The sequence below is a fragment of the Strigops habroptila genome, chromosome 10 (assembly GCF_004027225.2).
Source record: "Strigops habroptila isolate Jane chromosome 10, bStrHab1.2.pri, whole genome shotgun sequence".
Taxonomy (NCBI): Eukaryota; Metazoa; Chordata; class Aves; order Psittaciformes; family Psittacidae; genus Strigops; species Strigops habroptila.
The window spans coordinates 5523518-6676950 of NC_046359.1; the positions used below are offsets into that span (position 1 = coordinate 5523518).

General features: G+C 39.4%; 5 protein-coding genes and 1 long non-coding RNA gene across 17 annotated transcripts in view; 1 reads left to right on the plus strand and 5 right to left on the minus strand.

Moving 5' to 3' along the window:
* Positions 1–1781: 1781 nt before the first annotated feature.
* On the minus strand, positions 1782–156428 carry UST (uronyl 2-sulfotransferase). Its single transcript, XM_030499861.1, has 8 exons — positions 155779–156428; positions 96472–96515; positions 80201–80356; positions 72556–72635; positions 58508–58661; positions 35372–35469; positions 33034–33191; positions 1782–4538 (listed from the first exon to the last, which is right to left on the minus strand). The coding sequence occupies exons 1-8, from the start codon at positions 156038–156040 to the stop codon at positions 4255–4257; spliced, it is 1236 nt and encodes a 411-aa protein (XP_030355721.1). The 5' UTR covers positions 156041–156428; the 3' UTR covers positions 1782–4254.
* Positions 156429–199440: 43012 nt separating this feature from the next.
* On the minus strand, positions 199441–745492 carry LOC115613663 (SAM and SH3 domain-containing protein 1-like). The gene is given in 23 exon segments (XM_030499464.1): positions 199441–203270; positions 204096–204227; positions 204796–205928; positions 212297–212410; positions 215079–215229; positions 215913–216122; positions 217228–217397; positions 218350–218485; positions 220629–220772; positions 223078–223149; positions 227127–227962; positions 231942–232074; positions 246832–246918; positions 246920–246934; positions 248663–248777; positions 250070–250101; positions 250104–250156; positions 251736–251776; positions 263126–263175; positions 263297–263347; positions 294769–294897; positions 743806–744893; positions 745401–745492. Coding segments are annotated over 22 exon segments (4533 nt in total). The 5' UTR covers positions 744274–744893; positions 745401–745492; the 3' UTR covers positions 199441–203009.
* A 14231-nt stretch (positions 745493–759723) lies between these two features.
* Positions 759724–767262, plus strand: LOC115613664. Its single transcript, XR_003993461.1, has 4 exons — positions 759724–759855; positions 760356–760471; positions 763175–763300; positions 763911–767262. It is a non-coding gene; the product is annotated as an uncharacterized LOC115613664 (long non-coding RNA).
* A 9683-nt stretch (positions 767263–776945) lies between these two features.
* Positions 776946–886049, minus strand: STXBP5 (syntaxin binding protein 5). 10 transcript variants are annotated; one of them, XM_030498953.1, is made up of 29 exons: positions 885191–886049; positions 883279–883376; positions 855005–855086; positions 854061–854161; positions 843548–843682; positions 842296–842359; positions 839545–839628; positions 830506–830629; positions 828977–829055; positions 823639–823793; positions 822539–822611; positions 819664–819811; positions 819175–819242; positions 818042–818082; positions 815791–816011; positions 814118–814296; positions 812879–813004; positions 812246–812397; positions 810721–810804; positions 804671–804736; positions 800589–800648; positions 800437–800484; positions 794027–794077; positions 789564–789803; positions 787752–788121; positions 784991–785156; positions 784082–784193; positions 783045–783265; positions 776946–782536 (listed from the first exon to the last, which is right to left on the minus strand). In XM_030498953.1, exons 1-29 carry the CDS (start codon positions 885341–885343, stop codon positions 782495–782497), a joined length of 3543 nt encoding a protein of 1180 aa, XP_030354813.1. In that variant the 5' UTR covers positions 885344–886049; the 3' UTR covers positions 776946–782494. The 10 variants fall into 10 exon arrangements, with proteins under 10 accessions (XP_030354813.1, XP_030354815.1, XP_030354814.1 ...); XM_030498955.1 differs by lacking the exon at positions 810721–810804 and having other exon boundaries at positions 804671–804733; XM_030498954.1 differs by lacking the exon at positions 810721–810804.
* A 147568-nt stretch (positions 886050–1033617) lies between these two features.
* On the minus strand, positions 1033618–1145843 carry ADGB (androglobin). Of its 3 annotated transcripts, XM_030499816.1 has the most exons (35): positions 1145673–1145843; positions 1130219–1130354; positions 1127224–1127316; positions 1124930–1125001; positions 1124375–1124563; positions 1119990–1120129; positions 1118660–1118746; positions 1116797–1117008; positions 1115216–1115332; positions 1111798–1111892; positions 1108940–1109114; positions 1108055–1108145; positions 1105132–1105276; positions 1096912–1096957; positions 1090813–1090978; positions 1088265–1088328; positions 1086487–1086589; positions 1085336–1085477; positions 1082957–1083071; positions 1081361–1081528; positions 1078152–1078290; positions 1071456–1071590; positions 1069588–1069681; positions 1066063–1066197; positions 1065718–1065871; positions 1059836–1060023; positions 1058527–1058711; positions 1052005–1052201; positions 1050485–1050596; positions 1043206–1043396; positions 1041376–1041531; positions 1039722–1039830; positions 1037262–1037364; positions 1035690–1035873; positions 1033618–1034038 (listed from the first exon to the last, which is right to left on the minus strand). In XM_030499816.1, exons 1-35 carry the CDS (start codon positions 1145747–1145749, stop codon positions 1033862–1033864), a joined length of 4692 nt encoding a protein of 1563 aa, XP_030355676.1. In that variant the 5' UTR covers positions 1145750–1145843; the 3' UTR covers positions 1033618–1033861. The 3 variants fall into 3 exon arrangements, with proteins under 3 accessions (XP_030355676.1, XP_030355677.1, XP_030355679.1); XM_030499817.1 differs by lacking the exon at positions 1071456–1071590; XM_030499819.1 differs by lacking the exons at positions 1033618–1034038; positions 1037262–1037364 and having other exon boundaries at positions 1035749–1035873.
* A 7384-nt stretch (positions 1145844–1153227) lies between these two features.
* The window catches only part of RAB32 (RAB32, member RAS oncogene family), a 22326-nt gene continuing 22120 nt past the window's right edge, over positions 1153228–1153433 (minus strand). Inside the window, exon 3 of the mRNA XM_030499853.1 lies at positions 1153228–1153433. This exon is cut by the window's right edge and continues 3068 nt beyond it. The gene's annotated coding sequence lies outside the window, so the exon portion shown is untranslated.

The window sequence follows — 1153433 nt, forward strand, 5'->3', positions numbered from 1 at the left end:
ACTGATTTATGCTGGTTGAGATTTAACTTTCCACCTTCAAAATAAGATCCTTCCCATCCACTCCTAATGCATTGCAGGGAATTTTTTTCACACCCCCAATGGCTATTTCTCACGGAACTGCCTTCCAGCACCCTTCCCACTGTACCTGTGGGCACCTAAGCAGACCCTCACTTTGCAAACACTCCCTTGGGACTGACCGTGCAGAATCCTGGTGATTCCAGCACCACCAGACAGGCACTTGCAAGGCTTGGTAACACCTTTCTCGTTTTTCCCATGGAGTCTGTACATGAAGGTCTACACGTAGCAACGCTCAATTCTTTTCTTTGGTCTTGGCTTATACAAGCAGATCGATCGTCAGTGTTTTATATGTTTGCTGAACTCTATATAATAAAGCCTGAATGCTTGAAAATAAACCAGAAGGAATGCTGTGGCATTGCGTTACAGTATTATAGCTCTCAAAAATGTTGCTGTGTTGTTTGGGCTGCGGTCTAACACCACAGATGTTCCCTTTCTTAAAACGGAGGGGGATATCAGAGCACCATAACCCCTAACTGGGAATTACAGACCTGTATTTTTTAAGAGGATGCAGAGTTTCATTCTTCAGCGGATGATGTTTCTTCATTTGCTAAGGGGACCCAAGCTGGCATGCAGTGTGGTTTCCTCTGTTAGTCAAAAATTTACCTTTACATTAAATATTTTTATTACGTCAAGTATTGAAAGAAGGAAGAATTTAATGGCTGGAATCCACAGATCTGCCCTCCAGCGTTTAAAATCTGTGGTTTTGTTGTGTCTTTATGATACCATGTACCATTCTATATTATAATATTCAAACAATTCATCAAGGTCCAATGATATAGAATTGCAAAGAAATTCAAATGCTTCAAATACAGCATTAATTTCACACACCTTCATTCTGCTGAGCTACATAAAAGTAGAGCACATTGCAGATAGATACTTGGACTGAGCTTTGCATCACCAGCACAATTTGTGTAGAAGACAAGTAAATTAAACAGGAACAAAACCCGCACCATTTGTCACTGTCACTGGAAACTTAAGACTAAAATTCATTTTTTCCAGAGTGCTGCATTTTAGCAACGGTTGATTCTCTCTTTAGTGTGAAAGCACTGGTGTTTCACATACATTTCAACATCACTCTGGACTATGGGAGCTGTTATGCCTGGCCATCAAACACCGTAGTAAAACACATTGTATGGGGACCAAGCTGTTTCTCTCATGGGTAAAACTTGTTTTTCTTAGCAGCCACAAAGCTCATGAGACAATGTCCTTCAGGGTACTTACTGTACATCTCAGGTGCGTAACATAATTCTGACTTCACTCTCACACCTCCAGGCAATTGGGGACACAGAATAACCCAGGAACAACCTGCCCCAACCTCACTACTAAAGTATGACTTTCAGACGATAAACTGTGCCGTATGCCATCCTGTTTTGCCAGATGCAACTGCAGTGTCTTACCCACAGCCATGGTACCCAGGCAAGAAATCTAGCATAAGCAAGTGGACTATGGTGCTAGGAAGAAATGTACAAGTTTTATTCTTAAACATCACTGGACTGAAAAATAGTCATATGGCTTATTTATATTTCAGGAGATGGTAGTGAATAAGTTAAAGAATATTTCATCCCAAAACATACCTTGCTTTCATTTATAGCTAAGCTAATGTACACATATGTTTTCTTATTTTCATAAATGTCAAGCACCCACCTTTTTCCCCCCACAAAGATTCACAAGTACATGCATGGCACTTCCTACAAGCTGTCGTGGGCTAAAGGCTTACAAACAATGATTTTTTTTTTTTTTTTTTTTGAATATGAAGTATTAATCAGACCAAAATATAATCATTTAAATCAACTTCTTCCTGAGCAACTTAGAATTTGGAATGTGCTGAAAAGTTTCAATAAATAAGTCAAAGATTAACCAGCTTAAAACGTACCTTTTAACAATTAAGTAAAATGTATTTCATGACAGACAAATAGACTGCAGAACCAGGAATCTTAGATGCTATGCGCCAGATAAATTTATGAAGTACCATTCGAGGAGGAGAGGCCAGGTTGATTGTTACGAAAAGTACAACATTAAAACCTAGCGAGTAAATCATTAAACAGGCTTTGTATTTAGGTTATAAGTAGTGATGGCTGAAGATACCATTAAATAAACAGATAAAAACAGACTTTACGGTAAGCGGCAGTGAACTTGCAGGAAGGGTGAATGTGTTAAGTGACTGATTATTCTGTTACAACGTTGGCAAAAAGGATTCAAACAGAATTTCAGAAAGGTGAGATTATTAGTTTTCTTTCCAAAATATAACAATTCCACAGTGTGTAAACTAATCATTACTCTTTCAATGTAATTTCATAGAAACCACTTAAAATATACAATGCAGCAGATTCATATTTTAGCTAATATGTTAGTTGTTATCTGTGCCATTTTCAGCTTTCTTTAATGTGCTCCCCCACAGCAGTGCATTGCTACCACCAACTTGGGATGTTAATGAGAACAGAAACTTCTACATAATATTTTCTGGAAGTTAGCATCTTGTCTTAACATGATTACACTTCTTTATTTTCGTTCTCTGCATGTAGGTACAGAAAGGCTGACTGGTGATGAAGATGGGCCACAATGTTTATTGGCTCTCAGCAGGCTCATAAAAGAAGAAACCCTTCGAAAGCACATTCTAGCTTAACCCAAGTTTATACGCTGTGTCCATCACAAAATAACTTTTGCTTGTTATTGCAAACCAAAGTATGACCATGCAGATGGCAGACATGCTGCTAAGGCAGCTGCAGAACAGGAAACAAAAATTGCCTGGCAGATGTTTGAGAAAGGTTGTGTGTTAGACAGAGGCATGTAGCCCCTGAAGTGTTACTGGGACTCATCCTGGAGAGGAGCTGCAACAACTCAGCCCTGCTTCTTTCCTATGCTCTAGGACAGGAATTTATTGCTATTATCCTCTACCAGCCTGCTTCCTCTGGCAACAATGGCACACAAGAAGCCAAGGCCTCATCAAGACCCCAAATCCTGCCTGTTCTGCTGTGCCCATTGCTGCATGCAGGTCTGTCACTTCTGCACCATCAGTCCTGGCAGGCTGTTGAATAGCCAGCAGGCCCACAGGTCACAGGGAACCTCAGGGATACCCACCTTAAAGGCAACAGCATGCCACATAATTGAGCTATTTCCCTTTCCCCTCCCAGCCTCCAACCATCCCTTTTCTAGTGTTTGCTGGTAACACTTGCAGTGATTAACAAGGGCAACTTTCACAGTGGCTCTCTTAACATATCATTGAATCAGCTTTTATTTCACAGAGCATGCCTTCTTTGTTTTATCATTCTGAGGAATTTCAACTGGAGAAGTTGAAATCATCTAAGTTTTTTTAATGATTGACTTTTTCTGTATCTCTTTGGATTTGTGACCTATAAGAATAAAAATCTACAAAGACCCTTCCTGAACATGAAAAAGGTATGCTGCACCTTTTCTTTCAGAGTCTAATAGAAACATACTCAACTGCAGAAACCAAACTCTACTGTTTAGTTAACTCTGCCTTGCACTTTGCATTCACTGACCTGGTAACTTTTTTGTGCTCTATGAACAAGAAGGGTTCACCAAAAAACATCCGGTTCCTGTAACTTGCCTTGTTTCCACTAATATTAATTTTTCTGAATAGTAGCCTTGCTCCTCACACACAGGGTAATTCAGAAGCCATTATCTAGGCCCTTTCTGAGCCTGTTATCCTTGGATGTGCGCAGACAAGGCAATGGCATACCAGTGTGTTCTGGGCAGAAAGAGGCACTCTTCCCAAATGGCTCACTACCCATAGTTCCCATTGCCGATAGCTAATGCCGCAGTGGTATGCAATGAAGACTTGCTTCTGGAGAGAGAGAGACACAAGAGTCTGTAAAATTTACTTTTCAAGACTGCCCAAGCTATTCTTTAATGTTTTGCAGGTTCCCAGAGGACTACTGCGTACTCCAAAAGTTATTTTGTGATAGACAGTAGATACTTCTCTCTTGAACCATGCTATAGCAAGTATGCTACAGAGCCAACATCATATGATGAATCAAACCTGCAAATCCAGGTATCTTCTGATGGCCCAGCATGTGGGAATGGTCTCAAATGTTCCATTTCAAATGCTGCTGCGCATTAACTCAGTTCCTTAAGGAATTACTTTTAATAATAATTAAAAAAATCTTAAGAAAGCTGGAGGGGTCACCAGAAGAGAAAGGATAGCTCTTCCATCCATCACCTTTTATAGATATCCTCTAGCCACTTTTCATCATCTTCTTCCTCATCGTCTATTGGTTCCTCTGTTTCCAGGGGAGACGGAATGAAGAACTCGGGTCTGGGACGTGGTTTCCTGATATGAGACTTCAGTCCAAACTTGCGCTTTAGCAGGTGGAACTGTTCTTTGACATAGTAATAAAATTCATATTCATATCTCATGCGTTGGTAGAGGATCTGTATTGCTTCTGGAGAGGGGACGGTCTTTTTCACTGTCACAGTCAGATTGCCAAGTTTCCTATGTTCTGTAAAAGAAAACAAGCAATGTGGTGGGTGCTGCTTAATGAGGCCAGACCTAAACTTTTTTAATGATTAAGGCGTTGCCCTGCTGCATTACTAATACAAATGAGCTTAAACTTTCTCCTTACCTTTAACAATAGATGAAAAAATACAGATGTTTGAAGTCAGACTTGCATGTGTAAATACGGCTACTTCATACACGGCATTTGACATTGTGTGATGCCACTGAGGATTTTAATTGGCAATGAAGGGTTATCTCAAAATGCAAGTTAGGTCATACCATTTATGAGCATAAACTACACATACAGAAACCCATAATCTTGCCTAGCTTTCAAAATTTTGCCTAATGCATGGGAAGTATATATCCAACACACAGCTGAGCTGAACTAATCGATTATTTCCTATATGGCATACTGTGTTGTGTCTCAGTGGTGCTTTATTATTGCTCAAATCTAAATAGGTATTTACCAACCCGAATCCATCTAGCGCCAAAGCATCACCACGATACCTCAGGACCAAACGTACATTATGACTTTCTTGTCCTTTTTTACCTGTTCATTAAAGTAGACTCCTCTTCCTGTCATGCCCCGGGACTGGAATATTTCAGTATGTTTTTCTTCACCTGACAACTTTTGCTTTGGTAAACTGAAATAAAACACCCTTATTGTTGATAATGAATTAGAGTTACTAGCAAAATATTGAATTGCCTCTGCCTCTTCTTTGGAGGAATACATTAATCTCCAATGAGGCTAGTACTTGAACAAGGTGTAAAGCGAAATCTCAAGGCAAACATTTTGCTGTTTCTAAGACATGGCAACAAGCTGCCAGAGCATCCTAAGTATTCTTCTTCAAGACAGAAACATAATTGAACACCCACTGTGAAGAAGAGAATAGAAAAAACTAGATCTGTAGCATCACTGTATCAACATCACCGTATCAACCTAACAACTGCAACTTTCTTTAGGAGAAGCGGAGGTGAAGGTTACACTGATGAAGTACTAGCTTCTGTAATTAGCTTTCCTGAAAGCTCAGTGCTCCAATCCAGTAACTCTGAGAGAACGTGATGCCATGGAAATGACTGTAATAGCCTGAGAATACACCTGTGTCCAGACACGGCAAGATGAATGGCCTTGCATGGAAGCAAGGAAGTGTCAGTTAGACATTGGTAAAATACCTTCTTCATAACAAGGACAGACAGGCAGTGCGGTGGAGCACTCAAGTTGCAAAAGCTGTATCGCTGGAGGATTTTAAGACTAGATTCATTGATTCTCTCCTGAGTGAAGCCACTTGACTAGGGGACATCTTAAGGCCATTTTCCATGACTCTAAACCCAATAGATTAATTTTAATCTTGTCAGCCCTTACTTTGCTTCCTTGCTCTTTGCTACAACAGCAAGGTCTGCATGAGAACTGATCTGTCTTTTTTGCTTTGTTTTGTTTCAGGATGTCTTGGCTTCTGCTGCTCATTCTTTCCTTAATATTTAGATCCTCTATTTGTACGGCCTCAAATGCCAAACAGAAATCCCCATATGCTGCATGACTACATAGATAAACTGCTGCAGTGAAGAAGAGCTGGATTTTGATATGGAAACCTAATTCTTCTTGTAACAGCAGTTCTGCAAGTTGGAGGAATTCAAAAGGGTTGGGCCATGAAGCATGGCAAAGAGAAAACTTACAAGGAGGAAGCAGGCAGCAAAGAACATTTCATGTTTCCAACCAGATCCCAGCAGCAGTGATCACCCTCACTTCCACGGGAGTCCCTGAGTTAAAATGGGATTTTATCATGGGCAGAGTTTTGCTCACAAGAGAAGTCCAAACTAGGGTCTTCTGAAGCACCTGCCAGCAAAGCTAAACACATGCTTAGCAGTTCTACAGTGAAACACGTTATCACAATCACTTACACATACAGCTAAGGGATGGATTGATGGTTCCTAGTAGGAAAAGTGAGTTGGTCTTGGGCTTCCACAAGCACTATGTTCATCCAAGAGAAATAATAAAAAATAACTTTTTAGGGAAGTAAGGAATTTTAAGCAAAGGCAAACCCGTATATTTCAAGAAGTAATAAAAGATGAGTAAGTCCAGCTAGTGAACACAACAGCAGTGATCTTCAGGCAAAAAGTTGGTATTTGCAATATTTTAAATCTTGAAAAGTACAACAGAAGGGTAGAGCGCATGAAGGGTAGATGAACTGCTTTCTTTACATTTTAGAAGATAAATGTTCATATAGCTTAAAGTGTCCACACCTACAAACACATTATAATTTTCAGACAACTGACACACATTTTCCTACTTCAGAGTAAAGGAATTAAAGAAAAAAACCCAAAAGCCATTCATTTTAATAATAGCGCATGAGACAGCAAGTGCTGCTGGGCTGGACATTCTCATATTCATTTGACTTCATTGCGTCACACACATCTGGTGCAGAAGAAAAACTTACAGCTGAAAGAGGTATTTTCCCTCTCAGTTTTGCTTGCCAATTGCAGCAAGTTGAACTGTAGAAGAATATGATACAAAGAGAGGATAGGTTGACTAGCTTACCAAATTAATGCTGTTCTAAAACACACACACAAATTATTTGAAGCATTAATTCTGTTTTGCATTTGTACTTTTAATTCCTTCTCTCAAGGAAGAATGCTTTTCATTAGTTGGTAACAGTTAAAACATGCTGCTCTGTAATTAAATGGACCTTTCACACTAAACTTTGTAGTTCTTTACGCTGAAATCTCTGTCTCTACTCATATATCTAATTAAACAATTTGGTACACAGAGTTCTTTGTTCTTTAATTACAGTGCTGTATGGTGATATATGCTCTGTAATTACTGACTGTTCATATTTTATCGATTTGTATAGTTTGATTTAGATAGGAGTAAAAATGATTAAAATATACAAAAACTAAATTAAAAATAAAGAAGTGATCTTTAACATGCTGTCTAGATAAGAAAAAGTGTAGAGGAAGGATCATGAAATGCTTGCATTTAAAACAGACATTAGCATAGAAAGCACTATCTGTAGCTAGTGAATAGTGTGAAATACTTTTGGTGAAAATATTTGGGTTCCCCAAGAGATTATTCTCTTCCACACCACCTTTACCCATAGACCAGAATAGACTAACAAATGTCTTATCTTTTTAAATTCTCTGTCAGTTGTTCAAGTGGCCATTGATGGCTACTACACGACTACACTCCAGGAAGGACACTATTCAGTCTGTCCTTGGGTGAGAAGGTAACTGCTGCCTTATGATTACTGAGCACTTCAAGACATTCCTCTTTCTGGTGTTTAAGCTGGTAGCTCCCGCCAGCTTTGCAGTCTGGTTTTCTTTACAAACTCAGCAGCAAATATACACTACTAAATATTGCATTTATTAAGCTTAAGCCTTTATACTGCTTGCCAACTTCATTTTTATTTTACATAGGTTATTTCTGTCACAGAAAACTCCATTTACCTCACTGCAAAAAGCTCTTTACTTATACAGTCCCTCCAGGACTCTAAGCAGGGAAAGCCACTTCTTACAGCTCCAGCTCCCTTCGGTGGCTGCTCCTCCCAGCAGAGAGAGGCACTTGTGTTCAGCCCAGGAGTGCTGCCAATGATGACAAGGTGAAAAGCACTAGACTGTTTTCCTGGGGGGGAGGTCAGTGTGGGGCAGGAGCAGCCAAAGAAGAATGTACTGGTGGTGTGCCAGGCAGGGAGCAGCCCACCAGCCAGGTGCTGCATGCCACCCTCATGGTGGGCAGCGAGAAAGCAGCAATATGTACTCCTCCTCTGAGTTTGCAGTCGTCATCACAGAGAGGATGCCCGCATGCGTGCAATTCTTCTTTGCTCTATGCACCACCCACCTCTATAGACGTACACATATGAACAGACAGAAACACACATTCTGGAAGGCTACAGAAGCAATGTAGATTTTCTGGATCTGGTTGGTTCTTGCAGTACAATCGTCAGTAACTGCAGTGTATCAATAGCTGTGAGCACTGGTTGACAGATGGCGTGAGTTGGGGCTGTGCCTGGCTGCAGGCTCAGCCTTTTGATAAAACTAGCAAACTTCGCATTTGCTTTTGCATTTGATTTTTATTTAGACTGGTTTCTAATCTTAATTACTCTTAAAAGGCTCTTTAGTACAAATATGAATGAAATCACTGAACTGCCCCTTGAAGTCACCTTAACCACCTCTCCTCATCATAGAATCAAAATGGAAAAATTAGGTAGATCTGGCTTAAAGCCAAAAGAACAATCTGCATATGCTACGCAAACCCAGCTGTCCCACCAAAGGACCTCCGTTTTATGACCTCTGAGAGAGCTAACCACATATGGAGGACAACAAACTACACCATTTACTTTTTGGGGTTATTTTTTCTTAAACTATGTTTGCTTTGGCATTCTTTTAAGTTATTTTAAAAAAGAAAAGGTACTATACAGTAACCCAACCTCCCAGCACAGCCTGCTCATACCTTGAATTAAGCCTAAATTGGTATGCAGATATGGATGAAGAAAACAAAACTCTTTTGGGTTACCAGGTGATGAATATTTTACTATTACTTTTCCCGCTTTAAAAAAACCTGAACAAACTAAGAAATCTGCATTACTCACTGCAGCAATTGAAACCATAGGGAAAAGTGGTTTTTATACTTTGTGGCTCAAAAAACCTTAGATTACTATATTCAGACAAAATGATCCTAAATGCATTCTCCACCTCATAGGAGAATTTCGGAGTGACGTGGTCTCCAGCGCCCCGCTGTTTCGGTGGATGCGAGGCAAAAGTTTGCTCCCCAGGATGAAGCCACAGGGAGCCCAGCACCCTCAGGGATATGGCAGGGAGAGGCGAGCCAGGCTGGAGCCAGCACAGGGGAGCTGCAGGCGAGGTAACTGTGGGCCTGCCCGGCTGATACTTGCAATGGAAAACCACACGCCGAGAGCTCTGCTGCTCTAAGGCTGTGTGAACATGATGGCTGTCACAGATATAGTAAACTCATTTCCTGGAACTACACGGGGAGGCCCTGCGTTTCAATGGTACGCAGCTGAGCTGCAGTACATACCTACTGCTCCACAGTTTTAAATGGAAATAAAAGTATGTCACTGTGGTTAGATGTGACGTACGGATCGGCGAGGGCCTCTGCTTGATATGCCACTCAAATGATTGCTGGAGTGCTAAAACAGGGCTCTGATGGCTATGCTAGAAATGATCTCCCTCCAGAATATCTAAATGCAGCACAGCAGAAAAATTTCTGGCATAATTGATTCACTTTTCAAACTTAAAATTTTTAGCTGGGCTCTTGAAGGATACCTGGGAAAGGATCATTTTGGGAGAAGAGATGCTGATGTGTTTGGCTCACATGCTGCTTTTCCAATGGCCGTATGGCTGCTACCACTCAGGAGCATGCAGGCCCCAGGGCAGGTCCCAGGTTTCTGGCAGGAGGAGGGATGGTGCACCATGGCTGTACGGTGTGACTGAGCACCTCATATAGGTTCACCGAATCATAGATGGTTTGGGTTGGAAGGGACCTTGCGCGTGCTAAAGGAGAGCAAGGACAATGGAGAAAACCTAACAGAGTCACTGAGCAGGAAGACGTGCACTAAAAACCAAGGTGGATGAAAAAGTAAGTACGGTAATTTTCCCATAGCATCTACTAGGTTTATCTGTCTGAAATCTTATGAATCCCAATTATTAACCTCTTTACTGCTAGTTTACTCTCTTCTCCATTATTCACATCAACAAAAAAAGGTGTAAGTTTTAACAACATGTAGATAAACACGTGACACTCGTGTGCATACTGAGGACAGTTATGCTAGGCTCACTAGCAATGCTTGCCCTTTGTTTTAGCATTTCTGTCCTGAATTATTGTGCTGCTTTGATGACATGGAATGACTTCTAACTGTAGGGCACTAGAAGAACTCTAGCCCACTGGCACACCGCAACGTCCTGTCTCTTAAAGGTCAGATACGGACCTCTCTAAAAAGACTGCTCTCCAGGGGTCATGGAAACATCCAGAACTTGAGAGATCTGCAATTCTAGGCAGATCAGATGTCTTCTCAAACAGGGAGCTTGGGAGTGAATACACCAGGCTGTAATTAGCAAAGACATCGCAAAATGATGGCTGCGAACGACATAAACTGAGCTCAGCGAGACAGTTATAGCAATGCTTTCTTTTTTCTTACCACTACAATGAATAAGAAAACCAGATGGAAGAATAATGTTACTATTAACCTAATATAATTTCATTATTAACATGGACAAACTGCAGAGAGCTCAGAGAATGACAACCTGGTGGGAAGAAATGGAGGGCTGCCAAAACAGAGATTAGCCAGGAAGAGCTCACAGATATAATCTGAAAGACACATAATCAAACAACTACTAATGCTCAAGGATGTAAACACCACGGAGGCATGGCACAAAATGAGAACAAGGAAGAAGCATGGGGAAAAAAAAAGTAGTTAGTGGTAAATGTAAGAAGTAGCTTAAGTCAATAAGGCTGAAAATAATGGAAGAAACATCTTCCTACAATATGCGAGTAACATATTTTGGGGATATGTTGCAGAGGTCCACACTGCACCAGTCTGGCTGTCAACTGGACAATATAACAGCGACGCGCATTCAACAGTGCTCTGAAATACAACTTAAGCTATTGAAGGCATTATAACACTATCATGAAACACTTGCCCTACAACACAGCGATACAAATACGTAACTTTCTCCATACTTTGAAAACAGCTGCCACTCTCTGAGGTCTTTTCCCCAGCCATTAAGCTGGAATCTTCAACTCTCCAATTATCATGGAATCTCCAACTCTCCTCTTGAAAACTTCATAGTCTTATGCCTTTGCTCCAACTGGTTCAGAGCTGTGGATCCAACAACACGGATTTCCAGCTGCATGGGCCGTTTCAGCCGATCCTCCTGTACCACACTGTGCCTCTGCTGCTGCCTCAGCCTGGAAGTAGGCTGTATCTCACACATGATCAGATAACAAATCTCAGCAGGACCTTCTAAGAGGCTCCTTTATTTGGTGCACTTTAATGCTGTATTCCCAGTAAGGTAAGTTAACAAAGAAATAAACAAACAAACAAACAAAAACGGCTGAAAATTAACCCACGTTGGCAGAGAGAAAAGGTGGATTCTTGAGAATGTGGTCAGGTACTTTACTGCTGTTAAGCAACTTCTAAGTTGAACTAGACAGAGTTGGAGGTGCCAAAACCAAAGTCATCTGCAGAGGAAATGCCAGGATTGTCTAGTTCGAGTTGCCGAAGGAATTGCTATGGTTGCAGCTCATATGCAATTTCCAATTCATCTTTTATAGCTGTATAAGTATTACTGAATGGATCCAGTCAAATCTGGATCTGACAAAACTCCAGTTTAAAAGTAGGTTCTCACAGATCGCTTGCGTGATCTGCACGGTGTTGCACAGTAAGTTACACAGACACTAACATTATTACTTTCTTGAGGAGAGAAGAGAAAGTTCCAGTGATTGAGACAAATTTCAGCAGCACTCACAAGCAGGAAAAGCTTCACCACAGGTATGTTATGCAGAAAATCTGCAGAGATATAGCCTGGGACTTGAGAACCTAGAGCAGGCATCTTGCCGTTGTGCTCCGAGTCACAGCAGGCTGCTGTGATTTTTGTCTGCAAAAAGGAAGTGATGGAAGAGACATGTTCTGCATGCTTAAGATGTGTAAGTGGGATGGAGTGAGGTAGAGGTGTTTTTATTTCCATTTTTAGTACTGATGAGTGCAACGCTGGCATATAGCATCCAGTTTTGTAACCACATCCTAAATCAGAGAGGGTATGAAAACAGTCTCAGAATGAATACTGGGGTTGGCAGGGACACTTCAGAGAAAGATGATCAGTTCATTCTGGTCAGCTTACCAAAAATAAGATGATTGAGAGGTGGCTTTTTTACAGCATCTGCATATTTTCTTGGTGAGAAAAATATGGATACTGAAGGGCTGGAAGCAGAAACCAGAGAAACGTGGATTGGAAGAAATGCACAGATTTTTAAAGTGGTGAAGGTGATTAATCACTGAAACAAAACAAGAAGAGTTGATTTGCCATCACTTGATATTTTTGCATCCATGCTGGGTAACTCCAGTTTGTGATCTCTGTGAAGAAGCAAGAGAAACTCTGCGGCCTGTAGTACACAAGAAGCCAAGCTGAATGACCCAGTGATCCGCTTAAGTCTTTCATAGCTTCAAGTTCCAAACATCTTGCCAGTGTCAGCTTCCATATCAGAAGCACCACCTGTGAAAGCCTTTAGTTACCTCAGTGTAAATGTCATTTTTGGAAGATGTCTGAATACCTCATTTGCTACCTTTTCCAGTCACTGGCTGTTCAAGACTAATGGTCACCACACCGTGCAGCATCAGGCCTTGCAGGAATGTGAAGTCACACTACACTTCTACATTCTGCTCTGAAATTTTTTACTATGAGGGTGGTAAAACACTGGCACAGGTTGCCCATAGAGGTGATAGATGCCCCATCCCTGGAGACATTCAAGGCCAGGCTGGATGTGGTTCTGGGCAACCTGATCTAGTTGAAGATGTCCTTGCTCATTGCAGGGGGGTTGGACGAGATGAGCTTTGGAGGTTCCTTCCAATCCAAACTATTCTATGATTATATGATTTTATTCTTTTTTTAAAAGTTCAAGAACATGGCCTTAAAAAATATTAATTCTAAGTGTTGCCTCCTCCTCTGTTCCAAGAGCATAGATATGACTGATTACTTTATATAACTACTGAAATAAGAAACAAAAGTAATTATACTAACTAGGGCTAAACTAATGGCCAATAATAAAATTACACATTACTGATAGGATATACAGGACTGGAAAAAGCACATTACTGTATGAAAGCTGCTATTAAAAATGGGGAGGGAAGGAGAGAGAAAGCTATCAATTCCCTTCTCCCTTGTGAGAAAGTTGCCAGTTGTAAGATTTTCTCCCAACTATGTCTGCACACAGACAACTGAAAGCCCTGAAATGGCTTTACTTCTTCTTATTGCAAGTTACAGGCGGTCAAGAGAAAATTCTCTCTTTTGCCCTTAGGTTCTTTTGTGTATAATGAGCGATGGAAGGCGGCCAGCGGCTGAGGCACTGGCGAAGAAGGAAGAATGCTACTAGAGCAGAAACAACACACTGTTTCTTTCAAGTTCATCCCCTCCTGGCCTGCAGCCTGACTGCCTTGGCCAGCTGCCAGGGTATCGGGACAAAGGCTTCCTCCTCTGGCCAAAACTGAGGAAAACGGTCCGTTGTTTAACACAGGCAGAGTTGTTTCAGCAAGAGGAAAAAAACTAAAAAGAAGGGGAATTATATTAACTGGAAGTCCTGAGAGAGGAGAGTAATCTCCTAGTGTGGCTAATGCAATTCTCACCCCATGCTCTTCCCGGAAAGGGGATGTCTTGATTCTCTACTGTTCGTCTTGAGCCTCTACTGTGCAGGCTAGAAGGCAAAGTATAACATCTCAACAGGGCTAAGCTCTAAGACTGCCAGGGTCTTCACGTCCCCCAAGGTTACTATGAACCAGAAACAAGAATGCATCTCTCCTCCTTCCAGGAAGCCCCAAGTGACACGCTGCTCCCCCCCATGCCTGCACTACTAAGCTTGCATGAAGGGTGAGCGTCGTCACTTATAAAAAGAAATTTCCATGCACCTAGCAGCCCTTGAAGAGTCTGGCAGATAGATAAGCCATCTAGCTACCTCACGACTTCACAGTGACCAAGGCTCCTGCTGGATTTCCACAGTCATTAAACGCCAGCCAAGGTGAATTCACACCCAGGCTTTTTGCCACCTCTGTAACAGATCCTGCAGCCTGGTCTGCAATGGGTAACTTGGGATACTTGGGGTTCACTGCAAGCTGAGAGGTCGTGCCCCTACCTGAAACCTCCGAGGCAGATGCTGTTGCAGAGGTTACAGAGGCGCAGTGGCTCTTCATGGCAACCTCAGCACTTCTTTAGCAGCACAACCACAGGCGATGTATGAGGACTTGGAAAGGGTAGAAGGTAATCCCTAGGCCTGGTGTAATTCATTTAATTCTGAGCACAGAAGCACTTGGGTGAGGTGAGCTACCTCAGAGGCTGCATCACAGGATGTAGTGTCTCAGCAAGCTGTGGCAGGAGACTTCCCCCAGCAGTTATTTATGTCTGAGAGTTTTTGGAAGCAGGCCCCAGTTCAGGGAGAAGTGTGATTTTAATCAGCTCAGGTTAATATAAATGAATACAGGACATTTTTAGGTACTTAGGTGCCGTTCAAACACCACTGAGATTTACACAGGCATGTACTTGCTCTGTATTCCAGACAATAGATGTTCTTCCTGAAGGAGCTGGAAATGGCATTTCCGACATGTGCATGTGAGACCAAGACCTTTGCAGATGAAGGCCTCCCTATGAACCCTCTGCACCTGCACCAGCCAGTAGCAAAGACAGCTTCCCCTGTAGTACCTCTCATCTATCTACAGTGACTTACACCACCAGCTCCAGCACACCTTGGCCATTCTCGCTTGTGCGTCAGCATGAAGAACAATCCATTGAGGAAACAGAGTTTGCTCAATGATCCTTTTTAATTCAACTCGTATTTAGCATTACTGTGCTGACAGGGAGGAGATACATGGGTACATTGCTCTGCCATCCATCACCTTGTTTACAGGAAATATATTCTCGGTAGCCGTAACTCTATTGCAGGTTAAAGGAATTAGCTGAATACTGTGGAAACATCCATGAATTAGAACAAGAGATTTACAGGGTTTGAAAAGCCACTGCTCCTGCACTAAGTCCTGCAAATTGTCTTACGTCTGCAGTGTTTCAATCAGTAGTTTCATTCCAGTGTTAGAGAGACTGGCTAGTGTCAAAGTTTCCAGGATGACTGCACTGTTTTGCTTCAATGACAATACTAGCCCTGACATAATGACTACCGTGCTTCAAGGTTGTACCACACAGAATTTTCCCTTGTGCTTAAGAAAACAGGAGATAAAATAACCTGCTATCTTTTTCCATTTCTGTATTTATGAGCACATGTAAACATTAACACCTCTGAAAGAGGATAAAATGGGACAGAAACCAGGGAGGATGGGACAGCAATTAGGAAGAGCTCTTCAAGAAAAATCAATTTTGGGAGGGAGTAAGGTTACTAAAAAGAACACTAAACCTGCAACAAACCAGGCTTTTGTTGAAGAACACTGCCATTTTCTACACTGCTATCTTCAAGAATGGTGAAATAAAGGCCCTCACTTTTAAACATTATTCAACATTGTGCAACATTAAGAGCTGCATCAAGATGAAGAAAGAAACCCTGTTCTGGTGGGTTAACCTCAGCCAGCAGCCAAGCACTTACATGACCCGCTTGCTCATTCACCTTGCCCCCACGAAGGGACGAGGAAGAGAACAGGAAGAACAAAACAGAGAACATTCATGGGTAGAAATAAGGAGGATTTAATGAGGTAGGGTGGTGGTAGAGTGGGGGGGTGGGCCGCAAATCGATGCAAAGGAAATCCGTCACCACCTCGCACAGACAGATCAACACCCAGCCAGTCTCTGAGCAATGGTCATTTTGGAAGCCCAAAGTGTTCCTCCTCCTCCACCCCTGCTTTTATTGCTGAGCATGATGTTATATGGTATGGACTATCCCTTTGACCAATACGGGTCAGCTGTCTTGGCTGTGTCCCCTCCCAGCCTCTTGCCCATTCCCAGCCTACTGACCAAGGGGGCAGAGTGAGAAACAGAGAAGGCCTTGATGCTGCGTGAGCTCTGCTCAGCAACAGCCGAAAAACTGGTGTGTTGTCAGCTTTGTTTTAGCCACAAATCCAAAACACAGCACTATATAGGCTGCTATAAAGAAAAGTTAATTCAAACCCATCCAGAGCCAGCAGAGTAAAGACGGGCAAACCTGTCTCTAGGAAATTTAAAATACACACAAAGTATATAACGCATAAAACAGGCACAATGAATCACTTAAAGCACCCACTTCAACTTCATAGACTGATTCTAAAAGGAAGAGGGGACCTATAAGTAAATTTAACTTATCTGGTAAAGTAACATAGAAAATAACATTAAGAACCAAGAATTAACATTTCAGTGCCCAATTTCAACACACATTCCTCAAAACAATGAATCTGATTCTGAATCTATGAAATCCTCTTCAATTTGCAAAGCTTGCCACAAGAATAAATGCCTAAATTTCCCTCCTGCCCAACAGTTCAAAGAAATACTTAAACCATAAATGATCAGCTTTTTAAAATCTGTAGACAGAATACGCCGTTGAATATATTTAAAACGAAACAAAACAAAAACCAAACAGAATATTTTAATGAAGCTCTGTGGAAAACATGACAAAAAAAGTTATCTGAGAGAATGCTACATTCAGGGTTTCCGTGGTAACAAAAACAACAAAAAAAAAAATTAAAACTAGGCAGCTTTGTAAAGGCATGTCTGAAAAATCAAAAATTAATCTCTGGGAAGCTTGGCGTACATTTACATAGAAGGCACACCTACAGTGTTGGATGTGTATGTGCACTTACATATGGCAACAGGGCCCTAAAGCGCATGCTTTGACCTAGACTCATCCATGGGAGACCAATGCATGCAATCAGGTTTTGTCTTAGTGCCCAGTGTACGGGCCCCAGAACCCAGTTCAGTGTCTAGATGGAGGACAAGTTCTCCTATAAGCCTGCAGGTGCTGGGAATATGAAACTGTGACCCTGAGCTCTTTAAAAATACGTTCCTAACAGGCTGCTCTAGGGTGGCCAGTGACTATGGCCATCAGTGTCTAAGCGAAATTGGTAACTCGGGCACATCATGTTCAGCTGAAACTTCATCCAGCTGCTTGCCACAGCGGTTGACAGCATTTCTGGCACATTCCCACATTCCCAAAGCATTTAATTTTGTTAAGTACATTTAGTGAAGAAATGAAAACCCTAAACTGAGCAACATAGAGTCCTCATAAATATAACTACTATTTTTTTTTTTTGGTCTGAGTAACAGTGGGAAATGAAAAACCACAAGGCTGAAGGAAGTGAAGGGACTATTTATGTAGCATGGGAAAAATTAAACTGAGATTCAACACTTTAAAGTGGGTGATATCTGTTTATCAAAATACTTTTGTTGATCTCTTTTGCTTTTGAGTATCCAGTCTGTCTGCTAAGACTTAGAAACAGGGATGTGGTGCTAGATTCCTTCTTTGGTTTTAGTGGCAATTTGTGTAAGTTCTGCCACAACTTCGAAATCAAAATGTTGGTCTTGTGTTGCCAATTGTTAATAAAATATACCAATGTATCAAATGCCATTTTTCACAAAACTACTCACACATGTATACAATATGAAAAGATGTGTGGGACTTGGATTTTTTCCCTTTCTGCATATGAGATACAAATGGCTATGCACTAACTATTTATTTCTGTTAAAACAAAACCTGTTGAACAAGTGGGATGTACACCAAGATGTGGTCTGGAAGGATAACAGAAGCAGCCTGTGAATTGAATAGCTAAATTAAGCAGGAACTCAAACCATTGATTTCTACAAGTAGCTTGCAATAACATGCACCAAGGAAAATAATTTTCAGCGATTCAAAGCAGAACCTTTGGCTCAGTAGCGAGTCTGCCCTTAAGATAGGCTAAATAATGTGTTCTGCAACCACACAAAGTACTGAGGTCTGCCAGGGACCCCATGCTGTATTCCAGCAGCAGCACAAGGCAGTGCCAAGTAAATGCTGAAATTCAATATACAGACAAATATGATTTGCAATTTCACTGCTCTTCTGTTAGTAAAAGTTCTAGATGAACTGGGCTGATATTTTTGGTAAGCTGTTGTTAAAGTGTAAGCAGACAGACTGAGGTTTCTTGCTGTCAACCTCTTGCACTGGCATAGCTGCACCAAACAGGCAAAGTTATGCAAACTGCAATTTGTTCCTGTTATTTCCATCTAATACGCCTGCTGGTCTTGCCATGCTTCACCCTCTTCAAAGTCCCTTTGAAGTTTTCAGACTCCCCAGGTTTCCTGTCTTCTGCAGTTCATTCACTCTAAGCACTCTTCTAGCAGCTGCTTTGGTCATCATGCACAGAGTTCTCAAGAGTTTACTAAAAAGATCTTCCTCTTCATTCATCTGCTTTGATCTTGGCAAGGAAGTCCTCAGCTTCTGCTGTGTTTCTTTGCTCCATAGGGAACTAAGTCATAGACTTTGCTCCTGCAAACACTGCAGGAAAAGATACTACACCAAGGGCGCTAAAAAAAACAACCACCCAAACCCCCAAACAGTTCCACCAAAAGCTTAGCTCAAATAGCACTCAATGATGATCTATTCATTGGATATTCAAGGAAAGCACTAAGAAGGCATGATATAAACTTTGGTTTTATACGCATACTTCATCCTTGCTTCTACAAACATTATTGTATGCCAACTCCTTGACAACATCCATCTCCACCCTACTGTATACAAGAATGGAGTGTGAGTGAGAAATACTCTTGCTCCTGAACTCCACGCACCAAAACAAACCCTCAGAGAGATAAACAGACATTTACCTCTCTTCAGTGATTGTGCAGAATGTTCAATTTCCCTGGTACATAATTTAAGCACCTGACATTAATAATGCCTATACCCAGTGAAGTAAACCAGGTTTGCCAGCTGCCTGGAGACCCTTCAAAGATCAGTTATGGCCACTGTAACATTGGCAGAGCACTTACAGGGACAGTGGAGAGTAGAAGAAAGCTTGAAAAATAAAAGTAAGTCTTCAATGCCCACCAAAATATTTGGTGTTATTTAGGTTAAAACAGAATTTTTCTGTGAATATTTTCATTCAATGTTTCAAATAAATTTGCTTTGGCTACATGCTCGTTCCTGTCATGCCTGATTTCCACTAGCTTTTGGGAGATGTATATTATATATCAGCCACACATTAATCCCATACGCTCATTTTATGAAAAAAAGGGCATGTTCTAATCCAAGCAGTAAACCTCCAAACTTGCTAACATCCCAAAAGCCCTGAGAGCGCAGCTCTGCAAAGCACTGGGGGCTCTGGCCAGACTGCACATACATGTGCTCTTTGCAAGCAGGCAAGCATCAAATATTCTGCTGCAGCAATGGCAGCGTGCTCCACATCTTTCCTCAACACAGGCCCAACACAACCAGCCACTGGGCTCTCCCAGTAACTTGTGTTGCACTTCTTTCTGGCTAGAAACAAGAAAACAACAAAACAGTCCCCCTCCCCCCATTGTTTTTTGCTGGGTCCAACAGTGCTCTTTATCTGTCTCCTTTTCCCCTTTTTAATCCCCAAAAAGCAAGAAATCAAATACTGTAGCTGATTGTTTGGAAACGAACCAAAGCAGCCATGCAGCAGGAGGAGCAAAGACTGAGACAAGCATACAGATTTTGTTCTAAGCCCTGCACTTGCATGTTCTGTAATACCGAAGCTGTAATACTTGGAATGATTTACAGGTATGTGTGTACTCTAAATACATCTATACATCACACAGTAACTCAACTTCATAGACCCTCTGAAACTCAACTGAAAGAAATACTATGGAAGAAGATCAACCACTACAATTACCTTGCTTATGATTTTCACTACCCAGAAAGTATTAGATGGAATCATCCTGCAAAAGGTGCAGGAATATGGTATATTATTTTACCATTGATCTGGCAGAACACAAGAAATAAGGTTTCTTCTTATGGTGGATGCACAGAGCTGTTTAATTCCACAGTAACAGGGAAGCCAGACCAGAGGAGTCAAAGAAAGCCACAGGAAAGCAAATTGATTGTGAAGAAAGGCTATTTCAGGGCCTGAGAACAGAGCGTGGGTGCTTGTGTGGGCAGACAACACATGCTGCTCCAGACTTTCAGCAAGCAGCAAAGCAAGGACGGATGGCTAAATGGTGGGGTTTACTTGTTTTAACTTGAAAAACTGGAGGACGATGACAATTTAAGGCACTGCCCCCTGGATAGCTCTTCTATTTCTCCTGAGTCTCCAATTATTATACTTTTCTTTCTCTTCAATACCCTCATTTCCCCTGAGTATGCACTCATCAGCAACTTGCATTCCCCAGAAATCCTCCCACTAGCTATCTGGAAAGACATTCATGCTAGAGGGCATAACGCTCTTCTAATATGTAGATGCCTTTAAAACCACAAGTCATTTTCAGAAACCAAATGGCACAGAGGTGCATGAAGAACTTCTCCAAGACCTATTTTGGAGGCAAGTGAATTCAGCCATCTCACAAACATCAGCAGTAATTTCAATCCAGTAAGCATGTTTGGTATTCTCAAAACCTTCCCCCAAACCACACACCTCTTCGCACGTGCACTTCTTTTAAAAATGTTTTTTTCTTGGTCTGTTTTTATGCTCACTTTTTGCCCTCAGCCTGTATGACAAAAATGTTTTCTGGGTGAGCCCTGGAGAACCAAGCAGACCAAACACTAATGCTCATATGGTATTTATTTAGAGGGGTAGAAAAATCCCTTAAGTTGAGTATTTATGTTATTTTGAACTGGTTTTATATTTTATGCATACATAGCGGAGCTGGAATTTCAGGGCTGGCTTTTGTTTGCATTCATCATGAAACATTTGTTATATGAGCTGCTGCTACTGCTACCAAAACAGCTGCTGCTCACTGCTAGAAAACCAGAGACCAACTCAACAATTTCTTTCTTCCTCTGGCAAGTCTAGCTGGCAAATGAGGCCTAGTGTTTCTATAGAAAATGACCTTTTTTTGGCTTCACTGTCATCCCTGCCACCTTTTGCCTACCCAGAACACACAGACTTGAAAGTGAACGGCTAAATCAGAGCAAGAACAGGTATGTACTGATGCTCCCGAATCACCTACAATTAAAAATAGATCAGAAATACAGCTGCATGAACTCCTTGCTTTGCAGCTAGGGCAGCACCTCAAATATGAACATCTTTCCTTCAGCTGCTCTTGAGACTCAGCCAGGACTTAGCCTATCTGGCCGGCGTCATCATTTTCTGCCATCTGGAGAACTGAGCCATGGCTTGATCTAGCTTCACATAAAAAATTCTTCTGTAGGAGGCTGCTTGCCTGCACAGAACATTATGCCCACCCATATGACAATCTGTGCACTTCCTACCCACCTGGACTCACACCAGGACCCAGAGCATCAGTGGACTGCAGTCCTCAGTGCCTAGGACAGACCTCCTCAACTGCACATAAGCTGAATTTTAATGCGTTGTTTTGTTACAACTACTAAAACACTTCAGTGTTGTCCTTGTTGCTTCCTGGTAACTTCCTATTGGCAATGACAGCTCTCACCTCAGTCTCATCTTCTTAAGAGAACATTTATCCGACGCTGGAGCACAGTCCCTGCAGGATTCCCCTACTTGTTTAAAGTAAGGGGAGTCTATTGAACAAGTAATGCCTCTTTAACTAATTTTATCCTGTAGAAGATTCTCTCTTGTATCCTAACAACTTATTTTCTTTAAGAGCTTTTGGACAGAGATCCTGCTGAAAATCACACCTGTACCATCTCATATCCCTGTACTTGCTGACTCCTTCAAGGAGTTCGTTGATTTGTAAGGCTCTATGAATGCCATACAGACTTTTTCCAACTGTCTCTTAATCCTACTCTTTATTATAGCTCCTACCAGTACATAAATTGGATTCTTCCATCTGTTGCTATCCAGGCAACCACCGCAGCCCTTTAAAAGACTGGAGTCACGTTAACTAACTTCCATTTCTCCAAAATAGCTGCTGATTGAATGACAGGACACACCACAGCATTGGCAATCTCAGTTTCAAAGAGATCCTTGGTGAATACTAGCTCTGACAGCAGCACTCCTGATACTGCCAAGGAGTAAAGATACTGAGGAGGAAAAAAAAAGCCACATGCTAACACCAAATCTGTTACCTATATTATAGATGGCACCTGCAAGTAACTGAAAAGTTACTTAAATTGAGTCCAAACAGTACGACTCAAAGGATGAGATTTATAAAGTGCAGTAACAATTGTGCAAATGTTAGAGATAGAAAAAGCAGCCCAACTGGAAAGAAGATACTAATTGAAGAACACAATGGCAATGCAATTTGAAAGAAAGGGAGCAGACAGGGAAGATGAGCACAGAGAGCAGCAGAGGGGAGGACTCCCTCTCTTACTACATATGTGAATTTGTGATACCACTCCAGTTACAGGAAAAAAAAGAAGAGAAAAGGAATCTTCCTACCCATATTTAGCAAAACCTTCTTCCCTTGCTATAGCTTCTTGGAGAGCACATTTTCAAGAGGGACAGATCAAAAAGGCTGCAAAATTCCAACTGGGAGAGCAAGTAGGGAAGCATAAACTCCAAGAAAGACTCACTCTTAGAAGAGCAAGGATCCAGCACGCAAACTGCCTGCAGGGCAGGTAAAGCAAAGGGGCTTGGAGGAAGGACCATAGGCATGGTGTGAAGCCATGCTCAAGTGAGCAGATTAACCCCTCAGGAACACTGGCTCAGAGACATACCAAAAGGACTCCTGTAGCAGCTGAGAGTTACACTGCTAATCTATTTCCTTCATTTTAATTCTTATCACTTTATCACCAAGGGCCAACCTTGCACTTTGCTGGAATTTGTTCTACTAATTCTTTCCCTTCTTTTCTAATAGCAATAACAGTGGTCTTAAAACGACTTAGAGAGCAATACACTGTGTCCTCTAGGAGTAACTGGTCTGTTTGCAGATGTTCTTTGGGTATGTCTCTTCCCTGTGAGTGCCCCCCCGCCATCTCTCCCAGCTATTCTCTGTTTCCCTCTTCCCAGCTCTTTGGTGGGCCACCTAGTTCTGATGTGGTTGAAATAAACTTTTTAGCTTTTTAATGCTTTTTTTTTTCCTGCATGCCAGAAAGTGCCTTGCTCTAATTTCACACCTAACTTGTCAGAATTTACACTCTTTGATGTCTTCCTCATTTTAATTATTGCAGCATTTTAATTATTATAGCAGCTCATTTGTATCACCATAAAAACTAGATTATAAATCATAGCGTTTATGTGAAAACCCAAGTAATTCCTTAGGAACGGCTGCTTGTCTCTACTGTACAAAAAAATACAGGCAAAAGCATTTTTATAGTTAAGTTTCTTTTTTTGTAGTAACTTTAATATTTTTCAAAACATTTCTGAGCCATCAAAGCTACCGGCTCACGGTACTCCAATTGTTCTTGCAAAATGCCTCAGGGATATGCACAATCAGTTTAACCTGAAGCCTAGTCTATCATTGATAACAATGGGCAGGACTTAAAATTAGTGTGAGGGAAAAATACAACAGACTTATTTGAAGACTGAAAAATATTATTATGCTCCTAAAAGCAATGTGAAGAGTGAGCTCTGTGATCTTCTCCATACTGCTCTTGTGTCTTCCGTGCCAAAAATGCCCAGTTTACAGTTAAAAGATGTTTCTCCCTGAACACTGACCCTGAAAACATACTGTGGGACACAATGATAATTGAGCTAAATTCTCAGTTGTTTTTGTACTATGATTAACAAAAGTTTTCCAGATTCCAGCCTCAGCCACCTTGTGCAACTTGCTTGATTCCATGTAGGTGAAATGAAGACCTGTGCAAATATACTGGAGCTGCAGCCGAGAACAGAAGTAGGCCTATTAACTGGGATTTAATGGCTGTCTGCCTTGTCCTCTATGCCTTCTGTTGCCTGAATAGAGGTCAAAGTTGTCAAAGAAGCAATTTGCATAATCTGTTACTGCTATAATTTTTATTCAAATGCTATTTTTAAAGCAGAAGCAGTAACAGAGGTTTAGCTGGAATGTTACTGATTAAAAAGGCATTATGATTTTATTTAGTAAGTTAGTCAATAAGGAATGAACTGTCATTGCAAGCTTTAATTGTCTGTCGTTAAAATGTTTGCGGTGTTTTGTCATCAGTGACCCTGGATTATTTATGAGATATAGCTAACACTGAATCCGAATGCAGCTTTCCCTCTGTGCCAGAGCTTTAACAAAGCTGCTTGTCCATGGGTTTTCTGTTTTGCTATACTAGGAACAGGAAACATTCAAAAGATGCATCAGGGAATCAACCTCAGATGAATAGCAGGAGCACTCTTACAAAACATAACATCTTTAGTGACTGATATGCTCATTAGATAAAGCTGACAGTTGCTTGAAAGATAGCAGCATGAACCCTTCAAAATGATCTCCCAACACAGAAAAAAATACACATGAATTCTTGATACGTGGGATGCAAGGGTTTGGCTGACTGGGCCCTTGGGATTTAGACCACAAATAAGTTTTGTTTTTACTGCACAAAGTATGAAATTACATCTGTGTCGTTTTAGTCCAAAACCAGACAGCCCATCAGTAGATCTGATGAAAGGAAATTGAAACAATGCAAGCATCATGAAGATGTGGGACGAAATGAAAAATCTGGAGGCTGAAGTCTTTTGGAGTTGCACTAAATGATGAAGACAATGCCATAGGTGGTCTCAGCCTCCATAATCCTGCAGGTATAAATGCATTATACCTCAAGTTTGGAGAGGGGAAACTTTGCTCATGACGGAGAGGTTCAGACAAGAGCATGCAAAAAAGTAAAGCATTTTTGGCTTCAGGTAAAGACCTTGTCAGTTGATGGGAAAGAGCCATAAGAAAAAGGTGATGGAGAGGTGTAGGAAAAAGGTAGCAAACTGCAGAGCACAAGCAGTGCATATGCAAAATGTATTATAGCACAAAGAAAGGAAAGATTCAGTAATTCCATGAAAAAATACTTAGCCTATCTTTACAATACATTGTTGGTGTTGATGACAATACACTGTCCAGAGCCAGTCTCTGAGCTCAACTGCCCAGAAACTTTCGAAAAGAAATATCTGATCTAGGTTCTTCAATGGATGACTTTAAAGGGAACGTGGGCTTCACCTTCCACTACAACTCATTCTGAGAAGAGCCTTTACAAATTCAACTTCCATTAAAATCCAAGCCTAAAATAAGGATTTAAAAATCTTCATCGTAACTGGCAAGCAGATAAGCCATATCCTTCTTTGCCATATTCAGTGGTGAGACCTAGAAGGAGGCCAATCTCCTCAAATGCCAGAAGTGCTGGGCAGAGGCACTGTGGATCAACACTGCCCTCCTCATTCCTCCAGTTCATGAACCATGCTCTATGCCCTCTATTCCCCTGCCAACACGAAATATGTCAATTTCTCACCTGATCTAAGTGATCACTGCTGCTGCTGCTGCACTTGCAAAGTCAACCACTCATCTTGACTCTAGAAGAAAGCAGAACCATAGTAATATGTCCAGCAAATAGACCTGTAAATCACACTTCCCTGCACCATGAGCTCAGGGAGGAGATTTACCCAAAGTGTCGTTGTCACAGCAGGCTGTCAGCTACCTCACTTTTCACCTCAAAATGCGCATTCATTTTGGGCCACAAGATGTATTTATATGTAAAAGCTCTGCTGCATGACCATGCACATATGAGCTAACTCCAATCTAACAAGTACACACTAGCAGGGAACAGTAACTACAGAAAACTTGAGCCTGGGTGCATACAAGCTCCACGTGGGCTTGCAAAGCCATGCCAAACTCTTTTGCCACACCTTTACTGTTGCTCATATTTCAGCAGTGAGACTGATACTATCTTGGACAAATCTTTTGGTGCCATAGTTCTGTCTCTCATGCAACATACACACAGTCTGGAGTGGCTTCACCTTCCCCAGCAGAACAAGAACCACAGCTGTTATGAGCTGCCAATCTTTGCTGCAGGACTTGCCACAGAGAAGCTTATGCTCCTGAGACAAATCTTCTAAAGACCTAGCAGATCTTTTGGAAAACATGGAGTCATGCGAAAGCCCAAAAGTGCTCAAATTCTTCCAAGAGCTCCTATTCTTAAAACTGCTTAATTCATTCACAATGGGATGTGAAACCTCTGAAAGACAGAAAACAACATCTTTTCCTTTTATGGCATTGGAGAAGGAAAGGCTATTTCCACTGATTGTGCTTATCAGTGATTGGTGCATCCACTAACTTCAGGGCATCCCAGATCAGGCAGTCCGGTTTTGTCCCTGCTCTCCTGCTCTCCAAACCTTGTGTTTTCATGGCTGAAGAGCTAAATAATGTATCTGCAGCTTTCGATAATACCTCAGCTTTATAAAACAAAACAAAGAGCACAATAAATGTGCAGAATGTCCTAGATGCTATCGACCTAACTGGGAACAAACGTCCTTGGGGATATGCACTGGGCTCTTCCTCTCTCCCTGCCTTTTTTGCACACAGAGAACTGGGAATTTGTTTTACAAGAAACAAAACATACAATTAAAACTTTCCCTAGAGCTTAAACTGCCCATTTTAACATACACATTGTTTTAGAGTGTTCTGTGCAATTTTGAAAGTTCAGACTTCAGAGGGAGAAGAAAGGAACGGTTTGTTCACATTTCCTATCTTTATTTTCTATTTTCAGAACAGGATGTTGGGTGATAAAGAAGAAACCGCCACCCAGGCAGAATGTAAATTCACATGTGCTATTACCACTGGCACGATGTTCAAGTCCCTGAAAGTCCTGAACAAGCAGGGAGATTACACCACCTTCTGGACAAAACTTTTAAGTCACACATACAGTTCATACAATGGATGGGATAGTGCCATGGAAGCATTGCACAATGAGTCACTCCCCAGGTCCAACCTCATGTTTTACGTCCATGTGAAATTTAGAATTCTCCTCTTCTGCAGAAAACTTTCACGCACAGTGATTCCTCTTGACAATATTATTTAGGGAAAGCACAAAGCTGCTTTGGAGCGTGAGGTGAAAAGACAGCATGTTCGGAGTCTCCAAAGTTTTTGCATATTTGAATGTGTTCAAAATTTTCCCAGATTCTGTTTTAAGAAAGTAGCAGACGCAAAGAAGTGATGCAAAAAAATCTCAGCATATAAACTTAATCTAATCCAAACTGCTTTTATTTTCACATCAAGAGCACAGATGCTTGTAGGAGAGAGAAGGGTTGTGCATTTGTGCACCAGAGATGAGCAAATGTATTCCCTTTCCACATAACCAGTCACAACCTTCTCCAGAAAGCACAGGTCATGAGAAGCAGGCAGATTATTAGAAGCTGCACGTCACCTGTCCTAATTTTTTCTTTCATTTTGTGCTGAACAAAGACACAACATAAGATGATCACTGTTTAAGGACACTGCACGAAAAGCACTGCCTCCCTTCCATCAGACTTCTTCCAACATTTCTTACCCAGAGGTTTTGCTCTTGGAGGTTGTGCTGGCAAAGACATCAAAATTCCAGTTTCTCAGAGGGAAAAAAGAACAGTGGGATCTTCCTGCCCTCCCTTTGCTTTCTTCATACCACAGCAACTTTTCCAGCAATGACCTTCAGTTCCAGAACATTTCCAAATGCACAGCATCCACATCTGCCAGAGCAACCCAAGAATAGGGTGGGAGAAAGGCTGCCACAAGAATTTAGTACTAAAGGTATCTATCTACCTAAGGCAAGAGGGAGGCCTACTAACAAAGTGATGGCCTGGAAGAGGGATAAGGAAAGAAAGAAAAGCCTTTCTTGCTCTTCTCCACTTGCAAAGTTTTATTTTGACAAGGAGTGGGAAAATGTTCTTTTCCCTTCCAGCACAGGAACCATGGGAACGCATGCCCCATCTTCAGTGCTGCCCCAGCACAGGAGCGACCTTTGGCACTGTGCAAGACGTCCAAGTGTTGATCCTACCCTTTTCCTAACTCCTTCAAATAAGGCTTCATCATCTACTTCATGGGATCTCAGCCTTACAATAAAGACAAATGTCAGCATCTCCCTCCTTGCTGCGGTTAAAGAGAAGGGGAAACTTAGAAAATGTCAAGACTGTGTCACTAGCACTCATGAACAGTAACGGATTTAAAAAATCAGCATGATTGTATTACCCAGGATATTACTACTACAGTTTAAAATATTCCACGTAAATGTGATTCTTCGGGAGAATAACATTTTTGTTGCATTTTCAAAAGAAGCACATTTTACGGTTTACCTGTACAATATATTTTCTTCCAGCTGACAGCGTGAGGAATTCCATTGCACCCAATAAAATTCACTGTTTGAAAAGCTTAAACCAGTCTTCTTGCTTTAGACTAAGATGTACACATTCTCCACACAAAATACAACGTTCAGAAAACTTTTTTTTTTTTCTGTTATTGGGAAGAATTGTTTTTATAGGGCTCAGGGTGCCAAAGAAAATTTATGAAGTCCTGCAGAAAGGTGAGACGATATGGGCTGCTTCTGAGGTAATAAAAGAACATTTTATAGCTTATTCTTTGACATGCTGTAAACTTTTACCCCATACCACAGAATTTGACAAGGCAGAAAAGAATTCCATGTTTTGCTGTCTATAGATAGTGTGTACTTTTCTACCACTTAAAACCACCAGGATACAAAACCCACACGTACCCATTTCAAAAGAAACTGTGTAAGGATTCTGGCCACCAGCCAGGCTACGAAAGTGAGCTATAGCCAGCAAAAATGAACAGGACTGAGCAATTATTTTTCCTTCAGTTGTGCTCCTGAAAGTGAGGAGAGATGTAAAGTTATGCTATAGCTATTCTAGGCTTTTCAAAGAGCTAAGGAATACTTCCAAATTTGAAGTAAATATAATCCAAGGCTCTCCTGTTGGTTCCTATCTGCTCCAATGCTAGGCAAAAAAGAAAGAAAAAATTTGGAGCAAATTTTCTTGTGTTACCAAAGAAATCTACTAAACACAGCAAGATCTTTTTTTATTATTATTATTTACTCTACTCATCTATCAATCCATTTATCTATTTTCTAGCCTGTCTGCCACCCCCACTCTTCCCTTTCGATGTCGTGTCAAGAGCAGTTCTGGCTGTCAAGGCAGGAAGAGTTGGTCACTTTAGACAAGACAGGCATTAACAAAGAGAGTCCTTTCGCAATTCTTGACTTGGTACCAACATTAAGAAAATACTTAATTTCAAGGAGAGAGTGGAAAAGCAGAAAAACAGGAAGAATGTAGCTCTAAAGTATTCTGCAAGATAAAGACAGATTGGTTCCAATGAAAGCTTTAGCACCACAAAGAGCTTTCACCTTTTTTTGCACATTGATATAAACCACAGAAGTCAAAATATTTGACATACGGATTAGCTAAACACAACATTTTTATTAATGCAATGAATAAAATTACCTTCCTAGTGTCCTCTGACACTAAAATTTCCTGTCATGCAGAATTGCCAACTTTTTTAAACTCACAAAAATTGAGAAAAAATTGGTGTGCATTTCAAATGTGCATCAAAAAGAAAAGAAAAAGCCATCATGGAACAAATACACAGCAGCTGGCAAGCAAAATAAATATCTCAATAACCAACTGTTAGGGATAACATCTGAACAAGTCAACTCTTTTAATTTCACTCCTTAAATTTTTTTATATTTTACCTTTCTTCACAGTTTCCTTCTGCCAGCTCACGTAAAATAAATCATTAGCATCACCAACAATAGCACTTAAGTCTGGATTAAGCACTTACCTGTGTCATTACATATACAGACACACACTCATATATCTGTGCTCTCTGATGTAACTGTTCCACTATCTACCTGATCAATAGAGCCCCACTATCTACCTGATCAATAGAGCCACTGTTATGCTGATCTTGTGCTTCAGAACAATAGCTGCAAAGTGTTCTTGAAGGTAAAAAGGCTTTGTTTTGCAGCTAGAAGAAGACACTGAGCAAAGAGTTCCTTAATAAATGTTGTTACATGCTGTCTCGGATGAGAAATTTTACTAGACAGAAGAAACAAAAGGCTTGAATATGACTTGCACGGTTGAAAGAAACAGATTAGAAAAAGTTCCCAGATTTCCTGATTTCTGTTAGCACCAACCTACAGTGAAGGCTCCCAATACTAAGACTTTTTCTTGGATGGTAGTTGTAGTGATCTTGTGACCACCCAAAGCACCTGTAACAAGGGAGGAGGGTCCCAAATTTGGGAAGAAAAAGGGGTTTAACCCAGAACTCCTGCAGACATATCTTAAACGCACACGTGATTTTATGGGTTTGATAACATCCAGCAGTTTGCTTCCTAAAACAAAAGGTAGCTGCTTTTCATTTGGTTTAGATTATTATGATGGTGGGACAGCAATCACCAATTTCCTACTCTGGTCTCTAATCTATATAATCTACTAAAGCAACACTAGATGAAAATTGCCTTCCTTTAGCTACTTTCTGCTTCAAAGCAGTTCTACAAATCCAGTTTTTGAACTGTGTCTAACCCAGAACCGCTTATTGCAGTGGACTTCAGTGCAGAGATTCACTGACCTGGAAGTGAAATCACCTTTCTGTGCCCGGTCCTTCACTGTCTTTTTCTCATCTCAATTATGTCCAACCGACAAAAGATAAGTTCTGGAAAACCTTTCCTTTCTTTGTGTGAAAAGAGGAAAGACTGTCGTAAGAGTATCTTAGGTGTAGCAGCAGGTCAGCAGGCAAAACCTGTCAATTGTCTATAGATGTAATCTGCAAGTATTAGTTGCAACAAAAGGTCACCACACAGCTGGGCAGAGTAACATCTCTTCTTCCCAGCACTTCATGATGCAACAGCAGAGGGTGTTGCAGATCAGGTCTAAGGTGCTCTTAGGAGAATTTCTTGCACAGCACTTGGATTTCTTTTTTTCCTGGCTGATTCTGTTAAGTTTTTCCCAAGCATTAGCACCAACTCAGAAATAAACTGAAAATAATTATGACTGAAAAAAGCCCCAAACATATGAATGTATGAAAAGACGAGAGAGTTAACACAAGGAAACTGTTTCCTTTCTATTTTTCCTTGTCAATAAGTGAATGGGAAAAGTAAACCAGAAGTTTAATCTGCATGGGGAATACTGAAGAGGTGAATCTTCAGACATGACACACCACCAGTCTTACACGCAAACTCCCAAAGGAAATCACTGTCCGGAAATAGGGGGTCAAATTTCCCCCAGACACTGGAATAAACACGGAGAAGAGAAAGATTATCCAGCACTTAATGATTCCAAGAGATTGCTTATTTCACACAAAATCAAGACCCTGCATGCTATCTGTTAGCTTTCCCCATTGTAAGAGAAGTGAGAATCTATGGTGCACAGAACAGCTGAGGAAGTCCTATAGAGACCCAAAGAAAAATCTGCTCATTGCAAAGAGAGCATCCTTTTATTGATCCCCTGCTTCCCTCTTCTCTAACATTCCCACGGGAAAACCTTGGAGACTGAGTTGTGTAAATCTTTAGGAAAACTTCCACATACTACAAACATAAGCCTTTTTCATTTTAATTTACAAAGAAAAGAGAAATAACTGATCCAAACCTGGGCACTGTTCTCATGTCAATACCATACCATGCTCTTCTTTTGTCATTGTTGAACAAAACAGCTCTATGGCTGCATACAGCACCAGAACAAAGTAACACACACACCTTCTAAATAGCTGCCTTAACTGCTTTATTGAAAGCAGATAATGACCCAGTAAAATCATGTTCAGAGGAAGAACGGCATGTTTTCCCTTTGATATCTGTATCATTGCTAAATACAAAATCTTCAAAGATGCATCCTGGGGACAGGGATTGGTGGACAGTCACCCAAAATTCCTAGTTACGGACAGAAAGCCATGATTTCTCCAAAGTGACATATTACTGTGATAGCTGCTCTCAATCAAAAGCCAACCATCATCTGCATGCATTACAAACAAAATTAAATATTTAATCCATGTGTTTTTAATACACAACTTGGTACAAAACACATATTTCAGTGGCTGTAGGCATTTCACACCAACATGAATGCAACAGAGTCACCAAGCAAGAAGGGAATTTTTACCCCACTCTGGTTCATATGATGTTGATAGCCTAGCCAAACATAAGCAGGAAATCAGTTCTGCCGGAATGACACGCACAGCCCCACAGAAACATCGTGTTTCTTGGTTGAGGCATAGGACACAAGACTGCTTTCTAAAGACGTTAGCAATAAATAAGCATTGGGAGGGATGGACCCTTTCAGATTGACTGTGGGGTGCAAATTAAGGGGTAGATTAAGCGCTCTCTGTTTTTATTTCTCTACTCAAGTATCCTAAGTCTTTTCCCCCAGCATGCTTTGTACTTAAAGTGCCGTAAATACACATTCTTATTTGTACTTTACCTAAACTCAGTTTAACTGAAGTTCCGTTTCATTTCAACTCTTAGTCAAGGTTGAGGGAAAATAAATATCCTGGTGCTGGAGAATCTCCAAAGCGTCCAGATCTCCAAACCACTTCTTGCAGGTTTACTTTGGTAGATATTGCTGACACCATTTTGAGAATATTTTGACAGTATTATTTGACAGCTGAGTATGACAGAATTAAAAGAAGAGAAAGCCACTCCAGTGGTAAATGGGAAGCTTTCTGACATGTGACAAGGTCCCTGGAGCACCAAATGCTTGCCCGGGAATGAAAACCACACAGCAACATTGAGAAAAAAAGCAGAATATGTACCCTTCCCCATCAGTCATATCTGTTCCCTAAAAGGGAGATAAATCTCTTCATTCACTAAACAAGACAAACACGTACCTTTCAGCAGCCATGCAGATTTTGCCAAAGTTTCTGTAAAATAGCTTTTTAATGGAAAAAGTTACCTGGGTTTTTGTAGATGCTAAGCACATCCTTGAAATAATGAGGTAAGAATCTCTCTAATAAAAGCAGCACATCCTCCAACTCCTCCAGAATGCCCACAAGCAGAAAATTCTCATTAACGTTCAGCTTTGCTCTTTCAAGGGCCCATTCACCAGGCTCCCTGTATGAAATTGACGGAGGGAGAGAAACGGAGAAGAGGAGGAAAAAAAAGTTTAAATATGTATTTATCTCAGAAATTCAAGCCAAGAACACAACTGAATCAAAAAATATTCTGTGCTGCACTTCCAACAGAACATAAAAAGCCCCCACCAGACTTGAGTGGCTTACTGAGCTTTCCTGTACAACATCTAGAATTGGTTTGGCATGTAAAAACATGATCACATTAGAAGGGCATTAAGCAATGTGTGGAAATATTCTGTTCTGAAGACATCTCTCACCAAGTTGTTCATACACTCAAACTTGTGAACTCCTGTATTTCAACTCAGAAGCATGACCCATCTCATGGGAGGATGACTGCCCTAGGTGATGAAGGGTGCTAAGGGATGGCGGTGTCCCTGAACCACATCAGGAGAACCGCTGCAAGTGAACACTGCCTGCTGCTACCCAGTGAGTACTACACAGTAGGCTACTGGCCTGTTTCCCACCTTGTCCGTTCTTTCAACTTCTGCCAAAGTCTCCATGAGCTTCCCTTTGCCTTCCATTACCCCTGACGGCCCTGTTGGCTCTGCTACAGATTTCACATTTGTTTGCTCTGACTGATACTGGGTTTGAAGATCAGCTTAGGGTTATTCTATCTTTTGCCCCAGTAGGAGAAGTGGCAGGATATCAGTAAAACTTTATGCCTCTTCCTTAGTTTCCTGGAAGCAGAATTTGGTTAGAGAAGCATATGAATCCGAAATCACTTAGGCTAACTTATATTAATTATGTCCTGGGAGCAGCAGTCAGCATTCATTTCGATACAGGATATAATGCCAGTGTCCCAGATTAAAGGAAATCAGCTTTTTCACTGGGCCCACCTGGTATGATGAACACCTGAGCCACATATGCTTCCAGAGAGTGGCTGGAGATTGCACCTCTTCTCTGGCTCCATAAAGCTATTGCAAATTCTATGCAACAGTGAATTAAACAACATTTGTCAGAATGTCTTTTGACAATATTGGGAAAAGCTTATTGTTCTATACTCCTGCTAGAGCAGACTTGGAGTAGGTTTTTCATTTCCTACCATTTTCTGTGCACTGATTCACTTTCTAGAAGAGCAGAGCAGCCTAACAAATCTTATAAGCTTCCTTCTTGCAGCTCCTTGTGAGACTATGAAGTACTTGAAGGAAGGGCATGACAGGAAACCCATCTATAACAAGCTGTAAACCTGTACTTCAATATACTGCTTAGGAGCCTCATAGAGCTTTGTGGTGAAAGTACTCAGGTATGTGACTGTTGTTAATGGGATTAAATATGCAACCATAAGCCAAAATACATTAAGAAAAAATGTGTAATGAAAATGAAGTCATGCATCTGTTTTGCTTCTTAATCATAACTTCACTTATGCCAAAAAACTAAAGCAGTATTTCATAAGAAAGATACTTAGAAACTGAGACATAAGAAGGAACACATTTTCACTTGTTATTACTGCTCCAAAAAAGTACAGCTTTTGAAATAAATTTTTGAAAAACATCTGCAGTTGTTCCACTATGGAGAAGCAGTAACAATAAAAAAATAGAATACCTCGAAGTTGAACAAACCTAATAAAGAACATGCTGTGACTAGCAATACCGAAGTATTTGAAAACAGGAAGATATTTAAAATTATTTACATATTGTTACATTAAAGTTCACTATGCAGAATCAGTAATACAGCAATATGAGAACAGACACATTAAAAACAAGCTAGGTCAATCACAGCAGTATAAGGCTGCACTTTACAAGTTTTAAACATGATTTCTATTTCTTACATGGACATAAAAACCTGGAATTCCTCATACGTAGACCTGATACAAGCATCTAAGCACAGCTAAAACATGTATTACAGAATTACAGTGCAGTAAAATGAGTGATGATCACACACAGTCACTGCCATCCTCACCTTGCCAACCCAGAAAAAAATTTCCACAGAAATACCTCCAGATTTGATGAATTATTCAGGTATTACATCAAGAAAAAAGAACAGAACTACATTTGCATTCCGCTCCTTACACCAACATATATGCATGCAGTTGCCACATGCAGTGCTACACGTACTTAAACTTTTCTCTTCAAGTAACTGTTGCCTCTTTATTACCAGCCTCTGACAAAATGCTGGCAATAGCTATCGCTGAACAAATTGGGATATCTTGTGTATGTTTACCTGCATCTTGGATGCTGTCCACAGAAATATGGTATGATGTAAAATAACCTGGGATTGGAACATTCAGGGTAGTTTTCAAGGATACATACGTTAATGTCCTGTGGGGGAGGAAAGGAAAAAAAATTAAAGAAAGAAAGAGAGGTCGAAACCTGCATTTTCCTTTCTCTATTAACCAGTGTTTTCTTTATCTCATATTTTTACAGTCATCTCAGAGTCACAGAATTGTGCTGAGGTTATCCCAGGTACCTTAGAAGTCATCTACCAGTCAATGTGTCTACTTCTAAATATCATTAGAAATATTCAGGAGGGAAAAAAAAAATATGCAAAACCCACTTTTTTTTTTTTTTTCTTGCTGCAAATAACACAATTATTATATTGAGGTTTCCACATGATTCAAAGCGGGGCACCTGGATCAACTTTCATATTGAGTTATATTTAAAACATTCGGGAGATTATTTTCAGACACTTCTTTCTTCTAAATACACCTGGGGGAAATTCTGAAGTAACCAGAATAAATCAAATTGAGACAACAATTTTATTTTATTTTTTTTTTCCCATTCTCCTGCATTCAATGACTGGAATGATCAAACATCAGCTGTAATTTCCACAGCTCGCTCTTGATAGAAAAACATACATCACTTTTGATTACAATTCTGTTAGTTCATCAGATGTTCAGAATTGAGCCTATAGTGTAAACCCCCACTGAGAAAACCATGTATTAGAAAGTATTTATCATTTTCCTGATTTATTGTTCATCTAATTAGGCGCTATTTATCATTCTTCAAAGACTAGGCATAGCTACTGAACCCCGAGGAACTGTATTCCAGTTCTAGCTTTACTGTAGCGCAGTAATAAACGTACCTGCAAGCAGACTGAATTCCACTACTCTTACCTAGTCTCACAGACCCTCACTCTGCAAGCAGACCGACTGACTACAAAGAGATGTACAGGACAAAGAAAAAAAGTGCCAGAAAAATAAGCAAAAATGAAAGGATCTCATCTTTGCAAAACCTTCTTTCTTATTTAAAGATGAGTGTCTTTGTAATGCAACAAGCTTGATGCACATCAGTATCAAACCAACGACTAATCAATCCATACTTCATCAGTAAGTAAGTAAAATGCGATAGAGAACACTTCAGAGGGCAACACACCCTCTGGAAGACAGCAGTGCTCAGCAGCACAGGACACATGGAGAGCATCCACTGCTCTCCCGGGCAGCATGGGGTACAAGCCTCCAGCTGCAGCATCCGCTTCCGAGACCTCAGTGCAGAAGAGCTCTTCCCAGCACTTCAGCCCTCATGCCTAACTTCACTAGTGTCACATTTGGGTCTGTAAGCCTTTTAAAGCACACTCCTGTTTCCTCCTCTGTCTTACACATATGCGTATCAGATTTTACAAGCACATTGGAAGATCCTGGGCTGGGAAGTAAATTACATGGTGAGGAATCATCAAAGAAAACAACATAAGAATTTCCAAGTGTAATACAAACAACCAGATCTCCCTTCTCCCGCCAATGTATTCAAACATACCGACAAGGGCTTGCCTTAAATACATGAGAAAATTCATGGTCAAGGCTTGAATTTTGACATTCAAGTCTCTGAGCTGAAGCTAAGCAGCCCCCCATTCTCAGTCCTATGAATATTACTGAGAAACCTACTGGTGGCAGAGGGAATGTGTCCCTCCTATCATATAAAGAATTTTAAAACAGCAGTTCTTTAAGGTTTATTGTGCTTTTACTGTAGACACCATCAGACATGTTTTCAGGGATGCTTTTGGCTCTTACTGATATGGTTTAGTAGTGGACTTGGCAGTCCTGGAATAAAGGTTGGACTTGATGATCTTAAAAGTCTTTTTACAACCTAGTTGATTCTATGATTCTATATTTTCAGTTTCCACAAGAACCTGCAGAGACCTGCAATGAATTCATAAATTGCTTGGACTTTTAAAAAATCTGAAATATTGTCCTGAGAGTACCTAAAAATATGTTCAAGCCAGCTTGTACTCGATTGATGGATTAACTGAAAGGCAGAAACACCTACATAAGATTTAAAATTCATTAGTAACACCCAGCCAAGAACCATTCATCTTTTCTCTGAAAAGAGCAAACTTTAAAGTATTTTTTGTAGAACAATAAACAATTTACTTAAGTTCATGTCTTTAACTCACAGCAAATACTGTACCATTTACAAAAACAGGTGACCTTAACTTTGAGAGATTTTTTTTTTCCCTCCTAATACAAAATCCTAAGGATACTGGAGGAAATAATAAGGGCTTTTTTGTTCACTAGACTTAACACCGAAGTTTTTCAAAATAAGAAATAATTATTTGGCTTCAGAGCATTCCCTATTTCTTGATCCTCAGTGTTCCAACCATAGATTACATGACCACCAGCTTCCAGCATGGATGGATGGCAGTTATAAGTATGCCTAAAAATTTAAAATGAGGAATCGTAACGCAAATAAAGACATCCCTTGCAGGTATATTTCCATGAACCATCCCTTATCTATGGGAAGCCATAAAAACAGCCTTTCTCTCACAACCAAAATGAAAAATACGACACGTTGTCTTTCCATGCCCTGCCCTTGTGGGATACTGCAGCTTCTGTGAAGCCAGGAGACCGTGCTTACAGCCCAGCCACGGTGCATGCTCTTACTTCAGCCTGAAGGCTGCTGATGTGAAGCTGAGGTGTGTCATGAAGGCTACAGAGGAAACAGCAACCTAAATAAATACCTTTCAAGTTTCCATAAAGGGAAAAGAAATGAAATGACGTGGAAAACCAGCGAGTGAGCCCAGCCTAGGCTCACTCCCCTGCTCACAAGGTTGTTCTTCACACACAACTTCAGTCAGTGGCGCAGTCTAGTCCTCACTGTTGCCAGCCAAGGAAAATTCTCCTCCTCTGCCGAGAGCCTCCGAGAATCCTCTCATGGCTTGTAAAATGTTTTCTCGCATACTTGCTTGGTGCTTGTAAAGAGGTCAAACTGACCGCTACATCCTGAGGACAACGTTGCATCATATGAACTAAATACAACCACACTGAGAAAAGGAATATAAAATCCGCCAATGGATTGCACAGAGTGATGGGGAAGAAAATGGAAACATGGCAGCTCAGAAAAGGGCTCAGGAGTGTAAATATGGAAAAGCACAACTTTCTACTTTGTAAGGCTGCAGAAAGACACTGGAAAATCAAGGTATAGTTGGCATTAAGGTTTTCAAATATAAATGCAACATGACTTACTAAATCTTATTTAGGAGCACAAATTATTTACATACTTTTTATGGAAAGTAAATGATAATGCAACACATTTTTGACCCTAAGTAGAGGTGGTTTTACTTCACTAGGTGGTATTTAATGTTTCAATTCAATCTCAATCAAGTATTAAGGTAACACACAACAGCAAGATGACCTTATTTCTTTAAAATTCTGGAGGGATTTGGTACTTGTTTGTGCATCTATGCTAACGGCACTGGCAGCAGATGGCTGTGAGGTAGGCATCACCTCCCAAACCAGCACTGCTAACACAGGCAAAGCCAAGTGGCTCCCAGCCCATGTTATTGTGGCACTGAGCCCCTCCAAGGAGGGCTACCACGTGGGGTGGTTTGTGCCAAACTGGGTGGGATGATGGTCCTCTAGAAATGACAACAACCTGGACAAGTCTATCAGACACCAGTGGAAGGCTGCAGAGCGAGCAATTGGCATTTTTGGGAGAAGCTCCACGAGATGGCAGAGCTGATCTAGCTAACCAAAACATGGGTTTCTGTCCCCAGACAACTCCCTGCACCAGCTGTGATTGCCCCTTCACTCCTGTGCAGGCTCCACCAGCTCAGAAAGCAACAGAAATCCTTTTTTTTTCCTCCATTTCCTTCTGGTCTTCTACCAGAGGAGTGAACAAAGCAGAGTTTGCTCATGGAAATCCCACCCCAGCACTCCAGCTGTACAGGGCATGTCCCCCTCCAAGCGATGCAGGTGACATTTAATGCCATTGCAGCAACTGAGAAAGAGTCACCAGAGCATGTGGCCATTTCACCCCAACACTGACTGTTCCCCAATGCCCAAATTCTGCCACCTTTGCAAGAGCTACCCATGCTCCCAGCATCTTTGTCCGTGGCACCATGAAATCCATGGATGCCAGGGATTTCTCTCTTCTTAGCTACCTGGCAGATCTCATGTAGTTACTGACAAGACAGCAGAGGTGGGCCTCCTGTTTCACTCTGAAGAGGATCAAAACTGCTGCAAAAGAGGACTATAGCTGTAAGAGATATCCAGGCTAATCCTCTGCTGGGTCCACGCAACAGATTAAGGTCTGCCCTGTGAAGACAGATGTTACAGCAGATGGAGGCCAATGACAGGATTTTGGGAACTGGAGCATGGAACAGGGAAGTGCCTGGAGCACCAAGTAGGTCAAGCTGTGTTCCCCAAAGACAACCTCTTCTAGCTGGCTTTAATCATCACTTTCCTGCTCAAAAGTCAAGAGGTAGGCTGCTTTATGTTCAACAAACCATACATTTGAAAGCTGAGCTAAGATTTACATTTTAAAATTAGTTTTCAGTCACAAATAATACTTCTTTCAACTCTTTCTCGCTTAGCACATCCGCTTTTGAAGAGAGACACTTCCGAATGCTTTTGTACAGCTCTGGAAAGGCCGCACAGACGTTTCACACCTTTGCCGGTATTCAAGTTCCTTTCCTTTGCATGTTTTTCAGGAGTTGAAATATGCTTAAGAAAAAAAAAAAAAGAAAAATCCTTGATCTCTTTAATTCCTACAAAACCCTCGTGATCATTTCTTCAACTGCTCTTTGCCTTCAGCTAGACCAAGTATTTGACAAAAAGCAGAAGCAAAAGCAACTGGAGAACGAAGAAAAGAGCCCTCTCATCACCCATACTGTCCCATAAAACAATGTGCTCTTATCAATATGTTGGACTTCCCCTTCAAAATAATTTCTCATTTATTATTATCTGGAAACAGATTCTCTTCCCTTCTCCTCTTTTCCAATTTTTCAAATGCTTCCTACAACCATCACTTCTGTAAGAAAACCATTAGTTAACCACGTGCTTTGACACATGGGGTTGTTCACCTACAAGCTACAATAAAGTCAACCACTTGCGGACGACTGGCATTTATGGCAAGTGAACAGAAGTCCCAAACAGAAGTCGTGGGGACCGAGGGACAGTGACAGCATGCTGTCAGCAGCCAGGGGCTACAAAGGCCAACCCGGCATCTTGCAGAAAGCCCCTGAGAGTCTCTGGGAAACAATGATAGGACCCTACTATGTTTTCCTCATTATTCAGTGGCCTATTTTTGAAAGGACTCTTATGAAAAGTTACCACATACACAGTAGCTCTGGGGAAACATCAGACAGCTACAGATGGAGGCAACATTTAAGTGTCCATACTTCAGCTCTTCTCCATATTAGCTGTCTAGCTAGGCTACTGCAAACCAAAAGGCTCCAAAGACATTTTGTTCCCTCTCTGAGAGCGAGCTCCCTCTCTGATATTACTGCTCTGAGTAGCAAGTCACACCAATATGTTGGCTTGAAGTCAATCAACCATGTATACAAGAAAAAAAATAATTGTAACTGCCTGCTTTGAGAAATCTTCCTTTTAAAAAAATACATTTCAGAAACTTGAAAAAAACCCCTATAGTTCTCCGGTGCTTAATCTAAATAAAATTAAAGGAAAATAAGCATTTTTGTTCATTCTCTGGCATGGCATACTCATACACAGGACAGCTACAGTTTCCTCTTCTGAGTCTCCATCTCAGAGACCCAATGGATGGAGAAGCCAGGCCAGACAGTTCTCCTTCCCTTCAGGCAGGGGGAAGTTCACCAGACATTTTGAGAAAGGGTGGAGGAAGCTGCCTGCAAGTCCTTAGTCGACTTGAGAAAATAAAATTTCAAAGTACTTCTGGTACTTGTGATAAAACCTTGGAAATCCTGGAAATAGGGTTGTTCAGTTTCATCTCCAAGGAATGAGTTTTTGACAAGTAGCGTGTTTAGATTGAAACTGAGCTTACCTCTGTACCCAAAACAGCATCCAAACTTAAAGGTTTGAGTAGATCAGTGTGCTGTTATCTATGTATAGTATGACAGTGTTCTCAAAGACAAAAATAGCTTTAATCTAGACAACATGTACAGTCATCTCCTCTCTGCCCCATTTCCTTGGGGTGTGCAAAGCACACCTTGACAGTGCACCACTGAGCAGCAGCAATGCTGTAACTCCCCACAGCTCTCTGCTAAGCCTTTTTCACCTATGGTTACAAGCCCAGCTTAGAGACTTACACTAAATATTTCTATTTCACACACTCCAGGGTAACATATTAATGCTGCCTTCGAAAGAGGGGACGGGAAGCTGACAGAACCCTTTGCAACTATAGCTGGCTTGAGATCAACCCGAAATATCAGCAGAGACAGTATACTAAGGAATATATACATCTTCTATTCCTTCCCTCAAAGCTTGATATTTTTCCTTAGTAACTGAATTGGCAAGGCTAGACATTTATACTTGAAAGTTATTGAAACTTGATTTTGTTTCATAGTATGACTTTTTTTCTTTAAATAAAAAAGCCTGTACTGTAAGAGTACAATTATTCAAGAGAAATTTCTATTATAAAAAAATCTGGAGAAATAGATAAAAGATATGAAGGCTGGTTCAGTTAAGTTTTCTTTTAATTGTGCTCTACTGAGGAAACTTGACTTTTTAAAGCTAGCCTAGGGTAGCTTACAGCTTGTTTAGATTCAATTTGTGCTGTCTCTACATCAGCCCCACCAAAGCCACTCTATCATTCCTCTTCCTCAGCTAGACAAAAAGCTTGTGGATTGAGATAAGGAGAGGGAGAGATCACTCACCAATTACCATCACGGGCAACAGAAGGTTGCTTCTCCCAGAAGCCGCCCCTGTAGCTCCCCCACTACCAAAACCTTGCCACGCAAATCCAATACATTTTTGTAGAGGACAATCCTGGGTTTTCTTTGAATTGACTTTCCACTTTTTTCTGGCAAAATAAGTGTTTTTCATTTTCCCCCCCAGACCACATAAGCAAATAGGCTGCCAAGCTTCATTCCCACTTTTTTTTTTTCTTTTTGACGGACTCTTTTGGCTGGGCTAATTTGCCTGGCTTTTCTGCCAACAATGTATTCAACTCTTCTTCCTGGCATCTTAGCAAGTGAAGCAGCAGCTAACAAAACAGCTCATCTTCTGCTAACCACCTACATTTTCATTTAGTGCAGGCATAAGTTATTCATTCATATATAAAGTTTTGATGGCATTAACACAGCAGAGGTGATGAAGTATGCCCACAACACTTCTATTTAGATGTGACAAACATTAAACACATTTGCAGATCCCAATTTTCTAACTTGTAATGATGTACATCATTGAGAAAATATGCAGGTGGATATATTTCTCTCATCTCTATATCAGAAATCATGTTGGTAATTTTTCGAAGACCAGTGTTATCGATTAGAATGGAATCACTTCTTAGTTGTGCACCTTCTCACACCTTTCTTTTCCAACTTCTGTATTTTTCACCAAGAATCATCATAGTATGGGAAATACATGAAAAAATAGAAACAAATTATGCCAAAAAACAGGAGAGTGCCTGCCAGCTGGAAGAAGTGTATAAGCATTAAATAACTATCCTGTCACAGAGGGCACAGATCCAGAAGACCAAAAATACAGACCATTATACTGCAATCAAGAATGAACTCCAATGGCAACTGACAGCAGGGAGACAGTTCATCTGTTAATTCTGTTTGCTAATACCTCTCTATAAAAGAACATGGAAAATTAGGCTGCTTGGATTATGACCCTTAATAAAGTCAATTAGGGATGGCATATATTCAATTCTGCAAATGCTGAGCAGAAAGCAGTCCCAACTTCAAGATTTTCTCAGCCTTTCCTAACTCAGCACTGCTGGACCCTAGCCTACAGATGCCTGTGAGAAAAGTAGCAAATCAACAGATACACCCAGCAATTTACGCTCACAAAAGGTAGTTCTGGGGCAAAGACGAAGTTATTCCCTGACAGATGACAGGCTCATCTTGAGCTGATTCTGAGGCTGAAGTGAGTGGGCTGGAAGCAAACAGAGATGCAGCTGGTGGGTGAGGGTCCTCCTGGCCCTGGCTGCTCTCAGCCTGACAACAAAGACTGCTACAGAAGACCCAAGGCATCGAGAAGCATTTTAGTCCGTCCTTCAATAAGGGAGAACCAAGTTTATCTGAACTAGGATTGCCATTTTTCCAATCTGTTCATAAAAATGTTCATATCTGCTCTGATTCGTATCACTGCTTTACTGTTCCTACTGTCAGAAAACCTTTACTAGTATCTGATACAAAAACACCTTAATGTAATTTAAGGAAACTCCTTTTGTCTTAATCTTGATGAACACAAGGAATAACTGCAGCTCATCTGCTTCATAGCACATTTTTATTCATCTGAAGATTTACATTTCCCTACAGTATTTCCTTTTTAAGACCATCTTCTGGACTCTCTTCACTTTCTTAGAAGTCCTAAAACAGAACACTTCTTAACTTAGGCTTTTTCAACTCTAAATGAAGCAGAAAAAACCCTGCTAGTGATTTACTTAAGTTCTCATCTGAACAAGAGTGTTCTATGGAGGAAATGAAAGAATAATTTTATGTCTCTGGCTCCTGGAACCCAGTATCTTTTGTTTAACTTGAAATGCTGGATCCCAGAAACCATTTGGGCTGCACATTTAAAAAACAAAACCAAACAAATTGGAGAAGACACAGAGGAAATCATTGTATAACACTGCAGATCATCACCTCTGTAATACATCACTCTGTTAATGTCAAAAGCCTCGTTGTCCAGCCAAGCACATTGTAATACTAAGATTCAGTGTGTCCTGGATTGAGAGCAAGTCCTCCTCATAACTGAGTAGTGATAAGCATTACACTACATTGCCCAGAATGAAAAATCATGCCATGAAAAATACCATAGGAGATCTGGGATGCTTTCACATATAGCAAAGGGTCCTCTAGAGAGGGCATAAGTCAGGAAAACAAGAATTTCAAACTGAAGTGATAGTCAAAGCTGCTTTAGAAAAAAATGGATAAAATGAACTGAAGATTGCCAGAACCAGACAGTAGTAGACAACACTCTAATGAAGTGAGTTCAGCAGAGAAAGCTGTGCCTCTCCGACTTCCAACAGGTCTTTGATTCAGTCACTGAAGATGTGATAAATGCAGTCCTGTGTTCCTAAATTCTCAAGGCAAACCCCCTAAACAGTAAAAGACAAGCTAATAAAGGATAAGAAGATAAGGACAGGAATAAACTGGCTACTTTTCTTACTGAAAGAGGACATTGAGTAGTGTTGCACAGCATTTGTGCTGAGGCATCTCTTGTGCATAACAAAGAAGTGTTAACTGTGAAGTAGCAAATTTTTTAGGAAATATTCATCAGAGCAGATAAGAAATCTGACCTGAAGGAGTTACAGAAGGACCTAACACTGATTAGGCAACAAAATGCTGGAAGAGATTCAGTGCTAGTAAATGCATAGCTCCCCATAACAGGCTACTCTGGATGACGAAGGTGTAACTAAGTTTAAAAAAATAAAGAAACAACAAAACCCAAAATAATAATAATAATAATAATAAAAACTAAAAAGGTATAGTCATAGAAAAAGGTCTATCAAACACAGATACGGAAGCGATATCTGGCTCAGGAAGTTGGCAAACCGAAGAACATCAGAAGTTAGGAGGACACCGGAGGAGAAGCAACGCTTCAGCCTGTCCCCAGTTAATACTGTCTTCCCTAGGTGGGCTGGATGGTGCTCATGTCTCAAGAAGGGCTTAAGGCAGTAAGTCCACACTTTTACATATGACACACTGTCATTTGTACAGGTATGATGGGATTTAAATGTTTCAAACTATTGCTTCGTTGCTACAATACAGGAAAGCCTATGTTAATAACAAGACATTTCTGCAGTTCACATTTTTCTCACATTTTCCTTCCTAGGTCAAATGTTCTCACTCCTGCACAGCTTGACTGCATGCACAGAAATTATGCTCAGCAGATTTTAGCCCAGACCTCAAAAATGCATACACCAACAGAAACACATTTAAGTTCTACAAATGCCGCACCATCTTGAAGCTAGCATTACGTTGTTTTTAGTAGGGGTCCACAAAAGATAGCTTTAACAATACAAAGTTCAGAAGACGCCTATTAAAACAAATATCAGAGTTCTGAATGTTAAAGATGTCACCAGAGAGAAGCAATCCACGAGGCAGAAGAAAATAAATTTCATTGGCAACGAGCATTAAATATTATTGCTTTCATATATCCCATCAAGACAGAGGCAAAATAAACAGATCATTCCATTTGCACATATTTTTACAGAACTTCACGTGACAAGAATTAGGGAGGAAAATGCTTACTTTCTTCAAAATAAGAAGATTATATAAATGGATAAGGAAGATATGCCACAATATATCTAAAAAAATTAATGATTGCAGGCTTCAGGAAAGCAGTATTTATTTTAATTATTAAGCTTCTCTCATCTGGAGATGATGAGCGAATTTTTCATTAAAGAAAATGGACACTAGCTAGCTGATGCATCTTAAAAAGTTTTATTTCAACACACTGCTCAGCTATAGCTTAGATTATTTGCTCTCATGAATTCCAGTGATACACTTCCATTTCACTAATGCTAAAGGGAGAGGGATTGTATCCAACAGCTCGTGATGTGCACCTGAAATAATTCAGTCACATCGAGTACACTGCTTAGTGAAAAAGAAAAAAAACCAACCTGCTGCTGACATCTCCATTGAAGAAAAGAAAACATATGATGATCATCACGTAGTACAGGTTATAGATTTATTTGGTTTTGCCCATTTTCTAAAGTCAGATGATAAATCATAAAAGCGCAGTACTGAGTTTTAAAAAAAATAACTGGCTTTCTCATAGCAGCAAGGTCTGAATGTTTCCTATGTCCCCTTAACCTACCACATCTGTGGTGGCACTTTACCACAAGCCTCTTGAATGTTGAGAGAAGAGCTAGAAGTGTGAGTTGTGTGCTAATTCTGATTTCTTATCAGTCTTTTGCCCAGCGGTTGACTGACTTTTAATCTCTCCATGTCTCGGGGCTGAAGTGCAAAACGAGATGCAGAGCAGAGAAGGAAACCGCACCGCTTCTGCATATGGCTTCCCTGCTGCTGCAACTGAGGATGGTTTCTGCTCTGCTGCCCCTATCTAATTTCCCTAGCTGTAATCTTTCCCCTGCTGAACAGCTTTTCTGGAAAATTACTAATACTTTGCATCATTCATAGCACTGCCATTCCGAATAGCAGCCACAAAATGGAACAAACATATTGATTCCACATTTCAGTTTGACAATACCATCACTGTATTCACAATTCCAGGTATTTAAAAACTGAAATTACAAGGTTTGGAGGCATAATTAATGTTCCTATTTGCTTTTTCTTTTTTTTTTTAATTATTTTTTGAACCTTAAGTCATCTGCTTAAGTTCTTTTCTACAACTATGAAAAACAAAACCATGTCTCCTTCCCCACAGGGAAACCAAGAATCTCTCAATCCCCTCCTGTCAGGCACTACAGCTTCAAGAAGTACAGCAAGTAATAAGGTCAATAATAAAATCACGGAAGTTAGTAACTCTGCTAGAAGGAGAGGAAAAGTGTAAAATCTGCCTTTTTTCTTTCTGTTTATCAAAGACAAAGAAGTTCTTTACTGTGAGGGAGGTGAGGCACTGAAACAGGTTGTCCAAAGAAGTGGTAAATGCTCCATCCCTGGCAGTTTTCAAGGCCAGGTGGGACAGTCTTGGGCAACATGGTCTGGTGCGAGGTGTCCCTGCCCATGGCAGGAGGGTTGGAATTAGATGGTCTTAAGGTCCTTTCCAACCCTAACTATTCTATGATTCTATGACATCATCTCTTTGGATTATATTCTGAAGAAATTTATTTTATTTCCTTCAAACACTAATGAACACATTTGATTTTTCCTTTTAAAGAGAACAGAAAAATAATTAAAAAAAAAAAAATCTCATTTAGCAATCCATATTCATCATGGAAAGTTTCCTATTCCTATTTGCCACCGGTTAGTGGATTTTTCCCCAAGAAAAAGGAAATTACTCTTGACAAGCTTCAGTTATGAATAGCGGCTGGCTTTGCTTGGATCAGAATTCATAGGAAAAAGTTGTGTTCAAGATAACCTGACTAGACTGGATTTCAATAATTCACTGAGCAGTAGGTAGCTTTGCTGAAACAATGGCAGTTCGTTTTCCAGAGTTCAGAACAACAAATAATCAGCTGAACACCCTTTGTTGGGGTTTTTTGGGTGTTCTATGTCTGATTTTATGTAAAGCAAATATAGTTACAATGGATAGAGGAGCTTTGAAAATACTAGTCAATAAGAAGAAGAAAATGAACGCTTTGAACAAAAATCAGAAGTGAAGGCTGCTTTTACTTCGAAGGAGAATTTCCCTACGTTGTTCATGGGCAATGCCTTTTCTCAGCTGACACAGAAGGTCTATTGCTTATTCTGAAAGATGAAATTACCTTTTCATTACCTTTTCAAGACAGGCCCACCCGCCTCTGTCATAGCTCATGACCATGGAACCTCATAAGCCAACTGGTCAGAGGCACATGTATGTTTGAGTAAGGTTATTCAACTGTAAATAGTCATCTTACGGAAAAAATAATAATAATAAAAAAGGACAAATTTGAAACAGCTCATTTCTTTCTTTACACAAGGTGGAATTATAGTAACGACAAAAAAAATGAGCTCCTGGCAGCAATATCCTTCCTTACTTGACTGACTGACTATAAGGAAACAATGGTCAAATGCCTCAAACACCTGGGATATGAGCTTGAGTGCTGAACAGAAAGGAGAACCCTGTGCTCCAACAGGCCCCAGAGCCCGTGAGATCTAGGATGAACTGAGTCTTGAGTATGCCTGGCCACCGAGTGTCCCTTTTTTCTGTAACATGCCATCTCTGCTTCATATGGTTTCAACATAAACAATTTCAGAGCATTAAAGAATTCTCAGGCATGACCCAGTCATCCTGCAGCCAACAGAAGAGCCCATACCACCACCAAAGAATTACATGATAGGAAAATATTCTGTTGACAACAAACACCTAAAGCCCAGGACAGCTCTGGATAATTTGATGAAACATGGCTATCTCTCACCACATCAGGCACATGCCTCAGGCAGGTGATTCTCCTAAACCCACCACCTTGAATTCTCCCTGCCATTTACCACCTCAGAGCTTCAGCTTCGCTAGTAAGTTTCAGAGATCAGGATTTCAGTTTATTTCACTTTGCTGGCAGTGCTGACAGCCAGAAAACTTATGTATAAATCCACAAAAGGGAAAGAGGAAGGAGGATGACAGAAAAGGAATAAACCAGGCTAATAAATTCAGGTTTATTCTCACAGGTTGTCAGCTCCTGCAGGTTTTGACACCTATAGAGTGAAGTGAGTATCTGACTGCTTGAAATTACATTATCATGCCACAGCCTGAACACATTCAATATATCGGCAGTAAGGGGAGGGCTGCCTCTCTCTGCCCTTCCTCTATCAATCAAGAGGACTAAAAGGTTCTGCAGTTTCCTTCCCCATCACACTGCCAATAAAATAGTTTTCATTTAAGGTGGTTAGAGCATAAGGCAACCAGGAAACAGGTTTACTCCTAGCAAGCAGTGTACTTAGCAGGGTATTTAGTAGGGTTTTCTAGGGAAGGCTACCACAATTTCACTAGACAAGACTTCCAAGACATTTTTTAATTAAACAGGAATACAATACTAAACATTTCAAAAAGTCAGACTTCTAAATATACACACATATTTATTTTTAAAACAGAGTATTTGATGGTCAATGCCCCATCTCTGTTATTTAGGCTGTGTATAAAATGTAACATTAAAAAGATTAAGTTTAAAAATTACACCAACGGAAATGGAAATTGGAGGCATTCTTTTCTTCTGGATAATAAAACACTGCAGTTCTAAAACTCATTCTATTCCAACTTTAGACAAACAAAATATCAATAATTAGTTTTACATGATTACTACTAAAGACTACTCTCCAGCTTCACAACACACAAAATGTTGGACTATGCACTGAAGATTCACACAGATTCTTTTGTTTTCATTCACCTGCAACGGTTACTTGCCAGCTAATATTTATTAAGTCATCACTTACTGGGAACCATTTAAGTGTTGTCTCTTTAGATGTGTCTTCCTGTTGCTTTAACATTAACAAAATACAGCAGAACTGAAAATGCAAAGACTCAAACGGAGGCTGACAGAAATTATCAAAACACCTGAAACTCATCCATACTGAAACTATTGTACATAGAAGATGTACTGGGATGTACCAGGAGACTTCTACTTTCCAGAAAGCACTGAAGAAAATGTCTAAACCCACAATCTTCAGTTTTTTCCACATTTTCTGTTTTGGTATCTTTACTATTAGCAGTGCATAATGTAAATTTGTAGATACATTTCATACTTTAAATGTATTCATCTCTTAGCTTTTTAAGATAAATTTGATAATAGTCATGACAGTGTTAACAACTAAGAGCTTCAGCATTAGTTTGGAAATTACAAAAATTCATTTGCTAGGCAGATCTGTAAGACAACAAAACCTTAGCCACTATGGCATAAACCCAAGAACACTTTAAAGTCAAAATACAATAGATGCAACTGGAGATGTCTGTAATGGATAACTATCTTATATAAATCACCTAGTGGCAGAATTCGTTTGTAAGTATGTAATTACAGAGTTCACTTCTAAATTACCCAGAAGAGTCCCTAATTTCAGAAAATCAGTATGGGCTGTGAGGAACATCTGCTGTATGCACAGGACCCTTTTCTGTGTGCTTATGTAATAATCTGTGTACTTAGCAGAGATTTTCTGATAAAGCGATCTTGCCTTGGTAATTAATAGCCTGTTAGGGCTACATATTTACTCCTTAGAGTATTTCAGTTGGAAGGGATTCACAATGATCATCTAGTCCAACTGCCTGACCACTTCAGGGCTGACCAAAAGTTAACCCATGTTCTAAGGACATTGTCCAAATGCCTCTTAAACACTAACAGACATGGGGCACAGACCACCTCTCTAAGAAGCCTGTTTCAGCATTTGACCAGCCTCTCTGTAAATAAACATTTCTTACAATGTCTCCTTTTTGAATACATATAAACGGTTATCCACAATAATGTCAGCAACGACTTCCACAGCTCAATTATACGTTATCCAAACTATCACATCTTTCTGCTTTCTCCTGGATCTGGCAGCTGCCCATCCCAGTTGGGATCTTCTAGGTCTTGCACTGAAACTGCCCACAAGCAGTCACCCTTGATGCAACTTTTCCATGCCTCCTGCAAATGTGTCTTCTCATATCCTTTCTCCTGTTTACTTCTTCCTACTCTGAAGAGTCCTAATCTTCGTCAATCCTCATATGGGAATTACTCCATTCTTTCACTGTTGCTCCTACCCATTTCTGAGTATTTTCCAGCTCTTGAAAACCCATTTTGGGAATGGGAGGTGATAATGTGAAATGAAGGAAGCCAAATGCAGCCACACTATGGATTTATACACAATGAGGTTCTGTTCTGGTTTTTTTCTCTGTTGCTTTTGATTTGCCTTTTTTTTGACTGCCACTGAGAACTGAGCTGATGCTATGGCAGAACCGTACGCCACACACACAAGATCTCCTTTTCTTACTGGTAACAGTCTGCTGAGAACCCATCATTTTCTGTGTGAAATAAGGATGATCCTCCCCACTAACCCACCTTCCAGCCCTCACTGAAGGCAAGGCTGGCTCTTATCTCTGGGCTACTGTTCTTGTTTCCATCTCCAAAAACATACCTCCTGAAAATATAACATGGACATACCCTCTTCTCTTACACAGTTTATATGGCCTTAGAGGACCAGCATCAATATATTAGACTTTTTGTTCTGCGACTGGGATTTTCCACTCTATAAACAATAGCTTCCTATAGACAAGCTGGAGAAAACTAGTTTCCCAGGATACCACAACACATCAAAACCAAAAAAGAACACAATAGAGAACATCAAGAGCTGTCCTGTATTCATGCTCAGAAAGGCACAAATAATCTTTGCAAAATAGCCATAAAAATGAAGATTCATCATTCTAAACTTAATACAGCTAAGTCCTTAAATAAAAGAACATAAATTCTATAAATGCAAATGTCTTAAATACCATACACTACTTACTGGTGGTGCTAAGACCCTGTAATCTTAAGTTTAAATAAGACTGTAGGTACTTAGTGCGTGGAATTCTTTTGATACTTGGCTTTTGGTTTCTTGTGTAGTTTCATAGCATTTGCAACAGCCAGAAATTTTCAGACCAGTACAATACTGCATGAAAAAATACCTCATGCTTTTACATTCTGAAGCAAAATATTGTAGTTTTCCTGCATCCTTCCTCCACAAAAAGGAATGCAATACGGAATGGTGTAATGATACCATGACAAATAGCATCATTAAAATAAAAGCATGGTGTTAATAAAATCCAGATCTTTTTATCTTTGCTATTAATATGAATATGTATTATGAATTACATGAAAGATTTTAGTGCTGCAATTTTAACCCATGGTATATTGCTTTATTTACTACGTGCAATTGACTCAGACTAGTAAATGAAAACAGATTAGGAAGGCACATTTTCTTGCTCTTGAATAATTGCATAATGCTGCAATGTTTGGAATGCAAACTCCAGAGGGGAATATTCAGAAATATTTGCAAATTAAAGATGGTGAAAAGCAAATGTCAGCCATGAAAACATTTCCTTTAATACTACATGCTATAAGTTGTTTAATCAGTCCCTCCTCCAGCTGAGGTCTGAATTATCATTAACTCTGTGGTTTAATAAATTATTAATACAAAATGGGAGCATCTAAGGGAAAGATGGTGCTTTAGAACATACACAGCAGATGAAGGGTTCCAAAAAGGGCCCAGAAATGTTGCTGTGAAGAGTTAATGCAGCAAAAGGGAACAGCTGGGACTATTAAAAACACTCATTAGAGGGAAGAAGCAGCAAACTGTTCTAATTGGGTCAGCTGACAGGTGGCTGTGTTTCACCAGCGTCCTCCCGGCAACCCAGTCCCATCCGCAGAGATTGATGCTACTGTGTGATCCTCAAACCACATCTACAGCTGTGAAGCTGTGTTGCAGCTCAGGACACTGTGTGGGACACCCAATGGCCAATTCAAAGCTTCTCAGCATCGATATGTATCAGAGGGAGCAAAATGATTACTGTATGTATGGAGTAAGTTAGGGAAAACACTGAGGGTGCATAAAATGTCTCTTACAGCTCAGAACTCAGTACCAGAAAAATGTACTTTTTAATTTATATATTAAACTCCCTAATATCTGGTATGCACTGCACCAACATAGGCAAATCATGTTGACCTCTGCATGCAACAGATTTCCAACACAAACAGTGTTAACCAAGTTCACCAGACCCTCCTTAAAAGTTCCAAGGTTCAATCAACAGACACATGTAGCCCCTTGTGGGGTCGGCAGCAGAAAAATCCCATCTAGAAATGAATCCTCTACTCCTCCCTCCACCAAACCTGCAGGGAAGCAACTCTCCCACTGCCTTTTTTATACAGAAACACACTCACAAGAGTGACAATAAGGAGATGGATGCATGGACTCCATACCATGGTCTCTCCTGGAGGCCATGTCCCTGGCAGACTGAAAACATTCAAAAAACATAAGTCATGAAGGAGAAAGCTCCATGTGTTACTACTGGTGACAATTCACAATACAATTAGCCATGGTTAAATATTTCTATTTAAAGATAAAGACAGGAACTAAGACAGCTAGCTGCTGTCAGAAAACCAATGCAATTGATAAAAGCATATTTTTCATCATAGATAGAAATTTGGGGATATAAATAATAAAATTGGTTCAATGTATTTAGCAAATGTTCTTATGTTAATGAAAAAAAAGTCATAAAAGGAAATTCTCAAAATTCTCAAAATTCAGGAACACAAAAAAATGTCTATATGAGTTTAACAGTTTAACCATTCAGCTTTTTCTACAATTTTGTTTGAACTTTATGAAATAACCTAAACATGGGTTTAAATATTTAGGAAGAAACGACAATCTTTGCCACAGAAGAGGGGTTCCTATTATAAGAAATCTGACTTGAAATTTCCTTGATGTCCTTTGAATTTTACTTCCCTTCTTTGCAGTAATCCTAACACACTTCTAACATACATTTTAATATTTAACTTAAGAGACAAAAAGACAGATGCTCCTTTATGGGATTACTTGCATGGGTAATCTTTAGCATAACTGAAGCTGGATATTGTTAGAATGTTTCTTATTTTTAGCTGAGAAAAGCATATTTATTTTCAGAGATGAAGTTGAAAGACTATGCTGAGCCTGACAGAGATGTGGTGCAAACTTAACCACTAATTATCACGAAAATCTGAAACGTCCTATAGGAAGGTGACAAGTTATTTAATGAACAATCGTTTTTGTACAAAACCTCACTCTTCTGACAGATTACCTCAAAGATCTTTCGATCTTGTACTTGAGTGAGTTAGGAGCCATGCTGTTTGTGAGCCTAACAGAGAACAGAATCACATATAACCAGTTTTCCTGCAATTCAGGCAAAAAACACATCCCATGCTGTTTCACACACTCACTCAGCCTTAGCTGTCTTAGATCAAAGTTTTAGCAAGTATTAAGTAAAGCTGAAAAAACCATACATACCTTTTATATTTGATGTCTCACACTGCAGTTGTAGTAAATACTAAGTAATTGCTAACAAGCCTTCTGGAAAGGACACTTTTATATACAAAGCTTTCAAATATTTATGGTGGTCCTTCTATCAGGAGTGCTTCCTACCTTCTGCACTTTCAAGCCTTAAACTAAACCATCTGATATGTATTTTCCTTTTGCTTGGTACCAGCAGCACTCACAGCTGCACTGATAATGGGTTACTTGCTTTATTGAAGCATAATTACTTTAAGAACTCTAATTCAACCTGAAACATATTTACTATCACAGCTTTAAATTAACTTTTGTGAATTTATCTTATAAGACCATAAGGTAGGGTGACTCTTGCCACTGTTTTAGACCATTACCTCTCTGCCATATGCCATGCTAACATGTTGCCATTATTCATTTTGGGGAGCTTGGAAGCGATATTTTTAGGTGACTGTCAGTAACTCATTCCAGCAGAGAAAGCATCGGATCAGGGCAATGAGCTGGCTGATCCTTGTGGAAAGTCTCACATTGCAGCAGCTGCCTCTGCTGTATCTGACTCATGAATAAAAGGCTTGTTTTCTATCACGGCTTTCAATTAAATTTTGGTAAACACAGACATTTACCAAAACATTTAAAACAGTTTATCTGACTCCTAAATGAATAGTTGTTTTCTCTGGAACAGAGTCAAAGCCTGAAGCTCTATTCAGAGAAAATTTCAAATGATCAGTGAACGATGGAAATTTCTGTCTCTGTTTCTGATCTTTGCAATGTCAGCGGTCCAGATTTTCAAAGTTAAAAAACCAGCACCCAAGGTACAACAAGACTTCGAGTTTGTTGTTTTGTTTTTTCTCCAACACTCTTTTTTTCTTAAGGCTCAGAATTGAGGGAAGGGAATGCCTCCATTACGGATATCACAACCTGATGGCCAAGCAGGAGTTCATCAGACACAAAACCAATCCATCTTGAGAGTCTATACCTGCTGTCAACACCAGGCTTCTCAGGCTCTTCAGCAATGAGCTCTACTTTGTGGAGCCATCAGCAGTTTTGTATTTTCCTAGCTGTTGATCTGAGGCATGATGGAAGAAGAAAAGTAAAAACTTCTCATGTCCTCCCCCTGCTTTCACATATCTGCTCGCAGTCAGGCACACCTCATCCCAAATGACTCGGGTTTAATAACTGTGATGAATATGGAAACTATTTAATATGCTAAATCTAAGTTTATCCTTCAAATAGTGCCCTGTAAAAATAAATGCCTTACGGTGCATTTTGCAATTACATAAAAAAAAAAAAAGTATTAAGGAAGAATTGCAGAAGGTATGAGGCCAGAAACCAGGCGAGTCATGAATGCTGTGCTGAAGGACCACACCAGCTCGTGCTCAGAGGCAAAAAGGTTGCTTACTTTCTTCACAGCTGGATCAGGCAACTGATTTAGCAGGCCTCTGAAGCTACCATTCCACAAAATTCATTACCTGAGTTTTAAAATGTATGCCAGCAGATTTCCTTGCACCACTGAGGAAAGATTAAAATGCAGTCACGCAATCTATTACGCCGTTGGATAGTACAACTCTTAAAAATGCTTAACATTCAGAATAAGTGGCTTTTGTTAAAATTAATTTCACTGGCGGGTGGCCTATACATTACTGGGACAGAAGCAAATGCCCTCTTCAAACAGCGCAAGTGACAGCCAAAGTCTGCCAAGGAGGGATGGAGGACAGATTCCAAAAACGTTTCCAAGATTCTAACACTGAAATACCAACAGAGAAGTTTAAAACAAAAAAGCAAAATTAGAATCATAGAATACCAGGTTGGAAGGGACCTCAAGGATCATCTGATCCAAACTTTCTTGGCAAAGCATGACCTAGACTAAATGTCCCAGCACCCTGTGCAGCTGAATCTTAAAAGTGTTCAACACTGGGGAATCCCCCATTTCCCTGGGGAGATTATTCCAACAGCTGATTGTTCTCACCGCGAACAATTTTCCCCTGGTGTCCAACCAGAACCTCCCCAGGAACAGTTTGTGCCCATTACCCCTTGTACTTCCCTTGTGACTCCTTGTAAAAAGACAGGCTCCATCATTTTTGTAGCCACCCTTTAAATACTGGAACATAGTGATAAGGTCTCCCCTGAGACTTCTTTTCTCTAGGCCGAACAAATCCACTTCTATCAGCCTTTCTTCCTGGTGTGAGGAAGGCTTCCCAGTCCTTTGATCTTCACGGCCCTTCTACGGACCCTCTCCAGCGTGTCCACATCTTTTTTGTATAGCAGTGACAAAAACTGAACACAGTATTACAGGTGTGGCCTGACAAGCACTGAGCGGGATAATGATATCTTTATCTCTGTTGGTGATGGTCTTGCTAACGCAACCCAGCATCCTGTTGGCTTTCTTTGCTTCAGCTGCACACTGTTTACTCTTCCTGAGCTTATTGTCCACCAAGATCCTCAGGGCCCTTTGCACAGAGCTGCTTCCCAGCTGGGCAGATCCCAGCCTGTGCTGCATTCTTGGATATATATATAAAGTAGTTTTGACAAGGGATGCCGATGGTGTCTCAGACTGGCAAACTGTCTTTTAAACAAAATGGCTACTGACCTCAGGTGACCACTTCTTATTTCCCTTTCACTGTATGTGTACATACACACACGTGCATATACATAATTTCTTAAAGAACATCACAACAAAAATGCAAGGTGATTCTTTCTATTAGCTTTTAAGCCAACACAAACAAGAGGAATTAGATCTATTCATTTCAGTTCTGCTTGAAGTAGAATTTCAGTGGCTGTACATACCACATCTTAAACTGCACAGGCAGTACTGAATTAATCGAGCTTTTACAGAGTCACTCAGTCGTGAGAAGTGCCAATCACTGGATATTCCACTTCAAATGAGAAGTAGAGGCACTCAGAGTGAAGTACATACTGTACCACTCGTTTTCAACATTTTCAACATAGAAAACATGACCACACTAACAAAATAATAATGTAGTAAAAAAGCCACCACGCATTCACTTCTGCAACACCCCTGTCCCATTCACTGATGATGAAACAAAAGTCCATGTATGCAGCATGCAAAGCTGTTGGGGCTGCCTTCCAACTGCACATGAGCAGGTCAAAACCTGCCCAGCTGATGCAGGGACCTCTTCAGTATATCTAGACCTATAGCAAATAAAAATCCCTTTACAACATTATTGAAAGGAGTTTATATCTGTATAGCAGATATCATTGAAGATTAAGGCTATACATAGCTATACACACACAGCCCCCCTCCTTCAATTATACATAACTTATAAGCTTATCTGTTCACAGGGCTTTGCATGACAAACAACAGTAGTAAAGCGCAAAAGATATCAACACAGCCCTGTCATATGAAAAAAAAACCCACCCCAGTCTTCCTTGGATCCATCTGACCTCAGCTAGTACTGAAACGTGTTGTATGGCAGTCATTCAGAGCTGTGTTCTCTACAGCTCATCCACACCACATCTTGCGCTCTACAAGAGTGTTTTGCCCCTCCAAAACATCATCAAAACTTCCTCTCTCTCTTATCCAAAAGACACAGCTCTCTCTGGTTTTGATGTTATGTCTGGCCTGCAACATCTCACAGCAGACCATCAAGCTGTCCTGTCACTGCTGCATCACTGAACCTTCCACAGGTTCAAGTGTGGCTGAAGGCTGAGTCCAGCCAAACTGGATCTCCATTATAAAGAGGGTAAGAATTAATTCCATTATTTTGTTGTCTTAGGGAGGTGTTGGTGTGCATGCAAAGATATCAGTATGAAACACACTGACGACCTCCCTAGCTTCTGTATTTCTCATTCAGCATTTGTAGAATACCTACTGCCACAGGACCTTGGTCTGTGACAATGGCTGGACAGGTGTTATGACAGTTCAGCAGTTACACAAAATTAAAATGTAAGAACAGCTCATCCAGCAATATTGCCACCTTCTTAATCCAAAAAAGGCAACAAAACCAAACCAAGAACTGGGATCAGAGCCCTGGTGTAAAGAACACTATGCACAACTTAAGAGCATTAGAGGCTTGGACTTCCTAAATTGTTCCATCTCCTAAATCTCCTCTGAGGCTGCAGTGTCACAGACATAGTTCCAACCTAAATATCTGTCTGAATATTCACAGTGATAAATAGGCAGAATTACTATGCCTAACCCCTATACAGCGAGTGTAAATCCAACTCAGTGAAAGGACCACAATTCAATTGTGGCAATCTGGGTCTTGCTGTCAGCTTATACAAGATCAAACAGAATCACTGAATTCGTATTAAAGATGACCAAAAACTAAGGACCAGATAAGACAAAGAGGAAAAAATGCGAGATGCCTCAGTCTCCCATTTTTTCAAGCACCTTAACGTCAGCATTGTGTGATGATGGGAAATTGGTAATCAGAGCCTTTTATTTAAACATACCAGATATCTTTCCTCCTGCCTCATGCTGGGGGTACGGATCATGTGATTCTGTTCTCCTCTCCAGTCTCCAAAACGTCGAAAAAAATAATTGGATAAAAATCGATTGACAGGATCTCTAATGATATTGATGTACACTGGCTGGTCTCCTCCAAACCTGGCGGGAAGAAAAACGGGTGAATCTCATCAGAAGATTCCACAGTGGCACACATATCCATCTTTTATCTGAATGTTTTCAAATTGCTCTCTATACAAGCTCAGAGCTTTTACAAGGTTAGAAGTGAAACTGGGAAGCTTACCATTAGTCACCAAAACTTTGTAAAAGCATGTAAGAACTCTTTGAGAATGGTAAATGTGGTATCACATTAAGCTACATATGTAGTACAAAAATTTTTTGCACTGTGTCAATAGATAAGCCTCTTGAGTTTTCTCCTTGCTGTTTTCAGATGAAGAACCTTGGGCAGCTCAATCCAGGAATAAGTACTTCCTGCCAACACATTTCCCATTTAGGAAGTCATGTCAGAGCAGGCACTGCCTAACATGAGCTGCCATGAGGCAGCCTTGGATCAGCTGTACAGTAAGTGCAAAGGATTTTGCAACATTCAAGCTTATTTCAAAAGGCTTCCTCTGGATGAACTGACAGATATGCATGGTATTTCCACTTTTATATTTGCTGGAACTTGTGCAGATCTTCCTCCCCTCACTCCCAGCTTGTACCACCGGCTGGATTTGAGGTTATTTCGTGGTTATACATCACCTTATCCTTGTACTGCTCTGCATAAAGGTTTTGGTGGTTTTTTTAGTCAATATGAAAACCTTTTGTGCTTCAAAAAAGAAATTAAGCATCAATTTCAAGTACAAACAAGTCCACGGAAAAGAGAAGGATAAAACCAGCTGTGATCAGGCTCTGCACAAAAGCAAAATGCAGCACAGGTACCTGAAATTTAGATATGAAAAGATAAACCAGATCACCCTCATCAGTTCGACTTTACCCTCTTGTACGCCTCCTCCTGTTAATTTATGACAAACATCTTGTGCTTAATAGGTAGGATAAAAAAAGAGGAAAGGAGGGGAAAGGAGCTTGAGGAGGCTTATGATTATACTGTATTTTCACAGTGTTAAAAGTATCTTAACTGCATGTTTTATACCAATATGCAGCATCAGGAGAACGAGCCTAACTGGAAGAAAGAAAAAAAAGCAAAGTTGCTTGCACTCTTCTGTGGTCAAAACTTACAATGGACATTTATGCTATAGAACAGACTTATGAACTACAAATGTTGAGAGAGATAAAGAACAAAATAAAACCTTTCTGAATTAAGAATTTCATGGGATAAATTCTACTTGGAATTTGCCTAAGAACATGAATTATGTTTCTTCCTTTTGTTGCCCCAATTCAGGAGGACAATTCTTAAGCACTAGCTTGTGGTTTAATTTTGGGAGCTTGAGGACATAGCCACATTTAATGATTTAAATGCTGTTCTGATGATTTTATGAGTCACAATTTATATATTTTCCTTTAAAATGTAAAATATTACATGAGAAGAGAGGAAACTGAAGACACCCTTTATATAAAAAAAAAAAAACCCAACAAAAAACCAAACCCAAACCCTCTTGGCTTCTCTTTATCTTTTGAGCCAGATGAATTATTGAATATGTATAATAAAAGACCAGGTCTCCTCATAAATATTAAATAGCCAGCAAAATTGTTTAAAAATATGAGTCCTAGTAAAAGAGAAAAAAAAAATGCCACAGTTTCAACTTGATTTTTATTCTGCATGATTCCCCAGACCACAAAACAGTCTGCAAAGGCTTGTCTCATGAATAACGATGCATACCAGTAATTTCATTGACCTCAGTGTTGCAGGATCACTGCCATAATTTGAAATTGCATAGACAGCATAAAACTTTAAAACAATCCAACTAAAAAGGCAGACGCTCCTTGCTTCCTGATTAGTGCATACCTGGGTGTGCAAGGGAAGTGTCCTGAATTCAGTACCCTGAACTCTCCTCTGAGCTTGTTTTTGCTGCTTTTCATCATTATACAGAAATAAAACCTACATTAAAGAAAGGCATTCCTGCAAATACAATAGGACAATGAGGGCATAAAGCCTTGACAATATTCAAGCAGAAAGCTTTTGGCGAATGCCATGGCTGGTAGCCATGAAAACTAAATTTTTCAAGTGAAACTGCTGGCAAGAAGAGGTTGCACCTAAATTACCGAACATATTCTCTTCCTACTGCTTGATGCAGATCAGCAATAATCTAAAGACAGAAGAGAGTGAAGCACAAAGAAAAGGGGAAGCAATGGAGACAGTAAGAAGCGATGACAGCAGCAAGTTGTCTTAAGATACATAAAGATTACAAGATTCAGAGAAGCAAGAGAGAAAGGATATCCTGCCCCAGGGTTTCTAGAGGACGCTAAGCCTAAATGCTCCTCCAAAGAGACAAAAGTCAGAAGCAGACAGCTATTATATTAGTTGTCTAGATAGAAATATTCAACACATATTGTCTTTTCTGAAGTGAAAGGAGGGATCAGACTGCATAACCAACCCACCCAAGTGTCAGAGCCCGGCCTTTTGCTGGTAAGGTCGTGTCCCTGAACATGTGAACTGCAAATTCATTACCAACAGCTCTGAGAGAAGAGGCACACGCAAGCTCGTCTGTCCCAAGAGGACAGCTCAGATGGGAGGTCACTCTTTTACAAAGAGCTACACAGAAACTTCTTAATTCTGAACTTCTTATTTCTAATTTCTTCTTATTCTGAAATTCTCAATTTCTGAAATGGAGACTGTGTCTCCCCCAAAACACAGGGCAGCTCGAATGTCTGGTTTCCTGCAGGCTGTAACCAGCCTAGTGTACACCCAGCTGCAGTTGCTCCACCAGGCAACAAGCAGGGAGTTTTCAGAGAAATTAAGTCTGTTCTGGCTCTTTTATTCAAATCTGCATTTTTCTTTTCCTTTTTTTTTTTTCTTTTAAACATGGTTTATAATATTTGAAATTCCAACCATTTGTTTCTATGGACTATACTGAGATTTTTTTTATGGAAGCTAAGCAGCACTCACATGGCATAAAAAAATCCTCCTGGTTAAAAAAAACTAAAATCAATAACCTTAAGCTATTTAGAGAGAGAAATAAAAGGGCAAATCAATGTTCCATTTGCTCAAGTATGTTCTGCATATTTTTAGGTGCCTATCAATCACATCATATTAAATATTACTTAGCTTTCCAGAGTGAAACTTCTCAAATTAACAACACCCACATGAAAGTGCTCTTGCAAATAACACATTGTGCTCTCATTATACATCATGTCACCTTACTGATACTCAGATACCTATTGTGAAGGATTCAAAATGGGATACAATCATATTTTTCTAGGCCTGAGCAGAATGCTTACCTTCTGTGAGTGGGATCAAGACTGCATTCTGCATGATAAATGTACCTGATCATTCTCAGGCTCAGCAGCAACTGGGTAGAGTGGGCCAGGACAGCACTCCGAAGGAGCACTGAAAATGTATACATGGATCTTCTGCAGTGCTCTTCCTGTACTTAACTTCTCCAGATTTATTCAGTATATAATATTAAATCCCATTAGTTTTAACTGCTCTGATGTGACAGGTATATTTTTGGAGCCCCCATCAAAATAGCTAGAATATTTACAGGCTTCAATCAGCGATACTTCAGTTCATTAATAATACATTTCCCCATCCTTTTTATAATAAAAGCAAAAAAAGAAAAAAAAAAGGCCCGAGAGGTATGTGAGAGTTATGCCAGATGTTGCAAGTCCGCCCCTTACAAAAATGTCTCTGATGAATTCCAATTGTTTGATTTACATGAGCAGTATCTTTGTTTGAAACCATTTGCAACCCCCTTATGAGTTTAACATTGTTTTGTTTTGGGGTTTGTTTTTTTTTGTTTGGTTTTTTTGTGGGGTTTGGTGGTTTTTTTGGTGGGGTTTTCTGTGGGTTTTTTTTAAATCAACCAAAGTGATTTGCTTGGCTTTAGAATGGTGAATCTCTCAGCTCCTATTATTTTTCATTTCACTTCACTGCTGGAGGCTGCTGTATTTCTATTCAGCACGAAACTCTCTGCACAAGCAGAAGCAGGCTTTTTCATCCCTGCAAGCAAATGATACTCCTTGAGGAAAAGATGGCTCCTAATCTATTCTCTGGAAGAACTTGGGCTGTCTTTTACTTTTTTAATGTAAAGTATCTCCCCTTAAACAAGTGAGTTAGTTGCTAGAAACTCAATGTAACAGAAGCAAACAAGAACTGACAGTCACCTAATACTAACAGGGATGGGCATATTGTGTCCTTCTTAGAAAGGCAGCACAATTTCCTTCTACAGCTTCATACAAATCAGAATCACATGCTGAGAACACAATTGCCCAGCAAGCTTTACTCATCAATTACATTACAGCTCCATCACCTGCTCTGCAGCACAGCTTCATGGGGAAGTCACATAAAAACACTAACAAACACATGACTTTCACCTTTTCAGGACTAAAATAAGATGTGCTTATATCAAAATTTACCTTTTGAAAAAGGTACCTTGAAATTAAGAGATATTATAACTTCTTGAATTAGCATGCACTTGGGGCAAAGCAACCCTATTCTGCATACAAGGCACCAGGCAACTCTGGGATGCTCCAATGACCCTCTTCAAGGATGAGATGCAAGTATTTCCACAGAAGCAGGCTAAGGTACTGCCTATTTCACTATCCTGTGAATCTCCCAGAATGTTTTATAGTGTATTTCTGTCAGTCTTTTACACTCATACATGCTAAACAATGAGGTGTTTTGTGGGGTTTTTTTTCCCCTATGCCTTTCACTATGATGAGGATATCAAAGTAGTTTAATATATAAATTCACAATTAACAGCATCAACACTGATACAACTCCTGCCTGGGTCTGTACAAACCCCAACTCGAGCGAAGGCAACACTTGAGATGGTAATACTAATTGTGTTTCCCTTTATGTAATGCTAAGTTACAGCCAGAAATAAGTAGAAGAGAAAACACTAATTCTCCACAAAGCACTAACAGCAGCTATCGTCAAACTCTGCACTATTTAAAATCACTTAATTCTAGATACCTTTTTTCCTAGACTTTCCATAGGTCTGGCTCAGGATCTCTCTGGACCCCTGATTAACATTTCATTGTAATTCAGAGATGCAAATGTTGCACATTATACAGAGGAACAGAAAAACTGATTACAAATTATTGCAATAAATTTCCAGCAAATAGTAGAACAGCTGATACAGCTCTTTGGAAAGTATTAAATCAACAAACATGGTGTGTAGAAAAGATACATCTTCAAAATTGGATGAAACCATACATTTGGCTGAGATAGTTATGTTCACATAAAACCGTGGGGCTTGACTTTTTAGGAAGGTTACAATGCAAAGGATGTTGCAATGCATTTGGCACTGCTTATTCAACTTCTCATATGAATACATTTATCAAGAGTATCATGTGTGATTCCCGCTGTCCTATGGAAATGGCTGTCACAGACTGCTACACAACATAATGCTAGGAATGTCCACATGGAAACTGAAATACAGCAAATTAGGTATAAGAAAAAAAAACCCAAACCACGTTGTAACTTGGCAGTATATATTGTGTATGCAATGTATGGAATATAAAAATCAATGTAACTGAAATTGAAAACATGGCTGCCCTGTACCAGATGTGAAATTCTACATAATCACCATCAAACAGAGGGAGCTGTGGGTATCACCATGCTTGAGGCTTTGAATCTACAAAGTTTAACATCATAATCTAGGATTCAGAAGGTAAGTACAAAACTACGGATAACATTTTCAGATAACACAGTTACAAAAGGAGAGAATAATGGAGTGGTTTGATGGCAAAGAGCTACTTGAGCCAGAGGGCAAGCAAGACAAGCAAACATCATGCACTGCAGTATAGCACATAAAACACTAGAATAAGAAGCAGAGGACATTCACAGCGAAGTAGCAGTTCTGACAAGGACTTGAATGCCTCCACAGGTCATCAGCAGCATGTGAGACCTTAAAGGCCACAATAATCCTAGTTTCCCTTTTTCTGAGAAACAGGAGCACTGACGTGACCACTAACAGAGTTCATTTTAAACAAAGTGTGCACAAAGTTCACTGCAGAGTCACAAGAAGGATGGAAAAAAAATAAATGTTCTGTAATGGAAAAATGTCTAGAAATTGAAAACCTTCAGTTTGAAAAGAAAATGAAGAGAGAAAAAAATACAGAGAAGGCTCAGAGGCAACTACACCACTGTGTGTAAGAAATCACACATGAAACCCTACCTACGTAAAATATTTGATAAAAGGAGTCTTCATAAGGTGAGCAAATGTATTCCCAGATCCAAGAAGGAGGCAGTAAGTTTTCTCAGAAAAATTAAGAGAAAAAATAACTCTCAATTTACAATCTGAGAGAACAATCCAGTACTAGAAGAATTTACCAAGGGCAGCAGATTCTCTATTACTGGTGATTTTTGAATTAAGACTTAAATTTTTGTCCTGAAAGATGAAGGTTTCAGGTTGAAACCTAAATAATCTGTATCACGCATTACACAAGGGTGAGAAAGACTAGAAATTACTTTGGACTGCCACAATCCATCTTTTTGCCTGAAGGCAGGATCAGCCATGTAATTGCCACTACCAGCTCCAAGATGCTCAATTACAATCTATTCTGTTGCTTCGCTGTCCTTGTTGTTCAAGCCTTTTCCTAAATGTCGGATTTAGAATTCTGCTGATGCAATTTAAGACTGCCACTTCTGTTATCATTACTCATGAAGAACTGTATAGTCCCTTTATTTCTGCAGAACCTTTTAAATATAGAATTCAAAAGTGTTATCACAGTTCTCTCTTTCCCAGTCTTCTCTATTTATTTTCTTTCTCTGCCCTTTCAATCTTTCCTCACAGGTCAATTCTTTATATCTTTGACCATTCTCTTTAGTCTCTTTTGGACTTTGGAGAAATCAACATCTTTCTTAAATTACTCTCAAACTGGTAATATAATCTCATCTACTATGTGAATGTGAGCACAGAAACCAAACAACAGTAAAGAAAAGGATAATTTAGGTGTTATGTCTGATCCCACCTTCAGTAACCACATTTCAAGCAACCATTCTCCATTACCAGCTGAATGAAAGCTAAAAAGTCTATTATGCAAAGAACATGGGAAATCTAGGGAAATAAATTTTAAATCAGATAATCTTAGAATCTGTGGAAAAACTTGACAAAGAGCAATATTTTTTAAAAAAACAAACCTGAAAAAACCCAACCCTTAGACCATACTGAGGTCAAACTGCACATGAGATTTGTGCTTAGCCTTCCTGTCACAGTTAAGAAGTTAACCAAGTCACAGTTAAAAAACATCATTACACACTCACATCATTAAAAAACCTTAGTATAAAAAAGGAAAAAAGATGTAGGAGGGATTACAGCACCATGTGGCCATTCATGAAATGTGTACTTTACAAGGCAGACCTCACATGATGGTAGAAAGTGTTTCATGATGTGTTAGCAAAAAGTATAGATTATAATGAACACACATAAAGACACAGTGTTAAGGCAGCGCACAAAAGTTTAGTTGACATTTCCCTACTTTTAAGAGCTTACCCAGAGGGTAATATTTTTTTTGTTACCGTATTTTAAATGACATTTCCTAGGTGTGTATGGTTCGGGGTTTTTTTAAAGGAGGAAAAAATCCACAACATGAAACTACTTTAGTAGATAATCTTCAGCTGCAATTTCAAGATGTTGATTCAAGAAGGCATTCAAAGAGCCCAATCCCTCCCACAGAATCAGTGCAAGCTGACTGAACTGCTGCTGTTCATACAAAGCATACCTGAGTTTGCATTCAAAGGATCATAGACATTCAGCATCTTGTTATGCCAGCTCCGTGCATTTGTCCAGCACGCTATTTTCAAAAGCTAGTGGAGCATGGTTAAAACACATAATAGGCATGTTCTGCACAACATTTACGTTCTGTGTGGCATTACTTGTTCCACAGAAAGGGAGAAACAAGAATCTTCAAATTATTAATAAATTTGAGTATTATGACAAATATCCCATGGCTCTGTCTTAAATCAATGAAAACAGCATCACAGAATCACCCTGTTTTACTGACCTCTTACCAGTCTGTAGAAAAATTTAAAAATTAAATTCTAATTCCAAATCAACAGACCAATGACACATACAGAGGATAAATCATGGCAAAGCAAGATATTTATTTGCCATAGAAATTGTAAAAGTATCATCCAACACTTATGAATCATCAGCAGGTTAACATGCAAGGCTTGCAAACACCATGCTGTCAGCACAGAGTGTGCTCCTGCTTTCACATATGTGGCTTACTCTTATGACAGATAGTCAAGTTAATTCTTCAGGATTCACCCCCTTTTTGTTTGTTGGCTACAGACACATTTTACAGAGCCCAAGAACAGGGAGTGCTGTAACGTCAAAGTGCTATGTTAAACTGCAATTTTTAGAGCTGCTTCTGCATGAGAAAAAACACAAAACTGATGAATAACAAAAAGCTCCTGAACAATATTCAGAAACTAAGTTTACTTTTGGGTTTATTGAGACTGCATCTCTCTGCCTATATCTGCCTTCATACAGCATGTGATTTACTGTTACCTGTAATTCAGAATTCAGGCCAGAGATGAAGGAAAGCATTCAAACTGATCAGCACGGCTGCACATGATACTGTCTGCTGCTACAGCACCCCAATTTACTCATTTTTGTTAGTGTTGGCTATTGTGTCTGTACAAAAAAAATATCAATAATGCTGACACAGACTGTCTATCTCAAAATACTTTTTCAAGAAAAACAAGAACTTTACACATTAAGTCTGCTAATAAATAACAGAACCCCAGAAATATTTCTTATGTTGATTCCAGGGACTAAAGGCAAGTACCTTCCTAAGCAGAAGACCCAACAGATCATTCTCTCATTCCTGTCCCCCCCTTCCCTCATGCACTGAGCAAGAGGGACGTGGCAGAGCTGGGGCTGGCATCCAAGCAGGGCACAGGACGGTGGCTGCTGGCTGTAGCCCAGCAGAAGGTCCAGCAGTTCTGGTTTGCCTGGCTTCCCCTTCAGCGGGGGTACCTGCAGCAGCATGGTTGTCTCCAAGTCCTCTACTAGTCTTCCAAATTCGGCTTTAAACTGGCCAGCAGGTTCAGAAGTTATTTAGGAATTAGGCATAGGGGGGAATCTGGAAAGACGCAGAACAGCCAGAACTGCTGCGTGAGTCTTACTTCCTTAGAAAATTATGCTAAACGGAAAGCGTTGTCTCCTCCCCTTGAGCACATGCAGACACAAGCTTAAATACACACTGCAGATATTAAACTGCAGCTGAAAGAAAGAGGAGGGCAGCAGCCTGACAGCGCAGGAAGAATGACTCCTCACATACTAATGCTGGGTGATAATTCATCCTGTCTTCGAACAAACAAGATATACTGAACTGAATTATAAGGGCTAATTAAACTGTAAGATTAAATTGACTCCATGTTTTATCTCTGCATCTCCTTACCACATCATAGGAAATTTTAAAGGAGATCATTCCCCAGTGGCCTGAAACTACTGCTGAAATTAAAGAATTCATGGCTCCAGTGAGACATGAAAAAGCCTGTTTCTCTCTCTGGGTGGTCTTTTTAATGCTTTTCCCTCCTGCGACTTTACCCTGACCTAACCAGCCAACTTTTAAACAAGCAAAAGCCACTTACCAGCCACTGACAGAGGCACGTCTTTAGATTTTTACACATTCCCCTGTAACGTCCATTTACCCTGTGACTGGAGGGAGTGGCCAAGCTTCCCACTGTGCCTGAACTAGTGTCCATACATATATGCTTGGAAGCTAACAGTTTGGTGTTGGAGAAAGGCAAGCTGCCTTCCTGTGTCCAAAATGGGAGTGGTGCAATTCTCCCTATCCCTGACTCAGCCCGACCCAAAACCAAGGCCTCACCACCCCTGTGCATTCCTACAGAAGTTCTTTCTGCTTCTCTGCAATCTGTGATACTTGGAGCACGCACCAAGCATCTTGAATAGCTGCCCAAAGATTGTTATAATTACTTAATTCAGCTGAAGATTACTGAGAGGTCAAGCGGGACTTTTCCACAAACTTGAAGCTTCTTCATGCTTTATTTTTTTCTCAGGCTAATAGATGTCAAGCAGCATTTATGATAAAGCACAGCCAACGACCTGTACCTCTCCTGAAATATCTTTCGGTGCTTCTCTGCAGATTATTCTAGTTCTTCACAGCTTCTGCACTCTTAACACTGTATTGCCTGGATCTACTAATAACACCTGCAATCTCAGCAAATGTATCAGCATATAAATCTTTACCTTCCTAGAGTAGAGACATGTTTTAATATTTGTTTCTGATGTATATTTTGGATGCTTTTCCCAGCAACATTAGTATATAAACTTCAATTCAGAAAGCGATAAAAAAATATATCAGTATTTTTACTAATTTAATGGCTCCCACAATTCTTTTTAAATACATGCACCGCTGACTTTGAAAAGGAATTGGAATATGACAAAGATAAATTATAGCTGTCATCCTGGTCCTGCAATGTGACCTCTTTGGGCACAAATCCCTGAGTGGAGGCAAACGACCTGAATTCCTAAGTTCTGTGCAAACGGAGGTGGGTGCTTCTACCCTGTGCACTACAGATCACAGCAGAGGTTATGACTGACAGCTTCTAGAGCTCCTTGGGCACATGAGAACAAAAGTTACTTGTTTTTTATTAACATAGGCCAACAGATCCCAGCATTCTGAGAGTACACATAAAGGGTATATATATTTTTTATTATTCAATTAATTTCCTGCTTCATACCATGCACTGCAGTAGGACAGCAACTAGTAATTTTGCATGCTTCATGTCCTCTTGGTTAACAAATTTAAATATAAGGAATGAAAGCTATTTCTATAAAATGGGAAAAGGCAGCCTGGTAAAGAATGATTAGGAAAATAGCTAGGAAACACACTGGAAAAGCAACTCGCCCTGAAAGCCCAGATTGCTCTGGCATGACTGCAGCTTTAGAAAGTATACGCATGGTGACTGCTTGAGGAAGAGGGGCTGGAAAGCTGGTCGGTGGAAAAGGACCCGGGGGTGCTGACTGACGGCTGCTGAATATGAGCCAGTTTGTGCCCAGGTGGCCAAGAAGGCCAAGAGCATCCTGGCCTGTATCAGAAACAGCATGGCCAGCAGGGCCAGGGCAGTGATCATCCCCCTGTACTCAGCACTGGTGAGGCTGCACCTCGAACCTTGTGTTCAGTTCTGGGCCCCCCGCTACAAGAAAGACATTGAGGTGCTGGAGCGTGTCCTGAGAAGGGCAACACAGTTGGTGAAGGGTCTGGAGCACAAGTCTTACGAGGAAGGGCTGAGGGAACTGGGGTTGCTTAGCCTGGAAAAAAGGAGGCTCAGGGGGGACCTTATCGCTCTCTACAACTACCTGAAAGGAGGTTGTAGTGAGGTGGGTGTCGGTCTCTTCTCCCAGATAACAAGCAATAGGACAAGAGGAAATATGCAGGGAAAGAGGAGAATAAAGCATTCTTTATCCCTTCCTGCAAACAAAAGCTTGGTTTCAAAGGTATAAAATGACAAATGAGAAACGAGTTTGGTTACTGGACTAATGCCCAGGATGGCTGTCCATGCAAAAATTCACTATTTCCAGTAATGGCTCATGCTACAAAAGTATGTAGAAAGCCTCAACCCTTTCCATGGGAAGGCACAAGCATTGTCACTCAAGTAGGGTTCTTCAATCTGCAAGCTGATCTTTGAGCCCTTCACAGATTTGAAGCTGCCCTAAGCCTGCAGTCAATGGTCTACCTGTCCCTGAGCATCCATCCCGCTCCCCACTGTGCAGAGCTGCTCACGGCAAGCTGCTGTCTAAGGTCTTCAGCTGTCAGCCAGGAAAACACCACATCAATACTTTAACCCTTGGACTTTCAGTTTCTGGGGTATTGCATGGCTTTCATGCGAGCTGGCAGAAAAGCTGTGGCAAACAGGAAGAAACATACTCCATAAACAATTTGAGTTCAGCTCAAGTCACCAGAAGTGGTTTACAAAGGAAGAGTTCTAAATAAAATCAAGTAATACTAAAATGCTTTCACAATTCTATAATATTTATAATGTGTATTTATTTAAATCACTCTTGACATTTCTGCAAAATCAATACTTGACACTCCAGTTCCTAATGAAATCAGTTAAAGACAGAAACATCACCCTAGAATTAAGGAACAGAGCAACTATTCAACACTACTCACTGTTAGTTGTAATACCACAAATAAATTTTGAAACTAAAGACTAAAACTCTCAAATGTTTAATTTATCAGAAAACACTAGGAAATGCTAAACCAATAGTAAGCAATGTTGATGTATTTCAATGATGTCTTATTTAAAGGTCAGTCTTTTCACTACTCTACAGCTACTAGTTAACCCAAGCGTCCTCTCAATACAATGAAAAATATGTTTTCCAAGTTTGCAAGGAACAGCCAAAAAGGAAGCTGCAAATACTTCTACACATCTCTTCTAATTTTTATGTATTTTCACAGATTCGTATTGGAAGAAAAATGCAGAGAGATTTCATCCCATGGATACACAACAGAAGAAACATGTTACCAATGTGGCAAGGATGTACCATATGTATAGAGCATGGGATGTTAGGATGAAAAAGAGGTAATGCTGCTCATCTTTTTCTCATGTACTAATGTTGTGTCCCATCTCTGAAAAAAACAGTTTTATCAAGAAACATCCCTTTATGTGGCTACTTGTTGGATTTTGCATTTTGGCAGAAAGATCATTTATCAAAGATATTAAGTCCTATTCTATGAGTTTTATTTTTTAAAGATAACACATTAGAAATGGAATTCTCATGGAATCAGAATAGAGAACACACGAGAGGGGAATTTTAACTCTTCTTGTTTTCATGCAACAAAATCATGCCCACAGTTAAGTCGATAATCTCAAGTGAAATTCCAATTGCTCAAAATAGTTTATTTTCTAATCCCCCCTCCAAAAACCCCCAAAAAACCCAACACCCCCCAAAAAAACCAACCCCACCACCAACAAAAACAACCCCTGAACAACAGCCCTTCCTCCCACCCCAATTTTATCGTTTTTTACTACACTGTCTACCCAAGCCATACATTCAGAGGACATGCACTGACTTTACCACATAAACAAAATGCTGGAAAGATACGCAACCTCTTGCAAAGATCTGCAGAAAATTCACACTCCTACAAACAATTTTTTTAATGTAAGTGCAAGGAGTCTAACCTAGTGGCACAGATGGCACGGTTCCTGAATATGATTTCCAAATTAAACTTACAACTTGGGCAATAACCATCTGCAGTCAGCTTTAACCTTTGTGTCCTGGCTAAATGCTAATCAGCAACACTCACTCCTTCCAAAAATTCCTTCCCAGTTTCATCCAAATGCAATTTTCTTCACATTCCATGCTATAAATGTCTCTAGTCTTGCTGCATACTTCTAAATGGCTGCCAGGAGGGACTACAGTCCCATGATACTGAGCATAATCCATTTTCATGGTTTATAAATATTTCCGTATCCTGGAGAATGGGGACTATTTTGTCAGAACAAAATTAAATTGGTTAAATTGGTGAATAGTTGTTCCAGGTACAAAATTAATGCACTCCGTGGAGTTGTTCAGTCTTACATTAGTAACCAGCTATATAGAGGTAAACCATCTGCAGCAGTGTGCACAGTTTAAAGACCTAAGTTACCAGCTCATGCATGTTGGCTGGGAATGTTGTAAACCAAGATCAGCTTGGAGGCAAAGGCATGCAATAGCATCCTGGCTTTTCACAAACATACTCTACATAACTATTATGTAGTGAAGAGAGGACAGGAAAAAAAAACCCCAAACTTCTGAATTGACTTCCAATGCCAGAAGCGGGGTAGGGGTGGGGGGGGTGGGGGGAAGGGAAATACATTGCATTGTTTATATGTAAAAAGGAGGGAAAACATTCCATATATTACAATTAATAGAAACCAATGAAAAATACTTCAATTGAAAAAATGCCTTACCTTGAGAAGTTGAGGAAATGAACATGTCTAGTGAATAAATAGGGCTGCTCAGCAGTGCTTATGTTTTTAATCAATTCCATCTAAAAAGAATTAACAAATCACATTTTCCATGTTACATCAACGCACATTTCGAGACAGATATAACTACACAAACAACATATGATGATGTAATTTTCAAGTCTGAATTACTCAGGAACCCTTCCCCACTATCCTTCCCAAACACTGCCATCAAGATAGCACGATTTACGATTTCATGTCTAAGCAAGAAAGTTTAAGCTGCAGACACCATCCTGCTATCACTGAACTTATGTACTTCCAAAAGCCTGTATCAGTTTAAGGAAAGGCATTAACTAAAGGAAAAATCTAACCGCTGCCTAAATCTGCACCAGAGCTTTGCAAGTGGCAGCTGCCCTCGGAAGACACTGGCTCTATTCACCAGAATACCAAAATGTAAAATGTCAGAAATTTTAACAGAAAGTAGGAGCTGAGCCAATGACCAATTTAATATAAGAATAAAAATAGCCAACATTGCCAAAACACTGATTTGCCTGTTTAAATATAGAAATCAGTACTCCCCATTCCTTTTACTATGACAGCAAATTAAGAGCATGGATTAATTGGGCACTTTTAGAAAGATGATGCTAAGTTCTAGTTCAGGCACATTCACTTTTTTTTGTTTTAAATAAATTAAATTTTCAGATCACTAATATGGAATAATGTAAACAGCACAGATTGAAGACAGTGTACCACGGATATGAGCATCTAGGTTGTGTAAGTCGAGCTCTAACTACCTAGATATAAAGGAAACAAAGTGTCTAGTGGAGCACCATGCTAGAGAGTTGAGACATCCTGGTTCATTTTGCTTCCTTATTATCAATTTACTAAGATTTATGTTCAGATTTTCTGTTCTGTGCTCAAATGCATACTATGCTACGGACATTGAACCCAAATGCATTTGAAATGATAGGTTTATTGATTTTTGCAAACTGGGTAGTAGAAAATAATACAGAAAGTAACACAAATTCATAAACGGGGCGGGAAGAGAAGGTAAACCAAACATTCTGGTTTGAGCCATATCAATTGATGTACTAAATTTAAACATCATTAAGGAGACTCAAAAAAAAATAATAAAAATCTATTTCTTAAAACTTGAATCCTATACCTGACACAGACAAAGTAACAGTCTGAGGCCAAGATAAACTGACTGGCATGTGATGAGTTCCTGCACTGAAATCCTGAAGAACATTGTAGAAAATAATGTCCATGCCACAACAAATATTAAACTACATTTAAGGGACAGCAATTGTCATTTTTTTTCCTTCTATTTCCCTATTTTGATATACTAATATTTTGCCATGGTCTTTACACTGTGTGTTGCATCTTACTGCTTCTCATCCATCTTTTATTCTCCATTTTCTCCTAGGACACATAACCTGCATTCTTCTTTCAGACTACACAAGCTATAGCTATTTAACTTCTAGAACTAGATAAAAAAGCGCAGAAACTAATATGCTTTTACCTACTTTTCTTCTTCCTTAAACAATTTTCTACAGATACATATACGATGAGGACTGAAGCAAACCATTCAGTTTGTCTGTCTTGTCAAGATGGGCCTTTTCCTGTCAAACTAGTTCAAGTACATCAAGGCATATCAGGTACAGACCCTTTATATCAAGGCATATTAGGTCTGAGAAAGTGTATCAAGGTGTATTAGTATCTGAAGGTATATTAGGTCTGAGGGGCTGTAAACCCAAAGGAATGGAACTTAAACACCATCAAAAGAAAGACAATATGAAAGGAAAAGAGAAACAAGAGAAAACAGGGAGATGTGTGCTTTAAAAAAAGTGGCAAGAAGGGAATAGCCCCCCTGCTTTAGTTAGTCATATACAGACCCCGGACTGGTTGATTCAAGTACAAACAGCTTTATACGGCTCCTTCAGTACAGCATCAGTGCTGTGAACAAGAAATTAATAAACCTGAAGAGCAGAGCTTGCCCAGACCAGAATTAGAAAGCCCAGGAAACTTTGTAATAATTGGCACAAGTAGTTGACTATTGTTTGTTAATTCTCTAATGAGATGAAGGCTTTCCTAGCAAATCAAACAAGCCAACATGTCCTTAGGACTGGTAACTCTCTCCACCAAAAAAATATATTCATTCACCTTGCAGAATGAAACAAGGGGAGACTCTAGAGACTGGGTATCAGATGTCTCAATTGGCTTCTTTCTTTGTTTTTACCCAGACAATGAGAGAGAAGTGAAATTCTCAGAACTGTATGAAGCTTTCTGTTACATTGGCATTTTACCTGCGTTTATCTGCATGAAGGAAGGAAGATGACAGAAAAGTCACTGATATGGAATAACAACTCTATTCATGCCATTACAGTCACCGCTGTAAGTGCATCTTGGAATAAATGAAAAACCATTATTAGAGTATAAATATGGAGATGTGAAGATAGTACACATATACAAAGAAATCCCACTGAGTTTAAAAATACAGGCAGCTTTAATATAATACCACTAGATAAACATGTAGCGGGGGGAAGTACATGTGAGTGTTACAAAGTACCGAGCAAGCCTCCCTTGCTCCTCAGCTTTCCCTGGGGCTGATACCAATTTGCTAGCACCAGGCAGATTCACATCACACCACTACCATGTTTCCCACTGCACTTTCCCATTGCTGATGTCAGTGTCAGGCTTGTGTCAACCAGTTTCTGGACTAGCACACGCACTTCTGCCTCAGGAGCAAAGGAAGTCTGGAAAGATGCACAGAGAGCATCTGGCTCCTGGCTTTTTTTAAATCCCTTGCTACCAAACTCTATCTCTTGAGCTATGATAATAGCTTACACCAAAGCATGCACAGAATTTTGTTTTGACTTAAAAGTACTTTCATATTTACACACTTAATGATGAACTGGACTTGTAAGCAGATGTGGATAAAGCTACAATGTGCATATGAACAAACAAGCAAAAACTCGTTCTTTTAAAAACCCTGCCAAAAGGGTAAGTAAGGCTCAACAGAAACAACATACAGATGTCGGGAGGGAAAAATAAATAACTGTAATGGCTCATGGCCACATGCAAATTGTGGCCATATTTCCCATAGGCCTACCTCTCTGATCCCACTGTGCTGAACTGATTTCAGTCTAACAAGCCAAACATTAATCCATGCCTCCTTTTACAATGACGTTAAAGAAAAATAAAAATAAATAAATAAACACAAATTTTCAAAGGTCTCCCAGAAGAGTAAGGTCTCCAGTGGGTTTTTTTGCTGTTGGTTTGGAGTTTTGGTTCTTGGGTTTTACAAGATGATTAGTGTAGAGTACCAACACAGAGGAAAACTGAGCAGAGGATAACAGCTGAGGAAAGCAAGCACCTTTGGAGGGAATGAGTGATGAAGGAGACAGACATACAAGCACAAATGATATAGGAGACTGTCTTAACCAATCTAAATTTGAAAAGACATGAAAAGGCACAAGCAGCAGAAGAAAAACTACCCTGGCAAACACTGTCTCCTTCATCACAGCAACAGTCTGCAGAGATGAGAAACCACAACAAGCACTCGGAAAAACCTCTGTGGTGTGGTCAACACACATTTGTTGTCATTCCACCCTTCCTTCTTAAATACCAATTTATTGTAAAGAACAGTGTCTTTAGCCTAAATGCTGATTCGCTTGCTAGCATAATATCTTTCTACCAGTGTGATGCTTTAAGCTATTGTAAATTTTCCTCCAAAATTCATTTTCTGCACTGACTCTCAAACAGGACTTTTGAAGAAGACCGGATCTGCAAAGAGAGGCAATCCTGTAAATCACAAGCCGTTTTTGAATCTTAAAGCCCACCTGAACAAGAAAGAGGCAATACTCCAAGGAGTAAAGTTTTTCCTTAGTCTACTGTCCTACACTACCACTGTAGGATCTCAGTTGGCCATGCTGAAGAAATCAAAGCATAATGGCTCAGCATCACCCGTGCATTTGTTGCTGTACTGCAAATCACAATCCAGCAGATGGCACAGTGAAATGACTGAGGGAGACTGGACAGGCCCTCCCGGAGAGGGGAGAAACGTGGAGGATGGCTTTGCTCCAGCCACAGCATTGTTCCTGCGTAAAAACTCAGCTCGAGCTTGCGAGAAAGGACACCACCTTTCACTCTTCTGGAAACAGCCAGCCCCCCACACTGACTGCTCACAGCAGTCCCGTTTGGTTTGAGGTTTTTGTTCTTGTAGGTAAATTCTACTGGGAACAAAAAGAAATAATCTGACAATAATCCCACCCAGACAACAGCCAAAACATTCCTACTTTTTTTTTTTAAATTGCTGTATTTCACTGGGAGAATTCAAGGTCAAAATGTACAAAAATGGTAAGGCAACTGGAACTTTCCAAGTGAGGTCAGCTGGATCACACTATGGTCTCCACTAACACTGATAAAATAGGACAAAAAAATATAAAAATCTCTGTATCTTTCTTGCGAGTTCTTTACCTTTCTCTACTGTTTTCAGTCTCTACTGAAGGCATGCAGGGTCCAGGAAGCACAAGTATCTACAGGTATTTGGTATATCACTTTCATCTCGGTATCATTTCCATAAACAACTCGCAAGAATGAGACTAGATCTTTGTTTTCAGCTCTCAAAAATTTGAAATAGTTTCAAGAATTTCTCCAGCTCCCCCAGCTGCTATGACCAATTTTATTTTTAAAAGCACTTAAGAAAAATTAGTGATGGAATTTTAGTGTGTTAAACTGGAATTATATATAAAGCTGGCTGCATGGTCATAAGAGTGGGTGGTAGAAGGAAATGATATGAGGATAAATCATCAATTACTCCATGATTCATATTGGTATCTCTAGAACATATCTACATCTATACTCACTCTTACTTCTCCAAATGCAAAAAAAGAAGGGGGTGGGGAGGAAGGCAGAGAAGGGGAAGAATAATTTTGCAGCAGTTTGTGTGTCATTTTAAAGCCACATCAATTAGATTAACTTTGTATACATGAATAATACACATTATTTTCTGTATTTAATTTACTTGCAAATATTATAGCAAATGGTAAGGCAGAGATTAACTGATCTATTTCCAGAACTCACTCCCTTATGCCCACAGATGTTCAAATGCTGCACTTAAAATTGCTGGCAGGCACACATAATTTGGGAAAATGGCTTGGTAGGAAGGAGACTGGGAAAGGCAATGAAAATATGGATTCCAGTTATGTGCAATCTCCATAGTCATTAAGAACACCTACATGCTTAAATTTATTTAACAACAGCAGACTACATAAGCTAAACATTTACATAAAGTCTTGGCTGGATCAGGGCTTTAACCAAACACAGGACAGACAAATTACAGAAGGAAGAGAGACATACCATCTTCAGTGAGAAGCCTCTGCTCACGCTGGAAGCCTACAGCCCAGCCCAGCTATCTTTTCTCTCATTCCAATGCCTGGAGCCTGAGACCATTCATTCTCCTAACTTCCTCTTGTGTACACCACATTAAAGGTGGGAGAAATACTCTATTTTTTCATATTCTGCTCATAAAAAATGAGAAAACAACTAAAACCACCCTGAACAACGGAGCACTTACTGTCTCCAGGCATGTTTCCTGGCGATCAAAGGCACTTTTCAGCAAAAGTACTCATTAAATTATGAACCTATTGTAACTATGTAAATAAGCCATAAATTAAGAGACTCAAGTTATAGTAGGGCAATCTACAGAGTACATCATTAGCTCAGTATCAATTTATCCAGTATCATCTGTGTTCCAGTACATTTGCGGTCTAGTAACCTAACAGCTTTTGGCGCACAAAAAGTAATGCAGATATTTATCCTCTGTCAGTGTATTGGTTGCATTAAAAATAAGCCTGGGCCTCTCTGGAATCTTCACATGCTGGACTAAAGCACAGAAGGCTGCCGGGATGTGATATTTTATCATGTTTAACAAAGGACAACCCACTTACCAGAGAAAGGCAGAAGTAAAATGAAGTAGCTGATGAGGGCGAACACTGGTGATTATTAATACTTGTAAGGTTTTTAGATTTTATGATGCGCTTCAAAATCAGCAATGAAACTTGACGAAAGACATAGTCAAACAAAACCCAAACAACCCGAAACACAAAAGCAGTCATACCCACTGAAATCTCCTATCCCATATCCCACAGGTAAGCAGAAAAACTAACCAGGCAGGCTCAGTAGCACAGGATAGTTTGACCCTGACCTGACGGAACCACTCCGCAAACTCCTGAGGCTCTGTGGTGCTGCCAGTAGGATACACAGAGGGATGCTGCAGTAACTGCAGCCCAGGCCCTACCTTGGCCACAAGCAGAGGCACTGGGGGGACACTGTCCTCCACTCTAGCCTTTCCCTGGGGTGTTGCACCCAGCCATCCACAGAAGCCTTTGGGCTAGTGTGGCAGCCCTGGCTAGCCGGTCCCCACCTTGGGCTGAACTTAAGCACCATGTGCGGTTAAGGTGAGCCAGCTGCTGGTGAGACACCAATAGCCATCTTGGAAGGGAGGAAGGTGGGACTTGCAGGACAAATAACTGCTGCCAAATTTCCAGTTGAAATGAACCACTGTATCTAAAATAACAAACTTCTGCTCATAAACAGGCTACAAACAAATCACTCCCAATCACAGCAGAATGCCACTGGCAGCCCCAGGTCTGTATTCTGATCATCACACACATCCTTTTGTGGTTTGCTGGCTGCTATTCCTAGGAGTGACGCAGGCAGCTATTGCGGCCTTTACCTGATCTGTAGATCAAAATAGCAGCTGTGGGCAATTTGTGTGCAACAGTCATGTCTATAGCATCTAACTGCAATCCATACACTTCAAAGCCTGAGGTTTTTTGTATTACTTGCATCAGCATCTGCTGATGGCAGCGGTACTCACAGAGGGCACGTAGTTACCCTATATATAAGGGAATTTAAATAACTGGATCTTTCATGGAATCAAAGCTGCAAAAATAATGCCCTCTGTAACTTTAAAGGAACATGAAAAGAAGTGTCTGGCTAAAGGGGTTTCATGTGGTATTTTCATACGCTTTAGTGAGGGTTGTGTGATAACATGAAAAAGGCAGATGAGCAAGAGGCTGAGATAGGATCAAGGATGTGTCAAATTATAGCAACATGGGTTAGTATAGCACTGGGGAACAACTTTTTGAAGCAAACGTTTACTAGAAAATTCTGAATTAAGAAAGTGAGGGGAAAAAAACCCCCCAAACAAAACAACTGTTGGCTATTATTTACTCCTGCTCTGCTTAAAGAGACCGAAGTTAGGTCTAAATAAGCTGGCCTGCTTATATGATAAATGGTTGTGCCCCAAAGATACATTAATACAGATCCCAGAAGCTTTTAGCACCTAACTTCTCTTGTACTAATCCTTCTTGCCTCACTGCTGGACTAACTGCTATGCTGACTAAATTCAAGAGTTGGCTCAATGGAAGCGAGTTTTTCTGGTTAGCTTCCACATCGTGTTGCTCTTGGCTCTATCAACCATTTTGCCTATTAACTGAAGCCACTCAAAGGATGATGAATTCTGGCTGATTACTCAGGTCAAAGAAGCAGTACACATTTTCAATATGATTTCTGCTAGCATATGCGTTTGTTTCTCAGTTTCACAAACACACTAAGAAAACAGGATCTAAGATGAAGTTACCTGTTCATTTTTGGTCAGTCTTGTCTTGTTATGGATGTCAGATGTAACCAGGTTGAATCCATGTTTCTCTGATAAAATTCTCAAAAGCAAAACCACAGTTCGACTCCCACACTTTCCAACTCTGTTGTAGACCACCTGGCTGGGGAAAGGAAGTACCTAAATAAAGATTGAAAAAACATGGAGTCAGTATATTGGTATTTTTGTTTCTGTGTACCTCTGAATCACAGCACGATTTGACTGTAAGCCAACAAATACATACAGGAGAATTTCTAGGGCTCTGCCCAGGCCAGAAGTATTCACTTCCACCAGCAAGCTAGAAGCTCTTTAGTATAGAAACACATGTCTCAGAGGGTGGCAAGCTGAAATTTCCCCCTCATAATCCAGTTTAGCCCAACATTGCAGATTGGTAACTACTCCAGAAACATTAAGCCACTGCTGATGTCTTCTAGAGAAGATGATGATGGGCTAAAGCTTGCTGCTTGGTAACCTCAGTACAAATAGTCACCTTTAGTTGACCGCCTCCCATACAAAGAACAAAGAGGAGTGACTTTTCAGTACAGTTTGGCAACTCAAAGTGAAGCTGACACAGCGCAAGAGGAATGCTTGAATTGCAAAACTTCAGCTTTAAAAGAAAAAAAAACCCCAGCAACAACCACCAGTTGTACAGAGCTAAGATTAATCAACTGTTTCAACTTCAAATATAAACATCAATCCTCCAAAGAGACTCAAAGAACAAATCATGACACTGGCTAGGCATGTACTCGCAGAATAAACAATGCTTGGGACACAGGCAGCCTGGAGGTCAACTGGCACAGCCTGATCACCTCTGTAGAGGTAATGTTCACTAAACCTCAAAACAGAACAGCCACATCCAACCTGCCCACTGGGAATGGCCTCCAGCCCACGTTTACTCTTGCTCTCCTCCATGGGAAAACACAGGAAGTAAGCAGTAATTCACTGTCTTGAAGCACACTGGATGCAGCCTTGGTTTGTTTCTGGATGATATTCATGGGCTATTGCTTCACGAAAAGGCATTCTGAAGTCACACTATTGCACTAGACAGTGTATAGCACATAGCAGCAGCATCTGATAATATAGGCTAAAAGGCACCTTTTTTCAAGCCTTTTAAATTGGCTAACATAGTCAGGAGCTCAGTTTCATCCACAGTGGTGCATATATCACACTCACTTATGGAAAGCTCATTTTTCTAGTAAGAGGATGGCACAACATGTTTCCTGACACAGGGCGTGCATCCAGGTTCCAGGCGACATGCGTTCAGTGCAAAAAAAAACCTCACACGCCAATGATGGTGTGTCTCAACCTATAGTTACTTCTGCTGGTGGTGCAACCACATTCTTCAAGCAGAAGGATTTCTAACATAAAAGAAGTCATATGAAGTATATGGGCTTCTGGCACTTCTTAGGGTATTTGAAAAGCTAATAGATCTTCATTAGAGAAGAAAAATGATTTCTCAGGAAACCCTTCGGATTACTTTCCAAGAGGACTGCAAACTAGAATTAAAAAAATAAAAAAAAAAAAATAAAAGGAAAATCTGAATTCCTCTATATATAATGGTAACATACTCGCACTTTGCTACTAACGTTACACTTCATGACAATAAGAACATTACTATTGTTACTGGTTGCAGTGTTTGGGATACCCTTCGCTGCAACATAAACACGGAAACTGTCATTCTCCAAGTTACCTGGGGAAAGGGTAGGTATTTGGTGATCATGGCCTTCATTAAGCTTTCCAAGTTCCATGACATCTGCTGATTCAGCAACTAAACATAGGCCTCCCAAGGCTCATACAGAACCCACATAACACACTAAGTCTATTTCTTTTTTTTTTTGTAATTTTGTAATTGTAGCTCTATTTTTGTAGTTTTCTATGAGATACTTAGCCCCCTTATTCCTTATCAATCTTCCCTTCAGAAGCCTTGCTTCCTATGAAACGCAAAATCCCAGCCTCAATGATGAGAAAACTCCAAAGGTGATGATTTTAACACATCTCTGCTACAGCTGTAGCTAATCTTTTCCAACACAACAGCTAATGATGTCTGAAAGGTTAACATCTGAACACATTATACTATGTTGATTGCAACACCAGGGACATCATCACAACAAAACCCAGTATTTGCCACACCCATGCAGCACTATCCACACAACCACGCTGTAACTTGTGGAATGGATGGGAGTTTCTCCTCCGTTCAAACGTACACTTCTGACACACTGTGCTGTGCAAATATGTGAAAGCCTTCAAGAGAAATGCTAAGTAGATGCTGACAAGTGTCAGTGAAGGAGCAAGAGCACACACAGCATGTGTTTGCCTAGCATCCTGGAAATGTGATAAATGATGAGAGTTTGTAGAGCTATGGAAACATTTAAAAATGCTCCATTAACTGCTTGGATTTTCATAGCAGTGTTGCGCTTTGCCATATAACAAGCAAAATTTTGTCTTCATTGGTACTTCATTCACATGGAATTTTGCTGCACGCAGATCACATCCAAGTTCTAATTAAATCCCTGACTTGATTAGCCAGTAACTTTGGGTGAATCTTATTAATATCATTCTTTAAAATGAAATTAAAGCAGGCATTTATATGGTCTCTTTTCTACATGCAAGCAACTTTACCAGCTAAAAAAATGACAGTTGCCACCAAGTTCGGTCAGTTCTCACCTTTCTTTTTGAAACTCACCCTCCTATGTAGCACAATTCTGTTTTGCACACTGCCAATAACCATGGCAACCCCCAAAAAGAAACTGTAAGCAAATACTCACTGCAGTTATACAAAACTGAAATAAAGGGCTATTATTTTCAGACAACTGTTTAGCTTAAAGGAGACAAATACATCAATGCCTTAATTCAGTAAGCATGTGAATGCACCTAGATAAAATCAGACAGGATTCAAGATAAATAAATGCTACAGCTCAAAGCTCAATTCAGAAGAACATAGTCATTAACAGTAATCAAAACTTCACTGCCAGCACTGCTGAATGTGACTGGCTTCAGTGATGTGCTGCTGAAGCTTTGCTCATGTTTCTTCTGTATACGTCATCATTCCACTTCCACACCTGAGTGCACCGGAGAGTGTGCCCAGTACACAAAGCCGCTCGGTACACAGGCTTTTGGGACATAAGCAAGTATTTGTTTAATGTGACCAGTTCCCTCAGATGCTGCAAACCCGTTTTCTGCATTTTAGAAAATGTCTAAGTAATTTTCTAAAATGTCTAAATTTGATGAAGAAATATTTATTCCTGGATCCTGAGTTTGTATCAGGCAGATTTAGAAATGCAAGAAATTGAACACTTTTTCAGAGGAACTTCTTTCTTGCCACTCCTAACAGTACTCACAACAGATTCAGACAATAGAAGAGATGGTGACAGAGGAGGCGCTTGAAAAGGAGGCTCCTATTATATCATCAGAAGCAAGATGGAAAACAGCAATTGGAGGTTTACAAAACACTAACTGGATTACATTTTATTTTACACTAAGAGTATGTATCATGTAGACTGACTAACTGCTGAGGTGATGCTCTGGCAATGTGATATTCATGTAACAACATACGCAACTTGAAAATAATTACAGTGACTTTATTGGGCATGACATCAGATTCCAGAGGTAATATAAACAATTCAAAGATGTAATTCACTTTGGAGTTATATGAATTAGTACTTACAGCTACAAAAAAGTAAAATCCACGGTATAATTACAACAGCTCTCTCCAAGGGTTTGGAAAGTTATGTAACAATTTACTTGTCAGTTCAAACTGAGCTTTTTTTCCTTTCGTTCCACAGTTAAAAATGTCAACAACCATTGTGAATGAAATCAAGAAGAAAAAGCAAGCTTAACTCAAAATGAACGTGCATTACAGATGATGACTGACAAGTAGCTCTGCCAGTTTCGGGGAGTCATTTCTCAGATAGCCTGACAAAAGCCCAGGCTTCCATCTTCAGTGGTGGCTTTGTCTTCAGGTAAACCTTTGCACCATTTAAAGAAAAAATAGGCTGGGTAATTACTTGCAGTGTCAACAGTTCAGGGATCCACCCAATGGCCTAACGCATTCCACTTTTATTGAACCACATCCAGTATAATTTTGCCAAAAATTTCCCAGACCAGGTACAAAGAACTCATGTCAGAGATACATGTTCCCAGATGCAATCCATTACTTTCACAACTTCTGCAAGCAAGTGACCCCTGTCCTCACTCATAAGAAGGGCCAGAAGTGGGTGCCAGCACTGGCTTTACCCTTCTGAGCAGGCACTAACCTGTGGTCAGATAGTGCTCCATGTTTGTCAGGTGAATGAGGCCAACCAACACACACAAAACTGGTGAGATCATGAAAGCAATGAAACATCTGCTGACGCCACACACCCCTGTATATCACATCTTCCCAATGCCAACTCTCCATTTTTTCCTGTCCAACTGAGACCAAATTACAAGAATTTCAGAAATTGGTTACTGGGTCAATGCATTGGCCCATCTTGCTCGTGAGTGGTGGAAGACACTCGTTAGGCACTTGCTAACCTGAGCACTGCCAGCAGTCTATTTCTCTCCTGTCTCTCCCCTGCTCCAGTGCCCCCTAAGATTGCATATGTGTTGTTAGAAGGCACAGCCATGCCTGTTGCCTAAAGGATTTCTTACACAATGTGCTATACCAACAAATTCCAGAATTTTGTTACCCACCATGCATTTCATTTTTAGCTCGTCTTTCACCAATTCCAGAGAATACCCATTCTCACACTGTGAGTTTCATGAAGACAGATCAGGTAATTCTCTCACCAGTTTTGAGATTTTCTTAGATTTGTTGAATGCCTCTGTTTAACTGAGGTTCGTCACAAGCCTGTCACGGCCTATTAAAAGACAAACTATAAGGCCACTAAGAGATAACATATTCCAAACCTAACTTCAGGAATTGCTGCACAAAATTTCATTCCAAACAAATGTCAACTTACTGGTACTCACTTTCAAAGCATTTACAATGAAGAACTGCTAACACAAAGATATGTCAGCAGAAAACACGACTGAAAGATGAAAGAGAGAGGAAACAAAATAAAGTTAGCCCCCTTCTTCCCCAGCTAAACCACACAGATCCAGTTATATCGAGATCCACCTATAAAGTCTAGTCACTCTGCACAGAGACAGGCTTTGGAATCAATCAACTCTTTAGCAGACCAGACAGCATGATCTTCTCTCTGGGTCACTGAAAATACACTAGAAACCACAAGAAAGGTAAGGGTGAAGTTCATTTGTTTTCAAAGTTTGAAAGCCTAAAAGCTGCACTGGAGCACTGAAAATAGGGCAGCAGAAGAAACAGAAGATTCTCCTGTTGCATTTTCATTAAGCAACTAATTTTAACTGAAGGAGTATGACTTCCCCCCCACTCCACCCCAAGCAATGCATTTCATCTGTTTGGCAGCTGACATTTTTGGAAGAATACGTTTAAATGTGTTCTCTAATGAGTCAACATCCCTAAGTACCAAAATAAATTGAAAACATAAGCAAGGAGCACAAGCAGCAAAAGGAGACTGGTTGTAGACATGGTCAAACTTATTAAGACTAAAGAAAAGCATTACTGTGAAGTGTCTGCCAAAGTTAATGGCTCCCCATGTGCCCTACAAAACAGATCTGTGTAGCCAGTACCAAAACTTCCAATATTTTTTCTGTGAAGAAGCACTGCATCCTTACAAATTTTAAAAGGGTTTGATCCAAAGCACAGTAAAGTCTCCCTGTTAAGTCTCAGATTGGGCCCCATTACAAGATATTATGGTTATACATACAGAAAATTGAAACCATGGGAAAATTACAAAGAAAAGGTCAAAGATCAAATTTTCAAAGTTTTGGCTGCATCCTGTTAACACATTTTTGTTTGCTCCTTTTACACCTTGCACCTGATTTAGCTTCCTACAACAGCAGCTCATAGCTGAGCAAAGCCTCTGCTTAGGCGATCTGCTGCATAAGATTCCCTGCCAAAAAGTGCAGAAGCAGGTTTATTTCTGGTATGTGAAGTTACAGCAACGTTCAAATTCAGCACACGTACACAAAGAGTCAAACAGGCTGGTAAAGAGCACGTGCTCTGTTCACTCAGCAGTTCTAGGTGGTCACTGATGTCAGGCAGCCTCTGGAGGTGCGAGCAGGACTCCTGGCTCTCTCATCGCTCAGCAACACTCACTGTACGCAAGCAAACGCTGCTCTGGTTCCTCTCACGGATGAAGCAGGTGAGAGGAAATCACCCTACCCAAAAGATAATTGCTTGGGAAAGGGGTACCTGCTAGATTAACTGAATCTTTTTCCTTTCTCCCTTTCTTAACCTAGCATGCTTTTCAACCTCCTCGTCATTCTTTTTGCTTTCGTTTGAAGTTTGCAACCTGTTCACTTCTTCCGGAACCAAAATTAGACATAGAGCTGCATCTAGGACCAAAGAGAACTGAACAGTTATTCTTTGCATCTTGTGGATATCCCTTTTTAACACATCTCAGGGTGGCATTTAGAAGCATCAAACCATATGAGACTGTCGCTGGCATAGAGAGGGGTGAAGAACAAAGTCATCACTCTCTCATTTACCCTACATGAGTGTATGTAGATTACAACAGAAAAAGAACAGGAAGACCCTCAAAAGTTTTCTTGTGAAAAGCAGTATTTTCATCTCTTACTTCTAAACTTCCTCATATTGTGGAACTCATTTACGTATGCATCAATCTTCTAACAAGATAAAGGAGAGAAATATGTTATAAGGACACAGTTCACTGACTCTGGTATTCATTGAGGGAACTAGCATGAATTCAAGTAGGTCAAGAATTTTGGTGTCACTAATTACCCAGTTTTCCACTGGAATGTTTTACATGGAATATCGAAAACCCCTTAAGCTGCAGAATTTGTGCAGCTTCTACGCTATATGTATATGTATCTTGGAACCGTAAAGTTTAAAACTGCTGGTTTTCCTCCTGAGCCTGGGGTTTTGTACGCTCTGTGATGTGTTCTGAACACACTGGCACAGTTATTCTCTGTTTAAGCAGTAAATCCTATCACATCCAACCCACATGTTTATACTGGATACTTACAACATGAGAGATATTAAGTAGCTAAGCCTGGTTTTAAAACTTTTTATAATACATCACAGCACTGGTGTTCCCTTAAGTAACCTAACTACCTTACAGTAGTTTCTACCCTTCCAATGCAATATTCACGAATTCACCCCACTGCCAATAATACTGGATTTGATTGTGATGAGTGGTAGACTAAATAATTTATTCCTCTGTCTTTCTTCAGATTAAGGGTTAACCCCTTTGTACCTGCTGGGGTTTACTATCTATTGGGCTGCACTAGCACAACTCATGGTTTCATCATTGCCAAGGATGTGTCATACTGTATTTCAGTTTGCCCTCCTGCCCTTTATTTCAGTAGTTTCACATTTTATTTTAATGTCTCCAGCATGCTTGTCTTTTCCAGTGCACTTTGCGCAGGCACTTTATAAGTCAATTGCAGTCTGAAATAAAGGTTGTTTATAGGCGTAACTGGATTTTAATTTGTAAAACAGGCCAGTTCTGTTCTGCTGGACTGTAACTCAAATGCTCATTACTGACAAGCTGGCTCTGAGATGCTCTCATTCCACATGTTCAGAGGAACTCAAAGGGACTGAATTTACTTCACAGCTTCTGCCAGTTACAGATTCCAATCTAGTTCATGACAATATGTCACCACCTGGAAGAAGCAACACCAAAGAGCACCTACAGGAAGGACAGTGTGCTGCTGGCCAACAATTCCAGCAGAACCAGAACACAGCAGAAATGCTAGTGTCATGTGAAATGACTCAAAGACCCAGAATACCTTCCTGACTGACCACAATCCATGTTTCAGTCACAAGTGGATCCTGTGATGTTGGAGATGCCCCAAGTTGGAGGCAATAATGGATGCAGCCCAGTATCAAGTGCTCCCATTTCACCCTTCTGCAATCTGAAATGATTAATCTGTTCCTCAAGCATACCAAACCTCATTCCTGCTGGCCAGGGCAGGACATCTTTCCATTTCGATGGAGGGAGCTTCTCCTTTCATCTATCCAAAACCACCAACAGTGCCAAGAGCAAAGGCCTCTGCTCTCCCCCAGGATGCTGAGGTGTCATGGGTGCTGCCCTGAGAATTACCTATTACATCACTTGCTGAAATTCCTTCTTCACCTGAATTACCATACCAACCACTCTCACACAGACCCCTTCGGCCCTGTCAAGACACCCTGTCCTCTCTGCCTGATGTTTTGACTCTACTGTTGACCACTCACCGGTGAGTTCACTGTCTCCTTTTTGATTAAAGCTCCTGGCCCTTATTAGAGTACTTGACCACTATTTATTGTTTCCTGAACTACACTTTATAGTTTTGTAAAGCCCAAGCAGAAGACTGTCAGGACCTAACAGCTCATCTTCAAAATCATGAAGTTTTCAAAATAACACTAGAATTCTGATTATTTTTCTTTCTTCAGTTTTGCAAGCCTCCATAGCTTGTTCCACGTTTTCAATATTTTTCATCTTCAAACACCATAGCTAGAAAAACACTTCCTCCCCCTCCCCTCCCCCCCCGTCAACTGAGCTTCTTTCAGAACTAGTTAATGGTCATAGTTCAGGATTTGAGAACAGCCTCAACAAATATAAGACTTGGGGTAAAATCATGAATGTTCCTTAACTGAGTCACAAGGCTTAGCAACATAAACCAAACCAGTTTGTCACTTTCAGAAGATACCCTGTCATGCTACCCCTATCCAGAATGGCATATTCTTGGTTTTCCGCTTAAGGTTTAGGTCACTCAGACCCAGCTGTAATTTGACTTCAGTATTATAAAATCAGCACTTCCTAATAAAAGGGTAATGAAAATGGCCATATTCAGTGGATATGATTAAGTGGTTACAACTTCCTCCTATGGTATGTTAGTATATGAATATCTTCCTACCCTGGAAAGAAGGGGAAGAAGAGGGAGAGCTGGAAATTTAAAACTGTAATTTGTAAGAGATATTCATATGCTGAGAAATAATCTGCATGGATGCTTTGCAGGTGAGCAAAAATCAGCTTAGAATGGATTATGTCCTAAATTTCAGTGAAAACACAGAGCTCTACTATCATCAGAAGTGGGGATGCTGATGCATTGGGTAGTTCTTTTAGTTATGGTATATGACATAGAACAAACCTACAGGTTGCAAAATTGGTGATATCAGAATTTTTCTGTTTTGTGTAACAGTGGGTAGGCTGCTGTGTTAATGTCAGAGGCATTCAAAATTCACCTTTAACTATGCACACAGCCTGACAATTAAAGTACAGACCAAATGACTGAATACTTCCTAAGCATCTCTGAAATTAGATGGATGAAAACTACAGACTACTGGTATTCACAAAACCTGCATCCCTGTTGTGCCTCAAAGTCTTTCAAAGTTGAGAGGCTGAAAACGTCAGGCTTAGTAAAGCCAATTCACTACTGTTTAAACTTTTGCAGGATGTCAGCACACACAGTATCTCTCATCGATTTATCTTCTTATGACAGGCAACCTGGCTTTAATTTCCCAAGTCTCTTTGTACTGTTCATTTACTATCAGTTAGCTTCCCTATGTCAACATGTTTCTGATATACTATAAACTGAAGTAGTATTAAAAACATAAGCAATCATTTTCTTTATTTTGGTAAACAACACAATAATTACTTGCTCTGAAGATTCTTGATCAACAAATTCACATGAACAAAAACAAAAATTTGTACTCCATTACTATTCAGTTATTTTTACAACACAATTCACAATTAATAGTACAGACTCAATTCTAGTGTATTATACTGTTATATCATTCACCACTTGTAGCTTCAGCAGGATTCCGATCAATTGTAAATAACATACAATGGGGAATCTTCTGGAAAAATCAGATTTTTCTTCCCTTGAGATACTGCCATTTATAAGAAAGGAGAACAAAATTTAAAAAGGACATAAATCAATGATTCCAAATATTTCTACAATTATTTTACACTGCCTTTAATAAACTGAGGGAAGTGGAGAAATATTTTATGTTTTTTAAAATCACTGTATTTTATTCACTGTACTACACTCAATCTCAGTTATACAGTAAAACAGTACTTCAAACTATAAGGGGGATCTTTGTAGTTAAGGCACTTACTGCATTTTGATTTTTATCAGCCAGGTACTGAGCTCAGTAACCACAGGAAATTACTCTATTTCAGCATTTCTAAATTCTGATTATTTTTGCTAGACGAAAACTTTCACACTGCACAATATCTCACAAACAATTCTTCATTTTACAAGCAGGACAGGGCTTTTTAATCACTGAAATCTCCTCCCACCCTGCCCTGGATGGATTGCTTCAAAGATTATCCACCATTTGTTTTGGAACAGCTAAACACAGAATTTCAACTCTACCAAAACCACACACACTACTATTCATGATCTTAAAATCCCTAGTAAGCATGTACCTAAAGTGAAACAAACCTTACTTGGTTTTTGTTTAGTTTTTTAATCAAGTACTTCATCCCTAACAAATCAATCACTTAAGACCGTGGAGTGCTGATGGGGTAGAACCCTGTTCTCAAAAAAGATTGCTCAAACTAAAACACAAGTCCAAATGACACAGGAAGTATCCACTGGAAAATAAAAATAAATTAAAACCAACATGCACAGCTCTTGGCTGTTTTCTTAGTACTGCTGTCAAAAGAACTGGAAAAAAATGAAGCTGACACAGACAAAAAGCATAACCCAACATAAAACAGGAACACAAAACCTCAATGTAATGGGTGCAATGCTGATATCAACTTATAGTAAGATTTAAAGTTAAATAAAACAAAAAATCTGCTTGACAACAAGGGTGTCAAGGACTGGGTACAGTACATACATACCAAAGGCCACTGAAGGATTCTGCTTTCTTTTTCTGATAGTCTTGATCCATAAGGAAAACATGAACAACTATCACATAAGCATTAGGTAAGAACTGAAAGAATGGTGAAAAAGGTATTTATCCATTTTCCAGCTTCAAACCAATAACATCAAATCAAACTTATCATAAAATCATAGAATGGTTAGGGTTGGAAAGGACCTTAAGATCATCTAGTTCCAACCCCCCTGCCATGGGCAGGGACACCTCACATTAGACCATGTTGCTCAAGGCCCTGTCTAACCTGGTCTTGAACACTGCCGGGGATGGACCATTTAGCACTTCTTTGGGCAACCTGTTCCAGTGCCTCACCATCCTCATAGTAAAGAATTCTTCCGTACATCTAACCCGAACTTCCCCTGTTAAAGCTTGAAGCCATTACCCCTTGTCCTACCACTACAGTCCCTAATGAAGAGTCCATCTCCAGCATCTGTGTAGGCCCCCTTCAGATACTGGAAGGCTGCTATGAGGTCTCCACGCAGCCTTCTCTTCTCCAGGCTGAACAGCCCCAACTTTCTTAGCCTGACGTTTTACTGAAAAATATTATATTGTGTCTATGCATTTTATTTCTTTTCATTTTAAACTTATCCATTTTTGTATTCACTTAAAGCTTTGAAGCACTGTCACACACGTGCTAAGCATAGAGCTTTGCTGACATCTAAACAGCTACCAAAAGACACTGGGTCCATCACAGGCATCCCATGGGACAACCATCAAAAAAAGGAGAATAGACCACTTGAATCCAATTTATCTGTCATCTATGTGCACAGCTCCTTTACACATATAGAGGGACATATCCTGATGCTCTTGTTAAGTTCTCAGGGGAAAAGCTTTCAATCAATAACAACAATAGGTTTGATAAAGATCACATCATTTGTCCTCAGATGTCAGCTTCACCACATTGGATGGAGGAAACAACTTCAAAAAGTGTTGCTAAAGAAATGGCTAACCCAAATACTGGAACAAAATACACCTGTTTTATTTACTGAAATGTGCAGACATGAAATATATTAACTGAACACCATCAGTCACTAATGAACATGTATTCCACAGGTTTTTTAAAAACAGGCCAGCACCATCTATAGGCATCACTTAGCCTATAATAGGCTAAGAGAGGATAAACAAATGATCACTTTGCAAAAACCTTAAAATTAGTACTTTCAGATGCATATTCAAAAACCCCAGGAGATTAAGAAAAAACAAAGTGAGAGAGATTTGAACTAGGAAATTCAAGCACTTTAACTTGAAGGGTTAATATTTACTGACAGAGTAAGGAATACAGTTGAGCCAAATTCAACTTCCTTTTTATCCGTTAGACACTAACACCAGCAGGACCAGAGGTGTGCTAGGGTTGCTGGAGATTGCATCTACCTGGAGAGAAGCACACACATAGATTTGTCTTAGAACTCATGAAAATCTAGGATGAGCCAATCTCTGGTCAAGTCTTTGGTGTCTAAGGACCAAAGAAGAGTGGCCTATGCCAGCCACACACCTCCATACTACAGGCATAGTAACCTTCATACCAGTGGCAAGGGTAACCACTGCTAATCTTTAACAGTCAAGAAAACCTCTACTTGGGGAAGTCTTGAAAAGCTGGCTCAACTGGTCTTAACGGGTGAACCAGAACACACCAGCAATGCTCATGTACAGCACTGAGCAAAGCTTTCCTTCTCTACTTGCACTAAGAAAATTGCTGCTGCCACATTTATTTCAGGAGCCCAGTACCCCGATCTCCTGAAACATGATGATGCTATTCCTTATTCAGAGAACAAGTGCTATTTTCAGTTCTTCCACTGGGAAAAAACCCACATAGTATTTAAAGAAAACAAAGTTTTGGCACCTAGCCATGACAAAAAGCCAAGACTAATACAATTTCCAACAAAACACTGGAAGGCACTCTGCAAAACAGTGCAGTCCAGTGCATACCGACTGTTGGTGGCCTTCCACTACTACGTACTATCAGTGTTAGTTATCAGTCATTCTAACCCCGAGCAATGGCTTGTTGTTCATTATCTCAGTTTCTAGCTTTTAAGCATTTTTAAGTAGACACACAAAATTAGAATCCTTCTAACTCTATAACTTACTTTCTGAACCTTCCAAATCCCCCTCTTCTGTTTTCATTTAATTCAGAGCACGCTGCAATTCCCTCTGATGAATACAGCAGGCATTAGGGAAATGCTGGAGAGTTTCATGTAATAGTGCCACACAGGACTGACCACAGTTGAATATAGTAGGGCAAAGATATGCTTGCCAGGGTAAGTGACTGCAAGGATTGAAAGAAACAAATTGAGGGCTTTTTCACCCATGTATTGTGTGTGCTGCTAAGGAAAGGTGCATCACACCATCTCTGCTTTGTGAGGATCACAACTGAAAATACTATTTGTAATGAAATATTTCAAATGTTGGATTCAGGATTAATTTCTACTTTTTTAATTGCCACTTTTTTATGTGTCAAATTAAACCATTCATTGACCTTAACCATCTATTAGTTTAAATGTAGACAGTTACCTAGTCATGTGAATAGAGGCAACCTGAATGATAATGATAATGACAATTACAGTGAATTTAGTTCAGGTAGAGTTCACAGTTCAGAACTGAAGCTGTAAGAGGGTAAATAATTGCACTTAGCCAATAATGCAATGCAAGAGGTTCACAAAGCAAGAGCATCTTCATGCAAAACATGAGCCTAAGCAAATACCAGTAATTAGCAGGCCTCTTACTAACCCCCACCCACATTTTGATTACAAGAATGAAAAACAAAACAAAAAAAACCCCACCCAAGAACAAGCAGGCTTGCCCACATGTTGCCCAAAAGATGATCAAAATGTGTGCATCCATCTTTTATCAGTTTCTAAACACATGCAAGTACTTCAAAAAGCAAAATAGCTTTTAACTTACAATAGGCTACAGCCTGTTATTCCACTGAGCTACTCACCAAGCTTTCAGGAGTGAGGGTGATTAGAGAGGAAGCCCAAAAACTTTACTAACTTTTATAGTTAATCAAAGAGTACCTACACAACCAATGAATTGTGTAGGTATTTAATCAGCTGGCCTTTCTACAGACAGCTGAGCTGTAGCTGGATGAAACTGTGTGAACACAGCCAAAAATTACATGTTTATATAGGCTAAAGAACTTTTCATAATGTAAACAGGAAAGTGTCTGGGTTGCATAAATCTGTCCCACTGCTGCCCATCGGCATAGAGTTCCCATCCACAGCACCATTAATTGGTAACACAAAATTCCTGAAGAAAAAGGACCAAAATCTGAATAAAGTTTCCAAGGTTAAAAATTCTTATCCAGATTACAGCTTTTCCCTTACTGGCACAACTAGACACTTCTGAATGCTAAAGCAAGCATGAAAATTAAAGGTCTGGAATAAGCACTGCTTTATTTTTCAGAGCTGATTGTTCACTGTGGAGACCTGACAAACATAATGCTTTATTCCATGCAAGCTGCTGTACCTCTGGGCAAGAGAAGCAGATGGCACCCAAACAATAAAAAAATATCTTGCAAGAGCATAAGAAGGTATTAAATAAATTTTAAGTGTGAAACACATGTTTAGCCTTAGATTCCCTCCCATCCCATCTCACTTAGTAATGATGAACTTGATTTTGTTGCTTCTGTCTACATCCATTTGTTTTTGTAACTGTGCATGCAGAAGTAATTTGTGTTAAGAGGAAGAACATCGGATGTACATCATGCCTTTGAGCTGACTGAACTTCAAGACTATAACAAATTTCCACATATCAGCTGAAAATTACACATCTCATATGCACACAGACTTTGCAGCAACAAGGCGAAGAAACCCAGATTATCGTAGCTTGCTTTCACTGATAACTAAGCTAAATTGAATCACTTTCCCTATTACCCTCCTTCCACTGACCGAAAGCTGACTGTTTCACCACACTGATGCATACACGTGGTTGAGCATTTAAACTCAAGGCCTGGTGGCTCAGGGTGTGACTTCATGGTGAGTTTGAAGAGAGATGAGTGAGGGCTACCACCAGAGATAGTGGCTCTTCACCTCCACCCCATCTCTAGCTACTCACTCTCACCTGCCGCACCAGCATTCATGGTGGGCCACATCAGGAAAACAATCTGTCTGAAACTAAACTAGAAGACAAACACATTTTTAGGTTTCATGCTCTAGCTCATCCCCATCAGCCCAGCAGGACTCCTGCACTGCTGAGGAAAAAGAAAAAAAAGACCCTTTCACCAGTAGGCTCCACTTTTTGGCTAGAAATGACCATGAAATCTCACCTTTCCCATGGAGTTCTTAGAGCATGTAAAATTTCTACTGAAATACCAATAGGGCTTACAAAAGGATCCAGGCATCTATGTTCCATTAAAACATTACTTGAAAAATTTAATATTAAGAAAGACATAGACTCTTGTGTAAATTAGCCTATGGCTAATTATTATTATATACATAATCACAGTATCTCTTCCCCCTTTTCTGCTTTGCTGTCTTACAAGTAACAGTGAGAATTCTGCATAATTTCAAAAGGAAACTTTTAGAAAAGCTGCACCTTCAAGTGTTGCAACTGCATAGCATAAAGACTCCAAAACCACAGTTAGTTCTACCCAAATACCTCAGTAAGATACTACACTATACCTACAGAAATAAAGTGAGTCTGGAGAATTTAGAACATAGCAAGAGAATGGTTGTCGTCTTGTTTTTTAAATAGCTACTATGGAAAAGGAGTTATAATAGCCTTCTTGTCTGGAAAGACAGACACAAGATAGTATAAGATCATGTTTTAGAGAATAAACCAACAAGGCAAAAGAAAACAAACCAAGAGACCCTAAATGCCTGCTTCTATTTTTTCTTCTTGTCGAAACCATCACAATGCTGGTCCACCTGAAATGTCATGAGGTGTCATGCTAATGGTGATGGAAAAGTCAATGCTGCAGTCATAGGTGATGGTAAGAGTATACCCTATCCCTATAAAAGGAATTATTACCCACATTCATTAAATACTGCTCTGTTTGAAATTACTGTACAGAGCAGCAGAGTCCATGTTCTAGCAAATTCTGCCAGGAAAAAGGCCATCTTCACTTGCCTAATTAACTCCAACTGCTGTGCCTTGTTTGTGCATTAATGTGCTGATAGATAAAACATCACTAAACTCCTGCCTCCCCTTGACTCAGTGACAAAAGTGCCATTAGTTTAATCACACAGAGATTTAACCCAAGTGAAATCTGAACGCCTGAAAACATTGGGGGAAAAAAGTTAGAAAGGCCAAGTAGTATTGACGTAAACTCATCACAGTTGCTTTGTACACAAGTGAACATAAAATTACTGAAAACACAAAACCAAAAAAGCAAGAAAAAAGCAAATGTAAAATAACAGCAGCTTACCTTTTGAGGGGGTGGCCCGTGGTCATCCAAGTAAGTGGAATTTCCTACAAAAACAAGAAGAACAGAGATAAACAAATGTCATCAAACGCAACTTCAAAACTTGCCAATTCATGGAACCAATGTATCTTTATCCCACTGGTTCTGTGGTGTTGACTAATTCAAGGAAAATAAATAACCTCTGCTTTAATTTTTGATTAACAAGAAAAAACCAAAACTAACTCATTTTGGCTACATTTGTGCTAGAAGATTAGATGCACATTGTCATTTTAGCAGAAAATACATGTGCCAAGGCAGCTTTAATTAAATAACATGGCATTTAATTATTTGCATGACAAAAACTGTCAGCTGCATCCTTGCATATATTAAGCAAGTGACCACAGTTAACCTCAAAAAGATTTCTTAAATAATGAAGTATCAAAGGCCTTCATCAGATTTTCATCTGATGGAGTTCACAAGCATTCACCTATCTCCTAACATGGATTTTTCCTAACCTCCAAGTTACTTTTTCGTTCCCAAACAGTATTGATAAAATGAGAGTTGTATTCTGCTGTAGTTACACCTGCCCTTTCAAGCATCTCTTTTAATTCTAAAAAAAAGCTTCAGGAAAAAAATTTAAAAAGCTCCTAAAATTTTTAAGTGCTCCATTCTTAGTTGGCTAGAATAAAAAAGGGCAACAATTTCTTTTTACCCATTACTAACACACATACACTGACATATACAATACACCCTCCCACACACACCCATAGGCTGTATTCCCTGAAACTGTTCTTCTTGAACCCTTCTTAATCATGAGCTTTCCCAACATGTCCCAGCAGAAGATGATACCTTGCAGCCAGTCTGAAAAGTTCCCCTCACACCACACATGCCTCTCCTCTCAGTCATCTTCCTACCAAAAAGCAGCGAAAATACCTCTGCTCTAACCTTACAGCAGTACAGAGCATAAGAATCATTTGTATAAGTGCCTGCTAGATATCCAAAACTCACACAGAGGAGCACTGTAAAAATCACATCCCACTTATGAGCATCTCAGCCCCTAAGGTGTTTAATAGGCAGCAGATATTGCCTCTGGGGCAATGCAGGCTAGTGGGAGTAAGACATAATTTCACATCAAAGAGCTCTTCTCTTGTCAATCTGGCCAAAAGGACACTGAGTCACCTTGGTTTTTGGAGTGCCAGAATTAAAAAGATTTCTGGATCCAGGAGGCAGGAAGGAGAAGTCTGTATGTGTGAGTGTGATGAATTTCCATGTAAAATAAAAAGGTAAGCCCCAATACGCCGAACTTGTTCTTTTGCAGATGTATATACCTTGATCTTGGAAGACTTTGCACAACTACAAAAGCCTGAACATGTTTTGAGATGACCATCAAAAGCTCATCTCAAAATATGAATCGTCTTCTGAAGCTTACCAGAAACTCATCTTTCTATATGTCTGACACAAACACCCATCCTCTGAACAACCCTGTTGATTAATTTAATGCCATAGATAACATGGCTGATTCCCTACATTCAGGGATAATCTCTATTATCCATTGCTCTGATCCAATTCTAATTGCCAAGTAAGTAATTCAGTTCCCAGCCTGCTAACGGAGTTATGTATGGCTTTCCAATAAAGTCGCTACTCCATGCACAGTAATAGGGACTTGAAAGCAAGCATTTCAGGAAAACCCAGAGTTACACCTGGGAAGGAAGCAAGGAAAGCTCAGTACCTTTCCTTTCACACTCATTCAGGATTTAACTTTCCTGTAGATCAGGCTGTTACTACATCATTCTTAGCAACTTCCTTCTCTTTGTAATTAAACATTACTGCCACCGTTATTGATAAAAATAACTTACGGTTTTCTCCTTGTGTCAGGAAAATTGTTTCGTTTTGATCCATGCTAGAACAAGTGATGTTTGCTAAGAAGCATTTTTGTGGTCTAAACAAGTTAACCCATTAGAAATGCCATAAACACTTTATGAAAACTATTTGTTAAAAAGGAGTAACAAAACTTTGAGTTTTATAATTGGTATTAAGAGGTATACGTTAATACTCATTTTTTTTTCTCATCTCCCCAAAACATAGGCAGCTTATGCTTACCTAAATAAAAAGGAATATTAACTATATACATATAAACTACATTTTTAGGAATGGCTCATTTATCTCTAGAGAAGGATTTGAATTACCACCTTCTCTTGAGAAAACAGATCATCACAGTCATAGTTTACACAGTATCTTACACAGCCCTGTCAGAAGTGTCTGAGCTATATTACAGAAACCTTTTTGAGATATTCTTTAAAAATTAAGGAGCCAATAACTTAACCATTTCACATTTCTGTATCAGTAACCTATATTATTAGTATGCATATTGCATTTTCCTTCCTTTTTTATTTTTTAATCTTTGAAATTACATCAGAACATCCCTGGCCTTGAACATTTACCTTATAGGTTTGATTTCTGTTCTCAAAAAGTTACTACAGTTATCAATTAAAAGGATAATAGTACACTGTTGGCCCATTTTATAAAAGGTCTTTTTCATGGTAGTTGCTTGCTCAAATCCAGAAACAACTAACAGCAGTATAAACAAATTGGCAGACATATACAAGCGATCACAGAAATTAAGAGTACTGATTTGAAACATAGTCAGAATAACTTGCAAATGAAGAGCAGAGGAAGGAAAGCTGCACGCATTCCCCACTCACTTATGCTGCCCTAAATGCCACGTACTCAGCTAGCTCCCTTCTCCTGCCAGATCTCCTGCTTCTGCTCCTCAGGCATATGAACCTGAGCTGATCCCAGCATCCACAGCATGCCACACCAAGTCAATAGCCTGAATTCTTCTGCGTTCAAGCTTAAAATGAGTATTTGTTTTCTTTCAGTAATAACAGCAAAACCTTTTGCTGTATGATTCATACCTACCCTAAGTTAAAAACCACTACAATAACTCAACAACTCCAGCTGTGATGGAGTGGAACAGCAGGCTCTGGGGTACGCTGGCCAGAACCTTAACCCCAGAAAGCCCTGCACGTGCTCCCACTGCTCATTGCATCATTGAATTGGGCTTGCTTCCATCCTACTTGCAAAACAATGGCCATGCTACAGGAGCCCTAATGCATGCAGAAATATCCTGAAAAACATGCACTTCGGTCAGAATCTTTCTGCAGAAAACCTTCAGGAAGGATGATGACTTTCTAACATAAGAAGAGACCATGAAAAGCTTATTAAGCATGATTCCCGATTTGGGTATTTACAGATCTCGTGAGCTTAAGACAGGATGCCACTTTCATACATAAAGAATACATATCAGATGAGTTTAGTCTGAAAACAAAAGAAAAATTCAGCACTATGTATTTGCAACAATGGAGAAATACCAACAGGTATTTACAGGTATTACAGAAAGACCAACAGGTCTTTACCAACAAGGTAAAGACAATCTATGAACTACTGTCTAGAAAGAGATGACAAAATGGTACAAGAAAGAGAGTTGCATAGTAAAAATCAGGGACTTAATGCACACAACAAGCATCGAAACCACTGTTCATAAGATCAAGTGTTTAACTACATCAACAATGACAAGCTTATCTAAGATGGAGAATGTTATTATGCAGCTTTTATAAGCCCTGGTACAGATGGCATGCGTTTGACATTACTAAGTGCCACAAGAGAAAAAGAGACTTTCTGTCATGGAAATGATAAAGCGATAGGTCATCTTTCCTCATTAAGAGTCTAGTCCATTGCCCCAGAGCGACCGATGTCATTACATTATTAGGACGACTTCTCTAAAGTCCTTTAATAAAGCTTAGTAAAGCCCTCATTGCTTTTGTCTGTTGCCTAAGACACTTCTAGATTTATTTTTTTTTCCTCTGTAGAGGAGTATTTATTCTTTAAAAACAAAGTTTTCTTCCTTATGTGTTCTGTCTTCCTGTACTAGCATGAAGGTCTAAGGCATTAGAAACAAGCCAGACAGAATAACGAAGTCTCAGCACAGTGGTATTATGCATTCCACAAACATGTTCAAGAGCACACTTGAGCTGGCTGAACACATCCTCCTCCAATCTCTGTCAGGAGAGAAGAAAAATAAAAAAAAAAGGAATTCAGCTTTATTACAGAACATGGTGAATACATGGAAGCAGTCCAAATTTTTCCACAATTTATTACCTTTGAGGTTAAGTGAATCAGCTGTATGCAAAATCTTTGGGGAAACCTTGTGGTTATGTTCCTTTTTTCTTGGAATCATTTAAGTGTGGGGGTTTTGCTTGAAGCAAGCCAAGATTATACAGAGAATGATGGTCAGTCACCAGGATTAAAGGACAAGTATTACTGTGTCCAGTTCAGACCCACAGAAAACAAGTATAACTGCAATCTTGGAACAAAAACTTTCCAAAAAATGACTGGGGAGTACGGGAAGAGGTGGTGAATGAACTTATGCATGAACTAAAGACCCTTTGATAGCAACTGAAACAGGATCACTCCATTTGAACAACTTAGATATCATGCAGAAAGAATTGAGTAGAGATGAGGGGAGAAAGCCAACATGGAAAATGTGGTGTTTTGACTGTTTTCCTGGAGCAGGGTTTTCCCTTGTTGGGAATCACAAGCAGCAGTCTAAGGGAGCTGGGATCCACTTACTGCCAAATTCAATGTGCCTTCTGAAAATCCTGCTTTGTTCTCTTCACTTGGTCACCACTGCAAACTTCCAGGCGCCAATACAACCTTTACTGACATACCATCACTTAGATCATCTGACTTCTAATGGAAAGGAACAGTCTAATAGCTGTCTGATGAGTCTTCTGGTCTGGAAATCAAGGCTTTGAAGAACAACTCCCCCACCAAGCAGCCCTAATCATTAAGAAGTGCACCCTCAAAACAAACAAAAGTGCCAGGGAGTAAGCACAAGAGGTTCAGTCCTGCTCTGCTTCCAAACAAAAAGTTATTTAAGCAAGAAACTGGAAAACCAGCCACAATGAAATCAGTTCATGGCTCCCCAGTGCCCATTATCATTTTATTCTATGCAATTTCCTTGCTCTTTCCACCACAAAAAATATCCCGCTACAGAAAACAGTGGGGAGATGCCACCAGTAAGAACGTTAACTCAAACAGGATGCCAGTGGCTGGCAGCACATACCCAGACCAGATAGGACTGCCAGAAACAACAGACTGGGGGTGATTTCTGCAGTTTATTCTCAGCATCCTGCATTTTATATGTGTGTAACAGTTGGCTTCCTTAGAAATTTCATTGATTTTTAAACATCTGCAATAATAAGATGTTCTTAGTCACCATTAGTGACCATCTTAGTCACAGAGCCCTCTGTGGTCCGAAGGCAGGAAGGGGACTAGGGACTACAACTTGAAAACTATCAGCTCAGCAGAACAACTGTGCTCAGCTCATACCCAGCCTAAAAGGAAAACCCAGGTATTGCTGAGGTCAGCATAGCCATTTCAGTGGTAACAGAGGGCACTGTTTCAGAGGTGTGCAAAGATTAACATAGCAAAACACAGCAAAACCCCACTGACCAATCTGCACTGGAACACAAAGTGACTTACTGCAACTCCTTCCATCATATGCAAAAGGCTCTGTACTTACAATTGGTTTCCTTTGTTAAAAAACTAATATCCTGTCAAAATTTTCATTTTGACCATTAAAAAAAAAACCAAGCTTTTTAAAAAAAAAAAAAAAAAAAAAACCCAAACCCAAAACCCCAAACACATTCCAAAATGGATTTTTCTGCTTCCTTTCTTGCCTTTTAAAACATTTTGGTTATTCTTAATTTTTTAAATCGTAAATACCAACAACCCAAAACCAAACCCATACATTTAATGCACTCTACATTACTGCATTACTTTGCTTCATTTGCAATGAAGCGAAGAAGTTGGAATATGACAAAAATACCTATTTAGCTTTATTATCCAGTGAACTGAACCTTGGAAACTTCATTAAGTTGTAATTCAGATTTGTTTACCTACCAGTTTCATACTTATAACACAATTAGGAGAGAAACTGGCACACGTAAGTACAGTTTTTGAAAACTTACTGGTAATTCTACACACGCAATCTATATAAAAGTACCACTGAAATACAGATACAAAGGGTTTCGATTAACAGTAGGTTCTAAACCAATGCAGAAAATACATCAGAGAAAGATTCTAAATGAAGAAAAATACCTTTACGAAAACAGATACTAAATAATACGGACTTTCTGTATATTTAGTTCATCCAAATCTATTAGTGTTCACATTTATATGCTTCCCTTTTAATATACTCAAGACTAGAGTGTTAACTTGCTCCACAGATCAGTTTCTTAGGAAAAAACATCCACGTTAACTGTATTTGTTAAGTTTAAACATATTGAAATGTATAATTCCTAAATAAGAAATCCAAAACTTTCAGCAGTTTAGTTCAACTAAAGAAAAAAAACCCTAAAGTTAAAGTTCTGATGTGATCCCATCTATCCAAATTATGTGATCTAGAGCAAGCAACATGATGTAAGTACTGCAGACATTGGGTGTATTGGTGGTGTTCCTGGGGCTTTTTGTTTTTACTTCTACCCCCTAATGATAGACTTTCCAGCCTATAATTCTATGACATGAAAGACCCATTTTAATAAACATTTAGAAACGTTGGCTATATGAAATTGAATCTGAAAACTGAGTAAGGAAAATCCTTTGCTAAAACTGCTCTCAAATAAGTAGAAAAATCCTTCCATCTTACAAACTCACAAAGACCTAGGTGGTCTGACATCAAAAAGTTCATGATCTTCCTACTACAAGCACCCAAATTGTGTATTTGTCCTTATATAGGTCAAATATATACTTATCAAGCAGAAGAACATTTTGCTCCAAGATTCTTGCCGGGAGATTCTTCCTAAGCCCCAACTGTTAGACAATTTAATCTTTGCTCTGGAAGTCTTCCATCACCAGTTCACACCAACTTTTTACTTGTACCTGCCTTTAACATCCAGAAGTCTTCATAGCCCAGTCTATACTGGCCCCAGCCCAAAGTACCTACAAACAGCAGTCTTATCCTCTGCACTGCTAGTTCTCAGCCCCTTTCTACTCCTCTAAGATCTTCCCTGCCCTTCGCAGAGATATTTGCAGGTTCAGTCATCCCTTCTGCACCCAACAGCAGCACAGTGCCTGTCCGGTTACCCCTGGTGAGAGGCTGACTGCTGTCCTCCTGGCTTTGGCATGCAAAGCAGAGGGGTGTGGGCAGGACAGGAGAAAGTGCATGTTAGATATGGCCCTTCTCCTGCAGAGAGAGGAGACTCCAGAAGGCAAAGCTACTTCAAAATCACAGATTCTCTCTGAATTGTGTGGTTAAGCTTTGCTTCAACACACCTTATATAGAAAGCTAACAGACATTTCACAGTGTAGATAGACAGGTGTTTCATTTTATTGTTTGCTTTGTCAATAAACTGCTTTATTACAACTGGGGGGGGGGGATGTCAAGTAATAAAACGAGCTTCAGCAGGTATTTTCCTGAACCACATCAAGACAGTGCAGAGAAAACCTAATGACCGAAACACGTAAGGTGCCAGTAAGCCAAATTTTATTTGAATGTGTTTCACTATAGGAACAAACACTACAATCTATCTCTGCGGCCAGGTAGCTCTCTACTAAATTCACTTCAATCCCTCTTAATCTGTTCTTAGTCTTCACTCTGCTTTTCAGATGGTTCTCAAATTCTGCTTTCCAGTATCACACAGCAACCAGACACTGGTTAAATACGGGGTCTTGCTCCCTCCCGCCCCTCACCCCCCGTACATTTTTATCCTACTTTCTGCCACAAACTGCCACTACAGCTATTTTGTAATGACCTGTATTCTTTTCTTAATTTCCTTAGCAAGATTTACCTTCACAAAAAAGCAGAGTTAGTTTTATAAATACACACCATGCTATGTTTCATGGTGCCTTCTGGGGCGCCCCTGGGAAAAATTCTCCTCTCAGCATGTGTGGTCAATCAGTACTTAAAGCTAGGCAACTACAAATGAAGCTGTTCAAAATTTAAGGGGCAAGTTGGGAAAAGCTCACAGTTTGGCTGCTAAACTGCCACTTGGTGAAGTCACACAAAGACTGGTCTCCTACTTCATTTTCTAACTAGCTAACATGACAGTAATACTGGAAAATGTGTCAAATTGTAATGGCTGAATACAAAAAGGATCGGTGTAGTACAGAAACTAGCAAATTAGAGTAGTTAGAAACATCTGACGTGGAAATAAGCTAGACTGAATGACATCCAGGTAATGTATTTCAGAAACTGCCTGTGGCAGGCTGCATTAACTACTATCTTGGAGAATTAGGAGGGAAGGAATGAGTGAAAATCTGGCTGAAGACAATACTCTGAAAGTAGTTAGCAAAAACCAACACTCAAACTGGAAACAGAAAAATGTGTCAGAAAATCAGGGGGATGAGGACTGGCCGCTACTGGAGATCTCCAAGAGCAGATTAGGCACCTGCCAGGAATGATCCAGGTGTTGCCAGGCTGCTTTAGAACAGACAGGCAAATTAAATCAGCTCCTATTCCAGCCCTGCTGTTTTTAATTATTTATTATTTTTTCTTTTAAATTAAGCAGACTTCTCCTGGGTGTTGTTCTAGGTCCTATCACTCAACATTCTCATTCATGACTTGAAAAAATGCATTAAAGAGTACTGGTATTTCATTTGATAACGATACCAAACGAAGGGATCTGATATCTGCTGAAACTCCAGGGCAAACACAGAAATACGGCGATCAGTTAAAGAAATGGTCTGAAAACACAAGATGCGATTCAATAAAAACAAGCATAGAAATTTCAACTCACCTAAGAGCAATATCTTCATAAAAACAGAATGGAAACACATGGGAAATTGCAGAAAAGAGCATAGGGAGAGATGATGGGAGATGAATACCAATTCCCTTCTTTTGGATCAGTTTGAGCACTCTGTCCAAGCTTACAGCTTCACTAGCTTGGCAAGAAGTCTGTTTTAATTGATTGTCATATGAAGAAACTTTTTAAAGCTTCGGGTTACTCTGTTTCCCCCTTTTCCTCCTGAGTGACAGATAGGTGCAACAGTATCTGCAGGCAATTTACCTTCAGAGAAATCTTTCTTGCCTCCAGCCTGCCGAATGCATGACACAAAGGAAGAAACTGTGGGACAAAAGAGAGTGGCAGGACCGTGACACTTCCCCTCTCAAGGTTCACGCTCTTCCCGGCACAGAGAGCAGCATACCAAGTGCAGGAGACCTCCCTCTGCACATGTGAAATACAGGACTGCAGCTTGTCCTGGGTTCAGCTGTACCAATCATTTTTCTCCTTCTTAGTAGCTGGTGCAGTGCTGTGTTTTTGACTTTAGCCTGAGAACAACGCTGATAACACACCAACGTTTTGAGTTGTTGCTAAGTAATGTTTACTCCGATCAAGGACCTTTCAGTCCCATGTTCTGCCAGTGAGGAGGGGCACAAGAAGCCGAGAGGAAGCAGAGACAGGACACCTGACACAAACTGGCCAAAGGGGTATTCCATACCACAGCACATCATGCCCAGTACATAAACTGGGGGGAGTCACCCAGAATGCCCAGATCGCTGCTCGGGTCAGGCTGGGTATCAGTCAGCGGGTGGTAAGCAATTGTATTCTCTCCCCTTGTTATTTCCCTTATCATTATCATCATTGGTGGTAGCAGTAGTGGTTTTGTTTTACACCTTAGCTGCTGGACTGTTCTTATCTCAACCTGTGGGAGTTACATTCTTTTGATTCTCCTCCCCATCCCTCCGGGAGCAGGGGGGAAGAAGGTGGGGAGTGAGCGAGCGGCTGCATGGTTCCGAGTTACCGGCTGGGCTTAAACCGTGACACAACTCCACAGATAAACCTTCTCTCTACAAGGCTCTCCTTACCAAACTGACGACAATTTGAAGGTGAGGTTGAGGGCCAGACAAAAGACATAATGACGAAGCTTCAATGAAGACACTGTCACGTGCAAGGCCTCTTAGTCTCACTTCACTCTGCTTTTCAGGCTACAAGCTCCAGGGAATTTGTATCTGACCAGACACCGTCTCAGATGATACCAGTCTCAAGAGTTTCCTATTACATCAATACCAGACATCAGAGCTCTGCCTTTTTTTGCATGACGTTTTTCCAGAGACAAGGATTTTGTTATTTAAACCTAACCCAACTTGCAGGCTTTATTCCTGTCCACTGCATTTCTACAGATAGTTTCAGATCCACCACTCTCTTTTCCCCCTGCACAGGCTATCTTGGAAAACAGCAGGTCAATGAATTTTGGAAAACACACAGCTGGCAAGTCACCAGTTGGTCAAGGAAGAAGTTTATTACTATTATTAGTATTATTAAGTACTACACTGCAAATGCTATCCAGAATGGGTTGTTTGTTGGGCGTTTGGTTTGAAGCTCCTGTCCCTGAAGGCACATTGCCGAGAAGCTGCCTAGGTCTGTGGTCTGACCCCAGCAGCACCTTCCTAGCAGAGGAGGACTGAACATGCTTCGCAGACAACTGGTCACATAAAGATCTAAAGAATTATTCATATTTTTATCGTGCTAAAGCCAAATGAGTTTTCCTTGCATGTGCTTTTCGCAACATTGCTTGAGTCATACGGTTGCTATGATTTTGTCACACTTCTTTAGAGGCAGCTGCATTTAGTATAATGGACCCCCCATATGAGGAAGCCTGCAGGCTTGAACTATATGTCTGTACAGTTTTCCACTTTCTTCACAGTTCAGGTTCTCTTTCTATCTGATCTCAAAAAGTATGACTGAATAAAAAAGAAGCTTTTTACAAGTCTGTCTCATTTTCCTCTTCTATAATTTTTTTTTGTGCCACAAGAGAATCCCTGTAAAACTCTTCCCTATACTTATAAAGCTCTTGAAAAGTAAGAGCACTCTATGTAAGAAATGGCTATCTTTGTATTGCTTTCTTCTCTAAAGATTAAAAAAAAAATATAAAAAAATTACAAACTGTTTAACCGTCATTAGCTTCCCATCCTCAAAAGGCTTAAAAGACACAAAATTAGAAGTAACACTTCTTGCCAAGGTCTGTTAGAAGCCTGTAACTGAACAGAACATGTAAGTAGGTCAGATAAGGAACATAATGTACCTAAATGAGCTATTTCTTCTTTATGACACATTAGCATAAAGTTTTATTAATCTGTATTACAAAAAAATTCTAAAGCTTCAGATGGTTTTTTTTAGACTTCAATATGATTTAATACAAATATTTTCCATTACTATAAATGCCCTGGCCAAACTGCTCAATTTTCACACTATACAGTTACTGGCTTCTATTCATGAAGACATTTTAACTCTTTTCTACCTCCTCAGACAGATGCATTTCAGTGATGAAAAGACTTCCCAGTGCAAGTGTTTCGTATTTTAGGAACTTCTATATAGAAATTGCATGTTTAAAAATAAGAGGCAAGACTTAGCAACCACAGAGCATTGGCCTTGGCTTAAACCTGCCCTTCCATTTCTGCATCCTTTGATCTCCTGCAACTACTAAAGGACAGGATTAACCCCATTCCTCTCATTCTAACCCCTTGCAATACATACCTTCTACTTCAGATTTTAGCCTCGATTGAGAAATAGTTGTTTTAGTACATGGAACAGGTAACTTAAAACTCAGTATTTCTCAAAGTTTTCTTCTTCTACATAGCACTGCAAATGCCAGCACAAACATCATGATTTCTAGAAAGATGACTTTTCCTGCTGCCTTCTGCCTCATTTCTCATGATCTTAAACAAGATTTGTACCCATTTTTGTATGAGCACATGACTTGTTAGATTGATTTGTAAGCTTTCTGTAGGATACCTTATGAAAAAATAATCAAACGTATTATTATAAAAGCTTTTGCTTTTCAAAATCTAATGCTGAAGCCTAAGACCCACAATGCATGCACAAGGCATACCCATATGAATGAGACAACACAACCCTTACAAGTTTCATCAACTCATAAATGTATCCAGCAGCAAATATAAATATGTAGTGATGGTTTTTCCCATACCGTGAACAGGAAAGATATGGCTATCAGCTATCAAGCATTTGGTCTGCTTTCGATTTTCCAAAGTTTGAGTGAAAGCATTTGGAAGACAATGGACACACGAACAGTTTTCAGATGTATTGATTGACTGATTCTAACTATAAGCTCTCCAACGACTAAAACAGTGTCTCAAAAATATCAGCAATGACAGGCTCCGAGTTAACATATTTATGTTAAAAAGGTAACTACACCTTATGCAGTGTCATACAACCACACAAGCAGTCCAGGTTTCATCAATCTCAGCAGAATTCTTCAAATTGGCATTATTTCTCTCGTGCTTTCCACCTGTCCCAGAAAGATACACACTTTCTACATACACAACTAACCTAACTGGTGAGGAGTTCAACTCAATTAAGGTACTAAGAATGTCTAAAATGCATTTTGACTCACTTGGATAACTGTTTATTTGCTACTGCTCTTGGGCGCTTTGACCGCACTCATGAACTCTGAGATGCAAACATTGACTACTGGTAACAATTACTGAGGCGTGCTCTTTCTTTTTATGTAATTTTCCTGTGTTTTATTTAGCTTGGAGTACCACATCAGGATGTCACCACTAAGATGTGGCAGTTTAATAGATCTCTAACCGCCACTCACCAGCCCTCCTGCAGACCATGCTTCTTACAAGAGACATCTTAAAATATATGAAAAACATCTGTGCCGTGTAGACTATGACAATATAGCAGCCATTATCTAAATTCAGCTTCTCAGGGTATACATGCACTAAGAGAATTTTTTTTTTACTCTATCTACGTATAACTATATAAATCTGTATCAGCAACAGTCTCTGCTTTGCTTGAATGGTTGGGAGACTCCTAACCAACATGAAATTAGTTGTTTAAAAAAGTTAAACCAAAGGTATTCATATTGGCACATACTACAGGACGGTGTAACTTAGGTGTATTATTGCATTTTATTACTATGTGGTGTATTATTTTTAGGACATGCTTGACAGCCTGCACTGTAAAAGTAATAATGCTTTTTTAACACTAGAGCTTTATGGCAATACTTTCAAACTTCTGCTGAAAGGTGAGAATAGGCTTTTTGTTCTAATCATATAGCAGGCAGAGTGGTGTAATTCTACAACATTTCACAGGGTCATTTCAGTGACAGTATTTCATTTCTACAAATTTCCATCAAGCTTGGCTGAGATACAGAGTAAAGAAATTGTGGCATACTGAAATTAACATTCAGATACATGAAAAATGCAATTCTTCATTCTTTATTCTGTATTAGACTCTACGTTTCTCAGAAATAAGACATTTGGTCACCAATCATGACAGAGAAACCTAATCTGGAGAATCAGATTAGACATCTCTGGACACAGAAACAATGTTCTGCAGTGTAAAAATTATCAGGACAGACAGACAACAATGTGGATAGTGCCTGCAGTACCGATATTAGTTACTCATGGAGAACTTAACACTTGTGTGGATTGTCCTGACCTCTGATCCAAAGACAGAGGGTACTTTCTGATGAATACTGAACTTTCCTTCAAATGGACTTCTGTGGGAAAGGGATTCTATTTCGAACAACACCCAAAAATCAGTATAACGCCAAAACCAAATTTGTTTCAACCTGAATGCAGCCTTCACACTTTAAAGGAGCACATTCGACTGAACAGCACTGCCACAGCAGCAGGCATGCTTAGTTTGCTACCCTACTATGAACATGAAATAATCTTCTGACAATGGTTGTAGCAGATTGCTCAGGGTTTCAGTATTTGGCGTGACAATGCTCTAGGCTTTGGGACACGTGTCAGGACTTCTGCGGCATTATTTTCCTCTCTAGCGTTCAAAAAATTCACCTCAGACTTCCTACCACAAGTCATTTTGTTCCAGGTCTCGACATCCTTATGGATCCGCTATCAGCAGCTCTCATGCTATGGTCAGCCAAAGTGTCAGCTCCTCAGCTCCCCTAACTCCAAACAAAATACAGCTGTGAAAATACCTCCTCTCTGCTGCCACTGCAACTTCACACAAGTCGTTTAAGAGGTCTCCACTGTTTTCTTCTTGTTTCCCACAGCAGTTTCCACTGTATTACATTATTTACCAGTCAAGAACCCACCAGAACTTATTTTTGTCAAACACTAAGAAACAATGTGATTCCCCTAGCTGCCTTCTCAAAATAGTGCATTATTTTTTACTTAAATTAAACCAAATAGTTAAAAGAATAAAAATCAGCCTGAGACAGACTTCTGGCACTGAAAATATACCAGTCCAAACTGTTGAAAATTAGGAAGCTGAAAATGGGACCTTAAGGAGGTAAAACTGGAGTACAAACTTTGACAAAATGCCATGGCACTGGGATTACCAAAATTCATATGTCAGAAGACACCAGAGTATTTACTCAGGCTGAAATGTGAGTTCCCAGCCAAGGCACAAGCAATAAAGTGCTTCAAATGACTCCACTGGGCCCAGAGCTCCTACTCCCATGCCAGGCAGTTTTCCTCCCTTCCTCACAATCCTTCCTTAAGGTAAGACAAAACAGTCGTTACGTTGTCATGATTTAACCCGGCAGGCAGCTACACATACACAGCCACTCACTCACTCTGCTCCACCTCTCCCACCCCTCCTTCCCGAGTGGGGTAGGGGAGAGAGTTTCGGAAAAAAAGTAAATCTGGGAGTTGAAGACAGTTTAATAGGAAAGAAATGGAGGGGGGTGGGGAATGATAAAAGAATATACAAAACAAGTGATGCACAATGCAATTGCTCACCACCCACCGACTGGTGCCCAGCCAGTTCCCAAGCAGTGGTGCCAGCCAGGTTTCCCCCTAGTTTATTGCTGAGCATGATGCCATGTGGTGTGTGATGTCCCTTTGGCTGGTTGGGGTCAGCTGTCCCAGCTGTGCCCCTTCCCAGCTCCTTGTACACTCCCAGCCTGCCCACTGGTGGGGTGGTGTGAGAAGCTGAGAAGGCCTTGACTTTTGAGCACTGCTCAGCAACAACTAAAACATCTGTGTGTTATCAACATTATTCTCATACTAAATCCAAAACCAGCACTGTACCAGCTACTAGGAAGAAAATTAACCCTAGCCCAGCCAAAACAAGGACACACCTCAAACATCAACAATTTCTTCTTCAGTCATCTTAGAATCCAGATCATCATTTGACATATTTCATAAAGAGCCATTACAGAAGTAAACTGATCTAAAAGCCCTGCAAAGGGTTATTTTAGTATCATGGTTATTGGAAAGCCATGAGAGCAACTGATGAAACAAGTTTACACCAGTAACGCTTGCAGGATTAAGCCTTCAGACTAGCACCTCTTTGGAAAGAAGATACAGTCTTACAACGTGCTCATGTAGGGCCCAGCACTCACTAACTTCACAATCGATTAAAATACATCAAGTTTCCAACATCCCTAAGAGTTTATTATTCATTTAAGTCCAGGACTTTACATACTCTTAAATTTTTTACTCTTTGATATGTAAATAAGCATTGCATTTAGTTCCTAAGAAACCATGAAATATGCTGCTATTTTAACTCATGGAAACTATAAGGAAAAGGCATAAATATGGTGCTGTCAGCTGGAACATGTGGTGAGTGAGCACAAACCGGATTTTGCAAAGGCAGCTATATGAGGCTTATATAAAACTACACAATTTTACAGCAAGATGGAGACTCCCACATACCACCCTGAGTGGAAACCAGGGCAGTTGGGTTGCCATTTTTTAAAACAAATGGCATGGCGAATGAATCATGGGAGGAAACCAGTGCAAGCACTTTCTTTATTGTAATGGAATCATAGATTATTCTACATATAATCTTCATGGGAAGAAAAGCAACTTTGCACTTGATTTATCATGTCATATTTAAGCTACTATATTCCTGCTTGGGCTGGGAAGGATGCCAGCAGGCTCAGCATACCCTCTTCCGCCACCTTCAGTCAATGAAAAGATTTCAGGGCATTCTGCTTCTTTCTAGCACTCAACAAACCACAGCTTTGATGATATTCTCCCTTTCTATAAGGCAGCTGAATGACGGGATACATTTTCACCATGTATTCTCATGGCACTTGCTGAATGTTTAGTCAAATTTTAAGTACCATGACTGAAAGCTATTAACTAACCAAAGTCATCCCTTATGAATTCCTCAGAGGAAGGAAAAACAAACAAACAGAAACAGAGATATCAGCACCTCATCACTGACATTGCGATCTCAGTCCTACGCTGCAGCCTCCTTGGCTACTCTGGCAGCTGCGCTGCTGCAGGTACACGGACCCATGGAAATACCCAGCCCCCATGCAAAATGCCAGCCTTGCTTCAAGGGGTTGAGCCACATCCTCAACCTCTTCCACCATCACTGCCGAGCCTGGGAGCACTACCAGCAACAGCAGGACTACTGTAAGTTATATGTCTACTGAGCCCGAGGGACTTGTGTTCACAACTGTCAACAACCACAGCTCCTGGGAATCACAAGCTTTGGTTTACATTGTAGAATCATAGAATCATTTAGGTTGGAAAAGACCTTTAAGATCAAGTCCAACCATTAACCTAGCACTGCCAAGTCCACCACTAAACCATGTCCCTACATGTCTTTTTTAATATCTCCAGGGATGGTGACTCTACCACTTCCCTGTGCAGCCTGTTCCAGTGTTTGACAGTCCTTTTGGTGAAGAAGTTTTTCCTAATATCCAATCTAAACATCTCCTCTTGCAACTTGAGGCCATTTCCTCTTGTCCTATCGCTTGCTACATGAGAGAAGAGACCAACACCCACAGTGCTACAACCTCCTTTCAGGCAGTTGCAGACAGCAATAAGGTCTCCCCTGAGTCTCCTTTTCTCCAGAGTAAGCAACCTGAGTTCCCTCAGCTGCTCCTCCTAAGACTTATGCTCCAGACCCTTCACCAGTTTTGTTGCTGCTCTTTGGACATTTAATTTGGACACATTCGCATGCAAACACATCCAAAGTTACTGTGGGAGCTAAGACAGAAAAAGAGCAATGCAGATGAGCCCCAAGAAACGTGGAGCAAAACGTTACAGCATCGTGTGGATCCCTCTCCTCCTTTACCAAAAATTAGCTAGAAAACAAATGTCAGTAAGCTGAACAGCTGTTAAGGAGTTTTTGGTCTTCTGCCGTTGTTTCTCCAACTTCTGGATTCAGCCAATGCAATATACTGGCCAACACTGATACCATTGCTGGGACTAAGGCATACGATTCATGAGAAGCAAATAGGTTATATCATCACATTAGATAACGGTGCTTTAGCCACAAATGACAAGAAACAAACAAAAAGACAAAACAAACCCACTATTTACCTAGGCACTCCTGATTTCATTTTTCAACCATTCTGCAGAACAGACACTTGGGTCACCAGAACCCAAATGAACTTTTAAAATAATTTCTGCTGGAAGCCAGCGCTAAAATCAGTGGAAACTTCCAGCTACTTAAGTTTCGGTTATACAGAATAGTGTCTCCTCTTAAGGAAAGAGGGATTTCCTGCACAGACCTGAGCTGTTATAAGGTGGACTTTTCTGACACTTCACTTTCTGTGCAATATTCTGACAATATTAACACAAAAATACCAGACAGTCAAGGCACCCTTTCCAAAGCATGAATTCATCCACAAGTGCACAATACACAAATAAAGCATGACTCTGAAGCTTCAAGAACTTTAATACGTTTATATTACTCTACACGACTAGTCAGCAGTGGCTTCACCCAGACAGAACAGGACCGGCAATGTATGTAAAAAATAGCTAGGGTAGGTTGGGAAATGTGATTTCATAGTATAACTAAGATCTAGGAATAATTTAGTCACTCAAAGATCACAAAGGGGAAAGCAGTTTTACTCCTCCCAGCTGCTGACCAATATCCTGGAGGAGCTACAATTTCTGTTAAAATAATCTTAGAGAAACAGGCATTTTCCAGTTTCAAAATTTGTTTTCGGTACAGAAATAAGCGAAGGCAGTTCACACTTTTCAGGAAACTCATAAAGGCAGCACAGAAATGTCAGAAATCCAGTTACAACATATTCAGTGATTAGAAAATTTCTGCCATTACAAATGTAAGAATATCTTCACATCTAACATAACAGTTTTCACACAGCTGAAATTATAATCTTATTTCTTTGCAATCTGTTTTTTATTTGACTTTCACTTCTAGTGTGTTATTTAGTACTCAGAACATTATGCAATTTTGGCATTTTAACTATTTTTCTGCAATTATGCCAGTTCAATATTTTTCCACAACCAACCTCTTATTTACTGTCAACCTAATTTTTCTAGACCATTCTGAAATGTCTCTCCGCCCTTACTGGCTTTTATAGTATCTTTACTTCAGAATCATCTGCAAATATAATCAAAATGTTAACTCTCCACTTTCTAAGCATTAAAGCAGATATTGCACAAAACCAGCATACTGATCTTTACTAGACACCTTCCTTAACATGTACATAGGCCATCATAGCTTAGCACTGCAGTGTATGAAAAATATTATACTTACTACTCTTATCAACATCTTATTATTCTCATCAACAAAGAATGTCATAATGGAGAATACAGGTTAAATGAAGTAAAAAAAAGTTTGCTCCTATGAAACATTATCAGTTTTCTAATTGTACTCTAGCACACCCAAAATGACAAACAACTACATCCAGCAGCCAGACCCTGTTCCAAACCACCACAAGCAGCCACCATGACTAGCACATGGTCATCCCTCTGCCTTCTGCAAACCTGCCCTGAGCTGTACCTGGTCACAAACACGGCACCTGCACCACGGAGCCCCCGGTGCCACCTCGCAGCAGCCTCCCTCTGCCTCACCCAGCCATGGCAGCCAGACCTGAGCGGCACTTCAGCAGTGCTGCTTTCCCTTTCAGGTAGGACTGGGAAGTGCCGCACCAGCTGCTCCGCTTGTGGCTTTCAATATGACCTCTGAGCGCTGAACCACGGAACCTGCAAGACATTGTTCCCAGGACATAGCAGTCACCTTCCAGCTTCTCCATGTATTATGTTAAGCACTTGAACAGCAACGTTTTTATGGCTGATAGCAAACTTTGTGCCACTACACATGATGGTCGTTATAAACTTGAATTAATTTATGACTGAATCGACCAATGCAGCTTTGAATGCTCCAAAACGACAATGTGGCACATATGAAACTATTGAGATATAATTCTTTACTGTATTTTCATTTCTAGCAGCCCTGAATTGAAACCACACCATTCTGGAAGTAGGACTCCCGATAAGGCGCCTACTGCAGAGACTTCTGGTTAAGTGTTAAAGTGAGAAAGGAGACACAGGAATTACAAGCTGTTTTGAAATATTCTTTTTTTCCTCTCTTTGTTTCTATGGAAACTGAAACCTGTTTGCTTTCTCTTCCTACTGCTGCTTTTAGAAACTCAAGTACATTCACACTTCCATTTAATCTCTTACTTTTACTTTAGCAGAAATCCCTATTCTGCAAAATACTTTAAAAAACAAAAAAAACCAAAAAAAAAAGAATAACACTTGTAGTGTTATGTGATGAGAGTATCCCGTACCAAACAGCTGTGCTACTAATGCTGATCCGCTTATACCTAAACTCCTCCCAATCCGGGCATTCACCTGATCAGCAATAACAGGGAAAAACAGTGAGAGAAAACATTCAAAGCGACAGTTGAATAACCACTACTGCTCAATGATATTTGAGATTTTGCCAAATCCAACAGAAGGCCAGCTAAACTGCTCTTCCAGTATACTCCATCATATGTTTACGTTTCCTGTAAACAGTTTAACCACAACAATTCTGCACCTTTTTCAACTGTTAGGAATGCCATTTTAATGCAATAACAACAAAGAAAAGCCCCGAACCTCAGCTTTAAGAATGACAGCTTTTGCTCAAGCACTACAGATACACTTCACTTGTAATACAAACCAAACTAAACTTCCTGACAGCCCGCAAGACATGGCAAGCGCACAACGCAAGCCGGGTAGGCATTGATTCAGCCTTACAGTCCATCCTTCAGCACTTCAACTACTACCCTACTCAACACAGAAAGTGAAGTCCCCAGTGTAGTTGAGCCATCAGCTCCCCTCTGAAGCGCCTGTCACAGCTTTCCCACTGGCTCCAGTGCCAGCCAAACCACTGTGGGGCCTGGCTGGCAGCCCCACAAGCCCCGAGGGACCTTTGTGCAAGGCCACCATGGAAAATCTAATGTTCCCCACACCCACAGGCACCTGGCAGGAATTTCTGCCTCACACAGAAACACCACGGTCCTATAGCAACTCTCAGACCTGCGGCCACAGCGAGTCTGCCATGGCCACACAGGCATCCACAGTAGTAATTAATCTGAGGAATCTTCTCCAGGGCAAGAAGCCCTCTTGCCATTAGGACAGGCCAAGGTACACATGCCACTGAAGAGCATTAGTAAGCATGTAATACATGTACACATGTAAACAGCGGCTGCTGGAGTAATGGAGCAGCCTGTAAAACAATCTCCACACACACAAGGCGCACAAGCATCCTGCCTGAACTGTAGCTGGTGTCATTTGCGCATCTAAAGCTTACAGAAATCTGCCTGATATATTTTCCTTTTGGTGACCAGAAGACAAGGAATGCTCAGTTTGCAATCAACTGCAAACATGCTGACCCAACCGAGCTGCTAAGCTGCCCACTGGAGTGCCCACTACAGAGGCAAGAATGAATGCCAGCCTCCAGCAAGGCACTGGTACTGCCGTTGGGAGGCTTTCCTCTCCTGCCCTGCCACTTTCTGCATCATCTGGGACCAGTCTTATGCTAGAACCTGATGAAGCAGAGGCCAGCCTGCCTCCCTGCATCACTGATGCAACACAGTCCTGCAGCTCTTCTCCAGCTTCTCTACTTATGCTTCTTGGCATGTATCACTGACACTTTCAATATATGTCATCTCCTGATTTTTCCTTCCTTGGTCCTTGGCAGCAGTCCTGATGACACACCACACAACCCAGTGACTGCCCAGGTTGGCACAGGAGATCTGCTCTCACAGACCTCTCCAGGTTGACAACAGAACAGTCTTATAATTTACAAAGACTTGTGAAAACAGTGAACATCTATTTTGAAACAGACTCTCAAGCTAGACACAGAAATTACAGCTGGAAACACAACCTGTTTTTTTACTGAGCAGAAAAAAAGGAAAGCAAAATAAATACATACAGACAAAAGCTTGATACTGCGCTATCCAGACAGTTTTTGGTACACATAAGAAACATACAACAAGAAACAAAGATATTAATAATAAAAAAGCCCACAAAACTTTTTGCTGAACCAAAAAGTACCCTATTTTTGTGTTTAATCGAATGTTCTCCAGACAAGACATCTGAATTCAATTAACAGAAGTTTTGGTTTGGGGGTTGCTTTTTTTTTTTCCTTCTTCAGTGGTTTTGTTTTGTTATTTTTAAGTACTGAAAATTTAACTATGTGAGCTCATTATTGCTGAATGTCAGGATCACGGGATGTGAAAAGCATAATCCAAGTTTTGAATAGCTCCTTAGAAAAAGTTGTGTGCAAAATAAACACGGAATGTGATCACGCTGAATTACTGTGCTGAGATGTGCAGCAGTCATGCTGTTACTAATTCACGTATTCTGAATTTCTGTAGTTGCTTATCCTCAAAATCTTCAGCATACAGATGATGTGCTAATTTGTTCCTAACTGTCTCATTTTAATGACTTTTCTTCAGAAGATAGATTAAGGTTCTTTTTGTTCCTGGTAATATAAAGGCCACTCAAATAAATCAGTAAACTTGAAAAATGCATGTAATTAGAAGTTCTTTTTTTGCCTAACATTTTCAGATATTGTTTCACACCCGATATGTGGAGGCTGATACACAGAAAGTTCTGATGCAACAAAGCAGAAATAACCAGTAGCTTCTTTCTGCTGTCACTCATGACAATGCAGGTTTCTCTGGAAGCACAGCCCTGGTATCAACTTTCCAATTTTTATTTGAAGTATGCCTCATAGGCAACCTATGCTTCCTTTGCCTTCCTTTAACAGGTGTGAATGACCACCCAAACTTACACAACTCCCCCTCCAAAACATTCCACGATCCCCATGGATCTGGATTACATGTGGGACAGAGCATTGCTGTTACAACACACTGAGGAGCAGAGTGGCCCATTAGGTTTGTGAGAACATGCACTGAAAGCCATGAAACTCTGAACACCCACAAAGCCCCACAGCAGTATTAGACACAGCACATGGGAGGAAGATGGGATAATCTTGGTAAAATATGTTCAAATGGAGGCAGGCTGCTACTACTGCTACTGAGAGGGAGAAGCAGTTGCCGAGAGGGAGTGGATTTTACTCCAGTCCATCAATACCGATAAAACCCAGTAACAGAGTCCAGTTACTCAACACAGATAAAATCAATTTCAGACATTTTCAGACACTGATGAGCTTGTTAACATACCACAACAGACTCCTCTCCCACCTTTTTAAGAGTGCTACTCTGGCTGACATGCGCTACATGAAATTCTGCATCATGAGATCCTTCCTCTTCCAGAGGCTGTACATACGGAGATGTTTCAGGCTGTTGTGCCTTGCACAGGAGCCATGACTATTCTTTTCTTATGAAAAGAAAAAGAATAAATACATGAAATTAGATGAAAAAAACACCCCAAATATTTGTTTGTACCAGACCCACCTTCTTTTTGCGTGGTATTTGTTCTAAAACAAGAGCTGTGACAAAGTACAAATCTCAGCGAGCAGAGAGTGAGAGCAAGAAGACTTCCAGCACTGTCCACGTGAATACTTTCCTTTTTACAGCTTGAGCCCATTAGCTTCTTTTGTTGTCTCTACACCGTCCAATAAAAGTAACTAAATCCAGCTTCATTTGTACTATCCCATTATTTAAATGCAGGCATTTATGCCTCTCTTTCCTCCAGCTTTAATGTGGCAAGTTTCCTTGGATCAATAAACTGGTCATCCTGTTAGATCTCCAGCTTTATGGGAATAAAAGGCTGCATTATTACAAGGGTGGAGATGTAGATCTTGTGACCTGTGAGTCTTCCGTGAAATTGTAAATACATCACAAAGTCCACAACAAAATAGTCAAACCACACAACACTATCACAATACCCATCAGTCATGGTAAACCAAACTCTAATTTTAAGCCATTATTTTTTCTCCAAAGTAGCATGTCAGTTTCAAAAGATGGAAAACTAGTTCATGCTCATGTAACCAAAGCACATACATCTGAATAAGATGATCAAGCACTACAGAACATCATCATTAGCTTTCATGTAATGCTGGCAAGAGATACTACACCATTTCTTTTGGGGTATTTGTGTAAGAAGCAATTGTCATCTCTAAGTTCAGAAAAATAATTTCTGTGCCTCAGGTCACACAGTTTCAAATGACAAAACATTTCTTTCCAAATTGTGACCCATCACATATGACTTAATAGCACATTCAGAAGAATAAGTATGTTCATTTTTCTATGACCATTCTATATATAAAATTAGCTTGCTTACTGTCGTTCTGGTGGTGATCCCAAGCACAAGCACTCTTTTAGTTACCTTCAAGCAGATTACCAACTCAGAGCTAACACTGGTAATGCTGGGCATATGCATGTTATTCCTGACACATGAAAGCCTATGACTAAGAGCAATAACTCAGGAAGAGCAGTTGGAACTATTCAGATATGCTAGAGGGCTAGCCTCCTACTTTTCCTGCTACGTTACACTAAGGAATATAGGAGAAAAGAAACATCACTCAGCATTTTTGGTCCTGATGTTCAAAACATTAAGAGCAGAAGTATAAAAGGCTTAGCCACCTCAGGAGAAAAGACTGTCATCCGTTTGAAGAGAGCCCAGGTATTGCAAGGCCAATGCTGAACAGGGCACTAACATGATGATGTCTGGTACTGGTTTAGAATTGTTTGGAAATATGTAGTGTTCTGGGAGGTACGTAATACTGAACTGGACATCTGCTCCTGAACCACAAGAATTCACATGCTTCGCTTTTTGATTACCAACTTCACTTTTTCAGGAGGTCAAACCCCAAATTCAATCTGATGCTAACCCTCTTGCTGTTTTCTACGAAAAGCTCAAGACAGAGATCCAAGAAAAGCACAAGCAAAGCTTTTCCTGGCACATAAAAGAATTTCCCAGGACTAGCTATGATTGTTTCACTGGTCTCTTGGCTCTGCTTCTGGGACAGTCCCTCTCCACTGCCGCTGTCAGCTGCGAGACCTGGCTGGCTGGTGTGGCCGCAGGCAGCCCTCACTTGCTGGCCATGCTCTGCAGCACTTCTGCCAGCCTCCCTGGCTCCTGCTGCCTCCTCCCCAGCCCAGTTCCTCTCTCTACCTGTACTGCAAAATCCAACCTGGCTCCATGAGGCTCAGTAAAGCACCCTCCTTTGCCTCTGTATCTTCCAAGTCATGTAGCGCCCACAACCTTTCTTCCTCCCTTGCAGTCAAAAGGGATGGATGATGATCTTGAAGGGGGATCATATGGGAGGAAAAAACCCCCACAGATGTTCTTGTTGAAAAACTTGCTCAGTGAAAGCTTGCACAGCTTGTTCAGAGAGCTCAAGGGGTACTCCTTTCCACGACAACTTTGTAGGTCTGCTGGTGATAAAGTCTGCTAGAGCCCAGGAGCAATCCTCTCTGGCACCCATACAAGGTACTTGTTCAAGGCTGTGTCATGAGTAAGCTATTATTTGCAGTTGTTTATAATACCAAACCTCACAGCACCCGTATTTTGTAAAGAGACAAGTATTCAGCTCAAGTACACAGAGCTTAACCCTTGGGCAAATTATGTAGAGTGAACCAACACAGCCAAAAATGATGCATAAAATTCAGATTCTTTCCTGAAATCAGAAAGCATCTCCCTTCTCTCCCCTCCCAAAGGCCAAGTTATTCTCCTACCACAGTCCAGTACAACAGGTTAGGAAATTTTACCTCTCAATTACTGCCCAGGTCTCCCACCAGTGGAGTATCTACAAAGCATTTACAGAGTCCCCCCGCTTTCAGTGAAAGCTGCCATTTTTGAAGGCAGAAACAAAGCAGTTGATACTGCTCAAAACAGCTCAAGTCTATTCTGACAGACTGTTACAGCCCGTTTTATTTCAAAACTAAATTGTCATGATGAGGTTGTAAAAAACTGACTCATTTTTGGAGTGCTGAGTATTACAACTCTTAACATTTGCCAAAAAAATCAGTTCTTTTTTTTTTTCTTCAAAAAAGACATATCTTTGAGTCCTTGCCACAAGAAATGTTTTTGTCCTACATTGCTGATAATCTCCCAGAACATTTTTCTCCTCCCTTAATTAAAAATCTTGTATTTTTCCGTAGCTTCTACACAAACAGCATAGGAAAGCCAAAAGGTTTCTCGTAATATAACTTTTAACAAAGAACTTGGTACCTTGTTACAGCCAAATTCTCCACAACAGATTTTTCTCTTTGCATCTTCTGGTTGTCCCCAGTTGTCCACATGATCGCGTTATCATTGCTATTTCCAATTCAAATTTATCTGACTGCAGCTTCCAGCTATTGCTTCCTGTTATGACTCTTTCACATACTGTAATTTCTTTGGTATTTTCTTCCTGCAAATTCACTTGACTGCTGTGATCAAGTTCTGTCCCAGTTGTCTTTAAGCTAAACCAATACCAAGTTTTCCATTGAAAGGTATTTTTTCTAGCCCTCAAATAATCTTTTGTGGTTTTTTCTTTGTTTGATTTGTTTTTCCTAGTGCTCTCTCCAATTAGTTTTTTTCTCCTAAAATATGTGGCTGTTCAAAACTATACTATGCACAGAGATAAATCACTGTTCTACTATCCACATGTATCAGGAGCAAATAATTTCTTTATTGCCACAGCATCAGTATAAAGTGCATGCTGATGCATAGGAAAAAAACCCTATATAAAAACACAAGCTTAAGCTTGAATATGGACCTATACAATTTAGTAATTGTATGTATTTAAGTATTTGAAAGGATTCTAAATCTGGATGGCACAAATGTTACACTAGTAGCTATTGCTGCTTAGGCCAAAATTAACAGATACTTAAACACAGAAAATACCGCTCTATCTCTGGAAGACACAGAGGATTTTTCAGATTTTAACAACTACAACAAGTTTTACTCCTTAAATGATTATACTTGAGCCCAGCAACACTAATAGCCAAGAAAAGCTGAACAGAACAACTCCATTTATGAAACAGAGTTTACAAGTATTACTTGTCCAACTCATTTTCAGGATTAGCCTTTAAAAATTCTGCCTTTGATCTACGGCTTGGGACTAATTTCCACTTGGTCACAGACACAATACTTAATATCAAATAGTTTAGTCAAAAGGCAGCAGGTGCTGATTGGCTCTAGACACCAGCAACATATCTCTGTAGTGAGTTAATAATATCTATAATTTAAAACTGCTATTTTGTCAATAGCCATTGAACTATACCTCACGTCAGTCACTGCCATTAAGTATTTCTGAAGCCAAATAGTACGTCTGCATTCAAAAAATTAAGTCCACAACAGCAGAAGTCAAAGTGTGACTTCTAACAAACTCTGTTATCTTTGGTCATCATACAGGCATCATGTTTTGCATGACGTTTTACAGAAGGACTGGATATGTCGCTCTTCCCCCTGTCCTCTCTCCTCCCAATATATATATGTATATATCTCTGTAAAATTTATCTTCATGACTTTTTGAAGAGTCTTTCTTTCTTATGGAGGAAATATTTGACTGGACATAGCCAAAAAGGATAAATTGTCTTAAACCCCAAAGAACTTCATTTGCTGTGTTTAATTTTTTTCTAGTATTCTGTAGATTTTTTGCCCTCTTTTTTCTAGAAGCAGAGGCAATTTTCCTATGCTATCATTGTTACTTAGACAGATGTGCACAGAAGTGCACAAGCACTTCCTGCCTTCATCTGGGTTTAGCCTTTAAAATGAGGCACAAAATATAAATACTTAGCATCTGCCCTTTCAACACGTAAACAACAAATATGATGCCCAGAGAATTTTTAGATGGTTCTTAGGTCTTTCAGTTCCTTCTTTGTATTTAAATATCATAGAATTTATATTCTGGATTATTCTTAAATCCAGATCAAGTGAATCTGAACTAGCAATTTCACATCTAAATCTCTCCAAATGTTAGTGCGTGCCTCTGCAAGCACCAATTCCACACTGATCTCCTGGCAGACCTTTAAATCTTGAAGCTCTGCTAGTACCAGAAACAAGAAAAACATTTTTTCCAGAGGTCTCCAGTAGTTCTTTTTCACATTCCATTTCCATTAGAATTTCTTTCTTCAAAACAACCTTTCTTTCCTGCATCTGTTGAACTACCCTCATGCTGACAAGTTCCTCTGGTAATAATTGATGAACATCATTAGAGCTGGCCATAAAGCTGGTGGAAAGCAAGAAAATATGTAAACATACTAATTTCTAGATTTTCCCAAAAATATGCACTGATCAAGAAATCATGAAACTGTGGACACCTCTGTGACCCACAGTGGGAGGTGCAGATAGCAAAGCCACACCTGGAAACAGAAAGAGTATATTACCTTGACAGCGGGCCAGCACTCAGGCTGAAATGCTACAGAGCCAAAAGCGCACCAGGGCATGCCATGCTGCTGACACTCCTGCTGTCCTGGTCCTATGTGCTAGCAAAACCTGCACTCGCCAGGCATGGACATCTCTGCACGCTTCATGGTGCCCCCTGGACCACTGCTTGGCTCTGACCAGAGGAGGCTGCCATGTGGCCTCAGCTGGTCTCCCTCAACCTCACAGCAATGGCAGCCGGGTACAAACTGTTCGCTGAACCTCCTAACCACGGCAGCACCCACCTCCTGTCCAAAGGTCCTATTTCCACTTGCCTAGAAACTAAGAGCTTTGGCCATTTCGACCAGTATTTTTCACATCCAACCTTTGTCCTGTGCTGTAGGCTTTCAGGAGTAACACCTGACATATGCAAAAAGGACATCTTCTCTTATCAAATACACAAGCATTACCAATTAATGACAGAGAGAAAGTACATGTTTACCTCATTGTGAAGAATTGCCAGTGGTAGATGGCACGAATCTTACTGAGGTGTGCACATGCCCCATGAGAACAAGCCAGGAAACCCTGTTCGGTGTAGTACCCTACTGACCCAGTGGATTAAATAAGGGGGTTACGGACAAATTCAGAGCAAAGAAAACAGGATCTCAAAGATGCTGAGTAAGAGAAATACTGAGTACATCTGCAGAACTAATAAGAAATCCTGCTCTCACCACCTAGTCACCTCAGAAAACATTTTTTACAGCGAAGTTTTTGGGTTTTTTTTTCCTCAGCCATAACCATTATCTAATAAAAACAAACCTTACCCCTCTTTCCATAATGCTCAACTTCATCAAACCTGTGGCAGAAATGGAACATTTTTTCTTCTCTTTAAGGCAGAACAGTTCCAGTACTTCTGCCTGCACGTAGCAGAAGTGCCACTGATGCACAAACACATCTTCTACCTGACATCAATACTCATTAGAGCACTATGGATTTCACCCCTTTCATTTTCAGGGCAACTCTGGATGCCACAGTATCCAGAGTTAAGACAATACAAGATATGAGACAATAACTTTCAGATTTGTAAACAAAAATAATTTCAATACTTACGCATTTGCACCAGTATTTTTAATGTAAGAATTCTTGTCTCTGAAGCCTAACAAGAATGCATGTACCCAGGAGGCATCTAGTAGAGAAAGCAATACTTTAAACAGTACATAAATTTGTGGAGTGACACCAAGCGCCCAGCTTCTAACAGTTATAACCATGCATGCCTTTTTAAAGAAACTGCAAAGACATACCTACAGCAAGACAAGCAAATTAAAAGGCAGTAACCAGAAGCCAGCGCAACAAAACACCCACCTCCTTCCTGCCACAGCATATTCCAGCCTGCGCTGAGGGGCTCTCACTGCCTTCAGAGCTAACTGGAGCATACACAAAAATTTCTCAGCAGCCCCCAACAAGGGACTGGAGATATCTGAGGTGAAAACATCAAAAGGCTCAACATGTCTTCACCTGCAAACCTATCAATCGCTTTTCTAAGACTTTTTTTTTTTTTTTTTTGGTGAAGGCAGCAAAGCAAGAAAGTTCAAAAGGATATCTTTTTTTTGTTTTACTTCAACTGATCATTTCTCCTCTCTCATCTGTTGGCTTACACAATAAAGGATGGGACAACTGTAGAGGCTTCCCATTCCTCTCTGCTTCTCAGCTTGTTACCTACCATCTCCTTTTCCATCCCTCCACACAGAAAATGTGTGTTTTATAACTATTCATAACCACTTCCAATGACTGAAGACACTCACATGCTTCCCCAGAGCCTGTACATCTATATCGCAGTTTAACGCCAGCCAGCGACTAAGTACCATGCAGCTGCTCACTCACTCCTGCCTCCCCTTCCCCTGCCCTGCAGTGGGATGGGGAAGGAGAATCAGAAAAAGGCAAAACTCATGGGTTAAGAACAGTTTAATAACTGAAATACAGTAAAATATAATTATAATAATAAAAATTAAAAGGGAGATAAGAGAAAGAGAGGAATAAAGCTCAAGAAACACAACAGATGCACAATACAATTGCTTACCACCTACTGCTCAGTACCTAGCCTGTCCTGAGCAGTGATGGGTGCCTCCCAGCCAACTCCTCCCAGTTTACATATTGAGCATGATGTTCTACAGTATGGAATATCCCTTTGGCTGGTTCGGGTCCGCTGCTGGCTGTGTTCCTTCCCAGCTTCCTGTGCACCTCCTTATTGGCAGAGCATGGGAAACTGAGAAGTCCTTGACTTAGAGCAAGCACAACTTAGTAACAAATAAAACACTGGTGTGTTATCAACATTATTCTCACACTAAATGCGAAGCATAGTACTGTAGCAGCTGGAAAAAAAAAAATCAACTCTATCCCTGACAAAACAGGACAACATCCCCTTATTCCATATGATTTATGTCATGCCATGTTCGTAAAAGTTCTGATTGGGCTGGGCCAGCCCTCTTGGCAGGTCCCCTAGTGTTGACCAACCAGGTGGCTTTTGGTAAATGTGTATCCCAACGTTTGAAAGTCCCACCACCCATTGCTCTCAGTGTAGTTTTTAACAGCCCATTGTATTGTTCGATTTTCCCAGAGGCTGGTGCATGGTAAGGGATGCGATATACCCACTCAATGCCATGCTCTTTGGCCCAAGTGTCTATAACGTTATTCTGGAAATGAGTCCCATTGTCTGACTCAATTCTCTCGGTGGTGCCATGTTACCGTAAGACTTGTTTCTCAAGGCCCAGGATAGTATTCCAGGAAGTGGCCCAGATTATTATATATTATATAGGGAATAAACTGTACTTTTCATAAGGTTAGAGGAAGAGATAAGGAGCTGACTTGTCCTCCAGTGCTGTACTGAGCAGCAAAAATGTCAGCCAGGTCTCTTATGGAGAAATTGCAACACTTTTACTCCCCTCAGCCCTGAGCTTTGAGAAGTAATGTCAAAGTTGCTGGAATTCTACTTCAGTGTAACTTCAAACTACTTTATTTGAAGTATCACACTGTCATTTTTCACAGTTTGCTTAGCTCTATCCGTTTCAGGCTAGACAACTACATATTAAGCCATTTTAGAGGGAAATACATTTACCCAGGAACATCAGCAAAATCCAGCAATGCTAAGGAAGCTCACTGTAGGGCAAGATCACTCTTCCAATTTCTATTCTACCTTGAGTCTCATTCCACCACCCATTCTGTTCAAGGCAGGCACTCAATGGCCATCCACACACAGCAGCACTTGAAAAGATTGCAAAAGAGAATAAAAAGGCCATGGTATTAATACACACTATCTTTCCTTTACTTCGTGGACCTGCTTTACCCTGATCAGCCTCTTAGAGGGAGTCCTGGCACGAGGCTCTACTGCACTGCAGTAGCAGAACGCAAAGGCAACGATAAACAAAACCCAGGGCATCAGACTAAAATCAAGCCCAAATCCCCTCCAGTCCTCATCAGTAGGGGGGAACAGAACAGAACTGAAGTGGGAATCCACTCTCTGGAATTCGTGGCAAAAAAGGAGTGGATTTCACCAAGTGCTGTCCATCACCCTGGATGTATGTATAGGTCCCATTGTAATTAGATTCTCACAAAGAAGTTGCTTCTTGAATTCTGTATCTTTCAAAAAAACATTTGTCTGACCTCCACTTCCCTACGCATCCGTGATCAACTTTTTTGTGGCTTCACAGAAAGAAACAATTGCTGTAAGAAAACAAAACCAATATATGTAAGGCATTTCAGGTGGTTTTCAAACAGCAGATGTTACTTTCCAAGTAGCCACTGCCATGTTATCAATTGTTTAATTCAATAGGAGGAACAAGAGCCGATACAGCCACTCCAGGACTACATCCTGATTAGGGCTATTTAGGCCAATTTTGCACAAAACCTATTTGCAAGTCTTTTTAGCCGGGTCTTCTTGCCCCAGCATGAAACTCACCCTTCTCCCTCTACCTCTCAATTCAGGAGCAAACACTGTGTTATTTCCAGCATAAGAAAACATCAGAAAGCTTTCCTTTGCAATAAAACACTCAGGTACTTTGGCAACCTTGGAAAACTCCAAAAAAGAAAACAGACCACCCACACTTTAAAGCTCTACACAAAGTTCCTCTTGCAGATGTGCAGTCCTTCTGCTTAATAGGTCACATCTTGCAGGTTTTACAAGGTAAGAACATGTATCCTCATTGTGACAGTTCATTTGCTTTAGGAGGCATACAAAAAGATAGGAGACAAAGGTCAACAGTTAGAAGTATGTCGCACTTTTAAATGATGGAGAGAAAGATACTTTGACATTCAACATAAGTGACTCCATATGTTTTTCTGAAAAGAAAGTCTTCTGAAGACAGCCAGTAACATCCAGAGCCAGATGCATTATATCTGCCACATGGAAAGGGAAAGGTAAGAAGCTTACACCTAACACTAAGATTTGTGGTATTTATTCATAAAATAAAACAATAAATTCACAGATCTTTTAACAGCAACTGTTGAAATGGCTCCATACTGCCAAAAAGACTTTTCAGAACACTGTGGTACAAAACTTTTCAACCCAATCTCTAAACCCAAACCACATACAATAGAAACTGCCATGATAGAAAAGAATTATGTTAAGTTTGTTCAACAACCTTATTCTTTATCATGACCTTATAAGATTAGGGACTATAAAACTAAGCTCCCTTCAACAGAGATTTGTCAAAAATCTCACTTCAATAATTTTAAAATCCAATTAGAAAAAATACTGAATAGCTGTAGCTTGGTGATTTATTAGATATTTCAAATTAAAAAACAAACAAACGACAACGTTGGGAATTGCCAAATATTTTATGTTACTACTCAGGAATTAAAAAAAACTAATTACTTGACAAGTCCTTTAAGATCTGGTCAGAGCAATCACACATGCTTGAGTCTCATCCTTTTATCCTGAATTTGGTCTTCTGTTTGCTCTGCAAGGGTTGTGGAAGGAACAGGAAAAGTACCAGTAAGTTATCCAGCTCTAATCAGTAATCTTAGAGTGTTCCCTGCTACTATCCATCTTGGACTTACATAATTTCCAATCATGTGTTCACATTTTACAAATACATTTGAAGTTATAAGGAACTGAAATGGCAAATGCAGGGGGGAAAGGCTTGCTCGATCATAGTCGGATACTTGAAGTAATGCACAACTGTTACAGCTTCACATAATGACTGTAGATTGACACCAAACCAAAATGCATCAGAACTTGGCCCTCTGCTCTGAACTTAATAACTTCTGCCAAAGAAAGGCAGAAAAGAAGTTTGTAACTGTACAATAAGAACCAAAAGCTGCACAAACCTTACTTTGGACATGCTTCAGTCTGTAATCGGAATGGCATAATTTTGGTAATTACCTTGGGACAAAGGTTAGGACAGCTATAATGAAGCTTCCTGTTGACATGAAGCTAGAAGGAACTGTCAGCAGAGGAGGATTAGAACTTGGACTATGGAAAACTGTGGTGATGCTGAGGATTACAATAACAGAAACAAGGTGAAACTAAATAGTACACCACTATACACCAAAAGACCCTCCCTAGTAGGACAGGAGCTTTTCACCTGGAAGCAATAGATATCTATTAACCTGTCCATACCTATAAAAAGGTGATAATGAATGTTAAGAAAGGCAAACAGGAGCATAATGCACATCAATAAAGTTATGACCTGTGAAGGAAAGAAAGTAGTAACAGCACTGAACAAAGTCTTGCATTAGGCTGTATATAAAATACTGAGGACCATTCTAGTCCATTCTGTTCCAGAAAGAGTAATTCACCCTGTAACAGATGCAAGAAGCATTACTAGCACCATCAGAGGAATGAAGAGATCCTGACAGAAACTACAAGTCCTGTTTTTCTTTATGTGAAAGGGCTATGTTAGCTTTTACAGGCTCAGAGGAACAACAGCTATGTAAACTACAAAAAGACTGTGGCACAGAAACAAAGATGCCAGAGTGAAAAGTTTCAGCTGGAAGTGAAAGGAATTTTCTAAACTTCAGGGCAGTGCTGTTTGGTAACAAGCTTTCAGAAGGAATGCAAAAGTAAACAAAACTAACTAGTTTTAAAACTTTTTTAAACGTATTCTAGGAGGTAGTTGCTTACAGTAGCAGTGCATTGGATCATACGGTCCTTCCCTCCTGTATTCCTAGCTTTGATTTCCATATTACATAGCTCACAACACCCTAGCTCTGCTCAAGAGAAAGAAAAGAGCACTTGAAATGTCTGGAGGTAGCATTCTGCAGTTTCTCCTTGCAGTCTGGCAGCCTGACAACCTAGCTGATACTGTCAGTTATCCTTCCCCCAGTAAGCTGGTGTCCAAAAAAAGTGTCCTTGAACACAGCATTTATGAACAAACCTGTAGTCTTTATTTGTTTATGGATTCATGCATATTACGAGAAGAAAACACAAGGGCAGGGATTTCAGCCGCTAGGCAACACCCACCCTCTCCAGCTCCCTTCATAATCTCATGTTGTTGCCAGAGTATGCAAGTTAGGATCGGGAACTCCGCAAAAGGAGGTAAGCTTTCAAAGCAACCCTGGAGGCATGGAGAACATGAAAGAGAAAGTGCACTGAAGCAGTAGGCCCAAGAGTGGTGTTCAGCCCTTAGCTCTGTTCCTAAAGCTAGATCTTTAGGGATGTCTCAGTACATTATCTTAAAAACATACCTCTGCAACCTTCCACTCTCAACAACGCAACAAAAGCTAACAAACAGGGATAAAAAACCCACCTTGATGTTTTCAGCAAATTATGCCACATCACCTTGAAGTTTCAGTTGAATTTTAAAAGATAAAGTCAACAAATTCTAAACAGGCAAGTTAGCCGATATGTGCTATTAAAAGCTGCATATTTTAGTCCAACTCAGAAAACACCAGAAAAGTCTGATTATGTTCAGAATCTTTCCAGTAATTACACATCCAGAACCACCACAGTGTGGCTTACTATTCAAAAATAAACAGCTTAGCCCATATGCTTATCGAAAGGGAAAATAAAGGTAAACTATTTATACAACATACCAAATATATCCAGCAGTAGAGGCATATATAGAATGTGGGTTACCTCCCCCATCCCAAGCCTCTAATCATGTTTTCCTCCACTGAATCGTTGCCACAAAAATTCCTAAAACGTCAACAGCTCTAACATGCAGGAAAAATTGAAACAAATATCTTAACCACAGTACTGCCAAGATTCTCAGCATCTGGGGAAGACGCACATGACAGAACAGTGTTTTCACTCTTAGTTTTATGCTACAAATGCTTCCATAAAACTACCACTTGATGCACGTATTTTCAACACTTCCATATAATGCTCTAAAGAAACATCTGACATCTGCAAAGTTCAAAAGACAAAGACAGCACTCCCGGGAACTTGGCAGTGCTCAAATCGAGAAGTTTGCCACAATAAGTTTTCAACAGACCTAAAAACCATCTCCAAAATCTAACCCAGTTTATCAACTCCAGCTTTTCTAAATGCCATTCTCCAAGATCTGCAGAATGGGTTCGATCATTGAATGTAACTAACATCTTCAATTTCAAATTCCCAGTTTTAATATCATCACACAAAACAAGCTAGCAAACATTTACTTTCCCATTCAAGTGTTAATACAACTTGAAGCAGCATGATGAAACCAGCTAGGACAGATGGGATCTGGTATCATAATCAAGGCCAGAGTGTCCCTTTGACAGGCAGACAATTAATTGTTTAGAAAATTCACAAGTGCAGCCTCCCAGCATTAAAATCTAAATCCAAATATAAGAAAAACATAAGTAAATATAGTTTACATATTCTTACTTAGGCCAATAAATAGTTTATTTCCATATCTCACAAAGTAAACCAGTGAATTTGTTCAGTTTGTTTATCAGTTCACCACTGGTAACACCACGACTTAGGATAGGAAGAGAGGATACATGCCTATGGGTGTGTTTCAGGACCAGTGCAGGCATTCAGGTGTTGCACAAAACAGCCCCCTCTTCAGCCTCTGTACCCCCAATGGCCTTGTCCACAGCTTCTGGATTCACTGCAATACACAACAGCTTATTCTAACACACGCCCCAAAAAAAGCTAACGTAGAGCTACAGGGTACTGGTCCAAACACAGTCATGGCCATTGCAAGATGTACTGGCGACCATCTAGCCTCTTAGCCAGAGCCCAGAGCAGACTGGTAACCTTGCAGAGGCAGGGGTGATGCTTTTTGGAGGAAGGCAAGGCTCTGTACATAGCTTATGTCCCTTGTTGGTAAGACTGAATTAACACCTTCTGGTCAATAAGCCACAAAGCCCTTGTGTGTTTACTCCCACAACCTTCAAGCTGTTTTCAATGTTGACAGTAGTGTCCAACAGCATTAAGAGCTACAAACAGCCTACCATAGCATCTCCTGTCATTCTGTAATGGTCAGCATAGATGATTCAGCATCAACCCAACTAGTATTGCTCAGCTAATATAATTCAGTATTTTAACAGCTAATATTGACTACATTATTCCCAAGTCACTGGTACTACCAGAAAAATCACAGATCTTGCAGGGTGACCACCTCAGCCCAACACACCTCTAGTGTACCCAGAGGGAAGCTGGCTTTCCTTCACACCCTTCACTCCACTTCCAGCTCTACAGGAGACAGCCAACATGACCAGTAAATGGCCTGCAATTACCAGGAGACACGGCTACAGCAAGTCCAAAACAATATTCTCCTGCATCCTGCATCTGCTCTGTTTATCTTGGATTTTAAACATTCATAATTTTTTCCAGCTGTTCAGTATTACTAGAAGCTTTAATACAAAAATCCGTGTAACATTCTTAATATCATTTCACAGAAGGACCACTATTCTGACTAGAGAATGCCCCACACTCAGGTGAGGTGAGGTGATGGACCCCAGGGCAGGGAGGCCGGGGACAGATTCTGCCTGCCATCTTCAGAGCAAGGAAAGACATTCCAGGAGCAACGCATCAGTGAAGGAGCAGGCAGAGACTGTGGCTGCATGTTAGTGTCCCCGTCAAAATCCAGTCTAAAACCTCACTTTGTATGATTGGAAACAGCAGCATCCAAGTTTCCAAATACAGCAAACAAGTTGCAATTGTCTTGCCCTTGAAAATTACTGGGGTTTATGGAGAAAACAAAACACCATATGCTCATGGGAGGAGTAATCCCTACTCCTTCAATAAACCAGAACTTTGTAACACAAAGCCAGAAACCAGTTACCTTATTAGAAATTAAGACAATCTACACAATTTTTCTTGCATGACAAATTATATTCACACTACCTAGAAAACGCCATTGTTATACCCTTTCTAAAATATAGCTCATTGGCTAGAACATAACAAACAGGAAATAAATGCTCTTTTGGCTTGGAGCAAATAAAGCGTTAAGCTTATTTTTGTGGAGTTCAAAAAAAGATACTGTATCCTGTGGCACCTGGAACAGAACACACAATAATGATGGAGACAAAACGCTGTCAGTTCTCAGTAAAAACTGACAGACATAATACAATAAAAAAACTTATAGTCACCTAAAGCAGTCATTGGAAGTCAGATTTTACAACAGTATTGAATGTATATTCACTAGAATATGGTTAATCAAGAGCTTCTAGCTTGTAAAAAAAATTCCTTCCATATGACAACTGTACCTTTCAGTGAGATATAGAGTGACATTTGGCACACCATGATGCAAACAAAAAGCTGCATGAATGCACACCTTCATACTTATCACTCCTCATACTCACTGCTTTAATTTTTTCTGATAGTGTAATTTCCATAATTTTAATCACAACTAACTCTGGTTTTAAATCTGCCATGTGCAGATCCAGCTGCAGACTTAACTGAAGCATGACACACACTATCTGCTCCTTAGCAAAGGGGTCACGCTTCCCACAATGCAGAAGCCCACCAACTAGAAGTATTTTACTAGGCCACTGCCATCTATTTCTAGACAATATTCCTCATAGTCCAGGTGAACCAGGCATAAAGACTGTTTGGCCAACAGGCACTCACCTAGTAGCTTCAGAGATGCTGACTGCAGAATACCAGACCTAATCCCTATCTAACAAATACTGACTGTCACACAAATGTGTAAGAAATGCTAGAAGCACAAAGGTAAGAAAAACAGGATGAAATGACTCTTAAAACCAACATATGGTTACTTTTGTGTGTGTGCGTGCATCAAGAAATCTTTAACCACCTCGAAAAGCTTACTTACACATGTAAAATTAACCCTAAATACATAATTCTAGCCTGAAACCACACACCCAAGGAGGCAAGGCGGGCGCTGCTGCCTTTGAGCGATGCTATTTTTCAGAGCGCAGCTGTTCCCTCTCTCGGTTCTGTTTGTACATTAGCTGGCAGCTACAGCCGGCTGCATTTTTCTGAGAGGGAGAGAGGAGTTTGATGCACATCCAACAGTAAGCAGTGGTTATGTGTTGTCTTTAGATCATGGGGTTTTCTTAACTGTTAGTAGTAAATGTCAGCTATGTGATAACAATCACAATATACATCAAAATTTATAGACCATATTGATATTCACTTTCAGAAAGCCAGATTCAAATGCACATCCAAATTCTTTCTCTAAGAGAACAGCAAAAGAGATATTCAGAAATTCCTGCAATTTCAAACATTCCTCCTTGAAGCTTAAAACACTGCTAACTTTCTGGAATAGCATCTGATTCCTGGTCGTTTCTAGATACTTGTTCATGCAGTGCAGAGAACAGCACACCGACAGAAATAAGCTTAAACTCAAGTAATTCCTCATTCCTCCCTATAGCTATAAAAATTTTCTTCTTTGTAAATCCTTGTCTATCTAAGTTTGTATTTCACAAAGTTTACTTTGTATTTAATAATAATGAACAATGTCTCTTAAGACTGTTTCCTCCTCCCGATCTCAGACATTCTAAGATATCTGTATTGGGGTTTTAGTGTTCGTTTCTGATAGGCACTGTTTCTGCAACCTTGCTCTGATTATCTACATTCCTAACTTCAAAACTCCCTACAGTTTGCAAATAAATTACAATCCAACTGGAGCACAACTGAAATTAAAAAAAAAAAAATATATATATTAAAAACCGACATGAATCTCCTACATGCAAGAACAAGAAACAACACAATCATTTTTCCAGTAAGCCTAAGCCACAGTGTAAGGTGTTGTATGTATTTCAAGGAGATAAATTTCTCAGAACAAATTCTTTGCACTATTGCTTACACTCCTGCCTTTCCAAGAAAAGGTAGCCTGGAAGAGCAAACACAGTGGATTAGGGAATAATTGCTGCCAGAGTAGCATAAGATGCCAACTCACAAAGGGCTGAGAAACCACGCTTACCCAAAGGTTACTTAAGAGAAATGTCCTGTTCCTTGCAACAGCATGTACAGTTCCACAGAGTAACCAAATGTAGCTTCATGAAAATGGCATGAGTCTACCATAACGAAGTAGGATTGAATATTCACTTCACACTATCAATGCTTATATGTATTCCCAACTCTCTTTACTGCCACTGTTTATTTCTCAGAGTGTAGATCCATCGGCTTTAAATGACCACTGGGCAGCGGTGCAGTATCACAGCCACCCTTCCCTCTCTCCCGGCTTGTGCTTGTAGTCTGGATGCCAGTGTCTACCAACAATGTCACTGAGTCCAGTTTACATCAAAGAGTCAGCTGAAGGGACACTGGAACAGCAGAGCCACACTAAAGGTAACGTATCTTTTCCATGGCCTGCAGCTAACGGGGCATGTCCCTACTCCCAGAGCAACAAAGTGTTTGCCAGTTTTCAGAGACAGTTACACAGGACTGTTATCTGAGAATTGCTGCCCTCTTTTTTAATCTACTTGAGTAATTAAAAATTTGACAGGTATCCTTCCACAAAGGTCACAAGTCTTCTTTTAAGCATTTAATGCTTTTTATATTCCTTTTTTTCCTAGTTTTGAGATGTTGGGCTTTTTTGGAACTGTCCTTCACCTCTTACCTAATGGTGATTTAGTAGGAGACTCTGTATGGAGAACATCACAAGAAAGACTTCTACAATCTATCAAGACATTTGAGGAAAGTGAAGTGGACAAAAGAAGAAGAAAAATCAATTAAGTGCAATTATACAACTCAATTCTATCATTTGAATTCTTCTTTGAATTCTTTGTCAACTTGCAGCATCACTGTGTCCGTTGAACCTCTGCAAAGGTATCAGAGCCTGCTCTGATGAAACAGCATCAATCTTCTCAGTCTTGACCCTGCAAAAGTTTCCTTTAAAACTTCACCAGGATCTCTTAGCCAATTAACTAGTTAACGCAGGCAATTACACGGGGATTGTAGGAAAAGGGAAGCAAAAGTACTCAAATTGTTCTTCCTTCACTCCAGGAAACAGAAAAAGAGCTGAAAAGAACCAAGAAAAATTCCTTTAGACAGGAATGTTTACCAGTGCCAAATATGAATGTCATGTGTGTGAAGGAAAATGACTGCTCATCTTAGTAAATAAATTAACGCAATAGCAATTCTGCTCTCAATCCACATGTAATTTTAACCTAAGCTTGCTATATTTTTTTAAATTAAACTGTAATTGAAAATATTGTTTTCTTTTGTTTCCTTAAACTTCAAGACTCCCATCCTTGGCACAGCCATCTGAACTAGATCCAACTTGCCAGAGGTATCAATTTCATTGAAACAAATCTGCTTCAACAGTTTTCACTTGAAAGAACTGGACCATGCCTTTGCAAGATAGAATCACACTGGAGTCAGAGAAACAAAAACAAGCAGGCTAGATTCTGTCTGACTTGAGCCAGGAGACTGAAGCATCATATCTTTTGAAGTTAATACATCCTAGAGGCACAATGGATTTACTGTACTACATCCCCAGTCTAAGAAACCACTCTCCTACTGACCCAAGAGGAAAAACATACAAAGAAAGAAGGGGAAAAAAGTGATCGTGCTGTAAGTGGTAAATGATTACTGGAATCGCTAAGGAGCATTCTCTTCCTAACATGATCATACACATCCTCTCTTAGATTTCCTATCCAGCCTCTTTCTCACTTTTGCTTAGTCACACATATTATCTAAGACTCTTTTCGGGAAATACTTAATATTGTAGAATACATGCAAAAGCTAATGAATAAGTATTTCTAAATGTTTTCAGCCACAGTAAACCATAGGTCTAAGTTATTTTATTTTGGTTCCTAGGCTCAAGTCCGTTTAATGGATATTTAATGGTGTGTAAAATAGAAACCAAAGTTTATTAGCAAAGTCACTACTTATTTTTCTCTTTCATCACTTACTGTATCCTTCTCTGATAATGACATGATGCAAGATGACAGTTAGATTTCTCACAGCTACTAAAAGAAACCTGTGAAACACCATGATCAAGAAAAGTCTGCAGCAGCATATTCCACCTTCCAGCTTAAAAGACTAAGTAAGATTCAAAGTGTCTAAAGTTAAGTAGTTAGTAGTCAAGTAGTCTGTCCTTCACTTTGCAACACAAAAATTACATTCCTCCATGTCCAACTAATCAATTCCTAGAAAACAATTTTCCAGAGTCCTGAAAAAATTCAAGTCTTAGAAGTGATTTATGAATGTGACATGCAATTTTGACATAGCAATCTCCTTTAGGCTGAGACTGATACTAGGACCCAAGCTCTATTCCTAGACCTGCCACTAATCAGCAACATTTCTATCATATCAATCTTCCTTAAGCATGCATACATTAGAATCTAAACAGCTCCACATAAAGTATAGCACCACAAACAATGAAAACTGGCTGCACAGACAGAACTTCTCTCACAATATGCGAAGTCTTAATTTTACCTACAGTGAGAAATACAGAGTAGTACGATGAATGCTTTTTCTATGCCCTTTCATTTCCCAGCACCAGAGACGAAGCATTTTCTCCACACTTCATGGTAGAGCTGACTTTTCACTCCTACTCCTTACCAAGTTTCTGGAAGGACAGCACACACCATTAGATTCAAGTACACGGCCCCACAGCATGGTACGGTGGGAAGGCACTTTGGCAGAGCCTCTTGTCTGCTCTGATCCTCTGCTCAGAAAGAGGCTAGCTCCTCAAAGATGCTTTTTCAGTATCTCAAGGCAAGCTGTGCCACTGTTCAATCACCCTCACATAAGAAAGTATCTTCTAATGTTTAAATGGAATCTTCTGTATTTCAGTCTGTGCTCACTGCCTCTTATTCTGTCACAGCGTATCACTGGGAACAGTCTGGCTCCGTCTTCTTTACTACTCCCCCCAGATATTTATATACACTGGTAAGATCTTCTCCAGGGAGAACAGTCACAGCTCTCTCAGCCCCTCCCCACACGACACGTGTTCAATCCCATGATGATCTTAGTGGCCCTACACTGGACTTGCTCCGCTAAGCCCATACCTTTCTTGCACTTGCTGAAGGTGCACCCTTTCCCATCATCCAGATCATTAAAGAAGATGCTGAACAGTGCTGGCCCTGATGGTGATCCTGGGATACACCACTAGCAACTGCCTCTGTCTGAACTGACTGGATGATGATGATGACCCTTTGAGCCTGGCACTTCAGCCAGTTGCCAGTCAACCTCACCGTCCACACTCCATGGGTTCGTCTACCAGGATTCCAGGGGAGACAAGAGGTAAAAGCCTTGCCAATGCGAAGACAAATAACATCCACTGCTCTCCCCTCATCCACTTACACAGTCGGCTCGCTGCAGAAAGCCATCAGGCTGGTCAGGCATGATTTCCCCTTCATAAATTGATGCTGACTATCCCAAATCACTTTCATGTCCTTCATACGTTTGGAAATGGTCTGCAGGATTATTTGCTCCATCACAGGGAGATCAAGGTGAGGCTTACTGGCTTTCTTAACTATAGGATTGACTTTTGTTTTTTCCATCCCTCAGGAATCTCCCTCAATCACAACCTTTCAAAAGGTAACCAAGAGTGGCCCTGCAGTGACACTGGCCTGCTCTCTCAGCACTCATGGGTCCATCCCATCAGGTCCCATGGACTCATCTATGCCTAGTTTTATTGTTCCCTAACCTGATCTTCCACATCTGAGGGCAAGTCTTCCTCCCCTCAGATTCCTAAAGGCAAATCTCACCAGTAAAGGCTGAAGTGAAGTACCTTAGCCTTTTCTGTCCCCATTCAGCAGCAGGCCCTCATTTTCCTTACTCTTCCTTTTGCTGATGCTATGCCTGTAGGAGTCTCTTATCACAAAGTCATCAGTGAGTTCACGTGCAAATATTTTGGAAAATATTTAAGATCTCTGCAGTACAAAGCAACTTTTTACAGGAGCAAGACACACTCATTGCCATCTCAGCTCCTGAATTTCAAGAGGAGAGCAGCCAGACAAACCAAAATTACTTTCAACAGCACCTCAGACCAATTTCTTCACAGGCATATTGGTACCTACATTCACAGGCAACCTGGCCATTTTCATCTTAAGAAGAACACGTATGTGTTATTTAACCCTTTTTATACACAAAACTTAAACTACTTCAATCCTTGCTCAATTCCAGCTATCTATTACCACAGATGTAGGAGACAAATCAAACTTTTCTCACCTGAACCTCATGGATAAAGGAGATCCAAGGGTAAGTGCCTTAATTTTTTGTATCCATCATTCTTTATTCATTTTTATCTCAGAGGGAGGACACAAATACTGACAAGTAGCAAGACAAAGAAGAAAGCATGGAGTTAAACAATGTATTACATATGCTTCAGCTTTATGTTGTGCATGAACAGTAGCATCCTTTTCATACTGTTTAACCTGTAACCTCGAATATGATTTCTATTTTCACACATATATTCACACACATGAATTACTGTTCTTGTTTCTTCCAGAAGCAGATTAGGTCTTATTTCTATTACAGAAAAAGTCCTGTAACCCAGCAACTAGGCTTTGCACCACCTCTGCACTCAGAAATACACAGAAAATAAATTACTATTGAAGAAACAACTTGAGCAGACCTTCCTCCTAAAAAAGAAAATATGGCGCTAGAGACTGAACTCCAAATAAAACAAACTTAAGATAGAGTTGCATAAATAAAATAATATTAAATAATGAAATGTAAATTCTAAGAAATTTCAATATATGCCAGTATAATAAACGTACTTTGGTCACACACTCTATGTTATTTCTAGTTAAAGAAAATAAATATCAGGCCCTACTGAACTGTAATTCTCAGCAGGAACCTAACTTTTGTGTCACAGACAGACTGAAGCTGCTAACACTCACATAAGAACATTAATGCAAACTCTGACTTTTTAGTTGCCTAACACAAACTTTACCCAATTCTAAACTCCTTTTATGTCCAGGATTTTTAAGCTGGTAAAGCAATTTATTTAATCTTCTTTTTTTTCTTTTTTTTGTCAAAGAAATTGCAATGCATTCAAAAGCACACAAAAGAATGTTTCACAAGTTTATATTTTCTATAAACTGTTCTTTGTGGTTCACAAAGAATTACAGCTGCAGGAATCAGAACACACTAAGTCTCACATTAGTGCTAATATCACTTTGTTAAAAGTGTCCAAAAACACAGCGAAGGAAGGAAAGAGAAAGAATGCTTACAATCTTCCTCTTTCTTTGTTCTTCCCTCCATTCTTCTTTCCCAGCTGACCAGGAGCATTTTCCCAACTATAGGTGTGACCAGCACAGTCTTACAACCTCTGTGTGGCATGACCAACTGCAATATACAGGTTTGTACTAAGAAATCTACCTAGTCATGTGGCAATAGGAACTAAAAGTCCTCCATTCTGCAACCCATGAACTATTCCCTGCACCAGCATGCCACTAAAGCAAGTAAGAGATATCTTGAAAATAAGAGATGCCTGGCTAGTGAGCATGACCCAGTGCACTCAGGGATCAGGAGTGCAGTCTAGAACAGAAGCGAAGCATGGGTGTTCAGAGAAAGAGAGTGCAAACCATACTTGTTATTTATAGAATTTGAGAAAGGAAACATTATTTGCCGGGCCATATTATAACTGAATAGCTAAACCTGTCATTTTTAACTCTGAATAGATATTGAATCATTGTGGGTTTCTTATTTTCTCTGATGCTGACCATATTTATAAAAGAATAGTCTGAGACCACCACATTTATTTCTCACAGAAATGAAATTTCAAGCTTGAAACCCAACTGAAGAACCAGAGTACTGTGCTTGAAAACAGAAAATTATCATGCTTTGTGAGCCCAATCATAATCATACTGCAAGAGCAAAGAGCTACAGCATAAGCCTTTTGACTGATCTGCCTTAAAGTTTCATAATTATTTTGTGCTCAGGACATGGTAATGATTCTGTTGAATGAGAAAACAAGTTCTCTGGTCACTTTTCTCATACAATGCAACTGTTACATCACAATTAAGGAAATCTGTGGGTATTTTAGCCAAAAATAGCCAGAAAGCTTAACAGATGGACAAAATTTGCATGAGCCTCTCATCACCTCCCTCGCATTAGGAGCTCCTTTGTATTAAAAATATTTCTATCTTCAGAATAAGTTAAGGAAACATTTCTGAAGCTGACTACACAGCTTTTAAGCTGTGCTGGCTAAATAAAGCAGCTGTTCTAACATCTACCCATGCCACAAATACAACTTTTTCCACCCACAGTAAAGGCTATGGTGAGCAAATTCCACAGAGGTGTTGAAGACAGCTGCAGAAAGCAGCAAGAAATACTTTTCAGTGGGAATAGGCTCCTTAACATGCCATTTATCACTTATCTGCTCTCCCAGTACTATTCCTGTCTCTTGCAGGCTCATTTTAAGCAGAATACATTAAAAGGTATGCTGTTCTAGCTTAAATCAGGAAAGTTTTACCCAGCAACCTACCCTGCTTTCACCCCACTTTTTGCTCTCCCCGCTATCACTCCCTCCCACACGCTTCCCTGCCATTTTCAGAGTCCCCAAGCTTGATGTACAGCTCTGCAGTAGCAGGCTTCCCTGCAGAAGGGAATAGGGTGAGGAAAGACTAACAAGGTGCTGCTTGCAGACAGGAACATGTGAGTTTCCACACCTATGCTGGGTAGAGGCTCTGCCGGGTAAAAGCGGCTCCACAGTTACATACATCTGGTTTTACACTTCCCTGAACCATCTCATGCTTCAGAAGCCCCATCAGAAAGACAACTTCACTACTTTTCAGGAATGTTATGCAGATATGAACCTCACAGGCTGTACAAACTCAGATGACTCCAGCCAGGAGAGGCAGATAAGTGCTGAGATAAGGGCAAGTAGCTGAGTTTCCGTGTGGCTGAGCATCAGCGTTTTGTCGGACACATTGCACATGTTTCCAGGCAAAACCCTGCCTTTCCAAAAGTGCAGGGAATCATGTCCCTATTCTCAATCCTGCTATTCATCAGCCAAATAACAGCAAGGCATGTGGCTTTTCTGTGCCCTTTAAATAAAAAAAGTGTTAATATTTACCTTCCTCTTTGTTACGCTAGATGGAAACTGCTGTATGAGGATAAAAAACACACACTTGTACTCTCCGGTCAGTAGTGAGGGACAGAGAAGAAGAAGCAAGGAGGACACTTAGCAGCTTCTTTTGCAGAAAATTGAAAGATTTCTTGATCTATGACACCTAAGCAAGAAATTCCAAGCCTGCTTTTTCTTAAGCCTTTTTTAGTAAAGAATAAATTTACAATTGATGCATTAGCTACAAACACACACCTCTAACTACGGAGCAGGGTAGTACAAAGAAATCCACTATGTAGGCACAGCTTTTACCCTGGGGACAGCTGGGTACATGCCCCCCACAAGATTTATAACCTTCAGTAACATCTTTTTGAATCTCACTTCCCTCTTGCACCTAGCATGGACAGTGCGTATGCCAGTACCAAGCCCAGAACCACAGTACACAGAAATGGGTAAGAAAGTGCACCAGCCTATTGGGATCCCCACCAGATAAAACCCATTGGATCCTCCACTGCCACTCTACACTCCCATGCCGTATCCTTGAGCTAGCGGAGCGTAGAGGAAGGTGGCAGTGCCAGCAATGGTATCATAACAACTTACACGATGAACTTACCGCATGCAGCTCACTGAGCACCTCAGCACAGTAATAAGATGCTGTTACTGTCAACCTCAGCTGTATTTGAGGTGGGGTCAGAAGGTGAAAGACACTACATACTATTTAAAAATCTTTCAGCTTCTAACACTCAGAACTAAAATGTTCCAGGAAAAAATAAAAAACAAAAAAACCCAAAGCTGTCAGCTGTTTCCATGTAGCACACAGCAAAGAACAGACAACTGCTGAGCTATAAAGAATCCCAGAGCTTTGCCAAAATTTGCCTCATTGATCAGATAAGTATCAAATTCAAAACCAGAGAGGAAAATGCAACAGGCTTAATAGAGTAAGGCTGTTTATGAGAAGATTAAGTAACTCATGCCAAGTTCGACTGAATCCCCAGAAAAATATTCTTTGATGGACGAAATTGATAGGTTTTGGTCCTTATGAGTGAGGCAATGTAGATAGCTTGCAGTTTGGCAAAGAAGCTTTCGCTTAAGCACGCTTTTGAGAATGGCTACTTCACATGCAAGAGAGGGTAATATTATCCAGTTCTTAACATGAACTTCCATCAGCTCAAAAGTGATTTAAGAAACAATCTGCAACAGAAAGACAATATGAAAGTACATTGTATTTACTTGGATTCCTCTCTCTCTCATACGTGCTGAAAAAGGTCTCCTAAGAAGCCCCTGCTTTGCAAAGGACTGCCCTTGCACATTCTCAAATCGTGTTCCTTTCTCCGGAAGGCAAGGCTGCAATTGGAATACTCTGTGTCTTCTCAGTACAAGAGGCATAGACATATTGGAGAGAGTTCAATGAAGGGCCACAAAGATGATGAAGGGACCTGTGCATCTCACATATGAGGAAAGACTGAGAGAGCTGGGACTGTTCAGAATGGAGATGAGAAGGCTCAGAAGAATCATCAATGTATATAAACACCTGAAGGAAGAAGACAGCAGAGCCGGGCTCTTTTCAGTGGTGCTTAGTGGCAGAACCAGAAGCAATGGGCGCAAACTGAAACACAGGAGGTTCCCTCTGATCATCAGGAAACACTTTTTTACTGTGAGGGTCACCATGAGCTGGCACAGGTAGCCCACGGAGGTTGTGGAGCCTCCATACCTGGAGGTATTCAAAAGCTGTCTAGACATGGTCCTGGGCAATCAGCCCTAGGGACCACGCTTAAGCACAGAGGGTTGGACCAGATAACCTCCAGACATCTCTTCCAACCTCAACCATTCTGTGTGGGTTGCCTGAAAATCATTTAGTTCTACCAGAAAATCAAAATGGTTGGAAAATACACAACAATCAGGGGGATGTATCTACAGCAGCTACTCTTTGATTTTCATAAAACATCAAAACTTCACTTTCCTCCTGAACTGCCTCTGATTTCAACACTTACTCAGCTAGTAAGTGGCAATATACCCTCAGACTGCATCTAACTCTCAGTCTCTCCTGCCTCCATGCCTGTTCCTAATGATAGCCAACACATTTGCTCCTATTCACTTACACATGCAGCTACCTCTATTTACCTGTTGCACAGATGCAGTGATAACCAAGCAACCAAAACACACAAAAAAAACCCAAAATGCAACCACCAAACCAAAAACTCAGACTACAGGTGGTAGGGCTTAGGCCCAGCTATTTTGTTATTCACCCTAATTTACTTTTTGTGATATCTCCCAACAGGCAACACAAAAGAAACCTGTACATTTGTATGGAGAATTCTGCTAGGAAAGAACAATCAGCTGCAGATATGAAAGGAACTGAGAAGTCAGCAATTTCACCTTTTGCCTTACAATGTCTGCTGTAACATTTCATATTATATCAAAACTGTTGACGCATACCCTTTTCATGGAACTGCAAGACTTAAGGAGAAACAAACATGGCATCAAATCCACCCATTGAGCAGGGATAGATATCCTCTGCAGTGTTATTTTTCCACTGCTTTATGTAGTCTTTATTTTTAGGCATCCTAAGCACTCAGGTTTCAATGACCCACTGACATGAAGTGACCTATCCATCTAAAAAATCTTGGTAATGTAGCTTCCAGGCTTCTCTCCCTGCTCCTCCTCTTTGGAAGCCTTCCACTACGTCTTCAACCTGTTTCTAAGAATAAATACTATCATGACCCAGATTCTTTGCACCAAACTTCAAGCATTTCTCCGTGCACAAGTCAGGGGCTCTGCTATCATAAAAATACAAATAACCTCAGTTGCTCTTTGGAGATACCTCTGCCCCTCCCTGCTGACTTCAAAGGGAACCTCTGAAAGAAGTCAGGACCTTATAGACAAGCTATAGACAGTCTAAATCTCAGGTACTTTTTTCTAATCATCCAGATGCCTGCCTGTCCCCTCTTCCCCCTACTAGTTCCCTCCCACTTAAAAATCTCTTCTTGCCACTGTGCTGCCCAATCTTCAGATTGCAATTTCTACCTGTAACCTCACCAAAGTTTTACAGAAGAGGGCTACCAACGTTCCAGCTCCAAGATCTTTCTCTGTATTTCAAAGTACCTCATTAGCGGTTTTCCTTACCTTTTAAGAATGCAAAGGCATGGGCTACTCATGGGACACTTTAAGACCACAGTTCCTTCTGATTTTCAACACAGATTCAGATGGCTCTTCTCTAGACGTAGGTCAGACAAAAGAGGCAAGAATATTTGCTTTATAACACAAGCCACTGAAGAAAGAGAACCTGGCTGAAGAAAGTAGGACCACCAGCAATACATGATTTGGAAACCAGCTGCTAAACATCGTCTGGTGTTGTACAGGAACAGATTAAGACGACGACTGGGCAACTACCTGTAAATACTAGAGGAGTGGAAGGAGAAGGATGTGCTGACAAAAAGCAGTAAAAGGCAGTAAAAAAACTGCAGAAAAGGCAGTAAAAAAAACAGATGAGAGAAAATGAGACCAAAGAAAAAGAGTACATTGGTACTGTATGAGATAAACAAAGTCACAATAATACTGATCAGTTATTATAGACATTCATAAAATTACTGTGTCATCTGAAATTGAAGCTAAAACTGGTACATTGTGAGACAATTCTTAAATACTTTCTGAAACAACATCCTAAGGCTTGTTTTCCTCTCACATCTCCTTATCTGACTCAGTTTCTTCAGGTCCTGTGTCCTTTTCAACACAAGTCACTGCCATCAAGCAAAAGTGTACAACGTCATATCCTGAATAGACAATTAAAAAAAAAATCTAATCAAAAAAAACACTGCAAGCTCTAATCTGCACAAGAATTCCCAAACAAAGTTTAGGCGATCTTACAAGGACACGCAACTAGAACTTAGATTTCAAGAACAAGCTTTGAATTCTGAGCTGAAATGTCATGCAAAAATCTTTGAGACAATCATAGTTTCCTCCAAAGTAACCTGGCATTTTGATCAAAAGCCAAACAATACAGATACTTCACAACAGTACCTAGTAGTAATTAGGCAAAAGCCATGAAACATTCACAGATTTGTCGCAAATCTGTTGTATGGATTTTAGAAACACCTATTGTTAAGCTACAAGGACTCCCCAGGTATCCAGGACTTTCCAAATTGGGAGGATTGGACGGGAGGAGGGAAAAGAGAGGAAATAATAGGTCAAATCCCCTTGACTAGCAGTTTTTAATCCAGCCACTGGCAGCTCATCTCATAGATTTGTCACTTGCTAACAGTTTCGTGACCTTGTATGAGTACAAGGTTATGTTGGCATCCTCCCTCTGGGGCAGATACATTAAAATGAACCAATCATCCACTTAACCAGTAGAGGTTTTTAAAATAAACATTCTCTTGGGTGCTAAACCATACTATTTTGTACGGCAGAGATGCACTGCTGCTTTACTCAAACTGCCATGGGCTCCATCCCAGCCTCTTGATGACTTCTACCCAGAATCATTAAGTGTGATAAGAAGCAAGCTTTGGCAAGCATCCACATGTCTGTTTCTGAAGCATTAGTACTCAGAAACTCTAATACAAACCTAATCATTATGCTTCCACGCATACAAACAAAGCCAAACATCTATTTTCTACACAGGAGAGTCTGCTTCCCTCAGTGCAGCTCTACAGAGCAACAGAGTAAAATAAATTTCAGCCAAATAATTGCTCTCCACTTCCTACCCACCCCTCCAGTCTCCAAACATCCTTTAACCCAGATTCTAAAACAAAGAAAAACAAATGCCTCATTATATAAACATAAGTCATGTTTGAAAATCTACTTGCCTGCTCACCAACAACGATGGGGAAAGTTTCCTTGGTGAAAAGTCATGTGTCATCACTTCCCACAGCTTTCACTTCAAAGTTAAAAAATAATAGTAATTTGAAAAAAATTAAAGAAAAGGCTTTTATGTTACGCATTTGAGGCACTGCTGCACCGGTCAGATTAGGTTTTACAAGCAAGCACCTCTGCTGCCCAGGGAAAGGCAGCACTGGCATACTCAAGTCCAGTATTCCCTTCCAAGTTAACGGCACCAGGCTACAGATGGCTGACATCTCTGAAAAGACTAATCCTACTCGCATCGTATGTCTATCAGGCACTGTCATGACCTGGAAGTGGCTCTCTCTTTCCTCATTGGTAAGACAGGAAATCCAGATACAAATCTTATAGTGAGACCCAGAGAGGAACAAAATTACCACCAATTTCAAAAGGATTCTTGTCCCTTTCTCGCTTCCATGATAAGGATGAGCAGCCCCTAGACCCTTGCAAGCCCTGGTTCCAAAACTCACTGCTCCGAAAGCACAACAGCACAGGAAGGGCAGGGGGACCTCCCCCCTCCACCCAGTTCTTCAGGAAAGACAATGCAGTAAAAGAGGGCTGTAAACGCATCCCTAAAAATGATCTGCCCTGAACAACAGTGCAGTAGTTTATTTTGGTAACTGTGTTCATACACACTTGCATGAGCACACAGAGTGGCTATTCACCCCCTTGGCTGCACTGGTAACAGCGGAAGCACACAGGGCTTCCTTTCACAGCACTGCAATTTAGAACAGTGCTCACAGGGGGTCAGCAGCAGGTGCAAAGTCACAACTTCCCCAAAAACACTACAAGCAGAGTTTTTTGTCCTCTCCAAGATGAAAAAGTTACATCTCACCTGCAAACGTGTTTGCACAGAGGGACAGCTATGATACCAAAATAACCAGCAGTGCTCTTGAATGGGTTACAGGAACCAGAAGTTAACTATCTAAAAGTGCTTTCACATGAGGCTAAGACAACAAACCAGACAAAAAAAGGCACTCTTAAGTGCCCCAAATTTATGTCCAAAAAATGGGCCGATTATCATACAAAACACACTCAAGCAATTTCAGTAATTCCGGGTTCTTGCTAGACATAAGGAAGTCCCTCATTATTATATATATTATGGGATCAGAAGAAGAGGATGAGGGAGAAAGAATCGATTACCAGCTGGAAACAGGGGGTATAAGAGGAGACTGGAAAAATATGAGCTATGAAAAATAAATGTGTTGTGCTTTTATACACTGTACAGAGTGCTACCACCAAAAATGACATCAAAATCAAGTCACTTCATCATACATTCTATACATTTTGACAATATAGACCTATATTTAAATAACAAATGAAAAACTTTCACTTACTGTCACTGCTTATTTTGACATGTGCTATTGATTTCAAAATCATGATTTTATGAGGAATCAGTGCAGTAGAGCTAGCACGATGTTAATGAGAGTTACGGGGAGGGAACATAAATCAGATAACCTTTATTTTCTCCACAGAGGATTAAGTGTTGAAGCTTTTGTACGAGTTACTTTGTTCATAGGGAGAATCTCCCTTCCTGGCACCCTTTAATGCTTTATCATTCTTTGTCAAACCCCAAGCAAAAGCAATCTTCCTCCTCCCTAATTTCATATGAAAATATGAGAACCACTGCATCAATCACCTTTTTTTCCCCACGACAGCCACAATTCATTTTGGCTGAGTATTCTCTGATAGGGCACAAAGTGCTTGCCATTCACTTTGGGAGAATGAAGCTTTAAGAAACTGCATTTTTACCTTCTTTTTTGCAAATCAAGTCTAAGCAGCACCACTGGAAACAAGAAATAAGTGACCTGATTACATTCTCCTGGATGTTAAGTCTTCTATATGAAGACGCATATAAAAATTGATGTCCTTTGATAAGACTCTGGAAACCAATTATAGCAATAACTCCTGAAGTAAAACTGCACAGACTGTGTTAACGAACAGTGTGATACCCTCAAAAGAAAAGCAACTGGACCACTGACTTTGCCTCAGCCTACACGGGCACTCCCTTCTAACACGCTCTATCTGCCTTATCTCTTTGACGTGGCCAAAATCCTTCCACAACGAAAGGATTTATCACAAGCATCTTTTTCCTTTAAGTATTTCTATGGCTACAATCACTGTAATACCTGAGAATATCACATTCTGTTACACGTTCATCTTAAAAATGTCCTTTGGACAAAAGGGGATTTAGCACAGACAGAATTAATATGTCATTTGTTCAACGTCACATGAAGTCTGTCAAGGAAAGGAACTGAAGCCTCCCTCATCTTCCCAAGCACAAGTGGAGCACCCCATTTGATCAGCAGACTGGTCCTCTCACAGGTGTATCTATCTGCCACATATACACCACATATACTTCTGGTCAGATAAGCTGAAGTAAACCAAAACCAAACATATTTTTGAAAAACCTGTAGTAATATTCCCTCTCATGAGGAACTGAATTAATCCTTTAAATCCCTTGTCAACAGTTGACAATATGAAACAGAAAAACGTACACGGCTGCATATACGCAATACCTGATTCCCAGATTTTGAAAACAGAAAATACATCTTTGAATAAATCCTGTCCAATTTTCCAAATATACTTAGAATGTCACCACAACACATTCACACAGTCTTAAAACATTTTTTGCTACGATGCTACTGCACAGAGTGTTTTACGGCCAGCCAGGATAGCGTAGTCCAGTGACCACTTCATCTTTTTGAAAGGAAAAGGCTTGAGCTGCTCATAAAACAAGGTGCACTCTGGTTCTCCTTAGAGTATTCCCTGACAGCATCATGCGTTAGGTAGAGCTTTGATATCTTGCAATCAGATAAGCTGTGAGTGATGAGCAAGCCATGCAGCCTTTTAACAAAAGCTTCTTGGAGACGAGGCACATCTTTTGTCTTCCAAAAAAAGCCTACTTATAACTTGAGAGCTTAGCAACATAAGCAGGAGTCCAAACGTAATTTAACTAAAAGATAATATATATCAAATTCACAATAGCAAAATGAGGAAGCCCAAAAGTTAATTGAGAAAGATACAGCTACAGACTTGTCATTTTGGTTCAGACCATCTCTTTTCAAGGCTTTAGGAAGCAGCTTCAGAACTGACCTTTCAGTTCCTTACAATGTTAATGAATTTTAAAATGCAATAAATTCCAAGTGCAATGGAATTAAACAATCCACTGAAAAGCCATGGAAAAAACAAAACAGAAAAACTCTTTCGAGAACACAATGCATTCTTGAAAACAATAAGAAAAGAATTGTCAGTAAGAACAAGACCAGGTCCTTGTTAAAAGCATATTCATTTCAGAAACAGGTGTTGTGTCACCATACAGTAAACCTCATCCATAGACCCATCTTTCCTTCTCCTACTCACAGGGCCTTCAAAACTGTCAAGGATTCGTGATCCATGTGCAGAACAAAACTGGATAAGTAAACCCTTTTGGCCATAAAAATTCATCATGCTTTTTGTCAACCTAAATGGAACATGCTAGGTGCTTTTATTGTTTAGAAAAGCTTGCCCTGAAGAATTCTGTGCTTTCCATCATTTTAGATATAAATGCAGTACTACCAAAATAAAAAATTCAAACCAACCCCTCAAAAAAAAATCCCAACTGTTGTTTTCCCCTCCTGCTTCTGCAGTTTAGGAATAAAATTTGTATATGTAACACTGTCAGTCACTTTTATTGTTTGCTTTGAAACACAAAAAAGTGTTTCTTTTTTGTCCCTCTCTTAACATGTTACCAGGAAAAAGCCAGACATTTCAGAAGAAAAAAAAAAACCAAAACAACAAACGAAACAAAACAACTAAAGAAACATACAAAAACCCCACCTAAACAAAATAAACAAAACCTCCAAAACACCCTACCAAAATAAAGCTCATTCACGCTACCTCAACTTAAAAGTCTCCCTTTGTGTTTAGTTTTAAATATTTTGAACATTTTTGTTACAACCTCCTCAAATACTCACATTTCTCTCTGCTGCTTCTATTTAACAAAACTATGGTTATATTCGTCCACACATCCAAAATAAAGTAACTGCTGAGACAACTTTAGGCCTACCAGGCACATCCAGAAAATACCCAAGAGCTTTCCGTGGCATGAAAGTGAGAGTAATCAGAAATTTAGAGATTGTTTTAAGAATATAATTGGCCACTTCAGTCTTTTATCTTGCATAGGAAGCCACAGCACAGGCAACTTCCACATGCGAGTGTTCTTGTTGGCAGGCTCCTGGGGAGTTCAGAAGGGGAAATGCTTTAATTGACATGAACAAGTTTGCTCTGCAAATACTGGACATCAAAAGATTTATTCTTCCTTTTTTTTTTTTTTTATAGGCCGTTAGAGGGTTGCTACCAGCCCTTGGAAATACTCATTTCTGCATTTTGAAGCACGTATATATCACAAGCTAAAGCAGGGAAGAACAAAGCAATGCAAAACCACCATAGCTGCAGGGAAACAGAGTCGCCAGTGCATTCCCCAAAAGCCACTGGGTTATCCAAGATTTACAATTTCTGTCTTACTCATATAAGTGAAGACTCATCTCGCTTCCTCCCACTGCTGGAGTTGGTTTTTGATTAGCGAGCCAGGATTACCTTGGCAGAATCAACAAGCAAGACCTCATCTGTGCAAATCCCAACACTCCAGTTTATTACTGGAAAACCTGGCAGTTCTTAAACTTTCTTGGTTTTTGGAGCTCACAGATGGTCCAGGACTGGTATGCAGCCCCACATAACAAATTTATGCCTACTGGCAACAGATGTGTTTCTAAGTATCTTCCACAGATTCTTTAGAAATAACCCACTGATGTCCATGCCCTCGCCAGTGCTGAAAACCAGGGCTCTAGATCCATCCTGGTGGGATGACTACAGTGTGAAACTTAAGCCGTGTTGTCATGACCCATGGCCAGAACAGACAGGAGAAGCCACAGACCTTTCCACAGACCTTTCTGTTCCTCTGAACTATTATGAACTTGCAGTCAGAATGGGATAAATAACAAAGCAAAGCTTTATATCTACTACTCTACTCTCACTTGCTCCGTATAACTCTGGCTGAGTTTTATAAAATAGAAGAGTCAGCAATGCAAAGTGGAAATACTGAATCTAGCTACCTTCTCCCCTACAAACAGTCATCATGTTTTTCCAATGTTCTCCCCAATTAGTATGGCAATCAAACAAAAAAAGGAGACACATACGAACAAGGCACCAGAGAAGCTGGTCCAGGAGAAAAATAATTTACCAGTAGTCTGAATATCCTAAAAATACACTCATCTCCTCTACCACCAAAGGGAAGACTAGCAAATCTGCATACATAATTCCTTTGAAAATAAACTTATACTTTCTCCCCCTCCACTGTGTATGATGCAGGCCTAAGAACAAAATTGAAGTTTTTTAACCCCAGTGTTTTCACACTGCCTTTTCTTTTATGCACACACCTGCCTGATGCAGGTGTGATTTCTATCCTGATCACTCTTGAAGTTTTGTGTTGTTACTTAGGAACATCCTTTCAAGTTCTGAGGTAAAAAAATCCAAGCATTCCCTCCGGAGTAACAAAACCATGAGCAATACAGTTAAACTTGCAATGCTAACAAAAAAACCCAAAGCCAGAGAAAATGACCCCTCCCCACACTGGAGGCCACAAAGTAGTTAAACAGAGGAATCAGTTTTCCCTTTAGGCTAGTCCTTCTTCGTTCTTGTAGATTTAAATGCAGTAAGGGCAATTGCAAAACTCACACACTGCAAACATGGCTTGCAAACTAAGTGCTCATTTTTGTTTTGGGATTTAAATTTTAACACCATAAATTATGGGTTGGATGGACTGGAAGGAAAGAGTTGCTTGTACAGCGCATCTGTGGCTTCAGGGGGAAAAAAGTTTAATGTCATGAGACTCAACTATTCCAACTGTTGTATAAAACACACATGTGCATATGTAGGACTTTGGTAGTTCACAGGACTGCATTTCCAATACCTATTCCTCCAAGCAGTTCTGTTACTTGCCTGGAAGACAAGACTACTGGTTACCAAAAAAAATTGTTCATAATTTGCAAAACCATCCCAAGCCGGATACCTCAAGGAGTACACACCACTCTTGCAAAACCTACACTCAGTAAAAAAATAAATAAATCTTTAGCAATGTCATCGCATGGATCAACTCTGACAACCCAACTGAAACTATACACCAAGGAAGTGTAAAAGAACTTTAGAAAATAGATGCAAACAGGCACAGGAGCATCCAGACAAAGTACATTCCACTTCTCTGCAGAGGCAGCAGCACTGTGTGCTAAGTGGGCACTAGGACTCCAGCCACAAGGACTCTGCCTCCCTCTCAGCCACCAGCCTGCTGCGCGACGTTAGACAAGTCCTTGTTTCCTCCACACCCCAGGTGATCCAGGCATTGAAAGGAAATTCCTATACTAATTGACAAGCACAGAAGTTCATTAACAGGTAGCTATTAATAGATCCGTCTACTGTCTCCTTAGAGAATCCAACACTTCAAAAAAAAAAAAAACCCCAAACCATTTTCAAATAAGACTGCACTCCTTCCCCAGAGGCTCATCACGTCAGGCACACACAATAAAGGCTTTTCTGCACTTTCTGAGTGCCTCACAAAAAATTATCATGACCCATTCACCAAGGCGCAGTGGTTTCCAAGCCTTTCATCTGCAGGCCTCAGAAGGTTTTCCAGCAGACACACAGCTACTGGCTAGAGCAGTTAGGGTAGTACATCCTAGTTTTATTTCCTGGATCCCTCAAAAGCAGTCAGAAGGCCACAAAGTGAGAAGCTGCGTAACCCTGAAGTCTATTCCCACACAAGCCAAGCAATGTTCATCCTTGATGAAGATTATTGACATCAACTTTCCTCTGAAAACTAGAGGTCTGTGCTTGATCCCATTAAAAGTCAATCAATTGTAAGCAAAATCTGCTTCTACCTTGGTGGAATATTTGTCCGGTTTCTCTTCAGCGGAGGAATTTCTTCCTAATTGTAACATTAAAGGAAGAAACAAAAAAAGTAAGGAAGTCATTAAAACTCAAGCCAAAAAAGCAACACTTTGTTCTGTTTGGAAAGTAATATTCAAAGCAATTTTTCTCCTGTTTTAACTTGAATTTTCGCTTCCTTTTTTTTTTTTCCCCTCCAGTTACAGAAGAATCACAGATTAACATGAATTGGAAGTGACTTCTGGTCCTATTCCCCCAAGAAAACAGGGACAAATTGACTTGGGTTGCTCAGGGCCGTGTCCAGCTGCATTCTGAGTATCTGTAAGGATATCCCAGCCTCCCTGGGTAGCCTGTTCCAACATCTGACCACCCTCACATTGAAAATTTTTTTCCTAATATCTCATTGGAATGTCCCTTGTTGCAACTTGCGTCTGTTGCCTGCTGTGCATCTCCCAGAAGAATCCGACTGCCTCCTCTCCATACCCTCTCATCAGTTAACTGAAGCCATGGGACAGGTTTCCATTAAAGAAAAGCAACACACAGAGCTGTGTTCCCAAGATGTTTATTAAATTATGCACACACAGGTATGGATTTTCAGCTTATTTTTCTGAAACACAAGTACCGTATTTTTGTTTGCAGCCTAATACTGTCTCTTGTGGATTGTCCTTCTGCAGCATGTACCACCAAAGGCTTACCCTCACAGACAACTAACACAGAGTAGCTGATGTGGTTAAAAATTCACACCTCAAAATTACTCTGCAGTAATTCTCCCATACAGAGAAACCCTTAGTTTCTGTTCCCTATTTTAGCCCTGCCAGCTTGAGGTACTTACACGACCTCACGATACACTGTGGTTTTCAGAGCTTCTCTGTTAAGCAGGGAAGCGACATTTAGCGATGTGGAAACCGGGCACAAAGAAAAACCACGTGCAAACTTGTGGTCAGCACGGGGATGAGGACCACAGCCCGCGGCTTGTACCTGCTCCGCGGTGACACAACTCCTCGGGGTCACGCAGCCTGCGGTGGCAAAGCACCGGAGCGAGCTCAAGCCATAGTGATGGAACGCGGCTGCTCTCACCCTGCTAGCGCACCTTTCCCTCCAGACGCAAATCTGCTGCACATGGATGGATGCTCAGTGCACAAAGTATATGTGTTTAGGGGGACTGTTTTGGTTTTGGGGTTTTGTTTCTTTTCATTTTTCACACCACCACCCTCTGCCACGTGCCGTTTGCGGTCCCGTCCCCCTGCCCCGGGCACCGCACAGCCCCTGCCCACACCTGACCGCGTGGGGGGAGCACTGACAGACCCGCTACGCTCAAACCCCCCGCGCCGGGACCCGCGGGCAGTGAGCCCTGCCCGCCTTCCCTCCCTCCCTCCGCGGCCGCCTCACCCCAACCTGACGGCAAGAAGCAGCCGGCAGCCCGCCAGGTCACCGGGCACAGAGCTGCCTCGGGTCTGAAAAAGGGTCTCGACGAGACCCTACCTTTCGCTAAAACGAACTTGGGAGAGGGCGCACCCCATACCCTGCTCCCACAGCGCCGCTGGCCCTTCCCACCTCTGTGCCGGAGCTCACCGGCCACCCCTCTCCCGGGCAGCCCCGGCCTCCCACCGCCCCGCTCTCGCCGCCCGAGAACCCGGGGGAACCCCGCGGGCGCCCCGTCCCCCTCCACGGGGAGGCCCCAGCCCAGCCGCCACGGGGGGCGAGGAGGAGCCGCAACAAGTCCCCACTGCAGCCGCCAGCCGCTCTTACCCAGATAGTGCCGCAGGTCCAGTAGAAAGTGCGGGGGCCCCCCGTTGAGCTGGTAGAAGAGGGAGCCCAGGCAGAAGAGCAGCAAGGCAGCCATGCAGAAGCCGTAGTCGCGCAGCGAGAGGAAGGGCAGCAGCGAAAGGGGCCGCCGCCTCTTCCAGCCCCCGCCTTGGCCCGGGCCGGGGCCCCCTCCCGCTGCCGCCGCCGCCTCGGGGGGCCGGGGCGCCGGGCAGTCCCCGCCGCCGTGCTGCTGCTTCTTCTTCATCCTCCCCTTCGCCGCCGCCGGCTCACGCAGCCCGCCGGGGAAAGCGCATCCTCCATCCGCCTGCTCGGCTCCGGCTGCCCGCGGCGGGGAAAGTTCCCGGGAGCTTAGGGGACCCGTCCCGTCCCCATCGCCGGCTGTCCCCGACTCCGCGGCAGGCGAGAGTCCCGGCGCTGCGGCGGCGGCTGCTGCTGCTACTGAGGAGCGCCGCTAAGGGGAGGGGAAGGAGGTGGTCACCATCCCGCTCCCTGGGGCTCCTCTCCTCCTCCGCCACCGCCGTACTCTCGCTCCCTCTCTCCGCTCGGCCTCTCGCTCCGGTGTCAAGTTACAGCCAGCGCTCCGCCGCCGGCCGCCGCAACTCGCGGCTGACTTGTGCGCGCCGCCCGGCCCCGCTGCCCCCCGCCCGCCCCGGCCCCGGCGCCCTCCCCCCGGCCCGCCCCGGCCTCCGGTCCCTGCGACGCTCACGTTGCCTCCGCGCCAGCGACCCCTGCAGGCGCCGCCGCAGCCACGCCGGGGGCCGGTAGCGCCCGGCGCGCCCCGGGCGACCTAACCCACCTGCACGGCTCCCCTCAGGGCCGCGGGGAGCGGCGCCGAGGCCGAGGCCGGGGCCGGAGCCGGAGCCGGGAGCGGTGGGGTAGGGTCGGTGGCGGTGGCAGCGCTTCTCGCTGCCCCGGGGCGCGGTCAGTCCTGACTTGCCCTAAGCACCACCACGGCCCCTGCCCACTCCTCTCCTGCTGTGGCAGGCCTTGGGGTCTCGTCTCGCCAGGCCCCCATAGCCCACACATGCCGCATTAGGGCTGCCAGATCTTGCCTTGCAGTGGTGATAGCAGTGAAAAGTTTTAATATATGGTGATTTAGGCACAATATGAAGAGCCAGCACCTTTATAGTCACACATTATTTGTGGGGGAAGAGAGGGATAGCTCTTCATGTTGCGGCTTTTTGGGGATGATTAAAGTGAGGCTGTTGTCTGCTGGGGACAAGGCTTTAGACAAGTACGGAAATGACAAAATTAAGATTGCTCATGCAACCTTAATTTGACCCCCTTGTACATATGGCTTATGATACAGCCTCTAATTACTTGATCATGCTATTTTTTCCTAGAGAAACACTTCCCACCATGCATAGGGCGAATGGCGTTCACTCAGCACTGAGCTGTTTAATAGCCTCATCCTCTTTATACAACATATGTCCGCAATATGTCCTGATGGCTTATTTGGAGCTATTCTTGTCCTTGGGCATTGTCTGAAGCAGAAATACATTTCAGTCCCTCACGTGCCTATGTTGCCAGCACAGCAGTGGAGGAGGAGGGCTTGGGGTGGTACTGGCACTTCACTGTTTCATTTTATAGGCCTGGCTGGAAGAGGGGGCTTCCGCAAGATCCTGCTCCCAGGATCACACGAGACTCTTCATTTCTCAGCAATAGCAAGTTCTATCCACCGTGCTTTGGGAGAAAGGCAGGAAATCACAGCCCAAGTGCAATGTGCCGGGGCAGAAATTAAAAAGCAATCACCCTTTTCCTTTTTAGGGTTAAAAAAAAAAATGCATCCCAATTAAGAGGGCCTGACTCATAACCTTTGTGCACTTGCAGCTGGAAATTTTGCTCAGGAGACTGCACTCAGATGGTTTTGCCAGTTACACTGAAGGACTTGGGTAAATGCCTGACTCTTACCTACGCCACTGGCTTCGTTTTGTTGCTGGCATCCAACAGCAAAGGGCATCTGCTGAAATAGGGAAATTAATCTTCTTGGTGTGGACAAGAGCACAAAGCCAGAACCTGACAATAAATAACCAGTCCGATTGCATTCCTTGATAAAAAATATCCACATACTGGCTGAAAGAACAGACCTTCTTAGATAGCTTGGAGAGGAATTTCCTGGGTTTAGTTACACAGTTCTAACGCATCATTGCACAAATCCTTCACAGTCTTACACAAAACCTTTAGCAAAGACAAAGTTAAGAATGACACCTCATTTTTGAAAAGGAGAAAAGTAATATGATACAAAAAGTAAGTCCACGTTGGGCTAGTGTTTAAGCACCCAAAAGGAGGGGAAGAAAAGATACAGCAAAAGGTAAATCTTTAAGAATGTGGCTCATTTTAAACAGAAGAATCAAACACCTCTCACCAGATAAAGTCATAACTCCAATTGCATGGTTAAAGAACCACTTAACTCTCATGAATGTTGCTTTGAAACACTTGGGAAGTATTGGAGACTCACATAACGTGAGCTGCTGTCATGGATGTTTTGTCTTGTGCTGCTTCCATGGATGTTTTACATTGGTTTATATTCTTTTGAATACTTCCATATCTTCTGGCTTGTTTGAATGACCAGGCTGCAGATTGCTTAACAGTGCTAGTTGCTGTTGTAGACGACAAACAGGTAAGAACTTATACTGAATGGTTGAGAAAAACAGATGCTTTGATGAGAAGACAGACAACACCTGTAAGGTGAATCAATAAATCTTTATTTTTCTGGTTGCAAAGAATGTCTTTGATCTCTAGGAAGAGTTTGGGGTTGGTTGGTTGGGTTTTTTTTAAATGAAAAGATGGAAAAACAGACCAATCAATGGAATAAAATTTAAGTGGGAAGACTACTGTTGAGAGAGTTCTTGCTGTATCTCTAAGCACTGACAGGTAAAAAATTCTCTTAGGAGGAAGAAGAAATAGAAATCTTTTTTGCTGGAACAATAACGTATAAATTAAGTTGTAAGATTAAGCTGTAAGAATATGAGCTGTCACACCTGCATTGTACTATCATTTAGAATGCCTAATCAAACTAGGGCAACGAGCAGGAAAATAAATACTGTTTACTTTGTGCTATAGCTTGATACAGTGCAACTGTTTTCTTATTCTTAATTCCCCTATTACTCATCTACTTTAATGAAAACATTATGATTTTGCATGCACAGCATAAAGCAATTAAAACATATATACATCCTTATTACATTTCCATTCACAAAAAACCCAAAGAATCTAAAATACGAACCCCATGTTAAGGGAATGTTATGGTTGGAAATCCAGGTGTCAATAATTTAGGATAATCCAAAGGTAAGATTTTTCAGACAATCTTGTTTTGACTTGCAGAGGGTATGACTTAAGAATTAGCCTTTAATCATGTGATGATATTGTTTTGCTCAGAGGACTACTGCCTCATACAGTGCATGGGATGGACACTGTTCACTGAATGTGCAGCTTTTCAGTTGATGTTTAATCTCTTTGTTCAACATATGTCCTCAGGCTTTGTTTAAAGCTATTTAAATCCTGCTTGTAATGTGGAATTATTAACATTATAGCAGGCTTTTCTACAGTGTTCTTTGTTACAGTACCTTGAGCATATAATGAATGCTTATGAATTACTTGCATGAAATATAGCTAATATCACCATTTTACTGATTGGGAAATGAGACATAAAGAGATTAAGGTTAAATGTGTTTATTAATTTTGGTTGCCAGCCTTGAGATGACTGGGGTTTGCCTTGGTGAAATAGTTAGCATTGTGCAGCACTTTGTATGTTCAAAGCATAGCTCCCTTTGACTTCAGATGCAGCCATGAATGCTAACTACTTTTACAAATCAGACCGCAGGCTCTCAAACCGAACACCAAGCATCAAAAGAGAGCACTTGGTGGCCGCCTGTAGTTCAAGTAATCTGCCTGACATCATCTAGGAGTGCTGTGGTGCTAGCTAGCAGGCACATAATCAATCATTTTCAGAGCAGTATTCACTGCAGCAGTCCTCATCCTCTGCCTGCCTTGACCTTGTCCCACTCATTGTTTTCCTCCTCTCCTCAATCTAGTCTCAGCTCCAGGATCTTTGTCCAAATCTCTTTTCTTCAATGACCTTATCCAGTCTAGGTCCAGCTTTTGCTCAGACTGAATCCCCCTTCCAGCTGCAATGGTTCAAGCAAGAACAATGTGAGCACAGAGGCGCTTCCCCTGGAAAAGGATGCTCTGTACGGTCAAAGGAATGGAGAAGGTAGCTGATGAAAGTTTCCAGTGCGTCCACATTGGTGGCGTGCTAGAGATTCCTTAGCTGATTAGAAACGCCAAGTGCATGGATTCAAAAACAAGTTCAATGAGCGAGAGAAAGAGCACGTGGAGGCTGTATGCCTGGCAGTACTTGGCAAAGACTCATTTGGCCACATCAGCACGGGTTACCCGCCGGCTAGTCAGGTCTGCTGCTCAGCCAGCCTGGACATAACGTCTCACCAACTGGGCTGTGCACTTGTGATTCTGAGCCTACATCACTAGTATCTTGTTTGGGAATATCTGCGCCCAGCTGCTGGGGTGCTGCAGCTCTCTGTTAGCACACGTAATCTGAAGTTACAGAGAGATCTCTAGTCTTCCATGGGAACAGCAAAACCCACACATTTAAAAACCAAAGACCAGTGCTTCAAGGAACAGATGCGCTACAATTTCCCATTTCTGCAGTGGCAGGATTTTGTTTCTAACATAGGCAAAACATTTTCCCCTTATTCTTAGGAACATCTGAACACTTTTTGTTCAAATTTTCTAAATAAATTCTCATTAAGCAAAATTCCCCAGCTGGAATATTTCAGAATAGGCAGTTTGCAAAGGTATAAATAACTAGAAAGGGATAAGATATAGCCTGGGCCTGAATTTTCATAAGACGGTAAGGATAAGGGAAATTTAGATGCAAGGCTTCACTGAGTCAATGTTCATTGGTGTAACAGAATAACAGAATGTAATGTCATCTGAGAGGCACCCATGAAAGATCACAGACTCAGATTCCTCCAGCAGTCTTTGTGATTCAGAAAGGGTTCAGAGCATAACAGAGTAATTGTCGGCAACTGTGCAGGCTTTATTTTGCTTTGTTCAGCGACAGTAATAATTTGATAGAGATGAAATAAGGGTGCACTGTACCCTTTCATTTCATGCATATAGAATGCTTGCAAGTTTCATCTGCCTTGGCTGAACTGAACTGCAGCTCTGTGCTGGCTGGTTGCATTCATTTCTGTCCTTTGTGGAAGGTTCAGGAATATATCCTGGCACAGATATATATGACAGTAAGTATCTGAAGACAGGGAAATGAGCTTGTGTGCCGAATAGGCACAACTTAGTGACACTTAGATGGAGCAGGTTCACTTCAGAAGAGGTATTTATAATTTGTAATTGAAATGCTACTTGGAACTACATGAGCATGTTCTATCAGCATCACTTGGTGTGTGATGGATTTATCAAAAGGGATTTATATTATTCCTTTGGTACTGCTGGCTATCTCCATCAAAGTGCTACTCACAGGGCTATCCTAAATCCTGAGACTACTATTTTTATTTGTTTGCTGAATTTTCTCAGAAAATAATTAACAAGTGAATTCAATTGGGGTGCTTTCCTTTTTAATGAGCGTGCATATCAATCAGAAGAGGCAATTGAAGCTAGAGGTACAAGAGGATGTTGTATAATGTATAGTCTTGATGATCAACCTTTTCCTCTCATAAATATCCACTCAGAATTCCCCAATTGAGTTCCCTTTGACTTTGTGTCCTCTTTGTATTGATTTTCCAATAGCAGTCAAATTCCTGCACTTGTCTGCAGAAACTACTAATAGAAAGGGAGATGCTTCAATGTGTAAATGTGAATTTTCACACAGCAGACCCATTAAAAGCTACATGTGTTCAGACAGTTAACAGAGTAACACCATATGATGTACTAGACAGATTTAGACATGTAAAGATGGAGACAGCCACATGGGGAAAATACATTACTAGTGCTAATTAGGCTCTGATTAAAGTAGATAGTTAGGCACTTATGTCTAAATCCAGGAAATGCAAAAATATATTAGAAACACACAGCTACCTCCAAAATAGATGGTGCATGCATGCAACCACATGCAGAGCTATGCCATTGTAATACCAGGCAGCAGCAGAGCCACTTTAGTGCAAGGTGTCAGGATGTCTCTCTGTTGTGGTTGAAGCACAGGTTTACCTTGTCCAGCCCCAGACAGACTATACAGCTCCTCATAGTGCACCATGTTCTGTAGCATAGGGAAAAACATCATGGACAAGTAAGCTAACACACAAATGGCTGCAGTGGTGTTGCAGCTGGGAACACCATGGGAGGATGAAACAGCTGTCTAGTCTATAAGAAACCTCAATCCACATCTCTGAAACTATTCCTAAAATTAATATTCCAACTCCTAATATTCTACTAATGGTAATTCCAGCACCACTGTCTTACAAAATAAGACAGACCTATAAATGAGGTCTATCTTTCCCAGAGGTGAGGGTTCCAACTGTAGAAGACTCTCCAACTTGTTTGGGTTTTGGGTTTAGGGTTGAGGGGTTAGGGGCCTGGGCGCGGTGAGGTGAGGGATAAGGAAGGTGAAAAGCCAAGGTGAAAAGAAGGAAAAAAAAAGAAGTGGGAAGCAGGTTCATGTGAAGAACTGGAAAAAGAGTGGTGCACCACAGGTGGAGACAGAGATCCTACAACTAGCGTGGCATGCAGGGTGGAGAGATTATTCGTACTGACAGGGGAGAAGAAGGAAATTCCTTCCTAGTGGGGTGGGGAAAACAGCACCTGATGTGGTGCATTTAGTGATTAGCAATCTTGGGCTCCAGGGGGGATTTTTAAAGGCAGCTGTCTGAACAAATGGGGGTCTAAATCTCACAGTAGATCCATGTGTTTTTCCAACTCATCTAAGACCTTATATATGAAACAATTCACAAGGTGAAAGTTACTTTACAGAATTATTCATAGACAGATTTCATGTAATCAAAGTATTTCAGAAACACTGTTTGTTCACATATCAAAAAGCCAGCAAATGTCAAGCTCTTTAGCATGGATCCCTCACTTGGTAAACTGGTATTCCCCAAAAATAGTTATGCGTTGGCGGCTTTTGTATAATTTGCCACGGGGATGTCACTACATGTGTTAGGTCAAATTTTGGAAACAGCAATGTACAAAAAAGGAACTGATCCACAAGATAAAGATTACTGTAAAGTCTGGAAATCAGGTCACTTCATCTTCTAACCTCCCAATGACAGATGATACAAGCTTTACTCATGAGCTACAGCAGAGGGAATGTATGTCTTTCGGAACTGTTTGCCTTTGCTGCATAAGTAACTTGGTCTTTTAGGCGGTTTTATCAGCAAGCTTTTAACTGTGGAGTGGTGATACATCACTGAGAACTGAAATGGAAGGTCAAAATTTAAAAACATCAAGCCAACAGAGTAATATGCAAACTGCTAAACCAATATCCATTAATTCTCTCATGATATGAGGGACTGGAAAAGAGTGGTACACCAAAGGTGAAGACACTTACCTGTACACAAGTATGCACTCACACATGCATGAGGTGGCTATAGGTATAAAATGCTGACTTACACTAGTTCAGGCAGCTTACTGCAACAGCTCTGAGAGTTCTTTTTCTAACTTAGGTTTGACTCATTTCCCAGACAGTTACGTATATAAGCTTGGCTTCCTATCATTTCCTTGACACGTGCACACATAAACCTGACAGTTTTTCAGTTGTATGTAAAGTTTCAGCTTGATTCTGCACAGTCAGATTAGGAGTTTCATTCAGTGTCAGCTTGCAAAATAACTGCGAGAAATATGGAACCTTTTCATTCTTTAATTCAGTAACATCTCTCATTTCAATAATACATTCTTGTTATTCTTGCAGTTTCATGTTGCTGTTGAAATGTGGAATACGCAAAGCAGCAAGTAGATCTGCATATCATAAACTATTTCCTCCCATTTTTAAATTAGATTCTTTGGCAACAGCATTTCTGGAGTGCAGTAAGCATTTCTTTCAAACTAATACAAAATACATCTGGAAGATAATGCCTTCGAAAATGCCTGTTGAAAAAGTAGACTATATAAATCAGTTATTTAGGACCTCTAAAGTAGAGCAATAAAATCTAGAAAGTGAATATAAAAAGATGCAATGCAATTAACATAGTCATGAATGTTTACACAAAAAAAGAGCAGCCAAGCATTCTCAAAAGAAGAATGAATGTCATTCATTTATAATGAATTAAGGCAAATAAATCAAAGGCTCCTTGCTCAATTTATTGAGTTTTACTCAACATCAAGAGTTCCTGTGGACCAATTTGATTTTTCTGCAGTCTTTGTCCAGAGCCACGTGACTGGAGCAAAACTATGAATTGCTTTAAGCACTCCCAGATGCTGGGGTGGTCAGTCTTAGATCATACCATTTCCAATTCTTGTGGAAAAAGCAAGCATATATAATCATTAGACTGGGCCTTCAACTGAGTAATCTCCTGATTTAGAGAGCTGAGTTTAAAAACCAGAGCAACAATTACGATCAACTGCTCTGATTTCTGTTGCTTGATGAGATAAAAATTGACTCTGTTGTTGCTGCTGGTATTATTTTGTCTCGGCTGTATTTTATTTCCCTGCCTCTTGCTGCAGAGACTGTAGCTGTTTCAGTGGGATTGTGTGTGTTTTGCTGATTGAGCTAAGCCAGACTTTAACATCACGCCTTGTAAAGGCAGCTCCTACTGCCCTTATGCAAGGCTCTTTCAAAAGATGTCACCTTTTTTCTTCCCTTTCTTTTTACCTCGAATTAACACAAGCAGGCTCAACCATATGTCATTTGCATTTAAGAGAACAGTACACCATGTCTTTTGAAGATTTGCTTAAATTGTTGCTGCCTTTTCATAGTCGAACAATATAAAGCAAAAAGGCTGTGTGTATGTAACTTCATGAAAAATATTTGTTAATTTAGTGCAAAAGAAAGGTCATATTGCCTCCTCTCCAGCTTTGTCTTTTTATTTCACAACCACATTTATCCATGAACAGGACTGTTGCAAGAGCTGTGTATGACAGTCCCCGCTTACACCCTCAGATGAGTTACAGACCTCTTAGGTTTGTAGAGTCTTATGTTGGCTGTAGGGTGGGAGATGACAGATGTGTGTCTGGGTAGAAAATCTCACCATGAAATGCATAATGAAAACACTCAAATGCATACAGAGATCAGGCAGTATGTAAATCCCTCTTTCCTTTAGGACAGATAACAAGAGAAGGGTGGCAAGACAAGGCTATTGCTCCAAAATCTACACATTGCACCAGCTGCATCTCCACTCTTCTGGACCTCAGCCTACATTCCTTGTGCAAACCACAGCATGATAAAGAACTGTGCTTCCTGCAATCATCTGTGTCTGATCCCAAGTCAGGAAAAAACTACAGAACTGTGCTGCAAACATAAGAAATGCAAGTGCTATGGAAGAAATTATGATACGGGGCCAAAACTGTGATTCTCTCACCGCATTCAGAGATTTGATTGGCCTGATGGTGTCTGCAAGAGTTGTTAAAATATCCTCTTGGGGTGAAATTAAATTCCTTTGTTCTCTTGAGTGTTACACCATCAGCATCCATATAATTGTGGATCATAGCAGTTAGAAGATAAACTGCACTTTTTATCCTCATTCAAGCTTCAACCTCCTCTTCCAAATGTCAGCCTTGTACCTCTAACTCTTCTCAAGATGGAAAGCTACAGTTTTCCCACCCTGCATGTATTGCTTACACAAGTGTCCACAATATCTCTGTCTTCACAAACGTAGTATATTTGTTCAAGCTAGGGAGGCAGGTGCAAAAGTGAACACCGACGTTTTGAAAATTCTTCTTCTTTTAATAAGAAACATAGATATTAGATGGAAATAAATCATGATTAGACCAAACTCTCAGCCAGAACCAAAGCAGAAAGTTTGTTGTAGTGATGATACATTATTTTAGAAAAATAGGGACATCGAAACTTCAGGATTTGAGGGGGTTTTGTGTGATTTGGGGTGTTGGTTTTTTTGGTGGTGGTGGTGTGGTTTTTGTTGTTGTTGCTTGTTTTGGTTTTTAATTCCTGATGCATTAAATCTAAGCTTCAGAAATGTGGAAATGGCTCCATTTTCAGCCTTTAGACTTACCCCAGACATGATCCCCCACAAGGACAAGCGACAGTGTATTGTATATGTATACAATGGACTAACTGTTAGACTAATGGGGGGCTGCAGGAGGTTTCTGGGGCCCCTTCATTAAACTAATGACAAACATTCATCTCTTATTACAGAGGATACATTCTCTCCTATATCCCTTTTACAACTGACTGTATTTTCTCTTTTTAAAAAGGCTTTTCACTTGTGTTCTCTAAATTCGTAAGGGAATAGAAGATGAGTAAAAGACTTTTATTACCTATTAATTACCGATCGAATTTTCTAATACTAATAGGCAGCTGAGGTTCTTGTAACTGCAACTCTTCCCATATTATAGCCGAGACATTTCTCTGAGCTTGTGGACATGGAAGCTTAAATCCATTTCCATGTGGTTTGAATGCATAAGAACTACAAGCCCAAATATTTCCCATAGTGTTGAAAGAGCAAGCTGTAAATTTTATCACTTATATATCACTTCTTGTATATCTAAAAGCAAGAATACTGAGGATTCAGTGCATGAGTTTAGTATGCCATCTATACCATGAGTCAACCAAATAAGAGACTTTGTCTGGTGGTCTCCCTGGTCTTTAAAGGTCCTTTCTGGAATATTTCTAGCTTACAATCTCTCCCCATTCTCCTGTATCTTTTGCCTTCTTAAGCCTGAGTTTATGGCCCTACGTACTGAAAGTCAGGACTCCTGTTGCACTCAGGTTGTAAGGAAGCAACATGCCTTCCTCTCCTAACAGCCACACCTGTCTCCTGATGATATACAGAAAGCCAAAATCTTGGGTGGCACAATTAATTAGTTAATCATAAAATCATAGAATAGTTAGGGTTGGAAAGGACCTTAAGATCAGCTAGTTCCAACCCCCCTTAATTTTCTTTCCAGCCTCTGCAAAAATAAGCTACCAAATGCCCATACAGTATGAGCCTCCAGGTCTTTGCTGTATTTGCAAATATTTGAAAAGATATCCCCTTCCTGCAACTCTATAGAAATGTGAATCCTACCTTATAAGCTCTGTAGGCTCTTTTGGCCCTGTATCAGAATTTCTTCCATAGCACTTGCATTTCTTACGTTTGCAGCACAGTTCTGTAGTTTTTTCCTGACTTGGGATCAGACACAGATGATTGCAGGAAGCACAGTTCTTTATCATATAAGTTCAAGTCTTTCCCTTTGTTCACAGAACCCATTTGCTACTGGAGCAGAGCCACAACTCACCTGAAGACAGTCCCACGTTTCCTGTGTCTCAACCAGATGGATGTTCCTTCCACTGGGTTTTGTTTGATAAATGGAAGGCAAAATGAAAATCCACATCATCCCCCCCATACTACCTGCAACCCCTAGGATGCCTCTACTTCTTATCCCCTGGCTCTGCTTTAAATAAAGGCCTTCTCCATCCAATAGATGGAACATGTTTGCTACAGCAAACCTGTAACTAAGCAGCCAAAAGTAGGAGGGGATGATGGTACTCACTTTACAGTTTTATGGCTGAGAAAACACCAAGAAGCAAACAAATCAACATAATTTCAGAAGAGTTGGGGTAACATTGCTTTATGGTGGGACTTTTTTTCCTTCCCATTACTAAATGGGGAATGGTGAAGACACATGAGTCCCCCACGTGCTGTTTTTCTGCATAGCTCAAGACTTTTGCAAATTAAATCAGGGCTGGAAGATCCCAAAGAAGTTTGGCAGAGAGACTGTGAAACATTTTATAACATCTACATCATTGTCTTATGTTTTGCAAGGGAAATTACTCATAGTGTGATTTCTACTGTGAGTAGAAATCTACTCCCTCCTGTGGCACTGCATGCTAACTTACAGAGAGATAAGGATTAGCTGATGATAGCAAGGTAAGAATTCCCAAAGTTTGTCCAGTATCTCCTAATTTAAACTGTCCTTGACTAAATGAATATGAAATCATGTTAATGATTTGGGGATACCAGCAGTGAGAAGCTGAGATGGGCTGCTGAACATAGTGTGTACAACTGAGTTCTTTGCTTCAGGGCGGCTGCAGATGTTAGCACTTCGAGTATGCTTTTTAACACGGTCCCCAAAAGGAATAACCACATAACCTACTTTGCCAGTGTGTCCAACTAGAAGGAATTGTTAAAGAACAGCAATGCTTCAAAGAAAAGTTTTTGAGAAAGGTAAGATGCAAAAAATATCAGAAGTCTTGAAGGGTGCGGAACACACCTGTAACAAGAACAAAATGGGACAAGCTGTATTCTCACAAGCAGACACAGCTCTAATTGAATTCAAGCAAACTGTAGGAAGGAGATGCTAAACAGGAAGAGAATTTTTAAACAATTACAGTTTGGAAATCTCAAATTCAGAGTAAGAAACAAATTTCCATTGCCACTATTTTCCAACAGTCTACATTTTGGTAAATGTGAAATACACAGAATATCACTTTATCTTTTAAAGAAGATATTGCCTATCAAATAATCCCAAACTGCCACTGCAGAGTTCAGTTTGGAGTGGTGACTACTGTGCGATACAACACGTTCCTTTCCCACTTAAAAATAGCAGTACTAGACTTGTCAGGAATGAAGGGCTGGATCTTATATTGAAAGCAAGTGGTGCATTAAGAGGTAAGGTAAGGCCTGTAAGAATTCTGCTGTGTTTTCTTTATGTTATGCTCTAGAAAGTGAGAAGAAACTGCTGTCATTAAAACTGTCAAGTCCTATGTGGATTTGGCTGGCTGGGAGACGAAGAATGCAAATAATGAAGAATAGGAGAGTATTTTAAGAAATTGCAAATGCATCGTGTTCAGAGTATGTGCAATTTTTGCAAAAGCCAGGCACAGACAATCTGACACTGTTCCCAAACATGGGTCCTCTGGCTGGCAGGGTGGTAAATGTGCTGCAAAGCAGCTGTACAGTAAGTTCTGATTAAAAAAGAGCCACATATGGAGACCACCATGCTGTACCTTAGTGCTGCTTTTTAATTTTCAGTTGAAACCACTCTTTAAAATAATTCGAACTTTGTTTTTGTTATTATGTGGACTTTCCAACCATGTAATTATTATATTCTGTTATTACAGTGGTAGAATCTGCAGCAGTCCCTCATGCTGACATTCTAATCACTAGTACTTCCTATTGTAAAACTTCTCACAGGCAGAACTGATTTGCAAAATCAAACCTTACATCATTTATAGGGTTTGACATCTTACATAATTACCTAATTTACTAGACACCAGAGGTCATTGATTTTACCATGAAAAAAAGTTAGGCTGAAACTTGCATCTATTATTTTCTTCCAATGGATCATTCTGCCCACTAAAAATGTGCCTTTTATTTTAATCCATTGTCATTTCTATGAGAAAGATGTTATTACTTAGATAAATGTGTCATGGTCTTGAAGTTTGGTTATCTATATTTTTCATTTTAAAAGTACAGCTTTTGTTTCTGAATGTGATTGAAGTAGTTAGGCCCTGAAACCTATTTGACAAGAGGATGCTTTATAGCTTCTCATTTCAGCCTTTCCATAAAAATCAACATTCTCTTTTTATTCAAAATGCAATATAAATTATAACTAGCTTACTGAATGGCTTACCTTGCATAACAAGTTTTTCTTACTTCTTACTATTAATAATAATTCTATTATTGCAAAAAGAGAAGAGAAAAAGACAGTAGTGTTTTAGTAATCTATTGATTGTGTAATATTAATGCTGAATGGATGGATTTTTCTCTAACTCAAGTTGCAGAGTTAGTGTTTTGGAAACAGCAGTTTTATACATAATGGACATATAAATATTAAGAATTTCATTTTAATTCCCTCTACACTACAAAAAGGTAGCTTATTTGTCCCCTTTTAGTGTATCGATTCTCTCCTTCAGGTATGCAAAGTCAGTTGAATATAATCTAGCTGATTAAGGATATATCAGCTTACAGGAGTATAATTCCTTTGGTGTTTGATGTTACAGATATACCTGTCATGTAAAAGGTTTCTGAATATAGGAAGAATGAATAAATCAATAGGTGACAGCAAAACTTGCACACTAGTCAGGGATGCAGGTTAAACTGTAATACTTAGCTTTGATGTAGGGCCTTCCCTGTGGGGGACAGAAGTGATTTAGAAACACTAAATATTCCTTCAAAAATTTAGAAAACCAATGTTCTTGCTTACAGAACAGGTAGGCAGCTCTTGTCAAGGTTTCAGGTGCCCATCTCCTTAATCCAAAGCTGGGTGCAGAACTTTTTCCTCAGTGACCAGCCAGGTGCTGTGGGCACTGCTGACTGCCTGAAGCCAGGTCCTCCCCAACTTTGGCTTCTTTCTCTCCCTCCTGCCTATTCCTTCAGTGGAGCTGTACTGTTCCAAAAAATGTGTGTACATATTTTGCTGAATAGGTATCCATCTCATTCCTTTTAAAAACCTTCCCAAAGACTTTAACATGAAAAACCAATAGGCTTTTATTACAGAGGCAGGAAAAGTTTTCATCCCTTTGCATAAGCTTGAAGGTGGTGCGGACTCCAGGAACGATCCGATTATGGAATCTGAAGGACATAACAGAAAAAGGCTGTGCTGTAGTTGTGGTTTCTGCCATTACCTCCAGTGAAAAAACCACTATACTCAATGGGTACAGCTATATAGCACTCATATTTTGCTTCTGCGGCCAAGACCATAAACATGAAAAACACTTTGAAAAAGGAAGGCGTGTTTTTGCTCATGTAAAACATCTGTTTTTCCAAGTTACTATGGGAAAGATGGAGGATCAAGAAATTATTCTTTTCCCCTCTCAAATGTGAAGCAATTTTCTGGGACTATGTAGAGGGTGAGAAGGGGTAGAATTTATGCATCCAGATGGCACTTGGCTAAACCATTGCTCAGAAGCCTTACATCGTTTGTGACCTTGGGGGAGAACAGCATTACAAAACAAAAAATGGATTTATTTTTTTTTTACTAATGTAATACTATATAGTATCTACTACTTGTTTTAAGAGTAGTAGAATGATGGAAGTAGGTCCACAAGGGACCTTGGTAGGTCATTTAGTACATCCACCTCTCCCAAGCTAGAACTGGCTATGCTTAGCCTACCTCAACAGATGTTTGTACTTACACATCTGAAGAGATGTTCTTCAAACCTCTGACAACAAAAAGCCTACCATCTCGCTAGACACACAATTCCAGTCCTTTGCTACTCTCACTGGAAATGTCTCAGCTACATCTCACTTGATGCAGTTTGAGGTTATTCATTACTTTTTGTCCTTTTGACAGAGGTCATGGAAAACTCTTCCCTCAGGGGCCTGTATATTTCTGAGGATTGTTATTACCATATTTCTAAGTCACCTTTTCTCTAAGCTAAGCAAACCAAATCCCTGTGACTTTTGTCACTGGTCACGTATTTCTTCTTCAAGATGTGCTCACTGCTGTTGCTGTCCATGACTCTTCAGTTGTTTAATACCCTTTTTATATGTATGCTAGTTACACGCAGTGCTGAAAAGCAGAGGTGGTGCTACAGTTTGATGCTTTCACCAAGGCAAGCAGTTCTACCATTTGCCATTTGAGCCTGCTCTCTGGGACCCAAACTTCTCATTTTCACAGACAATGGGAATGGCAAAGTGATGAAGCAAGAGTCCTAATTAAGGGAATTATCTTTGAAAGCTGGACACCAACCAATAATCTTCCAACCAGCATTTTGCCTGAAACCTAACAAAAGAAGTCTAAATTCTTTTCTCTTACAGATACAGGGATATTAATAGTCTGACTTCTTGGGGAACCTTTCTTATTCTCTACAATAAATGACAGAATATGCAAACCTTTAACTTAAGCTGTTCTTCAACAAAACTCTTCTTTCCTAAGAAAGTTAATTCATTAATTAGCAAATGGGAGGGGGTTATTACTTCCCACTACATCTGAGTGATTTAGGAGCTAAATTATCTATGAAAGGTTATGCGTTTTTTGAATTCTGCTTTTGCAAATGTGGCCTAGACCTTGACAATGACAATGTAAAAGCTGAAATAAAATGTTTCTTTTTAATGTATGGTTTTATTCTGTTTAATGTATTTTTACATATTTTAATGTATGATTACCTCCTAATCCTTCTTTTTATGTCCTACTCCAGTCTCTATTTGTTGTGTTTTTATTAATTGATTTTTTTTAGACAGATATTCCCCAGATGTATTTTATCCCTCTTTACCCATTCAAGCTATATTAAATATACATATTTTTTTAAAGTTGCAAGTTGTCTCTGTTTCACTTTTCCCAAGCATCATATGGCTCAAATAAACACCCCTTCCGTAAGCTAGGAAGCAAAATTCCTCCTGCAGTCTGTTCTCCCTCATTACAGTCCACCTCTGCAAGGACAGGAATTGTAGCTCCTGGCCTCTGCTGAGGCTCATTAAGCACTACTGCTGAATTTAAAAATACAGATAGGCTGTGCAGCCATCATTAGCACTGTGGCTCAGGTGAGGTATACTGCTAGTTGCTAGTCAGCTCCCTGTTGTGGACTACACCTGATAACCTTCTCCAGGAGGTGAGTGCCAGAAATATTTCACTCCATGGATGGCTCCCAAAGGGCATTATGGACATGGCTGCCCCAAGTTTGGCTTCCCCTACCTTGCACACTTTTCTGACATGATTCTAGCAGGCTTTTTACTATAAAAGTTTCCCATGTGACACCACGACATGTGACAATACCCTCAGTTTCATGCTCTAAAACCATCAATGTTGTGGGCTGTAATGCAGCCCAGGTGAGTGCTTCAGATGCACTGAACTGGAAAACAAGCCAAATCCAAAACTCCCAAAGCCTACCAATCACCTCCTAGGGCCACAGTACAGCAGATGAGGCCACAAGGAGGTGCAGGGCAAGGCACTGTGCCAGACATACGGACACTTTCTGATCAGAGGGGAGCCAGGCGCCAGGAGGACCAACAGGACGCATCTTGCACCTCTCGGCCATGTATTGCTTCCTGCCATGGTTTATTTAGCAGTACAGACATACACAATGAGGCTTGCTAGAAGCAGCTAAGAAGAGTTGTTTAATTGTAAGTACAAGTTCACACACATAATCCTCTCTGGACTTTTAGGGGAAAAGCATGTCACAGTGTATACACTTTGTGGGTGCAGTTTAAATTAGATTGTAATAAGCATCCTTTTTCTTGCCACAGAAGTCAAATTACAATAACAACTTCCTCAGAGCTCTCAGGTCCCAGATAGACACACAAAGCAGTTTTGTTTCCACTGACAATTTCTATCAGCCTGTTCAGCTCACAGAGAAAACAGGACATGAGGGCTTGGCTCTGTGTCACCCATGGGTGAGTGTCCTACCCAGGGACCCATGCCTACCATGCTGGTCCTCTTCAAAGGTGTTCCACTTTGCATAAAGACTTGAAGATCCCTGGGCTCAGAAGTGGAGACCAGCAGCTTCTGAAGGAGGAAGCTTTGCAGACAAGTGCCACATGTGAGTTTAAGTAGTTTGAGGCAAGAGGAAGACCCAACACTCATCTCCTACACCTCACATGGGAGGGTCATGCTCGCCTGAAAACCAAATGTTGCACTGTTGAGACCACTATATCCTTTTGTAAATTTAACTACAAATGAGCAATTGTTTGGCAGTAGATTTAGGGACAGGCAAACAGATTTTAAACTGGCAAATCTTCTGCCAAATGATTAGGCTTTATCCATGCTGTGTTACAGGTAAACATACAGAATTGTGAATTGCATCCAGAGTAGAAAGATGTAAAATACATTCATAACTGCAGGGAAACAAACCAAACTGCTCAGCTGGGTGAATGGCCCCAAAATTACAGTTTTCCTTGTTATGTAATGCAAAACACTTTCTATTCTACCAGAAACATGGACCTTTGCTTACAAAACTTCAATTTTCAAGTCCCACACAAGCAGCTTTAATACCTGAGCAGACCAAGCAGAAGTGTGCCTGTAAGGCTTGTGCAAACACATCCTGCTATTTAATTCCATTAAGATGTAAACAAAAGCCATACCCCTTAGGATATAAGAATATAAGAATCAGCAATAAATATTTCACAGAGATGAAAATAAACAAGCAGGGGGAGTTGAGAGATGATACTTACTTAAGCTTTAGCTTACTGTGTGCTATGTAAACAAATACCAACCTGAACTAAGTATCACAGGAAGAAAGCAAGAAGGTGGAAGGAAGAAGAGCAGAGATTCAATTCAATTGAAATCTTGTGCTTCTGTGAATGCAGCACAAGAAATTTCACAAGACTTTATGTCATTATTAAATTTGTTATCAAGCTGGTGCTCTGAAGTCTCACATCCCATTTAAAATAAATCATGTTCCTCAGAGTCACGGCTGTGAAGAAATCCTTAAGACATGAATCAAACAGGGCTAATGCAGTCTTATGCTCAAGAGACCAAAGACAATCAAAAGAATAATTTGCAATTGGTATGACCTGTTCATCCCTATACAGTACTGACTCTGAAATCTGAAGATGACAGTCCAAATGTTAACTTTGTTAACTGTTTTGCTGCTGATCATTGTAGTAGAAAGTTAGCTAATTCAGAAAATACACTTAAAGACAAGAAAAAGTTTGTGTTCCACTCAGAGCACTGAATCAGCCTGATGGTACAATTAAACTGATTGTACTTAATATTTCTGAACAGAATTAAGACTCACAAAAATATGTTCATAAATTAGTCTTTTCTATATATTTGTGATGAGCTCAACAATTTTCCAAGGCCACCTAGAAAATATTCTAGAGTCACGAGCTGAAAATTTATTCACTTATCCCAAAATGAAAGGTAATTTTGTTTTGTTTTTTTTAAAGGTTTATTATTATTTAGTACTTTATTGTGAATCAGCTGGTCCATGGATTTCAATATACTCAGTATCAGTCAAAACAGCTCCTAACCTGTTGCTCCCCCATGGCTGGCCTTCTCCTTCCCAAATTATGGTGGTATGCAAAGAAGACAGGAAGCAGACTTTGCCCGTGAAGACAGCAGAAAAAACCCACCAAACCAAACCCCATACCCAGGGTACTTCACTCTTCACATCAGCAGTCCAGCAGATGACTTCAAGCATAACATTGTGTCTGACTCAGAATTACAAATATAGAATGCTAGGTAAACGTTTAGGATTTACTTGAATAAAACACTGATACAAGAGAGGACCGGATGGTGAAGAGTTTCCCCTTGGAATTTTGAAGCAGCAGCAGCAGTGTGAGCTGTTAAAACCAGTACCTGAAGACCCAGTAACACAGCCAGAAGACTGTACTTAGATCTTTACTTTTTAAAGCAGGAAAGCGTTAGATGGCTGGAACTTCCTTGGCTGCCAGGCTCCTAATGCTTCATCCCACAGCAGTGTGGCAGAACCACATGGGTTTTTCTCCAGAGGGCATCCAGAACCTGAAGGAGTTGGAGCCAGGACTTCTGAGCTAGCTCTGTTGTCCTCCCCAGCTCAGAGAGTTCAGTGCCAATATTTACATCTATATTATTGCTTTCTAAACTTCTAAGACATATTGTCCTCCTGGAAATGTAAGGGGGGAAAGGAGAGGGGGAGACTGGGTGGAAATCACCACTCTGAGTTATGCAAAAATGGCAGTAATCTCTCTTGAATTGCTGTGGAGTTCAGCAGATCAGTTTTACTGTTTCACTCTGAAAATGGCACCTTTCAGCACTGAGATAGAGTGTGTGTATGCTCTGTCCTGAGCGGGAAATGACACCTAGTGAGTTACTGTGAGAAAGATGGTGCTTACAGATTTTTCTGATGCCTCCTGTGCAGTTAACTGCTTGCATCTGCAGTTCTTTAGTTGATGAGACTTGACATCACCACTTAAAAAGGCTGGCAATCTCCACCTGCTGAAGACAGTTTTTCGCTGTGTGATTTTGACCATCTGGATACAGCACCCTTACTTTACTTTTTCTGAAATACCTCTTTTCATGAACTCCCAGGAAACTGGGTTTCACTCTTCTGCTTGATTCAAGCTGGCAAAATCATCTGTCATTTTCTTCCAACTGGTTAAGCTTTTTCCTTCAGATTCTTTTGGCTTTCGGATAGACTATTCATCCCAGATTTTACTGGGTCTCTCCTCAATCTATAACCTGCTTTTGAAATAAGTTTCCAACATTTTCTCTGCAGGCTATGTCCTTCCTAAATAGAAAGTTTAATAAAAGGAATGCAAAAGCATTTTCTGTTTACTTGAACTTTACTTACTTGTCCCATACTTTCTGAACAGAATGCATAGCCCTGTTGCTTACAATGCCAAAAGTAACTGTAAATTTGTTTGGCATTAGCACTCGAGCCTTAAAAAAACATTTTTACTGCTAAAAACACCATGAGGAACATTATTTATCCTGGCAACAGATGTTTTAGTATATACTGTGAGCTTTAGTGATGAAGAAAATGTAAAGACAAACCAAGAAGCAGTAAAGCAGGGATGGGAGGTGGAGCTTAGATAGGTTGCCTAGTTTGTTAATGGGAAATTTTCCAAACTTGAAGTGCCAAACTACATATAGGAATGTATATGTATAGTGTGCATATAGTATATATGTGTTCTTTCTAATAAAAAAAAAAAAGCTAGTTACAAAGTGTGCTAGAGCCCTATGTCAACTTTCTATTTGCACGTGACATTGATTTTTACTTTTTTTAAGGTCTGTCTCAAGTTTTAAATGGGGATGGGAGAAACAGCCACAACAAAACAGAAAGATTCTTCTCAGAAAATGATTTAAACATAAACCAGGCCAACAGGTAGTACTCACAGTAACTCTGTCATAGTTACGGTGTCATAGTAACTCCACAGATTCTACTGTATTGTTTTCCTTACAGCCAGCATGCTGCTAGTTATCCTGAACCCTTATCTGCTTTTCCACTGGGACAAAACCAAATCTAACAATCACTTTGTATTGATTTTACTGAAGGTTTCCTGAACCTGGCTTTGAACCTGGCTTTACTCCTACAGAGCATAAAAATCCCTCTGCAACCTCAGTGGTATTCACCTCAATTTGATCCAAATTAAATACACTCTGCAAAAGTTTTTCCTTTTTACCAGGGCATATTTAATCAACAATATATCTGAGTAGGTTCATTTTCAAATACTGGATATGATGATCTGGATTTGCATTGCATATTGCTCCATAATCTATCAAGATACAGCAGAACTGGTGGTTAAGAACCTCTTCTCAGGGGACCTGCATATGTGGTTTATCCTGAGCTGGGAGTCTCTTTCTGCACCTCTTCTTTCACAAAGTATAAAGCACTTGGTGAGGTAAGGGGAAGAGAGATTGGCCTCCAGCACATGCTGGATCATGTGGGAACCCCATGGGAATTCTTGAAGCATTTACAATATAGAACTGGTGGTCAAGAAAAGTAAAGATGGACACTTGCAAGTATCATTCTGCAAACATAATGGTTAGTGTTTTGACTCTACATTTAGGCTCAGGTACACCACATGATAAAGATCATGGATTAAATCTCTTTTTCAGTTTGCTATACTATGCGGTATCTTGCATACGTCATTAACTTGTCAATATGATTCTTCAAACTCTATTATACCCAGTATACCACTATAAGCATGACAGAAACTACGCATTAAATGTGCAAATTGAGTAAAATGAAGACATTCCATAGCTGAGTTCTATCCTGTGAAAATCTGTGCAACAGATCATGGCACCACCATTTCATGTTTACGTATGTTGATCTATATATTAAAAAACTAATAAATTCCCAGAGGGCTTGAATCTGGTATCAAGATGAAAAGTCAGTATTATCATAACAGAGAGCTAAGACCTTTTAGAAAAGTATCAGTCAATGCCCTAAAGACCAAATTCCTGTGGTTTTCCATATCTCAGTTATGGATGGTGTCATTCCCTCCAACTGTCCCACAAACACAGCACTGCTGAGCTTTGGAGAGGCCCTGGGCAAGAGTCCCGGGCATAAAAGTCACCAGCACAACACAGAGACAAACCCAGTAGCTCAGGTCAGGACTCAGCCAGGAGCTGTTATGCCCCGTGCAGAGCCAGAGCAGAACCAAAGAGCTTGCCCAGTGCTGTGGGACTGGACACCTTTGCTGTGCTATGCTCAGCTCTCCAGCTCTGGGGAGGCTTGGGCTGTGGTGCAGAGCACAGCGTGTGCTTTGCTGGAGCCTGTCAGGGTAGGATGCTGACCACTCCAGCAGAAGAGCCCTGAGCAGCAGCACAGCACAGAGCAACCTGAGCAGCCCTGCACCCCAACCATGGGGCCAGGCTAAGTGCCAGGGTGCCCACTTGCAGGGCTCATCACCCGCAGTTCAGTGCCAGCCATCCTCCTAACAAAGCCTTCCAGATGCCTGCCTGTACAAAAAGCTCTTGCTATTACCCATGCTTTTTCATGGTGCCAGTCTCTCTTAATCTGAGTAGGTAGAGGTAGCTGTGTCTGGAAATCACTTGGATATAATAATATCCAATATTGTAATGGTACACAAACACAGCATCTTGCATTCTTCTGTCAGGCCTTAGTGGAAGGACAGGGCCAATGAAGCACACTAGAAAACACCTGGTTATTCAAGTGGCTACTGACCAGCTCCTAGCTATTACAGGAGCCTGTCCCTCTTGGGGGTTATTCCCTTTGTTACTAACATGTGCACTTAAAAAGAACCAAACAAAAAACCAACACCAACCCCCAAACCAAGCATGAATCCTATGATAAGGTTCAATAAACTCCAAGCCAAGACATATGTATTTCATATCTTAACACTAGAAAAATGTTGTATATCTTCTGTATTCTTACAAACGCATTTTTCACAATACAGAAAATTAATAAAATATTCTTTCACAGAAGTAACTGAATGAAAGGTGTTGTATGTTGGCTTATTTTGTGTGTGCATCTGAAATCTGCAGCGAGTGCTACAGAAAATTCACTGGGTCTGTTCTGCATTCCATAAAAAGAGGTGCTTGAAATGCCATAAAGTTCATGAAACATGATGATAAGTGACAGAAGAATGATCTTGTTGGTTGCCAGTGGAAGATTGCACTTTTCTGAGGTGGCTTTTTTTGGCCAGATTAAATTCTGAACAAGTCTGTTAGAGCTGAAAGCAAGGGGAGAAGAGAGCATCATTTTTACACAGTTCTTTACTCAACATGCCCATATGGGAGACGGGACTTTTAGGGGTTTTTTTAAATAAACCCAAGGAAACCTGCTTTCCTTTCTATTTTTAAAGAATGATCTACTTAAAACATGTTAAATAGGTTCCCAGCACTGAGGCAGTTGAGCATGTCCTTAAGAGTGCTGGCAGGCAGGATGGGGTGCATGGTACTGTACAAGAGGGGGGTACTGCTGGAGCAGCTGAAGTGCTGTCTAACCAGGTAGTTGGCAGCATATGTGAGGCTTGACTGTTGGTGGGGATAGCATCTGTGAGTGCTGGCAGAAGTTGAAGCTGAATGCAGCTCCATCCCCAGGGGACTGTAACCATCTCCAGAGACCATTCTAGCTCTGCCAGACTGATCCTTTGATATCATAGACCAAGTCTTGTCAAGCAGCATATTCTGGTTTTAATCAGACCTTGATAGACGCTTTTGTGAAAAGACAGTATTGGAGGAGTATATTTGCTGGAGAGCTTTGGAGCTAAAGTCAGTGCTGCAGAGGGGAGAAGAGTGAGCATGCAGCACTGATACTTCTGTGAGAGCTACAGTTCCCTCTGGTTTTGTTCCCTTCTTAAGTCCCAGCCTCTTATTTCAGCAAACGTGATGCTTAAATATACAACTGAATGGGCAGTGCAAATGGCATACTTGTTATACTAGCCCCAAAGCTCTCGCACCAAAAGTCAAGCTGTTGCAGAGCAGGAAAGGCAGGAGGAAGCTTAGTCTCTCTAGTCCCTGTGCTCTCACTGGATTCTTGCAGCCACCTGCTACCAGGCAGATATTACCCTCCAACAGCACCATATGTATGAGGAATAATTCCCACAGGTAGTTCCTCATCATCTGTTTACAAGTGCTGTCACTTCTGTGGAGAGACTTAGAGCAATGATGCACTGGTAAATCTTCCTAAAATAAGGGATGGCAGAAATTACAGCCACCAATAGCTCAGGTTAGGTTGAAGTCAATGTTCTTGTGCTCCCTGGAGCTACGACAGTCATAAAAAAACCCCAATGCGTAGCATAGTCTTCATCCGTTTTGTGACATTCATTTCCCCCTCCCCTTTGAAAAAATCCTCCCTCTGATTTCCACAGCACAGAGAGAATTAGCTGCTGGCAGCTGGTGGGAGATCAACCTATTCTCCCTTTGTGCTGTTGGTGAGAATAAATGAGAGGCTGGCCCCCCACACCTCACAGCCACATGCTTTATCCTAATTATCTTTTCCTTAGTGGTGTGAACTATCCACGTCTCTCTTGCCTTCTGCTATAGCTGCCAAAATAATTTTTATTGGAAGCGTAACCCTGTTTACTGAGATTTAAGTGAACTGGAAAAAAACCCCTAATGTTTATGTGTGCTCCTTAGGCCCATGCTAAAGGTTCAGTTGCCTCTTAGCCTCAAAATAAAAATGAAATAACCCCCTACAGGTTCAGAACTGTGCAAAAAGCATGCTTACATCACCGCACACAGTCTTGAACTTTTACACCCTGAAGCTGGTGAAAAATGGTACCTTCCTTCCTAAGGAATGGTCTAATTTTTACAGCATAAAGATGGTAACACGTTCATTAATTACACAGTGGTTCTTTACATTGGCTTTGCCACTTACAAATGATTTGTGACAGCTAACATAGGCCTATATTAGTCAGACTTTGCCCCCTCCAATAAAAGACCTCGTCCATTTAAAAGCATAGCTACACTGACATTGATTTAATAAATAAAACAGCTGCCCATTTTTAAAGTGGACTGCTTGAAAATAGATGGGCAGTTACTCAGCAAAAGAGTTTCTTATCATTCTGCTAAGTGAGAGCACAAATCACACTGGTTTACAATAGGAACATTCGTGCATGTTTGTAATGCAAGGAAAATTGCCTTGTGTTGCAAAGCACTGAATCCTATTACTAGTATATGCAGAATCACACATACATAGATGAGAAAGAAAAACTGCCACTGAAGGGAAAAGCAGATCTGGAAGATGAAAGCTTGGTAGGAGAGAGCATAGACAAGAGACAGAGGTCATTGAAAGAGTTACACAAGAGATACATAAACATGTTGCAAAGGGAAAGGAAAACACACCAAGAGGTCTCCACCACTGCTTAGACAATCAAAAGGAGTTAAATTACAATGAAAGCTTTCAGCTAAAGGACTTTAAAGCTGAATGGCAATCCATTCGCTTAAGGAGTCTAAGGACAGGGCATGAGGAAAACCTATAAAAAGGAAGAAAAAGGGAAGGAATGATCCTCCTGGAGACACAGGTTGAGAACTCACACACCCTTTCTGCACGCCTTACATCAAGCACATTAAGACAACAGCCCACACACTCCCTTGACTCCAGCCTTTGCTTTCTGGCAAAACACAGCTTCATTTTTTCAAGGGTAAAATACAAAAGTTTCCCAAGAAACACAAGTGATCACAGATAACCACTGCTCCTGCGGCCATGGCAGTTGGTAAACACTTCAGGAACATTTGGTTTTGGAAAGAAGATTTAGCATGATCCAGACCTGGCTGCTTTTGAGTTACATCATGTATTTGACACTCCCCCCCCCCCTTACTTACAGTATACTTCCCCTGCCTCTAAACAAAGACCCCTCATGTACAGCCTAGCCCCTCATGTAAGCACTAGCTTAGACTGCAGGTTTAGAATACCAGCAGAGAGCTTACCTCCATAAACCAGCTCAGAGCTCCCTCCCTGCTTCTGACAGAACCTCTGAGCTCCCCGCAGGCAAGAACTAATTAGCAATTATCAGATGAGAGACTCCCTCCCTCACCCCCCCAGCTACAGGTGCAGTTGCACTGTTGCTGCTCTGCTTGGCTCCTGGGGCTTGCTTCTGCCTTCCCCCTCACTGCTCTGTTCCTCTGCATCCAGCAGGGGCTTGGTGTTTCCCATGGATGTTTCAGTGTCTCCCCAGCCTCATCCTCTCTGGAGGCAGAGCCCGAGCATTTCCTGCAGATAGGACCAGCAGTTGGTGGTGTTTGGGCTGGGCTGGCAGCTCCCTCGATAGCACATCCTCCCCACGGCAGCCATGCTGCTCCGCAGGGTCCTCATGTTTTCCTGGTGCTCTAGAAACCTATGAGGAAAATGTTTCCTGAGATGATTTCCAATTATAAGTTCATGAAAACACATTTTAAAAAGAGTCACTTAAACTATCCATGCAGACCATTTCTTCCCTCCAGTAGGATTCTGTGGTTCATGTAACATTAATGTAACATAACAACTACACCGTCCCTCCCAAGAAGTGTGTTGGAAAGAAAGCCAGAAATGTTGTGAAGATGCTGGTCCACCTCATTAAAAGAAGAATAGTGACCTTTTCCACTAACTACATGATGCTACTAACGTGCACCACCTCTCACCTCTGCTCTCAGCACAACCTCGGGTGATTTCTGGAATGCTTCAGCTGACCAGTGGTTTGAATGCATTTAGCTTATAAGTAGAAAAAGATGTTTTATAAGGCTGCCAGCCCTCCACACCCTCTTAGGGCTGTGAAAGACAGGCTGTGTTCTTGCCGGCACCGACTGCCTCATCCATAATCCCAGCCCAGTGAGATGCCTTGCAGGCACAGTTAAGGTGCAGCTGAAGTCTACGAGAGATGATTTGTGAGCCAGGTGCAGTTTAAGCACTGGCAGCTAGAAAAAAAACATCATTTTTACTTTTAAATAAGCAGATCTGAGGTTTGAGTGACTGAGACCAATAAATATGGATGTGGTTTTTTTACAGAGTATCTTTTCAGAATGGAGCTGGAGTTGGACCTCTTAACCTCAAAACCTGGGATGGAGCCATACCATATATGTTTATGTGGCAGTACAGGAAGAAAGGTTATCATGTTTTAGTTAGCTGAAAAGAAATGTAGTCTGAAATGCTAACTTTCTCCTAAAACCAAACCTCAGCTCCCTCCCCTCTCTTTACATGATAAAGCAACTTCACACCATAAAAATGAATTTTGAAATCACAGCTGCTTGCCCTGACTCCCTGGTCAGAGTAAAACCGAACAAAAATAAACCTGGAGGAATTTAAATGTTATCTTTCTCCCCACTGAAAATTTCACTGGATAATCTACCAGAGTCCTAACTGACCTCCAGAGCCAGGGTCTATGTGTGGCTGTCCCTTTGTCCCTCTCACTCTCTGTGTTACCGGAGGCATCGTTTTCACAGTCATCTCCTTTGGCTCATGGGGATCACTGGTAATGCTGCTCTGGGAACTGCACGTCTCTGACAGCAAATCCATGAGTGTCTTTTATCTGGACACAGATGTCTTCCTCCCCAACTATTTAGAGAATCCCAGGAAGTGTTAATCAGGAAGTTTCAAACAGTAAAGTATTACCAGCTAAAAGCAGGCTTGCCCTGGGGGGTAACTATTCCAGTTTTATTAGCATCACCCTGTGAGCTCAGTGTTGGAGTGAGCACAAATAACCTGTTAGCACATTTAGATCATCTTTATCATCCTCAAAACTCAGTGGTGTCTGATCTTTTAAGAAGAATACTTTGTCAAATTTTACCAAAAGCCTGTGAGATAAAGATTATTAAAGCAGAGATATGATTCTTTTGGTAGCTTGTTACCATTCAACTGTTTGAGGCTATCAGGTTTATGTTTTTTCTGAGGTCTTTCAGACACCATAGGGTGTGGAGTTGCATAATATTAGGGATCATATAATACATTTTATATATTTCATCCTTATTTCTGTATGACCTGTCTGTTAATATTACAGTTTTACAGATTATTTGGTGCAAAATTCCTTCTAGCTTTTCTCTTCTCTCTGAATCTACCATTCAGGAGTAATCCAGCTGATGAGAGGAGCCGACAGCAAGCTGTGTTATGGCTCCTCATGTACAGATTGTTGCATCAGCTCAGCTTTGACAAGTGCTCTTCTGAAAGCTGAAGAGTGCAGGACTCCAAGACACAAGTGTGTTGTTCAGACAGCAGTGAGTGAGGTATCACTGCTATGGAACAAAGTTTGTCTGGTATCTGTCTTGACACTGGCAACTTGAGCAATGATTTCCTTCCCAGATGCTGTGCAGTTTCAGAGAGTTTGGCTCAAGAGGTTAAAAAAACAGTGATCTGGCAGTAAACAGCTCTTTAGAAATATTATTTGGAGACTTACTTTAACTTGTGCAATGCTTTATCTACAGTAATAGGAATTGCAGCAAGTAACAGCATTAGATACACAATATGATCTAGCTGAAAAAGAGAGCCCTGCTGGACTTTGAAAACTTTCTCTTAGGACATAACTTTTTCAGCTTCTTTTTATCCTGCTTGAATCAGTGGTTAACACGAGTCAAATACCCACAAACTTTGGGAAAAACATGGTTCTGGGTCTAAATGTCAGGTTTTGGTTCTGTTCTACAGATCTGTGAATCTATTTGCCTATAAAGAAATCTCACAGCTAATAAATAAAAGAAAGAAATGTTTAATGATCCTCAGAGCAATAAACAGCAACAAGCTTCATTTCCTTCTTTCCCATCGAATTCAGTCACCATTTAAAAAATGGTTTCTTTAAAGTCAGTCAGTAAGAGGCAGACTTTTCCTCTGTGAAGATGAACCATTACTCAGCCTGTGCATCCTATTTAGCTAACGCTTGGCCCTAGCCACTCTGCATTTCAGAGGCAGCAGTGGTGGGATAAAGTGTTCTCCAGCTCCTCGAGGGGTCCAGACCACTGAAAAGGTCAAACAAACAGAGTTAAAATAACCATGAGACTTGCTGGCCAGTCAGCACTCTGGGTCCAAGATCAGCGGTACTGCTGCTTGGTGACTAATGCAATTAAATCAGCTCTTGATCCTGTTCTGCAGAAACAAATCTTAAAGCGTTGCATACTGCTGCCAGATGGATTGCTCAAGCTTGGAAAGCTCCCTCATGTGCACATACTTAGCACAACAGGCCCTATTCGCAGAAAAGTATGGCACTGATGGAGGGATTTTTCGCCACTTTCCCGTAGAAAACAATAGAAGGGAGCAGACTTCAATGCACAAGCTGCTGGTGGTGAACGTGGGCTTTGAGGGTCGCAAAGAGCCATTTATTTGTTGAGAAGGGCAGTAAAGCAGAGCCCAGAGGGGTATGTGCCGGGAGGACTTGCTGGAGAACAGGCCACCGAGCACCGTGGGGTGGCTGCTGGCCCTGGGAATGCTCCACCAGGCTCCTGCTCCCCAGCCATGGCAGCCCCAGCCTCTCCCAGGGACAGGCGCCCAAGGTCTAGGGGGGGCTGCTGCAGTTGTTTCTCTGGCTCGTGTGGTCACTTTGACCCTAAACAATTAGTAATTGGAATAACAGTGAGAAAACAGATGTCTGGAATTTGTCTAGACTAAATGGGATGGATAGTTTCCCTGCTTCCTGCTCTTTGAGGTGTTAGTGGTAAGCTGGAAAGAAAGGATGGGAGGGCAAAATAGTGTATGAGCCACATTTGTGTCACCCGCTGCACAGGTGCTTAAATCACCAGTGCCTCCCCATGGTGATTGTTGCAATGAAAACACTGCTGCTGCCTTTTCTTCTCATCAGGTACTCTTGGCATTGCCACAAGATTCATTACCATACAGAAAGAGAAAAGCAGCAATTGTTTAGGGCCATACATTAACTAAGCTCCATAAACTGTACAGGAAAACAGAGTGTCAGTCAGGAGAGATCATTCCCTAGTGGCTGCTGTTGGCATCAGTTGAAGTTTGAGAAGTCAGCTCAAGTTTGAGAAGTCCTGTGGAGTAACATGGTAGTAAGCTACTCAGTTTTTAATTGAAAGGCCTTTTCCTATTTCATTTGAGTTCTCACAGGCTTCTGGGCATTAAACTGGGGTTTGAGGTACTGCAGACTGCTCTTAGCCAACACAAAGGTGATCTTGTATTTGACCACTATGGCTAAATCCATTTTGCTGCCTCTAGTCTGAACTACGGAAAAATTGAGATACAAGGAGGAAAGCATTAGCCGCGCATTCCAGTTGCTGCACCTTCTAGGCTATCAGTAAGTCTCCCAAATACATTAGTGTAGGAACAGTAGTATAGGTCAGAGTAAGGATTTCTTCATCTTGTTATTTTATCTTCTTCAGATGCATCCTAAACTATGTTTGTGGAAAGACTGACCCCTTTTCCCCTATACACTCTTCCAGCTGTCTGTGGTTTAAATGTGTCCTGATCTAAAGCCTGCATTCACACCATAATCTTTTTAGCAGCCATAAATGAAGCTATATTCCACAATCTCTCCAATTCCTTAATTCTTGTAGCACCTGAAGTAGCTTGCAGTAAGGAATGCCACAATCCAACCACACAGTCATGAACAATTATTTCCTTTTGCTGATTTAGTATTGGTAGTTCACTGGGTTGCAAAGCCCCTGAGCAAACTGTTCTCCATTCACATTTTCCCTGGCCAGTACCATTTCACTGGCCTTCATCCTATCCTACCTCAGTCTCTGCCTTGGTACCTCACAGCTATTCAGTCTTTCTTCATAGGAAAGCTGTGCTGCACGGACCATCTCTGCCCTCATCTTGTACAGCATATAATTCTATCATTGTTTTCTTTGATAGCAGTGACCGCAATGACATCCAGTATGTAAAATGTAGATAAACATGTACACCCGTCCCAGGAGGAGGGAGTCGTGGTGGCACCTACATGGTGCAGGTGGCTGGACTGTGGGGCTGCAAGTGGCACTGGTTCTTGTAGGAGCTACAAGAAGCAGATAAAGCAGCATGGCACAGAGCTACATGGAATATTTCTGAACAGCAGCGAATCACAGAGCTTTTTCTTTTAATGTCACGCAGAATATTTATTGGGTAAAAGAAATGTACTACTATTTCTGAAGTTTCTGCCTCTTGCACGCTGTCTCTCAGAGCTCTGCTTGGAAACGTCCCCAGCTCCCCACCCTGCTTGGCTTTTTCTCTTTGTTTTCAAGAAATATATCCTCATCGAAATGGAAAAATATCCAAACTGCTGCACAGAAAATTGAACCAATAGATTGGTCTCCTGACTTGAAGCCTGAAGGATAACTGTACCTGCAGCGAAGCGATTTTATTTACCTCCCAGTCATATGTTGCTTAGCACTGAGACTGGCTCTGTCTTAAGGGTTGCTACAAAGTGGAAGATGAACAAAGTCAGATGGTGTGGTAGATTTTCTTCAGAGATATACAGCATGCCCTGCATGAGATGCAGAGAATTAAAACAATGTTCTTTGTTTTCAAGGAAAGGAGATTAGCAGAAATATACTTTCTCCTGAAAAGGAAACCCCCAAATTGATATGATAAACACTATTCTAATAAGTATTTGTGTCCAGCCACAGGGGCTGAGGACTGATCTGTTTTCTCCACTAGGAAAAATCATGCAACCATTTATGAAAAGAATATACAATAACAACAACCCTCCACTGTACTTACTCCTCTTCTGTCTTTGAGCACTTGCTGCCTCACTGCTTTAGGATCACAGCTATTGGCAAAGTCTGGGTCTCATCACTTCTGTGATTTTTGTTAACTTGCTGAAATGCAACAGTTAAATGATGAGATGATTTTATTATTTTGCACTGAAAATGGTCCAGCTTCAAGTGAGTCTTGATGCTGGCTGGAGTCATTGTGCACCGCACAAATCCGTTCAGCAGATTTGCTTTAGTGCTGCAGGATCTGAGTGGGATGTTCCCCAACCAAAATGCCTTTCTCCTGCTGCACCAGCTGAGCCTCAGCAGCAATGAGCGAGTAAGTTGTCTTGAGTGACATACTCACAGCTGTGGTATTCAGCAGAGAAGAACAGGTTGCAGCAAGCACCTCAGTAGATGGTAATCAATAATAGCAAGGCAAGCAAGGAGAGGTGATGAGGAGAAAAGGGTGAGTGAAAATATGGGACTGGCAGAGGACAGATGTAAAGAAAGATGGGGAGGAGGCAGGGGTGCAGGTGAGCAGAAGGACTCAGAAGAGCTGTAGTGGCTGGAGCATATTCTTCTTGAGACACAGCCAACCTTTGAGTAATCTTCATCTGTCTTTTTAAACAAAGTATCTGTTTTTTAAAAAAATATTTTCTGTATTACAGCCCTGACTCAAACCAGCCTCAGCTGACACAGCCACAAACCCATCCTGTCTGTTACTGCACATATCTGCCTCGTTTGATATCTGCCTCAAACTTCCTCAGTAATGCAGTCCACGGTCCTATAGGGTTATATTTTTTCACTTCTTTTAAACCTGCCACCTGGACAGTCTCTTAACGGAGACTCAGGTTCTGCAGCAATCGAGAGGAGCATCCTGTAGAGAACACTTTCAGCTCATCAAAGGCAGTTGCAGAGCACTTGGTAGGGTGAGCTGAGGCTGTACCAGCAATTTTAATTCTTCTCCTTATGCTCTAAGAACATAAAACTTTATGGACTTAAAAAAAAAAAAAAAACAAAAAATTGGAAGGCAGCAAGATATTACTGCATCTCAATAAGCTTAATAACACAGATTCATTTCACAGGCAAAAGGAGACAGACAGAAGGAGAAATCTTTAGGTACTTCGTTTTAATTTGCCTTTTGCATAACTTCTGCTGGTAGTAATTTTATCTCAGTAGTAATACTATTTAGCCATCCATTAGCCATTCTTAGAATTGTTAGACCACACGGGTCAGACCACAGGTTAGATCACACAGACCACAAATACAGCAGTTCAGAACTAAGAAAGCTTTAACCCTTAGCAACATTTTTTCTGGCTGCTTATCTAGTAGTTCCAGCTCTAAACGGACCATATACACTCATTTTGAAGAAACATTTATTTAAAATATTTGACCTGTCTCACTCTAAAAGTGATATTTATGTCGTTTAACTTTGAAGATAGTGAAGACCACAAACTCTTTAGCATACAGAGAACAATTTTATAGGGCCATCACAGACTTGGATTAATTGTATAGAAGCAGGCAAAGTTAAAGCCAAAAATGCACAAGCAGTGTAATTCCCTTACCACGCAGGGTCCCTTTATCGGATTTTATTTCTTCACTCTCCAGTAGATGGCAATGCAGTACTTGGCCAATAAAAGTGTCATGTGAAGAGACTTCTGTATCCAAGCCCATGGGGGCTTTAGTTATGTATTCTAAGTGAAACCTCGGAAGCGAGTGTTATCCAAGTGAATCATTTGACTGGTGTTTTACTGTATTGCTGGCCAGCATGAGACAACGCCAGAACAAACACGACTTGAGAAATATGTGTGGAAATGGCAGTGCCTTTCAGAAAAGGGGAAGATTTTGATGTCCTTAATGACTGCTGGTTGTTTTAGTGATGACAGTCTTTTACAATGATGTTTTTAGAAGACTTGGGAGGTAAAAATGTAAATTTTTACTACTCATTTAGAAATTTGCTTGCTTTTGGACTGTTATAAATCCATTTCTTGTGTTGAAGAAAACTCCCTGAATCCTCCCCCTTCTGTCTGACCTTCTCTCCAGAGCGTGGCTGCATATCATACAAGTATCTGCTGTGCCTCTTCTGCTTGTCTACATTGCTCCAGGGCCATTTCTGGGATTGTCACTGAGAGATCAAGCCCACAGACTGTGTCAGATTTGGCGCATACCCTGCCTTAGCTGATAGCCTATTTGTTCACCTATCCCTGGTGCCCAGGACACCAAAGTCTTCAGCAGTCCAGGGTGGGTGAGAATGGTGCTATTCCCCCTCCAGAGCAGGAGCTGGGGGAGGTGTGGATTTACGGGCACCAGGAGGGAAATCAGGGGATTTAGCACCACCTGAGTTGTGTGACATTTAGGCTGAAGTGCTCTTCATCATCCCACAGCTGTGCCATGGCTCAGGGCTGCATAGGCAGGGAGAGCTGTAGTCCACCAAGGTTGCTTGAATGAGGTCAGACACGTCCTTCTGTGGAAAAGGGAGACAAGTCAGTAAGCAACAAAGGGAAGGGAAGGCAGCGTATCAATAGATATTCAAGCGTATTTTGCCAATATCTCTAAGTCCTCACAAGTTTTTTTCATAGTTTCATTTATATATTTGTTTAGAAGCTTTGTGATTTCTGAAAGTATGGATTGATAGAAGCAAAAATGACCTTTTGTCAGATATTTGATCCTTTGCATTCCACTTTGCATCAAAGAGGAGCTGGAAGAAAACTTTGTGTTTGCATGGTATGCAGATTAATGGCACCAAGTGGCAGAGTTGCTATGTGAATGTGGCTCAGAGATGCTCACACTCTGTTTTGGATAATTGGCTCATTAACAACAAGTGGGGGGTTGCTGATTTGGTGTACTCTTATCCTTTGGAGTTGGGTTGGTTGGTTTTTAAGAAGTCCTTGGGTTTTAGAGCTGGTTAATGAAATGGTAGCTGCTATTGTAGCTGCTATTTTGTTTGTAAGTCAAGCCAGTGAGCAGAAACTATGTCTGAGAAAACTAACAGTCTATTTTATGTTCCCACTGCTGTGTGTGAGAAAGGATGTATCAGATGCTGTTGTGGAGTTAGTGACAGCCTGCTCAGAACAACATAGAGGCAGAGAAGAGTGGTCTATGGTAAAAGCCTGATGTCTCACCTTGTCCAGGAGTAATTGTCCTGAGCCATGAGATGCCTGTTCTGGGCATGTAGATCCCACAAGCCTTTAGAAATAAATAAGAACTTTCTTTTTTTCTTCAATTCTTTTTATTTTTAGGGGGTTCATCTTTGAAAAACATCTTCTTAAAATAACTCATTAAAAGCATGGCACAGCCTTGGCTAATACACACCAAATACACATCTGAGAATGTGAGACGCCTATGTTCCCAGAAGGTAGAAACGCTGCTCTTGTTTTTATGACATTCATCAGCTTTCCAATAGTTTCTTCATCCAGCCCTTCCTTCTTTCCCTCCTCTGTCTCCCAGTAATCTTTGGTACCACCTCAAGCTGTTCCATGAGCTGGTTGATCCTTTTTCCTTCCTCCTGTGCCCCTAACGCAGCCAGAGCAAACACATGACAGGAATATTCTGGAGCTGTTTTTCGCTGGGGCTGCTTGGAGGGACTGCCATGCTTGGGCAGCTCAGGCACACCTTGGCAGGGCATGATGGAAGACAGGCACAGCCTGCGAATGTTATTCCCACAGCACATGCAGGTCTGAACAGAGGTAAAGAACACTATTGGGGGTGATAGTGGAAATAACAGCAAACAAAACAACAGAAATCAAATACTTCCTATGCTGGCATTCTGCAAACGTTGCACAAGCCTCAGGGTGTAGCCTGACAGATCTTTGCAGTTTGCTCTAAATAGGATTTATCTGGATTTACTTCACTTAGATCAAGAAGACAGTGTCTGTGGGATCTCGCTGTTATCCACTGTACCTTCCCCACTCCTGGGCCTCTCATTGCTTGTGCCTCAGGACCCAAGGCTCCTGGTAAAAGCAACATTACTCAGAATTAAAGAGTGCATCTGGCCTGGATGATTCTCTCAATTATGCAGTTGAACTGAATTTCTCTTTTCCAAATGGAATCTTGACATGACAGAACTCTACAGAAGCACTCAGCAAAGTAGATATACCAGAAAAAAAGAGGAGAAATAGCTACCAGCTTGGAGGGCCTCGGGTTGGTTGGTTTGTTTCCTTACCTCTGTGTCACATTTGAATGTGGGATTTTTGTGAGGCCTGATGAGGTATTCACCAAACCAGTGTCAGCTGCACTTTCCCTGTGCCTCTTTACACCTCTGGTGCTGCTTGCACAAGGGATCACAGAGACACTTCATGCACACCCCTAAGAGAGCACTGAATGACGTGCTGGAGACCAGAACTTGATAAAACCTTGGCTTTGGTCTTCTCACAGGCCAGACAACTAACACAACACAGGATGCAGTAGGATGCAGCGAGTACGAGTGAGGCTGAATCTTGGCCTACTAACTATGTAGACAAGCGCAGACAAATGCATTTCTTTCAGGTGTTCCTGGGCATGAAATATCTATGGTTGGGAAGCTTTGCCTGCAAGGTTAAACACTGTGTTGCAAACACTTGTCTGCTCCAAGCGAGGCACATCTCTACACTGACAGGTAGATATATATATAAAATATATAATTATAGGAGCTTGGGACATCACTTTTAATGTTACTATGCATGAATCCTCAGACTCAGGTAGAAGTCTCCCATATTCCTGAAGCAAGACAAAACTGACCAAATTGCTAAAATCATAGAACAGTTAGGGTCGGAAAGGACCTTAAGACCATCTAGTTCCAATCCCCCTGCCATGGGCAGGGACACCTCGCACTAGACCATGTCCCCCAAGGCTCTGTCCAGCCTGGCCTTGAACACTGCCAGGGATGGAGCATCCACAACTTCCTTGGGCAGCCTGTTCCAGTGCCTCACCACCCTCACTGTAAAGAACTTCTTCCTTATATCTAACCTGAACTTCCCCTGTTTAAATTTAAACCCATTCCCCCTTGTCCTGTCACTACAGTCCCTAATGAAGAGTCCCCTCACCAGCATCCTTGTAGGCCCCCTTCAAATACTGGAAGGCTGCTATGAGGTCTCCACGCAGCTTCTCTTCTCCAGGCTGAACAGCCCCAACTCTCTCAGCCTGTCTTCATACAGGAGGTGCTCAAGCCCCCTGATCATCCTCGTGGCCCTCCACGGGGCCTCGTGGCCATCCCTCCGTGGACTCGCTCCAACAGCTCCATGTCCTTTTTATGTTGAGGGCACCAGAACTACACACAGTACTCCAAGTAGGTTCTCACAAGAGCAGAGTAGAGGGGCAGGATCACCTCCTTCAACCTGCTGGTCACACTTCTTTTGATGCAGCCCAGGATAACGGTTGGCTTTCTGGGCTGTGAGCGCACATTGAAGCCGGCTCGTGTTCAGTTTCTCATCAACCAACACCCCCAAGTCCTTCTCCGCAGCACTGCGCTGAATCTCTTCTCCGCCCAACCTGTAGCTGTGCCTGGGATTGCCCTGACCCAGGTGTAGGACCTTACACTTGGCTTGATTAAACTTCATAAGGTTGGCATCGGCCCACCTCACAAGCGTGTCAAGGTCCCTCTGGATGGCATCCCTTCCCTCCAGTGTATCAACCGAACCACACAGCTTGGTGTCATTGGCAAACTTGCTGAGGGTGCACTCCATCCCACTGTCCATGTCGCCGACAAAGATGTTGAACAGGACCAGTCCAACACCGATCCCTGAGGGACACCACTCGTTACTGGTCTCCACTTGGACATCGAGCCATTTACCACAACTCTTTGCGTGCAGCCATTCAGCCAATTCTTTATCCACCGAGTGGTCCATCTATCAAATTGATGTCTCTCCAATTTAGAGACAAGGATGTCGTGTGGTACAGTGTCAAACGCTTTGCACAAGTCCAGGTAGATGACGTCAACTGCTCTGCCCCGTCCATCAGTTCCATGGCTCCATCATAGAAGGCCACCAAATTGGTCAGGCATGATTTCCTTAGTGAAGCCATGTTCGCTGTCACCAACCAGCTCTTTGTTTTTCATGTGCCTTAGCATGCTTCCCAGGAGAATCTGCTCCAAGATTTTGCCAGGCACAGAGGTGAGGCTGACTGGTCTGTAGTTCCCCGGGTCTTCCATATTCCCCTTCTTGAAAATGGGGGTTATATTTCCCTTTTTCCAGTCATCGGGAACTTCACCTGACTGCCAGGATTTTTCAAATATGATGGACAGTGGTTTAGCTACTTCATTTGCCAGCTCCTTCAGGACCCGCAGATGGATTTCATCAGGTCCCATGGACTTGTGCACATTCAGGTTCTTAAGATGGTCTCGAACCTGATCCTCTCCTACAGTGGGCCTAAGGTCTTCATTCTCACGGTCCCTGCATCTGCCTTCCAAGACTTGGGTTGTGTGGTCAGAGCATTTGCCAGTGAAGACTGAGGCAAAGAAGTCACTAAGAACCTCAGCCTTCTCCAAATCCATCTCATGATCGCTACAGCCAAGGCTGCCCTGGAGCATCACATTTCCAACCAGCCCCTCTCTGATGGAGAGCAAGAGGTCAAGCATGGCACCTCTCCTTGTTGGCTCCTCTATCACTTGCAAGAGGAAGTTGTCTTCCACACAATTGAGGAACCTCCTGGATTGCTTGTGCCGGGCCGTACCATCGCTCCAACAGGTATCAGGATGGTTGAAATCCCCCATGAGGACAAGGGCCTGCGAGCGTGAGGCTGCTCCTATCTGTCTGTAGAGTGCTTCATCCAATCTGTCTATAGAGCGCTTCATCCACAGAATCCTCCTGATTGGGCAGCCTGTAACAGATCTCCACAGTAATGTCCCCCATCGCTGTTCTCCTTTTGACCTTGACCCACAAGCGCTCTGTTGACTGATCACCTGTCCCCAGACAGAGTTCCATACTCTCCAGCCTATCACTGACATAAATGGCTACCCCGTCTCCCCGTATGCTGGGCCTGTCTTTCTTAAAGAGCCTATAACCTTCCATTCCAACACTCCAGTCATAAGAGCCATCTCACCATGTTTCTGTGATGCCAATGATATCATAGCCTCATAGACCTGCACACATCTCTAATTCCTCTTGTTTATTTCCCATACTATAGGCATTTGTACAGAGGCACCTGAGCCGAGCTCCAAATGAAGCCGACTCAACGGCTGGAGCAGCTGAAATATCTCTGCATCGTTCCAAGCATTTATTACAGGTGCTGGCAACTGACTGGAAGTGTTGGGATGGATCGATGCCCTTCTCTCCCAACACATCTAGTTTTAAGCTGCCTGGACCAGCCTGGCAAGTCTCCTACCAAAGCAGCTCTCCCCCTTCTTCATCAGACCAGCTCCACCAGCTTCCAGTAGACCTGGCCTCCCAGATCGAGTCCCATGTTCTAAGTAACCAAACCCCTGACAATGGCACCACCATTCTAACCATTTATTAACCTGCCAGATCTGCCTGGCCTGTTCAAGGTCCTCCTCTTTGACCTGGAGGATCGATGAAAAAGCTATCTGAGCCCCAGAGCCGCTAACCACCTCTCCCAGGGCTCTGTAGTCCTTCTTAATAATTCCCAGGCTACTGCTGCCTATGTCACTAGCACCCACATGGGCCACTAGAAGTGGGTAACAGGCAGCGGGACTTACTAAACTAGGCAGCCTCTCAGCTTGGATCGCTGATCCAAGCCCCTGGTAGGCAACACACCTCCCTCGAGATGGGGTCAGGCCAACAGATGGGTGCCTCTGTGCCTTTCAAAGTAGAGTCACCGACTACTATGACCTGCTGCTCTTTCCTGGAGGCACTAGTAGTGATCCTGTGTACTGGTGCATCAGCTGCTTGTTCATTTGGTGCAGTGTGTGTTTCCTTGTTAGCCCCCTGCAGAGCTGCGAAGCGGTTCTGGGTGGGGACATCGGGTTTTAGACGAAGCGCCTTGCTTTTAGTTGTCCTCTTCCTCCTTTTTTTGTTGGGTATTTTTTTGTTACTAGCTCCCAGCTTCCTGGGTTGCTGCTCTCCTCCTTTCTCGTATGCGCTACGATGGACGCTTGTGGCCCTGCACAGTCTGGGCCTGGAGCAAGCAGCCCAGCTCCCTCTCAGCTTCCCTGACATCTTTCAGCTACTGACAGTGTCCCGCAGCTCAGCCCCTGCTGCAGGAGGGCCTCCACCAGGGCGCACCGAGCGCAGCGCTGCCCATTGCGCACCCTCGCCTCAAGAGACCAGCGCTTTCTACACCCCGAGCTCTGCGCCGCAGCGTCCCCTCCCATCGGCTCTGTCCGGTGCCGCCGCTGCCACCGCCCGGGGAAGCCACAGCAGAGCTCCCGGAGCGGGCCCTGCCCTGAGCCGAGCGCTCGCTCCCCGGCCCGTGTTGTACCCGCTCGGACGGTGCCTCCCTCCTGGCACCGCCCCCTGTGAGTCCCTGCTCGCGTCAGCGGGGCTGCGGCTCCGGGGCACGGCCTGGCCGGGGCCGGAGGGTCTCTCGGTGGCTCTCGCCGCTCAGGCCTGACGCTGGTGGACTCGGGGTTTCCCCTCGCTCCGGTGCTGAAGGCTCCTCTCTGGAGCTGCTGACCTCGGCAAAAAGGCACACAAAAGTGAAAACAAATACGTAAATAAATTTGAGCACCATCCAGAGGTTTTGCCGTGCGTCAAAAGGCAAATTTTTGGCTCACACTTGCATGCGTATTAGAAAGCAGCCTGCAATCTTCCCCCACTTTGTCATCAGGTTGCAGAGGAGAAAACTGAGAAGGCAGCAATTGGTCCCATGGAATGTTCTAAATCCAGCCTTTGGGGGCTAAAAAAAGTCTCTCTCAAAGGGAAGAGGCTTAATGAATTAAGAGAGCATCTCATCTCTCATCTCATTTCATTAGATGACTTTATTAAGCACATAAGTGCTCATTTGTGTAATTGAATTAATCTAAGCCATTCTTCTCTTCAGAAACTACAGTGCTCCAACTCCAAAGCACCTTCTACGATGTTCATATTTTAATGCTCATAAGCACAGCCTGTGCTGCTCTGTAAGAGCGGCAGACCTGAAGTGGTGAGCGGGGATCGTGGTGGGAGGCAGGAGGGGAGCAGTCCTGCTTGTCACTATTAGGAATGCAGCCTTCCTTATGCAACAGCTCCTGCGAGTGGCAGGTAATACAGTGCTGCTAAAAAACCAACAAAAAGGTATAAAGTGTTGCCTATCAGCAGCAACACTAATCAGACAGCTGCTGTAAGCTATAAAATTGCTCACACCTCGGGGTGTTGTAGGCAGTCCGCAATATTGCCCATTCTTTTCTTTGGGTTTGTTTTTTGGCTTTGTAGAATTAGTAACACTTGAATAGACCTGGAAGTTGGACTAACTTCAGCTCTTGGTACCCAGCTAGTTCCAGCAGGGACTCTGTCATACGGACGTCAGAGTGAAAGACAGGTTATTGTAACTGCTAGCAAATGCTGGCATTGCATGTTTTTAATCAGCATCGAATTTGCAGGAGTGGCAATTCAGTTTCACCCTTTGAGACAGAGCACTGGTGGTGAGGTTTTGTTTGGCTAACTGCAAATGAGCCACTTAAACCAGAACTTTTAAAGTGAACACTCATAGTAGGTAACAGCTTACCCATGCTTCAGTAAAGCATAAAAAAATCGGAACTTCCATTTTTCCAGATTCAGTATCACAGGAGTCAGTAGAGCCAAAGAGCAAAAGCAATAGTAGCAAATTGATAGTATAATTCTCAAGTGGGTCCCCTTAAGGCAATATTTGTGGACATAAATACAGGTCTTGTTTTTGTAAAAAATGAAGAAATACAACTTGTGAGACTTTTGCAATAGCATATACCGAAAGAACGAATGTAGAAATGTCAGGGATACAAAGCACTCTGCCTACCTGGGATGGGATCCTCCTTGGAAGAGGCAGGTCTAGAATCTCCAGGCCTATGCTGGGCTCGTCTGAGAGGTGAAGAAGCTAAAAGGCTGGATTCAGTAAACAACAAAGCTGTTTGAAGTGCAGAACTGTAATCCCAACTCACCTTTCTCTCCTACTCCAAACTGTCTAGTGTTGGAAGCAACTAAATCCACCAGGCATCTTTCTGTTTCACCTTAGGCACGTAGAATTCTTATGAACTCCAACCACAGCAGCCTAAGCAACAAGGTTCCCTTGAAATAAGATCTATGGCTTTGTCCTACTCTAAGTCTTTTTGGAAGTATACTAACTCTGTAAATGTCCTGAAAAATTTTTAAAGAGGTTGGGGTTTTTTGGGTGGTAGAATATTGTAAGTTCATTTATGTGTGTAGAAGTTCTTTTCCTGCCTGAAGCCAGGCCCCAACCCACCAGAAATGTTAGAATCTCAGTAATACCAGCGCTTGGGATGAGGGCTTGAACATCACCAGTACACTTAGAGCTGTAAACACCGTCATGCAGGCACGAGTTCAGCAATAAAGGAATTATGTTGCAGAATTGAAGGAAGAAAATAATTATGTCCATTCATGCAATGAAAGCCTGTGGTACCTGCAAAAGGGCAAGCTGAAGCGCTAGGAAGATTTTGCTTTATAGAACTTTGTGAATGTTAAAGGATTAACCTTTAGTAGTCTCATGAGGTAGCTCTGGTGGTGTATGCAATATTACATTCATAGCTTTTAAATCTCCACAGGCTTACATGTGAACCTTCTGCTCAGGCATAAAGTTTCTTTTTATAAGTATTAGCAGCAAGAATTTTAACGCATTTCTCCCATGTCTCTCTTTCTGGTGCAAACACTTCATGGAGGAGAGAGCTTTTAGAATAAGGATAGAGGTATGTATGTGTCGGGGGTGGTGGTGTTTGGTTTTGGCAGCAGCTATGGTGGTTAGCACACATTTGGATCAAACATGCTAGCAAAATGCTGAGAGCAATGGATAGGGGCTTTGTGTTTCAGCTGCTCCCAAAGCAGCCCTGGACCACGGCAGCCTTGGAAGGGAAGCAGTACTCCTTCCAGCTGCAGCAATGGCAGGCACTCTGGCTTTTCATGTCGTGCAGTGTTTGTTTTGTTTGTATTTCTGTTTTGTTACTTGAGAGACCCTTGGAAACGGGCTGTGTGCGAGGCAGCTGCCGTCCCCAGGGGCTGGTGGATGCTCTCCTCCCGCCAGCAGAGCAGTGCCCTCTGCTGCGCACACACAGTGCTGGCCTGGTCCTCAGCTGAACTGGAAGATATTAATAGAGGAGGAAAATTAGAAGTTCACATCTGACATGCTACCTCATTCCCACGAACTGTTTGCCACGTTGTACAGTTCTGGTGGGAGCGCTGCCTGAGTAGAAGCAAGGATTCAGCTGTCTGGATCCAACCCAAACAGTAGGGTTTTTTTGTCTTCTCTTTACGTCGTTTCCAGAGTTAAGCTTTGGTTAACGACAACTAAGGCAGGCACAGTCCACCCTCGTTACTTACGGTTGAGTCCAAAAAGGATTAACTTCTAGCTTTGGTGCACTGTTGCTGTGTGGAGCTGCCAGCACTCTGTTAGGTAGCTAAGCACACCCATTAACTGCACAGCAAACTTAAACAGACCAACAAATGCAACACATGAAGTGAGAAGTCACTCAAGTGAGCTAGAAGGAAGTGCCAAGAGCCATGTCCTAAGGCTAATTTTGTCCTAAACCCTGGACACTGGCGTCTTATAGACTGCAGAGATTATCTGACTGCTCAGGAGTCACAGCCACCCTCTCCAGAATGAGGCACCTTGCCAGCCCAGCGAGGCAGAGCTGCATTTGAAGACCAGGTTTGAAATCCCTTCTTGCAGGCAAGAGCTGTAACTACAACTCCAGAGCATTATACTCATATACTTTTTCTCGGATTCCACTCATTTTGAATATTCCATTGCCAAGTGGAAAAGCTTTCAAGGGGAGACCTCTCACACCGAAGCCCAGTAGCTGCACATTCATGGGATACAAAGGACGAAGTTCAGACAGGGATGACTCACATCCCATGCAATCACATTTTGAGGGCTGCTTCTAGTCCTGGATTATCAGGGCTTTTTGGTTGTTTGTTTGGTTGGTTGTTTTTTTAACCTTCTTCTCCTGCTGTAGATACGTGTTGAGAGTGCTTCAACAAGGTGAAGAAGTAGAGGCTTGGTAAGATGGAGGGAGAGGGCCTGGGATACAAGCAGAGAAATTAAACAGCTGGATGCTGCTACCAGACCTGTAAATAGAAGACCTGTTAGCTAAATTAAAAACAACCCAAAAAAGAGAGAGACCAAGGAAATTTATTTACTTTTTAACTATGAACAGTATGACATATAATTATAGACAAGTTTTGATACACAGGAAAACCCTTTTGTCAACCATTTTTTTTGCTAAATGAAACAGCACAATAATCTTTACACATTCATATTTTGTTTTTTCTTTTTTTTTTCTTTACAATACACAGCTTTCTTGGGTTGAAGCAAACTGCAGGACATATTGAGTACTGGTATATTACAGCTACTTACATCATTTAAGAACAGCAAATGGAGAAAAATAAGTTATTTAAATATTGATTTCATATACAGAAAGTGCAACTTTGTTAGTTGTTACATAACTTGCTTGACAGTTTTGATTCCCCAGGGTGTCAATTAAAGATAAAAGTATCTTGGACCAAAAGTATTATTTATTCTAAAAATAATACAGTACAACTGCACAGCTGTGACTTGGTGAATCGACCACTATTGCTGCTCTTAGAGATGATGACCTGTTTGAGTAATGCAATGTTTGATGCTTCCGATCATGCTCCCAGTTTGCATTTGAAGCCAGGCTCATAAGAGAGCACAGGGAACTATGGGCATCGTTGCCACCCAGGTAGTAACACAGGGTTATTGATGGAAGCTTATGGTTATGACAGCATTCGGTAATAATTTGGGCTTGCTGCTTCTATTCTTAAATAGCTGTTGAGTTACAAAGGTACAATGGATAGATACTTAACATCGTTAGCCTGAGCAGAGCAGATTAGGATTCCAGCAGCAGGTTTCCTTCGTGCTTCCCAAGAGTTTATGAGCAAACTTTTGCTTAGAGCACTGCATGGTTGCAAAATGTAAGAGGTTATGGCTCTCATACTGCACTGCCTCACCTGCTCGGGGAACACCACAGGTCACCAAAACCATAGCAGGGAAGCTCAAACACTGAGAAGCTTAAGGCTTTTTTAGATTAAAATAGCAACTAAAATTGTAACTCAAGTAAGACCACAGAGCACAGTCCTAAAAAGAAAAACAAAGCAACTATTAAAACTCACAAATCTCAGACTGCTCACTCTAGCCCTGAAGGGTGTGATTTGGTTTCCCTGGGCTATGTAAGCATTTTAAAATTACGGATTTACAAAGAGTGTTTGGCGCACAGGTTCAGCTTATTCCCGTAATTGTCCTGCTATTAAGAGAGAGAAAAGTAATTAATACGGGAGAGCTTTATTATGCAGCTTGTCTTCCCTGCAATGCAAGGAAATTTGTTTCCTTTTTTATTGCATATAGCCATCTTGGACTTTTCCCTTGCTCCAATATAGCTGCTGTCTGCTTACTTCTACTCAGTTCTGGCCCCTGCCAGCAATCTCAGGAAGTCTCAATACTCTTTCCATCTCTTGCTTACTAATAGTTGCCATGTAAGCCTCAGAGAGGAACAACAGACAAATCATCATTATTAAAATGACACTTAATTTTTTTTTTACATTTTTTTCTTTTTCCAGATTTTCACCAGCTGTGCAAAACATCTGTGCTGTATGTTTCCTGATGCTGTCATATTAGAACATGCTGATCACCCACACACTTTGCTAGAGAACAAAAGCTTGAGCTTTCATTGAGAACCACTTCAAGATTCATCAGTGAATTAATTGCCTTCACATGATGGTGTCTGGCAGACAGTGGTGAAATAAGAAACAAGGCAAGTAAACCTAACACCAATTTGACCAGAAGACAAATTACTTCTTATTTGTAGTAAAATGCATGGTTCATCTGACTTAAAATATGACCATGAAAGGACCATATGTAGTAAGAAATCATGGAGTAACCACAGTTTTTCATTCATCGGTCTGAAAGAATTTTATCAGGAAAAGTGTCATTAGCTCGGTATGAGGCTGGGATAACTGAAGCACCAAATCATGAAGTTCCTTGTCTGGTTTTACACAGTAAGTTGATGTCAGAACTGATACTGGAAACAGCCACACATCCTGGCCTGTGCCCAGGTTTCTATACTCTCTCCCTTTACTGGCCAGAGTAAGCTTGCTCTGTCCTTCCGTGGAGCCTTTGTGCTACAAGAAGCTGAAGGACACACCATATATAGACCGCAAAGAAAAAGCTAGTTATGTGCTATTCATGCTAATCTGTATTTGGTATAGAAGATGTGTACCCATATAGAAAAATAAAATCTGTCATTAGCCACGTATGTGAATGGAACGTTTTACATGGATTTAGGCAGAAAAATATCATTACACCATGGAAAAATGGCTCACCACATATGCCAGAACAATGCTCTCTTCCAGTGAGAGGTAACATTAACACAGTCATGAGGGATATCAACTGCTGTAAAATCACAGTGCAATTAATAGGACTATATATGGGGGGGTTTTCATCCATGCAATGGAATTATTGGATCTGAGAACTTCTATGGGACACAATTTGCTTTTCTGATGCATTTTATCTCCCACAAGTGGATTTTCATTTGCAGAAACCCACCGTTTGGAATCGATATGGTCAGGATACCAAGTCAAAGCTGCAGCATAATGATTGACAATATAACACAGTACACAGAATATGATTAAAATGAAAAGCAGTTACATATATACAAGGCAGTTTATCTTGGAACAGTTTAGTAAGAACAGTAAATGCATACTGTAGTGAACAAGAAGTTAGCCTGACAACCGAAACCTAGCATAACCCTGCATTTGTATAAGCATCTCTACAACACAGAAGGTGTTATGATGAGGCATTTTATAGAAGTTACGTTAGCTGGAAATCACCCTAAGTGCAGCTTAAGGGTGACAGGTTGAAACAAGGCTTGGGAAACACGAATACAGGTAAGTGAACACTAAGTAACTGCTTGAAAGCTTATTTTAAGGCAAATAAAAAGCTGATTGCTAGAAAGCAGTTATAAAAATGACCTCAGCTCTGTACAAATAAAAAGAAGCTTTCTGACTCTCCGCGGGTTAGTTGCAGCAGAGTGACAGAGATGGATCATACTGAAAACTAATTCCAGTCCATTAACTTTGGCCTAGCTAAAGGCTTTGTGGCGTATTGGGACCTATACCAAGCAACAGCAAAGATGACCGGGGGGAGGTTGTGTTTAGCTCTATACTGCTAAAATAAACAAAAGGCATTTGCCAAACAGCTTCTACTGGAATTTGCACCTTGGCTTGTACCTGGTCTTTAGGACTGACCCAAGGTACCTGGAACCTGGATGTATAGAAGATCTCCAACCTAAGCAGCTCTCCATAGAAACAGGGCCTACTATTAGTATTACTTTCACAAACTTGAGGAAAATGTGTGAGGGTCCCTTAATTCTGTGAAGCTGTCTGATTTTCAGGCCAACCCTGTGCACTTTATGAAATAAGAATACTTTACAGGGGAATGAGGGGGGAGGGAAGTACCACGTCTATGTTACCTGGTGGTTGCTTCTCTTCTCCTTCAGTTGCCAGAGACAGCAATAGAAACATTTAATATCCTTCGAAGAAGATATCTGCCTGTCCTTGGGAGCCACTTCCTCAATCCCTTTAGCTATGTGAAGTAATTAGAGCAATATGGGTGCAGGAAGAAGCAGTGGATTCTTGACCAGGCAATGCCACACTATGGAGCATTTAAATTGCATCTGGATCAAGAGGTTTGAAGAGTCTTGCTGCTGCCAGAAGCTTGCTTATATGCCTTTCCTCTGTGATGCCAGCTTCTTGAAGGCAAGTTTGTGACAGAGAAGGCACTTTGCTCAGTGTGTTGAATCCTGCTTCTGTGAGCAGGCTGGAATACATAGGTAGACCAATGGAAATCAGCCAGTCAGATACAGAGGTGATAAGTCCTGGGGATACAGGTTTTCGGCAAATTTCAGTGAGCCCTCCACTTGGAATCTGGGCAGTAAAGAAAAAAAAAGAAAAGAACCCTTAATGTTAAACATAACTGCATGCTTTACAGCAAGTCTTTTGCTTTTTTTTCCAAACTGGTAGAATTGCATAGCAGACTTTTCAACTTCTCTCGTCACATTTGTCAGTATGAGACTGGTGTGGGTAGAAAGGCTAAGGATCACTTGGCACAGAAGCAACAGCAATGATTTTGGCAATGCAGCTGCAGTGGGCAGTATCCGGCTGCTTGGGCAACTGTCATGTGCCATTCTGAATTAGTTTGAGATCAGTGAAAAATAGCTAGTCACAAAACTTTGCTGGGTGATCCATTTAATTTCTCATTAAGGCAAGAGAACACCAATTTTGCCTATTGCCACCTCAGACAGACCAAGTTCTCTTACAAAAAGCCATGAAAGCTTTTGACGGTTTCCCCCCCTCCTGCTTTTGCTAAGGGGTGGACAGTAACATAGTTTAAGAAATGAAAAAGGAATGTAAAAGCTCTCAGAATTCAATACTGAAGCATTTAATACATACCACCCTTAATGAGCAAATCTCTGCTAACCACTGCTTGCAGTTTACTTAGACTACTAAGACTATTATTCAGTCAGGAGAGAGGACTATTCACTCTCCTTTCAGCTACTAACTGTTGGTCCTTTGGGACAGGGGGAGGTACCTCCTGCCCCCGTAGTATTCCTACCTACACTGTAGTACCTGCCGGGTGAACACAGGGAGCGCTTTTGTACCAGGACTTCACAGGTATCTCCCTTTACCAGTAGTCAGCCCTTTTTAAAAGTCTGCTTATAAATAAGAAATCGCATTTATGGAAATACTCACTGCCATGCGATGCTGCTTTCTCAGCTGCTTTACCCGGATTTGGTCCATGTTTGTGGCAACATCCTTTTCAGGCTGATCTAAGTCTTCAGAGTACCTCTGTACCAAAGCCTCAGGAATGCCACAGCGACCATGCTGAATGTTCCCAGCCAGACACAAAGGAGAGAGGACAGACAAAAGAAGTGTATCAATTCAGACCAATCAATGCAAACATAAAGGGAAGTGCAGGATGAGAGCAAGAAGGAGCTTTCCTCAAGATTTCATGAAAACTGAAAAAGCAATCTCTAAAGGAAGGACTGGGCCTTAGGAGTCTTTCCTAAAAAGATGTAGTAATTACTATGCTATGAATTCAGATTTTCTTGGAAGCATACAATCTAATCATGTCTTCCTTTTTCAGCCCTACTTCTCCACCCTAGCCAAGAAAGAGACATTTCCATGCACAGCGCCACCAAGGTACTGGTGGCCTGAAAAGACAAAGGTTCAGAATCAGTTTGGGATTTCTCAGTATCCCATAACACAAGAGTTACTTCAGGCATAAGGGTTGATAGTAAAGATGAACATAGTTATAGAACGCCTAATGTCCCAATGACCTATGGTTTATCTCGGCTGGTTAGTCACAAGAATACAACAGATACAATAAATGAAAGACTAACCCCTGGAATGCTAGTAGAAGAAAAATGTTGAAGCTGTGTCCTCCACTCACCTTGTCAGAGTACGGTTCTTCAGTAAGATCAATGTCTTCAGACTGCAACTTGTTTTCTATTACCATTTCCAGATCCATTCCCCTGCTACAAGAGATTTTCCTCGCTGAAGCAGGACCTAGTTTTATCACATGCTGCTGAACACTAGCAGTCTCTGGGAGCTCCGACAGCCAGGGTGGAAGTGGGCTAGGAGGGGTACCGGGCTCCTGTTCAGAAGATGTCCTATGGGCAGGTACTCCGTGACAATCAATGGGAGTGGATGAGCTGGTCTTTTTTACTGGCAAACATGGTGCTTCTAGACTTGAGTGGTTCCCACCTGGGGTCGTAGGAGGATGATACAATCCATTAGAAAGGCGTTCTCGGCATTTTTTGGCAGGGACGGGTGGCGGCTGAGAAGGATTTTTTGGTTGCATTCTTGCCTCATTTGTGCCTTTTTGCCCAGCTTCTAGACCTCCCTTGAGGACAGGAGCATAATCAGCCCGTGCAAGGTCATGCAAGCCTTTACTTTGTATTTCCAGAGGTGTCCTTGTTGCAAGATGTGTCACTAAGGCAGGCTGAGCTTCACAGTTTTTCAGTGGGAATGGAGCAGGCTTTCCACCTGCAGTCTCCATTACAGAGCAGTCCAATTCCTTAGCTCTTCCCTTCTGAGAACTAGCAGCTCCTTTACCCTGCTTAGCCATCAAGTCATCTATGATACAGTAGCCTCCATGAGACTGAGGCGGCAGGGCAGAGCCAGTTGCCTTTTTTGCTATATCCAGTGAATCCTGAGGAAAAGAACCTACTTCCTTGCTAGTGTCCTGTAGGTTAGTATTGGATTCTCCCTGGAGATCATCCAGCGAGTGAGATCTTGGCCACGTATCTACACCCTGGGGGCCATCCAGAGTTTCATAGCTCCGACAGACGGCAACTGGTAAACTCCGACGGTTCTTCTTCAGACCCGAAACAGCTGGAGGTTGGACAGAGCTCTTCAGAGCACGATGGCTCAACCGGCCTTCTTTGTCCCCTTGCTGCAGAGTTTCTATTGACTTGGTCAGTGGAAGTGTAGGATAATTTGATAGCTGGTTTCTGCTGAAGTCCTTAAAGCTGTGCTCACTTGTTGATTTTGAGGGCAGAAGACAGGTCCTGCGAGTTTTACCTAGAAGCAAGTAAATCACAGTCCACCATTAAAAGTACTCATAATCTGCAGTGTAAATAACGGGTCACTTCTAAATGCCCTTGAAACAAAGTAATTTACTTGCTTTTTCATAACTCTAAATGTACAAGAACTCAGTGCCATTTTAAGCATATAAATTTGTGAGCTTTAATGAAGCTTTAATGAAGAACTGCTAAATGCAACCACACAAAGAAAATTCACTTAAAATACTTAATATCCTTCCTACTCCCCAGTTTGCAGGGATTTGAGGTTTAGCTCAACCTTTTTCAGTGTAGAAATATCCTACAGTTAGAACTGATACCTTATACCCATTATATGAACTTTATTGACCCCACAGAGAAATAACTCAAAAGACCTACCTCTTTTTTCTACTTTTCTAATTTGTTTAGGATATGGGTAATTATGTTCCCCTTCTAATGACGTTTACTAGATTGCTCAGGAAAGCCTTTTTTAAAAAGAAAAGATCCAGTTTATTCAGTTTAATTACCAAGTGTGCCAATTATGTTATTTCATCTTTTAAATGAGTTGCAAACTAGTTTATTCATTTTAATTACCAAGTGTGCCAATAGTGTTATTTCATCTTTTAAATGAGCTGCAAACTATTTGCAATGGCATACCAGAGAACAGAGAGGTGTTGGAAGATTGGTTTTGCGCCAGTGCCTTTGTGAAGTTACTTTTAGGGACAGCAGAGTTTTATTGAAAAAAAGGGCTTATACTTAGAGATGGAGAAGTGTTTCAAAAGCGAGTTTCAGGTGTGACTAATCTTAGTGTTATTCTTATGTAATAGTGTTTTATTGAAGTGGAAGGTCTTAAGAGATGTGGTGTTTTATTATAATCACTTAAGATGACATGAATCAATATGAACGTGTTCTTCATAAGCTTTATTTTGTATTTTTACGGGATAAGCACCACTGATTTTGAACAGTGAATTCCACCAAATCTGCTTTACAGAAAAATTCTGATCAAAGGGACTGAGCTCATTATTCAGTAGTATGAAATACAAGGTCATTTTTCAAATACTGCATAGATTATTTTTTTAATTTTCTTTTTAACAAGACAGAAGTAAATTTGTCTTAAAGCAGATGACCTCTCAGAACAACAGCACATCCTGAAGAGTTATTGTTTTACGGTGACAGGGACACTTTTCCCCATGTAGAGTAAGCTTTCTAAAGTCAGGGTAAAGCTTTAAATTTCTTTTTGCAATGGGGAAAAAAATCCCACCAAACCCCCAATCCAACCGATTTGATTAAATGATATCAAAAGTCTGTAACAACAGACAATCAATAGCTGCCAATTAAAGGATCAGTTACTTTTGGAGATCTGAGAAATTTTGCTAACTTCATTGGAACTAAATCAATCTGGTGCACTTTCAAGCAATACATGCTTTCTTCTCACACATCTCACCTTCAAAGCTTTATCCTGAAAAGCTCAATGCTTCGTTTTTTAATAATATTCACTGCTCACTTTGAATATGAATGAAAGAATCTAACACCAAAAAGAAATAGCTTGCTTTCTCACTTTCTCTTCCCTCTTTATCTGCTCAAGGAGTTTAAAAAAGTATCCAGAAAACTAGCAAAGAAAATGGAGGTTACATTTAAAGAGAAATAAGGAAAACATTCCCCTCAAAAAATATTGGTTGTATTTACTGGTCTGCCAGCAAGGTTATTCCACCTAAAATCAAAGTGAGCCTACACGGATGATTGCCAGCACACAGGAACTCCTTTCTCAGAAGCTGTATGGCTCACAGTTCAACTCAAGCTAAATACTACCATTACCCCAAAACGCTAATAAAGACACATCACACATTAAGTTGGCTCCCTTGCTACTACCTTGAGTTTGGGTAGCTCAGAGAAGTAGCAGAAAGACTTCTCTGTCTGCACCTTTCCATGGTGCTAGGCCACTGCTTTCTGAAAATAACTTACAACCACATTAAAAAGACATGTGTAAGAAATGTTACATTCATTTTTTAGTGCCTCTAGGCACTAATGTCAATATGTAATAAGTATGGAGAGCTCTCTTTTTATTATTCGTATTTGCTAGTATGTCTGATTTGTGCAGTAATTCACCATATTGTCTGGGACTTGCTGTCACAGCTCACATAACAAAATTCATGTACCTTCTTTTCAATCTGAAATAATACTTAGGGGCTACACTGGTTTTAGGAAACCACACTCAGGAACCTCAGCACTGAAAGAAAAGTTGTGAGAAATGCTACTGCTGTGCAATGTAAGCTCTTACTGAAGCCGCAAGGATAGCTAGTAAACAACATTTCATTCCTTTAGAAATAGGATCTGATTGTGTAAAGCAAGTAGCCAGGGAATGGAAAAAAGAAATGGAGAATAGGAAAACAAAGAAGAAAAAAAAAAAAACCACCCACGAAGAAAAACAAGGAAAGAAAGATTTTGGAAAGTAAAGTCAAATCTTCAGTTCATTCCAGCCCTGTTTGGCATAAAAATACAAACGTAGAGAGAATGGGATGAAGTTCAAAACATTTTGCCTCTAAAACGTATAACCCAGTTTGCAATCTTTAAGCTCTCTGCTTCAGAATGGTTTCAAAAAAGTGCTAGGTTCAATGCTGCTGTTTTGTACAAAGAACAGGGGTTCAGAACGTAATTTCTCTCACACAGATTTAAGTCAAGAGCAGTATCAGGAGTGCAGCTGTTTTCTAGCTATTCCTTCTCTCCTCCTGACTAGCAGGTGTATCTTCATTATACTTCCGAGGCATTAGAAAAGGAAGGTAGTATTTCCTGAAAACAGACTTTTAAATATGTTTTTAAATTGTTTTCATAAAGTAGAGAGCTATATAAACAATGTCCCTGTCTCAGGAAAAAAAAAAGAAAAAGCCTACAAGGGTTAATGTGTATAGCTAGTAAGGTTTAAAACATTTTTAATGTTAGCATTTTTTTATAATAATTCATTCTTATGAATCCCTGGTATAAGGGATTCATAAGTTAAGCAGTTTAATGCCTTTCTTAGTGCTGTCAACAAGAGTAGCACCTCTGATTTAAATATGTGTAGAATGACACAAATGTGATGGTGAAAACTAAGATAACAAAGGTGGTCTTTACACAAAACAAAGGGAAAACTTATATTGTTTCAAGGTTCAGTTCAAGCTACAGGCATACTTCAACTCTTTTGTTTAATGCTATGGTGCAGTTTTTGTTAGACAAAGCACTGTCTGCCTCTCATGGTACTTCTTGTTACTAAAGTACAGCAAAGGAACTTTTCAATTCCCTGTCATCATCTGCCTCAGAAGAAAGGAAATTATCTTGGGGAATATTTCCAGAGGTACAAGGACTACAGCAAAAAATTTTCAGTGTTTCTCTTAGTACCTTTTATCTGCATGGAAAATTGTCCTCAGAAATTTTACTCAAAACCAGACACCGAATGTATTCAGTGGCCTGAATTAACTTCATTTGGCATTGCATTCTGTGGCTATATTTTGCATGCATTTCAAACAGCTCTGTTGACACAACAAAGATGATGGCACAGAAGACAATTGTAGCCTTATTGCCTTTTTTTTGTACTGATTACAAGCTAGCAGAAATGCACATTACATTAGGCAATGTGGCCACCTGCTCTGTTGCTTCCTTTTCTCACAAATTAGCACTGAACGCCTAAGTGCTTAGGATGCCTACTTGGCATTATGGAAATCTGGGCTTCAGTATCTGAACAAATCAGAGAACACCCTTATCCCACCTGATAAAGCCATGGTTTGTCTGCTGCTTCAGCTCTGCACACTGCATGCACAATTCTGATCCCTTCACATCCCCTCTCTCTTTAAATAAGATATACAGCACAAGCAAAGGTTCAAGGACGCCAGGCATGATCAGGGACATGAATGCCCTATAAGAAATAAGAACTAGAAGGAAGCTGACATGGGAAGGAGTATGACAGAGGTCTATACAATAGTTAACCGGTCTAAACACTTTTAGGATGGAGGTTCTAGGGAAGACCAGGAATGTTCATAAAAAGTTTCAGGAAAATGGATGAATGCCAGGAAACAGTAGCCAATTTTTTAAGTCCTTAAATGATTCATTCCCCAAGAGTACCCTGGGAAGCATCAAATATGCTTGCTCTACTCCTTTACTATTCTCTAGCTATCTGCTTTTGGCTAGTCCTCTGAGAACTAGTTTTCCGATATGGCTTCCAAATACACCTCAGATAGACAACGCTTGCATGCAAAACAAGTCCAATAACTGCGCCATTGTCAGAAGTCTAAAAGAGAGCTTGCTCTCTCTGCCTTGTTTCAAACCGAGGGCTGAACTACATGGACTAACAGGCTGATCATGGATAGTTGCTTTCTGCTCTTACATTCTTCCTAACACTGAATACGTCACAAACTGTATATTCCTTGGTCTCCATAAGTTGGAATAAAATCACAATGCTGCTCTAAGTACATTGTGTATACTCATGAGAATACCCAAATACTTCTGCAGTGGGACCCAGAGCAGTACCTATAAAAGATACATGTGTGCCACTGCCATTGCACAAAGCAAACCACACTAGCCAAAAATCTAAGAGCAGCTCTGAAATCTTGAACTGATGCCAAAAGGCCTAATATGAGCCCAAAACAAGACACTATACTAGACATCAAAATATTATGTATAACCACTCCCCAGAAAATCTGAAGAACCATTTCTTCTCAGAATATATTTCCCCTTTATGAAGTGCAGTTTATTATTGCTGCTCTGCTCATTATGATGTTTATACTGACAAATTATTATCCTTATTTTAACAGATGAGAATCCAATGTATTTTGAAAACAATATGCATATAAACAACTGTAGTCCATGAACTCTGCAAAGAAGGTGTAGCACATTTCAGATTAACCAGCCTTGGCAAAATCTCTGAATGAATCCCATACCAAATGTTCTTTTCATAATGGTTTTCAAAACAAGCACTAAATGCATTTGTGAGCAAAAACGATGCAGAAATGCAGCAAGCCATACATAAAAAGCAATATAAAAATCATCAGTGGTATTTCACATGCTGCAAAACTCAGATAGAAATATTAGTTTTAATGTAATAGTAAGTATCTAAGCAGACAGGCAATGCCAACTGCTTTCTAAAGATTTTATTATATTGTTAAAATAAGGAAAATGTACAGGCAGCAATTTAACTTCAGTGCTACAGCTATCATTATGATGGCACTTAGAGATAAAAAGGGACGAAAATTGTCACATATGCCATATATTTAGCCATGATTATATTCCAGCATGCCTACGGGATGGAGATTCATATTCAAGAAAAAAATATCTCTGCTTTCAGGAATTTAGTATATTGTTGATTTCAGCATTCGGCCCCAAAGCAAATTGCAATTTTCTTCAATAAATAGTTATTTCTGAGTGGCAGACTGACAGAAAATGCACATCCTAAGAGAAAGACCTTCAGCTCATATTTTAAATGGGAAGAACGGCCGCTATAAGGGGTGTATAGTATCTCTATTTATTCTGTTCTTGGATTCCTGCTTATGCTGGATGTTAGTTATAAAAACAGGCAGTCTGAGGCCAAGCCATGGCTCAACTGCTTGGAGTGATAATGCCAAGCTCAAACCAGTTTCACGTATTTTAGTATTTCATCCCTAACAACAAGATTACATCATCCCTCAAGTAAAGCATGCTCAGTCAGCACAACCACCTGATTTCTTCAGAACAGAGCAACCTCTATTAACATCTGTGTTGGTAATTTTTCAGTGTATCACCTTTCACTGATGCAAGATAAGGCAATGAGAATTGATACCATAAGGATTTTATTTTCATAGTTTATTTCCTTGCCAACTTTTCAATTAATTGAACTTGCTAGTGTTCATACACTGAAAAGTCCTAAATCTCTGCAGTTGGCTTCTGATCAGAGAAGGCAACATGCAACCTAAGCAAACAAAGATATGGCCTAAACCAGAGAACATTTTTTCTAAACATTTTTTGTATGGGTTTTGAAGAAATCCTAATCTCAGTGAGTTCAGTGATTTCTCCATTACCAGCAATCCCTTAGACGTGGGCTGTTGGAGTTTAAGTAGTGCAAGCCTCATGAGGCATGGTTGCATGAGAATATGATAGGGATTGGAGAAGGCAGAGAATGGCAGCGAGAGTGCCTGTTGCCATATGATCACAGAGGAAAGATGATTTCTGGTATGTGATCTGATTCCTACCAATGCAAATAAATAAACTAGAAACAATACCAATGAAAACCAGCGGCTCAAGCCAAGAGGGAAAAAGGCAGTCAGAACAAAGAGGAAAAATCAAGTGTGAAGTAGCCTGTGTTAGCTAGGAACGGGAGCAGAAAGGATATGAAGTTATCTATTGAAAAAAGGCTGCAGGGATTACAAGGCTCATTGCTGTCACCATTACCATTCTCCAGGTTTTCACTGCTTTCGTAGCAGCCAGAATCCCGAGGAGAGCATCCGGTTAGGCCTTGGCCTTCAATGAGAAGTTTCTCCTGAGATCCTGACTGGTCGCTGTTACCTAGAGGATGTGAGAATACAGTGAAAAACAAGCAAACAGAAAATCTGGCTGAACTTTTCAACCTTCCATTTCCAACACCATTATCTTGTGTGTCCAAAGAAGGGCAATGAAGCTGGTGATGGGTCTAGAGCACAAGTCTTAGGAGGAGGGAACTGGGGTTGTTCAGCCTGGAGAAAAAGAGGCTTAGGGGAGCCTCTACAACTACCTGAAAGGAGGTTGTAGTGAGGTGTGTTTCAGCCTCTTCTCACAAGTAACAAGCAACAGGACAAGAGGAAATGGCCTCACGTTGTGCTGAGAGGGCATGCAGGGGTGCTTATATTGGATATGAGGAAAAATTTCTTCACTGAAATGACTGTCAAGCACTGGAACAGGCTGCCCAGGGAAGTGGTTGAGTCACCATCTCTGGAGATACTTAAAAGGTGTAGATGTGGTGGTTAGGCACATGGTTTTATGGTGGACGTGGCAGTGCTAGGTTAACAGTTGGACTTGATCTTAAAGCTCTTTTCTAACTTAAAAAATTCTATGATTTTATGGTCTTCCCTGTTGTATTAATTGTAGCAGATCACTGTTTTAGAAAAAAGGGAGCATTAGGAACAGCCATCGCAAATGTTGGAAACATTCATCCTGTTTGGTAAAGAATTAAGCAACAGCCTCAGCACAAGTGTGAGGGAGCAGTGTGACGCACAATGAAAGCAGAATGGACTGCAGGTGCACCTCAGCTGCCTTGGGGCCAACTCCTGCAACTTACAACTCTGGAAATATATTTAAAATGATGAAGCCAAAGTTCTAAAACTTAAAAAAAACCCAAACCCCAAACCCAACCCAACCCCAGCAGCCAAAACAAAAGAAGGGGGGGGGGGAGGGGGAAGGCACTGAAAAGAACCAAATCAAGTAAAAAAGAATAAAATCCTAACCCTGACCTACTTCCCAGAAGGGACCAAGAGGAAGGATCAGAGGTGGGTCTGGCAAAGTTAGATGCTGTTCCCTAATGAAGCGGGAAGGGACAACGGAGAGACTAGTGGTAACAATTCCTTCCTTCCTTGGTCTGTGCAAAGAGCCAGCACTCAGGTGTGGTCCCTCTAGGCTGTACAGGCTGGATTCCAGGAATTTACTCAGAATGTTTAGTCAGAAATCGTATCTTGTAAATCTTCATGATGCAAGGATAGTTTATGCTGTGTTTTTCTTTTCCTGCAATAAAATGTCAGAAACGGCTACTCCAATTCCTATTCTCAGCACATGAAAGGCAATTATGGGGTGGAACTCAATGTTGTTGCCCTTCCCAGGTTCCAGCTGCCTGGCCCTCACTTTTCTTTCTGCTCATCACCCTGACTTGGAGCTGGAATTTTTACTTTCCAACCACCACATCACATAGTTCTTCAAGTTTTCAAACCAAAATTGAAGTGCCCTAAAAAAATTATTACTCCATGGAAGTGAGCATTCTAAATAATTCTGCAAGTAATGAAGAGAAGCTCATATTAGGTGATGAAATGCTACCCTGATATAAACGAGAAGAATCTAAGTCTGCAGCTGCAGTTTTTTTGGGGGTAGAGGAGGGCAGAGAAAGTGTGGATGCCTCTTTGAGAAATGAAATGAACAAAAAAGCTATGTCAGTGAAAGCTCAGGCCACACAGCATTGTCTAGAGATACTAACCACACATTTCTCTATAACAAAATTAAGCACTGCCCACTTAATAAACAGCTGTTTAAATTGCTGCTGTGGTAGTTTAAGCTAAAACACAGGATTTTGCTCAGAAACAGCTGAGAAAGCACTCGCACAATCCATTCCACTGATTCTGGTCGGTGGGATACTAAAGTTCTGCTGACACTTAGGTACAAAGGGGCAATTCAGTACTGTCTTAGGTTGCTGCAACTAGTTATTGTGTGCATCTGAATTCCTGTCTCAAGCTACACTTGTTTTTCAAATTAATCTACTCTACCATGACTCTATCAGGACTTCTGTGTGGATGGTACAGCCCCACTTTCTCCTGTGCAGCAAAGATGCCATCAAATTTGAGTGCCATGGCTTGCTCTGCTTTCCCTCACCTTTGCAACCGCTTGCTGGAGACCATCTGTACAATGGACAGAATCGCACTCCTGCACCTTAGGTAGTTGGGTCATTGTCTTCCACTGTTTGCACTTGACTTATATTTTGTCCCTTTGCAAATTGCTGTGTTGTTACGTGTACAACCTGAAGCTGTACAATCCTGCAGTTCACAGTCCAAGAACCATAGGTATGTGCAGGTAAAGTAAGAGAAAGTTTAATTCACGTTACCCTTGTCCATGGCTCTCTGAGCTTAGATCTTTTTCTTACTCTTGATTATCTCAAAAAGAAGTTTCTTCTTTCCTATTCTCCATGCCTCAGCTTCTTATTTTGAGTAGGTTATCTCAGGATTTATTCCTGAATATCACTATTCTAAAGCATATGTGTTGTTCATTTGACATCACATGAATAAGTTGGGTAGCAGGGCTTGCATGAACAAAAGCATTCTGGCAGAACAAATACAAGCCTTAAGTCACTCCTCAAAAATCTACGTACTGTTACACAGGATTACCCTGGAAATAACTAGATTAGGAAAAAAAAGATCAAAATCCTGGAACCAGTTTTCTGCTTTAAAAGGTTTACAAGGATCTTGGCAGAGCTACTGAAAACTTCAAAAATCCCACATACTATCATACTCCTGTAGCAGCTCCACTGCTGTGAGGAGAACAGCTCTGTGCTCAGGATCTCGGATGTTCAGTTCATCCAAATCTTCTTCTTCTAAAAGCTTAAAGGTATCTAGATCTTCATAACCGTTGAACAGAAAAGTGGGCATGTGCTCCTGCATAACAGGGAAAAAACCAAAAAGGAAAACTTTAAGACAACATATTTATTCAACAAAGATACTAGAAAAGATTTTCATAACCAACAGAAAAAGCAGTAGTTTAGCAAATGCAAACCAGCGTACAACAGCAAAATTATAGGATTATAGCTTGTATAAACACTGCTCAGAGTTCAGGGAGGTAGCTGTGCCAGAACCAGAATGCTGCACATATTTTTGTATTTGGAATGCACTGTATTGAATGGCCTGGGTAGCGTGCTATCCAGACGCACAATATGGCACAGCTCTGTATGAAGGGAGAAGTACAAAGGATGAATGACAGCCACACTTGGTTATCCCTAGCTCTTCTGAACAGAAACATGCAAAAAACCTTCCTCTTTAAAAAGATGGTTACTATTTTCATTTTACACTTTTTGCTTGCTTTTGAAGCCTACCTAGTAGCCATACTATGCAAGGATTTACAGTCTCCGAGCGCATGCAGCCTGCAGCCCTTCATCAAGCCTGGAAGGCAGTTCTGCCTAGCTTCGGCAATTATCACTCTGCAACTAAGACCCGGTTCTGCTAAGTGGCGTCACGATCCTTCGGATTATGAATCTGCTGTGCAGCTTTCAAAACAGTAACTCCAAAGGTACGGCCCCTTCCCACAAGTAAAACTGAAGGGTAAACAGAAAGAGCATTCGGACCTTTAAGTTGATGCGATCCAAGAGATCCTCAACTGACTTGGGCTGGGGCGGTCTGCTTTTCCGGCGTCTCCTGGTGGGCCGCTTCGGCTTCTCTTCCTCTTCATTTAACACGTCCACATAGATAAATTTGAAAGTGCCAACTTTGTTGTTCAACAGGCCCATCCAAGTGCCCATGGGGGGTTTGCTGATTATGTCAATAATGTCACCTTTCTGCAGACCAAAGAAGCAAGAAAGCCATTTAGCCATAATCTCTGATGGATATTCAAGCAAAAACCCCACTTTGTCTTATGATTTCATGTACACAGAATGGACAACACTCTTTAGTTTTCAAAGGCTAACCACAGCTCTTGCAAAAATATCTGATTATACTTGTTTTACAAACGGGAGAAAAAGGAATTTCCATGCCTAAGACCACAGAGCAAGTCAACAAAAAAACCTGGAATGGAGGACCCCCACTCTCCTGATTCACAAACCTGCTTATACCCCAGTCACGCATCACTCCTGTTTTGCACAAATGTCTTTAAGCTGTGCAATATCTGAAATGGTGCGAACAGCATGCTCAGTGTATACAGACACAACCTCACATCAGATCTCCTGAGGAAAGGAGGTGTATGCAGAAGTAACTGTGCAACACTGCTGCTTTTCCTGAAGTGCTCCTGACCATAACTAAGAAATGGACACACACCGTTTTTGTATCCTTATAAAGAGGTTACCATATATACATTTAATAGGAATTACCTGCCCTCAGAATTTTAAATAATGAATGTAAGGATTCAGATAGTTTGAATTGAATACAACACAACTAAAAATAAAAGCTGATAATCAGAAAAATTAAGGGGGGGGGGGGTGACAACTCACAGTCAGCACAGTAATTCAACATTAACTCAAAACAAGTTATATTAACTGATATGCCTTTAAGAGACACTATGCACAGATGCATCCACATTTCTTCCAAGGATTTTGAAAATTTTTCCATTGATGGATTAACTCATTGTGGCAGACAAAGTATTTTTCCAATCTTAAAAAAAAAAAAATCCTTGCAAAATGGAAATGAATTTGTGGCATATTTTTATTTTTCCAGAAACTAAAGACACAAGTGTCTTTCCCTGGATGTGCAGAAATACTGATACTTACATTCTATAACATTTTGCTGTAATTCAAGCAAATCTTTAATGTATCGGAATAACACAGGTTAAACGGCTTCAAAAAACACATGTAAACTCATGAAAAGATGAAGAATTGCATAGTTCTTGCAAAGAGCTCTTATTTTGCCAGAATAAATGCTTGACCCCTTAAAAAGAAATATGGCTGGTACCTTGAGCTTCAAAGAATCTGTATCATAAGGACTTGGAGTAAAATCAGTGTGAACTCTGGCTCTTCCACAAAAAGGTCCTCTGTAAGGAGGCTCTTCATCGTCACCATCTTCTGATTTCACGCTCTCCCTGTTGCTGGTTGAGGAATCTGTTGTGCTCACTGTCTGACCACCTGGTGAGAGACACAGTATCAATCTATAATAAAGAATTTATTTGTGAGGAAGGTTTAGAAAAGGAAACAGAGCCGAGACAGAAAATGGGTCTTCTTTTTACAAAACTTGGTAATCAAAGTTAAAAGTTCTTAAATGCTGCTATATAACTAGCTCTCCCATCATGTGAATAATCTACTTTGCACTCCCGTTTTAGCAAATTCAGCTCCTCAATATGTAACTAAGAAGCTGTTTAACCAGTATCTCATCTATGATATGTCAAAAGAGATGTCATTTATCTGAGAAGTTTTGCCCACAGAAAAGCACAGTGGTGTGAGTCAAATAAGCTCTGAATCCTGCATGAAGTTTCAGAATCCCCTCATTTCCAAAAAATTGGTTTTATGGCAACACTCTGTATTGACATTACAAACAAAGAAAACCAAATAAAAAGGCAGATGATTTTCAGAACACACTTTCAGTTATTTAAAAATGGAGCTTTCTTTTCAGTCCCCCCCCCCCAATATGTTCTTACTTTCTGTTGGTCAGTAACTCATAGCAAAGCAAATTCATTTCATCTGTGTACCACTTAAGCTCTATTTTGCATAAAGACAGTCTTAGCCAGAGAGGTTTTACATTCTCATCTAACTAGTTAATAAGAGAACCTCAAGGTCCCTTTGGAGAGAGGGTGGGAAGCCCATCAGGAGGCCCAGGAGAAATCTCATGTTTAGTAAGAGCCTGCTTACTAGTGGCCAAGGATTGTAATTCTCAGTCCAATCATTTATATTATAACAGAGAACCCAGCACACCCATCCAGAAAGCAAGAGCTTACAGTTCTTTGTAAACCCTTAATGACTAACTCATCAGCCCTTCTAACTTTTTAACCACTGCTTCAACTTTCTCCAATTCTGCTTATTGTGGAGATCTGTGCTCTCTGAAGCCACAGAAATGGAGCAACACAATTACAAACGAACTTACTCATTGAGCTCTGACCGCTTAAGGAACTCCTCAGGCTCTCTACTGAGCCACCGGCTTTCAGCTTGGGTTTGTCCAGGGAGTCAGTGTCTGGAGGCGGCGACTGCGGAGAACCCGGCATGACCCCAGGGCTGGACTCCTGAAAAGGATTGAACCATTTCAGTTTGGTAAATGAACACAAGCACTGACAGGAGCTGCTTGTTCATCTCCAATGAAAGTGATTCTGTTTTCCTGCTCTTTACCAGACCTTCTACGTTTATCTACTTATTTAGCGGTAGTCAGCTGTGGCAGAAACCCACCTTTATCATGCATGATAGCAGACACAGGAGCAAACAGTACAGTTTGAAAAAGCTAGCACTATAAGTAGAAAGAAACATTAAGCACACTCCCAATTCAAAGGTTTTAAACGACATGTGGTATTTTTGTCAGCAGTACTTGCAAAACAGCTAATGCCAAATTCAGCTTTCTGAATCAGGACTTTATATAAAGATGAACGCAAACAAATCAGACTGCAAGTGAGACATGCATCAATGTACTTTCTTTTCTTTTTTTTCAGTGAATTGTTGATATCTTTGCTCATTTACCTTGAAGAAAAAAAATGAATTAACCAGAAAATGCAGCCTGTGTATAGGATAAACACTCATCAACATAAATGCCTATCTATAAAAAGGTTTTGCTGCATGTGCAATAGGTGAGGCAATTTCTCTTTTCATTCATTCAAGCATTACAGGAAATCAAAAAGAGTCTTTCCGAAACTGAAATTCTGTCAGCCTCTGTGAAGCACAGTTCAAGCAAAGCAGTAGATACTTGTGGCCAAAATAGATTTTGCTTGGGATTTTTTCTGAATGCAGAAAGAGATACTGGCACATAGTTTGAGTTATGATGCCAGAAAGGTACAAATATTCTAAAACAACTGTGCCAAAATGTTTGAAAACAAAAGAACTGTAGCTTGCACACAAGAAGAGGGTTTGTGGGGATGTGTAGCCGTAAAACTCTCAGATGGAAGCTATTATTTGCATGCTGCAGAACCATCATGAAAAAAGTCATCCCAGCATGACTTCAGAGGTCAAGTCAATCTTGGAGAGAGCTAGAGAACTGTATTGCTAACTCACTGTAAACTGATTTCTCAAGTGTCCTTTTCTGAGGCAGACTTTGCAGAGGGGCACTGCAAGGCCAGTCAGCCACCAAAGCACCTTTTTATCAATATCAAATCATGTTATACCTTAAAATGCCTTTATCTGTAAATTTAAATTAAATAACTGTAACTGTAGCACTGCCCCTGGTTATGAATAAGTATGACGGTCCTACAGGAAAGGGATTGTAATGTTGCAGAGCATTGCATAAAACTGGCCACGTTTCGCCCTGTCTCTGGTATCTCCAGATTCTGCAGTTTGGGGTTTTTATTTTTAATCTTATGAGCTGCTCCTTTTACCGGCACTAAGGTTTTGCACTAATTCCAGCAAGCAGATCTGGTGGGGGATGACGCCCTTCCCATTCCCATTTCTCTACGGCTGGCAGCATCCCCGGTAGGAGCCCACTTGGGGGCGATGTCAGCCAGAGAGAGCTCGGCTTTCCCAGCTATGAAACGTTTCCAGTGGCAAGACTGGTTTCAAACAAATGCCGAAGAATTTTTGACACTCCACTAAAGAAAAGGAATGCAAAATATACCAAAAGGGAAAAAGACAGCAATTGTTCCCAGGCCACTGAAATTTAAAGCCTAATTTACAACTAATGTACTTCAGGTTTGCCTTTAAGAATACGCCATAAAAATCTGTAATGAAAGAATAATAGGAAAATCTTCTGTGGGATGTCCCTTTCTGACTACATTGTGCATCTGTTTTAATAAGCTGCTGCAGAGGGCAACTATGATGGACAAAAGATCTGTAATAGCAGAGAGGAACCGTATATATGAAGTTATGCTGAGAATTTAAACTAAGGTATAAATTGGATACTAAATAGATTACTGTGACCCTGTGTCACAGACCGGTTCCCTTAATAAACGATGATAGATAAAGAAATGGAAACAGAGAGCGAGATGTGTAATGCCATCAACCACAGACTTCTGCTTCTGAACTACTTGAATGAAAATCTGAAAATGCATTTTCATGGTTTGACATCTATAGGAAGCCATTTCACAGTGAGGGATTTTATAAGAACACTGAAATAAGCCACACTTCACAGTCTTGTTAGAAATATCTTCAGAGATGCCTTGAAGCATGGAAATCAATATTGATTATCACTTCTACACTATTAAAGTGGATTCCATTGCAGACCTTACATACCTGCTCAGACAGCGAGCTGCTGTATTTTTTAGACATCCTTTTCTTCATGGTTTCTTTTACAGACTTCACCTTTTTGCCCAGAGATATACGGGAGGCAGAGGGGGATTTGATCACTTCTTTATAAACAAAGTCTCCTTCTTTGCCCTGCAAAATAAAACAGGGTTTAAGCCTATAAAATAGAAGAGCCATTTTTTTCCTCAGTCACCAGTCATTACAGAGACCTTGTGCAAACTACTGTAGCAGTCCACTGTAACTTACTCCTAAGGCCTGATTTATAACCTTCTGTGCAGCTACTGTTTGTGCATGTGCTGGGGTTTTTTAGGATGACTTTATCCCTTTGAGTTTCAGGTAAGGATGTGACCTGATAGAAAACTCCATGGTTTCAGGCTGACTTCTTGACAGGACGTACAACAGTAGTTGTGGCTCATGCTGGTCAATACCACATACAGTGTAAAAAAGTAAAGGTACCCTCGAGATCCTAGCCAAATATATGTGTGTGTGTGTGTGTGTGTATATGGATGCCTACATTTGATTTCCCAAATTTACTTTTTAAACAGGCATTCAGTTAACCTCTCTTGATGACAGTCCCTGTGGTTTTAGTGTGGATTTTTTTATATACATATTAAAAAAAAAGACCAAAAAAACCACCCCCAAAAACCCAACAAAAAACCCACAACAAAAAAGCTTCTAAATCCATCAACCATGGTAGGAACTAACACTTGCACAGCTATTCTTAAGACATCCAACAGGGTACTGCTGAACTAAATTAGCTGGTCTATATATATAGTGGATGACAAAGGCCTGCTGCTTTGAATACATTTAGCCTTTTCTGAACCAGCTTAAGGTACCCAGCATTTACTTATGCCACAAGCACACATGAAGAATGAACAGGGATCAGTTGACATTTTGCCTAACTCACTTGTACGTCTCAGCCCTTACTCAGATTGGCTGGGCAGCATGTTAAACGTGGTCTTTCGTTCTGTAGTGTGGCAGGAACCACAGCAAGGCAGCAATTTAAGAGTTACTACCGGCACCTTCCATTGGCAAGGGTGCACCAAAAATCACAATGCAAAAAGGACCAAAATCTGTTTGGCCAAATCGACTCACTACTGAATTTGGCCCCTGACTTGGTTCAATAACCTTTCTGAAGACAATTCAGTTTTCTTAAGATAACAAACCTTAAAATAAGTGTACACTGTATTCTACATTAAAAAAAAAACAAAACAACAAAACCCAAACCCAAACAAAAAAAACCCAAAAAAAAACCCCTCCTAAATTTATGTATGTTTGCTACTTTACTAATGTTCTCCAAAGAAGTTTCTCTGAAATTCAGCTGATACTTCATTTCTGACAATTCTATATTTTTTCCTTTAAAAGTTGTTTGTGTTTACAACTTTGGTAACTTTTAGTCTTTTAGCAGAAATTAAGGACAGCTCTTTGCCTTTTCTTTTTGCAAAAAATCTTCTACTTAATGGACCTAAATGATTCAAGAAAAAAAAAAACTTGATCTATATACAGTATTCTGGTGCACTGCATCTCTCCCACTACTGATGCTAGTAGGGAAAAATGTCATTTACGATGTTGAAAAAAAAAAAATCAGAAAACCAAAAACAACCCCAAGAAACCCAGCTGACATAAAAATAATATAATGCTGGCACATAAAATGTTTCACAATTTAGACTTGATTTAAGTGAACAGACAAGTTATCAGCTTCAATGTTGAAACAGAAAAGAAAATCATATATGGGCAAAAAGGAAAAAATATGTTGGCAATTTCATTTGATATAATGTTCTGGCTCATTTCTATTCTGTTATTTTTGGCCACAGGCTGGCCAACAGTAACACTGGGATCAACATGAGTAACATAAAATGGAATTAATTCTCAGGGGAGGAGTTTTTTTATTTAATTTTTTTATAACACAAAGAGCTCTGAGATCAGCTGTGCAGCACCCAGCACAACGGGATCCTGGTCTACTCCAGAGCTCTTAGATACAGTGAGAAAACAAATAATAGATCTCTTGCATAATGACTTCCACCCAAATAACTTGCAGATCTTCAGTGAAGGGAAGTTTGCCTCATCATTCCAAATAGTAAATATTTTTACCAAGAAAGGATAGTAATCATATGTTTTGCCTGGGGTGATGCTCTGAGGAAGTCAGACATAAGAACAGCCCACAGATGTACCCCCACAGATGTACCCCCAGATCCGCACTTTGATCACTTGTTCCTGCCTTTTTACACATATGGTATATAAATACTTATACACACATGGATATGGGCGGGTATGTTATTCTCGAAGCTAAGGAAGCTTGAGGTTAACAAAGATACTCTGCTTTCTTGGATTCCCAAACTGTTATTACAGACCCAAATTACACTTCAGTCTATAACAACTCTATTGCGCATTTCTTTTTATGTTATTTCAAGTCTGCACCTTCTTGTCTTAAACTCACCATTTGGTCAGAACTGTTTCCAATATGAAGGGAACGATTTGTCAAGTCAAATCCTCCAAAGCTACAGGTTCTCTGTGAAAAAAAACCCAACAAAACAATGGATACAGTTCTATCACAACGATTAGCTCACTGAAAACATCTGTGATTTGGAGAACACCAGTGAAAACATAAATGTCTGCAAAAATGGAAACAAACAAACAAAAGGATGGGAAATTATAAATCAAGAAATTTGTTATAAAGCCATTTGAGTCATTGCCTTTTCCAGAGACAACTCCTTGGCCTAAGGTCTGCTGCTGTTGAGTCATCTCTTGCTTACTCTTCTCTTTAAAAAGAGAAAAAGACCTTTTGGTCTGAGGAAACTGTTGCTCTTATGCATCAAGTTTTCCAGGGTGCTGGCAACTCCACCACAGCACTCCCATCTGCCTTCATAAATAAGTCCACAGTAGCACTGAAACAGAGAACCACCAATCTTTTAAAGCATTGAATAACCTACCTTCTGGGAATGGCTGCATAGATTCCATTTCCACTGAAATACAGGGAAATGCTAGAGGCCTTGCAGAGCCTTGGCAAGAGGAGGGAAAAAACAGCCCACCTATCCATAAGCATTGTGTTCCCAGAGACTCAGCAAGCCCAAATTCCAGATTAGGTATTTACCTTCACACCTGTGGTGGTACAAAGCAGCTCTGCTACTTCTGGGATAGAGTATGCTATGTTTACAGTGCCACAATCTGCTAGTGGAGTGACTCGGTTTTGGCTGAATGCACAGATTTAGTTTATCATAATCATCCTGAATAAAAAACGAAAATCAGCACTATGACACTGCTTCCTTCCCAAGAGCAGAGGGCCACCAAACTCAGTACAGTTGCATTTCCATGCTACATTAATTGTGGCAGATGAATCTCTGCTAAAGCTTTGGTATCACTTGAAAAAAGACCAGACACTTAGGGGGCTCAGAGAGAATCCAGCTTTTGCTTTGCAATCATAGAATCATAGAATAGTTTGAGTTGGAAGGGACCTTCAAAGGTTATCTAGTCCAACTCCCTGCATTCCAAAAGGTAAAACCTTTGACTTTATATTGGGCCACTGAACAACCAGCTGAAGGGTACTCAAGTATCTGGCCCTGCCAGAAGCCTCACAGGGCAATCAGAGGAATGAAGATATGGCAGTTTCAATTTACTTGCACAACTTCAACTCTGGGCTCTGAGTGTGAGTGGTGAGACGGGCAGATGTCTAAGAGTTCTCTTCAGGAGGCAGAAGATCAGCTCCTTGCAAACTGTAAGTTCTTAGAAAATGAACTACCCAGCAGAGTAACTTCAAAGATATCTTAAGACTCAACTAAACATCAGATCAGACCTACAAAAGACTGCCCGATCAGTACATTGAGTCGGTACCTGGGAGTCAGTGAAGACCCACCACCTGAGAACTACCAGTCTGTTTTGACACTCTTAGGAAGAAGCAAGCTCTATAAACTGTGACACTTAGTAAACAACTGTATCAACTGGTTCTACTAAAGTAAGCATTCTTCCTGCCCTGTTCACTGCTAATCAGCATACATTTTAACAGCTTTTAAAAAGTTTTCTAGCTTCTATGTTGGCTGCTGCATACCTACAGCGCTTGGATAACAGTTTTTGTACCTACTACAGCTCTACTACAACTCAAAGGCAGCTTTGTCTACGCCTCACGTGCATTAAAAATGGGTGCTGTGATACAGAATTTTTATAAGTGTCTTCTTCCAGAATGCAATGTGACTATGGCATAGCTTTCAAAAACTGTTTTTGGAAAGCATTTGAGACCAACCACAAGTAATAAGATCAGTTCTTAAAGCACAGCATGTTTAACTGTAAGTAATGTTGTCCTCTGCAAAGTTCATTCTAACGAATCCTACAGTGTAAAAGCTATCGCAGCAATGAAGAGAGGACATCTGGAACTGCTCTGAGCAAGCTTGTCTGTCAAACCAGCCAAAGCTCCTCCTAAAGCAGTCTTCTCAGATACCAAATAGTCTGTTAGTTAAAAGCTTCTGAATAAATGTACCATAATAAGGGTGCTTATTGTATCATTACGGATCTCCCCATACATGTAATATTTAACTTCCGCCTTCAGATTCCAGTAGTGACCCTGGCAATATTGTACCAAACAAAAGGTCTGTGGATGAGGAGAGGGATATTCAATGGAATGGCCATGCAATCAAAAGTATTATCTTTTTGGGAGGAAAGAAAAACTGATGCGATTTGAAAATTTCATGCATGTCCAGGTCACTGAAACAAATATAAATGACAAAAATGAATGGCAAGGCAAGACAGAGTGACCAATTCCACTGAATACATAGGCATTGCAGTTTCCCTGAGGTTGCAGCAAACAAACATGAAGCATTTCTAGGAAGAAGGAGTGGCACTGGTTGAAGTTTGCCAGTTTTCTGTGGTTGCAGGAAGAAGTGTGTTGAAAAAGCTAGTAAGAGCAGCATGCCTCCACCATTTATCCCATTCAAATGAGGCTGGAGGAGCAGTTTACTGAGGAGTTCCTCAACAGCAACAACATGGTATCCATTTCTTCTGCAATTGTATCTCTTGTGGATAAGTAAAAGCTGGCCCAGATGGTTTTCATAATGATATTACTATAGCGAGACAACTTATTAGAAAAACTGAAAAGCTTTTCTGTCATCTGTATTTACAAAGACAGTTTCAGAGGGTATTTTTAATAATGGGGCATCTCTAGCACATACGAGCATTCTCTTTTGCCTGAGATAATCCTACTGTACAACCCACAGAAGTGTAAGTAAGATTTCTCTTATCATTGTAATATCCTTATGGGAAAATAATGTCTTCTGAGTACAATGACTGTGAAAATAAACAGTACCCTGTGAATGACAAGACAAGCAGTCAATGCAGAAGAAATTGTGAAGCTGCCAAGAGAGAATGCTCATAGTATTGAGTAGAAAAAAGATGTCTATTCTGCAGCTGAAGAGCAAAAAGCAAACCATGAAGGTTTGGTCACCTCCCACAGGTTATTCAAGGAGACCAAGGCTGTGACTCTTACACTGAGAATACCTCACCCCTAAAGAAATGAAGCAGAGACCTCTCAAAATGAAATCTGTAGTTCAAGAGGAAAAGCTGTTTCTACTGTATTGTTCACTGGAATATCTTGCTTAACATTATCCCTCCACCCTCTGAAGGAGGGAACATATTTACATTGTCATCTAGACAACAGACTAGCTGGCTCAGCTTTGGAGATCTGGCTTGCCCCAAAGGCAAGTTCCTAGGAAACTTAGCATCATGGTAAAGGGAAATGTCAAAAGGGGGTCATATAAACAGGAAGCAGCTTTGGATCTCTGGAGTGGTCAAATAACTTCATTTCCCATTGTACTGCACAATTTTCTTTACGGGCCACCCCTTGTTCCTTTTCCACAATGCTCTGAGGGAAGGTGCCACCTTCACCCCGTGCTAGAAAGAAGGAGCAGTGGCCAGCAACAGAGCAGAAGGGGCACTTCTGGTGGTGGTGAGCAGCAAGCAGCAGGGTCGTGTCTACATAATGTCAACCCCTTGCTCTTTCTGCATCTGTGAGTGTAACAGAGAATACAGTGCTGGGTGGGTGAACTGCTGAGATGCAAACTGAGAAGGGGAGGGCCAATATGAGGCAACCAAAGGAGAGAAACAGCACAGTTGATTAAGGATGCTCTAATCCTCTGTTCCTCTCTCTCGGTATCTCTTTAGAAGAATACCGACTCCCAAAGCATCACAAAGAACATGTGTGTAGCATCTCAAACCTCTGTTCACTTACAATCTCAATTTCTGTGCTAGTTTAAGAAGCAGCAGTGTCATACTTGCACTCTCATTGAGTTATTCTGTACACAAAGAAACTGCAGTTTCAACAAAACTCATACCCGATGGGATTGTATCAAACTCTTACCTTAGAGCTGAATTAGAGTGCTTAAAAGTTTCTAACAGCAAGGAAAGCAGAAGCACTGAGTTTTAGTTAAAGGTATAAAGCAGAAAGCGTTGACTGCAACCTCACAGAAACTGGAAGACCACCTTCATGGCAACTCTTTGACTCACAGACTTTTGGTGGATTCTCAAGAGAACCCTTTTAGTACAGCGATCCACTGTGGCAGCCCACTTCCTCTTGGCCTCCTCATCCTCCTCCAGCAGGCATCTCCTCAGGTCCTGCTTGTCGGCCTTGCTCAGGGTCCTGTCAGTAACGGGACGCACCAGCTGTGAGAGGTTGAGGTGACTATACAGGCTTCTCTCCACCACATAGGTAATATTGAACTCGCTGACAGAAGTGCGCCCTCGTAGCCTTCTGTTTGGGAAGCCACAACCTCCACCCCCTTTCGTTTTGTGTCGCAGTAATTGCAGGTCACAAGCTGTGGGAGATGCTCCTTTCCTAGCAGGACGCTGGCAAAGAAAAGCTCTGGAACAGGAATAGTTAGTATCCATTTTCTTCAATCGGATCTGCTTCCTTACACTCTGAATCTCCTCCAGGGACACCAGAAGATGGTGCTTGTGCCTGTTGCTGTCATAAAAGCAAATGCTTTCTGTACTTACCCCATGGCTCAGTGAGCCGAGGCTCTTCTTCATTTCCCCATCTGTCAAGGAGCGGCAAACTTTCTGGGTCTTCTCCTCTTCTGGGTAAGAGAAAAATGTCCCGAGTTTCTTGGGAGGCTTGATAAGGCCACGGCTATCGGTTTTGCTGAAGGTCTTCACCAGCTTCCGGTTAGCTCCCCACGTGTCAAGACTGCTGGATGAGGGAGAAGTAGTAAGTGAGTCCGAGTCATCCTCTGGCTGCTTTTCGCAGGGGCTGTCAAAGTAGAATTGCTTCTTGTGAACTCCAGAGTAAAGTGCCGATCTGTCATCCAGTATAGGAGAGTTGTCAAGTGAGTGCTCTTCCACACCTACAGGGGACAAAAGCAGCACAACCCAAGTCATCCATTGTTCATAGTTACCTAAGATGCTTCTCCCTGTGGAGCTTTACTGTATTACTTTAGGATATCTCCCACTTAAAATGGAATAAAACTCTTCCTGATATAAGCAGCCCAGAAAGTGTTTGCGAGTAGTTAAATTTGAAGCAGTTCCTTCCATTTGTGAAGTGAGAGTTCTGGGATGAGTTAACAACAGGCAGATGACAGCATCTTGTAAGTAAACGCATTGTTATTTTAAGTTTCTCTCTTTCATCTGCAGCTAAGACAGGCCACAGATGCTCTCACGAAGAGCCCCTTAAAAGCTGGAACTGGGATCTGTTTTCACAGTTTGCCTTCTGATACTTGCTCAGTTCTAGTGAGATTACAATAGGTCAGAAGTATAGTCAGGTATTAAAAACCCAACAAGTACCTGTCAGGTCCAGTTTTCCAATACCCAGTTCTGCTGCAGAAAGCAGTATTTTTTATTTTTTTTTTTATGGAGCTGAGCTCCAGGATGAAATTTAAAGTTTTGGGGTTTTGATCGGGGAAGAGGCACCAATTTTAATCACACAGAATTTACTTCAACAGATGCAAAGAAAAAGTAAGTAGGTCAAATTGCGGGTGTGCCGATTTCAACAGTGTCTTTCCTGGTAATGACAGAAACCCTTGGTTTTCACCAAATACACATTTCACAGGAAGGGAAGAGGACTTTTTGCAACACAAGCACTAGAGATGGGCAAATAGCCAGGTCTCTTTTTTTGGAGTGCAGAGAAGGGAATAAAAGGACCTGAAGTTGCAATTCCTTTTCACATTTGTCATTTAAGAAACATTTCTCTGGTGTTTTTTTCTGAGTAAAGTATAGGCTCAGTGTTAGATGCAGTAACAAGGGAAGAGTCAAACAAGAGTACACATCCTCTGCGGTCTTGCCTGTCAAAATTTCACAGCATTCATAGGTATGTATCAGAAACAGACAGAGAAATGTGACTATAGTTACTTCTTGTCAAAATAATTTTCCTGCCAGACCCAACTTGTCCTTCATCTATGATTGCTTCCACTGATTCCACAGCAGAGCTAAATTTGAACCATTACCAAAATACTTCTAACTTACTAAACTCACTCATTCAATAACAGAGGACACATTTCAAAACGAAAGGAGATTACTTGCCCTGTACAGGCTTTCTCTGTCTCACCTTCAGTCAACTCCATTGGCAAAGCATGCTTGAGATACATTTGCTGAAAACTAAGATGCTATTGTACCAAGATGAAACTCGCTGTGACAGCGAAAGGACACAAAACTTTCACTCTTTGAGAACTTTCTGGAATAGATATGTAGAATGGAGCCTGATTTTGACACCACTTTCGCTGGACTGTCCAACTTACTCTTTTTCCTCCTCTACTTCTCAATGTTGACAGAAAATAGACATTCTCCTGGGACTGCATATGTGCTGATAAACAATTTTAGTCCACTGAGTAAATATGTTTTTAAACAGCTTGTAAAGTATGCATTCTGTGTCAACACTGTAACAGATGTTATTTGGAGTGAGTCCATGACACAAAGCCATAATGACACAGATGTAGATGTGATTTGGTTTTAAATGCTATATAAGAATGGTGCCCAGGAATTAGGAAGATTCAGTTATTTAACTCACTATGAGCATGCTAACACAAAATACACATGGATTCAGCTATTAGCACATTCTAGTGCATATCAGATCACCCAGATGTGTATTGAGTGTGATAGTAGAGTCAACAGCAGAAATGTGGGAGAAGGCTCTGGGACAGTTGTTCTTTGTGAAGAAATTTTTGAGAACTATGAGGAATCTTTCTTCTGGGGAACTGCATGTCAGTTTTCAAACCAAGCCTACTCTCACACTTTGTTACAGGCTGCTGAACACTGATGAATTTATTGAAATTTTACTATGTTACTCAGTCAAATTTTATAGCCAACTCCCCAAAATTCAGGATTTCACATTACTTCACATTCATAATACAGACTCAAATAACAGCAGCAAACTGCTCAAGAACCAACCATGGGTCACACTTAGAAGGCCAGACAGTGATCCCCAAATCTGACCACAGTATTTTTTGTGATCTTGCAGAGCCCTTTGACATATCCAAATGGGAATACAGACCTGCATTATGGGAGATGGGGATGGACAGCATTTATGAAGCCCTTTTAATTTGTCACATGAAAACTTGGGTGTGGAGAGAATTTCCTAAAAGAAAAGTCATTCCTAACGTAGACTTGGCTACTTAAGGGGCCTTCTAGTTATAGAGAAGTTACGCAGAAGTACTCCATGTGTTATTTAGCAATAATTGGTTTTGCTACAGAGTTTCCCAATCAACAAAGAAACTCCAGAGTGTTAGATAAAGTACAAACACAGAGTTACAGATAACTTATTCAGAAAAGCCTGGAATTAAACCAGAGAAGACAGGCAGGAGACTGAGAAAGAAGGAAACAAAGCAAACTTATTTGGATGCAATTGTTAATTCAGTGATTTTTCTGTGGGGACCAGGGGTGGAAAAACTCACTGGAAAAGAAAAAACCCTGGAACGAACTATGACACGTAAGTGAAAGACTGAGGGAGAAAAGGAAATAAGAAGGTGAAGCACCATAGGAGAGAGTACAGAGAGCAATACAGACAGTTAATATGCGGAGGAGAAGGTCTGGTCAAACTGAAGGAAGGTGTCTGCACGCCCAGCAGCCCCTGAGCTGCCTGCTCCTGCAGCTGCTCCTATCCCTGGGGCCTCCGGCTGATTGCTCCCTGCAGCTCTTCCCAGACCTCCAGGGAGGGAGGGGGTAGAACAGGCCTCTCTGGGGTCCTTCTTTCCCCAAAGCAAGGGAAAAATAGACATGTTTTGTTCGCCCGTCTCAAAACTTCTGTTTTTGCTTCCAAGATAACCCAGCTTTATGTTCATCCTATAAGGTGACAAGAACTTTTCAGACCAAGACAGTTGCCCAGTGCACAGCTCTACAGTGGACAAGCTTTTCATGCCAGCCAGTAACACCAAAGAGGCAGGCTAGATCATAAATCTGCCAACAGCTTCCCGCCACATACCCAGGGAAATGCACAGATTCTCCTTAAATGCACTAGGAAGGAATCATAATACAACTCAGCTCACTGCAAAGCTGAAGGGAATCAGCATGTGATTCTGGGAAAACCAGTAACACAGAGGGATGCCCACAATTCCAGTGAGGACTCAAGCAGCACCATGCACAAAGGCTCCAGAGGCTCAGGCTCCATTAATCTGAGTGCTCACACATGGATACAGGTCATCCAGAGTTAATTCTGCAGCATGGCATTCCCAGGGGCTGAACTCTGCTTCCCATTTCCCCACCCTCCTCCTCCTCCCTTCTCTCCCCCTCTCTCTTGGAAGCAGGGCTCATTCAGGAGCCAAACTGTAAGCAGGCTCCCCCAGAAGTAGGAATTAATATTACATGAGGCTGTTGCTATCCCACAACAACGTCTGATAGAGTTTCTGTACTTTTGCCACAGGATGATGCCATGGTGCAACTGCACCACCAACCAGCCACTATCCTCCTAAAACTAGCGAGGGCTTCACCTGTCTTCCATCCCAGGCCTCAGAGGAGGGAGCAATGTGGTCGTGGCTCTGCTTACCTCCTTGCTGCGCCTGTGGGGCAGCCAGCTGGGATTGCTCCTAGTCTCATTCCCTTCGCAGCATGGGGCATAAAACATAAACCAAGTTCTAATCTCTTAATGAGGGGCTCTCCAGCGCTGCTCTGGGAATACCAGATCAGCAGTAACCGCATCCTAGGCTGTCACTTTCCTCCTTCCACTGTCTCAAAATGCAATTACTTCCATGAGGCATGCACCATAGACAAGGCAGTCTTTCCTACTATCCCTTAAGAACACTCCACCCCTCCCTCACCCATCCCTTCACTTTCTGTTCCCTCTCAACAGAAACATGTATTCGCACACGCAATTTTAACCATACGCACATTGCTTTTTACCTTCCGTGCTGGGTTTTTTCATTTCTTCCACTCTAATGAGTTTCTTCCGGACTCTGCGAGTAGAATTCACCAGCTTGTGCAACCTCTTAAACTTCACCGACTCCTCAGTTTCATCATCGGATTGTTCTCTTGACTGGCAAAGAAACAAAGGGAATATTAATAAAGTAGTAGTTCCACGTCTTGCTCCTTCAAGTCAAGTTAACCCAGCTCATCTGCTGCGCTGTGTCACTGCAGCTCTGTAGCTGGTGTTATATTTTCAGCCCAGGTCAGACAGAAACATTTAAATTACTGAGGGTTTTCTTTTTTTCTTTTTCTGAAAGCATGACATACCATTTTGATTTCTAAATCTGTGCAACGTAAGATCCTAGGCATTGAAATGCATTCCTGCCCTTGTCTTTCTTCCCATGCATTGTGTAATAACTACTTCCACGTCCTCTCTCAGTGTGTTTCAGGCAGGGCTCTTTCCCAGGGCTCTTCTTACCATACCAGTTATGCTCCTGTGGTTTGGGTCAGTCACTGGTCTGTCTGGCATCTCAGAACTTGCTGTTTAAACCTGGTTATAAACAACTTCTCCAAACTGAAGCTCTGTCATTGACGACTTCTCTTTTTTTTTTTCCCCCAGTCTTCCCAGAAAATCAAAAACAGCAGCACAAGAAAGGGATGGGAAGGAAAAGGAAGGAGCAGACCTCATCTGCCTCGTTCACGAACTGCCACAGCTACAAAATATTCCTTTCCTCCTCCCTGCTCCCTACAGTCCTCCTGAAGACTCTTGAGGCTGGAATCAAGATGGACACAGCATTCCTCCAGCACTGACCAAGGGAAAATTCTGACCTTTTCAGATATACAGTGCAGTCCATATTCCCCAGCATCCCGTTTCGTTTTGCATCTGATCCAGTATGCTCAGTTCCAGCTGTTTTCCCTCAAGTATCAAACATTACAGAGACAAAAAAAAATTCCCTTCTCTCCAGCAGCAGTGACACAACAAGCTGAAACAATCCATTCCTTGTGAACGAGAAGACGACTTCGATTTTCGAGCCAGATCCAACGTTCAACGTGCTACTTCCTCTGTTTTAATCAGTTCAGAATGTGGAAGGCGGCGGGGGGAAGGGAAGGGAAGGGAAGAGAAGAGAAGGGGAGAGGAGGCCGGCAGGGCTCTCCGGCTCGGCCAGGACAGCCCTGGCACTGCGGCTGCTGCACATTCCTGCATGCAGCACAGGCTCCAGCTGGAGTGCGGTATGGATCATATACCTTACTTTGTTTTCACTCGCTGTCCCAGCCAATTCACCGCATTCCTAATGGTCAGCTCTAAAAACCCTCATGCAACTTCCTGTCGGCGCAGCTTTCTGGGTTTCCACAGCGCGCTCATCCTTTTTTCTCCTTCTCCTTAATTAAACTTCCAAAAGAAAAATTCCCAACAAATACAAGCCAAAAAAAAAAAAAAAAAAAAGAAAAAAAAAAAAAAAGAAGGAGCCACCCTCTCCTCTTCCCCAGTAAAAATGCTGCCTGCTTTTCTGGAGGCTGAATAAAAGACAGGCCAAATATAAAACTCCTTTCTGCTTTTCTAATACACTTAAATATCAGGATGTGGTAATAACTGTAGATGCCATGGGGCAGGACACCAATTAGCAGTTGCACAGGTACACTTTCAAAGGCACAAACAGTGCCTGAAGGAGCCGGGGCAGCTCTGTAAGTCTACCTCCCAGGTGAGTACTTCGCAGGGCCAGCGGAACCACACCAGAGCAAACTTCAGCCACTTTCTGTGAGGGCACTGTCAATTACCGATTTCCCACAAACTTCATCTTACTCCAAAACAAGGAATACCAAATGGACCATATATGGCAGTAAGACTTGTCATTCTGCCATCTGAGAGCCACAGGAATGCATCTATTATGGGTACAGGCTGGCTAGGTAACTAATGATCTTCCTTTGGGAAAAGTAGGGCTGTAAAGAGGAATACCAGACTTGTTCATATCAAGATAAATTTAGCAGCAAGATGAGCATTAATTCAAAGATTTTGGCTGGGACAACTCAGTGACATGTCAAACAACAAGACAGCTATATTTAGATAAGATGATGAAAGGGTTATTGACCATAATCAAAAAGTTCAGTCTAGACTTCTTAGGCCATCAAGCACATCCTGGCAAGCAACCATCATACATACTCTGCACTTGAGATCTGTTTATTTTAAATGCAATTACTATTAAGTCATTGCTTTCCTTCATTACTTTTTGTACACCCTTCCTTCATTTGTGACACTGCTGTTTGTAAAACTCTGAGAGAATGGCTCATACCTGGTCCTCCCATCCAGGATTTCATCAAAGAATAAACGACTAGTCTTACTTTTGTACCACTGGTATCCAATAAAGAACTGTTCCTCTCAGGGTTATGAAGACCCAACAATGACAACAAAAGCTTTTACAATGTCTGACATTTGCATTCACGATTACTGCAGTGAAAGCAAGTGCCAAAAAGCCTCAATGCCAGGTACTGACATCAAACCTCAGTGGGTGGTATATGGGGTCCCCATGACACTTCAAAATAAATAAGGTCCCATCATAACCCAAGTGCCAGCTGGTTTTCCCTGCCACTTCAGCACTCCTGGGACCCTTTGAGCCAGGGTCGTCTGCAGGCAGTGACAACTTTTTCTAGTGCTGGTGCTCAGCCGAGAGAGGCAAGAGAACAGCTCGTGTTCAACAACAGGAGCTGCCGGAATATGGGCTGACTAAAATAAAGTCAGTCTCTCTCCAGCATCCTATTTCCTATCATATCGCGTAGCATGTGGCACGGAAAATCTTCTGTAAAGGAAAAGGATGGCTAATAAGTTTATGTAAAAAGGCCTAAAAACATCGGTGACTATGCCAGTAGCGTCGCTCAGGAAACTTTGTCAAACAAGCTGATTTCTTAAGAATGAGACTGTTTTAAAAAAGGGTTACTTTTGACTCTCTTCCTGTTTTTGAAACAATTTTTTTAAAAAAGCCTTGAAATTATCAAAAGTTTCCATTTTTGCACATGGGAAACAGAGCTTAATTTTCCAGCTCCAGCAATGCTTTATTTTACAGCTAATATTAAACAGAAAACAGAAATGTAAAGCATCCAGGCTGTAAGCGACATGTTTGGAAATCACTGAACTTCGACGCTTTGACTTCCCCGACCCACTTTACCCTCCCTGCCCCCTTCAGTTACTGAATTGCTTTTTTTGGTTGCTGTCCCTCACTTTGGATGGGAAAATCACCCCAATCTCCCCAGCGCGCAGCAGGCTGAGCAAACGGCTTCCTGGGCAACTCTGGCAGCCAGCCCTTGGCATAGGGCTTTGACCCAGCTGGCTGCCAGCCCCTCTCTCACCTTCCTCCCCTTTAACAAGTGCTTCATTGCGCTGCAACGCAGCAAAAGGGTAGGCAAAGTCTATGGAAGAGGGAACAATGCATCTGCAAGAGGTAAGGCTCTTGGGCACAGGAAGAGGCCATGCTGCACCCCCTGTGCCAGTGCCTCCCGGTCCCTGGCACACGGCTGTCCCATTAGGCCAAGCCTTCAGGCACTGGAAGAACAGCCAGGACCTCTCCATCTCCCACACGCTGCCGGAGCAGGCCTCTCCCCACACTCCAAGGGGAAAACAAACGGATTTGCAGTACTGCGAATAGGAACAACTTAACTTCCATCTCCTCCGCTCCAAATTTTTCCATCTGAAAGCCCATATGGCTCAACTTTTAATTATTTTGGCTAATGCTGTATGTAGTAATTCTGTGGTGAATGCTTAAGTATTTCATTTCTGGTTTCCAGGGCAACATTACATCAGATTGCAGACAGCTGGCTCCACAGCCTTAAACCATAACAAATTGGCCAAAGCTGATGCACAGCAATCGCACTCGCTTTAAGGAGAGCGCAGGGCTCGGCCGGGCTGCCGGGGACCCGGCGAAGCCTGCGGGGCCTCCTTGGCGGGGCTGGCCGGGCGGAGCCGCCTTTCCCTGTGCTGCTTGGAGCAAGTGCATCCCCGACACATCTGCAATGCTCTCACGGTGCGGAAACCAGCCAGCTTGGAGAGCTCGGCTGCACAAGCGCGTGAAGGACTACAGGGGAACGGGGACTAAATTAACAGCATCTGGAAATACCAAGGACTGCATGCAGAGGACTGCAGCCACCACGTACCACATGGCTGGAAAACTACGGGCAGTCCAAGGCTCATCCCCATCACCCAGCTCTTCACCGCTAACAAACGCGGCCAGAAACCTATGAAGATGCTCTCAAACCCAGGAGAGAGCAATTCCCCCTGCAACTTCTCGCATCTCTTCTGCTTGGAAAACTCTTCCTAGTTGTGCACTTCTAAAGGCCACGCTTTGCATCATCTTGTATGTAAGATCAAAGTAAAAAGCCTTACAGTCAGGAACAAATAGGAAATTAGCACATGTACTTTGATATTCAAGGAGCTCTCTACAGTTCTGGCTCCCTGCGCCCTTTTTGCTTTCTCTCCCGCTTTTCTCACGCAGGCTCTTTGCTGCTGCCTGCTCTGGAGGCAGGGCACACGCCTTACTCTGCTGCTCTCTAACATCCAGCCCATTTCACACGCCATAGAAATAACAATCCTAACCTCCCCCTTTGAAATAGTGCTTCACACAAGCGCGCACACACACATACACACACACACACACAGAGAAAACTAAACATTTATTAGGGTACTTGGAATTAATTGGCAAAACGTAAACCAGAAGTAAGTAGCTAGCTTTCAGCAGGACTATGTTTGGAAACACTTAAGGGTTATATAGCCGTAGCTCTTAAAAAACACAAGATAGGCAAAGCCTGCTAGCCAGGTCCTAATAAAAATGTTTAAGAAACACTAGGACACTATCCACTTAAAGCTATCATAACTGATTAATCTGTTTCAGCTCTGTAAACAAAAACATACGCTACGTGTACACGAGCTGTGTGAAACCATTTAGAGAGACGTGAAAATTTTACAGTTCTCTTTATGGCCAGTAATAGTTTAGTCCCCAACTAAGATCTCTAGGAAAACTAGAAACACAAAAATCTCTTAATATCTGATTAAACCCAAGCTACAATTATTTTTGCCTATCAGATAACTCTTGTTCAAGCAAAGTGGGGCAAAAACCCACATTCAGATTCGTGGGCATATCACATCATATCCCCCAGCCCTGGCTAGCTCAATTCAGAACTACGAGCTCTATAGTAAATGCAAAGAGAATTTGCTGTTCCCTTTAGGAGACGTGGCTACACGTGTCCTTTCTTTTTTCTCTGTCGCAGGCTTTACATCCGCCAAAAGCCCCAACCATTCTAACTTTAAAAAAAATTTATTAAAGATGCCTGGATAAAGTCAGAGACAGCAAAATAGAACAGAAAAGAACTTAAAAGCCCAAGGAAAGGAAGACAAGAACTGAGAAAAGCTATGCATGCTGTGCTGTGCCTAAGAATAACCACAAAAGCCTTTTTTTTCTCCCTCTCTGAAACAGGAGGCACATCCTCTCCACATCACTCTACATGCTCAGTGACTTACCAGCTTCGGCATTTATAGGCCTAAAGCTCAGTTTCGAGTAATTCCCCCCGAGTCCTGAACTGCTGTCAGCTTCGTAACCCTAAAATTTAGGAGCAGACCCTTCTTCTTAAGTATTGTATTCGCTCCAAATCCTGCGCACAAAATGCCTCTTCTCTGGAGTTACATTATCAGACACCGAACTGGCTCCGATTCCACCGCTGAATATGTAAAGAAGAAGAAAGCGTGATGCTGGACTCAATTAGCTGTTTTCTGCTCACTGATTGATTCTCCCAGTTACTCACTAGCTGCATAACTTGCAAGAAAGGCATAAGTCATCAGCTCTAAGCAAATCTTCTATTCACCACAAGGAAAAAAGGGAGTGTTGTACATGGCAAACAATCCCTGTTTTCACTGACGAAGGCTTGCTGACCTCTTGCTGGCCTCCAGTTCCTTAATTACTGTCTATGGAATTTCAGTGAAAGAAAAAAAATACAGAGAATCTCTGCAAAGCCAGGACGAAGACTGACCCTCAAACACGACCGCTAGAGTGGAGGCTGTGTCTATAGGAAATATAACTTAAGCCCTTTACCAGGCTTTTTTTATTTTCACTTTTTTATGCTTTTGACAAAAAGCCACCCTGAGAATTCCCTTTATAAAGGGCTAATTTGACAGAAAAATAAACCTTGCTTAAATGGTTTTTAAATTAGTGAACTTAGATACTTTTTTTTTTTTTCTTTTCTGTTTGATTCAGAGCTATAAAAAAAAAAAACCAAACCATCATTAAGAACTGGAAAGGCAAATGATGTTTAATTCAGAAATCTCAGACTAGTCTAGAATTAGCCACATTGTGCTTTATAAAGCACTGCAGCATGACTACCAGCTTCTCCTCCTAGGCTGGGCTCAGACCTCCCCTTCCTAAGAATAGACTGAGATGTTCAAGTAAATCAGCACTTGTCTTTTAGTCAACCATACCTAATCTTAAACCTTGGGACAAATCCAGAACGTGGATATTTCTTCTCAGAGCACAAGAAACATGGACCAAAATCTCTACTGATTAGAAGCGCTGCTATCCAGTGCTGGAAAGCAGCAGCAAAGGCATACCACAACAGCACTCCTCTTTAGCCGAGAAAAGGTTCCCCTTAGCCAGGATCATACCATCAGCGGCCAAGTTGATCTGGATTTGCCACAGATCAATCACAAAGGGGAAAATCGCAGCAGGACTAACACCTACTTCCTTTGATAACTGGCTGACTTTAATGAGCCACCTAGCCAAATAACCTTTTTCAGTTTCTCCATCTTTGTACTAGTGAGCATACACAGCTTTTCTACTCCCTAGGGGTCACATAAACTAGACTTACTGGTGTGTTGTAGTTGGGTTCTTACCCTCAATTACTTCAGCCCCAAACGCTGATGTAAACCACTATGGAAATTCTAAGCTTCAGATAAAACCAGCTAGTGTTCTCCAATTTCAATAACATACCAGCCCACATTAAGTGAAACATGACAGCTACTTCCTTGAAATGTATCCCAGATTCTCTAAAAAGTTCATGGCCATGAGTGAAACTGATCTAAGTTTGGGGCTTTGCAACTTGAGTTTTGAAGGGTTTTGGTTTCATTAAGAAAGTTTTGCAAACCTCTAATCCTTGCAGAGGCTGTAAAGCTCAGATGTGATAATCCACATCATAACCTGAGGTTACAAATATGAAGAAAATTACAGAGGTCATAAATGTTTTTGCCACTTCACGTAATTAACTGCAAGAGCATGAATTGCCGGGGCTCTTAAGTCTAAACAATGCAATGGAAGGTCAGCCCCGCAGGTAACCGATGTGTGGGTTCGGTCTGTGATTACTTACAAGGGAATCAAAGGAGCATCCAACAGCTACTTTGGTGAAAGATACATTACACATTAGCCGGTGACGACACTGCTTACTGAAATTAGTGGGAAATATTTGTCATAAGTAACAAGAGTACAAAAATTTAATTCTCCCCGGAGGTCTGTCTTGATACTAGAATAGCTACTTAGGCAAATTCCTAGATGTTAACTGTTTCCAGGTTTTACTTAAATAATTCTGAGAAGCCCATTGCCGACGTTTGCATCTGCAAGCCAGACATACTTCCTCATGGCTAAGCTTTTCTCTCACTGATTAGCACAATTAATTTTAACAACAATACAACTGAACTCATGTATCACTTGTCATTGGAACATGTGGCAGAATGAAGCTCTGCATTACATTATTCCGTACCTGATACAAAATGGCATTCCTCTCCAATTCTCCTGCAGACTCCTCTACGCATGGGAAAGAAGAGGGTCTCTAACAAGGCTCTCTCAACTGCACCTTGTGTTTTTGGCAAGGCCAAGAGGGCCTGAGGAGAACCCCTATTGTCTGGTGTAGGCTGTACCATTAATGAATGGAGTACACCACTGGCACTGGAAACCAATCTCTTCATATGTTGGAAAACCAAGGGTGGAACAGCAATACATGAAATACAATGAAATTCATATCAGAGAAAAAAGAAGGGAATGAGAGCCCTATATTGAAAGATGTAGTAATTTAAATTACATTCTTATAGTATTCTCAAACAAACAATTAATGTTATCATCCTAAGTGTGAGGAAGGAAACACCAGCAGCAGGGAGAGGGGGTAAGTGGTAACCAACAGAAGCACAACTAAAATCTTCTATTGTACCACAAGTAAAGATTACTCAGCCTGGGTCTGCCAAATAGGGAAACACATGGCTTTTGAGATTCCTAATTCTTGAACTGAGCAAGGCTTTGTTCCAATTTAATAAGCTCGGTCTCAGAAAAGATCAGGGCAGGGAAACCACATTACGGATTATAGCATCTCCTGCTGGCTGATGCATGTGGGGAGAATGGGAAAAAGTGGGTACCATCATCCCCCCACCCTCTAGGCAATAAGCAGAGAAATCAGGCAGCTGCCCAAGGGCAAAAAGGTATAAAAAGTGCCAAGTAATGTGCCAGAATGAATATTAACTTCATTTGCCTTCCCACCTTCGACCCTCCCCCAGTGCATGGCCAAACACTTTGCGGTGAAGCAAGTCAACAGGGCTTGTCTGAATGCAGTCAAAACAGAAGTGGTTATGAACACGCTCAATTACAGTCACTGCCTGCGCGTTACTGTAAGCTCTCTTCTCTGACTCATGATACCAGGAAGATTTTTCTCAGAGACCTTATGGCAGACTAATTGCATCCAGTCTTGACATCCACAGGAGCCATTCCTGCTGGCAGCAAGCAGGAAGTTTACTTGGGCTACATTACTGCCAACTGCTCAGTACAATCCTGTGGTGACAATGTATAGCCACATTAGGGACAAATACGTAGCCAAGCCGGATCTGGTAATAACATGGGCAAGTCTTGCATGGTAAATAAAGCAAATTAGTAAGTGGTAAATAAGGCCAGGTTGGATGGGGCTTTGAGCAACCTGGTCTAGTGGGAGATGTCCCTGCCCACGGCAGGGGGGTTGGAACTAGATGATCTTTAAGGTCCCTTCCAACACAAACCATTCCGTGATTCTTTAATACTTAAAAAAGTGATTAATTTTATTCCTAAAGTAAATGTGTACTCCTTCAAATTCTAAAAGCATTCTGGAAGATTTCAGACAAATATGTAAAAAACTCCTTACAAGAAACTACAAAACCAAATATAAACACATTCATGGTCTTTTGCTCTTCTATCATCACTCACAGCACTGACCCTACTTAAAACTTTGGTTTGTGTCCTGGGAACTGTAATGACGATTTGTGTTTCTCTCATGAAGGTTTCTGTATATTACCATGGGAAACCCTGCTCCATGCATGGATAGAGAGGGGGAAAGATAATAACAAAACATGCTGTAATTCTTTCTACTGCAAATTTCACTGAGAGGTGCTGGACTCTGTCCCTGAGATCAGTGGAAAAAGCAGGGCAGCCAGCACCTCCCAGGACAGGGCCCTGTGGGTAGGCACATAGCGAGGGGAATTTAGCACTATCATTTTGAAGCCATGTCTTATTGTAGGCTCTTTCTTCATCATAACTATTACCGAGCACTGACAGTATTAATGAAACTTGGATAGTAGTAACAAATATATCGCCCAATACAACGAGACACATCAGTGCCTTTCAGGAAATCTTCACAGAAACTGGGTTGCTAGACTATTCAGAGCAAATATGAAAGCTCTGCATTCATTCATAGCCATGCTCAGCATCAGCTCCCCTCTGTTACTTCTAAGAGCATGCACGGCCTGGAGGTGGCCACAAGCTCTCCAAGAAAGACAGAACTATCCTCTTACACTCTAGCTTCTCATGGGGAAAAAAATCCATGAAAAATGGTCAGTCCTGTGATGACATCAAAAACAGGGCACAGCTTTCAAAATGCTCAAAGTATCCATGTTGCTTCAGCTTAAACACTACTGTTTAAATTAAAAAACCCACATTCACACCCTAGTCTCCATTGGCATTCAATGCTGATTCCCAATATGCATTGATTTTGAGCTTAGTTCTAACAAGTCAAAATGACTATACCAAAAGAAGGGTCTTTTCCTGTTTACTGTAACAGTCCTGTATTATGAGCAATAATAATGCTAACAAATGGTTAAACATTTTAAGAATCCATCAGTAACAGGAATAAGAATCGATTTAAAAATCACTGTATTTAGCAAGCATCCAGAATCAGAACCACTGAAATACAGTATAACCCTGAATAATGTGGATTTGCTGTAGTTACACTTAGATTTACTCTCAAGGTAATTGGTGCTATGGAAATTATACTGTAATTATTTCTTTTCTTCCTGCTCTCCACACTTACCAAACAACACAGTAATGACTGTTATGAGTCAGAGATAATTCTATCAGACTTCATCTTGTGTCAGTCAGCTTGTACCATGGGTAATAAGATCCTGATCCAACAGCTTCAGCATCTCTCAGACTGAAACAAATACGACCCAAAGTCCATTCTCATCTGTTATTCTGCCTTTGACCCTGATATCAGACGCAAACCCAATACTGCACACCCTTTCAACTTTTAGCCCCATCTAATGACCTGGTAAATGAAAATGTCCTCAGGAAATTATACGAAGAACAGGATCAACAAAATATTATCTCACTCCGTCTAGAACTGTTCCTGTGTGGGCTCAATTTGCTGCCATTTGTCACAAAGCAGATTGACAGAAGACAGACAAGAGCAGCAATGCAAAGGGGGTTTTCCCCAGCATCGGTCTCATGGCAGATGTGGATGTGCATGGCACACCTCCAGGTCTGCACAACTGCTTGCCACCTCCTCAGCGACCATAAACGGGGTGCCAGTTTCCTAGTGGTAATAGTGCCATGTTGACAGTCCTGGGTAGAGAAGCGTTGGGAGGCCAGGGAGGTAAAACAGCACTGCGGGCTTCCCACTGCCCACCTGTGGGCTGTACTGTTGGAGGGAGATGATGCTTTTGTTCTCCCCGCTCTAAATTTAATGGCTTTTCTCCTGAGGCTGCTAAGGCCATGTGTAGCAGGTGGAGAGGGCTCGGGAAGCACAGCACAGCCCTCAGCAGAAGCCTTCAAACGAAGCCTGGCTAGGCTACATGGAAGCTCGTGCTAATGAGCTCTGGATGGCTGACCATTATCTGCTGATCAAAACCGAAACACAGAAGCCTGACGAACAAACAAAACAGTTCCGTCCAGAGATAATTACAACTTCATTTAACTTGCATCTACAGAAACTGTCAACGAAGTTAATTAGTGGTTTGTTTCAGTGGCAGCACACGTATGATACAACTTCTGTCACAACCTCCCTTCCTGCCTCCCTCCTTTCCCCCACTCCCGCATCAAACATGGCAACTGGTACCAATTAGCAGTCTTTCAGCAGAGGGCACAAGAAAGGATTTATGCTGAATCCTCCTAATGCTGGTTCTCCGAGCTGGGCTGGAGCTGTACCAGCAGGGCTCTGGGACGAACCAGCCCCGTTGTAGATGAACTGAGAATTCCAGCCCCCCAAAGTTATCAAACAAGCTTCTATCTTTAGACGCATAAAAGGCACCTCAGTGTAAAGAAAGAATGTGATACAATTTTGAGTCCTCTCTCTCCCTGGACTTTCTGACTCCTGAGGACAAATAGGCCCTTATCTAAACCCAGAAAGGGATCTATTTGTAATCTGCACCTGCTTTACATCCCAGCACTTGGCAAAAGGCAATGAAAGCTTGTCTAGTATTACTGTGAGGAGCCTTCTTTCAATAGAGATGAAACATAAACATTCAGAAATAAATGTGTAAAAAATTGATGAGGCATTTTAGACTTCTGATACATCGGGCTCAAAAGGATAAGAGTTTCAACGCTTCCCACACTAGCAAATAAATAACACACATACTTTGTGTTGAACGAAAAGGCCACAGTAGCAAGACTGAAAGCTACAACTGGTCTAAAGTGGCAAAGAACCAAGTCACCTACTTACTTGGCCAGGCCTTTGTTTGTTTGTTCTTAAAAGCAAACAAACAGGACATACAATTAACAGCACGGCAATGACATCAGGCTGCCTCCCTTCGGATGCTGAGATGATGATCCTTCAATCCTTTGTGGTTCATTTCAGGGTTTAGTTTTGAGTGCTATGAAATGCACGTTTCCATACCCTGGTACAGTAACTTAGAAGAGGAGGAGCTGGGAAAAAGAATCCTTTATCAATCTTAAATGAGTTAAGGATCAACACCGGTGGTGTTAGTCATAAACACATGACAGCTATACAAGTTTAAAATAAAAAGTGCTCCTTTTTTTTCCCCCCTAAAGAGGAAAACAACAACAACTAATAATATTTACTGTTTAGACATTATATTGTAGGTGGCTGTTCTTATGCGCTGGGCAGAGCTGACTTGAAAGCAATAGAGTACTTAAACCCTTAGAAACACTTCAGATATTCTGTCTTAATTTTCAGATCTCTGATGCTTAAGATTCTATTTTTGTTCCCTTCCTGAAATGTAGTCATTGAGCAAAGCTAGATAAAGATTCTACACAAAAAAACTAATGACCCATCTTCCCAAGTCCTCCTTAACTACCAGCAGGTCTCTCTGCCTACAAGATAAAACAAGGAGGGGAAAGGGGGAAGTCATTATACAAGTGTCTTGGCATCTCTTAAATCCCCAAGGTTACCAAACAAATGTACAGCAAGTAAACTAAAAATTATTCTTTTCCTAAATTTCCTCAATCTGCAATTATCCTGCAATTTGCTTTTATCATTTGTGTTTACAAAATATTTACAGAATGATTAAGTATGATCACAATGTTCCACTAAAAAATGCCTAGTAACAATTGGCCATGAGACTGAAAAAAAAAAACTCAGAAATAATGCGAACAGAACCAGAAGAAGCATTGCCCAAGGAGTTTTAATTCAAACCAGAAACTTCAATTTCAGTGACCTCACATTTTCAATTACTTTCTGAGGTTAGAAGGCAGTGGGCTACCTAACAGAATGTTTCATATACGGAAAAACATCTTTGCTTCATGGCCTCTACAAAATGAGTGGGGTAGTTGAGCTGAGATTCCACATTTACAGAGCACAAATCATACAAATGGCACTGAAAGTCAAACCATTTGGCAAAGAAAGGGCTTGAGAACAGAATCATCTCTGCACATCTCAAACACTGGTTATTTTGGATTAATAGAGATGTCCTTTGGCAAAACAGCCTGGGTGAACACACACACTATCTCTAGCCATATCTGACAGTTTGTGCTGTTTGTTTTTCCCTCTTGCACGTCAATTATATCCCCAAAGCCTTTCACCCCAGTTAACCCTAGTTTCCTTCTTGTCCACACACACAAAAAAAAAAGAAGCCAAGCTGATTTTTGTTCTAACATGAACTTTCATTTCTGCAGATTATCTGCTTTTTCCTTGAAGGCAAGCAGTTTCACAGCTTCTCATAAATGTAACCAGGATAAAAATGAGAAGCAAGGGCAAAAGTCTTGAGAGGTATCTTGCAGCGATGGACTAGAGATCCCCCACTGAAGTTAGCAGGAAGATGGTTCAAATCCTAACAGGACACAAGAGAGAGGCAACAGAGCTCTTGGCTCACAGTGGAAAGATGGCTTAGGAAAATAATTTTAGAGAAAAGGTGCCAAGTTATTCCATTAGGGAGGAAATACTGAGTCATGTTCAGTCCTCAGAGGTATACACAGCTTGCAGTAACTTCAACACAAGAATAAATCACTGTCAGAAGGTTTAAGAAAGAAATTCAGTATCCTTCTGAGATTTGACCACAGAAAATTAGAGTTTTGAGGCTTTTATGCTATAGGTACCTAGCCGAAGGTCTTAAGAAGGGAAAGGTTCAGGCTATAAATACTGATAGAGAAGATCAAGGATCTTTCAGCTGGCTAAACAATCAGTACAGAAGAGCCAGGATCCTTCCTTCGCTATTCTTTGCGCATTTCTCATGTATCAAGGCAACACCAACTCCCTCTCTGTTCCCACCTAACTAAAGATGGGCATGTTCTTTGTTGAATACAAACAAGAAAATCTTTCTCCACCACAAAAAATTTTAAAGCATCTCATAAAATTACATAGCATTCCTCTTTTCATTTAGGGAGGAGAACTAACTGTCTGCTGCAGTTAGCAGGAAATTCCATAGAGAATAAAATAAATCAATCAATGGTCTCAAAAGTCTATGATTCAATTATATGGGTTACAAAAAGCTTGGATTTGACAGCCCAATGTGTTCTTCTCTAAGATTTATCTGTGAACTTTTAATTAGAGAAATGAAGTGGAATAAACTACTCAGAGAAAATGAAGATATTGGAAGGAAAACTAATAATCCCAGTATGGCATGATACAAAGGCTGTCTGGTGCCCATAAAAACAACAGAAGCTACAGAGCTCAAAAGTAAAAATGCTAGAGGAAAGCTGCCTTACTGCTCATGGGTCTGGCAGAAGCTGCAAACTCTCTCGGCTGAGACTTAGCGAATGCAGAGATAGAACTGCTTGAAAGCAGCAGGTAGCTAGAACTTAGCCATACCCTCATCTAAAAATGTATCGACGACAGATAGGAAGGCCTGAGAAACGCTACTTCTCAGTTACTATGGAATCAGTAAAGTGAAACAGTTCCCCCTAAACAACCTAAAGCCCTTTTCTGTTACCTTTTGGAACACTGGTATTTTTGCCTGGGATCACCTCTGCTTGAAAAGCTCAGTGACACAGGGTCGGATTAAAGAAAAAACAAAAAAAAAAGAGAGATTATACAATAAGACTGTTAAAGTCTAAGACAACAGACCTTGAAGACTTAAAATTCATGTTAAATATTTTCTGCAGACAGAACATGGCATCGCAAGGTCAATTTGTACATTTGCTAATAAGGAAGTCCGCCAGGGTAAATCAGGACATTTCTGACTGCAATAGAAGAATTTAAATATGAAATGATACTGGAGAGCTATATCAAAATGACAGGTACTTACATTACAATTGGAAGACCCATCAAATGTTGAGCAAGAACCATCAGGCCATTCTGTAGCATCTACAGTGCTCGATTGCCTGTGCTGGGCCTTCATACTCCTTCAGCTGAATTTGAAAAGACAGAAGAGAACCTTTTCCAGTGAGGAGAAGCTATCAGTCCTCATCAAAATAGAAAGAGTTAATGTCCTTTCAGTTCCACCCCCCCCGCCCGTATCATTGTGGAACTGAAAGAATCAGAACTTTTGCCTTGCATGTCTCACTTGTTCAAAATAAACTAATTTGATTTAGAACCAGTAGTTTCAATGATGAGATTTATTTTTTTTTCTTAAAAGGAAGTGATCTGTAAATAATGGATTTTGATGAAGTGCCACTGGAAGATATAAATTACACATCCCCATTTCAGAGGCACAGTTTACAACAGACAGATTAAATCACAACAGCCTGCCAATTTCCTTCATAAAGAAAATGATCTGCAGCAAACACTAGGAACCATACTTTTAAAACAAAAGACCATCTTTCCCATTTTCCAATAAAAGGCTTAAGACATAAAACCAATCTGACTGGAGTCAAACTGTTGAGAGGATCATCAAGAACTGATGATATTAATAAATAAATTAGGTTGCAGCTAGTAGCTCAAACCACTAGAGGGAAACAGTATCAGTACATGTATGTACCATACAGACTAGGTACAACCTTTCCTCCCTCAAATTTTCAACAGCAGAGAAGTAAAAGAATTTGCAATATTACTGCCTGGTAATTTAAAAATATTGCTTTTTTTTTTCATGATATGATTCCCAGCAAAACAATCTTTTCTTCAGATGATAACATAGCTTGATATTCTAGGATAATATATCTCAAGATTTAGTATGTCAATACAAAAATTTATCCGAGTGTCAATTCATGATCTAAATTGTGGGTTTTGCTCCTCTAATGGAGCCCACACAGAATACCCTGTGTTCCATCAGTCTTTTGCACAAGGGTACAAAATCAAATGTGGTGCAGAAACTTTAACACTGTTCTGGCTCCCGAGCAATTAAAATCTCAGCCCTATTGCTGCACAAATACAATACCTTACTGTTACTTTTCTTGTGGTTTATTAACATTTAGATTTCATAAAGAGATGCTTGTGACAGGCACTGCACTTATCAAAAATACATCCATGCTGATTTTGATGTCAAATGCCAAAAACACCTGAATATGTTTTCTTGAAGGCTATTAAAAACAAAACATCATCTTTTTTGCTAAGAAACAAGCAGAAGAAATTTTAACTTAAATGTTATTATTTTTTATGTTTTAATTGCTGAAAAATGGAAGCCTTCAATCAAACTGCCTTTCAGCCATTCACAGCCGGAAAATAAGTAGTATATGTATTCTGAAACACATAAGGCAAGCTGAGCAAAAATTGAAGCATTCCTTTTAGTACTAAACAAACCTATGAACATACATGGTAAATAAGGGCTAGTAAAGGTGAAATTCCTGTCCCTTACTTTAAATAGCTGCAGTGGAAAAAAAGCTGCTACACTTGAGCTTTTTCTCTGATCAGCACTCTTTATTGCTAAACGAGAGAAGCAAATGCTTTTAGGATTTGATTAATTTACCATTAATTAAATGGTATTGGACATCTATTGTTAAATGGGCACTGGACACCATTTTTGGTTTAGCTAAATCTCACTCTTTCCCATAAAGAAAGGAATTGCTATCTGATTTATGTTACCTAAGCAGGCTTTCTCCCCTTTCTCCTATGTTGTCTGAGCAAATGAAAACTCCAAATTGGTATAGCCTACATCCTGAAACTTGTTTCTCAAGCAAAATTAATTATATACATAATCATACCCTAGCAAGTGCTTCCTCGATGGTGATCATCTTCTCTTTGACCATCATCATCAGCTGGATCCGTTCTTCATCACTCATCGTGATCTCACTGGCCACATACCCTACATCCTCTCCTGCAGGAAAAAGCACAAAGATAACAAGCATGTATAAGAGCTCATGCACAGAGTGGGGTACTGGATTTTACCTAGTGCTCTGAAATATGGTAACCATGTGGATCTGGCTGGCCAGAAAACAGACCCTCCCCAGAGCAGACTCATATGATGATTTCAAAAGGACTGAATGATTTGGAAGTAACCGAGCAAGAGAAGGAAGTAAATTAAGGCTAGAAAAGTCCACTTTGACACTGAAAGCAAAAGAACATGACAAGGAGAAGTAAAATATGACTGTCATCAACACAGTTATTGACCTGAAAGACAAGAATCAAACCAGAAGGTGCTAATGGCAGTAAAGTCCTGCACTCAGCCCTGAGGAATACCTGTAGTCAGGCTGCCAGAGTGGATGGGAAGCCTGTTCAGGAACGGCATGCTGGGCCCTTGTAGCTCTCCTGCTGCAGACTGGCCATGTCCCCTGATCTATCCAGGCTATCTAATCTAATCGGCCACTGTGCTGACACATGGTGCTGGATGTATTTGGGCTTTTACCTCCAGGACCTCTCTTTTTGGCATTTGCTTGGTACGTCAGCATGCACAACTAGAACTTGCCTTGAGAGCCAGCAAGGACCCACGATTAACTGAGAGTGTAAATGTACCCCTTTTCAACCTCCTAAGTGGGTTTCTGTCATTTTTCACTATCTGTCTGAACACAAACATAGTGCGTGGAGAAGCATCTGTTTGCAACACAAAGATCTAACAGATACTCATGGGCAAACAGAAAACTTTCTGTGTGAAGAGAAATACTTAAAGCAATGCAACAGCTGCATCTTCTGGAGAAGAACTAAGAGAAAGACACCTGACTGTTGAAGTGGAATTGATTCTATCTGTATGAGTCATCAGAGGCACTTTCACTACTCCTCTTGTAGTGTCTTATACAACGAAAGGCTTGATTCAAAGTAACAAATGCCAAAGAAGGAGAAACGACTAAGATCAGCATTTCTCTCATCAAATCAGGATGAGGGAAAAAAAAACCCCCATCTCAAAAGCATGTTCATTTACAGATATTACTTATATTAACTGCATCCTTAGCACATATGCCATCACTGACAGTCAGGACTGAAGGCATCCCAGCCTCATGTCTGTAGTGTCACAGAATGTGACTCGTCTTTCTGAGGCCCTGTCACAATGAACCAAACCTGTCATACTCCCAGACCTGACTGCCACGCTGTTAAAAAATGAATTTTACTCCTTTGTGATGCTGGCTTCCTTCTATTCATACGGACAGGTTGTGTGTTTGTAAAAACAGAGTTACCTTTTTGAAGTCTGCCTCATTAGTCCCTTTCTGGTTCTTTCGGAAAATTCTGCCAAAAAAACTTATTTTTCTTTTTCCAGTCTGCTTTCCCTAAAAGGAAAGTGGGGAGGGAGGGTGAGGGGAAGGGGAAAAAGAATTTCAGAAAAAAACGTTAGTTAGTAAATGCTAGAAAATTTTCAAGCATTCAGTTGTATTTTCTAAGTCAAAATGAATAAAAATATCTGATTTTTTTTATTTTTCTTGATGTATTCTGTACTAGAATGATGCTGATGTAGCTATTTCAGGGAAATGCACATTCTGTTGTAATTGCCAATGCTATAGAGGTCTAGGATAAGCCCAGTAACTTACATATTTTGAATTATAAACAGAAAATATTTTACATTCATTTTGATATCTGTTGAACTGTTAATGTCAAGTCTGGAAGTGGTTTTGAAGTATTTTGTTGTTTATTCTCTTTAACTGAACCACAATTATGCAGCCTAAGCCACAACTCAGATAACCATTTTTCTAATATGTGTGTGCAGTTATGCATATCTATACAGAAAAGAAATACTTTTTATATATATACACATATATATAAATGCACACGCAGAGGCACACACATATGCACAAACACACACATCCTACTACTTGGCATGAGAAATTGGCTAAGACCATCAGCTATATCTGACTCGTGCTCTTTGTATGCCTGGACTGCGCAAGGTTGGGTCTCCATGTCCATTAATGTCAGATCTGCATACGGCTTGATGACCCTGCAGTAAATCATTTGTTCTAAAAAAGAAATTGGATCTGGCTCAATGTAGGGCACATAACTTTGTTCTGCATTAACCAGGACACACGCTATAAAGTTTATGCCACCTGCAAGAGAACATACTGTGCCTCATCTGGCAGAAATGCTACTGATACACAGCTGCTTCATCCCTCTGCTTTTGAAAAACTCAGAGGAACACAGTTTATACTGTGCCACTGAGTTTCAGCATGTGACTACAGTATTTTGGATCCTGCCCTAGAAGACCTAGTGCTGGGTTTACAGACTCTGAAACACAGCTTAAGTACAGACTGTGTGGAAATGTCCCTAGGAAAACATTAAAAAGAAACAAAGAAAAAAGCCTCCCAGTTTTTTCTTTTCCTCTCCAATGAGCAAAGTAAAATTTGTCCACAATCGTATCAGCTCAACTAATGTTAGGATAGCAGAATGAACTAATTATAGTAAGTTTAAAAAACAAAATAGAATCCTAAAAAGTGAAAGACAATAGAAAACAAATACATATTTAAGAATACAAAATAGTTCAGAAACAAAGGAAAAGGACTATAGTCATGTGACACGAACAAAAATAAACCCCCCAGTTATTCACTGGTGGTGGTGATTTTCAGAATACAAAAACGAACAGGCTAGCAGTGATCTAACATGCCAACATTTGAAATTCAAAACAACAAGTCAAAAGATGCATATTTATCACATGACAATGCTGGTTGGGTAGTCTCAGTGATCACTGAGACACCCAGCATCAAACTTCAAGCTGCTGAAACTCACCCTCCCCACACACAGAAATGCTGCTGGCTTCTGCCAGCATTGTGTTTACTCAGTTCTTCAAATCCCAGCACAAGCAAAACTCAAAACCTGTTTAAGTATTCCATAGGAGTATCTAATAAAATGAAATATACTGACCTACAGAGCCTTCTTCCGAACTTGATTTATGAATGGAGAGCCTAGGACAAAAAAAGAGAAATGGACTTATTGATGCAGGCTTCTAGCATTTCATGGGAGCTGTCTGATTACAATAAATTATAGTTTCCAAACAACATATCATCTCTTCCCCTTTCTTATCAACACAGCAAGTTGGAAACAAAAACTGAACTCACTGGTCTGGCTACAGTAACTGAGTTCCCCTCTTCAACATGCCTTTTGTGACCAGTGTAGAAAAATACATACTGACAGAAACCTATGGTTAAGGCAAAGGAATCTAGGGATGCCTCAAAAAAAACACTTTTTCACATACTTTTCCCCCTTTCCATTTGTAAAACAGTAATGTGGCTGCCTTAGAACCTGTAGCACTGGGTTGCTGTATTTGTTTAGCTGTACAATAGTTTTCAGCCTATTTAATTTTTATCTGAACATGCTTTAGAAATATGCACTCATTAACCTTTCAGAAGCCACTGTGTGGAACAGAAGAGTAGAGATTTAAAGACAAGGTACAGAAAGCTTGTCCAGACGCCATGAAGTGGCACCATAGATGACTGGAGACACAGCTTTCTCCCGAGTCCCTTCTGTGTGCTTTCCCACAAATGTATAACTACTTTCCTCAAAAGCTAACTGGAGAGACTTATTTTAACAGAACACGGACTTTACAAACAACCCGCTAAAACACTAAGTAAATCTTTTGTTCTTGGTCTTTATATTCATTGAACCAGTTTTCCATAATGGATTCCAACTCAGTGCCAACAGTTCATTGTGGGATCTCTGACGAGACAACATCACCCCGCTTCATTGCCTTTTTTTTTTTCCCCTGTCTGTATAAAAGGAAGCTAATAGAAATCACCAAATCTTGTGCTATTCTTTGAAGCCTTCCTATGGGAATCGCTATTTAACCATGCTGTGCCAAGCCTGTGAAACGACTTCTGCCAGCTTCAATGGCTTTGCTGGAGGCTCCAAGTGCAAAGCATTACTGCAGCGCCTTTGCCGAGAGCGCAGCCCCACAACATGACAATGCCCTATTGTGTGGTGGCTGTACTGCAGCCATGCAGAATGGAAACATGCATACCCCAGCATAACAAGATGACCTCAAGTCAAATCGTTCTTTGAATGAGACCATATAATAACACACACATGCCATACTCCTGTTGCTGTCCACAGTGTTTGCACAGGCCCCTTGCGTTTTCTTAGACCCCCAGAAGAGGGCAATGAAGAGTTTTTGATCAATTCAGTAAAGGAAAATTTTAGTTCAATCCAGTTCAGAAGATGTAAGCAATTACTGGCCAACGTTTTCTAAGCATGAAAAACATGCTCATCAGTTTGCAAAGGCATCATTAAAGGGGAAATGAGACAGTATGAAGTTTCAGTTTGATTTACTAATTCATCTAGACAAGGAGGGTTTGGCACAGCGCCGCTCTGAAATGTAACCCCCTTCAACCTCAGACTGATTAGAAATTTAATCCAGTATAAACTGCAAACTAATTGAAGCAACCAAATTTCAGATCTGTAGTGCACCAAGCGGAGGGAGACATTTAATGTTTTCCTTGCTAATACAGCTTACCCTTGAAGGGGAAAAATTAATGATATAAGTGATACGTCATCAAAAGCTTAGTTTTTAAGAAGCCTGAATAACAAATGCAGGAGAAAAACACAAACCACATGCTTTCTGGGTAAAAACTCCAGAAAAGCCAAAATCTGAAGACTTTCAACAAGGGAAGGATTTCATCCAGACACTTAAAAGTAAAGTTGTCAACAAGTGTTTTTTTAAAGAAAGGTAAATCAGATAAAAATTATGTGGACTTGTATGTGGAGACAACCAAGTAAAAAGAAAGCCAAGGTCTGTTGGAACCAACAAACTGAATTCATTACATGTTCTGCACCTCAGCATAGACCTCACTCATCAATCAGTTATTCTATCTATCTTAAATGAATTCAGTACCCATTAAATGCACCAAATCACCATCCTTAGAAAATTACATGTGTTAATGATCAGAATTCTGCCTCAGTAGTGAAATCAGACTCAGAGCAGAGAAGCAGCCTCTTGTGTTCTTCAGCCTCCAAATCCATTTTGATCCCTTTCTCCTCTCACACAGTTGCCAATAACGATACAAGTAAGTAGCAGGTGTAGCGACAATGTCTGTGATGTGGACATCTGTTCACTGGGAATTAGCCTGAGGCCACCAACTCGTTGCACACTGGCATCCAAAGAAGGCGAAGAGCAGTAGCAGCAAACTTCTGACACGCCTGAGCTGAAGCGGGCAAGGAGAAGAGTAGGATCCACAACAAGCGGACCACTTTCTCATTTATAACTGATTTAAGAACTATGCTGAGTTTCATCAGAGTATGCAAATTCCAATTATCATTTCATTCATTCCCTGAAGAGGAAATATTCCATGCCTGGGATGACCTTGAAAATGCTAACAGCTGGTCCGAAGAGATGGAAATGCCAACAACTTACCACATAGAGCCTGATATGGCACTTGCTTTTTAGTTCCACCAGACAACTCTGATGCTTAAAAATCCTCAGTGAAATCAATCAAGCATTTACTTCCTAGATGACTGGTGAAAAATTCCAGAGTACCGCAGAGTTGCTGTATGTTTGATTTGCCAATTACACTCCCTTACTCTGTTAAATCTGCAGCTCCTCTGTGAACGTGCACTGAAAGTGATTTGTGTTCTTCCATTCATAGACTGATAACTTGTACTGAAAGTTAATGATGCAGTGACACTTGGCAGAAGTTTCAGCACTGCGTGTCTGAAAGGGAGCCAAATGCCATTACTCCACCATGGAGGCCTTCATTTTTGTTGTGGTCTGATGTACAACTTCATTAGCAAGCTTTCACATGAAATGTACTTTGTCACAGCATATAGCGGAAGAAATGTATGGGTAGATGTTCAGACAAGAAGGAAGATTTATGGCCAGAGGGAAGCAGTACTTTCTTATCAAACCATAATCTCTGGAAGCGCATTGCAGAAGGGGCCGAAACTTTAATCCATTAATCTCACAAATTCAAACCCATCTCTAGGCTGATACTTTGGGCCTCTTGGAGCCAAACTGCTGAAATAAACAAATGGGGCAGGGAGGGAAGCACGATAGATAATCTAAAAATGGAGCTACTTTTGGGAGTAACCAAATATTACTGCCTTAGAGAGATGATGGGTTTCAGTGGGGTTTAGTAAATTACATCAGACCACTCAGCAATGAGTGGCACAAAATTTAGTGGCAAAAGCCAGAGTGGAGAACGTAGACCAGGAAACCAGCTGCTTAGAAAGACGGGCTTAACAGAAACGAGTTCATGTTCAACACTAAAATGTGCAAGTACACAAATAGGATTCACACAAAAGTCAGTCTTTCAAACACTGGAGTTTACAAATGAGAGAGTATCTGGGGATACCAACTGAAAAAGGATGACTGAGATAAAAACCAACATGTTAATCCTAAAAGGCACAAGGATGGGAAATTCCAATGGCAGTACAAAGCATGAATACATATGATAATAGCTGTACAACTGTCATTACCCAGGCTACAGAAAGATGAATTCAAACCTGAAGCAGTAAGAGAAAACCTGTTGGAATAGTCAGGGAATCAGACAGCTTATCTTACAGGAGAAAGCTAGAAAAGTTTTGCGTGTTCAGTCTCTCAAAACTGAAAACTGCAAGATGATTAATTTACTGCCTATTAGTAAATCAGGCACAGGAACAAGTAGACATAAGCTGGAAAAAAATAAAAAAGAGTTAATATTTCCTAACTATTTGGACAAACTTCCAACAGTATGTAGAGAAAGGGAGGGCAGCTTTAAAAACAAACTGCTTTTAAGAGGGTCCTTGAAAGACAGAGACCAGACCAGAAGTCTTTGACAACAAAGACCTGGACATGACGACTGCCTCTGGAGGGCACTTCTGGTTTTCCTTTTGCAGCCTGTGTGTTTTGTATGAACAATGGCAAAGCCAGGCATCCAAAACAGTTTTTGATTCTATCTTTCTATAAAAGCGCTACAGAGGGGATGACCTTGCGATATACCTAAGCAATCTCTCCCTGTTATATATTAACCCTTGAATCCTGGAGATGGGCTCTAAAACATGGAGTGGAAGGAAGAACCAATGCACGCATTTGCATCACAAGCCAATTGTGAGCGTATCTGATTATTAAGACATGTTTTAACCAGGCTGCATTGAACTACTAGGCTACAGCTTTCCCTGTTAACTCTGGACTGATTCTGATCTCAGACAGAAAACACTGGGGCTTATCTCACATACAGAGCAGTTGATTTTACAAGAGACAGAGTCATATGTGCCCCGAGATGTGAATGTGCTGGTACACCCCTGAACTGGGAAAGGAAACAAACGACACCATGTGCTGCTTTCATGAATGCGCCTGTTGATTTTTGAAAGCTTATTATTCTCCAAACAGAACAAGCATGGGAACTGAAAATGATGGGATTTCTGATGGGTTTTTGTTTCAACACTAAGTATTTTAAATGCAGATGTGCTTTAACACATGGCCGCACCTCATTTATGGACCATAAAAATCCACAGGTGCGTAGCACCATCTGATAATGAAACCACTACTGTTATGATCTTCAATAAACTGATAGTGGCCCTCTTATTCCTTCCCAATCACTATTTATAGCCCATTGAGGAAAATGCTTGGGATGGGATTTTCAATCTACAAATATTATGCACACTCATAGCGGTGAATAAACTGATGCAAAAGTCCACGCTGGCTCTGCTGCAAAGCCATTTGGTTATCCGTGTGCATTAGAAATGGCCCAGTCACATAATTAGTATGAAAAACTGACAGACTTGTAACTGCTCCTGACTGAATGCAATATAATTTATCTAACTGGAGCTGGCACAGAGAAGAAAACAGGCCTTTGGTATTTTTATCAAATTTGCATGAACCTGAAGAGAAAGCAGGCCTGCAAGGCTCTGACCTTGCTGGCACCACTGTGAGAAAGGGATGGAAAGTAAAGATGTTTCATTCAATTATCTTCTCATTAGGTTTCCATAGCAATGGCTCTTTACGCAGGTCAAAACTTTCTCAGTGGAAACAAACACTGAGCTGCTTGTGGGCATGCGTGCATATGTGTATTTTCTACCACTACCAGCATGGAAGCCACCACGTTTGTCCCATGGGCTCGGTCTGGTGACTGGCAGCAGGCACATGGGGCTACACCACATATTTAATAACTGACTGGTTGGTCCCAGCCAAGAGGCAGATAATTGCCAGCTAAAAACTCTTCAACAGCAAAGAGCAGGGCACAACGTACTGCACGCAAGGCACCCCTGCTCTGTGTGCATTGCTCACTACGTGCTGTGTCGACTAGCTGCAACAAGTTGGACTTTCTCGTGAAAGGCGCCCTTCATGATTCCTCGTACAAAATTACCAGGCTTGGAATCTTCTTCCAGCTGCTCAAAGGCGCACTGGTTTCCCTCCTCACGTGTCCCAGGCGGCGTTTGGCTGTCCTCTCACTCCCATTGTGTGGGTTATTGTGGGAGTTTCCTGCCCTACTTCTCTTGAGAAGGCTGTTTAAAGGCAGCATGAATAATTTGGCTTTGACTAAATCAGGCCTCAAACAAGTGAAAACAGGGCCGTACACATTCACTGATTCTTTTCGATTCCTGCAAGCACAGGGCAAAAAAAAAGAGTATCTTAAATGCAGACATCTCAAGAGCAAGCTCTTGTATTTCTTCCAATATTCCCTTCCATTTTCAACTATGCAAAGGAAACAGTTTATTCCATCAGTATTTAAGTGCAGCCTTTAGCATCGTCAGTTTGGGGAATCTCTTTGTTTTCTGCTTTGTTGTTCTTAGTTTCTGCCCTCTCTCTGCCTCACGTCCTCTGTCAGCCCTGCATGCCTGTTTCTTTGCAGATGAGCTTACAAATACCTGCCAAAGTTAATTCGGACACCTTGAGAAGTTGACAGAATCAAACATGATAGAATTTAAGCCCCCTATCCATGACCTGGAGGGATGATTTAATAACCTCCTGCATTCAAACCTGGACCTGCAGTTTGGATGCCGCAGGGAAAAAGGATTAGGAAATCTAGTGTTAAAACTATGGCAAAGACAGACCAGTAGATCAGTGTACCAAAGGGGACAGAATTGAGGCTTGCATAAAACCTTTTGCAAAACGAAACCCACTTTTAAAGAGACTGCTGCTTTCATTGCAAATCACTGTGGAAGATGGGAACACCGAACTGCAGGGACTCTCACAGCCTTAGGCTGGTTTGGAGTTCAAGTTTATACCATGGGACAGTGACTGACTATACTACAGCACATCCATTGCAGAAAATCCTTAAAAACATATTCAGGCAACAGTCCCTCCTGCAGAGACAACAGCATGCAGATAGCAGCCACTTGTGTTGTGGCCTCACTGGTTGCCTGCTAACAACCTCAGAGAAAGCTGTAATGCCCAAGCAGCCTACAACTCCTCCTCTGGCATTCCCAACATGCCATCAGAGATCTGGCCAAACTGCATGAACTCACCATGTGAGGGGCTCAGTTTAAGATGTATGTCCTGCACGCACAGAGAGGATGACAGAGACATTCACTCGCGGGAGCAGCTGAAGCAGGGAGCTGAGGACACAGCTGCCAGGGGCACAGCAGCTCCCCCACGCTGGGGGAATGCAAAGCCCCTGAGCAATGCTGCCCTGTGCTGCTCGTGCCCCACACATGCATGCTGTTCACCAGCACCTTCCGCTCGACAAGTCTGTTTCTGCTCTGCTCCCTGCTCTGGCAGAGTCTGCGATTTAGGTCCTGAGGATCACAGGGTTGAGAACGCCTAAACTGTGCTGTGCCGCAGGCTGAGGAGTACAGCCAGACGAATTGTGGTGTTTAATATGAAATATGACCATTTACTTGGTCAGGAGCGTGCTTGAGCGGAACAGAGCAAAGAACAGCAGGTGATTCACACAGGAGGTGACAATTTGTAATACCCACTGCCACGTGAAGGTGGTGGGAATGCCTGCAAAACACCAGACACAGCCGTGGTCATGTAACCTCATAAGGTTTGTTTTGTCCTTCCTTTCTCTAGCAGCTGCAAAGAAAAATGAGTATATAGGGGTGACTGCATCCCATCCTATCTGTATGCAGTGCTCTTGGGTCTCTCACCCACTTCCTCCTCTTTCCTGGCAGTTCTCTGATACACCACATTCAAAACTTGCCCAGAGACCGCTGGAGCAAATAGTGACAGCACAGATCTATTTCCCAAGAGGTAAAACACACAACTTCCCCTCTGCAACATCTCCAGTTCTAAAAACAGGATGAGATTCAGGATGCAGAAGCCTAAGTTCAGCGGACTGAGTTTAACCTGGATTTCCTGGCAAACATGCAGAGCTCATCAGTCTGTCATGTAGACTTGAAAGGTCAAAAATGGGAACAGGCTAGAAGTTGGATTACATTGTTTTAAATGCTCTATTTACAATTATGAGAAAACCCTTTCAGTTCCCTGCCTGAGTAAACATCCTTGGGGTGTTGCCATCTCTTGGAAATAATAGGGATTGTATATACGATACATCCCAGGATCAACATGGTATGGGGCTAAAGAATAGTAATTGCTAAGAACACATTAACTGCACATTTGTTACACTGATAATTCTTCTAGCATATCAGAAGTCACTGTGTCTATATAGGAACACCCGCAGTTCTGGGGAGTTTTTTGTTTTCAAACGAACAGTATCAGCGTTAAAGATGCTGTTGCCACTTCAGTGAAGGCACACCGAGAACCTGCAAAGTTACACTAGCACCACAAGTGAGAGCAAGACTGCAGTTTAAAAGATAGGAATCTTGAAAAGGGCAGAGGGAGATGAAATTTATTATTAAGAGAAGAAAGCTGCAAACATCTCATTCCATGCTTTGTGTTACTTGCTGAATATTATGTGATTTGGAAGCCTGACCAACTGTTTCAATTTACAGAAGAAACACCAGTATGGCCAAAAAAAATCACAGCAATTGTGAGGCAAAGCTTGAACAAATATGACTTTGTTTTCTGTTGTTTACGAATAGCTTTTCAGGCCACATCAGTACCCTTGCTGTTATTCACATAAATCTTAGAGGCCTCTGCTACAGGGAAGATTTTTCTCTCTTTGTCAGCATCAATTGAATGAAAACCATCTTTGGTAGGGTATTTATAATGCATAGAGCAGGTTCACATCTGCAGTATTTTGTAGCTTCATCTAAATGAACAGGAACAGTGTTCTCAGCAAAAGGAAGGTAGTATTGCTCCAAATGCCTTTTGGGAGAACAATGACTTGAAGTGACAAGAACTCTGCCTCCAGGCTTGTTTAACCCCTTTTGCCTCCTTCCAGGCACTACAGCTGCTCTTCTGTGTTAGAGCATATCACCCACTAGGCAGATAGTTGTTGAGCAACTTGCTGGACTGAGGGCACCAACTAATTTCACACTGGCTTTGAACAGACTGGACAGAAGGGTTAGTAAGATTCAAAGCAAGACTGAACATACACTGCTTGTCCACACAAACAGGGTTTTTTCCTACCACAGAGCACCAAGGCTAATCTGTTTCCAGTGCTGTGTACAGTGGAGGCTGTCAGGCTCTCTCTGCAGTTGGGCACCACAGAAAAGGAAAAATTAAAGCAGGTTAAAACAAACATAGCTTCTTCCAGACTCCCTCAAAGGCTCTTTCTGTCTGGAGTCTCTCAACTCTGGCAAAATTAAACAACCATCCAGGTGTGTTATTTTAAAACTTTAGACCTTGGTAGCGTTAAGCTGCAGGGTGTGCAGGCAGCCACATTGGGCAAGGGAGCTACCAAGACCAACCACATTCCAGCCAGCCGCTTGCCCTCTCCTCCCTATCCCAACATAGGTTTTTCTTTGGGACTGCTTTTACTTTCTAAAGCAATCCACTCAGAACACCAGACCAGAAACAACTCACCCCACCTTACCATAAGAAAATGTTTTTTCAATACGTAGACATATAAGTTTTCTTGGGCAACCTTTTACTCAGGCTTTGGAAGAGTACTCACAACAACAGATTTTTCAGCTCCTGAAAATCTGCATGGCTATTTTAGGATAAATCTTTCCTTTTGCCACCTGATCTCTTTGTGAATATCAGAAACCAATGCACATCTGCATTGAGTTTCAGGTTTGGCAAACTGGAGTCTTCTCATAACAAAAGAAGTTTTGTAAAAGGTTTACCCTGGATCTTTCATGCAGCATGAGAGGGCTGCAAAAGCAGCAAAGGGACAAGCTTTCCTGTCTTCTAGCATGCCCACACAGCGTATTCAGACTAAAGCCATAAATTAAACACTGAACCCAAAACAAACCCCTGGGGCCAACACACCGTCCTCCCCTGAAAACCATTAAATTCAACATGTTAGTAGCAAGTACAGATGTATCGGATGTACTTGATGTGGTCATTTTGTGCGGATCAATTTTATAAACTCTGCCTCCCTGGAAGAGGCATTACCCTGACAAGTCGGCTCTTCGAGCTACAGGGATGAAACCAGCATTGACATGCAGGCTGCCACTAACAGGAATAGGCCTGTATAATTTCAGTTTTGAATAATCTGTATGGTATTGAGTAGATATTTATTATTTTGAACACCTTGCCCCTTCTTTCCTATTGCACAAATATTTGACGCAACCTGCCCTGTGCCGGTTTCACATGTATGATCAGGTTAATCACACACCCCTTTCAACTGACAGGCAAATCCTCAAACAGGACACTTCCATTCTGGAAAGGTCCAAAAATCACAGGTCCCTTCCACCTGAAGTAAGATAACGAGGTTGATTTCCTTTTTTGAGGTAAATGGGCTCTCTCAGAGGAGAGTCACTCCGAAAATGTTTTTGTAGACAGTGTCTTCTCACTCAGTTATTTGTGGTACAACACCTACACAGACGCACAATTTAGGAAGCTGGCTAGAACTTGTAAGAGGAGTTTATTCCCAGTTGTGTGCTGTCCTGCTGCGAGATCTTTATCTCGTTATTACCTGAGGAGGTATGATGATATTTACCCATGGGGAAGTGCTTTGAGACTGAGAGAAAGCATTATGATTACAGGATAACCTTAGAGGGTTACTCCCCACAATACAGTACTTACAATGTTCCCACCCACTTGGCACTTCTGATCTCATTAGAATTTTATATAAGGAGTTATCCTTGAAGAAAACTTTTCCACGTTTCAACATCTGAAGCACTGCTTTTAAACTCTAAGCCTTCTAGGCTTTCCATGTTAACAGCATGCAACATGAGAGCAGTGATCGTACCCAAGGTAAAATCCACCTTATCTGTCCTCAGCTGTTTTGAAAATGAGCATCTACCTCGAGCAAACCATCACTGTTTTCTGAGTAATGAAGGCACCTCTGAAAGATAATTTATCATCTTCCAAGATCTTCAGCATGAACCAGCTTTCAGACAATCCCACAGGAAACCCTTCAGCAGCTGTTCCCTACCATACAACTGACTCCTACGTGGCTGGCACTCAGGTGAATCCCATACTTGAGTACCCATACTGAGGTAGCACCCACCACAGCTACATCTGGGACTGACACTCCTATTTAACTAGCAACAGCAAGGGCAGCAATTTCTTACCACCTTTCTATTACCATCCAGTGTTGAATCACTAGAAGATATGAAAACGCGGGACTGTAAAACCTTACAAAAGCGTGTCACATCACGATTGAATTCCACATACTCCCTCTGAATCAGTCCAGCTGGCACTACCCCATGAAGTGCACACAATTGGAAATGAAGTGTCAGTTGTCTTCATGCACTGCTGCACGTTACCCCTAGCAGTAGGGATCCAAGATCCTAGGATCAAAGGAAGGAGGCGCAGAAAACAAGCACACACATTGCAGCAGGAGGTGACAGTAAACAGAAACCCTCTCAGTCCTCACAGAGAGGTTTTCATGAAGGACTACTAAAATTAAAGCTCCTTTTAACTTGGTTTTAAATACTTCATTCCCTTGGCACCTTCTTCAAAAGCACAGCTACAAGCCCAGGAGTGCACGGGAAAAGGAAAGTGATTTAAGTTTGAAACTCTCCCTTCCCCTTGCCTATCTTTTGTTGGCTTCATTTAGGTCTAGTCACAGAAATTGTTAATCAGGCTTAATTTGCAGAGACTGTGAGATCAGGAATGTTCCTCAAAAATGACTACCAGTCATCTTGATGTATGCGCATCCCAAGCACTCACAGAGGGGAGAAAAGATAACTCCCTTGATCTAAAACCCCAAAATAACAAAAGGCCAAAAAGAGAATGAGATAAGGAACAGGTTCCAAAATAGGTTTCATTAATAGCAGCCTGATCTGAAATCTTGAAACACCAATACAATCTAAAATGAGTTAACTCCAAGGAGAAAGATAATGTACCCCCCCTCTCCTTTCTCACCTCCTGGGACTTCACTTACTTTCTTTCAGTGTCGGGGGTTGATGCAGTGCTGCTGAGACCAAGTGACTCCTGCAAGGTAAGACACATAGCAGTGAGAGCAGACACGAGAGCAGCCTTTATCCGTTTCATGCAGAATATCAGATTGAAGAATAAACAAACAAAAATGGATTATCAAAATCAAAGTGCTTACCTCAATCTGGGATCGCAGCTGTAGAGATGTGGGGCTGGCATCAGGTTTCTCCTAAAACAGAAGAAGTGTCAGGTTAATGAAATATCCAAACGCTAAAAAGAAGAAATCTGAAGGGAATAAGAAGCAGGGTAACAGAACCTAGGACTACTTCTAAAACATTCAAAAGGGAAACACTGACCTCTCCAGAAGGAAACACTTTCAGGATAAATTCTGAAATACTCAAGTAAACCAGCTAATTCCATCCATATCACTGGAGAATATAGAATAAGGTAAAACTGCGAGACAGAAATTATTCAAGATAAACTAGAAGGAGGAATGTATTACTATTACTTATCATCACATAATCTGTTAGATAACTTCAAGTGCAATTTCCCACAATTTACCTTCAGGAAGAATACACAGAGAAAATCTGACACAAAAAGGGCATTCTCTGAGCTAAGAATACTAAGAGGATTCAGACACATGTCAGCAAGGCCAGTTTCTCACACAGAAATTTGTCAACAGGATAGAGTTTAAATCATCCTCCTTCAAACATCTAGGATATAACCATCTACTCCAGGACTTGGTCATCCAGGCTCCCTCTGCAGTCAATGTAGAGAGACAGGAAATCTTACAGAACTCACCCACTGGGTTTCAGCTGCCCCAAGTTAGATAAGGCAAGTCCCACTGATGGTATCTAATTTAAGACTGCAAGCCAGCTGCCTAAAAGGCACATACTATTAACAACAAGTCTAGCTGAAGCCAGTGGGAAAACTCCAAATTGAATGGAGGAAGAAGTCATAGTTGTCAGTGCACTTTGCTGCTTGATCTGCATGTGAAACCACAGGGGAACCTACTTACGGCTATTTTATTCTCAGCCAATCCTACCTCTAGGGAAGTTACTGCAAGCGAGTACTGTAACCAAAAAAGCCATCATAGCTGAGAAAGCAACCACAATAGCATACACCCTTTAAAAATAGAAATGAAAAAATACAAAAAAACCCATGACATGGGTTTATTTCTCAGTACTGGAGGCCTTTTTGTTCATGCATTCCTCAGCCTACATGTAAATCTCTTATCTCTGTGAAATTGTACTTCCTATGCCCTTTGTTTACAAAAAGGGTGACAAAATGTTCTTAAGATTTAATAAAAGAAAATTAGACACAATTTTCTGGAAATGCAGCCTTTTAATACTAAACAGGAAATTACCACTGGCTGCCGTGAAGCAGGGTTGGATTAGACCGCCCAGAATGTCTGCAAGATCTAGTAAAGAGGAACCTACCTTGTCATCACCAGCCTGACTCAGCTTGCACTGTTAGCCTCAGAAGCCAGGAGGGCACAGGACAGCTCACAGCCATGTACTTGCTAGTGAATGAGGCTGACACAGGGTCACTGCCCTACTGGGGGATTTTGCCTGACCATGCATTGCCTGTGTATCTGCTTTTGCTGATTTTATAGCACAGAAAGGGAAATGAAGTCCTTGAGTGGAAGCCAGCATGAAAAGGCGACCATATTCCCTTACTAACAGATCCAACAGCACTCCCCTAGTCAAGCAGAAGCTGGACCAAGCCCAGGGAAATTCCACAGATGTTCATAGGCCAGTTCTAGTGTAGCTTCTGAAATGACTAAACAAAGCTACATCTGAAAGACAGCCAGAGCACTGGAGGTCTCTTAGAGTTTGTTTTGTTTTGAAAGCAATCATTCTGCCCAGAGACCACCACACACCATATTTTCAGCCTCTGCAGTGCTTCTGGAGAAGGTAAAGGGTAGCCCCTGAGCAGAGACAGCGCAGGTATGCAGGTGTGTAATGAAAACTGCCTACAAGTCACTAGGTATGGGTCACAGGTCAGGATAAAGAAATAAAGATCTATCCCTGTGGCAACCACCTCAGCAAGTGTTTGAAGGAGTTAACCAGCTCAGTGAGTTTCCAGTGGTACAGATTAGTAAAAGTTCAATTTTGAGTCTCAAACCACAACCTCTGAACCATCCCCTTAGCCATTTCAGCGAAGAGTGAAGCCCTTCTGCTCCATTACTCCTGCACGTTCAAGCCAGAGCTAACACACGCTAAATGACAACATCCTGCAGCAGCAAAATTCTGGATCGAGAATATGAGCTATGTGGGAAAATGGTTTAAAAAAATGGGATTTCAAGCAATAAATACTTCTACACACGAAATAACGGTGAAAGTGTCTCAGTGCCTCGTACAGCAGTGCAGATGTAGGTAAACACTTAGCGTAACTACTGATGAAAAGCAGCTTCAGAGAGAACACGCTGCTACAGCACTCACATGTCTGCTTTTAGTATTACATAGGGAAGAAAAATCATGCCTCTCAGCTTGTTGCAAATGCTGAAATCTATCGAACGCAACATGTCACGGGGGGAAGCGTTTGACACTCTCCCCTCTGCCAAGAATAAAAACAGGAGGGTTTTTTTGTCCATCTCAAATACTAAGGCTGGAAGCCACAGGCTGAAAAACATTCCAGAATGATTTTGAAAAACATAATTCATTAACAATTACAAAGAAACTGCAGCTTTTGTAAAGCCCTGTAACACAGAAAAGCGAGGCAGTGCTAACGCATAAATCCAATTGTAACAATCAGAGGCTGGATCCAGCAAAATTACAGCACAAAGACAAAAAACCAACAGCAACGGGCTTCAGAGAAAGGAAAGTCGATAAAGGAACACAGTGTTCTGCAGTGGGGAAATCAAGTACGTTCTGATCAATTTTCCAAACAAGATGAAGCAAGCCCAAACTATGGTAGCTGTTTCTGAGCTAAAAACATATTAATATAAAGGTGTATATATGTGATTGGGACACAGCAGGTCTGTGATTGATGTATTTTACACCCATTACCCAAATGGTAAAACAGTAAAGCACTCTTGTGCTGGCATAACTGCATGTATACTAGAGCCTTGCTGGTATAAACAGGATGAGCAAGACCTGCTATCTTTGCCTAAGTATCTTCAGGTCTGTCAGCACTGACTTTTATTGTACGGGTAAGACCAAAAAGAACGTTCGTGAGGAGAAATACTGATGCATTTCTAGGGAGGACTTTAAGATAGCAAGGGTGTTTGTGGCATCAGGAAGAGCTGTAATGTTTCAGAGGGATGAAAAAAACCCAAACAAACCACATTGAGAATGGTTAAACGTGAAGCCAGACAGGGCTCAGGTCGTGATAGAGGTGAGGGAGGTGAGAGGCAAAGCCCAGCTGGCCACTGCCCAAAGCAGGGCCCAGGGAAGTCACCACTTCCCCCAGGCAGAGGGTTTTGGTGTGTGGGAAAATGACATGAGGAAGGGAGAAAAAATAAAGGAATAAACAAACAAACAGTAATTTGTTACAGTGTTCTTCGGGATAGGAACAGTCTGGTCAGCCAACTACAGATTCTTGCCCAGCTGCTGGTGCTCCGGCAAGGAAGGTTATGGCAGCTTGTGGGTACCTTGGCCTCAGTCACCACCTGAACCCATATCCTTAAATAATTAGGAAGTCAGCACCTCTCTGAACAACATATCCCCCTACCATCACCAAGCATCTTGCTTCCCTGGAACTGAAGGGCCAGGAATTCAGATGGTTTTGAGGTGAAACACTCACAGCATCACCGATAACACAAAAATAATCAGAAGCAGCTTCTCCCCTTGAAAGCCATGGCAGAATATGTCAAACTACTTTCTGAATTCTGATGGTCCCGTTCTGTTTTTATGTGCTCTTCAAATCCAGGATACCCATTCCTCAGGGTCAGTGGTGTTTTCCACTTCCTTCTGTGAAACGCTTTTCAGATCTCAGGAGTTTTTCATTTTCATGCACAGAGAGCTGTACTATGTTTGTATTAAGCTTATTTGCCTTTTTCTCGATTTCTCTTCAATACTTTCAAGAACAACGAAAGATATATTTTCTTTCTGAAAAGTGGCAAGGAAGGAGACAGGGAATGCAGGGTAAGACCAATGCCTCCAGCAAACTTCTAAAGCCACGCTATAAATCCTTTCAGACGTACCATGGAAACAGGCTAACCCAAGTCCACTCTGTCTCGTATTTGTACTGATACTGTACTTGTGCACCTACACATGGATATCCATGCCTCCAGCACGTGAAAAAGATCTATACTGCAAATGAATGGAAGCTTTCACACAATCGATCAATACACTCAAGGCTCAGAGATTCTTGTGAAATGGGTTGTTACTGTAATACCAATGAACTTCTGCAATTATCCTCCCTTTCACATCATCATTTATTGTGCTAACATCTAAAAATTCTATGTTGTTTTCACTTTATGTTGCACCAAACAATAAGTTACCAATGAATTATTCAGAAGATTTATAGTGGAAAATACAAACTACGGTTTACTCTGATTTACGAAGGCCTTAAAAACCCTGGTGAAATTCAGGAGCAGGTAAATCAGAAGAAAGCACTACTTATTAAGGAAATCACAAAGTTGTTTTCCTTTTTTATTATTACCACAGATGCATGGGGTACCAGCAATGAAGTCCCAATGAATTCCAGGGAGAAACAAACAAACGAACAAAACTTTGCATTAATTTAATTCTGGGAAAGCAGTGATTTCTTTTGCTTTGTTAAAAAGCAGACAAACAAAGAAAAAGTCACTGAAGTTACTAAGTATGAAACAAAGCATATTTTAGTTTAAAACTTCCCTCGCACTTAAATTTTTTTTTCTAATGTATGTCAAGCTGATAACATGCAATGCATTTTGTGTTAGAAACTTCCCTCATTACAGTCATTGTGATGCCAAACTGGCTATGGCAGTAAAATTAGACAGTTCTATTTCTTTTACCCAAGACACCTCACATTACAGAGATTCAAAACAAAACCCAAATATATATGAAAGAGATCCAACTCTTTCTGTTGGCTCCTTCAGCTGTGGTGGGCAAAACCAAACTCGACAGCACTGTGGGCAGATTTAAGACTTTCTCACACCCAGCACAGAATTTATGAAAGTTTTAATGTTACTGCTCAGGAAATGGATTCTTATTTTATTTTTTTAGAGAAGTGAAAGAATCCTGTAAGAAACAGGAAAAAAGGCAATAGAACATGTAACAGAGAGTTTAACTGAGCCGGGACCTGAGCCACATTACCCCACATCCCTGGCAAGTAGTCTTATCATGAGGCTGCGCTCACATGCATAGTTACTGATTTTCTCATCTTTCCACTAAGAAATTTAAACAGCTTCCTGCTGCACTCTTTCATGCAGAAAGAATTATGTCAAAGCTTTAAACATTTGGGCAAAACGAATTCTTGCTTTCGAACTGGCAGTAAAAGCGTGCCTCTTTTTTCCTCTTTCAGAGGTTAAAAACATCAACAGCTGCAAACTCAAAAATGCAGACATCCTGAACTCAGGTCTTCATCAGCAGAAAGCCTTGCAGCCCTAGCTTTCAATCCATCTATTCTCAGTGTTTAAGACTCAGTAGGCCTTTTCTCCTGATTTGCACTTCCAGTTTCATGCTTTTAATCCGGTCCCCCTCCGTGACTCCTATATTCATTATTCCATGAGAAGACCCCAGTCAGAAAGGTGTAACAACATTAGACATCCTGTGTATTCCATGCAACTTATGAACATGGAGGGCTGGTGGGGTCTGACCCGCATTTCAGCTGCTCTGACAGTGGAAACAGCAGAAATACAGATGAGAAAAGGTTTTGAACAGAACTTGTATCAGACAAACTTCTGCCAGCATATGGGGAACTGACTCTTTGCTACCATTTTTTTTTATCACAATAAACTCATTCTGAAGAAGCAGTTTCTTTTAGGTTCCTTTTAAAGAAGGCTCACTTAAAGCAGGAAAGAAACTGGTTGTACTAGGAAAAGCTGTATTTAAAAACAATTTAGAAAGCAGAATTGACATTTAACTTGAAATCAAACTGGTTTTGTTTACTATGTAGGTATGCGAAACCTAACACCTGAAAATTGAGATAGATAATATGAATTCATTCCCTCAAGCTAGGCACTGAACTGCTCGCTCCCAACTTGCATAAACGCACTCCAGGAATGTGAGGGGGTGAAAGAAGAGAGGCAAAGGTGGATAGTTGGATGCTAACTTCAAAGTCTCCTAGAAAGCAAGGGAGAAATTAATTCCTTGAATTAATTGTTTTCAGTTCCTGAAAGAGAACTGAAAACAAAGTAACCATATTAATGCAAAAAAGGATTAGCCCACAAATTGCTAGCCAGTATTTATACATCCTCCCTGCTATAAAAACTGCCTTTGATAAAGAGGCTTTAAAATTAGCCATTTTCTCTTTACCTTTGAAATTAAAGCCTATATTTGATGAATGTTTTGGGCCAGATCCTCATTTAAGATATCATCACAGGCCATCACATGACGATTATCATCAAATGGAATTTCAAATTAACTCTGATGCACTGTACTGTATTATTTAGGCTCAAATACAACATGGAAAATTGTTCCCATCAGAGGGAGAAGTTATTACTGAAGGCCATTATACCATTTGGCACAATTCTGTGTATTTATAAAGAAGATACACAGTAACCTTGTTTGGTAATATTGAGAAGTAATTATTGCCTTCTACGCATTCTCGATATAAACCTGTATGTACACAAGTAATGATAGAAATATTCTTAATTTTCTATTTACATTTAAGTAACACTGGACTAGAAACTCTTATGCCATAGACAGAGTAGTTAACAGTAACAGCCAATTTCCAACAGCAAATGGAAGCTGTGCTCTCTGGGATTACTGCTGCAGCAAGTTTTGCTTTGAAGGGTAATGGTGTGACAGTGACATCGGACGGCTCCAGTACTAATCAGCACAACTGCTGCTAATGGGTTAAATGAAATGCTTCAATCATGGCATTAACAGCTCACGCTGTTGGGCTAGGCTCCAGCCCAGCTGCAGAGCTCCAGCCAGTTCTTGCAAAGCTCAGCTGTTCTGCTGAAAAGGCACAAGTGGGCTCCTGCCACATAACCAGCACTTGGGATAGAAGGTGGATTTTGCCCTGGCACACCGTCTGGACAGCAGAAACGTGGTTAATACAGGTTTCAGCGATGCTTCAATTTAAAGGGCAACAAATCCAAATCCTGAGGATCTGTCAAATAGCTGTAAAAAGCTCATCCTTTCCATTGTTCAAAGCAGGAGGCTTGGAGATTTTCCTCCGAAGAGGACAGTGGGGACCAGAACCCTCACCCCAGGGCCACCTCAGCCTCCTGGTGAGATCAGGCTTGTGCAATCCCTGGGGCTGACTCCCGCTCCCTCCAGCCCAGGAGCATCGCACTGCTTTCAGGCTAGCGCGGGACTGTGATGCACAGTTCTGCTTTGCCTCATCGTGTTTTTATGCAACGTGCGGTCATCCCATCACGGACTGAGTCAGGGTCTTTTCCAAACAAAAGGCCAATCACTGAATGAAGAACAAACTAAGTACCAAGAATGTCTGCAGAGAAAAAATAATTATGACACTTTATATGCTGCTTACAAGGTCTTTGAACTTCAGCAAACAGCTTTCCTTAAGTAATCACAGAAAACTCAGATCTGAGTAATCTGCAAGGCAAGCTGCACCGTTGCTCCAAGCAAATCATCTGCAATCATCATCCACAACTATTCACTGGAGAATTAAGAGTGCTGCAGTAAAGCCTTACAACTGATTCTCTCGCGTAACACTTTTTCCCTGTACATACAATTCAGCTGCTTAGAGCATTTTATTCCCTAAGTGGCAACTACAATGCCACAGCTACAATGAACTTCTTCCCAAGTTCCACTTGCAACTTCAGCCTTTCTCTCCACCAGACTATGGGTCGCACTTGACTTTAAGAAGGGTGCACAGAATTAGCAGTCGGAAACAAGTGAAGCACAGAGCTGAGAAGCATAGAGCTGACTTGCACTCCAAGAGCTACCAGAGTTTTTCAGTGACGTAGTGCATACAAGTAGCACACACACTTCATTCCAGCAAAGCCTGTACAGCTTTGCACTTCCTCGTGCACTTTCTTATTCACCCATATGACACAGCACCATATTTTACTATTGAAGGAGTATTACAGTCACAGGTAATCAAATTATGGCATTAAAGATGCTGGCATGCGTTGCTTCGAATTTTTTATAACTTGTCTTCAAAACATACATTAAGTGAAATAAAGTCCTCAGCAACCAATAACTATTTTTGTGGGGACCCCCATTCAAAACCCAGCCCCTTTGCTAATAGGACTAACCATCATGCTTATGCAGGCTATCCAGCAGCACAAGAGTTGGCCGATAAATCACAGTCCTGATGAACTAGGTAAAACTAGCAAATTAAGAGAGAATGCCTCACCTGTACTGCTGAAGAGGAGGTTCAGCCCTTCACATGCCTCAGCAGAATTGTAAAACTAAATAACTAGAAGGAGGTGACTTAAAACTGTAAATGCAAGAAATGCCTTTGCAACCCTATGTGCTGGCTTTGGCTGGGATAGTTAATTTTCTTCATAGTAGCTAGTATGGGGCCATGTTTTGGATTTGTGCTGGAAGCAGTGCTGATAACACAGGGATGTTTTCATTACTGCTGAGCAGAGCTCACACAGAGCCAAGGCCTTTTCTGCCCTCTCACCACCCCACCAGTGAGCGGGCTGGGGGTGCACAAGAAGCTGGGAGGACACACAGCCAGGAGAGCTGACCCCAACTGACCAAAGGGATGTCCCACACCACATGGTGTCATGCTCAGCATATAAAGCTGGGGGAAGAAGGAAGGAAGTGGGGGGGACATGCATACTGATGGTGTTTGTCTTCCCAAGTAACCATTACCCGTGATAGAGCCCTGCTGTCCTGGGGATGGCTGAATGCCTGCCTGATGATGGGTAGTGGTGAATGAATTCCTTGTTTTGCTTTGCTTGAGTGCATGGCTTTTGCTTTACCTATCAAACTGTCTTTATCTCAACCCATGAGTTTTACTTTTTTTCTCCCCAGTTCTCTCTCCCAATCCCACTGCAGGCAGGGGGAGTGAGTTAGCAGCTGTGTGCTGCTTAGTTGTCAGATGGGGCTAAACCATGACACCCTGGAGGCCGGCTAGAGCTGCCAGCAAGCATGCTCCACGTTAGTCCCAGTTGATTTAAGAACAATATAAAAGCCACCTATTACTGTCTTGCTGCAGACACTTGGGGCTTCATCATGATTCCTACTTCATATAGCTAAGCCTTCCCAATCATCTTCTAAACAGATATGTAAATGTACATATCTGTTTAGAAGAAATAGAAATAGACCAAAACAAATAGACCAATAGACCAAAAAATAGACCAATAGAACAGAAATAGACCAAAACCAAACAAATGAGATATTATGGGCAATGAAGTAACAAAGCAGGAGACTGGAAGTGACAAAGAAAACATTGACAGCTGGGACACGTGTAGTAAGAGAAAGAGCAAAGCAGGCTGTACACTGCAATTCTCAAGGTATGAAGTGTTGAGCCAGACTTCATCCTGGAGACATATAAAATATCTGGAATAAAGAACAATCAGCAAACCCATTAAAAAACCAACCAGTTGCACTAACCCCTCAAAGAGAAAGGCAGCAGCAAAGGTACAAAAGAAGCATACACCTCACAAACATCTACTAAATTAGACACACAAGTCGAGAGACTTTGGAGCCTCTTAATGACATTGCAGTATTGCTACGAGTGATAACAACTCTCAATTGCAATCTAAACCAAACAGCAGTCAAAAGCTTTAGACTGGGGGAAAAAAAAAAAATCTATTGAAGTCAAATCGTTTCAGTTAATAATCTGCTGCCAGGCTCTTTCCGTGCTGCTTTGTCAGTGCTGGCAAGGCCACAGAGCAAGCGCACTGCAAGCTGCCTGCCTGCAACAAGCAAAGGGTTTGCTGTGGAAAGGGAGCGTGCTGCGTCTTGTTTCCTCTTCCCTCCAGCAAATATAAATTACGCATGCAAACCCCGGTGAACAAATGACCAAACACCCCGTCCTTGCAAACGTCTGTATAAGCATTGTGACTCAGTTTGCTGGTAGGCCCTCCAACTAATTTAATTCACTGTGGTAAGGAAAATCTGAGCAAAGTAAAATTTAAGCTGTACAAACACCTGCAAGAGTTTCTAAATGCCTGGGGTTTTACAGCCAAGACCTGCTTGTTTGGGCAGATGCTGCCATTGTTATGGGAGTGTCTATGGCACAAATCCCTCCGCTCAACTGTCTCCAGAAGGAAAGCTGCCCTGGCTTCTTGGAAACAAGTCTGCTCTGATCACAACAGCAACAAAATGTCTTGATTGAATTCTTCAATTTTTTTCTGCTCAGACTTCCCTTAGTACCTTCAGGGGTTTTTTCCAGGTTATGGCCCTAACAGGGTTCAGTTAAAACAGCTTGAGGCTCTCATCAGTGCATAAACCATTCCTCTAGAAGTTTTTCTTCTTTCAGACCGATTTCTAACACAAACTGCTCCTCAATAATATTGTCTCTTATTCAAAGTTACGCGCGCTCTATGAATAAGTGCATGCCAATGGACACAGAATGGGTTTTCAATTACATGAGATTTTGTTAAAAACCAGTGAAATAAAGATAATACAATAGTAAATGTAGCTGAAACTATAGAACAATCTCCCATATGCCTCATTAGGCTTTCACAGATATGAACAGGTCTCACTATACAAATTAAATCGAAGATACTGCTGCTACATGCTCAGAGTGCTACTTTCTTCTATAATGTATGGTTTTATGTGCTTCCACTGGCTTTCAAACCAGAAAGAGACACACAGTGCAGCTCATCAGCACTGAGTTATCTTCCCGGTCTTTCTAGCCTGCTCTTCATTTAGTTTAATCTATGATCATTCTTACATGCATATTTTTAATACAATATTTCAGAGAAATTTAGGGGTTAGGACAACAAAGTATTTAAGCACTTGCCTGGCAACAGTACTCAAGTTTAAACTTTGCCATGTTTTTGCATGTTTTACTGGATGGAGTCCAGATCCCACAGGACAGGGTACAAACAGTAAGAGAAGTTATTAAATATACAGGATACCTTAATTTTTCATTGCACAGGATTGCCGTTCCTTTAGAAACTGCAGCTTTCATATTTCACAATGCGTAAGCTGCAGTTTCTACACAACTAACCAAGCCTTTAGAGGATAAACAGATTTAAAATCTGGAAAAAGAGTAAAACAGGCTGTCCAAGCATATCCAGAGGCTGCTCTTTGTCAATTCATAGGATACGATGAGGAAAGATGACAAGAGGGTAGAAACTGGTCAGCAATAGGAAAGAGCAGGGGCTGCAGCAATGACAGGGAGATTACCTGAAGCCAGTTCCATTATTCACCATTCCTCATAAATGCATGCAAATCCTCACACCCAGGTATACTCTGCACGCACTGAAATTCTGTGAGGGCTCCCATGACCGCTGAATTGGAAAAGTGGATGTTACAGATGACAAAGACCTACGGTACTCTGCACTTCTGAAAACAAGCTCTAAATCTTGATGAAAGTGCAATGCCATAACCAGATTCATTTCTGATGTGAAGCAATGCTTCAAATAGAGAAGAAAAAAACCCCAAACCAAACAAAACTGAAAATCAATCCACCAGTGGTTTGCTGTTCAATTTTTTTTCAAAGTAAATGACAACACCAGCCCATGTAAGTTATACTTGTATTCATAACTGCTTTAATTTTTCCTGTGTTTCCCTGTCCTTGACAAGTACTCAATTCCAGCTCCTAGTAAAAAACACATGGCAAATATATATACTGAAAGAGACCTATTTTCAAATCACTTGTAGGTTGCTAGAACTTCAACATGCCAAAATTTGTTTAAATAAGGTGAGAGCACTAATTTGACATGACCTTGATCTTTACACTTTTTAAGCAACTAAATTGCCTCCCACCCTTCAGCTTGAATTAGATGCTATTAATTACATCAACTCAATTATTAGCCTTTTACATTAACAGTTTTGTTTGCTCACTCCTTCAGATCCAGTTAAGAAACAACTTTTAAAAACACAACGCTGCATGTTCCAGAAGGCATGGATTGAATGGATTCTTGCCCTGCTGCCGCTGCCCCCCTCAACAAGGCCTTGATGTGCCTGCAAAGATTCAGAATGCTGCTACTGTTTAGGTACTAAAATGTGAGGTTATCTCAGTAGATCACTCCCACTCCAGTCCTTTTGCTGGCTATGCAAGATATCTGCTGGAAAAACTGTTCTCCGTGGCCTTTGCCTATTTGCTACTAAATTAATCTGTTTTCTTTGCACGTCCTTGGCTTCTCTAGCACTGGCAAATGCTTGTCTTTTATGCCATCCCTTTCTATCACTTCAGCTCTCAGTGTTAGAGGACAAAAAGACGTTTTGCAGTTTACTGAAAAAAGAAAAATGTTAGCTGGTCAGAATGAAAAATGAATGATCCGTTTGCTCTAATATCTTGAAAAATCAGTTTCTTGGTAGCTATAAACGTGCTTGTAATTATTTTCAATAGGCTTGAAAATAATGAAAACTGTTCTGGCTTGCAAAGTTAAAGGAAGAAGACCACTTTTAGAGGCTGGCATGCGCAGCTAATTTGAGCTTGTTTCTTTCTTTCCAACTGCATCTCCCATCTCTCCAATTCCAGGCGTACTACAAGCCATAAATTTTGATGTCCTCCACACTAGGGAAAGGAGAAGTAAAAGTCTTCAGGGAGTGAGGAGGGGAGTCTCCTCCAGAGTTTTCTTCTACATATTTTGCACCTTGTACTGCCTTCAGTGAAATATTCTTTTTACAGTTGTTTTTACTATACACTGTCCTATTCGTGGGACCCGCTCCCAAGGGATTTTTCCACAGCTACACGCTTAGAGAAGTGATTTATGTGGTGACCACGAAACACACAATGCCCTGCTATTCCCAGGAAGAGAAAAAGTAAACCAAAACCTACTCAACCCTGAGACTGTACCTCCCATTGGACAGCCACTGGGTTCATATCTGTCATATTGCTTTGAACCCTCTCATTCATACTGCTGAAGAGCAGATCAGCAGCTCCATAGGTAAAATTGGGAAGAGCATGATGTGATGATCAGAAGAGAACACAGCACAAAGCCCAAACACACAAGTAGGAGACTACTTCAGAAGATGGTGTCTCAAGCTGCTTGCTCCCAAGGAACTCAACAGTGCAGTGCTATGCATCTGTAGGTTACCCTTGACACTACTCAGACTGCTGTGGTCTTTAATGGACAGCAAGGCTCCTCACACCTACAGTGCAGCACTGAGTGGCTCTGAGCTCATCCAGCAAACCTACAAAGGAAAAAAATCCCTCTTCATTATTTTCATGTGGTCTGGCTACAAATACTCTGAACAAGCCTCTAGGATTTAGGAGCCTGAACTGTAATGACCCAGGCTGTTGCTATAGGTAGGTATTACTGGTGCCTGTTCTGCCTCAAATTGCTAAAATCATTCATAACATGCCTCCTACAATGCCTGAAGACAAAGTGGAGAATCGTTTGTTACCAAGATAAAAAGTATATCCTCTGGGGGTGGGAACCCAAACAAAAGAACCCCAAACCCTCCACAAACACAGCACAGAAAATGAAGTGTGTCCCTTCTCACCTCCTGTGAATGGCATTCCCAAAACAGTGAGACAGAAATCTAGATATTAAAAATACTTAGTCTTTCTTGCAGTTCAACTATTGTTTTTCTGTATGATCTCAAGGGAGTTACTTCAACTCCTCGTGTCTCAATGTATTTGTCTGGAAACACGAATTCTTACCTACCGTACTTCATGGCTTTTTCAAAGTTTTTGTGAAACTGCCTGAACAACTCGGAAAAGACATAAGGAGGTATAAATAACTGGAATTACAGCATGCATCTCCTTTCCTCAGAGCCCTGCATTTGCAGCTGATGGCCATCGACACATGCAGTGTCAACTCAGACCATGGCGCACAGCCGGTGGCCCAGAGGACTCTGCTACTGCAACCACCCCATTGCCAAAACCAGCCCTGAAAACCGTCAGTGAGATGATCGCTTGAGAAAGCAACTACAACACACTCTGGGACTGCCTCTCACTCAGTCCCAAACAAACCTCTCTCTCCATAGTCTTACAGGGATGTATACACATCCCCATAAGTAGCCTGTGTAATTTTATTAGACAGACTAGATTTTAATTAGACTTGACCACTAAAGGCAGGGGGAGTTATCTCCAGGGGTCCAAGAAAGCAGGAGGAGACAGAGAGGAGCTATTTTACAAATAGCCTTTGTGAAAGCAAAGTTGGCAAAGGCCTCAGCAAACAGATAAAGCCTTGTTGAGTAGGTTAAATACTCCACCCTTCCTTATGCATCTGCATGGCCATTGTCAGGTCCTTAATTTTTAGAATAAATAACCATTTTGAAAAAAATAATTGTGTGAGGAACAAAAGAGCGTAACTGGTTTTTTTTATGACAATCCAATTCCCCGAAAACTCATTCCTCTCACTTTGCCCTGCTTTATTAAAAGCGTGCATGCCAACTTGAGATAACATCTCTTACTGTTATAATTGTATCTATGCAGCAATTCATGATTTGCTCTTTGTCAACTCTGGCTCTGGTTGTGGATACACACGCACGAGCAGCCCTGCAGACTTCATGGACTGTGACTGCTCTTCTACCACTCACATGAAAAACTCAAGTGAATTAGCCAACTTAATTTTCCTCCTCAATTCTCCCATTTTAAAAAACCCCAAACATTTAGTAATTCCGCTCTGAAAGCAGACTTTGAGGAGAATGTGTCAGCAGATAGCACTGTGCCCCTAATTAAACCAACATATTTATGGTCTCCATAAATTCCCTTTGCAGCCACAATGTAATTGTTTCTATATGGCAATTTCACAGTATACACAAATGTTTTCGTGTTATCAGCACTGCCTTCCTGACTGCTTAAGATAAGGTCCTCATCTAGCAATGCGAAGGAGCCTTAAGCTGTCTGCCACGTATTGATGAGAAATGGGAACCATCCAGAGAGCCTTCTGCTCCTCCAGAAAAATCTCTCCTGACTGCACAAGAATATTACCTTTTCTATTTTGAGATTATTTAAAGGGACAACATTTTGAATATACTTCTCTCCCTCCCCTCCGCCTTTTCTTCTGACCTAGCATCTCTTAAACAGAATGTCCTTCATTTTTGCTGCAACTCCTTCACAGAGTGATTTATGTTCCTTTGGTGATTGTTGCTTTCTGCACTTGAAAAGCCTTCGCATGTATCTGAATGAATGTCCTAAAATTTTCATCAAGTCCAGAGAATGAACATTGCCACGTTCAACACTTACAAGCTTAATTTGTTTTCCTGCAATTTTGAGAAAATTTGTCTTGGCAAATGAAAATCCAGAAATGGCCCACAGCCAACTGTCAAGAAAATGGGGAAATCAAAAGCAGCAGAACATCCTGTATGCCAAACACCAGGAACACTCACTTGTGTTATTTCTCAGTGTCACTGAAGAGGTATCATTTGTCATTAGTGAAATCCAGCCGCTGCCCCATCACAGGCTTGATCCATGCCCAAAAAAGAGAATGGACTTTGTCAGTAGGTGCCAGATCAAATCCAAATGCTTCCAACAAATTATTTAACTTCCATATGCCTCTGTTTAAGCATTTATAAAATGGATATTTTAGCATCCACCTTTGCGCAATGCAAAGATGCAAACCATACGTAACAATAATCTGTTTGCATACACAGTAATACCATGGCGCAATGAAAGTAGCTCCTCAGAGTGTTGTACATACAATCTGCCCTCTTCAGGGCAGTCATAATCCACTACCTAAGAATGTGTTTTCAGAATGAGATGTCATGATGTTGGCGAAGGACGGAAGTTATTTTACATGATATGCGTTTGCACTTCTAAAATGATTTTTTTCAGACAAATCAAGTGAGCACCACAGAAGTCTCCCTGCATGGTTTTAGACTTTTTTTTAATGAAAAATGGTATTTTCCACAGAAAAGGAGGGAGGGAGGGAGAGAGGGAGGGAAAGAGGAAGCGAACATGAAAGCAATTTCAGCAGGAGTGTCTGTGCTAAAGTACTACATATTCATGAAAATCAGATCATAGAAAAGTCTGTGAACTAAGAAAGTGTCAGACAAACACCTGTATTAAAAACAATAGTTTTCCCCATCATAAGACACACTCAGGATATTGTTTCTGGAACAGTAAAAACTAAACCAGGATTTTAAAATGCAATTCCATCAACAGAATGTCCAACAAAGAGAAACAAGTTACAAAAATAATTTTGTTCTGCAAAGAAATGATATAATTGTAATTCTGTGCAATATAGTTTGTCATTTGATTTCAAAGTCATCAGGCACAGGAGGAATGCAACTGTGTTTAGTCTGCAAGCATCCCAAGAAAATTTAAAAATATATACAAATAGCAGGTATGTTACATAAAACTGAGCAAAAAACCCCAATTAACACTTATTTTTACAGTCCAGTTCTACTGAAAGGAAGGTTGGACAGCAATTGTATTACAGCCTGAATTGAACTCTTCTTTACTGTAGGCAAGCAATAAATATGGCCTTCAAGGTTCAAGATCGAGTAATTCATTACTAAATTTATGGAAGGCTCCACTACATAAATCAATAAACAGTGACTAAAGAAGGCATTATAAATAAAACAACTTCATAATACTGGTAACTCCACTTGAAAGCATGGCAAAAACTTTCTACATTGTAAGTATACCAAATCAATTAATGGAATACAATCTGCAGTGAATAAACTACTTAACATTTTGCACATGACCTCAGTGTTAACCTCAGACAGGTTAAGTTGTCTCCCATCTTTTTGCAAGGTCACATGTAAAAATACAGAGGGATCTCTGTACCCTTCACTCTTGTTTACGGATTGACCCTTTCCTAGAAATACCCACAGCAGCACATGCTTTTCAGAAGCAGATGAAAAGATATCTACACCAATTAAGACAACTAAGAGTGCACATAATGGGACTGCTCAATTAAAAACTGCCACTCCAGAATGTTGCCTAATTTTTGCCAAATTAGTGACCTATATAATATACACACATGCAGGTTTTTTTATATACACATGTATATATTAGATCAATAAATATATGTTTGATCTCTGCTGATAGATCAAACAAGAAAAGTGCAAAGAGAGATTGTTGTCTATTTCCATTACCAAGGACCAAAGGGCTGGTAGGTACTGTCATTGTCCATTACATAGACAAAGGTTGTTTTCATATAATGCTCCATTCTAGAAAAACAAACATGTGAATCCACCAACACTGCTAGGGAAGTAACAGATGAAAAAGCAGGTTATTCTGGCCTAACGTTTTGAAATCAGATGCTATTCAATATGGAGAACTGAAAGGTACTGCATTTAAACAGAACTACTCAGACAAAGAGATCCAGGGTGGGGAACATCTGGACGGCTAACAGGTTGGCAGAAAAGGATGCAGGGATTACCATGACTTAGTGTCATGTTGTTGCTTAAAGAACTACCATTGTATTACAAATATAAACAAGCTAATGCCATGCTACCAACCTTTGTGCTCCTGTCAGTCCTGCTAAGACTTCAGGTGCAATCACATGCTCAGTTTTTGGTACTGTTGTTCAAAAAAGAGGCAGCAAATTGTTCAGAATCCAGAAAAAGAAACAGTGATATTTATGAAAGGTCTAAAAAAGGAGGGTTTAGAAGATAGCAGTTTAACCTGTGGGGAGAAAAAAGAGGAATAAAGAGGGGAGTAGAGGTAGATCATAATGCCCTTCATAAATATTAATTAAAACAAAGAAAAAAAAAGAGTTGCTGTAAAGAACATTTTTAGCACCCATGGAAAACAGTGAAACTTAAAGGGAAATTTCTAACATACCAATAAAAGAACACTCAGGCAAGGACTATGCACACTACAATAGTTTGCCTAGGGAGATAGTGGAGTTAACATGCTCGACAGTTTTAATGACAGGTCAGATCAGCATCTGCCAAGAATGATAAGCAGAGTTGAACCTGATTTGGGGCAAAGGACGCAGGTGATTCTCACAATTACAAAATGAAACCAAGGTAAATTCCATGAAGTACAACAGTATTAAAAACTAGAATACGTTTGGTAACCTGTCCAACCACAACAACAACAACAGAAAAATCAGATCTTGCTATAATTGTGTTTCACTTCTGGCTTATACATTTCACACATAACTACAAAGACAATTTCCACTCCTCCATTTGCAGTAACAGGCAATATTATCTCAGATCAGGCGTTGCAACCTTAATCTGGTGTGGTTGACATACAGATTGGTTATGGTGATGCCTGATCCGAAACTAGGAGAAGCTAAATGTACCACCTTAACTTCTCATTTATTTTGTGTTACAAGAGACATTTTACATTTGCACCATCCTCAACCTATGAGTCTTCAAGGGAATGTTTTTTTCACAGATTTCTGATCTTTTACATTCTTTCTATTGCTATTTTGCAGAAATAGCATAGCTGCTTTCATAAATCTCCTGCTCCCCATGAGGTAATAACATCCAACTCGGGGAGGTAAGTATGAGAAAGAATAAGGAATATGGAAGGGTGAAAGGAAAGGATGGTGCACAAGACACTCAAAGAAAAAGAGAAAACGAAGCATGTGGGACGAAGTGAATGAAGAAAGGCTGCTGCAAGGACTCTTCTGCTCCAAGTAGTAAAGAAAGAAAAAGTTGTGAAGCTTTGAAAAGATGCATGGGTGGAGTGAAACAGGGAAGGCAGAAGAGCATAGGCTGAGCTGCTAAAGGAAGGGATGGAAGAGGAAGATGACAGGGACTAGTAAGAACAGCCTTGAAAACAAAGATGGTGTCAATGAAGGAGTTATTCCAGATATGGAGGCTCCTCCCATAGCTTTGAATCTCCTGTAACAAGGCAGTACGGAGGCACTATCTCAAGTGACGTATCTCAGAGGGATAGACACACGATAATTCTGGAACAACACAATTTCCTTGGGTATTTTATCCTACCTCCGATCTGGGAAAGAGGCAGACAAATCCAGTGTTGGTAATCAGAACCTTTCATCTGCCACTTAGCAGCTCTGTAACAGCAGTGGAAATAAAACTCTTATGCTCAAACCCAGAGATCAAAAAAACATCAGAACAATGTGAATGCCTAATGCATAGTAATAGTCCATGACATTCTCTATTTTGAACATATCTTGCCGCTCAACAGAACTGCATCCAAGTTGCTCTGAAGCTGCTGACAACAGAAGGGGTACAAAGATTGAAAAGCTTGTATTTCAAGAAAACCCTTTCTGCAGGCTTATAAATTCGTGCTCAAAAGGGTTTACCATGTTCTAAAGGTAATGAACTGGGTTAAGAAACAAGTCCAACTTCTGTAAGCCCTGCTTACCTATCCAGCCCTCAGAAGAGCAACAGCAGCTATTGACACCAGGATATGCAGCACGATTTATGCCAAGAAAAGTTAAGTTTCTTAGTATGATACATAAGATGAATTCTTGCACATGCTTATTATAGATACCAAACCACCAAAGCTGAGGACACAGACAGTGAATAGCTTCCCTAAAAGCTTCTAATAGGCTACTTTTAATAAAAAGAGCTATTAAAATTACATTAAATACTCATGAGTCACACTTGTTGACAAGAAGCCTCAATTTCATTTTCATTTTACTTTCGAAGACAGCTGAAAGACCAATTGATGTAACACGCACTTTTAGCTTTCCAAATCTCCTTTGGTGTTTCTATTAGCTGCTAAGTGAAATTCCCTTCAGTTAAAGAGGTGAGACAAGGCCTAGCTCACCTTGGATCATTCCCTTTTGGGTGGGTTTGGGGTATTAATAGTTCAAAGACGGAAAAATACAGGAAGAATAGTTCAAATAGTTCAAAGAAGGAAAAACTAAGTTACCAAGTCCCCTGAAATGCTCATTGCATTTGTCTCTCCTACAGACAAAAAATTATCCAAACTAGTTATGGAGTCAAAAACAGTGATCAAGAAAAACAAACTTGAATTTTGCTAGAGGGTCAGTGGCTTGGCTCCTTTTTAGAGCATCATTTCAATGTGACATAAGCAAAACATGTAAAATAATAAAACAAAAAGGTGCCAAAAACCGTAAGGCCGAGATTACTATTTCTTCTCTGATCCTAATAAAGCTATGGAACCCTGTTGAAATTACTTAAATTATTCAGCCAGTAAAGAAGTAAAGATTCACTAACTTTGTGGAGAAGACGCCTACCTGGAAGATGAGACACTGGTATTCACCATTGCTACACCAGGAACTCTTTATATACGTGAATAGGGTTGATCAACAGATAAGTTTAAGATTACTACAGAATATTAAATTGCAGATCACTTTGCTTCAAGATAGAAGGTAAGAATTCAAGTTTCCTCAAGCAAATGAGAGAACCAAACTTTGGTTTTCTACACCACTGGATTAAACCACCACCTACTACTACTTTGCACACCATGCCCTTCATTTCCATACTTTCCCACATGCATTCAAAATGAAATATTTAGTTTGGGGCCTAATGAAACAGCACGTTTTTCCACCATCACCGACATTATTCCAGTGAATCTAATGCATTGTTCAAGAAATAAGAGCCTGCTCCACAGTGAAGTAACAGCTCTCTACCTTTGTGTTTATATTAATATTATCCCTGCCATATGTCAGACAATTATTTAATGCAGAGGCATGATGGTAGGAAGAAGAGGTGGCGGGCAGTGAGCTATCTACGAGTAGAGCTAAACTCTTCGCCAGACCTCTGTACTCCAGGTCAGGAACACGGTAATAGTCTGGCACAATTTTAACATACATCTGATTTTTGGGGTTTTTTTAAACTGTGGTCTGGTGGACCTGACTTCAGGATTGAGCCGTAGGTCACCTAGACTGTCACTCGCCGCCCATGCACTGCTTAATTTGCTCTTGTGGCCAGCATTTGTTTACAGCTACGCTGAGGAAGACCCAGACTAATGCCATCATCTGCTATTAAGTTGTTCTGAACTTATTCATGCTACTCTGTTGCAAACTTAGTTACAGAGGAGGAATTTGGGAATTACATAGGTATACTGATGCTGATTACAGCAGCTGAATCTCAGTGGGGCAAGGCCTAAATCATCATAATGGTGCTAAAATTACCAACCTCAAAAGATGCAACAAAGGCTAATTAACATTTTTAAAGAGTTTTGAGAGTGGAAAGTGCTACACAACAGAGAAATAAAACTACTTTGTGAGCTTCTGTGTAGGCCAGCAAGTGAAGGCTCCAATTATGTGGCTTTCAATAGTTAACCACATGAACATAATAAAGCTACTCTGATGACTGACTTCCTTCTTACTTCTCATTTGCATGACTTTCAGCACCTCCCACATGCTGCAAAACTTTTAAAGCTCTCTCTTCTGTCAAAATGGACTTAAGCTATGGCTCAACCTTTGTTAGATACCAGAATGAGGAGAAACCTCACCAGGTCTGTGGGAGCACTAAGACAGAAAGCTGAGTGAAGCTTGAAACATGTGCCCCTTGGAGGTGAAGGGGAGACGGACTTCTTTCAAATATTGTTTAATCTATTAGCCCAGTTAGTCTTAAAGGAAGTTTCCAATTTCTGATTTTTCTTTTGCTAGCTTTTTTTATCTTCCTAATTCATCTGGATGGCTTGCAAATAAAGCCTTATGAAAAGCTTGTCTGCTTTTCCATGGCTATAACCATTGTTTCAATAAGATACTCTTCCTGTAAACACTGCCTTCTCTACATCCTTAAATGAGCCTGGGTACGCAACCATACTGCCACTGTTTTCACATGGAGCCTAAACCAAATTACTGTAACTATGGTCTTATCAGGAACTTCAACAGCAACAGGAAAAATACATAAACAAAAAATTACCAGAATGAGTTTCATAAGGAGCTTATGAATTCCAGATTTTGCTAATCATTTCAACTCTTTCTTCTTTAATTACTTTCTAATCCATGACTGATTTTGTTCAACATGCCCAGCAACGCAAGAAATCCATCCCTCTGATAAGGTTCTGAAATTTAATCCTTTAGCAAAATATTACCCATGCATTTTCATACATGTATTTTTACATGATTCTTGCCTTCCCCAACTCAATTTGCTTGACCAGCCCAAGAAGACTTATAGTCAGGGAAAATCTGGATGTAGTAATTCCAAATTACATTGTTCCCTTATGTAAGATACAGTTGCAGTCTAAACTGTTGGGAAAAACTTGACATTATAAATCAAGAAGGATATGACACATGGGAGTCAGGAAAAGGGGTTTCGAGCTGATAGCATTCCTTTACATCTCCTCAAACTGCTTGAGTCCTCCTTCAAACACAAAATTCACAGACTGCCTTGTTTGAAACAGAGGATTTCCTTGTGTGCTTCAGGAGACGCTGCTGAAACAGGAAACCTACACAACACAGAGAAGATAAAACACGGAGAGATCAAAGGCCTGCCTTCCTCTGGGCATCTTTGTTGAAGGACCATCCTTCTGCTGTGGAGAAGGATGCTCCAAAACACATCCCAGATGTGCACAAATACTTGATGAGAATGAGAAACACATCACAAAACATGCTCTCAGTTTATTCTTGATTAAGACCCTGTTTTTCCTGATGACTTGCCAAGGCTGTTACAGTTCTTATAAGTGCAGTTTTTGAATACCCCACTAACTTCAAGACTTCTGTCTTGAGCAATATCCCTACTATTCCTCAAGGAACCATGGTGGTGTTCCTTTACCCAAGGACTTAGAAAAAAATGCAAGCTAGCACAACGATTAGTCGACATCAGAAGTTGTAGTCAGCCATCGTCAGCTCACACAGATGCACTGGAGAGCAGTGGTTCTGGGATGAAAGGACACTACACAGAGGCTGAGGCTGCCTGGGGAGTCAAGCTGAAGCTTTACAAGGACAAAGAGGAATAATCTAAATACAAGACGTTACACCTTCTAGGTTAATTCTTCTGTTGGTTTAGCTGCTACTGCATTACAAAAGTCTGTCACTTTTCTGATATAGCCAATACAGTTGCAGTCCTTCCCAGAGTAAAGCCATTCAGCTGGGTATTTTGGAATTCTTCTAGTAATATGCGAATGGAAAGCTGGGCTGCATGCCACAGAAACTGCTCACCCCAGAGTCTGGGTGTTTGTGGGGGTTTTTTTTGTTCGTTGGTTTTGCCTTTTCTGTCGTTTGGGGTTTTTACCTCTCAGAGATGCACCTTCTTGAACGACAAGTTAATTTTCTTTCTTTTTTAGCTATTGTATCCTTTGCAATGAAATTTACCTAATGGTCCAGACAGAATGATGCTGTACATTTCCATTTTTGCTGTCATCTTAAATTCAGAGGGGAGGAATGGGACAAAAAAAATTCACAAAAGGAGCTGAAGTTAGTCAACCAATTCCCTCCTTCCTCCAAAGTCCTCAGGCTCCAACGAGATTAAATCACAGAGTTAATACAAATCTAGTCTGTCAGTTCCAGCAGATACAGATATGCACTGCTTCTAGCATAAAAGAGCAGCACAGTAAGAATACATACCCAATTGATCTTAAAGTAAAAGTCCTGTTGAATGTAAAAGGACAAGAAAATCACTACAGATGATGCTAAAAGATTGAGCATCGCTAGAAAAACATTTATAATGCTAAGGAGAATTTCTCCCCTCCACAATTACCAGTCAAGGCTATCAGAAGTGTGTTATCTTTTCTATTTAAAAACATAAATATTACTTTATTCATAACAGTATTACCAGTTCAGAAAAACAATTACCTTTGATAACCTGTTCTTCTCATAACACTGACATTGCCAAAAATACAAACATTATCAGAAGACCAGAAGTGGTAAACTGAAGATCCTGCTCTAAAAAGCAAGGACCATCTGAAAGTATGAAAAGGAAGACAAAGTCACCCAAACCACCATAGCTGTGCAGTCTGCTGAGTCTTCAGCCTATAAACTCTGCCAGAAATAGATTTTGCTTAAGGGATTACTCATAAATGGACTTCCAACAAAAACAGTGGAGAGACTGCAGGAGATCATTAGCTTTCAGAAAGTAGAGAGATTTTTACTTAATCTGCTAGCACTAAGTGGACTAAGAACTGTTTAAGAACAGTATTCACTTTGCTGGCTATGGAACAAGCTCTGCTTTATTTTCATGCTTAATGCTAGCTCTGTATTTAAATGCCTTTGCTGTCTTGGTGTGCAATACATGAGACACCAAAAATAGCCCGTCTGTTCCAGAATTTCCATTGTGTCTACCTTTGAAAAGCTCCATTAATGATGAAAATATTACTATGAATTGAATTTATGAAGATAAAGCATAAAATGTTGAGAGGCTGAGACTGCACACAAAGTAAATCTCTATTACATATTTTCTATGTAAATCTACTTCATGCACGTCATTCAGGCAAACCCCCTCTACTTCAAGCTACACTGGAGGAAAACAAAACCAAAAAACAAATGCTTGAAAGTCCATGCCTTTTACTGCTACTTTTTCTTTTGCATGTCTGCCTGATAAGGCCTGGAAACTCTCCAAAATTTAGGAAGTCTTATCTGTGTGCTCTCCAGCTCTTTTTTTGTGCTGTAGATACCTTTTTAATCCAACTCAGATGTTGTTATACTTTGGAGAGCCTCTTGCAGCCAGCAAGACAAAACAAAACAGTGGGATCCTGTTCCAGCAAGATATAGAGGTGTCCTCTCAGGACAAAGGTAAAAGCAGCCAGTATTGCAGTTGCAAAACAGAGCTGGTGATTTCATCGCAGGGTATAAACAGTCTATTTTAGGATCCTGAGATTTTTTTCATGTATGTAAAATGCAAACGATAGCAGACACGGCTAGAGCTAGCTGTAGAGCAGGCACAGGCAGACTCCACAAAGCTCTTGCGCATCCTAACTCCAGCTTCAGTGGATAACCACCACGGAGATTTCTTAGATACAGATCAACCACTGACTGCAACAGTTTTGGGTATTTCAGTCTCCTTCAGTGAGTGTTGGCTACTTTCTCAAATAGCCTTGTGATATCGCCAACTAGCAGTCCCATATCAGCCAACTATACCCTAAAAAGGTTAAAGCCAACTTACTCTACCACTCAAATTACTAATTACTTGACTTTTGTCATTTTACCTCCACTCTGCCTTGCTAGACACATACCACTTATACATGATGACATTTTCTGGATGGTCAACTCCATTTGTAACCGAATAACTGACTGCTGAGCATCTTTCAAAACCACACACATCCAAGACTTCTGAGGACTACATACATTGTGAGCAGCAAAACAGGAAACTTAGGTTGGTTATACGTTCATTTCTATTTTCTGACTGTGCATATGTACATGTGCAGGTACTGTAAAAACATATGTGATTAGGCAAGAATTTGTCAAAAGTATGCACTGAACTTCACCACCATGTAAATAGAGAAATTCTGAACACTTCCCCCTTTTATACATCAAAATGAATTAAGTGGATGGAAAAAACCCCATAAAGGTATACTTGTGTGCCTTACAGCTTTCCAGTGGTATTCATTTTAAACGTAATTTACAAGTCAAAAGATAAGTGCACTTCTCAGTGCCACAACCCTACCTGTTAGAGTCAATCAGAAAACCTCAAGCTGTTCTTTGACTTCGAGATCATCAGCTACAATACAGACCTTCGCAGCAGCAGTTAGCTGGCCGCTGTCAGTGATGGATGAGATAACAGAATGCGGTTTGCTCCTTCACAGCTATATTAATGCCATTCTGCCCTGCTGACAGGCAAGGCAAACCTGGTTTTGTCAGTCAGCCAGGCAGATATGATCCTGAAGATACAAAGGAAGAAGATCATAAAATCATAGGATGGTTGAGTTGGAAGAGACTTTAAAGCTCATACAGTTCCAACCTCCCTGCCATGGGCAGGGACGTCTTCCACTAAACCAGGCTGCTCAAAGCCCAATCCACCCTGGCTTTGAACACTGCCAGGGATGGGGAAGCCACAATTTCTTTGGGCAACCTGTTACGGTGTCTCGCTACTCTCACAGTGAAGATTTTTTTCCTAATATCTAATCTAAATCTACCCTCTGTCAGCTTGAAGCCATTACCTCTTGTTTTATCCCTTGTAAAAAGTCCCGCTTTTTTGTAGGTCCCTTTAGGTACTGGAAAGCTGCTCTAAGGTCTTCCTGGAGCGTTCTTCAGGCTGAACAACCTCAACTCCCTCAGCCTGTCTCCATACGAGAGGTGCTCCAGCCCTCTGGCTATCTTTGTGGCCCTCCTCTGGACTTGCTCAAGCAGGTCCATGTCCCTCTTGTGTTTGTTGTGGGTCCCAGAGCTGAAGGCAGTACTGCAGGGGAGGGTCTCATGACACTGGGGTAGAGGAGGGTTCTAAACACCTCCCTCGACCTGCTGGTCATACTTCTTTTGATGCAGCCCAGGATACGGTTGGCTTTCTGGGCTGCAGCCACACACTGCCGGCTCATGTCGAACTTCTTGTCAGCCAACATAACCAAGTCCTACTCCTCGGGGCTGCTCTCAATCCATTCTCCTCGCAGCCTGTATTTGTACTTGGGATTGCCCAAACCCACGTGCAGAACCTTGCACTTGGAACTTCATGAGGTTCATATTGGGCACCCCTTGAGCCTGTCAAGGTTCCTGTGGATGGCATGGTGCCGTTGGCAAACTTGCTGAGGGTGCACTCGATCCCACTGTCCATGTGTCCGATCCCAATACTGACCCCTGAGGAACACCACTTGTCACTAGTCTCCACTTGGACATTGAACTGTTGACTGCAACTCTGAGTGTGACCACCCAGCCAACTCCTTATCCACCAATTGGCCCATTCATCAAATCCACGTCTCTCCAGTTTAGAGACAAGGATATCCTATGAGCAGTAACAAAGTGCCATCCTCACAGAGTCACTTTTCTGGCTGTAACTGCATTTTAGCAGATGTCCAGCTCAATATTATCAGTGATATATCCATTACAGGCCTGAAAATCCACTATAACTACTCCAAGTGCAGTTCTTCCTCAGCCAGAAAGCCACATGGTGCACAGGAATAGGCCAAATGCTAGGAAATGTGGGCAACTCCCATGCTGTTCACAAACATTAATGTCCAAACCCAAGCACATTCTCCATTACAAAAACAGAGGCAAAATTCCAAATGCGAAAAGCAGTTATTGTGGTTAGGGACAACTAACAATCCTTGACGGAACTCCTATTTGGAAAAATACTCTGTGTTCAGCTCCATCTGCAGCTACTGTTTTGTTACAAGATATGCTGCTCTCCCAAACAATTTTACCACGTGATTTTTTAAAAATTCAACTCCAGAGCAGGATATCTAGACTGAAATGGCCATGGTCTGATAGGAAAGGCTGGAGAGCTGATTAGAAAGCACAAAATATAATCGAGATATCAACACTTGCTCCCAAACAGCTTAAAATGATCTCACCGTGTACAGAAGCAGCAATAAACAGTTCGTATTTCTGTCCTTTCAGAGAACATACTACAAAGGGCAATCTGGGCGAGCCGGTGCGAAATACATGTTCCTGGCAAAGCTCTGCCAGCTCAGACACTTCTTTGTTACTGCACTGCCCCTCCTGATGCAGCCTCTCTGGGCAACTTCTAGAGGACACTTCAACCCCCGGGGCGACCCACTCTTCCCCTTTGTTCAGTAAAAGCAGCTCCAAACCTAACTTTGGCCTTTCGTGTTTCTGCTACGTGTTATTTATCACTCATACTGCGTTTCAGAGGCAGACATTAGAACTGTCATCCAAAAACCAAGCTGCAGCCTCCCAGCTATATCACAGCTGCTGACTGCCTGATCTTTCATGATTATAAAATCTAAAAGATGTATCCCAATACCTTTTGCTTTATGACATTTTTTGCACATGGGATCCGTAGCTTTGACATAGCTGTCAACAGAGACTCACACCTCCCCTACCCTGCCCCCTTACTCTTCATTTAAACCCGATCTCAGTGCAGGAGTTGGGTTTATCCTATGGTACACCCTTCTCATGATTCAGTAACCTTCACTCCATCAAAATCACAGAAGTACTGTCCACTTCCACCTCCAACACAACCCCACTGCTGGGAAGAGAAGGTATAGATACAGCACTGTCCCTCCTTACCCCTGCAAAACAAAGCCAGGCTGGACTAACAGCCCAATAATACTGGTGCACAACAATTTTGGGGCTGCATATACTTGCTATCTGGTGCATGCATCTTGCTGCCACAGCACATCTGCGAGATGCTGTGGCATTTCTGCCAGCATTACCCCCCACTCACTATTCCAAAACCTCTGCAAATACATCACCTTTCCTCAAACTGTAAAGAGACGAAAAATGTCCCAACAAATGAGTCACTCTTCTGAACTGACCTTCACATTAGTAGTTTTGCAGTCACTTCAGCAGCTCCGCTGTTTAAGCCAACTCCTGTCTGTACAGTAGATTATAAAAAGGCATACTACTCTATTACACCAAAAATACATTCCGGTCAACATAGCCACTTCCTGCTCCCTGTGCACGTAAGTCAAGCCTGCCTACTTATTTATGAGAGCGAGTTTCAGCTGCAGTCAGCACTGTTCGGATGCTGTTGCTGTGGAAGTGACCTAATATCTATAAGCTTATGTGTTATCAGCAGAATGGCTATCTGACATCCAGAAACTGTATTGTAGTGGTGATGGATGTAGCAAAAATTGAGCACTACTTTAATTTTCAATTGCAATATCTTCTCTCTGACCTGACAGTTCAAGAATTCATCACCGGACTACTAGAGCAAGCAAACTCAATACAAGAGTCACTGAAAAGGAATCTCCAGATGTCTATTCACATAGCCACTTTCTCCAACTGTAGCTTCTCTTGAGCAGAATGAGCTAGTGAATCACTCACTGGTCTGTCTTGGGTTAGCTCACATCCATTTAAACCAGCATGAAGCTCTGCACCTTTGATGTGAGTTAATTAAGCTCACATGGCCTTCCCCAGCGTGGCTTCTGCAGCTTCGGAAGTGAAGGGAGCCAAATTAGGCCCATCTGTCTAAATGGAAGGGAGTCCTCTCCTGCCATAAGGCACACTTCATTACCCTGCACAGGAGCTGCCTTCCAAGAGTGCCTTGAAAGGGGTTTTCATTGTTGCCAACAGCTACCCAGAATACCAGGCATGATGAGCATGGGGATTTTCACGAGAATGACAATTCTGTGCTATCAGCTTCCTTGCACAGAAGCTTCAAGGGTCTGTCTATAAAGGGCTTTCCTGCAATAGCCTTTTGTTTAACACTTGGAACTTCTTGGCAGCAACAGACCTGAAAAATATTTTGGGGTTTTTTTTGGGTTTTTTTTTTTTTTTTGGACATTTAAAAAGAAAGAAGGAACTAGCAAGCTTCAGTGGGACAGAGAAGATGACGTTCTCTGCAGCCATTCATTGTATAACTGTAGTTTGTACTCCATACAACCTCTGGAAGCCTCTCAGCTGCTAAATTGGAATCCCAAGAAGAAAGTAGCTTTAAGTAACCCATGTCATCAGGTACAGCTGCTAGGAAAAAAAAACCACAAACCACTCTCTGCTGGTAGTCAGTGTTAGCGTCTGGGGAAGCAAAGGTAGAAGATACAATTACAAAACTTCACCTCCCAGATTTGTCTTGAAGGATTTTATCTGGTAGAGGAACTGCAGAACTGTGGTTAGGTCCCATGCTGGCTCTGCCACAGCACTGTGCCTCAGTAGAGGTATTAACCATGATTTGGTTGTTATACAGAAGATACCACCAGAGCAAAACTGTAAGTGACCAAAAAAAATAATTCCTTCAGTAACCTGTTTTCTGAGAGACAAGACTTGAAGGAGATAGCTGTAAGTCTGTATGTAAAAACACATGATACTGTTGGGAAACACAGACTTAGCACTGAAGACCTAACAAAGCAGACCTAAAAGCTTTTTTTTTCTGTCACAGATGATCTTTATGAATGTTATGAAAACTAACAAAGAAGTTTACAATGAAAAAAGCACAGCAATCAGTAATACATATACACATACCCTAAGTAGTGACAAACATTTACTACTGTTACAGGACAGTAAGGAAATTGTCCAGCAAGTGAAAACACATGATGATTTTGCAATAGGCCTCCTAAGAGATTCTTTCTTAAACCTAACAAAAATGAGGTATGGAGGTGATCTGCACAGAGATTAGTTCCAGCTAAAGTGGGACTCCCCCGGCAGTCTACACAACTATAGGGATGAAAAACCATCTAGCTGGGCTTTAAGAGTAGTGTTTAATGTACTGTACTTGGTACCTGGAGGCCAGGTACAAGCAGAGTAGTACAGGGGCCTATCCTGCTAGATACCCCAGAAAGAAATAAAGGGCACTCCCATCTAGGTATTGGATGATGCCCACCTCAGGCTGGAGTCAATATACTTGAGGGCAGGGCTGCCATTCAGAGTGGCCTGGCAGGAACCTCATGAAATTCAACTTGGACAGACTCAAAGCCCTGTTCCTGGGGAGGAGCAAGCCCATGTACCAGCACAGGCTGGGGGCTGACTGGCTTGGTCAGCCTGCTCTGCAGAAAAGACACGGAGGACAGGAGGCTTAGCACAAGCCAGCAGTGTGCCCAGACAGCAATGACAGCCAGCGGCATCGCACACCGTGTCAACAGCAGCGTAGCCAGGAGATAGAGGTAAGCAATTCTTCCCCTTCCCTGGCACGTCTCAGGTCATTCTTGGACTACCCCCTCCAACTCTACAATCCTGTGTGCTACACAGGTGTTGATAAACTTTGGTAAGCCTGGGAAGGGCCACCAAAGTGCTCAAGGACTTGAATCGTTGCCTTGCAAGAAGAGCTGGTAAATTCAGTTTGGAGAAGAGATACCTTCAAGGAGGCTTTTACAGGCAGCCTGCTGGTACCTGTGGGGAGGTTATCAAAAAGGTAGAGCCTGGTTCTTCACAGAAGTGGTGCATGGCATGAGAATGAGAGACAACAGTTATAAACTGGCACGGGGCTACTGCGTAGAATATCAGGGGAAAAGAAGTTCATAGTGAAAACAGTCAAGCAGCACAACAGGCTGCTCAGAGAGGCTGCAAAGCCTCCATCCTTGGAGGTCTTCACACCCAATCAGATAAATCCCTGAGCAACCTGGTTTGAATTCAGTGTTGACACTGCTTGGAGTCAAAGGTTGGCTTAGAGGCCTCCCAAGGTAGCTCCAGTCTGAAGGCTTCAGTGACTCAATGTCCCTTGCTACAGTTTCTGTAATGCATAATAATAGAAAAGGGTTTACAAAATTGAAGATTGCTTACATTTGGGTGCCTGAAACCAGTATGCACCCTGGACTTCTGAGAAGCAGTACTTTAACAGTTCATACAGCGCAACTGAAAACTAGCACACAGTTTCATTGTGCTCACACTGGAAGCATCTTGGAGCAAGGGAACGCTTTCATCAGACACGATCTTACTTCCAAGAGTTGAAGTTTGCAAGCAAATGTGCGCAAGCAAAAGTACTCTAATTAAAGAAGAGCTAAGAAATGCAGACTCCAAGGCTTAATGAATCATAACAAATACTTAGAAAAAAATAATCCTGCTAATTTCCAAGTGTTTAATTGAGTTGGCTGAAATGTTTGTGTGCGTGAACACAATCACATAGTTATTTCCCTGTGTAGAACTCTTCAAGCTGAGATACTGATTCTTCATCTGGGGCATGAATGGCAATCATTTGTTAACGAAGTCGTAATTTCTCTACATACCATATCAAGGTCTTGGGAAACCCTCCGTTTGCGCAGCTCCTCCATCCTCTCACACACATCTGTGAAGCAGGTGTTATAGTAGTCTGCATACTGCTGTGCCAGGTCATCAATATTTCCCAGTGACCCATCCTATGGTGGAGATGAAGAAAAAAAAAAAGAGGTTAGTTTTAAAATTCTAATTTAACAGTAACAGCACGACTCTGATGGAGAACCCCACCCTTCACCACATCCAGCACACAGGTCTCGGGTTATCCTCTCAATCCCTAGCCCCAAGCATGCTAATACATCGAACAGTTTGGAATAGTAGTACCACAGCAGCTCCTCAGAAACAGGTGGGACGTTGCTAATTCCTACAGAGAGAGAAGGCAAGGACAGCAACGCACGGCAGTGGAACAACATATCCCCAGGCACTATCTGCCTCAATTCCCTCCCACCCACATATATTCATATTCCATCTGGTTCTCCCTAGCAGCTGCCCACTCATCCAATAATCAGTCATTATGTACGTTTCACTGACCTTACTTGCTTGGGTGTAGCCCTGCTTCCTTTGACAATGACTAACAGCAATTTAAAATATTAAACTTCTTGCTTCTAAGCACAATCGGCCAGACTGCAAACAACTCCAGCCAAATGACTTTAACAGGCACATTTATGCCGCCCACAAAGACACTCTGCCAGTTGGTCTTTTAAGATACACTGGAGGCAGAAACATGGTTTGCTCAGTCCCAGGAGCTAGGGGCTGCTAGGCAGGATTGCTACACTGTTAATAAATTAGCTACAGCCAGGAATCTAATTGTAATCATCTGTTAATTGCAGCTGAAATTAATACGTTTTAAATGATGGATAAATAAGGAAAAAACAAAAAAGCAAAACAAAACAAAAAAGAGGCTGAATTTTAAGTAGCATGAGAAATCCTTCTAAATCCTTCAGATATGTATGCCATAGAAGACTGGACAAGGGGGTGAGCAGGATGAATTACCCATTTTGTTTGGTACAATATGCACGCACTTAAAATAGGTCCAAAAGATGGGATGGAGTAATTTTGTTTCTCTATTTGTCTAATTTATGAAAGAACATACATATTACTGTATACATTCTTTAAAAGGAAACAATCTACGCTATGTGCATATTCTGAGAGAACAACAATAGACTGCAGAGTGTTGTTTCCTTGTTGCTGTTCAGAGATGCAACAGAAACTTATCTCTTGGATATTAAGAAAAAACTGAGCAATTGAGAAATCATTTAATACTAATAATATACCTACATTGCAATGCAGACTTTTAACTTACGAGCTAGAAGGAAAACTTCTAATTAGAAACCACACCTTACTGTCTATACCAACTTGCCATTTGGAAATAATCATGTAGCCCTACTTTCAGGGTTCTTGACTATGCAGAAGAGGCAGCTCTGTTCGAATAAGGTAGCACTTCCAGAGAATCGAAAAAAAACCCACATTCCAGTTTAAATCAAATTGAAAGCCTGTTACATCTCTGATTCTGTGAAACACTCTCCTTTTTCTTTTTTAAAGTACAATTCCACATTCCCCAAATTCGGAACAGCTTGCAGTTTCTTAAAACTTCTGAGTACAGTACAAGTGGAAAACAACTTGCATGTCACCTGTTGGAGCAACAGAAGCAAAGTAACTACACTAAATATGTATCTACACACACACCCTCCTCTATGGAGGTACATAAACATACCTATGTATTTTTTCTCTCAACATACTAAAGATCTCAAACAGGAGATTTTTCAAACATTAAAACATCAGGTCGCTTACTGCAAATACACTTCTGGGAACTTCACATTGTCCAGAGCTTCAGACAACCAACTTTCCACACTGCTAAACAACCATATAGCTTAGGAGGACAAAACAACAGCATCTTTGAGAGCACAACAGCGGTACCTTTCCTTTCCTCCCGAGCAGAGTGCCACCTGCTCAGTGGGCAGCAAGAATAAGTCTTCCTCCAGCCACCTCCCTGCCATCCATCACTTCCCAGCAAACTGGGAAAGAAACTTTGACCTCCTGCCCATGCCACAACCTCCACACATCTGCCTGTGAAACTGGACACTCTTCCAGTGGTCGAGGGCATGCTTGCTGATCCCACAGGCACAATGAGCTGCTTTCACAAGCTCTGCACCCTCAGTAGGGATAACCAGTGCTGCAGTGCTGGGGAGAAAAATGAACGCCAAACGCAAAAAGCAACCCCAAAGCTTAGTCTTTGTTTGCTTGCTGTTGCAGACAATAAGAAAACCTAGATGACTTCCAAAGAGATGGCATGACATCTGAATCCCAGCCACTCCATCGTAACAAACATCCCTCTCTAAGAGTTACAAAAAATTCCCACTTTGGAGTATCTTCCCCAGCCAGTTGGTTTATTCCTTGGTAAGATTTGCCACATAAGAGTATAGGAGCTGGAAACAGTAATAATACAAGGGCAAGACAGGAAACCATCATTTTATTAGAACAATATGAAATTACCTATTTACTTTACCAGTCCATCTCCTCCTTCCATTCTGCAAACTGTTATATTTCATATAGTAAACCTGCTCAGGTACAGGTGTAACTTGTGAAGGCAGCCGTGAGGGGAGAGCAGGGGCGGTCATGAAGGAAGATCATGAGGGGAAAGGTGGGACGGTTGTGAGGGGAGATTGTGAGGCAAGAGCAGGGGCAGGCATGGGGTGTGAGGGGTGGCCATGGGCCGTAAGCGGTGGCCATGAAGAGAGATCTTGCAGGAAGATGAGGCGTGGCCATGAGGGGTAGGGGCAGCAGCTATATAGCATAGGCCACTATGAGGAGGCAGATGAGGGGTGGCTGTGACTGGAGACCATGAGGGGCAGCCATGAGGGGAGATCAGTTTGCCCTTAGCGACATGGTTTACTGGTAGGCTTACCAGTCCTGGACTTATGGTTGTGCTCGATGATCTTAAAGATCTTTTCCAACCTAGTTGATTCTATGACTCTGAGCGATATACTCCAGATCCAAACATATCACATGAACTTTAGCTTATTTGAGAGCTGTGTGGAGCTGAGGTGAGTACAGCAGCACGCTCCAGCGCTCCTCTGTACACTCTCCCACCACCTCCTCTGGTGCATGGTCATGGACTGCTCCAGGATAGCGATGGTGCTGTGCAATGGATCAGAACTGACAAGTGCTCATTTTTCATTTATGTTAGCATGCAGTTTGCTGTGCTTTTTTCCTTTTTTTTTTTAAAGATGGTCTCTACAAGGCTGAAGGCTTGCAACTGTCTCCTAACAAAATTAGCTCAGTTGCCAGACCCCAATTAAAGCCTGTGGAACGCGGGTGGCCCCACCACCAGTGAGCACGTGGCTACAAAGAAAGGCCTATTCACAAGTGACCCAGCCCGCCAGTGCCGCAATGTCCAGAGAAGCTGAGCTGCAGGCATCAGCCCGACTGACTGACAGAAGGAACTGTTGTCAGTGCTCAGGACTCACACTAGGGGCTATGCTCCAAACACAGCTCACGCCAGCTCTCCGGGTAAGACTAGTCCTATGTGAATACAAGCTTAATGTCCAAAAAAAGTTGAAGGAACACAAAACCCACAATATCTTAGGAGATGAGAACTGGTAACTGAAACATATTGCAACTCTGCCATATGCTTTTGCTGGGGTACCAGACCAAGGGCAGCTAGCTTTACGAGTTAGCCATTCCACGAAAGCGGCACACAACATCCTAACTAGATGCAGACAGCTTTGGGGTTTGAAGTCTCTAGCTTTGAAAAATGAGAACAAAAATACAAACATTTGCATTTACATCTCAGCTTGCCAGGAAGTTGTAGTGGAAGATGCCAACCGAATCACCTCTCTCTGTGGCAAAAAGCTTCTTTTATGAGCTTATGCGTGTGGGTATCCAAAAAGCATTACTTTTGCTAAAAGAAACACAGATACCCAAATCAATTTAAGCCAAAGACAGCAAGTATTTCACACCTGGCAGCATTTGCTCATGTGACGTGTGAGGAAATGACGTCATAACTCAACAAAAGATTGTATGATTGATTCATATTACCTCAAATTTTATTCCTCCATATAGTTATATGTAGGAATCCTCTACCCGCCTCTTTTATTCTTCAAATGCCACTAAAAATATGGCAAAACTAAAAAAAAGAGAAGATGCTTTATTTTTCTAACCCACTGATAATGGCAGAGAGGACTTAATTTAGATATCAAACTACAAGTACAACTAATCAGATGAATTTTGAACTATGGCATTTTGTCTGTCTGCTCATTAAATTGACCACTACCTTGTCCAAACAATTACAAACTCTCACAACGATCACCACCAGTTCTATGTACTATTTCATTTTCAAGTTGAGTATTTTAAAATATTCATATGCAAAACATTAGCTTCAGCTTGAGAAGTCGTTCATTCTCTCACAGAGTCTCAAAGGAATTGTCCAAAATATTTTAAAAATACCCCTAGCATTGTTATAAAAATAGAATAATAAAAGCATTCATAACTAATAGTATTTTTAAGTATTTTTAAATATTACTGATGCATAAAGAATTACGTATTACAGATGCATAAAGAATAAAAGCCGATGCTAATTTTAATAAGTTCCTTTCACTTTCTTGCTTTCCTCTAGGTTTTCCTCTAGATTTTTAAGATAATAGAAATAAAAGTCTTACTCCTTTTCTTCCTATTGAGAGCCCTACGTTGTGGGCTTGATTCTAATACTAATATAACAGGGTCTAAGCAAACGTCGACTGTCATTTTAGTTTCACGGGTAGGAAAAAAGCATACAGCTATTTGATACCAAAAATCATAAGCAAATGAAATTCATAATGTCTTCAGTTATGGGCCACTGTCTCATTTTGACACAGACAGGTCCCATGCTTGAAACACCTTATGAGAGTAATAAGAAAAAGCCACAGCTTTCAAATTTATTCTTACTGCTATATCTGGAATTCAGTAGCAACTGATGTGCTCTTAACTGCTTTAGGTCAGTAATATTTTTAAAACCAAGACCTCATAATAAACTCTTTCTCCTTTTGTTACAAATGTCACAGTTAAGCAAAGCCCTACCATGAAGGCTGCTTTGCACCAGTTGTGTTAATTACCATACAAACTGCAATGTTCCAGCTATATAATCTCACAGATCTCTGGTGGAAAAAATTCTTAAGCAACACAAATACTGAGCAGAAATATCATTCCTGAAATGCTTTAATTTATTCGTAAAAAGTTAGAACATGTTTCTCCTAAGACTTCACTAGTGCCTGAGAGCTTTTCATAGAATAGTCTCATAGCCAGGAAACCAAACAACCCACTAGTTTTGAAGGATTAAATGTAAAATGAAGATTTAATAAAATATTCTAATGAAAACAGAAGTTACCACACATTTCTATTTTCTGTTGTCAAATATGTTCCTAAATTTCCATGTTATAAGGTATGCATGCAACATTTTTTGGCATCATAAAACACAGAGTAAATGATGAATTGCCCTGGAATTCCCAGAGAATTAGTTCTGATATGCATGTGAATACCAAAGGAATCCATTGGGATTCCTGTTAACGGAGTGACTACAAAGAAAAGTTGGAACGATTTGACACTTATTATAAAGTTAGGATTTATCGGTCACTGCACATCAGTTAGTTTAACGTGCTGGCAAAATCCTTTGTATCTGACATCTGCAAGTGTAAAGGAGAAAAATGTTCTGTCAGAGAGTTCTGCTGGCAATAAAATTAAGTAAAAATACATTCATATTTTAATAATAGTAATAAAATACAAACACTATTAGCTAAGAAGGAATAATGGAATTTGCTAAGTAACATGTACATTTCATGAACCTGCATACAAACCTAAATACTAGGCACTGGCACAGCACACATACTTTCTGCATAAATTTCCATGCAGAATAAGTTTTAGAAAAAGCTACCTGAGTTTGTACTTTTCTATCTCAGATTCTGCAAAAATGCATATTCCAGCATATCCTACTCCTATTCCAACCTATGTTAGGAAAGCCAGGAAAGAGGTCTTGATTATCACTCACCAAGCCACTGGGTGAAAATTTATGCAACTGCATGAATCTCAAAACTGTAAAAAAAAGACGTGCACGCCACAAGCCTGTTTGGTCAGCAAGACAGATGGGTCTCCATCTGCACATGGCAATGCAGATTACAGCACACAACGTACTATACAAATTCCTAAATTAAAAACTAATCCAGCTATGGCCACAGCACATGCATAAACTGGGAGGTTAGGAACAGGTCAGAAACCGGGAGGAAAAAGATCTGACTTTTTCCTATTAAAGTATAAATGTGTGTGGAAAGGGCACACGCGAAGGGAAGATGTTCTTTCACAACTTTGCAATCATGCCCTAGCAAAGGCATATTTTTGACCTTCGCAGCCCAAGATGAGAAAGATCCATTTCCGTGCCTGAAACACAGGACTACTGTGTGGCGAGTCACTGTAAACATTAGCAGCTTATTTCTGGCAGTTGGATCTTAACAGGGACGCCTACCAAAAATCTGTGGAACACGGCCCTGCATTTCAGTAATACCTTTGGTTTGGATAGCTGTAAGAAGTACGTAAATGAAAGCCAGAACGTGGGCCAGAACAAACAGGCTTGTTTGGGGAGTGGAAAAGGGTAAGAAGGAGGAGGGACTAAAAAGTGGTGAAATGAGAACATGTACTGAAAGGAAACCTGTTTGTGCCTAATAAACACACTGTTTTCAACAAGACTTCATATCTACATAGCAAACTATGAGATGTTTAAAGTTAAGCAGAACTAGCTTACCTAGAAAGCAAAGGGTGCTCGGATTTGCATGGGACAATTTTGACCAAGATACCAGTCTTTTTTAGATATTTTTCCTAATACAGGGTCATGAAAGCTTGAGAAACTTGTGCATCCTTCCCTAGGCAACCTTGAATTAGCAGTGTACCTCCCTGCACTGCAAAATATACTAATGCATGAATTCTAAATTCTAGGCTACAGGTGATTAATCTGACACTACTTCATGTTCCCCTACAGCTCAGCTCTAAGTGGGCAGATTTAAATCAGATCAGAACCTTCTCAAAATAAGAGACACACCTGCATTTACCTCTCTGTCTAGATCTTGTGTCTCAATTTCCTACAGTAATACTGACTTGCATAATGAGGACAGGCATGCATAGGAAAACCTGTGGAGCTTGATAACAATTGTGTCTGTTAGATATTTCTGATCCTCTTACTTGTCCCGTGATAGCAATTTATTTCTGCCAGGAATAAGGCTGATGTTTGGCCTTCTGGCTTAGCTTCAAAACGGTTGCCGTTAAAACTGAACCCAACAAGCTGCTACAGAAACATTCTCTTCTTTTCAAAGGGCTTAGAAAGAACAATCTTCTATTCAGCAGAACTAACAATTCCACCATCCATGAAGTGACAGGTTCAAAGTCTGTCTTGACAGTCAGCAAGGTCAGAAACGTGAATAAGACAGAAGCATGAGGCCAAGCAGCCCAGTGCTTGCCTTGATATTCAGGGTAAGGCATAAAATACTCAGTGTAGAAGTCATGACATTTTTATATTGAGAACAGCTATTTTAGAGAATACTGAAGGGTTTTCATGGTTCCCTTGACCTCTCTATAGCTGGACACTGTGAGAACAAAGAGACCATACAGATGAAACCAATTCAATAGAAGACTTTCCATTAATTTTTATGGCATCTGAGGGTTAAGTCATTAAGCTATGCAGCTTTACAGACAGAGTTACAAAAATAGATCTAACAAAACTGTGTCAAGCTCTCTGCAGCATGGTTAAAACAGTTCTAGATTCTGTACAAAAATCAGAATGCACAACGGTACAGTTTGGTATCAAAGCTTTTGCAGCAGTTATCTGAAATAACTGACGCACCCAACTGAGTTCTGAGCACAGTCACCCTAGACCCAGAAACTTTGTACTAAACCTCAGAGCTGCGTAAGCTTTTCCTAATATAGATGAAATCTTGACCTATCTTTACATCAAAACAAACTCTTTCCCTTTTCAAAATTCTGCAAATAAAGTGTTTCTTTCACCATCAGCAATATAATCTTTTTCCCCCCCCTCATTTTTCACTGTAAAGCCTTGAAATCTTTGTCAAGAAGGTATAATAAAGCATCTCTGGAAAAGCGATCTGAATGCAATTTACATTTTTCCCTTTGTAAATTAAAATCAACTTGAAAGCACATATTGGGATCCCTCTCTCTGACATGCAACCAAGGAAGTCGTCTATGTAAAAAAATAAAAATACGTGTGTGTAACAAAAAAGGTGCATCTATTCAAATGTACATCCAACATACTTAAAAAGTAGGTATCTATCACAAGTAGAACCAGCTCTTTCACATGCTCATTATCTTGACAGACAAGATTACATGCAAATTTTATTCATGAAACGTTAGTTCAAAGCACCCTTAATGTCCAGCTTCCCTAATAACAGTACATTATCTTCTATCCTCCTTTCCCTGAGGTGATATGCGCTAAGCTCATCAAAACGTAACTCCTGTCTGCTCCGATACCTGCCAGGCCACCACTACCCACCAGGCTGGTCAGCAGTCAGGCACAGGTTATCATTCCCAGCTTGTAAAGCAGAGTAACTCCTCCTTCAACCACGTAATAGCTGCACCTGACATCGCCTCTCAATAGTTCTGTTTCCCTTGCTCTTGCTGCCTCCTCCTTCTGCCCACCGAGTTTGCTGAGACACTTTTCCTCAAATGTGTCTCCTCATGCACGCCAGCTGAAGTGGGCTTCTATCCTGACACTCAGACCAGAAGCAAATGGTAAAAAGAAGAATGGTAAGAATTAAGAAATTAACATATATGTGATGACAGCACCATCAAGGAGATAGAGATGAATTTCTTGTTTCAGAATTGAGATATTTTAACACATTATGGGGTGGTTTAAGTTAGAGTCTAATGAAAAAGATACCCAAAAGCCAAACATCTTAAGTAGAGATGAAGCAAATCTTTTATCTCAGTGAGTTGGCCAGATCAGCTGCAACAGTGAAGGAGGTCTCATTAAAATTTGTGTCTTCTCTTTATATTTAGTAGGAACACAGCATGATAAGAACAAACCTTCTGTAACAAAACAAAGAAGAAAAAAAAAACCAAAAAAGAAAAACAAAACCAAAACCAAAAGACAACAACAAAAAAACCCCCAAACCAAACACCAAACTAACAGGAAACATGTAAAGAAAACAAACAAAAAACCTCACAAAACAACAAACAAAAACATCAACAAATAAAACAAACCCACAAAAATTGGATATTTAAAGACAAAAACCAAGAACAGTATCTCAGAGCAACTGCATAAGCTCAGCAAGCCTAGTATTTCCCAAGGTGTTAAAGCTGCATGGTAGATCCAGAGAAAGCAAACTTTGGTCATGTTTATGTCCAAGCATAGTTAAAACTGATTTCTACTTTATGCCAGTAATCACTAAGAGGCGTTCCCTTATAGATAGGCATATTGGTAAAACACAATAAAACAATAAAATGCAGTCATCTAAGCCAATGAGCCATAAACACTCTCAGATCCTATGATTCTGCTGTATGAAATTCTGGCTTCATTTTCAACTGGGAGGAGGGGGGGCAGACACAAAAGTGAGAAACTACTATAAAATAAGGATTTCACTATGAACATACTCTTAGGAGTATGCTGAGAAGCATTCGAAGGGTGATTTTATTTTACAAATAGGCAATTACTATTCTACTGGTTTTGCAACTCTGCCTGTAAGTCAACCTCCACAAATGAACGACATCCAGAATATTAATACCATCTACTGGTACACTAATATTCTGCTCCTATATGGGATTTTATTCTAACCTAATCCTTTTACCCTGTAAATGAAGTATCTTAACATTATGAAACATTAAGGAAAGGACTTACCAAACTTCGGATTTGTGAATCTCTATTGCATCAACACATAGCAGTAAAACCTTTATAGCACCCAATACCCTACATATTGACTGCTCAAGTTAATTCTTGCTTGACACACACATGGATTCCTAACAGGTATATGCATAAGGGACATACTAATACTGAATGTAATTGTCACCGCGCTATCCATGGCAAAACAATTGCTTGTTTAGTAAAGTAAGTCTTTATTCAGTTTGTCGGACCTTCAGTAGTTTCTCCAAATAAAATGCACTAGATTTGTTTTGGCCTACAAAAATGGTTGTTTTCCTTTGCCCTGACACTATGAAGCTCTTGCCATCTGTAACTTTGTTGTGGCAGAAACAGTATTTCATTTTGCCTTGTGCTAGGTGCTGTACAAAACCCCCAGTGACAAGTACCTACTCTGACCTTTTTTCCTCTCTACTCATATAATTTTTCCCAGTGTCACTAGAGAATAACCATCTTTATCTTAAACTTTGCTATGCTTCTTACCAGGACAGTTTGGCACAAGCAGGACATACCTTGCCCAGAAAAGAAAAGTTCACTCAAAAAACCCCTTCTTATTGTTCTTTCTCTGTTCCCCCTGCCCATTTCCCTTGCTTCTTCAGTGTCCCATTGAGCACTCCTCACACCTCCATTTCTACTTCTCTGGGTTTGGGTTTTTCCCCCTGCCACCATCCTTTTTAACAGCCAGGCCCAAGGTCTTGAAAAGGTCTTCTGCCTGGCCCTCTCTTAGAACCCCAGCATCCCCCAGCCCACTGAAACCCAGTGGTACTGGCTTAGGGGATGCATCAATAAAGGAGGAAACCTCTCCATGCCTTCCCTAATTTTTCACCACCTCAGCAGCCGAATCCTGCATGGGTCCTTCCGCCCAGCTACAATTACCAGAAAGCAGAGGAGAGAGCACAGCCCTCTCCTGCTCTACAGGGAAGGCAGTGTATGGCAAAGCCTGGCAGGGATGCAGTTGCCCCAGGTTTCTTCTGGCTGGACATGCCAATTGCCTCATCTGCACTTACACGGCAAGGGCTACGGGGCAGCACCACACCTTTCTTCAGGCAGCACCCAGCTCAGCGATGAGCAACCCAACATTAAGAAATGCTACTATGCCATTATGAAGCTGGGTGTGACAGTAAGCATCATTGCTTATTCTTCCATGTGCCAACTACGAGGCTTACTTCCAAAAGACCAGCACTTTCATGCTATCTGTGTGAAGATTTTGGAAAGGGGGAAAGGGAATCTTGCAGTATCTCCCTTCACCCCAAAATCCAGTTTTACAAAGTGTGGAAAAATACTGTTCTGCACAGCAAGGCATGACAAGGCCTTACCTCTGTTTTGGGAGTGGGTACAGAAATGAGTTACCCTGGTTGCCTAGCCCAGTGTTACAAGGTACTGTGCACCCCAAAGACTCAGCCCTCGATTTATTGCTGCAAGCACAGAGGGCAGCCTAGCTGTCAGCTGTGGCAAACCAGGACGTCAATGTTTAAACTACTATCTCAAACTGTTCTTTTACTTCTTCCTGCTAGAAATCCATCAGCTTGCAGCCTGGAGGATACACCCAGCACTTCTGTACCCAGGGACTAACCTCGCCTTCACTCCTACCACTTCCTGACGGGCCCTCTTTTACCAGGAAAGGAAACAACCATAATTGAGCATGGCAGCAATCCATGTTTCCCCATGTAATCTTAGCACCAGCAGAAATGGTTTCCTGTAGCTCCCATTAGGCAGCTGCGCCCAGGCCCCCCTCACTGATGCTCCCCCCCTGCAAACCTTGGCTTCTGCAGGGACCGGGTGCCCAGTGCTGGCACAGGTGCAGAGGAGTTCCCATTCTTTGGTGGCATTAATAAGCTAGCTTAAATAGACACCCTGCATTCATACGGGTAATGTAAAACCAGAAAGACTGATTCTGCCCTGAAGCACTTCAGTGAAGCCTCAGCTTTTGGCTCCAGCAGAGGTACGGCACTGTTAGCACACACTCTCCACCACTACAGGTAGCATACAGATGAACTAAATATAAAGCTGCTCATGCAAAACTTCATGGCACTGGGCTCAGGTTTTTTATCGCTTTAACTAAGCATCTTGAAGTCTCTTTGGAGAGTGTTTTATTTAGGAGCAGTAATGCACAGTTATCAGGGGGGTTTGGCTCATTTAATTAAGTTGAATACAATTACACTCCAGTGGGTCTTAAAAATGCAAGAATCTATTTAAATATTATTTAGATGCGTATCTTTTAACTACCACAGATTGCACAGGGCTTCATGTTTATATCAATTAGGGATATCAACCTTGCAATAAGAGCGCTCTCTCTTGCCAACTTATAATCCTTTCTGCTCTGGGATCTCGTATTTTATTTGCTCATTTGCCTTTATCTGTGTACAGTGAAGATGGGCTTTTTGCGTTCCTGTGTGCTCATATTGCTTCATCATTGCTAAAGTGCTTCCTAATTAGGCTAAATAGGCCACTTACCCAAATAAGAGAAGTATTTCTGCTCACCTACAGAGCAAACCCTACAGAGTCCGAGCTTCAGTAACTGTGAGGTTGCCATATCTCCCAGGTGTTTCAAGATATCTCTTTGAAGGCGCAACATGCACTTTATTACTTACAGGAGCTCCCCAATAAGCAGGATGCTACGTGCTTGTTTCAAGGAAGTGCTTAAACCTGTGGGTGCTGTCAGTCCAGTGGCTCTGCCCACTGAAAACAGACACAAGGACATGGAATGAAGCTGCGTCAGGGGAAGTTCAGATTGGATACTAGGAAAACATTCTTCACTGATAGGGTGGTCAGTCACTGGAGCAGGCTCCCTAGGGAAGTGGTCACAACACCAAATCTGTCAGAGTTCAAGGAGCGTCTGGATGACACTTATAGTCATATGGTTTAGTTTTAGGTAGTCCTGGGAGGAGCTGGACTCAATGATCCTTATGGGTCCCTTGCAACTTGGGATATTCTACGATTCCATGTTGCTTTTACTGGAGACTGAATGCATTGATCAAGTACTGCCATCACAGAGATGCACCTTGAACTGAAGCGTAAAACAATTTGAAGAGCCCCACGTGGCTAAAGAGATCATAAAAAGCAGAAGATGGCAGAACCACAGTGTCAATAAAGGTCACAAAAGTCTCTACAAAACTCACTACCTGGTTCTGACTGATCCAAGGCCCTGAACCACACATTGAAAGACAACTGTAGATAAAAACACTTGGACTTTGAGGGTAAGCCAAGTGCTCTATGCATAGCAACTTGAACATCAAAGGAAGAGCATCTTGCTAACTAACCATTTGTCAGGAGAGTTGTCATGCCAAAGAAAAACATCTCACCTAGCTGTAAAAGCAACTCTAACATGAGAAGAAAGTGTCGGAAGGAAGAAGTGTCCTCACAGACTCTCCTGAGATGAAAAGAAGAGACTGCAGTCTTGGGGAACACCAAACCATGAACCCAGCAACAGCAGCAGGACAACCTACGTACAGGAGGCATCTGAGGCACCACAAAACCAGCAAGGAGCTCTCCGAGCAAAAGGAAGATGTTACACCACTTTTCACAGTATGCACCATTATCAGTTTCAAATCATAGTAAATAAGCTGTCTCACGCATAAGGAATCAGGACTTGAAGGGAAACAAAGATTTTGCTGTACGACTTTCTCAAGACAAAAGTAGAGTCACATGTTTTCAGATGTGGTGATCTCTTCAAAGCTTTAAAGGTACATACAACCTGAAATGCAAAGGCTGGCTCAGAACGAGTTACATGTGAACAAGGAGTCAGGGCATCAGACTGTCTCTAGCAAAATAGCAAATCACACTCTCAGCCTGTTTTAGCTAACCAGCCCTCTGCTACAAATTACCCATTTGAAGCATCTGCTGGCAATACCTGAACGGCGTCATTTTATATGACTCACACACTCATCAAACATTACCCACCTATAGTCTGTATTTGTCTTTAAGCAAAAACAAAACAAGGTGCAACCAACTAGATGTGAAGGATTACTTTGCTCTCTGATATCCCTACTCAGCACCTGCAGTGAGCCCTGTCATTTCTGAACCAGGCTTAAATCTCTATTATTTACTTCCTATGTGCTCCCTGCCCGTCCGCACCATTCAGCCACCTCCTCTGGGCCTCCCCAAAGCCAGCCTGTGTGCTGACCTTCCCCTGCCAAGGTCTCAGTGCGTGCTCCAACCATTTCCTGCCATGAAGGCAGCAATTCTTCCTTTCACATGATCCTCTTAAATCCCTCTTCCTAGCAGTTGCAAGTTACCCTTCTCAGCCGGGACTCTCCAGCCATAGAAATACAGTTCTGGATACTGAGTCACTGCACTTCCATCCCTTGCCAGCCTCCGTTTCCTCTCTGTATGAGAGGTGTCTTCCTAAGAGAGGCATGAGTCTGAAATAAAAACCCACATGGCTGCTTTTTTTTTTTTCAACTGCTCAACCACACACTGCAACAGATCTACCTAAAAAAGGAAGAAGGGCCAGTGAGGAGCTAAGAAACTATTTTACTCCTCTCTTTTTCGTGACACTTTACAAACTAAGTAACTATGTGTAAGCATTTTGCAGTAGTTGTAATAAGGTTTGGCAGATGAAAAATGAAAACTTGTAGAGTCTTTTGTATTCTAAGTACATTTGAGATGAAGATTAAAAACCACAAGTAACTTGGCAAAGATTACCTGAAGAAAGCACCGTTCCATCAGAGAGTAAAAGCAACACTGAGAACATCCACTTCTTTCTTTTCTCTTAATTTTCTCCACACTGACCAAACCCAGTGAGACTCATCATAAGTAGGTCTGTAAGAAGGATATGCAGAAGCACCTCTTTCCTCTCTCATTTTTGCATGAACACACACCATATGTGGTATGAAGCTATTCTTCACTGTCATGCTCATATTCTGATGAAGTCCGTGACCTTATGTTCTCTTTTAACTTCCTGAGTTTAGATACCTATCATGCAAAGCTTCAGTTTTACAAACCTAAGTTTATCCATCTGCACGTATACACTCACTCCCAGACACAAAATCTAAACAATATATTGCTGGATCTGGGCTGAACAAGAAACAGTATACTACACTGAGCCAACACATCCCAGCATCCCTTCAATTCGGTACACAGCAGAACAAGCCACCACAGCACAGAGGGGCAACACAGAATTAGATGCTGTTTCATGCCTCATTGCAAAATGCTCAGAATAAAGGTAGCCATAATTAAAGTAGAAAACAGGTTTTTTGGTTTTGTTTTTTTTTTTTTTAAGGACTGACAACCATTTTGCACTACCTACAACGAGCAGTCTCCACTGATGGAACAAGAAATAACATAGACCTTCCCACCAAACCCCTCTGAACGATGAACTGGACGCATCATCCCAAAATAAAATATGATGAAAAATAGGCATCTTCCAATTTTTATTTGCACAGTGTGCAGCAAGCAAGGCGGGAACTTCCACAGACAAGCTGGACACTGACAGATAAATTAAGAAGAGACACGGGGAATTTGGCATTTTCTTTTATAAGGAAATCGCGACCCCGAGAAACCTTACAGAACTATGGTATGTAAAAACACAGAGAAAAACGTCCAAAGAATTTGCCATGTACGAAGATTCACAACATGCCCTGCCAGCAGGAAATCTGCCTTTACTCAGCCCTTTTTCCTCAGTGAAATGAAAACAGACAGACCTAAGGAAACACATCCAGTGGGAGATGAGATGTCTGCTACTGCAGCCACACCAGTGCTCCACTGTGGTACCTGAAGATACCTCTGCCATCAACCTTTTTCAAGGGGCATAAACAGCCTGCCCACAGCCTGCTCTTACTTCCAATGAAATCTGTGGCAAACAGCAAGTGACCTCAGGGATAGCGGGAACACAACAGCTTCTGTGGTGGTGACCCCCCACTGTGTTTGCTGTGCTGAAAAAAACTCACTCATTCATATACACCAGACATACACCAAAACCCAAATACCTGTTCTGAGCCTAATTAGTCCTCAGGCTGACGCAGAGCACCATGTAAATTCAACACAGAACACGTCAGAAACCAGCCAACATGGCTTTGTGCCACAGGCACTGTCACCCCTGCTCCACTGCCCATCAACTGCTGTATTTCAAATACGCCCAATGTGACAGCTGACCATCAGCTTTTCATTGCTTGCTCGACCAGAAATTTCTTAGCCTTACCAGTGGTTTTGGTTTTGAAATACAGTATCTTTATTAGTCGCCTGATAAAATGCTGCACACGGAGATCTGTTCTCCCCAAGTTTTGTATAAAACATAACATATTCCCACAACACACTCTGAAGCAGTGAGTTTTTTGAAGTGTAAACATATAGTCATCTTGAAGATGGAAATGTGAGGATAGAAACTTGAAGGCAGGAACCATGACTGACACACAAAGTGCAATCTGCCCCCGCCTTTTCCTGTGTTACAGTTGTTATTTATGAATTCTAAGGTGGGAAAGAAGCCTAATAATGGAGTGGAAATCACAACCTGCAAGTTGTGGTGTATATCATGTATGAACACAAATACATTTATGTATAAAATGGGGTTTTTCTTATTTTCATCCTTAGAGAGTATACATTTTAGTTTAAATGCAAAGTACTTATTGTACTTTCAGAGCTACTGCACTAAGCTGGCCAATCACTTCTAGCTCCAAAGCTCGTAAGTATTAAAAATTCTTCTGTATAACTGAAGGCTACATTTAAGTCTATGCACTGATATTGATAACAACATGAAACACATCTAACAGGGATGGTGAAAAGAGATAAGCCTCAATTTAGCAGTAGAAAATAAGTATCCTCTATTTGCACTCCATCCCTAGGATTGCAGTAGAGATTTCGGGTGAGAAATTTCATCCTTTCAGTTGAGTTGGAATATGCAAGCACAAAATCCAAAGAGGATGGAAGTGTTTCAGAACTGTAACAGATACAGATAAACAAAGATAATAAACATACACAAAACACATCTCCTAAATTGTAAGTGCATAAACCCCACATATTCTACAGCAATGACATATCACTTCTAGAGGTATGTATTACGACCAGTAAGATACTACTCTGGCAAGCAAAATACCTTAAAAGCCTAAAATGCCTTTTTGCTGAAGTACAGTGTAATGCTATGCAATCAGACGTGGCACGTGTTTTCACCCAAGCTCCAGCTGTGGATGTACACACACTGAAAAAAACTTTCAACAGTTCCACTGTGGTGCAATGAGCTCTCATGATAAGTGCTCTCGAATCCATTTTTTCCTCCATCAAGTTAGACTGGGGTTACAGTCAAAACAGAGAGTGAGCTCTACAGCAGGGTCAGCTTAGTGCTGGCATTGAAAGGGCCAGGACACTCAACTGGTCTGAATTTGTGAAAGAATGACAGAAGTTGCTTTTTCCTTTCTTATTGAAAACCTACAGGCCACACACTGCTCAAGAACAAAAAAAGACTTCCATGAAGTTTTTATGTAAACAGAGCAGAAGTTAGACCCTTTATCTTTTGTTCTTTTCTTCATGCTTTGTTTCCAACATGCCCATTAGCACTGCACAAAGCATCTTCAGTTGCAAGCGAAAGGGTTAGGAGCATCTTGCAATCAAGACATTGCTCATGTACTCTCTATTCAACACTGTAACAAGCATGGCCGTGTTTTCACTACCATCTATTGACTCTCATCATGCTCACTGCAAAGCTTTCAAAGTATTGATGTTATTACATTAAATAGTTACCTAATCTCCTTCACATACACACACTCCCACACACATAGAATATATTGAAAGGTGGAGAACACTGCGATATAAAATTTTAGTATGCTGCTACCAAAGAGCAAAAAGCGCTGTATATCAATATAAATGCAGTGACAATAATGAAACAGAAAATGATGTATTTCTATTCCTGATAATTATGTTACCATGCTTGTAAGCTTCAATGTGTGTGTTTACCACACACATAAGAACATCCATATATTTTCCATCTGAAGGCCTGACCGTGTAAACTGATCTGAATAGCATACCCCGTGTTCATGCAGGACCACAGGGAAGCCAAATCAGCAAAATCTAATGGGCCTGTAGCAGGGTCGAGCATGCTACAGCACTCCAAGCAGATCGTACTTGGATCGTGACACGGATATGAGGAACCAGCTTTCCATTTTATTGTATAACTTCCCATAAAAAAGCCTTGAAGTGTGCTTTATAAATCTTTGCTGTATCACATTCTTAAGCTTGTCCATCTAGTTTTTCGGTTATAACCTGCTTAAAGCTGTTCTCCAAATAGGTTATACAATCCCCACTCTCAATTTCAACCTCTTCATAGGAAACATGCCTCTAAAATTAGTACGCAGCTCAGAAATGCTTATCCAGGTGTCATTAAAACTTAAGCCATCAAGTATTTTATTATACTAATCAAAGTGCAAATAAAAATAGTATATTATAACTTTGTGCTTCAAAACACGCACTCTGCTATTACAGTAAGCCAGGAAAAGCATTCCCCTCACCTCAAGAAGATCAAAGCAGAGTCGGCGTGCCCACACCTGACCCACACCACAGCGACTGCACTGCGGTGGGGGCAGCTCCTTTTATTTATAAAGTACTTACTTTCCAGACTGGAAATCTGTGTTGTGAACTCCTGGGTTCAAATGTGTTTCAGTGAACTATGCCGTATTTTTTTCCTGCCAATGGGGCAGTTAAGTCTCTTGATGATAGTGAGAAACAAAAATCATTCATATTTCCCTATCTAATAACACAACACAAGTATCTAGACACTTCTTTAGTAGAGAATATGCTTTTATAGCAGAAACTTAATTTTTACAGACTTGCACATATTAAACCCAATCCCATCTTTATGTTAATCTCCTCATGAAACACGTGGAATCCAAATTCCTGCAAAGTCACATCAGCATTTCTGCAGTCACAACCACCACCTTCCTCCTCCCTCATACCATCAATAATGGCAACAGACGAAGCAGAAGATTCAGTAATCATTGCCTGCCTCACACAATCACAGAGGAAAATTATTAGCAGCACTTTACGTTAAAACAGGTATTGTGACAAATCACTTTGCTTGTCATTACAGAGTAACTCTTATTCATCCTGTGTCACTGAATCTCCTAAAGTCCGAGCCCAATGTGTGCGCTACAACCATTAATACTGTGACAATGGGGTAAATGGAACAGGAGAAATCCTATGCTGCTGCATGAAGGAAAAGCTACAACCAGAGACTCCAAACGAGGAAGAGACCCAGGAAATCACAGGCAGCAGGGCTAGGTATACCAGCATCCTCTCCTCCATCATGCCACATCTAGAGGGAAAAGAAGTCCTGAAGGAGCTGAGTCAAGGGCCAAAGCTGGAGCGGTTCAGATGGGGTATGGAAGGAAAGGGCAGTCCTTTCTCCCCTCTCACTCAACTGCCTTGCCCCAGGCACTGCCCGTTTTGTCCATTCCTCACAAGCCTGCGCCACGTCTAGCAGTGACTCTGCTCCGCTCACATGGCTTACCCTCTCTGCTCCCATTTGCACAGCATCTCGTGCAATCAGCGCTAATTTACATTGATTTCTTGACAGCATCAGAATAAGTTAGATTCATCATTACCTAGTTCTGCAAAATGTCATTTGCTCTGATACACACTAAAAATAAGTTTTTCACCTGACTATAGAAAATGGTAACCAGCATGCGTAATACATCGCATTCCATGTAATAAAACTCCTTTAAGTGATCATTGTCCTGCATGCGTAACACTTTTTCATTTTCCACACCAATTTTCACATTTCCTTTCTGTTTAGAGACTGCCATTTTTTCACATCTACAAAACGAAGGAGGCATCATTACAGGCAAATTCTGGTGATCTGATAATCCGCTGCTCTTAAACGACAGAGCACTTGGTTGACTTACAACATGTGAATAAATATGAGGAAGAATAGTATTTCCAAACGCTGATAATGGAGCCCGTATTCATGGCAAACCAGCAACACACTGGAAAATAAAATTTTATCACCAAGAATCAAGTTTACCTTAAATTTATAGTTACCTAGTAAACAGCAGTTCATAGCAGACACAGAACAGGCATACACAAATCTTCCATCCTTTTTCCTCTGCAATTCACAGACCAGGGAAACCCAGAGTTTGATTTCAGGGCACCAGAACCAAAACCTCTTATCATTCCTGACTGTGTAGGGTCTTGTGGGGATTGAACTGCTTGATGGAGACATCTGTTTTATGTGACTAGACGCACAAGAAAAAGTGTGGACCAAAGGTTATCTCTCTGAGCTTTCTTCATAAAGGTATTAGCGTTGCTAGGTGTAATGTTGCATGGAGATAAGAGGGAAAACAGATGCAACAGGTTAAGTTTCAAATATAAAACTGAATCCAACACCTCGACTGACAGTCAGTGACTTTCTGTTTTGATTTCTTTATTTGAAAGAAATAAATATTTCCTTTTCTTTTAAACAGAAAAAAACAATACCTGCTAGTTTGACAAGCAGAGGCCAGGCCTTCTAGGTTTATCCTTACTTTCGCAACTGGGATATGCTTTCAAAATGCACTCCAAAGCAGAAGTCAGAACAAAAAAGTTTTGAATCAGAACGTCTCAAAGTGCTTTTTGAGCTAACAACACAGTGCCACAGTCATTTTGCAACATCTCCGTAAAAATTGGAAAAAATTAGTATATTAACTTTTCAAAAGCACTTTCTACCTGGAACAGCTACTCGGTTGCCTGCACTTTTCCATACCGCTGTGCTGAGCACCAATGGCTTCAGGTGGAGCGGCCCCTCATTGCCAAGCAGACATCAGAGAAACAGAGTCACCCGAATCAGTCACTGGGCGAGCAATGGAGTAGAGAGATTTCCATGGGAGGTAATGGAGAGCTAAAGATGGTTTAAGGAAGGGCAATCCTGGGAGAAATCTGCAGCTGGTGGGAGCTGCCACAACTCCTCTTGGCAATCCTCCGCCTGCTTTTATCAGTCAGGGATCTACTTCCCCGATCTCTCCAGATATCCAGGCTCAGTATCAAATTCCTCTCCCCAAAGTATGTTAGCCAGTATGTAATTACATGTTATCACAGTAGTATTATCAGCTGGCATCCTTCTCTTGGTTTTTTTCTTTACTACTTTGATAAGAAATTCAAATAGTCACAGAAACATGGAAAGCAAGGTAGATTATGTATGTAAATAGTAGGGCTCCCAGTACAAACCCAAGTGAGCTTTATCATCCTCAAAACACTCTTCTCTTTAGCCCACAGGAGATGGTGGGAAAGCATTAGTTTCCTCTCAGCATAACTGCATAACACTACCAAAAAATAAAGAACTCCCCTTTTTTTCACTTCTTATAACTGTTTGAAACAAGAAACTAGCTATGACTTTGAAATAAAAAGCTGGAAAGACTTCTAATTTCACTGCATCTCTTACAAGTTCCTCTGTATCTTTTGCATCTTGGCCATTGAAGACAAAAGTTCCTCACACAAATATTTCCTTCAGGGAAATCCCTGCTCTATCAAAACTGATCAGAGTTTTGCTAGTGATTTCATTAATGTCAGGATTTGACACAGATACCTGTTCCAGCTATGCTATATGAGAAGGAAGAACAACCTATAAATAAGACAGACACTAGAATGTCTTCCCTGTAGTAAGGTCAACAGCCCATGTTTTCAAAGCACCTCTTTAAAAGAATAAAGTTCATTATTTTCACTTCATATTATGATTTGTTCCCAGATCTGATCACATACAAATCTTCAGACTCTCAGCAACAAAGAATTTGCTATCTCCACATCAATACATGACTCTATGCCAAAAATATCCCTTTTTTATGGTGTTCCGTTTTGGGGATGCAGAGAATCTCTGTATTATTACTCATAATCTATCTACTACAATATTTCTCTGAAATCTTAATACGCTTCCACCATCCATGGTCGCTTTGGGACACTGCAAATTATAATCAACCGGTACATTCCATCATGTGCTTGCTACAGACTGAGCAAAAGCTTTTAAGTATAATTATGTTATCTAGTGAGCTCCATTAACAGCACAAATAGCTTTGAGGTGCTTATACTACAGCTGCACCTATGGAATATTTCATTAGAATAAGTGCAAATGTGAAAGGTCACATCTACTTCAGCAAAATCCCAATACAGCTGCAAGTACACTCAATATTTGTCAAGTATAGAGAGGGTTATTATGCAACTTCAAAGTCTGTAAAATATGCTGCATACAAGCAGCATTTGAGAAATATTTGCTTCCCCTCCGGACCTGGGATCTGCCATCACAGGTTCCTGCTTAATGAGGTCCTATTTTAAGGAACCTAACCAAATGTACACAAACAATGAAATGTATTTACCCACTGAGTGAGAGGGGCTCAGTTTGTATTTTAAGTAACTGTAGTACTGAATACCAGCTGGGCTGACTTCCACAGCCTCTCCTTCTAAACCTAGGAGAGACACCACCACATCCACCACCATGCCCCGCAAGGCTTCCGGCAGGGCCACTGGGAGAAAGGCAACGCCTTCCTCTCCTCCTCCCCGCTGCTGTAACTCCTCAGTATGAGATGGACAGAATCAGGCATTTCATCATTTTTATGAAGAACACCTTTTTCACCGTAAGGACAGTGAAGCAGTGGAACAGGCTGCACAGAGAGGTTGTGCACTTTCTGTCCCTGGAGGTTTTCACGACCCAACTGGATAAAGCCCCGAGCAACCTTACCTGGCCTCAGAGCTCTCCCTGCTTCAGCTCGAGGTTGGGCTAGGTGTCACCTGAGGTCCTTTCTAACCTGCATCATCCTATGATCATTGCTTAAGAATGTAATTTTCTCTCTCATTCAATCAACAAACTTTTGATGATTGCCTTCTTTCTTAATTTCTTTCTAGTTTTCCCTTCCTAAGATCCTGTCTCTTCTCTCCTACCTCTTCCTCCCGCTAGTGCATTCCTTTGGTAGCCTTCAAGCTGTTGAAGGACCAACCCAGCCTTGCACTACATCAGCCTCTTAGTTCCTAGAGCAGTTCCCAGTGAATCACTCCAGTGTCTACCTCTGTGCTCCCTAAACCATTTTGGATCATGAATTACTGTAAATCCCTGGAATTTCAGACCCATACCCTCAATGCCAAAACAGTAAGCCATCTATGCAGACCACTGTTGTGGCCCCATGGACCATGACCGACCATCTACAGACTTTCATTTGGAAGCCACAAATCTGATTTACTGTGTTCCTTCTGCAGCGTAGGTTTGAAAGGGACAAAGCTGTATGTACCACAAAGTCAAGCTGGCACTGGAGCCAGCTTGGCACTGGAGCTACCTCTTCCTTGCCTTCACAGACGGACAGAGCAATAAATAAGTTTATAGTCAGTTCATATTAAGACATGTTTTGCAGCCACAGAGACTAGAAACTCTTTAAAAACCTAAATCTGAAGAAAGCTGATGGCTTGCAGTGAGAAGAGCTTTTGTCTTCCCTCAGATCACTTATTATTCGGGACCCAACACAAGGGTATCCTTTCGTATTTGTAATTGTGTTGCAACACAAAACACCGCAGTAAGAAAAGATAATAGTGCTGGATGATGTTTGCAACCGATATAAACCACCAACTTCACAGTTACAAGGTGATTCCTTCTTATAAAGCAGACCAACTCTAAGAGAAATTACTTTAGCTTAGTTTTAATAGACAACAAATAATGAAATAGCTCTGCTTTCCCAGGAAGAAAACTGGCCTGTACAGCCAGGAGAAACTATTAGTTGTGTGAGAATCAGATCTTTTCTGCACTGAGCTCCAGCATGCTAGGCTGTTGGTCTGGCCTCCTCAAACACTCCTTCCCAGGCATCCAATAGCACTTTGCTCTTACTAAATGCAGTACTGAAACCTGCCAGAAAAAGAGAGAAAGAGACTGTTCATGAAGTACCAACTGTGTGCTCCCTACAAACTGGCAGAACTGACTCTGCTTGCATTCTTAGATTAAAATCATTAACAGTGAAAGAGTGTACGCAGCCGGGTGCTATTAAACTGAATGCCAAGTCAACAGAGAATTCCTGTGAAGAAAAGCAATGGGGCAGTTTATTTTAATCTTACTTTGAATATTAACAATAAATCCATGTGGGGGGAAAAAAAGGCAGCATAAAATGCTAATTACATTCTCTGTGCAGTTCTATAATGCTTCTGAATTAGATCCTATGGGTTTACGATTAATTTTGTTCCACAGCAGTTTTCCAAAAGGTTTTTCTCATAATATTCTTTAAAGTCTGTTGGTTAAATGTTAACAACAAAAAGATAATACGCATCAAGCCTATTAACTTGCTTTTAAAAAGAATAAACAGGCACTCCGCTGTTGATTTCCACATTCCTGTATCACTGGAAAGCTGCCAGCCCCAGTACGTATATAACATCAGTGTTTGTTTTTTTGCTGAGTGGCAGTCCTCGGCAGTAATTATCATCTTGCACCTAAAGTAAATATTATTCTCTCGCTGCAAGTAGAAATAAAGAATTGACTCTTCCTGCATTTTGACTGTTTGCTATCCAGTCCGTCCTGTCGGTACGCTACGTGCCCACTAAACACAATTCCTTGAGCCCTTGTAACTGGGGCCATCTCCTTTGTTTGTAACCAGTGAATTACGAGGATTAGTCCCTCCTCAGATGATCGCCAGCGCAGAAACTCCACCAGCCGTAACCGAGCAACTCGCTTCCAGAAAAACTACGCGGAGTAAGAGCAACAACACAAGCAGCGCCCAGGGGTGCAGCAGGGCATGGGGCAGCGCTGCTGGGCAGGCGGGCGGCCCTGCCCCGGACACTCGGGGTGCAGGGAACCCCCAGGTCCCACGACCCTCCCCCCCCCACCCCCGGGGACGCCGAAACACGTGCGTGGAATATAAAGGCAGCACCAAAACAGCCTTTTGCCAAAACTTCACCGAATCCGGCAGCACGCCGGAGCGCCAGGAACAATGCGCCCACGGACCGGCCCGTACGGGCGCTCCGGGGCGCGCACACGGACGCAGGAGTCCGGGCCGCCCCGGTGAACGACCCCAGCCCAACCCCGGCGGTGCTCTGCGCCGCGTCTCCGCCTCGCCTGTAGTGACAGCCGAGAAAACTTTCCTCCCAAACCGCGATGCAACCGGTCGCTGATACCACTCTCGGTTGTACCCTTGGAGTTCGTGCTCCGGGGTGTCCGCGCCCTGCCACCGGGCAACCTCAGCAACCCAACCGCAGCAGTTGCCGGGGCCCCGCCGCCCGCGACCCCTGCGGTGGGGGCAGCAGCACCCGCAGCCCACCCCTCCCCACAGCGGGCTCCTCCCGATCCCGACTTTTCCCCCGGCTCTGTCCTGTCCCGTCCCGCCCGCACTCACCAGGATGCCCATCACGTCAGCCCACAGCTGGGCGAACACCTCCGACGTGCCGCTCTCCGCCGGGGCGGCGGGGCCACCCGCCCGCTCCCCCTCCATGCCCCGGCCCGGCCGCCGGCTCAGTGCCGGCTCCCTGCTGCCGCCGGCCGGCCCCGCCCCGCCATACCTCCCCCGGCCCGCCCCGGGACGGCCCCGCCGCCGCTGCCGCCACCCCTCCAACTTTCGGCCAGCGACAGCCCGGCCGGCGGTGCCACTGAGGCGCGGCGGGGGCGCCCACCCGGCGGCGGGACGGCGGCAAAGCCCCTCCTCTCCCACCTCCCCCCCGCCGGCCGCTCGGCCCCGCACCCTCCGCCTGCCCGTGGGCTCGCCCGGCGCACGTGGCCGCCCCGGGGCGGCAACAAAGGGCCCCAGCGCCGCCCCGGCGGGGTCCCGGCCCCGGCGCTTCCCCCACCCCGAAACCCGGGGCCGGGCCCGGCGGGGGGGCGGCCTGTTGGTGGCGGGGCTCCCCCCCCGTGCCGGCGCCTCACCTGCCTGCCGGGAGCTCCGGCGGCAAAGGCAACAGGCTGCTCCTCGCCCTGCGAAAAGGCCAGCTGGGAAATGAGCCGGCCGCGCTCGCTGCGGAGCCGAGGAGGGAAAAGGCGCCGGCTTAAATCAGTTTTAGTTTAAGTATCGGGACAGCATCATTCTCCTGAGGAGAGATCCATCACTAATCGCCTCATTAAAGGAAAAGCTCTCCTTGCAGAGCAACTGTGGAAACTCTGCCTCCATCTATACCTACTTTCCTACCCCTCTTTAAGGAAATTAAATAATCACTAATTACAGACAGCTCCCGCATCCTTCTTGGGAAAGAGCTGAGTGCCCATGCACACACACATTAAATAACAGTGACCAGTTAATGGAGGAAGCTGGAGAGGGCAGCAGGAGCTGGGGCCAGAGGATGACCCTAAGGCCTGGCTACCACCAGCTCTGCTGGGACCAGTGCCAAGGAAATCCTTTACACTTGGTGCTCATCTCTAAGCTCTGAAATGGTTAGATGTGTCTTGAAAAGCTACTGTTTCAAGCTGCTGTTTACTGGGAGCAACTGTCTGGGAGGCTCAAACCGACTGCACAGCACCAGTGGCCTGCAAGGGCTGGAGCAACAAATGATACCATTTGCCTCCCTGGCTAAAAATAGTTTCAGGAGAAGGCATAAAGCAGAAGTGGCGTGACTGAACTCCTCATCTTCTCTCCACATTCCTAGCAATGCTCTTTTTCTGTCCTCAAAGCTGAAATTGCTTATTTTACTTTGTAGCTAGACCAAAGAGAAAACCTTAGTAGAAATGCTTCCTTTCTCGGCAACTGGCATGCAAAGCAAGGGATGAGACTTTCCTAAGCACACGCAGAACAGAGAAAAGGAGGTAGGGGCACAGGTAGTAAAGCTAAAAGAGAATTATGCTGAAAAAGTGGTAAGGAAACCACCGATGATGTAGAAATGTGCACATTTTTCCTGACTTTTCTTTAGGATGCACATGTAGGACACACACTGTGTAATGCATCCCGTTTTTGACTAGTGCTGAGAATACTGAAAGGCCCAAACCAGGTATAAAATCTCTACTGATTGATCTTTAAATTGTATGCAAATATAAACCTATGAAATACGAGGATAAAGGTGTGCCAGTGAAGTCTGTCAGTACTCTGAGAGGGCTTGCATAACTCAAAACTGGTTTAATTAGTTAGGGGTAATTTACTCAGTGACCCTCTGACATCCATGTTGAACCACTTACAACAGTAATGTCAACCAACTTTCAAAACATCTGAACGAGGCACACTGTTGATCTCAGGATTTAAATATTCTGGGCTCCTCTTGTGCACAGTCTTGTGTATGTTGTCTTTTTTATAAATTAGAGGCATATTTAAAAAACAAACAAACAACTCTGCAGCACAAAGTCTAAAACCCCCTCATTGTTCTGACTCAGGCAGCAATGATAAAGATCAAATAGGTACAAGGGGCAACACTCCCACTTGCCCCTCCCTGCTGATGGAGGTCATTGCTCCTGTTCAAGGATGAATACACTACTTACAGAAGCAGGTTCTGAATATCTGCACTTTTCAGCCTTGAAGTGCGGGTAACAGAAACTAGATTATAAATTGTGCTGGTCCAAAAGCTGCTTCCTGAGCCCTGATGTCATCCCCTTTAGAGGAGGCAACAGCTTTTATCAGAGGAGCACGATGCATGGCTGCAACAGTCTTCCTCTCAGCCAGTTGACTTTAATTTATCTGAGACACAGAGCCTCTGATTTTTTAAAAAAATGGAGAAAAGAAGAAAAAAAAGAAGGATCTTGCAAAATCACTTGACTCCAGGAGCAGTTCCTTTAAGAAGCAATTTGACATGAGAGAATCACAATAAATCCATGTCAGTTTACAATAGCTACCACATTCTGTGGTCTTGCAATTATAGTATCTATTCATCTTCAGACTTTTGCAAGATGCCATTTTCCCAAGATATTCGATGACTATGACATGCTAAAATATTCCCTGTTCTCCTTCCCTCAAACAGACCCCTCCTAGATATCACAGGGTTCCTCTGTTTTAATGATGCCAATGTCCTGCAGTTAGAAAACCTAGCGGCATTTTACAGAAAACAGCTTCAACAAGAACACCTACTCATGGTTGCTCTCACATACACTCCAGTGCACTCTGGGCAGAAGGTTCCACCATAGAGCAGCTACCGGAGCTCCCTGGGGATGTTCTGCAAATCTCTACACAGGATTTGGAAATGATCAACATGAATGCCGTGAATCTAGTTTCGCCCAGTTATGGCAGATGCATCGTGCATGGGAGTGTATCCTCCTATCACACCATCAGCTACATGTGGGTGTGCAGTTAATAAGAGTTTCCCACATCTACACACCAGGCAGGATTAACCAACTTGGAGAGCACTCTTCTGTATTCAAGAGAGACAGACTCTTTTCTAGAGGAATACTCAGAGCAGGATCCTAGCTCCAGCTTAACGTGGCTGTAGGGATGCTCATCTGTCTCCTTTCTTTACTGCAGGTTCAAAGAGAACGCCTTCACCAGGCCAAACTCTTTCTCTTTGAAAAGCACAAACCTCAAACGCAAACATCTGAGTCATTAAGACAAAAGATGACAATCCTTCTGTCCCGAAATAGCGTGCGTTATATCACCAGTGTCACAGAACAGTGACGCAATGGTTTCAATAAAGCATTTAATAGTGAAAAATTGAAATATGCATCAAAATAAACTGGAAAAGCTGATGCGCACCATCAGAATCAGACTATCACAACTGCTGGCAACTACATAAAAGGCAATTTAATCCAAGAAATCTATACCACAAACAACCCCAAGTACTTTGATATCCATTTTAAACTACATGCAAGAGGCTGGGAGATACCAACATTGCCTGGAAAAGTGGATCGTGCCCCACAGTGTAATGGACACCAAACTTCACAGGTTCCTGATAGATGAACTGAGGGAAATGGCTTCCTGCTCAGAGGCCTGGCAATTAACTCTGCGTGCGTGAGCAAAACACATGCGGTTTCTCAACATCACTAATACCACCCTGCCCAGTATTTCAAGTCTAAATCGGAACATCAAAGCTTCAGAGAAATAAATAAGCAAGCCATTGTATGCACACAGGGTGCAGGGGAAGAGAGAAATAAAAATTCCAGCAAGCCCCTACAGGTGACCCACAAAAGCCCTAAAACTCTTAACACAAGCCAACTACAATGCAACACACTATTGGCAGTGATTGTATCTTCTTTCAGCTCTCTCCCTCTTCCCCCTTGGTGGAAGTCATCAAATTGAAACATGCAGTTTCACATCACAGCCTTTGATTGCAACTGCAACCCTTACTGGTTGCAGGCTCCATCCCATCAACTTATCATGATCCATCTTGGAAGAATTGTATCTCATTGTCCTCAGTACATCTTTTTGAAAGTCTCTAAAACATAATTTTTTTTATTCTCACCTGTTAACTTCAGTTTTAAAGTATTTTCCTTAAGAATTATTTAAATATTATTTCTGGTAGAAGGGTCCCTCAGAGCGGTGTTTTCTGCATCACCCATATCAGCCAAAGGAGCTGGCAGCTGCTCTCCAGCAGAACACAGGCGTGTGAGTGGCCATCCCAGAAAGCTTCTAGTGTGGGGTGGGATGGGGACCCACACACCCAACCCATCAGCTGTTTTGCCAAGCAGGCTGTTGCTCTGTCTCAGACACCCTTAGTATGTACAGGCATAAACTATAGGCGGGCGCTAGATCCTTCATCTGCACTTGCACATCAGACTGCTATGTATTCCTGAAATGATCATGTTTTATCATCCTCCACCAGTTAAATACAGAAAATATCCCTGCTTTTAAAAGCAGTGCAACAGTGGCTTTAAAATAGACAGTATTTAGACCATATACTCTTTGCTGTACAGTCAGAAATCCTTATTTATTCTTTTGGAGGTTTAGCTGTCAGCTCCCAGTCTTATTGCCAACCTCATGACTCGATTATCACATCAAAGTGACAAGAGTACACTTAATATGCCCAACACAAACCAGATGTTTAATTCTGTCGACAGAAAGCAGTTAGGAACAACAAATTGCTTTATTCCAAAAAAAAGTCTGAACTCTTCACATTACACCCAGTACCAGTACCCCACTAGATTAAAAAATAAGGATGGAGACACACATCCCCAAGAAAATCATTCCAGCAGTCTTAACATTTCAGGCTAACACCGCACTTGGTAGGCACACAAATACTGCTAAGCTTGGCAGGCTGCAGTTAAAACACAGGGGCTGTGACTTCAAATGAAGGAAAAGAAATCTAAACACAGCAACTATCACAGCCCTTCTGGAAAGATACCTTTTGACGCATAAGGAGAAAGGAAAGGTTCATATCCTCCCTTCCTGCCTGCAGATGTGCTCCACAAAGGCCTCTTACATCCTGCCCAGTCCTCCTCCCCATTGTGGAGCACAGCACTGTGCTTCTTAACTGGGAGGCAGCAGCAGCAGCACCAGCTCAGCCAGCGGAGGGGCTCCAGGAGCCGGAGTGTGACTGGTGAGAAGCACACATCCCCAGGGACTCCTGCTTAGGTATGCAGCACATTGCTCTGAAACTGCCCACAATTCAGGACTCCATCTGCCTCCGGCAATGTCAGGCACTGCCTGGACAATTTCCCAAATTTACTAAGACTCTTGCTTCTTTGTGTTACTTACTTCTGCCTTCTCCATCCAAACTTTGCATCCCCTCTTCTCAAGCTGCACAGCAAAGCCAGCTTTTATGCTTTATTTCCTGTCAACATTTAAATAGTTAGCATTCGTTTTCTATTAGTTTTCTCCAGCACTTTTTATAAAATGCTTCATAAACCTTAATTAAATTTTCAGACAGGAGTTCAGCATCCTTTGGGATGTCTAGGGGTGGTCTCTACACTGTCATTCCAGGGGCTTTCTGTAAGCATCTGCTAGAAAGGATGCATACAAATCTTTCTTGTAAGAGACTTAGAAAATCCACAGAGGAAGAACGATTTAGCCCAGTGTCCTTTGGCTGCTCTTAGCCCAAATAATTTTAGAAGTGAAAAAGGTGAAAAAGCAAGCCTCAGAACTGGGAATAGGACTTCAGACTCTCTTCTTCCACACGCAGTGTCCTTTGATTCCTTTGTTGAAACTCTTGTGAAATTACTAATGAAAAGGAGTCTGATGATCTCATCCCAAATCACATAAAACCAGCTGAGAATAAGGTACAATTGGTAGCATGCGATAGCCATGTATTTCAGAGATGCTCAGCGCTGATGTAAATACCACGCCAAGTTGGCTGGAGAAAGGTGGGAGGAGCACTAAGAGAGAATGCCAAGCTTACACAGTGACTGTTTTATTACTACTCACCTCATGACCAACTCAAATATTTAAAATAAGAATGGATATACCTCAGAGAGGATGTTTATTGCATCTCCCTTTGAAAGGGAAATATCTTTCCTAAAAGTAATACTCTCTAGAAAAAGAAACCCAAGAGCTTTCATCAATTTTATCTTTGCAAAAATAACGAATTATGAAATGCAAATTTAGACCTTGAGAAAAAAAATAAATATCTGCTTGCCATCAACGGAGAGATAAAAACTTAGAGAGCCGCCCTTGGCAAAATATTACAGCCAAGTGCACGTGACATAAACATGCCAGTGGTAGATATTTGGAAGAAAACAGACGAGGAAAAATTACTTAGCTATTCTTCCAGACAGGTGACTTCCACCCAAAAGTCACCTCCTCCACACCCCACCTAACACCCACTCCCCAATTTACCCATTAAATATTGCCCCAAACATAACAGAACACAAATTATTTCCTCAACTGTTTCTTTAATACGCCACCCTTCTGAAGAAGCAGCAAACAGATGCTACCAAAGCCTGACTTTCAGTCCCACAGGGATTCAGTACTGAGCTCACACACAGAAGTCACATGGATATATTATTACTGAAGGAGTAGTTGGGCCTACTTAATGCAGAAGCCAACCAACCAAAGAAACCTGCCTGATGATCTCAGCTAGCCATGGGTGAAGATAATACAACCAGATGTGATTATTTGATGTTTGTTTGCAGATCACGTCAGGGTCAATTCTCCCTACTGCAGCCACTTGAGAACAATGTACTGGATTCAACCTCTTCTTTCAGATCAGTTTCTGCTGAATAACTCCTCCTCCATAGCCAGAGCTTCTCCTCTTGCCTCCACCCTTAGAAACAGCTCTCATCAGCAGGCCCTGATAGATGTAAAGCACCTAATCTCTCACTTCCCAAACAGCTGCCCTGCCTTTCCTTTAAAAGGCTTCCTACCCATTCCCCAGAGTACCAGATCAGACCAAAACACAGGTGTCCTCCCTGATGCTAAGTTGCACTCCTGGGTTAGCTGACCTGCGCACACCCAGCAAGCCCAGACATGTACATTAGCAGCTAATTTATGGAAAAACAAACAGCAGTTGACTAGCGAGCAGTAGGCAAGCAATTGTGTTACACGTGGTGTTGCAATTTCTGCTGTAATGGTAAGTGTTCAAAACTCACAGATGTCACGCACCTGGAAAGTACACTGCCATTTAAATATAATAGATTTTTTTAAAGTAATGCTTTTGGAGCGATTCAGTTTCAATTGCCTGAGTCATCAGGGTGCACTTAGGTCATACTCTCTTACTTTTATTGAAAAATAAATGCCATAGTTTACATTTCCATTATTATAAAAAACAACAGCAAATTGAGATTTTTACATCACTTGGCTCCAGGTAGTAGGATGTTAAATAAATCATCAAGCTAGTGATGAAATCAGGAGCATTTGCAGGACTGTGACAATGTAGTCAAGATGATAAGCATTCATTTCAGCTGTGGCTGTAAACACAGGCATGAGCTTGTTTTGCAGAGCCCGTGCTCTCCTGGAGGAGCCTTACTCTTCACTACCTTGCAAGCTGTACAATCATTCAAGATGCACGCTCTCAAATCAGAGTTTCAAATTGCCACGGAAAAATATATTAAAATCTGCTCTACACTCACTAAGAAGAGTTAACAAGGAAGTTGAGAATCATATCTGATCAGCACATTTTATTTTCCCTATATTGTTAACGACATGTTTCACTTCACAAAACTTCATTAATTAATAGAGAAAGGAGAGAAACATCTCTCCACGGCCAGGCACACCTGTAGCCCTGGAACTGTGCATTTAACATCCATGAATTCACTGAAGGGGCATGAGACACTTATTACTTCTGTAACACAGCAAGGAGAGGGAGTAATTCCAAGGAGCAGCTGCTTCCAGTTACGGCAGCTCAGCTGGAAAGGAAAGGTGCCTGTCAAACTAATTAAAGAAAGGAGAAGCCATCTATCTGAAACTCCAGCTTTTAAGCACTGGCCAACCCACTCCCCAAATGTAATTTAAAAGAAAAAAAAAAAGGCAAGTAGGAGAGACAAGTGAAAACAGGCTTAAGCGTTGCTGAAAATATACCTCCAAGCTATTCTCTTAATAAATATTTTGGGAAGTTTGTGAACAGAAGGATTATTGTGACCGTGGTGGTGTGAGTGGGAGGAATTTACCCTCCACAACTCAACCAACTGCATCAATGATGATACAACAGCCCTCGAGGGCAATGAGCTAACTGCATTGGCTCTATGTTGATGAATTTTTATAAGGAGTCATTTTGTTGAAGTATATGCAGAGTAGGCTGGTATCTCTAGTTCTCAGAAAAATGAATCTTCATTTGCAAGGATTTAATAATTAGGCAATTCTGTCTGAAGATGGCCAAATACACTACTTCGGTATAATGTGTATCCTGTAGCAACATATGCCTAATCACAAAAAGTGATTTGGGGTTTTGAAAGTTGCTAATACACTTGATCCCAGAAGTGCATCACATATTCCTTTTGACTTCTGTGGGAAGATGTGATTTATGTGAATCCATTTAAACAAACAACTGTTGCTTGGCTGGATGAAGGTAAAAGGGACTGGAAAGGATGCAGTGATTATCTGAAAGCATGAAGGGTGTGTAAACACCAAGGGGAAAGTCAGATTGCTGAAGAAAGCTCAAGAGGGTGTAACTCGGGCAATGAGATAAATGTATGTGTTTTTAAGCCCTGAAATATTGGCTGCTAAAACGATGACATTATTTGTGTATGCAAAAGAACCTCTGGTCATTTCAGAAGTCATGGCTATATGTCATTGAGGACAAAATATGTGAAAGTGGACTAAAAGGAATGAACGAAATTTGCTATATGGATGAGGGGAATATGAGATTCAGCAGCAGTAACTCTGTATCTTGGGGCAAACCAGGTGACCTTCTGGAGTCACTTTATGCTATCTGCCATCTCTACCACTGCGGAGGCAGCAGCAGGGGCGGGTGGTGAGCCCACAAGGCTCTGGGCTAGATGCAAGCCATTAATTTCACATGGCTTGCAGCTACATGAAGTATTTTGTGTGTTTTTAATGGGTAATTCTAAGGGGTATGCTACCTGCGCAATTACCTAAGAAGTCTGAAAAGCCTATTTGGCCCTTAGGTTCCCCTTGATTACACGTGGCATTTAGTGAATACATAAGAATGTGGTAAGAAGCCAGCAAGGTATTGGGCCTCATTTAGATGATTTGCATTACTCACCAACTTTCATTTCTTTTTAATAGAGAAATTTAAAACTCCTGGAGATAAAAATCATTATTATATTTCTTGTCGTTTATTATTTGTTTATGATATTTGTATAGGTAAACTGCATGAGCAGACAGAGCTAAGAAAAGACAGTATTTTGACTTGTCAAAAAGACAAATTCCTTGCCTCCTAAAAGCTTTCTCCAAGTGGTGTGATACCTTTTTATCTCCTAGTATTTTCTAGGTAACATTTCCAGACATGGATATCTTATGTTAGAAACACAACTGTTCTCTTGGGTAGTTGCTTAAAGCAGCTTTCAACGTATCAAACATGATTTAAACTTATGCCTTCTACTGCCTGTACTTGCCCAGCTAGTGTTCATGTTTGTCTGAAACCAGAAAGAAATTCAAAGGACCTAGTTATTCACAGCACCCCAAAAACATGCACAATATTATCCTGATCTCTAACAAGTTCAAATGTATCCAAAGACTTTGGCAAGGGAGGTACAGTTTAAAAATATTTTAGCACCTACTATTTCCCAGAGAAGTGTGTGTATAGATATAGGTAACAGAGGTTAAATAGCTAAATTGCTTTTATATGGATACATGAGAAATGACTGTAACAGGCTCCGTGTATGATAGATGATTCATGTCAGCGTCAAAGGGCTAAACAGTATTAGAAGCTATTTAGTGTGCTTGGTTGTTTCATATAAGATTAACCTGTTCATGTTCGTTCAAGAATGCTCAGCCTTGGCTTTGAGATACAAAGATTTTGGCTGCAATAATGGCTGCTGCCTTCACCTCTTGTTCTCACTCCTGCACCATGGTAATTACAAATGAGGACTCATGAAGAGAAGAGTTCAAGAGGCTAAGGGAGGACAAGCACGGGGCTGGAAAGATACACAGACAAGTTATATAACATTTCTTTTTCTACCATATTATCCCATCGGAGTTTAAAATAGCCAAATGGATTTGTGAAGAATTAATTGTGTCAAATCAATCTAATTTCCTTCCTTGGAGGATAATTGGTACTGGATAAGAAGTAGCAGCAGACGGAATACATATTGAATTTAATAAGGTTTCTACCTTATTCAACACAGTCAGCTGATACCATTATAAGTGGTGCACAACTGGTTGAAAAGAACACTTTCAGAGATTAGTTTTCAGTGGTTGGTGGCCAAAGTGAAAGAATATATTGAGCGGAGTTTTGCAGGACTGTGTTCTTCAATATTTTAATTAACAGCTTGGTTGGTCGGTTGAATAGAGAATATGCTCACTAAATTTACAGATGACAGAAAGCTCAGAGAGCCTGAAAATAACTACTGAACATGAATCAAATAAGTCATCTTGTTGCAGAGCAGCAAGTTTCATAGTAGGACACACCCAATACAGCCAGTACACATCCACATGCAAGATGTGTAGCAATCTGCATGCTGCTCACCAAGCTTGGTTGGTCGGTTGAATAGAGAATATGCTCACTAAATTTACAGATGACAGAAAGCTCAGAGAGCCTGAAAATAACTACTGAACATGAATCAAATAAGTCATCTTGTTGCAGAGCAGCAAGTTTCATAGTAGGACACACCCAATACAGCCAGTACACATCCACATGCAAGATGTGTAGCAATCTGCATGTTGCTCACCAAGCGCAAACACTCAGCTGGAGTACCGGCTTGTGTTCTGACCCAGCATGCTCTAGACTTAAAGACAGACATGGACTAATGGGAGAAAATGAAGAAGACACTACATGAATTAGATGTTCATGAGCAGAGATTGAAAGGACAAGGATACTTTATCCAAAACAAAAGATTGCCAGGATAACAGGATAATAATTTTCAAACATGTAAAAGCTTTGCTTCACTGAGGAAAACTTCACCATTTACTGGGGATAGGGCAAGAATGAACAGGTTTAATTGCAGAAGGGGTGATGTTGGGTTAAACGCTAGAAAAAGCTTTCTAACTACAAGGTTCGTAAAGTGGTGGAATTGATTGCCTGGGGTCAGTGTGGTGCCTTCATCACTGTCTAACCTGTTCCTGAGAGCCTCTCAACATCCCATTATTTTGGTACAACTGATTCAGCTCTGGGGCTTGGGGTTGGCTAAATAACCTCTTAAGATTCTTTCCAGGTTTTGTTTTAGGGTTTTTTTTTTTTTAATACTTTTTTGTGTTTTAATTCTTTAAACCACGCTGTGACAGCCCTATGTACAGCACCCAGCATTTATTCAAAAGGATATCTGAGTGCATTCATGCCAAAAAGCCAATATACAATGCTGCAAGCTAGAATCAGAGCTTACAGGTATTAAGGATACCACAAAGGGCATGGAAATGCTTTGTATGCCAGTGCCACAGAAACAACCATTGACACCTGGAGAACTGGAGAATTTTTATATAGATTATTCGTAAATCCTGTGATTTTGATAGTGACCTGAATATCTATCCCAGAGTTTGCTACCACCTGGCCTGCCTTTAGTATTAACATTTGCACAAGACATTTGAGTGGCTGTGGCAGCATGTAACTGATACGACTGAGGATGACAGTTGCCAGAGGGACGGCCTGCTGCACAAGGAAGCCAAGAATCTCAAACTCAACATGCTTCATAAGAATAATCTTAAAAATTACAGCTGCTCAAGGGCAATGGGTTTGTTAGTTCATTTATATTCCAACTGAAATGCATCAAATATTTGTTTGGATATTCCTACCCCTCTTGGTCATAACCAATGACAATCACCATAAAATACGGTCTAGCTACCCTTCCAGAAGTGAAATCATCGCCTGCTTTCTTCAAAGAAGCAATTTCTGGGGAAGCATATGTGTCTATCGGGATTTAAATGCTGGAAGCACATTGCAAATGTAGCTTTCTTGCGTAAACCAGACCTGCCAAGTAGTGTACCTTTAGCAGAAGTTACACTCAAAAAACAGTTATTCTGTGTTTTTCATACAAGACGTACATATGTACAAGAACTGAGCATGATGGTCACATGCCAAGATTAGCAGAAATGATCGGGACAGCTACTTTCTTCTCTGAGACCTTCACAGGCATCAGCCTTTTGGAAATCAGACCCCCACCGTGTCTGGAATCCCCAAACTGGACATTCACAAGATCCCTCCTTTGGGAGCCTGAGAGGGGGAGGAAGCATGGAGAGACATGTGTATTCACACATCCCCAGAGACAGCATTACACAGACATCTTCATGTATTCTACACATATTCAATTACATATGTCATTATGTGATTGCACAGACAGACAACACTGCTATTTACATTAAAATAGATGCACACAATAACATCTGCGGCTGCAGATATACATAATACAATGTATGGTAGTCAAGCCAACAGGAAGTGGCCAACCAGCCAAAATGGCAAATTCAGCAGCAAGAAATCATTTCCCTGGGTTATGAATTCACAGGAGGCTTCACAGGCCAGTTAGCAAGTTATCACTCTCACTCCTCGCCCCACAGTAAGTGAGTTAAGCAAGTTGCTGATGAGGAAGAAGTGCTCTCTGAGACTCCACAGCCCACACTTTCCAAGGCAGGATGCATGGAGAAAGTTAGTAAGGTTTGGAGAGAGTTAGTAAGGTTGTGTCAATTAGATACAACAGTGAAATGGCATCCCATCTGCTCTACAAATGTCAAAGAGCTTCATGGCACCTGTCTGAGGGGGAAAAAAAACCCCACAAGCAAAAGTTTACCACAGGTTTGGATACTCCTGTGGAACAAAGGCCTCTTTGTACTAGTGCCTTCTGCAGCAAAAGTCCTTTGGAAAAGTTTGGAATATTTTTTCAGTGGTATTTTATATCAGAGGGTGAAAAAAGAGAAACATACACATACCCTTTCCACACTAAATGCATTATCACAAGAGTCAGAGCGAGTTTTGTTGTGACTTTGAAGGTGCGGTAACTGTAGCTAAAGCCTCCACTGGTAGGAAAACATTTCCTCCGCCCAAATACAAATGTTGAAAGAGGAATGAAGTTGGCAACTTTAAGTATCTCATTTCCCTGCCGTTTCTAGTAAATTCTAGATTTGCACATTGCAAAAGGTACGATGCCAATCATACATCTCCCACTCGCTTCTCCTGGATCAAAACCAGTTTCTGGAAAGAAGCAGCAAGAAGTTTCCTTTCTCCATAATCCAGGTGGGACTGGGGAGACCCAGTCTGTTCTCCCTGTTGCCCTGAACACAGACAAGGCGTTCCCTGAAATCCCAGTGATCCCTTCCTACAGTCTCTCTGCATTAGCTACTGTTGCTTATGTCTGAAAACTAGTCCAATTTGCAACAAGCCCAGAAAATTAATGTTAACATGGATATAAAGCAATAACCACAGCTTCCAAAAAGAGCCGTTTTTCTCCTTGGTATGACGATCTTCTGTGTTAAAAAAAAAAGCAAACAACCCTCAATCTAAAATCATCAGTGCTTGGACTTTATGATAGCTGACAATTACCTTGACAACTCTGAGAGGGAGCTCCTGCTTTTCTAAGCAACTTGCTCTTACTGCCTGAACTGCCATTGTGCCAGCCATCCAAAATTCAAGATGTTATAATTCTTGCTGTAGTAATGAGTGACGATGTTCCTAAAGTTAGAGTTACCAAAGTCAGAGGAACATATGAAGTAAAATGGGAGCTTTTGTCTACACATAAGGTTCTGGAAAGTCTACAAATAAATAGCGCAGGAATCAATTCAGGAAATAACAGGTAGTGGGACCGTGACGAAAATTTTCCTGACAGGTGTTTGTGCAAATAGATCTTCTATGTTGTTCCAGTTTCTGAACATGTTTTGTTACTTCTTCAAATATTTAGCATTTAGCATGCATTTAGTTTTTCCTACTGAAGCATCCGGACACCTCCACTAAAGAACAAGATTCTCATTGTACGAAACACTGCATATAGCTTAAGGGCATTTGCACTTTACATCTGAGTCTGAAATAGATGGTGAAGATGCACAAAGATGAAGTTATTTGCACTGGGAAACACAGTAAATGAGTTACAGAGCCAAAAAGGAAATCAGGCTCTTCCTGAGTTGTGGTCCAGGGCACTGCTAACTGGATGACACCATGCTCCACATGATATAAATAATCATGCACCAGTCCAGGCTGCACATCACATGCTCCATGACTCTAAGAAAGCAAAGATATCTTAGGAAATGATCTGTTTTGCTGGACACCTTTTACACAATGAAGCATAACAGAAATAAACCTGTTAAAAACATTACAGAAACAACCACAGAAAATACACAGCTGTAAGCAGACGCTCTTGTAACCGGGAAGGGGAAATGCTTTGTAATGAAGTCCCAAACCATGCAAAGACGTGGGAGTGTTTGCTGGAAAGTAATACTTCTGTACTACAAAGTGCATGCAAAATGCAGTTTCACAAGAAAGTGAACTGAAATATCAAATATTTTTGAAGTAAATTCTGTTTGCAAGGAAATTTGGCATCTTAGAACTAAAAGCATTACAGTCATCTGGAAAATTTTATCAGCACCGTGATCTTTCTGGAAGGTAGCACAGTGACAGGCAGGCATATTGCAATTGTATTTTCTATGTAAAATTATATTAATGATAAGTATAGAAGCATAGGACACACTATATCATAGTGACCTGCCATCATCATTTTCTGACACAGTACTAAAGATTAAGAACCATGGAGTATTCAATTACAACTGCACTAATCTCATTTTATAAGAATCATAGTGATAGTTTTCTCTCTCTTCATTTCAGGCTCTTGCATCTTTCAGGATTTCATGTTACCTCCCCATACTGAAAACTATATGCCGATATGGTGAAAGGGGAGAAAGAGATATGAGACATTTAGAATAATCTAGCTCCTGAAGTCCTTTCCATATCAGTATCAGTGGAGTAAGCAAACTGGTTTTGAAACTTCTACTGCTAATCTTCACTGCTTAAATAGATAGCAGGTGCCTTCCTCTTATTTACTACCAGAAATGCAGGTAACGAACACTGTGAATTCATTATTAATTCCTACTATACTGTTTCTGAAGCTGTGGTTTTCAGCTTGTGGTTCACGGACTTCTGAGCCTTACCAAGTAGCTTAATGAAGTCCTTAAAAAGTAATTAGGAAAATTTCTTAGTTTTTAATAGCCTTAAATTTACCACACCAATTTGCATCTATGTCTAGATGTCTTCATGAATACAGAAAGGTTGCAAATCACTTTTGCTGAGTTTCAACTAGTCTGAAACTAACTAGATAAGTTACAGTACCAGATCTATGGTTAAACCTGCACAATATGCCACGGGAGACACAGCTAATGTATACGAACTGTTGCAAGCAAAAAGTTTGTGGGATAATTAGTTATTCTGAGGCAGTTAAGTAGTCAGTTCAACCTGGCAAAGTCCTAGTAGTTAGGTGACTAAGTAGCATAGAGGGCCTAAAATACACACACACTGCACTAAACTGCATGGGTTTTAAAGTAGGGAGTAAGAAGCAGTCAAGAGGAGAAGGTGGCCAAACTCTCTTTTAAGACATCTAAGCCCTTGTGCATGCAGGATTTTTTTCCCAAGTTTTTTAAAAAACAGTGTAGAAGTTTGTTTCCCTTTGTTAGGGTCTTGAGCATCCAACCTTTGCCCTTCAATTTAGGAGGAGCCCAGGCTCCTCCAGCCTGACTGGGAAGTGCTCCTGCTCCTCCCCAGGTGCTCAGGCACCTTAGTGACCTCCCTCCATCCACAGCTCTTTCATCAGGAGGGGCAAAAAGCTTCTCTTAAAAAGAAAAAAATCAACCCAAACCAGAGCAGGAAACCCATAGAAACAAACCCATGGATTCCTATGGAAAGCAGGAGAAATTTGGACAACAGCTGGGCTAAGGGAGGAGGCACAGGGTCTTCCTAAGCATCCCTTTACACCCCACCAAACTAGCAAGGACCAGGCAGAGGAGAAGGGCACACATGGATGTGTGTGTGCACATGCACACATACACACTGGGCTGGTGCAGAGGCTGTGCAGAGGATACTGGCAAGAGTGCTTTGACTTCTTTAATCACAGAATAATGGCTCCAAGACAGATTCCCTGCTATTCTGCTGTTATCCATCTAGTGAAGAAAGACAGAAAACAACAAAGTGAACTAAATTCTCCCCTCTCAACCAAAACAATGTAGACAAGAGTCAAAACCCAGAGAAGTGATGGAAAAGAGGCAAAAAAAAAAAAAAAGAGGGAAAGAGGGGAAAAGAGATACTGGGGTTCACCATAAGGTCACAAGAGGGACAGGAAGAAACAGCAGCTCAGTCTGGTGAATCCATTAAAAGCCTGTGTGCTAATAAAAGAGCTATGAGGAATAAAACAGGAGGAACTGGAAGTCTTAATGCATAATAAAGTATGAGATTTAATTGGCATAACAGAAATTTGCTGAGAACTCACACAAATGAAATGTACAGTTTGTTAGGGAACGATAAGCAAGGGAGAAACCTGCGTTTGTATTTCAAAGGTAAGCTATACTTCTCCCAGACTCTAGAAAGACAGAACAGAAAGCTCTCTTGAGAATTTTGGGACATTAATAGGAGTTTAGGGGCTGTTCACATTTTCAGGGTTGTGACCAAAACATCCAGTTTGAAGCTCTAGGGCCAGTAACTGTCCTCTCCAGATCATGATGCTCAGTAGCCACCTGCAAGAAGTGCCTGAGCCTGCAGAGGCCACAAAAAGTGCTGAAAACCATAAGCAAGAGAGGACCATGTCATAGGCTAGCCTCTGATGTGCATGATGAAACCTGATTTCTCAGTTTTGAGACTGCACAAAGCTAGAAGGAGCTGCAGGCATATCAGAGAGTGTGATCAGATACACAGATGGATACGGAAACTGGAGAAATGGGCTAAGACAAACAGGAGGCAGCACGCAAAAAGGACATATTGTTGCAAAATACTTCACTTGGAAAGAAATAAGTTAGGAGGATGAGCAGGAGAACTGCCCTCAGGCAGTTCTTACAAAAAGATCTGCAGGCTGAACATGAGTCAACTTATTTCTTACTGTCACAGAAAAGCAACCATTACATAAAGATTTTCTAACAGACAGCACATAAAATAAACCTTTTGCTTTCCTCAGCATTGCAAGACCTCTATCAGCTGGGCCATGAGACTCATTGCTGACACTGCACTTCAAAAAAGATCTGAATCAATTAAGAGGAGTCCAGAGGAAGACACCTTAAATAACCCAGAATAACCTAGAGGCCTAGTTTATTAGGTCCACAAAACACATCTGGCAAAAGAAACCAACTGCCTGGGATTTAGTGCTAGCTCAGTTGGAAAATCTTCAACCTAAGAATTTATGATGGCTGGCATTTCCTTTCCCCTCTACAGACACACAAAGTTATGTAGACACATCCTTTTTTTTATTTTATTTTTAATGTAAATGGAGATTAAGAGAAGAAAGCAGGGATTTTTAGCCCGCTTGATTTTGTAGTGCATGAAAATACATTTTCAGCATATTTCAAATACTGAAAGAACCTGGCTTAAAAAAATACCAAACATATTGGGGAGAACACTTAAAGAATTCTCATTATTCTGGAAGCCCAACCTAAGCTAGAGCAGCTGAGATCAAGAATACTGCCTATTTACAGTAGACTGTAAGAGGATGAAAATTGAAAGTATTAAAAAAAGATGTTATTCATATTTTATGAAGAAAAGAGAATAAAGGCCATTTAAAAAACTTATTTAATCTTAAAATAGATACTCTGCACTTAGAGGTACAGAATTCTGCATCTCTCCACCTTCACACAACGTTCAAGGGTTATCTTCCAAATTCATTTAAGCCAAATGTATAGCGCCACTACACTGTATTTCCTTTTTATTTACTTAATCTATTTTCTCTGTTCAGAGAAATACATATATATCTTCAGCCCCTTTAAGGCACAGCAGTTCCCACTGGTACATCAAGGGCTGCGAATAGCCAAGTCTTCACCAACCAGAATGACTCAAGTCCTGTTTTTGTCAACATAGTTTTCCTTAATAAGTCTTCTGAAAGCGTGCTGAAAATAAATCTTCAGTACTTCTCAATGGGGATGCATTCTGTATTTATCACCACTGAAGAATCAGTCCAGATTTTTTTTCCTTTCGTTTTAAATTCTTATGTAGCAGTAAAATAGCACAGTATGTGAGATGATTACACTTGTGGAAACCTGCTTATTTAGCTGGAACAAGAGTCTCTATTGCAACTTTTAAAATAACTTGGTTCAGTTCTACATATAATTCTAGGAATTAAGAATCTTAAACTTGATTTTATACCATCTATTATAAAGTGTATATACTGTAAAGTATTATATACTATAAAGCAATACTTTTAAGATATTTAGAATTCATTTACTGAAGCATAGTCTGCATATTTTTGTGAAACTAAGCATATAATTGAATAGCTTCTGAGTTAAAGTTACAACATGCTCATATAAAAGGCACTGGCACTAAAAAAGTGACAACTCCTCATTTCAGTGCCAACAAAGAATCGTATTTTTGCAAGCTTTCACACACAAAAAATTTATAAATCACGTTAGAAGTTCCGACTGAAAACCAAACATTTTCTGATTCTATTTTCCTAAAGCCCTTTGGTTTGACACCTAATTTAATTCCAAGAGAGTGAGAAGGGAATATTCTGTCCTATTGTGCTCTGGGATCTTAAAGCTCAGCATGTTGCTAACATCCGTGCATCATTGGAAACAGGCCTTGCATGCCCCCAGGCACTTTTTTTCACATCTTGACTGCATTTTCTCAACTGAATTAACCCCCACCCATTTGGCAGACAAAAGGCTCAGAGGTATGCTCTGATTCAAAGGCTTTACTTTGTAAGGAAAAGTCATTCTTAATTGAGATTTCACTTCTTGTGCCATCCCCAGGAAATACTAACAGCTTCAGTCACCCGGCGAATTACTGAAGTTTTATGTTCTCCAATATGTCCTCTGGGCCCTGAACAGAAAATTTTATCTGGTCCAAGGGAGCACATAGGAGCAATACTCAGTTTCTGTTGGCTCTAAACCAAGTTGAATAGGTGAGATGTAGCAAGTGAGAAACAATCTGAATTCAAGCTAAATTCATGAAGCAAGTTTTCATTAGTATTTGAATTCATTAGTATTTTTTTCTCAGAGGGAGAAAACAACCTCATGACTAATCTTTATCCACATCCTGCTGCTCCACATTCGTATTTATTGGTCTCTTTCCTTTCAACTTAAACACTCCTCACTTTCATATTTATCCACATATTTTATTTAAAGGGATAAATTAAACCAATACTAAAATATTATCTAATCGCCTAATTTAATTTCTTACCTTTCTGTGATAGGAAGCAGCAGAACTCTTCACAAACAGTAATATCAGAAGTAATGCTTCTATTTCCCAGGGTGAAAGCAGTTTGAAAGTAACTATTTTCAATCAAATATGTAAGGCCAGTAACTATAAAATTCCGTTATAATTAACCATATGATAGCTTTGTAAAAAGCATCTATGTAATCTGCATGTAGTTTGGAAATACAGGTAAATAGCTACAGAAAAATATGACGATGGAGTGATTTAAATGACTTACCATCTGACATCCAGGAATAGCAACTTTCTCAAGAGGGATTATTAAGTTAGCTCTTCTTTACAGCCTAGACTATTCTCCAAAGCATCTGTGCCACTCACTTCTGCACCAACTTCCAGACCCAGCAGGGGGAAAAACCCCATCAGCCATCAAAACAGCACTTCATACTCCAGATGAAAAGCATCACAAGCCGCACAGTCTCATTCCTGAAGAGCCATGCCTCCTAAAAACGCTGGGTAACCGCTCCCTAAAAGATTAAAAAGTATATTCACAGGTACATGCAGAGGCTCAGAGGAGCTGAGCCAAAGGCCTTGCTGACTCCCCAGCACTACATTTCAAACAAAGGCAGAGCCATCCAGCTGCAGTTGTCCAGCTGCTGGCCTTCCTTTGACAAACACCTTTTTCCCTTTCTGCTAGACATGTGTCATTTCCACCCGCTAACGCTGACTGCTGCGACACCGGTGCGGTGGGGCAGCAAAGGCTCTCTGGCTTGCGAGGGCAGCAGCCGGCCTCACTCCCTGGCATCACCCCAGCACCACCCTGGCATCACCCTGAGGGTGCCCCTCACCCAGAGGTCACGGTCTTAGGCCCGGTGCCCAGCCCGGTGCCACAGCTTCCCCTCCAGCCTGGACCAACCCGAGTTATGAAAACTGCTGATAAGGATTGTACTGCCAATTTGTTGTGGTCCTCTGAATCTTATCTAGGATTAAATACAGCAAAAGCTTTGTAACTGCGCAAGTGGATGTGAACTGGGAATGCAGAAAACAAGCAAATGTGTTGAAAATACACAAATTTCAAAATATGCACACACACACTCATGAAAGGTTTTACATCTTTAGAAAGGTCCCTGAATGGAATTTTCTGTAATACCTTTTTAGTTCTATTAGGAAGCAAATTAAAAAATAAAATAATCTATCAAAGATACAAATCACTACGAATTCAAAAGTGTTAAAATGATTCTGAGATGGAGTGCCATATATAAAGTCCCTCCACACAGTTATAAGTCACTGATGTTCTTAGACTTCCTCTTTTCAGGTTAAAAATGTCATCATTTCTTTCTCATATGAGCAAAAATAGCATTGCTGTTTGGGAGTACTGGAAGAAAACCATTTCCTACAGATGATGGTGATTGCGGTGATTTTAAATAATTTCCTCACACTCTATTACTTTAATTTGCTCACCTTTGCAGCTTGGCAATCCCTGCATTTGCAAAGCAAAGCTGCGCTCTGGCAGCAGCTCTTTGCAGTTGCTATAGGTGGCATTTCCGTCTGCAGCTATTAAATTGGGCAATTCCTAGAGGGTCTGGTTCTCCTGCGCTCCCAGGAGGAGAAAGAGGGCCTGACCTCAATATTACAGGAACGACCAGTGTGGGCTAGAGCTGCACACCATCCTGACCCCACCTACCATCCCTGCTGCTGTGGAAGGAGGAATGAGGGCTGAGATTGAGATGCATGTAACAAACATCCATAGTCTTTCGGCTCTGGAAAGGGATTTATACCCCTGTTTACACCCAGTAGCAGTGGCCGTGGGACCAAAGTGAGCAGGAACAGCTTTAGCCCATCTGAGGACAACACTAACTGTCCAAGGAAGCGAGAGGCAGAAGCACAGAGGGAAAGGACAGTGGGTGGGCTGGAGTGGGGTGCAGGAGAGTTGGGGGGGTGTGCCCAGTAGCTGAGGATCCCTGGCAGGAACAATGCGGGAAGGAAGCAGGAAACATGCTGTCGCCTGTTCTTGGGATTTCATTTCAAGTCTTGGGAATCTCCTGTTTTCATCAAAAGAAAAGAAACCCCCCCCTGTTTACTCCTTCTGGTATCAGAGGAAAAGAATAAAGTTAGAAAACTTTAAATGCTTCCTTACGCCTTCACAGGGTTTACAATTTAGAAAGTAAATACGAAGACTTTACTGATCTATTTTTAACCTTGTGATTCAGCCTGATTCAAGAATTTCAAATGTTTGCATATGGCCACAGAGGGAATGAATCCTTCTTAACAAAACTTCCATACGCTTAATGTGTGTGTGTGAATTTTATATACGTTTAATGACACGTCCAATTAGACATATGCATGCATTCAAAACCACGGTACAAAACTACCACACACTAGGAAATCAATAGCAGAAAAGGGACAAAAAGACAGTACACGCTACAGAATTAGTAAGACAATTTCAGACAGAGGGAATTTTTTGTTTTCAAGTTGATCGATTTCCCCACCGAAATCAGAGCTTTACAACCTCTGCTGAATAGCTGCAATGCCAGAAAAAAGGCTTGAGCTTCCAAAGTTAAAGTATGAGGAGGGAGTAAGCCAGCAAATTACCTTTGGCTGTTTCTCTCACCTTAACCCATTGAAAATAACAAATGAACAATATATTTCCTGAGGAAATTTTATTGCTGTCGGTCTTGTAAAGTGTACTGCTGAGGACAGTCCCACTGCACATGCTGCCTCTGCTATGCATCGAACAGTAAAGATGTGGAGGAAAGGGCCTGAACTTCTCCCACGGCCACACAAGACATTCCCCAGCTGGCTATGGTGTCTCCATGCCAGCAATTCCACGTGTACCCCATGTCCTCCCAGTGTGGGTTTCTCTAATCCCTCCATGCCATCTGCCTCCTTGTGTACCTGGATCTGTAAACACAAGACATTAACCCCTGTGTGATTCCTTTCCCTCTGTTGTGCCTCCATCCCTTGACCCTCAATGGATGCCACAGCCTGTTCCAGATACAACATTTGCATCTTCCCTTATTTTCCCCCTCCACATCTCCTGACCAGGATGCTTTAATGCCCTCCTGTACCAGAACCTCTGCCTGTTCCCATTTACTTTTTCACTGGATGCCTCTGTCAGCTCTTGCTTCTGCTTTTTTTCTATGTCTCAGTCAAAGATTTTTAATGCATCTGACTTGCCTACCAGAGTTCCCCATGCTTCCTCCTTCCCTCATCCACCCTGTTCTCCTCACTGCTTGTCCTCTCAATTTTCCTCCCTCCTGCTGCAAAAGAGCAGCACTCCCGGGTGTCCAGGCATTGGCTTCTCAAACTGTATCAGGAGAGTAAGTGGGGAAGCTGGTTTGCTGGTCACCATTAATGGATTTGACTCTTAGCCACTTATTTATTTATCTGTCAATAAAATTATTGTTATCTATTACCTATCAATAATGGAGAGATGTGCTGTGGCTCCCCTTAATTCCACCACTGTCCGTTTGCTTGCTTCAAGCCAAGAAACCCAATGATTTATGCTTAAGACTGTGAACTGAGGTGGCCACGCAATGTTTATGCATTTAAACATAGATTTATGCATTGTTTATGCATTTAAACATAAATATAAATGCATTAAATGTTAAATGTATTTAAACATTGTATTTAAACAATCCTGCAATGTTTAAATGCTACAGATGTGTAAACAGAAACGGCGTCTAGTTGACTGAAAGATCTTCCAGACTGTGCAATTCAAATTGGGTTTACATGCAGTTTTGAAAGCGGAATAAGGATTTACTCCATGTCCCCCCTTGGGAAATCATAACTGCAGAGATTAAAATAAAAATGACATGGAATGGCCCAAAAAATTATGTCTCTAACACACAGAATCAATAACTAACAGTTTCTAAACATACAGCATTTTCTACCTAATATTCTCGATGCGCTTCTTCTAGGATCAGGCTCAGGATAGCTGATTTGATTATGATATCAGTGCATCTCATTTCAGCGATGACAGCTTTATTGCTTGTCCCTTGCTATGGCTGCTCAGATTCAAAAAGTCAGTGTGAGGAGAATGTGAGGGTTTCCATAGACACTCCCTCACCTCTCCCACAGGCAGGTCTTCCCGCAGCCATACCTCCCCCAACCAGAGGAACACCCCAGAAGTCTTCCTTGACCAGGTGAGAAGGTTATCATGCAGACCAGACAAACTCATTATTTGTTTGCAGGGAGTCTGTGTGCTTTTAGGAGTGCATAAACCTCTATTCTCTTGATGTTGCTGGGAAATGTCTCCATCATTGATACTTCAGGAAGCTCAAGGGCTGCTTCTCAGCCTCTGCTGGAGTAAGGAGGAAAAGGTTATTTCCCAGAATCAATGCTGGTTTTTCTGCGTCCAGCAGACAGTACGGATTTCCAGTCCAAATGACCAGAAAAGGGCTCAAAATTTATCTAACACAAACTTTTTAAAGCCGTACTGAGTGTGAGCCTTGCAACAAACTGTTGTCTGAAAGCCCTGACAGCTTCCTGCACCTTTCCAGCAGCCCTCCAGCTACGGGCTCCCTCCAGGCCTCCCTGCCTGGCATATATCTATATGACTGTGCGAGTCCTGTTGTCTGGTTAAGGAAAACTCTGCACCTTGAATGATCAATCGATCAGTCTTGGTAAGTGATTGCTTATTGCCTCTTGGTTATTAGCCTGGGTAAAAGCCCTGGGCGAATCGATCATGCCAGACTTCAGGGTCTGACTGCTTTAAAAATACAGCTGGGTTCAGGGACCTGGTTACAAAATGGTTCCAATTTGTAGTGCCGACAGGACCTTAATAGTATCCTATAGGCAAGCACAAGCCCTAGGCTGTCTCATTTGTATTATTCCTTGTTCTGCCTTCTCTTTCTTTTTAAATAAGGAACAATACAAAGAATGAGAACTCAAAATCCAAGTCATGCTGTCAGGGAGAATAATGGATCTATTCTGTACAAAAATGCCTGTATTGTTGGTTTGTTTACTTCAGCTGTTTCATGGCCATGCTGCTGTCAGAGCTCTGCAGACAAAGCCTCAGCTCTGAGCCTGCTCCTGGGTGCTGGGCAGGGAGATCTTCCCCCTCTGCAGCTTTTACCTGGGTGGCAACAGAAGTCAGTGTCAGAGCAGCATACTCCACCCACCTCCATAAGCAACGCTCAGGGTGGGAGCTGTGAGATAAATCAGAGACATCCAGGTTTCCCATGAAATCCAGCCCTTCTACAAGGATCTCAATGGCACATGGTGATTTATAGAGAAAAAGCCTATTAAGCATGCAAGGGAGTTAGGCATGGCTAGTACAGCTCTGCACATCTGTGAGGAGGCTTAAACCTCAGTGTCTTTCACTGGAAGGGTGTCTCCAAACACTACACTCTGCTTCATGTCACCCCAGTAATGACTAATACACTGTTGGAACGTCTCTATTAGATTGATGACAAGGAGGGGGTTTTGGAAAGTCCCAGTTCAAATAAGTAACTTAACAAAAATAGTCCATTCCCATATAGCTATAGCAACCACAATCCGCTAGGAACTTTCTAAACAAAATAGAGTTACAGTCCCACAAAAAATCTAAACAAGGATCTAAATAAGAAAACAAAGACAATGGGTAAAGGAAGGGATAGACTGCACAACCTACAAAGAAAGAATCAGCACAGTGGACTGACATGCATGTTAATGGCTGTGTATTTTTTTTGTGTGTGGGTTTTGATCCCTCCTAAAACCTATTTTTAAGCAGTTTTCTCAGTTTCTGGAATGATAATTAAAAAAAATAAAAAAATAAAAATTAGAAGTTCCAGTCATGGTTTACAAAACTCCAAGAACAGTTACATCTCACTGGCAAGTTAAATCCCAGAATGGAGAAAGCGATTTCCGAATCTCAGAACAGCCTATGTAAGAAAGAATCCTGCTACTTCATTCTGCTGTCTTTCAAAGAAGACGTTCTTATTCTAGTTCAGCAATCTGAGCTTCTTAAAGAAATAGCATGATAGCAGGCCATTTTGACTAAACCAGTAGTAAGTGCATTTTCATAATCAGTTTCTTTAAGCGCCAAGAAAAAGTCTAAATCTCCCCCACTTCCAGTGCTGCTGAATTAGCTGTGCTGCTGCCACATTTGTGAAACAACGCGTCAATAGAGTGGATGGAGATGCTCTCTCTGCAACACAGAACGTAACACAGCAGAGCTGTAAACAAGGCAGGGACCCAAAACAAAAACACCAAACATTTTGATCGCAAATTCAATCTAGTTGAGTCAGCTTCATGCAGTGTTATTTTAATTCAGTGTTACAAAAATACGCCTTCATGTGAAATATTTTCGAATGCCTGTGACAATGTTAGTGTGAATTTTTGTTTAACTCATCCAGTTCATTCCTAGACGATGTTTCCTGCCAGCTACATTCACCACAAATGCTGTCTGGTAAATAGCAGCTGCAAAGGAAGGATAAGGATGCCAGGGTACACTTCAGTAAACACTCCTTCTCAGTAGCTCACTATATCCTGGGCCAAGCAAGCTAATATACATTCACAGCCATGTTTAAAAATCCTCAAACACAGCAGGACTTTGCTTTCATAACTCCCCTGAAGGTGAGGATAGGAAATCAAGATTAAAGGCATGCCCGTACTTAGCTCTGCCTTTGTGTGAAGGCACTCAGGGAGACGCAGCAGGTCGGGCCAGCAGCCTGCCCGTACCGTGCTGGTGCTCAGAAGGCGTTTGCCTCGCATGACTGCGGCTGTGCTCGCAGCATATTCCTGCGGCAGCACGTTGCACGCTGGCTGCACACCCAGGGTGGGCACGCTCCCCTGCCACCCATCCCGGGCCATTCAGGCTGTGCCATGCCTTCTGACTGGCAGCACTGCAATGCGAAGGCCTGGAATTAAACTGAGCTATTCTCATGTCACTTCTTGTTTGCTCACCTAGCCCATCTTGTTTTCACAAGCCAGCACCTTTCCCACACAGGCTGCCAGGCAGCAGGGAGGAGATAGGGGTGAAGGCCATGATCTGCCACAGCCAGGCTGGCTCAACACGTAAGCCCTCGGCAGGGACATAATGGCACCTATGACGGACAAAGCTGCTGTTGAACAGCGCTTCCCAGATCTCATCCAGAAGCAGCTCCCTAGGGAGGACTGCTGGAACCGGACAAGCCGCAGTAACTAGCCTGGGATACTACTGCAGGCGCCAAAAGCCAGAAGGAGAGACAGGGTTTCCAGGAGCCGCACCTGCGGGGATAAACACACACGCAGGGCAGGCAGCTCTCCCTGAGGAAAAGATTACTGCTCGCTGGCGTCACTGCCTCTCTGCCAGAAGTTATCAGTCTTGCAAAGGCACTAAGGAAACCGCCGGTGTGAATGGCCCTAATCTGCTTCTTCTGCGGTCCCTGATAACCCAGGGAGTGGCCAGGCAAACAGCACACTTGCCCAGTGCCATGAGGAGCTGAGGCAAAACCACCTTTCGCCAGCACGGAGGATGCAAAAGAGCGGGATTGATCTGTAGCCCGATGCAGGGTTATCCTAGAGCTACAGTGACTGAGCACCCTGCGAAGCACTAGCTTAAAGTCATAGAATCATAGAATAGTAAGGGTTGGAAAGGACCTTAAGATCATCTAGTTCCAACCCCCCTGCCATGGGCAGGGACACCTTGCCCTAAACCATGTGCCCAAGGCTCTGTCCAACCTGGCCTTGAACACCGCCAGGGATGGAGCATCCCCAACCTCCTTGGGCAACCCATTCCAGTGCTTCACCACCCTCACTGTAAAGAACTTCTTCCTTATATCTAACCTAAACTTCCCCTGTTTAAGTTTGAACCCGTTACCCCTTGTCCTACCACTACAGTCCCTAAGGAAGAGTCCCTCCCCAGCATCCTTATAGACTCCCTTCAGATACTGGAAGGCTGCTATGAGGTCACCACGCAGCCTTCTCTTCTCCAGGCTGAACAGCCCCAACTTTCTCAGCCTGTCTTCACACGGGAGGTGCTCCAGCCCTCTTATCATCCTCGTGGCCCTCCTCTGGACTCGCTCCAACAGCTCCAAGTCCTTTTTATGTTGAGGACACCAGAACCGTACACAGTCCAAGTACAACTGCCCTGCAGTGGTTTTAGCTGGCTCCGATGTATGCAAGAGCCAGCTGAGGGGAGGCTAGCAGGCTGCAGTGCTACCCAGGAGCTCATTCCTCCCACATCGCTACTGACTTGCCCTCTCCCTGGTATCCTCAGTTATACAATTGTTTCCCAAGGTGGCTGTGTGCCAATTTGTTTGACTAACAAGGCAGTAAGCAGAGTAAGAAAATTGTGGACTGCAGGGAGAAGAAAGAAAAGGTGAAGAAAAAGAGCATCATCAGAAAGTCAGAAGACAGCTTCTGTCACACAAAAGGATAGAGGTTGGAGTGGGCAAAGGGCTTGCTCCCTAACTAGCAGAGGAGCGAAAAGAAATAAAAAAAAATAAAAATAAAATAATAATTAACAAAAATTGTTGCTGCTTCTCCTCCTCTTCTCCCATGTCTCCCTTCTCCCCCCAGAAAAAATGAGGGGGAGAGAAGCAGACACATCAGCAACACTTCCAGAAGCTCACAGAGAGGAGAGGGCACCTACCCTGCTCCTCACACCATGGCTATAGCCAAGTGAACTGCACAGGGGGAGAACAGATGGCAAAAATGACTATTTCAACTTGCTGAACCTTTGCTCCAGACAACCCTAGTATATCAAACATAACGCTGAGTGAACATCACCAGCTCTAATTTCCCAGCAACTGTCTTGGACAATAAATGGGAGGTGTCAAAAGGAGAGCATGTGGTTGCTAGTAGAGCATCAAAGACTGTTCAGCCTGAGGTACACTGGTCGTCAGGATTGCACTCCATTAATTACACAACCTAAACTCATGTACAAAAGAAACCCATGCTCCTTGGCTTAAAAGCTTTTTAGCAGTGATAATCGTAGTCGTCACTGGCATTGCTTGAATAGTATCTTAAGACAGAGATTTTAAAAGCAATTGACAAAAAATAGCTAAATAACACAGAAGCCCTGTAAGTAAGAGCAAGCTTTCCCACATAGAGCAAAGCATGACTCTAATATTTTAGATTGCATTACCTAGACGGCTGAACCCACTAAGGACTCCATTTCAAGCCATGTCACTTTCTCCAATAGTTTACTAACATTTATTACCTAAAATATAAAAGTCCAAACAGTTCAAAACAAAGAAAACAGAGCTGAAGAAAAACCCAAGGGCGTGAGAGGCAAACAATCCTGTGAGAAGCTGCTTTGGCACTAGACAAATAAAATACACTCTCTCTGCATACAAAGACATAACTCTTATTTATGTGAGTGGGAAACATGCTCATGCACCGATGGGAGAATAACTACCATAGATCAGCAGAACGACTGCACTGGAGATAGCTAAAATGAGACTACATGTGCAATGAATGTGAAAACCTTTTCAGCCGTCTGGGCCATGTAATCTTTCACAGATGCTTTCAGAGCTGGATGGACCTTGTTGCCTCTCTGTTCCCTGACATTTCTCCAACGCTTGCAAATTGCTTTCTGTGACCTATAGGACGTACTCCATAAAAATTTAGTCTGTTCCTTTCTGCCATCATCCCAAGTGTTCAAACGCACCTCTGTGACCAGTTTTTCTTCCCAAAAGATTCTGCAAAATGCCCTGCTCAGTCACATGCAATCACCTGGCAGGTATTCAGTCCAGTAATATGTCCACACAGACTGCAGTATGACCATCTCCAGAGATAGCTTCAAAAACCTCAAATTGCAAACAGCTTAACTACTGTGCAAAAAGCTTTTTCTTGGGTACCTAAAAAGTACACACCCCCACTGACTCAGTAAGATCATAGAATCATAGAATGGTTAGGGTTGGAAAAGATCTTAAGATCACCGAGGTCCAACCCCCCTGCCATGGGCAGGGACACCTCAGCCTAGACCATGTCTAGACCATCCCAATATCCCAAGATGTTGGGATGCTGCTCTCAGTTGCTATAGCTACCAAAATTAACCAACTCCCGCTCCGTAAAAGAGGACCAGTACAAAAACAAAACAAGAAACTCTTACTACTTTTCATTCAGCTGCCTCAGAACAGTTCTGCAAGTATGAGGCTTTTAAAAAGGTAGAGAAAACTGCATGTTAGACTTCATGAGCTACTGGTGGTTTTGAATTTGTTAGCTGGATTTTAACCAACTGGATTTAGCTGAGGAAATTCTTGGTTTTTTCCTATTTCTTTCATAGCTCTTGCGCAGAATGTCAGGTTGCTGTCACACAATGTGCTAACTCTCTTCTAGGGCACATAATACCAAATAAAATAAAATAAAACACTGAACCTGCCCAAACCTACATTTCTGGTTCTAATTTGTTTTAAAGTATTTCTGAAGGACAACTTTTGTTCTGGCAGGTGTTACTCCTGAGCAGGAACTGTCTGTCCTCTGAATCCAGCATAAACAGAAGTCTGAAATACATGCTGTTCTGCAGGCTTGGGCTAATCGAGTAACCATGTGCCCAGTCTGGTTCAGGACACATCTATGCTGCCGGTTGATCTGGATCTGGTGTTGCACAGACCTGATCTTAATGGCAAAGTAAGCAGGAGGGATGTCTGTGTGACCACAGTGATAGCACCACCTATTCTGATGGTCACTTCTATTTATATCTAGAGGTTTTAGAGACATGAAGCTACTTCTGGATGGTATCCAACATAATATTGAAAATCCATAACCAGCATGGTTCATAGCGATGGCACACTGAGAACAGCCCACACAAAAAAAAACCAACAGATCTGGGAGTCTCTTATTTGTATGCAATGGCTTCCAATTTTGTAGAGGTTCTTCAGGCTCACTGAAAGCAGCTGGCAATTTAAACCTGTGCTTTTGCACTTCATGCAGCTGGGACTGTGGTTCTTGGAGCATTTCTCTGATGGCAAGGATAGTTTAAACAGCTCTGGCTCCCCTTCTTTGGACATTGGTGCCTGCCCCACTTCTCTCCCTGTGCTCTACCAAAGCCAACTATTTATGCAGCTGCATGGTAAAATATTTCAAGGAGCTGAACTGGGTGGGGAGAGCAAAAACCTGAAATAAAATTCTAAGCTATTTTTTCTGGCCAGATTACTTATGTGTTCAGGCACATCAAGAAGCCACATGAACAATTCTGTTGGCATAGCCTGGGGTGGAAGAGAGGAAAGAAGGAAGCCTGCTTTACGGGAAGTGTTATTCAAACAGCACTGCTCCTGGATGTGGAGCCACAGCCAAAACACTTTCCTACATCCCTGAGAAGCGGGATTTGTGTGCATAGTTCAGGCATTCATTAGTAATGGCTGGGCCCCCTTTTTAAACTTTCCCTCCTTCTCACAGGGGTGTTTGGGGAAACAGGCTCATGCGCTTCTGCTAGAATGAACTTAAAGCCTTGTAAAGCTAAATAAAGCTAGGCACCCTTTTTATAAGCTTGGTGATAGTGCCCTGTGGAAACAGGCCATGATTAACAACCATGGCAGTTTCTTAACTGCATCTTTAAGCAGCGTCCCAGGTCTGCCACACTGATATTTTTCAAGGGCTTTGAAGCAAGAATGATCACTATTATGAAGACTAGACAGTTTTACATCTTTTAAACTCCAGCCATCAATGAGATCAAACTAGAGAAGCATTTTATATAAATCTGCAGGAAACTGAAGAAGTTGATGCTTACTGAGCAACCTACCACAGTTACTTCTAATCTTAATACACAAAACCAACTATATCTAACAGGCAAACCTGACTCATTGCATTCCCCCCCTTTACTCCAGGAAACTGCCTTGTGTCCACTGTTGCATACAGAAAAACTAGAGATTGCTTAAGAAGGAAAATATGTTTATCCACCCACCCATCCCCCAAAATTCTAACTTCCAAATCACTGTTTTTTGAAATAACTAAAGCTTATCAGGAATAAGGCTGGCTGTGCCTCTCGAGGTTAGCCAAGCTCCAAGAACCTTCAGTTCAAGCCTCTTCTCGCACCATGGGGCTGGCTAAAACTTCCTAGTGTCTCCTTGAAGAAGGGCTGTCTCAATGACAGGAACTGTTAAAAGGATGGGGTGCTTTTCTTGTACAGCATCAGAGCCCACATGACCAAGTACAGCTGAAACCTACGCAACAAAAAGAAAAGGTGGAAGTCTGAACTTCCGTTCATTTGTGATATGGAAACATACTTTATTTAAAGGAAGCAAGAGGTGTTGGACAGTCCAAATGGTTTAGAGCTAACTGAATCTGCTGCTCTCACCCTTTGAAATGTCTATCAGTTTTGCAGGTGAGACCTGGAAGACTATGGGAGAAGAACAGCAGGGATACACACCTGATGTGACAGAGATCAGGAGTTCTCTAAGAAGTGTGCTACAAGAGTTTTGAAACCTGTTAAGCAATAAGACCATATAAACCCAAGGAACTAAATACTTACTTTCCTCATCCTAGCCAGTTCACAAACAGAAAACAATTCGTGAGCACTGCAAGCTCCTGCTGGGTCATTTTTAAATTGATTTTTTTTAGTCCAGAAACAATCACAAGCATGCAAACACAACACACACAAAATTCATTGCCCTTCACGTGTTGCCTCTCTTCTTATTTGGAAATAAAATACTTCTCTCTAAATAAACCATCACTCCCACAATAATCTTTGATTTGTAGCAGCATTTAAGGACTTCTGAAGGAGCTTAAAGATGACACATAAACTGATATTTATGTATGATAAAGTGAGACCACTGTATTCAGCACCGAAATCTTATCCTCTCTGAGGCAGAATGCAGCAACTGCTTCCCAGCTGGAGCACCATCACACTGGCCTGACCGGCATGGAGGAAAAAGCAAGCAGTGACCACTTGGAAGCATGCAGGACTTGGGCAGGAGGTAGCTACGTACCCCTGAGAGCCTTTATTTTTAAACTGTGCTGCAGTAGAGTGAGCTTTCACAGTGCTCGCAGCAGCACAATCGCCGGCTTGCAGATGGTGACCAGGAAGGAGCATCACTTTTGGCCGCGCAGGGCCCCCTGGAGCATAGGTTCAGAATTGGGACAGCGGAATATCACTGCCCAGGAGGATTCCTGCTCCCTGCTGCAGGCCGGTAATTCCTGCTCTGGTTCAGATCAACAGCGTTTCCTGAATGATACAGCTGGATTTCTGAAATTGCCTTGCTCATGCACACCACTCTGCATTGAGCCTGCATTTTAAGATTTAATTTAGGGGTTTGTTTTGGTGCTAAGCAATGCAAAAACACGGCCTCAACTACACCATCACTCCAACTACATCTTGCCAGCTTAACATTTAAAAGTTTGAATTCTTCCATTTCTGAAAACACCACCACCTTCTGATTTTCAAAGTTCTTTTAAAAGAGCAGGAGGATATTGCATATCACTTTTAACATGCATTCTGTCTTATCTGGAAGTGGCTGGTCCCCCACCGACTTCATCTGTTCCCACCTCACTGGGCAAAACAAGTTTTGGATAGATGCGGCGAGTTGGCTGCTGCTATTTTATGTGCTGCTCTCAGAAACTAGTAAGGAACAACTGGTCTGTAATGCATATACCCCAGATTGTGGATGTCCTATTCTTAAATACTGTAGCTTGCACTCCTCAATGTCCTACCATGGCTGAAATTCATGTATAAGAGGCAGATTTCAGGGCTCTTTTTCCATTCAGAGTTTTGCACCTCCACAGAATACGTTTTCAAAGTCTTTGCAACAGCAAGGGCTGAATTTTACCACTGAGGCAACTTCTCTTTTATTTTATTTTCATTAAAGCTCTTTCTCATATAATCACTATATTCAGTAACTAGGGATTAGCAAAAACACAAATATCATGAGAAATTTAATAAAATGAAGAGAACGATATTCAGCACTTGTTCTACACTCCCACTGTTGCTCTTACCAGTGGATCTGGGCCAACAGGTTAGATAATGGAAAACATTTGCAAAGAGGTCTTCATGCATGAGGAACACTTAACTTTTCATACAATGGAATTCAGCAATATTTTCCTGACAGTGTGGGGCAGTGCTTCTCCAGTGAGGTTTACTGTGAGTGCTTGCACAACCTTACGTGACTGACAAAAGATCTGTTGGCTTACAAAACTACTGCAGTAGCCAAGTTAGTCCACCGCATTTTTGCACAACAGGTAGGAACAACTGTTCAAAAGGGGCTATTTTTTTAATTAGGGATGTAATTTCCAGTCCCCTGAGAATAAAGGAGAGTATCAACCATTTCAAAAACAAACCATGGTTTTTTTCCTGGATTTCTTACAGAATAGCTTTATAAGATTATCTTGCCAGATGAACTTTGACACGAGAACAACAGTAAATAATCACGCATGCTGGGTGACAGTGAAAAGCTGTATTTTTTTTTTCCTTCAGTAAGATTCAGAGACACATCAGCCAAAACATAAATTACTCTATGGAGTAATTACTGGCTTAAGACTGGGCAAATACCCTCCCTTGCACTTACATATCTTATACTTGAATCAGACTGCAACCTGAGCTGTAAACTTCCTGTGTTTGGAGGCCTAAACAAGAAAGCACAGCAGATTAACTGTAGGGACCAGGAAATGCTTTGATCCACAGTTCAAGAAGAACGTAAAGCAAACATACACTACACCGACTGCTAACATATGTAAAGATTTTGTTGTTTCTGTTTCACTAACAAGGTTAGCTGTTATCAGGTATCTAACAACATTAAGATGAGTCACAAAGGGATAAGAATTCAGGTTAGATTAGGAAAAAGAAGAGGTTACAGACTACTTAAATAATTGCATGTTTTCAAACAGGCTAGTTCAGGTTGCAATTTACCCTAAGCAAGCCAGAGAACTGTCTTAGCACTGCCACTGGACCCTCCTGAGCAAAGGCTGGCCTTCCAGAGACAGCAAAATGGTAAACACAGCGCCTCATTTTGGTGCCTTCTCTTTAGATGGCACTTTATTATCTCTCTGTCATAAACTTCAGAATGTCACAAGTAATTCCTTTGAAAGCTCTCAAATTTAAACCCCCACTGAGTTTGATAGTATGAAAAAGATTAAATCTCTTGCAGAACAGAGAATTTTTGGTTTTGACAAAGCAGTAATTGCAATGATGCTCACAATAATGGTAAGAGAGAGAATAAATGTAACTCATTATCTTCTATGTTCATGCCCAAATGTATGTCCATTCTGAACTTTAAAAAATTGGTGTATTGCCAAGCAAGCAGCGGTTTAAAATACAAGGCTCCTAAAGCACTGCGGAATACAAGAAAGTGTATAATTTACACCTGAGATCTTGACATTTGTCCTTTATATCATGTGGTCTATAAATTAATAAATAAAGAAAACCTTTTTGGTAGCTGCCTCTAAGGTACTAACCTGCTTGCAAATCATTTGGCATAGCTGCTAACTAATAAAAACATACAGAGTATTAATCATTAAACACCATCCATTTTCCTTTAGAAAGGCTGCAGTGATAGAAAGCCTTCAAAATTGTAAATAAAATAAATGTCTATTCCTGAAGTTAATGCATGAAAAAATAAGCACACAGACCATACGTCTTAAGATAAATATTTCCCATTGAAAATGATGCTCTTATTTTTTCAGGGAAAAAAAAAAGGATAATAAAATCAGTATTCCAGATATGGATCTGCATTGATACACAGCATATAGAAAGTTTTGGTGCTATGGTCAATAAAAAGTCATGATCTGGTTTATTATCCTTATTCTTCTATGCTGAAAAGTTGAGAGAACATAAGTCATTAGTACTGGCAGTATTACCTTTGGCTGTGGAAAGAACGCCATTGTTGAAGATGGTTACAAACAGAATTAAACATCAAGGATATTCCTCAGACACTGTAATGGTAGTTCAATAGGCATGAAACAAAAATTCCTTCAACCAGGCGAACAACCAAATAAGAAATAAAAGCCCCATAATGGCAGACAAAACCCTGATATGGTAACAAATGTAGTGTAGACATACCCATAAAGGGTTTATATTACTTCATTTTGCCAAGTAATAAAATAATATCTTGTTCTGACAAGACGCTGGAAAGTGCTGTGGTGTCACTTCAACAGGACAATTACACATGTATTCAAGAATAAAAATGTGGTTCATCTCAACTCAACTATTTATTTGATTACAGTTATGCTTAATACCATATCTTGCAAGATTGTGCTCTAGTTAGGTTCAAACAGGAAATAAGTGTCACTTGAGTACGTGGTGTAACACTGAGCACATCAGCTGGTAGCATCCATGGCAGATTTACCAGGGTCTGCAATAGGCTGCTCACCTCTACATCCTGGGCACAGCCAGTGGAGCCAGCTCACAGCTATTGATTAAAAATTCTGTAAAAGTTGATGTGTTTTTCCACACAAAAGCTTAATTATCTAATCTAATAGATGACAAATGTAGATTTCTCAGGGAGGAGCAAAGGAGACAGTACCCTTCCCTGATCTTACAGATACCCATAACAGTGGTTCACGTGATGGCACAGCAGCCACATCACTGCATTGTTTTCCACTAATCTATACGGCACCTCTGTTTGGCCTCTAAATGAAGAACATATTTCATGTCAATAATTTGTACCTGAATGATTTAGTAAAATAATACTTACACTTCTGCTTATTTGTGTCTGCTGACTATTTTTGCTGCTCTCTAGTTACAGAATAGAGATGACTAATGCCTGATGACAATCTGCAAAGCTTGCAGGCCAGGAGTAACTTGTGAAATTTCAGGGATTTTGCAAATATTTTAAGTCAGATTCTGTGGATACCAGATAACCTTACACACACACACACACACACACACACACACACACACAAGTTAACTGTAGAGAGAAAACAAAATAAATGTAGAGAAAGTAGGGGTTGTTTTTTTTCTCACAAATGTTGTCATGTTTCTTCGGTAACAGCATACACATAAGCCTAAATTAATAATAATGGTGAAGTAGATTTTCTTTAAAAACTCAGCTTGTGCAGTGGTAAAACATTCAAGTAAGAGTTTTCTTCCTTTTACATAAGTAATGCAAAAAGACTTATCCAGCATGTCCCTATCTCACCCCCAAGACAAGCACTATCTCTCTGTCCTTTGCGCTCCTCTGCCATAATGAGATTGTCAGCAGCAGTGCCAGTGAGTGAAAGCCAAGAGATCTGTACTTAACTTTGATCAAAAATGAATTCAAGGACAAGATGAAAACAACCATCAAAAGATAACTTCCCATTCCTTTTGATCTGGAGTAATCGGATATTCAGAGCTGGAAGAGTTACCCACTAATCTACTTTAACTGATTCTCAAACTCAAATGGCTTGAGCTATTGGTGATCTGCTAATTCTACCAATCAACTTTTTTGGTTCTTGAGTGTTAGGTGAAGACAAATAAGCCACCAAAAAAATAAAATTATAAATCTGGCTAATCATAAGGCAAAGATGGTCCCATGGCACTCTGCAGTCATTTTTGGCATACACGGAAATCTGACAACATGTAAGGGATGCTGGCAGGTTCTCAAAATGCAACAAAATTTTGGATCCTCCAAAGAACACATCACCTCCTGGCAAATACATCGTTACTTCAGTTATGAGAATCTCATGTAAAATAAATTCTCTTAGCACCATCACAATATTTATGATCAATGGACTTAGAAAAAAGAAAGTGGTAGCTGACTAGATCAGATTCTGCTCCCACTTTTCCGACAGCTCTGAAATAAAGAAAGGAAGAAAGCTTCCCAGTGACTCTTATCCCAGCTTTCCAAAATCTTTTTAGCTTTCATTATTTCTTTTATAATGAATCAACAAAAATCCTTTTTCCACTTTTGTCAGCTATTTGGCTCTCTGTCCCTCACGTGGTTTTAGTCACTGAATGTAACTCATACCTCCTGCAGGGAGTCAATCTTTGTTTCACAGCCTCATTTCCTTAAAAAATAGGCTTATTGCCTCCCACAGTCTTGTCCTGACCCAAGCAGACAGTCCAAAAGCAATCAACAAAGTGATTGTCCCATCTCTCTTCGTGCTAACTGCTTTTTGAGCTCAACATATATCTAGATAATTCAATTCTTATTTTTGTCAGTGTTGTCTCACATGCCAAGAAGAGGCTTCATTTTACATGCAAACGCCAAAACAATGGACTAAAATAGCTAAGCAGTGTAACTTTCTTCATTAACTTTTTAAAAAAGATGAAACAGTCAAGGGCAGCTTCAAAGTGAATGACTCGCTAAGACAAAATGCTTTGTGCTTTGCTCAGTCACCTCTGGCATAAGCTTGTCCTTAAATACGTCAAACTGCTGAGAAGCAAAATAAATGAAGTAGAAAAGCCAAAGGACTTAGATAATAATTATAGTATGCTTAATATAGTTTTAAATTTTTCAGATACTGACATACTGCATTTTAATTTGCTAAAATTAAAGGTTTATTAAAAAATAAATAAAATTAAAGGACGTTTCCTTTCATGAAAATAATCTAGGTCCATCACAAATATGCTTAAAACGAGAAAGGGCTATGAAAAATCTATCTTGTTAGCGGATTTTTAAAATACATTTTGATGGTTACCAAGAAGCAGTACTGACTACTGTGTTCTCCTTGTTACCTCAGAGAGGTAAAAATGCTCATGATGTGAGTAATTTTTCTGTTTGTACCAAAGACAGATCAATCTAAGAACTGCACTTCATGACTTACAAATATGTGCTTGCTCTACAGAGCTGCAGTCTCTTGCACAGTGAGAACAAATCTAAAACACATTTTAGAGCTTGATACAAGGCTAACAAGGCACCAGCATAATTAGAGATGGTAGGCCATATCTTCAGTTGAAAGAGGAAGCCACTTACTGACCGAACATCTACCACTTACTTGGGTGAGCCTGAAGCGAACAGTTCCTGATGCTGTGCAGCACATATTTCCTTGCTACCTGTGTAGTCCTCTCGTTAAGAACATTAATCCTATCTTACTCTCCCTCCAAGTAACAGTGTGAAGTATTTTTAAAGAACAGAACATCTATCTCATATGTCTCTGTTACTCCAAGGAAGAAGTTAATTGCTTGTAATTCCATCATATTTTATTTGAAAATGTACTTCCCAACTGACTCATTTCTAGCATATCAGCAATACTGATGTAATGCCTTTTAATGCAGATCTGTTTTCAATTCAGGACAGATGCAGGCTATTTTTTTTTCAACCACAGGGATAATCAAATCACTCTTAGCATGGTGTATAAACAGAGGAATTGATTCCCGAGGCTAACTTAAGATTCCATCAAGCTGTCAGTAAACATGCGGAAAAATTAAGGCTTATAAAACTAACCAATTTTAAAGAAAAACTATGGGATTTGCAATATATCCTCTTAAGAAACAAACAAAATGTTAAGCTCTGCCATTAGGTTGTACACTTTAACCGTGTTCTAACCAGATGTTGTGATTCTGTTGTAGTGTAGTTGAAAGGCAACACGTTTCAGAAGCAGTTGTATGGTCTTGCAACCCAAGTCCTGTTTTCAAAATTGATTTAAATGCTAACTGCTTGAGTTTTGAAAATCAGCGATGGAGCTCCAAAGGCACTGAAATCCTGTTCAGCAGTATAACCACTCCTAGGTTTCTATCTAGCTTTAATAAAAGTCAGTGACTCCAAAATTCTCGGTTATGAGAACTGAAAAGTATTAAATATTTTAAAATGCCCTTCCAGTAATAAATATAGAAATACTGAGATCATACTTCTACAAGATCTGTGTGTGCTTTCTGCCTTTCTCCTGTATAGGACTAGTCAGCATGCCTCAAAAAAAATGCAAGAAAAAGGTTTTGTGAAAAAATGTTCAGAATTTCTGAAATGTTGCATAATACTTTCTGATTTATTCCCCCCCCCAAAAGCAAAACAGACAGATTACTAATAACTGGTAATAAAAGTCACACAAAAAGGAATATAAAGTTGAAGATGGGTCAATTTCTCTTCCTCTAATATATTAAAAAATCAGCTTTATAAAACTAGCCACTTAATTGACTTTCCATGCTTAATAATAGAAAAATGAATGTATTTATTATGGTAAGATTACTTGAATAATTAAAAAAAATTACCTAGTTCGTCTAAAATTAGGAGCAATGTACCACCCAGTTAATATTTTCTAAGTAAAAAAAAAAGAAAACAAACCCGCAACAAAAAACCTCAAAATCCCCAGGTTAAAAAGGAATTATGATGTTTTTACTTAAGACTGTGATTTTTGAAGCCCCATTCCCTCCGAAGCACAGGCTTCAGCCCCGCAGCCCAAGTCACGTCTTCCCGGGTGGGGCCCAGCGGCAGCCAGCGGAGCCGTGCTCCCCACCGAAGGCAGGAGCAGGCTGCATGCATGCTCACCGTATGGCTTCCAGACACGCTCACTTCTCAGAGGCTCAGAGGGGATGCAGAGCTTCCAGAAGGAAAGAGTTTGCACTTGTATCTCACTCACTGAGGCACGTTTCCTTGTTGAGATAGTCTCCTCTGCATCAGAGCTAGCCTTAGTCTTAAATTGGCTATTTGTGAAGCCCTTCATTAGCAAAACCAGGGTTTCTCTGGATAAAAGTATAAATAAAACCTCTTATATTGTTATTTGCTTGTGGAAATCCATGCTAGCATTTGTTCCACTGGGCTGGATCACGGCCTTGAGGAACCCTGTCTCCAAACATTCATGGCCTACATCAAAGGAAACATGGACTTTGTGAAGTGCAAATTTTAATGTGGTTCAGCCACAAACCCCTCAGTGTTTATGCACTGAAACAAAAGAGAACAGCACAGGGCTGAAGACTGGAAAACAAAGCAATTCCAATATCCACATTGTTACGTTGCAGATTACTGTTATTCTATCATTTGCCTTTTTGAAAACACTGACTAGTGCCAGGTCTTGAGCCCCAGCATCCAATTTTTCTAATTTGAAAAGCTTTTGCCTGCACTGGAATTTGCAGCTGGGAGGAATGGCCCACGAACTAAGTCCATACAGCAAACTTTGGCATAAGGCAAAGGCAGGAACATCTGCTGCCATCATGAACAGCTTGTTGGCTGAGTTCAGCTGCACTGAAGTGCCAAGCAACTGCTCTGCTTCCCCACCTCTCTGGTTTGGCTGGTAGACTCCATGTGGATTAACGTAAAACACTCAGTACGCTGAGCACAGTCTACTTGCTCTGAGGAGGTCTGATCACAAAGGCATTATTTAGATCAATTCCTCCAGAAAGTGAAGATGTAAGGATATGTCTTTTCATTCTGAGAACCGTATTCCTCAAATCACAGTCACTTTCTCTCAGTCCTTTAACTTTAGATTTACTGCACATTTTACTGCTGAGTTTTTTTAATATACTTTTGAGTTTTTTGTTCCTGTAAATTGTAATCATTCTAACACTGAGAGCCGAATCCTACTTTCATTTGTGGAAATGGAAAATATTTTTTGATTTTCTGGCAATTTATAGGTATATCCTGTCCTCTTTTTAAGGCAGAAATAGGAACCATTTGGTTAACTCATAACTTAAATATGCAAAACACTCGCGCATTCTTCAAACTTCCTTCAACTAATTTTTACTAAAAGTGGAAAGGTGGTACTAGATTTAAAATATGCATATAGCATAGCTTAGGTGACTGAGAGGGTTAAATTACCAAGGAGGAGGATTGGAGCGCTTTCCTTTTGGCTCAGATCTTGTTGCATGGACCTCTGGAAAAAGCTGAACCATTGTGTCTCACTTTTCCTATCCCCTATATGGTGGTCATAACATTTATTCTCCTACCTGGCTGAAGTATTTGGAGGAATGCTTAATTAGCACACCCCTGTGCTGTGCTTTAGGTAATGTACATGGAAAGGATGCTTAGCTTGTTTTACTCATCAGTATAAAAGATGAATTTTATGGATAATGAAACTTAATACCTATGTGTTAAACAGTTATACAGACAACAAATATGATTTACAGGTGAGGTTACCTTCTTCCATTGATTGCATTAATTCTATAGACTACGTGAACTCATTTTCCTGTCTATCCTCATGTCTCCATTGCTTCTTCAATAAAAGTATGTGAAAATCTTGGAAATTTTCATTTTAAAAAAACCAACTTCCCCCCCCCCCCCAAAAAAAAACCCCAAACAACCAACAAACCCCAAACCAACAAACCCCAGAACTACAAAATCACCCACCAATACACTGAGAGACCAAAGGCAGCACTGATACAGCCTGACCTGACCAGCTAGTTAGCAGCCTTGCAGAAAAGCACTGGGGGCTCCTGTTAGACATCAAGTTGAACGTGGGCAGTGATGCATCCTTACTGTGTTGGATACTAGCTGTATACCAGGTTGCATGAGCAAGGTAAGGTCTAGGGAAAAGTTCCTTTCTTTTCTCCAGCACCTGAAACCATGTCCAAAGCACTGTGGCCAACTTGGCAACCCAGCACAAGAGAAATACCGATAAATTAAGAGAGGAATGCAGCAGAGGCCAAACTGATTGCTTACGCTGAAGAAAAGCAGGCCAAAGGGCCACATAACCAGTCTTCATCTACCAAAAGCAGAGGCGTAGAGAAGACAGAGGCAAACTTTTCTCAGTGATGCGTGACAACAGGACAAGAGCCAACGGTCACAAATTGCAAAACAGAAATTCTGGTTAGACACAAGGACAAAATTCTTCACAGCGGGAGCGGTTCAGCACTGGAAGGGGCACCCAGGGAGTTAGCAAAATCAGCAGGACCTGACCTACCTTTGAAGTTAGCCCTGCTTCAGCAGACCATTGGGACTAGATGGTCTCCATAAACCCCTTTTAATTTAAATTTTTATGTGATTCTAGAATTTATGACTAATAAGAGGCATCATTAATGTTCCCATTATTTGCTCTCTCCTCTCTCTCTCCCACCCCCTCCTTTCCCTAAGGGGGACATTGGCTCGCCAAGATGCACATAATTGTCTAAGAATATCCTCAAAAGTACACAGTGTCCATGTAAGGTGTCAAGTATGAAACATTGGTGTTGGCAAAGACCCAGATGCCAAAATATAAATTTCTAGAGCTCAGCTGGATTTTTTACTTGTCAGATCTGTGTCATAATTGCTGTTTATCCACATTCTTCTCTGCTGACATGTATTTTTCAGTCTTGCGGTCCCACAGATTTAGCGGGTCATTTTGTGTCTGTAAGGAATTGTATAATTAAATATTGTGATTTAAACCCTTCAAACACATTAATGTTACTTGCCAGTAGAGTTAAGCATGAGAATGATGACATTTTCAGGGTCTGTATTTATGCATTAGCTTTACATGTTTAAATGAATCTAAGCGTCTTGTAGGGCCTGTCCCCGCTGGCAAATATCTTTGAATTGAACACGATTCGGGAATAGCTCAGTAGAAAAATGTATATTCCAATATCAGAAGGCCCAAATTTTGGAAATTATTTGAACGCACTGTCCAAAGTATGAAAACTTAGTATGGAGATAATATTCTTTCTTTGAAATAAACATGTCTACCTGCAGAAAGTTAACCAGGAATATTTTATCTGAAATAATTATTCCTTAATTACTACTGAGACAATTATTATCCAGACAGATGAAACTACTATACAGCCTATATATGCAATTCAAGCAAATAAGCTGAAGTTTTATTACAAGTAAGATAATCATATTACTACATTTTAGAACAATGCCCAATTTTAAAGGCTGATAGCCTACTTTGGTTCCTCTAAGGGCAAATAGAGGATGCCTCCTCCAGTGGACTCTCAAGACTTTTCAGGTATTTCCAGTTCTCTCATTCCAGCCTAGGAAGACACATGACTTTTTTGGCATCTTGTGATTGCCAGATAAATGCCAGTGCACTGTTAACAAAGCATAAGATAGCCTCAGAAAAAAAGCGAAATTCATACCTGTAGTAGTTATGTTGCTTTGAAGAAACCTCAGTCTGATACTTTGTATTCAAGGCTCAGCTCAGAGGTAGGCAAACTTTTATGGCCACGTTATTAACTCCTGAAAATAGAGCTCTGTAATAGAAATGCTGACAGACGCTTTAGTATAGCAGTGCTATTGGGCACTGCTAGAGTTTTAATGAGAGCTGTTAATGTCACCTCAATCAAAACGGGTGCCCTGGGCTGACATCTCGGGCTGTGCACAGGTGCTCTCAGCCAAGAATGTAATGAAGGTTATTACATTATCAATGAGGCACAGATGTACATCCTGTCTGAACTCAAGGTGGTGTTACTGCCAAGCAGTCATCTCTTTCAGCAGGTCCCAGGTCTGTTTATATCAATATGCTGTTCCAGTTCAGTGAACCCCAGCACAGCCTTCTGCTTCTCCATGGCATCGTCAGTGAGAGAAGGAGCAACTTTTAAGAATGCAAGAAAGATTTACCCCTGACATGCAGGTGGATCACAAAAAATAAAACCAAACACCCCCAACCCTGGATTGGTTTGTGATAGTCTTTGAACTTGGAATTAATGCAGTTGGGTCTGGGCTGCTTCAGCATTTCAGAGCAGGTCCTCCTTTTCACCAAGCACAGTAACAATATTGGCTGGAGGGAAAACGCCCTCTCACATCTGTGCTTGCTCCTCTTTGTCTCACCTGAAATCCAACATACTTTTCATTGGATTTGCACGCTTTCCAAACCATGCTTCACACTTTGCTCATTAGTGCTTACGTTCACTTACTTCACTGTACAAATCACACAAGCAAGTCATATTTCTGGTTTTTTAAAGCATCTCTTGCTTTTATAGTAAACATGCACAAAATATTCAGGAACATCCTGAGCAACGGGATCCACAGTGGCAGACATGGATACCAACAGGTTACATTTCTGCTGACATAACACCTGGACATTCAGAAGCCAATTTGAAATGAGCCATAACCTCTGCTGAAGCCATCCTTCTTCCTTTGCTCTCCTAGGACCCCAGCCTGAGGGATGCAGTACTGCAAGAGGGCTGATGTGAATGAGTAATAGCATCTCATCAGAACAAAGAGCATGTTTGCTTTAGCAGAGGAGGACAAATGCTCAGAGATCTCAGCTGGCACAGTGATGTTACTGTGCTCCACAGAAGTATGTGTTATACCTGGAAGGACTGACACGTGAGTAAAAGAGCCAAACAAGCATCACAAATGCCATTGTATCAAAGACCAAGGGTGTGCATCCATTTGTGTAAACACAGAAACGACACAGAGCTGGCCAAGGCAGCCACTATTGCTCAGGCATCCTAAATGTTATTTCTTGATGGATTCTCCCTGGAGGATGATGAACGTGCTGCCTTCCCCCTAGCCTTCCTCTTTAACTTTGTCCACTTCAGACTTTACTAACCAATTCAATCAAAGTGCTGAAGTCAAGCTATTTATGGTTTCACAACTGTCCCTCCATAACTTAAAGGACAGATAAAGATGAACTCTCTACACCAGACTGCATCTGGGATCCCCAGCACTGAGCAAACATAACAGGTTGAATGGGCTCCATGCTGAAATCCCTGGCACTTTACTGTGCAGGTGACACCACTGGTTCTCTGGCATTAAAATCTGTGCTCTAGAACCATGCTGACAGCTGAGTCACTGCAACAAAAGGACAATATAGAGCTGAACCATGGAAGCAATCAAAGTAGAGCACAGGCTGCATTGTGACACCTAAAGATAGAGATAGGTACCCTAGAGATAGAGGTAGTGGTTAAGACGTGACTGGATCATTCAGCTCTAGTCCTGGACACTGCAGGTGCAAATTAAGCTCTGGTTCCCAAATATCCCCAAACACAATGTTTGGAAGTGATTTGACAAGTCAACCCTTCCAGGTTGCAGCAACAAAAGAAATCAATGAGTTGGATGGTTTGAGCTCTGAAATAGAATGGCTTTAGATAATTACTTCCCTTAAAAAAAGCACCAGCCTTGTTCTTGTAAAGGATTAGATGACTGTGATAAGCAAAGCTATATTTAGGTGAGCAACACTAAAACTGGAAGGAAACAAGATGATAGCTATTGCTCCAGCCAAGCAGAAGCAATACTGCCATAGAGCACTGTTTCTAAACCAGGAGATGTGGGATAGGGTTGTTTTTTTTCTAGCGAGAGTAAAGCTGCACTCCTTCATGCCTCCTGTGTTGAATGATCAAGCGAAGAAATGTTATATGAATGCAGATGCTCTTGTTCTGCATTTCTCAGCAGCAAGCATAAAGTAACCTAGTTTCAATTTATTCTGGCTACCCTAGCATGTTCCTGTATTCCTGTTACTGTCAAAGTGGAAAGAAGTCAATCTGACTTAGTACGCACAAACCACCCCTCTGCCAGCAGGCAGTCTATGTATGCAGGGCTACATGTACACACAAATCCTCATCTAGCCCTTCCCCACAAGATTTTGACGTTCTTGACACATTTATACATTTCAAGGAAGATTTCATAGCAGACAGATAGCTAAACCCCCTGCAAGTGACCCAATTATATCCTAGAGAAAGCTTATGTTGAGATTAATTACTACAAGGGATTTCAGCTATCACAATCGGAGGAACTTCCAACCTGGGGCTAAAGGGATAAGGAAGACCTTTGCTACTGGTGCTTCTCCACAGCTGCCACTTTTACTTGCCCTCTGGTTTTTGATGGTCACAAATCCTGCACAGTGTCCCAGGAGGCAGCAGCAAGGGGTGCAACAGCACAGTTCGGTGCAGAAGGAAAGTCATCAAAACCTTCTAAAGTGCCTTTTCCCTAATCATTACATACATATGAAACAGGCAACGTCAAATTTTATCTATAGCTAATGCAGACAAACACTTTAAAACAACAATAGCAGCAGCAGCAGTCACAGCTCCCTCCCCACCCCAGTATAATAAATTGCTTAGCAGGAAATTAGACTGTGACTTCCTTAAATGAAATATAATATCCTGATTAGCAAACAATGCTCAGCTTAAAAATGGGGAATTTCCGGCTCAGTTTTCTTCCATAATAATAATGACTGCTGTAAGATGATGATAGTACATCGTAATGTTAAGGAAAGCAAAACTCCTGATCATAGAACCATTTAGGTTGAAAAAGACCTTTATGAAAACTGAGTCCAGCCATTAACCTAGTACTGCTAAGTCCACAACTAAACCATGTCCCTAACTGCTGCATCTACATGTCTTTTAAATATCTCCAGGAATGGTGACAAATCCTTCGGTGAAGAAATTTTTCCTAATATCCAATCTGAACATTCCCTGGCGCAACTTGAGGCTGTTACCTCTTGTCCTACCACTTGTTACTTGGGAGAAGAGACCAACACCCACCTCACTACAACCTCCTTTCAGGTAGTTGTAGAGAGCGATAAGGTCCCCCCTGAACCTTCTCTTCTCCAGACTAAACAACCCCAGTTCCCTCAACCGTTCCTTATTCTCCAGACTGTTCACTGGCTTCATTGTCCTTCTCAGGACATGCTCCAGCACCTCAATGTCTTTCTCATAGTGGGGGGCCCAGAACTGAACACAGGATTTGAGGTGCAGCCTCACCGGTGCTGAGTACAGGGGGATGATCACTGCCCTGGCCCTGCTGGTCACGCTATTTCTGATACAGGCCAGGATGCTCTTGGCCTTCTTGGCCACCTGGGCACAAACTGGCTCATGTTCAGCTCCGTCAGTCAGCACCTCCAGGTCCTTTTCCGCTGGGCAGCTTTCCAGCCACTCTTCCCCCAGCCTGTAGCATTGCATGGGGTTGTTGTGGTTCAAGTGCGGGACCTGACACTGAGCCTTGCTGAAGCTCAAACACATTGATCCAGCCTGTCCAGATCCCTCTGCAGAGTCTCCCTATCCTTCAGCAGATCAATGCTCCCACCCAGCTTGGTGTCATCAGCAAACTTACTGAGGGTACACTCGATCCCCTCATCCAGACTGCTGATAAACAAACATTAAACAGAACTGCCCCACTACTGAACCCTGGGGGACACCACTTGTGAGCAGCCAACAACTGGAGTTAACTCCATTCAACACCACTCCTTGGGGCTGGCCATCCAGCCAGTTTTATGCCCAGCAAAGATTATGTCCATCCAAGCCGTGAGCAGCCATTTTCTCCAGGAGAATGCTGTGGGAAATGGTATCTAAGGCTTTTCTAAAGTCTAGATAGACAAAATCCACAGTCTTGCCCTTATCTACTAAGTGGGCCACCTTGTCACAGAAGAAGATCAGGTTAGTCAAGCAAGACCTGCCTTTCACAAAGCCCTGCTGACTGGGCCCGATCACCTGCTTGTCCTGTACGCGCCGCATGAAAGCACTCAAGATGATCTGCTCTGTAACCTCCCATGGCACCGAGGTCAGGCTGACAGGTCTATAGTTCCCCAGATCTTCCTTCTGGCCCTTCTTATTGATGGATGTCACATTTGCTAACCTTCAGTCAAGTGGGATTTCCCAGGTTAGTCAGGACTGCTGATAAATGATGGAAAGTGGCCTTGATGTTGCACAGGGAAACATTTACCGAGGGGGGGGTAGGTGGTGGTTTGACTTTCCTAAAACTTCTACATTTACGATTCCTTCCACCTCCCATGTGCACGTCCTTCCTCTAATAGTTTAAAAATGAAGGATGTAATCTGTATTCCAGACAGATTGCATGAATAATCTTCTCTTATCACAGACCAGCCACAACTGTCCTTGAGTAGCTAACAAGGAGCTACAGGAATTGCTCCAGCTCCCAGCTGGATGAAGCATTAGGTTTATAAATACATCCTAGCATTTTTAACTCAACTGCACTACAGCCTTTCTTTTGCACCAGACATTGAAAAGAAGCAGTAGGTTCATCTGTATGTTGAAATAAGAGAAGAGGCACAACATTCCTTACGAATTTAGATCTGTACTGTCACACAGAAGACCGGTTTCTACAAGTATCCCACTGGCAGCAGGAATCTCTTATTAATAATCTGCTTCTTACATAAACTGCTTTTCCTAGGAGCCCAGGCATGTACCCAGGGGGGCTTCACTCTACATGGGGCCTGAAATGGAAAATGGTTCTGGAGCTTCCTCTTTCATCCCCTTGCAGCTCCTCAGGATCTGTGCCACTGACCCCTCTGATGCAGGTGTGCTCCAGCATTTTACTGGGAACAAAGGGGGTACCCCTGGACAGAAGAATTGAAGGGAAGTGAGGCTGCTCCCATCTCCCGCAGGAGTGGGGGCTGCCCTCACCTCCCTGAAGGAAGAGGCAGGGTAGCATCAGTAGCACCATCCCACTTCGGGAGCAGAGGACAGCAAAAAAAGAGGCACAGAGATGGAGAGAAAAGCATAATTCACCGATTTTTTAGTTTTGTGAATGCCACGATAATATCCTAGTTTCGATGCTGTCTACCAGCCATGTCACGATGGTGCCACAGTATTGATGTGTGTCTATCAAACAACTCTCAGGCTCTCCCACTTGGGTAGTCCATAACGGTTCATTAGGAGATGACTTCTCATGGGTGCCCTGGACCTGACAGTTGCCAGAGAAACAAACTTTATTGTCAGTCCCAAAAGAAACAGCCATGACTTTCAGTTGTGTACACTAAAACTGGTAACTTTCTTGTTACCGTAAAGATTCTTGGAACAGCTCCATGTAGCTATCATAGAATCACAGAATCATAGACTGGTTTGGGTTGGAAAGGACGTTGAGTTAGAAAGATCATCTAGTTACAACCCTCTGCCATGGGCAGGTACACTTTCCCAAGGCCCTGTCCAACCTGACCTTGAACACTGCCAGGGATGGAACATTATGGAATCAATATCAAAAGTGGCTGAGAAACAGCTTTTTCCTGAACTGTAGTCCGGTAAGGCATCAAGAGCAATACTAGCCCGTATTGCTAATATTTGATCAGTTACAGGTTGACACTGCATTTATTTGTGCTAATAAAAAAAAAAGGCAAGAGAGAAAGTTGGCATCCAAGGAATTCAAGAGAGATGGCTATCATGAAATCTAGCTACCCAAAGAGGGAGTACAGGCATATTCACATACACACTACCTACTTAATGTACTTTTATGTTGCCTTATATTTCCTTGCCAACTTCTGGTATCTTCCAATTACGCTTTCCCTTAACAATACATGTATTTTTCCTACCCCACAGTTATCTGAAAGACCTATATAATCCAAGAACTAACACCCACTTCAACAGAGCTATGTCATGAAACATGAGACCTTTTAACAGATCTGTGTAAGAGTGGTTTAAATTAGCTGGCAACTGTTTCAGTTGCTGGGAGTTAACACTGTATTATTTCAATGAAAAAAAAAATCATTCTTTAAGTATGATTAGCTATCCAAGAAAATCTGTATTCTTTGTCATTTTTGATGGATTATGGCCGAAACAGATTCACCTTTCCTCACAGAACTTTTCTAGTGCTGTTGAGACCACCACTCCTCTTTTTATCACTCTGGCCCACATTTAGGGGTTGTTTGGTTCGTTCCCCCTTAGCCACATCCAAACCATCTCCAAGTCATGACACTTATCTCTTCAGCATCTTCAAAATCCCCCTTTCATCTCCATCCTTACACTGCAATCCTTTGCTCCGTCTCTCACATATATCCCATTTTGATTACCAAACCCTCAATTCCTCCTTCCTGGCTTCCTGTGTGCACAAAGGCATACAAATCAAAGTGCTGCCAAATAAACATGTGTTTCTTGCCTGGAAGTTTGAGCACCTCTTTTCCTTCCTCTCCCCCCATCCCTTTCTTAGCTTCACTGTTGGCATCCCTCCAAAATCATGTCAGCACCTTCCAAGCTCAGTGTAATTCTGGGTCCTTTTAATTTATCTTCCCCTTGGTAAGCTTTATCTTCACTTCTTCCCCCCTTTCCTCCCTGCCTGCCAGGTTTTTAGTTTTCTTGTCTTTTGTCCCATAGCACCTCTTCCACTCAAATTTCCCCCCGAGTCCTGCTTTATCTGAACCTGCAGATCCACTTGCAACATGCTGCTTATGAAAATACATTGATTTTTAAGCTGTGCAAAGTAGTATTATTTCTTTTTGTCTTACCACTTGTCCAAGCTGCCATCCTCAAGTGCTTAGGCAGTGCCAAGCATACAGCTGGCACTCCTGCAAATACTTAACAGCAGCAACCTAGGCTCAAAACTGAAAACTGATTAAATGATATGCCAGGGGATAGAGCAAACAGCTATCCACAAAATGCTGTCAAATGCATGAAGCAAGCAAGCTGGAAGAAATTAATAGAAGAAAAAGTACTTCATATCCATTTAGCTACAGAAATTTTGGCTTCTACTTTTCTGAAGGATTGCTCTTTCTTCTTCTGAAGAGTATGAGTGTAATTTCTACCTCTTCTGTTTATCTGGCAAAATTACTGCATACATCACACCAATTAGTTTCTCTTCCATGTCTTAACAACCCTTATTTAGGTTCCTGTTCCCCTTTACACTCTGGTAAAATCTATCCTAAAGCCACTGCCTTGAGGGAGCTACCTTGGATTTACAGGACTGCAAGTATTAACACAAGCTGAACCATACTTTTACGGGAATGGGAGAATATGTGTATGACTCAGAATACCTACCCAACACTTTATTTAACAATTAACATTAATCTGCTGCAAATCCAACTCAGAAGTTGCTTGTTTACATCCGTACGTGCGTGAACATATCCATGCGTGTGGACGCTCAGATTTCAGCCTCTCTGCCAGACTCCTGTAAGGCTGCTGCTTCTGTCTGTGAGTAATCACTAGGAGCCCTCCCTACACCAGACTAATTTTCTACTGTCCCTTCCAAAGGCATTATAGTAAGAACTTCAGCCATTGTAGGAGAGAAAGCCCCACACTTACTATTTTTATAGCTATTTAGGTTCTCAAAGGGGCAAAAAGATTTGCAAAATTATTTATCTACTTTCCTAACTACTAGTGGACACTTCAAAAACCCACTAAAGAGGCACCTTTAGATGAAGAAGCTTTAGGTACCTTAGGTTTGAAAATCTGAGCCCATGTGCCAATATCACATCACTTCCATCTTTTTCTCAACATAGCTTTTCAAATCCTGTTAAGCTACATGATTTAATACCAAAGAGCTGTCAACTTTTAAGAGCACAAGGTACCATCCTTTACTTGCACAACTAAAAAATTTTAGGGTAGTTCCTCAGTCCCTGACTGTGGCAAGAGATGAGTTAAACACTGTTTATGTTGCCAAAGGGGAGAAATTGCATCAATCCCCCAGACTTAAAACATCAGGAGCTTTCAGTATTTCCTCTCATAAGCATAAGGCAGCTGTTTCTCCTGGGAAGGTTTCTGGAAGACATCTGAGATGAATGCAAGAGGCTGGAATGTGGGATGGATGAAAGAACGCCAGGACAGGACTTCTACACTCAGGCAATACCCCCAGCTCTCCATTTAACAGCTTTCACAACCCAGTGCAGCTTTGGCCCTTCTGAACTCCCCAGCAATTTGGAATACAGCTAATCCTCCTGTCAAGGGGCAGAGCTCTTCATTGTGCACCTTCCTCCAGAGGCCAGTGGGCAAACACAAAGGGAGGAAGGAGGCCAGCCTTGGCAAGTGCCCTGCTCTGACACATCCTCACATGGCCACCCACTGCAAAACAACCACCCAAGGCTTCCATTAGGAAGCGCACAGAGGGGATTTTTCCATGAACTGAAGATACCCAATTCAGAAGGTTCAGAGTTTATGTGCAGGGACACGTATCCCTGTGTGTACATGAAATACATCCACACTGTTAAAAAGACACAGCACACATTCTCATGTGCACTTAGATTTGGGATTCTTTTAAAACATATCTAGAAAGACTTAGAAGGATAGAAGATACAACTAGTGAATTGGGATTAAAATACAGTGGTTTATTGTAACAGCATGTCTTGGGCTCTGAGCGGATACTCCTGGCAAAGAGGGATGCAAACGGGAATCGTGCTTTATGGCAGTGGTATATAGCTTTAGGTCATTTAGTTTCACAGGAAAAAAAGAAAACCTATGAAAGGATGCAAGTATGTGACTGGAAAATATAGTATTTAAAACAACAGGAACTTATAAACTTTCATCCTGAAATGTGACTCAAACATTTGCTGCCCAGTTCCACAAGCAAGGAGCTTGCTCTGCTCTGTAGCAGCTTCTGGCAGGATACAGCAGCACTCCTCCTCTGATCCACCGCTAGAGGGGAATGGCATAAAGGGAGAGATGGGTTGTTACATCAGATCAAGCTGTGACAAATAATAAAAAAGCTCCAAGTCTTCTATATATATAGATATATACACACACAGGTGGGAAAAAGCCAAGTCTCTCCAAGTTTTTCATGTTCCTTTTTTTTTGTGTGTGTGTGTGTTTGTTTTCAAGCCTCACATGGTGATAACAATAGGGTTTTATTTATGTTGCACACTGATAGTCTAGAGCGGTCCAAACGACAGGCTTCCTCCCTTATCCCCTTCCACACCAAGGAAAAAAAGCCTTCATCAGGGGGGATCTGATGTCAACTGCTGCCAGGCATATACACTAAGAATTGAATGCTTAGGGCTGATTTAGGTTGGTCAAACTCTGTAATTAAAGCTAGGTTGCACATTTTTCCCCCTGCAAAGCACAACCTTCTTCCACATCTGAACTAATGGATTGTGCTGGCAGAAGGATGAGGAGAAGATCCAAAGAGCCCACTGGAGGCATGAAGATGGGAATGTGTATGCAAAAATGACTTCATAAGAAATTGCCTCATTGTCTCATGTAACACATGTAAGAAATTCCTCCTGCAGCTTTAATGATGGAGTGGGAAGCTAAACCTCCTAGGAGTTCCTCCCTCTATTTACCAGAAAGGCAAGATATGGCCTCCAGTGATGAAGTGTTCCATTAATATTAGTGCTAGAGGAAATAAAGCAACTTAGTTGTAAACTAACGACCTCATCCTAATAACCAAATTCTAAACAGAAAAGGCAAGAAAAACCCCTACTTTCAGCCATGCTGCCAACTCATAAATTAAGCAAATGACATTGGAATATAATTATACTAATTACTACTGATGCCATGCAAAGACTATGGTTATGCATTCACCCCATTTATAACCCTAAAGCCTAAATCTGAAATAGTAGCTCAATCAGAGCACACTTTGGAAATTCAGTGTTATTGTTTATGCTGTTCTAGATCCAATTTAATCAATATCATAGTCTCATTAAATGCAAGGTCTGTTAAAGATGCTCCTTTCACAGGCTCCATAAATGAACTCTATCGGATTCATCTCATTACATTATTGCTCTGGGCTTGCATCATTAACAGAAACAATATACAAGTATGAGGCTTTACAGATCACCTTAAAACAAAGTCACACATGGTTATGGTCATAAGTGATTGGACTGGTAAAAACTGGCATGTGCAGTGATTGCCAGGTATTCACTGGCTCTTTCACATCAAAAAAGTTATCTGAATTCCTGGTGACCTTCATAGTGTCAAAACAGAAGATAACGGAGACGGGCTCCCTGTTTCCCAGATGCCATACTACATGGATTTTTTGTTTGCTATGACCAGAGAACTCTGAAAATAATATTTCTTACCCTGAATTTACCCTACAGATTTTCATGTTCCAGTAATAAAGGACTGTAACACTATAGTGCAGTGGATTTTAAGAGGTCAACACAAGGTATCTCCATACCCTGAAGAGATCAGCAAGCTCTGTATCTTGAACTACTGGAAGAAAGAGTAGACTAATTTCTTCTCTTACTCTTTCCTAACTAACACCAAGATGCATATTAAACACATTAAGAGTGTACCAGCATCCTTTATCTTTGTGGGTTGCCTCCTTATTTTTTCTTGCTTTGACCATACATTTGTATTTGCCATACCTAGTACCGCTCTCTGTTAGTCTGTGTGCTGTTCAATAGCAGAGTATGACATATATGACACACACAGGGCTGTCTGGTTTACATCTGAAATAACCATGCATAGAAGAGCTGCCAAGAAAATTTTTCATTCATTTTGTTATGGTGTTAAGAGACACTATTAAAGCTTGCACTGTCTTGACATCATTCGTTCACTTCAGTTTCAAACCTCTAGCAACTATTCGCTTCACCAGGTTTGGAGGTTTTTGTTTGGTTAGTTCTGGTTTGGGTTTTGCCTTTCTTTTTCTTTTCCTAAAACTGGCCAACAAGGCCTGTGATAGTCACGTAATTATTTACTGGAAACATATATATGTATATATAGAGAGAGAATGTGTGAGCAGAAAACAGCACAAAATGCTTCCCGGTCTAAATTTTTTCTTACTATTTCTGCTGACCATTTCCATGTAGAGTTCTTCACTGATTGTAATTGCTAGAAAATTGCATGTTTTCGCTTGTCCCTTTGGACAAATGGGCTGAAATTAGTGGTTGCAGAGATCTGCAGCTGACTTATTACAACATAAAGCAGCCGACTGTGGGGCTTGGGGGTTTTTTGGATCTGTTATTTTAGGATGGAAATTGCTGAGTTGGCAGGCAGTCTGACCATATAAATCAACAGCAACTGCATACTTTTAAAATGACATGGTGGATAATCAATTTAATATGTGATGTTTGAGGGAAAATAGTTTTATTGGGGAAGTAATGCTAATAAAAATTCATCCTATGATACGTCTTAGGTCACTAAGGGCAAAGCCATATGCCATTATTTGTAACACTAGACCACTGGCTCTTTCTTAATAGCCTGCCTTTCTTTGGATTGCTTCTGGATGAACAGGATTGATATAAGTCACAGAAAGAGACCACTGGTATCTAACGGAGTTATGCTTTCATCAGCACTTAAGGGGCAACATGAATATTATTAGAGTGCAAAACCAGCACAGATAGCTCTACTATGACTCTTTTTTGAAGATCTTTCCTCCATTTTGCAACAAGAAGTTATTAACACCTCTACAGCATCATCCCCCAAGTCTTCTGGTTCCAAGGAAGCTTTTCAATTAATGCCTTGATTAAAGAGAAGCAGAGAACCTGGAGCAATCATGCATTATTCCCTTCTCCTTGTGGTGGAGTGGCACAAACTGCAACTTCTCTTTCTGGAGGCATCCTGAGGAGGACTTGAGGGGGGCCTTGTTCATGGAGTCAAGGTGTCATATCACACTAAGGAGCAGCAACTGCCAAGTCAAGACTTGGGACAAGTTCACAACATTTTATGCATGGGGAAAAGTTCAAGACTAACTTTTGCACAGGATACTAGGACAAAGCTGACATAAATCTTTTTTAGGGTGGAGCAGGGGATGGTTGGAACCAATGCACTGAAAGATAGTGCACAATTTTGCCAGTTATGGATGCCAAGACACTCTCTGAGGATGGGAATTTTCAGATGAAAAGGTATAAAGACAAGGAACCGGGCTGGGGGACTGCGTAATAGGACCCACAGCTCTTTCATTGCCATTACCTAGCTCGTATCTGTCTTGCTATGTGGCCCTGTACTCAACAGCTGATTAATGGAATTGCTTATCCTCACGTTGCAAATAGCAAAGCAAAAATCTGCTCATGTGTAAATGGAATATACGTTTTCTAGTCAGTGATCTCATAAGTCTTGACAAAACTAACTGAAAAATTAAAACCAAAATATTATTTTTCAAGTATGATTCAAGTTGGCAGGGTGACCTAAAACTTGCCAAAGAAAAAGAGCAGTGGGGTAACACATGGTAAAAATTTTTGTTCAGCAAATGTTTTTTTGAAACCAGAACTGACTAATTTAAAAATACAGGGGAAAACCCCTTTTGTTTTCTATTAATCATGCACTATGGAAAACATAGGGGTAGACAACACAAAGGCAACACAAAACTGGCTTCTCATCTTGAAGAGACTGAGGTGGTATTCAGTGCATCCCACTTGGGTTTTGACACCAGAGGCATCAAAATTAAACAGATTAAATACAACCTATTTCTTTCATTCAATAATGGGAGCATAGAAACAAGACAAATATCCTGCAGTCATCAATGTGTTTGACTGAAATGCTGCAAAGGTTTAGAGAAAGAGGAGAAGGAAGAAAAATCAAGGGGCCCAGATTCCTGATAGGAACAGGATAAGTATGCCTGAATTAAAAGGGACAAAATAAAATCAATAGATTTTGAATTGGAAAATATCTTCTGGAGTAATTTAGTTATTTCTAACACTGATTTAACAGTAAAAAACAACATCTGTTCAACATCTTTGTCGGCCACATGGACAGTGGGATGGAGTGCACTCTCAGCAAGTTTGCCAACGACACCAAGCTATGTGGCGTGGTCGACATGCTAGAGGGAAGGGATGCCATCCAGAGGGACCTTGAGGGGCTTGAAGTGGGCCGGTGCAAACCTCATGAAGTTCAACAAGGTCAAGTGCAAGGTCCTGTGCCTGTGTCAGGGCAATCCCAGGCACAGAGAATGAATTGAGAGCAGCCCTGAGGAGAAGGACTTAGAGGTGTTGGTTGATGAGAAGCTCAATGTGACCCAGCAGTGTGTGTCTGCACCCCAGAAAGCCAACCGTATGCTGGGCTGCACCAAAAGGAGTGTGACCAGCAGGTCAAGGGAGGTGATTCTCCCCCTCTACTCTGCTCTTGTGAGACCCCACCTGCAGTACTGCCTTCAGCTTTGGGGCCCACAACACAAGAGGGATGTGAACCTGCTTAACCTCCTCTGTGGTCCAGAGGAGGGCCACAAAGATGGTCAGAGCGCTGGAGCCCATCTGCTATGAAGGCAGGCTGAGAGAGTTGGGTCTGTTCAGCCTGGAGAAGGGAAGGCTCCGGGCAGACCTTATAGCAGCTTCCAGTACCTAAAGGGGGACAAAAAGAAATCTGGAGAGGGACTTGTTACAAAGGCATGTAGTGATAGGACAAGGGGGAATGGATTTAAACTGAAAAAGGGTTGATTTGGAGCAGATATTAGGAAGTTCTTTACTGTGAGGGTAGTGAGACACTGGCACAGGTTGCCCAGAGAAGCTGTGGCTGCCCCATCCCTGGCAGTGTTCAAGGCCAGGTTGGACGGGACTTTGAGCAACCTGCTCTATTGGAAGGTGTCTCTGCCCATGGCAGGGGGGGTTGGAACTAGATTTAAGGTCCCTTCCAACCCAAACCATTCTATGATTCCATGAAATACATGGAGGTGTTTTTCAGGAGTCTTTCGGAAAGACAAAAGATAGTGGTAAAACCAAAGAAACAGGAAACCAACAACCCATTTAGCTTGAATACCTTCTTTTAAACTAACACGTGCTGCAAAAAAATAAAATATAAAAATCCTCACTTTTAAGTAAATTAAAGTCTTCCTGAGAATAAGCTATTTGCTTTAATTCTCCAGAGAGCCTCATATAAAGGCACAAAATATATTTTAAAGAGGAAAAGACGTTTCTTTCTAAAATATAATTCCCTCTTTGGTAGTCGTTTTTAGTATAGGTAATGGACATAAACCAAATTAAGTATTTAGAAAATGGCTTCTAAAAATGAAGTGCTTCTGCACCATTTTCTATATTTTTTGCATTTACACCACTATTCGCTATTAACCAGAGGCAAAATAATTTTAATATAAGGGGCTTTACTGATACTGATACTAAAACTGAAAGGAAGATGCTGTGGGAATTCCCAAATGCTGTGGGAATACAGCTCTGACTGATTTAATGAAAATATATAGTTAGCAGCTTTTAGAATGGTTTGATAACACATACCCTGAATAGGATATGATTATTGACATGCCACGGACATCCAGGAAAACAACTGTTACTGCACACAAATTCTAAGTCTGTACAAAAGCTACTCGTTTCTCTAATTCTTTTCCCAGCACTCAACAATATTGGCTTTTAAAACCATATTATCTTGTCATAGCAGTTGTTCGGCAATGTCTATTGCTACTGAGAATATGTACCATGAAAAAACCTGAATGGGTAAAATAAAATTTACGAATCCAATGCATGCGTATCTCAGAACTGGTTTGATCTTGGTTATTTTAAATCAAAACTTCAGAAAGACAGAGTAAGCAGTACCTGTTGATCAACATTTGCTGACTCTATGAAGCGCAGTGGAAATGACTATGCATTTGTCACAAACTTGACACTCCAGTTCTAGGACTGTAATTAAACCTGTTATTTAAATTACACTTGCTCAGTGCATCAGCTCTGTTTCTGCCTGCTCTACAGGACCAGACATGCATGTGCAGAAGCAAGAAAGCAGATAGCTCTTGCTCACATAGGTGGAGAACATTTTTCTCTAAGTTCAAAGGAGAAACCAGGCAAATCATACTTGTTGTACCTGCTTTTAGATGAGATTTCCTCCCTGCCAAACTATTGCACTGATGATAGATGCAGAATTCTTGTTCGCTACAGCTGTAACTCGACATTCACATATTTTTTCAAGACTTCTCAATTGAGTTCTCAGGATTTCTGGATACAGTAAGACCAGTTTTACAGTAACTGAGTGTAGATAGCCAAACCTGTGTGTTCAGCCACAGGCATCTATTACAGAGGGAAAAATAGCAACTACCACATTGCGTGAATACCTCTAGTGGATCCTCTTGATTTCCATATATTTACAGCTCCAATTACTTTTGCTTTCTAGACCCACATCATCTGTATTTCTTGTTCTTGGAGGATGAATTTTCCAGAGTTCTAACATTGTGGAGAACTATGAAAACCTAAATGTTATTTTCATAATTTCTACCATTTCTTAAAAAGAGTTTTTTATCCCCAAATACCTAGCAAGAGAAAAAAAATTAAATGAATATTTGGTACCAAAATATTATTTAAGGAGCAATAAGATGCAATTTTTAGTTTTCAGGCAAAAAATGGTTTTGTCTTGTCTAAGTCTCTGATTCCAAACACGCATAGTGGTGCAGTATGCAGGCCAACCACACAACAAAATGTTTAGCAAAGCTGCACTGGTGAAAATATCCTGTGTGATGTTTTCTCACCTAGCAGACTCAAGCAATGCAGCTTAGAAGGTGCAGAAACAGCCTCTGTTGTAAGGTCAGTATGGTTTGTTTGGATATGTCTTTCTCAAGGCTTTTCCCACGCACACTAAGGACTGCAAATTTTCCACTTCTTTTCCTTGAAAAATGAGTTTTAAAAGATCTGAAAAGAATGTATCCCTGAAGTTTAAAATATATGTTTGGCTGAGATGAGACTGTCTGGACCAGTGATTTCAAGGGGGGAGAAATGGGGAGAGATGTAAGGGAAAGAAAATATTCTCAGGGTCTCTCCTCTTTCTTCTCTAAGAGCCTCAGATTGTGACTGGCTGTAAGGGGAAGGAATTTCCTGACTTCAGTCTATAAATTGAGAGAATAAAACCATATAAACTGAAAAGCGTAACCCAGCCACATATGTACTCCAATTTCTTAGGCCTAGAAAAAAACCGTAGGAGGTAGATCTCCCTCCTTTTTTCATAACTACTGGCATAAATATGGATGAGGGAAAAAAAGCTGGGGAGGGGGAGAGGAGAGTAAGGGATGGGAAAGCAAAACTGAAGTTATTCTTGTGTGCACCAACGAGCACACAGGATCTCTGTAAGTCAGAAATTATAGTGCCATGGCAAGCATCCTACCATCAGTCAGGGGACTTAGAGGAAAAGAACATATAGAATTGACCAAAACTGATGTGTGAAAATCATCGGAGTTAACTATTTCATCTTCTCAGTCAAAGAACTGATTTCTTCCTTGTGCTTTTTTTGTTTGGCAAAACAAAACAGGTCTAAATCATTGCACTGATTTAAACAGAATGAGGACTTTTTTTTTTTTTTAAGCATTATTAACTAATAAATTTCTGATATATGTTGTGATACAGCAATCTGAGGCAATATTTTGCTCTCAAAAGAAAAAAAAGGGACCACATCTAAAAATTTACAAATTAAAGAACAACAAAGTGATTGAGAAATTTAAAAGCACTGGCATGGTGAAAAAGAAAATAACCCAACAAAACAGATTTTCAGGTATGCTTTGAAATTAGATGGCGAACAGATGCTTCAGAAAGATAAAGGAAGGCTTCTTTCAGGCAGCACAACTTTTAGGCAGCCTTTGGTAGGACCAAAAGGCCTGTGATGCTAGATGAGAGAGGTGAGATCAGACAAAAGCTGTGCGAAAGCAAGGGGACTTTGAAAATGAAGGCCTTGCACGAGAAAGAGAAATCTTTTGAGAGAGTTGCCACACATCTGTCCTGTTTATGTACAGCCACCTGCTTCCTACTACCACCTCCTACTGCTGCTAGCACAAGAGTAGATGGAGGGTCTTTGTCTTCCTCTGGCTTAACAATCCTGTGTTTCCATCATCTCCACTGACAGCTCCCTGTGCTCCACAGTTTCACAGGAATCATATCAGAAAGGCCCTTTTTGGGTCAGTTACACATGACAAAACCTTTCCAATAAGCCGAAGTGATCCAGCACACATCTCACCGGAGCACAGGCAGGGAACACCACACGTCAGCTTCCAGAGCACGTGTGCAGGCCCCCGCTCTGCTTGACCAGCACTCGGGCTAAAAACATCTGCTTGAAATTTTTATACACTGCATCCAAGATGTAAAATTTAAATACAGCTTTCTGGATGTTTGAAAGCTAAATGAAAATGCCAGGAAGCCTGTAAAGATGAAAGAAACCCAAACCCTCTTGAACTGATGACAATTCCTTCTCTTACTTTTCATCATACCATGACATTGCTAATAATGAACTTCACTGCTAAAGATAACCAACGGTAAAGAAATGCTAGGAAGGAGCAACTTGAGCCTATTCATCTGTTTGCAGGAGGTGGATTTTTGTAATTAGTTCAGAGCAAAAAAATCCTCTTTATTAGCAAATTAATCTTGTTTAAAGGTATTCATCTTTTTCATATCATTTTATAGCATGCTATTTCATTATCAATCATTCAATTGTAACACAGTAAGATCATTAGAACTTAATCTAGGCACTTAACACAAGGTTTCTCCCCTCTTCCTTTCCCTTCAGACAGGGAAGTTAGGAGGCTTTGGGCCTCACGCTACACAAATCAGTGCCATTGTGCCATCCAGATTATACAGCAGTCTAGTCAATGTAGCAGGTTTTCATCTTGTGTCCTGAGCCCACAGGACCCGGACTCCTTAACCATAGTGCAGGGGAAGGGACTATTAAGGAGGATTTTAGCTGCATTTTGCATGGATTTTTGGAGGGACTAATTTCAACAGTAGTGTCAACTGCAGATTATTTCAGTAAACACAACCTATCTTTATGAAAGATTTTAATTTGCCAACAACAAAACTGATTGTAAAAGTTTGTATTTTCTGTGACAGTTTTTTTGTTGTTGTTTTTGTTTTGAAGGATTAGTAACTTTAGACCAAAAAACCTGGCAAAACAAGCTACAAAATGGGAGGGAAAGGCACAGAAAACTGACATGTTGTGATTAATTTTTTATTTAATTATTTTTAGTTTGTGAATTTATGATACTTCCTAGGATTCAGGCTTTCCATCCTACTGAATGAAAAATGTGTGGAAATACTATAAATTCTCCCTGCATTAAAGGATTACTTCTCTACCATGACCAGCCAGAAAAAACCCCTTCTAAGTTCAGAAAGCTCTCAGGGTTTGCCTGTGTTGTAGCAACCCATTAATGCAAACCTTGCCTTACTTTGGGGTACTGGCAAGAGGATCAGCCCTTCTTTTGATTTCCTCTCTCCACTGAGTACTTTTTTCCCAGTGGTTTTTGGAAGGACTCCTCGGGACCACAGTGCCAGTTTCTCTTTCTATTTCCCAAGGGAACCCTAAGACTTGGCTTTGATTCGGCCCTTCACTTTGGCAAATGTTTTAGGTAAGCATGCCATCACATCTTTCAAATAAAGATGCCAGCCACGCCTAAGGGTGGCCAGATGTGACATGTTAAATGCAGCTGAGGAGTTACACAAAGGGCTGGGCAAAATTTAATACAAGCTGTAACTTCACTCATGAAGCTGATAGTGAGGAGCGACCAGTACGTGTGGTGACAGAGCGATTCCATCACCCCTGGCTTTGACTTCGTACCAGAACAATTTGCAGAGAAACACTAAATGAAGTCAAAGACAGGGTATGTCTAAGAAGGCAGAAACACTATTTCGCTTTACAGATAAGGACAGCATGACAGCTTGTTCTTTGCTTGAGTTTCAAACGCAGCACATCAGTGTAGGGGGATGGGTGCTTAGATTAAATTTCACCTCTGCATCTCTGAAAATAATACATATAGACCTGGAAATGGATAAAAAGACAGTTCTTACTTTTTTTGCCTTGTGTGGCAATAATAAAACATATTGTAGAATTCCTGATGAGGTAAATGAGGGATGGGTACCTTCATGGAAAATAGCATTGAAATTCAGCATCTGTGTGGGATCACAGCTCTGCTTTGTACAAGGATTGCTGTTAAACAGTTAAAAAAGGCGCATGCAAGATGCTATGGTACGATGTCTTCTCACAGAGAAATGTCTGCTGCAGCTAGGAGAAATTAACTGACTTACCCCAGCACTTTCTTGCATGTCAATGTCTAACTTTCTAATCACAACCATCCTGCATAATATGGAAATTAACAGCAGCATCATATTCCAGTAATTACCAGAAACATACACATTTTCCAAGAGGGTGACATTATGTCATGAATTCCCTTGACAAGAGGGAAAAAAGACAAAACATATCATACTTGTTTGAGAAGGCAAAGTGATAGATTTGTCATGAAGGTAATCATCTATAGGAAAAAAAAATCCACTTCAACTTCCTGTATTTCTGAAAAGGGATTCATTTTCTGCCTGAGCTAATAATGAACATTTTCCTTCTATTCATCATCTTCAGTTATTTTCTCTCTTGAGATTCATTTATCACTAACTACTGAACCCAAGAAATAAAAAATAGGCAACATCCCTTTTTGAAGTAATGGCTTAGAGGACTATTAAATCAAGAGGAAAAATATGGATTTTGAAGATATACATTCAAAATTCTTTAACAGCTGCAGGTTTTTCACAGGGGATCTGCACTGCCGGCTTAGTAAAGGTATTTGGGAAACTAAGTTCATCCTGTGCCAGCACAAAGTGTAGAACAGTAAATCGGTTGAGGTTTTGGTTTGTTTTTTTGGTTTTGGGTTTTTGGTTTTTGGTTTTTTTTTTCCCCCAGATGAAACTCAGAATAAGAAAAGAAATGGAATCACAAAAATAATGAGATCAATGGCACGATAAAGTGCAAATCCTGTTGCAGGAATCAGTCTAGGATGATAGTTTAAGCACATTTTAAATCTAAAATAGCCCATGTTAAAGCAAATCATGCAGATGCTTGAAGCTTTGTGAACCCTCCTTCATGTGCACGGGTCCCAGCCTGCCAGAGCCTCACTTGTGGCATTGATTGACTGTTTTGCACTCCTGAGATATGGAGTGACAGCCAAGCTGGGGGGAATGGCCCAAAAGGCTTTTCCTGGTACAGTGGGGACTGAGGCTCCCCTGAGGATTTTGGAGAACCAGTGTTGCTGAGCTTTCCCTGCTGCTGGCATCCCTGCTCTTTGGCGGACCTACGAAATGAGGCATTTCTGGAGGCGAAAGGAAGAAGACACAGGATTTACACTTTAATTTTTCTCTTATAAGATTCTGCTGTTGCATTGTCTTGTTATCCCTAACCTTGTATTTTCCAACAAAATGAGCCATCATATCATCAGCCTGTGGAAACACAGGAAAGAAGATCCCTTACAGACAGAAGACAGAAGAAACAGGATTTTCTTTCTTTACTTTTGAATAGGATGGAGAGAAGACCTCCCCAGATTCCCTCTTACCTCATCCCTTGCTCAACCTTTCCTGGCGTGCCACGTAAAAACCATACAAACAATTGCTGTTGGAGGTGCTTGCCTGATGCTAATGGCTGCGCTTTTGCAAGGTTATTGTGTAAGTATGTTCAGATCACTCACTTGGGTCCTGGCAAAGGTCTCTGAGCAAATCAGCAAGCCTAGCTTCCAGGAGGAGACTTCTGAGAGGTGTGCTTCAGCAACACCAGGACACTAGGAGACACATCAAGGTGTGGGTTTCTGACATCAATTGGTTCTGTACTTTCCATGCTGTCTCACTGGGATACTGTCCAAACACAGCTTCTTGCTCTGACTTGCTACGCTAAAGCAAGTGTATGGGATTTGAGAGATAACTCTCTTAGATCCTAGCTTGTTGGTCTGAAGCCAAAATGCAGACAACACCTATGAAGTCCCAAAGTGAAGCAATTTTAGTATGCAAGGCTGCGTCTGTGCAGAAGAGTCTCAATTTCACTGGCTTGCAAAGCTGATAGTAAAGCACAGACCCTCTGTGATTACTTCTACAGTGTTTCCAAAGCCATGGAGCAGCAGAAAAGAATGGGTGTAAATTCAGTCTCTGTATACGGACAGTGTGACAATATGCTTTTTGGTTTTATGAAGTCAACAGTCTGTGTGGATGTTCCTTAATTAAGCCAATACAGCAGCCTTCCTCTACAGATGAAGCTCATGGGTTCCCTACTTAGGCAGCAGAGACAGCTTTCAACAGCAAATTTTCATCTCAGTGATATTCAAACTGGACTGGAGGAGGAGCAGAGGCTTCAACATCTGGTATTAATGGCATCAAACCATGTCACAGGTCAGCAAAACAATTTTATTCACTAGGTGATTTCTTGACACTGATTGCTGTAACGCAGACTTGCCAAGAAGACAGCTAATCGTAGGCAGCACCCTAGAAGCAAATACTCACAGCTGTTTCCAGAATTTTGCATAGTGGGTATTGAAATGGATTCTCTGCTTAACACAGCAGACAGCTAGCAAGAACAAAGCATGAAATCAAATTCCACCAATCCCTTACATTTGTTTATGCAACCCATTGTTACTGCTCACAGAACAGCTTTGGCAGGCAAAGGCCATGACAAAATGTAGCCTTGGTTTACACAGCAATTTTTCCCATCTGCCATTTTTGTTGTCAGTTGTTTTATATTGATTTTTCCCCATGCAGTTCCAAGTTTAACCCGGGCACAGATGCATTGATCCAAGAAAGCAGAAGTAATTTGTCTCTTCTAGTGAAGCAGAAATGGGGCAGGAGATGGTACCTATCATCATTTTTCTGGTAGGAATATGTTGGAAGCTCTTTCCCATAGCACTGACATAGATTAAGCCTGCACTTACAGCTCTTCGTACAAATATTTCTGGTAATTCCTTTTTATCTCTGGCAAGAGAGATGAAATTCACACTAAGGAGCATGTTCTCAAGTAACTCCTTCCTTCACATGGGAATAAGCTGACTCAGCACATGAATTATGGAATCACAATTATGTGGAGCCATATCACAGCCCGCAGATTTATAAGGGAGATTTTGCATTAACGATAAGCAGCATTGCTTGGGCTTTACAATAAAGGGATTTGACCTCAATCTACCTGGAGCCCCACTTCATTCATTTGCTGAACTGGCACACGGGATGTGCCTACAGGTCTTTCTCAGTGGTCACAAGACCACTATTAATTTCTGTGGAGTCCCTTCTTCAAAACCCTTCTGGTCACTGCACGATTGTGAAAAAGCAGCCAGTGTAATCATGGCGACAGAGCATCTATCGTACATGAGCAGAGGCTGCTGACCATAGTAAAGCAGAGTCTGAGATCGTGAACTGCTCACACCAAGCAGAGGGAAGAAAACCATTTAAGTTAAAAACATCTCTCTGTATGATGACCACAAGGGCATCCAAATTAAAGGGTTGTTGAAGCAGTCAGGTTTGGGGCTGCCAGCCTAACTACCACTGTGGCTCAGAAGGATCCTCTCAGTCCTTTTGTTTCTATGGCAGCTGTAATCCTGAGATGAAAAATTCACAGTGGCACAGGAATACTACAGATACATTAAAAAAAAAAATACCGTGTAAATGATAGAAAACATTATATGCTGTCAAGGAATTAATCTGGCTTAACTTTAAGGCTTTTCAATGAGAAGGCTCCACTGTAACAGTAAATGCTGCTAGAAAGTGTGATCACTTCTATTCATAGCCACTATTCAGTGCACTCTGAAGTCAGATGAAATCCAGTGGGTTTTATTTACCAGCAAAGCTTCATGGCAGATAAAGTGTCAACTGCAAGAAACCTGCAATTCTTTTTTGCTAATGAGCATTGTTAGATTATTGTGTGACAGGCAGAATATGTCCAGGGAATATTCCCTTCCCCCGAACATTTTATTCTCTCTGGAATATGCTTTTGCAAGATAAGTCATCATAAATATAATGTGCCAATTGTCTCACCCATTGGGAACGAGCAGGTACACAAACAACTCGGTGCAAATATGAGAGAACCTGCTGACAGGCACAGACATGGTTTAAATGCCATTTTCAATCAGAGCACTATAGATAAAGGCCAGGCATGTAGCCAAATTGTATCATATTTGGAAATTGCCCTTTGCTGTTTGACAGGAATGACTGACAATGGTAAACCACTTCTTACAATGCCCAATACAAAAATTCAGGAATTCTTAAAAATGGCCAGCATTTGTAATATGGAATTTCAGACTTTAAACATGCCATCAATGAAGAGCATGAAGTGACCCACATGTTAAAAATCTAACATTACCTGGTTTATTCTTCCAAGTACAAACTCCTAGTTTTTTAAGAGATTCAACTGATTTTTCTTGAAAGGGATTAAAAGCATGATTCACATTTTCATTTTGCTGAGCACCCAACTAGAATGTCCTATTCGGATAACTGTCATCAGACACAGCTTCCCTATCTGCTCCCAAACCAAGCTGTCAAAGCTCTTCCCATTAGCTAAGCATGTAAGAAAATAACTCCAACAGTTTCCAAGAGGAGAATTACAGACAGGATGTTGAGTGGTAAATGAGGATATTTGGAATACATCTATGAACATATACTTTGTCATTCGCTACTCAGTCCATCTCCAGCTCAGAGGAATGGATTCTCTTACACAGCAGCAGATGTTATCGTTTGGATGGTAAATAGTCATAAGCCATATGGTGCGGCAGAAAAAAACCCTTCACACTTTCTCATATGGACAAATATTATTACTGCAAAGCATAAACACATCAATATATGTGTCTTTTCTCTGGAGAAGCATATAGCCTTCAACCTGATTCTAAAAAAATTATCGGCTTCCAGATGAGCAGATTGCCTGTAAATACTGGATTTGGATTTTTAGAGTTTGGATGACTTGACAGAAAAAAAAGGCAGGTGTGCAGTAGATACAGTGCTTTCGCTTCCATAAATAATATGAAAAAGAAACACAGAATATAAACTGAGGTACTAAAATCGGAGTGAAAATTAGGAGGACGGGAGAAAAAAGACATATACAACTTCCGTGGAAAAATGTATTTCAGTATCTTTCGCTATCTACTACCTAACTACATAAAAAGCAGCAGGACTGTGGCTTATCATGCAAATGAATCAGTAGTTCCTACACACATGTGAATGTGAACCTTCTACCAGATCGGTGATGGGTAAAGCATTTCAGATGTAGGTGGACTGTATGCAGATAAGAGCAGGCCTCTCAAACATGGTGGGATCTCTGCTTGGTAAGGGAAGCTGGATGCAGTCAGTATTTTCAGAACCTGGAAGAAGATGCAGCCTACTTCCTTTCTGTGCCCGAGCTTACAAATCAGGCTTCCCCCCCTTCTACACCTGAGACTGCAGACCTGTTGAGTGCAGAAGAAGGGTTGCTTTCTTTTTAAATCATGATTTCTTCAGTTTTCTAGTGTTTCTATGTTATCGCTAAAGCACTTTTGAGCTTATTATTTTACTTCAAGCACTTTAATTAAAGGAAAGTGTGATCACTCTTTCCATTGTATGGTGAAGCTGGCAACACACACAGTTTACCTTGGAGTTTTGCAGAGCCAGGTTTCCGAACTACATCCCAAAAATCTTAGAAGAGTGGCACTGCACTTGGTAATAGTAAACACTGGCACATCCTATTCCTATGGTTAGACAGACCCCATGAAGCCCTGGCCTGGCAATTAACAGTTCTTCTGTTATACTCTCCTTCTCTCAGCCTGTTTCAAATGCTGCATTGACACCAACTGGCACACCAGTTCTGAATTTGTATGAAGAAAACCCCCTTTGCTAAGAGATTTTGTTCATGACTAGCTGCACCCCAAATGAAACAATTCGGCAGACAGTAAGAACAGCAGGGCTCTCCTGAACCTGCAAATGTGATGCCTGGGCTCAGGATGCTGGCAGCCACCTAAGGAAGTCAAAAGACTCTCCATATTCATCAGCCCTTGTTGAGAGTCACAGTTCAAACCCAACCCATAGATCAAATCAGCATCTAACAGGAACTGAAATAAAAAAACCCCAAACTTTCCACAGGATTTGGTTGCCCTGCATCAAACAGCCATCTTGCTCTAATCACCTCCCTCCCACTCCCTGATTTTCAATGTAAGATGACTACAGAATTAAGCAGTTTTCTACCACTGTTACACTTTCTATCCTGATATCATTAGCCACATCCTGGTTATCACGTATTTCTTTACCAAAACTCAAAACTGGAACTGAGGTAAGCAAATGCCTGTGGATAAAGAGAACCGGTCCACTACTGTCTTTGAAGCCTTAGCATGCCTGAAAGTGTTTTCTTCTGTTCATCTTTGACAAGGGATGTGGCTAAGTCCAATGATCTGCTACGGAACTGCTATCCTGACTCACCCTCATCAAGCTGTCTAGATAACCCCATCCTCAAGACACAGGGGGAACCAGCTTGCCAGCTTCCAGTGCTCAGATACTCTTGCAGAGCAACTTGAGAATCCCCTCCAGATCTCAGCTCAGCACAGTGGTGGTACTGTAAACCTCACTAACAATGCGGACCCTGGCAAATCTTCTTTGTGACAATCAGCTGGCTTCTTCCACAGGAAAACGATGCATTTGCTATTTTATTTTGAAATTACAACCAGTACTTCCAGGCACCTTTCTTTTAAAATCCTTCCTGAAAATTACAGCGTTCACACAGCCATAGCCCGATTTTTCAAAACCAGCTTCTGCTCCCTTGGACATTTTGAATTATTAAGCTGTGTTCAAGGGCAAAAAACAACGAAGAAAATTGCACTGACCTACAAGAAACGCTCCGTGATAGGAAAACATTAGGACACATGCCTATTTGAAAATCTGATTTCAAGGGATCATAGAAACCTCATAGAAGTTTTCATTGCATCTTCTTCATGTAGCGTTTATACAGCTCAGCTCTGGGTGCAGGGCTCTGATCTTGAGAAAAAGAGATCAGTCTGGCAGAGAATACAGTCCGGTAAAGATGGAACTGCTACTATTCTGGGAGAAAGGTGGTAAAAACCCTAGTCACTGCAAAAAAAGAACGAAATGAGCTCTTATTTTAGAGAAATACTTAAACCTGTTAGCAAATCCTAAAGAAGATATATTCCCAAAGCCATCACTGGACATAAGCCCACCTAAAATAACCAAATTGCAAAGGTAACTTCCACGCATGGGAGCCCACTCAATATATATGTTCAGATGACCACAAAGGTTGTCTTTACCCACAAAACTCTTGGTTTACAACCAGATTGCACAATCATGACCTAAAGGTTTGACATGATGATCCTTTCCACTTGCAAACCTGCTGTTACGAGCTAATAACATTTGTACAAATCATATACAAGATGGCAAAATGAAGAACCTACAGCTTGCAAACTTGAACTTAATTATACGGCTAAAGGTTAGCTTAACTTGTACATCTCTCAAATGGAGGTTATTTATGTACAGTATTTTCAGCAGTTGGACAGCCAAATGGTTACTTTAGTTGCCTTTTTTTAAAAATAAGGAAATACAAATAAGTCCTTACAACTTTGAAATGTTCCATATTAATCACTCTCCCAACTCCTGCCTATGGAGGAAAGACCTAGAGAAGGCTGAATCACTGTCATCAAAGACTAAATACACCAATGGAGCAAGAATCATAGCAGCCCTGTGAAGGAGACAAAAATTACTGATATTTTAAAAATATGGAAACCTTACCACGTGAATAAAGCACAAGTCACTGTGTAGTAAAATTGGTTGTACACTGGCTTCCTCAGAGTCATCTAAGGCTGCCTGTGGCAGTGCTGGAGATGATAAGCCAGACACACTGATTATATGCTTTACCAGCAAGATCACACTGCCTCTCTCCCTCAGAGAAAAAAAAAAAGAAGTGTTCCTTAAGTTACTTTAGAAACCTCCAGTTGATTTTTTCTTTTCATCAGGCTAATATGAATGTTCTGATTACCATCAGCAACAAGAAAAAGCACAATAAAATCTACTTGTCCTAACCTGCAGCTATGCATATGGTTACCTCCCTATACTTAAACAGCATTATTTTGTCTGGCATTTTTACTCTTATGGGCAAAACTTGGGATTAAAAAACCCCACTCGCTCTTTGGATGCAACTGATAATTCAAAGATTGAAGTATTATTTGTACTTTGATGGCCAAAGAGAGAAACAAGAAACAAAAGAAAATGGCTACTTACAGAACATGCAGAATACAGTTAACACAGAGAATACAGTTCCCAGAAAAGAGAAATAATAATTAGTCATTTAAAAAGTTTTCCCCTCATCCAAAATAAATTTGGGTTTTGATTGAATTTTTCTTTTTTCTAAAGTAAAAAACCCCAACTCCTAAAATATCTAGATAGCAATACCACAAATGATTTTGAAAATCTAGGTTACTATTATGTTAAAAGCGGCTGCTTAGACAAAATGCATCTATTTAATGAGCTGACATGTTTCGCTTTCAGAAGTCAGATGAACTAACTGTGAATCAGATTTGTATCTCAATATTAAAAGAGAAATCACATTCCACTTTCCCATGGAACACGACAGCAAGCATGCCTGTTACTGTCTCACCCCTTCTTTAATCGTTATGTTATGTTTTCCAGTTAATAAAAACCATATAAACCTGCAGTCAGAATACAAAAATCACTTCCATCTTAGTTTTCAGAAACTGCTGAATAAAACTCGGAGCAAAAATAACCCCTTCTTCCCCACTCATGATTTACTCACCATCACTTTATTCCAAAACTCAGTTTCCCTTGAAAACTGATCCATAACAATGAAATTATTTCTTCCTTCCAAAAGTATCACTCCAATCATTTAAATTACTGAACGAAGAAAAGGAAACATTGTGCTCCACAGAGCACTCTAAACTCGCGCTGTTGTTTTCGCTGATGCAATGAGGCTTCTAAGCAAACGATTTTGCAAGCAAGCTGGGTAGTGGCATTTTCCTTATGATTCAAAAGTGAAGTATGCCTCAGCTAACTGAATGCTTGCACAACATATAATAAAGGAACTCAAGGATTCATACATGTCTCTAACATAATAATTTGTAAAACTTCAACTCATATTACCATCTATAACTCTGCCACACCTCAAAAATGATGTGCCAGATACAAACTTTTACTGGGTGCTATGTGCAGCCAAGAGAAAGATAGCTTCAAGCCAGAGGCCTGTATTTAAAAGTCTCTGAAGTGTAAGTCCCTAAGGTGTATGAAGTTACATTCTGTGTATGGAACGTAACCGTGGATTTCTGCTTGCTACGTACAGAAATATCACAAAGTTCATCATAAGCCACACGTTAAAAACATCTAGTCTGCCACAATGCACTACTGGATTAATGCACAAAACTGTTGTGATAGGAAGAAGTTACAAAAGCATATTATAATTGCTCTTATAATTGCCGCTTTAATAACTAACACCACCTACCACCCCTCGCACCCCCCATTCTTCCTCCTCCCCCGCCCCAAACTCCAAGAAAAGCACAGAATTTACAGTGTATTTTTTGAGGAACAAGGATAGCAAGAACCAGGGACAATCTAAATGCTGTGTCTTCTTTCCATACACACGCAGACCTGTTTGTGCCCTGAAAAGAGAGGCTGGAGGACTTCAGTAACAACTCTCTGCAGTAAATTGAAAAGGGGGGGTGAAATATGTAACAAGCTAATAACTGCTTGCTGAGAGACTCCAGTGCAGGATTTGTCATTTATTTCATCTGCCTATCTTTAAAGCTTTTGGTCAGCTGCCTTCACAGGTAAACCTTATGAAGGTTCAAAATCTTTCAAGTCCCAGACTAAAAATACCATTCCAAGCAAACAAAGGCTGTTGCAGACCTTTACATGACCATCAAGCCCTCACCAGATTCATCAGGTAACCTTTTTTTCTTTGCAAGCTGCTTCTTTTTCTGACACATTGAGGTCTAAGGCAGTATTCATTCTACACCTCCTGGTGTTTCCTACTGAGTTGGGCCAACTGCATATGCTGCAGCCCTTACTGCCTTGGAAACTGCTGAGACAATATAGATGAGTGTTCTCCACAGCTCCAAGTTTTAATATTTAAAAGCTGACATTCTCTGCCAAGCTTCTATCTTTAACACCTTCCTATCTCTAACATCTTCCTCTGACGCCCTTGCTGTGCTTGCAGGCTGTTCTTGTAACTAGGAGGAGTGGACAGGCAAGACGCAGCGAGAAGGCAGGTGGAAGCGGGGAGCAGCTCCCAGGGGAGCCCGAGCACCCTCTGCTGGGGCCTGGCCAGGGAACAGCATGAAGTGGTGCTCATGGCTGGGGGGACCCCCCAGCAGCTGGGGTGGGAAACACCTCCCTGGGTAAGAAAGTACTAATGCTATTGCCCTGTTAGATCATTAAAAACATAGGAAAAGCACTCCACCTTCTTACATCGTAGGAAATTCTACCTATATGTATAACCTAATAATATAATATACATATAATAGTTTACTATCCACGCTATTATAGCCTGCACCAGCAATGTGCTTTCAGATAGCATTTCATTAGATCGGTGGGACATCCATACCAGACTCAGGCTGCACACTTTGGCCTGGGATATACTTGCACTATTTAACACACCAATCAACATTTACAAGCCCATGATCTGATTTCAGATTTCCTGAGTCTATGTGATCTCCTCAAAATGTGGGATAAATTCAGATGCACCTTTAATCAGCACTTATTCCCAGTTAATCACTTCAGGTTTCTTCTTACACAAACAAACTGAAATAAACCAGGATGCTGATCATCCTGTATCTGTCCAGAAATAATTACAAAGGATGTCATTCAGCAATAAATCTATTATTAGAGCTTTTCAAGCTCTTTGATTTGCAAAAACTAGCAAACTGTTCCTTGTCAGCTGTATGTTTTCCCTGCTTTATTCTGTGAATTCTACAACTTGGCAAACGAACATAATTCTTCTGGCATTTTGTGGAACATAGACATCCTTGTCCTACTACAAAGGATCCTTAACCCTCTGGGCTTTCCAGTTACAATCAGGATGTCTCCAGTACTTCATCTGTCATTTTGAACCATGTACATTGAACCCAGAGGGCTGGAAATATGTCCTGTCGCTGAGCTCCACTGTAAGCTTTAAGGAATTTCTGTAGATCCATTACTTTGCCATGAGAATGTTACTTTATTTTACGTAGTCATTTTGAGCAGCATTTGAATTTGTGTTACAAAATTTAATTTCCATGGAAAATTACCTCAGCTTAGATTAGTTATTTCAATGGCTAGAAAACAATTTCAACAGTTAGAAATACTGTGGTGAAAAACTGCGGTGAAAACAATAAGTGACTGGGTTCTTGGTTTCAAACTAGTATTTGGAGGGGGAGGGTGAAAAACAAGAGCAAAGGGCGAGTGATGGCAGCCTGTGCACTGCTGGATCCTACAAGCAGGAACCTGGGATAGTTATAGCAAGGAAAGCCACAAAGGTGAAATGCTACACAGTAGAAACCATCTTTAAAAGTCTATTTTTTTCTTTTTTTTCTCCCTTGAGTCTCATGCCACACAGCATAAAATCTTCCATCAGGATCATAATAAACATCTATCAAAGATCTTTCTCTGCTACCTTAACAGAAGGCCAAATAATTCAGAGACCAGTTGAAGTTCAATTACATTTTCTGCAGTAAGCCAGAAAAAGGTGAACAGTAAATCACCTTTATGTACCCTTCCTGAAGTTCTTTTATATTGACACTCCCCCCTGCCCCATACATGGTTTGAACATTTTCACATGTCCATCATCTAACTTTGTGCTTTTGCCTGTACCAGGCAGAACCCACCCACCAACTTTATATTTTAATTTCACTAGCTATGTAAATAGCTACATTTTAAAATAATGATCTTGTACTCATTTCTTATAAATATTTTTCCTTAGTGCTTCAGCAGACTTTACCTCCTACCACAAATCTTTGATTTGTGTGAAAGATTTTTGAGGTTTGGTTCCTGTAGCAAGTGCAAGTATATTCTGTTTTTAATGACCTATTTCTGAAGCAGACCTCAGTACCGCAGTCACATTCTAATGGGCCAATCTTCTAATCTTCTCCCCAGTTACAGAATCTTAGAATGGTTGGGTTGGAAGGGACCTTAAAGCTCATCCAGTTCCAACCCCTCTGCCATGGGCAGGGACACCTTCCACTAGACCAGGTTGCTCCAAGCCCCTGTGTCCAACCTGGCCTTGAACACTGCCAGAGATGAGGCAGCCACAACTTCTCTGGGCTCCCTGTGCCAGTGTCTTACCACCCTCACAATGAAGAATTTCTTCCTAATATCTAACCCAAATCTACTCTCTTACATCTTAAATCCATTCCCCCTTGTCCTATCACTACATGCCCTTGTACAAAGTCCCTCTCCAGATCTTCACATCTGGTTTACTGGGTGAGGTCTGGCTTTTGCTACATGAAGTATGATTGCAGATGTACTTCTGTTAACTGATGAAGCACACTGGCACAGCTGTCCATCAGCCTGAAGGGTAGGATCTAAAGTGAAATTCTTCTAAGTGCTGACACAAGCATATGCATTGGTTAATACGACAGTTAATCATTTGGGACTTCACTAAAGCAAATTACGTGTTCCTTGAAGGCAAGCAGGCTGACTTGCAGCAGAGCTCTATGTCCCCTGCGGCTCTTTGGAGAAAAGCCCTGATCACCAACTAAACTACTTTTAACCCCATAAGTATTAACAAAATTCTCACTGTAGAAAGTGTTCTGTCTTCTATTCCTACACCATTGTGGCCCCTGAACTTGCTCACTCAAGCTGTGATCAAGTATGGCTTTTAAACTGGTGGCAGCTGGCACCGCAAATATTTCTAGATTAAGTCAAGCTGAATATAGATTTTTAAAGAAATTAAACCCAGACACTATTACATGTACCAACCCAACCATGCTCACCTCCTGGGCACAGGCAGAGCCTCTAATGTGCAGGGCAACATCTAAAAATGTCACTACAAACAGCTGGACCACAGCTTTGCCATACACATGTGACCTGCCAGCATCTTGCTTCCTACTTGCTACTGCCTATTTTATGACTGCTGATCATACCTCCTGAACAGGGCTTGATCAAATTACTCCAGGATGTGGCATCAATAGTTTCATATTCTTCATCTTAATGACCTTCAGTAACATTCAAGCTATGAAGCACTATGTACCAGGAGCCCAGCTTGAATTATCAGCATCAGAAACCTGGCATACTCCTTCTCCAACTTTATGCATGAATGAGTGCAGTCAAGTCAAAGCCTTATCCGTTGCGATGCAGTATGCGTCTCACTGCATGATGCAGAGAGGAATGTGAGGCACATAGTGGCTCTCACTTCACTCAGGTTTGTAAGAAATGCCAGTTCATAGAAGAAGAGATTACAAATTTGGAAAATATGCAAAGCGGCTGAACCCTTCTGACGTATGCTTTAGGGAACTATAACATAAATACAGAATATTGCACAGTAAGAAGTGAAAGCACAACTAAAAGATTCATAACCTGCAATAGTAATTTAATAATCAAGCCCTTACAAAACAACATCTAACACTAGCTGACACTAGGAGCTGACAGTACATCCCCAATCAGTGCTAAATAATGCATCCATAACAACTGCCTCTCACTTGATTATGTTAATGTAGTTGATACTAGATGCAATTCAAAGATTATTGAAGTCAATGACTGTTCTTCATTAACGACAATGGAATTTGGATCATACTCATCAAGCTAAAACACAAGAGAGGAGGTAGAAGTGTAGTAGAGGCCTAAGCAGAGGTCAGCAGTATGCAGGTCTTCAGCATCAGTAAGTACCAAAACTTTGTCACGTTCCCAGATACTTCTGCCAAAATGGAGAAGCAGGGAAATGCTGTTTTTAGTTTAAGTATTTATGCTTTTTCTTCCCTCCTTCTTGCAGGAACAATGCTGCTTTTTGAAATCAGAGTGCTGACAGGAAGCGCTAGCATTGTTTTTTTCCTCTTTATAGATCAAGTAGCAGAAAAGCCTGGTATGAATAAAGATTTGCAGTAGCAGGTGTCCTTTCACTGCTGAATGAAGCTGGGACATCAACTTTTATGTGAGGTGTGAGAAACATTTAAGAAACACTGCAAGCAGAGGAGGAAAATGTCATTCCCGTGGATCGGTGCTGTGAGGTGGAGGCCAACACCATCTGTTATCTCTATCTGGAGCCAGTCTAACTTTAGACACTTACCTATGCACACACGTCCCATGCAAAGATCATGACACTTGGATACTAACATAAGTAAATTCCATAAAGTGTGGAATGAAAGAGCACACAAAATAGCCACTGTTTCAAAAATGCATTTTTAGCTACTGTCCTCGGTAGCTGGTGTCTCAGTATTAGCAGAGTTCACCAGCTTGGACAGACTGACAACAGTAATTTTAAGCTTAGTTAAAGACCAAACCAAACCAGAACAAACGCCCTTCTTTTGAAAATATGTGACTGCTAGCTGCCTTATTTTCATCTTACCTAAGTTTTGTGTACTGAGGTTGCTGATGATATACATTGTGCTGCATGTTGCAATGTACGCAGAGAATTGCCAGTCCAGAGGGGGAAGAGAAAGCCATTATGCAGCTCTGCTACTTCCGCAGGAGGATCTCTGCAAAAAGGGGGTTTGTGCTCACATGACTTTCTTATACAGTACATTAAATTACAATTTGCTCATGCTAGAAGGTAGGACAGAAAGCCACTGATGCTCTTTGTTAAGTCAGGCCTACCCACACATGAACATGATGTGTTTTTTGGAAACAATGCAGTAAAAGTTGGTAATGGTTTAAAAAAGAAAAAAGTCACCATTTCATTTAGCAAAATAGATAGAAAGAGAGAAGACAAAGTCATCTTACTTCAAACTTCCCAGTGGCTCCAAAACGACGTTCATGTTGCTGGCTTCCTACACAAATTTCTTACCCAGTATTAGGAGGCTGCTACCAATGATTAGAATTACTACCCTTAACCTAGAAGCTAAAGTAGCTTTCAGGCAGCAGATCTTGACTGGAAACAAAAAGAAGTTGATCTGTTCTTGTACAAAGTCCCCCAGTAAACAATGGTCTTCCTCTCCCGTTCAGACTCGCAAACAGAGATTTTCATAGAGCATCGTTTTCTCATGCAGCATCGTTTTCTCTCTGTCCATGGCAGGCATGGCAGAATGAGAAAAACATTTATAGCTCTGCTAGGTTGCAGCAAAGAATGATATGATTACCTGTCAAAATAAGCCAGAATTATATAAAGTATATAAATAATCAGCAAGATATTTATCAAACTCCTTGACAGTACTGTATGAAGGGTAAGTCAGGGTTTGATAGTTGATGGAAAAAAAAGTCCAAGGCTAGAAGTTAGTATAGTCCTGACCTGGCTCTTAGCAAAGGCAGTGGTTGTATCCCATCCCTCCCCCAGCATCTGGCTTTAATAAAACAATATTTAGCAGTATTGTTGGTCGGTCTCATTCCTGATTATCTATATATAATATCCATAGATGCTTTGATAACTAAAAATTACACATAAAACCCCCAAAACAATACTGTAATTTAATTAACATAACTTTCATAACTTCAAGCTTTCTCAAAGATATATAACCATTGCTTTCTTTTTAAAGCTTCAGCTCCTGGAATCATGTTATTTACAGAAAGCTCAGATTTCATGAAGAATATAATGATATTTTAAGTACTCAAAATCACAGAGAAGGGACATGAAGTCTGATGCCTAAAGAATATAAATGTAGTAAGGTAACTACAACTGGGGGTTTTTAATATTTAACTTTTTAAATTTAAATATTAGCATTGGGGAAATGAAAATCTCTTGGCACTGATGGAATCCATGAGCATTTTGCTTATATCCACAGTTCTCTATCACAACCCACAATGGTTTCAGCCGCCTCATTTATTTCTGAAGAGAATATCGTAAACAACCCCAAATTTCCTCTCTCTTCCAATGTGCTTGGTTCCACTGATTTCAGAAAGGTAGAGTGGTACAGCAGGAAAGCACACAATGAAACAACTTTTCTGTGCTACAAACACAGTAGTGATCTTGCAGCGGTTAATACCAAAATACTATGCAAATGCGACCATCTTTACACCAGTGATTTTTTTTTTTTTTATATGAAGTGGCTGCAAACAGCAAATAAATCTGTAGCTTCAAATCTAGGCCTTCAAAAAAGCCAAAGGCTTAACTTCACTTCAATTAATACGTACCAGATAATTCAAAAGAACAGTTTGAATGGCTAAATTCTTTAAGCCACATCATTATCCTTATTAATAGTATTTAATTTCTGGAAAAAAATTGCAAGTGAAATTATGATTATTAAGGCGGGACAAAATATCAGCTCTTTATATCATGTTAAAGTTGTGATCTTGTAAATAAGCAAACCATGCTTTCTCTTCTTCTTTGGCCTGTTTAAGTTAAGTTGTCCTGTGGTTTTCTTCTTTTTTCTTTTATTTAGCTGGGGTTTTGAGGGAGGGGGAAGGCTGTTTGGCATGAACTTTTTCAGAAGACAGGGTATTCCTTCAGCAAATGTTTACTTCTTTTAAAATACAAAATCAAATAATGATGCTGATTCATCCCATTACTGACGCTGCAGGAGCCCCCCAAAACCCCTGATCCCACTCTACAATGGGCAGTCCCTGATCCCACTCTACGACGCAGACCTCCACAACTCCCCCTACACCCCCAGAGCCCTGAGGGCTGCAACAAGGGCCGCGCTGACACAAGCAAGCTCAAAAACTGCCCGGGTGGAGTCCCAGCACATTGCCTGGGGAGGAGAGACCCCGCAATTAGCAAGGAAAGCCCTGCAACCCAAACACAGCCCAAAAGCCCTACCGTTTGAATGCAACGGACAGTTGGGACAGCCGGTAGGTATTTCTTTTTTTTTTCCTTCTTCCTTTGGCAGGGGGAGGTTGGGTTTGGGCCTTTTTTGTCCTTTTAAGGGCTTTTTTGTATTCAAGTGACGAGGTGCGCTACAAGCTCCAGCGGTACGAAAGCCCCGGCACCTTCAGAGCGAAACAACCCAGCGGAGGCCCGAGCTCGGACGGGCACCTCGGCCAGCGCCGGGTCGTGTCCCTCCCCGTACCCTTCCCCGGCAGCGCCCCCGGCGGCCGCTAGGTGGCAGGCGGCGCTCGTTCAGCCGCCCGGCGTACGGCGGTGAGCGCGGCGGGGACACACGGACGGTCAGAGCGACGGAGGGGCGGACTGCTGCTGTAGGCTGCCCAGGAAGGACCCTTTTAGGCAGCCGTTACTGGGTAAACTCCTGCCTAAATGTACAGGTACGGTAGATCGAGTGTAAGTAGTCATTTCTGCACTGGACGTGTTTGAGATGCAACTTGCTACAAAACTTCCCAGTGGGCTCAAAGGTAACTATAGATACCCAGAACAGCTGCAGAAATACTGTGTGTGTTTGCTTTAATTTAGCAAAGCGAGTTTTGAACAAAACATCCTCCCCATTGCTGTTAGCCCACTCAGGGACCAAGCAAGAAAGAAGTTCCATTAGTGATGAAACTGCTCAAAGCCAAGACCTACAAAGCACTGAAGGTACTGGAAGTTTTTCCCTGAATAACTACAACTGCCGAGGCATCGCAGATTTTGGGCACATTTGAAGAGTGCCTGTTGGACTGGAGGCAGGGGATGACTCTGCCACCCAGGGTTGCCTCCTCACAGAAAAGCAACAGTGATCTGTCAGTGGTGGGGAAGGACACAGCACTGGTTTGATCGCACGTGCGTAGAATCAACCAGGTTGGAAAAGACCTTTAAAATCATCAAGTCCAACCTTTATCCCAGGACTGCCAAGTCCACCAGTAAAGCATGTCACTAAGGGCCTCGACTATATGTTAAAATTAAATAAAAATTAAAAAGATACTCAACCAGAGACAGCTTTGAAGAGAAAACAGAGGTGGGTAAATTTCTGCCAAGTGCTGCCCTCTCCCAAGCAGCTCACTAACAGGGGAGGGAGGGAAGAAAAGCTGGTGAAAGCCTGGATAGTGAAATGGACAGGACTCAGCTGTTCCTGCTCATGAAGCACGCCTCCATCACTCCATCCAGTCTGACCAAGGATCAGACTGGAAAGCTAGTGTGATCCATTTACTGTTAAAAAGCTACAGCCTGTCTCTCCCATCACCAGACATCTAACGCTGAAAAAGGTATGGCTGGAAGAGGGAACAGAGATGGCTAAAGATAAAATATTAACCTATCCCTTCAATTTTATGTCAGGGATATCGTATGCCTACAGTAACACAAGCAAACACAAATCCTGAAACACAGAAGTTAACATTTAACGTCAGCACATATGTATATTCACGAGGATCCCTTTCTTTCTGGAGCGTACAAACCACAGCAGGGCACTTCCAAGCCTGTTGTAGGCCAGGGAAGCAACTGCTAGATTACAGTGCAGAAATAAATTGCCATTTAAGTTTCAATGTTGCATTTGGATGCCTTTTTTGCAGTTCTTTATGACACAAATTTGAGGCTATATAAAGACATTTGATTACCCTCATTGTATATCCTTGAGCTAAACTCACAATCTGAATTGTCCCATTTGAAATGAAGTAAAGACTGAATAGTAGGATTCAAACAGCTGCTTTTAACAACTGTATAATAGTGTTCCCACATAAGATATGCGCTTTTTCCCCGTCAGACAGAGACTTGTGTAAGACAAGTAAGAGCAAATTATGCAAGCTGGTGAACACACAAAATATTCAGTGGTTCAGGAACACCCTTCAGAAAAGTACTAACCAAATAAATAGCTCCAATCCAGACAAGGCCCTCCTCCCTCTCATTCCCCCCCACCTTTTTTCTTTTTGGTATCCAACACTGATGTCAAGTGCTGCCAATTTTTCTGAACCTGTTGTTAGCAAACATTGACAGTAGTAGCAGAGCCTGTCCCATGATGAACTGTGATATCTTGTGCACTGGAAGTCAACTTTAGAACATTTCTCTCTGAATGAGGTTTGTCTTTCCCCAGTCAAATCTTCGTAAGACAAACAACCTGAGAAGTGTCATGAACCTTCCTGCTTTAAAATCAATTATTTCTTCAGGTTGTAATAATCAGAGGTCACACAGGGCTTCAAGGGGATTTATCCTTGTTCAGAAAGATACTTTTTAGTGCATTTAGACAAACAGAAACATGTTTTGGGCAGTTGAGGCTCTGGAAGACTGCTCAGTAAGGGAAGACAAGGGAAGGAAAACTGGATTTACTCCAGAAAGGCAGCCTGGCTGGGGAATGGACAGCTTTTCAGTCCCTGTCTCCTGGGAAATCCACGCAGCTGAGATACAGACCCAACCTCCCATCCTGCACAACCTGTGTAATTCATCTCCTCTGAGGTGGTTATCACATCCTGCAACTCTTCCCAGAGTTGTGGACATGCTGCTCCTCACCTTGACAGGGCAGAAATCAAACCGCAGAGAGATTGCCCTACCCAAGACCATACAGAAAGGATGGTCTATGCAAAGCAAGGACTTAGAGCCAGGTCACCCATGCTTCCAGCTAGCCACCCTCATGCCCTTTCTAGCCTCTCCCTCAGCCAGAAATCACTCTGCAGCCATTGGGGGTGGAAAGAGGGGTGGTAGGAAAGTGGGCTGTTGAGAAACTGAGTTAAGTATCAAACATCAGAAGCCTGCTGAATATTACAGTTAAACTCATCTTTCTGTCAAATTGAACTGTGAAAGCAAGCTGTGATAGGAGGTTTTTGAAGGCAGCTGGAGCTTATATACATAGGGAAATGATTTGACTTCTGACTTGGAATGTTTATTTTCAGGGCGTTGATGGGAATGTGTGTCCTGCCTAAGGCTCTGGCACAGCTCAGCAATTTTTTTCACCATGAGCAATGCTGTCCTGAGCATCAGAGATGGCAACCACCTGGCACACACCAGCTGGCAAATGGCCTTGCTGTACTTGTAGGGCAGCACATTGCTGTGGGTACTCCCTGCCTGCGCACTCCTCCTGAAACAGGAGTGACCGAACAAGGAGTTATATCCGTGTAACTACAGCAGTTTAATTACACTGGCAAAGTTTCCCTGCAGACAAGCAGTAAGAGAGCTAATTCTGATTCTTTTGCAGGAGAAAATCACCCTGGATGTCTCTGCCCTTTGCAAAGTCTGTGAGTGTTTACAGTGCCTGCATCTGCAGCAGGAATAACCTGCAACCCTGGACTTTCTAGTTCCTATCGCTTTGGTTCAGAATACCCAAGTTTCCTGTGCTCCAACTTCTGCAGTAAGTATTTTGCATCTCCCTGAATACTTATACTGCTTATGAAATAATAATAATATTATAATACTACTATAATATAAAAATAAAAAATTAAAGACAGACCACCCAATACTACATATACCCCTCAGCACCACATAGTTTGAGAAATTAATGTCGTTTTTTCCACTGTTGTTGTTGTAAAAGGCTGACATTTATTACCTATTAAAGCTTTTTGGTTCTCCTTAGAGAATTTCAGGAAGCCAATAAAAAAACCTAAGCAAACTGATTAAAACAAAACAAAACAAAAACCAAACCCACGCAGTGCCAATGAGGAACATGCACGCAGCTTATAACAGCACATTTGATGAAACAGCCGCCTACTTCCAGCCTGGCTCTGGTCCAAAGCAGACTCGACTGCAACAGCATGTGCCAAGCTGTGCCACAAGCCCATTACAGGTCCCAGGCAGGTGATGCCCTGACACTCTCACTTGTTCCTGCTGCTTTGGAGGCAAGTGACTGAACACATACCCCCAGATGCTGAGCCTGACACTGTTCAGCAGTTTCCTTCATGATTTTAGAAGCAGCCCAAGCTAGAGCTGCAGAAATTTAATGCTAGATGTCACAGTGACACTAGCATTTAGGTTATGACCTAGGATTTGACAGCTCCCCAGTCAGCCACTTTCAACCAGCGCTGGGCCTACCCAAACACAGGAACTCCAAAATCAGGCACACTGAACGTATCAAAGAGCAAATTTGATGTAATCCCATCAAACCTGATCCCATCTAATCCCATAAAACCAAGTGAAAAAATAATTTACATAGTTGCACCATTTTATTTCCCAACACTCAGTAGCCAGTAGAGGCTGAGTGAAGGGAAGGTATCAGGTTTTATATACCATAACTCTCTCAACTGAAATTCAAACTACGAATCCTTGGACCGTGAATATCTGCAACACTTGGACCACTTCTTTCAAGTAACAGAGGTATTCGTGAGGGAGGAAAGTGCTGATTCTCATATGGCCTAAGAGTTTGAGCAAGTGAACTCCTTATTCGAGGATCAGTTTGCTGGCACTATTCCTGGTTTGAGATGATGGTTTCTGTGCTATGAAAACATAAGTATTTGCTTTCTCTGGAAACTAGTTAGGGTTTGATGACAGTTGAGTTTAAGGACACATTATGGGATTCTTTTCCCCGTTTCTGTGTTTCTTCACAGGTGAAGAAAAAACCTGCCACCACTCAGCCCTAAAAGCACATTAAGAAAATAATGGAAGAAAGCATGGCTAGGGCTAACCTGAAGGAAATGGCAACACTAACTGCACATACTGCACACCGATAAAATTACAAGGACCTTACATGCAATTACCAAAATCTGCAGAAATACTCAGACTTTGGGCCAAACCATGATTTATACTACAGTAATTCTACTCATTTCATTGGATCACTCCAGTTCCAAAAAAAAAAAAAAAAAAGTTTATTTGAAGGTTTTTAAATTTCTCCCCATCATTATAACTTTCATGCATCTTCCATGTAACAGCAACAACTTCAGACGAAAGTCAAAGTTCTCAACTCTCTGATGTTTCTTTTCAGAGTAAGAAGTATTTTGGCAAGAGTAAAAGGAGCTGAGATTTATGGATATAAGGCAATGCCAAATAAATCTCATCTTCTTATGATGGAAAATAATTTTTCATGGTGAACAATGGTCAAACTAGATGTTCACCTAATATTTGCCTTTCCAGGACCAGATGTTCTTGACTTTCTCACAGAGGTTCACTGATGAATACAATTTTCAAGATGATGATGTTATAGAGAAATGCAAAGTAATTACTGCTTTTGAACACCCTTCTGCTGGTTTTGGCTTTGAACTGTAAGATTAAAATATTCACCTTATTACAGCAAGGTGAACAGAAGAATTCACGTGCCTGCAGTGGGGAAGGGACTCAGAAGGGCTGCAACTACAACCTCTCAGATACCCTTTTGAATTGGGGAAATAATTGCCAAAAACAAGTAAACAAGCTTAAACCTAACAAGCTGTTGCTGCTGCCATTACAGCCTCCACACAAAAATGGGCATCAGATCCTTGTTAGCAGGTTTAGCAAGGGGTGACTAAAGCTGCTGGAAGGAGCCCAGCATGAGCACAGTCCAAGGGGCTGTCCCAGGGGGCAGCTGGACAGCCTGCCAGCTGGGAGCTCTACCACATTTTCACATGCAGCTCCAAAGCCTATAAATTAGGATTGCTGAGCCTGAAGTTAATACGTGCACGACTCACAAATCTTTATTAGGGAGGAAGGAGTGACATCTCCAAAAGAGCTTGAAGCTTTACGGAGAAGGGAAAAACAAAAAAGGTACTGAAGTTTTGTGCAGAATCAAAAGGGAGCTTGTGCTTCTCACTGCTCAGCGTTTCACCTTTGCCTCCACTGTCATTTTTATGTTGGCTCCTTTTCACCCACAGCCCAATTCTGTGCATAGATTTTAACGTGTCAGAAGCAAAGAAGATTCCTGTCACTTGGGAACATGCCATTAAAATGTATGTGGGACCGTTTGTGTGATTTGTGATGCTTTTATGAGTAAATCATTGGCAGTCGAGAACAAGTTTTTTCACTAGTTCTCCCAATATATACATGGAGAAATTAAAGAGGGAATGATTTGACTCCACATACATTGCCTTCGTTCCAGAGTTAACGTTAAGCCTGTACAATCAGACCACTTAGTTGTTTGAGAATGCACTTGTTATACTTATGTTAGATCAGAAGAGCATAAGCTGGTCTAGAGCATAAGCTCTTCTGATCTATAATATAGATCAGAATATAGGTAGAATCCTATTTACTGAAGGTGTTTCAGTGAAAACTTGAAGCAGAATTCCTTTCCCTTTTCAATGATGTTAAATGCCTCTCCACTAACTAAACATGGGGGGCATGATCCTGCCTCTTCTTTCCCCATCGAAGTCAGCTGGAGTTTTACTATCAATGAGCTTCGGTAACACTTCATTACTATCGGGTATCAACTTTATTCACAGGACTGTATACAGCAGAACTACAGCCCAACTGTCTTGAACACTCTTTATTAGCTGATCTCAGTTAATGACTGCTAAAGATTACTCAGGCATCTAATTAGAGAGCATTTGAAATGGCAGAATTATTTCCAGTTCCTTATTTTACCTTTTTGATCGTTCTTCTACCATTCCATCTTATACTTCAATGACTTTTTAATAATAGTAATAATAATAAAAAAGTGTCTATTTCAATGGGAATGTAGTGTTTTTAGATAGCTGACCCTGAATATCAATGCATTGTCGCGATGCCCTGGTCTAGACTGTTCCAAAGCAACGCTTGCATTTCTCAAACACATTTAACCAGTTCTCCAGCAGTCAAACAGTCCCACCCATGTAAGAGATGTGGGGGGTTTGTTTGGTTGGGTTTTTTAATCAGGCCTGCTGCTACTCCACAAATACAGCACAATCACAGTAACAGCTTCAATCCTAGATTAGGCAATCTAAAAAAAATTACACACAATATACACCACTGGAAGATAACTTTTTTTCTTGCTGTAGTGGAGAAGAGGGGCAACAGACAAGAAAGTTAAAACATTAGAAATAAGTGGATCCAGCCTGTGTCCACCTGAACAGCTGTAGGGCTGCGCTCTTTTTTCTGCAGTTGTGCCAATTAATCTTTATACCTCTGATATTCCTAATATAATGAGGGCATCGGCACTTTTTTTGTGTGTGTCTCCCCAGTTTCTTTGCATCAGAGGTACTAAGGGGTTAGTAGATTTACTGTCTGGAAGAAAAACAGTACAGAGCGAATGCCAGCTTATGGTTTGTAGCTACAGTCTCCTTGCTGAAACAACCTCAAGTATTCCCATAGATATTCTCTAGACAGTCTATGTCTCTCCTCTCTCTACAAATGCTTTTAACCTTGTCTGTCCTACCAAAAATTGCCATTAAGTTAGTCCTGTTCAGTTTGCTTAAAGAGCACATATATCAACTTTGGAAACTCTGACTTAATTAACTGTAAAAAAAATGAATGACTTTTCTATTAAGAAATCCATTCTACTGAGATAAAGCTAAAGGCTCAGACGCAGAGTTGCCGTATTTCTTTACCCACATCACTGTAAATGCACAATCTCTGATGATTTCCCTTTAAAGAGATTTTTTCCTGCACATCATATATTACGAGATGTTTTGTATCCTCTACCAGCAGTACTTCAAGGCACTTTCAGTAACACTTCACTTGCATGAAATACATACGCAGCATGTAAAATAAAGTTGCCACTGTAATGCAAGGACTTGAGGTGCCTGCGTTTGAGTAACCTCTCTGAGCACATAAAATGTCTGCAGCTCCCAGTACAGTAAGTGCTCCCTTCTAACACCACCAGTGTGGTGCTCTGGCTTAGCCTGGCATTAGCTGTCCTGCACTGCTGGCAGCGCCATGCGCCTCCTTTTGCAAGCTATCTCTGCTCAAGGGAGACCATCCTCAAATAGAAAGTAATGTAAGCAATTAAATGGTCTGGGGAGACTTAGATAGATCTAAGAAAGGGAAAAATATCTGTCTTTTCTTCATCTCATCTTAAATGTTTTGTAATCTGGGAATTAAAGAGAACTGACTTACTATATCTGATAACTGAATTAGCATTGATAACAGTATAAACAGAAAAGCAAAGCCCATCAAGAAACGTTAATCCACACCTTCATTACTCCAAAAGTTCAAATAAAAATGAAACAAGGAACTTCCCTTCATTTGGAGTTTTTGCAAAACCTAACCCTGACTGACAAGGTTTTAAAAATATAAAAGCTCCCTTGGGCCGTCTTTAAGTGCTCTGATTTATTACAGCTTTGTAGCTAATAATTACTTTCTAAGGGGAAAAGAAAGGCACTTTCAGTTTGTAAATTGTTGCTTCACAATGTGGAAGAACAGCAATAGCCAACATACCTCACTGAGGTGTACTGCTTTAATAAATTGCAAACTTAGGACCTATAAGGGAACAGCTTTAACCCCGAGCAAAGCCCTCAGACACCAGACAGGCACTGGGCCACCAGCAATATTGCGTGCCTCACTGGAGATGAATGCTTACAGGTAGGGGTGACAGCAAGCCATAAAACGGAGAACAAAAATTACAGATGCTAAAGGACTCCACTCAGTTGCTCTACTTCCTGAAAACACAGTGCACATCATAGACATATAAAAGCTGTATCCTGATTATTTTCTCAAATAAGGCCTTGAGAAACATAATTTGATAATCAACATCTAGATACTAAACATAGTGGGGAACGTGCAGTGGTGTTAAATGAATCTGACCTTCCTTCCCCACATCAAAATAAATCATGCTCCTAAATAATAGCTATGAAGTTAGCAAGGTTTTGTACTTGGTCATCAAACACGTCTGTTCCGCTGACAGACAGGGTACACCACAAAGTGACCACACACTAGCTGTATAATATGCAGAGTTTATTAAACAAGCACACTAAAGCCAATAACCACACTAAAGCAAGCATACTAATGTGAATTAGGTAAATATCTCTCTATATATAGCGAATAAGTACAATAAAGTGTTATCAGAGATACAGGTATATAAGTAAAGTACCGAGGAAAGTTAGCAATGCATTAAATCATTACTGTATAGAGAGATTAAGAATTAATCACCAATTACCACTGAATCACCATCCAGGCCCACACTTCCAGCTGGGAAGTCCTGCTGCAGCCGATGCCAGGAGTCTCAGGTAATTGGGAAAATTCCTACGCAGTGCGTCCGCCCATAGGTGAGGCTTCTCTCATGGCCACAAGAGGGTCCTGCTTTTATACCCTTAGAAAAACAACCGGCTTTATGCCAGATCTCTCATCATTTACTCATGTTAAACTCTATTTAACAGTTTCTCATGATCTCACCCTTGTCCACTCTCCGAGCACTGGCCAGGCGCCCCAGTGTGGCCAAGTATGAAGGTCATAGAACAGCTGCACGCCTATGTTTTCCTGTCTCTTTCCAACAAACAGTCACGATGAACATAAACACTCTACCGAATACACTGTGACAAACAACATACATTGTTATTTCTCTCAGTCATGAGAGGGAACCAACTCTCAGCTAGGTTCCCATCCATTACAACATCATGGAAAAAATAGCATAAGATGAGCTCTTTGCAAACCCTGGTTTGCTTTGGGCAGTCACCCATTCTCCTGTATTATGAGAGTGACGACTAGGCAATCAGAACCATTAACAATATCACAGGTATGGGAGCCTGACTGCAACCCTGCCACTGGTATGGAGCCACTGACAAATAAAGTATTTGTAATTTTATCTGGGACATATAACTTGCTGATTCGATAATAACTGAATGTAATACTTTGTAAAACCCAGTACAGAGGCTGTTGAAGAGCGGTGCCTGGCTCATGGATTTTTACAGAAAAGCAAACGCAAGAATACAGACACTACTGGAAGCACCAGCCTGTTGTTTGGTGCTTGTACATCTAAATACTTTTAAATTGCAAGAACTAGCATAAGTCTATTTAACATTTTTGGGTTTTTTCAAGTTGGAAGGACATTTATATTTTTGATTTACTATTTTTGAAAACATAACATTTTATTTCTGTATGAAAACACTTCAAAAGTTTTACAGCTTTATACTTTGTGTAATGGCTTTTGATATAACCTGTATGCTACTCATTAGAACATGACCACAGAGAATATTCCTGAATCACTGGGCAGCCTGTGTATATGTTAAGACAATATTAGACTGCCTAATTTGACTCACAGCAGCAGTTTCCAATAACTAGAATAAGAAAGTGAAATAAAACTTATTACCACTTACTTACTATTATTTCTTTCAACAAAATGCAAAGCAATCATCTAATCACTCTAGGAAGGAAAATAACTGTTCTGAAATAATCCTTGTTCCCTTATTCCTTGCTAATAAGTTGTTTATATTGTACCAGAAAGAGATTCTAACATTTTTCAGACAGATAATTCTTACAGATCCTCTCTCAAAATGCTTGTGATCATTATTAATTTGTTTATAAAAGGAATTAAAAACATTAGACACAAAAACCAAAACAAAACAACCCAAATCAACATTCCCTTCCACAGAAAAATAGCAAGAAAAAGTCTTAACTAGACCAAGTAGCTGAAAATGTGTAATGTGTTGAGAAAATAATATATATGTCTCATGGGAAACGTATCACCATTTTATCTTTTTCCCTTCCTTCAAAGACTGCAACTATGAACATTTTAAAATTTACTCTTGCATACAGAAAGTGACTATTTCTAGGACATACCACATAAAGTTCTAACTCTTTGCTATGGGCCAACTGTTTGCAGATAGTATTCCTAAAGGAATTACACCAATCCAACCAGTAGATAGAAATGAGGTATTCTTATATGATTGATGACTACTAGCTAATAATGCCTTGAGGCTGAATATTGAATATTTTATAATCACAAATTGCATGCAACCCAAAGAGTAAAACAAAAACAAAACCAGTGCAGCGATTCTAAAGAATAACCAAATTTTCAGAAATTACAATATGTTTGAGGAGATTTGGTGGGCAGACACAGAGGCTAAATTCATCAAGGAAATTATTCACTCAGCATTAGCATTACAGCTGTGTTTTGCCTCCCAAGACTTTTGCCTTTATTTGCAATTGTGTTGATTATGCATATGCAAAATATTTTATCTATTCTATCCATCCCTTTTCCCTCTAAATGATGCACTAATCTGTAATGACAAGCATGGTGCCGCACATGCAAAACTCATCTTCAGGGGGGCAAGCAAAGACACTTGGCTCATGCCTAGCAACTTTCAAAAATCTGAATGCAGAATGAAATTGATATAAATCTTCTCTATCAATATAAATGTACTATGTTGCACAAAAAGGATGCTCTGGTTTTAGGAGACAGTTGTGGTACGTCAGTTGAATTCATCACTGATTATTCTGAAAGCATGACTGCGGCAGCAAACCAGCACTTCAATTTTAATTTGTGAGCCTTGTGCGGGGTGACAGACATTTGCATAAGAGTGACAGTAACTTTAATCCCCTTATACCCTTGACTTGTGTCTTGGTTTCTCTGAATGCATTTCTAAATCAGCAAAGCTTCAGTCAATTAGGAATTATAATACTTCTTGGGAAAGAAAAAACGTTTTTAATCCCAATACAATTTCCCTGAAATAAATGATTTGCATATAGCACAGCCAGTGCCAGTAACTGTATTAAAATGCCATTGCTAATTAAATTGTATCCTTTAAAGCCTGACATTTTTGAGCAGAAAAGGAGGGGAAAGTGTTAAATATATGTATAATTTTAAGCAATATTCTAAACACACGTTACTTGACAAATATTTGCTGAATATTTCCTGATTAAAACGCATAGTGATAGCTATTTTCCTATTCCCTCATACAAAAGGGCAAGGCAACAAAAGCAGCTGTCTGATTAGGGGCACTGTTGTCCTGAATCAATTACGTTCCCGCAGCAGACAGCTCCACTTATGCACCTGTTTTTAAACAGAAAGCTTCTGTAGCTCCCAAGCCTTGTACAAGGGAGATGGGGGGAGAAACCATGAGTGAAAGAAACAATAATTCTTCTGAAGGTCAGCCAGGGCATCCTGCATCCCTCGCTCTCCACACTCACTGATTGCCTCTGAATGCGAAATCTGCCCAAATCTTCTGTAACGATCAAGAACAGGGGGAGGAGATCCATGTTGAACATGTGCCACTTTCACTCACTTTTGAAGGAATGTAATTACTGTGTTTAACTGACTGACTTATCTCCTTCCCAGAGCTTTTTGAGCTGAATGATGGCAGAGCTGAGGAGCCTGAGATCTGGCTGCTCATTCCGATTGCAGTGTGCCTACAGGTATTCATTAGCATGTCCCCACCTCACTCCCCTTCTTTCTTACTCTCCTGGCCAGGGCTGCTGCTCCAAACTCTTCTCGCAGAAGTGGTACCTGGGTACTACTTCTCTGAACTGCATGTTGACACAAGCGGTTCCTATTTACCTTATAGCCTTAGGTGCTGTGCCCTGGAAAACGGCTGCAGACTGAGAGCCCACAATCTGGTTATTTTGATGAGCTTAAATCCCAAGCAAAAATCTTTCTCTAATTTATCCTGTCCCACAGCTTCTGGCAGACACCTTTCTACAAGAAATTCACTACCATTTACCACCCACAATAAAAAGGAGACTGTTTATGCAGTCTTTTACTATATGCATAAAGCTTTCCATATAATATGAACCATTTCTCTGGAGTATTTCCATTTAATACCTATCTAAGCACACTTTTTTCTTTAATATTAATAAAGTCTCAGTCTTTGCTTCATATGTATTTCTTTTTAAACAGGACGAAGAAATTAGAATACATTGTTTTCTTATTACCTGAATGCATGAAGAAAAATGTAATTGAACTGATGAAACGGAATAGGCTTTGGCCAGGGCAGCTGTTCTGCAGTTCGTGTATATATTCTGGTTTTGTTTCAACCACTGAAATAAGAAGCGCTCAAGCTTCCATTTCCTTGCATACATAGCAGAGAACAACTAGATCGCTACCTTCATGAACACTGCCGTACAACTACTACAGAATATACACAGAAGTAGGTTTTAACATAACTTATGAATGCTTTTAATTTTTCCATTTTGCTTTTACATGCAAAAAGGAGATTGCTAATTCTCTCAGACATAAAGGCCAGCGTTACGGGCTTTGCAATAAGTATAGACATTAAAAATCAGGGCTGAAAAATTCTTAAACACTGTTTTATAAATTCTTTCAAGAGTTTGATTTTTCAGGCCTTAGATACTAAATTACCAAGTAGATAAAATCATATTATTTAGGCCCAAATATAAATATATGTATTTAAGCAAGGTAGTGCTATACAATCTAAAATTGTATAGGCACAACACTCCAGAAGGTATCTGGATTGTATTGAAGGATTCACTGTGTGGTGGATCTGCCTCTCTACTGATGGTTGGGGGAATCTAGGATACCCTATCTGACTACATGCTTAAGATGTGTAAAGTTAAGATAGGTAAAGCATGATGAAGAGAGATACCTAGATGCTTTTAACAATCCCAGTGCTTGCATAAATCCTATGTGGCTTTAGAAACACGACCTGCAGCATCTGCTATATCGGAAAACAAAATTCAGATTCTTCAGTATTTTGGTCTCAAACCCACAAACTTTTACATTCAGATCCCTAAACCATGATAGTTTAGGGACTACAAATACTTAGAAATTAACTTTTATATTTTAATATGATTTACCTGGACAGGATATCTGTAAAAATGCATTTAAAAATCAGCCTAAAGAGAGTCTGCCTGAAGGCAGTTTCTGAAGCTGAAGAATGACCTTTTGGAAAGATAATGCTATCAAAACAAAGCTTGCCTCTAGACTGTATTACAAGTTGTCTTTATAAATAATAGAAATGATTTCCACTAAAGATACACATTTTTACAAAGCCTAAAATAGAGTCTGGCACAGCAAATTATTACTTACTGAACAAATTACGACATTTTAGCATTGTTGTCCTTAATAGTCTCTGCTGCCTCTTTAATTAAATGACAAATATCACTCATTCTGATTTTTACTCAATAAAGCAAAAGGTCACTCATTAAAAGAAGAGATTCTGGTACAGTCAGTCAAAAGAGCTGCTTCAAAAATTTCAGGAATAAACGGTATCAGCAAAAAGCTCTTAAAATATGGGAAACAATACAGATACTTTAGAAGTAAAAGGCTAAGCAAGGAAACAAGTGGGCCCATTTGAGTTCAGCAACGCTCCCAACACATCTTCTACTATATTCTTGAATCCATCTTAGGATGTTACAGCCTATTGTGGATACAGAAATGACTGGCTGGTTGGGCTCAGAGGGTGATGCTCTGCCCAGAGGCTGGTTACTAGCAGAGCACTGCAGGGGTCTGTCCTGGGACCTGTCCCGGTTAACATCTTTAACAGCAACCCAGAGGAGGTGGTGGAGCTGACTGTCATCAGGTTTGCAGCTCACTCCAAAATGGTGGGAGCCAGCAATACACTCGGCAGCAGAGCTGCTGTTCAGGGGGACATAGGCTGAAGAAGAGAGCTCACAGGAGCCTTACGAGACTCAACAACACCAAATGCAAGATACTGCACCTGGGGAGGAATAATGAGATGAGCAGAAACCAGCAGTGGTCCTGTCAGAAGACAGCTAGTGGCAACTGCGGCTGCATGAACAGGAGCCCCATGGCCACAGCCCTTTTCTACTCAGCACTTCCTAGACCACTGTTTTAGGCCCTCCAATACACAAAAGACACTTCTGAAACTGGCTGTTAATCAGAGAGCTACCAAATTGGTCAGGTCCTGGAACACTTGCCTCATGAGAAGAGACTGAGGGAGCTAGGTTTGTTCAACCTGGAGAACAGACAGCTTTGTAGGACCTGACAGTAGCTCCTGGTACCTAGAGGGAAGTTACTGAGAAGATGGAGCCAGCTCTTCACAGTGCTGCATGGCAGGAGAATGGGACACAATGAGAAGTCCAGATTAGATATCAGACAAAGGTTTTCTTCACTGCTTGGACAGTGAAATAGTGAAACAGATTGCTCAGAGAGGCTGCACAGTCTCCATATTTGCAGGATTTCAAGACCAACTGGACAAAACCCTAAGCAACATCATCTGAGCTCATATAGTTCACCCTGCTTTGAGCAGGAAGTTGAGTAGATGCCTCCTGATCTTTTTTCAGACCTGAATTATTCTGTGATATGTTCAAACTGCAATAAAGAAAAATAAGACCAATCTATTCTTGATCATTAAAACAATCCAAATTTTCTGAAGTAATGATAATAGCTGCATAATTTTGTATTCAAATCTCTTGTTAATACTTGCCAAGAAATTAGGCACCTTGCTAACTTCACACCAACTGCCATGCGAAATCTCACATTTTTATTGAGAACATGGATAACTTAGGCCAACAGGCGAGACAAATGCACTGCTTGGAAGGAAGAATGCATATTGACTTTTCCAAAGACTCATGATGAGATTATTTTATTCATCTTTCTTTGTCTAGCAAAACTCAGTAAAATAGGGACCTTTATTGTGTTTTCAGTGTGCACATTATAAATTCGTGCAGCATATACAAGCTACATGTCAAATTAAATTACAGTAGGTTTCTCAAAGCTGACATTATATTAAATGTAAATTGAAGGAGGAGAAAATCTGCTTGACTAGACAATGATAAACAAAGTATAAAAACCTATGCTTTTATACAGCCTGACACTTCCGAAAAAATAATCTGTAAGCATTTTGCCCTGCAAAAAATTTCAAATACTCTTCGCATTATGTTTCTACACAAGGTTGTTTTCTTTTTGCAGGGTGGATGTCGAGTTTATTTTGTCATTTGGTAAGTCAACCTCAAATGTTGAAAGTTATGGGTTTGAGGCTACCAGGCAGCATATGGCCAAGACCAATATGCATAGATCAGATACGGTTCAAATATTGTATCGCTCACTCTCCCACAGACATGTCTAAGAGGGTAATTTGTACTGCCCCTATTTTAATATGGACGATATCACAACATTGCTGTATTTAGACATAGTAATTTAGACGTAATGTCCCATCACAGGCTAAATCCCTAAATCACTTAAAATCTAAAACTGTACTTCAAGAAAAACATGTATTTGTAGCATTCAGCCACTGAAAAATGAGCTATTTTGTAGCTCTCCTTGTAAAGGGAGACTTCCAGTTGCCTATTTATACAATTTGAGCTTCATTCTTGCTCCAGATCATAACTAACACTTGCTACTAACCCCAGCAGTCTAAATTAGAAAACAGAGAGATTTCCAAGAAAATTATATTTTGTTCACCTGGATGCACCAGGTGTAATCCGTACATATCTTCAAGAGCAGATCAAGTGATTGACAAATCTGTAAAAAAAGTTCTAGGGATTTGGAGATCTAAAATATTTTGCAAAATCTATTCACACCAATTCTTAAATGAAAAGGATTCCCGTGATGCAATAGGTATTATTACAGTTTTCTAACTGGGACACATAGCCTGTATATCTTTATACTATCTGCCAAGTGAGGAGCTAACACAATCAGGAAGTATACATCTTAAACAGCAAGTGGCATTTGAGACGTTCAGTGACTCTTCAGTAAGTTAGTGAAAGGAAATGAGTATAATAATATTTTTTCTATTTTAATTATCTGTATACAGTAACTATTATAGCAACTGTGCTACTGTTTACTTTCATGGTAATGATGAAGAAGTATGCCACAATGAAATGGAAATAATGTTAGCTAAAATAAGATAGAGAAGAAATAGAGGAAATAACCCTTGAAATTACAAACTGAAAGAAATACCTAAGAAGTCAATACCTAAAAAGTCATACTCCTAGTCAGGGGCTCTGAAGCACAGCGCACACCAGTGGCAGTAGATGTATCATGCACCTAAAAATGGTCTCTGCGTTTTTAGGTTTGCTTGACCTGATGAGGTTGCTGCACTATCTGTATTTGATCTGCAAGAAAACCATGCAGTGCATCTAGCATTTCTTTGCTTTGGCACAGCCAGCATGACAGCCTTTCTTTTTCATTTTGAGTGTCTCTTTATAGGAAATTATGCCTGAGTCACAAAATAAATTGGGCAGGCTGGTAGCAGGTCCTTGCCACGGGGAATAGAGAGTTACTAAGATTTAATATTGTCCTTTTTCTAAGCCTTTACCACAAGCCTCTGGAATTTCCCTTGAAAAAGTCTGTCCACCCAAGCTGCAGTACAAATAGTTGTAGTCAAGTGAACATTAACTGAACCGGGAAGCCAGTACGATTAGCTAGCCAGCACTACTTGGCCACAGCAGGAAATGGCTGAGCATGGTGTAATGGCATGTGTCCCAGAGCAGGCTCCTCAGGCAGTGCCAGGCAGCTGCCCCCCAGTCTTGCAGCCCAGCAGGTCTGTGACCCACACCAGGCACACTGGCAGTGGAGTAAAGCTGCAGTGCAGACACCATAGGGGTCACGCCAGGCCCACCATCAGAGCAGGACTTGTGGCATGGCAGAGGTGTGCCCAGCAAGGGCTTACAGTCTGAATCTGAAATTCAGTTACAGAAACAAAACCCAGAAATTGACAGGTTGGAATTCACCACTGAAGACAAGACTCAATGCAGCCTGAAGACCTGGTTCTCTGCCTGAACGCTTTTTCTCCTCTCAGACTGCTCTGGCGGATAAGTATTACCGTGCTCAGGGACCACCTGCACCCATTTTTCACAACTTCTGCTTCTCTCAGATAGCACATCTTTCACTGATATATGGGGATGGAAAACATCAGTAATAAAAGATAACCACAATGTCTCAGCCCTGACAAGGTTACATATTTTCAGCAATTCACATCATACCCATGGGAGCCTGAAGTCACTCATGACATCTATCTCTTTTCCTTCTAGAATCATAGAATCATAGAATAGTTTGGGTTGGAGGTCATCTAATCCAACCCCTTTCTGCAGTGAGTAAGGACATCTTCAACTAGATCAGCTTCTTCAGAGTCCTGTCCAAACTGCACTGGCACGTCTCCAGGGATGGGACATCTACCACCTCTCTGGGCAACCTATTCCAGTGTTTCATTGCTTTCATTGTAAAATTCTTCCTCATAGCTAGTCTAAACCTACCCTCTTTTGTTTAAAACCATGACCCCTTGTCCTATCGCAAAAGACTCTACTAAAAAGTTTGTCTCCATCTTTCTTATAAGCCCCCTTTAAGTACTGAAAGGCCACAGTCCCATCTCTCTGGAGACTTCTCTTCTGCAGACTGAACAACCCCAACTCTCTCAGCACATCCTCCTCTCAGCACCTCTTAAGGTGCTCCAGTGCTCTGATCATTTTTGTGGCCCTCCTCTGACATCCCTTTTGTGTTGTGGTCCCCAGAGCTGAATGCAGTACTCCAGGTGGGGTCTCATGAGAGTGCAGCAGAAAGGGAGAATCACCTCCCTTGACCTGCTGGCCATGCTCCTTTTGATGCACCCCAACATATGGTTGGCCTTAGGGCTGTAAATACACATTGTCAGCTCAATTCCAGCTTTTCATCCACCATTACCCCCAAGTCCTTCTCCACAGGGCTGCTTTCAATCCCTACATCTCCCAGCCTGTATTGATAACAGTGGTTGCCCTGACCCAGGTGCAGGACCCTGCACTCGGCCTTGTTGAACCTCAGCTTGGTGTTGTCTGCAAACTTGCTGAGGGTGCACTCAATCCCACTGTCTGTGTCACTGATGAAGATATTAAAGTGGTCCCAATATGGACCCTGAGGGACACCACTGATCTCCAACTGGACATTGAGGTGTTGACCACTACCCTCTGGATGCAACCATCCAACCAATTCCTTATCCACCAAACAGTTCACTATCAAATCCATACCTCTCCAATTTAGATAGAAAGATGTTGTGGGGGGACTGTGTCAAAGGCCTTACAGAGGTTCAGACAGACAACATCTGTGGCTTTTTTCTTGTCCACTGATGTACATATTCCATCTTATGATGGAGGGCTGCTAGGCTCGTCAGACAGGACTTGCCCTTGGTGAAGCCATGCTGGCTTTCTCAAATCACCTCCCTATTCTCCATGTGCCTTAGCATAGCTTCTAGGAGGATCTGTCCCATGATCTTCCCAGAAATAGAGGTGAGGTTGGTAGTTTTCAGGGTCGTCTTTTCACACCCCTTTTAAAAATGGGTGCAATGTTGCCCTTTTTCCAGCCAACAGGGCCTTCACCTAGAAGCAGCAAACAAGTCAGGTGGCTGCCTTCGAAGTCCAAGTTCAGTTTCAAAGCTTCTCTTCTCCTATTCTCCATGTAGATGCGTCATGCCCTGTAATTCTCTGTACTCTTTTCAACTCTGCCGGCTGTAGCTCCATTATCTCTGGAAGTTGCTTTAACACCTGCCTCTTGCGCCAGCCAAAACAACACCATCTGTTGCGCAGCCTGAAAGGTCTATGAGCCCCAGTGTTCTGATTTGCCTAAAATATAATGAATCTTTTCTCCCCGAACATGCCAGGCCCAGCAGCCTTCCCGGGGCTCTGCTGGGCGCTTGTTTTGCTCCCCTAACCCCCTTTGTTCCCGCCTGGGCACGAGGGCCAGACCCTGCCAGCTCACAGCATTCGCTGCCTGAGAGGTTGAAACAAAACCTCCCCCAAAACGGCTTGCAAATGTGTGCCAAATCCACAGCCAAGGCTACCTGAGGTTTCTGACTGCAGTCTATGGGACAGAGCATGACGTTTCAGAAGCCTTGTTACCCTCCAATTCAGTTTTTCAACAGATGTCAGGGGTAGGTTAGTGACAGGCCAGATTGCGCTGGTAGCAGAAAGCACGTGCAGGACTCGGGGCCAAGGCTCACCTATACTGCTCTGTGTTCCCCTTCACCGTGTGCTCCTGGTCCCTTCTATATCCTTTCCAGCCCTTCCCTTCTCTCCTGCAGGATCTCAGGCCTCTTTCCTTTTCCCACTTTAAGACTAGTTGGCACTGGAGTAATTAACTCATTTATCAAGGTGATAAAAAAGGATAGAGGCAGGATGAGGGAGTTGATACTTTCAAGTACTACACTACAGACCATCAAGAAGATGATCGTGAACACTTGTCTCAAGATTGTCTTTTATTACCTGAAGATTTATCCTTTGTCTTACCTTAAAATTTGCACTTGTCTTACTTTTAGATTTAGGAAGTTCAGATTTCCTAGCAGTCTGAGAAAGGGCATTCTGTGGAATGCAAAGGTTCATACAAACCACCTGGATATTAAGGAGTGAGAAGTCTGATCCATTTTCACTAGCATGTCTGTGCAGATAATTTTATTTATTGTCTTTTCTGTGTTTTCACCTCAAACTAAGGAGGAGAACTGGAAGTCAGCCAAGCAAACGTCCAGCCCAATTGCCTACTCTTTGTTTCCCTGGAAGAAGGGGAGGAGTGAAAGTGGTCTAAGCAAAACTGGAAAAAGCTCAAACAATTCTGAAAAGAAACAATAATTCTGCATATTCTAATGCTCATTTGAATCTGGTGGCTTATCTAGATCTCATATATTACATTTAATAGGTACAAAAATTATCTTTCTTGGATTCAGCTTGGCTGAACAGGCAACATTCAGTATGACATAAAGCAACATAAAACCAGGACTAGTCAGAAATTAGCAGTTCTTTCAAAGAAACTGGGTGTCAGAGGGCTCAGGTGAAAATCAATAGTCATGAGCAATTCTTCCAATAAACAGACTTTTCTGCTTCATCCCTGGCTAACACGCATTTCTTGTCCGAAAGTGCAGGACTGCAAAACTTCCCATCTTTGCCACAATGAAGGAAGCTCGCAGCTGCATATAAGACAGTAACCCTTAAACACCCGCAATTACCAAGTAGGTAATGCTGCTGCCATGTAATGTTACTTCTTTCCTACCTGTAATCTTGAGACTTTGCATTAAACACAAAAGACTATTGAAAGCTGCAGAACTTCTTTCATAGCTCATGCAATTTGTGTGTGCTGGTACTCAGGGATGACGAAGTTCATGTAGAGACATCTGTCATTTATGGAGGGTGCTGACGTGTCCAGCTGGCATGGTTCGGAGGTAACAGGGAAGACTCTACTTCAACCTTAGACAAATTACTCTTTTATGAGACTAAGGTTCTAGTTTACTTTACATCTGGCCCTGATTCTCTACTGTTAACCACATAGGTGAAATTTAAACATCTTTCTCACTGCAGCTTTGTGTCTACATCATCTGTGATTAGTAAACAGCAATCATTTTTAATGTTCTTTGGAAAATGTTTTGGCTGCGTTTCAAGCATTTTCATGTATTCTCATCATGATCTTTTTCTTTAATTAAATTTAGGATAATTAACATTTTCCTTACAGTCTGTATCTGCACATCTTTTTACCCATGTTCCAGAACATTAGATTACATTTAGTAAAACCTTCATTGTATCCTAGAAAACAACTGAATCACTGAAGGTCAGTCTTATCTTTATTCCATGCAAATAATAAATTATAGTGCATACAATAATGCAATATTTACTCCAAATTCTCAAATGGCATTTGACTGGAAATTGATACTATGCAGCTATTTACTTCCCTTAATATCTAAGATATACCAATATGCTTTATAAATACTGAAGGTGAAGTGAGTCACTAGTTCAACAAAACAATCCACTGTGGATTTGACAAATAATGGCAATCGTATGACTGTATTTATTTTTTTTTTTTTAAGTGTTAAAAGATCAGAAGAGGAAAATTTGGTGTCATCAAAAAATCAATAGACACATCAGGATAAACAAAAAAAGGAATTACAGGCTCCAACATTTGCATATTTCAGGCTTAAGATATATCTAATACATATTTAATATGCGTATTTTAATGCCATTTCAGCTTTAGCAGATTGCAGCATTTCCAAAAGAACTATCATGAATTGTTTTGTTGAAGGAAAGCTTAATTCCTATATCAGTATTTAAATTCACAGACTTCACCCCTGTATTTACAAGTCTTATAAACTGATTCTCAATATAATGGTGCATCTGCATTCAACAAAACACTAAAGCAAACACAGAAAAATTTTCGCTAATTTTAAATATAAAAAGTTTATAAATGTGATACATTTCTAAAAGAAATAACCATTTCATAGCACTGCTGCTAAGATTATGCAAGGAAATGATTTATACAAACATCTCTGATAATTGTTGAGATACATTTTAACAAATTGATATTAAAAGAAAAAATAACCTGAAATGAGTTCAAATAGGTAATGTTGCAGAAGAAACTTTAGTAGAGAGCCTTTAGTCAAAGTGATTATAGCCAGGTTCAAAATCAGATGCACAAAAATTTGACTTGTCTGTGATGACAGGATGACTCAAACTATTTTTCCAAATTTTTCCCAATATTTCAACAACACTTAATCCTCACAAATATTTTAAATATTGGAAAACAGCCAATACAAAGAAACTTCTCTTTTGCCCCTAAGGAAGGCAGATTGATGCTTCTTTTCATACCAATAACTCAAGAACTTCTGGATTCTTCTCAAAATTCTCCTTTTCAGTTTATAATTAGAACTTTAGTCATGTTGACTTTTTTTCTTTTTAAAGTAATGAAAAGGAGGAGATTGTGTGCTGGTGTCCTTTACTGAGCAGAATGTGCTCTAAAAATTGCTCTGTAACTTCAAACCAGGTAAAAGACCAACTGTTAAGTATAAAAATCCCTATATATTACAAGGTAAGAAGTGCTTATACTTAACAAACTACAAGGGACAGTAAAAATACAGGAAATCTAAAAAATGCACTGAAACTCTATTGGTCTCTCTATTATTCTTCTGCTCAAGGTTAACCATTACTAGAACCATGAAAATAATTTTCCAATGTGTTTTCTAAATAGTGTGACAACCATCATCTGAATTTATATGAATTCAGTGAATGAATATTCAAAGCAAGCTGTCTCAACCCAGAACATCTTCTAGGGATTTTACACACCAGCAAATACAGCAAACCCATCCTTTACCGAGGTGTAGGCTGAACAGCAGTACAGTCAGAAATTCCAATTTGAACTCACAAACATTACTTGATGCTTAATTATTTAAATAACTAATCTACAGTAGCTAAATATGTATCTGAGAAAAGTTCCAAATTAGCTACAGCTCCAGTGGCTCCTCTAAAATGGTGGATTTTGTTATTAAAACCACATATTTTTTTCTTTAAGTGTTTCCATCTATGGAAAGTGAAGAACATTCCTTGAGCTTTCTAACAATATTGAAATAGTCATCCTCCTGTCTTTTTATGTCCCTCCCCTTTAATTTGAAGATGATTTTTACCCCCACCATCACCACCACCCCCCCTGTTGTAGGCATTTGTAAGTCAGCAGAAACTCAGTGGTAGACGGATGCCTCTCTTACCCCCAACCTTACATTAAGCCTACCCTGCTTTCATGAGGGACAGGACTCCAATATGCCCTGCAGATTATACATAAGAAACACAGCAAAAATCACATTAGAGCCTGCTGATGAGCTGACTGAAGGTGCCTTAGCCCTGGGTGAGATACAGACGAGGCCTCTGCAGAGCCTGAAAGCCCTCCCGTGCACGTAAGCCTGTCTGGAGCACTGGTTCACACTGTTCACCCAAGTCCCATGCAAACTGCAGATGAGATAGAAATCTAAATGTTTGTTTGTACAAAATGCTCATCTTCCATCCTCCTCTTTGTAAAACTTCTGTATTCTGCCTGATTAATAAATAAAATGCAGTTGTGTTATTGAGATAGAGTTGAGATAACACCTGTCATAACAACCCACAACTGATTTCTGTTTCCTATTATTTGCTGATTTAACATTTATGCCAATGCTCTCTTTCAGTACTCAGTTGGTTGCAACATTTAATACTGCTGTAATTCATCACAGGTTAACATCAGCCCATTTCTATGCATCCTTACTGCAGAAACATTTTTGACGTTTTCTGTCATATTGTCTCTTTCTGACCCCAGAATTTTCATTCCTCCATGTCTGTAGGACACAGAGATGTCCTTGCAGGCTTATTCATTCTGCCCCATCCAAAACATGCTCCCTAACCCCCAGCCTTCAAGCTTATGTCCTCATCTAGCAAATACATCCAAAATTTTGAAGAAAACTTAACTACTCATAAAAACATTTTTATGCTAATAAAGGCCTTACTTTGAAACATGTGGAATGTTCAGCGGCTTTTACTAAATGTATGGCATACACTGAAAAAGGATCCCAGTACTTATTTAGGAACCTATCTAAGATTAACCTTTAAAAGCTTTTTTTTCTTTTTTCCCCAGTATATAACAGCACCTTTCTGAAGGACAGACTACTTATGTGGGTAAATTAAGAGCATACATAAGTGTCTACAAAATTAAGGCTTTTAAATAATGTAAGCTGCAGTAACAAGCAGGAGTACTCAGGCAAGTGGCAAATCTGACCATAAGCCGGTGTGGTCAGATTGCACCTCCATCAGTCAAACTCTGTATGAAAACACATCATGAATCCCACTGTTGAAAAACCCCAAAGGCTGAAAACAATCTCAACAAGATTAGGGACTGATTTTTTTCTTTTTTTTCTTTTTCCCCCCAAGTGAAAACTTCATATGAAGTGGGTTTTAACTTCCATATTTACAAAGCAATTTAAATGAGTTCCTGCTGAGCAGCAGGCTGGCACTGCCCTTGACAATTGGTATACATTGGTAGAGATCACTCAGAACAGAACCCTGAGTGGAGTCTGCTGGAAATTGCTCTGCGATGCAGAGCATGACACTTTATTACAGCAGGATAATAAATGGATCAGAGATGTTCTACATTTAGATCCTGTTTTACTTGCTTAAAATAAAGTAACTATTTGAGCTTGAAGCAAAAGCAGAGACCTATGTTTCTGAACAAGCTAGACTCCACAGGAAAAGTAAACCACCAAGAACAGCATTATGTTCACAGGCTTTGATCATGATTCTTTGGTTTCTAAATCATCTATGCTTACACAAACCCTCTGCTGATATCACGAGACAAGTTCAGTGATTATGACACTTCTAAAGAGACAAAAAGTTGCCCTAAGGAGTCCACATGGCACTCTGGTGGAAGACTCACTGTATTGGTCTGAGGGGTCACTACTAATCCTCAGACTGCTGGGCCACAGCAATCAGCTCTCAGGAGGAGAAAGTCTCAAACAGATGTGCCCTCTTCCACTGTTCCTGCAACACCAAGCTAAGGACTTGGTCCAACCTAGCTGCCTCTTCCATGAAGAACAGTTTGATCAAATCTATGATATCAGAAACTGCATGATAGAAATGGTCTTTCTTGCAAATCAGTGGTAAAGGCTTCCCCTCTCCCCGCCATGGCTTGCTGTGTACTCAGTTTCTGAAGATATTTTTTCCTACACATATTTTGCTATGGAAACAAATAAACCAGTAGTACTAAAAGCAGCAGCAGCAGCAGCTTGCCATCTGCTGACACATTTTCATCTCACACTGTCCCTTGCACTACATTTCATCTTTGCATTTGTACAGAAACATCTAACTACCCCCCCCTACCTGACCTAATATGACAGTTTCATGAATCTGCCTGCATGCAATGTATGTAGTACAACAATAAGTACTCCTTTAGCAATGCCGTGGTGCACGTGCAGTCGATCACAAACCCTTGGGATTCTACAGCATATTTTCCTGGCTGTAGAATGTAAAAGGTCATTGAAGCTAGAGAGCCATCACTTGAGCTGAAGTGCCCCACTGAAAGATCAGAATGATCTTGAGCTACGGCCAAAGTGAAGTGTTTAGAAGATGAGGTGGGGCGGAGGGAAACCTTGATGTTTGGAGCAGTAGAACATATTCAGGGTAATACAAAGTGGTAGTTCTTAGTGGTAGATTTAAACAAAACCCGGGATCTGCTGGAAGGGCTCACAGACACAAGCCATTCAGTGAAGGAAACCAAGGAGTGACATTTTAACAGCAGAAAAAAAGAAGCAAATTGGCTGTAGGTAGGCAAGAGCAAGAAATTAGACACACTCTATGACCTGGATGAAAAGGTAAGTGCAGAAGTCTGATCTAAATAGTCTGTATCTCGCTCATGTTAGGCTGATGAACTCTGTGCAGCTCTGTTGATGTCTCACAAGGAAGGAGTTCAGCCTCCCTTTGGCATAGAAGCTGGAGAACTACTCATTTGTTTCTACTGCAGCATGGACACAACCTCTGAGGCTGAGAAAAACCTTTAGGAAGATATTATAGCGGGACCTTAGAATGATAACTGGGTAACTGTTCAGCTGGGGGAATTTTAACAAGACTGTAATAAAGCTTTTACTATTGTTCAGTCTGATCTATTAGAGAATCTTTTCTCCATTCAGCTTCATTTAAGCTTTTCCCTCCCTACCCCTCCACCACTTTGTCTCCAAGTAAATCCAATCAACTAAATAGCCATTTAGTTAAAATCCTCTCAGGGTCAGAGCCCTCAATTCCTTCAGGACTCTTACAGCCCTATCATCATTTCTTCAACTCTGTTTTTCTAGATCACTGATTTATTTTTTTTTTCAGGGCCATTTGAAACTACTCCTTTGGTAGCATTTGTGTAATAGCCCATTGTGTGGCAAGCATCGCCCAGGTCTGACACACACAGTTCCACACCAGAGTGTGCCTTTAACAGTCCATCAGAGCCAGCCCCCACCGTGGGGGGAACTGCATCAATTTTGATTGCTTTATTTAAATATTTTTTTTCCACCCTTGACACAGAGATTAATGCTGTAATTCTCCTAAGTCTGTTGAATAGCCTGGAGAATGTGCAAGCATCTAGCTGCTATCTCATAGCTGACAGTTGACTCTCACAGTAATGAAGTGTGAAACTGGAGGGCCCACTTAGCAGAAATTCACGCAGATGTTTTTGGCATTTGAGTATATCTTGGATCTGCACAAATATCTGATCTAAAATGGGCTGAGGAGAAATTCTCTCAACACCTATTGCATTTTGCTTGACTGAAAACTGCGAGGAGAAGGCACGCACTGCTGGAAACCAACATCAGACCCAGCCAGGACTTGCAGTAGCTAAGGAGAGAGAGAAGGCAAAAGCCAATACTATGTCAGTGCTGGAGGCTGCCATGAAAGCAACAATTGTCTACAATGGGAAGATATGACAGCAGACAGCAGGACATCACAAGAAGTTGGTGGCATCTCATGAAGTTGTCAGCCAAGACAGGCACTTTTTATACAGACGTAGGTGGTAGTATCCCATAAGATGGGATGCTGTTGTGCTTGAGAAAGTCTCAGGTGAGAACCACAGCAGATGGAACCACTGACTTTGAGGCACAAGCAGAATTACCACAGCTAAGACTGCTCACACTCTGGTTTTACTTCAGGGTAGTCCTGTCAGTCAACAGAAACCAGTGCAGGACCCCTCAGTAACTGATTATATATTGCCATTTAGTTAGAATTGATGGATTGTTTGTAATTGTTTTCTTGTGTTTTCCAGTGGTACTGCTGTTGTGTTTGGCTGGGAAATAAAAATGGGAGAAAGAGCTGTTAATAAGTCCTGGCACGAGCTAATTGCAACAACATGTTATACAGTACTGCTTATTACACTGCATTCCTCAGCCTGATTTTCTGGTATGGCACAAAGTACATCTGCCAAGAACCTTGGTTCCAAGTAATTATCCCCCAGCACGAGAACAAGAGTAGCCACAGCAGAATTTGATAGGCTTTAGCACACTTGTAACTCCAAATAACTCTCTCGATTTCAGCTCCACTCTAGAGCAGCATTAAATGATGAGCTACAGGTTGAACTTTTGTCCTCTCTCAGAAAGAGCACAAGAGATTGAAAACCATCCATGTTAACAGACATAGTGTTTTACCATCGTAATTCAGTTTTCCAGTATTGCTGGGGTTGTGATGGTAGGCAATTGGAACAGTCTGAAGGCCAACCTTTAAAAAGCAAATTGCCTTAATGCAGTCTTTAATTTGGGATGTTAATAAAGTTGATTAATTTTCAGAAACTCATAGGAGGAAAAGAGTAGCTCTTTTAAAAGCAGTGACACTATCATTCTGGCTGTGTGGCCATGTACAGATATATTCAGAAATATTAGTTTGCTGAAATTTACTGCCTATTACTTCTTTCCTGTCTAGAGTATACTGCATTTAAATGCAACAATGAGCTAACATCTGTATATTCCACAAAGGAGAAGGCTGATAAATATTAATGATATTTGCTCCTCATGTATATTATGAATTTTTATGTATTCTTTCATCTAGGGGCATCATCGTACAACTTTCACATAAATGGTTGCAGAGATCCCATTTCAACCTTGAATTTCCACTTTGCACATGACGCCCCCACAGAGGGAAAGCCAACGGCGCACTCACTTGGCTGACATCTGACTACTGAAAACACCTCTAACCCTTGCAGAAGAGGCCTTTCTTGTCTGTTTAAACAACAGTGCTAAGATGAATTCTCTCCCTAAACAGATTAATTTTAACTCAGCAGCAGTGGAATGAGTCCTTACTAGATTGCCTTCAGATAGGTACACAGCCCCATACACCTAACCATGCAGCTAGCCATCATAAACCTAATTCAATAGATCAACAGTGTTAAGCTATGTTTCATAGTGTGTATGAGAAAAGGAAACAGAAATCTCTACTGGTAAAAAACCCCACCCTCGGATACACCAGTATTTCTCAATATTTCTCAAATGCAAAATGCTTACTCTTCTTCTTCTTTTCTGTATTTTTCCCCATCCCATTGCCATCAATTAATCACATCAATTAATCACCCTTCATCTTCAGTGATTCTTTGGGATTTGGCCCTTTCATAGCCAGGTGAACCACATGATGCACATGAGGGAATGATGTTTCTCTATTCTTTGTTCATTTACTTAAAGCTCCATTGTATTTGCTTACATTATTGCTTTGTTATAAAAATATTGTTTATCCAAAATCAAGCCAAGATCCTGAAAAAAATCTGTCATGCTGACCTGCACCAACATAGCTCAAACACACAATTTGAAAACAGCACAGATAGAGCAAAAATTAAGCAATACGTAAAGTAAAAGGCCACTCACGAAGGTAATCACTCAACTTTGGACATCAGGAGCATGCCTGCTGAGCACCGAGGAGACAGAGCACACAACAGGGAACCTCTGTAAAGGCATCTGCAGATGCATGAGGAAGATCACATGGGTGATCTTCACACACCTCTAAAACACACGCACCTGTACAGAACTCACTGGCCCAAAATGATATTACTGTACCATCGTGTTTTCAAAGTCTGAAGAAAGTGTAGTGGAAGCCAAGGATTTTTTTTCTTTTAAGCCATGCCAATGGCTATAGAACACAAAGGTTCCTTACACAGTCACGACCTTATGGCTGGTTAAATTAACTTCTAGCCAGATTCAATACTTAGGCTGTTGGACAACTTTTCTTTTGATATAGAACTTTGTCTCTCCTAAAAATGCAATTTAATGCAACTATTGAAAATTGCATTGATCTCCACCCCGGAAACATATTCCTCTTTCTTTCAATGGAGATATATGACAAAAAAGAAAACAGCTGACTTACTGTGGTGTTCACCCCTCCACTATAAACAATTTACTGAAAACGATCAGTGCACAGGCGAAACCCATCAAAAGCCTTTCAGCAAATCCTGAGATATTTTGATCTTTAATTCCTCCAAATTGAAAAAAAAGGTACTATCACAGTCCTCATGCAGATATTGTAGTAATAAAAAACCAAATTGCATGAATTTTCAGCAACAGCATCATCATAAGGGCTGAAGTCTGTCATACTGATATGACCCTTTTTCCCCCCGTTTTCGATAAAGTATTGGCTGTATAGATGACATTGTCACCTCTCTCAATAAAAAAGGCAAAAAAGTAATACATTGATATGTGTCTGCATGACTTCCAGTAATGGCTGAATGGTATGCTGGGAAAGAAAAAGGCCTCAGATGACACCTATACTTCATGCACAAGATGCAGGAAAATCCAGGATGTCTCTTCACCTGTAGTAGAGATGGGGCATTTCTTTTTCCTCTTCCATTAGCTTCGTCTCTAGGGTAACTGAAAACAGAGGTTACTGTCAGACAGCTATTGTCTTTTTCCTTTTATCACTGATGCTTGCTGCTGAACTGAACCTCTAAATATTCCTCAGTTGCCATGGAAGCTGTGGGAAAAGCAATATTAACCCAATACACTTAAGGGACCTGATAACCAAAGGCCCAAATGATGGACTTTCCATCTGCTTTGGACGCTTGAGCAAGTCAGATTGAGAGAAAATACCAAACTGCCCAAACATTCTTATCTGCCAACACTTCCCAATACAGATTTTCTAGTTAAAACTGCATCCAGATTTTAATTGAAAACATGATTTTGCCTGGAGGCCACAAAAATGTTTCTGTTTGTTTTATTTTAATTTTTTTAAGCTTTAGAGTCATAATTACTTTGAAACTGTGTTACCACAGATGATTTTTGGTAAGCTGATTATTCAGCTGGAAAAGGCATTTTAGAGATGAGTTTGACTTTGAAAGCAAACTCAGAGTTGAAAGGCGACAAACTTTATACAATTATCATGAGGGCTGAGAAATCATCACCACAGACCCAATCCTACTAGCAATGAATGTGAGATAGCATGTAGCCTGCACAATAGACAGTGTGTTCAGAAGCTGAATACAAAAGAACTGCATTTTTTCAGAAGAGCGGTGTGTATGATTTAAACATACTTACAGCATGGACAGTTCTGTTAGGAACATATTTGTGTTTTATAATGAAGAGAAAATAGATTTCTTAAAATAGAACACATACTGTCCAGTTCCTTCTTTATGCTGTTACATATTCATGAGAGAGCAGTATCAGCACTACCTTATCAGAGTAAAATTTGTGCTAGAAAGAAAAAAATCAAATCTACAGCATCTAAACTATTCAGTGCAAGCTTAGAATATTAAATCTTAGATAAAAATGGATGACGATATTTTTCACAACCTTATGGTACAACATCGTTCTTGCGGGTAAGATCATTAAAAGGTTAAACACCACCTCCCACCCCAGTCCTGCAAAAGCAAAGACGCTGTAATTTATTTTAAAAGATTGCTGGTATTTGACACCATTATACAAGTTAAACAGTCTTTCAGGCATGCATTCATATTGAAATTCTACATAGGATTTAGCCTTGGAAACTGTGCCCAGTTTCTGCTGGTTCAGGATCTGTGGCAAGTCAGACAAAAATTAATATTCCCACAGTGTGCCCCTATCTTGTCTAATCCAAGATGACTACAAAACTAAAATCCTAGTAAATTAAATAATGTCAGCATTATAAAACATATAATTTGTATCCATTTGAACTTATGATACCCTTTTGATTAATTATTCCTGATATATTGTACCTCAATAATTAAATGTCTTCCAGAAATGTCAATGCTTATCAGAAAATGACTTAGTTGGGAACACATTAGCCTTGTAATTTACCTAATGTTTATCTTTAATGCCTGAATTTATGATCCTATTTCTTACAAAGATTAGTAGTGAATTACATGTTTAAAACTTAGATCATGAACCTGCAGAGAAATAAAAGAAGGTGTAGGATGGTCTGAAGACCATCTGAGGTATGTTTCTAAGGATTACAGAATGAGTGTTATACAAAGAATTATAGGAAGAAATGGAATGGGTAAGTAAAAAATAACATTTAAAAGACATCTCTTGTATATTCTAGGAGCAACATGATTTATTCAGTTGCCTACAACCAGGGAGAATAATCATTCTTGTCTTTCAACTGGACCATTATCAGGCTAGTCATGGAAAGAAATATATTTATAAATTACCCGATAGATCTCATCCTGCTTTGAAAACAGATTCAAATATCTCTTTTTTTTTTTTTTTTTTTAAGATGAATTTCTACTTATTTTGAACAGCCACTACACTGAAATGACTTTTGAAAGAACTAATCTTGCAGAAGGATTAATAAAAGGATTTGGCATTTATAGGACTAATATGAAGATCTACAATTACATTAAACAGAACAGAAATACTTCAAGGCATCCTGGGGTTAGGAAGGAACTTTCCCTTAGAGCAGCTTATTCCATAATTGTCCACTGTGGGAGTTTTAGCACTTTTCTCCAAGATCTAATACTCTCCACTGCTGGAGACAGAAACATTGGGACAGATATATAATCGCGCAGATCAAATTTGGAAACACTTTTTTTTTTCTTTTTTTTTTTTAATGCTAAAGGCTTATCAATCCACTTTCCCCCTCCCCCCCCCCCCCCCCCACCCCCAAGAATTGCTCATACTTATTTTGAGGACTCAGACCAAATAGCGACTCAGCACTGCTGACAAAGTTGTAGGTGTAGCTGCCCTCCTGGCCACTGCCAGCAGTTGAAGCCACTTGTCAGCCAGCTCTCCATAAAACAGTTCCTTTCAACAGGGAGTTTAAAGCGAAGGGCACCAGTTGTACTTGGTCAATACCATTCACACACAGAACAGACGAAGCTTTAAAAATATAGGGCTCTCATTCTCAAAAGTTTTGTAATGGGAGAACATGCAAACTAACCACATAGAAAAGTATTTTTAAAAACAGGGAGAAAGGCTATACAAACAGTATACGCTGAAGGGAGAGTATCTCTCAGAATAAAAATAGTTTCCTACTTATTTCTTCCTCAAGTGTATTTTTGGTTATATTAATCACTTGGAAGCAGACCCACATTCTGCTAAGTCCATATACTTCTGGAATATTCTTTTTTCTCCTTCCCCATTTCTCAACCTGCTCAGAAACCTCAAGAGCAGTCAGTATTATTTTTTTTGCTCTTGTTGCTGCTGCTGGAATTCTAGGGGGTATTCATCAGAAAATGTCAGGAAAGGCAGAGATGTAGCTAATGAAAATGGAAGTTAGTATAGTCGTCTGTATTCTCCTCATCATTAACTCCCCCTTTCACCACCCCACCCCCCCCAAAAAAAAACCCTAACAAACCCTAGTATCAGCATGCCTATTTTGTAAAAGGAACCCAAGACATTAAACCCACCTGAGAAATTAATTCAGATATAAACACTGCACCTCCCACACCTGGGGATTAAATATTCTGATGCTTGCTGGGAGCACATTGCCATGTTCTCAATTCAGAGCATGAAGTACTGCAGGCACTGAACCACCTTTATTAAAAAAAAAATAAAAACTTCACACAGCAGAGCTGCCATCCACAGCCCTGCTAAAGGCTCAGGAGACTGCGGAACTAAGGCTCATCTTCAAAAGATCCATGCAAGGAGTGTGAGTGAAAATTAAAGTGAAGGAATGGGCTTCAGGAATGATTACTAACACCCTCCCCCCCACCCATTTAATTAAGGTAGTAAACTTAAGGCTTTATCTACCTTTACCTACTAGGGCAGTCTAATACTAACACTTTGAACCTAACACTAGCATAGACCTGTTTATCAAGTAAGAACTGTGAAAGGTCTGAAAAAGGGATGAGGATGGCCAGATATTAGAAATGCTCTCATGTTCCCCTATTCCGCTTTGTCCTCCAGGACAGCAGTTTCAAAGCACAGGAAAATAAAAAAAATTGCTCTCACATTTTATATTGCTATTTCTGTACTCAGACCAAACCCAGTCAGGATCTTCTCATCACTGTTCCCAATATAGAGTACAGACTCTGCCTAACACAAAGAGAAACGGCTAGAGAATCTGGAAATACAGAAAAAGCAGCATTCCATAGATAAGGAATGCACGTAAATGAATTAGGAAGAAAGATGGAGGTTGTATTATGTATGACTTTTAAAAGACTTTCACATGAGATTAGAAGGAACCTCTGGTATTCCTGGAACTAATGCCTGTTTGAATTAGAAAATATTAAGTCATGTTTCACCACCGACATAGCTTAGAATATCCATCCTTGATTACGGTATATTTTGCCAATGTTTATCACTATTGAAAGCGGACACTATATTTCTCTCAATTTTGTCTAGCTTCCAGTTGTTAGACACATTTGTCAGCTGCATTGCAAAGCCCTCTAACATCACACGTCTGTTTTCTGTGTAAGTATTACTGAACTAATAATTTAGTTCTTTCTCAACTATTTTCTTGACTAACTGAACCAGTTAAGATCCCTTAGTCAGCCACTGCAAGGCTCTCACCTGTGACCTTCGCAACTTGACAGTTTCCTTCTTGTACTGGGGACATCAGAAGTAGACACAGAACTGCAGCAGCAGTCATACCAAGTTCGAAATCTAAAGCTGGTGAGTATCCACAGATTGCAGATCATATTAGCCCCCTTGTTGCCTTAACAGATTCTATTCAACTGACATCTGCAGAGATAAGAGATGCAGAATTGCTGTTTTCCCTAGATAACTTCTCCCAACCATAGGAGGACTGCTTACATTCCACCATTAGAACTCTACCTCTGCAAGGGGGAGGGAAGAGTTCATCCTACCTACTGCAGTCACACATTCCTTGGTTTGCTCACCTATCAAAAGTTTGGTTTTGGTAAAGAAAAACCTGATCAGCTCAAAAAGTCTAACCTTGTTTAACACCATGATACAAGGAAGTCTCAGGGCTTTATATTAAACAGCAAGGCATTTGCTCTGCCCTGATAAGGACAAAATATTCTATGAAAAAGGGCTCTTCATGGCAAGGGCTGATGAGACAGGGGAATGAAGGGATAAGTGGAATTAAAAGGAGTTTGTCGGCTTTGCAAAGCTTTTCAACAAATGGTTGAACTGATGTTTAAAGGCTAAATGAAATGTTTTTCTAGAGGCAAGGAAAAACTTCAGCAAATTTCACAATTAAATGCCATGTAACGCTGAAGTTGCAGACAATTGCCCAAATATTTTATAAATGGAGTAAAAATGAAGGCATCTGGTCTGGAGAAAAACCACAATTTTATGAGAATTACTTAGGCAACTCTGTAAAATACACTGCTCCCTTCCTGCCATAACGCGGGTGGCAGATTCACACCTAAAGAATCACTGCCCAGCTGCTGACAAGTTTATGGCATTTGGTTTGGCACTACCAGGCAAGAGACCAGGCACAACCCAAAGACCTTCACTAGGGTGGTAACAAAGTGTGCACCCACACGAGGGGGAAGCTGAATCCACACCCCCACCATGACACTGACCATCCACTGCCAGGAGATGCCCATGCAAATGCTTGCAGCCTTTTGAAAACCTGAATACCTCTTGAGGCTTGCTGTACTTGTGGCTAAAACTACTTTGTACTGGAACTCCATAAAAGAACGAGGTGCCAACCTGAGGCCCATTGATTCTCAGATCAACCCATCAACGTCATGTGGATCAGCCTCAGCAGTGCTGAAAGCAGCAAACCTCATCCTTGATTTGCAGTGCTCAAAACTGATGAGAAGCACTTTAAACCCAAGAAAGAAAACACTAAGTAAGTACTTCACACTGAATTGCAACGTTTTAACAATTCAGAAAGACCGCAAACGTAGATGCCCTAGGATTCTGCAGGCACCTGCTCAGGAAGGGATCCTTCAAATGTGTACACTCATCTCCTAACTTTATGTACACAGCAAAATACAGTCTCGAGGCAGCCCAATTATTTTCTTCTCTTCTAAAAAAGGAAGTCACTAACAGTTTGGATACAATCTAGCATTCAAAAGCTTGGCATTTCTCCTTGAAGTTCTGAAGGTAAAGAAAAAGCCTGGGTTTTATGTTAAGTTATGCTAATTAGCTATCTCTTCTTTTACATTATAAGAGAACTAAGCTGCAGGGGCTATACTGCAACTTGCTTGTGCAATTTCTTTTTTGGCTGAAGGATTACTTCTTTCCAACATATATCATTTTACATTTATCAGCAAAAGGATTTTAGCATGCCCTACCCCTGCAGAGCAAAAGGCCCCTATATTCAATACTGCCCCTTCGCTCATTTATTCCTTTTTAACCAGCTATCATTCATTGTCCTCAGGCTGCTCATTAATTCTGAAGTTTAAAAGATATCCATCAGCAGTATCATAAATTCATAGACAGCTACAACAGGAATGTCTCTCTCTCTAAGCATGACACTTTCTTTTACAGTTTAACCTCTGTGATTAACTCACACTTTTGTGTCTTGCAGCATCTTTTATGCAAATGGCAGAAATTCTTATAGAAAGACCTTTTCTTAATATATAATACATCCTTCCTTGCCTCTCACCTCCAGAGCACTGAGAAATCACATCGTCTAACTGGCAGCACAGTAACTGTGCGTGTGAATAGCTAGTAAAACATGTAAAAGTGCTTATATATTGGTGAAGCTTCAGTGCCGTGTCTGGATTAAGTAGGTCAGAAGAAGGTTAAAGCTTTTCAAAAACAGTTTGTGAAATTTTAATTAACACATGTTTTAAAGCCATCAGATTGTGACTTACAAGATGCAATTACTATTTGGACCATTAATGTAATAGTCCCCCCAACTTGAAGAAAAAATGGTTACTATAGGAGACTATAAAGAGGATTAGAAGGATTCAAACAGCAATCTAATGAAAAAAAGATAAAACATTCTGCAGTTTTGTAGACATCTGTTAAGTTTCATGAAGTGAACAATTTTCTGCTTCTCTACCCCCAACTAAAACTTGGCTCCCAAGTCACAGCCAAACCTGCTGCAGAGAGAAGAGGCTTTCTGAGTACTAGGTGCCTACCACCACTCACTGCAGCTGAGCCCAAACTGCAACCCCACACCATTTCTATCTCCAACTACCAACATCTGCAAAATTCAAGCAGGATATGCCTAACAGTGGCAGTAGATATAAGGAATCTACAAACTGTGTAATCACCAATACATTTACAGACTGATAGTGTAACTTAACATTGCTTTTCCTTCTTATTAGCAGAGATTACAGATGGTGGAGCAATAATGGTATAGAGTTACTGTAAACTAAAGGTGTACCCACATAATTACAAAAGCTACAATCAGCATCTATATTATAGTGGCATTAATGGTATCTAAATAAAGTGCGATTTCAAGTAGGGTAACAATTAAAGGCCCATTTAACAGAAGTTAAGTATATGAAGGGACAGGAGAAACAATTCCACATGGCTCATCCATGTTTCAAATCTACCAGTACACCATTTTCCACCTCTCAGTGCTGTAATGCTTTACCACATACCATTGATGAAAATGGTTAAAGAATATGAAGGTCTAGCTCAGGTACAGTGAAGAACTACTGTAGGCAGTGGTGTAGTTGCATTGCCAGAATTGCACAGATTTTCCCTACCTTTTTGTTTACTTGCAACTTAATTTTTGAATGTTAAATTCTTTCAAAATACCCACACATGACATACACAGCTTTCCCAGCTTGAGACCTTAGGCTGAACAGCTTGCTTCAGTTCAATTATTATTCAAGCACTGATAGCCAGCATTATCCTAGATGAAATGCAAAACCAAGTGAGAAACAGATTCCACATAAAAAAGCTTGTGAGCTAAAAGAAAATGAAATCAATCCTCAGCCTTTCAACTCCTTAAAGTGATAGGCAATAACAGGGCTGCCAAACCAGAGTAAACCTGAAAAGAAACATTTTGCGGCCCATGACTGAAAGAGAACATAAAAGGATGTCAGGTAGATAGATGCTTTATTGCTATTTTTTATTTGAAACCAGCAAACAAAGCCAGGCTGTAGCTGAAGACATGAAATTGCAACTCTTCCATCTATTTTAGGAGACCTGGATGACGCTGCTAACCTTGTTGGCTGATCATGATCACACCCTTCATCTTTCCTATACACTGATCAGCTGTTTCCTTTGACAACAGCTTGTCACTATCACCTCTAGAAATTTATATTTATATGCATGTCCTTTTCTCCCCATTATATTTTTATTGCAAACAACCTATGAATACAACAAGCATGTTAGTAGTAAATATAGCTGCATAGCAGGAAGGAGCTGATACCAAGTTCTTATGTCCAACAGGGGAAACTTGGCCTTTTTGCTTGTTTCCAGAATTAGGTCATCATAGACTGTGGTGGGCTGATGCTGTCTGGCAGCTAAGCTCCAACACAGCCCAGTCACTCAACTCCCTATAGTGGGATGGGGGAGAGAGAACTGCAAGGGCAAAAGCAAGAAAAACTTGCTCTCACCCTTGCTGGCTGAGATGAAGACAGTATAATAAGTGAAGAAAAATAAAATAAAATAACCAAGGATACAGAAGCAATCACTCACCACCTCCCACCAGCAGACTGATGCCCAGCTAGCCTCCAAGCAACGTCTACTTTGGAAAAAACACCCACCCCCATATTATTGCTGTGCATGATGTTATAAGGTCTGCAATAAGTCTTTGCTCAATTCAGGTCAGCTATCCTTGCTGCCTCCCCTCCCGGCCTCTTGCCCACCCCCTGCCTACTTGCTGGGGCAGCAGAGCGAGAAACAGAGAAGGCTTGAGGCTATGCAAGCTCTGCTCAGCAATAGCTAAAATATTGGTGTGTTATCCACATTGTTTTGGCCACAGATCTAAAACACAGCATGGTACAGGCTGCTCTGAAGAAAATCAAGTTCATCCTAAGCAGACCCAATACAAAGATCCATCCTGCAGCATCCTCGTCTTCTGGTTGCTCTCTCCCTCAGCGTTTTCAGGCGACCAGATATCCAGACAACTCTCTGCTATTTTTCCTAATTCTAACCTGGATTTCTCCAACCAGTTAAATGTTTTGGGGTTTCTTTCATTTTCCTGAAAACCCATGTGCGTTACTGTGTCATTTTATTTTAATATGAAAAAAAAATTCAACAAAGAAATCAAGGACAAAAATAGGTATGTTCCTGACTGCATCAAAAAGCAGCCCGCTGAGTGAGTCTACAAAAACATCTAGTATATTGCCCTGTGATCTCTCCCATTTAACTGAAAAGCCAAATACACCAATATTCTTCCAGGTCAGTCCCATACTGAATTAATCAGGGAATTAATAACCTATCTGCACCAGAACTTCAAATTCAGTGAAAGGGAAACAGTAATCCCAGCTTTTTCCTTTTCGACCTCCCCTAGCGGAAGTAGGATGGAAACACTGACACTGAAAAACTAGGCCATGTGTGATTTGGCAAAACTACAAACAGCTCAGCCACAAATGCCACTTCCTTTTGGCCAAGGGACGGATTCTCACATATTACAGACCAATCACTGTTTCTTGCGCTCCCCGAGACCACCACATGAGGAAGCTTTTTCCTCCCTGAAGAGAAACAAGGACTCGCTCTTGAACAAAAGCAGGCATGCCTCTGGCTGCATGCATCTGGTCTTCCTCTTTGCTTAGTAATAAGAGGTATGACCAGAAAATTGGCTGACCTGAGCAATAATGGAGGTGTGAAATTACATCTGTATCCATTTGGGTAACTCGTGACTGTGCTGACGTGATTCCTTTCTTAGTGCTTCCTCAGAGCATCAGGTAACATGAGAACCTTCCAGTGTTGCAGAAGTGTCCTTGCAAGGATCTTGCCATGAGTGAAAACGGCCTGAGCTGTACTAATGACATATGACTACATTAACAATCAATATCACAGGTTGCACAAAGAGCTGTATTGCACTATCATGCTGTATTTTGCCACAACCTGACTCTATTCTGCCTTTTAACCTAGGGAGAGTAATGAAACCCATTTGTACTTCTATGCAGTCTATAATGCTGACCATTTGAAAAAACAAGATGGGGATGCCTGCTCTGATACATGTGGGATGCAGTTTTGTGATCAGCATAAGCCTCAAGAGCTGTCCACCACACATTCATGATGTCCTTCTCATGTTTGAGAACATAGCACTGAGAACCATTAGTTCCTTTTTCTTAAATATTTTCTCTTAAAAAAAAAAAAAGGGGCCAAGTTATCACTTGTGAAACTTTCAATTTTGTTTAACATTTCCGTTTTTCTCTCTAAATGAGTCTTAGCTCAGCGTACTGGACAACTGCTTCACTTTCAAAGGTTAGCATTTCTGACTGCCAAGTGAGTATCGCTACCACTTGGTGATACATTCAACAAAGTATTATCCATTGGTTTTACTGGGGGGAAAAAAAAAAGAAATCTTCACTCTCTCTCTTTGGCATATTGCCCAACTAACAATGTGAAAAACAAACCCAACATCATGGATAAAAAACTGGAAAATCGTAAAATATTAAAAAGCTTGGGGAAAAATGGAAATGAAAACGTTAGTTTTTAAATTTTGCTTCTTAATGAAAACTCCTTTTTCAGAGAAGACCTCTGAACAAGTACAAACTACCTTTTATAAAGAATCGCCAAAAAGAGCCTCTCTTAACAATTTAGGAAGCCCTAGATCAAGCTTTCAGATAATCAACTAGGAAGGGAAAAACAAAGCATGGCTGGATATCACACCTTTTATTCTACTTATTTAAGACAAGTAGGGAACAGCCAGTGAGTCTCCACAATTGGACTGAGAGTTGGACTGGATTTCTAATGCTAAATTGATAGGTGTTCAGATACTAGTGTGATAAGTAGGCTATAAATACACAGAGGCTGACAGCTTAAATAGTTTGCTGAAATAGACAGCTCTAAGACCTATTCTGGATAACCATTTATCTATCCATCCATCCAAACTCGCTCTCCAAGCTGTCGGTCTGAGTTATCAGACAGGATATTTTAGCAGGACAGCTTGTTGAAATATAGCTATAGAAGATATAACAGAGAGATAGATAGCTAAAACAGATATGAAAGCTGAATTAGATACTTGGTAATACAGAAAGAGCTCCAGGAATCATGGAGGGGAAAAAAAAAAACCCCAGGGTGAGTATGCATGACTGAAGAACAAGTTTGCACCTTACAAAAGAAATAGAAATAAGAATCCTGCTGATGACAACTACGTTTTCTCATAGCTTTCTGCTTTGGAAAGAAGGTGCCTTGAAAATCCACCTTCAAAATCATCCCAATCCAATTCTCTCAGTAGTGACTGTGGTGCAGACCCACCAGCAGTGTAGGGTGTGCACAGGTCTGTACAGACTTTCCACCTGCACTGGTGCTCGGAGTGACAGGGAAAATCACTATCTCAGTTATTCCCCCTTTTTAAATGTCTAACATACCCTTCAGCTCCCTAATTTTTTTTCCCCCCTTTCGATTATATTTTTGTGCAGTTTGCTGTATTCTTATCCTTCAATATTTGCCATGTGGCTTCCCGCTCACTAATGACAGTGCAAATGTTCCAGTGAAACATTCCTGCCACAATTAGGAAACTGAATTTCCAGAACACACTCCATCCTCACCTCCCGCTCCCTTTCATCTCTTCACAGACTCATATTCCCACAGAAACCTTAAAACAATTAAAGCCATAACCGGATTTTACCAGCTAATTGGAGTTCTGGGTCTTGAATAAGTTTGTGCATTCAGTAGCGACATTTTTAAGTAAATCACACTACATCGCAGCTAGATAGCAGAAGACATTTAAAGGTCTTTTATATAATAAGTTGCTAGTTGCCAGCTATTTTTCTGATCTTTATTGTAAATCTTGCATTGAAAGATTGCTGCCTAGAAGGCAGGAGCTGACAATGATTTGAAACTACTAGCCATCTCTGTAGATCAGATGCCATTATTACCAGTTTTCCATTCACATGCTTTTACTTTTCCCTCTTGGAAATCCTTTACAAGAAATAATATGAACATATATATATTCATAGTCTATGGTTACATATGCTGTGTTCATCCACTTACATGTTTCAGCATAGCTTTCTACTGGACTCTATATAACATGCATACACACTGTATCCTACCATAACACGTGCTTTTTAATATACCCATCTTTCATCTAAATGATACAATAAAAGTGTTCATTTAGTGGATAAATACTGGTGTAGTCAACTGGAATTTTGCTCCTCTTTTAGTGTTTCTTTATTATTTTAAATATAGAAAAGCATAATAAATATAAAACACATATAAAGTAACAGCTATTCTGGTACAATGTTGATACTGAAGTTTTGTTATTATCCTATACAAATAGACTTGGAGATAGGAAGTTTATGGATTTGCTCTGCAAAAAAACAGAATAGGAAGAAACAGAAGATTGTCTGCTTAGTACAGACAACAGAAAAGACATACAATTGTTTTAAGCTGCTACTTTCAATTGGAGATGACACATGAAGCAAAATCGAGGTTTTGAATTAGAAGATGACCAATAAACAATTTTGTCACTTCTTTTGATATGCCAAGTTGCATCACAACACATTGTCTTCAATTTCTTGACTACCCATTCTCAGTGAAATGGAAATATGGAAGTGCTGACCAAATGAAGATTTTAGTGAGAGGTCAAACTTTTGGAATTTGGCATCATAGCCACATTAAATACATAAAGTTATCTTATCACCCTCCAAGGACAAGCCGAAGATCCATGAATTTACACAGCTCAACACAAAAAAAGACTTAATGTGATATGTACATAGTTCAGACTGGGTTAATGTGTTTGTTTCAGTTCCCGGCTAAGCTTTTAACCAGACAATCTTGAGACAGCAAGGCATATGTGCTTAGACAGCAATGGCAAACGTGTCACATATAAATGTTAAAAAAACCCAACACAACAAACAGGGAAAGCAGGTAAAAAATATAGAGCAAACAATACAATATTCTGATCAGATGTATTAAAAATTAATCTTGCAGCATTAAAAGAAACACGAGTCACAGAAATAAAGAAACCAATCTCTTGAAGACTGCAAATCATTACAGGGTGCTAAAGATTTCTTCGATATTAGCCCACCCTTAGGGCTTCTTGAACATAATCCATTTCAATAACTATTCTCTTCTCCATTTTCTAGCACAAACAACACTGCAGATTAGATCAAGCCAATACTTATGCTAGTACTATTGTTCTGGCAATACCCACTAACGGGTATAACTTGAAAGGAGTGAGTCAGTCAGATATGCAGCACAACCTGCTCATGAATTCCGCAATCTGTGGTTTAATCTAAGGTTACAGTATGCATGCAACAGTGAAAGGATAAAGCTACAGGTTAGATGCAGCTTTTAATTCAATGGATCACATTGTCAGGCAGTAGAATTTCCAAACCCAGAAGTATTTAAGGTATTTCTCTGCCCTCCCTAGTGACTTTTGTTCAGCACCTTTAATTTTGCCTTTAAGTTACCAAAAACTTGACATCTCAAGGCTTTAGTTCTGGGGCACTACATGGCTCATATCGCTATCCCTCTACATCATGTTCGTGCTCAAGTACACACAAGAACTCTGCTGCTCCTACCTTGACTGCTCTCCTCTGGCACTACATCATTCCTCATCTCTTCTTCTAGCAATTCCAGTCTTCACTGTGTTTCTTATATGTATTTCCTTTGTGCTTCATGTTCTTACTGTCCCTCATGTATGAGGTGCCTTTTCTGAGTTTAACTGTAGGACCAAGGACTTCTCTTTCTGCAAGGCCTGCTCCATCATGCCAACATATGGCTGCAAGGGGAAGCATATGGCTAGCACTGAGATGAAACCTTATTTCTGTTTTACATTACCTATATAAATAGTTAAACAAGGTACAAGGCATTGAAGAGCCTGAAACTAATATTGATAATGCTATGTATAGCTGGGTATGAGGTGTGATGAACAAGGGTAGAGGGTGTGATAGAGAGAAAATGGAATTTCTGGAAGGGAAGCTGAGCTGGATTTCACTCAACTGCAAATGCCTAAAACCTGTCACCTGCAGAGTAGACTGCTACACTAAGCATTGTGGAACAGCATTATCAAACAAACAGTAGTTCCTTTTAGAGACATCTGCAGCTACTATTCTTCCTCTAGAAATGGGACTTTCTAAAAAATGTTTAGCAGGAAACTACAAGCTGGAAAGCTTCAACTGGTCTGTACATATTCCAGAAATTAGAGATGGAAGGACATATTACATCAAGCTCTCATACTGTGGCCACTGGTAGATTATTCCCTATTACATACTCCTGAGCTCTTTGTCCTCTGTAGTTTTAAATGACTCAACTGCTTGGGCTTCTACCACTTCCCTTGGGAAACTCATCTATTCCCCAGTCTAATAGATCTCACTGTCAGGAAATGGCCTCCATTTGCCTTTGCTCAATCTTATCCCATTACTCCTAGTTATGGTAGTTTTGCCCTGTTGTGCTCTGAAACACCCTTATAATGGCTCTTACCCCACAATCACAGTGGAATAACAGCCACAAATGGAAACCTCTCACCTTCCACTAAGTGCTCCCTCTTCCCCTCGCTCCTGCAGCCTGGCACAACACACTGGGAGAGACAGGAGCAGTTGTAGAGAGCAGGACCTGGACTAATGCCACCTGAGACAGGCCTTAGCACAAGGCTTAGCTGTAATTATGGCACAATGGGACAGAGGGAACAGTGCAGGATAAAAGCAGTGTCAGCGGGCAGGGACGCTTCCTTTTAACCCAGGCAGTCTGTAAGTTACATGCTCAATTTTGTAAATAGCCCAATTTTGTAAATGGGCATTAATCATCTTAGTGAAACGTCTCATCAGCATCAGCACTCCCGCATGGTGGGCCTGTCTTGCTGCCTTGGTCTACTCTTCTCATCTTTTTTGCTGAACTGTAGCCAAACGTTATGCTGTGAACTGTATGACTAAACTTTCACTATTTTAGGAGCTCCTGAGAACCTGAATCCAAATTCCAGCACCACTTGCTTTACAGCTAGGCAAAGGTGAAGGTGTGCATTAACGTAGCTTCCCAGTTTTACAAGGCAAAGATATTTGTTTGTGCTAGTTAATGATCTTTGATTTAAAGACATAAGTTTTTTGCTTTAATCTTTTATTGGTCTTGAACAGCAAGGACAGCAACAGTAACGCAGAGACAATATGGATGGCTGGTAGTGCCTAGAAAGCCCCAAACTGGCAGAGGAAAGCTCAAAACCACTGCCAGATGAAGAAAAGAATGGTGTACTGTAACAGATACAAGTCTTTCATCATCATGTGAGATGAAGATACAATATCACCCAGGTAACAAAGATGTAAGAAGTTAGTATCAGCCAATCCAGAATTTAACTACCAGTACATGTTTTCTCCTAGAGTGATTTTAGGCAGCAAACTACATACAAGTAATTTTACTTACACCACAAAAAGACGCTATCAGAGAAAAAGAAACTTCACAGATTTCTCAAATCTAGACACAGACAGCTCGATTTCCTTTGTGTTTTTCTAATTTTGAGATGGCTTCAGTCACTTCTGCTGTTCATCTCTTTCATTCGTTATGTTCCCTTTAAGTGTTTTGCTGAGATTATCTTACTCTGAAGCTTGGTTATTTTCAAGGCTATTTTTTAGAGAGTGTTTTGACTCTCTAAAACAAAAATAAGTTTTGACTATGCCCACGAATTTCTCCTCAAGTCTCCCTGTGGTGTCTTTGGAAATAATCTGTATATTTTAATCTGGGGACTGACAGAGTGAAAGAAAATATAAATACCAGTGCTGAGGTGTTTGTAACATATTATGCTCTTTTAACAGACCTGTCTTCTATTAACTCCTTCCTACTTTGCTGTTTCATGCAAGAAAAATGAAGTAGCCAAGGAAGAGCTACTGGAAAATATATCAAGTTATATTTTAGCCCTGAATAAAAACTATCAAAGCAAACAGTATGTGTAAGGGTGCACTCTCTCTCATACACAAAGAAATGCAGATTCTTTCCAATGAAATTATTTCCCATCCACTGGAAGGCGCACAAAGTCTTTGAGTAGCAGGACAGATACTAAGCTATTAAAAAGGTCTCAAAATCTTTAAAGAAAAAGATGATCAAAAAAAGCACCTAAAACACATAAAGAAATAAAAGCAGGAACGGTCCAGGCCAAGATGTCTTGCACTTGAAAGGCTGTGCAGGCAAAGGAAAGCAATGCTCCCACACTGCATGTTCCTGAATATTTTTTTTTGATACATTAAGAGACAATTTAAACAAAAGTAAAAACATTCTCTTCTCTCTATTTCATGGAAAATGATGAGTGACTGCAGATAGAAGTAGTCAACAAAAAGTCCAGAAGGAATTACTAACACAGAGCCACAAAACACCCACCATAATAACCTCTGCTAGTAAGTGGCACAAATGGCTAGAAACACGAGTAATTCAGTTCCTTATTAAGATGAGCTCTTTCACAGCTACATATTCCACATCATGGTGATGTTTGACAGTCGGAAGGCGTGAAACATCTAAAGTTTTTTCTCCTCCATGCATCAGCAAACTCTTAGTTTTCCTGCAGAGAAAGGCAACTCTTGTTCCACTAAACTCCCATTATTTTCAGTTGACATAAGGACAGGCCCCTAAGATTCAAGAAGCAAATCCTGATGTTGTATTAGAAAAAACATGCAGTACCACTGCTTTATATTTTGGCTCTTCATCTTAGCATGTCTGGAGAGCACAGCTTCACAACTGCTCTGATTTTCATTCATTTACAGCCTTGCGGGCTGTAAAGAGTGACAATGTTGTTTAGGCACCCTGTTCTGCTTCTCTGAAGCACACAATAAGGAATAAATACCATCATGGTCATGTATTTCTATCTGCTGTAAACACTTTTGATATATACAAAATGTACTTCAGGTACCATTGCCTTCCTTTTCTTTGCTCACCACTCCATAGAAATCTGAGGTTACCCAACCTCCATACCTGGCTCCCCAAGGCAGGATTATGGCATAGGGTGGCATCTGCACTCACACTGAGTCTGTGCCACTGCAGAAAGTGAAGCCATTAAATTAGTGGCTAACTACCCCTTGGAGGATTTGATGACGTGAAGTGTGAATTGTCTGTCATACCATTCACCTAGGATTTGCAAACTGGCTGTCTGTTTTTGACAAGAAAAACTGGGGGTGTAGTCCAAACTGACAGGAGAAGTGCATTTCTCTTTCTTTCTTTTTTTTTCTTTTAAGCATCATTTCTTCCATTTAGTTGATATGTATAAATAAACATGAGGAGAACATTGTGGCAGACTTTGTTATTAACCTAGTGGAAAGTACTGTATTGCAAATACAAACTTCTTTGGGGAGATTGCTCCTGAGAGCAACCCAACCAAAATACAAAATTTGCTTCAGCTTAACCATATTATACACTTTATCACCCAGTGTCTTGTGTAATAAATGTTACTGAAAAGACTAATTTAGGATCTGAATTTATTTTAATTAGTCTTTGTAATACTGCAGCAGATGTTAGCTTGTATAAAAGCAAACCTGCACTTGTGAGGAATCTCAATGAGAAGGCCCCAATGTTTGATATTCTCAGACATGCTGCCTCAGATTGTAACAGCAGGCAGGAGGGGAGTAAGGAAACTAAAGAACGAACAAGAATTGGGAGGGCAAGGAGAAAAGGCAGCAGAGATTCATTTTGTTATAAACATGTCCTGTTATCAGTCACAGCACTGTAAAGGTGAGGCTGCAGAGCACCATTAATAACTGACAGTTGTTGTTAACTACCAGGGAACACCAGATAACCTTCCCGAGAATATCTATATCCCTATCTTGGGCAGCAAAGTAATGAATCCCAGTGGAAAGAAAGCACTGGCCGTCTTTGTTGTAGCTATTGATCTCCTGATGTGATTTAGATAAGGGAGGAAGAGATAATGGCATTGATTATTCTATTTAGGAGCCAGACTGAGACTAAACTCAAGCATAAAGAGGAAAAATCGACGCTCAATCACTCGTCGTCTGTTCTTTGCAGTTCAAGGCAATGCTAGGTGATCACAGCAACAGGGACACACATCTTAATAAAGATGTGGGGTTTGGTTTTTCAGACATTTTGATGTAAACTAATCTATGATGGAAAGTTTTTGTTTGTTTGTTTCTTTTTCCTTATTTTAATGAGCACGCATTGTTTTCGTAAAGCAAATCAGGAGCAGAATAGGTTGTTTTCCTGCCAAGGAGGTTGACAGTAGTCATTGATGGAGATCTCAGGCTGACAGCAGGACATGCATAGCTAATTTTACTTTACATTTCTCTCCCCTGTTGTGAAGGGTATTCAGCTCAGGTCAGGTAGCTTACAGGGAAGAATCTTAAAAAAGACAAAGAATGCTTATACCCATCCACAGCAGGATGCAATTATTCTGACAAGCCTTAACTGCAGGTCATCTGGAGACATGGATTAGCAGCTCAGGCCTTGCCTCTGAGTTAAAAAGAGTCCCTGTTGCATGTAAGAGCAGACACCAGTGAGATTTAGAAGTACCTTACAATAGTGGAGGAGAGAGGGGAAGAAAACCATTTCCACTCTTTTTCAAGCTTCTGAGCTTAAACTGCCTCCGAGTATGTCAACATGTTACAGAAGCCACTGTTCCACCAAGAGAACCCAGTGAGGGGTAGGATGGATTGACAGCCATACTCTGTTCTTTATTCTCTTCCATACTCTCCCATATTCACTGGAATACTGTCCTAGACCTGAAAACCAATATAAACTTCTACTTTTATTTCTGTCCACAGTGGAGGTTTTCAAATGCTAGACTGAGGTTCTCTTAAAACCGTGTGCATTTAGACTAAGTACAAATTATTCATCTTCTATTGGTGTGATTGATAGATATGCTTTGTAAAATATAAAAGGAAAAGCAGATAAAGTATACGATGTATGAGCTAAAAATAAAATAAAAGCCTGTGTTCAGTTCTTAGATGTCACCATAAAGAAGTTTCTTTATATGCTGAAGGCAGTACTTTCACTTCTTTGTGGCCCTAACCTTGCCAGTGCCAGAGAACTGCAACTCACATCAAGCAGAACTGGCCTGAAGATTTTTCATGGACGTACAATTTATCTTTTAAAAATGAAATTTAAAAAAGTCAGTCCTTACAGTTTTGGGTAAGGAAAGTGTGCCTGGCTTCCTCATAGGTTTCTCTCGGCTGGGTGGGAAGAAAGATGCTGGAGTTTCCTGCACCTGCTATAGTAAATTGGTATTTTATGGAGAAGCTAAAGAGCTGATTTGAAGCATCCAAATTTTATGTCCCAACTGAAGTTTTAAAAAAACTAGAGTCTCTGGATTTCCATCAGTCTTAGAGCAAACCTCCAAGATCTCATATCTTGGTAAGACTGACAAAGATTATTGCACAAAACCCCAAAGCACTCTGGCATCTTTGTGCATTGTACTACTGCTTTTTCACTGCATCTCAGCAAGTTAAACAAGAACGACATGCAGCTCAGACACAAATTACTGGCATTACTATGGAGAGCACTCGAAACCTACTTTTACTGTGTCAACAGAGTCACTGAAAGACACAACTCACCAAGTATCACCAGTTGCACAGAGCACTGCACAAGTGATGCAAATCTATATGGCAGTTCTTTGAATCAGTAGGAAATACGAGAGCAGAAGTAGCAAAAATGACTAACCTCATGTAGGCAGAAGCACAAACTGCAAAGCTAAAGCCAGTCCTTGAAGGATTAATTGTAGCATGCATATCTCAAACACAAACTTCAGAGCAAAAAGACTGTGTGGGTCTAGCTGGTTTATGGGAAAAAACACCCAAACCTCTAAATCTATTGCCTATATATCACAGTAGAAATACTGACATATTGGCTGAAGGTAACAGAAGCACGGGTTTTCCTTTTCAAAAGGAAATTGATTGAACCATGCAGGAAAGATGGATTTACTCATTTCCTTAACACAGAAAATAGGATCAGTAGTGTTAATGTTTGAAATAAAAAGCACTTCTGTATATTTCCCTGGACTCCGGGGGTTGTTGCTGAAGAACAATGACAGATTTAATGGCAGCAAGAGGAAATGCCTGGTGTGAAAAAATACAACTTGGATTTTCATTACTGTAAATAAAAAGAAGAAAATACACAAAATCCTTGGCACAAATCCTTGTTTTTCTCATGTATAGCCATAAAATACTATGACTGAAAAGTGATTTATGTATAGTGCATACAGGAGTTAGATACAGGCTGAGGTGGCCCAACAATCAGAAGTCAAATTCTACAGTTCTTGTGAAAGACCATTAAGATAAGCTAAACTCCCAGACATAAAACACACCAAAATTTGGTAGGACCCTGAATACCCAAAACTAAATAGTTTTAGTTCTGAATAAGATGGAACCCTAATTTCAGAGCATCTCTAAATTAACACATCTGTGTTGGTCCGAGCAACTCAACGTTGATCTGCTGAAGCATTTAATTTTAGCTTTAATTTTCTTCTGAAATTTATTTTAAGGTGAAAGTTGCCTTTATATGTTCTTCAAGCTTCTAGAAATTTGGAAGAAGATTTTGTAAAGTGTTAAAATAAAGCTGTGGCAATTGACCTGTTTTTCAACAGACATAAACCAAACCAAGTCATTAGATTAAACCAAAATCTGCCCCATTAGCATCTTTAATTCCATTCAATTTTTTTCTTGCTCTAAGACTATTTGTGAGCGTTTTGGCTGTATCACCACTTCTTTTTCTTTTGCTGTTTGACAGGTCTTCCAGAGTTAGATGAATTATTAAAGAGGTAATAAATAAAAATACTTTTAGAATCATTAAAGAAAAAGGTGAATTTCTTTACTATTAGTTTAGAAATAGATTCATGACTTGCAGTTATAGGCATTAGAAATTCTAATACAGATTACCTATTTATACCATGATTCTCAGCCACTCCTAAGTCAAGTTGCTGTTTTCAATACAAACTGTCAAAATAAGACAGACAGATCCTAGTGGGAGTGATTATGTTCCTAGCAATATCTCTTGGGAATTATCATCTAACATTTCTTTCACTTCACAAAAAGTACTTTTTTCTCCTTTCTTCTAAATTTCATGATTTTTTTAGCAAGAGCTCTCAGCTATACAGTTAAACACAAATTGGCTATCAGCTAAGCTTCAGTTAACAGAATGAAGTGATTCTCTGTCTCTCGCTTAATTGTCAGTTAGGCACTGTGTCAGTTCCTTCAACTTCTACTTTATGCTACTGAATGGTCCTGTCTGACAATAATTAACTAGTCTGGGTAATTCTTTCAATTAGTTACAGAGATAGTTAATATCTAGAAAGCACTTTTGTTTCCAGGCAAATGACATGTACAAGGGAGCTTCTAGTCCAGTTTAGTTGTAGTTTTTGAGCAAACAGTGGAAATGCTAATGTTACTAGACACCTTTACTAGCTGTAGGGTTTAATTGGCAAATGCCCTTTAGATCAATTCTTTTTGTTTAATGTTCCAGTCCTTTCTGGTTTCTAGGCAAGCTGAACAAACACTGAATTCAGGACTAGAAATGTGCTTTCATGCAATTTCCTTGGGCTTGCCCTCAAGCCAGCTAAAATCTGTAGAAACAACTGTTCAGCACTCACTTGAGAAAAGGTTCTGATCAAAATGCTACCAGACAACAGCATTCATTTTTAAGTGCCCAGTTTGTTTTAAGGAAACATACGTTAGTTGTCCTAGAACCATTCCAATGGGGCATAAGGGAAGTCATAATACTGTGTAAAATAAACCAGAAAAATGGAGAGAGTATATAGTATTTATATGTTGAAGAGAAACAAAGGTACATCTTTCTCACTTTAAGAATTTTTGAGAGGAAGGGAAACCTGTACTAGAAATTACTATATTCTTTCCACCTCTTAATCATTCTTTGTGGTAGATACCTGCCTGCTTATAGAGAGGATGAAAATAACCACAGAACAGACATTTAGTTTCCAAAGGAACCATACCCATATTTTTATTTTATCATAAAATAGTGACAGAATAATTCCAATGCTAACATTTCTTGAAACTCAAAGGCCATACAAATGACTATCCCTATAGAGAATACATTATATATGCATGTGGTAAGGGCAACTGCAAGAGAAGATCACAAGACACCATGCCTTAAGTTTAATAACCCATTTAATATTGCCTTTCAATTCCATTTCATGCTCAGTAAAGCAAGAATAACTGAGCCTTTCACTGATGTTGGCCTTAGATGAACAGCTTTTGTTTTGAGGGCTTTGGATGCAATGCCTTATCATGGTTGACAATTAAGGTCTTGTAGCAAGAGCCAGTGATAGTGGTAGAGGAACTGCTTGTGCACCTGAACAAGGATACTTCTTTTAACAGGTTATTTTTCTTAATTAGGGTCATGCTAGCAGCTCGTGTGACCAGGGAAAAGGTATGGCATGCACTGCCTTTGTGCTTTCCCCACCACATTCCCCCATCCTTCTTGTCATGAAATACAGCATCTGCAAATGGATAAGGGGTGAAAATGTGTGTGACATGCTGAAGTAAGCAAAACACAGCGCACTGTCCCATCAGAAAGGTTAATGGCAAAAAGAAGCAAGACATCTAAACTCATGACATGCTAAAAAGCCACTTTAAAAAGGTTAATGGTTATTGCTCCCAGTGCTTGGTTAAAGAACAAACTGTGTTGGGACTCAGCCAACCAAGAGGGAAGAATATAAAAAGAATGAGCAATGGCTTAAATCAAAGATTACAAATTGAACCCCTACCAGAGCAGACAGCAAAGGTTTACAGCTCAGTTGCACGCACAGTAACAACATACCATTACCTTATACTGCTCATAAACAAAATGATTTGATGAGTAGATTGGGGAAATTGAACAGAATATTGTACTTCAGGTCTACCATACAGCATAAGCAAGAAGACAAGTCACTAATGTATCAGGAAATTAACAGCATGTGGTTTGTATCTGCAGTATAAACTGGCTCCAGGCATGCTACTCTAAGGCCTTTAAAGAATGGCAGGTGCCATGTTTGCTTTTGCATAACCTACTGAGAAATCTTGTGTCTCACCTTGGAAATGGCAATATAGGTCAGTAAAATCAACATAAGGTAATATTATAACAGTCTCATCCATCCCATACTATCCTTACTATAACCATTTCAAAACTGAAAAGTAAAAATTACTTGAAGTTTGCTATAAAAAAACTACTAGAAATATGAAAACCAGGCAGTGCACTAGAGCAGCGCAGAGAAGCCAAAGCTTCCCAGAACAGTCTCAGAGAAAACAATTCACCCCAGACAGATAAACAGTTGCCTTCAATTTTCACAAAACCCTCTTGTTGTACAGGTTTTTTGTTTTTGTTTTTTTTTTGTTCTTTTTTTTTTTTTTGGTTTTTTGTTTGTTTAATCCCCACTACCTTCAGAAAAAAGGAATAGCTTTCTGACTGTATCTATACTTACAACAGTGCTTTTCCCCTTCTTCTAGCACAGTTTTCCTCAATGCCTTTACCATAGATGTTGCTTCCCTCTCTCCTCCTACACAGCTGCACGTTCCTTTGCACTCCTAGTACCTTCTGAGAAGACAACAGTTAACCTAACCATGTATTCACATTTCCCCAAAATGTGATGCTCATTTACCATAGGTTCTGTTACTACTTCTTCTTTATAACAATCGCCTGTGTTATGCTCTGTGCTGTGTTGAGTATACCACATTAAGGGGGAAACTACATTTGTGAAACTGTCTTTAAAATATGAAGAACAATATCTGGAATAGTTAAAAAAAAGGTATATTCAACAAAATTTGGTTTGGAGAATGTTTATTAATTCTCATGAAAAAAACCATACTGTTTGAGTCTACAGATGAAGTGGCAACTGTATCCTCCCTGCAGTGTTAGTACTGTCGCTATTAGCAGAAGATGTCAGTTCTAAGAGGGGTGCCACCTTGAAAACTCCTGAGTAGCACAGGACAGACAAAGTTTTAAAAGCTGTTATAATTCTGTAAGCATTTGTATGCAGCTTTTTTTTTTTTTTTTTACATTTAACTTCTTTTTATTCTTACATGCTGCAACCCTAGTCTCTACAAATTGCTTAAAATCATGTAAGACCAACTATCTCAACTTTTGAATAACATCTAAACCACATCATGCGTGGAAAATAAAATACCAACTGATATGATCCTGTAATGTGATAAATCTTCCTGATCTAACCTGTGCTTTTGAGAACTGCTTGACAATTCTTATTTGCTCTGAAGCAAAGCAATCTTCCAACTAATCTGTTGGAACCAAATTCAATGGAACCAACTAATTTGTTGGATTAAAACCAAAAGGAAGATTATGGAAAGGGATTTTGCTGTCTTGTTTTATAGAACCATTAATATTTTACATCCCCTCATATTATATGGAAACTTTTTTGCAAGCCCAATTATATCAGATGTGACAAAGCATCTATTCTTAATGCTGTTCTCCTTTGATAAATGGCTTAGACTTCTCAGAAAATAGGTGGCCTTCTGATAGTTTATTAAAGCTCTCTCACCTCAAACTAGTGACAAATTTGAAATTAAAAAAAATTGAGAAGAAAAAATTAAAAAAAAAAAAAGTTGAGAAGAAAGGACAAACTTAAAACTATCTTTTTCCTCAATCCCATCAGTATCTCCATCTTGTTAAAATGTATTTTCAGTAACTGGTTTGTTACTAAATTCAATACAGTTCCCGTGCAGAACTATTACCTCCACTCATGTGTGATTTTTTTAATATCCGCTTAAAAAAAACCAAAAACCAAAAAAAAACCCCAAACCAAATATGTAGTTTAATGTATGGTTACATTTCGTGAACCTTCCTATTTTTCTTCAGAAATTTACTAGCTTGCACATTTGATGTTATATATTTTTCCAAGTCAACAGATTAAACCAAAACTTCCACAGCAAGATGATTGCACATAGTTTGTAAATCGTAAAGAAAAGATATTAAATACTGATAATGTCAACAAGTAAAGAAAATGCCATGATCAAGAGAGGGAAACAAAGAAGAGCTAAACAAGAGGATCATTTGAAAGAACTACATGAAATCATGCAATAGTTTGGAAAACAGTAATAAAAACGGTTTATATATTTTCAGGCAGAATCTTCTTCAAATATGTAAAATCAGTTAAAAATCTAGAAAGAAGTCAAACTTATCCAGTGCAAAGGAATTTTCATGACTGTTCCTTGCTTCTGCACCATTAGTTACATACTGTACACGTCATGGAGAACCAGAAGTTACCATACAACCACAAACAGTCTTTATATGATTTTTTTAACAGCTGTTTCTGTGTTGAACTATTCACTGCAGAAATTGTGAATCTTTAGTTCTGCTGTCCACCTCCCACATATGGAGCAACCGTGTGCCAGATCTCAACTGGGTCCCATGCCAACCCCATGAGGGATTCTGAGGGGGGCTCCCTCCCACCACAAGCAGAGGTACAGCCGAGCAGCTTTCCTGAGCCTCCCCCACCTTCCTTCTGCTTTGAAGAACACAATCCAAGACAAACACCTGATGAAAATGAACCCTAGGTATAATCAATCACAGAGGGTCCTTTTAAAATAAAAAATAATTTTTCCACAAAACAATAAATGGGCTCAAAATAAATCAGGTTATTAAGGAGCATGGGTTTGGTTTTGGGTTTTGGTTTGGTTTTTTGTTTTGTTTTGTTTTTTTTTAACCTAAATTGCACTCTGGAGCATTGTTTTCCTTTGGGCATTGTAAAACATGGTCTCTTCAACAGACCCAATTCCTATGCAGCCCTTTACACCTACACATAATAATTTGGAAACAAGACTATCTGTGAATTAGGAAGTTCCTGTAGACACGCATATGTGTCATCTGGTTATTTTTCAATAATAAAAAATAAATCCTATCACTTAAAAGAAGTCCAACTTTTCAAGAGAAAACAATCCATTTCAAAAAGCATATGAAACAGCACAGAAACAGGCAAGTGCCTTTCACAAAATCCCAGAGACTAGAAGGCATATGATAACCTGAATGTGGCTATTTTTACTGACTTCTCCCTTAGCTGTTTTTTCCTCAATATTTTGATATTTCTTGGAAGTAAAATGTCAAGCTGAGATCTTTAGGGAAAACATGCATCATCAAGCATAATTATATTGACTTATGGTTTTGGCTGGTAACAAGATTTATTAGTCTTTGAGATATAATAATGTCATGGATTTGCTGAAGTCAATATCTCTCGTGCCAATAAATCTTGATATTGGCAAGAGAAGTCAATGTCTACTTAGGATTCTTCCAACCATTGACAAAGCATCCTGTTAATATCAGATCTGCGATCATGCAATAAGCAGTTCCTCTGATGCTTCTTTCTGGCAATGCAATCTGTTTTGCTCAAAAACCAAGTTACTTTCCAAGTCCCATCACTTGCTTAGCTGATGATGATGGCTTTCAAGCATAGAGTCAAGCAAGAGAGGGACGCAAATAAAGAGTATTGCTTCTGTACCTAGACAGGGGATGAATGGTACATTCTTGTGCTTAAGCAAGGTGGATTGTACATGATGGTGGGTAATTCTTGGTAGTTCCTTACAAGCTTAGCTTAGTGAGACATTTTTTGAGACAGCTGCTTAGCCTCTTGTTATATAGAACAACAAAATTTTTCAGTGTGTTGTTTTGAATGTGGAACACTCTTGTAAAGACTTGAAAAATAAAATTAATCTGGATACAATGGCAATAACTGGAAGAGCAAATAAAAGCTCTTTTTATTTGATAGTAGCCAAATCTGAAACTCCCAGAGATACTTTTGTTGAAGTCATACTTGTTTGCATTTGCTTCAACAATGCTGTACTGTACTTCCTCAATGTCAGCAGTGATACCTTTTATGTGAAGTAAAAGAACAACAACAACAATTTGGAATCTTTAATTTTAAAGCAACTTCTCTAACTTCTTCACACTCTCTATTTCACTACTGCTAGGTTATTCCTTTATGTGACTGGTCATATTTTAAAACCAAATTTTTGCCTTATCATCCAATCTGACATACCTTCTCCTGGCAAAATAACCTCTTCATAAGAGGGGAATGTATTTTAAATCCTAACTTTATTTAAAAAATAAAAAATATTGAACTTGTCAAAACACTTCAAATATTTCAACACTGGCTTCTAATTTAATTTTACACTCACTAATCTGTTCAACAATATACAGTGAAAGTCAATGTCTTGATGGATCACTCATGGAAAACTGAAGTAATTACCCTCATTCTAATATTCCTATTTAAATGCATGGAAAAATGATTAGCTGAAAGTTCTTTATGTAGCAGAAATGGCACCTGCTTAATATTTATGCTAATGTGAAATACCTATTACCCTAAAGGTTAGGGGTGATGCATAAATGAAAAATGAAACCAAATAAAACCAAAACAAATACTAATTCCTGCTAAATTTTATGTTTTTTTCCCTACAGAGCAAATTTGGCATTATTTCTTGGGCATAACTCTGTTTCTTGGAGGTTTCTTCTGCTAATAGCAGAGTCCTATGAACGTTTTGGTTGTGGGTTTTTTCCCCCTCTCCTCCTCCCCCTCCTTTTGCTGGTAATACCTATGAGACCTAACCTGGGTTTAATCCAATGCACTAAAGATATCAGATAGTCTCTTTAGGACATATTCAAGTCTATTCCGCATATGAGTGTGAGGTAAGAAACGATATTGACTGAGTACTGGATAACTCTACCTGTTCCCTGTCAAGCAAGTTCAGCATAGGGACCCAAGAACTACACCAGCATTTTGTCTGTCTCATGTCTATCCCAGCTGATCTGAAGACTTGCACTTCAACGAACAGTCCTGAACCAATTCACTCTCCTTTGATAGACTGTAATGGCAAAGCACAAAAATGATCAGTGTTAAGGACCTTTCTGCCAGTCATTACAATCAGTAGGGTAGTATCTTCCTCTCTCTTTCCCCTTTTTACCTTTTTATGAGTTAAATAAATAAAAAGGAAGTATTAAAACTGACAACTTGATTCTAGTTTTCAAATAAATATTTGACAGCTTAGAATTAGAATCTTAGTGGTTGAATTTTAAACCAAAAAATATTTAAGAGATGCAGGTAAAGAAAGAAGATATAGTTAGAAGACTCCCTCCCTCCTGGTGTCCCTACACAAAATACTGGAGACAGGCCCACTCCAGTTGCACCATTTCCCTGATCTCTGGTGTTCCCTCCCTTTGCTCACAAATGGCCCAAGACTTTTTTACTTTTCTGTTTTTCTTTTAAGATAAGCCCATTGTTCCTACTGTTCAGTTTGATACTAAAGTTATAAATGGATTAAACCAACTTCTCTAAGTTGGTTTTAAAGCTTCCCTTTAAGGGCAATACAGTTATTACACATAGCAACAAGGTAAATGACAACTAACAGAACTGAATTAAAGGTCGTGAATACTTTGCCATGAGACCAACATGTTTATTCCCACCCACAGTAAGAAAGGAACATGATCCAGCCCCAAAGCTCACTTCTAGTCCCAGCCTTCCCTACTCCAGGGCTTGGAAAGGATGTAGGAGGTGGGAAAAGAGACAGGTTACAACTCTGGATGCAAGAATGGTCCAACACCTCAAGGAAAATTTAAACAATGATGAAGACAGCAAAATAAAGTCAGACTGAAAAAAACACTTTACTGAATGAATAATTTTTGAAAGACAAGTTAAGTCCACTTAAAACTACAGTTCTCTTTCAGCAATTCAAATGTACAGAGAAGATTTTGTACATCTTCCTATTCTCTATATTGTATTCTCAGTTTGTACAAGGTCTGTCATGAAAACAAAGCGTGAATTTTACTTCACACTATGGGATTTAACATTTTCTTTTTTCGAAGACCCACAGCCAGTGTTCCCTCTTGGTAACATATTTTTGACAGTAGGAACCTTTTTTCCATTTTAATACTGTTTCAATCTATGTGCATTTATTTACCAAGAAAAATACACAAACCAAGATAAAGCTTTTCTCTTTTCCTCACCAGCCATTGAATATTTTCTGCTTTGGGGGGAAAAAGTGAGGTGAAATTTAAAAATACTAATTAGCAATTGAACAAGAATAAATTCCTACAGGACTCAACTAGAAAACACTCCCTAGGGAATCATCCTCTGTCTACAAACACTGGCTAGCAATTTTAAACCTATTCTGTGTATACCATATTAATTTTGAATTTTTAACCACATTATTTCAAATCAAATGCCATGCAGAAGATTTAATACTGAATCATTGCAATCACCAAAAAATTTAGGCTGGAAGCAACTTCTGAACGTAACCTGGTCCAACCGTCTGCCCAAGGCAGGAATGCCTTCCAAGTTTAGATGCAATTTCAAACTTAGGTCACATTGCAAAGGACCTGGTCCAGCCAAATTCTGAAAATCTTTGAGGGTGGAGAGACGGCAACCTCCCTGGGCTGAACCCTCACAGGGAAGATCCAGCCCACACGCACAGGCATGTCCAACCAAGTGTCTGCTGCTACTTGTCCTTTCTCTGTGCACCTCCAAGAGGAATCAGATTTCTTTCTCTAAACCCCTCCTCCTCAACGTATTAACTGAAAATTGAAATTATATCCCTGATTATCTTTCTCCAGGCTGAAAACCCCACCCCTCTCAGCCTCTCTTCCTATGCTATACTAGCCAGCCTCCTAACCATTTTAATCACCTCTGCTTTTTTGAGCTTTTCAGTATTATTCTTGTTTCATCTTTGAAGTGGAGTGTGATTAACAAGGCCACGGCTGACCTCTGCTCAGCAAATACCTCTGAAGTTTCGCTTTGAAATTCAGTGTCCTAGAAGCAGAGCCTTGAAGGGCAGAGCTGTTTGCTCTCCATAACTAGTGAATCTCCCTGTAGAAATCGTAAGTCACAGCTAGGTTAATATTACATGCTCCCTGCCTAAATTTTATTATTTTATGGGGCTGATGTTACCGTAGACTACACACCAGCGAACATGCACTTTGGTGTTTTAAGAGCTGCAAAGTATGGTTTTCAGCGCTAGCAATCCTGGGAAGTCTTCTTTGGCACATGCCAGATAGTGCTTCTTTTAAAAAGCTTGGTACACTTCCCATAATCCATATTTGTTTTATTTATATTTGCTATTACTAACCTACACTTTAGTCTGTTCCTTTTAACCAGCTTGCCCTTCTGGTGATCCTATGGGGATTAGCTGTTAACTGCAGTCAGGCAGCTGTAGGCTCTCCAACATGTGACATGTCTCTAGACAGTAGGTTGGATCTTTATCAAAACTTCAATATACTGCTAAAAGTCCTTACTCATAACACTTCCTTACAAGGACTGCGTACCTCAAAAAGAAGGGATATCAGAAGAAGAGAAGATGCTCCCCCCAAAAAAAACCCAAAAACTAAATAGGGGGGACTGTTGGGATTGAAACAGCAACATCAAGAAAACCGGAGTGCTCAGAAGTTGAAAACAGATAGGATTAATCTGTAGATTTCACTGAAAAAGTACTTGTGCAAAGCTTCAAGATCCAGAAATGACCAACTGGGCTCATAAAGAATGAAAAGTCGATAATTTTCTAAAATATCACAAGACTGAGAGTTACGGAATCACTATGCACTAGGTCAAGATGACTTAGGCCATAAATGAGAACACTGAAGAACACTGCGTGAAATTTGGGCAGTGGGAGCAAGAGTTATACGAGGGTGAAAAATCTATTTTTTTTTTTAACTATGTTTAAGCTAGTGAGTAGGATACAATGATGAGACTACAGATTTCATGACAGAATAAGATAGTGATTAGAAACAAAGATATATATAAAAAAAAAGGCGCTACTAAGGTCCTAAAATAGAATGGAAAAATTAATGTGTGCAGCCCTTCAGAAAGAAACAAAAATGCAGAAAGTCTCTGTAGACACTGTGTCTGTGTATCCAATAACTAAATACAGAATCTTTACAACATTTCAAGGCCTAACATTTGCATGATCGCCAACAGCAAGCTTATGAAAAAAAAACCCACTATGTAGACAAAAGCTCAGTATAACTGAGGGCGCCTAGTGGGGAACTAACATCCACTGAATTATGCTATGACCATGAGTTGAAAATTAAAAGGAATTAGCAGAGTATTTATTATTGTTCGGTACTGTACAGAGTTTTTAAAATACCGACAGAAACATATACCTTAAACAATCCAGTAAGTGCTTTACAGAGATTAAAAAACTCAGAGAAGAAACAATGCTGGCACACAAGATAATGTTGAAGATATCGTCTGAACCAGGCATTAATATTTACACACAGAGATTACATTTTACTATTATTACCTATATTTCCAGAGATTGCACTAAAAGGAAATATCACATAAAAATATATCACAGAATACATTAGGTCCATCTGTGATCAGTGCACTAGAAATAGTAGTACCTAATAATGGCTGTCAGCTCAATGACCAGGACTCACAGCAATGTGCAGTTTTAACCTTCACCATCAAGTCCCAGACAGCTTCATTCAAAAGGTCTGAGGCATAATGAAGCTTAAACTATTTTTGAAGCTGCTAATAAATAAAAGTATTTGAAATCCAATGACAGACCCATATTTGGCTCTATTTGACACACAGTAAGCAGCATCTTTAGAACAATATGTCCACAGCCACAGTTTCACTTTCATCTTAATTGAAAGTCCAAATTCACATTCTCATCAGAGGTCTAACAGAAACTAGAAATGAACTGAGTAAGCAAAGAGAACCTGTTGAAGCTCATTATAGACTGTCAGAAAGAGCTCTTGCACATTACAGAAGTGTCTAATTTTCAGAAAATTTAACACCCCCAAAACACACAAAAAAAGGACATTTCCCCTGGCTCACTTCCCAGCTAACCACTAGTTTTTATACAAATTCTAAGTTTAGCTTCTGCACATGCTTTAAGACACTAGGTCCTTTATCAGAGCTAGTACAGTCTAAAAAGACAACAACAACAAAAAAAAAACACCCAACAAAACCAGAAGATCTTTCCAATCTTTATTCATATTTCTTCTTTAACACTTTGATGTTCTTAATAATTCATTTAATCTGGTGAAACTGGTCTCTTTCAATACTTAGAATTAAGTCCAAACAGCACATGACAAGTTTAACCATACACACCTAATTATCACTAATTTTTTAAGGTGATCAATTTTTTTTCAATGTCTTGTTTGTTAAAATGAGATTTTTAGATGGACTTTATTGTTATGTGCAACACTGAATTTCAGTATTGGAAATAAAACTCTATAATTTTTAGAAATAATGTTTAACATACTAGAATATAAATTATAGCAACCACATTGCCTCTGAAATGCTACAGTCACAGTTGTTAGCTGGCAGCTGTAAGAGAACTGAAATATATAGCTCTCTAGAATATAAGGAAAATGGATTAATATTTTATTTCCTCATGAAGGAAAGAATTCACACAGTAATGAGCATCCCTAGAAGAGATTCCACTCATTGGGAAATACCTCCACAGTTCACATAGGAAGTTCAGTGTTCTTGAGCTAAGAGAACTTATCGCACTTCCAAACCCTGGGGATGCCCTTTAGGTCACCTCTTTCTAATCCTTTCAGTTTGATGTTAGCAGGCAATAATCTCGTACATTTAATACCCACACTATAGTGGCAGGTCATGCCAATCATTATGCCTGTTGAACCAAAGATGTCTAAAAAGCTGCATTTTTAAATTCGAGTCTGTGTTGTGCTGAAATGATTATATTTATCACAGAGCGTTTCTGTCAGCCACTGAATTATGAGAGCCCCTTATCATGGACATTCTAACACAGACAAGTTTTTGAAGGGTTAAAAAGACTTTCATATAGGTGAGGACATTGCTCTTTGAACTGTAAAATCAGTATTGAAAGCAACTTGGCAAAGGATCTTGGGCCCTGGATTAATTAAAGTTGAGCTTGTTGTGCAAGTAAACGGCACACAGTTGGGATTTGCTCTCTGCATAATTTACACATCCCTTGTTGGCTTGCTCTCAAAGCAACAGAGACTAATTCTAAGGCAAGTCTTCCCTGATTTTGATTCAGGGGTCATGTCGCTGGAATAAAAAGAAAGAAAAATCATGCACTGATATGTTTAGGAAAGCTTAGCTCAAAGTTTCAAAGGCCTGCACATTGTTAATCACTGTATGCAGAAGAAAGGAACATTAGTTTGATAGGCTGCAGTAGAAGAGTTCAAGATTCTGCACACAAAATAAGTAAAAGATTAACAACAGCCTTAGTTCAATCATAAGAGTACTGTATCAGAGATTCTTGAAGTATTATAACTACTTATTTTTAAATTATTATGGTTATAGATCCTTGAGCAATCATCTGAATGTATGTAAGAAAGCTACTACAAATGCACTTCTATGTTAAAAACCGTGTATGTCCAACCACACCTTTTACATCTTGTGGGTCAAATAAGATCTTAGATTCAGACTTCTCTAGTGAAAAAAAAAAAAGAAGTCATTTTATGTGCTCTTGGGCCCATGTGTCAGACAGTTTGATGCTTTCTGGCTTTCTACTGAGATGGTAAAGTTATGCTCTCCATCTGTTCTTCCTTACACTGTTGAAGTTTGGTAACTGGCAACCCTCTTAAATACATTGGGTATTTAAATACAGAGGGTTTTTAAGCTATCTGAACTTGCTGGCAGAGAAAAATGTATTTTTTCAAGTACTGTAAGCACAGAAAAATGAAATAAACTTAGGGTGTAAATTGAACTCATGTCACTTAAAGGAAAGCTACAAGACTATAATGTCATCACGTTTTAGACCAGAACTGTACTTTTAAATCATTTGAGAGTCAGTGAAAATGAAGTTTTCACAAAGATTGCAAACACCTATATCCTTTGTTTAAAAAGGACTAAATTCCACATTTGATAGAAAACACAAGGGAGCGGTTGTATCAAGCAGTAACTCAAAGGCAACGGACACAATCAGTGACAGCCTTATGGTGGTCCAGATCATTCCCACCTCTGTGTCAGCTCAGGCACACTGACTAGCAGAAAAGGAGGAGTGAGGAAGGGTGTCTACCTCATTTCTCATCCATGCTTAGCCGTACTGGTTTGCTCCCCACTGGGCTACAACTTACAGCCCAGGCCAATGGTACAGAAGACTTAGGGATGCTTCATATGGTTTTTCCTCTGGCAATAGGCATCGGCCACAATCTGGCTCTAAACTGAGCAAGATGATACTTCACTATTACATGCCTAGTCTTGTGTTTGAAACATTAATGCATGAATGCAAATGTAAGATTCTGTAAAGAACAAGAAAAAAGCTTATCTTTCCTTTAACGGTTTCAGTGCTGTAAAACAGATACTGTGAAAATATGCAAGCAAAGCTGTAAAAAATATTTAAACTCAGATAAAGAACAAAGCAGTAAAGCAATTTAACTGTATAAAAAGAAGGCCATGAAAAGAACACGCCACTGAAAAAGATGAATTTTTTCTACTACATGCTGATCGCAATCACGCAATGAATCATGATTTATAACACAATCTTTGCAAATAGACTTTGTGCATTGAATTGTTCTAACAGGTCATCTTTTTTTATAGGACTTCAGAATCCTCCTTTCATAACGACAAAACTTAATGTACAGACCTTGAGATTACTACTTGGTTGTAAAACAAGGTGATTCCTCTTGCTTAAAATGAATTAATCTTAGAAAGACATTCTCCTCAAGATATAAGACATATTATCGGCACAGATCCTACTGCTCCTTCTGTTGCCCTCTTTTCTGCAGGTCATTGCTCAGATGGAATTTGTTTTCATACAAAGCGACTGACATGAACATATTCACAGGCAACTTTTATTACATATTTTTCACGTGGCAGCAAATGACTCAATGAGAACTGCATGTAGACCAAATAGCATCTTAAAGGAAAACATCACAGATAACATTGCATAACAGTAGCTCTCACCTTGGAAAATCTGCCTCAATATACAGTAATGACATCATCTATACCGGCAACAAATTGTGCAATTTCCATAACCAATATGACAGACCTTAACAACCAGTATATCTTGTGTTTTAGTTTTATAAGTACTTATTCATCTAAAAAAAGGAAATAATAAAATGGTCAGGTATTTTCATATACTTGAAATATTTTTCAAGTACCAATTTTGACCAATGATCTTAACAGACATTTTGTCTACCCTTATTCAATTCTAAGACCATAGAAAATCCAAAGAATCTATTGTTTATCCCACAATAGCTTTTAATTTCTGCAACAGATCTGCGCTTGAAAGAATAATAGAGAATACAGTGGATTAAAAAGAAACCGACAAAACAACCAAAAATCAAAAGAATAAAACCCCCAAACACAACAAAAAACACACCCCCAGCCCCCAAGATTTGTTTTGTAAAAACATTAGTAAGTTTTACTTCACTAAAATTTGACAACATGCACTGATACTCACCCTTGGGAATATCTACCTAGATTTAGATCTCTATTTCAGGTTCTAAAACAAACCCTAGATGTTTGAAATTAATAGAACAAGATGTGAAATCTCATTAGTACCTTGATTCTGTCAATTACAGTATTTCTAATGCAAACCTTTTTTATTAATGCCCAGTGTTAGACGTTAATGCTTACTGCCACTTAAAGTTAAAATTTCATTGTTACAGACAGCACACATTATTGAGTCCATTCCTAACAATTCTCAGGTTAACAGATGTGAACTGCATTAGCTTGGGCAGAACAATAATAATCAGAGTGATGGATTTTTTTACCAATACAGTCACTTTTGGATTTTTAAAGACATATAGTATACACTATTAGTTTCAATGGTGTGGAACAGATTGGCTATATTAAAAAGAAAACAACAAAAAAATGACCAATGACCCATCAGGTTATACGGGGCTTTTCGAACTAGCCTAGCACAAGAAAATAATGATTTTCTGTCTTAATTTAGTACTCTTCCTTTGCATGCCATTACTTAGATATCATTACAGAGAACAGTAAGACCCAAAGTCACTCCAACCAACATAAACAATTGTGTGAATACAAGTATGCCACCAAATACAGATTTCTAGTTCGATCATGGGTCACGTCCCTCTGTCTGTGTCTCTCTTTGAGGAAAAAGAACATGTTCACTCAGCCACAACTGAGATGAGATGGTGGAGACTTACTTCAGGTTCTCCCTGCAAGGGCCGGTATGAACAAGGCAGCACCACTTAATGTCACCTTCTGCCAGGACCAGCTCTCCTGTTGGAGAAGTTGACTACTGCTGTCATGCCTGTGACATTATGCCATAAACCACCACTCTGGTGGGCTGTGACCAGCCTTCTCCCTATTTAAGTTTACGAACTGAACTTCCCTCCTTCTGTCCCACACCCAGTGCTCAAACAAGTATGTCTGGGAGTGGCAGGGGTGCTCCATGTAGACCAGGGGCAATTAATGTGTACATGGTGGGAATACCATCAAGTCAGTCTAGAGGGGATTAATGTGAATGCTTTGGACTTGAGGCATTCTGGACCTCTTTATTCTTCAAGCCAGAGATCAGTTGATAACCAATGATCTACAACTGCAGGTTGAACTCGTGATTCCCTCTTTCAGAGCACATCTTTCTAACACCAAGCTGTCCAGCTTTAATGCTGTTGCACCTGAGCCTGATAGTGCTAAACTAGATCCATACTACAAAAAGAGACATCCCCACCACAAGATTGCTTTTTCAACTAAAACTCCATCTGTTTTCTTTTACCTATGCCGTTCTAGAAATCTAAATTTTTTACTGCCTATCTGTATTAATAGTCACTTTGTGTTCCACTTCTTATTTTCCCCTTCAGTTTAGTGTAATCAATGTGTTATATAAATATGTGGCATTTTTTTCCAATAAATTACTACTGAAACTCTTCACTCTGCATAAGCAGGGCTACCAATGACCAGTGACAGACTTGATAGATCCTCCTTCCTATAATCAGTGCACTGTCATTGATCACTCAACAGTTTTGGATTACTACCTGTCAGGTTTTCATCCATCAAAGGGTATTTAAATTTAAGACAACTGGAAATTTATCTCCATGTGACATTTTGTATGATCTCACAGCAAATGAAAATTTATGAAATCTAGATATCTTTGTCTCCCAACTACAATGATGTGATCAAATGAAAGAATGTAATGAAATAGAAGCCATTGCTCTTCCTCTGGGTGGTTCCCCTAGCTTGTTGACAACTGAATAGATTAATTCCTGTCAAGCTTATGACTTCATCATATTAAGAACTAACTTTAAATTTCTGGAAAGAACATTATATATAATATTTGGTAACGTGTGAATTCTCATTTTCAGTTACTTCTTACATTATCCAGACACAAGATTGCCACATTCATTTTACTGAAATGCTTCACCTTGTTAGAAGTGTGTAAGAGCTCACAAAGTTTTAACAGTAAGGTCACGAATTCAAACCAAATTTATTTCCAATGATCCAGCCTTATAATTATAGGGGTATACAATATGTGTAAACCTTAGGCAGTGCAAAGAGTTTATACCTGCAGTCTCAAGTTTCATCTTTAATGTGGTTAAAAAACCTCCTAAGGCTGAGATCGAGTATAGAAAACTCCAAACCAGAAATTTAAGTCTGGTGAAACTATAAGCTACAGGAAGCAGGCTTTAATAACGGAAAGCATTAGGCAGCCTTATTTCCTTGCTAGTTTGCCTAAAATTATTCTGTCAGAAGCAATTTGCCTATTTCCCCTTCAATACATATGCTTTAAAGAAGCAGGAACAATTATTTTATGAACTGCAATAACACCAGGCCATATTTCAGGAGAGGATGTGATTACACCATTTTACAAGAATTGCAACATAGTCAGAGGACAATTACACAAAGTCAGATTTGGTCTGAACACCTCTAGTTGTCACTTCCAAAAGCAACTTAGGAAAGGTGAAGGAGAATGTCAAAACTTTAAATGATCAAACCCAGATTTACAACTTTTCCAAACGAATAAACTTTATGTAATGTTCTCTTAATGCAATCATTTATCCCTCTTTGCCTTCACCAACCGGTCCTATGAATTGTCTCAGACTCCTGACAGATTAACCAATGAAGCACTGACCAGATTTCACTGTGCCTTGTCCTTTTTAAAGGTAAGAGAAGACAATAAAACACTATGGCTGTAATATACCGTGTTTTTCTGTCATGTTAGCACTGACCAGTAATATTCAGAGAGCAGTCTTCTGACCACTAACTGAAGAAAAGAACAATAAATCTGCCTCATGTACTAGGCAGGCACTCAAATATCTGACAAAAGAAACAGGTTATGCTACCACATTCCTTTATCCTTATTTAAGAGAGGAAAAAGTGCCATAGCAAGACATGTGGCAATGCCCCTATAACCTCTTGAGCTGCCCAGCTTCCCCTCATTCTGGATTCCTGTAAGTCATAGCTCTGGATATAAAGTGTTTGCTCTTATTTTGCAAGCCCTCTTGCCCTGCCGCGGTGCAGTACAGTTTAAGCATATTTCTTCAAAACTGTTCCCACTGTCTTAGTCTGGTGTTTGGGGTTTTTCTGGTTCTTCCACACATGCCACGTCCCCTCCCCAGCCCCCCCCCCCCCCCCCCCTACTCATAAGCTCTCCTTCAATAAAATATTTTGGCTAGGAGACAGGTATGCATCTGCTCTTCCTCTGCAGTTACCCCTATTTATAACCCAGGTGTTAGCAGCTGTGTTCTTGGAGTCATCAGCCACAGCTACCTTAAATAATCTGCGAGCCTGAAAAAACACTACTTCAACGAATTTGCTGGCAAGGGGAGGCTGATGGTAGGGTGGACAGTTGGCACAAGCGCTTTATTTCAGACTTGCTCCGTTTTACCTACTAATTCTTCTTTCTTATAACCTGCCTCCTGGGAGGAATAAAATGCAAATCTTTTCTTCTGTAGACTACAGGTGACACTGCAACAGGAAAGAAAATTTCCTATCTAGACAAAATGCAATAATTGGAATGATCTCTGGAAGGTTATTAATTTATGTAAGAGAAAAACTAATAATTTCATATAACTTGTAAAGGCCCACCTAACGGGAAAAAATAATAAAAAGATTCAAGAGCTGGTATCAGGTCAGCTAAATTTACAACTTCCTTTTATAAAATCAAGTTCTATATAAACACTAGAATTTTAATTAAACTCAAATACGTTTTGTAGTGTCAGTTAATGATCTATGAGTATCTACAAAACTTAGAAAACCTGATGGATTTATAACTTGCTGCTTAATGATCACTTGGTGATCCATCTCCAGGTATATCAGTTCTCTTAAAATACTGGCTGTTAGGTAGAAGGTCTATGAGGGAAATGCTTCAATACTGGCATAAAAATGTCTGTGATAAAACCAGAAGCTCTGAATTTCATGGTACTTTAAATGCTGCCTCTGAAGTAATGGAAAAGCCATTTTCCAACACTTGCTTCAAGGACTTCACTAATAACATTTTTCACAAAGGACCTATATTTTCTTAAGTTATTGTGAAGTTATTCTAAAGTATTTAAAATCATGCAACTAGATGTGATCAGATCTTCTCAGCTGTTTAATTCTCTTTAATGAAAGATTTCTTAAATGATTTTTAAACATAGTTTCTATTGAAACGCAGTCCAATAACAAGAATAGTAATATCAAATTATTGCTTTAATATCACCTATGACTCTACTCTGCCAGTCTATCACCATGAACTAGTTGAAAAATCCATTTCTGGCCAAAGCTGAAAACTCATTTGGTGGCTTCAGACAAACCACTGTCACCTAAACTTCATCGCAAAAAACCATTGTGCTGCTTGATATTTCTTTGCAATTGCCACTAAAAAAGGGGGACTTGACCACTGACAAAAAATGCTGACAGAGCTATGCATGAAAAGGCATATGAATATTCAGTGCTTGTCTGGAATACAGACAGAAGGAAAACAATTATCATAATGCAAAGTGCAGCAACAATTGCCAGCAGCAATACGCATGTACAGATAGCTCTACATAGAGGATACACCCCGTGCCCGATCTTATCACTGAAAGAGTCATGCTGCAACTACACAAGAGCCCACTCGCTCTCAGCAGCCGATTAACTAAGCCAAGTTTTACTTTGGAGACAGTAGCGAATATTATGCTGAATGAATTTAAAAAAAAAAAAAAAAGTAGACTAGAAATATAATTAAGGGGATTCTTCAACAAATGCTGACTTTCATTTTTCAAGAGATGGCTTTTTTTTTTTTTAATTTCTAGCACTGAATACATAAATTTATTCCAAGCCCAACCCATGAGACCTGCATCTAATCAAGATTTAAAGTCTTTGGGCCTGAGGACTGCACTTTCTCAAAAATCATTCTATGCAAAATTATTCACAAGCTACCCTAACTGCTTTCAGAGACATGAGATCCAGACTCTGTACTGTTTTCCAGGAATTTTAACTGAAGCTTAAGGGCCTTTGGAGCTCCCTCATTCAATTTATCTAAAGAATATAGAACTGTGTTCCTCCTTCTGATTCACAACTGATAGCTGCATAGGTAAAGGCACCTTCAGATGTACTCTTCCAAATCAAAGCCTTATACCAGTGAACATAAAGGAGGAAACTGCAGAAGCTTACATGTGCTTGCCTCCCGCCAAGTGCTTCCTTCCCTCTATCCCACAGAGGTGTGGGATGTTTCTTGACAAAAAAAAAAAAAAAACCCAAAAGTTTCCTTGACAAAAGAGTGGCAGCATTTCTCCTCTGGGGTGCCAGGACGTCCATTCCCTGCATATTTTTAGCTCCTTTAGTCCTACAAGATTAAAGAAGAAAACTATCTTGAAGTCTCCTGAGACACCAAAAGGCAAGCTTAAACTCCTCTGCTTGTTTATCTGGCAGATTGAACTCTAAATAGTTGCCGTAAAAACTGGCTGAAAAGACTCCAAAACATTAAAAACCTGTCCCCAGAAGAAAATAAACATCTATTTTTAAAATAAGTTTCACAAAGTCTGAAATTTAAACCCTGCATCGAGACCTTTTTCTGCCAACTGAATACTCAGATATAACATTTACATGAGTTTATTCAGTTTTCAAGTCGAAGAGCAACTGAACATTAGTTCAATTTGTTCAATTAGTTCTGATTTGTTAGGCAACAGGTTTACTAACTACAGATGTAATCAGCATTGGCCATAAAGTGGCAGAAAGACAAAACCATTTTCAAAGGGAAAAAGAAGTTGTTTTACTGAGATCAATATCTGTATACAGTATCAGTTGCCCAGTAGCCCACCACCAACCTTCCATGAGTCCACACCTTATGAAAATGCCCAAAGGAAACAGGGTCAGTTTGAAACACAGTACAGCAAAGCTACCATATTCCAATTCAGAAAAATACCTGCCCAGCTGTTAAAAATGTAGTTCAAGATTTAATGTATTAAGGCTACCAGTGAAATTCTGATGACTGAAGCAAGTTGGCCAGTTCCTCCAGAAGCTTGACAGGTATAAAACTCTTTGCTATCTTGTGCTGGAGTGGTTCAAACTGATGACTGTTAAATGGTCATCAGCCCACAAAACGATAAAGTATTACAGCATTATCTTGTGATTATGTCTGAAATCTGTATACTTGCCTCAGACACATTTAGTTGGGTTTTGGTTGGGTTGGTTTTTGGTTGTTTTCTTTTTTTTAGTGGTGGTGGTGCTAGTGGTGGTGTTTTATTGGTTTTTTTCCCCCCTTCATGTAATTCAGTAGCAAAAGCATTAAATTACATGAGGAAGTGTTCTGAGTTTCAGAATGCAAAACCCTTCCCCCTTTTAATAAGCTAAATTCAGAAACACTGAAGCATGATATAATTTCCACATATACAGTCAGTCATATTCATAGTATTTCTAAAAATTGCCTCTACATTTAGATGTACTGAATATGCAATAATATATATTTGAAATATCTAGATCTACCTATATAAATATCTAGATATATTTTGTTAGCTTCATTTTCAATGAAGAGGTGAACCAGAGGTCACATAGAATTATATGGACAACATGAGAAAAGAGCCCCCTACAATTTTGTTTTATGGAATCTAAATTCACAATGCACTGATTAAGAGTCATGGAATTTACTAGTTTTGTTCATGAATAGAAAAATTGCAGCTATTTCATTTCTTCACAACAAAGCACACTGATGCAATACAAAGGCTAAATTATTTCTTACCTGCACAGCCACTGTAGCAATATTAGCTTCAAGTTTACATGAGTTTTTAGCTTAAAAGGTAATATGCACACAGGATACTGGTCTGAATTATCTAGACACAGCATGGGTACCTTTAAACTTAAGGCCTTTGAAGGCTGTGTTTCAAGTACAGATTTATCCTCCACATGCAATTAACTAAATCACATTGCATTCCTGAAAAAAAAACAAAAAACACCCCAAAAAAATCCTATGCTTCTGATTAATCAGAGATTAAAACCCCTGAACCCATGTTTCCACTATTATCAGAGAAAAGTAACATATTCCTAAAGTTTTTATGCTTACAGGCAAATGCAATACTACGGAATTATCTGTGGACACAGAACAGATTTACATATAGATGTCAGACAGTACAGCAAGCCCCCCCCCGCCAGACCTTCAGCATGACTATACATTGCAGAAGATAAATCTGACAACAAGCATTTCTTTGCTGCAGCCCCAGACCATTAGAATACTCTTCCTGCCTGGCTACACTTCTTAAATCTTTAAACTGCTCTGGCAGTGCCATCATTTTCTCACTAATTCAGAAACGGGCAGCACTTCGTGGCAGCACGATAGATGCAGGGAAAGGTCCAAGATGGATGGATAGCCACATTTTTGGTGCTACTAAAATAAACTGATTCAGTAAACAAGAAGTTTCCTTATCAAAATGCTACCAAGGAGTACCTGACCTTTAAGGGACAGGTCTTTTGCTACATAATAGAAAGGAAAAAAACGTACACAGAAAACCTTTTATTTTAAGGTTGACGATACTAGCATTTTCTATTTGACATCCTACACTATAAACAAGAGGAAATTCCCTTGCCATCTAAACGGTCACACTAACAGCGATACGTTCGGTCTGACAAAATAACATTTTCGAATTGGGCAGAGTAATAGCTGAAAAACTGTAGTATTTTCTGCAGACAGCAGGTGCTCATACGGCTCCATAGGCAATCAGGGCTAGTGGTAATTGCAATTACAGTGATCTTCTGTGCTTGCTTATTTTGGGGAAACACTAAAAGCAAGTGCTATATTAAAGAATCTGTGAATATTGACTGTACAAATGTTTTGACATACCATATTAACAATAAAATGACCCCCTTCAGGCCTCAACAGACACAGCCTTTAGCTCCAGTTACAGAAAGGCACAGCCTTGTCAGAGCTTGCCCTTGACCTAAGTGAAAGTCATGGACTGAAAGACACAAATACATGCCATGAGAGGAAAGAACAGCTAACAGAAGAGCATACATACACCCCCTCCCCCCACCCCTCTCACCCCAAATGCACTGCTGGTAGAGTTGTGGTCTGAAGATCAGCAAAATGATTTCTTCCTCTGGAAGTGAGACTTACAGCATTTCCAGGCTACTCATATACTGAAATAACAGTGTAAGACCTACACAAAACGGAAGGTGCAATTTATATCTCTAAATATCAGACTTATTCCTAGAACATGGAAAATGGCTCATTTGACTAATAACTCTCCACTGCAAATCAGCTAACCAACAGTATTAGGAGTACTTAAAAAGATTATTAAAATAGCCTGAATGCTTTAACATTTTTACAGCATGAAGCAAGCAAAGCACAAAGCAACATCCAAATGGAACATAACCTAATCCAAGGAGAGAAACTATGTGGGAGCAGCAATATATATTAGAATTTATTTTTAATGAATACCACTGATTTTCAGACAGCTCCATGAGATGATTTCTCTACACTCACTGCTCCCCAGCACTATCATAGTACATTTAGAGCTGTCTTAGAATATGAGAGAGGACTGAATATAGCTGAATTGTCAAGAATAGATAATAGCACTGATAAAGGAAAATGTTTAACATCGTAAGGAAACAAATAATTATCAGGTTTCTTAACAAAAGACATTCCACACGAAGTTCAGACTACAGTAACAGCTATTTTGAGAGGAAATTTCCAAGCAGAAAATCAGATGTCATGCAATACAAATTAGTCCATGGAAAATACCAACAGGTATGATTGCTGGTTTCAAATACTTGCTGAAAGCTGTTTATTGACTGAAGATGCATCATTAATATAAACAAACATTGCAACTGCAATTCATAGCGAGTAATATAGACAGAATAAATCAATTCATGTAGAAACTTAAGATTTCAAGCAATTGATTATTATTTAAAAACACTGGAAATGAAACATTCTTTAATACAAACACTGCATTTGAAGTAGTCTTCAGATGTATCCCACATTCTAGCTAATTCTGTGCTCTGTACAGAGAAGAATCTATCTCAGATAGATTAAAAAAAAATATGCATATATATACCCAGGCTTAATTAGTGTTTTCGTTATATTTAGTTCCAGTAAAAATCTTTAAAACTTTCAACCAAACGCAACCAAAATCTGATTTCTTCTTAACATGGAAGACAATATGCTCATATAGACGAACTGAATTTGGATACAAGCTATTCAAAAGAGACCTCTGGTTGTAAGACTGAACTGTCTTCTAGACTATGATTCAAAAAGAAAAATAGCAAATCAAAACACTACCAAAAAACCCAAATCCAAACATAAAAGCAAGCAAAAAAAACCCCCTCCAACCCAAAACCAAGACTCACCCCCAGCAATCCTTCAGTATCTTCCTCCTGACCTAAAGAAAAGTAACTTTCCCTCACTGTTGGGTGTTCTGTTAACTCAGTCATCATTTGTGGGTACTCCTACAGTTTCCGTTCCTGACAACAACATAAGGCAGATAATAAACATGATGTGGCACACTGGCTGCTAACTGCATAATATATCTTTAAAATTGACCAGATACTGTTTTTCTTCACTATATATGTAAAATGGGGTTGTATGTCACATACCTCTCCGTTATGGGATGCATAACGACTACTAATACTTAGGGGTTCTCCCTGCTCTCCTCCCCTCCCCAAAAGCTGGAGAGATATGGCAGAGAAGAAAGATAAATAAATAATCCACATCTTAAGGATGTTGCCATGGTGAATTTAATTCTGCATCTACATATTCACTGTGTGAGAAGTCAGAATACTGGGCAAATTAGAACCTTAACTTTCACAGATGGTTAAATGTTTGCATTTCACATTGTCTAGGTTCTTAGCTGAAGAGCCTGGTTATCTGTAGAAATGACATTGGTCCAAACATCTTAGCTGTGGATGCAAGCAGAAGCAATATTTTGAACCAAACAGTATCTTGAGAAACATGGTCCCAGACATCTCAGATCAGGCAAATAAATCTAATTGCTGGTTTTGATCATATTCTATTTGCCTCATTTCTAGACTTCCTACTACTTGTAAACCAGCATTTTCTATGCTTTCTGTGATAGAACTCTGGAAAAACTAATCTTTAACTAGGGATAATGATACCAAGATCATTTCACAGTAATATTGCCAATAGATTTATTAATATTTAAATGTTTGGACTGTGTCATGATTGAACACCTTCAAAAACTCACAAGGATATAAATTATGTTATTTGAACAGGGTTTGAATATTGTGAGGTAAAGCAGGTATAGGGACTGGGCACAAAGAATGAACAGGAGAGGGGAAGAAAAAAAGAAACAATCCTCTCTGAATGAATCAAGAATTTGGAGGTGAAAAAAATTAGTGTATGCATTACAGTTACATGCACAAGAATATTAAAGAGACCCTGAAGAAAGCCTTCACAACATCTCCTAGCTCCTAAAAACTAAATTTCATGACCTTAATAAGGCTATTTCAACACCGGGTTTGTGTTTATTACATAATCCTAGTTTATTTATGACTTATGCACACACTCCCCAACAAACATACCCTCACATTATTATTTCACAGCACATATCTTATTATTTCTGTTTCATTTACACCTGGAACATTTTGGTTTATGCATCTGCCAGGTGCAAGATGAAAAGCAGATTACAACGCACTGTACCATCACAGCATTTAAAGCAAGCTCATGTGTTTTTATACTACACTGCATTAACAGTATATAGTGCGGGTGTAGTGCAAATAGGTATAGTAAAACTGTTCTTGTAGGAAGCCTTTACTGTCACCATTTTCTCCTCCTTCAGCTCACCTCAAGCTGATGCTGCCATTGCCCCATGTGTTTCCACAAAGCTATCCAGACAGGGCAGTGGCTGATCTAAGGACTTCAGCAGAGTTTATGGTAGCCTGACCTCCCCGCAAATGCTGCTGTGCTGGCACTAGCACACCGGTGGGGATAAGGGTGCTGTGTGGTGGCCTAGCCTTTGTAATCCTGCATTTTTCCCAGCTCTGCATCAGATCTGTGAGTGACCTTGGGTACCTCCCTTCAGCTTACCACAAGACCAGTTTTACTTACAGTCTTTGCCTGGCCTATTTGTGAATTTTTGGAGGACAGATGCTCATTAACATATATAATGCCAGATATGATAGAGCAAATTTTGAAAGGAGCCTCTAGATGCTACTATAATACAAAAAATAAATAATTTTTTCTCTATTCTTGATGAAGATAGGTCAGAGCTGTTGATACTTCATATGCAAAGCCCCAGAGAATTTAATATGACTACCAAATCCCCTCCTTTACTACTATTGCTTAAGAGAAAGTTTTTTTAAATGTCTTTTCCTTTAATGACAACATCAAAGAACTAAGGAAAATGAATCCTGCATTAGGAAGGCTGTGTCAAAAAACATTTCACTTCAAACAAGGCACCACACAGAGCTGACAAGATGAGAGATTTAAACACTAATTAGCATCAATTTCTTGATTGAATTATGATTTCAAGAAAATGTTGTGTGACCCTCTGAATTAAATACTGTTTTCCCTTTAAACATTTTTTCATTGTCAAAACCAGTTCCTAGATTTATAGGTATGGATTGTACATTTTGAAAGTTTGATTCTTACATATTAGCCCATGTTTCCACATTTATAACAAAAGGCTGTGAGGACTGCATTAATCACAGTACTCATATTCAAGACCAGAACTGTCACAGAGTATGCAAGGCACAATCTCTCTGTCACATTTCTATGTGAGAAACAACTAACTGCCTCATGTACACTCGATGGGCAACAGAAAAGATATAGTTAAAAAAGAGTAAAGTCTACAAGTCCCACCTGATGAGCAAATGCTTTGGACTCCAAAAGTCTCCAAGAAGGCTCTACAGCAACGGCAAAACTGCACATAGATGGTTTTTCTTTCCTACAGACTTATCACAATCACCCATTTGCTTCAATGATCACACAAATGTAGAGGTTTGCAAAAGCATTACAAGTTAATTCATATCTACCTCATGTAAATGCTTTTCTTTAATATTCATGTGTGAGAAACAGATGTCATAGATGAACGAACTTAAGGAGAAGTGGGAGCTATGAACACTTCTTTCTGTACAGCTTTCCCACATGTAACAAGAAAGGAGGTTTACACAGAGTAGATGAAAACTGAGCTAAAACAATTTCATGATAGGGGGCCATACACCAAGTGAATGCTGGAAGTCTCAATTAATAAGGATTATAAGCAGGTGTGTTGTGACTGAGATGCCAGAACATCAGAAAGGCACCCCGGGGACTAGCTCACCTCTATCCTAATGAGGTTTCCTTGACAAAGGAGAAATATGATGATACAGGCAGTCTATATATAATTTATGAATTCTTGCCCGCATTATAATGTTGACATATAATTGCTTTAAAGAGGAGTGTATGCCTGTGGGAAAGGGGACTGTAACATGCCTCTGTGGGAAGCCGGATCAGGTGAAGTAGTTAACTCCAACACTGCTGCCCTGACCCCTGTTTTCCTGCAAGAACGCTGGGCCAACTTTTAGACCTCAATGGCTTTAAGGAAAAGTAACAAACAGTATAAACCAAAACCCAGGATGTAAGGTCCTAGTTGATCTTCCTGTGTGCTAAAGTGAATATTTAAAATTTATAGAAAGTGGTAACTGAGGGTTTACTATCGACATTTCCATTGCAGAAAATTAACTTTCAAAATAAAACACATAGTATTTCATTTATACTAAGCAGCAAATTCTGAGCTGAATGACGCCAACATACCCTAGTATATTTATCCAGAGGCAGTAGAACCTCTCCTTATATTGATATTCAGAGTAAGATATGTAGAAAGATACCAAGGATTGCTGTAATCCCTTCCCTACTCCACTTGCCTTACCACTTGGTATTGTTAAGTGCTTGCTGCTCAATGTCTTTTAATTACAGAATAGCTGTTTTCTACCCGGTATGGAAGGTTTGCCTGGCTTTTTAAACTAGTGATCTGCAAAAACAATTAGAACACTGTTTACCAGATCACACAATGCTCAAACGATACAGCACATTTATGCAAAGCACAGGCCTTGGAGATAAAAGGATTATTTCAAATTAAACTATCAGGATTCTTTCTCTGCAATTTATACCACTGCATTGTGTGTTGGAATACTGAAAGCCTACATCAGGTCTTCGGTTATAATGAGCTTTAGGACGTCTCAAGAGACACATCTGTGACTTGTTTCAAAATATACAAGTTCTATGTTGCTGAATGATACCATGGTTTTGTCCTCTGGTTCATTAGTAGGCAATGAAAAAAGTCAAAGAAAAATGTTTTGAATAATTTCGAGCACAAAGGAGCAGATAAAAAAAGAAATCAGATGGCATAATGCCATGATTGTTTCAGTGGACCTGTCCTGCTGAAATTATTATGGATGTCTACACTGGCAAGGGGACCTTCAATTATAAAAATAAAATATATCAGCAGTGTGAAGGGCCTTGATCCATTTAAAGTATTTTTCAACTGACAATTGAAATATATGCTGAAAAGTTAAAGCTGCTGTAGCAAACTCAATTTGTTTTTCAAAATACCTCCAAAGCCACACCCTGCTCCTGTTTTTCACGAAGAATAAATAAATAAAAAGAAAAAAATCACAAACATCTCGCATGTGTCTTACGGAGGGTGATCTTCCTGTTGTGGGTCACTGAGACAAATAAGCAGCTAAATGCAGGCATTTATCCCATATGAAGACAAACCCACACTATTTATGTTCAGCTTTCACTGAAGCTCTAACAGATTCAAAGATTAAAGTTGCCTGATATATTCCAGAAATCCTAAGTGACAGTACTATCATTTAGTGAGCGAGAACTCAGCAACCCAAGAAATGCTCTTATCGTGTCCTCATGGAGCAGTACTGCATTTTGAGGAAATTAATGTGGATAGATTAGGACTACATTCACTCTTACTTTCTAGAAATAGTTTATACCTCTTGGAGAGTATAAAGCCCAATATTCTAGCCCTAAATGACAACCAAAACATCCAAGGAAGGCAGCTCTTTCCACTACTACAGTGATGTAGTTGCCCACCATCTTACTTTCCCTGTGTAATGGAAATGGATGGTGAAAGACTGTACATCATCATAGCTGGAGAAAACAGGTCAGGCTGTCAACAGGGAAAATGCAGCTGCATGTTGTCAACTCTCAGTATCCAGGATTGTAGATTAATAATAAGGCTCAGCTATGAACACAGAATCCCAATTCTCCCCCCACCCCAGTACACAAATCAGGTGGAAATTAGGAATACTGCTGTTTTGCTGATTCTTAACATTGCCTTTGTGCTACTATAAAGCCTGTGCAGCCTGCTGTACAGAAACACAGTTAATTCTTGGTTTTGATGGGTGTGGGTTTTTTTTTTTTATTTTTATTTTTAATTTAAGAAAATACAGTCAGCCATACAACAGAAGTAATTTGATTTAACCCATACGATGGTAAGTATGAGGAATGTATCAAGATCTGCTTTCAGAACTGCCAATACAAGTAAATGAACACTTTATGTGGTATTTTGCTTTCATATGTTAATTTCAGATTCACAGTTGATACCATATATTTGAAACTTAAATAAGGCATAAAAAGGTTAAAAAATACAGACTCCACTGAATAAAAGCCAATGTATCTATCTAGTTAAGCTACATGAGATAATAAAAAAAATTTGACATCAAAGAAACTACCTCATTCAGGCCTTTCAAAATACTTGTCATTAAAAGATGGTTTGTTGAAACTTCAGACAGGCTAAATGTATGCCACATTTTGAGTGAAAGAATTACCTTTCCAGGGTTGCAATTACAACTGTACTTAGTTGTCATGGCAACCTGGCAACATATAGATGTTGTCAGATGAAGACATCAAGGGGCAGACAGCGATTTTCAAATCACCGCATGCCAAGTGTCATTTTTCACGGGTATATCTGTGCTCAGTTAGGAAAAAAAGATCAAAAAATGGGAAATTGGCATTTTAAAACAATGTTTAAATAGCATGCAGATTGCAACACCCATACCCCATTTTCCTGAGCTATTTTAGCAGTCATAAGATTAGTGTCTGCTTTTTATTCTTTTTTTCGGTTAACATGTTCCCAAAAATTAAGCACGACATGGGGAGTTGAAAGACAAACAGGTCAGGCTCAGCTACAAAGGTTACCATGCTTTGGCGGTTGCTTAAGTCCTGCTATTATCCTCCTCCTTTTCTTCCTGTTTTAATTATCCTGCTATCTTGACTTGGGTATTTTCACTCAGATGTTCTTTTTGACCTGTACTCCAAGTCCTTTTGAGACAGCAAAAGGAAAAACAGATCTATATTAAAAGCCAATGCTGAGCATGCTGCAATGATGTGAGGTTCTGCAAATACTCCAGCTGTGATGTATTTGTAAAGGTTGAGGCAGAATCCAGAAAAATCCAGTACAAACACAGCTTTCAGTTCTCTTCAATAGGCAGCTCCTACTGTGGTGCCGTCATCTATACTGCTATTTTTACTTCTACTGCCTAAGGTGGCTTTGCTCTGTTTAAATTACAGGTTTCAACAAAAGTTTTCTGAGTTGGTGTTCAGTTATTTATATGGGCTTCTCATACCATGATGCTGTACTTATTAATGCCACAACATATAGTAGCAGTTTGAAGTGGATCAAGTCTGAAGATACGCTTGTGCATCCTTCCATCTGATCAGAGTGCATGCAGGTGTTTATGCTGTGGCAAGCCCGTGCCAATCCAGCATAAAGTTTGCCTGACTACCAAATAGTGGAAGCAAGCAGAAAGCACCCAGTACAGTCTGAATCTTCTTTGCACAAAGCTATTCTTTCAGAGCTTTCAAACAAATTGGAACTAGAATAGATTGTTCACCATTTACATAGTTGAGATGGTTTTGATCTAGTATTAAACCATCTCAAAACTCAAACTCATCACCTCACCAATCCCCACCTTATTAAGAATTTGCCTGGTTCACTGAAACACCCACAGAGTACAAAACTAGACACTGAAAATTCAAAACGAAAAAATGTTTAACTCGTTAGTTAAGTATAATTCTAAGTTACTGCACTTAACACATACAGATTTGTTAACGGCAAATGTCAACATGAAGCTTTTTGTTTAATTGTTTTTGTTTTTTAAATAAACTCAAAAGCATTTTATTCTGTTATTGCTAAACACCTTCAGTAATCTGAATGATTTAACAGAACACTTTCTCTTCTGCATAGAAAGAGACAGTGCCTACAGTGTTTAATAACAAAAAGAATAAAAATTTTAGTAAGATGGATATAAGTACACACTGGAAAACAATTTCTTTTAATGGGAAATAGTTTTAGTTAGTATTTGTAACAAAAGCTTAGATTGTTCAAAGTATCTAGAAATTTCTCCATAAAATTGTATGATGATTTCTATAGTGAGATGGCTGGGTTTGTGTTTTCAGATTTTCACTGTTAGAATGCTGAAGAAGGATCATCAAGAAAGGTACACAGTGCTCCGCCATATGTCTTTTCAGAATTATGATTCAATATTGTTTTTATTTACTTAACAACTGTTTCAGAAAAAGACACTGCTTTTATTGTTAAATTATATCACCTCCCAAGCTTGTAGAAATGAAAACATTGATAAATTAAAATAGAAAACATCTTTTCTTCTTTTGTGTAAGGAAAACCAAACTTACTAGTTCAGCTTCACACAAGAAAAAGAAAACAAAAAAGTAATCTAAGGAAGCCACAGAGCCCAGCTATCCCACTGTGCGGTAATCATCATCACAATGTAGAACTTAGCAATTCCTTAGCAAACACTGCATAAAAGAAAAGAGAACAAACACTGGAAGTATGTATGCATATGTGTACAAAGAAAGAAGCAGAGGTCTTTTATTAGTGCCAGTTCTATATTTGGCCCACAGTGACACTTGAAATTTCCCTTTAAAATTAAAATATACCAGAGATTTTCTTGACACTCAGTAAATTAAATACAAAATCTGGTCAGTAATTTGATATTCCAATCTGAAAGGCCCTTCTGTCTTTTGGTAAGGGATGCTGATCAATCATATGTCTATATTTTTTTTGAAATATTTTTCTGGAACTCATATCTGTATTGGTTCTCTTATAGTTCTGATTTGAAGCAAAACAAAACCAGAAGAACATTAATGAATATTCTTTTCATTAATGGCCAAATAATGAAGTATGCCCTTTTTTATAACCTTAACATGAAGACAATATACATCAATCCTGGCTGCGTTGTGCCTTTGCCAGCAAGAGAATCTATAAAAATATGGGTATCTGTCAACCCAAGTTTAGCTTGAAAGAGCCACCTCATTTTGTACAAGCCTCCAAACATGCATCAGACTAAAATGGCCCTCAGTTACTTCTAACTACACTGCGCTACGAGTTATCTCTGTATGGAGTCAGTGATTTAGACTTTATGGGCTTCCCTGGTCAATCAAAGTTGATTGTTAATCTGTAGGTCACCTGGGATTGCATATACTGCTTATACCATCTGAAGTACTGTAACTTTCCCAGCAGGTAAAAATAGGGTTTCTAAAACCAATTTACCAATCTTCCTTAATTTCTTTCCATCAGAAATTTTAAGAGGTGACATCAACATTTTTGAAAACAAGGAACCTTAGTGCACTAGCAGACTTGATCCACAGCTTAAGGGTTAAGGTACAAAATGAACAGAAGAAATGCCAGACCTACCAGAAGACTCTTTTTCCTTAGCTGGAGGACACAAGAAATTCTAGCTGATTAAGAGGGACCTATACTTTCCAAGTGGGATCAAAAATTACCCTCCTGTACCAACAGGGAAAGATACAGTTCCAAAATTGAAACAGAAATTACTAAAGGCCAGTCAGAGTACCAGCTAACGTTCTAGGAAGGAATCAGAAAGAGAAAGCCCCCCACCTGCCACTCCATCCATTTGCATAAATAAGAAAAAGACACCAAAGCTTGCTGAATCACAAAAACCCCTAAGCTTTTAGTGAACTTTCATACGTGTCCTCTCTTCACTTTGGCTTCAGAATGAAGCCTTGCTATAAAAAAGCAGAATACATCACATGAAACTGGAACACAAAGTACCAAAAGATTTTGCAAGAGATGTTAAAACTTGAAAATCCTTTCTAAAATTTCTTTCTGCTAGAGAAAAAAAACACATCAGTATCTTTGACATTCAAGTGCTATTCATTTTGGATATAACTTAATAGGTCAACCTTAAAATGTTGAGACCAGCTTTGACAGTAAACACTTCAGAAGAAATTGTAAGATAAGGGTATCTACAAAGAAATTCACATAGTGAGTTATGGCAGTACTATTCCCAGCCTTAATACATATGTACAAATATATATGCATGGGAATATTTTTCACAGAGAAGAAATATTTCCAGAATTTATTAAAACCAAATACCTGTTCTATAAAACAGTTTCTCCTCTCCCCAAACAAATGTGACCTGCCAGGACTCTAAAAAGCTGTTCCCACAAAGAAGAAGAACCAGACAGGCGTTACCAAATCACAACAAAGTAAGTTATACCTGGTTATCCCATTATGGAGCCAGGTATCTTGCATTTGATTTAAAGCATGCTCTGGAAGTATGGAGAAAAAAATTAATCAGTCATTTTAGCTTATGCACCACCAAGATGTCCTCCACCTGTGGGTGCTGCCCTAAATTTCATCCTGCAGGATCTTGCATAAAACTAAAAAGCTCTTTATAAACAGGGAGGGCATTGAAACTCTGGAATTTCCAGCTCCTGAGATAGAGCCTTGGAAGTGACAACTTTATGCTAGTTCCCCGCTTCTTCCCTCGGTACAAGTATCAGGCTTGCCTATCTCAGAGCTGCAAACAAGACTAAATGCTTTTAAAGTATATTCAGGATGAAACAAAATTGATTATTACATATGTGATTTTTTTTTTTTTTAACATGATCTCCCCACGTTATTCATGCATCAGAAACACTCAAAACTTGCATATTTTCTCTAAATATTGGGAGAGATCAAATACATTATCTTGTCAACAGCAGTTGTGAATAATTCAAGCCAATAATTTGGCTATGTCAAAGCCAAACTTCTGTTTCAAGGCAGAGGCGGAGTTGGGACAAGCCAAACTCAGAAGTCTGAAGTATCACTTAAGGAACAGAAATAATGCAGGGAAATGAGACTTATGAGGAGTTTCAAATTAGAACCCTGGTACTTTGCAGAAGAGAGAACTGGTCTTATAAATCCAGGTCCAACAGTGCGTAATGCCACAAGTGCAAAAAACCCCTGAGGGAAAGACACATCTCTTTCCCCAGTACATATTTAGAAAATTAAGCTGTTGAAATTCCATTAAGATTTTTTCTGTCAGCATCTTTCTTCAGCTTGCATTCCTTTAACCCTTCCCAGCCATGCTGTGGTTTTGGAAGACATAGGGGTCTCTGGTGTGATTTACAAAGACATCTTGGCATAGGAAATTAGAAATCATCTACATCGGACAAAAAAGTACTTACAAGAAGCAGAGGAACTTACTAGGCAGTCTCTCAATCCATTTGTCAAAACACTTTCAGGACTCATTTCAAGGCAGGTGAACTAATAAACCCCAGGAAAGCAGCCACCAAGAGAGCATTCTGTTTTACTAAAAGGATTTGTAGCCTTTCCTCTCATCCCATCCCCCATCAAAACATACATACTTTTACTTGCTGGCTCTTACCTCACTCTCTACTATAATAAATCAGGGGTTGGAAAAGCTAGTGGAAAGCAGAACAATAGGGTTGGAAACATGACCTTTGTGTGTAGTAATTGAAAACCACGGAGTTCAGAGTGCAGAATGGACTTCTGGACACATCTATGCTGGGAGCTTTGAAGCTTTAAATTATCCACTGTTACAACTCTATGCTTACATAGCAGTGCTGTCAAATTGTAAACTGGGGGTGGGTTAAACAATTATAGTTCACAGCATTAGTAGGTAATTACAGGATCAAAAATACTATACAGGTATACTATTACCTTATTTACAATACTGTGATTTTTCTCTCCTGGGACAGCCATTGTTTGTGTCACCTGGTAGGATGTATCAGTTGTAGAAGTGTACAGAAGCAGCTACTGAGACTGCAGTGCCTGTAAATAGCTTCAGAGGGCACCTGAAGCTATTTACAGGCACGTTTCCATATCAATGCTCCCACCATTACACTGTGCAGACTGAAATAAATTGGAAAGATTAAAAAAAAATATATAAAAAACAAATAAATCCAAGCATAGTTAAGGACAAGGGTAGCAAAGTATTTCAAACATAATTCCCTGTTACCACCTCAGGCTCTCTAACTTTATTTACCAGTAACTATGACACTATTGTCCAGGCACAGGTTACATGACTCAGCTGTAAAAAACTTGACACTGCAACTTCTACGTTTGCCACCGTAAATCAACATCATCAGCAGTTTCTGATTCTGGCTTAACTCAATTTATTCCAGAAGATCCTTATTCTTCACTCTCAGATCACTCAAGTTAGAAACCCAAAATTGTCTTGGCAACCTCACAATCCCTTTGCCTGCTACACCTTTCAGTATTTTATTATCGAATCATAGAATCAACTATGACCTTTAAAATCATCAAGTCCAACCGTTACCCCAGCACTGCCAAGTCTATCAATGCCTTTGTCTTTGGAAAAAGTGTTGTCTGATTGCAATTAGACTATTTATCACTAAAACGTTGAATGCCTTTTTTCAATAAGAAATTTCCTTCAATTAAAAAGACATTGTCTTCACAGGCAAAAGAAATGCTTCTGAGGAAGACTTCTGTCTTCTGTGCTGTTCACAGGAAGGATTTTGAATACAGTACCGGGGCATTTCTATATGAAGCAGTGCTAACCTCTAGTTTCTAAAGACTTTAAAAAAATAACTTAAAATTCCTTAAATCACAAACACAGTGCAAGGGAATGAAAAGGCCAATAAATAAATACTAAAAAAAAAAAAAGAGAGAGAGAGAGAAAACATTTAAGAATTAGATTACTAAATGAAAAGTTTAAGCACAGTAAAATAATAAATCTGAAGCCATAGCTTTTTAGAGCAAACTAAAATATGTTTGATCTTAAAACCAGCATTATTACCATTTTAGTGGAAATGAACGTCCCACCTGCAATACCCCCCACTCTTTTTTTTAAACACATAACTTTTCAGGAACAGTCTGGGAATGCTGCCACACCATATAATGTCATAGACTACCACCACCTAATTAAGAGCTTAATTAAGACATCAACAAAACAACAAGTTAGCCCGTGTTAAAAACCCATATCAGCTGTATTTGTCTGAAATTGTTGCAAATCAATGCTAGCGCCACTAAAGTCAGTGCTAAATTTCAAATTCTGTAAATTAAATACAGAGATGGTGTTAGAGAAAGCCAGCGATTAAGGCTTATAGCCATCTGCAGAAGTAAAAATCATATCTGACCTCTTCATCCACAGATAGCAAGACTAGTTCTTTTCATCATTCGCACTACAAAACATAATCATACTTATCCACATTAACTTTCTTTTCCTTGGCATCTTCAACAGGAATTATTTTCTTCTTTTCCCCAATCCTAGCCTTTCCAAGTAAAAGCCAAGAAGCCCACCTATCCCAAGTACTTCGCCTTCTCCACTTACCCTAGTTATTTATTTGTCTGCAAACTCATTCAGACACCCTGGCATATGTACTACATGCTCTTATCAGTTGAGTTGAAAACTATGAATGAAGACTTTTTTTGTGTGGTAGACCAAGAAACTGAAATATCTATGCCATACAAGTAGGAAGTAGAAGCCAGGAGGGAAGTTTTCTTAGCTCTAGGGTTCCAATTCAACTTTCCTCCCTCAAGGTGAGAGCTCCTTTCCTTTTTCTTCTCCTTGTCAGTATTTCTATTCGATTTTCCTGTATGCTTCAGAAATTTGCTAGAATAAGCCATCTCAGTTTTCCCCAGGGATAGCTATGAAAACATAGCTTGGACATGGTTCTTCTATACCACCAACATCCTAGCTTTTCATAGGCATGTCCAAACACAATTTCCTAATTATTTTTTAATGTGTAGTAGTGCTAAAATTTATAGAAAATAAGTAACTTGCTTAGAGCTGGGGAAAAAAAAAGAAAAAAAATTTGTTTTACAACTCTAATCAGAACTTTTCTCTTTATAGCCTAATATGTGTATGCAGGTTTTTCAGACTAACATTAAAAAATATATTTCCATTAAAATTTTAAGACAATCTTTTTCAAGATGACACACGAGAGGAAATAAATTACATCTGCATCCTCATAACAGTGTATTATGCACAGCAGTATTATGATTTTAAAGACTTATATTTGTATTTTGTTGACATGGAAGAAAAGTACAACAAAAATAAGAAAATCTAAGTCCACTGACTCGATTTATTTTGAAGCAAAACAACCCTTTTGATCTTAAAATCCGTAGCAGAAGTGCACTGTTTCTGAACAAGGAAACCATCAGGAACAGAACTGTACAAATATGCTGCCCATCCTCTTCAGATACACCTGTGAATTCACTTTTGACAGACAGAGCTGATTTTATTTCTCTTTGTGCTCTGCTTATGCGTAGCAGTATTTGTTACATGTGAAAGCCACAGTACAGTGAGAATGTAATTTAGGCTTCTATCATGCCAGCCTCAGATAACATATAGTTGTCTCTACATTACTATCTTAGCACCATTAGTTTTATGCTTTAAGACCTAAGAGCAAGCTCTAAATCAGGCTCTACTTCTACACTTTTTTCACTTAGCAGTTGCATTCAATGTTGCTTGCTAAATCATCTCAAGCAATTTTGGTTACAAATGATTATGCACTGTAATGCCAGACTAGAGTGTAACGTCTGTAAGGTGTAGCACGTCTATACAAAACCTTGTTAGCATCAGGGAAGCTGGAAAATTACAGAAACAAAAGAAAAACCAACAAAGAATCAAAAACCTAAGTACTGAAGCTGGATGGCTTTATTTCTATCAGTACAAAAAAAAAAAAACCAAAACAAACCCACAAACCAAAAAAACAAAAAAAAACCCAACCAAACAAACAAAAAAATTCCAGAGAGAATTAAAAAAAAAAAAAAGAACAGAATGAAAAGAAAACTTGCATGAAACCCTTTGAGGGAAAAAAAGAGAAAAAAAAAAAAGTCAAATGAAAAATAATATAGCTTTAAAGACAGAACATAGCACATCAGCTGGGCCCCCAACTGCAGCAGCTAGGCGTACAAGTAAAGGCCAGTTGTCAAAACCCTGACATCAAAGTAGGGAAAGGAAACCAGAAATCCTATGTTTAGAAATGCTATTGATATAATCTGCATATCGTATTTTATATACAGTTTAAGACATACCACACAAGTTTAAAAAGAAAAAAGCAGCTACATGAAGTTTCCCAAACTGATACGGGACATGCAGCAAGGAATCAAGTTCCCTGGTAGCATGTACTTTAAAAACCCCATAATTATTACAGAACAGGTACTAAGCTATGTTACTTCCTCAGACTTATGAACCCACAAATTCAAATTCCTAATTTTCCCCAGACATTTGTCAGCATCTCCCACAATCCAAAAAACTTTGGAAGAACCATCCATGGTTCCTGCTCTCCAGGAAGCACACAGACCAGGCCTGTAGTGAAGCCAGCCATGACTCTGGCAGTGACCTGATCAGGCATTTTGAACATGGGACAAGAGTAATTTTGAAGGAGCAGGCCTGCACAATGCAAAACAGAAAGAAAGTAGAAATGGTCTGACATGCCGATGCTGAGAGTTCAGCATGCTAGAAGTTGACCCACTTGGAAAGATCTTGAATCAGTTGCAAGCCATTTGAAAAAAAGCCAGAGTTGCTTTCTGCCATTTTATTCCCACTGATAAGGAAACAGATTGCCACATGTAATGATAACAATATGAACTGTAGTGAAATTAGAAGAAGCCAAAGTTCAAACTGAAGAGTATAAACAAATACGGTGATGATGTGGCTGAACAGACAACTCATTTTAACAATAGACTACACTAAGCAATGGCTGAAGAACACAGCAGGGGAAAAGCAACCAAGCAGGTACCAGCAAACTCTACATCCCTATTTTCCAGCAGTAAAAGCAGCTTTATCAGCAGTTCAGAGGAAGGTTGGGCAACATGAACTGAAGAAGCCACTCTACACGCACACTGAGTACTCTGCGCAAGGCTTCTCTCCGGATTCAGACAGGCGTGCAAGTGCTTGCAGGGTTTAAGATGGACCAAGGAACTGGAGAAGCTGAGGATCTGTCATGCTTTGGAAGAGGTGTATGAAAAGGCCAGAGAAAGCAGTAGGATCACTGAAGGGCAGCTTTGCTGGTGCTTTTGCCATTATATGAAGGAGTATTTCCTCTGCCATTCCAAAAGAAATCCCCCCTTTACTCGAGCCAAATGCCACAAATCAGGACTTTTCTACTTAAAATGCCAACTGGAACAGAAATACATCCTTGACTTGACTATTATTTGTTTGGGTTTTTTTAACTCTAACATTCCGCACCCCCCCCCCCCCCCCCCCGGAGAAGACATATTAGAATGCTGAAAGATTATCATGTTATTCACTGACAGTTAAGCAAGCGAATTTCTATTCTACTTGGCATGTACAGCAACTGACACAAACCACAGGGGGATTTTGTCTTTTTAGTTGTTTTTTGTATGTGTTTGTTAAATTTCGCCTGGTACCGGTTAAGTTACCAAACAAACATTTATATACATGCACATACACTTACAGAAATTCTTCTCAACTGTGCACAAGTACTGTACCATTGATCTGTTGTATGCAGACTAGACAGTTACCTGGCCACAAGTGAGGTTGATTGCAACACAGTTCAAATTTAATATTCCAAATGGTATTGAAGTGAAATGCAAAATAACCCTTAAGATCAGGTTCTAATGTATTGGATTAACTTGATTATTACTAAAAGATTTTCAATGTATCTTTTTAAAAGTATAGACTTGACTATCCTTTAAAGTATTCCTGTTTTGATATCACAGACAATGGATCCCCAGTAATGAAATAACTGTGTACAGTCACTTCACTGAATGTTGTATAGAACAAAATTCTGTTACAATGAAAATCACCAACCCCCACAGATGAAGCTATAGGTATTAGATGAATTTTAGAATAAAAGGCTCAGACTTTGCGCTGTACATGATCCTGTTTGATCTTCCATAAATATTTTTCTTTTCCCATGATCAAACAATACATCTGAGAGCACTGAAAACATGTTGCTGCTCTCAAACAAATTACTTTTACACATTCACAAGTTTTCTGTATTTTCATCATGTTACAATTTGATGTATTATTAGCTCCAAAACAGATTATTCTGTTATAGACTCTTACATCATTCCTTATAGCTTCATTAAAAATTACAACACGTGATTATTATAAATATGCAGCCAAGCAGGTTAATCAGAGAGGCCTTCAGAAGTCGACATTTGCACTTTAGAGATGTTCCGTGCATTATTGCTTTTAATAAGCGAAGTAATATATTAAGCTTAATTTAACATACCAATCGTACATTTATAAACAAACATATAAGAAAATACTGTATTTTAAGACCCCAGCCCCACACAAATCAAAATAAAGATCTGAGAATAGCTTGCCTGCCTCTTGGGGGTTTTTTTCTCCCTTTTGAGCAGGATAATTGAGAGATCTAGTAAAACTAACTTCACCCAGATTTAAAAGCGGAAAACAATCTGGTAGTTCACTTCTTTCCTGTTTGGCATCACAAATTTTGCTGTTTCAAGCTCTACTCCTCCTAACTTTCCTTACCCCAAAGGGAGCAAGAGTGAGAACAACTTGGCCTGCTGCTCTGTGACTTTCCTTTAGAGGAGATGATGAATAGCTGATGTGAAAGCTCACGTTGCACTGTTAAACAAACATATATATTAGCAGACATTTAATACTATGGCCACATAGGAGGCAAAGTAATGCCAAAGGCATTCGACTTCATTGGCATATAGAATCCAACAAAGTGCTGGAGGCACAATAATAAGGCAAAGTATGTGGAAATCGGGATCCTGCTACTGTGGCCACTAGCCCGCCATGTGGTTTTTAGGATCTACTGCTGTTTCCAGGGTCAATTCTGCGCTATGTAAACAGATCATCAGGTTGTCTTGGGGATTACTAGAGCGTCAAGAACTCATGGCATTCTAAAGCACACTTTGGCAAAAATAATATTTATCTTCAACAAACAGTAATTGCAAAGATGTATGTGCAATAGCATTGGGATGTCTCATTTCTTATACAAATATGCATTCATCACACTTAAACAAAATGTCATCCATGACAATGATAGATGAATCTTTTCCTAAACAATAATTTTTTATTTTTTTTTTTTACAACACATTCCAGTGGCTTTCTAAATGTACAATGCATTTCCCTGTGAGAATGTAAATAAATGTCTGACAGAGACGACTAAGTCAGCTATCACTTCAATTTGCAGGACTAAAGCATACCAAAGATTATTTTGTTAGATTTCTGCATGAAGTATAGATATAACTTCATTTTCATAGATACACATCTGCTGAGCAAATACATTTAGTGGAGGTGAGTTTTGTAATCAGTTTTCTGGTGGTGTCTCTCAACAGCAATGATGCAGTTGACTGAAGTCCAGCATTTTTGACTTGGAAAAGAAACTATGGCTTTGAGCATATTACGTAATATATACTTTATTGCCAAAATGCTGTACTGTTTCTATATTTGGTCTTCCTTTTGAAAACAGTTTACTAGAAAGGAGTAATAGAAGTTTGAGAAGTTAATGATACTTATAACACAGAATAGGAAGAATCTCAGCAAACAGGCATTTTCCTTTCTTGACTAGCTAGGGAAAAGACAGGCAGAAAGGATACACAGCTTTTATACAACTCCTACACAACTTAAAATGACAACTCATTCTAGTTGTTGTTGCATTTCTATTGGTCAGAATATATCCCTTGGGAGTAAAGTTTATAAACCTGCCCAGCACTTTCCAGAACTGTGAAGCAAAATGGAGTAACAGTCAAAGCATTAACATGACATGCTTTCCAGCCTCTTCAGTTTATTGTATTACTGTTTACCAGTATCATTCATTTTTTCACGTTCACTGTGGAAAGGGCTCTGCTATCTTCCACAGTCAGAAATCTTATGAAGGCTGCTAAGGTCAGAATTAGGACTTTGATCTCTTTTCAAATCAAATTATCTATATAGTTAGAGAGGACATACATTCTACTTATACAAAATACTCTTAATGGTCTTCAGATTACTTTAAGAAGGCATTGCTCCTTAACCTTCAAAGGCATCTATGATTTCAAATCACTTCCCTAACTCTACATAGTTACACTAATTAAAAATATTTTCTAATAATTAGAACTTAAAAACAAATTTAATTTTTCAGTTAAAATATCTGACAATTCTGTATATTTGAATCCTACAAATGTACAAGTTTTCCCATCTCTTTTCGAGTACGCTCTTGTGGCATGCAAGAACTAGTTCAGTGGTCAGGATTCAGTCTCACCCAGCAAATGTATTCACAAGAAGCTTTTCCATGTCTGAATCTTTACTTGACTGAAATCAGAAGGGGCAGCATAGTTTCCAGAAAGATTCATTCGAAATCATACGACCAAGACAAACAGATGCTTAACAAATTAAATGAAAGAGAGTATAGGCTGTACCAATACTAACTCGCTCAGAATAAGGTTAGTTAACTATCTTATTCCTTTGTAGGTAGCATTCTCTTTACATTGTCTTGCCAAGTCACTCAAGATTTCAGCCTACTAAAAAGCCCCTCGAACTTCCGAATTTGCAATTTTAATTCTATCAGAAGAAAGAAGTATAGAGTATATTTAGACTTCTTTGAATACTAAAAATATAATGATGTACTTGATGAAATGTAAAAGTACTGAGCCACTTTGAAATTTCAGGTGGATAGCTCCACAGACTAGTGGCTTCAAAGCTGGCACGTAAAAATAGTGTCATTGAAGGGCACTAACTGTCTCTAATGTTGATCCTTTGTACAGTTTGAACAACAATCTTTGCAGATAATCAGCAGCATTTAAATAATTTACTACTTCTTTGCAACAATCACATCTTGGTAAAAATTAAATTCAGGAGAAGTAGATACACAAACATTTCTGATGACGAAGATCAATAAAGCAGGATACAAAACAGTAAGAGTTGCCAGTGAAAATGCACAGTAGAAAACAAAAGCAAGCATTAATTTTCATTTGCACACCTTCAGGTGCTTCATACCACATTCTTGGAAAAAAACAAAAAAAAAAGGAAGAAAACGAAATCTCTTAGCCACCGTCTTCTTGATGGTAATAACTTGGAAGCAATCAATCTGCAAATAGACTTTAACCACCTTATCCACTTTATAGATGTAAGACTGTGCAGAAGCACAGCAGATGGCTATCAAGGAAATGAAGCTGAGTGCAAATTGGTTGTAGACGTTTTGAAGTTTGAGAAGTTGCTTACATCTTCCACCAAATTGATTCAGGTTTTCCATACAGAAACCCACAGAAGCTGGTCATTTAAGTAACTTCAAGAACCTGGGCTTTAATGAGTAACCAACACATTATTTGCAGACAATGCTAATTGCTAACAGGTGCAGCAAGTGAATAGGGAAGTAATTTCTGAACTCCTGAAAAACAAAAATCCTCACTACCAGCTGCCTTCACTGAGTGCTGGTAGAGAAGCCCACCTTGCCACTGCAAGCACCTCAGAGAGCCTGGAACTGGCCAGGCAGTGAGAAGGAACACAAGCATCCTCCCAGTCCATAAGCAGAGAGAAGCTCTGCCAGAGGAGAAGTGTAGGTACAGCTACAAAAGAATTCCAAAGTGGTAGTTAGGTTATGCAAATATTTATCTTTCTAAACACCTTCTAAGTCAGTGTCCTACTACCTTAAAAAAAAAAAACCAAACCTCATCAGTACAACCAAATCCTGAAAGGAGAAGGAGGGAAATAAAAGTCAAGATTGTTTTATAGGACATACTGGATACAGGACATGAATAAACTTCTAATAACAGGAGATACACTTTCTGAGCTTTGGATAGTCTTCAGCTAATGAAATTTTGTCAGACTTAAAAACAACAGTTGCACATACCAGTTCAGTCTCTACCATGTTGTTACAATTAAAAAAACAAAACCAAACCCAAGACCTTCACATTTTCAGTGACCAGCAAAACTGATAGAAAATCATGTATCTTCACACAAAGTGCTAGAGGTAGGTAGATTCAGCTCAGCTAAATTGAGTCTAGTCAATGGGGACCACTAGAGATACAGTGAGGGTGAAGGAAGACTTAGATAAAAACTACAACTCCTGAAAGTGGGCTCAGGCTGACAGACAAGTTGCCAGGTGGTTTGACAGGGATTTTCCTCATTACTCAAGCGCACAGCCATGCTTCCATCACAAGTAGCTTCTCTCACACTGGTGAATTTGTAAAAATATTTCGAGATCACCCTCAAGAAATTCAACCATGAAACTGGAAAAAGCCTAGAACTGAGGAGCTGGCATTTTACCTACTCCATTTTATCTCTGTGTAGAAACAACAGGAGTTGAAGTGTTAGCAGCTGGTTGCCTCCATTTGACCTGATTAATATCTGACACTGCAGCGAGGCAAACAGCATTTCAAGATAGCAAAAAGTGCCTACAAAATTTCATGCCTGAGACAGTAAACTCCAAAAGAAAGAAAAAATACTCCTTTTAGTCTTCTGCAACCAAATTTACAGACCACAAGTAGAGGGGCAGACTCAGAAGTTTTGCTTTTCAGCAAACTGCAGGTTGAATCAAAGACGCAGAACTGTTTGTAAGTAAAGAAGTTGACAGAGGAAAGGTCAGATCAGTAAAGAATAAACCTACTGAGAATTCTCCTTGCCATTCAGATTCAGCAGAGACCTTTATATCTTGGGAATGCAGGAATATATAATCACACATGGGAAATCTGCCAAGAACAAAGTCCAGAGGAACAGAAAAAGAGGAGATGGTCACCAATTCTGCTTGCTGCTTTTGTTTATTATTTTATTTTAAAATGAATGGAATACTTAATTCTGTCCAATATAACATATATATATGGGAAGATTAGTTGAAGGCGGTTTACATTATTTTGGCTAATGTTAATATCTTTTTTTATGTGCCATTCTTGTTTTGAATTTCCTACTGATTCAGAAAAAAATCCTGTCCTGTGCATGAAAATAAGTGTTTATTCAGTAGTAAGAACTTTCTATTTTTCGAATCAAACAAATATAATCACAATTCTCCAAAAGACCTACTGATTCTTCTAATGTCTTTTAAGACCTGCTATTTTACATATAAAGAGTATATGACCTGACCATGATCTGAGGTAGGCACCATTAACTGGCAAAAGGACCCATCTCATTATTTTGTATTGGGGTTGCATGAAAAACATAAGTATATAAAGAAACCTATAAACACTTCTACATTGCTTTAAAGATTAAAGCCAAGAATGTTCTTCCAAGTTGCCTGATCTTCCTTAAGGCTACCTGCAGAAGAGGGGTTAAGGAGGGGGTACAGGAAGCATGACGAGAGCAGGGAAGCCTTGTTTTGCCCTTCACCCCAATAGTCAGGTTCTCCACTCTAATTCCACTGCTTCCTACAGCAACGCTTCTAGAAGCAAAGCTAAGAAGGAAGAATGGACATGGAAGGAATTTATCTGTTTAGGGCTGGATTAAATTGCACAGAGGGAAGCTGGGAAAATAGGAGGCGATGGCCACCTACCGACTTTTTCTCATCACTTTATGTGCTTAAAGATCTGTAACTTATCACCAAGACAGACACTGACAGGTTTGAGGTAATGCACTGTCATCAGAACTGTTGCTCCACCTAATTTCAAAAGGCAAATAAGGCAGCTGGGTAAGCATCTTTCTAGTTATTCACAAAGCTGAACAATAAAAATCATGCAGTCTTTTGGTGACTGTGCTACAGATTAAAGATGATGATAATTTCTTTGGAGAAAGCTAGCATGGGGTGGTGGCATTTTTTTTATTGGAGGTGTTTGGATAATTGGTCTTTTCCAGCAATTAACCCAGAAATGTCCTATTTTTCAATTAGACAAGAACCTCATTTGCACGTTCTTAGAGACAACAGAATATTTTGCCCCCTGTGGCTTTTAAATGATGCAAAGTTAACCTTATTTGTCTCTGCAAAAATATTTCACTCGCATTTTCAAACAAGTTGCTAGAACTCCCCTGCAATGGAACAAGGTAAAAATGTGTCAGCTACAGGAGGAGAAGTGATTGCAATCACCAGTGCTGCACTGAGTTTAATTTCCTGTCACAGCTGCGCAAGAGTACTGGGACTGGGGTGGGAAGTGCAGCAGTTTAGAGTTTAGTGGAAAGAAAACTTTCCCAGCATGCAAGGTTTGCTTATAAATATGTGCATATGAAGTTTATATTTTATACCTAGAATTCAGGATTTCAAATACAATAGCTTCCTCTGACAAAGCCAAATTCTGTGTGTTACTTGAGTAGTATTTTCAGATCACAGAACTTCTGAATTGCGTTTTGCCCTCACAAAGCCTAGGGCAGCTCTAACTCCACAATCGTACTCCTCCTTGGCCTGCAATAAACCAAATCATGTACCTCAAAATTTGCCTCTTCCAAATAGCACATTTGAAATACACATGGCAGAAGAATGACTCAACTTAGCCTCCCCTTTGCTAAGACTTTGAAAGATACAGGAGATACAGAAGCCGCTTGAACTTGCCTCACTGCAGTATTCAAGATGTCTTTGTATTCTATTCTAAAGATCACATAACTCAGACCTGGAGTTATGCAATAATTTCTCTTCTTTTTCTTTTTTAATCTCATTATCATTGCCTTCACCATCTCTCAAAGGTGTTACCCTAGTTCTCTCAGGTCTGCTTCAAGCCTTCTCTTTCTTACAACGCTCTGCTTTGAGCGGAAGCATTAACAATAGTAGTTATTCACTGCATTATAAAATACCTGGTTATGTCATGTTTAAATATGTTGTTTGATTCTCACATTATGCAAAATTACTGGATAAACTGGAAGGAAAGAAAGGAGCATCACTGCTGAATTGTCAAGTACATGTGGAAAAAACCCCATGATTGTAACGCCCAACAGGTTTTCCTTCTGCTGAACTGGGACCTATTTAAAACAAAATGATACATTTAAAATGATTTCCTAGTGGATTCGATTAGAGAAATAAATTAATGACTGCTATTAAATAAAACATTTTGGCACTGAATATTATGGTAACTTGATTTGCATAATTTAACAGTTGCAGGGACTTCGGGAAATAACAATGTAAATGAGCGCTGAAAGTGCGCAGTAATGAAAGAGGAGATTTTACCATGCGTAAGACTCTCCCCCATGATGATATTTTAAGGTTATCTTTCAGTCCTTAATTACATTTGTAAATAAGGTTAAAACAATTTGGTGTCAACATCTCTGGTGTTCCTAAGAGATATTTACAAGTTTCTCTTCCCATTTCTTTTCCATAAAGGACAAATTAAGTCCTGACTATAGAGAGAGAAATCTGCACAGCTGACAGAATTTAAAAAAAGGGGGGGGGTGGGGGTGGGGGGGAGGAAAGAAGCCATTACTAATAAGCTATAAAATAACATTTTACTGTTTCCTGTCAGGGAAATCCTGAGGAAAACAGTTATTTCATATAATTCGAATGAGTGCTTTCCTAATAATAACTGCAAAATAACAAAATCTTCACTTAAATATTTCATAAATCATTAATGAAAAGGATTTCAGTTGTAGTTCAGAAATTCCACTTTGTTAAAAAAAATATATATTATTGTAGTAAAATGCAGAGATCAATGATGATGTGGAAATCCACAATATGATTTTTAAATTTTGCATGTTCGCTGCCATACTCCAGAGTTATTTTGCTTCATAAACAACATGATTCTTTTTTAACATCCAATTTTGATACACAACCCCAGATAACTTTACTTTCAGTTTGACCTCACTAGATGATTGAAAAAGCACAAAAATATCAAGATACCTTCCAGGCTTCATAAAACGTTTAAGGCCAGCTGACTGCCCAACCAACATGTAAACTAGCAGATGCTTAGGTTCAGTGTCCTGCTTTGACAGCCATAAATAAGGGCAAATAAACATTGAGCTAAGTGCTCTCAACAGGATTTCAGTCAAATCAGAGAGCCCCGATTTAGCAAGACAATGTGTCACCTCTAACTTACTGCACACTGGGTTTGTACAAGGGACATTGAGCAAGCCAAGTAAAACAAGTAATCTGAAACCATGTAACACAGAAGCTCACTATTATTGCTGCCCACAGTGGTTCTACTCACTCTAGCATAAAGAAACAAAACCTACAATGGAGGATTGTGTGCATCTTCCGGGACTATACTGATTATTTCCATACAAATTCACCCCTCACTTTCGGAATGAAGAAACCAAAGGAAAAACAAACAAACAAACCTACAAACTTATTATTAAGCCTTTCCAATTAAATTTAATAGACTAAAAAGCACAACAATAAGCTTCTGATCACAATCTCTCCAGACTGGACTTCCAAATTAATGCAACTAATGCGCTTTTTGCTTTATGGAATGCGACTGAGACTAATCCCACCAAAAACATGGTAAGGTAAAGGTGAGGTCATGGACTACAAGAGATCCCAATGCAATACAAAATGTCTGTATACAAAATCAGAAAATTAATGTAGTTCTGATCGTGAAAACAAGAAATTGGAAAGTGTAATCTAGCTATGCAGGAATTACAAACCTGCTTTGTTACAAACATCTTTACACATGCATATACAGTTTGAAGACTTCTAGATCATTATTTTAGTTCAATGAAAGACACTGGGTATTTGTCAGTGGAGGCTGACGTTTCTTTGACAGATATCGTTAGCCAGCTTTCTGTAGAAAAAACACTACTTAGGAAAACCTCAATAGTGTAATCGCAAAGAGCAAAGTTAGATATTACTTAAGAGATTAATGAAGTGGAAGTAAATTTATTAGAAGCAATCTGTCATTGCAAATTTCACATCTGCTCCAAAGACAAGATTGAGTGGTTGATTTTCTTGTTCTTTGTACCTTGCACTGCCAGAAGGCTGAGATTTTATTTGCTTCATTCTTGCTCATAAGACATCTTGAAATGTAATCATTTATCTTTTAAGATAAAAGCTTCAAAGAGCTTTTTCTGGAATCAAACATTTAAAAAAATCAATTTTAATAATATCAATTAACATATAATATGTAACAATGTAACAATGCATATAGTAATAGTAATTATACATGTTAATATATCATTAATATATATTGATGAGAAATAATTAATACATAATATATAAATGTTAATAAATATACAGTCTAGCAAAAACATTAAAGGAAAATAGTTAAGAAATGTAATTAGCAAAAAAAAAAAAAAAAAACACAAACCAAAAAAACCCCCCCCAAAAAACCCAACAAAAAAACACCAAACAACAAAACCCCAACATTCCCCACCCCTAAATGGAAAGGAAATCTACCCCTTTAGCCAGATAGAGAAACTTTATGATAGCCTCTTCATTCAGGCATGCCTCAGAATCACGTTCAGCTGAAGTAACCTGCTGAGCTGTTGGGAAACGCCTTCCTCTCCTATACATACATAGCAAACTTCACAGGTCTAAAGTAACTGATATGAACACCAAATCCAACATTAATAGTAATAAATGTTGTAAAAAATAGTCTAGAAAATAAATTCAGAACTATTGTTTTGAATAGCTATTTTGAAACGTAAGATTTTTAGTGTGTATAAGTTTTTGGTAGGACAATTTTACATTTGGCGTTTCCTTTGAGCAGCAGCAAAAGGCACTGCTGCTTCTGTTGATGTTTTAATGTCCTTACTGTAGCCTTTGACTTGGCAATTAATACAAGAGAACAAGCAACAGGGTAATAGAAGTTGTAAGCTAAAGGTTTTTAAAAATTTCCATTTCTGAAAATAAATGTAAATTTGATCAGAAAGAATGCAACAAGTGATTGAATATGGAAAAGTGACAGTAAAAACATTTACAACCTAAAATAATGGTGCCCAAGAAAACCTGCAAAGCCAGACTAATTAAAATGTTTGCTGTTTATAAAGGATTAAAGACTTACTTTTCCCAGTTTCTACAATACTATTTTGCTTTATTAAAGTTTCTCAACAGAAATTTGAAAGCAACCTGAGCTGCAAAATGAATTGGAAAATGTTCAACATCTGCATTAATCCCAAATTCAGTTCTTAACATTTTGAAGATTGCTGCAATACAACGCAAACTAAGAATATCTATCACCACTAAAAAAAAAAAATAGTTTCATATATAATAGTGCTAAGTACAAATGAGGATCACTGGGGGTAAGCAGTATTAGAAGAAAAAAGAAAACAATGACAAATTGTTAACTGCAGCTTTCACAATGAACAACTTCAGATGTCAGGAACCAGCACCCTCAAACAAAATGCAGAAGACAAGACAGGCATACCAGTATACCATGATCACTTGAAATGGGGTGCAGCTGTCAAGTATTGGCATGAAAAGACAGAGCACAGGTTTGGCCTGACACTGGTGTGATTTGCTCTGGCCAGCCTCCTTTGAGATAGCTCTTCAAACAACATCTGGATTTGTGCGTGTCTGTTATTCTTAGAAGGGTTCAAAGCACAAGAATGAAAAAGCCTACACAAGCACAAAACCTGACCTTCACCTTCCCATTTTTCCATTTTCTGATCTTTCTAGTCCTGCTTCTTCAATAGAAAACTAAAACAGGGTTGGAAACAGCATGGGGTACGGATGTCAATGTAGAATCTACAGTAAAATCACCTTTCTTTAGTACACTTCAAGAAAAAATTTATTTGTCTGCCAGGAATTATTTTGTGTTTCTACCCAACAACGAGACAAAATTTAAAAGCTGAAAAAATAATATGTAATTAGGCTTGACAGTGATAGAGCTACGTTCTCAAGCATACAGTTTTCCTCACGCATAGACCACTGGCAACTCATCAGCAGATAGTTTGTATACAACATTACACACGCATACAGCTTCCTTCCCCCATTATGATGGGTATCACTGGCAGGATATTTCTGGCCTTTCTAACCACACAGCCAATGCTCAACTAAAGCAACAGAGATGACAATTCCCATGAGTTTGTTTATTCAACTTTGGCATGAAATGTTCTTCCATTTGGATATTTTTTTACTTCTTGGAATTGTCAGTTTTCTGAGCAAATGTTTCCCTTAAGCCAGAATAAACCCCAAATAAAAAAAAAAAAAAAAAAAAAAGGCAAGCACAACTGTGTACCCTCCAGCTAATTTACAAATGCCTTGAGTAAAACCTGAATTTTACAAGTACAGGCCTTATCTACATGATTTTTCTTTTTATCCCCCCCCCTCCCCCCAAGGTAGATGGACAGTGCCAAGCAACAAAAAATAATCACAATACAAATAAATCAACCTAATTTAGTTGAAGAGGTGAACTGGTTTTTGTTATAGCAAAAGTCTACTGAAAAAAAGCCATTTTAATGAAGAGCTGTTCTATACTAGCATAACCTCCTTTACCTGCATCCAAAAATACCAGCAATATAAACGATGCTGTTGGCAAAGGCTAAGTATGCTGGTTATGCTTAAAATACTACCACCATACATAATGCATTCTTTAGTCCAAAATATAAATGAAAACCACATATTATAAAGATTTACAGTCACAAAACCCCCAAACTCCTACAAAAGAAACCAAAAATCAAGCAGAGTCATAAAATTTGATTTCAAAGCCATGACTGAATAGACGATGCTTGAACATGAGATCACAGTCCCTTCAACAAGAGGATTACACACATATTGCTATTCCCAGGCCAATGCCAGAAACAAAAAAGGAGGTTTCTCTCTCCTGCAGTCCACTGCCTCATTCATCATACACCTGCTTAGGCAAAAAACTCTGTGGAATTTGCATACCTGAAGTAGAAAATTCCTCCCTTACCCTCTAAACCCCAAGTTCCTAAAAAACATTCTGTCCTTCCCTTTCACCCAGCTATGGTACATCAGCAACAGCTAGTGCACAAAACCAAATTCAAGCATTTCTTTATGCTCTGAAAGAAGCCATGGATAGGTATTCAATTCCCCCCCCCCCCCCCCCCTTTCATATACACATGCAATTTATAAGGTAATTTTCAATTTAAAAAATTACATACAGCAATAAGTCTGAGCCACTAACAATCAGAACCAGTCCTATTGCAAAGCATTGTGAAATAATGCTAAAGTAGGTGAGGAAAACAACATTTATTACTATAACTGAACACATGAAATCTGGAGGACAAGCAGCCAAACCAGAAACACCAGTAATCCACTTCAGCTAACAAGCTTCTGTATTGTAAGACCAAACAAAACATAACAAAGCTAATGGTAAACCACAGTAATATGAATAAAAATGAGTGAAGATACCTGCAAGTGGTACAAGTGGGCAGATCTGTAGAGAATAGATCATCTTCTGTATTCAAAACCACCAACAACTTGTGTAGGAGAAGCAGCATGTGTGTATGTATACACACAGCCTTCTAGAAACCATCTGCTGCCAGCTGTGAAGCCAACTTATGGTGTTAATTTACACACAGCTGATCCCTATATTCATGTGATGGAGAACACTTACCACAGCAGTTAAATGTGTCCCCAAGTCATGAAGAGAAAGCTTCCACTTACCTAAAATAAAATAAATAAAATGAAAGAAGATTAAAATAATGTATCAGGAAATCTGTCACAGATTTGACGTTCACTGGGGAAATGAAGTTTTACTTCATTCAGTTTTGACTCTCCCATCTTTCCCTCCTCCCACAAAAAGAAGGTAAGGAATGTTTTCCTAGGGATAAAAAAAAACTATAGCAGTCTGCACGTGTACTACAACCAGCACATAGAGGTAATCGATATACATCATCTTCAATTTGCCTCTTATCCAAATAATGCTCTTATCTAGCATGTATTATCAAAGAAGGGGTAGTTTGAGAATACACCAACAGTCAACCACATGAAATGCTTAATGCATAAGGACACTTACAACAGAAGTTAGGAGGAGAGAAAAAGGAAAAGAACAAAGCCCCTCCTTTACAACTGATACCACCTTTGAACTGTACTGCTCGTTTTCTAAATTTACCATCATAGGAAGCATTTGAATCATGATGTTGTGCATTTAAATAAGAACTTTGAAAGCCTGTTAAGGAGAAAAAGGATTTCCTACAGAGTATAGATGACCATATAATAAACTTCCAATACTCAGAAGATTTTAAATAGTTTGTATGTTTATACGCAGTTGTGCCCTTCTAACATATGCTTAAAGTGCACCCTTTTTTTTTTTTTAACACAGCAAGAATGTTCCTATTATTTTGGAGCTAAAGATGCCATGTAGTTAGCACAAAGCAGTGTCACACAGCATAACTGCAGAGCTCCTTTCATCATAAAGCTGTGGAGAAAAACAGATGATGTGCCACGTCTTAGTCCAGAGGGCCTGAGCTCCCCCTCACTGGACCCCTGGCAGACTGGGGTACTCGCTCAGCAGTTCCACAGCAGGCTGCTCCTCCACTGGGATCTCCTGGCTGGGCATGAGAGCACAGATCAATGCTGGCACACTGGAAATGTTTTCTATTCATACCCAGCATTCAGCAGATTTCACCTGTTACTCCCTAGGTAAAGCTCTTCCCTAACTCTCATTTTTTTCTAAAACTTGTATCATCTCTAACTAATCTAAGACCTTTTGAGAAATACATTTCCCTTCAGCCTTTCACTTAATGCTTGCATATTACTCATAGCTAAGACTTTACTTTTCCGTGTCCTTTCACGCAGACGCTCCGCAGGGAAGGACTCAAAATGGGCTCTAAACAAATGCTCATATTTGGACAAGGAAATTCATATTCACAGTATATTTGACAAACCAAGACTAGGGACATTGAGTAAAGGTCAGACATTGTTTCTAAGATACCTCTTATTTCTTACTGCTACAGGATAGTTAGAAACACAGAAAAACAGTTGACTTTTAACAAACCTATAGAAGCATTAAGAGTTACTAAACTGTACGCTGCAATCCTGGAAAGTGTTACCAAAATGTTTAACTTGGGTGGCTGTCAGAATGATCAGGCGGCATCTGATACAGTTAGGAATTATCTCACAATCATGCTGCTGCTGCTGCTCCTCCTGGGCAGTGCTGCTCAGCAAGCTGTGCTTTACCCCTCCACATCACCACTGTTAGGTCACCTAACAGGCTGCTAGAAAAATCCCATATTTTACTTTAATTAAAGTAAGAAAATCAACAAAAGCAAAAAAAAAAAAAGGGGGGGGGGGGCAAAAGCATCTGCTTTCTACACATTTTAGTTCTAGCAGTTCATGACAAAGCTTATTAAGTGTTTGCCCTCCCTCCAAACTATGACACACTGTGTATATTACTCCAATGTAAAATATCCTATTACTGCATATATTTAACATATAGACTTCTCTTTATGAAACCTTGTATCATCATCCTATTCATGATTCTATTATTCAAGGAAAGAACACAAACCAAACTCACAGTGCACAGGTACTGAAGGTGCTACCATGAACTTCATCAATACTAACAGGTACAGCTGTACCCAGAAGAGAGAAGCAGTGCTGCAAGGTAAGCCTTTGGCAGGAATGGCTCTCTGCCAAGTTTCCAGACTCAGCCTCAGAGGCAGATAAGGACACCTTGAAATCCCAGATCAGAAAAACTTGTGTGTAAAAGTTAACCTTGTTTCAGAGTCACTTCAGTTTCAAGTCTACATGCTTTACCAAGCTGGGATTTTAGAAAAACAAAAGCTTAGTATGCTATGCAATGAAAGCTATCTTTCAGTCAATTCTAGTTAAAAAGAGAGCTAAATCACAGAAAGTTATGGCTACTGCACATATGCAAACACAGTTTGTTTTAGTCCAGAACCAAAATAGTGCAAGTAATAAACAGGAAAGCTTTTCTTGCCCTAGAATTGTTTCTATTCTACTGCCTGTAACATAGCTAAACCTGTCAGCTTCTACATATATTTTATTTTAAATAAAATCTGTATTCTGAAGTCAAACTATTCCTTTTCTGCCACCTCAATCCCAAGTAGCCGAGGCATCAACACATAGGACACTGCTATGAAAACAACATAAACACTGCTAAAGAAAACAACATAAACAACATTTTTCTTTCTAGCGAGTGTACACAGGAGTATCTATAAACCCTTAGTCTGTATTGCAACAATACATTTTTATTCTCCTTCATTAGATTCTGCTTAAAGGGATTTGTTTCTGCACCAACTTGCAGTGAAACCACAAAAAAAAAAAAGCCTGTAAGATGGAGATAAGGTATGACCACAGTTGCTGCTGTATTAGTTTGCTTGCATGGTGGATGTTTTTGTGATTATAGTTACTCTGCGATTTAACGGTAGGAGGTTAATGGAAATGTTACTTGCTACGGTAGCAGGCTAAATCAGTTGGGGGAAGGAAAAGAAATGTGTTTACACTTGAAGATGTCACATAAAACAGTGGGAAGCTCCCACCCCTGACACCAGAACTGGCATGCTCATTCAAGGACTCATCTACATTATTACATGCTCCTTCACACTTAGAAATCTATTAATTTACAATTAGTTGTATTGATTTTATAGCAGATTTGTAATTTCTGTGATAATTTATGGACTACTGACAAAATTAACTATGCCCCTTCCAAAGATAAGCATTATTGATAAAGAGGCCTTGGTACGAGTTACTGAACACATCACTGACAGTCTGGATTTTCTGCTATAAATTCTACATTAATTACAGCAGAACTGATTGGTAGATTCTATCTGTTCCACCAAGAGTTTCCCCCCTCACTCCTGACAGTAATCCACCAGCAGGAAATGTAATCAGCCACTGGAGATAATGTCAGTTCAGCTTCAGATGCCTTGTTAAGTTAGAGAGATTTCAAATAATGTAGTTATTGTGTATAACATCTCACGTTCAAGGGCAATGTGTTCTCAAAAAAACCCCAAACCAACCAAAAGCCATAAATAAAATCTGAAAATAAATGTTGCATAAAATACAATTTAATCATATTTTGAGAGCTTTATCTACCGTGGCACTGAAAAAAATAACAGTGGGTCAGTGACTGAGAATGAACTACTTTTAGAACGTATACTGTATAAAACATGAGAGTATATATCTCCTAGAACAACACCTGCTGCTTATTGTTTTACAAAGTATTATTTAAATAAAATAGTAAGCCATTTTATGAAACAGGCTTTTACATATTAGTTCTGGAATGTTTTTGCAATTCCTCCACACATATATGAAAAAAATGACTTCCAATAAAAATCAAATATCTCAATTTCCTTCTTTGCTCAGTGCTTCACTCACTGACAGTGTGAACAGAATCCATTTCAATGTTGGATGAATCCCTTTCAATATAAAGTTGGTCACTACATAAAATACTTAATGCCTGATTCATAAAACCATGCTACAGAAACTCTGTAACAGTGCTAATCATAAAATCTCTGCCAAAGATTGCCCACCTTTGAGAACTATTTTAGTTCTGTGTATATCATAGCATCACAGAATGGTTTGGGCTGGAAGGGACCTTAAAGATCATCTAGTTCCAACCTCCCAGTCTCTTTAAAATAAAAATTCTCCTTTTCACTGACAGGCTTTCACTAAGTTACTGAACATAACTTTGTAAACTCTCTGCATCTGGTATCTTGGCACCTAAATGAGCTATTAATACATATAAATATAAACCAAAAAATAGCTAGCAAGTGGTTATAACTTGCATACATCAATATATTTTGCAACAGTAAAAATATTGGTTGTGCAATGTCACTGCTGAAACTTTTACCTCCGTGCAGCACCTGCTCAGTGGACAGTCAGACTTTATCTTTGTGAAACTGTGTGTTAGCCTGGGTTGTATTTATGGCACCCCAACAAAACCCTGGCAGAATGTGAAACGGTACATAGTTAGTTACACGCTATTAAATCACAGCAGAATTTGAGCAGTGTACAAACTCTGATGAACTTATCTGCATCACGTTAAAATTGTGCATACAGGGCATCAAAATTCTAAATACGAGAACAAACAAGGAAGATGATCTACAGTCAATTGCATTAGCTCTCCATGTAAGATCTTGAGTGCTAGATGAGGCAGGGGCTTTCAGGGAGTTGGAAGAATAGGGAATGACATGCCATAATTCTCACAAAGCAAGGAGTTAGCTGTAAGCTACATGGGCAGCTGCACTTTTATCTTCTAAGCCCCTGACTTTGCAATGTCATTATGTTCTTTTAAACAGACTTTGTAAAGCTTTAGAGGCAGGGAAAGACTTTTTTGTTAAAAGGTAGTAATGTATTAGCTCACTGGGGCCTTAGAAATACTGCACAGTGCAAATAGTGAACAAACCAGTAACTTTTCCAATTACCTTAATATTCCTGAAAGCTAGGTATCACAAGAAGTCCTTTGCTGTAAAAAAGAATGCTTGCCTGAGGATGAGAAAATGAAGGTCACAGAAGTACAAAATAAATTTTTCTGCAATATTTTGTAGCTTACCAATTAGCAATGTAACCCAGATCATGACTGTCACTTGTGCTTCAAAGGCAGTCCCACCTGTCCCCATGTGCCATCATTTAGTGCATCTTTACCATAAGCAGGTAAGCAAGCTAACAAAATAAATATGATGGAAGCGTGGAGAGATCACTTGCTTTTGCTAGACCATGTCAATGTGCTAGATAGAATATCAGAATCTGTATCATCCAAATATGATGTCACCAAGAATGGAAGAGAAATCAAAGGAAATGTTATAGACAAGCAAAATTAAATACACCTAACTGGATATCAGATACTACTTCCATTTGATGAAGCAGCCAATTTTAACACAGATGTTACCCAGTAGTAACACATTGCAAGTGCTACCAGGCCCTTGCTATATACCAGCCTTGTAAACCCTCATTCTATTTTGTGTATGAAAATTTGTGAAGTGTAACATTATTTGACTGTCTCATTTCTCAGCAGCATGCAGCACAGCCCTGCTTTCCTCCATCATCTCATGTTGCCATACTCTTACGTATCTCAATAACAAATGAGCCCTCAGTGTTTAACCTGATCAAAATTCATAGCTACAGCTAACAGCTACGGTTCTGCGCTCATCTCCTAGAGTAAAAGGCTGTGGGTCTGATTACTGATCAGCTGGGCTATACATTGCTACTAAAAAAATTCCACATTGCTACTGACAGTCACAGTCCATTTACGCCTCATTGTGATAGATGCACAGTCATGAGGAGAAGGTTGGGAGCCACTTAGACATACTTAGACCATTAAAATGGGCAGCATGATCCTTCATACATAAATCACAAAGAAACACAGTGGACAAGCAATATCACAAAAACAAGCACTGGGTTTATATATGGCAAAATATTACCATATGTCAAGGCCATCACATTTAAGAGAGAGTCTTCTAAAGACTCACTAGATCAGGACAGACAGACACACACATATTCAGGGTGCTTGGTCTGTACAGGGGAGCTACCAATCTACCCCAGAGCCAAGGCAGGAGATGCTTGCTTGGCAGGGGAGCTCAAAGACATACTTTCTGCTGTTGCAGTTCTTCCTGACCACTCTACCAGGAGCTACTTAAAATTGTGGCCATCCTAAGTAAGTTCATCCACTGCTTAAAGGACAAAGCCCCTTACTGTTCTAGAGATGTAGGTCATAGAGTTTATTTAACTATCTGCACTGGGTTTGGCTGGGATAGAGTTAATTTTCTTCATAATAACTTTTACGGTACTATGTTTTGGATTTGTGACCAAACCAGTCAATAACACAGAGATGTTTTCCTTACTGCTGGGCAATGCTTACACATCATCAAGGCCTGAAAACAGGCAGCACGCTAGTTAGGACCAGGGAAGCTGGAAGGCTGGATCAGTAGCACATTGTTTTCAGTGCAGGGAGCTATTTACACACATCACATCAGACTGTGATGTTATCTGTGAAAAGGCAGATAGCCACGGCAGCAGGGACCACACAGCACTCTATTAATACAGAAGCCTGTTCAGCTCTGCATGGGTCCAGATGTAACAGCTCTGCCCAGAGGGAACAGGCCAATTTATGGAACCAATGCTTAATGTGTATCTAAGGAGGGCAATATTGAGCTTCACTGTAAATATCACAAAGATAACTTTAATGGTTTCATGCAATGGGACTGGAATGAAAATCACAAAAAAAAAGGGGGGGTGGGGGTGGGGAGGAAGAGCTGACTGATACCAAGAAAACTTAAGATCATCAAGTTGCTGAGCATTGTGGAAAAACAAACAAATAAACAAAGATCCCAAACCCACCTTGAAGAAGTTATCACAAATTTGCTTTTCCCACAGCTCGAACCTGTCACTTCTGTCACATGCCCATTTAGAACTAAGGGTCAGCTCATTACTTGCCCCAGTTCTACTCTCAGAACAATAAATCTGCATGTAAATGGAATGAAATTAGAAATTACAGAAACCTTTAGAGGTATTGGAGCTCCCTTCTTTTGTCTAACTTCCGTGTAGTATTAATCTGCTACAAACACTGTTAGTTGAACCCCAAACAGCTTGTGGAATGGCAAATGGCAAATATCTGCAGAAGAAAACCTGCACAATTCTAACGTTTTATTGTCAGGAACCTCCACTGAAGTTATCCTCTGTAAATATAAGAGCATTATATATATATTTAAGCTCCATATTTAATAAATTAGTGTGCACACACACATATATATACACACACACACATACAAGCCTGCAAAAAGTTATTTCCTCACTTTGTTGTTTATGTGGGGTTTTTTAAGGATTATACTAGATTTCTACAAATTGTACTGAAATGCTTACTCTATTCATAAAAAGATAAAAACATTGAAAGCTCAAGAGACCATACAGTAAAGAAAATGTCCCGCTTTTATAGAGAATCACACTTATGTTTCTGAATATTCACAGTTGCAATCGGTGTTTCTTTCAAAAGCATTCCAGATTAAATAAATGAAGCCACATGAGTCCTGTATGTCAAAATGCACAAAGCTGAGATAAACAGCTTCTCACTGGAGAGTGTTAACAACATAAAGTTGGAATAGAAGAAAGCAATAAATAGGGATTCATTATGGTTTTTTCCACATAAACTTCAGTTTAGAAAAAACTAAACACATAAAAGAAGAATACAATTTTACAACTGTAGCATATACTATAAATTAAATCCTTGGAGCTCTTTCTGTTTTCCCTTATTCTGCCAGCACATGCATGCAGACTGTAATACCCAACAACTGAAGCGTATGAGTTCTCCATCAGTCAGTACAGTAGCAACATGTTTTGGAAATACTATTTTCCAAAAGTAGATGTTTTGGGTTCACCTTTGCTGGTTAATACTTCACAGTAAACCTCCTCCCCAGACTGTTCTTTTACAGCTATTAAAGATTTTAAACCACCAGTTACCATCTGTGTGGAGTATACTTTGGAAATGGTACCAGTACCTTGCTGACAGGGGGGGGATAAGAAAAAAGTGTACCAAGTAACTTGCAGGTGCACAAATAGTCAGGGCTACAGACAAGAAAATATGGAAAATAAAAAATGGGGCTTATAAAATGCTGCACAAGAAAACAACAATAAACCCCCCCTAAATCCTTACCACACCCCACCACTCCCCATAATAAAAGCTCAAACATGTTGAAAGATCCTACTGAGCAGTACACTCAATTATCAGCACACTTTGGGATTTAGTGTTCCTTCCGCATGATTGGGTTTGCATTGTCCCATCTGTGAGCCAAAAACCTTTCTAAAAGAAATAGTTGGGTTTGCTCTGCAATTTCCTTGTTAGTGACTGCAAGGTTTGCCTAAGGAAACACAAGAGGAACTGTGTGGTGTTGCAACAGTCATATTTCAGACTGAAGAATCAAAACGAAAGTCCTGGTGCCAACCAAAATAGAGTATCGAGGTACCTGCAATGCACAGGCAACACTATTTCTACTAACATACTCCCAGGTTTGTATCATAAAACAAGCAAATGTTTAAAAACAACTTTGCTTTCCTAATAGTTGATGCATGTAAAGAATTTTTCTTTACATGATACCTCACAAATGTGTCTTAAGACTTTATAAAATATGTTTGTACAACTTTTGAATGAAAGATGATACAAAATTAGCAATATTGTTTATTTGAATCAAATATATAGTTCTTTCATATAAATAATTATAAATGGCTTTACCATTAAAGTTCTAAGTGGTCTTTAAGATAGAGATAACACAACCTATCTCTATTTTTGAAAAGCCAATACATTCTTTCCTGCACAGGAAGATGCAGTTAGCACATAACATCACAGCACTTGCCAAGCAATTTATGTAGGAACTCAGCTCATGCTTCTAACATGCAGTCACTTGACTAATTTAAGATACCTACATGGAGCGGGGTGAGCAGGAAGAAGGTTTATTGTCTTCACTCAAGGAACTTCAAACCAAAGAGGAGACAAGTAAGTTGCCAAAGGCCATACTAAGCTGAAAACAGAGCTGCAAATCCCTGCAAAATTCTACACCAAAGGCTGTATCAAGGAGTCATGATTTCAAGGCCGTGCACATACTGGGAAACAGAGATCTTCTGATGGGTGTTAGGAGGTGCTGGCACAATGAATTAAGGTATCAGTTTATATCAGAATGTGATTATTTCCCACATGAGTACGCCTAGGAAAGGTGTGATTTTAAAACGTGATTACACAAAGAATTTTGTAGGGCTTATTAGCAACACGAACTAAATCTTTACAGGAGGGACCCTAAAAGAGCATTTTCCAATTGAGATGCCCACTGTGATTCAAATAAGAACTTCTAAACTTGCATTTAGTATTTTCTCAATGTTACACCTTTAAATATAGTAAATAAAACCTGCCAAATGAAGCAGTGCATTGCAAGAACAAAAAGCCATATCTTCCTAAACTGTTTATCCAAGAACCAAAAAGCATAGTTTTATGATTATCATGAAGCCCTATAAATTATAACATTATGGCTTTAAAATTGCAAAAAACCAAGATTTGAATTGACAAGCCAAGTCATATTAAAGTGTAAGTGGCAATTTTCCTGAGGCATGATATTAAAATTGATAAACACTGCTGACTCATATAGTAGAAGCCAGTATCTTCAACAAAACCCACTGGAGCAGCAAGTATAACAATTTGTACTAGATGGTTAGACTCTATCTAGTCAAGGGCATATTGGCTGCTAAGGCAAAATAAAGTGACCATAAAGCTGGCTTCATGCTTTCCATCTGAATTTTGTTAGTATGTCTTGCCCTGATAGCTCAGATTTGTTGCTTTTGAACAATCTGGTCTAATGACATTATAGAAAACACCTCAGAAGCATTAATGTGCAAGGAATTATCAGGAAAAACTAATAGCATACTTTACATATCTGCTTATTAAAACATAACTGGATGCTGTGGAAGTATCCCTTGAGTAGAGCACTCTAGAATGATGCAGTACTTCAGAACAGAGGGCAGCAGTAATAAACAATTACTCTTCTATAGCAATGAAAAATCACTGAAGTAATTTATAAGGAGGTCGCAAGCACTTCAAACAATGGCATTTCAGGTCATGTCTGTTCTCCAGTCAAGAGCACCCATAATCAGTTATTCCTATGGTCATTTCCACATTTTTCTGTCTAAAACCTTGTCCTCAGTGGTTTACAAGTTTTCCAGTAGCTTAGCCAAGTGAATACACAAGGACAGAAAATATGCAATGGTGATGAGTACATGACTTCCTCCAGCCTTACCCACTTTTCTGATAGTTTGGCTTGATCCAAATAGAGCCAAGTCTTTAGCTCTTCGTACTCCTTCAGAGGAAGGAAAGTGGATAACTCTTTCTGATTTGCTACTTATTTGTTAAATATTTCATGATACATAGTCACAATGTATATAAAATACACAAAAGTATGTGCTATATGGTTTCACTTTGATATTGATGTCATGGGAACAGAATTGGGATGTATTTCAGAAATTTCATATCAGATCTTCCAAGAGGGGAAAACAAAGTAAAAATATCATCATTAAAATAACTTAGCTGAAAAAGATTCTAGTAAGGAAAAGGAAAAAATAGGGAGCCACTTGTCACCTCTACCAGTGTTAAAGATCAATATTTCTTACGAAAAATCTAATTGCCGAATCTCTAATGTGGCATTCATGCACACCAAAAGACACTCTTCACGTCCACTACAATTAGACCTCTTCCATAAGCTCTAATTTAGAGCTTAAATTGGGTTCACTGGCATTGAAATGCTATCCCTAAGTATACAATACTCAAGGCCGTCTTTGAGGGTGGTTTTTTTTTCTTTTCCTTGCATTTTCCTACTTTTATTTTTTCCCCTCCTTTCTGAAACAGTCACTTCTAAAGGGTATTTTACAGAACTTGACTAGGTTGAAAAATTTTAGAGGTGAACTTTTCTATCAATTGTAGAAAATGTTTGTATGCAGTTTCTAGCATGCCTGTTGCAAATGGAGGCCTTTCAACAGTATTTCCCTTTCCTCACATGATTTGCAGTGACTTAAGGAGCAATTCATTGTGTTCTCTGGTTAGAGTCAATGGTTTGTGATATGTCCCAGCAGTATTCCCTCCCTGGGCTTTAGTAGCCAGCACATTGATGTATTTGCATTCAAAAACCCTATGCTTCCAAGTTATCAAAACTTATAGTTACGACATTTGATGTAGAGCACATAATGCCTAAAACATTGTTTTTAAGGTCAGGAATAATTGTTTTATGTTAGGAGTGATTCCTCTTTGTTTACAAAAGAAAAAAGGAAATGTGAAGAGGGAAGGGGCAAAGATTAAGATCCATTTTCATTGACTTTTCAAGAACAGAAAGAATTCTGTTGGTTTATTTACAGTTGTCAAACCCTTTTGTCTTTCAAGTAAAAGCATGCCAACTAAACTAGTACTAAGTTGATTTAACATTTTCAGACTGCTTTGATATCGCTCCCCCTTCCCCTCTCCCCCTCACCCCTCCCCCCCCAAGTAAGAACTTTGATCTAGTTGTTACTTTGAAATATGCCTTCAACCTTTTCGTTCTTATCTACAAGGATAACCAGCATACAGCATCGTCTTGTAATGGTCTTGCATTCAGCTCGATTACCTAATGTATCCAGGGTCAAATCAATCATAACCTTTTCTCCAGTTCCTCAGTCCTCAGTGCCCAGGTCATCAGATTTTTCCTTCCTTTTACTTTTTATCAGTTATTGCAGTGAAGCCTAGGGGGGAAATCATTGCCTTTATTATTTCCATTTGTACAGCTTTATGGCATCAATGCATGTTTGGAGGACACGCACAAAATCCTGTTGTGGTTTACCCTCTTATTTTCTTGTTTATTGCTAAGGACATCTCTTTCAGTGCTTTTAGCAAACATGTGCTGGCCTCAAACTCTATTTTCATTGCTGTATTTCACTCTGTGATGCTGATGTATGTCACCAGCACTGACAGGAATATACTTACAAGGAACTAAAAAGACCCCAACAACCTACAGCCCTGAATAGAATAAATACATCCTAGTTAGAATTCCTAAGGGATGATAAAAGAAATACTGTCTAACTTGAGTGCTTAAACGGGAACTTTTCTTTCAGGTGATAAAACCTGCAGAAATTCAGCTGTAATAGTTGCATTTTAATGTCTTTTGCTGCTGGATCAAAACTACAAAACACACATTCTAAAAAATTACCTTTTTTCCTGACCACAAGGTAAAGAGGTGTGATTTATGTGAATGAAAAAAAAAATAAAATCACTTAATATTTTGACATGGTTCTTTCTTGCTTTGTTGCTAAGTATGAATAATTATTCTGACGGTGATTCTCTTTGAGAAATAATACACATACACAATGCGGCATGACACAGCCTTTTCACAGGATCAATGATACAATAAAGGAGGCTGCGGCAGCTTAGACTGTCCTTCCCATGGCTCACATTGCACACGAGGCAACTATAAACTCAAGTATAACCATACAGTTTTCAAAAGGAAATTTAAAACTATCCATAGCTGCACACATGTGTAGCCCTTAAAACACAAGCATTTCTGAATGAATAAGGAAGGAAATGCATGGAAGAAAGAAGATTCTCAAATATTTTCAAATAAAGTGTGTGCAAAGTATTACAGTATTTCTGCAATAAATCCATTGTATGGTGTAACATTTCATTGTTGAAACTATAGTCAATCTTTACTCTCATATACTGAAAAACATCTGATGGTCTTTTGCTAATTAGGAATAATGTAATTGTACTAACCCTTTACATGTAAGTCATAAGCCAAAGATCTAAACAAATGCATAGTGCAAGGAAAGAAGAATTTTATCAGCTGAAATGTATTTGGGTATTTTCCTCCACAAATGGATTTTTGATGTTACAGTCTAGCTTCCCTCATATTTTACTCTTTTCTGTTGGTTCTGTGGGCACAAACTAATTTCACAGAAGTTATGAACATTTCAACATCACTTCAAAACAAGAATTTAATGGAAAATGTGTTTTTAACCATGGCTTTTATAGGTGCTTTACTGTAATACTTGCAACGAATTACCAGTATCTTATTTTTGAAGGTAACTTAATGAACATAACTTCAGAACATTTCCACTAGCATCTGTGTACAGTTTCTTTGAACACAATGAACTGAATTAAGTAATGTAGGAAGCATTCTCTCATAGCCCTAAGCAAAGACTCAGTCAGGCCATCAGAATCTCCTACTAGTAGATGTGCTAGTTTCCACTCTAGGTCTTTTCCAGTTCCAACTTGCTTATAGCTCTTAATAGTCATTAGTCAAAAGAGAGGCTTTCAAAGCATGAAGATCTGTTTTCATGCAACAGGATGGAAGAACTGAAAGAGCATATGCAATTTACCGGGATGCTGCTGGCTTTAATCCCCCAGATTAGCTGCCTGGATACTTAAGAGAATTCACAAGAGCAACAAGAAACTTTTTCATGCCAACTTAAGGAACAATAAATAATTACTTCAGCAGTCATAAAAGTAAACTAATAATGCGGAAGACTACTAAATCCTAGGAGATCAGTGAGGCTGAAGTGTTGAATAAATTAACAGGGAAGGAGCAAAATATTCAAGAGGAGGAAAGTTCTTGAGCTCTTCACACAAATGTACTTAGAAAAACAGCAGTGACAGAACACTGTACAGTAAGGATGTATCCAGTTATTGTACTGAATGCAGCATTAAACAGCAAGACATTACCTTATGGGGTAAATCTTAACAGCTGCTTTTATAGCTACTTATTTTGCAGCTGAATTCTACACTCACCTTTCAGATTTAAAAGCTTCTTAAACTAAATTTGTAATACCACCCAGCGCAGCACCCCTTCTCTGGGAGGGAGAGTTCAGTTCATAAGTATTTGTACCTCTCTTTCTATCCAGATTTTCCTCTCTGCCATCATCTGCATTAAATTTTAAAGGTGCAAAACAATTTACAGTGTATGAGACAGCAAGAAAATTTTTCTAAGTTACAGAAATGGAGTAGAAGCTGCAAGTTCCCATCACTTTCAGAGTGCCTAAGGTCACAGCATGGTCAAACTGCTAAGTAGCTGCATCTTTAAATAGACTCTTTCCTCTACATTGAGTTTCAAGAGCTAGCCCACAAATCAGTAACATTCAGATGGACATGATCTCAAAATCCTGCCAGACATTCACTGCATCTTTAGACACACACATTTAGAAATCTTGTCCTAATTTCTTAAGCTGTTTTTTTAAGAAGGGACATGGAAATCCTAAGTATCAAAAGATGATCCTTAAAATACACAATCCTTCCAGATGTGAATTTCAATCAAACAAAGATGACTTAAATTTCATCCAATGAAGTCAACATCCTGTTTTTGGAAGAGACAATTCAGCAGTAAAACAGTTTCTTCTACAATGCACTTTAAAACATTGTCCATTCTCACATACAACAAATTAACTTCAGTTATAGTACAGCAGCCCTTCTAAAGCTACTAAATATGAAACCCACTGAAAGTTAAAGATTTTGGAGACCAGGGACACATTTCTAGCTCTCGAAATCAGCAAGCCTTAAAACTGATTGTGTATATTTCCTTTTTTTTTTTTTTTCCCCTAAACTCCAGCCTATTCTCAGTAACAGGTAAGTTACAGGCCAATTCTCCTTTCTGCAAGTGATAAGCATTTTTTTACATTACATTGATGAAGACTGCCACCTGCTTTGAAGTACACATGGATCTTCTACTTAGAGGACAAATAGATATTTACATTTCAAAATTGATGAACATTTTCCTAAGCACAGATTTATATGCTTTACACACCATATGCAAATTAATGCAAGAATGTTATGAAGACTTTGGATCACCTTTAAAGTGAGATTCCCTACTGTTTTATCTGTGTAAGAAGACACTATTTTCTTGGTGCATATTTCTTTGAAGTTCTGAACATCAGTATGAAAAACACTACAGGCATGATCAGGAAATCTGCTCTGCATCTGCTTGACCACCACCCAAAGCTACTCAGTCAGTGGATGGGGTGCAAGCCTGCAAATTTTACTTCACTGAGTAGCGCAGAAACCTTACATCCATCTCTTTCTATCTCTCTTCCAAATGAAGCATCTCTTTACTCACATTTTCTTCCCAAGGTCCAATGGAATTTAATAAAACTGAACTACATTCACCAGAAAACAAACAAACAAAATTTGAAGAACTGCTGTTGAAAAAATACAGAAGTTGCACAAAAATCAGAAGACAAAAGATTTTTTCCTGCTGCAGCTTCCTTATGCCATGCGCTTAGAACTGCAAACCTCAGTAAGAAAATACTGCATATCTATACAGGATAGGAAAAGTAACAGAGATCAGAAGGACCCTACTTCTTATTTTCCTGACCTTCATGGACTTATATTTTTATCCACATCCTAATGCTTGTTTTCAAAAAAATTTAATGTAGCTTTCATAAAATGAATCAGAAAGACAGAGGGAAAGATATGAGGAGTACTTCTAACAGAACAAAAAAACCCCCCACAATCCTGCTTTGATTCATGTTAACACATCTGTGTGCACCAGTTAATAATTGACTAGATTTTGCAATACTGAAAAAAAATTTATTTGTTATATAATTAGAGAGAAGGAACTGTATTCCATACACTTTTAAGGCATGAATATTCACATAACATCACTTAAGATTTGTTAATTCCCACATTGTTAGCACTCATTCTCTGTAATAGCTCTCCTTACATAACCTCAGCTCAAGCATTAGAAAATGCAATTCCCCGAAGTATTAAGCATTTCTGAAAATTTAGGTCAGAGAAGATTTCTACACTTCAACATCAAAATTATATTTCCCTGACACCTCACAGGGATTTGATTCTATTTCCTTGAAAAGTTCTACTGAATTCAACAGAAAGCAAAGCGCAGTCATCAAACCTTTACCAAGGCCTCATGCCTGCACACCAGAGAAAAATCTCAAAGAACGAACTCTGGAAGGATGAGACCTCTCAGGTGATACGTTTGAAGTGAGGAAAAGTATTGTACCGATCTTCATCAACTAGACTCCATGAGTACTTTCTTTAACTGCAGAGCATCTCCTCTCAACACCTTAGAAAAGCTATAGCAGATTTGATAGCTGGCTGAAGCATGGTTTCTCTAAACTAGTATTAGAAATGCATATGACTAAAACCAAAAATACCCCACCCAGCCCTCTAGGTCATAGAAACTAGTATCTTATAGATTACATACATTATAAGCAAGTGACCATTGCCTGGTCACTCCATTCTAAATTAAATGAAAATTAGATACAGAAGCATAGAGGGGGAAAAGCTATTTTTTTATTATTAAATACATAAGTGATAGGTAAAGGTTCATAGAACTCAATGATAAATGATATTACAGTCAAGTACCTGTTTGTAATGTCAACTGATAAACCATATCATTAAAAAAAAACCCAAACCAACCAAAAAAACCCACCAAACCACCAACCAACAAAACAAACCCAGTAGGCTGATACTAATCTCACTGTCTAGTGTGGTGGCTTCATGCAACTTGGCTTTCACATCCTTTCTCTCTCTACCAAGCAAAACAATATCATCTTCATGCGCTCCCTGTTCTAGAAATACAGGGAAAGGGCCTAGTCAGACTTTTTTCTCCCAGCCAGTTGTACTCTTCTTCCCAACACCAGCTGGAGCAGAGCAGGGAAACCAAGATGACTACAGGTCCCAGGAGGACAGCAGATGAAGGAAGAAACTGATATGGAACAGGGTTTGGGGGCTGTCAGCACTACCTGATATGGCAGCTTTCACCATGAGTGTAAGTTCCCCATGAACTTCTGGCTTCAAAAGTAAAACCAAACTGACCAAGAAGCAGGGGAATATCCCCAGACTGCATATCCCCTTAAAGCCACTTCTGTCCTACAGAAATACTATTGCACACCATAGATTGCAGTGTGCTAATCAGCAATATCATCATCATGAAAGGTAATTTATGTTTCCCACTAACTGCAGAACGTGAGGACTGTGGCCATGATGGAACCATGGGGAGAACACAGAGCACTCCTGGCCACTTGCAACTGCAAAGGTAGTAAGGAAGTATGTTCTTTCTAAAGCTGTGGGTCTAAAATGTAGCCATTAAGATCCCAGGGGTAGATCTTGGTTTTATATGTGATAATAAAGACTGTTACCATTGTGTTTTGAAATCTGCAGCACTCATTTTAAGCACAGAACTGACTTGTCATCGTATCTTTTGGCAAAAATACTCACCCCGAAGTAAACACATGTATCTGTATACACACACCTTAAAACAAAAAAAACCCCCCATCAGACAGTGCAATAAGGACCTCAGATTAACAAAAAATTTTAGGCTGCTTCATATGGAGCTGATGTGAATTGACAGAGTGGTCTCCTTTTGATGGAAAAGATGCAAGTTTCTGTAACCAACAGTACAAATCAAAAGCATTACTAAAGTAAGAACAAAGCCAATTTAAATAAACAATATGTTTAAAAATCTGTTTTCTCACTGGAAGTTTTCTAGCTCCAGTACTAAGAAATAAGTCCCTGAAAAGGCTTTTGAAAGTCTACGTTTATTGCATATTGTAGAATCCTTTGTTATGACTTCAACTGAGACTTCAGCTGCCAGACACAAATTTCACTATCCATCTATGACTCTGCTTCCAGCTTGAGAAAGATCACCAGAGAATAAATGAAGGTTAGTCTGCTCAGTTATATAATTACTTAAGGGAAATTACATTATAAAGACAACTGAGAAAAAAAAAAGTCTATCAAAAAAGTGAGTGAAAAGCCCAAATAATTGTTCATTTTAACGCCTCTCTGGAGATGCACTTACATAATCATAAAATGTATAAATTAAAACAACAGTGTCAGTAGATCAGAAATGAGTTTTTAAAAGCATTTGCACACTAGAGATACTGGAAGTATTTAACTATGACTTTCGTACTTCTGCTGCAACAGCTGTGTAAGATGTTCTTCCTCACCTGGCTTGTGATCTGCACAGGATGCAACTGTGGAGATTACAACTTCTCCTTTTAAACCTTAAAGGAGCCAGGAATGTACTATTAATAACCTTTTTCTTAACAACTAGTGAGGGATCAAAAGAAGGTTTGCAGATTAAAATGCCACCTGAAAATGAAGGTGCTTTTTTTTAAAAAAAAGCATTATATATAAAATATCCACTACAATATATATACCTACATTTTTATATATATAATGTAGTTACAAATCTGTGAGCAACTCCTGACGAAGATCACACAGTTTGAAATTTTATTCTTTGTTTGTTGCCAGCACCCTTGCATATTATTTCCCGAATCCAATGAATTTTTCTCCTATCCCTGTGCTACTTGAATTACGGCATCTTATCAGTGAGTCAGTAAATTCCAGGCTTGCTTTTAATTTCCACTTGTTCCAATCAGTTAACTGTGAGTAAAAAGAACAGCCTCTATTTAGTATGGAGTTTCCATTTTCTGCCTCATTGAGCAAAGTCAGAAATTCACCCAAATAACCAAATTATCCTACCCATTGACAGAATCACATATCTGAGTAAGAGCAAACTGAAGTATTTTTCTACTCTCATTCTTCTTTGGTCTTCACATTTAAAGGAGGAAAGCAACTATCTTCTGAGTGTTGTATTTTTTTCCTCAGATTACAGACTTTTTCCTCAGATTCCTCAGAGTGCTCTTCCTTCACACAATTCAATGACACTATATATAGCTTCTATATCCATGCTGTGATGTTCAAGTTGAGAGCCACCCTAGAATCTCCAAATGGTGCCCTAAGAGGTTACAAACCTCTCTATGAAGTTCTGGTCCCAGTAGCTTTCATGTAGTTTATAGCACAATATTGCACACAAATATTAATAACTCCCTTTTGTACACTTGAATTACTTTGATAAAAGCTTTTTGTTGCTATTTTTCTTTTTTTAAGGCATAACTAAAAAGTGCAACAGTTTTTATTATAGAGCTTGCATGACATTAATTGTTTTTAGAAGTAAAACATACTTGAAGAAATGCTTTGAACTTCTGTCACGTCTCTATCAAAACTTTGCTAAATTAAGTCTTTGGGACAGCAGTATCTGTAATGCTAGTATCAGCTAAATTAAATGTTTTTATGTGAGAGGTAATGTGCTAAATTTTCCTGTAAAAAAGCTGTGTCAGAAACACTACAAAACACATCAGCCTCTCAGACAAAAAGTTCTCTTTAATTATACCGCATGGAAAAAAAAATCCTTATGTAAAAAGATCGAGATATACAGCCTGAATTCCAGTCTACTTCCATATTTTATATGTATGGATAACTTTATATGGCAAGAAGGTATAGATAGTTCATAGTTTGTGCTCCATTTACCCTTCAAATTATTTCAAACATTTACCTGTGGAGGTATTATGTCTGTTTGTCCAATACAGACATATCAGAATTCTCTTTCTTACTAAAGTTTTTCTCTGTCTGCTAGATTTTTATCTGCACACAACCAAATTTAAACAGTTTAAAAAACCAAAACAAAACCAAAAAACCCACTCCAGTTTCTTTCATTTGATACATTAAACAAACAAAGAAGCTTCGCTTTTGTAATTCCTCGCAGTTTATATACCATTGACAGTAGCAGAAAGGTTGCATTCTTCTGCCATAAAGCAGTTAGGGCATAAAAGACAAGCTTTCTCCAAATCTGTTGTAATTCTTTAACACTGAAGACAGAGGTTTTCCACAAAATCTTAGGTAAAGTGTGACATCAATAAGATCCTCCACAAAGCCTCATGAGAAGCACTGTGGACAATTATGAGCCTCTGCCAGTCTCCTGCACAGGAACAGAACAAAAGTCACTGTCTACTTTGTGCCCCCTGCAGTGGCATGATAGAGGCATAGCTTATGACGAATCACAGCAAAAAATGCTATGTGGTAAGTACCTACAGAATAAATTGCATTTTTGTTCAGTAAAACCACTTGATAAATTGCTTTTACTGTGCACCTCTGGCTATCTTCACCTGCCCTCTGCCCACAGATCCATCTTTCTCTCTCCACTTTCTAACATCCCAGGTATCGAGCCTAAAGGCACAGCTACTATTTAAAAATTATCACCTATTTAAAAGCAAATCCTTTTTTCTTCCAAAAGACCTTAAAAACTACACAGCAATTAACTTGAACACACAGAGGCATTAGTGACCCCCAGTAAGCAATGCTCTCAAACTCTGTGCACTTTGCACAGTTGAGGGAATAGTTGATAGAAACATCACATAACTTTACATGTCTAGAAAATTACAACTTCTAGATGACTTTTATCATCAGCGGAGAGAAACAGACACTTCTGTTGTATTTTTGTCACTAACCTCAGGATGATCTTGACCACATCCTAGAAAAGCCTTTTACTCTACACTGACTACAAAGGTGGTGGTGGTGGTGGTGTATCTACACACCACCAGTCCACATGTAGATGCCTGTGTTGGGAATGTTTTAAGTTAGGTAAGATATACCCTGCCCTCAGTGTAAAACAATCAGGAAGCTCTGTCCTGTTTAGCATTGCTTTAAGTTACATAATACAGAAGAGAATATGGGTAAAATATAGTGAACATTTTGCTTAGCACCAGGTAGAGGACCATAATTCACATACCATGGGTCCTGGGTTCAGCTGTAACAGTTATTTTTCTCCTTCCTAGTAGCTGGTGCAGTGCTGTGTTTTGGCTTTAGTCTGGGAACAATGCTGTGACACACAAAATACTTGGGTGTGCCTGGAAGGGAGTCTTGCAATGACGGGTTACTGAAAAGCTACAGCTTGAAAAAAAACAAAACTAAAATCTTCAATAAGCGTGCTGTTTCCACTTCCACACAAAAAGGAGAAACCAATCTACAGAAAAAACCAGATGCTTTCAAATGCTGCAAGGAAATATGAAATATTAAATGGTTTGTATCAAAAGCCAATATTCTAAGATGGTAACTCCTTACCATGATCATTAACGAAAAACCCCACAAAAAAGCCATGTTGGACAAGCATAAAAATTCTGCTTTGAAAAACATTATCACTGAGCAGAAAAAAAGAAGCATAAAAGACAGCAGGTGAAAGCATTTCTCAAATAGCACCTAACTCCTATAATTTATTTCTCCCTCTTCAAAATGCCATCATAGTTAGAACCTTGTTTGTATTCACCGTGTTGCTTAGCAGGATGAGAAAGGCTCAGATGTTTATTTAATATAAAAATGCCATTACTAGAAAACAACTAGTAATAGAACTACAATGGAGATAAGCACCAAACTTGAAATTAGCAAGTTTATTCTCTAAAATAACTTAATTCAAACAAAATCATCTTACTCAACATCTAAAGATAACATTGATGCTGTACCCCATGTAATAAAGCTGCTGCATAATCTTCAGAGGACAATATTTCACCTAAAAAACCACTTATCCATCCTTCTTTATGCCCAGAATTTAAGCAGAGCAAAGGCTTTGTAAAGCTGACTTAATAACATTCAGCAGACACTGAAAGACCAGGAAGACTGAGCCAAAATATGAGAGAGGCCTCCCCCTCCCCAAAATCTTATCAAGCAGCCAGCTGTCTGTAATAAGCGTTGTAGAGAGCAAACAAACTGAAGATCGTCTTTGTGGAACCGTGAGCTTTTCAGTGCCAGCACAAAAGCTTCAGTTTGATGGGTTGTAAAGCTAGCTTCCCAATAAATGTAAGAAAAGGTCATTCTTGATTGAAAATTGCATTTTGATAATAAGAATTATCTAATCAACTTGTGAACATGCTTTGCTTTTATTACCAAGATGCAATAAGCAAAGGAACATTTGTGGAATGGAGGTTTTAAGAGATTTTTCATAAGCTTCATTCAAGGAAGTGATCCTGTTGTGGAGTATATGGCAGAGCTTTGACTGACAAGTAGTGAAACCTAAGGAGACATTTTCATTTTACATGCATTTACTATCTGCAGAACCTGAATGTGATATATTATGTAATGCATCTCACCAGTTCTCTTCCCTTTCCCACACATTCATCACCTTTTACCCATATTTAAAATAGCACAGTGTGGTATATAATAAAATTATATGTGTTCACCCGGAGAAGTCTGCGATACATAAAAAGAACCATATAAAGAGAAAACCTAACACACACCATGTGCAGCATATTCTTTAGGTTTTGGCAGCTGGTTCCAGCAGACACGACGGCTAATTTTCCAAGTCACCTGCTAAAGACTGTCTTGCAAACCCAGCTCCTCGCTCATGCTTCTCTCTTTCTCCCACACAGATTTCATGGCTGTTCCTCTTTAAGACTTCGGTGCAAAAGCCTCTGCACTACTTACATGTGAGTGTTTCAGGTTATATTGGACCTCTGCCTTTTGGCTCTTACCACACAAACATCCGATATTTCTCCAATACCATCAATCTTAATATCAGAGGCATAAAAACAAATACATCAGTATAAGGAAGATCTACATAGGTAGTCTCATACTCTAAATGATAACAAGTCATTTTAGAGGGATTGATTACTTGAATATTACAATAGAATATACTAATAAAGAAGTATTAGAAGTGACAAAATCAGCAACTTCATTCAATATTATCATTAAAGAAATTCAATCTACAGTTTACACAGTTATGCTTATACCAAGGTGCAGGGAGAGCTCTCTGCACCAAAACTAGGCCCAGGCACACGCCATTATACGGAGGAAGCCCAAATAATACAGGCCTGAAGAGAGTTGCAGAATGTATTTCAAACCAGAGACTGCTGAATGTTTTGTATATACTTGTTCACAGGCATTTCAAAGTATTTTTTTAATTGCATGTTGAATAAAATTTAGTTTTAAAAGCCAGTCAAAGGAGGTTGTTCTGTAGATTGAAGCAAACTTCATTTTCCTCTCCCCTCATTTCCAATATTTTCAGAGAACTTCCTCCACCAGCAGCTCCCAGTGAATTTAATGACAAAGGCTAAAGAGGGAGAAAAGATCTCCATGTGAAATTATTAACAAATACTGTTGAAGAATTATAATGTCTGAATATCTGAGGTAAGGTCACACTAATAAAAGGGGAGGTAAATGGCTTTCCTGGTGGGCAGGTGACATGGATTGCACAGAAGACTTCTCATGTATCTTTACTGTACATTTTTCCAATGTTCCTTACTCCTTCTCCTCGAAATCCTCATGAAGGTGTGTATGCATGGTACCACCTCAGAGAGATGCAGTTTGAGCACACTATAAAGGCACTGAAGAAGAACTCTCTGTACATAGAAGGTGGTCTAATATACTGGCACTTGGGTAAAGGGGAGAGAGCATTAGTTGTTAAGTTTTTTACACCTGAATGTATTAAGCAAAGTTCAGGAAGCTTCATAAAGGTTAAAGCTGCTACTGGATGACTGCCATCATGTAGCAGAGACCAGGCATGGAACCGTGCCTAATTACAGACCAAGTTTAATCCACCAGATGATCTAGCTGTGCAGAAGTCTGGCAGGAGCCGTCAAGAAACATCACCTTGAGGGGCTGAGAACAGGCAGGCTTCAAAAGCTCTACTTCCTTATTGAAACATTTCTGCACGTGCACGAGAAGGCAGTTTAAAAATTAGCTGTTTTCCACTCTAATGAAGCTTTTAAAATACTGAATATTGGTGGGGAAATTCAGCACATACCCAGAGCAAAGAAGCTACAATATGCAACCTAATGATGTGAACACAGAGTATCCTGAACTTGTTTTCTTACTATGACCATTAGTTTTCCAGATTACTTTATTATGCAGGTATTTTACACAGTATCTCTTGTCTTTGACAACTAGCGGTAAATGAAGGCAGAGTCAAGAGTTTCTGGAATAGAGTGAATTATTTCCTTAACTACCAGTAATCACAGATACTGTATTTCCATGAAAGCAGCATTAGCACTTGATTTATTTTTATCAAAAAGGTAATGCAAGGAAGCATGAGACAACCTTTCAAACTGCTCTCCACACTGCTACCAGAGTGAAGTGGAAACACCATAGTTCAGATAACACCAATGGCTAATTCAGTGGCTTTCAGCATTTTTTGATTCATAGACACAGCTCCTTTAAAAGATTGATATGCACGTGTCTCTGAACACAGTATGCTGATTTTATTTTTGTATTTCCCACCACACAGGTCTCAAAAGCAGGACAGGGACCCCCTCGAGGCTGCGGATGCCAACTGGGGACAGCAGTGGTGGGAGGGCAGCTGCTGCGCTTCCAGAGAGGTGAGCCTGCTGCCTCCCCAGATGCCTGCTTGTTGTTTCGCACCTTCCCTCCAGACCCTTTCTTTGGCAAACAGCTTCAAGAAATCCCTGTGCCCAGGAGGTGTTTGTATACTTCTATACAATGCAACAAACTTTGAGCCATACATTTGCAGTGACTCCCTAAAAACCAAGCAAGCTACAGCACATGAGCTAAAGGTGTACACATCACGTCAACACCCCACATGGTGTCATCCCACAAGAGGAGCACGGCACTGCCCTGGGCATATATCTCGTGCCTCCCCTCAACTTTTTGGGGCCACCTTTCGTGGCCATCGCAGGAAGCACAGCCTGCCTGGCCAGCAAAGTCCCACTGAGCACCCAAGGCAGGGCTGCATGCCTGCGCCAAGCCAGGCCACGCTCCTCCTAGCCACAGGCCAGTCCAATTATTATAACTCCCATCCACGCAGCCCAAAAGCACGTTTTCAATCCTTTCTACATAACCAGCTTTCCCAAGGGCACTGCTATGGTCTCTCCCCACCCCAAAGTTACAGGGGCTTAACACCAGCCCCTCTTCCCTGCATGTGGGCTCCGCAGGCAGCGGTGGGCTACAGCACCAGCCATTCCTGAGGATGACAGAGATGGGGGACATGTCACAGGAGAAAGGCATGCCTGAACATGCCCCTGGGCAGCTGAGGGAAACTTGAGTGAGTAGGGGCACTCACAGAGCCTGTCTGTGCTGTCTCTTCACTAGGGAGAAGGTGCATCCAGAAATACAGCCAGCTTGGTTGTGACTAGAGCCTTCGTTCCTGCCAGGCAGGAGCAGCTCTCAGCTGCCCAGCTGATCATCTCTTCAGGAGACGAGTTCTGCATTTCATCCGCCTTTACTTTAAAGAAAGACTTTACCATTACCAAGCACCATGAAGACATAAACTGCATAAATACCCCCTATCACACATGAAATGCCAACCTGAGAGGTGGGAGGTGGCACAGCGTGCACACATCACCACAGCATGAACACCTCAGCACAGCATGACTGCTCCTGCATGTCACTGACTCTCTTTTCTTCCCCCCCCCATTGATAGATTTTACATTTCTTGAAGCTCCCAGCATTTAATAGATGTTTTTACAGTCAACTATGCAAAACCTGCTTGAGTTATGCAATATCTCCTTGGTTTAAGATCCATCTTATGACTGCAGTGTACATGTAGGAAGGTTGTATGCACCTGGGTAATGATTTGAAAAATAAAAGAAATGCAAAATATTATTTAAGTAGCTTGAGAAATGGTCAGCATTTTAGTAACATTCTTGGTGAGAATGACCAAGAAATACATGACAACACGGACTAATGTTTTGAAAATGGCTCTTTGTGGGTTTTGTTTGAATGTTGTTGTTTAGTTGGCTGGCTGGTTGGTTCATTTCCAAACACCAAGTAAAATAACTGAATGGTATCTATTTTATCTAGTTATTAGAATTGCTCTGAAAAAAACTTAAATCGTAAGAGTCACCTTAACTTACTTTCAAACAACTTCACAGGCTGAATGCAGCTATGATATAAGCAGAGATTAACCTCTTTGAGTGGCACCAGTGCAGAATTTCAGAATTTTACCATTAGTTGTCTTCGTAGCTTCTCTAACCAGGCAAACCAACCACCTGTTCTGCTCCCCCCCCAATTTATGCAGCAAACTGAGATGCATTAATACTAGACTAACACACAACAAGCTTTATAATGAAAAGCTGTTTAGAAAATGACAGTGCCAATCTAGCCCTGGTAGGACACCTATCTTAGGTTTTACGAACTCCATTGTAGGAAAGGAAACTTGGACTGTGTCTGTCACTGCCTGACGCTGGCTCTCAGCAGCCAGGCTCCAACTGAGATAGATCATGCTGACTTCTGGCACCGCTGCCCTGCATCCTTCACATGTAATGGGTCATCTTGGCAGAGGATGCCGTTCTGCTAGACTCCATATTCAAACTCCTCCACTAACCTTTCAATTTGTCTTGAGAGACTCACTTTACCATTTTTTCTTTCTTGTTTATTTTAAGACTTTAGGCAGAAACTATTTTGGTGCTCTCTTGGCATGTATGCTTTAATGCCACCACCACTGGTACTGCTTGTACTGCCAAAGGCACAGTAAAAACCATCACTTCTATAAATTAGTTCCTTCAGAACAATCTCAACACAGCCGAGTGGACTGCAATAGGATTGCAGAGCTTCACACAGAAAGCAGAGCATCCCCTGCAAGGTCAACAGCTCCTGTTTTGTTCAGGTGGACTGGGAGGAACCATGCTGGCAGCATCAGCTAATCTGAAACCCAGGCTCAGCTTCAGGCAGGCTACTGGGGCTGTGGATGCTGGAGGGAGCGTGCTCCTGTGATTCCTCCCAGCAATGCTGCTCAGGGCACTGACCTCTAACGCTGAGGAGGGCAGCCGCCAACTAAAGCCTGTCTGCAGGGCTTTGCCTCAGCGGTGTATGACAGCTACTGACAACTAAGCTGTTTTCTGACATCTTTCTCACTCAGCTGTGCTTTTCTTACTTATCTTTATGTAGGCTGTTTTAGTTTTGCTACAATGTTGAATATTTTAGCTGGGCTCCTTAAATAAACTTTAATCACATGGATGCAAAGAGGTGAAACTGAATGAAACTTAAAAGAAACACAGGATTTTGCAAGTAGCTTTGATGTTCTCTAGCTTTTTATTTATAGAATACAGATTAACTTCCTTTGTTAACATCTATTGTTGTTTTATAATAGCCGCTGCAAATGCTTTGATAAATGAATTGAAAGGGTTTGCTTCGGCTCCTGCTAAGTGCCTTGACTTACTGTAAAAATGTGTTTCTGACTGAGAAATGGAACAAGAGAATTTCATCTGATTTTGGACGGTTATGAAATAAAGCAATTGCTTTGAAGCTGTGAAATGTGATTTCTTTACTCACGTGTAACCCATAAAATTCAGCCTCAACCTAACCCACATATCTGCATTGCACAAACACAACCAGTAGGTCTACTCTGTAGCTATGCACCCTTCCTTATGTAACTGCATTGTTTTGCTGAGACCCTTCGCATCCCTTTTCTTCTCCTTCTTGCATTTCCATTAACATTACCTCTTTATAATACAATGGAATATTTTGATTCTGAGGTGGATGTCAGACTCTTTCTCCATTAATTATGGACCTGTTTGAAATTTTCTACGGATGTCTAGAATCATCCCAAAGATGACAAATATTCTGAGACTTCCTAGGATTGCTAGAAAGAATTAGTAGTGAAATCTATTATGAATGAGGCTACGTATGTGCACTCTAGCTGTATGGCTACTTCTATTTTTCTTCTTATTTCCATGCAGCCACCTCATGTTGTTTTCATACCTGTTGCTGTTCTCAGTGCTACTGTTCCTAATACCAGTGCTTTGGTCAGAGGAGGCTTTCAATTAAGTACTTTCACAAACAGACAGGTAACCTGAAACTCAAATAACAAAGGTCTTAAAACAGCACAAGTGCTAAGGCACTACATGTGCAGTTTAAGTGGAAGATAGCGACCTAGATCCATGGAGGATATCTCACAAACTTCCAGTTGTCCCCACAAGCCATATCCGTACCAATAAATTAAACAGGCATAGCCTGAGTCTGTTGGTAAGTACCTAGCAGTTAGAGGAAAATGTCAGAAAGCAATCATAGATAAAAAAACACCCTTTTCAGTCTGTATGGTGTGTGAACTGCCATTTCCAATCACATAGTTTTCAAATGACTTATGTTTTCCATCACTCTACCTTTTGATTGTTCATTTTCTGGTTTCCCATAGCTGCATTCAGCACAATGGTGCAGTTCCTTTTACTGAACCCAGATGTCCTCTTGCGAGTTAGCAATGTGCATTTGAGTCTTCTCAGGTCATAGGGGAAACTGAAGTCAGAACCTGAGAGCATTGGATGAGTGCTCCCAACTGTGAGGCTACATGTAAAGGTCAGCAGCTTGGCTATGAAATAGAAAAAGTTAGCTATTTGTCCAAACTCAAAAGGACCATTTTCAGGGATTAATGTTAGATTTGGGGTTATGATTTTCAATCTTTTAGAGTTCCCAACTCAAGTGTTCAAGGTGGTATCTAATTTGTAAAAAATACCTTCCTCCACAGTATAAATTGGTAAATACTCTTATCAAAATGATTTTTTCCCCTCAGATTTATATGATCATATGACTATCACCCTTTGCTATTTGCTCTTTCCACTAGCTGTAAATGCAATAGCAGTGTGATTCACTGCTTCATCATCAGAAGATACCACCTGACATACACTAAACCTTGGGTTACTAAAACATCCAGCTGATTTCTCTTGTGGGTTTGGAGTTTTTTTGTTTGTATGCTTTTGGCTTAGTTTTTTTGGGTTTTCTTTTTTTTTTTTTTTGCTTGTTTTTAAAGAATCTCTCCTTCCAGTCTAGTAAATTATTCTTATTCAGTTGATTTCATCTGCTAGGTGATTTCAGAATAGAAAAACATCTCTCTTTTTTTCATTTCTTTGTAGGCTCTTTAAACTATTCAGGGCTCCTTTCTCAGCTACCTTTTCCATCTAATTGGCCAGATGAGTAAAAGGCACTCAAGTAATTAGCACATTCCTGTTATTCAAATTTAAACCCATGTCATTTTCAGTATTTAATGATTTCCAGCTCAGTTTTGCAAAAATAATATTTGGGGAATTGGACACACTAGTTAGCTGCATTCCTCTCCTTTTTCAGCTGCTTCCTGCTCTTTTCTGCAAACAGAATGCTCTCTTCTCATCTCAGCTTTTTAACCCCAAGGACGTGAACTCTATTTTTAGCCTTTGTATGAATTTCTAATCTAATGCATTTAAAGAACTTATCACAGATGTCTAAAACCTTGGAAGCAATTAATTAAGTCCCTCTATTTCCAGACTAAACCAAAACAATTTGTCCTTGCATGTAAAATGGTATAATCGAGTAGTATAAATGTTCTCAGGCCAAGTCTTGCTATGAATTATTTAGTTCATCTCTCCTAATTAAAGACCTATCAGAGGATTAATGTCTCATAACCTGACAAACTACTTTACTGAGTAACAAATTATCCATACAATGACCTCAAACTAAATTTATATAACTAGAGTAGTAATTTGCATAAGTATACAAAATCCATTGAAATAGAGAATATTCTTCCTTGATATTCAAAACATAGATTATCAGTCTGCATTCAAGAAAGGAATTTGGAGCAAACATAAATCTATTATAGAAAAAATAATTCACTGGATGTCTAATTTTTCAGCATTTACATAAATATTAGTTTATAAGGACAGCTTCTATGAATACAGCAAAATAACATAGTTATGCTGTGAAGTGAAAACACAGATGACCTCATGGAAATATGACTTATTTTCCACTGTAATCCATGCAACACATACATTTCCTGGTTATAGAATTTGTATTACAAACCTACAGCATATACTATGCACTTGAAAGTGGTTGTGAAAAGAAAATAATGCCAGTGGTTCAAGAAGGTAGTGAAAGATGAAATATAGAAATACAGGTAAACAGAGAAAGACAAAATATTGGGTCAACATAGAACAACTGCCTATACTGATGTAAGGGGGAAAAGCAGGATGCAATGCTATGCTGCCACAAATCAAATTTTCAGAATTGTTGTAAAAAATTTGATAAAGCTAAATATTAACAGTAAAAAAAAAAAAAAAAAAAGGCTATAGTAAAAAAACCAGACAGTGATGCTTTATAAGCTCTCCCTCCGTTTCCTAGGGTCCTGGTCTTCTGTGTTTCCAGCACTAGAGGTACAGCTCTGACACAGCCCTACTGTTTAACTGGGCCTCTGGTTCCTGAGAAAATTACTAAGCTGGGAGAAAGAGCTGTGTGAAGGGGTAGAAAAATGAGAAAAGAAAGACCAAAAATAGAATCATAGAATAGTTAGGGTTGGAAAGGACCTTAAGATCATCTAGTTCCAACCCCCAAATACAGTCAACAACTGGGATACAGTTGTTGAGATGGGGCTTGTTAGTGACTCAAGGATTCAAGACGGAAAGGTGCACCAACATGGAAAGGTGTAAAATCCTAAAGGAAAAGCCACAGATGCTGGTCAAGTGAGTTGGGAATCACTGCGTCACAGGTCTGAGCTGCCAGTGACAGCAGTGATGACAGAGCTGGTGGCAGACGGCAGCTCAGCAGCACTGTGGAGCCAGTGCCGGGGGCTGCAGAGGCTGACCCTTCCCTGCTAGGCTCATGCTGGCCGGAGGTGTGGCATGCTCAGCCTAAGAGCTAATGCTAATGCTTATGGACTGATGCTTAGCCTAACAGCTCATTAAATCCTACCTATATTCTGTATGCTAGTTAGGCAATAATTGCTTTATACTTTATGTTATATATATCCTGTATCCTAAGGCTTATACCTGAACAAACTGATCCAAACTGGAAAAAATGCCTGCCACTATTGTATTTCTTTCCCTGAATACATGACCTATTTTTGTTAAGCACAGCAGATCAGGCTACGAGTGGACAACTTCTGAGTCCCAGATTTTCAGACTCTAAGCCAAATTACATATTATTTCTGGTTTCTTTCTGTGCTGCTTTTACCAGGCCACGGTTCGCTTGTCTCCCTTTAGCATCTGCATTAAGAAATTACAATCGACATACATATTTCAGTCTACATATTCCATATGCCAACAGAGACAAGTAAGTGCTTAGAATACATAGAGAAGAGAATATTAGGTCTCTCTGTCTTTGATCCCACAAACTCTCCTTTAATAAACATCATAACGGTCAATTATGATCAAAACCCCCTGCACTCTTATCTACCCAAATGCCTGCAAGATAGATGAAAAATAGCCAGAACATCCTATTTGATTAAAAAGGAACAAATGAATTTGGAGCTGACTTCTGTAATTTTGGGGAAAGCCCATGAAGAAACATGTTTCGTTGAAGAACCCATAGCAGGGAAAGCTAGCAAATTCTCCAAATCCATAACAAATATGATTTTAGTACTCATCCAAAATCAGAAGTAAACTAGAAAACATCTAAACCAGAGTGAAATTTAAACAGTCCTCGCTGCCCAGGGGTTTGACAAGCCTCTCAATTACCTAACCTTACAAAATTGCTTCTTAGGACGAAAAAGCCCTTCAGTTAACAGAACAGATGCCTCTGAAAATGGGGCACTAGTTAAACTGCATGTATTTTAGTAAACTTAGCAGAAGAGTCTTTAGAGTTTGGTTTGTTTACTCTTCGAATAGAGCTTACATGTTCCAATACATAATAAAGGGTTTTCAAAATTCCCTGTTTTCCGGTTGAAAAAAATGGAAGAAAAGAGAAATAAAACACCTGTACCGTATTCTAGACATATGAAAAAGCATTACAGGCTGTTAAAGCTACTGGAGAAGTCTATTTTTAAAAGTCAGAATAAGCACAATGCAAAATATGCTGCAATTTCTCTTTGCGTTAATGCTGAGTAAAATGTAGAGAATAACATAGAAAATATAGTGCCTTTAAATCAATTATAACTGTATTTATATTATCCACTCTCTATTTGGGAACGTCTTCTATAAAAATACCCCTCCATTTTTAGAATTCAGGAAAGATCAGATTCACTGTAGGTCTATAGTCTGCGTTTTGTATAAGCTACAAATGCACAAGAGCCCTTCTGCAGAGTTGAAGGAAAAAAAACCCAGAAGAGTTTTGCAGGATTCACTTTTCTCAGGGTCCCAGTCAGTATATACCTCCTATACAGCTTGTCCTCTATACCAACTACTTGTTAGAAGCCCCAGAGGCTTACCTGTGTGCTGTTCAGAGCGCAGTGATAAAACACATACCCGCTTCCTCAACTGGCTGTTAAAACCTGTTTATGATGTACCCAGCTCTATCTATAATGCTTCTCTCTATCTATAATGCTTCTGCTCTATCCCCACTACCATGTTCAGCTTGCCACATGGCACGGCGCCTTCCTAGACAGAAATTCAGGGACACTTCTGGTTAACAAATGATGTAAATGAAGACCAAAGAATTAATTTTTATGGTCTTCAGTACTATTTCAACTGTTCCCATAAGGAGCACCTTGTTGTTTTATTTTGTTACCTTTAATACAGAGATTCTACTTGAAATACTTCCATAGTGTATTTTGGATATATTTTTGAAGGTTGGCTCCAGCAATTCTGGAGGGCACAACAATTTCTTGAAAACAGCAGGGACAAAAAGTGACAAGGCGAACTCTTGCGTTTTCAGCTGGGAGTTACAAGGTCAATACTGATTTAATTGAGATATAGGGAGCACAGCTTTACCCAGAGGTATAAAAGAGAGAGATGCTACAAGGACATTTGTTCTCATGAAAATTTCAATTCAATCAATATAAAAGCTACACATTTGGATCAAAAATGGCAGGGAATCCTCAAGGACTCTTACAAAGAGCTCACATAATCTTAAAGCAGCCTTTGATAGCCTGAGAGAGATCATTTTGTGGCTTTGAACATGCTGAGATATCTGGAGGAAAAAAAGGTTGCTGGGATCTTTACTTTAAAATTAAAGTCAGGCAGTGACATTTCTAACTATTTTGAGTGCTTCCATGCTAATTTCTTTCTTCACCAATGAAGCTTTTCCTAGGAATGCTACAAGTTCTCCAAGTCATAATGATGGTGCTTGAAGAAACATGAGGCAAAAGTGAAGGGCCCCTCTAGGACCAGTCAATATATGGCTTTGATTAGGACTTTGTGCTTGAAAAATATTTAATATCCCGGTAGTTTTGTTCGCGTGTCTCTGTGTGTGTATATCTCTCTTCTTTGTTTTGCAGTGTGTATTTTAAAGGAAGTCTTGACTGATTTTTGTTCTTCAAGGGCTAAATGAAAAAAAAAACCCCAAAACATTATAAACATTACATTGGTGCCCTGTTACAGTTGCTGTATTCGTAGAATCAGGGAATGGTTGGGCTTGGAAGGGACTTAAAGATCTAGTTCCATGTCTAGTTCTAGCTGCATGTCTAGTTCCAACCCCCCCACCACAGGCAGGGACACCTTCCACTAGACCAGGCTGCTCAAAGTCCTGTCCAACCTGGCCTTGAACCATGGCCGGGATGGGGCACCACAGCTTCTCTGGACAACCTGTTCCAGGGCCTCACCACCTTCACACTAAAAAACTTCTTCCTAATATCTACTCTAAATCTACCCTCTTGCATTTTAAAGCCGTTTAAAGCTGTTGCCTCCTAACCCCCTTTTAGACCAAATCAGACAAGTCTGGACAAATGCAGGCCTCACGTTAGTAGCTGAGCTGGTCAGAATACTGAAAATTCTATTTGAATTTGACTTGCAATTTTCTGAACTGGCTTACGGTACATGAAAAGATGTATATAGTGTATGCAGTATTTTATTATATTTTTATTAAATGCACTGTATCTATTTACATTTACAGTTTATATTCTACTTATTTATTACCTTTTTAAATAAGAAAAATTGATTAAAACACCCAGAAAATAAAGGAATGGTATTTAAAATTATTGAGATTTGTGAACTACGACATTAAGTACATTTAAGTTTTGTTACTGAAGCATTTTTACTTTGCTTTATTTATATCACAGCTTATTTTGGAATGCAGCAGCACTGATAATCTCTTTGAAGAGATGTGTGCTCAAAATCTATGACTCAAAGCCCAAATCATTTAAAATTAAATAACTATCAGGGGGCATGTGTAATAAAGTGAACATTAAATAAAATCTAAGCCGATTCTAAGCTTATTTATGCATTTTCTTCCCTTGTATGGAATAAACGGATATGCAATTTGCTTTAGATGCATGTTTAGATTTCATCTACATCTGAAAAAAGGTTGCTCAATGGATTTCTGGGATAACTAGAAAATCAGATGAAATTAAACCACTCATTGTTCTTATCAGGTTCGTCTACTCTTCATACATATATATACACAGAGAGACACAATTATATATAAACCTTCCAACTTGTCATTCACTCTGCTATCATCTCTGGGTCTCACAAAACAGGACAGTTGCATCTTCCCTACTAGACTGAAATGAAGTTGTATGAAAAAGCTGTCTTGTCACCATCACCTGTTACAAAATTTAAATATTTGGCATTTTGTTGTTTGGTTTTTGTTTGTTTTTTTTTTAAAGGACTGTATTTTGCCAGAAAAGGTATCTCTTATGTGGTAAATAACTCATACAGCATAGTAGTATTTCTAGATGCTGCATGTGTTTGAGTCTGGATGCGAAAGACTGAGAAATAACAGAGCTCCTTTGTTTTGCAGTAGTGCAACCAATTAACATTTTTTTTAAACCATGGCATTGACTATCAGGAAAACTGAATGTACTTATAGCTGAGTCAAAATAACGTAGCTCACATGCCAGGGGAGAATAAAACAGGAGCTATACGGAAGATGAGGAGCTGCTACCTTAAATACAAATATTTGTGACTTCATGATTTTTCCAGGCTCTAACATTTCTGAGTGCTGTTGATTCAGAGGTGACTAATAGGGCTGAAACTTGCATAGAAGGCTTGAATCTGAGAGTATAGATGGCAGCAGAACTTATGAATCTGACTAAAGTAAAGCACATACTGTGATGAGGCACAGACCTAATATACTTAATAATAGTAAAAAAAAAATACCCCCAAATAATCCTTTGCACTTAAACTTCGGTCAGGGCTTAAGAGTCATTGGCCATTAGAGAGCAAAAGACAGTAGGACAAGACAGATAAACAATATAGATGGTGTGAAATTTTAATTTGACTGACTGACTGCTTGAATGAAATTGTTAACACTTTGTCACTATGACAGGAGACATAAAAGCTCAAGACTTGGCTATGAGAGAAAATACAGCTACAACCTGAAATGCCAATTAAAAGAGGAAAAAAGTGCTTTTGCTTGTTATAGTATGGAAAGTAGTTCCCCAAAAGTATCACAAGATTTAAAATATGACTAGCTGTAAGTGACCTACCTTTAATTTTAACTATCAGCTGAACCTTTTCACAGCCCCGGAGGCTAAGCATGAACTTTCATGCAACCAGAATCAAGCATCAGTTCTATCAGAAGATAAGTCACAACCAAAATAAAAATCACCACAGAAAGCCTCTCCCTCCCCAAGCAAAATAACCATTATCCTTGTTCTTCTCTGTAATCTTTACATTAGACCAATTTTTGCTACCATTTAGTCAGATCCAGACTTTTCTCATCCTTTCTCTCTCCTTCCAGATTTATCAGTTGAGTAACATGATACATGTATGAATGAAGTGTTTTGTTCAGTCAATCCCAGTCTCAACCTTCTCGTAGAGGCTGAGACCAGTAAGTGACGAAACTGTATCCATTCTGCAGAAGAAACAGAAATAACTAAGGTTCAGAAAAAATTAATCTCCTTCCTTTATTTCTCTGTAGGCATGAAGTCATGCACAATCTGCGTCAGCCAGAAAGCCAGGCCACTTGAGTCAATTTGATGTCTCAACATCTCCTTTTGGGAAATATTCACTTTAACATTAACACGGGACAATGGGATGGTAGAAGGATTAGGAGGCAGGGAAAACTGAGGCAGACACCCCTTGTAATGACTTCTGAGAGTCAACCAGGAGTTATGTAACCATATGTATAATTTCAAAAGCCATCTTAAGAGTGAATTATTTGTTATCCACTACAGAACTGGTTAAGATTTAAACTTTCATAACTGAAATCTAGTAAAGGAGCTGAAACAGTTCCATATCTCAATTTTTGATGCTGGGTAAGATGAATAGCAACACTTCAGAGGAATATTCTCCTCCCCACTAACATAATTTTAAGTTTCTTATATTGGACAAAGACCCTCTGGACACTTCTCATGTTTCACTGCCTCTGGTGGCTCTGCCAGCCTGCACCTCCTCATTCGCTCTCAGAATTGTCCTTGTCCATGTTAGTGGTGCAGGGGGGAGAAGGGTAAATGCCTCCAGTCATTCAAGTGTGCCTCCTCTCCTGGTCTTGCACTAGTAGAATAAACTAAAGCACAAAAGAACTGAGAGCTGGTGATGGATGCTCGCTCACTCTCTCACACACATCCATCTTTTTTGTGCCCAGGGTCTGCTAAATGAAGTGGAGAAACATCCCTTCCTTACCTGTCACATATCTTCTCGGTCTTCAAAGATTCAAGATTTTCTTTTTGCATTTAATAGTATGTGAAATTATACAAAAGCTATAGTAGAAGAACATTAAACACAGAGAAAAATTGGAAGTGAAACACATAGAAATAGGGAGCAGGTCATCATCTTGATCCTTAATCTCTAATTGAACCTTACTACTATCCCTAAAAATAATGTTAAGTCATGTAGAATATTATAGAAAAGTCACCTAATAAAAAATAAAATCCCTTTAAGAATTTAAATGGCAAGAGGCTTCAGCAGTTGACAATAGGTTTCTCCCAAAGGAGTAAGTCATCTCGACAGAGGAGTCAGGATTACTGGAGCTAGCTGTCATGCAGCAATGTGAACTTTCTTCATTTCTGTTAGCTGAGGGTATTGGCCCGTGCTGACCTTCTTTACTCTCACTTGAGGCAATCACATCAAACTCCCTTTCTGATGAGCCAATGTGAATGGCACTCTGCTAATGACTCTTCCTGCCACATTTCAAGATTCATGACAGTTACATCCAAAGGAATTATGGACTCCATACCTTTTGCCTGTAATTAATGAAATCCTTTCAGTTCAAAGATCCTTAACTTTAATGCTAATTCAAAGGATATCAAAGTAATTGATAGTCTGCATGAATAAATCTGTGCTCTAAAATACTTAACCTTCAAAAAACCCATCAATTTATAATCATGGTGCCTTAAAATGGTGAAATCACTAATCAGAAGAAATTCCTGAGCCTTACACATACTGTTGGTTAACCTATATAAGGAAGAGGAGTTAATTTCCTTATCAATAGATTTCACAGAGGAAACTCAAAACAGCAAGTAACTACATCCGGCTTCTTCTATACAGGAGCTCTTACTTGACCTCTGCTCAGAAAATTTCTGCTCAATGACATTTTATAGCTTGCATTTCCAGCGCTATTCCTGATTAAAAAAATCCAAACTAATTAGCATGTAACAACCAACATTAACAACATATGCTGGGACCTAAATGAACTCCTAATTTGTAAAATGTTCTCAAGGATGCTGTATTATTGATTAAAAATTAACATTTTCTCTTGCACTAGAGCAATTAGTGAAAATGTAAGATAATGAATATTTATAAAGTTAAGGTAAAAACTTATAAGGATCATATCCTAAGACACCGATTTTGTGCTTAGTAGCAGCCAGCTACTTCTCGCAGGCAGATCTAATGTATTAGGTTTTCAGGGCAGAAGTTTGTTCATTGCAGTCTACTATACAGCTAGAGCCAAGAATGCAAGAAAAGGGCATTTTCCCTCACAAAAGCCAAAAGGCAGCGGCAATAGCAGCAAATAAAGCACAAAAAGTCAAGTCAAGCTAACTTCTAGTACATATTCCCAAGTGTTTGTCATCAGAAGAGAAAGGTCAAACTGTCAAGTCAGCTAACACCTTTGATAAAGTCAGCAGCAATGCTAGTTACAGCTTTGCTGTTTCAGTTCAGAAAAACAGTATGTGCATGCTGCATTGCACATGTGTGCTAGAACTCCTTTGATGGAGCACAAGGCCATAGCTAGACATTTTTACTGTGCTGGCAAAGGCAAGATTTGGCCTGTCCTTCAGTCTTAGTAATATCAGCTTATTTTTATGGGCTGTTCAGCTAGCTATGTAACTTCACTGTACACTCATCACAATGATTATAGCTATTAGCACTTAATATCAACTTTCCTTCCCTACAAGATTTAATCCTTCCATAGCCCAGTCTGGGTTGTCAACAAACCCCTTTTTTGGTTCTCTTAACTCAGCAGATTTCATATGTAGTAAAAAATTATTAAAGAGATTGCCTGTGGACTTACCATGCCTGAGATGATAAAAAAAGTTGCAAAACCTTGAAAGTATATATATTTCAGATATATTAAAAATGCAGAAATGAGTTATATTTGAAGAAACACTTTAAAGTAGTTGCTAATGCTAGAGATGCTAACTTCTGGGAATTACAACACAAGAAAATACAAAGGAACAGCTGCAACCAGGGCTTATCCTCAAGATCAAGAAAAACATTATTGTTGTGTAGTCCATGGTCTTCAGAAACACAGAGATTAACATTAGATGGTCACCAAGCAGGGAAAACTCTGCCTGTAAAGGATGCCGTATCCCTTCAAAATATAAACATATTACTAGCAACCCTTCATCTCCAGCCTGAATGGAAACCTCGGTGCACAGGCAGACAGGTATTAAATTTCTTGCTTACCTCTTTTTCTGGACCAGATGGGAATTCAAACTCTCCTTGAGAGTTGCCATCTCGATCTTCCCATAGGCAACTGGGACTTAATGTGTTATGCTGAGAGCTCAAGGTCTTAAGTTCTTCATCAGAAAAAGATGCTTTTCTTTTGAAGAGTCTTGCTTACATAATAGGCATGGCAGCAGAATCTGCTGATCACAGCTGTGGATGCAATACTCATTTGAAGGATGCAATTTAGCTGCAGCCTTCACAGAAATGCTCTGACAGTGAGAGAAAGGTTGTTAAAAGCTGTGCCTGTCACAAACTGAAGCACCATAGAAAGCGGGGGTTTTTATAGCTTGAACCTTTCTGGAGCTATGAGAGGTGGTTTGTTTTTTGGTTTTTTTTTTTTGGGGGGGGGGGGGTGTTGCTGTGTTTTGTTTAGGGTTTTTTTGTCTATAAGAAGTTGTATATATAAAAATAAAATGAAAAAGAATCCTAAAGTTAGGCTGCAATGTTATGTCTCCTCCTTTTTTGCTACCTCCATGGTCCTACTTCATCTCAGGTAAAGCCACAAGCTCACAGTAATTGAAATATTAATACCCATTTCTGACAAAAAGGAAAGATTCAATGCTTTTATAATGTAACTCAGATAAAAAAATTTATGAGCATTTTTTTTTGCTAGTTAACTTTTCAAAGTATTAATAATGTAAATTAACATGAAGAGTTGAAATTAAGTCCTTCAATGCAGAAAGGCTGGGTATAGCACTATCAATCACAAACAAAATGCTGAATGACAGCAGCTCAGTACATCATATGCATTTCCTCTTGTTAACTTCAGTAGATGTGCCCTATTAGAGGATATTACTTTATATTTCCTCATTCTCAAGAAAACATCCAAATCTGTTCTTCACAGACTATAGTTTTAGCAGGGAAGATTTCTTACTTTATGTATTTTTTCTTTTTGTCACAAACCTAGTGAAATCAAAATTAGAAAGCAACATCTCATCCTTTACTTGGTTTGGATAGAGGAAATCTGAAAAGTTGCAAAGTAAGGCTGACCACTCATGTGCTCCAGGATGAGAAAGAGTTGAAACCTCCTGTTCAATCCACTGGAGACCTCACCTGTGAATTATTGTCTGTTGAAATCCCAGGTGGGTCAGAGATGATATTCAACTACTAACTGTTATGTGTGGGAAAGAAGTGAAGCTGTTCAAGATGAAACACAAAAGCTGCTTGAGGAGACCCAGACACCATATCCCGATACAGGCACAAACACCCAATACAGGCTCCCATGGTCTCTGGAGTGGGGACTGAAGTCAGGTAAAGAAGGGTACTCCCCAACATTGCCTTGTCTCCCTGGCTTGGAGGAATAGTGAGTGGGAAGGTAGTGTTGTGCTGCAGTGAGCTGAAGAACCTGTATTTTTTTGTCTGGTTCTCCTGGAAACTCAAAACTCTTCCCAAATATTATTTTTTATTACTCTTCTCTGCTGCTAGGGGTTATATTATAGTTAATTACTTTCTACCCTACACCTATGCTAATTTTGGAGCAAATGGGGAAAAAAATCTTTTCATTTGCAATCAGGCAAGCCTCAAGGGACTATCTCATGGAACAGCAGAAATTTGTTTTGTTGCTCCTCCATTCCCAAATTTTCTTTTTCATGATCTCATTATGGGTTCCAAAGTTCATTAGTCCTATTGTTCTATACAACATGTACTATTGCCATTTAATTTTTAAAACTATTTACCAAAAAACATTAGATGTTCATAGGTAACAGATTTACAAAAAAGACTGTATTTTCTCTTAAATCTGAGTATCCACTATATCTGTAAAACATTCAGCACACTTTTTATCCATCACTATTTATTTCAGATTTTCTCTTACATTTTCTTTGTCTCTAGTTGTCCTACTCATTATGAGAATTTTTAATCTCTGTACTATTTCTTCAGATTTCCAATAATGTAGACGACTACTTATCTATCTACAGTTTCTTTTTAGATATTTTGTATTCTCATTGCGGATGTTTTATTCTTAAATGAAATTATTAAAGATTTTTATAGAAACCAGAGGAATGTCTGCAAGTAGTCTTCTACTGTTCTAATTCACCATAGCTTTATACTTGAACTTTTAATTTAATGTGCATCACAGTATTATTGTTATTTAATAAAGTTATGTGATGGCCATTAAGATATAAAGAAATATTAAACATAGATAATAGACACGCAAACCTTTCTTAGCATTTGTGAACTTAGAAAAAACAGGGGAAACACATATGCGACAAGCATTTTTCATCCAGAGAATTCTGCTATGAAAATGTTTCTTATATCTTTAATGACTTTTGTGGTACGAGACTTTTCATACAGTTATGCTTAGCTTCAACTGTGCAAACTACACTGCTAATTTAAACAATTAATCTTAAAGCAGTATGGATCAGCAAGAACCTTTTGCCAATATTAAATAATGTTAGAAAAATAAAGTTTAATAACTTCCATTAAGCATTTTAAGCTCTAGTCAAATGCAGTACTGATAGCACTAACATATGGCCTTTGCCATCACGTCTAAATTAATCAGAGCCCATGTTCTTAGTTCTTAGTGTTGGGGTTTTTTTTTTTTTTATTTCAAAAAGAGGTTTTATGGTTTCTTTTCCTTTAAAATCATGGTGATTTCACCACAAAAATAAAGAGCCAGGAAAGCAGGGTGTTTATCACAAACAAAACGAGAACACACTGGGGCAAGAGGTGAACACTCAAATAGTCAAGTGGTTCAAGACATGAATTACCACTGTGATAATTAACATCATTACAACCAAGTCAAGTATAAAGCTGAGGCCACTCTGTAAATATCCCAAGATGGACTGAACTGAACTGTGATTGTACCAACTACTGTTCCTCAGTATTGCTCCTCAATTACCAGGATACACAGATGCACTTTCTGTGGGTTTGTTTTTGAAAGGAGCTGAGTATACGTATAAGCTACTGAAAATCCATGAGTCCAGTCCTCTGCAGCTCCCTGTGAATTTTGATGAAATTAGGAACACCTTACACCTTGAAAAAGCATTATGTAGTTGGCAAGTTAAAACTCCCGGTTTTAGACTTGCTCAATACAAACCAACTTAGACAGAGCTGCAACTAATTGGTAAATTTGCAGGCCTCTTTTTACCAGAACCAGTTACGAACTACTAAATCAGTGCTATATTCCAATTTCCATAAACTGTAATTTATTGTGTAATGGGAGTTTCCCAGCAACACATCTTAGACTGTCGCTTCTTAGCTTAAAAAGAAAATAAAAATAATCAAATACAAGTGTCACACCTGACAGAATCTTTGCAAGTTTTCAGGAAAACTGCTTTGTTATATTTCAACTATATTCTACATCTGCATTGCCTGGGCTGACTCAACCCAAGGGTTTTGCTGTCTGACTCTGACTGGAAGTACTATTTTCTTGACTAAATCATGCCTAGAAACCTTCTGAATGAATTACTCTCTGGCCAGTGTCAAAGGTGTCATATAATATAAACACTTGCTTAGAGTTATCACTATTATACTTAATTTATTGAGATAAATAAGGAATCCCTTGGCACACCTAGTATTTCACACCATAAAGAGCAGGCTATTTTGACAACAGTCAGCATTATGGGTTCACAAGTAATTACTGACATAAATCAATAGATGTTGGAAATATTGATTATACATTCACTGTTAATTTTCTGGCACCATATCTCTAGGATATGACCATCACATCTTTCACTTAAGTCTTCCAAAAAAAGCTTGAAAATAAATATAGAATTTCAGAGGCTCTGGCAAAGATTAAATAATCAGTTAATGACTCTTTAGAGAAAACCTTTGTATGTCACTGCATCATCAGTCTTTGAATGATCCATGAAGTAATTTATTACCTCCTTCTCAATTAGCGTAAGATGTTAATATGGGTTAAAGGGAACTTTCCAACAAGATGAGAGAAATATGCTAACTATCATAAGGCTTGCTGGTTGCACTTTTCCATGTTCTGGTGAATGGAATTTAAATGTCATCTTCACCTTTAATGTGTTCTGCTTTGATTGAATTGGGCAGGTGTAATATGTTCAAAGATCAGCATTTTATATTGCTTCATGAGAGGAGAGGTTTTTCGCCTGAGTTCCTAGCATTGGGCAGTATAATTTCAGAAAGCTTAAATGGGGTTAAATGGGAAAGAGGAGGATTTAATTGTAAGGGGTAAGATTACAGCAATTAATTATAATAGATTTTTCTTCCCCCCCTCCCCCCCCTTTTTTTTTGTGAATTCGGGTATATGCACATATGTTTATGCCAAGGAGAATTCTGCCAGATGAGGAAGATGGAGGCTTGATTGGACATACAGATACTATAAGGAACCGGAGAGACACTTGGGTGCACAGGCACTAGGGAAGAGCAAAAGACGGCAAAGCAAACCGGTCATGTTGGCAGGAGAAAAACTGAGTATAAACTAAATACACAGAAATTTAGTCTGGGAATTAACAGGAAATTACTAGTCTGTATAAGCAAGGGAGGCCACTGTTCTAATTAGTTTTCAAATGGAACTTGATGAATTTATTACCAATAATCCATCAAGCTGCAGCTGTAATCACTGGAAACTGAAATCAGATTTACCCTGCTAAAGTACATCCCCTGAGCTTGCTTTCCCCAAACACACCAGTCTCCTGGATATTCACCCTGAAAATATGTAGCTACATTTTGTGTCTGCAAGCACCACCAACCCTCTTTTTCTAGTGAGAATTCTCCTGGTTTAGAGAATTTCTTAGTATTTTTTAAGAAACACCAGCTGTATTTGCACTGCCACTGTTCCAGCCTCTGCCCTAGGTCAGGCACACACATTTCTGCAGAACAGCCATCCATACCTTTTCAGAGCAGCATTTCTTAGCAAGGCCGCAGAAGGACCACCTCAACAGGATGTACTTTTGATAAGACCTAACAGAGAATCAAACTGCTGATAACTGAAATTTTAGTCATGCAGACACTTTGCTTAGCAGGACCAGCTGCAGAGGCCTTCCGGAGCCACTTCTCACTTAAAGAGACCCTGATGCAGCCCTGAGCTGGGACCTTTTCTTAGTATGACATGTTCATTTACAAAAAGTTATTTACAAACTCCCACTTTCTCAAGCACAGAGGTCTTACACTTAGCATGTATGCAAATGTGCTGATGCAGGAATACCCCCTTGTGCCTGATTTTCATGATTTTCTGATTTTCATCAGGGTGTTAAACAGTGTTTACCCCCCAAAGAGAGAGGTCACTCTCTTCATCATTGTAAGAAAGCTGTGATGATCACTGCCCTGGAAAGACAATGGAGAGTAATGGAATCCCAGTCATCTTAAAAGCCACTCAGATCCGTGTGTAGCACAACACAAATTTCTCATTCCATGCATGCAACGATCAGTCAGACAAGAGCCTTTAGACTGAAAATAGGACTGATTTGTCCAAATCTGAATCATCAGTGTGCCATGTCATGCATACAGAGCCACATGTCTCAGTTTAAAATATACTGTCAGACTGCATATTAAACTAATTTAGCAGATTTATTCCATGCATTTTAAAGAATTGTATACTCATCTCTGCTACATCTTTGGCTGTATTGTGCATGCTCTAAAAGTAAAAAATTAAACTGCAGATCATCTCTTTTTGATTCTATTGATTCATTCTTAAATCTGGGAAAAACGTGTTGCATAACGTCTGCACTTTGTAATGATGACTTTCAATACTTTTTTGTCTGTACATTAAATGAAATTTTTACCATAGGCCAAAACGGACTGATGTAATCCGGTTCATTTTAAACGCAAGTAAATCAAGTTCATTCCAGATGGCAGCCTGATTCACTGTCTCTCCCTTGTATCACAGTTTTGCTCTACTTCACACTGAACATGGTAGACTATCCTTTTTAACGAGGGAAGTAAATGACATCTGTACTTTGTAGAATTTACCTCTGGCCAAATGCCATTACACCTGCTTTTGGCAATGTCATCAAATACACTTACAAAGATCTGTCCAGAAAGGGATGGCAGCAACCCCAGCTGTGATCTTCCAAAGGCAACTAGACATGGATGGAAGGAGGACAACTTGAGACATGAACTATTTTGCATATTTGCACACAGACCAACCCTCCAAACAGAAGCTTTCCTGTTCGATCCTGGAACCATTCTAGAATTGAAAAGCAGTTAGGTGGCTATTTATAACAAGCTATTGTATGAGGCAGCCCATTTTTTACACATGCCAAGTACATGAACAGGCTTTTATGGCCTGTCAGGTAGTATCTCTCAAATGATAAACAAGGCTTTGGGCACGGTCTGTGCAACTCTGTTTTTTACTGAAGATGAAGCATTCCTCTAAATCCAGGTGAAAGATGCCCCATGTGCATATACGCTCATGTTTTACTTCATGACAGAACCCCTGTAAAGAGGCAGCATCTGCATAATCAGCAGCTGTTCACAAAGAAATCCTTGCTCTTGCAACAGATGGAACTACTAATGACAGTGAGCATGACCCTGCTGAGGAATATCTCCTCTGAAAATACTTGTTTTAAAAAAGCACCTTTTAGACTTTTCAAATCAAAACGTACAACACCAAAGTTACTTTGCAATTCTTTGCAGTTCAATTTTGGTCTTCCTGCATACAGCCTGCCTTTCCTTCTTCTTTTTTTTACTACTTACTTTTTTACTAAAATACGTAATGAATATGAATTTTGTTTTCATTAATTTTAGTGAATCACTAAAATATGAATTTGGTATTCATACTTCATTTTTAAATTACAGTTGGCCTTTAAACTACACTTTGGAGAAAGCAAGAATATCAACCTGGGCTGTTTCAAAAAAAGTTATTACACTATTTTTCCCCCCAACTTTGGATGTAAAATAAGAATGCCTATCAAACTGTTCATTACTTATAAAGCACCTACACAACTACAGGAGCATTATGATTGGTTCCACAGAACCTCTGCTAAATTCAGACTGTGTTACATGCTGCTCATTTCTGAAATACTCCTCCACTGGCTTCAGAGAAAGAATGGGGTCTTAGGCAGAAGATTCAATCCAGCTCCAGAATGTTTTGAATTCTTCTTTTGGGATGATAAATAAAGTTGATGCTAGGAATTGAAAAATTGTTGACATACAATTTCTCTCTGAGATGCATTGTGAACTGACTCAGCTGTTGCAGCCACAAAACAATAAAATGTTCCGATGTAACCTACCCTGCTTTTGACATCATGCTTCATACCTCCCTCTAGAAAATCTCACTTAAATCTAAGATGTTTGTGGATTTTCTTCCTTCCCAACACGGGACAAACATCCTTTTCCCACTAGTCCCAACCTCAGATCAGTTTAAAGTCCAGACCAGAAACCACAGACCTCACTTTAGCGAGCAAATCTAGTCTCACTCCTATTTAGACATAGTGCACTGGCTATATTCCTATCTTGTTACCCACCCTATTCACCTATATCCATCAATTTCAATGGATGAAACAAGTACTGACACTAATAACTTTGCTTCCAGTTTCTGAATTCCGCTGAGCGGAAGGAGAGCACATACATCTGAACTCTTCTATGGAATATGGGCTTTATCCTCTTCTCCCCTGAAAGTATTTTACAGTGTTTTCTACAGAAAGATTCTGAAGATGCTGCACTAATGTTATTTAACATTAGGCATTATTATCACCTGTGTTCTAAGAAATTTTCTAATACTCACTTCTACACAACTTGACATTGCACAGGCTTCTTGAAATCAGTAGAAGAGGCTATTCTGACCTGCAAGGTAATGCCTTCTGAGATGCTTTCTGAAACGGCTTCTAGAATTAGAATTGTCTAAATGTCTTGCCTAGAAAGCCTCAGGTCAGTTCTCATGCACTTTGAAAAAAGACTACCTGCCATATTAATATATTATGAAGAGGTGGAAGACTGATTGAATTCCCACCTTGCTGTACCCTCAATCATATCATTAACAGTTCTTTCTTTCTTTTAACACTGACAATATCAAATCTACCTACTTCCAGCTTCCCATTAAACTGTATATAAAATACAGCATATATATTATATATGTAATATCCTATGTACGCTTACATACATCCTATAAACAATGGTTAATCCCTATCCTTGGCTGTCTTCCATATATCATGCCTACTGTTTACCAACTTACAAGGCTCAAATGTTGCTTATAACAGTAATTACCATTTTTTCATTGACAGATCAACCACTAACAAAGTCTAACTGCTTTCTTAAATCAGCTGAGTGAGACCTTATTAAACAAGGAACATAACTTTGAACAAAAAAAATTTGCATTTGCTAATCAAAAATAGGTTTTAGATTATCTCATTTAGCTGAATATGGGCATTATCTGCCTCCCTCTGCAAAATACAATATTTGATCTTTGCCAACAGCAGAAGTACACAGTTTAATATGATGATATAGGACCTGTTGTGAGGTAACACAGACAAAAAAACCAAAACAAAAACATAACCAGGTCATAAATGTTAAAATGCAAAAGGAAGGAAATGCCTGTTATTCATCTTCCAGGCAGTATTCAGACATTCATGAAATTGAAAGTTAATGTACCAGGGACTTTCATTATCTGACCCATTCTATACTATCCATTAGAATCCTATAGTACTGGAGACAGAGGACCAATATGTCACTAATACAAGACGGAAAAGGTCACAAAAACTAAGCATCAACAAGACATTACTTCTCTATTAAATTTCTCAACACTCAGCAGAAAACACACTTGCTGAAGCCAGAATATTTTACTATGTAATGCAGCTAAACTGAGAGAAATATCTTTATCAAGGCAAAGGCATAATGACTAGTTGTCAAGTGAAAATAATGACTTTTTTCCTCCATTTCCTCATTAAAGATATTTTGTTTGTTTAAAGAAAAAATATTGTATGGTTTGTTTTGCTTTTTAAGGCTATTTCTTACAATAGAAATATGTTGTTCCTTTGGCTATAGCGAAGTTTTCCCTTCACGCCACTGAAAATACAATATTTATTGGTATGTTGTGAAGTCAAAACAAATTTGCTTTCCATTTCCTCTAGTAGAGTATTTCATTTATTTAGAATAGCTTTCAGTAAGAACAATGTCCCTACAGCTGCAACATCGTTTTCATGTAGAAAGATGATGTACTGATTCCCTTGAGCTTTCTCCATCCCATTTTTCCCCTAATGTTGTTGCCCAAGCCCCTGTGTACACATTGCTCATGCCACACAGCTGAGAAAAATTCACAGCAGAAACTGGGATGTGTGACTCAATTATTATGAAGCAACTTATAAAAACACTCTAACTTTACCATTTGCTATTTCAGAAAATACGTGAACATTCACAATATTTAAGTACTGGAACTAGTTTGTTTACACTGTCAAAGACCTTGGGACTCACTCAGATGATAAGCTTGTTCCTTATGCTACTCTACCCAGTAATGGGTCAAGAGGAGAACTTCTCACAGTAGACCACTCAACCATGTAGATGAAAAGCAAGCAGGCAGATGGTCACGTGCTGGTGGAGATCAGGTCACAGGATTTCATTCACCACTTCATGAGTTTTGGGGAATGCCACAGGAACTAATGGTTACAGCTGGCCAAGTTCTATCTTGATACATTTGTTCAATGGTGCTATGATTTTATAGTATCACTGACAAACACCTGGAGACTGGGATAAAACTTTTATTATTTAACACTCCTTCAGCAAAACAATCTCTATTAAAATTATCTGAAAAGGTATAAAAGCTGCTTGTAGGCTGACTAGAATACTTAACGTGTACAAAAATGAAAATACAATGACATCGAGGAAAGGAAATCATAAGAAGGAAATTTTCATTTGGGATTCCTAACAGCAGGCTGGAAAAAGTGACACAACATACTACATAAAGAGCAACTCTAAACTGACTGGATAACAGACACAATAGATCACTACTGTCTCATCCCTCTACCCTTTTTTGTCAGGATGGTTTGAATTTCAGGTTAATGGAGCAAGGCAGAGAGTGGCTGAAGAAAAGCCTGACATAATTTCAAGTCAGCTGGAGCCCTGGGATACAAATACCTCCCTCTTTCTTTCAAGTATCCTTAAAGACACCAAATATTTGCAGTCTTTAATTAGAGATTTGCAGTCTTCTTTTTTTCTTTTTTCAGCCTCTAAGACTTTTTTTTTTAAACCAGAAGAATTACTAAAAAAAGATAATTACAGCTAAAGAAATTCAGAACTGCTGAGTGACAAAAAGTAAACAAAAGGGCTTGAAGAAAAACTATTGCCTTGCCTTCAGCTCATAGACTCCCAGTGCCTGTTTAAAATCCTTGCCATCATATCAGAGGACACAGGAAAGCCTCTCTTATTTTCATCAGCTCAGGGACTTGGCTTCCCAGTGCCCATCAGTTTCCAGCTTTCCCCAGGTCTCCCTGCCTGTGCCACTGCTGAAGGCTCCTGCTGACCTGCTCTATTCTGCCATAAGTAACAACACTGGGAGTTTGACGGGTCTTGGGAGAGAGAAACCTTAACCAGCATTCTCTCCAGAAGACTAAACCCAAGGAATGGTGAACAGTTCAAAGAGAGATGCATCATCCTTCTATCCTGTCTTTCCTTCATGATTTCAAATTCAGTATTTAACCAACATGAACAATAATCTAAAAAGTTCTATAGAACGCTATATCCAATTACGGTATTAATCATAGGGAACATTTAAAGCATCTGTATTTCTTTAAAATTGATCTTACTGTTTAAGAAGGAGACAGAGGGGCGCATTTTCGATATTTTACTCTTGCTTTGGTAAACACTTTGCAATGGACTGTGACACAAATTTTTATTTAGAAAGTTGCCTTTTTAACCGTGCCTGAAAGACAGAATCAATAGTAATGCAGACAAGGTTAGCAGTTACTGGCTAACCTCTGTCCAAACTAGCAGGCCCCTGAGGCACATGGAATTTATGCAAAATCAAAGTTAATAGTGCTGAAAAAATAAATAAATCCCTGAATCCATGCTACTTGATGTTGCCTCCCATCCAATGTGCTCAATGTGTTTGAGATAGCAGAAGATAACCCAAAAGTCCTTTCCCATCCTAATCGCCTAATCACCTTTTCTTCTTGGCAACACAGTAATACATAACTGAAATCCAAAACACAACAAGCAATAATGAGTGTTTGTTTGGGGCTTTTGTTTGTTTGTTTTAGTTGGGATTTTTTGGTGGTTCTTGGTTGGTTTCATTGTTTTCTGTTTTGTTTTACAGTATTGGAATTCCTTGAATTAAAATAGCTGGATAAAACGGTAGTTGCAGCTCTGTGCCCACTAACCCTTAAAAAAGGCTAGACCGAACAGGAACATGAGATGATATGACAGCTCTTCCTGTAAAAAATCAGCCTGCGGTTTTCAACTCTTTTGAAATAAAGGTTGTTTTGCACAAGACATCTTCTGCTTACAGATGTGCAATTCTGGACTGACCCTAACACACAAAGACAGAAGACACTGAACTGCAGTACAAACATTTTAAGTTTGGTAATGTGATTCCTTACTAATTTATTCAGCCTTTGCTCATGACAAACTTAGAAAACCAAGAGAACACTTCCAGCACTGCAATTCTTAAAGAATTGCTTCTCTCTTAGTTCATTACAGCAAACCCACCCCATATGTTTTTACACAGAGATCAGTATTATGGTACTAAGCATTAGAAACTGGAATCTGTATTTTCCAAAAGAAAATGACAGCTAAGATAACTCAGCCAGCTATGCTTCAATAGTAGGGCAGGCCATATTGCTGTTTTACTGGGAAGAAAGTACACAACAAGTAAAGCTTTGGTTTAGACTTACTGTGACTGGGCCCCCCAAAACAGTTAACCACCAGCAAAATAAACCAAGTCACTATAAAACATGCAAAATACAGTACTGCACAGTATTACAACTTGAACAGGCTATGAAAAACATTCAATGAAATCTCTCAGGATACCTATTTATTTATTTGACATGTTTCCATGTATTACTGTCACCATTTACTACTATTTACTTTAATTAGATCCTCATGCCAAAATTCATTATAGAAGAATCTGGTACAATGAGGAATAGTAACTTCTGTTCATTCATATGTTTTTAAATTATTTTGCTCCTATAGACCAAAAATGGTATCTCCTACCTTGGCTCCTAGTTCAGAGTGCAAAAACAGTCACAACAATTCTTTCAAAATCTTGTGTCAGTCATAACTGAGTTCACATGATCCTGCTAGAGTTTCATTTAACACAGCTGCACAGGATATCTGGACTGGAACTGAATGCTCTACTGCTGAACCCTATGTATCTGATTATGAGTGACACTGAAATTTCTGGCTAGGTAGGGTGAGACAGACACACACACCTCCAGCCAAGCCCTGCCCCCAAACAACATCACTGCAAGAAACGTGAACAGCTCCAAACTTTCAGTTGTGCATAATTACCTGGCTTAAGGACTCAGAAGAAGAAAGGCTGTATCAAGTCTCAGCCTAGTGACTAGAGAATTTGCCTAGGAAGTACGAGTCGTGCATTTAATCTCTCTCCTTCTAGAGCGACTTCAAGGTAATTGCAGGTTTAGGGACCACTTTCTACCATATTTGTCAAAGGAACGCTGCCATGAAAACATTGAAACGCTTATGATGAGTTTTGCCAAGCTACTAGGTACATATGAGTATATCCATATTCATCCCAACTAGCAATTAATTGTTGAACACACATAAATGATGTATGTCTCATCACTCTTTTATTTCACATAAATGAGAACTAGAAATAAAAGAAAGGATGGTCACAGTAAAAGTGCATTGTTGGAAAAATCTACCATCAAATTAGAGCTCTAACTCTTATCAATTACTGCCTTACAAATCTTCATTACAACACATTTTTATAAATTACCACTATAAAAATTAAATACTTCACAAGTATTTAAAAAGAAAAATGCTCATTCTCTGATGTCAGCCTATCTAAAATTCCAATTTTTATTTTATTCTTTCTTTATTTAGAAGAATACAGATCCTCCTCTTAAGGAGCACCATCTTCAGGCAAATATCTATTTCCTGTCTTTTTGGGGGAAGGAAGGAAGGGAGAGAGAAATTCTCAGTGCTGTAGGAAACCTAACCCATTTTGACCCTGCTGGGAATTCTTAGGCAGATTTCACTGAAGGATCCAAAATAAAATGTATAATGGAAACTTCTACTTTAATCATGGAGCAAATATTGATGCCACAAGAGAAGGTTCATTATAAGAATATTACTTGGGTTACCTTGGCTCTCAGTGATACCCAGGGTGGTATCATTTGAACTTTCTCACCAAAATTCCACAGGAATTAAATGGAAGTTTTAAAAAAATTTTCAAGGAGGTTACAGGAGACGGTGAGCAAAGACCATCTCCTGTAGCAAAGGAATCTCCTTTTCTGCCTTAAACTAGAGCCTTACTCCAAATTAAATCCTGCAGGAAAGGTCAGGATCTCATGGTGTAGGCTGCAGCCCAAAGCACTTACGGGATCCTCTCTACCTTCTCCCTTTTCCTCAGGTACAGGATGAAAATGACAGCTCTCTTCAGGTACTTCAAGGAATAAGGAAAACCTGCTATTTTCTAAGGAAAAAATGAGAAGAATATGGCTTACCACCAGGCCCTCTCTCCCTCTGTTTCTGTAAAACTGCTCATCTCCTAGAACACAGATGGAGCTGTGCCATCACAAGGAGACTTCCCTGCATGCCAAATTGCAGATTTCGCACCACACTCATTAAACTTCATCATTGTCTTCTAACACCATGGAAGAAAAACCCACAAAACAAACCATCAAGACTTCTTTTTCCTGAAGATGCCTTGCTATTCTTTCACATTATCGTCCATCAGTGGGCTGCACTCCAAAAGCAATGTCCTTATTTCAGCTGGGATAGCATGGGTAGGAAGAGAGAATCAAGGTACAAAAAAAGGGCAATACAGACACTGCTAGAAATAGAAGTTAAAGGAGGAAGAAGTGAAGCAGCAGCTATAGTCTCACAGTCTACAAGATGGGAACAAGGTTTATACTAACCTTTGTGCCTCATCCTTCTTCCTGTGCATGGAAAGGCAGTATCAAATAGTTTCTGAACTGCTGAGAAGAAGGGGCAGCAGGCTTAAGTAAAGAGAAATAAATGGTGCCTGGAAGGCCTGCTACTAATCCAGGGTGCAGTTTCATGTAACAGCAGAGAAGACCTGAGGAAGGAGTGGAGGCCAGCATTAATTAATTTGATTTGGCCAAGATACTAGAATTAACTGACTTCATTTGGCTGGGCACAATTCGATTACAAAAGGGATAAACTGATTATTTTGAACATAGAAATGATTTATTTTAGAGTAGTAAAGAGATATGGATGGAAATTAACCCCAGAAATGCAGAAGGGAGAACAGGTAGCATCACAGAGCATTTCTTGTCCCCTTTCAGGAAAACTGGCTTAATACTTTAACTCTTGGGGTTCAGGAGATTTGCCCCTAGGAAGAATCCTTAGCAAACAGCATCTATAAATATTTGGCTTGCTTAAAGTCTTGGCAAACCACATTTCTAAACAAGCCAGCTAAACAAATGTTCCAATTTTGAGCCAGTCTGAAACTGAGCACCAAATGGTACACATAAGGATCAAATGACTGTGTGCAGTCACCTAGCTTATGCATGGCAATGAATGCTTGTTTGAAAGTATCTGAGTAATTTCAGATGCCTCACTAAGACCCTTCTGAAAATATGGCTTCCATATTTTATAGAATTGCTTATTTTTCCAAGTAGAAGATTTAATGCCAGATAAAGTCATGTATGCATGAATTTTTCACATGTAAAGCTTTTAATTGCATGGCACCTGTGTTATAAAGCAGAATAAAGTAATGCTGTCTTGAATTAAATACTCCAAATGCCCACAGGTTGGATAGAAATAATTTCCTCTCCCCTCTTTATGCTTTTACATGGTGAAAACAAAAATTAGCATCAATCATACGCTGGCAAACAGCTCAGAGTGTTTCATTTGAGCAGACTGATGGGACTCACGTCAAGTAGATGTGAATCTAAGTGCACCAGCACTGAATACGACTTTGCAGTCTTCTCGACAAGTGAGCACAAGGGATGCTGGCACCCTCCTCCATGGTGGCAGTATGTGTAAGGTGGCAGGCAGTAATAATTCTACGGGGTGTGACTCAGTTTGTTTGTCACTTTCAAAATTTGCATTTTATCCAACTTCTGTGTGAGAACAGCTGCTCCTTACCGAAGAAGCCTGTATATATCAGAAGCATCCACAGTGTTAACTTCAGACTCTATTTTCAGTTTAGGGTTAATGCCAGAAGAAAAGCTAACATTGGTTATAAATACACCTTATGTCACCTTAAACTTCAAGAGTGTGATCCTTACATTCCTGAGAACCCATTAATTTCACCCAAACAAATCAATCTCAATTTGCAGTCTGAGCTAATTTGTCACAAATGCATTCACAAAATGCCTTTATTCATCCTAATTCTTTTAGCCCATCTCATTTTCTCTTCTGCACCTTTCCCTGGCCAAGGAAGATTATCTAATTAAGACTCCTGTTAAAAGTAGCATAGTGTTGGCTGAAGCCTTCTTTTTCACCCTTACCAGCAGAGAATGATCGACATTAATAATAATCCATATTGTAGCCAGTCCCAATAGTTAAGGCAAAGCAACGGCTAATGCAGAGCCAGGACCAGCAATGTGAAACAGGCAGAGAAACAAAATGGGCCCACGTACCTGGCAGCAATAAGAGTCCCTTCACTGATGGATAGGAATAAATATAAAGGCTGATAGCACAGTAATAAAGCAATGATGATAACCCAAAATTATTTATTACAAGGCGAGAACACTTCTGCCTGCTCAGGCTCTGCTGTAAATGGAAGCCGACATCAATGGATGACTCTCAGGAAGAAAACATGGCCCATTTTAATTTGGGAAGTGTCATTACATTTTTTAAGGTGAAAGCCATTATCAGAGGTGACAGTGATCTATAGTGAATCAAAAGAACCAATAAAAACCCATACTTAACCCCTCAGTCCAGTACATTTGCTACAGATAGCAATTCCCTTGCAAACAACAAAACAACATCTTAGGAAGTTGAAAAACATCAACAAAATCTTCTCAGAAATCAAAAGTCCTACTGGGTTTCTTAAAGAAGGACCACAAGTGATACTGGTGCAATATTTTCTTTGAAGATCATACAATCAGCCAGTATTATTCAGAGAATGACCACCACTGAAAAATAGGGCACCCTATCAGAAAAAATGAAAGAGCACAGAATAAAAACCTGGAATAAAGTAAAATTCTGATGAATTGTGTTCAATAACTCCTAGAGAATCTAGTCACCAAGGGAAACATTTCTTCTCACTATTACCTGCCTTAATATAGCTAAACCTATATTGACATATTTAAGACAGATAATGTGCAAAAGAAGCCTTACAGCACATCCTGTAGAAATTCTATGGCCTCCAGTAAAATGTTACCATAGAAACACCTTTACCACAAGGAAGGTGTACTTTTGCAAGGGACTTGGGGGTAAACATTCAGATTCCCATGGCAACTGTTGGGTCCAAAGGCTGAATGAAATACCATGTGTCAGTGTCTTCTGGAGCAGCATGCAGGAGAAAGAATTAAAAAAAAAAAGCAGCCACCCAATATTTTCACCATTGGAACTGGTGATCACAGCTGATAATCGTTCAAGGCACCATCTGAAGGTGGAATACCAACAGGCAGTATTTTGCATTAAAAACTGTGTGTGAGTGGGCTAATAAGGCAGTGGAAAAATAAAGGAGAAAAGCAATGGATTAAAATGGCCATTCACCATTAAAATGGTGAATAATCTGAAACCCTCTCAGTTACACCTATTGGGGTTTTATGATTTTTAAAGTTAGAAGAGGGTCTCAAAATTTCCCAAACATGCTTAATACAAAAAGAGCTACAGGGAAACACCCCCCCCCCACAAAACAAACAGTTGTTTTTGCTCATCAGATTTTATACTTCCTAAGACAAGAAATTACTTTATTTTCCTGCCACACATTCAACCACCACCACCATTCGCTGGGAACAGATCTTACCTGGAGAAGACACTCCTGGCCTAAGAGCCATAGTATGCAAAGGAAAAATGTGCACATAAGGATTCCAGATGCATATGCTGTCAATACATACTAACTGTATGGGCCCACTGTAACTGCTAATATGAAATGTTTGAATAGAAATTTCTGTTTTAAAAATCAAGGGTTTGGGGAACTGTGAGAGTGAAATGATTAAGTACAATATTTTCCTGCTGGAATTCTGTATATTTATTTTTGCAGACTTAGTTTAAGAATTTGGGAAATAAGAACATGCTAGGGAAAAGATCCAGAACTGGAAGGAAAATGAGAGAATGCTTCTTCCACTGAACCACCAAATTTCAGAAAAATAAGATATGGGTATAAGTACAGGAACACTAGTGTATTTCTCAGCCGAATTTTGCAATCTTGTCCATTCTGGAGCACAAATAAAGGTCAAGTTCTTTAATGAATGCCTAAGTCAAAAAATATGCATATTTTCTAAGGCTGACTAGGCTTATTGTCTGGAAGGTAATCCCTCAGTTTCTTGTCCTGCAGCCTAAGATGTGAATGTCTAGGAGTCTGAGAGAAAACTGCTTGTGGATGCTGAATTGGTATCTGTTAAAACTCTGATAGTAACTGAATTATTACCTTTCTGTAAACTGTCTAGGGACTTTGTTAATCCCATGAATTCTATTGGACCTGATAAAACCACTGACCTTTTTTGTTCAGATGTAGGCAATTGTAATAAATAGATGCCTATTTTCTGAGGTCTTTGAAATGATCTTTAATGAGAACTTGGAAAGCAACCAGCATTATATGTGGTCACTGTCAAAGTAATTTGAGTTCCTTGAGAGCAAATACTTAGAAATCCTTAGAAAAAAAGCTAGAGGGCTTTTTAATTTGGTATCTGAACTAAAACTAGGAATATTTCTCTAGCATAGCCAAATCTGGGCAGAGGATAAAGGAAACCTGGAAAAATTATGAAAAAGCTGAAAAGTATCTTCAGCTGAAAAATTCTTTCACTGCACATAGATGTTATTATCAACAAGTTACTTACGCATTTTCTATCACAATCCAGACACATATTGCAGACAGAAAAAAACCCAAAGAGGACAAAAAACCATTGCATGGAATCAGTCTACACTATGGCAAAATTCAGGAAGGACTGGTGACTTGGAGAAACTACCACAGAAGGACCAGTTTCCTTTTAGGATGATGAAGAATCATGAAGCTTCAGGACATAAAACCAGGGAGGCACAGATTCTGTGAAGAAAACATTCTTCCGGTCAGCTGGGAAGAGTCAATACTGTGCAAAACTCTCCTTCCATTAAAAAGAAACTTAAACACAACCCTCTAGAATCCCGTATGGGCAGGGGGGGTAAAAAAAAAAGGTAAATATTTCTAGCAAAAGCAATTCACAGCTTTATCCCTCAATGCCTCTTTTGTAGAGGTTAAATAGTTGTGGCAGTGCATCTCTCTGATGTAGAGTATTAAATTTTATTTTCAGTGCTTGAAAACTTGAGAACTCTTTTCAAGGGAAAATGTATTCTTGAAGCAACTGCACACCACCAGACCTAGTCCCCTGCTATACCAGACAAGCAGCTGTGTCACATAATCCTGTTTATAACTTTATCAAGCATCATCCTAAATCTGGTTAGATTTCCCATTCCCACTGGAAAGATAATGCAGCGGTTGTCTCAGTACTTGCAGAAATTTTCTAGGCAAGAGGTACACACAACTGGCTGACATCTATTTGTTCTCAAACAAACACGTCCTTTCCTTGATAACCTGCAATCCTAGGAATGTTATTTGCAGTGATTTCAATATAATTTTCATCCTTCTTGAAGACAGACATGTTCATGGCATTTTAGAAGGAACCCATCAACACTTTAAATAGTTGATACTACTCAGCACAAGGGCTAGAAATACCTTATTATATGCCTCTTGCTATCTTGCTATGTGTTCTGCAAAGCTAAATCTCATCAGTATTTCACAAACACCCTATGACTCCCTAATGCACTTAAGTCTTTTTTATTCTAACTGATGAGAGCTCAGAATGTAGTAGAAATTATTACTTGCTTTTGACACACAGCTTTGTCTTTTCTACTATTAAAATCCATCTCTTTTTATTCATTTTAGTTCTCGATATTACCCACTTCATCCTACTTGTTATTCAACTCCTCCCCTGCATTGAGATTGATCCCATCTCTGCTTTATCAGCAAATTTAATTCCTGAGTCAAGGTCATTAAGGAGAATATTAAACAAGATTGCTCACTTGATGAACTCCTCTACTATTCTTTTTCTCTGAAATACTTCCACTTTCAAGATAACCCATCATACTGGGTAGGGAAGGAGCATACATATAATAGACAAAGGGTCAGGAATGAACTCGACTGCTTGGAGCCTCTTCCTGGAACAGCAATAAATGTTACTGTGGTATTGGTGGTACCAGACTTGTGTCTCATTCTATAGTCCCACACAGAATGTAGTTCCAGCCCTTCACTAAGCTACTACATTTTGTTATGCCAAACTCATCCCAGCCTTAGCCAAGCATGGGGACAGTACTGCAAACGTTGCTTGTGCATGCTAGCAAAAGAAATCAGAGCAGAGGGGGAGAATCAGCTCCCTCGGCCTACTGGCCACGCTCCTTTTCATGCAGCCTGAGTTACGGTTGGCTTTCTGGCCTGCAAGCACACATTGCTAGGTTATATTGAACTTCTTGTCAACCAACACACTCAAGTCTTTCTCCTCCAGGCTGCTTTCAATCCATTCTCTGCCCATTCTGTATTTATTCTTGGGATTGCGCCAACCCACATGCAGGACCTTGCATTTGGCCTTGTTGAACTTCATGAGTTTCGCACAGGCTCACCTCTCGAGCCTTTTAAAGTCCCTGCAGATAGCATCCCTTCCCTCCAGTGCGTTGACCGGACCACACAGCTTGGTGTCATTGGCAAACTTGCTGAGGGTGCGCTCAATCCCACCATCCATGTTGCCACCAAGGATGTTAAACAGTGCTGGTCCCAATACCAACCCTGAGGAATGCCACTCAACACTGGTCTCTACTTGGATATCCAAGTCATTAACCACAACTCCTCTCTGAGTGCGACCATCCAGCCAATTCCTTATCCACTGAGTGGTCCACCCATCAAAACCATGTCTCTCCAGTTCAGAGACAAGGATGTGTGGGACAGTGTCAAATGCCTTGCACAAGTCCAGGTAGATGACATCAGCTGCTATTCCCTCAATTCACCATCACTGTACAACTGTCATAGCAGGACATCAAATCAATCCGGCATGATTTGCCCTTAGTGAAGCCACGCTGGCTGTCACCAATCTCCTCCTTATTTTCCATGTGCCTTAGCATATTCCCAGGAGGATCTGCTCCATGACCTTGCCAGGCACTGAGGTGAGACTAACCGGCCTCTTTTTCCCTAGGTCTTCCTTTCTTCCCTTTATAAAAATTGGGGTTCTGGTTTCCCCTTTTCCAGTCAGTGGGAACTTCACTGGACTGCCACAACTTCTCAAATATGACAGTTAGTGGCTTAGCCACCCCATTCATCAGTTTCCTCTGGAACAGCAGATGCATCTCATCATGATTCTTAGTTTCTAGTATCAATATTGTAAAAAGTTCAGCTAATATTATACATCCTAGTACGACAATGTTCTGCAATTCTTATGCTTTTGCTGAAGTGGTTTTATAGCTGTGCAACAAAATATTGCCCTCCTGTCCTTCAGTGCTGACAGGTTCACAACCATTTAGCCAGTCCACTGGAGCTGGCAGGCCATTGGGGTGAGTAATTAGACACTCAGCAACATTGCTTAGATAAAAGACATTGCTAGGCTTAGTCAGATTGCAGATTGCAGGCTAAGCCAATCTAGCACAAATAAAAAGAAACTGGGGGAAAAAAAAAAAAGCTTAACTGAGTCTTTTCAAGCATATTCCAGCTACTTTTGCACTTGTGTGCCTAACCTAACTGACAGTACAGGTAACGGCAGTAAAAGCAGGTGTGGAGACAAGACAGTGTCTAAACAGAAGGCAGAACGAACGGCAGCAGAGCAGGTTCACAGACCACGCTACAGCTTGCTCAACTGTAGTTGAACCATGAGGTAGAAAATGAAGGAAGGGAAACAGGAGAAAACAAAGGTAAAATGGAGAACTGACACTGACTGCATCTGATTGACCTTGACCCAAGCACACTGTCTCATGATATACAGAAGTACAAACTGACTTTTGAAGCATGTTGGTCTATTCTACAAAGATTCATTGTCAAAAGTTTTGTTTGGTTGTAATTACGTTACAGAAGTTCACAAAGAAATTTGATACAGGCAAGTAAATTCTTGCACTTCTATTGCTCCTCTGCTGAACCACAGACGCACTCAGCTGGCTTATAGTGGCCATACAGATACATCCCAAACACAGCCAAGTTGGCACCTTACAGAAAGCTAATTTACAGAACCTACAGCCTAATGGTAAGCTTTTCCTCTGTAGGTGGGACTAATTTTTTTGGGTCAGCCTGAGGACTTTACAATTTTGAGTTAGAGTTAAGCTTTAAAGAATAGTTATAAATTGAGTTTTAACAGCCTTTACAAGTACCTCTAAGAAAGATATCCATAAAATCCAGTTAAATGCAATTTAATTTATATGAAGATAGAGGCTAATAGTATAATGGAAAAAAGAGCTGTGCAGTCAATAGCCAAATGAATAAAGAATTAATTTAGGATTTTCATAAAACCTTGAAGAATTAGGTGACCCTCTGAAAATCCCTTTTTAGAAAAATAGGTAAAACCTACAGCTTCAAAGAAAAGTCAGTTGTCAATCAGTCTCCAAGAGTAGATGTTGCATGCAAAGAATAGATGTCAGAATTCAAGGTCATGGTTTTAACTAGGTAGAATCTCTCATTAGCTGTTTTCCTTGGATATTAATCACTATGAGAAAGCAATAACAGAAGTCTAGAAATTATTACGGTGTGATCTGAAAGGAGTTTCTAAATGAGACTATTAAGTACTAATACAGTACTTGATTATAAAATCCTCATGCAAAGGAACTTTAGATTTAAGGATACTCAGTGATTAAGAATTTTACCAAACACCTGCAAGAATAGGTTATAAAGATATGCAACGCCTATCAGTAATTTCACTGTTTTCCTAACTATTACACTGATGCCCCTTTCTTTGGGCCTTCATCGGTTACACATTAGTATTATGGAATAGATAAAACTGAGAAAAAGCCTCTGTTTCACGTCCAATGTAGTTTTGCGCAAGCTTCTTAGAACACTGTGGCTGGAAAATAGTGTGTGTATAAAGAAGAACACTCACCCATCAAAAAAAACCAGCACGCATAATTTAGAGGAGGGGAGAGGTATTAGGTGGTTTTTAGAAATTATACAGATTATTGTTATTGGCTGTTTTAAAGGAGGTCACATCATCTTACAAATCAGGACACAGCTGCAAGAATCCTTTCTTTTCACCTGCCTCACCCTGCATTTGTAGTGTAATTGTGAGGGCTTGTAGCTGTTGAAGTAAGCAAAGGTAAGTCATAACAGGGAAATTACATTTGGATACAATAAAGTAGAGGCAGAGAGTAAAAGGTTGGAAACTGTGCCTCCCTAACATTGGTAATCACCTTCTGATAGAGGGAAACTAAAATGTTCTGTTGTAAGAATAATCACTTGTTCTGCCACATAGCATTCAAGACATAATATTCTCTCCGTGCACTATTCTTATGCAAGTTCTTCCTGCAACTGAATTAAAGAAACCAAAGCATGATTTTACTAATCAAGATTTTAATTTCATATGCTGAGACCTATTGCTGAGTGCTATTTTATATTGAACTATTCTTCTGTAAGAGGCACCATTCTTCAAGTTTTACAAGTTTCTTTTTCTATGTCTGCTATTTTTACCATTTACATAAATCAAATTATAAGCACGCAATCATTGACCTCTTTATGAAAAAAAATCTAATGTGTAAATTTGTAATACATCCTAAGGTTTAGTAAGTAAAAGTGATATGAAAGTACCTTTTGCTTTTTAAGCTAATTACCTAATTGATGCATTTGCTTCATTAAGCTCTATGTTTTTTCCTTTTTTTCAAGTAGGAAAATGCTAGCTGCCATGCATTTTAAAAAGGTATTACTTTCAACTGAATAGTTTAAGGGACATTTTAAAGTGGTGTTTCCCAAAACCTTTCAGCAAATAAGGGTTTGTCGATCATGATTTAGAACAATGGCATACAGATCAATGTTTTAAAAGCTGCACTGATACTATTCAAAAGAACACAAACTGCATTTTACATATCAAATATCTTGACCCTAGTTGTGCACAATTGAAGTCCTTTTCCTGTTTCAAGATGTACATACTTTTAAAGTGCAGCTTTATAGAGTTAAGAAATTAGATAATTCAAGTTAATATACATACTCACAAAATTACTATGCACATTTTTGCAAAAGAGAAAAATTAGTCGCAGATAAATGTAATTATTAAAGCCAGTAGAAGAAATTGAACTATGTGTAAAAAGCCTATTCTCTTGTAACAGGTGAAAAGTCTTTTCAGCATGAATTAAAGTTAATCATATCAGGATACGACACATATTCAATAGAATAATGGTTACTTCCTTATTTGAGCTCTCATAAGGGATATTATTGCTTTTCCACAACACTGTTCTTTTTGTTGAACTTTATTAATAATAGTCTTGAATGCAATCATTAAATATCATTAAATGGTGTAGTAGCACCACACAGACTATTGAATCTGCTAGCTAAAAAATGGATTTAAACTTAGCACAGAACAAAGCAGCAACACTGTTTTACATAGGTTTGGAGAGGTACACTGCTGTTCTGCATGCAATTCGCTATGCACTCTGCCTGTATCATTAAAGAGGATTATAGCTACTTTTCATTGAAGTTTCACTTTCAGAAGCAGATTAGAACACAGAATAGACTGTAAAATATCTTAGGTTTGTGGAGAGAAAACTGCTCACATGTAATTAATGGAATTTTCAGTCAGCCTTGAGTAACTACTAGTAAGGTCTCCATATTGAGGCAGACAGACTTCCAGCTACAACTGTTTTTTCCAGATTCCATAAACATCAACATAATTACACAGTACAGAACCAGGCATCACTGCTACATTAAAGTAACCGGAGAGGTAAAAGAGGTGCTAGAAGATGTCAGAATGCAAAGGAATACTATTTTGGAGATGACAAAGAGAAAGACCATCTATCTGAAAACTGCATTAACCATTGAGCAAAACTGACAAGCAAGGGGACAAAAACCTGTTTTAAATTTGACTCTTTTCAAACATCCTCATTTCATCCACATGCACATGTGCACAGGATGAAAGAGAAAGCCTGTATCTCTTTGGTGTGCAGACCCGGAAGGTGGGTATTCAATCCACAACATCCTTCTAGCCACAGCGTGGAAGGACCCACTGTCCAGTTAGATTTGTGTGCAGCCTTCTTCAAGGGATCTACCTTATTAGCAGAAATTAGACTTTTATTGTGAACTGTTCTTACACTGATCCAAGTTTCCTTAATAGGTTGTGTGCTATGGCAAAATCTGAAATCCATGTAGGTAAACTTTTGCTGATTTATTCATAATTGATTTATGGATTTTACTTCAAGGGTCCAGAGGAATTCCATTAAATCCATCATCTGTTTTACCAGATTTGATTATGTCATTGACTGTTGCCTCTCCTTCTCCTTTGATTTCATAGACAGCATGAGCAGAGAGTGTATGGAAAGGTGTATGTACCTGAAATCTCCAAGCTTCTGTCTCCACAGACTTCCAAATTCAAACTCAAAATACAAACTTCAAGGGTATTTTTATGTTAAAAAATAAACGTGCTAATAGGATGCTCCAGCGCATGGCTTTTGAAAAGCTTAGCATAGTGTTAAAATGAGTGGTGCTGAAAGAACATAAACTTCTCCAGGTATGCCATTATCTTGGCTCTTCTCTTTCCATAGCGAGAGCAGATGGACATAGTTGTCCAGCTTTGTGTAGCACTTCTCAGGTATATATTGTAGACTAGGAATATATTGTCTGGATTAGAAGGGGGAATGGTATCACTGGGAGTTCAGTGAACTACTGTGTAGGAGGTTTCTGCTGTTTCTGAATAAATTATCAGAAGAGCAGGAGTATTTCTGCCCTGAACTGTAGCCTCTTTCCACTCTCATCCAAACCCATACAATCTACACAGGCATACAACCCAGAACGAGGTTTTGCCATTATACTGAGTAATTATAGAAGAAGGGTCCTAAAAGATGTCAGAACATAACAAAAAATTATTTTGTTTGAAAGATCAGATGCCTGATAAAAGCTTGCACATCAGTTGAGTGGGTGGCTACATCTGTGTTATCCTTAGGGGAGCTGAACATTCAGGAAAGCCTAAAAATGCCACACAGAAAGGACACAGTAACAACATAATAATAAAAAAAATAGAACAAAATCTGGATTTCCTTCTATGCTTTGAGGCTGTTACTAGGTTCCAGGATACACGGATCCACTTCTGAAAAGAAATTCTCAGTCTGTGAGACCCAAGCACTAAGCCTTGAGGCTGTATCAGCACCTATTTTGTACACAGCCTTTTGCTTATGGCTTTGGCTTTCCTTTACCCATCCCTGTGCACTTGGACTGTGTATCTCTATCTTTCTTGAGTCACCTACCACTGCTTCCACTTCATCTGCTACCTTTTTCACATCTGGGTTCTGTCAGGAGTTCCTTGCTCTTACACACAGGCCTCCTGCTGAAGTTGCCTGAGTTCCTGCTCAGGCTGGACCTTTACAGAGCTTGGAAGAGGAGATCCTTGAAAACCAATCATCTGTCCTGGACCCCTCTTCAATCCAGGGCCGTATCTCCTGGGATCCCTCCAAGCAGGTCCATCAAGAGAACCCAAGCGATTCTTCCTTGTTTGTAAATATGTGGTCCAGCAACGGAGATCCAATGGTCTGCTTATGTCTAGTTATCTAACATGATGTTGCATCATGAAGTTGTTTGTCTCTGTGTTCTGTGTGACAGCAGCATCCTTTCTTTGCCCTACCTCTAAGGAAGTTGGCTGTGAAACTCAGTGGCACTCAGTCAAATCCTCAATGGACCAGGCAGCAAAAAATAGTTCAAATTCAGTAAGGTTTGCAGTCTACAGATTTAACTACACAGTGGCACCTGCCATACTGTGTCACTTATAATGGTCCACTCAGATTGTCATTACATTTCTCATTTTGATTATGCACTTATAATACCTTCGCTTGCAGTCCAAATTATGCAATACATTAAAACATCTTGAAAGTGGGAAACAAACAAGCACCAAAAATTAGTTTCAGTAACCCTTGCTGCGTAGAAATTGAATGATAACACCCCCCACAGGAGTGCAGAGATTTACAAGTAATCATATCTGTTGGTACCAACCATTCCGATACTGGACAATATGTAAATACCAGGATCCCTATAGTGTATCTAATAATTTGCCTATGCTCACTTTCAGCTAATAGTTTTTTCCTCTCCAAAACAATTTTATAAGCCGTAAAAATTTGGTTTAAATCATGTCTGAAGCTCTGTGGATAAAAAGACAAACATTTTGGGGTTTAGCCCTACACGCAACATAACTAAGTTTAAATGATATCTTAATTAAACCCAAAAGAAAATGGAGAGAAAACCTGTACTACACAACATGAAAGCCCTTAAAAATTCATGAATCTATCATTTAACATTGCTGTATGTGATTTCTTTTGACAAACATGAATTTAATAAGAGACAAAACTCGAGCAGAATTTGGGGCTTTGAAGGGTTTTATCCATATTGTGCAATATATGGCATGAGTGTAAGTTGTGAGTGCTAAAATCAGATAGAAGTTTGTAGTTCAAGAGTTGTGTGTGTACAAAAAGTGTATATAATTGGTGTGGTAAGGAGAAAAGAGACAGTTACCATCAACCATTTGCCTATCTCTTTGTAACTTTAAATCTCTCAGACCAATACATAATGATAGAAAATCCAACAGATCTTTCATTTTTTTCCAGCATCTCAACTACTGATAACTTCCACAGCTTTTTGTTAATTCTAGACAAAACACAGTTTTAGCAACTTTGCCTTAGAAAAACGTTGATCTCACAATCAAACATATGTTACTTAAAATAGACACACACTCATCCCTTTTACCAAGATGCAGCCACCTCATCTCATCTACACATGAACAACTCTGTCGTAACTAGCTTGCAACTTATGATGTTTTCTAGCTTCTCCTCTTCCCGGAGAGACGTTTCATGATATGCTTTCACATAAGCAAAAGAACTTCTAGGTTTTCAAAGAAAACATCTTTCAGGTTTTCTTTGAAAGATTCCTCATCTTTCACTGACTGAGTCAACATAAAGCTTTTTCTGGAAACCAGACAGCCTTTATCCTTGCTGGCTCCATCTCCCTTCTGCCTACACGCAGCTAAACACAGCCACTTCCAGGTAAGTTCAAGAAAGTGAAAGAAAAGAAAGTAAACTCACATGTTGCTGTGCTGTATATCACTTTTACTATGCAAATGATTGTTTAGAGAAGAATAAAAGGCTGTAAATATTTTGAGAAGTGGGCCCCTGGTGCCTCTTCAGTATGCCAAATGGCACCGTGTGCTTTGTAATTATGCAATATAGAGAATACCAGCTGGTTTGAATCGTTCTCAGGGGCTTTGGATGATATCGAAATGTTCGGCTCCCCCAGCGAGAGCCATAATCAAGCAAGTAATACTGTAAAGTCAGACCAAATTGACACTGAGTTGTTGGCTCTTAGCACACTTTAAACCAGATGTTAATGCTGTATACTGTGATTTTAAACTTTTTCGGGCTTTCTTTTTTCCTCAGATAAAGCATTATTTCTCTGACAAAGTAATGCTCTGGTATGTAGACACTCTCTCAGAAGATGCATTTTATACTTTCTGAAGAGACAGATAGCCAGATGTTTATTTTCCACTGCTATGGCAAAGAATGGAAAGGGTACTTGTTTTGCTGACACAAAGCAGTACGGAGGCAGCCAACACACACGTTGCTACGCATGTGGCATGACAATTGCTTAAAGCAAAGTCATGGGAGCAAACTTGTCAATTCTTGCAGTAGCACTAAACGAGAAAAACTGCTTTTTTGTAAACACGCAAAAATAGGCAAGCATCTCCATTTACAAAAGTTTTGCAATTGGTTCTTTAGTGCTTAGAATTTCTCCACGGCTCATGGTCTTTAGCTATTTACAAAAATGTAGTATGAAACTAATCACAAAACTAGAGTCTATAATACTATATCCACTTCGTGCAATTTAATATAGAGGCTGAGAAAACTGACAAGTTGTTGGCACAACTGCTCCCATACTGAACTGTCACAATCAAACTACTCACTTTCCATGGAGATCACGTCTTCCTTCATCATAGTCTTAATATTTTTTATAGCCATGCTGAGACAACCTTCAATTTTTACGACAGGGCAAAGAGCTTCTTCCCTTTACATACCACACCCTCCCAGGTCAAAGACCCTGTAAGCTGAAGAATGAATCATAAACCATTTATCATGTTGTCTGTGCCTGTTAGTGGAGCTGAACATAACTGGAGAGGCTGCTCTTCTTTCTGTTTACAGTAGGAAGTGAAAAAACCACATCTCACCTCCTGCAGGTTTCTAATGTGGTAGTAAGATTGTCCTAACAGAAAACTCCACCTTGCAATATGGACTGCAGACCGAGCAATCAGGGTGCAGCTCACTTCCCAGGTGCTCAATAGCCAGTCCTCCTGCATAACCAACGATTATTTTACAAAGTGCCCGCACAAACCCTATTCACAATTTAGAATTCTCTCACAGTATAAGCCAAAAATATGCCAAGTCTGAAGGACCCAAGAACTGAAGCGTGGCTGTCATGTGTAACACATGATCATGAGATCAGCCCATGCTCTTCCTTTTCATCTTTCCTCCCCTCCTCATAGCCTTACTAGTTTGCCACTCTGATCCCTTGACAGCCATTCTGCTGGTTTTAAGCTGCTTTGCATGCTGCTGTCTGATCCAAGATGTGGGAAACAAAGTATGCGAGGAGATTACAGGTGCTGTTAAAGAAAGCTACTGTGTAATGGATAGAGTTCAGAAACTGCTTGGCTGAAAGAAAATGAGAGGAACACAAAAAATATACTGACTGCCTACTGTTTATTATAACATCCCTGAGACACTAACATAGCACAGATTTTTTAACAAATAAGAAGCAGTTCTTCACAAAAAAGTCAGTATAATACCATTTTTATCCTCTTGAATAAGCATTAAAAATTGTTTTACGTATTATCGGTAGCCTCCTTCCAGATAGCTATGTTAAAACAGCAAACAGACAAGCCCTTAGGTAACAGAAGTAGGCACAAGCAATTATGTTATCAATTATTCAGATGGATAACTACTTTAAAGAAGAGAACACAGCTGCTTTAATAATTAATAATATTTAGGACACTACCAAACTACAATGTCACTTTAAAAGATTTTTATGGCCTATGGAGGAAACTTTTTTTTTGGAAGAACACATAAAAATAAAGGAGCATTTGCAAGACTTGCATTTGGGTTATAGAAAGATTGTATCAATATTTCAAGTTAGATGGCACTTTTAAAGTTACCTTCCACAACAATCTTCTACCCCAAATAAACTGCTTTAAAAAAAAGTGTGTTAGTCTTGTACTTCAATAGTTAATATTTTATTTTCTATTGAGTCTATCTTTTTGAGATTTGCAAGTAGGTTTTTATTCAATATCTATAAAAGAATGAAAGACTCTCTAATTTAGTAGGACCATTCATGTACCATTTAAAATTGTTACTACCAACCTGTGCCTTTTCAAGACCAAGATCCTGTGGCAGCTTCAATACACGTAATTGCAAGAATTAACCTGGAGCTGATTGTGGGATCAGAGCTATAGTTTTATTGCTTCCATTTGTCCCTCTAAAAGATAGTTGTCTTCCAGGTTTCTTTCCCAGAATCATCTCCTGCAACCATGCTTCACTGATTGCTTATGATTCAAGGACATGACTGTGTAGGAAATTCGTCACAGCAGGCTCGAGGGGTGTTCCATTTATGTTTGAAAAACTGCAGGCTCCACAGTAATATGAATTCAGGCTTACCCCACACAGTAACTACAGAGCAAAGAGCTTCTCAGAAAATATCAACACCTGACTTCCAGAGGGAGCAAAAAGCAGCATGATTTTTGATTCACGACATGATGCCTGGCCTACTGATACAGGCATGTTTAGAAAAGGATTTGCACATGGCAGCAATTTAACTACACTGAAGTTTAAGTTAGTAAAAGCTTCTTCCAAAAGACACATGCAATTTCTATGTCAAACCTTAACTATCTGCAAAAGCAATGTGTGATTTCTTTGGCTAAACTGATAATAGAGTTGCTTTGCTAAATTTCATTTTACATCTATTTTTGATATTAAAAAAAAATCCTTGACTTTTTTAACATTTGAACTGCTCCTCTCATGATTTTTAGGAGGTTGTTTAATATTAATTAGAATGTTCTATGCAAATAACAAAGTATTAAATATGTCACTGCCTTGGTAAACCTAAAAATAAGCAAAGATAATCTTTATTCAAGCACGGTTATACAGTGATTGAACTGGAACGAATCATAGGATTCAACTGGTTGATATTTCTCCTTTTCTACCCCCAGATGCCCAAGGGCTGTAGCTAATGCCAAATCCACATCAGAGGTTTTGACTTAGAGAAATGATAAATTAGGTGGAAATTACATCGCTATCATTACCAGTAGGATGGATGTTATTAGAAACATGAGGATGAGATCTAAGATCAACCAGAACCAAATCACAGACGGCAGGTATACAGCTGTTATGAAAAAGGCTTTAAAATGTAGTAAGAAGAGAAGTCTTAGCAATAGTAAAACCTTCAGTTATAGATGGAAATAATCAAGCTTCCTAACACGCTGATGAGGCTCAAGTATTCTAATAATGCTTTTATTTGCCAAAAGCAGAATGTGGTACTCATCACGTGAGAATGATAAAAGACTTTTTCATTGTGTGAGTAACATAAGTGGATACATACTCAATGTGTGCCAGGACTAAGGATTACTAAATCAGCTTCTTTTTTATAATGACCTCCCAAAGCTCTGTGGAGATATTTCAACCACTATTACCAGTTTTTACATAAACCTCATGACACTCAGGAAATTTCAGAAATTTGGAAGCATGCTAACATTTCAATACACAATGAAGGCAAACAAAGTGGTATGAATGCTGTGTATTACAAAGACCACCAGATATTTGGTTTCTAGAGGATGGGAATACAACTAAACAGTACATTTGGGGTTGCATAATAGAAGTCTTGCAGCCACACCTAATTCTAGTATTTTAGGAGCTTATAAATTGGAAACTACAAAGCTGGGATATTCCTGGAATATTCTGTTGGTTCAATTAGAACCACATTAACTCCTAATTAAAAAATAGTGCAAAAATGGAGAATAGCAGTAAAGTGTACATTCAAATACTAAGTGATCTAAAGTGATGTAATACTGAATCATTCTCAAAATGCTGAAAGTGTGATTTTATAATGTTGAGTACTAGAGAGAATCACGTTAAACATTTAAAAAATAATCTAGGAGTAAATAAAAAAAAAAAAATCCCATTTCTGATTTTTCAAATTACACAAAGACTGCTTGTAAACTCTGATATGGAGAAGGAAGTATTGCTCAGAAACCAGTTACTGAGAAAGTAAGCACACCTAAGAACTAGGAATACACTAACGGAACAGGAGGTTTGAATCCTGGAAAATGGAGAAGCTGAAAAAGATTCAGAGAGAACACAAACTCCCAGGATGACGTTCTGACAAGAAGTACTAATGACTTCTTGGGCATGAGCAAGGAGTATTAAGTAGAAATAATGACTTCACTACAGTGCTAAATTGTCATGAGAGCATTTCACATGTATTTTGCATCCGTAATCCAAAACTGATTTTCAGAAACTGAAAAAATTTCAGGGACAACACTTAAAAATAATTTAGTTAAGATAGCTCTGTGTAAAATATTCAGAACAGATCTATATATATCACACATCAAGAAAATCATTGCAAGACAATCAGATAAGCAGCTTTTTGGTTTTTATCTTAGCCTTCCCCAATGCCTCTATCCCATCCAATGCCCGAAAGATACCACTGCCTCATGCAGCAGTTCTGCAGGTAGGAGTCACCTCACAAACAGTGGAGTGCGCCCCCCATATGTATTCTCCGCCCTCCTTGCAATGGCCAGTGTTGGCTCCTGAAAGAAGAAAGGGATAGCTGGTGCTAGAGCCAGCTACATGAGAAACTGGCATGATGTGTTAACTGTGGGTATGCGCAGGTACCACACCGAACTCTGGTGCTTACCACTTCAGTCTTCCTGTTTGTGCTCAGTGAATGGCATCTCAATCAGGAAGCAGAAGCAAGAGCAGATTAGGATGAGTGCCACTGTGTATTTGCAGGACCCATAAGCACTTGTGTTTCATGATTAGGCAATTCAAAGTACCTGTGCTAGAGAAACAGAGATTGCCTGACTGTTCAGCTGACCGACCAAGTTCAGGCAAAAATCTTACAAGGGAAAAACTAGTTGAAAACTGGCAATTTTTTACCAGCCATCTTTTCAAATTTTATTTCTGAGGTGGGAGGAAACAGATTGGAAATATGGAAGATCATAAAAGGTGAAGGGAAATAAATCTTTAGGTATTTCTGTAATTAATGTAGGACATTCAGCATTTGCGTTACAGATTCCCTGGAAATAGAACAGTAACTGCAGCACCATCACATACATGGCAAGTCACAACAAAAACATCTCCCATGTGACTGCACATTGTGCAAACTATTATGACCCTGAAGCCAAGGAAACTCCCCCTCAGAAATAGAATACTTGAATACCTATTCATAAATAATATAGAAACAATGTAATATAAAAGATGCGTGCTAGGCTAGTACTGTGTATGTTTGCCTCTCTGTTACTAAGTGCTTTTAGATTCACCCAACTACAAATTCCACGGAAGTTTAAAAACTTACAAAGATTTACACATTAAAAGAGCAGTTTTCAGTCAGAAACGTTATCGCTAGATAAAATAATCGTTTCTGATTAGCCACTTAGACATATTTGCATTAGAAAAGTATTTAAAATCTATTAGGTCAACAGACTGTGAGTGAGGCTTCTGTTGTTTGCAGTCTTATTGGAAGCTGCAAAACACTGCATTTTTATGGAAAAAACTAAATGCAGATGGGTTGGTGGGGAATGGACTGTGACTGTTTATAAATTTAATTAAATTCTGAGGTAGCATCCATTTAAAAGTTTGTCTTCTACTTTAATCTGTTTCTCCTTCTGCACACAGAAAGCTTGGTGAAAGTTGGAGGAATTGAAAGAAACCAGCACAATACACATTCATCTTGGAGTCCTGTTTGTGGTAATCTTTCCTTCCACCCCAGCACAGGGATCATACTGCTCAAGAAGCAGGGGTTTTAAGGGGTTTGATAGCTGATATTTTAGATGTTAGGCACCTAATATCATTTGAGCATCTGGCAGAGGAGCTTAATCTCTTGGCCAATCATTTTTATGTCTACCTGACCTACCTATTCAGCATTATAGTTGTGCATTGTTGGAAGCAATAGCAGAACATTTCTGTGGCAATTTTTTGTTGGAAAGGCTTTATTTATTGATGCCTACAAAGATTATTTTGCATCAAGTTAATAAATGAGGTTAGCCAATGTCCGAAGAACTCATCTCACAGTAAGAAATGGTCAAAATTAACCTTCTGGGCCACAGAGCTGATTCTGTGGCTGGGCACTTACTGCAGCACATACAGCCCCAACTTTCAGAAGTGCAGTTCTACTAATAACAAGGCACCTACACTTTCTAGAGAGATCAGGAATATCCTTTTATCCCAGCAATAAAGAATATGAAAGCCACAAAGGAGAATGAGGAAATACTGGTCTCACTTTCATAGCTCTGCTGTAACAAACATAATTTTCCATAGCTTACATTCTGGGTGACTGAGAGGGGAAGAAAAAAGAGAGATGTAAAAAAGTGTGAAGGATGATTTTGAGGAAAAATATCAGGAGGCTTCAGGCAATAGAAAAATACAATTTTAGCTTGATATGGAAGGAAAGAGAAGTTTGGTAGAAGTTGGGTTTTTTTAAAAAAAAAGCAGATTCAGAGTTAAATGATTAATAAAGGGCCATTGCTATAAAGATGGTATGGAAAATATGGGTAGTTTAAGTAATAAAATTAAAGGAATTGGTATTGGATGGGATTTATAACTTTAAAAGGCTGACTACTCAAGAGAGATGCCCAAGGTACACAAGAAATGTATGAAGAATTTGAGCAGAACTCAAGAAAGATCAGAAGCTAAACCAAGGATGCAGTAAGTGGAGAGAAGTAAACATGTTGCCAACCAGAGATACAAAGACTACCTGCATCCATGACAAATGGCAGAATCAACATTACCCGAACTAAACATCCTAAATAAGCAAATAATTAATCAAGGCAACATACAAAGAAATCATGTTTAACAGTAGCTGAAACTACATGCTTTCTCAGGATGAACAGCCACAAGTTTCATCAACTTCCAGAGGCCTTTAGTGTTCCCACCTGCTGTATTCTACTTGTTTTAATATGCTGTACACCTGCAGGCTAAAGGATATATTAACAGCACTTAAGTATGTACAGCTCTCTCCAAATACTCATCTCAAATTGATTACTGGAGTATATATTTACTGCCTAAGCTGCAACTTAAATTACTGAAGGACTCAAAACAATCTTAGAAGATGATGATAAGCAATGTTACACAACAAGCTCTTATTATTGTTTTAAGCCCTGCAAGAGAGTAAAGAGATCAGTTACCTGTTTCCACTGAATCAACAGAAAATAACTTGACAATGTAAAAGGAAGAAAAGGCACTGTTTTCTTCTTCTTTCCGTGTGCACTTGTAAAGCTCTCACATCTTGTCATGATCAGAAGGAAAAAGACTCACAAACTTTCTGGAAGAAGTTTTTACAATCTACTTAATCAAATATACCTTAAATATGTCTGGATGTACTCATTTTGGCAGAGGTCTGAAAAGTTACTCAAGTCTCACTCAAGCCTGTGAATCAGAAACTGAGACTTACTCCTGCTTAGTCGGGCAGCTTCTGGGATTCTCTAAGTAGGGAGCTATTACTGCACTTTGCTCACAGGTATCCATCAACTTTTGCTAGTGTATTTCTCACATTTTGTATTCCTCCATTTCACTTTACCCTGTCTCAGCTTTTGAGTTCAAGAATTCAGAAATGCAATTTCTCTCTTTCACCACTTCAGAAGCATCTTGTTTGTTCAGCTACCCCCATCATCTACAAGTGCTTCAACCTTCCTGTTGTTTCCTGTTTTTTCCAGACTTTGGGATAATTAGGTTCATATTTAATTATAATTGAAAATAGCTACATTCCGTTAGAGACCTGTTTAGTTGTGAAATGTTGTCATTCTAAAAGCCTCAATAGAAGACTGCAATGGATTTAACAAAATTGGTTATCTCCAATGTAGACACCTGTCATCTACATCAGTGCTTCTCAATAAGGCCACCTAAACAACTTTGCTCTTCTGTCTCACCAGCAACTGAAGTCATCAGGCAGTTGGACTAGATGATTGTTATAGGTCTCTTCCAATTGAAATTATTCTCTTCTATTCTATTCAACCACTGCTACTCTGGGTTGCTTCTAAGAAATACAAATTTAAGCTATGTACAGAAAACATGCATTAGCTGTAATGCAATGCTATCTACAAATATTCATATTAGGTTACATTACACTTCAAGCAAAGGACATTTGTTCTACTATGCAATAAATGAGAAAAACATTACTGTAGATAATATAACCATGTAAATGACCAAGTGATATTTAATATATTGAAAATAGTCTGGACATATGCAAACTCATTTTATTCCAGTTACAAAAGTTGTCTCTAATAAAGACACAATAAATGGCACATGACTGAAACACCAACAAATTTTCTTCCAGCCTTGATTCGAGGAGGGTTCTCTACGCTTCACCAAGCAGAGAAATACGGGTTTCTTCCTTGCATCAGGCACAAGCAAGTAGAAGCTTTTGTATATTTGTCTCATGACAATTTTCATCTTAATACAATCTGGTCACAGCAACTACTGCAGAAAATTGCTCTCAGTTTGCTGGCACCATGGGAGACCATCGTTACTGACAAGATTGAGAAGCCCATCAACGACAATTCAGGACTCAATCTAACTGTGGCATCCAAGTGCTGCACTTTTTTATTAGGGCTATTTTCTTGCATCTCTTTAATTCTTATTCATGTCCATTGGTCCTTGACTTACATTGCAATTCAATACAATAAAGGCTTCAGCTCAACTGAATTCAATCTCAGAAATCATCTAGAAGTAAGATTTATGTAGTAGTTTTTAGAAAAGCTTATGACAGCCGCAAATTCAGCAAGGAGATGTAAGCTTTTCTTCAGCAGTATTACAAAGATGTTCACCTATCTCCTTCACAAAGGAATCACACAGGGCAGCCTATTCTGTATCATGCTGTGATGACGAAAACTCACTTTTTCTGTGGATGTTTGGCAGACACCAGTTACCACCTGTGCCAACAACCTTAATAGGTTTGTTTGATTGATTGAAACTCATCTATCGTATGGTAGGTTTTCACAAATAAAAATTAATTCACTCTTCAGTTTCATGATCACTACAAATCAGACCAAAGCCATCACTGCTCTTAAAAATTATCTGAATGGGGTACAGAACTATTCTTTAGAAAACACATTACTTGCTGAGCTTGCAAATGTCCACAACAACAATCAGAAAACAAGAATCAACACCTCTATTTTTGGCTTTCTTGTTATTGCTAATGGTATACCTATACCTGCAAGGGAGAGAGAAACTAAAATTCTAGAAACAGAACAATGGACACAACAAAAGACACAAAGATTCATACTGTCTTCAGCTGAAGCTTATGTATCTGTCATTCCTATGCCGCACCAGTTCTCTGGTCTTCACTTGCAGTACCAATCTCGTTTCATACAAATCTACTATTCCATACCATGGCAAAAAAATTCCAGCTAGCTTTTGCCAAAGAAGAGTTAATCAAATCTGTAATCAGAATCTCATTTGTAGAAGAAAAAAAAAAAAAAAAAAAAGTGGGATGATTCTTATTTCTTGTTTTATTAGCCTTCACTCCCTATTTGGAAGATCTCTCAAAACCCCCACATCCTCAGTGTCTCACTGGTATGTCTAAGGGTATTCTTGCTTTTGATTTTCGTCAGTTATTGAAAAAAATCTCTTGAAATACATCCAAAATACCTTGTTTCCAAATCTAGTGCAGATTCCTAATCTCTGAATATTCAGTCTGGAGAATTAACTAGGGATTTTTAGGGTTCTGGTTTTTTTGTAAATTTTGTATAGTATTAGGCACAGAAAAGAGATTATGCAGAAAGTACATCACTGTAGGAGGGTGCTGAAGATAGATCACAAGATTTTTGAATGTATTTAAAAAAAATTATCTGGCTGGCCTTCTTTTGTAGCCTAAGGCTGGTTCCATCCCAAGTGAAGTCATCACAGACTAGCTTCATTATGGGCATCACATTAAGCTATCATGTCATTAAACAAGCAGAGTGAATTAGGTCAATGCTAAGAAACAATTCCTCTCTCTCTTTCATCATTACATTACACAGATCCAAAAAGAGATACAAGAGATCGAGGTCCAAAGCCAGTACTGGCAAAACCACTAGCAACTCAGCAAGACACAGCCAAACTTTCATCTGGGAAAGCAATACTCTGCAAATGGAAAAACACATCTGTGTACTAGTATATGCTGACCTGTTCTGAACCATATGTTCAAATGACTCTCAAACAAAGCAGGTGGCAAGACCTATTCATTCTTTACATAAGAAAAATAAATGTAAAAACCACAACAAATAAAATCAGGAAATAAAGTAGACATACAGTTAAAAAAAAAAACAGGACTCTTTTTTTTGCCCAAAATTCATTTCCTTCCATGATTTTCTATCTTTTTCTCGCCCTCATCTGTTTTTAATTTTTAGACTGTGAACTGTTGTTTTGTCTCTTTACATTTCCCACTAAGATCTTCTCTTCACTGAAATATTTGAGTGATACAGTCAGATAATTTTTACTAATATACCTAAGACTTTTTTTTTTTTCCTTCTGGTACTTCTAACTATTCAATATTTCTTAATTTTTAGGATGTGTTTTCAATATTCATGTGTTTATTTACTTTTTTTAAAAAAACCCACATAATTATACTGGGCAAAAATAATTTCACTATTTCACTTAGCTTACAAGTTCCTTCTTACCAGGTACGTTTAAACTTGCACTGAACAGTATTTACAGTGAAATGGTGGAAACCACAGTATATAAATATTACTATTCATACTGAGTTTTGATACCTCATATTTAATTATAAACTAATATAAAATTGACAGTTTCACATACATAGACACAGTGTTTTACTTGAAACCTCTTAAAGATATAAAAGTCTATGCAGAAGACTTTAGGTTATTGTTGAACGAAACCATAATGTTGTAATTCATCCCTGTAATTGCTCTCTCTGAGCTTACTTCATAATGGTTGCTACTCTCTTCTTTACCTGCAATCTGATTTTGAATAAGGTTTAGTTTCAATAAAGCTTACCACCCCGTGGAGGACCAGACTTTATGGAGAAGATAAAAAATACCAAACACTTTAATAATAATCCTGGAGAAAACAGGGTGGGTAAGATCCAGCCTCTTTAACTGCTTCTTCTCTTAAGGTCCCCACAAAACAATAGTTCCATTTTTTTTGTCATCTAACTTGATCACCTGTCCCAGGAGTACAAGATTTACACTCCAGGGAACATACTCATTTTTGTAATAGTGAAAATATTTATTTGGCAGAGAAAACTATTGAATCTTTTATAGCTTATATAATAGAAGTAGAATAATGAAGTATGGTATCACTCTATGGTCCTAGGAACGGGATCTGAGAGTTACAGAATATACACAGTCTTAAAATCATTATAAGAGTCACTAGGAAGATCACACTTTTTAAAAGGGATATACTTCCCATGGTTAAAGACTACAAACTGTGATTAAAATTAAAGGCATGCCCCATTACAGTTGAATCTGTAGATTCCACAAGTCTTCATTAGGTGGACACCTAACAATCAGTCAGAAAACAAAACAAAACAAACAAAAAACCACAAACAAAAAAAAAAAAAGAAAAAAAAACCAACAACAAAAAAAAAGGCAAAACCAAAACATGTTTCCTTTAGAATAAAAATATGCTTGAAAATGCTATTTATGCTTGCATCCTATGTTCACATGACGATTTGCAAGTAGAATGAGTTTACTCTTGTCCTAACCAATTTTATGTCAAGTTTTCAAATGGACTGCACAGTCTTGCTGAAGCTTCCACTTGGAAGATGATATAGAGGGGAAGAGTTTACTGTGAGGGTGGTGAGACGCTGGAACAGGTTGCCCAGAGAAGTTGTGGCTGTCCCATCCCTGGCAGTGTTCAAGGCTGGTTGGACGGGGCTTTGAGCAACCTGGTCTAGTGAAAGTTGTCCCTGCCCATGGCAGGGGAGTTGGAACCAGATGATCTTTAAGGTCCCTTGCAACCCGAATCATTCTATGATTCTATGTCTCCACAGGCTAAATGTGATGATACCTTTTCAACAATGAAAAAATATCAATAGACTGAACATAAATCTATGCAACTCAGTTATAAAATTAACCGTTCCTTAACCTGAGGTGCAATAGAACTGTTTGAATTTTCCACTAGAAAAGCTTAGGTTTTGGCTAGGTTTTTTTAGCACGAGATGTGTCTTTGTATGGCACTGTGTTGAGAGAAAAGCATTGACAGAAGCCCATTGCAGAGAAGGATGAAGTTAGCTGTATTTGCAGTGGCTTTAGACAGTAAATGTGTATCCTTTGATGCAAAACCACATTCACACTGCATTTCTGTTCATTCGAGCAAATACTGTATTCATAAAACTATCAGATAGTATGTGACAAATCTGTACAGAAATACTACAAGTCTCTTCCACAATACAGTTCAACATACTCTGATTCTTTTCCTCAAAACTCCTTTATAGAACTGGGATATGCACATGTGCTTAATCACAGATACACAGAAGTTCACATGTGCTCAGCCTAATCAACTACTCCTGGACACAGGAAAATAGTCATACAACCTAAGCTGTCTGTGCTGGACAAATAATTTATGTAAAGGGTTAACAAAATGCTGGCATATATTAGGTACTTGTGGAGTCGAAGCTAAATTGGACTGCTTGAGAAACTTTTCCATACATGAAGAACATGAATAGAAAAGAATTTGCTACCCTCACATATCTTTAACTGCTCATTCTTCTTCATGACAACAAAACCTACTCATGTGAAGGACTTTTTTCCTCATTACATTAATCCTTTCTAGTCAAAACAAAGGCTCTGGAAAATTTTTGTCTAAAGGAAATGTCTACTAAAAAGTGCCCTGCCCACATATGAAGGAATTAGCTAAAAGGAAAATTATTTGGTGAAGCTATCCTAAGTTTTAAGTACATAGGCATCTTAATTTTAGTCACTCTTCAGGTGTTTCTGGGGTTAGTAGTTTATTCCCATCTACTACCTGTAAGATGAGAATCACATCAGTGCCATGCCTCTATTGCTTGAAGCTAATTTTGGTTGTCTTTTTTTTTTTTAATAACTTGGAGAAAGATAATAAATAATCACACAATTAGAACAGTTAGAGACTGCCATTAAAAGTATTCAACACGTCTAATCACTCAGCTAGGATAAAGGCTGCCTCTTTTTAACACAAATCTAATTAAAACCAGCTTACGCAGAGTGTCTCCAGAGTATGCTGAGACAATATGAAAAATATGCATATTTAAAATCCCTGGATTTAAAACTAGCAAAGAATGCCAAAGAATGTAGGAGTACTTTCAAGGAAATTTAGAATTTTTTTCTCTTTTGCAGATAGGATCTTAGGTTATTTGGGCAAATTTGACCATTTATCTTTGACTATAAGACAGGTTTCCCAGCTAGGTCTCAGATTCTATAGACAACACCCCAGATGAGTAACCTGGCTGATATCATCACAAATATTATGTGATAAAAGAACTGCATCTTTGCATAATTCTGCTCATTCTTTAGAAGACGCAGGAAGATCTCGTGAAGAAGCACATTCTTCATTAAGCAGAAGTCACTGAAAATGCACCCCTAAATAAGGGTCTCTCTCTCAAGCACTGCGGTCCAAAGTGATTTCTGAACAGCAGCTAGCACCGAGAAGATGAAATTACAGAAACATCTAGATATGGAAGGCAACTGAAAGAGATCTAAACTGAATTCTGTATTTTAAGGAACGGGTGCTGGTGAAAAGAGAAACTTGCAAAGAATAGTCTGACAGCAGCAGATTCCTGTGTTCTTGATGTGTTTTGGTTGGCAATCACATAGAGGGAGCTAACTGTGCAAGTGCATTGCATATAGCCATGGAAAATCATACCTCATGTAAGGACAACACATTTGTTTTAAAGCACATATGTTTTAAGCATAAGGACAGAAGATAAGTTGGAGCTTGAGAAAGGCTTGTGACTGATCAAAGGCTGAAAAGCTGTTGCCACTCTGAGAGCAGTAACTGAGATGAAAGACCCAGTCTTGATCAGACTACAGGACAGAAATCTCAGAGGGATATTTTGAGGAGACTTAGAATTAGTCCTTTACAAAATGATTCTTATTTTCCCAGTGACAGTCACCACACTGACCAGGCTGAAGTTTCTGACCCTGTAGGCAACATTAAAAATGCAAAGGTATCACAAGGAATGGCTGGAAGCAAAAGGCAAGGGGAGCTGGTTCAATGTATATTTAATACTATCTGAAGCTTGCACGAAGTGTCAAAATTGGATACTGTAATGAAGCAAAAAAAAATACAAGGGATGCGATTTATATTTAAGAAAGGATACCAATATACAGAATCAGCTGACACACAGGAGTGGCAGCACTGACTGTATGACACCGTATAACAATTGCCTACAGTCCATTAGGGTCTCAAAACAAACATGCTTGGACTGTTTATTCTTATGCCCATTCTTCATTTTCAGAAATGCACAGTCAAGAAACACTTCAATTTCTTATCTACAGAATAGGTATCTTTGCATACAGAAAAGCAACTTCGTCTGTGGAGAGGTGTCTATCAGTCATCTAAGTTCTGGTGTACCTACCTCCACAGAAACTCCACAAAGAAATAGTCTGTAGATGTGCTTAGAACATATCATTCACAAATTACTAAGGCAGCCCGCACTGACTGAAATGGGAAGCTCACACTGGACAGATGAGACCATGCCTACCACTGCAGGGCATCCGGTAGTTAGCAGAGTTGCTGACGGAGGCAGGACTCAGGTGTTCCCAGCCTGAGAGTATTTGAATCCTGCTGCTCAGGAGTGCCCTGCTTATCTGACAAGAGGGCACTGCCTTCTCTTTGATCTGGGCAACCAAGAACGGAACAGGTGAAAGACTGAAGAGACAATGAGCACAAGAAAGGCTGATACAGTAGCTCCGTTCCTATTCAAGGGTCATTGCATACATCTTCAAAATAGTTTCGAGAACAGGAAGCAGCAGCCTGAACTCCCAGAGGACTATGCTCTTCACTAGGTTATGTGTTGTGTACTTGACATGTAACTTTAAATTTAATAGCCTACTATTACAGTAGACTATAGTTTGCAGTTTGCAACTACAATTCCCTAGGAAGCTGTCGCAATAACTTACAGAAGCCTAAGCAGCAGGTTAAAGTGCTCGTAGTCTGGTCTGCCTGAGCATTTGACTATACCAATAAAAAACCAGTAATTCATGAATGCTTAAAATTACATTGGTAGGAGAGGATGGGTCAAGGTCATACTTCTGTACTTTGCATTTCTGATTTTATACAGAAGCAAAATATGCAGGGCAGCTCTCCAAAGTTTTACATGTCATTCAGTTCTGCTGCTGACTTGCTTAAAAACTTGAACTTTATTCTCATGGAATGACTGAGAAAACAGTATGAAGCTGCATTTTCCTTGAGAGTTCAGATCTCCTCAAGAAATGTCCGGTTGCCGAGCCAGTAAGTTTTTTAAAAAGCTTCTTCATAAAGCAGCTGTAAGACTGGATTACTTCCAGTCTACTTTTTTGACCCTTTGTTGAATTATGGGACATGGATTTTTTCAAACAAAGCCCTTGCTGCCTACCATTAATCCTTTTGGGTAAGCAAATCAGCAAGCTTTTAATCACTGGGATTGACGCAACCACTCCTAGCAAAGCATCACGAACCATCTGCCAATTTCACAACTATCAGATCCATGAGTGAATGGAAGTACAAGACAAACAGCATGGTACAGAATGCCACAGCTGAATAAAAAATTAGAACCATCACAGGGGAGACAGATTACTGCTTTATTGTACTACAATCCACATAGCCGTTAAATCTCAACACATAATTCCTATTACGGTAGTCTTTGCTCCAAACTGCAACTCTAAGCATAAACACATTTCTGTGTATTATGAGAACAGAAGAACGCAGTCATATACCTAACAAATACAAACATAATGTACATTTTCACAATTTTTTACTATTGTCTATAATCACATCTGAAACAGCACTTCAAAATAAACAAAAGTCTTTGTACCCTTCTCACTTGCAGATATCGCAATTTGTATCCTATGTAGTTATATAAGCCCCAAACCACTCAACAAAGGGATATGAAATACTCTTTCAAAATGATGACATGCCAATCTCATAGCAGAGTAGTTGCTAAAACTAGGTGCAAAACAAAATCCAGGGCAGGGCTCTTTTGAAAGAGTTGAACATAGAGGGTTTCAAGGAAGGGGAGGAAGGGTTGCAATCCTCTCTCTGCACATTTGGTTTGGAATAATTTATCCATTGGTTTTTTTCAACATACCTAATACTTCTAGAGTGAATAATAATGCAGAAATACCCCTAAACTACACTGAAGTCTGAAATCACTGAGAAAAAAAAAAAAATCAAAAAAAAAAAAAAGTTTAACCACCATCACAACTCATAAGAATCAGTGGTGGCTCCAAGCAGAACAAAGGAAACAGGTTGGAGCTTGGCTCAAAAGCACTCGCAACCAGTCCTGTGGGGCTGGTTGGGCATTAACCACAGATTACAACTGACAGGCACAAACTTCCAGTGGGAAGAGAAGACAGTGAGAAATGAGAAACCCTCCTGCACTCATTTGGCTGCTTCTCTCAAGCCTCTGGTGCCGCAAAAAGCAGCCGCTCACCCCCTTGGCTGGGCAGGCTCACCCCCAGCATTGTTCCTCAGGGCTAAGGGAAAAGCCACTGATGGCAGGGCAGAAGCAGGCAAGAGTCTCTTAAATTGATGGTCAACCAAGCACAGCTTATAAAAGTGAGAATAAAGAAGGAAGCTGCTGGTGAACAGCTCTGCCCGAATGTTGAGAAGGGAGTCAACCTGGACCTGCAGGCCCTGGATGGGCTCCTAAGGCTAAGGCAATCTGTAGAAAGGCAGATGCCACAGACCTGTAGTTCTATCTCTGCCAGCAGCACATGGCAGCTGCAGCTACACGCCGTGAGGACCTCCACTGGCTGCCACCTCTTTGGGATCTTCTGAGGCACTTAGTGTACCAGGCCCCTCTGAATCTTCAGGCAGAGGATGGCCTCGTTTCTGGATCCTGACTTAGAACAGGCATCAGATGAACTGGAAGCACAGGTTTCCTCCATGATACTCAAGACAGAATGGCCAGAAACTGCTCTATTTACTTACCTTCACACTGCTCAGGACCCTCCACCACAGCTGTGTCTGGGGCAGACCTAACTAGAGAGGCCAAAACAATGCCTGGGGCTGTTCCTAGAAGCATGGAGGCCCTTAGCTGAGATCATGTCCTGCGCCTCTTTATTATCTGCATCTATGTACACACAGAGAGCACAAGGGACATTCTCACTGAGAAAGAAACCCCAGAAGTCACTGAATAGTGTCCTAACAGAAGGTCCTCATTAAAATTAATTTATCCAATTCCAATTCTTAAAGAATATTAATCTACAGAACACATGCAAAACCTATTCCCATTAAAAATTGGTGATATTCACTTTAAAAATGACTATGACTTCAATGGCAAAAGTGATTCAGCAGCCTAAGTGGCAGTATTAGTACAGGAAAAAGTTATCAGGAAATGTGTTTATTTTTTGGCAACTGTGTCTGAGAAATCAGAGCAAATCAATCAAGAAAAGTTATTAGATGTTGACTAATATTGTTGAATCTATTGCAAATGACTACAATTTTTAATAACAATTTGTTATATTTTAAAGCTTACTTGCACCAGGCACTTCCTGGAAATTAATGACCAATGAGATAAATGGAAACTACAGTGAGGTATTTACCTTTCCAGATGACAGAAGTACCCCTTTGAGAGGTAGTTTATAGAAATTTTACTGCTATAAGAAGCTCAGAAGTGATCACTTTCTGCTTTTTAGCATAACTATTCTTGAGAAGTGCTAGAGTTGTTTTTGCTGCAACCCTTTCCTAAAGCCTTTGAAAGACCTTCCCAATGTGCTGGGTCTTTCTGAAGGCTTTAGGCTCTGAAATTTGGCACATTCAGCCTCGATTACAATTTTCTAATGTTCTGCCAACAGAACCTGCAGTTTTAAGCATCAGGGGGGATATGTGTTTTGCTAAATTGGGTCAGCTCGCTTGCTCCTACTGGAGCAAAGGCTTCAGTATATTCATGGAAGGACCAAGCTATGATCTGGCTTCAGGTTTGCTATTATCTTTTGAATCTTAGAAGTCATTATTGTTAGATCTGTGAAATATTCATATAAATTAACCCAGGAAGTCTCTTTCGCAGAACCTCCCAAACTTCCAGAATGGTATTTCTACCTTCTATATATTCCATGTCTGATATTTTCTCAGTCCCTTTTTAATTCCATATCCCCCATTCAACCACCATTTCTTATCCTTTCTGCAGAATAATAATGGTGCCATTATCACATTTCATTATTGGAATTTTCATAGTTTAAAATATATTTCCTATTTAAGACTCCTGCAAAGCATGAGGAAAAAATGAACATGTGTTGCAGAGTTCAATATCTGAAGCACAGAAGGGTTGAAGACCAAATCAGTTAATACCCAAATCAAAAGAAGCCCAATGACCTTTGTAGACATGAACCAAAAATGTATTGCTTTCATATTAATATTGAAGCATTGCTCTAACAGTGGAATCCAGGCTGCAGAATAAGGTGGTCTGCTCTATAGCAATTGTGATAGTTACAAAAATTGCAGAGACACTAACCTTGCTCTACTCTAAACTCATATCTCAACCAAGTCTTGTCCTCAACTCTGACAAGAGGAAGGAGAGACAGGCACTCAGTGTAGCTTCGTGACCAGGTTAAATCTGCTCTGCCACCCAAAGGAACGCTCCTGCATTCCTGTTTCCCTGCCTTCCCTTGAATCAGCATATCATTTTTGCAACAGTACTAAAACTCTTGGGGGGGTGTGTGTGGGGGGGTGTGTGTGTATAGGAAAAGACATAACAGTAATTCTGATCCGACTTGAGAGACTAAAAAACTGGAGGAAGAGCATCAACTAATGTGAGCATATTTGCTGGCTCGTTTGTGTAAAATCCCTACATAGTCAAGGAAGCAAGGAGCAGAACGAGAGTAAGGATGTGCAGGCAGCTGCTCAGGACAGCCCATGCTTGCAATCAGTATCCTGGTCTATGTCACTTGTGGTCCCGGCACTTTCTTAAACTGACCTAAGTCCATGCCAATCCTGAAAAGGGCATTTCCTCTCTCCTCCTCTGCACTCTCTGCTTAGTGCTTCTGCCCTCCACCTCCCCCAGTCAGCCTCAGAGCTTAGGCGATCACCTACAGATTTTGAAGGGGGAGAGAGATTTTCACTAGATCAAGTCTCAAAGCATTCACTTAAACAAAAGTCATTGCTACTACATCAGGTTATTTGTGATTTACTTGAAAGATGCTGGATACTTCCAGGCACTTAAATAAAAATAATACATATAGTTTGACATTCCTAGATCCTGTAGTGAACCACTACAAAACTATGATTTACAATCACTGTCTTCACATCTCAAGAGAGTGCTATGCCTTTTACTGGTGATTACTACTGAATAAAGTTACTTAGATGCTGAAAGGATGCATAAAAACCAATACAGTTGCTTTGTGAAGTCTGAAGCCCTATTGTAAAACCACGAAACGCATTTCTCTACAGTTATTGTGAATATACTTGAAAAGAACACAGTCTATTTTTTATGATAGAGTATTCCATGCCAGAAATAAGGAAGTGAAGATGAAAATTGCTATCAGATTAGAATCCCCACAATCAAGCACTCATTAGAAACTCAAAGGTACCCTATACGCAGACATACATATTTCTTACATTTTACATCTTAAAGATTACTCAGTGAATTTTGCACATCAACTCCACATCCTTTGAAAACTTTCAAACATACCCTTACAGTAATTGTATGACCTTGTAGGCTTGTTCCATTTTACATTACAGTCAGTTGCAATTGAAGATTAGACTGAGTGAAAGAACCGCCAGCCAGTGGCATCCCAGAAATGAGGGGAATCAGTCATCTTTTTAAGCCCAGGTGCTTTGGAGCACCCCCTACTTTGTCACTTCAGATATTTAGATACATTCCCCCAAAATGTATGGATGGTAGGGCTGGGAATCACAGAATCACAGAATGATTGAGGCTGGGAAGGACCACCAGGGGTCATCTAGTCCAACCTCCCTACTCAAGCAGGGTCACCTGGGGCACATTACTCAGGATTGTGTCCAGATGGCTCTTGAGTATCTCCAGTGAAGGAGACTCCACAAACTCTCTCTCTGGGCAACCTATTCCAATGCTATCACCTTCACAGTAAAGAGGTTATTCCTCATGTTCAGGTGGAACTTCCTGTGGTTTAGTTTAGGCCTGTTGCCTCTCGTCCTATTGCCTGGCGCAACTGAGAAGAGTGTGGCCCTAACTCGATGCCCTCCCTTCAGATACTTACATACATTGATCAGATCCCTCTGAGCCTTCTCTTCTCTTGGGTGAACAAGCCCAGCCCCCTCAGCCTTTCTTCATATAAGGGATGGTCCAGACCCTTAATCATTCCAGTAGCTCTTTGCTGGACTTGCTCCAGGAGCTCCACATCTCTCTTGTACTGGAGAGCCCAGAACTGGACACAGAATAGGCTCCAGCACCTCTCTGTGATCACTTCTTGTCAAAGTTGTAATTAATACCTTGTCTGGTGCTTTTGGCTCACCCCAGATAGCAATGGCATGACTGGGTAACAGCCTGGTTGTAACAGAGCCTGGGCATTGTTCTGAAAAGGCTGCGTGGATGAGACCAAGATATTTTTTTGGAGGAAAAAAGTTAGCTATATGGGTGTAAAATCAGTTGTGCCACTTGAGCTTAGGACCAAGGAATGGGCTCCTTGCCCATAGACACGGCCCCTACATAATCTGCTTACTCTGCAGATGTGCTAAACCTCTTGGAGAAACATGGCAAGAAGGCAAAGAATTGAGTCTTAGCAATCAAGTTTCTTAACTCTGTAACACCTCTGTCTGAACAAAATATATTGGAGACTTATCAGACTGACAAAGAGCCACGGAAAGAGTATACTCCTTATGTGGCACAGACCCCTTTGCTAACAGATTTCACTGGGCTGTGCGGCTAAGCCTGCATATGAGGAGCTGGCTAACTACGATTAGTTCTCACTGGTGAATTTCAAGGCTTTGCCTTCTCCATATTCCCTTCCCTCAAACATCTCCATATACATATTCCTCTTTATTTTCTGTAAAGAGTGATTAATAAATAAGAACCTATCACTGTCATAGGGAAATGTCTTTTGAAGGCCTCTTATTACACAGTGACCACTTGGAGCCTGTCATTCCACAAGCTGCCAAGCATTTGTGACAAAACTGTTGCTGTAAACCACCCCAACAGACAGTGAAGGTGACACTGCAAAGGGAAGGCTGTAATGCAGAGCTAAGCCCTTAAAATAAAATGTCAGTTTATGAACTTGACATTTTGATTACAACAGGGTATAACTTCTTCAAATCACTGAAGGGTTTTGTTTAGAATGTTTTTTTTTATTGACTTAATATTCAAGACTTTTAAAGGAAGGTGGTGTGCTTTTTTCCTTACCCTTTCTTGAGACAACACCCTACTCAAACACATGATTGTGGACAGTTTATTGAGAACCTTACAGATGGGTGGCATACACCATCCTCTTCCTTCTTGCTATACTCTTTTTAAAGGAAAAATCTTAAGATACTCTCTAGAAGAACGAGTAACAAAGAACCCTGTCTTATGAGTAAGACAGAAGACAGTAAACCAATATATTGGTGTGGTCAGAAAGAGCTCTCAAGATTGGGTTTCTGTTTTAAAAAGTCATCCCAATTTCTTCTTCACCTCCTTCATCTTCTATTATGCTTCTAAATAAACCCTTATAATCAACACATCACTTGCATATGAAAAACTACGTATCAGCTGTCAAGGAAAACACTTGTGAGAGTGCTTAAAATCCTCATTCTAGAGCAGCTAGATTTCTGAAAGCATGCATATACATATACTAACCTTATAACACAAAGCAAAGAAAAAGACAATGTAACTTCGAAACCTAACCCTTCTTTAAAAAAATGAAATAATAAATCAAGCTCATACTCAAAGTTCCAGTTATTAAACTATGTACTGTTACTCAGGCAAAGGCTGTCAGGAATCCTTGTCTTCATTAAATGAATATAGATTTTAAGGATCAGCTGTATATTTTGCCTAGCAAGCACCAACAGTAATTGAAGATGCTGCTGTTCCACAGCAAAGTGTTACTGCCTTGGTGCTGGAGGTTACTGCATTGACCTGCATTCTTCAGCCACTTAGTGTGAAATCCGGCAGCTTAATCCAAGCCACATTTCAATGCCGGTATAAAACAAAAGCACTTAACTTTGCACTGGTTGAGGAACAATGGCCTCACATGGCCTGTTGATACAGCTGTCCAGCAGGAACAAGCAATTGGTAGGTGGCTTAGCTTTTGCAGCTGATTGCCATGTGACATACACTTAAGCCCTCAAGTCGTAAAAAGCTGGTAATTAAATTCAAGCTTAAAATTTGCACCCATAATTTGCACCTTCAGAAGCCAGGCTGCTCTCTGGAGCCCTTCTTGAGCTGGTTTGCAAGCAGGGCTGCTCACAAGTCTAAAATTAGTGTTTCAGACCTTTCTACAACTAGCCCAGAATTAACACACAGGTTCAGATTTTTCCAATGAGAAAAAAGAGTTTTTTAAACACAGTCAGGGTATGGATTTCATTACTCAGTCTCTTCCTGCTACACACTCTAAACAAGCTAATTTATGCAAGGAAACTTGATAGTTATGGGTTGCCCTGAGGCAAAAGCCCTAAGGAGATATGGGTTGCAGAACTAAAGCTGTGACAATCTGTACAACATGCGTTAACTGTAAAAAAAAAAAAGTGATGGATTGAAATCATTGAACATCTGAAAAGCAAAAAATAAAACTCTATTTCCTACATCAGAAGTTATCACTACAGTACTACCAGTATAGAAAGCTTACATAATTGAATTAAGCACGTATCACATTCAGATTGATGGAAATGAAGAACCACGATCTGTCCTGTCTGAACAGTAGCTTGGGACAGTTTCTTCTAATAGTCAGAGTGGAGAAATGTGCTAGTGGGAGGGTATCTGAGGAAAAAATGCCAAATTTTTGGTCAGTTCCTGCACTACACACCATAATCACTTCTATACACTATGAAAACTTTACTCTTGTTGTAATGACTTAGTAATAAGTCCAAATGCACTGGAGCATGATATAATATCCAAACCATTACACAATGTGCAAAAGATCATTACCTGGTTCAGAAATTATTACTGTAAATAGCATCTTGTGTGAACAATTAATAATCTCCATTGCATTTGTCAAATGACAAGTCACTTTCAGTCAGCCTATGTGCTTCTCTAACATTAGCATATTACTGTGAATCAAAGACATCTTTACAGTTACAGCCAAACTCTTGGAATGTATGTGTGAGATAATGTGGATGTCTTCGCTGGCTGTTGTCTGTTTGCAGGATATGATACCTTAGACGCTCTCTGAGCTGGATATACATTTGATAATTTTCTGCTTAGCAGAAATAGTCTAGATGTAGGTACTAGCTATCATATGCTATCCATATGCTTCTTATTTATAATCAAGTACAATAAAATTTTTTCATCATAAACTTGTGGAATTTGGGGAAAAAGGTATTTAGATTGGTGCATAGGGCAGGCTGCCTTCTCTACCCTTCTCCTTAGGGGTACAGGACAATTTCAGTTTTCAATACCACACAGTATACCATACTGTATACCATATTTCAACACCATACAGTTCCTTGTAAGTTTTCTTGAGAGCACAAAATCAATTTTTATTTTGATACTTTATGGGTTGGACCCTAAACCATCAATGTTACTGTCTTTAATGAAAGGTCATGATTGCAATGACCGTGTCCAACTAATGTCAGTGTGGTCCTCTATTTCCAAAAGACATTGCATTCTTTTTAAAGATCGTTACGAAGTCAGACATTAAAACACTTAGCATTTTGTAACCCTTTTATGTTGAGCCCTTTACCATCATAAAGCAACTAAGTTGTACTCTAACCTCACATGCTTCACCCAAAGAACCTCATTAATAAAAAACAAGAAAGGATCTTCTCCACCTGGAGAAAACCTACAGCAAGCTCTCCTGAACTTGTCTGAAGTCCAGGAATGCACTACCTAGGGGATACTGCATAGGTGCTCACTACAGTTACTGCATTTAAGCAAGTGTCAGTAGCCTCTTGGCTTACATGACTTACTTTTCTACCACTTGCTTTCTCATACGTCTCCATCTTTACTCTCAGTGTATAGAAAACATACTAAATGCAATTACACTGGCTCTTGAGGTTTTGTTCTGTATTTCAAGATTTGGGCACATGTCTGTTTCTGAAAAGGAATCTTGGTACTCTAATTACAGCCACAATCAGGGAATATTACCTTATTTCTTTAAACAAATTCATTCAAATTGCCATATAAGTCAGACACAAAATGCAGATCTGGGTTCCTAAAGAAAAATGGAGTGTTTATATATCTCTATACATTTATATGAGAAGTATAACCCACTACTCTTTAGATCTTCATAATATGTAACATCCAGAAATAACATGAAATCAGATGAGCAGCAAAACCAGTCTTGACAACAGAAACTATGTTCTCTTTCCACTGCCTCATTACCCAAAATCCAAATGACAGTCAAAGCAAACATTTTTTGAGCTTTGAAAAACGTAGCTGTTTTTTTCCTGTCAGCATTTTCTTTTTCTGTGATCTCCAGATCACAGGAATATCGGACAAAATGCAGCTCTTGTGGTCACATTGATGAGAAGCAGAGAAAGTTTCTTTTCAGTTGTGCTGGACTCGTTTATGGAATCAACATGTTCAGTGACTGAATGAACCTACAGATTTCTGCAAAAATATTCAATCTGTTTGAGATTCTTCCTGAAGTAATACTAGGAAAGGCAACATTTGCATTCTAGCAAGTGCCACTTTGTATTAGCTAACAGCTCCATACAAAAGCTATGAAGAACAAGACGACCTGTTTTATACAAACCCACAGCCCAAACCACTACCCACTTTTCTTAAAATAAAGCAGCTATTCCAGAGACCTAACCTGTCTTTTTAATATGTAACATGTTCCATGTCATATTCCCACGACATCCTTGTCTTTAAATTAGAGAGACATGGATTTGATGGATGGACCGCCTGGTGGATAAAGAATTGGCTGGATGGCTGCACACGGAGAGTTGCAGTCAACAGTTCAATGTCCATGTGGATGAGTGGTGTCTCTCAGGGGTCGGTGTTGGGACTGATCCTGTTCAACATCTTTGTTGGTCCTTTCCAACCCAAACCATTCTCTGATTCTATGACTGTTACCAAGACTAGGGCAAAGCCTCCTCGATGTCTTAAAGGTATTTCTGACCTGCTAGTTCCTACCCCTATTGAGTAAATACTCCATTACAACTGAATAGTTCCTGAAGGTGCAATCTGAGAAGCCATTTATAACTGCAGTCTTAAATCCACACAAGATGTGTGGGTGACATCTGACACATTCAGTATGCTTTAGGCAGTACGTTTTCATGAGAAAGCATGTGACCAAACTACATCCCAAAACAGAGATTCACTAAAGCAAAGTTGTGAAGCTTTGGCGTATAGCTGATACACACAATCAAGCCAGTAACTTTTCCAGATTCTCGTTTCAGAGTGGATGCTGAAACTTCGAGTGTCTTCTTCAGTGAGAGCAAATAGAAAAATACTTCAAGATCACAGTGTGATCATGTGTACAGATAAGTGGGATGATGCATCACCTCATGCACAACCCTTATTCTTCTACTCGATGGGTCTACAATTGTAGGTGTCTTCCAAATCATATACCACACCATGCTGTAATTTGAATGACTAACTTTCCACACCATCTAGCTCATTAGTAAAAAGCAAAGCTGAACTCTCTCCAACTTGCTCTGTTTCTTTCATTAGCACAAAATTTGCTCTCACTGCTATAATGTATATTAATGAGATACATTTCATTCATCTACTAATTTATAATAAGATCTTTATTTATTTTTTTTTTTTAAAAAAGGATTCTGAAGGAAGATGCATGGTTACTGTGGCTTTCACAGTTCAGTTTTTTGATCATCTGATAGTTAGAAAACACAGTAGGAGATGACTTGTATCAGGGAGGTAACCAGGGACTTACCAAATCAGAGGATTTATCTGTAGTTAGTTGTGCTATCAATAAAACAACAGAGATCCTGCTAAGGAAGCAGTTTGTTGGAGGCATGTAGCACAGTAGGAACACCGTGTCTGTTTCTAAAGGTGACCTGAAAAAAATTACGTGATACTGCTGAGCTGTTTATTATAAGGCCTGTTCATTTTACAGCAGAAAACCTGTCACACTCAAAAATTACTCAAAAATGTTACTTCAAAAATCCTTGTTCGAGAAAACCTGCAGGAAGTGCATCCCATTACATGAAGAGAGAGGGTCACTAGACATGCACAGTAATGATGTAAGCCAGACACAGTACAAGTTCACACACTGGAACAATATCACTAATCTTTTGCTATGCCCTTGACTGCTCCAGTGGTGACACATTTTAGCAGGGCCTGCTGCAATAGTACAGGGGTAATGGTTTTAAACTAAAGGACAGTAGATTCAGACTAGACAGAAGGAAGAAATTTTTTGAAAGGAGGGTGGTGAAACACTGGAATACGTTGCCCAGAGAAGATGTGGATGCCACATCCCTGGAAACAATCAAGGTCAGGTTGGGCAGGGCTCTGAGCGATGTGGTCTAGTGGGAGATGTCCCTGTTTATTGCAGTGGGGTTGTTGGTTTAGGTAACCTTTAAAGGTCCCTTCCAACCCAAACTATGCTATGATTATTTCCTTTTCAGAAGGTATAGATCAAACCTTACCTCCCCCCTCCCATTCACCACCATATCTCAAAATACAACTACCTCAGAATGACTCTAGATGTGGTTCAGGTATCAGAACTGCGCTCAACAGATACAGTTTCATTGCCACAGTCCATATCACTTTCACATTACTTTCTCTCATCTTAACACCCTATGCCCCTTACACCCTTGACCCTGCCCTTTGGCAGGGAGATCTTTCTCTATGCATATGTACACTACACAGGCACTGGAGTGCCATTCTTGGTGCACCTCAGGGATACAACTGAGGGAGATAAATAGGCCTTGTAGGCCAATGGCAGTTACTTTGATTATACAAATTGTATCAATTATATAAGTTATGACAATTATATTAATTCACAAAACATTTCCCTCATCTTTAACTATGATAGTTGCCTTCCACTAATGTAATAGGTGAGATGACGGAAGCTTTTGTAAATAAAGAACACTGTAAAATATGTAAATAGCTACAATTCATCTATCTTAATTAGCTATCCAGTTCTTCAGTAGTTTAAATGCATACTAATCTCCTCTCAGGCTGAAGATAAACATCTTCATCATTTCAGCCTTTAATTTGCTCAATATTCTACGATCTTCTCCCCTTCAATAGGAATGAAAATGTGATTACTATCTTTAATATACATATGTCTGTAAAAATAAATCCTCTTTCAACGGTATAGGCAGAACGCCTAACTGGCAGCTAAGCTACATTGCATCCCCAGCTGAAGTTTGTGCAGCATAAGTTCCATATTACACATTTTTGCTTTTGGAGGGTTTTTTTGTTTGTTTGTTTTCTCTTCCTTCTGTTCAGTCCAAGTACTTATGATGCTAACAATCCAAGAGTTACCAGCACACTGGTCTTTATGGCTATGTTAAACATATACTGACCTTTAATTTCTGCTGACTTCAGTGACATTGTAAATAACCATAAGGTATCTATTAACACAGAGGCAGATAATCTTAACACATTGGTCAAATATGTACTTAATTGACACAAAAGCTGAGGATAAATACAATGTGATTTTACCAGGAACTACAATGCATGTCTTCAACTTCGTATTTTGGCAAAAATGTCATCAGTCTTTTAAACGGAGAAATATAAATGTCTGATAACCCTCCCAGAATGTGGCCCTCTGCACCAAGGTCATGCAGTTATGAAGACGTTTTTCCTCCATTAGAGCACAATGCCATTATAATTTATGACTGCAAAAACCTTTTCAAATTAAGATGTGTTTGATTGTCTGTTTCTATTAGGGGTATCATAATAATATTTTCCCTTTTCCAAACAAATGTTCTACACAGCCTAGCATCCACAAGAGATGCACAAGGATGTGACAGTGATTAATTTCTGTTGCTGAATTCTGTATTTCCAGGAACTAATTTAAGATAGTCACCACTTTTCAATAACTAAAAGATATAAATTCTGCAGGGTATTTTTGCATAGGTAATTGATAAAGCACCTTCATATTAATGACTGTAAATTATGACTATTATATAAATCTGTCTCCTCTGAAGTCTCCTGCAGAACATGGCAGTATAGGCAGCTGCTGTGCACTGAGGTATAAAATTTATATTATGAAAAAGAACACATCACCACAATGCCAGAAGCTGTCTGAACAATGTAAATAATTTTTTTTTTCTGCTTTGATTTCATCTGGATGATAAAGTTCTGATGACATCATATATAATTGAAATAAATTATATATATGGTTGTTGAGACTCACTGAATATCATCTTCCCAGAGGAAATGGCAAAAGCATAATTTGTTTGGGGTTTTTAAAAGCAAATGAGACAAACCACTGGAAAATTGCCTGTGTTGAGAACAATGGTGCAGTGGCAGACAGAAAGACAGGTAACTTAACAAACCTCACCTAATATCTAAAAATTTCTCAACCTCTGGTCCTGCCTTAGCTAAACCATAATCAAACACAGACTAATTTAGATGCAATTGCAAAAATAAATGGTAAACTAACTCTCCATTCATAAAGCAAGCTCATACAAAAATTATCCTTGCTTCTACAGGATCCTTTCTTAAAGCAGAACCCCACATTAGAAGATTAGAAATTTTTTTTATCTAGTACCATGTGTTACACATGCTTTAAAACACCTCAATGTTTAGTAAAGAATTTGGTCCTATCATTTCTGTAGGTATGCCCAACTGTTGTTGAGGAAGCTACATGAAGTTTCTCCAGGCAGTGATGAACCCCAGTCATAGTACAGATGGATAATCAGACTTCTTATGAGAGAAGATAACCTTTTGGTTTCACCATTTCAGTCATCTGTAAATGACTAAATCTTCCAGAAATTATTTGGCAGGAGTCAAAATATGCTGATATTTCATCAAACATTAGTATCTATAGGTTCATATTCAATTCTATTGCACCTTACAGAAAATTATAGTCCAAATCTTTGGGTTAATAAAGGTCAAGATGATTTCCCAAAGTAAACAGGAGCTGGAAAGAAGACAAATTGAACAGAAACCCAATCTTCTGAAATATTTTGGCAAATATTCTTTGCTAAGAACAATTTCTCTTTGGGCATTTAACCATGCCACAGAGGGGAATAAAGAAAAGTTCTTCAGATACCCAACAGCTGTTCCTTGTTGTGTATTTTACTGGGATTCAAAGATGACAGTATTTCAGTAATGCATATAATCACAAGTATTGTATCTATACAGAGTGAATTATTCGTATTGCACTATCTTTAGTTATATTGTAGCTCCTTTATAGTTGCACAGAAACAACAGGAGCTATGGAAGATGAAGGACACTGACACAGTCACTTCATCATACCATACCTGGACAAGTATATTATAGTAATGATTAAAATCTCTCCAGACTTTCTACCCAAGAAACCTTATGTCACTTCTATTCATGCTATTACCTGCCAGTTTTTGTATGTACAGGATTTTATGATTTATGAAAAAAAGCCACTAGGACATTCCTGCCAAACAGCTTCTCTCAGACAACACAAAGGACAGCAGAGACCTTGTGTGTGAATATGCAGCTGAATTTTAACAGCACTGGAAAAGATACCAGAGTAGGAGTTGCAAAAGGAAGAGGACTCTCAGTCCCCAGACTAGTATACAAAAACATTATCCTCTGAATATGTAAGTGCTTCCCAGACATGTTCTTAATAGCATTATTGTGTTAGTAAAATTTAACAAGAAAAAGAATTCAGCTGATGCTGTGAGGAGAGACAAGTTACTATTTTTTATCATTCTGTCGTTTTAGCAATATCATGGGACTTATTCAGTGCCAGTCAGTCATGTCTTTCAGGGACTGAAAGTCTTCCTGGCAGTGACAAAGGCATTGTGTTACATTATTTTTGTACTGTAAAGCAATTTACCAGACATGGAGCAGCACAGTAAAAGAAAATTACAGTAATTCTCAAATTGACCATGATGAACATACTCCTGCCTTAAGTACACACTGAGAATCACTGAAAGGAGAGCTCTAAATTCCAAACAAACCTTGACATGCCTCAGCCTGCAGCTGAACACACCCTCCTTCCTCTTCACTCTTACTCAAAGTCACTATGCTGGAGTTACCCTAGGCTAGACGCTTTGCTGGAATCAATTTTGTCTTACTCCAACAAGGCTATTATGTAGGAAAATTTTAGTTTTCATATTGCTGCAAGTATAAACACCGCCCTGTTTTTGCAAACAATAGTGTAATTAGAGACTATTATAAAATAATCAACTCTGAACCATAATTTTGCATGTTTTCACTAAAAATGCAGATTGTCATTTTAAAGTACTGTAATTATTTCTTTTATCATTCCAGTAAAGCTTCATGGAAAAGCTTCACTAGAAGCAGATAATACAAGACCAAATACCTTGAGCAGTTGCCATCATAAACTAACAATTCCTGCCTGTACCTTAAGATTTTACAAGAGAAATATGCTAAAAGCCTTGAAAAAGACACAGATCGTGTTTCCTATCAGTATGCCTCATATTTTAAATTTAAAAACAAAAAAAAAAAAAATTATGGGAGTAGCAAGGCTGCTTGCACCTATAACTTAATATAATTTTAAATATAATTTACTTTAAAGATTGTATCTTTAATTTTTATGTATAAATAGAAAAGCAGTCCAGAAACGTACTACTCTGCAGTTATACCCTAAGCCTTCAAGTTTTAAGTGAGAATTGAATAGAAGAGAACCACAGCCTCTGAATCGTATGGCCCAAGGCAGATCTCCCCAGGAAATAATTACCACAGGTTTTCCTCATGCTGACAAGCGGCCAAGAGAAAAGAGTCAGTGTGAATATCTGGAAACGGATTTGAGACTAAATGTAGAAATATATTAAATATTTGTACATGTCATACTTACAAAGGTACTGCATGCTTTGAAAAAACACATAAGCAAAACTACAGAACGTAGATTTGAGAAATATGACAATGAAACCCACTAAGATTTGAAGGGAGTTTTACCATTATCTTCAATGGAACTGAAAATATTATTTAATTCAATTTACAAATGCTCCCTTTCAGTATTAAAATCAAAAGTACATCACAGGATAACAGTTTCCCATCTCCTTCTAGCAGCGGTATCTGGCAGTGGCATGAACAGGATGTTTGCCACAACCCTAGGCTCAATTTGTTTGTTAATGAAGTAGTTTGTCCACAAGCATCTCCTGTTGTGACCAAAAAGCCTGACCCCTTGCCTATTCTGATAACGAATTTTCTCCAAAATCTAGGAAAAACAGAAAACATGAAGTTTCTCATGCGTAAGCACTCAGCTATCAAAGCAGTGAGAGCTTACTGTTCACCATCCATACAGTGGCTACTTACCTATAGCACAGGGCAATCCTGAAGCTAATAACACACCTCAGTCTGCCTAATCCTGGTATAGCAAGATAAGTTCTCCAGTATTTTGATTTGTATGTCTCACAGCAGTAGACATGAAGGAGCTATCAGAGCAGCAAAAAAATACTGTTAGGCTACTACAGTGCATTGACCCTCTACATGGCAGTAGAAAGTGGTTTTAATGCCTTGCTGTTGTTTTAATAGTCATTGGGAACATTTCATAACTGGTAATTTGATTTTAAAATCCTAGCACATTATGCATTTATGATGTACAGCTCTTAATTAATATCCTTGGTTTAATTAAAAGCCTGGTCAAAAGATAAGTTCTCAGTACAATAAACACTTGGCTGCCAACACAATCCAATCTGTGGCCACGTGGAAAAAAACAAGCATAGAGTAAACAACACATTTACTTCCTCCTGAAAAAGACATTACAGCGTGACATGTGGTGCATGCACACAGTGACATATTGCATCTGCTCTAATCCTGGTCCTCTTGCAGGTTATGCCCTTTCTCTGCCTCGACTTCTTACACTCAACAGTGCAAGCTCTAAAGAGACCTTATACCACCACATTCATAATGAAGCTCTGGATAAGACCACCACATTGATTCCACATTTGGTTTGACCTTGAAGGCAACTTTACCAAGCAGAAACTTCATCATCAGGCAGGTAGAATTTGTTTAGAAGAGAAATTAAAACTGGACAACGCAGAACAGGTTCTCCACATCTCCTGCAAATACTGTCACTGCTCTTACTGTCTTTATGTGTCTCCATGCATTTCAATTCAACTTGCCACAATCTTTTTGCCTTTTTTTAAGAACCATTACAGTTGAGCTGTTCATTAAACTATTTTTACCTAAAATGTGAAAAAAAGTGTTTAATTTCCTGTATATTCGATTTAGTTTTCTTTTTTTATGTCTATCTTATTAGAAATCTTTCTTCATTCTAATGATATAATTTCCTTTTGTTATTTTCCTTTGTTACACAATCTTTTATTGCCCTCAACTACCATTATTTCCCTATTTTGAAATCGCTGTGCCTATCACTAAAGGTATTTCAGTTTCCCTCTGTGTTTTTTCCTGAACATCCCTTTTCTCTTTTTCCAGCATCTACATGGTCCAAGTCCTTCCTTTTTTCCATTAGTATTTCTTCCTATAACTGAAAATATATATGATCCCACTCTCACATTAGCATGTATTTTTCCTACTTTTCAGTTTTCCCAAATGTAAATTACGTATCTCTAGTGAACTTCAAAACAACCCCTGATTTTTTCACTTGTACTTATACCTGCCCTTACCATGTGCTAGAATTTAATCCTCTTCCTTATATGACTCCCATGGTGGCTACATCACCAAAGAAGAAAGGCACCACAGGAAGCCTCAGGAAAAGTACAGATCTCCAGGCAGAGTGAAGAAGAGGAAAAAGGCTGAACGAGCCCTCCTCTCACCATGCTATGCTGGAGCACATTCTGTGATATCCCATGGGAGCACAGATAATTAAAGCAACAGAAAATTCAGTTGGACACAACAGGGAGCAAATAAAGTAGCATGCACATGACTCAGCAGGCATTACTGAGCAAGCCACAGAGAAAGTATTTTGGGATGCAGACAGAAAACAAAAAGGGGACACCCTTTGGTGTACACAGAGAAAGAATTTGAATATGGGGGTGTCTTCATCCAGCTGTGGAATATGACATGACACTAATGGACAAGAGCACACCCTGTTCTTACCAGATTTCCAGACTAAAAGAAGAAAAAGAGCTTTCACTTCTATTACTGTTTTTGCTGCACCGACCATCACTAACAAAATTTGGGAAAGGACAACTTGTGAGGGCAGTGTCCTGCTATATTTTAACTGCTGTTCTCATGTGGCTGATGAAAATAATTTCCTAGATATTTTCAGAATGATTTAGTAAGATACTGCTGCCCACACATTTCTCACTCCCAATTCAGAGCACAAGCAAAGTTCCTTGAGATCAGCTCAGAGGAAACATAACATTCCCAGAGGTCACCTTGTGGTCTGTCAGAGAGTTAGAATTTGCTATGCTTACTGCAAGGAGTTTACAACTGTCATTTAATAGTTTCCATATTTCAGTTTTCAGTATACAAAGGGAAAATATCAAAATGAATTATAAATTATGGGGGTTTACAGGCTTTTCAGATCATTAATTGATTCCAGTGTTTCTAGAAATGTATACTTATTTATAGCAAATACACATCTTCCCTCTCATCTCACTTATTTATAATTGAGTAAGAATATGTTTCTGCTGCTAAATCTTTTAAGAGCATGTGAAAAAAACCCCTTCAAATGCCATAAAACAGTACTTGGATACAAGACACTGTGGCCTTAAAACACATGACAAGCCAAGAAGGAGGAAATTTGCGGTTGGGTTTTGCTTAGTTTTGTTTTATTCAAAGGACAAGCATAGGAATATTTACAGGTTGGGCCATCTGAGTTCATTTCATTTCTTGCTGGCTATAAAGACCAAATTGCTTTATTTCATTTTCTAGCATTTGAGTCAGAAGATCATAGAACAGTTGCAGCACATTCAAAGATGAACCTTCAGCTTCTAAAGTGAAGAACTAAAAATGTAATGAGTCTTTCTTTGTAATGACGTTTATTCTCATTTTTAAGTAACTAGCACCACCACAAGAGACTATATAATACACAGCTGCATTAGAAAAGCATCAAGATTATTTCTTTTCATAACTTAATTCAGGTAAATATTAAAGGACACATGAAAAAATTAGTTTTAAGATTCTCATTCAAAATGGAACTGATCTGTGATACACTTTGTGTGTGCGTGACTTGGAGGATATCAGCATTAAAAAAAAGGTATATCCAAGCCAATAAGAAAAGAGACGCATCCTGGTGAGCACCAGCAGTAACATTATTATGTATGATGTCTGAAACATTCATTATATAACAATACATTGCGAAGTCAATAGATGGGTTAGTATTGGGTGGTTGGTATTTTTTTTTCCATTACGTGTCACATTATTTGCATATCATGTAACATTCATTTTACAAATTCCACTTTTTAAAAGGGACCCCAGGAGAAAGTAAGATTTAAAATTTGAGACATTGAGCACTGGCTACCTCACTTTTGGATATTTACCTTTGAACAGCTTTTACAGCTAAAACAACTCAGTTTCTCTGCATTCTTGAGTCAAGGATTCTTGTTGCTCTGCCTTGTATCAGATTTAGTGAATTATGCAGCCACATGATGAGTTAGTTCAGTGGCTCATCCTGTGGAAAACTAACTCTACCAACGCAGAAAAATAGAAGGAACATTTTCTGATGGATCAACAAGATATATCAACTCAACTTCTAGTGATAAAACTCACTTGATCCAATGCAAAGTAGAGAAGTGGGAACATGGTGTTGAGTAGGAGAGCAAACAGATTGCTCCTCTAATAGCCACTTGCCACAAGGTAAGCTGAACCATAACATGCTTCACATGTTCTCCCTGTACAGGCTATTCCTTAATTTTCACTATCCAAGATTGCTTCCCTGGCTGTGACCTAGAAGCACTTTCTGCTCCTTTTGCTGGGGAAGGTGAGATTGTGCCAAACGACTTCAGTGTGCTTATAGCACTCTTTGTCAGTGTATGAGTTTTTCTAATGCTGTTGTGTTATTAAAGTAGTCATGATACCTCTCCCAAATTATCCATGATTACTTATCTTTTCAACTGTTCCTTTGATAATTCTTAAATCATATCCTTGCAGGCTGAGTAAGTGTGTAAAGCACCTGATGAGCGGTGCCTCATAAATCTGGAGAGGCACCATTATTAAAAGGTCTTCCTGAAGTACTCCTTACCATCTAATTACTGACACTGGAAAAATAGATGTACGAAAGGCAATAATGTACATCAATTCCTCTGAGAGACACCTTGGAACAATTAGATCATTTAAAAGAAGTTTCTTTGAAAGAAATTCACACTCCAATGAGACTAAGACATCCAAGGCATATAGGGCTCCTGAAGAACATGGGACACTGTGAATAGATGATATGCTGCTGTAAGAAAAACATCCCCTTTTTCATCTTCTGAAAATGGCTCAGTGTATTGCCTCCTTCTATGAAATCTGTGATGGTGAAGTGACTAGAGAGAGCATCCTGGCTTGATGAAACAGAGACAAAATCATCCACTGAGAGCTTGGATCTGCAGAGTGCCAATTTTTTTTAAGAGGAATTGGAACTGGCAACTACCTGAATATTGTATCTTTCACCAAGTTTAGTAGTGCAGATTTCAATACTGAACTAACTCATAAGCTTGGCCAAGCTCCTGCACAGTTTCAGTGACACATTCAGTGCTGATGTATGTGGCCCAACAAGAGATGACTGGTGCTGACACCAAACCTCTAGAAATCGCAGGTGTGTCTGTCTGAGATGCTGCAGAGGAGGGAGAAACAGAGGCATCATAATCTTTTGAGATAAAGAAAACATTCATGCTTACAGGAACAGGTCTTGGAATAACGAGCCTAGGATGAAGAACAACAGCCCTTGACAGCAACCACCTTGAAATTTTGCCTGGCTTCTCAGAAACAGTTGGTTTGGAGCCTCTAGCAGCCATAGCTTAATTGCTCAGCTCTCTTCAGAGCTGATGAAGCCACAACAGTGTTTGTATGCTGAACACCACAGCAGGCAGGCCTAAAAGCCAGGGAACTGGGGATCTGCCACAATGACTGAGGTGGCCTCTTAAAAAGGGCAGTCAGTAAGAAGCAGCTAGGTGTATAGATAAATGTAAAGTTACTCTTTTCCTTCTAAAGACCAAGTTTATAGGAGCTCAAAGAATAAGAGAAATAAAATCCAATCAGAAAATGAGAATGCAACTGTCTTTCACATAATTAAGCTCTGTCACAGAAGAGATGGAGCACATGGCCAGCATTTGGTCTCACACTAAGCTTGACTTCTTGGTCTTTTGTTGTGGGCAACAACCATTTTTTCACTGTGATGTATTCTCACAGTCTATGTGAACACTCATGTGAGAACAGAGAGACATTTGAGGAACAAACACAGTTACAAGTCAAGAAGCAAATTAACACAACTGAAAGGTGGTGACTAATTCCCTTTGAAGTTGTTCTCTCTCCTGAATACATACTTCACCATAAACACTATGGTGGTCTCATAATTGGTTTCTTCCCTCAGTTCAGAGCCTCTGGTTACTACATACTGAGACTGATTTAACAGGGTTAATTCAAGGGAGCATTTTAGTATCATCTTAAAATATTTTTAGTCTTCCCTGCAGGACTTCTTTTAGTAATGCTTTCCTCGCATAACTTCCTCTCCAGCTCCTCTTTTGTTGCTTAGATAACTGGCACCAAAAGTCCCATTTGAGAATCCTAGACTTCCTTCTTCCATGTGTACTCAGACCAAAGCAAATGAAACCCTAGATCACATCCAGTACTGAAGAACATTTCAGTATGCCCGCAGCATTTGACACAATGTTCATGGCCATAAAACTCCAGAATCCAGCACAGTGCTATTCCAACGGCTCAAGATGTTGAATGTGGTGAACGTACAGGACTCAGGGAGAAATGCAAAAGCATAGTATCACTGTACTTCAAGTGAAGTGAAAAAATCAAATCTGCATTTTTCCTAACAACTGAAAAATGAATTGTCTTTGGAAGTGAGAAGACAGATTTCACCGCCATTTGCTACTGATCGGAGAAGGCTGCAACATAGACAAAGCCGGTGACCATTTTGATCCTTCTTCTATTAACCAATGTTGGGACAGCTGACCTGGGAGAGGTTGAAATATGCCCTCAGCTTCTCTGACCATGAAACTGAAGTCATTGGAGAATGCTGAAAAGTGGTTGAAGCTATTCTGGACATTTTCTGTGGGGTGTGCAGCTATTCCACAATCTCCAGCAATGAAGACCATCTCTGGATTTAGATTTGGGTTCTTGTATTGGATGTTCACTTCCACAATGAGCAGCATACATTCTTTTTCACAGGCTAAGGCTGAGGGCAGCATCACCAAAAAGAGAAGAGGAAAAGGAACAGAGGACTGCTGACGAGAAAGTCCTCTGGATTTGACTATGTGATTATATCAGGACCCAAAGTCACAGAGGTAGCAGATGAGATTACAGGATGGTGCAGATGAGGACAGACGAGTTTTCTGAGGATCTTTGAGACTGTACCTTCCGTCAAAATGTCCAGCTAGGACTATCTTATCAACAACACCGCAGCAAAACTGCATTTGCTCTAAGGAAGTAATTTGTCAACAGAAAGCAAGTTTTTAGATAAGCAAGCTAAGTTTTTAGATAATCTTATGCCAGGAATTTTCAACAGTAGCATGCATGGCTACAATACAGTCGTACTCAAAATAAATTTCATCTCATGTCTATGAGTCACACGTGAATCAAATACAGGATCTTTGGAGATAGTCATTCAAAGAAGCAGCAATACAAGCATTGGGTTGCCCATATAGATAGATGACCAAAAACACCGGTCATTTTTTCTTAATGCTAGGAAAAGAATTAATTCATATTTTCTCTAAAAAGTAGTATTAAAAATAGCCCAAAAATGTAGAAGCGGAACAACAAAATCTACAAGTTTAAAATAAAAAGCTGTAAAAAATTTGGACTGAATACTCAAGAACGATTTTTCATTCAAAAATACCACACGGCTGCCACAACACTGCCATAGACATCAGCATTAACACATGGAAATACTGGATATTCTGACCTTTAAATTTAAAATTACCTAAATCATTGCTGATTGTATAATGTCTACAAGATGCTCTTTTTCCCATTCTACCACTTCCCTGAAATTTAAAGAAAATCTAAAAAAAAAAAAAAAAAAAGAGGAACAGGAATTAGATTCAGTAATATTATTTGCTATTGGTCTTTTCCATACTTCCTTCCATGCTCATTTTTTAGTATTTGCATTTTGGATATTTTAGATATCTTATCTCAGCAGTCCTCCTGAATGCAGGGAAAGAATTATGGGAAGAACAACAAATTACACAAAAAGCAAGGCTTTACACTATAGTTAAGGAAAGAACAAACATTGTAATCACACTACTTACAATTGTAAAACTATATATAAAAAAATCACCAAGCAATTTTCCATTATATCAAAGAAAGCCTCTACTTTCCATATAATAATAATAATGGCATTTTTTATTCAGAACTCACTCTCCTAAAAAAAACCCACCAAAACCAACCTTTTAACGAATCACACACAACTTCCACAGGAAAAAAAGATCTGTGGTTTTGACTAGTTCCAGAATTATGTAATCAGTGCTTCTCTGGAACCACAGCAGAGGCTATCTGTATCTCCAACAGTTTGAAAGGGCACTGCTGTCATTCCCCTCATGCTTCGTACCAGGAATGTTGGTTGAGTGCTGCAGGTAACACTGTTAGATAAAACATGGGACAGTTTTCCTGTTGCAGTCAAACTACTACAGTGCTGAAGTTCCATTTTTTTAGACAACAATCTCTAACTATGAAGGAGGTAAGGGTAATGGCATAATATGACTAAATAACATAGATGGTGCAGCGGGTTTTTTGTTGTTCTGAAAGCCCGCAATATTCAGCAGAGGAACAACACACAGAGAGAAAATTCTGCTCATAAGAAATGTCAATACATCTTATTACAGTGACAGCGCAATAGCATGGCTTTGATATTATTAAATTCACAGCTCTGATAAACAGCCTACAAATTACCTCTTGAAGGGAGCTGCATAATACCTGAAGCATAAAGAGAGGAAATGGAGTTTAATTAAGTGTTGTCCAGCTAAATTGCATCAAGAAAAGCACAGGGAGGTAGGAAAAATACTCAGGACTTCAGGCCTGCACAGAGCTAGTAAGACAGAGTGGTCAGGCAGAAGGCTGTTATCTAAAAATATGCTGAAGCTAGAGGGGGTTATGCATCGGCAGCTTCTGATGAGCAAAAGCACACATCTTCACTCCTCTCCACATAGTTCCTTTCAACATGCAACATTATTTTCCTCCCCTTATACGCAAAAGGAAGAAAAGCAGTATCATAAACCAAGCAAAAATGTGTGTGTCCTGATTTGTATTTAATAGTTAAACAAAAATCCAAAGCTGTGCATTTAGTAGCCCAGCAGGAAAGTCCTGGATGGGGGGAATGAAAGAAAGGCAGATGCCACTGCTGTAGAGAAAGCTGACCGTGTTATACTGGGGTTGGAAAGCGACACTCACACATATTTTTTGCAGAATTGCTGGGTGTCAAGATTGGTACGATGCTAAGTACTAGCATTATACACCGTTTTGCTTAGGTATCACAATTAATACTCCAAGAGTTCCACTGATCATCTAAAACTAGCAGCCGACTAAAATCAAAAGCAATGTACCCTAACAGATTTGGAATCTTTACTTTTTAGGAGTCTAACTTCTGTAGAAACCGGTAGATTCACCAAAAGCATGCTGCCGCAGCGCTCCACAATTTACTGACATCTCTCAGATTAAAATGAGCTTCCATTCAACTTTGTCTCTCTACTAATAATCACTGACTCAGACCATTTCATTTTGCATTAATGTTCTATTGACCTAAATAAATGAACTTTCTGAAGCAGAAAACATATTAACAGTGTCCTAAATTTAGTGACATTTTTTAAAAACTACTTCTGTAAGCAACAATTCGACATTTTGATAGGATATAAATTTCTAGGGGTTTATGACTGTGAGAAATAATTACAGCTCTTCTTTTTTTTTCTCTATTCCCTAAATTGCAATGCGCCTTTGATATATGCAAGTGTACATACAATGCCTAATAGTTTGAAAGTGGAGTCCAGACATGAATTTAATATGTAGCTAGCTTCACAGAAACACCATCCCAATTGCAATGCACACTAATAATCCAAGTGAGCTTGCACTGAAGTCAAGGAACACTTTGCAGCCAACTCTAAAGCAATGCACTTGCCCTTTACAAACAAGCACAGGCAGATACTGTAACAACCACTGCAGTTTTGAGTTTGCCTAATTAATGAATAAAAGCTCTTTAAAGTGCTTTATGCAACATAATCCCACAGAAATATTTCTTCACAGAAATTTCATGTTTCTTGAGAATGTCGATGGCCAAATGCTAACTTAAAGCTCCGAAAAGGCAAGTTATACTGCTTGTGCATCTGTGGCTGACTCTTAACTGGAGACTAAGCAGTCAAAACAGAAAAGAAGTTCAGCAGCAAATTGCCTGTGCTAATAATAGAGACAAGGCATCATCTACTAATTAACACACCAATAACTGAATATTGATTAGAGTTTGTCACTTATAAAATAATTGAATCCATCTTTGCTTCTAACAGTCAAGAGTGTTAAAGATTCGTAATAAACAAAGGATCTTCGATTCAGGAATGCTTTGTCAGCTTTCCTATTGTGTTCTGTACACTCAAGAGGCATCCAAAATACTTCTTCCTATTTGACAATTTTTCCCTATTTTTCAGTTCCGAAAGAGAAAGCATTAGGGATATCCTGAGTGCATAAAACTCATGCATACCCATCTTGTTCCCATGTACTAAAGCAGATCCAAGTACAACAGATTTAAGGGAAGTAAGGCACAGTGATATTGCTAAATGATACATCATTTACTGGAAATTTAGGGTAAAATCATAAGGGTTGCACAGTCAGCAACAAACAACAGAAGGGATTTTTTTCTTCTGGGTTGTTGTTCATTCACACATCCCTCCCAGTTATTTTCCTGGAGTCTGAATTTTCAAAGAGATGGCTAATGTATAAACTGTGGCACAGCTTCTATGTGATTCCATGGAGCCATCGAATCCTGAGAAATGGCAGCACTTGAGATAAGGTGGAAGAATAATGTCTGGGAATGTATCTGCATGGTTAACAACAGTAACGAGTTAAGGATATAATCCTATTCCCTGCCTGGGAACAGAAAGGCCATTAATCTTCAAATGTTTTCTTCTTGTGAGTGAGAGGAATATAAGGATGAGAGACCAAGACCCAAGCCCAAACAGGAGAAATGGCAGTAAATGGAACACTTCAGAAATATCTCCTTTGTGTGTTTTTAACTATCCATGAGCTCCCCCAGTTTCAAGTGCCTGTAGCCCTTAACTGTAAGGCCTCACAAAACAAGACTGGTTATAATCTAGTTACTTCTAAAATAATAACAATGATCTTACCTTCCATCTAGTTTTCACCATTTCATGTTTTCAAGAGAGGTTACTTTATAAGTTAAAAATTCATATGTAAGAAAATATGTCATGTATACACACACATATGTGATTTGCCAAGATTTTTAACAGGATAGATACTAATTTAATTTATTCATAATTAAATTTTTTAAAAATGGAGTTTTTTCTACATTTGTTAAAAAAAGAAAAAAAAAGTCATCCTAATTCCACCATTTTGTACTAAACCAAAAAAATTGTGATATTTGCTTCCCAGTTTTTGAAGTACAAGGAACTTGATAAGTGAAACTCTGTTTACACAAATGAATTCTCAGCTCTGTATTCTCCAGCTTGAAAGAAGTCCAAGGGCTTACGAAACCATAATGCATAAAAAGCAATTTCTATGGTTAAACGGTACTTCAGGTGTAACAAAATGAGTGTTACTGGTCAAATAAATTAATAAAGGCATTTTACCATATTTAAGTAATAGGTCAATTCATAGGTATTCCTTTGTTGTTCTGTATTTTTTAAAATACCTACGTGAGGGGCTCTGTCTAACTTCTGGAGCCGCTGGGGAGAAATGGGGACACATATCCCATCAAATACCCTTTTTTTCCCCTCACAGGGGGTTTTTTCTGTGCATGGATTTTGGGAAAGAATATTCTGGATGAAAAAGTCAATTTTTCATTAAAAGTCATTGAAGCTCATCTTTAAATTGGTACCAAAAATGGCTCTTGCATTGCGACCTTTTGTGTCCAGATTCATCATGCAGGGAATTTTTACAGCAAATTCTACACCCCCTGCAAAGTATGGTTTAAAATGGAAGCTCCGATACAACATTTGCAATGGCCATGCTATGATAAGAGGGAAGAGAATACAATAATTGTTATAGTGTGCTAAGCTCCACCTGGAGGACCTGGTGGCTAAATAGATTACTCGCTGACTTTTCACCTCTGGGATTCCAGCCCTGACTGGAGTGACTGAAAATCATTCTGATCAGTCAAGTGAAAAAAGACCAAAGTGAAATTAGACTGGTGGTTTCGGCTCAGTTCCCTCAGTGCTGTACTTTCAAATCACAAACTCACAGCACGTTGAACACTTCTAGCAGGGGAGAAAGTGAGAGGCTTTGAGGCTTAATGAGCATGAATTCAGCTGCCTATATAGCTCGCAAACACCTTAACATAGACTATAACCACCCCATACAAACAGACGCAAAGTAGAATAAATGACTGTGGATTACCATACAAATTAATCAGAAGCAATCCCTTGTGAATGTGTAATGAAATGTCTGCACTGCATATCACAATAATATAATTGTTAATCATACCAGATTAACTCTGACAGATGATGATACTTTAGTAAATGTTTAAAGAAAGTCTATAGCATTGTTTGAGTATTTCTATTAAAAAAAAGCCTTTCTATTTTCACTGCTCTTTCAAACAGTAAATAATCCTAGCATATCCCATAACCTATGTGTGCAAAAATTATATTCAATTTAAAAATTGAGACTGAGGAATAGAGAGGTTAAAGTGCTTTATCCATAGATTTTTAATGCCAGAAAAGGACATTATGATCATCTGATCTGACATTACACTTCCCACCATCTCTCTACAAAGCTGGACAGTGAGAATCAATAAAGAGAACTGCTGTTAGGATGCACGAATTCAAGATTTCAAACCCCAAGCTCAGTTCCCTGTTAATTTATAGAACTAGGCATAGCAAATTTGCCTTGAGGCCAGCGTTTTCCTGCAGATAAAACAGTCTTGCCCTGTGCTGCTGTCTTTAGCTGTAGCTCAGCCAGCAAAGAGACAAAATCCCACTTCCTCCAGTGAGACAGTTTAAATGGGAAAGAGACCTGGCATACATTAAACATGTATGGAAAGTACCTCATTAAATTACTGCTTGGAAAGAATCAGGAGAAAGACCTCTGTCATAGTTTGAACAATTCAGGTTAGTTGTTTTGTTTGGCTGGGGTTTTTTCCTTGTCTAAAATAATTTTCTAAGACCACTTCTGTATGGCAACACCTGCAGAAAATACTCATGTTGTAGGTGTAGAAGAAACTGATTTGTAGGCTGGGGCCAAGATGTCACAAAAAAAGTCTCAAAGAATGCTGCCTATAAAAATGAACATTTTTGTTTATGAGATTATTATTTGGGGGCATCTAGCACATTGTCATGATTTTCATTAAACGAAAAAACAATTGAGGGAAAAACAGAGCCTGTGAATTTCTCCTGGGTATTGGACATTGTTTCTCACTCAAAAGCAATGTTGGTTTTGTACCTCAGAGCTTTCTCAATTCTCACATCAGAGCAACAAACAGAACAGGAGTTCTTACAAAGCAGCCACAGCAGCTGAACTTCTGCTCACAGAAGTCTCTTACATTATTCTCCTCCCCTACCACCTATCCATCTTCCACGCTCTGTTAATGAGATTAGGGAATATTAGCAAATATGCAACATTGGACTGTTGTGAAAATGTGTGAGAAAAATCTAGAAGTCGATTGAAACATTCTGTGTACGTGGAGGATTTTCAAATATGGCTCACTACAGAAGGCTTGATTAGCTAGATATGATTGCAATCACTAATTCTCTTCTTTAGGGTCATATGACTGCTCCGATGCCCAGGAAATTTCAATTACAAAGCAAATAGGCTGCATGTGCTCCATGACTGTTTCACTAACCTAATACTGAAAAGCCTTCTTAAATACTGTATTTGCCCATAGCTCAGACAAGGAATTTCATGCTTTAAAACTGTTTGTCTTTATTTAATAATGATTGCTTTATAGAATTTTTCATGGTTTATTTTAAAATGGTATACAGTATAAAACTGCTTCTAAAACTTATGTAAAACTTACATTTAATTAAAAGGTATGCTAAAAGTCCTTCTAGAAACCTGAAAACACCTGATAGCTACTTGGTTATTGACAAAATACACATTTTTTCCAAATTATTCCACATACTGCATATACCTTAAACTGCAAGGCCTCTACATGTCTGCTCTTCAGCTCTCTGCCTTCTCAGGCTGCTGAAAGGAGACTGTATCCATATAGCGGAGTTTCTTTTTTTGGACCAGTGTTTCACAGCTGGGTCCTGGATTACTTACTATAGTCCTTTGAGTTAGGCTGCTACTGAAAACCATGTGGCATTATTTTTCTCTGGCAAGTCATAATCATTATAATAAAAACTGGTTCAGTGAGAACCTTGGTAAAAAATTGTCTGAAATTAATTGGTCTCCATACAGACACCAATATGAGACAAAGGACCTGACAGACTCTATCATAAAGGAAAGATCACATTTACCAATGACATTTACTGCTATGCAAAATTAAGGAGTTAGATGCAAGTTAATTGCATCAGATATTTCATTTATTTCACCATAAAAAGTCTTCATGTGCTCTGCCTCAGAAGAGCACCACTATGAAAATGATGTTATCGTTCTTTTGACGCATCACCAGAAATTGAAAATGGCTTTTTAAGGAGTCTATTGGGGAACCAACATATTTTCCACATTTTTTTCATCCTTTACTTCCCCAAAATGGATTTTCTTATTGATTTTGGAGCCATCATATATTTTAGTTCAGAGTAGCCTGGCACACGGATATGTTGCTGGGCACATCTATTTCTTTGCTCACTGCTATTTAGATTTTGCATTATGTAGCCATTCATCTCCCAGTGTGCAAGTCTGCATCATTTCCATCTGTGAAATCTATTAGTAATTTTTAGCTATACTTTCACATCAACCTGTTTTCTTACCAAGGTCAGTAAACCTTAATTAAAAATAAATATTAAAAAAATCTCCTCGAGATTTTTTTAAGTAAGCCTCTAACATTTTGTTTCATGTCAAGAGAAACATAATTGCTGAATTCCTATTTTCCTATTTTACACTTGCAGCAGTATCCAACAAAATACTACTGCTCCAACAAAATACAGCTAGTAGGAAAAAAAATACTCTTCCAAAACATTTCTTCCAAAAACACTCCCTTAGAACGGCTATCATTAAGTCTAGCTTCATTCAAGAGCTGGTAATGAGTCAGATGCATTTTTCTCATTTAAATGCATGCTTGCATAAAGAATCATTATGTGTCAACATTTGTACAGAAAATGTAGCTCTCAGAGCATGAACAACCCGGGCTGTGTGCTACTGCCTGTGAATCAGATGGAAGAGTTTACTTAGAACAGGCTAATGCCACTGCAGATTATTGCTAAAATGTTGAGATCTAGGTGCATTATTCTTCTCCTTGCCCAGATGCGAGATTACAACCTGATACCACATCCAGGTTTGCATTTTTACATGCTAGACATTGCATTCAGTAGTCCATCAGGGATATTGTTAGCACATTCTGAATTACTGTCTTCCTCTTCCGCAAAAGAGTAATGCAGGAAAAAGAATCCTTGGCACTCTAGGCGGGCTTGTGCATGTAACAAAACTTGCAATTTCAAATCAGGGCTTTACTTAGCAAAAATGGGCTAAAAGTCTGTATTAAGACAGGATCCCAGCTATGATGTCATGCAAATGTCCTAACACTGTCTAAGATACAGCAGAGAGAAAAATATTTCTAATGCATTAATGAAAAGAATAGGAAGATGTGAGCTTAATTTTCCTGTATTTTACGATCTCAAATTCTAATGCATGTGTTAATAATATTTACCATAGTCTAGTATTAACATCTTAATTTTATGTGAATATTTTTTTTTTAAGAAATTTATTTTTTTCATCCTTCCATACCTGCAGCTATGGTTTGCTGGGGAATCAACAGTTATCACAGTACCCAACACTGAAGTACAGTTGTCAAAAGCAGGAGGCAGAGTAGGAGGGCTCCTGTTCAGAGCTGCAGCAGCTGACATGGCAACAGATAACTCAAGGCATCATTCAGAACAAAACACCTTCCAAAAAGCAGCCTCAGCCAGAGTCCTCAGCAAGCAAGGGAGAGTGAGAGATGTCTAAACAATACTGTTACATTTTATTAAGGGAGCCTTTTAGCTTATTTACAATTCTTTGCAATATACACTAGCTTTTCTCCAGAGTCTTTGCACACTGGGGACTTTATGTTGGCAATGGTTAGAAGCTCCCAGCCCCTGAATCTTTCATGACTGTGATGAGGTGCTTCAAGTGGAGACATAAAAGTTAGCCCCATTAGGCTGCAGCTTCACTCCCACTAGGTTTCTGAGAAGTGTTAATTCTCCTCTTTTACAAAAAAAGAAACCAACAAAACAAACCCCAAACAAAACAAAACCCCAAACCAATAAAATACATTTAATATGCCAAGAGGAGACCATCTCTCTACCAGCTATCTTTACTAGAAGGGCCCTTGAGCACCCTTGAGTTCGTTTATGCTGCTGATATTGGCAAGGCTTTGTTTACCTCTTACTGTTGATTGTTGCTATTTTAGGGGAAAAGCTGTTTGAAACAAAAGCACCTGTAATCACTGACGCTTCATAAAGTGCCCTCAGGCACAAAAGCAGCTGAACAATGGATGCCTCCTCATACATTTGCATATATTTGGTCTCTTTATTCGGAGGAAAAGTTATTAGACATACATAATGTTTGAGAATGCCAATATATAAAGATAATTGCATGATATATTTAAATTAGCCTCCCCCTCAGCAATAGGATGGGTATTTTCAATATAGCACAAACAGAAATTTCAACAAGACTAGGCTCTCATGAACAACTGAGATTACAGCAAATACCAGCTCAGGTTGGTAGATGTCCAGACATGGTCCCTAATGAATAAACTTAATAAAACCAATAAATGGTAACACTGGATGTACAGCCCTGGACACCAGGTGCTACCCTTAAAGCTCTTAAGTCTCACTAAAATATCGAACTTTTTTTTTTTATTCCTGAGGAAGAATACATTTTTACTCTATTACTGACCTTCTCCCTCTAGAATTTGCCCTGTTCAACGATCATCAGATCATTGTAAAGGAAACCATAACTGGTCACAAGTTCTCTAAAAGCATATATTCCTAAATTCTCTCCTTCCCCAAATAATAACTCCAAGAGCTGAAAAAGGTAGCAGCACCCAAAATAAGACTGTCCAATTAATTGTGGTGTTGAGTATTCTCTCACTACTAAAAGTTCAGAAATACTTTTATTTCGTATACTTAGCTAACCTAATATTCTTTTTATACCTGGATAAACTTCAGAAATCACAATCCCCAGGACTACTGTAAGATTACATAAAAAGGTGAGGGGGAATACACAGCACTAACTATTCTTATGTATCAAATAGGTTCTCTTAGAAGAACAGTCTAATTACAAATATATAAAAATATTAATCAACTTCCACAAAAAATAAACAGGAAAATTGTATCAAATTTCTACCATGGATCTCATACAGCCTGTAAAAGCATTTTACCATTTTGTAGTTGTAATTAAAAGCATACAGGATTTATGCAATTAATTTCACTATGAACACACAAAGAATTTGTATTTTTCTTTAGGAATATAAGCTCATGCTATATCCAAGTTAAAATGAAAGAAACATGAGTCCTTGGGGATATTACTCTTTTCCCATGGTATGAAAACAAATAAGCCTAGATTTATTTCAAAACTACATTTCATCTTTGAAAAAGGTTTTTAATAGAAGTGAGACAACAATGGCATTTTATAGGAGGTATTTTTGTGTCACTCAAACTTGATTTTTATATCATAAATATATTAAAAGTAAAATATAAAAAAGGTCCTCTGCATTGATTTCACATAATTGTTCAACCTGATATACACAGAGTTTTTATTCTGTAGCACTAGAGGATCGTTGAGTGTTTGCAGCTTCTTCCCAGTACAGCTTAACCTGAGAAAATTAAAGACTACTGTTGATGTTGTCCTGAATGAGTTTGATGTTCAAGCATATTTTTCTTTGAACAGCCAAATAGTTTTGCTCATTCTGATAGACAAAAATAAGAAGATAAATCTGGAAGGGACCTCCCAGGGAGCGCAAGCAATTTCATCTTTGCACTGATCACCGGTCCTTTCACAAGTCACCACTGATCCATTCTAAAACTAACCACTTCTTTTCCTCCCTCTGCTGCTCTTGGCAGGTTGCGCCAGAACCCTATCTGTCTCAGGGTGAGAAATCTCCCAAACCAGATATGTTCAGGGACAGTTACATTCATTTTGCTGCTCTTGTGCTACCACCGTCCTTCAGCTGAAGCAGTTATTTCACCTCCCTCTCTGGCGTCTGCCCCTGAAGGAGTAATCACACTCCTCAGCCTTTATTTTACTACGTTTAACAAGCCAAGCTCCTTCTGTCGTCTCTGCATGATGAGCTTACTATTTCCTTAATTACCCTGGCTCTAGCTGTCCCAGTTCAAATTCATTTTCCATGAAGGTGGCTAAACAAAACTGTCAGGTGAGGTCGCTCCACTGTTCTGTACGACATCACAAATGCTCTCCAATCTCTACCAAGATGCACCCTTTCCCACTTCCTAATATCACAGCCCGACTTAAAGACTCAGCATGGAAGTACCTCTGGTACATGGGGTCCTAGCAGGTCTTTTCTTCTTATTAATTTGTGATTGAAAGGAGCACCTCAGCCTTTAAGGCTAAAGAAAACAAGTCCCAGCACTTCTGTATCCCTAAAGCCACGTATACACTACACAGCATTAGAATCTAAGATTGATCATATCTTGTAAGTCTTTGGCCCAAGGACACAATGATAATGATGACAATGACTATCGTTGTTACTATGAGTATTATTACTATTATTGTTGCCAGGGGCTTTTTCAATTCAAAGTATGTGAAATAATGAGAACCCCATGTTGCAGCCACCATTGTAGTATTTTTTATGCCACAATATGGAGGTTATGTGTAATGTGCAGCGCAAGGGTGCAATATGAAAGCATACAGGAACTTTTGAAAGTGCAAAGCCTGGTAGTGTTAGGTGGTGTCAGTACATGTACATGTTTTCTACATGTAACCTACAGGAATTATCCTGAATTTTCTAGAACTGAATTTCATTACCTTTTTGTTATTATAATCTCCAAATTCTGGTTCTTCCCATTCTACTGTCTCAATCCTCTTTGTTGACAGTCCCTCCTAATTTTGTGTCAAGTGCGATAGCAAATCACTACAACTTGCTAACATTTAATAAAAATATGACAAAGTCCATTAACTTCTTAATCTTTGGGAAATTCCAGAAATTCCACTGCTTTTTCCCCCCTCAAGCCAGTATTTTCTTTTTCCATACAATCTGCTGTCCTCTCCCATTAAGCCAGCTCTTCTGCTTCGTAATATTTCACATACTAAGTCCCATCTTCCCCAGTTTTGTAGTTTTTGTCATTCCTCTGTAAAAATAATTTGGTATGCTTCAATATTACTCCTGTCGTCGTAGTTCCTTCCAAATTATTAATTCCAAACTGACAATCTTATTTGCAAATTTTCTCAGAAATCTAGGGTATAAACTATGCAGTTCTCTAGAACTGAGCACACTGAGCTCTGGAAACCCAAATGCAGTATTCCCATTCTCATACAGTCAGTCCTTAGCTCCTTGTGCTTAAGCTCAGTGCAGTCTTACAGTGTACAAAACACAATTCTTCATTACTCCTTTATTTATAAAGGTGAAAAAACTTATTCCTAAAGTTTTACAAGGATTTAAAAGCAGCATTGAAGTGCCAAAATGAGTCTTCAATAGCACTACAACTTCACTTTTGTTACAGCTTCGTGGCAGTCGCTACAGTACTGTCTTAATACTCTTAAACTAAATAGTTATTTAAACATATGCTTTGGTTCAGAATCTCACAATAATGGTAATGTAGGTTCATAGCAATTAACAGATGAATCTTTTTGATCTTGTTGAATCCTGACCCTACTGATGAGCTGCTAATGAGTCCAAATAGTACTGTTACAATATTAACAAAATTGAACTTGATTTTTACGTTTATATTGATATTATTTTAAGCATGCTTTAATGAAACAGCTGTAATACTTACTAGCAATGAAGTATTAGGTGCAAGAATTCTTTATTTGATTAAAAATGTTCTCTCCCTTAAAAGTAAATGGTATTAAACATCACGCTATCAATTCTTTATAGCCTGTTGCTGAAAGACACATTTTCTTTCCATCACTAAGGTTTTGAACAATTACAGTTTGCTTTTTTTTAAATAAACATTCTACTTAGAATAAACTTCTCAGCTATTCTCCCCAGCTACTTCCAACAGCTGCTAAGTTTGATGTATCTCTAATACAAGTAATTGAAGAAATGAAAGGTGAAACACAGCTTCTATCAGAGGGAGAGAGCAGATAAAGTAATATACTTATATAGATGTTTTACTATTTTATATCTGTAAGCTTGCCAAAGATCACTAGCTACAACAAAGTGATGAGCTCCTGATTCATTCTGGGATGTACTCCACTTTCTGGCAGTTCAGACCGGCTATTTTTTTAATTTATTTGCTTTGTGGAAAAATCATATTTGTTCCATTTATCCTACGAGAGAAATGGGTTCAACAATGGCACGTCTCCAAGAAGTACTACTGTCCTCCAGAAACGCTTAAACTGGGACACCAGATTCAGTGAAACTTTCTTACCATACTAAATGCATTTGTGCCAGACGCATTCTGAAAGAGACTATACAAAGAGAATATGAGGAATTTTGCACCTCTAGTTATGTGGCGGGACTTTGTTTTGGTTTGGGTTTTTGTTTGTTTGTATGTTTGGGGTTTGTTTCCTAACAGGAAGAGAGAATTTTCTTTTTCTTTATTCATCGAGATGTATAAAAATCCCTCTAAGAATATTTATTTTCTTTGCCTCTTGTTCTCTCAATTAGAAGACACAGTATAACAAAAAGCGTATTCTGATTAGTATTCTACAAAATAACTAACCCCCTGAGCTTATTCTCCTCTCAACATCTGAAAGAAAAAGATAGGAGCTAGAGCCTTTTCATCATAAAAAGCTGTCTTTCTGTGTAGTCTAAGGGGCAGTTTATTTATTATTTGTACACTATTCCATTCATTCCAGCAGCCTCTCTGACCGTAAGAATTACTTATGCCTGCAAGACTAACACAAAAGCTACTTTTAAAAGTTGTTCTTAGTCCCTCCTTTGCCAGTACCTCTTGACCCAGCTTCCTCTGTCTCTGGAATTAAATGAAAGCCATATGCTGAAAACATGTAACTTGAACACCCTTCCAACGTTAGCAACCTTACGACTTGCACTGACAGAACAATGCTTAGAGGAAAAAACAGCTACTGTGGTGTCATCTTTTTAGAAGCACTGCACACATGCTGACCTACCTCTAGCATGAAGCAGAACAGAGAAATTGGTTTTGGAGACAAACCTGTGAAGTAATCTCATGGATGTTCCCCTCCCTCTCCCAAACACAGCTAATTGTATGATTCTTTTGGAGAAGAAAAAACCTATTCCCACGTTTATACATAGAGAGGTAAAAACATAGCCTATTTATGGTTTGACTGAGAATATCCACATAGACATACTGCACCTCGTCGGACTTCTTTTCTGACATCAGATGAAAGCAATAACGTGTGAATGTGCAGTCTGCACAGGAGGAGCACCTTAATGGAAAAGAAGAACCAACAAATGCTTCAATATCATCCATCTCAGCAATACAGTCCAACGGCACAATGATTTCTGAGAAGTATAAATGCATTCTCACACAAAAGGACCCAGGGCTCTGATCCTTTTATACCAGAAAGCTCTGGCTAAAGTGAAATCCCTCATTTTCAGGATAGGTTTAATCATAAACAAATTTCTAAAGGAAAATCATACAAGAGTGAGTTGTGACTTACAAAAGATTTCTTTCCTACTTTAGCAGACAGCCATTTTAGGTTTGCTCTGTATATCATAAAATTAAATTAAATTAAAAAATAACCATATAATTCTATAGAAAATGGGAAGTAAAATATCAGGTACATAAACACTTATTCCTTTGAAGTGCTGTTTCCTAAATAGCGAAGATTTGCACATTATCTCCACTTCTACTAGAAGTGGTGGGAATGCTGGTGATACTTTCAGAAATTTCATCATCTGCATCTATTTTTAAAGAACATTAATAATGTCCATATTATGGGAACTCAAACAACTAAACCTATTTTCAAAAAACAAATAATTTTTTCCCCCAAAGATCTGACTAGAGAAGATGAGACCTTCCATATATAGGTTGCTGTTAATGAATTTGCATAAGTATCTGGTCATTATCACCTACAATTCTTCCTCTGTGGTTCACTGTATTTTAGCTACAGTTCCCAACCTGCTGAGAATGGATGCAGGTTCACTTCCCCAGAAGGTGATCAAAACATCTAATTTTCTTTCAGTGGGAGCTTTTCTCACAAATTACTTTTTGCCTGAATGCCCTTCTCTAAAATCTCAATAAAGCTTTTCACAGGCAAAATTATCTTCTACCATTTATAGTTTCTTTTATTTTAATTAATAACCCAGGATGTAATTGCAATACAACATTTCAGAGAGTGCAATTATAGTTTAATAAACCACTCAGGGCATTTAAAGGCAAAGTGCCCTAGGTTTCCAAGTACTCTGCATTATTTGCATACTCTTTGACATGCTTTGTGGCTTAGTCTGATGTGGCTTTTCTAATTAGAAATAAACAGAAGTTAATCATTCAGGAGGCAATGGGAAAGGGAGAGACAGAAAAATATACCTATTTCGCAGTTACATCTTAATTCCACGCAGGAATTCTGACATAACTCATCCTTTTTTTTTTAAATTATTTTTCTTGTTTTTCCCCCAAATAGACTGAAGAATTAGGGTGTGACTGACAAGTCGGCGGGGGACGATGGACAGACGGGACACGACCCGACCACAAACAACAAACAAACACAGAAAAGAAAAATGGTTAATTTCAAAACATCAAGGGAGAAAAAAGTTCTGTTAATATTTATGTAGAAGTCTATGTATCACCGCTGTCCACACTGGGTTTTCTGAGCAATACCTTGTAGTGTTCCTCCACAGGGAACAATAAACACAGTTAGTTAACCAGATGATTCAGAAAAGAAGAATTCGATAAGGATATCACTCAAGTTGTAAATGGAATCTGCATGACTCAAGTGTCACTTAGGAAAGTCTATTGGTATCATTCCATTATTCATTTCATAACATTTTGGGTCTAACTCCAGTGGGTATAATTATTTGGGGAAAAAAGTACCATCAAATATCTAAGAACAAGGTCAGGTGTCCATACAACCTAGACTTTATTAAATAAAACAACTGTTCAGCTGTTGTCTTGCAGAAGCTCGGAAAAGATAAGAAGCTTGTGCATGCAAAGATACTGACACACTCCATAGTAATGAGTGGGAAACACTTGAAATAGTCATCCTGCTGAATAAATTCTGGTTTAATGTATGTAATTTAGCCTTCAAATTGTACTATTTTCCACAATAAGTCAACCAGAACTGTCAAGGTCTTTGGGTGCTCACTGCTACAGACAGGCCTCTCAGGACCTTCTCAAAATTACTAACTTTGAGTTAGTAATTTTTGGTAACTTTGAGTCCTCCTGAGAATATGATCTCTTCCGACTTCAGACTACTTCTGAAGTCAACTATTTTTACAACAAACATCTTTCATGATGCATCATGCTCTGAATGAGGAGAAAAATCAAGAAACAAGATCAACTCACTAACAAAAATCCTTAGGAATCTGATCAAAAAGAGAAAAAATGTTATTTTTATTATTATAGTAATGACAGGATAGGGCACTATGTATTATCTATTTTTTGCAGTTCTCTATTTACCTGTTTTGTAAAAGCTTACCTTCAAATACTGATTTTCAACTATCATCCAAATAAATTTCTGATTGTTTTTACTAAATGTAAATTAGTAAACTAAGGGTTCTGTGAAGCATGCCTTGGGTCTTTTCATTCTCGCTGTACATGTATTTCAGGTGCATTAACTTTTATTTATTTGACTACTTTCTTTTCAGATTATTTCGCATTGTGTGTGCTTAAGTGTTTTGCTAAAATGGGCCCTCAAGGAATAACCATTATTCACTTGGGCCCTCAACATTCTCACCACCAATTTAGTAATCTCAAAACAGAGAATTGCAAGCACTGTGCGCATTATTCAATCTAAAGAAACCTCACAGTAATATACCAGAGCCTTGAAAGAGCTTTGTTTCACTTTTTTTTTTCCTTTTGTTTTGTTACTCTCATTTAATAAAGAACCTTTCAAATGCAGTGACTTTAAATCCACAGCTCCTAGGAGGACTGCAGAAAAGCCCCCGACTACCAGGTGCTTACCTTATGCTTGATCTGGGAGACTTTCTTTTGCTAAATTCCCATGGAACTTTTGATGAAGTATTTTGGTTCAGAAGGTGGTCAAAAGGGGTTGGCATTTTTATAATGAGGAAAAAAAAAGGAAAAAAATAGTTCCAGAAAAAGGAAACTATTCACTGTATGTGGTCATCTTCTCAGCACCTGTGGGAGCTGCTACCAAAGCAGATGGCCAAGAGGAGGATGAAAAGAAGACGGATGAAGGAAACAAGGAACCGGACGGACAAGCCAAGATGGTATTCATCTAATTCTTCCTGGTTCTTTTTTCCTGATTCCTCCCTTCTGTCTCTGTCTGTTCCAGTCTGAAAATCAGCTGCCCTTCTTCAGGACATTTTGCAATTCTACAAGCAAACTAACTGAGCATATTAATTCTGCTTTTACAGGGCTCCAAATAGTGAGCAAAATAAATGCTCACTTATAATAGCAAAAATGCTAAACAAAACACGTGTTTATGCCTGCAATAAAAGTGGCTTTCTGATTATGTGAGTCTCCCATCATACAAACAAAAAATCGTTTCACAACAGTTCACAGGCACTTCTGAATTTATCTTCCTCAACTCCTAACTGCCCCTGTATTTTACCCCTGTTTCTCAACCTCCTTATTCCATTTCTGAAATCTATGGTAATATGCATGTAAACCATTACTAAAAAGCATATAATTAGACTTAAATCAATAGCTGGATATCTGGCTTGTGCAGTGGCAAAAGTCAGGCAATTCCACAGAAATAGCCCCTAAGGAATATCCTCTACTACTCTACGAGGTTTTAGATTTTACTTTCTGCATTTTGACTGATTAATACAAAATGTACCTTGGCATTTTTACTGCTTATAATGCAAAAGGGTTGCAACATTCAGCAAGATACACTTACATTTGCCCAATATTTCTAATACAAACACTGCCTTAAATTTTCTGAATTGCAGCAGCAGATTTTTATTAGGTTCCCCCCCCCCGTTAGTAAAAGCAGTAGCTATTTAATGTTTTTTAATGAGAATTAAAAATCTGTTTATTTGATTTAATCAGCTCATTGAGCATTCTCTTTGTATCTCTAATCCCTTGAATAGGGATGTCAAGGAATGTGATAGCACATAGCCATGACAATAATCTCAGGAGGTTTTTCCATTGCTGCCGTTCATAATAAGTAATGTATTTTAGTGCTAAAGAGGCAGCTACACTCATTACAGGGGACATCTACTCCTCCCCATGCATAAGAACAGCAGCAGCTGGCTTTAGGAAAGGAATTATGGAGGCCTTCAAGGTACAGAACCCATTTCCAAAGTGAAAGCTAGCTCTGTAGCCCTCAACAAAGGCCCTACCACTCCACCAACTCTTTTTCTTCAGCCTCCAGGCTAAGAAGAAAATGATAGTTACATCTTACTCAGTTTACCTCCAGAGCATCTTTCTATTATACCAGACTCCAAGGCTGTCGTAGACATACCACTCTGTGACTGACTATAAGCAGTATGGGACCCACCAGGAAAAAAAGCCTTCCATATCCAGTTATGGACAGCTTTCAGCGTATACATACACATATATATATAGCAAAAGACTCTGAACGAATGGCTGTGTGCATAAATACACACCCATTTTTACCTCAGAATTGAGGACCTTCAATTAGCCTGCAAAATCCCTGCAAAAGAAACTCTTCTTGGAGGTTTTCAGTAATGGCTCTAGTGAAGGTTGCTGGAACCTCAATCAGGATAAATCTATTGTAGCTGCTTAAAGTTTCTTGCACTCAAAATTGAAAACTGTTGGCCACAATTTGTAGATACACATACCTATGAGCTAGCTTAGAGAAAAAATATGCTGCGAGAGAAGATTTTTCATCTGGATATGAAAACATAGGCTTACTATGTACAAACATGGGCTTTTTTTAAGTTTCCTCCCACTCCAGTGCCTCATACACTATAATAATTTTTCCTGATACTCACACTGCCTCTGTTTACAAACTCATCAGTGCCTGAAGTTGCACTTCCTAATAAAAAAAAAAAAAAATTAGCAACATGCTTCAAAAGATTGTACAATGCTGACTTGCATTCATTTGAATAAGATGTCCACTCAACAAGGCAGGTAAAATAAGTCAGTAAGGTTATTGTGATTGCTCAGTCATTCTGTCTCTGAAGGACTACGCAATCATTTCAAGTAAGGTAATTTTTGCTTCTCTTCTTAACTTACTAAGATAGGAAGTTACCTCTTCTACCTCAAAGAGATATGACTTGGTTTCCCCACTAAATTGCAGCCCTGAACTTTCAAAGAACAATGAAAAGCCAGGCTGCTAGTGGTAGCATAGAAGGACCATGAAGTCTTCCAGGGTTTCTCTCTGTCAGGTTTGAACTGCATTTTGTTATTTTCTTCAAATGCAACAGCTACTCGCATTTGTGACACTTTTTTTTTAATATTCTTTTACACTTTGTCTTATGTGGGACACGTGGCTGCCTTTAACTCCACAACTGAAAATGCTTTTGGGTTTTCTACTGAACCTTAAGTCTGCTGCCATTATTTCAACATGAATATTTATAAGCTTTACAGCTGCAGAAACACTGTGAATATCAATCACAAAATTCCCATCTCAAAGCGGCAGCACCATATAACCTCTGTGAAGTGACTAGATCCTTACTGTCAGCTTGAGGTAGCAGGGCAAGTTCTATTCAGCTATGTGTAGAAGAATAATAAATGCTTTAAATGCAGCAGGGTTACCTGAGAGTCTTACTCAGCAATACTGAGATCAGAACACAACTACAAATAGCAGCAGAAGAGACAGCACAATATATGCAGTGATACTCACCTGTTTGTGCCAGAGTTGACTCTGATCTAAAAGATGTATTAGTACAGAACTGAAGAACTAAGCCTGAAGAATTCTGATATCCAAATTTTCATTGACTTCTCCCAGTCAATATATCTCAAAGGCTGCAGAATCACTCACTTTTTTTTATGCAATAAATTGATAGGTTTAAGCCTTCATTTGCTAACCACCTGATCATATAACCCAAAGCAGCAACCAAGGACACTGCAAAGTATTCTTCAAAGACAGGATAATTTCCATACCACTTTTTTTGAGTGTCATTTAATGGCTGCTCAGTCATCAGACTGAAACTTGTCTTTGATCTGCTGTCCACTCTAAGGAAAGCATCTTGAAGAGTGTATCCCCTTCCATCTGCACAGACAATTTCAATGACTAGAAACAACTGCAGCTCCTCACCAGAGCTGGTTCAGGAATTCGTTCACTATATTGAGAGAGGTAGATTTGAAGTCAGCTTGGAACTCTAACTCACTCCACTAACTAAAGACAAGAAATCTCCTGCTAAAACACTCAAGGCTCCTTAAGCAACAAAGAGAAGGTATGAAAGCAATTAAAGACAGCCTAAGTGTCAGTTTAACCATGATGTAGTCTAGTAGGAACAGCGTTATCTCACTGACACCTGTTGTACCCCCTCAAAAGAGCCCACATGCGTAAGAAACTTGAAGGTAACAAATTCAGGTGGGTAAAAATGTCAGACACAAGGGTTAGCTTGTGCACTGAAGTGTGCAGAGAGAAGGAGCTTTTTGCACCAGCTGTAATGAATTCTGCGCAAGCACATTAACAAGCCACTTGCTTCTGTTCTGATTTATCTTTGCCATCAATTAGATAACTTTTATTTATGCCTTCGGGTTGTGCTGTGTTGGCACTTGCTGTGCTCTGTTATCCCAATGAATTTATTAGCCAAAGATGTAATTTAATCAGTTATTTCAATTTACCACCAGCAAATCACATTTACCGTCATTATTTCCAATAATACTGTTTTTCAACAATGTGGTGCTTTATCATGTCTCACTTTTAAATAGTGTTTTCAGTATTGTCAATCTGGGCACATTAGGCCTCAACCTGTGCAAAATAATGTGCTAGTTCCCTTAAGGAGCAACACTCTATTCTTCCACAGCATACCATGCATATCAAAAATATAATCAAAATTAAACTAACGCCGCAGAACAGTTGCTTGTCTACATTTTCCTGCCCTGTTCCTGTACATCCTAAAAAGCACACAGATAATACAAAAGATTGAATCAGAGCATCATATATATGCACTGACCATTGAATTACTTTCATACCTCAGTTACAGTTCTGTTACTTTCTGGATACTGATCCCAATGGTCTCAACAAAATAACTCAAGAGAAAGCAAGCCACCAGATAACTAAACCTGTGTGAGTAGCGTAACAGTGACAGATGGTAAAGGAACCACTGCCCTGTTTGAGCTCTTCCTCAGGCACTTCTTATCATTACCTGATGACATTAACATTCCTTGGAAATCCTGGGTGTGTCTAGGACAGGAGCTGAAGTAGCCAAGGAGCAGATACCATAACAAATACACCATCTAATTTCTGTGGATATCAGAGCTTATTAAACCAAAGAGCCCCTCAGGTGGTTTATACCTTGCAGTACCTGCAGCAGGAAAGACTTCGTGAGGCTCTCACTGGTAACAGCCTACCATGAGGAATTGACAGCAAAAGGTGAGAAGGGCCCTAAATTCACAACACAAGAAGTCCCTGCTAGGGATCTTACAGGCTCTGCAAAAATGGAAAAGAGACTTTCTAGACTTCTTCTTTCTTGGCCTGTGGTGGCTTAAGGATATTCCTTGCCATCCTCAAAGCCTTAATTCCTTTTTTACCTGGTTTGTTTGGGTTTTTTAATACATAAATAAAACAAAACCAGGGGAAGACTGAAGAGCTTCCTCCAAATATGACATTTATAATTTTTACAATGCAGGCCAATCTGAATATGTGACAGCTTTGCATACAAGTTCAAGGCACCGAGCAAAAACATACTGCAACAATGGTCTTCAAAAGAAAAGAAAACCAGATGAAATGAATGGTGAAAGATGAACAATGAATTAATTAGCACTTAAAAGGTGTACTCAGTTATTAAAAATAGGTTCTCTCATTCCAACCATTCATGATTCTCTTTAGTTAATACTAAAATGAAACCATTAATTACTGATTATTATTTTTAGATAATTTGGTATGTGTATAAACTCTGTAATTCAAATGTCGAATATCCAGCTGTTACTGAACACTATTTTGTGTTTTATTGGTTGTGTTGTGTAAACATATTTTTTTACTGTGATTTTATCTACCCTGCTTAGGATGAAAAGTTAACATTTTTTCAATCAGTACTAGGGAATAAATATGGACTTCCTTAAAATTATTAGCTGATAGGGCTAATGAGTCTCAAAAATCTCATATGAAAAATAAAACCTCTCTGAATAGCAGTATTTTATACCCATTTTTATTTTTCATGAGTAAAGACTGTTAATAGCAGCAATGAACTTGATGAGTGAAAGTATTTCTAAGTATTGATTTGTTTGTTCTAAAATTCAGTTCTTCACATGCACATTTATAATTAGCAAAGATATGGAAAGCAAAGAAAATTTAATGTCTTTGGTATCGTTGAACAGGAATACGCTTTTTCCTGAGGTTTGAAGGGCTTTTTAACATGGTACAATGAGGAGAGGATGAAAAATCCCAATTCTTCAAATTAAAGAGGCAGGTGTTTAAATTCATTTGGTGAACATGTGTGTTTCCTGTAAATGAGATTGGAACTGTGAAAAGTTCCCCCCACCTACTGCAGGTCTCCACCCTTTCAAGTATTTGCACTCACACCCCAATAGCTTCACAAGGCTCAGTCATGTTACTTTAAATAACCTGGATCAAATCCTTGGATCCAACTTTTTGGCAGGTCAGTAGGGACAGATTGATGGCAGATATCCCACCTGGCATATTTAACACTGACCTCTCTATCACGCAATGTAACAAATATGTTAAAGGAAATAAGATAATGTAGTCAGAGCTCTGTTTTACTAGGTATTGTAGTCAATTTATACATAGAAAAGACTCAAAGACAGACTGTACTAGGCCCACAACAGCACAGACTTTCATCAGAATCAGAAGCTACAGCCAAGTATTTTTGACGAGCTAGAAATCCAGCCCGTTGTCTTTACTTGTTTTTGTGAGTGGCTTTACTTATCTGCCTACTGTCATAATCAACCTGCAGCATATTCACAAAACGAATTAAGGTCCCAGGTTATCATTCTGTGCAACAATAGAGCAAAACGAGCTTTCAGTTGCATGGATACAATCCCGTGGATGATCCTTTTAAAGTGAACTAAAGCCAAGAGGGCAAGAAAGAAAAACCTCAGGGGACAAACCATGATACTTCCTGAAGCTTACTCCTTACTTCACAGCATACAAAATAGTGTAACAGACTTGACAAAAAGTCAGAAGAATGAGGATACTATCACACAGTATAGCCTGAACCATCTCAGTGCTAACAAATAACAATGATTGGGCATTAGAGATTTTCAGAGGTATTATCACAAAGAATAATAACCCTTTGTGCTTCATCACCGCACTGAAAATAACATCCAAAGCCATAATTCAGATCTGCAGCTCTCAGAAAACAAATTATATTCCATTCTCAGGAAAATTTGGCCAAGGGAGTCCACTGTTGATCAAATCTTATGTATTTAGGGTTTGTGTATATGTTATGACTTATATGAGGGAGATATACAGAATGCTAGTTAGGCCAACAAAATGTGGACTAGTAGAAGGTTATCCACTTACTTTGATACTTATAAAATGAAAAAGGTTTAATCAGAAGTCATCAAAATGCAAAGCTAACACAGTGTCTCAGCAGCTAAACAGTTCATGACTTCTACCTGTATGCTGCCTCTCAGTTTATCAATTTCTAATAAAATTTGCGTAACATTGAAAAGCAGCATAAACCTCTTGAGGGCATGAAGAGCCATTACTGTCCACTGAGGACACTGTGAGGTGGCAGTGCTCTGCACCTTGCACGATCACACCTCGAAGTTTCACTCAAAGCCTGTGAGCACTGGACTGTCCTAAGACAGTCCTCCTTGGATGGCTAAAATACTAAGGCATCTTTGGACAGGGATGCAGTGAAAAAGCTCAGATCCTTTTTTGATGAGAGGAATGAGGGCAAATGAAAGGAAGCCATCTGTTCAGATGAAGATCAAACACACTAAAACTACATAGTCTCAGTCTGTCAAAAACAGAAAATATATGAAGACAGCACATTGACTTCTAGATTATTGTTTGAATATGTTACTGCAAAATGAAAAACCTCAGCAAATTAATTTCCTTGAAGGGTATCCAAAAACTTGGCCTCCCAAAGGGTGAGATCTAGAAAACAATGTTCTTTGTAAATAGTTCTTTGTAAAGGCATATGAAAAGGAAGCTCAGCCTAATTCACCATTTAGGCGGTTAAGGAGTGCTTCTTTCAGCACTCCTCTGTGGCCCGTGTCAACCTCATTATTCTTAATAAGATAAGGATGCCTTGATACATGTTTCATTTTCTGTAATAGTCAAAATTGGTGATGCTGGAAAAGCTTTTCAGGCACATGACCTTCCTCTACATAACTGCAAGTCAGCTCTTGTTTACAAGTGCTGGTATTGTGTTATGCTGGCACCATTATCTGCAGCATAAATTGTGTTATAGATCTCATTTTTTCATGATTTATTTTTTGGTTGAAAATTCTGTTTGTATGATACTACAAAAAACTCTCCAGACAAAACAATATTGGCAGTTTTTAATTGTTCCAACCTATTGTTACTAATAGCACTTCATATTTCTGCCACAAGTCATTCACTGGTACCCAAGGGCTACATAAACATTAATTAAACAGTTTTCTCAACATGCTGGTGAGATACCATGGCTATTATTTCCATTATACCAAGAGATTACATGTCTTCTTCAAGAACGCAGAAACAAACCGGAGATTCAGATGGAAGGTTTGAATCCTAGGTTTCTGCTTTTAATGGTGACCAACACTCTTCCTCTCCTTTTTCTGAAGAGGAGCTATTAAAAATTTTTATGAGTAATCTGTTAAACATCTAACAATGCGTTACACAGACTATCAATATCACTGTGCATAACTAGATGGTCTCCAAGCATTTCATCTTCACTCCAAGACAAATAACTTCATATCAGGAAAAGAGATCAGAGGTTAATTGCTATCACATTAAACTCTAAAACATGCTCCCCTTTAACACCTCATGACAGATGCCAGAAAAGCAGACGGAATCTGTCGCAAGGGAACAAAAGATGCTAATCTGCAGATAAGCCAACTATAGTCTACAGTAATAAAGTCAGTTCTTGTTGTTTCTTAATAATGAGCTGTCAGACGGCAGGATTATAGTGTGGTTTGACACCAAACTACTTCTCATGGAGAGCCACAGCATTGTGATGACATTCACCTCCTTCACTTTGCTGGGATATTTCAATTCCATCACTTATGAAATGGAACCCAATTTCCTACATAGTACAAACCAACTTTGAAACCCTTAACTTAATTCTGTGGGGCGGGTGGGCATGAGGGAAACCACTTCATAAGCAAACAAAATCACATTATTATTATTTCTCACAAATAGACTCTCTATTCTGCTTGGCACCCTCTCTCTTTTTCCCCTTGCCCCAAGGCACAACACAGTACTGTGCAGCATATTGCCTTATGAATCTTCTTCAAGTACCCAATTATCCTGGTGCACCAGACTTGTCATTACCATGACAGCTGTGTGCAGTGTGCAGTGCATGCTGTCAGAGGTGAAAGATTGTACACAGGCATCCCACATTTCCATTACAACATGGAAAGTGAAGGGAAAGGAAGAGACAGACACAAATACACACACCACCTTAACAAACAACTTTGCTAAAGATGCTGATTAAAAGCAGAGGTTAAGATCTTTTTTTTTTTTTTTGGTTTTTTTTTTTCAGGGGTAATATAATTGCCAGACATTCTGGTGCTGTCTCTGCCTCCAGCAAAATTCCTCCCATGTATTTTTTTGTCATGATAATCAATGAGGTGGTGTAAGTACATTTTGAGCTTTTAGCAGAGTTGAATAAAACAGTCCATCAGCCTGTAGTTTCTCCAGAAGGAAAAATAAGCTTTGTATTTTCTTCCTCTGACCAGTTTTCTTCTTTTTAAAGAGCAAAAACCCAATCACCACTCACACACACAGACCCACCCAGCCACAAAACCCTGAGGGCTGTTACTGCAGTAATTGACCTGTACTGGTTCAGGTATGCTTCCAGTATAGGAAGAGGTACAGAAGTCATAGAGGACACTCGCCCTCTAGGTGAACAATACTGGCTGAGCACAGAGATCTGTTCCAGGACACATCTGGGAAACTGCATTGTGATGGATCAAAGCTGGCACTCACATGGCAGGAGGTAACTGATATTACCCCTCTGAGCATATGTTCATGCAAGGTGACATATGCCCTCACTTCCCACTGATATCAATGAGAACAGTACCCTGCAAGCATCGCAGTCAATATCTCACCAGGATCAGGCTTTTAAGGACAAATATGCTGCTCAGATGAGCGATCACAGTTCATAAGAATGTGCTGTACATTTTCTAATTTCATACAGCGTTCAGTACTTATGTTCTTCATCTCACTTCCTCCTTCCTAAATTATCCCCAGCAGGCCCCTTCCAATTCTTCATGTGATCATGCAGTTCATTACAGCTGTAAAGATACTATCCTTTTTTTTTCCCCACAACCTATCATTATTAGGAAACCAGATGGGAAAAAATATCCAGATAACAGTAGATATACTGAGATTTCTTCTTCCCTTATAAATGGATTTTCTATTTTAAATCAATGAATAATAAGCTTGTAGAAAACTAAAAGACAGCTAAGGATTCTTTCTAAAGACAAGCAGTCAGAAAAGGTTATATAATACCTCATAATTCAAAATTCATTTCATCTACATTAACAGAGGCAAATGGAAGCAACCTGAAACTTCTGGTCAAGTATTCTAATATCAGCACTCGAGGAGATAGATTGTCACGGTCTGAAACGGAGAAGGAGAGCAGCTGTGAAGGGAGAATGGAAGAAAAGAGAACTCCCACTTTCCCTTTGCAAAGTGGAAACGAGGTGTTTATTACTTGGAATCAGTTGCTTTCTTTTCACAGGATGATATAACACACAAAGGTCCTGAACAAGATCTAGTGTTAATACCCTGTGCAGACACTCAGCACATTTATCTAGCTAGGGGACCTGGGAGGTTAAGGTTATGGGAAATCAGTGTAGCCTAGTGAGATGCTTTTCATTCAGCTCTATGTGTAACTAAAGGACAAACTTTGTTTCCCTGAAACAGCTATATGAGAGACTGCTCTCTGAAATCAGCATCCTATCATGAATAATGACAGCATTGTTCTAGTGTTTGGAAAACACCAATGCTTATAAGACAATAAGCAATCAGATAAGCAATCTTAATCTTACTTCAGAGTTAACAACACAGAAGACACAGAAAATGGGTAGAGGGGCACAAGCACTGAAAGGTAAGGATTCAGAGAAATGTTTTTTAAAAAAAAGGAATTAAACCACTCTTCAATATCAGACTTACTCTTTCAGAACTCTGCTCCACTGCAAAGGCCCAGGAGCATCACTCTATCACCTTCTTAATGGTGTACTCACACAAATTCCTAGGATGGACTTAAGCGTGTTTGAAAAAAGATCTTTGTAGAAGGGATGGGAATGATTATGATGAGATAAGGGAGTGGAAAAGGGGAAGAAAAAAGAAAAGAATAATAACAGTAGCAATAACACAGTGAGCTCTAAAAAGATGAACTTAACACTTGTGTCTTATCTTGTAACAGCAGCTCTGACGAAAAACAAACCCAGGAGTTAATCTGACAAATACAAAATATGCGCCATTTTTACTAGTTATGAAGAGTGCAGCTGTTTTATATCAGAAGGTTATAAATTTCCATATGGTTTAGATTATTATAATTTCTTTTAACATCTACAGCAAACTAACAATGAAGTGTAACTCTCATCTCTTTGATAATGACATTTTTCTATGTAAAATGAATTGCTTTCATTTTAATGATGCTCTTTTTTTTTTCAAAACAAATACTTATAAAAAATTATAAATAATGTAGTTTATCACAAATTCCTAAAATAAGCATTCCTGAAGTAAAGCTGCAAGGTCAGATGCATAAAAATACACACATGACCATATTAGCGGTAAGAAGGAGCTATAAATACCTTAATTTTATTACTAATCTTCCTCCCAAATTCCCTTCGATTCATTAAAAGTTAGTGAATCTTCTCCACGCTGCTGAACGTTTGTAAATGGGAGCACTATAGGGTTGGAGGACGTAACAACTATTCAGTCATAAGGATATGCTTCATAATACCTGGACAACATCTACATGAAGGTTGAAGGAAGGCAGGGAGCTCTAGTCTTCAGCTTTTTAAGGGCATTTACTGTGACTAAGTTCCAGTTCATCTTAGCTCTACAAAATGACTTCTTGCTTAAGATTTATTATTATTATTTTATTCTTTTATATCTATTTCCTCTCTTTGCATTTTGGTACTTCTGAGAGTTAAATCATCTGCAATTCTAGATTCCAAAAATAATTTTGATAGCCTGGGATCAATGTCTTGAACAACATTGTGCATTTTGCTAAACACATACAAATCTCTTCCTAATGTGTTATGTAGGAAACCAGAGGTGCTAAATGCAACTTCCATCCTGAAAAGCAACACTGTAAAATTTGGGTATACATGTCTGAGTCTTTCTGAAAAGCAAAAATAACTTACTATCATGATTAACAGAATGAGAAATGCAGAAATCTCTTGGTGATAAAAATCAGTTTCCTTGAAAGGAGGAGAAAATTTCTTGCTGAATATTTAGTCCCTCACCTCTCTGCACAAACTTATACCCTCAACAACAGAAATTAAAGATACTACTCTGAGAAACTAAGACCTCAAGTTACCAGAACTCATGGGACCATTCCCGGTCCATGAACCACTGATATCAGCAGGCTCTCCACATGTACACTAATGAAGATGTACCACAGCTCAAAAACTTTCAGGAAGTTTCCTTATTTTCATTCTGATTAAAATCAAGCCTTTGGTCTTGAAGGCAAGCATACTACCCCAAACCTGAACTTTCATTACTTTTACCATCATTCAAATTACTAATGAAATTTTCAAGATCTATAGTTATTCTTAAAGTATACTTTAAAATTATTTAGTACAACCAAAGCAATTCAGCAATGGAAATGATGACCTTTTCAATCTGAAAAAGAAAGGAAAAAAGAGCATGTGCAACTAAATTTAAAAATATCTAAAATAGTATTTCCGCATCATCTCAGTACACCTGTAGAACTACTATGTTGCATTCATACCTCAAGTTAGCTGTAATTATTATTGCTGCTAATGTTAAAAACTACAAAATAGCATACTAGCCATTAGTGAAAGAGGACAAAAATTGTAACCAAGATGTTTCACACTTTAGTAAAACTGATAGTGAATACCATGCTTGCATAGTGCATTAGTTTAAGCCTCTCAAAATCCTTCTGTAGAACATGCAATGCTGGCTGACCATGGTGCTACGCAGTGCGAGATGTCAGCTGTTCCAGCTGATCTTGTACTTCAAGAAGAGAAATGGTTGCCTTTCATTGACTTCAATTTCTTTTCCTTTAATTTTCTGTTATGTTTTATTTCAGTATTAGGCCGCCCACATACAAACCCAACCAACTGATACCTGTATGTCACACTCAGGTGACTAGGAAATAGTCTGAGAAGTGTTTATAGGGCCAAATATCCTAATAAACTATTATCTACTACTGAAGAATTCTGGCTGATTTATCAAACTGTTAGAAAATGCCTCACTATATTTGAAATCCATCATCTGTTCTCTAAATACATCTACATCTAAATAGTAAAATTAATCTCCTATAGCAAGCACAATAGAGAATCAGTAACTTCTGAAGATGATGCTTGCACATGCAGAACGTTTTTGAGGAAACAGCAATAGTTTGGGGGCCTAGCATGGCCAAATAGCAAAAGTCCATGGAGGACTGACAGGCAAAGAGCCTTCACCACCATCATATGCCACTGAGCCCAAAGCAATAACAATACAAAAAACTACCTGTATTAAGGGCCCATGAGGGAAGGTTCAAACATGGAGCTTGGTGGGTTAGGACTCAGCCAGACCTGCTGTTCAACAGGAGCTCTATATTGCGACAGTATGTGCCTTTGAATAGATGTAGCCACCTTGTACTACAGAAATGGCAAGGTTTTGCTCACTAAACCTATGGTGACACCTACCTGAGGGTCAAAGCCTTAAAAGAAATTATTTATATACCTGTAGGGGAAAGACTACTGCTGCCTGCTGCTTGAGATAACATCAGGCACTGAAACAGTCTTCATTTTTTCATCACAATATTGTAATAATTTGAACTGGCAGAAGTTAAAAAAAAAATACCAAATGCAACATCATATCAGAAAGATTTGAATGTATTAGCAATGTAAGTCTTCTGGAAAATTGCCTTCACGCATAGACGGTCTTGTAATTTCCAGCTTTTCTGTTCTTCTCTTATGTGCCTTTTAATAATGTGGCATATTGAAACTGCCATGGGACAAAAACATTTATTAGCAGAAATACTTGATAGTGATAAAGCTAGGATGAAATGTATCTTCCTTTCTTAACTGTGCTGCAGAGCAGCAGCAACTTGGCCTCTCCCATGCCCAAACTCTCTGTAAAATGGCTGCTAAATTTGTGTAGGAGCAGACATACCAGTTTTCCTGGTCTTCTCCTTCTCCTCATCATGACCTCCATCTCAAACCCTGCTCTATGGGATTGCACAGACATGTCTGAAAAGATGGTCTGTTCCTATGCACTCTGCATAAGCTCCCCAAAATATTTTCATCTTCTAATGCAGGAGTATGATATAGATCTTTATCAACATGACTGAATCAGGGGGTGGGGAAGAAAAAGAAGAAATTGCTCTATCTGGAGTAGAACTTCATTCTCCAGAGTATGTCTCTGTTCTCAATATTTCTTGTCAAAGTTTTTTAGTACTTACTTCTGAGTAAAGATATTCTTCATTTTCTGTAAGTCTACCATTTAAGAACACTTAAAGAGGCAAAAATGCAACCCTGTTTGGTGCAACTGATAGGCAATAAAAGTACAAATCATTTATGAATTTTGAATCTAATCACAGCAAATTGTTAAGATGACTGATAAACTAGGATGTAGCTTTCTAAGATTTTTTTTTTTTCCACCCCATTTACAGTAAACAGCAGAAATGTCTCTAGCATTTAAGGAATGCTAAGGTCATCTGGGAAACTGTTCTCCATTTAAATTGTACTTCTATTTAAACAAGGAGAGGTGGTGGTAGAAGAGGAATTCTCCATATCAGAGGAATTAAATCCAACAAATGGCAAAACGAATTATGACATGTAGCATGTGTTGCCCAATTGCTTTTCAGTCACGGCTTAGGGACAAGCATTGCTTGTCTATTTGTTTCGCACTAACAGCTGGACACACTTATCCATGGTAAACTGCCTTCCTAATGAATTATGTTTAACAACGTACTTTATAGATCTTCTCCAAAAATAAAATGGTTCACACTACAGAAACTTCAGATGCATGACAGGCAGAGACCAACTTTCTCTTCTTACAAGGGCCCACACAATGGAGGTGTGCACAGCAGGTACTTCTGGCCACATCACAGGAGATGGACTGTGCCAGACCTCTCCAAATGCAGAGAGGGAAGGCAGGAAGCATTCTAGCAGGACTTTCTTCAGCATGGGGCTACATCAGGAAGCACACACAGCTGCAGTACAGTGCAGCAGTCTCCAAGATAAGAGGCAGATGTATGAGCTTTTCTCTCCGGTATGTGGGGTCACAGCCTGACAGGAAGACCAGTGCCATCCTTCAGCCCTGCAGGATATCATCCTAGCTTGGAAGAAGCTGGACACGGAAGCACATCTCACATGTACTAGCTTGGACAGGTGGTGTACTTAAAGCAGTTTGCCCCTGATGTAGAATTACAGAATAGTTAGGGTTGGAAAGGACCTTAAGAGCATCTAGTTCCAACCCCCATGTAGAAATGGTGCTGCAGAGGTCTTGTCATAGTGCCCATGAAGTGTCTCAGCCACAGCTGTGAGAAATGTTGTTTCTAGTATGCAGTTCTCTTTTTGGGGTCTAATACCCTCTCTCTCTCCTCATGTCCATGCATGCTCCTATTTCACTGCAATCTGTAATTTAAAGGTGTACTTTAAGACACAATAACTGAGTGTAGAAGAATATGTCAACCACTCAGCTTTCCCAAATACATTCTTCTTAACCTCAGTTATACATTTGGAGCTGGGGTATACCTTCTACTCTTTCGCCAGAAATAAATTTTATTAATTTGCAGCAGTAATTGTTAGAGGTTTTTAGTTATTCATTTTAAGGACAGCATAAAAACAGAGACTTATTATCAAAAGAACCCGAAGTTGTCAAGGCATATTTATTGGTTGCTGCTGAGTACTCAACTCTGAGTCCTTTAAAAAAATTCAACACAATTCATTAGCCATCTTCTAGATAGCAATGTTGGAAAGTTCCCATAGTTCAAAATCTCAAAATCAAGAGGATGTCTTGTCTTTTTTTTGAACAATGTACACAGTGATACATGAGTTCTAGTCTGTGTGTGCTCTGAAAAGGGGTAATGCATAGCGAGGTCGTCTCTTTATCCAAGCAATATTCTCTAAAAATGTCTCAGAATAGAGAGATAGCAGTAGCCTAGAAGATGACTTATTAGAAGTACTCATTGGTTACACCTACAGAAGTAAATTTTACTGTGCCAACAAATGTTCCTGGGTACCAAACCTTAGTTGTCTCTACTGTTAAATCACTAGAACATCCTTTTAGGCTGCGATGACCGCTGTGCTCCCTAACAATTTCCTGCCATGGTTCAGGGGTTAGTATACACCAGAGGCTGTTCCTCATTGGCGTTCTGCCTACAGCCATGCTGCCTCTGCTTTGGAGGACATGAAAAGAGTGTGAAAATGTATTATGAGTGTATGGATATGCCATAACAGTTTTGGCATGTTTAATTTAGTAATGACAGGGTGTGTCAGATATAGCAGATCCCAGAGGTTGATTCAAATACATTCAGAACAAGCTATTAATAGATACTATGTTCAGCAGAAGATAAATGTTTTAACTTTTTAAAGTACGTTTACCTTTGCACAGCTGATGTGTGTAAATGGCTGACATAAATGAAAACAGGAGACACAAACCACTACTAAAGAAGAAAAAATTACCAAAAATTTGCATAAAATTTAGAGAAACTGTAAGTGCATTAAACTATGTTTCTGGGCTCAGCCAGTGAAGTTTTATTTGCAAACAAAGTTTACTACAGTGGGAAAACATCGTTTCGGGGTAAAGATCTTTGTTAACAGAAAGGATGTTCCTATAGTAGCAACCTTTGTATATTGGGGATACACAACTCAAGAAAAGAGTGCACTGCACTTGTGGAATAAACCAACTAGCATAATACAGTAATTGCCATGATTAAAGTCGCTACATCTGAGCACTAAGCAAAAATAACCAGTATAAAAATAGAGATTCAAGTAGTGCGCAACTCTCTGCTGCTACCAGATGTATGCTGTTGGCGTTGTTTTTACATTTTTAGGATATAAAGGAACTTTTGTTCTTCAGAAGAAAAGAGGATTGGCAACATTCCACCAAACACTCTTATGTGCTGCACCCTGGGGATCCGGCCAGTAACTTTATTTTGCTTTTGTTTTGTCTTTACATAAGGGTCTCCATATGCTTTACCAACATACCCATATGCCTTTTCTTTGTGCCTCCAAATAAAGAATTTGGGGTTTTCTTTTTTTAACTAACAAAGATTTTGTTAACATTTATCTGATGTGAAACGAAAGCATGAAATGGAAATTAAAAAAAAAAAAAAAAAAAAAATCTAACCAGCTTTCTTTTCACCTCTGGAAGCCCACAAATAGCTTATCTTTTGCTACTGTCCTCATTACTCAGAAGTCAGTTCTAATACTTGAAGCGTAGCAGATGATCATGCATCTCAGGGAATTTGGGACAAAGCCTTCCAAACAGCATCTCATCATACCTCATAGCTAAATTCCTCTTCCAAAAATATACAAACAGTTTGAAAAAAGCATATACATCAGAAAAAACACAGTATACAATTTTGCTTGCATGTCTATCTTGATACGTACTGTTTTTGCTAAAACTTGAAAAGCAATGGTCTTAAAAAGTTACCAGTAACTGCTATACTGCAGTTCATTACACTCAAGTGTACTTTTTTCCCAGGTCATGCATCTGCTAGTTCTCTTTTTGTTTATTTGTAGACAGTTACTACATAAAAAGATGGAACAGAATAATTGCAAATGAAATTCCTTTCTCTTTTAAAATCTCTCTCTACTACAGCCTCTTAAGTCCATCCAAGTAATACTAGTTTGAACATAGAGGAGGAACTGTCAAGTGTTTATCAAAATATACAAATAATTGGAGATTTTAGATTTTAATATGGAGAATAAAGATGCAAGTCTGGAGAAAGAGACCTTCTTGTATGGAATTAACTTCTCATTGCATAATATGGGTTTCTGTTTTCAACATCTCTAAAGTCCTTTCTAATGTACCAACTTCTGTTTTCTATCCTTCCTGGTTTGTTTTGTTTTGTTTGTTGGGGTTTGTTTTGCTTTTTACAATTCCTATATATACACCACTTAACTATCTTATTACCCAGTGGCATTTTATATATTTGTGTATACATTGTGCATAGCCACTGAAAGAGACAGATAACGTAAAAAAAAAATAAAAGATTGTCTTACACATCTGTGGTGAACATCTGCAGCTGGTCAGCCATACACTCAACAGTAGTAACTTTTGTAGATAGAGAAGTTAAAATACCAGAGGTTTTCTCTTGAATCATAATAATATCTGACCTTCGCTATTGTAGAAGAGCCCTTATATTACACATTGCTGTTTCAGTCTGACTGCATTTTAAGCAGTTTCTTTTCAAAGGTTAAACCCCCTGCATATAACATTTACTTTGTAGAAAAATGCAAATAATAAATAAGTACACAGAGTATGACCTAGTATGGCAGATAGATACTTATTTTATTCTGAACACACAGCCATTTCCTTGTGAGTTTTCCCTTTCCATGTTGTCCTCTTCAAAAAACTTCCATGGAAAGGGAATACAAACCCCACAAAGACATCGTCACTGGGTAACATGACTTCATAAGCTGAAAGCTGGATAATGTAATGAGGTAGCTACACTGAGAGATAAGAAAAAAAGCAAGTGAGTTAATAATATTTAGAAATCTTCACTGTGCTAGTCTGAAAGAAAATCACCATCATAAGAAAGCACCTTCAAAACTACACCTCTTGCAATGAAGACACACAGTGTATTTGTGTAAATGCTTTAAGCTCCATTTCCCCTTAAAACGTTGATGGATGCTGGCAAAGTCTCTGCAACCACATCAAAATAAAAATGCAACCAAAAATGTTCATAAGTCAGTAACATAAGTCAATAAGCTCATGCCCACTGATTTTATCTGCAGTAACTGCCAGTGACTCCCAGGAAGCCTGTGATTTCTATCACAATGATGATACTTTCTCTTCTACCTCTGCCTTTATGCATCAGATTGTCTTAAAGCAAGTTTTCTGTTACTCCTCCAGTCCCACTGGCAACTAATTCCCGTAAAAAATAGACCCTTCTGGTCACCAGGAACAAGTCAAACATGAAATATACTGCCACTCGTGCCATTACAGTAACAAAGGGGCTGTCTTGCCTCTTCCATTACTCTACCTTAAAGGTTATGTTTGTGAAGTAATGCAAACTCTTCTATTTCTGAAAGCATGCACACCCAAGACAGCCAGAGAGAACTGCAGCACATTTCACTATGATAGCTCAGACAAGAGAGATTCTGCAGGAACAGGAGGAATTAAAAGCCTGTGTGGAAAGTCCATAGTAGAGAAGAGCATATTTCACTCTAGTCTTATATTCAGCCTCCATGTTATTTGGACGGTAATCTAAAATAAAATTTAAGTAACTGTATTTGACAAAGCTCAAGGCTAAGAAAAGAATCACAAAAAACACAGGCTGGCTGATCGCAATTTTTTTGTTATGTAGTGACACTAGTTAAAGTCATCTGTGCCTGGCTCTCCGTGTATTCTTATGTTGGCAACAATTTTAGACTATCTTTAAGTGCTATCGGTTAGTTTGATTTTTCTACAGTTCTTTTTTTCTTACCTTTTGTTTCCCCCCCCCTTTTTTTTTAAACTAACATGCACAACTATAACCTGCAGCAAAATAATTTTTGCCACAGACTTCATATTCTGCAACTTAAGCAAGCAGGAAAAAAGTATACGGAGAAATCTAAAGAAAACAAACACTTCATAATTTCAAAATATTCCTCTGTCATCAGCCAAGAAGAAATAGCCCCTCAAACGTCAGAGGCAAGATACAGACTGGTGAAACAGGCATCTTCTCCATAGGTAGTGCCTCATAACTTGATGTCACCCAACCCTTCTGAAGTCATTTGGTTAGAAAAATCTCCTGGGTAAGAGAGAGTCGTGGCTTTGAATCCCAGCAGTCTATTAGGATGCTTCTTAAGCCTTGATTCCCCACCCTCCAACAAAGAAATCCCACCCCCACCCCCATCCCCCCAAAAAAATCCACTAAAAGCAACAAGACAGAATAACTTCTAAAATTACTCTGCTGCTATGATTTGCACCAGCTCTTTGTGTTTGGTTAGGCCTCTGCTCTCAGAAAAGGGTGCTTCTGGCTGCACATGGAAGCAGGTTTCAGAACTTGATATGAGGTACTAAAATGGTATTTCCTTTACTTCAAATTTTCTATAGCCCTCTCTTCAGCCAGAAAGCCTAGATTTCACTTGAACACAGCTTCTCCTTATCTCACTGACTTACGAGACTTGAAATGAACTTTTTCCCATCAGTAAAATACACGTGGCTTTGCTCTGAGACATTTTTAACCTAGTTAATGGTGATTTAAATTTTCTTCCTCTAAACTCCTCCTGTGTTTTCCACAGTGTACACAGTTCTGCTCTGCACTGTTCATGACTTCCACACAGTGGAAGATTTGCCTTGTGTCTTTGTCCTATAGCCTGGAAAACTGAAGTGAAAGACATCACACTTCCAATTATATTTTTTCAACGTTCAGTAAAAAAGTACATGGGTATTACAGAACACTGCCACAACTGTATCTTTCCTTATAAAGATTTTTTGTAACATATTGTTATTTTGAAACATATATTTATTTTGAAACATATTGTTTCTGCTTTTCCACTTCTTTATGAAAGGTGACAACTCAACTGATTTCACCATCACTTATACTTACAATCTCAGAGTTAATTTTTGCTTTCCTCTTTCCCCTACCACGCAGCTGAGTCACACTGCAATTCTACTGCTGCTTGATCCTTAACGTGTTCAAGATCCTGCCTGTGTTTCCTATAGACAAGTTTCTTACTCAGACCCTCATTATATCTCACCTTGAGCACTGGTAAATCCTGTTCCTTGATTTGCAAAAGACTCCCCTCATTCCATGCAAAACACAGCCGCAACAGCCATCTTCCTCACCTGTCGATTTGGTCATGTCAAGCCACTCTCTCGTTGAAGCCTTCCACTTCTATCACATCAAATTTAAGCTTCTTTTCATCACCTTCAAAGCTTTAAATTGCCTGTCACTGTCCCCCTGTTCCCTTGACCAGTCTTCCTTATGCTGCAAGTTCCCTAGAGCAAAGAATGTCCTCCTTGAACACTTGTAAAGTGATTAGTTGTATGACAGAGGCTATTACCACAAATAAATCATAAACAATAAAGACCACACCAAACCTCATTTTTTATTTCACTGTTAACCTCACAAGCTAATTCCTACAGTTCAGACAATAGTGAGATAAATTTCATTTTCTGGATGACATCTGCAAAATTTCTAAATTACTGGCCTCAAAAACCTCTCTTCCCCAGAGTAACAGAAAATTGCAGTGTAGACAGAGAAACATGCAGAATGCACAGAAATTTTTTCACTGGCAAAACTGAGGACAAAGCAACCAATGTAAATTCACCTCGAATTAGGCTTACACAACAACAAATACTCTTTTACTTCTAAATATAACCCTACAGAGGGGCTTTATGACTTATGCACATTAAATCCCACCGTAAGCTTAATTGCTATCCTACATGCCAGTCTGCAGAGTAGCCCTCTGTTTCTCAGGTGTGTCAAACATGGAAGAAAATTTCACATCTGCTTTCATCTACTTTATAATATTATTCTGCATAGTAATATGGCTACTTTGTGTGTTTTCTTATCTACTTTAGTATAAAATTCATATCTGAGTAATCCATACATGGTAGTATGACATTTCTGTGGTGCTTGGCTGACTGGAAGCAGACTTACAAACTGGAAAAACTGTGAATCTCCTTGCTGTTCCTTCACCAATTTTGATTTACAGTTTCCCAACAGTTTGCTACAACTTTTTTTACAGATGGGCTTTTTGTGGATAACCAGATTCTTTAACCTTAAATGCTGAAAAAATGAGACAGAATTGTGCTTTATCATACAACGATTCTGTCCAAGGGTATGTTGTTCTGAATTTGAGATGAGAGCAAGTTGGCTAACTAGCTTAAAGATCCCATATCTGCTCTGAAGAACTTTCCTCTTTATATGTATTCCAGCTTTCTGTGTGTTAATTAAGACAAGCTAGAATTCCACTTCAGCTAAATGCAATATGTCAACATCTGTAACAGATTTAATTCCTTTTCTTTGTAGCTGCCATTACATCAAATGCCTGCTATATTTTGCTTGCTCATGACAGATTTAAACCCCCATGACAACTCAGCACAAAGGGAGAATTCAAGCTTTTGAGAATTCCAGCAAGTGCCACTGGCAAACCTCCTTAGGCCATCACACTGCCCTACAGCCTTCACATTTTCTCTGTGGCAGTGAAAGTACCTGTTGCTCTTACCACTACATACTCCTCTCCCTTTTTTTTTTTTTTACTTAAATATTTAATTCACACACTGAAATTAGCCTGTAATGTTTCTAGTGCATTAAAAAAAATACTAACCTTACTGGTATCTGTTAAGTTCATGTAAATATTTCAAGGAAGGCAGAGGGAATCAACTGGGAAAAGATCCAATAAAATCTATCACACTTTTTCTGCAGCAGCTATAGTATTCAGAACCCTGACACAAGTTCACAAAGATCATAAAAAAGCATGATGGTAGTAGGTCTGGTGGGTGCAGGGTTCCTGAGCTAATTCCCAGGTCTCTGCTGCTACTAGCTTCCCTGCACCTCTGTTTCCTGGCCTCGGCTTTACCTGCTCCTCTGCTGGGGAGAAGTGACACATCATGACCCGAGCTGATCTGAAATATGCTGCTATTGCAGAAGGAGCTCCCAGTGCTGCCAACTCTCCTGCCGTTTCCCTCCTTGATTACAGCCACTTCATCTGCCCAATATTATTCACACCACATCAAATGCTTGCCCAATTTTGCACCCACTAATTTATCAGAAAGGAAGCTCAAGAAAAGGAACTGAAGAACTTTATGCTGAATAGGCAAGTGTTAAAATAAAAGAAAAATTGGTGAGAGCCAAAGTTGTTACAAAGAAGACGGGTAGAACTGTGTGGTTAGCAGCAGACAGGAGGAGCAAGGGAGGACTCCTCTCTACACCTCTCGATGAGGTGCACCTCCAGCTCTACAGCAGGCTGAAAAAACCAGTTACTGGCTACTTGGACCAGTGTTTCACTGGCTTGGTAAAATGAAGGTCTGATGAATACCACAACTGGTACAAATGAGTGGGATGACACCATGTAGCAAAGAAAGAAAGGGGACTATGCAGCCAGCAGTGAGATCAACTTAAATTCCCGTTAGGTGCTTACAAGAACTTCAGTTACTTTTCTGAGCCAGGAACTTGCCACATCTGCATTCGTACAACACAACCTCAAACTCAATGAGGCCATTAAGTGCAATCATACTGGAAAAATAAAAACAAAAAAAGAAGATAAGAAAATGCCAAAGTGAACATGCTGCTTGCAATATTTGCTGAACTGGCCGTATTCTTAGTAAGTGACAGCATCGGATGCATCACAGATTTTTCTTGGAAAATACCTCAGTATATACCACAGACCTTCTACAGATATTCAAAATGAAAGAGTTCAACACAAATGCTTTCATTTAGGAAGATCTACAGGCATTGGAAAGAGAACCACAAATCCTTTACTTTTTGTTTCCAGACTATTTTTTGTAAGACAAGTAGGAAATATGTAGCAACTTAAATATACTGCACTAACATAGCAACGTGTGGGACCTTGTTTAGCAAACTGATGCTCTTTCTGTGAAGATTTCTAACCCCTTTTAAAGGCTCTTCAAAGCTTAAATACAATCTGACAGTTTTCTTCCTACCATATGTAGAGGTAATGAATCTATCAAGTCTCTTGAGGCAGCCAGCAATTATCTGTGACATTAGATACAACACACTTGCATTTACCCACACAAGCATAATTTTAACTATGGGCAAGAATAATTAAAACTTTGGAAGCTACTATGAAGTAAGGACAGAACAGCTGGTGAAATCAAAGAGCACTGCAAATAGACTTAAAAAGCGCAATGTGCTGAATTTCTCCTTATTGTATTTGTGGCAGTTGACGATGTCCATCAAAAGATGTGCAATGCGACAGTTTGAGCCAGTCCACTGCTAAAAAGTGAAGGCATCTGCAGACCGACTAGCTCTTAAGAGATCCAACTCTCTCCAGGTCTGATGTATTCTGGTGAATATTCTGGTGAACACCTCTGAATATTCTGGTGCCACTTTGCACTCACTCTTCCTCAGTCCCTACCCTAACTGCAGGCTCCTCTTGGTTCTAGTTTTTTCCAATTCTGGCTAAAGAGGCAAATTATTTAATCATAGCCACTATACACTAAAGGGTTTGGAAATTCTAATTCAAACCATAATAATAAAGGTACTGGGCTTGCCCACACTTGTCTAATGTCACTGCTTCCAGAAGTCTGAAAGTTTCTAATGTTCTGGGACAGGCAGAGTGTCTCCTCTTTTGTTGTTCTTCAGTCATGTTTGCACAGGACGGTTAACAAACCTTTGAATGCACTGTCTCATTCTGTCATGTAGGAAGGCTGAGAAGTGTCAGACGTTATCAGTTATTCCGTGATGCTTCCACAGAAAATCCAATGTCTCCACTAACTGGGCCAACTTTTGAGAGACAAGCCAAATTGATGTCCAGGATTACCTTGCAATGGCTTTCAGGGACAAACTGTCAAATGCCCCTCTCAGCACGTACACTGTCTGCAGTACGGTGTCTTGGGCAAGCCTAGATGCGTTCTTACTGCAATACAAGATGGCGATTCTAATACAAGATGGAGTGACGGTTTGACACCTTACTGTCTCTATTACTATCCTACTGTCATTCTCGGAAATTGGTAGTTTCAGGCCTATGCGAGTTACAGCTAGACAGTGATTTCCACTACGCAACCCAGCGAGAAACTTCCCATCTCTTCCTTTTCATCTTTATCTGGGCTATCAAGTCCTCAAGCCTACATCACAGGAGAAACTTGGACTGCTTTCTCCTCATTCCTCTCAGAGTAGATGGTTACTGCAGATAAGCAGAACTTTGTTTCCAGACAGCTGCATATACAAGCCAGACTTGCTTAGTGAGTAGCATATATTCTGCTTGTATAGGTCAGCAACTACCTATGAGAAAACAGAAAGCTAAGAATAAAATGCAGGTACTGATGTGCGTGTTTCTGCTCATATCACCTCTGGCTTCCTTCAGCAGCAGTACAAGTCAAGCACCAGACCTTTTCCACAGCAGTGCTCAATCCCGCAACGATGTAAAGCCCATTTTTACTGTAGCGTTCTCATCTCTGTATGGAAACATTATGATTTTGTATATACATTTTGCATTGTGGGGGAGGAGAAAAAAAATGTGAAAAAAAGTAACACAGTGACTATTTTCATGAGACAGCATGTCTACACCACAGCTGAGAAACACAGCTCTATTTTTAAATTACTTTTAATTTCCTTCACCCACTCTCTGGAACTCATGAATCCTAGAGACCCCTGAAGTCAGAGTTTCCTGGCACTGAACATCAAACCTGCTAGGGTTATGCTCACTTTGGAAAATCCCTGTTGTCAGTATCATGGGAATTTTTCAGACTTGCTTGGAAACGTTGCTTCTAGTCTCAGCTCTACAAGATAGACCCCTCCCCCCCAAATCATTCCACAGTTATAATTACAAACCCACCATATGTTTGAAATAGACATGCGTAAATTAACATTTGCCTCCTAAGCTTATTAAGCCTTCAGAATAGCTATAGTTAAAATTTATTTTGATCACCTCTACAGCTTTCCATTGTGAGAGCATGATGAAAATTAACAGATTTGATGTATACTATGGAGGTGCATGTTAACTTTTGTGCCTACCTGACACAGGAACTGGAGGGAGAAGCAGGAACAGTAATTAACAAACTACCTGGATGTTGTGGCAGTGTTAATTAGGTACTGCAAAAGCTGATTTAGCTCCACAACAATCTTCACTGAGGTAGTTGCTTCAAGCACTTCCTAAGGGGTCTTTCTGTCAATCATATAAAAAGATTCCTGTTTTGCTTCCCCCTCCCCAACCTGTCATAACATACTTAAAAACTTGGCACACAAAAGAATAAATATCAAACTATGCCTCATCTCATTTTCTCTATTATCAAAACAAACTCAATACTTGACAAGTCAGGCTTATTTAACTCGTGCAGAATATGTCCCAGCTTAGCCATATTTAATTTTGGGATGATTTACCATACTAGGCCACAGTGCAAAACAAGAGCTCAGCCACTGCTTCCACTCTATTCCTCAGAGGTGATCTATGTGAAAAACAAAAGTTTTTAAGAAATCTGTATATTTTCCACTGGTAGAGAAAAGGAGGCAGATCTAAGAAAGCAAGACAGATTTCTGTGGGAAAATAAAATTGTCAGGCCTGTAGTCCTAATGTACCAAGCACACAAGATATGTCATGTCCACAAATTGTTGCACTTGTAGCTGGCGTTTTAGAATGAATTAGGTGGGTGGACGGTTAAATGACAACAAGTACTGTATATCTTTAGCCCTCAAGGAAGAGAGTACTTCAGATTCCCTTACATGTCTGTTTTTTTCTTTTAGGTAATAAATTTTTCCAGGAAAAGGTCAGGCCAGTGTGACAGAAAATCATTCTGATTTGAAGGCTGTTAGGAGTCATGAAGGTAACACACCCAGCTATATTCAGCCTGGCTGGATGTGTGCAGAAACCTGCACAACACAAAAACACAGGAGGAAGGAGAAAAAGAAAAGAAGAGAGGGACAGAGAGAGAGAGAAAGAAAATACCTGCAAAGAAAGCTTTATCAAAAATACAATTAGCAAGAGGAGGAAAGAGAGACAACAGTACTTGCTTTTGAATACAAAGCTTCTGTATCACTTCTAGCTCCCTTTTCCACCATTTTTTTTCCCCACACAAAAATAGCTATTTCTTTAGAGTATTTGGGAACAAGTTGGGCTAAATCCGTTTTCAAACGGCAGTAAAGCTTTCAAAAAGCATGGAGAGCCCAACTGTGAGGTGATTCGAATCTGCTCCCTTAAAACATGTTGACCAGAAAAGGTGAGCTAATACAGAGGGGAGATAAGCATTGGCAGGTTTAAAGCTCGTGATAATGCAGTGATCTAGCTCCAAGACATGTATGACAAAGCTTCTTCGAAGACTTATTTCACTGCATTCTTTACCAAACAAGGAAATCTCCTCTAATCTGCAAGTAAAGGAAATGACAAGTGTGAACAAAAAAATGAGCTGGTTACAGACTATTCAACCTTAGATTATATTACTCTGAACTGTTAATTAAACTCTTTTTATAACACTCTCCTGACTCTGCCTGAGGCTATACCTTTAAATTACCTTTTAATGGGAAATTGATGTGAACAGCATGCAGCCACAAGACCAGCGAAATATGTCCCCATTCTTAGGATGTCTGCTGTACACATCAATGGACATGAGGGATCCGTGTAGAACTGGTCCCTCTATTCTTGACTGCGTGAAGAGGTAGCCAATTAATTGGCTGTCAGGAAACACATACAGCACTATAACACTTGGATGGAAAATAAGAAAAAGCATACACATCAGAGAAAAGAATACAAGATAAGCAGGTCAGCTATGACAGAAGTGTGAAAAGGAAAAATAGCTACTGGAAATGCATGAACACAGTGGCTCATACTTCCAATTCACTAGAGTTATACTGAGGTAAGCTTGGCCGACATGTTCATATGGTGACATAGAATCATAGAACCATAGCATAGTAAGGGTTGGAAAGGACCTTAAGATCATCTAGTTCCAATCCCCCTGCCATGGGCAGGGACACCTCGCCCTAAACCACGTGGTCCAAGGCTCTGTCCAACCTGGGCTTGAACACCGCCAGGGATGGAGCATCCACAACCTCCCTGGGCAACCCAGACATATATCACAATGTGAAATATTATGGAGTAATTCCAAAAGCTTGATTTACACTTAAAAGATAACCCATGATAGCACACGTCAGATGAGTAGTGCAAATGAGATTATTGATATGATAAATTGTTTCAAAAGAAAACTGAGAAAAAGGCAAAGTGCAAACTGTTTCAAATAGGTCACCAATAGAATAAAACAAAATCAAACTAAGTTGCGCCCTAATGTTGCATCACAGAAAAAAAAGCTTTCACACAGGGTACAAATGCATTCAGGGGAAGACCAACTCAGAACAATAGGACTGGTTGAAAACATTAAGAAATTACAATTTAAAGAAAGTAAATAGTCACCTTTTTTGAACAAAAGAAAAACTACATGAAAAAAAAATCACTACATGACATAAATGGTCGAGGTCTTGCTTGAACTTCAGCAGCGACATAAATCAGAACAGCTATGATGGAACCTGAATTCATAACACTATTACAAGTCAGGTCAGTGCCCCCCTGCTCAGACATTCCCAGTACTGGGGAAACAAAACAAACAAATAAAAAAAAATTAGCTCCAAGGAATAATTACTGAAACTGTATTTTTTAAAACATATATTCAGCTATATTAAATTTTCCTGTCCTTACCTCATAAGCTACTATATAGTAAAAAACCAAAAGCCAATGGTTTTGGGTTTGGCTTCCCCTCCCCTTCCCCACCCCCCCCCCCCCCCCCAAATTGCAGGGCAGACTTTACACTTTCCTAATAAATCCAAAACTACAAATCTAAAAATCTTGTTAAAGTTTGAATCCCATAGCAGTTGATGTTTAGGCTGAAATTATAACAACTGCAACAGCACAGTGTCATGCTGTGCACTTCTGTTTAGTCATTTCTAAATGATCATCACAATTTTAACTAAGCAGCACAAAGCTAATCACACGCAGTAGAGTAGAAACAGACCTAAGATCACAAGCCAAGCATCTTGGTTCTGCAACAGCAATGGTTATAAGACAACATTAAGGATGGATTACAATAAAAAGTCTACATCTTTAACCATTTCGGAATGAGCACCGATATCTTTGGTCTGAATACACAAGAGCTGATCATCAGATTAAAAAAAAAAAAAAAAAAAAAAAAGGAGATATAATTCAGCATTTCATATCTTTTCTTCCTTTTCTTCCTCCTTAAGAAGAGCCGGGACGAGGGGGAGTAATAATTTGCTTTTCAACAGGTTATCAGCTAATTCCTATAGCTTTAGAGCAAAAAAGCAGCAAGGAGGGAACTGTAGGAATGGGCCACATCCTGCTGACTCAATGCAGCTTGGGAAAAAAAACCCACTGTCTTTGAAGGAGGAATGCAAATGCTGAAATTCCTTCCCATTTCCTCAAAGAAAAGAAATGTGATATTCGCATGCAAACAGCATCCTCATGAATGATCATTTCCATACTTTATTTCAGGATGTTGACATGTTACCTGATCTTTAAATTCCTGAATAGGGCTGTTGAACCATATTTGTCTCTACTGACATCATACTGCAATTGCCAATAAACAGCATTTCTCTTGAGAGAACCTCAGTAAAGGTAATCATGCAGCACACAATAAAAAGTTAGGGGCCAAGTCCTCCTCCTAGGAAATATATGCTTTTCTTCAGGAGGTCATGACCACCCAAAAAAATAATCTCAATAAAATGCAGAGTCAGTTAGCTAGTGATTTATCTTAACTAATAATTTTGAAGCAGATAAGTGGAACATTTTACTGCACAAAATCTACAATGTAGATCTGGAAATAAGAGAGTAAGTGCACAGCATTTAAACTTCCAAGTGGTTAAAGGCTTATGGAAATATCAAATAGGATGCAAAGGTATCTTGTTAGAATATTTAATCTAAGAAGCATCCTTCTCATGGAGGGGTTATCTGCAGTGGAATCTAGTTCTTAACATGATTTTGTTGTTCACTGCCATGCCCACTAATGCTGATAAAATGCCAGCAGAAGGAGAGAAGGAATCTTTACAGCAGGCAAATGGCCTTGCCAATGGCAATGCTGAGAAAGTAACTTTTAGTAGACACTTATAATTGTATCAAGTTATTGGATTTTTTTATTTTTTTTTTTACTCAGCTGTAGTTCCAGATTACTTTAAAATGTAATCAAGCACAGTTAATTACTTTCAGTTACTTTTTCTTACACTGGGTATTGGTACGTGTTGAAAAGAAAGATTGCTAAAACATGTGGATGCTTCCTCACTCTCTCCCCCTGGGAAAGAGGAAGATTCAAGGATCCAGGAAAGACGAGAGGCTGCTGCTGGCCGCTATTTCAAATTGCACTGTACCACTCTTCCATTCAGCTGTATAAATGCAAGCTACAGAATGAAAAATATTACTGATATTCCCAGTGCGCCCAAGGAGAACATGCATTTCACTTGTATACATTTTTCTTGGGTTTGAATGCTGATGTCCACAGAGCCTTTACAACAGAATTTCCATTTGTTTTCCTTGTGGAGAGAAAGATTGAGGGAAGGAAAGGAAGGCAGAAGGGTCACACAGACTACCTAGAGAAATAACAGAAAACCCCTAAAACTAAAAGCTCACCATTTCATACAGCTTTTAGTCAGAACAAAATACAAAGCACATGAATAACCGTCATACTCAAGGAAAAATTTCTTCAGAAACCCCTACCTATCCTCTTCCCTCAAATCCCTCGACTGTCACATCCACCAAAGCTTGATAATGGTGTAGGCAATGCATTACTGCAGTACTATTCTCAACCTTGGAGTTTACAATTTGTCATGGAATGTTGCTGGAAATATACTTTGATTTATAAATATATTTTCCGTACACATACTGTTTCTAATAATTTATTATTAAGCATGATTTACAGATGGACAGAAAATAGTAGAATGCATGTTTTTAAAATAACATTTAAAAAGTTCAGAATGCACACAGCATTGAAAGGCTGCCTTCAGAAAAGACTATGTGCCAGGATGAACACAGCCACAACATAACAAGCAAAGAGGATACGCACCCTCAGCCATCTCACATGACACACAAACATACTCCATTCTCCCCTCTCCTCCCAGATGCTAGCAGAGATGCTCACTGCTTACACTCTCCTACTAAACAGCACATGTAGCTGTCTAGATAGTTTAGGCTTTTTTTTTTTTCTTTCTCTGCAGTGATGTTATATACTGGTTTAGAACACTTCATAAAACCCTAGTCTGCTACCTTCAATAGCCATATTAAAAACATCAGCTAACAAATATATAAAAAAGGGAACAATGACCTGAATTTGAGACTAGTGCCCAAGTACTTTTTAAGTCCCTCACTTTCCATGTATGCAGTGACCCCTCCTCAAACTCAGAAATGCTCACAAGTACCACAGTTTTCCCAGGTGACATTTATTTTGCAGGAACAGTTTACTGACTGGATAAGCTATAAAAAACTTTAATTAAAAGAATATCTTTAGACTAACTTTCCCATAGGTTTTATCCTAATGCATTATCTGACTCCCTCTGCTACACACAAGGGGAAACATGCAGAAGGCATGCAATACTAAAGGTTTTATGCCCATGTTGTATTACCCACTTTAAGATCGATACCTGAAGGACTCAAACAACTGGATGGTAAAATATGGCAGAAGGCCCAACAAAGCTATTAGAAGAAAATAGTCTTAGGCACTAGAGGGAGCATCTGCCTTTACAGTCACTGAACAAAAGTTTCTATGTGACTATGACATAGTCCATACAATATGCAAAACATGTTTTGCATATTATATATAAAGTACAAGTCCTACTTTTCTTACAAAAAAAAATTAGACAAATAAAGGAAATAACAATATTACTTAACCATCGTTTCAAATAAAAGCACTTTCTCATCTACTTAGCTTACTCAACCATCATTTTAAATTGTTTTCTTAAAGTTCAGACTCTGAAAGTAAACTTTTTTGTGCAATTATTTAAATAGCCTAATAGTGTCAGAATACCATAGCTTGCATTGCTCAGGAAATGAAAGCAATGACATTTTATTTTAAGGACACAGCTTCAGACTTCTGCAACACAGACATCTACATTTTGGCTAGCTGCCTAGACGCACCATGAGAGAGGAGCATTTCTGGGCTGTGATTCACCTGACCAGCTCTAGACATCTGTCAGAGGATGAACGTGTGAATCATTTTCTCCAAGTGCCACTTCTATGAACTGCAAAGGTAGCTGAATTCACATGTGGATGTGTACAGCACAGATGATTAGGTCACAGGATCCCCACCCAAAACATAAACAGAATACACTAAGCAAAAATATGCATAACATTAGTGGATGTAAATAGGGGGGGATAGACGGGGGTGGGTAGCAGGGAGGGTGTGAGACTAACTTTGCTGAATTAGCAACACTAAGGTGGATAGTTTAAAATGGAAATTAGTTACTGTATGTAGCACTACTACTATGACAGTCACAAAGCCTTAAGAAAACACAGTGGCTACCTAAGAGTATCATTCTCAGCAGAGGATTATATAGGCTGGTTACCTGGAGCACACTGGCACCATAAATTCATTGTACATTTTGTAGTAGTGTAAAACTCTTCATTCTTGCAACATGCAACGCATTCGGTCAAGAAAGCAAAAGGAAAAGACAAAGAGCAGAAATCCCTTATTACAGCCCGTAAGAAATAAGAGAACCTAAAGATCTACCAAGCGTGCATACAGATCCATTTGAAACGTTAACAGTATTTTTTCCCCTGAAAGCAATAGGAAACAAAAAGTATCTGTCACCTATATTTCTCTTTAATGCCTCAGCTTTGCTATGAATTCCCTTGCTGAGTGGCAGGTATACATGCTCACTTCAAGATAGCCCTCGGCTCTCTGCCTGTCTGGATGCTGATGCCTGAAACACTGCTGAGAATCATAGCTTAGTTTACCTTATGCAGTTTAGTAGCCATGGTTTTAATATCTGGCATTATGCTCCCAGACTGCGTGCCAGGCCCAGAGACAGGAAATTCTATTTTCAGATCCATCAAATTGGTACTGCTGTAGTCAAGGATATTAAATTATGTAGTTTTAGTTTGTTGTGTGGTTTCTTACTTTTGTCTACTATCATCAGCCACATAAGACAGGCTGTAAATTTTGGGAAGAAATACTATCTCCACTTATGTCCTCTGAACAAAGTACAGTGACTGTGGTTCTCTGGAATTTTCATTAGAAAGCTCCTTTCTTCTTCCCCTAGGCATGAAGGACCTTGACCGTTTCTAGACAACAAGGACTATGCAGTGCAAAGGCAAAACTGCAACGGTATCTTCAGTTATCAACCCCCATTAACAAAGTGATCTCCACATATGACTTTTGCTGAAACAGCGTAAGGCATCCAGAAGCCTCCAAAATCTTAACTAATTCTGCTAAGAATGTTCAAAGCTGGAAGATCTCGCAAACCCACTAGTTTAAACCATGATAAAGCTGAATAAAAATTATTTTACCAAAAGGATTTTGAACACCTGTAAATTTCAGATCTTTTAAAGCACTTCTCTTCACATTTCGAACATTTTTACAGTAGTGTAGGAAAGCCTCAGAAAACTAATATACGCACCTATCATTAAAGTAATAGAAAAAAGAATATAGAAAAAAAATCACAAAAATAGAGCTTTAAAGGTACAATTTTCAAGATGTAGCAGATATACAGGGTTTCAGACTATAAAAATTTCCCTCTCTATATAACAAAGTTTGCCTTGTAGTCCTATGGCTACCTCCTCTGATGCTGCAGTAACAAGGCAGCTGGAAATTCCCATTAGCACTGAGGCTTGTTAGTCACAAAGACTCTGTCTGAACTGCAGGGCACCTGACCTGAGCGTGCATGGGCGCAGGAAAAAGATGAAAAAAAAAAAAGAAAAGGACAACAGGACTAGGAGAAATTAGTGTATGGTTTAGACTTGTCCCAACATGAAGCCGGGACATTATAAGACTCATAATTTAGAGATGAGCACAGGTGAAGAAATAGGCTTTCATCTTTCTCTCTTTCTCCATTCACTCCGTGTGAGCTCCAGCACAAACCAGAAGCATCCAGCTCCCTCAAGTTACACGTGCAATATATTCCTCATCCTGCAGGAGGAAAAGCTATTTTTAAAGTGCTATGCCAACTTAAGACTCACTTGACAGAAGATGTGCATCCTGAGCAACTAAGACCCACAGTAATCCAAATCTTTGATTAACTCCTATGTGCATGGGAGACATGCTGTTGCCTACTAAACTGAGCCCTGAGGCAGAAAGGATCATGCTACAAACAGGAATCAGCTGAGGAATCAGACAACCCAGTTTCTTTTGTTGTGGAAGTGAAACACAGAAGTTACAGTGATCAGTAATATTATTCTACGAAGGCAGAACATTTTAAGTCTAGGAAATGACTCCTTCCCACTGCTATCTGCTTTTAAAAAGCAGGCACAACTTCCTGTAACAATTTCCTAGGGACTTGCACATTTTGTTTTCCAGTCTTTTTTTTTTTTGTCTGACTTTTCCTAAAATATGCTAATTTTAAGAAAGTTTTAATAAAGACATTTATGAAAAATGGTTGGTTCTGATCCAAAATTCTTGATCCAGAATTGTTGTTCTGATTTACTGTTGAATTTGGACCACAAAAATCAACAGCTATATCCTGTGCTGGGTGGATTAAAAAGCACAGTAGACTCAGACCAAGAGAATGAAGAAGCAAAAGTCACCTTTACGCCTCCTAGGATTAGGATGCTTAGCGAATGCTCCTTAACTCACATCAGCTCCTTCCCCTAGCTACCGGAGCACAGCTTCACACCTCAAAATAGCCAGAGCAGTGTTTCTGGTCCACAGGCTTCCTCCCAAACACCATGGATTGTGCTACATGTTGTGAATGGGAAGCTACAGATTACCTACGTAACTTCATTCCTTCTCCACTCCTGGTACTTTGGGGAGGTAAGGGAAAAAGTAAAAATAAAAATGAAAAAAAAAAAAGGGGGGGGGGGGATTTTATTTTGGGGCAATTGAATTCCTGACATGTTTCAAAAGCAAAGCCTTAGTAGCTATACGGGCATGCTCTATTTTTACTTTTTTAACAGTGAAATCTGCTAAGGCTGCATCTCTTCAAAAGAAAGTTAGAGATACTGTTATTTTTCCACAAGCTCTGAAAATTACATAGTAGAGCCCTGTGAACCACTTTCTGTACAAACTGTGGAATACTTGCTGTCTTAAAAGCAATGCATAAATATGAATTACTAGTTTATAAATATGTATTGTATTACAAATGAAGAAAACAACTGAACAGAGGACCTCATAATTATTATGATCCTTTATTTAAAAATAAAAAAGAATTACATTAATTCCACAGGGAATTGCTTTTCATGTAAGCATGGGAAGATAGTATAGCAAAATATTTTCTAGTTCTTTGTATTCAAATGTAGCATTCATAGGTTTGGGGTTTTTTTTTGTTTTGGTTTAGGTTTTGTTTAGTTCTGTGATTTACAGAGACAGAATAAGCTCTCTGGGTTGCTGGGAGAAGGAAGGAAGAAAAGAAGAGAGGGATTTTTTTTTTTTATCCATCCCCATGGCTACAATGGTCACACAAGTCCACAGCATCTCACATTTTGATTATTGTATTATCTTTCTTTCTAAGGCTGGTAAATTCACCAGTGCTCAGTTGTATCCATTTTTTCAAGCTGTTGCTTTAAGTATGCCATTCACATATTGCATCTCTTGTTTTCTACTGCATTAAAAGAAGCAAGTGTGGAAACATGATTGTAATTTTATGCAAGTTCTTCCTATCAAGGAAGCTGATCAGCTATTTGAAGTCTGGCCATATACTCTCAAATTCATAAATACAAAAGAAAAAATTAATTGGTTGAACTTCCCTTGGAAAAACATGTATTTTGTCAAATTTACTCTGTCCATCTGATATGTTCCCAATCTAAAAAGATACCCACAAATCAGTCAGGTACTGCACACCCCTCAAAAAATGCTGGACAGTCACTTTTGAAAGAATCCCCAGCTGCTCAGCACTGAGCTGACTGGGTACTGATGTGAGCTGCCAGAAGACACACACACACAGGTCCATTTGGCTGTTGAATCCTGGATGTTAAGGGAAAACACCAGGAACCTGAATCAACCAGAGTAAGCAAAAGTCTGAAGCCAAAGACTAGCCATTTAGAAAGCTAAACTTACTAACACTCTGCTTTAGTGCAGAATTAGGAGGCACAAGAATGGATTCTGTATATTTTTTTCAAAGAAAATTACACAGTGACAATATCAGTAAATACGGCAACTCATTCTTATTTTTAAGCATAAAGAGAATAAACAGGTAAGGATTATAATGAATGAAGGAGGCTCATTATTCATTGAGGGTATCACCTGAGAGTATCAGTTGTTCAACCTGGAGAAAAGAAGGCTCCAGGCAGACCTTAGAGCAGCCTTCCAATACCTAAAGGGGGCTTGCAAGAAAGATCTGGAGGAACTTTTTACAAGGGCATGTAGGGATAGGACAAGGGGGAATGGTTTTAAATGTAAAGAGAGTAAATTTAGACTAGATATAAGGAAGAAGCTCTTTCCTTCTTGAGGGTGGTGAGACATTGGAACAGATTGCCTAAGGAAGTTGTGGATGCTCATCCCTGGCAGTGTTCAAGGCCAGGTTGGATGGTGCCTTGAGAAACCTGGTCTAGTGGAAGGTGTCCCTGCCCATGGCAGGGGGGCTGGAACCAGATGATCTTTAAAGTCCCTTCCAACCCAAACCATTCTGATTTTATGGTTTATCTATTAGACATTAACCAACTGTATGGACCTATAGCAAAAGCATCCTTTACAGATACTGCAGATCTCTCAGCAATTCTTACCAGCTGCAGGCTGGTTTTCCAAAGGTCGGAATGTAAGACTAAGATCCATAATATAAGCATGCTACATAGATAAGGATTTAATTAGAATCACCTCCATGCCCAAGGACACAATCATCAGACTTTACCTTGTGTCTTCGATGCTATTTGTAAAGATGATTCTGCCTTCATTCCCAGGCTTAAGACTGAAGAATTTCAATCTCAAAGGCAAGTTTTGAGCAAATGTAATGCTGCAGCCTCATGATCCAGCTCAAAGTGAGCTGCTCTACTCCGTAAAGAGAACCCGGAAAAAAAAAGTCATTTGAAACACAGAAGCTTTTGAGTTGCCCTAACATCCTTGTGCCCACATCATCTTGTCTCCATGTAACTTTACACATGAAAAGTGAAATTTCAGAGAAAGAAAGAGGTCTCTAATACTTCCATAGCATTCATCACTCACTCATTTTTTCACATATAAAACTAATCCAGACTAGGGAGCTCTTTTAGAAGAGCATGCCAAAGCCCAGGTAGGCTATGGAGAAGGGCCATCACCTAGAATGTTACAAGAAGTGACACACAGACTGTGACTGTACCTTCCATGTAAGACAACACAAGAGTGTAAAGAAAGGAAATGACCAGGGCTGAGGGTCTTTCTATGGGACCATCTATTCTTTCATGGCAGAGGAACATTTGGGTCTTGGACTGTATGTCTTCTATTTTCAGGAGAAAAATGACACTGCCGTGTGCAAGTATAACATATCACTGTTGTCTAATGTTTTGCAATTTAAACGAAAACAAAAGCAGACTTCGCAATTCAGTAACTTGAGGTTCTGAATTAATCCAAGTGAGATGATGCGAGGTGAATATAAGGGATCAATACTAGAATTCTCACAAATAAAAATACAAAGATCTGAGAAACAATTTCCAAAAACATCTGATCATTTTAGTTACCCTTCAGTAAGGTTTAGAAATATAGTGCCACTTTCTGGCAATTCACTGATGTCTATCTTTATTGAAGCTAAGTGTTTTATTACAAAATGAAAAGATAATTTACTGGGAGTTTATGAGTAAGAGATTATTTTACACTTTCTAGCCTCCCTACCACCCAAATAGCATAAATGCCTCATTGTTCTCCCAAAAGCACATCTCTGGTGGAATATAAAGATGGTGCTTACAGCAGCATTTTGAGACAGTTAGTAGTTAATCATATGTAAAACTGTTAAAAACTAGGGGACTAAATAATTTTTAAACCTCCCTCATGCATTCTGCAATTGTACCGTGGGAGTCTGACAGCCTGAGGAATGCTTGGTCAAAGTCTGGCAGAATACACAGTGTTAGGTAACTGAGTAGGTAACAGAGTAACAACAGCACAGAAATTAAAAGGGAGAAAAGGCTTCCAAAAAAAAAAAAAAAAAAAAAAAACAAACAAACAAAAAAAAAAAACCCCACCAAAAAAAAAAACCCAAACAAAAAAAAAAAACCACAACCCCCAAACAAACAAACAAACAAAAACCTCCAAACCAAAAACACCAACCAAACAAAAAAAAAACCCCAAACAAACCAACCCTGCAGGAAATGTAGAGTTTAAGGAAGTCCCTCAACCAGCAAGCAGAACCAAGGGTTCTGAAAAATCAAGTATCTGGTCAGACTCGCAGAACACAAGAAGGGCGAGCATGGTGTATTGTATTTAACATACCTCCTTACCATCCTACTCAAATGGGATGCAAGAGTTGTCTCTGACATGTCATGAGATTTAAGCCTTTCCTCCATTTCCCTTTTTCCTGTTAATCTACTAGGACTGACTCCTGCTTCATCTGTGGATTCTTTGGATTCCTATTTTGATTCCTGTTTTGGGCTCATGTTCATACCACTCAAACGCATGCAGTGCAGCCTACAGTTCTTATGTATTCAAATCCTAGTAGAAAACCAAACTAAGTGAGTAAAACGGAAGACATTCTCTCACAGGAGCACATGTACTATGGTGACAAGAGGAGCCAATGGTAATCATCATTAAAGGATGACCTCTATGTTCTGAACAAAGTGTCTGGATTTTGTCCCACACAGATTCCCTTATGAAGTGTTTTTAGCATTTCCCTCTTTTAGGCAATGGCTTTAGGGACTTACCCATTCTCAGACTCAAACAATATGTGGGAAAAGGCCCAGAGTTTAGACTCCAGCCCTGCTTCCAGTGGGAGAAACCAGCAGAGGATGGGTTTTGTTGGTTTGCTTCTAGCACACCACAGTTAGTGGTGCAGCTCCATCACGTCACTGATGACCAACCTCTGACTTCTTGGTTGCCTGCTCCTTTCAGTCATAAAAACTCTATGATTTCAACAATCAAAAATGCCTTTGAAAGCCACACTGATTCCCCTACCACATCAGACAATAAAAGATTGTCAGCCTCCTCCCGAAATCACATACATTTGAGGACAATTTGTTTCTAACTTTTCTATTACTAACTTACTGAAATCAAAATTCCAACATTTTAGTGTGAGTTACATATAAAGACTGCAATCCACATTCACCGACTTGCCTAAGAAGGAACAAGGGACAAAAAGAAGCTCAAAATTGAAATTAATTCACTTGAAGTGTTGGAAGTCCTGTCAACATTACAATGTGACAATTGAATAGCATGGCTACACACATAAAGCTATACAAATGTCTGTCTTCCATAGTATACAGTAATATTTTTAAATGTGTCAGAAATAAACATAAAGTTATTCTTCCTGGACATTCAGTATGTCTGATCATCTTTGCACAGTACTTGTCTACTGAGCAGTCGAAACTCCCTTTTCATCTTGTACAGTGCTGAAAAAAACCTGTTCACACCATTTATTCCTTACTCTTCACATTTTGGGACTAAAAGGAAGGAAAAATATTAATGATAATATTATTCAGAACAGCACAATCAGTACTTTGGAAATGCAAAAGAGAACAGCTCTATAATCTGACCATGTCACATAGAAGTGAAAAACGTGTCTATACTTACTACTCAGTTGGCAAAGAAGCTGCTTGTGTGAATGCCAAAGAAAATTAAATAATATTCATTTGGAAGCCATTCAGGGTTTAGTTTCACATGATTATAATGAATTAAATGCAGACAGGATTCACAGCATCAAAGTACTCAATCAAAATAAAACAATGAGAAAATAGGAAAGCGAGCTTGATGATTTAAATATGAACAATTATATCACAGAGCAAATAATCTTCAGTGACACAGCCAGGGGAAAATAGGTAAACCCCCTACATTATGCACTTTGCCTTTTGGTATTTTTGCACCTACTGTAGAATGAACATCATTTGTTTGAAAATACGTGATACTACATTAAAAAGTGAAACAGACTTGACTGACAGAGAGGGACACGGATTAAAATCCCTAAGGTTTACTAGCCTAAAGGCAGCCATGACAAACTGCTGCCAGTTGCCCAAAGCCTGCACAGCTACTCAAGCACACAATCCTCAAAATAGTCATATGTGGCTGAGGACAATCCCTGCTGTGCAGAGCTGAATTTCAAACTGGGCTCAAGAGAAGGGAAAACATCAACACAATCACACACCAGTCACTCACATCTTACATTCATTATCAGGTTTTCAAAGGAATTCCCAAGGCAGCTATATTTCACAGAATTGAAGATTTAAAATAAAAGAAAAAGAAAAACCAAAGCAACTCCCTCTACTCAAAACTGTACTGATGTTAATTTATAAACCTGCAACAAAATGTATGACAAAATTGCTCAAGTAGATTTTAAGACAAAAAAAGGGTTTGGAAAGTGAAAAATAAATACTAAGAGTGTAGGTAACAGGAATAATACTGCTACCGGGCAACTGAATGTCATCCAATATACAGGTTCTTAACTGAATGCTATATGCTTTATAAAGGAATCTTACTTTACAGGAAAACCTGCAAAGAAATTTTGATTTGCTGTACAGAAAGCATAGCTACCCATCTTGTGCTTTCCTCTGTGAAAATTCTGTGTCAGTGCAAGTAAATACAATGTATCAGCAGTAGGATGTGATATGTTAATGTCCTCTAATTTCCATTACTTCAGCAGAACTGATGTGTGAAGAAATTTAAAGTCTATGCATTACATGGGTTAATAAGAGTCTAAGAATGAATAAAATATGCAATTAGAAAATTCCGTTTAAGAAGAGAATTTGCAGAGAGGAAGGCACATTATGTTCATGTGAATGGTCAGCTACTGATTTTTTTTGTGTGCGGTCTGGTGTCAGACTGAAATTTTCTTTAGTAGGGTATCACGGAAAGGGTGGAAAAAGATTAATAAAGACTTCAGAAGGATTTATCTATATTTTACTGATGTGGGTATAAACATACTTCTTCATGAAAGCCAGCAGTAGTAAAAAATAAGGCAACATTTACCAGAAGATCCTGCAGATAGTAAGCAGTCCAAACAACCATGCATCTCTTATTGATACATTACATATATAGATGAGTATGTTAAGTACACTAGGAGTTGCTGGTTTTTTCTCTCTTTGTTTTACTGCAAGATATGAGTAGCCTACCTACTAGTGAGAACAGTTCTTCCACACTGCCCTTTTTCACTAGTGGGAAGCATTTAATAAAAAAAACCCTGAGATTAAACTGATCAGATCAGTTAGTGAGACTGAGTGCAGCCAGCAAAGTCATTGTCATTACTCCATTCTATGAATTGCCAGTCTCTACAACAAAGGAAACATGGCAACTGGCAAACCCTGGTTGTGTCAGGCACAGATGGGAAAGCTCCCTCTATGGACTAATTGACTGGGAAGAAAACTCATTAAATAGCGTTTTTCACCTGTCACAGTCCAAGAGCAAACTCAGCAGCCCTCTTGGCTGCCCACCTGTAGGGGAAGGCATAGCTTCTGCTGCACTGGATTCTCTCCTGCAACCAAACAAATGTCCTGTTGCTCAACACAGCAGCAATAGATCATCCCACTGACAACTAAGCTCCCGTAAACCACAATGTCATATGTATCAAGTTCTATCTCCACCACATGCAAAAAAATATTCTAATCCCTGATTTTCATAGGCAGTAAATAATGAATAAGCTAGAAGATGAGTTCCGTATTTTGTTAGGACTTTTCCCCCTCCCTTTTAAAGCACCGTCAGCACAACAAAGCTTTATAAAAAGACATTTTGATTAAAAAAAGAAGGCAGGAATTTTTTCATGCGACTTTTTTTTTTTTTTTTCCATAAAACAGCCCCATCACAATTATTTGCACTTATTAGAAAAGAATGTAAAAAAATAATAGAGAGATTTTATTTCTGCTTTGTGCTCTGTTTTATTAGTATGCTTAATTTAACACCAGCATAATTTTGCTAAGTCAAAAGAACCAACGGCATCTACATCATTGGTGTAAATCCATGCTAGACCAGCAAATATTTAACTTCTGTATTATGCTGGTGTAAAACAGAACAGGATTTGGCTTGTGGCATTTGCTGGACTTCCTAGACACTTGTGCTATTTCATTGGGTTAGGAAATTTGCCAGCGGACTTAAAGAGCAACTCACTTAAATATGACACCTAAAAATTAATATATTATTTTAACGTTAGTTTCAAACAGAGCAGACATTGACACTCTGTAAAGGAAGAATCTTTATGATGTATATTTTAAGAACATAATGATGTATATATTTAAGAACCATAATGATGTATAGTCATATATACACAACAAAACGGACAAAAAAACCCCAACAAACCACAGAGCTGTAAAACTCACAAGAAATAAAACACACATTTACTTATTTACTTCAGAGTACAACAGCAATCAGCAAGAATGTGCAGTTGCCATACTGGGACCAGAGAAGAAAGGGTAGTTTTAGTGAAGGGCTTTGTGCAGCCTCAGAAGCACGCGGGTGCCCCATCCCCAAAACACAGCTTAAAAGGGAGTTCCACCAGTTTCCTGTGAACTAGAGAAGTGCGAGAGCGAGCATACATCAAATCTATAATCAAAATTTCTCCCACTGCTGCTCTTCCCATACCTCTCCCACCCCAAAAAAAGCCCCACCAATGCTTATCTGTACAACTGTATATCATGACTGGTCTCTCCTGCGCACAAACCTGTCCTTGTATGTTAAATGAACAGAGTTGCAGGAAGAACAGATTTATACTTCAAAGGAGTGCTGCTTTCACAAGGTGCTTAACTGTTATTAAAATTAGAACTGTCTGTTCTAATTTTAAGATTTGCATTCTAACTCTAAACCACAAAAGAATTTTCTCTCATGAGCAATGGAGACAGACATTTCAGGGTGCTGACACTGAAACTAAAAGTACGATTATGAAAAAGTCCCCAAATAAATCCTATTGCATGGAACAGTTACATGTGATATTGGTTCTAAAAGAACTGGTCCTGATAACTCAGACACTTTTCTAATTTAGCACTTTTTCTGAGTGTTGCTCTCCTTATCCTGCCATTGTGTGCTTCCCCCATGCAACATGCTAACTAATATGAGGAAGATGACTTACTTTCTGCCTTAGCCATGGATCAAGATCTCACTGTTGCAGAAAACAGGATGAGGAACAGAAGGACAGACCTTCGTTTTCTGAAGAGAAGGAAGTCCAATAAAACAAAAAGTGGGAGTACTGAGTGTCAGCCCAACAAGCCCAAATCCTGCGGATCTCTGCAATGAGCTCCAGCCAAGTATGGAAAGCTGCATGTGAGAAACTGTAATGGGTGGTCATTTGAGAATTGCTGCAGAAGGCAACAGAGACAGAGATCATAGACTGATGCAAGGGAGAAGATGTCCCCAAGAGCAGTTTCATGTTGGACCTATCCATTGCAAGAGCAAGCTGCTGGCAGAAGGGAATGGATAACAGATCACAAGCAAAGACAAGTATCTATGGAGAAAAGAAGGAGCAAGTGCACTGACTCGAACAGCAGCACAGTCAGTGCAACAGGCCAGGAAAAGGACATACTGTGAAGCAACCTGACATGAGGTAAGACAAGCAGGGTTCATTTACGGAGGCAAAGAGAAGGATGAGTGCCTGCAGAAGAGACAGGATGAACACTAAGTTTGTCCTTTTTTCTGCCAGCTCAAAGAGCTGTTGGAGAAATAACGAATGGAAAACAAGCAAGAAAATTTGAAGAAATATTGCCCAAAATGTCATTTTCAGATTCACAATTCACACTTTACTGTTTGCCCACAGGATAGAACCCCGGACTAAGTTGCTTTCCCTCTTAAATCTCTTTCCATGAGATATGATGATAACAATCAGCAGGTTAGACCAAATTTGCCACATAGACTGAATTTGCCTATTTTTCTCCATTGTGTCCTGCTTGAACTGACAACACTCCAAACAAAACTATTGTGTAAGCTCTTTGGTTTGGTTAGGCTGTATAAAGATTACCACAATGTTATAAAACATCTAAAAGAATGCAAACAAAACCTCATATTGTGAAAAGTTATTTGGTCACTGCCATCCTATTTGAAATGCCTTTTTTTATTCCTCCCTTGCTTAAGATGGAATGGCCCCATTCTGTTTTCAGATGTCAGACATAGTGAACACAATGCTGTCAAACTATAATGGACAAAGATTATTTTTTTTCCATCATGTGTTTTGTTTGTATGAAGAACTGTGCCAAGAATCTGCTAAGTTATATCATTTCCTTCAATGAAACTAATTTACAAGGAAAATGAATCATGGGAAAGGCAAAGAAGATATCAACTATTCTATATCCACCCTGTTCCTTCCTGTATCTGTGCCTGGAAAAACCAAGCAATAGAAGCACAATAGACTAAACTCAGACCTGGTATAATGCCATCGAAGTTAGTGATGTTACAGCATGAATGAATTTGGCGTAGTATCAATTTAATATTTAACAGTGCCGGAGCCAATCCTAACAGGTAAATGTTGGCCAATTACTTGACAATATGAAGATAATTTTTGTGTTAAAAGCACAATATGCTGCATCCATTCTAACTGGGAATTTGCAGGTAAGCAGGAGGCATACTGTATACTTAAAGCTAAGTTACTGCTGCAGGAGAGCAACAGAATAACTGCACTACAAGCTGCATGAAGGATTAGCAGCAATGTATTGCTATAACCAAACAAAATCCTATGTTGTTTACTACATCCAGTACACAGACTTTAGGATCAGAGGCACAATGTCATAGCTATGATTGAGAAGTACCTATGTCTGGTATTTGCATTAGGAAGATCATCCTTTGGTACAAAAATTCTTATGCTTGATTTATTCTCATGATTTCTGAGAATATTTGTCATGCTTGTGAAGTTGCATGCTAAACAAAAAACAAGAGTCAAAACCCTACCCAAAACAAGCTCCCCCCCAAAACAAAACAAAAGCAAACCCAAAAGACACAACCAAGCACAAAAATCCTCTATTACCCATGTAATTATACACGATTTTTCCTCCCTACTTCAGTATCTCAAAAGTAAAATTATTTTAAAACTGAAATTTACCACCTATTCAATTTTCATTACAAAGATAAACCACATACCAAAAGTCTACATAATGCCTCTTTGATTTATTTTTTCTCCACAGTGTCTCACTAGTAAAATGCACACTGCCACTAAAGTTAGTGATTTTCCTCATGAAAAGGCACAGGTAGAGAGAGCACAAATACTTGCGAAAAGAGAAGATGAGAGGTATGCAGGCCTGGGTCAAAAACTTCACTGACGTATAAATTATGAGAAATGAAAATTACTTATTTGGGAATTAAAGTTTTTTCAAGTACATTATCATGGTAAGCAGCAATAAAACTAGTTTTGGGTTGGGGGTTTCTTTGTTTGGTTGGGGTTTTTCGTGTCAGTGAAGAATACACACTTTCCCAGTTCCTCACTACTCACACATTTCCTTTTGCAGCACAATGAAGTAAAACCCACCCCCATATAGATCATACCCACTGCTTCAGTTCGTTTTCAGAACAATTGCATGCCACCTGCTTTCAAAGCCATATAAATCTAAATGCTCATTTGAAGTATCTCTGAAAATTTTGTTCAAATACTGTCATTATTTAATGTGTGATCATGAGGCTGTAATGGATTGCCCTCCCTGAGCAGCACTGCATGGCAAACCCTCCTCTCTTGTCTAAGCTGTAGCAACTGTGCTTGCCACTGCTATCCATGGCTTAAAATCATAGTACATTGAAACTTCTACTCCATCTTTTAAAATTAAACTTTATTGTTGAAAACAGATTTTAGATTAAGAATGTGTAAGTATAAAGGCTATTGTGGAAATCCAACCTTTGTCAAACTGTAAAAAAGTTTTATATTTAAACTAAGAGATAAGAAAGAAACAGATGGATCAGCTACCATATGGAAAGACTAAAAACCCAAGACAGTGACTGATTCCAGACTATGGACGTATACTTAACAGTATTAAAGGAAAAAAAAAATCCACACAAAACCAAACAACAAACTTCCACAACATAATAGGAACAAATAGCATTCACACAGTGCTCTTATGTATCCAAAGAGCACTTGAAGCAATCACACTTTCATTGACAACAGATGGGCCAAACAGAAGTTAATGACCTATTGTATTGTGTGTTTGGCTGATGCTGGGGGACTAAGACCTGCCAATGCCTCACTGACCTAGACAAGTCACTATATGCCTCAATTTCCCAGTCTTCAAATGAAGGCCAATGGCAGTAACCTTATAGAAGTGTTTTCAGATTTCCTCAGGATAAGCACCACAGATGCTAGGAGCTGGGTGTTGTTGCAATCAGCAGTATGTCAGATGTTCTCAATTGCATGAGACGAACTACTTGGGACCAAAGTACAGCCTTGTGCAGGAGAGTTCTGCAAATAAAATTGCTCTGGTCCTTGTTAAGAGCTTAAAAAGGCATTTTTTTCTAAATTTGCAGTCCATGCAGGTCACAAGCGAATTGGACACAGTTGTGCAGCCTGAGAAACACTCCAAGAGGGAAACTTAGTTTGTATTCCTTTCCTCCTTGTGCTCTGGAAGAGAATAAAGCGTACCAAGTCTGTACTGTTGCAGCATGTTCCCTAATGCTCCTCTGATGCATTGCATTGAGAGGAGCACAGCACAAACTCTTCTGAAAGTATGTGAAACGTTATCCAATTCCTTAGCTGGAGGGCTTTCTTTCATAGGTCCAGTTCGTATTCTTGTTTTCCTAACAGCAACTCAAGTAAGTGACAGCTGTAAAAGGACACCTCTATCTCTTACCCTTGAAGCCATTCTCCATTTCTGCGGGTTGTTTGCACTGTCTCAGAAAAGAAATCTGAGCCATGCACTGAGTGTATAACAAGGGCTATAAGTCCATCACTTTGCTTACTATGATATAATAAAATTTCGTGACTGTACTTCGAGCAAAGGACTAAGTCTGAAGATTGTACATTAAAAAAAAAAAAAGGGCAAAAAAACCTTGAGGAAGGGAAATAGAAGAGAAATTAAAGATATACACATAAAAGTGAGGAATAAACAGGAATAGTTATCATTCCAAGTATTTTTCAGGGACTGCAAAATAGAAAAAAAAAATTGGAAAAAATTTTTAAAAAATTATTTCATACATGTAATATGGCGAAGTAAAGTAGACTATATGGCCAATTTAAAAAGGCTCCAGCTTTGTTAAAATAATAGTAAAAATACTCCTTTCATGTCTCTGCTAAAACAATGTTTGAGCTACAACAGCACAATTCCAAAGTATAGCACTATTTGTCTGGAATCTTATCACAGGCACGGACAAAGAAATGAAGGCAGACAGCCAACATTTACTGAAGGGAAATAAATAACAGTATGTAAGATGACTCCAAATATACACAACGATATAGGCATATACTGGGGGGGGGGGGGTAGGTAAGCAGTGCTTAGAAACAGCTTCAGCTAGAAATCTTGGTGTTTACTTTTTATCCATGTAACATTTGCATATGCGCACATGCAAAATAGCGAGTAGTACTGAAAATACATTATGCTTTCTTCAACTTGTACAGTAACATGCAGTACCATCTTAATCATTCCCTAGGTATGTTGGCAGCAGAGCAACACAAGTGGGAGTTGCAATTGAATTTGACCAAATCAGCTTTTAAAGGTTTAAAAAGGAAAAGTCCTGAAGGAGTTTATTATGTACAAAACCATTTGTTCTTCAACAGAAAACAAGTTCCTTTTTATTTAGGGGTCGTTAAAGAACAGAACCTATTAATTCAATTCATTGTTCAGAGGCTTAAATTTAATTAAATACTTTCTGAAATATAACTTAATAGTGATTTTCATTGCATTATTAGCAGTAAGTTCACTTTCCTGAAATGAAGCATACATATATGCTGAGGTGACAATAAGAGTACATATATTTTATCTCCCACACACTGAAGTAGTTGTATATTCCTCACTAGATTTTTTTTCCCCAGAACACACACAGTGAAGGTTTACCTCTCTCAACTCCCTTATATATCCTTTTAACACCATTCTAGGTTACCAGAATGATGCTTTTTTCATATTCATATTTGTTAAATTTAGGAAATCAACATTATTTAACACTACACAGAACATTCTCATGTAGTATATTAGACATAAAGCCAGCATTCTCCTACTTGCAGGTGACTGAAAACCACTAGCAAAATTATGTTACCTTTAAGTCCAAGATGATCATCTAGAGAAAGAATTTTGACCCATATAACTCATTAACCCTAATCAGTGTTACTGCTAAATTCTTTCATATCGGACCAAATGTTTAAGTAGCATTTCCTACAGTATAAGACCCTGCTACATAGAATTAATTATCATTAGCTCTAAAACCACAAAAGGTCTCACTGACTTCAGTTCAGGGGTAAGCACCTGCACTGCTTCACTTTTAAGTACTCCACACCAACAGATGCAGAGCATTACTGTAAGTTGCCATTGATTCAGCACAGATTCCCACCATTGTATCTGAGCAGCACTGTTATGCAAAAAGCATGCAAAAACCCCACAAAACCCAATAATGAATTCCATCTGGATTCTCTTATTTTTGTTTTCAAACTGAAGAAAAAAGCAGGGGAAAAAAAAAATTTTTGAAAAGGAGCCCTTTAAGACTTGCTTGGCTTTTGATGATGGATCAAGTTATGTCACTTTTACTTTCCCTCCTCTCTCCCTCCCTCCCAACCCCCTCCCCCCCCCCCCCCCAAAAAAAAAGAGCAAGGAGGTGGTCTGCTTAAAATATAGCTACTTAAAACAGGCTATTGTTTCCCTCTCCTCCCAGACCACCCAGATTTCCAATACTGAATCATCTTTGCACTAGACGGATTAGTCTACTACCACAGCTCTCTGCGCAAAGGCTTGCTTCTCTGCAATATATTTATCACTACTTACCACCATCACTGCATAAACAGAGCATAATGTGCTGGTTAAATGCATACACTTAAGAAGAGACAGTAAAAGTTGGGGGTGGGGGGGAAGTGAAATCTTAGGCATTTGGGGAGGGGAGAGCCATGACTAAAGCCTTCTTCAAAGCTCAGGAGATGATGTTTAAAAATAGGCTTTCTTTTAGAGACTGTATGTAAAGCCCTTCATTTTCTTTACACATTTAGAGTTTGGGGTCTTATATCTGTAAGCTGGGGCATTAATCAAAATCCAAAAAGGAAATGGAAATGATCACATAATAATCTAATTCCAAGCTCTAGCATTTCTTGAAAATAAATAAATAAATGGGAAAAAAAGGACTAATGTTATGGTTTCTCCTAAAGATTACAGCAGTACATAGGCAGTTTGAAAATACAAATTCTGTTTATGGCTTTGTTATCTGTTTCCACTTTCAGCTCACGATGCTTCAGTTTCCCACCCAGATACTGGTATATTGCTACTGGTCTCCACTGTGTTTTGAAATCCACAAGTGAGAAGGTATGAAAAAACTATGCTAGTATGAAAATGAAGTTGGTAATCATACAAAGAATAGATATTGCTTAGGGGCAGGATTTATCTATCTATTCTTGGTCATCTTAAAAAAACCCCAAAAAAACAAAAAAACAAACAAAAAAAACAAAACACAAGAAAAAAAAAAAAAAGGAGAAATATCCAAGCATATACTCTTATTGCAGGAAAGGGTAGAGAGTATCTTTGGAGGTAGGCAAGAAAAAACACAGTGTGGAGATGCTCAAGACTAGTGCCTGTCCAGACAGCTAGATTTAGGTGACTTGAAACTCAGGCCAAGCCACAAATTAAAGCAAAGTTATATACATGAAAAACACATCAGGCATTTGCCCTTTACTCAAAGCACCACACTGGCAACAGTGTTGTACTGAATTTTATCACATTTAGCATGATCAATTTTTACTGTGATCAGCTGTGCATATTCTTTACTAATCATGAACTTGCCACCCCACACTTTATGTAACTGGCACGAAAGCTATCCTATAAATCATAGCAGCTGCTCATCAGTGAAGAAGGGCAGGCAAAGGATTGCCTAAGGATGATCAAGAGAGGGCACTTCTCTCTGCTATGATATATACCAAAGAACATATGAAGACAGAGGTTATGTTTGAAGACATGTCATTATTAAATCTAATTAGTATCAGCACAGAGTTAGACTGGAAATTATGAAAAGGAGGAAAGGTGTACACTAGAATACTGTCAGTAATAACATTTAGAGTCTATTTGGATGTGGGTTATATTAAAAAATGTGTGTCTAAATTATATTTAAAAACCAGGAAAAAATCAGATAGAAAATTATTGCTCTGTTGCTACTGATATTTAATATGGCACATAAACAAAATGCTGCACTTCAGATGCTGGTTTTGTATTCTTAATTTCTTGTTCTGAGTCTTTTTATGAGTCTGAATGAGCAGCTCTTCTTGGAAATAAAGCTGCTTGTTCTTTCTTTCCATTACAGTCAGCATGGATATGATAACATGGCAATGTAAGATAGGTAAATGGGAGACTGGTGATGTTCTGAGAAGCACGCAGACACAGGATGAGTGACACCGACACGGGCTGTAATACAGGAAATTCCAGTGAGATATTAGGAAATCAGTTTTCACAATGAAACAGCTGAGCACTAGAATGAGGGCCCAGTCAACCTGTTGAACACTCATCTTCGGAGAAACTAAAACTGCACCGAACAAGGCCCTGGGCAACCTGCTGTAGCTGGTCCTGATTGGAGTGGTGTCCTGGACTTAGGTCTCCAAATGTCCCTTCCAACCTAAATTACTCCAGTTCTAAACCACCTTGAAATAACTTTGCTTTTTAAACAACTAGTATTTCTAGGCCATTTAAAATTACTACAGTTAACAACAAGGTACTATTGTCAGTCTTTCCATCATGCCTATTTCCCCAGCAGGTGTATTTCTGCTTCTTGGGTGGGCAAATAACCCATGTGCCAGTGACCGGGGAGGCTGCTTTGAACATCTTAAGCTTGCTCAACAGAAAGTTATTTCTTTCTCACAGTCTTGGCATGCTTCCTTTCCCTTCCAGCCCCATCCCCAGCTGTGGCCTGTAACTAGTTTTCTGCCTGTGAAATAATCAGTGGCATTAGTCCTTTGTGATAACTACATCATAATTTTGCCAAGTTGCGATTTTTAACGAGGTTTGCTGTTCCCACTTCCAGCCTGGGCTTTGAATCCCTCCACATGCAGAAAAAAAATCATTTGTGCTTCTGTAACTCAAGTTTAACAGAGCTGAGAAATAAGTTACTTGTTAGGAAAGGCTGCTCCCAAAAATACATGCCTCGAAATACATTAGCACATAGCTAAAAAGGAGATGCTTGATTGGCTTTCTACCACTCTGATGACTACACTGGCCCATACTAACTCTCCAATAATACACACATCCAGAATCTACGCAAAATTTCATAGCAACAGTATAGTTTCAGGTCTAGACAGTTGCTCCTCTTCTCCACTTACAGTACCAACATAACTTCACAAAAATCACCCCAACAGTATAAGATCAAATGGCAACAGGTATTTCACAAAGGTTGAAAATAATTTATGAGTGAAAGCGTTCCTGCCATTTTTGCCAACCATCAATTTGCTCCTAACTTGCCAATTTGGAAAAAGAAAAAACCAACCTCACAGGCATTTGACATTGACAACTGCATCAGATCAGGCTTTGGACAGAGTAATAAATTAGTCTTCATTATCATCATGATTGTTATTATGCTGTCTATTCATCAGCTACTGAGCTTTTGCACACTTCAGGGCAGCAAGAATAGCTGTAATGTTACAAATACCGAACCTGTCTGCGTAAGTGAGAAGACACAAAAGGAGCAAAATGGAAAACAAGGAGATATTTAAACTAGGAGAAAACGCGCAAGTGAAGCGGTGGCTGTTGCTTACAAAATATTTTAAGGCTAGAGCATATAGAAACATATTCATATATTTATAACAGTGACTATGTCAATAGAGGGTTAACAGTTTTTTCATGTCATTCATAATGATGTCTTCTTATGTCCAAGAAACATAACCTTACCATATTTTCTTCTGTTCATAATTTCAAAAATGAAAAGCTATCGTAACACAATATTAATGCTAGACTGAGATGGAAACAGTTTTGCTGTCACAAAAGTATTTTTTTTTCCCTAACTATGAATAAAACATCAAAAATCCAAACACGGCCTCAAGCCAAACGTAATCCTAAATCAATCGAAATGTTTTATTTTGATGACTAATTTTTTGTTGTTTTACTGTAAATTATTATCGCTTTTGAAATAAACACCAAAGAGTAAAGCAGAACTATTTTATTTAAACAGTGTTAAATTAGAATGTCACAACAATTTCAAAACTCCATCAAAAACATTTCAAAGCAGGAAATTCCTGACCACTTCCTATTAAGGCTGAAGCCAGGAAAATTCTGGTGTAGCTTGCTACTTAGCCTGGCCTTTGTGTGCATGACATGAAGTATTTCTATTACAAAACTGCAATAAAGAGATAGCATTCCAAACTCAACCGGTTTAGAATCTGGAATTAACTGCAAGGTACATTTTCTAAACTATATTTACATAAATGAATCGTCAGTGAATCAGAAGAGCTTAAGTAAGGAACAAAAGAAAAAAACAAACTGCCTGCACGTAGCTATGAGGAGCAATATTACAGTATCTTATACTTTGATTTTTAATTCATTGCTTTTATCAGTGTAAAAAGTATTTGGAAAGTGAATGAAAAGCTAATGAGCTTCTGTTGTATACTCTGGGTAGTGAGTCAATCTTGCACACTAAACCATCCACAGGCATCATGAAATAAAACAGCAAGGGATGCTGCAGATCTGTGGCTCAACATTGAATGAATTATTCTGTCCCTGGATCACTGCAATTAATCTTCAGATGTGTTACAGCTGGTCTCAAGATTTACTGTTAATTCTTCAAAAGTACAGGATTTCAGGCTGTTGCTGTGTTTTAGAGAAGACTATCTGGAAAAAGTAGAATCTTTGGCTCTTCAACCACCACATTATACATGGACATGCTCAGCACATGCTGCCTCCTTTATCCTGCATAAACTTTTTGCAGTTTTCAGATGGGGAAATGCCTTGGGCTAATACTACTCATGAAGTTAAAATGTTTAGGTAGGCTTCAAATCCTGATTTACAACAGAAGTTTACTGGTTATTTTCTTTTGGACAGAGAATACAACTTGCCAAATAACTTCTCTGGGGAAAGACACAGTCCCTGAAGAGTTGAGCTACTTGCTGCTTAGATTTCATTGCCAAATTTCCAGGCACTGTCCTTACAGTCCTGAGCTGAGTACCTCTGTGCAACCCTCCACATCTACAGAGAAAGGAGGTGCCTCACAGGGCACCCTCAGAAAGCAGCAACCTGGCTGGGGAGATGCCAAAGTTAGCCAACAGGAACCATAAATGCTAGTAGGGAACCTAATGGTGCATCTTCAACCCAAATGCCCCTGTAGCACAAGCAACAATGTGCCCATTTAAACAGCTTTGAATGTAGTCCAAGAGTTAGACGCATACACATTAAAAATCTAAAGTCCTGTTTATTGGTTTGGGTTTTTTTTTTAGATAAGTCTTGCAACTTTTTGTATGCAAAAAGCAGTTTCAACTGATAAGTGTTCCTCAGCCCAGGTAAGTGTTGTCATCTGCAAAGCAGGACACTTTCTGAAGTCTGGGCTTGCACATTCCCAGATGGAAGAGATAAATGACCTTCAGTCTCTCACATCCTTGCTGAGCATGGAAAGGCTGCCCCTCCCTCACATTTTGGGGTGGGCTTCCCCTCCTCCCTCCTTTTGGGCCCTACTGTGATTCCTCAGTGTAGCAAAATGACAGGAATAATCACATGGATATAGCAGACACTTTAATGCCTAGGGGAAAACAGATCTTCCAGCTCTCGAAGTTTTAATAATGAAAATCTGAGCACTAATTGGCTTAAGACGTGTGCAGTTAGACAAATCTTGAGAACATGCTTAGGCTTCTAAATTTCTTTTTCTATCTAGTTTTGAGCCCACTGGGGCTCAGGTTTTAGTATTTCACTGGAATGCATGAAAATGGAAAGACAAGCAAGGCATCAGAAAGCAGCTTGTCACTGAACATTTCACAAGTATGTACAGAGCATAAGATGCTCCACCATATCGAAGAGTAATAAAGAACATGTTCTATCACATCATGTCCCAGACCAAAATCTTCTACATATTTAAATTGTTCAGCATTATGTATGCTTCAGTGGTTCCCAAACACAAACGCTTTCGCTTGCAGCCTGACAGAGTCATGAAAGACTGGGAAATGATGGCCGAGGACTGCACGACTTTCAAAAGTGCTGTAGCAGAACTGGGAAGTTGTTCACAGCTTAAACCTTCCTTAAAAATTCTCAGGTGATGTTTAAGGTATTAGGTGGTTTTACAGATTTCATAATGTTTTACTTATTAAATACCTAACAGGTTTATTATAACCAGAAGAGCAAACAACACCTTTTTAAGAAACTTCATGTTCTGGAGAAAACAGCATTCTTCATACCTGACAGATCTCTAACGCTTGCTATCATTTTGTCAATGAAGTTTACTTTGTAGGCATCTTTTAGTGCTAACTGGAGTAGTTGAGAAATTAACTTTAGTTTTCTCAAGCTACTAGTAATGAACTTCAGTCCCTCCTAGTTTTACAGGAGAACAGCAGCGGCATTGATGGCTATAGGAATTTATTGCAAGAAAAAACACATTACTGGGGTGTTACCAGAGACTAACACACCATGCTCCTACTATTATCCCAGAATGTTATTATCTTAGAATGAATTAAATAAACTAACACACCACCTAGTCCATATTCCTGGAACTGGGGGCAGTGGGGTGTTTGTTTGTTTGTTAGGAGGGGAAAAAACTCCAAGGTCATGTTTTGGGGAGCTCTTTCCTGTTGTTTAACTACAGCAAGGATGAAATAGGTAAACTGCTGAACAGCAATTTCAATGGAATTGCTGGTTCATGCAAATTACCTACCCCCCTGTGGCATGTTTACTAACCAATCAAAATATTTTCTTCAGACAAAGCACTGCAATAAATTTAAATGAAAATAAGGACAACCACAACACAAGACACATAATAAGAGACTTGTGCACAGCATGGAAAGTATCTTATAAGTAAGAAAATTATGTTCATGCTTTAGAGTGCAAAATTTTCAGAATAATATAGCATATTTATCATTTGCTGCAGTACAGTTATTTCCAACAACTTAATGAAAAAACTCCAGTTATAAGTTGCTGTTGGACTCAGTGGGAATAAAAAATTAATCTGAGCAAAGCATTTGATAAAACATGCATATTCTATCAGAGCGGATCTTTTATCACATTCTTTACTATAAGGAACACATACTGAAACATACATTGAAACCCTGCAAGAAAAGTAAGTCCAGTGATTTCTGGGGTTCATCACAAGTGTAGATGGAGTATAACACAGCTCTCATCAAAAATTATGTGACGAGGCGCAAATACCAGCTGAAGAGAAAGGATTTATAAATATCCTGCAAAATAATTTCACATCCCTTCAACAGACCAACATTAAAGACTCTCATTGCTAGCAAGCTCAGAAAGTCTTTTTCTTGGATTTCTTCTGCTTACTAAAGAAATGCCACACCCAGAACAGCATATGAAATTACACCTCTGGAAAATGACATCTATCCCAACACATGGTAGAAAGTACTGCATGAAATACCTCTGCATCTTCTCCTGAGGAGTACAGTCCTTTCATCTGCTTTGGTCTGTGAATTGACAGTTTCTCTTTTCAATGCCTCTTCAAATAAAATTTTCCAATATGCTGGCATTCAGCAGAGGTTGCCTGCTGCTACAGTGTGAGGCTGACTGTTCATACTTCTCAGAGCAGGATCCTCTCATGCGTGCACCTAAAGTAGACAACTGCCTACAGCAGTGAATTGCTGAGGACAGGAAAACAGTCCTGTCCCTCTTTTCCCATGCTAGAAATCCAAGGGGCAAGGTGGCCAATGGTGATGCCAAGGAAAGGCGCAAGGCACAGCCAGTGACTCCTGCTCAAGGGTGAAAGAGCCTGCCCTGACCTCCTGGATAGTTGGCCTTTCCCAGTTCCCTCATCTCTCTCTGCCTTTCCAGTACTGCCCCTTACCTCCAGAGAGGAAAAGTTCAGTTTTCCTTTGAGGAAAGATTCATTTAGCCTTGGAAACCTGCTTCATTTGCAGGCCCTACAGCAGAGCCTGGCAAGACTCCCACAGGAGAGCCACTGCCCCTTCCTGTCCTACCCACTGTGTGCGTCCCACAGACAACAGCATGGCTGGGTCTCTCAGGCTGGGCATCCAGCCGTCTGTGACCAGCAACCAACCGCAAAGCCATCTTAACACACAAGTAGCACTCACACTGCCTCTAGAAAAAAAGGCATTTCTACGTGAAACTGTGGGTAACGGAAAGATTGACTGTTGTCTACAGGTAATCTAGGAAAGGCCCTGAAGTCCAGCCAGCATCCCAGCTCGATTCTCTGCTTTCCCTCACCAAAAAACAGTCATACTCTCTCTTAAGCAGGCCCCTTTTCTCTCAGGTCTCCACCACATATCCACCTCTCCCTGTCCTGTCCCTCTCCAACAGTTCTCATACATTTGCCCAGGATCAGTTTACTTGCTGATACTCATTTTTATTACTACTTATTTTTCCTCCAACAGCTCCCTACTAAAATGAAGCTGCATATCCAAACAGTAAATATAGTAATATACCACTATATTTAGTTATGCAATGCAGGCTCACCAGAGAGCAGTTTAAATTCATCACCCCTGTATCACATCTGTGCTATGAAAGCAAATACACCATGAAAGAGTAAATTGCCAGAAGTGCCTGACAGGCATGAGACATAAGCTGATCGGCCCAGCAGTTCCCAGCCACCTCCACTACTCGTCCATCCAGAGCACAAGTTCTTCCACCCATCTGCTCCACCTCTTGCGCAGAGAAGGCCAAACATCTGAGATATTTTAAAATAGAGAGGACATTACAGAACTAGTGGGGACAACACACAGGAAAATAAGAGGCATATTCAGCTGGCTTGTGAAGAACAAAAGGGAGAGACTGTACACACAGAGAGATGTGCAATCATTTGTTGTGGTCCATCCACCAACCTGACCTATACCATTCTGATTTAAGGAAATGGGAAAACCTGGTAGCATGAAAGAGAAGAGACGGCAATTTTAAGTCTTTTTACTTTGTTCAAGCAAAAGAAGAATAAGAACAGCTAGCATAAAAGAGCAATAGTGTAGAGAAGTTAGAATCAATGTGCCCTGTCTCACAGTACAAGAACAAGGAGTCATGCAAAGAAATGGAAGGCACAGAAATTCAGCAGCTTATTAAAAAAAAAAAAAAAAAAAAGAGAAAAAAGTGATCAGTGTTGTCTTACATGAAAAAAGAAATCAAAATAAGAGCAAGGATATATCTAAAGTTTTAACAGCCATATGTAACTGGCACAGCTGTCAAGAATACTGAGATTTTGTGAAACCGACATAACATTTTGAAAGGCTATTGAAGTCTCATGTTTTATGGTTTTAAACCTGTCTTTAAATATCTGTTATCTGGGTGAAAACAGTTGTGAAGAAGAAATTATCTGCCTACTGTGCCATTTTTACAACTTCAGTTATCTGATGCTGTCAAGTGCACTGTCAGAGCCAGGACACCAGCCAAGGCAGCACTGGGAACTGGTATTCCCGCAAACAAAGGGCTCATTCCTCATCATTGAGGTTTCCCACACCCATGGTTCCACAAACCCAATGATTCTCAAATAAATCAGAGTTCACAGACCAAAGGAGCAACTGGAAAAAAGGCTGTGATGCTGGAGCTGGATTCACAGATAGCAGAAAATTGGAAATCACTGATCTGCATACTGTATTTCCTTAAGTACACTGGATTTTGATTAAAAGTTTAAACATGGAATTATGGTATACAGGACATAGAAAGATTAAAAAAAAAACCCACTTATGTTTTTAATTTACTTTTTTTTTTTCCCCTTCTGAACCAAGGAACATTAAAAATAAATTAAAAAAAAAAAGTATATAACTATTTGGCTTAAGTAACTATTACAACATCATGACAGCTTCAGCAATTCATTTAAAACAAGAGCTGTATCATCCAAAACAAAAATCAAGCCCAGAGCTAAATGAAGAATTCTGCCTTGGAATGGTAAGAAGAAAAACAAAAACACTGACTCCTGTCAGGTCTTGAGGTTTTTATTTTTTTAATATTATTATTTTGTATGGAAACTTACAATTATCCCAGGCTTTGTTTAAAGACTGCAATTTGTTTGTGTATTATCTCCAACTACAGATACAAGAACAAACTATTTCAGTCCAAAAAGTCAATGAAAAATAAAATAAGCCCTGTCCTTCTTGTATTATCAATAGTTTGTTACTACTGAATCTTGGCTGAGACCTCCTTACCTCAACAGAGACAAAAGGTTAACTTGAGCCTGAATATCTTGACTAGCTAGCACAGACGGCAGTGTGGCTTAGAGCCCAGGATCTAGTTTAAACCAGGTTAGCACTTGCCCATTTTATAGGGAGAATACAAGTAAAATAATACTGAGAATCCTCCAGTGCCCCTCCTGCAGTCCCTATTTCCTCATAAGAAAGCTAGTTTTCCACATCTGGCTGGGATAACCTTAGGGCATCACAGATCTGTGGGACATACTTGCAGAATTGTGCTCAGTCCACACTGTTCATCAACCAGTATGATAGCTACATTTAAAGAAAGATAAACTACCCTATTATGCTCTAAATTCACACTCTGGTGTAACAAGAAACATTTGAAAGGAGGAGCTAAGGCTGAATTTTCAGAAATATTGAGGCTTCTGACAACTGGGATATGACCCGGATCAGCCAGTGAAAGCTCTAAGGCTCTGAAAATTGCTGCAGGTGGCCAGCTGTATCTGCAGACATGAAGTGGGCTGGCTGGTCAGTAAATGGAGATCCAGTCTTTTCCATCTCACATTGGCAAAATAGAGGAAGTTGGAGCAGCACTGGGGAAGCAGCTAAGGCTTGTCCACTTCTAGAAAATCCATGCCTGCCTAGAGGCTTTCCAAAATGGGCCCTGACTTTCCATGTATGTCCATTCTTCATCTGTAGAGCTCTGTGTAGTGCTTGCAGTGCTCAGCTTTATTAAAGAAATAGAAGTAAGGCAGATTCAGTCAGTATCTTTTCTTTTTCTTCTCCTTTCACTGACACTGTTTGGGATCGTATATGTTCCTGTTTCAAGTTCTCCAGTGGCTTTTGAGCGGTAAACACAGAAAAACCTGACCACTTACAGCAGTAGATCTGCTTTAAGAAAGGAATGAAATCATACAAGATATAAATAAAAAATGTAAAATCTCAACCATTTGTTTAATATGTTTATTAAATAAGTCATATACAGTAGTTTCTAGTTTTCATACTAGTATTTACAAATGACTTTTCACCTTCCATTCCCTTACCATGTATTACTCTCCAGTTAAGTACAGGATCACATAACTTTCAATAAACTTTTCCTTCCAGATATATCAGGCTGCGAAGTGCTATTCTCCCATGCTTCATAAATATGGTGTCTGGAAACTTGTTATTAAAACTGTTTTTGTGAATGCTCAAGTTCTAATTCATGACTTCTCTGAAACTGTTTAATGAAACCAAGATGTCTCATAGTCAAGAAAGTTCTTCCAGTGGGCATGAGCAACAGATCTTTCACAACCTGTTAGAAGATGTGCCAAGACTAGTTCCTTTCCTGTGTAATAGAAGCCACAGGAATGAAAGTTTCTGATCAAAGTCCAACACCTCAGCACTGCCAAAAGCTGACAAGCCCTTTTTCCTCTCTTTCCTGAAAACAGCTCTGTAATCACACTGGATTTTAATAGGATAACTATCTCTTGGACTCACACTGAACTCAGTTGTATTAAACTATGATTAAACCATATGACAGTTGCTACATATAGCATTACTTCATATATTTATTTTTAAAGTGTGCTGAGATTCTTATGCAACCTACTACCACAGTCCAGGGTGGTTTTTAATGCAAATTTATTTCCTTCATCAGGGACGCTGTATAAAGTATGGAAACAAAATATTCAAGCAGTAAAGTGACAATTCTGCTGTATTTGCTGAATGCCAGTCCAGAATATATAAGCTGGATTTAATGAAGCTATTCTGTTTTGACCAGAATAACTATGAAGAGATTTTAACAGTTGGAAACAAATTCTCCTGTACATTCTTTCACACTGTGGAGCAGTGCAGAATATCTGCTCCTAACCGTTCACAGCCATGGCTGTTGGGAAATTGTCATGGCTACAGAACTCCCACACCAAGATTTAGGTACTGAAATAACAAACTGACCATGCAAAAAAACAGTACAGGTCTGGCAAAGTTTATCTGCTCATGTTTTGCATTGCAGCTTACAGACAGTGCATTTCCAGCTCACCACTGAGGCACACCCCACTGGTGGGAGATGTAACCTGAGGCCCAGTGAAGACTTATTTCAAAGGTGAAAGTGGTGCAAAACTGTTCCTGAGTAAGAACCGGCTTTAACAGGGTCTTATGTAGACAAAAGAAAGGAGATTTAAGTGTAGTATTGCTGTACAGCCATTTCACACTCAAGCCAGAGCAGGGGGTGGGGAGGAGTAAGGACACACAGATCTATGCTCGTGGTTTTTCCACAGCTATGCCAATATAGTGCTTCCTGAGGAGAAGAGACACAATCACATACACAGACTGAGCAACTCAAGCCTTCACTGAGGAACTCGCGTGGACAAATGCCACTCCAGCCAGCCAACATCCTGCATTAGCAACACATCTGATTTCCTTAACTAATTTTATGCCACTGAGATCCCTTAAAAATGTAAGGCTTCTGTCAGTTTTTGTCATACAAACTTTTAAAACTGCTTACTGGTTTTGGATGCATAGTTAACCTTGAGATGTTATTTAATTAGATGTGCTGAAGGAAGTAGTAGTTCAATAGTAACATATAGCAGTCTGGACTTCTAAACTTCTTATCTCTTGTATTACTGATTCAACGTACAGCCACAGCAATATCCCAGAGCTTGTTGGTTCTTCACTTACCAGGAGAAAAAGTAAAACATGAACCAAAAAGATCTAATTGTCCTGCAAAGGAAGGACCATAATCATAATGTGTAGCCTAAGATGAAAAGTCAGGACTTAACAGAGAGAGAACTGCTCTTTTCCTCAGGGGGCAAAGAAACAGTTCCAGTTCTTCTGTTTGAGTCAAATCACTGTTAAATATGTGTGCCAATGACCTAATTCAGTTTTGTAAAGATGTATTACTTACGCAAGAGAGACCATAATAACCTCTTCTCAACTATCCCAGTCAGTTGCAGAGTTACATATTTGCAGTAGGTACAGTGCATAGTGAAACTAAATAGTGAGAAACATGCAGAACCCAATTTAGCAGAGGGTGAATAGAGCCTCAGTTACATCTCAATTCAGTAAAAACAAACCTATCAGATTCCATGCCACGCACTTATGGAAATTTTAGCACCTACAGAGAAATGAGTTAGCTTCCTAAGGCATTGATATTTTCAAATTTAAGATGTTATGGAATCATAAAACTATCATCAATAAATGATAACATAAACCTCTAATTTAGCATTATCTTTCTTTTAAGCCTACCAGATGGGGAAAGAACCTATTTTCTCTCACAGCTCTCTCCACTCAATAGTTACTTATATGGCTACAATATTCTTCAACTAAACAGGATCTAGCAATTTATAATAGTGGAATCATCACAGTTAATATTTTGAGGGAGTTTCTATGGGAAACTTAATTTTCACTGTATGCTTGGACTTGTATAAAGAATAGTTCTTGCAAGCCTAACGTTTTCTGTTGATTCAGCTGCAAAATGCTGACAAAGCCTTACAACTTGCTACATTGGCTAAATTCTCAGCAAGGACTAAATCACGCTGAGGTGTAACAGCTTTGGCTACCATTCTCTCAAATTGTAATTTTGTGGCAGACCTGGTAAAACTGTCATTGCAACCTAACCTAAAGATAACCAGACTTTTCATGCCTGCCTACACCTACCCATGAGGTGCTTCTTATGGGTAGGAATGATGGGAACATACAACAGACTCCTCTGTATCTGGTGATATTTAGGTCTGTTTGGAGCAGTTCCAGTCAGCCCAGGGCTTCCAGTGTGGAGCTGACACATACAACCTCCCAGCAGTCGACGTGCAAGAAAATGCTGTGGGCTTGGGCACAAGTTGAACCAGCTTGGTGTCAGAGCATAGTTCATTTTTTCCTACCCATTACTGGCCTGATACGCTTCCCAGTCAAGTTCATGAGTTTTTTCTACTGATTTCAGTGGAAGAAGAATTTTAATCCCCAAATACTCTCATTTTTAGAAAATTTTCTCATAAAGGTAAAATACCCAAGCATCATAAAACTGGACAAAGAGGTATTTTGCTCTCTCTAAATGCAGAAACCTTATATTAACAGAAACAATTTGAAAAAAGCCCAACACTCTGAAAGTTACTATTTTCAATGAAAACGCTAATGTGCAGTGGAAACCTGAATGGGTTTAACTCCACATATCTAAAACATAGTGTTCACATCCTAGCACAACCCACACAGCCAGGAAAATACTCTGTGCTTTGCTGTTCTGCCAACAGCTACTTTATAGCTTGAGCAGGTATTTAAATTGCTTCCTATTAGTTTAAGTACTAATTTAACTGAAAGAGCCAGCAGATCAAACTTTTCTCTTGGTGAAGTGGTCTTTACTCACCCCACACATCCACCCTCCTCCCCACCCCTCTCCCCTTCATGTGATGGCCAACTTTGCTTGGAGATTCTTCCTGGTGTAATCTTAGCCTGGGAGAAACAAAGTGTATCCCACTGCCAGTGTTGCTGCTTGGCCAGGGCGCAGAAAGTTCCCTCTGCACTGCTTAAGAGGAGGCAGATTATCTCATATGGGGGAAGTTAAAGTCACAACAAGTGATCATGTGCTTGATAATGTTTGTACACATGATCACCACACTTCCTAGAAAACTAATTAGGTATTTTGGCATGCTTACATCCATAACTGTGATACAAGACATCTATGCTTAGATATTTGTAAGAGAAATTACCTGCCATCGGGGGGGGCGGGGGGGGAGAAGAAAAAATGCATACAGCTAGAAGGAATTGAGGACATGGGAAGCAGTTTTCCAAGTTACTGCCATTAAGAAACAAAAAGGTTAAAAAGAAGAGCTAAAATTTAGGTATGCCTTGCTACATATTTGCCTTGCAGCCAGGCAGGAATAATTTACTAACCCAGTGGACAGTGTAATCCTGTAATCCCTTTGTGCAACCCAAAACCAGAGCACCAATAAAGTACATGGCTAACTCATAATGGAAGACCACGTGGTTTTCCACAAAACCGCACATTCTAATGTCAGTGCTAGAATTTACTAAACTCCACTTTGTTGGAGTCTACTAAAATAATGATTGAAAATCAGATGTGAAAATAAAAGCTTTTAAAATTCCCATATCAAGTGTTAAAAGCCCAGACATACATTCATCATGTCTTGGAATTAAAGCTACCATTATTTATGAGGTTTCAAATAGGAAAGTACCATGGTACAGTAATGAACAAGAAAGTGGATAAAGACTGCATATTTGATGTACATAAGAGAAATAGTGAAATTTTTATTGGGAAATTAAGAATTATTAAAACTATTTTCCTCCATTTTTCTTCAATTACATGACAAGTTGCAAAAAAAGGGTTGAAAAGAAATATTTTTTCCCCCCAATTCTAGAGACCAATATACCCTAAAAATATCTCCACAATTTTAGGCGAAATTCTGCAAATGCCAAGCCCTAATACGCTGTTTTTCTTATCTCTTGCTGGGAGACACACAAATTTATGGTGAGCAGGAAATGCTCACTGTATCTCACATTGCATACTTCTGAGATTAGATGAGGGGGTGAAGGAATTCATGGTTACAATTTTCTTGAAACCTTACTGCCCCACAAAGCAGCAGCTGCACTGCAGTACATTGTTCCTCACACATACATATCAAAAACTTCCAGATACAGAGAGATGAGCTCATTAGCACACTGAAGACAGTAAGATGAAGCATCCTGAAATGCTTATTTTCCTATTAATTGTTTTGACATTACAAGATAAAAAAATCTGAAGAGACTTTCACAACAAAGCAGTGTCTATAAAGCATTTTGTAAAGATAACAAATTTTATACATCAGATTTTGGTCTGGTTCCCCAAGATGCCACCTATTTCAGTTTGTCAAACAGAAGTAGATAACTAAATAGATAAGAACTTAAATCAGCATTAGTGTTATGCTTACACTTTTAAGCTCTGAGAATTATTACAGATGTAATGTCAACCATATGCTTAGTATCTAGCTGAATTATTCTCAGTTTATCTGATGGTAATTAAGAATTCCCATGTACATGTTGAAGAAATCTAACTATTTGCATATTGCATAAACCATAGTGCATTAAGGCTTAATCAAAATAGAAAACCCCACACATCCACTTTTTCCTGTCTAAACTACATCAGGCTTCTTTAAAGAGAAGTGACATGATATCATGTGCAGCTTTTTTAGTTACATAGACTACGTCGTAATAAGCCTGGTGAAAATATCAACGACTGTTTATATTTTGTTTTCCAGTCATTCTAATTCCTTATTTCCTCTGTCAAGCACAATCAATAATTCATTTCAAAAATGTGTGCTTCACATTTGTTTCCAGTAGTCATTCCATTGCCATTTAGCTAGCATGGAGATGGCCATCATCCAGCCTTGACAAGTACCCATCTCATTAATGCCCTTTTAATCATCCAGAATGACATCCCTGTCAAGTTCTAGATAAATGATGTCTAAGCACATTCAACACACAAAAGCATCATTCTCTCATACATTTGAGTATAAATGGGTTGATTATGGAAATCTGAAATTAAAAAGCAGTGGGCAACAACATAGGAAAAAAGTAAGAGAAAGCATATAAAAGCAAGAGGTTTAGTGACATGTTGAAGAACCAAAGGGGTTTTGTTTGGTGGGGTTTTGGGGTTTTTTTTGGTGTTTGGTTTGTTGTAGGTGAGTTTTGTTTTGGTTTTAGATTTGCTGGGGTTTTGGTTTGCTTTTCCTCCAATCCCTGTCCTCCCCTGTGCCACAGAAAGATATGAACTATTATTATTTCTTTTTCCTCCCACTGCTGCTGTTCCACTGCCACTGAAACACTTCAGCCCTGCTCCCTCCCTCTTGATTTGCACACTCTGACAGCTTCCTGCACAGCATTGCCTCAGGGCCAGCACAGGGTTCACCAAGAGCACAGCAAGATAGGGGCTATGATTTCAGTTTCAGTGCTAGCTCTTCAGCCAGGAGCAGCAACTGCAGCAAAATGAATCCAACTTTAATGGTGTAGCCCCAGGCTAAAGCATGTTAACTATCTCAGGATGGCCGATATGTGCACAGGCTGGTCAGCGCTAGCAAAACTGAAAGGTGCAGCAAAATGCTCACACACAAGTTCAGAGAATTCAGGAAACCTTAAAAGGAGATTCACCAGAGCTAACCAGTCAACTGAGTTTTCTCTCCCTTGACTTCCTCCAGAAGTAATGAAAGAAGAGAGCAACTCAGCAGGAACCTAACTTTGATCCTTTGAATCAGCCCTGGAAGAACTTGTCTGCCATTAACTACAGAGAAGATTAGCCTTTTTCAATACCTCCCTTTTGTCTCTATCCAGCCCATGCAAGCAGACTTTAAAAGTTTATAATTTGGCAAACGAATAATGAAAGACATACCACTGACAAAAAGGCCACCTGCTCCTAAACGTCAAGGCTGTGCTTCCAATTTTGGAAGTCAGCAGATAAAGCTATATATAAAATTATATATATAATTACATATAAAATAATAAAAACTGATGGAATAATCTTAAATTTAAACCATTTTTTCTCTTAATCTCATTTCCAGGAACTGTTCAACCATTTTGTCCAAAACTTTAAAAAATACTAAAAATAAAAATTCAACAGAAAATTCAAAACACACATATACAAATGTAGTGCTCAGTCCCAGCAAATGTCTTGGCTGCAATAGGTCATTCCAGTGAGGTACAAAATTGTCTCAAGTCAAACAATGGCAAATTACCATACCTCCAAGTACATGCTATATTGAGGGAAAAAATAAAAACAAGAACTACAAACAAACAAAAAAACCCCACCACACAACAACCCCCCACACAAAAAAACCTCCACCAACAACTACAGGGGTTTACTGAAGATTATTACACGCTAAATTATAACATGTGCAGAACAAGCCATTCACAGGGTCAATTTGCAGCACTAAAAGACATGCCTCCCCATCAAAACAGCACACCCCTAAAGCTACTCCTCTTTACTCCCCCCCTGCCCCAAGAAAAGGGAGTAACATCACAGGAACAAACACAGATTTAGCTGCAGTTTACCAGATACATTTTTACCTAAAATGTATAGCTTTATTGCTGCTGTTACCAGAAAATGAGACCATAAATATATTCACACTATAGAAAATTGTCAATCCTTAATTTTAGCAGTTTCTGTATTCAAAAGTTTAACCAAGTAAATGCATTTCATGAAGACATACTTTTTTACTGTTTTTCTAAATGGGTTAAGTGACCACATTGTAAAGCTTCATTATAAAAGTCTCCTAACATTTTAAGATCTTAAAAATGTGTTTTCAAAAAGCTATCTATACTAGTCAAGCTAATGCAAGACAACACAGCCGAAGGAAACTGCAAATAGAGTTTTCAATCCTTTTCTATATGCCACTTGTTTCAGTAACGCCCAACTAAGACATAATTTGATTTTTCTGATAATATCTGATGAAACAACCTTTCTTGCTATTATCTGAGGTTGGCATTTGGAAGAGTTCATGGGGAAGCTGATAGCCAAGTGGTAGCTTCAATGTATTTTATTTTTTTTAAACATTAAAAAGAATAATACTGTTAATACATTCATATTCACTGAAGGCTTCTAGGCATGCCTTTGAAATAAGGTTTTGAACATCTGTCAGATGAGTAAAATTGCATATCTTCCCATCATCTCACCTTACTCATATTGGCTAAGCATCTACTCTTCTCCTCACTAACACTGTATCTGGAATTGTACTACTTAGACTTTCTGACTCATTCATAACTCCCCTTCCCTTTGTAAGAGATTACAACCCTTTCTTATACTCAAGTATTTCAAAATAGAAAAATTTTCTTGCATTTCACAAAGACCAGGAGAAAAAGAAAACCCAGTGAAATATGTTGATACTAAAAAAAATAAGAAGTTCTAAAGAATTTCTGCTTTTCCAGATACAGTCCTTTTTGATGTTTATTAGGTTCCATCCACTGAACTTAATGGCATTGCATGAATGTACCTGAGAAGGGAATTTGGCTAAGAGTGGTTAGAAAGTATGGCAGTGGGTCAATATTTAGAGTTCTCTGCCAAGGGCAACAGAGTGTTGAACATTATAAACATTCTGCTGTGCTTCAGTGTTACCGTATGCCAAGTTGTTCTCTTCCCACACATGGCCCATAAACCTGTGGAAGCAGAGGCGGCAATCTGGGGCTTTAAAGCACTTTGCAACAGTTAGCCACTGAATGCCCCGTTGACTGGGCATTTAATTCCTTTTACTCACCCTAAAAAGCTCAGCTTTCTTGCACAGTCTTCTACCATAGCAGATGCCATACATATAAAATAATGCTCCCATACATCAGATTTCTAAAGTTATTCAGCTGTCTCAGAGCTTAATGGGATTTTCAAAAGCATTGAGTAATTTAACATTTATTGATTTCAAATGAGGTAAGCATCCATATGATTACCTGCTCTGTGAGTATACTAATATCTATAATTTAACTGGACTTATAATGAGATCACCTAATTGGATACTCCAATTTTGTCACTGGTAATGGTGTGACTTCCAAAGATGCTGATGCAAATCCAAGTGACTCAGGGCTTTGTAGATGCTCAGCACTTCTGAAAAGGCAGGCTCTAAGCACACCTGCCCTAATCAGAAGTGGAAGGCTACCTTTGATCAACTATGCCTGACACAGCATGTTTGTTTAAAGTGCTGAAGTATCACGCAGTGTATACTGAGGGAGTCTGCCTAAAAATGAGACTAAGGGCCCCATCCACTTTCATTCAAAACTGACTGGACATTCCAAGAGCTGTGTTTAGGTAGGCTGGAAGAACAAAAAGCCGTTCATATTTCAAGGATCCCTACCACATACATCAGAAAACACAAGATTCAAACTCAGTTGGCAGAGAGAAGTTGCCTGTAAAAACTTCTCTCTGCCAAACATGGTGTAGGTGGCCTCCATGCAGTCCTACTCTTTGAATAAATGGGACCAAAGGTACGAAACCATTTCTGTGAAATCTACTTTGGAATTCATTTATACCTGCTTGGAAAGTTGGCTGGCACATCACTGTCTCCCAGCTTTCAAAAGGATCTTGCTATTTGCATAGCAAGAATCTACTGTACTCGAGACCATTCCAACAAAGTAAAAGTGTCTCTAAACACGACGAACAGCTAGTGTCAAACGAATGAAACAGAGCAGGGTGGTGAGAAACTCAAGCACATTGAGTTTGGCAGGGAGGTAAAGACTACTATTTCTTAAAATCATCTCACCTTTGAGGTATGCTTTTAACCTATGCTCTTTGGGGAGTTCTCAAGCCTAGCTGCAAGTGGAGCTTATTGCAACAAATTACCTACTTTGTTCATCCTAGGAGGAAGTTTCTCATTAAGTTGTGGAGATCATAAAACCATCTTTCTTCAGTACTTAGTGTGGAAATTTATAACAGAGAATAGATACCAACAAGATGGGGAAAAGGTTCTGTCTTATTAAAGTAGTCTTTATTAGCACCAGTGTAAGATGCAGGAATAATACAGCAGTAATAGCTATGTGGTGCTTTTTTTATGAGTAGGCTAAAGAGGTTGGAGTAAATATTATAAATATAGCTTTGCTTAGGACACAAAAAGGGGAAATTAAGATATTAATAGAGCCAAGACTAAAAAACACCTTTTGATTTCACTGCCAGGAGGAAACAATTTCAAAGGCACAAAATACAATGACATACTCCAAACTGTCTTGTAGTTCAGCATAACGTGAAAACTTCCTGACCCATGTTTTGGACTGCATGAATTATTCTTGAATTTGAATCCATGAAAACATTGAGGCTGAGCTTGAACATCAGGACTTGTCAAATGCTTTTATGTTACAGACTACGTCTTAACATAGTTTTACATTTCTTAAACATACATTCTTCCTCTCATAGGCAGAGACAACTTTCCTTTTCCATTCACAAGTCATGTATCTTTTCAGTGACTACATAAACTGCTTATGTAGGAGAGCAATATTGTCAAATGTGGTTTTGTCTTCCTTTCAATGCAGTTTTAAAATCGAAAATGAAGAGGACAGTTAAAACCATACAATTAGCTAGCTCTCTAAGGATCAAATACTTGCCATATACTTCCCAGACCACCAATAACTAGTGAACCATAGAGTGAAAATCTCTATGGCACAGTGGAAAGTCAAGATAAAAGCAGGCAAATACTGAGTTTTGCTCATTTCATTTTAGTACTCAAATGATTCTTAGCACTGTACCCTTAAATCCACAGAATATACAAAGGCTAGTACAATAGCAAGTCACTGTAACATTCTAAAACTAGGTAATGAATTGAGCTTGCTGGGGTGGGGGAAGAGTAGAGCAAGGAGGGGAGTGTGTGTGTGAATGAGACAGAAACTATTATCCAGTTTCTGACTAGCCAGATTCCAAAGATTCCTTAGTCAGAGAAAATGTTTAAGATGCAACTACACAAAGCTCTCCAACAACAATATAATTTGTTTTAGGGTTGGTCTCTCTTTTCTATTACTTGCATATATAGTTAAGGAAAGAGAGATTGTTTGGGTTTTGTTTGGTTTGTTGTTTGGGTTTTTTTTTTTTAACACTTATTTAAACAAATCAAGAAATAATTTTCACAGTTACAGGAATACAAACATATTACATTAATTACAAGAAGAACTCCAAAATACTACCTCTTCATTTGCCACTGAAAAAAATTAATGATAGAGCAGATCTATCTTTTAAATCCCAGCAAGAGAATTTAGAGGAACAGGAATACTGAAAATTCTTAAAGATAAGCTAAATAAAGCTTTTGCCCTTGAAGAAGATTGAGGCTCTTCCTAATTCAGAGGAGTTCTATGGAGCTAGGTTTTCTATTTTCTTCCTTTAATAGATTCAGGATTTATTTCCTTGGTTGTTCAGCATTCTTTCTATTTTCCAGTTAGACCTCTTTGCTTGGTTAGCCACATACAGACAGCTACTGATATAGTGCAACTGTAGGTTTCTGCACAACATAGCCCAGACAATAAACACTTAACAGTTATCTCTAGCTCAGTCTCTAGCTAGAAACAGAATTATATCCCTGCTCGGTCTTCAGTTCTCAGAACTCAGCTGGAAACGGAGCCAATACAATCTCAAAGCTCCCTATAATATCCGTATTAACACTAAATTAAATGGACAGAAGCTGAAGGAACCTGAATAAGATGTTTCCTGAGTAAAGCCAGTTTCACTGAGGTCTGAGCTCCCACAAAGTTTTATTCAAAATAGTTGTTTCATGTTGCTAATACTTTGTGTAAGTTTGATGCCACCTGGCAAAACCCAGCCTGTCACCTGAGTAAAACTACCTTCCCAAACAGCACAAGCCTCCAGCAAAATGTCACTACAGACAAACTCCAACTGAGAACATATGCCCTCGGCTCCTCTGATAACGTCCCTTCCCAGTATAGCACTTTTCACAGCATGGATGCATGGCATAGGGAAAAGCAGCCAACTCCGCATATGTTCCAATAATACAGCAACGTTGGCAGCTGTGGGCTGGCAAGTTTGAGAGTCTCATGCACACCAACACGGGAATATAAGAGGTGTGGATTACATTCTAGAATTTTTAATTGAAACGCATACAATCTTCTTGAGGCTTAAATTCTTCCTCCTTACCTTCTTTTACACCTGATAAATGAAAAGGGAGGAAATTTTAAGAGGAAGAAGTGAAAGGAGAGATGCATTGTCTCTGAGGGAGAAAATGTGCTAGTAAAAATGCAGCCATGGCAGCTTAGCAGCTACATTGTAGCCTGTTCTACAATAATTAGAACTGACGAGGTCATTTATACCTTGGCTTCTACGGAAAAGAGAAGGAAGCATGATCACTGGTTTCATTACTTTTACATGACTAAGATTTCATTACTGAATAAACTCAGACTGTTTTAGTTGCGAAACAAAAGATGCTAAATACCAAGATTTGATAGTTAATTTTGGAAACCCCACTTTATCAAAAGAAATTACAAAACAAGCAGACCAGCACAAACATGTGCAGCATATCCTATATATTTCAGTACGCAGAGGAATGTTTTGGAGTTTTTTTGTCAAACCTGTACACACAAAGATACACATAGAGTGTGGTCAAAGCACCTTCTATTCCTGTGGGATTAACAGTATCATTCAAACTAAACCAGATAGGCTGACTTTGCCAGACTTGACCCAAATGACAGCCCATTTTCAAGCTGCACTGTGAAGCAGCATGCCGCAAATAAGATCACACCTTTGGGAATGATAAAGCACACACCGCTTTCACACAGGTTGTCTCCCTGTACCAAAGACCAAGAAGGACAACACTTAATCTCTAGGTGAAAGCAGGAGTAATAACTTTCCCTGTCCCTGAGCACACATAATTTAAAAGAGGAAAGAGATGAGCATTTGGAAGGGCAGCAGGCAGGTTCACCAGATTTTTAGTAATGGCTTATCACCCAGAAATTTTGAACAAAATAGTGACCTTGGGCTCAGCAAGTGTATTCCCATTCAGTTGTAAGGAAAATACTAAACACATCCCAGTAAATGCAAGAGTTCAGCAGCAGTGTTGTGGTTAGATCATGACTTACTAGCACAATGTAAGTAGGCTTGTGAAACTGAAAGCAATTAAGCTGTTTGCATGTTTATATGGTAACATTCATTTTTGCAAGAGCTTTTTCTGGATCACTGGAAAGGAGGCATTTGAATAACGACCCCTTAGATTTTAATCATATATTATCTATTCACAAGTGTCAGGTAGCTGAATGGAAAAAATAACCAATGCTAATTCAAAATAGATTTTTACTCGGAGGAAAAGATGCAATTCTTGTACTTTAATAAATCCAGCTCCTGTTTAATACGCAACCAAACTAACTCAAGAGTCTAGTACTTCATCTATAAAAATTCAACAACTAGTATTGCTGCTCAAGGGACAGTATCTCAGCAGACATCTGGAGAACCTACTGATTGATTCATTAATTAGACAGCTGTAGTGTTAAAAAGAGAATTTAATTGTTTAGATTAATAACCCTGCTAATTAGTCCTAAAGAAAGTCATCATCAACCCGTAGAGATGAGAAAACGCTCACTTCCTAAATGCCCAGCTGCATGATTAACTTCATGTTTCTAAAAGATGTTAGCTAACTACTGACTGACTTACAAGACCATATGTGCCGTGGGAACATCCAGATCAACCCTACAAATGGTGGTATTTCTGGTCTCTAGCATATATACCACTGGAGACAAATGCTATTAAAAAACATTTATCTATTTCTTGATTCTGAAACATGGCACGGACATGGGAATCTGAGGGAAAAAAAAAAATAAACTTACAAACACCAAGCCTGTGAGGGGATGCATAAATCATGAGGCAGCCTATGAATATTACTTAATTCAAAATCATTAAGGTATACAAACGACATACAACGGCAAAGAGAAGCCTGTGCGAAACCATGACAGAGCTGCAGCATTTGACAATAATCTTAATTGTCTTGTCTCACCAAGAAAATGGGCATATGCCCTGCTACAAAAGAAATACTGTAATTATATGAGGTATTTCATATGAACCATAATCATCTACAATGTGTGACAGCCATCTTAGAGTGTGGTCTAATAACGAGCTAAAGACCTCACTGCAGAATGTTCCTGTCATCATAGTTGAATTTGACAGTATGTCTACACATTGACAAATATGCTAAAAATTCCAATACTGGTTTTCTTCCTTTGTGTCTAAGTTACCCAGATGTTTAACCGAGATATCAAGGGGTATCATGAAAATAGATGAATGATCTTTGTGAAGCACAAAGATGCTTCACTGAAATCCACCTTAAAAGCCCAAAGAGAAATTAATAATTCTGCATTAAGTACAGTTTAATTAGCATACAAAAATGTACTAGGGATATAGTGAGGAAAAAGTAACATTTTGCACATCACACATCCCATGTGTTGAAAAAAGTTTACAATCAGTTGGAAAAAAAATATTATGAAATAGCATTCACATGGAAGGAGAAGAGAAAAAGAAGTTAAAATTGCACAGGTAGCTCCAGCTTCATATTTAATCTGTTCCAAGTGCTTGTTTCTGCAGCTGTAATATTCTCTTCCTGCATTCCTGAGTTCTTTAGCTTAAGTCTTTGCATGGTGTTTGTTTTTTGAAAACTAGGTATATTGGCAAAGCCCAAGACTGAAAGAAGCCACTCCACATCAAATTCTAAAAGCTACTTCGTTAAACAGGATCTCAATGAGGAAGAGATACCAAGGATGTTTTTAAAATCCTACTGCATCACTTTATGCCCCACTCCCTGTGGCCCAGGAAGTCTAAGAAATGTCTTCATGAATGAATGTCATATTATTATAATAGACTACATAGCAACAAGAAAGAAATCTAATTAATAACTTAAGTGAAACTAGCACTTAAACATATACATAGCATACTTGTCATCACTAGTTTCGTTCAGGTTGCTTATTTACCTGCAATGTAACGCTTGGATACTACTACCAAACATAAAATTCCTTCTCACAAATGACTAAAATTCTGCAGTTGTATGATAGATGATAAATCAGCAGTTTCTTAACAGAATATTGGTCAAGGAAGTTCAGTTGATACTTGCGATTAACCTGTCCTACCAGGTTTCTGGTTTTGCACAGCTTGAAAACCAACAATGGTGGCAGTAATAGATATATTTGGTAGGAAAGTGTATTTGTGTTGAAAAGGTCAATATACAGTTACAGTCGCAAGATTAGAGAGTAGAATGGGCAATAGGTGACCTGTAACATCTGAGATCTCACACTATCCCCTTCCCTGCCGCTCATATGTAATATGTGATCCACCTTATACTTTCTTTCCAGCCTCAATCTGTTAAGAAGGTAACTGAAGAGCCTTAACTAGAGAAAAAGAACTTGGTGCCATCTCCGCGCTCTCAACACTCCTATGCCTCTCAGCTCCCAATAGCATGTGCTCATAATCACATTATAGGCCAGACCACCTTAGAGTACTTTGTCCCATGTTCAACTCCACAATACTTGTCTGTACAATGACGCAATTTCTTAGGGTTACAAAGAAAGCAAGGGAGAGGAAAAAAAGAAAGTAGCTCCACAGACTGTGACAAAGCCATCCATCCACTGCTATATCAACCAATAACTTTTCCAAACATAATTATCTGTTTTATCCAATTACTATGTCATACAAAATATAGGTAGGAGAATAGAGATGACAATACCCAGGGCTTCCCCATTAAAACTAATTGTCTACTTGATTTAGCAGCTTGCTTTAATTTTATTGCATAGTTCTCAGAACAACTGGAACTAGTTGCAGAAGTCCTCTGGATAACCTGGAAAGAAGTAAAATGAACCAAAGAAAATGAGATGGGTGATGCACTAGAATGAAGGGGAGGGGAGGAAAAAAAAAAAGGGGGGGGGGGGAAGAAAAAAAAAACCCAAACACAAACCTGAAACATTATTCCAGGCTTCTTTTATACCACATTTATAGAAAATAGTGTTTTTACTGACAGAAAAAGAACAAAATTCTTCACATGAATTTTAAGAAACGAGTCCAAAATACAGCAAAAAATGTTCAAAGGAACATTGTGTTACAGGAAACCACGCTCCTGCCTTCTGTAAGTATTCCAAAAGTTAACAAAAACATTCTAGACATAAGCAAACCTTTAAAACCTATGGTAGGAAAAATTCTTTAAGCAGATTTACTTCCCGGATAAAACCCACAAATTCCTATTATGCGGTGTTAGGGAAAGACAGATATCTATTTAGATTGCTGTGGCTGCAGTCAATAAATGTATTTCATCACTGCTACTGCCAGAACCAACTGTATAGAAATATGTCTGACAAGCATAAAGAGAAGGAAGAGAAATTGAATGACTTATTGTTTGCATTACATTAATAACTGAAGTGTCTGGAGAAAGATGGACCAAGTGGGATCAACTGGTTAAAAATAAATCATGAATATTGAATTTTTTTAAATAACCTTTATCCATAACTTACATTGTGACTTTTCACACTACTTTTTCCTCTGCATTTGACACCCTTTCCTCCCGATACCTATTTAAGAAAGTATCACTTACAGTCAATGATTCTGTTTACTTCACACACACACACACACACACACACACACACACACACACACACAAATCCTTAACACAACAGTTACCAAGTCATACATTTAGGTTGCCAATGTCAGCTAAAAGTAGATTATTTTATGAGCATGGTAGAGCCTAATTGAATAGAAAAATAATTTAAGGAAGAATGTATAGAACCAAGCTACTGGAATTAAAAAACAGAATGGGAACACTACTGGGGACTTAAGTAGCATCTCTATGGTCCTTTCACTTTCCCTGTTTCCTTTTTTTTTTTTTTAATGAAAAAAAAAAAAAAGAACACCCAACGCATAATTTAAGCTGTGTAATTATTGAGGGTAGTACAGATTAAGTCAGTCAAGAGAATTCTTCCCCCCCTCAACTGAAGTATCAGGAGAAAAAAACTTGCACTTCTAGCTATGGTGAAATGTAACTGCATTCAGTCTTTAGTAATTGGGCAGCATCAGCAGATGACAGGTGAACTGTCAACCAGTAGATTCAGGTAAAGCTAAATGTCTTTGCTACTATTGCAAATGCTTTCTGTAATCACCTTTTTTTAAACATATATAGAATATATTGTTAACGATACAGTTGAAGTTATTGGAATACCTCTTGTAGCTGATTTAATTATTATTAAAGTACTCTCCCCTTAAATTGCTTGCATTACTATGATGTATTGAGAATAGCAAAGTGCAATAAAACCCAATTCACCAATCCAACAAACATATTTGTTTTAAGACAGGCTAATTTTTATGATCATAGAATCAACTAGGTTGGAAAAGACCTTTAAGATCAAGTCCAATATATATGAAATGAAGGGAAGTTTATATTAAGAAAAACAATGGTCACAGAATAAAAAAATTTTGAAGACCAAACAATTACTGTCTGGGAAGAGGGAAATCTGGGACAGTGAGTTTTTATACCTGTGCTTGACTATAAGGAAAGTCTTGTGACACCAGTATATTTAAATGTGATTCTCACTTCTTTGTTTAGATACTAGTATGGGGGAAAAAACAGGGGGTTGTTTTTTTTCTTGGTTTTTTCTTTTTGTTTGTTTTGTTTCTAATATGCATGTCAGCCAAATAATTTAGAGTGTCAAAATGTATGTGTCAAAGTCAGCCTGCCGTCTCTGTCAAGAACACAGAGAGGATATGAGCATGTTGCCAATTTCTACGACACTGTCAGAAGTACTATCAGCGCCTTTTTTTTTTTTTTTTATCTAAGGCATATGGTTAAGTGACAATCCAATGAGCATCCATTCTAATAATGTGTTCTTTGTAGCTGGGTGAAAAAGCTTAAAAAGCCCCAAAGCAAAACCAACAGAAAAATTAATTTCAGAAGAACTGAAAGAACATGAATTGATCTGACGATTTTCAATTTCCCTATTTCTTTTTTGAGTGGTAACACAGCTGTGGTGGCCTGGAAGAGGGCTGATGCATTCTCACTAAGATCTGCGGATGGCAGTGCCCTAAACACTGTTAGGAAGGAGTTGAAGTAAATAAGAATCGCCATCAAGAGGACATGTACCACCAAGGCGAACACAGCATCAAAGTCTGCTGTGTGTGCCCTCACACAGATGGGAAAAAAAAAGAAAACCAAAACAAAACTACAGCTCCTCACCGCATCCAGTACAAAAGAAAGATTTACTGCAGAATCTACTATGTCCCTTATAGGTAAGAATGAGGGTGATGAACCGAGTCAAGTTGTGTGGGTATCCAAATAGGCTCTGCAGCAAATACCTTCCACCGCCCAGAACTGGGCTAAGTTATACCCACTGCTGGCCCAGCACTCCTATTCCTGAGAACATAACTAAGATTTTTCTGGCATAAGCATGTGATGATTTAGCAATATTATTGTTCACAAACATTTAGAAGCAGATTACACCTACCTACATATGTGATACTTTCCTGGTTTTGTTCTTCTTTTAAAGGAACATAATTGTACTCAGTGGCATTACACAGTCCTTGGTTCCCAAAGAGACCATGGAGGATGGAAATCATCATCATTAAGTCATAAGGATAACACCCTTTTTCCACATTCACATCATCCTCCTCATGAAATGAATTCTCTGACTGTTCTGGGCAACAAATCTGGCCCTGCTAAAAAGTAATACAGATTTCCATATTTTCACTTCTTTATACATAGTGTATCTCAGGCATTTAACAACTACCTCATGGTTTTCAATAAATAAAGATTTAGAAAGAATGTCACTGCTCCACAACGGATACTTTTCCAAAAGTCCTGTGTCTTTCCATGGGACTTTCTGTCAAGGTATGTCAATGGAAAATAAGTAAAACTGCACCATAAACAAACACATCTGCATCTCCATCTCCACAGTGCATGGGGTTCCTTTAACGCACACACATTAAGTGCAACTTCACTTTGACTGCTTGCTTCACCTTTAGATCTCAAATGAAAATATTAAAAACTATCATAAAAAGTAACAATTACGGTTCTTTCATGGATTTCTCATTTTCAAGGGGGAGAACAGACTGCATTGTCACTTTCCTGAAACAGAGCAGCATTTTTCATGGCTCTACAGTATGATATATTATGGAGTAGCTTATACTGGACCTTAAAAAACTAATCAACAAAATGTATACATTCATTCATACTATTCCTTGTGGATTTATCTCCACCATAAGAGACTGCCTTTGCATATTTTCACTGTGCATTACTTTAAAAAAAAAAAAAAAGGCAATCTAAACCAACAAATAAACCCACCAACAAACAACCTGCCACCACAACACACTGGCTTGTAAGAATAAAGTCTTCAAATAAGGATCATAAATATCCAACGTTTAATTCTTGATTCCCTTTGTAATCATCCCAAGTTACATGATCCTTGATAAATAACTAGCAATAAAAATAAAGGAGAAGATACATTGGAGAGAAAAGGTATTATTGCAGTAAAAAGTTCTGAAGCAACTATTACATTTAAATGCAGTTGCTCTGGATTGATTTCAATTCAATTGTGGACAGTATTAAACCCACTGGAGTGCTCTACTTCTTGCCACAAATTTCAGTTTCTACATCTGCAAATCAGCTTGCTGCTGGAAGCACAAATAATGAGATTTACGGTACATGGGAAAAGAGCAACAAACATCTCCAAGGCCCTTGAATCAGCAAAACTACCTCCTCCCCCCACCCCAGGATATACTAAATGATATAATGAAAAGGAATGGAAGACATCTTTCTGAGTATAATTCCAGCCATTTACATTTTTACAACCAAGAATTTGGCAGAACATTTCTTTCCATGCACATAGCAGATAATACATGTGAATCTTTCACAATACTTATACCAAAATACCGTATCACTCCAAATGCTGTGACACTTAAGACACAGTAATATACTGTATCATAAGGGATTGGTGAGTGTTGCCACCTTAGGATATTTTTCTCCTTCTCAGCAAACTGTTGTTCTCCATTTGATCTCATTTGTCTGGAGGACATCACACTGTTCTGGGAATGGTAACCCAGGATGGTCCCAGGTTCTGCTCCACTCCCCTTGTTAGACCTCTTTAGTGAATTTACACTCATACGCATGGTAGTGTTCATGCAGCTCTGTACTGCCATGAGTCAGAACATAATCCTCAAATCACACATGCATACAAACCCCAGACAAAAAAGTCCAACCAACCAAAACCTCATATGTTCTTACAGCCTCATCTTTCTAGGTTTTGGTTTGCTCTGTTCAGTTATGTTTGGGTTCCTTTGTCTCACCTTCATTTTGTAATTCTCATGTTTTGGAAAAGCACGAGGCAAAAACTATTCTGTCAGGAATTCTTAAATCCTCTTAAAATTTTAATCTCTCTTCCTCCTGCCCTTGCAATCCTTCTCCCCCTGAAGCAGGATGATGGCAGTTTTTCATATGGCAGCATGCAGCAGGGAAAAGGATAGATTTACTCAGAAATCATTCTATTTCTGTACTACAGATTCCCATTGTATAAATTATCACAATAATTTATTCTTAGAAGCAGTAACTCACAGATTAAATGAATAGATACACAAAGTCAATCCCAGGTGAAATACAGCATGTAAATTTTAGTTCTGAAATACTTAAAAAATCTAGGGTGCTCTGTACCCCTCTGAGCTGATTAGTGCTGAGCTGATTACTTTCCCATTAACATGGGAAAGTAGGTCCAAACCAGGAAGTATGTCTGAAAATCAAAGCAACATCCCACTGAGCTCTGTGCTGCCAACAGCGGCTGCAACAGCATCTGTGCAGCAGTTGCAGGGTTTCTGTGTAAATAACCAAGGCTGTGCCCTCTTCTCAACTGAGCAGGCTCATAAGCATGACTGACAGCTTGCTGCCTTTAATGAACAGGAAAACTAGGTTTCCCTCCTCAGCAGACTGGGGCAAATTTACCTCTATTAGAAATCATGAGCTGCTTCGCTTACTTTGCCCTCGCCATCATCCCAAAAGAAAAACCTTTGCATTTCCAAAGGTTTTCGTGACTCCTAACACCTATCACTATCTTCCCTGTAGCTTTGTGCCATTCAGGCAGAAGATTCAGATGTGTTTGGAAGCTACAAGGCCTCACTGACAAAAGCTTTTATTCCCAAATGAAACGAGATCTCTCTTTTTCTTCTTATGTTTGTATTCATTAGCAAAATTACATTTTCCCTCAAAACTGCATCTACAGAATGGAGTGTCCCACATTCATGGCATTTACATCCTACAGATAACCATGCTGACTCAGGACTGCTGGAGCCAATATTCACAGTGTGTAACTAACGTTTTTGCATATTATGGAATAAAGATAACTCAGTTGCCTATCATTTAACTCCAACCTTTTTTTTCTTGTTATGGTTAGTAGAACTAGGAAAGACATTTTGATTTAAAAAAAAAGGCAGGGGGTAATAAAAAAAGCTGTTTCATGAGCAAGGCACTGCTAGACAGGATGTGGAGGTTGCCGCAATTCTTCGTTGCTGTGAAGTTAAATTAGTCTCAATTTAGAGCTGACTAAATGCTGCAACTGGTACCACTTACCTATGCAGCAAGCGTCTAAAGTTTGTATCCCATTCTACCTTCTATCTTCAGCAGTTTTCTCCAATCCAGAACACATGTTTCCAGATAGATGTGCTTAAGTTCCTTCTGGCGGCTCCTCTGAGGAGCACATCTCTGCAGTGGCCAGAGTAAGGCTTTTCCTCATAAGGCAGGGGAACCTGCTTCTGACACTCCCCTTAGAGACGGAGCGCTTTGCACAAGAGCTTGCACTGCAATCCTTGTAGAGTTTCACAGCTGCCAAATGTGAAGAAATACTGTTTGTGGTGAAGGTTTGCGAATTCGTTCCCAACACAAGAATCAAAGTAGAACCTGCCACTCTTGAGAGCTGCAATCTCAAAGCTTTTGAGTTCTAGTTCACCAGACCTCAAGCTACACAACTATAGATTTCCCCCCCCCTTTAAGTAGTTTTCTAATGCTTTGGTGTATGGAACAGCCATTCCCTCCAGAGACCCCCTGTGACATCTGCTGAAACATCTGCTTCATTTGCTATTCTGTAAAATATCCACTAAAAAAGGCACTCAAACAAACAACCCAGGAAAAAAGCATTTGCACTTTTTACACTTAAAACATAACAAAAGCACATAGCAATTGCAGAAATTTTAACAACTTGCTCCCATTTTGAGTAACACAGTAACTAATGTTTTACAACGAGAGGAAGGTGCACCTAAACACCAGTATGCCTAGCGTATCTTACGTCATTTACTTTTCTCTGTCAGTTCCAAAGAAAACATGTATGTATACACTATGCAACAGAAAGTGCAAAACATATCTCATCATGAGTCTACACTTGTAACACTGCCAAACTAAACATAATCAAGGGTAACTGAACACTACTGCTTTCATCATAACCCAACTTTCTTCCCTCACTTGTCCTCTTTCAGCACACACGACAAGAACTCAAGGATTGTCAGCAAAGGTCTGCAGCTTTCTGTGCTCTGCTTCATTCCAAGAAATAAAATCAAACCAACTGGTAGGCTTATTACACACTTAGAAATAATTTTAGAAGTGATTCCCGTTTGTGAAATTTTACAAGTAATGCACTGATGGGAAATCATATCTAGTGACGTATTTTAATATGAGTCCTAAGCAAATTTCACAACTGAGGAAGTAAAGGGTTTGTCCTCATTCTTATTAAAAAAAAAAAAAAACAAATTTTTTTTAAAAAGAAATCTTAATAATAATGAATTTAGTACTCATAAAAGATGTGGGGTTTGCAGTTTGAAAAACCAGTGTATTTTATCTGGGGAAAAGAGACAATATAGACAAATGACACACATTTTTAAACTCAGTCCATCCTAGTGCAGAAGGATGACATCTAGGCTGTGAAGAGACTTGAGATTAGTGTCTTTTTTACTGTACGGATGGCAGCTACTAAGAATGTTACCAAGATCCCACATCGATGTCATGCAGTTCCTCAAATGTGACCCTGTCTAACAGCACTGACACAGGATAAAGTTGAACTTGTGACCTAGAGGTTAAAAACCTTTCTATCTTACTATTGACAATCTTTTGCTTTACCCATACACGTAGTAAAGGGAAAACGTGAACAGGGTAATCTGGCATAAAAAGGTTAGATGAAGAAACACCTTCTCAGTAAAGCAAAGAAATGCTTTCAGGAGAGAAATATTAAAAAGTTACTCTCAGGAAAACATTGTTTAAATGAAGTTTAGCACAGTTCAGCTTAGGAAAACAATGCCTCCTGCAGCTAACCATTTTTATACTGTTCTCCAAATTATACTCTTCCTTTTCCAGACCTGCTAAACAGCTAAGTTAGACCTGGACCACACAGGTTTTAAGGAGCTTTTCAGGTACCCAAAGTAAATGCAATCTATTAAAAACCCATGTGTGCTGCACTTTTATCACCTGAACACAGCCTCTTTTGGGAACACCACACCAGGGTACATGCTCCAAATACTCCAGCTCCCTGAGCAGTTGCAGTTAGTTCAAAACTGTCTGAGGATTTCTGGGCACTAAGCAGAACAACTTTGGCAAAGGCTACATGTCAGGCTTCCCAGAGCACAGCTTACAGCACAATACATAGCTGGATGCCACTTGGATGTGGGTCCACACAGACCCAGAAAGTCTATTACTTTGCACCACCTCATTTAGCTCATGTTACTTCACCAGTGAGCATTTCAAACCCTTCACCCTCCCATAACACTATTTTGAGGAACATATGGTTCAAAGCAAGGGGTGTAAGTTGGACTCCTCTCTGCGCCAGTCAGCATTGTACTATATAAGAAATTTAAATAATAAGAAAAGAAACATTTTCTGCTAGGAAATCTCAGCCCTTTTAAAAGAGTCAAAAGTGCTTCTGTTTTAAAACTTTGCCAATGTTATATGCCTTCTCATGACTTCAGAAACAACATTTTGAAACAGCCTCAGGAAGAGCAAGTTACAGTCAGCATAAGGACATTAGTCATAAGCACGTAACTACGCATCCTTTTAAGCGTACACATGCATTTTCTTCCCCAAAATTCCCAGTGAAACTCATTTACAAGTGCTAGGTCTCTCCTAGCACTCCTAGTAGCACTCCTACTCCTAAATAGTATTTCCTACTGCAGAACATACTGATTTTCAACAGTGAGAAGAAAAAGAAGGGAGAAGTAATTTTGTTACTTTTAAAGTTCTGTTAGGACTTCAAAGAGTAAAACCTGATAAACTGTACCTCATTTCTAATCTATCTACCCTTATTAAATGGATCCAGGTGTTAAGTAGCTGGTTTATTCCCAAGCAACTGTTGATCCCAAGCAAAGCATGGATTACCATATTAAATCATTTAACACAACTTTTCATTTTCTAAATTAACATTCTTTATTAACGTCACTGAAACAGACTGGGATTTTTCCTCCTTAAAGAAAAATTCAAATTTAACTATTAAGCAACACAATATGTAAAGCATCATAATACAACATGAAATAAAATATTAATTATATTGCAAGATTCCCTAAGTTATTGCCCACAAATCCTTAAGCTAACTTATCAGGATTCTGAAGTCTTTAATAGAGGCAAATGCCAACTAATACATTTTGGCAAGTGGTAGACTGGAAGAACATTTTGAAATGCTGTGAGAAATAAGAGACCAAGTAGACTGCTGCACAAACAGCTGTATTTCAGAATGCTTTACATAGTAAAAGGCTGTCAAATGCACAGCTTATCTCTTGAAATACCATCTATTTAATAGATCTGTTAGTTTGATGAATTTGATTTTTTGCAACAATTTACTTAATATTGCTGTATAGATCTCAAGGGTGTCTCTGCTCTGGGCTATTTGTACATAGCAAAAGAGAATTTTAAATTATCTTCTGTTTTAAACAAATAGCTTTAATATACATTTGTGCATGCTACATTCATCTTGTACTGCAGCTCGACATGACATTCCATTTGGTTTCTTTTTTATTATATGAAAAGGCCCTTTTTATCAAAGTTGGTGCATTGATTTTTAATGAAGTGCACAGTTCAAAAAGCAGTAAAATATAGTGTTTGCAGAGAGTCCAAGTCATTGTTCAACTAGATTTTCTTCACTTGACATATTTTGTCTGTACACACAAGGGGGAGGCTTGAAGTAGAGACTAATCAGCCACTGCTTTTAATATCATTCAGAATGACATTGCAGGCAACTGCAGTTGTTATGCTCAACTGTCTCCCGCTTTTTGGGATGAATTTAAATTCAGCCACACAATTTTGTTTTCTATTTGCCATTAAATTTGCTCTTATTTTTAAACTAGCAGAAAAACAAAGAACTGTGATGAGCTTATTCAGGGGAATACAGTGTTAGAGACACCCACTAGAGTGTTTTTGAATATATTTGCAATATTACAGCTCAGTGGAAATATTGAGCAAAACAGTTCTACGTTATACCCATTGAAGCAGACATGACTTGGTATTAAAAGTTATGAACCTGAATAAAATCTTCAGAGACAGCAAATACAGAAATGACTTCTGGATGAATCGAGGCAAAAGATACAATTAACAATACAGTAATAAGTAGAAGAGCTAAAAGGGCAACGTAAAATGATGGAAGAGGAAAGTGTACCATATCCATGCCACGTAAATTGACCAGTGAGACACAGGGATGATCTACGGCAACACAAGACAATCCAATTTAACTGCTCTTAACATAGACCAGGAGCCTGAGAAAAGATCTAATTACATCAACTGTGCTACAGGTTTGGAAGAGCTGGTGACTTTCTTGATGAATACTGGATGCTAATATGGCTGAACCTCCAATACACAAAAGTTTCCTTTTGAAGTGAGAGGACAAAGACCTTCAGGAAAGAAAAACCCCACAGAATATTCCATTTTATACTTACTCTTCTCTCTCTTTTTTTCTTTTTTTTTTTTTTGGCATTGTTACAAACCCTAATTTCAAAGTCACGCACTTTTTTCCTTTTCGTTTTATTTTTCCTGTGTTTGTAGGTTACTGAGTTTTTCACATCATGGATAACATAGGGAAAAAACCCAGATCAAGCTGCTTTATGTAAGAGATTACACAACACAAGAAGGTGTAAATGGAAAAGCAAAGAAGCACCTGTGACCTGTGCGGAGCAGTCCCCCGCAGCAGCCGAGGGTGGTAGAGCCCACCCTGCCTACAGCCAGCGAGTCTATCTGCCCTGTGGTTGAGTTAATCTCAAAACTGGATAATCTGCTCTGGGTTAATCAAGAAAAGACTATAGCAAACCAAGACATACAAATACCATTTTATTTCACTCAAAACCTGATTAGAGAAATGCAAGGATTAAGTAGGTGAATCAAAGACTTCCACAAACAGCATACAAATATTTAAGCTTTCCTTTTAGTAATCTAACATGTGAACAAAAGTAACATTTTCTTCACCAGAAAGCCAACAACCAGTTCCTGAACACCACCTGAAACTGTTCTTTAATGACTATCATCTTTTACCAAATATTTATAAACAGCATTACATTGAAAACTTTTTGTAAAAATAAAATGTTTTTGTTACACCTTAGAGTTTTGTTTTGGTTGGTTGGGTTGGGTTGGTTGGTTTGTTTTTTTCTTTACCCTAAAACCACTGAAAAACTGTAAGCAACGATTGACATTTTATTTTGATACAGTAACTTCATAAATGCAGTCCACTTCAGGAAAAAAAATGAACACAACTTCACAAACACCATATTAAGACCTTGATACATTATTTCTCCCCCTCTCTTTGTTTGTGCTGGTTAAATGCACACCCTTAATTACAGAAATACACGCTGCCCCTAGGCAACCTGAAAAATGATTGATAATCACATTTACAATTTGTTCAAGGCTTCTCCTTTATAATTAACCTTCTTACAGCAAGTAGAATACATATTAGACACACAGTACCATGATCTTCGACTGCTTTTTGATTTCTATGAGGCCAGACCTTAAATTATCTCACTGACATAAGATTATGTAAACCATTTGCATTTTGCAAAACATTTTTTCCTCTGAAGTATTAAAAAAAAAAAAACAAAACCCCAAACTATAAAGTACCATGATTTGTATATATCTTCACAATCCTCAAGATAACTACTACTTCCACAGAGACCTAAACATTTTAAAATTTGGGTTTATTTTATGCTTATAATTCATAAAACAGTCAAATTCTGATTAACACAACAAAGTGATTAGAATTTGGTATTTATGGAAGTTACTTGTTTTAGAAACTGAATTCATAAATTTAATTGAAAAATTTGAATTTCATCTATCTAGTAAAGGGTGTACTTAGTATGGCTAAAATGGAACAAGCAAGACTGATCTAGGTTATTTTAAATAAGAGCATCTAATCCAGCAGAGGGGTGTAAAGACACAAACTCAAAGCCTATCACTTAATCACATCCCAATACATGCATTTCAAGAACATTAACAAGTTACTGATGCAAAAAACCCTATGCTAAGTTTCAGATCTTTTTTATTAAATTCTCATCTTGGTAAGTAGCATGCACTCTTTACAATCTGTCATGGAGTGATGCAACTTGTTTCTACAGCCAGATTTTCTCCTCCCATGGAGGGGATGGGAAAGGAGATGGCATGTGAAACAAATCTTTGAATGAGGCACTTTATATCTAAGTCACTTTAATTTTCTACTCCAATTAACAGTAATTTGACTATATAGCAAAATAAATTCATATATTCTTCAGCACATGTTCAAATTTATTGAATGCATCACTGTTTTCTCTCATTAACACACTCCCTATGGGGAATACTTCAGGTTTTGTTATTTTGCTTATTGCCTTCTGTACTTTTAAATTTCCGGAGCTTTTTAGGTGCAACACTCCAAGCACTTCTCCCCTCAATTTCTACCTCTTCCATTCAGAAGGCTGTACAAAAATCATTTGCCTGCCATTTCTCCAGGGGCACAGATTCTAGTTTTCAACCTAGTGAGGCTTCTGGTACCAGACTGGGAGGGAAGGATCCGCAGATGCATATGATTTGCTAATATGTAGTATGGAGCTATGGAAATGAAAGCCTGGTAACATATCATCTCACAACAGCTTTTGAAAGAGAACTGTAGCTATTAGGGGCATGCCAAAGTAGGTAAAACTGCACCATGTCAATTGAAAGGAGGAAACCACTATTAAAGCAGATGCTCACAAAGCAAGAGATTTTGTCTTTGCTTCTCCTTCTTCTTAATGATAGGAATTAAGGATGTCTGTAACATTTAAGTGTTCTTATGAGAGTGACTGTAGCTATAGCTCAAGTGACAGTTCTATTAACTCTTTCTTGAAAATTACCGTTTTGGTTGAAAACACTTTGGTTTACCTTTAAATAAATTATGATAGGGTCAGTAGAACTCTTGAAAAATTATTTCAGTTGTAAGTCTGGGAATTGTGGTTTTATCCTCTTTATATGTTCCAGGTGATCCCCTCCCCTTGCTTTGCTCACACTTAGCCACAAGCATGATTTGCTTTCAATGGCAATCCAATGAATATTGAAGAGAAACAGCAATAACAAACACTTTTTTCCTTTCAGAACATGTGCCCATTGTCCAGTATTTGGAACCCAAAGTTTTGTATAGAATTATCTCCCCTTTCATTCAATACACAGAACCCTTGAGAGCTGCCCAAAGCATGCAGGTTCTTTCCAAGAAACAGTGAGGGAGAATTGCTTCCACCATTGGACTAATCTGTTGATCTTGCAAGATTAAAACCAATAAGCCATGGAATTCTGCAAGTAACAATAAATCTAAACAGTTATTAAAATTACATAAAAGATTGTTTTTCTTCCTTGTGTTGGTTTCACTAGAAAGATCAGCTATCAAGATCTGTATTCTTACAAGTAGCATCTGATACATGGAATTTGGAAATACTTCAAAGATAAGGTGGTATTCAGTGGAAATAGTGGCATCAAGTAAAAAGACAGAAGGGGGTAAAACCCCCCATATTTATGTGCCTGAAAAGGAAAAACAAACTGCTTCGGAGTTACAGGTCCCTCAAAACCAACCAAACAAACAAAAAGAAAACACCAAACAAAACACAACAGGGAAATACTTTTAGGACAATATTTAAATAAAACTGAAGACCCCACACACTCTTATGTAAGCCCTTGCACTTTGAACAAGCACCAGAACGATTTTTCAGGGACTGAGCAGATTTCTGTGTTCTTAGAGGATTTTACTGAATTAAGCCATTATTATATGAACTAGTTGCCAAGAATGTTAAACACTTAGAACCATTAAAACAAACACAGACAACAGCGACATGCCTGACATTTGGTCTCAGGGATGTACTATTTTATCCTGTACATATTTGAAAGAGTTTTCATTTTTGAAATAATAAATGTTGTCATTTTTTGTAAAAGTTATAATACAAAATACAACCAGAAAATATTTTTCCGGTCTTAAGTTATGTTTAAAAGTTTATTTCCTTCCTAATGTTCCAGTGGAATAACTTTTTGGCAGAACTAGCTGGAAAGTAGAAGCCAGATCTAAATACAGAACTTAACCCATTTATTTCTGATCTGAAATTAATACTAATATTTATAAAATTCTGAAGTCTTCCCAAAGTTGTAAAGTTACACAAATAATCTTTTTTATTCATGTTACCTGATGTGCCTTTTGATATTTATTACCCTGATAAATTCAGAGGAGATTACTTAAGAAACTGAGAAGTTCAATTCTCCTTTTTTAATTCAGCTGGTTGACCTGTGTCTTTGTATGACTCTCCATAGCCCTTTTCCAGTAGGAAAAATGACTAGTAGCCTGGTTCCGCAGTGCACATGAATGCACCATCCACTGCAGCCCTGTAGCATTTTGTTTTAAGAACTGCAGAAGCTAGAATATATACATTTACCAAAAACTCATGTAAAATATGCTGTATTCAATAACTTGAGCTGATCACTATAGCAAGCAGCTATTGGCCCAAGCCCAAAGTGGAGATAAAAAACAAACAAACAAAAAAATATTGGCTAATATTGTTCAGTTTGGTATCACACTCCACAAGAAGAGGGAAGATGCCTGAGGCTTGAATGAAAAATAAATGTTAGTAAAGCACGTGCAACACATTAAATGGGGAGATGCTTGCAGAAGAGTATAAACCACACACAAAAAGCAAAAAAAACCTCAATAAAACAAACCAAACAACCCCCCTACAACCTACCATCACCCCTGCCCAAAACCTCCAAACTCTTGGTCTGGTCAAAGCTTCCTTTCTCTGCAGAAAAGCATTGTCTTTCATGTATCATCGGCATTTGTAGACCCTTATTCTACAAAGACAGTCAATTGCTTGGTGTATCAGTTTTATCAGTACGCAGCAACTTCATATCTTTCACTAGCTGTATTCATTCCTCCAGTGGTGTATTTCACCATAAATCAATTAGAAATTTCCAAAAGCCAATGCATTCCTCCCCCTAACCAACTGTTATTTCTGTATTATAAAGGAGTAAAATATAAATTGAAAAAAACCCATGTTATAAACAAGTAATAGCTGAAACGCATGAAGGATTTTTCAATTTTATATGGAGGTTCTGCAGCATTTCTTGGGCATGTTTAACGCTGGGATTTCCAAGTCTAAGCATACGCTTTGGTATTAATTAAATGCTTGTAGTTTGTTCAAAAACAGGTATCTTTTATTTCCGTAGAAATAGTATTAAAGATATAAATAAGTAGCAATGATGAGCTTCCACAGAGAGATGATAAGAAAATATCAGTTAGGTTGTTATGGTGTCTAACTACTCAGGGCATAGTAACTAACACCTTTTCTGCCCTCAGAGTAATCTGGAGAAAGAAGAGCCAAGTTCATTTCCCTCATGTAGATTTAATTTGAACACTCTTGCTATGTCAGAAAGGTGAAATTACTTTCTGAATTGCACTTCAAGGAAGTACATAAAAAGGGTTATTGTCTCCATAGCTGGTGCAAGTTCTCCCCAGTCTCATTTGATCTTTTTTATATATTCCCTCAACAACACAACTTACCAAGACCGTACTAAGCTCAGCAAGAGGGTTCACATGCAGTACTGATAAATTTCAGTTTGCATCCCATGCCAAACTTGGCTCTACTGTTTTACCTAGTAATATACTAAATACTCTGCTGCTTGAGGATGGAGAACAAAGCATGTACCTCTCCAAAGGAAACAAAGATGTTTGAGAATATCACAGATCAGTCATTCATTACAGTGATATTACTGCTTCCTGGCAGAAAGTCCATAATCTACAGTTCTGTAAACACGTGCATGTGCGGATATGTGTATGGATCAGTTTGTAATAATAATTACTGAACACTTCTAGAGCACCCACATGATTTCTACAATCAAAGTCTTATGTTATCACTCTAAATCCCTCCTATCATATAGGGTCATGTAATTAAAAAACTCAAGCTACTTAAATTGCAGGAGTCAAATAAAAAGGAATCACACAGAATACTCCATGGCTAGTGGCATCTGTGTGCATTTTCAAACAACACTCTACTTCAGTTAGAGCCACACACACTCACAGAAAACAAATTATTTCCGCCGGCACAGTTCTCAGCGATTTCTTCACACATTTCATGATCATTTCTCCGTTTAATTACTTTCCTTGGGGATTACTTTATGCTACAATACTTTGTATTCTATTTACTTTCAAAGGTTTTTGAAAGCCAGGACTCTTCCATTATTAGGTTTCCTGCTTTTAGTCATTCTGAGACAATCTTACCAAGGGCTCATTCCTTCTACCTTCCTCCCTCCAAAAAAGGAAAATTACTTAAACACAAAAGAATTTTCTTCTAAAATAAACTAACAAGTATCACAAACACCACCAATAATGAAATTTGCTTCTACACTGCACTCAACTAAAAGCAGCTAAGCTAGCGAAGAACACACAAATCCGCCATTTACTGCTGAAATTCACCCACCAAGGGAACACTGAGCATGCACTGCAAAATGTGTATGTAAGTTAAAATTATGTGTTGCATTATTGTGGCATATTTATCCATGACACTATAATTAATAACCAGTTGTCAACATTCTGGAATGGTTTTGGAACACATTAAATATAGGATGCTTAAATACTTTTAACTTCTTTTTGTTAACACGCTTCTTTGAACAAGCACAATTTTTTACATAAGCACTGTACTATTATGAACGCGTGAATAGGATTAAGAGGCTTTCTTGAAATGCAGAGACCCAGTGGATTCCATCTGCTGTATTGGAAGCCAGCACTGCTCATGGGCTTCTTGAGTTTGTATTACATTCATTATCTTCAAGGACTGCTAGGTGTTGACAGTTTTAACTGCCTTCATTGGAACAACAGGCCCCGCAAAACTGAACATGAGCAGAATTTATGATTTACTGCCCATCTGTCAAGGCTGAAGAAGTCAGCTCTTCAGAAATGTGTGTCAAAGCACATCTCCCCTGACTCTGTTCAGGGAGATGCAAGTGGGAAAGTCAGAGCAAGGAGTGGCAGGGAAAGGGGCTGGGGAGAGTAGTCCGGGCATTCCCTGAAAGCTTTAACTGAATGGCCGCACTCCCCTCACTGCAGGAGGTCACACAACCTCCCAAGCACCAACAAAAATCTTACTAAGAGGCTTACACATAGTTTAAATGGCACAGACGTTTGTGTCTCAACCTGCTGTTCTGGAGGAGTCAGCACAACTGTGTACTTTATAAAGATTTCCAAGAGGTGAAACTGAGAGATTCGTTGGTCAGTGATACGAAGATTTTTAGATTATCTCATGCTCTGTGCTACTGTCCGAAAACCCAGGAACACCTTTCCATTATTTTACTATTAAAAGTAATCCAACATTCTGAAGTATCCTTAGACTTCCTCCAATTTCCCTCTCCGCTGAGAATGTAAGCTTTGTCTATAGACCACATCAGTTTTGTTCGAAGAATAGTCTGATATATTATCATAATTTTATCATAATTTTTTTCATTACACTATTATTGTAGGTTACATTAAACCAATTGACAATTTTCAGGGATTAAACAAAAAAACCCCTACATTTCACACTTCAAATAATTGCCTGCTGGTGCCAGCAGGTTAACTCTGAGGTTGTTATTGATTTGGTATCCTACAAAATTATGCAGTGCAACCACAAAATGCTAGATGGATTGCAGAGAGAATTTCATTCATGCATCTTTTAAAAATACCATAAGCAGTAGTTTGAAAAGAAAATTGTATCGTAAAATACTGAACTAAGGAAAATAAGAAATACAAAGGAAAAAGGAAATCTAAGTTTTAATACAATACAAAAATTGTATTGTGTTGTTCCATACCAAAACCCCCACTATCTATCCTTCAGTAATGAAATTTCCAAAGAATAAAGTTTCAACCACACATAAGAAAAGAATGTTTACTCTTATGTGAAGGTGATAGGGAGATTAAAGTCAAACGACGATATGCAAAACCTTTCAAGAAATTATAGCAGAGGTCTATAGCATACATTATTGTACACAGTTTTTTAAAACATCTAAGTGAAATATAAAAAAAAAAATAAAAAAAAATAAAGCCTTGACATTTGCTCTTGAAGATAACCCTCTGAAAGGCCCTCCAGTCCCTTGGAACTTTTCTCAACCCTATTCTATTCTGTTACAATCTTAGAAAGAGAAGTCCCATGTAATAAATTAAATAACTTTAAAGTCAAAAGAACAAGTCATAACCTATTTAAAGTATTTACATAACTGATGAAGAGGAACCCAGAAATACAATCCTGCAAAAGATTGTACTTATCTTTCTATAATAAACATATTCCTACTGCTGGGCTGCCCACAGCATGCATTAAGTTGAACATTCACATTATGTATCATAAAAATGTTGCTGTATCAAATTCATCTTAAACACACATCTGAAGCTATGAGTGAAGAACAGCGTTTTATTGAAGAAGCCACAAACACATATCTCAGTAACTGAATCTGCCACATGAAATTCATGAAAAAAGGGAACTAATTACAGCAAGGCTTAACGGCTGCTGGAAGAGGTAGAAAAAAAAGCATTGAACCATCTTCTCACTGTTCTCACCCTTTATCATAGGCTCTACCATTGTTATCAGGGATACGAGTCAGACATACTGGTCCCTAGATTCCAGGGTGGCCACTTAAGCCCTTTTTGTAAATGGGAGCCATATTAGCAATCTACACAGTGGCCATCTGAAATGGGATGTTACTCAACTTGGCCAGCAGCTCAGTAATTTTGCATGTCACAGTCAAGTCCCCTCAGTACCTTTTGGTGAATGTCATCTGGTCCTGGAGAACTGTTAACACCTCATCTGTTCAGCCTCAGATTTACTCCATATTTATATCAAATTCAGCTAGTTTCCTACAGGGACAGCAGGATGATTAGTACATGAATTTGAAAGGAGTCAGACTTAGCTAGGTTATAATGAAACGGGAACTATGCAATGTAAATAAGGTTGTTGCTGGTGATCTTCAACGATCAGTCTCAAGGCTGATCTTATGTAGTATTTTGCCTAACATGAAAAAAGGGGCAAATGGAATTTGTGAACGTCACAAAGCAGGGGAGGTTCACCAACACACCGGAGGGTCAGACTCACCAGAACTGCACAATCTCAAAGATTACTGTATGGAAAAAGGATAGCTATAACACTTCAGAGTGCAAGGTCAGTTTATATCCAAACATTAGAGAAAAGTCCAGAATATATACATCAAACTGTAATTAACTGTGAGTGTCAGCAGGACAACACCACCCCCAGGAAAAGCAAATATAATCCAGTGATGGATCAGTGAGGTATATACAATGAAAATATTTCATTTCAGCTGAAGTAAATCCAATTTATGCATACTGGGTATTTATGTTAAGGACAGAAATAAAAGTTTAATCCCACTTCAGAATTAATTCCTTTGATCTGTGCTGGAGGTCAAGAATAACCAGTCTTACAGGTTTTTCAGAAAGGCAATACTGAGACCTCTACTCGATCTTAAAAAAAAAGGCAAACCAAAAAACCCTCCTAAACCCCAAATTTTCTACGATAAAGTGAGATTTCTCTCTTATTAAAAAAATCTCCTCTTTGTTTTTTCTTCATTATTTTAAACTGTAGAGTTTGATGCTGTCATTAAAGACAGCTTTAATTGAATTTTAAAATTGTATTAACATATAATCAAGAATTTTAATGATACTTCTAGTGTATAACATAACCTTGCAGATAATTACAATAATTTTAGTGTTAGCAAAGAGCCATGAGGCGGCAAGCACTATATAAAGCAATATGTGCATACATATATGCTACCTGTTACTATTTTCAGTAACCGCCAGCTATTCTTTTCAGAAAAAAAAAAAGGGGGGGGGGGGAAATGGCTGCACAAGTAAGTATTCTTATTGGAAAGAAAACTCAGAGAATGGCACAGGAAAACTGTGTTTTATTCAAAGATCTTCAACTGATCTAATGAGCACATTAAGGCAACTTATTTTTCTACTATTCATAACTTTCATCACCTGTCAAATGGTACTTATTTCCATTGTAAAACACTTCAGGTCTACTGATGAAGACCTCTACATAATCAAGTACTTTTATTTTTCAGTTCACTAAGTAGGCATCTAGGTCAAGAGATTACCAAATCTACAGATTAAAGTACCAAAAAATTACTACATGCAATATTAAAAAGTATTCCCACAGCCTTGAGAGTATCGGTGCTGAGATTATACGGGTTAAAAAAAAAAACAAAACCCAACCCTTACTAAAATAATCATTCTCACTTTGTAAGAAAAACATTTAGTTGGAAAGTGGCTAATTTATTCCAAAAATCATCTACGGTTTTCTTGAAAAAGTAAATAAATCTCTCAATTCAGTGAAACTAAATATTATTTTAGATTTGTATGTATTTTTCTACTTCAGAAAAATGACTGCACTGGCTGGAAAACCAAGAAACTTAAGTATGAAGTGGCCCTTTCTCAGCTCCCATGAAACTCAAACTGCTGGGACAATACTGATACTGAGCAACAACGTTGTTTTAAGAAAACAAACAACACTGTTTATCAGAAACGAAAGCCAACAGTAGCACAGACCAAGTTTGTAATTACATTTTACAGAACTCCTGTCTTCTCGTCTCTGGGCAGATATTTCTGTCTTTGCCTACTTGAAAACAAAAACAACAAATGCATTTTTGTCAATTATACTACTTTTTTTATGCTCTATCACTGAAAATGTGTATAACGCCCAGGAACTTGAATTTGCTAAGCGAGAAAAATAGCTTTGTCATTAAGAGGGTTAGAAACATGAAGCAAACTGACAGTATCTGCATCATTGAGAGGGCTAAAAACATGAAGTAAACCAACAGTGTGTCCAAGCAACAGTCTCCTCAACATGTTTGTAAGCAGCATGGAAGCAAGTGCTATCCTGTTACAAAGATATTTCTCATTAACAAATATCACAGCACTCAGTACCAAACCAGACATTTTTCAGCCCACCACCTCAGGTCATAGATCCTGTAGGCTAAACTGGAGCCAGGTACAATAGCCAGGTATTGAACAATAAATTCAGCAAATTTCCATTAGGTTGCAGGTCAGTTCTTTACCAGTAGTCTCCCAAACCACTCACTGAACTCAGTACATTATAAAGGACATGAGCACTATCCAAGATTTACTGCAATGAAACACTTGCCTACAATAATGCTACCTTGACTACTGCTGGGGGATTGGGTTTTATTTTTTGGTTGGTTGGTTTGTGTGGTTTTTTTAAGTGGCAATTGACTCCCTCTCACATTGATCTTTTAGTTCAAGATCAGAACACAACCAATCTCTCCCCAGAAAGTTTCCCATGAATGGCTGGTCTACACTTTAACCTCCAATTCCTCCTTCTACCACTCTAAATTCTTATCTTCCAAGTTGCTGCTTTTAGTTGGAAAACCAACACACATTGTGCAGAACAGTCTTGTGTAGGTGACAGCATAAATTTTGTGAACTGAAATAGTGCAAAAGGAATTTTAAAACATGCATATAAACCCACACTACACAAACAAATACATATTAAACATCCTATTCAATTGCAATTGAGCAAATCTATTTTCCTTACTCCAGCTCCAGGACTTCAATCACTGTCCTTCAGTTGCACCACCACAGTGCCTTTTAAATCTCTAATGAAACCTGGAACACTTAAAAGTAGAGAATAATAATTTTAGAAAGTGCAACGCCCACTTCAGTAAACACTCTTAGTGTCAGTTTAACACTCAAAAAATGTTTTTTTTTCATTCCAAAATGCCTTGATTTTCCACATATGTGGATGAGTTTAACCAAGTCTGCTATTAAGAGTATTTTTTTAGTATAACTGCATCTATTTATCTCTGTTACAGCCCTTCCGCCATCCGTGACATTGTATTTCTCGAATTCAGCATCAGATTACTTGTTTCATATGTTACCTCTTTGTGCTGCTGTACATGCATTCCAATCACTGATATTTTACCACTAGGAAAAGAATCTTCTGATTTCGAGACACAGAGGGAGACTAATGACAGAGCCCTCAGCAGGACACTGCATCTCCTCAACACCAATCAGAGATTACATTTCCTCCCTTCCACTGCAGCAGGAAAGCACCGGCTGAGCAGTTCAGAAGAGATCCAAGTAGCTTAGAAAAAAACCCAGAGCCAATCAGAACTATCTAGTGGACACAGCAGTCGCAAAGAACTGGATTAGTATGCAGAGCAGGAGGAAGATGCAAGTTATTTATTAACTCAGTCATCTGTGTGCCTCATTAAACAACTGGAGAGGAGGCAAAAGAGACAGAATATGACAAAAACAGTGTTATTAAAAAAATCCCCTTCTCCTATGACAAAGACTAAATTGATTGGCACAGCTATTCAAATATCAGTGCTCCTAGACTAATCATATAACTCCTCCACTGTCTTATCTCCACACAGACTTCTTAGAGGGCCAGGAGGCCTTCTTCCCAAGTATACCACCTTTCATAGAGAGGGCAAAAGTTGGAAAGACAAGGGCCTGAGACCCACAGCCAAATAGCCTCCCGAACAAGAAAAGGTTGTCATCTTCTCTGGACAAATGGAAATCTTGATAGCAGCACCCTTTGGTGGGGCTGCACTCCTTCATAGTGTGTCAACAACAATAAGCATCTGCAACAAATTATCAAAATGGGCAATTATAAAATGGAAGAATCTCATTCCTGAAACAGTTGAGATGAGAAGCAACACATGGAGGTTCTTTGCACATGACTTACACAAGTCAGCTTAACAGTATAAAGAAAACCAAAGTTAGCAGTGTAACTTGAAATGTTGCTGTAACTAGAGTAATTTGATTAGGACGGAAAACTCATCATCTGAGATCCCATACAGCAGCCAAGGTCTGATTTAAATTCAGAGCACTATGAACATAGCAAGAACAGTTCTGTGCAAACTGAGTGTAATACATTGTATATACTAGCTGCAGTAGGGACCTAGTTGGTTGTATGAAGGAAGACAGACAATGGTGGGGGGAAAAAAAAAAAAATCACTATTGTTCACCACAGACTGGAAGAGGCTCTGGACGCAATCAGTTGCAACAAATTGTGATTAAAAGGGGTTTAGGGTGTCAGCAGAGAGACAACTCCAGTCATGCAATGCCAAGACCCAAATTTATTTTTTATTATTGATGTGTAAACCTTTAGGGTTGAAACACACACACAGAGCATATAGATGTGCTTTAGAAGGTTCCACTTATCTAATGCAAGTCAAATACTTTCTTATCTGACAGCATTTAGCTATCACTGTTCAAACATGCAGCAAGGATAACTGTAGTATCAGTTTATATGGCAGACCACAGCTCTATTTGATTTTCATAATATGAAACAAATTCTCCCAAAAATAAGCCATAATCAGGCACATGCTAGGTTTGGTACTTCAGCATAGGACATTTACACTAACCTATATTCCTGCCTCAGCTGTCTTTGCATTCCCTTTACTCTGGAGAATTTCTTTTTCACTTTCCAAAATAGAAAGAATAAATGTGTAATGACTCTCCTGGGTGGCCTCCACTCATATCCCTTCCGTCTCCCACATTCCTTCACTTGCAAGTCTTGCAGCAGCATCAACTCTTTTTTTTATTTTATTTCAAAAAAATAAACCCACAAACATATCGCTTCCCTTTTCCAGAATCTCATCATTTCCGCAGGGGGTAAAAACAAGACAAAACAAACCTCAAAACACAATACATTCACTTGACGTACAGAGTAATTTAAATAAAATTATGTACTCTATTATTGACCATTTAAATTGACCATTTAAAACCTTCTTAAAAAACTATAATGAATGTTGCTATTTCTTGTGAAAAACATTAAAAAAAAAGCTGTAGTAGGAAATCCCTCATACTTCAAATACTGCTTTACTAAAATATTGTCAGAAAAAAATTCAACCAGCTCTACTGTCTAATTAAGGATAAGAACAGCTGTTTTAATATTCAGACAAAGGAAGCCACAGGCCCCTAAGGTTTTAGGATTATAATCAGGTGCAGAAAACTGTCTAAAGAACAAACAGGGGATGCAAACTCCAAAAAGCTCATTTGTGTATCAGTGACAAATAACTTAGCTGCTCATAGCAATATACGATTGCCATAATGAAAAACCCAACACGCTGTTTTCCTAGTCCTTGTGAAGCAGAATATCCCATTTGTTCCACTCTTCTCTTCCTCATCTATATATGGGACAAGAGATTATTAAAGTTGTGGTCTGCTTTTTCCTCAGTTAATGTATTGCCTCTCTGCACACTCATGAGATGTCCTTGGCAAGTAACGATTTACCTCACCTGTTCCAGGAACAAGCTGACTGTAATAAATTACTCTGGCTTTCAACACTACTTCTCCATCCATATGGCCCCCAGTATACACCCATCATTTATCTATAAGGTTTCCTGAAACAAGTGGTGCTGCTGAAGGAAATGCTCACACAGTAAGATAACATTTCCATTTATTTACAAAGGGCAAGATTTTGAATGGATAATACGTGTTCATGTTAAGTTTCAATACTGAATGTCCTAGGACTGATCAGTCAAAGTGTCTGGTTCCAAGTGTGAGCCTCTAGAATGGCACCTTTTAAAGTTATTTGTAGGCCAATAACTGAAATAAAGTGTCTGCTACATATTACTTCACAGACAAGAGGCACCACTATTGCTGCAGGAACCAATGCACCAGGCATTAATAAATGTAGACACTTACTATGATCACAAGACAATTTCAATTTCACACTTGAAATTACAGAAGTCCATGCCAGCTGCTGCCACTTCACAAATGCATTCTTTATTGCTATTTTAATAATTGTTTACAACTTGTAAGTAAACAAAAGTATAACACAATGCCTTACCTCCCTTTCACACCTTTGCCATATAAGCCTCAATGTTTTGGTTGCTGGTGTTGTGCATTGCATGCTTTGATACTGCTTACTGAGAAACATTCAAGCAGAACTCATACAATGCACAGACAGATCATTTGCACTGTATTAAGAGGGAAACCAGTAAGAGGGAAAGAGAGCGGTGCGAGCATCCTCTTTTTCACTTCTGCAGGTATTACAAAAGTGAATATTAAAGGACTAATACCTGTTATAGAAGTCATCCTAGAACAAAGAAATGAAAATTGTGATTCAATAAGAAACAGAAGCAGCAATGGCTGTGATGCAGTTCTGCAATTATATGCAGGATAAAGAATTAGCCCAAAAGCAAATACTGCAGTGCTTCAATTTTCCTAGAGTCCCCATAAGTCTATCTTGTGATAGCATTATTTACCTAACACCATGCCTTAAAATTTACAACATCTGAAATATAAATCCACATTTATTTTACTGAATATTGCTCATCCTGCTACTACTGGTTTAGTTTGAAAAGACACACAAGACAAAACATATCAGATTCAACTCTGCAGCAGCTCCACAAAAGTTTTGTACGTTACATTAGAGACAAATCCTGCCCCTCAAGCTTTGCAAGCACCCACCCCGGTATACTGCCAGCCATACAAGCACGCAGACAGAATACACCTTCACCTCTCCAGAAGCAACCCGACCTAGGAAAAAAAGCACCAATTCCTTGGACAGTCCAAAAAGGTTAGCATGCGTTTGCACATAGTCACGGCAGCCCACTGCCTACCTAGTTTGCACATGTAGTTGCTGTGAAAAGGCACTGAGCCCAGCACAGTCTCCAGCTGTGGGTGCAGAGAGCAGTGTACCCCAGCACTCTGCCTCAGGTGTGCTACTCTCAGACATCAGAGAGAAGATGCTGCTCTACTATCAGCAGAGTCTGCCCAGACATCTGAATCAGTGGTGAACACAGCAGCTTCTACTGCTGGTGCTCCTCAGGGACCTGACTGCCATTCACAGACACCTAACAAAGCTCCCAAGCAACCTGAATGGAATTTATAATGTAAAAAGTTGATAAAAGTGACTAGACCTTTTCTTGGTAAATTACGTAAAAGAATCCCAACCGGTTACAGTCCAGTCTCATATGCAGTAACTGTAACATAGTTCAAAGTATATTTGCCACAAGAAAAACTGTTCAAATAAAGTTAATGTAAATCTTCATATGACAAGACTTCACATCCCAGCAGACTTAAAGATCTCTTTTGCATGTGAAGACTAACCCTACCTGTAGCTTCAGTAAATTACATATCATCTTTTATTACTTCTGAGATTAATAAATAGCCAGTTCATTCCTGTCTACGCTAGGTTAGGCCAGGTACTTCAAATATCCTTTCTGAGCCCAAAGGCTTACCCAGCAGTCGAACTCTGCAGAACAATGAAGCTTTAGCTAATTATGCTAATTAATTAAACGAATTAGGCAGCTTCAGCTAATGCATGTAAATGCAGCTGGTTTCAGAATATTTCATCTTAGAAGACTAACATAATTCAGCATGACTGAAGGCTAACAGTAACTTTTATAGTAACTGTTAACAAACAGCTGTAGTGGTTTGTTTTGCACAGGAAACTGTTGCCATCTTTTTCTCCCACAGAAAGCAATGCTCAGGGGACTCAACAGTACTTAACAAATGGAAAAGATTAAGCTCAGCTCCAGCACAATCAGAAAGTAACTTGCACAGCTATCTACTGTATGTGCCTTGCTGTCCAGAAAATTCCCAGCAGAATTTCACAGTCAACACTGAAGTCTTAACTGTGATATTACTGCTATCATCTAGCTAGCTTTAACCTGAAAAGGTCTCATTTTGCCCTTGTGCAGGCAGAAGTCCTGACTGCAACAGTCATGGGTCTATTTTGCGTTACAGACCACAAATGCCTTACTCAAGCTACACAAGCTAAACAATCAATATGGACTTGGCATGATAGAATACACTTTTGCCTTACATATTCAATCCCTTTGGAGGAGAATATTATAAGTACTTCAGTGTTAAAAACGTATTAACATGTCTTCAATATTGTTAACATAAAGATTAACTATGGATTATCACTGTCCCTTGAAAGTCCAAAGGCCTCAAATGTAATTTCTATTGCTAGGCTGAGCTTCAAGTAATAGATTCATTTGAAGCCGGTCCATTTTACATTCTGGTAAGCCATTCACATCTGCAAAGTACACGTCTTCCTCATCTTGCTGCATAAAAGCACTCGTTAAGAAGACATTAAAAAAAAAATAAAAAAAAGAAAAAAAATCAATATTAGGGTAGATGAGCATAAGGCTAGAGAAAATGAAAGTGGCAGAAGGAACATCCAAACTGAAACTCTGACCTATATTCACTTTAGGTAATTACTAGAAGGATGAAAGGCCAATGGCCTTTTAAAACCAGAGTGTGAAACCATATATTTTGGTAGAAAAAAGGTACTGAGATCTTAGCAAGAAAGAATTCAACATGACAAACGACAGTTATGATTAAATAAAACTAAGAGCAGCAGCATACTGGCAGTCGATCCCATTTTTACTTGCTGTTTATCTTATTTCCTTGTCATTAAGGAAATATCTCTTTTCCTTACATGGGAGTGTAGTGACATTTGACAAAGTAATTAAGAGAAGCACTATCATGATCAGCTGCCTTTGCTCTGTTACAAACACAGTCAATATACAGTTCATGACTCCAGCAGATGTTCGCGCTTAACAGACTCATCGTGAACTTAGAGTCTTACTGTTTCTGTCCTTCTTGTATTACATGGAAAACAGAATCTAAACAGAGAAACCACTGAATTATTAGCAACAAATATTAACCCATCCAGCACAATCCACTACACAAATCAACAAATAAACCTCTGCCCAACGGATTTACTTCTACAAATCCAGAGCTATTTTGAAACAGGCAGGCTTGAACTGTCATGACAAACAGCTGAAGAGCTACTTTGAGCAAAGGGCTATAAGGGCTGTTGGCTACCTATCCATCACTCATTACCCTTTCCAGCTAATACTTGGCTGAAATAATCTTGTTCATAAAACATGTATCTACAGTGCACAGGACAGAGGGTCACATGTTTTGAGGCAGAGGCAAACCCTGACTCTGAAGAAGCATTCATGAACTCCCCCATCCCTCATGCCTTTGTCACTAACTGCCTTTACTCCATCTTCTAACATTTCTTATGCCACCTGTCTTCACATGACTGCAGACTTGCCCGTACCACAGGACTAATCCAAGTGAAAATTAACCTTCCTCATAAAAAGAGGGTTTGCACGTGTGTGTGCATGCTCTTCTGAGGAAGGTAGCACAGATTCAAAATTAACTGCCTAAAAAGGCTTAAAAAAACCAAAACAAAACACCAAACCCAAACTAAACAAAAAAAAACAAACAAAACAAAAAAACCCACAAAAAACCCCACACAAACACCACCACCACCAAAACCCTAACCCAGAACAACAACCAGTTTAAACTGCTTGTAAAATGAGGGCCTAATTCTGATGCAGGCTACTTTAGCTAACGCAGTGAAAGTACAGTAGTTAAAACCTGATTTGGTAAAAGGCATCTTTAGTCATGAGCGAGCTGCAACCTCACTCAGCAGCTGTGAGGGCTTGCAGGATATATGGCTTCTGAGAAAACTGTTCCTCACCCTAACAATCAATTCCTGGACTTCAAATGTTGGAGTGTTGGCTCCATACCAACCCACCTGGGCTTCACAAATATATCAGAGATTGGCTGCAGAACCTAGGGCCAGATACCAGCTAGAGATTCTTAGGTCCTCCAGCAAGGAAGAAGATGAGAAGGAGAACTGAACAGATGAGGCTTTACAGACCAGAGATTCTGCTGGAAGCCTGGGTCAGCTATCATCAGAAGCCAAGAGTTCCCTCAATCTGGAAGAATCCAAATGAAACATTTCAGACTCTTAATCAAAAAGTATCCAACAATCTCTAGACCTGAATACAGTATGGCAGGAAAAAAAAAAACACAAAAAACAAACCCCAAACTTTTTTCAGGTGAAGGTTTGGGTTTCATCTCTCCTGACTGCATTGAGAAATTTTTATTCCTTACCCATGATATAATAAAGATAAAATCTTGCTATTCTAATTTTCCAGTACACTCTGTCTTATACTATTATAACCACCCAAACAAGGCACTAAGCTGGACTGAAAAGAACCTGTCAGAATGTACAGACCTTAAAGTAACTAGTACTGAGGTGGTCTTTGCTACACTTTAAACCCCTTTTCAGATGAAGAATTTTGACAAGGAGAATTACTAAAGGCCAGCACTTCGGGATACTTTGCAAACAGTAAGATGAATACAACTTTTAATGCAAGACAAGTATTGAAGCTTTAGCCAACTACGGATTCCACATAAAGCACAACCTAAAATAAAGTACAATAAGTTTATTCTATTAACACTATTGGTCAAAAATAATAGGGGCACTCTTTCCACGAAAGCTTGTAGAAACAAACCACTATCATCCAACAGTTCAGAAACTTCTCTGGTTTTGAGGTTTTGAGTCAGTACTTCTGACAAACAGCTATATAATCAGTAACTATGCAAGTACATTTTTACGTCGTGACTTGACTGCTAACGTACCTGGTTGCTATCTTATCTTAGTTAAAATCCAGGTTTAATAAGAAGGCAAAAGTACTGTTCTAATGCCCAAGAATGTTCTAAAGAAACACATTATTGTTCAGATAGCTTTAACTCTTATAGATCTCAAACGCAAAGCTGAATTCAGGAATAATACTCTGAGTTTTGATGCATGAAGGTTGCAGGAAAAAAAGGAAATATTCAGGAAAGGAATGAAGAGGACAAAAAGGAGAAATGTGAACAAAACACCTCCATGTTCTCACCTTATTCCAAAGGTATTTCAAAATAATTTGCAGGTAAAATAAATCTTCCTTCTCTCTACATGATTTTAAGTGCTCACAATTTCAGTATATTAGCTACCTTTTTAATGACTCATATATACCTAAATATGCATTTGGGACACGGGGAGGGGTGAAGAAAAGGACTTATTTACATTACTTGCTAGACAGAAATTAGTCTGGCAGCTAACCTTAAAATTCTTACATTACAGTAGAAACCAAGAGGAAAAAATAACATATATATATATATATATATATATGTGACTCTGGCAGTTGTAGTCCAACTACTTCATTTTAGTTGTAACTAATTTCCAACAACAAAAGCAGATAAAGGGCTACATATGTATTCTTTTATGTGCAAGATTATAATTTATATTAGGTCTGCTTTAAATTTACTGTTATCATCTATTAAAGAATAACTGATTTTACAGCTTTCTAACGTGTAACTCTTAAGCTCTAAATCACTGACCATAACTAATAAGCAGTGTAATAGCATGAGTATCTGAAGTAAAACCACAGACTACAATTTTCTTGATTGTAAATCATCATCATTTTTAATGCAAAAGCAACAGCAAATCTCTGTAATTACTGGGTGCATTTTGAATCACTTTTATGATTACTGCTCTATACCCATTAAAAATCCAAAACACTGAACTGCACAGGGTATAAAACTAGAATTATGATACACTACAAGCTGTAATTGAAATCCATAATTTTGAACACTAGTAAGGAAATTTATTTTGTTGCCAAGAATTGCAGCCCTGTAGAATTGACTTTAAAAACATTTACTTTATCTAAGAGAGTGCTAATGGCAGGGACAGTACTAGTTGCTTTCGGGTGTTTAAAGAAAGGATCAGATTTGGCACTCTGGCTTGTTTATGCAACACCTGTGGCTATCGAAATCTCCAATTGAAAGAAAAAAATCTGCTCTAAGTGCTGTAAGCAAAAACTGAAAAGGCCAGCAGTGGTATACATGCAGATTGAATCTGTAATTAAAACTTCAAGACATAGCTTATAACACCTGGTATGACTTACCACCTACAGCACTGCCTAAGAACATTCCAGAGAGTAGTGAAACACTGTATATGAATTTAGTAAAAAAAACAACCAAACAAACAAAAAACCCGAACATAAACACAACCCCTCCCCCCATCCCCCCTCCAAAAAAAAAAAAACAAACCCCAAACAAAATCCCCACAAACAAACCCCCCCCCACACAACACCAGAAAGCAGACATACACTACTTAGGAGATCTAATGCATTTCTTCAGTAATAAAAATAAAACTGGCTTCTAGAAATATATGTTTTCTAGAAGAGGTGGAAATCAGAAAAATTAAATTAATAACAGGAAAAGGCTTTAATGTTTCTAGATAAATGAAAGTGTATGCTACTAGACATCTCATAGAATACTAGAATAAAAATTCATCTGGAACAAACCCATATTTGAAAAACGGATAATACAAACTTCAGTGGGTGCAGAAAAGGGATATCAGTATGTTCATGAATTTGGACAGCTCAATCTACAAGAAGAGACTGGAAAAGCTTTCCCTGTTTCAGCTATCAGAAAAAAGATATTCAAGAGAGATGACTGCTCTCATCATGCTGGTGAATCCGGGGTACTCCGTGAATGGGAACTACTATTACAATTCATCTCCACATGCAAGGAGCTACACCCACACTGGAGACTATGCACAGGCTGACAGGCACCATGGTGGTGGTGTTCTTTTTACACGGTAACCTACTTAAAGTCACCATTATTTTTCTAAAGGAATAACAAATTACTAATAAATGAGATTTGAAAATTAGAAAACACTTCCTATTTAAAAAAGGAAAAAAAACACCAAAATCAGTTTTGAGGATCTTGAAGTGTTTCTATAAGGATGAATGATAGGAATAAACCAGTCTCCTAAATCAAAAAGTTTCTCCACTCCTACATACTGATGTCATTGTCTGCTAGCACTGCTCAAAGTCTATTTTAGTGTAGGTAGCAACTGTTTTTCATTCTGGTGGGCTTTTCCTAAATTCATAGAATCATATAAGGCACTGAAAAAAAAAAAAAAAATCAGTAAGAGACAATTTCCAGATCCACCCTGCAGAACCTCCAGGGACAGAATTTGAACAGAACAAGGTAAAAAGTCCACTTTGTCCTTTCCTTCCCTCCCTTCCCCAACTTTAACATGGAAGTTTCTACATGACCAGATTATAACATCCTATTATGAACCAGGGTCATGGCTGAAGAAGCATGCTTTAATCTAAAAGTCCCTTGTCACTGATTTATAACTTCCCCTAAATTATTTCCTAATTTTCCCAAAGCTCCAGGCGAGGAGCAACCATGCAAAGTATTTCCCCTAAAAGGAATATACTGAACTGTTTTTTTTCAGGAATAATGTGCTGAAAGTGGGTAACATCAGCATTATTTAAGAATGTTTTCAGCTATTTAAAAGTAAACTGTTGAAAATGCCAAACTTCACATAAATGTATGTAGATGAATGTGTGGTTCAGTAATTAAGTGTAATCTCCAGCATGCTGCAGCTTGCCCCCTTCACATTAAGATGCGCATTTGTGAATCAAAACATATTCGGTCCATTAGAACAACAATACCAACAACACTTAAAGACACTAAATGGATTCCCACTGCATTAACTGGAAGATCTGCTGATTGTACAAGTAGGGGGTAAGATTTACAGCACTAGAGAGAAGCAGACACTACTTTTCCTCACTTACCCCTTCCTTTGCTAAGGCTTGAGGAAACGCGAGAATCCCTTGGCTCTAGTTTTCTCTTGCCTACGTTTAAACTCTCCAGGGCTTTCCCCTGAACTTGATTCCTTTCAGCAGCACATCCCTCCCCATGGTTACATTACTGTGCTATCTTTCAGGATGCTGCGCATATGACTGATCACTTGTTTTAGATTCAGGAGAGGATTTCCTCTCACATTAGGTCAAATGCTTAAGCTATGATAGTCAACTACTATCAACTTGCCTCTGCCTTTTGCAACATCACAGCAGGTAGGTCCTCATAACATATGGACATCATGCAGTGTCCATAGACACAATAGAGGAAGAGCCCTTCTTCAAACATAATCGTATCAGAGATTTCATTACTGAACTACTGTTGATAGAAGAAGAGATTTACAATAATCCTGCTATGACTCTTCCACGTAAGGGACAGGTTAGGTGGTCCTAAAAAAGGATGAAGATCCTAGGGATTAGAAGCATGAATGATGACTTCCTGACAAAACAACAGCAAGACGCACAATGGCGAGAGAAAGGAGAAGGCACCTTTTCTCTGCACAGAATGAAAGTTGTGGTATGCTTTCCAAGTCTGTTCCTGTGACAGTCATTCAATTGCTCATACTTGTACAGCAGGCTACTCCCAGGCCTTTGCCCCTGGCATGTTGTGTAAATTACAGCAAACTAACCAACTCGTTTGTGGTTTTAGTAGGTTTTTAGTCTACCCTTTCCAAAAGAAATCAACCCAAAACAAAAAAATCACAGCAAAACAGAAAAAGACAAAACCAAAAAAAACACAGGACACCTATCTGTCCATTGCCAGACCTATAAGCAGTCTATGAAGCTTTTGGAGGTCTTGATGTAAGAGGAAAAACGTAGAATAGCAGAGACTCCTTGGGAAGGACCAATCCACCAGGTTATTCAGAGAGAGAAGGAGTGAGATATCCTTTCAAGTATATTGTAAAATCCCAAAGGCCTGTGATTAAAAGCCACATTAGTCCTACCCCGAGTGACCCTGAATAGGGTCAGTGTGTCTTCAGGGAAACGCAGAACAGACACATTTATTTTTACATGACATGCCCAGTAGGAAAAGCATTTCCAACAGTTTATACTTTTGAGTCAGACTAATATAGAATAAAGACATGTCCGAGGGTTGAGAAATTTAATAATGATTCATATGTGACACTGGTACATTATTGTTGTCTTCAGCTACATCCTGAAAAACAGAATGGATGCCACATAGTATTCAATACACATCAGGGCAGCTCCCTGGCAGCAGCCAAAACGCACACAGCATTTCTGAGGATACGATTTACGCAAGTGCCTCAAGGCCTTCCTTTGCAGACCCCACTTTTGCATGTGCACATTCCTGTAGTGCCTATGGACAAACTCTCCTCAGCCTGAAGCACAGCGTGGAGTTACCCTCAGTTCCCTCTACCCACTAGAAAACTAGCAGGAGCTGAAATGCAGAAAGCATACCAGCGTCTGTGTTCAACAGACATCGTATACATAGGGACAAACAGCTCTGCAAAGGAGTTCACCTACTAGGTTATGTTTATGATCACAACCAAACTGGTGTGGGAGGAAAACTGGACTTCACGCAAGGAGATGATCTACTGTGTACCAAGAAGCATGCTACCCTCTCCCAGAATTGGTGCTGTAAGTGACCCAGAGCAGTTACTTTTTAGGTAAGGGAAGATAACAGAAGGATGAAACAAACCTGTATTTGTTGGAACAAGATTATCATGCTGTCTAAGGAAAACCCCATTGATCCTCCCACATAAAAATGCTTTGCTTCATGAATCAAAAAGTGACAAGATGTTTAACAATCAACAGACTTGTCAAGAATTATGTCAAATCAGCTTAATCTTTGTATACCAGACCACAAACCTCCGGGGGGGGGGGGGGGGGGGAAGAGAAGAAAAAAAGAAATAAGTAGATGCCAAAGATCTTGAGTTTATTATGTCTTTTGATACTGTTTCACAAGACATTTGTATTAGCAAACTAAGGAAGCACAGCCTAAATGAAAATAACAAATGAGTATAAAATATAAGGAAAACCATACCAAAATTCGAGGAGGTATAAAGTGAAGTTTTTCAGGGGGCTGTCCTCAGTACAGCAATAATAATTTTTTTAGTACTGATTTGGGTAGTAAAACAGTATTTTTTTTTTTTTCTATCAGCAGGCCACATTCCACTAGCTGGAACATCAGTGCATAGGAGGTTAGGTGTAGACTTCAAAATGCCCTTAAAGTGGAAGGAGAGCCTGGAAAATACAGGGATGTTATTCACCAGGGACAATAGCAAGAAAGCACACCTGACTGAATCATTATGTATACCAATAATGGGAAACAAATGGCTCGCTCTGCTACCTAAAGGTCTCTGAGCCTCCTGTGGATCCAAGGCATGAGTCAACAAGATCATAGCATTACAAAAAAGGTAACAACCATATGGGGGTAAATGAACCAAATCATCAACTGCAAAGACAGAGTAACTTACGTTCTGCCCAACACCAGCGAAGTCCCCTCTGGGATAGCATACCCAGACCCCTTCACACTGACAAGGGATAGAGTACAGAAGGGACCAACTTCAAAGATGGAAAATTGGTCTAGAAAGTAAAACCTAAAAGGAGGATTAATGAACCATCTTCTTTATTTTAGGAGAGATACTTAGGCAGGAATTAGTAGCACTCTCAGGTAGCTAAAGCTTGCCACCAAAGAGAAAACCTCTATTCTCCATGCACCTGACAGACATGGCAAGAAGTAAAAAGCTAAAATTGTTTCATGGAAGATTTAGGTAAAATACTAGGAAAAAAATCTAATGGCAAAGACACAGTAGAATCATATACAGATTAATAGCCAAGATTAAGATCACCAATAATGCAACCTCTGTAAAGTTAGGCAACTGCTTGTCAATCAGTAGCTTCAAAATCCAGCTCACACTTGAGGAAAACATTTGACACTATGTCACCTCTATTCAGACAAGTATTTCAATCACAAAAATTACTAAGGGTTCATACCACCAATTAGCCAACCACCAGAAAGACATTTAACTCTCAAGGTGGATCTGATGTCACATAAGCAGAGCTATTTTTAAAACTTTGGCAATATCCATTTAGTCAAACCTTAGATATACTGAAAGGGAACACATGGAAAACTGCTGCACCATTTTCACTGCTTTTTTTGCTCTTCAGAGATATGCAGTTGCTTCAGTTCCATGCAGCATTACCACTTATTTGTATATTGGAAAAGAAGCTTGCATAGAAGTGCAGGAGTCTTTCTAACATATTCTTCAGCTAATAGGCCTATAAACATGTGTGTTTATCAGGAAAGGGAGCAGAAACCAGATATTCTGAAGGAAAAGTAAGGGAGCATATGGGCAGATATCCAGCAACTCCCCTGAACACATCACTTCAGTTACAAAGTCTGGTCAAGCCTAAAGGTGGAAATGTGGCAAATACAATAAGTAAACCAATCTACCCATCTCTGAGAAAATCCTGCCATTTCACCAAAGTCAAAGTGATCTCCCCCTTGGGGCACGCAGATCCAAAACAACATGATACAAACTCACAGTCTAAAAACTTTTTTCTCAACCTGGCTGCTCTTGATGTACAGCTTATACATCCTTCCCAAGTTCAGCTCCTCTCAGGCAATTTTAGCCTAGTAAGGCACCAATACTTAACATATAAGATTATTCTTCTTAAATAGGCTAAAAATTCTTTAGAAAAAGCTATACAACATCAATAAAACATTACAGCACAATTATCAACTTTTGCAATTTCTTGCCTTCTAAATATTTTTAATTTTCCAAAAAGCATCTCATTCTTACAGATTACATTTTCTATTCCCTTCTAGATGAAAAATGGAAAACCATCCAGAATTTGACCACAATGTTTGACAGACTAGGACTTACTTCACAAGCCTTGAAGAAACTGGAAAAAGAAAGGCAGGGGGGAAGTGAGAAGAAAGCAAGAAAGTAAAAAAACAGAAAACAAACAACCCCAAGAGAGAAAAGAGCTACAGATCAAATCAATGGTATCTGGATGGCAACAGCAACCGGCGGAGGGGCACCCACAACCTCAGCAGCTCATTCCAAAGAAAAAGGACTTTTACCAGTTCATGAAAATAGCAGCTAATAAAAATATGTTTAAAAAGCCATTTAGATGAAGGCAAGGTTTCAACCAGAAACCACAATGGTTACATTTTTTGATTTAGTACTTTGAAAGCAGAACTTTAGGTTCTCAGCAAAAACCTCAGTCTGTTCCCAACAAAATCAATAGCAAAATTTCCACAGACTTTCATGATAGGGTGTGATATGGTCAGAGCCTGCATACCTGACAGACTCTATTGTAAACATGCTTTTACTTTTGAAAATCCTACTAGAAAAGGCAATTGATAACACTTGCTGCTTAAACTACAGAAGTTTACTCTTACATCAAAGAGCTCTTTACCTACCAACATACATGTTTCAGTTAAATATTCTACACGTCTTTCTTTCAAGCAGCCAGCAAACACACTACAGGAAAGTATGCAAAGACAAAAATTCAGTGCTACAGTCTGTTTAGAAAGCACCGCAAACCCCTTAAAGTAAAACCTAAATATTCATGCATGCCCCAAAACCCTCATAATATAAAAACCATAAATAATTGCTCTGTTAGTATATTATTCCTTGTCTGTGTGATATACATAACCACTAATAGGTAATTACTATTCGGGTAACTATGAGTCTACAGAAAAGTTTGGTGGTTTGTTTCTTCTTTTTTTTTTTTTTTTAAAATGCAACACTTTGCAAGACAAACCTCCACTAAAATAAAAAAAGAACTGGTGAAAAGCAATGCCATTTAGAATAGATTTTTTTCTTTTTTGTCAGCAGGTGCCAGAGAAGTAAGACAACTTACCAGCAAATAGGGAAGGCAGGCAGCAGAAAAAAAAAAAGTAAACAAAAAATGAAAGCTTGTACTACTACTAAAGTTGTGAGAGGGACTGTCTAAAGAAACACCTGTTAGTGATAACACCTGATTAATTCTGAAAATTCATACCAGAACTTGAATACCTTGTCTAATTTGAAGGAAAAAAACAATGCTACTACTTCAGTTTAAAATAGCACATCTTCAGAATTAGATACTTATGAACTGAAAACTAACAAGTACTTGAAGTGTATATTCATACTGCACAAACTATCAGGGAAAACAAGAAAAAAAGTGAAGAGTATGAAGTTCGAATGTGCTGAGTAGAAGGATTAAACACTTTGGGGTTTTTTGTTGTATAATGAATTCAAATTAGAGAAGAACATTCTTCCATAGCAAAAATGACAAAAGAGTCACAGAGAAGAGGAAAATAAGCTCTTGAAATTCCTTCACTACTTTTGCCTTTAATTTAATTCATATTCATACTAAGTATGAAACTATTTCTTATTAAGAAGATGATGCTCATTTCCTTATCCCTGTTGGAAGAAGTGTGCTCCACACAAAGGAATTTCTGCCTTATTTTCCAAACCTATTTCAATACTATTAACTATTACATGAATTTCAGCCACTGAAAGATCCATGAAACAAGTTCTATGAAAACAATTAGTTCTCCTGGACAAATCTGTGCCCCTTCCAAAACCATCACACAGACAGACAGGAAGGATATACTGCAATGGCTTATTTCCTGTTAGACACCATAAGAACTGATTTAATAAATCCAGTGGTTGAATAAGCAGTTCTTAATACACATGAGTTTAGAATATAAATTCTCTTTCAAGGTAGTTTCCAGCTCTAAAGAATTCCTTAGGGAAACACATCAATACTTTACAACCTCCTATATAGCTGAATGAATACCTACTACTGAAGGCTCTTACAAAAACCACCCGATTTTGCAAGTGACGTAGCATCTTATAAAACACACAGTACCCACACTATCACATACTTGCTACAATATCAGTACAAGCCAACTTCAACAAGAGATTAAAACTACCTCTAACTGTGATAACTTCTGCTTTCATTGATATGCATAAAACTTACCTACCACAAGTAGCATTGCAGATGACCCAAACTCCACCAGAAAAATTTCACAAACTGGTTCACTTCCATGCAGTGCTACTCATACTTCAGAAGAAGTAAACGACCACTGAGGTCACGAGCCTGGGAGTATCCAGGAGCAAGCCTAGCTCAGCTGATTTCCATTGCTACCTGATAGCAATTAAGTTAGTTCCTCTCACGTTGCAGCATATGCATGCCTTTCTACTAAAAAGAATAAAATAATTTTCCCCAGAGAATTACTGCCACAAGTAGTACTGCAGATGACCCAAACTCCACCAGAAAAATTTCACAAACTGGTTCACCTCCATGCAGTGCTACTCGTACTTCAGAAGAAGTAAACGACCACTGAGGTCACTAGCCTGGGAGTATCCAGGAGCAAGCCCAGCTCAGCTGATTTCCATTGCTACCTGATAGCAATTAAGTTAGTTCCTCTCACGTTGCAGCACGTGCATGCCTTTCTACTAAAAAGAATAAAATAATTTTCCCCAGAGAATTACTGCATCAGGACCTAAAGTACTACTGAAAGGATAATTTTTCAACATTGCTTCAAACACTGAGTTTTAGATCACAAATCTGGGAAACAAAGTCACCTTTTTAGGAGAATTTTGCCGTAACCTTTGCTAAGGATACTAATGTTACTTCTTAAAGAGACAGAAAATGAGTGACTAGAGTTTCTCCTTTGGTTTTGACATTATTGGCAATGACACAAACTTCTAGTCACTAGCTGCATGAAGTATGGCCTTAGTGTATGCAATTTTTAGAGCTGGACAGAAACCAGCTAGTGGTATTCTTGACAAACTTCCTCTTCATCCTACTCCACAAGCTACAGAGCATTATTTTTACCACTGTAAATACCAAGTGTATGTGAAAATCCTTTCTGAAATACTCTCTTGGCAAATCTTTTTTAGAAGTTGTCATAGGAAAGCCCAATACATTTTCTCCATACGAAAGTAACAAAGCAGGTGAAATCCAAATGACTTTTTCCAGATCTCTTGGTATAGTTTCAGCCACATTTCCTTATTTTCTGTTTTACTCCATTTTTGAATTAACACCTTAAAATGAACAAACCTTCTTGGTTAGTAATTTTCACTGCTCTCTTTATTAACCCCTGAGTTTTTTAGGTTAGCATTTTAAAATGAGATTTCCTTGTGATTGGTCTAATAGGAGAGAATGTAGAGAAGGATCCAAATTACAGCCTCAAACTGCAGTGGCAGGAGAGAGAGATGGAATGAAACTCATACAGGGCTTCGGATGGGATGGGACAAGAAATACACAGTATTGTCTCAAGCTGTACAAAAAAGTATTGCTGCATCAATTCTGTCTTTCCACCCAAACAGATCGTGGTTAACACTCGTCAGCTTTGTTGAGTGAATTGAGAACGGGGAGAGAAAGGTTAGGGAGACCTAAAGCGAAAGATGTACATTCTTGCATGGGAAAGAGATTGCTCTCAGAGCACAAAACAGTGTGCCTTCAGGCAGACTTAGGGGAGATGATTTAGAAGTCCAGGAATGGGTAGCTCTGGGATACACAGAGGGCTCTGGGCCAAGCAAGGCTGGGAGATATGGAGCCCAACGTACAGGAACTTGCTAGTGCAAAGGAGTCACTCCTAGCAAACATCTCTATCCACAAACCAAGGGCACTGATGCAGAACTGGCACCCACTCCTAGTTTTGGTTTTTGAGGGCTTTTTTTTTTTTTGTCCTCTATGTAATACTGACTTTATTAAGTCAGTAAAAAATTAAGTTTTTGGTGTATACTAGCTTTTGGCCGCCTTCACAGCATGAAGAGCCTAGCTCCAGTTCTCAATGCCTTTTTCTGCTAATAAAAATATTTCCTTCCGTGCATGTGAGAGTATGGCCAAGTGGCCACTTAAGTAACTCTGGGAAAAAAAACAGTACAAGCTTTTCTTAGTCCCTAGCTGAAAGGCAACTTTTTCTTTCCACCTTCTTAACTCTTTTCTTAACCACACCAAATTTACAGTGTGGTTTCTGAGGCACAGACATCAGAACTGGACTTAATTTCCCCATAACATTCTGACTGACATCCTATGCAGTGATAATACCGCATCTCTGCTTTGGGGTTTTTATCCTCAAAACAAATGCATTTTTCTTGGGAAAAAAAGTACTTGTGGAAGACACACATTTGTACACAGTTGTAAGTTTATTTGCTATATATGATTGCCATAAGAGGACAGCTGTAAACTACTATGTGTACTTGATTACAGCCAATATACATTAGTGAAGATTTCATAGAATATTTACCAAACATTTATCCTAGCACAAACCTGTAAGCTGTATATTCAGAAGTCTGTGTTGCCACTGTTCAAACTGCTAATGGTGATATTTAAGCCTCTGAAAAGTTCTGATGTTTGCATGCTACTGCTGTTTTTATTGTTTTCATCTCATGTCATCCTGCTTTCACCCACCACAAAAATTCCAGTCAGTAAGGGTGTGCTTGTTAGCTGATTTAAATTCAAACACTTCACGCCAAACCCAGCATCAAATGAAATCATTGGCAAAACCCCCACTGACTTCACTCGGAGTAAGACCAACTGGAGGAGCAAGGCTCCCATGAGAGGCATGCATCACTGTCATTCACATCCTGCTGAGTCTGTGAGAACCAGGACAAGATACTATTTGAAGGCCCTTCTACTTGCGTTTCATGTGACACACCACTTCTCTTTTGTTTTGCAGAACTTTGTAAGAGAAGATTTTTACTATCTGCAAGTAACAAACTGAAGAGGCTGGATGAGTCACTGGAGACAGTTTTGGGCCAGCTCGGCTTGCAGACTGCCAGTGTCAGGGAAGGTTCACCCAATTCTCCCCTTCCTGCTGCACAGCCATCCCAAAATAACGTGGCAGCGCTAAACATAGCACCGCCATGCTCTTTTAATAAACAATGATTCCTGCAGCGTGTACAAGTCACCACATTTGTCAAGATAAGCACATCAACAGGAGATGTCATATTAGCCTAGACAAAGAGATTGAACCAGATAGCTTTGTCAAACATCAAGCAAAGGGGCTCATTCAAACTGACAAAGCAAGAAATTATTTAAAAGTTGAACCTACCAATTTAGCCTTAACTCATTCTGTCCTCTCCTGCTTTGGAAGAGGCTCAAACCAGTAAAGGGAGCTCCTGTAAGTGATACAACAAATTCATTCCTGATTTGCAGTACCAATATTCCTGTCACTTCAAACCCCTGTGCTGCACTTTTCAAAATTTCTGTAATGGCTGTTAGCATGTTTAAGATTATGCATATGGATCTATATACCTTAGTGGCTAGGGACTCTTCATAATAACATATGCACAGAGGGTATAACTAACAGGCAAAATTAACAGGCATAACTAATTGCCATATAGACAAGTTACTGGTTATTCCTTAATCGCTTTTTTGTTACTTATACGTAAGGAAGTTTAATCATATGGCAATGGACAAAGACGCTGCAGTAGCAGGTCCCAGTGCTTCATCTGTCTAAAATTTTTCATTACTTTAGCCAAAGTCTTCAATTTCACATCTGAAATCAGGGACACAGCTGCCCTATATATTATGATATATGTGAGATAGTGATATTGGTCATAAACACAACCAGAAACATGTTCTAAAAGATTACTTTGCTGGTGAGAAATTACCTTGGTTTCTTTGGTATTCCTCACACACGGTTGGGTGTATGGGCTTCACCATCCTCCATATGGCAGAGACAGAAGCCCTGGGGGTGGGGGTATCAACAGAAATATTTTCCTTTAAATGCGTTTTCTCCTCAAGAAGACTTACGATCAGCAAACTTATTTAAAACAAGACAGGTTTATGGGTGTGCAGGAGTGAAACTGGTAGTTAAGACTTCTGCCACACCACTGGTGGTGTCCCTGTTGAGGTGCAGTATGTATATAAAACCCCACATTACGTGAGAAAATTCAGTTCAGCTTTGCACCACAGAAGTCTGACTGCATTGTGCCCTTTGGGGGAGAAAAAGCCTTCAGGGAACTACAAGAGGCCAGGCCAGAGACCTGTAAGTTTTGCTTTTCCTCCAAGCCTGGAGCTGTGTGGAGGATGAAGGAAGGATCCCCCTCTCAGGGCGGCTGCTGCTCTCAGTGCCAGGCTGCTCAGCGCCACGCGGTTCTTCAGAGCTGAAAGCCACACACTCCCCTTCTCCTTTGCCAGCTCCCACCACCACCAGAGCTGAGAAAACAGACTGAACACGATCACAGAAAGGGGGCGAGAAAGCTGTGGTGCTGATACTATCCTCTCTCAGGACTCCACCTTTAATATACCCTAATGGGATCTTCCTCCCCTCAAAACTGAGAGATAATGAAAAACAGGAAGATTTACATTCAACATTTCCAGAGGAAATTGAATACACTTTAAAATATTCAGGAACAATTCAAATGCAAATACAGCACAGTACTGTATTATTCATATTCTGCAACATTTTGCCTTAATGGTCTGATTGGAAGATGATCTTTTCCAGTTTTTCTATGAGGTTAATAAACCGGGACTTCAAAACAACTGTCCAATATATGAGGTGCTATATTTTCTTTAAAAGAAACAGTTACAAAGTCAAAGGCAAATTCAGTGGCTTCTTACATAAAATACTTTTTCACTTCCTGAATATTGCCTGTAGCTTTGCTAATTTATTGCCATGAAAATATTGTTACTACTTAATGCACTAGTACTTTTGTCAATAGGCAGCTTTCCCCAAGGCATATTTGAGAATGCTCTGCTAATCAGAGTTGATGCAGTTATTCCAAAGCAGCCAGGTCTTTAGAAAAAGGTTTGTGTTTAATTCTAGTATAGGTGAGTGTTGTCATTCCTTCAAAGCACAATATTTTTAATTCACTGAATTCACTTGTGTAGGTATCTATAGCGCCGAGTACACTATCCAGCCCCAGACTCAGATTGAACAAGTATATTTTAAAGCAGTATTGCTGGCATCTTTTCCTCTTAACATCTAACTTATGTGAAATATTCCTCATTTTATAGTGGTAAGGATTAAATGAACATTTAATCAGAACCACAAATCTGTGCTGTATCATCAGCACAGAACTTACAAAAATGCAGATGGGTATTTAAGCAGATATTCACTTGGATCTGATTTCTTACTTTTCTACATCTGCTTGAACTCTTGAGATTATGACCTCAAATGCAGCTGAACTTTTAGTGTTTTTCACGAACATCACCATGAGTGACAATGAGATCACGTACACATACATATGTCACACTACAGTTTTATACTCTCTAATAAATATTGACATCTACGTGAGTGTAACTTTACTGAGGTAAAGTAAATCATCTTAATTGGTGTGGGAGCTTTTAATGCGTGTATGTTTTCAGTGATTTTTAATGTATTTGCAATCCTCTGCAGATGAAAAATTGAATAAAGTTCCTCAAGAAACAGGTCAGGCCATTAATTTAGATTAGAAATAGTAATGAAATTCCAGTAAACTATTAAATGTCACTTAATCTATATTTCAGATAAATAGAATACTTAATTTCTCTTGGCATGTTCCACAACAAGGCACCCCACTTGTCTTTATATTGACACAATTGGTGCTCCTCTGCTTTCCCTACCACAGTGACATTTAGTGACATTATTCCTGCTGAAACCCAGCATGGACATAATCCATTTTGCTACAAGCCCACCAAGGCAAGAAGTGTCTCTGTATGGAGGTAAAGGCTCTATTTCCTCTGATCTGGCTGGTTCAGACCAGTGCTGAGCTTTTCTTTGTTCATCTTTGCTGGAATCCAGGGGGATGGCTCATTTTGGTTTCCTTCTGCCAGTAGTTCATCTCCCCAAAACTTCTACATGGCAAAAGAACACTAATACTATTTCCACATTGGGCATAATTAAGTTCCTTATTAAGGACAAATTACAACCATCAAGGTTTTATTTTTTTTATGCAGCTATGTGTTTTGAGATGACACAGATGTTTCACTTGACTCAGAGAGGTACCACGGGTTCTTGTTTGAAGGGTACTCAGGCCCATCACCTCCACTAGAAGTTTCTTAGATGTATGAGACTTCTAAGGCTATCAGCCAGCAGCAGCAGGCGTGAAACTAAAACAGAAGGCTTTGAGTATTAAGGAGCATTACCAGCATGGAACAAAATCTGACTTCTGGAGAGTTCTCCTCAGTTGCAGTTGTATTCCTTGGCTTATATCTGGAAAATACATAAGATGCAATTTGAAGAGGTGAGGCCTCATTCTAGTTCTCCATAGAAATAAGATGGTTTGTGGTAATTCTCCATGTCTGAAGTCACCCACACACATGGCTTCAATTCAAAGTTTGCACGTCTTTAAGAGATTTATACTAAGCTGTGCTAAGTAGTTGTTAGTAATTTCTGTGGACTGTAGTCGAACTAAGTTAAACTAAAATTTACCATGTCAATACATTTCTATCCTTCCCACTCTGCTGTCTCACTCTTTGTCTGAAAATACAGTGACAACACTGGAAGGACAGCAAAAGGATGCTTCTAACATCTCCATGGCCACATCCAATACTCATTTTTGATCCTCTGATGTGTCTATAGCTCAGGCAGCTAGCAAGAAGGTATAAACAAGCCAGAGGAGCAGTGCTTCCAGTCTCCAGGCATGTTTTTAAAAAAAAAAAAACCCAAAAATCAAAAATTGTCTGAGAACTACATAACTGCATTATTCTTCAGGTAATGAGTAAAATGCATACACATATATGTGTACATACACACACAGAGGCATGCTCCTCCATTCAGATGCTATTTTCCAGTCACAGATATTAAGAGGAAAACATGATGGCATCCTCCGTGTAAGGCATGGAGGGAAGTAGGTGGCTAGTTAGCTCCTCGGCAGCACCAGAAACGCAAATAGGTGTCAAATAGGTCAGTGTCTAGTGCCCTGCTCCAGAGTATCCACACAACCATCTGTAGATGGACGTGTGATAAATGTATATAAAAAACTTGACACAAGCCTCAAGCCGATTCTTTAATCCTGTACACAGCAGAGAATACATCCAGTTTCTTTCAACATGCAGAAGTCTGTACACTGCATATTCTATATACAAAGTATAATACAGGTTGATTAAATTATGCCCACAATTTTCTAAAGTTTTTTTTAAAAGAGACACTGTTATAATATGGCTCTTTCCTAAATGAAAGAATACAGTATTTAATTTTTCTTGCTCTAAACAGCATCCAACGAATAATTTACAGTGACGTGATCTTTTGCTATTCCCTTTAAGCCGTTTTGGAGATAGATTGCTACAGTGGGTGGCATTCAGAATAACACATGTTGAGCAACACACACTCAAATCTTGCCAGTTTTATGGTTTCTTACAACATGCTACAATGTGAAGTGATTCACACAGAGGAGATGGAGAAAATTTTTCTATTACTGTAAAAAATGATGTTATATGCATTTATCATCCAAAATAAATACATTGACACTACAGGCTGAAATAAAACTAAGAAAGTAAGCTTGGTTCCTCTATTTCAAAATATTGCATTTAGATTAAACCAATTAAAGATGAGTGATGCTTTCTGTGTAAGATGAGCTTGCCCTGACACCCATCAAATTAAAATAAGGTGAGCTACAGAAGAACCAGTGCCAAAGATCTGAATTTCCTGATGTCTCATGCTGCCATCTTAGAAATTTTACAACTCCTATGAAGGAGGTATAGAAGAGAGAAGGTAGAGGGTCCACTTGGTAAGACGGACCTGGTCACTATAAATATGTACGAAGTCAAAAGGAAGAAGTAAAATGTAGCTATGGAGGTGGGTAATGTGCCGCAGCTATACTGATAAGCCAGAACTTCCATAGTTGTTCTTTTATACAAGATACATAATGGTAATTGCAGAAGAGCATCAGTCCAATCACTTCAAGGAAGGGGGGGGGGGGAGAAATCTCTACAAAATGATACAGTAACTTTTGGAAGACACTGTACTTAGAGTAAATATTCATGGATGTTTTGTTAGATTTGACCACTGTCTTATCAGATTTGTTACACTGCCTCTGACAATGTCATGAGACAGATGTTTCAGGAAAAGAGAACAAACCGTAGAATCATAAAACGGTTAGGGTTGGAAAGGCTAAGACAGTTGTGGCTGTTCAGCCTTGAGAAGAGAAGCTGCATGGAGACCTCATAGAAGCCTTCCAGTATCTGCAAGGGGCCTACAAGAATGCTGGAGAGGGGCTCTTCATCAGGGACTGTAGCAGGAGGACAAGGAGTAATGGGTTCAAACTTAAACAGGGGAAGTTCAGGTTAGATATAAGGAAGAAGCTCTTTATGTGAGGGTGGTGAAGCACTGGAATGGGTTGCCCAAGGAAGTTGTGAGTGCTCCATCCCTACCCGTGTTCAAGGCCAGACTGGACAGAGCCTTGGGTGACACGGTTTAGTGTGCGGTGTCCCTGTCCACGGGAGGGGGGTTGGAACTAGATGATCTTAAGGTCCTTTCCAACCCTTACTATTCTATAAATATCTCAAACCAGTCAACTGTGCTGTACTTGAGAAGTAACTATAGGCCCTCTATCACCAAGCTCTTAAAACACTGGAGTCCTGAAAATTACTGCCCTATCAGTCTTATTATCTGCACTTCCACATTGTTACCCAAGTTGAATTTGACTCATTATCCTCACACTCAGTCCCCTACAGCAGATAACTCATTCTCAATTTGAATTCCTCACATTTCTGTAAAGCCAGAACTGCAGACTTCCCCACCACCTTGCCTCCATACCTTCATAAGCTTTTCGGAGGTAAAAAGTACCCAAAAGTTGAAGGTGAACTGCAACTGCTCAGTCTTTCTGAAAAATCAGACTTCAAATCATTACAGAAAATACAGGCAACTTGGGTCATCCAACAACTTTGAAGCACTTCATTCTAAACTCAGAAGCAACCATGCATTATAATACCTTATTTTCTGTCACAAATCATCCATGGTATTAGCCATTTAATTCTGTTGTGTTATTTATTCTGCATACGGCTTTTTCAGCAGGAAACCTGCAGAAAACTTTAGACATAACAATTTCTATCTTCCAAACCACATGAGTCTTAGACTTTAACCTTTCAAAAGGTAAGAATTAGGTAAATATCGGGGTTTCATCAACCTGGAATGTACTCTTCCGAGACCTGCACTTTGCTGGCCCTTCAGCAGACCACGTGTCCTACAGATAGACCAACCTGTCCCGGAGCAGCTGATGAACAGGTTTGACATTCACCAGTCACTACCATCCTCCAGTAAATAAATCCAGGCAACAGAAGGAGTTGTTCCTCCAGCCAGATTACCACTTGCTTCACCAACCATTTCACCAACACAAACTGACACTAAAATATGACCTTTAACAAAAGATAGATTTAAAAGAAGCCATCACTCTCCAACACAATGGAGAGGTTTCACAGGACAGAGAAACAAATGAACAAAACCCCAAACCACTAAGCCTGCCCTGTCAATTTCTGCCTTCACGCCCCAAACAGTCAGCCTGAACTAAGAGAACCGGTTAAGGTAAAATAGAGGCAAGAGCAAAACGCAGTGCAATGCTGCACCACCCTGTAAATCCACACCAGGCCAACAAGCACTGGTGGATCTGACCTGTGTTGACCCCACTCGTCTTCACACCTGGCTGGTGCTAAGTCCTGACCATGTTTCCTCTGAAAATCCCACCAGTACAGTGGGAGATGAATGGGACCAGGCCCCTCATCTCCTGCTGGATGCCAACCTCCTGCTGCCAGCGGGAGGCCCAGGCCAGCAGCCATCACTGCCCCAGCACACCCGCGGTGGCCCAGCCTCTCCTGGGGGCAGGAGCGGCGGGAACCCTCTTACCTTGTTGGAGTAAGGGGGTTTACTCAGGTTGATGCCGTCGCGGATGAGCTTGTCCCGGATCATGATCTTCAGCTTCAGCCTGGGGTAGGCGGTGAGCCCCCCGCCGCCGCCGCCCGCCCGCCGCCGCCCGCCGGGGCGGTGCCGGGGGTCCGCCCCCCGCCGGGCCTCATCCTGCCCCGCCACCCGCCGGGGGCAGCGCCCGGTGGCGGGGGGCGCCGGCCGCGGCGGCGGCTGCGGCTCCAGGGTGAAGTACAGCCCCGCCGCCGTCTCGTCCGCCTCCTTCAGCCGCCGCACAGCTTCGTGGATCCGGCGGCGGTGGTGGGGCACGGCCACGCCGATGGCATCCAGGTCCGGGTCCCCGATCTGCTTGCAGACCTCCAGGTCGTCGTAGCCATTGTCGACGAAGGACTCGGCGTACTGGGGGAGCTGCAGGGTCTTCAGCCACTCGTAGACTATGTTGGTGCACATGCTGGCTCCAAAATAATGACTGCAACTTTCAGCACCGAAGCCAGCCTCCCCCTTTCCACGCCTCGCCAAAGGAAATAAACCCACAAAACCTGCGATGCAACTGAAAGGTCTCAAAATCAAGGTCAAGATGCCAACATCCACCAGGAAAAAAATATTAAAATCCTTAACGCAGATCAATAGGGCACCGCAAGAACCGCTGAACAAATCCCTCCTGTTTATTTCTCCTCCTGTTTTCCTACCGTCAAGTACAGCCGCTTTCTGTCACCGGAGAAGGGAGCCTCGGACTAGAGAGAAGCGAACCGTAAGGGTGCATCCCCTAAAATCCCAAGTCGCTGCTGCACAACATCCACCCACTTTCTCTGGAAGTAATTCGCAGTCGCTGGGTTTTTTTCCCCTCTTCCTTTCAGTGTTAGTTTCTGTTTCTGCTTGTGTCTCACCTTCCTGCGCTCCGTCGCATGATGAAGCTGTTTACTATGGGGAGCTGCTTTGGTACCCGATCACGCTGTGGAGCACGGGGCTCCCGCACCCTCGGCCAGCACGGGCAGGGGTGCAGCGTGCGGTGCCCGCCTCTCCCGGCAGCGGGGGCATACGGCGGCTCGTGCTTTCCTTTGAAGTGGGTCCTTTCGAATTAGAAGGGAAAAAGCAAAAAAAAAAAAAAAAAAAAAGGAAAAAGAATGAAAAAATAGATAAGAATCCCACTCACTTTTCCGAGTTACTTTCCCAGTTCCCCTTCACCCCAGGAATGATGGTTAAACGCGCTTCGCCGACAGCGAGCCCCAAAACTGCTTTCCAACCCTACTTTCCCCGCGCTGCTGCCGGCGGTGCCTTCCTGCTGCCCCCGGGACAGGCAGCCCCCCGCACACAACTTTCCCCGCTTTCCCCTATCCGCGCTACCCCTCCCGCCGCTGCCCGCAGCCGCCCCGGGGAGGAGGAGGATGAAGCAGAGGCGGCGCCGGGGCCATACGGGCAGCCGGCGCTCTGTGCATCCTCCGGCGGCGGCGGATGAGCTGATCTGCGACAGGTCACTGGCGCTCCCCCCTCCTCCCTCGCTAGTGGCGGGGCTTTCCCCTTCTGCCAGCGGTACCCCGGCGCGGTGTTCCCCTCCCGGGTCCTCCTTCCTCCCCTACCCCTGAGGCGCCTGACACGCCGCCAGCAGATTTCCTCCGGCTCCTCCCGGTGCTCCTGTGCGGCTTCTCCCCGCTCCTCCTCCGCGCCCGTCACCCCGCTGACAGCCCCCTGCCCCGGCTCTCCCCGGGGCCTTTTCAACTTTCCCCGCCGGCAGCCCGCGGTCTGTGCCGCCGGCCGCCCCTTGACCGACCCGCCGGGGCGCGGGCAGGGCAGCCCGGCCGGGCAGCGGCGGGGGGTTGGCTGCCTCCGCTCCGCAAGCTCCCCGGCGGGCTTGCCCGTCCCCGTTTCCCGCAGGCACGGAGAGGCGCCGGGCCGAGGGGGCACGGCCCGGGGAGCTGCCCCCCGGCGCCCTTGGGACAGCCGGACCGACGGCTGCGGCGGCGGCCCCTGCGCGGGGGCACCGAGCCCCTTCGCGGCCGAAGGGCGACCCTTCGTGGGGCAGAGCGGGGCTGTCAGCGGGGACGACCGTCCCCCCGCGTCTCCGGGAAGCGGCGAGGAAGGGCGGGAGGCGCTGGCCCCGCTCTCCCACCCGCCGCCGCGGGCTGCCCGGGGCCGGCGGAGGCGCCGCACGCTGCCCGCCGCGATCGGCCGGCAACGCCGGGCTAGCAGCGCCCCCGCCAGGCCGCTGCGGGAAGCGCCGCTAGGCCCTGCCCGGCGCAGCCCGCCGGCCCACCCGGGCAGGCGGGCGGTAGAGGGGGGTGGCCGGGGGTACCCGCTTCCCTCGCAGGTTTCCTGAGGGACCTTTTTTAGCAGTTAGGCCCACATTTCTCCTTGGGACTTCATAGTAGTTCACCATGTGGTAAACTACCACATAACAGCTTAGCAGCTTTCTCACAAGAAGCATTATATTGCAAGGAGATTTGAAAAGTTTGCTGCTTGCGAGTGGTTAAAATGCAACCTCTGAGTATAAAGCCTAGAGATCACAGATTCATGTGCTTAAAGGGGAGAAAGGGAGGAATAGCATTTTATTCCTTTTAAAATTTTCCATCCCTCTTCTTTTTATGTATCTTATTTTCCTTCTAGGCCACATAATATATCAAACCTTCTTCTCAGGCCAGAGGCAGAGATTGAAGCAGCAATTACCTTCTTTTCATAGACCTGGTGAAAGACTGACAATGCTGGAGAAATTAGCAACAAGGTTCTGTGAACTGGAGCTGGAATTGATGGTGTGAGAAATAGTACATCAGGCTCACCAGCCTTATTGACAGTACATAAAGAATTATATCATTTTTATGCGTACATTTTTTGAAGGGTCTTGGAAGGCTTTTGAGGTATTGCAGATGTTATGATTCAGATGTGCTTGGTAAACTGCAGGTCTGCCACCTATAAAAGGGTAGGATCCTTAGGCTCTGGTGGAACAGCAGGTGAAGTGTGTCCTGGGTTCACCCCTATGGGAGTGTGGAGTTTGGCAGCAGGTTACAATATTGTAACTTAGGGGATATATCAGTTGGATATAAGGAAGAAGTTCTTTACTGTGAGGGTGGTGAGGCAGTGGAACAGGTTGCCCAAAAAAGTCATAAATGCTCCATCCCTGGCAGTGTTCAAGGCCAGGTAGGACAGTCTTGGGTGACATGGTCTAGTGCAATGTGTCCCTGCCCATGGCAGGGGGGTTGGAACTAGATGATCTTAAGGTCCTTTTCAACTCTAATTATTCTATGATTCTGTGATTGTGAAACTCTGTGTGGTTGTGTTGGCATTGATTTTAGTTTCACAAAATGAGTTCACCCTACCAGGTGACTTTGAAGTACAAAAATAAAACCCCTAATAATTGAAATTAAAATGTTGTGTCCACCTTTAAAAAAAGGCTGTCAAAAGTCCAGGGAACCAAAGACCAGTCCACCTCACCTCAGACCCTGGGAAAGCTATGTAAAGTCGTTGTGAAGGCTTACATGAAGTTTTGGTGGGTAGTTAGAAGGGGCATTCCTTGGGGGTTGCTACTGGAGCTGGCACTGTACAACATCTTCACTGATGGTGACAAGGTGGAGTGCACCCTCAGCAAGTTCACAGATGACACAAACTGGGAGAGGTAGTCAGTATGTTGGGAAGCGGAAGCTAATTTCAGAGTGAAAAAGGAGGAAAGTCACAGAGTGGTGGAGCAGGAAACGGAGGCATGTTTTGAGTGATAACAGCAAACTCAGTTTGAAAACCTCCTTTATGTACTTTTTATTAATTGCAGAGCTATTATTAAAAATTATTAAATGCAAAATGTTAATTTCCGAGACACTGGACTGTGGTTTCAATCCAACTGAAACCAATGTGTGCTTGCTGATTGTAAGGCCCCACCTATCATGTGTATTGCATTTATAGAACTATTAAGCCAATAGGGTAGTATCACTCTAAACAGTATTTCTAACAGTATTTGCAGATTAATTTCAGTGGTGGACTATAGACACTGTGTTTCACCTTAAATTTAGCTTGATCTTCAGTACCCTATTTATACTTGTGTTATAAACACTAATTAAGGTTTTTATGTGTTACAAGATGGGAGAAGCTTTCCCTGAATGCATAGGGTTTCCTGACATACACTGGAAATAGGTTGTGCTTAAACAGCTAAAGCTCTATCACAGAAAAGAAAGAAGAAAAATTAGACTAATGAGAATATTGCAATGAGGAATTTATATGAAATTTAAGTGTAAAAATAGAATTGTTTCCAAAACCAGATTTATCACTTAGTACTTTATATAAACAAAGCAATGTTTTAATTTTAAAGAAAACTTTAAAATATACAAAACAATGAACCCCTGCTCTAAATTTATTTACTATGTTTGGAATAATTTAATGCTCACTGAGACTATCTAACTGGGAATGCAAAAGGATCTAGTTGATGAAATATCCATTTTTCTCTGTAATGAAGATAAAATTATTTTGGATTCTAAACAGAGCAGCTACTTTATTTACTGTGATGCTCCTTTCCCATAAGAATTTACAGACGTTAATTAAAGATTAAGTCTGTTATAACTAGAAGATCACTTTCTGAATGCAATAGAGAAGGAAATTGAATAGAAATGGAATAAATATCCAAAATCAAAACTATTGATTGCCTCAGACCAAGTTCTGTAACCAAAATTCAGTCTGAAAATTTAGGCTCTTTTTCCTCAGTAAGAGAAGGAGAAAGTATAAGAGCTAAACTCCTTCCACAGACTAGCCAATTCTGTATTAAGCAGTCAACCTCTAGTATTGTTTTTGTATGTCACTGTCAATAAGAAGGTAAAACAGTGCACAAGTACGACCTTCTTGGCCTCTTGTGGCGAAGACTCTCCTGAAAGAAAACAAAATTATCCTAAACCAAAACAGAAATACACTTTATCCCTAGAAACACATTGTGACTGCTGTTTTACCAGCTGCTGACAGACACCTGTTTTCATAAAGAAACAGTTCCCTACAATGATTCAGGATGGGTTTCTCTTTAAAAACTTGAACACTGACCAATTCTTATTACTATTGACTTTGATCCAGAAGATAACGCTGCCTGCGGTTAAATTTTAACTGTACTCAAAACCATTTTGCTTCACACTGAATGCTGTTTAAATGAACTATTTATTGCAGGTAAATATAAGAAGAAATCCTAAATTATTACTAATAGTGTTCGTACTATTAATTAAGTTGTGGAAGTCCTAGAAATACCAGCTGAATATCAGCACAGGGTGTAGAAAACTGATGCATATTCACATCCTCACAATTTACAATCTAGCACTTCCATATGATACTGTCTTGGAATCATAATGAACAAAAAGCTGAGAGCTTTGCTCACTTGGACATTTAGCGTCAGCTTCTGTTGCCTTGTTATTATGAACTTTCACATACTCCGCTCCATGAAAAAGCGCTTCTTCATCAAACACATGCACAAAGCACAAAACAACAACCTTTATGCAGCTTTCAAGTTGGTTTTTTTGTTGTTGTTTTTTTCCCAGTGAGAAATTGAATTTAGAGCATACAGTTACTGCCTAATAAAATTGAACCCACTTACAGACAGTATAGTCCTATGTTGTAAATAAATATATTGTGAAAATCCACAAACATCAGGTACCAGGTTTCCAGGACACCAAAGCATTTTGTGGAGGAAAAAGAAAATTAATACAATGGGAAGAAAGAAAAAAAAATGATCTGCCATTTCTAACTAGCCTGTGCTGCTTGCCCTGAAAGCTGTGGCTTTAGCTGTAATTACCAGCTGTAATTACTGTGGGACAGAAAGTGTATGTCATGGAAGGGGAGAACCCTTCAACCCTTCAGAAATTATCCTCTCCATTCTAAAAGCATCCTCCAATGTCATAGGACTGCAAGGTAGCATCCTGACCCCAGGGAAATTAGGGAAAAACCCCTGCCATTCAGTTCAGAACAGCTGAGGCTTCTCTGCACTCCAGGAGAAGTGTCACCCATTCCTTTTACAGAGCTATCGGAAAAACTGCCGTCTGACAACCAGGTCCTAGTTTCTCCTGTGTTTGCTTTTTACTCTGCCTCTCTTCAGCGACATATAGGCAAAGGCCCAGATTTATAAGGTATTTAGACAAAGATAGACATAAAATCATGAACATTTTGAAATTACGCAAAACCCAGATTCTCTTAAGCACATAAGCATTGAAACTGTGTTCTTAAACTCTTTTCTGTAATGTACAATAGCTGACAGTGGAGACTGGCCATTGTTATTACCTGCTGGCATATGCTCAGTTCCCTTATTCCTTGGCCTCTTTCTCTAACTGCTCCATTAATCCACCCTTCCTCCATACCTATTATCCCAACCAATTTCCTGCAGTTCTGTCTGCCTCATGAACTGTGTTTTTCATCATCTCATATTTCCACAATTCCTCCCCTTTTCCTTCACAACTTGTCTGCTGAATGGCTTTTTTGTTAACACTCTTCACTTTCAGTTATTTTCTCCTTCTCTTGCTATGTCCAGACTTGATTCTTTCCCCCTGCACCTCCAACAAAAACAGTTAAGCTGGAAAATTTCCTTGAAATGTTTGCCATGTTCACATATATACTTATTTTTCACTTAGGCACCTGCTACCTAGACAGGATATTGAGCTAGAGGGACTTGCTTGTCTGATACAGCATAGCCATTGCTATGTGCGGCTTTTGTGAAGGGCGAAAGCACTATCCTAGCTTTCCCTTTCTCTCTTGAGCTCAGCTGCTGTAGAGCACCCTGAATGGCGGTTGAGACACAAGGCATAAAGCAGGAGCGATGCAAGGTAGAATTCAGAAAGAGTAAAGCAGTGAATGCCTATTCTATTTCTTGGTCATCAAACATAAAGTGCTTCCTTGCAGGAAGAAGTCAAGATTATTATGCAGGTGGCTATGATGTAAAAATTCCTGGAGCCAAGTAGCACTGCAGGCTAGCAGTCATGATTTTTCCTGCTACAGACCTGAGCCCAACACAGCAGGACCAATAGTCCTAGAGGAGGAGGAGGAAGAAGAGAAGGAATCAGCTGGCATGAAATGGTACAGCAAGGCCCAAGTAAGACCCTCTGAAGCAGCTAAGGAGTTGGCTCCTGTCTTTGAAATAAAAGAGTCCTGGTGGTACTGGAACTCTAAAGAACCTCCACCAAGAAATTAGAAAGCTCCCGCTGTGCTATTTCAAAACAAAGACTGGATAAAGTGTTTGGATTTATTCAAAAGCTTTTCTCTAAACAATCAATGTTTGAAAGAATCAAATATTTCCCTGAATTCCCCCCAGACAGCCCTATTCTGGATGAGTAATGAGAAATTAATCATCCTGTCAGAATAAATGCTGTGAGACCTTTTAGTCGTGCTTGCCCCTTTCTCTGTAATAGATTTTTGTCAGTCATTCAACTAGGTCTCCCAAAAGACAGTACTGCATCCAAGCTCCCACCTTTTGTGTGGTCTTTTTTTCTGCCTCGGACTCATTCCACCATTCCTCAGCATGTCAGGAGTCAATTACATGTCATAGGAGCCCGACCCATCACGCCTGCCTCGTCTCTGCTGACTGCCACACCACCACGCAGCACCAACTCTTCGTTAAGTCAGTGTTGATTCCAGTCTTCCTGCAGCTGATACCCAGTATCATCCTGACACAGGCAGCCATGGCTGGTGCATCTGTGGGGTTTTAACTGGCTAGATGGATAAGTACAAGACTAGCAGAATATTATAATATCAGGGAATTAACAAATAAAAGTTCTCACACTCATATGAATTCATTTACACTACATATATTTCTACTAAAGTTGATATGACAGTATAATTAGAAATGCAAGGAAGAAAGAAGAATAAGTAACATGTGTTTTCTGTTCTTCTGAGACCATTTTCATTGTTATAAAGAGTCATGCCAGCTAAAAGAACACAGAGTTTTTCTGTAGATACAAAATCAGAATGATGGGTTTTATCTCCAGGGAACAGATCCAATTTTATATTTTTGATGTACTATGTTTTAGTTCCTTTTTCAACAAAAATTATTTCAACTGAGGTTTTGTATCTTTGTGTTACTGAGTTTTCACTTCTCTAAAGCATGCATGCAGTTTCCATTCATTTACAGTTTCATTTGGGTGAACCCTCATCCATCTTTGAGCATCAGCTTATATTTGAAGTGAATCTGGGACTGCTGAGGAGTACAGACCTTGGCTGCAGAAAGATAGACAGATCTGTGGGTTAACCTCTGCACCTCTGGGGGGAGAAGACAGGGGAAAGATGAGTCGTAAAGCAAATAACTCTGAAATCTCAAATACCATATGTGCAGATCGCTGATGCTTGTTAATCATAGCGGTGTTGGTATAGAGAGGAACAAATATTTTCTTCCCTTCCAGGCTTCTGTACGCTTTCATGTCTCACTGCAGCTGAGTATGCAATGTAGGAGTGGACTGTTGTGTAAGTGAAAAGGGCCTCCACATGCGAAATGATCCAAGCTGTGATATCAACTCCGATCCAGGCATGGGTCAAACCTAATCCAGAAAGGGCCTCATTAACCACACCTTGGCATTTGTCAATATCTGATTCTTGTCACCATTTCAGGTTGCCAAATTCAGAAGACACTGTTGTAAGTCTATATAGCTCTGTCTTTTGAGCATCAGAAAGAAGTTATATCTCTGCTTGGTGGACCAAGGACATTCCTGAGTTCCCAGGTGCCCAGGTGAATTCTTCAGCTGTGTCACAACCTCTTACCAGAGCAGAATTTGGAGGTCCGGGTAATTATCTTTGCATGAACTCATATGGTAGGTCACACAGCAGTCCACAGTCACACTTCCAGTCCACTTCCAGCAGTCACACAGGCTGGAAGACAGCTGTTGCTCATGTCAACCAAAACCTTGTTATGATGGTTGAGAGACAAGGACTCAGAAGCATGCCATGAAGCATACCCACCTTTCCACCTAACTGCAGCCTCTGTGTTTCAGTCCTGCTAATGATTCGAGACAGGTTAAATCATGTCCTCATCACGTTCGAGATTCTGATTTGGAATTAAGATCCAAGGTTTGATCTAAATCTAACATTAATAAAATAATGATGAATTGGCTTAATTTGGATTAGACAAATATTAAGGCAACTTCCGTTTCATTCAGGCCCAGCTGAAGATCCAGGTAGAAGATTAATGCATCTTTAAACCAGTCTTAGCCTCATAAAATCAGTATTGGTTCAGACTGGTCAGCTAAAGTGACTGAATTATTCTGTAGAGATGTGTTGTAACAAATTGTTTTTCCTCTCTCCAAGTAATGTAAAAAGCCAACTATTTCTAGTGATGCCAGTCAGTAAATTTATGAGGCAATCTGTAGTTTACCTTTCCATTAGTAGGCATATAAGCTACTGATATAGGTATCCATGTCTTTTTATAGTAAAACCTCACCTTTCTTATTGCAGCGAAAAATCAAAGCAAACAAATCATCAGCTCCAGCCTGTGCAAAATGCTCTAACTCCAGTGCAGGGCTCATGGGTTTTGTGTTACAAGCTTTTAGCAGAATTCCATCTCACCCAAATGAGCTCTTTTACTTTCAAAAAAAGATGATAGTCCTCTACGGGTGCTTTCAATCAGAGCTTTTAAACTCCCGAAGTCCCTATTTCATAGATGTTTTCTCCCTTATCCACTGCTATGCTGAGCTATGCAGTGCATATCTACTGTAATTGCAGGAGGGATCATTGGAAGTGGCACGTTGTTGAAGTAAGAGCAAGGGAAATGCTAATGATTTTTGTAAACTAGGTAACGAATACAGAATGAAAGATCCCATCAATGAGATGAAAGAAAACTGCAGAAGTGAAACGTATGTCTCTCTGTGGTCCTCCTAGTAATTCAACCTTAACACATATGAATGTAGTTTTTAATGAATAATTAATTTAATGAATAATTGTAAAACAAATTTTGAAGGTGCTTTGTACAAAACATGTGCATAAGCCTTTGCTGTGCTAGAAAACTTCACTAAACTTCTGGAATTAAACAAAATTCAAACACTAGCTTACTCCTATTTGTGTTCTAAAGCAATGAACAGTATTACAGATGCCAGGACAAGTATGTTAGGGGTTTCAGAGCTCTAAAGAGTAATGATGGAATGCCGTATTATCTTCATTTGCCTCCGCCTGAAATGCAAATAGAAAACTGGTTTGGGTTTTTTTCCACTGCAAACCAAAGATATTTAATGCTGCTTTTTAAATATTTGCTGACCTGACCTATGCTCCAACATTCTTTGCAATTCTTCTGAGATGTGACACCCCTAAAACATTGCAGCAGTTACCAGTCAAATACGTGTTTTCTAAATGGCCAATTCTGATGTTTAAAGACAGATTTTTCCATTAAAATATCACCACTGCTTCTGAGACATGGCTTTTTAGGGGTTTGTTTTATATGCTAAAATAAATGTAAGGAAGGATATGTTGCTTTATTTACTTACCTTCCCCTCAAGGAGTGGCAGGCACCTCAAATTCATGGAATTGCACTTCTATTGGAAATCTTCCCCCAGAGATGGAAGCAGTATATGTGGTACTTGTCTACTTGAATTTAATGTAATTGTATTAAAAGATGGCTCTAGCAAGGTCTTCAAAAAAAAAAAAAAAGGCAACAAACTGAACAGGAGTATTTACTATCACTTTGACAGTGCACAGTTCAACTTAATTTTGGAGATTTTACTTTCATGAGGAAGAATGGAGAAGCTTCCTTATTTCCTCAGATTTTTATTCCTAGAATGAACAAGGAAGAGAGCAGACTTATGGCAATCTTTTTTGACAGTAGTGGACTGTAAAAATGATAATGATCATTAGAAACTGGTAATGGCAATGTTGGTTTTATATTTTGCAGTGGGAACACCACAAATATATCTGCCTCTATTAGCAGCTATGCTAGTGAACCAAAGCAAGTGACTGAAAAGTGTAGCATTCTGAAGATCACTGAAATAAGCTAAGCATTATAAATTGGATTCTATTTTGCTTCAAGTAATTTTCTTTATCAAAAATATTTTCCCAGTTTTAAAAGGGGTGAATGTAGCAGTTTAGTACATTTTTCTTGTTAAGTTTCAGAACTTGCTCTTGCAGGCTGAGCTGTCTAACCCAATGCCACCAACAAATTATCTCAAGCACATCTTGAGCAGTTTTGCATATTTCAGCACAAGTTTTCTTTGAAAAGATGACTTATGTAGCTCCATCTGCAAGAAGAGGCTCCTCTGGGGAGTTTTACTTCAACAGACATTTAAATGTGTTGCAAAATAGAAGCAGACTCTGAACCTCAAAGATTTTCTTTTAAAATGGTGATAGAGGATTGTTACAGAGGAGAGAAGGAGGGAGGAGTTAAGCATACCTGGAAAACATTACTGCTGATCACTGGTTTGAACTACATTGAGAAGAATTTTTTTACTCCCTTGAGCAGACCTTTTTCTCCAAGTATTCCAGAGATGATACAGAATTTAAAGCACTTTCAGATCAAGTTCTTGGCTCTGGTTAGCCATTTCTATTTTTTCAATATAACATTTACACCACTACATGCAGCTTTACTAGAGACCACAAATAATTAACGTTCATAATGTTTTTGACAAGTTGAAGAGTAATCACTTAAGAGATTTAACTCCTTCTTAAGTAAACTGCCTAGTATTCTTTGGTTCTATAGCAACCAGTATATTTTCAATCCAGAATATTCAGAAATCATAAACTAGGTCTGATGTTTCATGACATCAATTTCATTCTTATGACAGCCCTTTTTTTTTTTTTTTATTTATTTTTTTGAGGGTGGCAGCTGAGGGGCTGTGTGTGTCAGTTTTAGGTTTGGTTTGGTTTTCTTTTAAGAAAGAAAGGTGAGATCATAATCGCTTGTGTTGGGGGTTTTGAGTTTTAGTAAACTTAGCACTGGATGCTTTGTCTAGCATCCAGTGGGCATCCAGTTCAGCCTTATGTCTACTGTGGTTTTGAAAGAAATACTATCTGTCAGATAGCATGTGATAGCTGAATTCCTCCTACCTCACTTGCATGAGGCTAATTGCATCAAAGTAATTATCACCCTGTCCAAGTTCGAAAAGAGGGGCAAGACCCAAGACCTAAGACATTTAATTAATTTAGTTTGTTCTGATGCATCTGTTCAGGCTGAATATCTCTTATGCCTGTGAATGATTAGAAGATGTGGACAGGTACATTAACAATGAGCTGCCACTGTAGTCGCTATACCCCAAACCTGGCATGCACCCCCTCCCTCTTCAAACTTGAGTAAAATGTCGGTACCAATGCTACCAATCAGTAGAGCTTGGTAGCATGGTAGCATGTGGAGCATGGTAGCACATCCAGAGATACCAAAACACTTAATGAAACACAGATAAACTGAACTTTAGCATCCTATTGCTGTATTCATTAGAAACAATTAGATATTAGTAGATTAGCAGTTGTTTTTGGACTTCCTTGCTTCCCATTTCAGTGCCAGAATAAGCATTCAGAGATCCAAAAAAGCTGGAGGAATGAAACTTGCTGGAAATCTGATCCTGTCCATGGCAGTGACAGGCTGCACTAAGCCTAAGCTACCCTGCAGCTTCACCCCTCTTTCAGCTCTAACCCCCCAGGTGCTCAGCACAGGCACAGGGCTTTGCCTGCGAAGCTGTTCCTGGGAAAGGATAGAAACAAGCATTACTACTCCCCTGTCTTCCCTCCACCGCAAACAGCCCAGCAGTCGTCTGATGCAAGGACTTGTCATGTCTTCCTTCATCAATAGTGAAATGGAAATCTTGATTGCCATTAAAAAAGCTTTTTCTACATTTTCACTAGGCTGTAACAAGCATTTCAACTGTTCATTTGTGTTAATGTTGCAAGATAGGGTGTAACCTGTAGACTAACTAATTAAATGCTCTTTGATTTTGAGTGAAGTGTTTGGTACAGTTTAGACAACAGAGTCTAATTAGCGTTGGATGTTTAATGGAACTAAAGACCCATGAAAAGCAAAAGGTGCTGAAATAAAAAGTCAGCGAGAGAGATGTGAAGATAAATGAGAGTAAAATAAGGAAAATAAAATAACCCTTTACTGTGCTAGAAATACCATTCCCTCAGAAAAACCTATATGAATTATGAAAAATTGATAAAATCTCATCAACTCATATCTACAGCTGCTGAAGGTAATATAATGGAAAGCTATCCGAAATGCATGTCAACAAGCAACAGCTTAAGGTATTTCACACTATCTCACTGCCTTTAATTTCTTTTATGCAACAAATTCACCCCAGTATTTTTACAATAGAATAAACCCCCCCTGTATGTATTGCTTTGTGCGCTATGATTCACAGTCTCTCAGCAGGAAATAGAATGTTTGCCTTAGCAGCACCTTCTTCTGTCAGTAAATGCAGCCAATTTATGGTTTTCCTTGGCTGAGAAAAATGTGTATGCAACTTTCTACCAGTATGCAGTTAAGTCCATAAACTTAAAAAACAAAATAAAATCTAAATAGAGGAATCTACAGCATAGCTTTAGAACAATGATCTTTTATTCAATGCATATGTCCTCTCTAAGAAGGGATTAAGCTGAATGGTTTAGGAGTAACAAAGTTTAGATTGCATCCCCAGCCCTGCCATGGCCCATTTAGTTTTCCAGCACCTCTGGTTCCCAGGCACCGCAATTTTTTTCCACAATGGGGAGTTAGTTTTAGGTTTAGATTTTGGTTTGGTGGTGAGTAGTAGGGTAAGGGTGCCTACAAGGGCAAAGCTTCCTGAGGAGAGACTTGTGCCCTGTGCTTTGCAGCAGGCTACTGGGAATTGTAGCTGTGGTATGGGCCAGTGCAATGCAGAAGTGGTGCCTGACCTCTGTCAGACATGGGAAACAGTAGCTTGAGCAGCTCAGACTGTATCTGTAGTTGTCATGGGGCTAGAATGGAAAAGGTCCAGTGGTTCTGGAAGCCTCTCGATGCTTCTAAGCCCTGTGGCCTATCTCCTCACACCTCGCTACCTACATACAGTGTCAGACAATGCTTGCCTTCTACACCCACCTACTGTACCCTCTCTTCTCCCCTCAAAACACAGAAACCAGGACAAAATATTCCCCAGGGCTGCTCCTGTGCAGCAGAGAGACATGCTCTTTGGGAGGGGCCCCTGTAACTTATGGCCAAAGTTGCTGGGCAGCGCTTGGTCCCCAGGAGATGCTCCAGTCATTGAGAAACTCATAGAGGAGTTTAGAGTCACAGCCTTACAAAGGCTTACATGGAGCCCAGCCCCAATCCCAGCAAGTCATGTATGACCAGACCCTCTGACATGGTCTCCATGCCAAAACAAGGGCAATATGTTCAGCTGTGCTACAGCTGTGTTTTCCTTCATGGACTTAAGGTAGGCTACCTTTTTGTGGGATTGTCATCCTGCATTGTTAAAGGCCATCATCAAGCAGCTGTTGAGCTGCAGCCTTATATTGCTGCTTGAAGCAAAATCCAAGTCACAACTCCAAACTAGAGCACTACGAACCCTGTGTCCTTTGGCCATTGGTACAGAAATGACTGGCTGCTTCACAGCCCACCACATGGAACTTTTTACAGCGCAATGTCCATGTGTGTCATACGGAATTTGTATGTGGCTTATGAGTGAAAGAGGCCATAAAGGTCACTGGGGTAATTTTGGAAGATTATTTCAGTCTTAGGAAGCCAAACAGTTTTGTTTACATCTGCACTGCATCTACAGGCATGGAGCTTGGCATTAGCAGCCCTCTCATCACACCCATGTTTTCTTGCCAAAATAAATGGTTAGTTCAAATCCACTTCAAAGCCAGGGCCTTAATAACAACTCGTTTTGGACATCTGTATGAAAATTAACTGGATATTGGATCACATGCAGGGCACTGCTGCTACAGACAAGAAGTTTGGCATATATAGGGTGCCCTTACATTTATTATCTCCAAACTTTTCTTGCTTACTGCTTTGCTAAAATTGTTTTTCTTCTCATCAAAACTAAACAAAAATATGTGTTCCAGCAACACATGCATATGAGGGTTCAGCCCAGGGGACCAGAATTGACCTGGTCCAAAGCAATTCTCCTGACTTGGGTATAGTCTGAAAGTTGGGTCTTTAACACTCTCTACAAATATGTTCCTATTGGGCAATACTGTTCTCCAATGCACCTGTGCCCACTGACACTGGGTTAAATGTTTTCACCTTCCCTACTTGTCATCTACTACTGCCATTGCGGAGGAAAGAACTGATTTAGCAGTTATGGCAGCAGGGTTTTATACAGATCAGCACAGCACACAAGGTGGCACCATGTGTTCCTGCCCTTAGCATCTCACAAATATCAATTAATTCCAGCAGGCACCACACAGAAGCAAACTCTAATTAGAGATTTGGAGAAAAGGGAGGTATTAGCAGTCTAAATATTGGGGAAAATTCATGCTATGCTTAGGGGCACTTGAAGGAGGATAAACTGAAGGTCATTTGCATATTTGCATTTAAAAAGTTGTGGTAGCAGTCAGCTGCCACCTTCCCCCATGCTAAGCCAGAGCTAGCTTAGTCAGAGCTAAATCACAGAAGATTTGGAAAGCAGGCTTAGAAGCTCATATTCAGTATAATGAAGAACAGCAAATCAGTCAAGGCTCTCATGTGAGTGGCTAAAATGGATGAAACATTGAGCTACAAGAAAGATACCTTCTCTCTGGAGTTTTGTGAATGCCACGGAGCACTTTGGTGCTACTGATACATAACCATGTAACTCAATAGCAAACAATAATTTCTTCAAAAGTACAAATTTATGTAATTTTAATTATTTTGGGGAATCCATCACTAGTTATAAGTACTCTAAATTTTAAATTGGATTTACTGCAGTCCTTACAAGGTATTTATTCTTTGTGTCCGGGAAGCTTACATGGTCACAAGAAAGAGAGATTTGTTTTCAGGCTTAAGAGCGCTTACATTCTTTGGGTAGTGATAAACCAGACTTGTATCTTATTTTCTTTTCTTAGGTGAAATTTGTTATATATACAATAGAATTTCTTCTCTGCTGATTTCTTTAAAGTCTTTTAAGTACCGTGACTTGATGACAGGCCTCTACTGCCAACAGAAGAGTGGAAGTTGCAGCTGGGGACTCTGTGTAGGTGAGTCGTAGCAGTGGATGGAAACTCTATAAGGCCAAAGTTCAGCCTTAAGAAGTTGGGTACCTAAGCTCTTTCAAAGATCCCAGTCCAGAGAATTAGAATATCATCTTTAGTGACATCCTTTTCAATCTGTGCAGTTGACAAAAAAACCCCAAACCAACAAAACAATCAACCAACCAAAAAAAAAAAACCCCAGAAAACAAACCCAACACAGATTTAAATGCAAGTTCATGTTTTGAGAGGCAGCAAGAGGAAGAAGGAACAGAATGCCCAAAACCATGGAAAAGTGGCTTTCATAACAGTGACCACAACTTAACAAAGTCATTGGCCCTTGTGAGTTTCCACCTCATCACCTGCAACCTGTCAGACCATTTCAGTTGCAATGTGTGCTCACAACCATAATAATTGGGGGGGAGAGTGGGGGAGGGAATAGTGTAAGAAATAAGTACTGAATTTCCAGGTGTATTTTCATAGAACTTAAAGGTTTTCTTTTCCTCCAGTGCCAGTGCCAATGAAGTCTCTGGAGACCAACAATACAAGTATTTCTTCTGGAGCAGAAGACAGTTATGCCACTGGTGGCATGACCTTGTCCCTCAATTATTCTTTGTTTCCTGAGGTAGGTTAATGCAGTCCATTGTTTTCTGTTTTGTTGTGTGGGGATTTTTTTTCCTTTTTCTGTAGAATCTTTGTTGATGCTAGAGGGGAAATGATGAAGAGCTAGCTCAAGCTGAGATGATGAGAAATGTGGAAAACTTTACTCCAAGGCTGTTTTTCATGATTGATTAAATAGAAACAACTGGAGCAATGAGACTACTGCTAGGCCTGCATGTCATCTGCTGTTCACATGGATTAGTGCTAAGAATGAAGAAATTAAATGGATGAAGCTCAGAAATGTAGACAGTACCCTGGAACACTGCTTATGTAATTAGTTGAAATGAAACTCCTAGAACTTAAATTAATATCTGGTGCTGGGTGTTGTTTCTAAAGTCACAGCTGTTGCTTTATGAGGAGGGAGGCAAGGGGAGGGAGACTTCAGTGTTGCTGTTCGTGCTTGACTTGCTGCAATAATACCAGATCTCTGAAATTAAATCACAGCCTCAAAGTATGGCCTTTTCACTGTCCATCAGCTCATATTGTGTTGAAGGCTGGGAATGGCACAAGGTCACCAAACTTAAAAAAACATACAAAAAGCCCTTTAAATGCTTACAAGAGAGAAAGCACTGAGGTTTAGGAGAGAAACTTTTGCACCAATAAGCTCATTCAGATGAACACATCACCTCCTAATCCTAAAAAATTGAAGGCCGTGTGAGACATGGCTTCAGACCAGTTTAGTGGCTAGACAAAAATGAAGGCAAAATATCAAAACAAATAGTCATTATACCCAACATGGACTACAGTTTCCAGTGTTTTGTCAGATTTTTTTCCTCCCCCATTGCCTTTCTCAACTCAGCGGCCCCTTGAAGACTTTATACATCAAATCATCTACCTTGAAGGCAGGTAGGGCCTGACTTCTTGCCATTGTCACCACCAGCAGTTTTCCTGTTCACTCTAAGATCCCGGCAATGACTTTCTTCTAGCTCAGTTCTTTCCTTTGATCCAAGGAATCTAAAATTCCCCACACAAAGCTTTGTTGGTCTTTTGAAAGAGTGGGTGATATTCGAGTGGTTTACTGACCCCAACCTTACTATTGAGAAGAAAAGATAATACTCACAGGATGGCCAGAGCCCATTCAGGAGACCATTTTATTCATGACCTAGACCAAGGAAAAGTCTGAAACCTTCAGGGAATTTTAAGTACAGAGGCTTAAAAGTAGCTGAGAAGTTCCATGTGTCTAAGAGACAGTAATGGATACTAATCACGTAGAAGAACCAATAAGCACACTTGCAGTCACACATTTTGGTGTTCTAAAAGCCTAAAAAATTGGGTTTTTAATTCACATTGCAAACCTCACGGAGGGTTTTTAAAAATCCTAACCTCCAAGCCTGGCCTTCAAGCATGTTTCATCCTTGGTGGAAGACACTGGAGGTGCTTGAACTACCAAAAGATTCTTAAGCAACAAAACCAATCAGAAAGTAAATGTTTTGGGGTTTGGTGTGTCTTTTTTTTTTTTTTGTTTCTCTGAAAATACTCATCATTTGTGATAGAAACTCTAAAATGCTCAATCCTAATTAAGATACAATTCTGTGATACTTAGGTGATATGCAAAGAAATTGCATTACTGTGTTACCTGTCCAGCAAAATTCTTAAGATACTCTTCAGGCTCTGAAAGAGGAAAGAGTCTCATGGGACAGTTTGATAGAAAGGAGAGTGATGCTCTGCTTATCCTATTGACAGCTAGAAAGGCAGCAGCAATTTTCCTATTGAATTCAGACTGCTGTATGGTAAATGCTGTTTAAGCTGCAAGTGTGAAATATGAATAGAAATAGTTTGCATCAGTAAAAGCATTGCTGACCAAAGGACATGTGCTTAGGCAGCACAGGTTATAGAAATGATGTCACCCCAGGCCCTGCTGTTTTTAGCAATTTTAGATCTAACAACAAATCAAAGGAAAGGTTTTGTTCATCTTGTTTTGTGAACAAATTGTAATTTGTATTTGTATAGTCCAGCGGATTATGGAATTGGGATTTGTAATCAGATCGAAACAAACACGTCTGCAGCACTGGAGGAGTCCCTGTGTTTTGTTTTGCTTCCTTGTCACTTAGTAGCTCACTAAGTGAGTAGCTTACTGCAAAATGGTACAGAGATGACCAAAACATTTGCCATATTCAGGGCTAAACACACAAGCCACTTCTTTGACCTGCTGTCTGGAGAAAGAGTTAAATGCAACTTTTCCACACTCAGTAGTTCTGGGAGGTGCAGGGATGTTATTCATCTGTATAAGGACCTCAATCAATAAATTGTGAGACAAAAAGGAAAAAACCCCACAACCACCTAGCACAGAAAGCTCTGCTGAGGCTGCATTCAAGGTCCTTTTATAACATAAATAATAAAAGCAATTTCATGAATTGGTGACTGAAAAGGACATAGCTGTATGGAGCAATTATTAAAGTGGATGAAAGCAGGTTTTCTCATGGGGACCAGCTTAGACCCTTCACTAGGACTGTGCAAAGCTGTGGGCTGGAGGAAGGGACAGAGCATTTTGTAACCGGCAGCAAGCTCCCTGGTGAAAGGAGGGCTCCTGGTCTTCAGAGTGAGCCTTAGTCACTCTTCTTGGTCTTCAAAGGTGGGGAATGCCAAGGGAATCAGTAAAAATAAAAGAGTTTGCTACACTTTGTCTATTAAATTCAGCAAATGCTTATCAAGTTTTTTTTATTTTCAGGCGGAAAATTATTGGTTCAACCCTTCTGGGGTTGGAGGAAGCTTAACTGGGGCTGGGAAGCCAACATCAGACCACGGAACTGGAGAGAAAATCTGAATATGGCAGAAACTATAAAAGAGTGAGAAGGTAGGTGACTACAGAGGGAGTAGACTGCCTTAGTGGCAATGGCTGAGTGTGGTAAAGCATGCAGGTGCTGGGAATTTGGGGGTAATCTGAAAAGCATGGTTAATAGGTTCCTGTCTGGACCTTCTAGGGTCCTGGCAGGAAGGCAGAAGAGATGAGCGCAAGGCTGAAAGGTGTGAGGTGCTGCAGGGGTAGCTGGTGAGATGAGCTGCAGGGCAGAAGGAGCAGCAGGATGGGTAAGGCGGGGACACACCACTGCTCCAGTGGTGCCCAGCAGTACCCAGATGGCCGGCCCAGGGCAGGCAGGGGCAGCAGTGCTGGCAATGGGCACTGCCGCTTCCCACTGTGTGGGAATAGGGGCAAGGAGAAAAGGTCTGCCTTGTAACCAGAACTGCTCCTGCAGCATACATACATACAAAGCAAAGCTATTTTGTCTTAAGTGGCTTAAATTTTCACTGTCCAAAATAGGAACGCAATCTGTTCTGGCCTGTTTGTTATGTTTCAGGTTAGCATAAAAATGTATCAATCTTATAGTCATGAACCGTGAAGGATTAGCATAATTTAGCATCTAAAGTTCAACTTTCCATCATAGCTGTCTGTATTTCTGTTCTAGATTTGAAAGGAGGAAAAAAAGAAAAAATCCCTTTGTTTTAAGCCAGTTGGTTTTCTCTCAAAGGATTTCTTTCCGAATAAACCGTGCTGACCCATCTGCCCACAGATCTCTGTAGCCTGAAGTGGATTAACTTTCCATCTGCTGTTATGCCAGCATTTACTATATTTCCTATAAATTTTTAAAAGCAGAGAAAAAGGAAATGGCAACTGGGAAACCTCCAAGCTCTTATCCTGGATTAACAGATTTTGGAGGAAGTTTGATGGAAAATGGACAGCAGGCACAGCTTTCTCTATCAGCATGGCTTTAATTTGGTACAAACTTTGTTAAATGTTAGTTACCATTAGTTCTATTTGTGAAGGTCCAAACTACAGGTGTACACTCCTAATAGGTGAATAAATAATTATAAGTAAAATAAACAGTACACAAACTTGGGCATGGCAACCGGGACACAGCAACACAAATTCGTAAGGAGGACCACAAACCCTTCAGCCTGACACAACAGACTTCGCCGATAAGTGTGACAAGGAGGGTTGTGAGTGAAGTGAATGGGATCCAGACTGCCTGTCTCTGTTTTGCAGAAATCTGAATTAGCTTGTCAGATGGAAACCGTTAGGAGACAGTATGATTATAATACTTTGAAGACAACTCTAAGGAAAAACCTCCTCATACAACCAACACATTCAACTCTTGGGTGTTGCTTAAGTGCAAAGCAGCTGTGTGAGAGCCCACACACTGCTATGGATTGACGAACTTCACTTACCCTGGGGAAAACTGTATTTTTCAGAGTTGATCCTACCAAGGGTGTCTGTTCCAGCACAGAGTGCAGCATTTATGCCACCGTGCCACGGAGGTCTTGCTCTGAAATGCAGGGAAAGCACAAATGAAAGCATAAAAATGTCTGTACATTCATTTTCCTGGGGTCACAAACAATTGCTTTGCTTGACATGAAGACTTAATGTAGCGCCTCAAATCCAGAGAAAGAAAAGAAATGGAGGCTACCCAGTGGTATTGCTGGAATCTGTCTCTGGGATAGCTCCTGATTGTTTTTGCTTTTCTCTAATGGCCTTTGATTAATTTGTTGTCGGTTTTTTAATTTTTTTTTATTTTTTTTTTTTGCTCATAATAGCAGTGATTATACCACAACAGGGAGGAAATCCAGGCACATGTGGCATGGACTGTGTTGTCCTTGGCTGATGGAGGAGAAGCAGGGCTAAGCTGGTAGTGTCCCTGCCATCCCCACTTGTACGGAGTCCAGCCCTCCTGCCCCGCTCCCCTCTTCCCTGCCTGCCCTTCTCCTCCAGGGAGCGAAATGGAGCACCTCAGCCTGCCCAAACCATCCCGTCACCCCACAAAGCTGGCTTCATCCCTGCCTGGCTCCCGGTGAGATTGCGTCTACCATTTCAAATAGCAGCTGTGTTGGCACTGCGGTTTAAGCTTGCAATTAAATTGCTGGTTGAGGTCTTTCATTAAAAAATGCCATGGGATTACGAATGATCACAAGCAATCAAACAAAACAGGACATCCCTAGCACAAGAGGGCTGCTGGTGCTTGGTGGTGTGTCAGGGAAATTGTTCAAGTATTTAACAGCCATGATACCATTTACCTGCTGTGATTTAATGAGATTATAGCTCCACAGGCAGGAATCTTGGTGATATGTAGATATTCAAGCATGTGGATAGGCACTCAAAAGCAATGCTCAAACTGCTAGGCTCACAGCGAAACCTGTGAAAATTCGGTGTTTAAGTGCTCCTGAAAATTCCTGAAGAAGCAAAGCTTTACAGGTAAGCACGACCTCATTTCCACTAATTTCAAAGGACATCAAGCAGCCAAATTTATTTGAGGATCTGGTCCTAACTGCTTTATGACATGGGGCATAAGATGGAGCCAGATGCTGAGCTTGTGCTTCTTTGTGTTTTCAGTAGCAGTGACTATTTGTTTTACTGGTGTACGTAGGGGTGCTAAAGGCAAACTCCAGAATGATTTACATATGGGCACATAGATTTGCAGATCATGCTTGGATTGACTGGCACACTGTTCTCGTGGTATTCAGAACTTGAAGAATTAGAAATATTTACTCTCTATCACATCTGCACTTGAAAAGAAACATCTAAAACTGGTTTTTTTTTTATATCTGCCAAAAGAATTGAAACTAACAAGTTGCTACTTTGTGGCTGGCATTGAGGAGTCTACACCCTGTATGTCTTCTACCAGCTAAGCAGCTCTGCTGTAGTGCACAGAACTATGTAAATGAGTTTGGGATAGCATAGGGACACTCTGAAAGAAAAACACAAGCAGCTCTGTGAGAACACAGTCCATTCTAGGGATACCGTGTTAGCAAGTGGGAGCTGCAACCCAAGTAAAATTCCTGAGTAGACTGAAGCAAGGATGAGACACAATACAAACTCCACCGGGCTCTTTCTTTCCCAGGGGACAAAATGTGATTTATTAATGCCTGCAGTAGCTGCTTGTGGCAGAAATATGTCAATGAGTACTACTCGTATGGAAAGTCAGCAGAACTCCTGTCTCAGCAAAATCATTTGAGAATAGGGTTTATCATAAGCCCCTGATGTTACACACTATCATATCAAGGCGATGAAAGACATTAATTTCTTTTCTTCAGAACAACTGCAGGAGACATACCTGATGGGTTGACGGCCTCACTACGTGCGGGGGAAAAATTCATGTGCCTCTTTTGTCAGGAATGCATAAGTAATCATTTGCACTTGTTCATTCTGGAAGAGAGAAATTGTTTGCATGCGAGCAACAATAAATTAGACATTTTAAATATTTGATTCTCTGCTGTCAGAAAAATGTCATTACAAAAGCAGTTTCCAGTAGCTAAGATTTGCAATAGAAATTCAAGCCCTTTTGTGGAAAAGGTCTTGGATTTAAGGATCTCATCTTTTTCTATAGTGGAAAAATAAGTAAGAACATTGTCTATTTAGGTGAATCTATATGCGTGATAAAAACTTTATAGGCTTTTCAACTGGCTATTAGATTTAGAATGAACCTATTTAAGCATCGCTGTTCTTCCCCTTATTCGTAGCTGCAATGCTGGATTTTGCTAATGCGCATGGTTGGTTAATGGGGTTACCACAACATTGAACGAATAATTGTCAGAAACAGGGTAAATTGTTTTCTCAGTAGTTTATTGTTACCATTACTGTTTTGAGATGTATATCAAACAAAGTTACCTAAATTGCCTCTGAGAACCTCATTGCATCATGATGGATTCCTATAATTTAGCTGGAAAAACAGATTGCCTTGTGGTCCTAACAGACTGTTCTGCTTCCCCCCCTTCCAAGTCAATAGACATTTTGGTTTTGTTTCTGAATAAAAATTTAACAGTTATGCTACTTCACCTTCATCACAGAGCTGTGACTGTAAGTACTTCAAGCAGACTTTCTATGTTTTTTAATAATTTCCCAAGGCAAGAATAATTATGCAGGTTATAATCAGACTTTCTACAAAAGACATTATAGTAACCCTTATGAAGAGGGCATGCGTGTATAACTGAATGAAAATACAAATATGCAAGGCTAGATTGAGTCCTGCAGTAAAAACTTAAAGAATGTTTCTTCTGGAATGCAGTTATATAAAAATGGTTTCTGATTTCCAACTGAATAGCTCCTTACAATATCCAGTCACATCTGCTTAGTTGTTTGAAAGAAATTACTTTTATTGCCTCTTGCCCTTGAGATACAGTATGTACCAATGCCATTTTAGTCTCCTTTCAGTGCAGAACCACATCTCGCAGCCAGAAAGAGACAAAAGACTCCAACAAGCCCTTTCAGACCAGTCCAGCTCTCCTCTCGCCCCACACTGGCACACATGCTATAAGGATGGTCTTTCTCTAAATTTCGGTTTTTTTGGACAACTTATAATTTATTGCAAGTATCCAGAGAGGTAAACTGACAGGCAGCTGCATGTTGGGGTGATATTTCTCTCCTGACAACACTAGATGGACCCAGACATAGGAAATAATGTGGTATCATGAGATATTTTTGCTGAATATGATGCTTTCAATTGAGCATCTTCAAGCCTGCTTCAGCTTTAAATCTGAATTTGCCAGATATAACAAGGATTTGACATTGACCCTTCACCTGACAGTAATACTTTTTTTTATCTTTTAATAACATACAGTGGTACTGCGTTGTGATTTCAGGAAGCTCTTTGAGTAAATAAATCATATTCATCGCCTAGAGAATAACATGGCTTCCCAGAGTCTATAAACATGAGAGATGAGCTGAAAGATAGGCTTGGAAAAGTTTTCAGCCACCTAACAGAATCTTTTTTAGGAGTACCTTGCTGCACCAGCTAGGAATTCATATCTAAAATGATATATTTAAAGGTAAAGTTGTTTATACAATTTCTTGAATTGATTTCTTGATGCTATTTGATCCAAATATATTGAGGGTTTCAAACTGGGTCTCTAGCCCAGTTTCTCAGGACAACAAGTTTTATGTGCTTGTATAGTCTAGCTGCCTATGCCGAGAAAATTGCTTTTGAACTTAAACTTCGATTTACAGTTTCACTTAAACTTCACCTCATGCTAAAAGCAATCCCTTCCGCATTCTGACTCATTCTCTGGTCATCAGCAGAACGAGAAAAGCAGATGTACTTGTGCTATCAGACCCTCAACCTATGGCGGAAATGCTGAGGTGTGGAGAGTTTTTGGTCCAGTCTGAGCAGAAATGGGGGTAGGGAAGGTCACTATCACACAGAAATCAAGCTGTTAGACAATGATGCCTTCAAACAGAAAATGAAGACCGCACCACTAAAATTGAGGAATTTAGGAATTTTGTTCAAAAGGCATTTTTGCAATAGGTTTCCAGAGTAAATAGGCATTGCAGTGCAAAACTAATACAGGCATCAAATGCTGCACGTACCTCTGGGTCCTCCCAGCAGAGAGCAGCACAGACTTTCCTCCAGATCCAATTTTGGATGACAGCTGCCACTTAAAGGGAACTTTGGTTGGCATCTGGTGGTAGGAATGAAACACGTCCAGCACAGTAGGACAACAAAAACTTAATTAACTGTGGGCTAGCTCGGGAAATTGGCTGGCTGAGGGGAAGCAGCAAGATTTGTCTGGAATTTGTGGAATAACCTCAGTTGAAAAAAAAACCCAAAACCAAAGCTCTGTTCACTGGCACAGGTTGCCCAGAGAAGCTGTGGCCGCCTCATCCCTGGCAGCGTTCAAGGCCAGGTTGGACACAGGGGCTTGGAGCAATCTGGTCTACTGGAAGATGTCCCTGCTCAGGCAGGGAGGTTGGAACTAGATAATCTTTCAGGTCCCTTCAAACCCAAACCATTCTATGATTCTATGATAAAATGTTTTAGATGAGGGGCTGGAGGGGTGGAGCATGTGCATACTGGCCAGCAGAGAAGGGTTTCCTCTGCATTTGGAAAGTAAAGGTAGAAAGACACACACAACATTGAAGAACTGCAGACTGAGCTTCACTCACAGCGCCTACATATATGTCTTGATATTTCTAATGAGATTTTTGGAACTGTGTTCAAACTGGAAGGGAATATTTTTGTGTAACACAGCGGAGAATAATTACTGACAGATTGAAACGAACGGCACACGTATTGTACCATTTATTTTATCAATTGAATTCTATGATTTGTTCCTCATCCTACAGTCTCGTAACAGCATTAAGTGATGATTGTGTGCTAGCATGGGTAATCAGAATGAAAATGAGCCTTTTTCAGTTGAATTAATTGTGTCTATTTATTCTGCTTCCAATTCAGTTTTTAGCTATTATTTATAGTCTATTTAAGAAAGATTGCATCTCTTCTGGAAAACCACTGTCTTCAGCAAAACCGCTGTCAGAAATAAGAGCAGTTTTACAAAAACTGAAATAACGCAGCATTTCTCATTTCAGTTGGATGTGCCTTCCATACTTAGTTTCTGGCTTGAAAAGAAAGCCATTATAGTCAGATAATAGTTTTCCCAGCCAAAAGCATGCACTCATATGGAAAAGATTGACTGTTAAACTCTAGCAAAATCTGTAATCTACACACAATGACATTTCATAATAGCAGCCTACGCTAAGTAAAGGCATTTTGTTTTTGTTTTTAAAAACTCCTGAGAAACCACAGGATTGACATATCTGAACCCAGACCAAGAGCCTAACGTCTCATTGTGCCTTTCACAAAAGCTGACTTATTCAGTGCTAGAAAAGATTGGGACAGTTGTGTCAGAGTTGTTGCAATATGGCAAAGGACACTATCTGTAAAACCTTCATCTTACGTACGAGCTGTGCTTATTATCAATCAACCATACTAATTGCTAAATGACCCAAAGCTCACTTTGTTACAGTCAGACCTTAGTAAAAATCTGCACTGTTGCCTTCATTATGTGTTTTAAGGAAAATTTTCCCCTTGCTCTAACTCTCAGCCCCCCCGATGGGCAGTAATCACAGGTCTGTGGAAAGCATCGTCTAAGAAGCAAGAATTTCCTAGCAAACACAAGTTAGAGGTGAGTAGGATTATACAAGATGCAGCATCCCCAGTGTTTGAGTCAGTCAGATTTTGGGCGACTCATGTGCTAGTGCTGCTGTTCCTGTCCTTGGGGGATTTTCCTCAAAGCTTGAGAAGTAAAAGGCTTGTGTCCATAGTTGGTCCTCTGTTATACTTTGTTGGGTAGGGGATGAGTTTAAAGTGAAAATTAATAGCATGAGTTGGAAGAGCCAGAGAAGCCAAGCTGCTTCCCGCAGGTCTCCAGTGATGCCTGTTTGCAAACCAGGACACTAGGTCTTGGCAAGCAAAGCCTGGTTCTGCTGTGCACTCAGAGCAGTGACTCTCCTCACACAGACCTTTCTCTTCCCTTCCCAGGGTGTCCTTGGCCCACCTCCTGCACCTCCGAACTCGCCAGCTGCTCACCACTCACTGTATTGGCAATCCACAGGCTTCTTTTCTTCTCCCAGTCCCTCCCTGTCCAAAACATAACTGCACCCTGCCTGGGCTCCAGCAGAGCCAGCTGGGCCCTGCCCAGGCCCCTCCTGTGAGAGTCACCACTGCGGAGCCAGGCACCCTCCAGCTGTTCCCTTCCTGCACACTCCAGCACCTCGCGGCCACATCTGCATCCTGCCCCACACCTGGGAGAGGGACACAGAGAAGGAGCTGGCCAGCACCAACCATGCAATATCGTACCCATCCCACCCTGCACCCTCTCATCTCTCCTCCCAGTTTAAGCACCACACTCTTCACCCACCTGATGGAAAAAGGGTGTCTCTTCACGAAGAGACAAAGTCTTGGAGGAGCTTTCCTCTTCTGCAAGGCTTTTCTGGTATGTCTCTATTCCTGTGGACCAGCAGCATTTATCCACAGGGCACAAGAAGCAAGTAAAACCCACCACAGTGAGCTGCCATCCTGATCCACACAAAAGTGGAGGACAGGTTTGGGGAAAGCTTTTCCTGTAGCTCACACACAGGTAAGAATCATTAAATAAAAAAAGAGCTGAGGGTATGAATCTTTTAAGTGACCCCATCAAAGAAAAAGTTTCTGGAGACCTGTATTTTAGTTATACAGGAACTTCTTATGGGAAGTTTTAGTACGGCATACACTGCTTACTGTATTAGTCAGGTGTGCAAATGACTAAAGGATAATGCTATTGGGAAGACATACAACTCCCAATTGCCTATGCAGTAAATCTTCCAGTGGAGGGGAAGAGGAGTCTGCAATTTCAATCATCCTTAATGTGCTTCGATGTACCAGCACAGCTTTTAATTAAAACTATGGAGCAGGAGGGGGGTTTATTTCACTCCAGAGCAGGACGGGTGGTAATGATGAGAAGGGGAGGGCTCTTTACTTATTAATTTGCAATATTACTAGTATCCCTCCCATGAACATCCATCTGGTGCCTGAAAGCCACAGGGCTTATTACTTACAGGGCACGTTCATTGCTGAGCCTGTGAATTTGCTGCAAATCCCACTGTCAGCAACCCGGTAGCCCATGAAGCCCTTGTCTCATGAGTCTTCAGCCAAAATGTGACACTTCACTGCAAGCTCTGGGAATAAAGGTAAAAATCTGCTCCTCTGTCATGTGCATTGCCTTCAGGGAGCAAGAGTTCCAAGGCAAGGCAGACCTGCAGAACAGCAACTGTGAAGCCAAAAGCTGCTTGAAGGGCACTCTGCAACTAATAATTTCTTCACATGAGAGGGTGCTTGCACCTGCAATGCCCTTTGGGCAGATGTGGCCACATGTCAGTGCATGGAAGGAAGCTGCACACACTGTGCCTTAGTTACACTAAGCAACATTACCAGTTAATTTGAGCCACAGCAGTGTTGGGTTTGTTGTTGTTGTTTTCTCATTAAAAAAAATCTATATAAGCAAAGGCTGATTAATTTTAACCTTCCCTGCTAAAGAAACCCTGAAAGAAAACCTGTCTTTGTGTTCGGTTCAGAGCCACCTTGGAAAACCTTGGGGGTCAAAGCCCTGCTGTTAGCATCACAGCAGCCAGCAGGACAGCACAAGGGTCGCTGAATCACCTCTTACCAACCATGAAGGCAAGAAGCCCACTTTTATCACTTTGAGGAGGACAGAGATCCTGGTTTGGACGCTGGGGAGGAGGCAGCGATGTCAGACTCTTGCTCTCAAATTCCTCACTCCTGGTGGCAGAGCCCTGCGGTCAGTGCACTCCTCACCCTGGCTGCCAGACAAATTTGAGGCCTGTCACTCCTTGGCTGTCACAAGCTTCAGTGCTGCTCCAGGTGTGACTGTGTTTGGAAACATGTGGCCCGTAATTGGTGGTGTCTGTAGATGAAGCGATGACTGGGATAATGTGAGTCCTCTGGTCCAGCAGGTGTCTCCTCGGGCATCAGTTCCAGCCACTCTCACTAGGCACTGACGATGGGGCTGCCTGCTGCCTCACACACTCTTTTTTGTACATCGCTTCTAAAGCAAAGCCTGTTGTATACATCCACATGACAGAGCTTCGCATCAGTGCTCGTTTAGATCCTTTCCTCTGGTTCCGACAAATGTCATCCTGCACAAGGCAGCCATAAGGATAATTTTGAAGCCTGCTTCATAGCGCTTGTTGCCTCCCCCTGCGCTGCCTTCCCTTTGCTTCCCTTTGTGTTTGCTGCTTCTTGACAGCAGCAAACACAGTTTGTCTCCATGTTTATGGCCTTCTCAGCACTCTGTCCCCTTCCAGAGCTAGCATTGCTCCTTTAGTGGGATGCCAGATCTCTCATGACTGGTGAACTATGCCAAACACTATTAATCCTGGTTAGATTTTTTCAACAGTCCCACTTCACTTTTTCCACTGTTGTTTATGTCAGGGAGCAGCTCCCTATCAATGCCCAGACACTTTTAATGCATTTTAAATGCATTCTTAAAAGATTTCTTTGCCACAATAGCTGCAAAGTTGTGGCAAGAAGAGAACCAGTGTTGTGCCAAAGAGCTCAGCTAAACCTCATCTCCTCACTTCTGCCTCCTTGCCTCTCTGATCTAAATCAATCATTCTTTTACCAGGCTGAAACCTACGGAGCCAGGCTCAGATCAACATTTTTTTCCATGTTTTTACACCACCTGTAATGATAAGGTAGCAGACCATGAGTAGGCCTCTCAGCAATGCAGCAATACACACAGTTCATGCTCTGACTGAGAGCAAATCACCACCTTATAGTTTATAATGCAAATGTAAAGAAGTTCTTTTGAAGAGCTACTGGAGAAATTTTAGGCTATTGCTTGGCATCAGTCTGATGGAGGTCTGCAGCAAACAGCGTTATTCACATCAGCATTGCTTTTTCCCCAGATTAAATCACCAGGAAAAGGGTTTTCAGGCTTGAAATTGGCTCTCCAGAATCTGGTACTGTCACTGTTTATACCTAGGAAGACCATATCTATTCTTTGCTTGAAGCTCTGTATTAAAGCTCTCGGTAAACTACGCATCCACCTCTGACTGACACTACAGAATGACCCTACAGAGTGCACAGGGAGAGATTTCTGGTTGTCCCTTAGGGCATAACCTGCCAAATACATTCAAGTAGTTGTGATACTAGTATCAGAGCCTCCTAGCCAGCAATGATTTGGTGTTTTTCAGTTCTCCTTTACTTGCAGGGAGAGAAAGCTTGCACCAATGACTACAGCCCACAAGCAACTTGCCAAAATTGGTGCATGCAGCATGGCTGGACTACTGGAGAGGAAGCAGCTGCTTCCAGAACAGTAACAAGAGCAAGCAATTGCATATCAGATATTTAGAGCCAAAGCAATTAGTGGCCTTTTGCAACGGAAAGAAAGCTCTAGAGGTCAATGCAGCTTCCACCGATCCTGCTCTGGCAACAAATTACATTTAAAAATGTGTAAAAAGAAAGTTTTCTGAAGAGGTTTAACTGAAATAGTAGAATAAGAGAATTGATTTCTATCTCCCCTGGTGCTTCACAGATTTCTTTGGAGAGATGCTGGGAACTCTAAAACCCAATTAGAAACTGCTGTGCTTAAAGACAAAATGGGAAGTAGGGGTCTCCTAAGTTCACAGCTAGAAATGACTCTGAGTTTGAGTATATTAAAGAGAAAACCTGATATAATGACCTTGATTAGTCCTTTTTTTACTAATTTTTTTCTAATCCTTTCTATAGGACATGGATTTAAAAACAAAAAACAAACCCAAAAATCCTGTCCTTCCTTATCTGAATTAATATTAGGTTGTGATATACAACTTGAACAATAGGCATGTACATACTCAGTCTGAAGACAGTAACTGTAATGAAGAGAAGCCTCGCAAGGGCCTGGCCCACAGTGCTGTGTGCTTCAAGATCCTGGAGCTAAAGGGACCGTAGGTGGTAGGTAGCACTCTGACATTCAGATAAAAGGTACTTACTGAGCTGGTGCCAAGACACTTGCAGGTGCCCAAGAGAGTTAGAAGATACCAGCTTGAAACAGTTTTCTGTTCACTCCCACAGGGAAGACTGCATTCCATGTTATTCTTCCCAGGAGTCTCTTGTGCCACAGAAATCATAGTTATATAAGATTTCTCATTATGTCTGCCTAATTAGGCAAAGGAATCGGTAAACTTATCAAAACATAAGCACAGCCGGACATTTTGATTACAAATGATCTACTCTCTGAAGCCCTGCTCACACTGTGACTGCAGCAAGATGCAGAAACAGTTATCTGCTCCAAAACACAACATCAATCTTCTTTCTCTTGACTGTGGCTTTGCTACAATCCTCTATCACCCCTTCTGAGTGGCTTTGTAGTGAACCAACTCTAAATGAGTATTTGAGGCTAAAGAAGTGCTCCCTAGGTCTCAACCAGCCGGGGGGGTACAGCTCCCTCATTTCCAAGCAGCCTGAGCACAAGTCTCAGCCCAGACTACCTCCTGTGGCTGACAAATACTGACAACCGCGCACTACAGCAACTGGGCAGAACTCTGCTACTATAACAAGTTACATATGCAAGCCCCCAAGCCCTTACTAAGGGAGCATTAATTACGCATTCTGAAAAACCAGGCAGGCAAACTAGAGGGTGAGAAAATGGTGTTTGCTGACATTCTGCTCTCACAGTGTATCTCAGTGCAAGACTTTGGGGGAAAGCATCCTATTTCCTTACTCCAGACTGGGATGCCTCCAGCAAAGCTGCTACCTTGTCTCCAAAGAAAGAGGAAATAGCCACTGCCTCTTGCTTGGCTGACTCACAGCCAAGGGGGCAGCAGGAGGAGGGAGCAGGCATAGCTAGGGTGCCACCGAGCACCTGCAGGACAGTGGGCAACAAGGGGGTTGGTTCCCCAGCCTGCATGAAGACTGCCTTTGAAAGCTGGGATGCAAGTCTAGTCTCTGTGTCTGCACTCAGTCCTTATCACTGCCCAATTTACAGTCCCTCTGTACTGGACCTCAGCTGCCCACTGTCAGGTCCTTATGGGGTTTCTCAGCCTTCTCCTGGGAAGAGCTGACAGGGACCAGTCCCAGTAAGAATCTGGCTAAGGAAAACTTCTAGAGCATGGCACAGTTTAATACTAATGGGCATATCATTGTGTGTCTATAGGTCTTACATGCATTTAATTTACTGGATGCTAGCACCGGAACTATCATAACAAATGATGTGCAAAGGGACCAAGTATTACGTAGGTCTTATCAAATCCTGGCTTTCACTAGATCAAGGGCCTTCACTTTGCAACCTCAGTCTGACAATCCCCGCTTCTTGTCAACCCACGGACTACGTGCAGTCCCGCTGTCCCCATAAGGAGGGAGCTATTCCTCCTATGTTATTCGTGATGGCAGAGATTACCAGAGCTAGTGTTAGCCCTAATCCTAGCAGGAGGCAGTGTGACATCCAAATACCTTCTGTCCAATTCAACTGAAGGTAAAACATTTTTTTATTCCAATGCATCATCCTTTTTATAGCTCCATGTGCTGCAGAGCTTAAAGTTCAGAAAACATAACTATCCGCTATTAAAGGGGGAAAGAAAAGAATCAGAACAGGAAGGCAGGAGAGGTCTGGAACCAGCAGACTTCCCGACAGATGAAACTACATCCTCGTTACATCAAGCACATAATAAAACAACCAGCACTGAAATATTTTACTATTTGACATAATGAGTTTCCAAAAATTTCACTTCTCAGAATTGCTGCTCCAGCATGTCTTCAGATTCAGTATTTCTGCATCATTCAGAGCATGTTTACAAAGCTGGGTAGTCCTGTTCTCTCCGCCCGCCAACAGCAGAAACCAGAAAAATCTAATAGACTAATATCTAATAGAAATCTAATCTAATAAAATCTAATAGACTTGATTGGTAGCTTGAAAGTATAACAGGACTTCACATCATCACAATCGAGAAGCACATTCCAGAATGTTTTTGGACCTGCTTGGGAGCATGACCACAGACAAACCATTTCACCTTTTGTGCTCCTTAGGGGCTACTTGCTGTTGGCCTGGCTGCTAGTGTGTCAAGCACACACAGCTCCACTTGCTATAAAGTGCATCTCACAAAAACTTAAGCAAAATGAAAAAGCCTTTTTCTGCAGGGAGTTACTGCATGCTCCAGCCAGTGGGAGAACAACTGGGTAGGAAGGAGTAAGCTCCACTCATTTCAGGAGAGATTTGAATAGTTTATTTTGCCCAATCAAGAGCCCTTCAGCATAATGACACATTCATATACACATATATGAACTTTTTTTCTGAAACATTAATGTATAATACATTTTAAATTTAAAATACCAGCTGCACAGGTATTTTTATTTACAAAAATATTCCATACTTACTTTTTTAACTTTGTTATGATGACATAGTTCAGTTCAAGTACATGTAAGTAAAATAACTCTATGCAATCTAACATAGTTGTATTTGTAACAGTACAGTTTGCAGTTCATATGAAACTATATTTGTAGACAGATGGATTTGCAACCCTACCTAAAACGCATATTCCAGTAATCACCCTCAGAAGAGCTAGTGGGGCTCAGCAAGACTTAACTGAAGAGTAAGTTGCAACGAACAAAAAGAAAGAAAGAAAACACACGTACACACTAAGAGATACATAAACGAGAACCGCTACACATCAAGCATGCTTACCCACAATGGGGCAGTGTTAGAAAAATTTACTGTTTTTACCCTCCCCCCCATGGTGCTGGTACAATGAAACAGCAGCATAACTAGAAAGCAGCATGTTTTCCTAGTTCTAACCACTACGGATAGCAGAGCTCAGGTCTAAAATAACACAGTACTGCTTATTTACAATTCTGTTTTAAAAGGGAATATTTAAAACATGTTCCCACCCCTCTCCCTTTGCATCACCTATTACTGAATGGTAGTGGTAATCCACATACAACTCCTTACATGTTTTCAACTGAGACAGTTTAACTTTGAGTTACTATTTGCCTGGTAAAACAAGTGTCAAAGTAACCTACGGCTGTATGACTTAAACGTTTTATGTGTTTTACATGGAAAACTAAAAGAAATACTGATTGACACCTGACATTTGGTTGTTCTATGTTTCTGCCTCATTTCTCTTTTCACATTTTTTCTTTTAAAAAATGAAAGCCCATCTCTTTAAGCCTAAACTTCATACGGTGCAAAAGAATCCAGAAGTACCATACACTCATCTGGTTTGAAACAGTAATCAAATAGACGATATACAGCACATCTTTGTAACACGCATAAGAAGAAATTGGCCCAGCTTAATTTAGTTTTTCAATGAAAAAATACAATTAGTTTAGCTGATTCACCTACACTACACCTTTTTTTTCTGTTTACTTACTTCCTCCCCTCCAACATCATTCATTTCTGTCTACAAAGTATTTGAAGATTTTGTGGTCATGGCAAAACTACCAACACTCACCCAAAAAGATTCACGAGGTTATACAGGAAATTGGCTAGAATCAAAAAAGGTTCAACTGACAAGTTACCCTGCCACTTGGCGAGGGAGGCAAGGCGCTGCCCTCCTTCCCCTGCACCAAACTTCAGCTGCTATCTGTGCCCACCTATGTTAAACCACGGTGAGAAAGAAGAGGGCACTTCAGCCATAGGCTGAAAATTTTCCAATCCATGTTTGGTATACAAAAAAAATAAATAAAAAAAAAAATCCCTGATTTACATGTAAAGAGCTGATGTATAATCAACATCAACACATTACTCAAAGAAAATATTTATTGGATAACCCTCACTTGTTTTGGGGAATTTTAAGAGTACAAGAAATAAAGCTGAAAAATATCTTTCATGTGTATACCTAAAAAAAATAAAACCATAGAAAACCAGTTGGCCACAGACTGCAGCTACTGATATAACTTTTACATTACATTAGTTTTCTGAGTGCACAATCTGTCCTCTTCTTACCTAGGGAATTATTAAAGAATGTTCAAATGGGATGTAAAAATAAGTATGATTGTTTTCTGCAAAGCAAAATGGGCTATTTGTTTTCATTGCTTAGTAAATTTATCATCTCCATATGAGATATGAATGTATTCATAAGCTTAAAACAACTTCTTCTATGGATAATATACATACTTTAAGTACTTTGACTTAAAAGTTGAACATAAGTCTTTTTAAAATTAAAGGTAGAAGTGTACATATAAAAATTATTTAAAACTAAAAGTATATTCTTAAGCAGTATGTATAAATATAACAGATTTTATTGTAGTATCTAGTAACAAATGTGACAGTGTTGCAGTAATTTATAAACTGAATGCTGACACAGGATACGTGCCTTTCATTAGTCTATATTGTATATACATATTTTGCTAAGAAAACACACATTCTAAATGATAGTCACATAATTAGCAAATGTGCCTGAAAGTAATCTGTTCTAAAGTCTTTACTGAACATGTGTGTTTATATACAAATAATGAACCTGAACTGCACAAACGCAGAAACAAAATTAAGGAATAAAATACCATGATTGAATTAAAGTGCAGGAAAAATTCAAGTTTAAAAGTTCAGGTAAGATCAGTGCCATTAATTAAGCAACAAAAAATAAAAAAGCCAACAATGGAAAAGAGAAAAGGCAAACGAAAGGAAAAATAGGAAATGAACTTGCTTCCAAGAATCCTCCTTTGGATGTAGCTTTCCAGCATCACCTGCCACACAAGTACCACCTCAGGAAAAAATATCTGCATAAAGACAGACAAGGAACACAGCTATCTATTACTATATTTTATATCTGACTGTTTGCTGAAGAACAAATCACTGGAGATGCCTGTGGTGTAACACTTTCAGACGTATTTGGAATACACACATATTTACACATACCAGCATTCAAAAGTTACAATTTGGCAGGACTAAGGTGAAAAAAAGCTTCTTCTGTTTACAGTTCCTAATGAGACACTACATATAAACAGATAGGTAGCAGCAGTTTCTTACACTTCCATCAAAAAATAAAAAAGTAATAGCTCAATTGTATTTTATAGTTTTCCAGACACTCTAAAAAAGTTTCACACAACTAAAATGCTAGCGAAAAAAACAGGGGTGCTTCCCCCCCAAGGATTTCAATATACTTTGCTGTACAAAAGGTGCACCACCAATAGCAGAACAAGATGCAATGATGTGTGTACGATCATTTTCCTTCCACAGAGAAGGAAAAAGGACCATTTTAGACAAAAATTGTACATAGCCCCTTTTATTGACCAAGAACCTTTGTGTATTCATCTCATGAGCAATCATTAGTTTTCAAATCTAGAAGCATGCTCTGAACATATGCAACAGAAAAAAGATTCAACTATGATAAATTTTATAATACCAAAAAAGCCACTACACTCTTCTTGTACTGGCAGATGGTCTCCCACTGCCATGTTTTTTTGCTTGCTGGTGGTTGTCAAATGTTTCTTGATGAGAAGTATGCTTTCCTTTCAAGCCAAGATCATCGTCCTGATCTGATACCACAATTTGCTGAAGAGTACTTTTGCCATCCTCTCCCCCAGAGCATGACCAGACTAATTTTCCAGGATCTGTTGCTCTGAAATATAGTTCGTCTTCACCATGTCAAATAATAATCAGTCATCTCAATTTATATATGTGAGAGAAGGAAGGGAATAAGTGTCAGCTAGGGTGTTTTATTTTTGGAAATGGTATGGATAGTGGTTTACCTAGTTTTCTTCTACCTGGATTTTTGACAAAATGGAATTGGTTTAAATATGCATTAATTGGACACTAAAAGAAAAAATTAACATGCAAAGGCAAAAACTGCGTGGGAAGCTGAGTCAGGTAACTGGACTTAACATTGCCTCAGTAGGCATGGGACAGAGCCATAAGGAAATCATAATGCTGCTTGTTAAAATTGTCACATTCTCGTTTGTTCTTTGAACAGTGGACATGGTACGGCATGCCCTCGTACTGAGAACAGAATTCACTTGTCTTTTTTAATTAAGTCTTACTACACATGGAATCAGAAGATTTAATGTGTGCTACAAAGCCCAAACATATTTGCCTTTTATTTGAAAAACTAATTAGGAACCATCAGTTACTTCAATATTTTGCATGTGTTGAGTGTTTTAGAAGGTTGCCTTATGTATGCACCTGCAACATCATTTAACAATACAAATACAACCAAGATTTTGCTTTGGGAATATTCAGAATGTATGCAAAAAAATCACAACGGATGTGATGCTTGGCGAAGCAAACCCAAAAGAATAACTTCAGACAATGTAGCTCTATCTGCTTCTAAGTACTCCCTTTTATAAAACCAAGCCATTAAGTCACTATTCCTGCTTTGAGGAAAAAAGTCTAAATAAATTTTTGAAATGCAAACATTTATCTTAAGGAATTCTCTCTTTTTAAAAGAGCTCATCATTCACACTATTACAGCTTTAGTGTAGCAGCCATTAACAAGTTAGCTCAGCTATATTATTTACCTCACCCAAACTGAACATTATTTCACCAATTCCTGAAGTTTTAGTGGACACTTACCACTGCCCACACTGAAAACACTGCTTCAGAGACTAAATGTGAACTTTAGCCAACTGCCTTCAGTGCTGGGTGGGGCTGAGATAGGTACTTGAAAATAGCTCTACTAGCAGGACTTAGGAATTTTCTAAACAATATACTGACAATTATTAAATATTAGATGCTTGCCAATATTCATGCATCAGCACCTCCACAGAGTGTAAAACTGAAATCCTGAGTCCAAGATTATCTGATTTCATAGTAAAGGACTAAAGGGGCATCTAGAACTTGAGTTTTGAGCAAAACTATCTCAGCTATTAATGGCTGTAAAGATACATTCTGTTAAACATTTATAAAAATTCACAGCATGAATGGAACCCACAGCCAATTCTAAAAGTTATACAAACTGAACCAATAGCTATTTTTGGCAAAAAAAATAATATTTAACTGAACAGAAGTTGAAGTATTCTTACCACAATGAAGATGTTACCACATTTCACATTGCACAGACATAACACAAATGAAAACTCCCAGCATGACACATTCCAGTCATATTATTCACTTGACTTTTTTAATGCAAAAATTGTGTTTTCTCTTGTTTTGCACTTCACAGAATAGGATGTGAATACAAGAATACTAGATCAGGGGTCCAAGAAAAGACTATGCACAGGTCAACTATGTATACAATTTTCAACAAGACATCTTCCAAGCTTCCAGCTTTCCCGATGAAAGAAGTGACAGCAAACTCTTCCTCAACAATAATGGTAAATATAGTGAGTCCTAGCGAGGGTAAGTGTAAGTCAGCTACCGTCCAGCAAGACAAACAACTTTATTCCAGCTCTTGGACCCCTGATTTATTGCCTCTCCTCACAGGAGGGTATAACACTGGCAGCAATTACAATAGCACAAAAACTTTTGGCATATGAAATATTAACACAGGATTGACCCTGCATTGCCCCTGCCCATCTCACACTACATCTTCCCTTTCACCCTCTTTTCCACATGTTCTGGTTACCTTCTCTGATCCAACTCTCAGCTAACCAACAGCTAAGAAACACTCAAGTTTGCTTTTTGTGTGTGTTTCTTTTAAATATAAAGCTCCTCAGTTAATGCCACTACTGAGGTAAAACAGTGTGTGATTTGTGCTAAGAAACACAGTATCCAATGGTGAATACTCCTTTAAATATCAATGGTCCTGCGAAAATTAATGAAAACCCAAGATTTTTCCATCAGGACAAAATTAAACAGATGTAATTGATGAGCGTCATCAGAATTGGTACCACTTCTTGTCTTTGTACTTCAACATCATCTAAAAGACCAAAAAAACAATTTCTAATTACTGTTTCTATAACGTACCAAAAAGTACAATGATACAAACAAATCACATGCTTACAAAACAGTACGAGAAAAGGGACTTTAGTAAGGTGTCTCAGAAGTGCAACAACATTGCTAAACAGCAAGGGTTTAACATGATGAATTTTGTAATGGTAGCACCACTGCTGATGATTTGGCCTCAGATAGAATTAATAATATCTCAGTAATGGGAACTGAGATGGACTTTTGGAAGTCTACATGTCACTCAGACAGAGGGTATGCTCTAGACCAATGTGCCACAAGGCAAAGCTATTTTAATTAATACTTAATTATTAGGAGTAATGATTGATAGATAAAAGGGACCTAGGAGGTCCTTTATTGATGTTACTGCATTCCCTTTAGATACCTCTGACATGCCTTTGCATAAATCAGTTACTTGCAAAACTTAGATTTATTTGATAAAAAATCAGATTAATGTTCAGTATGACATGTAACAGACTCACCTCATGAGCGTGTTTAGAGAAAGAATCAGCACTGTAAAGCATAGCTGCAGTTTTTTCTTCCAGTTCTCCTAGTTTCTGTCCTCTTTCATCTAGTGCCAACCGGGCTCGTGCTAGTTCACCAACTACACCAGATGCTGCTCCTTTGACACCTTCAATACCCCCAGGCCCTGGAATATGCTGGGCAAGACTCCTTGATGCCTTCCCAGATGCTGATTCTCCAACTAGGGGCATTTGCAAAGCAGCAAAAACAGAATAGTGAGGTTTTCTACCATTAATACACAAACACCAACGTAACTAGTTTATAAAGAGGTGTAATTTCTTTGCATAGACACCGAACACCTAATCATAGGCATGACTACAAGTAATATTCATTACTCAACATTACTAACATTATTATTTAATAAAATTAAGATTTTCAAACATATTTCCAAGTTTTCCAGGCAGGTTATAAAATGATAACCTTTCCACAGCTCAAGTGTGAAATTAAAACCCTCTCAACAGCATTGGCATCAGTCATCGACAGAACTGTGCTGGTGAAGTGGTTTTTAACAACATAGCTGAACTGAACTATCATACAGTTCTACCCTTGTTCTTCCTAAGGCATCTCTGCACAAGTCAAATGAGGAAAAAGAACCTACCAAATGAACTGAAGTAGAATGGAGTTTTAATTTTCTCACTATCCAGATTTGTGTTCTCCAGGACCATCCCCTTCCAGTTTAACAGGGTTAAGAAATCATGGTCAGTACTATGTATTTCATAAAGATGAATAAAAATAAGATCAATTGTCCCACTTCTTGTTTTATAATATACTCCTGAATAAATGAGGTAAAGGAGGCTGTGCGGAAACAGTACTAAGCTTCTCTGATCTTTTGGTAAAGTGTACAACACAAAAGCTATGAAAAAGTATTTGTCATCCCTTTTTTTACTCTCCTCTCTGCAAATGCAGTGTTCTATTAACACAGGTTAATACATTTCTCAAGGATCACTGGCTTCCTTAGGTAGAAATACCAGAAAAATAATGAATACAAGAAACTTACAGAGTTCTTCTCTGTCAAGTGACTGTGCCCCACCTCCAAACAGGCCTTTAAAGAACCCCCTGTTCGGTGCTTCTGGTGTTTCTACAGGAGTGAAGAGCTCACCCAACATTTCCTTTACAATGAAGAGACATAAAGCGTATATTATTTCACACACAAATTAATGGAATATTCTTTAAGAAGTAAACTTTGTGGATTTGAATTTCAATATTAACATGCTTTAATAGGCATGTGCCTTTGCAAGGCAACTTAGGAAATAAAAAATAAAAACATATTAAGAAATCTGTCCAAACTATCCATCTGATAGTTGCAAGCTTACAGTTCATGGAATTCTCTAGCAAAGAAACAGGTTCAAGTAAAGCTGTATTGGCCCCTCTACAACTTGGGCAACACTCCTGATTTTGTTCTGTTCACATTATATCTACAAATACTCACACCCCTGTGCGGTACCACAGGAGACCTTACAGCCTGCATCTCTGCTATTTCAGTATTCTATACAGCTTCCAAGCTGGAGCATGGCTGAGAGTCTTTAATGTTAATACCCCTGAAATATAACAGCTTTCTTCAAGTATCCCAAGATAGCATTATCCAGTTAAGCCAGCATGCACCTCCACCAGCACCAATTGAACAAGGGAGTTTTTGTTAACTGCACATGTTGAGCAAGGAAATTTCCTAGTGATCAAAAAGGAAATTAAGAAGCTGTTTGAAACACAAAAGGATGGATGAAACAGTAAATTTAAGAGTAGAAGTGGTTCATCCTCAATCAGACTCTACACTGAGGGGGGAAAAAAAAACAAACCAAAGCTCAAAAGCCAGAGCTTTACAACAAATTAATGTAAACATCGTGAATCCAGAACCAAGAACTTCAGGGGGTATCAAAGAAAACTTTTTTGTCTTTTCTTAATTCATTACCTGAAGATTTTCACATGTTTCTTGACTGTAGGTAAGCCTCTGTATTTCAGTTGGTGATACAAGATAGAGTGCTTGTCCATTATTGGTGAAGCAGAATGTTCTGGCTATCCGCATATTGGTGAGTGGCAGGTAATATACATCCAACAATGGCCTTAAACTTGGCAAACTTAAGAAAAAGAATTAAAAAGCCCCATTAAATACATCAGGATTGTGTACTATTTGACCAAATGGCTCATTTTTACACATTATTTTTCTCTTCACTATCTGCATGAGTACCATATAAACAGAGTATCATTTAATGCAATTACAAAATCTCAGAACATGAGGCTTTCCAAAGTAGCACCTCAAAAGTCAAATTTAAACAAGTGCATCACAGATGTGTTTAAAAGCATCACTTAAAATAATACCCTGAGTGTGTAAATCAGATTAATTTTAAAGTATTATTCAATAGTTAGCAACAAAGTATTTTGATAAATATCTACCAAAACTTTATAATTAAACATCCTGCCTTTTCTCTCAGGTGAAGAATTTATCTTTGACTAAAAATACCATTCTAAAAGATCGCTCTTCAAGAACACTCAGAAATACACAGGGCTGTGCTTTCAAAGGAAAACAGAATTCAGTAGCCTCAAAAAGTCTTATTAATTATGTCCACCTTTTTTGTCTGACTGCATGTCAGTCAGAGCAAAGTTTGCTTACCTTGTATTTTCTGACTTTGTACATGTAACTGCAGTATTTACTGCATCCAGCTACTGAAGAACAGATACAGCACACTCACGCTTTAACAGTGCTCTTGCTAACAAACATTCCTCTCCCTCAAAGTAATAATAAATGCAAGTAAGAAGTGACTGAATACATGCTGTCTTGAAAAATAGAACCCAATATAAACCACTGTCTCAAAAACAGCCTCTGTGAAATTTCTGTAAAAATATGATTTACAAAAGATTACTGCAAATGCACCAACACTACATTAAGCAGGTTTTGCTGCAGAAATCATCTCCATTAATATTATCAGTCCTAGAAACTAAAAAACAAAAAAAAAAGGCAGTAAAGGGGCAAAGTGAAGTGGAAGCAATGAAAAAGCAAGCTGATTGTAAATGCAACAGTAAGTGCCCTTTTTTTTTTTATGATACTGAGATTCCTAAATGTTAAGCTTGCATTTTGCAGATTGTGAATTGCCTCTTAGCAGCAGACTTCACGTATGACAAACAAAAGGAAGGAGAACTGGTAACATGACTTTGGACACAAGTTCTACAGGCAAGAAATAAAAAGCAATATTCTCTCATAAGCATGTCACCCAGAAAAAACACTTCTGCCGTGCACATGTCAAAAATAAGAATATTCCCAAGAGTGAGTTAGTAACAGGCGAGTGCTTTGTTTCAGACTGATGGAAACACAGAATATCCTTACAGCTTGAACACAAACCCATTAGATCAGATAGGACAAGCATGACATCCACGATAGCATTTTCATAGTATCAACCAAATCTGTAACAGCATCTTAAGTCCCATCTAAATGTATATCAGTAGATAAGTATTGGGCATCTTGGGTATGATACAATCCTCTGCCAGCTTTACACAAACAGAACATTAAGTCCAATTCCCAGCAGCAATTCATTCTTATGAAATGGAGCTAACCCTTGGAAGTTCAACTTCCCTACAATGTACCTTAAAGATCATCTAGTTCCAACCCCCCCGCCACAGGCAGGGACACCCTCACTAGATGAGGTTGCTCAAAGCCCCATCCAGCCTGGCCTTGAACACTTCCAGTGATGGGGCAGCCACAGCTGCTCTGGGCACCCTGTGCCAGTGTCTCACCACCCTCATTGTGAAGACCTTCTTCCTAATACCTAATCTAAATCTACCCTCTTTCAGCTTAAAGCCATTCCCCCTTGTCTCCCTGTCACTACATGCCCTTGTAAAAAGACCCTCTCCAGCTTTTCGGTAGGTCCCCTTTAGGTGCTGGAAGGCTGCTCTAAGGTCTCCCTGAAGCCATCTCTTCTCCAGGCTGAACAGGCACAACTCTCTCAGCCTGTCTTCATAGCAGAGGTGCTCCAGCCCTCTGATCATTTTTGTAGCCTTCCTCTGGACTCACTCCAACAGGTCCACATCCTCCTTATGTTGGGGGCCCCAGAGCTGAACACAGTGCTCCAGGTGGGGTCTCACAAGAGTAAAGGGGGAGAATCACCTTCCTTGACCTGTTGAACACTCTTGTTTTGATGCAGCCCAGGATACGGTTGGCAATATATACTATTATACTATTATTCTACAACTGCTAGCAATTCATCTTGTCTCTATAGCCTGAGTTTAAGGCTGAGTTTAAGACATGAGCAAGCTACACAACAAAACAGTAAGCTTGAGGCATGAGTGTGATGCAAACAGCTGCACAAAAATATGAGTTGTGATCAGGTACCAGCTGAAAGCCTAACTCAAGGCAGTTTTCTCCATCAGGGAATAAGTTCACCTTTGAGACAAACTTCTTCAACTCATGGACCTGTATCACATATTTGGATCTCTCTCTTGAATCAGGGTAGCTTGAGCTAAACTGGTAAGCTTCTTCATGTGTTAAAGGCATAACTAATAGGAATGCATAATCAAAATTGTGCAGACTCAAGTGTCAGAGGTTTATCAAAACTGAGTGAATGTAGATTTTATTATTTTTTTTTTAAATCATATCCTTACGGAAAAGGAAATGTTTTATCTAGTGGAAGACTTTTTTTTTTTTTTTTTTAATATTTAAGTTATTATCAAGCTAGTCTTACCTAAAAGTCATAATATGTCCATTGGCACAGAAACATGCAAGGCAGATACTGTTACTCAATGATACTATGTCTCCACGAAGAACAAAAGAAGTCTCTGTTATGTTTTGTTTATAAAGACAGTTCTGGGATGGCAGTGAGATAACTTTTGCTTGCTTTTCTGAACATATCACTGCATATTGGTTTTCACTGATTTCCTGAGAGGAAGAGGGGGACACTGAGACAGGTCGTCGCTTTTTTGATTTATCTTTTTCATCTTTATCTTCAGGGACATTGTGTTCTCTCCAGGGTTCATGCGCTGGTGGGACCAAGGATCCTGTTGTATCCAGAAAAGCCATTCTCAAGATTGCCCCTTTTAGCCTCAGGATGGTTCCTAGGAAGAAGAAGTTGAGCACATTTCTAAAACGGTTCTAAATTACCTTTAAGCTACAGAATATTCCTTCAGAAGCTAGCACAATGAAAACAAGAACATAGGATGCCTCTGTAGCAAAATACTACAGGAAAACCTTCAGACCAGTGAATCACATGCAAGAGCATGTAGGTATTCAAGAAATGTTAAACCAGTTTTCAAGGGTTAAGTGTATGCATACTCCTCCATTAACTTTAATGGAAATGTATACATTTATCAAGACTGCCAAGCTGGAATGCACATTTGTTTTCAAGTTCGGTGTCACTAATGCAACTCATTTCACCCTCTGAGAAGGACACAGCGTGGTTGATGTAAATGTTATTAGTCAAAGGTGAGCCCTTCTTCTTTTCTTCAGTATAGACAGGTTCAGAAACAAGCAACAAATAGGATTTTTTTGCCTTGCAGCTTCTGCCTGAATCTACTTCCCTAGCATAAAATGAAATAGAAGTTTTCCTTCCCTCCTGGTTAAAGCACTGTCTGTGTAGGCGAAATCTTAAGTTAATAAATTTGTTAGTTTACTTGTTCACATGCAAGTAAAAACATGAACATTTGCTAAGTACACAAAAAAAATCATACACACGGCAGTATCTTCTAATTCTTATGCTGCAGATCCAGCGATTAAACATACTATCCAGTCTGCAGCACTGCCTTTACTATCAAACTTTAGCAAATCCAAATACTGCTGCCAACACCATACTTGAGAAGCACAAATCACATATATGGTCTAGAGGCCACACTAGTCCTAATCACTATTTCAATCATATAGCATTACCATTTGCATGTCCTGATCCATCTCTGAGAGCAAAGTGGAGCACAGCAGTACATTCTGAATGAGACAGTTGCAGTAGGAAAGCTAACTCTATGCCTAACCCCATATTCAGCAAACCATTAGTACATAATTACAACAAAATCAGTTGCTGTCTATCGGAAAAACAAGATAGAAGACCTCCAACTCCAATCCAAAGGCATATTTAACCACTAATTAAAGCTAGTTGTTCAATATATAACCATTAACTTGTATTCCCTTTTTATGATGCAGGAAAGCTCAAAGTTTCCTACCTCATGCCTATAAAAAAAATAATAGACTGAGCATTTGAAATATTCATGTCTTACCCTATCTCTGTTTTAACAATTACCAGGAACTACATTAAGGTCAGCCAACATGCTTTTCTCAGCAAGTACACATTAAAGTGGTGTTTTATATTATACGAGATCATATTTGCAACTTTAAAACAGTGGTAATTAAGTAACCAATCTAAATTGTTGACCTCAGTAGCTAAATTAATGGTGTATATATTAATTCTTAATTAATCCATCATTAAGAAAAACAGTTTCTTTATAAAATTATGAGGAACGGCAACAAAACTTTATCAAAGTATGCTGTAGCCCATCCGCTTTGTACATACCACTAGGAGAAACAATTACTGGCTGAAGAAGTCTTTGCTCTCCTCCTGGGGGTAAGTTCAGTACAATGACAAGCACTGTACCCAGCGTGGTCCCAACCCACAGGCATGGGGAAGGTGATGTATCATTCTTTCTTGTGAAAGTCTCACAGAAATGAAGAGCTGAAATTGCCTCTCGGGATTCTTTATCAATGCTAGTTACACTAGAACTCCGGGATCGACTGAAAGAGTTGTCTTTGACATCTGAAAATAAATTAGTATTAATTAAAAAGAATGGCAATTAAAAAGAATACCTTTCTATTGTCAGTCCTGTATTCTCCCTTAGTCATATTCCCTTTTGGCCCCATTTTTAACACTGTAACCTGAACAAAGTTCCCAATTTTTTTGCAGAGGTTGCCATTAGGCAATTGTCATTTTATGTGTATTTCTGTCTTCTTGGGACAGAGAATAACAACCAAACAGGACTCCTCCTTTATAAACACTGAATTACAAACCTCTCTGCCAATTAGTTCATTGATCACATTAAAAAGTACTGGCTTCCATGGAACGTGGTTTAGTAATCTTGTGGAGATGCAACTATTTAAGTGCAGCAACATCCAGACAGCAAGATAACATGCAACCTATAATGACTCACAATAATAGTGTCCCACTCTAGGAAACTGTATGGAGGTAGTCAGGCAGGCTATTTTCACACACCCAAACTTCTTAGTAAGAGAAACATCAAATGCTAGCTGGCACTAGCATGCAAAACTGAAAATTTCCATTCTGAATACTGTACATAGTGCCAGAAATGGCATTAAAACCTTTCAGGTCATCCTGCTCACTGCTTAGCAAATAAGGTTCTTGTAACAGAGAATGAATTGTAACATTAACAAAAGCTCAAACCAGTAAACATGCTGCTCCATTTAGCTGTATTCTTTCTTGTGAAAGTCTTGTGTATGCTCTCTGAACGCAAGGTGATACTTAAAAAATCAGCACGTCTGAATTCATCTGTACATTCATGAATTAATCCTTCACTTTCTTCACTTGTCATTCCAACATTTTAGCATAAGACAACCCTTACTAGTAGAAGTTTGATGCAATTTTTATCATTACTTTGAAAAATTCAGTTATTGTTTTGGATCTTTGGGCAGGGTATAAATGCGACTAGCATCTTTAATGCAGGATTAAGGGCTGAAGAACAACATTTATCCACATACTTTCTGGAAGTATCACTATGCTAATTCCACTAGATTGTGGTAAAACTTTGAAGAAAGAACATCTAGTATGCATTTGAAAAGCACACAAACTAGATTTCAAATGACTAAATACAGACATCTACTCAACACAAACAGTCCGTCTTCTCAGGAAATATTTTATGGACAGAAAAAGTACTGTCTTGCCGCATTTTAGCTGTCAAATGTAAAATATGGATTATTGAAAGAAATTAGGCCAACCACTCAGATGTTGACATTCAAAGTTTCCACATTAAAGAAAAAATCAAATCTAGAATAAAACAATGAAAAACATAATTTGTTTTTATAATTCTTCTAATGACCACAACATCTTAAAATGCTTGTTTCTTCAGGCTTGAATATTTACTAACAATGACTGTTCAACATGGATTAAGCAGTCTGAATATAATCATACGTTAATTGCAATAGGCATAAAATTCAATGTGCATTTGTTGAGTTGCATCCAGTTGAATATTTGAAGAGCGTATGTACAAATTCCAGAAGGATTGGAACGGACAGGAAAAAAATTAACTTGCCAGACAATATGGGCATTGTGGAGAGGGAGCAACTCATTTGTATAACTGCTTCAGAGCACATTATTTATCCCAATATCAATGAAGAAGTTATAGTTTTCTTAACAGATTAGTTTCAGATGAAGAGGAAGGAACCACAGTGTGATGACCCACTACACGCTATTTTATTAGAAGTGTGGAAAAATAGATAAACCAAAAAGATAGAACCTAGTGATAAGGCTACCGTAATCATCCTGATTACAACATTGAAAAGCAATGGTATAATGCAGACTGGAATATGTTCAAGATAACTTCTGTTTTAAGAAGTGAAGGATAAATACAGAAGCAGATATTTAGATTTTATTTTGGATATTTAGGAAGGAAAAGGGATAGGTTAAAGTTCTAAAGACAGAAAAGCAATCTGAAAAAAATGAGATCATGGAAGAGTAGATTTCAAGGAGCTATGAAAAGAAAGAGAGAGAAAATTATAAGGATAATGAACTTTGGAGAAAGGCATTTCAGTTATTTTCTTGAGCCCATAGATACAGCCATGTAAGTGAAAAAAAAAAACCAAACCGAAAAACCAAAACACCACCAAACCCCAAACAAACAAACAAAAAACCAAACCCACGAGCAAGCTGACAATCTTTGAAGAACACTACGCAAAAGCTATCCTATTAGGAGAAAAGACAGAAGTAAAATAAATTAAAAAAAAAAATATTATAATTGCCTAAGGAACTTATTTACAGACCTGAAAACCTGGAAGAATTTTTACACAGAATAAAATGAGGCATCTAAGTGCGGATTTCCACATACAAGAAAAGTCAAGCAAAACCGGTCAGGCTGTTACAATCTGGAAGTACAAACTATTTTGCATGACTATGTGTGATGACAAAAAAACAAACAAACAACAAACCAAACCAACCAACCAAACCAAAAAACAAACAACCAAAACCAACCCCAAAACATATTTCGGTAGAAGCAACAGCAAATATTAAATTATGCCAAAACTTTCAGGATTGGAAAGTGCTGAAAACTTTAGCATTCTCTTTTTTCCAGTTTTCAATAGGAAAAAAAGAACACTTCTAAGTACTTACTACTATCAAAGAACAAGGAGTAAAACAGTTGAATTAGAATGAATTGGGTAATATTTAAGTACAAACGCATTCCAGTTTGCAAAAATTCACCCTACACTGCAATCATCTCTAAACCATTAGTAAACATAGTAAGGAAGAACAGAAACATATTGAAAAGACAAATCAAATTTTTCAGCTCTTTTGTGCCAACAAGGACACTGTCAAATCCCCCTAGTTCTGGGCACAAGAGTTTTAGAAAGATGAGGAAAAATTTCAAGTCCAGAGGAGATTAACAGAAGCCATCGTAGATTTAGACATCACAACCTGAGAAAGGATTGAATTCTTAAAAAAAAAAAAAAAAAAAAAAAGAAGGAATCTGCAAAAACGAAGAGATTTCATGACAGCTTCCAACAGCATAAGACAGCTAAAAAAAAAAAAAAGATAGGGGGCACTTGTTATCCCTGTTCTTTGTGGAAAAGACATGAAAAAGTTAATACGGAAACAAGGAAGATTGATTAAATAACAGGAAATTTGTCTGGCTATAAAGCACTGGAACTTTCAGTTTAGTTTTTTTCTAAAAACTTGTTTATTGGAGGCTCATGAACGGATGAGAGGTTAAACTATAAGACATCTGGATCCTTGCCATAGCAATGGATTAAAGGATCTCTGAGGGTTCCTTCCAACTTCACATTTCCCTGAGTGGAGCAAGCTGTAATGGTAAATTCTAAGTCAGGGTGGTCTAACTCAGTTTCAGGATATCTCAGCACCATGGACTCTTTCCTTGCTCATAGCAGCAGTTGACAAATACACAGTTCTGCAGCTGTCGGTCTGATCAGGGTCTATCTTGTGCTGGGGTTGTGGCAGCTATCCTGCTGCAGGAGGATATGCAATAATTCTGCAAGCTATGGCAGGCAGAAGGCAACTTTCATATTCAGGCTGCATCTACCGCTGTAGGTCTACAGCTGCCCCCCATCAACTTTAGGGAACAAGGCAGGGGAGCTGGATCTGATCTTCAAGCTGGCAATCAAAAGTACTAAAAGTACTCATAAAAGTACTAAATCTACTCATTTGTATGCTGTTTTAGTTCTGCAATAGAATGACCTTTAGTACTACAGACTTCACAACTGAACTGCTTCTTATATAAAAAGTTACTGCGCCGTTTCAAGAAAAATTAAATTCTTAGACAGGTCATCCATGCAAATGGCTCTATACTATTTTCATTTAGAGAGAGTGGTCACAAGACAATTAACATTTGTAAAACTATGTGCAACTATTTGTTGAGTAGAACTCAACATATCCTGTTATTCTTACATATTCAGTTTTCAATTTAAAATGTATCAGATGGTTTTAAATAGGCAGCAGTCTCCATTATCTGCTTGGTCATGCTTTTGTTATCATAACACTACTGATAAAGTGAGTGACAGATGCCCCCAAATTATGACGAAAGTGCAATAAGCCAAGTACAAGGACTGCAGGCTTACCTTATGATGACAGCAATAACATTTTGTACCTGAGAGCCCCCATAAAGAGTGGAATTAAAATTTTAGTTCTACACTTCAGATAAATATAACAAAGTCACAATAGAATACATGATTTAGGACACTAACGTACTCACATTCTGCAAAACAGTTTTAGTAAATATAAAATCAACTATGTAAACTTACCTAAATCAGGCTTTAACTCAGTTGGCAAACTTAGCTTCCTGGACATCTTTGCTGAAAAGTGAAGTATATCTTTTTTTTAAAAAAGCATAAACATGATTCTGCTGGCCTTTATTTGCTTCTTCCCCAATATTTAATGTATCATTGTTTATTACATTAATTGCAGTACTTAACAGGATTTCCACTAAAGCAGAGCCTCACTTCCACAAGGGAGGCGTGCAAAGCAAAACCTGGAAGATATCAAAATCCCCAAATACAGCATTATATGACTTTTGCCAAAATTCATTTTTCCTGAGGCTTCAAGCAGAACTTGTTGGATTGGATGAATTTTGTTTTGGTTCAACCTCAAGTTTTATCTCTTCAGGTGTGAGGACAGAATAGAGACTCTTGGCTATTGCAAGAACATGCACTTAAATTTACATAAAGTTAACATCCCATCCCCTTTTCTCCTGCACTACTTCCTGGTCAAACTTGAGATACTGAAAATAGAGAAAAGATGAACTTTTAATTATGCTAAAACATTAATGAACATGTAAAAAGTTAGTAATCTGAGATGCAACCTGCAACCTTAGAAGAATGAACATGTTACAAAGAATAATTATAAAGTCAGCAGCATACAAACACTTGCAACACTTAAACAAAAATAGTATAATTTTGATCATATTGCTGAAGTGAAAAAATAGAACTTGAACTCATCCCTTCCTTTGAAAATTTAAAATGCAATAGAATACTAACAAATGCTGCTAAAATAAAAGTCACCAGTAAACTAGTAGCCATATAGCCCTCTTCTATCTTCCTTTCAACAATTACCAGAGAAGGAATGATTTTGATGTAGCCTAACTACTACACCAGGGATAGACTGAATTTATTTCCCAGCCACAGGCTTGAATTCTGATATATCAACTAATTCTTCACTATCCTGTAAAGGCAATACTTCTCTATCTAAAGTAGATATTGAGAATAGCTTCATAATTGTAGGAGTACCTTGTAATGGATACCAATCATAAAGCAGCCTGAATCTTGCTGTTTGTCTCAGCTAAAAATCGAGTTTACTCATTCTAATTATCCTTTTAACAGAAATCATTCAATTTTCTACATATCCTGAAGAACAGTATGTGATTTAAAGTTACTTCCGCTCCTTCAAAAAGTGAAATACTTCACTGCATCATCAATTATGCTTATCAATATTGTAAATCCTAGTTATCTGAATAGTTGAACAGTTTTATTCCTGTCATAAATCATAAAAATTTGAGAAACTCCAGAAATAATCTTCTCATTTCCTTCACGTGTCAATGTTACAAAGTATATTCTATTTAAATTAAACTGAAATTACTTACTCTCAGACTGAAATGCTAGTCACTTTAACTTTTTTTAGTGCAGGCTGAAATTGAAAAGGCCAGTCTGACTACATGTATTCTACCCTCAACCTTGCATTGGCACTGGCATCTGAGGCCAAAACTCATCTATGTAAGGTTTCTGCCAAGGATTATTTGCAATAAGAACAACTCCTGTTTCAGATCAGAGCTCAGCTATACAAACAGAAAACTGTGGTAAGAAACAGCACGAGCGACCAGGAGCCGATCTTTTTGCTATCAGCTTGAAAAGAGATCATGAAACCTCATCTGAAATTGTGAATTACAAACTCCTCATAAGACTTGTTTTCTGTCTTAGAGGTGTAAATCACAAAAACTAAGATACTGAACAAAAGCTCAAGTATGCACACAGAAAATAATGAGAGTTATTTTTTGCTTTTCACATCCTTCACCATATGTGAATACCAGCAATAATTAACTACCTTAGTCATCCTGAAGACCAGAATGGTCACTTTTGGCTTCTCAAATAGAAAAGTTTAACACACAAGTTTAACAACTTGGAGAAAAAAGACAAAAAAAACCAACCAAACAAAAAAACCAAACCAAAAAAACCCGTAGGTAATAGAGCAGATAACAACAAGTACAGGCCAGTGGGTTGGATTCTAAGAGGCAATCTACAGTTTTAGCTTTTTACTCCTTCACTAGGCCAGCTGTGTGAACTAGGTTGAAAAGGTAAAACAAATTTGTCAGACATCATTTTCTAAGAACACTGAACTATGCCTTGTTAATAGGACGACAGGAGTCATGAATTGTTAAAAAGGATGTCATTGCTAGAAATCGTGAATTAATGTGCTATGCAAAAAGTACATTTCAAAACATACATTAATGTGTCAAACCCTTCAGTAGTTCAAATGTAAATAGGAAACAAGAACCAATATAAATAGCAGCAGTGCCATCTTGTGTTTAAAGAAAAAAGTGTCTAAAGATGCAATATGAAAACGGGAGTATTTCAACAGCTAAGCCATTTTTACTTAGTATAAAAAACCGAAACCATACTTGTATTCATATCTGGCTAATGGTTTACGATTGTTTTAGAAAAAACTATGCCTCAGATGAAAGACAGCAACATGCTAGACAACTTATACAACATAGAAGATGAGAGAAATGAAGAAGATAGGGGGGAGATCTACAAAGAACACTCATGTCATGAGTTTTTGCATGATTTTTACTCCAGTTGTACAAGGTAAGGTTGATGGTGTCTGCTCCTGCTGCGTGTGACTGACTTCAAGTAGTAGCTGGCGTATCAGAGTTTAATAACTCTCATGGTGGTGGTGGCGGTTGCTGCAGCATTTACAGCCAACACTATCTTTCTGCAGCTGGTGTGAGACAAGGAGACAGACTTGGGAGCTGTTTTGCTCCTCCTGGCACACTGCTGCTCAAAGCAACGACTGTTTTGCCTGAGTTTAGACCTACATTTAATAGTCCTCTAAATCAGAAAACCTAGAGTCATACACAGGCACACACATATTCTTTCTGTTGCCAATACGTATAATTAAATAAGTATCAGGCAAAAGCATGATATTAGAGAACTGTCCAAAAACAACATTCGGGATTCTTGGAAATTTCTCATAGGTCAGGCTTTAGCAGGCAGGTGTTAAAACATGAAAAGTTACCTTGGCATAGTGTGTTATATTGCAGGCTCAGCCAATTCAATTAAGAAAACCTGAAGGCTGAGAAATGACTAAACTATCAATAGGAAGCTGTGGCTTAAAAGTAATAGTTATATATACCGGCAGTGCGTTTTCCTGAGCCGATGCTCTGTAACATATAGCACATCAGTTTGAAAGCGGTAGAGTGATTTCTCATCCATTCCTTATGGAAACACTCTAAACCCTTTAAAAAAAATATCTTTTAAAAGATTTTAAAGATTATAAAGGAGACAAGAGTCTTGGTGTTTTGACAGATATAAGAACAGTTTGCATACAGCCTATTTCATTTCACATTTCATGAGAAATAACTAGCAGCTTATAATTTGTTAGGCATAACAGTTCCCAAATTACTCTGTATTTGACAACTACACAGAAGTGAAAGACATTACTAATTATCAAGATACTTAAAGAATTGACTATTGTACTGGTGAAAGTACAATAGAGAAATCAATCATCAATGCTGAAATCTAAGAATAATAAAACCATTTTACATGAGAATGTACGAAAAGATGTACTGATATACTTCAAATTAGATCAAAGTATTAAAAACACAAAGACTAGCACTGGTTGAAAAAAATTTAGGTGTGCACTTAGAATGTAACAAATGTGAGAAACCTTCTCAATAGTAACAGTAGCGATTATAGAAGTTTGGACTTTAAGCTACTCTCCTTAGGTCTATCTACCAATGTTGTTTGCAATTGTTCTTACATCTATAAACTTCAGGAAACACATAACACATTTACTGAAAGGGATTTGAGAGGTATCCTACTGGAACAGTTATGAAGGTCTTAAGAACCTACAATATTTTCATACACCTTTACTAAAGCTTCTTCCAGAAATGGACGTTATAATACCTCTTAACTTCTGACCTGATTCATAGCTATTTAATCACAAAAAACCCCTAACAACAGAACAAAACAGGAGACCAACTGATCTTAACAGTATATAAGGCAAAGCTGAAGTGCTGGCACATGAAACATTTACATTTTGTTTTAATTAATGGTATTGCTGCAGTCTTGGATGGTTCTTTAACAATGCAAGAATCCTTGTCTGATACTGTCAATAGGAATAGAAATCTGTAGAAATTAAGATGTCTCTACTTAAGTTTCAATAAAGTGATTAAATTGACAATGGCTTCATATTTCTAAATGCACATGTATTATGTTGCCACCTTACAGTTGTATCACTGCAATAAAATTACTTTGCACTCTGTAAGCAGCATTCCCTTACTCAAGATCCCATGTGACAAAAAACACAGGAGTGATATTAACAGCAACTGAAATTATCAACATAAATAATTCTTGTTCTGTTTCACAATCCGACAGGTTATATTTCACACACTAACAAAGAACATAAACTTGAACTGATTGCACTGTGTGCCAGTGCAAAGAGCTACAACCATGCTACTTATATCAAACTCTTCCATGTGAACACAGTTGATGGTCAACAGTTTAAGTTCATACACCAAGGTGATGTTAATGACAGTAAGCGACACATTTTACAAAACTCATTGTCCATTCACATTTAGTTGGCAATTCAGTTTAAAACAATGAAATGCAAAACCATGCAACTATTGACACCGAAAAAGAGGTGTTTTACTTATGTGAAAGAACTTAGAATGTAAGTTCAGAAAGAGCCATGCAGAATAAACATGCCACATGAGGTATAGAAAACATGGCAGTGAAAGAAAACTGAAATAAAACAAAACAGTTCACAGCATCAAACCACTCAAAACTAAGAGAATGCAAATGAAATAAGTTTTTTTAAGCTTCCAATAAACTGTGCAAGTTACACAAATCACAGCATAGAATGACTGGGAATAATTTCTGAATTACACATCAAGTGCGTTATTGTCTCAATTAACTCTGCGTTTAACTCATACCCCAAAGAATGTATTCCTTGCAAATAAATGTTTTGCTTTTTTAGCTGTGAAAAACATTCACAATATTTTAGTTGAAAGGTTTCAAGCTGAAACAGATGTCAATAGTTCTATAGAATTGTTATTAGCATGTTTTAATTAATACTGTAACATTAGTCTGAAAAAAGTGGAAAAAATAATGAAGTCACACTTAAACACAGTGTTTTCTGCACAAGACAAGCTGTCTTAAGTTCAGAAGAAACTTCTTTGGGACAAAAGGGAAATATTACCTCACTAAGCATTTATCTAACATGCATAAGACTAAATACTGGGATTTTTCCCCATTAGAAGAACTGAACATAAGTTCCTAGTTAGCCTGAATTTCCTTTAGAACATATTAATCCATACTCATATAAATGATACTTAAGTTGTTTGGTTTTTTTTAATTACAGATAAATTGCCATAATATATTAGTGACAGCCATTTGCTTTCTTAAATTATATTCAGGTTTCCCCTGCCTCAGAACTCATCTTCCCTCACATTTTCTGTTATCACTGCAAGGAGGGCTCAACACAGTACTGAACAAAAGGCATAAAGAGTAGTTTAGCAAACAGTTTTACTGCACCAAGTAACGTCAACCTTTTTATGTGACAGAAATAAAATGAAATCCTCCTACAGTGATTGACGAATGCAATAAAAATGAAAACAAAACGACCCATTAACACAGTGATTCTGAAATTACAATAAGCATATCCCAGTTAAGGAAGAACAGTTCCTTTCCCAAAATTAAATCATACAGCCTCTCACCTTCATTTATTTAATGACCCAGATATCAGAAGCAGAGTTAATTTCCATTCCAATCATAAAAGGGTTCAATCTACCTGCATACAACATATTCCAAATGAATTTTGTTGCCAAATTGTTAAGACACAAGTCTAGAGCTGGTAGGGTATTGTGTCACTATTGGATGCATTAAAGTAAATACAGTCCTGGAACAGTAATGGGGTGTATTTAACATATATGACCAAGTCCTCTTCCATACGATTAAATGAAAACATGATACTACCTCTTATCTTGACTACAGTCATATAGAAATCCAATCATATGGCTATGAATGTAACACATCAGAAATTAAATCAGCCACATGTTCTCAAAGAGAGTGTACCTTTGCAGAAGTAGTGGAATAATGTTGTGACTTGCATAGACTGAACTCTTAGTATGGATTAGAATATCACCCATCCAGAAAACAGAGAAGTGCAATTGTAAAAATCAGAGAATTTAAACCACCAATATCTTCGATTTAAAAAATTCTTGTGCCCAATGTACTTAGTGCAGAAGCAGCCCACAGAATTACCAATTAGCATAAAGAATGAAAAATTAATAACTCGATGCTCTGAAATTTGGATTTTATTTGGGTTTTTTTTTTTTTTTTTTTTTGGTTGTTGTTTTAATTTTTTTTTTTTTTGTGGTGGGGTAGTGTTGCATAGAGTAAGGCACTGGATTAGGAATAGAGCAGATTTTTCTAATTCCTACCTATGTCATTGGCTACCATCTTGGAAAAATTTCTGCTTTTGGTCTTCACTGTAAGGAATATTTTAACAAGAAAAAAAAAAGATCAATTTAAGTGTATCAAAGGATGAACTGAAGAAAAAAAAGAAAGACTATAGAAGAGAAAAATACTGTACCCTTTTCTATAAAATTATTCATTTTTTGATCATCATCAGAATTGTTTGGTGAACCAGAACCTATGAGTGAAGACAGAATGAAATAGATATACAAACATGCATTTCTGACACAAAAACAATGTATTAATACAAGAGTTGAGTTTAAGGAAGATACAAAGATGTATGAAAATATCAAATACTGATACATGTGTTCTCTGTAGCTGTACTAGATACTAGAAAGTCCAAATTGTTTTGGTATGACAGGAATTCTATTATATTGAAAACAAATTATAATGCAAGGTACAATGTTGCACAGTGCAGCAAGTTTATTGCTAGAAATATTTACCTCATTGAATGTTTATACCAAATAACTAGATTGCTGCCCTAACCATTAATCTACATTAACCTAAATTATGATTTAGAGAACACTGCTGTAACAAACAAGTTTGTGGGGCTTGATGGTGGGTTGTGGGGTTTTTTTTATTTTATTTTATTTTTTTTATTTTTATTTGTTATTTTTTTCCCCTCTCCAATGCAGTAAGTTGCTGTTGGGCCACTGTTCAACTATTCAGCATACAACGCAGAGCCAGTGCTGCCACTTGGGATTTTTCTGAATCCTTGATACTGAAAAAGCAATTATTGCTATAAGCCACAACTTGAGGCTTAACATTGTCATGAAATTAAAACTTAGTTCAACTAAAAAATGCCAGATTTCATTGGATTTTTATATTGTGGAAGTGTAAAATAAGAATAGAATGCAAGCTTTTTGGCACTTTTGAAGACAAAACGATGACAGTTTACAATTCTATACAATGGTTTTTGGGTCAGATAAGTGCTCTCGGAGCCTAAGCTTACTACCCCTTAACTCCCGTAAAAAAACAAAAGAAAAAAAAAAAAAAGATGCTAAGATACTATCTTGCATTTTCGTACTATTTTTATAGTTATGTGTTATTAAAACTGTAGGATACTCTCCTAATTTGCATAGGCAGGTAGTCTCTTTCACAGTCCTCTCAATTGTATAACCACCCACTGGAGGACATCTCAGGGAAGTTAGCTTCCAATTCTCTTCACATGGGCACAGAAAGGTGGAATATTTAGATCACTTGAGCAAATGCAGACTTCAGCCCAGAAAGTGGCTGGTCTGTTTTACAGATGATACCACAACAGTCAAAGCCAACATGGTACTCAATTGACAATCCTGCCCTCCAATCTTAGAGCTAGTAATAAGCAAACTTTTTGTGCTAGCGTATTTCCTTCTTACCTAGAGAGCATCTAGACTGGAAAACATTCATTTAAACCTAGCCTCTGTCCTGCATTTCATGCTCACCAATACTGTGCAGCCAATTTCTCCAAAATGTCCTCTCTCACCTCTCCAAAAACTGAACGTCATTTTCAAGCTTCTTTCCAGTATTGTGCTCTTGCTCAGAAAAGCTACAAAACTTAAAGCAAACCTAAGGAATTGCAACTCTTCTCTCTTCATAAGCACCACCAAACAATTCCCATATTAGGGATGTGCTTCCCTAAGGGAAGCAAGGTACATTCCAACCTCGTGGCCTCAATAATCTGCTTTATAGGGGAATGCAACGGTGGCTTTTCCCCTCCACCTTTTGTCCAGTTGCTATTTTTGGTACTTTAGACTTACTTCTCTTTAGTACTGTGTGCGTACACAAGACATTAACGTAAACAGAGGGGGAGGAAAGGCAAATTGTTAAATTTTGGATTTTTCCATATACACCCTGACTTTCATCTTTAGGCTTGTTTTCATTACACTGTTATTGGAAATGGTGAATTGAGTTTAACTCTACTTCAACTCCAAATTATGAAAGAAACCCTCTAACTCAAATAAAATAGTGTTTTAAGTTTTAGTGGTACCAGTTGGAAATAGTTTGGGCTGACATTTGAGTGATGCTGGAGAAGGAGAAAAAAAGGATACAGATTAAAGGTTATAACTCATTAGCTGTTCATTCTACAGATTTTATAGCACTCTATCAGAAACTAGACTTATTCTGGACTTTTAAAGGGATGTGAATTCAAATACCTTGGTGTTAATGGAAGACCTGGGAAACTACCGACCAGTCAGTCTCAACTTTGTGCCTGGCAGGATCATGGAGCAGATTCTCCTGGAAAGCATGCTAAGGCACATGAAAAACAATGAGGTGGTTGGTGACAGCCAACATGGCTTCACTAAGGGGATATCCTGTCTGACCAATTTGGTGGCCTCCTATGATGGGGCAACAGAACCGATGGACAGGGGCAGAGCAGTTGATGTCATCTACCTGGACTTGTGCAAAGTGTTTGACACTGTCCTGCACAACATCCTTGTGTCTAAACTGGAGAAACATAAATTTGATGGATGGACCACTCAATTGACAAAGAATTGACTGGATGGCCACAGAGTTGTGGTCAATGGCTCAATGTCCAATTGGAGATGGGTAACAAGTGGTGTCCCTCAGGGATCGGTGCTGGGACCCATCTTGTTCAACATCTTTGTCAGTGACATGAACAGTGGGATTGAGTGTGCGCTCAGCAAGTTTGCCAACGACACTAAGTTAACGACACTAACACATCAACTGTGGTTCAGTTGATCTGCTGGAGGGAAGGGATGCCATCCAGAGGGACCTTGACACGCTTGTGAGGTGGCCAATGCCAACCTCATGAAGTTTAACCAAGCCAAGTGTAAGGTCCTACACCTGGGTTGGGACAATCCCAGGCACTGCTACAGGTTGGGTGGAGAAGAGATTCAGCGCAGCCCTGCGGAGGAGGACTTGGGGGTATTGGTCGACGAGACGCTTAACATGAGCCAGCAGTGTGCACTTGCAGCCCAGAAAGCCAACCGTATCCTGGGCTGCATCAAAAGAAGCGTGACCAGCAGGCCAAAGGAGGTGATCCTGCCCCTCTATTCTGCTCTCATGAGACCCCACTTGGAGTACTGTGTGCAGTTCTGGTGCCCTCAACATAAGAAGGACATGGAGTTGTTGGAGCGAGTCCAGAGAAGGGCCACGAGGATAATCAGGGGGCTTGAGCACCTCCCGTATGAAGACAGGCTGAGAAAGTTGGGGCTGTTCAGTCTGGAGAAGAGAAGCTGCATGGAGACCTCATAGTAGCCTTCCAGTATCTGAAGGGGGCCTACAAGGGTGATGGAGAGGGACTCTTCATCAGGGACTGTAGCGAAAGCACAAGGAGTAATGGGCTTAAACTTAAACATGGGAAGATCAGCTAAGATATAAGCAAGAAGTTCTTCACTGTAAGGGTGGTAAGGCACTGGCTACCATAGAAAAGGAATCTATCTTTAGATTCCTATACTGATTGCCATTTTGCACAAATTGCAAGAGCACACATATCATTTTAGGTACTTGAGTAAACCTGCAGTTTTGTCCTCTACTTTGAGTACAGCTTTAAACGAAACAGATAGAGTCACATATCACTTTAAAAGTTTACTCAGATTAATAGTGATAAGCTACAAATTTTTATACTACATAAAATACTCATCTCAAATACTATATATTGACATGCATTATTAAGTATTTACATGGCTATAACTTCAACTAGCCAGTATTAAACAAAATACTAAATAATATTACATATTGCTGAAGCTTTCATTTCAAGTATTTATGTACAGTAGTAGCAACTAAAAAAAATAAGATAGGGGGAGTGTTAAGTAGGGAATTCCTACTTCATAAGGATACCAGTGTCTGAAGACCTCAGATTCCAAAGAAAAATAGTAATTTACAACTTACGAGGGAGCTGAAGTGAATTAGCTCTTTTGACAGAAATAATCTTTACCAGTTTTGAGGACACTGAAACACAATCACATGAGCTATTACAGGAATTTGTACATCTCTTATCAATGTTTCAAAATTCCACTGTGCAGTATGTTCCCGGAAGCATAAATATTTCAGATTACATTTCACTTATCTTTATGACATATTCCTATTGCATCTCTTAAATCAGCCTAGTTTTAAAAATGCAGTTGTACAACAGAAGATTTATTGCAGCTCAGTCCGTGAGATGACAACAGGTTTTACATAATTACTTAAATACTAAGTATTGACTTAAAGCATGCTATCTTCTGGACAAATAAGATCAGAGAAAGTTATGATTACCTGAAGTAGGTGATTTGCAGCGGTCTTCTGGCACTGTTGTACCTTCATTAATATCACAAAGACCTGCTGGAACACAAAACCAGCATATAATAATACAGCTGTTAATTTATCCTTTCTTCCACTGCAGTTAGGAACTTCATTTCTTATTAGCTACAAACCAGCCAGTTGTGATAGAATTTGTGACGTATTACTTTTTTTTTATTTGGACATTACCCACAGTAACTGTAGAGTCACTTCTTTCTACTGAAGTTTTCTTTACAAAATACACTTCCTCATTAAATTTGAGTGAAAACCACCATATTTTCAGCAAGACAGACTTATCAGAACACTTACTTACATGCTATCGATACAAGTACAACTTGTTTTAAAAAAAATCCTAGAGTTGTATTAAAAATGTAATTACAAAAGAAGTCAGATGAAAGAGGATCTTGAAGCTTACAACCATGCGTGCAGTACAATGTGTGAAACTACAGTGCCTTTTTGCAATTCTTTTCCCACTTTTACGGTGATATGCTTTGCATTTGCTGTTACATTAAGTTTGTTCTCCAGCAAAACTCCTTACTAATTTAGGTTCTAGGGTTTTTATGAAAGTGCTTTTCCTTGTATAGAGGAATTACACTAAATTCTTACATCAACAAATCTGATAATTTGAGTAACTGCAATGTGTTAATATCTAAAACAGGAGTCCACAATCAGATGCTAAAGATAGAAGTTGCCTCATAAAGGTCCCAAATATTTTTCCACTGACTAGAAGTATACAAGAAATTTTTGTAGTATTCTTTTTGACAACAAAATGCTGCCAAGACTGCCCAAAATTAAGAAATTTATAGCTTAAACCACAACAGCTAGTAACATATATTTAGGTTTATATAACCTTATATATATAGGTTTGTATAATAGTTACGGAATATTTGTTAAAATGAAAGGTTTTGCGTGCACACAAATATTTCAAACAGTCAAAAAGCTTGGGAGGTGTAATGGTAATGGCTAACGCAACAAGGGCTTGCACAAGCAAAGGCTGTCTACACAGCTGTTTTCTACACATTCACTAGTATATCTGTACATATACGTTAACAGATGACAAAAAATATGGGAACGGCGCTACTCTTCTAGCAAAGCTTTAAGATTTCCAAATACAATAATCAAAGTTGTTAATTAAAGGAAAAAAAGTTCTCCTGAAATATCCTATCAATGCATAACACATTAAAAGTAGGTTGCATTCACATACAGTTTCTTTTATGCAAAATAGCCTAAGATTTCCAAAAGGACAGGCAGCTTGAATCTCAAAACTCAATGATTGATGTGAAATTGTCACATGACCTTAAGACTTGGTTAAGCCTACACTTAACAATAGTCCAGGAAGTGATTTCAATTCTAATGTGTATAGTGAGATCCCAGATGAAAGCTATACCTTTCCACTACACAAGAGACATTGTTTTTTTTCCTTTATCTACCAGTAAATCAATGAGCTCTATGGGATAATTGTGATACACATTCTCTAACAATGTATGATTTGACCTCTGAAAGGAGAGTTTTAAACAACGTTATGTACTAGACAAGGTTGTGTAAAAGATTTTTTGAAATTCCAGATGCTGGTCTCCCAACAAGCAATAGAGGTTTTAGTAGCAATGCTGGGAGAACAAACCTGTGCTGTGCTTTTAGACAAAGTTGTGTTTCTAGATCATGCTTCTTCAGGAGCCAAACTGAACAAATCCAAGCACGCAGTTCAGGAACTTATTCTCCCTTTTCCTGTAAGTATTTTCATTCTTTATCTTCGTTTGAATAGTTTAACTTCTCACACTAGCTTTCTGAGGAAAACTCCTGCATTGACAGGAATAGTCTTTAGCCAAGAATGAAATCACCCACCTGTACACCTGATTTCTTTGTAAGAAGTCCTGAGGCTATGATTTAATTTATATACATCTTAATGAATGACACAGATCAATTGATCTAACAGAAAACCCCCAGAATCCCTTATTTTATGCATTAGGTAAGATTTATCCCACTAAAGAGTGTGTATTATGGCAATCATTATGGCACAAGCCTTTGAAATCTAAGCATAGCTATCACTGCTGTTGTTTAAGAGAGAAGAAGGGAAAGGAATAGATAAAAAGTAATTTTACTTCTGACTGTATAAGTAATTAAACTAAGCAGAGAATAACACAAATGATCTCAGTTAAGCCTGTGAGCTATGAGGATCTGTCCAGGATCAGTGAGAAGAAATTAGTGTAGCAATCATTACTGCTGTTCATCTTAAGCCCCCAGGTACCCTGACACAAGCAGCATGTGCACTGGCAGTAAGACAGCTTTCCTGGAAAAGTTCTCTGGTTTCAGACTTACAGCATATGTGCAAATTGCTATGGATTACAAAAAGCAAATTGATCCAAGAGTTTCCATTTCAGAACTGCGAAGACTAAAACCTGCTAGAACACAAATAAATGGAAAAGTGATCTTCTAATAAGTTTTTAGCTTCTCTCTCTGAAATCTAGTCGAAAAAAATTTGGAAGCCCCCAAAATGAATTAAAAAAAAAAAAATCAAATAATGTCATGAAAGACATAAAAATTACCCATGCTGCCTTAAAAACTCCCTAGAATTAAAGCTCAAATTAACTGATGTATAAAGTAAGTTTCATGAGTCATTTGTCAGTTTTGCACATAGCCTTTAGACAGCAATATCACTGAAGAAACTACAACTTGACTGGAAACAAGCCTAATTAAAAATTACAACTTGAACTAGCTTGATATAAAGATGTAAAAGTAAGAATTAAAAACAATTAACCTGAAAAATGGAGTAAAAAAATCTGCAAACCCAACAATCAAACTTTCTGATTCACTTCTGGTCTTATCTTAGCCATAGATTATGGTGGTCTGATTTAGTTGGCATTTAAGTTAAAAATTCAAATAGTTCATCTCTGGATCCACTTTGAAGAGAAAGGGGACAGGGAAAACAACTAGAACAAATGACTCCAGAAAAGTGCTAGGCATGTATTGTCTTCAGGTTTGACCCCAGCCCAGCTCTGAATCCCTTGTAGATTACATTTAAAAAAATACAAAACACTTTTTGGTGTATAGTAAAAATAAAATAAAAAAAGTCACATGAATGCAAGAACTGCTTCTATTTTGTCAGAATCCTAAACTGCCTCTGGTAGAACTAAGTACTACTAATCTACAAAAGTTGTATTATATTGTACTAGTTGAGAAGTCACATAAAATCTTGTAACTCCCATCAATAGCAAGTTGCAAAAGAGTTAAGATTGGCATCTTATGTGAACTTAATTATGTAACTAAGCAAGGAAAAACAGCAGCTGTCCATAAGTTTTGGTGCTTAGTCATAAAATTACAAAATTGTTTGATAATTTGGTGCCAATATTGACTTTCTTAACGGCTCCTATTTAGCAAACAGTCTATGAAGTAGAGGTCTCTAAACAGTGTAAGCCTCCATTGAGTATAGAGGTTTCATCACAGTATACAACTTTTACTTAAACAGTTTATGTCTTTCAACATATGGGCAAAGTTGTTTGGTTATTTTTCCCCTTCGCTATTACGATCTAAAGGCAAAGGTTGACTGTTTTTATCCTTGACAAGCACCTGATGACAGGCCTTCACTGAACACATATACTGCATGCTTCACAAACTATAAATTGCCACCCAAAACGTGAGTAATATACCTGGTATGAATCACCGATAAATTCCAAAACACGATCCCAACTGGGAGCTTGTATCTGTTGAGCTAGCCTGAAAAGACAGTTTACAGTCTAGCTAGTGTAGAGAGCCTTGTCTCTAAATAGATGCTGCTTTAAGACGGGAATCTGAATTTCTTTTCTGAGTGAAAAAAATGACAGAAACATACATCATATATCATATTCTTGCAACACAAGTGAAAGGAAAATCTTGCATTTCCATTCATATTTTAGAAGATATGTAACTCTCAGTCTATGAAGTTAAAAAAAAAGTCTTTAAATTTCAATTGGTTGACTCAGGACATGCCATTTACTAAATAACAAATACGTAAGCAGATAATGATGATCTATTAAATAGACATTTTATGCTGGAACATACAGAATAGCAGGGTTCCTAATGAGGAAGGACCAATTCTTGCTGCCTTTTCTGAGCAAAACCTATGGAAGTGGTTGAGTAACAGAACAATATTTTCCTCCCTCCCCCGCCATACTGTAATAATTTTATTTTTAATCCTGCCAATCTTGTAATACAATATACAATAATAATATGCTGCTTTGTTGCATGCTGTTTAAACCTGAACTTAATACAACTAAATAAGAACTTGTCTTAATGCATGCATAGGCTAGTATGACTTTTTTTTTCCTCCACTTAATACCTTGTGGTTGTCTCAAAGAATGGGCAAAATACTCAACTTCTCTAAAGCAATCACATCAAATACATAAACACTTTCTAAGAAGATTGAGAAACTAAGTGCAAATACTCCCTGAAGGTTATTAGAGCTATACAGTAGTTGAAAAAGTCTCATTCATAGAAAAATAAAATTTAGAAGTATCAAAATGCAAGTTTCTTTAAACATAAAGAACTAAACGAAGGCATAACTTTAAAAATAAAAGCAAGGAAGCATAAGTTCCTTGCATTTCTGAAGTGTTCCAAGTCCTAAGGTTCCAATCCTATAAGTATAGCAAAGGATAGTTCTTTGATGTAACAGTCTTATTTGTGGAAAATTACAAAGTAATATTGCTTTAAGCTATTGAAGTCTGGGCAACACACACATTGAATGAACTACAAATAATGAGTAATATTAAATAACTTTAGAGAAATTTTCAGTTTTTAAAAGGACAGTAACTCCAACTAACCAAGGTATTGGCAGGACAGTGTATGGAAAGTGAATTAACAACATGTATAAGAAATTAACTCATTTGTAACAAAACCTGTTTTAACCTATTCCTAAATTAAATAGTCCAGCTAAATTTGGCTTTACAGTCATTGGCTTCAGAAACCAGTTTTGGGACTTCCACCCATCTTTTGCTTCCCTTCACAATAATAAGTCAGTGGCAGATCCTGGTTTTTAGTTCTGCATCATCATAAGGTGGAGGCATTTCTTTCATGTCTAGCTCCCTTTCTCCCTTGGCAGCAGGTGATGGAAGACTGCACAGCAGTATTTGGCTGCTGAGCCCACCTTCTCTGAAATTTTTTTCTTGCTGGGGAAAAAAAATAGCAGAGCTAACAGAATTGGACCAAAATCTCAATGTGGGGGAGGGGGGAGTGGGGGTTTGCTCCATTTTTTTTTTTTTTTTTTGTAATTAAAATATCCTACAGGTCATTCTTCCCTTATCTTAGTTTTATTCTACCTTCCTTCATTAAAAAATGGGGAGAGATTACCTACCTCTGCCCAAGGGCTGCAGAAAACTGGCATCCTACAGAAAGGAACAATGTTATGCTTTTAAAAAGCGGCTTTATGTTCTCCAAACTCGTGGATGTTGTGAATGATGGAATAAGTCAGAGAAGCCCTCAGGTAAATTATGATTCCAATGAGCTACCTCCCTTGCACAGGTGCCTGAACTTCAAAACTGCCTGGAAACGGGGCTGCGCGATACACAAACATCTCCACTCTTAACCCCTATGAACAACATCTTTGTAAATTTTCATTTGTAACAGGCAAATCACTGTCTTTCATAATGTTAAATATTAATATAATAATAATCATCTAACAGTAGAGTTATGAAGCTTTTTCTGCCGAAACGGGAGCCAAGTAAGGTAAGCTTCTAGTCTCAGATTGTAAAACACTATGGTCGGCGAGTAAGATCTCAGGTCTGTAGACATCAGTAATTTCTGAGACAGAATCTTCTTTTGATTTTGATATTTATTTAAAAACAAAATTCAGAGACTATCACAGTTGCTTTTTTTCCTTCAAGTTTCTTTTGAAGATGCCATGAACAAGAAATACAACAGATGTGTGATAAATTAGAATCTGTTTCTAAAATTATAACAATTACTTGAAATGGACTAACAAAATATTTATGATGAGTGAACAGTGAAAAATCAAATTCAGGTGTTCAAAGATATTTTAATGCCATGAAATGACTTACTTATATAAGAGGTGCGAAGCTTTTTCACAGACTCTGAATATAAGTTAGAAAGGCCGCACATGCAAGAAGCCACAGTCAGCATACCTTCATGAAGCAATGAGAAAAGGAAAGATGGAGACACTAACAGTACGTTTGAGACAGAAAAGCCAGCAGAATAACTTGTATAACCAGGCTTGTAAGATGCTCTTGCCATGCAGATTGTTAGTATTAAAATGTAAGATAAAAAAAAATATAGGATTTCATGTAACAGTTATATGCATGAGCAAAAAGGACTTAATTCACGAACATGAGAGAGTTAGGCAGATCCAATACATTAAAATAACAAAAGCCAAGCAAACAAAGCAAGTAACATTTAACACTCCAAAAAGCAGTTTATAATCCAAATGCATGAAGCAGAATTTAAGCCCTTTATTCCTAAGAGGAATTAAAACAGTCAACCAGTAAAGTTATTTATTTCTCTCAAAAAAGCAATTTTTTAAATAAAGTTTTTATTTATTAGAAGAAAATACTTTATTTGACAGATACCAACCATGTACATTCTGCTCTATGTTAATGACTTTTAGACCAGTTTTCCTCAGTAGAAATAATCTGACTGGTGCTAACTGGATCTTTTTCAAACCAGTGATTTACTAAAATGCATCTTAGAGCATCCATTTCGATTTCAATAAAATATTACCTAAAGAACTTACCTGGACTTTATTCCAGATCTCTTAAAATAAAGCAAGCAACACTACGGTATGACAAAGCTTTTTGAACAGTTTATTGCCTACTGAAAAATAATCATATGGGGCAGCAGTGACATTGTTAATTATTCCGTCTTTGGCCGTTTTGCAAATAAGCTGAAAAGCATCTGCTGCATAACTAGGAGGAGAAAATAATTTAACAATACTGTGTTTTTCTTTCAGCAATAAAAAAGCTTGGCATTTTGACTGAAAAGTCACTTTCCTGCTCAGCTGTAAAGGAATACCCTTCAATATGTTTTTAAATCAAAGCCCTTTTTAACAAAAAGATTTATTTTACAATTTTGTATTTGGTTCATTTAAATCAAAGGCTTCCTCTCAAGCATAAGAAAACAGCATCCACAACCTAACATGCCTTAGCTTATCAGGGACATTTCTAGTCAAAGTTTAAAACAGGAAGCAGAAAGCTCCCAGCTGACAGCTGTTGGCTACCTGCTAACATTAAAGGGTTTATACAAGCATGTGATATAGGTACTACGTTTATCAGGATATAATAGAAATATCAGGATATCTCTACTTCTTCATGCTGTGTTATTAAAATCCTGTAAACTCAATCCATTATACATGCTTTTTCTTAATACATACATTACACTGAAAAATAAATGATACCAAGCAGTTTTGAAGGAAACGTGAAGTAACAAACCTGCAATACTAACATTAGGGACAGATCAAGGAGAAAGGATGAAACCACAATGGAGAAAAGAATGTTTGTATTCAAAGAATAGACACTAATAGCTCAGATAACCAGCTTATTCTGAGCTTAAAACAAGTTTTGGGTTACTCACCTCCAGACGGTTGCCGGGATTTTCGCGGAGATCGTGGTTCCCTGCGGTAAGGATCATTGGAGCCATACAGTTCAATAGTGCCAAGATTCAAGAGCACTGTCTTCTGGAGGTAATCGACCATGGCAATACCATTACAGTTTCCAAAAACTACTCTGGAAAAAGAAGTGGAAGGAAAGATAGTGCTAATCAAATGTTCACAAAATTTTATCTCTGTATGTTGTATTTGTTCAGCATTTAAAGACTTCCTAATTTTTATGAATTACCCTAAACTATGCAGATTTATAAATTACTGTTTTAGAATGCAGTATTGTTTAATTGTTCTCTTGTAAAAAACACAGGACACTGAGTAGAACAGATCACTATCATTGTACTTGCCAACCTGACAGAGCCTTAAATGACACTCTTTGTCTATACAGTGCCGGGTGGGGAAGAGCGATGCTGATTTGTTTCTGATGTTAGCATCATCGGCATCTACCATGACCCAAAACCAATTATCTTTTAAGCACAGGACACTGATTGCCTCTCGTGTGTTGCTGTGCAGCTCATGTGAACCCACATAGAAGTTTAATTTTTAATAGATAATTTTAAACTACTTTAACATAACAATGAAAAATACACGTAGATTATACTTACAGGCCGTATGCTGAGTTGACTGCTAAGCTGGTTATCTGTTGAGGAGGTTCTCCACTCACCCACACTAGCTGGATAACTAGCTCAATTTGGTAGCCTGGAGACTGCTTGAGAGGAGAATTTTTAACTCTGCAAAGTAAACAAAACATGGTATCTGTTTATGACTCTCCACAGCCTCAATTTTTCTCTTATGGGCTCAGAATTCATTAAATTCTACACCATACTGGACGTTAGAAAGTTGGAATAGCTTCCAAACAAAAAAACCCAAACAAACAAACAAACAAAAAAAACCAAACAGAAAACCAACAGAAACACATAAAAGCAACCATAAAACAGCCGCATTGGAACTGGACATTCACTTGAAGGGCCTTTTTGATTCATTACCTAATCGAAAATTAATTGAGCAGTGATCACAAATACTTCATTTCTTCCCCTCTTCAGAGCATGGTATGACAGCATTAGTGTGCTTTATTGACTTGAATAAAGGCCTTCAGTGCCTCAAATGAGTTACCCATTCTTATCAGAGTTCCCAAAAGAACTCTGATTTAAAAAATGGAAGGGGGTGATAAGCACATGTGGAAGCACCATGAGCACTCTGAGGCATCATACAAAATGAAGATCTATGAGAATGGGACATTTAATTGTTTCCTGTTCCCAAAATACAAAGTAGTTTGCTTGGAGAGCTATTAAAAAAAAAAAAAAAAAAAAAAAAAAAAAGGAATTCTAAGCCTAAAAAGTTACTTCTGTTATTGGTGTTTTCACTGCTTTTGATTTGGTTCTAAAAACCTAAGGCTCTAAAACCAGGTGAAATATATTCACACATACTTGGCCTAAAGTTAAGGAGACCCTCAAAACTAATTAATCAAAATTAAGTTGCCTATTCATTTCAATGCACAGTAAGATTTACAAGTAATAATATTGTTGCTATTGAAAATGTTTGCCCTAAACAGTGAGTATCTAACTACACTAACATCTATGCCAAAGTTTCCTAAAGCAGGCAGCAGTCAGAAAGTAAAAATGGTCAGATTCTTTTTTTTTTTTAATAAGTCTGCTTGTGAAGTTTAAAGAAACCAAGATTGCAATATTAATTTCTTACAACTAAACTTTCAGATTTTCGGAAAACACCAAGAAATAAAAAAAATCACCAAAAATGACATTTCTGTAATAATATCAAAGTACATATATTCTAATCACATTTTCTAGCAAAGTTTCACACTCAAACATGTAACAAAATATACTTACTTTAAACATGGGACATTATCACGAAGTCCATCAGATGAACTGCTACTAGTAGATGGGTGAGACTGGGGAACAATGGATTGAGGATTGGAACCTGTGCCTGGAGTTGGTAAAGGTGGCACCTGCTCACCATCTGGAGATTCAATATCATTTATTTCATACAACAGACGTACTTCCAGCATCTGTGAATTAAAGTAAAAAAATTATCAGTAAACTGACTTTCAAAAAACTAGATATGAAATAAATGAAGTGCAACTGAAGATACTAATGATAAGCGACATCCAGGACTTTACCACCTTTTAAAAGATAATGGTAGTTTAATAAACAGTGCAACTTAAACACAATGCAGTCTTCAGAAATAGACTTCTACTAACTACTACAGACCAAGTATCTGAAGATTGCTAAAACTTGAAAATCTAACCTATTTCCAAAAATATAAAAGTTTGCTGCTTAATATCAGAAAGAAACTAAATACTGGATACAAGACGCATTCAATTATCAATCTGTGCACATAAGAAATTCTCAATTATGAAAATTACTTGTTTTATGTAGTCCAGGAATGCTAAAATTAAGAGCTGAAAGCATATAGACAGCTAACAGTTTATACTGTTGTAGTACTGTACACATGGGACTTAGTTCAGTGTTTGATGTTGCACTGAACTAGATGATACATTTTAAACAACTAAGACTATCATGATTTCAGATTTTTCTGTTGGATCTCTACTAATATTGGTATTAATTGTGCTGTGTAAAGAAAGTTTTCTGCTCTTATTCTCACCACCTGCAAACTAGAACTCATGGACTGAAACAAAGAACGATACAGTATTTGTTTAAAGCATTTTTAGTACTGAATAGTTTGCTAGGCACTGATTTGCAAATATCATTTAGAAAAACTCTTCCCTCAGACATGAATGTAGCCGTACATAAGTAAACTCTAGACGATAAAGAAAAAAAAAGTATGCCTCACCTCCTCGAACTGAGACTTACCTGAAGGGGACAGAATAAGAGGGGGAAAAACCCAACAAAGAAAAAAAAACAACTACATCACAATTATGCTTTGCTTAGAACATAAGAGTATTTTATAATTAAATGGCTTCAAATTAGCTTTCACCTCATACATTCAGGTAAGTTGCATGTATGTGTCTGATTTAACGACGGACTTCTGAAACTCTCATGACAGAAATCATCATTGTATCTTACACAGAATAAAACAGTGACACAGCTAAGCCCTTAACAGACCTGAGGGCATGTCTAGAATGCTTCTATTCTTCTAGTTTTGCATGCTACAGAAGTTTTGCCAAAACAGATGGTGATTATTGGGAATCCAGGAGAAAAAAGGAATAAACTGCATAAAAGCCTTGAAAATTCTTCAACTCCACATCTGTATCACTTTTGTTTTTATTTTTAATACAGCCAAGTTTTGATCCACTATTTAGTTTGATAGAACAAAGAATTATTATTGGCTGCAAAATCTGAAAAATACTGGTGTGTAATTTTCACTTCTGCTGAATTACATAATTTATTGTTTTTTCTCCGCAAAAATGTATCTCCTTGTTTTGAGGCAACTGTTTTAGTCTGTTTCATTAATAAAATGAAGGACAATGAAGTAGTATATTGCTACAGCAGTCTTCTTATAGCTAAATCGTACAAAGTTAAAGCACAGTTATACTAATTACCGGAATGACTTCTGTTGTCACTTCCTGCTTGCTGAACCTGTAAATAATGACATGTGCAGAAACTCCAGCTATGCACAGCATTCTACTTTCTGGACACCATGAGATGATCTGAATAGCATATGGATCTTCATCCACTATATCTGTGTTTGGCCTGTCATCTTTATTCCGTGATTTTTCGAATACTTTGGCTGTTTTTAGCTTATAGAGTACTTGCAGTGTTACTAGGGGGGGAAAAAAAAAGAAATTAGTTTTTATCTAAAAACATATTTCTCTTTTTATTTTTTTTTTTAATTTAGAAACTTCTCTTCATAAATAAAGCAACTATATTCAACAAAAGAGGGCAGAGGAGAAGCACCTGTGTTGACTCTGCCTGTGCAGTGCATCACTTGACCAGCTCCAGATCAGTTAGTATTAAAAACACCACCACAAGCAACAAAAGCCAACACACACCAAAAACCAATCAATCTACAACTCAACACTTCTCCTGAGAGATACATATTAAGCTTCAGTTGTCAACTAAGCCCTCATAGCTTCTCAAGGCTTAGCTATACTTAGATATCTCTTTTTAACAATAACATCTAGTTAAGTATGCCATACCCACAACTTAAGCTTATCTATGGCAGAGAAAGTGAAGCTCCTTCCCTTTCTCCTTATAGTATTTCAAACACATGGCCTCTCACTCATGTTCTCAGACTTAACAGCCTCCAGTTTTTATGTTGTCCTGTCTGATCAATCACCCTACATTTTTATTGATAATGTGTTTCTTAGAATTGTTCTAGTGAGGCCTTGCCGCAGTTTAAAATTGTGAAAAATAAATATTCCTTATTGGTTTCACATATATTCCAACTTGTTTATACCAATGATATTTTTATATTGTGCAACGCTGGCACTGCAATGCACTAGACCTCCAGGTTTTCTTCCTGGAACATAAGTTCTGAGTATAAATCATTGAATAAAGTTGTCTTGGATGCTAATCAAGAATTAGCATTATCATTCTCAATTGTAATTCTAATTCTCTCTTACATTTTCTTTCAACTATTTTGATGTTGCTTTCAAACTTCACAGCCATACAAATGCCCCAAATCACTGCTACAAATACTAATCATATCATTAGGAAAACTTAATTTCTAGCATCCTTTCTCCTCTTCCATATTTCCGTGGTTTTATCTGAATCACACTTCCCCAGTTCATCTGTAAGACTGTGCTATTACAGAGATTTAAAAGTTTAAAAATCAAGATATGGTGTACTTTCAGTTTCTCCCTTAACAGATTTATCTGTTTTAGAAAGAAACTAAATGCCTTTAACAGGATCTCCTTTTGACAGATCTATACTGAATAGAATTTTTAAGCATACACAATCAATCAGGGTTGGGTTTTTGTTTTTTTTCCCCCCTCTCTATCCCGGGTTCCACCCCCACCCCAAACTGAAATTAAAGATCTGTAACACTCCAAATACTCCTCCTCCCAGTTTTTAACATATACATTGCATCTGCTCCCTCCCACACTCACACACGCCTTAGAATTTTGGAATCTCACCAGTCTTCCACAAGTTTTCAAAGACAACTGATAACGATTCCAAGCTTGCTTCAGACAGCTTTTAAGTACCAAGAGTAAGGTTAGTCAGAACTAAGTTAATTAAAACATCTAACTCTGTGTAGCCCATTCTAATTTGAATTCTTACTGCATTTCTCACTGCTACTTGTGTGTACCATTAGATGCAATTGACCCTTTAAGTGAAATGTAAAACAGTATCTGACTGCAGGCCTGTTCAGTGTTCCAAAGAGAAGTGTCTTTTACTGTTTTTATTAGCAAAAACTACTACTGGTTCCAATTCTCATTTTTAGATACTGTAATTTATGGGGAGCCGATGTCTTAAACACATGCCTCTCCTGTCTAAAAACACAGAAATAACCTACTGAAATTCCATCGTACTAAAAAAGAAGGCATTTGCCTGTTATGCATCTCTATGCTTGATAACGTGCTTCTAAAAATTTTCAGAACTCTTCCATTCTAGCTGGCTCTTGGAATACCAGTGCATTTTCACCGAGGTGGTAAAAACTGTGAAACAATTAACTAAGAAATAATGTTAATTTTATTTAATTTTAGATTAAAGTTTCCTATAGAATTACTGACTCTACATGAGGCAGGAAATAATGAGAATGACTAGTCTGCAACTACATTCCATTAGAGAAATCAGTAAGTTTAGAAAAGTCCTATTGCATAGGAAAAAATCTCCACTGAAAACACTTACTTGCTGAGGCATCCCAAAACTTGATTGACCCATCAGCATGCCTATGAAATATTAAAAAATTAATAAGATGGTAAAATGGTTAGTTGAAGTGTTAGACCTCTGCACTAATGATTAGAAACATATGGTGAACATTCTATTAGTATTCTTAGTGACACTATTTTCACAATTTACTGGAAGCCAGTATCTTAAACATGTGCCCCAATTACTTTAGACAGAAGGGATTAAAAAAATAAGCAAACAAAAAAATATTTGAAGGCTAACTTCCTGAAATTCCATGGTACTAATGCTAATTTACCATTTTAAATATGGATTTCAGTTACCTGCATTTCCCATAAGCAGTTTGGTATACCTTACCATGTGTTGTTTCTTAAAAGATGCCCTTTATTTGGAGTGACACTTGTAAAGGAGATGCCTAAATATACTGTATTTCAGTGTAAATGAGTCACCTAACTTGTTTATTTATGCTTGAAATTGAGAATCGGATGACTTTTTTTTTTTCCCCCAGGACTCTCTCTCAAAGTCTCTATAACATACAGTAGAAAGTGACAGTAATCCTCGTTAGGGTTAATGGGCTGTTCTAAAAAAACTTTAGCAGTGCTCTCACTTTCAGTGATGCACTGCACGGTTATAAATTAAATTTTGTTTATGCTCCTTATAGTAGTATTAGAAGGATCAGTCTTAAAAGAGATCAAAACAAACAGACTTGAGTATTTGGTTATCCTTTTTGAAAAAAAAAAACCAAAAACTTGTCTTCACTTTGAGAACTGTACTCAATAACTATTTGATGGGCTTCCTATGTTTTAACGCACTATTCAACTGTTTTCCAAAAATTAGAGAAAAAAAGAGAAGTTTCATCTAGGATATACTGATAGCAAGCAGATGTAATCACAATACCAAATCATAATAATCCCTATAAAACACTTGCTATCATTTGTGCTGACATTCTCTTCCACATTTTGCTTTACTTTCTTGTTAATGCCTCAAGAAGATTATGCAAATGACTTGTCTAGTGAACTAATTTCTTAAATCATTCAAACCACACTTAGAACACTGTTCTGTATAATACAAATAAAATATTCCTACTTCTACTTAATCAGCTAAGAAAGTTACTACCACACTATGGTGTCACTTACCCTGTAATAATTATCTCTGGATAGCTCTGAGTGATCAAACCCCAGTTGCCTCCACTGATGGGCCATTCCTGGAAGATTAACAAATACACTGAGGAAGAAAATATCATACAGTGCAAAGTTAAGCCGTTGAAATTACTGCAGATACTGCAGACTCCAATATTTCACAAGTTCAAAAACTAATTAAGACATATCTGCTCTTGTGGGGAGTGGGCAAAAAAAAAAAGTTCAACAACGGCTACAAACACCACCCATGCTCCAGGAAGTCCCTTAGCTTCCTTACTTCGATATGACAATCGATGAGAAAACATTAGGAAAGCATGGCTACAGGCTTGACATATGCTATACCCTCCCTAGACATCTGCAAACAGTCACTGTCAAAGACAGGATAACGAGTCAGATGGAGCTTTAGTCTTAGCATAGCCACGATTATGTTTAGATCTGATGATTTTCAGTATTTTCAAATACATATCTGTATACTAGATATTATACCTTCTTACTGTAACCTTGACGTTTCTGTCGAGCACCAACTGAATAGAGTGCAGGTATGAGGTCCACAGGACAATCAGCAAAATATTCACAACAGGTAACCGGAGATTCATGTATAGTCAAAGGATAGGGATTCTCAAATATAGGGTACCTTTGATGGATGAAAGAAGAAGGACTGTTAATCTAGGAAAAACTTTTTTTTTAATGCAGAACAGAAGTAAACCACTAAAGATTAAGTTTGCACTCTTTTCACATAGAGAAAAATAAATGCATACAAAATCAGATTATGAACAAATATGCTATGCAACTTTAACTGCTCATTCAATACACTATCAAGACAGTGTAGTACTCTAGGTAGAACCTGAAGTTTGTATTGTTCCTAGAATGTTGCTAGAACATTGCTATTCCCTATAGTAAGCTTTTAAAAAATACAAAACTATTTTAATGGCCTGTGGAAAACCAAAAGTTACCAAGTCCTAATTGTAGTAACGTGGAGCTATGAATTTGTTTCTAACTCTTCAGCCTATTTTTCCAGGGAGAAAGGCAAGAAGACTCCACTTCTTACTTTGTATTATTATACTGTTCTTAGACAGAAAGTTGTCCAGCACTTTTCATAACCTACTCTCCGGGTTTCAGCTGTAACAGTTATTCTTTACCTTCCTAGTAGCTGGTGCAGTGCTGTGTTTTGGCTTTAATCTGAGAACAATGCTGATAACACACCAATGTTTTAGTTGTTGCTCGGTAGCGCTTACCCTGGTCAAGGACCTTCTAAGTCTCTCATGCTCTGCCACTGAGGAGGAGCACAAGAAGCCGGGAGGGAGCAGAGACAGGACACCTGACCCAAACTAGCCAAAGGGGCATTCCATACTACAGCACATCTTGCCAAGTATATAAACTGGGGGGAGTCACCCAGAAGGTCCAGATTACTGCTCAGGTTGGGCTGGCTATTGGTCAGTGGGTGGTGAACAATCGTGTTGTGCATCACTTGTATTTATTGTGTTTTTTCCCTTTTAATTTTGTATTCTCTCCCCTTGTTACTTCTCTAATTATTAGTAGTAATAATAGCATTATATTGTACTTTATTTATTAAACTGTTCTTATCTCAACCCATGGGGCTTGCATTCTTTTGATTCTCAACCCCATCCTGCCCAGAGTGGGGAACAGGGACAGGGGGTGAGCAAATGGCTGCGTGGTTCTGAGTTACTGACTGGGCATAAACCATGACACCTACTTGCAACTCCAAGATCACTTTCTAAAAATTATAGATAGCAACACTCAGTTACCAATTAGACATTGTGTTGCACACACAAACTCCCCACCACCACCTCCATCAGACAAGTGACAGAGCCTTAATGAGGAAAAAAACCTTTTTTTTTTTTCGAGAGGCGAAAAAGGACACAGCTTCACAACCCATCTAAAGGAAAAATTAGCAACAGATGAAAACATTCTGCAGAGCAGTAAGTTTATACAAAGCTATCTGGAAAGTTAAAGCAATCTTCTAAAAATTGAACAAAAAAGAGGATTAATTTCAACAAAATATGACAAATCCATATCACAACAAAGGGCAAAAAGAAACCTCCTGTAGCAGAAAAAAAAATCTACTTTGTTGCTTTATTAAGATGTGAAACAATACTTTGCAAGTCAATCATAACAACGACCATTATAAATGTCTAAAACCAAAACTACTGAAGATTTTTTTTTTATGTGCAATGGAATACGCATAACTTCAAATTTCAGGCATTGCAAACTATTTCACTTAAAAAAAGGCTTATACAAACTTTTTTATTTCAAGCTCATTAAAGCTTCTTTTATTAACGTTTCAGCATATGAATGTTGGAAGCTTAATACCATTGGTGTATGAGAAACAAGTTTTAGATACAGCATATGGACATGTAACATTGGGAAAATCTAAATGAAATTGCTCACTAGCTGCAGAGATATTAGGACTACACTTGACCTTCTTCCAAATTCGATAGTCTTCGTTATCTAAGATATCACAATTGCCTTTGAGGATACATAGTTACAGGTTTTTGTTTTCACCTAGAAGGATGTTCTTTATAAGGATTTTTTGTTCTTCATTGACCACTGGTGACTCTTAAATCAGGAACACTATACAGATCTTATTGGTCTGGATCCTCTGCTATTAATCCCTTAGTAGCTAGTTGTTACTACATATACTAATCCCAAAACCCTTGATAAAAAAAAAAAAAAGTATACCAAATTTTTAATCACCACTGAATAGAGTACACAAACTGTTCCATGAACAAAGGAACAAGAGACTCAAAATTTGTTAGGGAAGTACTAATTGTGAAAACTGTAATAGGATATGACTTTTTATTTCTTACAACAGTAGTAAACCATGGATGAGATGTTACCATTCTAATTTTACGTATATTTATTGCATCACTACTGAATTACTTTAAGCAATACAGATAACCCATTTGGCAATAAAAATCAGCAAATATTTATGTGATGACAACACCACTGAGTGCCAGCCAAAATTACCTCGCTTATCTGAAGAGTTGTTCTCCCTGCTCCCTTACCCAAAATTCGAATCTCTCCTCATAGCACTTCAAAATAAACTTCAATCAACTTCAAAATAAACTGATACTTAAAAAGCAGCAGTGATACATAAGTAATTTCTGTAAACCAATCAAGCCTTGAAAAAGTCACATAATATTCTACTCATCTACTATGTACTAACTTGAAAAAAGTTGATCTATAAAGTTTCACAGTTCTGCCAAAGAAACATTATGTTTAATATTCAAAATTTTATGTTCCGGACAGGAAGGTATTATGGTAGATTAAAAAGCGATAGAGCAGAACAACACACTGATCATTACAGCCAATCGTTAGAAAGACTACACAAGATTCTCACCCATTTTGTGCAAGGTCAATCAGCACTAGGTCCTTTTCTAGGAGAACAACTACAGCATATGGTTCCTGAAAGTCTGAAAACAAGAAAGAAAAAAGTTACCAGTAAACATAGTTCTTGTATGCACAGGCTCAAGAATGTGATCGGTCCTTCCACTCTATCAAGTTGAGAGCCAAAAAGCCCCGTGGATGACTATAGTTTCTTAGGATATTTCATACACTCACCCCGCTCAAATATTCTGAGTTAAGTTTGGGAAAACCATGCTCTCCCTTTAATTCAATATTCTCAACCATCTTCCAATTTGATAGAACCATTTAAACAGCTCAAACAACAAGAAAAAGAACATACAAAGGAACTGGAAAAAAACCAGTATTTTTGAGAACAAGCCAATTACTGAACAATAACATCCTCCCACCCGAAACCTGCTTTTCCTCATATTCAGTGGAGTTTAAAGTGTAATTGCTTACAAAATGGATTGAAAGACAGCCTACCTGACACTAAAATAAGAAAATTCAAAGCCTTTCCAAAGCTTATCGTGTCCTCAAATTCTGAGCTAAGCACTTTTATACACTCTGATGGAAGCTGACAGGTAAAAGCACTGGAGCCATTGGTAATACAATACCAATACAATACAAAATCTGGGCCAACTACCTAAACCATCATAAAAAAATCCCCTTCTGCAGAAGGGAGATTACAGATTAGTGATGACCTTCATATGCATATTGTAATGAATAAAGTCATTAAAGTTAAAAGAATTACACGAATGCTAACCAAGATCTAGCATTGACTGGAAAGGTCTCATGCAGAAATATCAATAAACATGCTGCAGTAGCTACAGCTTAAAACTCTAATAGTACTTTTTGTCCGTACATGGAAAAACCATGCAACCAGTAATTGGCAAAACAGGTTTTATAATAAACTTTTCTATTATGATGCTTTGGGAAGTGAAACATACTTCAGACAACAGGGATTAACAGATGTTGCTGCTGCAGTCTGATTCCCAGAGGTAAAGCAGAAAGGAAATAGTAAAAAATACTCTGATGTGATACAACTCCAAAGAGAAGAGGTCAAAGTACTGAGGAAAAAATCTTTACAGAGCCTACCATTAGGATACGGTGTTTCACAGAGGGTTAGAAAATCAACAATAGAATAATCCATTTCTAGCACAGCAGTACTTTTCCCATGCATAACTGTTAAACAGGGTCTTCTTCCTACAGTGTCGTATGACAAGCCTCCTGAGAGAATGATGAAAGGCTCCCTGGAATAAAGCAGAAGAATGTAGGATCAAGCCAAGACGATACGTTAAAAGAGACTGGGCACTTTTGTAACCTTATAATAAAGTTCAATAAGATATCATTAAGCAGAGATTCATTAAGAATAATGCATACCAGCTCTCCATGCAATGTGTAGCTTGGGTATGCATTTCACAGTTTAAAACCCTAGAATTAGAAGACTATAACTTAAGTCAGACATCTCTTTCAAACCTTTTCTTCTATATTGCTTATTTAGCCTATCTTTGCAACTGTTTGCCAAGATGAGATTGCTTTTTATTTTGTTAAACTTCAGAATTGTTTCTTCCCAAAAACTGCATTTTTGGATTTGCCAACAGCCCCATTTATCCATATTATATAATATTCCAGCAGGATCAAGTACATTTACTTCCTGTACAGAATTAGCCTAGATTTTGAAGGATGAACAATTTTTCAAACACTGCAAAGCAATTTTGCAGACACAATAACATGACTGTCTTGGAGAAGCAACCAGCTGCTTGATAAGCTACAAAGATCTAGTATCTTTTAAGAAAGCAAAGACACAAATAAATGCCCACAGTTCTTTCATCACACATTTTCTCTAGACATTTTATTCATTTTACTCCCTACTACCGTGCACAAAATTCAAGAAATTACCATGTCATAGACTACTCCTACTGCACAATTAAATGCCCTGAGTATAGCAAAACTATTTCTTCTAGTCTTGAAGAGAGATTAGAAGCTTCCCTTCAGAAGTTTTTTAAGTCTTTACAGAAACATATTTTTTAATACATCACATTTTCTCCAATATGCACATAACACAGTTTAGCATTTTATTTACTGAAAAGCAAGATGAAATTAACACATGTTTTACTAGAGTTCTGGTTTCGGTTGGGATAGAGATAATTTTCTTCCTAGTAGCTGGTGCAGTGCTGTGTTTTGGCTTTAGTTTGAGAACAATGCTGATAACACAGATTTTTTTTAGTTGTTGCTCAGTAGCACCCTGATCGAGGACTTTTCAGTCTTTCGTACTCTGCCAGTGAGGAGGGGCACAAGAAGCTGGGAGGGTGCAGAGACAGGACACCTGACCCAAACTGGCCAAAGGGGTATTCCATATCACAGCACATCATGCCCAGTATATAAACTGAGGGGGAGTTACCCGGAAGGTACCAATCACTACCCGGGTTGGGCTGGGTATCAGTCAGTGGGTGGTGAGCAACTGTATTGTGCATCACTTGTGTTTATTGTGTTTTTTCCCTTTTAGTTTTATATTCCCCCCCCTTGTTATTTCTCTTATTAGTAGTATTATATTGTACTTTAGTTATTAAACCGTTCTTATCTCCAAACCTGCAGGTCTTACATTCTTTCGATTCTCCTCCCCATCCTGCCCAGAGCGGGCAAGGCGGGGCAAGCAAACGGCTGCATGGTACTGAGTTACCAGCAGAGTTGAAACCATGACAACTAGATATTTTCTTCTTTATTATCAGAAGTCGTTACTCATTTTAATACTGTTTATATTTAAAATAGGGCATAATACCTTTTAATGTGCAGACCTACTGTTTATAAGCATACATCTCAATTTCTTGAGCTATCATTGATTATTGCCTGAAATTTCGGGTTTTGTTTCTGGAGAAAAAACATGCATTTGGTCTGTGAAATTCCTCTGATCTACTCTTATGCTCACTTTAAGGTAGGAATCCTACCCTTTCTGTGTCTACCTCAGAAGCAGCTAGCATATTAGTATCTGGAGAAAATTTGTAGGCAAAAAAGCCATCCTGGAATATTGTGAAAAAGAGGCTGAAGAAATCTTTTATTTTTTGCCTTTTCCTATAACACCATATTTCCTGTAGTAGTTAGCATTTGAAACAGAAACATGAAAGACGAGGTACATCTCTTTTCTTGAAAACTCTGTATGGAGGCTCTAGTTTATGCATATGTGCCTTTCATTATTTTCAGGCTTGGCTTAAGCGTGCTCTGTGTTTTTAGCACTGAAGACAAAGCAGACTGAGATAAGCTTTCAGTTTCTAGAATTACTTCACAATCTGCCTGATCCTTCAGAAAGCCCTATAACTGAAGAGTTGATAGGGTCAAAGAGTTCTGCTGGCTGAGGAAGAGACCTCACAGAACAGCCATAAATTAGACTGTGGCTCCACTGAGTTCAATATCCTGCCTCCAACAGTAGCCAAAAGTGCATTTCTAGAAAAGGAATCAGTTTCCTTCAAGTTTATTTAATCTCGATTCTTCATATTGGAACTTCAGACAATCTTTTATGGTCAGGTCCATGATGCAATTCCAAAAAAAGGACAAACTTTAATTTAACCTGATATTTTCCAAGATGTCAACAAAGAGGAAAATATTGGTATGATGTACTTCCAGTATCTTATTGTGCTGAAATGATTTATTGCAGTATTTTTTGCCTACACAAAACCTTTTTTTTTTTTCTAAACAATAATGCTGCCAGGACAAGTTGCAGTAATTATTAGACTTGTGGGCTCACCAAGATCAACTGACAACAACAAAGTGACAAGTTTCAGTTTCCAAGTTTCATACACCACAGTAAAAAACGCTTCTCCTGGTTTTATTTCTCAAGGTAATCAGATTGCTTTGGGCAGGCTTGCCAGAGGCTGTATCCTTATGCAGCAAAGAATGGAAGCACTAAGAATAGATTACACAGATCTGTCACATGGATTTTTCATAGATGGATCAAAGATTAAAGTTGACTTTAGTCTGCCAGAAAGACTAATACAGGTTTGTGTATGAACTTTTCATATTTTAATGAAACTGGATTTACCATGGATGCAAGCTGTGTGTTTTCTAATTAAAGTGTTGTCCCTCAGGTGTGATACGTATTAAAAGGTTAGCACACACAAATTTTACATAGAAATGCATAATATAAAAGAAAAAGTATTGTACTTTACATAATAGATGAGATAGGTAAAATTAACTCTCCAAGTTAGATCCATCTGAAACAATGGAAAACCTTTAACAAAAAGCAGTGCTTAACTCCTAGAGAATTGCTATGTAGCATTTTTAACAGCAGCTAATACAGAGATTCTTCTTCAAAACAGTTCTGCTTCAGCAGGTTTGGAAGTGGTCCCTTTACACTAATTTTCTCATCAGTTAAATCTGTAAGATCACTTGGGAAACACTATAAAATATTCACTACAAAGGGGGGCAATGTTGCATTGGAAAAGAAAAATAATCAGAAAACATGGGATTATGAAAATGAAATAAAACTGAGTTGAGTGGCTCACAACCCTGCAGGATGTTCCTGCTCAATTTTAGAATTAAACTGTTAAACATCAGCCAGTTTCTGGCAACCTGGATGCGAGGGCGAACAGTATGTACAGAAGTCAGGTCTTTGGTACCAGTTGGCTTGCTTTTCAAGCCATAGATGAATTTGCCAAGAAGTTAACCCCTAGTAATAAAGGCGGAAAAGCATGCATAAAAGGTAACACAGAAACCATTTCAACAAGCTCAAAGGGTAATCTGTCTTTGCAACTCATTACTTCCTGAGGAGATGGAGTATTTTAGATGAAAAAATCATTGGAGACCAATGACATTCTCTGGGACTGGAAATTATGCCAGTTTTCACAAGGAATATAGGAAGAACTTGTCTTTTTGACCCCCTAGCCTGGGTACAGGATGACTGCCAATAGTAACCTTTCTATATCTATTTCCCAGAAATAAAGCTACAGACATACTATTGTTGAGGGTAAACAACTTTGTCTTTGGAGACTTCACAGGCACTATCTGCAGTAGATTTAAGCAAAAACACCCAGCAATAGAAAACCTACAAACTTAAAAGATAAATAGGTAGTCTCTAAGAACCAGAAAAAGCTTCCTGTCTAGTTTCCACAACTCCAGCTTCACAATATGGAGAACACTGGAAAGCGAGGGGTATAAAAGAAAAAAGACCACCCTAGGAAAAAGTAGTCTCCCCAAAGTGCTCTGTATTCTTAGAAATTACATTAGAATAAGCTCCTCTTTGAACTATGTGAAAAGTCAATTAGTTTTCACATTGTAATATTATAATTGCATAGAACAAGCTTCAAACTCATCTTCTCCTTCAGAGTGACTATTCATAAACAGAAAGCTTTTGATTGCAGAAGTTGTAACTTGCTGAAGCTGAGACTACTTTTGGTTATCTTTATCTTTCTTTAGATCAGCTTTTAACATTTCAGTTGAGAAAGGAATACACAGATGTAGACTGCTGCAAGGAAAATCTGGCTTTCCAACTGATCATACATGTTCCTTCATTGTGAATTAGTCACCATCTTAAATTCCTATTCACTTCACTTTTAGCAAAAACGAAAATACACAAAGCCACTGCTATGATATGTATGTGTATACCAATATATATAGTAAGATCTATTACATCAATTAAGTAACAATCTTCTATAAATCTGAATGCCTGGAAAGCAAATTACATCAACGCATAACACACATGCCATCCCCATCCCTCCCCCCCGCTCCCCCCAATAAAAACCCCAACAAAAACTGAACAGGTTTCCATGAATATTTTATCTTTATATTGCACTTTTTACTCAAACACTTTAAAGCACTTTAGAACCATAAATAAAAAGTGCCACTCAGTTCATGAAATCCTGCAATCCTAATTGCAGTCTTGGTAACAAAACATGCTACTCAAGATACTGTAATTCCATCTGAGCCTCTTGTTGAAATTACTGCTTTGTAACATTCTCAATGTGCATAATTAGGCACAATTCACTGCATAAATTACTGCACTTTACCAGAAGAGCTTCTGTCAGTAGCATTTTTTGGGGAGGAACATGTATTCAGAACTCAGAATATTTGCATCAGGCTACTATTTGCCAAAGTTCAGTTTTTCAGGCCTGTGCTTTAGTTTCTTCTCTGCTTTATCAGCCTTTCTCTCTTTAATATGCTCAACGGATTGAGCAAAAATACATAAGTTTAGTAGCATGGAAGAAACATGTAGATTACGCATGAGCAGTATCTTTACCTAAGATAAGGTTTGTAGGTAGTAATTTGTTCACATGTGGTTCTGTAGTTTATTCAGCAATACCCGCTTTACCAAAATTATTTCAGCTGTTTTATCATAGCTCAGTGCCATCAGAATATGTAACCCAACAACTGGGAAACAAAGTACATTCACAGAGAGCTGCATTTGTTTTACATACATTAATTTTAGATGAAAAACAAGTCTTACCCAGCTCTAGTTGTTTTATATTCCACCTTAAGGATAGGTTTACAGGGTTCTGGCTTCTTTCCATCCTTCAACTGCTTTCCTAAAGTGAATTATTTGTTTACATTAATCTTATGGTTCCATAAAATGATGAAGAATTATGAAATTCACCTTGCAACTTGCAAAGTAGAACACTCATACAGACATATATTCAACACGTCTGAAAACTACAGAGTTTACCTTGGAATAGTATCGTTAAAGATTTGTTACAATTCTCAATATACCAACTTAGAATATTTAGGTTTAGTCTGTTTTTAGATTGTGTTGGTTTTGGTATTTTTTAAAGCATTGTTCAGTATTTGTTTTTAAAAAAATATAATCCTCCCCTAAAAAAGTTGGTTTAAGTAGCCATGAGAGATTTAAAACTTATGTCTACCATTTTGCAATTAAAATTGGTCAGCTTAAAAGTAAAATGAGGTTTATTCTGAGTGCTTTCCTTGGGGGCTAAGACTTAAACATGAAGGTCCACTCCTTCTTTACTGTGCACCATTAGCAACTAAAGCTTTACAGATACAATTTCCCATGGAGTTAGTAGAAATTAAGAGTATGGTATAAATATGCATCTTTTCCCTTTGAACATTGATAAAGTCTGATACAGCTATAAAATTCTGCAAAAAAATTTCATTTGCAGCCCAAAATCAAAATAAAAATGTTTACTAAAAGAGGCCAAAACCTTAAAATAAAGTTAGTCTTCTTTAACCAGTTTTACTACTGCAGTAGCAGTCAGGTTTTTATTTTTTGACTGCTACAGGATTGTGTAGAAATCCATAGCTTCCTTTTTCCACTCTAGTCCCCAGCTAGCACAGTAAACATGGACTTGCTGAAGGCTCAGATAGGTAAACCAGGATTCTTAACTTCAGCATCTCATGCTACAACTGTAACCTCACAGATTATCCTGTTACATTCACACTTAAGAATCTGAGGTAAATAAGTTGCTAAAACATGACTTAGACATATGCACAATATATAAACCTGGCATTTGTATAGAACTTTTTTGAATAGCAGCAGCATATTTCACAGAAGAACAACATGTAAAGTTAATTTCCTAGATTAACATTAATTCAAGACTTCTCAGAAGTGGGAACATCTTACCAGATGCTAGTCTTACTCTTGTACAAACCTTTCCAAGAATTTATATGGTAATCTACACATTTATACATGAAACAGATGCTTGCTTATATGTATTTTAAACAACATATGGGATTGTAATTGCAAGCAGAAAGTAAGCCCTGCAAAATATGCATCGGTTAATTTTGAGATCAATGCCTTTATGTGAAAGGTGAGCTTAAAGTTTAGAGCTTTAGACAAAACTGCAGTGATATCAATTCTTATTTGATACTTCTTTTTAATGAAATCTATTAGAATTTCATATGACAGTTTTTTTAGTTGCACTTGCATTTTTAATACTTGTTTTTAATAGAAGTGCATTTTGCAAACCCAAGTTCTCTGCGTTTTAAGGGTTGTCAAACAGTGGGTATCCATTTTCTTCTTACCATGTGGAGTGATTGTCTGGAATGGTTTAGTAGGAGATTTTACATTCCATATGGTCAAGGTACCATCTGAGTGACTACAAATGAATTGTTTTCCTTCATGATGCCAAGCCACAGAGTGGATTGCCTATGAAAGAAAAAAGAAAAAACAGAATCGTATAAATTGAGTAGCTTAATATCATTTTATCCTTATTCATCGACATGTGATAGCAAAAGGAAATTAGAGAAAGTACTAATTAAATCATACTGCTCTTCAAATGCCCTAATTTACCCAGGGTAAGTTTTCCATTCATAAGTACTTCTTTCAGACATACTTTTTCCATCTAAAATGCTGTCTTCACTGTAGTGATGTTTGACTTGTTGGGGGGGGGGGGCGGGGGAGAAAGATACTTACCAGAGGGTAGTATTAAAAGTATTTTTCAGTAATTGGTAGTATGCAGAGAATATCTGCAAGCGCTTCAGCTTTGCTAGCCTTTTTTTTTTATTATTTTTGGGAAAAATAGACCGTCCATGATAATCCTATCAAGTAGTCATTTTTTGTAAGTCAAAGTTTTAAATGGCATTTCAAGATGCCTGTGTAGATATGCACAAGAGGCAAGCAGGGGCTGAGAACATCACTAAAATGACAACTGAAGCAATAATAAGATTTTGGAAATTATGATGAATGACGATGATTACAAAAAACATTAGCTTGAGTAAGCATTCTAATGTTGCAATGGTAGTTTTAAGGTATAGAAACACATAGGAACCTACTAGTAAATCTTTTCATGAATACAGAAACACCTTTACATTCATAAAATCAGGACTGGAATGATTAAGTCATGCCACAAGAATTCTCACTGCAGAAAAAAAGCTGACTAAATGAAATCTAGTTGCTGCCTTAAGGTGAGAGAAAAGTAAATATGAGTACAAATAAGGCAAAGAGACTAACTAGTAAGAAAAGTTTAGTGCCATTTCTGTTTCCAGCATCTCTATTAGTACATGGAGACATCATGAAACCATTAGATGATGTTCAAGGGAATTTTAGTTATAGGATGAAAATATCAATAAGCAAGGAAAACCCAAAGTACTTCTCTACTGCCCAAAAGGTGCAGAAGGAAGTATTATCTGCTGGAAGTATTGAACTTTGATATCACTGAGAAGGTAGATCTACTTAATACTTATAGTAAAGGCATAACTCTAGGTAAATTGAAAGCAGGACCTGAATATGTGAAAGCTTATGGGCTGTACAATGCCATCTTTTCAGTGGGTGCACTCAGAGATTTCATCTGTAACCAGGGGTTAGACTCACCCCAGCAACTCAGGTACCTAGGGGCTGAGCAGCAGGGAATCCTAACTAGAAGTGAAAGCTTAGGCAGCAAATCCCTAGGTGTAAAGCAAATCACACAAGACAGACCTAAGCTAGCTTTGCCTAAACTGATTATACACAGATCAGATCCTCACATTTCATAAAGTTACACAGAAAATCAAGACAGTTTGCAGCAATATGATTGGAAGAATCCAGAGATTAAATGCCAGATAGAGGAAAACAACTACACAACATGAATTCAGACTCTCCAGAAATAAATTTTCCAACTTAAAGCAGTAGAAGAGCTGGATATCTGTAAACTAGAGATCAACTAAGTTTTGTATTTCTTAGTGAAATTTAGTCTTGTTCCCCATGTAGTGTGGAATTGCTACAGAATTTGTTAGAAGACTGATTCAGTGTACCAATATTCAATCTACACACATGTAGCTCAGAAACCTAGACTCTCACATGAAGTCTCCTAGAGTCAAAGTGAAATAGACTTGCTCATTCTGCCTGTAAAATAAAATTTAGCAAATATAAGCAGGTAATAGGAAAGATTTTTTGCATAAATATTGGAAATTCAGTGTTATTTACCAGCATAGTACCAAGCAAATCCAGGAATCAGTTAGTTTGAAAGTACAAACTTGGTAAAACACAGGTTGCATTTCAAAAACCTATTTTCACTAAGAGAAGAAATTATTTAGACTCTTATGAGCAATACAATGTAAAAAGTATGTTTTAAATACTCTCCCATGCGGAGTCTAACCCTGACAATAGTAGGCAGCCCATAGCGTAAATGGAACAGTTTTTGATACACAGTTATGTAGAAATAGGTCTTAAGAACCAGGAAGAAAGCAAGTTTCATAGAATGAAGGGTAAATTGGAAAAAGGAGCACTTTTTCCTTTTCTTGAAAAAGCAGGTCGAGAAAGCAAACCAAAATCCCATTACTGTTGAAACAGCATTAATAACATAAAACATAAAAAGATCTGATAAACTGAGCACAAAGAAGGATGACTGCTATCACCTTATTTCTGCAAGGAACCTAATGGGATGGAAAGAATGCTGAAAGAAAATAATGAGGCCTTTGAATTTATGGTTATTTATTGTCTAGTTTTATATAGCATCTGGCTATGTTTAGCAATGCAGCTAAATATTATTTAAAGCATAACAAAAATACATTTTATGTATTTTTTAAAATAATCCAACTAACAATTCTATGGGCTGAGTATGATAATTGGTGCAGAGCACTATTTTTTGCTACTACACAATTCACAGCTTTTTGTAAGGCTGAAAAATTAAGCTAGACCTGTAAGTAGCTGTAGTATAATCTCCAAGTATACAACAGGCTAGCATATTTACAATGATGATTCAATTACAACAAAAAAGTACAATAAGTTTAGGTGGCACTAGCTGGTCGGTATTGATAGCCTCAATCAGCAAAACAAAACTGGTAACTGAAAAATCATTGCAAAACTTGAGAGCAAAAGTTTGGACATTTTTTCCATGATTAATATTAGTGCTAGAATACAAAGGAAAGCACAACATCCAAGATAAAAAAAAAATCAGGCAGAATCCACCAAGGCTGCAAATCTATATATAGCTTCTTCAACACTAAAAAGCCCCTAGGAGTAATTCTCCCCCCCCACCCCCCCATATTTTACACAAAACTTACTGATCAAATATAAAACTTTCAAAGTTTTAATGATAGTTCTCATTTTGTTTTGAAACTTCACCCAGTACCCTTTTGGTACCATAAAGCTTATATCAGATGGTGCTGATTCAACTGTGTTTCAAATATTTTTATGGAATATATCACTGGTCATATGGATCCAAGAGAGACAGTAATTCCCTATTACAAGATCATGCATCAGTACCACAGAGGACCGTTGCTCTTTTTAAGGCACAAGGTGTTTGTATCCTCAAGAGGAGTTGTCTGCACAGGTAATCCAAGTCATGACCTCATTAACATTTGGAATCTTCCATTTACAAACATACACTGAATCCAGGCTATCTTTACAAGATCTTACAGAGAGAATTCTCTATTAAAAAAAAAAACAAAACCAACTTTATCTTTAAATTTACTTAATTATAATTAAAGGGTTCTTATTAAGGGTATTCCTACTACTCCCTTCACTGTGATTCAAAGGTAGCTGTTCTGGACTATACAGAAGTTTTTTCAAAACTTTTGAAACAGTTATGTGTGGAGGGAAGAGATGTCGAATCTTTTCTGAATAACAAATCCAGCATGATTGACTGTAATGTCCTGCATAAGCCAAAGCTTAACCAGAAACGCAGAAACTAACTATCCTAGAGAGTATTACGTGGAGACAGGCTGCATACAATGGAAGCCTCACTTTCACCAGCTGTTCCAGAAGGATTATCCTGTGTGGAAAAGTGACTGTCATACTGCATGCGAAGAAGGTGAACATATCTGATTTTCAGAAGGAAACGTAGCAATGACTGCAACAGTTACCCAAGGGAGACTGTAGGACTGTAAAGTGCAACCACAAATAAGAAACTGAAGTCTGAGGAACAAAATTAAAAGCATTTATATGCAAGTCTCCTGCAGAAATATCTTAAGTAGATCACTTGCTTTTAAAGAGATTAATGCACATTTAAAACACTTTCTGAAATTCAGTTTTACTGCTGCAGTAGCTTGTCAATATCCCTAGAAATCAATATTATTTCTTGGTTCTTTAAAGAGGTATAAAAATCAGTAACTCTAAATACAACCTTACAATTTAATAGACAAAGTTCATCAATAAAGACTCAAGTTTTGATTGTATTTTTCCCCACCAAAAGGATTTCATAAAATGCATATACATAAAATCCCTTTGTTTCAATTTCCACAGACTTATTTTAACCCTACAGGAGGTTACATGTACATCATCTCAGAACAGTTTGAGACCACTCTTCGTATCCTATCTTCCTGCAAGACAAGATAAATGCAGAAAATTGATACTTGGTTGTCAATACAAAAACTATTTAAGCAGTTTCCCCTGTTTCTAAGAGACTTTTAAACCCATTTTTCTAATACCAAGTCTAGGCTACTGCAAATACAGTTACTACAACACAGAAAAAAGAAATCTAAGTAAACTGGTTTGCTTTTTTTGTTTGTTTTGTTTTAAATAAGATGCACCTCCTTGCTTGTTTTTGAAGTGTAACACAATCTATGGCAAAATGTTTCTGTAAACTTTCCTACAGGAACGCACCACTGATCATGGAAAATTCCTTTCATCATTCTTTGGATTTGACAATGATCTTTTTCTTTTTTGTGCCCTTAAGTGAACTTGAAGCATACTGTGCATGACTGGTAAGGTCCACGGTAAGAGATTAGTTATGCTGCAAAGCACTGTTTACTGTAGCCTATTCAGACTTCATTGTCTTATTATGATAGTCCTTCATTTCCATAGGCATGGAGAATATTTTCCAGTATACTTAAAACAGATGACAACACTGACTCCTTTTCTGCAGGTTTACTAACATATTCAAAACAAGGATAGTAACTTGGGAGTACCTATGCTCTCTTATCAATAGCCTAAGAAAGGGAAACAAATGCTGCAAGAGAAAAAGAGTATAGCTACTGAGATTTAAATGGCAATATATCATGAAGATTGCTTTGATACTGTGAAATGTGCAAGTGCCTAATGACTGCATTGTCATGCTTTGGTTCCTGGCAAGTCACATATCAGCATTGCCTTTTTTTTTTTTCTCCTCTCTCTCTCTTCCTCTTAATCCCACAGGCTACTTTGACATGTTTTTAATGCTTTAAAATAATCTCTTATACTCAGCTGTGTACCAGAACATGGAGACTAAAAATAGTCATCTATAATACATTTGTTGAGTTAATGCTATCAAAGCTTCCTTTAAATCATAAAAAAGTAATACTTGAAGAATGGAGTATATTTTAAAAAATTAGTTTTAATTTTCAGAAGTTACACTTCAATTTTTTAGAAAAAAAACCCCCAAAGCTATTAGTTGAGATACTTGGGTTTTTTCCTCTCATGGCTGAAAATATAGTATGGGAAATGTTTGCAGTATAAACTGTATTCCACATAAGAAATGAATAACTTTTTTAATCACCAATGTTTGAAAATAAAAGGTTTAAGAATATGAAAAAAGAATTCACAGTCTTTATTTTTCCACTGAGCCTGCCCAAGACAAAACGGATGTTTTGAGGAAAAGGCTTCAAAGAAACTTTCATATGTGGAATAAAAGAAAAAAAGAAATCAAGGTGCAGTCAAACTTAATGATGGACACACATTAAGTTATTTCTGCCTAGAACTGTCTGCTAGTTACTCTTTTTTTGCCCAGAACCTAGGTTAGTCACACTCTCCCTGAACCCTGCTTCATTTAGTCAACTTCTCCGGTTTCTGATTTTCCATTCTATTTTAATATCTACACAACTGAACTAGCCTGCCACTGAAAATTATCATTTGCTTTTGTTATACATTACAGTTACAGACATTTAATTTTTGGCTAATTATGTGAATTGCTAAGTTACTCAACTAGAATGAACACATTACCTTATTATCATAATTCCAGCAATGCCAGACAATGTTTTTCACATTATCAGTTATGGTGTTACTTGTTTAGGACTCAAAACATTACCCACCTTTCCGCAGTAGCCTCTTTCAGCAAAAAGCTAGTGAGAATGCTTTTCTGTAAGGAAGCTGCTCATAAAATCCAGTAAAGTTTTTATTATTGGGCAATGTCATTTCATTCTTGCAAAACGTAACAAAAAGCCACATGTTTCTTCTGCATTTCTTAACACTTACATTCACTTACTTGAAATTTTGTATTTATATGGGCCACTAACTAACCAGCACCGATTGTAATACGAATTAGAAAGATAACATTCTGGAGTTGAATTTCTCTTTCACTGACAAATCAAGGGAGATTCTCCATTTTTGCAGCTAAATACAAAACAGGCACTGGAGGATAAAACGAAAGATAACTAAAGTGGCAGCCCCACCTCACTTTGACTTGCACCAAAAAGAGGATAGATATGTGTATATATAGCATATGTGGAATAATCCACTTTCTGCAGCTTTCTATTAATTATCTTTTCTGTATCTGACTGTTTCTGGACCAATGGCCTTGAGAGAAGATCCTATTACAGCACTCTGCAACGGCACGTCTCAAGAAGTACCATTTTCAATCATTAGACAAAATAAATCATTTTATTTCTATTTCATTCAGGCCAGAATCCTGAAGAACTTGAAACTGCCTAACTGTCTCAAATCCAAATTTGAAAAATGAGACATTATTCTATTTTGCCTTCCCCATTAGAAGATTAGATCTAAATAGCTTAACCATTGAAGAAGAAATTCCTTGTCATACATTGTTATATGGACAGGAACCAACAAATTATTACCGCATACAGTAATTCTTTTCCCCAAAGAGATATTTTTCTTAAAGGGTAATCTGAACTCACAGAAAAAGCATACTTCAACTTTTAAGACTTCAACAGCCAGTATTTCCTTTTAAGCAATCTTATGTACGTTGTTTCTCACCAGTGAGAACAATGAAACTCATCAAGTTCACTCTACAGGTCTTCACTTTTCTCTCCCCTTCCTATCTATTCCCAACTTATGATAATGCACATTTATTTACCAAAAGATCCGACACGAGACATTACTCCTGCAATAAAAAAACCAAACCAAAACCAAACAATGGAACAACTAGATACATTCACTTATAAATCCTATGGGAAATCAAAGATGAAACAGCTGAACTATTCACTGCTGTGTGCAACCTCTCAAATCAGAGTTGGTTCAGAAAGATGACAAGTACGGAGTCAATTTTTAAATAAAGGGACCACAAAATGCAAAGAAAAACAGAATAAGCAGCATAGTGTCTACCCTGAGTAAGCTTCTAGAAACTGCAATAAAACTTTAATAAAGAACAGAGTTAGTCGACATAGGGAAGAGTCTAATATCTCAGGTATATATACATGCTTTTTCTAAAAGGAAATTATATTCAACAAACCTCTGAAAAATGGTAGCAAGCATGTGGTTAATGGAAACACCAGTTAAGCTGTCCACAATTTTTGAAGTCTTTCAACATCTCTCAAAGGAAACTAAAACCAAACAGATTAAGATCCCTGAACAGATGAATAATTGGTTAAGATATCAGGAAGGAAAGCAAGCTAAAATAAAGACAGACTGGCAGTAACTGATCAGCTCAAGGTAATTGGTAGAGACCCACAGGGATCTGTGCTGCTCAGTTTATTCATAAGTAACTCAGGAAATAAGTGATGTCTGCTGACAGTACCAAAGCATATTCAAGGTAGAAATCAGGATTCCAGTGAAGAACTGCAAAATGACTTAAAATTTTTATTGTCAAACTATGTAAGTGTGAAGCACTGCATAAGTGCAATGAACTTAGAGCTGACAATTAACATTGAAGAGCGAGGCTCTAGTTGTATAGTAGGCTGTTCTAAGGAAGTATTTGCTTAATGCTTGCCACATCAAAAGGCTGATCCAGTATCAAGATCAAGAGAGAAAAAAAAACCAAACATCATTATTCCACATCGTAAATTCAGCGTGCCCACATCTTGAATATACTATGCTGTTCTGTTTGTCTTTTATAAAAGAAAGATGAAATAGAATGGTTAAGAGCAAGAACATGAGGAATAAGAACTTCAGACTAGAAAAAGACGGAGATACAATTAAGTTTCTGAAACAAAGTGACAGAGGGAATTAGATGCATGCAATGCAACCGGAAAATAGAAAATTGCTCTTCAGATAATATACTTTGAGGCTTATACAGACATATTTGAATAAGTCTCATTCAGCTCAGATGTTCTAATATAGCTCTGATGATCTTAGGCTTGAACCACTTCAGAGACTATCCCTTCAAAGAAACTCTTCACTGGTAGAGCTAACACACAAGCATGAGTACTGAGCCAGAACCACCACAAAACTCACAAAAATCCTGCCTTGTGAAAGAGGTTTAGCACAGGGCTAAGGAAAATACACCTGCTGTGATACAAGAAACCAGCCTAGCTGGTACCAAACAATGATACAGACGTTTTACAATCAGTGATATGTAATTGAGACTATTGTTATTTTAAATAAAATAAATCAACTTGCCTGTTATGTTGAGTGGTTTTTATTAATCTGAGTCTTTCAAAAAGCCTACATTCTCTCAAGAATTATGCTTTAAAGAAATCCATTTCCTTCAATGCAATTGTCTTATTAAATCTCTCCCACTTTCATTTCAAACCTTGATCTTATTCTACAACGAAAAGGTGTTTATAGAAATGGCCTAGTGAGACTATTTATTAGCTTCTTTCTCCCCCAACTTTTCAGAATATGTGAGCGATTCCGAATGACAGAAATTGCTAAATCATCTTGTTTCAACTTAAGACTCAAGCTCTTAAAACAGGTGAAAGTCACACTACTCAGTAACAGGAAAAAAAAAAATAATCTGAAAATCAGCCCCCCCAAACTAATATAAAAATCCAATCCATGCCACCATTCATTGCTTCACAAACTTCAACTCTGTGAACTGAATTCTTCTTATTCAATCTGAAGCTCCTATTACTCAAACTGTATGGCTCTTTAAGAGAAAACTTAAAGTACCCGAAATTTCAAAGAGACCTGTTTATTGACCCACTGGTGACAGAAGCAGGACAAGAAAGGAGGAAGAACAAAGGGGGGGGGGGGGGGGGGGGGAAGGAAAAAAAAAAACTCTTAGATTAGGCAATTATATCCTTATAATAAGCAATGCAGGTAAAAAATGTTACCTCATCATGTGTGTATCTGTAATCTGCCTTCTTTGACTTCAGGTCCCATAATACCACTGTTCCAGATTCAAAGCCAATCAGAAGCTGCAACAATAAGCATATATATTAAGTCATTATAAGGCTAAGCAAAATAATACCATTTGCAATGCCTGTAGTTCTGGTCCCAAAGAGATGGAGCGTAATACTACATGTAGTAACTGCAAGTAGTTACAAAGACAAAACTTAGAAGTGGTGAAAATAACTGACATTCATGCAAAATTAGAAAAATACATAAGTAAAGAACGCATTCTTCTGAAGAGTCCTTGGAAACCCTTCTGAGTTCCAGAAAGCTTAACACAAAACTTACCTAAGTGCAAGTGTAATCCTTCCAGAATGAAAATGGGAGGGGGGGGGAATAGTGGTGGGGAAGAGAAATTTATTGTGCATTTTTTCCTCATTAGAATTTGTTCTGCTTAGATACACTGGAAGAATACACTATTCTTCCTGAAGTTCTAGATAATAGTTTATTGCCTATAAAGGAACTATGTAACATAAGCTTTCTCCAGATGTTCATTGCAGTTTAGATAACTAAGGTTCTTAGTGTTCCTTTAGTCAGTTAAGAGGAGGAAAGCTAGAAAGAAATTAAACAAGATAATTTTCCAAATAATCTTTTTGCTAGAAGCAAGATTAAACCATTTCTGTAGGAAGTCAAGATTCAAATTGCTCATAATTGGTCTCAGACATTCCTAAGTCTAAGAGTATCTAAGTGCCTTGCTCTCCTACATTAAGTAACACTTCTCTTAATGAAAACAAAACAAGGCCAACATAAGGTAGTAGAAACAGTCTTGGCACTTGTCACCTAGAAAGCGGCAATGCAGCTTCATCTCTCATAGCTGCTGGATCTACTGTGAGATCTTTCCTTTGAGCAATGCTGCTACAGGAGAAGCAGCTCTTAGCATTAAGCAGCATGCCTTCACTCCCACTTCTTTTTCCCAGTATGGACATAAAGAGGAGTGGTTGGCTGCTAGGATTCACTCACTGTTGAAACTGCCTATTTCCCATGAGAAAACAGAACTGCGCTGAAGAGTGTCCTTCATATTACAAGTTAGAAAACATTACCTTCGCACACATGGCACTGTAGTCAAGGCCAGAGCTGTACCTAGAGATTTTGCCTGGGCAGTCTTCTCAGCATGTTAAATATTTCAAAGTGCACAGTTATTTCCAGCATGAGATATAACACATGACCAGCTTATAGGTACAATATTTGACCCATTTCAGTGCTCTACAGCTAAATCTACTAAAATACCCTAAAAATACTAGACATTTGATCTAGTCAAAGTGAATGTTAGATTTTTTCCTCACTACTGTGTCATATATACTATTATTTTAAATGATTTTATCATAAGACATATTTTATAATTCTTCTATTTTAACTTTAAACAGTAAAGAAATCATGGTGATTGGAAGGCTAATAGAATGAACAAATTTTAAGAGTGAGTACACAGGATGTTCTTGCAACTGAACATTTTTTTTCAGCAATGATTTTCTTATGAGAAATAAGATGAATGTAAGGTCAGATTCTAAAACACTGACTGACTGACTGACAAAACCAGTAATTCTTAAGCTTTAATTTACAATATTTCAATATGGGGTGAGCGTGGAATACACCAGAATAAATAGATCATTCGCCTTCTGAAATTACCATAGCTTCTTCTGTGATTCTGGAACATGATTCAAACCCAGTTCTACAGAGAAAACCATTAGTTATGCATTTACTGCAGTGAGTTTCATCCCAATGAAAAAACTGCTCCTGAAATATTCCTTGTTTGACTGAAACCTCAAGTGTCTAGGATACGACCTTATAACCAGCATGCTATTAAAACATTCGAAGCTCTACTGAGATAATAGTATCATTCCCTCTCCAATTTTACCCCCTACTAAAATGGAGGGGCTTTTCACTAAATGAAAAGAAAGTAAACAAACAAAATTCTCTAGTGTATGTGGAACAGTAGTAAACAAAATTATTTTCTCTCTCCTTGAAGATTCTTCACAAGTGGGAGTTCAAAACTCCAGGGTATTTCTGAGACATTACACTGACAAAAAAAAAACCTCTCAATTTAATTCAATCACTTATGCCCCATTAATCTAAAGCAGAGTCATTAATGAAAATCCATTTAAAGTGGCATCAAGGTCTCTCTGCTTAACTTATAACCATACTTTTGTCAGGAGTCTGTACACTTTTGAGAAAGACACATTTAAGGCTGTTGGTTTCAAATCCTTCTTTTGTATTTTGCTTTCCTCCTATTGTCAAAATTAAGGAACCCGCCTCCTGCTTACTCTTCAATGTGGACCATGGATCTGAAGAAAAGTAGACCCCATGAGCAACACTCATGAGCATTGTAAAGTTTATATAATTCCCATCACACTATTTCTGCACTCAGGTTATAATTGGGTTTTTTGATAACATCTTAATTTTTACCACTGTAAAGTTCCTTAATTTTGTTTTCACAAATTTCTGCAATTAAGCGCTTTCAGCTGTGTTTCCAAATGTTTCTGATTACAAGATGCATTCAATTATTATTGTGTCCTACAGTCATGTCTGCACCTTGCTTCATATTATTTTCAGAGCTTAAAAACATGATTTAGCCTTCCTTTATACTTTCAACATTGCCCTCATCTACTTAATCCTTCCTTAAAAAGCACTGGTATGTAGACTTTAAAAAGAAACTCTTGCTTGGAAAATGTATTGAATAGTATTTAAACATATCCTACCTTTCCTTCATCCATTGGATTGTCACTAATGTGGACAATAGGTCCTGGGTGAGATTTGGATGACCTAAACAAGAAATATTTCCATTTAATAAAATAAAATAAAAAAAAAAATAAATAATAATTAAAAAAACAACCAAACAAACAAAAAATCCCCAACCAAACCAAACCAACACTCCCCTGCCAAAAACTGCATCTCACAGTAATTGCAACTAATACACATGCTGCAGATATAGACTCCATGTAAACAAGCTATTGACATTTCAGCATGGAGTCACTTTTATCTTCAAGCCCATAAATACTTTGACTATTTTTAGGCACTTAGTTCCTGTCCTTTTTTTTTTAATAAGAAGGAAAGACTTATTTACTGCTTATTTGCAATACAGAAAAAATTGCCATTAGCTTTACAATATCTAAATGTCTGTTGTTACAGAATTGACACACTTGGATGAAATATTTATTTTAATGTTGGAAAACAAGTCTTTCCATTATTCAGAAACTGCCTAAACTGTGCATTGTTAAAATGACACAGAGTTAAGACATTATGTTGACTTTGCTATTGAAGAAGATGGACTAAAGAGCTACGTTTGTTTGAACAGCTTTTGGGAACTGATGGAATTCTTGTATGTTTTGAAGATAGACGAAACATTCCAGAAACAAACTAAAAGCCCAGGAGCAGCACACAAGTATATATTTTCACCCACGAACCACTGTATTTTTTGCATACACAGTTACTAAAAAAGGAGAAGCAATGACAATAACTGTAATATATACTTTACTGTTGGAATAGGCCTATTTAAATTTATATTTTCAGCAAGCAATTTTACATTGTGCATGATCCAGCCCTCTTACAATGCGTATTTTTATATTTTGCCCTTTAACCCCGAAACTGTAGAAGTGACATGGCTGTCCAAGTACCAGTCACATCATATTTTAACATATATTGTTTTTCTAGTTCTTTATCACCACAGAATTATTTTTATGTCTATTTTTATATTGTCTATTTTTATATCTATTCCAGGCACTATGATAAAATAGTGTTACGGGCAGAAACATATATGCTAACATTAAAACTTCACATTTATGAGAATAAAAAGTTTACATGACTGTTTATGTATTTTGGTCATGTATTTGGTGTAATGAGACTAAGATGGAGACCACTCTAGGTAACAATGACATTTCTACCACTGATGTTAATAACATCTAGGACACTTCTGTTCCCTCCCCTCAACAGACAATGCTTCATTAAACTCACAGTTCAATGGCTTTATTCCACATGATGACATAGCCTGAGAGAGTAAATGATTCCACATTGACGATGTGAATGTTCCCTCTTTCCGTGCCCACATACAGCCATTTACTTTGGAAAGGCAGATGACAAAATGTTATCCTAAAAGAGAAAGCCACCAAAAAAGGAATTAAAGAATACTTTTTCAGATACCCTACACTTCAAGGCCTATGTTGCCAAAAGGCAGAAGAAAGACAATAAGCAAACAGGAAGAAATAAGACAAGCTACAGGTAGAGAAAAGTAGCAAAGCCAGTATGTGACAAAATGAAGAGATGCGCAGACAATGTAAAAACTCAGAGTAAAACAAAAAAGGTATTCTAAATCTAGTAAGTCATTTAGATAATCAGTCACCTTTGACAAGTATCACACTGAATGTATTTGTTCAAGAGTGCTGTCATTTTAAACTTAAAATACAATACTCCTATATTATGATCTATAAATGTCCCTTTGAAATCTATCTAGTTTCAAGTTTTAAAAACAAAACATTTTTAAAGTAGCCTTATGCAGATTAAGGTGGTTTCAAGTGAGGAGACAAAGGGAGAAAATAAAGCATAAGAAACATAAGTTTACATGTAACCAAAATATTCCCTAAGTAGTAAACCTAAATCCAATCCTAAAAAATTACAAAAGTAAAAGTAGCTTAGTTTTGAGGCTCTTTTACTTAAATAATGTTTTAATATTCTGCCTTAGATTTTTTTTTCCTCTTCTAGAAAGAATTATCTGAACAAAATCCAAAAGCCAGCGAAGGTTTCTAGCAGCAGAGAACTTTGACCGTAGTTACAGTGCAAGTATTATTTGAAAGCTTGGTTATTTCTGCCCTCTTGGGTCCGGCTTATCATTTACTACTTCTTATAAATTTATAAGGAAATAATGTGTGTAGGAACTGAAGTTTTTGAAGTATCTGATTTTTCTATACAACAGAAATACTAACTAGAAATTAGAGTCTGGAAACTTTCTGGAAACTAAACTCTAAACCACTTTAATCTGACAGGGTCCAATAATGAAAGAAATTGCCAAACTACTTGTACAATCAAACTTGGGCATTCATAAATGTTTCAGTGATAAGGCAAAATAATTATTCAATGGAAATTGTTCCGCCAGCTCTAATCCTTAGCTTTACAGACTTTTTGTTCTTGTTTTCTCCCAGTTGGGCTCCCTTCTTGCCAAATCCATGCATCATTTCACAAGCCTGTTAATAAATATTTATGCAAAGAACAGCTTTAGATCCTTTGCATTAGATGCTGTATATGCACACTTAACCTCAGCACAAAAGCAAAGGCTTATAGCAGCAATGAAAATATTGCTAATGGCTGAAAAGATGTTAGCTTGTATTACAGGTTTCAAAAGTTAAGACTTCTGTAGTAATACTACCTGGATTCAAAGTGTGCCACCTTTTATATCACTAATTACTTTCTAGTTAGGGAATGCAATTTGCTCAAGCAGATCTTTAATTTATCCATTTTCTAACTTACTTGATTTATTGTGCTTGAATATTTAAGCCAAAAGGCTGCACTAAATTTTTTCATTCATGTTTCACAGAAAAAGGACTATATGCAAGACTTAAAATGCTCTCCCAGCTCATTGAACTTACAGAGGTTGTAACATTTTTACTAGGCACTGTAACCTGCAAACATTACAGGTTAAAGACTAAGTTTCCCCAACATCCTGAAAAAAATCTTTTATTGGAAGCTACATCACGTATCCGTACGCACACTTCCTAGGCAGGCACCAAAACCTTACTGCCCAAGAACAGAACTCTCCCACTACAAGCAGGTCACAAGGAAGGGGAAAGATAACCAGCACGAAAACATAAACCCTCAGTATTTTGCAACACCACAGGGTTCTTTTTTGTGCCAGCACTCCACGTGCCAGAAGCAGCTGGCAGACAGATCAGTTGGATCTAAAAATGAGGCATAGCAGCCAGAAATAATATCCAGGAGCAGGGTCATGTGTCTATGTGTCTTGATCTGCGAGTTAATATTGTCAGTAACAGCTGTCCAACACTTTCATTACAAAAACCAATCTAATTCATGTCATTTAAAGGTGGATAAAAATATAAGTTGGGGCTGCAATCTTGAGTGCTATAGCAAAAAGGCAATACTTCAAGTGTCCAACTCCTCAATGTTCTTTGATACTATTCTTAAATATGAAGCTATATTCAATTTGCTGTCTCCTCTGTGCAAGTGAGATTAATTTTGTCAAGAATGCTCTGTTCAAAATTGGACTGAGGATTAACGGGATTCAAACTTGTTTTGGAGGATGGAAACAAAAGGTCAGGGTCTTCTTGGTGGTGAGGCAGTGCTTGCTTATTTGACGCTTGGCCAAGGACAGCTTATTTTTCCTCTGAAAAATGCTTTTTTTCTTTCAGAAAAAAATAAAATAATAATAAAAAAATTTCTTTCAGAAATCTATTTTTCTGCCACCACAAGATTAGAATAACATACTGCATCCATAACGTATTTTAAGATCAACAGAAGTGGAAGCTGCCATATAATGCTCTGGGCATTTCTACAGGTCAGGCATTCTTCCTCTCTCCCTACACACATATGGATACATACATAAATGTGGAAAAATAAAATCAAGTGTTGGGAACAGATCAAAAAGTCTACAGTCAACTCATGTAAGAAATTTTTGGAATTCTTTCTTGCACAAACCCCAACTGGCTGAATACAACCTATCAGTTAAAAGCAGAGCACCATACTCTTTTCATGTATTAAACCATTCTGGCCAAACATAACTGAAGCATTTATGACAAATAATAGACTAGTTTTGTGCATCTAAAGCAAAGAGACAGCCTAGGACTGTTTGAGTCCGTGATCACTGAAAGTAGGCTTCTGCAGGCAGCTCTTCCATGGAGCAACAGATTTCTCACGTTATCTCCAAAGAAACCTCAGCTAGTTCAGTAAGTATAGCATATTTTGTGGTGCAGATTGAACTTAAACATGACGCAAGTATTGTGCAACAGCACTATGCCAAATATTTCACTTCCCCATACCTGTACAAAGAAACAAAAATCCCTTTATAGAAAAAAGCAATGCCTTATAGAGATTTTTGGTTTTTAATCTGAAATCTACAGTATGGTTTTAATACATGGTAATATCGCTGCTAAAATGAGGTACTGTTATTCAACAGTCAGAGTAGTTCTAAACTCAAGCTGTACTTTTCCCTGAGCATAACATCTTCCTCCTCACTGCATACATATTTGCAAAGCTACTCCTTCACCTGTTGCCCCCGTCCAAAAATAAAACAAAACCCCAAAACCAAACCAACAACAAAACAAATCCAAAACAAAATAAATTTCACTTTCATTTCTATGAAATGGATTTGTAAGAGTTCAAGAAAACAAGATAGTATACAGAAAACCCACTGGTGCACTAGCAGTGGAAAACACTGATAAAAGAAAAACCCTCACAAAATATTACCTGTCCTTACTAGAATTAAAATATAATTTCTGCTATGGCTTATGGGAGAGTACTAGCAGTGACTGGAGAGTCTTTAAGAAGCCATATGTAAACCTACTGAAAGGATTTCCTCTTTTAACTGCAGACCATGTGTTTGCTTTTTCTCATAAACCAGAGTTAGTTAAGGGGGGGGGGGAAGTAAAAATCTTAATTGTGGTTGATTCATAAGGTACATCAAAATAGTTATTATAGCAAATGATAGTATTCCCTAGAGGAATTTAATTACAGAAATATCAAAGAAAATTTATTAATGTGCAAGTTGGAAATTAGGCCTTTAAGGGAAATATTTAAGTAAAAATGACAGGCTGTTATCCTGAATGTATTATTATGACAATAGAAATCCTTCTAATTTAATCTTTACCTTTTCTTAGTCTATCGTATTATGAAGTATTATATGTTCTTTAGAAATTTCCATTGCTTTAACAAAGCACAGTGACAAATGCTTTGATGAATGACAAACACTGATGATAGGTTTATTTTTAAGTCACTAAAACTACTTCTAGAAGCTCAGGCTATCATTATAGGCCTGCAGTTACTATAATTACACTAGCTACAAAATAAAAGTTTCCTAAAAAGAAAAGCGTTAAGCTACCAAAGTTGTATGCTGCATACCTCTACATTCAACTTTTCATGCATGGGATAACCACCATGTAAAATCTAGAAGCTCAAAAGTTTAATTCTTATGTTAGCCTAGACTCCACATCCATGGTCACTTATCAAGTCTCCAATGGGCATAAAAAGTAAAGAGTGTTAGAACAACATACTGATGGAAGCAAGCAGTGGCTGTGACTTTCTAGACTGCTGCAAGGGGTCGATTTCCAGATCTGGTAAGTAAAATAAGCTTAAAATACCCACCTGTACACAAAAGGCCTGGAGGGGAAGGTGGCACATGCAGAGGGAGTATTCCTATTCAATGTATCCCAAAATTGTCCCCTCAAAAGACCGTGTGGATAAATGCAGTATATCTCAGAGATTGTAACAAGTATTTCAATTCCATTTATATCCCGTGACAGTCCTCCAAAGATATTCACTTGAAGGGCTGCCTCTAAGGGGAGCTGAGATGTACTTTTGTTCAGTATCCAAGTTGTGGTGTACACTAGTGGTGTCAAGATGGAGTAATGGAGAATCAAGAGCCAAGAACGGAAATAAAGCTGTCACCACTGATGTGATCACTATCAGGGCCATTCAGATAATTTTCCAGAAAAAGGCTCAATTTTAGAGGTTTTGCACATTGTTGCACATGTCTGTACTTTTATGATATAATGTTCCTAATATATTTCATGGCTTACATATTTTCCTTTATGGGGTCACATTTCACCACTCTGTTTTAAGATGGCTTTTCAAGCTTCAGCTGTACTTGCCTCAGAAAGGGTCTCCACATTTTTATTCATGGACAAGTAGAAATGGGCTGCTTCATTGTTTGTAATGCTGATAAAAGACTGAAGCACACATGCCTTTTGAATCAACTCTTTGGAAAACTAAGAAAATTTTTCAAAATTGGAGGAATTCACACCAAACACCCTAAAGATTTGAAGGTCTCTTACCACCAATAAAATCCCCTGCATTACATATTTATAATCTCCTGTTGGTATACCTTACGTGACTCAAAAAGTAACCAAATCCTTGGAATCAGAAGATGCCTGGGTAACTTGCTCTAACACACGCAGTTGAAGATCAACTTTCCATCTGGGAAGTCAGTTTTCTCCTGCTAACTTCTTGAAAGAAGATAAAACTCCTTCTAATTGCATCATCTAGTGGATCACCATTGAGTAGCATTTTAAGCCCACCAGTTAAAAGGCGGCTTTATATGACACCATAAATGCAAGCAGACCTGATGATCATTTCCTTTCACTCTGAAGAAAGCAGTTTAAAATGCATCTTAAAAAAAAGAAAGGAAAGGAAAGGGGGGTGGGGGGGCACAAAAAACCCACCAAAAAGCAAAGCCAAAACAACTTAGTTTCATGTTGTTTCATTAGTTGTGTTGTATATAAAACTTGTACTTGGTATAACATTGACTCTGCAAAGACTCCAAATGTTTCTCAGAAGTACTGTTTGGATATGTATTTGTAATCCTTCTGTTAGTTACAGTATAATCCTACCCCAAAACACACAGGGAATGGGGAAAAAGCCAGCCCTCAAACAAAGGCTGGAACTGAGACAGTGATACTGATACACAGGGAGGGGAAGTAAAAACAAAAACACACAACCAGAAGCCCCAAAACAGTATCTATCGCCTGCTCTCACAGGCAAGAAAGCTGTATGTCTTTCTGTTATCCACAAAGTGGCAGAATTGGTCAGTTTATAAATTCAGTGAGGTGAAAGGAAAAATTCTCTCACAACTAATGCCTGCTAATGCACAGGCTGGGTATAAAGTTACAGTATCTAACAAGGTATGTGTCATAATAAAAGTTACGTCTTGTTTATTAATCAGTAGTAAAAACAAGTGAGATTTTTCACTCAGTGTAGACAGAGCCCGTTTTAAACACAAGGCTCAAGTTGCTATTTACAGCAGGATACAAAAACATTAAAGCATAATTTCGTAACTCCAAATTGTGCATTTTCATGCTGAGGAAAACTAAATCCTGCAGCACAAAAGTTGTCATATTAAAAATTAAACTTATCAATGCATTCAATGATCGATATGCAAAGCACTCGAACTAAATGCTCAGCTCTATTTTTATGCTATGATTCTCGTTCTTGTCTTTATGCTAAGTCATAAAGCAAGTAAACTATTTCCTTTGGCATCAGAACAGGGAATCTAAGCTCAGGAAAGGTGCAAGTCTTAGCTACAGAAATTTTTCATCCTTGTATGTAAAGCTAATTGGTTTGGGGTTTGGTTTGCAAACAAAGGAGCCCATCCATATCACTTTGCTTCCCTCCACCCCTCCCAACCCCCTTTTTTTCCTTAAATCTGGTTAGTCTGTCATTCACTGTCTCTTGAATTGGTTCTGTGAAAGTCCCTGGCTCATTAGTGATGTTCATTTGACCTTTCACACCTTAGATCAGAACAAAGTGTAGTGGTTCCTGCATGGTAAGAAAACTAAAGCCAGACTGGATATCTATCTTACAGCCTGCTTTCAACATTTACCCTAATACGAAGTGTTAACTATGCTTATTTCAGAATTAATCTAGCCTAACATTTATATTTGCTACTAAGTCAAACCAACATTGATGCGAGGTTTGCACTACATGTGAACACACAATTTTATTACACGTAAGATATTTACACAGGTATGTAGATGACAAGAATTACATTGTATTCACTGAAGAAATCTTAGAGAAGTACAAAACCTATGATACTAAGTAAGTTCACACACTGAATTGTGCATTCTGCAATGAGGTACTACTTATACACTTTTAACATGCAAGCAACACCTTCCCCTCCTCCCCATGTCAGCATCATTATGCTTTTTTTTCCCTTGGCCCCTACACACTGCTTCCCACAGTCAAACAGTGGCTAGGCTTAGTATGACATGAGTTTAATATCCTCTAAATTTTGCTTGGTAACCAGAACGTGGAGCAGCTGCAAAACCCACACAAACACAACAGAAACAAAAGGCTAGAAAACTTGCAGAACAAGCTTCTTTAGCACTGTGCTGCTGACATCTGCCAGTAATTTCAACTAACAGATTTGTTATACATCAAAAACTTAATCAATCACTCGTTCAAAAGACTTGCTTCAAATTACTAACCATCACTGGTACAAAAGGCAATCAAAAGCTATGAATCTATTAAATGGCCAGTTTTCTATCTATAGATACTCAAGTCACTTAAAGATTCAACAGAAAGCATCTTTAAAGACTTTTAGCCACTACTTTTAAAGAACTCTTTTGTACAAATCTAAAATGCAGCAAGTTACCCAATGAAGACATTATGCACAGCTCTCAGCAACTCTCACCACTCTGCTCTTAAAATTTCTGACTGGAAAAGCAAGAATTCACAATGCTCTCCAGTCATATACTAAAGACTGCATTCTGAATTAAATTACAGGCAATTTAATACTCTAATTCAATTTTCAGGTAAGTATACAAAATACTTGACACTACACAAGCCTTTATAAACAAGCTATGTCTGGTTTTTATTCCTTATTTCAAAAGATGTTCAAAACAGGCCTGAAGGTAATCTAGTTTGGCTAACTTGCTAACAGGAGAAGCAAATATGAAATCTAGAAACACTAGGCAGTAATTCTTCCACATGGCTAAAAGCAGGGAATTAGCCTGGTAACAGGCTGTGCTTCATTAACAAGCCATAGCATTTTAATTTTTTTTTTTTTTTTTTTTTTTTTTTTAAACACAGTTTAAAAATAGTTTTCAAGACTAGGAAATCCTTTAATCTGGGTAGCTACCTGCTACAGTTAGCTTTCAATGCTACAACCAACCTTCTAGTTCACATTTAATCCTTACACATTAAACTCTGATTTGGAAACAGAATCTGAATAAGAACTGGCTTGTGACACGTTGAGCTCAACTTCTATTAAACAGGATACAAATACTGCTTTTCTGCAATGTCACCATGCTTCCAAGTACATAATTTTAAACCTTAGCATCTACAGAGTCCTAAAGCAAATAACAATATAACTGGAATAGCTGTTTCAGTCATGTAGTCAGATTCGGCTTTGTTTCCCCTCCAAGGACATTTTTTCCAGTGTGTTAACTATTTATTCTTTTACCCAAACATTTCTAAGATATTGAAATCCCCTACACAAGCTGGCAAATTGAAGTATCATTAGGGAAGATTATTGCTAAAAGGCTCTGTTGTAGTATTTAGTATTTTAAATAATTCCTTTTTGAGAAATTATTTATCCATATGAGTAAATCTTCATCCCACAACATAAATTATTTAAAAGATTTTATTAATTAGGCATCTAACAACTTGGCGCTTGCAAATTGAGAAGACCCAGTCTGATTCATGAACACTTAATAAACTTAATAGCTAATATAATATGTATGATGTAAGCGAAGCCCATTTACCTCAAATTCACACAATATATCAAACATATTAGGTATAATTACTAAGAATTCCTAGTGTTATAAAAGACACCTATGTAGAATTATTCAACCATGAATTTCTGCAATTCTCTGAAGTTCAAAATCAAAATAATTCCTTAGTAATGAAATTGCACTTTATTTTATAAAGCTTTATTTTATAAACTAGTCAAAGAAAACATAATATTTGAAAACAGTTAACAGCCACCCAGCATGACTTAAGTGGCTAGGACAATGTATGGTTCTGGGATCTTAAGTATTCTGGCTACTTCTATATGCTATTATAATGGATACTTTAATATTAAAATTACTAGAAGAATAAGATCATGTCTCAAACTATACCTTCAGCACTCTTGGTAATTATGGTGCTCTCATTACCTATTTTAGCAACGTGCAGGTTTTCCTCTGTCCGCAATTAATAACAAATTCCAACACTGAAGTGACACAAGTGACGTAGTTAGAAGCCAATGTCCAAGCGTGGTTTGAGGCTGCAAATCTGAATTTCATATTGACATTTAAGCAGGTGCTACAGGTGGAAGTCGTAAGAAAGAAGTGGGCATAAAAAGGGAGAAAATTGAGTTTGGATACACCACTGCATCTCCTATAGCTGGACAATCCGAGTTAAACTAGAGGTTGTAAATTTCATTTCTCTCCATTTGACCTTTATGCTGTGTAAAGAAACACTGTTGCTCCCTTGGGGCAGAGAATTTTGCTCTATAAGCTTTATATTTGGTGCAGAACAGTTTAGAATCACAGAACGGTGTGGTTCTGAAGAGGCCTTTAAAGACCATCTGGTTCCAAACCCTCTGCCATAGGCAGAGACACCTTCCACTAGACCAGGTTGCTCAAAGCCCTGTCCAACCTGGCCTTGAACACTGCCAGGGATGGGGCAGCCACAACTTGCCTGGACAACCTGTTCCAGTGCCTCGCCACTCTCATAGAGAAGAATTTCTTCCGCTCTATTTCAGTTTAAAATCATTAATTACCCCTTGTCCCATCACTGCAGGTCCTGGTAAAAAGTTTATGCGCAGCGATCATAGAAACAACCTCAAAAGGGACTTATTCCTCTACTCCCAAGCGCCCAGTAATCTGCATTTAAGTTATTCCTGACAAATTTATTTGTAACTTGCTCTTTAAAACCATAAGGTTACTCCATAACCCACCAGTCTGTTAAGCACTTTACCTCTACTTTAGATGTTACACTAGAAGGTTTTACATAAATATTTAAACTTCTTCTTTCCATTGCTAACCATTACTTAAAGCTTATTATTTCCTGCCCTATTCAACAGAGGTACAAGTCACAGATTATTTCGTATTCTTGCTAGTATCCTTTGAACTCCCCAAGCAGTCCATCTCTGAAGCACACTGCTCTAAAGTATTCCAGCTGAGACTTCGCCCATACTGGAAAAGAAGGGCTACTTCCCCACAAGGAAGGACTACTTGTTATTTAAAAACAGGACACATTTTTACTTCCACCCACCCCCCCCCCCCTCTCCCCAGCAGTTAAATTAACTGACTTGTAGAAATTTAAAGTTTCTCCCTAGCCTGCTTACAACACTGTTACTAGAGTCTCTAAATTGTTAGTCAAAATGCATGTTGTTTTCAGCTTCTGATACACACAGGAGTTCCAACACTGCAGAATTACTATTTTTCATCAAGGGGGAGAAAAACTTCTAATTAAAAATTTGAACTAGTTTTCCTGTTGTCTTGTTGGTGCACACACATACACACACATGCACACACTTTCTCTTGTTCCATAATTACTTTGGGAACATACACTGAAAGTCTTCTATCCCTCCACTTTTTAAAGATGAGAAAATTAATGTTCAACAATGCAGTAAGCAAAGTGATAGAAAAGTCATCTCAGTTTAGGTTACTACTGCATCTATTCACAGGGTCCCAACAGCCTGCAACTCAAACGGGAGGTAAATCCAGTTTCAACAGGGTAACAAGTCATGAATCTGACTGCATTAATCTTACAATAGCAAATAGAACGACATTAAGTGGCAAAGCAATAATAATCCAACCCTTACCGTTCTCGGTTAAATTTGAGTGAATGAAGTATAGCAGGTCTTTTCTGACGTAAGTTCCACAGGTGTAAGGTATCATCAGCCAAGGCACTCACAAGAGCTCCCTATAGGAAAGAAAAAGTTTTAGTTAACTTTTTTCATAAACCTACTAACAGTATATCATCTTCATAGTGGAAATATATTGCATATTTGCTACCAGGATGAAAAAAAATAATTTATAAGCATGCACATCAACAGCATAGCACATATAAGGTCTAAGTCATAGTAATGAGATAACTGATGTAATCACATGTCATTCAGTTCACCCACATTTGGTTCAGTGCTATACTGAGGGGTGATGGGGAAGAAGCAGCTTTCCCACGTGTGGTGTACACCAGTTCCTTCATGTCCAACCTCTGTAGAAAAATTGAGCAATGAATTCAGCTGCTAATATCTATGTTGACAAAGCTAGGGAAGTTTGACCTCAGCATTCCTCTGAGCTAGAAACCCCTCTACAAATCTGGCCTCAGCTAGCTCAAGAAAAGCACTGCTGTCATATTAGCTGCTACACCCCTAGAAAGAGAACATACCCGAAATTACTGAGGGATCAGAGTAGGGATCATTGCTCAGCTCATGTTTAAAACAGTAACTATTGAAATAAAATGAACTACCCACTGAAACTATTAGTACTACTGGAAACATAATTTACTACAAGAGCTAACTTGCAATGTTCATTATATGAGTAAGTATTCCTAGGAAAAAGTTCTTGCTTCTAGCAAGAGTACTCTAGAGACAAAGATATTTTCAGAAGTTAGTCCAGCATTTACTAAAAGTAAAAGAAGAATTTATAATTGTTATTACTGTTTGCCATTCATGTTAAGGTAGCTTATTTTGATGCTTGCTTAATGAGAAATTGAAGAAAAAACATTCTCCTCTGAATTACGGAATAGGTACATCATTTTACTAACCTCATTAATCAGGAACTGAAGCTGAATTACTGCAGCTCCACTGTCATGTTGGCAGTAGCATTCAACTCCCGGCCGACCAAAGCTGGAATTGGTACCATTAAGGAATAATGTTGTATGTGACATGGAGGGAAAACAAACAATCAAAACAAACAATCAAAACACAAACACCATAACCAGCATTGTCACTAATACCACATATTCAAACAGGTTAACATCCTGCTTCTAGCTAGAGCATTCAACATATTTAACCATGTAGATCTGAGTGATCATCATAAAAAATAATTTATAAACACCACAAAGGAACACACAGAAGTTACAAGGCCCATCTTGTTTATCTCCATAATATGAAAATTATGTATAATTGCTTAACTTACAGTTATTTAAAGGATTTTTCATCAATGAGAACATAACATAGAATAATGAAGCAGTTATCTCCCTAGTGTTAAATAACAGAGCTAATATAAAAGGAAGTTAATCTAAATAAGCATCATAATAAAAATATCAAATTTTTCAAGTTCTAAAGGAGCTTTCTCTCCTTTTAAGCACTACTTACAGATGGAAGAGCTGAATAATGCAACGCGTGTTGAAAAAAAAAAAAAATCTGCTGTGACAGAGATGAAAAGATCAGTAGCCAAAATATGGGGGAGTCAATGGGAAATCATGTATAATGTAAGTTTCCAGGATCTCTGTATCAAGACTTCCTGGATTCACACTAACTATGAGATAACAAAAGCTTGTTCATTTTCCCCTCTCACACATAAACCAGTTCTGTACTTCCGTAACGAATATCAAATAGAACCAGAAGTAGCAGCAACACAGACTCTTTCAATTCTCCGTACTTGACTGGTTTATCAGTTGCAGAGATTCTGTATTTCAAATGTGGTTATCCCCCTTTCTTCTGATATGAAAGTCAGAAAATTGTCCAACCTCTAGGAGACAGGGCAGAAATAACACAAGTCCAGGTGAATTACACAAAGTGGTCAGTGTTTCATCATTATAATATGTCCAGAGTTTCTGGAGTATAATTTTTCAAAGAGCTAAATAGCTCTTGTTTTGAACAGGCACCTTAGTTTTTGAGAGAAAAGCAATCGTCCCAAAGATATATGCAAAACAGGGAATACAATATACAATTTGTTCTCTCAGTATACACTAGAAATTAATAAAACAGTACAAATCTCACCCATTTTGCAATTTTTCCATTTACTGAGAAATTGTTGATCACAATCGAAGTGGATATAAATACTCTTAAAAAAAATATATGCATTCACATTAGAGACAGTTGAAAGCCTAAAGAGATTATTAGGTTGCATGCAAAACAAAATTCAGATACATATTCTCAGCCTCTAAGCTGATGAGATAAAATGTAAATATAACGACAATGAGAACAAGTCTGCTTCAACACAATAGTTTAACTTTTAAACTTCAATCGTGTTCTTCTCCAAGGCTAATGAACCTGCATAACATCCAGTTAAATGATGAGAGATGCACTATACAGATGTTGAATAATCCAGCAAACTTAATACCAGCTTTCTTCCCTGAACAGAATTAGTAATTTAATTTTGTTCTAGCATGGAAGGGCTTAAAGAGCCAGCTTGCCTCACCTGTTTTTTCCCTTGAATTTTAAATTCTTATTTCAGAGCACATTCGTTTCAGCTTTGCCCTTGCTTCTGCATTCACTTGAATTAATAATTCTTTGCAGAAACAGACAAAAAGAGATTTCTCTGAAACTCAAAACTTATTATTTATCTGCACTGACACAGGTAGTTTTCTGGAAAAAAAAAAAAAAAGGGAAAGATTTCTCCAGCACATCCCTTGAACATCAGCTTTGGAATTAAGGCTTTAGAGCTACCTTGCTTCAAAACAAGGAAAAAACCCAGAAAAACAGAGAAGCCCATTTGTATTGAGAATACTTGAATGTTTCTTTAAACAACAACAAAAAAAATCCTTTTACATTTTCAAGGACACCTGCACCAGTTCTCTCTCCAAAAATTAGTAAATATGCAGCAGTAGGAGTAAGTTTACACACGCTTTAAGCATTCAGAGCAAGTTTCTTCTTTTTGACAAATTAGTGGAAGCCTCATATGCAGAACTGAAAATAGTTCAGCTTTTTTATAGCACTTACAGCTATCAAAAAAAAAAATAAAAATAGTCCTTGCAGCTAGTCCCATTTAGTTCTTTTACCCAAGGATTATGTCATCTTCACTTTTTCACCTAGTAGCTAAAATTATTCTTCTCATCTCAAATTAATATCATCCTCCTAACCAGCATCAATCTTCTTTGCGAAAGCAAAGCAAAGCACCCCAGTTTTGCAGGGTATGCTGAGTTGAAAAAGCATGTCACTTAAATGCTGACTGTAGAAGGATAATAATACATGCCGATTTCAGTACATGTTAAGCATTTCTCAACCACACAAAACAGGCAGCATCCCAGGCAATGCAGTTTGTCCAAATCCTCTATACTTGCCCATGTGTGCTTAAGGCAAGAGAGCTCACTGTACTAAGCAGTGATCATCTACTGCATAGTAGTCCCCAAAACAGGCAAAAATTATAATGAATAATGACAAGATGGACAAAGCATTTTAATTTTGTAGACAGGAAAATTTCTCTGCCAAAGACCTAGGGTAGCTCTAAAGGAAATAGTCTGCCCTGAGCAGTTTTCTAAACAAAGACACATCCTTTCTTCTTTACTTCCAAGCATTTATTTCTACTATTCCTGCTTCACCCACATTCCAAATATTAACAAATTGGGTAAATTAATAGCTTCTCAGCTGTACCTTTGAATATTGCTTCTGTGTTCTCCACTACAATTAGGAAATTAAACCCTAGAAAACACTAGGATTTCACTTTCTTTTTAAAAAAGGAGGTAAGAGACAAAAGCTGTGGCTAAGAAAAGGGAGAAATAACATACTTGATTCCTACAGCAGCATTCATTTCTGTAACTGCCAGAAGTGCAGGTTATACAGAAGCACAGTATCATAATAATTTTATATTGCATAATGACACTGATTTACTTTGATTTGTGAGAAAAGGCAACAGTTCCAATTTTTTTCCTAACAAGCTTCAGGCCTAAGATTACACTCTCCCCACCCCCACCTCAAGCAAAATTAAAGCATTTCAATTAGTTCTCTATCAAAACATTCTTTTAAAAATTATTATAATTATTTATAACTTATCTACACAGAAGCAACTTTGAGCACATCTGCCTTAAGTCACATTTTGAAACAGAAAACTCATTCCAGAGTATTTATGAAAACCTCAGAAGGGCAGTCTTTCAATTTTTTATGTTACTTTAAGTAGGCCTATGGAATATTGTTCTTCTTCACCTGTGGTTCACCTATCTAACATAGGAGACAGCTGCAAAAACTATACCTATCAATTCAAGCCCTAAGTCAGTTATGAGACACATTTATAACATAAATTATGTCCCAAACTATTGCCACACAGATATTTGCATCTTCATGTCATTACACTGCTGTAAAATGTTTTGATAGTACAGCACAAGATATGAACCATGTTACTTTATCAGATTCGCCACTGTTATGATTTTCAAGACAAATCCAAAACTGTAGCAGCTTTTAAAATTAATTCCTAGATACTTCTCAGAACTGTAGCTGTAACACCTCACAGAACTTAAATATTTGACAATTCTCACCAAAAAAAAAAAACCAAAACCCCAAACAAACAAACAAACAAAACCTCCAACTAGAGGAAGAAACATACCATTGATCCGAATTATATACAAAGCATTAAGGGCAGTAGATAATTCACAGTATTCTCATGTGTACCAGTCCGCAGCATGTAGTTCTCTAGGACTGCACATTATACTGACATGTTTTACTATAGTCATTGCTATGTAGCAATTTTCCACTTTACTTAATCAGACCCTGAATTATTTTTATAGGTAGCAAAGCCATCATTTATTCTGCACACTCTTTTGTGTGTGCTTTGAATGTGGTCCCCAAGAATTACCATAACAGAAAAAACAGATGGTGATGGTGAGATTTCCAAACAGTATTTGAAGTACATAAAGATTAAAAGTCTGTCTGGTATTACTCACCATTGCCAAGCCTGGATACAACGCAACAACAGATAAAAACCAAAGACTTACTTTACATCAAATTACTGAGTATCATAAAGTCCTGGTGATACATCTAAGCAGGACTAAAGCAGTATAAAAGCAGATTTCATGCAACTTTCCTAACTGTCAGTCTCGCCTGCACCTAGATCTAATTAATGCCAATACTTGCACATACAAAAGCATGATCTCCCAGAAACAAGCTCGTGAAAAACAACCTACCAAGACATACAGCTATTTTGCAAGAGAGAGTTATCAAACCCCCCCCCCCAAAAAAAAAAATCAGAAAGTACTACAGTCAACACTCTCTACAAAACTAACTTTGGCTTTTCACATCCACCTATTACCAAACAAGACAATAAAAATCCATAAAATACTTTTGGGAGAGTTTCAGACTTCATACCAATCCTGATATGGTATCATATTACTATTTTTCAAAAACTTTATATTTACTTTCCTTCTAAAGCTTTAGGCCTGCATAGCATCTTGCTGTGTTTATACCACTCAGCTAAGCAAGTCTTTATTCCTCCCAATGTCGCAGTATTTCTGTCTGCAAAAGGATACAATAACATTAACATATCAGATCAACTTTTCTATAAGTAAACAGCAGCACCAAGGGCTTTAAAACTGAGATTGAAGTTTGTCAGGTGGAAATACTATCAAATTACTTGTAACAATTTGCTATGGGAATCCCAGCTGGACCATCGCGATGAATTCTCCTTCTGCCAGCTAAGGAGAGTGAGAAGGCAAGAAAACTGACAGTAAGGAAACTGGGTAAGCAAAAGGAAGATGTCAGACACTGGCTGCAACTTCTGTGCAAATACAGCACCTGTGAATTAGCTGACATCTAGATACAGCTTGACCTCGTTACTTGGACAGAGGTCAGCATCACATATTATATTTGGAAACCAAATCAAGTGTCATTAGAGACTAAAGAACTATAACTTCCAGGCAATAAAATAAATGAAATAAAATCTATATTCAGCTTCATTCTGTTAGTCATAAGGATGAAAATAACGCAAGGTACCTCAGAGATGAAGAGGCTAGGAACTCAGTCCTGGAGGTTACCAAAAGATTTTTCCCAAAGGTCTTCCCTTCTCTTAGAGAAGGATGGGGGAAGACAGGAATATAAATTGGAAGAGATCATTTACATGCCAAAATACTGGGAAATGCATATATTTCCTCCCTCATTTTCTAGGAATCTTCACATTATACAAGTTCCCAAATGTTTTTGGGAGAGCAATGGTATTGATTGATCAGTGGTTTTTGGGGCTTTTTTTTTTTTTAGTAACTATGAAGGCTGAGGGGCTGTGTTCAGATAGTTTGTCAAAAAAAAAGTATTCGAGATGCATTATCATGAAATTATTTAGTACCATTTGAGTTCAGCAGTTCTTACACCCTCTGACAAGAGTTTGTCCTTTCATAGGGAGGGGAGAAAGCATATCATTTGTCCTTTTCCTGTTGGGGGAAAAGGGGCAAAACCAGGTATGGTACTTAAACAGTTGATGTTAGATCTTATTACAAATATCAGTATTAGCTTAACAAGTTACAGCAAACTATTAGTGCTGTTGGCCACTGCAGCTTTAGAAATTCCAGTGAAGTTGTGACTACACAACTGCCTGGAAGCTGAATTTCTCAACTTCCAGACCAGCTACAAATAACATTAGTTCCTGCATAAAGGCAGATCAACTTCCTTAAGTATTCACTTTGTTTATAAAACAATACTCAGCTCCTTTAAACATCAGAAGCCAAGTGATTCAATGTTAACTTAAAAAAAGAAATAAATCTTTGATTAATAGAGTGAGAAAGGAGCTCTGTTTTGGGGAAAAAAAAAGTACATGGATCTCTAAGTGCACTAACTAGTCTCTGTACAAACGAAGCTGCAGCAATTTTAAAGCACAAAACCACTTTTTTTGCTTAGACTTATACATTTTAAACATTTTTTTAACTAGTTTGCATAGAAACCAATAGAGAATGGGTAGCAAGCCATTGTTTATTTCCAATCCATTTTCTAATAATGCTAATAGCTAGGAGTCAAAGTACATCTTAAATTTCAAAGCTGCTTACATAAATATGCACAAATACATTATTTCCCAAACAGCTATGAGAAGTGCCAGCGAATTTTCTGTAAAGGCTGTATTTGGTAGAATTTTCTCATAACTGCCAGTGAGAGGCAATCGTTCGTTAGAACAAGATGTAATTAGTAGTACAAATGCAAACAGGATTAAAAATCTGTGATTTAAAAATCAAACAAGAAACAAAATTGTTTTTAATTATAAGCTTCTATATGCCCAATTTACAGATAGCAAAGCATGCTCTTAAATGAAGAGGTAAAAACATCAATTTAGACTAAAATAACAACATTCTATTTTCAAAAAAACTAACAAGGCTATAAGCTTTCCTTGATTTTACTGGATTTGTTTTCTGATCCAGGTGATCAGGGGGGAAAAAAAAAAGTGACTAATCTGGTATTTTTTTGGGAGGAAGGGAAGGAGAATGACAGAACACAAGGGGAAGGAGTAGGAAATAGCATAATGGTTCCTCTGACTAAGCATGATGCAGTGAAATGGGTGGTAAACTGCTAACTCATTAAAGCTTTTTCCAAAGACTCTATACAGACGAATAAATCCAGGAAATTATGATATATTTTGAAAGATCTTAATCAAACTTCAGAGGCAAAAATCTTTGTATTCTGTTGCATGCTTCCAAGTCCTGCTCACCTGTCATCCATGTAAACCAGTTTAATTTTCGTCAAATTTTAACATGTTATTCCAGACATCCCATCCTTTTGGTAGCACATACTATATGATATAATATCAATAATTAACCAGGCTTTTACTCTTAGGTCCACAGCTTCTTGGCCAAGGCTAAAGACAGGACCATTCCAGGCTCTTAGAAATGAGGAATAATTGGAGCAAAAATGATGCCTTTGCCCAGAGTCCAGATATTTTGTACTGGCATTGCCAACAGCAGCATTAACAAATGTAATGTTCTGAACTAGATGTTAAGTGAATTTATACACCTATTTAGTTTAACTTATGAAAACACAAAGAACCATAGATATTATCTGGTAAGAAGGACAATTCAACTTTGCCAAAGAACATGGCCAATCCCTGAACAATCAATTATTGTTCGTCAACACCAATTTCCAACTGCAAAGCAATTCTTTGCTAGGTCCAGAAGCCTCTCTTCATTCACACAGCATGATCTAAAATACCTCCCTGAACTCTCACCTGCCGCACAAATCATCTTCAGTTATTTTCAAGTCACTGACTACTACATGTTCATGACAGAAGACACTAACTGTAACCAACTAGTCATTCCATCTTAACTTCATTCAAATACAAGCCCATTCTTCAATCCTCTCCATACAAATTGAGTAGTAGCTAGACTAATCTGCTGAGTCCCAATTTCATTTGTATCTTGTTAACCTTTTACATCATTTTGAGGTTATAAAGAATAAGAACTTAGGTACTATTACAACTTACATAAACTACAGTGGCTCCCCCAGCCCTACTGATCCTCTGCTATCACTCAGTCAATATTTCTCTCCTTTTACAGAACTTGTTCTTCTCACATTGTCTTTCCTTTTGGCGTCAATGCCTTATTTCTCAAATGATCCCTATTATTTATATTTTTATATTACATATATATCCCTATATTTATACCCCTATTAATCCCTTTTAGTTTTTCTCTTATCCCAAACCAGGTTTTACCCCATCCGTCACCTTTGCTATCCAATTTATCACTCTTTATATATCCACTTTCACTCACTCACTTTGAAAAAGATGAAATAAAAATCAAGTGACTAAAGCAGACAGAACTAAAAAGATAAAAAAAAAAACTAAAGCCCAAAACACACACACCCCCCCCCAAAAAAAAACCCAAACAAAAAAAACCAACAAAAAACCAACCCACAAACAAAACCAAAACCCCACACCAAACACTTAAAGAGTGCTGGTAGATCTGGATGAGGAAAAGGTCTTAAAGACCACCTTAAATTAACATTTACATTGGTCAGATGTATGAATTTCTCCCCTAGAGTTTGCTGTGGTCTCTCTCGCAGTACCAATGTTAGCTTCTCCCTTTGGACACAATCCTTCAACACTTGTGGATGAGTCTTAAACCCACCCTTATGCTTCCCACACCATTTTGCCTTGTACCAATGATGGAAATAACTCCCTCTTCCAAATACCTTTCTGTAGAAAGTTTAGCTCATTGCTTGGAGTTTTATCAATACAGTGATGCAGGTTACAGCGCATTTTTTTGCTTTATGCAGCCTTTTGAAGTACTTGCCAGTAAAGTCACTTGTTGAAGTGCTAAGAGGGTCATGGACTAGAAGTACCTAGCACTTCCATTATACAGCCAAAAAGTAGAAACTCAGACCCAAAATCAAGGCGGTAGATACCTCTGTGCCTATACCACTTTGACATGACAATCTGTCCCCAGAATCATAGTGGTCACAAGCTGGAAGACCTTCCAAATACCTAAAGAGATGTTCAGAAGCAGTACTGATGCTACTGCTTTTTAAGTATTTCAGCTAGCAGTGTCTAAGTCCTAATTTGAGCTTAATGCAATAAATGGGTCTCAGGAGAGAGTTTCCATGAAGTCTCCTCAAAGGCATAAGCAGAGAGAAATCCTGAGCGCCATTTTGAATGGGTAAAATTTAAGATTTTTAAAATAAGCCTCAAACATATAAGCGCCATCAGTAACTATCCTCTCACTGCTGTGCTTAAAAAGGTTATATTGCAAAATACTTAAGAAGTGTTTTCAATTTTATTTTAAGCCTCCTAAGGTTCCATTATTGCATCATAATTTTTAGGTTTTCAAATCCCCAAAGGAACTGAGAAACTTATTATTTCACTATTAAAGCACTAGTGACAATTTCATAGGTTTGCTCAAAACTACCGCTACAAATGAAAAACTAAGGTACAATTCAAGCAATTCAGTAGATGGCACTCTTCCACCAAAATCAAAAGAGGAAGCATGTCCTCACATAAACAAGGAGTACCTTGGAGCTGGAATTCTTATTTTTAATATGCAAAAACAGTTCTTAGTCATTACATTGTTTGATTTTTTTCTGTGCTTTTCATAGAACTTACATGTCAAAATATTAAGAGTGATTACTATGTTTTGTTGAAATACATGTAATTTTACTTAGATATTTTGTTCAGACATCTGTGCTATTACACATAGCTCCATTTCACACCACAAAAATAGCTGCATATCAGTATTGCATTAAGTCATATTTGTGGCTTGTGTTTACCAGAAATCCAACTTGAGATGGACTATTAAAAGGTTGACATTGTCCCTAGAAGGTGCTTATGCAACCTTAATTCCTATATCCACATATGTATTATGTATTATTTTTAAGAGTTTATGCACTATCTCAACATCACTAGTAAATGTTCTACATTATTTAGCTCTAACTTTATTTTAAAATAGTGTCAGAGACATTAGAGAAACCTAAATTGCGAGATAAAAAAAACAAACAAAAAAAAAAAAGGGCATTTAAACATGCAGTTCTTCAATATAAAAATGTGAAGCATAGCATTAAAAGCCATGCTACACATTCCATCTTAGTTGTTGCAGATGCCACCAGAGACCTGCAGTTTGCTCTCAGTGTACTTGATGACTTCAGATGGAGTCTTTCTTTGGCCCCAAGAAATGCATCACTTGACAGTGCTAGAGAGTTCCCATGAGAGTATAGACACAGAGCTACCGCTTTGTACAGGCTGTAGATGTCAGAAACAAATAGCTTTTACTAGCATTGGGAAGGGGTAATTCAGACAATATTGTGAGATTTCCAAGTATCTACAGAGCAGTTCAAGACTGCAAAAGGATGGAACACAGATCAACAGAAAAGCACAGTCCAAAGTAGTTCTCCTATGCATCTTTCATGCAGTTTTCCTAGTAGGCACTTTACCTATGAGATGGAGGGAAGGTATTACCTTGCAAATCCAGCTTTAGCGAGGGGTCGCGTTGGGGTTTTTATGATAATTTAGAGAACCTGCTCATCTTTTAGCCTTGTACACTTCCAGTTCCTGTCAGATTATTTCAAAAGTTACAACACACTGGTAATTATACTACAAGATAGGGCCATATGATAGCAGGTTTCATAAATATAATGTCTGTTTCCTCTAGATAAAATAATCCAAAATTATGAATATCCATATATTACAACTCGCTTCCTAGAACTAGAACTGTTCTGGTTCCAAGGAAGGGGAAACCCCAGTCTCTTCATATGACGGCTTGGAGGAAATGTTACATAGAGCAAATCCCAGTTTTGAGGCTGTCAAAGATGCAGAACTAAACCTGTTTTGCTGCTCAGCACTTACAAGGTTCCTCCACAATCCTGTAGCTTAGCTGAAATGTCTAGCAATAATTCTGCAAGAATGAGATTGTCTTAAAAAACATACATGCATTGAAATTTAATAGTTTGACCTCCAATTTATTATGAATGAGGGAAGGGTTGGGCAAGTTAACTGAGCATTTGCCTATGCTTGCTGCATGGTCAAAGAAAGGCTGCAGAAAAAGAGTAGAGGTTTTCCTTTCCACAGTGTTGCCAACTCCTTCACTCCCACCCTGCTCCCCAAATGCCAACAGAAGACATTCACATTTCCACTGTTCCTCCCCCTTTTTTTAAATGGTAAAAAGAAGGCAAGGTAAAGAGCAAGCCTGCACAAAGATGCACTCGAAGACAAATACAGCCAGATTCCTCAGAAAATTACAACCTTTAAATGACAGTTGTTAAAGTACAAAACTAAGGAAGTCTGAATTTTTTTTTTTTTCCTGGCAATTTGGTTCCCACTGGAATCCTCAGCAACTTATTTACACAAGAACCACTTGAGAGTGAAATGACTGTTGCTTAGCTAAAAGATAAAAGTATTTAAAAACCTAGTAATCATACATCTTCCAAGAAAGTAACCTCTATCATCATCACTAGTCACAGTACTTGCCCTGCAAATAAGATTTAAAATCAAATAAAAATCAAACACTTACTGTTTGAGGTAGATTATCACCACAGACCAGAGCTTTAACGAGGTTTTGAATGTCAATGCCTGAAGTTATAGATGTCAGACAGGGTTTCCCACCTTCTCTAGGGAAGTTTCCAGCATGGAAAACATCACTTCAGAAGCTCCATAACATTAAAATATCCAGAGGCTCAGACAAAAGCAAAGTGGTGTCTGGAACAGGACTAATCATCCAACCTCAAGGTGGTTTCTAAGCAGCAAATACAGATCATTAAAATTAATCTGGCATTATAGCTTAGTCAGTTCAGACCTGCTCTAAGTCAGGAGAACCTGCACTAATACAATGTAATTCACTGCTTAAAATATTTTGATTAAAACATTTGTTTCAATGTTTCAGTGCCAGACAGCTTTTCTACTGGGCAATAAACAAAAATAGTTTTGAAGGTTTGCTTTCCTAACACCTTTCATCAAAAAGCACAAGAGGAAACCAGTGATGTAATTCTCAGCCAGCTTGTGCAACTCCCTAGAAGTTGCAACATGTGGAAGTTTTACATATGCTCTGCATAGCGAGGAGTAAAACACAGAAGGCTCAGATACGTGCTGGAATACTAAGCATTTAAATTGGTATCTGTCAGACTAAATAACCTATGATGTTCCTCTTACACATTTACTAGAAAGAAAAAAACTAAAACAAAAACACCGGGGAAAACTACTGTTTGCAAGATTTGGATAGAAAAGTTTGAAGAGAATAAATACCAGCTTTACAAGGTGCATTCATTATTTCTTCTTTCAAATGTTAGCATAGCAGAACAGCAATCTTAAAGCAGAACAAATAATCCCATTGTATGTTTATGGTGGTCAATAGCTCTGTGTGAACTGAAAAAAAAAAAATTCCATAAAAGCATTACACTTCAGTGGAATTCTTTACCATCGGGAAAATAAAAATCAAGTCACATGTATTATGAGAAAAAAAAGTGTATTTTCCCTTACAAAAAAAGCATCTTTACTGACCAGCTGCATGCAGATTCACTTTAATTCTTTGAAGCATTAGAATTCTGGAAGTCTTTTGCTTGCAAAATATCCCAAGGACTATAAAAAAATCCAAACTGATTGATATGCTAGCACTGCAACCTGAAGCCTGATTACTACTCACTTTTGCCCCATAAATGCCCAGGTTCCCAGCTTCAGCCTCCGGGAAAGGCTGAAAGAAGTAGGCCGCTTAATCAAGAATCACCTACAAATCCCCATACACATTCTGAGTCTTCTCAACCCACTAAACTTGGCAAGCCTGTAGAGACCAGGTAGTCTTCGAATTAATTCTGCAGAAACGAGGCTGCACAGTAAGGCCAAAGAAATGTTTCAACAGAATCAAGCCTTATCCCTCACATAAGCCTCATACATACACAAACTCGATACTCTCTAAGCAGAGGTGAAAGAGGAAAGAGTTAAATCATTCACCCCAGATCACCCGACAGTGCCTCTTCCAGGATGGATACATTCTTTGAAACCATTCAGGGACAACAGCTACAATGAACTACCAGGAGAAGCCCTGTACAAAAGCACACCTAAAAACTGCAAAATATATTTCTGAAGAATCATTTAGTGAGAAAAAGAAATCAGTCAGGTACAGACATTGAAAACTGCTTAAGATAAAGTCAGACTAACTAGGCTTCAAAAGACAAGCAGAGATTATTTCTATTAACGAATAATTTCCAGTAATTCAAAATAGCAAGTATCGAAGGAAGGGTATCTTCATATAATCTCCTCAAATACAAGTGAAAAAATGAACACTAACTAGCAGCCTATTGTACAAACCCAGCATGAAGTCTGTTTTACTAAAAAACGCCACAACAAACTGATACATGCATTCCAGTCAAGCATCAACAAAAATAGCATGCTGAACGGCATTTATTAGTAGTCCTTGAAAACAAAAAGACAACCAAAGTAGTAGCATAACAAATATCTGTGACCAGCACTGAGCTACTAAGATAGACTACTAAATATTTTTTAAAGTTCTTACTAGGAGCTGAAAATATATTCATAATGATTCAGTATTACTCAGAGAATGCACTTAACACTGATCATCTTTAAAGATTCTCCATAAATACAACACTAGACATAGAGACATATGTCAACATAAAGACAACACTAAGTATCACCAAGTTTAGTTTCATCAGAAATGAACTCACCCTATATTAAGTACATTTGTATAACTTAACATTTTATGTTCTTAATGTACTATAGCAGACGATGAGAAATTATAGGCTACAGACTACTTTTAGGGGGAGCAGGATTGGTAGGAAAAAAAAAAACAAACCAAAAATAAACAAACACACCCCCCCCCCAAAAAAAAAAAAACCAAAACCAAAAAAACAACAACAAAAAAAACCCAAACCTATTTGGACAAAGTTTCCAAACTATGCTTTTAAATATTTTACCTGTTTTATGACTGAAATCTGCTAAATTTAAAGTTTGACACTAAATAAAATTTCAGGAATATTTTGCAAAAACAGTCTCTTTGAATAAACTTTCCTACAGCAGGTGAGATTTTATTCCTAAAAATGCCAATCCATTACTCTGCAGATTAGAACAGTAAACATTAGTAGCATCTTTTGTCAAACGTATACAACTACTGTAGTAGCATGCTATAACACTTGAAGAATGTCACAGAGTAGTTTTTCCCCTTTAAAACTTACTTAAGGCCATTGCTCTCTGAACTTGCCCAGCACTCTGTTCTAACTGCAACAGTAACCTCCACTGCAGACAAAAAAGCAAAGGCAGAGAACATTATCAGATCACCATGTGATTACCACACTGAAGTTTCCATGCCAGCTTCCTTGACATTAAAACTCACCACCCAACAGCCTAAGTGTTTCATGTTTTACCACATCATGGAAACTGTTTCACCAACTGTTGAGGCATCAGATAAATTTTGCTTAAGCAGCAAAGATTATTTCACTGTTAACAAACCACAAAAACTGATAAAATTTCAAATTGTGTTTATAAAAAAATTATAGTGTGAAGTAATGAATTGAAGAAGTTTGTGCAACCATACTGTTGAACAACTTCATAGTTAAGGAATTCTTTCCTCTGACAGGACTCTGCCAGACTAAGAGCACAGGAGCCACAATACTGGCTCAAGCCAGAGGTCCATGGAGGCCAGCACTGTCTCCTGCAACAGCAATTCAACATTATTCAAGGAGAGCAAACAAGCCTGGCTACTTTTTGCAAGCCTATTCCCTTTCTACTCTCGAACTAAACCCTCTAAACCTAGCGTATTAGGTATATTAGAGGACAAATCCCAGTCTAGTCCCTTTAGCATTTGCTTATTGAGCGAGTTTGCCCATTTCCCTCCCAAATGCACTGGTACAGCCTGCTGACACCATCTCCCACACCCACAAATTCTAGAATCTCACTAGTCACTATGTTCAAACTAAAAATTGGGGTTTTTTCCTCTTTTAAATCAGTCTAATGGTACTTCAGTGAATGCCCCTTGTTTTTACACTGCAAATAACAGCTCAGCATGTATTTTAACCAGAGTCCTCTTGATTTTACAACCTTCGATCATATTTACCCCTTCTTCTCTTTAAACTGAGGAGACCAAGCATTGCTGATCCTCTTGTAAGGTAGACACTCTATTCACAAGAATCCTACTTTTCCTTCTCTAACTCCTTGCCACTTGAAATGCAGAAACAAGGAAAACACAGGACTCAAAGTGGACACACCATTGTTCTATTTGACAGCAAAATGATATTTTTTCTAGTCACTATGCTCTTCCAAGTTTATTAGGCAAGTTTGGTAATAAAAAAGCAAAATGCCAAGTTCCAGTAGTTGGTTCACAGAAAAATATATATCCACTTATCCACCAACTTGAAGCTTTGTACTTGGATTGCTGTAATCTTTATGTCTCAAAAACAAAGTTTAAGCCAAACCAATTTTTTCTTTAGTATATTGTATGTATTACCTATAATTTAGTATATAAAATATGTTTCTAAATATACAGTAAGAATTATACGTCTCAGGTAATATCAGCTTGATTTCAGACAGGTGAATTATTATAAAATTATACACAAAACTTAGAAACTAAACATTTAAGTAGTATTCTTGGAATTGAAGGAGTGTCTTGCAAGTTTCTGCAGCCTTACTAGGAATTGATTTCCTCCCCCTCTCCCCTCAAGTCAATCTTGAAAATAGAGGCAGACAACATTTGTAAAGGACAACTCAACTGTAACTGAGTTATGAAAACCTGTAGGTAGGTAATAACCAAATAGCTCCCTCCTCCTGGTTTTAGAAACTATCCTTTTTTAAAAAGGGTCTCACTAAGGTAAGAGCTGAAGCCTGTAAATATTCTGCCAAGGCCAGGGTGCACTAGACACAGATAAGATCACTTTTGAGCACTTACAGAAGAAGAGCTTGCCCATAACTTTAACAGAATAGCAAGGATCTCTACAACTTCTGTCTACTGAAATGAAATGCAGGCAGCTTCTAGTTGCCAGAGGAACTGGTGACAATGATCACCTCTCGTGCTTATTATGCCGATACAGATGACCTCATCCTCAGGAGAAAGAGTAATAACAGCCTCATTTTTATCTATTTTATAGCAAAGACTTTTTTTAGAGACTACCATATACTCATATTTAAACCATACACCATCACATTTCTGGCCCTTTTGGAACTGTAATTTCTGGTACCAAAATAGAGCTAGCTTTAAATAAAGTCTGCTGCAAATACAAGTCAGCTCTACTGCAAAGTTCAAATACTCATGCATTCAAATATTTATCACTTAGCTCCCCAGTTATAGCTATGCACCAGCTGTAATGTCTACATACTTGCAGATCTGTACAAGTTAAGGTTTTTTTTTTTCTGTAGAGCTGTATTTGCAAACTGCTGTAACATGCATCCCCGTGGCTGCTAGCACTATTGCTACACTGAACATGTTACAGGTAACTTTCCTGCACTGAGAGAGATGTGTTTACTAAGTTTTAGTCGGGTTATCTATAGAAAACTACAGGAGGTAAAAGAGGTTGCACAAATGTCATAAAATCTGGTCTGGAAATGACAGAATGCACTGTTAGTTAAGCACAACAAGACTATCACAAACTACTGGAACTGCTTCTGATTAAGACATGCTAAACTGCAAAACTGCAGTTCCTAAATATATTGCAACCAAACCTCACCATTAGCACCTTCTGACATGCTGCTTCTCCCACTGGGAATTGCCAGCAGAAAGAACAGATCATCAATAGTCAGTAAAGTTTGCTCAGGAAATGCCACCTACTCCCCACAATTCCCACCCCCCAACCCCCTTTTTTATCCAGAACAGCATTTATTTTATCAGAAAATTGTTGGGAAAATGTTCACGTTTAAAAAAAAACCAAAAACAAAACAAAAACAAAAAACCCCAAAAACCCCACACAACCACAAAACAAAAACCCACCACGCAGTTCTTTTGCTATTCAAGTAAGAAAAGAAGCAATACTATAGAATTTAACTTCTGCTATCTCTTCCTCACAGCACCCTCTAAACCATTTATAAATCCTATTTCCTTTTTTTTTTTTTTCTTTTTTTTACTATTCCCTTTGGCTATTAACATAATTGGGACTATATTCACATTACTTCCGTGCACAATGCCTGAAAGAAAACAAGTACAACAATCAAGTCCAAGGCAGCCATGTAAACTGTGAGTAACTGGGGGGGGGGGAGTTGGGGAGGGAGGAAAAAAAAAAAAAAAAGGTTTGGATTTTCTTTGTTTAGATTTTTTGTAACTGAAAAATAGAGAAGTACAAAACAAATTTTCAAAAATGCTAGTATTTTTTGTGAGTAGCTGCTATAGCTGCTATTTGAATACTATTTTCTTTGGCCAGCAGCCCTTATGAAAACATGGAGACATTACTAATAAGACTGTGTACTTTAAAGAGGTAAGCTACCCGATCTCTTTCTTCACAGGTTAGTACTCACCAGGATTTCTTTATGTTATGTTTCCCATCTAATTATTCTAAAGAACGAGGGGATATTCACCATGCCAGCAAGAAATCTCATTATATTTAGTCACTTAAATGGAAGTTTATTGCAGGCTTTTTTTGGTGACTTTCCTTTTTATCTGACATTTAAGGGCAGCTGTGAAGCTAATCTTGCTGCACCAGTTTGGAGCATGTGAAAAAGGGAATGCCAGGCAAGTTAGTGCTTAGCAGCCCATTCTGCATATTAATAAGCATCACTAAAGCTTAGTAACTGTACTTCTCATATCAACACTACAAAGTTCAGTCAAGAATGTTTTTCAACTGTGAAGATGAACATCTGCTCCACTTAACAAGGTAGTAAGACTGGATAAAGCATACGCTAAAAAATATAGGCATGCTAATCCTATCAATTAAGTGATCACAAAAAAATTAACATTTTATTCTTTTTCCCCTAATAAGCAAGTAGAAAAAACACAAATTGCTTTTGTCCATCTGTTGCTGCTGACTATGAGTTGGTGTTACTAGGTGGGGAAACAGTAGGACCTTTAGTAGAAAAGGTTATCAAAAACATTGGCTAACAGCTGGATACCTCTTCATCTACTCTAAGAGTGTTAAATACATCATTTAACAGGAACCAAAGATCTAATAATGTTAATCAAACACATACAGAGTACAAGCCAGCTTCAAGAGGCTATGCAATGCAATCCCCTTCTAGGAATGCCATGAATCACACAAAATAAAGTAATAACTTGCTAAGCAGAAGTACAAAGGTCTTGCTTCCTTGGATCTGCACTTTTTCTTTGGTTCTCTGGTTTCCAAAGGTAACACAGTTCCTGTGAAGCCCTTTCAGAAGGCTGTAAGAGCAGAAGGAAACAAATAGTTCTTGGAGAATCCATTGGAGATGCATCATAAAAGGGCAAGTTTGGTCTACAGCCTTCGTGGTGGTGAACCTAACCTTCTCTCTCCACCAGTATTGCTCTTATGAGCACTGTCTGGTTTGAGTGGGACAAAGACTTACTCTCGATGTGGAAGCAGCGATCACAGCAATTATATTATCCAAATTTTAGAAGGAAATTGAAGCTTCAAGTTGCTCAAACAGAAGCCAGGTTTTGTTACTACCTTTAAGACACTCACAAAACAAAATCCTATGACATTCAGTAAAATGAATAAAGTAGCCTTTAGTTATTTCTATCAAGCTATAAACTTCTTTGTAGAACAGTGATCTAGTAGTTGATTTTGCAACTGAAGTCTGAAGCAACACTTCAGACTGCACTTTTTCCAAGTATTGTAAGATCAGCATCGTTATTACACAAAATTTAGAAGTATTGTGTTTTAATTAGCTCAATGGGCACAACCTTGCATTCTTCAAAGTATTTAATCTTGCACTGTTTTCTATACTAGCAGACATTTCAAGTTTAACCTACTTTCACTACTCTTGACACTTAAGAAGTCAAACAAATGGAAAAAAAATTAAAAATCTGTAAGTACAGAACCACTACTGGAGAGTAGAACTACTGCAGACAAATGACTAGAGAAGATCTACTCCTGAACTTCAGTGAAAAGTTTTTACTAGTACAATACTAAAATTTACTAGTACAATACTAAAATCAATCTTAATTCAGCAATTGATACAGCTGCCTCAAAACAAGCACTATCAATAACTTGATTTCCCTCCCCCCACCAAGAGAAACTTAGAGATTCAAAACAGACTAAGTCTTTGCAGTTAGTGATTAAGTTAAAACCGCTAGTATGCAGATCAAGACTGTCAAGTTGTACAGATCTCAGACATAAAGGCAGTTTTGGAAACTCTTACCAAGGAGAGATTTTAACTGTAAGACAAAATGGTTCTCACTTGTGGCAGAGGGCCTTAAACTGAATGTCAGTATGTCAGATCAGGCTAAATGATCACCACAGAAAAAGTAATTTCATAACAGCCTTGTAAAAATGAAGAGGAATCAGGATTTTCAGTCTAAGTCTCCAAAGGCTGACAGAATTGCTACATATTTTAGAAATCTACTAAATAAGAACTTAAACCACTCAACCACAGTCCTCACTGGTGAAATAATTCAGTTTTAGCTGTTTCCGAGACCTTCACTATTTCTAACAGTGCCTAAATTCAGTGATACAAATATCACTGCCAGAGACTTAAATTATGTCACTAGACCTTCACCTGTATTTGTACTGGAAGTCAACAGAAGTAGTAACTTTGTGTTCCCTCTGATAAACATATAAACTATATTATTATCAAGTGTCTATGACAGAAGCGTTGACATGAAAAAGGGCACACAAGTTACCACCTGTGGAATACTAAGAGGCTACGCTTGATTAGCATTCACGTATCAATTACAATACCAGGATTTAAACTTATGGTTCAGCAAAATAAGGTAACTTCAAAAGCTGCTGAAAGACAGCACACTGACGGTGGGTAATCAACATGCTCTCATACGTGGTTTTGGTTCACAAGTACCACAAACTTCTTCCTCAGACCAGCAAACAAATAAACATACTTTATGTCAAAGAATTAGATTAGAAGAGTAATCTTGTCTACTTAACCAGATGTACTTTCCAGGATTAATAATCTTTATTTTGCAAAAAAGTTAAATGATCGGTCTGATAGTGTGCTGCAGGATGGGCCACATCAAAGGTGGCAAGAGGAAAAATAATAACTGAGGGCACTTCTAGTCACCCTAAAGGTAACGTGTAAGAACCATTATCTTTGCCTTGTGAAACCTTTGTAAAAAAAGAAACCTGGACACTTAGAAGAAGTCTAATACAGTTACAAAATTTCTGTCAAACAGGAAGTTTCGATAGGAAGGGTTTGCAATCTCGATTTGTGCTTTCAAGCTTTATCACATCTGAAATCATGAGCTGCTTATACTTTTCCAGACATGACTTTACTGAAATTGCTCATCTTCTCCTGCAGCAATAATGCTGCTTCAGTTCTAAAAGCCCTTACACAGTGACCAAGAACAAATCCAGTAAAGCGTTGAATTCAGAGCCTAGTGAATCGAGCACTCTACCAGAAGCCTGAAAACTTAAACTGTGCCCCAGCTGTCCCATTTCCTGTTACATTTTACCCTAATATCATCATACAATCCATATGACCTCAGCCAAAGAGCTAGGAAGTACATGGAAACAGGTTATGCTAGCACTAGGGAAACACCTGCAGCCTTGCAAATCTTGCAAGCCTTCTGAAGATGTTTCCTTCCCCAAGCTCACTATGACCCAGCAAGTTTGAAGCTGCAAGGCTATACCCATTAGGCTTCTGCTGTGGCAGTAAACTACCTACTGGGATGAAGAGTTCTCATTCTGAGGTTCATTTCTGTAAATCACAGTATGCGATTTAATACAGTTTTACTTCAGGTATTTTTGAACAAAAGCAATTACCACTAAAAGCTGTTTAGCAGACTTAAACTATATGTGATAATACTTCCGATCAAAGACCTACTGTGGCACACACTTATTCACATCCACAGTTGCTCTTAGGTGTACTTGCTCCACCATGGCCTTACCCACAGCCACAGTCCCTTCAGAAGTAAACCTGCTGCAACATGGCCTTACCCATGGCTGCAGTCCCTCCAGGGTGTACCTGCTCTGTCGTGGGCTTATCCATGGCCAGACACTTTAAGGTGCTCCAGCATGAGCTCATGCACACCCACTGATGCTTCAAGGAGTACCTTCTACAGCATGGACTTACCCTTGGGCCACAATCCCTTGGCACAGACACAACCATGGCCCCAGACACTGAGATGCACCTGCTCTGGCCTGGGCTTATCCATGGCCACAGACACCTCGGGGTGTCCTGCTCCCACCCAGTTACCCACAGGTGATAGTCCCTTTGACTGGAGTTCATGCTGGAGTTCCAGCCTGCCTGTTACAGCAGCATAGAAACAGCAGTGATGTCCTGGCCATCCGCCAGCCCAGGAGCATCACCACTGCTGTTATCAGAATGTTCCCAGGCACAGCAGACTAAGATAAGCAGTACAGCAAGCAGCAAAAGCAAAGAGCAGCCACTAACAAGCACTAGACTCTAGTATGCAGTAATGCAAGAAAGCTCTATGGCAAGCACAGAGGCCTGCCAAGTGAATTTATACCCGTTACTGCTATTCAGCTATTAATGTAGCACATTCCAATCAAATCTGTCATTATCTCAAACCCTTTGAGTCCCACATTGGGCACCAAAAAGGATGATCATGGTTTAGCCCCAGCCAGCAACTAAGCACTACACAGCTGCTCACCCACTCTCCCTCCATGGGATGGGGGAAAAGAATTAGAAGAGTAAAAGTGAGAAAACTCACGAGGTAAAGACAGTTTAATAGGTAAAACAAAAGCCATACACATAAGCCAAGCAAAACAAGGAATTCATTCACTACTTCCCATCAGCAGGCAGGTATTCAGCCATGCTCAGGACAGCAGGGCTCCATCTGGTTACTTGGGAAGACGAACACCAGCACTCTGAACATCCCCCTCCCTCCCCGCTTCCTTCCTTCTTTCTTCCCCCAGCTTTATATGCTGAACATGATGCCATACGGTGTGGGACACTCCTTTGGTCAGCTGTCCCGGCTGTGTTCCCTTCCAACTTCTTGTGCCTGCTCACTGGTGGCATGGCACGAGAAGCAAAAAAGGCCTTGACTCTATGTAAGCACTGCTCACCAATAACTAAGACATCCCTGTATTATCAACACTGTTTTCATCATAAATCCAAAACATGGCCCCCTACTATCTACTATGAAGAAAATTAACTCTATCCCAGCCAAAACCAGCACACCAAGTCTCCCAAAAAGTATAGCCATGGATTTTAAAAGTACACCATCCTATTTATTACAACGAATTCAGTCATAGCTTTCTCTGTGTAGGACTAACTTGCTATAATCGCATACATTAAGAGTTACATGACTCACTGTGGCATTTTGGACTTACTTCATTTCAGAATATCCAAAAGGTAGTTGATTTTCTTCATTGAGGGAATGAGGTTTTTTCATTGAAAGAAAAAATGATATCCCCATGAACTAAGTACTGGAAGAAATTACAAGAAATGTGGAATGTTAAAAGAAACTGAATTGTGGTAAGATTAATGTATGCTTTAAGCACAGTTTTCTTGTCTAAACTACTCTATGTGAATAGGGTGGCAAGGTAGCCCATGAACATTTTCATATTAAGAGATAATAACCGAGTCCTTCTGGCATGACACTTTTGCAATATTTTTAGTAGCTTTACTAATGTAGCCTCCCCAAAACAGGAAGATTTGTTTTAAGTCCACAAGAGCATTGCTAAAGGTTGAGACTATTCTCTTCCATTTACAAATGCCAAAAAATCCTGACAATCCACAAAACAGTAGTTTAGTTCGACTTTGGTGTATACACGGAATGGACAGTCTCACGGAATATTTTAGCTTGGAAAGGACCTCCAAGTTCATCTGATCGCACTTGAAGCTGTGCCAATTTCAGTTAGATGCTCAGTTTGAAAAACTGAAATCTGTGCTCTGCCATTGCCCTACTGTCCTTTCTCCAGAAGGGATAAAGAGCTGGTATAGAGCTACTGCAAAAAAAGAAACTAAAAGAAAAGAAAAAACAAAAATGACAACACAAAACATCTCAAGATGATGTTTCTGTGAGAGGAAAAAAAAAAAAAAACCCTCACACAGTCAAACTGCCAAACTGCCTTGCATAGAATGAATGATCCAAAGGAAAAGTATTTTTAATAGATATAATCACATCCCAAGTTTGAAATGGAATTTTGTTAGAGCTTCAGAGAATTCTCTAAATTGCTTGAATCTTTTGCTATTCATCTACAGCAAAACTATCCAGATGCTACAACATAAACATTTCATCAGAAACTGACTGCATGGAATCACACACCCAGGCTTTGAGCTATTTTGATCAAAGAATAACAATTTTAAGTTCCTCTCACAAAGGCCAGAGAATGGAAGTCACAGAAAGCAAGTTTTACGCACCTCAAATACATGAAAACTTCAGCAATTTGCTTACATAAGAGTAATCTTTTACTTCTGAAAAGAATGAGAGGAAACAAACAGATGCTGACATTCGGAATGACTGGGAACTTCAGATATTTAATGACAGAATGACAAACAATCTAATTTTTCTCCTTCCCATGAACTGGGTTTGCAACAGAAAGAAACACTCAACTTTAATTAAAAGCCTATTCTGATTGAGAATAAAGAGTCCCAGGCACAATTTGGTTTATGTGGAAGACAACACTTATTCTACAGGTATCCCCTTTATTTTCAAGAATTTCTAGTGGAAATGGTCTTCCTTTTTAGAATTCACTCTGTGAAGACAGAGTCTGAGCTTCAAGCTGCAAATGAGTATTTTTAAGGCATGAAGCAGAACTAAGGATACTGCATTCATATTGGCTGACAATCAAAATACATCTCATTTGATATACTGTCCTAGTTTTGCTATTGAGAAATTAAAGCACAGAAAACCAAAGAAACTTGTTTAAGATGAATCAGTTAAGCAGCAGGGAGCAGGAGAATTCCTTCAATTTTTCTGCTTTAGCTTCAAAGCTTATTCTACTTCCTACAAAAGCAAACAAAAAAGCTCAGCCAACTATTAAGTTTAGAGCCCTGTACAATTAGTAATTTAAAGTTCTGAGGAAGCATCCTAAAGACAGACAGATCCTGAAAAAGTCCACCATGCCTTCTCCAACATCTTTACAGTTTAAATGCTACCCTGTTCAGATGACATCTGACCAAATGGCCTTAAACTGAAAAAGGGTAGGTTTAGATTAGATATTAGGAAGAAATTCTTCACTGGGATGGTGGTGGACATTGGAACAGGTTGCCCAGAGAAGTTGTGGATGTCCCATTCCTGGAAGTGTTCAAGGCCAGGTTGGATGGCGCTTTGAGCAACCTGGTCTAGGGGAAGATGTCCCTGCCCACGCCAGGAGGGTTGGAACTAGGTGATCTTTAAGGTCCAACCCAAACCATTCTATGATTCTAGAGGGACTTCTAAGCAGAAGAGTGTAAACAGTGAACAGCACAGAAGCAAGGCTATTACTGAACACTGTCAGGATGCCACAGGGTGAAATCTCCCAACTAAACCATTCAAGTAACTTAAACCTTGAGTATATATACTCATTTCTTAACTTATTAGAAGGTTTTGATATCTGCTAGGAAGACAAAGCACAGGCAATTACGCACAAAACTTCGTAAAGGCTCTGGACTTTAGGAACTAAAAAGATTACATGTTCTGCTGTAATGGTTTGGGTATGCACAGGAAAGAAGTAGAGGTGAACTTCTAACTACTTGATATCTAACACATTTGGGACAGGAGATCAAAAGGTGAAAGCCACCCCGGTAACAACAGCTGAAAGAAGAAGAAAGGAGAAAGTCAAAGATGCTGGTCTGCAGCGACAAATGAGGCAGCTAACACTGACCACTGCAGTTTGTAATCAAGAGCAAACAATTACTTCTTGTGGGAAACACATCCACAAGCATCCAGCACTGTGCAGAAGGTTGAGCCTAAGGCAGAACTGCCACACACAAGAGCCAGGCCACCAGCCAAGACCCAAACACCTCAAGCAGCTAGAACAAGTGTCCTCTGATCAACACCACAAACTCAAAGGAACAACTCAATCAGTATAAGCAGAAGAGTGTGGGTGTATGCGAGAAATAAATTTAAGATTTTATGTCACTTGGCTCTGTGCTTTTGCTCTTGTGCCTACCTCATCACTCAGTTTCTCCTGCTATACAGAAAACGGAATCAAACAGCTTAACTTTCATCAACAGATCCTGATGTCAGGAAGAGGGTCATGTTAGCTGGCTGTTCTACAATCAAGAGTAGACCTCTCTCCAAGGTTTGTATTCTGCTAAGCTATACACTTTGTAACTTTCCCTCATACACAGGAAAGGAACCAAGTTGTTGTCTGTAGCTGAAAATGGAACAGAGCCTTTGTTATCAATAGCTCAAGATGTTCCTTTTTGTGGAGAGCACAACATACTTTGCTAATTCAGGGTAATACCTGAGCGATATCAGTCCACCCCAGAAACACTTCCTTGCAAGTCACCTCACTAAATCAGAATTAGAAATATTTAGAAGTAACTCTTGAAATAAACCCAAGGGGGGGGGGGGGTTTTAAGGAATACCTGGGATACATCACAAGTTAAGCTACTGAATAACCCCAAACTGTAACTTTGCTGGCTCATAGGGTTTAAGCCTTACACTAAAAGCAGCCTGCTCTTAATATTTTTATAGGCTTCTCTCCCTCTCAAAACTACAAGATCCAGAACCAAATACTGTTTATGGTCACAGAATGGCAAAGTCCTGCCTCTGGCACACTAGCTACAACTCAGCAATGCTCTCCTCTGATTTTAACCCATCACACCTAGGACTGGGGACAAAGAATATAAACAGAGTAGTAATTCTACTTTTAACCTAATTAGTGAAACATGCCACTTATAGTTTAGGTATTTCTATTTTTCACAACTACTTTGGGGATTCAGAAAATTCAATATAGTGTTGATATTATGATGTCTTTGTCTCTGATTGATAAATACACCAAGTCAGTGAACTCCCAATATATTTGTATCCACAGAGTCTGGTCTTCAGAAAAAACTTTAGTTCTATTGTAACTGTATCAATACTAGAGGCAACATTTAGCATTTGTGTATTAGAATTCTCTCTATTCCTCCACTAGTGGTTACAGAGTCCCCATAAAGAAGAATGAGTGTGACTAAGAAAATTCCCGTTCATATTAATCTGCTCTAATCAATACTGGGTTTGAATTTATAATACCCGAATTGCAGATTATTCACATACAGAGAACATGTTCTGTAAAGGGGTTAGCTGATAAATGACCCAAAGTCAATCAAGACCGTAACATTAATTTCTTCACATATTAACAAAATCTAAAACAGGATAGCTCATTCCTTGATTTAAAAATATTTTATCTTTAACACCCTTTCTAAAAAAAAACCTAAAAAAAAATTGCTTCAAAATTTTTCAGATCACTTACTTGCAATAGGAAGTGAAAGATTGACAAGATGCACCTCTACTTGAAGATGCAAAGAAAACACTAATATCCCAGCTCTCATCTGCTGGCAGGCAATGAAAGAAGCATTATCATTCCTTTACTTCTATACTCCAACAAGATAAATGCAGAAGAAAATGAGGATTGACTTTTCTCCCACTTTTAGGATTTACTTCTCAGTGGAATACCTCTTTATTGGCTCTCAGTCTTTCTAGTCCACACCTCGTTTCAATCAAAAACACTTTTGCAGCTCTAAAGAGTAAGTGGCTCCCACTTTAATGAATCCTTGTGCGTACTTTATTGCCCATAAAAACCTTGGCAGGTAAAGCATCCTGTAGGTCAACAGGATGTGGTTTTTTTGGATCTGGGTTTTTTTTTTATGTGTTTTTATCTTTAAGCAATAGAATGAAATAAACACTTCTTGCAAGTTTCACTCCTTCTCAAAGAGTGCTTTTCAAATCAGTTTCATTAGGCAAAAAGTGAGAGGTTGGTTTTACATCGGGAAAATGTCCAAGTCTATCCCTTCTGCCTGCACACCTCCATCCCAACGAACAAGAAATCACAGAAGATGCCACTTCTGCAGTGTTGCTGGATTAGATGGGTTAACCTATTAGCTGAGGTTGAGGGTTTTTCCACTAGTTCATCCACATATCAAGATCTGTATCTAGATACTGAGAAGTATATTCACCTTCACCAAGTTAGAGGAACACCAACATTTCAGTACAAAACCTCTTCCCTTAGGAAACACATTTTCTGTCGTTACTGTTTCTTCTCACAATAATTGTTTCTTGCCTCACAATCTTGCAGTACTTCTCTCAATTATTTAGAAAGCAATTCACACTCTTGAGAATCCACAGGTGTAGTCATGGATGAGTGCCAGTAAGCAGTTTTTTATCAAGTCATCATTTCCCAAACTGCAACATCACGTTGCTCAAAATTACAGGTAAGCAAGCTCTAAAACAAGTGCATTTTGAACTCTCCTCCAGCCCAAATCCTTACTTTTAGGTCTCTCTGTTTTCTCATCTATTCTACTAATACGAGTGTAATTAACAGCACCACCCACACTTCATTCTTCATTTAAATCAACTCTGTCACCTTTTTAAAAGCAAAATTTATGGAGTTCAAGGTAGTTTCAAATACAGCATTAAGGACACTGTATAGTCATTACTGTTATTCATACTTTGAATGAAGAGACCATAATAGATATTATTATAGATACTATACAGGCTACTTCAGCTTCTTCTTGAAGGTTTGGATTTGATACTGAAGCTCTAATTTTTTAACTTGTAAAAGACAACCCTCTTCAGGCAATTAACCTTACAGACAGAGGAGTAATGTTAGTGAAAGAAACAAAAAAAACATTCTACTTGCAGACTAATATAAGCAGCAAAGGAAAAGATGAGATTTACCTACAGTTTAAAGAGGATTAAGTTAATTTTTCTAGCAAGATGGCCTAAGCCTTCCTCAAAAAAGTCAGAGTTCAGCCAATTTTAGGAAAACAGAGAATTTAATTAATTCTCTTCTGCTGAAAAGTAAGGTCTGGGCAATGGTAGTGTGGATTAAAGAATCTATAAGACATCTTCTTTTAAAAATAAATGATTAAAGACATATGTTGTTACATGGCTTGGATAGTACCATACAGCTATGGGACCATACTGCTATGAACATATGCATAAGTTCACTTTTTAGTGAACAAAAAGAAGCAGGGTTACTGGTACTTTATTCTACAAATTCATTCTGCTCATCTCAGTCACTTGGAAGCTATTAGCACAACAGAATTCCTGTAGCCTTCAGTGTCCCCCCTTGAAACCATCTTTTGGCACACAGAAGGAGTAGCAGGTAACTACAATATTACAAAGCTTATCTCATGAGCAAGACCAAAAAAACCCCACCACCCAAAAAACCCCACCAAGCAGCACAGAATTTTTCCACCCCAGAGGATACAGCAGAACAACAAAAGAACACTCAGCCCAAATCTCTAGATTTGCAGTCAGCTGCTGTAAACTGTCAGCACCCTAGTAACCCTCTACAAAATGTATATATTAACTTGAGGTAATGGGGACTGAGCAGCCATGCCTCACACCATTAATACAACTTGAACTGACATAAAGAACAACTAGAACAGCCAGGCCACCCACCAACAGAAAAGAGAGCTTTGTTTTCCTCCCCTCCTGTATACCTGGTTCCCACCAGGCTTATGCATGGTTCCAGCACATGAATCAAAACACTACTTGGATGAGGTGCACTAAATCCGCTTCAGAATATAAAAGGATACAGCCTTAGTGCTCCAGTCTGAGTCCCGATGGCCAGTATTTTCTGAACCGGATCAAATGCCAAGGCTGAAGGTTGATAGGGAAAACCATGGCGTACAGTCTAACAAGTCAGAGCATCACAGTAACGACGGGCCAAGCAGCAGACCAAAAATAAACAGAATCAATATCATATGTTATTCAGTGTTAATCACAAGAAAGAAACTATGAAGCATTTTAACAACAGAATGAGATCTGCTGTCTTACATGAACCAATTATAAAAGATTGTTTTAGTCACAATTACCCCTTCATCCTTGATCATCAAGTGACAGTCACACTTAGTGAAACTTAATTTGAATCTTACATTTCTTCTCTACAAAGGCTGTATCAACTCAGCATTTTATTTTTCCATTTACCTCATTCTCTGAGTAATCTTATTTTCAGTTCTAACAAAGGTGCTCAACTATTAAAATCTAAGATGTTCCAAGGAAGTTTGGCAACAAAGCCAGACTCATCATCAGAACTACTACCAATTAGTAGACCTGCTTGTCTGAGAATCACTTCAATTCCAATCCAAGAGGCCCCACATGACAGTGCAACCTCTCTCAGCATGAGGGAAAAAAAAAAACCAAAACAAAAAAAACAACCAAACAACTTAAGCTCCACAGAACCAACCTCTTACCCTCTGCTGCCTCCCCCCCACCCCCCAACTAGTCCCGAAATAGACAAAACCTAAGAACACTCCACCAAACAGAGCAAAACAACCTTCAAACATGGGATTCTTTCCTAGTATGAAGCTATTGGCACATCTAGCTTTTGGGTTAGCCAAGACTAATTCGGAAATTGACCAAACGGTAACTCCATTACACTTCTCAGGCTGCAACTAATCAGAACTGAGAACATAAAAGTGTCACCTACTTTCTGTTACAAACACACACAGCGTAAGCCACGCAAATGCTACCTTTTCCATTTCAAACCCTTTAGGTTAAAGCAGAGTTATTTCAGGACCTCATAAATGCATAGCAAACTTCTGATATCCTTTTAATTCACTGAAGTTGCAGTCATACCCTGCAACTCTCGGTATTTCACAGTGAATAAAATCTAACTGGTAACAGCTTTGCTCTTTCCCATGTCTTTCGTGAACTTGCAAAAGTGGCAGAAACACCTGCAATACTAGATAAAACAAGGAGGCGAATCCCCAAACAAGCTCATCCATATCGAGCTAGGCCACGAGCGCATTGTAAAGATAAAAATGGGTATTGATATTCAAATCAGTTTTTATTCCTCCTGGTACAGCTGGTGGATTAATTTGCTGCATCATTTTCTAAAGTGTGCGAGCACAAACCGCAGTTACTGTATCACGCACAAGCAAATAAAAAAACCAGGAACTTTTCCTCTGTCTCTGGAGAAGATTTGCAATAGCAGCATCGGCAAGTTGGCAACACACTGCAGCGAAACCACTACAAACGTCTACAGCCTTTTTCAGGCGCAAAGGAACAGGATAATGCATTTCCAAATAATGCAGAGCGACAGATTCCCTGTCCTTTGGGCCCATTAGCAGATGCTGGTACTCAAACGCCGCGATAATCAGATCTGCACTACAGCTAGGTATCACTCCTACCCCCATCCATCCCACTCTTTCTATGAAGCCTTCATGAACACTCTCAGTATTACACGCACGAAAGAACCTGGAAGACGACAAACCCTGAAACTCTCCAAGAAAGATGACTACGGAAATCCAAGAAGACCTGTGCAGCTACACCCACCCCTTCCTTCCCTTCTCCCCACGGCCTCCCTTTCCAAATAATAAATCCAAACAAGTAAACAGGGCAGGCTCGGCGAGGCCGGTACTGAGCGGCAAAGCCCGCAGAGCCCACCGCGGCGGTGCGCCCCCTTCCTGGGCCGCCAGCCGGCTCGGGGCTGCAGCACTCATTCACCTTGCAGAGCTGAAAGTGCTCGGACTGGAGCGTCTCCTGGATTTCGGTCTCCCGGTTCCCCGCCTGCTGCTGCTGCGCGGAGGACGACGCCGAGGCGGCGGAGGAGACCGCCGTCAGGCCGTCCAGCACCTTCCTGATGTTGAATTTCCTCATGGTCTTCGGCGGCGGCGCTCCGCGCTCCCCCGGCCTCGCCGCCGCGCTGTCACCGCCGCCCGCCGCGCCGCGCCGCCCGCCCCGCAGGCGGCAGACGAGCCCCCGCCGGGGAGGGCGGTGCAGGGGCGGCCCGCGGCCGGGGCGCCGCGCTCTGCGCCGCGGGGCAGCGCTCCTCTTCGTCCGCGGGGACGGCGGCGAGGCGTCAGTCTGGCAGCGCAGGGGCACTCCTCATCGGGGCCCGCGGGCTCGGAGACGGAGACTGGAGCCAAGCAAACAGCAGCCGGTCAGCCCACCGGCGGCGCCTCCGCCGGTCCCACACTCGCCGCCTGCGCCTTACCCGCCGGGGCGCACAGCTCGCCCCGGGCCCAGCCGGCTCCGCCCCGGCCGCCCCTCCCGCTGCCGGGGCTACGCGGGCTGCCTTGCCTCGCCTCGCTTCTCCGCTGAGCCTCCGCGTCCCCCCGCGCGGCTCGGCTCACATCGTGGCGGCCGAGGCCGCCGCTGTCATCCGCCTCTGCGTGCGCGCGTGTGTGTGTGTGTGCGCTTGTGCCGGTCCCCTCCCGCCGCCGCAGTCTCTCCCCCCTTCGCAGGCGCCCGCCCCGCGGCTCGGCTCAGGCACCCTCCACCTCCTCAGAGCTGCGTGCGCTGCCAGCCCGTCGCCAGCGGGGCTTCTCCCGGCTGCTGCCAGCGGCTGCTGCTGCCGCCGCCCGCCCCCACTACCATCCTCCTCCGCCTCCTGCTGCCGCGGAGGGCGCCTCCCCCGCCTCACGGTCGCTCCCCCTTGCCTGACAACGCGGAAGCGCAGCGCCCCGGGGAGGAGCGGCGGTAGCGATTACCGCGGCGCCCCAGCCTCGCAGCGGCGGGGAGGCCGCGCATGCGCGCTAAGAGCGCCGGCACCCGGATGTGGCGCTGTCCGTTCAACCCCGCCACTATGCTCCGCGCCGCTCCGGGCTGTGGTGGCGTGAGGGGTACGAGTGGGGCGTGAGCTGGGTGTTGGCCTCCGGCCGGGCGGAGCCGGGAGCAGGTAACAGGTGGAGGTGCCGTCCTTGCCGTTGGCACGGCGCTGGAGGCGCACGGCGGCTCCCCTGGAGCCGGGCTGCCGTGGAGGGAGCCGCGGAAAATCCGCTAGCGGCTGCGGAGCGGAAGGGGAGTGGGGGGGGATGATCCCATCCCGCGGTGAGGCGGACATCGTGGCGGGTGTGAGCCGGGGCCCGGGCAGCGCCGGCGGTGCGGCGGTGGAGCTGGCTGTGCCGGGGGAGCGGGGAGCGGCGGCGGGGCCGCGGGCGATCCGGGGGGGGAGAATTCCCAATGGCATTAACTGTTACTGGAAGGGTGAGACCCCCTGTACCCCTCCGCCGTGGTGGTGGAGCTGCGCGGGTGGCTGCTCACAGCCAGAAGCGACTGGACGGCGGGCTGCCGCGGAGCGAGCCACTGCCATCTGCGAAGTCACAGCCAGCCCTCGCCGTGGAGGGCGAGCCGCTGGAGTCACCACTGTCCTTCTATCCAGTCTTAACGGCAGCAAAACTAATTTCAGCAGGTGGCACAGAGTTAAACATGACTTTCTGCTAACCACTGTTGTATAGTATTCCTTGCTCTGCTTTGATTTGTCTTTTAGTACTAGATTGCAGTTTTTGATTATCTAGTCAGTGTTCAGGTAACGTACTACTATTTTCTCAGTGTTTGTTGTATTACTATAATTATTATATGCAACCCTTTCCTGAACTTTCTTTTCAACCAAAATGAACTGGAAGATCAGTCATCACTTTTGGAGGGAAAACTTGTAGAGATGTGATTCAAGACCTTGGCTCACATCTTCTAGCTACAGGGTGGATGCCGTAGCAGTAAAAGGCTCTGCACACAGTAAAATGGTCCTTTTAAGTGGTGTTTCCAGCCTGGTTGCCAGGCATGCTTTATTAGCACAGTAAATGTAAAAGTGCACAGAGGGATGAGCGTTGTCAAAATGCAGCAAAGTAGTTACAATACAAGCGATCATCATAACCTCAAAAGTAAAAGTTCCACAAACTCTTTTTAGACCTGTAACCCCATGTCAATTTACAGCCATGTTGCCAGCAGGTATATGATATATAAGCATTTGAAAGAAACCGAGATGGTTTAGGTGTTCTTACAGAGTGACTGAGTCATGAACTTAGGAAGCTGTTCCCTTGTGCTACCAGGACGTGTTGGACATTCTCATCATCTTGGTGAAAGAATGCTTGCAGAGATGGCAGAAGTCCTAGAAATAAAAGAAGTAGACTTAAATAAGGTTCAGTAAATATCTGATATGAAAATCAGCTTCATTTTAAGAGAAAAATATTTTCATTTTCAGTATGTCTTTATCCATTACATACTTTAGCTAGCCATTTATAATAATGACTAATTTTTCCATCTATTCACACATGCTTATTGTAAAACACTAAACTGGGAAGAAAACTTGTAGAATGTGGCCATGTTTGACTAAACGGTAAACACAAGCTGTTACAGGTAAAGACGTGTACATGTGTAATGAGGAATGTAAGTTACAGTCTGTGTGAGTCCTCTCTCAGTAGATGTTAGGCCAGGTCCTGCAAACATGCCTAATTGTAACTTTCATAGCACACCTAACCTCATTATTTATAGTAATATTAATCACAACAAAAAAAACCCCCTCAAAACTAAATGAAGAATTAAAGGACTTTAAAAGCACTCTTTTTGCATACTACAGTCACTGTGCCCTTGGCCCTTGAATCCTTTCCTTCACTGGACTGTGTTTTTAGAGGAGAGGTTGGATTTTGGTTTCTGTTTACATTAGTACCTAACACAAGGAGAACCTCATTCATTATTGCAACATTGTACCAATATTTGGAAACTTCTGGGCAAATGATACCCACATGGTTGAGACAACAACAGTTCTCTTATGCTTTCTGGTTGATGCCATTCAACAAATCAATGCTTTCAGGGACTTCAGCTCTTCCTGTAAAAAACTAGTGGCAACCTTCCCTCTCACTGGGACATCACTGGGAACAGTAGTAGGCCTTTTAATTTTACAGTTCTACAGTTCAGCAGACATCCCCGTTATCTCTGAGGATTTAGCTGCCGTATTTCAGAGCTTCTTTGGGGCCTCCAGCTCTTACCCAATAACCACATCCTGTTTACACACGAGACCAATTCTGCTAACCTCATTGCTTCATGCTGCCCACTCAGACCTTCCGGCCTCTGATGTCTGAAGTCTCTTGTCGGTGTTTCATACCTCAGTCCAAAGCTCAAGTGTCTTGCACAGCTGGGGATGAAGCAATCAGACCCGGCTAGTTTGCATTATCTTTTACTCCAGGATGAGAGAGTCCAGCTGTGACAGAGCCAGCGTTAAATGTTCATGAGTCTCTTAGCCCCCAGAAGTACATCTTCACTGGCCACACAAATCCCTACCACCAAATGAATCAAATTAGCTTTGGTCTTCTTTGTCCTTCTTTTCTGATTGATCCTGCTATTTATGGCTCCTAGAAAAGGAGAGAGAGGATTAACCTGTTCGTTTCTCGATCAGTATTCCACAGGTACCGCATAAGCAACCACTATTCCTAGTAGGGATTTGAGGCAATGGGGCATGCAGCATTGGCCTACATACTAGTGCAATCCCACAGACCATTAGTTGGTGCAGGTGTTGGATATTTTGCCTCAGGATAGTAACTTTACAGATGACTGCAGAGTGCAGCCATCACTGTGCTTGTGGTTTGGGGTTTTATTATTATTTCTTCTTTTTTGTGGGGTAGTATACACCAGTCTTAGCATGAAGAGGAAAGAGAATGATGGTAGTCCCGCACAAGCCAGAATGAGTAAAAGCCCACCTAGTTACAACGTATGCTAAGATTTTGTGGAGTAATCCCAGAGCAGTAGGTAGGTAGTGAAGTGACAGGCCCACTCGCAGTGTTTCTCAACAGCTTTTGCATAAGCCCCAGAAGTGTTACCAGTTGTATCCAGAGAAGGCAGTGTACTCCAGGTGATCTGCACGCCATAATTGTTGCACTACTCAGCATGAATGAGAAAAGGACCATCAGAAGTGAGCTCAAGATCTCTGCTTGGCCTCTAACTGCACTAAAGCTTTTGACAGTCAGTCAGTCCAGGCTTTGAAGGCTGAGATGCTTAGCTTTCCTGAGAACTTCTTAATGGTGCTTAGTCACTCACACTGCAGTCAGGATTGACTGAGCCCTAGCCAAACATTTCCTTGCCATAAATAGAAAGAAGCTGGGAAACATTTCTGAGCTAATCCTATTCAGGTTGTTCTACTCAAATATATTGGACAGGGCAGTGCAACCAAAGATCCAAGTGAGTTTTGGAATCTTTCCTGGCTGCTGAAAAACTGGTCAAGCTTTCTGGACTCCGAGCTGTTGCCAGACAAATGTTTATGATTATTTTTTTTCCCCCCAATAATCTGCATTGGTGAAAAATCCTATGGAGGACTTCCACCTACAGGTAAACTTTCTGATATTTCTGCAGCTTAATTTGAGTAAGCCATAAACAGGAAGGAAATTAAGAATATGTGTCAATTAGCTGGTGAGCTCCTAGAAAAAAGCTATGCTAGTACTTGCCATAACCTCAACTGGAGATGAACTGGCTACTTTTTGTAAATTCAGCCATTTCAGAAACATCCTGATTGACCATGACTGTACTGATATGATGAGTTCCTGCATCTGGAAGCCTGTGTGGTCTTTGGCAGGCTCACAGATCATCGGCATTTTTTATTAAAGACCTATGGAACAGCTCACACCCTATGTATGGATGCCATTAGGCTGTATGGACATGCTTGGCAGAGAGTGGGCACATCCTCCTCCTTCAGAGACTACACCAAGATTCCTGCACATTCAGCTCAGGTCAGTAAGAATAATTACAAGTGCATATGCTGGTTGCTGTAGTATGAATTGGAGGGGCTCTGCAGCATTGATCTGCATAACTAGTATAGGTAATACACAAGTGCCTATTTGTGTGTTGAGCTGGAGCATAGCGAAAGAAAGAGGCATAGCTGTTAGGAAGAATTTAAGGAATTGTTACCGGTTGGCCACTGTGGGTCTCTTACTGCTGGCCACTACCAGTGGTATGTGACAAGAGATGAATAGATAGAGTGCACTAGCAAGGGAGAATACATAAGGCATAAGGAAAGAATAACAGCAGCACTGTGCAATGGAAATGTGAGACTTGTCAAAGAGGTTGTGCAGCATCCTCCTTAGTAACTCACATCCTCCTTAGTAACTCACTGTTTGCACCTTCGTCCCACCACTGTCATCTTGAACCAAACAAAGGCAGTGTCAGCTATTAAACTACACACAAAAATTTACCTTACCTAATGAAAATATCTGTATTTCTTGTTATCTACTGACCTGTCTACATATTCTCATCTTCACTGATGACACACAGTCCCTTCAAAAAATGTTGTACTTAAGCATCCATCTTTTTTCATGAAATAGAAGCTCTTTAAATAAAAAATAAGTAACACCAAGTAAATATTTAAGAATGCTAACACCACATCTTTTGCTTTCAAATTTACTTTCATTATTTGCAGCTGTGTCTTTAGTACCTAAGGCTAGATCATCTTAGCAGCATAGTCTGACTGATTTGGCTCCAGCTAATCCTTTCTTTTTATCACTGTCTGAAGGAGTAATTTATTTTGCTACTTATCCAAATCTTTGGCCAGTACAGGCACTTAATTAATTTTGGTTTTATGCTGTACTAAAAATGCACAGTTCTCTTTTGTTCATGCAGTCTGTTGATTTCTTCTGCTTTCTATATTGCATTTTACTTGAGCCTGGACCAGCTCTGTGTTAAGAATAGAGGTATGCCAACTCTAGCATCTACCCTAGTCTACCGTACGGTACCCTATTTAACTCTACCCTGCTCTGCTCTGCAGCTTCACCCTTTTAGTTACAATAGCTTCTTCAGTTGTACCCTTAAAATTAATCTCTTGTGCAATCAAAACAGGCAATTTTGGTGGCAGAGTATTTCTCTTTTGTTCATGATTTTCTAGAGTGTAGTGCATAACCAGTCCCAGGAGCAGGGTTCACAAGTCAGAATGCCTCTCTTCTAAGCAGATACTCTGTAAGCTGCAGAGATCATCTCCTTCTGCCACCCACTTTCCTAGTGTGTGTGTATGAAAAATAAATCAATAAATAGAGGATAGATTCTCTTTCCATGACGTTTTCCTCTAGATAGCGTCTGCTCATTAGGTGGAAGGTGGGGTGTCTCAAAATTCCCATTTTCTTGTCATAAATGTGGCTACCATGTCCAGGTAGCCACAGAATGAGCTGTTTTGAAGTCCAGTGTTGTGCATGGACTCCTAAAATACACATCTGTTATACACTGGATCTGATCCTTTGTCAATTTCTTCCATTCCTAACTATATTTTTATGGATACTTTTTTTTGGGGTGTGTGTGTATGAATTAATCTCATAATGTTTATCTCTCACTTGGACTGAACTTGTTGGGGGTTTTCAATCTGTAGATTTATAAGAAAATCATTACTCAGATACTGCTAGTGGCTTGTAATGATTTATAGGAGGAGCGTGTAATATGTACATTCAACATCTAAGTTTGCTTAATGCATTGTGGTTGTTCTTTAGATGCCAAAGCAAAATTACAAATAATGATACTGAGGAATTTCTAATTTTAACTCAATCACTACAACATGTAATTTCCTCCAATGCAATCTGTGTACCTTCTTAACAGTATATATAAGCTTAAGCTGCATCAGCAGGTGACATGGTTTACTTAACTGATAGTATGACATACTTAGGATCAGTACAAAACTTGCATCATTTCTTGCCTTATATTGTATTGCTTCTGCAGTTTGATCTGTTCTGATGGATACTTGAGACATCTTAATGCAGAATCATACACACAGAATAAGTGAAGTGAGAAGAGATGTCTGGTGGACATCTGGTCCAATGGTCTACTCAGTCATCAACTGGATCCAACTTCAAAGTCAGATTATGTTGCTCAGGGTCATGTCTAATATTTGCATATCTCCAAAGATGGAGATTCTGTAACCATTACTACAAAATAAAATTATAATTTCACATCCCATGTGCTGCATTTCTGTTTTCTGATTTTACATTAATAGTAGGCCTAAGCCAGGATTAAAACTTCATACATACAATGCTAGTACAGGTTCTAAACAAGGTAAGGCTTTTATCCATCTAGAAAAATATGGGCTGATACTTTACTGAATAATGAATATTGTTTCATATGCATGAAACATTTTATGGTATTCAGTCAAGTATAACACAAGTGCTTCTTATTACAGTTCCACTCTAAGTAGTCTAAGACCTGTGTAACAGTGAAGTAAATATGAAATACAATCTGTCTCCATTAAAAGGCAGCAAAATATTACAAGTGAAATCAACACAAGCTTTACAGAATAGCCAAATTAAGATGAAGTATGAGTGTCTGCCAAGTGAAGAAGTATTTTCTTGGACTAAATGAATTAAAGCTAAAATACGATGGACAAAACTAATTTATCCATTCTTAAAACATAATTATAGTGCTACGATTTTAAAAACGTCTTTCAAACATAGTGATCTGTTTCTATACAGTATTTTGTATGAAGTGTAGCATTTCAGACAGGGTCTTTCATCAGTGAGTCATTTTAAGTCATTTTAAGACTGCCCACTACAAGAAAAAAAAAAGCTCACATTTTATACTGTCATTGTAATTTCAGTGCATTAGTTGGAAGGGGATTCCTGTTGTACAGTAGTTTAACAATGTAGAAAAGTACTCATTTAGACTACAGATACATTAGGTCTTTGTTTAAAATGACTACTATTTCACTGGGGTTTTTTTTTCCTTACTTTAAATGAAAAGCATCGAATTACATAAACTGCAAGACTAAGCACACAAGCAATCAAACGGACAATTCTTTTAATGATGTTGAAGCTAGAAGATCCAAAATGTGTCCATGCTTCATTTAATTTTAGGCTTTTTGGGTTTTGTTGGGGTTTGTTGTTTTTTTCTTTTTTCTTTGAGGTTTGTTGTTTTTTGGGGGGGTTTAAGTATATTTATTTTCATTCCTGTTGCCATTTTGCTGTGAATGTAAACCCTTCTTGTAACACCAGTTCAGAAATAATAATACCAGATACATATTTAAATTTTCTCATTAGCTCAGTTGTGTGAGAAAAATGTCACATTTCAAGACAATTAAAAGATCGCCCATAAAAGCAAGAGTATTCTATATGGTTTTAACTTCATTCCAAGCATGGCAAACAGTACCTCATTCTTCATCTTTCCCCCTCTGTTCCAACCAGTGAAATGCAAGGACAGCTGAGACTTCCCAGAGAAAATGGTAGTGCCTTCCAATTTAAGAACATAATAATTTGAAATTAACAAGCCAAAGAATTGTTTCAGAGAAAGTAAATGGGTAACAAGGCAAATGGGTAGAAGAAGCCTAAAGTACGCAAGACGGATTCCAATTTATTAAAGTCAATAAGCCTGACAATTCTTCTTTATTATTGAAAATCTTATTGGATTCTGTCCCAAGACACTAGTCAGTGAGCTTCTTGAGTAGGCTTTAGGTCCAGTTGGTGACTTAATCTAAAACTTTCTGAAACCCTCATTGATGCAATTGAACTTTGGCATGTAGCAACCGATTGAATTTAAGCCTAAAGGAAATTGTAAGCTTTAATTAGATCAGCTCAGCAAGCCCTATGGTGCATGGCATTGTCCTGACCAGAGTTTAGACCTATTGCTGGGTTTAGGTTCAGCAACTTGATGTATTAACATGGTTTTGAGCTTTACTTCAGGCAAGGTGTGTAAGGAGTCATTAATATCTGCTCCTTCAAATCTCTGTGAGTCACCATCCCTTCTGCCATATCACTGCAGTTAGAGCTGGTTACAGGGCCAATTAGGAATAGCCAATGTTTACTAATTATACCTATGCATGGTAATGCACTATTTTATAGTGCGTTACCATGTAGATTCTCACGCCAAAAAGAAAATTCCTGAAAAACAGTGAGAGAAAGACTGTTGGAGCAGAATCCCACCTCTTTAGGCAAGACAGACAGATTAATGGGAAGAAAGATTATCTTAATTTTAGCAAATGGAAATTGAGACATACACACAAGTAAAGCTGTGCTGGTTTAGCTGTGCAAGTGTCTGGTACAATTTGTACTGCTTCATAGAGCGACGCCTAAATTACAATCTGCAGTGGAAGCTGTTTAATTTGCATTAGATTTACATTTTTCCCCTTACCCATAAAGCAAATAGCTGTCCTGTAACAATGTTGAGGCGTGTCTGGAGGTATGGCGGAGGCTGCAGGCATAGCCTGAAGGTACCCACAGCTCTGCCCCCTGCCAGGTTCAGGAAATCTGTTTTCCTCTTCCTGTTCCCCAGCCAGCCCCACTCGCTCTGTCCTTTTCCTCAGCACACAGTGTGCTGCTCCTCGTGGAGGCTGAGCGGCCCTTAGTTACATGGTGAAGTTTTTTAAGGCAAAAATGGCAGCTATGCTTCTGAAGGTTTCATTGTAAAGACAGTTTGATACACATTCTGTCAGGGTGCTGTGAGGGCTGCTGTCTCTCTGGATCGTTGCTTGCCCATGGGGGTTCACTGGGACAGGGTCTCGCAGCCAGGAGCCATCCCCATCTAGAAGCAGGCAGGCAGGAGCACCAGGGGCAGCCCCAGTCCAGCACCAGTTCCAGCAGTACCTAGTTCCAGCACCAGGAACCTCCCTGGGGGTGGGATGAGGCTGGGCTGAGATGTGGGGCTGTGGCCAAGCAGGGCTATGGGGAGCTGGAGGCTGGCCCTGCTGCAGCATCGCATCGATGGCCCCAGGGTCTGACATGGGATCCTGGACTGCGGGAAGCCCTGAGGGGCCAGGCAGGGACAGTCAGGGCTGGTAGTGCCCCCAGAACCCTGACATCTTCATGCCAACATCTAAAGTAGCAATTCTTATTGGCAAAGCAGTCTTAATTCATGTCCCATGGAATTTTTTTTCTGTATGTCATGACAATTTTTGTCTACAAGTTCAGCAAAAGTAAAAAATTTTTAAAGAGAAAAATGTATCACATAAATAATCCTTATATCAGATATAAGTGAGTTATTCCCTTGCTGTATACTTAGTGTGGACATGCATTCATATTCCTGGAACGATTTTAGGGAAAAATTGTATAAAGTTGATTGACTCTCAAATTTAAAATTGGAAAACCTGGTAATAGTTATGTAGTATGAGTGATATTATTAAAGCTGTTCATTTTGTTTCACTTAATGTGAAAATGATTTTAAGATTTATATTGTGCAATGTCACTTACTTCATATCACATAAGTACATTGAAAGATCTTCTGACTCTCAGTTTTCTAACTCCCAAGCAAGAGTGGTTTTTTTGTGAGAGCTGATTTAAGAATAAATAGAACCTGAGCTTCTCTGATCTGTGCCACTTACACTGTCTCACTTGTTGTGTCTTTTCATTTCAATGCATAGCTTTTGCCACTAAAATAGAATTCTCCTCTTTATTTCTAACATGACATAGTGACTTCACAAGTGGCAAATGAAAGGAAACAGTACTTGTAATGAGTCATCACAAATAAGTGCAAACAAGCAGTTTTCTTTTATTTGCTATTTATTATTCACTGTAAGCCTAACATGGGTTTGGAGAACTATCTGTGTGTATTTTAAAGAAATGTTGCATTTTAGACAGTGGTTATGAAATACTTCCAAAATCCATTTTGCTATTCTTGTTCTGTCATCTCCAGTTTTACTGGAAATAGTGTGTAGTCCCTAGCACTAGCTTTCAGTGTAGATTGCTTCCTTGAAATTGAGCAAACCCACCAAATGGGATTACCAATGTCTAGGCTAGGCTGGACGTGGGTCACTTACATTTTCACCACTTACATGTTCCTCAATCCTAACCAGGTATTTAGGAATTGCCCATATATTAGATGCTATATCCATGTCTACAGACTTTCTCCTGGCTACTCCATTCAGGTTTGGAGGAACTCATAGACACACTGTATTCTAGGAATCCCCTAGACCCATCACATACCAGAAGCCACCACATACTTAGAAGATATGTGAGGCTTCTCTATCTTTTGTTAGCTGCTTTTGACCTTCCTTTGTCTGTCTTACTGATCCTGCACTAAACACAGTTTTTTAGATCCAAGAATTTAGGCCACTGAATAGTATTTTCAAGGAAGTATTCTCATTTAAGCATAAATTTGTTAAAGTATATCTCTATCAGCTGAATTCATAATGCCTGTGACTATGGAGCTTTCAGGTGTGCACAAATGTATTGACAAGGCATCTTCCCAGAAAAAAACCCAGACTTATCAGTTATACTATGATAAAACTTCAGAAAAGATTCTGCTTTGCTTTTTGTAAATTCTGAAAAAAGACTGTAATCCACCACTGCCTAATATTTATTTTTTGAAGTAATTATGTGCACTGGTAGTGTTTGTGAAATAAACTTACTACTTGAAAGTGTTAGGATACCACACCCTCCCCACTCAGAACAAGCTGGACATTTCTTCTGTATAATACGAAGTATGCAAATGGGTAAAAAATTGTGTGACCTGGGGGTCAGTGACTTCCAGCTCCAGTGGATTAACAGAGAAACCCATCCCAAGATAGAAGATCCTTTGGTGGAGGTCTTTTCCTTCAGCTCCTGCTTGCTTGAATGTGAAATTGTGAGTCTAAGTGCTTCGGCTGATCTCAACTGCCACAGCGTTACATGAGTGAGAACTATGAAAAGGACAGTTAGATGCCCCTGCCTCCATATTTTTATGCATTTTTCTGTTAGACTTGTGTTAGTCAACACTTGTGCCCCTCGACTGTTCCTTTTATTGCTCTAACATAAAAGTATATGTGATACTTGGAAATCCAAGGGAAAAGGATTTAAAAATTACTTTTAGTTTTATGAAAATATTCAAACTAGAAAGGATTTACTGAGATAATTAATTGTGTAAATTTGCATAAAATCTGAGAATTTTCCAGTAACGGAGTAACAAAAGATACAAAAATATTTGCTTGCTACACCACCAGATGCCAGATAATCTCGGTCTTCCTCACAGAACATTATGTTATTCATACATCAGACACAGCTCACACTACCAGACAGTGTGAGCTCATACTACCAGCACTACAAGTAGTGTACTTGAATTCTCCCACTGCTCCCTCTCCACAGCAATACAAGCTTCAATTTTACTTAATCTTCTTTTTCAGTGTCATAAAGATTTCTCTCCGCAACTGTATGTTCCTTTCTCGGTCCTCATCCCATAACAACTAATGCAACATCTCTCTGGCTTTCTTAAAAACATCTTTCACGCATTTTTTTCCATGAAACCCAGCAATACAAGTTATCATCCTTGCCCATCATTTGCCATTTTATCATTCTTTCTTTTTACCCCTACTTAATCTGATATTATCTCAACTTCAACCATTTTGTCAGCATTTTCAGGTTCTGTAAGATCCCCTTCCTCCTTACATACCTAAATTAATTTCTGATACTTGTATTCCTGACTTTTATCATTTGCTTATTTTGTTATTTTCTTCCACTCTGCCCTACATGCATATACATAAGTTTCTGAAATCAATTTACAAGGCTGAGTAAGCCTCTCAGAAAATCCTATTCTCTTCATGCAACCTAAGTTAGGCTTAAAAAAACAGAAAATGTTTTTTGTGTCTCATCATATATAATTTACCACTTTTCTTATAGGGTATGAATTTTTTTCCTTCCCACCACATAATAAACAATGTAGAAATAAAAAATCACAATAGAAATTGAAATAATGGGTCTGCATTGCTATACCTTATACACAGAAGTCTTAAACATCACAGAAGATTGTTTTGAAATAAAAGAAGAGCACTGTTTCTTTTCTGAAGTGTCTGTACACATAAGAATTATTTTAAGTGTCTGAGGTTGCTCGAAGACTATTTGTGTTGACATCAGGGATGCTGAGAACAGCCTCAAGGTGGACATGCATTCACCTTTAACTGAGAAAAATACCAAATAAAGCCAATAAAAGCACAATAAAACCCAGATTTACCATTTTGAATGTTTTAGTGAAATGTAGATTGTCAAACAAACTATAGATAAATAAGACTTGGCTTGTCTTATTTAGTCTTTAATGATGTCTATCTGAACAGGTATTATATATATAAAAAAAAAAAAAAATCATTGACTAGACCTGCATAGAAGACAAAAAATGAAAGTAAAAAGAAACAGAAATATGTATTAACTTAAAACCAATAATATTTCTAACAAAATATTTCAAGATGTACTTCTGTATTGATATATTATAAATTTGTTAGTGATCTGGAAAAGACAGTTAATGACATCTCGGTGAAAGAACTAGTCAGAAGACTTCACAAAGCTAAGAAGTCTTCTTAGCAAAGACAACCAGCAAAATCAAATGCTGGTAAATTAATATACACAGTGGGAAATTTAAAATATATATATGAATATGTATTACCAGCATAATGCCTGTAGAAAGCTCATGGAGAATCTGTGCTTGGCAATAGCAAAAAAAAAAAAAAATTGCTAATGTGCAGAATCAATGGAATATTTTTCTACAAAGATACAAATGGCATATTTGAGAATGAATTTTGTCATTATAAACATTATTATAAAATAAAAATAGGTAAGGAGAGTCTGACCTTTTTAGGGAAACCACAAGAAGATACTAGAGAGTAGGTCTATGTCATTCAGGAAAGAGATCAATTAGAAAGGCATCAGTTACATACAAATAATAGTGAAAAAGAGAAAGTTGTGAGAAGGGGATGAGTCTAATTTATACTTGGTCATCCAAGAAAAAATGACAAATATTTAACGAAGACTTAACAAATGAAAAATTGACAACAGGCAATATCTCTTATACTACACAAAATTAAATGTTGGAATTTTATGCAAAAAATTAGTCACCCAAGAGCTTTGAAAGATTTTAAAATAAGATATTTGGATGATTAATAAGGACATTCACTGATAATTAGCTGGCAAGTTTTAAAAATGCTGCATACAGACATTCATGACTAAATCAGAATTTGGCAGTACTAAGGAAGGAATATCCTCTACAGCAGGATCAGTTGCATTTCTTACTTTCGGACTTTTTTTCTCACTTCCTGTAATGGTCAAGTGTTGTCAGCTGTCAGAAACAAGACTATATGGACCACTGTTTTAATTCTGTTGGCAAACTGCTCTTCTCCCAGTTAATGCAGCATTTATTTCTTTCATGATTGCTTTTTTACTTATGATTGAGTTTATTTGTGCTTACAATATTATAAGTATCATACTTTCTTTACTCTGCAGATACTGAAGCTTTCTGCAGGAGCCTGTTCCTGTAGTTATTCTCTGAATCCTGAAATTTCTCTTCGTATCTTGGAACAAGCATTTCCTACCCTCAAAACATTGTTAACGGGAAGATCCACCACTTCGCGAGTAGCAGAAATGAGAAAAATTCCCTTTGTTGTTTGTGTGTGTTTGAGAAATCACGTTAAACTTTATATATATCTGGCAAACACAGTATCTGACATTTAAAAACTTATTAATGTTTGGACAAGAATCCTGGAAGACACTTGAAATTGAAGCAGCACATATGCCTGGTTGTCTCTAGGAAATTTTCATTGTGTACGAAGAAACTGCTTTTTCTGTGAAACATTTGCAGTGTTTCAGATTAAAGAGCGTTACGGAGAATGTGCACTTCTAGCTTGAAGCACTTTTCAAAAGAACACTGCACATACATATAGTTCTGTAAAGATACTTGTATTATAGACTTAACACAACCATTCACATACATTATTTTAATACTGTTTGTCTGGTTTTTCAGCTGTGTTGAGCTTTGAGAATGAACACAGGGCTGGTTATTTCACCTGCAAGTTTTCATATTATCACAATGCTTTTTTACCCAAAAACATTGCAATGAAATTCTCCCTTGAATTATTTGTCTCAATGTATGCAAGTACTATCCTTATACATGTACATTTTTATATATGTATTTGGTTTTAAAATGTAATTTATGAGCATTGGGTTCAGTGAATGTTTTTATTGTGCAGATTAAAAATCAAAACAAGAAGGAAAAAAGTGAATCAAGTACTAATCTGAAAAATCAGGGCATCGTGACCTGGAGGGTATGAGATTCAGGCCTTCAGGGGCAGTACATCCCAATGGTACAATCACTCATGTGAGAAATTTCTGACAGCAGATGTGACTGAATTCAGCATTGATAGGAAGCAGGAGTAACTCCATAATTGCTTAGGTACTAGAATGACAGGAACTCTATAAAATCTCTAATTAGAGAGATAGAAAGCATGGTGTTTGATACACATGTTGACTGAAGTCTGCAGCTGGCTCAGAACAATTCAATGGGATTTATGCCGGCGAGCCCTCTGGCTGCCCTGCAGTTGTTCTAGGGTGCCCAGGGCTTCAGTTAGACTCAACAGCAACATCTTAAAAGCAATTCCTCTCTTACCCTGCAAGTAAAACTCAGTGCAGAGGTAAAAGCTAATATGCTGCCAAAGAACAGGACAGAAAATACTATCTGCTCCCCCAGAGCCTTTCTACTACCAAATTTCAGTCCTGGACTGAGCTGTCACTTGCTGTCAGATCTGGAAAAGGAATGAGAAATTCAAAATTTGTTGTCTAATGAAAAAGCATTGGAGATATTAAACTCACTACGAAAGTAGGAATCTCCTTGGGGTTTTTTTGTATAACCCACCGAACAAGAGAAGAGTCGAAAAAGAGTACAGTCCATTCCAGAAACAAATCAGTTCTCTAGCAGTTTGGAATCCCCTATCAATGTGAAATGCCTAAAATACAGGCCAGAAATACATTATGGTCAATGATACGAAGACCTAAAAAAATCAGAACAGCTACTTCTGACTCTTGCTGTGAGGAGACCTTCCATCAAGCTTAATGTTCTGTTAGTGTGTGCAGTCTGAGCAAGATGTAATAAAATGAAATCTTTGTATGTGTCTATACTTAGCCACCTAACACCATTTGAGACAGCTCTCTAAAAGGAACAGGTGCCAGGCAGGACAATAATTTGTGAATCTGTTGGTATCCAAAGATAGCCAGAAAGAAGATACAACTATTGTGCGCTTAAGCATGGTCAGCAGCTTGTCCTTATGAAAGGAGGCATTAACAATTCTCAGCAGTAATATGTCTGATTATTAGTGTGTCTCTGCTAACTTTAGTCGGCCATGAAGAACATACTTAATTATGGTGAGATGGTGCATAATGATGTAGGACTGAAATTTTTAATAGAAATTCTTTGTGTGACAAATGATGTATTAACTTTAAGTTAACCTGCCCAACGAAAGAATCTCAGGAGTCTTATGGGTATGACCAATTTTACTGCCAACTTTTTTATAATATGAAAAGATGACTTAGTCTTTAGAGTTTCCTCAGTTTGGTAAGGAAATTAGTTAATTTTGAGGGATAAACAGCCTCTCAAATTTGTGTGTATATGTTTTACTTTACTAAATATACCAAGAGACCAGTGTAGTAGTTGTTGCAATCTCTGGACTATGAATTATACTTCACAGTATGTGCAGTTGAGAATACTACCAAAAAGAAACTTGTTTGCCTAAGGAAACATCCTTTCCTTCCATGAAATATTGACTGTGATTTCTTGGTAAAATTTGCCATGTTTATAGATAAAAAAGATTTTTTTTAATTGGCAGCAAACATACTACTTCTAAGATGTGAAAACCAAGACTGGCTTTTTACCGATTCATGATAATGAACCACCCCTTTGGCACCCTAAGCATATTAGAAATAGTTATTTTGCTTCTAATTACACTGTTGTAATCACACACTACATAAGGAAGATAGAATAAATGTTTTAATTATTTGCAATATAGAATCTGATTCACTTCCCATTGTCTTGTTGGATCTGTGACAAAACTAAGAAATAAAATGTAAATTGTACAAAAATTGATGTGATGCAGCTGACTAAAAGCAGAGAATGCAGTTGAAAGGAAGCCCCATGTTAGGTAGCAGAACAGAGAAGAACTACACATTAAATGCAGAACAAAAGTCTGAACCTAGCAAATACGTGTTATTATAAGGCTGTTGCAAAATCTGAAAGTTTAGAGTGTCTGTTCTACTTACGGGAAAGAATGTAAATGTGCTTAAATTTACCTCTGAAATAACAAAAGGCAACCCTTCTCAATATTTTTTTCTTTTAATGCTATTGCATAGAAAATATTTTTTGTTTTTAACTGATGCAATGTAAAAGCCAAGATGATCTCAGTTATCATAGGCACAACCTTACCACAGGCCATTGCCAAGCCTAGTAAGAACCCTAAAGACATAGAATCATAGAATCATAGAATCGTAAGGGTTGGAAAGGACCTTAAGATCATCTAGTTCCAACCCCCCTGCCATGGGCAGGGACACCTTGCCCTAAACCATGTGGCTCAAGGCTCTGTCCAACCTGGCCTTGAACACCGCCAGGGATGGAGCATCCACAACCTCCCTGGGCAACCCATTCCAGTGCTTCACCACCCTCACTGTAAAGAACTTCTTCCTTATATCTAATCTAAACTTCCTCTGTTTAAGTTTGAACCCATTACCCCTTGTCCTACCACTACAGTCCCTAAGGAAGAGTCCCTCCCCAGCATCCTTGTAGACCCCCTTCAGATACTGGAAGGCTGCTATGAGGTCACCACGCAGCCTTCTCTTCTCCAGGCTGAACAGCCCCAACTTTCTCAGCCTGTCTTCATATGGGAGGTGCTCCAGCCCTCTTATCATCCTCATGGCCCTCCTCTGGACTCGCTCCAACAGCTCCATGTCCTTTTTATGTTGAGGACACCAGAACTGTACGCAGTACTCCAAGTGGGGTCTCACAAGAGCAGAGTAGAGGGGCAGGATCACCTCCTTCGACCTGCTGGTCACGCTTCTTTTGATGCAGCCCAGGATACGGTTGGCTTTCTGGGCTGCAAGCGCACACTGCCGGCTCATGTTAAGCTTCTCGTCAACCAACACCCCCAAGTCCTTTTCTGCAGGGCTGCTCTGAATCTCTTCTCTGCCCAGCCTGTAGCAGTGCCTGGGGTTGCCCCGACCCAGATGTAGGACCTTGCACTTGCCTTGGTTAAACTTCATAAGGTTGGCATCGGCCCACCTCACAAGCGTGTCAAGGTCCCTCTGGATGGCATCCCTTCCCTCCAGCGTATCAACCGAACCACACAGCTTGGTGTCGTCGGCAAACTTGCTGAGGGCACACTCAATCCCACTGCCCATGTCACCGACAAAGATGTTGAACAGGACCGGTCCCAACACCGATCCCTGAGGGACACCACTCGTTACAGGTTTCCAACTGGACATCGAGCCATTTACCACAACTCTTTGCGTGCGGCCATCGAGCCAGTTTTTTATCCACCGAGTGGTCCATCTATCAAATTGATGTCTCTCCAATTTAGAGACAAGGATGTCATGTGGGACAGTGTCGAATGCTTTGCACAAGTCCAGGTAGATGACATCAACTGCTCTGCCGCTGTCCATCAGTTCCGTGGCTCCATCATAGAAGGCCACCAAATTGGTCAGGCAGGATTTCCCCTTAGTGAAGCCATGTTGGCTGTCACCAACCACCTCGTTGTTTTTCATGTGCCTTAGCATGTTTTCCAGGAGAAACTGCTCCAAGATTTTGCCAGGCACAGAGGTGAGGCTGACTGGTCTGTAGTTCCCCGGGTCTTCCACCTTCCCCTTCTTGAAAATGGGGGTTATATTACCCTTCTTCCAGTCATCGGGAACTTCACCTGACTGCCAGGATTTTTCGAATATGATGGACAGTGGCTTAGCAACTTCATTCGCCAGCTCCTTCAGGACCCGTGGATGGATTTCATCAGGTCCCATGGACTTGTGCACGTTCAGGTTCTTAAGATGGTCTCGAACCTGATCCTCTTCTACAGTGGGCCTAAGGTCTTCGTTCTCACAGTCCCTGCATTTGCTTTCCAAGACTTGGGTTGTGTGGTCAGAGCATTTGCTGGTGAAGACTGAGGCAAAGAAGTCATTAAGAACCTCAGCCTTCTCCAAATCCATGGTAGCCAGTTCTCCTGATAGCTTCTGGAGAGGGCCTACATTGTCCCTAGCCTGTCTTTTATTTGCTACATATCTATAGAATCCTTTCCTGTTATCTTTTACATCCCTTGCCCAGCATTGAATTTCTATGATACACAAATTATAGGCACCAAAACCGTTCTCACTATAAAGCTAATAAGTTGTCTTGAGTAGATTTTAAGATGTCATAATTTTTTTTCCATGCATGTGTGTCTGCAAGGAAAATAGTCTAAATGCCAATGGATATTGGTGCTGCATTCACCGGTGCTTTAGCTAAAACAGTAGCTGTAAGATATGTTATTAGCTCCATTTCTCCAAACTGTCATATTTGTAAATACCATTATTTCAGAATACTAACATTGACAATTTTGTTAGTAGACTCCAATTCTTACCTTACGTAGTTGGTTACCATAGCAGTAAGGCAGCAAAAGCCAACAGATTAAAGGTATTCAGCTGCCCTATGTGGTGCTTTCTCTCTGTTAATTTTACTTAGCAGGTGCTGCACCATTCTTGTGGGAGATGATGCGGCAGTGAAAGTGGGGACAGTAGGCGCAGGGGACATCTTATGTGTACAGGAAAGGCTGAGACACTTCTTGACTTTTGCCTACTGTGAAAATACATTTCAGGCTCTCAAATATTACACTTCTGAAGGAAGGGTGACTTTTGTTTGCACCTGCCAGAAAAAAAGTGCCCTTTGTTTGCAGCCTGTCAATAGAATGACCTTTCCCTCTTGCCAATTTATGCTCAAGAAATACACGTGCTTGTTTTCCCTTTGCGGCACGTTTCAAGAATCTTCCAAATTTGTTTGATCAGTGGTCCAGAAGCTTTCAAACTGACATGAGAAAATACACATTTTTGCAGACTCGTTTTCAGTTGGACCTGAAGCAGCTGAAGCTGGAGATCAGCTAGAATTAATCTGTACTTAATGAAGGAAACTTGCTGTATTTCTATAAATGCTTGCCTATGACACATATCCAGAGTTACATAAGAAGTCTGCCATTTATGCAATCTGCTTTGGCAATATTTGTATTTGTATTCAAATCTTCTCCCTTGTGAAAATGAATAAATCAAAACCTTGTAATTGCCTATCAGACAATTACCTGTACTTTGGAATGTATATGGCTACCTCAAAGGCAAGAACAGGCTTCAAAAGCTACTTTCAGGTTTTCAGAGTTGGTTTAGCCAGCAAAGCTTTCTTCCTACTGTATTCAAAGCAGATGCTGTCTTCGTCTTTAATGAAACAGTGCAGATAATTTTATAGAACTGCAACAAAAATTTAAAAACTAAATTTAGATTATTCTTGTATGTGTGGCTATATGGCAGGTATAGATGTATTCAAATGACTTTTGCCTGTACTCCAAGTTCTCTGGAAATCACATAGCCATGTTAGCACGACATTGTACCCAAGCTGCAAATCTCTGCTAAAAAGAAGCATATGTTATCCTGAGCACATGTTGCATGTTAACATTGTGATACTGCTTCTGTTCTGCATCTGATCCACATTCAGCCTTCTGGGAGCAGTGTAGACCTCCTACTGGTCTCTTTCCCTTCTAAGAAGGTGAGATGCAAAATCGGCATCAGGTCCTCTTCTGAACTGCTCCATAGTGACAGTACATTTCATGTGCCTTTAGATGATCATAAGGTCCTTTCCAATCCTAACCATTCTATGATTCTATGTCGGCAGTATCAGTTAGCTACTGTTGCACTGAGTAATGCCCGAGACTACAGTGGAAGCTCATGCATGTTATGCTCTTGCCTACAGGCAACCAGTTATGCCAGTTCTTTATATCTTAAGTACCTTTAAAAAAAACAAGTCTCAGAAACGGCTGCCTGCACTACCACACGTTTGTTAGGAGGCAGGAAACATGCGGTCAGATTTTTAGGACATTTTTTAAAAAACTGCTTGTTTGAGTGGGGCAACACCTGTCCAGAAAGGTGCCTGATTCCTGATGGATTTTAGCAGGTACCATGATGGTTAGATTCCCATGCAGTGCACAGAATGGGTTACTTGCCTAATTCGCCAAATCAGGATCCGTGGTTCCATTATATGCATCACATATTAATCGATCTGTACTTTCAGACTTATCTCAAATACAAAAATCTACATTATGTGAATTTCATGAAAGCAAAGGCACATGCAGAACTCATAAATCTCATTGACTCAGAGGGGATGGGTTATACATCAAAGTCAGAGCAGTGACAAACAGAGGTGAAGTCCCTCAGCCTAAGCGTTAAAGAATAAAGTTTAAGTGAATTTTAACTAAACAGTGACACACACACGGAGCAAATGCAGGAACAGCTACAGCAGAGTAATTTGTCACGCTGTGGTAAATTTGGATGGTGTCTCTGAACCCTCAGCAGCCTGTGACGAGCAGTTGAATTCCTCTTGCCTTACGTGTTGTGTCTCACAGAGGTACACTGTACTAACTGTGCCTCTCAGCTGTGTTTTGACGAGAGCCGTACTGCCCTTCCACCCTCTGTCAGCTGTACCCAGGCCTCTTCCAAAAGCATCTTAAAATATTGTCAGCTTAACCAGTACTATAGAGGTCATGCCAATGTTATTTACAGCCAAATATATATTTAACATATGCTAAACTAACCTGTGCTTTCTGGCAATAACAGCTTTGATGAGGTAGCATCCCAAACTAAATCCCAGCTGTTCTTGTCTGTGTCAATGGTCTTTCACTGCTGCTTCTGCTCAGTATATTCTCAAACTAATGGTAGCCTCAGCTGCATAAACTCTTAGCTGAAATTGCTTCCTTACTGCAAGCACTTAGTCATGTTGCTGTTCCGTGTTTGCTCTAGAACAGAAGGCAGCAAACACTCCCACAGAGAGAGAAAGACCTGTCCTGGAAGGTGCAGGGACCATCTTTGAGCTTTTTTTTCTGGCCTCTCAGCTGAGACTGCAGCCTGAATTGGGAATGTTTCTCCCTCACTGCATTTCAACACAAAGTGCCAGTGATTTAAAGCCAGCCTCTGAGGGCACAACCCTCAAATAAACATGGCCTGTTGCATTAGGAAGCAATTCAAGAAGTTGCTCAAGTGTTAGCTACTGGTTCCTGGGTGAGAACTGGTAAAAGACAATGCAAGTATTTCTAGTTCCTGAAGCTGACTTTGCCTTGAACAGGCTGGATTACTTGGGCAGCTATGTTGGAAAGGCACAGTAAGCAAAGAGGCAGGAAACATCATAATCCTAAATACCTCCAAGTTGTATTTCTCAAGCACAACAGTTTTATCTCTTCCTTTCACCATCCACATGCCAAGACATGCATTCTTGAGGCAAGTGTTGTATCATTAATGTCATTTTCTCATATTACTGCTCAGAGCTACATGGCACTGCAGAGCTGTCGTGTTTGTACCAAGTGTCAAGGCCTCAGAATGAGGATTTGTGCCAAAATACAAGGCTATAGGTATCAGGTATGCTCTGAAAATTGCTCCAAGCCACTCTCTCTGTTAACTTAAAATCCTTTAACATCTTCAGGGCTGTGACTTGAGCTAAGGCTCTGAGCAGCTAGCAAACCTGGAGGTGGAAGCAGGATTTGGCTGCTAGCAGAAGCCAGCAGATGGAGAAAAAGGATATGTCCGTCAGTGAAAGAAGGGGCACGGTCCGCACCACAGTCGTATCAGTATAGTGCCATCCCAAGCTCATTAAGCTTGTTGAGATGGAAAGCTTATTAGTTCGTGCACATTGGCTTCCTTTCACAGCCAGACTGCTTCCTGAGGCTAAACTAGCATGCTGGCACATGTGCTACACCATATTGTCATACCAGCTCATTTGACAGAAGTTCAGACAGCTACACATTTCTCTCCTTGTGCACTGTAGCTCTACTCAACGTAGCTGGGAGGGTAAGTTGTGACAGAGCTGTGGCTTTTAACACTTGTACTTGGAGGGTGCTGATAAGCATCTATAATCCTGCCCTTACTGTCTTTAAAAATCTAGTCCTAGATATACGTAGGTTTCCAGAGTTGATAGATAGCTGGCAATAGCCTGTTGACTCCAGGAATAGTCACTTTCTTTGGTACAAGACACATTTTTATGGGCCACTGGTATAGCTTCCTTTACAAGATGTGAGTTGTTCTCTCCCAGCTCACATTGGTGTTCTCAACGGAAAGGTGCAAGTGCATAGATATAGACAATGTGATCTTTCATTGACACATCTCTTAATGAAAGCCCCATATTACTGTTAGTCTCAGGACAACGGACATTTTTAGAACAATTTCTGGACCTTTAATGTCGTTTTCTTCATGTTTCTTTTAACCTTCCTGGTGTTCATTCTTAATTATGCTCAGGCTTCTTCATTTGTTAGACACCACCATTTAGCAATCCATATCCTAGCAGCTATGACTTTAGCAGCCAACATCCTGATGACTTTGCTTTTAGGAACTATCTACAATACCTGCCTGTTTAGCAATAGCAGATTCTTTTTCTGCCTTAGCAAGTAGGCTAGGAGTGTCCTATCCTTCAGAGACCACTAGCCAAGTAAATAAAATACATAGAGTCAAAAGGCTACATACTGAGCCAGTAGATGCTTTCCCACACTTCCCAAATGCTCTCCTTCCAGTTCCTTTCTGCCCCCTTGAAGCCTTTCTACCTTAGCATTGCTACTGCTTATTTCCTTCACTCTCCTCAAACCAGCTCCAGTAGCTCCACACCAAGATGCAATTTTGCCACCCCCAAAATGAGCATTATTATTTCAAAACTTCACTTCTTACTGAATATCTAAATTTTTGGATCATGAATAGGGTCAGGTACATGTAATCTTTGACTTGGATCGTAACTACAATACTCAACTATACAAATGCTTTTCATTTATTTTCTTAATTTTTGTTTTCCTCTTTCGTTCTCATCATTTGGTCTCTTTTATCTTTCCTCCTCTCATGTACAATTAAAAAAGAAATTGCTTCAGAACTTTTAGAAAACTTTGCAAAAAAACCCACCCTAAAAATCCTTCCATACTGTTAATTTCACATCTGCAAAAGCAGATACGAAAAACCTCTACCACCCACCTTTGGTCAATAAATATCGTTACTGCAAACAAGCATGAATTGTAGGAGCTGAACAAATCAAGATGCGCTTTTGACAGGTTCATTTGGCAGTGTAGGAGGATATTCTACAATTCTAAATATATGTTCTATTTTCACAGACATTTTGAGATGTCTCTGTAAGTTCTCTTACAGAAGATGGCCCAGGGCCCATATGGTACAAGTCAATCTGACAGATGTTATATAATAATCTTCCTTGATTAAACTAGTACAAGACATTCTCTTCTCACCAACCAAATAACAAGCAAGAAAAACCCCATCCATTCTGAAATAAAACACCACCAGCTAGGTAGACATGATAGAGCTAGACCTTGATATAAAGAACACAGTGGTCATGTTTGGGAAGCCCTTGTCCCTCTATGTCATGGGAGGAGTATTATCAGATAAGGTACAGTGACAAACAGGACTTATTCATTCTAGAGCTTTTATCCGTGTATTAATTTGAAAGCCAGATTAGGGAATAGCAATATATACCAAAATAATTCTTTTAAAGGAAAGCAATAGGGAGAGAGGCACATATTTCAGCCTTGATAACAATTTAATTACTTTGCACAGAGAAACTGAAAGCAACTAATTTACAGAGAAAGTTTGCATGATATTTTGAGGGAAAAGAAAAGGTCTTCACAGATTTTGTATCAGACATTGTGGGAATAAGAATCAGATATCTTTTGAAATGGGAATAGGCAATTACTTTTTTGACCATATCCATACATACAAAGGGCGCACTGAGATATCTTCCTAAGGGACTTTACTGAAGTAGCCTTAGGTGTTCAGGATCTTCTAGGAGCTCATTAAAAATACTATCAAACAAAAAAGTCTTTAAGCTTTTCTTCAGGTTGCTCAAAACTGCAACTGAGTCTCCAAAGTTGTTCAGATGAGAGGGAAAATGGCGTAATGAGACCATGCTGCCAAAAAAGACAATTTTGCCCTGAAACATCGGCGCTGATCACCTAAACTAAACATGCAAGAAAAAAATCCCCAAACTATAACTGTCTTTAATGACTGTGGCAGAAAAACCTTCAAGCTTTTGCACACAGACGTTTGATTTTCTTATACCAAATATGCTCATGGAGGCTGCAGTTTCTGGTTTTGACTTGTTTTTTGAGTTGTTAAAATTGCTTCAAACATTTAAATGTATTTTATGTGTGCTACATGTAGTTTCTGTGTGCAGAGCCTCACCATATTGTGTTTTGATTTGGACCTAATTTTACAAGCCTGCTTTTTTGGTATTTTACTTATATTAGTAGTCATGTGGGGATGACTATAATTCATTACTCTCATGAATAAATCTTTACAAAATTGGATCTTTAGTCTAGATCCAGTAAAACTGAAATCAAAGGGCATTTTATACCATAAGGCTTTTGCAGATCTAGAACTTTGTTACTTTTTAGGATTTCTTTCTCTCCTTCTCCCTCTTAGAACAGATTATCATCCTATCTTGTTTAATTGCTCAAAACTCTATGTTCATGTTTATTTTTACATAGCAACCTCAGAGACTCAAGACAGAAAAGAAAATCCTCTGGTCTAGTGATAGTAGTGCTGTATCTTGTTCAGGGCTGTTAGAACTATCAATTTCATGCTATTAATTCTGATGTAAAGGCGTTTAAACACGTAGGAAGACTTCCATTCATTTTATTGGTCTTGGCATGCTTGCCTAAGTCTCAGCTACAACAACAATCTAATGTTCATCTTGTATAAAATTAGACTTCATCTTATTGTACCAAAACTCCTGGGAACTAATTACAAGTCTATTTTTACAGCAAGACAAGCATATTAGAAGTTTACAAATTGGGTGTATGTTTACTTTCCTTAGCTCACATACTGTGCTCTGGAGTATTATTCCCATACGCAAACAACATTGCAAATATAAATTGCCTAAGTGAATTCCCTGGTGTCAGAAACAGCTGTTCAGTGTGATAGTTACTTCATCTTTTTTTCAGAAACAGATACTAAGCCCCCTGAACTATTTCTCCTTCAAGGGAGTAGCAAAGTAGAATACTGTAGTAATTACTTTATTCTTTCTTTTTTTTTTTTTTATGAAAGGAAACTAAGTGTCCTTTCATAAAATGAATAGACTAATGGTACTGAGCAAAATATAAAATCATGGACCTTATGTGTTTACTGCTAAGCATGTTTTTTAGTATTTTGATAAATGGAGTTCTAACACACCAGCTTTCCCCACTTCTTGTGAATGGATGAGGATAAATTTGATTCTTCATACTCAGAGTGTATGTTTTGAACCTTGAAGTATGCTTTTGTCATTCTTTGAGAGGTGTTTTTGCTTTTTTCAAATGCAAGGTCTAGGTATATTTTCATTTGTTAAAATAAAAATAGGCGCACGGTTTGTTTGGTAATACCAGGTGACTGGATTTAAAAGAAACACCAGATGCTATGAGGCTCATGATAAAACTATGAATTTCCAGAAGAGGGGAAGGAAGTCACTGCTATATTGCAGATAAGGGGAAAGAACAGTTCCTTGTATTAATACCTCATATCTGTATATGCGACCTGGGTAAGCACAACACACGAGGCGCACAAATGCTAGAAAGCGCAACATCCCCAATATCTTTACACCTCCCTGGCAAAACTCTAAGCCAGCAGCTACTTTCACCTCTCTTCAGCATTGAAGGCCATGAAAATCATAGACAGTATGTAAGATCCATCAGCAAACACCACCAGTAGAATATTAAGATTTAAGCACTCTAATACTGTATTATTACAGTATTAAAATCTCAAAAATCAACCTTGCCATTCTCCAGAATAATTTTGTGGAAAGAATTACTGTCTGTCCATTTTTGGTACAGTTATTTCAGCAGTAGTATTAGCAGTTGCAGGAGTAGTTTTTATCTAGATGGGAATTTCAAAGCTGAGACCACTGAAAATTAAACATCTCACAGAGATTGTTTGAATTGGCATTAATGGGTGCATATATAGTGATGGAATAGTCTACTGTATATTGTAGGTATTATGACATCTAGACGTTGTTCTGAGCAAACTAGAAACCTTTAAGTTCTTTGGAACAGGTAGCATTATCATTAAAACATTAGGAGGATTAACCAACACAGTTGAGCAGGGCGTTGCCCTGATATCGAGGGTATGGTATACTTATTTAAACAGGCACTCCTTAAAACCAGTCCCAATTGTAGCTGTAGTGAACAAACAGGCTTAACTCACCGTATTTGTCAAACCTTAAAAAATTATGTCAATAGTAGAATGGATGTCACATATGACTTTCTCAGGAGAAGAATTAACAGTAGAAATCAATATTAATACCCTTAGCTATTTTTTCCGTAGATTTACAAAGATCACATCAAGTCTGGAAGAAAAACACATATTTTTTCTATATTTTCTGTACCTGTATTTTCAAAAAGTCATTGTTAGAGGATGATCCATGTATCATGGAATCATAGCATTGGAACTAGATGATCTTAAGGTCCTTTCCAACCCTAACTATGCTATGGGTCTATAAGTCCAACTGTTACCCCAGGACTGCCAAGATGACCACTAAACCATGTCACTAAAGGCTGCATCTACACCTTTTTTGAACACTTCCAGAGATGGTGATTCCACCACTGCCCTGGGCAGCCTGTTCCAATACCTGATCATCCTTTTGGTGAAGAAATTTTTCCTAACATCCAATCTAAACATCCCCTGGCGCAGCTTGAGGCTGTTACCTCTTGTCCTATCACTCGTCACCTGGGAGAAGAGACTGACCTCCACATTTCTTATGCAGAGATTGATGTGAAAAAATTTCACAGCAAAATGATAAATGCTAAACAGATCTTATTCTCTTTCAGTCAGGTCTTCCTTACAGTAAATTTCTTCCAGGGCTCTGCAAACAATATTTGGCTTGCTGTGCTGAACTAATTTTTTAAAGTAAAATCTGCAGAGGTTTACTCTGATTAAGGTGTGGAAGTTTTTGAAACAAAAAAACTTGCTAATTTTCAAATACAAGCTCTGCCTTCATTATTCTTGTTCATAATTACCTCAGATTTTCATAAACCATACCTGAGACGGTCCCTAACATTTTTTTTTTAATTCCTAATATCTGGGAGCATTGCCCCAGAGTACCTAGCTATGGCACTGACTTGAATAGCAGTGATGTGTTATTTTCCTGAGTTTCTGAGACAGAGCTTGGTCCTAATTTAGTGTTGGACTGCACATTTTCTCGTGAGAGCTGAATGCAATTGGATTGCATGCAGTCCACCCATGGAGCTGATTAGAATTTTATTTCTCGAAACAAACCCAGAAATTTAAACAGTCTGAGCAGAGGAAAGAAGGTTAGTTATCACCACTGAGGATGTGGATTCCTCTCTGCCTTCACCTTCAGTGGAAGGATGCCTGAGCCAGTCCCAGACAGAACATTTCTCCAGTAACACCCAGCTATTAGAATGGTAGCAGTCTCAGACTGGTTTATCCATGCAGTTCCATGCCCAAGCTAACAAGCCTGCCCAAGCTAATTGTATGAGTATATTGACATACTGGAGCAATCCCATGGAGGCCTACCAGTATGATAAGGGGGCTGTAGCACATGAAGTACAAAGGAGAGGCTAGGGTGAGAGAACTGGACTTGTTTAGCCTTAAGAAGAAAAGGCTCAGGGAAGACATTTCTGCTGTCCAAAACCAGAAGTTGACTCTTCTTGGAAGTACACAGTGCGAGAAGCAATAGACCCAAGTTGGAACAAGGGAAAATCTGTCTCAGTTAAAGGTAAAAAGAATGAACTACGAACTTCTACTAGGAAAGAATTGCTGACAGTATGGCCATAGCATATGTATAGAAATACATTCAAATAAAATACAAAAAGCACTGAAAGAATTTCAGGAATGTTTTAAAGGTCTGGAAGATGGCAGAACATAGTATCTTTGCATAACATTTTAGTGTGTCTAGCATTTTAGAGAGGTTTCTTGTGACAAATATCTCTCATTCTGTAAGCCATATTAATTTAAAGCCAACCAAGCCCTGGAACTACCAAAACTCTCCTTTAAAGATTAGTTTCTGCTACCTAGTTACTTAGGCTTTTATGAGGAAGGAGCCCATTCCCTATTTTCAAAAACCAAAGATAGCTGAAAAGCCATTTGCTTAACAACCTCTGTATGCAATTTCTGTTCAAAACACCATTTTAACTCTACTTTGCCTATATGCTCCAAGTTCAGGTACTGTGTTTCAAAAGAGTGATTAAAATGTGGCATTAGCATTAAAATATTCAGTTACAGAGTTGACATTTGTTTTTCCCAGACTAGTTCAAACATTCTGAGATACGATGGTTTCCTGAGAATGAAATACTGCTACCTTGTGATCAACGATATTCAAAAGGATCACAGGAATGTATTTCACTGGAAGGTAAAATGAACAATGGAAAGACCCTTTTTCCTATCTTCTCCCAGAGGAAAATATTGCAATTATAATTTCCAGTAATGGGAAAAGTATATTGATGCTTTTTATTGTCCCCTCATTATGTTGTCTTAATTTCTATTCCTTTTCCTCAAGTCTAATGATTATTGTGCCACACCCCCCCACCCCCACCACCCATACTGCTCCTGCCATGGCCTCTCATTCACCTACAGTCAAATGTCCTTTGAATCAATCAATAAGATTTAAAAACCATTGTGAATTCAGACTCAACTCAATTTTGACTTTCATTTCATCGCTCCAATCACAACAGAAAAAATGAAAACTCTCATTTTCTCAGGAATTCAAACCTTTCCTACTACTTACGATAACCCACATGGTGTGGAGCCACTATAGATGCTTTCCACAACTTTCCTATCTTTTCAGACACATCTGATTCAGTAGGGATCAAACCAGAATTCCTGCACTCTAACAAAAGGCAGCTGATGTTGAAATTAGGTACACTTCAGAGTAATGCAGAAACTACTCTCCCAACTGTTAATGGCAGAGCAAGCAAGCAAAAAAATTACTTTAAGAGAGTCCTAACTAGGACTTTTTTGCCCCTTCAGCCTTTATCAATCAAGGATGCTCCAATATTTTAGGAATTAAAACCAAAGATGTTCCAATACAGACAAAAGGATGAAACCAGACTTTCAAAGCTATTTAGGCATGCAGATAAGGAGGGTTTTCACAAGTGTCTGAATGATTACGCAAACCTGTAGATTTCCCTGGTGCCTCTCTGTATCCAGAAGATCCTAAATAACTTTGCTAATCCAAGTCTAAGTACCCAGTTTGCCTATTAAGCAATATAGCAATATTCAGGTGACTGTGTAATTAAAATTTCATTACTGCATACTTTATTTCTCATTAAGTTTACATTTTCATTCAACATTAACGTGAGCTAACTACTCTAGGCAGAATATATGTAAGTGCTATTATAAAGCATGTATTCTGCATTGCTTCATATATAGACATCAGGTGACAGCAATAAGAAGAGGTAGTAGTACTACAGGACAGTGTATGAAAGGCTGCCTTAGCAAACGATGCTACTTTTTTTTTTCATTAGGCAGCAGATATTTTCAAAGGGAACTCAGTAAAACACAAGTAGCATCTTTATCCCATTTTAAAATTGCCCATGTGTTTATCCAGCACGTTTCAATTTATATTCTTAACCTAATAACTCTTCTCAGTTACTACTATCCTCATTTAATCTTTGTACCAACTGCTCTGCTACCTCACCTGTTATATGAATGCAGAACATTTTCTCCAAGCTTGTAGTCTAAAATATAGAATTAGAAATAGATCCTCCATGTTATTCTATTTAAAAAAAAAAAAAAATGCTGTCAGTTGGGCAGCTCTGAACTACAAATCTGAAGCATAAATAAAATCCAAACACCCCCATCTCCTTTTTATTTCAATATCTCACACATACACATTATCTTGACCTTACTAACTTTATGAAATAATCAGTGTTAAGCTAGGCTTATAGTGTGGGGGATTCTATAGCGTGAAATTAATGAGCTGGATGGGATCCCTTATATTTGGGAGGCAGAAGGAAGTTCTGTGGGGAGGTGTGAAGTCTACTCATGTCAGTGGAAATGTGTTGTGTGGGCACTGAGGTGCCTTTAAGAGGAGTTCCGTAATCTGACATTTTCTTGCTTTCAGGAGTGTTCACTCCATGGATGTCATACTTACTCAGCCTTAACCGATTCAAACAAAGTTCTCTATGGGAATATTCATGGTGAGTAGGGAAGTACTCAAAGTAAGGCTGGTGAAACAAGTCATAGGTTCTGACGCCACAAGAAGCTAAATTCAGCACCGGTGCAAGCAAGCTCACAAGATACCAACCTTAACCTAGTGTGAATTCGGAGCAGAAATATTCTATTAGTCATCATTTTGACATGATATAGTCCCTGTTACCTGGCAGTGTAGTATAAGTGGTACTAGAAGTGTTCAAGATCCTTTGTTGTACTCTAAAATCATGCAAGCCGTTCTACTAAGGTTGGTGGGGTTTTCTGTTTGTTTAACTTTGGAGTCTGCTGCTTTGCAATCCTGAACACCAACCTTACTTTGGCATAAAGTTCATAACACTTCAGAATAAGTGTGGTTCCACTAAGGGTATGTATATATGTCATCAACATGACTGTCTACGTCTGTTGAGAAGTATATTTGTGCTTTCTGGATGGAAGTTCATGTAGAATTTTTAAATTTTGGTTCTTTTGAAATTGCTGGACTTCAATGCAGACTTTATTTCAGGTGATTCGTGAATGCAGCACAAAGAAAAGACCAGCACAAAACCTCCTAACTAGCCCCACTATAGTCACTACATTCCTCAGCTATCATCTGCCAACTTTCACCTCCTCTTTAACCACAAAAGGGAATATTATAAGCAAATACGTGTTTGAAAATACAGTACAACTGGGTATATGTCATATTAATTTTGGCTTGTTAATTTTTTCATGAGAACTAAAGGAAAATTTTTGTACTTTTGTGCATTTTAGCTCAGTGTCTACAGATAAGGCAGGTACTGCAATTTTGGAAATGTTTTGTGCAGATATCTGCAGCATGGGCAACCCTCCCTGGCAAGGAGTTTAGTAACTTTTAACAGTGGGTTAAAATTATACTTTGATAATGCCTTACGTTTAATTCTACATTGTTTTGTTCTTTTTTTTCCAGTGAGCACATACCTCAGGTAATCTCACTTTATTGTACCAGCCTGTTAGTTGATTATACTGTCAACTAAAGCTTTGGTTGAGGCAGCATAATGATTTCCCTTTCTATTCAGTCCTTTTCAAACTCAAGAAAATCAGCTTTTGGCTGGAATATTCTTTGCTTGCTTTCTACCCACAAAGAATTTTTAAGATGTTTAACCAGAAATTCATTTCAGAGTGTGAGCGTAGGAAAATAGACAGACATTTCTCATTAGAAAAAAGGCACTGGTGTTATTTCGAACATCTGTAAAACTGTAATAGAGAGACGTTAAAAGCTGAAATTGAGTGAAAAACTGTTTCAATTTGCTCGAGTTATAAGCTTTTGAAAACAGGACTCTGCACTTGGTCAAAGCAAATATATTTTCACTAACATAGCATGGTGTGATGCTTTTATGGTGAATATGTTAAAGAGCCAGGGGCTGAGCGAGTGTTTCTGTGCATACCTGTGGTGTATTGCACACAAACTTCCATATGTCAGCCAAGGTACAAAAACATCCACAATAGGCAATTATGAAACATTCCAGTAAAATTGTTCCAGACCCAGGTAGCTACAGGTTATGCCCAATGGCATGTTTTTAAAATTAGGCGTAGATTGTATCACACTCACTTCTACTGGATTTATTGAGGTCTTTGCCTTGCAACAATGCGCACAGGGAGAATTTTGGTATAACACATAGCTTGGCATAAGTGAATTAATGTTATTCAAAAGAAGGTAGAATTGATTAACAGAACAGAGCAAAAGTTACAAAAATTTTTATCAGGCTATATAAGCTGCGTACCAGAGAGTTTTTTGATACCTGGAATTATAACAAGTTATCTGCAAAGTAAAGTTGTGCAAATAAGATGAAAACATAATGTTACAATCAGTGCTGACTTTGGTTGCTCTAACTTGAAGTCATCAATTTGTATAGCCAAGAAGGTTTAGGAACTGCTAGCAGTATGCAAAGTGGTTAAGGTGTCTATAGGACGTAAATAGGAGCAGCAGAGAGAACATAGTAAAAGCATATTTAGGAGAACTAGTCATTGTCAGAGGAGTTAACTTTCTATAGCATGATGTGTATTGCTCTTAGGCTGCACTCAAATTATTGAACAAGGTTTTGCATGTGGAAGGATATAGCAGAATGCTGACATTGCTATGATGGGTTTAATAGGAGATAACTGTTGATAGTCACAATAAAAGAACATTAACTTTATCAATATCTCTCCAAAGTAAACCTGAGAACTTGTAATAATTTGAAAATAATAATTAACAGAAAATAAAAAATACTAACTCTATTAGTCTCAGCCTAACATGGTGCTCAATCATAAAACCATAGAATAGTTTAGGTTGGAATGGACCTTTAAAGGTCATCTAGTCCAACCTCCCTGCAATAAGCTGGGACATCTTCAACTAGATCAGGTTGTTCAGAGATCCATCCAGCCTGACACTGAAAAGCTTTTATTTTACTTTTTTTTCCTTAGCTTATGGCTTCTGTAGAACTATGAAGGGTAACTCCTTTTGCTGCATTTTGTGCAAAAAAAAATAAATTCTACAGCTGGATGGACCTGATTATAGGATGACATCATCTACATAGTTTTCCATTCCATTTTGATTACATTTTAACATTAGTTTCATTTTAAATGTATGAAGGTTTCCACTGATTAATAATGTACTGTTGAAAATATACTGAAGCAAAAGAAGTCTTACGATGGAACTTTGATAAGTTTCTGGGTTTTTTTACAGATGTAAACCTTTACTATGATAAAAAAGACCAGTCAAGTTTTACTCTTTTCTTACTCCCATAACATTTCTTTCCGTAAGAATGTATTCTCTTCTTGCAACATAATTATTTATCTTCTTTGTAGACCCAAGCACATTATATTGTGCAAGTGCTATTTATTTCTTTTTTACTTTTAAATATAAATGACTGTCTAATAATAATGGAGTTATTTTGCCTCTCTGAGTAATGGTATCTCTTCAGTAAAGGAATTTTTGTGTGTCAGATGGTGGGATTACTTCCTTCATTTAAATAAAAATTAATAATTTGTCTGAAAGACCTTTGCTTCTTCCACCTATATTTTTAGATACAGCTACTTAATGCTCAGCACTGTAGCTCTCATACAAGAACACCTTCCAACTCTCATCTACAACTGCAGGCAGAAAACTAAGCTATTGGCTTCTACCTACAGGGCCTTTAATGATTTAGTTGCTCAGTACATGGGGGTTTTATTCCTGTATTTAAAACACAACATTTATGGAAGTAGAATAACAACTGGGAAGGAGGTCAGAAACTTTCAAAATTATACCAGACCACTTTGGTAGAGAGTATTACAGCTGGCCAAATGAAAACCACAAAAGAGAAGAAAATCAAGTTCAGGAATCTTTTGGTTATAGATGTTTCTACAAACTAAATATTCTGTGTAAGGTTAAACCATAACGGTTTCACTTATGTATTAGGTCATCTCAAGACAATCTCTAAAGTACTGCATTCTTCTTTCAGTATCTTAGGTTGCTTATTCCAATTTCTTAATGTTCATAATTACACTAAATGAAAGCATCAACTTTATATGGGCATCTTTGAAAATCTCTGTTTCATTTCTATTGTAATCAACTTAGTCTTAAGATGTACATACCATTCCTCACCGTACATCCTTAAGAAAATCAAAAGAATGTAGATTAAACACTTTCACGTCATGCAAATACAATAAACAGCTATGATTTTTCAGGCTTCACATTTCAGGTGGAAGTTCTATATGACTATAAAAAGACTTTAGATCAGAGTATGGTTCTTTTAATTATCCCATATAGTATCTAAATTACTAGAAGATTAATCTTCTCAATAACATACAAAACATGCCCATCATTTAAAGAGCTATGGCTAGCACCATTGGTTTTATAGGTATGAAAAAAAATCAGGTTCCAAATCACAACTGAATTTGAGCAGTCATTGGAATTCAAAAATTCCTCTCATTTACTTTAAAAATTCATAAAGCAGCTGTGCTTTTCTAATTTCCTTTTTATTTTAGGGTTTATTACTCTTCTGACATTAGCCAAAATACTATAGAAACAGGAACAGATTACTGCAATATATTCAGCTTATCTTTAATTGGTTCATTTTGGAAATGGGAGATTAACCAAATAAACCTTATAAATATGATGAAGTTCATGTTTTCTGCACTGACTTAAAAGAAACTACAAACTTTCCCAACCCATCAAAACTCCTCACCTTATAGGTGTTGATAAGCTGCTAGGTCTCAATTATTTGTTGAGAATATGCCCTTCTATCCATCCAGTATGCCCCTGATTTTCATGGGAACCTTTACCCCTTATGCTTGCATCTCTGTGGGATTTTCACTGTGAATAAAGGCTAGGTGAATTATTGTACGAAGGTAACCTAGGGATGTGTATGCCACGGTGACCTGCAAGTTACTCTGCAAGATCAGAAGTGAGGAGTTTGTCAGTTACCTCATTCTCTGCAAATGCAACGCCCCAAAGCCAACAGAGATCAGAGAATTGCTCTGGCAGCAAGTTGCACAACACTTTCTAGACTTTACTAGGATTTTCAATATTTAAGGACAAACTGTAGGAATCTTCTTTCCATTGGAAATGCATATAAAAAGCCTTTGGTCTTAAGTAAAATTTGCTCTCATTGGGAGGGACATGTAGTATTATATTGTTGTTGAGAAAACTATTCCCATATTGTTTCCTTATGTGAATCCAGAGCAGGAGCTGATTTACAGTCATGAGTTATATGTCCTGGGTAACAATAACTGCATTAGCTCCTGTGCCAATATATTAGACACTCTGTGTGTAAAATAAATAAGGACTGAAGTTTAAAATAAATGCAAGAGGGGGTCACAGGAATAACAGAAAATTACAAAATTTCCAAAGTCATTGTTATTCTGAATTCGTATCCCAGCTGGAACAAGTGGAATGCCTTCTTATGAATATACAACCCCTATAGGTGAGAGCCATGGTGAGCCAGCCATTTCTCCATCCTTCTCATTTATCCAGTTTACATACAGTTAGTTGAAACCATAATTATAATAGGGTTTAACATAAACCTGCTAGTTCCATCAAAATTTAGGATTAGCTAATCTGCATTAGCTAACTGGTGACATGATTACTTCCGCTTGTGCGATCTGATGATGTCTAATCATAAGTTCTGGAACATGATTTAGAAGTTATATGTAGTGTGATACTACTTATATTCTTCAAAGATTTTTCCAAGGCATCAGCAGCTTTGTGTAAAAGCCTTTCTGTTTCTGATGAGAGAACACTTCAATCCCATTTGTTTCTCTTACTATCTTTCTATGCCTGTATTGAGCCACTGCTTATTCTTGTAAAATGGATCTGACATTGCTGAACAGAGGCTTTGCAATGAGTTTACAATTACGATAATTGATTGTGCTTTCCAGTCAAACGTGCCAAGGATTTGTCTTTGGATGTATATAATATACACAATACGTACAAATGAATAATTATTTTATTGAGGAGAGTGCTAGATCTGTTGGCTTGGATTCTCATTGTTGGTATGCATTATTTTCATTACTCACGTGTTTACTGTCTGCCAACTCTATTTTTTTGGAATAGAAGAGATAGATACTCTCATTTACAGTTTAACATTTTTAAAACAAATTAAAACAGCATCTGTGAGGATTGGCTTGATTTTTGTTTTGGTGTGACTTCTTTTATAGGTAAGACCATTTTGGAGTTTATTGTCTGCAAAAGAAGCCCACCAAGAATTTCATGAATGAAAATAATTTTCATACTCTGAGCTCGCTCACAAAGGCCAAATGGAATTTTACCAGATTTTACAAAGCATTCACTTACGAACAGACAAAGTCAGAGCAAAAATTTTTTTTCTGCACTGAGATTATAAGGACTTAATGACAGAGATTTTAATGAAGACACCTCATGAACCGTAACATTTTTTCACTGATGAACTGCTTAATGAACCCTGAAGCCATAGAACATACAGGAACATTAAATCGAGGAAGGGTCCTTAATGCTTATATAATCTTGCAAACCCTAACTGAAGTTATGGCTTTAGAAGAGATGACCTTCAATCCTTGGAAAAAAGGTTCTCTAAAGGAAGTTTGGATAATTTCCTCTGAAAAGAGTGATAGAGATGCTGATTAAATAAAGATCTGATCACTTGGAGCAGACTACAGAGAACTTCACAAAATTCTTTTCTGCTAAGAGCATACTTGTTCTGTTTACATGTTACAGGTGGTCACAACAGAAATTTGGTTAATTAGAAATAAATTACTTTTCTGCATAAAACATTAGGTTAGACTGGCAAGCTAAAAATGAGAGGAATAAAACTGGAACTTGCAAGAAATGAACTTATATTTGATTAAATATGATGCTAATAATCATGGATAGATTTAATTTTTTGTGTCTGGGAATGGTAATAATTCTTTGTCAGGATAAAAATCTCACCTCCTTTTGTGCATATAAGATGTACTAACACCAAGGAAAGGAGAGAAGTATAGATCTCTAGAAAGATATATCTGTAGATACAGACCGACAGAGGGTGAAAGGAACCCCAGGGAGGTCCATTTACAAAAGGAAGGGCTAAGGATAGTAAATAGGAGAAAAAAAAAACCCAAAACCAAAACAAACATGAGAAAAACAAGGCTGAGAAGAGTATTAATTATATATATATGAGTTATGACCTTTAAAAATTAGGTATTGGCAGCAGATGAATGGTGAAGAGATTTGTATTTCCTGAACTGCATTATTTCCATAACAGATTTCCCTTGCTCCTGTACAAAACAAAAGACCTGCCCCATTGGTTTTATGAATGCCTTACTCAATGTGCCATGAAACATCACATTAATTTAATATTGACTAACTTAGCCCAGCAGTTGGCAACTCCTTTCTACAGGTTTCCCAGCAATCCTCTAGGCTGGAATTTGGAACAGGCTGATTAACTACTTGTTCAAAATATGATAAAATAAAGGGTATGGCTCAGGACATTCAGATTTTGAAAACAGCTGGCTGGCTAGGATACAGCGGTACATCCTGGCTAGGATACAACAAGCCTTGGAAGTTGTACCAAGTCAATCATTTGGCCTATAGAAAGGAATAAACTTGTTCCCTTCAATATGTATTCTTTTACGTTGTTTTAGAAGTGCTTGGGGTTTTTTTGGTTGTGGGTTTTATTGTGGTTGTTGTTATTTTTCATTTGTTTTGTTGTTTTGTGTGTGTTTTTTAGTTAGTTTTTTGGGTTTTGGGGGGTTTTATGTGTGTGTTCTGAGAACAGCATGGATTCTCCAGAGTAGGGCTTTTGAAATTAATTTTCAAAGATTTAAATAAATTCTCTGAGGGCAAATCATTTTAATTTGAAGGAAAAGTCCTACCCAGCTGTGCTGCAGATTTTAAGTGAATAAAATTTTTGCAGGAGTAGAAAACACACAGTTCCCAAACAAAGTCAGAGAATTAACACCATAGAACAACTACTATTTCTGAGCACTCTGATAAAGCCCCTATCCCTGTTATTTTAGAGTAAAATCTTAGAAGTCATTATAACTTTAAATATGTTTGATCAAAAGCACAAGAAACTTGCCTGCAGAATGGGAAAACTGTTGAATCTGGAGAGCTTGATAAACAAATCTCACTGTAGGTAATTATGCAGATTTAATACACATCATGGTGTTAAACAGGTAAAGCAAGCAGTGGTGTGGAAAGAAATAAGGTCAGCAAGAGCTAAACTCTGTCAAGACCTAGCCTCTAATTAAACCACTCTGATGGTTTCATCATTCATGTTTAATACAGGCCTTGACCCAGCAAACTCTGAGGTACATTCTTCAGTATGCAAGCAGTCTTTTTAAAGTAGATGGTCCTATAGTTAAAGTCAAGAATATATAATATTAAATAGTTTGTTTGATCACTAATGTTAGTAATTCCTTGTGTTGCTTGTAAGCTGGTGTAAGAAACTTTAATCTACCAGTTAGCAAGAAGAAGAAACCTGCATTTTCCTCCCATTTTCTCTTGTTATTTGCATTCTTCTCCTACAATGTTAGAAACCACTCACCTGAATGAGTTTCTTCAGCTCCTTTCATCAGCTTGCCTTTCTCAGCTTCCTGTATGGTTAATCAAGAAAGAAGCTGCTGCTTAGGGCAATTTGTAGCAGAAGTTATGTCTGGGTGGGTTGCCTTCTGGAACAGGGCTTTCTGCCCTCTTGCTTACACAGGTTTGGAAGATTACCAGCTAACAAAGATGACTACACTTGAGTAGCTTAAGTATGCTCTTAACACAGCTTGAAACTACAGTGAAAATTGTAGACTATTATAAAAAAAAAAGGTCAGCACTCAGCAATAAGAGAGTTTAACTCTTACCTTTTCTTGAGCTACAGAATTTTATGGAGTTTTATCTAGTGCAAAACTCATATGAACATGAAAGGATCTTTCAATTCAGTAAGCTTGTGTAGCCACATGGCTTTTATTTTTAAATCTGGTGAGTTTTGCTGGATTAAGTTTGCTTTTAAATTTATTTATTTTTATTTTGTATGTGTGTGCCTGTACTGCCAGGTTGAATAATACTGATTTTGGTATATTTGTGTAATCTTTGCAGAGATCCACACTGTGTTCTTGTAGTTTGAAGTGCCTGACATTAAGGATACGTCATATTCACAAAAGGGGACAGAATGTGTTTCCTGGATAAGTTACACTTTGTCTATTTGCAGTAATTTTTTGCCTTTGTCATAAGGGAGGGTTTGAAGGCTGCCTCTCCTCCTGTTAAGAAGCCAGAATATATTGCTGCTTTTAGCAGTCTTCTCCACTCTTCTGCTTGCCCTCACACTGACATCAACTTTTATTTTCTCCCTTTTATTTCATCACTATGAAGATACAGTGCAAGATCCCAGTCTTGCCTGAGCCTCCATGGCTAACACAGTTATGACTCCTTTTCCTTAATTTCTGGACATTAAGAGAAAAAGTGGCCATGACTTCCCTAGGCCTCTGTAACACTAATCTAGACAGAGAACTCACACCCTATTCTAACAGGGTAGAAATGCATGCTGTTTTGGCTCTTGTTACCTCAGTTAACAGAAGGACTGCCTCAAAGATTTAACAACTATTTAAACATACAAGAGTATCTCCTTGGTGGTTTGTGCTGCTTCGACAGGCAATTTAAGATTTGATTCTTAATCATCAACTGGTTGGGTGGTTCATCTGTTTTAGTTTATGCCCTTGTACTACTATTAAGGCCCCCAGTACTCCAGCTGTTATATTCTTAAAATCAGGAACATGGTATCTTGTCCTTGGTCTCTAGCTTACCCCTTCAGTATTTTTTTCTGCCTGAGCACTTTGTAGCAAAAGTGCATTCCATGGGCCTCCCTTGAGCAAAAATCTTGGGCAGAGGATCAGATCAGGGAGGTGAACACTTTTATGTTAATATGATTACCCACAGATAGACAGAGCCTACCTATTTCCTTTTTTTTTTTTTTTTTAAGTGACTTCAGGGCTTCAAGAGTAAGAAAATGGACAAAGAGAAGCTAAATATTAGTAGGGGTGTGTCACCGATACATGCTTTCCCACAAGATAATTCTTAATTTCTTTCCCTTTATCAACCAGGCTTTTCTTTTCATTGGTTCCTGGGTCCCAGAGATCCCAGCCTGCTTGCTCACTCTTATAACACATACACAGCTAGCTGAACAAATCCCTAAATCAATAAAATCACTATTTTAGAGAAGAGCAAAGAAAAAAATTGTTCTGGGAAAGCAAGCAATATTAGAGCTGGTCAGAAACAAACAGGGAACATTTTTGAAATCTTGCTTGATTCAACTCTTGTTCAGCTGAGCTGAACTTGAACTAGTTACTGAACTGAATCATTTTCAAAGTATGTTAGCATATATCTGCTACGTCAAACACATGTATCTCCAAATACTTCAGTCTGCAGATTGATGTAGAACCTCGAGTAGACAGAGACATAAAATTTTTAAGTAGCAAATGGCTTGGCTCTCCAAACTCAAACTTACCTACTGAATGCAAACACTAAGTATTCAGCTATTATCTCAGCTTGCCATTTATCTGCTGTTAGTATGTAAAGGGTGGTTTTAGCCACCAATAAATATAAAATTATCGGACTGCTTTGCAAATATCATTAATGCCAAAACAAAGCCTAACTTAATTAATCCATGAGTCAGCAAATACCATTTGACCACATCTACTTACTATCTATATGCTATCTCCCAAATAATGTGAAAGACACAATAGCTTGCAGCATACTATGATGTTTTCTTGGAACACGATTTTGCTTTCTCTTGGAAGAAAAAAAGGCCAAAAAAACACTTGCTGAGTTGGTGTGTATAGCTGCTTATGACTACTTCCACTTCATCATGCAAAGATTATTGGAAAGACCATTTTTTTCCCAAAATGGCATATGATGTATTGCTAATAAAGTGAGATTCCCATGGTCTGAACTTCTTTGAAATGTTACAAAATCCATTGCCATATAGACAGTTTTCAAATAGTGCAGTGAAATCATATGGATGGGTGCGATCTTTTCTATTAAAAGCTCACATTTCTTATGTGAGAACAGGACATCCATAATTTGGAACTGTTTTCATGAAGTCTGTTGCCAGACCAGAGCACTACTGAGAATCGTAGCAGAATGCCAGAAAGTTGATGTTTCTGCCATTCTGTAAGGTTACTTATGGTGAAGTTCACAGCTATGAGTTGGGCAGAGAAGAGATTCAGAGCAGCTTTGTGGAGAAGGACTTGGGGGTGTTGGTTGATGAGAAACTGAACATGAGCCCGCAGTGTGCACTTGCAGCCCAGAAAGCCAACTGTATCCTGGGCTGCATCAAAAAGAAGCGTGACCAGCAGGTTGAAGGAGGTGATCCTGCCCCTCTGCTCTCGTGAGACCTCACTTGGAGTATTGTGTATAGTTCTGGTGTCCTCAACATAAAAAGGACATGGAGCTGTTGGAGCAAGTCCAGACGAGGGCCACGAGGATGATCAGGGGGCTGGAGCACCTCCCGTATGAAGACAGGCTGAGAAAGTTGAGGCTGTTCAGCCTGGAGAAGAGAAAGTTGCGTGGAGACCTCATAGCAGCCTTCCAGTATCTGAAGGGGGCCTACAAGGATGCTGGGGAGGGACTCTTCCTTAGGGACTGTAGTGGTAGGACAAGGGGTAATGGCTTCAAACTTAAACAGGGGAATTTTAGATTAGATATAAGGAGGAAGTTCTTTACTTTGAGGGTGGTGAGGCACTGGAATGGATTGCCCAAGGAAGTTGTGAATACTCCATCCCTGGCAGTGCTCAAGGCCAGGTTGGACAGAGCTTTGGGCGACATGATTTAGTGCGAGGTGTCCCTGCCCATGGCAGAGGGGTTGGAAGCAGATGATCTTAAGGTCCTTCCCAACCCTAACTATTCCATGATTCTATGATTCTAAGTTAGGAAAGCTAAAGCCCAAATGAAATCTAATCTGGCCAGCGATGTCAAAGGCAACAAGAAAGGCTTCTGTAAGCACATAGGTGACAAAACAAAGACTAGAGAAAAAGTGGACCCATTACTCAAAGAGATGCAGGCCATGGAAAAGGCTGAAGTACTGAATCCCTTCTTTGCCTCAGTCTTTCCTAGCAAGACCAGCCTTCAGGAATCCCAAGTCCCAGACTGCTGTGAGGAAGATGTACCCTTGGTGGTATGGTAAAGGATCAGATCAGGAATACACAAGAAAATGGGATACGCATAAATCCATGGGCCCTGATCAGATGCACCCGTGAATGCTGAAGGACATGACAGATATCATGGCAAGGCAACTATTGATAATCTATGATCAATCATGGTGACTGGGAGGAGTTCCCAAAGACTGAAAGAAAGCATGTGCCAACTCATTTTCAAGAAGAGAGAAACGGAAGACCAAGGGAACTACAGGCCAGTCAGCCTCACCTCGATTCCTTGGAAGATGGTGGAGCAGCTAATCGTGGAAGCCATTGCCAGGTACATTCAGGACAAGAAAATCATCAGGAGTAGTCAGGATGGCTTCGCCAAGGGGAAGTCATGCTTGATCAACTCGATAAGCTTCTGTGATGAAGTGGCTGGCCTGGTAGATGAGGGGAGAGCAGTGGGTATTGTATACCTAGATGTCAGTAAGGGCTTTGACGCTGTTTCCCATAAGATGCTTGTAGACAGGCTGTCTACAGCATGTGATGTGCGTGTGATGTGTCTACAGGCTGATGTGCGTGCTGCATGAGCAACAGTGAAATGATCTGAAAACTGACTGAATGAGCAGCCCTCAGGGTGGTGATCAGCAGTGCAAATTCTGATTGAAGGCCAGTGGCGTACCTCAGAGGTCAATATTGGGTCCAATCATGTTTAACATCTTTACCAATGATCTGGATGATGGGACGGAGTGTACCCTAAGCGAGTATCAGCCAAAACTGGGCTGATACAAGGAAAAGTACAAAGGCCTGCACCTGAGGAGGGTCAACCCCATGCACCAATATATGCCGGAGGCCGAATAGCTGGAGAGGAGCTTGGCAGAATATTACCTAGGGATTCTAGTGGACACTAGGTTGAACATGAGCCAGCAATAGGCCCTTGCAGCACAAAAGTCTAACAGTATCCTGCTACAGACAAAATATTACCAGTGGATCGAGGGTAGTGATCCTTCCCTACACAAAGTATCAGCATATTGCACTCAACCAACCTAGCAGAAGCAGCACTGGACAGTTTTAAACTGGGAACTTCCTGCAGGTTCCTGTGAGCTTTGGGTTCCTGCCACCTTAGAAGGGTGGAAAGCTCTTAGCAGGTTCTGAAAACAGAATTAATCCCAGAAGGCACAGATCTGAGTACCACATTTGATCTTCAGTTCTGGAAAAGCTTGCTGTAATTGTTTTTGTAAGGGAGAAGGAAGAGATATTTTTTATTAAAGCTGTTTTAAAAAGAAAACATGGCTTGCCTTAGAAGACATTCATGGGTTGGGATGATCAAAATAACAGTGAGTTTGCCTCTTCCTTTGGTTTGTGCAGGCAAAAAATTAAAAATTTCAATTAAAAAAAAAAAAACCCACAAGAATTTTTCAAGAGTGTTTGACTCTTCTGGTATGAATAAACTTTTCAAACTCATTGTTTTCTCTTCCTCCAGAGAATCGTAAATTTGCAAACTCAGCATTACCACTAATGTCACTTGTGAAATATTAACTTGGTCCTCACAGTTAATATCCTCAACTCAAGATGTTTTTGATCCAGTCACCCATCACAAGCTTATACTTGTCCTTCATTTACTCTCCCTTCCTATGCACTTGGGCCAAGTCACATTATTTTTCTCCATACTGCCTGGACACAAAAGCAGAGACAGCTGCTTTGCACATGAAAGCAGAAACAGCTGCTTTCAGTTCCTTGTATTCCCATGGCTCAGGCTAGAGCCACGTGTCACAGATAGAGAGCAAATTTCTCTTCACCCAAAAGTCATGATCTGAATTATTCTTAGTGTGACAGAATGGTGGGGGCATTTAGTTGGAATTCTCCTTGTGCGTTGAACACGCACATTTTGAAAGGCCTTTAATTTCTATTTGAGCAGTTTTCCCAAGGGACAGCTCCTTTGCTCCTGAGTTGGCTCCCTTGTCAAAGAAACACAGCAGCGTCCGAGTTGCTTAACTAAATCACGGAGTGTACTTTGAAAATGGTAAAGCACAATATTTTCCTTTAGTCTCAAGGTCATAAATAGCTGATCTTTTTTCCTTCCACTAAACATTCATTCAAAAGCAGACATGTACATTATAATATTATAGTTTAAAGGAAAAAGTTCAGCACGTACGTAAATGCTTCAAGGCACAGCCCTGTTTTGGAAAGTATTGGGCAACCTTCATTTTGAGATTATTGGTAGCTTTATTTGTTATTCATATATTTCATGCCAGCAGTTTATTATGTAAACACATGCTTATCTCTAAAGCCTGGAAACATTTTTAAAAAGAATCATCATAACCACAGCTGTATATATTTTAAGCTTAGTGCTCTCAGCCCAGGCAAAATACTATTAAATTACTTACATATTTTTATCTAGTTTCTGCTAGCTATCATAGTTGTGATTCCATTTTTAATGATTTTTCATATTGACCGAAACGCTATTACAAAAGAGCATTTCAGGGCCTTCCAGCTCTCCTATTGCATGAACAGACACAGTGATTCACCCGGGCTGCTCATGGGTGCAAGGCTGCAGAAGGGCTGTACGCAAAACTAGCTGTGCAGCTTATCTGCCTTTACTGCATGGCTTCATACTCCAGTGCCAGGAGGTAGAAAGACTGCTGGATTGATTCTCTCTTATGCAATGCCAGCATCCTTTAATACTTTTATAGAACACCAAATTAAATGTAAGTAAATAATTAATAAAAATAAAATAGCAATTGTATTTTGATCATAGCAAGCTGGTTGTGTGCCAAAGAGAGGCAAGAAGTCTCTAGGAAAAGAAGAATGCATCCTTGCTTCGGAGTTGATGGGTTTGATAGATATCAGCAGTTTCATTACTTTGCATCTGGCATGATGGGGGCCGGGGGGTGGCAAGGAGGGACGCAGGTCCTGCGTGTAAAGGCGGCTGTGTCTGAGGAGGTGGCAGTGTTGTGTAACCACACTGACAGAGTGCGTCACAACATGTGACATGTGGCAGCAGAACAGCCTTAAATAGCTCTCCCCGTCTTTTCTCCTCTGGAGGTTTTGAGGAAAATTTGGTTTTCTGAGTAATGTTTTATCCTTCCTAAAATCGCCCAATAATATGGCTCAAACTCCTCTAGAGGATATGTCCCTGAGTTGTTGGAGAGTTTTAGGGAAGAATAGGTGGGGATCTTTGTCTTTTTAAGTCCAGATGTTAAAAGCATATTCCTGGGACTATGGGATGAATACATATTCATTAATCATGGTGTTAAAATTGATCAATGTCCCTTCATGACTCCTGCTGTAACAGAATCTAAGGGCTGAATAAATTCCTGCTGGCACTGAAGCCATTATTAGAAAAGTGTCTGAAAATGACTAAAAATTTTCCACTGATAGAGGACCCATTAAAAATCATAAAATTTTGTTTTAGCAGTTAATTGTATTTTTATTTTAATTATATTATTATTTTATTATGATACTTATTTTGATTATATATACAAAAAACTAAGCTTTGTTCTTGAAGGTTTGGGAACTTATCTGGGTTCATCACCTGCTCAGGATTTTGTTCTTCATTTGTCTGCTAGACTTCAGAGATCTTATTACTAGATTTCTTTTCTTTACTCTCACACTTACAGGCTGCAACCAAATCACTGCGTATCTCTGTAAACTAAATATATTGAGTTTCTTCAGTCTTTTTCTCCAGGAATTGTTTCTGCACAATCCTTATTTTTCTGATCTCTCTCCAATCTACCTGTGTAGTTTTTGATCTGTAACACCATATTTGGACTAACTATTCTACTAGTGGCTGTGCAAACAAGGAATACAATAGAAACATAATGCCAGTAGTGCTGCTCAATAGTCTCCTTTTATTCGCCACAGAACTGTAGTGGCCATGTAAGTATGCTGAGCCCTCATGTCCAGTTCATCAGTGCCCTGCATCCTTTCCAGAGTCACTGCATCCCGGGTCCTACTTCCTGTAATCATGGTTTTCATTTTTTGTTTCTGGTTAAGTATCTGCATGTGACATTACTTGTTGGCTTTCCTCTTGATATGCAGAAACAGCCATTAACCTCCCCAAAGTCTGGTGGGAAGCCCAAATTTTCTGAGGCCCAGCCTAGAACCCTTTTTCTGCCCCCAGAGCTATGCTTTGACTTTGCCAGCGGGAAGAACTCTTGCCCAGTGCACTGCTTCTCCATGTCTCAGGTGGAGCCAACTTCACACCGTATATCAGCATTTATGGTCTGACAAAGAACAGGAAGAGCTGTTTTGGTAGGAGGCTTGCCAGGCTGGTCAAGAAAGCTTTAAACTAGATGTGTTGGGGGAGGGGAGCATTGATCCATCCCAACACTCCCAGTCAGTTGCCAGCACCTGTAATAAGTGCTTGGAGCAATGTAGAGATGTTCCAGCTGCCCCAGCCATTGAGTCGGCTGCATTTGGAGCTCAGCTAAGGTGCCTCTATACAAACGCCCGTAGTATGGGGAACAAGCAAGAGGAATTAGAGATGTGTGCAAGGCTATGGGAATATGATGTCATTGGTATCACAGAAACATGGTGGGATGGCTCCTATGACTGGAGTGTTGGGATGGAAGGTTACAGGCTGTTTAGAAAAGACAGGCCCAGCAGACGGGGAGGGGGCATTGCTATCTATGTCAGTGATAGGCTAGAGAGTATGGAACTCTGTCTGGGGACGGGTGATGAGGTAACAGAGTGTTTGTGGGTCAGGATCAAAGGGAAAACAGCAATGGGGGACATTACGGTGGGGATCTGTTACAGGCCGCCTGATCAAGAGGACTCTGCGGATGAAGCGCTCTACAGACAGATAGGAGCAGCCTCACGCTCGCAGGCCCTTGTCCTCATGGGGGACTTCAACCATCCTGACATCTGCTGGAGGGACAGTATGGCCCGGCACAAGCAATCCAGGAGGTTCCTCGATTGTGTGGAAGACAACTTCCTCTTTCAAGCAATAGAGGAGCCGACAAGGAGAGGTGCCATGCTTGACCTCATGCTCACCGACAGGGAGGGACTGGTTGGAAATGTGATGCTCCAGGGCAGCCTTGGCTCTAGTGATCACGAGATGGTTGAGTTTGAGATCCTCAGGACAGTGAGAAGAGCATGCAGCAAGCTCACTGCCCTGGACTTCAAGAAAGCAGACTTTGGCCTCTTCAGGAACCTGCTTAGTAAGGTTCCATGGGATATAGTCCTAGAGGGCAGGGGGGCCCAAGACTGCTGGTCGATATTCGAGGATCACCTGCTACGTGCTCAGGAGTGCTGCATCCCGACTAGAAGGAAGTGCAGCAGGAGACCTCCATGGACGGACAAGGAGCTGCTGAGGAAACTTAGAGGGAAAAAAGAAGCTTATAGAAGGTGGAAGCGAGGACAGGTGGCCTGGGAAGAATATAGGAGCATTGCCCGGGAAGCTAGGGACCAGGTTAGGAAAGCTAAGGCCCAGCTAGAATTAAGTTTGGCAAGGGATGTAAAAGATAACAGGAAAGGATTCTGTAGATACGTAGCAAATAAAAGACAGACTAAGGACAACGTGGGCCCTCTCCGGAAGCTATCAAGAGAGCTGGCTACAATGGATTTGGAGAAGGCTGAGGTTCTTAATGACTTCTTTGCCTCAGTCTTCACTAGCAACTGCTCTGACCACACCACCCAAGTCTTGGAAAGCAGATGCAGGGACTGTGAAAATGAAGACGTTAGGCCCACCGTAGGAGAGGATCAGGTTCGAGACCATCTTAAGAACCTGAACGTGCACAAATCCATGGGACCTGATGAAATCCATCCACGGGTCCTGAAGGAGCTGGCTAATGAAGTTGCTAAACCACTGTCCATTATATTTGAAAAATCGTGGCAGTCAGGTGAAGTTCCCGATGACTGGGAGAAGGGTAATATAACCCCCATTTTCAAGAAGGGGAAGGTGGAAGACCCAGGGAACTACAGACCAGTCAGTCTCACCTCTGTGCCTGGCAAAATCTTGGAGCAGATTCTCCTGGAAAGCATGCTAAGGCACATGAAAAACAACGAAGTGGTTGGTGACAGCCAATATGGTTTCACTAAGGGGAAATCCTGCCTGACCAATTTGGTGGCCTTCTATGATGGAGCCACGGAACTGATGGAGAGGGGCAGAGCAGTTGACGTCATCTACCTGGACTTGTGCAAAGCGTTCGACACTGTCCCGCACGACATCCTTGTTTCTAAATTGGAGAGACATCAATTTGATAGATGGACCACTCGGTGGATAAAGAACTGGCTCGATGGCCGCACACAAAGAGTTGTGATGTCCAGTTGGAAACCTGTAACGAGTGGTGTCCCTCAGGGATCGGTGTTGGACTGGTCCTGTTCAACATCTTTGTCGGCGACATGGGCAGTGGGATTGAGTGTGCCCTCAGCAAGTTTGCCGACGACACGAAGTTGTGTGGTTCGGTTGATGTGCTGGAGGGAAGGGATGCCATCCAGAGGGACCTTGACACGCTTGTGAGGTGGGCCAATGCCAACCTTATGAAGCTTAACCAAGTCAAGTGTAAGGTCCTACACCTGGGTCGGGGCAATCCCAGGCACAGCTACAGGTTGGGTGGAGAACAGATTCAGAGCAGCCCTGCAGAAAAGGACTTGGGGGTGTTGGTTGACGAGAAGCTTAACATGAGCCGGCCGTGTGCTCTTGCAGCCCAGAAAGCCAACCGTGTCCTGGGTTGCATCAAAAGAAGTGTGACCAGCAGGTCAAAGAGGTGATCCTGCCCCTCTACTCTGCTCTTGTGAGACCTCACTTGGAGTACTGTGTACAGTTCTGGTGTCCTCAACATAAAAAGGACATAGAGCTGTTGGAGCGAGTCCAGAGGAGGGCCACGAGGATGATCAGGGGGCTGGAGCACCTCCCGTATGAAGACAGGCTGAGAAAGTTGGGGCTGTTCAGCCTGGAGAAGAGAAGGCTGCGTGGAGACCTCATAGCAGCCTTCCAGCATCTGAAGGGGGCCTACAAGGATGCTGAGGAGGGGCTCTTCATTAGGGACTGTAGTGGTAGGACAAGGGGTAATGGGTTCAAACTTAAACAGGGGAATTTTAGATTAGATATAAGGAGGAAGTTCTTTACTTTGAGGGTGATGAGGCACTGGGAATGGGTTGCCCAGGGAGGTTGTGGGTGCTCCATCCCTGGCAGTGTTCAAGGCCAGGTTGGACAGAGCCTTGGGCCACATGGTTTAGGGCAAGGTGTCCCTGCCTATGGCAGTGGGGTGGAACTAGATGATCTTAAGGTCCTTTCCAACCCTTACTATTCTATGATTCTATGATTCTATGATTTTATGATTACTGATCGTCAGCAGGAGATCTTCTTTATAATTCAAAGTGAGCTTTTGCAGCTGGCCTGCCAGGCCTTCTGAGACACAGCCCAGTGAAAGATTTCACTGCTGCTTAGATCCATTCAGAGTTCTTTCACAAGCACTGGTCTTATAAAGGAACTTTTTAATCCAAGACAGTCTTTCTCATCTACTTCAACATCCGGTGTCAGAACACTTAACACAAGTTGTATTTCTCATCCGTGTTCAGCAGTCAACATCGCCAGGCCAAGGACAGAGTATCAGCTCTCTGGGGTGGGGGCTAGGGTGCACCAATAGTGTTTGGGATTTAGGGTGAAGGCAGGAAGGTAGAAACCACCCTGGAAGAGTTTGCTGGTTTGCAAGCTATGCAGGTTGCTGAGGCCACAGGTGACATCTATGAAGAGAAAGGCAACTGCTGGATGAGTGACAACCATCATGAGCAAAAATGTTCTAAGGGGCAGCAAATAAGGAACCAGAGATTGCAAGCTGAGAGCAGACACTGAGGCAGCCACAGAGCGGAGATGAGCTTAGGCTCCTTCCCCTCCCTCCTCTTCTCTTATTTCCCTTCTCTTCTAACCCGACATAAGCAACTTTTTCTCCAGGCGCTCCTTGCAGACAGCATCAAAGCTGCTCATCCAGAAGGAAAAGGACTGCTGGAAACAGCCTGTAGCTAAGCTATCCTGGACAAATAAGTGTATTATTAGCAAATAAGAAATGTATGCTCTGGCCATTCAGCTACTTAAGGGGTGGTATTTGTCTAGTTCTGACTCTTTCTTTCCTTTTCCCTAAGATTGGCTTCAACACAACACCACCGTCTTTTATAGCAAACATAATATATATGAAGTGTAACAACGGAAAAAGAAGGCATTATCTTCCTATTTGCTTCCAACCTTCCCACCACTGCCCCCCAGCTCCATCTGCCATGCAGCATCAGTTTTTTGTAAAATTTCTCTCAACACACTGCTCAGTGAATAAGCATTAATTAAAAGAATAAGATGGAGATCAATGTTGATTTATAGGCAGAAGGCAGGGAGCTAAGCCTGAATGGATATATAGCTCTAAAATTAAATCTGGATCTAGAAAGTGGTCGGAAATAAAATAATGAAATGACAGGTTCTTATAGTGAAAAAGTAAGAGCCAAATTCTGCTTGGACCCAGGATTTGCATCAGTCTTGTGAAAAGGTCAGGACTAGACAGCTTTGCAGGATACTGGTGGCAAGGATGAGCAGGATGGGGGAACATCAGGAACAGCTGGTTTCTTTTCTGGGCTATGTTTTTTACTTCAAGGTAAGAAAACTTCTTCCTCCCCTGTGTGCTGTCATGCAGTCTGCAAAGTGTTCCCAGTGATTTCTGAAATGCGTTCCTTGCAAGAACTTTCTCCCACCTTTGCCCCTACAGGTTCTTCCTTTCCAGAACTGTAAGAATTCTTATTTCCAGGATTCCCTTCTCATCACAAAAATATAATCTGATTCCTTCCAAATTCTCCACCCATTTATTTCTCTCTCTAATCCCTTACAGAAAATTAGTTTCACAGTATGACACAATTCCACTGTGGTATACGAATGTCATACAGAGGGCAGTGCTGTCTCTTTGCAGGCTCTCCTGCTTCCAAATTTTACACCACTTCTTGTGATATTTTTTTTAGCAGGATTTGCTACTTTTTAAGCCAAAGAGGGATCCACTGCAGGAATGAATTTACACTGGCTTTGTGCCACCTAATCTTGAGAACTGAGACACTGAGTTTAACATTTCTGAGACAAACTATAATGTGTTATAAGCAGTATGCAGCTTAACTTCTAAGGAAAGAGAGAAAGTGTTTAAATGGGGATGGTTTAATTGAAGCAGTATTTAAAAAAGACTTGGGCCAGCTGAAAAAACCCCACCCTCTCTTAGAAAGCAGCGGCAAAGGTTTGCTTTTTGCCTTTCAGAAGGGTTTTTTTCAAACGACAAACTGTGCCAAATTCTGCTTCTCATTCACAAAGCCCATGATTTACACCATGATTTGGTGCTTGATGCATGAATATCTGTGAAATAATGACTGAGCAGGCATGGCAGTAAGTCGCTGTATACTCTTAATGTTATGCAGTGCAGTTTCTCCAAGGGAAATAAGAATTTATACTGTAAGAGATCCCCCAACCACTCAAAGTACAGGTCCCTGGAGGCCCCATTAAATTGACATTATGATGAACCTTGGGCTGTGCTGGTCTCTACACCAGCTCCCATGTTTTGTGGCTTCTCAGCAGGCTCCCTCATTATTTTGAGGGAAATACAGTCAACAGATTGAAAATCAAAAAGAGTCAAAAGCAAGATGTGGAATATCAGCCCAGTCAGAAATGAACAAATGCCATTTGATTTTCTCCGCAGAGGAGGCAGTCTAGTGAGAAACATACAGTTGTACCTACTGTTTGGCACATACTGGGAGGTGTTTGATCACTTCCATCACCTACTTGTCCATCAGCAGCTAGATTTGTTTTCAGGGCAGTGATAAGGGAGAGTGAGGGGGAGGCCAGTGTCACCCTAAGCTGTTTCGGAGAAAGAGCAAGAGATAGAGATGTTTCCCTGTTTGTTGATGGCAGTTGGTTTCCCCTGATTGAAGCTAGAGTAACTACCCTCCTTCTCCTTCCTTTTATTTCCGATTGCTATCACATTATGTTCCTGTGAGCCATTCTTTTGGTGGAGTATAAAATAGATGTTCTGACCTGAAATTAGACAAACAAGAGAGGCGCAGCTTGCCCCATAGTTTCAGACATAGTAGAAATGGTACTGAACAAGTCTTCAAGAGCTATGCAGTGATAGTAAGCCCTGCCCTCAAGCTTTCAGTCCAAGTGAAACTGTTGTTTTGGTACAAGCCACTGATATGGCTCTACAGGAACCCCTTATCTGCACTGACAAGTTTCTGATAGCTAGATGTGACTCCGCTACAGAGGTGTAGCAACAGGACTAGATGATCTCCTGAGGTGCCTTGCAGCCTCCTCTGTTCTGTCAGTCTGTATCCACAGAGAGAAGCCAGACTTGGTGGCATTTACTGTTTCCAACACTCTTGAACAGATACACAGCTTTGATAAGAGATGCCAGAAACATTTTTATGTGAACAAGTAAACAAAAACTAACTGAAGAAATCAATGGCTCAGGAGTTTTAACAGGCTTTCGCCTTTAGTAATACAGCATTTAATTTTTCTGCTTGGCAGCTTTGTGCAAACAGGTGGAGAGGAAAGCTCTGAGCTGGCTTAACTTGTGTTTTTTGACACAGCCAAATGTCAATATTCAGAAGTGTGTCATACAAATCAAAGCCTCAGATCTGAATGGCTCCATTCTTGAGGAAGTTTGCACAGAGATCCAGATTTTACAGATGGCTTCTATCTTTACGATGATCCGGCAAAGGCCTCACGGCTGAACCTCAGCATAGTCTAGAGCCGCATGCTGCAGACTGAAATCATCTGAAAGAAAATGGTTGTTGCTCTCAAATGTAAAAATAGCCTTTCCTTGCACTGAAAGCTGATGTCGTCCTAGTATCCAATTGTTCTTACAAAAAAGTATCTATTAAAATAGCTGGCAGAGTAGAAGAAAGCCGTTCAGGTGTGCCCGGGACAACATACAAGGAACAAAAGGGAAGATGCCATTCCAGCTTCTAGCTAATAAAGGTTCATTGAACACTACCGATGGTTTTTGGGGCGTTGCATAAAGTCATGAGCAGCCCAAGAGAAAAACAATCATAGCAATAAGAAAATAATTTTCCCTGAACACTCTCGCAAGCAACACTGAAAGCCAAAGGAAGAACATCAGAGGCAAGTCAGAAGTTGAAACAAAAATCTGGTAGCCAGAACCTACTACAGTTTCCTGTCAAGTGTTTCCATTCATCTGCATGAACCTTTTATGCAGCAGTCAAATGTGAATAAACCTTTGTGGAGTTCCTGGTGCCCTAAGGCCAAGCACATTAACAGCAGGCTTTGCATATATAAGAAAAAAAAAAAAAAAAGGAAAATAGTTTCTCTGCATTATTGAGCTGCACTAAAGACTCATTCAAACACAATGTTAGTTTCATTCCAGTTCATAGGTTTTGAAATGGATAGAAGTAAAGTAACACAAGCGCATGCTAAGACACATATGCCTAGAAACAAGTGATAAGGATGCAGTTACACACCTAGGTTAATAACTTTTTATAAATTCTCTCAGGCTAGGTGGTGTACTGTCTTTACAGTAAAATCAATAAACTTTTTACAGTCAGTAAATAAACCCATCTTCACTCCTGACACTAAGTACGTGTTCCCCTAAAACAAGATGAATATCGAGATACTGTAAATAACCAACTAGTGGGAAAGGCTGGATCTGTAGTTAGGGCACACAACTGGGTCCAGTTCCCTTGATGCTATAAGCCCCTGTGGTACCCCTAGATATACTTTCAACAAAATCTTTGGGGATATAAAGGTCCCTACACCCTACTGATTTTTTTTTTTTCATATGGGTTTAGTTAGAATTAAATATCTAAATACATAGATCTTAGCCTTCCAATGCGTCATTTTCTCCACTAAGAAAAAAGAGAAGCAGCATTACATGTCCTCACAGCACAGCTAGAGTAATTGCATCAAAGCTTATGAGGGTCTGAGGTGGACGTAGTGGACCCTGCATGGATATCACACACTGAAAATGGAACGGTATCTATTGCAATCACTTCCTACCCACACCCTCAGGGGACTTATCACGGGCGCAGAATGGAAATCACATCAAATCAATCAATTGCAAAAGTCTGCCAAGGTAAATTAATACATTATTTCCTGGTGTCCAAAGAGATAAGCACAGGAATTGTTATTCTTTAATTTTGCATGTAATTTTGTTATGATTTTCATCACAGCACTGAAGAGAAGGTATCTTGGCAAAATCTGAGCCCTGATGCCCATTGTCTTGGTAGTTTGGAGTGGGGAAGGGAAGGAGGGGAGGATCACAATCCTCACCCATTTTTCCAACTGTGAAAGTCTGTTTGGCCACAGTCACACAAAGAATTCTCTTTCTGTTAGCCAGAAGTGGGTCATTGCTTGCTTACAGTTTGCCAGTCTTTTTATATGCAAGTTGTTTCAGCAGCCCTGAATAAGGATATCCTGTGGCCAGCTTGGCTGTATCCATTCTTGCCCATTTAATTATTACATAGGCATGCCTCCAGGCCATCCTGCTTCTATCATGAGAAAGGCAGAAAGTGAACACTCCCTTGGCCTCTTGGCAGAGTTACCAGCATTTCATGATGAAGTATCCTGTGTCATCGATCTATTCATGCACACGGATTTTGAATAAATCAGGCCTAAAATTGTCTGTAACCCAAATGAAACATTTTACAAAAGCATAGAGTAACTTTTAGTCATTCTGGCTACGTTTTGTACAATCAATGCCACAGGGGAAAAAAATCTAGTGGTTATAAATTGTGAGGTGAGACATGCCCTTGTATGTGTCAACAGCTAGAACAATTATCTCTGCAGTAAGCAAATACAGAAAGTTAAAGAAACACAGAGATTATCCTTCTAAACAGTTTCTAATAGCAATTTCATTTTAGCCAGCATATCTGACCTCCCTTTTTTCCATCTATCTAATTCATTTAGTTCATCATTTCTTATAAATTGAGTTTATGAAAAGAAAATCCTCAGCATAGTTAGTGGGGCGCAGAGTGCATTTGAAAGGGAGGGCAATAGTATAAAAAGCATAAGAAACCTTTGTTCCTAGCTTGAGTTCTTTTGTGTATCTTCTCTCACCCTCTATAGCTATGTTATATTTACAAATAAACCATCAGACTGATTCTTGCTATGAGGAACAAATCCCATTTTCTTTGTAACTAACCTACTTCCTCATTCTATAATGAAAATGGATCAGTATAAATATGTTAATGGCCTTACCTGAGGCAGGCATTTCAAAAGAAGATAACTGAGTGTGATGTACAGTTTGAGTTCAGAGTTTCCTGTTTCAATGCATGCACAGATTTCTATTTTTGTAGAGCAAAGAAAAAACTAATGAGCTTTAGACATAAAACATTTGGTACCATCATGCAGCTGCTGTATGCCAGAAATGCTGACAAACCTGTTTGTAAGTCTGCAACAACCACACGACACAGTATGATTCACATTCATGTTGACCTTTGTCTTGTTTGTGATAGAAAACAATTAAAATTACCAGAGTCAACAGAGTGCAAAGCATGTAGAGTAATCGGGTTTGGTTATCTATGCCTTTCACTGTATTTCTGGGTTTCATCATTCTGGCTTTCATGCACACAGAAGCTACTGAACCATTCATGCATGCTCATGTGGAGATGTAGATTCAGTGTGTTTGACAGCTCAGGAAAGTCACAAAGCAATGTTGTCAAACAATTGCCCAGAAGATGCAAGAAGCATTAGCTAAACTGTCAATAACCCACAACATTAATGTAAATTATCAAATCAAATTTGTTGAGCTAAACCCAGTGTAAACATTTATCTTAATGGAACAGCATTTGGATATTTGATGAGTAAGTTGCCTTCCAAGACAGCAGGCTAGAAGTATAAATTGTATTAATGTTTCCCTTACTAAGACACTGTCTTTAAGTATTTATTCAGGAATTGTTTGTCTAGGACACCTTATTTTTAAGGAACACCTCCCTCACACAACAATGTCTTCCTTGCTCACGTAATTTCTGTCAATCGGGTGTTCAACACAAATACACGGTGAGGCCTCCTAGTGCTGGTGGAAGGTGATGACGGTGCTAAGTGGGATTCAAACGTACTTATATTCTTCTGGTAATGGTGTCTTTAAATATAGATTTTTAGCTTTGAATTGGAATATTTTTTCCAAATAAAAGACTGCAAACCTGTCTTTTATTTTCATTTTTTTATGTTCTTTTCTAACATTTTATATTTGTCATCCCTTAGACCTAGTAGTCTCTTTTCTTCCTAGTGCCACAAAGTTCATTCATGTAGCTATTTCATTTTGTTGCTATACACTCTCAGATTTTTCCATCATGCTTCTCCCTGTAGCATTCTATTCACCTACAAAAAAAAAAAAAGAAAAGTGAGATTTTTATTTTTACAAGAGTGTCTAAGCCATCATTGCCTTGGGTGCTTTCCTCCTTTTCTGCAGGAACTAGCAACGACTATTCATGTCATGCGTACAGTTTTATCTTTGACTTGCTGAGCTTATCCAGGTTAATATCACTGTCTTTTCGCCATTACTCCTCGTACTTTGTTGGCAATTAATGTCCATCTTGTTTCCTAATCTTTGTTCTGCAGTCAGTGACTATTTCTGTTCTCTGGGGTTTTTTTTCCTGATGAGAGGAGATGGGGAAAAACGATGAAGTGTATAACAAACAGGATGTTTTGGGTTTTTTAAATTCTGGTAGTTATTCCTCCCTCTAAAATCTCCAAAGACAGAATTATAATCATGCATACAATAATTTACAGGAAGGATTGTTTTTCCCTTGAGAAAATGAGTACTTTTGGACCTTCATGCTTCAGCATATAAGCCAGTGATGAACTGATAGGACTAAGCAAATGTTCTATCTTTACTTTTTACATAATTTTCCTCTACAGAGTTTTTCTAATCTTCTCTTAAAGCAGCCCACAATTTTTACAGCACAAAACAAACTGGAGTCTGATGTGAAGGAGGGTTTCCTTGGACATGCAAAATAGAAATGTATAATGGGAAATCCCAGCACAAAAGTCAATGATGTCACTTCCTTAAGGGTTTAACACGAAAATGCCCTAGAACACTTGAATCAAGGTTATAAAATCCTGTTTGTCTACCTGTTGCATGGGTAGAGACCTACTTGTAGGGAATACAAGTTATTATTCAGACTACTATGGGTAGAGACCTACTTGTAGGGAATACAAGTTATTATTCAGACCACTATAGCATTTTGGTGCCTAATTCATGGGCAAAGACCCACTGTCCTTCGCATTGTGGAAATAGGGATCACAAGACATCCTGTGCTTCTGAGAGAGCTTAGGCTAAGTGACAAATGTTGTTCAACACCTTTGTCAGCAACGCGGACAGTGGGATTGAGTGCACCCTCAGCAAGTTTGCTGATGATACTAAACTGTGTGGTTCAGTTGATACACTGGAGGGAAAGGATGCCATCCAAAGAGACCTGGATGAATCATAGGGGGCCTACAAGGATGCCAGAGAGGGGCTCTTCATCAGGGACTGTAACGATAGGACAAAGGGTGATGGGTTTAAACTTAAACAGGAAAAGTTTAGATTAGATATAAGGAAGAAGTTCTTTACTGTGAGGGTGGTGAGGCACTGGAACAGGTTGCCCAAAGAAATGGTAAATGCTCTGTCCCTGGCGGTGTTCAAGGCCAGGTTGGACAGAGCCTTGGGTGACATTGTCTAGTGTGAGGTGTCCTTGCCCATAGCAGGAGGATTGGAACTAGATGATCTTAAGGTCCTTTCCAACCTAAACTAGATTCCATACTCTGCTCTTGTGAAACCCCACCTGGAGTGCTGTGTTTAGCTCTGGGGCCCACAACACAGGAAGGACATGAAGCTGTTGGAGCAGGTCCAGAGGAGGGCCACAAAAATGATCAGAGTTGGAGCACTTCTCCTGTGGAAACAGGCTGAGAGAGTTGGGTTTGTTCAGCCTGGAGAAAAGAAGGCTCTGGGAGACCTTAGAGCAGCTTTCAGTACCTAAAAGGGGCCTGAAAGAAACCTGGAGAAGGATTTTTTTGTAAGAGCAAGTAGTGATAGGGCAAGGGGGAATAGATTTAAGCTGAAAGAGGGGATATTTGTATTAGATATTATGAAGAAATTCTTTACCATGAGAGTGGTGAGACACTGGCACAGGTTGCCCAGAGAAGTTATGGAAGCCCCATTACTGGCAGTGGTCAAGACCAGGGTGGGTGGGACTTTGAGCAACCTGGTCTAGTGGAAGGTGCCCCTGCCTGTGGCAGGTGGGGTCAGAAACAGATTATCTTTAAGGTCGCTTCCAATCCAAACCATTCTATGATTCTATGATTATGATTCTATGATTCTGTGACATATGTAGTATTTCCTCTTAGGCACTAATAGAAGCCATCAAAAACCAAAAGGTGGGGGGAAGACTCTTTTTCCAGTATTTACCAGCATGACATGATTTTTGTTTATAAAAAGGTGTGAAACACCATAAAATAGTACCAGTTTTCAGGAGCAATGATTTACTATGTATATCAGCATCTCAGTATAGTTTTTCTCTTCAGAAAACAGGTTTTGGTTTTTAAAATATTTTGTAAATGGAGCAACAGAACATTTTCATAGTAAAGAAAAATCCTTTTCATTATTTATTAACTAAAACTTGGCAAGGAATACTGAGGTGTAGAACTCCATAGAGACAAATTTAGAGGAGGAAGATAATTTTCAGCTTTGATTATGCATTATTCTAAACTTAATAAGAGCTCTGAAATATGATACTTAAGAAAATATAGCCCCAAAACTGCAAACTAGACTTGCAAAACTGCAACGTGTTGCAAAGGACTAGAACTCTATTAAAGGTAAAAGTTAGAAAATTTTTAGCTCTACTTTAAGACTGGAAAGGTAAAGTACACTCCAGATCCTTCAAGCTCTTATCTCCATTGTTAACTGTAAAAATATAACCAGTCTTAGAAAATTTGATGAGACTATTCAGGGGAGTAAAGTTAAATATATGCCCAAACTCTGGCATCTCCAGAGTGAAATAGATCACAGCATTCCCTAGAATTCAAGAAAATTGAAATTTGCCATCTTCGGTGGTATATCGCATCAGCTTTATTTTTTGCCATGCTTTCAAGAACATACCAGGGAAGTTCAGGCTCAAGAAATTCTGGTATAGTCCCTTTGTTTTACCATATTGGTATGGTTGTGAAGACACATGTTTTGACACGTTTTGACATATATTTTGATAAATTTAGAACTTAGTTTTTGAAGGCTTATTTTTTGGCTCCCATTTAAAGTAACAAATTTATTTAGCCTGACTCTCTGATCCTCATATCACGTCCAGCTGCTTAGCAAAAGTCTATGTGCTTTTATTGCTGCCTTTGTTTTACATTTGTTGTAGAATAGTAAGCAGTTTGATCTTTCCTTTCAAAAAGCATAACACACTCAAAGCTTTTATTATAAAGTATTAATAAAATAAAGAGAACATACTAATAAAACACAGTGAATAATTGTAATGCAATAAATTACAAAGTAGCTTTTTACTTGCTTACATTAAGATGTAAGAACTTTAGCTAATCTTTAGATATGCATGTATGCACAAAAATAATTTTCTGAAATACTGAACCATATGACAAAGCATTAATGGTGTCTTCCAAACAGGAGTTGTCAGGATGAAATATTTTTGTTTTAACATGGCTCATTTTCTATATCACCTTCATAAAAAGAGTTATCAGCCATTTTCCTTTCTCAGGGTAAATATATATACAAATCCATATTTGTTACAGCCATTCAGTAATGTTGTTCTTAAATCTTTAAGAGGTGAAACACTAACCCCTTTTTTCTTTCCCATGCTGTTTCTCTGGTGACACTCATATTGCTCTCAGAAAATATAAAGTCATTAAATGTTACTTGAAGTGTCCATAAAAGCTTGAGAAGGTCCTTACAGATACTATTTCTGCAGCACTGCATTTCCTGGAAATAAAAGTCATCAGCCTCAATGTGTAAAGTACATATAACAGCATGTCTGTGCTGACTTCAGTGGGGACACCAAGCTTCTTGCTAGGTAATGAACTGGTCAAATCTAATCCTGTTTAGCTGGGGAAAAAATAATGTAAAGAATGCAGAAGAAATAAGTTTTTAAAATGTGCTTGTGAATGGGAAGGAGAGTATTGTCATGAGGAAGAGGTACTGAGTCAAACCTTAATGCTATCTGTTCAGTTTTCTTCTATGCAAGTCTGGCAAATAGGCATTTCCCCACGTTCACATCTTTGTTACGGTAACACTTCCTCCAGCCATCCTTCTTGTCTATTGTAACCAGATGCCCTTCAGTGCAGAGGCTTTTTTGGACATTTGAACATCTTCCAGCTTGATGAGGGCTGGTACTCCAGGGACTGGTCTAATAAGCTGCTTACGTATGACTTGCAATTCAAATTGAGCTTTGTCCACCCCTGCTATGAAATAGGGAGTGAATTGGAGATGATAGTTTTAAGAAAACTGGAACTGAGAATTATAATTGACAAAACAAAGATGATCAGCCAGGTCTCTGCCACTGGAGGATGTCAGGGCTAACTCAATTAAGTATAACTGAGTTACACTGGAGCAGAGGAATGGAAAATCTTGACTGATGCATGCAAAAATGAATGTTTGGCAGAGGAGCAGGGACCCAGGCTGTGTCTGAACTAAAGATTGCTGGTGAGGTGGCTGTAAAGTTGGTTTAAAGGGAATGTTAAATGTGAGATGAAGGTCAAGCTGAATCAGCGTATTTGTAGGGAGAACATTAAATATCAGTGAAGCGGCAAGATAAGGACAATGCAGATTAGCCTGTGGAGACAGAATTGGTTATGGTGCTTTATCTGACTTGAAAGGGGAGAGAGGGGGATAATAACACTGGATTAGTAGGTCATAAAGAAGATGGTTTCTTCACACTACCATTAGAACCCAACATGTCCATGCCAAAAAATGTACGGATGCTAGTAGTATATTTGGTTTATAAGCCCACATTATAGATCTCATTCTTGTGGCATCACCTTTTTAGTGTATGGGCTTTTTGATTGAAAACACTTCTTGTACAGCTATGCATAGGCTTTCCCCTTCAAAATGGCTTTTGAATGGCAAGTATTCATTTGGCTTTGAGTTCACTCATTGTCATAAAAAGCTTATTTTTAAATATATTTCCAAAGCTGTCAATGCTTCCTGAGGAGGTGAAAAGCAGCCAGTTCAGAAGCATTGTGTATCTTGCAGTCTGTCCAGCCCGCCTCTGCTCGAAGGGTAGTGCATCAGCATCCCTCAGCAGTGGTAGCCAAGGTGGGCTGTGCCCACATCACAAAAGGCAGCTTCTCAGGCACCAAATGCAAGTTCTCAAGCAGACCCATTGCTTCTCAAACAAGAGCAGAAGGAAAGGAGAGGGGTCTGCTGAGGGTCCTCACATGGCTTGTTGGTGTGCTCAGGGGCAAGCAATGAAACATCTCTGGCAGTTCCCCCACCCCAGGAGGAACTGGGCCTGCTCAGGGCACCCTGTCTGGGAGGGACTGACGATTTTCCAACTGGTCTTACAGACTTCACCAGGCTGTGGAAGAAAGGATGCCTATTCATTTATGAAAGAGGTTTTTTTGAAAGGCAACCGTTTCTCATGTAAAGTCTGTTCATATGATTTTCTCTTTCCCTTTAGAACTAGAAACAGTCATTAATACAGAACTGCTGTCTCAAGAGTATCTATAACAACCCCCACTCTCCCACCCCACCCTAAACACACACAGTGCTCAAACCATGTAATACCTGCCAAAAACCATGAAGAGCTGTTTTCCTCCACCTCTCTCCATTAGGGCTGAGCCTTCGTGTCTGTGTTAGCAAGGAGTTTTAATATAAAACAGGAATTTGTTCTGTGTCAGCTATTTTAACACAAATTATGGTGGCTGTTGAAGGTGTCAATTAGACTGACAAGCCTACAAGCGCAGGTCTTGCTCTCCACAACACAAGTAGTAACATATTATTTCTGTTACTGTATCGAGGCAGCTGTCAGAAACTAATTCAGCATGTGGTCTTCATCCTACAAGGTAGAGTACATACCTTATATAGCAATTTAAAACCTGGAGTGTAATGTAAGCAATGAAAAATGTCTGCTGAGCCAGGAGAGGGAACAGAAAGATAATGACGACTCAACATTATTTAACCTGAAATGAATTAAACCCAGCTTTTCTGCTGCCTGAATTTTAACAAGCATATGCTTTTTGTCAACATCAAGATGAGAGAGAGAGGGAAATTTTTGGAGGCCCCCTCTTACAGGAGAGGAAAACACAAGATGACTGGTATTATTGGTCAACAGCAGAAACAAAGTTTTGTAGTGGATCGTAGCTGAAGTGACAAGTAGTGCTGTGATGATATTTTTTATTAAATAAACAGTTTATTCTACCAGTGAATGCAACCTCTCTGCCCTCCTCAAGGCAGTACTGACAAGCCAGGAAAAATATTGCTGCAGGAGCCTTCTGGTCCTAACAGGGGAATAAGAAATTTGTCTGTGAGGGTGGAGAGGAGAGGTAGCCAATTTTTGGAAGGTTATGGAGGGAATAAGGAGAAAACTTTAGCTTTGATGCAACTTTCGGATCAAGAATAGAACTACTGTAAAGAGCAAAATAGCTCTGGAAGATGGAGCAGTTTCTGTAGAAGAAAAAATAGACTTGCCAGGAAAAGATTGGGAGCTCTGTTTTGTGCCTGTGATGGCAGGATATCCATGAAGAGACTCAGAGACTCAGGCCAACATTGAGACGCAACAAAATAAGGAGTAACTTAAGTTAACCAAGGTAAGAAGAAGAAATTGCACAAACTAGCAATGTGCCCAGTTTCAAGGCTGCAAGTGAGTTGAAGTGATATAAACAAGAATATCAAGGCAGTTAGCCTGTTCTGTGCCTAATTTGTCAACTGTAGTCATTACTCTCCATGGTACCATCACAATCTCCACAGCAAATGACTGCAGTGTTACAGACTGAGGTGTATATGAGGAATAAGCAGCAGAAAAAGATTAATCCACCATTAAGACTTTTTGTCTTCTAGAGTGTGTGCCCAGAGAGGAAAAGATTTTATCTCCTATAACATAAAAAATATTTTATATTTTCAGGAAGGTTTTGTAAAATTTTTTACAGATGTTGGTGAAGGTTTTATCTTTACTGTCTCTCAGTGACTTCTGTTTGACTGTGTTTTGTCAGACCAGCAAACCTAAGCTCAAGCTGAGAGTAACCTGCGCCCTCTGCGGTAATAAGTACCATTGGTCAAAGTGCAACTCTTACCCCTGAATCACAGCTCACTTTCCCGCTGCTTTTACAAATGAGAATGTTATTAAGAGCTTTTTAGGCAGAAAATATATGCCAATGGGGAAGACTCATTCAGTAAGAATTACATACAAATCGTACCAATTGCTTTCAGGACTGTAAACAGACTCTGCTGTATGTGTGATCAGTGCAAACACACAAAAAAAGGAGAAAGTGCAAACTGTACATGAAGACATCTGCCGTAAAGGACTTCAAATTCCACACTAATTCCAACGTCTGAGTAGGCAGTGGAGGAAAAGACCTGCAAAGCAGTTTTTCTTCTGTATATTCTCTGCTTAGTGAAGGAGACTCCTTTCAAACAGGTATACATTTCTGCAGAGGAGATACCGATTAAGATGTGTGCTGCTCTTTTACTGTAACTCAATGATTTCTATGTCCTTGAAACAAATTGTCTGGCAGCTGCTTGAGATCTAGCAAGTGTGTCAGCAGAAGTGACCCATATGTCAACCTTTCACCTCACAAATCACCCTCTGCTGATTGTGAAAGAAGCGTGAAAAAATTCCAGAAGGTTCCAGATACCTCACTTCAAGTACTACCTCATGTGGGTGCTTCAGATCTACAAGTTCTTGAGTTATTAAGGAAAAAAAAAAAAAAAAAGGTAGAAATATTCATAAGGACAAATATTTGTAAGATTTTGTATAATTTTTCTGAGGAGGTGTTTCACATCAGTAACCTTATCTAAGGTACAATGGGCATCTTTTAAAGTGTATTCCCTATCTTCTTCATTACTTACAATGTTTTAGGATCCCTTGTAGCTAACAAGTGACACTGAAAACTGCGATTTCAAAGGGTCCCCTTGTACTTCCATTCTCAACTCTAGTTGAAAAAGGATCTCATTGCCTAAGATGCTTTTCATGGATGTACTGGCGTGTCTAATTCTATTCCGAAGTATGACCAAGTGGAAAAATACACAGGAGTTAAGAGAGGAGAGACAAAAAAAAAAAAAAAAAAAGTTTTAATTCTCAAAATTCAAGACCAGTTTGCTTAGATTCTTTAACATACTACTTCAAAAGCAGATTGTAAACTTCTTAAACTTTTCTGCTCTTTGACAGTGAACTATTTGGTAATTTTAAGTAAGTTACATGGCTAGTGTCAAACTAAAGTCAATCTCTCAGAATAAAGCAATGCCAAAAGTTAACAGAGGTCACATAAGAGTTACATTTCTGTTGTGTAAGACAGTTTTGCAGTGCTGTTTTTCTTGAGTAATTGATATCTTTATGAAGGCAGAAATTCTGATAATTTTCAAAATCTTCCTCAGCAAATTTGAATGGAGCAGGGAAAGAATGTGAAGAGTCCTGTCCTGAGGAAGAAGGGGTGGCAGAGACAATGCATGCTGAACTGACTGCAACCCTCATTCCCCTGCCTGAAGTAGTGAAAATCATGAGTAAAGTTAAGCCCAGGAAGAAGGGAGGGGTGGGAGAAAGGTGTTTTTAAGATTTGGGTTTATTTCTCGTTATACTACTCTGATTTAATAAATCAAACTTATTTCCCCAAATCAAGTCTATTTTGCCCATGATGGTGACTGGTGAGTGATCTCTCCCTGTCCTTATCTTGACCCACAAGCCTATCGTTATATTTTCTCTCCTTGTCCAGCTGAGGAAGGGAAGTGATAAAGTGGCTTTGTGGGCACCTGGCATCCAGCCAGGGTCAATCCGCCACAGCTGCTTTTCACACATGCATGTATCAGACCAGCGTTGCATGCAGAACACCTCAAGATAGGAACCAGACCACTGACTTGAGTAAGAAGGGGTCACTGGAATGATGCATCAAAGATGGTACTGCACTCCCCATCTGATATAAAAACAAAATCGAACGTAATAGCATACTCTGATAAAACACCACCAGAGAAGTGGCACATAAAGGAGTTACAATAACAGGGTGAAGTATAACTATCATTTTGGCAGTTTTGCCAAAGACATCACTAGGACAGTGGGTATGTTTTGTTGCCTCACTCTGTGCGTGGCATTTTCAGGCACTGCCTATTATTTGTCATGGCATGAGAAGATGTGATCCTTTCAAGTAAATGGAAGATTATTTTCTTCCAGCATGCTGGCAAGCATAACTTGTCTTCTATGAACTCTGGATTCTCTCTGGGAAGCTGTGTTTTTACTAAGGATAATGCTGTACATAGCAAGACTAACTACAAAGCTGCTGCCATAATGCATGCAAAGCTGAAAAGTTACTCTGTCCCTTTTGGGTCTTTTCTACCGCATATAGGAGAAGGTTGATTTTTTCCAAGAGATTTTATCCTCATTTTTTTCCTGGAGCTTTTTTTCCCAGAGCATTTATTTCCTCTGGCTGTACGATAGTAATCATTCTGCATGGATACATCTGTGACCCAATGAGAAAGGTAAGTGCAAAATGGGCAACTATAAATTCTATTTAAGAATCAGTGGCAAGGAATAAAACAAAAGTAATGAAACTGGCCAGAAGGCACTGACATTAGAAGAGACTCTTAACATTCCTCCCTCCCCTCCCCATCTCACTGATGATTTAAAGTCTTGGAAATTGTCCTTCAGGGTAAGTTTAATGTGCAGCAAATAAAGACTTATCCACGTGACCCTCATTAGCATTTATGGAGAGTTGTTTTGGCTCTCGTTCTGGGAACCTTGCTACTGGAGCCTGCAAAGCATAGCAGTGGAGCACAATTTATGAGTTACAAGCACAAGCTACAAGTGCAAGGATGGCAGAAGCTTCCTGTTGTCTTAGGGGAGAACACTCATGGGCAAGCATGTAGGAGAAAGCTTCTTGGAGTCACTGCCAAAGGAGCCACCATTTTGGCATTGTAGATCTAGACATTTATTTATTTATTTGTAAGCAGATTTCAAAGCACCTGCTATTCAGAAGGCAATGGAGATTTCCTGTCAAAGATACAACTACATCTCACAAAAACCATATTTGAGGTAACTACAAAAAATAAACTGCTAACAGAATAGTAGTGAACATAACACAGGATGCAGAGATCTGGGTAAAGACTAGGGGGTAAGGCTGGGCCTGAGTTCAGCTCCATCCCAATGTAGCACTGCTGCCTTCTAGGCAGTCCATCTTGGCCTGAGGGACAAGAGCAGGGAGAAGAAAATGCAAGGTCAGTTCAGGGCAAACTCTGGGAAGAGAAAGCAAAAGGAGCCAGCAGAAACAGCATCTTCTGATGGGGAGGTAGACGTGTTTGGCTTCTGAGATGCGTCAAGAAGTTATCTGACTGTGTCGCAATTGCCCTTCTCCCTGGCAGGTGCTGTGCAGATGCCGACTGCATTGCTGTTGCCACTGCCACCAAGGTGAGTCTGAGACAGCCTGCATCAAGGCCCTGAGGCCCCTGAAGAAGGGAGATAACTGTGTGTCTACACAGCACAGCAGGTTCCTCGCTCAGCATCCCTACTCTTCACACCTTTTAACTAGATATTCTTAAGGATTCCTTCCGTTATTCTTAAGGATTATGTTTTATGAGCTGAGTACAGGATTAGGAGTACAAGTGGAACTGAGATTTGTTAGATTTAGTCTAGAGAAACAGACCAAATTCTACATTCTGCTGTAGTAACAGCCTCTCACTATGCAATGGATGAGAACAGAAGATCAAAAGTCTATTTTGAGACTCTCTGGAATTCACTTTAAAGATGTTTCTCTTAACATACTGCTTTTAAACTAATCTTTTTTTTTTTTTTTTTTAATTTCATACTCATACTACGTTGCTTCTAGAGCTTGCAAGTCGTGATTCCAGCTGGACAGAAGATACGATACTATATCCAGGCAAAGAAACCTCATTTAACTTACATTTAAAAAAGTACAACAGACTTCTTGCAGCCCAGTTTTTTCTGATTAAACCCAGCCAACACACTCACCTGGAGAGAATCTAATAGGTGTAGAAGGTACGGATACTGTGCCTTGATTCACACCAGCAATCAGGTTAAAACTTTCCAGACTGGTTCCATGAACTATAGTTCCAGGTGTTTTGGGAGTCTCCATGGATATCCAAAACTGGATGTCCATACTTATTTATGCATGAAAACAAGCGACACTTTTTGATTTTCATTTGTGATTGTTTGCTGTGCTTGCATACATTGCTCTCAGTGGATGCAAACTGATTTTAAATTTAATGGCATTCTTAGGATTTTTGGTTTTAAGCTTGTCCCTTAAAGCCAACAAACAGCCCTCTGCTTTTGCAGACTTTTTGGTGTCCCATATGCTTGTGACTCCGTGAAACTTGATCTTTTTTCCCCCAGGTGTTTAAATATTCATGTATTTAATCTTGAACCATTCCACTTAACACACTGAATAAAAAAAATATTGCAAAGTCACCTTCACATAAAATACAAATAAAAAGGGACTGGAAAGTGCCTTTCTAGTTGCCCCTTAAGACTTGAGCAGTTGGGTGGGATGTGAACCCCGTGGATGCCCTAGTTTGTTATTCTGCCTGAAAAAAAGAGTATTGGCAGTTTGATATGTGACACTACAGGAGATGATAATTAGCTGCAAGGTGGCAGAGAAGGAGGAAAACTGACGACTCTGCAAGCAGCCATGCGATGGGAGCGGATCCCACCACTGGGGCTGGTAGGGGAGACCTGACCTGAAGCAGCAGCAGATCCTCAGGCAAAGGAGGTTGTTGGCTGGCTCACTGGCAGGGCTGCCCTGGGCTAATGGAACAGCCTTCAAAGCCAGTACTGGCATTTTTACCAGTTGCTGCTGGGTATATAACTGGTTGGAAAATTTCTGACAGAATAATGTTTCCATTAAAGAGACAGTTCTATTAAAATTGACACATTTCACAGAAAGATGACAGCATTGATTCATTTGGACTCTTCCCATTTGAAAAATGAGCCTTCTCATTTCAATTCTATGCTATGAAAACAGCTCATCTCAACTTTTACCACTTTGATTTACTGTACATTTAAATACTAAATGAGCTGTTATATAGATGTAACACAGATAGATAGTGTTCTGACACTAAAGTGACCTATTGATTTAACTTTATGAAAAAGGTTTCACAGTATCAAAAGCAAACATTTTGATAACAGAGTCACACTGCAGTTTCCACAGTGTCTATTCATAGAAGTGTGAAAGATGAGGCTTTACAAAGCAAATGGAGAAATCAGTTTTGCCTATGCAATGTGGCTTGTCAGGTTTCTGAATACCTCTGTGTGGGAAACACTGACCAGAGCTGTCATATTCTGTGGGGCAGATACTTGGAGGAGGGTTCTGATTACCACAGGCTTGAGCACTGCCCAAAGCTAAGTTAAGGAGCCAGCATGACTATTCCTTTCTTTCCCATCCACTTGAACCTACTGTCCATACACTCCACTGTTCTGGAAAGCCAGGGAGATGCAAGAGTGACCGCAGCTGCTCATCAACCAGCCCTCATGTCCTTCTTCCCTCCACTGACTTTCAAAATGGGATGTGGCCTTTCAGTTAGTGGCTGGCCAAACACAGCTGTTAGAAATGTGATGTCGCAGCAAGGCTGCAGGACCCAGCGATGTGGGTGTAATTGAACAATAATGAACAAGGTGTAGGACATTTCCTGGGGAACGGATAACCAGCTGGGAGGAGTTAATGGCCCACATTGTGCTTTGGCTCATTAATTGCCAGCAGATATTAATCCCCAGAGAACATTCCTGATGGGGGCTGGTGTTGCTGTTTGAAACAAAATAAGGCTGTATTTTGTTTTCTTTATGCCTACCTGTTTGTTCCCACCTGTGTTTGATGACGATCTCTTTGTCAGAGAGAGTCATAGGGTACTAAATCTCCTCTGTATGTCCTAGTAAAGGTCTTCAAGTGACGAGGTGGTAACGGGCTGTTCTGGCACAGTAGTGTCTAGTTGTGCTAACTCCTGGTCCATGGGTAACCCCAGATTCCCTTACTGCAGCTTAGTTCCACACTGGCGTGGGAGTTTTCTCCTTTCCCATAGGCAATGCAATACAAGTATGAGAAAGGGAATTGGAGACAGAGTAACTTACGACATCTTCTAACTTATTCAGGGAAACTTCAAGAAGTCCTGTGATTTATAAGCTAAAATTAGTTATTCTTTAAAAGGAGCTGTTCCACATACTCTTTCCGAGAAGAAAAAGATGTAAAGCAAATAAGCAGTTATTTTTAGAAGACTTAAAAATATAATAACAGAAGTTATTGATAGGTGTACCTTTGTCACAGAAGCTCATAACATTATCAACTAAATCACATTCCCAGTCTTTTACAGCTTCCCAACAGTAATGAAAGATAGCCTCTTATTTTATTTAGTCCAGTAAAAGAGACTGCATACAGTTTTATGTCACTTTTTTGTACATTTTGAAGTTATTTTATTTTCTACTCAGAAGGGAAATACTCACTGGAAACATCATACTGAAAAAATCAAAACTCCTCTTTCCAGCCTCCCTCCTAAACATACCAGGCACAGCTCTGGGAATCAGCATCAATGTAAAAAGCTTCTGCTGGTCTGACCACTGGGAATTACTTGAAAGTCATTTCTTGTGGAGCTCCACTGACCATGATAAAGTTACACCAAAGGTGAATTTGGCCCTGGCTACAAGGAGGAAGGACAGAATCACTGTGGATACCGTGGTACTTGCAACTGAACATTCGGCTTACCAGTGGGTTTGGAATTGTTCTCTTTGTATCTGTGCTGGGAACATGAGGGAAAATCACTAATGGCAAAAGGAATTAAGAAGACAGTGGCTAAGGGCAGCTATCCAGTGAGCTGCAGCAGTTATCTAAATGCCCAGAGCACTTGCCATGAACTCTTTTAAAAAACTGCACTGTTTTATAGCTGGTGCTTGAGAGAAATGCTCATTTGAATTACTTTGCAGCAACAGTGCTTTTTATATTAAAGGTCATGTAAACTTCAGCTCCTGTTGTAGAAAAAATCCACTCAATAATAGGGTTGCCTCTAGAAGACGAAAGGTTTGAGAGGGAGTTTTTGTTGTTCAGTTTCCTTGTACTGGTAGCCTTGGCAAGAACTGAGAAATTAGGCAGGGTTGGCCTTACTCAACAAGAGCAAGGTGATTGTGGGAAGACTGAGTGGACTCCAGGCACCTGCGTTGCATTGGAATGGAGAGGCATAAGCACAAAGGAAAACAACCAGCCAACTCAATATTGTCTACTTGATTTCACAAAGGAAGCTGCAGATGTACAAGGAATGTTTTTGGGTAGAGTTTGAACTCTCAATGAGCCAGTTACTAAGACTGGGACTGTAAGCCACTACTGATGCAGTGGGTTTTGTTCACTTTTATGTAAATGACTACATTGTATATTTTCCAAGTAAAGTTGTTTGCCATTTCATCTTCTAAAAGACTCTCCTGTGATCTTAAAAGGTTGAAGAATACCTGGAAAGCAGCTAGGAAGGTCACAGCTTCAGTCCCTGAATCATGAGAATAGGACACAATTTTGGACAGGGAAGATTTAAAGCAAGACCATTGAGAATACTGAGCCTCACATATGTTACAAAGTCACAGAATAAAAAGGGAGAGACTAAAACGTACGACAATGAACTAACTGTTCCTGTGGCATAGTGGCTGGGTGAAATAGCATGAGATTTTGTGTGGGAAAACTGGGTGATCAGGCCCAGTCAGCATGGGTTTGTGAAAGGCAGATCCTGCTTGACCACCCTGGTCTCCTTCTGCAATAAGGTGACTCGCCTGGTTGATGAGGTAAAGGCTGTGGGCATTGTCCATTTGGACTTCAGTAAAGCATTTGACACTATCTCCCTCAGCGTTCTCCTGGACGTATTGGCTGCTCATGGCCTGGATAGGGGGATTTTTCACTGGGTTGGAAACTGGCTGGATGGCTGAGCCCAAAGAGTAGTGGTAAATGGCATCACATCTAGTTGGCGATGGAAAAGGGCAACACAGCTGGTGAATGGTCTGGAGCACAAGTCTGATGAGGAACAGCTGAGGGAACTGGGGTTGTTTAGTCTGGAGAAGAGAAGGCTCAGGGGGGACCTTATTGCTCTCTACAACTACCTGAAAGGAGGTTGTAGTGAGGTGGATGTTGGTTTTTTCTCCCGGGTAGCAAGCAATAGGACAAGAGGTAACAGCCTCAAGCTGTGCCAAGGGAGGTTTAGACTGGACATTAAAAAAAATTTAATCACAGAGAGGGTGATCAGGTATTGGAACAGGCTGCACAGAAAAGTGGTGGAATCGCAGTCCCTGGAAGTGTTTAAAAACTGTGTAGATGAGTCCCTCAGTGATACACTTTAGTGGTGGTCTTGGCAGTCCTGGGGTAATGGTTGGACTTGATGATCTTGAACGTCTTTTCTAACCTCGTTGATCCTATGATATATATATACTTCCAGTAAGAAAAGAAAATAGATTGACTACTTCTCTCAGGATACTATAAAATGCAGTAGAGTAGTATTACTCAAACTTTGTCAGTGTATTACAAGTAGAATGAAGACTGAACTTGAACAGCATAATACTTTGAGGGACAAGTAATAAGAAATTGGTTTCTTTATTCTTTTTGTTATATTGTCTCATGCCACTTTTATTGTTTCTCTTCTAAAGTGCAAGAAGGTCTCAATATGTGTGTGTGATACCAAAATACACTTTGGATTTAGAATTAATATCCTACCATTATAGCAGAACAGTCATTCGAAAACTGTCACAAATGATATACCTAATGCCATAAAGCAGTTCTGAGAGTGGGTGAAGTGAGGGCTTGAGGCTCTTTCGTTTTATATATTTCTTGAGTGCTTATGGAGCTCCCACCGCCACAGAATCTTAAACTTGTGACTTGAAGAATTTATTCTCCTAATTCTTCCATGTTATTAGAGAGTGGAAGGAGCAAGTCCATGAGAAATGACAACGTGGAGTCCTAAAGTCTTGATGGTTCTCCTCAAGTTTTCCGATTAGTTCTTTGAGAAAGTTTAAAAAAAAAAAAAGAAGGATATTTTGCATTTTCACTGGCAAGTTCCCTGAAGTTCTGCTTCTGCTTAACTCCAGAGCAATTTCTCTATCTCACAGGCTCAGTGAATTTATTTAATTCCCAAAATTGGACAGGCTCCTCAATATAAATGTTTCTTGGCCATAGTGAGCCAGACCTAGCAGCCATCCTCAGAACACTCTTTAGAAAACACATACATAAGTAGGTTTGATCCCCAGTCAAAACAGTGCTGGAAGCTGTATTTGTTTTAAGCTACAAAGAAAGAAAGAGGAGAATGACATCGAGTATCTCTTCCTCACCATAAGAACATGTACATGTTTACTCCCTCCAGTAGCAGGGAGTATCCTAATTATGAGTTAATTCATATTAGATTTGCTGTCTCTATCTTTGGGATACACAAAATCTCCCAGCCACCAGGCCTCAGCTGATATAGTACTCCCATCCTGACTCTTGAACATGGTTCTCCGTTATACAGATGTAAAATCACTGGGCAACAAGAACACATCTAACCTTTCAGAGCTTTGAAGCACTAACTTGAGTACAGTCCCCTAAGACCTGTTAATACTTTTCATTCATGTATTATTTGTCATCAATTCATTCCTGGCTGAGGTTAGTTTATGCTAGCAGGACTCCCTCAGGGATGGATGTTTTAAATAAAAAGAATTATGCCTCCCGAGTCTTTCAGGCTCCCAGATCTGGAAGTGATTTGGTACTCCAGACCACTACGCTAATCAGTCTAAGTAACATCTGGAGTTCTATTTCAAGTGAAGATGTATGTGATTCAGAAAAAAGGTGAGATTTAAGATAGAAACTTTTGTCTGAAGCATTTCCTATTTACAAGTTCAATGCTCAAGCTATTGGAAACATCCAACCAAAGCGCTAGCTTTCCCAGGGAGGAGAGGGGCATCCAAGGTTGTTGCAGTTTAAGCACCACATTCAAGACTGTGGGTTCGAATTGTGAACTGGAGTCACGGAAATGCAGAAGGTGCATCCTTTTGCAACTTTAGCCCTATGTGACTTTTTAACTGTCCCAGCTGGGCAGGGAAATAAATGAAAGACTACATCCTAGCTACATATATAGCTACTTTAAGATGAATCTTGATCATTCACACTGAGGAAGAATGGCCTGATTAATGGTTAGCCATGTTAAAGTTAGATATCTGCTATTGTCATGTACGTACCTCCTTAGCTGAACAAATTATTCTTAAGAAGCGCCTGCATGGTTTATGGTAAGAGCCTGGGTGAACGACCTGGAATAACTTTTTGATGGTTACAGCTGGAAAAGACAAATCCCATTTCTTTGTGATTAACATTATCAAGAAGAGATGCTAAGGCAATGCTGTCAAACACCTGGTGTTCATCAAGAAGAAATCTACCATTGACACATCAGTCATACATATGCTTGTTTAGGCCAATAGCCAAATGACACAGCCATAAAGTCAGAGATACCTCCCTAGCAAGAAAACAGTCTTAGTTTAAAAGTGGTGATGCACCTGGTCTAGTTGAAATCTCACTGTTGGTTGGTGGGTTTTGGTGTTGTGGTTTTTTTTTGTTTGTTTGTTTTTGGGTTTGGTTTGGTTTTTTTTAGTTGTTTTGGGTTTTTGGTTTTTTTTTTGTTTGTTTTGTTTTGGTTTTTGGGGTTTTTTATTAGAGGACATACAAACGTTTCTTTGATAGAAGTCAGAAACATGCTTTATGAAGCTAAAGAGCATGGCAAGAAAACCTCATCTTGAAATATATGCAGCACTCCCATGAGCATTCACCAGACAAAAGGGGGGGAGGGAATTGCGTTGTGCTTTCACACATTGTTTGCATATAACGTGAAAGTAACTGTCAATGACAGCATTTAGCTGGTTGAAAGAATGTGTTTTTCCAGTGTCTTCTTGCAAAATTCTGTTTTCCAGCAAACTCCTTAGATACCAACTCTCTTAGAATAGAACAAATGGATTGCCAAAACCCATGAAAACAAAATGACTGTCACCATTGATTAATGAAAATAACATGCATGCTGGTAGGCGCACACTCACTAATCACATTTTCCATATACAAGTCCTAATCTTATATTTACATTCAAAAATATTTATTTTGCATAAAAGCAAACAACAAAAGAAGCTGAAAGTAAATAGTCTGTGGGATAACACAGTCTGCATCTCCTCTGCAACAGCCTGTGTCTGAACTGAAGATGCGATGGTAGCAGTCTCCAGTTGATACCAGATTCCTAGTGACTGAATGGGGTTACACAGAGAGAAGATCCTGATATTTCCTACACATCATTACAGTCTTGAATTCTCCAGACTAGGAAAATATTGCTTTGATAAAAGGGGCAGATAACAAATTGATGAAAGTTAAGCATGAGGAAGTAACTCTTTCTTTGATCTTTTCACAACATTAAATGCTCCAACTCTCTAAAATAAACACAGTCAGAAGGACCGGACTGATGTAATTCACTGCATCATGCATGTTTAGACACTACAGATTATATCCCAGACAAATTCTAGCCACGTGCTTCCAGTCCCAGGTTCTCTACCTTTCTTCTTTCCTAGCAGTCTCAGCAACTTCCAAATGCTGGGCAAGTCCCATCTGTAGCTCAGAAAACAACAAAAACCATGCACACAAAACAGTGGTCATCCCTTCTCCATTCTTTAACCCTGGACGCAGTTGGCACCAGCCACCTCACTGTGCAGATGGTGGCCTTCCCACTCCTCCTGTGGTCCTTTCTCTTCCTTGGTACTCACTGCCAGCTTTCTGGTGAGAATCTAAATTAATTTATCTAGTGGAGTGATGTCACCCTATTGTGAAGCCCTGCTGAATAGAATAAAAAAGGAAAGGAGTCAAAGCTGGAGGAACATGGCAGGGTTTTTTCCTTAGTTCTCTGATTTCTGCTACAAGGCTGAAGGCATAAGAGCCTTCGGTAAATGGATGAGGTTTAATGAGTGCCTGCACCCAGACCTGTATTTGCATGGCACACAGCAAACACCCTCTTTTGTCTTTTCAGTATTTTGCTGAAACTTAGAACATATGGAAATGACAAGTACTAATAGCTGAGCAGCCTGCACTTTCATAGCTGGCTGGATCAATCTTACTTTCAAAATCTGAACCAAAATCTCAGATCTAAACTTCCTCTTGAACTTTGAAAAGCTGAAGCCCAGTGCTGAACCGAGCAGTGGCAGACCAAGGTGAGCAAATGCATTGGAAAATGTTGTCCTGTTCCGAATGGCTAAAAAAAGGAGCCATATGGTGTTTATGCAACTGCATAATAAAGCCTGCTTTTAAATTTGCATTTACGGAAGGAATTCAAATTCCTCTGGTTTTAGTTTAAAAACAATTTTATATTTTGCACCGTAGTACTTTTTCTAGTAGGAATTTTCTAGTTTTTCTTCCTTTTTGAAAGAGACATGTTTTCTCAATTTCTTTGAGTTCTTCTAACTTTCAAGATAAATGTTCGTGGATTTACATTTCAAGTGGCAATTTTTCTTCACAATGTTTTTGACCCAGACAAAAAGAGCAGAAATATTAAAGGTCTAAAGTTATTGCTAGTATTTTTCATAGGCGAGTTTCTAAAGGAAAGCCAATGTCAAGCAAAGATTCTTTATTTTTAACAAAGCTTGATTTTGGAGCTGGGCTCCTGATGGAAACTATATCAAAGAAATAGTAGGGATGTTGGAAAGCAGAGGCCATCAGCAAAGGAAGTAATTCAGTTAAGGATCTGGACCTGGAAAAACTAGGGTCATCCAGTGAGGTAAAAGTAGAAAACCTGGGAAAGACAGTGAAATGACCCATAATCTGTCATTTTCTCTTTTGACTAGTCACCAGTTAAGAAGACAACACTGATTTGGTTGGCCTTAGAAAGAACACTGGCTCTTCTGGAAAGGATCAACCATTATCAGTTCATTAAAAATCTCATCAACTCAAGTACCAGCCAGCAATCTGAGAGCTGCACATGTTCAACTTCACAGCCATTTTTAAAACAAATACCAAAGTCCCATTTTCCTCTGCCTTTTACAAAGAACTAAAGAACTATCATTTTCCCAGAACTTAAGGTAATTGCATCTAACTAAGAAGACAGAGCAGGTAAGAAAGGAGTGGGAATTGGATGTGGAGGATAATTAAGGGCCTGGACTACATGTGGTCATTACTCCTTTGAGGAAGAGTAACCAGGAATGATATTTACCCAGCTTGGGAAGTTGGGAATGCTTTTTGGTTGGGGGTGAGGGGAGGTTGGAAGTCAACAAGCAGAACCATATGGCAAAATAAAACACATAATGTCAAAATTTGATTTGGTTGCCATAAGAAAGAGCCTACTCTTCCTGTACAAGTAGTAGTATTTTGGGGGGTTTTGGTGTTTTTGGTTGTTGTTTTGGGGTTTGGTGGTTTGGGGTTTTTTTTGAGGGGGGTGTGGAGGGGTGGGTTTGGTGGTGGGTTTTTGTTGTTTTTTTTTTTTTTTTCCCCTTTCTCCCCCTTTTTTGTAAATAATTGTTATTTTTTTCAGCTTTTGATTGCATAATCCTTTAATGCTTTGCTGTTCTTTTAATTAGTCTGTTATTACTATCTTTTAAGTAGCATTTCTGAGCAATCCTGCATGTCCTTTAATCCTGTCTGTTCATTGTCGCCTCTGTGACTTATTTTCTATGCAAGTATTTTCTAGATGAAAACCTTTCACCGTCCTTTGTATCTTAAATCATCCCCTCTGCAGCAGAAAGAAGGTATCAGCCAGTAAGTATGGCAATTCTAACCTCAGGTATTTGTAGTCCGTGAAATATTGCAAAACATCAAAAGCACTTGAGCAGAAACTTTAAAAGCATCCAGAGAACATAAGCTAGTTTTAAAAGTTCTCCGTGATTGGTACATCTAATAAGCAATACGCTACTATGACCTTTTAAAAGCATAGAACACCTAGTGAAAAATACCAAGCAACAAGGATGCCAATTTTTTCTGTGGTTTTGTGTGTGGCCTCTCTTTGAGAAGGAGGGAAAAAGAGAAGCTGTTAGCTTAAAAGCACTCCGTTAAGAGGCACTCTGCAGCTGCGGTTGTGCCGTGATGTTTTTGTCTAAATTAAAGTGCAAATTTCTGCAATTACCTGAAGTGGTAAATGCTGAATTTTAAACCTTAGCTAGGTCTTCTGTAAACTACTTCTGTTTCTCTGCTTTCAGGGAGTTCTGACTTCTCTGTAACCACCAAAGCACAAAGAGAAAAGCAGAGTGAAGAGAGGAATTCGTTAGTTTCTGCTTCAACAACAAAGCAGTACTAGACTACAGCTGCAGCTTTTGGAGAAAGAAAACAGATACAAGACAAAGGGCAGGCTTAAGACATGGCTTTTGCCAGGAACCTGTTTCTAGCCTTTCTGTTTGACTGAGCCATTGTTAGTTGGGTTACTTTGGGCTCACCTAGACTGTCATAAAGATACAGACTTTCAAAAAACATTTGCACCAGGCACAGGAATTCTGAAAAAGAAAATCCCTGCAAGAGGCACAAGTAGCGTAAGTGTTGTCTGAAACAGCATTTCAAGCAGCCCAGTGTGGTAAGTCTCTGGAGCAATTAGTGTACATATATAACCGTATCCAAATTTGCACCTAACCCTATGCTTTACTTGAGAAAAAGCCTTCTGCCCCATGGCGCACACACACTTATCCCCACAGACCATGCTTGCTACTGGGCATCCATAGATATGCAGGCTATAGGGGCTGCCCCTATAGCTGCGGCTGCTACCCTAAGGCTGAGCTTTTCTTCTGAAAGAATAAGAGACCAGAGCTAGACATGGGCATAGCTGTAAGGCAAAGGCCTTGCTCCTATGTGGCTGGCACCTACCTTCGCCAGTAAGAATGGTTTCTGCTTGCAGTCGCAGACTGCTTCCCCCATGCAAGTCTAGTACAGCAGCAACAGCAAACTGGTTCCCCCACAACTACAGAGGAGAAAGCTCTATTCTACCAACAATCATGAAGCTAGACTGTGCTTTTAGTATGCTGCACTTTATTTACACATTTCTTTTGCTTGCATGTATATATTTTAAATGTTAATCCTCAATAATTTCTTTTAACTGCTTTATGGAAGTAGCTTCCTGCTCTACTGTTTCCCTAACAGCCATGCAGTCAACAGTCCTTTTGCCATGTGAGCCACAATACACTGAGTTTGTGGCCTGGGAGCTAACCTGCTCCTAATACTCTATAGGAAGACTCTAGTAAGACTTTGACAGTTCAAATTGATGTAGAGCACTGTGGTCTGACTTGCTCTAGGTTAGCGCATTCTTCCCGTTTAGAAGTCCATAGCCTGTTTGGCCTGTATTATACATGACATGAGCACCACTGGCCTGCCCTCTAGGCAATGCATCAGCTCAGCAGGCTGCTGGCTCAGCTTACGTCCTGCATCACATGTTTGATTTGCTGCTTCGGGTCTGATCTGAGTTTAAAGTTCAGGTCCCATTGGTTTAAGTTTAAGGCATTTTGCTGTTGTTTGTCAGATTGGAAATACTTTCTTTCCTGATATTCATGATCTGACTTCTTGTCAGTGTGTTATCTCTTTGTTTAAAAGCCCACAATCCCTTGCTAAAACCAGTGAGAACTGTTTAAAAATATTGCTAATCTTTATTTCAGAAATATGGTGTATTTTCATCATGGTCTTTGTACATAACTGAAACTAGTGATTTTGGATGCCAACAATTCTGCATTCATGACTTGTCACATTAAAGAAGCTTGTTTTTCCCCAATGTAAACACTCACCACTTTGAGAAATCAGGCATCCAGAAAACTTCTAAATGCATTTTGAAAATTTAAAGTTTGTTTGCATTAAGTTCTCAGTCCTGCAGTTCTTCGTCAGAGCTCCCTTCTGTTTTGGCCAATGTCTGATACCTAGACAATTTTGCCTCTCCTCCTTCCACTTCCTGCAGCTATAATGATTTTAAGCTCTTCGGCACAGGACCTGTCTTTCCATACTCCTGTGCTGTTTGTAGCACACTCTGAATGCTGTGGCTGTACATAGGACTCAGGAACCTAAGTATCAATCTCAGTGTTCAACCTTCACTGTACCTCTCCCAATACCAGTACCCTCCTGCAAGGTTCAGCACTGAAGACACAGCTCTGATGTTGCAGGTGAACTGGATTTTTTGCAGGCAAACTACCCAGCTGGAGCAAATGCAGACTCCAAAAAAGTGAATTATTCTTCCTCCAGATTGTTTTCCTCAGCCTGCTGTACACAGATATGGTTGTGCAGCACAGTGCCTTACATTAACCCCTAGTAAAGCTTTTGTGTGATGTTACAAGTCAGCAAGAAGCCAGCTGGCTTTTCCATGGTACCCCTCCTTTCTCTCCTGCCATCTATGTGAACGTGCTATAGCTTCACTAGACGCACTAGCACTATCTTCAGCATTACATCAATACAGCTGCCCAAACCCTACCCCAGCTACAGAGACAAAGCTTTTGCCAAATGGAAGAAGACACATCCTGTGCTTGTTTTGCAGGATTACACACATAGACTTTAGGACAGACTTTCTTTGTGGGATCAGCATCTCATTTAAAGTGTTCTCCTTTTATAGGCACTTTAGTAACACTGACACCTGGGCTTGTTAATTTGGCATCCAGTGCTGCCTGTGCATTGACACATTAAGAAAGTTCCTTCTTCATCTGTGCTCCCTGTACACATGGAGGACCTGGAAGATGCAACATTCTGTGCTAACTGCCATAAACCAGCTCTCAGACACCACTGCTGCTGGGGCAGCATACTGTCAGTCACTGCCCACAGAAGCACTTTTTTTCTGCAGTCAACACACAGAGCAAGGGGCAAGGAGCCAGTAGTCTAGAAATAGTAGAAACAATTGCTGCAAGAGAATTTTAAAAGCCATTGGAAACTTTTGAAGCTGGATCATGCCAAAAATAAGACAGAATAGAGTAGTACTGAGGGAACATCCTGGGGTTCATGTTCTCCCACTGCCTCCCCAACATGCTCTGTCTAAAGGTAAGAGTTGCCACACTCTCGGCTACTCTGGCACTTGCAGACCTGAGTGATCTTTCGGGCTCCCTAATTCCCTGCTATTGTGGGTCTCTTGCAGCACCTTTCCTAACATTTGCAGGAAGGCTTGCAGGTGGCAAATACCCAGCAAAGGATTACCAATATTTTTGTCTCAGTATTAGCAAGAGGAGAGGCTTTCTGATGTCTCATGCTCATAGGTCATGCCCTATCTCCAGAAAACTGCAAAGAAGAGAGATTGTGAAGATGTTGAGGGTAAAGGAAAGACATAAGCAGCCCTGCAGAGAAGGGCTTGGGGATGTTGATCAATGAGAAACTGAACTTGTGCCTTACAGGCAGAGCCCAAGCAAAGCAGCCCTGGCCGTGTTGTTGCAGGAAAGGGTACTGCTTGCCCATTGGCTCAGCAGGGCAACTAGCAGGGCTGAGCTGGCACGTGTGGCAGTATCTGCCTCACCATTGTCCTTCTCTGGACAGCCAAATGCTGTTGACATCACTTGCCAGAAGAGGATTACATTCTGGTGGCTCAACATGGTGGGCAGGCACCTGCTGTGTTACTGCTGGCACCAGAGCTTAGGTATGCTAGGTGGCCTCCTAAACGTTTAGAGGTCAGAGGAAGAATCTGCACTATCCTTCCGCAAACACTTTTTTCCTCCCGCACCTTACAATTCACAGTGTCAGAGAAACCGAAGTGTCATTTACTTTCATGGTCAGACTGTTTGCACAAAGCAGCTTTGCGGTGGCCACTAAACCCCCAGGAGGCTGAAGGGCTAGGAGAAAGGAAGATATGGCACCTGCTTGAAGAGAATCTTGTATCTAAGTCATGTTGGTTGGGTTTTTTTTTGCAGAGAGCACTCAAAGACTCAGCCAACCCAAAACTGAGTGGAATTTTCCCACTGAAGCTAGGGGAAGAAGTAAAGCACTCATTTCCTTTGAGTTAATCATATGAAAACCGCAACTCACTGTGGGATTGGAGAGGATTATTTTAGTGTATTTGCTCTTCAGAAATATCCTTTCTCGTTTATATTTGTGTCAGATGCAGAATGGAGAGGTAGAAACTCAGACACAGATGATGATTCTGTCTCAGAAAAAAAAGTCACCTGTTATGAATAACCTAGTGAAGCACTAGCTACACAGAATGGTTTGAATATAGCCTCTTTTCCAAGTTTTATTCTGATGTTCTTATTATCTTGGAAGCATGTACTTCTAAGAGATCGAAGACTATTATTCTTTCACGCAGTAAAGCGAAAGAAACATCAAGTCAGAGCTGGGATGTTACTTGACTGAAAGACAATTCAAAAACAATACTAGAGGGATTTTTTTTTTTCCTGAGAAAAGACAAGATTTTCTTATGGAATATGCTTTGTCAAGGGTGAGAAAATCCTTGTCAAGAAATCCAGATATTGTGTTTGTGATCTGCTACCAGTTCTGTGCTGCTTTAACTGATTTATATTGGTACATAGCACTTGAGGTGGAAGAGCAGCCACTTTCCTCCAGATCCTCTGTGTGATGCTGTGTTAAAATGAGTCAAGAGAAGCCCTCACCAGCAATGCTCCCAGCGCTGCAACGGGCACCCAGATCAGCTGTCATTCCTTGAGCCCTGAATGCAGAGCAGATTACATCTATGACTGAGCGTTCTTTGGGCCACAGTTTAATGATCTTTTAAATAATTCTGGATCAGTCCTGATCATGCTTTCAGTACTGGACACTCATCCGAAGCCTTGATCATATTTAACTACCTGTTTACCCATTCTCACAAAAAAATTAATTATTTCCAATGTTCAAATATACATACATGCATACATACATCAAATCCCTAGTTTCCTGGTTTTTTTTTAATGTAATGCCAACACACTGAATGTCTGCAGATGTACTCATAAAGTTTGCTAGAGAACAGTCAATTCTGAGTATAAAATGTTTTCCCTTTTGTTTGAAATGGAAAATAACCTGAAAGCTTTTCTTTCCCTTGTAATAAACCAAGCTCCGTAACATGTATTTTTAAAAGAAAAAATAAATTATGATCTGCAGCATTCACAAAAAAATAGGCCTCACTGCAGTATCAAAACCAATACCTACACCTAAACACAGAATATGACAGTATTCTCTTTGATGAATAGGATTTGGTCCATTTTTAAGCAGGAAGAGCCTAATGAGGAGACACAGGCTGGCAAAGCAAACTGAGTATTTGCATTGCAGCCTCAAGTTACCAGTAGATTTTACCCACACACTGTATTTTAATATGCACCTATGACTGATAATTAGATTAAATTTCTCTCCTTGACCAGCATTTTATCCTTGCTCTTCCTTATTTCTTGCCTTATTTAATTAATGGATCTTTATTTTATTCTTCAACTGCACTACTTGTAGGGGGAGGTAGAATTTTGTTTTTAACAAATCAAAACAAATCTTGTGATAAAGTGTGGCACATTAAGAACAACTGGCTGCAGCCGCCTTCTGCTCTTTCATGAATCCTATTCTCTCTTCCAGCTTGGGAACACTTCATTTAAATTTAATCAGAAAAAAAATCAAACACCAAAACAACCCCAAACAAGAAAACACATTTTGTTAGAAACCCACTAAAGAAAATAAACATGACCATTTAGAAGAGACTTGACTTTTGTGAGGAATTCAGGACTACATGCAAATGGAAGAGGCCAGAGATGTCCAACAATCTGTGGATTGCCAATTTCAGCATTAGCTCTGCTTTAGAAAATTTGCCATTGCCTTCATGTAGCATCACCAGGTTGGCTCTGTTGTCATTACTTATTCTATGAACTGCTAGAAAAGCTAGTCTCCCTTAAGTGACTAGCAGTAATATAGGACTACAGCAGTCCATGGGGGTTGGGTAGGGAAAGAGAACTTGAGAAAAGACTAGAGAATCTAGACTAATTGGAAAGGTGAAACAAAAATATTTGCTAAGTAAAGATGTCTTATTCACTTTCATTTTTTTCATTTTTTTCATTTTTCATTTTTACTTTCCAATTACTAAAATTGGATGGAAAATCTCAACAAAACTAAACGAAATCTGATTTGGTTGGATGGCAGGGTTTTAATGACATTGGGGAAAAAAGAGTTTTCAAATCACAAGACTTATGGTTTCCGTAAAACCTTCATTTGAAGGCAGAGCTATTAAAAATAAATGCAAAATTTTATATAACAACAACAGTCTCCAAGGTATTTCCCTTCTCACAGCATGAGCTCAAATTCATGGCATAGTGCAATTACACTAAATAGAAAAAACCCCAAGATGTAGGATGTGACTCAATCAAGTATACTGTATCTATTCTTCCTTATTTTTGACATTTCTCCAGTTTCCACCTATGACTGCTTTTAAGTGCTGATTCAATTTATGTGTCTTTAGAGACTTGACTGCCTTACCTAATTTACACATATAATCAGCTCATACTCCATACACAGACTGTGCCACCTTGGGAGAGGGAGCTCACCAGCAATACACTGGAGCCCTGATTCAATTTAGACTTTTCTTCCTGATGAGGTATCAGGAGCCTGTTTTCTAACCTTGGCTGTTACTTAGTGGACATGATTCTGTAGTTTTTCCCAGGCTGCCAGGGAGCACTGACCTTGCGAGAGAGCCCATCCTCACACATGCTTGACTCAGTTCTGCAGATACAGACTCACTAGCTGTGGAGTGTAGACTTTGTTCATGTTGCAGATTATCTTCCTTGCTCCACTACGCTTTAATTACATATGCAGTTCACCAATCTCAAAATGACAAGAACACCTGAAGCCAATGGCATTTTCAAGGAAATGTGATATTTGTAAGGGGTGGAGACTATTATTCTTCCGAAAAATCTAGTTAAACTGAACCAGAGGTACAAAAAAACAAGGCAAGAATGAAAAGTATGAGTCCAAACTTATTTATATTTGAGAGAATCTTGCAAGTCTTTATAAACATACCTAAGATCTTTTAAAGTTATTATGTTTATTTTTAACTCCCGGTATAAACAAAGAAATGTATGATTATCTGATCTTCTTTCATGAATCGGAATTACTAAAGCATTTGTGCAGCATTAGGTCAGGTTAAAATATGAGCCCTACAGGCCATGCAAGTAAATCAAATTCATTTCTGGACTATGCTAGATTTCTTTTCAATGGGGTTCAACTTATTTTGGTTCACTGTGAACTTTGATTTTTCTCTCTTTCTTCTCACTACCAACAAAGATTTCAGAAACATTATGGTTTCCCTATAATTTTAGGTAGATCATGTCTTAGCTAAGGAAAGATGAAGGCTGTAGTCTTAGGGTTTTGTTTGTTTACTTGTGGAAGTTAACTAGGACAGCATACCATAGCTTGTCAGTAACAAACTACAGGATTTGTTCTTCCACTCTAAAACAACAGCTCATCACACTAACTGTTTCGAAGTACAGCAGTTTTTATCAGTGTTATTTGAGGTTCCAAACCTATGCAAAGAGGACCACCACAAAAAGTTTAAACCCTGTTCTTATCAGCTTCAAGAGCACATTGCCTTTGTCAACTTTCAGAAAAAGGTATGTGAAATATAGGTCAATTTTTATCTGGCTTTAACAACGAAGCTATACTTTTGTTTTGCATTGAATGAAAAAGACTGTTTCTAAACTCTTTTGAAATCCTAATATTGTCAAGGGGAATACTTTATTTTATGAAACTTAATATTTATGAAAATGCTTTATAATGCAGTCCTGGTATCAGGCTTTTGGAAATGGCACACATCAGAGCCATGCTTTTTGTGGATGCAAATAGTTGGAGATAAAAGAGATGTCATTTTAATGCCAGAGCTATAGACATCCCAATGACACTGAGAAACTCACAGACAGCAAAGAAATACGGCATGCCTCTTTTTAAATGCATAGCCTCATAAGTAACATGTGCAAATGTGAATAACAAATATTGCCTTCCCTCAAGTGATTCGCATATTCAGAAAAAACGCATCTCCTACACCTATACACGCAAAGTGTTATATTGCCCCTGTGTACACTCACCCACTTTGCACGTGGTCTGGGTTACTGAAAATCAAGGAAATGGATCCAGTCATAATTCCCTTGTGAACGTCAAGCCAGATGGTTTACGTCTCCACAGCTGTGAAAATCTGCCATTATAAGGCAGATGTAAGAAGCACCTGCCTGTACGTCCTTTTCCAACTAATGCTCAACGAGGGCTCAGTGAATAAAGCAGCAGTTCATCATGCTGCCATCTGCACTTGCAAACCTCACTCCATGTCTGCCCCTAAACAGGCCTGCTTGGGACAACTCTCACCAGATATCTCTCCTGATCTTATTCATAGTGGGTTTTGAGGTAGCTCCCCTTAGCCTATTTGGAAAGAACAATTTGCAATTAAGTTTTAGAGTTAATTGCAGCATATGCTCAGTAACAGATAAAACACTGCACCTCCTAAGCTCTGCTTTGACAGTCCCAGCACAGCTCCACAACTCAGCTACAATTCACCAGGAGCCACAGCTTTATGACAAGGTTGGGCTAAATTTTAGTGAAACTTGACCAAGTTTTCTGCAATATGGTTCCAGGAACGGCTATGGCTTATGGCTGAGAATGGCTGGTGACGATAGCTGAGTTTTGATGTGAGTTTCAGGTTTCATACTGGGCCCTGGATACAAAGTACAGGCTAAAACTCTCAGTGCTTCTAGAAAGCTGAGATAATGATGTTTCTAGTAGAGCTATTGTTTCTTGTAGCACTTAAGAGAGACCTAATACCAGCAGGGTGCCTTCTGAGGTACTGAGATTCGAATAAGCCATGTGGCCATTTCATCGCACAATGGAAAAAACATTTTCCAGGTATCCCCACAAAGTATTTCTACCTTACTTGATCACCATTCAACAGAAGGACTGATGACAGCTTAAAAGAAGATTGTCTTTCTCTACATAAGGCCTCAAAAAGGATGAGCCACACAGAATATTAGGAGAAGAAATAGTGAGTAAACCTATCAATCAAACACAGGAAAGTCAAGATGTTTGAGATTTTGAATGCTGCAACATTATGATTTAAAACTTACACTGAAGTAGCTCTGTCTTATCAGGGAAAATATTCCTCTGGACAAGTCAGACTGCCAGTATGTATCGTGCTCACCTCTCCTGCTCTGTACTTGTGTGTATATAATTGCTGTATCACAAAGCTTACATTTACATCTAAAGTATTACCTTACTTTGCTTTTACAGTCACAGAAAAGACCTGATGGGCCACAGTGTGAGGTTTCTTAGCTTGCTAAGTACTGCTGTATTAAAACCTTACAGAAGAATAACAAAATATTCTTTTTCTATCTCAGAGTTAGATTTGGCCTAGAAATCTCAAGTAATTAGAAGTCCAATAAACATTTTCCCCTCCAAACTCAGAAAGCTCTCAGAAATTTTATCACTCCTTTGCAAATTTGTTCTCATACACATACTCCATGCAGGAATGCAGCCTTTTGCAATTTTCATTACATTTTTCATTCCAATATCCTACAGTGAAAGAGTACTCTGACTGTCCAGTTTGCTCAGTCAAGCAGAGTAAGCAATCAGAACTGCTGACAAAAAGGTCACTTTCCTAGCATTTTGTTATTCAGTGTCTATTATAAGTCTTCATGTTTAACTCAACACTAAAATAAGTAGTTTTGCGTTCTGCAGGCCTCAAAGGTGCCAAACTGGTTTTGGAGTTGCTAGGATTTTTTGTTTGTTTGTTTGTTTTTTTGAAGGTGGTTGCTGAGACTCTTTGTATGTAATAAGAAATATTCAACTGTTATTCTGATGTCTGCCCATGAAGGAATGTACACACTCTCCTCTTCCTTTCATATTCTAGATACAGATGAAGAAAAAAATAAAATGGAAGGGGCTACTTTATTAAGTAAAATCAATGGCCCCCATAGAGAGTCAGATTTTATTCAGAGCTGTAGTCTTACAAATCAATCTCGCAGTATATTTCACAGCAGTAAGATGCTGCCCTCCACCACTTTGGCCAATTTCCTGGTCTCCTTCCTAATGTTTTTTTAATCTGTTTCTTAATTCACTTTCTGTGATAAAGCCAGTCTTCTCTGGCCACCCCAAACTACATTGTAGTATTACAATTAGTCTGTTCAACAATTGCAACTTGCTCTCCTCGGGCAAGGTGCACAGATCAACAGCACGACCTGTGTTTATCATCTTGTATATCATCCTATGTCACTGAAGCTTTTCGCTTTTGCAGAATAGAAGTTTGCAGTAAGAGCCTGCAGGTCTTTTGGAGGTGCTTGCAGTACCCGGAAAACATACACACCCTGCTAGTGCTCATTTTGATGAGAAAGAAGCTCAATCTTGCCCTCCCAGTAGGGATGTTAAGAGACACTGTCCGGTCCCCTCCCCAGACCTTTCTCTCCCAAGACATTGGGAAAAAAACTCAAACAACTTCTATTTCTTGTTTGTCATTTTAAGCAGATCACAGGTAAGCTAAAAGCTTGATTTATCTCAGATTATTCAAGCAGAAGTAGGTTTGACAGCTTCTCAGGCTACTATGCCATACTCACATACAGCTTTTCACTGTGAAGCCCTGCAGACTTCTGCCCAGAACTCTGCCTGCATGAGTGGGACTTTAGAGCACTAGGAAAGATACAGTCTCTACTGGTTATGTGCTGGAACAGATTCCAGCTTCTGCTTATGCAATTGTGGAAAGAGAGTGAACTGCAGACTTATTTTTAGTGGCACAGATGCACCTACTGTCTCTCATTGAGGCTGGCATGAAGACACAATGGCGCATTCCCAAACTGAGACAGCATCTGCCCTCAAGTGTTTCTCCTCTTTAACACAAGAAAAGTCTTTCCTTCTTTATCACTTTCCTATTTTTAAGGCTGGGAAAGGGCAGCACATGGCTCTTGCCACCTACCAATCTAAGCAATATTTGCCATACTGTTCTAAAACTAGGTAAAAGCAGCAGCCAATGATTGATCTCAGGCTCAATAACTTCATTCAGCTTGGAGTTGAAAAAGAGAACTTCCTCCACCTGTAAAGGCTTTCACTGAATTAAGTTTCCTCTGGGAATCTCCCCTGAAAGACATGTTATTTAAATCCACCAGCTGGGAGTCCTCCCTTCTGCTGATTCAGTGCCTACAGGGTGCAGCTGCTTTCCTGAGCCATTACAGGGCCCATCCACCCTGCCACAGAGTGACATTTAGGGTAAAGGTATTTCAGCTATGGTCCCAAAACACTAATATTTTAGTTCAGATTTGCATTAAGAAAAAACAAGAATGGGACAAACAATATATAGAGATGAAGTACCCACAAGTCAAGTACAAATGAAAAACTTATAGAAACTGATGCATTTGAAATGAAGGCACAGCTCAATTTATTGCTTGGAGTTTTGGGGTAAACAACAGGCAATACGCCAGATTTACACAGGAAGTGGGGTAAGCAGTGTTATCTAGCTGGAGAACAGAAACATAATGCCTTTATCTAACAAAAGTTCCATAAATTATGTTGGCAGCAATGAAGTAATTTATTTGGCTTTTCTTTTACTAAAACTTCAGTGAATTTTAAAGCAAAGAACCATTACAGATGTGGAAGGAAATAAGTAATAGCAAATGGCACAAGACACAATGTGAATTTGCCAGTATTAGATCAAATTTACTTCTTTCTCCAGTGAGATAATTAGTATTCACACAGGGAAATATTTGGCTGATCTAAAATCAGAAAATTATTTAAATTACTATCACATAGGAAGCTATTAATTAGACTGGAGAAGATAGGGAATGCCTATGAGTATTATAAGTCACAAGAAACAGGCTAAAAAGGGTGGCTGGGAAGGGTCTGTCAAGCTAGAAGGAAACAAGGCAGGCTGTTCCTCAGCCACTGGACTTTTGTCTTATCTTATATAATGTTCTTTTTATTTGGAGCGTGCTGGTGAAGATTGCTGACCCTGTGAAGTTGGGAGGCATTACAGAGATGTAATAGGGTTAGACAATTGTATTGGAAGAAATGGATGACCTTGTAGACTAGAGTAATAGAAACTGTATGAGTGAACATCATTCCACATAGAAAGCTTATTCAGGACAGCAGCAAAAACTTCTGCTTTAAGGGATGGATATCAACTACAAATGATTGGAGAGGAGAAAGATCTTGCTTCCAAGCGTGAAATAGTCACTGTCCTCTCTGGTGATTAGGAAAAGCATTTCTGTAACACTGCCACAGTCACACATCTTTACAGTGGGACAGACTTTTTCCTGCCAGGCCTTTTCCATACACTCAGAGAAGCAGCACATAAGGAGGCTGGCATTTAAAACCTTGTGACATGGCATTTAAAACACTAATGAACAGAGCACTCATTTTCCTTCATTTCAGACCAGAACAGGACCCATTCTTCCAAAATAAGAAGCTTCCTAAACACATTAGTGTCTCAACGGAGGAGGTGAAAAAAACCCCAGACACTCAATAGGGATGATCACATTGCTTAATATATAATTAAAAGGGTGCTGAAAGTGAAAACCATAGAATAAAAAACCTTCAGAAGACAACCGGACACTGTATTGCCACCTGACAGAATATGTAAAAATGGATAAGATTGACTAAAATATCTTTTAAGATTCGTGAGGAAAAGTTCTTGATTTCTGAAGAGAAGGATAAACCTGAATTATTAATGAAGCTAGGATACTGACTGCTGTTGAAACTGAAAGTAGGCCTGCAAACTCAGACATCTGGCCCTGAGCATGGCTATACTCCAGGTTTTGGAGAGGACAAGAGAGAAGCTTTGACAAGCAGACAAATACACCTTTCGTACTTCCACCATAGCAGAGGAAACAAAGTTCCCCAGTTCTGTCTACTCCGGGGACATCCTATGATGAATGTCCCATGAATTACTGCAAGACCTTAGCAGGTCTGAGCAGATCACAGGCTGTACAGGCATGGTGAGAGCTGAGCTCTGCTCCTTCATCTGCTGTAGGATGGCTTGGTGGGCAGTGGGACATCGCACCTCTGGGCATCAGAGGAGTACAGCTCTCCAGACAACAGACTGCTGGAGTAGCAAAGCAGCCTACCATTCACTGCCTGCTTTGTCATTGCAATAGTGGGGCTGGTATCATCCCTACTTCCAATGAAGGGCTCAGGTCTTGTGGGTCAGGCTGTTGCTGGGGTCATGTATTTCTGGCTATTAAAATGATAGGAAGAGAACCAGCCTTACAGCAATATACTGAGAACCTAAAGCATTCCTTAAAGGACTGAAAAGGTTGAGGGTAATTAGCAAGACTTCTGTTTTCAGTGAGGGAGTTTCTCCTGTTTGGGCTTGGAGGCAGTGCTTAGTTCCAGAAGCAGAAAGCCTCTGAAGACCAAGTTGCCACTGCTGAGGCTTTCAAGGATAGAGAAGCAGCATGGGGATTAGTACGAAATTGCACTTATTCAAGACTTCATCTGTCATGGGACCACCATTAAATAACTTATCTAGGGTCTGAACCACTTCCGATTTGAGCATGACTGTATTACTATTTCGAACGGCTTGTGCCAATTTAAATGGGGAAAGAAAATATAGTCAATCTCTATGGTGACTTCATTGCTAACAGAATCACAGAATCAACCAGGTTGGAAAAGACCTTTAAGATCATCAAGTCCAACCATTCCCAGCACTGCCAAGGCCACCACTAAGCCATGGCACTGAGGCCTCGGCTACACGGGGTGTGAACACTTGCAGGGACGGTGACTCCAGCACTGCCCTGGGCAGCCTGTTCCAATGCCTGAGCACCCTTTGGGGAAGGAATTGTTCCTCATCTCCAACTAAATCCCCTGTGGTGCAGCTTGAGGCCGTTTCCTCTTGCCCTATTGCTTGTCACTTGGGAGAGGAGACTGACCCCACCTCACGCCATCCTCCTGCCAGGCAGTTGCAGAGAGCGATAAGGTCCCCCCTGAGCCTTCTCTTCTCCAGACTAAACACCCCCAGGTCCCTCAGCTGTTCCTCACCACACTGTGCTCCAGGCCCTGCACCAGCTCCATTGCCCTTCTCTGGTCCCGCTCCAGCCCCTCAATGTCCCTCTTGCAGCGAGGGGCCCAGAAATGGCGCCTGAGGGGGCACAAAATGGCGGCCGTCAGAGCAGGGGGCAAATACCACCCCTTGGGGGAGGGCGCACATACAGACTGTTGTGGCTCCGGTTCCATTCTCAGTGAGACTCTTCAGAACATTCAGCTGCTGAACTCCTGAACATCTGAATCAAACACTGTTTATTACTTAAACACACTCGTGTGTCATCCTCCCCAGACCTTGTTCCACTTCTTGGTTATTCACTTAAAACCATGCACACCACAACTTGCAAACCTAGCGAAAAAACAGCAGCTAGAAAACCTAAGGTTTCTGCAAACCCCAAAAATTTGGCAAGGCATTTGCACTATTGCTATGATTATGAAAGAGTTACCGGTCATTACATGTGGCATGAGGAGAAGATGTCAGTGAAAAACTGAAGTATGGAAAAAAGACAAGTTGAACATCAATAAAAAGAACAAGGAATGGTGTAAAATTTCTGTCTCTAACCCTCTGCAAAGTAAACACATCAAATAGATACATTTGTCAGATACGCTTTACTAAGTTGTCATTAAACAGAGCAACTAATGTTAAGGTTGGGTCTTGGAACCACCAGTTTCAGATTCATGGTCTGGCTTACATTTGTATGAGGTAGTGCAAATTGTACAACTCCCAGTTGTACAAGGTAGCACAGAATAAAGCTGAACTGTGCCAGCTCACAGTCAAACTTCTGATCAGAATTAGGTTAAAAACTCGAATTCAAATTAAATTTGTACTTAAATTTCATGCAGCATGTTGAAAACTGAAACATACTGAAACAGCAACTTTTCACCTAGAACTGAGAAAGTTGCATTCTTTTCTTACACAGACATTATCATCAGCACACATGCAGAACAACTCACCATAGTTGGTGTGTGTAAAATGATTTGAGGAAGCCAGGTTTCTCAGATGCATCTGAAAAATCCCATTTGGTATCTGTGTAGACCTTCCTGTCTACACGGCATCATGACTTTGAAAAATCTGACCCCACACCACATTTAGGACTTGAGTACTTTCAAAGTTTTACCTCTCAGCAGCATGTATCAAATTCAGACTTTACTTCTAACCCTATTGTTGTGAGTTTCACAGAAATCCTGGTGTCACTACCATTTACGATCACGTTTTGCTTGAACTGATCTTTAGAGTTTCCCTGTAGCTTAGCAGCAGAGCTCAAGCAGCAGGACAAGGACTGCAAAGCTGATACATGTGAAAAGACATTTTTAGGAAAGGGATAAGAATACTTTACAATTCAATAGCATGCTCACCTGGATCTGGGGTTTTGATTATACTGAGATGCCAAGTGATGCAAAACACAATTTGTTTCTGCTCTTTCCCTTCAGAGACCTACACTGTACGGGTGAGATTATAGCAAAAGGCTTGGCGAATGAATCATTTATTTGAAGGATATCATTAGCAACTTGCTGTGTTCTCAGTTGGCTGCCTGTTCCTCTCCACCTCAGTATTTGTTAAGGATTTTATATTGGTTTCAGTTCAGAATATTCCTTTATGTAGTTGTCTGTAGGAAACAAGTTTGCCATGCATATTAGTCAGACTCTTTAGCATTATACACATTAGATCCAACTTCTTTTCCAAGTGGAGTGTGACAACAGCCTTTTCTTCTCCACACTCTTTGTGGGGGGCTAGACAATTCTGTAGTTTAACTGGATGTGATCTGTGCTTTACAATAGTTCTAATGCACAAGAACTATATATGCACAGCAGGTAAGAAGGCTTTTCTTGCGAGAGTCCTCAGCATTGTTACTGTTGTTATAACACAGTAGTAATATTCACACTCTTTTTGGGTGAGTTCAAACATAAAACAGTTATTTTCAGAAATAGGTTTACACCCCCCACCCCCGATTGCTGGTTTTGAGCAGATGCAGCGTCCTAACTAATTTGCATTTTGGTTGCTGACACACAGAGAAGTCCCTTGGTAGTACGTGACTATATTACACATAAAATGGGTAGCAACTCTTTAAACAGATTGCAATTCCTCTGGCCTGCTTATCTCCACACACCCCCCCTGCCCCCTTTCAAACAGAAACCATAAAATCCAAGATCAAAGCAGATTACAAGGGTAGCAAGACTTTGCATATGCGCACACAGTTCATTTCTGGGTGTCTCACTACAGTGAGAACTGCAACAAAAATATCACCAGAAACCCTAAAAAATTGTATGCCTAGAGCATGTTAGCACCCAGCTCTCTCAAGGCTAATACTTTACAGAATTAGAAAAAGATCGCAAAGAGGGAATCCAAGTCCCGAATATACAGCAGCTCTGAAGTTACACCAGCCATTTAGGCTTGCATAACGGACACTGCTATCCATCCTATACTTGGAGACTTTACTACCATCATGCCTTATTAGTAGATGACGGGTGAGAAGGCACCTGGGTTTAGCAAAGCAGGTTTGAAATTCTGCTGTGGATCTCAGCCCATCAGGAGGTATAGCAGTACAACATGCACGTGCCTATAAGTACTGCAAAAGGTTCTGTGACACTGGAGAAAGTTAAACCTGTTTAGACACTTCTGTAGCCATTTGAATACTTGCAGTATAGCTGCATAAAGCTCTAACTTTATTACATACTAAGAGTTGTTTGAATATATGACAGGTTGTTTAGCTGGCCTTGTACCAGTACACATGCATATAGTCTTAGAAAGAATATAGTTTCTGCACACAGATCAGAGAACTTCATAAATAATGAAGGGGTTTAGCAAGGATGTGATAAATATGATGATTATTATCATAGTGCTGTTCATCTAGCATTGCTTCTACCAGTTGCATTTGAGTAGTAATACAAGAGGTAAACCCACTAACTAGACACATGAATGTTAATAAACACAAGCAAATACCTAAACACCCTGTGTAACTAACAGATTTCTTAAATTCTTCTTCTTTCCAAGGAAGACCTCACCATAAGCAGCGCAGTAGCAAATGCCACTTGGTGTATTGATAAGGAATGGCGAAGAAAACCTGTATGCTCTCTACATTTTCTGCAAAGTTCACGCAGAGGGAACCAAAACCCCTTTCTTTCAGCTCTGGGATCGCCACAGTCAAATGACTGTATGTAGTATAAATGCTCTATTGATACAGCCTGAACATACAGATTAATTTACAGGGACACCCTGCAGCGGTGCCCAGTGTGTGGCTGTCATGGGCAGGGACATCCCCCTGGGCCTCCTGAGCGCAGGCACTGCCTCAGGGCCAGCACCCCACAGGCTTTTCTCCTAGGGATGCTGGGTGCAGGGGCGGCAGCACCAGGGCTGTGGTGGGCAGGGCTGTGGGGGCCCCATCACCCCCGTGTCATAGTGCCAGCACCCGCCAGCGCAGCATCACAATGCTCTGGGGCAGTATAAGGCAGCGTCCTCCCGTGTCGCACTGCCAGAGTGCCGGCTTTGCCACTAGGACAGAGCTGGCAGCCTGAAGGCATCCCAGGGGGATTCCTTGAGGTACTGGTGGAATTACTTGGAGGGGCTGAGGGAGGAGCACTTGAAGCTACACGAAGCTGCTGGAGGTTCTCTGCTGCAATTCCAGCTCCTGGAGGGGCCACACTCACAGCTCATCTGGTCAATGGATATCCTGCTTCAGTCTTTGGGGAGCTCGCCATCCACATCTTATGGGGAGATAGTGGCAGTAGCCATAAGAAATAGGATCCACGGATGGCCCAGTGCCCTCCCCCAGTGCTTTGGAGCTCCACTGCCAGGCACAGGAAGGGTTCTTTTTACCAGGGTAGATCAGGCCAGCAGCATTTTGCTGTTCTTGGAAGCCTCTGAGATGGCTCCAGGAGGAAGAAAAGGAAGTGCCAGTGTCCCCTTAGAGGCATAACCAGCCATGGACCAGGAGCAGGTCTTGCTCACATGCTCAGGGATAGCCGATCGCCAGTGCTGGGGTCAGGAAGGAATTTTCCCCCGGGGCGGATTGGCACTGGTCCCCGGGGGTTTTTTGCCTTCCTCTGAGCACTGAGCATGACCACTTGTCAGGGCTCCTCTGGTCCTGGTGCTCTGGGTTATCGCCTGGTGCTCATGCACCACGAAGGTGGCCCCTCGTGTCCTGCAGCTGGGGGGGGAAGGCTTTTTTGCCCCCAGGGTGGACCAGCAAGTGTCCCCGGGGTTTTTTGCCTTCCTCCGCAGCCGAGCACAGCCCCTCCATGGGGCTCCTTTGGGCTATTGTGGCCCAAAGGCAGCTGCTTGTGCTCCACGCAGGTGGCCCTCGTGCCCTGTATCTGGGGGGAGGCAGCCTTCTGGACTCCCAGGGTGGCCCCACAGCGTGGCCCTGGGACTTGCTGCTTGTCCTCTGTAGCATTGAGCACCACCCCTTGTCAGGTCTTCCCTGGCCCATTCTGGTTGGGTTCTTGCACTGCTCTCGCACCACCATGGCACCGCTCCTGCCCCGGCTTGTTTTTTCAAGTCAGCCTGCTGCTGGCTACGCATGTGCATCATGTTAATGCTTGTAAGCATCAGCTCTGAAAGATTTAGTAAAAGAAAAAAAATTCTAAACTAGACTAGAATTAACTAAACTAAAACGAACTAAAGTAAAATAAGATAAAGAAAATAACTTTATAAATAAAATACTCTTTCCACCTGTAACCTTTCTGATTTGTGTCTTTGAAAGTGTTTTTGGTGCTGAAAACCCCTTGGCATTTCAGGTAAATAGTGGTCTCACTGTTATACAACTCATTGTGAGTGCAGGGAATGGAATGGAATAGAACAGAAGTGAGTCAGCTGCTTGTGTCAGCTGCTGGCTTCTGGGCAAGGCCTGTCAAGGACTTGAGGCTCCCTTGGTGGTTCTCGCTACTCAGAATTGAGGATCCCGGACACTGTGTTTTCCCCTCGCTCTGGTGTTGAAGGTCCCTCTCTGGAGCTACTCACCTCAGCAAAAACATCTGTCATGCAGTACAGAAAGAAGGAAATAACACTCTAGGGGCTGCAATTCAAGAGGCATCACTTTGTTTTTGTGCTTCTGGAAAAGGAAACCAGACACACTTGTGTGGAAATGCACTGTTGTATACACGTTCTCCACCAGCCTGATTCCAGGAAGCACTATTCCTCTGGAGGAACAGGGAATTAAGGGTCATCTCTATCCTACAACAATATTTCTGCTATTAGTAGGCACTATGTAGGGAAATTAAATATCTGTTTCAGTTGCACAATGGACTAGAGGGAAGTTGACTCTCTTCCAATTGCCTTTGCTTTTTGGACTGAAGAATCAAGTCTGAAAATTTCTGGCAAATACAGAAAACCAGAAGCATTGTTTATTTAATACGGCTTTGCAAACAAGTTGTGGATCAATCATAGAATCATAGATTAGTTAGGGTTGGAAATGACCTGAAGATCATCTAGTTCCATCACTGCTTCAGCTTAATACGTCATATAGGACTACCAAAGCCCTACATGTATTACTGTGTTGGGCTTAAAAAAAACCCCAAACAAGTGGAGATACCACAAACATAGTGAGTCAATACGTATAGACTGAAGTGAAATTATGGAGGAATTAAATTTGTTGTATAAAACAGTTGAGGGAACCCCTAAACCAAAAACAAACCAAACCCCACTTGACCCGCTTTCTCACTAGAGATGATTTGAGCCAGTTCAGTAGCACAATTATTACTATTAACTGTTGGGCTGATTATATTGCTTATTACCAGTAGATAGTGTTGCTCTAAACACTCATTTGTACTTTGTCTCTTATACGGATAGCCCTTCCTTTGGGAAAATTGGGTGGAGGAAAATATGCTGTTTCTCAGTGTCAATAGCAAAACAACTATTATCTTCATCTCGGACAGGATTTCACCAGTTATTTGCCTCTTGACCTTAACTAGCCAAGACAAGGTCAACTCACGACTTCAACTAGGCTTTGGACAAATAAATTTATCATATAGCGTTTTGTTAAGAAGACGCAATGCATAAGAGAAGGGGGAACAGAAACACAACTGAGACACCTTGCATAGAAAAGGCACTCATCTCTGCACTGGTAAATACAGTCGGAAGTTGTGCTGAACCTTAGGTCCAAATGTGAAAGTTTTTTGACTTTGTGTGGCAGTGCTTAAGGTGTCTCCAACTCTAACAGCATCTTTCTCATTGAGTTTAAGTGCCTAAAGCCTCATCAAGATGAAGAATGACCACTTGGAACAAATCCTGGTAGGACTTTGAGAATCCTAAGTGGTATTCTGACTGTTAGTGCAAAAGAAATGAATAGTCTGCCCACATGCATGTGTATGCACATAGATGTGTGTGTATATATATATGTATTCCTTTAGACTATAGTTTGCCTTATTCATGACGTAACTGTTTAAAAGTGACTCCTACATTATTATCACATATCTTGATGATAGGTCTAATTTATCAGATATGCAAACAATCTGGAAAAACAAGTCAACTTGGGTACTCATGGTACTAGTGCTAATCTCAGCAAGCTCCCAGATTGCTTCCAATTAGGAAAATTGTTGTTAGTATTGGAACACAGGATCTAGAAGGCTCAAATATGAGAAGAGCTGAACACTGCTTCTTGTTAATTGATTAAAGGCGAGTGCTTGCCAGCTGAAAGAAGTCTGACTCTGTATGTACTGAGCCATCCACAAAAAGAATTTGAGCTATAAAAGCAGCTTTGTAGAGTCCCACATTAAAATGTTGCAATTCCTCCCCATTTTTCACCTTTCTTTGTATCGATAACACATGGGTATTTCAATTTTTAATTAATTTGAAATATATATTTAAAAAGCTGGTTTTTAATGACAACATTAAATACTACATGTAATAAATACCACAAATAACAGTGCTTGCACTACCTATTATCCAGAAGTGAAACTCCAGGAGATTCAGTTGTTATTCTTACACAGTACCCTAGTTATATGTGCCATATTTGTATTGCAAAAACAAAGGAAGTTAAAACAGGAACACTTAGGAGTTTAATATGCCACAAAAATCTACCCTTTTCCCTAAAATGTGAGGAAGGTAACATCCACACATTCTTGTATTACGTAAATATTAATAGAGTACTATAAATAAGTCAACTTCAAAACATTCCTGAAAAACCTATCTTGATAATCACTTTAAGTTTTTCCCCCCCTGAATTTCTTAAAACCATTTCTTTTTGCTGGGGTTCCCCACCCCCCACAAACTGAGTACCAGAGCTCAGCTGTGGAGACTTGTGAAAGTTTTCAGTCACAAAAAAAAAAAAAATCAGAGAAAAAGCTGTTGCATTAGGCAATATACAGCCTGTTGTTTGAAATCAATGATGTGCACTTCACCAGATCATGGCTATACACAGTAACAGCTAGAACCTCTATGTCTCTCTCTCTACAGATTTTTTTTCAGAGGCTTTCAGGTCCTCTTGCCATTCTCACAGAGCAGCTCTGCCAGTGTTTTCCAGGACCACAAGCAGTTATTATTTAATAGGGACTCTAAGATGGTCAAAGCATGAATGCAAGTGCTATGACTTCAAACAAGGTGAAGATTTAGAAGAACGATTTTCCTAATAAGCAAAGAGGCTGGGAGCAAAAGGATGCTCTGTACAACTTCATTGTGTTGCCTTGGAGCAAATGTTTTTGGGGTTGTGTTTAGAGGCCAAGCCTGTCTTATAGGCTATACTGTTCTGCCATATTAGTTTTCTAGGCTGTACAGTTGCATCATGGTAGAGCACAATGGCAACACATCAGTGGAGCTATCAGCCCCACTCTCAATGCAGCAACGTTATCTATTAACTCTAGGGCAAGCGATCCCCTCATCAAGGCAAACATGGTAAACAAACTCACATGCCAGGCTGCTTCAATAGGTAACTGAAGGCAGCAGCAGCAAAAATGCTATTTTAGTTACTAATTTGAAAGACATCGGGGGGGGGGGGGGGAGAAAAAAAGGAGGAAAAAAAAAAAAGTACCTGCCTAACGTGAGATATGTTTCTTCTACTCAGCTGGAAATGTTCCCATTAGACTCTAAATCCAGAAGACTGGCTGCTTCTTGTTTCATTAGAGTGATCAAGAATGAGCCTGAAACTAAAAGCATATCTTTTCCCACCCCCTTCATTACTCTCAAATTGCATATCTTCAGAATGCATATTAAACACAATGTGCTTTTAGATGCTGATGTAAAAGTTGTCTTGTGGGTGGGTGTTCTGTGAACTTAATTAGCTGTATACTGTATCTGGATTCCGACCAGCCCAATCTTATTCACCTTTTTAAAGCAAGACCCTCTGAACTTGACAGGAATTAACTTGTGAAAAATAACTAAATAAGCCAGATTTTATTCATATCAAGTAGATCAAGCAGTGCATGGAAAATTAAAGGTCTTTATTACAAAGCTCTTTCTGTCTTCTCAACTGTCGTGTACTTGTGACACCAATTATTTAGTTAAAATTGAAATTTTAAAATATAATTTAGAATTTTATTGTCAGTTCATAAAGTCTACTCTCTTTTCAGGTCTGACTCATTCTTCCCACTTAATAATCTTGCAAGAGTGACTTGAGTCTCAACCGAAATACAATTTAATTTATGCGTAAATTAAATTAAGTATAATTATGTTTTATAATTACTACTTGCATCTGAAAATGCCTCTTTCAGAAACTCAATAGAAATAATTTCTCAGCAATTTCTTCTTTGCAATTAAGAGAGGCTTGGTTAAAAAAATATTCCTACTAGCTAGACATGCTTTGCAGACTGTACTTGTGTATGAAATGGTATCATCTGCTGCACACTAATTTAACTCATTCCATTTTACTCATCTTTCTGCTTTTGAGGTTTCTTGCCAGTTTACTTGCCTCAATTTTGAGATAGCTGTATACAGGAGACTACAGACACTGTGTCCTGGGTTTTTCTTTTTTTGTGTGCGTGTTTTTTCAACTCATTGGCAGTGCAGTTGGACATACCAGCCCTTACTCAACAGAACCACTTGGAAACAATCGTTTGTTCCATAGCTGGGATTACTGAAATAGGGAGAGGAAAAAAAAAACCCCACACAAACAAAAGCAGCATTTTCTGCTAATGACTCCTCACTCTCCTCACTTCTGTTACAACTTCAGGCCACAGCAAGTGATAATTCCCAGAGCTGGCAGGTGCTAGAGACCATTAGATTTTCATTGCTGGAGAAGGAAGACTTCCTTCATCTTTCCTTCCTAAAGGATCTGTTCATGACACATCAAGGGGGAAGCAGGAATAACTGTGAGTGGTGCAATCCATCTGGAAAGAGGCTGAGAATGTTTTCACCTTTCTGCATAACCAGGTGTAAGAGACAAGAGTTAGATATATTCTGTCTTTTCTCTTTCCAACCACCAAGTTTATTTGCTGCATTTTAAGGTTAACAACACTCACAGCAATGATTGCACCACTAACTAACTTGAGGAAGGGAGGGGAGACAAAAGTGTAATTGTAGAACCAAACTATCAGGTACTAACGTTGCAGTGTCATTCAATACATGTTTTCATGGGAAGCTTACATGGCAGAGAGAATCAAGGCGGGAGTGTGACTCCCTCAAGAGCATTTTGAGTTTACCTCCAGAGCGCCTCCAAGATGATACAGAATGCCTGTGATCTCTTTTCCCAAAAGGCAGCCTCTAGCCATGTATTTAACTCACCAGTCCACTTTTTAAGAGATTGTTTCAGTTTATACAAGGTTTGGGATGTCTCCCATAATCTTCCATCTCAGCTTCTGAACACTTGCAGTCCCTTTGCTTTGCGAGAGAAGTTTTTCCTAGTAATCCTAGTAGATACATGCTCAAACCTTATATTCAGTATATAACAACTGTTCAGTATATAACAACCTTTTGACAAGGCTGATACAAGATGAAGCTTGTAAGGAATTCTGTTGTGGATTATACATGGATAGCACTAGACAACACTGTTTTTGCACAGACCAAAGGTAAAAGATGGCATAGCATTACTCCACACCTGAGCAAACAGCATGCCCTAGCTTATAAATCAAAGTAGAAGAGGTCTCTTGACCTACCTGCATAGATTAATCCTACCAGAGAATTGCTGAAGTCCTAATCCTGCAACAGCACCCCGATTTTACGCACACAACTCAAAGCCATTAATGAACTGGACACATAGCCAATGAAAAAGAAAAGTCTGCTCCACAGGACAATCTGTCGCATCCAAATAGAAGCAAGCTCAGTGCCTGGGAGGAAGCATTGGAAGTACTTTCCTTTCTCCACCAACTACAGATGTCCAAACCAACTTGTCTAGGCTAGTTTTAGAGCACAAAGTTCAGGGAAAATAAATCTCATTTCACCATATGCAATGCATGTCATAAATGAGCAGGCAAATTTAACTTCACTAAAAGTCCTATTCAAATGGCTGAAAATACCATAGCAGCTTCTCATCAGTCTGTCAACAGCTGCAAGACATTAAGGCATAGAACACAAAATTAAACAAATCTCACTGAAAAATAAACTATTACTTGCAACAGCATTTATCTGGTATTAAAATTTCTTCTGGGCCCTATTTCTAAGTTAGAATTCTACCACCACTGAAAGAAATCAGAAAGTCCTTATGAGTCAACATCTGATCAAGGAGAAGAAAATGAGAATAAGACAGTGATTGCAAAGTTTTCTATGAATGCCTACACACTATTACATAATATAGTGAATGTACATGGAAGTGCTGGTCATACTGTGTCAAGATTTATTTACAGGGAACAATCATACTCCCTCTTAGATGACAGCAGTAGCTGGAGGGACTCAGGCATATTTGCTTTGGTTTGGCACTGCTCTCTGAGGGGTGCCCACAGTGGGTGTCCTCTGCATGACACCCTGCCTGCTATTCTGGTCACGGCACAACACAGCATTAAAAGCTGGCTCAAATTCTCAATGTTAGAAATTCTATTTTAGTGTAAGAGGAGAGCCCACTGGATAAAAATGCCTCAACCTTACTGCAGCTAAATTATGTTCTGACCTTTCTGAGATTAAGCATTTCAACAGAATCTGAACAAAAACAAAAAACCAAAAACAAACAAAAAAAGAAGTTGGTTTTGGCAAATGAACCTTTTGGGACTTGTTTTGTGACACATTCTGACCACTTTTAGTGTACAGACAGGGCACAAACCTTGCTGCTAATGGGCCAGTAGGATAAAGCATTAAATGTAAAACCTGTCATAACTAGGAAGATAACAGCATGTCTTCCTTTACTCATCTTGTTACTAGGCATTTTTCTCATCTTTCACAGGAAGACAAGTTTATATATGTAGTACACAAGAATTTGCTGACAAGTCAGATGGACCTGTAGCATTAGAAAAGCACATATACAACAAGGGTTTTTAAATTAGTTTTTAATAATTACATTTAAAACTCTGATGTGACTCTTCTGGTGTTTTAATCAGCCTTAAAGATGTAACTGCACAGCACTGTTCTGGTTCAAATAGATGGCAATATTTCAAGATGCCCACATGCAGAGAGCTGCCACCAACAGATAATATTGCCTGTGTTTCTTAGTAACTGATAAAATTGTTAATTTATAACCAGGAAACCTCACTGGGTAGCCTTAGCTTTATGTTAAGATCCCCCTAAAGATATGCTCCAAGACATACCATATACAACCAGAGGAAGCAAAGCTCAGGTTAGACCACTACTCTTCCTGATTGCCTGGTTTAGAATGACAAAATCTAATAACTTCAAAGCAAATGATGCAGTTAGGGATTAAAATAATTTCTTGTGTATTTTTAAATTCACACACTTATCTTTTCCTTTTCACTGAAGGCCTGCTTGGTGCTTAGCAACTATGAGCTATCTGAACTGCTCATTGTAGTCACTGCCATACAATGAGAGACAGAGAAAAATATCTAAAGGTTATGGAACAAGCTCATCAGGTACTACACTATTGCAAGTCATAAAAATGGTCCAGAATTAGCCAATTCATCCTATATGCTGCTTCTGATTCAGACCAAACTCCTGTTTATTCATGTGTATGTATATTTTATGCACACATAAAATACAAAATACATATGTATATGCGTATATATATGGGTTTTATTTTTCAGTGTTTAGCAAGTGCACAAAGGATTTAAGTGAGAACATAACTATTGCTGATACCTAGAACAAGTTTCAAGGTAAAAAAGCAAGGAATCCCTGACCCAATCACTCAGAGCAGAAAAAGATAAAATTAAAACTCTTCCTCACAGCAGAAAAATTACTCGCAAAAAAGCCAGTACTCTTTGTAAAAATAAAGAAAAAATTTGTAAAAGGCAAAGTATAGCTAAAATAATTACATTCATACACTCAAAGATGTGTAAAGCCACCATATTGAAAGCACGGGGCCAATAAATACCCTCTACTGAGAAAACCTTGAGTAAGTAAAAGGATTTTGATATTCCTACATGGTACATTAACATAGGCAGCCCTCAGAAAGCTGAAGAGGTGTGTCCAGATGAGCTGAATAAAAAGGATCATGAACTCCTGCAGATTAAAATCTAAATACACAGTGAAGCAGACAAAAATACTCCAAGGCACAACTGAGAAAAGGTATCAGTAATAAATCTATTTTTAAGTACACGAGAAGCAGCAAACCTGTCAAAGATTGCAAAGAGTCAGTTGATCATAATGTAAGAGCAGAAACCTAGGAAGAGAATCCACTGTTTCTTCCACTGCTGTTCATTCTGGAAAAAGCTGGGAAGATTCCTATGACAAAACTGGGTGGGGGCATGTCTTCTGGTGGATTTATTTGGGCTTTGGTTTTGTATGTCTATGGTTTGGGGGTTTTTGTTTTGCGGATTTCTTTTGGGGGGGGGGGTGTGTGTGCTTTTTCTTTTGGTTGGTTGGTTGGAGTCTTTTTGTGTGTGTGTTTGTGGGGTTTTTGGGAGGGGTTTTGTGTTTTGGTTTTTTGTTTGTTTAGTTTTTTTGTGGGTGGTTTTTTTTTTTTGGTGGGTTTTTTTTTTTTTTATTATGGAATGAATTGCCAAAATGATCTCAACAAATTGTGAAGACCAGATGGTATTCACCCAGGAACACTAAAGGAACCCAAGGATGAAATAACTGAATTACCAGGGATAGCATGCAGCCTCTTATTGCATCAGTACCTGAGGAACATGACAAATGTGATGTCAATTTTTAACAAATAGTTTCAATGAAACCCCAGGCCTCTCAACCTTGTGTTTTTAGCAGGCAGGCAAGTGGCAACTTCAAGTGAAAAATAAAACCAAAACAGAATAGGCATCTGAATGATCAGCTTCCGGAGTCAACATGGCTTTGAAGACAAGTTATGCCTTGCAAAACTGTAATTTGAAGGGTGCAAGAAGCTCTATAGATGAGTGATAAGTGATATCTACTTAGATTTCCAAAAGGATACCTTATTAAAGTGGTAGAAACAAGAAACTGCAGCATAAGAGATGAAGGCGTTAGCATAGACAAGTAATCCGTAGAAAGAAGTGGAAACAGAGGTTAGAAGTAAATAGTCATTCCTTGCTAGCTACTGATTGTACCTGGACTCATGCTGTTTTTCATCCTGGTGAAGGACCCAAGAGAAGCTGAACAAAGCAATTCGTAAATAGTAAGTTAGTAAGGATGAGGGCCAACAGAAAAATAGCGGGACCAAAAAGCTGAATGGACAATAAAGGAGCAGGGAAAATTCAGTGTAGGTGGTAATAAAGGATGCAGAGAAGAAAAAGCACAATTCTAGCTTCCCATATAAATGATGGCCTTTGCCACTGAGCTGACCATTACCACTGAGAAGTGGTATCTTGAGACTATAACAGAAATAGGAACACAATACATAACCATATAAATGCAATAGGAAGCTCCATGAAAATACAAGTTCAATACTTTGCAATACTGAAAACCTGAAAGTTTAGGCACTATTAGGTGGTAAACAGAGAACAAAATGAGACCATTATTATGCCATAGTTCATTTGGACCACGAATGTTATGTACAGTCTGCTCATCTCTTGTGGGAATCTGGTACAGATTCAGAGGTGGGAAGCAACAAAGAGTAAGGATAGAAGATTGGACTGCTCAGTCACAAAAAGAAATGACCAAAGGGGCATATGGTAGAGGCCTACAAAATCATGAAGCTCATGAATAGGTTAAAAAGGAATCATTTGTTTTCTCTTTTGCCAGTAAAATACATGAGGCATCAAAGAAACCTATTTGGAGCCAGGTTCAGAGGAAACAAAAGTGTAAGGTTCATTATACAACATTCCCTAAGATAATAATTATATCTGGGACAATATTTGGGGTTACCCATCTTTGCACTGTTTTCACTTTTCCATATGCCACACTGTAGTAGCTAGGATAGAAAACTGGATGAATCCTTAGTCTGACCTGTAATCTCTTTTCTATTGTCATATATAATTCAGATACATCTGAACTAAGATTCAGAACAGCAGTTTATCTGGATTTCAGGATAAATATGGACACTGTTTACCACAACAGACAGCTTTTCAAGAAGGAGGTATCATAGATTTGAATACCATCTCTACAAAAGCATGCATGTAACAGACGAAGAGATTTTAAAATGAAATGGATCTCTTGAAATCAGAGATAATTGTTTCACTGTGCTTTCCTCTTGGCAAATAACTATCAGATTTTCAGTAGCTAAATATCAGTAGAGCTTCTGTCATTTCACTGCAGCTCCCCAGGGACACCCAGCAAAGAGTTTCAGAAAGACAATACTGATGCTGTCCATCCTCATTAATTAAATAATGCTTGAGATTGTTCCTGGGAACAGGGGTGTGATGGACTACACTGTTAAGTTGTTGGTATGGTCCTATCGAATAGCACCATACCAAAACCCCATAGGCACACTTATAGACCTAAGATGTTCCAGGGACTCTTGCTAGGTCAGTCTGCATATGGACATCCTACTTTGAGATCAAGGGAGAAGACTGCACTTTTCCACCAAAAAAAAAGAGTGGAAGTGGGAAGGAAGGAAGGTGGGAAGGAGAAGGTAAGTAGCTTCTTTATTCTTTAAGAACCATAAATATGTACTCTAATTTTATGCTACTGCTGCATTTCCCATCCTATTTTTTTCTTGCCTTCCTGTCTTAGTATCCTGGCAGGTCCTATTGCTCAAACTCTTTAGTCTTCCCCCTCAACTGGTCTAAGTGCAGTAGCCCTTCACTCATGTATTGTTCTGCTTGAAATCCTCCTCTGTTCCCCATTGCCACATTATCTGCAGCATCCCCAGTGTAGGGAAAGCTACGGGTATGTGAAACAAGACCAATTTTATTTCACTGGTGTTCCCTGTACAAAGGCTAGAAAAGCTGGCAAATTTCAGGAATATTCCAGTATTTATAGACATGAAGTACTAGAAAGCCATGTTTCTAGGATCAATATCTATGTAATGATCTGTTTTCAATTTTCTACTGTCCCTTGCATTTGAGGTAGTATGTATAGCAGAATTCTGCCATGACCTACAGATGGTATGCAGTCTACTCACCTTTCCAGCTGGGTATATTTCTGGCTTGCCTTTTTCTGTTAACTTCCAAAGCGGCAAAAGACTTAACTGTGACTGTGTGCTGCTTAACACACATGCTATGTGCCCAAAACTTGTGTGGCCAGGATAAGGCTGGGTATACAGCTGTCACCCACTCCAGGAGACAGCTATGTGGCTGTGACTTGTATGTCACTGGTACATGGTAAAGAGACAAAAGATCAGCAGTCTCAACACTATGAAGTCCATTTCCTCTTGTTACAGATGAGCATTACATGATCTTCTGGTATCAAGGAGCCGTCTAGTACCCCTACTTTCCTCCACAATCCTCTAGAAATCCCATTCATGAAATGTGTGATTTCTCCAAAGCCAATGAGAACCTGTGGATGAGTGAAGCTGTCTTCATCCGATTTACACTCTCCAGTGGTTTTGGCAGCAGATTTGATCCTACTGAAATCCTGAGTGTGATGGAGCCTGAAATCTTTATGCTGTTAATATTTCTGTTACTTACTTTGCCATGAAATAATAATATACAAACTTTCATGAATGGATCAAAGTACAGCAAGGGGGATTCAGTCCAAGCTGATCAAGTAAACTTCAGGAATAACATCACCAACACCACATTATATCTGGAAACAAAATTTCTTTACTTCAGCTATGTAAACTGTGACAAATATCATCCAAATAAAACCTGATTATTGCACCTTAAAGAAAAAAAAAACAAAACAACCAAATCCAGATTCTCTATGAGGACCCCACTGTTTTCTCTCATCTCCTTAGAGGATGCTGGAAATCTTTCCCTCATTTCAGCCATATTTATCTCAGTGCCTATTCAAACCTCTTGGGCATTGACTCAATACTAGCCTAGCTGAGCCTTCTTTCCAGCTCTCCTGTTCTCTGCTTTTCAGAAATTCCACTCAATGTTGTCCAGTTTATGAACATGAGGCCATTAAGAGTGTTGAGCTTTTCATAAGTTTTATGTGATATAGTTTGGCATTTACTTGTACATCATGAAAGGCCCTTTTACACACCACTTGGATACAAATATTCTAGCCAATTCATGCAGAAAATCCACACTTTGAAGTAGTTCAGAAATAGTATCAATTACTGGTTCACTCCTGAACTGTAACACTAAAGGCAGTTACACTAGCCTGAGTAAAAGTGACTTACCCTCTTCCTGCATACATCCATATATAAAAATAATATTGCACATAGACAAGACTGCACTCCAGTCACTCCTTCCACTACCAGGAGTGACCTGCTCTGAGCAAATCTGTTTTCTGCATTATTCCCTGCAGCACAGAAGAACATCTAGACTTGGAGAAGGCTGGGGGTCCACATTTAAAACAGAGCTCCAGGACTCATGGCAAGATGGCCACTCAAAGCCTCATCCTTACTTTGCGGGCAGGGAGTCCAAGGGAATGCTCTTGCTGCTAAAGGCACTGCTTTGCACATATACAAATATACACCTTGCAGTTTGGGTCTGGCCCTCATCCCATCCTGAATGCTGAAGTGTACACTTCAGCCTAATCTCTTCCCACCCCAGAGACAACCTGGCTAATCTTGGCATAGCCTTCACACTCTATCCTGCATCTACTGTTCTTGAAGATAAAGGGGACATCTTTGCAGATGCATCTCTAGTCTATCAGTTTAAGGGGGTAGGGGAGGGGGAGGGATTGAGAGGGAAGAAAACCAAAAGATTATGCTTTGCCTTTTCAACAATAAGTAAATATTTTTTCTGCCAGTTTGGTTATATGGAGGTGAAATACTGAAATGGAATTGATTCAAATAAGATTGACCATGTTACATCAGACTTCAAAATCTGTTAGCTCTGCTGTAAGAACCTATATATTTACTTTTGTAAGCTTTATTTTTGTGTTTTTTTTTTCCCCCCTAAAGTAAACAACAGTTAGGTGATTTAATCTCAAGGGAAGTGACATTTGGTTTTAAGGGGTTTTTTTACATAGATTCCTCCAACAAACTGAAATTTAAAGTCGACATTTTGTTCTTGGCAAAAGGCCCTGGATAAAGAAGAATAAAATCCGAGATAAAAATAAAATTGAGATCTACATGGAAAAGATAATACCATTCCCTCTCAGAGAGCTTTAAGATTCCAAAATAAGTAGTCTGTATGTAAACAGAGATTTAGATAGAAGGGCTAAGTATCTACTCTGTTCTGGGAAAGGGTTGTAAATCTCTTTTAACCAGATACTTAATGCTGGGAAAAAGACATTGTCACTGGTGGAACCGAGGACTGAGAATGCATAGAAAAAATTTCTTTGGGTACAACTGAAGGCTAGGTCTTTTGTAAAAATACTCCTAAGAAAAAACAACTTGCCTTCACATCAGCTGGATGAGTCTTGAAATGATTGAGCATCCCTTTTCTTTTGAGAGCAAAGTGGTTTGGTTTGAGGTTTTGATTTTTTTTTTAATAAAATATGTTTAGAAATTCTGGCACAGAGTCGTTCTACCGTATTAACTTTATTGTAAAGTTAATGTGAAGAGACTATAAACCACAGAACTATGCTGAACATTAAGACAGGTCAGGGAAATCATAATTTCAGAAAAAAACAGCCCCTTCAGAAAATAATTTAAACGTAATCAGAGCATCCTCTGTGAATAATGAAGTTCAGCTAGATGCAAACCCTTTTCTTCCACCTGTGGAGGAAGTGTCTTGCGGTAGCATGACTTAGCCCTCTGAATAATATCATAAAGAGCTTCCTCATGCACCATAGTTTTTGCAGTACTCTGCTTGTACATGTCAAAATTCCTGTCCTTGTTACCTTTTCCTAGCACTTGCCAAGCGTTTGAAAAACAGAAACCTATTCCTGGCCTGTCTGCTCCCCATGGCTCACAGCCCAATGGGGTAATCACTGGGCTACCCACTCAAATCACAAAGGTTTTCATGGGGAGCCTGGGGGTTTTCAGATCATTCATGGGCACAGAGAAAAGCTTGAGAAACACTTGGAACAAAGCTGAAGAATTAACCCCATTGCAGCATCTTCTTAGCAAGGTGATAAAATGGGGTGTGACAATTATTCACCATTTCAAAGAAAACAATCCTTGTCCCAGAACTGCAGTCATATGCAAGATGTTTAGCTGGTTTAGAAAGCCTAGGCTTTACCTTCCAAAAGCTTTCTGAGCACAGCAGCACACATTCAGGTGCCATTTCATTAAAGCAGCAAAGGTCTATTAACATAATTGTCCCACTGCGATTTTCTTTTTGCCAGAGAACAATTACCCCCCATATCTCTGAGCTGTCATCCAGCCTTACAAAAACAGCCTCCCGCATGTGTCCCACTGAGTTTCCTAAGGCAATAACTCAGACTGGGGAGGTCAAGCCTCCACTTCAGTAGAGGATCAATTCACTACAATAATTATTTTCAGACAAAGCATAGAGTTCATATTTATGTCAGCAGAGATCATTGTCAGTATTACAACAGCTTGTCCTAGGATTTGCAGTCCCACTGTGCAGGATGAGGTACAGAACAAGCAACCCAGGAAGAACACAACATAAATGGGGTCCCTGTAAGATGCAAGCAGCAAGAGACTGAAATTAAACTGTGCATTTTTATTTCTATGAACTAACTCTTAGTTGCATGTATTAATGAAGTATGTGAATTTTGAAATGTCATAATATTGAGGTTATACTCACTAAAACAGAAATCAGGAAGATATTAATGAGAGGTCACCTGTCTGCACAAACAGGAATTCTGCCAGGATTGGCCCAGTGCTATTAATGAAATTTAAGACAGGAAAGGCTGGAATGGCATATGGCTGACAGATGCAAGCATGTAATTTGATGGTGCAGTGGAAAGAATTACTCAGAACATCATTATCAATTTAGTATTTTCCAATATCTTAGGAGAAAAAGACCTCATTTCTGGTTCAGCCATTTAGAAGTTAGCCTTCCTATGAAGGCAGTATGTGTGTGTTGCTTTTCAAATGGAAGCTTTATGCATAAGTTCCAGCACTTTACAACAAGATGGTTAGAAAGGACTTTATGAAGTCAGATAGTCCAGCTTCAGTCTTGTAGTTTCTGATTGATGTTTGTCCAGCCCTTTCTTAAAGGCCTCCACAGTCTAAGACAGAATCTCATTATCTTTTAGATTGTTGTTTTGTTTGGGTTTGTTGTTTGCATTGTTGGTTTTTTTCCCCCCTAGCACCCAAGCTCTACCTCTGCTGTTGCAACTAAAGCTCACTGAGCAAATGTTCAATGAACTCAGAGGTTTTTGCTCTATTATTGAAGGTTTGCAATCAGATTATTCCTTCATGCTTTGTAAAAACAGAAAACAATCCCAAAACACCCTTTAATAAAAAGAATCCAACTTGATTATCTCTTATTTTCAAGCTGAAACACTGATAACCACATCCAGAGAGCAGCTTATCTGGAGGATAGTGAATTTCTCACCCAATCCAGTTTCCTAAAGACCATATTTTCCTAATTTATTCACAAGAATTTCACATGAAATCATGTCAAAAGGTATCTTCCTTTTTAGGGCATCATCATACTGTCCAGCCAGAACTCTAAGTTCACAGATAAATACTTAATGCTCTAGCTAAGTTAGCTGCAGGGTACGGAAGGTGGCCAACAGACCATTGAAACTATTTGTCATTATTAAAAATGGTAGGCAATGACCCTGCATGTCTTCTCTTTCTTGCTCCATCTTTCTTTTACAGGATGCACCTCTTGGCAGAAAGCCCAGAAAGATTATGGGATGGTGGTATACAACTAAACAGGTCCACATCACTTTTTGGCCAGTGTATTTCAGTCCAATACAGTCTCCTCCTTCACATCACTGAAGTTGGTATTTGACTTTGACTTGGCATTGCAAAGTGAGCAGCAGCTTGAATTCTGAGTCATCTGGCAAGGATACTCTCTCCAAAACAGTAAGTTCAAAGGTACATCCTCTCCACCTTTCCTGTCTGTTTTTCCTTCCTTTCAAACATGGATTTTTGTGGAATAGTGAAAAAGGAATCCTGCTATTCAGAAGTGAATATACAGCATGCATTTTATTTTCAGAAGAGCATGGACCATACCCTGCTGTCCTGGTTTCAGCTGTAGCAGTTATTTTTCTCCTTCCTAGTAGCTGGTGCAGTGCTGTGTTTTGGCTTTAGTCTGAGAACAATGCTGATAACACACCGATGTTTTAGTTGTTGCTCAGTAGAGCCTACTCTGATCAAGGACTTTTTCAGTCTCTCATGCTCTGCCAGTGAGGAGAGGCACAAGGAGCCAGGAAAGAGCAGAGACAGGACACCTGACTCAAACTAGCCAAAGGGGTATTCCATACCTCAGCACATCATGCCCAGTATATAAACTGGAGGGAGTCACCCAGAAGGGCAGATCGCTGCTTGGGTCAGGCTGGGTATTGGTCAGTGGGTCCATGAGCAATTGTGTCGTGCATCACTTGTATTTTCTGAGCTTTCATTTCTTCTCTTGTTGTTTCCTGTTATTATTATTGGTATTCTTTCTATTATCACTATGTATACCTTATTTTAGCTATTAGACTGTTCTTGTCTCAACCTGTGGGGTTTACATTCTTTTGATTCCTCTCCCCACCCCACCCTGGGAAGGGGGAGAAGCAGGTAGTGAGCAAATGGCTGCATGGTTCTGAAATACCAGCTGGGTCTAAACCATGACACCTACATTAACAGTTTAGATATCAATCTCAATAGCAGGCATAGGTTTTCTTGCCTGGTAAATCAGATATATCCTGGAATATTCAATTACAACAACCTGAAAGCATAGGTAAATGGCATGTGATACCTGAAGCCAAGGTCCAGTCTTAGCTTGCTTAAATTTAAGTTACCTTAATCAATTATCTTCCAAAGACAGATTTATCACATTTAACTGGTTTAGCTGCAAGTATTTGCTTCACTGCCAGCTAATATACACATTTAACAATTAGAAGAGCACTCTACTAGGTGTTAATTACTTGTTTTTTTTTTCTTTGCTCCAAAATGTAGCTCTTAATCAGATATTTAGCTGTGTTTAAACCAAGCAGTTGGTGCACCATCCAGAAGCATACCTGTAAGCAGCTAAGAGGTGATTCTGCAAGATCTGTATTTTCTGTAATTGAAAATACCTAAAGGCAGATTGACAGCTCACATATCCTTCACCTGCTGAAGGAACCAGCTGAATCCCTATGCATTTTTCTAGAATGAAGTGAAATTCAAACAAAAGCAAAAGGACACATCTCCTAAGAAGTCTCTTTATTCTTAGCTGAATCTTTTCTCATGCAAACGACTCACATATATGTGCACGTGCACTAGCTCAGATATCCATACCTCTAAGGTAACTTGCCCACCCCATGCTTTTATTGCATCCCGCACCTGTATTTTAATCTGATTTCAGACACATGGCTTCTGTACTGTGACTGCCTGTGTGTTTACACAACACCATTTTACTGTATGCAAAGCCAAGTGATGAGAAATTATTTCACTTGCAACACATCCTGCCCTTTTCAACTACGGTATACAACTGTGTAACCTGTAGTGACTCACAGGCTTAATTCCCACCCACCTCCTGCCCCCCTCCCCATTAGCAAGCTGCCCCAAAGGGAGAGGAGGCAATGTTTCTGCCTCAGTGAATTCTGCACATGCCCTAGCTCAAAAGCATTAGTGGAGAAGGAGAAAATCTGGAAAATGCTCTTACAAAGCTGCCTTTGTGCACTGGTTTAGATTGTGGAGGGATGGGTCAGGTATTGCTCCTGTTAGCTGTTATGCTCCCCATGCTGAAGAAAAACATTTTCTGACCACTGCTCACATTTTGGCAGCTACGGAAAGAGGCTATGACTAGAGCTAATGTCTGAATCTGAGGAACAGCCTTGAAGGAATTTGCTTGTTTTGCCTCTCATACAGCAAATCAGATTAACTCTAGCTTAAGCCTGACAATTTATATTAACATGTCATTTGTCTACATACCATGAAAAAAATATTCCTCAAGTTAGAAAAGGGCCATGTTTGGGGTCACTAGTTTCAAAGTCTGGAAATGAATCAGCAGTTTTGAAATTACACAGACAGACCAACCAAGCACTGCAGCAAAACATGGCCTGGGACAGCTCTTCTGCTTGCCTCTCCCAATAAAAACACCATAAGCCAAATCTCTTGTTTAAAAACAACCCTCTGATATTTCAGTAAAAGAAGTAGTGATTCAGGATCACATGCCCTTAGGCTGAGGTTTGCAAAAAATCTGATGATACAAAGCTGTGCCAAACAGAATGGCTATGAACAAACCTTCCCCAAGAAGGGACAGGGCTGAATCACAAAACAACAGAAATAGGAGTGAAACCCCATGCCTTTACCTTAAGCCTACAAGAACACCTCTGCAAGAGATCTAGGATATTACTCAGAAAGGCTGCTCCTGAACCATCTCCTTGGATGAGATACTCCTCTGCTTTGCCTAGTTCCCAATAACAACATATTTCAAATCCCAATCAGAGATGTTGACAGAGTTAAAAATCCCATGCCAGGCCTGTAAAAGGGCTACCACTGTTTAACAAATGTCTCTGTCAGCACAGCCTTGATGAAAACAGTCTCTGGAGACCCATGAGGCTTGCTATGCCCCTGGTTTTACACACCCTAGACCTGGGCCTCCACACTTCATATGGAAACCACATCCTTCAGCTTTATGGTATCCGAGGGCCTCTCCAGAAAGGACTCCCTTGCTAGGGGACAACAGATGCGACACTTCGACTCCAGCCGGCCATAGTGTGCTACCCAGAGACATTGGTGGAGAGCAGCAAAAGCACCAGCCCTGTTCAACCTCCTAATTGGGACTGCTCAGGCAGGCGTCACTTGGTTCAGAAACAGCCCTTACAGCTGAAGAACTAGATTCTCATTTGTATCCTCTGAATCCAAAAGCTTTGTCTTGAGCTCTCACGTAACCATTTTTGCACATACTGTGTCATACCCTCTTTAAATGTGGGGAGGGAGAAGGAGGCAGGGTGACTGAAGGACTCCCTTTTAAGCAAGTTGGCTATGGCCATGATCCATTCACATTAACCCAGAGATATCTGATACGCATCCAGACAGAACCTTGCTGATAACTTGTCCCAACTCTTTATTGCCCAGCGAATAACAATCCAGAAATGAGTACTTTTTCACTGAAGTAATGCAGCAATTCCTCTTGTTCTGCATTTAGATATTCCCTCTAAGCTACTGCTCCATTAGGTGGCAGCTATGACAAAAGGCCAAATAACTAGTCGGGGTGGGTGCTATCAACAAAATCCTTATAAGGCTGAAACAATCCAGTCCAAAACCCAAGCCTAACAACAAGAGTGGTATACACTCCATTGTCTTCAAATCCATAACACTCCAGGTGATATCAAATGGCTGCTGGACAGTAAGATCATACCTTTTTCATCTGTTCCAAAACATAGACTGAAAAGTCTAAGCATTATTACCTTGCAACTCTCCTCAAAAAAAACAAAACAAAAAAACCCCAGAAGAACCATTATCTATAACAGTAATTAACTGTAAAAATATGTTTTCCCTCCACCCCTCCAGATCGAGGTCTCTTCCTTTATGCACAAAAAGATCATGTTTCTTTTAACAAAACTATTGAACCTATTAAAATTAGGTGAGAACACACCCCAGAACTGGACATTGACTGAACAGGACTTTTAAAGGATTTTTTTTTTAGCTCTTTGTTCATTGAAAGAGAAGATAGAGAATGCTGAGAGTTCAAATACGTAATTGCCTAAAAGCATATGAAGGAAGCCATGCAAGTAACTTGTTTTCAAATGATCTTAGCAGGTCTTCAACCTTGCAGCTTTTACTGAACATATGCTCAGCATGTTGTACAGCAGCGCTCCTCATATAGTCTAGTAGTCTGTAAATAGGGATATCCATAGCATCTCATTCCCACTCCTTAATGCCTTGGACATAGTTTTCTCTCATTAATTCAACTAGTAGTTAAACAAAACTTACAGATAAGCTAGTGTAAGAAAATATTAGATTGAGTGAAGAAACACGTAAATAAAACCAGAAGTTTATTACACAGTTGTATTTTTCTTCTTCTGTGTATTGAAGCTCAGCCCACACTACCAGTTTCCCTACCCTAATCAATGATGGAGCAAATATCTAGCACAGACAAACCTAGGACAGATGACAAACAAGCAACAGAATTTTTGCAAGCAGATTGAGAATTTAGCCTGTGCTCCTCCTGCTGCTTTAAAGGTCTTTTTTAGTCCTTTTGATTTAGTAAATTTTATAGCTGATGAACAACTTGCCCAAAGCCAAGAGCCTAAAGCGTAACATTAATCAAGCCAACCATTAGAGCAGTCCTTATTTATTTTTGTCTTATTTTCTTAAACATAAAAACCCTATAACATATTTTGCAAACTAGAGAAAACTGTGACCACTGCGGTAGCAACACAATAGATTATAAACAGATTATAAATAGACTGTTATTTTTAGAACTGTGTGTTTCTTAATTGCCTATAAACTTACCCAGTTGTGAGCACTTTGTGAAGACTCTGATGAAAGAATGCACTCTCCAAATTTCCACAGGGCATAGAGACTCTTTATTTTATCTTGTGGATGAGCTGCTGACATTAACTGACAGAAGCAGAAACCCAGCAAGGCAGATACTTTTAAATGGGAGAGGAGAGGAAGAAGGAGCCCTATTATCTCCCCCTTGCTCCCAGCCCTGCTCCACCTGGCTCAGCTGTGTCTCACAGCTGTGGGAAGCTGAGGGTGCCCAACAGACCTCAACCCTGGCCGGATTCCAAATTGCCTCTGATGGGACCTGATCTCTACGGAGTTGCATGTATCAAAGAGAATTGAAGCCAGATGGGAACATCCTAGTGAGAATTCTTACAAACCAGCTTTTGTCCTCACCAGGTGTAGAACCTGCTGATGATTTATGTGGCATACAGCCTCAGTTAAACACTAAAATCCTTTTTCATCTTAGGAACAGTTGTTCTGAGACAAAAAGTGTCTGTGTGTCTGCATCTGTGTGCCTACTCATCATTAACAGACAGATTGAAGTGACTGATGTCACAATTTTAATAACAGAAGCCAGAAACACCAGCAAAACATTGATGAGTGGAATTTGTTTGCAGAGGTTTTACAAGACCCTTAGGAGAAAAAACAACCTTAACAAAGACAGATGCAATTATTGAGAAAATTGCTGGGTGTTATGTGCTGTTTCTTTCAGTCCATGGCACCAGTGAGGTAAATACTTCTGGCTGGATCAGCAGTCTTCTGAGACGTGCTGCTTCTTCCCAGGGAATGAATAACCACTGCTGAGTGCCTGTGGCATTCCCTTGCCAGCCTCCTCTGGGCACACTTCCCTGCCTGCTGTACCTGTCACAGCCCTTCTCATTTTCCTTCGATCTTGCTGCCCCGGCAATGATCCGCATGTGTTTCTATTTCAGCTTTTCAAGTGCTTCCACCATTTTCTCATTGGTGATCCTCCTCTTGTTTCAAAGGCTTTCCCCCTGCTAGAACTGAAACACCCCTTTGGTTTGCATGGCTCAGGTTACTTTGCACAAACTTGGTCTTGTAGTGCCTGTCTAGCCTCTCCATCAGTGCTCATGGGCTCTGAGATGGACTCTCTATCTCCATGTGGTCCACGCACCTTGAAAGCAGAGGAAAACCTCTAAGCAGAGGATAAGTCACTGACACAAAGTATGTCTATTCACTTTAAAGTATTCAATTACTTACTCCTTTTTGCAACAGAGGTATTCAGACAGCATGCAAATAACCCTTTTTCTCAGGAGTTTGAACAGCTCTCAAAGGCCAAATCTGTCTCAAGTATTGTCTTTGGTTTGATAGGTGAGGTGGGGAGCCAATGCCTAGCTTTTGGCCAAGGACATTTCACTAGAAAATGAGCAGCAACGCAGAATTTATTCAAAGATGTAGTAAGCTTTGCACAGCTGTAAAAAGTTGTTTTATCACTATGAGTAACAGTGCCATCTGCTGACTCCCACTATAACCATAATGGGAGGGTTCCATAATAGATAATTAAGCAATAAATTTTTCCAAAATCCAATATCTTTTCACAGAAAAAGCTGCTGTTAGAGGTTTTAAAGTCATCTTAGAGGGTTCTAGGGTAAAAATAATTTTCAGTATTACTTCTGAAGTGAAGAAATCCTCAGCTGTTTTCCTATGGACCTGAGAGACAGCAGTCTTTTATTAAATACTGCTCTGACATCTGTAGGATATTTGAATTACTTTACATTATTACACAAAGCATTGGAAAGCTTTGAATAGCTCTCCCCAGTTTGCCACCTCTCTAAGTGATTTCCTGGGCCTGATGAACAGAGTGCCTACCTTTCCAGAAGGAGGCAGGACCCCTGAGGTTTGCAGGCAAACCCAAAGCAGCAGTGTCTGAACTCAGCTATTCGGAAGAAAAGCTGTTGCTTTTGGGGGGAAATAAACAAATAAAAGATCTTAGTTGTTATGTACACTGAGCCTGCCAGTCTAAGGAGGCTAAAATCCAGTTATTGGTCCCAAGGAATCCAACAGAACAGGGACTGATACCAATGAGATCCATTTTAGGTGCCAGTCCCTGAAGTCCTGATGGCAGCAGCCTTCATGATCAGGCACATTAGCTGATTTTATTACGATTTTTAAGCTAGTGATCAGTTATTTTTCAGTCAAAATGTGCTTGATGGAGCATTGCTTTCTAAATAAGGAAGATTGCTTCCACACATGTATCATCCTTCTCCTTGCAAGAGGAAAGCTTTTTGTCTACCGTTCACTTTGCCACAATTAGTTTCATGCAAAAGATTTTAGAGGTGAACCCCTAGGAAAACCTGAAGGTAAGAAAAAATAGATCTTGGTGATGAGAAGCAGTATAGCCGCAAGACTTGCTGAGTCAACCCAAATCCTCATGCAAACGATGCTTTATCACAGATTTCTTAGCAGTCCGTAAGAATTTGCCTTTCAGCCCGCTACTGCTAGGCTGATGTGGGCTGGCTGCAAACAGGAGACAGGATTTGCTGCTTCACAGATGTTCCTTTTCTGCCACCCCATATGGCTGAGTAGCGTCTATGACTTACACACTATAGAGACCTTTGCCATGGGGCTGGCATCACTATATAATACTATCATCAATTCTAAAACATTATCATATCATCATATCAAGTTTGCTAGACCCAAACTGGCAGAAAATGCAAGCAAGGCGGATTTACTTGTCTAATCTTTATTCTGCGTTAATATGAAAAAGCTCGAATGAGGTAAGAATATGTAAATTAAAAGGCTGAGACAAAAAGTGTAGAAAACAAAGAGCAGAAACTGCATATAGAGTCTACCTTAAAGACTAGGGATAAGTTCTGGTCTTGTACAGTGTTGGACTTTGTGCGATACAGCCGAATTCTAAGATTATAAGGCCGACAGTGGTGGCTAGGGGTGAATGCGGGAAAGTAAACAGCAAGCAAATTTCTGAGAGCTGTGGCTGCCAAGGAGGGACTCACTGAAGGCTTTAGCAAAGGTTTTTGGAGCCGTGACTGAGACGCTGTTAGAGCATGTATATGAAATAATTAAGTAAGAGAAGACTGAAATTAATAATCCCATTGAAGAGAGGCCTTGGACTATGTAGCCATGCACTGCAGCTTGCAAACACACTGGAAAAAGCTTACGTGGTAACCTCTTCTCCTGGGTCTGACCCACTTGAGTCAATGAGCGTTCTGCAATTCCTTCCAGTGGGTGTAGGGCAAAACTGACACCTGGCCAACGTTCATATGTGTGTGTTGCTGCTTCCATCTGGTAATGTGAAAGGAGGCTGGCTGCTTTTTATTCCAGACTGCAAAAGAGATCTTGGGAGGTAGATTGAACTGTCATAATCAGTTTGATGGTAAAGGAAGCAATAACTATACCTCTGGCTTCACTTTCTCCCTTTTCAGTACTATTTACTGTCCACAGAATCAATCTCTGTTTATCAGATTTTCTTCTCATCTGGTTTACTCTTTCAAATAGGAGAGAAGGGAGGGTTTTGAAGAGGCCCAGTTGAGTAAATGCTATTTGAACACCCACTGCCAATCCAGCCAACAGTTACTTCATGTGTCTTTCAGGCTGTGCTCCAGTAAGTACACCCCAGCATGAAATATGCTACTTTCTTTTCAGTGTGACATTTCTGACTCCTGTAACCCTCTGAAATCACTAGCAGAATTCATCCCTGGAAAGCTACTCATGCAATTCATATGCATTCCTATATTTCTGTCTCAGCCTACCTTACTCTTCCATATCTCATGTCAATGTGAAGTGGGTCTTCAATTCATCATATTTTTCAAATTAATTTTGATTTATAATCCTGTTCTCCAGCATATGCACAGTTCTTCCCAGCCTGTGCAACCTGCAAATTTAATACACTTACGATGATGTCGCCTGTGACAAGATGCTGCTCAAGATGTCTCTGTGCTGGCACTTTACAGATCCAGGCTGGACTGCCAGCCCATGAAATCACGTAGAGGGTTGGGAAAAAGCATAAGGATAGTTCTGGAGTGTGTACCCAGGCTTTCAGGGTAATGAGGTCTGTTCAGCAGGAAGCAGTGGGTAAGATCCAGTTCTGCCCACACAACCATATGATAGATACTGGTCATGCTGGGAACTGTGGCAGGGCACCTCAGCTAGTCTTTGAGAGATCCAGGAGAATGATTCTGGAATTCCTCCCAGGAATGCAGGAAATGTCACATACCCTGACTTTGATAAAATCCAGCCCAGACTTACTCATGAGACACATCATTCTGCTCTCTGTTAGTTAGCAGTGACCTGGGACCATGTAGGAGTGTGTGTGGGCCAGGTGCAAGGTGGCTCTTCCAGCTATATTTGTACATGTAAGGTTCAGTACATGCCCCAGAGGCTGGCCAGCTAGCCACAGAAGCTTTCAAGAACTCTGTCAGTGGCATGGAGTCTGTCTCAACATCATTTCTGTGATGAGCATATGATGCATCTCATTAATAATCATCATTTTTATATATTTTGATTGGATGAAAGACAGAGTTATACACTTGTTAATTTAACTGTCCTCTTCTAATTCCTCACAGAAAACTCCTTCCTGCCAGAGGTGCTTTACTACCAAGCAGCTTCAATGCTATCTTTAAGCACGACAGAGCACCCTCAGCAGCTCCTGAACCAAAGCACTTGAACCCTTTAATCTTCAAAACCCTCCTTTCTATGGTGACATTTATAGTGGTCCACTTACCTGCTCATAGTGGTAAGATGTGTTCATGTCTCCTTCCTTACTAATACAGAGTTCTGCCAATCCACCTGTTTGAAGTTGGCTCACAGGACACGATTGTATACCAATTTACATTAACAAGAAACTGGTGAGAAGGCACAATGGTTTTAGGTACTGGTAATAATTTTTACTCATTGAAAGAGTTCCTTTTCCTTGAATGAACTATAGCTGGGATTTTATCGTGATCATTATCACTTGAAAACTAATAATCTTTTTTAAACAGAAATAGAACTCCCTGTGGACTTCCTGCCCATCTGACGACAGGACTGCTACCAGCTGCTTTGCATGAGGAGTGAAATCAGTGCAGTCACAGTACAGTGAGTTCTCCTACTGTAATACAAAACTGGCTTTTGTGCAGATGCCTATATGCAATATGAGTGACAATATTCAGTACTGTCTGTACACAGTGGGAATTTTTCTGTAGAACCCATATAGCAGTATAAGTTCCCTAATTTTTATGCCAGTTCATTTCTCCAGATAGACGTGCAGTGAACAGGTCAGTCCTAATATCTATTGCCTAACAGAATATCTATATGATGGCTTTTGATCTTCAATGTAGGCAAAGACTGTTAAACATACAATACATCCTTACCTGGAAAGTCTCATCTGCACCCAGAAGTGGAACTTGGAATTTTCTTCCACAGTTGTGGTCACCTCATGTGCAGTATACAGAAAAGCTAAGGCCTGAGGTTCTGAAGAGGTTCAGATATCGGGTTCCAGTCCTATCACACATTAGTAGTTTGATGCTGGATCATAGTTCTACCCATCATGAAGACAAAGGAATTTGGAGCTAGATCTACAGTCTTTGTTTGTGATTTTTGTTTTGATGACTGACTCTGCGATCTAGATTTACGAGCCTGGGACAACCACAGATCCTGAGTAACACCTATTAGCTGGAGTTGTTTATTTTTTTTAACAGAATATTGCAGTGGAGAGAATACAAAAGACAAGGCAGCAGCCAGTATGCTGCAGAGGTGCTATTGTTCTGGCACAAGTGTTTGTTTTATTCTTGGCTATTTTCTGAATTCATCCTTTTGCACTTCAGGTTCCACAACACAGAATTAGCAAACTGACATTCTTCTCCTCTAATACCTGTGTGTGATTTTATTCCCCACATTTCCATTTATAAAACTGAACACAATTAAATCAAAAAGAAGAGACTGCATCTAGAAAGATTAATAAATTGTGAAAAAACTATTTCAGCTACTTTAACGAAGAACCAACTCAAGCTAGGAGCTACTCATCACTTTAAACTGAATCCAATGTATGCAATTACTGCATACACAAAACCCATTCAGGACTATAAAACCAAACTGCGTATTCTGGAGATTTAAAAACAAAACAACAACCAAACCATAGTGAGTCAGAAATGTTTGCAACCCTCCATTGGCTCATTACAACCCAGGAGTCTGGGATTTTTCGTTTGTTGGTTTTTGTTTCTTCATGGCATCTTCTGTAGCAAAGCATGGTTGCACTGAAGGCAGCACTTGGTGCTTTGCAATGCCTCCCCCAGGTAACACATCCCCAGATCCCTCATTGCTCCATCCATTTGCCACAGTAGTGACCATCTATGGTGCTAGAACCACTCCTTTATAAGTCAAACCTTACACCTGGGAACTGTGGGGTGAGGTAGGAGCCCATGATGGGAAGACATGGAGGGAATGCTCATAGCTACCAAACTGACCCTGTTCTTTCAGTGTTCTTCCTGACCGAAAGTCAGCAGCGTTGTCCATGTGGGGATGTTGTCCAGCTGCTTAGGTTTGGTGCTGCATGCAGAAGGGTTCATCCTCAGAGCAGGGCCGCATCTCAAGTTGTCGCCATGGTGCTTGCCATCTCCTTGCTCAAGACAACTTCAGATGCAGCCCCGCTCTGAGGCAGCTTGGGCCTCTATTTTTGTCCCTTTTCATTTGCTAGCGAAGTCATGAACACAAGATTATTTCTTCAGATGTCGGCAATACCCAATGATTATTCCCCTGCTCACTTATAACTGTTTAGTAGCTGAATCACTTCCCAGCCAGCAATTGTGAGCTCAGAGATGGTGGCATCTGTTCACACAAACTGAGGTGTGGGAACAAATTAACTCTAGGTTTGGAAAGGGGCGAGAGGGAAGGAGGAGACTCATTTTAAATATAATTATTTCAAGCCCTAAGGCATGCAAGAGAGTCCAGGAAAATGCCCCATACCACCCTGCAATGCTATTTGAAATGGGCTTCTCAAAATCACACAGAAGCCGTTTTTCAACTTACTAATAAAGAAATCATGAACAGCAGTAAAGCGGCAGGGTTGCACCTTATTATGGTCTGTGCCAGTGTAGTTCAGATCTTAATTTTGTATCTTGGCCTAAATAGTTTACCAGATCCTGTCTCTATGCGCGGCGATATGATTTGATACTTGTTCTGGCGCAGAAAAGCTTTCATCGGTGTGAGATGATTAAGGACTAATCAGTTTGGAATTGCTGGGTTCTGCTGGCTGAAGTGCCCCTAAGCTTTTGAGCCACTAAACAGAGAGCCCTGTTGTTTTTTTCCATTTCTTTTGCTCTCCTCTATGGCTGTTCACTGTATTCCCTGAATTCAACAGACTGCCTCTCAGCATCTGAGCTGGCTTCCCACCCCTCCTTCTCTGATGGAAGCCTATTCACAAACAGTCCTCACAAGCTTTCCCCAAAGCTATTATATGGTCTGATAAAAGCTTCATGGACAAACACACAATCAACCACTTAAAAGCATCTTTTCCAGGGGAATACTCTGCATTCCTGATGGCAATTTTCCCGAGGTTAATTAGAATATGTCCAATTTTCATGGTATTTCCATCATCACAGATTCCCAGCAAGCTGCTATAAAGCAGCACAGGCCTTTAACAGCTCTTGCCTCTTGCAGTGACAGCTTTAGATTTGGCAACGGATGAGCAGGGAGGAGAAAGGAGGAAGGAAGGGGAGAAAGGAGAATGGTCAAGCCTGAAGCAGAAGAAACAGTAAGAGTTTATAACCTTGCAGAATTTACCCTGGAGCCCTATCCCTGCAGACTTTCACACCAAATCCTTCCCTTGCAGACTAACACCCCCCCCCCCATCCACCTGCATACACCCCACCACCACCCCAACCCCATGCACCCTGCACCAGTGTTAGATAACAAGAAAGACCAATCCCCCAAAAAACAAAACTCCTGAGGTCTGGCATAACTTCAAAATAACAGAACGGGGCCTCCAAAACCTATTTCTTACAACATGCCTGATGTGGACAGCTTCAGACTCTCTTTGAGACAATTGCCACATATATGTCTTCGGTGGACAGCTTCAGGCTCTCTTTGAGACGATTGCCACATATATGCCTTCGGTGTGTAATTGCCCCACCTATGAATATGCGTCATCATTCCCTTAACCTTTTTTATCTGTGCGCATTAGCATCAGGAGCTCTGAGGGATGGTTAACAATTTCTTGCCTCCAAACCCACAGGAACAATAAACACAGACATTTTGCAGTGTGGTTTGGGCTTAGGTTTGTACACGTGCTGCTTTGGGTCTGGGTTTGGTTAGCTTTGCTGGCCCCTGGACACTGAGAGTCAGAGCAAACTGCTGTGCTCTCCGGCACATGCACGCTGTGATGCAATTAACAGTTACCACCTTTTTCCTTCGAGGTTAAGAAGCAGAAGCAGCAAATTAAATGTTGCTCCACTGCTGCCGTTTCTAAAACCACAGGAAGACTTCGACATGCAGCTGGCTCTGAACGAATTTTCACAGCAGCTCCCAAAAAAGGGGAAGAGACAATGGCTCTCTTTGTTTGTACTGATAAGGGCTCAGGAAACAGGAGAGTTAAGCAAAGGTATAGGCTATACAGTTGCTCTTCGTGGAGAAGAGAATAGGGCCTGAAGCCACTTGGATCCAAAGAAAACATATAACTGCAGTGCTGTGAACCTTGTTACAGAGAATTCTCTGCAAGGGCCTAATTTTCAGCCCACGCTTTAGAGCAAGGTGGCAGAGCTGTAGGATTTGACTTTGGAGCGACAGTCCCATGAAGGACAGGTATTTGGTGCACATTAGGACTGGAGATGAAAAATTACTATGACTTACTGTCTTCTTAATTAATTGGCTTATGGATAAAATGAACTGATGCAAAAGAAGATTAGACCTGTCTTCCCTTGCCAGTAGGTTGCAGCAGTACAAACACCCTTTTCCCTGGCTGACAACTTCTGAAAGCATAGGGAAACTAATTTTTGTGAGCTCCACATTTCCAGCAAATTTGGCCAAAATTGCCCAGACAATGAACAGGCAACGGGCAGATTCATTCACCAACCTGCAGGCATCCAGGCCTTATCTCCACTGAAAACCGGTCTAAAGAGCTCTCCTGTCCAATGCAGGTATTCAGGTGAGCTCCAAAACTGAGTCAGAGCATCTAGAAGATCACACCTGAGTGTCAGTCCTCTACTTTGGTTTGGTACTGCAGACAGACAGTTTCAGACACTGTCCTGGGTTCAGCTATAGCAGTCATTTTTCTCCTGCTTAGTAGCTGGTGCAGTGCTGTGTTTTTTAACTTTCAGCCTGGGAACAACGCTGATAACACCGATGGTTTTAGTAGTTGCTAAGTAATGTTTATTCCAACCAAGGACTTTCTCAGTCTCATGCTTTGCCAGGGAGGAGGGGAAGCCGGGAGGAAGCAGAGACAGGACACCTGACCCAAACTAGCCAAAGGGGTATTCCATACCACAGCACGTCATGCCCAGTATATAAACCAGGGGGAGTTACCCGGAAGGCCCAGATCACTGTTCGGGTCGGGCTGGGTATCGGTCGGCGGGTGGTGAGCAATTGTATCCTCTCCCCTTGTTATTTCACTAATCGTTATTATCATTGGTGGTAGCAGTAGTGGTTCTGTGTTATACCTTAGTTGCGGGACTGCTCTTATCTCAACCCGTGGGAGTTACATTCTTCCCATTCTCCTCCCCATCCCTCCGGGAGCGGGGGGAGGAAGAAGGTGGGAGGGGGAGTGAGCGAGCGGCTGTGTGGTTCTGAGTTACCGGCTGGGCTCAAACCACGACAGACACCCAGATGTAGGGTGAACTTAGGAGTTTTATGAACTAGATGGGCTTGAAACGACATCCTACAGAAGAGAACTTTGCAAACAGGCAGCTCTGAATTCCCATCAGCTGTTGTGTGTCTGCTCAAAGATCAGGCACTAGGGCAAAGTCAAGGGAAAAACACAAAACTCTTAGGAAGCTTTACTTTAGAGCCAAAAATATAGGTAGGAATTCATAGAGGACTGATATTACTATAAGCAAAATTAGTATCTTACTGGCACCTAGATACTTAGGTGTTTATTCATCTCTCACTGTTGATAAAGTTAATTAACAGATCTCAGGATAAATGATTTATTTACTGGAGAGCTGGCTATTTATATAATAATCATCCTCACCTATTCATATTCAGTTGATTAATCTCTAGAACAAGCCAAGGCCCTGTGTGAATTGATAACAGCAGGTCCTCATACTGGGTGGGGTACTCGTCAGCCCAAAATGTCAACTGCTCTCCAGCATGCCAGCAATCACCACGTGAAAAAAGAAACCAGAGTTTAAAGAATGAGAAGGTCAAGGCCTTGGTAGACCTCACAAATCTTTTTCATCAGGAAAAGAAAAACTATCATCTTCCCTTGTTATCTTTGGAAAGGTTAGTTAATGAAGGCAAGCGAATTTGTGCTGATAAGCTGAGCTGGAACAGTACAGCGCTACTACAGTCAGAAGAAGAAGAAAATCTTTATCAGTTCTCAGGAAGCCTGTTGTTTGTGAGATTGCTTTAAAACAAAATTATATCAATAAAATGGACCAGAGAATTTGGGAGTTAATGCCAAAACATAATAGAAGTCAACTTCCTGGAGCTTGGCTGCTCTGCAAAAATGCTGTGGTTTCCTCTGTCCAGACACAGCACAACTGCTTCAGCTGCACCTAAACCAACAACAACAGGAGAAAAAAAGGAACACTGAAGAAAGCCATTCTGAAATGTTCTGACATCTTGAGCATACAGTTGGAGTTGCAGGAGATGATCATTGGGCATTTTCAACTGTTTCTGGAGGAGCCGTTTAAAGAGTTTATCCAACATCTTAGCTGGGCAGAGCTAGGCTGCAAAGTTTAATGCTGAAATATCTGGGATATTATTATCCAGATGATAATAAGCTGGCAATTAAATTTGTGTTGATGAAATTAATATTGGATCACACGTACATTACATATTGATCTTCAGGGAAGGATAGAGCTGAAGGGATTTAAGTCAGATTTGTTAATGTATTTTATTTCTGCATCTAACAACACTGTATATTTGAATACATTGAAAAAAATAAAAGCACATACCAGGAAAACTCCTCAGTTCAGATTTTTTTTCAGTTGTTTCCCACTGTCTTCCATTAGTCCTTTCAGGGAAACAAAGACCTCCTGGGCACTATACAAGTGAACCGAGCAGTCACCATGCCAGCAAACTTTGCTAGAACAAGGAATTCCACCAGTATCGAACTAGGAAAGTCTAGGTTCCCCTAGACTGTTATCAGATAACCCGTACCTATATCTTCCCAGTATTCCCATTATGGACCATAAATACTTCCTAAGGCCATACATACTTTCACTCTCCTTTCGTGCTTGGAGATAGTTGTTTGCGTCTGCCTGTAAGACATTCCTCTCTGCTAACTTGTCATCAGACATCACTAGCTCTCAAAATTGTCCAAGCAGCTAAGAGGAAACAAGACTCTCCTATTCAAAAATACAAGTTGCACGGTAGCTACTGGAAGTCCACCTTATCATGGAAGCACCACAGAGCACAAAGTGCCTCTAAAGTGAGTCTGAGATCAACTTTCATTGTTATTAACAAAGAAAATGATACCAAATAGTCAAGTGTATTTTACCAAAGCAAATTGTTAAGCAGTTGACTAAAGAACTGGAAACAAACATTTTACATGTAGGTACTTATCCTTCCTTAGTTTTGAGACTCAAATTTTTCCCCTCTTCTCCCTTGTTTCTCTTTAAATATATTTCCATTGCATTCCTTTAGAAACAATTTTTAATGGGAAACATAAATTGTGAAACATCTCAATTGACTCATTACTTTTAATTCGGTCTAAGTTATGCACAAAAAAAAGACAAGATGAGTTAATATCATAGGCAGACTTTTGTTCTCTGGATTCCCTCTTCTCATCGTCACTAACTTTAGGGGCCCTGCACTCACACATATTGCAATATCCTCAGTCCTACCTGCAGTGCTTCCAGTTCCCCAGTTTCACTTCTAACCCTGCTGCAGAATTCTATCATCTCCTGCACTCAGCACCCCTGCAATCCCTCCATGGCCTTCCTGTGCCCCACTCTGTCCCACTAACACATGTAGCCTGACCCCATCCCACCACCTCACCTGTGTTTGGTCTCTTCAATGGACAAAAATAATTAGACAAAAAGCAGCAAATAACTGAAGCAACTGGGAGCTGTGAATGTAATGACCAGCCAGTGAGCAGCTGCCTCAAAGCTGCAAGGCCATGGCTAAAGCCTGCCTCTCCCTCAATGCAGGCTCTAGTAGGGTGTCTTTCCTCTGCATCTGATTTTGGCAAAGACTATAGGAACTTAGTATCTCTGAGATATTATCTCTCAATTCCTTTGCCAAATTTGACTGAGGTGACACAGCTGATGGAAAAGAAGGGCAAGGGGAAGGAAGGAGAAGACTGGACAAAAGAGACAGACAGAGCTGTCACATCATCTTTGTTTTAATATGATGTCATGGTTTAATCCCAGATGGTGACTAAGTACCACACAGCCACTTGCACACTTCCGCCATCCTTCTGGTGGGCTGGGGAGGAGAATCAGAAAAAAATGGTAGAACCCATGGGCTGAGGTAAGAACAGTTTAATAACTGAAAAATAAAAATACAGCAATGAAAAGGGAGACAACAAAAAGAGAGACAGGAATAAAACACAAGAAACACAAATGATGCACAATACAATTGCTCAGCACCTGCTGACTGATACCCGGCCCGACCCGAGCAGTGATCTGCCCTTCTGGGTTTTTTTCATTACAGGGAGCTACAGGTAGAATCATAGAATCACAGAATCATAGAATAGTAAGGGTTGGAAAGGACCTTAAGATCACCTAGTTCCAACCCTCCTGCCATGGGCAGGGACACCTCACACTAAACCATGTGGCCCAAGGCTCTGTCCAACCTGGCCTTGAACACCGCCAGGGATGGAGCATCCACAACCTCCCTGGGCAACCCATTCCAGTGCTTCACCACCCTCACTGTAAAGAACTTCTTCCTTATATCTAATCTAAACTTCCCTTGTTTAAGTTTGAAGCTATTACCCCTTTCCTACCACAGTCCCTAAGGAAGAGTCCCTCCTCAGCATCCTTGTAGACCCCCTTCAGATACTGGAAGGCTGCTGTGAGGTCTCCACGCAGCCTTCTCTTCTCCAGGCTGAACAGCCCCAACTTTCTCAGCCTGTCTTCATATGGGAGGTGCTCCAGCCCTCTTGTCATCCTCGTGGCCCTCCTCTGGACTCGCTCCAACAGCTCCATGTCCTTTTTATGTTGAGGACACCAGAACTGTACGCAGTACTCCAAGTGAGGTCTCACGAGGTAAAGATGAAGGGAGCCAGAAAAGTTCTTCATAGGCACATGGGAAGGAAAGGCCCTCACTGCCCTGCCCAGTTACTGCTCTGAGGGCAACAGGCACCATGGCACATGCAAAGCAGTTCTGTGCAGCTTTCCTTTCCTGTTATGGCTGGTTTTCTGTGCTTGTCCTCCAAATTTCTTCCTGTCACCCCTGCTCTGGTTCTCACTGACATGAATCACATACTTATTGCATACTGCACATCCCCAGGCAAAATATCTCATGGAAATGAAACCACAGTTTAGCCACAGTTTGAATTTGATCCACTCAGGCACACACTATAGGGGAGGGGGTTTGATTTGTTTGTTGCATATATAGTGACTGTTAATTTTTATTGCTGGTAAACTTTCTCTCTATAAAATCTGCGTGAAAGCTGGACTACCATGTTAAAGGAAAGTTACCAGATGGGGAAAATATGGTTGATTAAAGTGGCTGTTTCCATGTTTGCTCAGTGTTGTGACACATCTTCACATTGGGTAAGGTGATTGGCAGAGAAACAACAGCAGTGAGCACTGATGGGTGTATGCGTCATGTATAAATGCCTGGAGCTGAGTAGGGCTTGGTTTTGCAAACTTCACAGAGCTCCTGAGTCTGACTGACTGTAGGTTTTGCTGCAAAAATGAAGAAATTAAGAGAAAAATGAAAACAAAATAAGCGTCACAATTCCTGCTTTAGACTACTGAATGCTAAATGAAGAAAAAGCAGGGAGACTGTCTCAGGCAAGGAATTAAAATCATTTTAACACTATAAGTACTCTACAGAAGGTATAATCCTATTTATTCCTGTTTATATTAGCTTCCTCCTCTCCATTCTATTCCAGGAAGGGAGGATAGTTTTCTTGCTACACCTGAGTTTCCAGATCTATCAGAGACATTGAGCATGATCTGGAAGTCATGTCATCTCCTATTCCTTCAGCACCCTGTCTATGAAATGTGGATAACACTTCTTCCCTCTTAGTCTTGAACCCTGCATGTTTTGAGTTGCAGTTTATTCTATGCACGTGTGTGTAGATATATACTGAGGCAAAGACAGAAATATACAGACCCTGATTTTGCTGGTATTATAAAATGAGGATAAATAGCTTTTAGTAAGGAGCGAGCATGGTGGACAACTAATTTACTCAATCACCAGTTTACAAATGGACACCAATTAGACCTGTAAGCACTGGTTCCCATGATGTGCTGCTGCTAGCAGAGGTGCAATGGACTAGTTTCAAGATGATTTGCACTTCAGGCCATTCTAAGGTTTAAAAAGGGCTTGTTTCCTTAGAGAACGACAGGACTATTAGCCATCCCTAGCTGCTGGGGTGGAAAGCCCAAACACAACCCTGCCTACACTGTTCCCTGAATGCAGAAGCCCCTGCGCTGGTTACCCATTTGCTGTTGGACATGTTGGCCCTGTGATGTAGAAGGCAGGTCTCAGCAGCTCTGAGAGCTGGCCTCATCCTCTCTGCATTGCTTATGGCAGTCATTGCTTCAGTCTTTGTGGATGCTGTGCCAGCTGCTGCTTGTCTTGTCTCACACCAACCCTGAAAAAGCCTGCTTTTCAGACTTTCAACCTGTACCCAGCCATTTTATCCCTTCATCAATAGCCTCTCATCATTTAACTCTGCTCTCAATTGCTTTATTCACAGCAGCTAACCAAGAGCTGTCTTTTCTTCAGCCCAAAATATACCTTGATGTAAGGCAGAAGACCCTGAGGTCCACTTTGTATTTGCTGCTGGACTGTGGCAAGGCTTGTTTTTGTGTGCTCCTTTCACCAAGCATTGCTCACTTTCTCCATTCAGCTTTCTCCCATTAAGGCCCAGGTTTCATGGAAGGCCCTACCTTGACCAAGGATTGAGTTTTTTCTGAGCTAATGTCAGGACAGAGGTCCCAGAGTGGTTTCCCCCTCCTGGCTGGCACATCGCTGTGCGGGCCAGAGCGGGGATGCAACCCTTGAGAGGCAGAGCTGGGGCAGATCAGGGAATTAAGGAAGTGTTTAGATGAGAGTTTCTTCTGAGACAAATGGACCCCAGGTTTGTTTGGAGGAGGTGTAAGACTCATCTGACTCTCTGAGTCTTGGGACCAGCGTGTCACAGAATACATCACTGAAGTTTGCTCCATCTGTGAGCTGCTCTAGGAGTACCTGTGCATCACTGAATTCACTGAAGCAAATTTGTTATGTTGTTATATGGGGAATTAAGTGCCTGGATAACCCTGTGGGGTCTCACTGAAAATACAGGGTCTTACTCCCTGGTCCTGCATTTGCACCCAGTTATTAGGACTGCAGCTAGCAAAGCCCTATGGGGAAAAATTCAGCTATTATGAAAGAAGAAAAAAAGCGCTCATAGCTCTTGCAGGGAACACCTGCAGGGAAGGAAGCTGCTCTCCGATTGTACCAAAAGCTGTGCTGGACATGTATGCACGGTGCAACAAAAAGCTCTTCACTCAGGCAGAATGGGGAAGCAAGGTAAATTTAGGAGGTGATGAGATGCATTTCAGAAGACTTCCCACAATGCGGTAATGAAGAGAAGTTTGGCTGAAAGAGTACGGAGGGATGGGGCTGGCTTTTGAATTTTGAATTTTGAAAATCAAAATGAAATAAGGACAAAGACCCCAGAGTTTATAATATTGCTAAGCTGACATGACTATTTGTAGAGCTCACTGTATAACAAGAGAGAGTTTTGTTGTTCAGGGAAGACAGTTACCCTGGTGTCAGGGTGAGAGCCCCCTGCTCCGAGACCTCAAGGGCAGCATGAAACCTAAACAGCCGGAGGCCAAAAGTGGGCACTGAGGCTGGTGCTAGTGCAAGAGATATTTCTGATGAACACAGCTTTCAATCTCTGCCACCAATGTTTCTGTTCCCCAAATCCTGCTTGATACCCAAAGAGCTACACTGCCTGGTGAGAGGCTTTGCAGTGCATAATCATTTATAGAGGAATAACCAATAATGTGCAAACCTTGGTGGTGGTGAATTTTATCTTAAACATTCTTAAAAATGGAAGAATAATCAGACTTGCTTTGGGGAGGTAATTTCCGAGCTAGCTGACAGGCTGTAGCTTGTGATCTTCCCTTAGAGGGCATGAAGTGCTTTCTGCCAAAATTATCAGTCCTTCAGACATTTTTTAACTTGTGTAAGCTAGGCTTTTCCTCTCGGGCTTGTTAGCAAAGGATGCCTGACTACTCCAGGCACGTTCCGAAAGGAAAAACACAGTATGGGATAATTTATGTGCAAGAATATGAAATGTGATTTAACTTGGCTGCATGATGTCAGGCAAAATAATTAATTTTAAGGGAGGCTTTTCCATCAGAGCAGTTGAATATTCAAATGTAGCCACTGGCCAAGAATTCAATCACCAAGGTGTCCTCTTTTTGGGCTTACCTTTCGGGGCCTTATATGCAGATGACAGACACCTTTCCCTTAACAATTCTCCCTCAGTCACTCTGAGAATCTTTGGTAAAGCTTTTTTATTCAGCATCACTCCAATCGTGCTGCTTCTTGGTGGCCTGTTAGCAAGAAGAAAAACTAAAAAAGTGGTGAGCAAGAAACAATTTTAATTGTTAAATAATCATTTACTGCTGAATTTTTCAGAAAATTTGGAGGTATGGAAAATATGTGTCCAAAATGAAACATATGTCCAAAAAGCAAAACATGGGCAAAAATTATCACAGTATGCGGTTCTAGATGTGCAGCCATGACACAACACTCATTAAAAAAATCCCCAAACCAACAACAAAAGCTCATTCTGCAGTGTCAGACTTGTTCCTTCCCTGGTACCCATGCAAGGCAGACTTCTAACCTGAGACTTGTGGTCTGCAGCTCTGTGATCAGCCCTGCACTGACACTCTGGACACGGGACTTTCCTCCAGAGCTCACTTTGTGGCACATGGGAGAGCCAAGTGGCTGCATGTGCTCACAGCTGGACAATCCAGGCACTGCAACTCTGGCTGACGTGTATCTGGAGGTCAATGCAGCATTTGGAGATGGACAATCAGCCTGAATTTGCTCCCACGTACGAACAGCAGAACTGATGGGGATGAGTTATTTCATCTGTTTCCCCAAGTTCAGAGAAAAATCTGTTCTGTTGCCAGGTCTATTTAGGCTACACAGATAGAGATTTCTCAAAACATCCTTGACCTTGCCACAGTGTTTTCAAACTGTTTACTGCATTTCAGTGAAAAGAGACACATTCTGCTGGGAAATAACTGGGAAAAGAAGAATGTCGCTCTGGTGCTAGCAGTGGGTAAAGCACTGAAGCAGATTTAAAAAATTCAAATTAAGTTTGAGTTTTACAGGACTGATTATATATATGCCTTCTTTTAATACAATACTCTGCTCACTCTGCTGACAAGCGAGGTACCAGGGACTGGACTCCAGTTGGCTGCTGCACAGCAAGTAACACTGCTCTCATTGCCAGGACCTCCCCAGCTTTCAGTCAGACCCCTCCATGGCAGGGTCTCTCCTCATTAGCACTGTCCTCAGGGGAGAGAGTGCTTCAAATCTCAGCTGAAATGCGTGTGACTGAACACCTGTGACAAGCAAAGCTTTCTGCTTTGGCTCAGAAAAGGGGAAGCCTGCACAGCGCCCATGTATGTCCGACAGTATCTGCAAGCCCTCCCCTCCCTCTTGCCACATCTCATCTGTGGGCAAGGGCACAACCCAACCTCTCAGCCCACCCATTCAGCTTTTCTGCAGCACAGCTGAATGCCAATTGCCTTGTGGCAACTCACTCACTGCAGCCTTGAGCCAAATCCTGCTGAAATCCTGGGGAGATCTGCTGCTGATCCCGTGGCTCCCCACAGCTGGGAATGAAACAGCCCTATCCTCCTGAAAATACACTTCCTTCTAGCCTGAGAATACCCCATTTGGGTTTTTTTCCTGATTTCATTTATTTCCCATCACGCCTGTGATTACTCTCCCTCAAACCCTCTCTCTCCCTCTTACCAGCATGCCTTGCCTAATTCCTCCTGCAACGTTATCAGATGGGATGATGAGCAGCTGAGCTCCCCGTATTACTGCTGACGCAGGCGGGCTGACAAATGAAAGAGTGAGCACGAGCCCTGCCGGGTCAGCTTTTATAGGGAACGGGAGAGGGAAGCTGACAGGATGGCAAATAGCAAGGGCTGGCTCTTGATCACCCTTCCCTTTGTGGCTCCAGGCGTGGAGTGACACAGGGGAAAGACCCATATGCTTCATTGCCCTTGGCTTGCCAAGAGCCTCTAACTACCTGGCTGATCTGAGCCCTGCCCCATGCACTGTTACACAGCCAGCTGGCAGCTTTGCAAAGGGATTCAGTGCTTTTCATTAGATGGTTTGTTGTTTATTTTTTTCCCAAACATGAACCCCTAGGATAAAGAAATGCACATGACCTGACTGCACAAGGCCCACTACTCTAGCAGAAAAAACTGCGAGGCAGCAGGAGGTGAAGCGCCGTTTGAAGAACAATGAAGCATGCCCTCAGTTTCTCTCCCTAGAAGAGGAACTGGATCCTCAAATTTTCACAACATGGTCCCTGTGACCACAAAGTCTTTGGAGTCAGGAGCTAATCAGTGAGCAGCCATGGGCACAGCTGGATTCTGCTCATCCAAAAGCCTCACTGCAAACAGGTGTGTCCTGTGTTCCTGGCACAGTATAGGATGCATTGGTCAACAACAGCAAATCTAGGATTAGCGGTGTTCGTTTTTGCGCAGCACACAGAGAGCATGGCACATGGTTCAGGAGGAGGAGGATGATGACTGGGGAGCCCAGGCTCTCAGGTTCATCCACCTTTTTCACTGCCATACTGGCTTCTGGCAACAGCTACCATTGCTCACAGGATGAGCAACCAGGCAGGAGGCAGCAAGTCAGCCCCTGACAGCTTCAGAGCCACGCAGGGGTGTCTAGTTGATGGGAAGGGATCTGGCATCAAAGAAAGGAAACAGCACAGAGCCAGGAGACAGGTTGGGGACAATTGTAAGCAGGGGTGAAAAGGTGGGAAAGGAGGCCTTCTGCTTTGGGAAAGGAACTGCAGCACCTTTTGCACTGTGCCGCTAGAGCATTCTTTGCCGATAGAGCAGCCTTTCCTCCCGGCTTCAAGGATAGAACTGGAAATGTGCCTTTTCTTAAACACAGGAGTGCTTCTCTGGCACTGAGCTGGTGTCAAGACACACATGGAACAACATGGTCCCAGGGATTGGTGTAACCAGCCACACTTCTTCCCTTGCCAGTTCTGAAGGGCCATTGGGCACTTGTCATTTTGGGATGTGATTCCTCCTCAGAGAAGCAGTTGAGTTAAAAGGGGAAGCAGAGGTCTCTTTTCCATTGGCTTAGGCTGCTGACCTTGTTACAGCAAGAGGGAAGGATGATAAGATGCTTTGGTCTCTCTATTTGTGCCGCTCATGGTGGGAGCAGGGCTGTGAGATCATTCTTCCAGCCCCTACTCAACTCTTCTGACTTCAGTATTTGGGATTTTTCTTAAGCCTCAGTCCTTGGTACCAGCTGAAAACACAGACAGTTCACCTTTGCCCAAAAAAGGGTGGGTTTCCACTTCTGCACTTGGAAATGTCCCCTGAGTACACTCAAGTGGATCCCAGCTGCGGGAGTAATTTTACAACATGACGATTTCTAGGTGACTTGTGGGCATTCAAAGCCTACGTATTCAAAGTTTTGTATTTGACCAATTAAAAGAGAATTACTATGTTCATGCTCTGCTTCAGTAATGAATCTGGATTTATGTGTGACAGAAGGCAAAGGAATACAGGAGAAAATTTAGTTTAAAATGCAAAGATCTTGATCCTGCAATGGACACATCACTCAACAAGTAAATAAAACTTCAGTTGGCCCTTTATGCTGTAAAGTTCTCACTTAACTCCCGGGGAGCCAGGATGATGCTGGTGGTCATTTCTCATGGCAGGGACAGGAAAACCTCAGGCAGAGAGCCCCGAGTGTCAGCTGTTCATGTAACTGTGGTTGGCTCACATTATTTCCCATTAGCCTGTGTAAAATAAATCCTGCAAGGGCAAAAGCTAAAATAAGCATTACTACATACATTCTGCATTAGGTTCTTAAAGTGTCGCAGAAACAAAATGTGTCTCCCAATGCTCTGTATGGAAACCAGTAGGCGGATGGCGGCCTTTGGGTTCGTTTCACCACTAGATGACACTCGTGTCTCTTGAAAAGCATCCTGTGGCCTGCCGCGGGCTGCAGGGGTGTGGAAATCTGGGATTAACCTGGCGACTCCCCTCCAGGTGGGAGCTCCCCGAGCACCTCTCAGATGCAGCCACGGCCTGATTAATGCAAGTGGTTGCACATTAGGAAGTCTCTGGTTTTTATTGCACAAGCAGGGTGAGAACAAATGATGAGTTGACTTTTCAAATGTTGGTTTCCCTCCCAAGAGGAGGAAGGTCATGTGCACTCAGCAAGAGGGCTTCTCCTACTGAGTTGTGGCACATGGCTACAGATTAATGAGAGAAGGTATTGATTTGGTTGCCAAATGTATGGTGTGCACAGAGTCCAGGTCCTGCAAGACCCCAGATTTACTATGAAGCCACGGCCATGCTGTGCCTCACACCTAAACACCACTTTCAAAAGGCCACAGTGCTTACATGCTATTACTACAAATGCCCAAATTACTCTCTGCAAAACTAGGACAACTCCTTGTCACCCAGCACTCTCAGGAGACAGAAATAATTTCTGTATGCAAGTGCTCAAATACCACAGGGTAACATGCTGTAGCCACCACTACAATGGACAACTTTTTGACTGATACTCCCCATTCTGTTTTGTGGCAGAGCACTAGAAAGGACACAGGAAAGCATAGAACATGGTGTTTAAGGACAGCTGTAATGATATTCCTAAAAACTCTCTATGAAGAAATGTCCGTATGCTTCTGTTTGTGGATATATATGCGCACTGATGCCCAGACAAATACTGAAGGGGTGATGACCTCAATTCTCCCAGAAATAAGAGAATACAGCAACATTCAAATGTAGCCTGAGCTGGCAGCCCTAACCCTGTCCTAAGATGAACTTGAACAGGCTGGTGGGGCCATGCAGAATCCCACAGGATTGTACTTCCATAGATCTGCTTGCAAGATGAGAGATTTATGTTTTCTACAGCTTAGCAAGTGATTATAGAGATAATGGGGACAATTTGTTAGCAAGCTAACCTTTACAGAAACTTCCTATTATGATGATCTCCTTTCACATTGTGCATCTTAACATGAATAATGATAGTCTCATGAATTTTGCTATTTCAGGTTTTCACCAGCTTATGGTCTTTGTTTCCTCTTTTTCTACAAAAAATGGAAAGCTTCTTCCCAAACACATTTCCTCATTTGCAGTGCTGGCCAGGCAATTAAGAACTTCATCCACAATCAATACACAGAGTTTTCCTGAGTATATAATGCAGTAGGTAAGGAGATGAAGATAGATTTTTCCTGTGTAGGTGTTCCACAACAAACCTGAGTACTTATTTCTCTTGCAGTAAATCTACTTACCTCCATTTAATCATGATGATGAAATCAATTAAAGATACCTTACTTCTCTGTCCAAAAACTAATGCGGACAAGATTTACAGGCAAACAGGGTATTCTTGGTACTGAATTACTGGACAGAGATACAAGAGACTTCATAGAGCCCCTAAATTTGCCAGCCTGAAAAGCCTAGTTAAGACACTTAAGAGTGCTGTACAAGCCTGAAAATACTTCAGACCACCAGTCCCTTAAACCTTACTTTGTTCCTGTGGCAGAACAAAGCAAAAGCTGTATGTTTGATTAGACCTATCACCACAGAGGGGAAACCAGTCCATTTTAGGGAGCCAATTTACAGGAACAGCTTGTTTACTTTTGGACAAACCATGCTGCCTATGAGAGACCCATCTCAAGCACAGCTCCTGCTGACTTCAGTGGGAAGCCAGTGTGAGTCAAAAGTGGAGGCTCAGTAGTGCTTCACAGAGAAGCACAATCATAATTATAACAAGGATTATAACTGGAGACTTTCAAAGTCAATCAGACTGCTTCTGTTAATATCAATAGCTGTTTGGTGGCTAAATTGCCTAGACTAATGCTTTCTTAACACCTCAGCCACAAGACTCATCATTAGACAAATGCCATATCCTAATATATGTTGCAGCTTAAATACAATGAGAGCTTCAATCTGTTTTTTAATCTCTGTGATATTCTGTCTTGTTGCCCACATACCGGGGAAAAAAAGTTTATTGTAAGCAGAAGACTGCACGGACTGTTCCCCCTCAGAAGGTTCTTCAAGTCTTCTTGTCCCTGAAAAGTGATGGGCTCCTGCAGACCTTTGGTGCATGCTGGCATTTGTAAAAATAAGTAACAAACAAAACTTAAACCAAATGTAAGTGGTTTGCTGCAGCTCTCAGTGCTGCAACTCAAAACATTTGCTGAAAGAAAGTAGCATACGAAGTGTACTAATGTGTATCAGATACATAAATGGAAGGAAAAGGTCAATCAGCTGTTCAAAACCCAAAGCAGCCTCCAGTACGATTCAGCTTACTCGTACAGTTAGCTACTCAGTCCATGAAAGAGTACTTGGAGGGGAGAAAACAGACTCTCGCTTATCCCAGTCCCCCAGTTTCCTCTTGTACAACATGCAGAGTGTGGATTTGGTGTCCCAGCTGAAGAACATGTCCAGGGTCAAGCAGATGCACATCCAGTGGAGCTGGTGCTTGTACGAAGTCTTTGTTCAAGGCAAGGGCCTTCACATGGTGCTCCTTATTGGCGCAGGCAGTGTCGATGCTGATGAATATCACCCTGAAGTTGTCAGGAATATCTTTATGCTTGTTCATTCTTTGGATGTTTTAAAAGACAAGCGTTATACTCAGAGATGACAGCCCATGTTGTCAGAGCTAGACTCCACCAGCAGTTAATTCAAACTGGCCTGATTTTCAGTGCCCCAATTTGAAGCAAGTTCTTCAGCTCCTCACAAAATCAAGCCATTTTTAGTTAGAGACATACCTTTTGGTAACTGATAGGGAACATTATGACCTGCCTTTAAACTGTAATGTGTTACAAAATTAGAGAAACAATTTATGGGACAGCAGATACTTCCCTTTGCAAGTTACTGACTCCCAAGTGCATTATATCCTTATAATGATTCAATAAAAGAAGTCACAGCTAGAGCACAATGAATGTCAAGCAGCAGAATGGACAGCAGGTATTTTTAATGATTTACTCTATCAGTCTCCTGAACAAGCACTTTAGTTTTTGGAAGTTCACTGTAGTACACTGTACAAGGTAAATGACTATCAGTATTTCAGCTGCACCTCTTGTACTGCAGTGAGATCAATACTGCGCACTGGTGTCAATCTTGCCAGAGGAGAAAGGTTAGGTGAGCGGTTGTCTGGCCCGAGGACAAGCATTGAAAACAAAAAGTAGAAAAGTCTTATAGGACTCAAAGGCTTGAGGCAACCAAAGCTAGATACAGGCAGTGCCTGCTTTCATGGGGCTTTGCAGCAGTGAAGATTCATCCACTGGTTAGCTGAGCTGTGCTTGAGATTTATTGTGGGGCAGTTGCACATACAGTCTCTGAATAGGCAGAGGGACTGAAAATCCTTCCAGTTCACACAGATTCATTCTCTTTTGAAAGTAGAATAGGGTACAACAGGGCATAGCTTTGAAGGGCCTTGCTGGAAGCACTAAGCTTTTGCTGTTCTGCAGACCAGTGCCTTTCAGTTATTATTTTTTACTTCGTTTATTTTTAGCGCTACTCAAAACTGAGTACATATTTCGCTGTGGGGTAAAGACTAAAAACATAGCTATCCTTGCCTTCAGTCCCTCAGAAATAAGCTCAGCTCAGCTAGAAATGCAGCATTTCTCTTTTGCAGCTGCCAGTGGCTCAGAGACTGCCTTCGGTGGAGTCTGGCCAGGACACGCATCTCCAGGAACCCCAACTCCCCTCGGCTGCCCTTGTCCGCATCCACCCTCCAAATCTGCCGCTGGGCTAGTGCGTGAGCAGCCCGCACACTGCCCTCCTTAGCGCCGGAGGGGCCGTGGGGCCGCTCCCCACGCTGGGCCGGGGCCGGGCGGGCGGCAGGCCCCGAAAGATCGCCCTCTAGCGAGCAGTGGAAGCAGGCGCTGCCGAGCCGCTGCCGAGCCGCTGCTGAGCCGTTTCAGCGCCGAGTTCCCCGCTTCGTTGCCGCGCCGGGCGTTTGGCCGCGGTTGTGGCGCAAGCCGCGGCCGGCAGTTCCGGCGCCGGGCCCCGCCGGTGCCGGTGCCTGCCTCGGGCAGAAGCCGTAGCACCGGGGACCTGGCTGGAGTACCAGCCAGCTGAGCTCTGCGGGGGAAACAGTCCTCAGGGCTAGGGGTCTAATGAAGAACGTGTTCTGGAGAAGAGAGTAGCACATCTGGCCCAGGGTTTTGGGGAGCCTTAGGCTTGTGCTGGAGTCTAAGCTAGCGGTGGGATTTATGCCACCACTCTGGGAAAAAAAATATAGATCTTGAGTTTCGCAAAGAAACACCAAGAGCGCACTCAGGTGTTTGCCTTGGTTGTATTTTCATAAGACTTGGAAATAATGATATGGGTAGAAGGTGTGAGACTCCTCAGAATGACTATAAAGCTGTCACTTTTTTCTTTTCAATAACTATAACATTTTAGATTTTTACATGAGAAAACAGCAGCATCAAGACTACACAAAAATTTATGAGCCATTTAGTAAGCTAAATACTCTCTTAATTACCCTATTCATAGTGTACATTACCTGTTGGCATTGACACAATTCACATCTCATTTTAGAAATTCCTCCAGGCAACAATCATCATTATGAATTTTTAAAAGTGACTGAATGACTCAGCCTCCAGATTTGGTTGGCCAGAGTTCTGCATTGCCTCCATAGAACCCGTACTATCTTTGATACAAAAAATGACTGTGGCACAACCTTTGTGTAGGTTTGAATTTAAAGTCACTTCCAGTTTTATCTGTATTACTTCCCCATCTAGCCACAGGGTGACAGTTTGAAGGCAGCAATGAATCCAGTGGAACCCATGAAAAAGGATGGAACAAGGAGACTCTGGGTCCTGTTGCATCTGGAAGCAAAGTACTTTGCTGGCCTGTCAAGGGTGCTATCTCACACCATTTTACCCTGTGCATCCCGCTGGTGAAGTCCTGGCCTCCAGCAAAACTCCAGCTGAAATTCACTGGGCAGGGATTCTGCCTTACAAAACATCTTGCACCTGATTTGCAATTATTCTGCACTGCATGCTGGCACTGTTGTACCAGTGCTGACTGTGTGTTAAATTATATAGGTGATATACTCAGCACACATCTGCTGATAGATATGTGGGAGAAAATAATAGATCTCTAGCTCTTGCTAAGGTCAGTGAGAAGACAGAAAATAGAATGACATCTCACTTTGACTTGCTTTTCTGTGCATCCCTGTTATTTGTAAATAACAGGGAAATACATTCTTCTCATCTTAGCCAGGTTTTCAGGATTTTTTTTGTTTGTTTTGTTTTGCAGTGAATAAATCAGTCTTTAGGAGAAAGCAGATATGGATACAAACACCTTAAACGGCACTTGAATATCTCAGTCTATGCGTAAATGGTATTTCAGAGCATCAATTATCAAAACAGTTTCCATCTGCAACATCGCAGCTGCAACGTGTTAAGCCACTAATATATATGGGAGAAAAAAAGAAAACGCTCAAAAAAGCTAAGATGCCAATGAAGTCTTTGGCACTGCTAACACTGAATAGTTTAGGTGAAAACCACTTAAACAAGTCTGAGAAATGTGCTTTTGGAAAACCTACCTTTTGCACGGGAACAACAGAAAAGCATTCCCTTGCTTCTAATGATGATGGCTTTTGATGATGGCAGTGAAGTGCTGTGAAACTCATTCTCTCAAGAGCAAGGACAAGGTGAGAAGAAGCAGCTTCTTGTTCCTTCATAAGCTGAACCTCACATCCCCTCATGCCACGTTTCTGTGGCGTGAGAGAGAAAAGTACAAGCATTGCTTTAGGCAGTTGTGACTAATTTTTGATCTCTTATCCCACAAAAATATGACTTCTGGGAACTGGAGAAAGATACGTAAAACCCTGTGACATACGTTTTCATCCCTTTGTCTACGCAGGTGGCTGGGAGTGGAGCAGCTTTAGTCTTTCCTGCGTTTCTAGATCTATGATTTACCCTCAGCCAACAGCTGTCTCCAGAGCCGACTCAAGGTTTCTCTGTAGTGCAGGGGGGGCTGAAGGGGCAGAGTTGTGTGTTGTGGCCTCTGGCATGGGCAGAGTAGAGAGGAGGAAGGATGGATTTTGAATTTTTCACTGCCTCTTTGTGTCCCTTTCAGTACCTTCTGCTTTCTGTATATGATCTTTAAGGTCCCTTCCAACCCAAACCATTCTAGGATTCTAGGAATTAGTTCTGGTTGCTCCTAGCCATGTCACAGCTGAGTGCTTTGACTGCCTCTGTACCCTGTCAATAGCTGATGTTGCCTTGTTTCTGCCACTTGTAGAGTGTCCAGCCATGGGATAGAAATTAAGCCTAGGACACTCCAGGCTACAAAACAGTGGTCTCTTTTTAGTCAGACACTTCATTTATGTGAAATACTAGCAAGTTAAACCTTACCAACATTCCTGAACGTGCAGCTGCTGTATCCCTCCTCACATGTTCCAGCTTTGCAATGGGTTAGCTTACCCACAGCGTCAGGCTCTCTTGCTGTGCTCTGTATCTGGTCCTGTGAGAATGGCATAGTGGTCCCAAGTCAAGGGTGGCAGGGAAGGATGTCTGATGTCCTGCTGGGTGGGTCACAGGCCCACAGCATCCACTTCAGCTCTCTCAGGTACAGAGGTCTGGCTGTTGCTTTCCGTGGATTGTGGTGCACCCACTGGGTTACCATGTGTAAAGCAAACACCTCTCATGCGTCCCTGGAAGAGTGAACATTTTGGTGCTTGCCCTTAGGGAGAAGTCCAGGCGTTAGGCAGAGGAGCCTGGGTTTCAGAGAGGAGTGTGCACCCAGACCTGACCCAAAGTGACACATCTTGGCTACATTTGTATGTTACCTCATTCTCAGATGAGCCTGACTATCTCTGAAGTACTGTCCCTAACCACATTCTTACTGACACTGAAATCAAAGGTCCCGAGTCCTACCTGACCACCTCATCTTTTCTCTGATTTTGGCTAGTAGCATCTTCAAGACACCTTGCTTTTGTGCTATTGTCTCACTTCATACGATGCAGACTATTTCCTTCCCTGACTTTCTATTTGCCCCTCATTACAAGAGAGATACTGAGGTGCTGGACTGTATCCAGAGGAGGGCAACAAAGCTGGTGAAGGGTTTAGAGCAGAAGTCTTATGAGGAACAGCTAAGGGAACTGGGGTTGTTTAGTCTGGAGAAGAGAAGCCTCAGGGGAAACCTTATTGCTCTCAACAACTACCTGAAAGGAGGAGGGAGAAAGGAGGTGGCTGGTTTCTTCCACCAAGTAACAAGTGATAGGATAAGAGGTAACAGCATCAAGCTGCACATGGGGAAGTTTAGGCTGGAATTAGGAAAAATTTCTTCACAGAAAGGGTAACCAGCCATTGGAACATGCTGCCCAGGGAAGTGGTGGAGTCACCATCCCTGGAAGTGTTCTAAAACCATGTAGATGAGGCCCTTAGTGATGTGGTTTAGTGGTGGTCTTGGCAGCCCTGGGGTGAAGGTTGGACTTGATGATCTTGAAGGTCTTTTCTAACCTAGTTGAATCTATGATTCCATGATTCTTTCCTGTCTTTGTCCTCCTTTGGGATGGAGGACAACAGCATCTTGTTTTTCTCCAAGTAACAAGGATATTTAAGTCATTGAAACATTACCTGGATATTCAATTTATTAGGGCAGATTCGAGAAATTAATGAGAGAAAAAAGGGCTCTGAATGTGAGATTTCTTTCATTCCACAAACTGCTGTGTGATTATGCAAAGCTGTTCTCTTACGTTTTCTGCCAGACAAAATATGTAGACACTTTTCTTGCCTTTTGGAGGGGAAATGCTGTGCATGTGCATAAATGCTGTGTCTCTTCCTTGAATTAAAATGACAGAGCTGGTAAATTGCACATTGCTAGGGTGAGCAGACTGGCAGCTCAGTACTGAGCCTGATTTCACAGCACATTGCTTGTCTCAGCAGCGAGGCATCCTGGAACGGGCTTGATCTGGTTTTTGGTCTGTAACTCATTGTGTAAATGCCAGCCAAATTAAAGCAAAGCAGATGGGACAAGTCATTTGAAGATTAATGAAGCTACTTGTGTTAAAAAGTAACTTTAGATATGTATTTTAATGAAAAAGATCCTTTCTAGTTCATAATGGCTGGTCAAAAGAAAAGGATCAAGCAGTGAAAACTGCTAAAGCTTGGCAGAACACACCTACAAAGAATTATTTGAAGTGATTAACTCTTCACAGAGTTAATCCCTGTTAAAGTGAATTATCAAGTCAAAGACTTAATTTCTCTCTCAGGTACCTGCACCGCTTGGTGAATACTACCATTTTTCCTAAAATGTAGAAGTAAAGCAAGCAAACTCTGAGAAATTCTTTAGGGATTAGTCATAATGCAGTCTTACTGTGTTCAAGTTTTCATTCCCATTTGGCATTTGCAGTTTGCATCAAAACTTTTCAAAACTTCTGCTGAACAGTGACATTTCCCTTTCTATAACTGGGTATACCTCATATGAAAGAGAAATGAGTATCAGGAATCAATACAGTAAACGAATGATTTTTATTTTACCACTACAGAATGCAGCTCAACCTTAAAGATGCTCTGAAAGATGGACCCCTGTTCTAAAGAATCTCTAAATCTTTATTTAAAATTCCAGCCACTCACAAAGTATAATTGTAAAATAGTTCCAGTATTGCCCTAAGCTCTGAGCTCATCAGGTCTCTCAAACTGCATAAGTGGTCCACAGGAAGAAAGCCAGGCTTGTCTCATGTGCAACTGTGCTAGTTTCTGAAACTGCTTCTCTTCGTGTAAGTCCTCAGCAATGATTACATACTAAGAGACTGTTCAACAGCATTTTAAATGCAGAGATTGGAATTAGCTTTGTATAGGAGCTGTATACATATATGTACATTTATATATATATACATATACGAGTTGGAGGTACTTAAGATGTGGGGAATCACACAAACAGAAAATATTACCAGAGTATTGTAGACTGGCTCTGTAAGACGCACATAACATTCTGCCAGAGACACATCAGGATTTCTGAGCTGTTGGAGTAACCCATCCTCTTCATCTTTGTACAGAAATGGCTATTGCCATATTCTTCTTCTGGAGTAAGACTCTGCATTTCAGGGGATAAATATGCAACTGTCCAAGTCACAAGACAACTAAACGGCATCATTTAGAGATCAACATAGCTATCTGTGCTGTTCTTCATATACAGAGTCCTTCCATGAACAAAAATTAGAGGCTGTATAAGTGACTGAAAACTTTCTCAGGGATGATTTTCTATAAGAAATGTTAGAAGGCAACTGTTCAACCCCTCCTCCCACTCCCCCAAATCCAAACCATCTTTCCTGTGACTTTAAGCCACCAGATACCTGGTAAAGCATGCTCTGATGCATAGCCATCCCTCTACTGCACCTCCAAACCAACTATCATCTTAGAAGATCAAGCAATTATCTTGTGACTCAGAAAACTTTTCCCTATCTGTTCTTTTCTGTTCTGTAAAGAGCTTGACCCCCTGTTTCAGCCCTTTGCTGAAGTTCTTTACTGAATAAGAAAGCACATAATTTCAAGCTTGTCCTTATGCCCCTACTGAATCTTAAAATGAGAAAACTATGAAACTTGGAATTGTGTATAACATGAGAACTAGATTTGATAATGTGGATCGGAGTACACTGTGTCTGAGTTTAAGTCAGTTTTTATAGCTGATTACATGGGGGGACGGGTTGTGATCACGCAGGTTATTAGCTGAATTTTTGATATTTAGATGTCAATTATGCTGGCTTTTGGAATTGGATTGATTTTTACAACAGAATGTCATTATAGTGCTTGCAGTGACACCAAGAACAGAACTTCAGCTTGATCTTCCTCTACAGAAGCTCATTAGAGATTCACATAAGAAGACAACCAACACGTGCTATTGCCATGGAAACAAGATGGAATATTATGAAGCAGTAGAGCCCATACTCCAAAATAGAGAGGACAAAGAGCAATTACGGCACAAGACCGACGGACTTATTTGCAGCCTATATGGGTCAAAGCAAAACTTAGCTCCTGCATTTTGAAATAAAAATTACCAGTGCAGTTGCAGGACTCTGGTTTCAATTCCTACTTTTCAAACACAAAAGCTCAGGTCAGTTAGTTTAGTTTATGTTGTGTTCAAGGAAGGAGGCCAAATGGAGGCAGAGGCATCACAGCAGGTGTGTAGGTGTGATGATGTACAAAGAAAGAACAGACACCACAGTAGAGAGAGAGGAGTGAGTGAAGTTCAAGCCAGGCAGCAAAGTACTGATAAAACAGAGGTGAGCAAAACCAGCAGATGCAGAACATCTGGTATGTCATTAAGGTGCAGAAGAAAGGCTGGTTTCAAATGCAGTGGCTAGCCAGTATCAGCAGCCAGAATGCAAAGGGTAACATTTCTGTGATTTGCGTTAAATAGGCAAGTCTCTTGGTTTCTCATGTTGCCTAGGTAAGGAAATGCTTTTGGACATCCTGGACATATTGAATGTATACAATATACATGCAGTCTAACTTCCCAAGCTTCTGCTTGTGACTGTCTGGTCTGGAGATAGTTTTCATCATTGTAAGAGTTTTGCCAATTGTCTCTAAGTACAGAGTGCTAGCTAGCGAGTATGAATGCATGTTTTTTTGTGTGTTTGATTACTATACCCCAAAAATATAAGAATTCTATGCTTAGAGAAGCAGGAGCTTCATTCACACACTGATTCTACCTTTAAGAAACATTTTAAAATTCCAGTCGAGGGTCTAAGAACCAAGGGTCTACTGTAATCCCTTTAAGCAAAGCCACCATGGCAAAACATAGCTTAGGAAAGATAAACAAAGAGCAATAGGGTTTTAAGGGAGTATTCAACAAGCCTTGAAAGCTGTGCCATGAGTTTGCCACTGCAGAGAGTTACTGGGAGATTCAAAAACACCCAGGAGAAGGATGAAAGGGAAAAATATTACAGTACACGAAAAGCTTGTAAGTGCCTACAGAACCAGGCTTTGAGAAGCCTTCCAATGCCCACATATGAGAAGTGTGGTATGCCACTATTTAATTATTATAAACTCCATAAATTGTCATCCACTTAAAGAGCTCATGTTTCTGACAAGTTAAATGACTTCAAAACTGACAGGTTACATTCACTGTTTCAACTCTGATTAATTCTTGACTGGTTCTGTTTTGATGGGAAAAAGAGGACGAGGGACACCGATTTTGGGAGAAGAATCTGAATTGAATATGAATTTTTGCTGCAAAATTTATTCCAGTAAAACATACAAACTCTAATAGTAGTGAGTACATTCATGAGAAGTAAATTACCGAACACTTTGTCAAAAAGAGTAATACTAGAACGATTTTTTCACTAGCATTAGTCAAAGAGATAAAATGTGATATAGTTAACAAAAATACTGAAAAATAACATTATTTCTCAACTTTGCATATAAACTTTCTGTTCCAAACTATTAAATACAATTAAATAGCAACTACTTCTTTTTCCCTGTATTTTTTTTGTGCTTTTTTTTGAGTGCATCTTGCTCTGCTTGCAGGGCTGCTTCCTGAGCTGCCAGCTCTTCTTGTTTTCTGCGCTCAGCCTCTAGCAGCTCATTTCGGTACGCTTCCCGAATATTGTGAATTCTGTCCCGTCCTTCATCTAAGGATGCCTAGCCAAAAACAAACAGCAACACCCCCCAAGCACATGAATCTTGCTTGCCTCACAAGCAGCTGTATTCTTCCTGTTACATTTCTCTTGGGAACTCTCTAAGTAGAGGGAGTGCATCTCTCCTTTTATTTTTATGTGTATTTCTATTGATTTGTCACAGTGACACAGATGTATGTCAGCCTTTTCAACATGAAGAAGAAGAGAAAGTTCATTAAAATCTTTTTAAAATTTCTGGCATAATAAGCTAATTGTATGAAAGCAGAATAGGCAACAGACTAGATACTCATCTGGGTCTAGTCCCTCTTCAGTTACTGGCTTGATTTTTGTTTTAAACATGTCTCTTAAAAACTTGTTTTCAGAAATGCTGAAATGGCTAAGGAGCTCCAGTCTTTTCAGAGACTAAAGGAGCCTAAATCACATGGACTGGCAACGAGACTTTGGGCAAGCGGGACTTGGACACTTCTGAAAATTTTTTCCTTTACATTTCCACCCTGGAAAATGGGGAGACCTGGATACCTTTATAGAGTTCTCTGTGGTCTACAGATGAAAAAAACTGTACAAGTGCTAATCAGCACAGTATACATACTCACAAGTAACTCTCATTTTAAACTTGTACTGTGAAACACCTTTAATGGGCACACTTTCTAGAAAGAGACTAGAAACTACTACATAAAAATTTGAGCTTCTAATACGTGATATGTTAGTCACCCAAAATCATAGCAGCATCTGAAAACCTGGACATGCATTCTTATTGAGATCAATCAGTCAGTGATAGAAAACTATGGCTTCTTGAAGACATGTAGTTAAGCAATATAAATCAGGCTGTCTGGGAACTTGTTAAGGAGATGTTTTCAAGCGATTTCTGTAATTAGATTGGTTTGATGTAAAATTATTTTTACTGTCTCTTATGCAGTTTTAAGAGCTCTGAATAGTCATCAGCTAATTGCTAGTGGTTATTGTATCACCACTATGTAAGAAACATTTTGTTCCTGCTGACACTCAAGGGTAAAGCTGATTTTGTTAAGATATTTGTACTGATTTAATGTGCAATGCACTGCCTGAGTTAATCCTAACAATGGATCCTATACTAATGCTACCAAATTTATTATTTATAGACATGTTTTTTTCAGTTAATAATTCCATTGTTTTGTTCGCTGGCATCATGCATATTCCAATAAAACTCCATTCTCTAACTTTGCTGTGAGATGCATTAGGATCAGCTCAGCCTCCTATGTAAATTAACTTTTTCTCTATTACTTTCCAAAGTTTTATACAATTCTATAACCAAAAAAACGGCCAAACCAGAGATGCTTTATCTAATATGCATCTGGTCATGTATGTCAAATGCCTAATTTATTTTCACTTATAATTGTCCATTTATGGTGATATTCTTAAATAGTGTTTTTGCAAAGAGCTGTATCAAGAAAGTACTAAGAATATCATATTAAGGAAGTTTTATAGTACTGTTTTTTGGTTTTTTTTTCCCCTAGAACCTTTAGTTTTAACCTTTGCCTAAATGATATTTCAAGCTTGTTCACTGTTTCTCATTATTGGTACTGAATACAAAAGTCTTGAGAATGGTTCATCAAGATATTCACACTAGTGGTGGATGTCACAGTAATAGTTACTGGAGAGTAATCTTGAAAACTTACCTGCAGATTCTCATACATTTCAAGTATATTTTTCTTCAGCAAAGCTCTGTCATTTTGTTCTTGTTTTCTTTGTTCCAAAGCCAGCTCTCGAAGTTCCTTAAAATGCTTGATTTTTTCTGCTTTACGCATCTCTTGCTGTTGAATGATAAACTCATTTCTTAGCACAGGCTCTGACATTGTTTTTCTGAAGGAAATACAAAGACATTTGTCTTATTTCAAATACAGGTTTGGGTGGTGTATATTTTGCTTAACATCTATATGCATATATTTAGCCTATATACTGCAATGTCACCATCGTATGGTTAGACATGGTTAAGGAGTCACACTTCCTCTGCTTATATATGTAACACTGATGAGCAAGTACATTCCTGAGGCCAGATCTTCTTATACTGGAATGCCTACTTTAAAAATATTCATAAAATCATGCTCATCTTTGAGCATATGAAAAACTCCTACATGTGACCCTTATTTTTAATTTGCAAGAAACATATTTCCAGAAGATTTTGATATTATAATTCAGCATTGAGACAAATGTATTTTTATTTTGCTTTTTTGCCATGGCATAATGGCAGCTAAGTGGATAATATATTTTTATAATTGACTTAAATGACTAGTGTAAAAGTCAAGGAGTTGAAGACAAATGAAATGCTTACAAGACTCAAGCCTGTGGAAACATTTTGCCATATTTTCTACTGGTTTAATGTTATTCACTTCAATATAACACCAATTTCACATTCAATTTAAAATTAAATTTGGAGATTTTTCATCATGTTCTAAGGTCTTTTGAAAATCAATGAGCTGCACAAATGCCACATTGAATACAAATGAACTTCAGCATGAACTGGTTCTACCTGCAGCACAGCAAACATGCAGGTGCATGTATATTAGCTAGGCAAGTTCACATCAACTCAAGTAATAAAGAACACCGATTTTTGAATAAAGAATATAATTAATATAATTATTTCAGGTATTAGCTATTATTATTAACTGAACTTCATTTGTCAAATATATTATTTGAATCTAGCATCAGATCCTGGCAAACTTCATAAGCGCTTTTTTCAAGATGACCACTGAAATTAACATATTAGCCTGCACGTGCATTTTCTTCAAATTTTTATGTCACATACTCATTACATGCAGTGCAGTGATTCATCTCCTTTGACCTGTGTTATGTTAAGGAAAGGACATAAATTATAAATGGATGTAGGAAAGCACAGATTTTAAAACACATCCATGCCAGGAAAACCAACCTGGAAACTGTATCTTGATGCCATCTACACTTCTGTGTTCACTAATGAGTGATTTTGTGTAAACAACATAAAGGGCAGATAAAACGTGGGCCAGGATTTTCACAGCGACTTTAACAAGCTTGTGACAGAACTGTAGCTTACTTCAATGATATGTGAAGGATAAAGTCTAAATTCACATCTATTATACTGTATCCAATTACAGATAGATAGAATACAAGTGCATAAAATATATTGCGTTTAGTAATGTCTACATATGAAAATCTTTAGCCAGTCTTTCATTTTAGTAGTTCACTGGGAGTTAATTGTTCTTGCTGCAGTTTACCTCATGTAGGGACTAAGGTCTATAGGCTCCCATTTGTTTTGCTGCATTTGTAAGCTTGAGTCAGTATCTGCTTGTGATGTTTTCTTTCCTGTGGTAAGAGAATCTACAACGGAACAGATTAAACTAGTTAATCAGTTATGACAGGAGGCTCCATCTAAATTATCACATCATTGTTTTTTTCTTATCGCACAGCAAAATCATAGAATCATAGAATAGTTAGGGTTGGAAGGGACCTTAAGATCATCTAGTTCCAACCCCCCTGCCATGCGCAGGGACACCTCGCACTAAACCATGTCCCCCAAGGCTCTGTCCAACCTGGCCTTGAACAGCGCCAGGGATGGAGCATTCACAACTTCCTTGGGCAACCCATTCCCAGTGCCTCATCACCCTCACAGTAAAGAACTTCTTCCTTATATCTAATCTAAACTTCCTCTGTTTAAGTTTGAAGCTATTACCCCTTGTCCTACCACTACAGTCCCTAATGAAGAGTCCATTATTAAATGAAAATATGGGTTGGAGAGGATATAATATTTCTGCCTTTTTACTTTGAACAGTCACGACAGAATTAAAGATGCTGCAAAAAACCCACATATGCTAGCATGAAATTAATATATGTATTTTAGCTAAACTCATGGTACTTAAAAAGGTTTGTAAATCTAAGCAAGAACAATCAATTTCAAGTGTCTAAAGAATTTAAGAACAACTTCTAATCAGAAAGGAATTCTTTTATTTAAAAAAAACCCAACCAAAACAAAACCACAAAAGAACCAAAACACACACACAAAAATCTGATTGTTCAGTTCTGGCTGTAGTTTAAAAAAAAATTATATTCCTTTTTGGGCAGAGATTTAGTTTAGGAAATACCAGTCTAAAGAAAAAAGGTCCCATGACAACTTAAAATTGTCATTCTGAAGTCTTAGAATTTCTTTAACCACATCGGCAGTAACCATGTTATACTTTAATGTAGCATTCTCACAATAAGATAACATATCTGGTGTTAAGCATGATACTGTACTGTGATTATTCCAATGCTTCCTTCTTTGAGTTCATCTGGATGTGCTGAAAATGCTTGTGAAATGTGATGAGATTTAACGATGACTGCAGTAGTTTGTTTCCATAAAAACTCTCTTTTACCCTACTTATAGTAGTAATCAATTGAAACATTTAAAAAATATTACTGCAATTTTCTCACAAAAAATAGGAAAATGATTTTTGAGCATTAAAAAAATATACACTCTATATATTTACTGTCTATACATAGACAAATATACCAGACTTCTCTGTTGGTCTAGAAGGGTGGCATGGACTTTCGAAGTGCCTTAAACACTGCCCATCAGAAAAACATTCTCTAGAACATAAGAATTCTCAATAAGATACTGAACAACAAAGAAATGTTCAAGCACTTATTGCTGCACCCTATGGAACTGAACCAGAACAACTTCAAGTTATTGGGTGCTTAGTTTAGAACAAAGCTCTTGGTAGATAACCATGAATTCTGAAGTCCTTACCCAGTAACTTAGAGGAAATGGTACTTTTTCAAGTTCCTTTGGAATGCAAGAAGTAACTAATGATGTGTTTGTCTAAGGCCTAAGGTGAGGATTAGTTCTACTTTAAGTTCTGAAACATTTCCAGAAGGATTACTTACCTGACTGGCAAAATATTAATCTTAACAAGTTATGTACTGGTCACAGGTTCTAGTTCCATGTACTGGAGCCATAACCCGATACTGTCACAATCAGAGGGGGTACTATACTTTCCTTTTTGTGATGGCCTGCTGTCTGCATTATTCTCAGAAGAATAGAAACAAAAAACAGCCGTGCAGCCTTGCACCCAGTTCAGATTTTCATCAGAGTCCAGTAATTGCCACAGAATACAAAAGAAGACTCCATAGAAGTTGTAACCATTAAATAAAATTAGACAACACTTATGGAAGCTGCCAGGAAGCTGATGCTACTCAGTATGCACATTTTGACACCTCACTTCCAGAGCACTGTCCATAAACAGTTTCCATGAGCATTAACAACGAATATGCCCATTAGAAGTACTAGTGTCTTACTGACGTGGTATTTCAGCTCCTAAACAATTATTTAAAATTTCTACACTAATGACCAAACTTGGAGTTGAGGGAGTAGGTATTTTCCAGTGAACTTCCAAAAGTTTCAGGTTATTTTAGGGTTAGAATTCTAGTACAGAAGGACTGCCTAAAGTTTGCTTAAGGATAACTTGGCAGCCTCCAAGAGCTGTGAAGCTGTATCTGTGTCTGAAAATAGAACAATGCAACAATTAAAACAAAGATAGAAAAGATAGAGACTAAGCATTCCATTATGCATTCAGACACCTTTTACTGGGGCTGTTCTATCCATTTACTACCAGTATTTAATGCAGAAGTCTTTTCTAAAGAGCTGGACAGGATGAACATGATGAATTGAAGACGTGCTTGACAGAAAGTTGTACCCTTACCTCTTTCTTCTGAACTGGGTGTTATACTGGCAGTCTCAGTCTCATCTGTGGGCTCCTCTGAATCTCTCACAGTAAACTTATTAATGAACCGCATGCGTTCCTGAAAAGCCTAGAGAACAAAGCTTTAATCCAGATAAGAAAACTTCTACTGCATATTTTAAATCCTAAAGAATTTTCAAAAGTAGAAATCTGTAAGTGGTCAATAAGACAGTAAATCTTCAAATCCGTTGCATGTGAGATATGATGCTACTTCATATTACTGGTGAGTATATTTCATTGATCTATGAAAATATCACTTCTAACAACAGGAATACTATTAGTCAATCACTGGGGTGAAAAAAGATACACATAAGAGCACCATATTTCATGTCAGAGTCATATTCAAGCCACCTCTCCAACAGATTACTTTTTTTTTCTGAAATAATAACCTGTCAACATTAAACACCCAATTTTTCTAGTAATATTTTGGAACCTTTGTTTGTCTAGTTTTAATGTGTTGTGCAGAGGAGAAATAAATTAGCATTAGTATTTAAAGTTCATTTTTAATTTCTATCATCAAGTGTGTCATGCATATATGAATAAGAACCTCTAAGTAAAGCTTTGTGAGATGGTAGTTCAGTAAAATGAAAAGTAGGGAGTACACTTTGGATGCTTCACGCCACTCAATGCATACTGGCTATATTTAGTACACATCTCAAATGAGGAAATGATGCTGTCAATAACAAACCTAACACCAGAATGCAGTATTCAACTCTGCCTGGGGCTGGAATCAGAAAAGATGTTATGGGTCCCATTGAATTAGTGCTGAAGAGTTGAATACTTACTTATACTCAAGATCGCCATACAGTGGAATACTGAAAAATCACTGATCTCTGGGAAGTTTAAAATAATTTTTGGATTTAATAATAAAACCCAAAAAACTATTACCCCCCCAAAAAAAACCAAACCCAAGCCAAAACCCAACAAAAACAAGAAAAAAAACAACCACCAAATAAACCACCCCTCAAAAAAACCCCAACCAAGCAAAAAAACCCCCAAAACCTGAAAAGCTAAATGTATGGTCAGAAAACATTCACCAATAGCACCTTCTTAGGGAAATATCATTTCCTCCTACAAGCTCCTGAATTAGTATTGCTTGTCCAAAACAGTGAATTCATACAGAGCAGCATGTACAGACTCATGGGTAACCTGCAACCCAAAATGAATTTGGGAATCCTGGCTGCAGGGACAGTTTGAGTGATGATATGGCCAAGTGTCAGTTCTTCAAGAGAAATCTTTTTGGCATGTTTGTAACAGTGTATTTCATGAACACTAGAATCTGTTCATGTTAAACATTAAACACTTCACAAGTAGCAGCTTTGGAATTCTGTAAAGGTAGTGGGCTTTCTAAGGAGAAACTTGGTTTTGTAAAGTAGAATCCAAAGTCTCAGTGATCTGTGGAAGTCTAAAGTAGGAGGTCTGGATTCCTGCATAGAATTCATGCACATAATCACTTTTGATTCTTTAAGCTGTGTAAAATTTCCTGTCTTCCACAGAGTGATGAAGAGGACAGCCATATGAAGTCAGGTCTCTGTTGTGGCAGCTGCTCTACCATCACAGCAGCTCCTGGAACTTGTGAAGAAACATCACTACAAAGACTGCTCTCTGATATTACCTTGATAGCTCTTCCTGGCTCTGCAGACTCCCATGCTTGTTTCATGGCTTTGATCTCATCCGCTCGCTGTGTGTCTTTCTTCACCTCCAGAATATCTGCCTCTCTCTGTTCACTAACTAGACGTAAAGTCCAGTACGGTTTGTTTGAAGCAGCTTGCTGAAAGTGTGTAACATAAACGTAATGTATTCATTAGTATACATCTACCACCACTATTTAGGATGAAGGTATGTTTCTGTATCCTGGTAATTTTCCTGACTGATACACATTTTCCATTGATAGACTTTAACATGCATTACTACACAACCAGTGGTCGCCAAAGGAAGATTACTTAGCAATGTCTAGAAGCAATTTGAGGTATTTTATTTACGTTTCCCTCCACTCTCATGCAGCATGCTCCACACTTCCAGTTCTTCTGAACAGCCTATCTGAACAAGAATATTTTGCAGAGCTTTTTCATGCAATTGTCTTACCTTCCTGCCTTTTTTCCTTTTCTTCCCTTCTTTCCATTCCTTCCTTCCATAAGCTTTTTACTAGAAGTCTTATATTTAACTAGGCTTTTTGCGTAGAAATACATCTCACTCTCTTAACGCATCAGGATTTTTCCCAATCCCTTCCCAAAATCTCTAAATCACCTTAACATACAGCTTCTCCAAAACTGTGGGGTACAAGTAGTGCCTGAAATCTAGGAGACTATTCTGCTGTTTGACTGATGAACGAGATATTGTGCTACATATATTTCTGGAAACTCTACCATCTGCAGAAGCTTTAAGCCTAAGATTTAGAAGTAAAGACAGGATTCCAGCTTTTATTTGAGACTAAAGGTGAGCATCTTCTTAATCTGTACGCAGTCCCATCTCTAAACTTGCATCTGTTTTAGTGGCAGCCTGAAGAACTCCCAAGAACCAACATCCCAGAACCCCTAGCATACCCCATAGTTGGAGCTGAAATCTGACACAGCCTCAGTCTGCACTGCATTTCTGTGGCCAACAATCTCAACTGCAGTCACTAAGACTGCTCAGAAAGAAGGGGTAAGGCACTATTCTGGAACTCTACACAGTTAGGTGTGGATATGAATCATAGGGAAGTTTGCTGAGCAGTAGGTTTGGTCAACAAAACAATTCAGTAGAGATTTTTTATGGAAAACTCTATGGAGATGCCCTCCCTTGAACTACCTGCCATGAGGCAGCAAAATTCCCAGCAAAAGCAATACCATTAAATGAGGAGCTGTCGGTTTCTTCTTTGCCTTCCATTAATCTGTTCGCAACCCATAAAGTCAGTTATTCCTTTTAAGGCATACAGGCTGGGAGGAGCCTTTCAGTCAAGCACAGAACACTCAGGTTATCCCACCACAGATGAGAAGAATTTGCAAGCAGGTAACAATTTTTCTAATGCTGTATATCCGCAAGCTAATGACAACTGCGACATACGAGATGGGAACTGACTATAGTGGAAAGACCTATTTTATCTCCCTGGGAACCCATGAAAACCGCTACAGTGAAGGACTAATGGAACATGAATATGGTGAATTAATGGAATTTAATAAACCTTCAGCAGAGACTGAAATTAGGTCAACAAAAAGAACAGTTAATAGCTGCTTTAAATATAAACAAAGAAATGAGCAATTACATCTCTAAACACAGGATGCATGTCTTTTACATGTGTGGTTCAATCTCAGGTGTAAAGCTAAAAAGGTGGCAAAGCAGGGCATAGAGAAATGAAAGGGGATACGTTAGAAGTGGTAGTAATACTGATCTGCAGAACTGAAAATATCTTTATGCTTGCTACAATGATGGCACATTCAACAAATGCAATTTTTGGTTTTGTTCTCACCTGAGATTCAGGTGGAGATAGAAGGGATATAATTGATCCTCTTCTTTCTTTACCGGACTTCTCTTTTTCTGTCTTCTCAGATGCTTTATCTTTTGTTTTTCTGGTTGTTTTATGAACACTTCCAGATTTCTGTACTTCAGAAAGATTGAGCGTTAGAGGAAAGCTGTGCTCCTCATGCTTTTCCCCATGTACTATTCAGATGTGGTTATGATGTATGATGAATTAGAGGATCCATTGTCATCCATAAATATATTTCCCCATATAATATCCAGGGTGGAATAACAGCACAAAACAGCCGTACAGAAAGACAAAGAGAAGTCAGTTAATTAGTTGACACTTCGAAGTAGTACACTAACATTTATTGTGGGACCAAGAAAGAATGTGGGTACAAAATAACTTAAAAATAGACTTACTAGGTGGATATATTGTGGCAGCTTTATCTGTCCTAAATAGCACTTTACCCAGGGCTTAAATATGAGTTTGCCATGGTCCCTGCATACCCATCACTGCATGGTCGCCTTGTGCATGGGTCAGTCCAAAGATGGCGATGTACAGAATCACAGTCTGACTCTTATTTTTTTTATATAGTCTCATACAATCTCTGTGAGTTTTATGCACTAGGCTGGTCAAAAGGTCAAAACGGGTTAATGTTCTTACTATCTCATATCCTTTTAAGTCTGAAAGTGTGAAGAGCAGAAGGGAAGGTATGCCCCACCGAAAATGTGAGGAAGTTAAGACAAAGAAACATATTTGAGATTTGATGAATATTCAAGAAATTCGAAATTATCATTCTCAGAACTGAGAACATTTTGGATTAATTATTTTATCAGTACCTGTATATGCTGTATGTATTCCATGTGTTTGAATTAAAGATACTGAGAATTGACATTTGTAACACTTATTCTGCACTGTCTTAGCTGGGGGGTGTTGTTAACAAGACTTGTTGCATATAATACTCTTGTTAAATAAATAAGCAAGTAAATAAACAAATAAATAAATGAAGCAAGCCTATAATAGTGTATAGCTTTAATAGTGTAAGGAACATGTCAATTGAAACAACCTGGAAGGAATCCACAACACTGAGAAAGATTAAAGATCTGAGTCTGAAATCTCCGTTTCCCTCCAACTTCATACTGCTTGAAACATTAAACAAATGCTGAAAACCTAGATTTAGTCAATACAATAAACCAGGGGATTTCTCTTAGAAAAAAGAGGAAATGAGTGGCTGTTTTACAATTTGACAATAATAAGAAGATACCTTTCACTTAATGCTATGCTTTTCTAATTTCTTTCCACTGAAGACAAATCACTGTGCTGCATGATTAATGAGCTTTGGACCAGATCTGCAATGTCATGGCTGAAGTTGTATGGATATATCAAATTGTAAATATTAAATATATAGAAACATATTCATAATACACATATAACTACACAGACGAATATGATATAAAAGTGTATTACATCATACATTATACATGTGTTTATATATATAAATTGCATTATTCCTCCTGATGCTACTTAAATAATGTACAATGGCACCAACGTGCTAAGCTTAAATTGATTCTATGCTATCAAAGCATACATTAAAGAACGAAAGCAAAAATTAAAGCAGTCTCCACAAATATTGAAGATACTAAAAGAACTCCAGAGGAAATGCAAATAAGTTATAATATCATTACATAAATGGCTTTCCATTTAATTTCACATTATCGTAACACATTAGCACCATAACTCAGGCTAGCATACATGCATTATTTAGTGAATTATTCATTTTTAAAGATACATTATTTACTGTTTATAGAAACACTCAAGAGACATTCAGTTTTATTAGCTAAATTATATCAGTCAAAGACTTTCTATGTTATAGGATACCACCCGCTTTGCCTGGTTTCTATAAATATTCTGCAATCCTGAATTTTAACATTTTGATTCTCTGGACTTATTCATACACTGAGAAGTTAGTAAATAACAAACAAGCATATGAAATGACAGGGCTAAAATGAGGTACCCTGCTTTAACTCCAGAGGTCCTGCACCTGGGTCAGAGCAATCCCAAGCACAGCTACAGGCTGGGAGGAGACTGGATTGAGAGCAGGACAATTAGGAGAAGGACATGGAGGTGTTGGTTGACAAAAAGCTCAACATGACCCAGCAGTGTGTGCTTGCAGTCCAGAAAGCCAACTGTATGCTAGGCTGCATCGAAAGGACCATGACCAGCCATTCTCCCCCTCTACTCCATCTGGACTAGTCTGTTCAGCTCTGGGACCCCCAACACAAGAAGGACGTGGACCTGTTGGAGCAAGTCCAGAGGAGGGCCACAAAGATGATCACAGGGCTGGAGCACCTCTCCTGCAAAGACAGGCTGAGAGAGTTGGGCTTGTTCAGCCTGGTTAAGAGAAGGCTCCAAGGGAGACCTTATAGCAGCCTTCCAGTTCCCAAAGGGTGCCTTCAAGAAATCTGGAGAGGGACTTTTTACAAGGACATGTGTGGATAAGACAAGGGGGAATGGCTTTAAGCTGACAGGGGATATTTAGATTAGACATTAGGAAAATATTCTTCACTGTGAGGGTGGCGAGGCACTGGAAGAGGTTGCCCAGAGAAGTTGTGGACACCCCATCCCTGGAAGTGTTTTAAGGCCAGACTGAATGGGGCTTTGAGCAACCCGGTCTAGTGGAAGATGTCCCTGCCCATGGCAGTGGGATTGGAACTAGAGGATCTTTTAAGGTCCCTTCCAACCCAAACTATTCTGTGATTTATGATTCTACGATATGAAGGCTTAGGGCAGGATTCAGCTCCTTTAGCTAAAAGTTTGCTGCACTGCACAGGTTCCCCCAGCCCTCCTCCCTCAGCAGAACAGGCAGTCTCCCCAGTTTTGGGATCATCCCCCAGATATTCCTGGAGGGGCACTGGCTGCAGGTTGGCACTATATCATGCAGCCCATGATATAATTGACTCTGAGGGAGATGTGAATAGTTCCTCAGGGCTTTTCCAACAACAAAGTCAGGCAACTGCTTTGTATGGGATGTGATAAGAAGAAAGGCAGGGAGATGATACACAAAGTAAAAGGCCATTCCAGTGCACAGCTTATGCATCAATCATCACAAACTCTCAGTGGCAGTCACGGTGTATCTATGGCACCAAGAAAAGCTTGGGCATCGCACCAGTTGACAGCGGTGACAAACAGCTGATATCAACTCTGAAAATTAGCTTCTCTACCATTTTTCAATTATTTACTCAGAGACTCAGTCTAACGCTGGAAGAGGCCACGGTGATCATCCAGTCTGATGTCCTGTGCATGACAAGCTGAATAATTACACTAAATGATTTCTATCTTAAATTTATAACTTCAGATTAAAGATTCAGATACTGCAATTCTCTTCTTTTTTTTTTTTTTTAGGCAATATAGACAGCTACCTCAGATTTATGAAATTCAAATTACTGAGAATGTATGTTATTCATAGGTAAAATACAGAGGAGTCTTTTGAAGTTTTCTTTGAGAAGGTACTATGCTCCCACTATTTGAAAGAGGCTCGGAGCATTTAGTGGGATTACCCAGTAGATGGCAGAAATGACACTTGTCCCATGAAAGACTTTCAGATTTGGTTAGGAAATTATTAAGAAATTCAGATGTTGCTTTTCCTATCTCTGAGTGGACCCTCAGAAAGATTCTCTACAGATTGCAACATCAAGAATCTTTCCAACGTTGGGATCATCCAGACATTAAGGTTGCACAAAAATACACCAGGAGAGGAGCAAACTACCACTGTGGTTGCAGTAGTAGAGCAGGGGTTTACAGCATGGCTTCAGGGTCTACAGGTCTGTAAACTCTAGCACCATCAAGTATCCTTAGTGACCTACTTTTTGACTGAAAACCAGGCAAGTGATGAATCACTACAGACAAGCAAGGTGGGAAAGCGAGAGGGAGAACTGAACACCCTGTGAAATCCTGCCCCTGGCATGAGCCAGCAAGTTCTCCTGTGGGAAAAGAAAACCTGTGGGAGAAACTTTCCCAGCTTTGGAGAAAAGAAAAAAAGGAATATCCCAAAGAATATTACCTCTACCTTTTCAAACCTGCCTCTAATACCTGGGTTGGGCACCCTGCCTACCCCTGCTCTCCCAGTTGGATAAACAGCCTTCTCGCATCAACAGCTAATACTCTTGAGTTAGCTGAAGGCAACATAAAAAGCACATGCTGTAGACAGCATTCAGCACACACGGATAATTCAATTTTGGGTTGTGCCAGTTGCACAATAAAACTTCTGATCTTACTACAAGAAAAGTAAAACCAAAGAACCCCAAAAGGCAATAGCTGAAAGTCATATATACAAAACAAATCTTAAAATAATTTTAAATTATTTTGTTCGCATAGTCAAACAACTTAAAATGCTATTAGCAGTTGCAAGATTGCCTGCTATTTTTTCCACTTTCACACAAGAATTATGATCCAGGCCTCAGGGTTTTTCTAACTATTTTTCCGTTGAAGTCTTGCCCCATTAACAGTTCCCAATGGAAGGGGAAAAAAAAATTAAAAAAAAAGACCGTATAAATAATAAAATATCTGGCACTTTCTAATTTCTGTGTACTTGGGTTTTCCTGCTTAATGCCTTTTTAATGTTTTGTTTGTGCAATGTCCTCTTTAATAAAACATTTAATGAGATTTCATATATAATAAATATGACTAAATATTAGTCATGACATAACGTTTGCTAACACAGTTCTATTAAAAATTATTGCCAAACTGCAGTATTATGGATTTTGAAGAAATAAAAACCCCTAAACATCCACACATACAAAATTATCATACCATCTGTATGCCACAGAGCTTACTTTCTTCAAAAATGCTCTTAATAAACATTTTTAATACAGGTGAATATTGACAGAATAATATTACGGATCTTCATTTAAATGGAGACTAGTTTAAGACTGTAGTAAAGCTAATACAAAGCTGAAATATGCTTTTGCCATGATAAATTAGCTTTAATGTACAACTAACTCCAGATGGCACTGTTGTCTTACATGAAAAAGTGATAACTGACAGGGTGAAAATTTGTTGCAGGAATTTTCCACCTGGTTCATTGCAGCTTTCTTAAAAATCACACGGTGAGAGGATGCCTTTTTGGTTACACAGCAACACTGCTATTATATGAATTGTGTGTTTGACAGCTGGTGCTGGCAGCTTTAAATGATAAAACTCAGTTTTCAAATTGCTTTAAGATTAGTTCACAATCAGAAAAAAGATTTAAAGATTGAATGTTAAGAAATTTTAAGGGTATTAGCAAGTGTATATATATAGAAGGAGGACAATGCAAATAATTTCTCCTTATTTCATATCTGAAAAAATGGTTTATGAACTTTAATATTAATGATATGGGTAATTTAATGAATAGTAGAAAGTAGTATTTTAGGTTCTGCAGGAAATCTAGGTGTGAGAGCACAGGGGAATTAGCTGCATATGTGCATGTGTGTGTGATAATCTGCACCAGCAGCTGGAATAGGGCTGCAGCCTTGGGAGCTGGTATGGGATGCAGGAGCCAGCTACTGGCAGGCTAGGTGTTTAAGTCCAGTTGCTGGAAGGATCCACCTTATATACACATACACGCACATATATATACATATATATAATCTCTCTAGTGGACTTCCATTCTGTCGAGCCAGAGAAGGAAGCAGGATGAGGCCATTGGCACTGTCTGTGCTTGTGTGTGTGCTCTAGGTGTCTGTCTGTGATCTGCATGGCTGGCAATGTGTATATGTATGTATGCAGTGTGTATGTGTCCTGTGTGCATGTGCCTGCTGGGACCACACCTCCAGCATCACTCGTGGTTGGACGTGAGTGGCAGCAGGCTCACCTCTCTCGAGCTGTTTGATCCAGCATGATAAATTTTTCTCTAACATAATTAAGATCTAGATCATAAGGAGAAACAAATATGAGATATTTATCTAATTTCTGGGATACTGACTAGTATTCTAACTGCTTTTAATGTGTGTTGGTTTGAGGGGTATTTTGTTTGTTTTGGTTTGTTTGTTTGTTTGTGTTTAGTATGGGTTGATTGGTTTTTTTTCTCCTTGTCCCTTAACAAGAAATGCCAAGAGAATCTAGAAAAAGAAGAAAAGCTTCTTTAATTCCTCTGTCCCCTTCCTGGCTTGAATACACAGCCTGTCCTTAGGGCCTTTCCTAGTCTTGCCTCCTGCCTAAATTCTTCTCCTAGTAGTACGGAAGTAATACATATCCTAAAACAGGCCGCTTTTTTTTTTTGACTCTTGTCAGTGCAAGATAATTTAATTCTTAAATTATCAGCGGGTGTGTTTCTCTAGTTTCAGGAGAAACTTCTGTGTTTGGATGTGCTTTGTCAAGGTGCTGTGCTTTTACATTACACTTCATCAGTCTCTGATTGTAGAAGCAGTCGTACTTCTGTAGCTGGTCTAGATCACAGAATCATAGAATCATAGAATAGTAAGGGTTGGAAAGGACCTTAAGATCACCTAGTTCCAACCCCCCTGCCATGGGCAGGGACACCTCGCACTAAACCATGTCACCCAAGGCTCTGTCCAACCTGGCCTTGAACACCGCCAGGGATGGAGCATCCACAACCTCCCTGGGCAACCCATTCCAGTGCCTCACCACCCTCAAAGTAAAGAACTTCTTCCTTATATCTAATCTAAACTTCCCCTGTTTAAGTTTGAAGCCATTACCCCTTGTCCTACCGCTACAGTCCCTAAGGAAGAGTCCCTCCCCAGCATCCTTGTAGGCCCCCTTCAGATACTGGAAGGCCGCTATGAGGTCTCCACGCAGCCTTCTCTTCTCCAGGCTGAACAGCCCCAACTCTCTCAGCCTGTCTTCACACGGGAGGTGCTCCAGCCCTCTTATCATCCTCGTGGCCCTCCTCTGGACTCGCTCCAACAGCTCCATGTCCTTTTTATGTTGAGGACACCAGAACTGTATGCAGTACTCCAAGTGAGGTCTCATGAGAGCAGAGTAGAGGGGCAGGATCACCTCCTTCGACCTGCTGGTCGCGCAGATCCCTACTTAAAGTTGAGCCCTAAGAAACTCAGGTGAGTTTTGCTGCATATTCTTCGATTTCCTTATAATTTGTGAACTGAAGATATAGAATTATGCAATCAAACTTCATTTCTCTGAACCACAGAATAAAGAGCTTTGCTGCTTAATTATTTCACTCAAGTAGTGAATAAAAGAAAAAAATCATATGGTTGTGGCTTGTAGCAATACAACTTTTTTAAATCAGTAACATGATGCATTTGACTAAATACATACGTTGACCTACCTTTGCTTTCAGTTTTCACCATTTCTTTCAGTTCCTGAACAAACAGAGACTGACTCTCTTCAAGTGGCCAACTATTATACAGCACCAATGCTTGTATGATATACTTGTGAGACTGTGAAAGAAAATGCAGTATGTTAACACACTGAAGACTTAACAATTATAGTAAGCATTCAGAAGTTCTGTAGGTTAGTAACCTATCGGCTATTGAGCTCAGCAAATAAAACACATAATTAATTTACAAGCTTGTACATTACAGTATTCACAAGAAGCTTAAAAAATTAGTGTTACTTCCACAGATTTTAATTTAATTCCTGTGAAATTAAACAATTACTCATGTGTTTATCAAGTGAAACTAAACTGGGCTATACAGCCTCAAGCTGCACTGGAGAGATTTAGACTGGATATTAGGAACAATCTCTTCACCAAAAGGACTGTCAAGCATGAGAACAGGCTGTCCAGGGAAGTGGTGGAGTCACCATCCCCGGAGGTATCTAAAAGACATGTAGACGCGGTACTTTGGACATTGTTTAGTGGTGGCCTTGGCAGTGCTGGGTTAATGGTTGGACTGGATAATCTTACAGGTCTTCTCCAACCTAAAAATTTCTATTATTCAATTCCTTTAAGATTTCCATGTAACTTTCCTATGCATGCCATGTGCAAAAACCGAAGACTTTTGTCTTTAAGACCTACTACAGGGCTTTGAGCCCTTATACTAGCACTCCATAATGTCTTAATTTGAAGTAGAGGTGACACGGTCCATGGGTTATTTTAAACATTGTCTGCACTGAACAGGAAATGATTCCCTTTAAAAATTGTTTTCCAAATTCTAAAGCCATTTCTGAGTCAAAGGAACAACAATGGAATTTATTTCTCATATATATATTTTTTAATATATTGTTTTGAATATATTGTTGCAATTGAACGCAATTATCAGGGAAATCCCTGTAGAGAAACACTTGGTGACAGAGAAGCAAGAACTGTTTTAGAAAGTAAATGTTGGGATTTTTTTTTTTTTTAAGATAGACAAATATTACTACATGAAGTCAAGAAAAATCCACATTTTTTACATCCCTCTCTGAGAAACTTGGCTCAAGTAGCAGCTCTTGTGTGTGTGTTACTAAAGCTTTCAGCTGACCAGCAATAGGTGTTTCTCTATTAAAACTATTAAAGCTAGCCTTCTCTTACATTACATTTCAAAGAAAACTCATACCGAAGCATCAGAAGTTTAACTTAATTTCTGGTAGCTTTTGGCCCTTAGCTGAAAATTATGCTATACTTGGATTTGGCAAATTAAGACCATTTAAAGATTGAACGAATCACCTTTATTTGAAGCCAAAAATGACCCCTTCTTATTTGGTTATTCATATATGTACATTATCCCTCAGGATATCAGATCTCTATTGTTCCAAAAGAATTATCAATACCCTTTAATTGTTTGTTTGTTTTTGTTTTGTTGTTCTTTTGGGTTGGTTTGGTTCCCCCCCCCCCCCCCCAAATCCCACTGATTTGCAATCTCTTACTTGTTGTGGACGTCCATCCTTATTTTGAAAGGTTTCCAAGATGGAAGATTCATCTTCTAATGTAGGTGGACCTTCTCGTACATGTCCTGCCTTGAAAGAAGTTTTGGTGTCCTTTGAAGATGATGAATTATGAACTTTTTTTTTGGATCCTTTAATTTCTGATTCCTTCCTTGTACTACTTTGATTAGTCTTGCTTGCTGCAAGATTAAAAATGTCAGTGTTAATTTCTAGAAATATTATGAATTGTTGGTATGAGGTAAACAGATACCACCGTCAATATTCTTACAAGTCACACATAGTCAATAATGCTCAAAACGGTCCAAGTAAAATTGCTTATTCCAAATACTATCCTGATTTTATTCTGCATGCAAACCACAAATCTCTTCAAAGTAAATAATGAGAAATTTGAGAGACTGTATATATAACTGCTATTACTGTTTATAAAGCATATAATTTTACCCCCTTCAAGCCCCGCACTACTTTCTTGCACTAACCATGACAGCACTATGCTATATATTACATAATACAGATAGCTTTGTACTCTCTTTGATGGGGTCTCTGTGTAACTAATCTAATTTAATGAGTTGTGTTTGCCTGTGGAAGGAGGGGAGAGGTGCACTGGCCACAGTTCTGGCAACTCTTACCCTTACAGAAGTCTCTGATGTCAACCTGACACAAAGATCATAGCTGACTGAAGTTTAGAAAAAGCCAGTCTTGAAAGGATCTATAGAAGTATTTGTGGCCTGTAATTCATAAAGGTATATCATTGTCTCCTAACGAAGGTATTAATATGGAAAAACTGTGAAACCAGGAATGTGGTAAAGAAGGGCCGTCACCGACGTATTAATCTGGGAAGTGTAAATTTGTGTTCATTTCTAATGCCACTGAAATCTTTTTGACCTCAGTGAGGACAAGAAGCCTTTACTCTTCCCAAGGTATATTGAAGAAGCAAAGGATGATACCGTATCATCACAATGCTTCAAAAGAAAAATGTAGAGTTTCACGTGTTTTGACAAAATATCCAGGAGTTCACAGGAGTTGACAGGACTAGTAGACCAGATTCAGCAAAATTTACTGGTGGTGTGTCAGTGTATAAATGTCAAATACAATGTTAAGTGTGCCACTAGAAACTCAAAGGGAGTTATGAAATACTGTTTCTTATGGAAGTCAAATGCCACAGATAACTTGCTCTATCGCATCTTTCCTCTGCATAAGGCAGTGCTCCCTTTTTCCTAAGAAAACCAGAAGTCAGGAAATGAAAATAAGAACCTTTGCAGAAACGCTTTCTTCAAGGTGTCTTAAACTCCTAATCCCAAGCTATGAGTTGCTCTTCTGCATGACATTCAGAATGTTCTTTTCTATCTCTGTGAAAACCTGCTGCAAAGAAGTAATTCGGATTCCAAATGGAAGAATAACTCTACACACAGACATTTTCCAAATGGGTAACTTGCCTTTAGGCAACCATTTGCAATATTTACATGAAGGTTTCTAGTCAGGAAGGATCTTCAGTGCCTGCTTGAGCACCGTTATCAAGGAATAGCACAAATAAAAGGTAGCTTTAAAGAAGTGAGGCCAACTAAATGTACTCCCTCTTGTAGTCAACAGAGAGGTGAGCTCCCCTCCAGAAGGCCGGGTGTCTGGGCTTTGGGAGCTGTGCACTGCTGTCTGAAAGAGCCTACCTCTACCTATCAAGGTAGGTGGGTTTCAAGGGAGGCTGTATTTCTTTGGCTATGATCAGCTTTCACTGTCCTTCTCCTCTCTCTCCTAAACCTGAAGAGCTTAAGTATTAACAAATTCTATAACGGTTTTCCCAGAGAATGATCTTGCCATGAAGATAGTTCAGAATGGTGGAACCCTCCATAAGACTCATTCTGCTTTCCATGGTGCAAAGACGACTTGTAGAAGTTCTCAAAAATCCAACATCCAAAATAGTAGTTCTAGCAATTGTCACCAGGTGGTGCTGTGACACTAAATTACTTTTCTTCCTACCTACATAAATACTCAGTCTTGGTTTTCCTAAGCCAAGCTCTGATTAGAAGGAACGACTACGTACCTTTGGTTCCAGATTCAAACACAAGATCTGCGAACAAGATTTTTATACTTTGACACTGGATTGTACCAGACTGCTACTATGGAAAATAAAAGGATTATGAGCATCCTCTTGCCCATCTGTGCTTACAGGGCTGCTGTGCTTGTATCAATAAAATGAGTTGTACTTGCAAGATGTTAATATGTTACTCCTTTATTGGAAAGCGAATGTTCAAGGTCCATGTCATTGGCTACATCTCAGAGAGGTAAATATATTCAAAATCAAGTGGCTTAACGCAGCTTTTTAGCTATAAAGACATTTATAAACCATCTGTGACTGGAGATGAATTAACAGGTTGTGGGTAGGAAAGGGGAATAATGTTTTATTGGTAATACTTGCACAATAAGGTCACTTAATGTCACTACTGGCAACACTGTGATCAATTTTATGAGAGGCAGAATATGTGTGATTCTGAGTAAGTCCAATGTGAGGATTGCCTTTCTTAACTAACAATTTTGGTGCTGATGATATAGAAGCTTCTGTTTATTCCTGTTCTGTGAAAACTCACTTGTTTAGAGAACAACTAGATGCTAACAGTATGGATCTTGTATTGAGTGTCAGTTGTACAAATCCCTACCTGAACTTGGCACTGGTATTTATGGAGGTTCCTATATTGTTATTGTACAGGCCATAATTTCCTACTGCTGTTGACAATAGCAAAGAAACAAGAAACATGCTTTTACAACACCATAAATTGCATCTACAGACATTCAGCAGGTTGGGTAATACGATGCTGTCATATTGCTTATACTGAGTACATTCAATCTTTCCATTTAGTTTGGATGCTCTGAAAAATTTGGAATACTTACACAAAATGTCTGCTTTGCGATAAACAGATGCCTTATATAGGAAAAGAATTTCAATGTTTAGGCCACTTGGTCTAGTATTGTAAAAATAACAGTAAAAAACCCAACAAACTGTGACAGCCATTCCTTCCAAATGAAAGCTCTCTACACACTCACACACACTTAAATGGAACCAGAATATTCGTTTCACCTTCAAATACAGTCTAAAACCATAAAACTTTTCTTATAGGCTCCACTGCTGAATATGAACCTTAAAACAATAGCCTTTCTACTTTCAATCAGGTTAATATAACAGGTATTTCATTGAATGATTCACAATGGATTAAAATAACTTTAAATTACCAGAAATTATTTGTCTCATAGCACATAAGAGTAAGAGATAGAAGCCTAATGTGTGTGTCTGATTTCTGAGGATATTTTGTAAAGTTCTTCTCACCTATGCCCCCTGCTAGTCTGGCAAAGTCAAAATGTCCCTCTTAGGTATTCTGACCCATTCTCTCTCTTCCAGCATCTGTTGGAACCCATTTATCTTCTCTTTCACTTTATCACGCTTCAAACTGTGATCTTTGCCAACAAGACAGTTTCCTGAAAGAAACTTTCTCCTTCACTTTAGTGAGGGTAACGTGGCAATTTATTTCAAGAATTGTGATGCTCACCCTAATCTGAGCTATTTTACAGCCTTCCTGCTTCTATTTCCATCAGTCTACTAATAAGTTTACTAATCCATTCCCACATATCCAAAAACAGTACCCGAAATAGCTATTATCTTGGTAATTCAGATGGAATTATGACAGCTTATCCTTGACTTCCTTTAAAACCACAACATTGTCATCTAATGTATGATTTTAAAAGCATGGTCTCCACAGTATTCAATTTTGTATTTCTGGTAATAACAAGGTACAGTTGAGACAAAAATCAAGATGCTTCATAAACATGATTAGATTATTAGAAATAATAAAAAAAAAAAAGGAAATTTAGATGAAACATTTTTCTAAAGGATGTTAGAAAACTACTCAGTTTAAAATAGTGGTGATGAGCACATTAAATATGATGCTATTTTGGGCTCTACTGAAGCAATAATGCAGTATTTGAAAAATTTGTCTGCCTCAGGTTCTGAATAGACTCAAACAGGCAGAAACTCACTGATTTACAAAAGATTTATTGTTTAAAAGTCTGAAGACTTTAATATCTTACAACATTGATGTATAGTGGTGTCCATGGAGAGTACAGTAGCTGACTTGTTTGCTCATAAACAACTCCTTTACTTCAGCAAACTTGTAATGCTTATAATTTTCAAAACGAAAGCCTATAGATATAGTGAAAAATTAAAAATAGTACACTGTCTTACAAATAAAATGGAAACAACTTAAGAATTAAAGTGTATAGAAAACAGGGAAACAAACTAAGATTATGAAAGAAGTTAAAATGGCATGGCAGTAGCATTTAAAATCTATTACATATAAGATGGTAGTTCATTTTTGTTAAAGATTACTTAGACACCACAGGGACATTTGTTGAAAATGTGCCTAAGAATTATGTACCTCATTCAGCTGTATTTATTGTTCCTGAACAGTAAAATTAAACAGCACTTCAAGATCAAATATCAATCAACTGCCTGAGAGTACTTTCTCATGACAAAATTTTCATTTCAGTTTTGTTTTAGCTTCTTTAAAAAACAGCAAAAGCTAAGGCTTTTGCTTTAGCCCCATCTTTATCAAACAACAAAAATGCCAGCAGCAAACAGCTACTATGGTCTGATGGTAGCTCTTGAGTACTGAGTTCATTAGAATTCTAACTTCTGAAAGCCTGAAGTGAAGCATGAACAAAGATGTCTGGATAACCTAACTCTGCCCTCTGGAGTGTGCAGGAAGTTACCTCGCTACATCAGACAGGGACAATGGCAGAGTATTGCTACAATCGAAAGCTGAAGGCTCTCTCCATTAATTCCAGTTGTAAATACATACCTCCTTAGCTGGACAGCATATCCAAGGAAACTAGATTATTTGCGTATCATCAAGAAAAAACCCCAAACTTCAGCCTTCACTACTAATTGATACCACAGGATCATGGGAGGCTGAGCAGTCCTGGCAGAGGCTGGAAGACACCTCTGGAGATAATTTAGTTCAGTTCCATTGCTAAAATGCAGGGTCGGCTAGGGCAGGTTGCTCATGGCCACGTCCAGGTGGGTTTTGACTATCTCCAAGGATGAAGACTCCAAAATCTCTCTGGGCAACCTGTTCCAGTATTCAATATCCTGAGAGTAAAAATAAAAAACCCTAACAAATCCCAAACCAAGCAACGCCCACCCTCCAAATCACCTTTTCTAATGCTTAAATTTATTTCCTATTTTTCAGGTTTTGCCCATTTCCTCTTGTCTTGTCACTGGATGTCACTGAAAAGAGTTTGACTTCATTTTCTTTACCTCCTTGCCCCTTATCCCAGTATTTACATGCTGTGAGGCTTTGGTGTAAAGCAGATTCAGAATGTTAGCTTGCTGGACTACAGAGAGTCAGTTCTAACTGGTGCCAGCTGGATTTTTCTTAGGTACAATCACAAGTTTCGAAGTACCTTGACAAAATACATGAATTTTTGCATACTTAGGAAACGTGACCTTTAAACACACACTGGTTCTCACTTTCAACAAGAGCTGAGCTGACAAGACTGCAATGTAATAAATGGCAATTCAAAAACAAAGAAACAAGAAAAACTTTGAGCAAATAAACTTCTCAGATTCAACTGTTCAGCCAAAAATTATTATTTGCTGTAACTTTCAAATAAATTTGTCTCAAAGGAAATTTTGTTTAATTCAAGTGTTCCCATAACATATAACTTTTTCTCAGTATTTCAGTTACTATCACAAAGAACTGACAAAAGTATAATAGCATAATGGGTATTTATGCCTTTTATGCCAACTTTGCAAGTCTAGGGAAAGTAGCTCTTCCTTCAGTGTCTTCTATTTCTATGAATATCGTTGTGAAACCATAGCAGAACTACAGTCAAAATGGGAGTTTTTCTTAAGGATAAATATTATATAATTTATTAAGAGTATTTTTCCTTGTACTCTGGGCCTCATATAATGGATGACAAGCCAATGAAACATGTGCTGCTGCTAAAAGGAGTGATGCTCAGGACGGTCCATTTAAACCATAAGGCTCACTGTAACCTGCGAATTACCTACCATGTCCCATGGTCTGGGCATCAGTTTCCTAAAACAGCCAAAAGTTTTTGAACCTTAAGATCAAACAAAGGCAAGATCTTGAAAAATAAAACATATTTCAATTCTCAAGGACAAGGCAAGCATATGCATAAAAATTTTAAAAACTGAGAAGCTACTTCAATTATCCACGAAAGTCTTTGGTCGGTTATAAAAGATGACCAAAAGGCAGAGGAAGAAAATAAGGCTGGACACCTTATTTCAGTCAGTCCTTTCAGTATCCTTCCTCATTGCTGAGGACAAAGGACTCCTGTTCATTGCTCAAAAATTTAGCCGATTTCACTCAATCACAAAGCAATTAAGGATTCATGGAAAAAGTAGGAAAAAAATATTTTCTGTGATTATCTAAAGTTACTGTAAGAGTGTATATCCCTCAGCGAATAAAATTATCAAATACAGAATGCAATACTTACATTGAGAACTCAAAAGCATTTCATTACTCAAGAAATTAAAAGCAGGGATGACTGCATGTCCCTTTCCCGTGACACTCAAAATTTCTTGCTCATTATCTAGGACTTGTAGTTTAATGAACACATCTGATTTAGAGGTTTGTACCTGCACCGTAGCAATATGTGATGCTGCGGCTTTTACTGAATACCTGAAGAGGAAGAAAAAAATTATAGCAATATAACCAGCTATCCAACCATGCCAGAACATTAGGAAAGTGCCTAAATGTTGTGCTGACCTGGAAGTAACAATTAAAATTGAGTTTGTAGTCAATTGCTTTCCCACAATCTGGTAGGCTAAACTTCCTGTAGAAGAGTGCACTGAATCTATGATCAAAGTAAGTGATGCTGCAAAAAATAGGGTGGTCTTGCCATTTCTTTTTTCACTGCCTTATCTAATGACCACATATATATTTTCCCTCCTCCTGTACTACTATTTGTTGCAAAACATGGTTAGCCAGATAGGGAACTGTTTCAATTAAATAATTCATTAATTAGAAATATTGGTACAAATTGTCAGGAGTCAAGGGAAAATATTCTAGAATTAACCTTCAAAATATATACGTGTAATCAGCTCCAAGCATGAGGCCTGTTCTAGTGCAGTGTGTAGTCCTTTGTGTAAAAGTCTAAGTATAGCGATTTAGTCAGGGTCAGTTCTGAACTCAAGCTCAGCAATAATAAACTTTTAATAAACTTTAATAAACTAAAAAAGGATTAATAAAAATTAAATCATCACATTTTTATTAAATATGTTCTCCTAAAAGAATCGGCATGCTAAAATAAGATCTATATGATTTTTTCTGCCAACGCTGCAAGATGGAAATTGGTCTGATATATCAGAAAAGAAAGTGTTGTATTTCTGTATTATTTAAAGCTTTATCTGAATACCTAAAAAAAAAAAATAAAATAAAATCAAACTTCATGTTTCCTCCGCACCTGCAAAATCTTGATTTTAATACATTTAATCCCCCAAAGTACTAAGGAATTTCAAGCAATTGAAATATGGATAAGATTTCAAGATTGAGGTTAGAGAAATGCAAAATACTGTTATTATGATTTTAAAGTTACAGTCTGTATACTTCATATCTGTTCTTCATTAAGCAGTGGTAATATTTCAGAAAATATGAATTGTTAGATTTCATATTGCACATTGATGGCTCCAAAAATTCAGATATTTGCCTTAATATCCTCCCCCTCTAAGAAAAAGAACATACTTTTCTGTCACGCATAGTCCATTTAAAAAGCAGAATTTAATTATTCTTCTCTCAGTATTTACCTGAACATTATGTGCTTGTCATTGGGTATGTAATACTCTTTAATTTCTTTAATAGAATAGACATTATATACAGCTTCACGAGAGAGAAATGGGAGTGGACTATGAGAACCAATAAGCCGGAGCCTCCATCTTCCAGCTGCCACAGGTAGGTCACCAGTACGTGCTTCAGCCATAAATGTGTATCCTTTCTGAAAGGAGGAAACAAGTCATTTTTACTTGGAAATAACACTACTCAAAATGCACTCCATGACTACATGCAACACACTTTCTGTCCATGTTACACTTACGAATATAACAAGCAAGAATCTCATCATTCTATTATAGTCTAACTTATGAAACATCTCTTATTACAGGAATTCACATTTGGCAAAAAATTACATAGCAAGTCAAATCCAATCTCACCTAACTTCAAAGCTGGCAAGTATTTTTAAGGGCAGGTACAATAAAACTCTTGAGGTCACTTTCTAACCAAATTATTTGATGATTCTAAGCAGTTTAATAGTATCTAATTTAACAAATATTAATGAGTTCTTAATCTTTTATTTAAGACTGTGCAGTACTCTAATCTGAAAAGTCTTCTTGTAACATGACTGAAGTTCAGTAAAACATATTTATTCAATAAATATTTTCTTGCTTTCTATATCGTACGACTCTGTAAATAACTCCCAAATAAAACATCTATACATCTCTGGCCTCTGTAATATTACCATTCTTTGTCTTGTAAAACCATTAGCAATAATACCAATCAAATTCTTTTCATTTGTTACAAAATGTTTTTTCTCTCTTGATATCTGATCAAAACTGTATGTCTGGTGATGGTAGTAGTAGCCGTAGCAATAATAGTAGCAGTAGAAAGAGTAAAAGACTGCACAAGTGAGGAACTTCCACTCCAAGCTCTGAGACAACCACATCAATCCTATACTATTGCTGGGAAACAACTAGCCTGCATGCCAGATGTAAGAAAGATGTGTATTATAATGTGTTGATGTATTTGAAAACTGCACAACAATTTTGAGATTATAGATACTTTTAACTGCAAAGGTGACCACAGCTGAAGATAATATTTTGGCAATTCAAGCACAAGACAGCCAGCAAAAGCTAGCAATCCTCGCATATATGAAAGAAAATTAGTAAAGACAAAACATAAACATGAAAATTACTGCCCCTTCATGCTGTAGGCAGTGTGAAATTATGGGTGAATTTAGAAATTTAGAGATCAGATTAATTCTGTGTTCAAATCCGAGGTTAAATTAACATTGCCTCTACTTTTAACAATGTCATTGTAGGTACAGTATTAAATACCAGGATATTAATCTTACTTTTATGAAGATGTTCATTTAAGAAAAAATATCTGTATTATTTTAAAAAATCAAATAAATTAATTAAAAATGCAACACAATTAATAACCCTGATGCAGATTTGTCTGCTCTTTACGAATCCCAAGAAAAGGAATATGGGGAACCAGAATACAATTATAAGGGTTTCAAAATTTTATTTTATTTTGTATTTGAAGAAAGAAGGCAATGTATTTCATTACTTGAAAGGCAGGGGCAGGAAAAAGGGATATGACAAGTGCAATACCAGTTGCAATGTAACAGGGGAACTCAAGATTAAGTCCCTTCTTCAAATTCTTAAAGTTAGCCATACTACCTTGCTATTTCAAACATTAAAATTTCATGTTCCACCAAGAAATAGTCCAGATGAAAATTCTTTGAAAGGTTTTCTCTTGGCAGTCTTCTGCTAAATTTCAGTTAAAAGAAATCAGTATTTACCAGTAAAAAAGCTTTGTTGAAAAAAAATTTTAATAAATATGGTTGTGATTTCAGGACTACCCAATAATGCAGGGTTGTGACTTCTGGACTACTGAAAATTTAGAATGAAAGTAAAAGAAATTATTCACGATTCCAATTCATGCAATTGTAACTGCAAGGCACTTCACATCCTTTAATCACTACAAGGTAATGGCAACCATTCAGTTATGATTCAGGAGAACTCACTTATTTAAATATCTAGTTAAGCATACAGTTAGTCCCCTCTGTTCATAACAAGTACACTTGAAAACTGAAAGGAATCTCGCCAGATATTCAAATGATTTCTGACAGCAGAGCAAAGCACTTTCTGTTATATACCTGTTTATAAAGATAAGGCTACGCAATCTTAATGTTCACTACAAATACGTGGAAAAATTTTACTTAGGATAAAAAAAAAATATTTGAGTGGGCACTTTCTGAATACTATAAGGAACAAGAAAGCACAATAACTGAATTTTGCAGCTCTTAGGAACACTGAGTAACCATCAGTCACTACTATTAAGTTAGGAAATAGATCTAGAGAACGCCATCAGATTTGTTTCTTTCTTAAAAACTTTGAGAGGTTTCATTACTTAATTAGGTAAACTTGTTACAATGCACTATCTCTAGAATCGGAAAGGGTTGTTATCTAATGTACATCTTACATTAATTTTCTGGTAAAAATGATTTCCATATATCTTTCTATGACTAATCGAGACAAATAACTGATCAGTGTCCTTGTTCAAATTGACTTCTATTTTCTAGGCTAAATATGTTGTTAATGATGATTTCTTAAATTCTTATATTGTTGTTCAGCTGAAGCTTGAGGAATACTTATCTCTATCTTTCTACAGTCTGTTCAAAAGGCTTGTGAATAACAAAGAAAGAATTAAAAAAAATCAACATAACAAACAAACAAAAACCACCCCCCCCCCCAAAAAAAAAAAACAAAACGCCAAAAAAACCCAAACAACCAACCCAAAAGCACAAAACCAAAACCAAACAAAACAACTGTATCAGCGGTAACAAAAAATTACCATGGAAGAAGAAAATTTAATGCAAAAAAAAATTCAAATAATGCAGAGCAAATAGCTAGTTTCTGTCTAGATTGTAATGTCTGCAGAAAGAAGGTAGACATTATTGCTAGTGTACAGATTTTATCCTTATTGTCAGTCATTCTGAAATGAACTTTAATGTGTTCCAGGAGCATCTCTACAGCAGATTAACAATATCTGTCGATATGATTTCCTTTTAGCTCTGTTGTAAATTGCTGATACATAGTTTTGAAGCAGAACAACTAACTGGGGAAAAAAAGAAGAAAGGACTTTTTCTGTAATAATACTGACATTTAGGAATTCAAGCATACTGTATAATTTCTTGCTTTGTGTATTATATCATTGACTATTTTTACAAAATATTGTTAAAAAGAAAGGTAACAGCCAGATTAAAATAATACCACTGTATTTTGTCTTTCATAACAATTTCATACTGTCATGTCAAAGCATCAATAGAGCTTTCAACAGTTTTTGCAGATCCACTAAAACAGTGAAATATTTACAACTAGGAAAACCAAGCTAAATTCAACAGTATAAGGTTATATTCTTACTGAGAAACTCAATAGCAGTGGTTAAGAAATGTAATTAGAACAGGTAGAAAAACATAGCATACCTGCACAATTCTGTTTTAATACTCTTAAACCAAAATCACTTTTTACTGATATTAACCACATTTAATATTATAAAATTTAAGTTGTGAGTTTAGAGAATAATAACAATAACATCTGCTTTACTAGGGGTCTTCTTCAATAAAGGATAGGAATACAATAAAAAGGGCTATTATCATTAGTTAATGACAGAATGGCTGAAGCTATCATGCTGTATTCAGGAAAAAAAAAAAAGGAATGTACCAGGTGGGCTAATGCATAACAAAATAAACATTTCTAATATTAAAACCACTGTACTGCACAAAGTGTTGGTAAGATCTTATTTGGAATATTGTGTACAATTTTGATATCTTTAGCCAAGAAAGATATGTTAAATGGGAAGAGGTCTGAGAACAAATTAGTAAAATCAGGGAAATTGAAAACCTGCCTTGCAAGGCAGAACTAAACAGTTCTATCCTGCTAAGCAGGACAGATACTGATATGAAATCTGAAATAAATCTGAAGTTGTGTTTGCTCTTTCCACAACCCGTCACTTTCTTGAAAAGCAGTAAGTAGTGTTCACCACTGAGATTTGTTTTTGCATCCTGTCACTTGCCACCATTGAATTCCAAACTGAATTTTCCTGTCTGATGGAATCTACACCCCATCTCTAAGGATCCCAAATCAGTTTTGAGAGAAACCCTTCTTATTTAAGCCTATTCTACCAGCACTAGCAGTCACATTCAGCTAATACTCCCTATAAACACTGGATAAAGCAAGTTCATTCTAGTACAAAAAAAAAAAAAAGTCTGATGAAATTGAAAGTTACAAAAGAAAGACAAGAAAACTGCTCCTACAGTGTTAGACTGTAAATGATATCAATTCCTTGTCATTGACACATGAGACCGAGAAGGCTAAAATGTGAACATGTCTTCACTAAAAGGTCAAACGGTGAAGATGTGGCTAGAATAGTTAATATTAGGGGTAATATTACAGAGGTCAGAGGCAGGCCAGAAAAGAAAGAGAAGAAGTAAATGATTATACAGATAAATCAGGATTAGTTAGTCTGGTGAACTTCTGAACTGTATGAAGGATAATTAATTAACAGATTAAACCAATCACAAATCTCTTACATTATGTTTGATATCTGATGGAGGACAGGGAAGGTACAGAACTGCAATGCTGTATTTTTTTAGATGGACAAAGCTGTCTAGAAAATTATCAGTCAGGATAGGTCCAATGGCTGAAAACATCATGAAATAACTAATAAAATGAACTCCTTGCAACCCCTTCACCATAGCAAAAAGACTGAAAAAGCAAGTCCTATCAAACCAATCAAGCTTCCGTCTGTAGGAAAGCACACTATAGGAAAGAAGGAGACACCGGACACTGTCTCTTTGATCATTCTTCCAAGCCTATGGAAATGATGTCATAATGAACAAACTAGGGTAGCTGTTGGACATCACATCCAGAAAACACATATTCAAGGCTCCTTTTGGAATAACAGGATGCAGTCAGTGAGATTTCAAAGATCTAACCTGATTCCATTCAACATTTTTATTAATAATGTGGATGGTGGAATGGTGAACAGAGATGTTTAATTAGCCAATACCACAAACTAAGGAGGATTGTAACTTTAGATAAGGGAAGATAAGAATTCAAGATTATTTTAAACTAGGGAAATGGTCTGAAAAAAACAGCATTAAAATCAGTGGTGAAATACACTATATTTAGTCAAGAATAATAAACTACAGGGTTCAGTTCTTCAGGAAAGCACCAGCGTTACATGACCCAATGATGGTGGTGTACAATAGGGCAAGCATCACAGTTGGATATATCAGCAGAAGTAAAGCCCAAAGACATGTAAACTTATCATTCCTTACTCATTTGTATGGCCACAAGTTAATCCCTGGTGCAAAGTTTACCGTGCTCAGTGTTGGCTGTGATAAACAAGAAAAAAACAACAGCAACTGGAAAGAGTCCAGAGGAGGGAGTAATCAAGAGTGTAGAATACATAACTTGCAAGGAAAGACTCAGAAAACTGTCTTCTTTAGTCTAAACATAAAAAGGCAGGAGGACGGGAAGCTGTGATAACACTTTAAAAATACAGTTATTTTTTTAAAAGCAAACTACACTAATGCTTCTGAGGTAACATACAGGCTTTGAGGGGGAGCATATCTATACTGCAATTAAGAAGCACAGCACAGGCAAGTTGGATGATATTTTTCCATTTAGCACTAGTAAAAAACATCAAAGAAAATTAAGACTATTCCTTCACTGTAAAAGGTTTAGGACAGATGCAGATCAGTGATAGTCTCTGTTCAAACTTGCTAAAAAGTAAGGGCCACTTCTAAGTAGAACATTATGATATAGCTAAAAATGTCCACAGAATTTGGGCAATTGTTATTATTTTTAAAATTATACTTTTCACAACGACTCTTTGCATTTACCTTATTTTTGGGATAAACACAAGGAGCCACTTTGAAAAAGACATGGGGCATTTCCTCCAGTGTGTCATTATCAACAACATGAAGTCTACAGGAAGGGATAGCGGTATACACCTTTGGCACTATAAGCATGTCTTCTGGAACAAAAAATATTTCTCTAAAAAAAAAAAAAAAAAAAAATTATAATTATTTCACAAATAAAATTACTTGTGTAGTGTAACACACAAAAAAAGCATATATTAGAAACAGACTTCTGTAAAATCACATTTTTGAAGCAGGTTAGTGAAAAAACACAGTGTGTCACTACTACTACCTCATAAGAGTTATATAGGACTGTATGAAACTCACCTAAAGAGCATAAACCATGTATTTGGTGGCTGATCAGCATACGATCCATTATAGTCAGCAAAAGACATCTTACACCATTCATCTTCAAAACAAGGAAACTTTTCAATTGACTTACAGTTTCTTTTAAACATTTCTCTGGAAAGCATAAATCAAGGTAAATATTTGAATCTAATCAGGAGGGCATATATATTTTAACTTTAATTTATGCTAATAATGAAGAACACTGCTTTGTGCCTGAATGCAAAACAATGATATAAAATGTGTTACTAAAATTCCTCTAGTAGCTGTTCACTCTCAAAAAGTAGTAACTCAGGCAGGAATCAGCTCTTCAAGAGGTAATGGCTCATAATGGCCAGTACTTAAAATATTTCTATTAGCCAGTCTATCCATGAGTACAACTGCTTTGAATAGCCCAAAATATTATGGCTTCTACAAAACTTTACTTTCCTTCTTTTTTAAGTTATTTAATAAATATCAGTTAGAACTTCCATTTCTTGATACTAAACTGTCAACTTAAAGCTGTGGCATCATTAGGAGATAAAAAACCCTTTATTTAATTTTAAAATTGTTCTGAACAAGAAAGGAATAAAACCAAACCCAAATAAATTTAGAATGGAATGAAAGACATTCTTTTCACACAGGAAGGAACCTAAGACTGTAAATCCAGAAGTTATTTGTAAGGCAAATGAGCTCACAGGTGTTATGAAGTTCTGCAAAGTTAGAGCTAACCCCACTGGCACCTGACACCATGAATTTTTATTTATCATATGCAGTATCAAAAATTAATGTTTCTCTGGACAAAGCAATGTGAAGATCAGCTACAGTATTTACCGGCATGTGAACAGGTTGCCGGGTGAAGGGCAGAAGACGGATAACAGGTCTCACTCCATCTTTTGTCTCTTTCCAGTGATTTTCTCTCGACATTATGAGAAAATATTCCTACACAGAGGTGAAGGGAAGAATATCCTTCTCCCTGCCATTCCTTCTGTTTTGCATTAATCTTTAACTACCTGATTTCTGCACAAAGTAAACTATATATTTTTTGCTATCTTTTAATTGCTCTAATTCAAAGTTTGGTTTATACGGTTTATGTAAAAGAGATAGTTTAAAGAAACCTCACAACTGTCGTCTGTGTCAAGTATGAACGTATTCAAATTGTTCTACTGCAAAAGTTTTATCCACAAATTTGGACAATGCTACTCTGATGTTCTTTTATTCCTATATAGTGATTGGAATTACAGAAACAATCTCCACATTCATGTTTTTAGCAATGGTAATAGCTGACCTTGACATTTAATTAAGGAGTCACAGAGCGGATGCAAGCACTGCCAGAAGTAATTTAAAGCACAACAGTTTGAAATCTTAAGACAGGAAGCCTGGTAAAGATTCCTTCCACTACTGATAAAGAGCACACAGAAAAAGCCCCTCAGAAACCTCACATTTTTAATTCATTGAAAATGATATTGGGAAAAACATAGATGAGCTTACATGGGATGCATAGTGAGAAAGAGGTGGCAACCCCAGCACAAAAGGAGGTTTTGGGACATTTTAAACTGGTGTCTGTGTTGTAAAATGGTACTGCTTCTGGCATCCAGGAAGTCTGGGGTTAGAAAACGGGAAACTTTTCCCCTAATACTGAACTTCCAGAATTCCTGCATGTGACTGTATTGGCCAAGGCTTGTTATATCAAATGTAAGTTTGCAGTTAAAAATGAAAATCACATTAGCATGATTTTAGCACCGAAATGTATCCCCAGGGGCAATGCCTCGGAATCAGACCCATAAGTTTAAAAGTCTGAAGGTAGACTAAAAACTGCACCTGATCTTTGTTGATTTAAAGATGCTACAGATCTAAACCTGAGGTGGAATATTTGGAACAAGGCTGTGGTTGCAAAGTCCTGATCCCATTAACATATAAAGGTTTTACAGGATTAGAAACACTAAAAAGTGAAATAAAAGTACACCCCATATGAGTGTTCCTGAAATTGCTGGTTATAAGGGGTCAGGATTTATACCCACAGCCAGTAATTATTGCCAGTTCTCACTCCTCACCCCTGGCAGAACTAATCACAGAATCATAGAATAGTTAGGGTTGGAAAGGACCTTAAGATCATATAGTTCCAACCCCCCTGCCATGGGCAGGGACACCTCGCACTAAACCATGTCACCCAAGGCTCTGTCCAACCTGGCCTTGAACACTGCCAGGGATGGAGCATCCACAACTTCCTTGGACAACCCATTCCCAGTGCCTCACCACCCTCACTGTAAAGAACTTCTTCCTTATATCTAATCTAAACTTCCCCTGTTTAAGTTTGAAGCCATTACCCCTTGTCCTACCACTACAGTCCCTAAGGAAGAGTCCCTCCCCAGCATCCTTATAGACCCCCTTCAGACACTGGAAGGCTGCTATGAGGTTTCCACGCAGCCTTCTCTTCTCCAGGCTGAACAGCCCCAACTCTCTCAGCCTGTCTTCATACGGGAGGTGCTCCAGCCCCCTTATCACTCCCGTGGCCCTCCTCTGGACTTGCTCCAACAGCTCCATGTCCTTTTTATGTTGAGGACACCAGAACTGTATGCAGTACTCCAAGTGAGGTCTCACAAGAGCAGAGTAGAGGGGCAGGATCACCTCTTTCAACCTGCTGGTCACGCTCCTTTTGATGCAGCCCAGGATACGGTTGGCTTTCTGGGCTGCAAGCGCACACTGAAGCCAGCTCAAGTTCAGTTTCTCATCAGTCAACACCCCCAAGTCCTTCTCTGCAGGGCTGCGCTGAATCTCTTCTCCACCCAACCTGTAGCTGCGCCTGGGATTGCCCTGACCCAGGTGTAGGACCTCGCACTTGGCTTGGTTAAACTTCATAAGGTTGGCACCTACTGCTAGATCAGTTGTGTGACACTTGCAGAGAGATTTTTGAAGGACTTCATGAAAATACATGATTTCCCAAGTGTGTCATGCTTGCAAATGACTTAATGTTGAAATCAGAGTCACTATCTTTGCAAAAGCTGTAATTAAATACCAATGAAAGTATCTTCCTATAAATACATCTACTTTCCATCAAGCAAGAGCTACAAACAAATCTACTGATGTTATAAACTGTGGTGCAATTACATAGTATAGCTACCTCCCTCCTATTGTCAGCTAGGATTCCTTAACAGATAGCACGATTCAAAATGCTTCTTTAAATCAACTGGTTAACTGTTTAGCTAAGGAATCAGTATCAGATTTATACCTATGAAACAGCCTTCAGGCTATTAAAAAATTAAATACAGGAGAAAGGTAATAGTCTAGTTCAAGCTATAGGAAAAAGCCTGTAACACACATACCTAAAAATTAGATTTGCTATAGTTTTACTCATTTAGGCCACACAGAATAAAGCACAGGATATCTCCACTAAAAACATCTCACCCTTCCAACAGAGTTTTGTAATTTTAAAATTAGTAATGCTCTTATCATATTTGTTTTGTGAATCAGCAATTTATGGCAATTCTATGGTACTGCTTGCAATAAAATAATTTATTTAATGATTACCTTAACAACATTACAGCACACTGTTCAAAATTTAACTCAATCGCAGTCCACAGGTTTTGCAAAGTTTCTTTGACGTTAGCGTTTTCTTTGGTACCTGGAAATAATAAAATAAGTTTGAAAACAAAGTATCTAACTTTTGTATTGTTCTAAAAATACACCTGCCAAATACTTGTGAAAAATGCCACTCGTACAAGTAAATTGTCTTAATGAATCACTAGTTTTTATTTGGAATTTTACAGAAGTCTCACTGAGCTGAAAACTAATTTCTCCTTTGACAGAGGAAATGCCATTCACCATCACCTTTGTACTTTTCAGCACTCCTACAACTGCAAAAATGATGTGATCAATATTTTCTCCGATTTACAGTTTTTTCACTGTAACATGTTGTAGTGATATGACATAATCTCTGTCCTTGGAGAATATGCTGTTCAGCTCCCAGCAGCTATCATTTGCAGATACCATGAATGAGTCGGTATGTGCCTAGGCAATCTGTGTAGCTAAAAAGAAAAGAATTGGGCAACTCCAGCAGGTAATTCATCCCACCCATGTTTGATACCTCCCAGATGACAGGTTGTGTCATCTCAAGGTGTCTACTTCTATCCACACAACAAAAATGAAGGCTGGGCAACTAGTTTAGACCTGTTGTCTAACTTTTCAAGACTGAAGTTAGGAGGAATCCTTCTTTATTGCATGACACAAATAGAGGGGGAAAATTAAAAAAAAAAAAGAAAAAAGAAGGGGGGTAGAGTAATAACACTTCACTGCAATAACAAGTAAGAAAAAAATTATAGCTAATGGGGGAAAGGGAGAAAAGAATAGGCTGACTGAAAAAAAACCCAACACAAAAAAGCAGTGTTAAGATAATATCAGAATTACAGGATTAAAGGTAATAAAAATATTGAGAAACCAGAGGAAGTTAAGACAAACATAGACAATGGAAGAAAAGACTTGCGATACTCACATAGTGCTCAAATGACAAAAAGCTAAAATCTAAACTTCAAAAGAACAGCTTCTGGGCTCTGGGATTTGTAGGAATCAATACTACTAGTGAAAGTTTATGAAAGTTCCTATGTAAATAAAAATAGAAGGGCACTAGACTACTTAGCAGGAAAGCTTACGCAAGACTGGGCTACATGTGATGGTTTGGGAGAGAGGCAGCACCAGGTTTACTAATGAGGAGATGAATGTACAAAAGGTAGCTCGAAGAGATCATCTGCTGCAGGTTAAATATATAGGTGAAAGAACCCGAGCAATGACGGTAAATCAGGGAGCATCCAGAATGGGGATGGCTTACTAAAGAGGGAATGTGTATCTCACAGTTGAGCATTGATATGCTGTGAGGCTAGAAGGGAACGCTGATCTAACTTCCTGTGTAAAGAGTTCCATAACATATCGATTGTTATTTTATCATATATAAATGACTTATCCTTTCTGAATTGGATGAGTAACTGTTTGATTTTAAAGTTTTCCGTAGTACAACACAAATTTTGGGTTATTCCAATAAACACCTTATCCTTTTTAAAATTTTAGTTTAATATCTACAAAAATCTAGGGACGGGTATCTTTCTTTACTTTTTAGTAGCATATTATTCCAATAAACACCTTATCCTTTTTAAAATTTTAGTTTAATATCTACAAAAATCTAGGGACGGGTATCTTTCTTTACTTTTTAGTAGCATATGTGCCAACTAAGTAGTTAGGTTGAACCTAACCCTCTTGGTATAAGAGATCAGTGATTCAACCATAACATTACGTTGCATTTCAGTTCATTTTAACTAGATATTAATTAGTAACAAAATCTTTAGAGTAAATATTTGAATAAGGTGAAGTATGAAACATTTTTTGAAAGGCATTTTTACAGGACACACCCGGTTTTCTGCTGTTCAGTACTTTCCTAACATAGGTCCCTCTCCAGATGGCTTGAAGTTTAAGAGTTGCTGCTGCTTCTTCCGAAGTGGGAATTTGGCTCTGCCAACTACCAAGGGGATTCTTCAGACAACTCTCTGAAAGAAGGAGACGGGAATGAGCAACATCAATATAGCTGGAAGTCCCATAGCTGCCTGCAATTAAGTTAAAAAGAAAAAAAAAAAAAAAAAACCAACCACAAAACAAGAGCACTATATACCAGAAACAGAGTGGTTTCTGCATAAAAATTCCACTTATGATAAAAATATCATTTTCAAATTTTTTTTATCATGATAAAATTCGACAAAATATACTCCGTAATTACACAAAGTCAGAATGCAACTACTATGCTAATTCCAAATACCAAATCATTGAATTCTTACTTCTCTTTACAGACAGCTATTGCAGTGCATTTTTTAAAATCAGGTCTCCAAATGTAATTTCAAAACATCCTTCCAAACATGAGCTAGCAGGATTTGATACATCAAAGTCTAACTCTGAATACAGCTTAAAAGTGCTTCACAAGATTTTGTCTCTCAATCTAGTCATTTTATTAAGTAATAATTTAAACACCAGTTGTTCAAAAAATTGTATTCAACCCTTGCTAAGGAGCCATGGAATAAAGGTAAGATCTATAAAAAAGTGAGAGTTCATTCATCTGACTGTAACTTTCTGTTATCAAGGAGTTTTGGAGTGGAACAGAAATTAGTAGGTTCTGACAGGTTAGTAATGAGCTCTTTGAAGGCATCCTTGCCTAGAATTAGCATCCTGGCAGCCACCAGCAACAGAGTGTAGGGGGAGAGTGCGGAAACAGCATTATAAGAAGCCAGTGCCAGGGAGCCAGTTCGGAACTGCACAGATACAGAGATACAGAACAGGGACAGTGAGGCAGTACGAGAGGAACAAAACAGTACTCCAAAAGTAAGTACCAACAAACAAAAGGAGAAAAGTGAGAAATCTGCTGGAATAACTCAGACAACATTGCAAACAAACTAGCTTAAGAAAAGTTATTGCTGTCATCAGCCAGGAGATGACACATTTCAATCTAATCTCTTTAATTGACTTTTATTAAATGTGGCTGTGCTTCCAACCATCATTCCTCATTATTGTCTCATTTCCAAACCAGAAAGCCTCTTTAATACTTAGTGACTCTGAAATGTTACACAAGACCACTTTAACAGACAACAGATTAGAACTCAACAATATGAATGGCACAATCACTTTTATAAAACAGAAGCATATAACAACAGAATAATATAGGCTGGAGGGGACCACTGAAGGTCATCTGGTCCAATGCCACATTCAAACCAGGATCAACTTTGAGCAAGTTGCTCATGTTCTTAAGTAAATATTCAGTCCATTTTTTAATATCTCTAGAGATGTAGACACCACAAACACACTAGGCAATCTCTTGCTATTTTTGGCTAGCCTTATGGTGAAAAATGTTTCCCTAATGTCCAACTGAAATTTAACACATTCCAAGATATGTCCTGTACTGTTCATCTCTGAAAAGGGTCTGGCTCCTATCTTCTACCATTTATTCATTTAAGTAACACATATTTCAAAATGGATTTGTCCCATCTACAAGCCTGTCTATTTTATAATTAAATAACCTAGTGTAAAAAATGCCTTTTGACCCCACTAATTATTGTTTTTAAGGAAAGGAAATAGACTTCTATTTTCAGCAAGTGTTTCAGCTCAGAAAAATCACCTCTGCTGCAAAGCCAACATTCCCCATATAAGGCAAAATACTATAGTATACAATAAAAGTTGTATACTTTTCATAACTAGTAAGGAGACCCTAACACTGAACCTGCATCAATAAAAGTGTGACTATACCTAATGCTACTTCTGGTTTCTCTAAACATCTATTGTTCTTGTTACTTCTTAATCAATTACTTAATCAATAATCAAGTAATGGACAACTTCGCCAAGAAAGTGCCCAACTGGTTAAAGACACTGCCATCTGCACTTTGTTTCAGACACGTAAGCAAGCAATTTAGTAGTGCCAGGTTGTATGTCACTGCCAATAGGCTCTCCTCTTAAGTCATATGACAACCTTGTAATAGTTGCAGAAAAATTGTAACTGCATAATGAGATTACATAGTGGCATGACGAGTCAGATTAGCTTGTTGAACGAACACCTTTATTTTTTTTTCCCTTTGGCTTAGCTTCCTGTGAAAACAGCAAGTTGATCCGATTCCCTAGCATCCATGAGACTGCTCATGGTGGCAGTACCTGATCTGGGATGGGAGGGGGAGAAGGACAGGACTTTAGTAGTAGCATTTAGTGAAGCTGCACTTTAAGGTCTACAAAAATCAGAATGTGATCTGCATTTGGCTTATATTGTATTTCAGTATTTGTATTGCAGACAACTACATGCACAATATCCAGAGAACTGTGAATTGCCTATAAGCAGACTCTTAGGCTCCAGAAGTGACTAAAATTGACTTAGATATCATGATTCTATTTTTTTCTTATTATTGGGTTATTTTTCTGCCAACTTAGCAGGCTAAATCAGCCCAGCATAAGCCTTGATCAGTTCTGGAGTTGCAGGAAGGTGAGGAGATAATTCTGCCACATCCTGCAATTACACTGGTTTAAGCTGCTGTGGAACCTCAGCTTCAGCTTCACTTGGAGCTGGGAGGGAGAGTAAGTACTTATAGCTGTGTTCAGCAATTACAGATGAGTCTTACTCTTCTATTGTAAAAGAATTTATTCAAAGACAGAGGAACTGAAAGGGCTCGCATTTCTAAAAGCTGAAAATCACAGTGCCATGAGCACCTATAACAGCATTTATGTTTTTGTATGCTACTATTGATTGCAGATTACCTGTAGCTGTTCAGATCTAGCCCAATAGCTGTTTCCCATATGCATGGCCTTTATATGGGACTAGGCTGTTGAGTTCAAATTCCAGCTCACCTGTCATTGAAGACCCCATTACTCTCTCAGAACAGAGCTATGGAATGCTGATAGGGGAATACACGCAGAGTGTTGGCTTGGTGTTGCCCTATGAACAAACTGAAAAGTTTATCCACTGGGGATGTCAAGTGGACTCTATAATTAGAAATAAATACCTATGTCACTAGAAATAATACGTTTCATTGTGAGGCTAAAGAATGTATGTATATACAGTCACTTAGATTAATGTTAAATTGTTTCTGAATATAAAAATCTAATAATTTGGATGCAGTGTCACACAGAAATGTATTTATTCATAGAAACGGTCAAAAATTATCCCAGATCAGGCTGAAAACTAGAAATGCTGAATGTTTTGTGAAATTATATGTTCCTAAAGATTTAATTCCTGTTTTCTTCTTTTTAATACAATGCCATAAGAACAAAAATATTTTTCTTTGTAACATACAAGTCAAAATAATGAGGTCAAAATTAAATATTCTGATCTTTAAAGGTTTTTTTGACTTAATGCTTCTTAATATTTTGTCTTATAAACAGAGAAGTATCTTACTGTTAGATGTTTTAAATGAACAAATATTAACTAGAGGATGCTTCAAATTTGACATTATGACTGAAAACTTATTCTTCAAAAATTTTTGACATTTCTTACTCATTACTCAGAAGATACCCTGCTAATAATAAACCTGAAGTTCTCAAAGCAGCCTAGCAAGACTTTGTTCACCATAAAATCAACTGCAGTTTTCTTGTAACCGTATGGATGCATCTACCGTAGGCAAAGTAACATAATGCCTTTATTTTTTTCCTCCCCCTAGAAAGATCTGTTGTGCGTATACTGGAGAGGCACTTTAAATATTCAACCAAATAATGGCAAACTTTCCCTCACCCCTTACTGGAACTCAAGTTCAAACCCAAAGTGCAAGAAGAAACAAATATCCAGAATTGTCTCTCCAGTCACACAGAACCATATCATCACTGCTCTGAACCTATGTTTCTGGAAGAAAGAGAAGTTTGTTCTGGAAAAGAACAGGGCAGGAACAGGAATTCTCAAATATGATTTACACAGATAAAATCAGCTTAGAGCTCACATCTTGACTTCTAGATAAGACAACATTTCAGAAGGCTTTAATAGAACTGCACACAGAAGTCACTCTACTTCCAACTTTGAAGTTGGAATTTATCCATGAGAAAATGTACCCTTTGAATTGTGCCTAAATGACTGTCAAGTGCCTGAGACTCTTTAAAATCAGTGCCACAGACCTTCAATGAGTTAATGAACTGAGTTGGCTCACTGTTAGGCCCAGTGAAATGAGGACAAGGTAAACAGAGGAAATGTTCAAAAGAGAGCAGGCAAAAAGTATTGATCTGTCAAGAACGTGCCCCCTCATCTTGTATATGCTTTCTTTCCCGGGAAGCATCACATACCTCTGTAAATTCAGCATCTCATGACTCCCCAAAGTTCTGCAGGGTCCCTTGATCTACCCTCTTCCCAGAAGACCGCAGAAGAGCCATGCCATGGAGAAGCACTCAGCTTCACAAACTTCCATCTTTTTGTCATGTGTTCACATGGCATGGTCTTCCACTTACTTCTCATGGTTCATGTGCTAATTGCTCCATAGGAGGGATGGTATTTGGCAGACAAATAAAGGTCATTAGATCATGTTTAGGGTGGTTTCTCATAAATTTTACCAGGCATGATTGCTAACTGCAGTACATCACAATATCCTTGCCCTCGGTAAATCTTGAGATGAATTCAGCACACAGTGCAAAATGAATATGCTAATATAAAATCAAGGTGGCATTTCATGAAAAGCTCCGATTTGACCTAATCTACTCTCAGACACAGATGACAAGATTTCATTCATCTGTTACAGTAATTTGATGACTGTTAAGTTCCAAAGGGTAATAATTCAAGTCTTGACAAGATCTGAGCAACTAACTTGACAATGCATCAGTACTAACGTATGCCAGGCAAATCAGGTGATGCCAGTCTTTCTAGGCTTTCCTATAATGCATTTTTCACCTGTTTTTACTTGCCATCTACCTATTTTTTTCTTGATATTTCATTTGATTTATGCTGTTTTGAATGCAACTGTCTCCATTTCTTCAGAGTTCAGGGATGGGACCTGAACAAAAGCACACATTTACTCCAATGTAACCTTTATTAAGTGAGGCAAAACAGATATCCAAGGTCAATAAAGGCAAAAGAAAACAATTCACTGTCTAGTTTGATAGGAATCTCTTGTACGATCAAGATTTTTTGAAGTCTGGAAAAGCAACTAAATTAAAAAGAGATCCTAGACACTGGAGGAAATTGAACTGAAACAGAACCTTCCTCCTTCATGCATTTATTCCACCTTTTTGATTCACTCCTCAAATTCTAAAAAATATTCTGCCTCAGTGGATCTCAATTCAGTAATATACATGAGGTCTTCGCTACAAGTTGTCAACTGTGCTAATTATTCAAATCTAATTAAAAAATGTCTTTTCTCCTATTGCTGACAAGTATTTAAGGTTTTTGGGGGGAATACAGAAATCAGTAGCACAGTCATCTTGAAAAACATGACAGGTGTTGTGGACTTCCAGTGGTGTGACAAATGTCAACATACTGACCCTTATACGCTTGCCATAGGATATGATTCTGTGAAAAATACAGTGAGTTCTGCAATCATTCTGGCTAATCCTTTATCTCCAATGTCTCACAGACAAATAACCTTCAGAAAAGAGGGGATTTGGAAGAAAGTGTCCATTAAAGAGTGAGACACAATTATATGTGCTTTCTTAAGGAGCAAGAGTATTACATCATTTTGTCAGTAAAGCTATTTGTGTAAATTTTAATGAAGTTTTCTTATACCAATTTTTTGAAAAAAGCTGACTAATGAAATGAAGTTAATATCATTTTGATTGACTAAGGAGAAAGACTTTATCCTGTAAGTTCAAAATAGCAGAAGGAAAAGCTAAGTCACCCTGAATGGACTTCAAATGGTGATGATGTACCTTCCTGCCAATTTTTCAGATAAAATCTTTTGCTGTAATAATGTGCAATCATATACATAAAACTTCTATTAATAACTTAAAATATTAATAGAGAGATATTAATAGATTAAAAAGTTACTTAAACTGCAAAATAAGACTCTTAAAATGGAAAAGAGCTATATATTTGGTTGCCAGGCAAACTTAATTCTGACTGCTTATGACTCCAGCCTGCATGCAAAATGAAGCAAAGAACCTGTGGGATGAGAATTATTCCTGCATATAATAAATCTGCCTTCCAGTGGCTCCCCCCACAATACCTTTGGATATACAGCATACCCTAATCACAGGCCGGAGAAGAGGTTGATGGTGCTGTAGCTAGTTTCCCACTACGTGTATGCGACTAGCCAGCTAACTAGGTAGCAAACATGATTATTGCCAAATAATAGGCTTAAAAAGCAAGCTAACGAGCAAGAAAGCAAAACCCAAAATACCCGCCAAACAAACAAAATCCCTCAACCATCACAAAATAGTTGCACTTTGAAAGGCACTAATTTGAGTCTTTCTTCACTCTCATTTTGCGAACAATATATGCATGTAAGGTCTTTTCAGCAGGTAATTTGAACAAAAGCCATGATCTGTAGTACATCAGGTAAAAAAAGCATCTGTAGAGATGCTTGTTAATGCTTGTCAATACAGACAACTGCAAGTAAAGGAAGAAAAAGGGCAATTTTATATATTTGAAGTAATTAGCAATACCAATACAGTACCTGAAGACACAATGTCATCCTCAGAAACCTCGGTGTTTTCAAAATCCAGAGTGAAGGACCTGAAGGCAAATTTACAGCTGTAGGGAGCCTTCTTGCCTAATACATTTTTGATCAAACACCAAAATACTCTATTGAAAACCTAAAATCGAAAAGAGGAAAAGCACTCAAAGAATGATTCATTTTTAAAAGCTGATTTATATTGTTTCTCATTATTGTTTCAAAAACTTCTTAGCTCTTTTTTCATGTGAAAATGAAGTCTTCCTATATATAACAAATATACTACTTCCTACTATAACAAATATAGTATCTGAAAATCAGTCCCAGCTGTAGAACTATAATGCTCCAAGTCAGCAATCAAGAGAAAAACCTGTTTCATGCCTGGCTTATTAAATATAGGACTGATTCTGCAGCATAAGTTTTTATCGTCCAAAAATATCTTAGTTTTTGTGAAGTGAGTTGATGGTCTCATACCAGAGCACAGAACACACTATGATCATCACGACACTGGCATTCTAATTAAAGGTTTCAGAACAGAGACCATGCTTACTGAATTAGGAGGTGGCACCACAGGGAAAAGTAGAAATATACTGATGGTCAAGAGGAGAAGATTTGGTGTCCTGTTTATACGACTAAAGGGATAGCTCTATTGTCATTCTAGACATATTGATGATCTTTAAAGAGCAGAAAACCAGTGTCTTTTCTTCTTCCAATAGATGGAAATTTTAGAGTTTTTCAGAGCTTGTTTCATAATTTGAAGTAAAGAACAGTAACAACTTACTGGAAAGACAATTTTTCTCTTCAATTGTCCTTCTTTTTTTGATTTTTCTGCTTTTGGAAATGTTTTATCCTAAATTATATTTTTGAATATTAATAAACACTTCCTCTATTTTAGAAGACTTAAAAATGGTGAAGAAAGGATCTACTTTAGTACATTTTTATGTTCAGAATAATTTTCACTGTTTGTATTAGATACATCATTTCCATATTTTTATTCTTAAATCTCTGTTGGCTCAATGTCTCCCATTTATCTAATTTATGTGTTTTTTTATTCCTTTATAACTATACTTTGGTCTTCTAAGAGATGGAGAGGGGAAGAGATACGTATGTTCACTCCTACTGAATTTATCGTAAGATCCTTAAGTTTTAAACATATTTCATATGAGCACATACGTTTAAAATTTGTATTTTCATGAAATGGTTTGGGTTGGAAGGGAACTTAAAGGTCATCTAGTTCCAACCATCCTGCCATGTATGCTGTTGCTCCAACAGTTCCATGTCCTTCTTACGTTGAGGACACCAGAACTGTACGCAGTACTCTAAGTGAGGTCTCACAAGAGCAGAGTAGAGGGGCAGGATCACCTCCTTCGACCTGCTGGCCATGCTCCTTTTGATGCAGCCCAGGATACGGTTGGCTTTCTGGGCTGCGAGCGCACACTGAAGCTGGCTCATGTTCAGTTTCTCATCAACCAACACCTCCAAGTCCTTCTCCGCAGGGCTGCGCTGAATCTCTTCTCTGCCCAACCTGTAGCTGTGCCTGGGATTGTGCCGACCCAGGTGTAGGACCTTACACTTGGCTTGGTTTAACTTCATGAGGCTGGCATCGGCCCACCTCACAAGCATGTCAAGGTCTCTCTGGATGGCATCCCTTCCCTCCAGCGTATCAGTCGAACCACCTAACTTAGTGTCGTTGGCAAACTCGCTGAGGGCGCACTCAATCCCACTGTCCATGTCACCGACAAAGATGTTGAACAGGACCAGTCCCAACACCGATCCCTGAGGGACACCACTCGTTACTGGTCTCCAATTGGAGATTGAGCTGTTGCCCACAACTCTTTGCATGCGGCCATCAAGCCAATTCTTTATCCACTGAGTGGTCCATCCATCAAATTTATGTCTCTCCAGTTTGGAGACAAGGATGTCGTGCAGGACAATGACAAACGCTTTGCACAAGTCCAAGTAGATGATGTCAACTGCTCTGCCCCTGTCCACCAGTTCTGTTGCCCCACCATAGGAGGCCACCAAATTGGTCAGGCAGGATTTCCCCTTAGTGAAGCCATGTTAGCTGTCACCAATCACCTTGTTGTTTTTCATGTGCCTTAGCATGCTTTCCAGGAGAATCTGCTCCAAGATTTTGCCAGGCACAGAGGTGAGACTGACTGGTCTGTAGATCCCTGGGTCTTCCATTCTCCCCTTCTTGAAAATGGGGGTTATATTACCCTTTTTCCAGCCATCAGGAACTTCACCTGACTGCCACGATTTTTCAAATACGATGCATGGTGACTTCGCAGCTTCATTCGTCAGCTCCTTCAGGACCCGCGGATGGATTTCATCAGGTCCCATGGACTTGTGCATATTCAGGTTCTTAAGATGGTCTCAAACCTGATCCTCTCCTACAGTGGGCCTAAGGTCTTCGTTCTCACAGTCCCTGCATCTGCTTTCCAAGACTTGGGCGGTGTAGTCAGAGCATTTGCCAGTGAAGACTGAGGCAAAGAAGTCATTGAGAACCTCAGCCTTCTCCAAATCCAGGGTAGCCAGTTCTCTCGATAGCTTCTGGAGTGGGCCCACATTATCCCTAGTCTGTCTTCTGTTTGCTACATACCTATAGAAGCCCTTCCTGTTATCTTTCGCATCCCTTGCCAGATTTAATTCTAACTGGGCCTTAGCTTTCCTGACCTGGTCCCCAGCTTCCCAGACAATGTCCCTGTATTTTTCCCAGGCTGCCTGTCCTCACTTCCACCTTTTATAAGCTTCTTTTTTCCCCTCTAAGTTTCCTCAGCAGCTCCTTATCCATCCATGGAGTTCCTTCCAGACCTCCTCCATCCATGGAGGTCTCCTGGCCCTCCTGTCACATTTCCTTCTAGTCGGGACACAACACCCCTGAGCTTGGAGCAGGTGATCCTTGAACATCAACCAGCAGTCTTGGGCCCCCCTGCCCTCCAGGGCTTTATCCCATGGAACTTTACTAAGCAAGTTACTGAAGAGGACAAAGTCTGCTCTCCTGAAGTCCAGGGCAGTGAGCTTGCTGCGTGCCCTTCTCACTGTCCTGAGGATCTCAAACTTAATAAAGAATGCCACTTTATGTGAGAATGCACTCAGGAAGTCCTTTATAAAAAGCATAGCCATTGGTTTGAAGAGGATAACAACAATGTCAAGATGTATTCCAGCTTCTGTAGCCTTTAGATACGTGTTTATTAAAATTGTTTGTTCACCTTGAAGTGTTCTTCAGCCATTCCAGTACCATGGAGGCCAGGAGGGCAGTGAGTTAGTTCTAACTCCTTCAAGGCTTTAGAAAGCTCAGGCTTACTGCTGAAATTATTTATCACATTTCCAATAGCTTTCAGGATAGCTGTAGCCTGTTCTATAAACCGATAGCTCTCCTGGAGAGAGAATAACATCAACCATTGTTAGAAAATTGCTTTAAGGCTGTGACTTCTATGATGAAGTACTTAAGTAATGCAATTGTTATTAAATTTATAAACTGTAAAAATCAATTGGGTCTCTGGTATTCAAAAGCATACACAATTTTCACTGATTTTAGCTACTGAAATAAAAACATTACAACACTATAACAGGCACCATAACATATACCTGTTAAGGATTTTATTTTTCCTGTACCATTAGCCCTAGGACATTCAACACAAAACAAAATGCATATAGAGACTTTCTACTGCAGTGATAAGAAGAGTCTTGTTAGCTGAAATATGCAGCACCTCTTCTATTGTAAGAGGACAGATGCGTATTCATATCCCACTGAAAACAATGTCCAAATACATGCTCCTAAAGCACCATTAACCTTCATCAGGATTTCTGTGCAAGAATGTGGACACTTCCCTGCAAATGATACTCTGCAGAGAAATTGCTGCTTTCAAAAAGTGCAGAGTAGACCTGAGGATAAAATTATGCGTTATTGTCTTGATGAGGAATAGCTTTTTATCCACAACCTGAAGACAGGGGGATAGTACAGCCACAAGACATTTTTAATGGCCCAACTTCTTATATTTAAACTTCTTTGCTATAATAAATTTGCACAAGCTGTTTTAATGTCCTATTATTAGGACCCTGAATCTACGCTGCTATGTAAATTTGCTGTTACATTCACCTTTCAAACTATTTTTGCACACCTGTGCTCTAGAAGCTATACTCCTTCCTTTCAGTGTCCGTGACATATACTTGGGCCTACTGCTTGCCAAAGAAATCTTGAAAATATGGATGACAGTGACATCTGTCTGGATTGTAGGCAACAAAGAACAAAAGCTATAGTAATTACTCCCCTGGGCCTCTCTTCTCAGCTATGAGAAGATGTCAGAATCAATTGTTCATTTTAGATACAAAAGCTGCTCTGGGACCCAGTGAGTAATGTGTGATCTCATGGGACAAAACAAACTTTACTGATGTGACAGTTTATTTTCCTAGGTGGAAATTTTTTAATATTAATTAATATCTGTACATGTATTTTAACACTTTTACCACATGCCTCAAAAAGAGAGCTTATACGCTACCTCTGACGTATTTCAACAAGAGCTCTTTTAACATTCCATTTTATGCTGCTGTTCTATGTAAGCAGAATACTATCCAACGCTTACTTACATATTTATATAGGACAGTTGTTGCAATAACCACCTCAGTGCCTGCTGTACTGTAAAACACATTACTTTTATGCACTCATCCATTTCATATTGAAATTAATAGTATATCATTAAAATACAGCAACTATAAATGAAGATCGAATAGTACTTCACTTGAAAACTAAATAATAGTCAAAAACACCATTATCAAAATGCTTGATTAGTTCTGGTTATGCATACCTTTTCAAGACATGGTATCACAGTATCCTCTTCTCCAAACACACATGGCACCATGCTACACAGATGAATATGGTGCCCTATGGGAGAACTTACTGTGAAGAGCAATATATGTCGCCTACATTCAAGCAAAAACAAACAAACAAACAAAGCACCTTAAAAAAAAAGAAAAGGAAAAAAAAAATCACAGCACTTCTTCAGCTTTTCCTTTCACACATTTGGTAAAAATGAAATCCTTTCCTAGATGTCTGGCTCTTCAAATCCTGCATTTCTAACTCTTTGTTTCTCAAGGACTTCCAAACATAGCAGTAGGTATGTAAGCAGAGAAGACACTATGATTTTATTTTTATTTATTTGTTTAGGGTTTATTTGTATTTTCTTTAGCAAAACAGCTAGCTTCACTATTTCAGATGGATACAAAATTCAAAGTATTTTTGGTCGAAATTTTAGTTAGCTACACTTAAAAATGTATCTACTCCTAGAAAGCTTAAACAAGTGTTCTGGTCTTACATTACTTAGATCATAATTTCCATGTTTACATTGACAAAACCAGGAAAAATTAATGTATAATTGTGTCAGGTAGATGAACACTACCTTTATGAACCATTTTATGCAGCAACGGTGGGCCAAACCACACAACTGTGAACTCCTAATGTAGCAAGCAACAGAAACTCAGTATGTCTTACTGCAACACACTCAGCTCATTCTTGTTTTGCCTGTTTGTATTCTATAACGGATTCCAATCATAAAAGAAACCATTCCTAACTATATTTATATAATATAGTTGTATATATGTATAAAAATATATTTTATATATATTTATATACATATATTTTATATATATAAAAATATAAAAATATATAAATATAAATATATTCCTAACAATAGTTATACAATACTGGGGATTCATGGTTTTCTTTCCAGTGAACAATGTCCTGCAGTCCCACTGAAACACTTGAGGAGCTTGCTGATACCAAAAGGTGAAGATTCATGGTCTTTGTCAGAACAGCATTTAGTTGGTCACAGCTTCACACTGTTAACCAGAGATCCAGCAGTGAGAGTAAGAAAGGAGAGCCACCCCTCCACACACTCACACTTTTAAAATCGCATCTTCTTGCAAGTGAAATTTGAAATGCCCCCTGGCCTCCAACAGACAGAGGGAAGAAAGTGCCTTCCTGGCTTAGCAAGTAATTTCTCATGTGGAATGAACTGAGGAAGCAGTCAATAAGCCCATTTGTCTCATACACATGCTGCAAATTAAATCTTCCTGAAAGCCTGCTGGCTCTGCTTGGAGTAGAAAGGATCAAAGGTGAGAAGCTCATCAATTTGAGCTACTTGTTTCTCTGGTAGCTTTGAAATTTGCAGGTGCAAAAAAAAAAAACCACCTATGTTTTGGTTTCCATACAGGATAGAGACAAGCAACCCTGGAAATTACATTAAGAAAATACATGTGGTGGCAGAACTAACAAACACAATGAGAACTCTTCCACTTTTATTATGAATAAAACCAAATAGAGAGTACTATTAAAGATCTCTGATTTAATATCAACGTGCTATTTTTGTGGTATTTTCTTTCTATGCCTGTTTATTTGAAACCTTACTTGATTTAAAAAAAAAAAAAAAAAATACATTTTTGTCTCATCTCTTTGAGATGAAACTGGTGGTTCTCTATTTTTGGAAAAGTAGAAAGCCTCAGTGAATTAGTAAGCAACTTCATGCTTATGGCAAGATATGACAATGTCATTTTCCTTGTTTCACTGGAAGCATTTCCAGAAACTAACAAATATCAAAGACTTTTGCCTTTTACCTATTTCTTTATTTAAACAATCAGTCAATGCTCTACACTGAATACTACAGTTACATGCAAAAAGAAATAAATCATATTAAGCGCTATGTGAACGTGAAGTAAGATATGCAAGCCTTCATGGATAACCTCAGAATTTCTCCTATTATGTTTCATATATCCTGTTTCACAAAAAGCTATGAAACCTCCTATGGTAGCATCATGCTTTTACAATTCCACTAAAAATCCTAATTCTTTAATTTTTGTTGGTGCTCCAGGGAACATCTAAAAATCATTCTAGTTAGAAGCACTTTTAAGTAGAAATTTATATTTTAGTCTACCTTTTAGCAAGTCGGTGTGATTTTTCTTGCTAAATGCTCTTATTTAAGAGTAAAGAATTCAAAAATCTTTATAAAGGTTTTGGTAATTATTTTAAACTCATAGAAAATTGCATTTTACCAAATCCTAGCTATCAACCAGTTTGATATTCCAAAACCTTGTGTTTTAGGAAATAATCCCTTAATTACTGTGTAAAGTAAAAACATCATCTCAAGCCTCAAGACTAAAGTGTTAAGACAGAAATGAAGCCTCACACATACCCAACAGGAAGATTTAACACAGTAGCTTTGGTTGCGGATGTGTGCATCTTTAACAGAAGTTCTCCAGGAGTCACACATTTCCATGAGAAACGTTCAACTGTCAGCACACCCTTTGAAATACTAGAAGATTCTCGTTTAGTACCTAGATTAAGAAAGAAAAAGATCCAAAAAACAAAACAAAACAAACCCCCCCAAAATATAACAACAAAACCCACACACAACTGTGGGGGAATAACAGTAAAATTATGACAAATACACTTATGCAGAATCTGTAACTACTTCAAGTCATTTAAGTCTTCATTTAGGCTTCGATAACTCAGAGAAAAGAGGCAGTCATTTAAAATGCACAGATGGTACACAATGGCTTATTTGTACTATTGACTAGAAAATAATGGATAAAAGAATGTGTCAGGAGGATGTGTAAATCAGTCATCTTCCAAGTCACTTAAGGCCTCTCTAAAACTACATAAAAATCCATTCTGTCCATATGCAAAGGAAGCAAACAGCCATACAAAGCTTATATTACAGTTCAATTATTTTAATGGGATGGTCAGTTTGGGTTTTTTACCTTTCTTTTGGTCCTATCTGCTCTACTCTAGATTCACTAAGATTTTGTCCATACCCAATGTTTAAGTATCTGATTAACTTAGGCCAACTGTCAAAACATGCATTAGCTTATCTGAATGCCATTCTGTTATCTTCATAAAATACAAGTGATTTTTACTTAAATTATTCAAGTTATTGTATCTTGAAATAAGCCAGCTGTAAATACACTTAAGAGCTTAAAATAAACATACTTAGTTGCTCCAGTTTAAAAATCACTTCAAAAATAAAAGTTGGTCATTTTGCTGATTTTACTTCCTCTTAATCAGCTAAGGCATAAAGTAGCTTGCAAGAATGTTATTTGTAGGAACAGAAACCCTAGGAAACTCAAGAGACTCCATACCAGAAACACATTGATTAAAAGCTTGCAGCAAATAGTAATAAACAGTACAGAGAAGGATCCTGTCAAGAAAATATTTATCATCAATATGAAATAACCACAACTCTCGATCTGTGCCAAAATACATCACCGACAAACACAACAGCACAGACATGTTCATGAATGGGAAAGCACAACATTAACATGCACTTTTCTGAGTTGACCTTACCTCCAGTATCATACCAGTGTACTAATGCAGAAAAGCTAACCAGGATTTCAATGGGCATCAGACTGTCCACAAGTAAGTAATAGAAGACTCGGTCATCAGAAAACTGCATAGAAAAACAGACATTTCTTCATCTTTCATTTTCACTGAATGCTGTCTGCCTGGCTTATATGAAATATGACTAAAATTTTGGATATTGTGGCCCTAGTTATGGTATGGGAAGTAAGTAATTAACTGTCACTACTTCCAAATTTCAGACATGTCATTTAAGCCCAGAGCCTCTTGCTGCATGTATAATAATATTCAGTTAAGAGATAAAAGGACACAGAAAAGTTTCTTGAATGAGATTATCTACTTTTAATTCATATTCTTCATATGTACCTCAGTTTAGTAGTTTTACTTGCCAAACAACATTCAATGGAAGACCAAAAATTTTGTTTTGTGCTGAAACTTTCTGATTCTAATTAATTACAGTAAGCTTGAAAGAAAAAAGCACTCTTTTCATTTGTAACACATGACTGATTCTGCCTCATTATGTCTTTTTTTTTCTTTACAAAAATATATAGAGGCAGCATTTTTCACTCTCAACTTTAATACATAATTCCTATGCCTATTATTAGAAGCTATAGAATGAATTCTATTGTTCCTAGAAAGTCTTCAAAATTTGAAGGTCAATGCGCTTCTTTGCTTCAGAACTGTTTTAATACATTTTTTCCTATGTTCTCCAGAGTCATATCCATAAACTTTTGGATTTGATCCTGGAACACCACTACTATTATCTTCATAGCATGATATAGAAGTGGTCTTTTATAAGTCTGGTACAGAATTTACCTAACAGTGTAAACACCCCATTTGTATCAATGTGAAAAAAATAGACTGGTTTTACAGCAAAGGGTTAGGTTTTTGGCACAATAGCACACACAGGCTTATGTAGTTTTGATGCTGATTATGGCTTGTGAAAGTATATTGTACAGTGATTGGGAAAATTTCTTGTGATGTGATTACAAATACAGAGAGGTGTGAAATTACAGGTATACTATAATTATGAATCATAATCCATGTAGTTAACCTTCTTAGTACAGGATTTTACATAAAGTTCATGCCTGGAGTTTATGTTTCAGTACTCTACAATTACACTTCATTTTTACAGTGTAGAACTACAGCAGGAACAGGATATTCAAGCATGTTGAATAACCTTCTGATAACATGAACTAATGGCAGGTTTAAAGAAATACTGTAATTTCAGTGTAACTAAGGGGTATTTCTAATCCCTGCAACAGAATCTTTTAAATTGCTAAAGGTCTTAGCTTGTTAAGAAAAAATGGACGTCTTTGCTATACAGACTCCCAATTGGGTTTTTAGGTACAGGTAAAGATGAAGGAGAACTGAAGGACAGATTCTGCAGCTGAATCACCATTACATTTAATTTAGTCTCTACATTGTTATAAGGTAGATTTAAATCAAGATAAAGGAAGGATGGAGATCTGATTCATTGTAATGTATACTCTCACTAACAACTTTCATGACTAACATATTCGGTTTTTTATTATTGTGCAATAGCACTCCATAACACTTTTTCTTGTCTTAAACACAATGAAATACTTCTGGATATTTGCTAGAAAACATTATATTTGTATTGACTACAGTAATATTAATGTATTATTATTTTTTCAGTAACAGCAGTTCTATGTGGTCTACCAATATCGTTCATCACATATGTACTAATTATGTAACACAGTTAAAGATAAAAAAGCACATAAAAACTCAATACAGTTAAATACCTTAAAATCCGTCTTCAGATAGTTATAAGCATATGTATGTGGCTTGTGGAAAACATACAGGTTCCTAGGGAGAAAATGAAATCAAAGTACTTGTAGGAAAATAACCTTAGCATAAATGATCTATTTCAGGTAAATGTCTGTTTCATAGCAAAAGATACTAATTTTACTTTCATAAATCATAGTCCCAGCTATTTCTTAAAAATAATTCAACATTTTTAGTTTCATAAAAGGTGAATACAATTCATCTCCAGAGAAAGCCGCTGACACTAACTTCTATCTTTGCTGCACTTCTGCAGTTTTCCATTAGAGGTCAGGCCACTAATTTGTTCAGTTTGAAGCTATGAATGGTAATAAGATAATATTACTCTAAGACTTCCATGCCTATCTGAAAATTACTGTAAAGTACCACTGTAAGAAAGAACAATTTTGTATAATTTATTATTGTGTTTTTTCAACTCTGTAGTGTTTGCAACACCTTCAGAAAGCTACTCAGCTCCTGACAATTCTTTCTAACCTTGATTTAACCAAAGGCAATATAAATGACTTCAGCTAGAATTGACAGAATCAGATGTGAACTCCAAAGTTTTATGTAAAATAAACGTTTTGATTTCTCAGAAAATTCACAGGGATCCTGATCCATTGCTGACATATCAATTCCTACAACAACTCAAATTTTCCTGATTTCTTGAAGTTAATATGAACTCTGGACATTCATCTTATTTTCACTGCGTCTGAGATGTAGACATGTCAGACAAGAAAATGCTTTCAACAGAACTGACTGGTAAAATGAAAATCTTATGTGCCTAATTTCTTTAAAGTAATAAATTCTTCAAAGGTCAATCAAGATGTTTTGTTAACAGCTACTTATCAGTTTACTGTGAACATTAGTAAACTCTCACCCACTTAGGAACAGCAGTAACAAACTGACAAATGTTCTATACCTTTATTAATATTAGTGGTCTACAAAAGGTCAACAGTACTTTAATATTTGGCTAACAAGTTAAAAAATAATATTTTACATTGTCTCTGTATGACACTGCAAGCAAGACTTGGAAAGGAATTTACTTTGCTTGTGACGCTTTTTTCTGAAGGCCCCATCTTCCTGGACCTGGGGCTTCCTAAAAGTATTCAGGCAAACCGTAACAAGGTCTAAAGCGATCTATGACGTTTTACTCCTAAAGTTCCTGCAGTGCTGTTAGCATAAAAGTTACACATTCTCACTCATAAAGGGAACAGGGTTTAATATTTGCTCAAGAAAACTTGTGAAAATAAAAGCTTCAAAAAAGTCTCAGTTACAAATTCAAATGAAAAGAAAAAAAAAAGGTGAATTTTTTCTCTGATGAAATTACTCCTCAATGTCAGATTCTCTGAAGGATTTATATTGTATGAGACTTCTTAAATCTGAAAGACAGAAACTGAAGATATTATGCTACAACTACACTAGCCTTTTTATTTTTGCAGAGGTATAAATGCCTTGGAATTACATTGAAAAGAAAGCACCTAGTTGATCAAGCTGAGCTATGCTGATGGCAATACATGATTTCAACGACATTTTTTGCCTTAGAATTGAGTTGTTCAGATGCAGACTGTCTGCCCAGTGGCCGATGGGTTGGGTATTGTCCTGGGTTCAGCTGTAGCAGTTATTTTTCTCATTCCTAGTAGCTGATGCAGTGCTGTGTTTTGGCTTTAGTCTAAGAACAATGCTGATAAGACACCAGTGTTTTAGTTGTTGCTGAGTAACGCTTACCCCAATCACGGTCTTTTCAGTCTCTCCTGCTTTGCCAGTGAGGAGGAGCACAAGAAGCCGGGAGGAAGCAGACAGGACACTTGACCGAAACTAGCTAAAGGGGCATTCCATACCACAGCACGTTATGCCCAGTATATAAACTGGGGGGAGTCACCCAGAAGGCCCAGATCACTGCTCAGGTCGGGCTGGGTATTGGTCAGTGGGTGGTGAGCAATTGAATTGTGCATCACTTGTGTTTACTGGTTTTTCTTTCCTTTCCCTTTTTAGTTTTATATTCTCTCCCCTTGTTATTTCCCTTCTCATCATTATTATTAGTAGTAATAGTTTTATATTATACTTTGCTTCTTGAACTGTTCTTATCTCAACCTGTGGGGTTTACATTCTTTTGATTCTCCTCCTCATCCTGCCAGGAGCAAGGAGGGGAAGAAGAGGGGAAGTGAGCAAGCAGCTGTGTGGTTCTGAGATACTGGCTGGGCTTAAACCACGACAGGTATGTGAGCACCCTAATAGCTGCATACTCCGCGACCTCCCATCTTTCACCCACATTACAGTCTGACATATGCTTTATGAAGCTGGTAGTTGTGTTCTCCCGAGACACAGTATGGGTCTGCACCCATTGACTCACTGTCAACAGGGATAGTAAGTCTGATCTGAAGAGAAGCTTTGAGACTACTCTGAGAGGCAGGATAGTTATACAAAGATGTGTTGAGAAGACACAGTTTTTATACTGCCACTTTTCGCATTTTACCATTGTTACACTGTTCATTTTATGGAATAAACCACAAAGTCTCTCTTCCTTACTGGAAACAAACACAGAAGTCTTCAAAACTAATCCAGATTTCCCTGCAAACAGAAGTCCTTTCTGACCCAATTTCTTCCTTCAATTTATCCCCTGTCTGGATGTTCATATTGGTATCAGCTCTTTCTAATTTTCGTTTTGCATCAAAACCGGTATTCTCATGTAATTCTGCAGAGATAAGGAGACACACAGAACCAATACAGTGACAATATGCACATTAAAGTATTATTGTTTTTATACTGCAAAAATATCATAAATTACCAGGATATTTTCCATACATCTCAGAGTTTAAAAATAAAAACTAACCCACTAACCTAGAAAGCTCAAAAGGTAACTGAAACAATGGTATAGATATTTGTTGTTTCCATCTGCAACTGCTTAAATATTCTGCCTCAATATACCATCACATACTGAACTGTGCACTAGAACCTTTAATATGAGCATGTTAGGTAAACATACATGAGAATTCCGCAAACCTAAACTCATCTATATAAAGCAAAATACAACTCCCTTGTTGAAAGGTCCTATTCAGTAAAAAGCTGACAGGGCAGTATCACAAAATTTTTACAACCAATAAAAAATAAAAAATATACAGAATTGTGGAGGACACGAAGATCTGCCCTTGCCTCTGGTACTTAAGATAGTACTTCCTGTGATGCTAGTCACACAAATCAGTCTACTTGTAAACAGAAATAGACTTGAACTATATTACATGAATTTTCATGCAGGAAAATCAGAACTACTGTCAGATTCATGCCAAAATATAAACACAGAAATGTAACCTAGACATATTTTGCAATCATTTAATAATTTTTGAAGTTGTGTTGTAATGTCACTTCCACTGCCTTTACTCTCTGAGATTCGTATAAATAGTTGTTGAAGATGTTTAATCTGGCCTCCCCAAAAAGTTTTGAGAATAGCTCAAAACAGCTGAGAATATAAGAACAGAACAACTCAAACATGTACAGCTATTAATTCAGAATGTTTGCTAAGGAAAAAGATGAAGTAATATCCAAACAGGCAAAGTATAACAAATGAGAGAGCTAATTAGAAAGATACATCATTTATATTTAAATGTGTTTTGTAATATTTCATTATCAGCAAGACACAGTGATGTGCTGGACAACTAATGAGTTTTTAAGATACAGGTGGCTCTAAATTAGTTTGCAACAAGAACTGAAGGAAATGTAATGGAAGGAAATGCACCAAAGACCTTTTTCTCTTCTTTAAACTATGGAAAAACTGCCCAAAAGCTAAAAAATCTAGGCTTTTCTTGAATTTAAGTTAACATGGGTTTTAGGCCTCCAGTCAAATAAACACAGTGCTTGGCTTACAAATGCACATATCACAGACAGGATGATAAAGGGGTCACAGAATCACAAAATGGTTTGGGTTGGAAGGGACCTCTGAAGATCATCTAGTCCAACCGCCCTGCTAAACCAGGTTCACCTAGAACAGGTTTTGAATGTCTCCAGAGGAAAAGACTCCACAACTTCTCTGGGCAGTCTGTTCCAATGCTCTGTCACCTTCAAAGTAAAGAAATTCTTCCTCTTATTTAGATGGAACTTCCTGTGTTTCACTTTGTGCCCACTGCCCCTTATCCTGTCACTGGGCACTATGGAAAAGAGATTGGTCACCAGAGCAGAACTATGCCCAATGTCATCTTCCTGTGCCTCAGTGTTGCTCTTCTTTGTTCATTCTGCATATGAGTACTACCAATAGACCTTCTTCAGGATCAACAGGGTCAGTAGATCTCTGCAGCCTTCAAATAGAATATATGCTCCATCCTATTTAATGGTCAATACGTAAATCTTTCTGTTGATTATGTATGCAGGCTGGGGTCAGAAGGAAGATAACTCTTCCAGTGCAGCTAAAGGAAAGCAGAACAAATGTCGACAAAACGGCTGAAGTTTCTGCAATCCTCTTTGAAGTAGTAATGAGAATCTTGTGAGAACGTCATTAAAAAGCATATTTTATCCTTTTTGATCTATGCAGTTCAAAGACAGTGCTGTTCAGGGCTTCCAGATACAATTATAAGAAAAAAGTAAGTCAAACTGCTAACTATTGTTTTCCTTGTATGCAAGAAGCGCCATTTCCAGCTATGTGAAACTGCAAACATTGAGTGATATAATGAAGATGTACTTTATGGAATAAAATTATAAATAAATTTGAAGCAAAACTTAAGAAATACTCAGTATAAAATAGTATTTTAAAACTGACATACAGAAGGTACTTTCAGCAAACAATTTTCTGTAATTATCACATAATTAATTCCTTGAACAAATGCAAATACGAATCAAATACACAAGGATATAAGCTTATTATAAAGTTAAACACTGCAGGGCGCTTCAGAAAAGGGAACAGCATATTTGAATTCAAGAATTTTATGCTACTTAGAAACCAAGCAACAAAGATTAAAGTTACAATCAAGCCCAAGAGGAAAAAAGTAACTTGATGAATAAGGGAAAACACTGAAGTACAGAAGTAATAACAAAACACGCACTGTAAAAAAAAAAAAAAAAAAAAGGCAGAAGACAAATAAAACCAGATCAATACCTAAGAGCACAGCAGCATACAAACTAGAATAATTAATCCAAAAAGGAGAAAAAGGAGTAGCAAATGAGCACTGATTAGCAGAGTTTATCACAAAAATAACTATTTATATGGTAAGAAAATACTGTACTGCAATAAAGCCCCCAAAATTATTAGAAAAAGTAATGTTCTTAACTGAGAAGACACATTTAAGATAAGTTAGCATCACTGCTTTTGGTAAGTGCTCATCATTTTTCAAGCACTGGCTCTTTACTGAGATGCTTAAACGGCAGTCAAGCCCCTCATCAAACAGTTTTGGGTAGTAACATTTACTCAGTATCTGGATGCTTTGTATCTGGCTCTTTATAGTCATGAGCTAGCTCTTTAGGAGAACACAATAAGAAGCACATTAAAATGTTTTCTAGCCAAGTAAATGAAGCAGCACAAGAAACACTTCCTTATAAAGAAAACTTTCAAAATGGTTCAAAATTGAAGTAAATTAAGTTCCCTGTCTCAGTTTTCAGTAAGAAGGGATAGGCAGACTGGCTTATCGGCACAGAGATACAAACCCAGAAATTTCCTGTTTACAGCAGAAATTGCAAGAACTTAACATGTCTCTGGACAAATACTGAAACAGCAAGATTTCTGTGAGATAACATGTAATTGTGGGAATAATGTGATACAAAAAGCAACTTCCACCAGATCCAGTACCTGTACCAATAGAAATTGGAAATCACAGAAAAGCACTTCATCTCGAAAATACAACTGCTTTCTTGTAAAAACAACTCGGAGTAAGTGTAAAGGAACAAACTTTCATTTTACAACAAGACACAAATTATTTGGTTTAAGACAATTTTTTTGTTTTGGTATATTTGCAAAGCTATGATTTCCTACTGTGAGGGCAGTCTAGAGAAAGACAGTGAAGCACTATACTTTTACGAAAACATTTCCTTGCATTTGGTGAACCTCGACAGTGCAAAATCTCAACGGACTGTAGCAGTCTAGTTTAATGAGAATATGTAAAAAGTCTAGTTTAATGAGAATATGTCAAATTTTTTTTTTTTTAAACAAACATAAGAGAACAGAGATTCCTAAACAGAAAGGTTGAAATATTGAAAAGCAATTATTTATCCAGGAAAGGATTTGTTTATATGTGACTTGACTTGTAAAGTAACATTGTTCTCAATAGGAATGTGTTTCAAATCCTCTTCAAGTGAGCAGAAAGAACTTTCCTGACATTACACTATTCATATATTTAACTGTCTAATAACCTGTAACCAAACTCTGAAAAGATAAAGTTATTATCATTCACATGCTTTGCAAAATTGCTTGAACAATTTTTAGCCATGTTAAAAAGTGTATTAAAAAAACCCATACTCATGAATAAAACATTTTTTAAAAGATTTCTCTGTTTCTCTCAGTTTTGGTTCATGATTCATGCTCTCAGATATTCTGTGGAGTTGAAAGACTCATAATGAATCATTTTGAACTAATAGTAATACAAAGTAACTCTCCTAAGCTACAACGCATGGCACAAGGAAAAAGCATTAAAAGATATATTACTAAGCCTCGTTTCCCTATAATTTTTCTTTCTGAATTTCTCCCCTTTTTTTTTTTTTTTTTGGAGGATGGGTTTAGTTACTAATTAATTGAGATATTAAAAGGAATTGTATTATTTAAAGAAAAGCAATCATACTTCTACCACCTAATAAGATCACAGAGCTCCAGTCTTAGAATCCTGTAATGACTAGTAATATTTTCTAAGTAGAGTTGGAATAAATGGATTTTGCATAGAGAAATTACAACATTTGGGTTGAGATGGCCTGGAGACTGTGAAAACAACCTGAGTACAAAGGTTTTTGTTGCAGTAGTAATGTGAACTATTAGTATTAAAGGCCAGAGGATGGAAACATGTCCTTTTCCTTGGTGGTGCTATGGAAGCTTTTCTACGATGGTTATTTCTTGAGTATATTTTTGAATAAGCAGAAAGGATAGCAATCAGACTATTGACATACACTAACTTCAGAATCAATTAATAGTGGCATCTACAAAAATACTCCAAGATCCCAATGTACTTAGGATAGGATTAAAGAGTCATCTACTGCAAACTACTATATTTCTATTAGGTTTTGGCACTGAGCTGTGAGAGAATAACTGAAGCATATATTTCCAGCTCATTAACTTTTAGCATTTCAATACAGTGAGATTCATCTGACTTAATTTTTTACTGTGATGATATTAATAAAAATATCATAGGGATTCATAAGAAAAGACATTCAAACACTATAGTACTTGAAATCATTGTCAGTTCTTAAAAGTATCACCTTAAAATTATATCCTTTTCCTGTAATAAACATATGTTTACCAAATTTGTTTAAAAAATATTTATTAGTATAGGGTTTGGAGAAATATGATTTACATTTGTTTTAAGATAAAAATAATAAATGTATTTTCACTCTTCATTATACTTTTAATGTGACCTAGGGTTTTGTTTGATATGTTTTTTTCCTTCCCCTCTTTTTATAACCTTATCTTGTACTACCCTATTTGGGGGTTACTAGAGATGGTTGATAGGTCTCACATTTTTCCAAAATGAAAAACTGTGGAAATATCTAAACATCTCGGGTAAAATTGCTAGGTTTAATTACTGTAGAAGTTAGGAAGTTGTGCACATGCTTTAACTGAGAGGATATTTATTGTATTTCTCAATTATTGGAAGAGGTGTTCATAGATACATTACACACAACAAAATAAAAATAATAATAATAAAAAAAATTAAAAAAAATAGCATTCTATGCCTTTCCCCCCCATGAGATTCAACCGTCAGAAATTATTAAAAAGCAAACGTGAATTACACAGGCTTCTACACAGACTGAAGTGTTGAAAACCAAAAGATGAGTGCCACATGCAAGAATCATGGTTTAAATAAAGCATGAATTCTATTCACATTTCCCATGTTCTGCTCTGAGATTCCCTTTCAGAACTCTGGTAAAAGGAAAGGTGTTTCTTAGCAGACAGTTTAAGGGGCAGTTCATTGTGCTCTGAGCAAATCTGGTCACTTCTTTTAAAAAGATGGCTCTTACTAACTTCTCACGGCCAAACCCTTAAACATTTACTTAAACAAGTAAGTACTCATTTTGAAAAAATGACTCAGTTTGAATACTCTTCAAATACTAATCTCAGACACATTAAAAAAGTAACATTTACTAAAATGGAAGCTACCCTTTTCTTTTATTTGGGGGGGGGGGGGGGAGTGTAAGTCACAGTGATTAGAAAAAGAACTCTGTGTACAAAATCCAGTGTATTTTACTGGAGAGTAACTTGTGAGAAGTGTTTTCAGAATATGCTTGTTAGGAATTTCTTTAAAAAATCAGGAATTCTTTAATACCAATCTGAAGATTCTACTCTATGTAATTATATGTGCTATTACCAGATCTTGGAAATCTTCTCCTATAAAACCAACACCCATAAATAAATAAGACTATTGATACTTGTACATGAGGATTAACACTGAGGCCAAACAATATGGGAATGGCAGAAGTCTGAATATAAACTTCAAACACACTTACCTTTAGCAGGTGTCTCTGTGTTTTGCTGCCCACTGAGGGTGGTCTCCTATATAGTGGGAAAAAAGACAACAAAACAAACAATGGTGCAATGGTGATTATAATCTTGCATTATTTTGTTAAATACTTGGGTTTGGGGCAGTCCTTCCTGAGATGGAGAAACAAACTAATAAGTTATCTATGTAGTACATATTTTTTTAAAAAGAAAAATAGAAATAATAAATTCACCATAATACCTACATATACATCACCAGATGTATATGTATATACATGTATATACATGTATGATCATATGTATATGATCATAGACAGGCTGATGTTTTTCTAGAGAAGTACATGTGATCTGGAGTCTGGGATAAAAGCTGTTCCTATGCCTACTCCTCTGCTATTAAAAAAGAAGTATGTTCTTTGATCTTACTGTTCTTTGACAATAAAATAAGTTCTATTCTAAGAACTAATTAGTCCTATTCTGGATGAATGCTGTTCTTTTCTATTCTACGTTTCCATTCTTGGAAAGCATATGGAGGGATGCTTTTCCAACAAGCATTTCTTACTGTGATAGAGTACCCAACTGTTGCTGGCAGCAGCATGCCTGACTGCTACAGCATCTTTTTTTTCCTCTATCAGCTGCATAAACAAAAAGTAGCCTGCTCTTTTTTCACATTTTTGGCACGCTTTATCTTGGTCAACCCCATTTCCAAGCTAGAGCTGCTGACCTATTATGAATGCAATATACACTTAAATTTAAAGTCAAAACCAGATTACCCAGCTTTTCAGAAAGCCCACTTACTCAATTTCCAAAGTCAAGGTCCTATAATTTGAGAGATTAAAATCTTAGATACTGATCGAAACGTGTGCCTTTCGACGGCCCTCTTACCTGCAACAAGACATACTCTGCACAAGACTCACTCGTACTTCTTTCCCATTTCCACAGTTTCCAGCTTGTTTCCTATTCAAATGTGGTACTATCATGGGTTAACTGGACTAGCTTTGCCTTTGCAGAGACAAACATTAAAGCCTAAAAAGCCTACTGCAAACAAATTTAGAAGCTTCTTTTCATCCCAGGACTCCCTTTAACAGGATTTGTCATCCATCCCACCATCCAAACTCCTCCTATATACCCATCTTTACATGTGTCAAGAGTACTAATGCTGGAACTGGTAACATTGAACTGGCCAACATCTGGACACACAGAGTGATTTTCCATTCTGCATTTCAAAGAGGAGTTGTGGGAGCTCTACTAACTGGACTTACTTTTATGCTTCCACAATACAATCTAAAACATCTTTTGAGGGGCAGACTGACATAATTTAGAGTCTGAGTAAGTTTAACTGGACGGCTGGCCTCAACAGTACCTAAAGCTTGCACAAGGTGATTGTACTGCAACTCCAGGTCTGCCTCAACTCTCCTATTACAGACTACTATTGCATACGTAACATGAAGGGACCTGTAAAATGCTTCCTTAGACGAAAGCCTTACTGTTTTCTACTTCAATTCCTAGCTGCAGTAAGTCTTCCTGCAGCATTCATTCCACAGGACGGCCACAGGCCCAGAATGTCAGAATTTTAGGTGTTTGATCTTCTCTTAAGTGAATAAGCTACGCGTTTAAGATTCTCTGTCCCAAAATAGGAAGTACCAAATAATTTAACATTTATAATTTAACTGCAGTATTGTTTATTGAGAGAATTTTAAAATCCCATCTTTGCACAGTGCAAATCCTAAATTCTATTCCAAATCCGGCATGGGTTTTTTAAAGAATGCTCATGAATCAAAGCTGAGACAGATATAATATAAACGGCAATTAAGAGAAAAATGCAGACATTGTTGAAATTGTTAACAGTTGGGTGAACAATTTGGTATTCGAAATATATTATGTCTTACATGTCCCTTTTTAGATTAATTTCTTGCTTTTCCAGGGCAAATGAGCCGAAAAGGACACAATATGATTTTGCAATTGCCCGTGCACTTCAGCTCCTGCTTCCAGACTTCTGTACGGTGCAAAACAAAAGGCAAGCTCTGATCACTTGTCATGTGACACTGACAATCACACCTCAACAATTGGGTTTGAAAAATCTCTAGTAATACATGGACTATCCCTCTCCCCTTTAAATTGGGACTTCAAACGCATGCATGCACAGAGCTGTCATATTTCTACATGGGAGTCTACAATTTGCAAGATTCCAATATTGCCAAATTTCTTGTAGGAGTCACAGCATTTACCAATTAGGTACATGTCAACATTACCAAGCTTCTTGAAATCATGGGCATGTCCAAAGTATAAAATGTACCAGATCTACTGTACAAGCCTTGGAGACTGTAATGTTTGCACCACGAGTCTAGCACTTTCTGCCAGACTTACTGTTCATGGACAGTACACGACCCATGCTTCTAGTACAGACATGTGGCAGCTTACTATACGGCTACTTTGTTGGTATTAACAGCTGGCAGCAAGAAGGCCTGGAGAGATTTATGAAATCCTCAAAAGCCGCTTCAACAGAATTTCCATTAAAGAAGAACATACCCTGGAAAATCTGGATGATTAGTAATGTTACTTTAGCCAGTTTGATCTGTGAAAGCAATCTAATGACACCTGTGTAGAAAGTCCTGTAGACTCATTTACTCAAGTTTCTGGAGCACAAACATAATATAGTCAAAAGCTGTCTGCTTCTCTAATGGCATGGGATGTGTCTATTACCTAAACCTCACCAATTCTGAGACAACTGGGAGTGTCAAGGAAGTTCTCTTTCTGTTATGCTATTGCCTCAGCTATAGCGACTAAGACGTTGGCACAAGAAAGAGAAACTAAAGGCATTTTTCCTCCTTAATGAACACACATTGTCTGAAAGGTCAGCTCTGCTGCCACAGTATCTGATAAAGAAAAAAATAAAAACAGACTTGAATCCAGCTGTGAAGCATGAAAGGCTGCACACAGTTAGAGAGTCAGGGAGAATTCATTTACTTATTGTTATTCCTGCAATCAATGGGAAATCTGAACGCAAAATGTGAACAAAATTTACTGATTGACTTCAAAATCTAATTTATAGTCTATTATGTTTTATAATCATTAATGCATAACTTTAAAAATAATGATAATTCATAAATTTATAGCTATCTTGTACCTGATATTTTTATAAAACCAGTATCATTTTCTATTGTAGAAATTATGCATGGCAAAACTTTTCATACCAGTTTTTCTGTAAAAAACACCAGTCATCTTCCTAAAATAAGTTCTGTGGATATAACTGCAGGCGAAGGAATAAAGCTTCAAATACATTATTAAGATTAAAAATACATTTTAAATCTACCTCCAAAATGACAAAAATGACCAAAATATTCCAGATCCAACCCTGTATTAAATTTCTAAGTTTCATGTTGACCCGAGAGTTATATCATGTATGGGTTTTGCATCTATAGTCACTTAGACACAATCTTTGTTACCTACTCCCGAGTCACTGTTTTCACTAAATGGAAAATCAGTTCTCATTGTAGCTGTGATGTGGGAGAAAGTAACAGAGGTGGCTTTTGAAAAAAGGCAGTGGAACAAAAGAACAAACAACTGCAAAGCAGTACACAGACTGAGGTATAGGAATTGCTTAAAAATACTGGATTACCAACTCTGTTCCTTTTTATTCCGTCTCTAATGTTGGAACTGTCCCAGTCTGTATAAACAAGTAGATATTTCTGGGCCAATAGGGAAGATTCTCTATAGCACAAATGTCTAAATGGAGGTCCCTCTTCTCAAATCCCTCTTCTAATTCATGTGCCTCATATCTCGTGTATACTTTTTTTTTCCTGAAAAAAATAAGCAAGGAATTTTCTTTTTGTGCAGACTGAATAATTGTCAAAACTGTAAAATTTGTACAGAAAACACAATTTTTTATTTTCTTCCTAGCCCTCCTGTTGACTTAATACAAATTCACTGGGCTTATGAAATATATCATAAGAAGGATTAGAATGAGGGTAAGAAAAAGCTTTTTATGACACAACAGTCTGGAATGTTTATGGGGAACATGCAAAAAGCAAACAACAGAGGGTGCAAACTAAAGAGACTGACACCAGCTGTAAATCAGAAGTTAAGACTGACCTTGCACATATAAAAGGATGGCACTGAAGTAAGAAAAATGAAGAAAGAACAAGTGTACTGTGTTTATGTCACTGGGAGAGAGCAGCAATTTTAATCCTTCTGCTCTAGAAAGTAGCATTGGCAAGGAGCTTGGCACTGAAGAAGCCACGAAGAGAAATCAAGAGTGTTCTGCTTAGGATTTCTGAATACAGCAATCAGGTAAGTCTATTAAAATATATAGCAGCCACTGCAAATTCTGATGGTAAACATATTTGGATTAGATTTTTGTTCCTTTGTTACTGTTCAACATTTCCTGAAACAGAATGTAAAGAGCTTTCTTTTCAACAAAACTGGATATTATTTGTATTAAAGAATTCATCACAGTGAAGAATATTCAAGTAGGCTTTTGAATGACAGAGCTCCAAGGAAACACTATTCCAGGATATTTTTCTCAAAAGTTTGTCAAAATTACTGTTCCAGAAAGCTGCAAGCTGCTGTGCAATTTACGTATGATGACCTTTTTGCCTTTTTCCTGACCACAAAAATGGATAAGGAAAACAAGTGAAACCAAAAATCAAGTTCTGAAAACCTTCTAGTTCAGGAAGCCATTATTCCACAAATAATCTTCTCCAGCCAAATGGAACATGCACATTTCAACATGCCTTACGCATAAAAATTGCTTACCTTCCTATTGAAGAAGAATAAAAGTGAGCCTTTTCATTAAAGAACCGGGCCCTATTTTCTGGAGTTTTAAAACCACAAAAAAACCCCCAACCCAATCACAAAACGCATAGCAGTGTGATTCAAGATCAATTTAACTACTGAAAATACATATTTTTAAAGATTCTTTTCCTAATGCACATCCACAAAGCTTTCAGAACTGTAAAATAATAGCGAATGGGAAACTTGGAGCAAAAAAAGTTTGAAAAATTCAATACTAAAGCATTTCTGTTCTTTGGCATGAGCAATTTGGGGACATGAAGGATACCATGCCTTTCAACTTAAGAAAGTACATCCAGCTCCTAAAATTTTAACTTTCACTTATCACTAGTCTCTGTTTCTGTGACAACAGACCTTAGGAACTGTGAATCAGATATTCACTGATGTAACTTCATACAGTTTACATCCGAGTGAACTGAAATATGCCAATTTAAACCTGCTGAGCATCTGGCACAGCAGCTGATTGAATTTCAGTCAGCTTAAAGCATACAACTGCTGTATCCCAATGATATACTAAATCTATATTAAACGTTTTAAAGCAGACATCTCCTGAATAGCAGTTGCACAGTTTAAACGCAAAGTTATTCACACTTGGTATACTACAATACAAAATTATAGAAATTAGCAATAACTTAGTGATTTGTAGATATCAAAGTTTTTCTTTCAGTGCTTGCTTTTTTAATCACTAACTGGTTTAAAAAAAAAAAAAGTAGTATAGGTGTATATTGTTATTTCAAGTTTTAAAGCTATGGAAAGACAGCTCTCCCACAATGAATCTCCCAGAGGTATCCACATAATTTTGTTGATTAAAAGACTTAATATGTGAAAGACTGTTCTGCAAGTTATTTGCTTTTGCATTCCATCCAAATGCAGTCCTATTTACATACTGCAACTATTAATAGGCATAGCATTTTGCAGCTGAGATTTAAATTGAGGCAAAAGTAAAGTTCCAGTGTAAGTCAATTAGCTGCTCGTGACTTCTTACATTTCATGTCTGAATCAGACTGCCCTCAGACTATGTCACATTCATGTCTTCTTCCAACCATTTCAGCTTTATCAATGTCTCTCTCTTTTGTATTTTCTTACTTGCCTTTGCCTCTTTTTGACTGCATGTCCTACTGTGACAGACCAGCTTTCTACAATCATGCTTCTTACATTCTTGGACTAGGAAAGAGAATCAAAGTGATGTTCCAAACTACCTTTATGCTTCTAGCACATAAACGTCTATTAAGATGTAACTAACTCAATCTGTGTTTGTACAGCTAGAGAGACTGAAGTTATGCAACCAATAATTATTATATATTGTACGATGCCTCTTACAGCTCTTTATTACCTTGCTGCATTTGTAATGATTTTCCTAAGTTGCAATTTTTAAAAGACTTTTAAAGATGAAGTACTAATGAAGTACTAATTAGACTATTGTAAAATGCACACAAAATTCAAAATAGCTAAAGATATATTTTATTGCAAAGAATTTTCCTTCACTACTCAATTGCCTTATTTTAAAATCATAAATACCCAATAACTACATGCTCACACGTACATTTTCTATACACACAATAGATAAAGAATGATTTAAAACAAGTGAATTTAACAACTGAAATATAAAAATGGCATAAGAACACACTCTGAAGAGGAAACATGTAAATAGGTGCTCCAAAAATTACACAGAAAATTACTGCCCTTTCACTTCAAAATTTACCACACTATATTTTGTTTTCTTTGTTCATGAAGATATCTCATGGCATACTATTCTTAACTTTATGTCTTTGGTCTTCAAGCACATTTTATAACCCAACAGGCAATCACTCTACATCAACCAAATACCGCAGGTGTAACCCCGAAGTATATTTATCAGTTTGACCCAGAAAAGGACAGCAGAAATTTTGAAATAATTAAGTCATCTTTACTACATGATTCTGTGGATTAGGACTTTGTTGCTGTTTCTCCTTTATGCAGAACTAGGATATAGGTTATTTTAAATTATTTTCTATATTGTAATCTAATATTGAATGTAACGGATATGAAAGAAGTAGTCACTCTTTACTTGGGATAGAAATGTAGAGGGGAGAATTGTAGGAAACACAAGTTGAAACTACATCTTCCCCCCAGTATAATAGGTTTACTGAATCAGATCCAGATTTTTAGCGCATCTTCATTGAAAGCATTTGTATGTTGCCTAGATTGCTCTTTCCCCTCAGTTTTTTTAATGCGAAGAAAAGAAATGCTATTAGATGCTCTTATGTGCAGTGTTTGCTGCAGTAAGTACAACATTGAAGAGATACTGGTGCTGCCATGTTGGGTTATTTTGTAGGTGTTGAGCAAATAAAATAACTTCAGTGGAGCTCTGTTTGTTTGTTTGAATATTTAAGTCTCTATTTCTCTATGTTTTGAATTATTTCCCTATACAAAATATTTTACACGAAATAGCATAGTGTCCAGAAACTCTTTGAAAGTATGCTTTTTTCTCTGTTCAACATTTCAGATTTGAATAGAAGCAGCATTTTGTTAAAGGTTTACTTAAAAGCAGACACTGTTGGTAGCACATGCACATACCAATTAAAAAACAAAAAACAAAACCACAACAAACAAAAACCAACCAAACAAAAAAAACCCCTCAAACACAAAACCAAAAACCCACCAAAAAAAAAATAAAAAAAATCCAAAACCCCACAAACAAACAGATAAAAACCTCAAAACAGTAGTCACAACTGCCCAAAGTCACCTGAGTAGTCAGAGTAATGTCCTACTGAACTTCCGTAAGATTCATCTTATCTATCTTGGAAAATTACAATGGAGATTTCTAACTAGTAACTAGCTTTTTCTTGGGTAGCTTGGACAACCTGTGGTCAGCATGCTGCATCTAGTGAACCTGTCTGGAGCAATGTCATGCTCTCATGGTGTTGCCCAGGAAGCCTTTGGGTTTAGTTTATGGCTGAGGATTTCCTCAGAAGGCAAAGCTTCTGAAATTTAAGACCAGGCAAACTGAGCATTGAAACCTTAATTCTTTTTCTAGATCTACCCTAGGTACATCCTTCACTTCAGCTGAAGTACACTAACAGTAACATTAATCCATGAGGTATCATTTATTTATAAGGATCCCTGACTATCTTCTTAAGATTCTCTCATAAAATTTATTTTAAAGAGTAAAGCCAAAATATTTCTTAGTGTTAGCAACAAGACTTTTAGAATTTGAGGAATAAATCATTAAAAAATAAGGTTAAAACAAAAAGCGACATGAAAGATCTCCCACCCAGCACACATCAATATAACTAAAAATTGGAAAGGGCAGGGAAGTTACTTAATTAGTGGGGAAAAAAGCTTACTGAGAAGTCTTTAAAACCCTATATTTCAGTAGTAAGTATTTTCTGTTTTGTCTTTCACTATCCTTTGGAATATAAAACTAGGCCAAGTTAAAACAAAATTTGGAAAATTATTACCTGAGAATCATCTTCCGCATTTGAGTGTCTCACACTTTGATTCATATCCACATTACTGTCTCTCACATTTTCATCACTTTCAGTAACAGAAGGCAGACGGGATAGAGAATCAAATCCTTTTTTGAGGGCAGACTGTGGAAAGCGGCTAAATAATAAAAGAAAACTCAAACACTTTAATCCATACATTTACTTTCAAATGACAGTCTTCGTAACTAATATTCTTAACAGAATTTTGTCAAAATAATTTGTGACTCCTTCATTTTACAGCCTAGTAGGGCAGCACAATATCTATATATGCTTATCTTTCTTACCATTACTGGCTTCGCACTACACACATATCTATGCTCAAGAGACCTGAACTAACCTATCCTCTTAACTAATCCTCAAGAAACCAAAACCCAAGCCAGCTGAGAAAAACTAGATGGTAATGCTGGAAGTGAATAAATTGCCATGGCCCCTAGATAAGAAAAAAAAATAATAATGTGGACTAGTTAAATGGGGGGGGGAGGAAGTGTCAGAATAATTTTTGTCTTTTCCCTCAGAATGGGTCTCCATAGCTACCAGACAGATAAAACACACGATAACCAAGGAAACCTGTGCAAGGCCTATTCTGGTTATAGCAAAAGAAAGCTCTGCTGCTGACTTCAGTGAAGGCAGAAGTAAAAACTGATGGAAATACAAATAACTCTTTTCTTGTTAAGTGAACTGGGAGAACAAGATCAAAACAATGTTGCACACATGCCAATTAGACATAAATGTGTAATTGTGTTATTGCAGCAATAAAGAACAAAGAAAAATGTAAGCGTGTGTTATCTAGCCCCCTTCTTAAGACTGAGATAATGAAATATCAAGATCTTTAGCAGTAATGCAGTAACAATTATCTTGCCTTTGAGTGTTTCAAAATATTTTATTAGAATTAAAGCAAGAGATTAAAAACTGGTTCAGTCCCAGTTGTGTATCTGAGTCTCTTATGTTATTTAGGCAGCTACATTACTTTAATGAAATGCTAATACTTGCTATGTATTTCTGGTTACTACCTGTTAATTAAATCACAAGACATTAAATTAGCTCATTGTCATGGAAACTTAGCACATTAAACAAACTGTCCTTGACAAAATGGAGTAAGTTGACCATGAAGAAATCTATTAAAGATGAAAAAAACTATATAAAAATATGGTAACATGCAAATAAGGGAACATCTTACTTATTATTCTCTTATTCTTTTAATGGATATTGCTTAGAGCATTTTTATGTATGTCTACTCCTACTATTTAAAAACAAAGTAATTTAACATATTTTTAACCAACAAAATGCAACTTTATCAGCAAAACAATATACCCAGAATATTCCAAGTTAATTCCTTCCATTGAAAAATGCTGTTCAATAACAAAAAAACCCCAACCCAAACTGGTTTCTTATCAACCCATCCAATCATGATCATCAAAATGTGGAAACTGCCATATAATTTGTGCAGTTTACTTAGAGATGTACTTAAAAAAAGATGTACACACCTTAAAAATGATACACACCTCCAACAGTTTACAAATTGTTGTTGGACTCATTCCCAAGAAAATAAATACCCTCCAAAATAACATAAAACTTTTGGTGCTCACTTGGTATGTGATATATGCAATGCTTCCTCTGTCAAGAGTTCAGCCAGAATAAAAGAGAGGATATTAATAATTCTAGCAGTTGTTGATCAAATGTTCAACATCATCAGCCGAAGCCTGACAGAAAAGCATTATGCAGTGGGTCATAGGAAAAAAATCCAAGGCCCTGATACACTTAATGATAATCCTTCTTTTCTTGTCAGTAAGCAAGTATTGCTGAATATGATAATATGCTGCATATTATAATATGCTGAATATTCAATGCTGACTAGAAGTCATGTATACATCGATTTCTGAAACTTCTTCTCTAAGACACCCTGTATAAATACCCTGGTTTTCAAGGGTTTACAGGACTTCCAGTCTTTAACACAAGGCATTTATACAAAGGTGTGTCCTGAGAATGAGCTTCCTCACCTGAACTCTCAGGCTTCTTGTAACAACTATAATGAACAGAGAACAGCCTGTTTTATTCATAAAAATTAATTGCTGCGTGCCAAGTATGTGATGCCCATGAAAGTACTGACTGGCCAGTCAATGACTTCCTTGTTATGTGCAAGAATTGAAAAGGACCGGTAGTTTGAGGAAAAATTAGAAAGACATCAAAGAATATTCCTATTTCCAGTGGAAGCGATCTATTGAATATTCATTGGGCCTACTGAGTAGAGAAACTGGCAGTGTTTTTGCCTGACAGAGCTCCCTGCTTTTCGATGTCAGATGCCCCGAGTAGTTTGTGTCCACCTAGGGGACTGCCCACACAGGGTGTGACAAGTAGGGACCACCCCTCAGGTGTATGCATGTCCACCTCCTAGTGGGCTTTCTCACGGGCATGTAGATTAGCAGATTGCAGGGAACAGCATATAAAGTTTATAGCATCCCAGCCTGCATCTCCAACAGAAGGTGTGTGCAAACAGAAGAACCTGCATGCCTAAATGAGAAGGTGAGCTTGTAACCCTCAGTGCCAGGAGAGCATATAATTGCATGGGTATGCTTCTGTGCGCATGACTAGAAATTCTTGGGATTAGTTACAGAAAGGTGTTCAGAAGTTTGGAGGTGTTTGTCAACATTTTGTAAGCATCCAGAATAGTGGTTTATCTGTTATATTGCTGACACTGATCCTAAATGTACAGTTCACTGACTGCCAATTAATTATGTGATATCAAGAAATCAATAGAATCCTCTGATCCTGATGTGTCTTCAACTATATAATCTGACCAGTTTTTCCCTGTGACAGAAGTAAACATATGCCATTGCACTTTCACAGTCAAATGGAGCAACAATACAAAGCTAATGCTGAAACTACACTGAATACTTACATGTCTGTGGGTATTGTAATAACATTCAGTTTGTAATTCAAAAATAGGCTAGCAATCTCAACATGTTCTTCAGGTTCCTTTACCATAGACACTGGAAAAAAGCAACTTGTTAAATATATATTCCCAAGAAATTTTTAACACTTGACCTTTGCCAAATAATTTCCATAGGGGATTCATCACCCCTAAATAATTCTTGAAATATCATAGCATACACTTGAATGGAAGATAACAACCAGGGGTGGCTTTAGGAGACATATTATTAAAAAAAAAAAAGTGCTCAACACTCCAATCCTCAGCCTGCAAGGTATTAAAGTATGCTTAACCTATGTAAGGTTATCAACTTAGCTTAGAAAAACTATGGCAGCACACTGCTAATTTCCTGTTTATCCCATTATATATTGCTAGCATGTCTGTAACACTTTCATATTCAAGGCATCGCGTGTCATTCATTTAATTCCATTGTGCAGTACAGACAAACCCAGGAACAAGTTTACCTCTAAAACTATGAGTTGTTGCAGCGGGACTCGTCACATGACGAGTGTTCAGAAAGGTGTTCAGAAGCTTTCATAGCTCTGCATGAGAGAGCTTCTGCACTGTTTTGATAACAGTCCCTCTTCATTTTCTGAAGTAGAGTGCTTTTTTAGCCTGAAATTTAGACACTTCTCAAAGTGCTTAAGAAATAATAGGGCTAAAGGGAAGTAAAACAAAATTGTTAAAAGAAAAAAAAAAAAACACCAACCAACCAACCAAAACCAAACAAGTAATCCCTAAGGAAGTTCCATTGAAATTAAGCTAGAAGATGATAAATATGGCCCTGGAAATTTATATATTTGTAATAATTAAAATGTAATTACACATTTATTTTGGAGGTTTAAGCAGACAAACCTTGGGGTTCAGATGACACAAGAGTTTCCTTTTTCTGACGGAAAAGCTTCCAACGAGGAACTGGTGGTGGTTGTGGTGGTGCTACCAGAGGACAGGACCTCGTTCTAGTGATTAGGACAGGATGGCTATATATGTGGGAAAGCCCATACTGCCTCAGTTTCTCTGAAGAATCAGCCTATAGAAACATGGAAAAATAATCTGGCTGGGTCACACCTCCTTTCTCATAGTATCTCTCTGACAGAAAAGAACAGTATGCACACAAAAGCATCTAACAGCTTGGATAACGAAACAAAAATAGCTCACCTGACAAGGCTATCCAAAAACATTTTAATTAGAATTTGATATTCAGCAGAAAAAGTATAATTGAATACTCATAAGTGTTTACATATATTTTACTTTTTTTAGATTCATCACTCCTTTCAACTTCTTTATATAACCAAATTCTTTTAGGTGCTACAGAAAATATACATGTGAAGCAGAATTAATATGTAAAACAACAGTGACAACATTTTGTTTTAAATAAACATATTTTAAAACTTTTTCCAAGGGAGGAAGTCCTTACTTCATGCTGAATTTATAAATCAGCAGAATTCTAAAAGCAACTGGTCCTTTAGATAACTTGTGAAATCTCCATAAAGTAATATCAGTTTGAACCAATACATCATTAAACTTTTTATCTGCTGGCTAATTTAAAGAGCATATTAAAGGCACTGCAGTTGACCTGTATACCAAAGCCTTTAGCAACAGACTTAAGAGCAATTTTAGATGTGGACATTGAGTGGTGCTCTTTGCATTAAAATAATAATGGTGTAGTGCTTAACATTTTTCATCACTGAAAAGTCTTTTACAAGATTTGTACATCCTTTGTATTTTAAAAATACACCTACTTTTACTTGCTAAATAAATCACACATAATTCAACTCCTTAACATGCTCATCAGCAAGGCTCTGATTGCTCCTGCTCATTGTCAAATGTTCCTGAGGTTCTACGTTTATGAACTTTGCCGAGAAGGATGTAGATGTAGTTGTGGTTGTCAGTTATTTCAAGGGAGAGGCTCAAATTTAACATACTAAGGTTGCCTAGGGAAGTTGTGGCTGCCCCATCCCTGGAAGTGTTCGAGATCAAGTTGGACGGGGCTTTGAGCCTGGTCTAGTGGAAGGTGTCCCTGACTGTGGCAAGGGGGTTGGAACCAGGTGATCTTTAAGGTCCCTTCCAACCTAAACTATTCTATGATTCTATGAAGGTATACAGGCAACGTAACAGTCTCATTTGACCTCTGAATTTATAAAGATATATTACAGGAGTGGTGACTGGGTACACACATATTCAAGCAACTTAAAAATGCAATCTAAAACATCCGAGATTAGAAAGGATTTTGAAGACTACCAATTAGGTGCCATAAACAAGAACTTGTCAGCTGCTGAGTAGGAGACACACTTGAATGACTCAATTATGGATTTTTTTCATTTTATTTCAGCAAACTTAAGGCAATTAAGTTCAAGACACATCAATCCAAGGACATACACACTAGAAAGCAAAACTAGAAGGGATACTGCAAAAATTCTGGAGGGAAATTCTGGCACAACTGCAGTAGACGATAAAATTTCCTAGAAATTTAGGAAGCAACGATTATGCCAATGAATCCACCCTTCAAAACTTTAATTATTTCTATCAATCTAGTATATCTCAGCTCTCAAAGAAAACTTGAAAATGGGCTTTTTTTAACCCGCAAGAAATCCACTACACTTCTATATTTAATTTCTGTCAACTTCCATTTTTCTATCAGTCTTTACTAAAACACTGGTTTAGACACATAGAGTCCATCTGCCTCATCCTGTTTGGTCTGTAATGCCTCTCTTTCAGTAACCTCTATACCCTCACAGACTGAAGCCAAGTTAGAGACTCAAAGCAGGAAAGATATAACCTTATGTCACTGTTTCTAGTTTGCTTTCTGATGACTAGCATTACTTCTTATGAGCAAAAAGACACTATTGTCTGAGACCTTCAATTTAAATAAATAAATAAATAAAATCACAGAGAAAGAGCTAGTCTTCAAAACAGCATAAAATACACAGCACAATTTGCAAAAAGAAAATAGTGCAAGAATTAAGAGCAGTAAAGCATAACACCTGCAAACCATTTCTGGAGATTTCTTTCTTCTATGAAGCCTATCAGTTTCCTGAGGAGGCAGCTTAAATTTTAATGTTCTAATTATGGTAAATCTGATTTAAATGTATAAAAAACTAAATCTAATTAATAATCAACTCAAGAAAGCCAGCTCTGGCATTATAAATAGCTTTCTGTAGAGTGTCAGTGACTAAGTGGAAATTTAAGCATTGTTTTTACCCCAGCTGCATGAAGTGCTGCACTCTCTCCAGCTGCTTTCACCAGCTACAACACTAATGATAGAAATGGATATAAACATGCTATTTCTTACAGAACAACATATCAGCAAATGTGTATCAGCGAAGTCATTAATTTTAGTCTTAAAAAAAAAAAAATTAAAATTCATGTTTTTCAAGTAACCCTTAAAATAATTAGTCTTTCCATTCGGAAGTATCTCATCATGATGCATTTTCTAGTCCCCATCAAGACTCTCCCAAGAGAGTTCAGCTCCTCAGATCCAGAGGAAAGTGGAGTAAAACTGAAAAAATGAGCAGGCTGTGGCAGGAAAATGTAGAAAATGTACAATCAGAATACAGAAGTACCAAAATATAAATTTAACTGATAGTCATTACCTAGTGACTATTTCACTATATTGACTTTATTATTTTTGTTACAATATAGTTGCTACAAAATGAAACTTCCTGATAATAAAATAAGTAATGCTTTCCTGTCCTGAGAGCATAGAATCTTACCATCTGCTTTAATGAAAAAACATCCTTTTCAAACAAATGTAGTGGTATACAGCCAGCATACACGACCATTTCTGGCTGGGTTGGCACAGATGATTCTACAGAGAAAACATCAACATGTTTTAGAACAGCATAAACAGTAAATAAATGTTGTTATACCTCACCCTAACTTATTCTGCTCTCTCTGCCTCATTTTTGTTATTTTCTTTGTCCAACTCTGTTATTTCATTTGAAACAAGAGCTCATTGTAAAGTATTTGGAAGAGAAGCCATAGATGGCAAAACCACGTTGTTTTAATCCTTACCTATTTAGACCATCAACAACTTTTGCATATTTTAGTTCTTTCACACAAATGAATATGAGAAACTACAACTTAGAAATGCAATAGGTCAGAGGTCATTGTTGTTCTGTTTTTCTTTGGATTTTAATAATACTAGATACTAGCATGAAGAACACAATACACATCATCTGGGTAGATGAAATAAAAACATACTGATTGGTCAATACTACCTAAAGGCTTCTCACCAGTGAAAGCAAAGTTTTATCTTATCAACAAAAGGATCAAAAGCCAGAGCCCTGGCCACTCCTAGCAATGGATATAACGAATAAGATTAGTTTGAGAATCAGAGTACTTGTAAAGCAGGGTTATTGCTCTTACTTCTGTCAAGGAGATGGAAAAATAAAGGTAATGTCAGCTGCTTCTGAAAGCGTGAGGGGGTGACCACAGAGCTCTTACCCCACACTCCCTACAGAAGCTTGTTTTCCTGTAATTCTGCCATAGGCAAGGCATAAAGCAGAGGCATGTTCACTTTGTTACTCCTAGAAATCTGTTTTACTGGGCAACCACGCAAGCATCTCATACCTGTACCTGTGGAAGAAGCTATTGTTGATTCCTTAATGATGAAGAGAGATCAAGGTTGGCTGGCTGACAGCCAGTTCACTCATGCTGAATGGAAATTAAGTCTAAAAAATTTAATAGTAGAAATATAGGTCTAAAAGCTCAAAAAGAAGGATATTTATTTCTCTTTGTTGTTCCTTAGTCATCTAAGAAAGTGTGTGAAGACAGGATCTCAGCACAGAGGTTGTGAAAAGCAGCACACCTGTTTTTCATTAGAATGTTTTGCCTTTGTTCCCTTAAGCTCCACCTCAAATACAGGATAATTACTTCCTACGTTTACTAAGAATGCAGCTGGAAGTTCCTCTAAGAATAGGTATTTTCTGTGAAATTGAACAAAACAATGCTGTCTGCATACAAAGAAAGAAGTGAAAGGAAAATAAAAGGGAAAAGAAAGGAAAAGGAAAGATAGGCAAGTGACTGGAAAATACAATTTATCAGACTTAAAACTGATTTATTTAGAAGGGACACAAGAATTTTTTCTTAAAAAAGTAAGCTATCTTTGCGTCTTATATATTCTTCCAGAAATTCAGTTACTCAAATATAAGGTGGTGGTAAGTCAGAGTTTCTTTCCAGTGGATTCTTAGTATTTCCCACTGCACATCTGTGATTCCCGTGTTAATCACAGCTGTTGTCTTAGCTGTGGTTTTCAACTTCTCCAAAAGCAAGGCTATAATCTAGGTTTGATCTCAGTCCCTGCTGACATATCTGATCTGTTACAAATACAGTAGTGGAAGCTATCATGTCCTACACATTACAGAAAAGTATATGCCACAAGGCACACCGATCTCATTGCCTGTGAGAAGTATTTCTCGGTTAAAAGTATTCCATCAAATACCAGGTGGAATGTAAAGCTGTCATATTCAGTCCAGATGGGTTGTGAAATAAAATGTCCGCAGAGCAGACAATAAACAGCAATGAACAGATTATTAGAGCATGCAAATGATTAACCAGGCACACCATATTCACTTCAATAATACTACTACAATACTAGAAAGATTTGGTACATTATGGCAGTACCTTTTAAAAATATTGTATTATTTGATCCTTTTTTACTGTACAAAAAATGATGACGATGTATGCTCTTCAGTGCAACCTGTATGGTGCTGTGGTTTAGGTATGTGACCAAAACAGTGTTGATAACACACAAGTGTGTCAGCTATTGCTCAGTAAGGCTCACAGAACATTAAATCCTTCTGTTTCTCATTCTTCTGCCCCAGCAAGTATGCTGAGGATGGACAAGGGGTTCAGTCCTGACCCAAACTAGCCAAAGGGGTATTCCATATCACAACACATCATGCTCGGCAGAGCAGCTGGGGTGTTTTCTGCTCAGAGACAGGCTGGGCATCAGTCATTGGGTAGTGAGCAATTGCATTGTGCGTCACTTGTTTTGTACATTCTAATATCATTATTATATTTTACTTTATTTCAATTATTAAACTGTTATTATCTCAACCCACAGGTTCTATCTTTTTCCAATTCTCCTCCCCATCTTACCGGAGTGGGATGAGGTGGGGCAAGGAGTGAGCGAGTATCTGCACGGTACTTAGTTGCTGGCTGGGGTTACACCGTGACAACAATGTAATGAATACAAAAGGTTTTGCCACTTTAGAAATAAAATATAAATGATATCAAAAGTAGTTAAAGACCTCTTCAGAAATAATTCATATTTATCACAGAAAGAAACCCTCACACTCAAAAGGAAGAGTGAAAACTTGTGGTAGGGAACTAAGCATGTTTATGATGCTGGAAATTAAATACTTGTCAAGACACTTCCATTAAAAAAAACAAAAAAAGTAAGAAGAATTAGAAAAAAAAGTTGTTGCATCAAGTAAAGTCACTGCTACAAAAATTCCCAAGAACAATTCAGAAAATTTTTACAACTACTTGTCCTTGGTTCAGCAGAGACAGGACACCTGACCCAAACTGGCCAAAGGGGTATTCCATACCACAGCACGTCATGTCCAGTATATAAACTGGGGGAAGTTACCCGTAGGCCCAGATCGCTGCTCGGGTAGGGCTGGGTATCGGTCAGCGGGTGGTAAGCAATTGTATCCTCTCCCCTTGTTACTCCCCTTATCATTATTATTATTAGTGGTAGCAGTAGTGGTTTTGTATTGTACCTTAGTTGTGGGACTGCTCTTATCTCAACCCGCGGGAGTTACATTCTTTCGATTCTCCTCCCCATCCCTTCATGAGCAGGGGATGAAGAAGGCGGGGAGTGAGCGAGCGGCTGCGTGGTTCTGAGGTACTGGCTGACCTTAAATCACAACACTACTGCTTCTGGAGTCTGACTTTAAACCTAGCCCTAGTTTCTGGTTCTACTGTCCCAGGCCATTCTCTGCAAACCACGTGTCTCAAAGCCTGCAAGCTTTTTCTCCAGTGGCTATAATCTCACAACAAAAATAAATTTAAATTCAGTATTATTTCAAATTGCAGTTCTCCTTTCAAAAACAAACAAAAGCAAAGCCCTTTGTTTCACGTACCTTTTGTTTGTAATTTTAACTTCAAAAGAATAGGACTTACTTTCAGTTAAGGCCTGAAAAGAATATCTGGTTTCAGAAGACTGAAGTGCTAACTTGTGTTTTTCTTTATCTCCGTTTCTGGTTTTCTTCTTTCCGATTTCTTTTTGCTCTGCTTTTTCTATTAAGCAAGATAAAGATTATTTTTCTTTTTCAGGTACAAACTTTTGGTGAAGAACTAATGTCATTCAGTTTTAAAAAAATAAAAAATAATTCTTAAGATGTAAAGGCAGATTTACTGAGAAGCAGCCATGAAGACTTCGGTCTCACCTTCTAGTTAGTGCACAACTTCCATGTCCCTACTATAATGTTTGCAACTCCTGAATTCCTGGCACTGTGTAAAATATTTTCTTCATGTCCTTGCTCCTGTGCCTCAGTGATTTCCAACAGAATCTAACACAGATGAGGCATAGGCTCCCAATGGACACAGAAGAAGAAAGTCTCCCACAGTCAGAACTTTCTTTCAAGCCTCAGAACTTAAGACTATAGGAAAATACGTTTCTAATGAAAAAAAATCCCAAACATTATTAGAGCATCTGACAAGAGCTGACAAGCTCAGAGTTGGAGATTACAGAGCTGCATCATAACATAATGCTTCCCTAATTCTTAGCTGTTACAGTTACTAATAGAATTTCTAAGTCCTAGAGAGGATTAAATTTACAAAGTTTTTTGGGAATAAATTACAGCACTCTGTTGGATGACTGACAGTGCTGTTCCCAGTGGCTGCATCCCTGTGTGTGTCCATTCCAAACTGAAACATCTACTGCACTGATGGCAAGAATTCCTAAGAACAAAGAATACCCCCTCAGCCAGGTGTCTTCTAGCATTTTTATAGCACTTTCAACATTAGAATATAGTATTTGAGATTCAAAGTGAGAAAGGCAGGGATTTTTCTGAAAATCTAAGAAGAAACAGACATTTTACTATATCATTTGTACCTTCTAAAGAAATGAAATTGCATCCATACCTTCCAGTTACAAACAGCAACTAAGAAAACTCGGTCTCAAATATAATCATTGAAGACTAACAGACTGGAACAAATAAGTTTCTAACCCTAAGTTTTTTCATTTAAATGTAAATAAGATTAGCAGCTTTTGAATAAAATTGATACCTATACCTAGTAGCATAAACAGCAAAGTTGCTATAAATGAACGTGCAGGTAGACATTAGAAAGTACTTGTACTTGTCAGAACTCTCTGCAGGTAATCACACTTTGTAACAACCATTATGAAATGTGTAATTTATTAATGGTGAGAATGGCCTTTGGGGAAGCTGCAACTTCTCAGTTTGCTAGCTCTTTGCAAGGAACCAGCCTTTAGAGAAATGTCTATGACACAGGGCTGAACAAATCTTTGCCATAAATTAAAGCTGTTTTCATAAGAGACTAGTATTGCTTCGAATGAGATCTATACAGTTAAAACAAAAGTTTTTTTGAATTTATACCATTGCAACTTGTTCAATGAAACAACAACAAACCCAGCGATTTGCATTTGGCATAGCAAAGAAATACAAATTCAAAGCCAGAAGTTATGCAAATTTTATTTATGCTTGATCTACAAAGATAACACTACCTACAGTTACAGACCTTTGCCAATTTTATCAGCTTTCCCTGCTTTCTCAGGTTTATCTGACTGCTTATTGACAGTTGAAACTTCATTTTTTAACTCTGAGACTTCGGTCTCTTTAGGTTTTGTATCTGACTGAGGAGTATCAAGTTCTGAAGCTTTCTTATTTGGCAACTTGAATTCTGGCACAATCTCTTTCAAAAAGCCCCAGACTTTGTCCAAGTATTCAAGCCTTCAAAGAAAACAAAAACAAACAAACAAAAAAACCACACATGTGTATGTCAATGATAATGATATCTGCAATAAGAAAAGAATGATTCTCATTTAGACAGCACTATACTACAACTAAACAGTCCAACTCTTAGAAAAGTTTTAGCAAATAAAACACTTGCCTGGTTTTGTAGATCAACCAATTTCTTGAGACAGATTATGGACATACTCATAAAGAAAGAAATGGTTGTTAAGGAAGCATGGACATAAAGTATCCTTTGTAAAGCTTTTTAGAAGATAAAAGTTGCAGCAGGGAAATTTGCAGACTACTTTGCAACTACACCATGTAGCAACTTGATCCTGGCTCTGTATATTAAACACCTTCTCAGAGGTACTTCCAAACTAGGTTTTCCTAACTCTTTTGGCACAGGTAGTTCCATGCCTCTTCCACTCACTCCACCAGCTACAGCAATGTTTTTCCATATGACATGACAGTTGCAGCCGTACTGGTTCTCCACAGAAACCCAGTGATTGCAGAAATAATCTATAATTGAATTCATTATTCAGAGCCATGAATAAGCTTCATTCAAGCTAACTGCATGCAACTTTTTTTTTTTTTTTAATAAAATAATTGATTGTACAATGAGCTAATGCCATCTTATACTATTCTTGCAAAGACTCCATGGTATTCACATTTTCTTATTCCAGAATATATTTTCAGTAAGAGCCAGAGTTGTGAATACTGGTTTTTGCTGTTGCAGTTGTAAAACCAACTACGTAAAGAAACAAAATTTAGGTTAGATTACTTTAGTCCATGGACTACATACACACTACTGGAAGACAAAAATATATAAAACCCCTAAACTGCAAGCATAGCTTGGGACATAAAAATTGCTGAACTAAGGACTAAAATAGCCTTTGACTGAATTTATTTGATACTGAAATGTATAAATAAGCAATTATACCTAAATAAATAATACATAGACCAAAACTATTTGTTATCTATATATTCATTAGATGTACATATCAAGAGGCAAAAAAAAGTAATTTGAAAAAAATGTCTAAAGATTTAGTGGCTGTAACTCAGCCATTCATACATATTCATATCCAGAATATCGAGCTGGAAAATTAGAATGTCTGTTGTTTAAAACCACAAAACAGACTTAAAACACACAGGAAACAAGAAAAATATTATAGGTTGTAAATACTATTTTTGATTTGAAATAAACTGGAACAGTTGATATATGTTTAAAAGGTGAAACACCATTCCAGCTGAAGTTGACTACTTCCAAATCCAGGATGTACGCTTTCTACAGCACACTCATATATAAAGTTATTATTATTACTGGCAAACACTTTGTATCTGTATACTAGATGAAACTGATTAACCCTGTTTTCACCACAGCGTTTAATATTAGTTAAATTAATTTTATAAAGAATAGGCATCAGCTTTACATGATAAAAAGCTTTACAAGCAACTGTATGACCTACAAAGAAAAACACAATAAAATCACATTCCTTGAAGACACATTTATCACGTGCCAGAATCAAAAACCATATACTTGTCAAAATTGATTCTGAAGGATGTTTAGGGCTTAACTTTATTTTTCACAATGCCTCACAGACTTAAATATTAAACCACTAATATGTAATTATTTAATAGAAGAACTTACTGGAGAGGAATAACTTCTGGTATCCATCCAGTCAGTGTATGTAGAGCTGTAAATTCCTCCAGCTCTCTTTCTGCAGTTTCACATATACTGCAAGATAAAAGCAGACATTATACAAAATTATATTATAACCAACTCTCAGTAAACTCTGTAGTCTACACTGCTTTCTGTAGGAGCAAGACCATACACAAACAGAATAGCTTGTCGAAAAACAAGTCCTAACTTACAATTTTAGTTTTCCAAACCACTGCTGACTACCAGCCTACAAAGTCAAAAATTGCTTTATGCCTTTGCATCAGTACATCGGTACAATGGAATAGTTTCAAAATTTTTAGCAAGCATACTATGTATACTCGCACACAGTAAAGCCTCTTTCTGCAGGGTTGAAGATGTGCGTTTGAAATCCCTCATGCTAGAAGGGGGATATGAATCTAGAACTTCCATTTCTTGAGCAGCTGCTCTAACTCCCAGGTTATTATGCACAAGTAGGCTATATTTCCAGTGTACCAAAGTCCACTCTTTCAAATTGACAGTCTCCTACCCTCTGGAGAGATCTCTGTCTGTAGATCCTGAGAGGACCAAGGCTAAAGATGCCAGCACTTGGCCATGACTAACCCTTGTGCTCTGGAGAAACATAGCATTTCAAACATGTTCCTGCAATTTCCTTAACAGGCAGCTCTAGGCAACTCCTTAGCCTGCGTAGAGGTACTTTAGATCACTCTTCTGACAAACTTAACTCGATATAAACAGATCAGGGAAGCTTGACTCCCCAGATCAGTGTTTTGAATTCTTTTATGAAGCTTAGTCATTTGAACACCTGTGTTTATTCTTCATCTCATAGAAACCTGTGGCCATAATTGTCAACCACTGCACCATGAGCCAGCTTCTACTTTCCAGGTCAGTTTTAAGGAAATGGATCACCACACAGTCCACAACAGGAGAACTGTAACAGAAGTAGCTTACAATACTTTAATTTCAGTACTGGTTAAAGCGACAAAACTTAATTAAAACTTCTTGAACATTTCCATTTGGCAGAAAACCACGTGATGCTTTTCAGGAATAATGGCAAACAGATAAAGCAAACAGTAGTTCATTTTCTTTGCCAAGCTTTCTGTGCATAAATTCACAAGCATATCTAAAAAGGCAACAGTGCGCCTTCTGTAGCTACAAGGGATTTTGCTTTACTGATTCCTGATGCCAGCCTCCAGAAAAGTTTATATTTGTCATTAAAAAATTTTTTAGCAAAATATATTTCCCATGTATACTAAAACAACTTACTTTTTTGCAAATTCCATGTGACTTCACAAACCGAAAGTGAGATGACTAAACATACCTAGTATTGGCCAGCTTAATGATAGCTTTGGACAGCAACATTGGCCAAAGTTCAGTTTCGTAGGTTGTAGCTGGTAGTAACAAATTATTCTCTTCATTGAAAGGCATAGTGTCATCCACAATGATTTTTCTCCAGCACCCCTATGATAGAAGAAGGAGGAGGAAAGAAGAAAGAGAACACTGAGTTCGTGGGTTGGAAACAGAACATGTGGGTAAGAAAACTTTTAATGCTTCCCCAAGAACCCGATTCTACTGTAATTTGATCTACATTACAGATGGCTTTAAAAGAAGTTTTCATATAATATCTGAGAAGCATGGAAACCGTATTCTGACTTATTTAAGAGATTAATTTATTCAGAGATTAATCTAATTGCATCTATTTCCAAATATATTTCCTCTCATATGTGTAGTCCATCAAGTGCATGCATTCATTGCTGTTTATTCAGCTACCACGACAGATGCCCAAGAAAAAGTGATGATTAAAAAAAGGCAGAACTAATGTACCAGCTTTGCAAATGCCTCTTTAAGTCTTAGTCTGGAAAACACTTGTTATATAAGCAGTCCCCTTTGCTTCCCAAGAACTACCTGGGAATGTTGGCTGCAGTGGTTAGTGTCCTGGGAGGCATTAAGATTGTATCTTATAAAACATAGGAGAAAATATATAATATTTATATATTTTATATATAAACATATACAGGAGAAAACACAAAACAACCAAATGTAACCAATACCCATATTTCCAGGATAAGAAACAGGTAAGAAAAGACGCTGATGTCTTCAATACCAGGATTTTCATTAGTTGGTTGAACTAGTACCCCACAAAAGAATCTTGCCTACCATTCTCCAAAAAAGTCTCTGCCCTAGTGATCAATCCATAATAGAGAGGCTAAGGAATTAGCGGGGCAACATCAAGTACTTCTGTTAATTCACCCACAAAATGACAAAGAATGACCAAATAACATAAATGTTCACCTTACATTATCAGAAAGGGCAAAATTACTGCTGTTTGTAACTGTAACTGTGGCTTCAAGGTGAAATGCCCATCCATTACCTCTATATGAGTTCTATAAGTTTCAGAAGAAAACAGATTTAGGCCATATGGCAAAGATGCCCAAAAAGCATAAGAAAGGCTAATACTTTTTAGGGTAAAAACTATTTCCTGATGGCCAAAACTAAATTTTTAACATTTCCCAAGTTTGCAGAAGACCCAGTAAGTGGAATGATCACATCTTCATCTTCTCTTTCAGTAACTGCTGAAGTTTAATAGAGAGACTAGTACAAGTTAAAAAGCAAAGGAAAAGATTGAGGAGATACTTCGTTTTCTGTAGCTCGGGACATGGTTTGTTTCAGAGTAGTAATTCTGTCCATGTAATTCTTAAAAAGCAATACTGCTTTTTGCATATGTAGCACCATTAAAATAACTGTTCTGTTTTTTGCCAATTGCTTGCTTTTTATACTTAATAAATAATATAGTCCATATCCCAATTACTTTGCATCAGTAATAACCCTTTTACAGCATTTCAATATTAACTCTAAAAACAATTATGCTAGTTTAAGGAAATAAGACACCAAGAGAAAGAAAAATATGAGGGGCAGAAGGTTTATGGTTAGAAAAAGAAGTCTGTAGGTGAGAAAAAGTGGAAATAAAGAAACAAATTCAAGTAGGATGTGGGGTAGAACTTAAAGAATTTCATGCCAATTATGTGAAAAACTATCCACAGGTTTGATCTGGTGGAAGACAATCCCCTCAGGACTCAATACTGCATTTTACTGAAACCAGTTCATTAGTCTTCCCCTGTGCTTTCTCTCCATTTTCACTTAATTTTCCACTTTCTGCTGTGAAATCTGTTTCTCCTCTCTCTCTACTGATATTTGACTTTTCTCATTCACACATTTTCTTTAATCTTCTACCATCTGATCCTCTTTTTCCCCCCATTTTTCTTTCTGTGAAGTACTGCTGTACAACCAGAGCAAAGAAATGAAATAGGCCCAAAACAAAACAAAACCAAAGCAAAAGTGACAAAGAAATCAAAAAACCACCCTGATAACTCTTACAGAGACTTTGAAATGCAGTCTTTTATCATGCAAATACACAACCTCTGCAGCATTAAATTCACACACAGAATAATGTCCTCTGCTGAGGAACCTGGGTAACATAATTTCTGCCTCCTAAAACTCATGCAACTCTTACTCCATATATGAATGTAAGTTATTCCGTATGTAGAGGCAGTAGTAAGGGATGAGGAAAGCACAGGCATGTAAATCACCTAAGTGCTCCTCCTTACAGAAAAGTTCAGAGATTCTTCAGTTTTAATTGCTTTCCTATTTCTTCCTCCGTTCTAGCTAGCTGACATAAATCAATAGCTAACTGCATGAAACTTCCTTTTAAAATATCATTTTTGATCTATACTGTATTAGAACTGTAAGTTTTTCTTAATACATGTACATGGTGTAGGATTATTTAAAAATAAAACTAATACACTCAGGGTTTTGTTCCCTCTCAAGAGACACATATCAAACTGCAATGTGTGTAAGCGCAGCCATTCAAAAGCTCTCCCCAGTTTTATTTATATTTATGTTCATTCCAAAAGATGGACAGATTTATAAACAATTTAACAGGGCGACAGAGAAGTAAAAGAAATCCCTCCTCACTTTTATTCACAGGAAGTTTTTGTAATATAACCACTAGAGTAATGGTTTCCGGCAGAGAAATAGAATATGAGCAATTTTCCAAGGGTCATGGAAATGTTTGAGTAATTATTTTGTATTTGTAGCTGTAGAGATTTCTGAAAGAACTCTGTGCTGAGGTGTTTCTAAATGATGTGCTATATGCAACTGCGAGGCTCTCTCCACACCTCCAACGCGAAACTTGGCCAGCTTATCCACCTGATGCACCGACCTGCTGCTGTCCCTCTCCATGAACATCACCTGCTGCATGTGATGCAAGTTCCTTTATTTTGAAGTTTTAAAAAAATTGTGAGATGGGAAGTTTGTGTCCTCTCCTTTTGTAGAGGAATATTAATTATCTCAAATACTGGTAAACTGAAGACTTCCCATGAAGAGCATTAGGAAAACAAAATCTCCTCACTCTTCACTAAGTTATACATATATATATATTCTCTTCCTCTCCTCTTGCATATTTTCTGTCTCCTTTTGTTATGCATTTAAGACTGCTGTCCTTGAGTATTCCAACTTCCACTCTTACATTCTATCTTTCAAATCCTTCCATTAACCACATCAGCGCTTTTCACAAATACCGCCCTCACAAAACCTCCTTCTCCCTAAATTTTAGAGTTCAATTCTCACACTTACTATTCCTCTTTTTATTGACTGCTCCCTATTAGCCGAGAACATCTTTGCAAGAGATCTCTATTTTTTTATTTTATTTTTTTACCATGGCTTAAAACCAAAAAACACCTCCACGTTTTTTTCACAATTCTCCTCTTCTCTTCTTGCATTTCCTTCAGATTTGGTGATTCCTTTTTACTGAATGAGGGTTTTTTCCATGCATATATATTAATATTCTCCCAAAAAGCAGAATGAGTGATTTTTTTTTTAATTACTCCATCACACTTTAAAGATACCCATTCGGGTAGCACACACATTCGGTGCTTAGTAGTATCTTGAGACACAGAGTACAAAAACAAAAAATCTACAAAAAGTATTTTAATACAACAAAACGGTATAAGAAACAAAAGAAAGAAAACTTCTGTAAGTGTGACAAATCAAAAACAGTTTACATTGGACTGTAAGAAGACATGTGACTTGGAAATCAAACCCTGTAAAAATAGGATGTAAAGTACCACATACAGGTCAAAGAAACTACAAATGGTGAAAATTAATCACTTAACATTGTTCTAACCACTCTCTATGTGATACAGAATGAAGCAATTATTTTCTTTAAAATGTACTGAAATGTGCTTTGGGCTAAGGAATGACATTGAAAACTGCTGCTTGACACAAATAAAAGTCACAGGTATCAGAAAAGTTGTTCCAATAGGTAGTTCGAACATACGCAACATTAGCAACTGCCATTACTGGATCCTCATTCTGCAATGTAATAAGCAAATGAGCTCTAATGCAGTATCTTGTTGCAATGTCCAGAGGGAAAAAAAAAAAATTTCCTAACAATCAGCAAAATTTTACATCATCTACGAAAAACGGATCTTGCCTTTTCAAAAAACAATTCCCTTTTATCTAGTTCTGAGTTGTACAAAAATCAAATGAACTGTAAAAGGCATTTTTACTAACATGCAGCAACAATTTGTCAACACTTCTATTCCTAAAAAAACATATCCATTCAATAATAATAAACACTTACCCTAACCATTAAAATTTGCCATACTAGCTGCATAGATTTTTATATTGTTGGAGAGAAGTACTCACCATCCAATAAAGTCTCACTACATATTTTCCATAGTTATTGTACAGTGGCATGTGTCCCTTGGTAGCTTTACATAATGCATAAATGTGTTCCCATGGTTTCCAAAAAAGTGTGGCTGTTCCATTAGTTAAGGCCTTTCCATTATATATCCTCCAGACTGCATGAATTTCACTTATAATCCATCTCATCAGCTGAAAACAGACACAAACAGGAAAAAAAAGTTTTTCAACTTACATCTTTTAGAAAAGTAAAATCATATTAATAAATAAATAAATAAAGACAACCCAACAACAACAACAAAAAACGACCCCACATGTTTGGAAAATCTCTTACCATCATTGATGTCATTTTTCAAATTCTGAAAAAGGTAAACAGTAATTATACTAACCCATATGATTCTTTGCCATTTTATTCCCATCATTCTTTTTTCAACTAAAAAATTTGACACAAATTGTTTCTTGATGTAGAAATTTGGAGTGAAATTCAAAAAGTTAAGCAAAGTGAAAAAGAATGAAAGAAAATATTTTTTAAAGGGACATAAAAGTATTTCTACCTACCTCACTACAAAATATATGCTCATTTTCTGAAACAAGGTCAAATGAGGTTTCATTTTTGACAACCACGGGAATCTAGGAGAAAGTAAATTAGTTAACTCCATAGCTAAATTATCTGAAAAAAATTAAATGAACGCTAATGTTTAACAGTAGTGACATACAAGTGTTAGATATTTGACAAACATTCATTAGACATCCGCAAACTAAAGGGCATCGATTTGCAAATCTTGTCACTGCTTTCTTATTTCTTAATAAAAATATTTTAAAATGTAAACGTTCAGAATTTTACAAAATCGTTATTCTTACCAGGAGATTTAAAGAGTATCAAATGAAATAATTACATATGTAAATTCAGATTTCTCCAATTTATTCATAATATTTGCAAGTCTGTATTTAAATCATGATCATAACACTGTCTCATACTTTGAGATTTCCTTGGCCCCCCACCAAGACTCAAAGGTATTTGTTTCCTCATGGCCAGTTAGATAATGGTATTCTCAGTATGAAGAGAGTCTTTATCAAACCTTTGCCTGTATTACATAGTTTTGGTGACATTACTTGTCCATATAGTCCATTTTCTTTTTTATGCAGTTTAGAAATAACATAGTAGGATTGTAGTTTATTGAACTAAATATAAATATATCTGTGCATCTCATCACTTATTGGTGATAATTCCTTGATTCTCTGCTTACCACACTAAATAGGCTTGTTTATGCTTTCTTTTATGGTTATTAATAGCTTAGGTAGCAACATATATCATCTTAATAGCCTTTCATCACTTGACCTTTCCATTAATTTTTAACAACTTAAACATTTCTAGTAATCATAGCTTCCTGATTCAAAATATATTGGACCAAAACAAGCATCAAAATTTTAATCAGGTCTTAAAGAAAGCAAATACTTTCTTCATAGTGCTGTAAAGATAGATTTGAAAAGCTATTTTTAATGCAGATACATGTTTCCATGGCTTTCTGGGCTGCCAGCTCTCTTGTCCTCATCCTTCAGATACGTCTACTCAGTTTATGCATTTTGGCAGCATTTTTCATCCAATCTTTTGGTCTTGTCAATTACTGCCCTGACCTCCCTCTCTCCTTCCTCCATTAAAATTAAACTTGGACCTGTTTAGTGTCTAGTTAATAACAAATGGAATTGACAAGCTGACAAACGGAAAACTGACAAGCCTGAAAAAGTTGAAAAGGTGGTCAAAGTGCTTTAAAATTTTCAGCATTTAGTCTGAAGCAAAAATGCTTTAAAACTTAGATTAGCAAAAGCATTGAACACGAACCTTTGAAATGGTAGGCTGTTTATTTTCTTTGTAATTAATTTTAAAAATAAATCAAATAAAAGCTTTTCATGATTTTAAAATGTTATGGTTACCTTCCAGACAAGTCCTGTCAAAGATGTGGACAAGTTCTGTATGGCGAAACCCAATAGTTGAAGTAAGAAAAAAATACTGTACTTCTGGTATAGCTAATTCATGGTTAGAAGACAGATATTTATCTCAGGTATCTGCTCAAGGGAAGCCTTAGTTTGGAACACACAGAACTTGTGGAGTCAAAAAGCAGAGCAGGCCTGGGAGGTTACACTACCATAATGTTTTGCACCAGGAGGTTCTGGCCCATTGTCATCCCAGTAAGAAAGGCACTCAGACTCCACAGAGTGTCATTTACAATGCTGTTATTAGAGCTAACTATAAGGAAAGAGATTAGTACAGATAACCTTAGGTTCTTTTAGACACTGGAAAACCCAAGTTGTGCAGCATCAAACAGGCTGCACAGCCTCTGCACAGCCTCTGATCCACACGCAGCATTCTGTGCAGATCTCACCCATAGAAAGGGTTACCCCATTTTGGTATTATTGAGCTATGATAGGATTTGAGCTGTTACAAGATATTTTTACAATAAAATATCTCCGTTCATCATTTCTACTATAAAACAGAAAGAATGTTCACATAAGAATTTGCAATTAGATAAAGGCAAGGAGATGCAGGTGGTGCAATTGCCAGTAAGAAGTGGGAGCTGCCTGCACGCTCCTCCCTTGAGCTGCCTGAGTTTATCCAGCAACCAGGGATTTCATCCAGCACCATGCAGGCCTCAGGGCCAAGCTCTATGTGCAGTACGGGTTAACCGTTACCTGGATCAGTGACTCTTCTGTGTACAGTGGTCTACTGGACAGGATGACTATGCATGATCAAGTGGGTTTTATCTGTTGAACTAATTTCCTCTATCGGTTTTCCTCTGCTTGTGATATAGCTAGGCAAGTAGCACTTTTTCATTACAACCTTGCTTGTTTCTTACCTTATGCGCTAAAAACTCATGGGGGCGTTTCCATGAATGTACTTTTAAAGATGCTGGCAACTCTATTTTCCCTTCAGGATCCTCAAAGAAATGCTACATAAAATAAGCATGAACAAAACGGAACATATTTTATTAATTACAGTATTGTATCTTCCACAACATGTAAAATATATTGTTCACACCATAATTCACTTAAGGGAAAAAAATAGTACTAATAGAACTAATACTATCTATAACTGAACTAAAGCAGTGCAATGCCCAAAATGAAGATTCGGTAAAAAAGCTGCTTATATTGTTCTGAGAAGTCCATGTGATCTACACTGTCTAAACAGATCTATATGAAATGTTTTTTTCTTTTACACCTTTCAGAAAAACCTCCCAAAAAACTGTTTAAGCTTTTAAGTCAGGCGCTCTTCTACGAAGTTCTCCCTGAGTACTTTTTCTAACTTACTTATTTCTAAAGCTTTCTAAATTGAAGACTGAAAGTAAATACCTAACACCACATAAACAAAGCAGGTTCCATGCATTTAAAACTGCTATAGAAACCAAAAAGAGAGGTAATTATACAGCACTATGAATTAGACCATTAAAGAGAGAGAGTCTCATATAATTTTCAAACTTTCATTTCCAAAGTGATACTTATCCTCCATGTGAACAGAAGACATCAGGATATATGATAACCTTTTACTTAATAGCAAAATGGAGGATGAGGAGATGCCTCTGATACTGCTGACTGAGAAACTAATTGGTACATGGTTAGTGCCTTTTATTTGTGCCTGGAACTTTAAATAGCTTTTAGGCATATTATACACTGCTGTGTACTTCACAGTCCACAATGTACTCTATCTTCTACAGACCAAACATGAGAAAGAGCTTCTGGGAAGAAAAAAGTATGATACTTTGAGTACTTACTGATTAAAGGAAGGCAAAAGAAAATACATTACAAAAACATAAAAACCAAACACAACCCAAAGACTCCAAAATAGTATTTTCCCTGCATTTTTTTCTTATTTGTTTCATCGTGTAAGTTCCTTTAACATATCAATCTGCAACAAACTATTTCAAGTACATGAAGAAAAAAAGCTAAGTTGAAGGGGAAAAAGAACCTTTTAGGAATACTTACTCTTCTGAAAACTTAAAGGAAGCCTTGTAGCCTAGACCATACAGAACTGTATTAACAAAGTTTATATTCTGCTTTTAAAGACATCCAACCCTGACCACACAGTGTAACAGGAAAGTTTAGCACTTAAACACTAGACAAACCAGAAAAAGGAGGCAGAGGAACTCGGGGGGGGGGGGGGGGGGCGGGTAGGGAGGCTGGGGGGGAAGATACATCTTTCTTTACCTTAAAAGTGAAGAAATACTTTAAAGGAAGGATATTGTAGGTTCAGCTGACTGACAAAATCAGGTTTAACCTATCTTTTATTTAAGGTGGCTATCAGAGACAACTGCCAGGTCTCAGGAGTTCATGCTTTAAGGACAGGCGCTTCAACCACAAGTTCTACAGGAAGCACAGGCAAGAAACAGGCACGAAAAACTGACAAAGTGAAATGTACAATCTCAGCAGCGCATTGTGCTGCTCTAAGAAAGGCTATTGTGTAGAGATGCTCGGTAAAAGAGCTTCAGCATTACAAGGAAAGAGATCACTTCCAATCAATTCCTCTTCCCATTCAAGAAAACAGGATTGTTTACATTCGTGTTCTAAGTGTACTCAAAGGTACAGGAGGCCATCACAAATTCTGTTTCTAACTGAAATACCCTATACAATGTTGAATTCTGGCTAGCTGCTCGGATCAAAAGAGGCCACATTAGAATATTCTTTAGATCTGTAAATACATCTGCTGTGACTGGCAAATTTAAAAACTCTTTTAAACATGTAAAAAGAGCAACGTTTCATATAGCTTGTGGCTAAAGAACTGAATGATCCAGTAAACACCTCAGAATGCCTCTTATGCTAAAAAAGAAGACATATTTCAGTTACAATTATTTTTAAATTTTATCTATTATAATAATGTCTGGCAGACCTAACAGATTAGTGCTAGATGAATGTTTAGAGCACAGTCCAAAGACACCGAATGTGGTAATGGAACAGAAGAAAGACACAAAGGAAAATTATTTACCTGTCAAGTTAATGGCAGCATTCAGTATAGAACCTACACCTTGCCTCTAAACAGTACTTTGACCCCATAGGGGTACAATAAATTTATGCTTGGGATAAGAAAAAAATAAATAAATCTAGAAACATATGCTAACATGCAAGTAGCACACAAGAATACATACTCTGTATGTTCATACACGAGCATATGAACAATGCAGAATTTATATATAAAATAGATGACCAAGCATGGTACTAAATAGATTTTAAGTATCACTTTAAAACGATCAGTTTAAGAAGCTCTTTAAGAAATAATTTTACTACTATTCTGCACAAAATGCAGATACATTCTGTAATGATAACAAGTTTGAAGGAGTAAAAATCCAGATGAAACTTAAAAGTCATTCTAATCCAAATCATTCTACGATTCTATGATAAAAAAACAGATTGGTCCAACCCTTCCAGGCAAAGCATGGCCTAGACTAGATGTCCTAGCACCCTGTCCAGCCAAATCTTGAGTGTCCAACGTTGGGGAATCCACCACTTCCCAGGAGAGACTATTCCAATGGCTGATTGTTCTCATTGTGAAAAATCTTCCTCGTGTCAAGTTGGAATCTCTCCAGGAGTTACTTCTGCCCATTATCCCTTGTCTTTTCCATGTGACTCCTTGTGAAAAAGGAGCCTCTGTCTTCTCTGTACCCACCCTTTAAATACTTTGGAACACAGTGATAAGGTCTCCCCTGAGCCTTCTTTTCTCTAGGCTGAAAAAACCCAGTTCTCTCAGCCTTTCCTCATACGGCAGGCTTCCCAGTCCTTTTATTATCAAAGTTGTGACAAATACTCTATTAAATACAGTTACAAAAAATAGTGGAAATAATATATATATGTCACACAACTTACTGAAATAGGACTTTTCCCAGTTTTATCTTTCTCTTTTCCAGCTTTTCCAGTATCCCATTTTTCTGCATTGATATCTGCTTCGTTCCATTCTGGCCAAATAGGAAATCTCCACTTCTCACTGGAAGACACAGTTGCACTGGGAAACAAACAGAGGCACAAATAAAAATAAACAGTATATTAGGCAAGGGTAGTAGGAAGATTCTTATCTCATAAATTTTTTCTTTTTAATGTACTGTAATAAAAATGTTAGTGTTAGTAACTACAATAACTTTTTGTCACTAAGATAAGCAAAACTATGGAAGTGCTAGATGGTTTTATTAGGTATAAACCAACAAAATATGTAAATACATTTACACGAGGATTCCTCATATTGCTGTAGTAAATGGGACAACCGAAGCACGAAAGCAGAATCCAAGGGCAGTTTCCTCCCTCTTCCTTTTCCCCTGCTTCAAGACACATGGTTCTCCTTCCTCTCCTATGCCACTCCCAGCATTCATGACCCAGTACAACTCACTCACCCAGGAAAGAAGACTTTCCAATTCACCTCACTCACCCAGTCTGAAGACTTTCCTTTTCTCCTCCCACCCCAACTTCTTTTCTTTAACCAACCAAAAGGAGCTTGACACGGATAAAAAACATATTGGGAAAAAAGGACTCCCACTTCTAGGCACCTGTAAACTGTTAGACCAGCCAGTCTGTCTCCAGTTATCTTCATTCTCAGGGCCTCTTGTGCTACCTGCGCTTTCACTACCCTCTTCTTAGGATTCACAACTCAGGGAAAAACTTTGCTGAGACTGCAGGGATTTTCACAAGACACAACGTGTTCATAGCTACCAACTAGCACTCATAGTACCTGTGCACATCATTTGTCCAGTGCGTATGAAGGGCTGAAAAACTGAATTAGCTAGAATAGGAATACAGTAGCCCCTTCCTCCTTAACTACCAAACCTGGAAGCAGAAAAAGTATATGCAGGTCACATCTTAATTATATTCACTCAAACCCACTGGCAATAAAATGTAGATGTTGTCCACTCAAAAGAAGAAAGGGAAGAAGCTGCTGCAACCCAAGAAGCAACCTGGCACCAAAAAGTGAGTAAAAGGGTTTAAAATAAATCGTATTGCATTAAAAACGTATGGACTTCAACTGACTGGAAAAAAGGACTAAGGTCAGAATTTCCTCAGTGATACTCAGCAGTGTCCTGCAGCAGAAATACAGTATTAAACAGAGACTTTTTTACTACTGGAGCCTTAACGATACACTTACCTTACTTCTATTACATTATTTGTATCAGCTATAAAAAGCTAATGATTTTTTTTTTTTTTTTTTTTTTTAAGTAAGAAACAGTAGAATTCCTACAAATACGTCGAAAAGACCAAGAAGATAACAGTGTTTTGGGCTAGAGCTGAAGAGTATTTTTACAAACTGGTGTTAAGAAATATTTATTTTAAAAAGTTAAGCTTTATTTCTGTAGAAACTGACATCTTCAGGAGATTTGAACGGGACAGCTTCCATTATTTTCTTATATTTCAGAATGGGTTTTTTCTTTAACTCCTGGCCAAGTATTGCATATCATATCATGTGGATATTTATACTGATCATCAGTACACAGATGAGTGATAAAATCATACTCACATTTTAAATCTCAGAATTCTAGCTTTCTCTTGAGATTTTGGTAACTCCACAGAAAAAAATAAACCCTGATTATGATTTACAGCATCACTTTGCACAAAGCACTGGACATTTCAGATAAACAGTCACTGTGTCATAAATCACATGCTCTTTTTTTTTAGTTGCTGTACACAATATTCCTTCATTGTTCCTATATAGGTGCAACATTAATTACAACTACATTACACAGACAAAACCAGATTACATAAATGAGTAGTCTGGCTAGGGGAAAATGGTCTGTACCAAGTGACACCAGAAAATGCTATTAAGACCTATCTCCCAGAAGCAGGGCCAAGTCACATGGGGAAACAGAGGCACTGCTCAAGCGTAGAGCAAAGAAATTACAAAAGAAAAGGCTTATCGGGAGTCAAAATAATCAAAGGACATTAAGAGCAAGAAAAAAAGCTTCTATAAGTACACTGGCAGCAAAAGGAAGACTAAGTAAGGAAAGTATATGTCCACTGCTCAATGGAGCAGGGAACTTAGTGACAAAGGACATCGGAAAGGCCAAGATACTCAGTGCTTTTTAGTGTCTTGCATTTTGTTGGCAAATTTGGCTCTCGGGCTTCCCAGTCCATGGGTCTACCAACAGGGTCTGTGTGAGAGAAGCTTTATCTACAATTAGAGGAAGGCAGCTAGGAGGCATTTTAAACCAACGGGATACACGCAGCTCCTTGGGACTAGTTGGGATTTGGGCAAAGGTACTGAGGAAGCTGACTGGAGGCACTCCAAGGCTCCTGTCAATCACATTCAAATGACCATGGCAATGGGGCAAAGTTTCTGATGACTGAAAAAAGACAAACATCACACTCGTCTTAAATAAAAAAATGGTAAGAAAGAGGATCTGGGGAACTACAGTGCTTCAAGATACTTTAAACTCAAATGGACTAAGTAACCTGATCTTAGTTGGCCCTGCTTTGAGCAGGGAGTTGAACTAGACAGTTTCCAGAGGTACCCTTCTATTAACATTTTTCTGTGATTATTCTGTGACAATGCTTTGTTGTTAGCAATAATAAGGACAAAGACATGGGTAAAAATGAAGACTTCTCATTGTCGTCTAGACAATAACAACATTCATCCACTCTACCAGTAACTCTTACTGGAAGACAGCAGTGAAAATTCAATACCATCTGTGCCTTCTGCTGCGCAAATAAAAAAATATAGCTTCTGCCACTCTAAGTGTAAGGAAGACGAATTCTCTGGAGTGATACTTTGCTTTGCTTTTCCATCTTTGTCACCTCAGTCATCTGTAAATGGCCTCCGGCCTCTCTATCATGTTTGACCTTTCATTAATGGTATCATTTTTTCTCCAGCATTTTCTGGAAGGCTCAAATGATGCTTCATTCCACATATACAATAATACTTAACAAGCAATTGAAAACCCTGAAGTGTTTCTCAGTTTCTTTTGATTCCTAGGAATGCCTATATCATTTCCAGTTGTTTTAAGGTATCTGCTGTATCTGTCTTAACTGCAACCATGAAGAACAATAAAAACTAGAATGTTAGCTGTACTGACAGCTCCAACATTTGTGATATTTGAAGTTTTGCCCCTTTCAACATTGATTTAAATACAGCTCCTGGCAGATTCTTACATATACTTACAAGCAAAACATGACAAGTTAAATTTTTTACTTTTTCTTCTTTTTCCTTATTTCAGATGAAATATGAGTGACACACGTAGTAATTTTAAAAATTCAAGAAATACTTCTATATTTTTTTATCTCTTTTTCTTCCTGTAAGTCTGCATTTTAAATATTTATAGAGAAGCATGGAAGTTTCACTCAATAATAATGACAATAATGATAAAGATGTTCTGAAGCCATTCCCAAAGAAAATCAAACAATAATTCCAGTAATTGCTGTAAGACTTCTGACTGCTTTGGGATGATAATGGAATAATAAAAACAACATATTTTTTTGAAAAGTGAGATATAGAAAGACTAGCCTATATTACTATCACACTAAGACAGAAAATTACTTTCCAATACATTTTGACATAATAGAATACCCGCAACACTAACAACGTGAGAAACATGAAAACACTGCTATCTGTGACAGATGTCTAAATTAATTTGGGGAAGCCCAATGCTCCTACTTCTCAAAAAGAATTCAATAAGATTTTGGGAAAATTCTTGAAGAATTGCAATTTAATTGGACTCCAAATATAAATAAATAAAAAGGACAGCTGAATTTATTAAAATACTGTATTTGAGTAAGGCTATTACATTTCTGCATTACAAGAATTGAATAATATAATTCATTGAGAAGTCTTTGAAACCAACTAACAGACACAAGGAAAATGCAAACCATTACTGGTATTTTATGCTCACACTGGATGGCTTCATTGTGCAATAGTATTTTAAACACCAATTTACTGGCAGACTTCTTTTTAATCCTGTTCTAAACCTTAAAGGAGAAAAAAGAGGAATAAATGAGGGAAACACTACGAAGTTGGCACTAATTCACCTCTGACCCTCTATGCAGCTTGTCCAAGAATACCGGTATAATTGATATAGTACCAACAGGGGAAATGGAGAACAGCAGGATAGACAAACACAACAGGGAAAAAAATTGCAGGCAGACTGCAATCTAAGTTTTTCAGAGACTTAAGCTTTAATGAAGAGACAGGAAGCAGGCCCATAAGGTGCTGGAAGTGTGTTCTCTCTCGTTATACATAGTCAGTCTGTAGACGTATACACTTTGGCTGCTCACCCAATCTGTAAGCAAGATCTTGTCAGCATGCTCAATGGTGTCTAGGGAGCAAACATTTTCTTATTAAAGCAAATAAATCTACCTGTAAACTATTTATGACCATTCCTCATAGAGAGAACCCAGCAACACTGAAGGGAGTCTTCTCAAGAAAATTACAGAAGTATTGGTATTTAGTTTCAGAACAGCATAGCTACTTTACCTTCCTTTCCCTGTACTCCTTTAATTCTGGTTCACCAGACAGTAATAACTTTGTGACACTATGCAGGCTTTTTTAGAATTAAGGAAGACACCTTTCTCTCTTTTTTATTCTTTCCTCCAGATAAAGATTTAATGCTCCCTCTCCTAACATTCCCTTGCAAAAGTTAGATGCACCTTTAATCAATAAAACAAAACAAAACCCCAAAGAAGGAAAGAAAAATAATTAGTTTTTTACTTTTGCTTAGATGAGCACATCTGAGGATGGAAATGAGACATCTTCACACAATAATTTTGTTTGGGAGTATTTGAAACAAGTAAAATTGTTCAGTAGTTCTATAATAATGCCAGTACTGCTTCCACAATGACTCCAAGGCTTTATGCAGAAATCTGGTTGGAGCCTTGACAGCTTCAGCTTTTTCTGTCTCCATGTCTGTACCTCAGAAATTTGGAAATACAATCCCCAAGGATTCCACCATATCAATGACTTCTTCAGGATTTCTGGTTAGTTAATTATGCATATGGATATACCTAATCCTTTTTATTCTTTCTGCAAACCTTGTCTTTCCTTACGACACAGCTCGTCCGGCAAAATCCTTTTTCTATTTTCATTAAGGCTTCATTTGTTTATTTCTCTTAAACCTAGTTAAGTTTCAAAGTTTAAGATCTGCTTTTTATTATCATCCTAAGACATCAATACAAAAGTTTTCATGACTTAGGACACTGTACGAAGATCTCTGCTTGCAGACTGAGAGGCAAAATTGAAAGCTGTTTTGATTGATTTAATGAATTGCTACTCAGCAGCTGAGCTACAGTTACTGTTTATGCATCTGTTCTTAGCCAACTTCAACTGGAGAGTGAAATATGTGTTTCCTTAAAGCACATTTTGGAGAATCAAAAGACTGAGGATTGGTATCTGTAACAATAACTGTTAAAACAAACCAGCCATTTTATTTGCAGCATGATACACTTAGGCAGTATGATATGATTACGTATTTATATGATAGCCTTTCCGTAAACAAAATGATTGGGAGTTTGCTCTTCATTTGATCCACTCTATTAAGAATCTGTTTATCTCCACAGCAGGGCATTTGTTGCTACATAACTGCCAACAGGCTATCACTTCATGCCACCTTAGTGCTCCCTGTAGGTGTTTTATATGGTCAAGGACATTACCCATAGCATGTTTTAAAGATTAAAAACATAAAATCTGGATTTGATCATAGCAATATCCCAACAGAAGACAGAATCTATTTGATGCTCACCATTTTCACCTTGTTCTCCAGAATGTTGCCAATCTTCTATCTTTCATTAAATACTATCTATTCTTTCCATAAAATGCCTACAACCATTACACTGTAAATCTTAGTTTCATTCAAACACCAGAAAATACACTATTAACATCTATCTAATGTCACTTACTACAGTTCTTAGGATGGCAAATAATTAACAGATATGATTCAGTAACAGGTAATGATATTTAGGTATCTGGCACATCAGTGAATGAGGCTTAGAGCTGAAACTTTTATCCTTCTTTCCTCCTTTGATTGCTCTGGATGCTTTGAACTCCTCTATATGTACAGAAGTAAGGTCAATCTCGAGAAAGAGAGGGGAGTGAGGAATCTAACATCTCATATTCCCCATTGGGTATCAATGTTGGGCCACACTGAGATGAACCTTTTGGGCTCTTTCCACTTGCCAGGAAGCAGTAAAGAAACATGAGTCCCATCCTTTGGATAGTTTGAGCATCCAGAAGAAACAATTTCTGGCCCCATTAAAGGCTTTTATATTAGGAAAAAGAGGGCAGAGAACAAACAGATGGCTCAGCTTCTCCAAATGTGCCCTGTGGGGAAGCTACTTCACTTTTTCTCTTATCTTTTCAGAACTCAAAGACAAAAGTCACCTTTGAAGACCTTATTTATGGTAGAAAGTTCTTTGAAACTCTAATCACTGCATTTTTAATTTTTATTTTTTTTTTTTTTTAAGTAGCATCTGAATATCTCAGAAATCCACAGCAGAAACTATGGCAACACTCAAGTTCGTAAGAATCTGGATAGGATATGAGAACATTCAACAAAGTATCAGTAACTGTAGCAAAATTATTTGCTCTTTTCCTTCATACCTAGTGCCATTCTTCAGAAGAGGAATGGCTAGTATGAATCATGCAATCTAATAAGCAGCTAAGGCAATACAGTCTTCTTTATTAGTAATATAGTCGGTACCAATTACAAAATAAACCCAAAATATTTATGTGTTGTTTACTCTAACTTACCATTAGTCTTATCTTGGACACTAGAGCCAAAACTTAAAGGACTCTCTGTAGTTACAATACGCTAGCCTGAATGCTCAGAGCTCTCATGTTTGGGGAGAGACTTAAGCCCTGGATGCAGTTCAGGTATGATGAGCAGAAAAAACAACTGCAAAGCATCTAAGTTGCAATGATAGTTGCTTGTAAAGCCTATTACAACAGGTTTTGTTGTCACTTTTCTGTATTGGGGTAGGATTTCTTCCTCAAAAAGCAGAGTGCTCTCTGTGTGAAGCAAGATCAAACTGTAGAGAATTAAAGTGATGAATACCAACTGATTATTCTTTATAGGCACATTATCTTTAAAGGAGTCTGTAATTTGTATCACTACTTTCAAGTCTAGTATATGCATTTCTAAACAGCAGATATCCTTGCAGGTGTCAGATGAACTACTGATAGACTTCAGTAACTTGCCAAGAATGAGCCTATTTCAAATGTGCACACATTTGCTAAGAGGGAATGGTCACCTAGCCTCACATTTAGCCTTGCCAGCTAGAAGTCTACATGTTTTCTTATTTTTATTTACCTGCATAATAGTGGGAGGTGGGATGTGTTAGAATTTCGGACTCTAACCTTCTATTTTTGCATTCTATTTTGCAGGAAAAATAATAGTTTTATTGCACAAGCTATCACTAGTAAGTGCCTCAAAGCCAGAAGCAAAATCAGGTGAAGTTACAGACTTCAAAAATACAAGTGTGGACACTGCTGCTTTCAACAGCAGCACAAGTCACAACTCTGTAGCCTGTGAGAGCAATACTAGAAAAGCTCACTGCCATTTTCAGTGGCAAGAGCCAGCTGTAGTAAAAGTTCTCTGCTCCTGATTCTGTGGAGCCAAAGGTCTGCTATCAAAAAACTTTTAATACGGAATGGGAAAAATACACTATTTTACATATTTGAAAAACACCCTTAACAACAGAAGGTATCAGATGGCCTGCAAGTCACTCGTTTGCCAGCCTTGCACTGGAGGTCACTTATATTTTAAAAAAAATCAACAGTGTGACTGAGCATTGGAACAGATTGCCCAAAGAAGTTGTGGAGTCTCCTTCCCTGGAGATACTCAAGAGCCATCTGGATACAGTCCTGAGCAATGTTGCTCCAGGTGACCCCACTTGAGCAGGGAGGTTGGACTAGATGGTGGCCCCATCCAGCCTTAGCCATTCTGTGATTCTGTGACAACAGCTCAATCAAGAACTCTGTTCAAGTACAGTCAAGGAAAGCAAATAAAAAACTAGGACACATTAGAAGCAGGATGTCCAATACAAGAAATTAGTACAGCAGCACCGAGTATAATCAATTTTATGTCCTCTGTATGAAATATTACTTTGGTTCAGTTGCCCTGGCAATGTAAAAATAACTTTGGAAATTCAGGGACAGGCAGTAGTTTAGAGCCTGGAGAAATAACAAAGCGGAAACATACAAAATACTGAGTAACAGAAGTAAGAAAGTACTATTAATCCATTCTCATGACACAAGAAAAATAATGCATCTAACATAAAACACAGCAAATAAGATAAAAAAAAACACCTGATGGCTCAGTACATAATGAGCCAGCCGAACTCTTTTACATCAGATGTAACTCAGGTGAGAATAATGATCTACAGCTTCTGGAACAGCTTATCTCAAGCAGCAGGTGCCTCTGTCAAACTCAGAACAAAAAAAACAAAAAGAAGAAAAGAAACATGCCACTGAACTCTGTGTGAGAAACCACTAAGTTCAGTCAAAGACCTTCCACTTATGGTTGTCCTCCAAAGCTGAAAGCTGAGAATCTCTTTCAATCTCTTCTTTACTGTATGTGATTCCAAGAGAGAATCTGCAGTCATGTTTCCCCACCTATTGTACAGCACCTTAGAAATTATGGAACCAGTAACCTCGCTGAGTTTGTTTCTCCTAGTGCTCCCTGCTAAAAAGTATGAGCAGGCCTTAGATTCAGCCATAAGAATGCTGGGAAGATTGCAGCACCTCTTTCCACACTAGTTTGGTACTCAAGTATCTTTTAAGCACATGGCTTGTGCTTTGCTCCTGTCTTTGGCATTTGTTCCTTGTTGGCTTCTGTAAAATCCTTTTGTGCCTTCTGTATGGCACCTGGATAATTAACTAAGAATTAAAAATCTCTGCATGGCAGAGCACATCAGTACTTCTGTGGATTTAGGTCAACTCATTTACAAAGCACTTAGCAGGCATTAATAAGAAAACCAGAAATCCCATTTCTTCATCCGTGGTTACAGAGAGCTCACACTAGAAGCTAAAGACCATTCTGCTTAAGTAGATGAATAATCCATAGCACACACCATCTCTAACATGATACTTTAAGAATGCTCTCCAGTTTCAAAGCACTATTATTATTATTATGCTTTTGACAGCTCTTCTTCTGCTCTATAGTTCTGCGGAAAGCTGCTTTTCCCTATTACACTGTTCATCATAATGTTCACTGTAATAGAAGCCTAGACTTCTATTGCAGAGTCTCCAACCAATGGCTCATGGAGCGTGTTTGCCTGCAGGGTCCTCTGTCGTTGCTTTGAGTTCCAAGGAGAGAAAAACCTAAAACTAAGATCAATAGGGAGCACAGCATTTAGTGTAATACTGCCAATGGTACATTACTTAATGCTTTTGTGCCCATGAGTCCATGAAGTTTGAAATCTACAGATCAGGGTAGGCTGAGCTCTCAGGGGCTCATTGTTTTAATTAGAATTAACTAGGAAAAGCAATTTGAATACATAGTTTCCTAATTAAAATGTAATCAAGTTACTAAAAAATTAAACTTACCGGTTGGCTTGTATGCTATTTTAATGCATTTAACACATTTACTTGGGAAAGAATACCTTGTCTCACCACAATACATGAAACCAAAAAAAAGTTAAAGGCAGAAGAAAAGGAAAAATAAGTACTAATAAATTGACTATCTAAAGTTGTACTGCCTTTACATACTGTAACATTTCAATGAATGAAGTACAGGGTCTGAAAGCAAGATCTTCATCTTTCTGGCCAGAAAATGCTAACACTAAAAATTCTAGCTGTGCTTAACTTTATTTCTGACACTAACAAAAATACTGGCCTTGGAAATGTGAGTTATGTACAAAAAATAGACAATAAAAGACAATAAATGAAAAGCAGATATTTTATGCTCAGAAAGGACAATGTGAACTCTTCAGGAATGTCTCTTTTTTTTTAGATTACAATTTAGGTATTAGTACAATAGCACAGTGAGAGTTTGCAGATGCACACTGATGCAGTAAGTTAGTTCTGAAGAACAATGATGAACCAAAGAATTCCACCCAAATTTAACCTAAGATCATAACATCTTTATCCACTAGCATTACTATGTCTGGAGAAAGTAAGCACGTGCATGATGGTACCATTTGTTCAGCATCTCAGTGGATTTTTTTTCTGCAGACTTGTTCCATGACTCCATGTAAATTTTTAAATTAAAAAATTAAAACTTACACTAACCAACATGAGCACTCCAGCACAACACTAAAAGCCACTTCAAGTTCTCAGTATTCCCAAACTTCAGTCAACCTAGCGAGCCCCACCCAAACATCAAAAAAGTCATCTGTTCAAGTCTTTATTACCTAAACCACTGCTGCAGCCTAAACCTTAAGAACACTTACCCAAGGAAGACATGCTGACAGTGGATAAAACCTCAATCACAAGCCTTGGATGAATCCTTAATCCTAGGAATATGGGAATTCTAGTATGAATTAGCAATGCCAGTATTTTTTCTGTTCTTACTGTCCCAGCCTTTAACAGCACACATTAGGTAATCCTAGGCCTGGGGGTAGCAATCCACTGTACAACAGCAGTGCAGCAACCTGCTACTCACTGCAATCAATCAGGCACACAGCTGATTTGAATTGAATCACTTCTTTCAGCCAGTCCAGGCTTCAGCCTGTTTCTGCAGGTTCTTAAGGATCCATCAGCAGTAAATATTGCCTGAAGTTACTGCTCTCCTTAAAAACAATTCCAGCACCACTCTGACCTTCCCCTGTACATCAGTGACCTCTGTCTGTGCCACAATTATCCCTAAATCACACACCTCACTTGACACTCTCAACTGCTCACTTTTGTCCCTAATATCCCAAACTCTAATTCAGATAGAAGCTGATGGCTCAACTTTAAATCAGAAGATTGAGTTTGATGGCATAGAGCTTTATCAAATTAATTTAAAAAGCATTTTAATACGTTATCCATTCTTATTAGCCAGTACCTCTTTCAATGCCAACAAACATATCAATTCCTGTTCACTACGGCCATTGAAACCTGGGAAAGATCAGATTCTCAGTAGCCTCTAATGATGCAATTAAGAAAAGCTATTAGAACAGCAGTTCTTTTGAGCTCTTCAGCCTGTCATCTCTAGCAACCTGGCTAGCTCCTGAAGGGAACTGCTACCTAATTAGAAAGCAGGAATAAAGAGAGACCCAATGGAGCATCCTACAGAGATCCATGCAAAGTCTGGCTAAGTGAGACCTCTACCTTCTGAATGAGTCTACCTGCTTTCTCCGTATGCTTCTGAGGTCCCACTCCAGCATTGCAACATATCCACCAATAATCCCTGTTTATTTTCTACAGTGCAGATGTACTCTGCTGACTGTTGTAAGCATTTATGGGGGAAAAAAGAAGCCTCACCTCACTGGAAATCAAGCAAAGTAATTTTAAGGTTACCAAAATATACTGTCCAGATGTGTTTGTACACATTACTCTCAGAGGGCTTCTGCATTAACATGATCCACAAGAGCTGAAATTATAACACTGTAATTCTTTGTAGTAAACATTGACAGCTCTCAGGATTATTTTTTTACAAATTATGTATAAAAACTATTAGCCATTTTTCTTTTTTATACTACTGATATTTCTATCCAGTATTTCAATTGAGATGTATAAAAACAAGTAGTATTCAGTATCAGAAAGACAATATTAGACAAAAGATACAATATTTTTGACATTTTTATCCCTGTAACTGTGTTCAAAAATAAAGCAGAGATCCTCAGGGAAAACCTAGCTTGCAATTACCACAAAGCACTAAACTTACAAGGCAACATTTACCGAGACAGCCTACGAACATCCATTCCTCTTTCAGATACAGGGATAATAATATTACCTAAGTTCTCACAGACTTACAAAAGATGTGTACAGTAGAAGCTGACTGTCACAAATGCACTGAACAAGCTGGGTAACAATGAACTTAAACAGATGTCAAGGAAATACCTAATAAGCAATTGTCATATCTCCAATGAACACAGCTCCAATCTTACAGTATGTGTGTAAGATTTACTTCAAATCTCCACAACCCACTAAAAAAAAAAAACAAACAAAAAAACTTGGTAAGCTGCCTTTGGTAAAACATTTAGGATGACTACCAATACTTGCCTACTATTTGAAGAAAATCATTACCTGAGAAAACATAGAGCAATCTGTCCAACACAGGGATTACCAACCAAAATGAGGACGAAATCATAAGACTACACAGTACAGCACCATTCTCTGTTTCGTGAGAAAATGGGGCTACTTCTTCTGTAAAATTTTCGTTTCTAGACAAAATTTATAGACAAGTTTAGAATATGCTGTTATTAGCTTTCCTTGAATTAAATTAATTATCTACAGCTCAACAGATGCTCAACATCTTTCCTGACAGCTTAAATGAGAAGGCTTATCAGGTCAAGCTGCTGAACTTGGATGCACTGATCTAAACCAACATTTTTCCATCCGTCCATCCATCCATCCATCTATCCATCCATCCATCCAAAAGGCCTTAGCAGTATTTCAGAATGGTAAAAAGTGAGCAGGGATAGGTTAGTTGGAAAATTAGTATCAGAGTTGCTGTAAGTGGAGATTTTTCATGTCTCAGATTTCCTGGTTTCCCCTTTTACATTACCAGCATTTCTGGTAATACATATACTAGTATAAGTATTAATTGATACAAACAGAAGTAGGTCTGTATACTAAAAGCTGTTCCATCAAATAACATTATTTATTTTCCTTTATTGTTTTTTATTTTTTTAAAAAAGGATCATCTCATCTCTTCATATGCCTGAGTATCTTTCAGGACAATAAGATGTCATATGGAAACGTGTTTAGCACATACACTGAAACATCCTGTTTACTACAAGGGCACTCCGTGTCACAGTGGCAGAGCATATAAAGACATGGTACAGTTTAAATAGAAGTTATAGGCTTAATGAAAAAAATTAGTACAAGCTACATATTCTGTGTTATAGAAGTTCTGCATTATAACCAGGTTATTGTAACAGTTTCTCCTGTAGTCTAGTACTGTAAGTCACTAAGCCACCCTTAGAACATCTTCAAACTACTCTGTGTAAAATAGCTTTAGGGAAGGGACTAAACATTCTTGTGCTCCAATTGTAGCGAACACTGAATTAACACTGGCATATGCTAGACATTAGTTCCATCACAATTAGTCAATAACTGTAGAATGAGAATCAAATCATGTCTCCCGTCCTTTAGGTCTAACATGAGATTTCAAATATAACGCGAGCATATCTCATAGATTGCATTTTAGAGGCCTTCCAGTAAAACTTAATATCATTCGAATAGTTTCTAATTAAATATTCTAATCTCAGTTGACACTGGGAAAACAATTTTCTAATCTGATTTCTTCATCATGGTCTTATTTAATAAAGCCTAAAGTAACAACGTACTAAGGAAAAAGACAGATACTGTTCTAGATATTCTAATACAAAAACTCCTGTCATATAAATGATTATTTTAAAAGTTATTATGTATGATATAGGAGAGAATTAACAATTTTACCAGAAAAGCAGACTCTCAAGAAAAAAAAAAAAGACATCTAAATTAAATGGAAAAGCTTGAAAATCTCGCAATGTAAGAATGCCTCTCAGGGTACAAAATCTGAAATATTAGACAAAATCTTTCAGATGACAGCCCATTCAGTTTCACATACACTGGGAAGTGTGCTAAAAACCAAAAGTGACAGTTCAGATATTGACAGAAGAAATATATACATAAACTCCTTGAAGCAGCCAGTATGAGCAGCTGCATGGCTGTGGCCAAAAAACCCAAACAAAATAAGTTACTAAGCAAAGCACACAGTGAGGAGAAGGGGGGAATTAGAGATACTGGCTGCCCGCAACAACAGAAAAGTTATCCAAATGGGAATCAAGGTGTGAAATAGGAACAGAAGTATGAAAATAGGAAATAAGAAACTACTTTGTAGCAAAGGCTGGATACAGAATAAGTATAAAAGGGCATTTGAAGATTGGTTTCAAGAGAGAAATAAGTGATACAACTGAAACCTTTATTTAAGGCATGAAAAAGAAGAAAAGGGCATGAGTACATAGTTCTTTTTCATCTGAATCCTGCTAGTAGCATACATTCAGGGTTTTGGATCAGAAAGCTGCTCAAAACATAGAAATAGAACTCCCAGGTCCAAAGTGAAACAACTAGCAACAGTGAAAGAATGTCAATGTTTTCTATACATTTGTCTTTGCAGGAAGAAATTTACACATTCACATAAATATACAAATTCACACTGTTTTAAAATATCTCAAGAGATGCTACTTACACAGAAATATTTAAGAAATTCATAGGAAGAATGATAATACAACATAAAGCAAACACTCAAGGCATTGGAAACTGCATTTCCCTTCTGCACATGAAACTGATGTGCTATCAGAGTCATTAACCATTTTGCCCCAAAAAGTTCTGCTGGCATACTTCCTCTACCTGATAAAAACTGAAGGGGTGTATTCCCCAAATTACTGTCCGAAATCACAGTTTCGGGGTTCTTTTAAACCCAGCCATTTCAGTGAACACTCAACTTCTGTCTGCTCCTGACTGTTAGGTCAAACACTTCATGCTGTGAGCTGCAGCCAAAACGCAGCCCCTCACATACCAAAACGGCCCCGCTACAAAGCCAGTCACCCACCTGCGTACCCAATGTGCCATCATCTGCTCGCTCCTATTGCTGTGCCCAGGCTCGAGGCACCCATCACACTAGGCCAGGTGCCAGGTACAGAGTGTATCACGCTGGTGGGAGGATGCCACCAGGCAGGTGTGTGAGAATCATATAAGAATGGTTTGGGTTGGAAGGGACCTTAAACCTCATCTAGTTCCAACTCCCCTGCCATGGGCAGGGACACCTTCCACTACTATAAGGCCCGACCCATCCAACCCCATGCAAGACGTACCACAGAAGGAAGAAAGGACAACTTCCACACAGCCTTCCGTTTAAACACACACAATATGCCAACACCCAACAACAGCCAAGCCCCGCACTGCCCACTGAAACAACTTTTAATCAAGCACCCACTTGCGCAAGTAAACTTTCTCTGCGTGCACTGTTTGCAAGCACCGGTGTCCAGCCTGCACCGGCGGCGACATGGCCGCGGTGCAGAAGGCGGCACCAAGCCGCAGCGGACCGCGCAGCCCCGCCGGCCGCGGACCTCAGCGGCCGCCCGGGCCGGAGGAAGGCTCCGGGCAGCCGCGGGGGAAGCTTCCAGAGGCCGCGGGGCCGTCCAGCACCCCACCGTGTCTCCCGGCCGGCGGCGGGGGCCAACTCTTCTCCCGCGCCCTCCCTCCTTCCCCCCCTGGGGCTCTTACTCTCTGGCGAAGACGCCCAGCGTCATGGAGCTGGGGCGGCTGCCCAACTCCTTCTTCTTGCTCCCCTTGGACGCCATGGCCGCGTGTCCCGCCGCGTCCGCCGTGTTGCCGGGCGACCGAGTTAGCGGCCCCAGCCGGGCATGGGCCGCGGCGGGAAGGGTTGGGCGCAAACGCCCCGGCAGGTGCCGCCCTCAGGGCAGCGGGCAAGCGCGGGAGGCGCGGTCCGGGGGCTGCTGGCTGCCCTCTTCCCGTTCAACGGACCAAGAACCTGATGCGAAGTGCGTTTGGGGAAATAGGCCTAGCGCTGAGGGTGATGACAGCCTGCTTCCTGAGCTCATGCACGGGCTTCAGCGAGCTTCCCGAAGACAATCATCAAATGGTTAGGGTTGGAAGGAACCTCAAAAATCACATATTTCCAACCCCCCTGCTATGGGCAGGGACACCTTCCACTAGGCTGCTCAAAGTCCTGTCCAACCTGGCCTTGAACAATACTCTGGAAAAAAAGCTAAAGACGTTTTATAAATGCATTATTTACAAATATTCTAATCGCGTGACAAAGTTTCTATTAAACAAGCGCAAGAGTAAAAAGCACCAATTTAAAATGGTAGCAATTCCCCCCCTCCCTTTTTATACCAGTAAATATCAACCACATGAGAAGGAAGCAAAAAAAAAAAAAAAAAAAAGGAATTGGTCCTGGAGCCCAGCGAGATTTTAAAGCTGGAATGTGCAAGTATTTCTTTTTTTTCCACCTCAAAATGATGCAACTAATGAATTCCTGATATGAAGCCTACAAGTACCAAAGTGAAGAGAGTTCCATCAAGGTCTGGTGAAACTAATATTAATCAGGTACTTTTGAATTGAGTGGCTAGCTGACTCCAATTAAGCTAAGCACCCTTTTACAGATACATTCCAGAGATCATGTTATGGCCTACAACTCCTGTTTCTAACAACCTATTTGCTATTTCCTAATCTGTAGTGCATGATGAAAAATCCACCATAGAGCAGAACATACTTCTTCACTTATCCTTATTCAAGCTAAATCTCTTTGAAATATAAAAATCAATGAAAATTTATTTGTCAAATTGCAGAGGGCATGAGTAGATTAAAAGAAACAAGGATATATAGGCAGATGTGCTACATCTAGAGGCTTATTTTAGACAAATGTCAGATCTTGATTTATATCAAGATGACAGATGGCCAGACATATACTTCTAAATTTCAAAGTGGAAAATTCTTCCACATCATTGCATTTCCTTCAGGATTATGTCCAACAGCATCCATTTTAAATAAGGTACCTTGGGACACTTCTCACTTGAGAACCAAGTAAACATTTCAGCTTTATTTTTTTATTTCCAAACTGAGCAGCTGATCTCTCTTTAACCAATTATGCTATCAAATATTGCTCAGAACATGCATGTGAATAACAGCACCGAGTTAGCGGTTGGACTAGGTGAGTTCCAGCAGCTCGCTGCTGCTTCAGTACCAGTGCAGGGCTATCAAACTCCAGACCTTGCTGGATGCTGATGCGAACTTGCAGACTGAGGCTGAAATTTACAGGTCTGAGTTTGTGACCAGGACACAAATAAAATCACCTCAGATAATCTGTGATTCCTGTCTATCCCTCTGAATCCCTTTTCCTTTCTTATACTCTTATTTGCACTGGGAGGAGAAACTACTACGGAAAAGTATCTATAAACATAGGTGTAGGAGGCTTCCTGATCCCACTGCAGATGACCGGTGAGGTTTGTAGCATTCCAGCGAATATAATTGTTGTAATAGAGTTACATGAAAGAAAACAGGAAAGTAACTGAAATTTGAGTGTATCTGTCTGTAAACATTTTTGTGTGGTGAAGGAAGAGGGATAAAATTCAGAACAAAATTTATGTAAGCTAGAAAGTCCTTCGTTCTTTGCTCTGTTAAATGACAGCTGCTATATATGAAGTACAAAATGCACCTTTTACCATAAAAATCTGCAGTAAGTTTGTTTGCAAAGTGTAATGGCAATAAACACATGTATCTAGGTGCTTTGTGAATTAAAAAGAAAAAAAGGATTTCAAGGTTTGCATCCATCAAGTTACAACTTTTTATTTATCCAACAACTCAATTTAGAATTCTATAACCTAACAGCAATGGCAAGGGCAGCTTGTTTGGAAAGAGAAGTTAATCTGAATTTTAAAAAAAGCTAGTCTTCTAACTGGCAAAGAATCTGTTAGGTCAGATCAGCTGTGTGACTGGCCTCATGTCTCGGCCTTGAAATACATCTGACAGACACTCCCTGAAGGGAAAAGTTGCTAGGGCAGAGTCAGCCTTACAGTTGGTAAATATGAAATAAATACAAAAGACAATAAAACAAAAATGGTGTATGTTAGGAACCCATTGAGATGTAGCTAAGCAAATACTAAGATAACAGGTACTGGTTAATGATGGATAGGTGGCATTCTGGTCACTGTTCTTCTAAGACACCATTCAAAACACTGGCCTTTTTTTTTTTTTTCCCCCTCTTAAACCATCACATCATCAACTGCTATAGCCCACACAAGTCACTTACAGGAAAACAGTCTTTTCTTGTAAGGCTGTTCAGCCTGAAATATTTTTGCACTTTTTTATAGCTATAAATACTAGTTGGAGAGAGGAGAAAAAAAGAGTACTATGAACAGAAATGCTACAAAAGCCCCTCTCAGGGGTCTTGGAGCTCAGACTTAACTCTGATTTTACAGAGGGTACAAGGATTCCAGAACAAGACAGGAGAAATATTTTGCCGTAAGAGGCGGCCTGGAGTGTGGTAGAAGTGCAAATCTTCATGTGCAGAAATACCTGATGGGGAGGCCAAGGACACTCAGATTCTTCTCAGAAGTGTTCAGTGGTAGGATTAGAGACAATGTGAACATTGAAATACAGGAAATCCCTCTTAAAAATAGGATTTTATATCTTCTTTGCTACAGTGAGGGTGGTCAAATACTGGAACAGGTTTTCCAAGAGACTGTAGGGTCTTTATCAAACTGGACATGGCCATGAGCAATTTGCTCAAGCTTTGAGCGCTGTAGGACTGCATAATCTCCCAAGGCCCCTTCCAACCTTACCCATTCTGTGCTTCTGCAAGTTTTCCATGGAGAAAGGGTGAAAGTTAAACATAGAAGCTTCTGCAAGAACAAATACTGTATCTTCAAGCATGAGGTTGCAGCAAAGTTTGACAAGAGATGAAAGGGAAGTAGAATGGGTTTTCTTCTGCTCTTACTTCCACTACTCTCTTCTATTTACTAAGTGAAAGAATAGGTGGGAGTGAGATAAGGAAGGTACAGGTCCGTGGGAAATTGTGAATGAGGGAGAACAACAGTGGGTGGGTATTTCAGGAACAGCAGGCAGCAAAGGATCAGAAAAAGGGGGCATGTGAGGAGATTGGCAACGCCCGAGAAAAAGGAAACCGTGCAGTTTGTGATAGAGCTTTGGGGGAGCAGCCTGCACACAGAGTTAAGAACAGCCAGCTGCTGAGGTGGCATAGGACAGGGAACTGAACTTGAGCAAAACCGTCGTCAGATAGGCTGAAACAATCCACAAACAGCTGTATTCTGTTAATTCTTAAGTCAGCCTGAGGTTAGGAAGGAAAGTGGGGAAATGGATTTTACAAGTACCTTGAGTAAAATGGGAGTAAGACAAGGTATAGGTAGAAAATTGCAACCAACTGCGTAACAGACTTCTCCTAAGCACAGGACCTTCTGCCCACTGCTATTTCAAAAATATCTTATGGTACTGTGTCTCATCTGATTTTACCAGGGACATATTTTTTCTGGCACTCCAGCCTCTGAATTTTACATGGTGCTAGAGAGGATTCTGATGAAGCCCAGCTGGGCTACAATTTCTGTTGCTGAGTACCTTTTGATCACACTGCCATTGTTATAGTCTCTCTTTGGGGTGAAGACAGATCTTAAATATTTGGTAAAATATTCATAGAATCATAGAATAGTTAGGGTTGGAAAGGACCTTAAGATCATCTAGTTCCAACCCCCCTGCCTTGGGCAGGGACACCACACATTAAGCCATGTCACCCAAGGCTCTGTCCAACCTGGCCCTGAACACCACCAGGGGTGGAGCATCCACAACTTCCTTGGGCAAGAACCTGCCTAAGCCCAGTTTAAATACAGCAGTACCATTGAGCCCTATGGGACCACACAATGCACACACCTAACTTTCAGCCAAAGTGTTTTCACGAACTGAGGACCACCACAATCTTGATCATCTCACCACTTAAATATTGGAGGAACAGAATGTAGGCAGCCAGAGCAGGCAGCAGGGGAAAATAAAGAGAACTGGGCAGCACTATTACCTTTCTTTCGTAAATTTACATTTGATGACTTATAGCAAGTGTATCTTTCTGTATCAAAATGAAAGACTCCCTGGTTTAGATGCTGTTCAAAATCCCTATGTGAAGTTTGGAGTTAAGGGCAACTGTGGTACTCTAGCTATTGGAATTGTTAAGAAATGGGGATACTGGCAGAGGAAGCAGTATTACCTCTTAAAACAAAAATAAAAAATCCTGTATCTTTTTTTAAATGATGTGATTAATTTTGATTGTAGCCTGAGGGATGGAAGGTTATTTCTGTTTTTAAAATGAGAATACACAGTCTTTCTTAATGCAGTGTTAACTACTGAACTGTAGAGCCTATTAAATCTCTTACTACACCATTTTACTTTAGTACTTTTTTTATTTACAATTAAGGATGTAACTCCCCCCCCCCCAAGATAACTTACAAGATAAAAAGTTATCTTGTAAGTTAAGGCATGCTGCAGATCATAGCAAATCCATTTTAATAGTAACATCAGTGCACTTTTAAGTGAAGTTGCAGTTGTATATATAAGCTAAAAGCAACAAGTTATACTATTTTAAAAAATGCAAAATATCTAGCAATTGCTGGATAAATATTTTGCAATATGTGATTAATGTTCTCCAAGAAAGTCAGCAACAATACCATAAATAGGTATACCTGTAAGATGTCTTCAAATGTATTTTTCCAATCTATCAAGTAAAATGAATCTTCGGTAAATAATAATAATAAAAAAAGCAACTTACTTAACATTTTTTAACTTCTGAAACACAAAAATGACAGAAATCATTGAGACTTGTGCCATCATAACCATTTGATCTATAGTAAGTCTCATCTAATCGTGCTTATAGCAATAATCCAGCAAAAACAAATGGCATCCCAATGGACAATCTGACGGAAAGCCCTTGTTCCTTAAACTACTAAGTATTGGAAGGGAGTAGTTTTGGGTACCTTAAGCCAAAGCCCAGTCAAAACCAAAAATTCTTTAAGTTTCAAGCAAAATAGTTTGCCTGTATGGTGGGTGGATGCCAGGTGCCCACCAAAGCTGCTCTATCACTGCCCTCCTCAGCTGGACAGAGGAGAGAAAATACAGTGAAAGGCTTGTGGGTTGAGATAAGGACAGTGAAAGATTATTCACCAATGACCATCACAGGCAACAGACTCAACTTGGGGAAATTAATTTATTTCCAATCAGAGTAGGGTAATGAGAAATAAAACCAAATCTTAAAAACACCTTCCCCCCACCCCTCCCTTCTTTCCACCTTCAACTTTACTCCCGATTTTCTCTACCTCTTCCCCCTCAGTGGTGGAGGGGAACAGGGAATGGAGTTTAAAGTCAGTTCATTACATGTTGTTTCTGGTGCTCCTTCCTCCTCACACTCTTCCCCTTCTCCAGCATGGGGTCGCTTCCATGGGATGCAATCCTCCACAAATTTCTCCAATGCGAGTCCTTCCCATGGGCTGCAGATCTTCACAAACTTCTCCAGTGTGTGTCCCTGCCATGGGTGTAATCCTTCAGGAACAGACAGCTCCAGCGTGGGTTCCCCATGAGGTCACAAGTCCTGCCAGCAAACCTGCTCCAGCATGGACTTCCGACAGGGTCACAGTCTCCTTTGGGCATCCCCCTGCTCTGGCATGAAGTCCTCCATGGGCTGCAGGTGGCTATCTGCTCCACCATGGATCTCCACGGACCGCAGGAGAATCTCTGCCCTGGCACCTGGAACACCTCCTCCCCTCTTTCACTGACCTCGATGTCTGCAGAGTCGTTGCTCTCTCATATTCTCACTCCTCTCTCCCACTGAAATTGCTGTTGTGCAGTAACTTTTTCCCCTTCTTAAAGATGTTGTCCTAGAGGTGTTACCACTGCTGCTGATGGGCTCAGCCTTTGCCAGTGGTGGGTCTGTCTTGGAGCCAGCTGGCAGCCTTGGCTCTGTTGACACAGAGGAAGCTTCTAACAGCTTCTCACAGAAGCCATCCCTGTAGCCCCCTGCAATCAAAACCTTTTCACGCAAGCCTAGTACAGCCTGTACATATATGCATAGAAGGATCAGCACGTCAATGAGCTAGATGCTGTCCAGGGGAAAAAACTGGAAGTAATCTTTGTGCACAATACAACAATTTCAATGTTGAACATTTCAATATCCATATAAATTCATAATTTATATGAATAAATATTGAGTATAAAATAATGTTTGAGGCATAGTAATTTAAAGTTAATACTGAATGTATCTTGGTAGGGCAGACATTTTGATACATCAATGCTAGGATAGCACTGTCATTAAAATTCACTCATTATAATCAAAGATGCTTGGACACAATATGAACAATGGAAATGGATAATGCAGCCCAAGTACTATATAATTCAATATCACAGTCTACAAGACATTTGAAAAAATAAGTTAAAACCCAAACCCATCTGAATGTGAGAGGTTGAAAGGCCATTATTCTGGATGGATACTAAATACTACTTTGATACATACCAGTAAAGGGCAGAGGAGTTCAGAAATGGAGTTGGCAGAATATCCATGCTATCTTTAACCTTTAGGGAGCCGTGAGCTTTCCAACAGGATCGATGAGCATAACTCAAGCTTTCAGCAGGGTCACAATAATAAACAGGTTAAAAGTTCCTAAGCTAAAAAAAAAAGGGGGGGGGGGGAGGGGGGAAGAGGCAGCAAACCAGAAGTCTGTATGTTTTACCAAAAGCCTGAACACTTTCTTTCATTTTCTAGAATTCATAAAAGATAGATAAGAATCCCTTAATATTAAAAGGCCGTATAACAGGTAGCAGCTACCTTTTAGTCCCCAGTTATAATTAAAGGGCAATATGGCCATGAATCCTGCATATTTTAATTTCAAGTTATAAGGCCACGAACCTTGTATATTTTAATTTCATTTAGAGTTCAGACCAAATTATGATTTACCCAGTGATAAAAAGATGCAAGATCACTATATGTCTTATCTTTGCAGAAGGATGAAGGAACCAATATTGAGATGCTGGCCCTCTACTTGCACACTTCCCAAGTCAAAGCTACCTGAAACACCATCTCTGCCCGAAAAAGGAAGTTTTTAAGGGACTTGGGGCAGGAAGCATTTTGTATGTACACAGACTGAAATGATAAAATAACCATCTAGCAGAATTTGTCATGAGAATGTAAGCTACATAGGATGTCTAAGCTAGAAATTTTCACCGCATAAACACTATTGTATTTTTTCCTGTTAAAACACAAACAGACACATGAGCTCACAAACAAAGCTTTATGATGGTCATGAACAATACAGGCACAATTTCTTTCAAATAATCTTCATTACATAGTTAGAGCTGAATCTATTATGTTCCTTATTTTTAATATTATTGTGCTGTAGGACAAAACTCTGAAGTGACCTTTCACATACTGCCAAGTGAATGATGTATTTCAATTCTGAATTATTATTTATCTTGCTG

What these genes read in the sequence shown, in the direction of transcription:
- UST (XM_030499861.1), bottom strand. Translation starts at nt 156,040, where the DNA reads ATGAAGAAGAAGCAGCAGCACGGCGGCGGGGACTGCCCGGCGCCCCGG. An exon ending in GGCAGGAGGAAAGATATCTG is followed by an intron (nt 35,470 to 58,507) that starts GTATGTTTAAAT and finishes CCTCCCCCACAG; the next exon opens with GACATTAACGTATGTATCCT. An exon ending in GGACAGCATCCAAGATGCAG is followed by an intron (nt 33,192 to 35,371) that starts GTAAACATACAC and finishes AATTTCATACAG; the next exon opens with GGAGCCTGGTGAATGGGCCC.
- STXBP5 (XM_030498953.1), bottom strand. Translation starts at nt 885,343, where the DNA reads ATGAGGAAATTCAACATCAGGAAGGTGCTGGACGGCCTGACGGCGGTC. An exon ending in CCAGAGATAATTATTACAGG is followed by an intron (nt 818,083 to 819,174) that starts GTAAGTGACACC and finishes AATATTTCATAG; the next exon opens with GCATGCTGATGGGTCAATCA. An exon ending in AAACATGTGAAAATCTTCAG is followed by an intron (nt 784,194 to 784,990) that starts GTAATGAATTAA and finishes TTCATTGTAAAG; the next exon opens with GAAATGTTGGGTGAGCTCTT.
- ADGB (XM_030499816.1), bottom strand. Translation starts at nt 1,145,749, where the DNA reads ATGGCGTCCAAGGGGAGCAAGAAGAAGGAGTTGGGCAGCCGCCCCAGC. An exon ending in TAGTGAGACTTTATTGGATG is followed by an intron (nt 1,120,130 to 1,124,374) that starts GTGAGTACTTCT and finishes CTTCTATCATAG; the next exon opens with GGGTGCTGGAGAAAAATCAT. An exon ending in GTGTTAAATCTTCCTGTTGG is followed by an intron (nt 1,083,072 to 1,085,335) that starts GTATGTGTGAGG and finishes GCTTGAATGTAG; the next exon opens with GCGACATATATTGCTCTTCA.